This window comes from Canis aureus, chromosome 22 (genome assembly GCF_053574225.1).
Source record: "Canis aureus isolate CA01 chromosome 22, VMU_Caureus_v.1.0, whole genome shotgun sequence".
Classification (NCBI taxonomy): Eukaryota; Metazoa; Chordata; class Mammalia; order Carnivora; family Canidae; genus Canis; species Canis aureus.
In genome coordinates this window covers 24,053,982-25,103,121 of record NC_135632.1, presented here as the reverse complement: position 1 = coordinate 25,103,121, position 1,049,140 = coordinate 24,053,982, and the positions used below count along the sequence as shown (strand labels likewise).

Below are 1,049,140 nucleotides of genomic sequence, written 5' to 3'. Positions count from 1 at the left end.
CCTGATGCAGGGATGGATCCTAGGATCCTGAGATTATGACCTGACCTGAAGTCTGACACTTAACTGGCTGAGCCACCCAGGCATCCCAGACACCACTTGTTTCTGAATGAAAGATTCAGCTAGAGTCTTGCTAGGGTCAGTCATAATCTAACATATTGGTTCTATTAATGTTGCTTTTAATAGAACTATGGTGGTTCCACATTTCAGAATATAAATCTATGATTGTTAAGGAGCCAAATCTATTCATTCATTAATACCAGCAAAAAGTAAATAAGCTTGGTTATTTTACACATAATGCTCTAGATTTGCAAAATGACTTAATGTCATTTATTTTATATTGAACAAAAGTCTATAACATCTTTTGGAGCAAGAGATAGTAGAAGTATACAGAAGTCCTGAGTGGCCCCTTCCTAGCTCTAGTAATACCATTGGCAAGAGTGATTACAGGGCTACAGAGCTCTTGATGCTCTAGCAAGACCTTCATCCCCAGCTGAAAGCTTCACTACTGCTCCCTGCTTCAGAGTCTTCTGGGATTTTCTGTCATGTGCTATAGTCCTTTCCACATTAGCTACCATAGAAAGCATGACTTTTAAGTATTCCAAGATTAGCTGGACTCTTACCCTCATAAAGCTCTTACCCCATAACCCTTCTATCTCTTCTTCCTCCTGTCTCTTGTGCTTGCTTTAGCAGCGCATATACTTCTACTTGTCTCCAAAGCCCCTAAACCTCTTAATATATCTTCTGGAACTCAATCATCAGCAAAATCCTCTATGCTCTCAGCATCTTCTTTGATTTCCTTTTCTTACCTAATTGCTATGATTAGGACTTCCAGTACTATGTTGAATAGGATATTAATAGTGGGCACCCCTGTCTTGTTCTTAGAGATTTCAGCTTTTCACCATTAAGTAGGATTAGCTGTGGGTTTGACATATATGGCCTTTATTATGTTGAGGTATTTTCCCTACTCAACCTACTCTGTTGAGAGGTTTTTTGTTTTTTTTTTGAGAGTTCTTTTTTATCAGGATGTTGAATTTTGTCAAATGCCTTTTGGCATATATTTAGATTGATCGTGTGATTTTTATATTTCATTTTATTAACATGGTATATCACATCAATTTCCATATGTTGAAATACTCTTGCATCCCAGGAATAAATCCCACTTGATTGTGTTATATGATCAAGTACTGTTGAATATATTTTGCTAGCGCTTTGTTGAGTATTTTTGCATCTGTATTCATCAGGAAAATTGGCCTATGGTTTTCTTTTCTTGAGTGTCCTTGCCTGGTTTTTGTATTAGGGTAATTCTAGCCTCGTAAAATGAGTGGAAGTTTTCCCTTTTCAACTTTCTGGAACAATTTGAGAAGGATTGTTCTTTCTTTTCTTTCTTTCTTTCCTTCTTCTTCTTCTTCTTCTTCTTCTTCTTCTTCTTCTTCTTCTTCTTCCTTCCTTCCTTCCTTCCTTCCTTCCTTCCTTCCTTCCTTCCTTCCGTTTTTTTGGTGGGGGTGGGGTGCATGGAGCCCAAAGCAGTACTTGAACTCATGATCCTGAAATCAAGACCTGAGCTGTGATCAGGAGTCAGATGCTTAACCAACTGAGCCACCCAATACCCCTGTCATTAATTATTCTTTAAATGTTTAGTAAAATTCACTCATGAAGGCATGTGGTCCTAAGCTTTTCTGAGTTGTGAAGTTATTAATTCAATCTCTTTCAATTAGTAATTATTGGCCTGTTCAAATTTTCTATTTCTTAATGATTCAGTCTCATGAAGTTGTATGTTTCTAGAATTAATTCTTTTCATCTAGACTGTCCACTTTGTTGGTTTATAATTCATAATTCATAGCAGTTCTCTTATGTTTATAGTAGTCTCTTATGATCCTTTGTATTTCTGTGGTAATGACTCTTTTACTTATAATTTTATTTAAAATCCTTTTGTTTTCTTAGAAAATCTGTTTAAAGTTTTGTTAATTTTGCAATTAACAAATCTAATCTTTTTAAAAATCTATGCTTAGTTTTGTTGATCTTTTCTACTTTTTTCCCACTCTCTATTTACTTCTGTTCTAATCTTTGTTATCTTCTTCCTTCTGCTAACTTTGGGTTTAGTTTGTTCTTTTTCCTTGAGGTATAAAATTAAGGTTTAAAAAATATGTATCTTTCTTTTTTCCTATGTGGTATTTATTGTTATAAAATTCCCTTTTAGGTATACCTGGGTAGCTCAGTTGGTAAAGAGTCTGCCTTTAGCTCAGGTCATGATCCCAGTCTGGAATCTAGCCCCTCATTGGGTTCCCTGCTCAGCAGGAAGTCTGCCTGTCCCTCTCCTTCTGCCCCTCCTCCCACTCATGCCCTCTTTCTCTCCTGCTCTTGCTCTCTCTCAAATAAATAATAAAATATTTTTTTAAATTCCCTTTTAGAATTGCTTTTGCTGCATCACAGAAATTTTGCTATATTATATTTCCCTTTTGTTTGTTTCAAGGTATTTTTTAAATTACCTTTTGATTTCTTCTTTAACCAATTATTTGGAATATGTTGTTTATTTTCTACATATTTGTAAAGTTTCCAATTTTTCTTCTGCTATTGATTCTTAGTTTCATACCTTTTGGTAAGATAAGATATTTGGCATGATTTTAATCTTTTAAGATTTGCTAACATTTGTTTTGTGAAATAACATATGATCTGCTCCGACAAGTTTGTCATGTGTGCTTAAGAAGAATGTGTACTCTGCTGCTGTTGGATGGAATGCATATGTGTTAGGTCCATTATGTCTAATGTGCAGTTCACTTCTCATGTTTCTTTCTTGGAGTCAGACATGCTGCTGTTGTGGCACAAAGTTGGCCTCATATTTCCTTCTTTATTGTCTAAATGATCTATTCATTAATGAATGTAGAGTATTGAAGTCCTCTACTTCAATTGAAGTAGATTGAATACTAATATTGTATTGTCTATTTCTCCTTTAAGATCCGTTATTTGCTTAATATATTCAGATGTCTTAATGTTGGGTACATAATATATTTACAGTTGTTATATCCTCTTAATGAATTAACTCATTTATTTTTATTATTTTTTAAAGATTTTATTTATTTATTAATGAGAGACAGAAAGACAGAGAGAGGCAGAGACACAGGCAGAGGGAGAAGCAGGCTCCATGCAGGGAGCCCGACACGGGACTCGATCCTAGGACCCCAGGATCGCGCCCTGGGCCAAAGGCAGGCGCCAAACCGCTGAGCCACCCAGGGATCCCGAATTAACTCATTTGTTATTGTATATTACCTTGTCTCTTGTTATAGTTTTTAGCTTACAGTCTATTTTGACTGATATAGGTATAGTTAACCCTGTTCTCTTTTAATTTCCCTTTGTGTAGAATATTTTTTTCCATCCTTTCACTTTGAACCAATGTGTGTCATTAAAGTTGAGGTGAGTCTCTTGCATATAGCATATAGTTTGGGGCTTAGGTTTGCTTTTTTTTTTAATAAATTTATTTTTATTGGTGTTCAATTTGCCAACATATAGAATAACACCCAGTACTCATCCCATCAAGTGCCCACCTCAGTGCCCGTCACCCATTCACCCCCACCCCCCGCCCACCTTCCCTTCCACCATCCCTAGTTCGTTTCCCAGAGTTAGGAGTCTTCATGTTCTGTCTCCCTTTCCGATATTTCCCACTTATTTTTTCTCCTTTCCCCTTTATTCCCTTACACTATTTTTTATATTCCCCAAATGAATGAGACCATATAATGTTTGTCCTTCTCTGATTGACTTATTTCACTCAGCATTTGCTTTTTAAAAAAGATCAATTCAGCCACACTGTCTTCTAGTTGGAGAATTTAACCTATTCACATTTAAAATAATTATTGATAGGTAAGGATTTACTAATGCCAGTCTTACTGTTTTCTGGTTCTTTTGTAGTTCTTTTGTTCCTTTCTTCTTTTGCTTTCTTCCTTTGATGATTTTCTGTAGTGGCATGCTTTGAATCTCCCTCTTTATCTTTTATGTACTTTAGGGTTTTTCTTTGTGGTTGACATGAGGCTTACATAAAATATCTTACAGATATCTCAGTATATTTTATGCTGATAACAACTTTGATTGCATACAAAAACTCTCCCCTTTATTCACCCCACCTCATTATTTTTTTGATTTATATTTTTTGTAATCATTGATTTACAATTTACATTTTTATATTGTATGTAACAAATTATTGTAGCTATAGTTATTTTTAAAGGTTTATTTCTTTCTTTCAGAGAGAAGGAGAGAGAGAGAGCTAGTGGGGGAGGGGAAGGGAGAGAGAAAGAGAGAATCTTTTTTTTTTTTTTTTAAGATTTTATTTACTTATTCATGAGAGACACAGGAAGAGAGGCAGACACACAGGCAGAGGGAGGAGAAGCAGGCTCCATGCAAGGAGCCAGATGTGGGACTCAATCCTGGGAATCTGGGATCAGGCCCTGAGCCAAAGGCAGACACTCAACCACTGAGCCACCCAGGTGGGTCCCAGAAAGAGAATCTTTAAGCAGACTCTCTACTGAACATGGAGCCTGATGCAGGGCTCTATTCTAGGATTCTGAGATCATAACCTGAGCTGAAATCAAGAGCTGGCTGCTTAACTGACTGATCCACCCATGTGCCCCTCTAGCTGTTTTTAATTCTTCTGTCCTCTACCATTTATAGTACAGTGATGAATACCCCACCATATTGCAGTATTGGAGGATGCTCCTAACATACTAATTACAGTTATTTTAAATTCCTGGTCTGATAATTCCAATACTCCTGTCATGTCTGGTTCTGATGCTGACTTAGTCTGACTCAGATTGTGTTTTTTGCCTTTTGGTATGCCTGGTAATTTTTTCTTGATGATCATACATGGTATCATGGGCAAATGGTGCTGCTGTTGCTAGGCCTTTTGTAATGTGGTAGTGAGATGTGGGAAAAGGGGAGGCATTCTGTAATCTTCTGATTAGGTCTCAATTTTTTAAGTGAACTTATGCCTCTGGACTGTGCTTCTCAGTTTTTTCTCCTCTCTTAAGTGGGTCAGGATTGCTAAAGTGGACTGGAATTGGGCATTTCCTTCCTCAAGGTCAGTTAGCCTCTGATAATATCCTAGCAGGTTAGGCTCTGGTTAACTACTTTCTCCTGAGGTTAGGCACCTTGTTAAGAAAAGCTGCGTTCTAGTGTATTACAAGATGCTTTCTTTTCCCCTCCACTTGCCAGAAGCTGAAGGGTCTTTCTTTGGTATTTACTGTGTTCCTGGAGGTACATCTCACGTTATTGTGGGGCCCATCTACAATGGATCTTTCTGGAGTTTTTAATTCTCAGAGTCATTCCCACTGAGACTCTAGCAATTCATCAATTACAAATCAGGTTTTTGGGGCACCTAGGTGGCTCATTCATGATCTTGGGATCCTGGGATTGAGCCCCATGTCAGACTTCCTGTTCAGTGGGGAGTCTGCTTTCTCTCCCTCTGGCCTCCTCCTCCTGCTCATCCTCTCTGTCTGTCTCTTTCTCTCAAATAAATAAATAAATAAAATCTTAAAAAAAAAACACAAATCGGTTTTCCTACCGTGGCACCTGTTTCCTGGGTGTTTCCATTCACGAGTCTCTGCTTTGGTAAGCCTTGATTCTATCTGTCGCTCTAATCTTGAGGGCAGCAGTTTGCCCTGCATCCTCACTCATCTCTTGTATAGATCCTAAAAGAGAAAGTTATTTCAGTCTTTTGAGTTTCTTTCACTTGTTAAGATAAAGCTGAGACTTTTAATATCCTTACATGTGCCAGAGAGGGAAGTCTCATAGTGATCACCTTTTGCCTTTTCAATGACCTAGTTAACAATTTTTTAAAAGATTTTATTTATTTATTCATAGAGAGAGAGAGAGAGGCAGGGACACAGACAGAGGGAGAAGCAGGCTCCATGCAGGGAGCCCGACGTGGGACTCGATCCTGGGTCTCCGGGATCATGCCCTGGACTGAAGGCAGCACTAAACCGCTGAGCCACCCTGGCTGCCCCAACAATTTTTATAACTTCTCTCTGGTACAACAACTGGTGGAGCTCCAGCATCCAGTTTTAGGTGTTTACCTAAGAGAAATTAAAGCATCTGTCCATACAAAGACTTGCGCACAGAATTCATTGTAGCTTTATTCATTATAACCCAAAACTGGGAACAACTCAAACATCCGTCAACATGAAAATGAATAAATAATTGTAGTACACACGGAATAGTATTCGGGCATAATAGAACAAAATACTTACATACCAACAATATTAATGGATTCCAAAAGCCAGTAAAATAAGCCAGACACAGAAGGCTCATACTATCTGACTCCATTTACATTGTATTCTAGGAAGTATAATGATAGAAAAAATATCAGTGGTAGCCAGAAACCTAAGGCCAGTGTAGGGGATTACAAATGGACACAACAGAACTTTCAGTGGTGTTGGTAATAGTCTATCTTATTGATTACATAACTATTTATTTTTAAAACTAACTGAATTGTACATCTGAACTTTGTGAGTTTTATTTTATGTTAATTATACTTTAATTTTAAAAGTTATACCTGAAATAACAAATAGAGATTTTTTTAAATGCAATTTACAGTAGTTTCAAATATATGAATTACTTTGGCTTAAAGGTCACGAGAGATATACAAGACCTGTATGCAGAGGGCTACAAAACATTGCTAAGAGAAATTAAAGATCTAAATAAATAATGAGATAACTGTGTTCGCAGATCAAAAGATTCAATCTTTTTTAAGATGTCAATTCTTTCCAAATTGATCTATAGATTTAACAGAATTCCAATAAAAACTCTAGTAATTTTTTTTAAGATTTTTATTTATTTATTTATTTATTTATTCATGAGAGACACAGAGAGAGAAAGAGAGAGAGGCAGAGACACAGGCAGAGGGAGAAGCAGGCTCCATGCAGGGAGCCCGATGTGGGACTCGATCCTGGATCTCCAGGATCACGCCCCGGGCTGAAGGCAGACACTTAACCACTGAACCACCCAGGGATCCCATCTAGTAATTTTTTGAATGAAAATTGACAAACTGATTCTAAAATTTATGTGGAAATGCAAAGAATCAAGAATAGTCAAATTAAATTTGTTAAGAACAAAACTAAAGGACTTACACTATCTGACTTTAGATTTATTATAAAGCTACAACAATCAAGAGAGTGTGGTATTGGCATAAAGATAGACAAATCAATGAAACAGAAGAAAGAATCCAAGAATAGACATATATATATATGAATATATATATTCAATTGATCAATTGATTCTGACCAAGGTGAAAAGGTAATTCATATGAGAAAGAACAGTCTTTTCAACAAATTATGCTGGAATATTTGTATATACATATGCAAAAGTAAATATTAATCCATACATTCTATTATATACAATGATTAATGACAAAGAGTATAGAGCTAAGTGTGAAATCTAAAATTATAAAACTTCTAGAAGAAAATAGAAAATCTTAGCGACCTTTGGTTGGGCAAAGATTTCTTAGAATACTATAAACACAATCCATAAAAGAATTTGATCAATTAGATTTTACCAAAATGAATAACTTCCGTCTTTGAAAGATGCTGTTAGAGGATGAAAAGACAGGAAATAGCTTGAGAGAAAATACAAATCACTTATGTGTTCATGTTGTGGAAGAAAATATTCTTGCATTTTTTTCTGACTATAAGGTCTAATTTTTCATCACTTATTGAGAGATTTGTTATTTGCTCTTGATAAACACTCTATTATGCTGAACAAATTTACTCATATTGTAATTTTAACTAGAGATTTTATCAAAAACAATTGATGGATTTTATAAAATCTTTTTTTCTTTTTTTTTTTAATTTTTAAAGCACGTGTTGACAAAGCTTTTACTTATCCATTTCTGCACCCTTTCTCCCCCCTTCTCCATTATCTATCCTACTACTAGCTGTGTCAACACAGTAAGGATTAGTGGGTAGGGGGAGAAAAATAAAGGCTCATAAATTACATTTTTAAATTTCATAAATAATCTAATTCTGCAACAAAATAAACTTTAAATCCGCAGTTTTTCTGTTGATGGAAGGCAGAAGCTGTGAGAATGAGCTCTTTTGTGTGCTGCAGATCTTAAAGAAAATGGTTCTTGGTCCCACAGCAAATGCAGAGCATTTTATATTGAGAATTTTCTTAACTGGGAGAGATTGTTCTTTGGTGCCCACCTAAGCTAATATTCTGTGCTATTCGTATTTTGAACAAAAACACCTATTCCAGAAATAGGTCTAAGTCTGCTTGGCTTGTTGAAATAAAGGCTGAAAATAATTGCTTTACCCTGAGTGAAGCAATGCTAGAGTCTCCTTGTTGAACATTGCTGTGCTGTATGGAATCCATCATCTGCAAGATAATTGTCAATTATGTGGTGGTGTTAAAGAATTACCAGGAGGGATGCAAACTGGTGCAGCCACTCTAGAGAACAGCATGGAGCTTCCTCAAAAAAGTCAAACATTGAACTACCTTTTGATCCAGCAATTGTACTACTAGGGATTTACCTAAAGGATACAAAAATAAATTGGAAGGGATACATGTACTCCGGTGTTTATGGCAGCATCATCAACAATAGCCAAACTACAGAGAGAGCCCAAATGTTCATGGACTGATGAATGGATAAAGAACATGTGGCGTTTCTCTTCCTCCCGTCTGTAAATGCAGATCCCTCTGGCAAGTGCATGCCTTCCCTCCTCCAATCCCACAGGATCGGAGGCTGCCTTGGTGTATTAGAGGCAGCGGTGCCTGCGGGCAGCATTGGCCTTTGCAGCGGAGGCAGCAGCACCAGGCCCTGCAGTGGCACCCCCTAACCCCCTAGCGGCTTAAGCCAATGGGCTTTTCATAGCATCCAGCAGGAGCATCTCTGTAACCCACAAAGACACCTTCTAATGAAGCACATTCCTTCATTCCAGTCCTGCCACATGGCTGAGATGAGTTTCCTGAGCAACGAGGTGTTGGTAGGCAACTCCATGTACCCCTTCGACTAGTTCGGTTTAGGGGCTGAGGAAAGCCTAGGTCTCAGGACTAGCTGGAGGTGGCCAAGCACTTTAAACCTCATGGGTTCTCCAGCAACAAGGCTAAGGTGGGCTCCTCAGAATGGCTGGCTGTGTGGATGGGTTGATCAGTGCCTCAGACAATCGCAAGGAAGATTCCTTCTCCAGAGCAGATTGGATGGTGGAGAAAAGGGATCTGAAGGGGTTTGATTTTGATTCTCTTTTCAGTATGGATGACCTGGAAGCCATGCCAGATGAGCTTTCGGCCACATTGGATGACACATGTGATCTCTTTGACCCCCTAGTCCAGGAGACTAATAAGGAGCCCCACCCCCAACCCCAGACTGTGAATCCAATTGGCCATCTTCCAGAAAGTTCACTAAAACAGACCAGATTGTCCATTTTGCCTTCTTTGCCTTACTGCAACCACTTCCACTCTCCCCAGGGGCCCTTTCCTCCACTCCAAATCATTCTTTTAGTTTAGAGATAGGCAGTGAAGTGACTATCTCTGGAAGAGATAGAAAGTCAGACTCTACTGCTTACATTATCATGATCCCTCAGTGCATAAAGGAGGAGGATGCCCCCTCAGATAATGATAGTGGCATCTGAGTCCTATTTTGGGTTCCCCCAGCATAGCCCTTCTACCTCTAGGGGCTCTTCAAATAGGAGCCTGCTGTCTCCAGGTTCCCTCTGTGGTTCTGCCCGCCCCAAACCTTATGACCCTCCTGGAGAGAAGACAGCAGCAAAAGTAAAGGTTGAGAAGCTAGATAAAAAGCTGAAAAAAATGGAGCAGAACAAGACAGCAGCCACTAGGTACCGCCAGAAGAAGAGGGCAGAGCAGGAGACCCTCAATGACAAGCGTAAAGAGCAGGAAAAGAAGCATGAGGCTCTGAAAAAGAGGACAGATTCTTTGGCCAAGGAGATCCAATATCTGAATGATTTGATAGAAGAGGTCTGAAAGGCAAGGGAGAAGAAAAGGGTCCCTTAGTTGGGGTAGGGGACACTCCTGAGTGTGTGTGCTTGTACATTGCCTTCGCTGAAGCTGTATGTTGTAATAAATAATTTTGTAGTGAAAAAAAAAAGATGTGGCATATATATACAATGGAATAGTATTCATCCATAAAAAAGAGACCTTGCTGTTAGCAATGATATTAATGGAGCTATATTATGCTATGTGAAATAAGTCAGAGAAAGGCAGATACCATATGATCTTACTCATATGGAATTTAAGAAAGAGAACAGATGAACATATGGTAATTCAGGAAAGAAAAAAAAAGGTAAGAGGAAAAAAGACTCTTTTTTAAAATATATTTATTTATTTATTCATGAGAGATACAGACTGAGAGAGAGGCAGAGACATAGGCAGGGGGAGAAGCCGGCTCCTTGCAGGCAGCCCAATGTGGGACTCGATCCAGATCCTGTGATCAGGACCTGAGCGGAAGGCAGGCACCCAACCGCTGAGCAACGCAGGCATCCCAATAAAAGACTCTTTTTTTTTTTTAAGATTTTATTTATTTATTCATGAGACACACACACACACACACAGAGAGAGAGAGAGAGAGAGAGAGAGAGGCAAAGACACAGGCAGAGGGAGAAGCAGCCTCCATGTAGGGAGCCCAATGTGGAACTTGATCCCAGGACCCGAGGATCACGCCTTGGGCCGAAGGCAGGCACTAAACTGCTCACCCACCCATGGATCCCCCCAGTCAAAGACTCTTAATGATAGAGAACCAACTGAGAGTTGTTGGAGTAATTGGGTCATGGGTATTAAGGAGGACATTTATTATGATGAGCACTGGGTATTGTATGTAAGTGATGAATTACCAAATTCTACTTCAGAAACCAATACTGCACTGTAAACTAACTACCTAAAATTTAAATTTAAAAAAATTACCAGAAATGTTGGGGTATCATGGGCAGTACATATCCCTTTCAGGTGATATAATTTGATGATTCTTCTATTAGAGAAAATCTTTCCCCAGCCTTTGGAAAGAAAAGGTGTTTATGAAATGTTTGCTCAAAAATGAGTGAACTCAACTCCCTTCTCATAAACATGTTTTATGAAATGGAAGCAAAAACATAGTCCCACTTTGTTGGCGGATGAGAAGGATAATAAAAGATTGGAAGTATTAAAAATCTCACTTTCTATGCCAGGAATGTCACTCAGTGTGACTTCTATGGGTACTCCCACTCTTCAGGGAGCAGAATTCTGCCCTTTTCTTTCCATGATTGACACACAAATGTTGGGTAATTTCAATGGACCAGGTTCTTTTCTAGTTCCTATTAGGCATACACTGTGGGCAGAAGGGGAGGTCTAAAACATGCGGGTGAATGGACTTCATTTTCTCTTTGAAAGAATAGAGTTAACTGAGGCAGAATATGACTGGCTTAAAGCCTCCCCATGACACAGATTATAGAAGGAATGGTAGACATGCTACCAGAGAAGTCATGCCCCAATGAGTTGGGAAAATAAATTCGTTTATTTAACAAGGTCGCAAATTCACTGGACTTTTGGTGGTCTTTCTTAGTAAAACTCTAATGGTTTTTACTCTTTTTTGGCAAGCTGGCAAAAGCTTCCAAGTTAAAAAAGACACATAGAAAATGGATTTTGGATCAAGGTAGTTCCGCATTTGAATCCTGCTTCTTTCATTAAACACCTGTGTGGTTTGAGGAAACTTACACAGTGTTCCAAACCACACCAGTTTATCGTAATGCTCATGTCCATTTCCTATATTTTCTGGAAAAATTAGGTGACATAAAATATTATATTATCTAGTGTGCCTCATACAAAAAATATACTTGATAAATATTAGTTATTATTATGAAACACCAAAAGATGCTAAAAATAAGACATTTTAAAAATATGAAACCAGTAATAAAGACAATTAGTGTTCTAGGAATTCAAAGAAGGAATTTACCCAACATATCAATTGGATTATTTTCTGTGATAATGCTGCATAACAAGCATCCCCCACAATCTCAGTGGCTCAAAACAGCAAATGGTCAGTTCTCATTTATGAGTTTTGACTCGAACTCTGGTCCAGTGGATCTTGGCTAGACTCAACTGGATTGGGCTGGATTTCAGGCTTGGATTTATAGTCATAGCTGCTCAATGGCTTTTCATTTAGCTACCTGAATTATGCTCATCTAATGGCAAAGACTTGAATCTCCAGGAAGGCTGATTAAACTCCATACCTCTTAAAAATTTGACTTAGAACAAGTACTGTCATGTTTGCTTATATTTCATTGACCAATATATGTTACAGGGTGAAGCCCAAAATAGATGGAGTGAAAAGAATGTATTTCTTTCATAATGAACTTGGCAAAGTTGTGGGAGGAAGAAAAAATCATGAACAAATATTGTACTCTATCACTCCAAAGAAGGTCTTCCTAGAGAAATATATTCTGAATTCTACATTAGTGGAAAAACATTCATGAATAAGCAGAATAGGACAGAATTCATAAAAAAGGCTTTCAGGCAAGAAAAACAACGTAAGTAAAGGTACAGCTATCAAATTCTTCATAGCATGTTCAGGCGGAAAAATGAGAAGATAAGACTAACTGAACCTGATGACTCACATTTATAAAAGGTGGAAGAAGTTTGAAGGGCACCTGGGTAGCTCAGTTGGTTAGGCATCCTACTCTTGATTTTGGCTCAGGTCATGATCTCAGGGTCATGAGATTGAGCCCCACATTGTGGGGATGGGGGTTCAGCATGGAGCCTGCTTGGGATTCTCTCTCTCTCACTCCCTTTATCTCTCGTCACCCCTGCCCCATGCACACTCTCTCTACCTCTAAAATTTAAAAAAAAAAGGGGGGGAAATTGAAAGAGGTTTGAAATTAGTATGGGTTACAATGTCAAAGATCTTGCAGAGTTTCTTATGGAAAGCACTAATAAACACTGAACTGTATTGAATCACATAAGCAATAGGGATCAATGGAAGATTATTGAGAAAAAAATGGCATATTCAAGGCAATATTTTACAAATTTAACCTTGAATTGGATCATAGGACATACTGAGCAGAAAATACATTCAGGTCAGGGAACCCAAGAATCAATTGCTGTAGAGGTTTAGGGGATGAGAACCCAGAGTAAATGTTTAGAGGATAGAAATAAAATAACCAATATTTCAAAGAAAAGATTGAGAAGCTCTTCTACAAAGTGTCTTTTTTTTACTATGGATAACTAAAACCCGGTTTGGACTAACTAAATGATAAGAGAGATTTCATTGTCAGGATATGGGGATATCTCATAGATTCCAAAGTCAGGACTGGAGCTAGATCTCAGAAACAACAGGGATCTAATTTTGAACTCCATCATGTATTTTCTCTATTTCTTATTTCTGCTCCTCCCTCTATTTGCTAATCCTCATTATTCCTGTCTCTCTTTCATAAATGCTCTTCAACTTCTCCCATCCATGAAAATCTGGTCATTGAAAGCTCCCAAATTTCAATCTAAGCACCCAGAAAGGGAGTGATCTAAGTTCCCAGTTCATGGATGAATGATTAGGACCATATGGATCAGTTTCCATCTCTGAGCCATTGAATAGTAGATAGGAGGAAGATCTTATTGAATAAATATTGCAACGCTAGTAGAAATTATGTAGGTGGGGGAAGGAGGGCAGTCAAAATGGGATGACAGACGGACAGTCTGAGTAAGGTCTTCATGCTTGATAGCTGCCTATCTTTGTAGCAGTCAGTCAAAAATGACTTTAAGGTTTGAGTCTGGGAGAATACTGGTAGCTCCTGGTGGCACTGCTGAATTTTGGGAAAAGATTGTAAGCTTGCTTGTGGATACATCAATATTGAGATGGTTGTGGACCATGCAGACAGAACTGTCCAGTGGACAGTGGGAGATGTAGAACTAAAACCGAGAAAAGCCCTGGGTGTTAGTGTTCTCATGCTCACAGTTGAGAGATGAAGCCATGAGAATAGAAGAGCATGCAGGGAAAGCAGAGCAGAAGTTCAGGGATTAAACTTTGTTGGGTATGGCCACAGGTAGGAGGCTAAAGGAGGACATAGAGTTAAAGAAGAAATAATGTCACAAAATGTGGGAAGAACACCTAGTGGGTATGGTGTCCCAAAGTAGAGGAAACTTTCAGTGGTGAGGTCAACAAAATCTAATACCACATAACAATTCAGGAAGATGCAACCCGAGGTTTAGCAGTTTAGATAAAGAAAGAAGCAAAAATAATTGTTGCAGTTAGGATACTCTCAGTAGCAAGTTGTAAAAAACTGACCTAGTTGGCTGACTCAAAAAATATATTTATTCTCCCAGATAACAAGAAGTTCTGGGAAGAGAAGTCACAGGCTATAAGCTACAGACGCTCAATACCATCATCAAAGTCCCAATTTCTTTCTATTACTCTGCTCTATCATCTTCAAGCTAGTCATAGGATGGCTGCTGTAGCACTAGGCATCTCATTTGAATATGGTAATATTCAGAGAGGGAAAGAGAGTGTATCTTTTTATTTTTTATTTTATTTTTTTAAAGATTTTATTTATTTATTCATGAGAGACACAGAGAGAGAGAGAGAGAGAGAGAGAGGCAGAGACATAGGCAGAGGGAGAAGCAGGCTCTCTGTGGAGAGCCCAATGTGGGACTCGATCCCAGGACCCCAGGATCATGACCTGAGCCGAAGGTAGATGCTCAACCACTGAGCCACCCAGGTGTCCTGAGAGTGTATCTTTTTAAAAGAGACATCTTTTAAAAGATTTAGACCTTTCCTTGTGTGTTATTGGCCAGAAGAAGGTCACATGCCCACTGGCAAGAGGAATAGGACCACAAGATTGGCTCAAACTTGTGAACTGGCAATAGGGTCAATTTCCTGAGTATAATGCCTCCCATAAACATGAATGAATGAGTATTTTTTAATATGTGGCTTTCCTCTAAAGAGATGTTATGGGAACAGTCAAAATGCCCTTGAGTTTTTCACTGTATGATTACTAGATGAGCAGGATCAGGTATTACTTTCTTTAAGTACCCCTCTTGTTTTGTGGGGGTGGTGGTCAAAGTGAGATGTGCCTGTCCAGCAGAGAATTCTGCTCCTCAGTCAGTCCTATAAAACAGAGTTTCAGAACTGTCTTCTTGGGCTGTTGAAAATTAGACTCAAGAGGACTTTACCTGTTCAGAAATATAAAATTTGATCCTTGACCTTGACTGTTTGATTTTCTTCCTATCTATAAATTCTCTCCCAAGTTTCTTGGGTGGAGATGTGGGTTATAGTGATAGGAATCTCACATGGTGTGAGCATAAATTTCATTTATGTCATATTTTTTACTCAAAACTTTGGGAAGCATTTGGAATCTTTTGTAAAAACTTTTCCAACCACAACAGTAACAATGAAAAAGTCCTAATCATTGGGCTGAAGACATTGTATAGACTTATGTCGTGGCCTTGGACTTACGTGGTGGCCAGAATATCAAAATGCATCCACTTGTATACATGTCCCCTTCTAATTGTTTCTTGCCTCAATCAGTTATGTTGTTTTCTTTTTAGGGAACTAATGCAGCATAGTTCAGAAATTTCAGATGTATGCAGCTGGGATAACTGTAGTGAGTATGACCTCAGGATACTCTGCTCATGTATGACTTGGTGATTTAATATATACAGTGGAATTAGCATGAGGATTTGAACCTTCTCATTATTCTTCAGAGACATGTTTATAGAATCATCATGCTGTGCTTGGCATGATTATGTTTGGTGGTTCAGCAATAGTTAAGAATTAAGATATGTAAACATAGATCTGAGTTACGCAATCAAAAAGGGAATCAGTTTACCAAGTAAATGAGCAGAAAAGGAAAAAAAAAGTAAAATGAACAGAGAAGGACTCAGAGCATCTGGCATTTCCTTTAAGCCTTGTACTTGATTTCCTGTAGGTCTATATGGTTTTCTGGAGATTCTTGCCATCTAGACTAGGTTTATTTGTGAGGCAGTAAGAATAATAAAAACTCTAGAGATTTTCAAGGGTGTAGGTAGGAGTTACGGGATTCATATAATGGAAGACGTTTCAAAATGGTGAGATGAGCTTGTGCTGCACAATCTTTTATGCAATAGCCCTAGAAATGATAGAAAAATAAACAAATAAACCAATCAGTAAATACATATACTTGCAAATATAAATGGAAACTCTTGAAAAACCAGAAGCCATGAGAAATTTCCTAAAATGAAAGTTAGATATTTTCAAGTTAAGGAGGAAAAGCACAGCCAGTCCACTTGTGGGAAAACATAACTATGAAAGACAGAAGAAGATCAAGAGTGACCATGCTGAATGAGATAAAAGGTAGAAGCATAAGCACCAAGAGGCTCAGGGACAAATGACAGGGTGATTAGTTGGGTATTTTAGGGCTAAGTCCCTGGAGTACTTCTCTATCTTGGGCCAGGCAGAAACATTGGGCAATCATGCTGCTCGAGGTACCTGCAGTGGGTATGGGGGCTTATCTTTCAGAAATAGGGTCCTGAGGGGTAGATGATACTCTGAAAAGAATACTGGAAAGGCCAGCCTCTGAAGCATGACTCGGAAGAATGCTCCATTCCTCACCAAATATTATTGCTTATTTTTAAATGAGAAATTACTCCAAGAGGAGTAAGAGTTTCAGTAATTAAATACAACCAATATTTAAGTGGATGATTAGTCATTATATTAGCCAACTTTCTTTTATTGAGTGAAATACAACTAATTAGTTTAGGCCAATAAGAGCTAATTCCTGGTCAATGTACATGTCTTGAGGGAAGGACAAAGTCTTAAGGATGACTAGAGCCTGGAGCTCTAATATCCCAGGACGTTCTCCTTCCTCCTTGCAGTTTCTCTTTCAGTAACCTCATGTCCTGCACACTCTAGGCAAAGGCAAGGAAAATTTCAGTCCAGAATTCTGTTATGTCTAAAATATTCATGTTCTCTCTCATAGAGGAATGCTTTGCTATAAAGACCTTTGTTATTGGGTGTGAAATCATTAATTATTGAGCTCCGTATGTTCTGCTAAATGTGCCATTTCCACCAAATGATGGGGGGAGGCTATAATAAATGACTTTCAGGATGAGACTACAGATGAGTGCAGAGGAAAGTAGTATTTATTGAGCATCTACTATATGCTGGGCACTGTCATATTAGACATAGGTGACATATCTAGACTTCACAACAATCTGTAGCATAGATATCCATGTTTAGTTGATTGGAAATCTGACAGAAAGAGATGAAGTAACTTGCCCCAAATCATGCAACCAATAAAAAACAACTGGGTTTTAAACCAAGGTTGATTTTGTTCCAAGGATTAAGCTCTCAACCACAAAGTTAAGACATGCAAATATAGGTTTTCGCTGAAGTCTTATGACATTGCTGTGTGGCAAGCCTATCTCCACCATTTTTAAGTCATATCGCTATCAGACTTCATATTATAGTTCAGAAGGTGTTGCATTAATGAGGATAACATGTTTCCCACAAGAGCTTGAAAATACACAATAAAATTGCTATTCTTGTTCAACAGGATTTTTAAAAAGATATTTTACCATATTTTCAATACCTTTAAAATCAAGGTGGGGAAACAAAACTGAAATTGGTTTTGGGTTGTTTTCAAAGGCTCATTGCTATCATCCTTGCTAGATAAGTTATGGGAATTTGTACTTTGAGATTTTAGACTTCTTCTCACTGTAGGAGCCCAGGGCAGCCTGCCCCTAAGTGTGTCACAATAGCATATTGACTAGCTTGAATTAAAGCCACTTGGGAAACAGCTAGTGCAAGGACACTAGGAAAGTCTGTTGGCTTAGTTATTAATATTGCATCTTATTTATTAATTTTTCTACCTACCTACCTTTTTTGTCTACCGGTAGACAGGCATGACAGAGTGACATTGAGCCATTTGGTGAGAGCTGTGTTTTCTTTTTTCCCCATCTTTTAATAATTCCAATTGTATCAAGGAGAATCATATTCATTTAAATCATCTCCCATGCAAAATAATCTTGTGTATTTCTGGTAGTACAGGTTTCACATTTTTTTGGAAATGCCACCAGTAATTCTCAGTGGGAACTAAGGAATGCAGGTTAAAACACAATTTGATATGTTATCTCATTATTTAAAACAGTTGCAAAAATCCCAGACTGCAGAGGTTGGGTTAATGAAAAGCAAATATGTGAAATCTCGGAAAATATTATTCTTTCCACAATTTTGAAAGTCTGGATTCCTTTTCATTTATCCAATAACTTCCTTTTCTAGAGAAAATGGCCAGTGAAGCCAAAGTCAGATAAATGTAGTTTAAGTCCAATTAGGCAATTTTCTGTATTAGAAATTGAAAACTTGGCGATTTTAGGGCATTAATTCCTTCAAAAGTTTAGCTTAAAACTCCTGCTTTCTAAAACAAATTAAATGAGATTAATGCATTCTTAGGAAAATAATGTAGTTCTCAATAGAAGACAAATTTACACTATACTTTCTCAAGGGAAAAGGCTTTTTAAAATTTTAGAAGCAAAAGAGAAGGAAGTGTTGAATTCTGTGGAAAAGGCTGTAGATCCCTAAAATCACTTTTGTGTCATATGGTGGCTGAAAACTAAATTGGAATCATATTTTAAGTGAAAACATTCCTAAATAATGCTTTCCAGAAAGGTTACTTAAAAAAGCCAGCTTCCTTTGACTCCAATGCTAGTTGAATAGTGTTTCACTAATTGTGAAGAAAGGGTCCCACCCTTCTCCTGAAGTGCAACCGGCTTCCTCTCCTCCCTGGGGATTTTACTCTGGGTTGAGAAAGAAGGTTCAGGTTATAAATCTCTGCACACTGGAGGTGCATGGACACAGCATGAGCAAGGAATCCACTGGGGCCAAGAAGGGAATGTGAAGTGGAAGCGTCATTTGTCCCCAGGACTCCAGCTTTCAGAGCTTCCAGCCTTCAGTGTTACTCTCTGTGTTTCACTCTGATGGCCAATGGTACATTCTCCACTACAGTCTGAATAGAACCAGACTCACTGATATTAAAGGTTGGGTCTTGGGCTGGCTGAGGAGTGCATCTCATCCAGAGAGACCACTCTATGGAAACTTGAGGTTTTTTTCTGAGTGTGTTCTAGAAACAATGATGCATGGCATCATATGAGGAGCAGAGCCTCCCATTTTCCCCGACCATTCTGCTTTTATTGGGTTATGTTGGTTCTCATTACATCTCTTGGAGAACTATTGAGGTGGGTCATGTTTGACAGTCAGAACAGGTCTGGTGGGTGATACCAGGGATGATCAATACTCACAGCACACCTTCCCACCCCAACACACACATGTGCAGGGGACTCTTAGTAGAGAGGAATTAAGTAAGCAGGTTGTGGGACTTTGACCCTTGTGGTCTGGGCTGAGACCTGCTCCCAAAATTGAACAGAATTGTATTCAAATCCAGGACTTCAGGATGATCTGTACAGAACACCCCATAATCCTGACTGTACTAAGTGGATTCCAGAAGTCCAGAACATCTTTGGCTTAGAGCAAAATACACCATCTCCTGAGGAAAACCATTTCCCCTCTTGTTAGTAAAACAACAACAACAACAACAAAAACAAGTTATTAGCTCCCATTTGTATTCTTTTTGTTAAAAAAAAAAATGATAAAAAAGGGGAAAAGTCCTGAGAGCCTGCATTCAACTTCCTTCTCTCCATCCTTCCAACCCCATCCCTTCTGAGAAATACTTGGAAGCTTTCTAATTTACTTCGCAGTCCCAGAATCAAGCAGCCTAGTGCTTCAGACAGAGGTCCACGATGAGTGAGGGGGAGCTCCCATCTCTTGTGTTTCCTCTTGGCTTTTTATTAAACTCTCATCAGTGTGAGTGATTTCAGCGTGTCTCTTCATCAGCAGCCAGCACCGACAGACAGAGACCCAGGGCACCAGCTGGGAACATGTGTACGTATAAAATCTCAGCTGCGAGTACATGCCCAGGAAAAACATGCAAACCAGCCCTTACGTCTAAGAATCGGCAGTGCTTTCTAAGTTCTTGGTGATCTGTGTGCTAAGTCACATTTTCATTTTTGTTGCCTGCTCCACTTTGCAACCTTGCTCTTGCTGGGAGCTCCTGGAGAGAGCCTAGGTTCAATCTCAATCTCTCTCTCTCCCCCCCCACCCCCAGACCCCAGCTTCCCCTCTCTGGGAATTTTTCTCTGCTTCTCAGCAGGTGGGCTAGGAAGACACCAGTGAATAACTTCTTGGAGTTAAATAGTTAGCCGGAGCAGCAGCAGTGACCTCAGCTCAGCGGCCCGCAGATAAGTCTGCCCTCGGTTTCTGAGAAACTTCTCAAGTTCTTTTGGCAGCCCCGGGCTTCTCCGGAATCGCTGCTAAGCCAACAGGCAGCTGGAGCGTCTCCGGATGCTCACATGAAACCCCGGGAGCAGTTTAAAGCCCCAGCCCCTTGGGCAGCCTGGCCAAGGTCAAGGGTCAGCGGCGGCTATAAAGGGCTGCGGCTGGTACCACCTGCGCGGCGCTGCGCGACCGGCTTCCCGCGCTCCCTCCGGGCGGCCTCGCCGGCCCTCTGCAGAGCTGGGGGGTTGGCCTCTGGGGGCTCTGGGTGTCCCCGACGCCGGGGAAGTTGGGTGAGTGTGAGGTGCGGGGGGCCTTGCGGCCCGAGGTGGGCGGAGGAGCGCGCAGAGGGCAGGTGTCCAGCGCGAGCGAGGCTGTTCCCTCCCTGCAGGTGATTTTGCACCTGTGGGATGCCCTAAAGTCCCCTGCTCCAAGGAACCGCGCAAACAAATGGTTGAGACGAGGTTCCTAAAGGCTAGACTTTGAGAATTGCCCAGGACCTTAGAGCAGTGCTATTCGGAAGTGTGGTGCAAGGACCTGCAGCATCCCCATCCCCTGGGGCTTTGTTAGAAATGCAAATTCAAAGGCCCCAAGCCAGACCTGCTGAACCACAATCTCCCGGTATGGGGCCCAGGAATGTATGTTTTCATAAGCCCTCCAGGAGTCTGCTGCAGCTCAAGTTTGCTTACCTATGACTTTGAGGTCATGTTGTCTAAGACTTGCACCCCTCACTCCAGGCAGAAACTCCCAGGTAACCAGGAAGGGGAGCATAGAGGAGAAGTCATAAGGCATTAGATACTGGGATATATTCAGATATAATAAGAACTTTGAAACATTCATGGCTTGTCGCAATTGCTGTTCAGTGTCCGACTGTGAACTGTGATCTTTGGTTTCCTGAAAACAGTACTCAGGGCTTTAAAGGAACTTTACCTTGTCTCTACTCTGTGCAAGGCCTCAAGCAAGGTTCTTTCAAAGTGAAGGAGAAAGTTGTGTACTTTTAAAATCTCCTGGTGGCTTATCTTTCCTTTAACCAGGATCTTTGTAATACGGTGTAGCGTTTCATATCCCCCACATTTATCTTGGTTTTTGGTATTTAAGTGCTCCTTCTGAAGTTAATTTTTGTTATTGCTTTTAACCTAGAATGTCAGATTAGGTATTTTGAAAGAGATTTCCTTTATAAGTTCTGAGCAAAAATGCTTAAAAACTCTAAAAATCTTTAAGACATATGTTTTGGTGTTCGTATTGAAGTCTACTTGATACATTTTACAAGTAGAATATTTAGGGATCCTGAGATTTCTTATGAATCAAATAGAGTTAGACTTAATATTTAAGTCTAACTCTACTATCTCCAAGGTTCTGAACCATTCCTGCAGATTCCTTCATCACTACTGGGAACCTCATTCAGGAAATAGTCAATGATGAAGGTTGTATGAATGGTTTGCTGTTAGTTTTGTCTTTTGGTGGCTAACTTAAATATTAAGTCTAACTCTACTACTGAGTCATTCTGAGACTCTCGAGTGAATTTCTGTGGATATTTCTCAGTTTTCCACTCTTGTCAATGGGTGGATGCAGGAGGTATGCTTTTGATGTGGCACCTGGCAGCATTATTCCAAAGTATCACCCCCAGAGTTCCCTACCTGCTGTATGGTTACAATGTTGAATCTTTATTAATATGTTAGACTAGACAAAATACTTAACACAGTGATCATAGTTAATTATGTATGCATGTTTTAAGTTAAAACACCCGAGAAGCTTGCTCACAGATTTCAAAGGCTAACTTCTGTTTTGAAAACAATTTTGGAAATGTCAGTTAAAATTACAAGTTATTGGTAAGAATGCCATGTGCCTGTGAAAATAAAGCTTGCCACTGTAAATATTCCTCTTCCTGAATCATGGCTGCACACAGAACTTGCTTATAAGAATTCAAAGAGCATACTCAGTATCCTTTTATAATGGAGTATAAGGTTTGCAACATAAGTCTTATTTTTGTCATATTTTATGTTGTTATTTCCCTCCTTCAAATCACCTTCCAAAAGAGAAGAATTTTTTTTTTTAAGAGAAGAATTTTTAACCCTGGAGCATTTATCTGGATCCCTCTAGCTCTGACAGTGGGGGACAGGAATTTACTTGAGATGTGTACTTTTCACGGCATTGCAGTTTGCTTTGAGAATGCTCCTGTCAATCTCCTAGGATCTCAGATCCAGGTCCTCTCTGCGCAGGTGCAGAGAAGGTGATGGGCACTGGGCAAAGCTGGGACTTAGGATACAAACAAGATGCATACCTACCTTATGAGGAAGCACTAGCCAGTGGGGCATTGGCAGTTGCCCTGTGGTCCTGCCCTAGATTCTTCTGACCTGCTCGGATTCTAATCTTTCAAGCCAGTTTTGGGGGCATACTGTAATTCAAGACTTGGTCTCTGAAAACCCATTGCAAAATTCTACTTTCTTTAATGGACGCGAGTGACACGTTGAGACATCTCCCTTAGCATGGTTGGAAGATAATAAAGGACATGAAGAGACCAGAATACTGGGATGAGAACTTTAGGAAAACAGTGTTGTGCAGTGGAAGGAACATCATCTTTGCTGTTGGAGAGACTGCATGTTTTGGGGCAATCTGTACTCCCTCACAGAGCCTATTTCTTTATCAATAGTAGGGTATAATCATCATGCAGAAAGACCTACTCTTCTTCTGGTTCATCCACCTTCAGTGTTTATTTCATGGGCTAACATTAGCTACAAAGGAGGTTTGGAAATGTGATTTTATTTTATTTTTTTTTTTAAAGAGTTTTTTTTTTTTAATTTTTTATTTATTTGTGATAGTCACAGAGAGAGAGAGAGAATGAGGCAGAGACACAGGCAGAGGGAGAAGCAGGCTCCATGCACCGGGAGCCCGACGTGGGATTCGATCCCGGGTCTCCAGGATCGCGCCCTGGGCCAAAGGCAGGCGCCAAACCGCTGCGCCACCCAGGGATCCCTGGAAATGTGGTTTTATAGCTGAGCACCCCTATCCATCAGTATAAGGGTTCTATTGATAAAGAGGGAATATTGGATAATAAATAGGCAACTAGAGTTTCTGAAAAAATAATGCAGGACCAGATTGGTTCTTTGGAGATTGTAAAGTGCCAATGGTTGTGGTGGATAGTGGTATGTACATGTGTACGCATTAAAGAATAGAAGGTGGTAGAGAAAATGTGATAATAACAAGTTTCTACGCTGCTGGATGGCTTGAGGATGTTCAAGTTAAGCAGACAGGCCCCTGAAATAGAAGTGCTCTGGCTTTGAAAATGTGCTAATAATCGTATCTCTACCTAGGTTTTTTTTTTTTTTTTTTTAAGATTTTATGTATTTGAGAGAGAGAGAGCAAGAGAAAGTGTGTGCGAGTGAGAGAGCACAAGCAGGGGGCAGGGCAGAGGGAAAGGGAGAAGCAGACTTCCCGCTGAGCAGGGAAATCTGATGCTGGACTCCATCCTAGGACCCTGGGATCATGATCTGAGCCTAAGGTAGACGCTTAACTGTTTAACCGATTGAATCACCTGGGCGCACTCTATCTAGGTCTTGAAGCAATTTACATAAATGGCTATATTTAAATCAAACAGTAATCCTGAGGGGTAAAAAAGTAGATGTATTTATTACCACTTCATTGATAGGAATGTTGAGGCTAGATTTATTAAACCCTTGTGTATAAGCATATGCTCAGTTAGCACAGAGCTACTGTAAACCTTAGCTTTTCTGGCACCCAGCTGATCTCCTTATCAGGAGGGGTCAGGTTGTAAAAGAAATGAGAGAATGAAGATAACCTTGCATACTTCATTTTTACGATTGCAATAAGGTAAGAAAAAAATTTGGAAAGAGGGAGATAACATAATGAAATTTTGTAATTTAATAATTAAAGATGATGTAATGATTTAAGAGCCTATATACCTGGGTTCAAATCAGCATTTAATCACTTGCTAGCTGTGTAAACTTGGGTAAGACACTTAACACCACTATTTTCTTCTATCTTATGGGGTAATAGTAGTACTCATTGCATAGAGATCTTGTAAAGATAAAGAACAAAAAATAGTGATGGATACATAATAAGAAATAAGTGCTTGCTGTTTTAGATAGACCATAACTAAGAGAAAAAATTGAAAATCAATTGAGTTAATTGAAATAGCTGACTACAAGATAAATTTAGGGAAAAAAACAATAGTTTTTCTATAAACAGTAGTAAGCAGCTAAGAATATAATGAAGAAAACGTCTATTCTAAATAAAAATAAACTACAGAATGAGAACTATGTATGTGAAATGTGTGTGACCAACTACTGTTGGCTCCTTGCTGCCTGAACTTTACCCTCTACCCTTGCCCCAAACGCACATTAAGAGAGATGCACAGAAAACCCAAAGCACCAGTATGGGTTTTATGCAAAAATACTTCCAAGAAAAAGGGAAGCCTTTGTTATACGCAAAACAAAGATTAAGAGTTGTTCCAGGAAACCGAAGAAAATTACTCTAAACTCTAAGGCATTAGAGAACACAGGTTTTCTTTGGTTTCTTTTCTTTCTTTCTTTTTTTTTTTTTTTTTAAACACAGGTTTTCTAAAGCAAGGGCTCAGAGAAATGCAAGAAGCAATGAAAGACAAAGGCAAGGAAAGCTCAGAAAGAACATAAAACCAAAACCCAAATTAGAAGGTATAAGTCAGAAAAAAAAAAAAAAGAAAAAAGAAAAAAAAAGAAGGTATAAGTCAATCTGGTGGAAAATTAGTTTTGCCTTAGAGGACAACTTTGAAAAAAAAAAATCTCGTAGATTGCAGAAGGCAAGGACAAAGAGAGAAAAATGGTTAGACTAACAGTAATGGAAAACAAGTAAGAGAGAAACAGCATCAGACTATGTAGATTTAATGCCCCCCCCCCAAAAAAAGGATAAACGGAACTGAAAATAAATATAAAACATGTTGTATTTCTATGAACTCAAATTATCATTCATTTTAAGATGTACCTTTGATTTAAAAATAGTTTTGGGGCAAATAAAAAGGAAAATAGAACTGTATATTAAATGAATGTGTCACAAGAAATTTCTCATTTGAGAAAGACTAAAATGTAAAAAAATGTATTTTTTAGTTGAAAAAATATAGAATTAGATGAAAACTTTTCCAAAGTAAAAGAGCATCTGCATTGGCATGTCAAGAGTCTCACCATGTTCTGAAAAATCAAAAAACAAAGAAACCCCCCAAACTCAAATAATATTAGCATGGTGTTTAAGGATAAAGAATAAAATATCCAAGCAGAAAAATAAAGGATTTAAGGATAAAGGATAAAATATCCAAGCAGAAAAATAAAAAATAAATTAGACTGGCAATATAAATGATCTCAGCAATATCAGATTTCAGAGGAAAATGACTCCATGATGAGAGCTTAGAGGGAAAATGATGGAATGAGACCAGAGAATTCTATAGCCACCTCAGTAGATGGCTTGTGCTGAATTTTTGTTAGCACTGATTTAGATTGCTCTAGATGGCAAGTTGGAAGCTATCAGAAAGACATTCTCAGTTATGCCAGATGTCAGGACATATAACGTAATCCTTGCTACTCCAGTTTTCTGAGGACTAGCATCTTCTAGGAGCTTGTTAAAAATGCAGAATCTCAGGCCCCATTCCAGAGCTCCTGAATCAGAGCCTGCATTTTAACAAGATGCCCAGGTAATTCTTGTGTGCTTTAAAGCTTGAGAAACACTGTCTTCCACAAGCACTTGCTAAAAGTCTTCTAGCCCAAGCGCTTTGTAACTGGTGTGTGTTGTAAGGATTGTGGATCTGCTGGGACATTCATCTCCTTAGCCTGTGGGGTCAAAGACCTTGGGCTGAGGACATAAAGAACAATGTCCTTTCCTTTGTGGACCATGATCTATGGTTGTGGTGTCCAGTATGGTAACCAGTCATCATATGTGGCTCTTGGATACTTGAAATGTAGTCTAAGTTGAGTTATGCTATAGGAGTAAAATATAAGCCAAATTTTGAAGATTTAGTGTGAAAAATGAATGCAAAATATTGTGTTAATTCTTGTATCGATTACCCATTGACATTATGGTATTTTGGATACATTGGGCTAAGTAAAATGCATAATTTAATTAATTTCGTGTATTTCTTTGCTAATGTAGTTGCTAAAAAATTTAAAATTGCATGTGTGGCCTGCATTCTGTTTCTGTTGGACAGTACTGATCTGGTTGCTTTAGGTAGCAAAAGGAAAATCAAAATAAAGAAGCTAAGAATGGATATGGACTTAAATGGCACATTAATCCTATTTAAACTTAGAAATAAAATTGAATAGTTGTGGTATTGTGTTCACAGAGCAAGAATTATGTTGTAAAAAATAAAAAGCTACGGTATGAAAACCCTAAAGTTTAAAAGATAATTCCATGATAACAGATTGGGAGACTTCTTTTGCCCCTAGAAAATTCAATCAAAAAATGAAAGAGGAGGGGCACCTGGGTGGCTCAGTCAGTTGAACCTCTGATTCTTGATTTCAGCTGGGGTCATGATCTCAGGGTCGTGAGACCTAATCCTGTGTGGGGCTTCATGCTCAGCATGGAGTCTGCTTGGGATTCCTTTTCCCTCTTTCTCTGCCCCTCCTCCTGCTCACATTCTCTCTCTCTCTCTCTCTCTTTCTCTTTCTCTCTCTCTCTCTCACACACACACAGACACCAAAGAAAGAAAGAAAGAAAGAAAGAAAGAAAGAAAGAAAGAAAGAAAGAAAGAAAGAAAGAAAGAATAGAAAGAAAGAAAGAAAGAAAGAAGAAAGAAAGAAAGAAAGAAAGAAAGAAAGAAAGAAAGAAAGAAAGAAAGAAAGAAAGAAAATCTTTTTAAAAATGAAAGAAGAGTCAGGTAATGTAAGCAGACTACTTTTCTTATCTTTTGTAGACAAGGGACATAAATTTCATTTCTAAAGCTGATAAATTTAGAAATATAAGTTAAGACATCTTTACAAATAATTTTATTTAGCTTGTCCTAAGTAAAAATCTGACGTATTTTCTTCCAAAATGATGATCAATAGAGGGGAAATTAAAAAGAAAAAAAACAGACAACAAGGCAAAAAATGTTAAACAAAAGAAACAGTAGGGAAAAGTAAAGACTAACTTATAAAATAGAGATGATACAAGTCCAAACATATATTTTATAATATAATATGTATTTAAATTACCCATTAAAGAAAAAGATTCATAGATTGCATCAGAAAGTTATATCCAGCCAAATGCTCTCTACCAGAGATACATCTAAAATTTAAAAGATTTGATAATTGATATTAATGATATGCTATCCAAGAGAAAGCAGGGATTATGCTGTTATATTATCTTGAGATCAATAGAAAAGATATTAAATGAGGCATAATGCATACTTTTTTTTGCATACTTTTTTATAACCTTTTTTCTTTTTTTAAACCAACATTTATTGACCAGTACTGCTAAATATCAAGATACAACAATGAGCCAAAGCAGATGTCTTTCTCTGATTAAGTTTACCATCGAGTGGTACACACCCTATAATCAAAGGTCACATAATAATAGTAAATGACAAATATGATTTGCAAGGACAATATAGCTGTCACAAACTCTATGAAATAGCTAGCATGGTATAGAAATATATAAAGCCCAACTGCAAGAAATGATAATACAGGGTAGGAGAAATGTTGATCCACTTATGTTAGTCCTGCAAATGAGAGATTAGATAGACAAAAATACATAAGGATGACCTAATAGATTAATAATGAACTCTATATCATCAGGAGAAAATATATTTTTTTCCCCAAGCATCCATGAAGCATTTTAAAAGAGAGAGTTTAAATCAGGTCCAAAGGGAAACCTTAATCTGTTCCAAAAAAGAAAAATATTACAGATCACATTCCCTGAATGCAATGCTTTAAAATCAAAAGTAATAAAAGAAAGAGTCACTACAAAATAAAATGACTTTAATAAAATGTATAAAACAAATTTGAAATTTCTACCCACTAGAAAAATTTAAAGATTTATTTATTTTTTTTTTAATTATTTTTTTATTTTTTTAATTTATTTTTTATTGGTGTTCAATTTACTAACATACAGAATAACACCCAGTGCCCGTCACCCATTCACTCCCACCCCCCGCCCTCCTCCCCTTCCACCACCCCTAGTTCGTTTCCCAGAGTTAGCAGTCTTTACGTTCTGTCTCCCTTTCTGATATTCCCCACACATTTCTTCTCCCTTCCCTTATATTCCCTTTCACTATTATTTATATTCCCCAAATGAATGAGAACATATAATGTTTATTTTATTTTTAGAAGAGGGGAGAATGCACGAATGGGATGAGGAGAGGGAGAGAGAATCTCAAGGGAAGTTAGGAAAATGCATTGCCTCCAAAAGGTTTCATTTCCAAATAAGAATAGATATAAATGAGGGATCCCTGGGTGGCGCAGCGGTTTGGCGCCTGCCTTTGGCCCAGGGCGCAATCCTGGAGACCCGGGATCGACTCCCACGTTGGGCTCCCGGTGCATGGAGCCTGCTTCTCCCTCTGCCTGTGTCTCTGCCTCTCTCTCTCTCTCTGTGTGACTATCATAAAAAAAAAAAAAAGAATAGAAATAAATGAATGAATCATTCAATTCAAGAAGTTAGAAGACACAAAATGAGCCTAAGTAAAGACAGAAAGTTGAAAATTAAGGCAGAGAAAAACACCCAAATTGATTAATAAATGCAAAACAAAGTTTTTTGGAGAGGAAAATTACAGGAAAAAGAATAATCTACTAGTTATTATAATCCAGAAAGAGAGAAGAAAAACAAAATGCATAATATTAGGAATGAGAAATCACACATACCCTTAAAGGGTAGAGAAAAATGAGAGGATTTTCAAATAGTTAAATAAATAAGAAAATATATTAACAGGTAATATGAATACTAATAAAATATAAATTGGGTACATTTAGGAGAAATATTTGAGCCAAATATATGAGTTTTTAAAATTAAAATATGTATATGTATAAATGTCAGGCAGAATAATAGAGATTATATCATAATACTAAACTTGTATAATTGGTTAGTGCAGCGTTGGCAACTCGCCACCAAATAAAGTTTTATTGGAACATAACCACAGGGCCAACTTATCTACTAGGCACAGAAAGCATGGTATCTAGGGCCCCCAGTACTTTTAGGGCCTCATGAAATGCTTTAATTTCACTAATAATCAGAAGGAAAAAAATTAAACTTTTAGGGTCAAAAATATTTAAGTTTTTCTTCACATGAAGGCCCACGAAAGTATCAAAAGCTATATCAAAAATAATTTTTATTTAATTTTGTTCTTTTTTAAAGATTTATTTATTTATTTGTAAGAGACAGAGAGAGAGAGGCAGAGACACAGGCAGAGGGAGAAGTGGGCTCCTCATAGGGAGCTCAATGTGGGACTCGATCCCGAATCCCGGAATCACGACCTGGGCAAAAGAAGGCAGGCGCCCAACCACTGAGCCACCCAGGCGTCCCTTAATTTTGTTCTTAAGGGAAGCTTGTAAGGCAAAAGTTCCTAGGGCCCATGGCAGTCCTAATGCAGCTCCACAGCCATGCTCATTTGTTTACATATATTGTCTGTGGCTGCTTTTATAAAGGCAGAATTGAATATTTGTACTGGAGTCAAAACCCAAAATATTTACCATCTGACTCTTTACAGGGAAAGTTTGCTGACTCTTGGCTTAGTGTGTTAGCACTCATGATATTAAACTGAACTATCTTTATGACCTGGATTTTATTCTTACTAATTACTTCTACCTATACCATCAATCCTTTAAGACATCAACAACAAAAAATTCAAAGAATGTTTTTGAATTCCTCACATTTCTTGACCATTTATTAAAGGCGGGATGCCCTTTATGTCAGTTCAAAATTTTAAGAGAAGAAAAACTGCCAAGTAATCAATATCTATGTTTAATTATCTTCATCCCATACATCATAAAGAATATAAAAAGAATGGGGAAAGGGCAGTGTTAAGGAAAAGCAGTAACTCTGTATAACATGTTCTTTCCGAATGTCATCTGCAAACGAGTATTTGCTTCTTGCCGCGTGAATGCAACGCAGTGGCCCCAGCAATAACCCAGGAGATGACAGTGCTGAGACTGCTTTTCCTGAACCGGAGCACCAATTGTTTATAATTTGGCTTCTAAAGTTTTAGAAAATCACAATAGTTTACAAGTTTGGCGTAAAATTTCAGATTTATTTTTGGATCCCCTCAAATTTATGCTGTGATGTGGCCTCAGTTTTGACTATATATTAATGGTAAGAATCAAGTTTGCTTTTGGTTAGTGAGCATTGTGATTCGTTTATACATAGGAAAGCTCCTGGAAGAATAACCAGCAGCCTGGTATGGGTTTTAGCTGTAGGGAATGGGAATATGTATCTGCTGGTACACTAGGTGGAGGTGTAGTGAGTAGTCCGTGCAACTCGGAAGGAGTAGATTGTTATTGACATTGATTAGAATTCCCAGCTCATTGGATTTAATATAATGCAGATCAAGTTGGTTTTATTTCTGTTTTATTCACCCAGAGTCTATAGTTTACATTACTGCTCACTGTATTTATAATGACCTACATCTATCATTATAGTATCATACAGAGTAGTCTCACTGCCCTAAAAATACTCTGTGCTTTACCTATTCATGCCTCCTTCCCCCAACTTCTGGCAACCACTGATCTTTTTGCAGTCTCCAGATTCTGCTTTTTCTGAATGTTTCTACAGTTAGGGTCATAGAGTACGTAGCCTTTTAGACTGGCTTCATTCACTTAGCAATATGCATCAGACCTTCCTCTGTGTCTTTTCATGGTTTGGTAGCTCATTTCTTTTTAGCTCTGAATAATATTATATTGTCCAGCTGTCCCACTGTGTATTTATCCATTCCGCTTGGTGAAGGACATCCTGGCTGCTTCCAGATCCACTTTCAGACAACACTACTTCCTTCCTCCTGTCCCTTGTATCATTGTTATCATTAATTTCACCTATATATAAACTATAATCATCAGGTACATTATTGTTGTCATTATTTTGAACAAAATGTTGTTTCTTAGGCTGATTAAGAATAAGAACAAAGGTTTGTATTTAACTTTACTTGTTCCTTCTCTAATGCTCTTGTATTAACTACATTTTCTTAATTTCCGTGTTTTTGAGGTTCTGGCATCTGGAGTCTTGTTGACTAGGGAGGGACTGCCTCTCTCCATGGTTGACTAATTCCTAGATAGTAAGGGATTCGTCCACAAGCCCTTCTCTGATATGTAAACCAATCAAACCTGAGTCCATACCTCCAGCTGACACCTCTTATTGGGCTCTTGAACTCTGGGACATTATCCCCTTTTTCTAATCATCCCAGGATTGTGCTAGACAACTAGAGACCACCCTGCCAGTGCAGAGCCCACGGACATTATTCAACTGTCCAATTCTAAATCCACCTAGCTTGTTGACTTTGTCTCATTCATTTCTTCCCAGGAAAACCACAATGAAGACTCCCACCCAGAGTTCTTTCTCTTTCTCTGCCTGTTCCTCTTGCCTTAGTTCTTCCCTAGCTGGCCCTTTGTGGTGTGTTGTGCCTCCTGTTTCATTTTTGGGTCTGCATGTCTTACTGTACCTGATTAAAATAAATCCTGGGTACCATTAAAACTTGAACCTTTATATAGATTTGGATTTCTGATTTCTATTATTTTCCTTCCCTGAAGAACTTCTTTTATCATTTCTTGCATGACAGATCTACTGGTGATGAATTCTATCCATTTTTGTTGGAGAAAATGTGTATTTTTCCTTCGCTCCTGAAGGATAATATCCCAGGATGCACAATTCCAAGGTGATGGTTTTTTCTCTTAATACATTGAATATTCCACTCTACTCACTTCTTGCATGTCTGGCTTCTGAGGAGAAGTCACATGTAATATTTATCCTTGCTCCTCTACAGATAAGATTTTTTTCTTCTGACTTCTTTCAAGACTTTTGCTTTACTTTTGATTTTCTGTAGTTTGAATATGGTATGCCTGGATATAGTTTTTGTTGGTTTTGTTGTTTGTTTTGGCATTTTTCCTGCTTGTTATCCACTGTACTTCCTGTATCTGTGGCCTGGAGTCTACATTAATTTGGGGGAATTCTCAGTCATTATTGTCTCAAATATTTCTTCAGTTCCTTTCTCTCTCTCTTCCCATTCTGGTATTCCAGCTCTAAGTATGTTCTACTTTTTGTAGTTGTCCTAGGGTTCTTGCATATACTGTTCCTTTTTTTTTCATATTTTTTGTTTTTCAGTTTTTGAAGTTACTATTGACATATCCACAAGCTTAGAGATTCTTTCCTCATCCGTGTCCTGTCTACTAACAAGCCCACTAAAGGCAATTTTCATTTTTTTTTAAAGATTTTATTTATTTATTCATGAGAGACACACAGAGAGAGGGAGAGGCAGAGACACTGGCAGAGGGAGAAGCAGGCTCCATGCAGGGAGCCCGACGTGGGACTCAATCCTGAGTCTCCAGGATCACACCCTGGGCTGAAGACGGTGCTAAACCACTGAGCCACCAGGCTGCCTGCATTTTTCACTTTTGTAACAGTGTTTTTGACCTCTTGCATTTCTTCTTGATTCTTGGAATTTCCATGTCCTGCTTCCATTTCCCATCTATTCTTTCACACTGTCTACTTTTTCCATTAGAGCCCTTTGCATACTAATCAGCTATTTTAAATTCCTGGTCTGATAATGCCAACAATCCCTGCTGTGTCTAAGTCTAGTTATGCTGCTTGATCTGTCTCTTTGAACTGTGTTTTTGCCTTTTAGCATGCCTTACAATTTTTTGTTGAAAGCTGGTTATGGTGTAGTGGGCAAGAGGGACTGCAATAAATGGTTAGTGATGTGGTGATGAAGTGTGGATGGAAAGGAAACATTCCATGGTCCTAGGATTAGATCTATCTTTTAGTGAGCCTGAGATCCTGGTCTGGGAACTTCCCATGTACTTCTCAGTTTTTCATCCCCTCTGATGGGACAGGATGGCTACTGGCTACAGGGAGCTGGAGCTAGGTATTTCCCTTCTCCCAGGTTGATTAGGTTCTGGTAAAACCCCAATAGGTTAGACTCTGGTAAAATAGTGTCTCCTGAGGGCAGGTCTTAGTAAACAGAACAGAACTCTGGAATATTTCAAAATGGTTATTTCCCCCCACCCCTCCTGCTGGAAGCACAGGAGTCTTTCTCGGGTGCTCACTATGAGAATGTGGTAGAGCTCCTAGAGGTAAAACTTACAGAAGTGTGAATGCCACCCTAACACTGGACCTTCCCCTGGAATTTTTAACTCTCATATTTGTCCACATTGAGCCTCCAATAATTTGTCAATTATAGTTTAGCTTCTTGTGCCCTGGCACTGATTCCCACAGAGGTATCCAGAGAGATTCCTGTCCATGAGTTTCTGATTTGATCAGTTGTGATTCTCTGTATCATGTGTCTTTGCCTCTAATGGAGCAGTGGTTTGCCCTCTGACTTCACTTCTCTGATGGATCTAAGAAGAGTTGTTGATTTTCAGATTGTTCATCTTTTTACTTGTTAAGACACAGTAATGACTTTCAAGCTTCTTATGTGCCAAACTGGAAACTGGAAATCCTGGGATGCTTTTAAGAGAGAAACAGGCTGCTGTTAATCACTATACTGGAACAGCAGTTTTTAATTGGTTCTATTCTAGAAAACTGCATTGCATATTCGTGGATTCTTTCATTCAATTTTTATGTTTGCTTTACTTAGGAAAAAATAATTTTTAATTTAAGAATCAATTAAAAGTGTCCTCATTCCCACATCCTAAAAATAAGTATATTTGACAATGAAAAAAAATTGAGATCACACTGGACACTCTCAACTTTGCATTTCCCCCCTAACCTACACTTTTAATTAAATTGAGCAAGCATTTACTTGCTTTGCACTGTATTTAGAGAACCTGAAAGTAGACTAAAACAAGATCCTTTCCCTCAAAACTTACACTAAAGATGGATCAGTCAAACATGTACACAGAAAAAAACAATATGGATAATAAAATATGTACATGAGCTATTAAAAACTAGTGGTGTAGCCTGAGTGTTTGATGCAAATGGGAACATGGAAGGTAGATGTAGCCACAGTAGTCAGGGGGTAGGCCAGCCAGGTCTCAAAGTATAGTTGTGATTTGAACTTGTGTATAAGACAAGGGCTATTCAGGCTTGGGACAGAGGAGAAACAGAGCGGGTGTATGGTGTTTGGTTGGTTCCAGAGGGATTGGGAATTTGAGAACTCTCCAGAGACTCTGGTTCTGCAGAGTCGTAGCAAGAAGGAACCATCCTAGAGGCCCCAATTCTGAATTTCCCAGTGGGTCTGGTATCTAAGCATATTCAGAGTTGCCAAGTGCAATTTGGTCAAGATTCTTTTGCTTGTGAACTACCAAAGTGCTCAAGCACAAAATGGGATTTATTAGCTAAAATGCCTAAGGATGTCCCAGGGACATGTCAGACTGATCAGAATGTTCAACTGATGTCATGACAAACATGTCTCTCTCATGTTAAGATAACATGTCTTGACAAACATGTTCTCCTTTATGGTGGCAAGATGACCCTAGCAACTTATACTCCACCAGTTTATTATCCTTGCAGCAAGAGAGCTTCTTCCTCCTAACAGATCTAGCAAAAGTCCACATATTGGCTGATATTTATTGGCTTTGATGGTCTAGGTCAGGTGCTCATCTTTGGATCAATCACAGTGATTAGAGCAGTGCTGGCTTAAGTTAAGGTATTCTTTCCTGGAGTGAGGGCAAGATCATGATTCCAGCAACTACATGGATTGAAAGTAGGGAAAGAGGTTTCTCAGAAGCAGTTGTGAGTGGTGGGCACACCAAATAGACAAATGTCTACTACAGGATACTTTATATATATGATCTCCTATAAACATCTGAACAACATAATGCTACAACCATTACTGATCACAACCTACAGATAAAGTCATTGAAGTACAGACCTTTTTCTCTTTGGGGCTGTTCCCCTGTACTCTCTACAGAAAGTTTGCTTAGGCCCTTTAGGATGGCCCAATCCAATGGTTCTCAGCCTTGTCTGCACAGGGTGATTTTATTTATTTATTTTTTTAAAGGATTTTCTTTCTTTATTCATAAGAGACACACAGAGAGAGATAGAGACATAGATAGAGGGAGAAGCAGGCTCCCTGTGTTGAGACTGATGTGGGGCTCAATCCCAGGATGCCGGGATCAGGCCCTGAGCCAAAGGCAGATGCTCAGCCACTTAGCCACCCAGACGTCCCACCGGGTGTGCTTTTAAAAATCCCAGTGCTCTGGCCACATCCCCAACAAATTGAGTCAGAAATTCTGGGAGTGGGACCAGGCTTCAAAATTCCACAGTGGAAAAAAAAAAATTCCACAGTGGTTCTCTAGTGTGCAGCCATGGCTGAAAACCACCAGCCTGAGGTTGTTTTCTTTTCAGAAAGTTGTAATGAGAACAAAGAGCAGAGCCAAGTTCCATTTTGTCGGCAACAGTACCAATAATGAGGCACACACTCAAGGAGATCAAACTACCACAGGAAGCAAGCTACTATTCCAGTGGAAATCAGGCATTGAGAATATAGATGGAGATATTACTAGTTTGGGATTTTATGATTTGAAGGGTAGCCATGGTTGAATGTCATTAATTCCTATGTGGATTATAACAGGCCTTCTGAAGTTTTAGCAGGTGGAAGTCTTTGAAGCATAAGCAAGACATTCTTCTCTCTGGGGATGTTTATTTAAAAGAAATCTGATCTGTAGGTTTTGGATGAGATTGTTGAAAGGTAATTAATAATACTTGAAAACCGAAAATCTTTGATGCCTGGGGAGTCTGGTTTAAGAACCTTCGGGATGTACTAATGTGCTTTCTGCTCACGTTCTGGCAAGAAGTGTGACTACTTCATCTGAGAGGCCCAGACCGTGGAAGGATGGACTTACTTGTTTTCTGTCTTCAGCAGAGCCTTGTTCCTAGAAGAACCGGGTTCTGATTCACAAAAGGAGGGCATTTTATTGCTGAAGTTCAATCCTCTTGTTATGTATATTAGGAGACCAAGTCTCAGAAAGGAGATCACAGTTATGAATTATGAAAATTTTCACAATTCTTGATCAAACTTGTAGAAGTCATTAGAACATATTAAGTGTTTTTATATGCTTTTGTTGATACTTTTCATAAAATAAAGTTTTATTTTTAAGTTCATTCTTACTCAGTTCTTTATAATTCTGAAATATCATGTTTATTTATTCTTTCAATAAATATATATTTTTAAGATTTGTTTATTTATTTGACACAGAGAGAGTGCACAAACAGGAGGCAAAGCAGAGGGAGAGGAAGAAGCAGGATCCTCACTTAGCAGGGAGCCTGATGTGGGGCTGGATCCCTGGACCCTGGGATCATGACCTGAGCTGAAGGCAGATGCCTAACTGACTGAACCACCTAGGTGGCCCTCAATAAATATTTACTATGCACCAGTGTGTGCCAGGTACTGGAGTAGGTGCCACAAATCATTATTGTATGATGGAGTTTTCAGTGACATTTAAAACCAATGAGTTCTGTTACTTTATTTTGGAGTTTACCATTTGGTGTTTTTTTTTTTTTATATATATATTTTTATACAACTATTCTGGCTCCCTAAGTAGGCTATATATTCTCAGAGGGACTATTTTATGTCTTTTATTCTTTATGTCCACAAGCCTATTAACAGTTCCATTAATTATCTATAAATGGCAGTATTGGATGACTGGGCAAGTGACAGCTGGTAGATTTGTTAATTAAGCTGCAGCCCATGTTTCTTATATGCCTTATTTGTCCTGGTTTAAGAAGACTGTGGCATAAACATTTCTGCCTTCAGCTCCTAATCTAATTTGCCCTGATGAAGATGTCCTTAGAATGTCGTTCCCCAAATAAGAAAAAGCTGAGAAACTGTTTCTTTGTACTGGAGCGCTGTGCCACGTAGCTGTGGGATCCTCTGTGTCTTAGGTCCTTGATCTCTCCTCTTGCCCTATGGGCATAAGGTAATCTCTTGGTTTAGAAAGTGTGGCAAGGGGCTCTCTAGTCAAAGTTCCGCTGATGCAAATATCATGCTGCCACAGTATCCCCAGGGCTTTTCCTTGCCTCCTCTTCCTTCAAGAACAATCAGCAGCTCATAATTGCCAACAGAATAAAGTAACTCCTAAAATGCTCCTAAGAGCATTTAAAGCCCTCTGCCATCTTGTCACCTCAACCCATCCTTTTCCCTTTAGCCTTGTCTTCCACCCCTCCTCATTCTACACCCTGCACCACAGCCAAAGCAGAAGCTGACAGCTTCCAGGATCCACCTACTGCTTGCTGCTGTCCATGATCTTTGCTGTCAGGGCTCTGTGGACACCAGAACTGTCTCCTCCTGTTATCTTTGCCCTTTGATATTCTAGGCATCCATCAAGTCTAATCCAAATGCATTTTGTTCAGGCCCTCCTTTGAGATGACAAGTAATTTTGCCCTATTTATAAGTATTTGCATCAGTATTTGCCTTCAGACCTTCCTTCACTTTCTTACTGAGCACTCACTCTGTGCCAAGCACTGGGGATGTAAAGATGTATCAAACATGCTGTGGTCTCAGCTCCAAAGAAGTTTACAGTCTGGAGAGGGAGGCAGTTATGTAAGCAGCCAGAATGAAAATTTCAGGAGAGTGAAGATTTTGTCTCTTTTATCCGCTACTGAATCCAAACTGCCTACAACAGTGCAGAGAGAACCTAGTTACCACTCAAGAAACGTTTATTGAGTGAATAATCAGGAGCATATGTAGTTGTAGGTGCATGTGTGTACATATATATATATACATATGCATATATGTGTGTATAGATAAATATATAGAAAGGATAAAGTCCAATGAGACTGCAGAGGAAGGAAGACTTTGCTGAGTCTGTTTCTAAGTCATGAGTTGGACTTTGCCTGACAAAAATTCTACTCTTAAAAAAAAAAAAAATTCTACTCTTGTTTTTAGGCAAGGACTAGCTGTTGACCTTTGTTTTCCCATTTTTCCCACCTTGAGCTTCATGCATCATGGTAACTCAGTAAATGTTAATGGCCCTGAACTGAAGCTGTTTATAGCTAATCTGGGACTCTGGAACCTCGCTTTTCACCTGTTTCTGCCTGACCTATATTAAAGGAAATACTGGTCCTGGCACTGATACCAAATCCCTCCCCTCTCCTGCCATCTGTTTCCTCGATGAGCTGACCCTGGGGATTTAGAAGGCCTTTACTTTTTATAAAAGTGGAACTAGTGCTGTCCACACGGTGTGGCCTCTGCTGTTATGGCAGGTTCCCAGTGACTTGTCTAGAATGGTCCAATAGAGCTTTGGCACACAATTGCTCAGACTGGTGGAATTTGCTTCCTACTCACAGGGTATTACTTTATCAATCTCAGGATACTCCAAACATGGACTTTTGCTTCTAGAAAAGCCTAGAATTGCTGCTGTGTGAGGTTTTATGAGTAGAAATGGCTGGGTTGATGGAATTTCTAGCACCTTCCAAATAATTAATTCAACAACTATTTCTTGAGGCCTCACTAGAGAGTAGGCAACTGACTTAGGCAAGTGGGATGTTCAATAGTGAGGGATGAAAGGCCAAATCCTATCTTCAATGAGCTTATAAGTGTTTGTGTATATGTGTGTGTGTTGGTGAGAAGTGGGGATTAGGAAAAGGAGGTCAGTAACTACAGAATGAGGTGAAATGTGCCAAATGCCAAACAAGAGGATGATCTTGGAAGTTTGAGCAGCTAGAGTGGGGGGCTGTGTGTGTTGATAGATTTGGGGGTGTGGGTGAGAGGGGATATCCTCTCTACAGAGTGGTGCCATGGAAGAAACAAGAGAAGCATGAAAACCAAGGGAAGCAGAGTCATGTGGCACCCATAAGGTGGGCAAACAGTGGAGGAAAATGAGACTGGGTAATTATGTGACCTCTCTGTCCCTTTGGTGAGGGACACTGGTGTGCCTTCCTGATGCTCCCAGAAATGGCCCAAAGCACCAGGGAGGCTGATACCTAGGCTTTAAGCCTCAGCTCCTCCATGGACCAGCTGTGTGACCTTGCCATGCTATACAATCTCCCTGGGCCTCTGAGCCTCAGCTGGAAGTGATTAGGGCCACCTGGGCAGATTTAGGCCTTTATCAGCTGGAGGTTGTGGTTCCTAAAGTATATTCTTCTCCCTCTGCTGGAGCTCCATATCTGGTTCAGAGCCTATTCTTGGCCTGCTTGTGGCACAGATACCCTGAGTTAGGGATGAATAACCAGGGAGGGTGGAGGACGGCCACCCGGAAGAGGGGAACAGCGTGGAGCACAGAAGGTGAGATGGCCTGAGCTTGCTTTTTTACCATCATTCAGTACGTATTGTTCCTTTGGCTGAAAATGTAGAGAGAGATAAATGAAGCTTGGTGGTTTCAGAATGCTGTTCGTATTGTGTTTGATTTAGGATTTAGCAGTGCAAAACTCCAATAAAATATTTACATACTTATTTCCAATCCAGCGGGCTCAAGACTGACACCACTGCCTTTCATGTGTTCCTATAACTCACTGCGTAATTGCTGTTTTCTTTCAGTTTCTGAACCTGTCAGGAGGTTGGAAGCTTGCATTGTGCCTTTGCATTTTACTAAATTAAGCTTCTTCGTTTTCTTGCTTCACCAAATCACGTTTAGACCTCATGCCTTCTGTTCTAAAACAGACGGCCTGATAGAAAGTACAGTTTACCTTTCAGAATGGGTGAGATTTGTGGCATGTTATCAAAAGAAGGGAGATGATTATTCATTATTCCATTATTCCTCTCCTATTTTGTCTCCTGGCAATGGTGGAGGAGTCTCATTCCCCACCTCTCTGTGGCTGAACATCCCTATGGGAAGTAGCAAAGCCACCTCATTGCTTTCTGGTACTGCGTGTGGGACCTTCTCTTCAGATGTGCCCGATTGGCTATCAAATGCCCCTGTAGTGGGCTTGGCATATTCCCCAAGAGACCATGCTGGCTTGAGTTCCCGTTTACCCTCTGAAAGGCTGAGCATTTGAAAATGTGAGAAGGTACAAGTTGATTCATGGGGCAGATATTCGAACTTGCAGTTTCTTTGTGCCCTAAGTCTGGTTTGGGGTATAAGTCCTCCAGCATGGCTGATTGACTTCCCCAAGGTATCCTGTTCCTTGTTCCTGCTGCTCTCAGCTTCACGACCCTCAATCACAACATTATGAGATCGGAGGTATTTAGAGTTATTGGAACTGTGGAGATGTAAGTCAACCCTCTCAGGTTGATGTCTAGGAACCTCTTTATCCTCATTTTCCTGTTTCTCTGCTAGTTTGGACAGGTTGGCAATTTACTGGTGGCTGCTGGCTTCTTTTACTAAATCTAAACAGGAGAGATTGGGGAGTTGAGCCATGGAAGAACCAAGAGCCATAGATTAGATTAGATTATTAGCCAAGGGAATGAAAAATGAGGTTACACATACAAATTAGATTTCTCTCAAGAGCACAAGCAGTATAAAAGATAGACAAATCGGAACAACTTATACTAATGGAAGCAGAAGTAATAGAAAAAGCAAATAAGAAGGTAAAAGGAAAAACATCAGCTAGATGGCCAAATAAGACACCCTTCACTCATATCCCCTTCTCCCTAACAACCATAATTTGGCATCCATCTCTGAATAAAAGTGTCTTTTTGTGAGAGCACTGGAATCCAGGTAGGAGACCATGAAACCCAAGGTAGTGCAAGCTCGAGGAGAGCCGTTTTGAGAAGGCAGGCTCACACCCAGGTACCTGACTTGCTAACTGTGGTCTCTGCCACAGACCCAGAAATAGCTCTGTATCCCCGAGAGTTCAGTTACAGCCTCCTTGGCTTTGGTCCTGTCACTGATACCACATGCAAGGACCCTGGGCACCATGCTCACATGTAGATGCTGAAGCGGCCTGTGAATCAGCTCGAGCTCCTCTTGGCCATGGTCCAGGAGCCCCTGGAGGTGATGCCATCAAGATGGCAGCATAGGTTTTCCCAACTTCAGTCCCCTTCTCAAGATGACCAACTAGCTAGCAACTATCCATAGGAAAGACACTGTTGTGAAAATCCCAGAACCCTGGGGGGTTAGGGTGAAGCACCCCCTGGACCACAGATATTAAGAAAGATGGCTTTAGGAGGTAGGAGGAGCAGTTTCACCTTGATCATGTTGCCACTCCCCCAGGCTAGCACAAGGATCACTGGGGGAATCTGCTGGATTTGACCACTGAGGATCAGACAGCAATGGAGAAAGGGGAACATGGCTTAGCACAACTGGCACTCAGGTCTTGTGAGATCACATGTCTGCTTGCTGTTGTACCTGGGTGAGATCCCAGGCCAGTAAGTCAAGGCCATGGTCCTGTCTGGCCAGGGAGTGATTTGAGTTTCTAATCAAGGGGCTGAATAGGACATGGGGCCCTTTCTATAGCCTCACTTATGCAAGGAAGCAAATTTGCAGCCCCATGCAACTGCCAAGCATAGCCTTCAGCCCCGCCTGACAAGAAGTGCAAAATTCCTGCATCTGTGCAAAATTCCTGCAGCCCTGGTGAGGCGGGGAACCAATCCAGTAGCCTTGCTCAATTGTTGAACATAGTCTCTGGCTTCACATGACCTGGAAGACTGAACAGTGACCCTGGACAGCCTTGGATCACAGCCTCTCGTACTGCCTAGGCAGAGAGCCCAGCCAGTGTCTCTGCCCAAATGAGATGCAAAGACTGTGGCTTTAATCTACCAAGGTTCTCAGACAGTGACTCCACCCAACCTCAAAACACAGTCTCCAGCCCTACCCAACTGCAGGATCCAGTGGGTGGCCCTGCCCAGGTAGAGAGCCTGGACAGCAGTGTCACGCAATAGCAGAGTACAGCTGGCAGATTACCTGATTGTGAAGCTCCGCCTGTAGCCCCACACATTTGAAGTACAGCCTGTGCCTCTGCCTGATTGGAGAACAGAGCTTTGTCCAACTATGAAGCTGTCAAAGATTTAAAATAGCCAAAGTAAAACTAATGAATTGCTGAAGTAGTAATTGGTAAAATTTATTGTGCATACAGTTTGCAAACCAGGAGCCCTCAAACCAGAACATGGAATGAATCCTTATATATATTTTAAATATATACATATATATTTTAAAGATTTTATTTATCTATTCATGAGAGACAAAGAGATGCAGAGATATAGGCAGAGGGAGAAGCAGGCTCTGGCACAGAGAACCTGATGCAGGACTCAGTCTCAGGACTCCGGGATCGTGGCCTGAGCCAAAGGCAGGTCAATCACTGAGCCACCCTGGCGCCCCTTGGGTATATTGTTATAAGGCAGCTTAGAGAGTGAGAAAACAGTGACTGTTTATTCTCCACAGTAATTGGTTACAATATTCTAATTTTCAGTGGTTACATCATACCAATTTTAAATCACAGTTCAAATTTGCTTATCATTTCTAGAGGCACAAGCAAGAAATGATCCAGGTCCAGGTAGCCTTGCAGAAGAAGCTAAATGCACTTTGCCTGCATGAGTAAGCTGGTTCAGTCTGCTCAGGGAAATTTCAAGCCTCATCTCTGTCTGTCCTTGATTTTAACAATTCCCTCTGTTCAGGCTTTCTCTCTGCAGGCTGAGAGTGTGTCCAAAACATTATAGTGTTATTCTAAGTTCCTGCTGTTGATTTAGTCAGGTCAAAGAATCACATATTCACTATTTTCATTAGTTGGGTCATCAGGCCAGAGGGCCATGTGATCACTTCTTCATAATTCATGTGGTTATTATTGATTTCATCCAGTTGTCTGACCCCAGTGGATACTCTGGCATATAGAGTGGCTGCTAACAAGCATTGAAAACCTTCGAGAATATACAGTGTACTTGAGAAGTTAATGTGAGAGCAGCCAAGGCTTGAGAAATTCCCTAGAGCACTGATTCTCAGGAGCCAAGATTTAACCAATGAAATAAATCAAATGGGTTATAATCAGATTCAGGCTTTACCTTTCTAAGCCCATGTACAATTTTTTCACAAGTTGTTTACAGAAGTGCAACATGATATATTAGCAAACACACACCAGCTGGGATGAGTGAACTTGAGGATGTCATATTTTAGGAGACTGTGTAGCAGGTGAGCTTTCTCCTAAATTAGGCCTTTCTATGAAGTAAGCAAGCAGTGTTTTAATGAGAGGCATTTCTATGGAAACAAAAGAAAAACAAAGGTTAATAGTTTGAGCAAATTATAAATTCAGTTTTCTGATCTTAGAAGCCAGGTGAGATTTCTCGATGTCAGGTTCTAAGCATCTTTAGATGGAGAAGGCAAGCAGTGGCAAACAGATGGATTTTCTTGGTTTGTAGTGTGAATGTGTCTGGTGACCTTTCTGAGTGGCCCCAGAGCAATAGGCAAAAGAATTATTCACACGCTGAATTGTTGTGGTGAGTCTCTGAGGCTTATATCAAGTCGTTCAGCTTTAGCTTGCATAGCTTTGGGAAAAGGGCAGCTATTAGTTTCACAGTGATTCCAAGTCAAAATAGTGGGAGAAAATGGAAAATGTTAGTTTGGGAGTTTTAGACACCTATTGGAGGAAATTAGGATACAGGAACCAGTCCAGTGTACAGATAGAAAACAATCTTCAAATACAATTAACAGTATTAGAATCTGATCTCTATGAAGGTATATTACTGAAATGTAATTTTTTTCCTGTATAATCATTTCCTTTTGCATCAGAGACAACAATAGAAAGACTAATTTGTTAATAAATTAAATCTAGTTTTTAAAAACTTGGCTTGATTATTTATGTAAGTGCAATAACCATAATGATTGGCCATATAGGGTCTTTTAGATCTGGAAAACAAAACATTAAAAAACTATGTTTTAAATTAAGTCATAAAAATTATAATCATCCTCATTAGTTCATTTAGTCTTCTGTTTTAATTCATGTTGATCTGGATCTTATGTTGGCAGTTTTAAAAATTCGTCTGTTTTCCATCACGGTCTTAGAAATTCTTAGCCAGTTCAGTGTTATGATCTTAAAGTTATCAGAAACCTGCATTCTAGAGTACTTGTCCATAAATTTCTCTGAAGATGATATGTATATCATATGTATGATATGTATATATGTATTCATGAGAACACAAAGAGAGGCAGAGAAACAGGCAGAGAAGCAGGCTCCTTGTGGGGAGGCTGATGCGGGACTCGATCCCAGGACTCCAGGATCACAATCTGAGCCAAAGGTAAACGCTCAACCACTGAGCCACCCAGGTGCCCTTGAAGATGAAATATATTTATAAAAGTCTTTGAGTAAAATGGTAACTATAAATGACAAAAGGCTTAAAAATGGCCATGGCTAAAGATCAGAGTTCGTTATAATTTAATTGACAGGGAAATTTGTTTACCTGTGATATCCAATATTTTAAGATAATAGTTGGAATTATGGCTGATAACACTGTAATAGGACAAATAAGATTCCCAGGAATTCCATATAATTTCTGGAACATGTATATGAATAACTTCCATATAAATATTCCCTAAAGAAAGTTTAGTGTCACTTGTTATTTGATAATGATTTCCATGAAATTTAAAACATACAGGGATCCCTGGGTGGCGCAGCGGTTTACCGCCTGCCGTTGGCCTGGGGCATGATCTTGGAGACCCGGGATCGAATCCCACGTCAGGCTCCCGGTGCATGGAGCCTGCTTCTCCCTCTGCCTATGTCTCTGCCTCTCTCTCTCTCTCTCTCTCTCTCTCTCTCTGTGTGACTATCATAAATAAATAAAAATTAAAAAAAAAACATACAAAAGTTATATAGTTTTTTTTTTTTAAAAAAGAACAACTTAACTCTTTTTTTAGAGAAGATTCAGTTTGCTTAGGAAGTTCAAAGATTTGATAAAGACAAAACATAGAATCTTTGTTTTTTATTCAGAATACATTTATGGTAAAGAAAAACATTTGTTGGGATCCCTGGGTGGCGCAGCGGTTTGGCGCCTGCCTTTGGCCCAGGGCGCGATCATGGAGACTCGGGATCGAATCCCACGTCGGGCTCCCTGCATGGAGCCTGCTTCTCCCTCTGCCTGTGTCTCTGCCTCTCTCTCTCTCTCTGTGACTATCATGAATAAATAAATAAAATCTTTAAAAACAAACAAAAAAAACACATTTGTTTACAAACCAGAATCTAAGAAAACTGTGTCCTTTTAACAGAAAGAAAAACCGAATTCTGATTTTGCACCAGTATACTTTTGATATTACAATTTTTCCTATTTTCTTTTTTACTTAACTAAATCCATTTTAATCTTAGCTTGGTCACACATAAAATTCCTTTCTTGAAGTATGTAGGTGTCTCAGGTGGTTAAACACTACTTTTGGCTCAGGTCATGATCTCAGGGTCCTGGGCTCGAACTCTGTCTGAGTCTGGCTCCCTGCTCAATGGAGAGTCTGCTTCTCCCTCTCTCCCTCCCCCAACTCATGCTCTCCTTCTCTCTTTCTCCCTCTCAAATAAACAAAACCTTTAAAAAAAAATTCCTTTCTCAGGAATCCTCTTACACTGTTGATGGGAATGCGAGCTGGTGCAGCCACTCTGGAAAACAGTGTAAGTTTCCTCAAAAAATTGAAACTAGAGCTGCTCTATGATCCAGCAATTGTACTACTACTACTACTAGGTATCACCCCAGAGATACAAATGTAGTGATCTGAAGGGGCACCTGCACCCTAATGTTTATAGCAGGAATTTCCACAATAGCCAAACTATGGAAAGAGTTCAGATGTCCATCGACAGATAAATGGATTACTAAGATGTGGTATTATATATACAGTGGAATACTACTTAGCCATAAAAAAACAAAATCTTGCTATTTGCAATGACATGGATGGAACTAGAGGGTATTATGCTAAGCAAAATAACTCAATCAGAGAAAGACAATTATCATATGATCTTACTCATGTATAGAATTTAAGAAAAAAACAAGATCATAGGGGAAGGGAGAGAAAAAATAAAACAAGATGAAATCAGAGAGGGAGACAAACCGTAAGAGGCTCTTAATCATAGGAAACAAACCGTGGGTTGCTGGAGGGGAGGGGAGGTGGAGGGATGGGGTAATTGGGTGATAATATTGAGGAGGGCACATGATGTAATGAGCACTGGGTGTTATATAAGACTGATGAAAGACCTCTACCTTTGAAACCAATTATATATTATATTTTAACTGAATTTAAATAAAAAAGAAAAAAATTTAAAAATTACTTTTTCAAGATTGATTTTCCACAAACCTACTATAGCTTTCAATATATATATTTTGTTCTTTTTCCTTCCTATTCTGCAACAATCATTTTACTTAAGGATAAAATTATCTTCTTTTATTCCCTTTACCAAAAATGCATCTCTATTCATCATACCTTCTCTTATTGAAAACATATTCTCTACGTTTCATGTACAGTCATTTCTTAAATCCTTATTATTTCTAGTAGCTTTGCAAAACGAAAAGAAACACACATAAGAAAAAACACAAAAAACTTCTCAAAACCGCTTTTCTTTTGCTGATGATTTCAACTTTATTAGTTCATGCATTATTTTCTCAATTTCAAAACGTACAAATCTTACGTAGGCAAGAATGCAAGACAATTGCTATCGAGTAATTACAGACTTACTCTTACAGGACAACATAATTGCCTACATAATTGTTAAATGAATATAAACTCCTGTGTCATATAGTTAAAATAAACCATATCCCTTTTGGAAATTACAAGATGAGATTCACTTGTGTCTGTAGGCTCATTCTAACACAGCTCAATTAGAGTTGTTCTACTGGGAATAATAGAACAGGTAAGGGCAACAAGATCCCCACATTATGGCTAAAGAAGATTGCTCCATGTTGAGTAGTCAGAAAAAAGACTTGAAAAATGAGTCAACAACTTCTAAACTGATGGCAACACTGTAAATATCCAGGAAGCCACAAACAGGATTCCCAGCCTGGTAATGGTTGTAAGAAATGGGAAAGTTCTTGTAAACAAAGATTGCTAACTGGCTACAAATCTGCAAAGAGAAGGTAACAAAACTACCAAAGAGTGATCATAGCCTGGGCTTGGGGAGTCACCACTGTGCATGTATTGGACAGAAATGGTGATTGTTGTTGTATTGGCCTCTTCAGGTGGTTGCACAGACCCTTTTATTACTCAGTTTATTGTTTTACAAGAGCAGTGGCTTTCAAACATGTTGAGTCATTCCATGGCAGGAAATATGGCATATGCTGTGGGGCAGCACATACTTACATGTATAAAACCATATGAGTAACTGAAAGAAAAGTTTAATGAACTGACACATATTTCTTATGTTCAGTATTTGCCGTGTATGTACTCGGTTTTGCCTTCTATGAATTTATTCTCTTTTATTTATATCTTATATATAAGATATATCTTATATATTATAAGATATATTATAAGATACATATGATACAAATAAACTATAATAATTCAATCTATGAATTATAGATAAAGTGAAGATATATATTATCCATTTATCTGTATGGATAGATATAGATTATATATATTTTTCAGTTTAAATAAATACTAATCAAAATTCACCAATGGTCTGTGACCACAGTTGGAAAAAGAAGTTACAGTAAATCCTTCCATCGTAGGAGAGAGCTCTCATGGGTGTTCCACTGCTTCTCATCTTCCAAAAGGATGCTTGCTGCTTTGCCTGTATTTCCTTAGCACCAATGCACACAGTTTGCATGGTTAATTTGTGATTATTATTCTAAGTGTTCTGAGTTTCACTTTGGTTCATTTTATATTCTCAGCTCTTCTTCCAACCTCTTCAATTATTTGACAATTCAAGTTGCTTTCTCGTGAAAACTAGAGAGCAAGGGTGCCTGCGTGGCCCAGTTCGTTAAGAGTTCAACTCTTGGTTTCTGCTCAGGTCATGATCCTGATGCCCTGGTCCTGGGATCCTGCCTGCCTCAGTCCCTCCAGCTCTCTGCTCAGCAGGAAGCCTGCTTCTCCCTCTCCCTCTGCCTGCTGCTCCTCCTGCTTGTGCTTTCTGCTCTGTCAAATAAATAAATAAAATCTATAAAAAAATTAGCACACAATGTGAACTATCATAGATAAGCATTCTATAGATTAGCCAATTTATAAGAACATTTCAAAATTGTTAGAAGTATATTCTTTCTTACATTAAATTTTTTCAGTGTGGCATAAAGCATGTTTATAAATAGACCCAAATGTGTGTTTTTGTCTCTGTATGAAAATTAAAAAGCTGAAAGCAGATAAACTTATGTTTAACATTTAGTTTGTTTGATTTGGAAATGATTTAGATATTCAATGACTATCCATTATTCAGTTTAACTTAGCATGAACTTCGATCTTATTTATATTTACTTAAATTACTTGTTTTTAACAATTATGCTTGGATTAGATCTCTAAATAATTTACATCATCTTAAGTTCTTTTGCTTGTTGACAAATTTTGAAGAAATGCCTGCTTTATTAAGCCAACAAATTTAAATTAGCTTTTATTTATTGAGGATTATCGCAGATCAAGTGAACTTGAAAAATATTTGGGTCAGTTTCTGTGTTTCTGAGAGTATACTCAATTTATATAAATGTTTAATTTTTTTGAGCCAATTAAATAGATCTTTATAAACTAATCTTGGCAATACCATCTGGAGGTAGAAAAATATCCCATATCCACATTACACACACAAAGACATATGTAACATACAGATAGACACAGAGATCTTATAACTATTGTTTTAAAATTTTTAGTCATTTCTCAGGTACAAACCTGAAAAAAATAGCTGAATTCAAATTGTGTTTCTGACAGATGGACCAAGTTAAGTAAGGTCACCTGCTCAGATGGCCAGTTTTTTACTATAGATTTTTATGCTTCGGGGGTCCTTTTAGAACTAATTTTGAAGTCATTTTGTCTTCTAGAAGCCTCTGCATACCAACCAAAGGATGACTTCCCTTGTCTGTCTCAAAGAGGTTTGGGACTTCTCTTTTAAGAGTTCCACTTAAGAGGAACCTATCTAAAACAGAGATTCCCCAGGATGGCCGTTGTGATTCTACATTATTAAAAAGTTCACCCAGGGGCACCTGGATGGCTCAGCTGTTGAGCATCTGCCTTCGGCTCAGGTTGTGATTCTGGGGTCCTGGGATCGAGTCCTGCATCAGGCTCCCTGCATGGAATCTGCTTCTCCCTCTGCCTTTGTCTCTGCCTCTCCCTCTGTGTCTCTCATGAATAAGTAAATAAATATCTTAAAAAAAAGTTCAACCATTTTTCCAGAAAGGCTCAAGATCCTTGTCCAAGAACCAGATAGAATCAATCTTGCCTTTGGATATATCCTAAAATGTCCTAACAATTGTTCTAAAACATCTAGAATCACGTGTTTTTCCTGATTTTGAACAGGATGGGTGACTTACCCATCAACAAACAAACACGGAAACAAGAAAGCGAAACAGAAACAGAAACAAGTGTGCACAATACAGTTGGAGAACTCAGAATGTAGAGAGTGGAGCTCAGACCCAAGAGAGACTCCCCCTCAAGCTCCAGGGACAGGAAAAGGCTGTGAGCTCTGTGGGCTCTCTGGCTACCAGCTCTTGGTTGCTCATTGGCATTGGAGTTGTTCAAAGTCTTTCATGGGTCCCACCTCTAACTCCATAAAGTATCAAAAGTTCAAAACAGTCAACACAAAACCAATGAATCAATGGTAATTCGCAAAATTTTACATCACAAAGAGACAATTTGCAAAAAGACAGTTTGCAAAACAGGAGGACTCAAACCAGAACATGGAATGCGTCTCAGGGGTATACCGCTCTAAGAAGCTTATATAGTGAGAAAGCAGTAACTGTTTATTCCTCACAAAGATTGGTTACAATATTACAATTTTCAGTTGTTGTCTCTTATCAATTTTAAGAAACCGCTCAAATTCACTTGTAATTTCTAGAAACATAAGCAAGAAGTCATCCAGGTCAAGTTAGCCTCCTAACATAAGCCAAATTAAGCTTTTCTGCATGACTAAACTTGTTCTGTTTGCTCAGGGAACCTTCAAGGCTAGGCTTTATCTGTCCTGGATTTTAACAAAGCCCAGACTGTGGCCCCACCTAAAACAGCTAATGGCACCATCTAGTCACAGAGCACAGCCTAAGATTCCACCAGACCAAGAGCAATTTTAGAGCCTGTCCCACAGCACTGCCCAGTCGCAGAGTCCATGGACACTGTCCTGCCAGGGAACACAGCCTGTGAGCTTGCTGGACCAGAGGTGATTACAGAGCCCAGCTAGTGGCTCTACAAAAATGGAAACACAACATAGTCAAACTTCTGGGTTGTAGCAAAAGCATTTATAAGATGAAAGTTTAGTAATATCAATGCGTACATTAAGAAAAAAAGAAAGATCTCAATTAAATAACCTAACTTTACATCCCAGGAACTAGAAAATGAAGGAAAACTTAGCCCAAAGTTAGCACAAAGAGGAAAATAAAGATTAGAGCAGAAATAAATGGAACAGAGAATAGGAAAACAGTAGAAAAGACTAACAAAAATAGGAGTTGATTCTTTGAAGAGAGAAACAAAATTTGCAAAACTTGAGCTAGAGTCACCAAGAGATAAGACTCAAATAATGAAATTATGAGTGAAATTATAAATGAAAGAAGAGACATTACAACTAAAACCACAGAAATACAGAGGATAACAAGAGACTACTATGAATAACTATGCCAACAATTGGATAACCCAGGAGAGATGGATAAATCCCTAGAAACAAAAAACCTACCAAGACTAAATCAAGGAGAAATAGAAAATACAGAGAATGGACCAATGGGTAAGGATACTGAATTAATAATCAAAAACCTCCCAACACTGAAAAGTGTAGGACCAGATGGCTTCACTGGTGAATTGTATCAAACACTTAGAGAAGAATTCTCAGACTTTTCTGAAAAATTGAAGAGGAGGGACCACCCCCTAACTCATTTTAGAAGGCTAACATTAACCTGAGACCAAGGCCAGATAAGGACACTATGAGAAAACTATAAGCCACTGTATCTGATGAATAGATATGCAAAACTCTTTCTTTTTAAAGTTTTTATTTAAATTCCAGTTATTTAACATACAGCATAATATCAGTTTCAGGTATACAATTTAGTGATTCAACACTTACATATACTATACCTGGTGCTCTTCACAAGAGCAAGATTCTTAACAAAATACTAGCAAACTGAATTCAATGGTACATTGAAAGGATCATATGCCATGATCAAGTGGGATTCATCCCTGGGATGCAAGGATGATTTAACAAATACAAATACAACAAATCTACTAATGTCTCACATTAGTAGAATGAAAGATAAAAGTCTTATGATTATTTCAATAGGTCAAATAGATATTTGACAAAATTTAACATCTTTACTAATAAGACAAACCTCTCCACAAATTGGGTAGAACAAACATGCCTCAACCGTAACAAAGGCAATATATGACAAGTATGACATATCATACTCGATGGTGAAAGGTTGGAGGTTTTTCTTCTAAGATCAAGAACAAGACAGGGGGACCCACTATTACCATCCTATTCAACATTGTTGGAGTAGGTAATCAAGAGAACATGACTGCCAATTGACCCTCAAGTTGGACTTAGGCATTCAGAAGCCCCTCACCTCTAGCTGGTCCTTGGTATGTATGCTGTACCTACCATTCCCATATTAGTAATTGTCCAAAGACATCACCTCAAGAGAATAAGGTGTTGTTGAGACCATCTAGACAACATATGTGACTGAACCCCATTAAGGCCTCTACATAAACTTTTAAGATTCTGGTGGGCAGGTGTGGGGATCTACATATCTTGCAACCACACAGGAAGAACCTCATGAGTAATTTCCCTTGCTTACTAAACCTGCCACCTACCAGTCTGGAGTGGCCTGCCTCTTTTCTTGGTTTCTCCTTGCACTCTGTATATAGAGGCCACTTGGTGAACCAGGAGATATAGTACTATAAGTCCTATTGCCAGAGCCATCAAACAAGAAAAGAAATATAGTCATCTAAATTAGAAAAGAAGTAAAATTGTCTTTGCATAAGATATGATCTTATATATAGAAAATCCTGAAGACTACCAAAAAACTTAGGATTAATGAAAAAATTCAGCAAAGTGCATGATACAAAATAAACATGCAAAAATCAGTTGCATTTATATATACTAACAATAAACTATCAGGAAAATAAAAGAAAAAATCCCATTTGAATAGTATCAAAAACTATAAAATACTTGGAATAAATTTAACCAAGAAAGTGAGGGATCTGTATGCTGAAAACTAGAAGACATTAATGAAAGAAATTGAAGAAGACACAAATAAGTGGAAAGATACTTGTGTTTATGGATTGGAAGTTCAATATTATTACAATATCCATACTACCCAAAACACCTACAGATACAATGCAAACTCTATCAAGAGTCAAATGGCATTTTTCACAGAAATATTTTTTAAAAACCCTAAAATTCATATGGGAATAATCAAAGATCCAAATAATCAAAGCAATCCTGAGAAAGAACTAAGCTGAAAGCATTATATTCCTTGATTTCAAAGTACTCTAGAAAGCTGTAGTAATCAAAACAGTCTGGTACTGACATAAAAACAGATACATAGACTAATGGAACAGAATAGAATCCCTGGAAATAAACTCATTCATATATGGTCAATTAATTTACAACAAAGGAACCAAGAATATTCAATGGTAAAAAGGGAAGTCTTCCTAATAAATGGTATCTGGAAAACAGAACAGCCATTTACAAAGGAATGAAACTGGATCCCTGTCTTTCACCACTGAGAAAAATTAATTCCAAATGGATTAAAGACTTAAAAATATAAGACTGCAAATCATAAAACTTCTAGAAGAGAGCAAAAGGGAAAGAGCCTCCTTGGCACTGGTCTTGTCAATGATTTTTTGTCTATTACACCAAAAGCTCAGGCAATGAAAGCAAAAATAAATAATCAGGGCTCCATCAAACTAAAAAGCTTTTCTGTACAGCAAAAGAAATCAACAAAATGAAAAGGCAACCTATGGAATGGGAGAAAATATTTGCAAACCTATCTGATAAGGAATTAATATCTAAAATATACAAGGTACTCATACAACCTGATAGCTCCCCCCGCCAAACACCCTGCAAATAATCTAGTTAAAAAATGGACAAAGGACTTGAATAGACATTCTCCCAAAAAAGATGTACAAATGGCCAACAGGTGCATGAAGAGATGCTCAACATTATCAGTGAAATGCAAATCAAAAACCACACCTCACATTTGTTAGAATAGCTATTACACAAAAGACAAAAGATAACAAATGTTGGTGAGAATGTGGAGAAAAAAACTGCTGTACACTGTTGGTGGGAATGTAAATTGGTGCAGCCACTATGGAAAACAGTATAGAGGTTTCTCAAAAAATTAAAAATAGAACTACCATATGTTCCAGCAATTCCACTCCAGATATGTATCCAAAGGAAATGAAATCACTATTGTGAAGAGCTGTCTGCATCTTCATGTTCCTTGCAGCATTGTTTACAGTATCAAAGACATGGAAACAACATGTCATTGACAGATAAATGGATAAAGAAATGTGATACATACACACACAAGAATATTATTTACACATAAAAGAAGATAATCTTGTTATTTGCAACATGGGTGAATCTGGAGGGTATTACAATAAATTACGTAAGTTAGAGAGTGCATATGTTGAACAGTCTCACTTATATGTAGAATCTAAAATAACCACATTCATAGAGGCAGAGAAGAATAGTAGTCTTCAGGGTGGTGGGGGGAAGAATGTGTGAAGGCAGTTGAAGGATATGTACTTCCAGTTATAAGATGAATAAATCTGGGGTATGATTACATCAGTAGTTACATTAACTACAGTATAGTATGGTTACTATAGTTAACAATACTGTGTTGTATACTTTAGAGCTGCCAAGAATATAAATCTTAAAAGTTCTCAGCACACACCCACCCCTCACCCCACCCCCCAGGTGATGTATTTGTTAACTAACTCATTGTGATAATCATTTTGCAATATATGCATATATCAAATAATCACCTGTATTCCTTAGACAATGAAATTTGTCAATTATATCTCAGTAAATTGGAAAAAAAGACAATTGAAAATTATGGAACATGCTATTGGGGGAAGGCGGGTATTAGAATATTACATGGTATAACCCAATAGATAGCAGTTTGGCAATACTTATAAAATCTTAAAATAAACATACCTTTGACATAGTGATTCCACCTCTACAAAATTAAGCTATAGATATATGCATATATTTATGAAATAGTGTATATGCAAAGTTGCAATATTTATAGTGTTTATTAAGTGCCTACTGTGTGCCAGGAACTAGAGATATAATGACAACAAGACAGAAATCCCTATTCTTTTATAATGATGAGCAAGACAGACAGAAGTCCTTATTTTCTTAGATTCCAAGCTCTAGGGAGAGAAAGCTAATAAAAATAAATGAACAAGACATGCGTCCCTAACTCACTTGCTGCTGCTCCACCATTTTAGTGCCAAGACATGCAGAGTGGGGACCTGAGCTAAAAAGGAAACCAGAGTGGAGCCAAGCCAAGAGATGTAGGCTGGAGTGAAGCTGCACATGATGGCCTCTCAGGATATCTTCTTCGAGGCTCTAGCACCTACAGGAAAATAAGGCAACTGAGTCAAGCCCTGGCTGGGTTCAGCCCAGTCTCACTTTCCAAATATACATCCAACCTGAGGAAGGATATATACACAGCTCTGAATATTTATTGATTCCTGAATCAGCATGGTTTTTTAGAGAGGACTTCCTTTCATCCCTGAGTTAATTTCCTGTTCTTGAAAAACATTACTGAAATATAGAGTAGAGAGTTAAATTCTCTCCTCCATAGATAGCCTGTATTAATTGATTGGAAAGTTTAACATCATTAAAATAGCAATCCCGGGGGTGCCTGCGTGGCTCAGTTGGCTAAGCATTCAACTCTTAATTTCAGCTCAGGTTATGATCCATCCTCACATCAGGCTCCATGCTCAGCAGGGAGTCTGGTGGAGATTCTTCCTCTCCCTCACCTCCTACTCATGCTCTCTCATGCTCTCTTTCTTTCTCTCTCTAAAATGAATAAATAGGGCAGCCCAGGTCACTCAGCGGTTTAGCGCCGCCTTCAGCTCAGGGTGTGGTCCTGGAGACCGGGGATTGAGTCTCATGTCAGGCTCCCTGCATGGAATGGAGCCTGCTTCTCCCTCTGCCTGTGTCTGTGCCTCTCTCTCTCTCTCTGTGTGTGTCTCTCATGAATAAATAAATAAAATCTTATTTAAAAAAGAATAAATCTTTTTAAAAATGGCCACAGTGCACAAATTTATCTACATGTTCAATCCAATCTCTATAAAAATCCCAGCTGTCTTTTTTTGCATGAATTCACAAGGGTATCCTAAAAATCATTTAGAAATACGTGGGGCTCAGAACAGCCAAAACAACTTTGAAAAAAAACAAAGTCACAGGACTCACATTTCCTGACTCCGAAACTTCCTACAAATGTAGAATAGTCAAGACTGTGTGGTATTGGCATAAGAATAGACATACAGATATAAATGAAATAGAATTGAAATTCCAAAAATAAACCCATTTACTTATGGTAAATTTGTTCTTGATTTGCGTACCAAGACAACTCAATGGTAAAAACAAAGTCCTTTCAACAAATGGTGCTAGGACAATTGAATATCTACATAAAGAAGCATGGAATCATATCCCTACTTCATACCACATACAAAATTAATTCAAAATGATTTGAAGACCTAAATGTAAAAGCTTAAACTATAAAACTCTTAGAAGAAAACATCAGAGTAAATCTTCATGACTGTGAAGTAGGTAATGGTGATTTATTTTTTTTAAAGATTTTGTTTCAGAGAGCACAAGCATGGGTGGGGGGGCGGGGCGAGGGGAGAAGCAGACTCCCCACTGAGCAGGTAGCCCAATGCAGGACTCGATTCCAAGACCCTGGGATCATGACCTGAGCTGAAGGCAGACATTTAACCGACTGAGCTACCCAGATACCCAGTAATGGTTATTTAGCTATAACATCAAAAACACTAGAAACAAAGGAAAAAAATAGATAAATTGGAATTAATCAAATTTAAAAATTATTTGTGACTTAAGGACACCCTTAAGAAAGTGAAAATAAAACCCACAGAGTGGGAGGCACATATTTGCAAATCATATATCTAATAACTATCTAGTATCCAGTATATATAATGAACTCTTATTACACACTAATAAAAGATGAGTAACCCAGTTAAAAATTGGCAAAGTATTTGAATGGGTATTTCTCTAAACAAAATTTAGAAATGACCAATAAATAAATGAAAAATACTCAATGTCGTTCATCATTAGGGAAATGCCAATCAAAACCACAGTAAGATACCCATCTATACCCACTAGAATGAAAAAAAAAAAACACAGAAAATAACAAGTGTTGGTGAAAAGTGTTGTAGAGAAAGAGGGAACTTTACTCACTGCTGGTGGGAATGCAAAATGATGCAACCATTTAGGAAAACAATTTGGCAGTTTCTCAAAATGTTAAACATAAAGCTACCATAAGACCAAAAATTCCACTCCTAGGAATCTACTCAAAGTATTTCCTCAAGAAATGAAAACATGTATCTACGCAAAAATGTGTACACAAATGTTCGTAGCAGCAATATTCATAATAGTAGAAACAAGTGTCCCAACAACAGAACAGACTTTTTAAAAGTTGTATATCATCCATGCAATAGAATATTAGCCATAAAAAAGAATGAAGCACTGGTACATGTCACAACATAGATAAATCTTGAAAACATTATGTTAAATGAACATTTTCAAACACAAAAGTCCATACTTTATGTGTTTTCATTTGTATTAATGTCCAGAACAGGCAAATCGATAGAGAAGACAGTAGATCAGTGTTTTCCAGAGTCAGTGGGAGGGAAAAATTGGGGAGTAACCACTAATTGGTATGGGGTTTCTTTTGGGGTCATGAAAATGTTCTATAATTAGTGACAAAGGATACAAATTCTGTGATACTAAAACATATTGAACACTTCAAAAGAATAAACCTTAGAATATGCAAATTATATCTCAATAAAAAAATTAATGAATAAGTGAAATATGTGGCATGTTAGAACATGATGAATATAGATTTAAAAGTCATTATTGGCACTAGTCAGCCACTAACTAGGGAGGGGCATTGTTAGTGGCCATCCGTAGCAAAATAAGGGTTTAGTCTAAATGATTTATTGAGTCTCTTCCAAATCTAGCTTCCAATGACTCTCTCAATCTTCATAATCAAGAAGTTCAAAAGAACTGCTGGAAAAGTCAACTCTAGAAAAAAACCCAGCCTTTACATCTTTGGTATCTCACTTAAGGCAGCTCTATTTTTGCATATTGGGCATTAATCTCTTAATCTCTTTTCCTGTTTATAAAAAGTGACTACGAATCTAAAAGACTATAATATCCCCTGAAGATTTCTGATTGATTGTGAGCTGCATGGAGAGAAATGCTGAGCTAAAGTAATTTGTAAAACTGAGTATCTCTGTAAGTTCAAGAACAGTTTTCGTAAGGGTTTCATGAAGAAAGAGAAATGGGTAGCTGTTGGCTTTTTTGAGCCAAGGTGTGAACATGCATTGTCATGTTCATTGTTGACATAAATGTCAATGAGCATAGCCATTGTTGACATAAAAGTAAAAGGTAAAGGGGGTGCCTGGGTGGCTCAGTTCAGGTCATGCTCTCTTGGGTCATGGGATCGAGCTTAGCATCGGGCTTCATGCTCATCGAGAAGTCAGCTTGAAGATTCTCTCTCTGCCTCTTCCCCAACACACACACTTTCTCTCTAAAATAAATAGATATATCTTGGGGCAGCCTGGGTGGCTCAGCGGTTTAGCGCTGCCTTCAGTCCAGGGCCTGATCCTGGAGACCCGGGATCGAGTCCTGAGTCAGGCTCCCTGCATGGAGCCTGCTTCTCCCTCTGCCTGTGTCTCTCTCTCTGTGTCTCTCATGAATAAATAAATAAAATCTTTTAAAAAATAAAATAGATAAATATTTTTAAATATAAATTATACGTGATTTGTAAGGACACAGACCTCGTATGAGGCATACGTATAGTGGTTAAGAGCTTGGGCTCTCACAGCAACTTCTTGCAAGATACATCTATGAAGGCAAGGGAAACAAAAGCAAAAATGAACTATTGGGACTTAATGAAGATAAAAAGCTTCTGCACAGCAAAGGATACAGTCAACAAAACTAAAAGACAACCTACAGAATGGGAGAAGATATTTGCAAATGACATATCAGATAAATGGCTAGTACCCAAGATCTATAAAGAACTTATTAAACTCAACAGCAAAGAAACAATCCAATCATGAAATGGGAAAAAGACAAAACAGAAAGACAAAAGACACGAACAGAAATTTCACCAAAGAAGACATACACATGGCCAACAAGCACATGAGAAAATGCTCTGCATCACTTGCCATCAGGGAAATACAAATCAAAACCACAATGAGATACCACCTTACACCAGTGAGAATGGTGAACATTAACAAGACAGGAAACCACAAATTTTGGAGAGGATGTGGAGAAAGGGGAACCTTCTTGCACTGTTGGTGGGAATGTGAACTGGTGCAGCCACTCTGGAAAACTGTGTGGAGGTTCCTCAAAGAGTTAAAAAAAGACCTGCCCTACGACCCAGCAATTGCACTGCTGGGGATTTACCCCAAAGATACAGATGCAGTGAAACGCCGAGACACCTGCACCTCAATGTTTATAGCAGCAATGGCCACAATAGCCAAACTGTGGAAGGATCCTCGGTGTCCATCGAAAGATGAGTGGATAAAGATGTGGTTTACGTATACAATGGAATATTACTCAGCCATTAGAAACGACAAATACCCACCATTTGCTTTGATGTGGACGGAACTGGAGGGTATTATGCTGAGTGAAGTAAGTCAATCAGAGAAGGACAGACATTATATGGTTTCATTCATTCGGGGAATATGAAAAATAGTGAAAGGGATTATAGGGGAAAGAAGAGAAAATGAGTGGGAAATATCAGTGAGGGTGACAAACCATGAGAAACTCCTAATTCTGAGAAATGAACAAGGGGTAATGGAAAGGGAGGTGGGCGGGGGGGATGGGGTGACTGGGTGACGGGCACTGAGGGGTGGGGCACTTGACGGGATGAGCACTGGGTGTCATTCTATATGTTGGCAAATCGAACTCCAATAAAAAAATATACAAAAAAAAAAAAAAAAAAGAGCTTGGGCTGTGCAGTCACCTGTCTAGGTTGAGATCCTGGATCTATCCCTTACCAAGCCACCTGTACCTGTTTTCCTCATCTGTCACATACCACATAGTATTTGTCCTTTCCCATAAGACAGTTGTGAAGATTAAATTAGATGATACTCATAAAGCGCTGAGAAAAATATCTAAGCCATGGCAACGTTAGCATTCTCGGTTTCCAGTAAATACTCCAAATGCTTAATGAGCATTTTAAACACACCTGGCATTACTTGACAAGTACTTGTTTCCAATGAATTGTCTTGTAACCCAGATTCCCTAGTAATTATTTGTTATACAGTGAGATTTTTCATATTGTAAATAACACTCTTTTTTTTTTTTCAGAATAAAGGCAAGAAAACGTCACTAACAAAATGAAGATCCTACTAATTATATTTGTCTTAATCCTTTGGACTGAAACATTGGCAGATCAGAGTCCAGGTACCAGTATATTTTATCATCATTTAGGAAAATAAACATTTTTATGTCTTAACTAACATTCATTTTAATGCATAGAAACAAAGGATTTATTTCTTTAACAATCAAAAACAATCAAAGCAGACAGCATTGACTTGTAGTTGGATCAAGCAAACTTAATCTTTCAAAGATGACAGAAAGAGAAAGCCATGGGCAAAAGGCATGAATTATGCTACACCTGGCTAAAAAAGCTTTAATTATTCATTGATTTGCTCAGGTCCCAGTGTTCCATGTCTCTGTGAATAGAGCCAATGCCTTTGTTTTGTAGGTCAGTCTGCATCCTAGGATTTCCTGACAAATTTCTGAGTTATTTTGAAAGAGAGAGCAATTGTTAAGCACATCACTGATTTCTAGTGTGGAGGTGGCTGACTGCTAAAGTGGCTGCTGGTGGTGCCTCCCCTGGGCCCGACTCTTTTATTAGGCCAGAACCCGGCTCGTGGTCCCCCACCCCTCACCCAGCTGCTATAAATATTGCCTGTAACAGCACACAGACATGGTCCACTTTCTCAGGAGAATTGCTCTTGGCTTTTCTAGAGTCAGCTTATGCAGGACATTGTGCCCATAGCCCTGTATTTCTTTCCTGCAATTTCTGGAGATGGTCTGCAGCCAACAACTGAGTGAGTGATGAGTATAACAAGTTGGCCCTCTTGCCTTAGAGAGAGGCATGCTCCACAGTCCTCTCAGATCAGGAAAACATGTTGCTTTGCCTCTCTCCTACTTCCCTTACACTGCTTCCCCTTGGCAAAGCCTCGCCTCCAGTCCCTGTCCCAGGATCTGCTTCTAAACTCTCCAACCCAAGACACCTGCTTGCTTGATATGGTTTCTCAAAGTTACTCTTAGTCCAAACACCACTTTGGGGGCTTTCTTGTTTATTATTTAGTATAATGTCAGAGTTTTCGGTTGAAAGGAAGGAAGGAAGGAAGGAAGGAAGGAAGGAAGGAAGGAAGGAAGGAAGGAAGGAAGGAAGGAAGGAAGAAAGAAAGAAAAAACATCTCTGGTATAGAGTTGAGAAAGAAAAAGAAAATTATTGCTTAACTTTACAAAAGTCCTCTTGTTTGATATCTTCACAAAACACAGTATAACTTCTTCTGTTTGACTTCCAGAAGACACTTTGCTTGGCATTCTGAGTTACTCTTGACCTAGGGCATAGTATCAAATGAGTATTGTGGTCTCAAATGTAAAGGCTGAACAATCAATCACTTTATTTAGGTTTGTGATCATCTTATTTTGATAGGGCCAGGCCCTGAGTATGCAGATGTCGTGTTTCTGGTGGACAGCTCCAATCACCTGGGAACTAAGTCCTTCCCCTTTGTGAAAACGTTCATCAGCAAAATCATCAACAGCCTCCCCATCGAGGCCCACAAGTACCGCGTGGCCCTGGCCCAGTACAGCGACCAGCTCCACAGTGAGTTCCAGCTGGGCACGTTCAAGAGCAGGAACCCCATGCTGAACCACCTCAAGAAGAACTTCGGCTTCGTTGGTGGCTCCCTGCGCATAGGCCAAGCCCTCCGGGAGGCCCACAGGACCTATTTCTCCAGGCCCGACAGCAGGAGGGACAAGAAGCAGTTTCCCCCGATTCTGGTGGTCCTGGCTTCGGCCGAGTCCGAGGATGACGTGGAGGAGCCCTCGAAGGCCCTGCGGGAGGACGGGGTGAGAATCATCTCCGTGGGGCTGCAGAGCGCGTCTGAGCAGGAGCTGAAGGCCATGGCCACGGGGCAGTTTCATTTCAACCTGCGGTCGGCCAGGGACCTTGGAGCGTTTGCCCCAAACATGACGCAGATCATCAAGGAAGCCACCCAGTACAGGGAGGTAGCGGCCCTGGACGATGTAAAAGGTAAGGAAGGCCGGGTTAAGGAGGCACCAGTCTGGGGCAGGCGGCTCTGCGCATTCCTCCCTCATTGCCTGCAGCTCACCTTCTGGTGTCCACGATCCCCCATGCTGAGGTCCTGGACACTTCTGCACATCCCTGTCAACTCTTACGGCCGTGTTTGCTTGTGCCTTTTCTCTGGCAGGCATCCTCTTGCACCACTCCTTTGTCTTCTTACAGCTTGGATGCCTCCTGACATCATTTAAATCTCGGCCCAATAGTCCTATCCTGTTGCAAGGCTTTCCTTTCAAATTTCTTTTTTGTGTCTCCCAGTTCCCTGTGCACGCTTGATGACAGAAGCACTTCCCAGAGTGAAAAATTACTCATTCCTGTGTTGGTGCCCTCCACCAATGCACATTGTTGGTCGCACATTGAAGGCAAAATTGGGAACATCCATGTGTATCTCTGTATTCTTCGGGCCTACACGGTGCTTGACAATGAGCTAGTATTCTATTTCTTAGTGAGTGAAAAAGTCTTATGGATAAAGAAAGAAGTTCAGAGGGACGCCTGGGTGGCTCAGTCAGTTAAGCATCTGCCTTCCATTCAGGTCATGATCTCAGGGTCCTGGGATCGAGCCCTGCTGCCAGCTCCAGCCCTGCTTCGGGTTCCATGCTCAGCTCCCTGCTTCTCCTTCTCCCTCTGCTGCTCCCCCTGCTTGTGTGCTCTCTGTCAAATAAATTAAAATCTTTTTTTATGGTGAAAAAATTTATATTTAGATTTATAGCCGGCTGGACTCAGTTTAGATGATCCCAATTTTGTTGGCAATATCCAAAGCATCATAGTCAGGAGCCAGTCGAACATATGCTTTCTTCTCTCCGGCATCAGGCCTGATCAAGGTGTTGACCTTGGCCACATCAATGTCATAGAGCTTCTTCACAGCCTGTTTGATCTGGTGCTTATTGGCCTTGACATCCACAATGAACACAAGTGTGTTGTTGTCTTCTATTTTCTTCATGGCTGACTCAGTAGTTAAGGGGAACTTGATGATGGCATAGTGATCAAGCTTGTTTCTCCTGGGGGCGCTCTTTCAAGGATATTTGGGCTGCCTTTGGAGACGCAGGGTCTTGGGTCATCGGAATGTAGGTGACATGTGGATCTTGTTTTTTTGTGACTGTGCACGCCTTTCAGCACCGCTTTCTCAGCTTTCAAAGCCTTTGCTTTGGCTTTGGCTCTGGCTTTGGGAGGGACAGGGGCTTCCTTCTTCGCCTTCAGCACCATTTTCATGAAAGGGCAAATAAATTAAAATCTTAAAAAAAGAAAAAAGTTCCAAGTCTGTTCTCTGGCCCTCACAGTCCTGGCACAAGCATGGGGCACCTGGTGAATACTCCGTAAATGCCTGTCAGCTGATGCAGGGCTTCCCTGAAGCATGTTAGGCTTCCCCTAAATGCGAAGGATAGCTTTCCAGTAAGACCAGGCAGAGAAGACTATATCTCCCCTCAGTTATAGAGTAGAGCCATGCAGCGGGCTGCAGTTTTGAGCCTACCATCTGCTCTGTTGGCTTATCCCCTCCTGCACTGTTTTATTCTCTTTATAGGTAAAATCACTCTAATGAGTGTCAGCACCTGCTAAACCCTGGAGTTTGACTCATTCCCCTTCTCAATTATGCAATCATTTTGTGCTCTTATTTTTTTCTTTTGCATTGAAGACACACTTTCCCCCCACATTTTAACATTTTGATATTAGGATGTGTCTTGCAGTGATGCTTTTTTTTTTTTTTTTTTTTTTTTTTTTAGTTTCTAAGAGCTGCCATTAAATAATAGTATCCTTGGCAGTAGACTGGACTTTGAATTGAAGAAATATTAGAAATATTTCTGACAAGTTTATGGGTATGAATGAGACAAATTACTAGCTCAGATTGAACTGATTCAGTGCCGTTTCTTGTATAGTTTAGCACCTTAACTATCACATCTCCCAACATAAAATTTTCCCCAACTTATTTTCTGAGAGCCACTGAGAGTTTTTCATATGGCAGTACAGACCATTCCTCTCAGGCTCCATCATCCATGTTGATGCCTGTTGTGTGTACATAGCAGCTTGACAGCAACATCTTACTTCAGTCACTGCAGCTGGTTTCCCTGGTGGGGAGGTCAAGGGAGGGCTGTTTCTCAGCTTTTTCCCTAAGCAGCCACTCACCAGAACCACCAGGTCCCATATCTGCCTTCCTGCCGGTCCCTGGAAATCCCCGTATTTCACACAGAAATGTGAAAGTTCTCCTTCTCATCTGATTTTATTCTTGATCCCCTAGGCCAAAAGGAGGAATATTTATAATCCCATTCCCATGACTTACAATGTCTCACATGAAAAATGCTTTGTGTCTTAAGCGAGTTTTCCACAAAGACCTCAAAACAGAAGATTTTTGAGTACAAATAGTTTACTTGGCAGGTGATCCCAGACAGCATTAGGAAGGAATGGATAAACTGAGACAGGAAGCTGCCCATGAGGTGTTGATGGGCAGGCAGGATGAGCCAGTGCACAACCCCAGCGAGGCACTCAATAAGTGTGCCATATTCATGAGAGGCTTCCACCATTCTCTCCAGACTAAGGTGGAAAGACTTCCTGGCAGAATGGATTTCCTGGCTGCCTCTGCACTCTGCAGGCAATGATGGGCCATTCTGAGCAGGTACTATCTGGTTCCAAGACTTAAGGAAGTCCTGCTGTGGTACAAAGCTCTTTGAACACCAGGTCAGAAGCCCCAGACGCTGCCACTAGGTGGCTGTGTGAACTTGGGGAAGTGATGTCATCTCTGAGCCTTGCATCAGTCTTCTCATTTGTAAATCATGGGAGCTGAGATGACCTTCAAACTTCCTTTCTGCCCCACCATTACCGATTCCATGGCTATAGCTATGGCTTGATTTTGTAGTAGAGCCAGTTCAAGCCTTAGCAACCAATAGATTCCCTGAATAATAGGAAGTTTATTTCCCTTGTAACATTATAGGTCTTGTGCTCAAGGTGACCAGTTGCCTCTCCTCTATTCAGATACTTGGGTTGGTGGAGGGTCTTCTATCTTCATGTATGACTTCCAAGGTGCCCTGGGGATTGTTTTACAGCTGGTGAGTGGGAAAAAAGATGAAAGATCACTAATGGGAGAGTTTTATGGGATAAGTTTGGAAGAGACAGACATTATTTTTGCTCACATTTTATTATCCAGGTCATAATCCCAAGGTCACACCTAATTGCAAGTGAGACAAGGATGTCAGGTCTAGCTCTATGCCCAAGAAGAGGAAATGGGTTTTAGTGAGTATTTACAAGGCTCTGCCACAGTTAGTGTTGCTCCTGAGACACCAGACACCAGGGAATCCCTTTCCTTCCATTTTCTTGATTTCTCACTCCTGCTGCCTTGGGGAAATAGCAAGTTCTTATGGTTTATATTCTTCCTTCAGAAGAGAAACCGTCCTGTAACCTTCCACCCTGGGGACCTGGGATCCTCCAACCCTATAGGTGGCTGCTTTGTTTTTCCACCTTCTTAGAGGGTTCTGTGCACTATTGTGCTTCTCTCCTAATTTACTTCACAGCAACATAGCGCAACAAGGTTTTGCTTGATAGGACAACTATCCTTGCCTTTAGAAGTTAGGAGTAAGAACTTCAGAGTAAGTAAGGTCTAGATTCAAACCATGGATTGGCTACTAATGGCCTTGAGTAAGTTACTTAACCTCTGAGTTTCAATTTCCTTACCATAACATGAGGATAATAATGCCTACCTTGATATGGATGAGATGGCTTGTATGGCATTTGGCACACAGTTTACTATTATTCACAGTAATTGCTATTTGCAAATAAATACTAACCCAAGTAGGTCATGCTGGGAGTTTGTTTCAGCCAACTGTGTGGGTGCAGAGTACATTGGTAGATTTATGAGAAGTATTTTTCATTTGAGTTCTCACTAGGCATCACGTACTGCAATGGTAAGGATAAGTAAGGCATATCTTCTGGCTTCTAGAACTCACAATCCTAACGGGCTGCTCTTGGCAAGATTGAGCTTATCTCTTGGCTACGCTTTCCACAGATGTAGTTCCTCCACCTGTGCCTGGAGTAGGCATTTTCTGTGCATATGGTGTACTGTTCTTGGGATTCCAGATTTATACCACCAACTGCTTACCTGGCATCTTCAATAATATCCCAAACTTAGCATGTTTGAAATGGAACTCGATCCCTCTTGCAACTTGTTCTTACTGTCTTCCCTATCTTGAAAAAAGGTACCACCAATATCAACTCATAGTTCATGCCAAAACCTAGTTTTCACCACTTCTTCTTTGTCTCTTCACACTGACATCCAGTTTACTATCCAGACCATCTCTGTTCTACATCTAATTCATGTATCAAAACTACCCTGTTGTTTCATCTTACTTGCTATTATTCTTGTCCAAGAAACATTATTTCTTTCCTGGACTAGGGCAAGTATTTCTTACTGGACATCCTTGAAGTTGTTATCTCCCCTCAGCAACTGGGGTGATATTTTATTTTATTTTATTTTATTTTTAAATTTTTATTTATTTATGATAGTCACACAGAGAGAGAGAGAGGCAGAGACACAGGCAGAGGGAGAAGCAGGCTCCATGCACCGGGAGCCCGATGTGGGATTCGATCCAGGGTCTCCCGGATCGCGCCCTGGGCCAAAGGCAGGCGCCAAACCGCTGCGCCACCCAGAGATCCCTAGGGTGATATTTTAAAGATTTAAATAAGATCGTGTGACTCCCATATGACTTAGGCACTGCTTTTCTCTGGCCTCATCCATCATTGCTCCCCTCACTCACTGTCACCAGCCACTCTGTTCTTCTTGCTTGTTCCTACCTCCTCCTGTCCCTTCTGCCAGAATTATTCTTCCTTCAGAACATGTGGTTAAATCTGTCTCTAAATGCCTCAGCCTAATGTGATGCTCTTGGAGGGGACTTTCCTGACTTTTTTATATCTCAAGTAAATTAGTCATCATCCCACATCCCCATAATAATAACTCAATTGACTTACTTGTTTTATTTCCTTGTGAGCACTGAAATAATCTAATTTAACTATCTGCCCTCCCTATAGAATGTCAGCTTCCTGAGGTCAGAGATATTTCTGCATCCCTGCATCCTAGCACTTGAGAGTGGTGGTGGTGGTGATTGTGGTGGTAGTCATACTAGTGGTGGAGGACACAGAGGTGGTGGTGGACATGGAGATGGTGGTGATGGTGATAGTTGGTGATAGTGATGGTGGTTGGTAATTGTTGGTAGTGGCAGAGGTAGATGTAGAGATGGCAATGGTGATAGTGAAGTGAAGGTGAAGATACAGGTGGCTGTTAGTTTTTATTGATGTTGGTGATGATAGTGGAAGTGGATGTGGGGGAATTGGTGGGTGGTGATGGTGGTGGAGGTAAGAGTAGTAGAGGTGAGTGGTGGTTGGTGGTGGGTTGGTCATATTGGTGGTGATGATGGTCATGAAGATCATCGTGGTGGTGGTGGATATAAAAGTTGGTAAGAAGCACTCTTCAGATAGAAGGAACATTGTTGTAAAGACTCTGAAGTCAGTGACCTTGTAAGTCTTGTTAAAAATTTTTATCTGTTTTTTATTAAAAGAAAGCAATGCTAACTACATTTGTCATGACTGCCTCTATTTTCACTAATGCCTTTTGACAATCTGTAAAGTGTCTTTCTGACTCTGGGCCAGTGGTTTGTACTAATCCTCATACTTTTTTCACTCCATAGTTCCTCTCCCAATGGCCTGTCAGAGAGATTCACTAGCTGACCTCATGTTCCTAGTGGATGAGTCTGTTGGCACCAGACAAGATTTAAGGAACTTGCAGAATTTCCTGAGGAACATTACTGCCTCCATGGATATGAGGTACAACTGCACACGCCTTGGACTTATGAGTTATAGTGATGGAGCCAAGACGATTTCCCTTCTAAATTCAAGCACAAGCCAGTATGAATTTCAGGAGCAAATCCAGAAGCTTTCTTTCCAGGCTGGGAAATCCCATGCTGGGGCTGCCATTGAGAAGATGAGGCTAGAAGCCTTCTCAGAGTCAAGTGGCAGCAGAAGGGCACAAGGAGTGCCTCAGATCGCAGTCTTGGTCACTCACAGACCATCAACTGATGAGGTGCGTGATGCCGCACTACAACTTCGGCTGCAGGATGTGACTGTGTTTGCCATGAACATCCAAGGGGCTAATGACACCCAGTTAGAAGAAATAGTGTCTTACCCTCCGAGACAAATGGTTTCCATGCTCAAGTCCTATGCAGACTTAGAAGCTTACAGTAATAACTTCCAGAAAAAGCTTCAGAATGAAATTTGGTCTCAAATTTCTGTTCGTGCTGGGCAAAAGGACCTTGACAGAACTGGTATGTTTAAAAAAATACTTTTCTTATTATAAAAGTAATTATGAATAATTATGTTTTGCCCTTCTTTTTGGATATTATCATCCTTGCACCTGTATCTTTACACACAACCATGAGTATTTTTGCACTTTTTAATCTTTTCTATTATTTTTATCTTCCATCATTCTAGTGAAGATATCCTATTTAAGAGGCCCTGTGAATCTGCTGTAGTTTTAATAAGCTCTTTTCAAAGATATATGCCAAGAGATACTTGACATGACTTTGTGTTTACCTAATTCTGAGAAAACTGCTGTCTTCACACATTTCCTTTGCAGATAAAATGTTTCTGAACAATTGGACCTGGAATTTGGCAGCACTCACATGGAAAAGAATTGTAATCTTCCAATGATATTAAAGGCTAATTTTAAACCCAGACCCATCAATTGAAGGTTTAAGAATGCATCCTGGGCCAGCCCTGGATTTCCTGTGGTGCATATACATTACACACAGCAGCAAGAAATAAGTCCTCTGTTACCTCCCGAGTGACATGTGGTGCAGTTCCTCAGAGTGGCAGCCACATTGGTCTAGTACCAACTATTAGGGCATAGGAGGGATATATACTGGGGTCTCTCTTAAAGAATTTGCAATGAGGTGACAAAAATGATTATTTTCATTATAGAAATTCTAAATGGGAAGTCATGGGACCAAGGCTAGGGGCAAGACCCACCCAAGGGGGATGGATAGCTGTTCTTCAGGAGGCCTCAGTAGGTGGTGGCTTCTTATTAATTCAGTGGCTCTCAAAAAATTGGTACCTGACTTAGGTTGGGTTCCTCAGAAGTAGATGCCAGAGAAGGATTCATGAGAAATTGAGATATTAGAAAATATACCCAGGGAAAACTAGAGATTGGTAGGAAGGTGAGGGTTGGGACCAGGAAGGGAAGGATGATAAGCCAAGTCCTATGGAGGTTCAATTACACAGGGCCATTCTAGAGACAGTGTAGGCTAAACCTTAGAATTGTCCCGGTCAGGGACAGTATAGCTTGAGAATTTATATTCTAGCACATGATAGAATGTAAATTTCCAGGCGCTTCCTCAAGGCCTAGGCAAAGAGCGTTCCAGCACCCTGAGTGTAGCCCACCCACAAATAGACATAGGTACGAGCCCTCGGAGTGAGAGCACTGGGAGCCAGCACATACAGAAATGGTAAAGGGTTTGAGGGGGGTACAGGCTAAGCACCAACAGCATCTGCTGTAAACTTATCAGAGTTTCCTGGGGAGTTTATTACTAATTCATTGGCCCAGCCCCCCTACCCCCACCAAAACCTAATGAATCAGTCTCAGAGTACAGTCTAGGCACTTGCACTTTAGTAAGCTCCCCTATGAACTCCTGTTAGCAATGTTTGAGAACCTCTACCTTAGTGAGTTTGCCATGGTCTAGAGTGTGATGGCCAGCTTTGTAGTTTCAGAATGGTCAAACACAGAGAACCAATTTACATGGACTTAGTCATGGTATCTGCATCTGTCACAGAGTAGGTACCCAGTCTGAAAAGTCAGATTTCATTAAATCAAGGAGGGAATCACATTAATCAAACCAAGAGACTGATATATGGGAAAAGACTGACAATTATATTTATGATAAGAACTACCAGTACCCAGGCCTGGACCTTCACGTCCTCTGAGAAGTACATTATCTCCCTATAGGCATACCTACTGAGAAGCTAAATTGAAATCAAGAGATTGCTGGAGGTTGCAGAATCAGAGCAATGGAATAAGTTTTATGATTAAAATGTTTAGTAGCATTCAAGCAGGTAGATGACTCTATATTAAAGTCAAAATATCTATCTATCTCTCCAGATAGATAGATAGATAGTGAATTTATCTATAAATTCTATCTATCTAAATTTATCTATCTATAAAACTGTACAAGTGAGACCTTTGGGCCAGGAAACACATTCTTCTTCTTCAGCATTGTCCAATTGAACATTTTGTGGTGATGGCAATGTTTCATATTTACAATGTTGGATAGGATAGTCACTACCTACATGGGGCTGTTAATCACTTGGAATGTGTAGCTAGAGAAACTAAAGAGCTGATTTTTGAATTTTATTTAATTTTAAGTAGTTTAAGTTTACCTTTTAATAGCAATGTGTGACTGGTGACTAGTATATTAGTACAGCTCCAGGTAGGTTGAATGGGCATTGCCTTAGTTATCCACTGTGACTTACATTTTTTTCTCTCCTTCATTGCTGACCACCACTGTCTTTTTTCTGAAAAACACCCGATTCTTCTTCATTAGGTATATAAATCAATCCATTCTGGTGGCTATTAAGTTTTGCTGGCTGGGGATTAATCCTGTCTTTTGCAGATAAACTTATCTTTGCCCTAATATTTTATGTATTGATTTCATAGTTAAATTCTCAGGTCCAAACTTCCAGTATTTCTGATTTCTTAAGGACCAAGTCTCCAAAAAAAAAAAAAAAAAAAAAAAAAAAAGACCAAGTCTCCATAGCCTGAAGTAGTACCAAGAGTTACAAATTGCCAAAAAGCTATCAAGAAAGAAAATATCACACAATGACTGAATTATCTTGTATTTTAAAGATTTTTTCACATATTCAACCAGATAATTGCACAAAAAAACTTAAATGTTAAAAGTATGTTCTTTCTCCTACCCAAATTCAGTGAGTCATTGATAGAGTTGTAAATAGACAATTAATAAAGTTAAAGCATGCTTTCAGAGACTCTATTCAACAAAGTAGGGGACATTGAGAGCTCTTTTTTTAAAAAAAATTTTTGTTGAAATCTTGTGATGTACCAGGTGTACTGGGTAGAAACAGAGAAGTAGGCAGTTTCTGCTCTCACAGGGCTGACACTTTGTGGCAGGATGTAGTCTGTGCTCATGAACAAATGAATAAGATAACTTCAAAAAGTATGGGTATAATAGAGAAAATAAGGTAATAGGAAAGGCAATGATTGAGTGCTTTGACTAGAGGGGAAGAGAGGGCCTTTTTGAAGAACTGGCATTTGAGTTGGCATATCCATGATGAGATAAGAAGGAACCAACTATGTGAATATTTAAGGGGCAGACTATTCCAGGAAGAGAGAAGGGTAATTGCAAAAGCCCTGTGGTACTTTCAAAGTACAGAAAGCAGCCTAGTGTGACTGGAGCACAATAAGATGAAGAATGACTGGGATCCCTGGGTGGCGCAGCAGTTTGGCGCCTGCCTTTGGCCCGGGACGTGATCCTGGAGACCTGGGATCGAATCCCACGTCGGGCTCCTGGTGCATGGAGCCTGCTTCTCCCTCTGCCTATGTCTCTGCCTCTCTTTCTCTCTCTGTGTGACTATCATAAATAAATAAAAAAATTTTTAAAAATCTCTCTCCTTTAAAAAAAAAAGATTAAAAAAAAAGATGAAGAATTACTGAAAATAGGGTCCAAGAGGAGAACAAGGAGAAAGTTCAGTCCAATTTTTAAATTTTGGATTCTGAATGCAATGATAAACCACATAAGTAAAAAAAATAATTTGGTCTGGTTCTAGTTTTACATATGATGTTGTAGTTGCTCTGGGAAAAAGAAGTTATCAAAGAAGTAAGGGCAGTAGGTCATCTCCTCCATTCCATTTCTCAAGAAGTGATAAGCCATAAACTGTCTGAGAAGTCATGTGTCAATACAAGAAAAACAATTTAACTTACAGCCTGGAGACTTGGGAAACTGGTTCTTCCTTTTAATTAACTGGCTGTGTGACCTTAGACAAAGCACTGTGCACTACTCTGTTTCAATTCCCCCATCATGTTATTATGAATTTCAATAGAGAAAATGAGCGTGGACAGATTTGATGAAGCAAACCGACTCGGTGCAAATGATGAAGAGTTCTCATTCTCTAGAACCTTCATGGCCTCGTATTCCTCTACCCTCTTGCAAAGTTCTCTCCAGATTCTAATTAACAAAAAATGCATTTTCCACTTTTTCTATTACAGGCTGTATAGATACAAAAGAAGCTGATATCTATTTCCTCATTGATGGCTCAACCAGCATAAATACAAAAGGGTTTGAGCAAATCAAGCAATTTATGTTGGCGGTGACAGGAATGTTCAGCATTGGCTCAGACAAAGTCCAAGCTGGAGCTGTGCAGTATTCAGATAAAATAAGAGTGGAATTTTATATCAATGCCAGTTCTAATGATATGGACTTAAGAAAGACTATTTTGAACATTGAGCAACTCCAAGGAAATACTCATACTGGGAAAGCCCTGGATTTCATGCTGTCAATAATAAAGAAGGATAGGAAGCATAGGATAAGCGAGATTCCCTGTCACCTCATTGTGCTGACTGATGGGAAATCCCAAGATGAAGTGCTGAAGCCTGCTGAGAGATTAAGGGATGAACAAATCACCATTCATGCAGTTGGCATTGGGGAGGCTGATAAAATACAACTCCAACAAATTGCTGGGGAAGAAGAAAGGGTTAACTTTGGGCAGAACTTCGATTCTTTAAGAAACATTAAAAATGAAGTTGTTCACAGAATCTGCACTGAAAAAGGTAAGCAAACCAAAAAGGCTTTATTCTCCATACTTCATTAAACTTCAGGCAGACTAATAGCTGGGCTGAGACAAGAAGTGATGTGACCAGTTGTTAACACTTTGTTAACTTTCTCTATCCACCAGAGGGGGATTCAGGCCCTTACTTTATTTATTTTCCCCCAAATACCCTTTTATTTCATCAGCAAACATCTCAAGAGTATAGCCTGAAGATAAGACTTATTTTTTAAAAACCCACAATACAATTGATCTACCCAAATATATTAACAGTAATTTTTTACATTAAGAAATATTACTGGGATGCCTGGGTGGCTCAGTGGTTGAGCGTCTGCCTTTGGTTCAGGGCGTGATCCCGGGGTCCTGGAATCGAGTCCCACATCGGGCTCCCTGCATGGAGCCTGCTTCTCCCTCTGCCTGTGTCTCTTCCTCTCTCTCTCTCTTTGTCTCTCATGAATAGGTAAATTTTTTAAAAAAGAGAAATATTACCATGGTTTTTCCCCCACTCAGTTTCCCTCTTTTCCTTATGGTCCCTTTCACTTTTTCTTATATTCCACATATGAGTGAAACCATGTGATAATTGTCTTTCTCTGATTAACTTATTTCACTCCACATAATACCCTCCAGTCCATTCATGTCACAGTAAATGGTAGGTATTTATCCTATCTGATGGCTGAGTAACATTCCATTGTGTGTATATATATATATATATATACACATATTGTATATATATATGTATATATATACAATATACATATATATGTACAATATACATATATATGTATATATATGATATATATATATAATCACATATTGTTTGTCCATTCATCTGTCAAAAGACATCGTAGCTCCTTCCACAGTTTCGCTATTGTGAACATTGCTGCTATGAACATTGGAGTGCAGGCGTCCCATCGTTTCACTACATCTGTATCTTTGAAGTAAATACCAGTAGTATAATTGCTGGGTCATTGGGTAGCTCTATTTTTAACTTCTTGAGGAATCTTCACACTGTTTTCCAGAGTCAACTCCTTACTTTAAACCAACTGGCAAGATGGGAAAATCCCTTGGTAGACAGATAACCATGAGGGCATGTTGAAAATCTAAAGTAGGAAGGTTGCTAGGAATATTGTGTCCTTGACAATGCCCACTGGTGGGGCATGTAAGAAACTCTATTCTGTGTGTTTGCATGTATGTGTGTATATGTGTATGCACACGCATTAATTGAAGCAGATGAGCTCAGCAGAAAGAAAATGGGCTCTGAGTATTCAATTCACTTTCCTACTTGACCTTCAAACTTCTGCATCTATAAAGCAAGGATAATGCCTACATCACAGAGTCCTTATAAGTTTAGCATAATAAACATCAACCATCCTTTCTCTATTATGAATGCATACATATATATCTGCACATATAACAATTACTTATTTTTATTTGTGACAAAAACACATATTTGCATTTTTGTTCCAACTAAAAATCACGTAACAAAAATTAGAAAGAACAATTTGCAAACTCCTGTACCTGATTGTGATTTCTCTTATTAGTAACAGTCACTTACTAATTGAAGATGATTTGTGTTGATTGCTAGTATTAGCACATGAAAATTTTGGGTGCTGAGAGAATTGTTAACTTATTGGTTAAGATAAAGGATGCTGGAGTCAATGTTCAAATCCCAGCTTAATTAGCTGTGGACCTTGAATAGAATATTTACTGTTTACCTGTCTTGAGCCCTGTGTGCAGGCCTATAGTGAAGCTTAAAAGTGATAATGCATGTGAAACACTTAAAATAATGCATGTGGGCACATAGTAACCGCTACATAAAAATGATCTGTTGTAGAAGTTGGCTAAGGTGGTCACTAATGAGAAAAATAAAATAATTTTCACTTATTTGAACTTAAAAATGTAGAAGTTTGGGGATTTTTGGAGTCACTAAAATCAAAAGAAAAACAGATAAGCAAATAAGTGGAGCTCACAGCAAAATCCTAAGTCACAATATTGTTCATTGTTCTCTCTGTTACAGACAGTAATAGAGTTGGGTCTTTAGAATGTTCTAGAAAGAGTACAAGAGTAGAAGTTCCCTAATGTTTCCTGTGGTTGGTGCAAAGAAAAGTAAAAGGGTTCCAGGAAACATAAAGTAGATTGCATCTCAGTCCTTTCAAAGGAGACAATCCTGAGCCAATGTGAGGAGGTGTAGCACATGTCTTGTTGCAGTGCAGGTGCATGAACACTGGCATCCCTGAAAGAGGAGACAGGCTACAGACAAGGGCAATGAAATAAGTCATAAGATGGCGAGCAGAGGCAGGAAAACTAAGGAACCAAAGCCTGAGGACCTAGAAAAACACGGACATGTAAAAGTGCCCCAATTTTTTAAAAAGATTTTATTTATTTATTCGTGAGAGACACACAGAAAGAGAGAGAGGCAGAGACACAGGCAGAGGGAGAAGCAGGCTCCATGCAGGGAGCCCGACGTGGGACTCCATCCCAGGTCTCCAGGATCACACCCTGGGCTGTAGGCGGCACTAAACCACTGTGCCACCGGGGCTGCCCAGTACCCCAATTTTTAATATCGATTAACAGTGTCTATCAAAGCACTTTAATTACTCAAGAAAATAGTGCTATATAAAGATTGCTTAGAATTTTGTGTTTCTACATTATATATAAAACCCTAGAATATAAATCCTATGAGTGTAGGAAATTGATTGTTTTCTCTGATTCCTTTTTTGATCATCAGTGCATCTTTTAACACATAACCTGATACTTGGCATTTCATACGCCTCATGAATCATGAAGGAATTAGTTATGGATAAATGAATGATGCACGCATAAGTGAATATACACTTCACAAGTTGCATTTTCTCTGTAAAACTAATTGAATAACAATTCAGTGGATTTCTGACTCAGAGTGGTAGTCAGCAGGCCTCTACTATACCAGCAGATAAAATTTTCAAATGCCAGATTTGCCAGATTTTTCAAACAGCAGATGCTTGAGTTAATTTTTGATATTTTCTGACTACTGCATTTGTTTCTGTGTTACCGCTTCTCTATATTCTGAAAATCGTGTCAACCCGATTCATTTCCTGTCTTTCTGACAACATGCAGGATGTGAAGACATGAAGGCCGACATCATGTTTCTGGTGGACAGTTCTGGCAGCATAGGACATGACAATTTTGGAAAAATGAAAACCTTCATGAAAAACCTATTAGCGAAGATTCAGATTGGTCCAGACAGCACTCAGATTGGTGTTGTTCAGTTCAGTGATATAAATCAGGAAGAATTCCAGCTTAATAAATATTTTACGCAAAATGAGACTTCTGATGCAATAGACAGGATGTCTCTCATCAACAGAGGCACTTTGACTGGAAGTGCACTAACCTTTGTAGGTCAATACTTCACCCCCACCAAGGGGGCCCGGACTACGGTCAAAAAGTTTCTTATCCTCATCACGGATGGAGAAGCCCAAGATCCTGTGAGAGACCCTGCTAAAGCTCTTCGGGACAAAGGTGTGGTCATCTTCTCTGTGGGGGTGTACGGTGCCAACAGGACACAGCTGGAAGAGATCAGTGGGGATAGCAGCCTGGTCTTCCAAGTTGAGAACTTTGATGATCTAAAGACAGTAGAAAGCAAACTCGTTTTTCGTGTATGTGCTCTCCATGGTGAGTGACACTGTCATCCTTCAGGACTCCGGAATGTGAGCTCTTGGCCTTACAGGGTGAAGAGTGGGTTGTACCATGGGCTTGGACTCTATCTGGACTTTGGTATTAAGTTTTGGTCTTGTCTATCTGGTATTAAAACACCTGTGAGCTCTAGGGATATTCCAGTTTAACAATTTTGTCAGCCAGTTTGGCAACAAAGTAGTCCGGCTCTGGAGACATCCAATCTATTCCAACAAGTTCTCAGAATTTTCTGATGAGCTACTAAGTCTTTACTATCTGCATACCTAGATTTTTCATAGCCAATGTTTAATCCCAAATGGTTCCCCAGATTTTTTTCTTGCCTACCTGTAATCATTGTCAAGTAGTAAATAGCCAGAAATACAAATTTATCTTCCTCTTAGTTAATTCAAATCCAATATCCTAAGCATACTCTCAAAAAAATCCTCTTTATTTTAAAGATGTGGTGTGTATTTTAATTCCTTCACATTATTTTTCTTCACCTCCATCAGTGAGGTATTTTACATTTGTCTGTTCATGTATCTATCCCTTTGGAAAATTTTAATTTGTTACTTTTTAAAAATGATTGCTTGGGATCATCATTTTTATCTCACGCAAAATGTAGTGCTTTTCAAATTGTGTTGAGGAAATCTTCAGTTTGAGTCCATCAACTTTAATGGCCCTTGAATGAGAATTTGCTATAAATCCACATGTAAGACTAAAAGCACCTGTGCTTTTAAATCTACCACATGTCATTACCTGTGTTTTGGATACAACTGAGAGAACACACTGAAGTACTGATAAATTTGTTTTATGTTGTTCCCCTTGCAACATAGAGACCTTTCTTGGACTGTATCATTCAGAATTATGTGTGATAAATTTTTACAAAATTAACAAAATATCTTAGTGTAAGCTCTGAGTTTTAGACAGTGGCACTGCAATTTCTCTCATAACAGCTTAGTTAAAATGGCAATGATTCTCAAACTCTTGGTAATATTGAGACATTCTAAGATAGGCTGGCCTTAAGGCCACATCCCTACCTTTGAAATCCATGGAGCTCTTCCTGGTATTTCTTCATTTTGATAAGTGTAATGTTTGTGGAGGCCTTGTATATCACCTAAGGTGAAATTTCAGCTGATTCACACATCCGATTGACTCATAAACATCAAGTCATGTCATTGCCTCAGGTTTCTGGAGATATAGTCTAGGATCACCTGTAGCATCTTAGACTTGAGAATTTGAGACCTCGTTGCCAGAAATAAGGATTGGAGTTACCATGCACAGATAGAAAGTGGAGAAAGTGAAACACTGGAAGGCATGTGCTTTAGTTAGGGAAGAGAAAGAGGGGAGAGAAACCTCACACTTTGGAGACCTATCCAGAATGATCACTTGACTTCCAATGTGGAGGAGAGTTTGAGGCTGAGGGGAGGTGATAGGGCCTTAGCTGTCCCCCTCCTTGGGGGCTTGCTGGGTTCTAATTTAGGAGGTCAGGGAAGGAATACAAATGAATGCAGAGAGGCATGGTGCACATGGGAACGTTTGCCTACCAGAAGCTGAAAAGACAGCTGGAATGAGAGGTAGTAGGATAAAAATCCCAGTTAATATAGTGAACCTCTGAGTTCTTTAAGACAGCAGACCAACTTGACAAATACCAGTCATATCTCACTATTATAGTGATATTGAACTACCTTCTAATGTTTCCTTTTGATTAAAAGCCTGACTAGCAAAATGCATCATGTGTCTTAATGAGATGTAGCAGAACAGAGTGATGTGCCTTAAGAACATTGCAGAGTCATTGTTGAGTACAACACCTGGAGAATCATGATCTGGGCAAGTTGTACATGACTGAGCCTCAGTTTCTTACTGTGGAAAATGGCAACAGCTACCTCTAACAAGTGAGATGCAGTGTCTGGCACATAGTAGGTTCAAGGCAAATGTTAGTTTGCTCCCCCTTCTCAGTTGTCTGTGTAGAATATGCTGCAGAAAGATCATGATGCCTGCTTTCTTCTTCTTTCAGATTGTAAAAATATTAAAGTGTTGGACATTGTGTTTGTGCTGGATCATTCAGGCAGCATAGGCACACAAGAACAAGAAAGCATGATGAACCTAACTATCCATTTGGTGAAGAAAGCAGATGTTGACAGCGACCGAGTTCGGGTTGGAGCTCTCAAATACTCGGACTATCCTGAGGTTCTTTTCTACCTTAGTGGAAATAAATCTGCAGTCATTGAGCATCTGAGGAGGCGCAGGTACACTAGCGGGCATACCTATACTGCCAGGGCTCTTGAGCACGCAAACATAATGTTCACAGAGGAATATGGCAGCCGCATCCAGCAAAATGTGAAGCAGATGCTGATCATCATCACCGATGGGGTGTCCCATGATCGAGATAACCTCAGTGACACAGCATTGAAATTAAGAAACAAAGGCATCAATATCTACGCAGTGGGTGTAGGACAGGCCAACCAACTTGAACTTGAGACTATGGCAGGGAATAAAAGCAATACTTTCCATGTAGATAATTTCAGTAACCTGAAAGACATTTACCTGCCTCTACAAGAAAAAATGTGTACCAATGCACATGAGCGTAAGTTGTGATTTTTAAGTTTCTGTGGGGGTAGCAACAGAAGGTTAAGCAAAAAATAAATTAAGTCTTGGTTTCCAATTACCTGGACGTCATGGGCTGAACATTGCTCTGCTCTGCCTATGTTTTCTTATCTCTTGCTCAATCAGGATCTGAAAGTTCCCTTCCCACCACAGTATGCACTGAAGAGCCTATGGAAGATTTCAGAAACATTCTTTGAATTCTTGCCACTATGTTGCTTTTTTTTTTTTTTTTTTTTTTTTATCTGGCCTAAAGGAATTTTACCTAGCATCATATTCACCTTATCCATATTACCCATTTCAGGGCCACTTGTGCCATTCCATTAATGATTTTAATGTGATCACTGAGCACCAGTTGCAGGCCAGACTCAGGTGGAGAATTGCATGGTTTGACAGACTTTTCTCTTCAAAGATCCAGGACTGTCTAATTGGAATTATAGATGTTCTCTAGGGCCATGGGAAGTTCAAGTAGACTAATGTGTTCTTCTGGATAAGGACCACCAATACAGATGGAAGAAGAGGGGAGTTCAATATGGAGTAATGGAGGTTGGCAGGTAGGAACAGAGAGGGAAGGGACCTAAGCTGATACCATGAGATACCACTGGGGTAGGATAGACTGGAAGCATCACACTTGAGGAAAGTGTAAGAGTTGCCACCTGAGCTCAAAGTGAGCAATGAATTCATCTTCTTGGTTTCAGATATTGGATGGTGGTTTTATCTTTTAAAAAAAAATTGTGACTTTTCCCCATGTCTGTAGGACCTTCTCACTTCTACCCATTCTAGCCTGTCCCTGGACCCCCACTCTGAAATTTGATCTCCTTGCCTCTTTCCAGTCTATTCTGAACACTGAGTGATCTTCCTAACACACACTGGACTATGTCACTGCTCTGCTTACAGTTTACAATTTCTGAACTCCTGAGTTCCATCTAACCTTGCCCACATCTCCAACCTCATCTGTTGCCCCTCCTTACTTCACAATATCTCCTGTCAATCTGAAATACTTCTGCATTTTTGTATGCAGCATTCTATCCATCATGAACATGCCAGCCCATTTTCCCTCACTACGTCAAAATTGTCTGTCATTTTTCTGCCTGTGCCAATTTCCTGACCCAATACCCGACAGTTATCCCAGGTGTGTCTCCCCTCTCCTGCACCTTCTATTTCTCCTGGTGGTAGCACTGAACACATATTTGCTATTTCCTTATCTGTATCTGTCACAAGACTGTGACCTCCTTGGACAGGCACGGCCTCTTTTTTATCATAGGGTCCCCACCAAATCTAGTACATCACAAGGACTACAGTCTTTTCCTACAAAGGTAGAGTCTATTTTATTATCATCTCCCATGCCTACCTTTTGGAGGCAGACACTGAGGCAGAGTCTAGGATACAAGGTGTTTATTAGGGATCCATACCTGTGAAAGAAAGTGGGAAAGTAGGATAGGTGGAAGAAGTCACACAGTGATGCATGCTTGACAAAGCTCCAAACCTTGCAAAGAGCTTTGGAGCATGTATTGCCCATCAGTGCTGTCGACAGTAGACTAAAATGACTGGGTGGTTATATGCCCTTCCTACTTAGTCCCCAGACGTGGGCCGCCCCGAGAAGGGCATCAGCTTTTTTTTTTTTTTTTTTTTGGCATCGGCTTTTGCAAGACATCTCCCTGCAGTAAGGTTGACCCTGAAGGAGCTGACAGCCAGAGGCCCCCCATTGACCACACTCCCACAGCCGGGCAGCAAATCCTTCCTCAAAGGTCTATCTGAACAGCCCATCATAGTGTGACAATGGGCATTCTTTTGTCTCAAATGCCTTTAGTAACCACTTTAGTGATGCCCCTGTTCCAGCCATTGCATTTGATTGGAACTGAGTGTAGAAGATTATCCCTGGGTTATGAGGCTTTTCACATTGGATTTCAGGGAGATGACCCCTTGCCCTGTTTTACTAGCCATTAACACTTATCCCATTACATTTTAATATTTGGATTATGATATTTTAAAAAGCTGAAGTAGAAAAAAAGTACTGAATTTAAAGATAAAAAGAATGAGGCGGTTGAGGTACCCACGGTGGCACAGCAATTGTGTATTCTTAGTCAAGTTTCTTAACCTCTGAACTCCACTTCTGTATCTATAAAATTAGTTAATTCCTTATAACATGGTCATGAATATTAACAGCAATTGTATGCCAAAAACATTTTTTAAAATGATAATTCTCAACACAAATGTAAAGTGGTAGCATTAATAGAAACAGGAATACTAGCCGTAGAATAAGAGTACCATTACCTTGACTTGGGTGAACCTTCCAATTTGGGTGTGTCGAAGGGATTTCTAGCCCTTGCAATTTACCTTTTAATGACCATGTTCAATCTATTCAAACTTCCTTCTTTAAGCAACTTTCAGTGTCTTTTCAAATGAATCACACAAAATTAAAATTTGAAACCAAGCTTATTATCTTTCTCCTTCCCATCATTTTTCCTTCTTGAAGGCCAATTGGTGATTCTCTCCTCTGCTAACTTATCTCAATTTGCTACTAAGGTGGGAATTTAGTAAAGCAGTTTAAGTACTCAAGGAAAGACAAAATTTAGAATAATTCATGAGGAAAATAATTGTCTCATTTTTTCCAATTGCAGCGTGTGACATTCAAGAAGCTGATGTGATTTTCTTTTGTGATGGCTCTGACATGGTATCCAATTCCGAGTTTGCTACCATGACAACTTTCGTGTCAGACTTAATTGATAATTTTAACATTCAGAATCAGAGAATAAAAATTGGGTTGGCTCAATTTGGGAGTCGCTTCCAAAAAATTATCGAGTTGAAAAACTCTCTGACTATACAGGAATTGAAGACTCAAATTCAAACGATCACCAAGAGCAAAGGGTTTCCACGAATCGATCTGGCCCTTAAAGAAGTGAAAGCTATGTTTGATTCATCTTCTGGTGGGAGAAGAAATGCTGGTGTCCCTCAAACTTTGGTTGTTCTCACATCCGGGGATCCCTACTATGATGTGGCGAATGAAGTGAAGATCTTGAGAAACCTCGGAATTTGTGTCCTGGTTTGGGGCATAGGAAATGTTCATAAGGAGCAATTTCTGCCGATAACAGGCAATTCTGAAAAAATAATCACTCTCCATAACTTTAATAAATTAAACAATGTGGATGTGAAAAAAAGAATGGTCCGTGAAATCTGCCAGAGCTGTGGGAAAACGAGTACGTACTCCCCTTGCTCTTGTTTTTAATTGAATCGTCACCTTCCTGGGGCTTCATTTCCCAAGGTGTTCCCGGGACTAGTTCTAGCTGAACATATTTTTCGAATAGTGTGCAATGAGAATAGACCTTTCCTCTGTTTCCAGGAAGCTTGGGATCACTCAGCCTCCCTGAGAGATGAGGAAAAAGGTGCAGAGGCTGGAGCAGGCCCTGGGTTGTGTTCTCTGCTCCCCTCACTGCAAGCCTCTGTTTGTGCCCCTCTTAGCACCGAAAGTCAGTCTCCTATTTCTTCCCTTTGGACTTGTGGGAGTCCTAGAACAATGCCTTGCATCCAGTGGGAAGTAGGTAAAACAGACCTGTGCTGGTTGACAGCTTTACTATTTTAACTTTGTTAAACCATCTTGTAAGGGATTTGGTGTTCTTGTGTGTGTCTCTGTGTGTATGTCCACATGAGCCTATGTGTGTGCATGTTTTCTTCTTCTTTTAATGATAGCCTTTGTATAATCATATAATGATTTGAATTGTCCTTAGTGATTATTTAATTCTCAGAGGTCACATACACAAATGGCTGCAAAGGCCAAGAGGGCAATGTAAATGAGTCAAGAGGGCAGGGAGGGAAGGAAATGAATGAACAGCAATGACCCATCTAATGGGGAGGTCCCTGTTCACTCCAGCTGAGAGTCACCATGTAGGACTCAGGTTCCGTACATTTGGGCTGGGAGTTGGGAGGATAGCACCTCAGGAAGCAGCAAATGTAACATTTTGTGAAATTTGTACAACATGCAGAAATTGCTCTGCTTGCTTCTGTTTCTAGGGTTACAACTGAAGCCACTTCGTTCACAAAATGGATTGGCCTTTCCAAGCTCTCCAAGCTTTCCATTCTCTATGCCCCATTTGGGGTGCTCCTCTGGAAGCAGATTACAGTGGTGGAAAGGGCCCTGGCACTGAAATCCGAAAGCCAAAGTTCTTTCTCTGGTTCAGTGGCAGCAACCTGCATGAATCACCATTTCCTCATATGTAAAATGAGCAACTGGGCAGGGTCCGAAGTGACCAAATGGCCACTTGCAGCTAAATTGTGTTTGTCCTGTGCAGTGTTGACAACTTGCTGAAATTAGTTGACAGCTTTTACAAACTGAAGATTTCACATGAAAAGTGGGGATCTTAGGGTTCCCTTGGAAAAATAAGGCAATCTGACAACCCTGGGCCCCTTTTCCCACATGGCTACTCTCAGCTGGTATTGAGCCTTGAACAGATGGGCCACTGTTCTCCATTTACTATCTTTGCTCCCTGCCCATCTAACTCATTTACATCATCCTCCTGGCTTTTGTAGCCCTTTGAGTTTGTGACCTCTGAATTAAACAATCTCTACGGACATTTCAAATACCATTAAAAAAAGAAATGGACTGTGTGTTTGCACACACACATACAGCCAGCCTTTGAAAATGAGGCTAAACCATGATTGGAACTGCAAATACCTAAAGGAACTTGAAATATTTAAAAGAGGAGAGAGGAAATACCTGTGTCAGTCAAACAGCCAATATCTTCCTTCTGTAGAGACCCTCCAGCCCTGGGTCATGCCATGACTGCTCTCCTGCTCTTCCTTGCTTCTGTCTACTCATTAATCTGGCCTCATTTCCCTTGGTCTCCAGATTGCTTTATGGACATAGTGGTCGGGTTTGACATTTCCACTCACTTGCCGGGGCAGCCGTTGTTCCATGACCACCCCCGGCTGAGATCTTACCTCCCAGACATCTTAGAGGACATCACTTCCATCAGGAGGGTAAGCTGCGGGGCAGGCACAGAGGTACAGGTGAATGTGGCCTTCAAGGTGAACAATGACCAAGAATTCCCTGCCAAGTTCCAAATCTACCAGAGAGCAATGTTTGACAGCCTGCTGCAAGTCACCGTTGATGGGCCAACTCATCTGAATGCACAGTTCTTGCTGTCACTGTGGGATACATTTGAGGCTAAATCCAAATCCCAAGGACAGGTATGTCACTTTCAATCTCCTATCACCATGTTCTTTCATTTGTTCCTTCCTCCCCAGATATATATATTTCATTTTCACATCATCCCATTCTCTGCTTTCCTCTTCCTCTAGGTGCTACTCATCTTTTCAGATGGTCTTGGGGGTGAAAGTGAGATAATGCTTGAAAATCAATCAGACAGGCTCAGAAAAGCAGGTAATGAGTTGCAAATTTAAGTGGTGAAACATAGAACATGCTGAATGAGCCCCTTCTTACTCAGGTGCTGTATATCTTGGGATCTGTCTGGCCACTGGTAGCAGATGCTGTTGGTGCCTCCCTGAATCCCCTTGCCCAGCCTGCATGCTCATCCCCCAAATGTTGCAAATGCCATGGCCAAGTGCTTACACCTGTGACCTTCTACATGTGTCCTTGACTGACCTGAATAATTACCTTGGAGTGGGGGTGGGTTGTATCATATCTCACCTGGAAGTGGAAGAGGGACAATTGATATAGGAATAAAAATTCTAGCACCCTTGCCTCAAGTGGGTCAACTCTGACACAGTTTACACTCCAGAGACCTACCGAGGTGAAGTCTTTACTGAGACACATCCTTGCTTACAACTTCCCCTCCCTTTCTGCCACCTCTCTCTCCCTCCATAAACCATATACACACAATTTCCTCTCTTTGATTCTGCTTCCAGGGCTCCTTCCTGACTGAGGACACTCCATACTGTTTCTGATTATCCATGTGAAAGACAGCCACATGTATACTTCTTAGTATACAACCTCTCTCCATGTCATAGTTTCAGACTGTGCTGGAACCTAAATGCACAAGTTGAGAGTCTTATGCAGTGACATGAAGGTCCACTGATTGTCAGATGGGATACATTGTTTGAGACTTCCTGGGTTTAGACCCACATGTACTTCTGGGGTTTAGCTCCCATGAGCAACCTCCCTAGAGACCACAAAATTTCCTGTTTGATTGCTGCGTTGTGTCACCCTCCTTTGCCACTGTTCCCACATCATGTTCCTTGTACAGCCTCTGGCACTTTACAGGGTCTGGCTCCCACTCCCCACTGTAACCTTCCCTCATTTCCCACACTCAGCGTCCCAGGCACACAGAGCTATCCCCTTCTTCCTGTAGTGCACCTCACGCCTCAGTCCCCCAGTCCCAGCATATACTTTTTCTTCTGCCTAGAGCAATTCCCATCTCCAGCTCCTCCCCAGTTCCTCTCCATCTTCTGTCTCTGGTTCTCTGCCTTGACCAGCTTCCATTCATCCTTCAGGATCAGCTTAGACATCAGGTCTTCACAGAAACCTTCCATGACTTTCTAAGGCTAAGTTAGGAGCTTCTCCTCTAGGCTTTCAGAGCACCCTGCCATTCCCTCTCAGGATATTTACCACTTCTCAGAACAACCATCTGATTCCTGTCCACCTTTTCCATTGACTGTACTTCTGTGAAGGGACGGGTCTTATTCATCTTGTGTCCTTGGTACAATGATTGATACATAATTAGCTCCTCATAAGCAAAGATTTGTTTAATGAAGGAATAGAGAGTAAATGGACTAATGAATGAATTAATGAGTGAGTGGATGAATGAATAAATGGAGTCCTGGCTATGGCTACCCTGGGTTTTCCTCAGGCTTTCAGGACCTGCACCCCAGGAGTATTTGGCCATGGAGATGACTTTGAGAACTATTATTAATTTACATTCAGAAAAACTGCAAATATCAATAATGCCCTTTCCTAGAAATTCCTTTCAAGTGCCCAAGAATTGCATCAAAACTTGGTGGTGAGGCATTAAACATAGTTTTCTGTTAGTATTTGTACACAGTTGCCCTGGAATACTTTTTCCTGGGGGTTTTCCTGCTGAAGCCTGAACAAGCAGACAAGGCTGTTGGGTTCTTCATATATCAAAGGTCTTGCTTCTTCTTATGTTTCCTTTTCCCCTTTATGATTCTGCAAACACCATTCACTGAGTAGCAATACGATGGGCTTTTCTTCTTTGGTTTTGAATCTGTTACATTTCCTGACTAGGACTTGATGCTCTGCTGGTGGTGTCCCTAAACACGACTGCCCATGATGAGTTTTCCAGCTTTGAATTTGGAAAGGGATTTGATTACAGGACTCACTTGACCATTGGCATGAGAGAGCTGGGCAAGAAGCTATCACAGTACCTGGTGAGTTGTAGAGCAGAAATGCAGCTAAAAGGCCATCAGAATGAAATTGGAATTTTGATCATTATTTCCATAGACTGCCTTGCTTGCCCCACTAAATGAAGTGCATGATCTTTAGCAGATGAAAAAGTGTGAAAGACCAGAGCAGGGTATTTTTGTTTTTGTGTATCCTTCCCTCCTTTATCATCCTACCAAATGAATGCATGGGAAACTGAAAAAAACAACCATCCCCTAGTCAAATAGAAAAGCTCCCAGCGGATTTACCCCAAAGATACAGATGCAGTGAAATGCCGGGACACCTGCACCCCAATGTTTATAGCAGCAATGTCCACAATAGTCAAATGTGGAAGGAGCCTCAGTGTCCATCGAAAGATGAATGGATAAAGAAGATGTGGTCTATGTATACAATGGAATATTACTCAGCCATTAGAAACAACAAATACCCACCATTTTCTTCGACGTGGATGGAACTGGAGGGTATTATGCCGAGTGAAAAAAGTCAATCGGAGAAGGACAAACATTATATGGTCTCATTCATTTGGGGAATATAAAAAATAGTGACAGGGAATAAAGGGGAAAGGAGAAAAATGAGTGGGAAATATCAGAAAGGGAGACAGAACATGAGAGACTCCTAACTCTGGGAAATGAACTAGGGGTGGTGGAAAGAGAGGTGGGTGGGGGGTGGGGGTGACTGGGTGACGGGCACTGAGGGGGGCACTTGATGGGATGAGCACTGGGTGTTATTCTATATGTTGGCAGATTGAACACCAATAAAAAATAAATTTATAAAAAAAATTTATACAGTAAAAAAAAAAAAAAAAGGAAAAGAAAAAAGAAAATCTCCCAGCAGATGATGCTGCAGAAATCCCCAGAAAACAGGAGTCTGTTAGTGAAGAGTCAACCATTCTTGTGCAAACTTGGCCTATGATTAACTGTGTGGCAGGTGCCCTTTTTATAGAGAGGTCATTTCCTGGGAGAGGGTAGACTGTATCCCAATTGCTAGTCCCTGGCTTCAGTAGTGAGTCAAAAAGCACCTCTGATTCTCTGCAGCCCCTCCTTCAAGGACAGAGGATGGTCTTGTAGGTGGTGCATTATGATCTGTACAAAAACAGTTCTCATGCCATGAAGTTCCTGACAATTGTTGCTCACTCAAGTTTGCTTTTTCCAGGGAAACATTGCAGAGAAGACTTGCTGCTGCACATTTTGCAAGTGTTCAGGGGCTCCAGGTCTTTATGGGTCCCGAGGACTACGAGCCATGAAGGTGCCATTCAGTTGTGAAACTATTTTACCCAATGTTCCTTGATTTGGGTATGGGACTTAGGCCACAAGGTGGACTCTGCAGCCTTTACTCAATGCTAGTGCGATTGCTTTGGACATTTATTTCATGTGACTTCTGTGGTGTAGGAGCCAGTTCAGAAGGGCTCACTTTTGATACTGCTCTTAAGAATAACTCCCATTTTTCTTACCTATCCTTTGTGATGTTGCTCCTTGGCTTTGCAATTTATACTTTCACACCTGCTTTAAACAGTTTGAAGGGTGCAGGCGGTATTAGAAATAATGGAGAAGATTGTACTTCATCAGCAATGAGTGAAATTGAACTGCAAAAAAAGCAAAGCATTGTAGATTAATAGCCCTTTAAAAAATGAATTCTAGAAGTCCAATTACACAATTGTATAATAATTTTATTATACAAATAAATAAATATGTCAGTGTCTTCATTAATGGAATACTCTAAGATGATGAAGATGAATGAGCTACAGATACATATGACAACATGAATAAGTTTACAAACACAGTAATGGCTAAAAAATAAAAAGCAAAATGCAGAAGAATACATACAATATGATTCCACTTATAAAAAGTTTGAAAGCAGGCAAAACTAATCTGTCATATCTAGGGATGAATAATTCAGTAGTGAAGTATTAAAAAAGGCAAAAAAGTATTGTCATGAAAGCCAGGGGTGTGCTCCCTGGGGTGGGGGTGGGGGGAGTGTTTCAGCATTGGGATGGAGGCTGCGTCTGGGGCTAGTGATGTCCTGCCTGGCTGGTGGTTCCGTGGATGTTCACTTTACAATAATTAAGCTGTGCCTTTATATTTTATTTACTTTTATGCACTTTTTAAATGAGTTTTAGACATCATAATAAAAGGAGTATTTTTTTAAGAGAGCAAATATAATACTTGCTCATGAGTCCCGCATTGTCCATCCTTGTGGGTATGTGATCTGGCCTTTTTACTGAGTTTGATGCTTTGTTCAGCAGTTTCCTCTCTCATCGCTTTGCTTTGGTCAGTTTCAGAGTTACAATCCAAGAGTACAGCCCCCAGGTGTACTGAGCAGACAGTCAGGACCCGTGTTACATGGTGAGGAAAGCAAACCTCTGATTAAATCTTTAGCACAAATAAGCCACGAGGCAGTTAAACCACACTGGGCAGAGGGAGAGATGATCACAATTTATATATAAGTAATCTCGTTATTGAGAGAAGTGCTTCTTCTTCTACAGAAAAGTAAAAGGAAATAAAATTATCTTTTTGGAAATGTGATGGATTTGCCTTCTAGAAGAGTTGTGGTGACAACAGTTGCCTACCCATAGCCCCTTAGGCATGGGACTGGCCTGGATGCCCTGAGCTGCAAAGTGGGCTCCATAGGTCAGATTCCTGTAGGAGTCAGAGGTTGTCAGACTCTCCCCAGACCTATAGCCACCCCTGCAGACACTGTGACCAAGTTGAAGAGAAGGGCATGTCTACAATGGCTCATGATTTCACAAGTTCAAATAGAAGGAAGCTGCCTAAAATGTATTTTCTCTCTTTCCGCCAGGGTTCTCCGGGCTTGAAAGGTACCAGAGGACACCGGGGAGAAGATGGAGACCCCGTAAGTTTTTCTGATCCTCCCTTACCACCCCCCACTCCCCAACCCCCCCCCACGCACCAAACAGAAGCAATGATTTCCTTTTGCATGGACAGCTTTATCCTCCCACAGAAAGGGTTATGTTTATATGGAGGTTTTGGGTGGCTTTGCAGGAATGGGTTGCTCTCCCCCCCCCCCCTTTTTGTCTGGATTATGAGCACTCACCAAATCTACTTTTGAGGGGAGGAGGGAGCAGGCTTACATACATGTTGCCTGGCATGTTTTTATCAGTGGGGCATGCTCCTGTCTCCCCTATACAGGGTGAAGTAGGGCTCTCTGTGAGGGGCTGTCTTGGGATCCAGAGCTCAGTGCTTAGTACATGGAAAGGCACAGCTTCATGGTTCCATGAAACACAGAGGTCTTCTCATCTCAATCTTTGACCCTAAAACCAGAACTCTCACTTGGTTCATCAATCAAATTATGAGAATAGATTTGAAGGAATTGAAACACTTGAGTGGGATGAGGAAAATTCAGGAAGCATCCAGCCTGCATCTCCAACCCCTTAGAATCAAGCTAGCTCTTCGCCTGGGCAGGTATGATTAAAAGCACAGGCTCTCGAGTCAGCCAAGGGCTGACCTAGACAAGAAACCTTAGTAAGACACTTAACTTCTTGACCCTCAGTCTTCTGATCCATAAACCGATATATTCCTCTAAGACTCTAGTGCTGATCTGCTTTACAAAATGACCACTAGGGGGAATACTCACCCACTCACCATGGGTCTGTAGAGGGGTCTTAGAGCTCACCCAGGCAGCATGGAGGGCTTCAAGTGTGGGTATCTGGCCATGAGCACGCATCTGGCGGACAGTCCAGTCAACGGGAAGCCATGATGTATTGGTACCTCTCAGTGACCTATGGCCACAAGGGAGGCCTCCTGCTTTCCCGGGAATAATCTTCAGAATAAAGAAAGCAAAGCAAGAGGAAGGAAAAATCCCTTTCCCCCTCAGTTACCAGGAAGGAAAGAATCAAGCCCATTGCTAAATAATTATTTATCCAAACAACAAACCATCAGCACCCACTTTGCTTCCAGATCTGATTGTACCAGGCACAAGGGACATAATTGGGTAGAGAGAGAGAGTTGGGGATTCCTGCCCTCAAGGAGGACCATATTGCTTTTCTCTTAAATTCATTTTATTCTAGCATTTGCCTGTGTTTAAATATTTCCTGGGAGAAAAAGGATTGATGGGAGGTGTACACATCATTGACCTTGAGCGCTCTTCTCCCAGTGGCTGGTCTGATTTGGGGGCTTTTTCACCTGGTGGTCCTTTCCATGATCACTAGCACTTCCTATCTTCGAGTTCTTATAGCAGTAGCCCAGCCCATCAACTGCTTCTACTCAGCTCCAGTCCCCTGGGACCAGCTTGCTTCAGTACCATCAGCACTAATGACTTTTCCAGGGCAGCACTGGCTCCCTGGGCACAACGTCAGCGCCAACATGTATTACTGGAGTGTTTGAAAGGTGGCTGGCAGGTGAAGCAACTTCCAAACCTTTGGCTGTGCTGATGAGGACCGGGAAGCACCTGGGCTCATCCTGCACTCCTGTGTCATCTTGGGTCTGTAAGGAAGCCCCGAAGGGCAACAGGGAAGATGTTAGCATAGAGGGGAAAACCAGAGTTAAAGGAAAGCATTTGGGGAAGGATTTGCTTTGTGTGAAGCCCAGAGTGCTCCTGTGCTCTAGCTTTACTCTTAAAAAATAAACTGCTGGTGACTTCTGGCAAAAGAGTCACTTTGGATATCTGTCTGGGTGCCTTTTTTTAGGGAAGACGAGGAGATATTGGACCCACAGGAGATAGCGGGACTGCAGGATGTCCAGGAGAGCAGGGTCAAAAGGTAAGTCTCTGCTAGAAATGTGATTTTTAATTCCCTACAACATGATCTGCTTTTCTCCTCCTTCCTGCCCTTCCTCCTCCCCTCCCTCCTTTTCTCTCTTCCATCCCCAGCCTCCCTTTGTCTTTCTCCAATTACATGTCAGTGTCTTCTCCTGCGGACTAATTCTGCTTCTTAGACATCTCAATGAGTTTGGAGCATTCATTCAATCCCACCTATCACTTCTTTGTGGTTGGAGAGCCAGAAGCACCTCTTTAGGGAGGCAGCTGCTTCCTGCTCCAACACTCCGTGAGTCTACCTGCTGTCTGTCTTTGATGTGTCAGTGAGAGACATTTGATCTTTTACAGGGAGCCAAAGGATTTTCTGGAAGTAAGGTACTGTAGTGTCTTCTCAGTCCAATTTGATTTCCTGATGGAATTAGTTTCCCAGTAAGCGTGTGGCAGAGACCTCCTCTGACCTGACTGCACTCCTTATTGTCCCTCAGGGAGAACATGGAGAGGATGGGATTGATGGACTGGATGGGGAAGAGGTAAGCCATCTTTAAGGCACTATAACATGGTCACGAGGTTGATGTACTTCTCTTTAAATGGGAATTTTGTTTTCCTTGACTTCTTTTAGGGCATTCATGGATTTCCTGGGGCAAAGGGAGAAAAAGGTGATCCAGGATCTCAGGTAACACTTTCAGTATATCAAAGAAGGAGAATTTGGTAAAGAGACAGTCTTAACTGCTGTAAGCCAGTGCTCAGTACGGAAAACAGTGACAGCTGACTTGACCACACGAAGAAGTCCTGTTACTACTGAATAGATGCCACATTCTCACTTGGGAATTTTCAAGAATTCCAGTGAGAGGGAGTCAAGGCATGCAAGGTTCTTCCATGGGCATGTTCCTAAGAAGTCTGAAAGTGAATGTTTTGCTTCCATGTTCTCTTTATTGCATCAGAGGGGGAAAACATAAAAAGCAAAAGAAAAATATAAAATTATTTTGGTGACTTTGGTGTAGCAAATGACAGTGAAACATTTTTTACCTTAAATTCATTTCAATACTTATTAAAATGTACCTACTTGGCTCCAAGCAACTATGCTTTTATGTTCTGATCCGTTTATTTATTCAATATATTTTAATGCCTGGCATGTGCCAACCACTGAGTTATGTACTGAAGATTGAGAAATGAACCACACTGTCCTTGTCCTCAAGGATCCCCAGACATAGAAAGACAGACATATTAATGACAGCTAATGATAGTGCAGTAACATGATTGAAGCCATGTTGTAGGCAACTACATGAGAGCCCAGAGAAGGGTACCTAACTCAGCAAGGTGGAGAGGGAGTTCAGGAAGTCTTCCTAGAAGAAGCAATCCCTAAGCTGAAGATGATGGGCATTAGCAAGCATGGAAGAAAGGCATTCCAGACAGAGGGAACAGCATAAACAAAGATGTGGAGATTTGAGGGCACTGCAAGTTGAGCGTTAGAGTACAGGTAGAGGGATGTGAGATTCTAGAGGTGGGGGGAAGAAATCGGGAGGGCAATGATGTGCCGTGTGGGGGAGTTAGGCTTTTGATTATTAGGCAATCATGAGCCTTTGAAAGATTCTAAGTATGGAGAGCAAAACTGAATTTTTGCATGTTAGAAATATTACTTGACAGTGGTATGGAGGATGTGTCAGAGATGACACAATTGCAAGGCAAAGATGAGAGGATTTGGAATAATCAAGGTGAGAAGTGATGAAGCCTTCAAGTAAAGCAACATCAGTGAGAACAGAGACAAGACATACTAAGGACATAGCAGGGCCTGGGCTGGAATGAGCAGCGAGAGTGCAGGATTTAAGTAAGTACTCATTCTCAGAGTCATGCAAAGTGTGAGTGTCTCCCTAAATTTCGCACCTTAGGTTACTTGCTTCTCTTACCCTGGTTCTGGCTCTGGGACATAAGAGTTCTGGATCTAGGTGACCAGAGAAGCAGGAAAGGAGTCAAAATGCCTTCAAGGACCCTGGTTTGGACAAGCTAAGTTGTGAACACTTGAGCTTGAGGTGACAGGTGGAACATTCCTGTGGAGGTTTCCAGTGGGTAATTTAATTGTAAATATCAAAAGTTCCTAGGCGGGCTGGGATGTCCACTATAATACTCATTAGCAGTATATGACTGTTTAAATTCCAATGAGTGAACATGAAAAATTCTGTTCTTCAGTTGTCCTAGTGACATTTCATGTGCTCAGTATCCATGTAAGGCTAGTTGCTACCGTATTGGGCAATGCAAATATAGAACATTTCTATTACTGTAGAAAGTTCTGTTGGAACTAGACCTAACTATGCTAGGTCATGAGAGTTTTCCCAGTGCTCAGCCTCACTACAGATAATCCTGACCTTAGGCTTAAAACTGTACTGAGGACTGCTTCAGAAGTCTGGCTAAGAGAGAGGAACATGGATCATTTTGTCTGATTGATTTTCTTGCCTCCAAAACACACATTTGACATTTTAACATCATTATAAAACCTTCCTACAAGCTAACTCAGAAGCTCATTTTATTTTTTTCAGGGCAGTCCAGGTTCCAGAGGCCCCCCTGGGGGATATGGAGAGAAGGGCTTCCCAGGAGATCCTGTAAGTTACTTGGGTCTAATTGGCTCTGAATTATGTAGTTGCTCCAAGTTCCCATCTCCTTTATCTTTGTTTCCTGCTAACTCATAGGCAAAGGCTGGTCTTGAGAGTCAGGGTAGGAGGTGTTGACTGAGACTTTGTTGCTTGGGAAAAAAATCTGTGTGCATCTGATCTTGGCTGAATATATTGGAAATTTGGAGCTGGGAACTAAGGTTCCATCCTAATCATCCTTAATGTTATGTTGAGACTTTCAAGTTTCTTTTGGGGGAGAAATTTTCATGATTTTGCTTATTGGGCGTCTAAACTTACAGAGTCCCTATGTGCAGACTTGATTAAAAGGGAACCTTGTTATACCTCTAAGGAAGTGTTGTAAACATGTTTGGACTAGTGTATCAGTGAAGCTGCCAATACAGAGAAGAGAAAATCATCATCACTTCGGCAGGCAGTCTTTAGCAAGCACTCTTATCACTTCATCTGTCACCAAACTCTCTTCAAACTTGGGAAAATATTTCCATTTCTTTCAAAATTGTATGAACTTCAAATATGGAGAATTTTCTCTCACCCCTCCTCACTTAACCTGAATTAGCTCACTACTTGAACATTGTTCCATGGTATTTGGAAAAAAAAAAAAGCACTGATATTTCTTGGTTCTAAAATACTTTTGAAATCTTCCTCTAGGGTAATCCAGGACAAAACAGTAACATCAAAGGACAAAAGGGCTCCAAAGGAGAACAAGGAAGACAAGTAATTGGATCTGTTTTATATACATAGATTCTATAGATCTATTTACAATGTATGAATGATTAATTCTGTTACTGAGCTGAGACTTTCATAAATTCTAAATTAATTATTTAGTAAAATATGTAACCCTTCTATAATTTGTAGGTTACACTTCTATCAATAAAATTACTAGGTTTCTGGCAGGTGATATTATATGGGGAAACTGATAATCAGCAGTACATGTTGATATATCATTTTCCTCTTTAAAAGATATATACTCAGTAGTGTTGATATGCAGAAAGATTCTAGCATGACACATTTGTTCTGCTGTTTTAATAGTACCTATTAGGGTTTCTATGCTAATGGAGTTATTCCGAATCTTTTGCCTTAACATTTTGGGGAACCAATTGTATTTCTAGGGTAGAACTGGACAGAAAGGGACACCAGGTGATCCTAATTCCAGAGGAAGTAGGGTAAGTATTTTCATGAACATTTATTTTCCCCTTTGTATCACTTAAAGTTGCCACAGAGGCATTCACAATACTTGCCGCTGCAGAGTTGGCTGACCCAGGGCTGATACATTGGTACTACTGTCATTTGGGCCCAGACAATGTTGTGAGGGACTATCATGTGCTTTATAGGATGTTTCAGAGCATCCCATTCTCCACCCACTAGATGTCAGTAGCACTCACTCCCCCCAAGTTGTGACAGACAAAAATATCTGCACATTTTGCCAAATGTCTGGGGTGAGGGTAGTGAGGAGTGAAGACAGATGGTGGCGGTGGGGGTTTGGGGGTGGGGAAAATTACTCCTTGTTGAAAACCTCTGTAACAGTCTGCCTTCCTCTTTCCACCTTCCAGAAGCTTTTGAATGTCTTTGGAGAGAGTGCCTTTAACATGAAAGCCCTCCTCCAGTAGCTTAGCACCTTTGGGCTTCTATAAGAATATGAATTGGGTAAATATACTCTCTTTCTCTTCAAATGTCTCCAATAGGAAAGAAGAGTCACAGGTAAATTCTTCCCAAATAAATCAAAACACTGGTGACTAGAGCCAAACCTGTAGCAACCTCAAGGCCCCTGGGCGTCTTTATAGCATCTTTTGTGATATCAAGCTTAAAACAGGGATATGGGATCTCCTCTTCTTTTTAAGGAACAACCAAAAAATCGCTTTTCTTTTTGTGGATGGCTGAAGTGAGAGGGGACATTTCCAACGTGTTAGAAACCCTTTTACCATGCACTAAGAACGGAGATTATAAAAAGACAATAATGCAGAGCATCCTAGATTTGGCCCTGAGCTTTGTTCAAGAAGGAACTGAAAGTGCTTGGCTTCCTTTTCTATTATAGACTTGGAGTCTTCTCATCACTTTGACGGCTGTGGCTGATTGCCTTTCTCTCTGGAATAGATAGCAGAGAAATGTGTTTTAATTCCTCTTGCCTTTATTTATCTTGAATCATAGAACTTAAGGGATAGGATCTACAGTCAGATGGCTTAGGCTTGCTGGTGCTTCTGGTAAAAATTCTCTGGGACTTTGCCCTCTTCTCCACACAAGAGAATTAAAATTAACCAGAGGAAGCAGGAAAGCAGCAAGATGTACTACATGCAATAAAATTTAAAGATAAATAGATATTTTTGTTGGTTTAAGAGAAAATACTCTTAGTTTGAGATAGCTTTATATCTGTCACCATCAATCAAGCACTTTTTGAAAGAGATGCTAGGGATGAGGTTGGGGATTACTACTTGGATAAACCAGCCAATGACTTTAAGTCACTTCAGACACAGCAGGCTCTCAGCCTTCTTCTCCCATCTTCACCTACTTTCTTGCCCAGCTCCTACCTTTGTAACTTCTTTTCATCTGAATTGAACAAGGCAATGCCTGAGTGGCTCAGTGGTTGAGCATCTGCCTTTGGCTCAGGTCATGATCCCAGGGTCCTGGGATCGAGTGCCGCATTGAGCTCCTTGTAGGGAGCTTGCTTCTCCCTCTGCCTGTGTCTCTGCCCCTGCCTCCCCCCGCCCCCGTGTGTCTCTCATGAATAAATAAATAAAATCTTTTTTTAAAAAAAAGGTAATGTAAATATAAAAGAGCACCAAGATTTTCTACCTCTTCCTTACCTTTCCAGTGAAGACCAGAATTCTCTATAAGGGTCAGAAGATCTTAAGTAGATGACAGATTTGAAGAACGCAGGCAAGCATAAGACACTGCCTCCTGTGTGATAGAATTCCAACTTAGGCAAGTGATTTGTACTAGCTGTTGCCCAAACAGTGGATTGATGTGCTCAGAACCAGAACACTGGAAACAACATTCCAGACCTCTTGTTTTTAGCCTGCCACACACAAGTACTTACTAATAATTGTGTTTATACTTTTATAGAGTTTATTTTGTGCCAAGTCCTGATCAGATCACTTTCAAATATTAAATCCTCATAACAAGCCTACTAGATAGATACTGTTATTATATCCATTTTATGGATGAAACTAATCAAGGACCCTTGGGCAACTTGCCCAGGATCAGGATAGGTACCAAGTGGCAGAACGGGAGTTTGAACCCAGACCTACTTACTCCAGAGTCTGGGGTCCTAACCTTCTGGCTAAGGCTTTTTGCCCAACTGCCCTATGCCACACAGGCTTTAAAGGTCAGCGTCAAGTCAAGAGAGCCTGACTTCTAGGGATTCCTGGGTGGCTCAGCGGTTGGGCACCTGCCTTCGGCTCAGGTCGTGATCCTGGGTTTCGGGATTGAGTCCCATATCAGGCTCCCTGTGAGGAGCCTGCGTCTCCCTCTTCCTGTGTCTCTGCCTCTCCCCCCCTCTCTCTCTCTCTCTCTCTCTCTCAGTCTGTGTCTCTCATGAATAAATAAATCTTTATTTTTTAAAATATTTTTAAAAAGATTTTATTTATTTATTCATGAGAGACAGAGAGAGAGAAAGAGAGGCAAAGAAACAGGCTGAGGGAGAAGCAGGCTCCATGCAGGGAGCCTGACATGGGACTCAATCCCAGGTCTCCAGGATCATGCCCTGGGCTGAAGGTGGTGCTAAACCACTGAGCCACCTGGGGTTCACTAAATAAATCTTAAAAAAAAAAAAAAAAAAAAAAGCAAAGCACCTGACTTCTAAAGACACATCCCTAACATATTGTTTGTATGTAGAATAAATGTTCTTTTGTCTTTTTTAAAGATTTTATTTATTTATTCATGATAGACAGAGAGAGAGAGAGAGAGAGAGAGGCAGAGACACAGGCAGAGGGAGAAGCAGGCTCCACGCAGGGATCCCGGGTCTCCAGGATCACACCCTGGGCTCAAGGCAGGCGCTAAACCACTGAGCCACCCAGGGATTCCCTCTTTTGTCTTTTTTAATGGAATTATGACATCACAGGGTAACGGTGGCCTCAACATCTGTTTGCTGTTTTTTCACTGCTTTTTTATTAGTCACATCAGGGTACAAACAGCTGCCAAGGTACAAGGGGTAACTTCTCCCAAAGGGCATTTGCATTTTGAAAGGAGAGCCCCTGAATCAGGGCTAGAACCCCAGTGGAGGAATTCCAATCATCAGCTAACCTGGGAGAGATGATACTTGGTCAGGTAATTCATTTGAAGGAATTCCAGAAGGTAGGCAGTTGAAAGAAAACTGATTCTGAATAATGCCCATGACTACCTTTCTGATGCATGAATAGAATTTTTTAAAAGTCTTTGTCTTATTGCTAAAGTAATCGTAGTTGTTTATCACAACACAAAGTAAATTAATGGTTGAGATGTTCCCAAGCTCACTCAAAGGGGCAGGGATGAGGGGGGCACACGGGTACAGATTTTATTGTTGCTGTTTAGGAAGGAAGTTAGGGTGTGGGGTCTGAATCATCTGCCTGATTGTTCTCTGGAAAGGACAGAGTGTGGCAAAGCAGCCACGAGGGGGAGGGCCTGAGCTGGCAAAATGGAAATCACCTCTGGTTAAGTGTAGACAGATTTCTGCCTCCGGAGGATCAGCCGTTTCTCAGATAAGCACGCAGTGCTGTTGGAACACTGTATAGTGGAGCAGACCCCATCAGCCACTTCCTTCCTGTAGAATTCCATGGACAAGCCAACAAAAATATCTATTTTCCTTTAAAATTTATTGCATGGGGAAGCCTGAGTGGCTCAGCGGTTTAGTGCCGCCTTCAGCCCAAGGCCTGATCCTGGAGACCTGGGATCGAGTCCCACGTCGGGCTCCCTGCATGGAGCCTGCCTCTCCCTCTGCCTGTGTCTCTGCCTCTCTCTCTCTCTCTCTCTCTCTCTCTGTGTGTGTGTCTCTCATGAATAAATAAATAAAATCTTTAAAAAAATTAAAATAAAATAAAATAAAATAAAATAAAATAAAATAAAATAAAATAAAATAAAATAAAATTTATTGCATGTAGTACATCTTGTTGCTTTCCTGCTTCCTCTGGTTAATTTTAATTCTCTTGTGTGGAGAAGAGGCCAAAACTTCCATGGGCCCATGTGAAGCCCTGAATCTAACAATTTTTACTCTCCTCTAAGATACGTTCAGGGCGTAGTATACAGAAAGATGATTGGACACAGCTTGTTCTCCTGTAGGAAGCCTCTGATTAGCAGGCAGTGCTTTGTGGGATTTGCTGAAGAGGGAAAGAGGCAATGATCTGATTTCCCAAACAGCCTCCCAAATAATTGTCAGAGATTGTTCGACTGGAGCTGGATCTGTAATGACTTTCACACTGGCTTTCAATCAATCCCCCAAATGTTAGCCTGTAATGAAATGCCCAGGGTGAAAACTTGTCTTTGGAAAGTGCCTCAGGGAAGCCATTTCTGTGAGCTACTCATTACTTATGTCTGTCAGAGAATGAAACAGGCTGGTTTGCCTCTAAAGGCCCCTCCATCTGGATACATACACAACCCTAACACTTTTGCCTTTTCTGTTCCAGGGAAGGGAAGGCCGAAGGGGGTCCCCAGGGGCCTTGGTAAGTACCCTATTCTTTCTGCCCTCCATGGTAGATGGTTCCAAGGAGATTCCTCATATGCCGATGGCACTGGGAACGTAAGAGCATTTGACAGGGACTTTGTAGGAAGTGCAGAACATTAGGCATGGCCCCACCAAAGCTGGGCAACACAAGGGCCCCTCAGTTCAGCTGCTAGGAACTCGACAGGCCTGACCTAAGGCAGAGCCCCCTTCACGGACACCTCATAGACAAGAGGACCTGAGGGCCATTTGACTGCTTTTCACATGCACGCAAGGAATCGACTGCATGAGAGTGAAATTCTTTACTAGAGTCAGAAATAATCTTGTATTCATTTTTCAGTATGGAAATGAATAAAATCCTAGGCAAAGTAAAGGGGGAGCCAAGATTCAGTCAAAATAGTACCCGTGTACTATGTATTACGGCCCTAGACAGTATAAAGGGAGAATCTGTATGGAAACTGTGTAGAGAAAGTGTTAACACTGAAAATTCATTCATTAGGGGGAGCCGGGAAATCCTGGACCTCAAGGTACCCAGGGAGCTGACGGATTACAAGGCCCACAGGTACGTTGAAGAATTTCATAAATATTCATAAATAATGCTGAGTTATTCGGATGGGGAGCCTGTGGGTAGTTCTGTATAAAAACAAATAACTGAGAAGTGTTTAATATGCTCTTGCTCTCCTCCGTGGTTCATGCTTCTGGAATTCTACATTTCCCATCATGGGAGAGTGATTTCGCTCCATCAAACCTGCTCCTGTTTTGCATTTTCCTCCATTGAATAGAGGAAATGGATGCTCTTGTGTTCACCTAGTATTGTATCAATTTGTTAGTAATGAATTATTAAGGCCTTAATATAATATTAGTAATCAGTATCAGGATCAACAGATTGGTTTTCCCTAACCGAAGCCCTGCACACAGATCCCACAAAGGAAAGTTAGGAATTGGAAATTGTTATTCAACTCATCTAAAGCTAATTCACAGGGAGTGAGTGTGCTTTTAGGATATTACTGATAGGGCTTTACTTGAGCCATTTTTTTTCTTGGTCATACCATTACTGATATGGACATTGGAGTCAGGATATCTCTGTCTTTCATGTTAGAAAGATACTGGGGTCATCCCTAGATAATAGCTTTGTAACACATGGTATTTAGTTATCTTATGGAACTCACTTTAAGGCACAACTTGTCTGGAAGGTGTGCATAGCCCTAAGACCTTCTCAAGAATTCATTTTTCTTTTAGCAAGTTTCAGATGATTCACACTAAGGTGGAATTTGCTTTCTCTTGAGGGTTCCAAGGTCCCTGAATCAAGCCACCAGCTAGCAAATCCTTTAAATTGAATAACCATGGAACCAGCCTAGATCCATCCCCAGGCTTTGTAGGGAGAGGGGTGATATTACCTCGGCTACTCCGGGGTCCCTTTGATACTTAGAGAGTGAACCAAGGCTAGTCCAGTGGATGCAGCCACCATTTTGCACTGGCAGCCGGGGTCATTTTATAGCTGGTGCTTTGATGGTGGGAAACTACTAACACTTCTAGTTTTTTCTTCCATGTGAGAGATCTATACGAGAACCATGTTTGATGGTAAATATAGTAGAAAATATGATTAAATTCCCTTGCTAAAATGTCCTTTTGTGTTAACTTGAAACAAATTTTCTATTTTACACATTGATGATGAGCATTCTGGCCCAGGTAACCTGCCCCAACAAAGGAATCCATCTGACTGTTGTTTACGTCTTACTTCCTTCTTCTAAGGGTTTTATTTCTTCTTTTGGTCTCCTATCCATTTCTTCCTGTCAGAGGGGATGGAGTCTTAGACCCAGGGAAGGATTCCTTGATAAGATCTATGCCATTGAGTCGGGGTCTCCTCGCCATTCCTATTGTAAGATATGCTTAAACTCAGATTTAAAGGTCTACTTGAAGGATTGGAACAGTGCTTTTCTGTGGACGTGTTTCAAAAGTATATTTTCATTGCTTCACTGCACTATGTTTCTTTTGTTATCACCAAAGGGATTAAATGGAATTCCTGGCAGGAAAGGAGAGAAGGGAAGTGAGGGGCATAAAGGACCTCAGGTAAGTGACTCAGGAACCTTAGAGTCAGCCATCTCCAGTGAGACCATTTCCTCTTATTTCAAAAACATTGTAATATATAGTTTATTTTTATGTTATCTACATATGGGGCATTTTATTTTTCAATCAACTTGGGTCAAAAAATTGGGGACAAATTTTTAACATAGCCTTGATTCCTTGCATGTCTCTTAAGCCATCCTCTCTCTACTTCACTGGAGGTTTACTGAGAGGGCACAGACCCATCACATCAGCCTGAGGAAAGCATTTAGAAGAATATGAATCTTGCTGACTTGCGGACATTTCAAAACCTGATACACTATTCAGGTTTTTCTGACTTTAAAAAATCTAGCTGTGTCATGTGTATCTCCATCGATGGTAGATATTTGAAATTGAGTCTACAAAGATGCCTCGCTACCCAAATTGATTTGATTCCTCAGTTCAGCTTTGAATTCACCCTCTGAATCTCTTTGGTCCTTGAGTTTCTGGCAGTGAGTAATAAGAGTTGGGATGGTGAGGGAGTCCTATGAAAAATGTTCTGAATTTGTTCACTTCTTTAGCTCTCCATAGCAAGACTCAGAAGGCAAGGAATACATGTGTTTGCCCAGTTATTATTGTAGCATGTTTGTGGAAGATATCTTTGGCCATTTGCATACTGGGACTGAAACACATTCTGTTTTGGATGTACGCATGGTGCAGTGCACACACATGGCAATGTCTTGTTCTCACAAAATCAGTTCATCACAACAAATTTGCTGCATTTAGAAATAACATTTGTCATGACAAGAGCACCTTTTTTTATTTCTCACTAAGGCCCCATATGAACTAGTGGAATCCCTGCTTATGCAGACTTGTGGTCTTCTAATCGGGTCTATACCCTGAGTCACCTGCTTTGAGTGCAGATGTCTCTCTCCCCTGGGTAGCTGGGTCTCTAATTAAGGAGGCATCAAGGAGCTGTTGAAGGGCAGCCTGGGTGGCTCAGTGGTTTAGCACCACCTTCAGCCCAAGTCCTGATCTTGGAGACTCTGATCGAGTCCCACTTCGGGCTCCCTGCAGGGAGCCTGCTTCTCCTGCCTGTGTCTCCGCCTCTCTCTCTCTCTCTCTCTGTCTCTCATGAATAAACAAATTGTTTTTAAAATCTTAAAAAAAAAAAAAGGAGCTTTTGGAAATGACATGAAGAAAGCAAACCTAATCTAATGCCTTTTCTAAGAATTCCTACAGTGACAACATATGTGTCTCCCAATTTCATTCAGGGCTCTTCTGGGCCAGTGGGAGCTAAAGGGAATGTTGGAAGTCCTGGGCCTCCAGGGAAAAAAGTAAGTGTTATCTCTTTAAGATTTCAAATACTGAGAAAAAAGTACCTCCCTTCTTTTCTTGATTTCCATGTTAATTCCTCACGTGATCTAGGCACCATCAACCACCTACCGGCTTTCTGCTGATTCATTCTTTCCCTTCCATTGAGGAAAGAATTTCTAACTGCTTATCTCTTCCCTGAAACTGCTCCATTTCACAAAGAGACACAGTGATCTCAAACATCATAAAATAACTTGAAAAATCTCTTCACTTCCCGATTTCCTGAATGCATGAATATATGTGATGGCAGAGTCTGACAGGGAGAGAAAGGGTGTCCAGACTGAAATCTATTTGTGCATACAGTTCTCTAATTCACCCTACTGTCTCTGAAGTGGCTCTGTTGGAGAAAGTCAGACAGCAGACTATTGGTCCATTCAGAATCCCACTCACCTGCTTAAAACCTTTCAGTGGCTCTCTTCTCCAGCTTGGTGAACCTGGCACCTGTGCAGTCACCCTGGGGCTGAGCTCAGAAAGAAGGGCCTCATGCTTGATTTAATGCTCTGCTTTCACCATCTTGAAAGTCTTAGTTCAATTTTACTGATCTTGAGCTTTTCTTGTCTCACTTACTAGGGAGAATCTGGAATTCTTGGAGATCCAGGGCCAATGGGGCAAGCTGGACAGAGAGGAAGACAGGTATGAGGTTTTAGGAACCTTGCTTTTTTGCTATTCTAAAGACTCAGTTCTGTGGCAAAGAGAGGGGGACTGATGCCATCAGCCTAAACACCTGCGGTATTGAGAGGTATTTTAGGACCTCCTAAGAAGATACTGGGACATCCTCCCACGCCCTGCAGCTCTCATTCTACAGCTAGTGTGTCTGTTAAAGCCAGTGGAAAAGGGGGCATGCAGAGAGGATAATGGATAAGTTACAGTAGGATATTTCAATATTTTCACAACCAGTATGGCCATATATATGCATGTCAGCTGAAAAATAGCACTGCCCATTTCTCTCCCTGTCTTGCAAATCTCTAGGGCAGCAACAAGAAGAGGGGAGTAGAGCCAAGAAATGAGCCATCTGTTCTAGTAACTTTGGCTGTACCAGCATCTCTGTCCATGCAGCAGCCAATATAGGATATTTTTTCATTTCTTTTCAAAAATAATGTTTATTATAAATGTTATATAGAGATATTGTAGAAAAATGACTAGGCATAGAAGATGAGAAATGGGAAGAAAAATTACCCATAATCTCACTCTTGACATATTTCTTATTAACATCCTAGAGATACCAAAAAAAATTACTCCATTTTCCCCTCTTAAAAGTGTATCATGATTATATTTCTGTTATTATATTTCCCCCTAAGCGTTATTTTTAATAGCTTCAAAATAGCCTACTGAATATGTATACCTTAGTTCATTTGACCAACCTCTTGCTATTGAATACCTGATTTATTTTCAATTTTTTACTGCCATAAACAGCACAGCAATGAACATTCTTGAATCTAAATTTTTAGACAAAATCATAATTTCTATGTAGAAATTTCTAGAAGTAGCATAACTGGTTCAAAGAATGTATGCCTATTTAAGTAAAGTTGAACTCTTTTACAAAGTGCCCTCAGGAATATTCAAATGAAAAAAAAATGAAAAAAAAAAGGAATATTCAAATGATGTATGTACCATGTGTTATGCAGGAGAAGGCACGCTTCGGGGCATCCACACCCATAGTGGGTTTGTCACTTTCTTTTTTTTTTATCTTTACCAGTTTTATTAACAAAAAATATTATCTCATCACTATTTCAAATTGCATTTCTTTGGTTATTAGTGAAGATGACATTTTTCCATATGTCTATCAGCCATTTGCAATTCTTCTTTGGGGAAATTCCTTATCTATGCCCTTTAAATCAGCTCCTAATATTCCAGGGAAGTAACTGCTACTGACTCCTTTGGTCCTGACTGAGGATTCCTCTGCCCCCACAGTGTTTGCGGAGTAGAGCTGGCCAAAGTACCAGGCAGGGTACATACCAGGAAATGAGGAGAACTTAGCAATGTGCATGGCCCTAGAGTTCAAGGTCACTGATAAGGCCCCCCTACCTGGAAGTCCCCAGTGCTTCTCTTCTGATACCAGCATAGATTGCGGCTAAGTTTCACTTTTGAGAGATTAAAATGAACTGATATTTTCACAGGGAGATGATGGCATCCCAGGCTATGGTCATATGGGAAGAAAGGGCGTAAAGGTAAATATGGAAAGCAATTATTTCTTTAATTGATGGAACAATTGATGCAATAAGTAATACAAGAAGAAACAATCATACTGCAGAAGTGGTCTATTGATTTATTTATGTTTTCTGCTGCAAATTGTAGGGCCCAAGAGGATTCACTGGAGATATGGGGCAAAAGGTACTGTACGTATGACTTTCTTTCGAAATGACCATGACTTTGGGGCCTGCATGGCCCAGTGGTTGAGCATCTGCCTTTGGCTCAGGTCATGATCCCAGTTTCCTGGGATTGAGTCCCATGTCAGGCTCCCCACAGGGAATCTGCTTCTCCCTCTGCCTATGTCTCTGCCTCTCTCTCTGAATAAATAAATAAAATCTTCAAAAAAAATTTTCCATTATCTTAACTTTCTACTTGAGAATTAAGATTAAAGAAAAAACAAAACAAAACAAAACAAAAAGCAGGGCAATCGTTTTGCCAGGGCTTCACCAACAAAGGACCATACTTAACTACTATGGATCTTTAAATTGGAAAAGATTGTCCTGTCCTTCATGGCTGGATATCCCTGGTCTTGAAACTCTACCTCTATACATCCTCTCAAGTTTAGTCCTTCTGTCCTCTTGATTTCTCTGCCTCAGGGAGTCTAATTCCAAACTCTTGGCTTCTGCTATTGCTATCTGTTCTTTATCATTGTAGCCTTCACTGCCCTTCACCTGGAAGGTGACAACAGTCTTCTCATTGGTCTCCACTTCCACCTTCTCACTGCATCGGTTAGTCCCAAACACCACTGTCACTCGGTATCTTCCACAGTGTAACCTACTCATGTTCCTCTCCGGAGCAGTTTTCAGAATTCCTCGTTGCCTCCCAGATTGAAATCCACCTCCATGCTCTACAACCAGACATACCTTCCATTTCAGTCCGAGTGGGTCCTGTTATGTCTGTTCTTATACACTGGAATTCTGGGATAAGATTTCCTTTTTTTTTTTTTTTTTAGAGGTGTCCTATCTAGAAGAGTGTCTTCCAATAGTTGGTGCTCAAATTAAAATATAAAATATGGATTACAAAAAATTGAATGTCTAAACAAATCAAATCAACTATAGGAAAACAGTCAATTTTGAATCCTCTTAAAAGTGCTTTTAGGGACACCTGGGTGGCTCAGTGGTTGAGGGTCTGCCTTTGGCTTAGGGCATGATCCAGGAGTTCTGGGATAGAGTCCCACACTGGGCTCCCTGCAGAGAGCCTGCTTCTCCCTTTGCCCATGTCTCTGCCTCTCTCTCTGTATCTCTCATGAATAAATAAATAAAATCTTTTTAAAAAATGCTTTTAATGGATGAATTACCAGAAGAGATTCTTTCTTTAGCTAAAGAAGAGTGCAAAAAGGAACTATATAAAAAACTATTAGGATAAGAGTTCTCATTATAGAACACCAATTTTCTAATAAAGGGAAAAAATTTGCATATTCCAATTTAGGGATAAATGTGAAATTAGTTTTTTGATAAACAGGTGCTAAAATTCATTTCTCACCAATATCAGAGTAAATTTTTTTAACCTTCAGCTTTTTCAGAAATGATTCATGAATTTAGGAAGTAATTAATGATTTAGTATTTTCTGTAGTTAATACTCCATATGTTTTCTCTAATACTCATATGTTTTTCAAGGATTTTTTTCTTTAGATACTTTTAGTAACTGATTGGGTAGCCATTGCCTTGATATTTATGCATAAATATTTGTATTCTTAGAAAATTAAAAATAGTTTGGGGAATATTTAAGTGTATTGATGACTTTGTTCCAAGAGACAGGAGAAGTTGACATTTACTGTTTAATATATAGTATAGTTATAAGATCAATTCAATATTATATTAGAGAAAATTATTTTTATTCTTTCATAGTAAATATTTTAATATCTTGATTTCTTATATCTGAATTTTTAGGGTGATGTTGGTGATCCTGGAGTTCCTGGAGGTCCTGGACCCAAAGGATATAGGGGATTAACAGTAAGTGACCTATAATTGCAGAAATAATAGATGTTTCCTTGGAAGACTCTGGCTTTTGTGTTGTAATAATAAATGTGGATTATTGATCTAACCTAGGGCCACTGAAATGCTATTCCCTGACTGTGTGACCTTCACCACACCTTTTCAGGGTCTCTATTTCTATAACATGAGACTTGAACTTGACACCAAAGATCACTTTCAGCTCTAAAATTCTCTATGGTTCCATGAATCTGAACTATTTTAAAGATTTATAGATTGATAACTGGCTGTTCCAAGAACTGTCAGTGCCTTTAGTATTTTCTAAGACACATTAAAGCCCAGAATATTAACCCTGAATGGAAATGCAGCGGACTTCTTCCCACTGTGTCCCTGAGAGTTTTCTGACAATTCCACTACCCATAACCAAGGTCATCTAGGGTATTCATTTTAAGGAAGGCTGTTGAGATCTTCTAATTATCATAGAGTAGAATGTTACAGTTTTTTTAAAAAACAAAACGCTGAGCCAAGCATCTTTTCATTTTGAAGTGTGGGTATGATATCAGTGGTCATTATCAGCATGAAAGAGATGCAATTCACCAGATATTTTCCATCTGGCTGGATAAATTTCATTACCATCCATATCCATCACCCAGAAGCATGAGAATGGCACCACCCACCCATATCCTTTTATGTATGGGGAGAATTATTTTTTGTATTTGATCCTTTGCAGATGGGAGGTTTTTAATTAGATCTCTGTGTGCCCTAGTATATTTGTTTGTTTGTTTGTTTGTTTGTTTAGTACCAATCCTAGTTTATGACTAATTTACATTCCAATGCACAACCAGTGCCAGAGCAAAGTATGTCACTAAATGGAGAGGCTAAGAGGGAAATGGATGTTTTCCAACGGTTAAGAATGGCTATTTATATTATAAGTAAGGCATTTACTTGACTTCAATTAATAGTTGCTTTCTTTAAAAACATTTTTTTTCTAAGGAGTGCCTGGATGGCTCCATGGGTTAAGTGTCCGGCTCTTGATTTCAGCTCAGGTCATGATCTCAGGGTTTTGGGATCAAGCCCCACATCGGGCCTGTGCTCAGCCTGGAGTCTGCTTGAAATTCTCTCTCTTCCTCTCCCCCTACCCCTACCCCTGCTCATGGGGCTCTCTAGATAAATAAATAAAATCCTTAAAAAATGTTTTTTAATTGTAAAGTCTCATTAAAACTGAGAGAGTTCGATAGACAGTGTAAAAACTAAATCATGTTCCTATCTGCAGCTCACTGTTGGCCGGAAAGGTGAGGAGGGATCTCCAGGACCCCCAGGCCCTCCTGGACGAAGAGTAAGTACACCATGAGAACTAAGTAGCCTATACTGGTCTCTAGGATGTTCCCTGGAAGGGGTACAGAATTTAAAGTCAGACCGCTGGGTTCAAGTCCAAATTCTGCTTCTTGCTAGCTGTGTGCCCTTGGGCCAGTCACCTGGTCTCTCAGTTTACTTCCAAAATGGAGACGACATATCCTGTCCTACCACCTCAGAAGGTAGCTGAAGATCAGGTTCTCAAATGTGAGCACTCTTTGTGAATGATAAAGCTCAATGCAAATATTAGCTGTTACTGGTTTTTTTGTTTGTTTGTTTGTTTTTGCTAAAGCTTAAAAATAGGGATGGGAAAGCATAAGCTTCATAAAGGTGTCCTGGCAAAGTTCCATCATGCATGACAAGTTGGTGGTTTCCCAAATCACTCTTGTTGCCTTCCCATCTTCAAAATGTAGACTCCAGAGAGATTTGGAAATATAACTGCAGCTTCCCGCTATGCTTCCACTGCAAGAGAAATGTCACCTCTGGAAGCATTCCCAGGCAGAGTCAGGCACATCTCCCAGTGATGAAACATCCATATCTCTATTTTAGTGCCTCTCATGTTATCATAATGATTTATTTACACACCTCTCTCCCCTGATGAGCATAATCGGGTAAGAACTAAAAGTTGCCAACACCTGGGTTTGTGTAGGAGGTGCAGGAAGCATTGTATACAGTGTGGAGAAACAGTTTATCTTGTTTTGTGCATTCTGAATGTTTTATGACTACCTGCAGGGGTTCTTTGACTTGGGATCTTCTAGAGAAAACTAAAGCATGGATGTTTTGTGGATGACAATAGAATGAGAGTCAACTGGCTGTAAAGGATACTCTAATACATCCTTTTTCTTTAACATTAAGGAACTAGTAAATATGTAGCCTCCTGGGTGAGAACCTAGTCTCTGAGTCATACTGATCTGGTCTGGATTTCTCTCCTTTCCAGATTCTGGAGCTCCTATGTGGGGGTCCTGCATCTTCCCAGCCTAGTGCTTGGCACTACTGGTCCACTAAAGTATGGTTTCACTGTCTTGAGCTTGCTGGTCTGCCAGAACACAGCTTCTCTGACTTGGACCCTGCTGGTCTGCTGGAATCAGATTAGCTTCTTTGTCTTGAGCTCTCAATCCTCAGCCTCTGTTTAAGAGCTTGCTCAAATTCTTCTCCAACTCTGTCCTTTAGGACAGATGCTCTGAGCTCTGATCCTCTGTAAGATGTGGGCTGCTTATCTATTTATTAGTCAGAAACTTCCTCTCTCTGTTTAAATGTCTGTGCATTCTTTTCTGTCTTCTGCAATAGCCTACAAAAGGAAGGATGAAACTCTGCATCTCTTAGTGAGACATGTAATTTCCTGATTCTGGTCAGGAAGAACCTGGGCTCCCAGTGGGTAGAATTATAGATGCCACACTTCTGGATAGCACCAGCAGCGCACAATGGGCCATCTCAGCATTCAGCAGACATTTAACTGTTTATTAGGTGGATTAATGCATGGATGGTTGGATGGATGGATGGATGGATGGATGGATGGATCAACGGATGGATTGATAGATGATGGTTAGATGTACAGATGACCCAGCTGTCATTCAGAATAGGGGTTCTTAGACTGACATCCCTGGTTGAGCTTCTGAGGCCAGTGAAATTGTATGAGTGTAAGCTTGTAATAGCATTTTCTGGAGCCAGCATACTAGCATTCACCAGCTGCCCAAAGAGACCTATGTGCATTGAACATGTTAAGAACTGCTGCCAAGGAGAAGGCTGATCCTGATAAAGGAAGTAATAAGGGGAAAAGAGAAAATTTCAAGCTGTGAAAAAAAGCATTGCCATTTTTTTTAGGAAGCTTCCTTGATTCATTTCAGGCAATTATGTGTACTCCTTTGTTTATAACCTCTCACATTTATGAGCTTACTCTTTGGTGTAATGCTCTTCTTTTGTGTAATGCCTATTTTGCCCTGTAAAATGTCTCTGGTTCTTTCACATATGTAGAGGTTGTATGCTACCACCTGCATTTTAAATGGCTTGATTTGTAATACATCTGTACCTCTGAATTCTCAATAAATTCCTCTCCTTGTGGCATGCTTTGGGAAGCCTGTTGTTTACATTTCAAGTTTTCTCATGAGAAGTACCTTCTAAGTGTTATATCTTTAGTACAAACATCTTTAAAAAATACTTTTGGGGCACCTGGGTGGCTCAGTGGTTGAGCATCTGCCCTTGGGACAGGTCATGATCACAGAGTCCTGGGATCAAGTCCCACTCAGGGTCCCTGCAGGGAGCCTGTTTCTCCCTCTACCTATGTCTCTGCCTCTTTCTCTCTGTATCTCTCATAAATAAATAAAATCTTTAAAAAGAAAAAAGAAAGAAATACTTGTTTCTTTACTTTTCACCTACAAAAGTAATTCAGTTCACTCTGAGCAGACATTAGCTTAACTGATCTAACACTGAAACAAAGAAGTTTGCACCTTGATTAAGTAGGGATATAGCATTGTAATCTACCAGTTCAGGAATAATTTAATTGCTCTCTGCCAGCTGTGTTTTTAAGAATGAAGGTTTTTTTTCTTTACTCTTGTTCTGTCACTCAAATTTACATACCAATAACTTGCTCTGGTTTTGTTTTCCTAGGGCATGAAAGGCATGGCAGGGAAGCCTGTATATTCTGTACGTATTTCTTATTCACAAATGAAAACCTAACCAGTCCAATAGCAAATAAATATGGCAACTCAGAGGTCGCTGTGCTCATGTTTCTGTTCTCTTTTTCTTTTTTTATTTACAGCAATGTGATCTGATCCAGTTCATGCGGGACCATAGTCGTGAGTATCTGTGTGTCATGGAACAAGGGAGTCGGTGTATTGGTGAGGGCCCTTAGGAGATGTGGTGTGGGTATGCAGAATCAGTAAACTGAATCCACTGGTGGCATGCGTCCTCTACAACAGGCTTGTCCCAAGTACTTGCTGTAGGAACAGCTCACATCAAAGGTGGGAAGGAAAAGGGTATAAGTAAAAGACTCATGAAGTGTGATTCATATATGAAAGAAAATGTGCTTATGGGAAACAATTAGAAACCAACTCAAAAGTTGTGTGAATTAGCTCTCATGAATACAACAATTTTGTACAAAGGTCTGTGAGGGATAGTGTTAAAGGGATGAGCGTGGGGATTTCAGTTGAGTTAGTTACTGAGTCAATGAAGTCTCCTTGGATGGGATTACTTGAGTCCAGTTATAGGAAAGTGATGGGGAGAGGCAAGAGAATAATTTCAGAAGAGGAATAAAGCAGGAGTCAACAGATTGTCTTTGGTTATGAAGAAGGGAAATGAGGTAGAAAAAGCCAAGTGATTTCATTTGTGAAAACTTATCCCAAGGACATAAAGTAAAAGAAAGAAAAATGATAGGCAAATAAGTTGTTGAAATATTATTCATTAGAACAAAGTGAATGAATATACCTTTAGACTGTTTGCACTTAGAGACTAGTTAGGCTATGGTGTATCATCTTCTGATCAAATACCAAGCAGATGTTTTTTTTTTAAGATTCAATCAGAGTATGAATAATACTGTCATTAAAAGGAGAAAATTATATTGGATCCTTAGGATTTTTACATATAGGTAAATATGTACATAAAATAAGTTCTAGAAGCAAAAGTAGAGAAATGTAACAGCTTACTTTATTAGAATGGTAGAGTTTTAGGTGATTTGTCTTTTTTCATGCTTCCATTTTGACTTATAATGAGGCTTATACAATCACAATCAGAAGAATGTAAGATGGGAAAACTGGAGAGACCTAACCTAAGGAGACTGGATAACAATGTAGGCATTGCAAGTGTGAGGCAAGAAAGAACAACAACAAAAACAAGTTTGAGATATGTGTAAGGCCAGAGCAGGAGAGGCTTAGTGCCACTGTGGAAGAGAAGGCAGGAGGAACTGGGAAAGAGAATCTCTTGGTAGGAAAATAGGATGACTCTAAACATTTTAGAGGCAGGGAAATGCTGTGTGGGCCCTAAATTAAATGATCAGCAGGCAGCTAAATAAATGGACTGAAATAAAAGTGAGGGTCAAGAAAGGAGACTGGGATGTTGAAGTCATTTCACTCCTTAAGGTCACAGGGATAAGTGAGGTCCTAAGGATGTGAAATACAGAAAAGGAAACAGAAAGCCAAAGGATGAACCCAGGAAGACATCTTAGCAGAAAAAGTGGAGCCAAAGGACAGCAGTGGCATTACAGAGATGAGAAAGTCCCACAAATATGGGGAACTTGAAAAGAAGCAAGAAAAGGCCAATGGACAGAAGATTCAAAGGGAAGAGACTTAGAGGGAAAGACATTGCTCAAGAAATAGACAGGCTCTCCAGCACCCAGAGGAAGTGAGAACCAGGGTCTGGGGCCCCAGGTGCAGGGCATAGGACAGAGGGAAAACCATTGTAGGGGAAGGAAGTTCTCAGGAAATCAACAAGTATCTTCCCAAGGAAGAATGAAGGATGAGGAAGTGGTGAGGGAGATAAACACTGGCCTGTTGAGGATTAGGGATTTGAAGACAGTTTTCCAACCCTGAATGAAAGGAGTTAGCTGGGAAATTAGGGGGCCAGGGGAATGTGGGTTCTGTGACCAGACAGGGTGCTGATTGATAAGAACAAAACTCCAGAATGCAGAACCCAGATGGAATTTGGGTGACATGTCTTTAGAGCTAATTCAGAGGGCCTCATTTTATAGGTGCTTTCATGGAGGCCCTGTGGGGTTGGGCTCCTGGTCTAACACGTTTGCTCTTCAGTCCTATAACACTGCACTAAGGCCAGTGACTGAGACCCTACCCCCAGAATAAAACAAGAGCTCTAGGGGGCTGAGAGGAATGTGGAGTAGAGGTGGTTGTGTTAGGAGTCAGTTGGACATGTAGGTAGTCAGGGCCAGGGTCTCCAACAAGAAAACAGGGAGTTAGAACAGCTAAGGGGAAAACTCACTAGCATCCTGTTTTACAGCTTAGCATCCTGTCTAGCAGCTTCTGCAGAAGTGACTTTCACAAAACATCTCGAAACAAAACAATTAACCATAAAACATTGGTCACTTTCACCAGTTGAAGCAGTTAAGTCTTCAAATGTCAGCCCAAAAGACCATCAACATGTGATCAGTAACCAGATAGGTAAATAGGTGCATGATCAAAGCCCTGATTGGCACACCTTAGGAGCCGATCCATCAGTTGTAAATAAAATAGGAGGACCCAAATGATTAGAATTTTGGAAGGAGGGGGCATAAGTAAAGAAGATTTTTAGGAAAAATAAACATACTAAAAGAGATCAAGTAGTTTCCCCTGATGTCAAGCAGCTTTGTCACACTGAAACCCAGACAGAGGTGTCTGTTTCTAGAGCCTGTGTTTCTAGCCTCACAGCTGGGTTGAAGGTTAACAAATGTAGGTTCTCAGAGAAAAAGGGATCCTTTGCAGCCCTTGAGATGCAGAGAAGGCTGTGGGTTCTGAGTCCCATCTGTGGTGGTTAGCATCTCAGCAGCCACAGTGTTAAAACAATCAAAAGGTGTTAATAGGGGTGACATGAGAAAGCATGAGCTGTGGGACAGCAGGGTGGAGGCTAGGTTGTTGCCAGTGCTAATAAAATATTTTATTATATCAGAGTGACTCATTTGCTTTTTAAGAACTGAGAAAAATGAGCAAGGAAACTGTCAGGCCAGTGCTTTCTAAAGATTTACCAACATCTCCCTCTGATTGGTCCCCTGCTTACAGAGTAAATCACTTAGAAAAACCAGATGCTGTTTTGCTCAGGAGAAATCCTTGGGGGCTTTCCCTCCTCTCTCTAGATAGGATATCACTCAAACACAGGAGCTGTATTTTTTAGCAAAGACCAAGTTTATTTGGAAAACCCCATATTTCTGCAGGAAAAGAGAGGTTCCCAAGGTGTTCATCTGGGAGGAAAATAAGCCCTCATATTTTAGCCTTGCCTTGCTGAATGACTCTCAAGGCTGTAGGAAGAGAGACAAAACAAATTGAATTTGAGCTATCTTGCCTTTTAATCAGAGGCTCATCTATTCTGCTTCTAAAACAAGTGATCAGTGTTTCAGATTTCAACTGGGATTGTGCTGAAGTCTGCTGGTCATGGCTCACAAGGACAGAAGGTCAGGAAGGTTCACCCATTAATAAAATTCTGTGTACGTGTTCCCCAGGCCTCCAACCTTGGCTTCCTATAATTTAGGAATTAGCCTTATTTGCAAGTAGGGTCAAATAAAATATTAAGCTTTGCTGAAATTTTGTTCTGGGGGATTATTTTTAGCCTGTGTGCCAAAATGTAACAGACTCTTCTCTCTCTTTCTCTCTCTTTTTTAATAGCCTGTTGGAAAGGTGAGTATTCTTACAATACTGTGATTCTTGCTGAAGTAATTAACTGCATTCTGACAAGACCAATTTGAAAGAAACTCTCAGTCCCATGGAAGAAAGGACTTCTTCCTTCTATGCAGACACGGCCATCTTGGGATTATAATTGTCAATATCATGCTTCTACCTGATTGTGAAATAGTGACACCCAGCCCTAAGCCCCTTTACACTGTTGTGCTTTCTACGTCCTATCTCCATTCACAATTCAGTTTCTTTATGGAATAGGCCCTCTTTGCTGGGGAATTCAGGAATGGGGCTCTGAATGACCCCATTTTCTTGCTCTTTGCTGACCCTATGGACAATGGCTTCTTGGATGGGTGATGTTTCCTTTCCTGTCTCTGACCCCCACACTCATCATTCATCTCACCAAGTGCCTACCACTAATAAGCTGACCTTGCTGTGGATGGTCTTCTGGGGGCCTCGACCACAGTGGGTGTCACATAGCACCTTAGGTCTCTTGGACTCCATTGCCTCTGAAGCCAGTTGTCAACATCAAGAACTCCTGGTCTTCCAGAAGCCTGCTGTAGTAGACCCATAGAGACCTATCCCAAAAGTTTGAGCTTATCCTAAAGTTCGGCATCATTAATTTCAATTCTGAAAAATAAACAAACAAACAAAAAACCCCACCAAAAACCCTTTTACATGTAAGTGCCCAATAAAACTTAATTGGATTTGAATTACATTTATCAGGTATCCTGCTGGGCACTAGGAAAAGGAAAAAATAAATAGAAACTGGTTCTGCTTTCTGGGAAAATCTGTAGCAATAGGTCAGTTTTGAAGATACTTACCTATCACTTCTTCAAAAATTTTTAGTACTAGGGCTAAGATGGAAAAAATACTTAATTTTTCATATTTAGTTGTTCATCATTAGCTTTGATATTTTTTCTTCACTGTAAAATTCCTCTATTCAAAATATCTCTAAATCAACCCTTCCTCTCCTATTGCTGAGAACAGTGGTTTGGGGTGTGGGATATTTAGAGTCAGATGTGCTTTGGGAGTTAGCCAGATTGAGAATAGTAGAGCAGCCTCTGTATATGGGAGTGTTTGTTTTTTAAAATAATCCCTTTTTCTCTTCCTGTGTTCAGACTTTAATAGCACTTTGAAAAGTTAGGTTTGATACATAGGTCAATCCCTGTGAGATTCCTAAAGTTCAATCATCAGAAGACAATTGCAGACAGCTCCGTTTTTATAACAGCTCATTACAAGCCTGCTGTGGTCCTGCTGCGCCCTTCTTCCAGCCGCCCTTGCTTTCATTTAACAGCTAGCTTCCATGGGGGCCCCTTTCTTGGGAAATAGCCTCTTTGTCCTCTGAATGCTTACAAAGAATAATAGTCACTCTGTACCTTTCCATGGAGTGATCCTCCCCAGCGTAGATTCCTTGAGGGCAGGCTTGAATTTGGGTCATCTTTGCATGTATCTCAGTGTACATCACCCTGCATGTCACCCTGCATGCTACTCAGTGAATTATTTTTTGCATAAGTGGATGAAAATATTCTATCATTATTAGTAGATCATTTCTGAAGATTTTTAAAGACTGTAAACTTTCAAAACCCTCAATAAGCCATAATATCCTTTTATTCATTTCTTAATTTACTTAGAGTAAAACTCATTTTTTTGCGTGTGAGTTCAGTTTCATCACCTGCAAAGATTCACGTAACTACCACCACAATCAAGATTCAGAGCTGTTCTAGCAGCACAGATACTCCCCTCAATTTCTTTTAAATAGCAGACTGATTGAGGGCTGTGAAGTCTGAGCGTCATACCACCACATATGAATGCTCTAGACTTCTACAACACCTTCACACGAACAAAGCATTACTTGTGCCTACCTCTAGTTCTAGAGCCAAAGGCAACACCTGCAGCTCCCTTTGATGTGAACCAGCCTCAACCCTGGAGTAAAAGGAAGGGGAAGGACTTTTGATCAGTGAAATAACTTCATACTTCTGCTTTTTATGTTTGCAGAAAAGTGTCCAGTGTACCCAACGGAGCTGGTATTTGCCCTGGACCAGTCCAACAGTGTCTCTGAACAGAGATTTAATGAAATGAGGGACATCATCACGTCCATCGTCAATGACCTTAACATCAGGGAAAGTAACTGCCCTGTGGGAGCAAGAGTTGTTGTGGTTTCCTATGACACAGGCACCAGCTACCTCATCCGCTGGTCAGACTACCATAGCAAGAAGCAGCTCCTCCAGCTTATTTCCCAAATAAAATATCGACCCCCCACAGAAGCCCAAGACATTGGTAATGCAATGAGGTTTGTGGCCCGGAACATTTTCAAGCGGACATACGGGGGAGCCAATGTGAGGAAAGTTGCTGTGTTTTTCAGCAGTGGACAAGCAGCCAGTCAGTCATCCATCATCACAGCCACCATGGAATTTAATGCCCTAGATATCAGTCCGGCAGTCTTTGCTTTTAGTGAAAGGATTTTCCTTGAGGCTTTTGAGGTATGAACTTCTCTTGGCAACTTCTTTATGTTTAACATAGTGGTACTGTTAAGGATAGTAGGCAGTGGGGGGGGAGGGGGGGCAGGATATGTGGTCTCTTGACCCCATCTGCAATTTTCCCAGCTATATTATTGCCAAAGTCCATGAAATCCAATGTCTAATAACAACAGTAGTCAGTAATAATAGCAGCCCATTTGCTCAGCTCCTACTGTGTGCCAGGCACTGTCCCTAGAATTTTATATACATACTCATAACCCACTGCTGAAGTGAATGTTGTTATCCCTATTTTAAAAAATAGGGAAACTGAGGCCCAGAGAGTTTGAGTGACTTCTCCAATTTTGTACAGCTAATAAATGACTAAATCAAAATTTGAACTAAGGTTTTTCTGATTGAAGGGGACTTAAATATGGTACTCTATCAGCCCCCTGCAGATCAGGTGTTTCTAACACCTGTCCTCTGCTTGCTATATCTCATTGAATAGCTGGTTTTCACTTATGATAGATGAAGTTTAGGAGATCTTTGAACCCCTAATGTTGTATAAAACATTTAATGTAAATGAACATATGAACACAAGAGAGGCGTCTGCCTTTGGTTCAGGGCATGATCTCAGAGTCCCAGGATTGAGTCCCGCATTGGGCTCCCTGCAGGGAGCCTGCTTCTCTTCCATCTGCCTGTGTCTCTGCCTCTCTGTGTCTCTCATGAATAAAATAAATAAAATCTTAAAAAAAAAAAAAGAACACAAGAGAGGTTTGGATCAACAGATTCTTATGGGAGTCTATATTTCCTCCTCTCCCCCCAAAACTGAAGAATTTCTCCACCTACTGTTTTACTGTTTTTAAATGTATTCAGATTAGCCATGAACTACATGCTCCTGGAGCTGGGTAAAGCTATTGTGTTGTCCAAGAGATTACAAAGGTCTAAATATATACACAAATACATATCTTTCTACTGTAAAAAATAAAATCAAAATGGAAGCCCTTTATGACACGAAGAGAATCAATCTGCTCATGATACATCCAAGAAGTTTTTGGATATAGGAGCCACAGGGAAAGTCACAATATAAACTGATAAAAAGGATTGTAGGAAGTCAAAGTTTTGTCTACAAAAATGACTACCTCCCAACATACTAGATTATTTACTTATTTGTTGTATTATGGTATATGTCCCTATTGCACTAGACTATAAGGTAGAGATTTTATCTGCTTTGTTCATTTCTGTATCTCCAGCATCTAGAATACTACCTATAACATTATAGGCATCCAATAAATATGTATTGAATGAATGAATGAGTGAATGGATGAATGAAGAGCATATGGTTTATTCCTGTGAACAAACTTCCTTGATTTACCAAGGCAGCATTTAGTCTTTCCATGGGAGACAAACAAGGTCAAATACAAAATAATACCCAAAGCATCCAATTTCATAAAAAAAAATAGTAAGGAATGTAGTAAATACTTTTTGACTAAAAGGCTGGAGTAATTATAAATATTTTCAAATGCTCACTCAGTGTTTTACAGAAAAACAGGGTGTAACTTTTCTAACCCTTTACCTTCCCAAGGAAGAAGGGGGAAAAGCATAAATATCCCTGTGGATTGAGAGATACGTCATCACCACCCAGGAATGATAGGTTTCTTTCATTGTAATAAAGGTATCTGCTTTCCATGGTGCCTCACACAGAGTAAATGGCCAATAAGTAGTTATTGACTCACTGAATGAATGAGTGAATTAAGAATAAATGAATGGGGATCCCTGGGTGGCACAGCGGTTTAGCGCCTGCCTTTGGCCCAGGGCGCGATCCTGGAGACCCGGAATCGAATCCCACGTTGGGCTCCCAGTGCATGGAGCCTGCTTCTCCCTCTGCCTGTGTCTCTGCCTCTCTCTCTCTCTGTGTGACTATCATAAAAAAAAAAAAAAGAATAAATGAATGCCCTATATTGTACCTCTCAGTAAGTATTGAAGCAAGAAAAGCAACCAAGAGACAGACGAAATGAGACTGTGTGCTACCAAGAATTTTGAATAGACTTAGTATCTTTTGTCTACTATCTTTGGAAATAAACTTTTAAATTAGAATTTGTGACTGAGGAAATCTACTTGACATCTGAAAGATGTACCTTCTTCTAAATAGGATTATTGGGGGTGGAAATAGTTGGGATCACTGCTTAAAGAAGCCAAGGGAAACTTGTACGTAAATAAAATTTCTCCAGAATCCAACTTCAGAAGCTGATGTGTGGCACATTATCAGCTGGTGCATAATCAGAAGCGTATAGGGGTACCTGGCTGGCTCAGTCAGTAGGGCATGAGGCTTGATCTTGGGGTTGTGAGTTTGAGTTCACACATGGGGTACTTAAGTACACATGGGTACTTATTATTATATGTGCTGCCGAAGCGAGCACACACATGGGTACTTAAAAATAAAATCTTAAAAAAAAAAGAAGCACATAAAATTCAGTGAGAATTTCAGAATTGGAAATAAGTGTGAGATTTTAATGCTTGCCTCAGTGGGTGAATCTAATGGTTATTGTGTGATAGTTTTCTCATCATAAAATAAAGATGCTGATAGTTGAATTACTTCCTTGTGTTGTTTAAAAGGATTGTGTGTGTGTGTGTGTGTGTGTGTGTGAGAGAGAGAGAGAGAGAGAGAGAGAGAGACAAAAAAGATGTACTCAATAGAGCAAAGGGCTATAATGCAAGATAATGGTGATTAGCTAGGCGTTTTTCAAGCCAATCCTTAAAGTGAGTTCACAACGGCTCCCTGATAATGGTGAAAGAAAATGAGCAAATATACTTGTTTTTCGTTACAGTTTGACAATACTGGAACATTTCAGGTGATCCCAGTTTCTCCAAATGGGAAGTATGAGCCATTAGAAAAATTTCAACACTGTACACTTTGCTACGGTAAGACCCATGAGAATTTATTGTGCTGAAACAATTAAGTGCCTTCTGGGTGAGTTATTAAATCTGGCTTTATCAGATATTTCTAGTGTTGATTGTAGATTTATTTTAAGTTTCCTAGTCTTTTAACACCATACGTTAGGGTTTCAATTTCTGTAATATTTAGAGCTTCCAGAGAATGTGAAAGTTGGTTTAAAATACTATCCTAATTGATATGGCTTTTCTTTGGGGAACATTTTGGTAGTGTGTATCAAAAACCTCTAAAATATTGAAAATATTTTCTAAATGAGTTTAGATATTACTTACAGACTTCAAGCATACATGCTACCTACATCTGCTTTCAACAAAGACTTTCCCAAATTGCCTTCTAGTGGCCACAGAAATATTGGGACATTGAAAATTCTTCATTAACTTAAATAGTTTATTAATTATTGGTAATAAGTCACTAAAGCACTTGAAAAATATCTCAAACAACAGTGTCTTGTTGTGCAGACATTGAATCAATCATGAATCTCTCTATGTGTTTTCAGACAAATGTTTTCCAAATGTTTGCATCAAAGAGATTTTTCTACCTGAAAATTCATACATGGATGTGGCTTTCCTCTTAGACAATTCTCAGACTATAGCAAATGATGAGTTTAAGGCTGTGAAAACCTTGGTGAGCTCTATGATTGACAACTTCAACATTTCATCAGATCCAAGAATCTCAGACTTTGGTGATAGGATTGCCTTGTTGAGCTATTCTCCTTGGGATACTTCTAGGAGAAAGAAGGGTGTGGTAAAAACAGAGTTTGGATTTACAACTTATAATGACAGAGTCCTAATGAAGAGGCATATCCAGACTTCCCTCCAACAGCTAAAAGGAGAAGCTACCATTGGCCATACCCTACTGTGGACTGTGGAGAACCTCTTCCCACAAACACCCAACTTGAGAAAACACAAGGTCATTTTTGTGATCTTATCTGGAGAGTATCATGAGAGAAAGGAATTCTTGAAGAAGGTAGCTCTGAAGGCCAAGTGCCAAGGCTATGTCATATTTGTGGTTTCCCTGGGCTTTACACATATGGATGACATGGAAGAGTTAGCCAGCTACCCACTTGATCACCATCTGATACAGCTTGGGAGAATTCATAAACCAGATCTGGATTATGTTACGAAGTTTGTAAAGCCACTTGTTTACTATATCAGACGTAAGTCATTGTTTTGTTTTCCTTTTTTGTTTTAATAAATTGGTATATGTTAATAGTATTGATAGCCTAACACATCTTTGAATCTCTAGCTAACCCAAATATACAAATTAGATGGTGAGAGGGAGAGAGAGGTGGGACATACCCTGATTATACCCCATTTTTACCATAATCTGGTGAGACTTTTTTCATGAGAGAGTGTCTTTTACACAAAATCTCAGCACTAAAATCATGGAGTGATTGGAGGTCTCTAGAGCCACATCTGCTAGCCTAAAGAAGTTTTAGCACTTCTTTGATAAGCATTTACATTAAAAGTTTGCCCTACTGCACCTGGTTTATTTTCAACCTTGGTACACCCTGGAGACCTGTATGAAGGCTTAAAGATGGCACAGTCCAAAGTCCAAAGAGTTTAAGCATACAAATCATATAGGAATCTTGTTAAAACTCAAATCCTGGTTCAGTCTGTAGAGGGTGGAGCCTGAGACTCTGCATTTCTAACAGTGATGTCAATGCTTCTGGTCCAAGAATGACACTTTGAGTAGGAAGGCTTGAGGCCAATGCACTACAAAATGTCACCTGTTGGATGGGCAAGAGTCCACAAACTGATCTGCAAGCAAGAAATACAGAGATTGAGAATAAGCAGCTATAAACCTTTAAAGCAATTTGACATTGCCTCAGCATGAAAGTGTACTCTGTCTCATATGACAAGATGGAATCCACAAGGATCAGTCTGCAAAGGATTAGAAATAAAATACCTTCCCCACAAATGATTTGAGAAACTCTCTAGAGCAGTAGTTCTTGACTAAGGATGATTTTACCTCCCAAACATTTGGAAATGTCTGGAGATACTTTTTTTTTGTCACAACTGAGGGAGAGGATTCTAGCATCTAGTGCATAGAGACCAGGGATGCTGCTAAACATCTCTCTAAAGCACAGGATACCTCCCGAAGGAAAAAAAAAAAAAAAAAAAGATACAGCCCAAATTGTCAGTAGCACTGAAATTGAGAAACCCTGACTCTAAGGCATCCCACAGAATCATGGCTGAACCTGTTCCTTCTGGGACTCTACCATGTTCAGACCTAAGTTCTGTAGGAGCCAGTCTCACCACTCTTTGAATTCCAAAGTTGCCCTGGTGTTTGAGGAATCTCCAATAGCACCATCATGACAGTATCTTAAGAGTTCCCTCTCCGTTGCAGAGAAAGCTCGATCTTTTTGCTGTAAATCATATTTGATTGCAGAGTCCAATATTCTTGGGAATATCATGTTATTTCTTTAAATGCCTTCTATTGTATGATACACCATTATATTATATAAAAAGAAAGAAAAGTGCTTCCAATTTAATGTTGTTATCAACTTGCCTATTAGAGTTTTGTATTTTATAGTAACTGAGAATTCTTTTACACTAGCAAATGTCACTCTTGTGCATGCATAAACAGGGCATATGTATGAAATAGACTAGTGGGGGCATTCCTAAAACTTCTTTACACTCAAAACTGGACTCCTGTGAGCTATTTCTTGACTCCAATTCACTGAGATCTATCTTGTTCAGTGCAACATTATTCTTTATGTTGTCAAGATAGATGGTGACACAGCACTTTTAAAGGACTCTATAAAAACAATTCAAAGCTGGTCTTGCTGGGCTCCTAAGTTAGGCGTTGCGATGATTAGAGCTAGCTTTTGATTGCCACCTGAACAATGTTGGTAAATACACCTAGTTCAGTGCCTTCCCATAACCACTTGTTTCATAGGGATTAAAAGATTTCTCTACTAACACTTCTGGGAATTGTTTCTAAACTATTGACCCTTATTCTATCAGCTTTATTGCTGGCATATTTGATATTCCCACATACACAGGCAATGTCACTAGTATAACAGTTCCCACTTTACTAATGGCAGCTGTCAAATGCAATTGATTAGAAGACTTAATCTCATTTCAAGGGAATGGGGAAAAAATGCTCGTCTTAGAACTAGAGAAAAGTACACTTATTATAAAACCCTAAACATTCTCCAAGATATTTTCATGGAATTGTGGATCATTCAGTGGCCCAAAGCCTCCTTTAATTAAAAACTATTTTCCTGAATGAGGAGAAATAATGATACACTTTTTAACATAGAGCAACAGTGGGAAGGGCACAATGTGGCATATTATTTATGTCAGTAAGCTAAAATTTTTTCTTTGATCATTTTCCTCCTAGGAAACCAGTGTTAATGGGTACAGAAGCACAGAAATAGCATCATATTATAAAATGCTACCTTTTCTATGTTTGATCCATTAGCATAAACTAGAATAAATAAGCTTGACAGATTCAGAATAAAATTTCCCTTAGAGTCCATTAGCCTGAGCATGTGGAAATCCTGTGGTACAGTTAACCCTTAAATGAACAATTTGATGAGGCTTGTTTTCTATGAGCCTAGTAATTCTTTGGCTGCAAAACACTCTAAAACCAAGTTTGAAGGTTGTTTCTAGTTACTACTGTTTTCTGTTTCCACTCCCCCCAAGTTTGGCTAAAATATCTTAGTGACATTGATTGCTTCAAGAAGATTCCTGTTGGGATTTTTTTTTCCTTAGCAAATGTAATTTCTGATTTAAAAACCTAACTATAACTTTGCTCTCTCAATAGGAGGATTCAATCAGTATCCACCACCAGTGCTTGAGAATACCTGTAGACTCATCAATTCAGAAGAAGAAGATAATCAAAACAGTGATCTCCTGTGAGTTAGAAATCTCTTCTATTTATAAGAGACTGTTAATTGACTGATGGCAGCTTATTAGGTTGAGAAAGCTAATAAGGTCTCTAAAGGCTTCCCCATATATTCCATTTTCTAGAGCAGAAGCTACACAGCAAGCATGCTTTCTGGATTGATGTTTCTGTAACTTCCTCATGAGCTGTATTACAATTTTTCCTTTCAGTTCATGGTTTCCTGAGAAATTCCCACATTGAGATCTACCCCAGAATAGAACCCACAATATAGCCTTAGTCACTGCAACCTCACTTCCCACCCTTCCCCAGCATCAGCACTGAGTTCTGGCCATAGTGGACTCTTACCTGCCTTGTGTGAATGGTTGCTTCACCCTCCTGGGTCTCGGGTTACACTGCCTGGAACTCTGTTCCTTCCAGTGAAATCTTACCCATTGTCCATGGCCCTGATGGAAGATGCCTCCTCTTAGAGGCCCGTTTTGACTTTCAAAGTCCTTACTTTCTTGTATCTTCTTATACTTCTGTGGAAGCACTTATTACAGTTTATCACAATGTCTTATTTCCCTGAAGCCTGGGGTTGCAAACAATCCATTGTTTCATCCCCCCAAAAGATAACATAAAAGACCCCACAATATAATTGCACATATAAGCATTTTTTTCCTTAAAATTGTATCCTAAATAACAATATAAATAATTAATCTGAATGAATCTTGAACCTCAAACAGAATGAGTGGCCCTTTGGTTTCTCTCTGCTTCTCTGTATTTCACCAAGCTTGGATCCCTAACTGCAGCCTTGCAAAAGCCCAAATTTAAGCCCATAATTACTTTCTTCCTCTCAGATTGCAGTTAAGGAAAGAGTTTCTCAGAACAGATAAGGTATCTCACACATATCCAGAAGCACAATGACAAGATGATGCATGCTCAGAATTCATACAAGTACATATTCCTATAATGTCAGATTTCATTCACTTGGTAGTTTAGCAAGGAAATGTCCAGTAGCCAACACCTGAAGAACACTATGGCACTGATGTCATGTGAAGCAATATTTCCCAGCATTGAATAAGACATAAATTCATTTAAAGGCAAATCAATTCTTAGAGAACTGCAGATAAAATATATGTTATTCAAACATACACAAACATAAACCTAGCTGCAAATACTGTATTTATAGTTCTTGTGCAACTATCAGACTAAAACAAACGTGCATAGAATCCAAGCAAACTCAGTAAAACACAAATTTAAAGTGCTAATTTAATATAATGGATGATTCTGCTTTGCCAAGATAGAATTATTAAAAACAAAAATTATGGTTCCTATTGGTAAAAAAAAAAAAAAAAGTAAAACATGATGCATGTTGCAGAGGTACACCTGCTTTTGGCTTGCCTACTCTGTACATGACACCTTAATTCCTCACTGCTGTCTTCACCTGTACTATTACAGAATTGTCATTCATATCATATGTCATCATATCACTTGGCTTTAAGTGTGAATGTATTATTCACATATTATGTTTGAGTTTTTTTGCCTTTCCTCATTAACTCCCAACAGTTAAAGTAGTATTCCCAAGTGCCAAACAGTAGTATCGAATACAAATGTGAACATGAAGACATTGAAATTACATAAAGGTGCATATCAACTTATATCAAATGTGTTTTCTATCGTCATCTAAAAAAACACATCCTCAAATTATCATAGAGAATTCTTAAACTCCTAAGAATATAAATGTAGACACCATTTTAAGAAATATGATGTTGATGAGATAAGTTTTATATAGTCTTATTCTTTTCAGAGCAGTTCTTGGAAAATTAAATATCTGTTTTCTTTGTTTTCTATGGGGAGTGACATCAATCTGAGAGATTATATGCTTGTTCCAAATAACCTATGATTGAGTTTCTTCTTATTTACCTAAAACTCTGTGGCAAATCAGACTCAGTTTATTCCAAACTAGTAGGTACTAGGCTATAAGCAGATGGGGGAAAATGAAGGATAAATGGGAATTGTTTATCAGTTTATACTTTTTAATAATAAAAAATCATAATGAATAATTTACTGAAATGAATTTAGATTTTTACCACTCATTTTTCTTCTAAGAAATGATTAAGTAACTATATCAAATCACTGGAATATTTTATTTGCATTCCTCAAAGCTACCATCTAACACTTCATTTTTATCTGCTAGATTTACTCCTGAGACACAGGAGTTTTCTTCAGGAGAGGACAGCTTCATTGGCCAGGAATTAAGTGCTAAATCAGACACATCTTTTGTGTGGGAGAATGGTGGAAGTGCCCATGTGGCTTACATAAACGACAGGGTTAAGCCACAAGGATTAATGATCACATATGAAAAAGGTCAGGATTCTGAAGGAATTGCAAGTTTTACTTCTGGTAAGGAAATGAAAAGTTACAATGGAATTTTTAAATTATGGGGGTCCTCATCTTTTAACACGAGCAGAAAATCAAGTAAACGAAGGCTGTTCTCTTAGGCAACTGTTTTTCAAGTTCAAGATGGTAGCTACAGCCACTGCTTTGGTTGAAAATTAAGGTTTAAAAGATGACAAGCACCACTGATATGAGCTCTAAGAGATGTCCCTGCTATCCTCATCAGACTTAAGATTTCTCTAGAAGGATAGTGTGATGTAGAAGGAAGTGATAAGAGAACATCGGAGTAGAGGAAAGATTAAAATCACTATAAAAGCTGGCCTGGCCAGCACTTTGGACTCTGTGATTGCATGAGAAGGTATGTTATTTTTGAGGTACTTAGAAATGACAGAGCACAGACTTTCCCATTGCCTACTTTATACATTTGAGTGGCAAAGCAAGAATACCTTCTGGCAGGATTTAATAGTTTCAAATAAATCAGATGCATAGGGTTTTTGTCTGTGTTTTCATGAAAAGGCGGGGGGGAGCATTTCAAACAGACTTCAGCCATTTTCAGCTGTGCATGTAGAGGCTTCCAAAACATTCATTTGGCCAGAATACCAGCATTTAAAGCAGTAAGTCATAAGTATCATGTATGTTGTTAGACAATGCAAGTTTTAAAAAAAGGGAGCCAATCTGAGGTCAGTTATTCCTAAGAATGAATCACATTCATTCTCAGTAACTTGCTTGGATAAATACTTTTTCTTTTCCTTGGGTTCAACACTCACGTCTCCACAGTGTCCCCCTATTTATGAAATATAAATATTTGCACTCACCTTTAAAACAACCAAACTTTCCTTTTTGAAGCTAGGATTAAGAATAAAAAGGTCAGGGGGGATCCCTGGGTGGCTCAGTGGTTTAGCGCTGCCTTCAGCCCAGGGTGTGATCCTGGAGACCCGGGATCCAGTCCCACGTGGGGCTCCCTGCATGGAACCTGCTTCTCCCTCTCCTGTGTCTCTACCTCTCTCTCTCTCTGTCTCTCTGTCTCTCATGAATAAATAAATCAAATCTTTTTAAAAAAAGAAAAGGTCAATCATTAGTTGAAAAATAAGGCTTAAAAACATAATGCAGTAAAACTAAATGTCTATAGTGCCATGTCATCAAGGCATTTAACTATGTATATTTTTTAGTTAAACAATTTTTATTATCATATAGACCTAGCTTACAGAAGAGGATAGATATTTCTTCTTTTTAATGGATAGAATTAATTTTGGGTGTTCATTTCAATGATAAGGTACAGGAATTTATTATGGTTTGGTTTAAAAAAGAAGAAAAGGAGGGGGGGAGTTGTTTGGCAGGATTAGAATACCAAACTATCAATTGTGATCATTTTGTTAGAGGTAAGCATTCTAAAGTCTAATAATTCAGAAATGTGAATCTTTTCAGGAAAGGATAGATATAACTGGATATTTAGGGGAAAAAAGAGAAAAAGAACTCATCTTTGTTGCCATTTTTAACAACCATTGTTCAGTAATAACAGAAAGACTTTATTTGGTTTATTAGATGTTGAGGAATCAAGATACTTGTAGCTAGTGGAAGGTTCATTTTGGCCAAAGAAATCATTGTACATGGCTCTACTAGGAAAAAATGTAGATTATTAGCTGCCCCTCCCCACTTCATTTCTCCTGCAGTGGGTTGAAGTGTGCTGGGAGTTCCGTGGAGGATTATGTCATGTTGTGGTAGCCTGCAAACAGTATGAGCCTCAGATCTAAGGATAATATATATTTTTTTATCCAGTAAACTAAATCTGAGTTTCAGATCATAAGTGTTGCCTAGGGATTTTGTGCTATTTCTTCCTTCCTTTCTTTTATCATCTTTAGCCAGTTGCCAAAACCTGCTGAGGACTTTCTATATAATGCGCCGTCCTCATGAAGAGTACATTGTGGGTTAGATATTTTATTCAGTTGCTAAGAGATGAGCTTTGATTAGTTCCAGATGTACAGATAGAAGGTTGATAACTTGCATAAACACCCTCATATGCTGTGCTTGTTACTCATTTGTAATGTGATTCTTATGGCTGATGGCTGATCTTTCTGCCCTTGAATTGACAGTCTTGGGGGAAAGTCAGGAATCTGAACCACTTAAGATATGTATAGTTTCCAGAGTCCTGTGGGCTGGTAATGAGTTGTGTATTTTCCTTGAGAAGCACAATCACTATTTCTCTACCTATGCCTCTCCCTCTGATTTCCAAATTCATCTTCAGTTTCATCACCTTTCCTGGCCCTCTCTAATCCTTACAACAGCTGAAGGACAGTTTGTATCAGAATCACCTGGAAGTCCTTCATAGCCACAGATTGCTAAGCCCTCCTCAGAACTACTCCTTCATATTTAGGAGTATGAGTGGTGGAGAATAGTCTAGAAACTTTAAAACCACCAGAGGTAATTTTTCTATGTCCACAAGCTTGAGATCCACTATCCCAAGGATTCTCAAAGTGTGGTCCCTAAACCAGCAGCACCAGCAGCACCTGGGAACTCATTAGAAATGCAGCTTTTCGGGGATCCCTGGGGGGCTCAGCGGTTCAGCGCCTGCCTTTGGCCCAGGATGTGGTCCTGGAGTCCCAGGATCGAGTCCCGCATCACGTTCCCGGCATGGAGCCTGCTTCTCCCTCTGCCTGTGTCTCTGCCTCTCTCTCTCTCTCTCTCTCTCTGTCTTTCATGAATGAATAAATAAATAAAATATTTTTTAAAAATGCAGCTTTTCAGCACTCACCCAGACCTACCAAATCAGAAACTCTGGGGCTGGGGCTCAGGAATCTGAGTTTTAAGAAGCAGAGCAGATGGCTCTAATACAGGTGGTATTTTAAGAACCGCTGTTCATCCTACTACTTTGGTGGGCCAGATTTGCTCTGCATTCTCAATGGAGCTGAAACCAATTGAGTATCTGAACCACAAAACAGAGGTGGGAATTCCTGTTTCCAAAGGAATCCCCATGAACTGCATAATAATTTTATTTTACTCCTCTAAGACCACTGAACGTTCATGTCTCCCTCCATCCACTCAACATCTAAAAAAACACTTTTTAAGATCTAAATAATATAAAGATAATGTAGAGATGATATCATGCATTTTGACCACAATATGTGCAATATAAAAATTCTTTGGAAAATTCAGTCTTTCTTAATTACTTACCAAAGGAATACACACAGTACTTAGGAATTGTGAAATGAAAAATGGGTGGTTTAATTCTAATTAAGTTGTAACTGTGACCCAGGGGCAAGCCAGTACTTTCATCAAAGATACTGTGCTAACCAATATTTAAGATATAGTTAGTTGATTTTCAAGATTAAAGGACAGGATAATTTGTAATGAAATGTTAAATACAACCCAAACTGAGGCTGGGGCTCGCTCACAGCTTTAAGAGGTCATAGGCCATAGGATAACTTCAACTAATGTTCTTTTCAATGAATTTCACTGAGAAATGAGAAATAACACTTCTCCCTTAGAACTAGACTGGAATTCTGTTTTAGGGAATTTGCATAGGCTCCATTTTACATTTTTTATTTTTCGAACATTAATCTGATTCTGAACTACAAACCAGCTTTTTTTTTTTTTTTTTTTAAGTCAATATGTCTTTTGACTTCTACTCAGTCATAGGGTATTAGAGCTGGAAAGGTATTTAGTAATCACCTCTGGCAAATTCACCTGGGGGTGATTGCACTTTACCCACCCTGGGAGACATTGCAATGTCTGGAGATGGTTTTTGTTGTCCCAACTGGAAGGTGCTACTGGCATCTAATGGACAGAGGCCACAGACGCTGCTAAATATTTTACAATGCCCAGAACCTCCCCTCACAACAAAGAACTATTTAGTCAAACTGTCAATAGTGGGAGAAACCTAGTTTTAGAAGAAACTTCATGCCCCAAGTTCTCAGAGTAGGGACTCACAATTCCTACACCCTGTCAACGGTTTCCCTGTTACACTCTCAAGATTCTGCTAAAACAAAAAAATCTAAAAAATTATGAAAGTACTATCATATCATATAAGATTTGAATACAAAGAATCTCAAATAATTTAGCAAAAATTATTCATAGTGTAGAGTATATTCTTTGTTTTTTCCATAGGTATATAGTTTTACATCATTTCATCCAATTGGATATCCTGCTTTTCACATCATATTAATGTCATACATTTTGCATGTTGCTGCAAGCTTCATACTGATTTTTCTGTATCTTATGTTACTTTCAATGAATGAATTTATCTCTTATTGAACACTTAGTTCATTTCTAATTTTTGCCGTTATGTATTGAACTTGAATATATTATCTTGACTTCTGCTGAACTTAAATCCATACTGGACTTAAAAATGCAGCAGAATTGGCTTCTAAGTCACCTGTGGAACACCAGCTGAATGTCCTACTTTCATTTCAGTACACATTCTAAAGAGGAGGTCAGTAATAAAATTGTGGTCGTATCTGAATTTTAATGATGTGTTTCACGAACGCTTTAGGAAATTTCAACCATCTTGATGTTCTTTGGGGAATAAACTGATTTTCCTGATCATATTAAACTGTAGGCTGAGGTGGTTGCGTTTACTTTTGCTTGGGAATTTATTATGTTGTTATTACAGTTTTGAGTGTCTTCCATGAAGGTTTTGAATGTGGACAAAACTAATGTGAACTGATTGTTCAGGATATGTGGACTGTTTGAATTCAAATGTACACTGAGGTTGCTTCTGTATGTCTCATGCAATCATTTATTGCAAGTAATAAAGCAATGTTCTAGAATACTAGTGACATTTTTTTTCATGCAGACCCCTTTCTTATGGAATAAAACTTGGAAATAGTAATTGGGTGATAGTGGTGGTGGTAGAGGGGGTTGTGATGACAGAGTTGGCGCTGGTTGCAGAGATAGGAAAGACAGTGGTGGTGAAGGTGTTAGCTGTTGCTGATGGTGGTGGTAGAGGTGGGTGGTAGAGATGTTGATGGTGGAGATGGAGGTAGGGGTAGGAAAGTGGGGTGATGATTGTGGTGGTAATAGTGGTAGTGGTGGGGAAATGATGGTGATGAGAGCAGTGGTGGAAGTGTGAAGGTGGGATGGCAGTAGTGGTGGTGGTGGTGGTGGAGGTGAAGGTAACAGTGACAGCCCTCATTAAGCACTAAGGATTTATGTGGATTTTCCATGATTATTCAGATGTCCTTTCATGTAGCAAATACATATTGGCTCCTGTTCTGAGTTAAGCCCTGAGTTATTCTCTTTGGGGACTTAGAGAAGTTGTTTTGTTTGGTTTGTTTGTTTGTTTTTTTTTTTTAAAGACTCAGACAGAGGCCCTATCTTCAAGGAGCTTGGGTTTGACAGAATATATTCTGTGTGTACAAAAAAAATGTGTAACACAAGTCAGAACATATTCCATTTAACTAAAAGTACAGATGGAATGCTCTGAGGACTAATGTTTATTCACTGCAGTACAATTCTCAGAGAACTATTTCTCTGCACTGTCTCACTTGATGATTGAACAATGCACGAAGAATAGTCATAACCACAGAAGCTACTGCTTACTTAGCACAACTGTGTGCCAGGCACAGTGCTAGGCACTGTAGACACATGATTACATTTCATCTTTACCAAAAAGTCTATCATCATTATTACTATTATTACATTTTGTATTTTTAAAGTTTGTTTGTTTGATTATTTAGAGCATACACATGCAAGCAGAGGGAAGGGCAAAGAAAGAGGGAGAGGGAAAGAAAGTATCTCAAGTAAACTCCTCGATGAGTGTAGAGCCCAAGATGGAGCTCAATCTCACAACTCTGAAACCATGACCTGAGCCAATATCAAGAGTCAGATGCTCAACTGACTAAGCCATCCCAGTACCCCTGCACTTTGTATTTTACAGATGAAGACACTGAATAAGAGCTTCAAGTACTTAGCTTTAAGTAGCAGAACCAGGATTCATACCCATGCCCACTAACTTTTAACCATGTGTGCCATGTGGCTTGGTGATGGCTTTGTCTGCATTTACAGATAAGGAAATAAATCCAATTGCCAAATTTGAGAATAAATTCGATCACATCATCATTTGGGAAAATTATCTTAAAATAATTTTTGTAGTGCCATTTTATTTTTTTATTTTTTTAAAGATTTTATTTATTTATTCATGAGAGACAGAGAGAGAGAGAGAGAGAGATGCAGAGACACAGGCAGAGGGAGGAGCAGGCTCCATGCAGGGAGCCCAACGTGGGACTCGATCCTGGGTCTCCAGGACCACGCCCGGGGCTGAAGGTAGCGCTAAACCACTGAGCCACTGGGGCTGCCCCCATTTTATTTTTAAAACATAATTTCATTAAAAATAATTCCTGGTTATAAACTCATCCAGAGGCCCTAATGCCAGAATAAATTTGCTTTATAAACTGCTTATAAATTCACCTAGAGTCCAGAGCACAGAATAATACCATAAACACCAAAAATGCTAGATCTGGGTAGTTTGGGTCTAAATAATTCCTAAGGCATGCGTTGCTTTTTCTCGGTGTGCTGGTACATTCTGCAGACTTGTTTCAGAGTGTGAAGTTGACTGCATGAGTGAGTCTGTCAGACTAAGTGCCACCTAGAAAGGTCTAGGTCAAGAAAGATATTTATTCTGTCTTTGGGGGAAAAGGATGAAATCTATTTTAAGACAGTCACTTCTACTTGTTCAGGTAAATGTGGGAAAGAGGATCACATACAATAAACCAAGGGAATTTTAAATGTATCTATATTTCCCTTTGGCATAAAATCAATGATACACAGTCACACACACTCTTGCGCCTCCCTTCCTTGCTGCTCCGTCTTAGAACTTGGCCACTGACCTAAGGAGGGAAGACAGGCCTAAGATGGCATTGTTAAATGGAGAGGTACATAAATTATTGCCAACTCCTCTGTAGTTAAACATTCACAAACAGCAGAATGAGCCTTCTCATTTCTGAGAACATGCATACATATGTGCATGTGCAAGTTGTCTTCCACTAATACCAGTTGATTATGCATTTTTTCTTATGGAAATTCTGATTTACGAAATATAGTAACATGGGCAGGATTTTCAGGTCTTTGCAGCTTTTCTATTTATTTCCCTCTAAAAATTATATCTGTGGAGTACTTAGGATATGTTAGGCACTGTGCAAACTTAATTTAACTCTCTAAAAAACTTTATAAGATTATAGTTTATTATTGCTATTTTTTACATAATGAAACTGAGGTATGGAGGGACTCAGTCACAGAGGTAACAAACAGCAGAAACAGGACTCAAACCACAAGTTTCTGCTCATAACCACTGCCCTATAATGCCTAGAGAAGAAAAAATTGAAATTTTTATTTAATTCATATAGTTACCTACTTTTGGAAGAAAACTTCCTCTAGTGGTTTCACTTAGAAGGAATAGCAGTTGACCAAGAACCTCATTTTTCATATCAGCTCCCAGGGCTTTTGGCGAAGTGGTTAAAATGTCTGCTCTACCCTCATATCTGATGACCATTTCTTCGAAGGATTTATGTGAGTGGAGCTTAAATCCTGCCTCTACCACTTAGAAGCTGTCATTTCTTGGCCAAATAATTTACTCTTTCCAAGCCTCTGCTTGCTCATCTGTAAAAGGGGAATGATGGTAACTGCACCCTCATGGTGCATGAGAGAAGACATGCACAGAGCTGAGCATAAGACCTGAAGTGAACTGAATGCTCAATCAAATACTCAGTATAAAAGCAGGAAAGAAAACATTGCCAACCTCATGGGAAGTCTTCTAAAACAATGTTAACTTAAAAAAATATTGCTGAAGTTCATGCGGACAGAAATATACATGTAAGGTAGCCTCAGTTATACATGTGACTTGCCTGTGAAGAACACATGGCTAATTTTGGCCTCTGGAGAAACTCCAGATCAGATCACTGGATAATTCATGCATATCTTGAGGTTTCCCACAAATGCCATGAAAGACAGCATAGCTACTTCACAGCATACTTAATCCCAGTCCAAATGGCTCGTGTCCTGTAAATTCTCCCTTCTCTCTAAATTCCCTTTCCACTTCTGCTTCTTCCTAAAGTTACTGGAGCACACATGGTATTGTGGCTTAAATGTCAGCCAAAGTTAGGCTAATCTCTGGGGCCGCTTCCCTAGAAATCTAGTTGGATCCCTCATTCCTTCCAAGCCTCCTCCATAATAAAGTGAGCCAGCCCTTCCTCCTCTGCCATTCTGTGGAAATTCTTCCACAGACTTGAAGACGGGACTTTGGCTCCATGACATTTCCAGAAAATACACAGTATTGCTATGAGCTATGGATATATTGTATCCATACTCCTGCCAGGTTTTCTTGAGAGAAAATAGTTTTGAAGGCCCACTCTCCCTAAGTAAGATGAATTTAGACTCAAAGTAGAATAATCATACTTTATGTTTGGCTATTTTAGAGTTTTTGAAACATAAGCATCTACATTTGGCTTCTTGATTCTCATGCTAATCCTGCAAGTAGGAAGAGAGCCTATTTTTTACAGATTTTTGTGAGTGAAAATATACCTCCTTAGAAAATAATTCTGCTGGGTACTTTGGAAAAGGATTGAGATTTTGCTCAACTATAAAGAGAAAATTGGGGAAAAGCAGTAATCTTTTTGATATGGGCATGCATGAACAAATATTTCACTAACATAGGTCAACCATCCTCTTCTATCACAACATTTATGAAATACTTTTCCTCATGCTTTAACAAATTATGTTGATTGGTGAGTGCACATGCATGTGAGGAAATGCCCTGAACCTAAGGGAAGAACCATCAGAAAAGATTACAGAATAGTGCCAGTTGCTCATAGCAGTCCAGGAACAATGCCTTTTCCTGCCAGCAAGCCTGGAAAAACTCATAACTTATAGAATATTGGGGAGAAAACCTAGGAAGGTCTTGTCTCAGTAGTGGGGAATAATTAGCCTCAAATTAAGCACTGCTCTGAACTCACCAAACAAATTATAATAGCACAACCCAAAAGGATCAAATAGTTTGCATGTAACATGAATATTTGTAGGAATAGAAAAATATTCCACATCCAAAAAGGAAAATTTCAAAATATCTGGCACAAAAAGAAACATGAAAACATGACCATAATCAAGAGCATAATAACTCTAAAACAAACCAAAACTGACACAGATGTTAGAATTAACAAAGATATTAAAATAGCTAATATAACTATATTTCATATGTGAAAAAGTAGAGACATGGAAGATACAAAAAAAAGATTCAAATAGAATTTGTAGAGATAAAAGTTGTAATGTCTAGGATGAACAATATACTTGATGGGGTTAATAACAAATTAGATTTGATAAAAGAAAACATCAGTGAACTTGAAGATGTAGCAATGGAATTACCCAAAATAAAACTCAGAGAGAAAAAATATTTTTTAAAAATGAGAAGAGCATCAGAGTTTCAATATCCTTTCTCAATATTTGGTAGGAAATCAGCAGAAAGACAGTAGTCTTGAGTGATACTAGCAACTAATCTCACCTAATGGATATTTATAGAACACTCCACACAACAATAGAATATATATTCTTTTCAACACACATGCAATACTTACCAAGATAGACTATGTTGTGGACCATAAAGCAATTATCAAAATTTTAAGAGATTGAAGTCATACCAACTGTATTCTCTAACTAAAACAGAATTAAAATTTTAAAATAAGTAGCAGAAAGATCTTCAAAAAATCCCTAAGTATTTGGAAACTAAATAAAGTGCTTCTAAATAATTCACAAAGAAATCCAAAGGAAAATTAGAACATATTTTGAAATGAATGAAAATAAAATCATAATATACCAGAATTTCTGAGATTCCACTAATGCAGTACTTAGAAGGCATTAAATACCTGTGTTGGTAAAAAAAAAAAAAAAAAAAAAAAGTTTTCAAATCAATGACTTCAACTTCAACTTTCATCTTAAGAAATCAGAAGAAGAGGGATCCCTGGGTGGCGCAGCGGTTTGGCGCCTGCCTTTGACCCAGGGCGCGATCCTGGAGACCTGGGATCGAATCCCACATCGGGCTCCCGGTGCATGGAGCCTGCTTCTCCCTCTGCCTATGTCTCTGCCTCTCTCTCTCTCTGTGACTATCATAAATAAAAAAAAAAAAAAAAAGAAAGAAAGAAATCAGAAGAAGAACCCATGGTAAGCAGCGAAAGAAAGGAAGTAATAAAATTAAAGTAGAACTCAATGAAATAGAAAAGAGAAAATTAGTAAAACCAAAAGCTGTTTCTTTGAGAATATCAAAAAATTAATAAACCTATAGTCTAGCTCACCAGGAAAAAAAAAGAAAAGAATACTAATATCAGGAATGAAAAAGGAAATATATTCCACTGATAATAAAAAGATAATCATAGAATATGATAAATAACTTTTGCCTGTAAATTAGCTCAGGTAAAATAGATAAATTTCTTGCAAATCACAAATTACCAGACTTCATTCAAGAAGTAATTTAAATAGCCCTAAACCTATTAAAGAAATTGATTTTGTAGTTTAAATTTTCCCATACAGAAAACTCCAAGCCAAAATGACTTTACTGGTCAATTCAACAAAACATCTAAGGAAGAAATAATGCCAATTCTAAACAAACATGCAGAAAACTAAAGAGGAAGGAATTCTTTTTAGCTCATTCTTTAAGGTTAGATTACCATGATAGCAAAATTGGACAAAGACTACATGAAAATGAAACTACACACCAAAATTCCTCATAAACATAGCTGCAAAAATTCTAAACAAAATTTTAAGTAAATTAAATCCAATAATATTAGCTTGATTGTCATAATTATTACACAAGGTGTAGTGATATCAAAACACTACATTGTACACCTTACAATTTTTATATAATTTTTATTCATCAAAATTTCTAATGATAGATAAAAAAAAAAGATAATGTGAAGTTTACCCTAGAAATTCAGTTACTTAAGCTACAAACATCTAATAGCTCATTTGCCCTGTTAATAACATTCTCCAAGGTATTGTTTTTGGCATTCTATTTCTATTATTAAGCTTTTATGGCATTAATGCAGGTTAATTGAATCATTTGTGAGGATTGTTGTGAGGAGTAAATAAAGTAATATAAAGCATTAATAATGGGGTTGAGCACAAATGGGTATCAATAAATTTTTGCCAGTTAGAAACCAACTTCTTGCTTGATTAGGTTTATAGACACACTTCTTTCATAGAAGAAAGAACATTGGCCACCTACTTCCTATTTTTCTGAACTAGCATTTCCTCTTGTGCCTTCACTGACCAGTCAGCACCCACATCATTGTGGATATGGTTTTATGATCCCTGAGCCTTAGAGCAAATACTTAAAGTGCTGATCTATAGCAAGATATTACATTAGCATCAGAATGTAAATCAAGGCACTATTTCCTTCACTGAAAAAGTTTTGCTACAAAAAAAAATAGTCAACTGAATTAAATTGTGTGCTTAGTAATGTAAAAGACTTACAACATGATGCAAGCTCCTTATTTTGTCTTGGGCTGATAAACTGTTTGCAAACTGGCACTTTAAATACTAACATCTTAGAGTATTTAAGGTCTCACACAGAGTTTGGTTTCTAAAATCAACATTTATACTTGTTCTCATAACATCACACTTTAGTACATATTTTGAACATGTGTATAAAGCTATATATGTTTGTGACACCAATCAATATGACTGACATATATACTTTTCTCTTAGGGTCACTGCAAAATAAATAGTTAGATTTCATGTAAATGTGTACTTCAAATTTTGTGATCATGTGGAGTACCCTAAAAATATTATATATCTCTCATCTTACATATGAAAATAGTAGAGGATCTATCAACCCTTGGACAAGGATCTGAGATAGGCTAGCAGATACATTTCTTTTCACATGACAACACCTGTCGAATGCCAATGGTTTCCTATGCAGCGTGTGGAGACATATTTGGAGAATGCATCTGGGAGCAAGTACTATAATTGATTTATGATGTCTGCCGTGGGTTTGGGAATAAACCATGGCAAATCACATGATGTGTATTGGTCATCCTTGGCTAGGAGTTCCAAGTTTAGTCTTCTACTAAAAAGAGTGACTTGAGCTATTCTATTGCAGGACATGAAAACCATGGCAGAAAAGAAGAACCAGGTGTTATTAATATACCTGGAGATACCTCTCTTCAAGAATATTACATGGATGTGGCTTTCCTCATAGATGCTTCCCAAAGAATAGGAAATGATGAGTTTAGGGAAGTGAAAGCTTTTCTTATCTCAGTGCTTGATTACTTTCACATTGCCCCAGACCCACTGACCTCCATGTTAGGAGACAGAGTTGCAGTCCTGAGCTATTCTCCTCCAGGCTATATGCCAAACAGTGAAGAATGCCCTGTCTACCTGGAATTTGATTTGATTACTTACAACAGTATATACCAAATGAAACATCATCTCCAAGACTCTTTTCAACAGCTCAATGGAGATGTTTTTATTGGCCATGCCCTGCAGTGGACAATTGACAATGTCTTTGTAGGAACTCCCAACCTGAGGAAAAACAAAGTTATCTTTGTTATATCTGCTGGTGAAACCAATCCCTTAGAAAAGGAAGTCTTAAGAAACGTAGCTCTGAGAGCCAAGTGTCAGGGCTATACTATATTTGTGTTTTCCTTTGGTCCTATACACAATGACAAGGAATTAGAAGAATTAGCCAGCCACCCACTGGATCATCACTTAGTCCAGCTTGGCCGAACCCACAAGCCAGATTTGAACTATATCACCAAGTTTGTCAAGCCATTTGTTCATTTAATCAGACGTAAGTCATTAAACCTTTTCTCTTCTATTGCTTTTGCAATAGATTTAATGTCTCTGTGTACAATCCACCAGCTGACTTATTAATAACTCCTTACTTCAGTGGAGAGTGGTAAAGTCTCAGGTGTCAAAAGAAGGCAGTGAGAAAACCAGAGAAAAATATCAGGTCTTATTGACCTTGAACTTTAATACTGCACTATCAAGGTATTTGCCAGAAAACCCCCATATAGGTAAAAAGTATTTTTTTAACCCTAATCTGTTTACTATGTACTTGATACCATGTAACGAATTCTTTAAATAGATTATATCATTGAATCATCAGTATAGCCCTCAAAGAAAAGCACTAATATCTCCATTTCACAAGTGAGGAAACTAAGGCTCAGAGACATTAAATAAATTGTTCAAGGGGATCCCTGGGTGGCTCAGCAGTTTAGCGTCTGCCTTTGGCCCAGGGCGCGATCCTAGAGTCCTGGGATCGAGTCCTGCATCAGGCTCCCAACATGGAGCCTGCTTCTCCCTCCTCCTGTGTATCTGCCTCTCTCTCTCTCCCTCTCTCCCTCTCTCTCTCTCTCTATCATAAATAAATAAATAAATAAATAAATAAATAAATAAATAAATAATCTTTAAAAAAATAAATTGTTCAAAAGCTTATAGTTTAATAGTTGGCAAATTCTAGACTCAGCTGTATGCATTTTGACCCCAGAGCTGTGCTCCTGTTCTTTAAACTATATTTCAATTCCTATACTCTTAAGGAAGGAAGGAAGGATACTGCTGTAATCAGTAATATCCTACTACCAATACCCTCTATTTACTCCAATGACTTCTGTTTTCTCTTTTATTGTAAATTACCTTTGGTTATGACTTTAATTCTTTTGAGCCATGGACATGAATCTCTTCTAGAGCCTCTGTCCCAGATAACTAGCTCAGGCATAGCCAAGTAGGGTTCTAAGGGTGTCTTTTTATGGTGAGGCTTTGATAATGACTGCCGCAGCCTCTGTCCATGTGTTGCAATTTTAGACATGGGTATAGTAGTATATCCAAGAGCTTTCAGCATCAAGCAAATCCTGGCCTGTGCTGGGATTAAAAATGAGGCAGAGGCCACATTGAATAGTTATCTGCAGCTCCTGCAAGTTTATCAGAGAATAGCAGAGATGCAGATTTGCTGCCTCTCAAAAGCCCCAGGTTTGTAACCCTCAGGAATCTTGGAATTCAGGATTCATATACAGTAGCAGGCTTGTCACTTGCCTTCTTCCAACCCTAAGATAAATAGGTCAGACAATTTCAGTAGCTCAGTGTGTCTTCTGGAAAGATTTTCCTTTTAGAGGGAGAGAAACAGATGTTAGAAGGGATTGAGAGATGTCCTTGAATTGTATCACAAGTCGGTGACATACAGAGCTTGACAATTTTAGGCTCAATCACTGCTATATCTTACTGACTTTGCCAATGAGGTATTGCAATGTCAGAGGGTGCCTACTTTGTTGAATGCCTTATAAATTAATTTGTTCTTAAAAACACTTCCAACCACAGGAAAAGATGGACTGACTTTGGGCGATAGAATATAAAATGGTAAATTTTAGATTAACCAGCCCACTCTTTCTCCAGGTGCCATCAACAAATATCCCCCTGCAGATCTCAGACCCAAGTGTGTTAACATCACCTCTCCCAACCCAGAGAACGTTGGCTCAGGAAACACTGTAGTGTGAGTTGACAAATTCACAGTTTGGGTAATACTACAGCTGGAAGCAGTCCTTCCAAAAATAATTTGAAATGAATGGCGCTTTAGTTTTCAGGATGCAAGTTTGGTTGGGATATAGGGTATGTGTTTGTGTGTCTGTTAAATACTCTTGGTTTGTGAAGACTGCACAGATCTGGAGTTAATAGCAGATAGAATAGCACCCATATTGGAAAGAGCCATGTTTCCATTTCTGTTGCTTTTATGAAAAAAAAGAGAGACTCCTATTAATACCTAATATAACACCACTAATATTGGGTACTGCCATAACAGAAAACTTATAACATCAAATGTTAGATATAACAATTTTACAGCAGAAGAAAAACAAAAAGAAAAAATGCAAAAGCAGCAAAAATATTTGCCATTTGAAAAACAGAACTCATATGAAGACTGATAGGAAGGATTCTTTTATGTTTGATTTTGCAAAGTACAACCATAAGTACTCAATAAAAATTCAGTGCTGAACATAATTTTGCTTTGGAGTCCTAAACCACTGATAAAATGCTATGATTTCTCTTTGGAATGTTAAAAAGTTGCCTGAGTCAGATTTCATCTACAAACTACACTTGGACTGTTCCAATCACATGCATAAAGTTGATTGCTATTCTATATCTGCTATTCTATATCCTGTGTTTACATTTAATTCTGCAAGGGGCTTGGCTAACATATTTTTCATCTCTTTTCTCTGTCACCTCAGCCTTATTCCTGAGGTGTATAAAATAGAGACAGGAAACAGTGAGCTGTTTGGTGAATTTGGTTCCCAGGAGCATCATTCCTTTGTATTAGGGAACAATCCTAGTAATGGTTCTGACACCGCTATTGATTTGATCCAGAAGTTATACATGCTCTTTTCAACTGGAGAACTGGTGATGAACGATAAGGAAGAGGCACATTCAGAAGAAATGCCAGCTCTAGCAGATGGTAAACAACAAGATAAAAAAGGTAACCTTGGGTACAATAGAATTGAAGCCCCTGAAGTACCTTTGTTTGGATTTTTCCCCTGGTGGAAGATGAGCAAGGATGAGCAAGGAGAACTCACTGGGACAGGTAGAAATGACAAGATAGAGAAGCTTAGGGCTGCAGGAGGTTCCCACAATGAGGAAGCAAACAATATATAACTCTAGAAAGGCAAAAAAGGGAGTCAATGATGTTGACAAAACCAGAACTGGAAATAGTTGTAAATACTCAGTGTGAGGTCAGGGAATAGAGACAGGAGAAGGATGAGAACAAGGACCACACAGGTCCTGAGTAAGCAAACAGAGCCCCAGATATCTTGTGCAAAATGTGAGTGAGGAGCTATGCAACAAGCCTCCAGGGTTTGAAGGTCTACCTTCTCCCTTAGCAACCCTGGCTTGCCTGCTCTGAGATGTGAGCTTCTAGCTGGTGCCTGTGGTTTTGAGATTTCTTTGGAGGCTGAGAGCAGCTTCTTAGGCTATGTGAGGAGATGGTTCAGGACCTACAGCTAAAGGGAAAAATGGAAGATGGAGAATGAAACTATAGTAGGCACCAGAGCAACTATTCATAATTTTTGCTGTGTACCAAAACTATATGGGAAATTATTTTAAAATTAATATTCTTGCGTGTCTACTAAAGCTGGAAGTAAGCATACACTTTAACTAGCAAATTTACTCTAATGTATATGCCCAACAGAAAAATATATATTCACCAAAAATCATGTACTAGAATGTTCATAATGGCACTATTTTTAGTAGCCCTGAAGTAGAAACAAAAATACCCAATAGCAGGTATGATAAATAAATTTAGGTATGATTATATAATAAAATACCATATATGCATGCAGCATATATGTACGATACTATATAAATATGTAGTATGTATCAGTACTTCATATGTACACCTATACAATATTAGATATAAGTATAGATATAACAAATATATAGACACTGAACAAAATCAGAAAAATGATGGAAAATAGGAGAGATGAGGATAGAGAAAATATAGAAAAATATAGAGAGGGAAGAGAAATGTAAGAAAAGGAAAATCAAATAAAAATACAATGAAGTATCTGGTTCCAATCAAGATGGACTAAGCCTACTTTAGCCTCAAGATGGACTAAGCCCATACTGTCTCTCTTGCACTGATCACAACTGGAAACTGTGGAGAAGACAAAAAAAGGCAATTCCCCAAAGAGCTCTGAAAATAAAAAGTAGATATATTGTGAAGTTTCCCATTTCCTTTTCTGTTTTCTTTTGTAGCTTTGTCCTGAGGGCAGATCTCAGTCCTGGAGTTGTTTGATGGCAGTGGGGCAGGAAGATAAAATTCAGTGGAAACCTCATATTTCTGGGCAGAAGAACTAGGAAAAGGAGCTCCTGTTTGTCAGAGGTGGTGGTAGAAATGCCCATTTTTCCCTCTCTTTCCTCTCCTGTTTTGTTTTGTTTTGTTTAAGATTTCATTTATTTATTTGACAGAGAAAGTGCACAAGCAGGAGGAGAGGCAGAGGGAAAGGAAGAAGTAGGGTCCCTGCTGAGCAGGGAGCCCAATGTGGGGCTTAATCCTAGAACCCCAAGATAATGACCTGAGCCAAAGATAGACACTTAACCAATTGAACCACCCAGGTGCCTCTCTTCTCACTGTTTTGTGCACTGTTTTGCTCTGAAGGTGGGCACAGTTTGCATCTGAGTGGAAGGCTAGCTAACTAAAATTAAAGAAAAACTCTGTTTTTCTGGCCAGAGGAACTAGAAAGAGAGGTCCTGCTTGCCAGCATGTAGGGGTAGCCCCAGAGGAAGAGAACTGGAGCAGGGGATCCTCTAATTCTAATTATGGGAGCTGCATCAGCCTTGGACTCTCAATCATGGACAAAAAAATTCCCAAACTAGCAGAAAATATAACTCTACATATTTTAAAACCCCACTCAAGACACATCATTAACAGCTGAAAACAAAAGATAAAAATTTTGAAGCAGCTAGAGAAAAATCTGCATATTACAAAAGAAAAGAACAACTCTTCAAATGATGGTAAATTTCTCATCAGAAACCATGGAAGTTAAAAATAAATATAAACAAACAAACAAACAAACCTTGGAAGCTGAAAGACAGTGAAACATTTTTTTCTTTCACATCCCAGAATCAAAGAACTTAGAACACAAAATTTTATATCCAATGTGCATAGCCCTCTGGAATGAAAACAAAAGAAAGATATTTCCAGATAAAGGAAAACTAAGAGGATTTGTTGCTAACAGGCATGGGCTAAAGGAAAGCAGTGGTGGGAGAACCAGGGAGTTGGGGTGAGGCCAAATCACTGAGGACCAGATGGCTGAGGGAACCCCAAAGGGAAATCAAGAAGGGGATTCAAAAGGGAGGGTGGTTGAGTAAAACAAAGTGGCAGGTACCAGCTGCAGCTCACCCATGTACAGAGCCATACTGTCTGTAAGGTAATTTCATGTACATGATCCCATTGAGTTCCCTCCAAAACCCTGTGTAGGAGACAGGAATTCATACCCTTCTATTTGGATGGAGAAACGGAAGCTCAAATAGGTTTAGTGCCTTTCTGAAACTAGGCCCTGGTCTGGCAACTCCTAATTCAGTGTGCTTTCCCAATATCGGAGGAAGGAAATAGATCTGAGATAGAAAAGGGTGGGTGTTAGGAGGGGATATCCTAGTCACCTCAAGCCATAGATTGAGGGGCTTAAAGACAGTAATTTATTTTCTCATGGTTCTGAAGGCTGAGAAGTCCAAGATCAAGGGACCAACAAATTTGGTTTCTAATGAGAACTCTCTTTCTGGCTTGCAGACAGCCATCTTCTTGCTCTGTTTTCACATAGTGGAGACAGTCCTGGTGTCCCTTCCTCTTCTAAGGGCATCACTTTTTATCAGATTATATCTCCATCCTTAAGGCATATGAAATTGGGGAGACACAATGCAATCCATTTCAGGCGATATAATTAACAACATACACGGGAAAGAACCCTATAAATCAGTATTGATCAAGTTGTCTATGCATTATAATGACCTGGGTATTTGTTGATGATTCCATAGTCCAACCCACACTCCACATCCCTTAAGTCATATTCTCTGTCAGTGAGACATAGGCATTCATTGTTTTTGAAACCCCAGAGCAATTCCAGTGTGCATACAAGTTTGAAAAACACTGCTAAAAAAAAAAAAAAAAAAAAAAAAAAAGAAAAACACTGCTATAAATTTCAATTGAATTAGTCTTGTTAGGTATTTCAAGGTGAGGTTGCTGCTGAAAATGATAAGGTTGGTAACTCAAAGAAGATTACCAAGTGAGCATTACTGAGAACTTTCTTGATTGTTATTATTCTTCATGATTTCTTTCCTCCAGAAGTTTTCACCATTTTTCTACTTAATTGTATATCCTACATCTTGAAGTTGATCATGTCCTTACTCATTGCCTTCTGAGAGTTCTAGACAGCAACTTAATTTGGTGACATTTGGCCAGCTCTGTTCCATGAAGTCAGTCTGAGTCTCTTCAAGAAATGTCAGTTTGGCTTCTTTCTTGGAATCATGTGGGATTAGAATTTGAAACTAGAATGACTTTAGAAACCACTGAGGTGTCCTGTATCTTTTTACAGATAAGAAGCTGTAGACATCTAAGTGTCTTACTAAAGAATATTCACAGTATCTAGTTCAGTACCATTTTGTCACAAAGATTTATATTGTATTATGTTTCTAGAACACAAATTCAATTTAAAGTTAATCTATGAAACAAGACAAATCTTTATCTGAAAAAAATCTTTATCTGGTTTTTTGAAAGGCTGGAGATAATACATATGAAGGTCAAATGCACACCTTGTTTGGTACATAATCAGCTAGTATTATGTTACATGAATGATCTAAGTCTGGTAATATATTTGACAATTAAAAATAAAAATCCATTGTGAAGAATGATCAGCCCTTACATACTTATCTTTGCTGTGCTTATCTTGTTTTTTCAAAGAGAATGGGCTTTTCTTTTTACCTCATTTTTCTAATGTTTTGATTGTATCCATCTACTTAACATATAGATTATTTTGCTCATTATAATGTACATTTGCAAGGTTTTAATCTGGAGTTTTAAAAAGCATAAGTGTATTCCTTTTCCCATTATGCCAATTTAGGGCTTATTTCTTAGTCTTTATTTTTTTAACATCAAGTTCAATATTTCTCAAAGTGTGGTCCCTGGACCATCAACATCAGCATCATCTAGGAAGTCACTGGAAATGCAGATCCTTGAATCCTGCCAAAGACTTGCTGAATCAGAAACTCTGGGGTTGGGGTCCTCCAGATGATTCTGATGCAGGCTAGAGTTTGAGAACCACTGACCTAGTGTTACAAATATTGAGCCTAAATTAGTCTCCTTTAGTAGAAGTCCTTGGGGCAGCCTGGGTGGCTCAGCAGCTTAGCATTGCCTTCAGCCCAGGGCCTGATCCTGGAGACCCAGGATCGAGTCCCATGTCAGGCTCCCTGCATGGAGCCTGCTTCTCCCTCTGCCTCTCTCTCTCTCTCTCTCTCTCTCTCTTTCTCTGTCTTTCATGAATAAATAAATAAAATCTTTAAAAAAAAAAGGAAATCCTTTCACTAAATATTAGGTAATCGGGAGAAAAAATTTTTCCTGTAAAACACTGATAAATAGGCATGATTTTTGCAGGACTTCTCAATGACTTTATTGGGCTAAAGTTTATTGTGATTCTGAGAGAGGGGCTATGGTCAAACCACTATGACCACAGAATCATTGTATCAGGGGGCATCTTTTTGGGCTCGTGTTCTATAGAAACCACTTTGGGAAATAGTAGTTGAAAGACTGAATCCAAGGATCACTGGATGGGGACATGGATTTGGCTCCAATTTGTGCAGTTACTGGTCATGTGATCTTAGGCACATTACTTTGCTTTTCTGAGCTTCCATTTCTCTAGCTGTAAAATGGGCATAATAGTAGAGCCTACATTGTAGGGTAATGTGATTTGAATATAAAGTGCTTCAAACAGCACACACTTTGCATTGAGTGAAAACTTAATACATGTTAGCTATTATTTAAAATTATGATGATGGTGATGGTGATGATGATGGTTATGATGACAAAATGGCATTAGAGTTGATGGCCATGGTGGAAAGAATGCCAGACTGGGAATGAGGAGATCTAGATGCTAATTTTGGTTCTGTCACTAACTAGCTTTGTGATCTCAAATAGTCACCTGATTGCCTTGGTCTTCAATTTTCTTGTTTGTGTAATGAGGAGCTTGGGCAAGGCCAGTGTTTTTCATACTAAGGGACACACAAAGACTTCCTAGTGCATAGATTTCTAAAAACTACATCTAAATTTCTAAAAACTAAAATCTAAAAACATTCTAGAGAATGTCTCTATCTGAGGAATCATGGAGGGTCTCCTTTTCAGCATCCTCTTTTACAAAAGCCCCTCACTTCATGCAAAAAAAAAAAAAAATGACATACCTCTCAGCCATCCTTTTTTAAAAGATTTTATTTTTAAGTAATCTTTACAACCAACATGGGGCTCAAACTCACAACCCCAAGATCAAGAGTTGCATCTTCTTCCAACTGAGCCAGCTAAGTTTCCCTTTCTCAGCCATTCTAAATCTGATTATGTGCTTTGCCCAAATGTAAACCCTCCCAGGAAGGCACAGGATAGGGAGTTGGGAGCATGTTGTCAAACAAGGAGTCATTTTAAATACTGGATCTGTAGGTCTCCTTTAAGCCCAGTAAGGCTTCAGGTTTTTCCCATCCTGTACATGTTTCTGTTAAGAAAGAAATGTATTGTTAGAAATGTATTTGAACTCATGTTTGGATGATCTGAATTCAGGTATACTATAGAGTGAGGATGGTAGGAGTTATGATAAGTTTCATTTAGTAATCTGGCCTGTTCCATTACCTGACTTTTCACAAAAGATACATCTTTTTAAAGTGAAAAATCCTTGAGAACAAAGCAAAGAGCCTATAAGTGAAGTACCAATGGAGAGCGAGCATTGTTTCATTAGGTCAAAAAAAATCACAGCAAAAGCCTTAACCATTTACCTATCTTAGAGTGGAATCATAAGTAAGACATCATCACAGAGACCCTCAGTAACATACTTACAGTTGGAAGACCAGATCTTCCAACTGAAAGAGGTGTGGATTGGTTTTACTTTAAGGACTAGTTCCACCAATTAGGCTATATGGGATATGTCCCATTAAGTGAATAAGCTAAGTTGGAGTTTAAAAATTCTGAAGAAAAAATATGTAAAACACATTATTATTTTATAAAAAAAAATTTAGTAATAGCATACTTGTGAAGTGTGCTTTATTTAGCAATATTAAAAATTTCCAGTCATATTTTAGTTTCCTAGGTTAAACACCATACTTCTAAGTGAAAGAGTAACTGGTATTATTAATAGCCATTCAATAAGTTTGTGAAGTGTTTTCAGGTACATTTCCCAGAAGTGAGGAATTGTCATCCAATCACCGGGTAACATAATCTTTTGTAAATAAAAGCTTTTGAAAGATTAGTGGGCAGTTTTTGGCACATAACTCAGAATTCAAAGAATTGTTTGGTATTGCTATAGTAAAACTCCTTCAAAACCCATCAACAATATTTATCAGTGCTTAAATCTATAACAATAAATATTAATAGAATTAATATTAAACTCTGCCTCATGCTAACAATAAATTGTAATAGTAAGTAAAAACAATAGGGATAAACTACCCATCTCAAGAAGAAATGCATTTCCAATAAAACTTTTACTTTTTGTTTTGAAAGAATAACCAAAATTTATATAATATAAATAATAACATATAAAATATATATGCTCTTCTGATAAATTGTAATGGTAATCCATCAGAAAAAAAAATGTTAACACATAGAAGGTTATAGCCTTGGGAAATAAAAAGACATGCATTAAAATATATTTTTTGCTGTGGAGGATTATAATTAGGCAACCAATAAAAGATTTTAAAGCATTTAAATATATTACAGTTAAATGAAATTCTATGGGGAAGTGGAATGGAAGTACATGTTTAAGGAGAAAAATGAACACTACAAAACATCTGACTTTGAACCATGAGCATATTTACATATACTTTAAATAGAAAATGGTGCTGTCAAATCACTGTGCTATTTAGATTCTATTAGGTAAATTTTTAAAAATGTGACAGCTCTATTTCTAAATGTGAGCTTTTAAAATATGTCACAAATTACATCCTTTTCAAATACTTAAACTCATTATGAAAAAATAATTAGATGTTAACTTTAAAATATGCAAGGCAAGAGTACATGATTGTTTTCCTTTGAGATGGATATGTAACAAATGTCTGAAGACAAGCCACTTCAGTGGCCGGACACCAGTCCTCCTAAGAATAGTAGGTGCTGATGCTAGAAGCAAAAGTTCACATGAGGGTGGTTAGGGATGAAAGGGGATGAAGAATAGGAGAGGAAGGAATGTTGTCCTAGAAATTAATGCTAAAAATGAAGATTAAAAGGATTCTAAGCAGAGTCCTAGCTCTGCACATTCCTTCTAGTTCAAATCAATAACACTGAATGTACTAAGTGTGGAATTTCAGATGATGAATGTACCAACATTTCCCCAGGAAGAAGCGTATCTGTAGTTCTACTTATATGTTGCTCATTTGTATCTATTATCACATCACCCTTTTATTTTGACTATTGAAAATGGCAAAACTATGTGTGTTCATTTCATATGTGGCAAAGAGGAGTCGAGTCTAGAGGGAACATTTTAAACAAATCCAGTGACATTAAGAACATTAATGTTTTTATGTTTTGCAGATGGTGAGGACACAAGATGATCATAGCAAAAAAAGGAAGATTGCTCTGTTGGCAATGTGTGACTCCATGTGGTTCTAGCCAGAAACTATAAATCATCTGTTAGAAGTAGAGTGGTGAGGGGCAGAAATTTTTTCATGAAACCAATTGGCTAGTAATGTGCTAAATTTGTGCTGTTTCAAGTCTGAAAGGGAGACTTTTGAGTGAAGACACCAACAAGCAGAACTGAGAAACTAGGAATGATTTCATTTCTTCTGAGAATTGGGAAAAATGACCAGGAAAAGTTAACTGAATTTTTTTTCTTGACAGCTCTGTACAGTTCAGACAGCAATTCTGATGATATATCTGCTTAGAGAATATTTTTATCATAATTTTCATCACATCTACATCTCAAATTGGGCAGTTGAAACAAAAGCAGTCAGAGTTAGAATTTCCTAGGAAAGTCTCCTATCTCTTCATAGAATGAGAAACTCATGTTCATCTCTTCAATTCTGCTACAACCCTCATGGTGGATCCAGCCCTGAGCGCCCTGTGAAATCCCCCTGGCAAGCTGCTACCAGAATGCTTACTGTTTACCAGAACACTTGGAAAATAATGGAATTCGTGAGAAAGAAAAAAGTGAGATGAGGCTAATTTTATGAATGGCTGTTTTGTGCTGTGATCATTTGTTTTACATTTTAGCATGCTTTGCTTTATATGTACTTGATTTTTGCTGGGGAAAAGAATTATGGAAAAACATGAATATTCTATTTGACCAGAGCTGTTCTTGGGAATTTCAATGGAACAAGAGACAAGTTCTAAAATAAAAGCAAGTCTGACTGGAAGCTTATTCTGTTCATTTTTATTTATGTGTAGTCTAACCCAGGCCCACTGAAACACCAGTATAGGATTAACAATATTTGGAAAATATATACATATAGTGTAAAATAAGCCAATAGTGAATTCATTTTTTAAATCTTTCAATTTGGTTAAGGCAACTAATAATTGCCAAGTGAGTATATTTTGCATATTTTTAAAGTGACTATGGTAATAGGATAATACTACTGGCTGTTTTGTACTTTTCCCATATAATTTTCCTTACCATTATTCTTTTTGTTTGAATAATTTAAAAATAACCCAATAAATTAAAGCTAGGCTGTCAAAAATTTTAAAGTACCCACATATTGCTCTCTGGGAAGTTCTAAAGCAGATTCTACTCTTTAATAAAGTTCTGTTTTTCCCTAAGAATCCTGATATGTGCACATGCGTATAAATGTAGGCATAAGGAATACATCAGATCCCTAAATATGAAGATAATATGGGTTACCAAGAATTTGAAGCCAGAGGAACTCACAGTCTGCTTATGGGAGTGTAGATTGTTCCACCTTTGAACAGCATGTTAGCAATATCTAGTTAGGTTGATGATGCACATATTCTACAAACTAGCTGTCCCATTACTAGATCTATATGCCATAAAAGCTCTCACACATGTACACAACAAATTGAGTGAAAACATGTTCACCACAACATTGTGTGTTTCAGTGAAGAGTTGAAACCAACTGAAATGTCCTAAATGTGGTACATTGTACACTAGAGCTGCAACTATTAATAGTGGGCAAATAAGGAAGAAAATATTGAAACTAAAGAAGTTGCAGAAGGATACATTTTGAGATCATTTATACAACATTTTAAAACCTGAGAAGCAATATTACCCACTGTTTATGAATGCCCACAACTTTAGTAAAAGCATATATAACACCACCTATATAACACCAAATTCAAGATTGGTTATCTTTCAGTGGGGAGGGGTAAATCAGGAGTCCAATTCAAGTAAATCCTTATGCTACATCCAACATTGTGTTAAGAATTGTGAGGTATTTAAAAATATGAATAATTGTCCTTGGTCTTGATGAACTTGCATTAAGTCAAAGTCCCTAGAGTTAGGTAACATCCTAAAAAAAAATGGTTCTCCTTGAGCACAAACACCAGGGAAGCTTGTCCCCATCACTGGTATGCTGCATAAGTTTGATTAATATGTAAGCACAGTTTATATTACCACTGAGTATACATCTACTTTTATGTGAATCTTGTGTCTGAGTGGTCACATGGGGTGACAGCATAAGTTGATGCACAACAGAAGTGAGAGGGGTGATGGAAAGTGACATCATTTCACTGGAGGAACAATTACACTGTAAATATAAAGAGCTTTTAAAGAAACATGTTATGTATTTTGGATATTCCAGCACAAAATATAGTACTTGAATGTGTGCTGTGGGAAAAAATAGCCAATCTATCTGAATATGGAGTGACCTATAAACAAAATTTCATGTACTCCAAACGGAGCTATGGTTTATGGAGAAAGTACATACTTTCCTAGAGCTTCTGTACAGAAACAACCCGTAGCTGAGCACTGCAGCCTTATATGACATGAACAATGCCCTGCAGAACAGCTGGTCAGAATTACAGATGACTAAGAATCCTGTGATATCTCTGAACAACTACATTTAACATCTTGAATCTGATTCCTAAATCTTTTATCTGAGTGAGCAGTGGGGTTGAGAATTTGAATGATCCTGGTTGAAAATTTGTGCAGCTCTTACAGGACTCCATAAATGGAAACATCTTTCCATTTTTGACCCAAACTCTGGAATTTACTTTGACTAAACATCTTCTCCAGCCCTCCATCATCTACCTTGACTCCAGAATATCTCACCTCGTTGCACGTTATGCACATTATGGTAGTAGGTATTCAATAACTATTTTTCTTTTTTCAGGGAAGGGATGAATGAATAAGCCCTATCTTGCTGTTCCTGGCTAATATCCTGTTGGCCTCCCTCACTTCTTCTTCCAAGTTTAGACTTCTCAAATTGAATTTGGATTGTGTGTTGAGAAAAATTCCCATCACAGCTAGGAGTTGTCCTCTCCACAATTGCTGCTGATAAGAAGCTCTCAGTCCCTATGATGAGAACAACAGCTGTGTAGGGGCCTGGCTCACAAGATGCCTGTTTAAAGTTTCTTACAAGAGTATATACAACTCCAGGATGGCGAGGTATCATGAGAACAGATTAGTGAATAGTTTAGTAAACAGCATAAGTCATCCTTTATCCTCTCAGTTTCTAGCACTTCTACAAACTAAAAAAGTTTTTTTCCTAGTATTACATAAACTTATCTACAAGAGCCCTGTGTTTCATGTTTTGGGGGGCCACAATCTTAACTACTCAAGGCATAGCTAGCTGATGGACCATGAACCAGCAACATCATCTGGGAACCTATTAGAAATGCAGAATTCCTGGGTTCCTCCTCAAGTCAATTGAGTCAGAAGCTACAGGTTAACATCTCCAGGTGATTCATATGCACATCTAAGTTCAAGAAGTACTGGCTTAGAACTCACTTGCTTGAAGCTCTGCAAACAAGTAGATGCATTTTGCAGACTTGCAGCTCAGCTTGGTATCATATATGCCATCTACCACATAGTATGCCTTATGCCAGAGATGGAAAATATAAAGATAAATAAAAGGCAGCATATGCCTTGAGCCCATGGTCTGCTAGCTGGGAAGACTGACCCAGAAAAAGATCATTTCAATGTAATGTAGTCATGCTAATGTGAAGGTTTGTAGAGAGCACTGTGATATGGAGGATTCTTTAACCCAGACTGGGAATCCAGAGAAGGTTACTTCAAGAAGTTCTTTGATCTGAATGAAAGTAATTACATACAGTTTAGTCAAGCAAAAACTAGGTAAGTAATCCAGCAAAAAGCAATGGTCTCTCCCAACCCTTTGTTCTTAAAATAGGTTTTTGTTTAAACCATAAACTCCATTGTCTTCATGGGGAAGGGATTGACTGTATGGATTTGGTATTGCTAACCTGAGTCTAGGAGTGATGGGAGATGGGTGTAAAGAAGTTGGTACAGGCCAACCAGAAAGGAGCTTGTATGCCATGTTAGAGTTTAGATTCTACTCGGAGGCACCTGAGAAGGAGTGTAGTTAGACTTTATTACAGCTGGTAATGGCTGCAGAGGGAGGAGGTGATTAAAAGGAGATAGAACCAGTCACAGGATAACCAGTTTTCTAGGGAAAATGGACCAGGGTGCTCAGGCTAGAGATGTGTGGACATAAAATGGAAATATCTAAAAGGTACAATGGGGATGCCTGGGTGGCTCAGTGGTTGAGTGTCTGCCTTTAGCTTAGGTCATGATCCTGGGGTCCTGGGATTGAGTCCCACATCAGGCTCCTCCCAGAAAGCTTGCTTCTCCCTCTGCCTATGTCTCTGCCTCTCTCTCCATGTCTCTCATGAATAAGTAAATAAAGTCTTTTTTAAAAAAAAAGGTACAATGACTGGGACATGGAAATCCATTAGTTCAGACAAAATAAGGGAGAGAACTAGATATCTAAGCCATTGGTTCTCAAATTTGAGTATGCATGAGAATCCCCTGAAGAACTCCACCCCCAGAGTTTCTCTTTCAGCAGCCCTGGACTGAGGCCCAAGAATGTGCATTTCTTATTTTTTTTTTATTTTAAAAATTTTAATTCAATTTGCCAACATATAGTATAACACCCAGTGCTCATTCCATCAAGTGCCCCCCTCAGTGCCTGTCATCCAGTTACCCCTTCCCCCCACCCACCTCCCCTTCCACAACCCTTTGTTTCCCAGAGTTAGGAATCTCTCATGGTTTTATCTTCCTCTCTAATTTTTCCCACTCAGTTCTCCTCCTTTCCCTTATAATCCCTTTCATTATTTCTTATATTCCCCGTATGAGTGAAGGAGAATGTGCATTTCTAACAAGTTTTCAGCTGGTCTTGACACTGTTCATCCTGGGGCCACACTTCAGGAACTGAAGTGCTATAGTGTAGTTCAAAGGTTCTCTCTTTTTTTTCTTCCAAATTTTTATTTAAATCCTACTCAGTTAATAGAAAGTGTAAAATTGGTTTAAGGGATAGAATTTAGCGATTCATCACTTACGTATAACACCCAATGTTCATCACAACAAATGCCCTCTTTAATACTCATCTTCCATCTAGCGTACCTCCACCCACCTCATTCAGTTTGTTCACTATTCTTAAGGGTCTCTTATGGTTTGCCTCCCTCGTCTCCTCTTTTTTTTCCCTTCCCACATGTTCATCTGTTTTGTTTCCTATATTCCACACCTAAGTGAAAACATATAGTATTTGTCTTTCACTTACTGACTTATTTCACTTAGCATAATACCTTCTAGTTCTATCCATGTTGTTGCAAGGGCAAGATTTCATTCTTTTTGATGGCTAACTAATATTCCATTGTGTATATATGGCACATCATCTTTATCCATTCATCAGTTGATGGACATTTGGGCTCTTTCCAAAATTTGGCTATTTTTGATAATGATGCTATAAACATCAAGGTGCATGTACCCCTTTGAATATGTGTTTTTGTATCCTTTGAGTAAATATCTGGTAGCACAATTGCTGAGTTGTAGGATTATTCTATTTTTAGCTTTTTGAGGAACCTCCATACTGTTTTGCAGAGTGGCTGCACGAATTTGCATTCTCACCAACAGTGTGGGAGGGTTCCCCTTTCTCTACATCCTCGCCAACACCTGTTGTTTCCTGTGTTGTTAATTTTAGCCATTCTGACAAGTATGAGGTGGTATCTCGTGGTTTTGATTTATAATTCTCTAATGGTGAGTAATGTTGAGCATCTTTTCATATGTCTATCAGCCATCTGCATGTCTTCTTTGGAAAGATGTCTATTCATGCCTTTTGCCCATTTCTGGGTTATTTGGGTTTTTTTGGGGGGGGGGTGTTGAATTTGATAAGTTCTTTATAGATTTTGGATACTTTTTATCAGATATGTCATTTGAAGATATCTTCTCCCATTCTGCAGGCTGCTTTTAGTTTTGTTGATTATTTTTTTCACTGTGCAGAAGGTTTTAATCTTGATGAAGTCCCAATAGTTCACTTTTGCTTTTGTTTCCTTCGCCTCCAGAGATGTTTCTAGTAAGTTGCTATGGCTGAAGTCAAAGCAGTTTCTACCTGTGTCTCCTCTTGGATTTTGACAGTTTCCCGTTTCACATTTAGGTCTTCATCCATTTTGATTTTATTTTTGTGTATGATATAAGAAAGTGGTCCAGTTTCATTCTTCTGCATGTTGCTGTCCAGTTTTCCTAACATCATTGTTGAAGAGCTTTTTTTGCATTGGATATTCTTTCCTGCTTTGTTGAAGATTAGTTGAACATAGAGTTGTGGGTACATTTCTGGGTTACTATTGTGTTGATCTATGTGTCTGTTTTTGTGCCAACACTATGCTGTCGTGACAACTGATGTTTTGTAATATAGCTTGAAGTCCAAAATCATGATGCCTCCAGCTTTGCTTTTTGCTTTTCTTTTTCAGGATTGCTTTGGCTATTTGGGATCTTTTGTGGTTCCATACAAACTTTAAGATTGTTTGTTCTAGCTCTGTGAAAAATGCTGGGAGTATTTTGATAGAGATTACATTAAATGTGTAGACTTCTTTGGGGAGCATAGCAAACATTTAACAATATTTGTTCTTCCAGTCCATGAGCATGGAATTTTTTCCCATTCCTTGTGTCCTCCTCAATTTCTTTCATAAATGTTCTATAGTTTAAGAGTACAGATATTTTATCTTTTTTGGTTAGATTTTTTTCCTAGGTATCTTATTGTTTCTGGTGCAATTGTAAATGGAATCGATTACTTGATTTCTTTCCCTGCTCCATTATTGGTGTATAGTAATACAACATATTTCTGTACATTGATTTTACATCCTGCCATTTTGCTGAATTCATGTATTAGTTCCAGCAATTTCTTGGTAGGGTCTTTCAGGTTTTTTGCATAGAGTATCATGTCATCTGTGAAGAGTGACAGTTTGACTTCTTCCTTGCCAGTATGGATGCCTTTTATTTCTTTTTATTGTCTGATGCTGAGGCTATGACTTCTAGTAGTATGTTAAATAGTACTGTTGAGAGTGGACATCCCTGCCTTGTTCCTGACTATAGAAAAAACGCTCTCAGTTTTCCCCTATTGAGGATGATGTTAGCTATGGGTCTCTCATATATGGTTTTTACGATATTGAGGTATGATCCATCTACCTACATTGTTTAGGATTTTTATCAATAATGGATGCTGTGCTTTGTCAAATTCTTTTTCTGAATCTATTGAGAGGATCATATGGTTCTTATCCTTTCTTTTATTAATGTGATTAATTGATTCATTTCCTTATTAACTTGATTGACTTCCAAATATTGAGCCACCCCTGCAACCCAGGAATAAATCCCACCTGATCATGGTGAATAATTCTTTTAATGTACTGTTGGATTCAATTTGCTAGTATTTTGTTGAGGATTTTTGCATCCATGTCCATCAGGGATATTGGCCTGTAAGTCTTTTTAGTGAGGTCTTTGTCTGGTTTTGGAATCAAGGTAATGCTGGCCTCATAGAATGAGTATGGAAGCTTTCTTTCCATTTCTGTTTTTTAGAATAGTTTTGGAAGAATAGTTATAAACTTTTCTTTAAATGTCTAGTAGAATCCCCTGGGAAGCCATCTGGCCCTGGACTTTGTTTTTTTGGGAGATTTTTTATTACTAATTCAATTTCTTTGCTGGTTATGGGTCTGTTCAAATTTTCTATTTCTACCTCTTTCAGTTTTGGTAGATTATATGTTTTAGGATTCTGACCATTTGCCCAATTTATTGGCATATAATTTTTCATAATATTCTCTTATAATTATTTGTATTTCTGTTGTGTTGGTTGTGATCTCTCCTCTTTCATTCATTATTTTATTTATTTAGGTCCTTTCTCTTTTCTTTTTATAAGGCTGGATAGAGGATTATTCATTTTGTTGATTCTTTCAAAGAACCAGCTCTTAGATTCGTTGATCTGTTCTACTGTCTTTTTTGTTTCTATATTGTTTATTTCTGCTCTAATCTTATTATTTGCCTTCTCCTGCTGGCTTTAGGCTTTATTTTCTATTTCATTCTAGCTCCTTTAGGTGTAAGGTTAGGTTGTGTATTTGAGACTTTTCTTGCTTTCTGAGGTAGGCCTGTATTGCAATATACTTCCCCTTAGAAACGCCTTTGCTGCATCCCCAAGGTTTTGGACTGATGTATTTTCATTTTCATTTGCTTCCATGTATTTTTTAAAATTTCTTCTTTAACTTCCTGGTTAACCCATTCATTCTTTAGTAGAGTGTTCTTTAGCTTCCATGTATTTGTGGTCTTTCCAAATTTTTTCTTGCAGTTGACTTCAAGTTTCATAGCACTATGGTCAGAAAATATGCATAGTATGATCTCAATCTTTTTGTACTTGTCAAGGGCTGATTTGTGACCTTGTGTGTGATCTATTCTGGAGAATGTTCCTTATGCCACTCAAAAGGAATGTATATTCCACTGCTTTAGGGTGAAATGTTCTGAATATATATCTGTTAAGTCCATCTGGTCTAGTATGTCATTCAAAGCCATTGTTTCCTTGTTGATTTTCTGTTTAGATGATCTGCCCATTACTTTAAGTAGGGTGTGAAAGTTCCCTACTATTATCAACGGGTTTCCTTATGTTTGTTATTAATTAATTTATATATTTGGGTGCTTCCAAGTTGGTGATATAAATATTTATAATTATTAGATCTTCTTGATGGATAGACCCCTTCTTCATCTCTTGTTACAGTCTTTGTTTCAAAGTCTAGTTTGTTTGATATAAGTGTAGCTACCTTGGCTTTCTTTTGATGTCCATTCACATGATAGATGGTTCTCCACCCCCTCACTTTCAATCTACAGGTGTCTTTAGATCTAAAATGAGTCTCAATAAATAAATTAATTAATTAATTTTTAAAAAATGAGTCTCTTGAAGGCAGCACATTGATGGGTCTTGTTTTTTTGTTTTGGTTTTGGTTTTTGTAATCCATTTTTATATCCTATGTCTTTTGATTGGAAAATTTAGTCTATTTATATTCAGAGTGATTATTGAAAGATATGAATTTAGAGCCATTGTGTTACCTGTAAAGTTAATGTTCTGGTGATGTTCTCTGTTCCTTTCTAGTCTTTGTTACTTTTGATATTTTTTACCCTACTCAAAGCTCTCTTTAATATTTCTTGGAGGACTGGTTTAATGATCATGAACTCCTTAGTTTTTGTTCTCCTGGGAAACTCTATCTCTCCTATTCTGAATGACAGCCTTGCTGGATAAAGTATTCTTGGCAGCATATGTTTCCCATTCAGCGGATTGAATATATCCTGCCACTCTCTTCTGGCCCACTAAGTTTCTGTAGACAGATCTTCTGCAAACCTTATCTGTCTTCCCTGGTAGGTTAACTATTTTCCCTTGCTGCTTTCAGGTTTCTTTCCTTGTCTGTATTTTGTGAATTTGACTATGATATGTGTTGGTGATGGCTGGCTTTTGTTGAATTGAATGGGAGTTCTCTGTGCTTCTTGGATTTTGATGTCTGTTTCCATCTGCAGGTTAGGGAAGTTTTCAGCTAAAATTGCTCAAATAAACCTCTTTTTCTTTTCTTCTTCTGGGACTCCTATGATACAAATATTATGCTTTAAGGAGTCCCTGAGTTCTCTAAGTCCACATTAATGATCCAATACCTTTCTTTCTTCTTTTTTCAGCTTTGTTATTTTCATAATTTTATCTTTTATAGCACTGATTTATTCCTCATTGTCATTGCATCCATTCAGGCTTGCACCTTGATTATGGCATTTTTAATTTTTAATTTTTATTTAATTTAATTTTTAATTTTTATTTTATTTTATTTATTTATGATAGGCACACAGTGAAAGAGAGAGAGAGGCAGAGACACAGGCAGAGGGAGAAGCAGGCTCCATGCACCAGGAGCCCGATGTGGGATTTGATCCCGGGTCTCCAGGACCACGCCCTGGGCCAAAGGCAGGCGCCAAACCACTGCGCCACCCAGGGATCCCGATTATGGCATTTTTAAATTTCAGTCTGACTAGTTCTTAGGGGTTTTTTTTTGTTTTTCTTTTATCTCTGCAGTAAGGAATTCTCTAGTGTCGTCAATGCTTTTCTTAAGCCCAGCTAGGACCCTTATGGTTATTGTTTTAAATTCTGGTTCTGACATCTTACTTGATTAAATCTGTATTGATTAAATCCCTGGCTATCACTTCTTACTGTTCTTTCCTTTGGGTTAAATTCCTCTATGTTGTCATTATGTCTGGGTCACTGTTTTTTGTATGCAAGTGTTAGGAAAGCCTATTATATTCCTGATCTTGAGAGTAATGGCTTTATTAAGAAGAGGTTAAAGAAAAATAAAAGAAAAGAAGTTAGATCCTAGATATCCTAGGTATGTTTTCGTCTGCTCTTTAAAAGAAGCTAGATCTAAAAACAACAACACCAAAGCCAATCCGAAACAAAAACAAAACAAAAAGAACAACAGCAACACAAAACAAAAGGAAGCTAGAAAAAAAAAAAAAAAAAGGAAGCTAGATCCTAGGTGTGTTCGTCTGCTCAAAGAAGCTAGATCCAAATTAATTAACTTTACTTAATTTAATTTAATTTAACTTAAATAAAAAGAAACTAGATCTTATTTCCATTATAGCTGAAGCTTTGCAACACTCCATAATCAGGCTAGGTGAATGCAAAGGATTTGTGTGGGTCTTCTGGGGGAAGTCACTGCTGCTCTGATTCTCAGGCCCCCTTGCTGTAGGGGAGATGCACCTTCAGGGTGCCTCCACAAGGTGGTGCTGCTTTGCTCCTTGTTGGTTAGCGCTGATGGGCCGGGTGAGAATAGCATGTCTGCTCTCTAGTCCCTGGAGCAGGGAGCTTGCACCCACCACTGTTCAGGAAGCCCTCCCAGAAGAGCAATCACCTCCACCAGATCCCTGCCTTCCCCTTGCCTGCATTTTAGCTGTCCACTTGCTAGGCAGCTCAGCACTCCTGTGTTTAATCTCAGGCATGTGGCTAGGTTTCAAAACTCCAAGTTTTAGAAATCTGTGCTAATCCTCTGGGGGAGGGTCTCAGTGCCCTGTGGTCAGTGTCAGCTTGCCACAGAAATCTGTTGTGAGACCATGCAGCAGTTCAGAGTCTACAGTAAAGAGCAGCTAAAAGCCAGCACCAAGGTTTGCTGCCCTCAGTTGGTGTCTTTTCCTGAGCTAGGGAATGGGGCAGGTCAGTGGCATCTGCAAATGTTTTGTTCCACTTCCAAATGCACTTCAAGCAGGGGAACTGCTTCTCCCCTGGGACCCAAGGGATCCTCAGGCCATGCTAACCACTCTCAAGTGTCTGACCTCCCCACCAGAGCACCACTAAGCCCACCAGGTATGACCCTGGCAAGGCACGGACCTCCAAACTTCAGATTCTGTGCTCCACTGTTTATAAAAACTTGCGATATTTGGCCTCTGTCCCTTTCCCAGTCAATGGTTTTGGGGAAAGAGTTTTTCTTGTGCAATTCTCTTCATGGGCATTCACTCTTTCTCTCTCTCTCTCTTTCTCTCTTGCTCCTCTTTCCGTGATCAGAACTCCCTCCCCTTCACAGGACCTACAGCTCTTCTCTTCCCAAATCAACTCTCTACAGCTCCTACATTCCATGATGTGGCAGTTTTTTCAATCTCTAGTTGTACAGTTTTGTTCTCTCAGTTCTCAGATCAATTTCTTGGATGTTCAAAATGATATTTATCTAGCTGTTTTTGTGGGCTGAAGCAAGCTTAGGGCCCCTTGTTCCTTTGCCATCTTAACTCTTCTCCAGTGGTTCTCACTTTTAGCTGTTTATTGGGAGTATCTGAGGAGCTTTTTAAACTATTGATGCCTGACTCTCACCATAGGGATCTTGATTAAATTGATATGAGGTACAACCTAAACACTGGGCATTTTTAAAACTCCAGGCAATTCTCTTGCAAGCTGAACACCAGCTAAATACCACTTAATTATATTAGCAACAGACAAAGGAGCCATCTTAATGTTTCTTAAATGAATTTAAATTGTTTTTTAAATTCTTATTTTCTTGTTCCCTCCAAATACTTCATTTTGTGTGTCTTTATGTGTGCGAATACATAGTTTATCCATTTGGAAGGTCAATATGATATATGCTGATTACCATCAAAGAGGAGAGACAACTGAAAAGACTAAATAGATGTTATTTCCACACCCATGGCAAGAGGAGGAGGGAAAAGAAAAAAAAAAACCCACATGTGTTGCGTTCTTACTGGGTACCAGATGCCTTAGTAGTAGGTACTTCATATACATTATTTCACTTAATGCTGACAACAAAAGGAAGAGTAAGATATTATCTCCATTTCACAAATGAGGGATCTGAGACTCAGAAAGAGAGGGTCACACAGTTCAAGGAAAAGCAGGATTCAGATCTGGGTCTTCCTGGTTCTTCTGAAGGCTGTACTCTTTTCACACATTCTCACAGGAAGATATATTGGCTATATGGTACAGAGGGAAAAAAAAATAGCCAGAGTTAGGCATCACATGATAGAACTCTAGTTCTAACTCTGTCCTTAACTGGTGGTAGCACTGTGAGTGAATCCCCATCTCTCTGGGCCTTGATTTTTTTTTTTTGTTTTTGTTTTTGTTTTGTTTTTTTTTTGTTTTTGTTTTTGTTTTTGTTTTTTGTGGTTTTTTTTTTAGGCCTTGATTTTTTTTTCACCAATAAATGGGGATACAAACTGTAGTTCATTAGATTAAACAAGATAATATTCAGCACAATGTCTGGTGTACGGAAATTACTCAAGCAATGTTAGCAGTTACTGTCTTCCTTCTCTTCATCATCATTATCCATACAATCTTTCCAAAAGATTCCTTTGGTTTATAAATTCTGAGATTAAGAATTTACTTTCTCTGGTATCAGCAACAACTTTCTGAAACTCTTCAAGTGACCTCATCTTGAGAATTGGTCTTTGCTTACAATCAGCCACTCCCTTCCTGTAACCCTCCCACTTTTTATCGTCCCCGGCATGTCCAGCCAGCTATGGATGTTTGCTGGTCACCCACAGCTGTGACAGAGAGCTGTGGCAGTGTTTTGATAACCCTTGCAGGCGTTCCATTGGGTCTCACGTGCTGCACTGCTCTGTTTGGCCCCCCTCTCTGGCACCTGTGTGGAAGTCTCATGCCAGACCAGCAGGATTTCTGTCCAGGGAATATATTTGCAGTGACAAATGGATCACTCCACAGCTTCAACATGAATGATCTAGTTCTGTTATTTGATAGCCTGTAGGCTTAAAGATGGTCCAAGATGTAATCTGGAATTGTGGAAAAAGTAAGATTTGTTCTATCACATACTGGTTATGTAATGCTGGGCTTGTGGCTTAACTTCTTGGAATCTGCATTTTTCTCATCTGTGAAATTGGTTTTGTAAGATATAAAGTGCAGCAAAAAGTGTCTGGCTCACAGCAGCTCCTCAACAGAAGTTAGGAAGTATCCCTTATGATTTTATCTGAGGGCTAGTGACCAAGGAGCGGAGTTGTGTAGAACTCTAGAGATGGCCGATTATGGTTTTATAAGACTTTTACAATGGATTTGCTATCGCTTTGACTTTCTGTCACTGTTTAAGTAGCAAATTTCTGCATTAGCTTTCACTTCAGCATTCCCACTGGGTACACCTCTTAGGTCCTCCCGAACACAGGCTGGGACAGAACCTCAGGCACCTTCAGACTCAGCCATTCCCTAGCAATGGCAAGGTGGAATCAATTGCATTGCATTTTGTATGTGCCTCCTAGGACCTAGCAGACTGCCTCAGCCTCTGGTAAACATAGGAGCAACTGTTGAGAGAGCTTCTGCCAATGTTCACAATCTGCCTGGCTAGAGGACTTTCCAACTGCCTCAACATAGTTCCTGAGCTCAACATCTAGGTCTCTCACTTCAGCACTTGTCAATAAGGGGATGGACATGACCACATAGGACCAGGCTGACTTGGTCTCTACCAGAAACTGACTGGAGCTGATGTCCTCGAAATGTGTAGATATATCCAGACCAGTGTTTCTCAAAGTGGGTCCAGAAACCACTTCTATCAGAGTCTCATAGGCCTTGTTAAAGTGCAGAGTTCCAGGCTCCCCTCCCTATTAAATTAAGGCCCCTGAGTATTAACACAGAAGTTGTATTTTTAACACACTGATCAGATAATTATTAATCATATTATATTATACTTTTCTCTTTTTTAAGATTTTATTTATTTATTCATGAGAGACACAGAGAGAGGGGCAGAGAGATACAAGCAGAGGGAGAAGCAGACTCCATGCGGGGATCCTGATGTGGGGACCCAACCCCGGGACTCCAGAATCATGCCCTGGCCCTAAGGTAAGCGCTAAACCACTGAGCTACCCAGGGATCCCATGCTTTTCTCTTTTAATTTGAGTTACTATAAAAGTATTATTTGCTCAAATTTTTAAAAATCAAATAACCCTAAAAGGCATACTTAAAAGACAACAGTTACCTCCTATCCTCTGCCCAGATCTATTTCCTAGAGGTTACCATATAAACTTTTGTCACTTTCTTCCTCTGGTTTTTATTGCTTTGTTTCTAAATAACATGCTAACATTGTAGTTTTATGTCCTATTAATTTTACACATCATCTACTGTCTTCCCATTATGACTAACGAATATTTAGCAATTTAATTAACATAATTATTTAGAATCACCTTCTTGATATAGTCTCTTAAGTTTTTATTAGACCAAGGATTAGTGTTACTATTTATGACTATGTAAAGATTGTCTAATAGTGAGCCAAAAGAGAGACTATGCATATGTTCTCTTTCTTATTCAACTTCTATCTTATCCTGGAAATTCAGCTCTGTCAAACAACTGGCAATTTTATTTTCCAAATACTCAAATATATAAAATATTTAGCATATTATTTCCCTCACCCTAGGAGACTCATTCCTAGAGTACCCTATTCTGCTCTGTGGGGAATTCCCATTAGATTTCCCATTACCTCATTCCATGCTCCCCTTTTTTTTAAAAAAAGATTTTATTCATTTATTCATGAGAGACACAGAGAGATAGAGAGGCACAGACACAGGCAGAGGGAGAAGCAGGCTCCATGCAGGGAGCCCGACATGGGACTCGATTCCAGGATTCCAGGATCACACCCTGGGCCGAAGGCAGCGCTAAACCACTGAGCCACCCAGGCTGCCCCATGCTCTCTTTTTTAGGCTTAAAGAGGCTTACTTATTTTGGCAAAATATATCCTCCAGTAACTTCCCTAAGAAACAGTACTTGGAGATATAATTTTTCAGTCCTGACTTTCGCCCCAAATGTTTTTATTCTTGGTTGATGGTTTGTACTGGGTTGAACAGTTCTCATTAAAATTTGTGTCCACCTGGAACCTCAGAATGTGACCTTATTTGGATATAGGTTCTTCATAGATGTAATTAGTTAAGATGGGCTCATACTGGGTTAGAGTGAGCCCTAAATCCAATGACTGGTGTCCTTATAAGAAGGCTCTGTGAAGGGATCCCTGGGTGGCGTAGCGCTTTGGCGCCTGCCTTTGGCCCAGGGCACGATCCTGGAGACCCGGGATCGAATCCCACATCGTGCTCCCGGTGCACGGAGCCTGCTTCTCCCTCTGCCTATATCTCTGCCTCTCTCTCTCTCTCTCTCTCTCTCTCTCTCTGTGACTATCATAAATAAATAAAAATTAAAAAAAAAGAAGGCTCTGTGAAGACAGACACACAAAGGAAAGAAGTCTACACGATAATGAAGGCAGAGACTGGGGTGGTGCATAAGCTATGGAATACTCAGGTTTACTGACCACCACAGAAGCCAGGAGAGAGACAGGAAACATTCTCTCTCAGTCTGTGAAAGGAATAAGCCCTGCCAACACCTTGATTTCCGACTTCTGGTCTTCAACACAGAATTTTCTATTGTGTTAAGTTACCCCAGTTGCGGTACTTGTCTTGGCAGCCCTAGGAAACTACCATGTGGTTTATCTGTGTATAAAATGCTATGTTGAGCATAGAATTGAGTATTATTTGCCTCCAAATTATGACAGCTCTGCTCCATGGCATTGTAGCTTCCTGTTTTGGTTGGAGAAGTAAAATGTTACTTAAATCTCCATTTCTTTATATGTGAAGTGCCTCTCCCACCACGCTTATAGGATATTTCTTTACTCCCCAGAACTTAAATTCATAAATATCTGAGTGTGTTTCTTTTTTATTAATTGAGATGAGTACATGGACAATCCAATCTAGAAAGCCTTTCCAATCTAGAAAGTCAAGTTCTCAGTTCTGGGGAACTTTCTTGTTTTTTTCTTTGAAAATTCCCTCTCCTCTATTTGTTGCAAGTTAAAAGCTCTCAGATTGACCTTTCCAAATTTCTTATCCTGTTTCTCATTCTCTATTTCTCTTTTGTTCTACTTTCTTAGCAATTTCCTTGGCTCTGGGTTCTCTATTTTCTCCATGTTACTTTTTCTGTTTGAGTCTTTCTCATGTTAGAAACTTTCCTCAACTGCCCAGTGATGTTTGTCTGTTTCTATTTAAGAGTCAGCAGCAAAAAAAAAAAAAAAAAAAAAAGTCAGCAGCAAATAGCTGATTTGAAACTCTCTGTGAAGGAGAGAAGCTTGTCAACCAAATCTGGAGACAGGAAGAGAACTAAGGCTCCAGCCACTCTGCATGAATTATTTCAGTCACTCCCACAGAGGCTTCATGTTTCTCCATATCTTTTACTGTACCTGCTTTAAATTGTAAGTTTTCCAAGGTTCTGAGGGAAGAATCAAATTGTGTCATGTATGTCTCTCTTGGATACCCATAGTTTGTAGCTTTTTCCACTCTGCTAAGGAAGTCACCACTCTGAGAGATTTCACTATTAAAAAGCATGTTAACTTTAATTTATGACTGAATGTCCTCTAATTCTCTTTTGTTCTTGTGCGTTCGTATTTTTGTTGCTGTTGTTGTTGTCATTGAAAGGGTTTCTGGGAAGAGATAGATGTGTGTGACAATCCACCATGTTGAACTGAAGTTTCCTTTATTTTCTAATGCACAACAAACAGTAAATATCTGTATTGCAACATTCTGTCTAGTGAGAAACCTGCAGTTAAACAAGAACACTGGTGTTGTGACATCTCCACAAAAATAAAACTGTTCAAAAATTAGTCTTTTGGGGCACCTGGGTGGCTCAGTGGTTGAGAGTTTGCCTTTGGCTCAGGGCATGATCCCACGGGTCTGGGATCGAGGTCCCTGCAAGGAGCCTGCTTCTCCCTCTGCCTGTCTCTGCCTCTGTGTGTCTCTCATGAATGAGTGAATGAATTAATGAATTAATGAATAAAATGTTTTAAAAAAGAGAGAGAGAAAAGAAATTAGTCTTTTACATAGTTTCCAGAGACAGTTTATCTTTTTCAAAATCTAATAATAAAATCCCTCAGGAAGTCAAAAGCATTAACTCAGAGCCAGAGTTCAGAAAGATACTAACAAATTCTTCATGGCTCAAGAAAAGAGTTTTCATAAAATGTGTTGAATAGTTGTATTTGAAATAATAACAAATGTTCTCAAATTCCCACGTGTAGATCCAGACTGACTGATTTCCTCCAATTTTAGGTACTGCTCAAAATATTTTCTCCCACAGCCTAGAAACTCTTGTTCCTGAAAAGTAGGATACTTATATTATGAGTGTCATGAAAGTCACATTTGGAAATATTTTCATCATTTCTTGCTGCTAAAAATAACCTTATACTTTCTTTTTGAACTAACAGTTTTCTGATTATAAAAATAATGTGTCCACTGCACCTCAACGTTCATAGCAGCAATGTCCACAATAGCCAAAAGGAGCCACAATGTCCTTCAATAGATGAATGGATAAAAAAGATGTGATACACACACACACACACACACACACAGTGGAATATTACTCAGCCATCAGAAAGGATGTATACTTACCATTTACTTTGACGTGGATGCAACTGGACGGTATTATACTGAGTGAAATTAGTCAATTGGAGAAAGACAATCATCATATGCTTTTACCCATATGTGGAATATAAGAAATAGTAAAAGGAGCCATAAGGGAAAGGAGGGAAACTGAGTGGGGAAAAATTAGAGAGGAAGACAAACCATTGGAAACTCCTAACCCTGGAAAACAAACAAAGGGTTGCTGGAGGGGAGATGGGTGAAGGGATGGGGAACTGGGTGATAGGCATTAAGGAAAGTATATGATGAGATGAGCACTGGGTGTTATAGTATATGTTGACAAATTGAATTTAAATAAAATATTTAAAAATAATAATAAAATAATGTGTCCATTATAGAAAAGTCCAAAAATACAATTCACAGGACAATCTGACAGTATAATTGAAGCTTATTTCTATTTCCATCATAAGTATTAAATATGTATTTAGATTTCATAAAATTCAAAGTTTAAAAAATAGAAAAAAGTATATTAAGTGGGAGAGGGATGAATAGATAGAGCACAGCAGATTTTTAGGGCAATAAAAATAATCTGTGGGATACCATAATGATGGATCCATAGTATACGTTTGTTCAAAGCTCTGGAATGTACAATATCAAGAATGAACCATGATTTAAGCTGTGGACTTTGGGTGATCATAATATGTGAAAGTAGGTTCATCAGTTGTAACAAATGGGATACTCTATTAGGGAATGTTTATAATGGGGGTGGGCATCCATCTGTAGGGGCAGGAGGTATATGGGAAATCTCTGTACCCTCCTCTTAATTTTGCTGTAAACCTAAAGCCACTTAAAAAAAAAAAAAAAAAAGAAGTCTTAATTAAAAAAAAAAGAGTAGGGATCCCTGGGTGGCGCAGCGGTTTGGCGCCTGCCTTTGGCCCAGGGCGCGATCCTGGAGACCCAGGATCGAATCCCACATCAGGCTCCCGGTGCATGGAGCCTGCTTCTCCCTCTGCCTGTGTCTCTGCCTCTCTCTCTCTCTCTCTGTGACTATCATAAATAAATAAAAATTTAAAAAAAAAATAAAAAAATAAAAAAAAGAGTAGATCAAAATATCTAAGTTGTTCCATACTTAAAAATTTTCTAATACCTCAGTTAAGCATAAGTTCTTTTAAATTTAAAGTAATCAAAATTAAACTAAAAATTTATTTTCTCATTCTCGTTAGCCATATTTCAAGTGCTTGACAGCCACATATGGCTGCTGGCTAGCTACCATATTGGACAGATCTAGATGGATAGGTACATAGATACATAGATATAGGGATAGGAATGTGAATATGCCATAAATGAACATTTTCCCATACCAATAAATATTATTCCAGTACATGACTTTCAGTGATTACAGACTCTATCATTCCTTCTATGGGTATATATGGCGCAGTATACCTATTTAATTATAAGATTTTATATATTTTATATATAAATTTCTACTATATTTTTTATTCTTTCCCTGTGATAGATTGCTAGAAATGGTATTACTGAGTTCAAGTTGAGTATTACTAAGTGTATTAGGAAGAGAACTAATGGATATATACATAGATAGGGAGAGAATTTATTTTAAGGAATTGGCTCATGCAATTGTGGATGCTGGCAAGGCAAAAATCTGCAAGGTTGGGCAGTAGACTGGAGACTCAAGGAAATGCTGCTGTTTGAGTCTTATGGTAGTCTTCTGGTGGAAATCTCTCTTCTTTAAGAGAGCTTGCTCTCTCTCTCTCTCTCTCTCTCTTTGATGTTATTTAAATTCCAGCTAAATACAGTGTAATATTAGAAACTAATATTAGTTTCAGGTGTACAATTTAGTGATTCAATACTTCCATACAATAACCAGTGCTCATCACAACAAGAGCCCTCCTTAATCCCCATCACCTATTTAGCCCATACCCCCATTCACCTCCCCTCTGGTAACCATCAGTTGTTTTAATATTCTTTTTGATGCAATGCACACATTGTCCCAAATTTGGCCAGTGGTAACCCCTTCAGGATAGTTCCTGAGCCCTTTCATACATGACCTCCATAGTCTTTGAGTATTTCCTTATTTTTTGATATAAAATATTCCAGCTTTACTTTCTCACTTTCCTGCTTAGATCTGGAATTGGTCATTTGTCCAAAGAATTAGACAAATGAAAAAAGAAAAAAGATTTCTTTTGAGGTGGGGCAGGATAGTGTAATGGTCATGGAAATGTACCACTCTGATCACCTGCTGTGGGAAATGTTCTCCTCACAAAAGGTCTTTTTATTTTTATTTTTGTATTTTGGGGGGAAGGGGCAGGGTAGTGGAAAAGGGAAAGAATCTTAAACATTAGGCTCCATGCCTAGCACGGTGCAATCCTGAGATCATGATCTGTGACGAAATCAAGTGTCAGACACTTAACTGCCTGAGACACCCAGGTGTCCCAACAGAGGTCTTTTTAATTGACGACCTTGACTGTAAATCATTTGCTGGGCTTCAGTTTTCTCATCTCCAAAGTGGAGATTATAGTAGTACCTACTTAATAAAGCATTTGTGAGGATTAAGTGAGTATGTAAAGAGATTAGAAGAGGGCCTGGCTATTATTATTAGAAAGAGATCTTGTGCTAAAGAATGAGATGGATATTTCAGGCTAAATTATTTACTAATCAGTTACAGAAGTGACACATTACTGGTGTCCACTTGTGTTGTTGTTTCCACCCAGTTGGCTAGTTATGTGTTTGTTTATTCTCAAATTCTCAGGAAACTATGGGATGACTTTCACAAACATCCAAAAAAGATGTTTAAAAGCAAAATTGAACAAACATCATTTCAAAGCACTGAGATCAGCACAAAAAAGTAAAAGGGAGGGAGAAGCATTCCTGATAAGAGCTCAAATTAGAAAGCCATGCCAACTGATATCCTGGACTTCAAGGACTTTTTTCAGGTTCCAAGAAGAACCAACACTGAATTTCCTTTCTTAAAGAAATAATGCAGAAACAAAAGGAGGAAATTCTGGCAAAAATGATCTCAGAGGGACAGAGTGGGACAAAGAGGGAGGTGAAGGAGAGATGAAACCTTCAAATGTGAGCACCTTCCACCCCACAGTTCAGTGCATGCAAAGTTGTCCTCTAGATTGCAGATCTTGAAAGGAAAGCTTCCAAGCCTCCAGTCTGACTTTTGAATGCAGCTCTGACTTGCCATGATTAAAGGGGATTACTCCAATTCTGGACAGTTAGTAAAGAAAAACACAAAGTTTCTAAATCTCAGTCTATTTTCAACAGAAAATAACAAAATACAAAGAATATGCAATTGAAAAGTGAGCAGCATCATGCTTAATGACAAGATGCTATAACTAATTAATTCCAGTAGTTTTTAAGTTTATCAACCAGGTTGGCTCTTTACTAAGTGCTAGATATACTATTGTGAGCAAAATCAGGTGAGTTCTCAGATTTCATGAAGTTTATAGGTAAGTGAGGGAGACAGTCATTTGTCATTTAACCACACAACTAAATCTGAAATTGCAACTGAGGTGAATGCAATGAAGTAAAGGGAGATGATACAGCAAGAGAAAGTAATAGGAAGATTGGTTTAATAAGGACCTAGAGGGCTGGTTATCCTGGCAGAAGTAATGAATTGAGATCTGAGACATTAAGTAGGTGAGTTGGTGAAAGAACAATGTATGGAAGATGGAATGGGGTACCTTCCCATTAAGGTCAGAAATGAACAGTAATACCTGTTAACACTACTATTATTAACTCCATTCAGGAAATACTAACAAATACAATGGGACAATAAAACAAAACGGGAAATGAAGAGGCAAAATTGTTATTATTTTCAAATATCGTAATCTATCTAGAAAAATCCCCCCTCCCAGAATGTAATTAAATACTATTATATTGGAAAGGACTTTCAGTAGGATGGTTGATTATACATATATACAAAACTCTGTATTTTTTTAATATAGCAATAATGAGGGGAAGTATTTATGACAAGAATGCAAAATACCTAGGCATAAACATAATAAGAAATGTAGAAAAACTATAAATTCCACTGAATAACGTCAGAGAAAGCAAAAGTAGATATTCTCTTAAAAGATAATATTTTAAAATGTCATGTCTCCCCAAAGTATTATATAATTTAACATGTTGGGGAGGGTGGGCACAGAACTGGAGAAAATTGTAAATTTTATCTGAAAGAATTAAAAAACAAAACAAAACTGGGTGATTATCTTTACTATATATTGAAACATACCACTAAGCCATAATATTTTTTAAATGAGTGCAAAAAGACATAAGTGAATCAATGGAGTGAAACAAAGTTCCAGAAACGGACCTAAATAAATATAGAATTTTACTCTACTACCATTTTTAATAGGTTGACTGAATTCTGTTGTTTGGATGCATAGGACAGGAAGGATGTACCATAAGGATGGTACAACCCTTGATCGTTGGCTCATGTATAAGGTGACTATGATCATCTGGATTTGCCTGAAGCAGGTTTATGCCTCTTATCTTGGCATAATTATCAATAGTTTCTTCTTTCAATCTTAAAACTGTCCCCTCATAGATGATACATTATATGGACACCCAAGTTATATATATCATTTCTAATTTGCCTAATTATAAATAATACTTTAATATTTAATATTTAATAATACTTTAATAAATATCCTAGCAGCTCTTTATTACAGAATTTTTGTGACTCGATCAAAACATATGCACATTTTAAACTTCTTCATATATACTGCCCTACCTTCCAGAAGAATCATACCAATATACACTCCCACAAGCAATTATGAACAGAGTCATTTTTTCCCCAAACCCTAACAAAACTGGTAGTACTATTTATTTTTTAAGATTTTTGCCAGTTTGATAAGTGAAATTGTATTTCATTGCTTTAACATACTCCATTACTGTTGTGAGTGAACATTTGTATAGATTAGTGTTCTTTCATTGTGAGCAACAAAAAGTAGTTCTGCATGGGTTCACATGAGAGTCATGCACAGGGACAGCAGAGGCCCACAGGATTAATGGGAGGCTAGAAGACCAGGCTTAGGAATGGATGGGACACCAGTGTGTCTGGAGGTTAGGAAGCAGTCATCCCAAGCCATCACTGGACTCAGTATGAAGGGCATCACTGGGTCAGGGCTGCTCAAAACACCAGGGCAAGAACAAAATGGAACCCCAATAGCTTTGGTCCCTATTCCTCTCTTAACATTCAAGTTCCAATTGACCCCCGGGCTACAGTCCTGCCCTCAGGCTAGGAATGGGCAGTGCCCTGATCACAACCCTACTGAATCATAACCAGAGGGAAAGTGGTAACTTCTCAAGGGAAATCTGATTGGGAAATGGACCTTGGGCAGGCAACCCAATAAATGACCATAATAGCTTTCATCTATATCGGCTGTTTATTTCCCCCTTCTATGAACCATTTATTCATGTTCTTTGCCATTTTTCTTCTGCAGTGTTTTTGTTGCTGTTGTTTTGGTTTTTGCTGACATACAAGAGATCTGCAATTATATTTTAAAGCTGAACCAAGTAGGGCTTTGTAGAAGTCCTGTAAAGACCTCTTCATTTTGTAATTCACAAGAGTTAATGGGCCCTCCTCTGCAGGCTTTGCTGTTGGTTGGTTGGTGACCTATAATAAAAATATATAAGACTGTTAAGGAGCTGGCACTTTCCTTCTCTCTTACGTGTAGTGGTTCTAACTGTAACACTAGCTGTCTTAATATATAAACTTCAAAATCACAATGGTTTAAGTGATTATTTTAAGACATGGCCCCCAAATTCTTTGACATTCTTCCCATTAGAAAGTGGGATCTATGTTCCATGACCTTAAATCTAGGCTATATGACTGCTCAATCAATTAATTATGGCATAAGGGATATTGTGTCCATTTCTGAGCCCAAACTTCAAAATTTCAGTTTCTACTCTCTCTCTCTTGAGACATTTGCTCTTAGAATCTAGACACTGTACCACAAGGATGGCAACCAGCTAGTGGAAAGGCCACTATGAAGAGGAACTGGGAGCCACCTGTCCTCAGCCTCAGCTGAGCTTTAGCCAACACCCAGCACTTACTTACAAGTCATGTGAGGAACACATCTTGAAAGTAGGTCCTCCAGCCCCCAGTGGCCCTACTCTAGCAGATGCTATGTGCAACAGAGGACTGCTGTTCCTCAGAGCCCTATCCAAATTAGTTTTGTGAGTAAAATAAATGATTGCTCTCATTTTAAGCCTCTAAGTTCTGGAGTGGTTTATTGCACAGCAGAAGATAACTTGATAGAGCATAGTACCTCAGACATTTATTTCTTGTTCATGATCTAGTACTGGTGTTAGGGTTAGCAAGGAGGCTTCTGCATGGGAAATCTGAGATTTCAAAGATACTCACCTCCTCCATCTTCAGACTGTACCCTCCTCTTATGGGTTCCATTGTTTTATGAGGGAAGAGTAAGTGAAAAAGTAAATGGGGAAGGAAAATTTGCTGGTTATGCTCCTTGGTCTGGAGAAAGAAACCATCACTTTCACTTGCATTTCAATTGGCCAAAACTAGCCATATACCCACATATAGATGCAAAAAGAGCCTGTAAATTGTGATTCTTAACTTCCCAGTCAAAACTTCACACTCTGGAAGGTGGAACACAGATCTTTGGTGGAAAAAACAGCTTTATGACACACTAACCTAGCAAACAAATTGAACCATATTCTTTTTGGACAGCAACAAAATAAGAGACCCAGTTATTCCTGTTAGAAGAATCTCATAGTTCACTTTGGGTAGCGTATATTTGGACAAAATGTATGAAAACTGAAGCCCAGTGTGACACATTGTTTTTAAACTAAATAGTAAAATCTATACCTTTCTGGGCTCTAAATTGGCTTATGGAAAATTAAGTGATTTCCCAATAAGAAGTCAAGCAAATGTAGAAGGAAATGACCCAGGAAAGAAAAACTGGTTTGGGTTATATACTTTGAAGCATAGCAGATCATGAAGTAAGAAACAGCAGGTCATAGAGAAGAGATGAAAGGAACAATTGTTTGGGGCTTGGCTCTGCCACCAACTGCCATGCACCTTGCTTGCCCTCCCTGTACCTCCATTACTTCTGGTGAGAAAGGAAGAGGTTGGACTAGATCATCTTGAAGTATTTTTGTTTGTTTGTTTGTTTTTTAATTCATCACCTGTGAGGCTGAGCCAAATACAGAAAAAGCTGCACTCCTGGAAAGACAGAAATAATGCCATGATGTATACTTCTGATTGTTAATTACTATTCTCCCCTATTAAATGCTATACTCCTCAAAAAAGCTAGCATGGAAACCATGAATTTTTCTACTTTTCATAGTGTTCCCTTAGCAACAACAACAACAGAAACTGCTCTGAATCTTAGTAAGGATAAATAAAAGACATGTCTTAGAATTCTTTCCCAGGAACAGAGAATTATTCCCAGCTTCGAATTCATAGAGGCCTACAATGTCAGCAGGAAAATGTACCTGTATCATTTCTTCCTCTTCGCCCAAATTTTAACTGGAAGGGATCCGTTACAAAAGTATGAAGGGCATATTGCATGTGTAGGAGGGCACTTATGCAAGCAAGTTCTCATCTGTTCTCAAAGTTCTAATTAAGAAGAGATAGTGCTCTGAGGCCCTGCTCTCAGCAAAATGCTGACCAGATAAGCCCCAAGCTTACTTCATAGGAAATAAATCTTTGCCCCTTGGATGCATTTACAAAGTGTTCCATTTCTTCAGGAAAAAATTTATTACATACATATCCATAACTACTTTTCCCACCACTTCTGCAACAACTGTACAGTGGAATTTGGAGTGCGTCCTCAGAAACTGCAGCCTCTGCAGATTGGAAATATGAATGTATACATTTCTACAGGAAGTGTGTGTGTACATGTGCATGTGTGTGAATATGTATCATTCAGCACCAAGATCGCAGAGGATGGGTGACTAATCATAATAAATCTGAACATCTTCATAGCTTTTGGGGGGAAAGCGTGGGAGAAGAATATCATCTCCAATATTTAATAACAACAAACTCCAACATGAGAGACCTTGGAATGGAAATAATATACAAGAAAGGGTGGGTTTTGTGAGACTTTGAAGGAAAATATAAATTATTTCTTATAAGGGTTTCCCTGAAATAAATTAAAAAACTAAGATGTTTACACATATTTATTCAATAATCTTTCTTACCGAAAAAGTACCAGTTGCAGTAATGTCAGTTGCTCTTGCTCTAAAACAAAGTTCACTGAAGTTTCTAATTTACTTATATTTCTTGGTCTTATTCCAGCCTATTATAAGACTACTAAAAGCTGCTAGAAACAGAATTGCTATATATATTTTTAATAGTAAAAGTTAACACCAAAATGCTATCTAGTTCATTGTTCTTAAGTGGATAAATCATGCTCTGCTGAAAGCCTTGACTTATTGATTTTTTACAAAAGTGATTGGCTGCTTCTCCAGATGCCTAAAATGGACCAAAGTTCAGAGTAGGGCTTCTACAGAGTAGGGTGTCCATCCCTACTTTCATAAGAAACTGAGATAAAATTTTAGTTAAAACTTAACTCTTTTTACTATGTACTTACTATGTGATTCCCTCAAAATTCAACAGGCCCCTTTACAGGCTTCTGAAATAACTATAAGCTCCTTATGAATGAAGAGCAGGGGCACAGCTTTCCAGTAGAGTTGGCTGCGCTGCCTACATGACGTACTGTAACCACTGTCCTCAGTGTCCTTAAATAATGCTTAAAAGACATGCTGGCAGGAAGAGATTACACTTGCTAGTCATTCAATATTTGTCTGAAATCCGAAATTCTCATTATTAATAATCCAAAACTGTAGCCTTGGAAAATTCTGTTTTTGTGGTCAGTATATAAAACACAATCTGCCTTAGCTTAAATTTCTAAGTAGTTGGAAAGTGATAAGGAACCTCAGATGAAGCAAACTTGCCGCCAAAAAGGAACACGTATCTTCCTAAGGGATTTCCTCACAAACTCTGAGGATCTTGGAGTCATGTCATAAAATTTAAATAGAAGAAAATTCTTGGCATTTTCATTTAAAAATAAAGAACTTTGGAAAATGCAGTATGATAGATAAATCCACTTCTTTGTGAAAAGAAAATATATTAAGGCACTCGGATTATGAGTTTAAACCTTTTTCAGGGCTTTTATGCAATTTCCAATTTGGAAAGAATTGGTCATCTCCATTGGGGACTCAGTCAACACTGAATTATTTTCCATATAACCAAGAAGAACAATTCTTGTTAGATAAAGGCAAATCACATATATAAGTAGCTTTTAATGCGTGCTTTTTCAATAATTTTCAGTTAAACTTAGCTAGAGTTAATAACCCCAATAAGCCCCATGTTGCACAAAGTGCCTCTTTGGCCAATGCATCACATTTCTTCCATGTTGATGTTGCAGACGCAAATGCTTCTAAAGTAACATTCTTGTGGGCATACACGTGTTCACCCACCTCCACCATGAGTACCAGAGACAGGCAGGGGCAGATGGGAACCAAGTAGAAGAACAATTTGGAAAGACTTAGAGAAAAGAGTGACAGGGGACAGTATGGGAGCATGCTTGCCCACAATTGCAAGAGGATTTTTTATTCTGTTTGAGTTGGGTAATGTGAGCCTTGATTATGTTTTAATTTTCTTGCTGTTGCTGGGAGCTTATACAGAGACTCAAGCACACAGACTGGAAAGGTCTCTCCAGCAGATTCACTGCCCCTCCCCAACCCGCCTCACTCCATCCTATATGCTAAAGGCTTCTTTGCCTGTGCCAGAGAGTTAGTCCTTCTGGGAGCATCTCTTAGCCAGTAACACGCAGAGATTTGGTGGATAAAAAATGAAGGTGTGTTCTGTATTGTTTCCCAGCAGTCTGCAGCAGGACTGAGACACAGTTGTCCACTGTGGTCACTTGCTTAGTAACACTCCCTTCATTGACAGCTTCCCTTTCCTGTCTCACTCCCATAGCAGTGTTTCCTAGAATCATCTCCTAAATAAACTACTTGTACATGAATCCTTGTTTTAGAGGCCGCCTTTTGAGTGGGAATAAGAGGGAAAACTAGGAAAACTAAGACATTCTCCATGCCCAGCATAGAGAAGACTGTGAAATTGTGTTTACTCAAATGGCAGAGACAAAACCATGAGTGAGATTGCTATAACCATCTTTAGAAACACAATCTACCACGCGTACCTTGTACATCAGGTTGCTTGGTTGTTTATCTGTTACCCCTGTTTTCACTCTGATTCATTTCCTGGGTTTCAATCTTGGCTTCAACAGTTAGTAATTGAGCAAATTAGCTTGGACAGCCTCCTTGACTTTCTGTGCCTGCTTCCTCTTCTGTAAAAGACACCTGCCTACCTCATGGAGTTGACTAATTGTTGTTGTCATTGTTAGTATTTCTCTGCTGTTCTCTTAAATCTTTAGGCAGTCCTATAGGGCTGCTTTAGCCTTTCCTGATTGTGGTCCAGAAATTAAGGGAAAGAATATGAACCTCCTCCTGGGTCAAATGGTTAAGGTGAGATACTTCAAAGTGATAACAACATTCATGAGTGAAAGTTCCCATAAACAGGATAAATCTCGGGGTCATGGCCAGGTTCATAAAGTCCAGCTGCTCCTCCCTTGCCATCTTTGGAGGATTATGGTTTGGTTTGATTATAGGACTAATGGATATTCTTATGGAAGATAAGAGAAATTTCACTCCATGGTGGGTTTAACTTTTTTTTTTCTTTTTTGGTCCCTTTAAAAATGGAGTACATACCATTTAGTCTTGAGAAGAGGATTTAGAAAATGTTTGCTGCTGAATCCTAATTATACCCTAATGGGCTATAAAAGTGATTTGACCTCTCATAGAATTGCACCAGAGAAATGAACCAAACGATGAAAGAATCTGGCTCAATGCCTTCAGTTTCTTATTATTTATTTGACTCAATGGGCAGCGGGGGGTCATCTCTCTGACTTTACAGCTGATTCAAATCTCAGGGCTTGAAAAAATCTCTCTTTGACTAGTTCAACATATTCCATAAGCAAGTAATTGTACCATTAAACACCTCCCACAATATGATATATGTTCTCATTCATTTGGGGAATATAAATAATAGTGAAAGGGAATATAAGGGAAGGGAGAAGAAATGTGTGGGAAATATCAGAAAGGGAGACAGAACGTAAAGACTGCTAACTCTGGGAAACGAACTAGGGGTGGTGGAAGGGGAGGAGGGCGGGGGGTGGGAGTGGATGGGTGACGGGCACTGGGGGTTATTCTGTATGTTAGTAAATTGAACACCAATAAAAAATAAATTTAAAAAAAAGCATCTGAAAATCAATTGCACAACATTTAGGGTTGTAGTAGGACCAGGTTAATGATAATCAATGTTTCTGGCCTCAGAGGGTAAATAGCAAAGATAATGAAATTTATACTATCTGTGACTCACCATGTAATTGGAAACTCCCCAGTGACCACAAGGCAGTCCTTTCCTAACTGGTCTCTCCCTACCATCCATGATAGCAATAATTGCACCTCGGATAAATCTCTTTGGCTATAATACTGCCACTGTGCAAAACTCCTACCATCCATGATAAAAACTTGAGGCCACCTAAGTCTGAGGAGGATGGATTGGTTTTTAAAAGCCAATGGCCAATGGTGATACACCCAAATTTACCTACCCTACCTGGGGTTTTACTGTACTACTTTAAAATCCCCAAGATACAATTGGAAATTGTCCTAGAGTTCTTCCTATTTCCTGACTGTTGACTCTCAGCCTATTTAGTGTGTCCTTATTCTTAGATCTCCCTTTGAAAGATAAGAAAGATGGCAAACCTTGAGATTCTTAGAACTCCTTTGGAAAGATAAAAATGATGGCAATCCTCTGACTCCTATTATGTGGACATCTTCGGCATGGTCCTCTTTCTATTCTGTTCTCAACTACCAGAAGAGAAGGAATCTTTCTTGTTTTGTTCCTGATGCATCACCAAGGTCTAGGAGAGTGCCTCCCAAATGGTAAGTGCCCAATGAATACTTCCTCAGTGAATGATGATTAAATGAACTTTCCCCGTACTACCTCATACACATCTGTGGCTTCAGCTATCAATTTTATGATGAATCCAAAATCACATCTCCAGTTGAGGCCTCAGTCCCAGGGCCCAGACCTATATGTATCCATCTGGCCACTAAGCATCACTATTTGGACAGCTCCCAAGCATCTCCAACTCAAAATAGCCAAAATAGAACTATTTTCTTCCACCTTCCTCCTCAAACCTTCTCCTCCTATGTTCTCTAGCTCAGGAAATAATGTTACTGCAGATGGGCAAGCCAGAGGCCTGGGAGTTCTGGACTCTCTGGCTCACCTAGTCACTCATTCACATCCAATCCACCACCTGCCCCTACCTCCTTCTCTAACTTCATTTCACAGTGTGCCCCTTCATTGTCCAGCCACCACTGACTTCCCTGCTCTCATACATGCTGCTCCTTCTACCTTGCTATCCAACACCCCCCCAACCTTCCTCACTCAACCGCAGGTCCAATGTTTATCATGAACATCACCTTCTTTCCAGGGTTTCTGCCATAGAGCCCAGTGCATACAGACCTGTAACACATTATTAATCAGATGATTTATCCAACTGTAACACTAGGCTCTGAAGTCCTATGAGCAGATATTATGGTTGATTGCATTCTGATGTCTAATACAGTATCTACCACATAATAGATATTTAAAATATATTTTATAGGGACGCCTGGGTGGCTCAGAGGTTGAGCATCTGCCTTTAGCTCAGGGTGTGATCCCGCAGTCCCGGGATCGAGTCCCACATCAGGGTCCCAACGTGAAGCCTGCTTCTCCCTCTGCCTATATCTCTGCCTCTGTGTGTGTGTGTGTCTCTCATGAATAAATAAATAAAATACTTTAAAAAATAAAATATGTTTTATAAGCAGATCCTAGTAAACCAAATAAGATCCCTGGATTAAGTATATTATTCTAACATATGACCAAAAAAAATATAGATTAACATCTTAAAAACAATTCCAATCCTTCACCGTGCCTGGTCCATAGTAAATATTCAATATATATTTTGCTGAATAAGTGAATACATAAATACAGAGAAAACAGTCTTGACAATGGCAAGACATGTGAAAGCAGTATGAGATCAATCAATGCAATCATTACTAGGACAGTCGAGTACATGATTAATGGTGGGAGTGTGGTTGGACGGCAGGACATGAGGCAAGAAGGAAGAATGGGGAGAGGGATAAAGTGCCTTGAATTTGGACTCTGCTCTACAAGCAATGGAGAGCCTTTATAGCAGTAAGTCAGTGGAGTGATTGATGAGATTTGTGGTTTAGAAAGATCCTCTGTCAAAAGAATGAAGGGTAAATTGGCAGGAGTGGAGTGGGTGAAAGGGAAGATTGGACTTTGGGAGGTCGCATGGAAGGCAACTTTGGTAGCTTAAGGGTTTGAACTGTGAAGATCTAGCCAGGTTGAGCTCTGGAGACATTTCAGAAGTCAAAGTGGATCTGACCTCCTCCCAAAAGCTGAACTATGAATGGACAAGGCTCCCAAAGTCCCAACACTGTCATGGCAAACCAGCTCATATGTATGGCTTAGGTTAATGGTTGCTATTGTCTTCTGATATAATTAATGTCTAGTTTTGATGAAGTTGTCATGTCCAAAAACCCATTCAAGTACATATGGCACCCACATTTCCTTTAAAAAATCTCCAGAAATTTAGCAGAGAACACTGGCTACCTATCATTTCTCTGGAAATCAAGGATTGCATAATGGGAAAAACTATGGTCACTCCGGGCAAACACCTGCATGTATAAGATCCAAGGACCTTTCTTCTTCCTCTGCCTTTCTGCTGTAATCTAGGTGAAAGGAAGCCTAATTCTTTGAGTGCTGGTCAAAGCTTGGCCCAGCCATGAAAATTGGTTTGGACATCAAAAGATTCAGAACATAAAATAGAGTGATTTAAGATGCCCTAAAACAAGATGTCAGGGGTACTTGGATTGTTATTAAGGCAGTACTATCAAGCCTTCTCATTGAACTGACATGTTCATTGGTCCTGGGTGGGCCACAGGTCACGGGCATGTGACTCCCAAAAGCCATTCTATCAGACTGATGTTTGCTATGGGACTAATAGAATCAGCATTTTTTGCATGTGTGGTACACTTTTAAAGGAGCTTTGGGTGGGCTGGAAATTGGCTAAGAACCCTGCCATCCGGAATCACATCTGTCTCTTTCAATAATTACCTGGGATAAGAAAAGTATACTTATGTTTTTAAGTATATTATTAAAAATAAGAACACTATATGAGAATATAAAAACGAGTTACTTTCATCATTTTAAGTGAAAGCAATAATAATTTGAGATGTTCTGATGTTAGCTTTGCTGTTTCTGCTGTTGTTCTTTCTTTTTCCTGTGGCTTATTTATTTTATTTCATTTTTGTATATTTTTTATTGGAGTTCGATTTGCCAACACATAGTGTAACATCCAGTGCTCATCCTGTCAAGTGCCCCCCTCAGTGCCTATCACCCAGTCACCCCCTCCCCCCACCCACCTCCCCTTCCACTACCCCTTGTTCGTTTCCCAGAGTTAGGAGTCTCTCATGGTTTGTCACCCTCTCTGATTTTTCCCACTCATTTTCTCTCCTTTCCCCTTTAATCCCCTTCACTATTTTTTATATTCCCCGTATGAGTGAAACCATATGATTGTCCTTCTCCCATTGACTTACTTCACTCACCATAATACCCTCCAGTTCCATCTAGGTCGAAGCAAATAGTGGGTATTTGTTGTTTCTAATGGCTGAGTAGTATTCCACTATATATATAGACCACATCTTCTTTATCCATCATCTTTCAATGGACACTGAGGCTCCTTCCACAGTTTGGCTATTGTGGACATTGCTGCTATGAACATCGGGGAGCAGGTGTCCTGGTGCTTCACTGCATCAGTATCTTTGGGGTAAATACCCAGTAGTGCAATTGCTGGGTCGTAGGGGAGCTCTGTTTTTAACTCTTTGAGGAATCTCCACACAGTTTTCCAGAGTGGCTGCCCCAGCTCACATTCCCACCATCTGTTGTTGTTCTAATGTTCTTCCAGCTTCCCTTGCACCGAAGCCAAAGGACCCATAGAGGAGTCACCATTTTGAAGTCACCCGTCCTGGTGCTGCTCAACCAAGTCTATGATCCAGAGCGTGAAGTCTCATGATCCCCAGAGGGCACCTAATAAGGCGCATGAGAGTGTCCTATCGTTTACATTCCACTGGGGAAGAAATTGAGGTTAACGACCTGATGGTCCAGTTGAGACTTGAAATTAAGTCTTGGATTCCAGAGAATCCCCATTCCTTGGGAACAGCTCTGTTTTGAACTTGTCCCTTACCAAGTTGACAATTCATACTGGGCACGTACACTCCAGAGCTACACTGCCTGCGCTCACGGCACCAGTTCTACCACTCACTAGATTACCGCCACCCCCTTTTTTAATTTTAAAGTTTTCTTTATTCAGGATGACTGTAAAAAGCAGATATATATTTGTTTGTTTGTTTGTTTGTTTATTTGTTTGTTTGTTTGTTTGTTTTTACCCATGAGAGACACAGAGAGACACAGGCAGAAGGAGAAGCAAGCTCCATGCAGGGAGCCCGACGCAGGACTCTCGGTCCCGGTACCCCGGGGTCACTCCCGGAGCCAAAGGCAGACGCTCAACCAGGCCACTCAGGCGTCCCAAGAGCAGATTTTTAAAAACAGACACTCTTGGTTCCACTAAGGAGGAGCAACGCCCCCTCTCACTTCTCAGCCTTTGTAGCTGCTGATCCATTTGTCTGGGACCCTCTTCCCTCTGCTTTTAGATCTAGCGCACTCTGTACATTTCACTTTGGACTTGATTTTCTCAGAGAACCTTCTTTTGGTCTTCCACGGTTGAGTTAGGATCCCTTCCTCTGAGTTAGGATCCCTTCTTCTGTGCTCCCGCGGCGGCACCATTTGCCCCATCCAGCAGCTACCCCCCCCCGCCCCCCATTCCCTGTTGCCACGCCTGGCCCCCATGGAGACCGGCGGCTAAAAACCAGAGTTAGCTTTGTATCCCAAGCACCTCAAAGTAGCATAAACTAGGTGCTCAAATATTTGAGACACGAATAAGCGGATACATGAATGAATGGCCGGTGGGCGATAAAAAGTCCGTAGTCGGAAAGAATCAAGGAGACGCTCCAGACCCTGAATTCTGAGCGAGGGGCCTCCGGGGGCGCTGGACCCCAGGCGTGGGGCGCGCGGCGGCTGGTCTCGGGGCGCAGCAGGAGGAAACTCCCACCACGCGGGCCCGGAGCTCCCTGGCTAGCCCCTGCTGCTTCAAGACCCCAGGACGGGGCCAGTCGCCCGCGGCGGTTCCAGCAGAAGGAGCGGAGCTGCCCGTCGGGTTCCGCGCCCTGGGCGCAGGGAAGGCGCGCACGGCGAACCCCCGCCTCCCCGCCCTCAGTCTCCCCGCAGGGTGTGGAGCTGAGCCCCGGGGCTCCCCGCAGCGGAGGAGCGTGCGCCGAGTCGCGGCCCCCGGAGCCCCCAGCCCCCGCTTCCGTCACCCGCCCCCCTCCCCGGGGAGCGCGCCGGGCCCGGGGCCGCCGGGGCGGGGAAGGGTCGGGCCGGGGCGGGGAGAGGCCTTTATAGAGCGGCAAGGAGGGGCGGGGGAGCGGCCGCCCGCCTGCGGGACACCGGGAGGCGAGAGGCTGCCCGCGCCGCCCCGGGTTCCTCGCCGGGTGCCCGAGGTCCCCGCGCGAGGTCCCCACCGTCCCCCGCGCTCGGCGCTGCGCTCCTGGCGGTGCGCTCAGGGCGCGCCCGGAGGAAACCCCCGCGGGGCTTGGCGAGCGCAGGGCAGAGGGCCGCGTGGAAGCGCCCCCAGGTAAGTCCTGAAGCCCTTTGCAAGTGACCAGCAATTGCACGGGAGGGACGTGCCAGAGAGCGGGGAGGGGGCTGCGTGAAGGCTGCGCTGAAGGAAAGAAGTGAATTTCAGAAACTCCAAACCCCTCCTGGTTTTTTCACCTCCTGGGGCCGTTAGCCCCTCTCCACCCCGCCTTTTGGTTTTCTACATCCCTCTGTTGGCAAACATACAGCACACCCCGTTGTCACTCTCTGCTCCCGGCTTCCCGTTCACCCCCTGCACACTCATGTGCCTTGGAGGCTGAAGGGTGCCTCACCCCACGCTGTCCCCAAGCTTAGCGCAGGGCTTGGCCTGTGGCAGGCACCTAGGACTAATGGAAAGGATGAATGAGGTCAACCAGCACCGGGGGCAAGAAAAGTCACTCCCAAGTCTGTACAAACCCAGTCTGTGCTTTTGTTTCTGGACCTCACCCAAATTTATTAAAGACGGTTGGGTTTTTATTATTGCCTGAAGAGAGAGGAGAAAGCAGGAAAAAAAATGCACCCATTTATGAATGCCCAGTAACATCTTGCAACGAGTGCAACCCCAGCTACCTGGCTCAGTATCAAATGTGCAAATAGTTTTGATGAAGGGAGGAGGCAGCCTGGAAGAGGGGAAAACACTGGAACAAGAAACTGATTTCTTCAGTTTCCTTTCTTGATAAAAGACTTCTCATTTCTCTTTTCAGAGGTCTACTCTGTGGAGATGTTTAAAGGTGATCTTTGCCAGTGGGAGGAAAAGGTTTGGTAGGAGTGAGGGGTGGTGATGTTGATTAGGAATATCTGAGACGTTGCTGGAAATCATGAAGACCTGAGATATAAGACTATTAGAAGTCTTTTGTCAAGAATATCCATAGTTACAGAATCAGCGGTCACATTTCTTTTTAAAGAAAGGGTCTATTTGATGAGCAGTATTTTTAGTAGGAAACTTGCAAGTATGCCATTTTGAAGTTACAGTGTAAACTTAACGATTTAGGGTCCTCATGGATGAGATCACCTACGTAAAAATCCTAGGAAGTCTAAATAAAGTGTTTTAAAACACATGGTCTTAAAGGGTTTTTTTCCTGATAAAAGTTGTCAATTTCCTTCCTTCCTCATTTTATTCCAAAATGTTAGAAGTGCCCAGGAAATTCCGAAAGGGAAGCTTTTCTGCTACTCAGGAGTCCGTGTGATTTTTAGACCTTGTGCCCTGTGAAATCAAATTTTATGATTTACATAAAAGATTTTAAGTGAAACACCCACTAAAGAACCATCTTCAGCTTTCTTTCTTTTTTTTTTTTAACAAAAAAGCTTTCTAATTTTACTAAGTTGTAAAATAATTCTTTAAAAAGACTGTTGTTATACATTATATCCTTGCAGTTTCCACTCTTCCTATTTCCTTCAAGATAGTGTGAATTACAGAAAAGTTTGAATCGTTGGAATATTTATAAAGAAAAGACTTATTTATTTGCATAGACAGTGTTAAGAGCAGGTAATTAAGTCACCACATGAAGGTCACATCACTAGAACTGTGAATAAAAGTTGATATGTTATTTATTCATCTATATACACTGTACACTGTACCATCCCGTTAATGTAAGAATCTTAAACGTGACTGGAAAAATCATTCTTGTCAGTAAATATTCCCATCGCTGGAATTTCTGAAAAGTATGTGATTGCTACCTATACCATCCGTAAATAAATAAAAGTAATCCAGACTAATGAGGATTTTTTTTTTTTGTGACCAAAAACTGGTCACTTCCATAGTCCCAAGAAATAAGTATGAAGATTCAATTTTCTGTACTTCCACTTTTATGAGCTTCGTGAACATAAGACTAACTTTTCCAGGGTGCTCAAATGTTGGCCAGTGTTTTTTTTTTTTTTTTTCCCTCCCATCCTGACCTTTTTGTTGTTTTCCTTGTTATTTAAAGTAGGAAGTGGTTTAGCTTTGCTCTGAAACAGGCCTAGGTTCCAGTTACAGACTAGCGGGGACAGCCTGATTAACCTTCCTGAGGTTTCTTGCACCTGTCACACGGAGTGATGATCCCTACCTACCTCACAGGGATGTGAGAGGAAAAAAGAAGATCCTTATATAATGCCAGACATGAGTCCTCAATAAATGAAGGCGGCGATGATGGTGATGGTTACACTTATGGTTCAGGACAATTAGAAGTGGTCCCAGTTTAAAAAAAAAAAAAAAAAAAGTGGTCCCAGTTAAAGTTGAGTCCAATTTTATTCCATGTTTTGACTTCACTGATAGACCTTGTTTCCATCGAGTATAACACATGATGAACAGATATGCCTAACTCGCTAAACATTGTAATCTCCCTTTTCCCCTGGAAGCCTTTCAGTTTGCAGAGATCATTTAAGGAAAAGACCTGTCCTTCAGGCATGCCGCTACCTATCCTGACTTCATTATGTATTCCTTTGTATCTTATACTTTACAATTTCGGGAAACTTTTTCTGGAGCAAACTGTTCCTGCAGGTAGAAGGCTGGGAGAAGCGCAGTCGGTGTTTTAGTTTCTCTGGATAATGATTGTGTGATAAGAAAAGTATCTTGCTGCTTTTAGCAGGAAGGTATGACATTTTCAAAATTTTAAAATAAAGACCCCAGATCAATTTGCAGTTCTTCAAGGGAGTGGAGGCTTAAAAAGGCATAGAGGATCAATTACAAAAAACAGCAGCTAGTTGAAGGCCAAAATTTTTAAGGAAGAAAGAATAGTTAGAGAGACTTGGTCTCACTTCTTGTCTTGAGTCCTCACCCTCCTTCCAAACTTGCTTTTTCTTGGGGTGACCCCAAGTCCCTGGCAGGGGAATTTGGAAGGGATTACATCAAATACTGTTTGGCTAACATAAGCCATGTGCAGAAGAAAAGAGCTCTTGTGTCTTTCAGATCCCTAATGCTTCCACACTACCTGGCACTAGTATGTACTCAATAAATATGTGATAAATGAATGGCCTAAAATTTCGAAAGTCTGGCTGAAGTATGCTTCTCATGTAAATCTGGAGCAGCTGCACTTAGAAAATCCACTACTGTGTGAAACCTCAGGCAAGATGAAGGAGGCAGTGTGACCTCTGCTTGTGTCTCAGCTTCTGACCTTGGTTTTGCTAAAGCAAAGAACAGCTGACTATAAATCTTACCTTTATGAGTCGTCTTCATTGACTGAGATAAAACTAAAAAGTAATACTTTTTATGGTTCCAAATAACAAGTCCAAGGAGATTTACTGGTTTAATTTTGCTATGAATAGAAAGTTTTCCCCCAAATGCTTAAGCAGTGAAGAAGAGGGAAGAAAGATACAGCATATAAACTAACTTGGTATAATGAATGGAAGCCTCAACTTTCCCCTCAAGTCACAAAGGCACGATAAATATACACTTAACCATTCTTCAACCATTTACCATTAAGGACTGGGTCTTGATTTGACTCTAAAATGTTTTTGTAATGCTCTAAGTACTGTATCCTAGACTTTAGAGGGGAAAGATATTGCCAGAGTTAGTTGGCAAAGGCTTTCGCGTTGGCTTGAAAAGCCATAAGCTAATCACTTATTGAGTTCTTTAAAAACAAGTTGATTAATGTTTGGCAAGAAATTCTGACTAAAAGTCTCCATTATATGAGTCCAAATACAATAGAACTTTGAAGATCATGAGCAAGTCATAGTCACATTTGGCCATTACAGTTTGGTGGAACATAATCCCACAGTGTGTCAAATGGTCCACATGACATCTTTGGGTACCCTACCTCATCATAGCCAGCATGTGTAGTTAACTCTGTAATCACTTGTCTGGGATGGTTAGAATAACTGTGGTACTAAGAAGATGATGTTACACATTGTAGCAGATTTCCCTCACAGCTTTTCTCTCCTGGCTAGCAGAAGACATCAGAGCCCTCTCCACATTCCCTCTGCTTTCACTGTGTCGGTCACACTGTAAGCTTCTTCCTTCAAACATCTGTGAAGGCCTGAGGGCCTTCTCTGGCCTTGGGAGCATGACTGACTCATGTGGAATAGGCTAGAAGGGCTTAGGAGTTAACATTCCTCAGAGCAACCCCTCAGCCAATAACACATGAAAGTTGGTGAGTACTCCAGCTTTCTCACACCTTGGGAGAGGCAACTCTTGAGGTATGATCAACATTCTTCCGGAGGTGCCCAAGGGAATGAGCTCCAGCTGCCCAGAATGGCAACCAATCTGTCCACTAACAGTTCCACATTGGCTTCCGTCCCTCCACTGTCTCACTCCCTGCTTCAGAGATCACTTCCTAAATAAAGTAATTGAAAAAATTCTAGTCCAGGATCTGCTTTTGGGGAAACCCAACCTATCATAAGTTTGTTAGCTATTTCAGTAAATGCAGCGTTTTACATATAAGTATACTGTAGATTCCACTCTAGCCCAAAATTGAACCAAGAATGGAATTCTTGCTTTCTACACTAAAGAACAGAATTTTGTCCCTAGCCAGTGCTTTCTGACTTGTGTCTGGGCCAGTTAGTTTGTTGGCCATGACTCAATCCTGAATTCCCATCAGCCCTTTGAGGACCATGTTGTGGGAACATGGAGGGAGATATTAGTAAGGGCTCAGGTGACCCCCTCATTAGAGAAAGACCATATTCTGCTGGTTATGAGAAGCAGCTCAAACACATGCTCTGAAAGATGGAACTTGCCTCTCTGTCTTTCTGTATTTCGGTCTCTCCCTCAGGTTTGGTCACCATTTGCCTACTGTGTTAGTCAGAGATCTTCTGAGAAACAGGACCAGTAGTTAGATATACAGAAATATATGAGGAGATTTATTATAGGAACTATCCCACATGATTATGGAATCTGAGAAGTCCCGTAATCTGCCGTTTGCAAACCAGAGAACCAGGAGTGCCCATGGTATAATTCAGTCCAAGTCTGAAGTCCTGAGAGCTGGGAGTGCCAGTGCCTGTGGGCAGGAATAAATGGATGTTCCAATTCAAGCAAAAAGAGCAAACTTGCCCTCCCTCTGCCTTTTTGTTCTATTCAGGCTGTCAATGGATTGGATGATGCTCACTTGCTTTGGTGAAGGTGACCTTCTGTACTCATTCTATCAATTCAAATACTTAACTCTCTGGAAACACCTCACAGGTACACCCAAAAATAATGCTTTATCATCACTTAACTCAGTCAAGTTGACACATTAATTTACCCATCACCTTTACCAGGTACTTCCTAACCCATCCCCCAGACCTCTCTTCAGAACTCCAGACCCAGATATCTCACTGCCCTGAAGGTACTTGAACATCTTCCACTACAAACCCAACAAGTGCCAAATGGCATTTACTTTCTTCCCCACACACCTTCCCCTCTTCCTACATATGGCACAACCCAATGGTCCCACCACAAGACTCTGGAGTAGTCTTCAAGCCCTGTGCTCTCAGCCCTCATCAACAATCCCATCTTACCAGTCTCCAAGTCCTAACAACTTAATTTCCTAATAATCCCCCTGTCATCTGTACTCCTAGTTCCCAAACTCCATCCTTTCTTTCACCCAGACAACAACTGCCTTCTAGTCTACCTCCCTGCCTCTAATCTTGTTCCTCATCTAGGATTCTCCATATTTCAGCCTTAGTGAACTTCCAAGAACCTGTATGTTCTTCTGCTTACTCCAGTGCCTTTAGATATAATCCAAACTCCTTACCCTGGTTGAGAATCCTCCCACCATCCAACTTTATCTACCTCTCCTGCCTCCTGCCTTTCTGTTTCTTTGCCAACACTCCCAATCCTACAGTTCTGAAAAAAAAAAAAAAAATCTTGCTCTCTCCTACCTCCCACTCCTGGCATTTGGAACTCCTTCTAGAATTCCTAGAATTCCTAGAACAGTGTTCTCTAGACTGAATCTGGCTAACTCCTTTTCTCCCTTTAAGGTTCCACTAATATGTCCATTCCTGAGAAAGGTGTTATTGGACCTTCTGTACTAGGTAAGGTACCCTACTCTGGGTCCCCACAGTACCCTAGACTTCCAGTCATATTGCTCTTCCATTAAACTGTGATTATTTCATCTTCCATGTTCAGCAAGCTATCTTCAGGGCTAACCACTTAGTAGTTCTATCTGTTGTATGAATAAATGAGCTGAGATTAGGTTTCTTACTAGCTAATGACCATAGGCAAGTCACATAAACTCTCTGAACTTTACTTTCCTATTTATTTAAAGTAAAAACCATATCCAAGCACAGGATAAATGGGAAAACTTGATGAGATTGTGGATTTTTCGGTCTTGGCATAGTTGGCACTCGGGAAATAATAGTTCCTTTGGATTCAGCAAGATAGGTATTATGCTGGACTTGACCCACATTCCACTTGAATGTGGGAGGCCACATTCCAGGAGGTATAAGCTAAAAGGGCACTTTGCTATAAGGGCTTTAGGTGGAGCCCAGAGGGAAGAGATGTCATTTAGCTAAAAGCATCTTGCTTGTCAGATGTCCTTTCAAAGCACGCATGGAATGTGTTTTTGGAAATGAAATTGATATAATAACATATAATGGCGTCTAATTCCTTCACTTTATGTCTTCCAAACAATCCTTCTTGAGCTTCAACATCTGCATTTCCCTGGATTAAGGCCATGAATCCAGCTTCCAAATGGAGGAGCTTTTTCCAAGAATGGTACCTTAAAAAACTATTCCCAACTGCAATTCCTCCTTGATTTCCCCTTTTTCCATGATTACTGTCACCATCCTGAAAAAGCGCCAGTAAACACCTAATCGTTGGCCCTCCAGGGACCTGTCAAGAAAATGTTCACAAACCCCAATTCACATTTATAAGCAATTGAGCTGGGTAGAGGCAAGTACTAAACAAATTAGGGACTTGCACTGGTCAATGATTAAGGCAAAGAATTTTTTAGACTTTATTAGTGGGGAGTGACTCAAATACATAAGTGGGTTGGATATTAGAGCAATAGCACCTCAGGGAGCTATCTCTACAATTTAAAGACTTTTAGGCATTATTTGGTAAATTACTATTTTGGCACATTTAATTAAATCTATGGCAATCCGCTTCTAAAGCTCACCAAACTGGGGTGCTCTGTCCCTCTTTGACACACACAATTTATAATCCCTCTTTGTTTCTAGATATCCCAACGATTGGGGCACACGTAGTCCTTTGTAATTAACAGACATTGTACTAAGAATGAGAGGTAAATTGATAGTTGATAGTATTGTCTGTTAGAGACTTACCTTCTAAATCCATAAATTTATATCTCTAGATACAAAATATTTTAGGTAGGTGTCTATTTTCTCCCAAAAGCTTGAAGGTTTTCATTTATCTGTTCATTTGTGTTAATTGTCAGTGCCCTATCAATTCTTTCAATTTCTTCATGGACAAAATCTCAATTAGGCATAGATGTTCCATTGTCATCTCAGTCAGCAACAATAAAAATTATTGAGTTGGGTAGTGCATTGGACACTGAAAGAGAGGTTGCAATTTCATACATTGCATATCTGCTAAACTCTCCACTGAGAAAAGAGATGTGTAGCCTGCATTTGAAGCTGTAGCTATGTCACTGGCTTTAGCAAGTAAGCAAGAGGTGGCTGGGCTAGAATCAGCCTAGGTAGATGGAGATGGTTGACTCCAGGTTTCTTCCACACACTGGATCTTTGAATACTCCAATCAAAGGGGTTATGTCAACTACTTCAGCACTTATTAAGCACTTTATCATCACACTTGATCCTCACAACAATTCAGCGAGGAAAATACCATCATCATCCCCCTTCCGTAGATGAGGGTCTGAGGTTTCAAGATGCATCAATTGCTGACCAGGGGAGGATTTGAATTCAGGATGTGGTAACCCAGGCCTTGACACTCCTACCTGCCTATTTGGCAAGGTAAGCTAAAAAATGTGTGCTTAAAAAGCCTAGAAACTTCCAATACTGATGCTCAACTTAGATCCCTGCATGGTTAGAATAATAGTTCAGAAGTTACAGTTTCATTGGGAAGTGGAAATTTTGACTCTATTGTTTTAGGGGAGGGAAGAAAGGGAGAGTGCTAAACTCAGCATGAACATAAAATCCCAAAGAGATGATGTTTGAGTAGCTACAGAACTCAGTAGCTTGAATCTCTGCCATTGAAATTGACTTTGGTTAGTATTTTCAAAAGTCCATTCTCATTTTGCTGATTGATTTTCCATAAAGTCCTAGAAATTTCAGAGCAAAAATGGGTCTTTAAATCATTTCAAGTATTTTTTTTTTTTTGTAAACAACGTGTTTGTTTCCTCCCCTACCCTTTCCCACAAGTAAAATCCTTTAATAATTTCACACTGATCTTGGGATAAACATAGAAATCATTGATAGATCCAGCAAAGCCATGTGTTGGCCACTTCTTTTCCAGCCTCATCAAGTGTCATGCTTTGCTCTGTGCCCTGTTCATACTGGCATACTGGACTTCCTTTAGTTCCTTGACCACTCTCTGTTCTTCCTACCACAGGACCTTTACACAAGGTTTCCTCCCTTCTGGAATACCACATCCCTCTTAGGCAGATCAATTCTCACCATTCCTCTAGATACTAGCTTAAACAAAAGTCCCTTAAGGAAGCCTTTCCTGAGTTACTAATTCTCCCTATTATATGTCATCACAGTATTTAATAATTCAACAAATCTATTAAGTACCTTTTCATGTATAAGCCTTATTTTAGGTGTTGGAAAACAAAATGGACAAGGTCCCTTTCAGGGAGGATATAAACAATGAAGAGGTGCACAAATAACTCTCAGGTGGTATTAAATGCCAGGAAAAAAACAGAGTTACTTAAGGGGTCAGTGATTAACTCGAAGTTGTTTTTAATGGGGGTGGTCATGAAGCCTGTCTAAGGAGGTAACATTTGGGCAGAGACCTGAGTGAACACAGGAGTAAAGTGAAGCTCCCTGGGGGGAAGAAAAGGACATTTCCAAGCAGAAACAACTTCAGCACGTTCAAGAAAAGCAAGGAGATCTCGCCTGGAGTGGAGGGAACAAGAAGCACAATGAAGAGGATGTGATTGGAGAGTGTAGGCCATTGCCAATTTCATGGAAAGCCCATGGACCACAAACATGTGGTATTGGAGTTTAATCTAAGCCTGATGGAAAGTCACTGGAAATTTTGAATAAGGGGATATTGACCTCATGTATGGTCTTCGCTGTGCGAAGAATACATTAAGAAAGGCAAGATCAAAGCATGGAGCTCTGAAAAAAAAAAAAAGCATGGAGCTCTGTTACTATAGGAATCTGGGCAAGAAGCAAAGGAGGTATGGGTATGGTGGGAGGTGGTAAGAAGTGGTTAGATGTGGAATATATTTCAAAGGTGCTGTTGAGCAGACTTACTGTCAGTTTGGCTATGGAGTCTTAGAAAAATCTCTTCTTTATAGCATATAACATAGTTGTAATTTTACACTTGATATAATTCTTTCAGTAATAACTTGGTCTCTCAATGGACTATAAGATCTATGAAGATAGATCTGGTTTTACTTTTTACTGGTTTTACTTTTCATTGCCTGGTTTTACTTTTCATTGCCTACCTGCTGCCTAACACAATGCCTATAAATAAATGAATGGATAGATAGGTATATGAAAACCACCTTACAGATGAGGTCTCTGAGAGGTTAAGTTAAAGGACTAGCCTAAGTTTTCTCAGCTTGGACTAGAAACCGTGTCTCCACACTCCTCATTTAGGCTATTTTCCTTCTTGCAGCGGAGCCCCTTCCAAACAGCATGCTCTTTTATTTGGGGGGAGGGATTACCACAATGTAGTTCTTTTTTTTTTTTATTTTATTTATTTATTCATGAGAAACACTGAGAGAGAGGCAGAGACATAGGCAGAGGGAGAAGCAGGCTCCCTATGGGGAGCCTGATGTGGGACTTGATCCCAGGACCCCTGGGGGTCACACCCTGAGCCAAAGGCAGATGCTCAACACTGAGCCACCCACGTGTGCCACCAAAATGTACTTATAATATCCATAACGGGTGATTCGTCTCTTTAGGCAGGCACCCACCAGTGGCAGCAGACATTGTTCTAATCAGCTTGGAGGCTCTTTGGGGGCAACCTGAATGTGTAACATTTCTTCTTTCCTCCTTCCGGCTGGTTTACTTCTCCAGGTACACCATAGATCTTATCCCACCATTAGTGAGTGTTGTGACTAGGGCCTGAAGTTGGTCACTCTAAACCATCTGACTTGTGCTCTGTTTTGAAAGACACTACAGCTTTAGACAAGAGCAGCTGGTGTGCATAATCTCCATATAAAAAGTTAGCCATTCAAAAATGTTCACTCCCCAAGGGCATTTTGAAGGAAAAAAAAATCAGTTGAGGCAAGCTGTGATTAATAGGGAAAAAAAGAATAGAAGGCAATTAAGAGTTTCCTCGGTTCTCTTGGAAGGGAAAAGCTGCCTGAAATATAACTTTCTCAAGCAATGATCACATCCTTGGACCGCTGCCTTTCTAATTAAATTCCCGATACATATATATGGATATTTCATTTAATGAACAGCTGGTAAAATTGGATCCTTGGTCTGCAGAGGTTTACCAAAGTACTTGAGTGTTTCTGTGTGATTGAATACTAATATTTAACCCTGGAATACAAAAAGAGGAAATTAAATCCGCTAGCTGCTCATCATCCAGACCTTCTAGATTGCCCCCTCGCTGGTCTGCATAGTAATCAGTTCTGTTCTTTCCCATCAAGCTACGTCCAACATTACCTTTCCTCTTTTCATTATTCCCTTTTGGAGGCAGCATTCAGTGTGCCTTGTGCCTTTTAGAGCTCTTTCTCATGTCCTGGAGCCAGGCTTCTGGCTAGAACCCCCCTGAGGCTTCTAGTCTAGTGAGGGGCCAAATGAATGTTTAGTCACAAATTTGAGGTCACATGCTAGGAAGAAAAATAAAAAGATGACAGGAGAGAAATATCACAAATGAAATCTAATTTACGAGGACAGGAGAGGACCTCCCTGAGGAGGTAGTATTGCAGTGAAGTCCTGGAGGATAAGGACTGAGCAGGAGCAAAGGGTACAGAGCAAAAAGTGGCTGGAGAGAGTGGCAGCAGTCAGGTGGGCAGGCAGGGGCAGGGCTTCTCAAACTTTGCTGTGCACGCAAACCGCCTGGGGATCTTGTTCTGCTGCAGACTAATTCACTAAGGCTGGGATTCACCGTTTCCAGTCAGCTCCCAGCCATGCTGAAGACTCTAAGCCCAGAACCACACCTTGTGTAGCAACAGGACAAGGATTGGCAAAGTTTTTCTGTAGAGAGATACAGAAGACGCGTTTTAGACTTTGTGGGTCACACTGTCTCTGCTGCAACTATTCTACTGTGCCTTTGTGGTGTAAAAGCAGCCATAGACAACATGTAAATGTATGGGTGTGATGGTGTTCCAGTAAAACTAGCAAAACAGTCACATTTGGCTCGAAGATGGTTGTTTGCCAACACCTGTCATAGATAAGGTGGTTGTCAGTTTTCAATCTTGACTGTACATTAGAATCACCTGGGTTTCAAAAAATCTCCACGAGGCCCCTATTCTGGATCAATAAAAATCAGGATCCCTGGGGATGGAGCAGAGGTATGGGTAAAGTTGAAAAGCTGCTCAGGTGTTCCTAAGGTGCAGCCTGGGGTGAGAGCCACTGTAGGCCTGAATCTTACTTGGTAGTCTGTATTCTCTTAGCCCTGGGAGGTAGCTAAGGTAAAAATAACTCACCTTTCTTTAATTCTGAGACACCATCAGTTGCCCAAAAGCTTTCAAGGAAGGGGAAATGTAGCAAGAAATGCACAAATCTATAGTAACACATATTCTGATTTTATGAATGTTAAAATGGGGGGAAGGTCATTGAATCCAAGAAATACGGTATCTTCATCCCTATTATTCAGATGAGGAAAATGAAGCACACGGGATAATGTGCCAAGGCGATGTAGGCAAAAATCCTGTGACTTGCTAAACTGCCTTTGGCTCTGTAAATATGAGAGCCCTTCCTTCCAGTCTGGGCCTCTGTAGGGGCATGCTAGTCCCCCCACTGCTTTGGACACATTTCACTTCCCCCTTAGAGTCTCCTAAATCTTGCTTCTATGGTGGGCTAGGTCTCAGTTTAGCCATGTTCCTCTTCTGGGATGTCCGCCCTGACCCCACCTCCAGAGGAGGGCCCCCTGCTGAGAGCACCTCCCGCCCATCATAGGATGCTCCATCAAAGCCTGGGCTCTTTCTGTCGACACAGCCTGAGAGAAGTCATGATGGCAGGAACCATGATCATCGTTTCATCTCTGTTAGTTCATGTGATACTGTGATTTATAATAAAGATATATTTTGGTCTTCATCTATAGTTTCTGGCTCACAGCTCCCCAGATCCTTGGATTTTCTCGAGCAGTGAGTGACAGGAGCATCTTTTTTTATAATATTGGGTCTCTTGTCCTCAGTTCCTGAGCTGTAAAGGTGAAATGGTGTCTCATTACCCAATAAGTCCCTTTCCACCACAACGGGGTTTGTGTTAATGAGTTGACTTTCTAAAAAAAAAAAAAAAGAGTTGACTTTCTGAAAGCGCCGAAGAGGGGCATTGCCAGGGAAACCAAACAGGAGGAGAGGTTGGACCTTTTAGTTCCACCCCCTGATTTCTGGAAGGGGAGAGGCCTGGAGGTTGAACCAATCAGCAATGGCCAATGACTTAATCAACCAGGTTACTGAATTCACGGAGAAGTCGGGGGAATGGCATGCTCACAGAGGGCATTGAAGTTCGCCTTTTCCTCATGCTTTGCCCTGTGCTTGTCATCCATCTGGCTGTTTCTAAGTTCTGTCTTGTCACAACAAGCTGATAATCCAGTAAGTAAAATGTTTCTCTGAGTTCTGTGAGCCATGCTAGCAAATTAATTGATCCCAAAGAGAGGGTCATGGGAACCTCTGATTTATAGCCAGCCGGTCAGAAGCACAGGTAACAATTTGGACTTGCCATTGGCATCTGAAGTAGGGGCGGTGAGGGGGAGTTTTGTGGGACTGAGCCTGTAACCTGTGGGATCCAATACGATCTCCCAGTGGAGACCTCAGAGTTGAGTTGTAGGACACCCAGCTGATATTAAAGAACGTTTGGAGGTGTGGAGCGTACCCTCCAACATATTGGAATTGGTGACCAGAACTGCTACACAGGGCCTCAGGAATATTTGTGGAATGCGTGCACTTTGGCCCAGTACTGCTGTCCTTATCTAAAGCAGAGTGTAGCATAGGACTGGCAGTGATTGTTTCCAAAGTAGGTCTCTAGGAATGTCACATTAGTGCCACCTGGGAGATTGTTAAAAATGCAAATCTGTGGGCCCATCCCAGACTAACTGATTCAGTTTCAGGGAATGGAACCCTACAATTTGTTTCAATTAGCCCTTCTGGCAATTCTGGGTGAGAACTGCAGGTTAGAATATGGGCCCTCAAGCCAAATTGCCTGGCTTCAAATCCTGGCTCTATTGCTTAAAAATTGTTTGGCTCTGGGAAATTTACATTGCCATTCTCCATGTTCTCCTCTATAAAATGGAGACAATAAAAATAGCAGCCACCTTAATTGGATTAACAGCTGTTAGCACCACACCTACTCACAGGAACTGCCCAAAATGTGCTAGCTGTTAATAGTATTAGCTGTGCAAATACAGGAACATTCATTAACTTCTCTGAACTTCATCTTATTTTTTTCCTTTTTTTTTTTTTTTTTGGTCTATATGTGGGTTTTCTTTTAAGATTTTGAGACAGACACAGAGGCTGAGATCTAGAGGGAGAAGTAGACTCCTCGCAGAGAGCCCTGTGCAGGGACTTGATCCCCAGACCCGGGATCACGCCCTGAGCCAAAGGCAGACGCTCAACTGTTGGGCCACCCGGGTATCCCTGTATATAGGTTTTTTTAATGGAAGTTTAGCTGATATACAATGTCACATTAGTTTCAGGGGTACAGTATAATGATCTCACATCTCTATATGTTATGCTGTGCTCACCACTAATGTAGCTACCATTGTCACCATACAACACTATTATAGTATCAGTGACTATATTTCCTATGCTGTACCTTTTATTCTCATGACTCATTCATTCTATAATTGGAAGCCTGTGTCTCCCTCTCCTCTTCACCCATTTTGCCCATCCCTTCCTCCCCTCCCCTCTGGTTATCATTCTATAGGTTTGTTCTATGGGTCTGTTTCTGCTTTTTGTTTCTTTTTCAGAATCCACATATAAGTGAAATCACATATTTATCTTTTACTTATTTCACCTAGCATAATGCCCTCTAGGTCCATCCATGTTGTCACAAATGGCAAGATTTCATTCTTTTTTATGACTGAGTGGTAGTCCATTGTGTGTATACCACATCTTCTTTATCCATTTATCTATGTATAGAAACTTGGGCTGCTTCCATATCTTGGCTATTGTAAATAATGCTGCACTACACATAGGGGCACATATATCTTTTCAAATTAGTGTTTTTGTATTCTTTAGGTAGATAGTAGTAGAATTGCTGGGTTATATGGCACTTCTATTTTTAATTTTTGAGGAATCTCCATAGTATTTTCCTCACTGGCTGCACCAGTTTACATTCCCACCATTAGTGCACGAGAGTTCCTTTTCCTTTGCATCCTTAACACTTGTTTCTTGTCTTTTTGAGCCTAGCCATTTTGACAGGTGCAAGGTGATATATCATTGCAGGTTTGATTTGCATTTCTCTGATGAGTAATGTTGAGTGTCTTTTCATGTGTCTCTTGGCCATCGGTAGCTTTTTTTTGTGCTTCCTTTATCTTTAAAACAAGGATAAGGGATCCCTGGGTGGCGCAGCGGTTTGGCGCCTGCCTTTGGCCCAGGGCGTGATCCTGGAGACCCGGGATCGAATCCCACATCGGGCTCCCGGTGCATGGAGCCTGCTTCTCCCTCTGCCTGTGTCTCTGCGCCTCTCTCTCTCTCTGTGACTATCATGAATAAATAAAAATTTAAAAAAAAAAAAACAAGGATAAAATCTTTGCCTCATAGGATTTTGAAAGTTAAATGTGTATGATTAATTATATGTGTCAATTTGGTAAGACTCTAGTGCCAAGATATTTGGTCAAACACTGATCAAGATGTTACTGTGAAGAGATTTTAAAGAAGTGACTAACCTCTAAATGGATGGACTTTGGGTAAAGAAGCTTACCCTCCCTAATTTGAGTGGCCTCAGCTGAATCAGTTGAAGACTTTACGAGGGAATACTGAGACTCCCAACTCTCCAGGGAACTATCTTCCCACTCAAAACTGCAGCACATAAGCTCTGGCTAGAATTCTCAGCTTACCCTCAAGACTTCAGACTTCCAGTCCCCGCCTCACATGAGTCAAATCCTTCTCTCTTCATAGAAGGCTACACATATATACACTATATATATATATATAGATAGATAGATATGGATCAATATAGGTGTGTAATTATATATATAGAAATATATTGGTTATATAGAAATATAACCAATAGGGTGTAATTATATATATAATAGGGTATAATTCTATAACATATATAATTACATATATATTAATATATAATTATATATTATATTATATATTATATATTATATTATATATTATATTATAATATATGTAATATATATCATATATAATTATATATAAATATATAATATATATAATTACACCCTATAATATATTATAATTATATATAATTATATATATAATTATACCCTATAATATAATCTATAATAATATATATATTATATATATAATTATACCCTATTGGTTATATTTCTCTTGAAAGCCCTAATACAATGTGGTAAATATGTGTATAGGTCAGGATTTCTTAACCTGTGTAGTTTTCCAGCTACTGACATTTGGTTAAGATAATTCTTTGTTGTGGAGGACTGTCCTGTGTGTTATAGGATGTTTAGCAGCACCCCTGGCCTCTACCCACTAGATGCCTGTAGTATTGTCCTCTCGCCCAGCAGTAAAAATAAAAAATCTTTTTAGACATTGCCAAATGTCCCCTGAGGACAAAATCTCCATGTGAGAACCACTGGTGTAAATACCTGAAAATGCAGGAGCCATTTCTTTCTAGTTCACTCTCATTAAACCAGCACTGCAGTGCTGCTATGTGGCCCACACATTTCCCCCTTCCCCATAAAAACAAGTTTATCACTTTACCAAAATCTAGCTCAAACCCGCTGCCACCAAAGGTGGCCCTCACAATCCTCCTTCCTTGCCTTTCCCTTGTGCCCATTTCACTTAGTCACGCTATTTTCCAATGGTCTTTTCACAGCTTTACATATGTGTAGTATGTTTGCCCACTTACACTGGACCTCCTTAAAGCAAGGAGCAGCCCTCTGAGGAGTAGATAATTTTGAGGCCAAATCCTACTGTTTGCCAGTTAGTGACCTTGGGATAATCCCTCGATCTTCCTAAGTTTCAGTATTAATATCTATAAAATGGGAATAGTTGGGTCTACTTCGTATAGTGGTTATAAGTCTAAGCACTTTTTGAACTATAAAAATAAAGGTTTTCAAACATTATATGTTCTCATTCATTTGGGGAATATAAAAGTGAAAGGGAATATAAGGGAAGGGAGAAGAAATGTGTGGGAAATATCAGAAAGGGAGACAGAACGTAAAGACTGCTAACTCTGGGAAACGAACTAGGGGTGGTAGAAGGGGAGGAGGGCGGGGGGTGGGAGTGAATGGGTGACGGCACTGGGGGTTATTCTGTATGTTAGTAAATTGAACACCAATAAAAAATAAATTTAAAAAAAAATAAAGGTTTTCCTTCCTCCCAAAAGCAAAACCATGGCTTTTGTAATTTTTTTTGTAAGAGAATAACCAATACAGGGGGGTTTAGAATGAAATATGACCTTGGAAAATGTTAAATGAACAAACAAGTACATGAATTTGCATACCATATTTTGCATTTTGTTTTAATTTATTTTCTTTTTCTGATAGCTTTTAAAGTAATGCAGGCAGGGTCCTTTATGTGTCCTTCAGAGATTAATATAGAAATTACTTAATGGGGCAGTTGCCAAGGCAATGCAATTTGCCTAGTTATTGGCCTCAAGTTCCTGAAAATGATGGCATTCATCAATAACTCTACTACCCCTATTGTCAACATCTTTATTTCCTTGAGGAGCACTCATGCTTGAGATCAAGTACCTGTCCTTTAGAACTGGCTGAAGCAGTCCTCTTCCACAAAAATCCTCTCTGTACCCCTGTTCTCCCTTCCCTCTCAAGGCATCAAAATGCTGCTTTTCTGATTCTCTTCAGTCCTCTGGACTTGCTTCACTGGCATCATAGCACAGGTCTGCTTCCCTTCCTCCCCAATCTGACTGAGTTCATGATTTTAGTCTGTTTTTAGTGGATTTGTATTCCTAAGGACCAATGCACTGTTGGGCCAAAGCTTGTGGCTGTACTCAGGAGTATGAAGATGATCAGTAGAGCCATAATACTACATGTCCGCCTTCAGGATGTCTCCACTTCCATGACATGTGAACATCTCAAACTCAGCATTTGAAAAAACTAAGCCTGGACCTTCCTCTCTGTACCAGTTATCTAATTTTGCAAAATGAACCATTCCAAAACATAGTGGTCTAAAAATAATTTGTCTCATGGTTGTGTGGGTTGGTTGGTCTCTCCCAGTAGTTCTTGCTCAAGGTCTCTGTCAGATGATGGCTGGGGCTGGAGTTATTAAGAAAGCTTTTTCAATCACATGTCTGGTACCTGCACTGAATGGCTAGATCATATGAAGTCTAGTGAAGCATCTTTCTCTTCCCCTCGCCCCCACATAGCTCCTTCATGGGGCCAGCTTGGGCTTCATAATAAGGCAATACCAGAATAGTGATATTCTTACCTGGTGATTGCTGCTTCTCATGCTCCAAGAATTCCATGAGCTTGGATGGAAGCTGCATGGCTTCTTATGACATTAAACGTTTCAGGACCTTGCTTGTGCCACATCCTATTGACCAAGTAAGTCACAAGGCAACCTAGCTTCAAACTGAGGGAAACTATACCCCCTTTTCAATGGAAGCAATAGCAAAGAATTTATGGCCATATTTAATCTACCACATTGCTACAGTTTCTTGACTCTGTCCATGATTCTTTTGTATCCTTACATCATAGGAGTTTGTGTGTGGTTTTTTTTAAGAACCTATATTGGAATGAAAATAGAAATTCTTTTGTTCATTATTTTAGGGTACCTAATTTCCTTACCAGATTGGTTTTCATAAGACATGGAAACTCCTTCTTCAAGATCCTTGGTTGGTTCCTTCTTATTTTCTGCATTATATTGTTTAGCATTCTCTTCTTCCTTCCTTCTTCATGAAACATACAATAGAAAGAATAATAAGTAATAAATCTACTACCCAGATTTAACACTTAACATCACCCAGTATTTGTTTCAAACTTTGTTAAATAAAATATTACACATAGGGTAGAAGTCCCCTTGACCCCTCTCCCAGATCCTATTTTCCATTTTGCCTTCCCAGAGGGGACTATTGTTCTTAAGCAGTTTTGTGTTATCCCCAACTTTGCTTTAATATATAGACTTTTTAAAAATAGTATTTTGGTATGTTTTAATGATTTTACATGGGTGGCGTTATACTTCTTCCAGGACTTCTTGCCTGATCCTCTCATCCAGGAATGGGAGTTCTACTATGGGTGGGTCATACCAACCTAAAACTAGTACCCACACTCTATGTTGAGGCTTATTACTATTAAGGCATGTAGAACTAAGTTATTTAAAAACCTGAAAAATGTTTTCATAGGTGAGTATGCCCCAGCTTAATTACTCCATTTTTCTCCTCACAAACATTTGAGTGATTTGCAATTTTTACAGATGTTCATAGAAATCTTCTTGTGCACCAGTACCAGAGTTTCTCTAGGACATTCTTTTTTTTTAAAGATTTTATTTATTTATTTGAAAGACAGAACACAAGCAGGGGAAGAAGCAGGCAGAGGAAAGGAAGAAGCAGCCTCCTTGCTGAACAGGGAGCCCAACACAGGGCTTGATCCCAGGACCTTGGGATCATGACCTGAACCAAAGGCAGATGCTTAACCAACTGAGGCACCCAGGCACCCTAGGATATTCACTTTAAATGAAGTTTCTAGGTTATGTTTAATTTTACTAGATAATTGCTAAATTGCTTTCCAAAGTGAGTGTATTAAATTATATTCCTACCAGCCATGTACATGAGCTCTAATTTTCATACATCCTGTCAACTCTTAATATTTTCAATGTCTTCAATTTTTGCCAGTCTCCTAGGGAGACTGTACCATTGTACCTTACTGTTTTAATATGCATTTCCCTTTTCATATTAGGATGAAGTTAAGGATCTTTTCATTTGTCTATAGACCATTCAGATTACCTCTACTGTGAACTGCCTGCTCCTATTCATTGTCCATTTTTCTGTGGGCTTAGTGGTCTAGTTGCTTATTACAAATGATGTCTTTTGTCAAACATTTAACATTTTAATGTACTTAAACTCCTTTTTGGTCTGTACTTTATTGTATCTCCCTTAAGATTTATTCCGGAGTCAAAATGATTTTGTATTTTTCCCTACTGCTTTTAGACAGCTTTTTGCTTTATCAGAGTTTAACCTTAGTAAATATATGCACTTTTCTTGGATAATATCCTCCTTCCACATTCCATATTGTTGTCAAATATTTTGGTTACACTTTATCTTAAAACATTCCAAGTTAATTTTTTTCCACAGTCAATATTATGATGAGGATGGGGGAAGGTATATAAGGGGAAATTATTTTCAATAGGATGCTAACTAAAAGTATAAGGGCATCTGATATTTAAACAAACATCTAAGCAAACTAAGGAAGAAGAAAATTCAAATATTCTACTTTGAGGTAGAACAGCAAGTTCTGTTCAAGGAGAAGCCAGAGTAGGGTGAAGGAAAGGAAGATAAGGAGATGAGGTTAGTGGATTAGTAGGATCTAGAACATGTAGGGCCTGGATAGACAAGGTAAGGAATTTTGAATAGATGTGTGATATTATCTCCTTTTTAAATTTAAAACATTCTAGAATAATTGGTAGTGGGGAGAGTAAAAGCAGGAAGTCCAATTAGGAAACTTTCGCCAAAATCCAGGTGAGACAATGGCGTCTTAGATTAGGGTGGAAGTCAATGTGTTGAGAAATGGCTGGATCTGAGATCTAGGTCTTCAAACCAATAGTGTTTGCTTAGGGGTATGAAAATGAGGAATTCATGGTAATTCCTACGTTTCTAGCCTGGGCAACTTTGTAATAATAGTATTTTTTTACTGAGATGGTGGTTATAGTCAACAATTAACTGTTAAATTATGCATGTTATTTAGTGTATTTGTTACAGCTCAAAATTAGATTTAGGTCTGTGTCCCTTAGTGTAGGCAAACGGGGATACTATATTCACATTTGATTGATTCCACTTCTATTAATAGCTGTGTGACTTTTAGCAAGTCACTTTATCCTCTGACTCAATCTCATCTATGAAATGAATAGTATTTATTGATGCTTACTGTGTGGTTGAGAGGATCAAGTCTAGCCCTTAGAATAATGGCTGGTACATAATAAGTACCCGGTAAGTATTTGCTTTTCTTATTCTTTTTGGAAACACTCCCCTGCCCCCTCACCCCTATTATAGTCCATCAAACCAGGGATGTTATGAGTTACTCTTTACTTTGTTTGCTCAATGCGAGTCAGAATATTTTCCAAAGGTATCTAATATTTTTCAAAGCTGATAGAGAAAATCCATGCCAAGTTTAGAATGCTGCTCTGTGTCTGAATCTCTTCAATTACTTTATGCTTTTCTAAACCTGAAACTTAAGAGGTCAACAATTAGTAGATATTTGTCAAATATCTACTTTGGGCTTAACTACCAGGATATTAAAGGGGGCCATTTAGATCTAATTTCTATTTCCTGCCATCCTAAGCCATGTATGCTTTTGATTTGGCTAAAACGAATAAATATTTTATCAATGACCCAAAATATTTCATTACCTCCCTGGCCCTTCTGGGTATTACTGGACAATTTCAGGATAGCTGATGTCATTGTTGGCTTTTATGAATTGTGTCAGTATGGCTGCCTTTTTGTAGCTTCAGCCAAATAAGGAAAAACGGCAACTTGGAGGTGAGAAACCTCTATTTAGACTTAACAGGATTGGCTGTAAAGAGCAAAAATTCATAGCGGTTGATATTCAGAAAGAAAACAATTCAAAGAAATCATTTCCAATAAAAAAATAATTACAAACCTAGATTATCTGATGTATTCTAACACATTAGATAAAATTCCTTCATCCTCAGAAAACTAGATGCATGGATGTAAGGCTTTGCCTCAAGAAAAGCAGTATAATGTAATGGAAAAAGTCCTAACCTCAGAGCCCTGAGGCTTGGTGTGGCTTGAAGAAATGTACAGTTTTGCTAAGCCTCAGATGTTTCTTTTGTGAAATAATAATAATTCCCACCTACCTCATGAGTGTGGTGCAGGATTCAGAGATGATGGTCATGAAGAGGTATAGAAAAGCATGACATGTTATACAAAAGCTAAGGCTGGGAAATCGATCAGGGAAAGGCTTGAGGGTACAGTTCCTTTCCAGGGTATTCCTTAGCCAGATCTTTTCTAGATGGGTTTACTCACAAGTAGTCCCATTGTAAAGATGGCAAGAACTATAAAAATTACAGTTATCATTTATTTAATATCTACGGCAAGGTAGAAGCTATGCCAACTCCTTTACATGTATCATCAGTTTGTGTAACCCCTACAACAATCCCTTGAAGTGGATGCAGTTACTAACCCCATTTTGTAGATGAGAAATAGGTTCAAAGGGATTGTATTACTTGCCTGGTCGCTCAGTTAGTGGGCCACACAAGCAGGATTTAATCGGGTAGTCTGATGCCAGAACCTGTGCGTTTGGCCACGAGGCTACACAGCCTACAACTGGATCATAGTGTAATTGCAGGGTGACCTCAGAGTCATTATTGGTGGACTGATTCTCCTTGTGCCTCAGGAATTTTCCTATGCCCTGATCGCAAATTCTTTCCTGCTCCTACTATTTTGTGCTATCCTACCTTTACAAGTGTTGGGGGCTTGTAGCAAAGAAACCCAATAATGTATACTGGAAAACACAATAGCAATTTACATTATCAGTGACTTAACAGAAGTAGGTGTATAAGCACATTCATGGAGCAGCCCGTTTCCTCACAGTTATCAGGTCCCCAGGCCGAGAGTGGCTCTGCCATCATCAACATTTGTTATTTGAGGTTGTCTCCGTTGCAGCCAACTGGAAGGGAAGAGATGATGGGAGAGTCCCTGTGGGAGGTATAAGGCTGGGCTGGGAAGCGGGTGACGTCATTTCTGTTCCTGTTACCCTGGCCAGAATGGCCATCATTTAGCCATTGCACGTGGGTCTGGGACAGGCCGTCCCCAGCTTGCAGACATGGCACAGTGACAACTCTGCAATGCAGAAGGGGCAGCATAAATATTGGTGAACAGCTAGAGATGTCTGCTACTGGAATCATGATTATGTTAGGTGATTTATCATTGGTGAAATTTTATTTGAGTTCCTTTTATTGGGTCCTGTGGGATGCTGGGAGAGTTCTGAACTTGAGAAAAGTTTTTTTGGTCAAAATATATTTTTGCTTCCCTGTTTGCCATTCCACTAATACAGGACTTATCACAGATAACAATCACAGGGGGACAGATTTATCCCTATAACCGTTCCATATCCACCCTCAACATGTCACTAGGTTGTTTTCTTAATAACCTGATACTTTTTCTTTACTCTAGCTGTATTTAACCAACATTTTTAAAACTTTTCTACAGATTTACTGGATCTCAGGTACAAAATTGGATTAATCCTAACCCTTAGTTCGTTGTTGGCTTTCATCCATAGGTCCTTGTAAGACTTTCTATTTATTTGCTTATTTACTGGTAATAAGCCTATGAAACTCTACCCATATGAAAACTGGAATATTAACAGCAACATATCTATGATGTTTCCTCCCAATCCCATTGCCCTGCCTCCTACATCCTATGCAACCTCTATCTTGCATCTTGTGTTTATTATTTCTTTTCTTTAAAAAAAAAAAAGAAAATCAACTGTTTTTTTTTTGTTTTGTTTTGTTTTTTTTTTTTTTTTTTTTTTTTTTTAGAGCAGCTTTAGGTTCACAGGAAAATTGAGCAGAAGGTATAGAGATTTCCTATATACCCCTGGGCCCTACATATACATAGCCTCTACCATTATCAACACCCCCATCCAGTGGTACATTTGTTACAATTGCTGAATCTACACTTATACGCCATCACTAACCAAAGTTTATATTACGGTTCATTCTTGGTTTTGTATATTCTATGGGTTCAGACAAATTTATAATGACCTGTATCCACCATTATAGTATCATATAGAGTAGAAATCCTCTGTGCTATGTCTATTCACCCCACCTTCTCTCCTAACTCCTGGCAACCACTGATCTTTTTATGGTCTCCATAGCTTTGCCTTTTTCAGGATGTTATATAGTTGGAATCATACAGTATGTAGCCTTTAAGATATTGGTTTCATTTACCAAGTAATATGTACTTAAGCCTTATCTATGTCTTTCATGGCTTAGTGGCATATTTCTTTTTAGCTCTGAATATTTCCATTGTCTGGCTGCCCAGTTTATTTACCCATTCACCTGCTGAAGGATATCTTGGTTGCTTCCAAGTTTTGAGAATTATGAATAAAGCTGCCATTAAGATCCACGTGCACGTTTTTGGGTAGACAGAAGTTTTTAACTCCTTTGGGTAAATACCATGGAACACAAGTGCTAGGCCACTTGGTAAGGGTATGTTTAGTTTTGCCAGAAGCCACCAAACTGTCTTCTAAAGTAGCTATGCCATTTCGCATTCCCACTAGGAGTTAGAGAGTTTCTGCTGCTCTGCTTCTTGCCAGCATTTGGTGATGTCTGAGTTTTGGGTTTTGGCCATTCTGATAGGTGTGCAGTGGTATCTAGTTTTCATTTGCAATTCCCTGATGACATGTGATGTGGAGCATCTTTTCCTATCCTTATTTGTTATCTGTAAATGTTCTTTGAGGTATCTGTTAAGGTTCTTTGGCCCGTTGTTAATTGGGTTCTTTTTTTTCTTGAGTTTTAAGAGTTCTTTGTGTATCTTGGCCAACAGTCATCTATCAGATGTGTCTTTTGCAAATATTTTCTGCCAGTGTGTGTAGGAACCTATCTTCTCATTCTCTTGATACTGTCTTAGTTACATTTTTGTGAAGAGTGTAAGGTCTGTGTCTAGGTGTGTTAGTGTGTGTGTGTGCGTCTGTGAATGTCCAGTTGTTCTAAAATGATTTATTAAAAAGATTATCTTGTCTCCGGGATCCCTGGGTGGCTCAGCAGTTTAGTGCCTGCCTTTGGTCGGGGGGCGCCATCCTGGAGTCCCGGGATCAGGTCCCACGTCGGGCTCCCTGCGTGAAGCCTGCTTCTTCCTCTGCCTGTTCTCTGCCTCTCTCTGTCTATTATGAATGGATAAATAAAATCTTAAAAAAAAAAAAAAAAGATTATCTTGTCTCCACTGTATTGGTTTGCTCCATTGTTAAAGATCAATGGATGATATTTTGTGGATCTACTTCTGGGGTCACTCTCCTGTTTCAATGATATATTTCTTGATTATTTTGTTAATACCACACTGTGGTATTTGGTTGGAAGTCCCACTTGTTTATTTTTGCTTTTTGTTGCTTTGTTTTTGGTGTCAAATATTCAATCCATTTTGAGTTCATTTTTGTGTGTGGTGTGAGATAGAAGTCCAGCTTTATTCTTTTGCATGTCTCTGTATTGTTTTTCCAACACCATTTATTGAACCATAAATTCACGATTTATTTCTGGGCTCTCTTGTCTGTTCCATTGATCTGGGTCTGCTTTTTATGCCAATATCATACCATACTGTTTTAATTAGTATAGCTTCGTAATAGAGTTTGAAATCAGAAAGTGTGATGCCTCCAGCTTGGTGATTCCTAATATTGCTTTGTCTACCTGGGGTCTTTTGTGGTTCTATTCAAATTTTAAAATTGTTTGTTTTATTTCTGTGAAAAATGCTATCAGAATTTTGATAGGGATTGCATTGACACCACATGCTTTCTTTGCCTTAATGTATTAGGTAGGGTTTCCAATGTGATGTTGAAAGACAGTGGTGAAAGAGGACAACTTTCCCTTGTTCCTAAACTTAAAAAGCTTTGTTTCTCACCATTAACTATGATGTTAGCTATAGGTTTTTTGTAGATATTCTTTATCAAGTTGAGGAATTTTCCCTGTATTCCTAATTTACTGAGATTTTTTATCATGAGTGGGTATTAAATTTTGTTAAATTATTTCTCTATATTTGTTGACATGATCATGTAATTTTTTTTTCTTTAGACCATTGATGTGATAGGTTATGGTCATTGATTTTTCAAATGTTGAACCAGACTTGCTTACTGGAATAAATGTCACTTGGCCATGGTGTATAATTCTTTTCATACATTGTTGAATTGGATTTGCTAAAATTTTATTGCAGATTTTCACATCTATGTTCATGAGACAGATTGGTCTATTGCTTTCTTGCAATGTGTTTATTAGGTTTTGGTATTAGGGCAATGCTACCTTCATAAAATGAGTTAGGAATTACTCTATTTGCTTCTATCTTATTAAAGAGATTGTAGAGTTGACATCATTTCTGTCTCTTTATTTTGGTCACTCATCCTTCAGTAAAGTTTTATACATTTTGTGGTCAATCTTTTGTGTACTTTAATGTTTTTCTTGATATTTGATATGTTGATACTTTTTTTGAGAGAGAGAGAGAGAGAAAGAGAGTGGGGGGAGAAGTGGAGGGAGAGAATCTTCAAATAGACTCCTTGCTGAGTGGGGAGCCTGATGCAGGGTTTGATCCCATAACCTAGGAGATCATGACCTGAGCTGAAACCAAGAGTTGCATGCTTAACTGACTGAGCTAACCAGGTGCCCCTATATTGATGCTTTATTAACTTGACTCTTACAAAAAGACTTAAGTTTTCTAGTTATGTGGAAATACAATTGAATTTTATATCTTGATACTATATGGAGAGACCTAAAATATTTGCTATTTTTAATAATTTGGCTATAGATTTAAACAGTCATGTCACTTGCAAACAATGACAATTTTATGTGTTCTTGTTCTTATTTTCAATCCTTATGGATTTAATTTTGCTAGAACCTAGGAGTGAAGGAGGGCCACCTTTTCTGATTCCTCATTTTAAAGGGAGTACTTCCCACCAACAGTCATGAGGATTCCTTTTCTCCACATCATCACCAACACTTATTATTTCTTGTCTTTTTTTATTTCAGCCATTCTGACTAGTGTAAGGTGATAGCTCATAGTAGTTTTGACTTGTCTTTCCCTGATGATGAGTGATGTTGAGCATCTTTTCATGAGTCTGTTGGCCATCTGCATGTCTTCTTTGGAAAAATGTTTATTTGGGTCCTCAGCTCATTTTTTAATCTGATCATTTGGAGTCTTTTGGTGTTGAGTTGTGTAAGTTCATCTTATATTTTATATTTATATTTAAGTTAATTTTATATTAACTCCTTATGAGATTTATCATTTGCAAATATCTTCTCCCATTCACTGGGTTTCCTTCTTGGTTTCCTTTTCTATACAAAGACTTTTTATTTTAGTGTGCTTCCAATAGCTTAATTTTGCCTCTTGCCTGAAGAGATCATCTAGAAAAATGTTTCTGCAGCTGTGTCAAAGAAATTATTGCCTATGTTTTCTTCTAGGAGTTTTATGGTACACTGTTGGTGGGACTGCAAATTGGTGCAGCCACTGGGGAAAACAGTATGGAGGTTCCTCAAAAACTTAAAAATAGAACTACCATATGATCCAGCAATTCCACTGCTGGGTATTTACCCAAAGGAAAATGAAACCATTATGGGGCACCTGGGTGACTCAGTTGGTTAAGCGTCAACTCTTGATTTCAGCTCTGGTCCTGATCTCATGGGTCGGGTTGTGAGATGGAGCTCCACATTAGGCTCTGTGCTTAGTAGAAATCTGGTTGGACATTCTCTCTCTGCCCTTTCCCCCACTCGTGCCCACTTACTCTCTTTCTCTTAAATAAATAAATAAATAAATAAATAAATAAATAAATAAATCTTTACAAGAAAAAATGAGGAGGAGCCTGGGTGGCTCAGTTAGTGTCTGCTTTTGGCTCAGGTTATAATCCTAGAGTCCAGGATTGAGTCCCACATCAGGCTCCCTGCTCAGCAGGGAGTCTGCTTCTCCCTTTACTCCTCACCCTGCTCATGTTCTTTCTTTCTCTTGCTCTCTCTCTCTCTCTCTCAAATAAGTAAGATAGATAAATTTTAAAAATTTTTAAATGAGAACACTAATTTAAAAAAATATATGCCTCCCTATGTTTATTGCAGCATTATTTACAAAGCCAAAATATGGAAACAACCCATCTATAGATAAAGAAGATGTGATATGTATATATACAATGAAATATTAACCATAACGAAGAATGAGATGTAGCCACTTGCAACAACATGGATGAACCTACAGGGTATTCATGCTAAATGAAATAAGGCAGGCAGAAAATACAAGTACCATATGATTTCACTCATGTGTGGAATTTAAGAAACCAACAAAAGACAAAAACCAGATGCTTAAATGCAGAGAAAAACTGTTGGTTGCCAGAGGGGAGGTGAGTGGGAGGATGAGTGAAATAGATAAAGGGGATTAAGAGTATACTGATGAGTATACTTATTATGATGAACACTGAGTAATGTATAGAATTGTGGAATCATATTGTACACCTGAAATTAATAAACTGTAAATTACACTTAATTTTTTTAAAAAAGAGTACTTCTAAAATGTCCTCATTAGGATGATATATACTACAGATTTTTAAAATTTGTTCTTTTCAGATTAAGTTTACTTCTATTCCTGGTTTGTTAGAGGGTTTTTTTTCTTAAAATTATGATTTTGAATGGGTTTTGTTTTGCATTTACTTTTTATTTTCTTTAGTCTCTTAAAGTGGTAAGTTGTATTCATGCATTTTGTAAATACGTATTTAGATTTACAGACTTAGATTATATCTTTGAAATGCAATCCTTGTATTCCTGAGCTAAACCCAACTTGATAACGGCATATTCTTTTTTCATATACTGAAGGAGTTGATTTGCTAATGATTAATTTAGGATTTTTAATACTTATTTTTCAAGTTTTTGTTTAAATTCCAGTTAGTTAACATACAGTGTAGTGTTAGTTTCAAGTGTAGAATCTAGTGATTGATCACTTCCATACAGCCAGTGCTCATCACAAGTGACCTCCTTATACCCATCACCCATTTAACCTATCCCCCCCCTCCTCCCTTCCAGTAACCCTCAATTTGTTTGCTATAGTTAAGATTCTATTTTCTGGTTTGCCTCTTTTCTTCACCCCATGTTCTCCTGTTTTGTTTCTTAAATTCCACACATGAGTGAAATCATGTGATATTTGTGTTTCTCTGACTGACTTCATTTAGCATAATACTCTCTAGCTCTATCCACGTCCTTGCAAATGACAAGATTTCATTCTTTTTGATGGTTGAGTAATATTCCATTGTGTATAAACGTGTGACAGAGAGAGTCTGTGTGTGTGTGTGTGTGTGTGTGTGTGTGTAGGAGCACTTATATATGTATGTGTGTACTCTGCACACAAGTGTCCATTTTACAAAATGGCAAGGTCCTAAAGACCTTGTTCAAAATGATCAATCTATACTGCCTCTTTTTGAGATTCTAGAAACTACAGTTGGGGGGAAAACATGACCTTAGCAGTAAAACTATGCAGCTTGCTTGCCCCAAGAGTACTTGTGTGTTTTGTACTGCTTGCCATCATTGATTCACTGTTTACTTGTTCTTATCATGTGCCAAGGATTTGTGCTGCAGCATTTCAGCTTGTACATTAAGTCCCTCTTTGAATATTTTTCTTTCTACCTTTTGATTTCTGAGAAGTAGAATGGCTCAAGGAAGGGAAATAGTGAAGAGATGGGGGTGAGGGTAAATAGGCAAGTGACAATTTACCCTGAACTTTGGAGCACAGACCCAGTATTATTTCTTATGGTGCAACAGCTGACAATATTCTTATTTCTGAAGAAAAATAAAATCCATATGCTTACAAATGATGTATCTTGTATAATCATTTTAAAGGAAAAAATGGCCTTTATCTCAATTTTGCTGAAGTCTCTTTACAGTCCTCTCTGGGCTGTTAATAATTTTTTTTTTTTGAAGACTGTCCTAGATTATGAATTGGCTTGCATGGGGCAGAGGTCTCCCTGAAACCCCTGGTTCTTAATAGCCTCAAGAGAGGTGTTGCACAAGTTCTAAACATTCTGGGTTTGAAGCCAAGGGTTTGGTGGCTGTGTTGCTTTTGCAGCTGTGATTTAAATTAGAAACATTCTACCTCTCAACAGAAAGTTTACAGAGATCCAGATTTTTTAAAAACTTTTTATAGCATATAATTTCCAGAAGAAGTGTATTGACTTTAGCTTGTTTGATTCCGAATAAATGAATTACAACAAAATTTAAAGAGAACTGTGCCTTTGAGAGTATTTTTTTTTTGTATTTCTATAATAATCTCATTGTTAAGATGGAGTGTACTATGAATTTAAATTTTATGTTGTTACTTTACATAAGTATCTCTCCTTTATTCTCCCCTCATGTCTTCAGGTATTTTTAATTTTTAAAAAATATTCAGATATCTTAAAAATTTATGTAAATCCTGGCCATGTCTGGGAATAGAACAGCAGACAGATTATAGGCAGTTTATCCATATTTTGATATGGTCAAAATGATCCCAAACCTTCTAAGTATGAGTTTGGAGGCTTAGCCCACTACTAGTTTTACTGTACACACAAAACATGGCATGTATGCACTTCAAGATAAACCTTTTGCATGTAGGATTCTACACTTTATAGATTTATAACATCCCATATTTTGTATTCCATTTAAAGGATGTGAGAAAATTATTTTGCAAGATCCTATTTCAAAGAACTCAGCCTTTGTTGTATCACTGGTATTGATCATCTGCATGGGGAAATTTCCAGATGCTTCATGCTGCTTTGGGATTATTGTGTCCTTTCCTAATCCTCACTTTTCTATCCAGGTTTTAACTTTCAGAGAGAAACTTGGAGACACTTGTAGTCTCCACAATGTTGAGTTTGGGATGCAGGGTTTGTTTGCAAGAACAGATCTTATGTGGTCTCTATGCCCAACTGTGGCCCATTTTATCAATGTGACTTTGTGTCTGTTACCTACTTTCCTTTTATGAATCGGTTTCCTTATCTGCAAAATAAGGATAATATCACCTGCTACCAGGTTTGTTATCAATACCAAACAGGAGAACAAACGTAAAGCAGTTAGACAGGGCATGACACATAGCAAAGGCCCAATAAATGTTAGAACTCATTGTCATGTATAGTAACAGAAAGTTTGTAGATATCACAGCTTGGTTTTCATTTTGGGCAATCTACTTAGGACTAACATTCCTCTAAAAATGAAAGGGTTGGGGGATCCCCGGGTGGCTCAGCAGTTTGGCGCCTGCCTTTGGACCAGGGCGCAATCCTGGAGTCCCGGGATCGAGTCCCACATTGGGCTCCCTGCATGGAGCCTGCTTCTCCCTTTGCCCGTGTCTCTGCCCCCACCTCTCTCTGTCTCTCTCTCTGTCTTAAATCAATCAATCAATCAATCAATCTTTAAAAAAAAAATGAAAGGGTTGAACTAAAAACAATCTCTTGTGAACCCCTTCCAGTTCACTAAATTACCTTGGAATAGGATTGATAAATTGACTTACAGCCTGAAAAGTTTATATCATCTAGGCTTCTTATGAAGGAACAGAGCAGAGTCCCAAATTCCAAAATGTCAGAGGGATGATAGAGTAGGTGAGGAAATGGGGATGGAATTTTGCATGGCACAGGTCCCTTTTCTGAAGGGATAAAGTACTAAGTACTAGGAGCCTGCCTGACAAGCAGTGAGACAGCCATATATAATATTGCAAATTCATGTTTGGGCAAGAATTAAGCAAGAAACAGAGATACTAGTTCATTAATATGGATTCATTGATTTTTTTTTCATTGAGTGGATGAATGAATGAATAAAGCCCAACCTGCCTCATGAAAATATTTATTTTTAGTATATTTAATATTTTATTTCATTCTATGAAGTGAATACTTCTAGTAGGTGGATGAAAATGCTTTAGGACAAAGTAGAATTGGAAAACCCTTGCCTCACACAGTTCTAGGTAGTTGGAAGCAAAATGGTGCAAATGGAGTCATTTCAAGGAGCAAGATAGCTATATGGAAAATGGAGGTTCACCACTTTTATGCTTTCTCTCAAATTTAAAGATAAAAGAAAATGGTTAGCTTTCTAATTGTGTAGGAAGAGAAAAATGGAATTTTGACCAGATCTAAGAATACTTCTCAAATAGGATACACACCTACATGTTCATGATGGAGAAATTACAAATCAAGTCTTAGACTGTGTCCCAGCTGTGAACTCTAAATTATTTTGGCAGTGAGGGGACCAAGGGTAACATAGGGTACAGGGAAAATGACTAATGGAGACACAAAATATTGTTGGAACTAGAATGCTGGCTGCCTCCTTTGACAATTCAAAATTTCATATTTCTACAGGGTCTTGAACCAGGAAAATCTTCTATGGCTGTGTCCAGTTTGTGGATCTTTTTCCCTAGGGCACTTCACACCGCTCAGAAACTCAGAAATTCTGCCTTCTGTGGCACCCAGTTTGCTGTAAAATTTTGTGTGCTTTTATATGCATGTCTTGACTCCAAAATAATATTCACAACAATTTTAGGTGTTTATATTTTTGCCTTTTCAGATTTCAAGTTGGAGATTTTTTAGGTCATAGTATGAAAATGCTGCTGATTTTATTCCTCATAATAATTTGTTCTCCTGTCTCTATGAACAAAGATTCTGGTAAGTAAAAAAAAAAAAAAAAAAAATTCTTTTCCTTAATCTTCACTAGGGAAAATAGATAATATGAGTTTGACATACTTAAAAATCAAGAATTTTGCTTTGCTTTGATTTTAATGATATGGATGGTAGCTCAATTTCTTTTTGATGTCAACCTGTGTTCCTTTAAAGATCATTTGTTTCTGGATGTTATTCCTTAGTTATGATACAAAGATATGAGAACTGTTATTTTGTCCTCAATTTCAACCCCTTTTAGGTCTTTTGGGAGTTTGCATGAAAATTCTGTCTCTTAATATTAGATTCAGGCCTGGAAAATTTGGCCTGTCTCTTCCTAGTTCATTTGTGCCAAAATATTGTCTTAGTTAAGTATCTAGATTTTGCTCCAATTTCAACTGTCTGCTTATTGTAAAGAAAGTGCTTTTGCCCTGAAGAGAAAGCTCCATAGCTGTCTACTGTCAGTAATCTTTATCCAGTGGACATGAAGTCAAAATACTGGTGTACCCATCACTGCCGCTACCATCTCTAAATAGGGAGTTCTTATACTGGCCACTCCATGTCCAAGGCCACCTATGTTGGCTTTCATGGTTTTCTCAAGGACTCTGACCTTGGAAGTAAGTCAAGACCTTCTGAAGAGAGAAACTAGACTTTATTCTATAAATATCATCTTTTGATGTTTCACTGGGCTTGATATTAAGCTTTTTAAAGAGAGGCAGTGCTTTTTCCCTGCTGTTCTATGGTTCAGACATAATGTCAGGCCATATCAGAACCCAAATCTATCTCATGTGCCAATTGTCTACATTTCCTTTCTTCATACAAGATATTGTATACATTTCCTTTCTTCTGTTCATTCATGAACAGAAAGGTCACTTTTGATCCCAAGTCCAGCCACCTTGGGCAGGGCTTCCTTGACAGTCCTCGTAGGATTTCCAGACTTCTCTTGGAAAACAATGTTGATTCACCCTCATGTATTTCTTCCTCTGAAGTCAATGCTGGCTATATAGTCATCAAAGAAGTCTCAAACTGGTTGAAATTAGGTTCTTTAGAAGACAGGAAAGAATATTACCCTCTATGCCTCTATCATATTGCTATCAAGAGAATGAAACCACAAGTGGGGTGCCAACGCTGGTTTCCTAGCAGTTGTAGACAGGAAGAGGTTGAAGTTATTTTAATTTGATTGAAATTTATCTTATAGATTACTTACTTACTTACTTACTTATTTATTTATTTATTTATTTATTTATTTGAGACGGGGGGGGGGGGCAGAGACACAGGCAGAGGGAAAGCAGGCTTCATGCAGGGAGCCCGACATGGGACTCGATCCCGGGTCTCCAGGATCATCAGGCCCTGGGCTGAAGGCAGTGCTAAACCGCTGAGCCACCCAAGTTAAACTGAAATGTATCTTATAACCACTTCAGCTCATCAGAATCTCAGAGTGAGGAAGGACTGTATATATTTTCTAATTGAATCCACTCATTTTAAAGGTGAGGAACAGGAGGCCCGAGTATATTGAATGGTTTGACAGAGTTAGCTGATAACAAAGCCAGAACTTCTGTTCTTTGTTCCATTACACCATATTTTCTTAAATCTACACCATCAGTCAGACAGACCTTTCCCTCCCTTCCCCAGACAGAAAATAGATCTTCTACTAAAGTGGTGAGAACTCTGAATTCAAACCACCAGATTACCAATGAATGACATTTTGTGCTTAAACCCAGTGATTTCCTATCAACATAAAAGTCTAATTCTATATACCTAGCATTGAACCTGGCATTGAATGAAGCCTGAAAAGGTCAACAAAGTATTGTATTCCTATTTGTTTGTAATATAAACTAAAGCTATAAATCCCTTTCCTAGGTTTAGCATACTGGTTTCTATCAAGTTTTACTTTGTAAGAATAAATTGACCAATTATAGTGCTTACTTATCTGGTTCATCAAAAAATATTGTAAACAACTTTAAATATGTCACATTTTTTATGATTTTTAGGTATTTTTAAACTTTCAGTCTAACTCTTGGGAATACAAAACCAATATGTATATAAATTAGATCACCGTTGCATTGCTTAAAGAGGAATCACAATGGAAGAGTGTCATTCAGATTTCTCCATTCTAACAAATTCGAGGCAATGTGATTCTCAATTAAAATTTTTATTCTCTTGATATAAACTGAGGTGAAATTCTGAAAGCAAAAAAAAGGGGGGGAGGGAGGGTGAATCAGCCACTAAAGTTAAGTTATATATACTGTGTATATATAAATACGTATATATACGTATATATATATATATATATATTATATACACACACACATACTATAAAAGTTTAGCTTTGTACTAAAGCTATAAAAACCCAAGGTTTTTACTTCTCTAAATTTACCTATTTTTAATTAATTCCATGCAAAAGTGATGCCTAATTTGTGATGAGCTCAAATCAGAGGGTGAGGAATCAGCCCAATATACAGATTTCTTGAGAGAATGTGTAATTTCAGGCTATTATTTTCAGTTCATTGGGAAGGTATTAAAGATACAAATCATGGAAAATTAGTTTTTCTATATATAGATGGCATTAGACAGGGTAGTACATTTCTAAAGTTCTTGCTTTGTTTATATGTTTCTGGGTTCGTAGGTCCTGAGTATGCAGATGTCGTGTTTCTGGTGGACAGCTCCGATCACCTGGGAGCTAAGTCCTTCCCTCTTGTGAAAACATTCATCAACAGAATGATCAGCAGCCTCCCCATCGAGGCCCACAAGTACCGCGTGGCCCTGGCCCAGTACAGCGACCAGCTCCACAGTGAGTTCCAGCTGGACACGTTCAAGAGCAGGAACCCCATGCTGAACCACCTCAAGAAGAACTTCGGCTTCGTTGGTGGCTCCCTGCGCATAGGCCAAGCCCTCCGGGAGGCCCACAGGACCTACTTCTCCAGGCCCGACAGCGGGAGGGACAAGAAGCAGTTTCCCCCGATTCTGGTGGTCCTGGCTTCGGCCGAGTCCGAGGATGACGTGGAGGAGCCCTCGAAGGCCCTGCGGGAGGACGGGGTGAGAATCATCTCCGTGGGGCTGCAGAGCGCGTCTGAGCAGGAGCTGAAGGCCATGGCCACGGGGCAGTTTCATTTCAACCTGCGGTCGGCCAGGGACCTTGGAGCGTTTGCCCCAAACATGACACAGATCATCAAGGAAGCCACCCAGTACAGGGAGGTAGCCACCGATGACATTCTTGTGGAAGGTAGGTTTAGGGCATGTGGATAGGAATGATGATTAAATGCTTCTGAAAAATCAGTAGGGGGAGAGGATTGAGCTATGAAGACCCTTTTCACCAAAAGCGGGGCTGCATTTTCAGATGTTAAGTATTCATGTGTTCAAGGGGACCCAATGATGGTGGCCATTGTAAATCCAGTGACCCCATGGCTTTCTATGTTTCACTTCTCAGGTTGCATGTCATTGACGCATCTTACAATTCAGGAACAGCTCCCTCCCACCTAGCTTACCTCTGAGCTTTTGGTCTCCTTGGGCTTCAGTTGCTATGTAGTTTTATTACTGGTTCATTTAAAAGGTAAATTTGTTCCTAATGAAATCCTTGCCTGCTGAAACAACATAATGTAATCAAGAATGTTAGGCCTAGAAACAACTTCAGGTAGGCCAAACCCCTGCTTCTACAGAAAGAAACTTGGCAGGAGTCCTTTGAGGTGACATGGCCTGGCTCCAGGCCAGGCTGTAGTTTGAAATCGGGTAGATCGGGTGCTTGGATTCCCCAGGCCCGCACAGCTACATCCCCACACTGCCTCCTTTCTGTTGCTCTGCTCTAGATGAGCTTCCCTGTGTTCTGTTCTACCTCCAACCTGCGGTCCTAGTCTGTCCTCTTGTATTAACAGAATGGCCAGATGTTGATGAACATCATTCAAGTGAGGAGCAGGAGAGAGCCAGTAAAAAATAATTTGCTCAAACTGTACAAGTGTAAATAAGTAACACAGGAAACTCACATGATTGCCAGTTAATCCGTTTCAACGAGGCAGCATAAGTGTCTATTGATAATGGAGAATGCTTTTCTTGTGGCAATCTATGAAAATATGAATCCTATTACTAGCATCTTTCCCAAATAAAATAACGTGAAGTGCAATTGCTAGTCCATTACCATACCTTAGGAATATCTGGACTCTACCTCTTGATTTTTAATGATGTTTTAATATGATCCCAGTGGCAGCTATTCACGGAGTGACTTTTATGTACTAGGCTCCATGCTAAGCACATTATGATAATTAATCCCCCAAAACAATTTCATGAGCTAAATACTGTTTTTACAGATAGGGAAATTAAAGCTGGGAGTTGAGCTAAGATCCAGTACTTGAATGTAGGACCTTGTGATCTCAGCTTCATGATCACTTTGCATGCAGCCTTCTTTAAGTGTGGAACCGGGTTCTGGTAGATATTCTCCATGCCTCGTAATGCTGAGCCAAGATGCCAAACCTCCAGCTAAAGTTGTACTTGTTCCTTCCTTGTCCACACAGTTTGCCAAGGCCCGTCTGTGGCTGACTTGGTGTTCCTGTTGGATGTGTCCGTCAACGGCAGCCAGGAGAACTTTGACTATCTTAAGGAATTCCTGGAAGAGAGTGTATCTGCCCTTGACATAAAGGAAAACTGCATGAGGGTTGGCCTGGTGACCTACAGCAATGAGACGAAGGTGATAAACTCACTCAGCAGGGGCGTAAATAAGTCGGAGGTTCTCCAGAATATACAGAACCTCTCTCCCCGGGCCGGGAAGGCCTACACAGGGGCTGCCATCAGAAAAATCAGGAAGGAAGTGTTCAGTGCACGCAACGGCAGTCGGAAGAATCAGGGGGTGCCCCAGATTGCGGTGCTGGTGACCCACAGGCCCTCAGAGGATAACGTGACCAAGGCAGCTGTTAACCTCCGGCGCGAGGGGGTGACCATCTTCACCATGGGCATAGAGGGGGCCAGCGACAGCCAGCTGGAGAAGATCGCCTCTCACCCTGCCGAGCAGCACGTGTCCAAACTGAAAACCTTCTCGGACCTGGCCGCGCACAACCAGACGTTCCTGAAGAAGCTGCGGAACCAGATCACGCTCACTGTCTCTGTCTTCTCGGAACGCACTGAAACGCTCAAATCCGGTAAAGGCCTCAGCTGGGAGAAGGCGCGCTCAGAGCCTTCGCTTCTGCCTCCTGGGTCTCACATGTGCTGTGCAGAGAACGGGCGGGCAGGATGCTGTGCGGAGGGAGGATCAGTTAGCTCCCCACTTCTGACTCACCTGGTCACACAGAGGATAAACTGGGGAAGAATGCAAGCCACTGAGGGGCTGAAACGGGGAGCAGGGGTTGCCCCTTTACTTGCTCCTCTGTGCGGTGTTACGAGGGTTCTCCATGACTCCTAAACACCCCAGAACGCCAGCTGCTGTCCTTTTTCTGCCTTTTCCTTTTTCTCCTTTGCCTCTTGTGTTCCCCTGCTCTTGCCTTTACTTCTTTCTTTTTGTACTTTTCTCTCCTTTCCTTCTTCCATCACCCTCGAATTCCAACTTGGAGAAGAAACAGAAGGGCCGAGTGATTTGTTGTGAAGCACTATTCAGCTATCTGTGAGTTTGGAGAGACAGAGAGTGATGTGTTTTCAATATTTCATATATACACATGCCTACTATGTAATTTGGAGACATGTGTGTACATGTATATGTATTCATTCTCCAACAGAGATTTCTAGCATGTTTACTATAAAAGTGTCATTGTTCTATGCAAATAAGGACACTGGCCAAAATAGTAGTTTTGTTAACTGTCTAGGAGTAGATGGAGGAGTAAATAGTTCAAGTTTTTAAAAAAGAGCTCCTCGGCCCACAGTATCCAGTTAAAATGACTTCTGTTTCCCAGCAAACTGCTTGCCTGTTTGCTGAGCTGTTATTCACTAATGAGGGAAGTGACTTGTAAAAATCACCTTCAAGTTTTCTTTCTAATCTTTTATTGTATCCAGATTTGCTCTGATTCATGGGAGAGAACTATCCAAATAGTTTTAAACTGTCAGAAGCAATTCATTTGGCCCCAGTGTTGCTAAGATTTCCCTACATTAAGCTAGCAGAGTGTCTTTTGTGCCTAAAGCTGTTTTCCATTTTTTCATCTGAAGATTCTTGTATTATTTTAATTCCCATCTATTCCCATTCCTTCTTCACAGAAGAAGGGCCACAGCCAATTTTCTGGTTCCATTTTAGGTTGTGTGGATACTGAAGAAGCAGACATCTATCTGCTCATTGATGGCTCTGGAAGCACCCAGGCCACAGACTTCCACGAAATGAAGACCTTCCTGTCCGAGGTTGTAGGAATGTTCAACATTGCACCCCAAAAGGTGCGGGTTGGGGCTGTTCAGTATGCGGACAGCTGGGACCTGGAATTTGAGATCAATAAATACACTAATAAGCATGACTTGGGAAAGGCCATTGAGAACATTCGGCAGATGGGTGGGAACACAAACACGGGTGCAGCCCTAAATTTCACACTAGGGCTGTTGCAAAAAGCAAAGAAGCAACGAGGAAACAGAGTGCCCTGTCATCTTGTTGTCCTGACGAATGGCATGTCCAAGGATAGCATCTTAGAGCCTGCAAACAGACTGAGAGAAGAACTCATTCGCGTTTATGCCATCGGGGTCAAGGAGGCCAACCAAACACAGCTGCGAGAAATTGCAGGCGAGGACAAGAGGGTGTACTATGTGCATGACTTTGATGCTTTAAAAGACATAAGAAACCAAGTTGTTCAAGAAATCTGTGCTGAAGAAGGTAGGGGACATGGTGGCTTTACTTTTTGACTTTAGCTCATCAATTACCTTCTTGTAGTACTTGACATCGCAGATTTAGAGAAACAATATAAATTTCAAAGTCAAGGTTTGTTGACTTGAGTAGCTGTGTTCTCCAGAACAAAATTAAGAGCCCACTATAGTGTTGTTCTAATTAATATCTTAAGACTAAGAAAGATGAAAAAAAAAAAAAAAGACTAAGAAAGATGTTTGGAGTTCTCCCTAATAAATATTGATTAGCCTCTTCCCACAAATCCCTGCTAGGATAGACCTATAATTAGACACTGAAAATGATTTCTGGTTTTGAAAGAGTATCTCAGGTTTATTTAAATTGCTTTTTAATAAAACTTATATGAAACCTTTTAGAACTATATTAGTCGCCTTCAACCAGGGGTGATTTTCACCCACTTGGGGGATACCTGCAATGTCTAGAAAATTTTTGGTTGTCATTACTGGGTGAGGGCCCCTGGCATCTAACAGGTAGAGGTCGGAACACTGCCAAATGTCCTACAGTATACAACAATGCATGGACTGCCCTCCATGATAAAAATTATCCAGCCAAATTGTCAGTAGTGCTGGGTTGAGATATCCTGAACTATATATTAAAGCTCTAAATAACAAATAGAATAGTCTCACCTTTATTGCTTGCAGTCTTTATTTACCTGCTAGCAATCCTTACCAAGCTCACACTTACCTTCAATGTAGAATTATTTGTGTTTTGGATTTTCTTGTGTACCGTTAATCTTTCTTTTTGACCTGAAGTCAACTTGAATAAACATCTTGCCTTCTCCCACACAGCATGCAAAGAGATGAAAGCAGACATCATGTTTCTGGTGGACAGTTCTGGCAGTATAGGACTTGAAAACTTCATCAAAATGAAAACATTTATGAAAAACCTGGTGAGCAAATCTCAGATTGGGGCAGATCGAGTGCAGATCGGCGTAGTCCAGTTCAGTGACGTCAATAAGGAGGAATTCCAGCTCAACAGATATATGTCCCAAAACGAAATTTCAAATGCAATAGACCGGATGGCTCACATTGGGGAAACCACCTTGACTGGTAGTGCCCTGACCTTCGTTTCTCAGTACTTCAGCCCTGCCAAAGGGGCCCGGCCCAATGTCAGGAGGTTTCTCATCCTCATCACTGATGGTGAAGCTCAGGACATAGTCAAGGACCCAGCAGTAGCACTTCGACAAGAAGGCATAATTATCTACTCTGTGGGGGTGTTTGGTTCCAATGTCACTCAGCTCGAGGAAATCAGCGGGAGGCCGGAGATGGTTTTTTATGTTGAGAATTTTGATATTCTGCAACACATTGAAGATGATCTTGTTTTTGGAATATGCAGCCCCCGTGAAGGTAGGTGTGGGTATATACACTAGTGGGATTATCCAAACACATGTCCATGTTAGCCATTATGCCTGGAATTAAGTAAAATACTGTTTGAACATTATACACTTGTTTAATTAAAATGTTCATCCCAGTGGGTTTTAACCTACCTATGAAAAGCACCTTTCCTCAGCAGAGTTATCGAATTAATACAGAACAGTTTTGGTCTGCCTAGATTGTTTCCCATTTGTAGAGCGAGAGCATTAAGGTGATATCTTAGGTCTGGTTCCCTGGAAGCAGAAGCTGAGTCAGGGATCCTTGTGGAAGTGATTTATTGAAGAGGCATTTCAGAAGGGGAGTAAGGAAAGCAGGACAGAGGGCATGTGTAAGAGCTAAGCAAGGAGGTGGTCTCCGGGCACCGCTCCAGCCGGATCCCATGGGGTCTCTAGAGCATGAATTCTACCTTGAAGTCTGTCCACCTGGAGGCCAGGGGTCAGCCTCCTATAACCTGTGTCCTTTGGCTACAGAACAGGACATAACCTCTGTACTGTAGTCAAAGGACATAACCATGCAATGCTGGAGCATAACCTCCTAGGCAAGATGGCTCCCCTTTGACCTAACATCTAAAGTAAATTTTTGTTTTGTTTTGTTTTGTTTGTTTTACAATATCTGAAAACCAGTACTTATATAAACTGAGATAACGTTTGTAAAAACACTGTTGTTATATCCTATAAAAGAGAGATATAATATGGGAACTTGAACAATGGATGCCTCAAAGGAAGTAAATAGTTGAGTCCCTTTCCTCCTTCCATGAAACTAGAGTCAAGTGAGTGATAAAAAAAAACAAGTCCAACAAATGGAAGGGACTGATTTACACTGTGATCCATGGGGCTTGATGATAGAGGCATTTTGAAAAGTCTCTCTAAAGGAGATGGATCTTAATGGAGTTTTGAGGAAAGGGAGGAACAGTGTTTTTCAAATAATGGTTCTGTTCGATTTCCACTGGAAGGTTTGGTGATTGTGGTCCATGCTCTGTAGAAAATATCCGTGGATTGCATTTCCTGATAATTCTATCCAGAGCAAATTTGAACTCTTCAAAGCATGCCAACACTGAGAAATCTACCCACCCCCAAGCCCCTTGGGTAATACAGGCAGGCTCCCCAAGGCAGTCCATATAGCCAGAGAGGCATAGCGTCTTCTTTTGTAGAGCCAGCCTTTCTTGAGAATTTGGTTTATGGCTATGTAAACGTGGTCCCTAGTCAGTGGGATAAGTACATTGGCTCGAGGTTTTCAACAGCTCTGCCACATAGCAAGCAGGTGGCTGACAGTGGAAGGAAATATGGTGAGCCCCTAGGGAGGTGGGCTACTCTGTCGCCATTCCATTTCTCCAGAATTGGTGAGTTAACATTTGGAACCTATCTTCCCAAAGCCTGTCAAGAGATTGTGCTACATAAGGATTAAATCATTAACCATCTGACGATCCCACTTCTCTAGAATGAATGAGTTAGAGTTTGGAATTCTGCACCTTTAGATAGAATATGTTGCACACAAATGGATTAAGTATTAACTGGGTCTTTCCCACTTTACTTTTCCATGCCATTGACCCGAAGTTTGAAATGTTAACAGGAGCGTCATGCTAGAGCCACTTAGTTAGGCCAAGTGTGAAATGGGCTGATTTCTGTGATGAAGCCCAATAATGAAAACAGATAATGTTCAGGAAAGTTAAAAGAGGAAAAAATGTAACCTTGAAGAATCAGCTATCATAAAACTGAAAAAATATACAGTGTTGCCAAATTCATTTTCATGTGGTCCTTTCTCCAAGGTTTATCTTAAGAATAAAATCTCATCTCTGGGCTTAAAAAAGAAAAAAAAAGATGAATTTGTGTAAATGAAAGCACATGTTGAAGAAGCTATTTATACAGGAGAATTTCTACAGAATTGTATTTTTCCTTTTTAGTCCAAAGTATTTGAAGTGTTTATTTCTGTGATCCTGGGACTATTGCCCCCTTCCTCCACCCACTATAATTGGCTTCATATCTGCCTTGTCCTAAAAGCTTACCTTACTGAGTATTTCTACACACTGGCAGCACAAACATACATGTATTGTGACTGTTACCCAAGGAGTAGGCATTCTGATGTACAGCTTGATCCTATGGAGAGGAGACCCTGGCAATTAAAAACACAGGTGTGGGGAGAAGAGTCTTCCATGATGTCCAAAGCTAAGCTCATGTGGTTTTCCTTTTTCCCTCCTCTTTTAGAATGCAAGCGGATTGAGGTTTTGGATGTTGTGTTTGTAATTGACAGTTCTGGAAGCATTGACCATGATGAATATAATATCATGAAAGACTTTATGGTTGACTTGGTGAAAAAAGCTGATGTTGGCAAGAATCAAGTCCGATTTGGGGCTCTGAAGTATGCAGATGACCCGGAGGTGCTGTTTTATCTGGATGACCTTAGCACAAAATGGGAGGTGATTTCGGTGCTTCAGAAGGACCAGCCCATGGGGGGCAATACTTACACTGCTGAGGCATTAGGCTTCTCAGACCACATGTTCACCGAAGCCCGTGGCAGCCGTCTGCACAAAGGGGTCCCCCAAGTCCTCATTGTGATCACTGATGGGGAATCCCACGATGCGGATAAGCTCAATGACACAGCCAAGGCCTTGAGGGACAAAGGCATCCTTGTCCTGGCTGTGGGGATCGCCGGTGCAAATCCTGTGGAGCTGCTAGCTATGGCAGGATCGAGTGATAAGTACTTCTTCGTGGAGACGTTTGGAGGCCTGAAGGGAATATTTTCAGATGTGTCAGCCAGTGTATGTAACTCTTCAAAAGTAGGTAAGATTTGTCTTTTTTTTTTTTTTTAAGATTTTATTTATTCATGTGAAAGAGAGAGGCAAAGGTATAGGCAGTGAGAAGCGGGCTCCCTATGTGGAGCCTGATGTGGGACTTGATCTCTGGACCTGAGATCACGCCCTGAGCAGGAGGCAAATGCTCAACCACTGAGCCACCTAGGTGTCCTGGTTTGTCATTTAAGTTTTTCTTAAATGAGAGGCCCAAGGGAGGGAGAAACCAAAGCAATAGCCCTTCAGAGCAAGTTCTCTAGAGAGGAGAAAAGGAGTGCTAATTGTCCTAGAACTTTCCCACTGTTATAGAATCTCAGGGTTGGAAGGATCTCAAGGACGTTTGTTTCATTTGGTCTCCTCCCCAAAGAGGAATACCTCCTACAATTTTCCTGCTTGTTACCTAAACTCTTGTAATTATGGGGAATTCATCATTTTTTAACAGGTTTTGTTTCTCTGAATACAAAGTTTACACATCCTTTTCACTCACTACTTCTTCCTTCTGCTTTTCACATAAATCAAATTCTGCCTCTTCCCAAGATCCAGCAGTCATCACCTAAAGTCTTCTGTCCTGTGTGTTTTAGTGTGTTTTACTAAAAATGCTAAGTATTATTAAGTGAATTGCTATTAATCTAACATCTTGGGTATAGTTCCTTTTAAAAATTTTATAACTTTTCTGGCTTTCCTGTGCCTTGCACCCTTAGAAGACAGCTACTACCCTTTTTCTTTCTCTCAGTGAAATTTGTCTGGGTTTTATTGAAAACTGGGACAGCTCTTAGCTCAGTTTGCCAGTGCCTAAAATTTGATCTATCCTTTCAAGGTCAGCTTCTGCAGTAGACTTGAATTTTTGTATTGAAAGCTCTCCCTTGGGTGTGGGGTGTGTGTGTGTGTGTGTGTGTGTTTTAAAGGGCTTTATTTCCTTTATATGAAACTGAGGAATTTATTTCCTTTATTTGAAACAAGAATTTAATGAGTTAACCAGTTCCTGAAGGATCTATTTACCATATTTCTCTTTATCTCTTCCTTGCTTATCTCAACTGCAGGAATCCCAGATACCTTTAATCTTAGGCTAACGAGAATTAATTAAGTCAAGTCAGTGGTGAGATCTCTGGGGGAATTCAAGGAAATGATAATGTTTACCAGAAGGCTAAAGAACACATAAGAGTATGTGCCAAGTATAACTCATTCATTGGCAGTGGTCTTTCATATTCTTTTTGTTTTGTATTTGTTGTATTAATAAAAAGGAAGCATCTCTAAACTATATTGCATTGCTCAAAAATATTTTTCTCAAGTAAAGATTTTTGCCTATATGTGCCAGAAAGGAGGCTGAAAAAGAGGGAAACAGCCAAGATATAGGCTGGAAAGCATGATTTCAAAACCTTAGTTCACCCTAATAATAACCAGAAAATCATTGATTGGCTTAACTAGCCAGGGAGGCCAAGTGAATAATACAGATCATGTCTTTTTTGTTTGAGTCCCTAAATGGATGTGTGCTATTTTATTTTTTCTTGCTCTGCTACTGTTATCTCTGGGCTTTCTGGAGGGATTACTGCTACATTGTAGGTAAGAACAAGTTTTCTGTGGCACTACCCCCATTTCCCTGGCATCTTAGGGGAAAAAAATGGTATAAGACCAAATGGAAATCCCAAGAAAGGCATAAAAAGGATGTGTGAGTTGCTTGTGCCTTTATGAACTGATTGTTTTTATTTCCTCTCAATTAATGTGACCATTGGTTGGCATATGATACGAAACCATCTTCAGAAATATCACTTCTATATAGCTCAAACACATAATCTGCACTTGCTGGGTGAAAGAAAAAATAACTTGATTTTTGTTGTTGTTACTCCCTTTCCTCTCTCTTGTAGATTGTGAAATTGAAAAAGTAGATCTTGTCTTCCTCATGGATGGTTCAAACAGCATTCATCCAGATGACTTCAAGAAGATGAAGGAATTCTTGGCATCTGTTGTTCAAGACTTTGATGTCAGTGTCAACAGAGTGCGTATAGGTGCTGCCCAGTTTAGCCATACCTATCGGCCAGAATTTCCACTAGGAACTTTCATAGGCAAAAAGGAGATCTCATTTCAGATTGAAAACATCCAGCAAATCTTTGGATACACACACATCGGTGCCGCACTCCGAGAGGTGGGGGATTACTTCCGGCCAGACATGGGCAGCCGGATAAACGCAGGTACCCCACAGGTATTGCTGGTCCTCACAGATGGCCAGTCTCAAGACGAGGTGGCTCAGGCTGCTGAAGAGCTGAGACACAAAGGTATTGACATTTATTCTGTGGGCATTGGGGATGTGGATGACCAGCAGCTCATTCAGATCACCGGGACTGCAGATAAAAAACTGACGGTTCATAACTTTGATGAACTGACAAAGGTCAAGAAAAGGATAGTTCGCAACATCTGTACCTCGGGGGGTGAGAGCAGTAAGTATTTAATGCGTCCTTCATATTTTTTTTCTTTCCCTATCTTTGCTGACTTTTTCTTCAAGCTCTATTTACATCCCCAGGGGTTGGTAGGAGAATTTAGATTTGTGCCTCTGGATTTCAGATTGAACTTTTCAGTCATCAAGTAATTTTTTGTGACTTGTGGATTGAAAAACAGGACAGCTGTGAGCCTTTGTCTCACACACACCACCCCCACCCCACTTCTGGGAATGCATGCCCCCTTTGCAAAAGAGAAAGGCCGTTGTTTACGACCTCATTGGTTTCAGAGGTTAGAGACCATGTCTCAAAGAAGTAAACTACTTGACAGGTTTTGGTTGCCCGGCCATAGGGCCTTCAAGCTGCCAAGTGCTGTGGTATAGAACAACCCTGAGGATTTCTAGCTTTTTTTTTTTTTATTCATGAGAGACATACAGAGAGAGGCAGAGACATAGGCAGAAGGAGAAGCAGTCTCCATGCAGGGAGCCCAATGCAGGACTCAATCCTAGGACCCGGGGATCACGACCTGAGCTAAAGGGCAGAGGCTCAACCCCTGAGTCATCCAGGCACCCCAGAGATTTCTATCTTTTATTAGGAAACTTTTTACTACAGCTGTTAGAAAATACCTCAAAGTTAATCTATTTTGACATTTTCTAACAGATGAAGGAAAGGTCTTTAAAGAGGGGTGTTTTTTTTTTTTTTTTTCTAATTTTTGTAGATGTGCCCAGTAGGTTGCCTGTGGTTTTGTGTAACTACCTGTGGTAAACATAAACTAGATTTTCACCAGGAAGAGGAAAGCTATCTGGTTTCTAGCAGGCAGCTCTGGAGAGAGCCTGGCTACAAATCCTTGTTCAATGGCCACTTTTTTCTTGGACAAGTTCCTTAGTTAACTTTTCTAAGTTTAATTTTCTCATCTATAAAATGTGAGCAATAGCAGCACCTAGTTCAAAGGATCATTGTCAAGATTAAATGAGAAAATGAATATTTAAACTTTATAATTTCATCCCAGGTGTCATGCTTCCTCAAAGTAAAGTCACTTCATTTTTGTCTACCACTGATCCATTAAATTTATTCATGGAGGCCAGCTCTTCCCTTGCCCCTACTCACTTTCAAGAAATAAGTGAACCTTTTCTTGGTGATTAGTATGTCCATCAAAGGGTAACCGTTAAAACTAAAAACTTCATTCAAGGTTATTCCACTTTCCTAGCCTCCCACAGGCAGTTCACCCAGCATGACAGGGGAGGCCACACATGGTTGGCATTTTACCCATTGTTACCCACCTATCACTTCTACCCCCTTCTCTTAGGCCCTGCCCTCTTGTTGCTAGCCATGATTTCTGGCCTCTTCAGAATGTGTTGGGGAAGGGAGAAGAGCTAAGGAAGTACAGAAAAGTTCTTCCTTGATGATGCTTGTCAAGAATCGGTTTTCTGTGACCGTAGTCCATATCTAAATCTGGGTCCATTCATGGGTCTTCCAAAGACTTCCCCTCCTGCTTTCCATCACCTCTATCCCCAGCGAAGTACATTTGTCAGAGAATTTCTCAACTATAGTTCCTTTGAGAAAGGTAAACCTGTCTCAATTCCAGATGTCCCTTATGCCTTCCTCAGCCTCTGAGCATCTGGTGATGCCTTCATTCTACTGCCATCTCTTTGGCCCTCCAGTTAGCCTTCTTGGAATGGAGATTAGAGGGGTCCATGATAGCTCCTTCTTACATGTGGGTGCATCAGCAACATGGAAACAATTACAATTATCAGTTGCCCCAGTAAATAAGTTATAGCCCTCAAAGTGGCCACCTCTTCTTTGCAGAGAGAGCAGTGTACATCCTGTGGCTCATTCTTTAGAATTTCTAGGCCTGTCTTATCTCTGAGCTCTTTTTTTAAGCTCCACTTACCTGACTTAGAAGGAAAGGAGGCAATTTCCACTTTATGTGTATGTATGTGTGCAGGTAGTAAGACCCCGTCCAACACATCAACAGTTCTCTCCCCCAAAATGCTCTTCTAAACTATAAGTTCAAACCCTTTGTAGAACCTAATGTATAAGCTAAAGGTTAAAAGTCCTGTCATTGATTAGGACTACTGTCTTCATAAATCCTGCTTCATGATATCCCCATACTTTGGAATGTCTGGTGACTGAAGCCAAACCTTCCACACTAATTTCCTGTTTCACATGAAATACCCATCTCCACTTATTAGGCAGAAAATTATCTTGGAATCATCTAATCTCTACTTGAGAGTGTGAAAGAAAACCATGTGGAAAATGAAAACCAGGAGTATGCACTCCCAAGTAGTAAGTTCTCTTTAAAGAAAATAGTCATGAATGTAAAAGTAAATAAATAAAAGTACTCTATATCAAGATAAACTTGAAGTCTTTACTGCAGCAAACAAGAATGTGAGGCCTTTGTAGCTGAGCTGTGGGCTGAGGATTGATGATGCTGGAATGAATGCTGATAAAGCTCTAAAGGCATGTGCAGATATCCTAGCAAATACCAGTTCTTTTTTTTTTTTTTCTTCCCGTGTATGTACTTTTTCATGTTAGCGAATTTTTTTTAATTTAAATTCAATTAACTAACATATAATGTATTGTTGGTTTCAGAGGTAGAGGTTGATTCTTCAGTCCTCCTATAGGAAAATATCAGTTCTTAAACTATAAACTCCCAAGTCCAGGAAATCCAATAATAGTTTGGTATGATTCAGAGCAAATCAGACTTGGAGCTTATACATCTAGCTTTGCTTCTTATTAAAATGGTATAAAAAATAAAATAGGTATAACTCTGGACAAGTGACTACCCTTTCTTCTCTCATTTGTGAAGTTAAATCATCTGTTTCCCTGATCGTATACTATGATTCAGTGTGTGTGAAAAGATGGTCAGCTGCATAGAGAAATGAGGGAAGTGACTAAGAATCAGTGTTTCTTGAGCATCTGTGAAGGGTCAAGCATGGTGCTCTAAGCATTTTAAATTCATTATTTGATTAATTTCTCTTAAAACCCTATATGATTTTCATTTTTATTCCAATTTATAATGAGGAAACTAGGTTTCAAAGGAATATTGGTAACATGGCTCAGATCCTACAGAAAGAAACAGATAACAAATTTTGAAACCTGGGTCTGTCTGACTCCAACCCATTTTTTTGTTATTTAATTAAACTGCTTATTTTCTCGATAGAGTTGTTGTCTAGGCTATCTGATGCTGATATCATAAAGGACTAGTGCCTAAGTGTTGTGCTTTACCAATTAATAGCTGAAGTTAAGGCATCATAATTTTGTATTTTGAAATTGTTCCCACAACCACTTGCTGCTAAGAGTAGCTATGGCTTCTAACATCAAGATCTAGTAGAAAAACTTGTAACCTGCATGATCAACACTAGCCACCCAGGCAGTGGTAAAATAAGATTGAGGTCGTTCAGCATATGAACTCCAGACAAGCCTGGATCTGCTATCCCAAGTGTGGGATCCACAATAATAACTGTGAGACCTTGGCAAGTTGTTCTAAGTCACAGTTTCCTCTTCTGCAAAATGAAGATTAGAAGAACTTCCACTTAACACTTTTGTAAGGACAAGTGAGATAATGAATGGGAAGTGCATGATCAGTATGTAGAGACTATTAGTAACTACCATGGAGTGTTGCAGAGGATTTCCTGTAATGATCTTATAAATACAGAAATACATGGAGTCATGGGGTTAGTTCACAGAAGAATAAGTTACCAAGAGCTCCCTGGTTTAGGAACATTAATATTTATGCCACAGTTCAGGGAGGGCTATATTCAAATTTAATATTTTCACATATAACAAATTCTCTTAAGCAACTAAACGTCCAAGTCTTTTTTTTTACCTTCATTCATGTTTATTTTCCTGATTTTTCTTTGAGCCTGGCTATTCTGACCATCTAGAGAAGATAGTGGGCAGTGTTCAGGACATGGTAATGCTGCCTTTTTAATGGAGCCATGATTAGGTAGCAAAAGAATCAGTAGTACCTCTTATCATTTGCATCATCATGGGTAGATGTATCAAAGAGGAGAGTTAAGTGAGAGGCTAGTCCAGGGGAGGATTTTATTCAGGATTTGATTCAAGGAATGTAAGGGAACAAAAAGGCAAAAATAGATGGTCGTTTCCAACTTTCCTTTATAAGGATCTCCTTATGTTTCTGTCTTAATTGGGTTCTCTAGAAAATGGAACTCAAAACAAAGCTTATATGCTAATGATTTAGGTGCTAATACTTTGGGAGTATAATCCCAGGGAAGAAAGAGTGAGTGTAAGGGAAGTGATACAGGAAAGGAGAAAAAATAAATACAAGATGACATGTTACTAGGCTTGCTACAGCTTCTTGAGAGAGCATAATTTGTGCATAAGTCATTCAGAATATCACCAAGGAAGCTGTGTGGAACCACCGCATAGATGTATCCATCTGCCAGTTTCCTCCCAACTACTGCCTCTCATTGATCAGAGTTTACCTTCCTAGAGAATTAGTTCTCCTACCCTACTGTGTTGTGTTAATCAGCACTTTGGGGAAAACTAGACAGGGGCTAGAAGTGGTAGAAGAGGTAGAAGCGGTAGAAGCAGCCAGAGTTCCTGTGAGTTCAGTTGGGTTGGACATGAGAAGCAGAGTCATCATGGCCCTCCTGCCCTGAGGATGATGGAGGCCATGACAAAGCTTCCCTGCACACTTTTGGGAGATCAGATGATGGTGGCAGCTGAGGCTATCCAATGGGTAAATGTCCAAGTCCAGAGCTGGGTGGGGAGGAGGCAGCAAATCTGGGATATACATAAACTGGGTCTCTTACACCACATATTTTCTAAATCATTGTTTTTTTTTCCATCTAGGATACCCCTTCTTTCAAAGGCCCTAAGCAAATTTCTCTTATCCCAACCAATAACTGCCAATAGCCCAACTTTCCTGTTAAAGTATTTAAGAATTGTTTTCTAATCTATTACATTCTACCTTCTTGACAGTATTTCTTAATACTAAGACTCTGCCATCATCAACTCTATGAACTTTATAAGTCAGTTAACTAAAATGCACTTTTAGATCTGGCAGGAAACTGTAAGACTACCTGTTTAGTCCAATTCACTCTGTCCTTATTTTTATTTTGGAAAATATAGCCTTGTTCTTCTAAACAAGAAAATCGATACCCAGAAAGGGTAAGAGACTTGCCAAAAGTTATCTAGCGGCAGCAGCATCTTGGCCAGTCCGTGACCAAAATTAAATGTTGGGCTTTCCCACTTAAAGACCTTCTCCATCCAGACTTCCACACTGTGGTTTGTGAGGATAAGTCATAAGCTCAAAACACCGGTTTTGCTTCTCCTTGTTATCACCCTCTACAGCCAGTCCTGTGGACTCCCTTCTTAATTTGTCCTGCATTTATCACCACTTTTTTATTACACCTCCTGCTATCCTAGGTTAATCCTTCATTATTTCTCTTTGGAAATCCAGTGTTAGCCTTCTCCCCAGCTCACATTCAATACCATCCCTATGTCTGGTTAGCTCTGAAAGCCTCCTGATTTGAGGGCAGCTGTCTCTGTAGAGTTAGTAAGACTCTTCCCTCCAAGAGAGCCTACTTGATTAATATGGCCTCATCTCTCTAATTGAATTTAGACACATAGTTGCCAACTCTGGACTTGTTCTTCAAATTTATTCATTTGATCACATTATTATGGAATCATTTGTCTATTTGAATCAGTTAAATAAACACAAAGAATTATTGACTAGAGTTTGTATTTTAGTAATCTAGACAAAAACTTGAGGGGATAGTCCCCAGGATCACTCAATGACATATTTGGCATTTCTGCCAATGTTCGTTTTTCACAAGAGACTGTTTTCCTCGAAGGCTGTGACCAAGTTTGGTTACTGAATGGTTTTCTGTTCAGAGGTTAAAACCATGTACATTCAAGAGTGACACTTTTAATCTCAAGATAGAAACGAAGGGATATTGATTCAAGAGGAATTTTAAAAAGGACATATTCTGATGCTTCCTTCTGACTAGTTTCTTTCTCATTTCCCTTTCCAAATATCAGAGGAGATATATATTTTTTTGAGATTTTTTTACCTACAGCAAAATAATAAAGAAAAACTAAATAAAACCCCTCTTTCAGATGTTTTGATAACATTGATTTACCTCAAATGTCATGGTGAAAATTGGTTACAGATTAGGATTTATTTTCCTTCACCCAACTTTTTTTCTCCCTCTCACTAAACATGAATCACGATAAAGTGGTGGTGGTGGGGGGGGGGGAGAAAAATGAATCAAGCTAATGCCCTTAATTTAAAATTTGAAAGTGACATTTTGATTTCAAAGACTTGCAGATGTACAATGACATTTATGTGTCAGACATATCCAGTGTATCTGGAGATAGTATAGGTGGGAATTTGCACAATAGATATCTGAAAAACTGCTTATCTGAACAAAGTAAACTAAAAATAAACATTCCGCCACCACCTCCCCCAACTTTTGTTTTTTTACACCAAGCAAGCTAATTAAATTTGCTGAAGTTGTATCCAACTGAATTTGCTGGGAAAGTTGAAGTTTTTAGCCAACCTAAAAGTTCTGGAAAGAAGAGTGCATATGAACTATCACTTAATCCTTCTCTGATTATCTCCCCTTTAGGAGACTCAGCTTAAATTATCAAGTCACCTGTAGTTTCTCCAATGTTTACATGCCCCCCCCCCCAAAAAAAAAATGTTTACATGTCCCTGGCCTTAATAAGGATAAAAGCAAAGCACTCTAAATGCGAAAACATTGTAGGTATTTCTTAAATCTCCATATGGCAATGGCTTCAGCTTCCTAAATGCTCTAAAGGCAATGCCATTTTAGACATAAACTAAGCAAGATCCCAAAGGATCTCTTGGAGTTTTTCTTTTTTCCTTTTTTTTTTTTTTTTTCTGAGTGGATATTAGAAAACAAGAAGAATCAGAGGTTGTTTTTAGAGAGATAGATCATCATAGTCATTCCTTTAGACAAGTCCGTTGTGATTTATTTTTTCTATATGACTATTTAAACATTTTTATATTTTCCTTATAGTTGTAATTTAGTATTTGTCACATGACCTCAATAGGTAGGTAGCGTGATATGAATTTGCTATTTCAGACTCTTAAGATTTCCACATATAACTTTAGATATTTAAATAATTTTGCATGGCTTTTTCAGGGGCCACAATAAAGTCTTTCAGAACTCCATTACAAAATCATCTAGATTTATACCAGTTAAAAACTATGCTTAAAATTTTATAAGTTATAAAAGTGATACTAAGCCTTTTCCTTTATTCAGTCATGTTCTTCCTTGTTTTCCAACTTTCTAACTGGGATAGAAATAAGAATTTCAAATATCTTGATTCAAATATGGCATCCAAGCCAAATAAAGGTCTTTATTGATTTAATAAGATATACTTTTCCCTTGAACCCTAGATTGTTTTGTCGATGTTGTGGTGGGATTTGACATGTCAACTCATGAGAATGGGCAAACTTTGCTCGAAGGTCAGTCTTGGATAGAAACCTACCTTCAAGACCTTTTACGTGCCATCAGCTCCCTCAATGGGGTAAGCTGTGAGGTGGGCACAGAGACTCAAGTTAGCGTGGCTTTTCAAGTGACGAATGCTGTGGAAAAATATTCCCCCAAGTTTGAGATCTATAGTGAAAACATACTGAACAGCTTGAAGGATGTAACTGTTAAAGGACCATCTCTACTCAATGCAAATCTCTTGAGTTCTCTGTGGGATGCATTTCAGAATAAATCAGCTGCTCGAGGAAAGGTAAGCTAGTTTTATTTTATCTGCTGGTTTATGGTTGTGATGATATCCTTTTTACTCATTTTTCTGTTTAAATACTTTCCTAGGTGGTTCTCTTATTTTCAGATGGATTGGATGATGACACTGAAAAGCTTGAACAAAAATCTGATGAACTTAGAAAAGAAGGTACTGAGCATGGGGAAGAGTGGGAAAAGAGTGTTTACTGACTTTATAACCTCAGAACTCCATTCTGGCTCATAAGTTTTCAAGCACTTAAATAACCCTGAATTTGTCAACCAATATGCACTTGGGAGAGCAAATGAGCTCTCAGAACATTCTGGCATCTACTTTTTTTCTTCATACACTATGTATGTGAAACAGCCCTGAATACAAGATCCTACCCTTTCTCTTATATCACTCTGTTTCTTCTTCCTAAGCTTTCCTGGAGAATGTTCCTGTCTCCCTTGGCCCACATTATCTAAGATTGCTACTTACTTAGTCACTACAGAAGTGAACAGTGTATTTCCCCTTGACTAAGGAATAGGAGAAATGGACTATTTTCTTCTGACACTGTTATAGTTTCCAGAATCACAGGCATTATTATTGGACAAGTCTACTCATGTTTTGGAGCTTTCTAATTAGTTATTCCTTCAGACCACAGATGGACCAACTATGGTGCTTAGGAGTTTTTAAAACACTGGCACTGAACTTTTCACTTTAGGAAGCAATGCCCGGTCTGACTTATTGTCAGTTCCTATAAAATATGAATCAGTGGAAGAAAAATGAATCCATATGCTCTGGTTTGACTAAGAATAGAAATACCTTCCTGTAAGTGGATGCTATTGGTGTCCCCACCAAGACCCCCTTTCTGAGCAAGTTCCCTCATCCTCCAGCTACTGTGTCTGTTGGCTGCTAGAAATTCACAGGTTCTCCTTTCTCTGAAGAGTTGCTGTCGTCTGGTGGAAGCTACATCACCTGAAAGGTTATTCCCTACCCCACCCCAAGGCAGCAGGTGGAGTACAAGGAGTTGGACCTTTACCTCAAAATGGCACCAGTTCTGTGGTATAATTTTTGTTCCAGAGTTCCCCATCAGATTAGGCTGAAGCTAGTCTGCCTGAAACCCTATCTTGCTCAGCTCCTTCCCCTGCCCTATCTTGCTTTCTTTACCCCTTCTTCTAAGAGTGCTTCCTCAGTAAATTCTATGCATCCAAATCCCTTCTCAGGCTCTGCTTCTAGGGAACCTGGCCTAAGACAGTTGCTTAGGCTACTCCCAGGTTAGTTACTAGAAGCTGCGTGGATCTGTCTTTTCTGTTTGGTTCTCTCACCTCAATCTTATTCAAAGTGCAAAGTTAGCAATATTTACAGCTGAAAAACAAAAATTTTTATTTTGCCTGCTCTCTTTATTCTTTCAAGTCTTGGTTTTTTCTTTCTTTTTTTTTTTTTTTTTTTTAATCTAGAGTGGAGATATTGAGACTGAGAACAAGACCCTAGAGTACTCAGTTTGGGTGGGTAGGGTTTTGTTTTGTTTTAATTTCAGCTTTTGTGTGTGTGGGGGGGGGGGGGGGAGGTATATCTTTTGCAGACAACATAAGAATTTTCTCCAGGAAGCTTCCCTTGAAACACTCAGTTTCTAAGACTAACCTTCTTTTTCCCAACTCCCAAGGAAAAACTAGTATATGAGTTTCAACTTCAGAAACTGGATTTTTTTTTTAAAGATTTTATTTATTTATTCATGAAAGACAGAGAGAGAGAGAGAGAGAGGCAGAGACACAGGCAGAGGGAGAAGCAGGCTCCATGCAGGGAGCCTGATGTGGGACTCGATCCCCAGACTCCAGGATCGCACTCTGGGCCAAAGGTGGCGCCAAACCGCTGAGCCACCCAGGCTGCCCAGAAGCTGGATTTTTAATATCCTCAAAAATTCAGAATCTTTGAATGGGAGAGATAAAGGGATGATGGCCATAATGTTTTTTGAAGTGTTAAATGGCTCTCTATATGAACAAGGCATTCCTTTAACTCTGGCTTACTATATTTAAACATACATAATTTTAGTTGCTGCTTGGCCCTATCATTCATTATCCTAGGAGAGCCTCTCTAATTTAAGGCCAGATATATCTATGTATAAACTATGCACTCATCATGAAACAAGAGGAGACCCAGAGAAAAAGATACTGAGTGGTAGATGTGGCTTGATAACTCACCCATATACTGGGACACCTGGGTGGCTCAGCGGTTTAGCGCCTGCCTTCAGCCCGGGGTGTGATCCTGGAGTCCCGAGATCCCGCGTCAGGTTCCTGGCATGGAGCCTGCTTCTCCCTCTGCCTATGTCTCTGTCTGTCTCTCTTTCTGTCTCTCATAAATAAATAAATAAAATCTTTTTTAAAAATTTAAAAAATAACTGATCCATATGGATTGGGGTTTGAGTTTTTTTTTTTAATCTAGTGCTGTAGATTCTTCTCAGTGATTCTTTTATTTCAATTTTTGAAATCTTTAGCTTATTTTTAGGAATTATATTTGAGATATTTTGACTTGTTGGATGAGTCTGAAAGGAACAGGATCGGAGTCCTGCATCCTGAGAAAAGCAGTTACAAATAATAGTTATACGCATATTTCCTGCAAATCAACAATCCCATGGTTCTCCTAACTCTTAAATTTTTACATTTCCTGGAACTTACAAGAAAAATCAGATGTAAGATTCCCCCCCCCCCCCCTTTTAAATAGATCCATTAGAGTGCCTTCTCTTGATCAGTAAACTCCTTTGTTGAACTCAGCATTCCTCATTATCTATCCCAGCCCACTCCACCATCCCTTTTCTCCTTGTCATTCCTGGAAGAGTGACTAAAGCCTTGTTTGTTTGAGACAAGCCAGAGATAACAGCATTAAAACCAGGGAAGTCCTGGTAAATCAGGTCGAGTTGGTCACTCTATTCTTTGATGTTCCTTTATTCCACTTCAGTCAACCACTCTGTTTTCCTCTCCTAGACCTTGAGCCTCCTCAGTGTGTCTCTGAAACTTTTTCATTCTTTTCTTCCTCTCACCCAAAATCATTCATTCAGAATCATGCATACACTTAGAAGTCATTCTTAACTCTTAGGTCTGTGAACGTTTCTTTATTCTAGTCCATTGGCTTCCAAGCCCCCCATCTAAGGATTTCTTCACTCATCCATAATGAAGTGAGAAAACTTATGCCAATGGAGTCAGGTTTTTATAAAGCTAAATTTATTCAATTTTAGGACTGCTCCTTACCCTGTTTATGTCCTTAGTATATCTTTGTTCTGGAAATATCCTTTGATTGTAGGCTTTATCAGGCTGTTCCTGTGAAAACCTAAAAATACCACATGAGCCAGTCATTTAACCTCTCCAAGCCTTAGTTCGCTTATCTATAAAATACAGCTATAATTCTATTCACCCATACAATTGTATTTGTATCTTACAAGTAAGTTAATGCATGGAAAGCACTTCACCAACTTCCAAGCACATAGTAACTATTAATAAATGAGAGCACAGTTGTTACTCTGGTTTTTGCACCATAATGATTGCTAGGGTTGTTACTGTTATCATTTCCTGTTTATATCAATCAGTACTTTATCATTTCATGTTCATATCAATTAATACTTTGTTAAGTAGTCAAAAGCCCTCTGTTAGTCCCTAAAAGTTTTCTTTGAAATATTCTGGTCTATAAAATTCCAAAGATTCTGAGCCACAGCTCTGAATGATTATATGTCATTTGTTTCCAGTTGCCTTACAAGAGGTCTCTTACTTAACTATAATTCCAACTGGAATACCAAATCCTTATGAGGTCCTTATAGCTGTGCTTTAATGTGCATATAAGTCCTGCAGTGATTTAATTAAAATACAGATTCTGATTCTATAGGTAATTCTATATTTCTGAGAAGTTCCCAAGTGATGCAAGTGCTGCTGTCCAAGGGCCCTCCTTTGAATAGCAAAAATTTAGAACATTTGCTTTCTCAATATATCAATTCCTCCGCATCTTGGTATACTCTGTGGACCCTTTTAAAATCACCATATCTCACTTCGAAATCCTCCAGGAACTGGGAGTTCTGTTGTAATAGCCCCTGCCTCCAATTTAATTCGCTTTGAAAAATGGAATTTCTTTTGTTCTCCGCGGATAGTCTAGCCACTTGTCCCTTTTACATTGCATGCTTGGGGGAAGTAGACAATAAAATGAGTGTTCCTCTTACAACTGTTTTCCTAGAATAACAATTTAGATACATTATGCAAAAAGATTAAACTAGCCAAACCCACCTCAGAGAATTGTAAACTGTGTTGGATAGGCCTGAATGCCCTCATAACTGTTGCCCTGGATGGAGCCACTGATTCAAGTGACCTGGCTGATCTTCTCTACATTGAATTCGGGAAAGGGTTTGAGTACAGGACGCAGCTCACTATTGGAATGAGAGACCTTGGGAGCCGACTGTCAAAGCTACTGGTAAGTTACTTAGACAAGTCTGGTGAGTTTAATTTTCTATTTGTTTTCTATATAGTTTTAATATTCATGCTTACAAATTTGAACTAATTTTGTTCACTTGGGAGTGAAATAAAAGGCTTTTCTGAATTAGCAAACAGCCTAAATAAGGGTGTTTTGAAAAAAAAAAAAAAAAGTGACATGGTAGAGATTTGTCAAAGCATGTTTAATTAGTTTGCTTGGCAAAAAAGGGAAGAAATTAATAGCCTGACAATCCTGTCCAAATTAAGTCAATGAGTGTAAGCCCCTGAGGGAATCTGGGGTTACAGGGTGAAACCACTGCCCCCTCCGCCAGCTGATTTTCACATCCCTTGTGGATCCTAAGTGTCCCAGCTCACCACAGTGAGTATAATCCTGGTGTTTAAGATGTGTATCTTCCCTGCAAATGGCTTGTAACAGAGAGCCAGTTGCAGTTGGAGTTCAACCAAAAAAAAAGAGCAACCTGACCCAATGTTGGAGGAAAAACGAGCGACACAATGATGGAGATAAAACGAGCGACACAATGATGGACCTCCCCTTATCTTGTATTGTGTGTGTGATCTAAAGTTTTGTAAATGTCTCCACTGAGATGTTTGCCTTGTGAACTCTTTTTAGAACCTAACATCTATATGGATGCATCCCAGTCCTATTTCTTTCAGAAATGTACAAGGATTCAAACTAGAGTGGTGAAGGATTAGCAGGTTATGTGGCATTACTTTCACCTTAATAACTGGCTAATAATCTGTAATTTGCTTATGATTTATAAGATCTAAAATCAGCACATTGAGACACTTTCCAATAACATGCTGGCTCCTGCTGTTTTTCACCTGTAGCATTTGCATGTATTTGCATTTCCATATTCTTGAATTATGCAAGTTTTGTTGAAATTTCTTTCTACATGGGAAGACTATGTTTCTTTTATAAAATGTCTGGGGTTTTTTTTCTATTTTTTTCTGTCTCTGAAATCTGTATTGGTAATTCATAGAGGAAGTTATTCTTCAAAACAAGCGTGTCAGTGTTTAGATATCACATCCATGCTATACTGTCAAATAAAACTTAATTTTAGAAATAGATCAATTTTAATGTTAATAGTAAAAGATCTAATGCTGTAGGGTTTTAGTGATCTAAAGAAAATTGGTATTATCTAATAGAAAATCACAGAATCCAGTTTGCTATTTGATTTCACACATTTGAAGTTTTATTGGTTTTTCTGACATCTTCAGGGGAAAATTTTTTTCTAATGGCTGAAAAGGAACATATAATAAACACAAAAGCACAATTGCTAAATGATTGTTATAACAAAAGATTTTCATTTTTCATCACACTAGAATTTTGATGGGAAACTTCTCAACAGAAAAATTGATTCTACCCCACTAAGGCCAAACATTGTGTTTACTGCAAACTGAATTTTCCTAAAAATAAATCTTGTGAGTTAATTGTAAAAATGCAGTGGAATATGTCTGTTTTTCAGAGGATGACTAGGTTCAGGATAAAATTCTGATTCTGACATTTATCAATATGTAATATGGTTTCTCGGCCAGGGTATAAAGGGAATCTTCTCCCCACTCCCCCATCCTTCCAAATGTTTTGGAAACACTGGCTGTGTAACTGGTGTTTTTGAAATCCTGTCACATGCAAACTTTTCTGGAAATGTTTACCATTGGACTTCATTCCAAACAGTATGACATCGGACATTGTCTAAATCCTCTAGCATACAAAGATTTCACAAAACAGGGAAAGGGAAAAACAGCATTCATCTTATTGAACAAAATATTGGGGGCAGAATTATAAGAGGTGATCAGCAACACCATGGTCAATGCCGGGATGGGGTGAGAACAGGAGATTACATTAATAAATTAGTATGCAATGAACTGGCCATGGCTACGCTAATAGCATTCAGAATAGAATACAGAAACATCTTTGAGGAAACAAGCCATAAAAGACTCTTAACAAGAGAGAACAAACAGGGTTGATGGAGGGAAGGTGGGTGGGAGATGGGCTAGATGGGTGATAGGATTAAGGAGGACACTGGTATGATGAGCCCTGGGTGTTGTATGTGAGTAATGAATCACTGAATTCTACTCCAGAAACCAATATTGCACTGTAGGGTAATTACCTAATTTTTTTTTTAATTACCTAAAATTTAAAGTAAAAAAATAAACCTCTTTGAGTTGATTCTCAAGTGTTCATACAGTGAAGAATGCAGACCACAGAAGGAAGGATAGCAGCTAAAGAATGTCACATGCACTCTCTCTGGAACACCGTCACTTTAATGGGGAACAGGTTTCTGAAACTGTGGTTGAAGTCTGAATGACAACGTTGATCTCCTCTGTGTGATTTGGGAAGCAGTGCCACCCAATGTAATGTATTTCTTATGCTCCCCCAAGGTTAATGTTGCTGAAAGGACATGCTGCTGTTTGTTCTGCAAATGCATTGGAGGGGATGGCACAATGGGAGATCCTGGACCACCGGGGAAAAAGGTGATTTTAGTTAAGATTTATGACTCACTTTATTTGAATGTAGTATATCTTTCAGATAGGAGTTTAGGTAGAAATAAAGGATGATTTTAATTTCTAGACAAAGCCTCTGAGGTAACCATTTATTCTCCATGACAATTAGGTAGTTCTGGCTTTTTGCTGGCATTCTAAATTGGAGTCCTCTAAAAAAAACTTTCTATACAAGTGTCAGGAGAAACAACTGCCGAGATCCTTGATTATCTAGTGTTCCAGCAGTGATGACAACAATGAAGAGAAATCAACTGTGATCTCTGTTGAATAATGAAAACCTCCTGAATATCAGTGTCATTTCAGTTTCCATTTTTAATGACTGCAGAGTCATTTAAATGAAGTAGAGAATATTTTGAGTAGTCTGTTGAGAAGTAAATTAGGTCAGCACAACCTATCCTCATGAAAGATGTGGCAATGTTTCAATCAGCTTTAGCCAGACCAAAAATGTCACAGATAGATGCACAAAAATGCCGATCATAAAACAGTAACAAACAATAGATTCATGTATTTTCTAACAAAAAAAAATATGTACTCTTATAAAAAAATATGATTTGGGGCTTTAGGAAATGTTAAAATATGTAAAAACATACTATGGATGTGTTTAATAATTTCAATGCTCTTGTTTACATGTGTGTTTGATTTGTGAATAATTTGTAGATAGCATTATAACTCCCAAACTAGCATGTTTGTGTCCTGAAGAAAATTTTCAGAGTATTTCCTGAATGCTTCAACTTTATGTAAGGGGAATGGTAGTTTTTTTTTTTTTTTAAAGCAGGGCTCAGAAAGAATGAAAAGAAATGTGTGTGGTCTATTTTTCTATGTGTAGCATAAACCCAAAAATTTTTTTAATGAAAAGAGGATAATTCTAGTCTGTCAAGGGCAAATATAGCTGCATTCACTTGAATATTTGAGAAAAAATATTCCAGCACTATATATAACCCCAGAGAGAGTTATGGACAGCATTATGATCCACACATGCACACACCCTTGAGTTATCTGGATACTTGTTTCAAAACTACATTTATTTTTATGTGTATAAATACAACCTAAGCTGTGGAGGGAGGATTTTTTTTTTCCCAAACTCCTATAATTCTATATAAAGTAAAACTATAGTTAAAGAATTCTGCTTGAGAATGCTAACACATTCTTCCTTTCCTTATTTTCAGGGATCCCCAGGTTTTAAAGGCAGTGAGGGCTATCTGGGAGAGGAAGGTGTTGCTGTAAGTCAAGGTTTTTTCACCTCTATTTATTCCTGAGAACATATCTACAATTGGAAATTGTGTCAATTCAGAAGGAAACAAGAAATATCAGTCTAAGAATTCATGTGCAAAATCTGAGGTCTTTTCTAATTCTCATCGGGCTTTGCTTCTGGTGGTCAATAATGGTTTATTAACCTACTGTCTCCTCTTTGGCTGTTCACCAATGCTGCACAATGAACTTAATGTGAAAGTTATTTTCTTCACCAGGGGACTCAAATCACTGCCATTTCCCCCTTCCTGATCCATTTTGCACAGGTAAACCAACTCCCCACATTGTTTATCAAGGACCTCCACTCTTTCTCACATCCATCCCTCCATCCATTTGTCCTATTCTTCCTTTCTTCCTTCCTTCCTTCCATCCATGCATTCATTTAACAATTATATTTCAAGCATCTTACTGTTTACCATATTATTTATTAAAGACCTCACTCATAAATGAACTTTTCCACTCACATATTCATCTAACAAATCTATATGAAGGCAGTCTACCATGTTTCAGGCACAGTGCTAGACCCTAGAAAAATAAATAAAGGAAAAAACGTGATTCCTATCTCAGGTGACTTCAGACTAGTGGAAAGGCAAACGAGACAACGATGTTTCTAGTTGCTATACACGAGGACTGTTCTAATGGTACAGTGAAGTCATTGTGACAAAGCATGGCCGACAGATACCTCAGCCTTGGTAGCAGTTGAGGCTTGGGAGAGGAAGGCTGCAAACAAGGGATAATGCTTGGCAGACATCCGAAGGACAAAAAGATACTTCTTCAGGCAGAGTTTATGGGGAATAACCTATTACTAGAGAGAGAATAATGTGTTCAAGGGTATGTAACTGAGTCTGAGTGTGTGTGTATGCGTGCATGTGCACGCGCATGTGTGTGTGTGCATGAGTATAAAATGGCATGTAGCCAACATTGTTGGAAACTAGGACACAGTGAGGATGTTATCTTGCAAGCAAGACCCAGATTATTGCGAATCTTGAATATCCGATAGAAGATTTGGTGTCTTCCAGTTGATGGATAGTCATTGAACGATGTTAAGCACAGGAGTAAAAATGATGGGGGCATGGATATAGAAAGCATACTCCGGCAGTGGATAGATGCTAATAAGGCAGGGGTTATAGGTAGAAGTCTTGCAATAGTAGGTGCAAGACAAAGGAGTCCTAATCTTACTTGGCGGCAGTATGAATGGATGTTAAGAAGGTTGAATGAATGTAATAGTGACCTAGGGAGAGAAAAGCAAAGGATGACCTCTTTGTTTCCGGATCACAAGACTGCAGAGACTAGTGGGGTTACCAAGGCAAGGATTGTAGGAATGATATTTGGTGAAAGAAAGAAATAAATAAAAAGGAAGATGGATCTTGAACTAGAAATCATGCCTAGATCTTGCCTAGATCATACCTAGAGCATCCTTCTCTAGTGCTCACCTATTCTTCACTATCTGTTCCTGAACTATCTCCTGAAATTTTGACAACGCATTTTAGCTGCCACTTGTTTGTGTCTGTTTTATTTAAATACCACCCCACCGAGGGCAGTATCCAGGTAGGACCCAAAGCAAAGGGCTGTCACCAGAGTAGTTCTGATTTATCTCCATTCTCAGGTTTAATAAGCATGAATTCTGGATTGTAAACCACAGGCAGTTACACATTTTGTTTCCAACACAAAACTTGTAAAGTTTCTAAGACAGAATCCAGAGTGCAGTAGAAAAATCTCATCTGGGTGTGTGCTCTTTCTCAGGGAGACAGAGGAGCCAGTGGACCAATGGGAGAGCAAGGTACTAAGGGATGCTATGGCGCCAAAGGTCCTAAGGTAAGGGTTTAATAAGGCATTGTCAAGTCTTCCCAATGTTAATTCTACTTTCTTACACTAACCACTACTGTGCTTTCTGTTTCAGGGAAACAGGGGACTAAATGGACAGGAGGTATGGTACCAAACATATCCATTTATCTGCCCATCTGTTATCCAGAAATACTCTTATTTTTTGAAACTACTGACCAGTAGATCATACAAATGAAGTTTCTCTTGATCTTCCTTTATTGCCAGCCATTCGATTGTGCTTATTCTTTTATTGCAGACAATGTGTATTATTTTTTCATAGTTTCTATTACTCAGTAATCTTTGTTATTACTCAGGACCAGGCTATATATGAAAGATAAAACTAGACATTTGTTTGGTGTCTGATTTCTTTCCACATGAATATAATACACTCTACTCTGATCACTTCTGTCTTTTCAGGGAGAAGTTGGAGAAAGCGGAATTGGCGGATTAAATGGAGAACCGGTAGAGACTTCTCTTTGTCCCAAAAAGGCCCTTCTGAGCTATTTCTCATTAAGAAAATGGAAATTTGAGTTTATTCTTCTGTTTTTTAGGGTGACAGTGGTCTTCCTGGAGAAAAAGGAGAAAAGGGTAATGAAGGATCCCAGGTAGGGATTCAATAAAGAGACAATATGAAAAATGTCCTGGCAATTAGAGGTGTAGATCAGCTACCCTAGGTGTATCAGTCAGCTAGTGTGACAAAATTGCTTTGTAACAATCAATCTTAAAACCTCAACTGCATGAAACAATAAACATTTATTTCTTTTGTGTCTGAGGTTTGCTGCCTAGATCCCTGGTCTAGGCTGAGTGTGGCTGACCTTGGCTCAGGTGTCTGCAAGTTGACTGGTGGCCTTATTCCATATGTCTTTTATCTTCCTCCTAGGAGCAGGAAGCACTATCTGGCTATGTTGGCTGTAACCTTTTCATGGCCATGGCAGATGCACAGGGGAGCAAGTAGAAACATGCTGGTCCCTTAAGGCCTAGACTTGGAACTCTCACAGTAACACTTCCATCTCTTTCTGTTGGCCAGATTAAGCCATGGTTAAATTCAGGGGTACGGATTCTTGTCCCACCACAGCTGGAAAGTACTACAGAGTTACACAGTAAAGAGCATAGATACAGGAGTAAAGAATTAGGGCCATTAATGAAAAGTAGCTACCACACTAAGAATGGCAGTGGGGGTGTTGACAAGAGTCTAGTGCGAGGCAGCACATTGAAAAAGTGTGTGCCACTCATTCCCATCTAGAACAGACACCAATAGCAGCCATACTTCCATGATCCACTTTGTCTTGTCTTTGGAGTGTAAACAGCTGAGTCAGAAACTCAACTTCTAGCTGATACAATCACCTTGGAGAAAATGGATAAGGTCTCTGAATCTCAGCTGCTTCATTAAAAGAAATATAAACAATACCGGGTTCATAAAGTAGCTGTAAAAAGTAAGATAACAAATGTGTCTGGAACACAGACTTCATCACTATAGTAAATAATTGAGATCAGTCCTAAATTATTTCTATGATGCCTGAAACTATTTTTTTGTTGTCTCTCTTTCCACCTTAAGAATAACTCTAGTAGAAAAAATCCAATTAATCAAATCAGGGAGAAGATAAGCTCTTTGTTTTTACTAATGTGAATTCTTGTTTTCTCCTTCTTTTGATTCACATTCTCTCTAGGGAAGCCCAGGAAAGCGAGGAGTTTCTGGTGACCGAGGCTCAAAGGGGCAGCGAGGAGACCCCGTAAGTGCCGGGGCCGCATGGGTTGTGAGTTAAACATGGCTTGGTTCCCATCAGCTTTGATAAGGAGAGAGCCCCACTTTCTGATACTACAATAGCAATCCTGAGTTTTAGATCATCAGAGGCAGAACTGTTGTAGAATTTTAAAAGCAGTCCCCTTGTGCTACATCCTCTACGTATATGGAATGAGCATGGACAGTGAGAGGATCTTGCCCATCATTGGTGCATGTGGGGTTTTTGTTTTTGTTTTTTAAATTATACTCAGAATTGTTATTGTGCTTCAGAAACATGAAGGAATTCCAGTCCCCTCCGTTCTCTTCCTCTGAGTACCACAAAATATGGACAGGATGGAAGAAACAAAGCCATCTCTTTTCTTCCATTTTCTAAGAATGAATCATGTATCACCCATGATACAAAGGTGTCTGCTCTCCTGGATATAATATGGCTGGAAAATGCATGACCCCACCAGTGTAGGGGATATGCCAATTCCAGTGAAACATAAGTACTATAGGACTTCCATCACTCCACCCACACAAAAATAAATTTCTGAAACCTCAGTGAATTAGGATTTAGGCTTATTGAACTCTTCTACTGAGATATAATTGACATAGAACTTAAGGTGTTATAAGGTATTGACTTGATACATTTATATATTGCCGTAGGATTATCACCATAGGATTAGCTAACTCCTGCATCATGTCACAGAATTATCATTTCTTTTATCTTTATCTTTTTTCTTATCATTTCTCTTTTTGTGACAAGAACATTTAAGATCTAGTCTCTTAGCAACTTTGAAGTGTATGATACAGTATTGTTGTCTGTAATCACTGTGCTGGGCATTATCTCTAGAACTTAGTTTTGAAATATAACATCAGAAAAGTATACAAGTTACAAATGCACAACTTGATGAATATAAATGTACCTGTGTACTCACTACCCAGGTAGAGAAATAGAAACATTGCAGAAACTGCCCCCCCACCCCCCGCATATCTACTTCAATCATTACCAGACCCTGATAATCACTGTCTTAAAACCATAAATTAGTCTTACCTATGCCTGAACTTTAAGTAAGTAGAATCATATAGGATACACTCTTCTGGCTTCTTTTGCTCAAGTTTATGCTTGTGAGATTCATCCATGTTGTTGTGGTTAACAATAGTTCATTCAGTCTCATTGCTGAATAGTAATCCATTATGTAAGTATACCATGATTTATTTATCCATTCTACTGTTGATAGATTATTTTGGTTGTTCCCAGTTTTTGCTATTATAAATAGGGCTATTATGAACATTCTTGCACATGTCTTTTGGTGGGCTCTCATACACATTTCTCTTGGGTTTGTACTTTAAGAATTGAATGAGTGTTTGATGATAATTTATGTGCCTATAATAAGTTTAAGCCTTTTTAAGCCAGTCTGCAAAAAACTTTCTAATTTACACTCCCACCAGCAATGTATCATAGCAGTGTACTACACATACATCAGAATGGCTGAATTTTTAAAAAACTGACAAGAACAAGTGCTGGTAAGGGTGTAGGGCAACTGGGAAACTCACAGGACTTTGTATACTGGAGGAGGAATTATTAAAGACATGGATTGGGGGATACCTGGGTGGCTCAGTGGTTGAGTATCTGCTTTTGGCACGGGGCATGATTCTGGGGTCCTGAGATCAAGTCCCACATCAGGCTCCCCAGGGGGAGCCTGTTTCTCCCTCTGCCTGTGTCTCTGCCTCTCTCTCTCTTTCTCTCTCTCTCTCTCTCTCATATTCTCTCACTCATGAATAAATGAAATCTTTTAAAAATATATATATAAATAAAGACAATGGATGTACCAGAGAAAGAATTTATCTCAATATATTAAGAAATATAAATGTTAGATATACATTGAAGATAACTATTTTAAAAGCAGAGGAATTTACACTTGAAAACAACATTGTCTTATTAGTGATGTCTTCTGATAATAGTCTGATGAACTGAGAGTTTTAAAACAACTTCAAAGTATCTTATTAGAAAGAAAAAAATATCCATAGATAAAAATAATAAATAGTAGGTCAAAAGACATTTTCAGTCATCTATATATATATATGAGGGCCAAAAACTTACTTGGGATATTGCCAATTGCCATTCACTTTGGTCAGAATACCCCCTAATTGTCTGCTAAATGGTCTGTATGAATACTTAACACTTTCAAAAGAATCTGAATAATGTAAGATGGTTTTATTTTTTTAATGTTCTATGATTTCAAGATGGCTGAAAATTCAGCCCACTAGAACTTCTGTGTTGTGCTGTTTGTCACGATACTAATTTTAGATAGTTTTTTAATGCATGATAATTCTTCCCACCCACTCTGGAGTATATATCTCAAAGACGACTCTTTGAGCCTTTTTACATGTAGTTTCTGTGGGTTACTATTTTAGGAAAAATTTGGTAGAGCAGGATTGATTGAATAAATAGAACCCACACATGATCAGGTTATTCATAGGAATGTGTACAAATGGCACAAATTCCTGAAAATCTGTACTTATTCAGACAGAACTTCTGATCAAGTGAAAGCTAGTTTGGCTGTTTGGAATTTCCCTTTTTTAAAAACCTCATAATCTCATGTGATACTGGGGAGAAAACTAAACCAGATTATTTGAGGTACAGAGTTTAGTAAGGTTCATCATTCTAAAACATTATTAGAAGCCCATGTTTAATCATAAATTTGTGTTACATGATGCTCTTTTGTCCAGTTGCATTGAAAGAAATTGAAAGGCTGGACAGATCATATTCAAACTGACCAAACAACTAGGATGTTCTATTCTGTAGAATGTGCTGGTATAGGACTTTTTAAATGTCATCTCTTCAATTAAATAGTTTGGAGTTGGACCATAATAAATTGTTTATACATCCAGTGGAATAAAATTTTGGACTTTATATTACTTTCTCTTTCATTTTTTCACCAAAATATAATTCTCTAATATTGTGATTTAGGTATACTCTGCTTAGAGAATTTAAACAGACAAATATTTAAACTTAAAGGTAAAATAGAAAATGTAGAAAATAATCTTTGGCTTTGGTATGTGGGGGAAAGAATTAATTTTTCACATCAATTCTGGTAATGTCAGTTATAAGTAAATTCTAAGCTCATCTTTTTCTGTCTGTTAGCCTGTAAACTCTGTAGGTGTAGAAAGTATTGGTTTAAAAATCTTTCTAAGTATCTGGAACAATGACATGTCCCTGTTGGTGATCTCAAATTACTTATTGATTGATGAAGGTAATCTGGGCTGCTATCAGCCAAACAGCCCAGCAGCTGGCACTCAGCAGGACTGGATAATTCTTGTCCCCTCTCAATCTATTGGAGTGTTGGCTGAACTGACTGGCTCAATTGATTGTCCCAGCATCATGGTGATACTGCTCTATTGGTGGTCCTAACTACCCAAGATAGAAAACTTTCAGTCTGGCCTGCTAAGGATAATATCCCACAATGAGTTCTTGCTAGAATGTTGTATGAATATTGAGGGAAACTCAAGATTCCAGAGTTTTCTGAAAATGGGAGGAAAAGTACCAGTGAACATATGGAGCTAGAAGGCTACCAGACACCCAAGAGGAGAAAGAGAGAATGGATGGTGAATATAGTCCTCAGTGCTGCTCAGTGTATTTATGTTCTTGTGGTGGAACCCATTACAAACCCTCTGTCTCTCCCAAAGCTAGAGGAGAGTAAAAATCTACCAACCCTCAAGTATAAACTTGTCTAGGCCCCAAGAAAGAAAAGCAAACATTAAGAGAAAGAATAGCAGTAGCAAGAAGGGGTACCTCCAGACCCAGGACAAAAATTGTCATAAACACAAGCCATGTCACCCTTGATTCCCTTGGCTATGCCTCCTATGGTGAGCTCTTGCTTTCCCCCTACATACACATACAGTCTCCACTATCTTCTGATAATGCAGAGCACAAGAGGAAAAGAAATCATCCCATTTGTAATTTTTACCTATCTACGCTTTTAAAGGGATTCCACTTCTTTGGCATGTATTTTTCGGGGGGGTGGGGAGTGAATAAATGTGTTATATCTGCAGTTACATTTTTAAGGAGAGATGTTCAAAATTTTTCTCTTTATTTTCTGTTTTATAGGGAGTTCCTGGATTTGACAATACCATAGAAGGACCTAAGGGCTTGAAAGGAGAACGTGGAAGACAAGTAATTATGTGGCAATTGGAAGTAAACTTGTAATGATGTGGCATACTTGATACAGAAAAAACATTTTTAGGAGCAAAAATATCTTTTCCTCCTCCTTATCTTCTACTCTAGGATTCCAAAAACATTCTCTTGTTCTTCTGAATTTGGGGTGATTTGTTTCACCAAGCCCCTGCCCTTGAATGCAAGGGCTTTCATTTATGAATGCAAACATCTACGCTCTAACTTAGGGCTAGCCAGTGGAAACGACAAGCCAGGGACACCTGGGTGGCTCAGCAGTTTGGCGCCTGCCTTCGGCCCAGAGCATGATCCTGGGGTCCCGGTATCGTCTCACGTCGGGCTCCCTGCACAGAGCCTGCTTCTCCTTCTGCCTGTGTCTCTGCCTCTTTCTCTGTGTCTCTCATGAATAAATAAATAAAATCTTAAAAAAAAAAAAAAAAAAAAGCCAGTGAATTGTTGGCCTTCCCAGGATATAGAAGTAGTATAGCCTAAGACGGCATCATATTATTTGTAGTACATGATAAAAAGAAAAAGAGCTGATAGACCTATACAGCTCACATGCTCAAGGCAAGTCTCATGGGATTAATCTCATGATCTCACAAGTCACAATTTGATCATCTTACCTTGTTTTTCAGAATGTTTAAAAGTAATTATCTGGAAAATGTGTTTCTCTGGATCTTCTTGATGAGGAAGTTCCCTTGGTGACTTTACCAGGGGAAGAGGTCTGATCTAGTAGAAAGAACTTTCCTTTTGGGGACAGGCCCAGGTCCTATATCATGCTCTGTGCCTTACCAGCTCTGTGGCCTTGGGCCACTTTCTGTAAACCTCAATTTCCTCATCTGCAAAATAGGATAAGTAGCCTACTTTTGAAGGTTATGATGGGAATTCAGTGACTGACCTTGCCACATCATAAATCTTCAGTAAATGTCATCTTCCATTTTTACTATGGGGTAAATGTAAGTCTCACATGTTTTATTATAGACTCATAATTTTTTTCCTTCATTTTCTATTTTGGGAGGACTTAGGAGTATTGTGATATTTTATTTACATGAGGGTGTTCATCTACACCCAAACAAAACAAGAAGTCCAAAGGTAGAAATCCAAACCAGTAGTAGCCATACCTGATACATGGAATGCTTCATTTATCCACTCTGCAGCAACACCATGGGATAGTTTGATTTGGATACTCTATACTTACATTCAAAGATAAGTTAGATAGTGGCGATGAACAGATGAAGCCACGTCATTAGCATTTAGTTCTATAGTTCCTCATTACCCGTAGACATATGGTTTATAACCAGTGGAAGTAATGCCACATTCCAAAGGGAGGATAACTCTCTAGTTGGTATATATCCATCCACCCTCCCACAGCACAAGCAGATGTTGAAGAGGAAATGTGTCAGTACTGTGTAATTACTGTCACCCATATGCTTTTTTTTCTTTTCTTTTCTTTTCTTTCTTTTTTTTTTTTTTTTTAATAGGGTAGAAGAGGCTGGCCAGGCCCCCCTGGAACACCAGGCTCCAGAAGAAAGACAGTAAGAGCCCTTCTAGACAAGAAGACCCACTGCTCTGGTAGCCTATATTGTGATAAAAATGGCTGATTGTGGGGAGTGGGCGGGATGGTTCCACTGGGGCTCATTACCTTGGAGACACTTGGGATAATTCTGAGAACACAGCTTGCAAAGCACTTGAGGAAAGCCCCTGAAAAGCTGAGGCAGGAAGGTGCTGGCTGCAAGGAAAATTAGCAATCAGGAGAAAAGCCTGGGCAAAGAGAACAAAAAAGCAGCCAACTAGGGGAAGAGTGGTGAAAGTTTGGCCTTCTCACTAGGCTGTCATTGCCAGTGATGTCATTTTAAGTCCCAAACTCCTTTCCTGTGTTGAATTTTATGACTACTTAGGAAAGTCAGTCAGAGTATAAATCCTCTGTTCTTACTTCTATACTCTCTGCCTTGGAAAGGTGTGTGTTCCAAAATACAAAAACATTTTCTTGGTGGAGTATAATAGCTGATTCTATGAACGCAGACAATACAATGCATGATAAATACAGTATACTAAACTGGTTTTTATTTGTGCTCAATTTTAAAGCCCATGTGTATAGTACTAGCTGAGGTATAGTTGATGTATAACATATTATTCAGGCGTATAACATCATTTGACATGTATATGTGGTTGTGAAATAATCACCACAGTAAGTCTAGTTAACATTCATCATTATGTGTAGTTACAAATTTTTCCTTGTCCTGAAGACTTTAAGATCTACTCTCTTAGCAACTTTCAGATATATAATACAGTATTACTAGCTGTACTATACATCTATACATGTGTGTATACATTAGATGTAATGTATGCTGTACATTACATCCCTGTGACTTATTTTATGACTGAAAGTTTGTACCTTCTTACCCATTTTATCCATTTCATTTACCCACTACCCCTTACCTCTGGCATAATACCAATCTGTTCTCTCTGTCTAGGAGTCAAGTTTTTGGAGTTATTTTGGGTTTTTTTGGTATTTTTAAGATTCCACATATTAGGGGCTCCTGAGTAGCTCAGGCGGTTAAGCACCTGCCTTCAGCTCAGGTCATGATTGCAAGGTCCTGGAATTGAGCCCCCATTGGGCTCTCTGCTTGGCAGAGAGTCTGCTTCTCCCTCTCCCATGGCCCCTCCCTCCCCAGCTTGTGCTCTCACTTGTTCTAAAATAAAATCTATTTAAAAAAAAATGTTCCACATATTAGCGAGATCATGTAGTATTTGTCTTTCTGTCTTTCTCTGGCTTATTTCACTTAGTATAATGCCTTCAGGGTTCATCCATGTTGTCATAAGTGGCAAGATCTCCTTTTTTGGCTGAATAACATTCCATGATTAGATAGATAGATAGATCTCACACACGTCCTTATCCATTCATCTATCAGTGGCACTTAGGCTGCTTCCATGTCTTGGCTGTTGTGTAAGTAATGCTGCAATGAACACAGGGGTGCAGATATCTTTTTTAATTAGTGTTCACAATTCCTATGGATATATACTCAGAAGTGGAATTGCTGAATCATAACGTAGCTCTATGTTTAATTTTTTGAGGAACCTCCATATTGTGGAAATACTAAGAATGAAATTAGATCACTTGCTTATGCAACCTTTGGGTTTGGGGGTCTTTTTATTCGTTTTGTTGTTTTGTTGTATTTTTCCCAACAGGTACTTTTTAAAACAGATTCTTTGTTTGACTATTGGAAGAGCACAGAAATTATAAAAGAAAATTTTTATCTAATAAGAAATAACTCTAATAAAAGACACTTAAATACCTGCATTGGGTTCAAAGTTAGACCTGTTTTTCCATTTTGTAGCATTTCCTTTCCATTCTTAGTTATCTAGCTTTCTCTAGCTTCTTCCACCTCTCTCCTCAATTAGTTGTACTATTTACTAAGCACAAATAAAAACTAGTTTGAGGGATCCCTGGGTGGCGCAGCGGTTTGGCGCCTGCCTTTGGCCCAGGGCGCGATCCTGGAGACCCGGGATCGAATCCCACATCAGGCTCCTGGTGCATGGAGCCTGCTTCTCCCTCTGCCTATGTTTCTGCCTCTCTCTTTCTCTCTCTGTGACTATCATAAATAAATAACAATTTTTAAAAAAAGTCTTAAAAACTAGTTTGATATATTGCATATATTATACATCGTATTTTCTGAGAAGTTCATAGAACCAGCTATTATACTTCATCAAGAAAATTGTTTTTGTAGCTTGGACCACCTCTTCTTTGGTAGGTAGAGAAAATGGAAATGAAAACAGAAGTTATATTTAAAATGTGCAGAATTTGGTTGCTGGGAAAGCACTTTATTGCCGCTGCTGTGTTAATGCACCTAAAGATAAAGCAACACATTTGTTATTCATTTCACTTTCTAGAAGGGTGTAGCCAGCTTACATACACTGGGAAAATATTTTGAACTTAAAGAATATCATCCAAAAAAAAGAATATCATCCAAGATTTCCTGGCATTGAAGATGTACTTTTATTGTTTTATAGAGGCTATAGTCTCTCTTGAGGCTAACACAGCATCACTATGTATTACTTAAACTGCACAACTCCTGAGAAATATGTTCACATCTTGGGTTATAGATACAGAAGTGTCATTCAGAAGTAAAAGTAGGACTTTCAGCTAAAGATGGCAAAGTCAAGGTGTTTTTTATACTATTCCTTTTTGTGCAACTTACCAAAAACAACACAAATTTTAAAAAAGATTAACAAAGAATGACCACAACTTCAAGACAGGCATTATGGCAAATATTGGGCAATTTTTTAAAAATCTAGATCCTAATGAGGGGAGGCTTTGGAAAGCTTATACATATACCTCAGACCTCAAACAGAGATCAGATTTCTCTAAAAGTAGCTTTCAGGTTTTGAGAAGATCGGAGAACTATCCATAGAAATACCCATAGAAACACTGTAGCAGAGGAGGCAGAAATCGTGGGAAACTAAAGAATATTTCATTTTTAATGTCTAAAACCAGCAGTCTGATCCATGAAGGCTGTAAATATTGAAGAAACAGTAACTATTGCAATACAGAGAAACTATGATTTAAGGGGCTTTATGTGAGTTCCATGAATCTCTTAAATGCCCAAATTTGAAGGGAGAGGTAGTGTGAGGTAAAAAAAAAAAACAACAACAACAACAACAAAAACTTCATGATGAGAAAGTGTTTGAGACAACATATCTATATCAAAACTACTGACCCAGGTCTAGCTACACTACATACAGTTATTCAGTAAATAGGTGGCGCTATTCAAAAGTGATTAATAATCAGAAATATTAGGAATCTTCATTATTAAATGATTATTAGGACCTATGCATAGACAGAAGAGCAAAACGATATGAGCAAAGGGCAAATAAACCCTCATTGGGAGAGGAATTATTCAAGACAAAGGCAGAATGACTCTGGCAAATTGTTCTCTAAAGTCTCAAAAAAAAAAAAAAAAAAAAAAACTAAAGAAGTGAAGAAAGCAAGCTGGTAGTGTTTGGGGAGCAATAAACATGTAGGATGGGTTACAAGCAACAAAAAACCTAGAATAAGTAAGACTGAAAATATAGGTGAGCATATAGTAACCAAGAAGCCACAAAAGCAGTGATAAAGCAGACTATGGAGAGCCAGCAACTGTACAGTTTACATTACTAAGTTAAATAGGCTAATGTAGAAAATATTCAGAAGTGTAATAAAAAAAATGTAATAAAAATAATTTCTTGTAAAAAGGCTCAAAGGTGCAGGTAGAAAAGGCATACTCTGACTCAGGGAAAAATTGACCCAAAAACATAACATTGAGCTACATCCTAGTGAAATTACCAAACTTATTTTGTAAAGGAAGAATCCAAGAATTTCCAAGTAGATAATATAGAAAACCCAGTCTATTTTTAACCTTCTTCACTACAATCAGGGCCAAAAGGGGGAGAGCAGGAGAATAGCTGGAGTTCTGAGAGAAATCCAGGTGTCCAAGATTTTTATACCCATCCAAGTTATCCTTTGTGTATATAAATAATTAATATGATAAAGCCTTTGAAAATTCAGGCAATATAGCCCCCATTTATTTTGTTTTTCTAAATTCAAGTAAAATGTAATATTTTATTTTTAAAATAGATAAATACCATGATCCTTTCTTAACCAAAAGTACTGCTATTTAGAACTATCTATAAACCTGCATAAAAAGATGTTTAGAATCAAGATTATCAAATGTTAGCAATAGTTCTATCTATGTAGGATTTGGGATGACTTACATTTTGATTCTGTGTTTTCCTGCATTTGAATATTTAAAAATCAGTATGTATCATATTTATAATAGTAAAATCATTATCCTTTCAGAAGGAAGAAAAATTTATACCACTAACTGAAAAACTCTAAAATGTAACTAGATAATAAGTATTGAGGACTCCCTGGTATAACAAGATTCTGCTGAACTGAGAAATGATTGGAGGATGGTGGTAGGGTGTGGCATGCAGGGAAATAAGAGCAGTTGACCAACTCTGGCTTTGATTCATTTGACAAACATTTAATGAACACTTATACAGAATACCAGCAACTCTACTAGCTACTAGAGCCACAAAATCAAATAAGACATAGTCCTTACTTGAAAGGAACATAGAATCATGCTATAGATTCAAGGGATGGTGTATCAACCTATTATTGACATTGAATCAAGTAATTCTTTGTTATGGGAAGTTGTTTTGTGCATTGTAAGATAGTTAGTATTACCCCTGGCCTCTAACCACCAGGTACCAAGCAGCAGCACCCTCAACTTGTGACAATGAAAACTGTCTCCAGACACTGCCAATTGTTCCCAGAGAAGAGGGGTTGCGAAACCACCCTCTTGCAGTTTGAAACTCCTGTTGTAGAAGGGGATGGATTTGTAGGGATAGCAAACTGTAACTGGTGCCCTGCCAGCAGTCTGTAATGGATTCGATTGTGGTGGTGGAGAGAGTAGGATCAGGACCAGAAAGCCACAGCACTGGGGCAAGAGGTGGGAATGGGAGATTGGTTCTTTCGAGCCAAACTTTACTGAGAATTATTTTTTTTAATAATAAATTTATTTTTTACTGGTGTTCAATTTGCCAAAATACAGAATAACACCCAGTGCTCATCCCGTCAAGTGCACCCCTCAGTGCCCGTCACCCATTCACCCCCCGCCCTCCTCCCCTTCCACCACCCCTAGTTCGTTTAGAACAGATTCTTGTGCCATGGATAATGAGAAGCAACTGGCTTTCAATCCTATTCAGTCTACAGAGCTGTTAGTTATGCTTTGTGCTTTTCATCTCTCTTGGCACTACTTTAAGGGGTGGCTTTAAGTTCCCCCCAGGCAGTCAGTCAGTCATTGTAAATGAGTGTTTGCCATTAAGAGTCAGTATTAATGTGATGTTTTACCATTAAGAATGTCCTGTTTTCTTCCCCGGGGGATTGCATCTCAAATCAGTCGATATCTATCTGGGAAAGTGGGTCCTGGTAAACAGCCAGAAAGCCAGGCTATGAGGGATCAACAAGACTGGGTATCTTGTTCTGAATCTTCTTACTCTCAGGATACCTTTGGGGATGTTTTCTTTCTTAATGTGCTCATTAGCATTTCCTTTCACAGATGAGTTAGGCTGTCTGGATGTGTTACCAGAAAACGCAAGCCTATGGGCAAACCATGAAGACATTTGGGGATTTAATCTTCCCCATCTAAAACATTAAAAATTGTAAAGCAAAATTGTAAAATTATCACCCCCATTTCCTTGTTTGCTTTCAGTCTTTCACACGTACTCAAGGTATCTCAAACTCATAGCTTCCAGTTAAAGTTTAAATTCCAAATAGCCATTAATGGAAGTGCTAAATGATGACTTCTAGAATCATGAATGGTGGATTTGAAGTCTGTCTTATGCAAATTTGCATGAATGGTGGTACTCCTCTGTTAGGCTTATAAACTCTTGCCTAGGGACAGAAGTCAGTTTTTACTTACCACCACTCACCCCAGTTCCTCTAGGGAGCAGGAATTCAATGTTGAGATGACTAATTTTAATCAAGCCCTTTCAAAGTCAGACCTTAAAGACACAGGCACCAAATGTTTCTTGATGTTATTTCAAACACTGTGACAGTGGACCAGAGAAAGATTTTTGGATGTAAGGTCCTATTTCATATCGTGTAAATCATGTAATGTAGGAAGCTCTTTATTTTTTGCCTGAACGTAGGTTCAGTTGTGCCTACCACATCCAGATGTATCCACTTAAAAGCCCAAGTCTGGCCATGTACATTTCCTGCTATAGGCACCCCAGTGGTTTCTACTAAATAAACTATGAACCCTTCCACTTAGTGCCCCTCCTACTGCCCTCTCTTCTTAGATCTTTGACCTAGAAATGGTCAAATACTCTTCCTATTTTCTTGCCTCTACTTCATTACTTAGGCATACCCTTTACTAGAAAAACTTTCATTTTCTTTTACCTGTAAAACTCCTACACATTCTGTGAAACCCATATCAAAAATGTCTTCCATGGTATCTGACTGGCTCAATCAGAGCATGAGACTCTTGATCTTAAAGTTGTAAGTTCAAGCCTCAAGTTGGGCATAGAGATTACTTAAATAAACTTTAAAAAACAATCTTCCTCTAGGAATATTTTCCTAATTTGACAAACTGGATATAATTGCTTTCTTTGAAACCCATATTTCCATTTCCCCTTTCTTATGGCATTTGCCATACTATGCCTTGTAAATATTGTAATATTTATCTCTTCACTCCCCAAGCCCAAAATATGAGAGTCTCATAAGGTCAAGAACTGTGTATGTGCATATGTGTGTGAAATCTTTATGCTCCTGTTGTTCCCATACAATACACTTTGTGGGTTATAGATCATTGTTAGGTATTTTTCTGAATGAGACTGAAGTGAATTGAATCAGAACAGTTAAACCCTTGTACTAAAGGAGTGGAGAGCGTTTCTTTTCCTCCTCTGATAGAAAGGATTTAAACTCTCATCTCAAGATGACTCATCATAGTTTTAAAGAAATAGGTCTCCATTTCTTCAGATATACACAGTCTATTTCCTAGATAACAATAGATTTTAACTGAAATATGATTAAAAGAATTCAACGTCTGCAATACTGGCCTCACATAGAAATTTGATCTGAATATCTCAAATTTCCATCAAGAAAATGTTGTCTGATATATATACTAAATTTTACAAATCCCGGTGTCAGTCTTGCTATGACTATACGGGGACATCTTAAGTTAGACAAAATGTCTTTGTGTGATTTCCAGATCTATAAAATGTTGAACTGAAATATATCCAGACACTAACTTACATATGAGAGTATTAAGAAAAATGCACTTGATTATATAGTGCTATTATTTTGATTACTTCATTAACATCTTGAATTGAGAACTTCTGAATGCTTGGGCAGATTCTTTAATTTTTGACAGGTAAGCATATTTTTTGGCTTTTTGGGGGAGGGGGTTAAAATTAGTCTGGCTACCTTTATATTCTGAAGTTAATCTATAAATAAGTTCAATGGAGTCAATTCTCCCAGTTTTTTCCTCTGGCTTCCTGCCTTTTGGCTACTCCACTCTTGATTTTTGGCTTACTTGATAGTACTTTGGAAAAATGAAAAGAAATGAAATTCAAATCAGTCAATTTTGGATCTTGTGATCAGCTCCAGTAATAGTTTAGTGGAGGACAAATTATTGACCACAATCTGTTCTCTTAAGTATGTACAGATTTCAGTTGTCTATGTGATTTTAATTACCTATTGACCTAGGATAGACATTCAAAGTTGGCAACATTTTACTGTCATTATTGCAGTGACTAATTAAATGTTTAAACCAATATGTGGGTACTTTAAAAAAAAAAAAAAAGTGCCTTAAGGTGTTCATTATCAATTTAAAGATAAGAAGCTTTTTTTTTTTTTTTTCAGAATTAATGATACCTACCTTTCCTCCTACTTTAGGCAGCTCATGGCCGAAGGGGACATACAGGCCCACAGGTACAATTATTTTTTTTCTTAACTCCAAATATTCTGTGTTCAGTCAAGAAGTAAGAATAAAGGCTCTGGGAAACCTCTTTCAGGATCAAAGCTCTTCACTTTTTGATGATATTGGTTGTGGAATAATGTGTTAGAAATCTTCTAAGCTATAATTTCAAGTGCTCAAATCTTAAAATGAAGACTTGGGCATTCTAATCAAACACTGTAAAAATTAATGATAAAAAAATTAATGATAAGAGACACTAATTGGCATGATTACTATTAAATTTAACTTTGAATTTCAACCAACTAGTAACTCAGTTGAGTGATCCTTTAGATTTTTGTTCAATTGACTCTGAAATCAATTTACACAAACCCTTTTTAAACTGAGAGTACAATGAGACCCTAATACAAATTGGATATTCTTAGTGTTTTATTCAAAAGTTGACTCTACCAAATATTGTATCATATCTTCTTTGTACAAGCTGGTGACATACATGCCTCATGTATGTATAATATTTATGAAAAAGAAATTGTGGACTTAGAATTTATAAAATTGAGGGAACGCCCTCAGGTTGAAAATATAATGAGGATAAACAGTAAATCCACTCAATCATATCATGGTGAAACTCTGGAATACTAAAGATAAAACATCTTAAATATGACTAAGAGAAAAAGCATTTTTACCCATGAAAGGAATAACAAATTAGATTGTAGTGGACTTGTATTTGGCAATAAAACATGCCAGAAAAAGTGATATTTGTGGGTCCAGAAGAAAAATAACTGTTAATATAGAATTTTATACCTAGCTAAACTGTGAGTTAACATGTAAATATTTTCAGATCAAGACTAAGAGAATTTACCATCCACAGACATTACTCACACACTTCAAGGTTAAACTTCAAAAAGGAGAGCAAATCCAGAATAACCACATAAAACAAGATTGGGGAGAGAAAGTGTTGAGAAATTTCCCCTTTCTGAGATCAAGGAAAAGCAATTAGCATGGGACATTTAATCACATATGTGTAACAACTGAGACATAAACTTAAGCTATCCCAAATGTTGACTAAGCCTTTTAATCCTTCCTCTTTTTTGGAATTCTTATCTCTGAGAAAGTTCAAGGACAATGTGAAGATAATACTCAACTTTTGACCCATAGATATGTAATCTATTTGAATATAAATATAATGTTGTAAGATGTCTGGAGATTTTTGAAGAAAATGGGAAGTAAACTGTGAGTATTTTTAGGCCAAATGTGCAAGTCAGATATATTACAAATGTTACAGAAAAAATGGGTGTGTGAGTGTGCATATGTATAAAGACTTGAAACCAAATATACCAACATAGTAGCTGTGGTTATCTCTGCTTGATGAGATTATAGAAAATTTTTATCTCTTTATTTGTATTTTCCTTTATTTTTCATATTTTTACCAATGATCCTGCACAGACATTGTGATTGAAAATCTATAATCTTGTACATAAAGGAGACAAAATTCTCAGGAAATGGTAATAACAGGTTGATTCTCTCTCACCACAGGGGAAAACAGGCATCCCAGGCCCAGATGGACTTGAAGGCTCATGGGGAGTTAAGGGCCCTCAGGTACATATCAGAACTGATTAGGGTTTGAGAGCATAAAGAAGAATCTGGAGTCTTCGTGGAATCCTTCAAACCTCTTTACAGGAATAAAGATGTTTAAAGTGTGTTCAGAGTAATAAAGTAAGGAAGCAATGTAGTCTTGTCCAGGATTTGGTCTCCTTTATCTAAGTTTTATCCCATCAAGAGGTGAGAAGGGAATGAACATGCTGGGTAGAGTCCCTGTACAATGAGTTCAGTCTAGCTAGGGGAGACCTTGAGCCAAAGAAAATGTTGACCCTCAAAGGTTTGGGAATTTTGGTCAATGTAACACAATGAGAGCTCAGTGTTGCATATCTGGATGCCTGTGTGGTAGAAAAACTGGCGCTACTCTAGGAAAGAATTGTTCCAAATGCAGCTGAAGTCTTCAGCGGGGTGATCTATAGTGTGGCACTCAGCCTGCCTTCTTGCTCACTTCCCCAGAGAGCTGCCTCCAGCACTTTTTCCTTTGTAAGAAATAAGCCACAGTTGGCTCTTACACTGATCACATGAGGGGGGAAAAAGCATGTGCCAGAAAGAGCAAAGTGTAGCTTGAAATAATACTGAGAAGGGAAAGGAAGTTCTAGAAAATGTTGAGATAAAGGAAAGGAGGCCAGATTATAGAATGTTAGAACATATTTTTTCTCTCCAAACTTTGTTTTGAAAACTTAAATAATTTTGCCGTTTGGTAAATGCAGGACAAGCAATATTTCTGTAATTTTTCAAAGTTTTAATGCATGAAGTTGAAAACAATTTAACTATTATATGTTAGCAACTTGGTCCATGGAATTTGGGCAAAGCATCTTTAGACATCAGATGAGAAATTGTGTTCACATTTTTACCAAGACTTCAGAACAGTAAACAGTCTGCCCCCTTGGACCCCTAGCTCTTGAGCTTGATTGCTTTTTTTCTGTCTTACTTGCCAGCTGAGGAAAATTCACTTTTCTTATCTTCAAGTGAGAAATATTTGCCACTGGAGCTGTGGGGGAGAATTTCAATAGATTGGCTGGCTTTGTTTCATGATAAACAAATAATACCACAGCATCCCTTCCACTTTACAGACTCTTTCTTCATGACATAATTTAAAAGGAGATGGAAAAACCAAACACAGCATGATGGTTTTTTTGCCTAATGTACAGAGGCCACGATTAATAGGCAATATAATATCCTAGAAGTAGAATTATCCGAACTTCATCTTACCACGTGCTACATCTTATGACCAGTCTTCAGTGTGGTTATTGAATAGAAAACTTATTTTAATATTTCAGTTTCAGATTATGTAATTAAGGATTATTTTATCACATAAGAAATATATGCATTTGGACTCTAAAGGTGGTTAGGATAATTAAAAAGCAATACTGGGGGGGGATCCCTGGGTGGCTCAGCAGTTTGGCGCCTGCCTTCAGCCTGGGGTGTGATTCTGGAGTCCCAGGATGGAGTCCTGCGTTGGGCTCCCTGCATGGGGCCTGCTTCTCCCTCTGCCTGTGTCTCTGCTTCTCTCTATATATATCTCTCATGAATAAATAAATAAAATCTTTAAAAAAAAAAAAAAGCAATACTGAAAAATTCAAGTGGAGCATTTATTCAGTCAACTGTAAATGCCCCCAACTGCCTAAATTGCAAATTAGACCCTTGTAGACTAACACAGGAGAGCTCACAAATCAACATAGAGCCAAGGGTATGAATAGAGTTCTTTCCAGTTTCTGTCCATGTGATGGACTTATGTCCATCTTTAATATTCAAGTTAATATTCAAGTGTTCTGTTTTAGAAAGAAAATAATGCTATAATTCTCTATATATAGGGTCCCAGAGGAGAGACTGGTGTGAAAGGCGAAAAAGGAGGTCTGGGAAGTAAAGGTCCTCAGGTATGTAATGAGAGAAAATGACTGCACCTGGCTCTGGTCTTGGCTTTAATATGGATATCCTTGCAGTTTCTTTTCTGTGGAAGGAGTTTTTTATTGCCTGTGAACCAGTAGAATTTTGAGTTCAGTGTTTGGTGTGATGGCCACATCACATCGTGACCCACCTTGCAGAGTGGGCTGTCTTTCTGTCAAACACAGAAGTGGAAAAGGACTTCTAGTCTTCTTTGCTTCAACACCTCAGCCATTACTGTGAGGTTAAGAATTCCTCCTCTGCAAAAATCAGGTCCTGCCACTCCTCTGATCGCAATCCTCAGGGGCTTCCCATTGCACCCAGAATACAACCTACTTCTGTGCTCCTCAACCTAGCTATACACAATACTCTCCTGGGAAGATTATAAAATACTCCACCAGACCAGTTAAATCAGAATCTCTGAAGGTGAGGCCAGGCTATCAGTAACTTTAAATTCTCCCCAGATGATTCTAGTAGACACACCCAATATTGGGACTGAGTTTCCCACATCACTTCTCAAACTTCAAAGTGCCTAAGAATCACCTGGACAACTTGTTAAAGTGCAGATTCTGATCAGCAGCTTTGGGGTGGAGCTTGAGGTTCTATACTTCCAGTAAGCTCCCAGGCAGTCCTGATGCTAATTCCCAGACCACACTTTGAATAGCATGGCCACATGATCTAGTCATTACCTAACTACTATTATACTTGTTTAGTTTTTTGTCTCCCCTTCTACACTATAAACTAAACTCCTTGAAGACCAGAACTTTGTCTTGCTTATACCATATCCCAGAGCCTAGAATAACAGGGCTGCCCCACTGTAGAGCTCAACATGTACTTATATAACAAATCAATTAGTAAATGAATGAATGAGACACAGTTGGGACTTACACTTGACTAACGGGTAAAGGGAATCCATTACTTTGTGTCATTAGGCAGTGATCCAACACTTAAGTGAATGTTCTCATATCAAAACATTTAAGAAGCTACTTGCATAAAGCTATATCTCATGACACAATATTTTAAAGCATATGAATTATGGCTTATGAGGATATTTGTTCCCAGTTGGATGAATGTACTCCTTCAAACAGCATGAAAACTTTAAAAATTTCATTGTAGAATTAAATTGATGAAAAGTTACTATTTTGCATTCACATCCTGGAATCATTAAAAACTTGTTGGCACCACCAGTTGGTACTTAAAAATAAAAAACAGCAAATGCCAAGAGAAACATGTATCAGGTGATTATCTCATCTGTTTATATAAAATATTGAGATGTAGATGGGTTGAAGTCCAAAGAACTTGGTAATTCCCTTTTTCTAGAATCCAAAATTGTGTCCAAGTGCCTGTTACTCCAATAAGTTATTCCATTTGCCCTGTAGTGTACTTGTCTGAGTGAGACCCCTTTAATCTTGCTTTGGCAAGATTGGTTATAGTTATAAATCATTCAACCTCCTGGCATTGCCAGCAGCGCTAGTCAAAAGGCACCACTTCTCTCTACCTCTTCCTTTTATCTGGCTAGAAATTGTGGTTTTCTTTCTTTGCTTGTTTTTCTTGAAATACCCTTGTCAACAGTGAAACTGCTATTTCAAAGATATGTAGAATTTTCTATATTCAGGACATGATGAATGGGATCTCAAAATTGTTGTTTCCAAAGGAAAACCGTGGGAGACAAACACAATCAGATATGCAAGAGTGTGTTATTCTTTATTGGCTCTGTAAATCCACTGACATATGCTTCATACAGCACACAAGTACCTGCCACTTAGATGGAATAACAGTGTTTTTTGTTTTAAGTAGGCTCCATGCCCAGCATGGAGCCCAACGTGTTGCTTGAATTCAGGCCCCTGACATTAAAACCCGAGCCGGTATCAAGAGTCAGATGCTTAACAAACTGAGTCACCCAGGCACCCCTAACAGGAGTGTTTTTAATTGAAGGCTTTAATTTTTTTCTTAGGATATACATTTAAAAAAAGGAATGTGATTTCTATTGATAGTGTTCTGAAGACTTATTAATTTATGCAGTGTTGGGTCATTCTGCATAAATCAAAATGTGCTAATCCAACCAAGTTTATGGCTATGATATGAAAGAAATACAGCCCGTGGCACAATGAAAAAGAAGGTATAACTTTGAAAAGAATAGCATATTCCTTTATACCTTCCTTTGTTCCTTTCTTGTTTGGCTTACCCTAGGGTTACACACTAACGTAATCAACACCTAGAAAACGAATGGAAAATCAGACACACATACTAATTCTAGTTAGTACTGGAATTATTCTTAGTTTTATTAAGTGAAATAATCACTAATGTCATATGCAGTATCAAGAAAGGCTGGAATTATTCCTTGCAAATTTGGGATACAAAATAGAATTTCTGTTATCCTCTTTAGAAAGCATAACACAGTGGTCAAAGGCATAGTGCCTGAAACCAGGCTGCCTGGGTTTGATCACCAGTTTTGTACCTTCCTAGCTCTGTGTCCTTGGGTAATTTATTTAACCTCTCTGTGCCTCAATTTTCTCTGCTATAAAATAAGGATAGTAATAGAAGCTACCTCATCAGATGAAAATTAAATGCTTTAATATATGTAGGTTCTTAGAACAGTGCCTGCAATATAGTCAGTACTGTGTGTCTATTACTATTGTATTGCATCAGTATTACCTAATTTGGCAAGGATGTATTATGCCCAAAGCATGAGAGTCTCCAGTCCAAGGAAGGCCATGATAATAACAATATAATAATATGGGTTTTTAAAAATAGATTTTATTTATTTATTCATAAGAGACACAAAGAGAGAGGCAGAGACATAGGCAGAGACAGAAGCAGGCTCCCCACAAGGAGCCTGATGCGAGGCTCGATCCTGGACCCAGGGATCACACCCTGAGCCAAAGGCAAATGCTCAACTACTGAGTCACCCAGGCATCCCACAATGTAACAATATGTAATCTGGACTGCAATGATGGGATTTCCTCATTTTGCATAACCTAGGTTGGATGATCCATCAACCATTTCTTTTACTCAAATATTTGCTGAGTGCTTCCTGTGTGTAGATACTAGAGTAGGATAAAAGGGCACACTCCTGGGGCACCTGGGTGGCTCAGTCCATTAAGTGTCTGCCTTCAGCTCAGGTCATGATCCCAGCATCCTGTGTCCAGCCCCCTGCTCAGCAGGGAGTCTGCTTCTTCCTCCCCCCTGCTCTTGTGCTCTTGCTCATTCCCTTTCTCTCTCTCAAATAAATAAAATCTTTTAAAGAAAGGACATATTCCCAATCTCATAAAGGACACCAAGGTAAACAATAGTTGAAATCTGATATACTGAATGCCAAAATGGATTTACACCCAGGATAGAGTGGTGGGGAAAAGGTTGGCATTAGAGCAAGAGAAGAGTGGCTTAGCTTTTGCAGGGAAAAGGAGGTGTTCTCCAGGGGACCAAGGGAGAGGCAGGCATCTGGGAAAACGAGCCAGGTATCTAAATGGAGATATCAAAGTGAGTTTGGGGAACCATAAATGGTTCAACATGGATGGAGTATAGGATGCATGAAGGACTAGAAGTTGAAGTTAGAGGCTGTGTCTTAGACCAGCACTGTCAAAATCAATATCTCCAGTATCTTGGGGGTTTTTCTTACATTAGCCCACCCTTTGCTGGACCCTTATCTTTTATTTTCTCAGAATTAGGTCATATCTGACTCTTAAAAATGCTGAGCATATAATCTCCTCAGGTAGCTTCAACCCGGCCTGACAGTTTACTGGTTGCTAGTATAGGTCAGGTTTTACTCCCATGAAAATAATAAGTGACAGGATTCCTTTTAAGCATGAGACGAACCTGAGCCTCTTGTGCCTGCACAGCCAATCCCATCCAAAGTTGAGGTGTCCTTGGCATTGCCCCAGCTATTTTTTTTTTTGCCCCAGCTATTAATCAAACTCCTACTGCAATCCTGTCTGATAAAATGCTAAGGAAAGTTTTTAAAATCATTTAAACTCTAAACATCTCCTTTCTATCATCACTTAACACTTGGTATTGAGCAGTTGTGATTGCAGAAGACTCTGTTAGCAGAGTCTAAGCATGAGCAAAAGACCCAAGAGTAGAGGTTAGACCTGGCCCCAGCCTCCTGCATCACATTTGGAGATTCACATTTTTAAAACTCCAATATCATATCTCAGGTGGTGCATGATTGGTAGAGTTTGGGAATCCTGTCCCAGATATATAGGCCTCAAAACAGCAGAGTGGCCAGGAGTTTGGTTTAGAGTCAGAATCAGGTTCAGAACCATTTCACCCTCCTATTAACAGTAATTTCGGGTTAAATGCTTTGACAATCTGTCTTTTATTGGTAAACAATGGTGTCATTGATATGTATCTCATTTTATTGTAAGAATTGAGAAAGTCCATATAGTGTCAATATATACTTTTTAGGAGAGTGCTTTACACAAAATAAATCTCAAAAGGTTGCCATTATGACAAAGCCAATGAAGATTTCCCCTCTAGCTGGTGCCTTTTTTCTTTAAATGCCCTAATCTTCTCTTTATATTCCTTAGCTGCTTTGGCCTCAAATCAAGGCAACTTGTTGATTCTTTGATGTCTTGGGGTGGCAGGGAGTATTTCATCTTTACTTTAAAAATATGGTTCCTTATAGGCATGCCTAGGTGGTTCAGTTGTTGAATGTCTGCCTTCAGCTCAGGGCATGATCCCTGTGAGGAGCCTGCTTCTCCCTTTGCCTATGTCTCTGCCTCTGTGTTTCTCATGAATAAATAAAATCTTAAAAAAACAAAAACAAAAACAAAAACATGGTCCCTTATATAACTAGCAGTATTTATGTAGTAATATATCCAGGTAACCATTCACTGAAGCATGAGGCCCATTTAAGGAGTCGCAAACACCAGTCTGGTGTTTTGTGTGGTCCTGCACAGGAAATAGAATCAGATTTTCTGATGTTCTGATGACCAGGCCCTGTCTGCATGCATGCCTCCATCCATCCAAGAAATTTTCTATTTTGGAGGGCTTTCAAACAGGATAATCTCTCATTGTGCTTTTGTGTGCTTAAAGTGACTACACATGAGGTAATCTCCCCTCAAATCTCCTTCATCTCACAGAGCTCTTTATGTCTGAAGGAAGCACAGAAAGTGAGCCCCTAGGCAAGACTTCCAATTTGCCCCTTATTGTCAAGGACAGTTGAAATGTTTTTACTTCATTCTCCTGTGAAGTATTCAAAATTTTCACATGGAAAATCAAATTAAACACATTATTTCATCCTTTTGGGGGCTATTCCAGGATAGGGATGTGGATAGCTAGATGAATGGATGGATGGATTGAGTCATTTTAGGTATTGTCCTAAATTCCAGAGATATGAAGCCAATAGGGTATGCCCCTTCCTTCAAGGAATGTACAGGCTAGTACCTGGTAGATGAGAGAAAGAAAGAAATGAACAATTTACGTACAGAGTAGAGGAATCTGTGGGACAGTTGTGAGACCCAGTACAGACGGGGTTCAGGTATTCTTGAAACAGTGATGCTAAAAGTAAGCTTTTCAGAAGAGAGAGATTGTACCTCTCTCCAGATGGAAAATGGATCAGCTTAAGGGAAGAACTTGCACAAGTGTGGAGACCAAAGACAATAAGAAGTATTTGGTGACTTCAAGATGATTTGAGTGAAACATATAGTGATTGGGATGCCTGAGTGGCTCAGCCTTTGAGCTTCTGCTTTTGGCTCAGGGCATGATCCCGGGATCCAGGATCAACTCCCACATTGGGCTTCTTGCTGGGAGCCTACTTCTCCCTCTGCCTATGTCTCTGCCCCCCACCCAACCCTCTGTCTTTCATGAGTAAATAAATAAATAAATAAGATCTTAAAAAAAAAAAAAAAGTAGTCCCAGATGACTACAGAGACATGCAATACCAACATTTTGAGGGATTTTATATATTAATAAGTAAAGACTATCAATGTTATTCTGAAAGCTACTCAGAATTCAAAATTTCAGAAAAAGTGGCAACATCAGCCTGACATTTTAAATCAGAAGGAAAAAGGAGGGAATAATGGATTAGAGACAGGCCAGACTACAGTCAGGGAACCCAGGAATTTAGACAGAATGCAAGAAGGCGTAAAGGTAGGTGATAGCAATAGGAATGAAAGAGAGATGGATACAGAAAGGCAATAGAATCTGCCTTTTTTTTTTTTTAGACTTTTTTTTTTTTTTAAGATTTTATCCATTTATTCATGAGAGACACAGAGCGAGAGGCAGAGACATAGGCAGAGAGAGAAGCAGGCTCCATGCAAGGACGCTGATGTGGGAGTCGATCCCGGGACTCCAGGATCATGCCCCGGGTCAAAGGCAGACACTCAAACGTTGAGCCACCCAGGTGTCCCGTTTGATGGTTCATTTTTGTGCTCTTGTTCTTTAGAGCTCGCAGAAGCAGCAAATGGGCTCATTTGACAAGTTCCAGTTGTTGGAGAATAAGTTGTAATACTTTTCTTCCTTGTGATTTTTGAAGAATCCAATGAATTTGCTTCTAGTAGATGATCCAATTTCAGTGATCTCCTAACAGGCATTTCGACATTCAGGAAAGCACCACCGCTGGATAGGACTTGTAACTGATAGGTTTTGAGAGATGAGCTAAGGGAGGGATCTAGGATGATATCTAGATTTCCAGCTTGGGTTTCAGGGAGAAAGTGGGTAGCACCATTCCTTGAAAAAGAGAATATGAAACTAAGCATGACTTACACTAAATATCATTATCCTTGGTAATCAATTCCTATGGGGTATCTAATAGACATTTTAATATATGAGTCTGGCATTTAGTTGAGGGATTTGGTCTGGAGATCCATGTATTTTAGGAATTATTTTGTAAAGTGGTATGTGAATCTGTGGGGGTATCACTCAGGAAGAGGAGATTAAGTGAGAAAATGACATCTAAGGATGGAGCAGCAGGCAGGGTACATGGAGATTTAAGAGGCAAATGAAAAGAGGAGAGAGAAGGGTCCAGGAAGGCTGGGGTAACTGCTGTTACAGAAATTAATGAAAAAGTTTCAAAGAATACATGCTCAAACTCAAATACAGTAAGAACAAAAAAGAGTCTAACTGGATTGAATATGAAGGTTATAGTAGCTAGCCCCATGCAGTGGTGGAAGTGAGAGTTCTAAGGGAAGGGGTTGAGAGCTATGGAAGGCGAAGAAATTGAGATTCTTCTTTTAAGATAAAGAAGGGAGGGCAGTGGTTTAGTGCTGCCTTCAGCCCAGGGTGTGATCCTGGGGACCCAGGATCGAATCCCACATCAGGTTCCCCTCTGCCTGTGTCTCTGTGCCTGCCTCTCTCTCTCATAAATAAATAAAATCTTTTAAAAAAATAAGATAGGGGATCCCTGGGTGGCTCAGCGGTTTAGTGCCTGCCTTTGACCCAGGGCGCCATCCTGAAGTCCCGGGATCGAGTCCTGAGTCGGGCTCCCTGTATGGAGCCTGTTTCTTCCTCTGCCTATCTCTCTCTCTCTCTCTCTCTATCGTGAATAAATAAATAAAATCTTAAAAAAAATAAGATAAAGAAGGAAGAGGAGGGGCACCTGAGGGGCTCAGTGATTGAGCATCTGCCTTTGTCACAGGGCGTGATCCCAAGGTCCTGGGATTGAGTCCCACATTGGGCTCCCCACAGGGAACCTGCTTCTCCCTCTGCCTGTGTCTCTGCCTCTCTCTCTGTGTCTCTCATGAATAAATAAATACATTTTTTTTTATAAAAAGAGAAAAAAATGGAAGTTTGTGAGAAGATCATTATTATCTTTCCTAAGTGACCAAAATATTGTTCAACAGTCTTTCCTAGTAGGAAATTTTTTATGTCCAACTCATTACATTTTAATTTTTTAAAGATTTAATTTTTTAAAGTTGATGTCATAATTTTTTTCTGAATAAAATTTGCTAAGTATATGCTTACTACACAGATTTGGTTTATTTATTTTTAAATTACAGTAACCATGGCAAAAATAAAAAAAGATATTTGAAAATGATTTCAATTCACTGGTGTTGGGATTATTTACAAGTACCTATATAAACATTTTAACCAAAGGATATTTCTGTTGCCATATGTTTGGATATCCCAAAGGAAAAATCTGATCCCAAGTGTTAACAACATAGGAAGGCAGTTGGGCTTTCTCTGAATTGGGATTTTTAAATGTTCAGCTCTGAAGCTATTCCAATAAAACATGCTTTCTAGAATGTTAAAGAGACTTCTATTATATCAAAGAGATTTTCCAAATAGATATGTGGTATGTTTATCCATCTGTTTAACTTTAGTTATTATGTTCTTCAGTAAGATCTTGAAGCCCTTTTTGTATTGGTCTTTTTCTTGTTAAATTCTACATATTTTACAGCTATTTTTCTTCTAATGGCAGATAGGAGTTTATGTACATTTACTCTTCTAATTTATCAACCAGAAAGAGAAAACTATTTCGGAATACTTATCTGGTATACCTGAACATATTTTGTTATTAATGATAATTATTTTGAGTGAAGTTTCTTGAGTTTTTTATTGGACAAATTTATATTATTTGCAAATAAATGTTTACCTTAAAAAGATGCTTTCCACCAAAACAAAGATCCAGACATAGTTAAAGTCAAATGTCACTTGGAATGCCTTATTTAAATGTTAGACATTTAGCAACATCTGCTGTAAAAACAAAACAGTGAGAATGTAAAATCTCTTTGGAAAAGAAGACTCACAAGGAAGCATGATCATTTAGGCCACATCTGGCATGAATTACTTTATTAATTTTCTTTTATTTACTAGTTTTTATTTGACAGCTGTGGTACTTTTTTCCAGAGCAGAAATCAATAAAGCCATAACTCTTTTCCCATCTGTGGTTCATTTTCCTCTTAGAAGAGACACAAAGGGTTTAAGGGAAAGTTGCTTTATGTTCTGCTATATTTGCAATCCTTGTTTTGTTTCAGGGGCCTCCAGGACAAGGAGGAGAAGCAGGGAGTCCAGGCCATCTGGGAAGCCAAGGAACTAAAGTAGGTCACATTCTTTAAGCCCACCAAAGTTAAGGTTTTCTCCTCAAAGTAAGTGTGTCTGGTTGTATTAGCCAGAGCCCTTTCAACACAAAGGAGAACATCTTTTTGCCCCTACACCCTGGGTTGATTCTTAGAGAGCCAGCAACATCTAAAGATGTGGGTGTGGACCACGATGAGGTCAAAGATTTCAGCTCAGCCTAATTTCATGAGGGGCTACACCCAATCTTAGCTGGGGGGACCTCAGGGAAGGAAGACTGTTCTGGAGCAGACCTTCATTTGTCCCTCTCTTCTTCCCTCCCTCCTCTATTCTTTTCTTGTTTCCTCCACACGTACAGACTTTTGCCAAACACCTTTTAAGACAAAGTCACTTTACTGGCATTCTGTGGGACTAGAAAGTTGGCTTCAGGAGAGTGGAGATCTTTGACTGTTACCTCACTGATACATCCCCAGTACTTTCAACAGTTTCTGGCACATAATTGCTTAATAAATATTTGTTTAATGAAAGAATTTCTGGGTTGTATAATAAATATGACATGGAATCAATCCCCACAGAATTTAGAACATTTTTAAGACCATGATCTATGGCATAAAGTAGACCAGGATATGGGTCTGAGAATGGAGGTTTAAATATAGTATTAGAAGTATTTCTGAAAAAAAAAAAAAAAAAAGTATCTCTGGGCTGGAGAAAGAGCCATCATAGAGGATACAGACTTGGAGCAGACCCTAGAAGATAAGAAAAACTTTGGCAAGCATGGAGGATTTCAGGGAAAAGAAATCATGTGAAGGAAAGCACAGGATTGGAAAATCCTGGGAGTGGGTATTTGGGAGGAAAAATGATCCTCTCTCATAGGCACATAAAAAGTCTGTGGTCACTCTCTTTATTAAGCAGCCAGTACAGTGCTATTTACAAGTTTTTTAATGGAATGTATGAACACATGCAGACTTGGAAGGATTTTGAATAAGCCACTGGTGTAGAAATATTTTGAAGACTGAGGGATTGGAAGCTAGGGACTAGTAGATATGTTCTAGCAGTCTCTAAGACAAGCAGCAATTGGATGACTTAATAGAGTGAAGACAGAGGGGCACATTATGATTCTGGAGAACTCCTCCAGTAGGAATCTAAGGTCGAGAGCCTAGATGACTCATAGGCTTCTAGCATGAGTGTAGTACCATCCTAAAAGTAGGAAAGCCATCAGAAAGAGTGGCATAGGAGTGAAGGAACCACTTGGTTTGGAGAATAGAGGAAAGGTTTTAGGGCTGATAAGAGATGTGGTTTCAGAGGTATTTGGAGTTTTAAAAAGATTCCTGGTGATGTCCATTTGTAAGAAGGGTAAGAGGAGATAGTGAATTATTAGAAAGGAGGGGAAAGAAGCAAATGCATACTGGATGCTGAGAAGAAGAGTAGACGAAGCAGAGGTCAGATGTATAGCTGGTGCAGAGTAGATAGGGAAGGGGGAGTGAAGAAGCTATGGCCTCTCATGGCTCAGATGCTCCAAATAATATTTTCAAAAATGTAACATTTGAGAGAAGAAGAAAGAAAGGGCCTGCAAAGGACTGAGCAATGTGTTAATGAGGAAGAAATGGATTCAGGGCTATAAACTACTCTTTGAAGAAGCTGGGCTTGGGGGCAGGGGAAGGACATTAACTACCAGTCTAGGATAGATTGGAGCTGGGTATTTGTTTTTAATGATAGGACTGTAGTATGTGTCTTAGCAGAGAAGATAAAAACGGAAGAAGGTTGAAGATGTCAGAGTAGATAATTAACGAAGAAGTTTCTTGATACAGAGGATGAGAATGAGAAGAGGGGATAGCTTTGTAATGAAGATCTGCTAAAAAGGGCTAAAATAATGGAGGCCAGCAGTTGAGTTGCAAGGACCATTGACTGGAGGGTGAATGAGATACATGGATAACAGGGATAATCAACTCCAACGGGAAAGGTCTGCTACGGCAGTCATAGTCTGGAAAGGAAAGTTGGAACAGAAACAATGCTGCCTACTTGCCCTGGAGAAAAGGCTATAGGGGATGTGGTATCACTGATGAGAACCAAATTTATCTCTACAGCGAGGAAGGATTTCTGTCTGTGTGCAGATGCCATGGATACATAAAAAAGTCTACTTATAAAATGAAAGCACTCCATATGACAGAGGGATCAAAAGAGAGGAAAGAAGGGCTCATAGGGCTAGGGACTTTTAAAGGGTAAGGGACAAAAATTTGGAAGTATACACCCTCAAAGCAAGCCCAAATCCCTTGGGAAGTCCCAAGAGAAATTGAATCCTCTTAACTCATTGTTAACTGAAATGAGCCCCCCAAAGACTTACTCCTACCTTATTCCAATAAGCTCAAATTCCCAGGGAGGCAAGCAACTCATGATTAATACTGGGCTTAACACCTGACTGTACCAATAACAAAGTGACCCTGGACAAGCCTTAAAGCTTCTTTTGATTCCCTATATTAAAGCAGATGTTCTCAAGTTTCACTATGTATAAGAATCAGCTGAGAAGCTTATTTAAAAAGGCATATTCTTGGGGGATCCCTGGGTGGCTCAGCGGTTTAGCGCCTGCCTTCGGCCCGGGGCGTGGTCCTGGAGTCCTGGGATCCAGTCCCACGTCGGGCTCCCTGCATGGAGCCTGCTTCTCCCTCTGCCTGTGTCTCTGCCCACCCTCCCCTGTCTCTCATGAATGAATAAATAAAATCTTTAAAAAATAAAAATAAAAAGGCATATTCTTGGGCTCCATTAACAGAGACCATACCAGTGGGGTCCAGGAATTTCCTTTGCATGTGGACCTGAGATAACCTTGAGGCAGGTGGCCTACAGAGCATACTTTGAGAGCCACTACCCTGAAAGAAAGATATCAGGGAATGTGATCTTCCACTTACCATTCATGAAACCCTATTCTATTTTAGTCTCAGAGTTCAGTACTGGTGGACATTTGTCCACTTGGACTTTTCACACTTAACTGGGTTGCCTTTCTATCCTTAAAAATGAGTTAACCACTCCCACTTCTTAAGTGTGGGCTGCGCACACTTCCACACTCCTTCTTTTAAAGAGTACATTATAGGAAGGGAAGGGGGGAATAACTAGACAGTGGGGAAACTTGACCATCAGCCAAATGGTAAAGGTTAACATCAGTAGTGATAGCCACATTGACAGTATGTTCTCTTGATATGTTGTGGTGAGAATGGCACTTTACCTCTATGGTCTTTACCCTCAAAACCCATAAAACCCAATTTAATCATGAGGAAAAACCCCAGCTGAGGGACATCTTACAGAATACCTAAGCAGTACTCCTCAAAACTGTCAAGGTCATCAAAAACAAGGAAAATCTGATAAACTCTGTCGTAGTCTAAAGGAGCTTCAGGAGACATGATACCATATCCTCAATAGGATCCTAAAACAGAAAAGGGGCATTAGGTAAAATCTTTAAAAAGAAATATGAATAAAGTATGGGCTTTAGTTAATAATAATGAATCAATATTCATTGTGATAAATGTGCCCTCCTAATGTAACTAATATAATGTTAACAATAGGGGAAGCTAGATGTGGAGTATATAGGAACTCTGTACCTCTTTAACATTTCTATAAATCTAAAATTTTAAATTTTAAGGTTTTTTTTTTTTAAAGAGCTAACCTTCTTTTGTAAAGCTGTGTTAATTTTAACTTTCCCAAGTAGCTGGGCTTTACTCAATGTAATACAGAGATTGATTTATAACCCACTGTAGATGTGGAATTAGTCAGAAGTCAGAAACTATTGCCAGGGATGTCATGCTACCTTGGTTGTTTTGATTAGCACTTAAAACTAGATTAGTAAGTCTGTTGTCTTGGCAGAGCCAGATGATTTGATGGATCATCTTGGAAAACAGTCTTGTTAATTTTTTTAAACAGTATAGAGCTTCCTCTTTGACTCATGGTAAGACACTTCCAAGGGCGTGGTTCATGGCACTGAGCTGCCAAGATGGCCGCTTGCAGTAAACAATGCATCAGACTTGCTGGGGCTTCATTCATCAATGGAGGAGACTTCAATGGCCAACAACAGCAATTCCTTGCATCACTTATACAAGTCCCAGTCCACAGATCCATCAGCACTGTGTGTGATCCACATGCATGCAGTTGGATAAGCAACTATTCTATTGTCTCAGTACCATCGCTTCCAATTTCCTCTACAAAAAACAACAACACAAACTAATAAGGACATATTTCATTGTTCTGTTTGACAGGGAGAACCTGGAGATTTGGGAGAAAAAGGAGCTATTGGCCTCCCGGGTCCTCGAGGCTTACCGGTTTGTGTTGATCACTACTTTTGACCTGACTTTTGACATTGGAATCTTTTAGTTCAATTGATATCCCATGTGGTTCTCTGAAGAGTGCATTAAAGATACCATCCCAGTCTAGAAATTGATAGCTTTCTAGAAATTGAGATATTATCCTCAACTTGGATTAGTTCCTTGGACAGCTTTCCTAAGGTAGCAACTTCCCAGGTACCAAACAACCTAGCTGGGATGCTTTTGAAGCCAAATGATAAACTGGACAAAGCTTGTCTTTAACATCCCCATAATTCTTCTTCCATTCTTTCCTCCCATCAGAATCTGTCCATCAGAAACCCAGCCCACACTCCCCTAGCACTCAGGACTTCTCACAAAGACCTTCTGCAAGGGCCTGACAATAGCCACTGCCCAGGCATTTAGGAGGTGTTATTTTCATCTAGCAAGCTGAAAGTGAATTACAGCTAAGGTGTTAAAATACAGGTGTTAAACAGAAGAGCTAACACTACCATCTCCTTTTATTGAGATTATTGTGCACCTGAAATTTTCCCACTCAGTCCTCATAATAACACCGTGATTATATATAATTTTTAGTCCCACTTTACAGATGATACAGGTGAGCCTGAGGAACCATGCACTGTCTATATCTGTCACGGGGAGTTGTCTTTAGTGCCATTATCACCAATGTTAGTGGCCAGCCCCAGAGGGAGACTCCTGCTTCCTGCTTTCACCTAATTAAACCAAAAAAACCAGGTGTCTTGTCCCTATGTGAGTAAGCCTGCCTCCAGTTTGTAGTCTGAGATATTTGTAATTAATGCCTTTGTTTACAGGGTGATGATGGCAACCCAGGTTATGGTAGCATTGGAAGGAAAGGAGCAAAGGTAAGACACATTACTGGAGGCTGAACATTTTCACTTATTTTTGTTGTTGCTTGTTTTGGTTTTGTTGGTCTTTTTTTTTTTTTTTTTTTTTTTCTCCCACATTTAAGAGAAAATAAAGCAGTGAATAGGACCACCTTGGTCATTTAGAGATAGATTTTGATAATTCATTTTTTGATATCCCTTGGAGACTGTGGTAGAAGAAAACACAATTTGATTCCTTAAGGTGCAGGCAACAACTGAAACTTGAAAATTAATTTTCTGTTCCTTTGCAAAGATGTAGGGCCAGGGCCTGACTTGTTCCAGCCCAAACGGTTTGTCTAATCTTAGCAGCTCTGTGCTGGGGTTTACCCGAGGAGGCATTCCAAAGTTTGTTCTCAACTTGGAACATGTTAATATGTTTCACCATTAGGGAGAAGTTTTTGGTGTCTTTCTAAATTCATTGGGCCAAGCAACAATTCAGAAAAAAAAACTTTTAACTTTGTATCAAAATTATTAATTTATATTTTAAATATTTAAGCGTCTGAAAGTAAGATAGATAAATTTACAAAACCAGTGCTTCCTGTATACTAACAATTACCACTTAGAAACCATAACAATATCCACAAAAATGTAAGAGTTAAGAATATCTTTCTGTAAAATGTTTGAGACCTATGATCAAAAATCACTGAAATAAAAAAATAAATAATAAATAAATCACTGAAATATATAGAACTTCACTAAATAAAGATATCCAAATTCTTGTTGGAAAGTCTGAAACACTAAAAAGGAACAATTTAATTCCAAGTGAAATCCTGCTAGGAATGATGCAAGAGGCTGTCTGGAAGGATAAATCCCAAAAAGCTAAAATTTCTTTGAAAAAAAATCACTAATGAATGAGACATTTCCAGTGAAATTTCCCTTTAAAATAGAAAATTAATTGAAAACAATCTCAGTATCTGAAAAGGGGAAATATTAAGTAGCTTATAGCACTGGAATATTAGCCATTTTTTAAAAATGAATGTATATGAAGTTTATAATCATGTAAAATTCTGTGAATTTTACATCCAGTAAAAAGAAAACAGAAAATATAAAAAACCCAAAAACAAGATTTATCCCAGTTTTTCTAAAAAAGCATTTTGAAAAGCTTAAAGAAAATATAATAAAACATTTACAATGGTTCTGGGTAGTGAGATTTGGATGATTTTTCTTCTTTCTATTCTTTTGCATTTTATGTTTGAGGAGACACTACTTATAATCAGAAAATAAACTTTATTTTTAATAAATTTTTTTCATCAAATGAAGATTATCAGATGTCTTCAATTATAGTCCATGAACAAAGTAAGGTAAACAAAGGACCAGAAAACCAATGATCGAGTTTAGGCTCTGGGCTTCTCAAATTTCTCCCCTGAAATATGTGTTAAGAAGACTGTTCCAGAAACATTTGGCCCTATAGCCAGCTATCCTGTTAAATGCCTTCAGTAGAAGGAGAGCTGATTTCTAATTCCTCAGATATGCACATTTGTCCACTTATCTAGGTTGTCATGGTATTTTGGTATAAGTAGCTTAATTTAGAAATTGGAGCTAGTTTCTCAGATAATGCTGTACAGTTTCATTTTCAGTTTTTTTGGCCCTTTCTTGATTCAGAGATACTAAAATCAATTAAAGCTGCAGCACAAACCTACCTCGGTGATATGTACACATATTAATTTTCCATACTGTCAATTATAGGGGCAAGATGGATTTCCTGGAGAAAGTGGTCCTAAGGTACTGTGTATTTTCATATTTAAGTAGAGATCTATCAGAAATGTTCCTGAGGCTATGAAATGTATCACAGGACAATAGAAGAATAGTTCATTATAAATGAATAAAAAGATACCTTTAGGGGTACCTGGGTTGGCTCAGTCAGTTAGGTGGCTGACTCTTGATTTTGGTTCACGTCATGATCTGAAAAAGAAAGAAACCTTTATGAGGGAAAAGGAGGACAGAAAGAAGCAGCCTTTTTTAGACTTTTCACTTCTAGTTTTTAAATTCATAAGCAAAGGAAGAAATCACCCTTATTTTTCTTCTCACACGGACTCCTTCCCCTCTATCATGTGTATTTTCTCCTTTGCTCAAAGGAACGTAAAATGTAAGGAAAACCAAAACCTGAATTCACCTGGTTCAGTTTTTTCAACGTGATTATACCTATATATAGGTAATCACCTTCCGATAATAAGTTAGCAATGATGCCTTCTACCTTAAGGCTTTCATTTTTGCTAGAAACGTGTCCTGAGCTCAGTAGATGCCAGGTCCTGTGATAGGATCAGGGGACAAAATAAAGGGCACTGTTCATGTCTCCAAGGAGGCTGTGTTTATGGCTGAAGAGAGAGATACAGAAGTCAAACAAGGAGGCTGCAGTGTGCTGTGTAGAGAGCTAGAAGAATGAGGGGAGGGAGTGGAGAAGGTAAGGGAGGGGAGACACTTCAAAGAAGACTGTTGAAGAATAAAATATATACAAAAAATGCCTTTATGTCAGAATAAGTTTAAACACACATTGAGATACAGCTCTTTGATTTTAATTACCATTTTATTTTTCTGAATTTATTCAGGGTGAGATGGGGGACCTTGGTGGTCCAGGAGAAACTGGACCCAAGGGAGCTAGAGGCAAGAGGGTAAGCTTCTTAGAGCCCAGTGCCTTATCCCCTCAGCTACTTTGGGAAGTCCTTTTCATGCTTTTACAGTCATTTGAGTTGTCACTTGCTCCCCAAGACCTGCAAAATGTGTGCGTGGTGTGTGTGTGTGTGTGTGTGTGTGTGTGTGTGCAGTGTTAAGGGAAACCTGGGGAAGGGAGATGGGTATAGGATCCATCCTTCAACACCAGCGAGAAGGCAAAGAAGTGGTTGCTTTTAATGAACAAGTTTATCTGTTCTGGCTGCCAACATACTAATTCTTAACCCTGGAGATAAGATTTTATTTTAGGCATCCTTGTGATCAAAAATAGTTTTGCACTGGCAATATATGGTCAGTTTCATCCCATCTCCCTGGTAGATTTAGTTTAGCCTAATGTCCACTGGCATCTTGTTCACTATTCAGCTTGTTGAGCTACTTTTAATGAAGCATACCCTAAGAGGTCTTCTCCCCATTTAGCTTAAGAGAATATGTGTTAATTTTTATGAGAAAGTTTCCATTTATTATGTGACTGAATGTGTCCTTATTATTCCATAGAAGGACTTGGAAATTTCCTAAAGCTTTGGATCACTCGGAATGAGCACAAGTGTGTGGTATAGCCCATAGGCATCAGCGTATTTGGGTTCCAGTGGGTTAAGAATAGATTTTTGCACTTGTTGACTCTTTATATGTATATACACTGTGCACAAATGACAGAGCTACTTTGTAAAAGAGACATTCTTGTGATAATTGTCTCTCAATGAATTTCTTTGTTTCTTTTCTTCAGCATAGCACACTGATTGGGTAAACTCATCTTAACACCATGTTAATTAGCAGGAAAAGAAAAACAAAGTGATCTAACGTGGTACTTGAGGTGGTTTTCCAGTTTTGTCATTGTAGTTCATTTTATTCTGATTCAATTTTTTATTAAGTATAACAAGAACTTTATGTACAGAGAATTGTTTTTTTTTTCCTAGCTCATTGTTCCCCACTCTTCTAAGGGATCCTGTAGCAGTTTCTTTGCTCTTCTATGTTCATTCTTTTTTGCATTACACTTGACCATTTCTACCTCTGTGACTCTCTATCCAGGATTTTTAAAAATTTTATTGAAATATATTTGATACACAATATTATATTAGTTTCCGGTGTACAACATAGTGACTCAGCAAATTATATAGATTACAAAATGCTTACCATGATGTGCAGTCATCATCGGTCACCATATAATGTTATTACAATATTATTGATTATATTCCTGCATGTATTGTATTTTTCATATCTGTGACTTACTTATTTTATAGCTGGAAGTTTGTACCTCTTAATCTCTTTCACCCATTTCATCTATTCCACCACCCACCACCCCTCTGGCAACAACCAGTTTATCCTCTGTATTTTTTAGTCTAATTCTGTTTCTGCTATTTTGATGGTTTTTTTCTTTGTTTATTCATTTGTATTGTTTTTTTTTAATTTGATATATAATTTAAATCATATGGTATTTGTCTTTCTCTGGTCTTTTCCATTTAGCATAGTATCTTCTGCATCCATCCATGTTGTCACAAATGGAAAGATCTTAATTTTTATGGTTGAGTAACACTCCAGAGTGTGTGTGTGTTTCTGTCTGTCTCCCACATCTTCTTTATCCATTCATCTATTGTTTCCATACCTTGACTATTGTAAATAATACCGCAATAAACATAGGGGTGCAGATCTCTTCAAATCACTGTTTTTGTTTTCTTTCTTTCTTTCTTTCTTTCTTTCTTTCCTTTCTTTCCTTTCTTTCCTTTCCTTCCTTTCCTTCCTTTCCTTCCTTTCCTTCCTTTCCTTCCTTTCCTTCCTTTCCTTCCTTTCCTTCCTTTCCTTCCTTTCCTTCCTTCTTTCCTTTCTTTCTTTCTTTCAACACCCAGAAGTGAAATTACTGGGCATATTGTGTTTCTATTTTTAATTTTTTGAGGAACCTCCATACTGTTTTCCATACTGTGCAACAATATAAATTTTACCAACAGTGCACCCAGGTTCCCTTTTCTCTGTATCTTTGACAACACTTGTTATTTCTTATCTTCTGGTGAAGTGATATCTCACTTTGGTTTTGATTTGCAGTTCCCTGATGATTAGTGATGTTGAGCATCTTTTCATGTGTCTGATGGTCATCTGTATGTCTTTGGAGAAATGTCTGTTGAAGTCCTCTGCCCATTTTTTTTTCTTAGATTGTGTGCGTGTGTGTGTGTGTGTGTGTGTGTGTTAAGTTGTAGGAGTTCTTCATATATCTTTTTTTTTTTTAAGATTTTATTTATTCATGAGAGAGAGAGAGAGAGAGAGGTAGAGACACAGGGAGAGGAAGAAGCAGGCTCTCTGTGGGGAGCCTGATGCGGGACTCAATCCCAGGACCAGGGAGTCACAACCTGAGCTTTGCAAAGGCAGACACACTCAACCACTAAGCCACCCAAGTGCCCCGAGTTCCTCATATATCTTTATATATTTGGGGTATTAACCCTTTATTGGACATACCATTTGTAAATATCTTCTTTTATTCAGTAGGTTACTTTTTCATTTTGTTACTGGCTTCTTACATTGCACAAAAGCTTTTTAGTTTCATAATAGTCCCAATTATTAATTTTTGCTTTTGTTTCCCTTGCCTGAGGAGACAGATCCAGAGTAGTGCCTATGTTTTCTTTTAGGAGTTTTATGATTTCAAGTCTTGCCTTTAGGTCCTTAATCCATTTCATTTGTGTATGATGTAAGACATTGGTCCAGTTTCATACTTTGCACGTAGCTGTCCAGTTTTCCCAGCATCATTTGTTGAAGAGACTGCCTTTGCCCCATTGTATATACTTGCCTCTTTTGTCATAGATTAATTGACCATATAAGTATAGATTTATTTCTGGGTTTTCCATTCGGTTCCATTGAGCTATGTGTCTATTTTTGTGCCAGTACTATGCTTTGTAGTATTACTATAGCTTTGTAGTAGATCTTGAAATTTGACATTTTGATACCTCTAACTCTGTTTTTCTTTCTCAAAATTTCTTTGGTTACTCGGGGTCTTTTATGGTTCCATACAAATTTTAGGATTACTTGTTCTAGTTCTGTGAAAAATACCACTGGTATTTTGATAGGGATTACACTGAAATCTGTAGATTGCTTTGAGTAGTATGGACATTTTAACAATATTACTTCTTCCAGCCTATGAGCATAGAATATCTTTCCACTTGCTTTTGTCATCTTCAATTTCATTCATCAGTTGTATAGTTTTCATATTATAGGTCTTTCATCTCCTTAGTTAAATTTATTCCTGGGTATTTTATTCTTTTTGATGCAATTGTAAATGGGATTGTTTTCTTAATTTCTCTTTCTGCTACCTTGTTATTAGTGTATAGAAATGCAAGAGATTTCTTATATTAACTTTGTATCCTGTGACTTTACTGAATTCCTTTATTCTAATAGTTTTCTGGTGGAGTCCTTAGGGTTTTCTATATATAATATCAGGTCATCTGCTAATAGTGACACTTTTACTTCTTACCGATTTGGATTTCTTTTATTTCTTGCCAGATTACTGCAGCTCAGATTTCCAGTCCTATGTTGAATAAAGATGGTGAGAGTGGACATCTTTGTCTTGTTCCTGATATTATACGAAATGCTTTGTGGGTATTGAACCAGTCTTGGCCCTGAAATAAATCCCAATTGATTATGATGGATGACCTTTACAATGTATTGTTTACAATACAATGTAAACAAAGAGAGAATGTATTGTTTACAATGTATTGTTGAATTAGAATTACTAATATTTTGTTGAGAATTTTTGCATCTATATTCATCAGGTATATTGGCCTGTAATTTTCTTTGTAGTACGTTGTTTTTTTTTTTTTTTTCTTCCAATTTTGGTACCAGGTAATGCTGCCCTCATTGAATGAATTTGGAAGTTTTCCTTCCTCTTCTGTTTTTTGGAGTAGTTTGAGAAAGATATGTTCTTTAAACATTTTGTAGAATTCAGTGTGAAAGCCATTCAGTACTGGATTTTTGTTTGTGAAGGGTTTTTTGATTACCAATTCAATTTTTTTTAATTTTTATTTATTTATGATAGTCACACACACAGAGAGAGAGAGAGAGAGAGAGAGGCAGAGACACAGGCAGAGGGAGAAGCAGGCTCCATGCACCAGGAGCCCGACATGGGATTCGATCCCGGGTCTACAGGATCGCGCCCTGGGCCAAAGGCAGGCGCCAAACCGCTGCGCCACCCAGGGATCCCCCAATTCAATTTCATTGCTGGTAATCTGTTCAGATTTTTTTTTTTTATTCAGTCCTGGAAATAATGTTTCTAGGAATTTATCCATTTCTTCCAGGTTGCCTAATTTGTTGGCATATAATTTTTTCAGAATAATCTCTTATGATCCTTTTGTACCTCTGTAGTGTCAATTGTACCTTCCCTCATTTCTAATTTGAATCTTCTCTCTCTCTTTTTTTTCCCTTGATGGGTCTGGCTAACGGTTTATCAATATTGTTTAGCTTTTGAAAGAACCAGCTCTTAGTTTCATTAATGTTTCTTATAGTTTTTTAGCTCCATTTCATTTATTTTTGTTCTGCTCTTTATTATTTCCTTTAACTTTGGGCTTGATTTGTTCTTTTTTTTTTTTTTCCCCATTCCTTTAGGTGTAAGATTATTTATTTGAGATTTTTCTCTTTTATTGAGGTAGGCCTGTATTCCTATAAAATTCCCACTTAGCACTAATTTTACAACATCCCACAGATTTTTAACCACTGTGTTTCCATTTTCATTTGTCTGAAGGTATTTTTGCTTTCCTCTTTGATTTCTTCATTGGCCCATTGATGGTTTAATAGCTTGTTGTTTAGCTTTCATGTATTTGTGGGGTTTTCCAGTTTTCTTGTGCTTGATTTCTAGTTGCATCCCACTGTGGTTGGGAAGGATGCTTGATATAATTTCAGTCTTCTTAAATTTACTGATACTTGTTTTGCAGCCTAATGTAATCTATCCTGGAGAATGTCCATAGCACTGCAGTTTATAGCATTAGGGGTAGTGTTTCCATGGTTACTGTGTCTCCATCTCTCCTGCCATTCTCTTTGTGGTCCCTTTATCCTTTGTTGTGAAGCTGTTCAGTCAGCCCTCAGCTCTTTTCAGGAGGAATTGCTCTCTAGGTAGGTGTAGATTCTGTGTATCCTTGGGAGGAGGTGAGTTCAGGGTCTAACTATGACATCGTCTTAGACACCTCTTGTCTGTGTAGATATTATTTATATGGGTTTTAGGGATATAAAATAGACTGTTCTTTCCCTCCATCCTGCTTTTCCTAAGAGAACTGTAATTTCAGCTATAATTCTTTTCCTCATTCATGTTTTTGGATGACTTCCTTTAACATTATGATTTCAAAAAAAATGACTGATATAATTAGAAAGATAATTGGAAAAGACTTGCAAATTAATCCACATGTCATCTGCATTGAAATATCTCTGGATCCTTTCCCTTGGCTTGTTAATGAAGTAGTTTACTCTTGAACATTGGAAGCCTGCTAACAAGTTCAGCTGTTTGTTGGGTTCTTGTCCCCCAATGCCACATTAATCATTTTTATAAAACAATGAACCAATGGGAAGTATGTGAACTTTTTCTTTTAGCCTTTGGTTACTTTAATTTCTTGTTCTCCCACAATTTATCACTGTAACTTATTATTTCACCTGCCAAGCTTCTTTTCCTCTATGTAAATGTTTCTAAATTTGAAGTTAAGGCACAGAAAACTTCCAGGTTTTCTTTCTGAAAGAACTGAAGTTTCTATTGGTTCTTCTCTATTTCTAATATTGTCTTTTAGATCTACTTTATGGGAAATTTTTTAATTTCACAATGCTCCTCTCATGATTTAATTTTAAAGAGCTTGTTCCTGTTCTCCAAATATTTCTTTATACTATCCTGTCTTGTTTCATGGCTGAAACATCTTCTCTTACTTTTCTGAGGATCTAAATAAATATTTCTACAGTCTTCTTTGCCCAACATAGTCTTTTTTATATGGCTTTTTTTCTCCTGTATTGATTTCTATTTCCAGCATGTCTGGAGAATGAGCCATCACTTCCTATTTAAGAATTAAAGACAAAAAAGGCTAACTGACATTGATAGAACTGGTCAACTACAAGTTTTACCGAAGAGCAATCTGGCTGAATTAGTTCTTTACTTAGCAGACTTCTAATACTGGTATCTTTAGGTCTTCTGTTTTTGGTCAGATTCCCCTGGGAAGATTGTTTCAGGTTCCTGCCTGAGTATGAAGGTCTGGCTGTAGTTTTCATGAAACCATATGGAAAAGAAAACCTGAGGGGTATCATGTCTATTTCACATACCTTCATTGAATCACCCTGTTTTCAGGAGGATACCATTGGCCCTCAGATCTGCCTGGAGTTCCCTGGTACAGATCCCTCAGTTTTACCTCTACCTGTTGTTGGGAGTGGAAAAAGGGATATTCACCCAACTGCAAAGAATGGAGAGGAGACTGGAGGATTCCTAAAATGATTTTCAACCAGTCCTCCTTATTTAGCCCCTCCCCTCCACCTCCACTTTGGAGGTATCTGGTGCTGCCAATTCTTGAGCCTTCTGGGAATGGATTCTTGACTTTCCCCCTACTGGCTTAGGATACAGCTTTTTTCAGATTTACTAAGTCATTTAACAAGTATACATCTGATTTCTAGCCTCTGAAGGTTTGTGGCTATTGTCTTTCATTCTCCCCATTTTTTTGGCCTTTTACAGAAATTTACTTACTATGATTTTAATGAGACATTGAGAAGGAGCAGAATTTTGCTTCATATGTTCAGTCTGCCATTTTTTCCCCTAAGAGGTTAATTCATATCTTCTAAAGAAAATATGATCAATAACTTTTTTTTTCACTGAACCCAGCACACTGCTGAACACCCAAAGGATATCAACAGTTATTCCCTGTCTCAAAGGCAATGTTTGTACAAATTAAATTGATTTTGGACAACTACATTTTTTCATTCCTGTAAAAGTTTTAAATCCCATGGCATTTTGAATGAACTAAGGAATATTTCCTAATCTTTAAATTAAATCCTAGCCTTCTTTATGATAAATTATATTGTTAAATACACATGGAAAAATTCCTGGCATATAGTAAGTAGTCAACAACAGTTGTTTTTATTACTGCTGTTATTCCTTATTTCACTACAAATATCTCCAGCCAACTTTCTAGGTGTTCTTGTTTCAGGGATCTTATATTTAAATTTTTGTTTTTCTGGGTTTTTTGTTCATTTGTTTGTTGTCATCTACCATCTCATTTAGATAAAAATTTCTCCTTTGATCCAGCAATTCCAGTTTTAGCAGTCTTCCCTAAGGAAATAATCAGAATTGCACGTAAAATTTTATAGTGGGGTTATTACAACAACAGCAAATCTAAATGCCAACAATAAGGGACTGATGAAAGAAATTATGGTACATCTATGTAATGGAATATTATGCAGGCATAATGCATAAAAAATTATTTTGCCCCCCTCCCCAATTTAATAACATGAAAATTTCTAGATCTATTTAGTTTAAAAGATTAACAGGAAAAAATATAAAATTACATTTTAAAAGAATACATGCACATATAAATATATAAAAATACCAAAAGAATGTAAAAGACTAGAAGAAAATGCACCAAGGATTATTTGGAAGCAACAGAATTGCTGTAGATTTTTTTCTTTTTGTGTGCTTTTTGGAAGTCTCTCAATGTTATAAAATAAAAGTGTATTTCTTTGACATTTGAAACCACCCACAAGGACGCCTGGGTGGCTCAGTGGATGAGTGTCTGCCTTTGGTTCAGGTCATGATCCCAGGGTCTTGAGATCAAGTCCTGCATCAGGCTCCCCACAGGGAGCTTGCTTCTCCCTCTGCCTATGTCTCTGCCTCTCTCTGTGTGTCTCTCATGAATAATTTTTTTTTTAAAAATAAAAGAAAAACTTAAAACACACCCACAAACACTAGAGGTGCCTTTGTGGCTCAGTCAGTTAAGCATCTGCCTTTGGCACAGATCATGATCCCAGGGTCCTGGGATTAAGCTCTGCATTGGGCTCCCTGCTCAGTGAGGAGTCTGCTTCTCCCTCTCCTGTTCCCTCTGCTTGTGCTTGTTCTCTCTTCCTCTCCCTGTTAAATAAATAAATAAATCTCTTAAAAAATAAAACACATCTACAAACACTATACATAAATATGTAAATATAATTTTAAAATAAATAAATTCTGCTTTGAGATATCCACTGGGCTTCCGGGAGAGATGGGATCCCCTGGGGAGCCAGGACCTCCTGGACGCAAGGTAAGTTGAAAAGTCCTAAATCACACCAGATCCTTATCTAAATAAAAAGTGCATGGAGTCTTCATTGTCCAAATGTGCATGCTTTCTGTCTTTGCACTTGGTGACTATTTCCAATATTTTTCCACATTTATGTGCTTAGAGATAGGGGGAAATGGTGATTAAATATTAGTTGCCATTTCTCATGAGGTGAGGAGAATTTGAGGGAGGAAATGAAAAATATTGAACTAAAATGTGATTTCCCAATTATCAGTGAATTTTATTTGCCCGGTCCTTGTCCTCTTTCTATATTCAATAAGTGGTTAGTGAATGAAGGGAATGAGAAAGAATTAATAAAGAAATAAATGATCAAAGTTGTATTCACATGGAACTTATTTTCTCCAGGAATTTGGGTGGGGCTTCAGTGCACTTTTCCCTCGGTTTCTCTCTTTGAAAATAGCCAGACTTTCTGTTCCAAAGATATAATTGAACATGTGAAATTAGAACAATTCCACTTTGTTCTATTTCCAATCCACAAGATAGATACATATAGATATATAGATTTTTTCTCATTAACTTTTGGAAGACTGTTGGGATTATCTTTCCAGATGTTTGGTTTGAGTCTAGTTGTTTTGTCATCCAACTGGTGATGGAAACAGATGAAGGTTTAGTTCAGCTGCTTTTCAGTGGCCAAAGCAAAGCACAGGGTCAAGGAATTCTGAACCTCCCTTAGGGATGGGCAGCTATCATAGATGGTTCAGCCTCATCTATATCCAAGCCACAAGCCTGTCCCAAAGCTCTCCATGCCAGTGTTAAGTGTTCAGCTCCATCCTTAGATTCTGGATGACCCTTGTCCACAGATGGCACTGAAGGAAGGTGGCCATTGGAGGTTTGTGTTCATCAAGCTTGCTGCTTACAATTTATTTCCCATAGAATATTACTCTTAACTCAGTAATGAGGATCCTCCCAACATGTATTCTTTTTTCCCCTCTAACTTAAGAATAAAATCTTTAGAAAGCTTCACTTTCTCAGGCTAATGCACATCCTGGCTATTGATATGTGTGTGTGCAGAGCAATAAGACCACATTTCTTTTGTTTCCTAGGGTGTGAAAGGGGCCAGAGGATTGGCTTCATTTTCTGTATGTATCTCCTGACTCCAACAGAATGCTCTGTACTCCATTAAATTTAGTTATTTTTAGACTTGAAGACCTGGCAGTCGGTCAGTTAATTCTTTGTTTTATTTTTTGAACTGCAGATGTGTGAGCTCATTCAGTATGTACGGGATCACAGCCGTAAGTACCCTGCTTAAATTGATCACCCAAGTTGTCAAAGCATTCATAGAAGAACAGCAGTGAATTCTGCATTCAGAATTGAGACAATTTACTCGCCAATCTCTTAACATTAGAGATGTCACTGCATGTATTTTGAGTCAATGTAGACTGGTGACTCTTAACTTCTTCTCTGGCTGCCCTCAGGCCTATTGGAACCCGTTCCAAGCAATCTAGTCCTTTTAACTTAGGGAAAATTTAGGTATGAAGTCAGAACTCTTCTGATAGTGAAATCAATCAATGGAGAGACCCATTGAACTTTTAAAGAAGATTAACACCTGACAATAACACAGGATTGAATTCACCTGGTGTGAAAGCTAGCTGTGACAATAGAGTGTCCTAATAGGTGGGAGCACTTACTTTGGTTTATTGTTTATTACTTGTTTTCTGGAAACATATGCTTGATTATACTTTTCATTGGAATGATTGATTTGCTTGTAAACTTACTCATTTTGCCTGTATATTGTTTATCTCTCCAAATTTTTAAAGCAAAAAGGCATTTTGATTTGGCAAATACTCTTCTGAATTTGCTTTAAGACCCCTATAGCAGACTCTTCTATCAAAATGCATGTTAGCACCATTAATGGAATTCCATGTACAAGATGAGGAAATAATTGACTGTTTAGTGTCCATCTACAAGTGTGTAATGAATTCCCAAATAAACACCATGAATGAAAAATTCCTTCAAGGTATTTTTTGGGAAAAAATAGACAATCTAGAACTCTTTTCTGTAGAGAGACTTTGTCTCAAAGACACACAGACTTTTTAAAGTTTTGAGTCATCTCAACTTTATCTTTTTTGTACCATATTGGACCACCACGATGAGAATCAAAATATATACATTGTCATTAAAACTAGTTTCTTTGGGCTGAATTAACAAAGTTTGCTTTTTGAGATTAGAGCCATGTGAACTATAATGACTCAAAGGTAGATCCAAGTGTGTTGAGGCCCAATCTTTTCGATTTGAGAGACTTAGTACAAAACTACAAATCCAAAAGTAGATACAAAATTATTTCAAAAGAAAGTGTTATTTAGAACAATAAAGGAAATCACAACCAACAACTTTTGTAAAAGCACATGATCATGTGAACACATGGCTAGGTCCCTTCTCAGGGTTTTGCACAGAGCAAGTGAAAAGGTTAAAAGTCGAAAGCAGTAGAACTTTCTGCAGTGATGGAGGTATTCTACTACACTGCTCATATATGTAGTAGCCACTAGCCACCTGTGACTTTATTACTTAAAATGTGGTTAGTACTACTGAGAAGCTGAATTTATTTCATTTAATTTTAATTAAAATTTAAATGGCCACAGGTGGCTAGTGGTTCCATATTGGACAGTGCAGAACTAAAGCTTACTTATGCTTCATCTGTTTCAGAGTAAATCCACCTCTCATGTTTATACATGCACATAAATATAAATCTGTACAGACTTAATATGTGTGCATATATATAAAATCAATATCTATAGATCTCTACATGGAGAAAAATCAGAATAAAGAGAGTTTAGGACCTTTTAACCTTTCCAAATTCAGTGCACCTCTCTGCAGTGTAACATTCCTTCCCAGGGCACAGGTTCTTTCCCTCTGACAGCTGGCTGCAGGCTGCTGATTTATGGCTATATATTGTCCCACTTCTCCCATCCCATCTTGTTTTTGCCAAGATGCTGGGATCTGTCTGCATTTTCTCCAAACCCTTTCTGTTGCTTTGATGTTTGAATCATCTACAAAAAGCACACAGGTCAGAGCTTCTACTGCCATGATTTCCTTACACACTACAGAACTCTGTTCTACCAAATAATAACCCAATCTCCTTTGTTCTTCTTCCCCAGCTGGCGGACATGGTGAGTAATCTTTATTTACAGCAAATTATAATCAAGCTCCCAAATGTCATACATCTGGAAAGACGAGTTAAAACAATGTGTTGTCTGCCAAAAGATATAAATTTTATCTGAGCTGTCTTTGCTGCCTCATACTGGTAGCACAGACCTGCTTCCAATAAATCACTCAGCTTTAGTGGAGTCTCACAGCTCTTCCTCAACTAAGTGGTTTGATTTTCTTTTTATTAATATTTTAATGACTGACATTACATTTATTTTGCCATTAGAATTTTTTTGGAATATATCTTCTTCCCTTCATTTTCTCTATTGTATCTGTAGTCTAGTGGTTAAGAATTAAGATGTAACAGACAATTACCCTCTTATGCCTTTGCACCCTATACCTTTTGTATAGACCCATCAATCCATGCCCTCTGGTTGCATCTTCATTCACTCAATAAATATTTATTGAAAACCCATTACGTGCTAGGCACTGGGGACACAGGGCTGAATAAGATGGACATAATTCTTGTCTTCCATTCTAGCCAAGGATCCAGATGATAAACACGTGAAATAAATATGGAATCCTATAGTTGCTGTGAAAGAGATAAAGAACAGGATGCTCTGTCACAGAATGTTAGAGGAGGGGAGAGATGCTTTAGGATGAAGAGTTCCTCTTTGAGGCAGTGATGTTGGAGTTTGGAAAAAGAAGCCAGCTTTACAGGAGCCAGGAGAAAGAACAGCAAGTGCAAAGGCCATGATACGAGACAGACCTAGGTATTTTCTAGGAATTGATGGAAGTCCAATGTGCCTGAGACATAGGAAGGGAGGGGGGAGACTGGCATGTGAAAAAATGAAGTAAGCAGAAGCCAGGTCAAGTTGGACTTGGTAGATTCAAATAGAGAGGTGGGATTATATTCAAATTGGAATGCGAGGGTATTAAAGAATCTATAAAAAGTATTGAAAGAGGATCATGAGCTGATGAATGATTTTTTAATGTTTTTTTAGGCTGCTATGGAAAGTAAATTGTAGGGGAAGGTTAAGTTTAAAATCTGGAGGACTAGTTAGGAGGGTATTGTGGTATTCCAGATAGATGTGGTGGTGGACCAGAGGGCTGCCATTGCTGTGCCTTAGGTACATGTCACTTTGGTTTGTCTTTCTCTGTCCCTGTCATCACCTGCCCTGTGCCGAGCATCAGCCATCAGTGTACAGCCTTATTAGGCCTCTGTGTGGTCATCTGGGCCTTGAGGAGAGCCTCCTAGGTACCACCACAATCCAGCCCAGCAGTCTTTAGAATCTTTTCTGGTTTTTGGCACCTTGCTGGATTTCAGAACGTGTATTTTGTGAGTTGAATTACCTTGGAGGTATTTTTTCCTGAAAACTTGAATTTCAGCCGGTGCTGTGAATCTTTTTTCCCCTTTATCTCTAAATTGCACCTGAAGCTGTATTATTGTTGTGTTGTTCCCATATGCAAATCACAGCCCAAACAAAAAGCTCGCAGAACCACTTTCATGTTCAGTCACACTTCCCCTCACTTCTTATCGTAAAGTTGACATAACCTCAATTTTTTTTTAATATCTGCTCAGCCTTCTAAGTTACACTCAAAAGCTAATAAATTATGTCTTGCCTCCACTGAGATGCACAGTTTGGTTTGGGGTTAAAGTTTCTTCTTACTGGTCCTTTTGCTTATAAGGTCACAGAGTCCAGGACCAAAAGGAGGTAAACATCTAACGCCAAAGTGGGGGTGAAGCTCATCTGGTCACAGCAGAGGACTCACCCCTTGGCCAGCCCAGGCCAGCCCCAACAAGTCTGAGTTTGAGTTCTTATAAAGAGCTGGAAGGCCTCAATCTCTTATTATCTCTGAATCCAACTTGCTGGCATCTGAATGAGAGGAGGCGCCCCTCCGAGAAGCGCATCATTGCGATTTCCTTTTACCAACTTACTTCTCAATGCCATGCAGCATCTCCCCCATTATAAAAAGTTTTGTTCTTCCTCTTCCTGCTGCAAAAGAGTTGTCCGTTGTTTGGTTCTTCTTCATTCAGCCAACATTTATTAGAATGCTGATAACTGACGAGAACTAATAATCAGACAAATCAGGAGAGACACAGTCCTTGTCTCTATACTTCATGGAAAGGAAAACATTAACCAGATAATCAGACAAATATAAAGTGCCAACTGTGATAAATTCAGGGTACCGGGATTAGAATGAATGAATTGGGATCAATAAATAAATCTGAAATTAACATTTAACGTTCAAGTTTAACCATTCAGTTTCTCTATGTAATAGGTATATTTCTTGGTTAAACTTGCCTTTTCAACTGTTAAATAAAAATACGTTCGTGAAAGCTTTCCTCATTCTTTTAAGTGATACAGTTCTCACGATGAAAGTCTGTAATCATAATTGTAATAGGAATGACTAACATTAACTCAGCACCTGTTATGTGCCGGGCACTATGGTCCTGAGTGCTTTGCCTGTGTTGACTCATTTAATCCTCAACACCGGGCTATGTAGTGGCTGATCTTAGGACTGGCATTTTTACAGATGAGCAAAATGAGGCCCAGAGATAAGTTGCTGGGACAAGGTCACAGGGCTAGCGCATAGCTGGGCCAGGTCTCTAACCTGTCTCTGCAGTGCCTATACTCCACATCTGATGGTCTGTTCTGTATAATGCACATCCATTCTCTTCTAATGTCTCTGAGATCATTAACAGAGCTTTGGGACCTGTTCCTTTTTCAACCCGTTACATTTCCTTAGTAAGTAAAAAGAAAGATTTATGTTTTAGTTTAGCTGTGTAAAGTTCCAGCAATAAGCATACCAATGATCCAATTTCTGTCGGTAAAAGGGCACAACCATGAGCTGTGGATTATTTGAATTTGGTCATTCACTTACAAATTGCACAAAAACTCCAATTGAATGGTAGGCTTTCTCTTGTGCTTTACTTAAAAGAGCAAAATCAATTTTTTAAAATAGCATTTCTGTTCAAGATTTAAACATTTAACATTTCAACTGCTTATTTTAGCATTTAATGCTTATTTGATGTTTAAATACTTGCATATTTAATTAAAATTACTTTGCCCTCTATGTATCTTTTTTTTTTTTTTTTTCTTTTCTAAGTTAAGCATGCTACCTCAGGAGCACGTTCTTGCCTTTCAGGAAAACCAGAATGCCCCGTGCATCCCACCGAATTGGTGTTTGCCTTGGACCAGTCTCGGGATGTCACCAAGCAGGAATTCGAGCGCATGAAGGAGCTGATGTCTTCCCTGGTGAGAGGCGTCCGGGTCCGGGAGAACAGCTGCCCGGTGGGCGCCCGCATCGCCATCCTCACCTACACCTCTCACGCCCGGCACCTCGTCCGCTTCTCAGACGCCTACAAGAAGCAGCAGCTCCTCCGGGAGATTGAAGCTATCCCTTACGAGAGGTCCTCGGACAGCAGGGAGATCGGCGGGGTGATGAGGTTTATCTCCAGGAATGTCTTCAAGCGAACGCTTCCAGGCTCTCACACAAGAAGAATCGCCACCTTCTTCAGCAGCGGTCAGTCTGCAGATGCCCAGACCATTGCCACGGCAGCCATGGAATTCAGTGCCCTTGACATCGTTCCGGTGGTCATCGCGTTCAGCAACGTGCCCTCCATCAAGCGTGCATTTGCAGTAAGACGGCTCAGCCTTTCACCTACCTTTTGGGGGGGCTGGGGGGGCTGTATTCAGAAGCCTCTGTAAGAAAGTATCCCCCTGCACCACTTATTTCTATAGACCAGAAAGACGCTAAGCCCGTTGCATGCATCATGCTGTTTGATGCTCACGGGTAGGGTGGAAGGGACAGGGATAATGATCAGTCCCGTTTTATTAATGAGGAAACAGCCTGGAGAGGTTAAACCTGTATCCTGGGGTCACATGGCCAAGAAGTGGCAATGTCAGAACTTGAACCCAGGTTTGCTATTCTAGTGCTTCTCTAGTGGCTGCTGGGTGTACAGCTGCTACATCAGGGAGGCCATAATTCACGGATGTCCCTTGTGTGGCTAGAAGCAACAGTGGCTCTACAATGAAGAGCAATGGACTGATTTTATAACTTCAGCAATCATATGACTATCCAAATTATATAATAGGAAAGGCCATCCTAGTTATGATAGCTTCTTAGTTTAGGGATTAAAATCTTACTGCGTGACATTCCGAAATAAACCACTTGGGATCAATAGGATTTTTTTTTCCATGATAATTTTTTTTATTATTATTTTTTAAATTTTCTTGAAGTTCAATTTGCTAACATATAGTATAACACCTAGTACTGATCCCATCAAGGGCCCTCCTCAGTGCCTGTCATCCAGTTACTCCATCCCCCTGCCCACTTCCCATTCCACTACCCTTGGTTTGTTTCCCAGAGTTAGGAGTCGCTCATGTTTTCTGAGGTTCTTTGAGGTAGTTTGAGGTTTTTTGAGGACATTTTTTGAGGTAAACTGACCTATAACACTGTATTAGCTTTAGGTTGCAGCATAATGATTCAGTATTTATAAATATTGTGAAAATATCACCACAGGACACCTAGTTAACATTATCACCATACATAAATATAAAAAATTTTCATGATGGGAACTTTTTTTTTTTTTTTACTAAATTTTAATTCCAATATAGTTGACATACAGTGTTATATGAGTTTCAGGTGTACATTAGAGTGATTCAACGATCCTATACATTACTCAGTGCTCATCATGGTATGTTTATTTTTTTTAAGATTTTATTTATCTTGAGATAAAGAGAGTTAGAGTGCAGGGAGGAGCAGAAAAATAGGGAGTGAGGGAACCTGGAGCAGACTCCATGCAGAGTATGGAGCCCCAAGGCTGGGCTCAATCTTATGATCCTAAGACCATGACCTGGGCAGAAATCAAGTTGGACACAACCTACTGAGCCACCCAGGCACCTTGTGATATTCTTAATTCCCCTTCACCTATTTCAGCCATCCCCCCTACCACCACCTCCCATCTGGTAACCACCAGTTTGTTCTCTATAGTTAGGAGTCTTTTTTTTTTTTTGCTTGTTTCTTTTTAACTTTATTCATTTGTTTCTTCTTATTTTGATAAAGTCCAAATAGTTTGTTTTTGCCTTTGTTTCCCTTGCCTCAGGAGACATAACTAGAAAAAGTGCTATGGTGATGTCAGAAATTACTGCCTGTGCTTTCTTCTAAGATTTTTATGGTTTCAGGCCTCACATTTAGGTCCTTGATCCTTTTTCAGTTCATATTTTGTGTATAGTGTAAGAAAGTGGTCCAGTTTCATTCTTTTGCTTGTAGCTATCCGGTTTTCCCAACACCATTTGTTGAAGAGACCATCTTTCTACCAAAGATTAATTGACCATATAATCATGGGTTTGTTTCTGGGCTTTCTATCCTGTTCTAGTAATCTGTGTGTCTATTTATGTGCCAGTTCCATACTGTTTTGATTATCATGGATTTTCAGTATAACTTGAAATCTGGAATTGTGATACTTTTTCTTTTTCAAGATTGTTTTGACTCTTTGGGATCTTTTGTGGTTCCATACAAATCTTAAAATTATTTGTTCTAGTTCTGTAAAAAATACATTTGGTATTTTGATGGGGATTGCAATGAATCTGTAGATTGCTTTGGATGGTATGTACATTTTAACGATATTCTTCCAGTCCACGAGCATAGAATATCTTTCTATTTATGCCATATTCAATTTCTTTCATTAATGCCTTATGGTTTTCAGAGTAGAAGTCTTTCATCTCCTAGGTTAAATTTATTCCTAGGTATTTTATTCTTTTTGGTGCAATTAAAAATGCGATTGCTTTCTTGATTTTTCTCTCTCTTGCTTCATCATTGGTGTATAGAAATGCAATGTATTTCAGGACACCTGGATGCCTCAGTGGTTGAGGGTCTGCCTTTGGCTCAGGTCGTGATCCTGGGTTCCTGGGATTGAGTTCCACATCAGGCTCCCTGCAGGGAGCCTGCTTCTCCCTCTGCCTATGTCTCTGCCTTTCTCTGTGTCTCTCATGAATAAATAAATAAAATATTTTTTTAAAAAAGTGAAATGCAGCATATTTCAAAATACATTGATTTTGTATTTGTGGCCTTACTGAATTCACTTATCAGTTCTAGTAATTTTTTGGTGGAGTCCTTAGGGTTTTCTATATATAGTATCATGTCATCTGCAGATAGTGACAGTTTTACTTCTTTACCAATTTAGACACTTTTATAACTTTCTCTTGTCTGATCGCTGTGGCTAGGACTTCTAGTACTATGTTGAATAAAAGTGGGGAGAGTGGACATCCTTCTGTTGTTCCTGACCTTAGGGGGAACACTCTCAATTTTTCAGCATTGAGTATGATATTAGCTGTGGGTTTTTAAAATATGGCCTTTATTATGTTGATATATTCTCTCTAAAGCTACTTTAAGGGTCTTTATCATGAATCAATGTACTTTGCCAAATGCTTTTTCTGTATCTATTAAAATAATCATATGGTTCTTACCCTTTCTCATATTGATTTCATGTATCACATTGATTTGAAAATATTGAACCACTCTTGCATTCCACTTGATTGTGGTGAATGATTTTTTTTTCATGTATTGTCAGATTCAGTTTGCTATTATTTTCTTGAGGATTTTTGCATCTATGTTCATCAGAGATATCAGCCTGTATTTCTTTGTATAATGTCTCTATCTGGGTTTTGGTATCAGGGTAATGTTGGCCTCAGAATGAATTTGGAAGTTTTTCTTCCTCTATTTTTTGGAATAGTTTGAGAAGAATAGATATTAGTTCCTTAAATGTTTGGTAGAATTCACCCATAAAGCCATCTGATCCTAGAGTTTTGTTTGTTGAGAGTTTTTTAAATTACTGATTTAATTTCATTACTAGTAATCAGTCTGTTCAAACTATTTCTTCCTGCTTCAGTTTGGGGAGGTTATATGTTTCTAGGAATTTATCCATTTCTTCTAGGCTGTCCGATTTGTTGGCGTATAATTTTTCATAATATTCTCTTACAATCCTTTGTATTTCTGTAGTGTTAGTTATTTCTCCTCTTTCATTTCTGATTGTGTTTAGCCCTCTCTGTTTTTGATGAATCTGGTTTATCAATTTTGTTGATCTTTTCAAAGAACCAGCTCCTATGCCACTGACCTGTTCTATTGTGGTTTTTTTTTGTTGTTTTTTTTTTTTTTTTTTTTTTTTTAGTTTCTCTTTCATTTATTTCTGCTCTAATCTTTATTATTTCCTTCCTTCTATTAGCTTGGGTTTTGTTTTTCCTTTTCTAACTCTTTTTGATGTAGCATTAGGCTTTGAGATTTTTTTTCTTGCTTCTTGAGGTAGGCCTGTACCTACCTATAAACTTTCCTCCTAGAACTGCTTTTGCTGCATCCCAAAGAGTTTGGATTGTTGTTTCCATTTTCATTTGTCTCCATGTATTTTTCATCTCCTCTTTGATTTCTTGGTTGACCCATTCATTGTTTAGTTAGCATGTTATTTAACTTCCATGTATTTGTGCTTTTCCTGGATTTTTTCTTGTGATCAACTTCTAGTTTTATAGCATTGTGATCAGAAAAAAAAAATGCCAGGTTTGACTTCAAAATTTTTGAATTTGTTGAGACTTGATTTGTGGCGTAATACATGATCTGTTCAGAATTTGTTCAGAAGAATGTGTATTCTGCTGTTTTAGGATGGAATGTTCTGAATATATCTGTTAAATCTACCTGGTCCCATGTGTCATTCAAAGGCACTCTTTCCTTGTTGATATTTCTGTTTGGATGATCTGTCCATTGATGTAAGTGGGTTATTAAAGTCTCTTACTATTATTGTATTATAAGTGAACATTTCCTTTGTATTGTTAGTAACTACTTTAAGTATTTAGGTGCTCCCATGTTGGTTGGATAAATATTTATAATTGTTATGTCGTCTTGTTGATTTGTTTGCCTTATTATTATATAATGTCTTTTGTCTCGTTACCATTTTTCTTAGTCAAATTGTCTGATACAAGTAATGTTACCTCAGCTTTCTTTTTACATTGATTTGCATGATAAATGTTTCTTTCTTTTTACTTTCAATCTGTAGGTGTCAAATAAGCAGAACAGAGTTGAAATAGAGTCCTCATCTACAAAGTATGGAAAGTAGTACTTGCTTCCTGGAGTTGTTGTGTAAATGAAATGATGGACACCATTCCTAGGTGCCCTAGTACATAGTAAATACTCAAGAATGATAGCTTTTGCTGTAATTGCTATTACTATTATTTACCTGCTTGATGCTGAACTAAAATCTATTTAATAAAAATGACATCTAGGTTGTAAAGGAGCTGACAGTGCTATTAGTGTCATTGAACATGCAAATAAGCTGATAGACCAGGCTTAGAAAGAAAAATATACATCAGTTAGAAAAGGCTGGGCCATGTCATGCAAATGAAGCTGCTATGAAACACAGCAGTTGAAAAACTTTGTGAGTGGATATGGTTATAAACAGACTCATAATTCCTTCTGTTTATTTAAGTTTATATCACAACTACTATCAATTATTTCCATTAGGATATTGTCTCTTGTTTCATAACTAAATAAAGCCAAGGGACAATTGGGGCTATTAGTAAACACAATTTCACCACCCGCTCAAAGATATGTGCATACCCTATAACTTGAAAAAACCTATTTTGTTGGTTTAAAATCTTTTTTTTTTTTTAAGAATTTATTTATTTATTCATGACAGACAGAGAGAGGCAGAGACACAGGCAGAGGGAGAAGCAGGCTCCATGCAGGGAGCCCGATGCGGGACCCGATCCCAAGTCCCCAGGACCACACCCCGGGCTGAAGGCAGCGCTAAACCACTGGGCCACCAGGGATGCCTGGTTTAAAATCTTTCGAGTGTTAATAGCCTCACTCAGTATTCTTAGTCAAATCAGCTAGAGACACTTTGCTTCTTTCTTGAAAGAGTTTATCTCAAAAGAGCACCAATGAAGATTCAGTTTTTTGATAATGACCCTCCAAAATCTGAGCAGCATTGGCTCTAAACACCTCTTGAATAGAATTAGAGATGCAGAAAAAAGAATCAGTTGCCAAGGTTCATTTACCCAGCAAATGCTTAGCGAGCACCTTGTGTACACTGGATGATCTCCTTGGCTGTGGAGACACAAGAGTAAAGTGGAAAGCCAAAAGACTCACCCCCGTGGAGCTGCCATTAGATGGAATTAAGCAGAGTTGTCTAGAAAGGCATCAAAATAGACGCATATATACAAGCTGGCAAGAACCTGGTACTGATACTTGGCATTACAGAAGGGAAATTATGTTACCACTTCTCCTTTTGCCCTCTTTTTCTTTCTTCTATCCATTCTGTTCAGTTGTGCTTCCCTACACTTGAACTGTTGATGATTATTTCAAGAAGAGAACCAAAAAATTTAGTGACAATGAATTTTTATTTGGGGCCATATTTTAAAACCCTAATTTGTTTCATAATTATTGTGGCTTTTCTAAATCTTGATTTGTCTGAGAGTTCAGCAGTCCAGTGTGAAATTTGGGACCCATGCAGGCTCATGCAGCAGGACTTGGAAGCAGATGTTCTGACAACTGGCTCTGATTTCCCTTAGCACATGGCCTATGACCTCCCTCATGGAAATTTCTCATGAGGGTATCAAGCTGAGTGATGAAGCTATTCATCTCTTCTGAAACAGAAGGCCATTTTTGATTGGAGAAACCTCAATCTCAGCTTTGTTTTGCCACCAAGTTTCCCCCCTTAAGTGTGTTTGGTGATTGCCTCTTACTTCTAGTGTAATTTTACTTGCTGCCCATAAAGAATTTTAACTTAGAATGGGCATCCCTTTCTAATAGACCTATAAGAGGTCTCTTTTTTAGTTAGCCTTTTTTTCCTTTTATTCTGCTGTTTGCCACTACAGATGAGAGAAACATTAAGTATAATATTGACATTATAGATTATACTTGTGATTGGAGAAAGAGCTAAAATGGGTGAGGTAGAAGGCTTAATGGGGGGGCGCATGGGTGGCTCAGTGGTTGAGCATCTGCCTTTGGCTCAGGTCGTGATCCTGGGGTCCTGGGATCGAGTCCTGCATCGGGCTCCCCACAGGGAGCCTGCTTCTCCTTCTGCCTGTGTCTCTTGACTCTCTGTGTGTCTCATTAATAAACAAATAATCTTAAAAAAAAAAAAAAGACGGTGGCTTAATGGGAAACTTTGGCACTTTAACCACCCAACCTTTTTATTTTTAAAAAGAATGGTTGTTGGGACCCTGGGTGGTTCAGTGGTTGAGTGTCTGCCTTCAGCTTAGGGCATGATCCCAGGGTCCCATGATCAAGTCCTGCATCAGGCTCCCCATGGGCAGCCTGCTTTTCCCTTGGCCTATGTCTCTGCCTCTCTCTGTATGTCTCTATGAATAAATAAATAAAATATTTTAACAAAAGATTTCCTTTGTTAATAGAGAATTATCTAAAGAAAGATGATTACACGTAGTATTAATTGCATCATTTCTTGAATGCACCAATTCATAGAGCCCCATGATATTTAGAAATGAAAGAAGAGGGTATCCTCCAGAACCATTTGCTGAAGGCCTCCTGATCCATCTCTGGACTTCATAGCAATAAAAAATGAGACCTAAGAAAAGTGAACCATAGTAACCTTTTATTTTAAATCCTCAATCCACACTTTGCTTAAGGAATTTTCTGTAATATGCAAACTATAGTTGCTCCAATGATGTGTGGTGTGGTGGTCTCTAAAACCACAACTGTCAAATTCTACTGATTAGGAAATTACTTTGGTGGTGGGAGGACACAAAGAGCACAGACACCTCTGTAAACTCTCATAGTAAAGCAACACATCAGAATCAATAAAGATGATGCTTTAGATTGAAACCAATGTGTTGATACATGATGAAATGTGAAACCTAAATTATCAACTAGCTCCACCGCCAGAAATATGGAAGTTGTCACAATATAGACACGCAGAATACAAACTAGTTAACAAATGGCGGCAATCCCTGGATGACATATTCAGAACACTGCTCTAAACTAAGTCAGGACTCCCTGACACAGAACTGTGATCATAAAAGCAACTAATGCAGAGGACAGGAGGTAGGTCTTATTTGGAGAATGCAAAATTTAAACTGGAGCCTTCCACCTTCCACCCCTTCTGGGCTCACTTTCCTTATCTGTAAATGCTAGGATTGGACTATGTGGTTCCTGAGATTTCTTCTAGCTCAAACATTTTGTGATTTCCCCCCCACACATACACAACCCCTAGATCCTGATAGTTGGTAATAAGAAAGCACTTTGTACCTACCAGATGGTCTGATCCATGCTCTCTGGATTTGGCTTCCTGGTCACTCATCACAATCCAGATGAAGTGAAGGCATGATTCACTTGACACGTTGCCCAGATAACTACTGAAAGCCATTATTAATACAGACTAATTGTACTGTTGTATTCAAGAGTCAAGACTGTTTTATACAGGTCACCAAGACAATTTAAGCTAGCTTAAGTATACACATGCACATACCCCAGGAGAATTTCTCATAAAGATGCAAATATAACCCAGGTGTCCTCTGGCTCCGAGTCCAGGTAAGCAGTTTGTTTTCACTCTATGCTCACCTGGACACACGATTCAGCCTTTCTTCAAAGAATCCATTTGTACAAGGAATCAGCAATACAGATTTTACTGAAGGTAGTGAGTTACAAGAAGGGCATTGTATTCCACTGCAGAATGTCCCTATTTGTCACCACCAACCCTGTCGTGGCTCCATTGCCCTCACATCACAGCATGGTTTTTTTTTTTTTTCCCTCTTCTCTCATACCACAACAATATTCACCTTTCCTACTGTGTTTCTTCTCAGCCTTAACCAGGTACTAACCATTCTTTTCTCTACATACGTGTGCCTAGAAATCATGCCAAAAGTTTCAGTTTTCACATATTTCCTCTGAGTCTCCCCATCTAACCCATCCAGCTCATGAAGGCAATTACAGTGGTCTTCTGGGGAGGAATTCCAGTGAGCACAGATTTCTCCATCTCTTCTACACAGAATAAAAGATGGGCAGAAACAAAGATAAGCCTCAGGGAAAGCTCACACCACCTTTCCTCTTTCCCATTTCCCTCCTATTGCTCCTCAAACAGAACATGGCCAGCCAACAGCTCTATTAGTGCTTGCCATTAGAATTAGAGGAACTCACTGCCCTCAGGACCCCAGTTCTAAATTCCTGAGAGAATGGATACAATTGGCTCAGATGTCCAACCCTGGAGCAATCTGCTCTGCAGAAAGATGTAGTCCTCCCTCCCCACCTCTGACTTAAATATGGCTGTTAAAGTCCTACCTTCATGAATAAAGTATGGGAAGGATACTTCCCTGAGAAAAAGTAGCAAATGTCCCATCTCTTAGGTATTTGATAAGAGTATGCCTATAATTTTCCCTCAGCTATGAATGGATCTGTGAATCTGTTAACTGACAAGCTAATTATTCTTCATTATTTAAGGCCTCCTTATTTTCTCCCTGCTCTCTGGTCTCAAACTTCCTAGAGAGGTTATTAACAGTGGGACTGAACTGGAAGGGGTTAAGAGTTGTTCAGAGGAGAATCACCTGGATGTGGATCTGGGTCTGCAAAGCCAGCTTCCATGCCTGGTTCATAATGGGAACTCAGAATTGGTTGTAAAGTACATTTTGTGATTTCACTTGCTTCTCTGGGACTTGGGGTGTGCGTGTGTGTGTGTGTGGGGGGGGGGGGTTTCCTCCAGCCCTTTTCCTTCATGGTTTCCATGTCTGTTTTTTGATTAGTCCTCTTACCTTCCTTTGAGCTTCAACTTCCTCATCTGTAAAACAGGATGATGCACAAAAGAACAAATTCACTGGGTTGTTGAGATAGTAAATAGGAAAGTGCTTTTCATAGCACCCATCCTGTTCCAGTAAGTGTGTTTCAATTATGAACCCCTTTAATACCCACTGAATCCCTCCCTGTTAGGTAGTAGTGTGATTATCCTATTTTGTAGGTGAGGAAAAAAAGGCAAAGCAACTTGACCTACAACTAGAGGGAACACCAGGGCTTAAACCCAAGCAGGGCTCTTAGCCACCCTGCCACGCGCTATGCTTCCCTATGACCTTCTTTAGAAGGAGAAGTGTTGCACTCAAAAGATCTCAGTGCTCTGAACAATCCCGAGAGGTTCTTGCGGCCCCACCCACTAAGCTGTTCTTTCTCTTGCTTCTGCTGCTTGCAGATTGATGACACTGGCACATTCCAAGTAATAATGGTTCCATCCGGGACTGACTACGCGCCAGCATTAGAGAGACTACAGCGGTGTACTTTCTGCTATGGTAAGACCCACAGAGAGAACATAATTTGATCAGGGCTGTTAAACACACTGAGTCACCGTTGGCAGGAGTGGCTGGACTTGGCAGCAGGAGTAAGAGTGGCCTTGGGAAGATTTCCCTGGGGGCTCTGGGCTCACTTCCTCATACTGCATGGTCCACAGATGGAGCTCCAGCAAGCAGGGCTCCTCCCAGGTATCGTAGCAGGAGGATCGCATTCCAGGCCTCTACGCTTGTGCAACTTCCAGGAAACAGTAATGATTATTAGAAAAACTTAGCCTGTCTCATTGCCAAGTTTTTCATGCTGTAAAGTATATTTATGTGTCTTCTAAATCTCAAACATTCATGACTCCCAAGAAACGCTCTATAGTACAAGTGGAAATTAGTAGAATTCCATCATTTCTCATTGCAGAGAGAAATCAAAAAGATTTGCCACGCTTGTTTGTCTCTTGTGTTTTATACACAATGTATAGGCCTAGCTAGAGAAGCAGCTGTGGGTGAGTATGCTAGTAATTTGAGTGTTCCAATAATTATGAAAACACTGGAAGCCACTGTAGTCACCAGTGGGTATGATTTCTAACAGTTATCAGGCATTCATTATGTGCCATGGACTGCTCTGCTTTATGTGACATTGGTGGTAGTGCTAATGATAGTTAATATTGAAGCTATTGTGCTTATTCTGTTCCAAGCACTCTTCTCATTTTCTCATCCCATCCTTCTAATCACCCTCAGACTTTTGAACTATTACTAGCTCCACTTTATAGATGATGAAAATGAGGCTTGGAGAGGTGAGATGATTTGCCTGGACTGCACATCCACAGGAGATCCAAGAAGGCTGGCCTCACAACGCAGCCATTTATGAGTAACAGAAATGCCATTATTCTCCCTGGACTTGGTACTTGGCTTTGAACAAAATGCTTGATTCTTCTCCTCCATGTGTGTCAATGGGATGCTAATGCTTGCCATATAAGTGATCTCACAGGGAGATGGTAACTCCGAGTGAGAAGTGAGATTGCTTCGGATGCCCCTCTATTCTTTGTCTTGCCTTTGCTTGCCTCATTAGTGTCTCTCCTTTCTTCCCCTTCTCCCCGTCCCCTCAGCACAGGGTTGGTTAGGCACTAGCCCTCCACAGCTGACTGTGCTGTGAGGGGGGCTACCCAGCCCAGCCTCAGCAGGACTTTCAGACACGTCAATTACACTTGTGTGCCGGTATGTTGCACAGTGAGAAGTTGTACATGTGTGACTGGGGATAGATTTTGGCCCCATTTCTTGGCTGAAATCCTTGTTTTGTCTCCAAGGCATATAAGGAAAGATATTTTGGCTGTCATCTCCTGCAATTAAAAACCCCCACAAAATTGAGCAAATGGGCAGCCTGCTGTCTCTGGTTTTAGAAACTGCCTTGCACATAGGTGACTGTTCTGTCATCCAACCATTAAACGCGGTCATAAAGTTTTACTGAATTTCAGTAAGGGAAACATAACTTGTGCAAAGCCACATCTTTATGGAGTCCATGAGCAAGACTCAAACTTCAGTTAGGAAGTTTGCTACACCCCCAAGGATCTGCATTCTGGTTTTTAACCTTTTATCTGACTGCTTTTATTCCTGCCCATTCCAAGTACCAGCTGTCCACATGCTTGTTATTCCATTTCTCTTTCATCTCTTTAGTTTTTAAAGAGGTATTCTCAGACTTAACCATCAATTATTACTGAAAACATCAAGATTGCAGAAGTTAGCCTTGGAAGGGTCCTCTGGGCAAATCTGACCCACCCACCTAACTGTGCAAGATTGAGGCCCAGTGGTGACTTGGGCCAGAACCCAGGCATCCCGGCTCTTAGGCCACAGGGCCTCCCCACTGCCACACCACATGGCCTTATGGCTCACAATAAACCCTGACTTCATATATGGAAACTTCTAGAAACACTAGCATATGATTTGACAGAATGCTTTTACTCTCTTACCATCAGTCCCTTCTGTTAAATTAGATTGGGTGACTTTTAAAATCCTTCCATTTCCAATTTCTTTTTATTCCTCTGAATGTTCATTGTGGTCAGATTCAATGAAATTCAGTCTCTGTTTTATTACTACAAATTCTTTTGCTAAATAAGATATGCATATTTATTTAAATGACCCCATATTGTATGAAAGCCTATTAATATGCAACATTTATATTCATGTACTTAACAAACACGTATTGAGCTTTCAAGCAACCTGGAGATACAAACACAAGCGTAGTTTTGTCCTTAGTGTCCACACCCAGATGGACATGGAGTTACAAACCTTTATTTAAATTGAGGTAGAAGAATCTGTTGCTTTTTTTCACTCTTTTTAAGCATATTACTTTTCATAGTAGAACAACGTGAACCTTAATGATAAGGACCATTGGTTTAACCTGTATTTTGTCTATCTAGAGAGATCATTAGCTTTTATGTCATGATAAAGTATACTCGTATATGAAATAAACTGTCTACTTCAATCTTTATAAACTTAAAATACAGCCCAGATTAAGGTTCTGTTGAAAGCAGCCTAATTTTTAAAAGTCAAATGCCTTGGTGAATGGAATTCAAGACACCAACTACGTATAAAATCTGTACATTTTAAATATAGATACAAACCATGGACTAGGAAATAATCTGTTTTTGATATCAAAGCCTTTTAGTGACTATTTTAAGATCAAAGATTATGCAGTTTCCAAATGTTAAAATATTTGAGATGCTATCTTTTCTGTCCAGCCTGTTTTAGTAACCCTGTGTGACTTTTGTTGGCAGATGTATGCAAGCCAGACACTTTTTGCGATGAAGCCAAACCACCCCCTGCACAGTCTTACATGGATGCTGCTTTCCTTCTGGACAGCTCTCGGCATGTGCAAAGTGCTGAATTTGAAGACATGAGACACTTTTTGGGAGCACTCTTAGATCACTTTGAGATTAGCCCAGAGCCTGAGACCTCTGTCACTGGAGACCGGGTGGCCCTATTAAGCCATGCTCCCCCCAATTTCCTACCCAACACTCAGAAGAGTCCTGTTAAAACTGAGTTCAACCTTACCACCTACAATAGTAAACGCCTCATGAAGAGGCACATGGAACAATCAGTTCAACAACTAAATGGAGATGCTTTTATTGGTCATGCCTTACAGTGGACCCTGGACAATATCTTTTTAAATACACCCAACATGAGAAGAAACAAAGTCATATTTGTCATATCTGCTGGGGAAACCAATCACTTGGACAGGGAAACCTTAAAGAAAGAATCCTTAAGAGCCAAATGTCAAGGTTATGCCCTATTTGTGTTTTCCCTTGGCCCTGCTTGGAATGACAAAGAACTAGAAGATCTAGCCAGCTACCCTTTGGATCACCACTTGGTCCAGCTTGGCCGAATTCATAAACCTGATCACAGATATAGTGTGAATTTTGTGAAATCCTTTGTAAACTCAATCAGGCGTAAGTCATAAAATCTGTTCTTTCTTATACATTAAGAGTATATTTGATATTCCCAAAAGAAGAGTTGATGAACTGACATGGATTCTTGGAAACCGTTGTCTTCAAGGGTACCACAGGGTCAGAAAGGAAAATTTGTAATGATAGATGGTGAAGAGAGGAAACCTCTGATTCCTAGCATTTAATTTTCTGGCTCATCTTTTTTATGCCTCTAGTTCCTATGGAGAAGCAATCATAACAAGCAGCTGCTCACACATCTGTCTGCATAGAGCAATATAGTCTGTTATAAAGCAGAAATCCTTGCCACGTTATATTAACACACTGCCTTTCGATGGAAAGCTTCATCAGTTAACATACCAAAAGAGAAAGCCAAAGAAAAATTTAACAATTCTTGGCTTTGCTTTTTTATAAGTTCCAAAAGCAGAGTTTGAGATATTAGGAGATACCATTTTACCTGTCAGGATGAAAGATACATCCTTGCAAAATTTTCTCAGCCTTGTTAATGACTTTTTATGATTCCAGCAATTAATGTAATTGGTGCTCATAAAAAAGAAACATAGGCTGTATTTCTTAGAATAATTTTGCCTTGAAGTATGCAATTCACTTTGCATGCAATGGAATGGGTAAAAAGAAGCCATATCCTACTATTACTCTGGAGGTTGAAAAGTAGCCCGATTTCTGAACATTTGCATGGTGAATGAACCCTTAGAGTTCAGATAAAGAAAAGTGAATACACAGGCTAAAGAACAACCAATGTAGCTTATGGGAGAGTCTGAATGCATCTCAAATTTGTCCCTGACATTACACAGTGAGACAAGTTAAGGCTGCAAAGACAGACTAGTCACTATAGGTGAGGTCTAAGGAGCCTGGGGAAATTGTTTGATAGTACCAATGTCATGTCCTGTGATTCTCCAAATGTGAGTCTAGGACCTACATCATCAGCATCACCTGGGAGCACATGAAAAAATTCAGAATTTCAGGCTCTACTCCAGAAATTCTGAACCAGAATCTTCATTTTAATCAAATTTCCAGGTGATTCATATTCACATTATAGTTTGAGAAACACTGGAGCAACAAGCTCCTAGAACAAAATTTGGGTGGATATGTTTTGGAATAAGAAATCAGAAAGAGGATCTAGAAAAAAGATGTCAGGAAGCGTTCTGGAAAAAAAAGTAACTACAAGGCACTTGTAAGGGTAAAACAAGAACACACTGAAAGACTGAGAAACTTGTCAAGAAACATTCCTTATGAGGCAAAAAAATACTGAAAGAATATTTAAGATGGAATTTCCTTCCTTACTCCCCCAAAACTCTTCATGGCATTTCATAGTAATTAGTCAAAGTATAGGATTAGATAATGACACCCACTACCAACCCAGGGAAAGGAAAAAAACATTTTTAGAATTACGTGGGGTAGATGAGAGATACATAAGGTGCTTTCAGAAAACAATTATACACTATTTTTCTAGAACCTGAGTATTTAGAAATCTATCTTTAGAATACAGCTGTAAAAGCAGATGTTGAAAAAGGGTTGACATAATCATAGAGCAAGCCCACAGACTCATACTCATTCAACATCAACACATATGTATCAGGCATCTACTCCGAGCCACTCACAGTTCAGGTGTGGGGGTATCTTTTAAGATTTTATTTATTTTAGAGAGCACAAGCTTAGTAGGGTTGGGGGAACTAAGGGGGATAGAAAGAAATCTCAAGCAGACTCTGCACTGCACATGGGGTCCAACCCAGGGCTCAATCTCAAGACCCTGAGATCATGACCTGAGCAGAATGGGGCGTCAGATGCTTAACCGAGCCACCCAGGTGCCCCAGGGTGTGGGGGTATTAAGGAATGACCAAAACAGACATTGTCACTGCCCTCCTGGATATCCTAGTTCAGGTCCCTCTCTGACTGTTATTTAACACCATGCTGTGACAGAGGTGGCCATTAAGACCAGTCCACATCAGAAACAATACATTTTCTAAGAGAAACAAAATCAACAAACAACCTGATGCAGATAAAAAAAATTAAAAATAAAGTGTACAACATCACAGTCTTGGGTCATTCAGTCTAGAACTACAGTCTAGTGCAACAGGAATTTTAGAGAGGGTGCTCTATCACAACCCAGGACAAACTTGCTACTTACAATGACCCTTGATCACCAAGGAAGAGATTTAATTGCATTTACCAAGTCTGTTCAGTTTAAGGCTTCAAGGAAATAAATAATACATTTTTTTAAAGTTTCTCATCAATAATGGCTTTTAAATGTTTAAATTGTGTGGGAAGAGGCATGGTTTGTTATTTTAAAAAATTTATATACTTCCAAATGAAGTGAGCCACTAATGAATTAAACCCAAGATGGCACTATTGTTACTGTTGTTAATGATACAGAAACCATAAAGGGAATATTCCTTTCCCTTTGCATTTTGATATTACAAAGGAGAAAATAAAAAATAACCAGTCTAAATAGTTCATGTCAATTAAAGATCAGACTTTTAGGACTGGCTCATAGTATCTCCTCTAATGTTGACGAACTTTAGCAGCTCAAGGCATCTTATTAAAAAGTAAGTTGAATGTTCCTCATATAAATTCAGCAGAGATGTATTTTCTAAACTCAGTTTTAGAGACTTCCCTGAACAACCTGCTTTCATCTCATATGGCTACCTTAGTTGGTATCTTCCTTTGATGAATATCAAAAAAAGTGTTACTTTGCATACAGAACAGATTGTTGTAATGTTAATAGCCATGAATTAGAGACTCATCACAGATTTTTCTCTTCCTAGGTGCAATCAACAAATATCCACCAATAAGCTTCAAAATGAAGTGCAATAGACTCACCTCTACAGATGTGAAGCAGCCTCCACGGCAGTGGAGAAGGTAAATAGTGTGGCCCCCTTTCTTCTTATTCTCTGTAATTGTTTCCTCCTCCTTTTCTTTCTCTTCCTCTTCATCCTATTTGGACAAAATCTATTGCTACATGCTATTAAAATATAATGTGAGGGAATAAGAGATAATCAAAAATGACTAGGTTGATCTGAAAAACCACCAGAATTTTTTAAAAGTGGAAAATCGAAATGTAGAAATAAAACAACCAATGGGACACTTCAGTGGCAATGAGCATACTTAATGACCAGATAGTTGTTTCTAAATATCATTCCCCACTCAAAGGAACCAGGGTTTCTTGGAGAAATAGCTCATTCTAGACTGTAGCAGGCAAAGTACAATATGACTCTCAAATATTTATAATGCAAGAAAGTAGTCAAAAACTAGCAGTGTCATGTCAAAAAGACAAAAAAGCTATCTTGAAAAGATTCCCACTGGCCCAATTTTGTACAGTTTGACATCAGAAAGAAAAATGGTAATGGAATATAACAGAATGAATTTTCAAAATCCACAAGTCTATATAGAGATCAGAAAAGGATGAGGGTAGTAAAAGCTCTTTTTTATAGAAGTATGAAGGCTAATAAATATAAAAGAAAATGGTAGAATTTTAAAAATCACCAATTTGTGGGGTGCCTTGGTGATGTAATTGGTTAAATGTCCAGCTCTTGGTTTCAGTTTAGGTCGTGTCTCAGAGTTGTGAGATCAAGCCCCACATTGGGCTCTGTGTTCAGCACAGAGTCTGCTTAGGAATCTCTTTCCTTCTTCCTCTGACTCTCCTGTTCATGCATGTTCTCTCTTGCTCATGAATAAATAAATCTTTTTAAAAATCACCAATTTGCAATCTCTAGTGTAATAACAGAGTCAGACAAGAATCAAGGAATGCTAAAATGACTGGGTGACAGGTCGTTTGGGTACAGGGTCCCAGAGCCATTCACATATTACTAACTTATTAATTATGAAGAAAGGAAATCTGCATGTACATGCCAAGATCTGGTAGTTCCCACTGTGTCCAAGATTTGACATTATGTGCTTCATAGGTGATACAGGGGGTGATATAACACCTATGTGAGATTCTTGCAGGTAATGTTTGACCCAAGTCTCATAATGAGGAAACCATTAGCCAATTCCAGAATGTGGATTTCTTCAGAACAGCAGACCTAGTCAGAGGTTTCAAGAGGCTGTCATGAGCTGCAAGGAGTTGTAATATTCTAAAATGGAAGAGATAAGGAATCATAACCATCAAACATAATGGTGTGAACCTTGACTGGATCCCATGCCAGAAGAAAATCTCATATAAATGACATCTGGTGGACAGCAGGGGAAATTGAGTATGAATAATACATCAGATGGTATTATTGATTCATGTGGATTTCCTTATGTGTAGTAATAATATCATGTTCATATGAGAGAATGTTTTTGTTCTTGAGATAGGTATGTTGAAGTATTTAAAGGTAACATGTATAATGTCTGCAGTCTGTTTTCAGGTGGTTTTCCTAAAAGGAAATAGGATGGGTTTTGTGTGTGTGTGCACATATATGAGTGTCTATGCATATATGGATATGTGTATGCATATATGTGTGTGTATACACAGAGTAACAAAATGGTAACATTTGGAAAACCAAATAGGTGAAAAGTATACAGGTATTTATTTATTCATGGTTCTGTTCTTTACAATATTCTGTGAATTAAAAAAACTTCTAAAACTCAGTGGATGAATTAAACAGAATAACAGACACATCTAAAGAGATACATAATGAACTAGAAAATAAAGCTGAAGAAATCACTGGGCATACAGAGAAGATAAATATAAGTTTAGAGACATGATAGAATGGAAAGATCTATATCAAATTGGAATTCTTGAAATCAGATAAAATAAAAATAATTAATGAGGTAATATTTAAATACATCAAGAGATGATCATTTTCAAGAACTTATGAAAGATATGAATTAAAAGATGATGAAAAGATATAATGGGTAGGATAAATAAAAAGAAAGCAACAGACATGGCTTAGGGGAACACAGACACCAAGCCAAAGAAAAAAAGCAACCTCATAGAGATTATCTACAAAGAAACTACAATTAGCTGGATTATCAGTAGCAATAGTGGAAGTCACAAAACTGTTAAGAACTTTTAAAGTGGGATCCCTGGGTGGCGCAGCGGTTTGGCGCCTGCCTTTGGCCCAGGGCGCGATCCTGGAGACCCGGGATCGAATCCCACATCGGGCTCCTGGTGCATGGAGCCTGCTTCTCCCTCTGCCTATGTCTCCGCCTCTCTCTCTCTCTGTGTGTGTGACTATCATAAATAAATAAAAAAAAAATTAAAAAAAAAAAACTTTTAAAGTAATGGAAGAACATTTTATCTTAGAAAAACTGTCTTTAAAAAGTGGTAAAACAAAGATAATTAGCATAAACAAAAAACAACAGTTCACCACAAAGACTTTTGCTACAGATACTTCTAAACTATGTACTTCGCTGAGTGAAATAAGTCAATCGGAGAAGGACAAACATATGTTCTCATTCATTTGGGGAATATAAATAATAGTGAAAGGGAATATAAGGGAAGGGAGAAGAAATGTGTGGGAAATATCAGAAAGGGAGACAGAACGTAAAGACTGCTAACTCTGGGAAACGAACTAGGGGTGGTAGAAGGGGAGGAGGGAGGGGGGTGGGAGTGAATGGGTGACGGGCACTGGGGGTTATTCTGTATGTTGGTAAATTGAACACCAATAAAAAATAAATTAAAAAAATGAAAAAAAAATAAAAAAATAATAAAAAATAAACTATGTACTTCAAGGAAAATAAAAATGACCACAGAAGGAAGAGCTGAGATGCAACACTAATAAATGATCAATATTTGACAACATTTAGCAAATCAAATATTAGATTTTTAAGTAATATCTAATTTGTACAGTTACAAAAAACCTACTTGTTAATAAAGATATGAAAATAAAATATTGGCACTTGGTTTAACAGAAAAAAACAGACTATACATATTAACAAATATTATTTAAACTTGAGAAAATGTATCGGACAACAAAATCATCTTTTGTTATTAAAAAAAATGAATTGGAGCCTTAAGGGTAAAAAAGAGTGGCATTGAAAAACTAGATAGTAATAATAAAGGTCATGGGGAAGTAAGTGGAGTTAAGGGCCCTAGGAACTTGAATTGTTTGGGCTGGCAGTTAGGCTACTGAAAGACTTTAGACTCTCTTAAAAATGCATTTGAAATTGTGATGGCACCTGTGAAAAAGAAAAATGGAAAGTGGCTAACTACCAAAAATATAGTGAGGGAAAATGGAATAAAAACAAACAACAACACAAATATATTTTTAAAATAAAAAGGCAAGAAAGAAAGGAGGGGGAGAAGGACCAGCAGAAGGCAAAAAGTAAAACAGCAGAATCAAATCCATTTAAATATATCAGGAGTCATGATAAACACAGATTAAAAAACATGCCAGTTACAGAGATGGATGAACTTAAGAAACAAAACAAAATCCAGCTATAACTTGCTTTCAATTAGACACAGGCACAAAATGAGGACATGGAAAAGTTGAAAGTAAAATTATGGAAAAAAGACAACAGGTAAAATTTTTTATCTGGAAATTTAATATATACTGCTCTATGTAGATGATATATACAAACCTAGTAACCAGAAAAAATGAAGCTAGAATATAGCATATTAATATCAAGTAAAATATTCTTTTTAACAAAACCATTTTGTAGGAATAAAAAGCTACTACATGATGCATAGTGTTCAATTCAGGAAAAAGATATAACACTTCTAAATTTCTAAGACAGTAATAAAATAAAATACAAAGTGGAAATCAAAAAACAAGGAGAAATTGCCATTTAACTATCATTAGAGTTGGAAATTTCAGTACATCAGTTTGAATACTGATCTGTCAAGCAGACAAAAATGAGTAAAGATATTGAAGATTCAATCATAAGTAACAAACGATTAAAAGGCTCATTTAGAATCCTGCATAGAAAAATGAGACATTCTTCTGAAGAACACATGTAACATTAACAACTAGTTGAATCAAGGTGGAGAGTTCAGTAGATGTTCATTGTGCAATTTTTAACTTATCAAGCAGTTGTCAACAAAACTCTAAGAACTAGTGTCATAAAATCCATATTGTATGATCAGAATTCAATTATGTTAGAAATTAATAAAGATGTTATTTTTAAAGTCCATGCATCTTTAAAATCACATTTCTAAATAAGAAAAAAATTATAATGAAAATTTTTAAATACAACTGTATAAGATGTTATATGTCAAAACTTGTGGGATATGTCAGAAGTCAAAAATTTAGGAAACTTTATAAGTCTTAATTCTTGTGTTAGGGAAAATTTTAAAACTCTAAAAGCTGATGAGCTAAACATTGCTTAAGGTGTTATAGAAAAAGAAAAAATATATGTACCCTAAGAAAGGAATAAGAGTAGAACTTAATATTTTTTAATTAAGATATTTCTAAGAGTATCAACAAAGGCAAACTTTTTTTAAAATTTAATAATATACATATATATTTTTTGCATGCATGAACATCACATTTTTTAGAATTAGAAATAATTGCAGTTAAGAGATTGGTTCAGTGGAAAATCATGCTGTACTACCACACACACATGTGCGCTCACCTCACATCTGAGTGAAATCAAATGTGTACCAGCCCCACAGGAATCAGTTAGGCAAATGCCTTGGATAGTGTGTGCCTACTTTTAGTGTGCAGTGTCTGCATGTCTATGTGGTGATCAGGGCCAGAGAGAAGCACTCTCGATCCAGATCCCCCAGCTCCAGAAGCTCTGCGAAGCCTCTGCCTCAAATCTCCTTACCTCCTGGGGAAGCAGGGAACTGTCCAGCAGCAAATGCTTCCTGAACTCAGGCCTAAAACAGGCTTGGAAAAAATAAAAAATAAAAAATAAATAAATAAAACAGGCTTGGGCGGTCAGTCCACAAGGAGCAGGGCTCCCCCTGCTGCAGGTGTCCCGGCAGCATGGAAAAGAGCTTACCATTTGCATTTGCACTGGGCTCCACATATTATGTAGCTGGCCATAAGTGCCAAAGGCCAGTCTATACAAATGAGAAGGCGTTTTTGGAAACCATTCCTACCATGCGTTTTGCTTAAAGATCAGTATGAGTGGAGGGGATTCACAGTATTTTTGGGCAGGATGTTTCTTCCCCTTCTTCACATTGCCCTAAATATACTTGAGGCTCCGTTTCTCCTATGCTTTTGAAATGGGGAAATGATGGGAAGTGGCTCAGACATCAGGAACTGGGACATGAAATCCATACCACTGTTGGTAAACTCCCTGATGATGCCTTAACCTAGGACACCCCAGGCCTTCTCTAAGTTACCAAAGACCATAATAAAAGGTAACAAGCCACACAGCTGTTTCTGAAACTCCCTGCCTGAGCCTTTCAAGAGAAGTGAGGCAGAATTGAGCACATAATTGAGGGAGCTGAGACTGCCTGCTAGGTAAGATGCCTGGTCATAAAGATGACTTGCCAGGTCTCAGAATGACTTGCATAATAATTAGATCATTCTACTGTGAGGTTTTGAGAAATACAGGTAGAAGCTGGTTCTTACCAGATGGTAAAGAAAGGAACTGAACAAAAGCAACAAAGGAGACAGATGGCCAATAAGGGTGAGAATGTAGGGCAGCCTCTTTGTAAGCACTTTGATCGGCTCAGAGACAATAAAAGACAGAAAGCCACCTGCTTATTGCTTCATCCAGTCAGGGAAGCTCTTAGGCCAGATTTGAAAGCCGTAACAGATCAGAGCCAGAAAAATCAAATTGTAAAAAATGGACATAGTCACCAATGCCATATTAATAATATATCTGTTGTAATTCTACCTTCCAAAGTATGTTTTCTAGACCCACAAAATACGTATTAAAAAGAACTCTCAAAATAGAAGCAATCTTATTTGCATTTTCTACTCCAGTACACTCAGTCAACTAGTAAATGCAGCATAGCTGACTCCTGATCATCTACATAGATGGAGGAATCTGTGATCACAGAAACTGAAATTTACAGTTCCACCCACCTCATTTTGTCTAGCTGCCATCTTTCCACAAGCTTTACTGGAGCTGGGCACAAGATGTGAAATGATCAGCTATATTTCATTCCTGTTTCTTTATCTTGACTACCTATTGTTGGAGTTACCAATCAGTAAAGAAGTATCTCAATAGTATGGAATAAAATGAAAAACAGATATTCTAAATTCTTCCCAAACAGGGTAATTAAATGATTCTTACCAAATGTTTATCAAATACAAGCTCCTGTGTATAGTGAAAAAAAGTTCAGAGATACAGTATTTATTATGTTTAACCCTTTTGAGAGTAAAATATTCCAAGGGAGGTAGAGGATAGCGATGTCATGCTATAGAAGCACTTAGCTATTTAACAGCTTTTTCTCAACAAAGAGGGACGAAGAAAACAAAGATAACTAAACTTACCATAAAAAGGATTCAATGGAAAGAGGGAAGTTGGGAGAGGGGTGAAGAGACTAGTATAGATCAAATAAACCCAAGACATGAAAACAGTGTGGTCCAGAGTCAAAAAAAGAATACATTCTCTATGATTGGTAGAGTCATGTTCTGTGCCTATAGACAACTACGACTTTGGAGAATTTGAGCTCCTAATATTTAGTTCTGGAAATAAGAAAACAGAAGAGTAAAAATGGGAGTGTAAATGGTATTTACGCTGAAATTTAGCTTTTTTGGTAGCTAGGAGGTTTGTTGACCAACTTGGCATATTCCTGACAGCACTGATGGAAGTGAATGGAGATACACTTTAGGATTTGAGTTTCAGAAGCCCAGATATATAGTATATAACGGCATGTTTTTTTCTTGGTTTGATGTCTCCTTTGCCTCTATCTCTCATTACAGAGGCAAGAGGAATACGTGGAGTGTGTGTGCACATATGCATGCATGACATGTTCATGAGAGAAGTGAAATAATTTTAAATTCTTTCTCTTTCACTTATTTTCTAAGTATTTTTGTTTTCATGAGAGACCATTTAAAGCTGGTGAAAGAAGAAAAATCCAAATATGAAGAAATGAATCGTAGTGAATACTGGCACTATTTTCCTAAAGTCAATGTTTGAGTTCTCTTGACTCTTCCCTTGACCACAATTCAGCAAATTTTCGAGGTTATCAGTATTGATAAATCTTCTGTCACCAGGTTCTCACACATTCATTCTAAAAATATTTACAAAAAGCTTGTGTGCCAACCTCCTCATACTTTATCTGTCCAACCAACCCCAGGCCATCTGCTTTCCTGTGATTCTGCACCCATATCTAGATACTTCCAACTAAATATCTTGATGGTTGCAGTGCCTGGGTGCCTCAGTTCAAAGTCTGCCTTCGGCTCAGGTCATAAGCCCACATCAGACTCCCTGCTCCATGGGGAGTCAGACTCTTCCTCTCCCTTTGCCTTTCCCATGCTGCTCATGCTTGCTCTCTTGCATACTCTCAGATAGATAGATGATAGATATGTCTATATCTACAGATATTGATATATATCTTGATGGTTTTCCGTGGTGTCCTAAATAAAAAAAAAAAAAAATTCAATGGAAGTAACACCAAGATCTTGGTATCAGAGAGTTGGGTTATTTTTTTTTTTTTATTGTCCAACTTGCCAACATTTAGCATAACACCCAGTGCTCATCCCGCCAAGTGTCCCCCTCAGTGCCCATCACCCAGAGAGTTGGGTTATAGTCTGTTCTGTCCCTGACATTCACCTTTACATGCAGTTTCCTCATCTAACCGAATGTCATAGTTAGTCTAGGGGATTTCGAATGTTCCGAAATTCCACATTTGAATGGAATATAAGAATGCTTATGGACCTAAAGCTTTTTCTACCACCTCCCTCTAAAATAAGCTTATCTGAAATGGCTCCCCCCTTCCTGTGCTAACACAGTAACCACTAGCTTTCAATCAAATGAAGTTATAAACTCAGTTCCTTACACTAACTATATTGCAAATGCTCAAAAGATATACGTGGCTAGTGACTGCCATACTGACTGGTGAAGATTATAGGACATTTCCACCAGCAGTTTGAGCAGTCAGAACTTCCAGTCAGTACTTGGCTTCTACAATTCCTTAGCCTGTCAATCTGACCAATGATGGCCTTTCAGAATCTGACCCTAGCTATCCTTTACTGTGGAGTTATTCATGACCCCCAAGCTCTTTATGTGCCTGCAGACTGGGTGTTATTTCTATGTCCCCCACTGGCTGTAACACAGTGCCTTCCATAGACAGTCAACATTTGGATGGATGGATATATGAACAGGTGGAAGGAAGGAAGAATGGATGAGTGGGAGGGAGGGAAGAAAGGAGTGGCATTCATTCAGGTTTTCATTAGATAAATGTTTATTGAGTATCTACTATGCTCTCCTAAGGTTCCTGGGATTGCTACGATTACCAGATATGGTCTTGTGAAATTTTCTGTCAGGGAGGGCAGAATAGAGGAAAACAGATCACAAAGAAGTTTATAAGTAAATAAAAATTCAGACAGTGATAGGTTATTAAACAAATGAGCATATTGTGCTGAGCAACCAGGAGACTGGAGACTGGGAAAATTATAGATATAGCAGTCTAATGAGGTACTCTTTGACCTCCAATCTGAATAATGAGAAGAAGCCAGCCATATGAAGTTGGGAGTGGAACATGCTTCATGAAGAAGGAACTTCTCTGTGGAAATTATTTTGCATACTTTAACAAGATGTCTGAGTCTCAGCTTCAGATTTATCTGCCCAGTATAAATCTCCAGTTTAAAAGTCTTAATAAAATTACCCTGAAGGAAGGATGCAACAAGAAATGTGGACATTTAGGAAGAAAGAATTAATATAGTCTATTAAAGTGAAAATGGCATTTATCTTCTGTGATGTTTCTCTTCTTTTGTTGTACAGCTTTGTTCCTGGACCACATAAAACTGCCCTCAAAGAAGATGCATTACAGAAGGCAAAGTTCTTTCAAGATAAAAAATATCTTTCAAGAGTAGCAAGAGGCAGCAGAGATATTATTCGAAATCTTACCAGAAACACATTCCATACCTTTAAAAATGGAAAAAAGGTGATAAAAACTGCTCCAAAACAACATGATAAAGCAAGTGCTTGAAGAATTTAGCTTTAGGAAGCATGGTATCTGGATTTAAGTAACTAAATTCACTGCTATAACTATGGGCAACTTTTATCTGGATATCCATCAATATCCAGTTGGGCCGCTTTGGAGGGCTGGACAAAGCACAGATTATAGATTATCAGGCAGTTTTGACCCCTTGCACTCATTGATATTAAAATTGATCTTGTCTATTTCTTTGAGCACTTCTGATATCTCCAGCACTCTGACACATTCAAGAACTGTTATCATTAAAACATGGAAGAATGAAAGAAGTGTTTTGAAAAGTGGAGATATAATCTAATATCTCTAATGGAGATATCTGAAGGTAAATTTTAAATAGTATATACATGAGCCAATGCTAATTCTTTTGATTTAAGTCTGTAAACAGCAGGTAAATTTTAAATAGTATATACATGAGCCAATGCTAATTCTTTTGATTTAAGTCTGTAAACAGCTTTTGTTCTCTATTTAGTACTGTTTAATGTCCATCTGTTTAACAAAAGGTTAATGTTTTGAAAGATCTCAACATTTAATTTAGAAATTGATGCTTATATGTCATAATTTTGAAAACTTGGCTTTCCGTGATACTATTTATATATATATACATCATCGTCTCTGTGTGGACAGCTAGTTTCTGATAGGCTTGTGCTGGAAGGTTTCCTCCTGCTTTCTGCAGTTGTTTGCTTGGACAGGTAAGAAGCAGAGAATAATTTTCTCTGCCCAACTCCTCTTTAACATACTGAGAAACTTGTTAATTCCCCCCAAAACAAATAATTGCTTTTGAGCTAGAAGTTCCCTCATTATATAGAGCCTCCTAACTGGCCATTTTGATGGACTTTATTCTTTACCATTGTTATATATATATATATATATATATATATATATATATTATTTTTTACCAATCCATATATTCTTTAGACAAGGAGAATAAAGACAACTTGTAATGGGTGAAGCTGAGTTACTTTTACCTATCAAGAAGCTACTTAGTCAACAGTGAATAGTACCAAACAGGACAGACCAAGATCTAAATACAGTCTTAGAGTCTTAAATGCATATTGTGTTTGGAAAAGGTAAAATTGTTAATGTTTTAATCTACAAATCCATTTGGGATTGCAAAGATGTACAGAGATGCACAGAGATCAGAGTTAGTTAAAGCAGGAAAGGTCTTCCGAATGCCTCGCCTCCAGTAGAATTCTGACAGCTTGCTCCCTCCTTACCCACATCCAGATCACAAAATTCTTTATCTTATTAGACCAATATTTTCAACAACTAAACATCAAATTAATTAATTTAGACACAATATTTGGACCTTACCTTGACTTGTCAGAGCTGGCTCGAGTTGGTAACAACAGCCCTGCTTGGATGCATGGCCGATGGCTACTGGCACCTAAGGTCATCTTTTCTTTCTTCATGAAACAAAGGCCATCTACACTGTTTTAAAACCACTTCTACCATCCTTACTCAGGTAACTCCATAGAGATAACTCCCAATTCCTTCGGAGGGGCATGGAGTTAAAAATGTCATATTCATACTCAGGAAATAGAAAAGAATAAAACATATCATCAGCTTGCTTCATACCATAAGTGGTGCTTAGGGGTTCAGGAAAAAATTATGTTTCAAGTAGAGGAAATTGATGAACAACATTTAAGAGTTTTAATAAAAGGGCCTTTTCTGGTTAACTTTGGATTAAGCAAAAACTCTTCCTGTTTACTGCTAGAAATACTTAAAAAAATGTATTTGTCTATTTTTCTGCATTGATAAAGTATACCAAAAATTTTTGCCCTTGGTAATTGAGATTATTTTAGCATTTCAGGTCATCTTTATAATCCTTAACAGATGAAGGGTCTGTAAGTACTAAGTTCCTTTTTAAAAATCCCTAATATTAGCATTTCTCATGATTTACTTCTTTCTCCTAGAAGGGAAAAGCAGCAAAAATTTGGGTGTAAATTAAATAGACCCCTATTTAAACCACAAATCGCACAAATAGTGGTGCATCCTGGTTTAAACATGTAAATTAATTGACTATAAAGGACAGGCCTATTATTTCTGCACTAAGCTAGGAGTAAAACATGTTTAAAAAAGTTGAAAAACAAGATGCAACTCAACGTGGCCTTAGATTGTAATAGTAACAATTCAACCAAATTACCCTCTTTTTTAAAGGGGGGAGTTTAAGTGGGAAGAGGAATGGGTGGCAGGAAGATAAGGGGAAAAAAGGATTCCATCTCCATCAGCCCACTCCATTTTCCCCTCAGTATGTTTGTCAGTCATGTAGCTTCGCTAATGGCTCAAGGCTTGAAGTCCTCTCTCAGCCTAACAGTTTATCTCACACAAGTAACCTCCAACCTCTGCAGACACGAATCTGACTTAGTAGCTAGAAACTCTGTATATTTGGTCTTAACAGGGATCCCTGGGTGGCGCAGCGGTTTGGCGCCTGCCTTTGGCCCAGGGCGTGATCCTGGAGACCCGGGATCGAGTCCCACGTCGGGCTCCCGGTGCATGGAGCCTGCTTCTCCCTCTGCCTGTGTCTCTGCCCCTCTCTCTCTGTGTGTGTGACTATCATAAATGAATAAAAATTAAAAAAAAATATTTAAAAAAATATTTGGTCTTAACAGACATAAACGGAAGGAGAGGCAATGTAACATGACAATGTCAAAGTTGCAAATCCTACCGTTCCACTAGCTATCTAGCCTTGTCAAGGTCCAGGCTCCTAGCTCAGGCCTTTGTGAATGACAGGGTTTTTTGATGAGTTTAGACAGGTAAACTCAAAATTAAGTGCACTGAATCATGAAGCCAGACCTATGCACTGCAAACTGTCAGGTATTTTAAACATTATAAACCTTTTAGCAAATGGTAAAAATTAAATGTGGAGAGGCAATTAGGTTCATGTACAAATAACTGATAAACTTGAAGGGTTTATTTTTATGGGAAAGGCCAATTGTGGGCTTAAAAACACACCAAAAACGTATACTTTTAAACAACTTAGTCCTTTCCTTTTTTATGCATTTAATAAACAACTGACACTGGATAAAAGCAAGCTGATAGCCCAAGATTCAGAATTTATACTAGAGCCTATAAAAGACAGTAATGATGGCCAAGGAGAGACATTTTTCGACACACAGATCAGTACTGGCAGACTCTAAAACAGGATAAAAAGATATGATAAAGCAGAACAAAATACAGAGACTCCAGAAATGTGAGCATAAGGCCTAGCTCTGCCACTGATTCTTTGAGACACTGAGTCCATTTCTTCAGAACAGATGCTGCTGAAGAGTTTATTCTTCTGCTAAAGTTTACTGTTAAAAACATCAACAAAAACAAAAAACCCTTAAGATGTTTGAATACAGTTTATTGGCTGGTTTGAATAGCAAAAATGTGTTTACATTATAATAGCTTACAACCATCTTTATCAATACAAAGTAAACTTGGATCATAGAAGTCTTAGCATTTTGAACTCCTTGCCTCTGTAACATACAAAATAAAAAGTTCCAGATACTGCTGGCTGATTCCTGCAGAGATAAATGCATGGGTATACATACTAGTTGAGTGCAACTTCTGTAACCACCTTGGATGGGATCTGTTTAATCATGAAACAGTAATATAGAGACATAATTTTGAAAAGGAATCTCACTTCTGTCCTCTAAAAATACCTTTGCTCTCAAGTTACAGTATACTTATAAATTTATTACAAATTATACAGACCTCTAGGTTTTCATTTCCACACCTTAACAATTCCATCTCTAGATGCAGTTACAATGAAGCCCTGTGTTGTCTGGAACGTGGCCACATCTGTGATGATATCATGGTGTCCCACAGGCAGAGATTCTGGGCCCTTCCGTGGGGTGTCATCACTCGGTCCTACTTTCTGCTTATTCTGGATCTCCTGTTTCATAGTTAAAAGTCATGGAGAAAACCAGAAGTTAAAAGTCTGTACCATATTGTATCTCTTAACAGTACTGTTGCTTCTGGGACAGGTAATTATTGTTAAGGCTAAAACTTCCTGTGAGGTGGTCATCCCTTCACAGATACACTGAGTAAAATGATACTCTCTTTTCCAGGAGTAGCCTCTTAGAAATACGGAAAACTTATAAACAGGCCAATAATCTGTACATATTATCTTTTGTCACCATCAAAAGAAAAAAGGGAAGCACAATGACCAGAATATGGATGTAAACACTTATCTGTCATAAAGGAAGCTTTCATTCATTTACTGAGCACCTTCTAGGACCCAGGCACTTTCAGATTCAATTATCTTGTTTGAAGTTTTTGCCCAACTCCAGAATATAAGCTTTGGAGTTCCAACAGCCAGGTCTGAATCCCAGCTTCATTGTTTACTGCCTGGATGATCTTAGACAAGTTACTTCCTGGTGCTTAACTTTCTTATTTATAGAAGGAAAATAATAAATTATGAGGACTGAGCAAGAATATAAAGTGCTTGCTCCGAGCTATGTACTTAATGTGTGTGTCTTTTATATGTTTATTATACCTTAATAAATTTTAAAAAAATACAAAAAAGCCAAGAGAAAATCAATGTATTTCTTAAATACTGCCACTCTTGGCCAAAGTCATTTTTGTGCCTAGAGAAGCTGAGAGAAAACAAGACTGCTTGTACCTGGACAACTTCAGTGCCTTCAATTATTTTCCTATAGTACGATACAGATGAAGAACTAGTACTTCCTGCAACAATATAGGACCTCTCGGGGTAAGCCAAGTCCCAAAACCTAGGGAAGAGGAAACGAATGTTGATCATCTCTGAAGAAGGGGAGGAACTAATGATCATTAACTTACATTCATCAATGCATAACTTCTTTTAAGAAAAATCTCTTTTCCAAATGCAAAAGAGCATAAAATTAGGGACAAATGAAGAATCAACAGCTATTCCTGCTACATGCAGAGGATTTTAAACATTACAACACTGATAACATCCTCTCATTAACCATAGTATCCATCCACTTATTATCCTTATTACCTTTCTCCTTTTTAAGTGTTACATAGTAACTATTCTTTATTAGATATTGTACCTTATTTTCATGTCTGAGCCAGCTGTTAGAAGGATGGGATTTCCATCTGCAGGACTACAGTAGATACCATGGACACTGTGAGGAGAAGGCTTTAAAAATAAGAATCCAATTAAAGATACCAGCATATTCCATAAGTGGTACCATTTCTAAAAACAAGTCAACTGGTGGTAGCTTTCCAGACACCTGATTAACTGACGAAATGAGAGACCATTTATGGATACCTCCTACACGTCTTTCTTAGGACCTTAAAATGCATTTGCCTTGTATCATTCTGAATGAAGAGGCAAGATCTCTTCAGCCTCTTAAAATGTTCTATTTGGGAGGGCTCCAACTAAAGGAGATAAAAACATCTTTCCTACCTTTTGCCCCAATGAAGCACTGGGGATGGCTACATGACAAAAGTGCAGGGAAGAGGGTCACGTTCCAATTAACCCAGATTTTTACTGGAGCTCCACAGAAACACCACAAACCTTATGGAGCTAGCAACCAAAATGCCCAGATACTAGTAAGCCTAAGGAACTGGAAAGCATCTATACGGCAATGGCCACCTAATATTAATTTAAAATATAACCCAAAAGCCCAACAGATGCCAGGTTTGGTAAAATGGTTCAAAGTGCTCAGGATGTGGGAAATTAGATTGGCCTTTATAATAAAAACCAGAAGCAAACCTGTAACTCAGAGAGTGGTGGTGCACTGCTAGCCCAGAGAGTGAATCTTCTGTCGCCAGTCTCCATGTCCCACATGGATACTTCATTGTTGCCCTGCACAGCTAAGGGAAACACAGGCCAGAACCATTACTCAGACCAGAATTTACTCTCAGAGCTTCCACATCTTGGTAGATAATCCAAGTCAGTCTGGACCTATTTCCATTTCTCCAATCCTGCAAAAAAAAAAAATGCTCACTCTGCTTTTAAATAATGCTGTGGCCCTGTCACCAGACTGTAGGGCAAAAGAAAGATGTTTTTAATCAACTACCAGTAAATACTTACTGGTGTACAGCAATGGAGAAAACTGTGGGATAGAAAGGTGAATCATAAACAGATTCTATGCTAAAGAAACCTACAGCCTAGAAATAGAGAAATATATAAAGATAAGACAATGAGAGCAAAAAGAACTTCAGAGCTCCACCTGAACTCAAGGAAAAGATCCCATCCAGTGGGTAAGAATCAAGGTCACATTGTGGAGATGTTTTCACTGGGACTGAAAGAACATGTACAGCTGGGCAGATACAGGTAAGTTATTTTAGGCAGAAAGAATGTTTTGTGTTCTTTGCTCATTCCAATTTCTGGGTGTCTGAGAAAATGAGTAATCGGTGTGAGTAAAGCATATCTGTGATAGGGAGGAGCAGCAGAGGAAGGCAGGGGAAGATTATGGCAAAAGGAAACTATAGGCTTGAGAGAGAAAGACATTATCCCCTATTTTTCAGCAGGGGGAGTGACAATACTTCATTCTTTCATGAACCAATGTTTACTATGAGTTCATCACTGTCCTAGATGCTGAGGAAAATGAGGCAAACAATGCAAAAAAAATTCCGTTTCATAGAACTTACATTCTGATGGGGACAACAAACCAAAAAAATGCAAAGTCCCTGAATTAGGAATGTGCTTAGTTCAAGGAGAAAGCCCATGGGGCAAACTGCGCATGGGGCAGAGGCAGGAAGAAGCACAGGAGGACTGGTCGGTCTCAATCCGCTGGCCACTCCAAGGCTGATCCCCGGGGGCCACGTCAATAGGCTGCTGTGCCCTCTGACTTCTACATGGGTTTGGCCTGTGGTAAATTAAAAGCCACCCCCCCCCCCCCCAATAGGTCCTAATCTCTGGTGATTGTGAATGTTACCTCATATGATATAGTGACTTTGCAGATATGATTAAGGGCCTCAAGATGGAATTTTCCTGGATCATCCAGGTGAGCCCTAAATGCAATCACTGTATCCTTGTAAGAGGGAGGCATTTGACAGTAGAAGACAATAGGCAATAAAACAAGATGCTATGGTGGTGGCTTTGAAGAGAAGGAAAAGAGGCCAGAGCCAAGGAAAGCAGATGCAGGAAAAGGCAAGAGGATGGATTCTCCCCTAGGCCCTGCTGCCACCTTGAATTTGGCTCCACAAAACTCATTTCAAACTCCTGGCCTCCAGAACTGTTAAAGAATAGAATGTGTGTTGTTTTAAGCTACCAACTTTGTGGCTTTATTACACCTAAAAATAAAATGGTCACAGTTTCCTAATGGTCATAGGAAACTAAAACAGGCGTATGGAAGCCACAGTAGGAGACCAAAGGGATAGATAAAAATGTCTCATCTCAGGCTGCCTGTGTCCCTCATGTCAAAATCACTGCTCCTCTCAAGGTGGCCCTCTCTATTCAACTTCTTTGCAAACTCCAGTTAACCATTCCCTCCCCTCCTGCCCTCTGGTATCAGTCCTATTTCATTGGCTTTCATGATGCCTCTACATTCACACTTCCATCAATAGTTCCTTTGAAAATAAATCCTCCTCAAATGATCCTGCTTCAGTTTGCCATCAGTTTCCTGTTGGAACCTTGACAAAGTCAGAGGTAGCAGGGGCAGATTCCCACTAAGCCTCTGGGCGATGGTGAGGAGTTTGGCTGTAACCTGGAATGGGAAGATACTGAGCAGCAGAAAGAACATTAGAATTAAAGCAGAGAGTTACAAGGATACTGCATTAATAGGGACAAGAGTTTATGGTGGTTTGGATAAGGGAGACAGTGATGGAAATAGTAAAAAGTGATCAGATTCTGAATATATTTTAGGAGAGATAATACAGGATTCGCTGATGGACTACAAGGAAGATGAGAGAAGAATCAAGAACAACACCAGACTTCCTCCTGAGCATCTACCATAAAAGAGCTGTCATTTACTGGGACAATACTGTGGGAAGAATGGTTCTGTCTTGAAGTAGGAAACCAAGTATTCAGTTTGGACATGTCAAATTAAAGGTGCCTATTAGACATCTTAGGGGAGGATTTTAAATAGCTATAAAACTGAATTAATGTGGTATTTAAAGCATGGGACTAGACAAAATCATACAGCAAAGCCAGTGCAGAAGAAGAAGGGTTCAGGACCTAATACTGAGGACTGAGACAGTTGAGCAGGCCACAATTTAAAAGACAAGAGAGGGGAAATCAGTAGCAAATCACTGAATAGGAGAACCAAAAATGATGTCCTTGAAGTCAAGTAAGGAAAGTAGTTCAGAAAGAGGAAACTATCAACTGACCAAATTATGAGTCAAATGAGAAGCAAGCCATCAAATCTGACAATGCGGAGACTTTGACAGCAGCAGCATATGAGCTGGTCTATGTATAAGAGAAGGGACCAGAGAGCCTAGATACAAGATGACCAATGAGAGGACAGAAGAATAACAAGAGCTACTATTTATCAAGCACTAACTACATGTATGCCAGACTATGTGCTTTACATGTTTTATCTCAAATTCTTACAACTCTGCTAGGAAAGTATTTTTTTTTTTTTTTTTTTTTTTTTAGGAAAGTATTTTTAACCACATTTTACAGATGAGGAAAGTAAATTTCAAAGACCTGCCAAGAATCTGTACAAAAATATCCATATGAGGAAAGGGACAGGAGGGAAAGCTTGCAAAAAACAAACACAACAATAAGAAATGGCAACTAACAAGGATAAGTTGAGGTTTCTAACTTAGATTTTTAAGATGGTGGCAGCTTTAACAAAAATATGGAAGAAAAAATAAATGGAAGGTAATGGTGGCGATTAATGAGAACATTTTTAAAGATAAATATGAAATGACAGTGAGCGGTGGTGAGAACTTCCATCATCAAAACACAATCAAGCATTTGGTTTACATGTAAAAAAAAACTTTAAGAATATGAGTCTTGACAGCAGGGTATTATGAATTTTCTTTAAAAAAAATCTCCCAATACCTGAAAGCCAGCCCTCTATTTTACCTGCAATCACCCAGGACTGATAATGAGGGTGCATTGAGAGGCGTCTGATTCGAGCCCTGGAAGGATGACAGTGACTGGAAATTGGCAACTGGAACCTCATGTCCCAACAAGCCATAGTACCGCTGCTTGTACCTTAAAGGAAAAAAAAGTAAAAAAAACTACCATATACTGATTAAAGTACATAAAGCTGCATTTATACAAATAATAATTAGCTTTGTATAAATGTATTTTATTCATTCTTTGTTCTCATGAAGCTGTCTCCCTGCTGTCACACAGCACTTCTGCTTGTTAAGATAAAAAGTGCTCATCACAATGCTACTACATAATTGTCTAATTAGACAATACATGTAAATTAAAAATGAATAATTCATTAGTTAACACTGGTATTAACTGCCAAAGGCACTCATAAAAAAACAAAAGGTCTAGAGAAGATACAAACTGAATTTGATAGGTCAAGATGTTCAGAATGCCTTATTTTTTTTTAATTTATTTAAATTCAATTTGCCTACATATAACATCCAGTGCTCGTCCCATCAAGTGCCCTCCGTAGTGCCTGTCACCCACTTACCCCATCGCCCACCCACCTCTCCTTCTGCAACCCTTTGTGTCCCAGAGTTAGGAGTCCCTCATGGTTTGTCTCCTTAATTTTTCCCCAGTTTCCCTCCTTTCCCTTATAATCCCTTTCACTATTTCTTATACAGAATGCCTTAAATCACCAAAGATGTTTCAAACATTCTGGAAACAAGTATGGGTATCTAATCATAGCAAAAACTGGAGTGAATGCCTGCATATCTGCCTATGACAAACACCACAGAGAAGCACCCCCAACCCCCAAAGAATAATGCCAACCCTGACACTGAATAGCTGGTCCTGACAGAGGCACAGAGTGTATTCTTTGATTGTTCTCCAATTCCAATAGAGATACTGGGAGCAAAAGGCCAATAGGGTCCCTCTCTTTCCCCATCCCACTCCAGGACAATGGCTCAAACAACCATACATAATTTGGCTGCCCTCCTCAAAGCTAATCAGGGTACCTGAGAGCCATCACTGCCATCTACTAATTTGCTTAGAGTTTATATCTACTCTTGGAGGCACGGCATCACATCTTCCTATTCCTGTGCAGTTTATTCACACACAAGACAAACACAATGTATTCCATTAAAGAGCAGATACTTAACAATGTCATAAATGTAAGTTAGGGAATCTAGAAACCAAAATTCAAGCACAACAGATTATAATTCTTCAGAAAGTATACCAAGTGGGAAAAAATGAGATGTGATACATTCTCAAAGGGCAGGTTCAAAGCCCTGTGGAGGCAAAATGTGAAACAAACGAAGGAAAGAGGCCAGCAAGATTACACGGTACACCTTCAGCCTTTGAGGAAGGGAGGCAAGGAGGAATAGTAAGGCAAGAAACTGCTGTTTAGCTCTTTCCCAGTACCAGACCCTGTGATAGATGCTTTTACCTCATTAAATCCTGAAAGCAGCCCTTGAAAGGATTAGCCCCATTTGAAGATGAGGATACTAAGACAGAGGAGTTATGCAGCTTGCCTGGGGTTATTGGAATTTGAAACCAAGTCTGCCCAAATTCAAATGCTCTCATCTATAAGCCAGACCTGCTGCTTCCCTGGCAGGATAACAGAATGCCAGCAAATCTGATCACTATAATGATTATAAAGAGGTTCAATTAAGAACAAAGAGAAAGAGAAAGCTTTTATGCATTGGGATACTGATACCACTCTTTCAAATTGGTTTTTTAATAAAATAAATTGCAAGTGATTATAATAATCATTAAAAAAAAAAAAAAAAGGAGATTGGGGAGGGTGCCTGGGTGGCTCAGTCAGTTAAGCATCTGACTCGTGGTTTCAGCTGTCATGATCTCAGGGTTGTGAAACTGAGCTCCCTGTTGGGCTCCAAGCTGAGCATGGAGCCTGCATGGGATTTGCTCTCTCTCTCCCTCCCCCTACCCCCACCCCACCTCATGCTCACTCTAAAAAAAAAAAAAAAAAAGAGAGATGGGAAAAAATTACCAATGAAGAAAAAGGAAAAAACTTTCACAAGAAGGCAATTTCAGGTATTAGTGGCATTTACAATCCAGTCAATGACTTGAAAGTCAGCTCACCAATGCAGAGCCAGCACTGATGGATGTCCACAGCAAAAGAAGTGATGAGGCCTGACTTCAGATCGTGCTTTAGTGTCCATGCATTGCTTGAAGACCTGAGGTCCCAACCAACTAGAGAGCCATTCACAGTGGCATAGGCCAGAACAGACTGTGCCCCGGAGTTGAAGTGATGCATATCCACAACACAGCCATCATCCTTCTGATCTAGAATTCTAAAGAAATACACAAAGCAAAAGGCAAAGACTTTTCCAGTCACTGAAAACATAGCACCAGCCTCCATTTAAGATGAATTTATATTCTAACCATAGCTAACGAACAACTCTGACCCATTAAGCCAAAGACACCTGAGGCATTTTTAAAAATAACTCTAGACTTATACAAGAGTGGCAAAAATACTACAGAAAATTCTTGTATATCCTTCACCCAACTTCCCCTTGTGTTAACACCCTACATAACCACAGAAAATTTATCAAAACTAAGAAATTAATCTTAGTACAATACTAGTAAAATACAGAACATATTCATTTTATTAGTTTTCCACTCATGTCCTTTTACCGTTCTAGGATCCAAAACAAAATACCACATGTCATTGAGTAGTCATGTCTATCTGATGACCCTAGTCTTTGATTGTCTTTCATGATTTTGACATTTTTCAAGATTACTGGTTATTTTATAGAATGTCCCTCCATTTGGGTTTGCCTCGTGTGTTCTCACCAACTGTTTATGCCTTATTAGAAAGGAGACCACGAAATAACATCTTTCTCAGTGCACTTATGAGGAAGCGCCTGATATTAATTAGAACGTATTAGTGGTGCTGCTGACCTTAATCATTTGGCTAAGGTGGTGTCTGCCAGAATTCTCCACTGTAAAATTATTATTTTATTTTTCCATTTATAACTACTCAATCTTTACTTTCGAGACAATGTAAAAATCCTGTTTCTCTTCAAGTTTTGTCAACACATTTTAGGATCCTTTGATAGACCATACCTGTGGTGTTCTAATGGTGACTATTTCCCTCATTCCTTCTATACTTATTAGACTTTTTCTATGAAAAGAATGGTCACTTCTTCCCCATTAATTTATTCATTTACTTATTTATTTATATCACTATGGACTCATGGATATTTATTTTGTTCTCTGAGTTGTAACCCATACTATTGTGTGTATTGCTCAAGTTGTTCCAACACTGGCCACAAGAAGCTCTCTCAGGTTGGTTCCAATGCCCTTTCAACACACCTTTTTGAACCACTGCCTAAATTTCTGGCATCACAAAATACTCAAGACTCATATTTTTACTACCTAGCTGAGGAAAAAACCAGTTCTCCAAGAAGCCTGGTTCCTTTTATGGAAGACTGGTATTTAAAGATTTATTGATTTTAGAAAGAGAGAGTACTGAAGGGGAGAGAGGGAGAATATCGAGTAGACTCTCCATTGAGCACAGAGACTGACACAGGGCTCAATCCCATGATCCTGAGATCTTGAGCTGAGCTGAAATCAAGTCAGATGCCCATCAACTGAGCCACCCAGGTACCCCAGAAGAATGGTATTTAAAAACCAAGGTCTGTGTGCTAAGTGTTCATTGCTATGAGGCGTATCCCTGCTCTGGTCCCTCTCAATGGCCAGAGCTAGGAAATATGTATACTACACCTGGTACCTGCACTCATATCTCCACTTCTGTGTCTTTTCATGTGTATGGGTGCATATGTATACAAACACACACACGTATACATATATACACATGTATACAAACACACACATATATACACACACACGTATACAAACATATATACACACATATATCATGAGTCCATACTGATAACTATCCAGCACCAGGGTTCATTCTAGCCATCCCTCTCCTCTTCTTTTTTCACTTAAAACAACAGAAATTTGGGACGCCTGGTGGCTCAACAGTTAAGCATCTGCCTCTGGCTCAATGCATGATCTTGGGATCTGGTATTGAATCCGGCATTCAGGCTCCTTGTGGGAGGCCTGCTTCTCCCTTAGCCTGTGACTCTGCCTCTCTCTCTGTCTCTCTCATGAATAAATAAAATCTTTAAAGCAAAACAAAACAAATTTATTCTCTCATGGTTCTGGAAGACTGAAATCCAAAGTCAAAGTGTTGGCAGAGTTGGTTCCTCCTAGAGGCTCTGAGAGAGTCTCTTCCATGCCTCTCTCTTAGCCTCTAGTGATTACAGTAATCCCTGGCATTCCCTGGCTTGCAGTGTATCACTCCAACTTCAGCCTCCAACCTCACACGGTATTCTTGCTGTTTGTTCAATGTCCAAATGTCTTTTTGGGGGTTTATTTTTTTGATTTTTTAAAATTTTATTTAAATTCACTTAATTAACATATAATGTATTACTGGTTTATGAAGTAGAGGTCAGTGATTTATCAGTCTTTTTGTTTTTGTTTTTGTTTTTTTTGGTTTTTTAAAGATTTTATGTATTTATCCATTAGAGAGAGAGAGAGAGAGAGAGAGAGAGGCAGAGACATAGGCAGAGGGAGAAGCAGGCTCCATGCCTGGAGCCCAACGTGGGACTTGATCCTGGGACCCCAGGATCACGCCCTGGGCCGAAGGCAGGTGCAGAACTACTGAGCCACCCGGGGATCCCAATTTATCAGTCTTATATAATACCCAATGCTCATTACATCACATGCCCTCAATGTTATCACCCAGTTACCCCATCCCTCCATCTCCCCTCCCTTTTAGCAGCCCTCAGTTTGTTCCCTGTGATTAAGAGCCATCCCCTTTTCTTATTTGTAACTTCTTTCTTCAACAGTGAGAAGCCTGGCTCTCATTACCTACATATTTACCTATCATTCAACCTTAGTATACAATTAAAGTAGTTTTGGAATTGATAAACCATATTTCCGTGAAAAATCACCAACTAGACACAGTGCTTCAGTTCAGGTCCTTCTGTCATTAGCCTTGCAGTATCCAATTAAACCTGTTTTCCAAAGGCATTAGGCTGGTTCCCTTATTGCCCACACTCTTCAATGTGACTATATGATTCATCTGTATAATAAGTAAATTGATTTGTCACAGATTACATCTATTTTTCCTCCTATATCTGGGTTGATTTTTTTTTTAACCTACATACAGTAAAATTCACTCTTTGGGGCACACTATGCATTATGACAAATGTATAAGCCATGTATCTTCTAACACAGGACAAGTACCCCAAAATAATCTTGTGCAGCCCCTTTGTAATCAACTCCTACCCCATCCCCAACCTGTGACTACCACTGATCTCAATTCCTCCCAATAATTTTGTTTTCCAGAATGTCACATAGTTAGAAACATACAATTAATAGCCTTTTAGGTTTGACTTCTTTCATTAGCAAAAAAGATTTAGGATTCATTGCTTGTAATAAAATAACACTGATTTCTTTTTGTTCCTTTTTATGTACTATTCCATTACATGGGTATGCCATTTTTTTTCAACCTGAGGCATTTTTAAACCACAAAGAATTCATAAACATATTGACTAGTAGTCTCCTTAATCAGTATATATCATGCTTTTGCAGCAACACTATTTTAATTTTATCTCTTAGATCAGGCTTCAGCAAACATTTTCTGTAACGAGCCAGATAGTAAATATTTTAGGCTTTTAGGCTTTGCAAGTCACATATCTCTACTGCATATTCATTTTTTACAATCCTTTAAAAATGCAAAAATCATTCTTAGCTTATGAGCCATACTGTAGGCTATAGTTTGCTGAACTCTGCCAGGTCTTAAACAACTATATTTACGAACATTCTAATACTGACTGTATTTCCCCTAGAGAGATGATGGAAAGTCCAAATGCCAAATAAAATGTAAAAAGGTGCTATAAATTTAGTTAAGAGCCACAACAACAGTCAATCTGATTGAATGAAGCAAACTAAAAAAAAAAAAAAAAAAAAAAAAAAAGACTCATGGCAAGGTTTTTTTTGAGCAACTGCTATCAGTGAAATCTACTAAACGTTCTGGCAAAATCTCTCCCAATCTATGTAGTCAATGTCTGCTCAGGGTAGACAGTAACATTCATAGTAGAAAGTGCTGTCAGCTGTGAGGTACCTATGGGAGGAATGTGCATGCCTCTCTATGTGTCCTGCCAGCACAGTCATCACACAACACACTCTGCCAACAGCTGTTGGTTAAGCTCCATGGAACTCGATAGGTATACTGCTGTACAGTCATCCTCTGTTCAAACTATTTTTTTAAAAACTGGCAGGTATTTTTTTGTTGAAAACAATATATATGTCCTTAACAAAAGCTGCCTAAATCTGTTCAGTGAATGTGTTCAACATAATGCATATTTTTAATTGTAAAGGCAAAACAAAACTATAAATAAAATTATATAAACAATAAAATCCGGGATCCCTGGGTGGCACAGCAGTTTGGCGCCTGCCTTTGGCCCAGGGCGCGATCCTGGAGACCTGGGATCGAATCCCATGTCGGGCTCCCGGTGCGTGGAGCCTGCTTCTCCCTCTGCCTATGTCTCTGCCTCTCTCTCTCTCTCTGTGACTATCATAAATAAATAAAAATTAAAAAAAAAAACAATAAAATCCTAGATGATCCAACATACAACCTTTCCTTCGTTAACCACACCAAGAGCCGAGCCTCATAATCCACTTAACTATTAAAATCTGCTCATTCTGCCTTCTTCCTGTGGGATCCACCCCCTCTGCCTGCCATGTCTTATGTCTTTCTCACCCCCTGCTCTGGCTGCCTAACTCACATCTGGTCTCCCATCTTCCAGGTCTTCTCCCCCATCCCCTGCAAGCTGGTTCCCCCTGTCCCTGTAACATGGGCACAGTATTACACTGCAATCAAAATCCTCTGTTAACTGGTCTGTTTCTTCCAATAGACTGTAGTGTCTTAGAGCCTAATGTATCCATCTTATTTGTATTTGGAATCCTCGGTGTGTAGCATATACTGGTCAATTGAAAACCTATTCTGCTTTATCTTTAAATATCTTACCCCTGTGTTTAATCTGTGAGCAAGGGCAGCCCGGGTGGCTCAGGGGTTTAATGCCGCGTTCAGCCCAGGGCCTGATCCTGGGGACCTGGGATCGAGTCCCACATCAGGCTCCCTGCATGGAGCCTGCTTCTCCCTCTGCCTGTGTCTCTGCCTCTTTCTCTCTCTCCTCTCTGCTGTGTTGCTCATAAATAAATAAAATCTTTAAAAAAAAAAAAAAAAAAATCTGTGAGCAACCACAATTTCTAAGAAATGAAGGAAATTCTTAAATAAAATCAGCCAGTATTTTGTTTTACAATGATAAGCAAATCATTTGACAAAAAGCAGCACTCCATGTTCCCAACAACTTCAGACATTTTAATGCCAAGTGACAAAATGCTGACAACGTTTGGAGTTTTCTTTAATGAAGAACATTCGCATTCTCAAAATCAGCCAGCTAGGGTTGTACTTTTCATAGTTGAGACAGAAGACTTAACTGATAATTAGGTTATTGGAACAGATTCCAGACTGGGACAAGCCACAAGTTCAAAGCCACTCTTCTGACCTTTCGACACAAAGAAGATACGCAGACATAGTTTTCTGAAACTAACTGCATGGGACAGATATGAGCTGAAAACAGTTTTATTTATTTCATGTGCTAAAAGAAGAAGAACAATCCAAGAGGCCCTCAGTTCATCCAAACTACACTGACAAAGTAAGATTAAATTACCCTCATGCACTAAATGCAGTTTAAAAACATGACAGATACCTGCTTTGCAGAGGCTGAATCTTAGGAGACTTGGGAAGCTTAGAAGCTTCAATTGCAAGAAGCTGAACGGCACCATTGTCGGATGCAATGGCTAAGTAGTGGGACCCCTGGCAGAATGTAAGTGTCTTGACACGTCCTCCAATTCGGCTATATGTAAGAGTAGATCTGCACAAAAGAAAACAGAACACATTTCTGCAAGGGCCATACAAGCATTATTATTACTATTATTAAATAAATAACCACATGGCTATTAACCAACAAAATTACTAGTCTGAGGTCTGTTTCATCTCGCTCTCATAACCTAAGAATCATATTCAAAAGCACTAGCATAAAATCACCTTTTCTTCTCATATTTTCAAATGGCCATCCCCACACACTTCTCTGCTATCACACAAAGACTGTCCATCCTCCTTTCCAACTGGAGCTGCCATTCTTGTCTTCATCCATTCTCCTTCCATTCTTGCAATACCTCAAACCCTACTCTTGCACCCTTTAGTAAATCTATAATTCCTAGAATGCAGCCTGACACAGCGGGAAAAGCACTGGCTTTGGAATGCAAGGCCTGAGTTTCAGTACTGACTACCCATATGACCTTGGGCAAGCAAGCCACTTACCCTCCTGTGTATCAGTTTAGTCATCTACAAAACAGGACTGCCCTAACTTCTCTACTTGGAACACAGTGAAGCACAAAAAAAAAAAAAAAAAAAAATGTAAATGATAAAACACTTATAAATGCAAAATATTTATTATATTCAGTCTCTCTCACACACATCCTGACGTCTCAAGCTGTCTACTCCCCTTTCTCAAATTCACTGTCAAACTTGAATAGATGATCTACACAGGGTGCCTCCTATTATCACCAATCCCCTCTTTCAGCACCTCCTTCATAAGATGCATACTCATCCTTCTAGAGGACCATGCTTCTGAAAGATCATAAGCACCTAATCACCAAATTTATTCACTTCCTTCTTTTCTATTTGTTTTACTTTATTATACAAGCCAATACATATTATAAAAAAATATTAAAATACAGAAATGAATATGAAAAAGTAAAAACATTTATAATTCTACCACCCAGAGAGAAACACTATTATCATTTTATTATATATCTTTCCAAAAGGTTTTTCTATGCATACTACAATATATTCATATTTGCTTTTTAAATAAATATGAAATCATATTTTTTTATTAATCATTACTCTCTAGTTCACTTTTTCTTAATTACAGCTTTGTTGGGACACGATACAATACAGTATTCTAATAAGTGTGTAATTCGGTGATTTTTAGTATGTCAACAGAATTCTGCATAGATCACCAGTATCTAATTCTACATTTTCATCATTCCTACAAAGCCCATAAAGAAAGCCCACCTCATATCCATTAGCACTCATTCCTCATTTTCCTCTCCCGCCAGCCCCTGAAAACTAATTTGCTTAAGTTTTCTATGAATTTGCCTATTTGGAGATTTTTTTTTTTAAAGATCTTGTTTATTTATGAGAGACACAGAGAGAGAGAGAGAGACAGGCAGAGGGAGAAGCAGGCTCCATGCAGGGAGCCCGATATGGGACTCAATCCTGTGACTTCAGGATTACACCCTGAGCCAAAGGCAGACGCTCAACCGCTGAGCCACTCAGGCATCCCTATTTGTAGATTTCTTGTGAACAGTCATACATTATGGTGCCTTTTGTATCTGGCTTCTTTCACTTAACATAGTGCTTTCAAGGTTCATCCATTCCCTTTTACAGCCAAGTATTATTCCATTCTATGGAATTACATATTTTCTTTACCCATTCATCAACTGATGAACATTTGTGCTGTTTCTGCTATTTAGCTATTATGAATAATGCTGCTGTAAACATCTGTGAGTCTTTGGATACACTTCCCAAACACGGTGCCTACAGGGACCCAACCAGTATGGTAGACAAATAAAGAGAGCCAGGGACAAGGCATTTGTAGAGAAAGGAATACCAATATTGCTCAGTCTCCTGCATTTGCTTGCTCTATCTTCCTCTCTTTTAATATTGAGATATAATTTACCTATTTTAAGGAGATTGATAGTATAGTCACTAAGTTTTGTAACCATTACCATTATCTAATTCAAGATTACATCACCCTAAAAAGAAACCTTGTACCCATTAGCAGTCACTTCCCACTCCTCCATTTCCCCAGCTCCTGACAACTACAGATGGTCTTTGACTTAAATTTTTCAACTTTATGACAGTGTCAATGCAACAGGCATTCAGTTTGAAACCATGCTTCAAACTTTGATCTTTTCCTTGCTAGTGACATGCTAGCCATATAATCTTCCCATAATGCTAACCAGTGGCAGCCAGCTGCAACTCCTAGGCAGCCACATGATCACAAGGGTAAAAACCCAACTCCCAACCATTCTGAAGCCCCACACCATTCTGTTTTTCTTTCAGTATTCAATAAATTACATGAGATACTCAACAGTTTATTATAAAATAGGCTTTGTGTTAAATGATTTTGCCCAACTGTAGGCTAATGTAAGTGTTCTAATTCTAAGCACACTTGAAGGTAGGCTAGGCTAATAAGCTATGATGTTTGGTAACTTAGGTGTAATGAATGCATTTTTGACTTATGGTATTTTCAACTTATGATGATTTTATCAGGATATAACTCCATCATAAATCGAGGAAGATCTGTACTAAATCTACTTTCTGTCTCTCTGTCTCTCTGTCTCTGTGGATTTGCCTATTCCAGACATTTCATATAAATGGAATCATCCAATGTGCTAGCTGATCTTTGGATCAGGCTTCTTTCACTTAGCATAACGTTTTCAAGGTTTATCCACATTGTAGTATGTGTATTTCACTTTTTTTTTTTTAAGATTTTATTTATTTATTCATGAGAGAGAGACAGAGAGAGCCAGAGATATAGGCAGAGGGAGAAGCAGGCTCCCCATAGGGAGCCTAATAAAGGACCTGATCCCAGGACCCGGGATCATGCTCTGAGCCAAAGGCAGAGGCTCAACCACTGAACCACCCAGGCGCCCCTATTTCACTCTTTTCTGTGGCTAAATAATACTCTATTTTATGGAGCATACACATTTTGTTTTCCATTCCAAACTTGCAGACATTGTGGTTTCCACCTTTTGGCTATTATGAATAATGCTGCTGTGAAAATGTGTGTACACATTTTTGTGTGACCCCAACTGTCTTGGGTTTATACCTACAAGTGGAATTGAGAGGTAATCATTAGATAACTGTGTTTAGCATTTGAGAAACTGCCAAACTGTCTTCCGCAGTTACTGCACATTTTACATTCCTACCAGAAAGGTATAAAGGTATCAATTTCTCGACATCCTCTCCAGCACTTCTTATTGTCTTTCTGATTATAGCCATTCTAGTGGGCATGAAGTATCTCACTATGGTTTTGATTTGCATTTCCCTAGTGACTAATCATGTGGAGCAGCTTTCTGTATATTTATTGGTCCTATATAGAGAAACATCTATTTGAATCCATTGTCTATTTTTTAACTGTCCTTTTATTACTGAGTTGGAAAAGTATGATTATATATATACATGTGTATTTATATTTACAAGAATATCTCTTGCTTTCGGGGTTGTCCTTTCATCTTCTTGACAGGGTCCTTTGAAGCACAAATTTTGTAATTTTGATGAAGTCTCATTTGTCTATTTTTTCTTTTGTCACTTGTGCTTTTGAGGTTATGTTTCAGAAACACTTGCCTAATCTAAGGTCATGAAAAGTTATATACATACATTTTACAGATTAGCTCTTACATTTAGGTTTATGATCCATTTTTTAAAATTCACTGGAAATTTACCCTTTTGCATATGAATACCCAGAACCAGTTGTTCATGCTATTCCTTCCCCCAACTGTCTTGACACCCTTAACAAAAAAACAATGATCATAAAGGTATTTTGCAAGTCAGTCTATACCACTGATTTATATGCATGTTCTTATGTCAATAACACACTCTCTTGACTATTGAACTCTGCCGCAAATCTGGAAGTTTGAGATCTCATTCTTGGTTCTTTCAAGAGTATTTTTATTTAAGTAATTTGCATTAATTTATGAATTTTAGAATCAGGATATCAATTTCTCCAGAAATGCTGAAAATTTCATAGGGATTGCCCTGAATCTATACCTCAATTTGGAGAGGACTGCTATCTTAATAATGTTATGTATAGCATTAAGTGAAGATAGGATGTCTTTCCATTTATTTAGTTCTTCTATAATTTCTTTCCATGATGTTTTGTAATCTTCAATATACTACAGTTTTAGTACTTTTTTAATAAATTTGTTCCTGAATATTTTATTCTTTTTGATCCTACTGTAAATGTAATTGTTTTCTTAATATCACCTTTGGATCTTTGCACACAGAAATGCAAATGTGTTTACTGTATATAAAAATACAGCATACTCTTGTATTCTGCAACTTTGGTTAACTCATGTGTTAGTTCTAATAGGTTTTCTTTCCATTGCTTAAGATACTCTATAAACAAAATTATGCTGTCTGCTAATATAGTTTTACTTCTTCCTTTCTAATCTGTATGCCTTTTATTTCTTTTTCTTATCTAACTGCCCTAAAACCTCCAGGAAGTGGCAAAAGTGGACATCCTTATCTGGTTCCTCATCTCAGGGGGGAAGCTTTCAGTCTTTCACCATTAAGTATGATGTCAGCTGTGGGTTTTTTGTACGTGTCTAGTATCAGTTTGTTTGAATTGTTATAAAAGGGTATGAGATTTTGTCAAATGCTTTCTGCTGAGATAATCATTTGGTCTTTATCTTTTGTTCTAGTCATCGTATTTATTCCTTGACTGATTTTCCTATGTTGAACATGTTTGCGGTCTTGGCATAAACTGAACTTGGTCATGGTATATAATCATTTTAATATGCTGGATTCAGTTTACCAGTATTGTAGTTTAGGATTTTTATACTTATATTAATTAGGGGTATTAGACTATTGTTTTCTTGTGATGTACTTGTCAAGTTATGGCATCAGGATAATATTGGTCTTAAAAAATGAATTAGAAAACGTTCCCTCATCTGTTTTTGAAAGATGGATGCTGCTACTTTAAATGTTTGGTAGAATTCACCATGAGGCCTGGGCTTTCCTTTGTGGGAATTTTTTTTTAAATAACTAATTAAATCTTTTTGTTCTAAATCTATTCAGATTTTCTATTTCTTTTTATTAAAATATTTTATTTACATATTAGAGAGACAGAGAGAGAGAGGAAGAGAGAGAGAGAGAGTGCAAGCCCACATGCACACACAAGCAGGGGAGAGGGAGAAGAAGGCTCCGAGTCTGACAATGCGGGGCTTGATCCCAGGGTCCTGGGATCATGACCTGAGCCAAAGGCAGATGCTTAACCAACTGAGCCACACAAGTGCCCCTAGATTTTCTACTTCTTGCGTCATTTTTGACAGCTTCTGTCTCTCTAGGAATTTGTTCACTTCATCTAGGTTATTTGTTGACATATAATTGTTTATAGTGTTCTCTTCATAATTTCTTTTATTACTTGTCACATCAGTAGTAATGCCACTTCTCTCATTCCTAATTTTAGTAATCTCAGTCCTCTCTCTTTTTTATATTGGTTACTGAAGAAAAAGCTTGACAATTTTGATCTTTCCAAAGAACAAACTTTGCTTTCGTCGGTTATTTCCTCTTTAGTCTTTATTAATTCCTTCCTTTTACTTGTTTTGGGTTTGCTTTGCTCTTCTTTTAGTAGTTTCCTAAGGCTAAGGCTAAGTTATTAAGATTTTTCTTCCTTTTTTTTAAGGATTTTTATTTATTTGAGAGAGAAAGAGAATGCAAGAGAAAGCACAAGGTAGGAGGAGAGGGAGAAGCAAACTCCTTACTGAGCACGAAGCCTGAGGTGGAGCTCATTCCCAGGACTCTGGGATCATAACCTGAGCTGAAGGCAAACACTTAACTGTCTGAGCCACCCAGGCACCCTGATCTTTCTTCTTTTTAAATATAGATGTTTACAGCTATAAATTTCTCTCTGAACACTCCTTTAGCTGGATTTTATAAGTTTTAGCATGTTGTGTTTTCATTTTCATTCATCTCAAAGTGTTCTCTAACTTCCCTTTGTTTTTTTGTTGTTGTGGTGGTTGTTTTCTAACTTCCCTTAGAACCACTGGTTATGTAGCCATGTGGTGTTTAATCATTTATTTCACTTACTTTATTATTTCAGTTATTATACTTTTCAACTCCAGAATTTCTATTGATCACTTCTATCTCCTTATTAATATGTATACCTGGTGAGACATTTTAATTTACTTTTAATTCTTTAGGCACAATTTAATTCTTTGAATATATTTTGAATAGCTAATTTAAAGTTTTTGTCTAGTAAGTTCAGTCTCCAGGATTACTGAGGCATAGGTTCCATTAACTGCTTTTTGCCTCCTGTGTATAGACCATACTTCCCTGTTTCTTTTCCTGACTTGCAATTTTTTGTTCAAAACTAGATATTCTAATTAATATGTTAACTTTGGAAATAATATTCTAATATTTGGAAATAACAGTATTCAGAAATAACATTCCAGACATTTCCTTACATGCCTTGAAATGATAAGTGTCCTAGCCTTTGTTGAGGTTCTGTGTGTTTGCAGCACACTTTCAACAAAGCAGTTTATAATTCTGCTTTATCTCTCATTTCCTGCTTGCAGAGTCTCAAGGTCGGCCAGAGGCAAGAGCTCCGGATCTTCTCGGTTCTTTCTTGGGCATGCGCACAACCCTATGCATGCATGTGGCCTTCCAGATGTCTATGAATAAGTCTGAACTTTTCAATGGCCTCTACAGACCTCTCATTCCCTAGTTCTTCCTTTTAAGTTCCTTAAAGCTTCCTTTTAAGCTTGTTAGCTACAACTGGTAATGCCACCTCAGGCTGCTGCAATGTTAAACAAATAGCAATGATAGTTTCAACAAATGCTCTGTGGGCAGAGTTTTCCTCAAAGAACAGGATAAGTCAAATCAAATAAAAACAGACTTTGAAAATGGAACTATAGCAATCTGGCAGAAATGTCAAATAGTGACATTTCTTGAGAGATGGGGCTTTTATGCCATTATGACCCATCCAGTCACTGCGAAGCTGCTGGTTTTCAGGGGTACCACAGTGCTGGGACTGCTAATTTCAAAGTTATCGCACAGCCTGATAAAAGGTTGGGGGGCTATTAATTTTCAAAGTTACTGCACTGCTTGGTAAAGGATAAAATTAGGGAACATATGGCTCATTCTTCTGAGAGTAAGCTGACTTTTTTTTTTAAATTTTTATTTATTAATGATAGTCACAGAGAGAGAGAGAGAGAGAGAGAGAGAGGCAGAGACACAGGCAGAGGGAGAAGCAGGCTCCATGCACCGGGAGCCCGACGTGGGATTCGATCCCGGGTCTCCAGGATCGCGCCCTGGGCCAAAGGCAGGCGCTAAACCGCTGCGCCACCCAGGGATCCCTAAGCTGACTTTTTTGAATAACACTTCAGACTAATGCAGGACTTAATTTCTAGAGTTCTGAAAAAGTTGATTTTGACAGTATCTACTAGTGTTCTATTTTTATTAGAGAACAGATTTTTAGAAATCCTTACTTTGTCATTCCAAAAATAGAAACCCTACGAATTCTTAAACCTACTTCTTAAACCTACCTTCTCACACAATGTAGTGATATATTTTATATCAAAAATGTATTCCCACATCAGTTTTGTATTTGCACCAGCACTTATTTATCCAATCTTACCTCTACTGCTGAACTTTTAGTTTCTAACTCAAGAAGGAAGAAAATGAGGCACCTGAGTGACTCAGTTTGCTAGGCATCTGCCTTTGGCTCAGGTCATGATCCCAGAGTCCCAGGAGAGAACCCTTTGTTGGGCTCCCTGCTCAGAAGTCTGCTTCTACCTCTGTCCCTCACCCCACTCATGCTCTCTCTCACTTGTTTATCTTTCTCTCTCTCTCTCAATGAAATAAACAAACTCTTTTTTTAAAAAAGAAAGAAGAAAATGGCAGAGCCAAGAACCGCATGGCCTAAATCACTATCATATTCAATGAGAAAGTCAGGACTGGGAACTGGGTAGTCAGCCAACATAATGCATAGGGGGAAAACCTCAAGAGTCAGAAATGTACTAGTATTATTTCCTAAGAAAATACTTTTTCCTAAGAAAAAAGAGTTTTGCTGCTCTTTTCCAGACACCAGCTGTTCCTCACTTGGATCTGACAATAATAATGGCCTGCTTCTCTCCTAATCTAGTTCATGAAGTCATGTGATGAGGACAACACATTCTGTTCCCTCCCCCTCTTCCCCACACTGGAATGAAGCACCCCCAAGCCACAGCCTACTGCACTCTACAAGACAGCAGGTGTTACAGAAAAGCAAGAGAGCAGATGCATCCAGAGGAAATCCAATCTCCTAATTATCATATAAACTTCCCAAAGATTATACAGTCTGCTAAACTGCCACATTTTCTGGGATACTACTGCTTAAAATATGATACTGGAATACAGAAGGCATGGCTTGGTTAATAAAAACCATTTGGGAATTAACAAATGAGGCTTTTGTAAAGTTAATCAATGATTCCAAATTATTTCTTGAGAGATTTACAAGTCAACTGAACTTCTCCCCCTAATAAAAGGGACAATGAATTCAACTGATGTTGATAATGACAAAGAGCCATTGAAAAAAGTGTTTAAAATACCAATGAGGAGGCTTAGGTGGATCAGTGGTTGAGCACCTGCCTTCCACTCAGGTCAAGATCCTAGAGTCCCAGAATCCAGTCCCACATCAGGCTCCCTGCATGGAACCGGCTTCTCCCTCTGCCTATGTCTCTGCCTCTCTCTCTCTCTCTCTCTGTCTCTCATGAATAAATATATAAAATATTAAAAAAGAAAAGAAAAGAAAAGAAAGAAAAAGAAAAAAAGAAGAGAAAAGAAAAAAGAAAAGAAAAGAAAAGAAAAGAAAAGAAAAGAAAAGAAAAGAAAAGAAAAGAAAGAAAAGGAAATGCTAATGAAAATGCTAACACTGGGGGGAAAAAATCAAAATGGTTGTAGGCAGGGGTTTTCCATCAAGGGACATTAGGGGGCACTCTTCTGGTGAGATGGCTACATTCCATAACTTGCGAGTGGTTTAGTTGCCAAGTGTATGTTATTTGTTGGAACTCACAGAACTGTTCACTTAAGATCTGTGTATTTTATAGCATATGAATTTCGTGCCAAACAAACAAAAAAATTATAAACACTTATTGATCTCTAGTTAATGTATAAATAAGCTGAAGTGCTTAGGGGAAGTGTACTGATGTCTGCAACTTATTTTGAAATACATTTTATAAAGATGAACTGATAAGGGGAAGGATAATTATGTGACATAGCAAATACAGTAAAATTACAGACTGTGTGGCAAGTATATGAATGTTCACTGTGAAACTCAACTTCAATTGTAAGTTTGAAATTTCATAATAAAATGTTGACAAAAATTTGCTAAATGAAGCCAGGATTCTGTTATTGGTTTTTTATTTGTTCCAACCAATGCAATGCCAAGGAAAAATGAACATGAAGATAATTAAACATAGAGTAAGAACTCTTACTCTTTAAAAAAAATAATAAACAGCACAAAACTGTATCATATTGTTAAAAGTAAACTTTTGACTTATTTTAGTTATCAAAGATATTTTGATGATTTTGTGTTTAACTGTAGTCACTGAAATGATAACGAGAAAAGCACCAGAGATTATCCACATCTTTTTAACACATGAAATTCGATTTTGATTTCTAGTAGCTTTCTTTTCAGACTCAGGCCAAGCTAAGCACAGAACAAATGTGAATGTGGTAGGACCAATGAGGATGAGGGAATGGGGAACTGGCAGACAAACAGACTGAACACCAAGAAGGCATATTACTATAAAAATGTACAAATCTAAATCACACTTACCAAAATTACCCCATGCATAAAGAGTCTTAGAGATTTCAAGTCATCACTAGTCTCCATCTTGGCCATAACAGTAGGGCAATGGTACAGTGTTTTCCTTACATAGCAAGCCATTCCATCATTTTTTTCTTTTCTCTTGCTCTTACTCCATCTAACCCACTTGGCACATCTTGTTGGCTCTACCATCAAAGTATATCCAGAATCTCATCATTTCCCACTACCTCTACTTCTGCCTGAATTACTATAATAGCCTCTAACTACTTTAGTATTCTCAATAAAGACCCATAGTAATTCTATTAAAATTTAGGTAAGATCATGTCTCTCTTCTGCTTGAAACCCTAAAAAGGCTCATCTCACTCAGAATAAAAGTCTAAGTCCTGTACAATAGCTTACAAGGCCCTACGTAATCTGGCCCTGCTTACTCCTCCCTCTGGCTCAGTCTACTCCAGCCACAGAGACATTTCTGCTGTTCCTCAAAACGTGCCAAACATCTTTCTAACTCAGGGCTTTTGAAATCCCTCTTTTCTCTCCCTGGAATGCTCTTCCCCAAGATATCCACATGACTCTTTCCTTCACCTGTTTCAGGTCTTTCCCCAAATGACAGTTCTCCGTGAGGCAGTCTCTGGTCAATCTATTTAAAATTCCATCTACCCCAATCCCTATTCTATACCCTATTCCTCTTTCCTGCTATATTTTTCTCCAAAACATTTTTACCTTTTAACATACTACATGTTTTATTTATTTATACTATTGCTTGTCACTTCTCACAAAAGGGAAAGCTCCAGAGAACAGGTATTCTTGTCCATTTATCATTGCTATATCCCCAGTTCCTAAAACAGCACCTGTCAAAATGAGCACTCAATAAACATTTATTGACTGAATAAATGGATTCTGCTCCCAAATATTATTACCTGGTAGTGGTGGTCTTCCCCTCCATCTTTTGACTATTCCAGATTTTCACCGTGCCATCGTTTGAACATGTTGCAAAAAGTGAATGTTCATCAGAGACTCTAATTCGATTTACAGCAGATTTGTGTTCATGGAGATGTGCAACTAGTAGCCCTTTAGGACGCCACCCTAAGGAATAGCAAAGGAGTATGTGTGAAACTATAGTTTACAAATAGAATATTCCTCTCACCTCCAGCTACAGCCATCAATGACCAGCATGAGAACAATCATAATAATCAAACAAAGGGTACGGATAGCTAGCCAATACAGAATGGCCTACTAGACCATGACTACTACTCAGCTACTACTGAGTAAGACATCCAAGATAGCAATTAAGTGTTGAGCAAACAGCCTTAGAAAGACTGAATCTGGGGCCCTCCCTACCATCTAGTACACAACAGTCACTTACCACCTGGAAAAACCCTGACTACTTGCTCAACAGTCATAGATGATAGCTATCCTAACTTAGAGAAAATGGGTGCTAGGGAGGCAAACAGGTTCTCAAAGTCCCAAAGACCCAGATCCACCATAATATAATGTGTGATCCTGGGGTACTAACTTAAACTATTTAAGCTTCAATTTCCTCAAATGTCAAATGAGGGAAATATTACTTAACCTAAAGGGTGAATAAGGATAAACAAGATGTACAAAGTGTCTAACATTGTCCTAGATCCACAGTAAACACCCAAATGTTGATTTCCTCTCTACCTGCAATCATTTATTGTATAGTATCAAAATGTTAGTTTAAGCAGTATTATGAACTATAGCCTCAGAATGCCCATGGATTTTCTAGTACTTTCTTTGGAACATCTATATATACTTGTTTTATTATATATATTCTTTTTTGTGTATGATTAATTTCCTCTAATAAACTATAGATTTTTCTGAGGCCAGAGACTATGTCTTATCCATTCTGAAGCATTCACAGTATCTAGCATAGGTCTTTGCATACAACTGTAATAATCAATGTTTGATGAGTCAACTTTTATATTAAGTGAAACATTTAATAATTTAATATTAATCAATTTTAAAATAAAACAAAACAGAAAGGTATGCTAAAGATCATCTTGTGTTGGGATTTAGCACAGTGTCTAATTAAGTGGTAATAATGTTATTTTAGGATAGTATTATTTCTTTTTACTATAAAACAAAAATGAAACCAAGACTATGGCCAAACCTTGCAAACTCTAAAATAAAAACTACCATTTTCCAACTTGGATCTCTCGCTTACATGTGTGGGAACAACAGCTGAATGTGATTTTTAAGGAGGATATGCTAGATTTGAAAGTGATCAAAAACACTTTGCCATGAAGTCTAAATCTACCAGGCTAGATTGAACATTTCCCTCTAAAGAAAATCAATTTCACACAATCATTCAAGTGTGGAAAGAAAAATAATCACAAGTCCAACAGTCACTGAACATTTCTTAAATCTTAAAACTTGATACCTTTTCTGTGATTACTGAATAAAAAGTATAGCTCCACTTAAGTATAAAAGGCTACTTATAAAGCCAGATTCTATCATCAAATAAGTAGACAGTGTATGATCAACTTTTTTGGTTTTTAAAGTGGAGCTGGTATACAATACTAAACTGTATTACAGAAACAACTTAAATTCTCCAGGATACTATTTGACCTGAGATGCCACTTACTACATAATAATATTTTTTTATCTTTAAATCATTTATCTCTACCAGCTTTTTCTCCTGGAGTATACAATAGAAGCACACAGGAACTCACATGATTTTAAATCTCTACACATAAGCATATCATGCACTTGTCAGAGTTTTCAAGTTAAATTTTTATTATTAAAATCTATATACAGAAACTCATTTTTTAAAATCTGCAAATCTAATATCAAAAATTAGCTCTACCACATTTACACTGGTCAAGACTATTAATATAGTTGGGCCACATTTTCATCTGACATATCTCTAAGTTTCTTCTAAATCTTCTTAAAATATAGCAGTGTTCCCACAAAATGTTAATGTTGATAATCAGTGGTGGAGTTACAGATGATGATTTTATTTTCTTTTTAAAAGTACCCATTACTTTACAAACGTTTTATCTTTTTTTTTAAAGGTTTTATTTATTTATTCATGATAGACATTGAGAGAGAGAGGCAGAGACACAGGCAGAGGGAGAAGCAGGCTCCATGCCAGGAACCTGATGCGGGTCTCGATCCCGGGACTCCAGGATCATGCCCTGGGTCAAAGGGAGGCGCCAAACCACTGAGCGACCCAGGGATCCCCCCCCCCTTTTTTTTTTTTAAGAAAATAAATAGACATCAAACCCTTCGGAAATTAAAAGCTGGAGCTTACTCCAAGAAGACTAACATTCTATGAAAAAGTGGCATGACACTAAGCAGGCAGGTAAAAACCCAGTGCTATAAATGGAGAAAATGGACCACAAACAGGCTGAAACACTAAGTACCCTAAATAAGACGCTGCAAGTTGCCCCCACAACTAAGAAGATCCAAACTTCACAAAAAAATGATTTAAACTTTCTCACGTAATACTTCTTCCTCAGGGCTTCCAAGTTTTGCTCTTACTTTCTTTGCCTGGTAATTAATAATCAGCATCCTGCATTAGATTCTAATTTTTGGCACCCAGGCTAGAATACAACTACCTAGCAGTGGCACTTTTACCAGGTGGTGGTGGTTTACTCTCCCATTCAGCATTTTCCATCATTTGTTTAGCTATCCTCTCAGCGTTACACTGCTCCCGCTTTTGCTGTATGAGCTGCTGAAGTTCTGTTTTACAAGTTGTGATCCGAATCTGGTAGGTAGATGGTAAAATCGCACTACTTAAAACTTGTATTGCTGGTTTTCTATTTTGGACATTTGTCACTTCTGGAAGCTGCAAAACAGAATTGTTACTATTTATGTCATAAGGAAAGTATACTTGATGACAAAAATGTACTCATGTTCTCTCTATTCATTGTACCTGCTTTTTTCCTTATTAATGTAAGGAAAATTTTTAAATACATTTACATACACATTTTTTTTTTCATTGAAAACCTAACTAAAAGTTTAACCACAAATATTACATTTCCAAACCTCTACATTATTTAAAAAAAAAAAACTATCAGTACATCAATAACATTAAACAAAAATCTTCATTAAAGAAACAGAACTTTATTAGTTGGTTCAGTTAATATTTTTCATTTAAAATACGATTGGCTTATTTCAAATATATAAAGATCATCATAACATTTTTTTGAGGATTTTATTTATTTATGAAAGACAGAGACAGAGAGAGAGAGAGAGAGAGAGGCAGAGACACAAGCAGAGGGAGAAGCAGGCTTCATGCAGGGAGCCTGATGTGGGACTCGATCCCCAGACTCCAGGATCACACCCTGGGCTGAAGGTAGGTGCTAAACTGCTGAGCCACCCAGAGATTCCCCATCATAACATTTCTTACACATGGCAAACTGGGGACTCTTCTTCCAGGAGTGTTTTTGCTATTTTACAGATATGTTACATACATTGGAGGAAGGAGATTTAAAAGGTTCACTGCAGGGCAGCCCAGATGGCTCAGTGGTTTAGCGCTGCCTTCGGCCCAGGGCCTGATCCTGGAGACCCGGGATCGAGTCCCACCTCAGGCTCCCTGCATGGAGCCTGCTTCTCCCTCTGCCTGTGTCTCTGCCTTTCTCTCTCTCTCTGTGTCTCTCATGAATAAATAAATAAAATCTTTAAAAGGTTCACTGCAATCTAATGATAATCACAGTTCATAATGATGTCTTCAACCCACAATTTTAGATCACGTCATTAGTGAGTACTCTAACATAAGATCTTTTTTGCTGCTTTCAATAATTAGACTTCCCCTTTTCTTCTTAGGAAGAAACATACGCTTAGCGATAGACAACAAACTGAGGGTTGCTGGACAGGAGGTGGACAGGGGATGGACTTAATGGGTCATGGGCATTAAGAAGGGTACTTGGTTGAGCACTGGGTGTTAAATGCAAGTGATGAATCACAAAATTCTAGTCCTGAAACCAATATTACATTATATGTTAACTGATTAGAATGTAAATAAAAATCTGAAGAAGAAAAAAAAAAGAAATGTATCCTCTCTAAAGGACAACTCCTATATTGAGTTTTCCAGTAGAGTACACAGCCTTTAAACAACCAAAACAGTAGAATGGGATTGAAAGGCAAAAGGAGGATTACTGCCTAGGTGATGGTACCTGTGGAGAAGTTGACAGAGGGACACAAATCCCAGCAGAGGACTCAGAACGAGGTGGTTTCCCAGTCTGAATCACCTCCTGTTCACTCCCTTTAGGTAGAGCCTGTGGGATGTTCGGTGGTTCCAGTGATCCAAACATGCTTTTCCATTCTTCATTTACATTTGAGTCTTGTTTTACATGTTTTCTAGCTACAAAAACAGATTCAGAATAGTCAGTCTAAAGGAAACCCCTAAAATCAATATGCACTTTTCCTTATTTTTTGGTGGAGGGACAGCAATGAACTTTACATCCTATTAGTTCATTATGGTCTCTGATTTATTCATATTTATACATCAACTCATTATACATCAACTCTTACTTCATCTCTGGGACAGATGGAACAGATGTACTTTCAATGGTATTAATAATTAGACCTACCTGCCTAACTGCTTTCTAATTTCCCAAGACTAGCTCAATTTCAAATAACCACTTTATCTCAAGAACCAACAATAAAAACAACTTTTTCAAATGGCACTGACCACAATGCTAAATATATAGAAATGCTATTTCTAGTATCAGTTACTTGGGAAACAAACAAAATGTAAAAATCAATTGCTATACAGTTACCTCCTGACTATAAAGAGAAAATCTTTTTTTTTTTTTTTAAGACTTTATTTATTTATTCATGAGAGACACAGGAAGAGAGAGGGGGACAGAGACACAGGCAGAGGGAGAAGCAGGCTCCATGCAGGAAGCCTGACATAGGATTTGATCCCTGGTCTCCAGGATCTTCAGCCCTGGGCTGAAGGCGGGGCTAAATCGCTGAACAACCCGGGCTGCCCAAGAGAAAACCTTTTTAAAAAATCTTTCTTTGATTACAAAAAGTACATTAAATAACACAAAGTTCTAGCATTACCAGAATATAAAATGAATTTCCACCATAACTTTATAAACGTCATAAACTATACAGTTTAATGATACACCATATCATTTTGCAAAAATAAAATACTACAAAGATAAAGTATTTCACAACCTGTTTCTCTCTTAACTAAACAAACTGAAAGTTTATCTAATTCCCCTATTAATGGACACTTCAATTATTTCCTTCTTTTAAACAAAACATTCTTACACATATTTCTTCACATGTCTGTCAATATTCTTGGGAGAAATTTCCAGAATTGAAAATGGTGCCTCAAAGAGTAAGGATACTCTTTTTTTTTTTTTTTTTTTTTTTTAGAAGATTGATTGATTGATTTACGAGAGAGAGAGAGAGAGAGAGAGAGAGAGAGAGAGAAAGAGACAGGCAGAGGGAGAAGCAGGCTTCATGCCTGGAGCCCGATGCAGAACTTGATCCCAGGACTCCAAGATCTCGCCCTGGGTCAAAGGCAGGTGCCAAACCACTGAGCCACCCAGGGATCCCAGGATACTCCTTTTTAAAAAGAGTATGTTCAACTTATAATCTCATCAACAGTGTATGAAAATGCCTATTTCCAGGCAGCCCTGGTGGCTCAGTGGTTTACCACTGCCTTCAGCCCAGGGCCTGATCCTGGAGACCTGGGATCAAGCCCCACGTCAGGCTCCCCCCATGGAGCCTGCTTCTCCCTCTGCCTGTGTCTCTGCCTCTCTCTCTCTGTGTGTCTCTCATGTATAAATAAATAAAATCTTAAAAAAAAAAAGAAAGAAAATGCCTATTTTCCTACACCCTTACTAACAATAGGTATCATCAGCCTTTGCTAATCACGTAAGCAGAAAATGGGATCTCACTGTTTTGCATTTATTCACCTTTTCAAACATGCATTTTTATTCTTCTATCATCTCTAAGTTCAAATCCTTCAAAATTTTTCTTTTGAGATGCTTATGTTTTTATTATAATCTGTATCAGTACTTTACTTATTATCAATGTAAACCACTGATAATTAAGTTTCAAATACTTTATCCCAAGTTTGGCAGTAGAGGTTTATTTTAAATATAATTCAACTGCCCTTATAATCTGGCATTAGAATAGAGTGGTTTTTAAAGGCATGTACTTGGAAATAAGTACATCTCCAGAAAGGGTTAAAGGAAAAACACATTAAGAACTTAAAAACCGGGATCCCTGGGTGGCGCAGCGGTTTGGCGCCTGCCTTTGGCCCAGGGCGCGATCCTGGAGACCCGGGATCGAATCCCACATCAGGCTCCCGGTGCATGGAGCCTGCTTCTCCCTCTGCCTGTGTCTCTGCCTCTCTCTCTCTCTCTGTGACTATCATAAATAAATAAAAATTAAAAAAAAAAAAAAAAAAAAAGAACTTAAAAACCTCACAGTCCAAGTCAACTTCCTTGTCACAGACCTCACAGTTCTAAATCTTGAGACTTCAAGTGATTAAGTCTTCTCTGGTGCCTATTCCTTTGTCTTTCATTAACTGTTCTTTCCAATTCACTAGGCATTACCTACTAAAACAAACTAGATAACTATCTCATTTTAACATAGACTATTAACCTTGGGTTGCTGTTTGAAGGATTAAAAAACAGGATTTCATCCTTAATCATACATATACATAAAGGCACCATGATTTCATTAAGAGTAGAGGTTTGAAGTCAAACTTTGGTTTGAATCCTGATTCTGACACAAAGAGCCAAGATTTTGACAAGCTACATAATCCTTTTTTTTTCTAAGATTTATTTATTCATGAGATACAGAGAGAGAGAGAGAAAGAAGCAGCAGGCAGAGGGAGAAGCAAACTCCCTGCAGGGAAGCCAATGCAGGACTCGATCCCAGATCCCAGGATCACACCCTGAGCCAAAGGCAGATGCTCACCCGCTGAGCCACCCAAGTATCCCAACAAGTTACATAATCTTTTAGCTGTTGATTCAATTTTCCACTTCTCCTCCCCCAAATTTTCCTGCTAAATAATGGAGTAACCCACAGTACTTGAAAGTTCTGTATCTGGAAAATGTCATTTTATTTAACTACTAATTAGCTACAACTAGCCTTATGAGGTAAATAATAAGCAGCTTAACACAAATACACACACACACACACACACACACACAAAACATACTAACCTCGTTTGTCATCAGGTTCCTGTTTGGTTTTAACGAGATCAACTTGTCTCCCAGTTATACCTAATGCTGCTAAGTCAATTACACCTTTCTGACTACTATCATGAAGATGGCTCTGGTCAACTATATTGGCCTTTGCTTTGTTAGATTTCATCATGAAGTCTTTCAGTGCCAAAAGTTTATCTTCTTCTTCTTCTGTCATTCCCTAAAATCAAATAAAACCATAAGTTCTAGATTATTTTCAAAAGTAATAACAGGTCTTGGAATGACTAACAACTGAAGAATCAAACCACTACTTTAAAATTTTAAGAGTTAGAATGCTAAAATAAAGCAAGCGAAGGCAAGAGAAAAAGAAAGTATCAATACAGAACATCTCACTACTCTGATCTCCCAGAACAACCCTTTATTGTGGCACTTTCTATTTTGTACCATAATTTATGCCTTAACTTTCTTTCTAAATGGGAGCATTCAGCAGAATTCGTCTTTGAAACTTCCAAAGAACTTAATACAGTGCCTGGTATCTAGTACATCTTTAATATGTAACTTTGAATAAACATTTACTATCTAAACAAAAATTCTAGAAATACAAATTAAGTAAAAGAGAGCATACCTACTTCAACCCCGGTCCTAGATTTGTTGAGAATATTAAATGAGACATAAAACATTCTACATACTTCAGAAATTGCTACATGCTAGCTAAATTGCAAATGCAAGCAACACACCCTAGGAAAACAGTATAATTAAAGTCAGATTCCCTAAGTACATTTAGGCTCTATTACTTATTACATGTGTAACCTTGGGCAAGTTACCCAATTTTCTAAACCTCTACTAATTTATCTAGAAAATGAGGATAATTATTAGCACCTGTCTTATAAGGCTATTTTCAATTTTTATTTTATTTTTTTGGCTATTTTGAAATTTAATAAGTTAATCCACCTAAGACACTTAGGAACACGTGAAACTGACAGCCAATAAATACTGAATAATTAAATAATTCAACGTGAAACAAATATTCTGGTAAACGGAATAGTTCTGCATTTCTTCTTAACTTTCAAACCATCCACAGAATCCTCTAGAATTATTTTATTGTGCCAATGGGAAAAAAATTAATAAAATACAATTCCCGATGCCTTAAGCTAGATCCACTGGAGTTTAAAATAATATTCACAACCCATAGTCACAAAAGAACACAAACAAACCCTAGAAAGTGAGAAAACTAAGAAACGATAAAACTGCACTAAAGTACAATAATCATAGGGATCCCCTGACTGAATTTATTTCCAATATTCGCCTGAAATTCTTTATTTTTACTTCCCTAATATTTGCTTAACATAGACAATTTTACAGCTGCAATAAGAGTTCTATATGTTTTGTTAGACAACATTTTAGTTCATAAGAGAGAGGTCTCCATCTTAGTCACACAAGGAAGGTCGTCATAAGAACCATAAAAAGTACTGAAGTATTAATATATGCCATAACATGGAGCAACCTTGAAAATATTTTGCTAAGTGAAAGAAATTAAGACACAAAAATGCCACATATTGTTTAGTACCAATTATAAGAAACATCCAAGATAGGGAAAATCCTAGAAACTGAAAGCAGATTTAGTGGTTGCCAGGGGCTGGAGGGAGAAGTAAATGGGAAATAACTGCTAATGGGCAGGAGGTTTCTTTCCAGGATGATGAAAATGTGAATTGTTTTTGTATGCGAATCACCTCAATAAAAAATGTTAGAAATGTACCATAGGGATGTATTTTTTTTAACAGTAACAGTCATATTAGAGTTCCCAGACTCCCATATGACACATACCTAAATCAGAACATTGCACACTGACGTTACTAGGAATCGTGCCTAAACAGAAAAGATGTATGTGAACTGTTAAGAAATAGGAGTAATTTCAAGAAAAGATCATAAACCAGGATTTTTCCTTTAGTATTTGGTATATATACCTAAAGGACATTACAAGAAAGGAAAATTGAAGAACAAATCATTTATGAACCTAAATGCAAAAATATAGTATCAGCTAACAAAATCCAGACTTCTAGAATATTTATATTACTGTTATTTATGTTTATATTTATGTGTTTTTATAATAAAAGTCCATTTAACATATTAAAAATAGAAAATCGGAATGGACCAACTATTAGAAATAAAATTGAATCAGTAATCAAAACACAACAAACAAAAGTCCAGGATTAGAGGGCTTCACAGGTGAATTCTACTCTTCTCAAACTATTCCAAAAAATAGAAGAGGAACGGAAACTTCCAAATTCATTCAATGGGGATGATACCAAAACCCAAAGATACCCCAAAAAAGGAGAACTACAGACCAAAATCTCTGATGAACATACATATAAAAATCCTCAACAGGGCAGCCCGGGTGGCTCAAAAGTTTAGCGCCACCTTCAGCCTAAGGCATGATCCTGGAGACCCAGGATCCACTCCCACATAGGGCTCCCTGCATGGAGCCTGCTTCTCCCTCTGCCTGTGTCTCCCCGCCTCTCTGTTTCTGTGTCTCTCATGAATAAATAAATATTTTTTTTAAAAATCCTCAACAAAATATTAGCAAAATGATTTCAACAATACATTTTTAAAAATCATTCACCATTAGCAAGGGGGATTTATTCCAGGGGATGCAATGATGGTTCAGTATTTGCAACTCAATGTAATACATTAACAAAATGAGGGACAAAAATTCTATGATCATCTCAATAGCTGTTAATAAGATACAACACCCGTTCATGATAAAAACTCCCGCAAAATGTCTTAGCAGGAACATACATCAAACGTAATGCAGGCCTTAGATGAGAAACCCACAGCTGTATCACACTCAATGGTGAAAACTTAGAGTTTTTCCACTAAGATCAGGTACAAAACAAGGATATCCACTCTCATACTTTTTTTTTCCACTCTCATACTTTTTATTCAACAAAGTAATGAAAGTCTGAGCTATAGCAATTGGACATGAAAAAGAAATAAAAGGCATCCAAATTGGAAAGGAATAAGTAAAACCGTCAGTCACTATTTGCAGGTAAAATGATACTATACAGAGAAAATCTTCAAGACTCCACCAAAACACTATCAGTAGTGATAAATGAGCTCAGTAAGTTGCAGGATACAAAATTAATACACAGAAATTTGTTTCATTTCTATATACTAATAACAGAGCATCAGAAAAAGAAATTAAGAAAACAATTCCATTTAAAATTGGACCAAAAAGAATAAAATGCCTAGGTATGAACTTACCCAAGGAGGTGAACAACCTATACTCTGAAAACTATACAACATCAATGAAAGAAATTGAAGACAACACAAATGGATTGGAAGAATTAATACTGTTAAAATGTCCATACTACCCAAAGCAATCTACAGCAATCTGTATTCAAGGTAATCCCTATCACAATACCAACAATATTTTTCAGAGAACTAAAACGAATAATACTAAAATTTGTATGGGAACACAAAAGACCCAAGTAGCCAAAGCAATCTTGAGAAAGAAGAACAAAGCTGAAAGTATCACAATCCCAGAATTCAAGATATACTATAAAGCTGTAGTAATCAAAACAATATGAAACAGACACATAGGTCAATGAAACATAATAAAGAACCAAGAAATAAATCCATAGGCAAAAATATAAAATGGAAAAAGTCTCTTCAATAAATGGGGTTGGGAAAACTTGACAACTACATGCAAAAAAATAAACCAGACCACTTCCTTACACCATACACAAAAGTAAACTCAAAATAAAGACCTAAATTTGAGACCTGAAACAATAAAACTTCTAGAGAACATAGGCAATAATTTCTTTGACAGGAGCCATAGAAACATTTTTCTAGATATGTCTTCTCAAGCAAATATAAACTACTAGGATTACACGAAAGTAAAAAGCTTTTGCATAGCAAAGGAAACCATCAACAAAACCAACAACAAAACAAAAAGACAACCTAAATGAATGTGAATAAATATTTGCAAATGATATATCCAATAAGGGGTTAGTATCTAAAATATATAAAGAACTTGCACAACTCAACACAAAAATATTAACATTTTTCCAAAGAAGACATACGGATGGCCAACAAACACATGAAAAGATGCTCAATATCACTCATCATCAAGGAAATGCAAATCAAAACTACTGAGATATCACGTCACACCAGTTTGAATGGCTAAAACAAAAAAGACAAGAAATAATAAGACAAGAAATAATAAGTATTGACAAGAATACGGAAAAAGGGAACCTTCATGCACTGTTGGTAGGAATGCAAACTGACATAGCCACTGTGGAAAACAGTATGGGAGTTCCTCAAAAAGTTAAAAACAGAACTACCCATATGATCCAGTAATTCCACTACTCAATACTTACCCAACTATAAAACACGAATTCAAAAAGATATATGCATTGCATATACTGTTGCAGCATTATTTACAAGAGTCAAAATTTAGAAGCAGCCCAAGTGTCCACTGATTGATGAATGGACAAAGAAGATGTAGTATATATGTGTGTATACACACACACACAGGAGTATTACTCAGCCATTTAAAAAATGAAATTAAAAAAAAAAAGAATGAAATCTCATCATTTGGAACATGGACAGATCTGAAGAATGTAATGCAAAGTGAAAAGAGCCAGTCAGAGAAAGACAAATCCCATATGATTTCACTCATATCTGTACTTTAAGAAATAAAACAAATGAGCATATAAAAAAGAGAGACAAATAAAAAAATAGACTCTTAACCACGAGAACTGATGGTTACCAGAGGGGGGGTGGGAGGCAGAGGGTGAAATAGGTAAAGGAAATTAAGAGTACACTTATTTTGATGAGCAGTGGATAATGTATAGAATTGCTGAGTCACTATACTTTATACCTGAAACTAAAATAATATTGTACGTTAACTATACTGGATTTAAAATTAAAAAAAAAAAGCAAGGTTAAAAGGGTCAAATTGATTTCAAGTAACTGTACAACACAATAACCTGACACTATATAAAGGAATTCAGCACTCTAACAACATAAAATTCACAATCAACAGAGAAAGAAACTTGGTGACTGGGGATCAGAGATTGCAGGAAACCTAACATTTTATTACAGATCTTCCAATATCTTTTCAATTTTACACCTTGTGTCTACATACCAATGAAACTATTTTACCCATGATGTGTCTCAAGTGCAGTCCTTACAAAAGAGCACTGTAAAACCCCCATTAAAAAAATATTTTGTAGTAATATTCAAAATTCCCATTTGCAGAGGCTAAAAGCATCCTTCCCTCTGTATCTCTGACATTAGGAACAGGGACTCAATTCCTAACTCCAAAGCTGCCCCTGACTGCAAGCCTCTGCAAGTAATCCCAAGAAACTCAGGTAGTGGAAGAAACAAAAAGAAGTGAAGGCAGACAAAAGGTGTTGGAGGGGTCAGAGGAGATGAACTGCACATGAACTCTTCCTAAGTCCATAAAAAACTTAAGCAAGCCTCTCAGCCTTTGCTCCCTGTCCTTTATTTTGAGGCAAGATGGCATGGTGAAGGAGTACGGGCTTTAGAGTCAGACGGGTTTAAGGTTCCAATGTCAGCTTTGAAGCTGTTTTTTGAAACTGTTGTTAAGAAACAACATAAAACCAGGGAAAACCTGGTCCTCTTTCCCCACTCATTCAAATGAGGGTACAAATGACAGAGAAATGAATATATCAAACACTAACATTTCAGAGGACTATGAGTCAGTAAGTTTTACTGATTTCATCATGGTACACAAGAATGACGGCTGGCTGTGGAAGCAGAGATGGTAGAAGGGTTTAGGAGGACAGGAGGAAGCAGAAAGTAAAAAGCACTGGAAACTGCTCCTTCCCCCTCCCTCCTTTTACACATGGCAATGACAAAACCTATACCCACAGCAAGGTGAAAAGCAAGAACCAGGAGCTAGAGTGGCCCAAGTAACTAATGACTTACAACTAAGTTTTAGTATAAAAGGTTTTAATTTAATATACAGAATTTGTAGGACAGAAAAATACAAAGAACCACCATCTAAACTCAAAGAAACAACTAAATTGAGGTAGTTTTAACTGCATGCTGAAATCTTTTTGATAAGGATTACTCAAGAGAAACAACAGAAAAATGTGATTCAATATCCAGTTTTCCATAAATTGCTTTCTAAAATATAATATACATCTAATGTATGAGCCAAGGTTAAAAGAAAACCTGAAGAAAAACCTCTTTGGTGATTCAAGTCATATCAAATTAAGACTTCTAAAATATAGGAAACAGAACCACCAGCTAAGAAGGGACATTCAGAGGCAGCTCTAACCTCCAGGCAAATTGAGACCCAGAAGAACCAAAATGGTTCTTCCTTCACCCAAACCAACATATGAACATGAAACAGCACTGGATATTCAGTGACTGGTACAATACAAGAAAGGATTTATAACCTCAAACATCAAATTCTCTCTACCAACTGAAACATTTTCTCATCTTCTTATTACACAAGACATGATTGACAAATTCTCTTAACCAAAATGTCCTAAAGACATTAGTGAGAACTCTCTAAATTTGGACTGAAATAAACCAGGATCTTTCCATCCTGCATCTGTGCTTTGCAATGTTTCTTCTAATTGAATTTCTTTAATTATCTTTTGGCAAAATATGGAATTGAATCAAGAATATTACTCAAATTTAAAGTTACATCTACTCTCCACCTTATTTATATAGACAATAATCACAAAAGAAACTTGATAGTCTACCACGATTCCTTATTTAGCTCAAACCAATGTCTTATCACCATCCTAGTATCTCCTAAATGCCAAGGCAAATGTATATATTTGCAGCTTTATTTACTCATTTGTTATGATACAGCCTAATCAACCCAAAATATTTTCATAACTAAATGGATACTTGAATGTTTTTATGAAATCTGTGTTTAAATTAAGATTTCAGAAAGGTGATACAACCTGTGAGAGTAATTTCTTCAGAAGCTGTGCTATGGCAGGATCCTCCGGTGGAGGGCAGTCAGGAAGAGATCCATTTCGTTTCTTCTGGCGCATGTGAAGATGTCTGAACAAACTAGTAATATCTTTAGACCTCAAAGCATAATCAAATATAGACCGACTTACTGGCTCTTTTAAAACACTGAGTAGAACAAGTTTCCTTTCAATCTATATTAAGAAAATAAAAAGAATCAGCCAAAGATAGAACATATAGTACAGTTATTTTCATATTCAGTATATACAACCTGTGTAAAGTTAACATAGATATTTATTTTCTAAGAAAATGGGAGATACTAACATCTGCAATTTTTGCTTAGAAGAAAAAAGAATACTAGTGACCTTTAAGAGCCAAGGATTTTCAGGGCACCTGGGTGGCTAAGTGGTTGAGCATCCACCTTCAGCTCAGGTCATGATCTCAGGATCCTGGGATCAAGTCCTGCATCAGGCTCCCCACAGGGAGCCTGCTTCTCCCTCTGCCTATGTCTCTGCTTCCTTCTCTCTGTGTGTCTCTCAAGAAGAAATAAAATCTTTAAAAAAAAAGAACCAAAGTTTTTCTTTACATAATGTAGCTAGCATGTGAGTACGCATCTGTGTCTTCCATACTAGAAGAATAATAGCATACACCAGGCTAGAAAAATTTTAAAAACAACAGACTTTGTCTGGATGCCAAAATGTCAGATGACCTCCTAGATCAAAAAACTACCTGTGGCACACAGGCCTAACAGCCAACAGGTACTGACAGAGAAAAGATGCTCAACAGTCACAGGGCTGCCCAGCAGTCATCACGTTCCCCAGTAGCTTCAACCCCTTCTAAAGAAACATTGCTTTCTCCATAGAGTTCATGATATCTTTCATTATCCAAAAGAATATCCTCCTTGTCAATGCATATATAATAAAAAGGATGAACATACTAACAGCAACCAAGAGAAGAGCATTTTCTTTAGACATTTAACTACCTGATAAGCTGGCCAGTGAAAACCAGCATAAAAAGGTATCTTTTGTCTAATTCAAACCGTAGAAAGGTAAGATTTATGAAGCATATGGATAACTAGCCTCTCAACTCCCAATCCTGACCTTTCAAAAAATAAAGCAATGAAAAAAAGCAAAAAATATAAATAATATATATTATATGTAATATACATATATATGAATTTACACAGATATATATAAATATTATACATATATAATATATATATATTCCTAAGGAAACAAAGAGAGTGGTGCAGATTTCTAACAACAAAAACCACTTAATGTCAGATTCTTTTTTAATGTCAGATTTATTAAACCACCACGAAGTTATTACAAATGCATGTAGTTTTTAATTCCCATGGATACTTTCTCCACATTGTGTTATAAAAGAGTTAATAAACTTCTACATGAAATAAGTAGTCAAAAGTAGAAGAATCTTTTGAAAGGAAGACAAAGGATCCAAGAAAACTTTATTAAACTTTAAAAGAAAAAAGGGTTGGGGTGCCTGGCTGGCTCAGTTGGAAGAGCATGTGACTCATGATCTTAGGGTCATGAGTTCGAGCCCTATACTGGGTACAGACATACTACTTAAATACATAAGCTGTTTAAAAATTAATTAATTAAATAAAAAGGCATATTTGCTGGTAATATCTTTCATAAATATACATATATACACACACACATACATATAATTTGCTGAGAGAAAAATTCTACAAATTATGAAATAATGATGATCCCCAGAAAAGGATGAATATATGGGGAAAAGGGTGGAAATCAGCCAAAGCCTCATTTCCAGAATATATCCAAGATGTTTTCCAATGTACCAAAGGGAAAATACATTGAGATATAAACATAGCAGAAGCTAGAAGCATGTGAATTTGCAAAGGGAAATAGATTTTTAGTAACATATAGAGTATTTCAGAATATTTTAACAGTATCATCTCTCAACAGTTCACTCAATTTAGAGCTTTCCAGGAGATAAAGGATGTAAATGCTGACAAGTTGGGTAAATAAGGTAAATAACTGCTTTATACAAACCAAAAACCTGAAATTTATCATCTAGTGCTATACTGGGTGGGAAGAGAGGAGGGGGGCACAAGTCATTAGATTTTTTTAAAAGATTAAATTAGATCTTAAAAGATTAAGCTTTTTTTAAAAAAAAAAAAAAGAAAAAGATAAGGAAAGAAATCAGAACCAGCTGGTGGTCCAAAAAATGAACATCTGTAAAAGGCTTTTTCCAATTTATTATAAATGCTGACTTGGGCTAAAATCAGTTATACTTTTTTACAATAAAAGCAGAGCACATTTCCACTATATTTCACTTTAACAGCACATGTTTTACAACACTGCACATAAGAAAATAAAGTATGAACTATTGAGTGCTATATTATGCATAACATGATATATAACATAAGTCTCTTGAACTTTTCTCACCTTCCATACTGTTTGTTCCATTAACATTAACTAGCTTAAAGGAATGTGAAAATGCTATAGCTAACTTAAATCTTTAAAATTTTAAATAAAAATAGGACTTTCTAAACCTTTTTTTTAAGAGGTACTATTTGGAGAAAAGATTGACTCCAAGTTGGAATAAGCATACCTGTATTATTGGTTGAGTAATATATGGCTCAAGGTAAGGCATCAGTTTGCAGTATACATCAGCTGTACTTATTTGATGAGCTACCACTGTGATAAATCCTACGGCACCATAGCGTATCCATAGATTGGGATGACACAGAAATGGGGCTAAATAAGAAAAGAAAAAGGTATGGATTTAAACCATGCCCACAAATAGTTTTAAACTACTAGTATAAACAAATGTTCACTTTTAAAACACAACTGATATACCACAATGTTATCAGCTGCCTTCACATACTCAATTATTCTATAGCATAAACTCAACTCAACATACTAATATTATATAGACCCTATCATAAATATCAGCAATAATACCGTAAAAAAATAAAAGGAGCCACTTACCTGACATTCTTTTTAATGAAAAGGTTTGATCAAATCTAATACATCATTCATGAATTCATTCACAAGGCATTATGAATAGAAACTAAAGGCAGAAAATATGATGGCCATGCTTAAAGAATTTAAAATATAAGATTAGGGGCACCTGGGTGGCTCAGTCGGTTAAGCATCTGCCTTCAGCTCAGGTCATGATCTCGGCGTCCTGGGATCAAGCCCTGCATCAGGCTCCCTGCTCAACAGAGAGTCTGCTTGTGCCTCTCCCTCTGCCCCTCACCTCCACTCAAGCTCCCCCTCTATCTCTCTCTCTCTCTCTCTCTCTGCTCAATCTCTCACAAATAAAATCATTAAAAAACTAAAAACAATGAAATATGCAAGAAAAGTAAATAAATGCCTTTTCACTCCTTTTAACTATCTTGTGTATTATACTCAAAAATCAATGACTTCAACTAATCAAAGATTTAGAATAAAATTCAAACTTTTAAACTTATTTAGAAAAGAACTTTCAAAAGAAATATATATATAGGGAGCCCTGGGTGGCGCAGCAGTTTGGCGCCTTCCTTTGGCCCAGGGCGTGATCCTGGAGACCCGGGATCGAATCCCACGTCGGGCTCCCGGTGCATGGAGCCTGCTTCTCCCTCTGCCTGTGTCTCTGCCTCTCTCGCTCTCTGTGTGTGACTATCATAAATAAATAAAAATAAAAAAAAAGAAATATATATACACACACACACACACACATTTGTTGTGAGTATGCAAAAACATTGGCATTTAGAGGATATTAATTTTTTTTTTGGATATTAATTTTATAAGAAATTTTGGGTGACAGGGAAATAAGAACACTGTCATATGCCAGTATCACTTATATAAAAAGGGACAGAGAAAAAATTTGTTCAAAGTTTCTGTTTCCAAAGTTCTCCCATTTCCAATTCTTTTAATTACACATGGAGAAGGTTTTATTTCATAAGCACAAAGCAGCCCTCTGATACAACAAGGAAGGGTTGGTAGCTTTCCTTTGACAACAGGCAAAATGAGGACTGGAAAAATATTGAAAAATCTCCAAAAAGTAGCTAAAAATGACCTGGCAGGTGTTAGACACTGTATGAGCCTGAGTTATTAGTCCCAATTTTTTACATTATCTCTATTACACGATCGCACTCTTTGCCTTGCACTCATGATATACAAAGGGTACTTCTCTACCTCTGGCCTTTAGCTCAGTCGTATCAACCTGCTCTGGCCAATGGGATATTAGCAGACATAACACTAACAGAGCCCTGAAATGTGCTATATGGATAGGCTTGCTGTCTCATGCTTCTGCCATTACCCAGAACATAACCCAAGAAACTGCTGCCCATCTAATATGGGCACCAGAATGAGAAATGGATCGCTGTCACCACAGACAATCTGGAGATACAAAGTCTTTTTTTTCTTTTTTTCTTTTTTTTTTTTTATTTATGATAGTCACACAGAGAGAGAGAGAGAGGCAGAGACACAGGCAGAGGGAGAAGCAGGCTCCATGCACCAGGAGCCCGATGTGGGATTTGATCCTGGGTCTCCAGGATCGCACCCTGGGCCAAAGGCAGGCGCCAAACCGCTGCGCCACCCAGGGATCCCTGGAGATACAAAGTCTAAAGCAGAGCCACCCATCCAGCCCACAGATTTATGAGGAGAACTTTACTGAAGTATTTTACTGAGATTTTATGGTTGACTGACATACAGCATCACTGTATCAGTAAGTAGCTGATATAAAGAACCTCAAACACTCAAGAGGATTTCCTATAAAACAGTGAACTTGATCTTTCCTCTAATACATTCTAATTATCTGGGGACAAGCACAAGGGAAGGGGAGTATTTGTAACACCTACGTGGGAAGAGTGTAGTATTTTTCAAAACTGTCAAAGAAATCATGATGCCATTATTACCACCACCATTCCCTTTAATAATCACTACAATAGACTATGAATTAAAAAAGGACAGCGAGATGTATATGGTTTGCGTGTTTTAAATAGACACTTCTACTTTACTAAAAATTGTTTTTTCTTTGAAATAGTTCAAAATGCCAACCAATGATTTATTTACTTGATTTTTCTCAGCAAGGTTTTTTCCCCTCTGACAGATAGTACCAAATTCAGTTCCAGTTCTAAGGGAGTTCCCTGTCCAAGAAGTTGTACTATACTGAGTTTATTCTATACTTAAAGATAGTCATTAATTTTGATGCTAAGATACAGAGTATCCCATATGTTTATTCTAAGATCAATCACAAGAAACAGCAGAACCCAGAACAATCTCCATTGCAAAACTTGAGAGGTAAAAAACTATCTTTATAATGATTTTTGTTTAAAAAATGACATTCATTTTTCAGATAAATAAAATGCTAATTATAAGCTACATTAAGTCTCAAAAACAGTTTCCAAGTAATTAGACAACAGAAGAAATGCATTATATGAAATTAGAACATACATATACATATTTATGCACAGAGAATATTCATCAATATAAGGAGAATCAAAGTCAAAGGCTAGAAAAACTCGATCCATAAAGATAATGCCACTTTCATAGGAGAAAAAAAAAGCACTGATGTCACAATTCAGAAAATGAAAATGAGTAGGAAAATATTCCACATAGCAAGTTATGCATGTTAGGACAATACATTTTCTCCTTAATATTATTACAGAAACAGACATACACACACAAGGAATAATAAAATTAAAACCCTGATTCCATATTGTCTAGAACTTTTACAATGCTCTATCATTTGTTATTTCTCTTAAGACACCTTAATTTTCTCCTAATTTTGAGAAACAGAAACTTACCAATATCACTGGCAAATTCATAGACATGGGGTTTTTGTAGCAGCCCTAACTGGCACATACAGGTAAGGGCATTAAGAGCTTTAACAATAACAAATTCCTCAGCATCACTAAGACCTTGTTGCAGCAGGGGTTTGAGAATTGAGGAGCTTTGCCAACCAACATAGGCAGCAACACCTGAAAAAGAAAAGCAACATTACGTAATTATTCTATACCTGAAAGTACAAATGCCATTAAGTTAATAAAATTAATCAAAACCCAAATATACTGAGCAACAATCCAGGAAAAAACATTGCATTTCCTACACAGCACAATAAATGAGAAAGATCCACACCAAAGCAAATCACCAAGAAATTCTGCAACACCATGGGAAATAAAGATCTTACGAACTTAGAGAAAGAAAAATATGTCCCCCAAAAAGAAAGGAGGAACGATAAAAACAAGCTTCATGAAACAATTTCTAGCAACAATGGAGACTAGTACACAACAGTAGACCTCCAAAGTTATGAAATAAATTTTACACTTAAACTGCCAATAAAATAAGAGAACGAGAAAATAAGTCATTTTGCAACACACAAGGACTATGTGGATTAACTTCCCATGCAACCCTTCCTAAGTAAGTTCTTGAGAATGTACTTCAGAAAAAAAGCAAATGTAGAATGTACAAAACAACAAACAGAACCCAGGAATTCAGGGGGAGAAACTGATAACAGCTAGCAAAGATTCAGAAATCAACCAGCAAATTAGAACTAAAAGCCAGTAAATTTCAAAAATGTTATCAAAAAGAAAAATGGAACATATTACAAGCAATAGATAAAACTGGTAAGAAAGAAGCTTGATATTACAAACAAGGTAAAGAAGATGTATTACTTCCTTTCAAAAGGAAAATAAAGGACTCTGAAACCCCAGAACAAACAAACAAAAAATTGCTCAAGAAAATCATGGTATAAGTAAAAAGTAAATTAAAATGTACAATGTCCTCAACAATCTGCAGGAGACAGAAAGGAGAATCCACTGGTGACACCATAAACATTTTCATCAAGTGATATAGGAGTCATGGCACTGGAACTGTGGGGAAGCAAATACAAATATAGCACACTACTTGGTTCTAAAGTCAGTAAAGTTTACACATTCATAATCATGTAAATTTTGCTTTGAAATTTCAGAATCAGTCTATACAAGCACAAGATCTTGTTATGACTACACAACAAAATGTATATGTTATCAACTATGCAATGCATTTGTTAGTTGAATTGTCAATAACTGGTTGAAATAACCAACCAACCAAGAAAAGGAGACAAATGTAGGAGCATTCATCTCCTTGTAGTCCAAATCAGAAGTAGATCAATAAGATGTAGGTTTAATTATTTAAAGTTACAAAAACAGCCACTAAAAACTAAAGCGCTGAAAACAGTGGTCTCTATCTCAAAAACAGAGGGGAAGAGGGATCAGGGCATGGTATGAGTTAAATTTTCATATGGCATAGAAAAAAGTCAAGAGATAAGTCTATATCTAACAATTCTTAAAAGTCATAGAAAAATATTAGATATGGCAATAAACACCTGAAGATATCAAACTAAAAATCCAGAGCAGCTACTTCTGTAAAATCCAACTATTGCTTTTTATACATTACTTTACAGATTTTGAATAATTTACAAAAGCATATTTCTCCTATAAAGTAATTCTAGACATTTTTTTTTCCTAATAAAAGGAAAAATACTACCCAAAATTCCTGTGGATTATATTTAGGAACTTTAAAAACCGAAATGTATAATGAGCCAAAGCAGTTCAAAATGTTTTGGAAAATAAGACTGACATCTGGGGGGATCCCTGGGTGGCGCAGCGCTTTGGCGCCTGCCTTTGGCCCAGGGCGCAATCCTGGAGACCCGGGATCGAATCCCACATCGGGCTCCTGGTGCATGGAGCCTGCTTCTCCCTCTGCCTGTGTCTCTGCCTCTCTCTCTCTCTCTCTGTGACTATCATAAATAAATAAAAATTTTAAAAAATTAAAAAAAAAAGACTGACATCTGGGGAACTTAATCTATACTAAAATTGCTCATAAATACCTAATAATTAAAATTTGATATAACTATAATAATAGAGTATCATATTGAGTATAGAAATGAGAAATCAAGGGAAGAGAAAAAGATACTCAGAAAACTAAAACTGAAAGACATAAGTATGCAACTGATGGTAACATAAGCTTCATCAATCAATGGGAAAGAAATGAAATGTTTAATAGTGTCAGGAAAACTGATTATTTTTCTGAGAAAAATCAGATTTCACCTTATACCACAGACCAAAATAAAAATTAAACAGTTAAGTGTGAAAAATAAAGCTTTATTAAAAAAAAAAGATGTGCACCCAACAGATTATTAACATGTTACTTGAAAAAAGTATTTGCCAATGATTAAAAGTTAATGTTTTTCATGTACATTTATAAAATGCTCAAGAACATCAACAAGAAAGACATACAGTCATCAGAAAATAATGGGCCAAAATAATTAAAAATTCATAGAATAAAAAGTACAAATGAGTAATCAACATGAGAAAGTTTTTCACCTCCACAGATTATCAAAGAAATACACATCAAAACAAGTTATCATTTTACCATACCAACAGGCAAAGATTATTTGAAGCCTATTCCATGTGAAAGAGTATGCAGTATGGTCAAACAATGCTGATCAGAATGGAAAATGATACTTCTTTGAAAAGCTTATAAAATGTATCAGGAGTTTTAAAAATATATTCATATTCTTTATAACTATAATTTCAGGCTTCTAGCCTGAGAAAATAATTAGAAGCAAATATTTATGTAAAATATTATCTCTATACAGTAGGAAAAAGAGTGAAAATAATTTAAATATTCAAAAATGATGAATTCTGATAAAACCATATAATGGAATATCTTAATCTATTAAATTATGATTTCTTTTTTTTAAAGATTTTATTTATTTATTCATGAGAGACAGAGAGAGAGAGAAAGAGAGAAAGAGAGAGAGATAGAGAGAGAGGCATAGAGACACAGGCAGAGGGAGAAGCAGGCTCCACGCAGGGAGCCCTATACAGAACTCGATCCTGGGTCTCCAAGATCACACCCTGGGATGAAGGCAGGCACTAAACCGCTGAGCCACCCGGGCTGCCCCTAAATTATGATTTCAAAAAAATTTTTATGACAGTAAATGTTTAGGATATATGTTATCAGAAAAAGAATTAGTAAATAATAAGATTAAAAAGTAATATAATACATACACAGTACTTATGTGCCCAGCACCATTACATATGTTAATTAATTTTATCTTCACAATACAACAGATAGGTATTTTTTTTAAGATTTTATTTATTTATTCATGAGAGACACAGAGAGAGAGAGAGACAGGCAGAGACACAGGTAGAGGGAGAAGCGGGCTCCATGCAGGGAGCTCAATATGGGACTCAATCCCGGGTCTCCAGGATCACGCCCTGGACCAAAGGTGGCGCTAAACGGCTGAGCCACCCGGGCTGCCCTCTTCTTGGTTTCTTAATTATCCAAATTTTCTACAGCAAGCATGTATTACTTTAAACAAAAACAACGAAAATTATTTTAAAATAAAAAAGTAACATAAAGGCAGGATTCAAAATACACATGAATTGATCAATAGATGGTGGAAGTTCTACACACCACCTTTTCCAGAAAAAAAGAACTAAAAATAAAATTTGAAAGAGGAAGAAAGCAAGAAAGATAAAAAGGTGTGAGAAGCAAAATATACTAAGAATGGCATTAGATAAGTTTGAGAGGAAAGACTGAGTTGAATCAATAAACTAATACAAAACAGTGGAAAAAACCATCAACAAAATGAAAAGGCAACCTACTGGATAGGAAAAAATATTTGCAAATGATATATTCAATAAGGGGTTAATATGCAAAATATATTAAAAACTTCCACAACTCAATGCCAGAAAGAGAAACAATCCAATTACAAAATGGGCACAGGACCCAAATAGACATTTTACCAAAGAAGACATACAGATGGCCAACACATGAAAAGATGCTCAACAGCACTAATCATCAGGGAAATGCAAATCAAAACCACGATGACCTTACACCTGTTAGAATGGCTAGTATTTTTTTTTTATTTCCACTTTATTGCTCAAGCACAGAACTTGAGATAAGCCCAGACCTTCAGCAACGTGCAGAGAAGAGGCTGAGGGGGTTGGGGACACAACCTGGCTGAGAAGAGAAACTGATCCAAAGGGAAATACTGGTGGGGGGACAGGAGGTGGTCGTCGGGACACCAGAAGACATCTTAGCCATACCATCTGAGGGGAGGATGGCAGCAGAGAGCAGTTCACGGGCACAGCAGTGGTTCTTCCCATGCCACTAGCACCCACATGGAGGCCACATGTTTAGGAATGGACCAGGAGGAGGAAATAACAAACATTGGCAAGGATGTGGAGAAAGGAGAATCCTTGTGCACTATTGGTAGGAATGTAAATTGATAACACCCACTATGGAAACAGTATGAAATTCTTCAAAAAACTAAAAACAGGAATACCATATTATCCAGTAATTCCACTTCTGGATATACACCCAAAGAGATAAATTCAGGCTCTCAAAGAGATTTCTGTACTCCCATTTTCATTACAGCATTTTTTACAAAAGCCAAGATATGGAAGGGACCTTCCATCAAAAGATGAAAGAATGAAGACGTGGTACATATATACAACAGTGTATTTACTCAGTGACAAAAGAGTGAAGTCTTGCCACTTGCAACAAGATGGATGGACCAAGAGGGTATTATGCTAAGTTAAGCAAGTCAGACAGGGAAAGACAAATACCGTATAACTTCACTTATATATGGAATCTAAAAAAAGGAAATGATTAATCAAAAACAGAAACAGAGCCATAAATACAGAGAACAAAATGGTGATTGCCAGAGGGGAAAGGGGTGCAATGGGTGAAATAGGTGAAGGCGATTAAGAAGTACAAACTTCGCTATAAAATAAGTCATGGGATGTAAAATACAACATAGAATATAAACAATAACATTACAACAACTTTGGTAAGTACACTTACTGTGGTGAGCACTTCATAATATATGTAAGTATCAAATCACTGTTGTACATTTGAAACTAATATATGCCAATTGTACATCGAAAAATTTTTAAATTTTTTAACTATCAAGATGTCTGAAAATAGGAGACACAATAAACTCCAATAATAACAAAGCAAGAACAATTCAAAACTTGTTAAACGGAGAAAAGTATCTTTTTCTCCAAAATATTGTATGACAGCATTTGCAGATATATCAATACTGTTGCTGTATGAGTTTTTTTTATTTTTGGGGGGAAAAAAAGGGCAAACCTTTTAGCAGTTAGTTTTCTAGATTCTTGGCAACCAATAATCTAAACTCTACAGCTTTCTGCAATTATATGAGAAAGTTCAGATATCAGTGAAACTTTCCAATGTATAGAATAGTTTTCAATCTTTTAAGTTAACAGACAAGCTGTTATAATCATGTACAAAATTATATTAAAAAAAGGTTAGTTGGTAACCATAATAACATGGCCTGGATAAAATTATATAATCATCTCAATAGATGCAGAAAAAGCACTTGACAAAATTTAACATCTGTTCATGACAAAAACTCTCAACAAAGTGGGTTTAGAGGAAACATACCCCAACATAATATGTAAAAAACCCACAGCTTACATCATACTCAATGGTGAAAAACTGAGAGCTTTTCCTCTAAGAAAAGTAACACGACAAGGAAGTCCACTCTCCACCACTTTCATTCAAAATAGTAATGGAAGTCTAAGCTGCAGCAATTGGGCATGGAAAAGAAATAAAAGGCATACAAATTGGTAAGGAATAAGTAAAACTGTCACTATTTGCAGATAACTTGATCCTATATATTAGAAAGCTCTAATACTATTACTCAAAACACTATTAGAATAAATTCAGTAAAGTTGCAGGATACAAAGTTAATACACAGAAATCCTGCAATTCTACATACTAATAACAAAGCAGAAAGAGAAACTATAAAAACAGTTCTATCTGCAATTGCACCAAAAAGAATAAAATACATAGCAATAAATTTAACCATAGGGTGAAAAACTAAATTTTGAAAACTATAAAACATTAATGAAAAACACTGAAGATGATACAAACAAATGGAAAGATAAACTATGCTCATGGGTTGGAAAAATACTGTTAAAATGTCCATACTACCCAAAGCAATCTGAAGATTCAACACAATCCTTAACAAAATGCCAACATTTTACACAGAACCAGAACAAATAATACTAAAATTTGTACAGAATCACAAAAGACTCCAAATAGCCAATGCAATGCAATCTTAAGAAAGAACAAAGCTGGAGCTATCACAATCCCGGATTTCAAGATATATTGCAAAGCTGTAGTAATCAAAACAGTATTGTACTGGCAAAAAAAACAGACACATAGGTCAAAGAAACAGGATTAAGGGCCCAAAATGAACCCACATCTCTATGGTCAATTAATCCATGACAAAGGAGGAAAGAATATACAATGGGAAAAGTCAGTGTCTTCAATAATGTACAGCTACATGCAAATGAATGAAACTGAACCATTTTTTTTTTTTTTAAGATTTATTTATTTATTCATTCAGAGAGAGCAAAGAGAGAGGCAGAGACACAGGCAGAGGGAGAAGCAGGCCCCCTGCAGGAAGCCCGATGTGGGACTCGATCTCAGGTCTCCAGGATCACACCCCGGGCTGCAGGCGGCGCTAAACCGCTGCGCCACGGGGGCTGCCCCTGAACCATTTTCTTAAACCATACACCAAAATAAACTCAAAATGGATTAAAGACTTAAATATAAAACATGAAACCATAAAATTCCAAGAAGAAAACATAGGCAGTAATTTCTTAGATGTGGGCCACAGAAACATGTTCTAGATATGTCACCTCAAGCAAAAGATAAAAGCAAAAATAAACTGAGATTATCCCAAAATAAAAAGCTTTTGTACAGTGAAGGAAACCATCAACAAAACAAAAAGGCAAACTATCAAGTGGGAGAAGGTATTTGCAAATGATGTATCTCATAAGTTAATATCTACCATGTATAAAAAACTTACACAACTCAACATCCAGATAAATAATCTGATTAAAAATGGGCAGAGGACCTAAATAGAAATTTTACCAAAAAAAGACATGCAGATGGCCAATAGATACATGAAAAGATGCTCAACATCACTAATCATCAAGGAAATTCAAATCAAAACCACAATGAAATATCACCTTAACCTTTCAAAATGGCGAGAATCAAAAAGACAAGAAACATCAAATGGTGGCAGGATTGTGAAGAAAGGAATCCTTGTACACCGTTGGTAGAAATGTAAATTGGTGCAGCAGCTACCATAAAGAACAGTATAAAGGTTCCCTAAAAAATTAAAAATAGAAATACTGTTATGATCCAGTAATTCCACTACTGGGTATTTACTGAAAAGAAAAAATGCTAATTCAAAAAATTATATGTACCCCTATGTCTATTGCAGCATTACTTACAATAACCAAGACATGGAAGCAACCCAAATATCCACCAATAAATGAATGGATAAAGAAGATGCGGGTGTGTCTGTGTGTGTGCGTGTGTGTGTACACATGTGCATACACACACACACACAGAGATCTTGCCATCTGCAACAACATGGATGGATCTAGAGGATATGATGCTAAGTGAAATAAGTCAGAGAAAGACAAATACCATATGATTTCACTTACATGTGGAATCCGAAAAACAAAACAAATGAACAAACAAAAAACTAACATTTTGAAAAAAGTGGAGAAAAAAAAAAAAAAAACACTTAATTTTTCACACATTTTCAGTTTACACAAAGCATAGCCTGGCAAGCTTCAATTTTCTTCCTAATTGATTCTCAGTCATACTTGTAGCTTAACTCTTATTTTCTGACTGTAAAAGTCATTTTCTGATATATGTTTACTATAAAAAAATTTAACAAATATAAAAAACACAAAGAAAAAAAACATCTACAATCCCAGCCCCAGAAATAATAGTATACAAATCTTAGTATATTCCAGACTTCTTTATAAACATATGATTTGTTAACTGTTACCTTTTTAAATCTACAGTGGTCACTTTAGTAGTGTTTCAAAGTACTTTTCCAGGTCATTAAACACTCTTTTAAAACATTGTTTAATAACCACATGATGGTCTTTCCTACCAATGTATCAATGAGCCAATCCCTTGATTAGCTCAAATACGTTTATTATCCAAAAGCATCATAAATACAGACAGAAACACAAGAGCTCATTTCATTATTAATGAAATTTGGCTGTCTTGTCAGCTATCTTTCAGACCTCATGGGTGTATCATTTAATTCAAAATCTTAAAGATACATTTTAAAACAATTGGAAAAACATACCAACTATACTATCAAAAAAAGCTCCACGCAGATGCCAATCATTCTTATCATTTAGGAAAGTGATCATGTGGGACAATAAAACATCATTGGCTTTCTGACGTCCAAAGAATACACACAACCGTGTTATTCCATTTTCCATTAAGGTTTGTTTCACAATATTTTCAGGGTCACTTAGCAAAGTGACAACTTTCTGCTGGACCATTTCATGTAAGGCTTGCAACTCTAAAAAAAAAAAAAAACAAAGTAAAGATAGGATCAATTTTTTTTCCCAAGACAAAGACATAGTCTTCTTTCTTCCTTCTTCTTCAGAGAAATGGAATGATTACAGAAGCCACCATAAAAAGTATATAATCAATTAAAAAAAAAAGTATATAATCACTAAATTTTTCTCCTGTTCAAAACTCTGGAGGATAGATGGGAAACCAAAATACAAACTAAACAACAACATCCTGAGAGGCAGATGCCACAACCACGGTTACTATCTCATTAATTAAACAAGTCTATTTTTAAGGCTCAAGGAGAGTTCTATAGGAAAGCACCAAAAAGTTCATACTGCCACCAATAAAATCAACTCGATCAAGGACTTCAAAATACTAGACTGATTAAGGATATAAACTGATAATACCATTTAATACTTTTAGAAAGTATTTTTAAGGTCAGCTTACTAAATTTTTAGAAAGCAGAAAATACACATGAAAATCCTATCAAGACTTCATATGATCTGGCTACCACCTTCTTCTCTGACTTTATCTCCTACCCACTCTCCCCTTTTCCCTTCCCTTTTAAAATGTAAGTTCAACAGGACAATCTTTTCTGTCTTATTCACCACTATATTTCTAGTGCTTAGAGCAGGCACACAATTGCCTAATTCTGAGCTTATGTTTAACAATTATGTTGGCTAAATGAATGAGGGGAAAGGCCACTCCTGGTGCAGCCACAGTCAAGGGAAAAGGTGGTCTGATATGCAAAATACTATGTTCATATTAAGACAAACTTTAGATTAACTTTCAAAAAGGTTTAACACCTAACCTAAACTTCATTATATAAATGTCCAATTACATGGTTACAGAATGTAGGACAGTGTTATTTTCTAAGTAATTCCATGAAAAAAGCAAGGATTTCCTTTCCTTTCTGATACATTCTTCTGTAAGTTCAAAATTATTCCATTGTCTTCAACTACAGAGAATATACACTGTCTAAAAATGACGCCATTCTAACAAGTAACAGAGCCATTACTGTTGTATAGCATAAAAATCTGAAAACTAGATTTCTCTAGTTTTCCTGAACTAGAAACATCCTAGGACAGATCTAAGTATATTATTTTACTTCTAAATCTTTAACTCAGTAACATTAATTAAAAGCCTGCCAAGAGTTGTTTGTATGTAAAGAAACTTAAGACAAGAACTTTGACCTCAAAGAGTTTACCATCCCATCTGTTCATTTAAAGTACAAGGGGTGGGTTTTGATCCATAAATCATAGATTAGCAGGAGATAAACATAGTTCATGATTGAGGATACTCAAGGTATACTCACTTAAGGAGAAACGGTTTAGATTCTTTAGCTATGATGCTGTCAATGTTTTTTTTTCTTTCCTCTTGTAAGAATTATAAAATTCAGCTAATTTTACTATTGACACAAATCAATTTTGGCTGAAAAACAACTGATCTCAGAATCTGTGGCAAAAGCTGATCATTTTCTGGTTAGATAACAGTGTACAAAAGTGTACAAGAGAGAGAACAATCAGACAACAGGGACCTTTGCCATATATACATACATAGTATTCTTTCATCTTATATGAAAATTTCAATGATGGTGTCTTTCAAGTCCACATTAGTAAATCATTCCAAATAATAATTCATTCCAAATAACAAGAAACCTGGAAGAGAAAATCACACTACCTGTGTCGTAATTTCCATTGGGATGCGTAACTTCACCGATTTCTTCACTATTTGGGTCATTTTCCATATTGAGATTTTTTAACTGTACTAATTCCAGGAATCTCAAAGCTGTTTCTGCCAGCAGAGCTATGTTTTCTATAAAAAAGGGAAAATTTATTTTTAAAAAAAGGGAAAATTTATAATGATTATAATCTTCAATCCTTGTAATGTTTATAACCTTTCATTCCTCTTTATACATATAAATAATAATCATAAAACTACAGAGGAAAAGTAGGACTTTTCAATTTAGCACTAAACCTAATCTTCAGTAATTTCTGGTAACTAATCTCATAATCTATGACTAACAGTTTCAATAATGAAACATAAACTTCTTTTAAAAATAAAGTGTAAAAAAAATAAAAAATAAAAATAAATAAAAATAAAAATAAAGTGTACACCATAAACACTATAGTTCCTCTGCTGTATGATATATATAAAAGAGATTAAAATTCTAAGAGTTCTCATCACAAAGAAAATAATCTTTTTTTCTGTTTTTGCTTTTTATTGTACCTATATGAAAGGATGGAAGCCAACTAAACTTACCATAGTAATCATTTCAGAGTATGTGTAAGTCACATCATTACACTTTATACCTTAAACTTACACAGTGATATATGTCAATTATATCTCAATAAAATTATATCTCAGTAAAACTGGAAAAAATACAAAAATAGCCCAAAATACAGCATTCAAATCTACTGAGGGAAAAGCTTAATCCTTCTACAGAGACCTATAGTTTCTTAACAGATGAGAGATATTCATTAAACAGAGAAACATTCACGTTAAAATAACAGGACAAGCTGGGCTTCAGAATCACAGACCCCAGCTCAAATCTTGACCCCTGACACTTAGTAGCTGTCTGCTTAACATATGAGTATGTTTCTTCACACACACGAGTCACATCTACCTCAAAAAGCTATTACCAAAGTGAATCAACCATTATTAGACTGCTTTCCTTGTGATACTCTGAAGTTCTTAATGAACCAAAGTGTGAGACTGTTCGCCAACTTTCTGCAGTTGTATTTTCTCCTTTCTCTCTCTATATTCTAAGACTGCCTGATATTCCTTACCACTGCAGAAATACCTACTTCTAATTTCTGTTGTCACATTTGCTATCAGATTTGCTTACACTTTCTTCTCCCTTACTTTTATTTATGTCTGTGCCTCTTTCCTTCTTTCCATCCCATTTCTGTGCTTAACATAAGACTATAATGCCAAAAAATGCACTCTTTTCCTTAGCAGTAAATAGTACTGAACACAAAACTTAACTCCCTTATTTTATCAATTCTAAGACTCACTTTTTCCTTAATTTTGAATACCACTACAACTGAGGTACATCTCCTAAGAGCTAAGATTGTTGAGTCTATCAAGTGCAATGATTACCTTCATCTCAGAGTCCAACCCCTCACCCGCCAACAGGTTCAACACTGTTCTGAAGGACAAAAATTTACCTCTAAGGTACCCAAGAGAATACCCTGTAATGCCTGCTCACCCTCAAGATGGGAGAATTTGGGGCATCCTCTGATAAGAATTCAAAATTCTGGGGGATCCCTGCGTGGCTCAGCAGTTTAGCGCCTGCCTTTGGCCCAGGGCATGGTTCTGGAGTCCTGGGATCGAGTCCCACATCGGGCTCCCTACATGGAGACTGCTTCTCCCTCTGCCTGTGTCTCTGCCTCTCTCTCTCTCTCTCTCTGTCTGTCTGTCTCTCATGAATAAATAAATAAAATCTTTAAAAAAAAAAGTCAAAATTCAGGTGAATGTCCCCACTTTAATGGATATATCTTTATTAGGAAAAACCTTCTTTCCTGGGCACCTTTAAAATCTGAGTAGATCTTTGCCTATTTCCCCATTTAAGTTCATAAACCACAACATACTTGAATGTTTATAAAAGATACAAATCTATATCACTTAAAAGAATGCCATAACAGACATTTAAAAAATGATTTTAAACTTTTATAATTACTGACACATATGGTTTAGTTATACTTAACCATATAAGTTCAAATGGACTTCTGGATCTACTGGGGAAAAAAAAGCAGCTTTATCAGGCACTAAGCCATGATGAAAGGACACTGCAAGGTACCATCACTGACCCTGGGTTACTATGGACTCTCACCACAAGGACCCAGAAGACCAAAGGAAAGCAGAGTTGCTTCAGAATCAAGGTACAGACCAGCAGCTCTGAGAACTGAGAAAAGAATGAGACCAGATACATTTAGATCATATTGTTTAGCCTTTCCCATTCCCAATTTCCTCACTTGTAACTGAAAGTAATATAACATCTATTGCTCAAGGTAGTTGCAAGAGTTAGAATGGATTTTAGAATCTTAGAATCCATATATCTTAAAATCTGGAATCTATCTTAAAATTTATATGTCTCTTGCAACTAATCCTTGCAACCTTGAGCAGCAGATGCTGACACACAGGTTATTCAATAAATAGTAGCTATTATTTTTAGACTATCACTATTAGTAGTTGCCTGTCACTATGATAATATAGCAGCTACACATCAGAACCTTACCCATTTAACACAACTGAGAACAAACTAAGATCAAAAGGTCACAAAACTCTAAGGATACAGCTTGTTTTTAAACCTATAAACTTTAATTTTATCTGATTTAATTATTTCTGTGTGCAAGTGAATTATAAATTACCTTGTTACAAATTATAAACTTAAATGTATGTGTCTTACTGAACTCCTGAAATTTCTAGGCCTGACATTTATACCTATACAGTTATGGAAACCAGAAACCATAAATAATAGACAACGGATAAATACAAATGGAAATATGAGTTTAGGAAAAAAACTTACAACCACCACCACTTTGTGGATATACCCAGAGATAAGGCCAGAGTCCAATGACCATTTTTTATATGTTCCATTAAAATAATGACAGGCAAATAGTAAAATTAATGACCTAGCAAGTACCTTTCCAAATAGTGATAATATCATCACTATACATTATGTACTATCTACAAAGACCAAAACAGAATCTCTGATTTCCAGCAGATTATATTAGAAATAAATTATGAATTATCTTAATGTTTCAGTGACATTTTCCATGCAACAAAAGAGTATACAGAATTAATTTGGGGAGCTAAAAACATGAATCTGTCTCACTTAATTTTACAAGTGAGAATTACAAGTAAAACAGGTGGATGTGTTATAACCTCATCACAAAGAAACCACACACCTTAACATGACAGTAACTAAAAGGATCTTAAAATTTGGTAATAGGCTATGTTCTTTGAATACCAAATTATCCAGCAAAATCCATCTTTTTGAATAGCAACAGACTTGTATCCTAAAGCTAACATCTCTGTTCTAAGCTAGCATCTCTGTTCAAAGAAACTTTATAAAGACCTAAAGACACTAAATCAGAATATACTTGTAAACATGAGTCTCACTCCAAATTAAATGTAGTATAACCAGTAAAATTACAGGCTTCTCTATTAAATGCTTTCCACTTGGTAATTCTAATCGCTTCAAAATGAGTACAACCAAAAGCTGAGTCCCAGGCACAGATTAGCTACAAAATATATTAAGATGTACCCAAAAAAGTTCAAGGACCACAATTCACTCTTGAATTCCCAAAGAAATCAGAGAAACAAGAGGTTTTATAGCCACTAACTTCAAAACTCTGAGTGACTATGACTTGGACAATAAGCTCTTACCAGCATAGGCTAGTCTAACAATAGTAGCATCATCTTGGGCTAAGTGGGCTATGCCTGGAAGAATATATTCCGGGTATATATTGACATCATTGCGAGGAACCTCTTTGACAAGAGCAAGAACTTTGGTCAACGTCCTCAAGGCTTCAGCCCTCACTCTAGGAACAGAGTCATTGCTGAAATGCAAAAGATATGGAGTAATACGATCCAAAAGAATTTCTACACTTAATCTTGGGGCCAAATGGAGAATAAGTTCCAAAGCAGCAAGTTTGGAATCACAGTATTTAAGGGTCTGCAGACAGGACGTTATAACAGACACCAAGATAACCAGCCCATTTTCCTTAGGCTCTCCTTCTGCTTTTTCTGGCAGATCATGTCCACAGAGATTGTGAATAATGTTGCCCAAATCCTTCCGTATAACCAGAATGCGCTCATCTGCAGAAAGAAAGGTTTCCTTGGCAAACTGGGCCATGTAGGGCTGAAGGAATGTGTAAAATATTTCAGGAAAGGCATTGCCACGCTGCTGCTTTAGGTAATCTTCTGCCCCTAAACGTTTATCTGGCTCACGGTGAATCATCTGAGTTACCTACACCAAGGGGAGAAAAGGAGTAAAAAATAGATTTGAGAACAGCAGATTAAATCAGATGAAAGCTACAAGGGCAACTTACACATGACATAAAGGATTTTGCGGTAACTGTGACTCTCCTGAATCTTCACCTTTCAAAATACTTTCAGAACTTGACCACAATATGTGACTCTACTACTGTCCTACAAAGCAACAGGAAATTATGCAGTAATGTATTACAGATGGCCCAAGCACATCAACAGGAGATATACCATGATGTTCAGCAGTCCCCATTTAAGACAGGGGAGTAATACATCACTGCCCACAACTCACGGATTCTTAAACATTTTTGAGCAGGTAATACTGCTGATAATCTGAGGAAAACCAGGGGATATTCTCCAGAAAAAAACTGTGTGCATAAAATTTTTACATATAAAATTACACACAATTCTGAAGAGAATCCAGAACCACTAAAATCTATTTATATATCAGTTGTGATTTAGAGCCTTAATACCACAAATCCAAGGGAATACATGGTTTAAGCATAGTTCTAGGATCTAGTCAAAAAGGGAATTAGTGGTCTAAACTTTTAAAGTACTATAAGAGATGTTAAATCCTACAAACCCTAAAAATGATACACTTAATTTGAATTTATCATATGTTTTCTGGTATCTTAGGGAAGTAATTTTCTTTCAACAGAGCATAGGTTAATTTTTCTTAGATCCTCAGAGTGAATCATTATTTAAATACTTAAAATATCATAAAAATATATGATTTTTTTAGCTTTTTGAGCTTTCTGTTTACATTGAACTTGCAGGGAATCAAATACACTATAGCTTTGAACTTGCAGGGAATCAAATGCACTATAAATATCAGGAAACGTGATTTAAGTATAATTCCTTTTACATTCAGATTAAGCCTTAAAGATTTGTGAAATTCACTCCTTTCAGAGTTAAGAAAACACAGGCCCAAGTTCATGAAGTCACTTAGCCAATGTAATATGACAAATGAGTGCCATACTCAAAGAGAGAACAGCCAGGTATACCAACTCTTAATCCAGGCACTGTTCATTGAAAATGAGCTAACTTGGCTTCCTCTAAAACATCCTATTTTTTAATACTTGCCATTTGTAAGAGAAATTAAAATGTATTCTGTATTTCCTTACTTTGCTACAGAGTATTTTAATATACTATACTTTTCCATGACTGGGCCTCATCATCATTACAAGCCATCGGTTACTGTATTGGTGGACTTAATAAAGATCCCCTCAAACACAAAGGTGGACATATATGGCTTATATGACCTCCCACAGGATTCCTCATATCTCTTCTGCTATACTAATTAGTGATTCTATAGCCTTCCCTTCCAGAACAGCCTTAAGAGAGACATACCAGGCAAGGTGTTTCTATATGAAATGGCCCTATACTAATGCATTACATTCACACTGATGTAGCCAGCTTTCATTTTATATATATGTCTTCTTCATATCTTACTAGCAAGCTCTATCGGACAACATCTCTAAACCTCCGGCACCTTCTTACTTCCTTCCAAATCTATCCAAAGCAGAGCTGAAGATGTATGTGTGTGTGTGTGTGTGTGTGTGTGTGTGTGTGTGACTGTGAGTATAAAATTGTGTTTTATATACATACAAAGCTTAGTCAAATGAGCTCTGCCTGAAAAGACGGAAAATACTGTACATTTCTCCCTAACAAAGTAAATTAAAGTAAATAAAAATAAGCTGTTCATAATAGTCTATGGAGCTTTATTGCTCTGCTACATTGCTCTCTTTGGCAGCACATATACTAAAATTTATTGCTTTGTTCCAAGTTCATAAAATTCCAGAGAGCTGTCTAATGCAAAAGTCAGAACATAATTCTAATAAACCAAATGGAGAATACTTGTAGCATAGTTACCAATTCTCTGATACTGCGATCTTCAATTTTATTTAGCACTTGTTCCGGGAAAAACTGTCCATTTCTATAAGCGAGAAGTTGAGAGAGATCAAACAGTGGTACACCTTCTGTAAAAAGTTCAGCTATAACACAACCTAGAAAATAAAAGATATAATTCCATTAAACATGCAAAATATCTTTAATACAGTACAAGAATTCAGAGAATTCACAAAACTCAAAATGAAAAACCCAAAGTAAACTGAATTAAAAATATTAATGCAACATACAACTACAATCAAGCAAGACGGGGAAAATGTCTACTGCCCTGTCATCAGTTTCTGAAAGTGTAAAGTCAAAAGAAGCTCACTGAATTTTTCTCCATCTTAAAAAAAATCAAATAAAATTACTTCCTGGTTGTCTAATTTAAAATGAATATGTTTGTATATACGGCAGCCCAGGTGGCTCAGCGGTTTAGTGCCGCCTTCAGCCCAGGGCGTGATCCTGGAGACCCGGGATCAAGTCCCACGTTTGGGCTCCCTGCATGGAGCTTGCTTGCTTCTCCCTCTGCTTGTGTCTCTGCCCCCCTCTCTCTCTCTCATTCCCTGTGTCTCTGCTTCTCTCTCTCTCTCTCTCGTGAATAAATAAATACAATTTAAGAAAAAAAGAATATGTTTGTATATAATATATACATACATATATTTAGAGATAAATAGATTACAAGCCATAAGAAATATAATACTTTTTTAAAGTATGCCCTTATTTTAGACTTTAAGTTCATAAGGAACTGAGAAGTCATATCTGACAACTCATTTACTGATCATCAAAGTTACTAGGTATCTACCATATATATACTAGACACTAGCAGCACACAGAATAGATAAAACCCTTGCCCTCATGAAGCTTTCATTCTAGGTAGACATAAAATAAGCCAGTGAACAAACATGTGAGGAGTGCTACAAAGTACAGGTGTAAGACTAGAGAGGGAAGGAAAAATAACCCAATCATTTTGCACTTATATAATCTTCAAACAAGGAATGGAAAAAAATCTACCTACATTCCCAAAAGGACAAAGCAGTTTCACTGAATCATTATATGACTTGCATTTCACAAGTTTTTTGTTTTGTTTTGTTTTTAAAGAGACTGCACATGCATACAGGGAAGGAGATGGCAGAGAGAGTGAAATAATCTTAAGCAGGCTCCACACTCAGTGTTTAGCCCCATGTAGGGCTCGATCTCAGAACTCTGAGATCATGACCTGGGCTGAAATTGAGAGTTACTCAACCAACTGAGCCACCCAAGCACCCTTGCATTTCACAAGTCTCAAAGAGATCCTTAAATAACCTTAGCGCACAGCCTCTCCATTTCCTGGTCCCTCTACCTAGACTACTACTCCTCCAAATATTCACCTGACTTATACCTCCACCTCCTTCAGATCTTTCATCAAATGTCATTTAGAATATTAGGAATAAGAAAACTATGCAGTTTAAAATTGCAAGACACACCACAACTACCCCTTACTTACCTGGCATGTCCCTTTTTCCTTTCCCTTTTCCCACAGCACCAACAGCCAAATTAAATATATTATGTATTTATTTTATTGTCTTGTATACCCACTAAAATGCAAAATCCATGAGGAAGGATTTTCTGCTCCTTCACTCATTAAAAAACTTCCAGGAACTAAAACAGTTCCTGACACATAATAAACACTCAATAAATTTCTTAAATTAATTTCTACCTATATAGTGTCGAGTTTCAGAATGAGACTTAAAAGAGCTATTAAAAACACCATACCCAAGAAGAAAAATAGAATATCAGACAAACACTACAAACCAACCAGATCTAATACAGACATCAAAAGAACACTCCGGGATCCCTGGGTGGCGCAGCGGTTTGGCGCCTGCCTTTGGCCCAGGGCGCGATCCTGGAGACCCTGGATCGAATCCCACGTTGGGCTCTCGGTGCATGGAGCCTGCTTCTCCCTCTGCCTATGTCTCTGCCTCTCTCTCTCTCTGTGACTATCATAAATAAATAAAAATTAAAAAAAAAAAAAGACCACTCCACCCAAAATCAGCAGCAGAATACAAATTCTTCTCAGGTACACTGAACACTCTTCAGGTTAGACCATATGCTAGGCCATAAGACAAGCCTCAGTAAGTTTAAAATGACTGAAATCATACAAATCGTGTTCTTCAAACTTCAATGGAATGAAATAAGAAATAATAGAAAACAGCTTGAAAAATTCACAAATATGTAGAAACAACACACTCCTAAATAACCAATTGATCAAAGGGAAATTAGAAACATACTTCATGATGAATAAAAATTAAAACACAACATAAAAAACACATAGTACGCAACTAAGACAGCGTTTAGAGGAAATGTGTACCTATAAACACCTATATCATAAAAGAGTGCAGAACAACCTAACCTTAACCTTAAGAAACAAGAAAAGTAAACTAAAACCAAAGCAAACAGAAGAAAAGGAATAATTAAGACTGGCATGGAAATTTGTGAAGTAGAGAATAAAACACAATAGAGAACACTGACAAAATCTAAGGTTGGTGCTTTGGAAAGCTCAAAAAATTGACAGACTCCTACTAAGAAGATAGATGTCTCAAACTACTAAAATCAGTTATGAAAAGGGGACATACTACCAACCTTACAGAAATGAAAAAGCACTATATTTTAAACAATTGTATGTCAACAAATTAGATAACCTAAATGAAATGGACAGATTCCTGGAAAGATACAGACTACCAAAGCAGACTTAAAAGAAACAGAAAATCTGAACAGACCTTAAAAGAAAAGAAATTGGATTAATAATAAACATTCCACAAAAGAAAAGCCTAAGACAAGATGTCTTAACATGTCTTTTAAATGTTAAAATACTTACCCATCTTTCACAAATTGTCCCGAAGAAAAAGAGGGAACACTTCCCATCCTTCACAAATTGTCCCAAAGAAACAGAAGAGGGAACGCTTCCCAACTCATTCAGACAAAAACATCACAAGAAAACTACAGACCGATGTTCCTGATGAATATAGACACAAAAATCCTCCAAAAAATACTAGCAAACTGGGTGTAGGAATTAAGAAGTCTGTATCAAGGGCAGCCCGGGTAGCTCAGCGGTTTATTAGCACTGTCTTGAGCCCAGGGCCTGATCCTGGAGACCAGGATAGAGTCCCACGTCGGGCTCCCCGCATGGAGCCTGCTTCTCCTTGTGCCTGTGTCTCTGCCTCTCTCTCTCTCTCATGAGTAAATAAAGAATTAAAAAAAAAAAAAGTCTGTATCAATAATTTAAAAAGAGAGAGAGGAAAGAGAGGACACTGAGTATGCCAGAATGCTGAGGGTCTACTGGTAAATGTGATATAGGTAAATGTGGAGAAAGTGCTAGAAATGGAAAATCATTTGCAACCATCAAAGTAAAGACGGGTCAGGCAAGAATCATCAATGGATGTCAAATCAAGAAGGAAGTTGTGAGGACTAGCAGTGCATTTGCATGGTCTTAAAAGTTTCTTCCCACAGGCAAGGGATTAAAAAAACAAAAGGTAACTAACTACAGAGGGGAGAATCAGGCAAGACCTTAATCAAAATTAACATCACCAACAAACACCATTTGTCTCTAAATGTGATACTGTGAAGATGCATTTTCATATATACAGTACACTGAGAATGAATAACCTGAATCTAATCAAAAGGAAAAACCAAACCCCAAAAGGTGTACATTCTATAAAAAACAAAAGGGTGGAGTGAGCTGCGTGAGCACATTCGTGTGTGCGCGTCCATACACACACAATGCAGGTAAAAGCCAGTGAAAACTGAGTAAGTTCTATATCTAGTTAAGAGTAATGCTACAATGTCAATTCCTGATTTTGATGTGGTACTGGTCATATATCACTAGTGCGGAAGCTGAGAAGTATTCTTCATTATTTTTGCAACTTCTATCGTTTAAAATAAGAAGTATAAAAACAATTTTTTAAAGGATTTTATCTGAGAGAGAGAGTGAGCATGAACAGGAGGAGAGGCAGAGGGAGAGAAAAAGAGAAGGAAGAATCTCCACTGAGTAGGGAGCCCCAATGCAGGGCTCAATACCCGGCCCCTGGGATCATGACCTCAGCTGAAGGCAGGCACTTAACAGACTGAGCCACCCAGGCACCCCATAAAAATAATTTTTAAAAATTTAAAAGAAGAGGTATTCCTAAAAAAAAAAAAAAAAATCAACATCATGGTGACCAAAAAAAAAAAAGCTGTAAAGATGTTTCACATCAAAGGAGGCTAAAGAGACATGACAACTAAATGCAATATCAAACCCTAGACTAGCTTCTGTCTTGGAGCAGTTAAAATGCAAAAAGGGGACATTATTTGGTCAAAAACAAAATCAGGATTAAAATTATAAATTATTTTATCCATGTTAAATTTGCTGCAGTTGATAACTGCAACAATACAATTATGCAAGTGTTATGTAAGAGACTAGGCAGGATCTTATGAAATACATACAGAAGTATTTAGAAGTGAAGGGCCATGATATATGTAACTTATTCAGGAAAAAATCATGGGGGGTAGGGCAGTGTGCAAAAAATGTACAAGTGATAAAGCAAGTAGAGCAAAATGTTAACAAGTGAATCCGGGGATTCTCTTCTACAAGTTTTTACAGTTTATAAGTTTGAAATAATTTCCAAGTAAAAAGTCAGATAGAAACATAGCTACATTTGACTATTTATAAGTAAATGGGGGTTGTTCTGGATTGATTTGTATCTCTACCTCCCCAAAATTCATATGTTTAAGTCTTACCACCCAGTTCCTGTAACCTAAAATACAGGTAATAGGGCCTTTAAAAAGTTAAAATTAAATGAGGTCCTAAGTCCATTATGACTAGTGTCCATAGAAGGGGCACCAAGGAAGAGGCCAAGTACATAGCGAGAAAGTGGCCATCTGCAACCCAAAGAGGCTTAAGAAGAAATCAATACTGCTGGCACCTTAATCTTGGACTTCCAGCCTCTAGAACGGAGGAAAAATACATTTTTGTTTAAGCTGCCAAGTCTGGGACATTGTGTCATGGCAGCCCTAGCAAACTAATACAGAGGTGAATACGGGACTTTTTCTTGCGACTTTTAGAATGTTGTTGTGAAAAAGGTGTTATTACATGGTATCTCCCTATGGAACAAATTTTTCAAGGTCTCTTCATCAATACTAAGTCCTTATAACTCAGATATCAGCTCAAATGTTACATTCTCAGAGGTCTTCTCTGATCATTTTACCTAGAGTTGTCTCCTACCAACCTTTGCCATAACATGTAAAAGCCGTAACTCTTTGTCACAGCAGTTAACACTGAAGAAAATTAACTTCTTTATTCTTTTTCTACTCTACTAGAATATAAGCTCCTTAAGGGCAAAAACTGTCAGTCTTGTTCAGAGCTGTACTCCCAACACGTATAGAGCAGTGTCTTATATATAACGGACAGATAAAATTCAAATATTTGTCAAGTAATGAATGAAAGATCTCCAGGAAAAAGGCTGTGCACACTTACATGACCAGAAAGAGAATATATACACGTCTCCAAAACCAGCAGCCAGGAATCATGGATATGCATCAAGATGGAGAAAAGTAACATTTAAAACCCAAAGAGCCTACATCAAATCTTAGGAGCAGTGCGACAGGGACAGATCCCACCCACCTCGAGAAAAAAAGAAAGAAAGAAAGAAAGAAAGAAAAGAAAGAAAGAAAGAAAGAAAGAAAGAAAGAAAGAAAGAAAGAAAGAAAGAAAGAAAGAAAGAAAGAAAGAAAGAAAGAAAGAAAGAAAGAAAGAAAGAAAGAAAGGAAAGAAAGGAAAGAAAGGAAAGAAAGGAAGAAAGAAAGAAAGAAAGAAAGAAAGAAAGAAAGAAAGGGCCTATCTTCACCCAAAACAGTGTAGGACTCTAGTATGGAAATAATAAATGCTGAGTAAGAAGTTTATGGAACTATAACGTACACAGAAAAGATAAATATATACTTTTCGTTGACTCTTGAAATTTTAAAACTCTAACAAACTTCCAGTTATAAATAAGTCACAAGGATGTAATAAATTATATGCCAGTGATACCCCAAGTATTTACTTGGCAATTTTCTTCTTAAAAGAAAAAAGCCTAAAATCATCTTGAGGTTAAAAAGTGATCACGTTTCTAAGCTAAGGGAATCCTATTGACAAAATAGTAATTTTAAAAGTAAAAATGGTTTGCCAAAAATTTAGATACATTCACTGATCAAAAAAGTTGGGACTCTGATGGATTACATTTCTAGTCTTGTTATACTCACAGCCTGGAGGCTAACCCTAGCTTATCAAAAACAACCCTCAGTATTATCTTGGGACACACATTAGTGAGCTGAATGGGTCAGAAGAGGTTATGAACCTGTGTAACAATGCTTGTTGATTCCAATGAAATACACTTCTTCATTAATTATTTTTCTTAAATAATCTAAAATATAGCTGCTCAGTTTATGTTTTCTTTGCAGCAAACCTACAGATGGTAAAACCTTTGTGAAATTTATGAAAAATGGCACTGATGCAGAGTTCACAAGGTATTCCTCCAGATACTATTTTCAGCCCATTTCTTTTCCCAAAATTTCATAGACAATCTAGAATCCGTGGCCTGGCTTCAAGTGGTCTGTGTATATGAAATAATGTATATTAATGCATGACACTTTTCTTCTAGAGAAGGTGGCTACTGATTTCATCAAAGTCTTTAAGGGGATCTCAAAAAAGCTTAAGAATGACTTCTTTACAAACTCTCCTGGGTTACAAACCCATTCCCTTGGCTACAATTACTACTTATTTCCTGGTAACTACCAAATCTCCACCTCTGTCCTAAATCTCTATGCACCAAACCTTTATTACCAACTGCCTGTTGCACATCTTCTCCTGGATATCCCCCAGACGCCTTCAACTCAACATATCTAATGAAGACTTCATCTTCCCACCTCTTACCCATTCGTCCTCCTATTTCTCCTATGTCAGTGACCATCATTGCCAATCCACCCCATTTCCCAAGTCAGGGTGAAAGAAGTGCTCTTGACGTTACCTACCAATCAATTCTACCTATTAATTATCTCTGAAGTGTTCTTTCTTCCACTCCCTCTCCAATTCTGTCACAACTCTCAGTCAGTCAGGGTCACATCTTATCTGGATGGTAATAGTTTACTCCTAGCTGGTTTTCCCGCCTCCAAGGTAGCTCCCTGCAATCCACTGTCCATGCTACAGCATTTACTTAAAATAATACCTGATGCTGTCCCCATAGGCTAGCATGGGCATGCCAGCCCATGATCTGAGGCTTGCTAACCTCACACTCTACACTCCATGCGCCAGATATAGTAAACTACTTAAAGTAGCCTAATAAATCAGTGCCTCATGATCTGGTCTTCATGTCTTTGTATAAGGAATACCCTCCGCCTGAAACAAGCTATCCTTGCCATAGCTAGCTCCCAATTATCTTTTAGGTCTGTTTAAAAATCATCCTTCCAGGGGCACCTGGGTGGCTGAGTCAGTTAAGTAGCTAACAACGGGTTTCAGTTCAAGTCATGATCTCATGGGTCGTGAGACTGTGCTCCATGTCAGGCTCCCGGCCCAGCTGGGAGTCTGCTTAAAGATCCTGGCCCTCTGCCCCTTCCCCCCACTCACGCACATACAAGGACACTCTCTCTCTCTGAAATAAATCAATCTTTTAAAAAAAATCATCCTTCCAACAAAGAGGCCTTTCCTGATATTGCCTCTCTACCCATCAAACCACGGAGACAAATTTAAATATTTGTACATTCCAATAACAACACCCAATGCTTATCACCACCACAGCAAATCACACTACACTGAAATTGCTTTTTCAATATCGTATCTATCTCCCCATTAAACATAAACATCTTGAAAAGAGAAACGTTAAGTGTCCATCTGTCTCCAGTGTTAAGACAGTGCCTTGGGGTGCCTGGCTGGCTCAGTGGGTAGAGCATGCAACTCTTGATCATGAGTCCTGAGTTTGAGCACCACATTGGCGGTAGAGTTTACGTTAAGGAAAAAAAAAAAAAGTGCCTGATACATACAGAAGAATTCAAATATTTCTTAAATATCTGAACAAATGAACCACTCTGTACTTCCTCGGCATGTAAACATATCCAATAAAAGACTGCTATATCTATCCGAATAGTGTGTGAGGTGTCAAGAAAATAACTTTTCAACATATGGGATTTTCTAAAAACTACATTTCAACGTTCCAGAGTTAAAATATATGCATATTTCCCCTTAGCAAACTTGATCAACTTGAATACCTGCTGAAAAGATATCCATTGCGCGCTTCAACTCTCCTCTTGTTCTCTGATTACTATTTAAGTCTACAAGTGGAGTTGAAGGATCCCTCATATATTCTAACTCAGTAGCAAACAATCCACCATCAACAAAACGTTCAGGAGCAATATAGCAAGTTCTCCTACGTGAAGTGTCAAAGAAATAGTTGAAATCTGCTGGGTTGTCCTCCGGAAGGTAAGTGGGCTTAAAACTTGCAAAATCAGTTAGGAGGACCCAATTCCAACTGGTGACCATAACGTTCTCAGTCTTGATGTCCCCATGACGGACTCCAGATTTGTGTGCTTGGTCCACAGCTGTCAGGATCTGGAAAGCAATCCAACGCTTCTCAATGTTATTTAAGAAGGGACGGGTGCTGATGCGATCATAGAGGTTGTCTCGCACATACTGCCTAAAGAGCATGGCTGCTTTCTCAGATGCTTTTTCCACTGCTTTCTGAAAAGGCAGACAGTTCTGTGCAGAATGAAGCCTGATTTTCAGTTCCTCCAGCTCTTGTTTATAGCTGGTTAAAGGCAATGTGGGATCCTGAATTGCAAAGACCTTCACAACCACCAGGCCTTCTCGGTGCTTCGCTCGAGCAACTTTAAAAAACCGAGTGCTTCCCAGGCTCTTATCATATTCAAAGTCATGGATGTCTGAGAAATAACTCTCCACAGAAAGGATCTGGGAAGGAGCAATGCCAGCAAGCTGATTTCCCATAATGGCAGCAAGTACCTCTGTGTCAGTAAGTCAGGACAGAACACCTACTTTAAAAAAAAAGAACAAGAAGAAAAAGAAAAGATACAAGCAACGAAACGTCATTATTTACATGCTCTCTTCCTAAAAGATAGATGTACCCTATTTCTCTTCCACGGCAAGCACCGTATCTAGTCTTCCAGGTAGCCTCTAAATTTTAGACACATTTATCTAAAAAGATCGTGCTATTTTATGTTGTCCTTTCCGGGAGCTGAACCATATTTAAATAGATCCCCCCTTCAATATTAAATTGGAAATGTTAGAATGTGTATTTTCTGCCGTTTAAATTTAAAAATTAGGGATCCCTGGGTGGCTCAGCGGTTTGGCGCCTGCCTTCGGCCCAGGGCGTGATCCTGGAGACCCGGGATGGAGTCCCACATCAGGCTCCCTGCATGGAGCCTGCTTCTCCCTCTGCCTGTGTCTCTGCCTCTGTGTGTGTGTGTGTGTCTCTATGAATAAATAAGTAAAATCTTTAAAAAAATAAAAATAAAAAATAAAAATTAGGGATCCCTGGGTGGCTCAGCGGTTTGGCGCCTGCCTTCGGCCCAGGGTGTTATCCTAGAGTCCCGGGATGGAGTCCCACATCAGGCTCCCTGCATGGAGCCTGCTTCTCCGTCTGCCTGTGTCTCTGCTTCTCTCTCTGTCTCTCATGAATAAATAAATAAAATCTTTAAAAAATAATAAAGTAAGTTTAAAAATTAACGAGCCTTTACTGTGTGTTCAGCACTGTGCTTGGGGTTACGAGGATCCAAACAGTACTATATGACACAGTCTGTCCAAGAAGAACCCGTGGTCTGGGTGTGAGACACCAACACATTAAAAACTTAAAACGATTAAATAAATAAATAAATAAGTACTAATAATTTAAAAATAAAAACTTAAAACTGACTAAAAATCGCCTGAATCGAATAGGTCACAACTCCTCAAAGATCAAGCTAAGACCCCCCAAAAAATCAGTCACTCCTGGACCCTCCCAACCTAATTCCAGTGTGCTGGAATTCCAGGGTGCTAATTCTCAACAATTAACACGCGGCATCGTGCAAAACAGGGACGAACCCCTAGTGGAGAGGTTAAAGAAAAGTAAGTAAACCGAAATACCCACTGGCCAAACACAGCCCCGGGTTCTCCTGGCTCCTACCTTGCAGGAAATCTAAGACACACACACGCGCGCGCGACCATGCGCACATAGAAACATTTACCCCAGGACTCTGCAAAGTGTCACAAGTCGGTCCGTCGCTCACACTGAGGTCGGGACGGATCACTTCATGGTCCGGGCGGGGGAGTCAGCAGCCGGATGAGCCTCGGGCGAGACTTCCGCACGAGGGGTCTTCCTTCAAACGCGGGAGGTGGGACGCTGGGGGAGGGACGCCGAGAAGTCCCAGTTTCCAGAAACCAAGGTGGTCCGCAAGAGAGAAGTGGGAAAGTCCTCGGTGCCGCAGCAGAGGAGCGAAGCCGAGCGGAGGGGATTCCACCGACACCCGCAGTTGCCCCCGCCAGTCCCCTCCTCTGCCCCGGGAGCCAGGCGCTCCCAGGCCTCGCCTCCGTGCCGCGCGGATCTCTGGACCCTCCAAGGCCCCCAGACTTCTCGAGAGCCTCACCACCAGGCGCGGAGGCGGGGCGCGGGACGGAGCCGGAGGCGGCCAGCGCCAGGAAAACCACTTCTTCGGCTGATGCAGACACCGAGAACGCCGAACTCCCGGGAAAGCTGCCGGCTCTGACCTCACTTCCTGTTGCGGAGCGGAAGTGACGACGGGGCGAGGCTTACAGGAAGAGAACGGGCGGCCAGGGAGTGGGTTGCTAGGAGACGAAGAAAAGGCGTGGCCTCACGCTGAGAACCTGGAGGAAGGAAATCAAACGTTCTGTCAAGTGTTCCCCACCGTGGTGTTCATTCTATCGTTGCCTAAACTCTGAGGCTTCTGACATCGCCAGGACAAAGTTAAGAATTCACAGGTTTAAAAATTAAAAATAAAATAAATAATTAAAAATTAAAAATAAAATAAATAATTAAATAATTAAATAAATACAAAAGAATTCACAGGTTTATTTAAGAAAGCTAATATATCCCAGTTGAATTTTTTAAGAGCGTTATTGGGATATAATTTACATACTATATACTACACATGTTTAAAACACACAACTCAATGGCCTTTTATGTATTTACAGGGCGGTTCAATCGTCTCTATAATTTAATTTTGGAACATTTCCATTACCTCCAAAAAGAAATTTTATGATTATAAGCAGTCACTCCTATACTTTCCCTTTCTCCTTCCCATCCCAGCCCTAGGCAATCACTAATCCGTTTTCTGTTTCTATAGACTTGCCTATTCTGAATATTTCATACATATGGTATGCAATATGTAGTCTTTGTGACTTTTTTCACCTCACATGTTTTTAAGGATTATCTCTGTTATAACTTGCATCAGTACTTACGTGTCTTCTTATTGCCAAATATTCTATCGTATAAAGATTCCACATTTTGTTTAGATTCCACATTTTGTTTATCCATTCATTAGTTGATGGTATGTTGTGTCTACTTTTTGGTTATTATGAATAATGCTGCTGTGAACATCCCTGGAGAAGGCTTCATGTGGCCATGTGTTTTTTCTCTAGGGTAAGCACATAGGAATGAAATAATGGAATCATATGGTAACTCTATGCTTAACAGGTTGATAAACTTCCGGACTGTTTTCCAAAGTTACTGCACCATTTTACATTCCTACCAGCAATATATGAGGGTTCCATTTTCCGCATATGGTCACTGATTGTTGTTAGTTTCTATCTTTTATTATAGCCATCCTAGTGGGTGGCTAGAAATATCTCACTGTGGTTTTTATCTGCATTTTCATAATGACTAATGATGTTGTCAATCACCTTTTTGTGTGCTTATTGGCCACCATTCATGTATCTTCTTTAGAGAAATATCTATCCAAATCTTTGGCCCATATTTTTGTTGGGTTGCTTTGTCCTTTCATTATTGAGTTTTAAGAGTTCTTTATATATTCTGGATATAAGTCCCTTATCAGGTTTGCAAATGATTTTTCTCTATGTTTTCACTTTCTTGGTGGTATCCTTTGAAGTACAAAATATTTTAACACAAAGTTGAATTTTTTTATCACCCTGCAACAACCCCCCCCCCTCCCTTATTCCTCATCTCAGGAGTCAACATTAGCACCCACTGAATTCCTCAAACTACAAATTTAGAAGTCATTAAGTCATCCTTGACATCTTTTTACTCTCTCTCTCTTTCATCCACCCCCATTCAGTATCATCATCCTGATGATTCCATCTCCAAAATATGCCTTGAAGCCATCCACTGCCATCTCTTTAGGACATAGGCCAAGCCATCGTTGTTATGGTTTCTAGATTTTGAAACCTACTCAAAAAAAGCATTGCCTACCCACAGAATTATTTTTTGTACTTTCCCCATGATTCCTCCTGGGTCTTTTATGACTTCATTTTGCATCCTTGAATTTCTTTTTTTTTTTTAATTTATGATAGTCACACAGAGAGAGAGAGAGAGAGGCAGAGACATAGGCAGAGGGAGAAGCAGGCTCCATGCACCGGGAGCCTGACGTGGGATTCGATCCCGGGTCCCCAGGATCGTGCCCTGGGCCAAAGGCAGGCGCTAAACCACTGCGCCACCCAGGGATCCCACATCCTTGAATTTCTGAAGTACAAATCCAACTTTATTCTTTCTCAAGAAGGATACTCAGGTATCCCAAAATGTTAATAAGTAATCCATTTTCTCACCCACTTATTTGAAATGTCATACTTACCACATAAAATTTCCTATATGTATTTGGGTGGGTTTTCTACTAAACTTTCTGTTCTGTGCATTGAGTTGCCATTTAATTCACCTGCCAGTAATCGTTTTGTTTTAAGACTTTATTTACTTGAGGGCACCCCGGGTGGCTCAGCCTGCCTTCAGCCCAGGGCGTGATCCTTTTTTTTTTTTTTTTCAATTAAAGATTTGATTTATTCAAGTACCCAAAAACATTCTACAATTACAACTGCTTTAGATGCTGCTTGTACTGTGCTATGGACCATGCACATACTGCCACACTGTTTTCAGACTTGAAATGCCATTGATAGTTTTAAAAACTGTACATCTGATGGAGAAATGAGGAAGACAATTTAATATTTCATCCGGATCCAGAGGTGCATCAAATTAAACGACAGCTCTGATCAGCAAACAGGTGTTTCATGAGGATATCCAAGAAATGGTTGGTGATGGACAATTCAGAAATGCTTCCCCCAAAGGCGGATGGTTCTTTAAAAAGTTTCAGATCACAACCCTTGCAGAAAACACTGATGCCCAACACACTGATTCTCGATCCAGGAAACATGGGTCTTCTAGGTTCCACGTGGCTGGAGACCTGGGATCGAGTCCCACGTCAGGCTCCCTGCATGGAGCCTGCTTCTCTCTCTCTCTCTGTGTGTGTGTGTGTGTGTGTGTGTGTGTGTGTGTCATGAATAAATAAATTAAAATCTTAAAAAAAAAAAGACGTTATTTACTTGAGAGAGAGAGAAAGAGAGTACTTGCACAAGCAGGGGGAGGGGCAGACAGAAAGGGAGAAGCAGACTCTCCACTGAGCAAGGAGCCAATCCAGGGCTCAATCCCAGGACCCTGGACCATGACCCAAGCCGAAGGCAGACACTTAACTGACTGAGCCACCCAGGTGCCCCAAGTACTGTTTTAATCATTGTAAAATGTTTTCATGTGTAATATGGCTACTGCTAGAGTAATCTTTTTAAACTACAACTATAATCATAAGGATTGTAATCATGTAATCATAAGGATGCTTTCCAGATTCTCTCCCTTGTTTTTAGGCTAAACTTAAAAATCCTTAGCTTGGGGATCCCTGGGTGGCTCAGTGGTTTGGTGCCTGCCTTCGGCCCAGGGCCTGATCCTGGAGACCCAGGATCAAGTCCCACATCAGGCTTCCTGCATGGAGCCTGCTTCTCCCTCTGCCTGTCTCTCTGTCTCTCATGAATAAAATCTTTAGGAAAAAAAAATCCTTAGCTTGGCCTACAAACCCCTGCATGATCTGACTCCTACCCAAACCCCTGCCATAACTAGCATCACTCATTGTCCCTCTCAGTCTCCCACAATGGCCTCACTTTGTTCCTAACCTGTCAAACTTCTCTCTACCTATTGGCCCTCACATTTACTTTTTTCTCTATATAGAACACCCTGTCCCCCACTCTATGTAGCAAAACTTGCTCTTCTTTCAAGTCCTAGATTAAGTGCCAATGCTTCAGAAAGGTCTTTCCTGAAGTCTTTCCCCTCCCCACTACCATTATAAAATCTGATGGACATCAAGATTTTTCTTCGTAGCACTTATTTTCACTGAAATTGTTTCATTTGGGGAAGGGGAGGTAACTGTTTAATGTCTGTTTTCCCACCTGACCATCAACCCCATGAGATCAGTGATTGTGTAATTCTTTTTTTTTTTTTTTAAGATTTTATTTATTTATTCATGAGAGACACAGCGAGAAAGGCAGAGACACAGGCAGAGAGAAAAGCAGGCTCCGCACGGGGAGCCCGATGCAGGACTCAGGACTCCATCCCGGAACTCTGGGATCATGCCCTGAGCCCAAGGCAGACGCCCAACCTCTGAGCCACCCAGGTGTTCCTGATTGTGTAATTTTTATTCACCAAGGAATCTTCAACAACTGGAATAGTATCTGACACACAGTAGACATTCAATAGATATTTGAATCAATAGATGTGGCCTTGTAAGGTTTGTGACCTCTAGGGCCGAGATCATGAGTTCTAGGACTAAGAATACTTATAATATATAAGAATTTCTATCCACACTGGGTGCCTGGGTGGCTCAGTCAGTTGAGCATCCGGCTCTTGATTTCAGCTCAGGTCATAATCTCAGGGTCACAAGATCCAGCCTTGAGTCAAGCTTTGCGCTCAGTGAGGAGTCTGCTTGAGATTCTCTCTCTCCTTCTCCCTCCGCCCTCCTCCCTGCACACCTGAGCTCTCTCTCTCTTTTTCTCTCTCAAATAAATAAATAAATAAATAAATAAATAAATAAATAAAATTTTAGAAAAAAAGAATTGCTACATACAGTTATTTAGCAGATAGTATTTTAGGATTATGTCATATCTCAGATACTGAATACCATGTATGTAAGTGCTTTAAGTGTCTCTTCAACAGAGAGCTTATGGTGTAGAAATGGGATAAATCTGTCTCAATTTAGATCACTCTTGCATTTTCCCCACATCTATATTTCCCCACGAGTACATTTTGTAAAGTAATTCATGAAATATTTTTCAATGCCTCTATACTCACGTCTATGTTTTTGTTTTTGTTTTTTCATTTTCTTTCTTCCCCTCCCCACCCCATTTTTAAATAGGAATCATGGCTGCTTGGGAGAATTTTTTAAAGGAATCTCACCTAGTCCTTTTGAGAGTAAATTAAAAAATAAAATTTGCTTGCTACTGGTGGAGTAAAAGTAGAAACAGCTAGCAAAGACTCTTATATCCCCTGGTCAACAGCCTCTCAGCTGAATTGTGACAGTGATGGCTAACTGTCCCTTCCACAGAAAATAGATGTTTCAGGAAAGTAGCTGTATTAGAGGAATGCCCCACCCTTTGTATATAAGAGGGACTAGTTGACTAGATCTCACTAGGAAGCCTAAGTGGAAATTACGTATCTCACTTCCAGGTCAAGGCAGCTAAGAAGTGAATGACCTTCTCTGTTCTCTTTTCCTTCAGCCTAGATGCAGAGACTTCAAAGACTTAGGTATAGCAGAGCCACCAGATGATAGAAGCCTGTGTTCTCGAATCACAGACTGAAGAAAGACCACCGGTTAAATAGGAACACCCACGTAGAACTTTTACATAAGTAAAAATAAACTCCTATGTGTTAAGCCAGTGAAATGTTGATCTCTATTTGCCGCAATAGATACTCTTAGCTTAACCAATACATTCATTTTCCAGATCTCTAACCTTCCTTACCCCTCCTGGCTATTCACCTCACCAGGACACTTCCAGTCCTATGAGGTGTCCATGTGGACTCTGCAATCCTTGCATCCTAACAAAAAGGAGTAAAAGAAAATCCTAATAGTAAAATTTTCTTTCTTTCTTGTTCTTTCTTTCTTTCTTTCTTTCTTTCTTTCTTTCTTTCTTTCTTTCTTTCTTTTTTTGTAGAAGATTGCCATCTAATAGATGTAAAGGGAATTATAAGAAATTACCATTTTGGGGCTCCTCAGTGGCTCAGGGTTGAGTGTCTGCCTTTGGCTCAGGTCATGATCTTGGGGTCCTGGGATCGAGTCCCATGTCAGGCTCCATGCAGGGAGCCTGCTTCTCCCTCTGCCTGTGTCTCTGCCTCTCTCTCTCTGCCTCCTATGAACGAATAAATAAAATCTTTAAAAAAAAGAAATTACCATTTTGTAACTGCAGTATAATAATTGGTTCCCACAAGGACTGTCAATAGATTCTATAATCATTGGGCTAAAGGGTATGGGGCAACAAGATAGACTTATGGTGTCCAAGAAATAGCTACAGTTTACTTCTACATTAGGAAGGGGGGGAGAATGAATCTTTTATAATAGAAAATTCTGGCAGCAACACTTTAGCTAAGTGATCAAATTTAACATCACTAATACTAGGACAAAGGTACTATGAGGCTCCTGATATAATGCAATGGACAGTACACAGTATCATCCATGAAGCATTCTTACCAAGATATTTAACCTGAATCTAATCAAGCCTCTAGACTTCACTGTCCAATACGATAGCCACTGGTCATATCTGAATATTGAGCACCTAAAATGTGGCTACCTCAAATTGAGATGTGTTGTAAGTGTATTAAAAAACACATCGGATTTAAGAACTTAGCACAAAAAAAAGTTGAAGAAAGTCTCATTGATACCTTTTTAACGTTGACTATGTGTTAAAATTATATTTTAGATATATTGTGTTAAAACTTAAATATCTTATTAAAGTTAAACTTTTCTTTTTTCTTTCCTTTTTTTTTTTTTTTTTTTTTTTTTACTTTTTAAAATGTGGCTACCAAGGGTCACCTGAGTGGCTCCGTAGGTTTAGTGTCTGTCTTCAGCTCAGGTCATGATCACAGGGTCCTGGGATCTATCCCTGCATGGGGCTCCCTGCTCACTAGGGGAGTCTGCTTCTCCCTCTCCCTCTGCCTCTGCTTGTGTGCTCTGTCTCATGCTCACTTTCTCTCTCAAATAAATAAATCAAATCCTTAAAAAACAAAAAATAAAATGTGGCTACCAGATAATTTTAAAATTATATAAGTGGGTCATGCTATATTTCTATTCGATAGCCCTTCTCCTGACCTAACTTCCGTTTATAAAAAATAAAAGAGAGGAATAATTTAAGCAATACCGTCAGGAAACAATTTGACAAACCCAGATAATGGAACATTAGCTCAGATTCTTCAAAAAGTCAATACTGTGAAAAAAAAAAAATGGAGAGACTTTTCTCAAGTAAAAGACTAAACAGACATAAAATTCAAATACAATGCACAAACTTCAATCCAATCCAGGATTAGAAAAAGCTAGGCAAGGTATCTTGTGCATATTTGGGGCAATTTGAATATGGAATGAGTATTTCAGAGTAAAAGACATAGCAGAAAATGTTGTTAAAACTGGTAATTATTTCATTCTGCTATTGCTTCTCCGTATCTTATTTAAAAACACCTAAGCACTCCAATAAAAAAAAAATACAAAAAATAATAAATAAATAAATAAAAAATAAAAACACCTAAGCTTCCTGACCTATAGCTATTTCTTACTATGTAAGAGATTGGTGGAGAAGAGAGAGCTAGCCTCTAGTTACCTTCAAATGTTTAACCTTAGGTGAAACTTCATTCTTGAATAAATGGGAATGCAAAGGCTAAAGAAAGTTTTTAAAAGAAGATGTTAGTTGTAGGAAAAAAAATTAAGTAATTTTAACAATAGTAAGTGCTATGAAGAAAAAGTACAACGTATGTGAGACTATATAATGGGGGGTGAGGGAGGGTGCATTCAGGGAAGACCTTCCCGAACTGTTGGCACTTAATCTGGGACTTGAAAGATGAGTAAGTTTCGGCTACAAAAAGAGTAAAGGAACGAGTCTTGTAAGCAAAGGAAAGAGTTAATGTGAAGGCCTTCTGGTGGAGAGCAGTTTGACAGATTAGGAACAAAGAGGGGGCTGAGAGGGATAGTGAGTGATGGGGGATAAGGGCAAACAGAATCCATCTAGGAGTACCTACCATTCCTCTGCCATTTTTTCTCCACTTCTACTCCTCTACCAATTCTCTCTATCAAAGGATTTGAACTGACTTTACAAAATTAAGTCCAGACAATAAAAATGAAAACTATAAAGAGTTATTAAAAAGAACAAAGAACTAGTACTTGGAACTAATGAATTGAACTTCAAATGAATTTGCAATTTATCTTTGAAATTGCAGCAACTAATCCCCAAAAGTAAATTTGTCATTTACGTAGTTTCCATTGTCTGGTAAAGAAATATTAATTAATATAGGAGAAAAACAACTTTTTCCCTAGACCAACTTCAAGGTGGGATTTTTTTTCCTTTGAATCTTTGTAGAAAAGACATATATTATCATGTTAAGTAGGTATCAAGAGCAGAGTTTTTCTATAGAGTTAAGTAAATGGTTCATCAAATATTGTGCCTACCAGTTGAGACTGATTCAACTTGCTCAGAGCTTCCTGTTTTTCTAGCTACTTGATCTCCATCTAACTTCCCTTTTTAAGTGACTTTTTCCAGTTCTGTGGCTTTAAATATCATAATACTGATAACGTTATTTTTTTTTTCTCTCAGACCCTTACTTGGCCCCTGAGCTCATATATTCAAATTCCATTTGACTTCACCTGAGGGTGTGATTCTGGATTCCCTGGATTGGGTCCCCCATCAGGATCCCTGCATTGGAGCCTGCTTCTCCCTCTGCCTGTGTCTCTACCTCTCTCTCTGTGTGTCTCTCATGAATAAATAAATAAAATCTTTAAAAAAAACAGTTAATAACAAACATAAAGGAACTCACTGATAATAACACAATAATAGTAGGGGACTTTCACATCCCACTTATAGCAATAGACAGATAATCTTAGCATAAAATCAACAAGGAAACAATGGCTTTGAATGACATACTTGGACCAAAAGGACTTAAAAGATATAGTCAGAACACTTCATCCCAAAGCAGCAGAATGCACATTCTCCAGAAGAGATCACATACTAGGTCACAAATCAGGCCTCAGCAAGTACAAAAGGACTGAGATCATACCATGCATATTATCTGACCTCAATGCTATTAAACTTGAAGTCAATCACAAGAAAAAATTTGGAAAGACCACAAATACATGGATTTAAACAATGTGCTACTAAAAAATGAATGGGTCAATAAGGAAATTAAAGAAGAATTTAAAAATACATGGAAACAAATGAAAATGAAAACATGACAGTCCAAAACCTTTTGGATGCAGCAAAGCTGTGCCTAAGAGCAAAGAGTATTGCAATACAGGCCTATCTTGCAAAGCTAGAAAAATATCAAATAAGCAATCTAACCTTAGACCTAGAGAAGCTAGAAAAGTAACAACAAATGAAGCCTAAAGCCAGGAGAAGAAGGGAAATCCTAAAGATTAGAGTGAAAAATAGAGAATCTAGAAACTAAAGAAAACAAAAAACAGTAGATCAATGAAATTTTTTCTTTGAAAAAATTAATAAAATTGATAAGCCCCTAGCCAGATTTATCAAAAAGAGAAAGAACCCAAATAAATAAAATACAAATGAGATGGAGAAATAACAACCAACACCACAGAAATACAAATAATTAGAGGAGAATATTATGAAAAATTACATACCAACAAATCAATCTGGAAGAAATGGATAAATTCCTAGAAACATAAACTACCAAAACTGAAACAGGAAGAAATAGAAAACTTGAATCAACTGATAACCAGCAAAGAAATTAAATCAGTAATCAAAAATCTCCCAATGAACAAAATTCCAGAGCCAGATGGCTTCACAGGAGAATTCAACTAGACATTTAAAGAAGAGTTAATGCCTCTTCTTTCAACTGTTCCAAAAAATAGAAATGGAAGGAAAACTTCCAAATTCACTCTGTGAGGCCATCCTGATCCCAAAGACTCCACTAAAAAAGAGAACTACAGGCCAATATCCCTGTTAAACATGAATGCAAAAATTCTCAACAAATTACTAGCAAATAGTACCCAACAGTTCATTAAAAGAATTACACCACTATCAAGTGGGATTTATTCCTGGGCTGCAAAGGTGGTTCAATTTTCACAAATCAATCAAGGTGAAACATCACATTAACAAAAGAAAAGCTGAAAAAAAAAAAAAAAGAAAAGCTGGAACCATATGATCCCCTTAATAAATGTAGAAAAATCATTTGACAACGTACAACATCCATTCATGATAAAAACTCTCAAAAAAGCAGGGATCAAGGGAATGTAACTCAACATCATAAAAGCCATAGATGAGAATCCTATAGTTAATATTATCCTTAATGGGGAAAAACTGAGAACTTTTACTCTATGGTCAGGAAGACACTCTCACCAGTTTTTTAACATAGTACTGGGTGTCCTAGACAACAAAAAGAAATAAAATATATCCAATTCAGCAAGAAAGAAGTCAAACTTTCACTATTTGCAGAGAACATGATACTCAATATAGAAAACCCAAAAAACTCCATCAAAAAATTGCTAGAACTGATACACAAATTCAGGATACAAAAATTCACAGGATACAAAATCAACATGCAAAAATCTGTTTTATTTCTATACTCCAATAATGAAGCAGCAAAAAGAAAAACTAAGGAATCAATCCCACTTACAATTATACCAAAAACCATAATATATCTAGGAATAAACCTAATCAAAGAGGTAGAGGGTCTGTATTCTGGAAGCACTGATGAAAGAAACTGAAGACATCACAAACAAGTGGAAAAACATTCCATACTCATGGACTGGAAGCATAAAATTGTCAAAATGTCTATACTACCCAAAGCAATCTACATATTTAATGCAATACCTATCAAAATGCCACCAGCATTTTTCATAGAACAAATAATCCTAAAATTTGTCTGGAACCACAAAGGACCCTGAATAGCCAAAGCAATCTTGAAAAAGAAAAGCAAAGCTGAAGCATCACAACTTCAGACTTCAAGCTCTATTACAAAGCTGTAGTCATTAGTATAGTACTGGCACAAAAACAGACCCATAGATCAGTGGAACAGAATAGAAAACCCAGAAATGGACCCACAACTATATGGTTGGTTAATTAATCTTTGACAAAGTAGGAAAGAATATCCAATGGAAAAAAGTCTCTTCAACAAATGGTGTTGGGAAAACTGGACAGCAACATGCAGAAGAATGGAACTGGACCACTTTCTTACACCATGTACAAAAATAAATTAAAAGTGGATGAAATACCTAAATATGAGACAGGAAACCATCAAAATCCTAAAGGAGAACACAGGAAGTAACCTCTTTGACATCAGTTGTAGCAACTTCCTAACTAGATATGTCTCCTAAGGCATGGAAAACAAAATAATTAAACTATTGGGACTTCATCAGGTCTTCTGCACAGTGTAGGAAACAATCAACAAAGCTAAATAAAAGGCAACCTATGGAATGGGAGAAGATATTTGTAAATGACATATCTGATAAAGGGTCAATATCCAAAAGATATAAAGAACTTATACAACTGAATGCCCAAAGGCAAATAATCCAGTAAGAACTGGCCAGAAGACATGAATAGTCATTTTTCTAAAGAAGACATCCAGATAGCTAACAGACACATGAAAAGATACTCAACATAACTCACCATCAGGGAAATACAAATCAAAATCATGATGAGATACCACCTCACACCTACAAGAATGGCTAAAATTAACAACACAGGAAACAACATATGTTGGCAAGGATGTGGAAAAAGAAGAACACTCTTACACTGCTGATGGAAATGCAAACTTGTACAGCCCATGCTGGAAAGCAGTATAGAGGTTCCCTAAAAAATTAAAAATTGAACTACCCTATGATCCAGCAATTGCACTACTAGGTATTTGTCTAAAGGATACAAAAATACTGGTTTGAAGGAATACATGGACCCCAGTGTCTATAGCAGCATTATCAACAATAGCCAAAATAGAAAAAGCCCATCTGTCCATCAACTAATGAATGGATAAGAAGAAGTGGGAGCCTGGAAGGCTCAGTCGGTTAAGTGTTGAACTCTCAGGTTTCAACTTAGGTCATGATCTCAGGGTGGTAAGATTGAGCCCTGTGTAGGTCTCTGCACTTAGTGTGGAGTCTGCTTGAGATTTCCTCCCTCTCCCTCTGACTCTCTCCCTGCTCATATTCTCTTTCTCTCTAAAACAAATTATATAATCTTTAAATAAAAAAGAAGTGGTTGATCTATGTATATAGAAATATTGTGGGGATCCCTGGGTGGCGCAGCGGTTTAGCGCCTGCCTTTGGCCCAGGGCACGATCCTGGAGACCCAGGATCGAATTCCACGTCAGGCTCCCTGCATGGAGCCTGCTTCTCCCTCTGCCTATGTCTCTGCCTCTCTCTCTCTCTCTGTGATGACTATCATATATAAATAAAATTTTAAGAAAAAAAAAAAAGAAATATTGTGAAATATTACTCAGCCATTAAAAGAATGAAATCTTGCCAGTTGCAACAATATGGATGGAGAGAGAGATTATTTTTTAAAGATTTTATTTATTTATTCATGAGAGAGAGAGAGAGAGAGAGAGAGAGGCAGAGACACAGGCAGAGGGAGAAGCAGGCTCCATGCAGGGAGCCCAATATGGGACTCGATCCTGGGACTCCAGGATCACACCCTGGCCTGAAAGCAGGCTCTAAACCGCTGAATCACCCAGGCGTCCCAGAGATAGAGATGATTATGCTAAGTGAAATAAGTCAATCAGAGAAAGATGACTACCATATGATTTCAGTCATATGCGGAATTTAAGAAAACAAATGAATATCGGGGGAAAGAGGCAAACCAAGAAACACTCTTAACCATAGAGAACAAACTGAGGATTACTGAAGTGTGGAGGACATGGGAGTGATGTGTATAAAGGAGAGCACTTCTAATGAGCACTGGGTATTGTATCAAAGTGATGAATCACTAAATTCTATACCTGAAACTAATATTACCCTGTATGTTAACTAACTGGAATTTAAATAAAAACTTGAAAAGAAAAAAAATAAAAGCTACCATTTGTATAGGGCTTAAAAGGTACCAGATAATAATTCATTTAAACTGCCCATGAATTCCACAAAGCACATACCTTTACATCCACATTTTTAGTTGATGAAATGAAGGCACAGAGAGGTAAACAACTTACCTATGATCACATTCTCAGTAAGTCAAAAGTAGTAAATGAGAAACACAAAGATATTGATGTGTTAAACAAGAATATGGCTAGTTTTTGAGTGCAAAGCAATATTTGACCAGGCAAGAAGTTTATTGGTGGTCTGTTCATTAGTGATTTTTTTTTTATGATTGTTGCTTTCATGTTCAACACTGTAACTTTGGAGATTAGATTATAAATACTTGAGAAATGAAGATTCTCTGTAGTAACTTTATTTTTTTAAAGATTTTATTTATTTATTTATTCATGAGAGACCCACAGAGAGAGAGAGAGAGGCAGAGACACAGGCAGAGGGAGAAGCAGGCTCCATGCAGGAAGACCGACGTGGGACCTGATCCTGGGTCTCCAGGATCACGTCGTGGACTAAGGGCGGCGCTAAACCACTGAGCCACTGGGGCTGCCCAACTTGTCATTTCTGAAGTAATTTCAGACACTGTAGGCTCACCCAACAAATTTCTCCCTTGCCTACCTCTTGTACAGAGGCTGTGAAAACTAAATATTTCTTTTCCCTGTCTCCTTCACACTAGGAGTGGCCATGGGATTTTTTTGCACAACGTGATGTAAGGAGAACTCTGCTGGCACTACCATTTCCCTTTTGATCTTCCAACCTTGACCACAGATGGGATCTCTAGAGCTACAGTATTTATAATATGACTGTGACCCAAGAGGCAAGGCAAAGAGAACCACACTAATGTTGGCCTTGATGATAGTCAAGCCTCTGAACCATTGTCAAGGGCCCCAATCTCCAAGTTTCTTATTACATGGGAAAAATAAACATTTGGTTAACCTGCTGTTGGCTGAATTTTCTGTTACTTATAACCAAAGGTCTTTTTTAACTATTAAAATCCTGTAAAAAGCTAACTAATTTATCTTGCTCTAAAATTTTAAAGTCACTTAATTCCAGGGGACATCACTGTTCAGTTTGTAATTCCTCTGAAGAAGACTTCTATATTACAGTCTGACCTTTATAGGTCTCTTGTTTGTAGCAGGTGGGTATGCCCATGTGGCTTAAAAAATAAAACTAAACTCATGGCCTTTTAGTTCATGTGCTTCTAGCAGCTGAATGTGGTTTGCTTGTAGGAATGAAAATTCCCCTAAAATGTTAATTGATTCAGTTTGACGGTGCTTGCCATATTTTAGGTCAATATCGTGATGTTTCTGTGAACTAGTGATAAAGATGGTAGTATAGGAAAGATTCTGGTAGTTATGGTATAGATATGGTTGTTTTGAATGTTTTGCTTTGTTTTTAATGGAACTCAGGAAGATTCAGACTTCTTTCTCTTTGGAATGCCTCTGTGTTGTGGGGATAGACAGTGTAACATAGTATTATGGGCTAATCCCTATCCTAATAAAGCAATATTAGACTTTCTTTATTATTAATTTATATGTATTCTATGTATATTTGGGAGGGATCTGATTTAACTATTTTAAGTTTTTTAAATTTTAATTCCAGTATAGTTAACATACAGTGTTATATTATTTTCAGGTGTACAATATAGTGATTTGACAATTCTATACATTACTCAGTGCTCATCATGATAAGTATACTGTTATTCCCTTTGCTTATTTTACCTGTCCCCCCAACTACCTCCCCTCTGATAATCATCAGTTTGTTCTCCATAGTTTAGAGTCCGTTTAACCTACATGTTTTATTATCTATTACTGTATAAGAAATTATCTGAAAACATAGTTTTTTTAAAATAAGAATTAAAAAAATAAAATAAAATAAAATAAAACAAGAAGAATTTACTACCTCTTAAAGTTTCTATGGATCTAGAATTCAAACAGAGAGAGGTCATCTCTATAATGTCTGGGGCCTCAGCCAAAGACTTGAAGCCTAGGGGTTTGAAATCATCTGAAGGCTCTTTAATTCACATGTCTGGTTGTTGGTGCTGGCTATGATGGAGGCCTGGCTGGAGTTTGGGGAATCAATTCGCATTCATAGCCTCTCCATGTGACCTGAGCTTCCTCACAACATAGTAGATAGGTTCCAAGGTCAGATCTTCAGAGAGAGAGCCAAGGGGAAGTTGTGTTGCCTTTTGTAATCTAGCCTCAGTGACATGACATCACATCTGCCCCCTTATACTGAGTGAAGCAGTTGTAAAGTTCCACCCAGGTTCAAGGGAAAATATAATAGACCCCATTTCCTACCCATCACCTCTCAATGGAGGTACATCAAGTTCACATTACAAGAGCAAGTGAGGTGGAGTATATATACTACATTGAGGCAAGGATCTTTGGAAAACACAATCTACCATACTATACTATTTTCTCACCGTATTAATAAACATCCATGCCAAAGTGTTTTGATGATATTGACAATGTCCAGAAATATTTTTTAATTGTCCTAATGAGGTGGTGGGGGCAGGGGTTGCCACTAGTGGCAACTAATCTAACCACTAATCTAGTGGTTAGAGGCCAGGGATGCTATTAGACATTTCACAGTATACACACACACTGAATTAGCCTCAATGCGGGTTGAGAAATCCTGATTTAGAGTATTAACACTCCACGAGCATTTAGAATAATTAGAAGGTAGAGGGACCTATAGAAAACATCAAAAAAGAAAAGAAAAAAAAAAAGAAAACATCAAAATCCTGAAAGTATTCTAACTGAAACATTTACTTTGATACTTAATATTATGTACTATTTATGGACTACAAATAGCAAAGTTCATTACTTAGGCAAGTCTTGATTCTAAATATGATACATTGAATATCAACTCTCAGTGAACACAAATAAATGAAGGATCCCCTTTTTGTGGATCAGAAGAATTAATATTGTTAAAATATCCACACTGTCTAAAGCCATTCCATGCAGTCCCTATCAAAATTCCAAGGACATTTTTCATAGAAATAGAAAAAAAAATTCCAAAACTTGTGTAGAACTACAAAAGACCCCAAATAGCCAAAGCAATTCTGAGAAAGAAGAACAAAGCTGGAGGCACAAACTTCTTGATTTCAAACTATACTACAAAGCTATAGTAATCAAAACAGTGTGGTACTGGCATAAAATAGTCACATTCCAATGGAACAGAATAGAGAACCCAGAAATTATTTTTTTTAAGATTTTATTTATTTATTCATGAGAGCCACAGAGAGAGACAGAGAGGCAGAGACATAAGCAGAGGGAGAAGCAGGCTCTATGCAGGGAGCCTGATCTGGGACTCAATCCTAGGACTCCAGGATCACACCCTGGGCTGAAAGCAGGTGTTCAACCGCAGAGCCACCCAGGCATCCTGAGAACCCAGAAATAAACCTGCATGTGTATGGTTAATTGATATTTGACAAAGGAGCTAAGAAGACTCAATAGAGAAAGGATTGTTTCTTCAATAAATAATAATGGAAAAACAGGATTAAACACCTGAAAAATGAAATTGGACACCTACCTTATACCACTCAAAAAAAATTTTTTTATAAATGTATTCTTTGTTGGTATTCATTTTGCCAACATATAGAATAACACCCAGTGCTCATCCCATCAAGTACCCCCCTCAGTGCCCGTCACCCAGGCAACCCCACCCCCTGCCCACCTCCCCTTCCACCACCCTGTTCGTTTCCCAGAGTTAGGAGTCTATCATGTTCTGGCTCCCTTTCTGATATTTCCCACTCATTTTTTCTCCTTTCCCCTTTATTCCCTGTCACTATTTTTTATATTCCCCAAATGAATGAGACCATAAAATGTTGGTCCTTCTCCGATTGACTTATTTCACTCAGCATAATACCTTCCAGTTCCATCCACGTCGAAGCAAATGGTGGGTATTTGTCGTTTCTAATGGTTAATATTCCATTGTGTACATAAACCACATCTTCTTTATCCATTTATCTTTCGATGGACACCAAGGATCCTTCCACAGTTTGGCTATTGTGGACATTGCTGCTATAAACATCAGGGTGCAGATGTCCCAGCGTTTCATTGCATCTGTATCTTTGGGTTAAATCCCCAGCAGTGCAATTGCTGGGTCGTAGGGCAGATTTATTTTTAACTCTTTGAGGAACCTCCACACAGTTTTCCAGAGTGGCTGCACCAGTTCACATCCCCACCAACAGTGCAGGAGGGTTCGCCTTTCTCCACGTCCTCTCCAACATTTGTGATTTCCTGCCTTGTTAATTTTCCCCATTCTCACTTGTGTGAGGTGGTATCTCATTGTGGTTTTGATTTGTATTTCCCTGATGGCAAGTGATGCAGAGCATTTTCTCACGTGCTTGTTGGCCATGTCTATGTCTTCCTCTGTGAGATTTCTGTTCATGTCTTTTGCCCATTTCATGATTGGATTGTTTGTTTCTTTGCTGTTGAGTTTCATAAGTTCTTTATAGATCTTGGATACTAGCCCTTTATCTGATACGTTATTTGCAAATATCTTCTCCCATTCTGTAGGTTGTCTTTGAGTTTTGTTGACTGTATCTTTTGCTGTGCAAAAGCTTCTTATCTTGATGAAGTCCCAATAGTTCATTTTTGCTTTTGTTTCTCTTGCCTTCGTGGATGTATCTTGCAAGAAGTTACTGTGGCCGAGTTCAAAAAGGGTGTTGCCTGTGTTCTCCTCTAGGATTTTGATGGAATCTTGTCCCACATTTAGATCTTTCATCCATTTTGAGTTTATCTTTGTGTATGGTGCAAGAGAGTGGTCTAGTTTCATTCTTCTACATGTGGATGTCCAGTTTTCCCAGCACCATTTATTGAAGAGACTGTCTTTTTTCCAGTGGATAGTCTTTCCTCCTTTGTCGAATATTAGTTGACCATGACCACTCAAAAAAATTAACTTGAAATGGATTAAAGACTTTAACATAGACCTGAAACCAGAAAGCTCATAGAAGAAAACATAGAGGAAAATCTCCTTTGCTTTGATCTTTGCAATGGTTTTTGGATATGACAAAAGTACAAACAACAAAAGCAAAAATGAGTAAGTGGGGCTACATCAAACTGAAAAGCTATTGTAGAGCAAAAGAAAAATCAACAAAATGAAAAGGCAGCATTAAGAATAGGAGACAATATTTACAAATCATGTATCTGACAAAGGGTAAATATCAAAAATATAAATATTTATAATATATATAAATATATATAAGCCTTATAAATATATATAGTTCTATAGCAAAAACAAACAATCCAACTACAAAATGGTGAGAGGAACTGAATGGTCATTTTTCCAAAGACATACAGACGAGGGAACCCTGGGTGGCGCAGCAGTTTAGCGCCTGCCTTTGGCCCAGGGCGCGATCCTGGAGACCCGGGATCGAATCCCACGTCGGGCTCCCGGTGCATGGAGCCTGCTTCTCCCTCTGCCTATGTCTCTGCCTCTCTCTCTCTCTCTCTCTCTCTCTCTGTGACTATCATAAATAAATAAAAAATTTAAAAAATTTAAAAAAAAAGACATACAGACGACCAACAGATACATGAAAAGGGTACTCAACATCACCAGTCATCAGGGAAATGCAAATCAAAACCACAATGAGGTATCATTCCTATTAAAATGCCACTCATAAAAAAGACAAGAGATAAAAAGTGTTGGTGAGGATGTATAGAAAAGGAAATCCTTGTTCACTGTTGATAGGAATGTAAATTGGTCATGGTAAAGTCACTATGGAAAACAGTGTGGACGTTCCACCAAAAAAAAAAAAAGGGGGGGGGGGAACTACCATGTGACCCAGCAATCCCACTTCTGGGTATATACCTAGTGAAAATGAAATCAAGATCTCACCAATAAAACCATTTCAGTCAAAGGCAAAAAAAAAAAAAAAAAAAAAAAGAAAGAAATCAAGATCTCAAAGAGATATCTGCACTCCCATATTCCCTGCAGTATTATTCACCATGGACCAGATATGGAAACAGCCTAAACAGATGAATGGATAGAGAAATGTGGTATAATATACAACAGAATATTACTCAGCCATGAGAAAAAAGGAAATTCTGCCAATTGTGACCACATCAATAGACCTTAAGGCATTAAGCTAAATGAAATAAGTCAGAGAAAGATAAATACTATACAATATTACTTATTTGTGGGGTCTAAAGAAGTTGAACTCATTTAAAAAAAAGAGTACAGTGGTGGTTACTAGAGGTAAGGTGATAGGGGAAGTAGGCAGGTGTTGGTCATAGGGTACACACTCTTGGTTATAAGATGAATACGTTTTGGGAAACTAATGTACAATAAGGTGATTATGGTTAACAATACTGTATTATGTACTAGAAAGTTGTTAAGAGAGTTGATATTAAATGTCTTCACCATAAAAAGAAATGGTATTTACATAAGGTGATGGAAGTGTTAGCTAACATTATGGAGCTAATCATTTAGAATACGTGTCAAACTGAGGCATCTGGGTGGCTCAGTCTTTTACCGTTCAATTCTTGATTTCCTCTCAGGTCATGATCTCAGGGTCCTGAGATCCAGCCCAATGTCAGGTTCCACGCTCCAGGGATCTGCTTCTCTCTCTCTTCCTCTCCCTCTGCTCCTTCCCTTGCATGTGTGCCTTTGCACACCCAGGTGCTCTTTCTCTCTAAAATAAATCTTTTTAAAAAATGCATCAAATCACCACCTTAAACTTACACAATGTTGTATGTCAAATATACCTCAATAAAGCTGGACAAAATGACAAAACCCATAGTGAATAAGTTTATTAAATGTATATCTCATGATTTTGATCTATCTTAACATCTCTACACTTAAAGGGCATTTTTGTCATGGACTCTTTACCCTTTGTACGAGTACCTTATTGGTGTACTATTTGTTAGACTCTTTGCCTTAAAAAATGTTTTTGTTAGGTTTTGACCATCCTCTCTCTCCCTCATCTTTAAATCTAAGCTCAGAGGACATCAACAATTTTAATGTTGGCATGAAGAGGTGTAATTTCCTTAAGAACCCTTGGGCACCTCTTGTCTTTTAATGAGTATCATATATCCTATATAAGCCTAGCTTTGCTGCTCTTTCTTTTTCCTATTGGTCATTCACTAAGCATAAAAAGACATCTAATTTTAAAGAGCCAGCTCTCTAATAAAGATGAAACTGGCAGGTTTCCCCCTCCTCTCCACAGTATGCCCTGCTGGCTGCACACAAAGCAATTACAACTCACCAGTCAGCCCTTTTCTGGGAGATAACATCAGCAATTTTGCTCAGGGCTTTTTTTTTTTTTTTTTTTTTTTTGATGAACAATAGCAGAAATAATGGCCCAATTCACTTTTAAAAAAAATTTTTTTTCACTTTTAAAAAAATTAAAAAACTATCCCTGTTGTTTTCTCCAAAACAATACAATATTAACCCAAGTCCTTCCTAATGAAACCAAAGCCACCCAGTTATGCATTTTAATACTATGATGATTTTTAAGAATATCAAAGTGAAAGACATTCATTAGAAAAATATCTAAAACTGAAAAACTAGAAAAATTAATGTGAAGCTCAGAGGATAACAAATTCTGATATGTTTAAATTTCCTATGTTTTAAATATATTTTCAAGTTCTTCATGGATCTCAGGAGAGTCTACTTTGTCTTTCAGTGCTAGTCCTCACACAATGTGACACCTCCTCAAGCCTTTAATGTAATTTGAAGGAAGATGCTTGAAATATCCTGGTACTTCAGAGAACAGAGCAGCCATGTTCATTTCAACGCCAAGAACAATGAATTCTTATCTCATTCCTTAGAATGCATTTCCGAACTTCTCTAGGGTTCATTTTATTTTCCCACCCCCTCGCCCCTTGAAAACAATCATTTTTTAAAGAAGAGAGGAAAAATATCTTTTAATATTTTATCCTATTTAAAATAGTAACTATAGAGATTTATGCAATAGAAAACCCCTTTTCACCCTGGGGGCAGGGGGAGGGTGAAAAGATCTTTATGACATAATTCCACTAGAGGGCAGTGCATCCCAGTGGAGGATCACGGCCAATGTTCACAGAACGTTGGGTTAAGATTGTGAAGCAAACCTGAAAAATGTTTGTGATATAATGTTAGGTGAAAAAGAAATTAGCACCCAGATACTCTGCAAAAAATATTTAACCTTGTCTTAGATCTTGGATTCATCCCTATCTCCATTGTTCATTGGCTATATGTTCTTGGATCAGTTGCTCAAAAACCTCTGAGCCTCAGTTTCTTTGTAAAATGGAGACAATTACAGACATCACATTAAATGCTGTTGTGAGCATTTAAAGGAATCCCATGTGTAAAATTTCCAGGGTAGTGCCAAGCATATAGTATTGCTCAACAAAAAATAACGAGATGATGATGATAATGACAAAACAAAACACCTAAAAGGGAGCATAGGACAATTAGAATAATTTAAATTATTATGCTATGTCATTTAATTATTTGGTTTGTTGAATCATTTTTTAAGATTTTATTTATTTATTTGACAGAGAGAGAAAGCACAAGCAGGGGGAGTGGCAGGCAGAGGGAGAAGCAGGCTTCCCCTGAGCAGAGAGCCATGCAGAGCTTGATCCCAGGACCCGGGGATCATGACTTGAGCCAAAGGCAGACACTTAACCAACTGAGCCACCCAGGCACACCTATTGAGTCATTTTCTTATTGAAATTTACATTGGACAGTTTGTGGTGGAATATATTTTTAATTGGCTTTAAATGAAATTATTCTCTTTCGTAAGTGTTCTGTTTTTTTCTAGTACCCCATCTTTAGCACTTTTAAACTTCAGAGAGAAAAATTTTCATGTTGCTACAAAATGTTATTTTTGTCATTTTAATATCTAGAATGTCATTAACACATTTTTGCTATTTATTTTCATTTCCTAGCTGAATAATCTGTCAACATCCTAAGAAAAAAATGGAATATATAATTTGTCTTTTAATATTTTAAAATATTAAATTTAAATATTTTAAATTTATTCCTCATGAGCTATATAGCCTCGGGCATGTATTATACAGTATATTTCTCTTAGAATTCTCATTATAAAAAATTTTCATCTGATGAAAAATAGACATATTTAATAAATTGTGACATATGTTAATTACTCATTACAAAATGATTCTAAGTGTGAGTTCCAGGGGCACCTAGGCAGCTCAGTTGGTTAAGCATCTGCCTTTGGCTCAGGTCATGATCCCAGGGTCCTAACCCATGTTAGGCCTCTTGCTCAGTGGTGAGTCTGCTTCTCCTGCTGCCCCTCCCTTTACTCATGCTCTCTCTTCCTCTCTCTCTCTCTCTCTCAAATAAATAAATCATCTTAAATAAATAAATAAACATGAGTTCCAGTATTCATTTAGGAGTTCCTTTGCAAAGTAACTGTGTTACAGAGACAAACAGGGCAGAGTGACTTAAGGCTAAAATATTCCATCACTGACAATGAAAGGTCATTCAGAAATAAAGATTTAATGTCACTGAAATGATAGTATGAGTCAAACTGGAAATATTTAATTTATAAAACTTTGATTTATATTGTTCACTCTGTTCTTAGCCTTTTAAAAGTAGCTGACTCACCACTCATCATGCGAAAAAGATCAAGAAAGCCAGCCTTGGGCAATAGCTGCTATCTCGGCCATTTGCCTGAATTACAACCAGCATTCCTACATCTTGACCACCACCAATGTCACCAAGATAACCACCGACTCCACCATCTCCATTACTGCCTCGGCCTTGATCATTGTACACTTTTTCCATTTCACTACCTATTTGATCCTACCCATTCTGTTAATAGAGGGGAAGAAAATTGCTTAGGGATTTCCTGTACCTTATTATATTCTAACCTCAAGTATAAATGAGAATACAGTCTTACAAAATTAAAGGTGGCAGGTATATCCCTCCATATCTAAACTAGGGAATATTCTTGGAACATCAGATTATGATGACTACTAGGAAATATCTTCAGGCCAGGAAGCTCAATGGCTGTCCTCCACCCAACCTGCCAATCACAAGGGTGTTCTGATGGATCCCAAGGCAAGTTCTGATCAGTAGTGTGTGCTTCAGAAAACAAGGGCTTTTATAAATACTAAAATGAACATGAAACTCAATGTGTATAGGGACACCTGTGTGGCTCAGTGGTTGTGTGTCTGCCTTCGGCTCTGGGCATGATCCTGGGGTCACGGGATTGAGTCCTACATTGGGCTTCCCGTGGGGAGACTGCTTCTCCCTCTGCCTATGTCTCTGCTTCTCTCTGTGTGTTTCTCATAAATAAATTAATAAAATCTTTAAAAAAGAAAAGAAAAGAAACTCAATGTGTATAAAATATGACAGCAGCTTCAATTTAATTACCCTTTGATCCCTGTCCTTCTGGGGCCCTGGTTTGCAAGAACGTTAATATGCTGAGTTACAGGATTCTGTTCAACATTCTGGATCTGAAAGCTATTATATACAGTAGTTCCTAAACCCAGCTGATAATAAGAACCATGTGAGAAAGTTTTTGTAAGCTTGTTTTTATAAAACAAGTTCCAGAGGCTTCAAATTCTATAAAGTTTACAAGCTCTTCCAGGTGATTCTGATGATTCTCTAGGCTTGAGAACCACAGAACAGAGATGATAATCTCACGTCTTCACCAATCCTGGTACCACAAACTCTCTGATCCAATTGGCTGATGACAATAGGCCACTGTGGGGTCAGACCAGGAAATAAGTTATTGAGAGCCTGAGGTTAAATCTCCAGCTTCTTCCCTGGCTGGCTCAGTGGGAAAAACATCCTGACTCTTGATCCTGGAGGTGTGAGTTTGAGCCCACACCGGGTATAGAGATTACTTTAAAAAAAAACAAAAAAAAGTAAAATAAATAAATAAATAAATAAATAAATAAATAAATAAATAAATAAAAACAATGTGAGCCCACCAGGCCCTGGGACATTGTTGGTGCAAGAACTCCTTAGTCATCCAGCCACAATTTTCAGCTGAACAAGAAAATGCTATAGGTCTTATTAAAGCTCCAGAACTCTGCTAAGAATATCCAGGGTCAAGACTTCTAAAGGTCTCTAGGATGATCTGCTCTGTGTCATAGCCTGAAAGATTTTCATCCACAAACCACCTTAGGTAACTCCATTTAAAACTGCAATCATTGGGACACCTAGCTGGCTCAGTTGGTGGAATGTGTGACTTTTGATCTCCAGGTCATAGGTTCAAGCCCCATGTTGGGCATAGATATTCTTAAAAGAAATTAAATAAAATAATTTTTTAAAAACCCTAACCATAATCATCAGAGGCTTTAAGAGTTAGGAATAGGCCAAGATGATGTGAAGATCTAATACATTCTTTTCTAACTCCAAATCTTTTTTAAAAAAGATTTTATTTATTTATTTATTTATTTATTTGACACCCACAGAGAGAGAGACAGAGAGAGTACAAGCAGGGGGAGCAGCAGGAAGTGGGAGAAGCAGGCTCCCCACAGAGCAAGCCAACTGACATGGGGCTCAATCCCAGGATCCCAGGATCATGACCTGAGCTGAAGGCAGATGCTTAACTGACTGAGCCAGCCAGGCACCCCTCAACTCTAAATCTAAGTGGGGACATTCTGGCAATGGACTTCATTTCAGATTGCTCCCCTCCCTCAAACAAAAACACTACCTTATTTGTGACTATCCTCAAAAAAAAAAAAAAAAAAAAAAAAAGGGTATATTCCCTCTCCATCACTGTCCTCCTCCAACATATGTACTCACTACTGACTCTTTGATCATCAAGGAAGTCATGTCTCTCCTTAGAACAGCCAACCATACAATCTCTGACTCTAGTAGCTTCTTTATATTTTTATTTTGTAAAATGCTACTCAAAGGCCTCAAAAAAAAGTTCCATCTGCCTCCCTGCCTTCCTAGATCATCTATCTAACAGAGCACAAAATTTGGGTTCGGAGATTCTCCACTTCTGTAGTGCTCTGTAGAAGTGAGACAGCATCCCTAATAATTAAAGGGTGATCTAGTTACCATAACAGTTGAATATAATTCCCAACAACATCTACCCAGAACTTTACTTTCCAAAACAATTAGGACCCAGTCCATACCAGCTATGACTATAGCCATACTATGACTACAGCCATACTAAAGATTAGAGGACCTCTGTTAGGAACACTTCTGGATAACGGAAACAGTCTGCCCCATCATCTGTATTCCAGCACCCCTCTTCCATGTGCCACCACCATGTGCTAGCCACCAAGCTCCTCTGCTTCATACCCCAATGCCAAGGCTCAGTGAAGTGAACCAAGATTGAGGAGATGTAGTGGGCTTCCAAGGGCATCAAAGCTTAATCCAGGGCTTGGCTCACTAGGAAGAGAGGGGATGAAAGTACAATTATGAAATTCGCTTCTCTCCTTGGAAACAGATTATAACAGACCACATAAAACCAAACGAACAAAGGAAATAAAAGAAAACACACCCCGCACTGTGCCTTCAAATGCTTTGACTTGCCTGTGCACTGCTGTAGAGAGAACAAAGGAAAGCATACAACTGGCAATAGCATATACCTCAAGATTTGTCCATAATCCCCCCTCACAGGCCTGCTCATGACCTTTAGGTAAATCATTCCCTTTGCTTTGGATTCTTATTTAAACATGTTAAGGATCACACCGTGTCCTTTTATTGTCTCCTACCACACACACACACACACACACACACACACACTCCCTTTCATCTGTCAGGTCATAGAGACTTAAAAAAGCTGAGCTGTCTCTTCTCTCTTCACTTCTAACCTTTTCCACTGAAGTAGAAAACTGAAAATATAGAATGTTAAGACTATTCTTAGTGTGTGAGCCAGATTCTTCTGCCCAGTTCAATACCTTAGATTCAGGGTAACTTTTGCCATGTCTGCCTAGGGATTCCAGAAGAGACCTACCCTACAAAGAAGCTCATTTCTTTATATCCAGGAAGGCTAAGCTTTCTTATGGCAGCAATTAACATCCATCTATGTTCTTCTATTAACATGAATCCAGTGTGTAGGTAAGGACTTGGCAGAGGGACAGGATATCTTTGTCTAGGGGTAAAAGTAATTTATTAAAAAGACCTAAAGGGAGACAGACAGGTGTTCTTTGAATTAATGATAAGACAGCTGTCTAGAGGTTTTATTTAGTAGTATTATTTTAAATGTGCTAGTTTGGGAAATTTCTAATATTTCAGAGGACAACCTTTGAATTGAGCCTCAAATCCTGAAGTAGAAGGTAGCCTTACGAGAAGCTTTCTAAGACTTCTGAGCTTCGTGCCTGGGTTTAATTATCTCTCCCCAGTTGTGAACTTTACCAAAGTTACAGAAGTGCTACTGCTTTGCTGGCTAATACCAGCAAGCAGGCCATTGCTGTAGAAACTGATAAATCATTCTTGATCTGGCCAAAATTCTCATCACGCTTTACAGTCATTGATCCATGGAAAGCAAATTAATAGCACAAGTAAGAAGGCAAGGCATACAATGTGGATTATTTGCCAAGTGGCCACAGCTCTTGCAGGCATGCATTTGGTGATAGATGTCAGTTCCAGACATGCTTTTAGCATTTAAATCTGGCCCATTAATCTAGTAGCTGGGACATCAAACAACTCTCCTTTTGGGCCACCCTTCACATTGAATCATCACAGTTTGGTCACCTTCCCCTGAAATCCCTCATTAAACTCTTAAGCAAGACTGATACAATTGCATATCAAAACCACTAAACACAATTTCCACAGGACACATTTCACCTAATACAGGCAACTCATGTATTTTACTATCTAAATATGGCCCAATGGAAATGAGACTCTTGTTAAGCAGGATTTTTAAATTTTAGCAAAATTTTGCTCAGGATGAGTATACCCACATGAACTAGAATAGAAAGGAAAAATAACCAGGAAACCAGACTTATGAGATGGCAAATTAGGTGACATCTGTTCAACCTGGCAGGGCTCCTTGAAGCAACTTTACACTATCCCAAGGCTGGCATTCAACACAGCCAAAGATGCTCATTGATTAAATGAGCCTAAATCACCAGCCAGATCTTGGATAATAAACCTCCTCTTGTTTCTTTGGGCTGTACCCCCAACTCCACTGATTATTCCCAGATGAACCTTGGCCCTGCCCTGAACCATAACTGCCACAACCCTGGCCATAACTTTGGATCCTCTCAATGACTCCTTTGTATCTTTGACCTGGCAATGAATCCACAGACTACCCGGTTCGAGCACCCTCTTACCTTGACTATGTTCCCATGCCTCTCCTTCCAATACCACCTTTAACCATGGAGCTCCCTGCTGATCCAACCCAACAGCAGCTACCTGTAGAATTTGAAAGGCACTAGGGAAGTCTCCCTCCTCATTACTTGCTTCTTTGTAGAAGCTCTCCTAATGCATTCGTGTAGTGTTGGTAATTCTTTCCTTTTTTTTTTTAATTTTTTATTTATTTATGATAGTCAGAGAGAGAGAGAGAGAGGCAGAGACACAGGCAGAGGGGGAAGCAGGCTCCATGCACCGGGAGTCTGATGTGGGATTCGATCCCGGGTCTCCAGGATCGTGCCCTGGGCCAAAGGCAGGCGCCAAACCGCTGCGCCACCCAGGGATCCCCTGGTAATTCTTTCCTTTACGCTCCCACTGTACCCTTGTTGTAAAATTTTTTGAAAAAAAATTAAAGATTTTATGTATTTATTCATGAGAGACACAAAGAAAGAGGCAGAGACACAGGCAGAGGGAGAAGCAGCCTCCCAACGGGGAGCCCGATGCAGGACTCCATCCCAGGACCCTGGGATCATGACCTGAGCCAAAGACAGATATTCAAACACTGAGCCACCCAGGTGCCCCCAATTTTTTAGATTAGAATTTACTTATGTGGCTATTTCTCCTACCCAACTTCTTTTTTTAAAGATTTTATTTATTTATTTATTTATTCATGAGAGACAGAGAGAGAGAGAGGCAGAGAGAGAGAAGCAGAGACACAAGCAGAGGGAGAAGCAAGCTCCATGCAGGGAGCCTGATGTGGGACTTGATCCTGGGACTCCAGATCACACCCTGAGCCAATGACAGGCACTAAACCACTGAACCACCCAGGGATCCCCTCAACTTTTTTTAAAATTTATTTTTAGAGAGAAAGAAAGTACGTGCAAGTGGGGAGGGAGTGGTGAAGAGGGAGGGAGAGAAAAAATTTCAGGCAGGCTCCATGCCCAGTGCAGAGCCCCATGTGGGGCTCAATCTCACCATCCTGAGATCATGCCTGAGCGAAAATCAAGAGTTGGACACCCAACCAACTGAACCACCTAGGCACCCCTCCCCTACTCAACTTCTTACTGGCAGGTACTAAGTATCATTTAACTTTTTTATTTCCCCATTGTCTTGTATAGAATATTCACTCATGGCCCATCACAAGTCATAATAAATGCTTGATGAATAAATGAATGAGTGAATGAAAATTGTCATAACACAGTCATCTTTTCCCCAACACCATGTTGAAATTCTGTTAGCACTTGAATCATTTTCACTTAAATCACCCTAAAGTTACTGTTACGTCTATCATTCATGGAAAATATCACATCTACTTATAGGAATGTCATATGAGCTTTCACAATTCTCCACCCAAGATAAGAACATTGAGTTACATAGTATATTTTGAGATGATGAATTATAACTGACATTGAGGTCTTTCTGTGCCCCAGGCACTGTTCTTAGTACTTACATGTATTACCTCCACAGATCATTACTACAACACAATGAAGAAGGTACCATTGTTAACCTTGAAGTTATCTTGAAGAAACTAAATCTAGGATGGCTAAGAAACTTTTTCAAGTTCATAAAACTACTAAAGTGACAGAACCAGTAATCAAACTAGTACCTGATTTCAGAGCCCCACTCTTCCCCACGACATATTCCACCTCTGAGAATAATCTGTTCATTCATCTACCCAAAACACCAGAAAATGTAGATATACCCTTCAAAGACTATAGAGAGAAGTGAGGACCCTGAAAAGCAAAGTTATGGAGTGTGAAGGCAAACCTAAACTTTAAATGTGTAAACCCAAGCAGATTTCAGTGTTTTGAAATGTTTTCTTTTTTTTTTTTTAATGTCCACCCTTGAGTTTATTTTCTTATTTTTCCTCTTTAGTCGAGTTAATCTGCCTAATGTTATTCTCTTGGATACCTGACACAAGAAATGCACAGGAGAATAGGAAGGCACATGGATTTAAGGTAAAAACTTAAATTGGTGACGTCAGCGTGTAGTACCTCCTGTCCCTGACTATCCCGGTTATATCACCACCCTCTGACGTGTTCAAGAACGCTGCTCTACAACTCATAGAAGAAGAAGAAAAAAAGAATGGCCAACAAATATGGGAAAAGATTCAATTTCACTAGTAATCGGGCAAATAAAAATTAAAACATCAATGAGGTACGTTTTCACATCCATCAGATTGACAAGAACTTAAGTCTGATGACACTAACTATGGGGAAATAGGGACTCTCAATCCCTCTTGATGAGCTTATAAATTAATACAACCGGGACGCATGGGTAGCTCAGCGGTTGAGCGTCTGCCTCTGGCTCATGGCATGACCCCAGGGTTCCGGGATCGAGTCCCACATCGGGCTCCCTGTGGGGAGCCTGCCTCTCCCTCTGCCTATGTCTCTTCCTCTTTGTGTGTGTGTCTCTCATGAATAAATAAATAAAATATTTTTTAAAAACTAATACAACCACATCAGGGAGTAACTTGGCAATATCTAGTGAAGTTGAAGATTTATGATACCCTGTGTCCCCAGAAATTCGGCTTCGACATAGAAATTTCCCACATGCATATTCAAGGATATTATTGTATTATAATAGGGAAGAATGAGAAGCATAGTGTACATTAGTAAGAGAATACATAAATACATTCATGTATATTCAAATAATGGACTACTGTGTACCAGTGAAGTCAATACACTTGATATATCAATATAGACAGATTCTAAAAACAAAATAGTCAGTGAGAAAAGCAGGTTAGTGACTGAGATGCCATGCAGCGTGATAACATTTATATAAGCTTTGAAAACACACAACAATTCTAAATATTTTTCATAGATATGAACATATAGAATGTAAGCATAAAAATATGCACAGGGATGCTATACCAACATCAGAGTAGTGGTTGCTTCTGCAATGAGAGAGGTCAACAGGGCTAATGTAAGAACAAAGAGGACCACAAGCTTAATTTTTCTTTCTTTTTAAAAATGGTCTAAAGCAAATATGAGAGAATAATAAAATTTGTGAATTTTAGATAGTCACAGATGTGTGTAATATTACCCCTTTTGTTTTTCAGTGTGTTTAAAATATTTCACTGAAAAACCCAACACTTCCCTATAGTAAACAGTTTCCAAGGGGTTAAACACAGAGTCTAGTAAGAGAAGCTGCACTTAAGGGCAAAGAGGCTTGAGGACATAAATGGACCCAGACAGCGCCAGTGCTCCAGAGACTGAATTATTGCCTGCGCTCAGCTATGCATCACCTAGAGGAGAGGGTGGTTCCTCTTCAAGGCCAGTCATGGTTATTTCCCAGCAAGAAAGATAGTTTGGACCTGTCAGACCTTTTATTTCTCTTAGAGTCAGGAAGAGTTTCTATGATTCACATTCTAATAGTGCTTGTCTTTGGTAAATCTTGCCACCCACACAGGTATGAGACTAACAATATTAAAGAAAATTCAATTTCCAGTGAAATATGGCAGGCACAGACTACGGAACAAAATTCCTTAAGTGAGCCAAATCAAATCCTTTTGGTGTGAAATTCCTGTTTCCTTTGTGGTCTTTTCTTACATTCAAATTCTTGTTAACAGACTTCAAAAATATATCTTTTGAGGACTTGGGAGCCAATCTGAAGAGTTGTCCCAAAGATGAGACAATTTTAGGATGAGTAAGGGTAATATCTATGGGAGGTCTGAACACATCAATAATGTTTAAATTCATGAGTTCATTATCACATACATATGTGTATGCGAGCATACATGTGCACATACACACACACACAGCTAGTTGGTCACCTTGGAGATGCTATTCACTTTGAAAATTAGTAAGCAAATGGAAAGAATTCTTTAACCTGCCTTTCTTATATGGACTGTATACTTACTACATAATCAAATAACAGATGAGGTAAAGTTTCTCTTTATAAATGATTTCCAATAAATGAAGAAGGAAAGTGAGAATGGGAATTTTACCTTTTGCAACCCCAAAAGATTAAATCATCTGAACATTAAGCATCCAAGGTGGCTTAGGGCACAAAAGAGAAACAACAGAACATTATGTGCCTTCTAATGAAGAATATACCACCAACTATGAAATGATCTTGCTAAAACAATTAAATCTGAGTCTAACTAAGCCTCAAAATCCAAATACCAATTTATAGGAATAACAGAGGGCAGAGGAACATGTTCAAAGGGGAATATAATCAGCAAATCCAGGCTGTGGGCAACTATAGGAGCAATCATCATATTTCTAGAACAAATAAGCAAAGAGAAAAACAAGAGAGATGAAGAAGAGACCTGTAAATTAAAAGTCTCAATAGAGGGATCTCTGGGTGGCGCAGCCATTTAGCACCTGCCTTTGGCCCGGGGCGTGATCCTGGAGACCCAGGATCAAATCCCACATCGGGCTCCCGGTGCATGGAGCCTGCTTCTCCTTCTGCCTATGTCTCTGCCTCTCTCTCTCTCTCTCTCTCTCTCTCTCTCTGTGTGTGTGTGTGACTAAATAAAAAACTAAAAAAAAAAAAAAAAAGATTCTAGATTTAAAAAATAAAAATAAAAATAAAAATAAAAAATAAAAGTCTCAATAGAAAACCTTAAAACAAAAGCAAGTAAAACTATAGAATTCAATTTCAAGTCTAGCAAACTTAGGTTATAAAGCTGTAAGGAAAAATACGGAAGCAAATATCATAAAGTCAAGATAGTGCTTAGTCTTGAGGGAAGGATGAATTGAGATGGGGACAGAACATGTGTAGGAAAGTCTCTGTCTTCTGATATGAACAGTGATTTCAAGGCTGTTAGCCCGATAATTCACTAAGCTATATAAACCATTGGTTAAAGGCAAAAAGCCTGTAGAACATAAATATTGCAATATAACAAGGTGATGGGGTGAAAAAACAGTAATAATGCTAATTTGCCTCATGTAGAACTTTAACAGATCTGTAAATTGCATGACTTTTATCAAAAGCTTTGAAGGCACATCAAGTAATTATAAAAACAGTGTTAAAAAGAGGGAGTACGGTGGCAATTATTTTCCCTTTGGCTGGAATGTAATTTAATTCACTGGATGTAAATACTGTGCATATCTGCCATGTATTATTTACCAAGAGAAGTCTGAAACCTTGTCTCCTATCCTGTCATTAAGAAATAAAACATTAAAAGATAAACACAAATCTGTTGATATCTTAAGATGCAAAAATGCAGTAAATCCACACATCAGGTTATGAAAAGAATTTGAACTCTTTCTGATGCCATAGGGCAAAATCAAATTTCACTTCCACACTTTAGTATATGCTTGGCCTCAAAGCCAAACACTGTATATAATATGTCACATCCTAATTTATTAGTTAACAAATCACACTTGTTATAGAATTAAAAGTAAATTAAACACATTCATTGTTAATTGGGGAAGAGTCAAGGTTTGTCTCCATATATTACTGACATTAAGGAGTGTATATTTTTTTAAAGATTTTTAGATTATTTATTTATTCATGAGAGACAGAGAAAGAGAGGCAGAGACATAGACAGAGGGAGAAGCAGGCCCCTCACAGGGAGCCCGATGCGGGACTCCATCCTAGGACCCTGGGATCATGCTCTGAGCCAAAGGCACTCTCAACCACTGAGCCACTCAGGCATCCCAAGGAGTGTATTTTCTTTTTAAGATTTTATTTATTTATTTGAAAGAGAGGGAGAGAGCACACAAGCTGTGGGGAGAGGTAGAGGGAGAGGGAGAAGCAGACTCCCCACTGAGCAGGGAGTCTGATGCAGCATTTGATCCCATGATCTGAGCAGAGGGCAGACGCTTAACCCACTGAGCCACCCAGGTGCCCCAGGAGTATATTTAAAATAAATTTTGTAATACAATAGTTATATATTTTTGCTTCAGTTTACTGTATAGTATAGCATAAAAATGATTTTAAAAATCCAAAGAGGATTTGCAAGATCACATATTTCTATGAAAGGAATTCTAGAATTTCTTTCCTAAAGGTAGAGATAGGAAGAATCTGGCAAATGCTGGTCTATAGAATAATAATACCTCTCTTAACTTGTACAGAGAATCTTTCATAATCTGATCCCATCTGCCCTTTACCTTCTCCCTATTCCAGTTATTCTATCTGCACAAATTCACTGGGCCCTGAAACTTCTCTGACACTAAATGTCATACTATTTTCCAAGCCTGCCCAATCTCTCCACAGCTCTCTCATTTGCATATGCTCTTTCCTGACATTTTTCTCTAATTCCAACTATCAGACTCCTATCCATATATTGGATCCTAGTGCAAATGTCTGCTTTTCCTGTTTTTGCCTGACGGAATGAGTCAATCTCTCCTCTATGGTCCCTTAACCCATGTCTTGACTTCTGCTCCTGCAAATACAGCACCCTATTGTAATTTATCATTTGGAACGTCTGCTTCTACCCAGGGTTATCAGGTAAAACACAGGTGCCAAGTTAAGTCTGAATTTCAGCTAAGCAACAAATAATTTTTTAGTAGAAGTATATCCCATGCAATATTTGGGACATTTACGCTAAAAATTTTTGTTCATTGTTTGGAATTTAAATTTAACTGGGCTCTCTGTATTTTTGCATACTAAGTCTGCTAACCCTAGTCTCCACCATAAGATCATAAGCAACTTAAAACTGTGTTTTCTTATGATGCCATTTGTGTGCGTGTGTGTGTGTGTGCGTGGGCGGGTGTACACATGTGTGTGATTATCTGCATGCTGGAAGGATACAAAGGAAACTACTAATAATGGTTATCTCTGAGAAGTCTTGAACTTGGAGAAGCAGTGACTTTTTCTTCTGTATTATTTAACATTCTATCATTAACATATATTAATATTGCAATAAGAATTCATTTTTTAAAAAAGATCATAAGCAACTCAAAAGTAGGAATAATTATTCTTCTTTATATCCACATAACGGTTGGTATATTTCCATAGTTTTCAGCAAATGTGAGTTGAATAAATGATGATTGAAGTGGGACTCTTACGAGAGCACTTTGTGAAATCTACACTGCCATTTGTTCAGCAAATACCTATCGAGCAATTACAGTGGCCCATGCACTGTGCTAGCAGCAGCAATAAAGCACTTCTAAATATGCAACAACAATCTAATATTGCAGCTTTTGAATAATGCTTCCTGGGCTCTCAACTAATGGATTTTCAGGAGGTTGAATGGTTGTGTTCAGCCTTGATTACATAGTTTGATTTTCCTTGTTGCCCATGAACCAGGCAAAGACCCACTCTTGTGGAATTTACATCCTGGTGGAGATAGACAAATGATAGAATGTAAACAAATATATAAATAATTTCAGATAGTTATAAAAGTGTTATGAAAGCAACCAAACAGGGTAAGGTGATGCAGAGTGAAGGCTTCTCTGAGGAGGTGTTACTTGAGATGAGGTCTCACTGATGAGGAGTCAGTCTGTGACAATCTGGGGAAAGAACTTCAAAGCAAATCAATGGTGGTGAGGGGAACAAGCTAGTGGTATTTGAGAAATGGAAAAAGACCCCCAAACTGCAAATCAAAGCAGAGCTTCACAAAAGAAGATAGATGCATATGAAAACATGCTATCATTAGCATGCAGACAAGTGTAAATTAAGACCACAATCAGATATCTCTACATAGCCACTAGAGTAAGAAAAAAAATTTTTTTAAGATTTTATTTATTAATTCATGAGAGAGAGAGAGACAGAGATATAGGCAGAGGGAGGAACAGGCTCACCACGGGGAGCCCGATGTAAGACTCAATCCCAAAACCCCAGGATCACGCCCTGAGTCAAAGGCAGACGCTCTACCACTGAGCCATCCAGGTGTCCCGAGTAACAAAAATTTTTAAATCTGGGAGTGACTTTGAGCCTACAGAAGAGAGACAATGAGTCTCTGGAGGCCACGTGTTCTGGGTGGTGTGCAAGGAACCAAGCTCTGTGTCTATGCATCCCAGGGGTTGGACTTGCTCATGTCTCAGCATTTCTCCCTACCCCAGGATGGTGTGGAACACAGCACATTCACCTGTCACCAAACTGCCGTTCTGATTCTAAGGCAGCATCTCTCCACTGGACTCGGGAGAGGGTTGCCAGTGTTTTGCTCCTGGGCCTACTTCCAGCTGCTTTATTTGAATCCTGGCTCTGCGGTGGACGACTCCCTGGCTGCAGCCCCCACTCTCCATAGTCACTGGGACCTTGGACAAATGGTTACTATGTTCAAGGGGATGCTTTGCAAAAAGCTGCCAGGGCAGGCGCTCGGCACTCTTAGCTTTCACCCTCGCTGGGCTCTGTTATTTCAACTATCATGATGTGGGCATCTGCAAAGCTGTTGCCATGCTGTGAAAGCTCTGAACTTTTTGACTTAAAACCTTGAGAAATGATTATATACCTCTTTGCCTCTGCTTTGTCATGCCATTCAACTCACAATAAGGAGGAAATAACAGATAAGCCCATTGATAAGACAAACTTCTCCTAATCATATGGTTATTTTTTAGGATTCAGTCTCTGAGGAAAAGGTTCTAGAGGAATTGTATCCAAGAAACTTGGAGACTGAGTTCTTTATTCTGGTGAGTTTATGGGGTTGTCTCCCAGCTTCTCACAAAACTCACGGTGTAACTGTACATTGTATATGAGCTTTTGCCATTTAGTTTATCAAAATCTTGAAGGGAATTTAGCTTTATTACTATCAATATTTGATCAACCTTCTGTGTCTGTCCTGGGAGTAATGGAAAAAGGGTAAGACTGTTAATTCATAAGTAAAGACTTTGCAGAAAGTCTGTCAGTGTAATTTTTGGAAACTTTTCTATCAGTTGATACCAATTTCTGATGGTTATATGTCCCAGGGAAACTAAAATTAGGAAATACTGATGTTTCACATTACTAATTTCTAAATCCTGGGAAGAAAAGCCTGGGGAGCTTCTGAGTATAGAGAAGCTCCATGTATGGAAGAGATTCCCTTAGAGATGTATCAAAATACTACAGATTCTAAACCGATACGTAATCCTCAAATGTGTTTACTCGTCCCAGATAATCTGTCCACAAATATAAAACTGTAAGTAATAAATTATTTTCCCACTGTAGGAATTTCTAATGTGAAATTAGAAAATATGAAAATAAGGCTTTTTAAAAAATAAAATGCTATGTAATAAAAACTTTTAAAATTTTAGAAGAATTTTTTAAGTCTGACCATATCAAGTGTTGGTGAGGATATAGAAGAATTGAAAATCTCACATCAAGGGACGCCTGGCTGGCTTAGTGGTTGAGCGTCTGCCTTTGATTCAGGGCCTGATCCTGGGGTTGGGGATGGAGTCCCACATCAGGCCCCTGCAGGGAGCCTGCTTCTTCCTCTGCCTGTGTCTCTGCCTCTCTCTCCGTCTCTCATGAATAAATAAGTAAAATCTTTAAAAAAAAAAAAATCTCACATCAAGCTGGTAGGAATACAAAATGGTACAACCACTACAAAAATTAGTTCAGGCATTTTCTTATGAAGTTAAACATACATTTGACATATGATCATATATATTTGTATGTGTGTGCATACATATACATATTTATATATACATGTGTATATATGTGTACATACCAAAGAGAAATGAAAATATATGTCCAAAGAACTGTACATAAATGTTCATATCAGCTTTATTTACTGCACCAAAACATTGGAAACAGCCCAAATTTCCAACAGCAGGTGAATGGGTCAAGTAATTGGGGTATATCTGTGCAATGGCACACAACACAACAAGCAAAATGAACAAAATTCTGAAATACACAACAACATAGATAAATCTCAAGAACATTATGCAGACCCCAATAAGCTAGGCACCAAAGAGTACCAACTGGTACTCTTTGATTCCACTTATGTGGAACTTTGGAAAAAGCAAAACTAATTTAGAGTGGCCAGCAGTAACTGGGGACAAAAGTGATGGTGGAGTGGGGAAATTAGCTGCAAATGTCATGGGGGAGCTTTTTGAGGTGATGGAAATATTCTTTCTTGATTGTGGTGATGGTGTTAGCAGAGTATACATTTTGTCAAAGCTCAGCAAACTTGGGTTCAGTAGGAGTACATTTTATTATGGGTGAATTATAACTCAATCAAGCCAATATTTTAAAAAGTGCTAGAAGAAACTATGTATTAAAAGTGCTGAAAAGATTTGGTGCTAAAAAGATGGGGGGAAAATTGGCTTGCCTCCCAGAAGGATTTTGAAGAGGAGAGAAGCCAGCCGAGGGAAAGGGCAGAAGAGAAGCACAAGAGTAAGGAATTCACACAGTGGGGGAGAGAAAAAGATTCTTACTTTATCAAAAATGAACTTCAAAATAGAATAATGTTACTGAGGATTTGGGCTCTTATTTTTATTACTTTCTCTTCATTGTTTAGCAGCAATAGGCACTTTAAGAAACTGCACCGATGGTTTAATATTGCCACTTTCAAATAATGTTTCTCAAGCTTTTGCCTAATGGATTTTAAGGAGGTTGAATGGTTGTATCTGGTCCTTGACCTACACTGTTTAATTATCCTTATCGACTGACTCATGAAATTCTATCATGTGTGGTGGCATGCTATAAATGAAGCTTTGTTCCTTTTGTGAAATTGAGAGCTCCCTGCCTTTCCTCTGGCTCATGATCAAGAATTGGGCTGCATCTTCTCCACTGCCTGAGACAGAAACCTAATAAGACAATGATCAGGAAAAAGACATCTTGATATTCTTCCAGAAATCCACATGAGCACCTTTGATACAACATTTAAAAAAAATACACAATGAGGTGTGCCTCGCTGGCTCAGTCCAAAGAACATGTGACTTGTGTTCTCGGCATTGTGGGTTCAAGCCCCACGTAGGGTGTAGAGATCACTGAAAATAAGTCAATAAATAAAAATAAAAATACACAATGAAATCAGATTTTAGAATCAGGGCCAGCCATGCCAGCAGGAAGATAGGTGGTTGGGAGGTGGGGGGGTGATGTCTGGACATTTGGAAGGCAAGGTTGCTTCTTAAAATGTACCCCTTCTGCTGACTGGTGGCCAATAATCTTCAAGAAAGTGCCATTCCTGTAACTTGAGGCATTTTTTAAATAGATGACCTTCAGGGGCACCTGGGTGGCTCAGTCAGTTAAGCGTCTGCCTTTGGCTCATGTCATGATCTCCAGGTCCTGGGATCCAGCCCCATATCAGGCTCTTTGCTTAGCAGGGAGCCTGCTTCTCCCTCTCCTTCTGCCCCTCCCCACAGCTCATGTTCTCTCTCTCTCTCTCTCTCTCTCTCTCTCTCTCTTTCTCTCTCTCTCTCTCTCTCTCTTTCTGTAGCAAATAAATAAATAAAACCTTTCAAGGAAAAAAAAATAGATGACCTTTAAGGTTCCTTTGCAACTGAACATTTTAAATTTCTAAATCAGCACTTGAAAATCTAAGGTTCCAGGGCTAAAACAGGCCCATATACATGTCTTACTCAGACCTCCTAGTGTTATATTCATTATAAGATACTTTTTATGAATATATGTGTGTATATATACATAAGTATTAAGAAAGAGTATGAAAGGCTCAGTGGTGGCTATCCTCTCTAGCTCATCTGTCCTAGGAAATTCATCCTTTCACTGTCTTTAGTTTGTTGTTGTTTTTTTTTTTTTTTTTTATAATTCTGTTGGTTTTAGGAAACTGATGATTCTTGTCCAGAGAAATACACATTGATTGTGTCCAGTGAAATGCAATTGATTGTTGCATCAATGAATAAATAGATCCACTGGGTGGGTAGATCCGTTTTGCATCTATTTGGAAATGCAGTTCAAGAGTCATTATTCCCTGTAAGTCTCTGCACTTTAAATTATCTCTTGAACTAGTTGTAACATCTTACTGATTCCCTCATTAATGAGTTAAACAAAATATTTGATACATATACATTTTATAGTTGATTTTATCTTTTTAAAAAATTCTCTCTTAAATATATATAATTTGGGATCTCAAGAGGAGAAAGTTGAGTGAATCATTACATAATCGCTATTCATGATACAGTCATCTTTGATGCTTGCAAGGGTCCTTTCTTGTTTGTTTTCATAATTTCCTTTTTATCCTTATACCTCCCATTCTTTCGCTGCCCCACCCCTGAACAACTGTTTTAATGTATATAATACATATCTTTTTCTTTGAATGTGTTCATATGTTTTTTTTAACTGGGGTAAGACATATAAAGTCCATAAAGTATTTTAATCTTGGGTATAGAGCTCAATGAAGTTCTGTGTAATCACCACCCAGACATAGACTATTTCCAACGTGCTTAAGATCCCGGGACCCCTTCTTAGGCCATACTGGCAGGCAATACAACTAGCACCTGCCCCTCTTCCTCACAGGTGCCACTGTTCAGGAGTCTACCTCTATTGATTAGTTTTTCCTCTTCTTGAACATATCCAGTATGGGCTCTTCTGCATCTGCCTTTTTTCTTTCACCATTAGGCCTGTAAAACTCATGCATGTAGGAATAGTTTATTCATTTTTTATTGCTGAGTAGTGTTCACTTTATAAATATCTACAAGGTATTCATTCTGTTGTTGCAGGTGAGAACCAAAATCATTTACATTCATATTGCTTACTGTTTACATAATATGACTTTACTATTCCAGTGGCATCCACAGTAGGATTTTATTATTTTAGTAAACTCTTATGCAGGAAGATAAAAGTTGCAAGCCACTTTTTTGTTCATTATAGGAACTCCCTGAAAGAAACTTATTAAACCATAATTTATCCTTCTAATCACTTTAAACCCTTTGCCCTGCCTCACAGTGTCCATCAGTCCTAAACTATGATACCATTACCCTTACCTAGTTTTAACTAAGATCCGCTTCCTTATGTTAAAAGACTCACTGTAGAGCAGACCTCAAAATTTCATTAACTATCTTACCTTGACCCTTCTCGCTATGAGATACTACAAAGATTTTGTCAGGGTAGTTTTTGACTCAGTTTTGTCTCAAAAATAGGTGATTTTGCTGATAACTTAGGGAACCAGCATTCAACGGGGACATTTGGCTTGCTTCTCATTTTTGGCTTTTATAAGTACAGCTGCTTTGAACATTCTTTACTTGATTCTTTATGGACATACCCACTCATTTCTATTAAGTAGATAGTTAGGAATGGGCTTGTGGGCTTGTATTCTAATTTACTAATGGGTATCATGTTATATGCCTCCCCTAAAAGTTTTGGAGATTTCACACAAAATAGAGCTTTCCAGTTTTCTTGAAAAATCCAAGGAACTTGCAATACTGGGTCAGCATGTCCTTTCTTGTCACAGTTGACTGCAGCTGCAAAGGAGCTCTCCAACCTCTCTCCTTGTGTAAGTCATCTGTCTGCTCCAGTAGGAATTTTAGTTGGTAACCTCTGTTCTAACTATAGGCCTTGAAAGGGTAACTCTCTAAGCACCCATTAATTTTATTACAGATAACCAAGAGCAGGTTTGACTGGAAAGGAATAGGACCATCAGGGCATAAGGAAGGAGGCCCCTCTGCCACTGATGCTGAAAGGAGCAAAGACAGAAAGAAAAGATGCCTTAGGACATCTTGATTTATTGCACAATTCTCTCCATAAAGAGACTGGCAGTGGCAAAAGGAGAAGCATGATAATAGAAAAAGACTGTGTCAGTCTCCCTTATTTGTTTATCACCGTAAGTCACATTTATGGAACATTTTTTTGCACATAGGATATTGCAGATGCAAACAAGAGTCAAAGTAGCTCCCAACTGCTGAACCAAAAGAATTCAACCGAATCCAGAGTATTTTATGTCATTGAAAAAGAAATTAGCTATTGAAGACCAATAATACAGCTTCTCTATTATGCTGGTAAGTATAAGAACAGAGCAGAACAGAAATCAAATGCACCTCCACACAATCAATGGGGCCCATTGGTTCCAAGGGCTGGACAAGCTCTATGCTAATTGAAGAAATATTTTACTCCTCAGAATAGGTTTTGTTTTCCAGGCTAAAAAGAAAATGTCTGTGTTTGGGAGGTATGTCTGTACTTTGTATAATTAACAAATAGAAGTGGTTTGTCCGTACCTCATACAGGGAACTGCAAAAGAGAAGTCACTTCTTCCCCTTACTTCCCTTCCTTAAAAACTTGGGCTAAAATTGCTTAACCCTTTCATAAATGAAATTTGACTTGACCTGTTTGGCTTGATGTGATGGTCTTAGGATAATTGAATGATGCATGGGGCAAAAAAGGGAGGTTTTAACCAACCATCCTCATGGCAACTCAGCACCTCATATGCACTGAACCTTAGAAACATCATCAGTGGACGCCTGGGTGGCTCAGTGGTTGAGCGTCTGCCTTTGGCTCAGAGCATGATCCCGGAGTCCCAGGATCGAGTCCCACATCAGGCTCCCCGCATAGAACCTGCCTCTCCTTCTGCCTATGTCTCTGCCTCTCTCTCTCTCTGTGTCCCTCATGAATAAATAAATAAATAAAATATTTTTAAAAAAAGAAACATCATCAGTGCACACAAGGAGGAGAGTAGCTAACAGAATGAAAGACATAGAATGCTAGGGGAAGCTCTCAAAATATGGAATCTTCTGCTTGTCCCTGTAGCTGAGAGGACACTGCCTTCTGAAAAGGAAAGGGAGGGAGACTGAGTTGCATTTGTATTGTTTCAGAGCCAAATAAGTCATACCCACCATCATTTGTCAAAGAGCTCAATGTGAATCAAATGACTCCATCAGATGTCAGTCATGAACACAGATGAGGGAGCATTTTATGCCAGACCAATTGACTGCCCAGAACAACGTTGGGTTTTGCAGGCAGCATTTGACATCCAGGTGTCCAAAATGTGTGATCCTCAATTTTTCAGGCCAGAAGCCCATTGCTTTTAGCTTTTTTCAGAGCAGTGCAGGTCCACCATGCTACGAAACAGTTGGAATTGAGAGCACTGAGTCTCCACCTCCAATGTCTACTCTGCTCCTCTTTCTCTGATCCTCCATGATGCCTTCCCACATTCTCAGCATGCATGCTGGTCTCCAGCTTCAGCCCATCAGTCAACCTGATCTCTCCTATATCAACCTACCAGTGTTCTGTCCTGGGTTGAGTTTCGAAAAATATCCACCACCAGCCAGCCTGACTTGCCTGGATCTCCTCTCTTAACTTATTGAATAGGCATTTCTGTTTCTATGGATGTATCCTCAAAAAAATTAAACTTGGAACAATTTAGAAGGTTACAATTATGGAATCATTTACACTTTTTAAATGTGAACTATAAGCCAATTTCCTAAGCTACCTCAGTTATCAGCTCCAGTGAACTAAAGTCAAACAGACCTTTACGGGTGAGTTTGTGGGAAACGTTAAGGATATAAAACACATTTAGGAGATATTAGAAAGGCATCATAGAGAGAATTAAGTTTAGTGCCCTCCATTTTCTGTGTAATAACCTGTAGCTGCTACCCCTCAAAACTTATCAGTTTCAGCAGGACAAGACATTTCTTGAGGTCATAACCACACTTAAACGTTTACATTGCACTCTACAATTTAATAAGTTCATCCAACATGGTCTCCCTGTGGAGTCAGCCTAGTGATCTATGTGTAGAAGTGCTGGATAAAGCTGATTTCCAGACTGAGCAACCCCACAGGAGATCGGAGACATAGGTGCTCCCATAGTTCCTCCCATGACTAGCTCTGTGACCATATATGAGTCTCAACTTTTTCCCTGAAAGTTGAAAATGTAAGTTAAAAATGCATTTAATATACCTAACCTACCAACCCTGAGAGCTTAGCCTAGCCTAACTTAAACATGCTCAGAACACTTACAATAACCTACAGTTGGACAAAATCATCCAACACAAAAGCCCACTTTTTGTTTTTTAAAGATTTTATTTATTTACTCATGATAGACACACACACAGAGAGAGAGAGAGAGAGAGAGAGAGGCAGAGACACAGGCAGAGGGAGAAACAGACTCCACACCAGGAGCCCGATGCAGGACTCGATCCCGGGACTCCAGGATTGCGCCCCGGGCCAAAGGCAGGCGCCAAACTGCTGAGCCACCCAGGGATCCCCAAAAGCCCACTTTATAATAAAGTGTTGATTATCTCATGTTTAAAAAATAAGAGTCACAACTTCTTAGAACTGCCTTTTATAATCTATAAAGCCCAAAACTCTAAGTCTTTTCAGATCTGACATTCCATGATCCCATTAATCTGTGATCACACAAGTTATATAGTCACCAAGCTGAAATGACTATGGTGGCCAAGCCAAATAAGTGAAGTAGCTGAATATGGTGGTGAGAACAAGGGGGGATCTTGGTAAGGGAAGACTTTACTACCAACTCCCATAATCATCATCACATTCTCCATGCTGAGATATGGACCACTGATGTTTTTCCATCTTGTATCAAGTACTAAGTAAGCATAGACTCAAGACAGGGTCCCTGTCCCCAGCCCTTCCAGCCACAGTGCCATGCTCAAACCCCTCAATTATAGAATCCCTGGTGCTGTAGCTAGCCAGGAACCAATCTTGGGAATGGTTAGACTTTGGCACCGGAGAGCACATACCCCATCTGTAATGGACCCTTGTTGTAAGGGACCCCTGGAGCCCTCAGATCACTTTTACAAGCCCTGTGTGCCCAGCACCCAGCTCCTACATCCTTTTCTGCTTAGTATTTCACCCCTGTGACCTTTGGAGGTTTGTTCTTGGGTCCTAGAGTTAATCTCTGAGAAAGACAGAAAAAGTGCCTAGAGGGATCCCTGGGTGGCGCAGCGGTTTGGCGCCTGCCTTTGGCCCAGGGCGCGATCCTGGAGACCCAGGATCGAATCCCACATTGGGCTCCCGGTGCATGGAGCCTGCTTCTCCCTCTGCCTGTGTCTCTGCCTCTCTCTCTCTCTCTGTGACTATCATAAATAAAATTTAAAAAAAAAATTAAAAAAAAAAAAAGAAAAGAAAAAGTGCCTAGAGATTATGGCCTCCTTTCTTCCTGGTCATCCATGGCCAATGAAGTCGGGGTGTAAAAACCTGCCTCCTTTACCTCTAGGCAAGATAAACTCTGAAGTATCAATTATCCTGTAGTGCTCCCCAGGCAGTCAATCTGTCTGGGATATTACCTGAAATATCCTTGTTTGACTTCTTCCCCTACATTAATTTGCTTCTTGACCTTTATCAGTTTCTGTCAGAAGCACTTTTTTAAGTAATCACTCGGACCCAAATCCTTGGCTCAGACACTGTTTCTGGCAGAATCGCCCTTCTAATACTATCTGAATGCATTCATATGCAACTTTTAAGAAAGGTTATTGTTCTGTCAAACGAAGTATATCAGAGAACCGAAGTTAGCCAGTAAACTACCAGTCTGCAATCTTTCGCTTATCTAAGAAGTTTTATTTTGTCTGGTGAAGAAAGCAGGGACTCAATGAGGATGCTGAAGAATCTGACAAAGATGTTGAGAGACTCCAGAGACTTGTATTCATAATGCCTGTGGCTACTATAAGCTCTTAGGTTTCCTCATGCATTTGGTTCTTTCTGCTCTGTATATCAATACGTGCTATAAAGATTAGAGAGCAGGAACGAAGTGGCTAATTCTTGGGCTGGTTTATGATGCAGAGTAGAAATTACTTACTCTTTCCATATTTTAAAGACTCCATGGTGTTCTCTGTACTAATAATGCCTACCATTTATTTAGTATAATGTAGTCTCCAAAGTACTCCCCATGATCTCTGCCATTCCTACAATATCTCTGTAAGGGAGTATGATTATCCCTATTTCACAGGTGAGAAAACTGAAGGTCTTAAATTTGCAAGTCAGACAAACATAATTCTAAAATATGAAGTTTTTTTTCAGCAGAGAGTTGGTGAAAGACACATTTTTCTTAGAAAATTGGTGATGCCAAATCAGATAGCAGTAGGAGGAGAACATATGAAAATCGAGACAGAGAGAATTAGAAGAAAACATGCAAAGAGAAAATAGGATGTTTATAGGAGAAACCAAAGAATTTGATATTATGAAGAGTTGGGAAAATAAGCAAAATGGAGAGAAGACATAGAATGGTGTGAGTCACAAGAAAGGTGGAAATGTAGAGAGAGGACAGTTTGCTGGGGGTGCAGGGGTGGGGGGTGCAAGGACAAAGATCTCCTCATGCTGAGAAACGGGAAAACAGTGGGAATGGTCAGAACTGAAGCTGGCCGGGTCAGTTTTGAGGGTGACAAAGGCCATAAACATCAGAAACCATAAACAATACAGGCAAGATGTCAAGATATTCCCAGCACAGGTATGAAAGAAATCCAGAGAGCTGTCCTGCTAGCTCTGGGAAGGGCAGACGCTAATGTACAAGGCCAAGATTGGGCTTAGCCAGGCACAGGGAGGTCTGTGATAGGCAACAGGCAGAAAAGCAAGTAGCAGAGTCCACCAGCCGATAAGCAAGAGAAGAATGCTTAGCAAGCTAGGACCAGACAGCTCCAACCTCTGGTTTTTGGGATTCCACCTCACACATTAGTTCCAAAGGCCTAGCCATACTGGGCAGGGACTATGACTTGGAGAGCACAGGAGGTGATAGACACTGGGGTCCAAGGCAAAGCATATCAAGTCTGAGGCTACAAGCCTAACAGGTTATGGATGTGGCCCTATAATTTTTCCTATTTGCTGCTCAGTTTGATACCAAACCCAGAGGTCAGCTGTGAGACTATGGAGCATGGTGGTTCAAAGTATAGACTCCCAGAGCCAGTCAGCCTGGGTTCAAATTCTGGTTCTGCTGCTTGCTAGCTGTGTGACCTAGCATATCGGTTTCCCTGTCCGTGAATTGGATCTAGTAATAGTATGTACTTTGTAGGGTTATTAGGAGAATTGAGCTAATATATGTAAAGTGGTTGGAAGAGTGGTTCATACGTGGTAAATATTATGTAAATGTCAACTGTCATTTAGGATAGAGGCTGCAACTGGTATGTGGGGAGAGGCTACGTGGGCAGGACACCAGGCAGGTCATTACAAATGGGGAGCTAGGAAAAATGTTTGAGAACAGAATCTGTATAGTATCTTACCCAAGCCTGTTGGATGGCTTCAGAAAGGGATTACGGACATTTTAATGAAAAACCAGTCAGTCTTGATAGTTTCCTTTTTCTCTGTGGCCTTGAATCCTCACTAGTTCGAGAACACATTCCCAGTCTTCGCAAGTCTTTAAAAGGTCAGGAACTTGGCAATAAGCCTGCACTTTGCCCTTACTCTTTATTTATTCTGTGCAAAAACAAAGAACTTCAATTTTATTAATACCATGAGTCCAACAAACCAGGACATTTTCTGTAATTTGTCCTGAGTCCTACAACCTCTACCCGGAATTAGATGCGCCTCTCAGTTGGGGAAAAAAAAAATGGAAACGTGATTTCAAATGTGTTTGTCTTTTTCAATGGAAATGATGGAGACGGCTTTTGTTATGCCAAAGCAGATTCAGTGAAATGAATAGAATTAGCTAAATTATTATTACATATGTACATAAATTAATTGCAAAAGCTTTTGGTCATGAGCTTTCATTTGGGAGGACTGAAAAGAAGGCTTCCCATGGCTTTAGTTTTATGAGAAGACTGGTTAGAAGGAAAATAACAAGGAAAGGGATGCTCAAACATCTAGGCATACCAGATGTTTGTAGGTTCGCACATAGGATTAGGATTTGACATTAACCCAACACTGCTTTTTGAAGCCCATGGCATGTGATAAACTATACTATTCACATTTATGCCACACATAATATTTTCTACCATAGACATATTTCAAATGCTAACATCACAGCTATTTGAAGGATTAGTAAATGGTTCAGTTTTTCGTCATTTGTGTAATACTGCAAAAGCAAGCCATGCATAAAGTTGAATTAAAATATTAATTTGGGGGATGCCTGGGTGGGTCAGTGTTGAGCGTCTGCCTTTGGACCAGGTTGTGATCCAGAGTCCTGGGATCGAGTCCCACATTGGGCTCCTTGCAGGAAGCCTGCTTCTCCCTCTATGTCTCTGCCTCTCTCTGTGTGTGTGTCTCTCATGAATAAATAAACAAAATCTTTAAAAAAATTATTAATTTTCTAAGAGTTCTAGGAGTTGCAAGTTTTATTTCTATAGATATTTAGCACATCCTTAAAATGAGCTATAACTGCTGTTATGGTTTTAATAGAATTCCCCTAAAACCTTTAATTTTTTTCCAGAAGTCTAGGTTCTGGCCAACGCTGGAGTGGGGGAGAGCTAAATAAAAGGTAGCAAATTCATTCAGAGAAATCATTTCCCCAGGCTGAAAGAGAATACCAGTGATAACCAGCATGGGATAAAGATTTGGAAATAACCTGAAAACCAATCTATGCACCTGCTGAGACTTGTAGGATACAATATGATTTGAAGATGGGCCAGTCAGCCATGATCCTCAGTAAACAAACATTCCTAGAGGGTCTATTGCACAAAGGTCATGATATCAGATGTTGCAAGAGATCCAAAACAGAACTTATAAATGCTACTCCTGAGAATGTCTGTAACCCATCTGAAGGGAGAAGAAAGACAAACATACCTGAAAATGAGATAAAACTTCAGAATGGATGTATGTCTATTTAGGATATGCTCTGTTGCAACAAAAGAAAACCATCTGAACAATAGAAAAAGATCTGAGTTCATGCACCTGGCCAGTCCAAAGGTCAGGTAGAGGACAGTTTGACTGGTCAGCTTGGCAATGTCATCAAAGTCCTAATTTCTTCTGGTCTCTCTCTATTCTTTCTCCTTTAAGCTGGCTTCTCTCATGATCCTGAAATGGTTGCTACAGATTCAGGCTTCACATCTCAACATCACAATGACCCTTCTTTAACAAGAGAACTTATTTCCCAGAAATTCAAGCAAGAGTACTGAAATTCATTCTGATCAGGCATCTTAACTCCCATGACCACTTGGGTAATGGATGTCTTCACTAATATAAAACAACTACACACCCACTGCTAGAACTAGGGGAAAAAGAAGCTCTCAAAACTCTTGGGCTAGGGGCACCTGAGTGGCTCAGTCAGTGAAGTGTCCAACTCTTGACTTTGGCTCAGATCATGATCTCAGGGTCATGAAATTGAGCCACACTTTGGGCTCAGCACTGGGTGTGGAATCTGCTTCAGATTCTCTCTCCCTCTGCTCCTCCCCCCCATCTTCCCACCCACAACCTACCACTGGTGCTCTCTCTGCTCATGCTCGCTCACTCTCTCTCTTTCTCAAAAACACAAAACAAATCAAAAACCATCTTGGACTAGAAGGAAGAATAGATAAGCAAAGGAGAATCTGGGTATTGTTAAGAAAGGGGTAGGGGAAATGGATACTGCGTAGGCAACCACCCATGTCTACTCAGAAAATTCTGAAATCTCTCTTAGAATTATTGCTAACATTTCATAGTTAAAATGGTAGTCATTTTGTTGAGCCTAAATTGCCTGTTGCAATTTAAGCTAATTTATTTTTCTTTTATTCAGAATGGAGCTGGAAAGACATGAACTCCTCCTCCCCATCATACTCCTGGAGTATTTGAAGAGGGCTATTAGATAATGCCTGCAATTGTCATCCATCCATTTCAGGTAATTTAAATTTCTTTGATTTCTTAAAACTTGCTTGAGAATTACCTGTTTTTCTACTTTTGGATTTTCATTTCTCTTCTCTGGGTCCTCTTCAGTGTTTCAGAATGTCTTGTTAAAGTAGAGTAACAATCTCAGTGTTGCCTAGTGCCCGCTATCACTACCATTGAGGACCTTTTATGTACTGGTAGACTTTACATGTTTTTCATTCTTTAAGTAGTTTAATGCTTGCAACCGTGCCGTAAAATATGTGATATCACCCATATTTTAAAGATGAAGAAAATAAAGTTCCAAGAGGTTAAGTAACTTGCCCTCAAGCATGACATAACAGAGACTGGGTTAGAACCCAGGATTCTAAGGCCTGCTTTATTTCCATCAAGCCAAATTGCCTCTAAAACACTAACAGTCTAGCTTGAGTAATGCCAAGTATAATTAGTGTATAGAAATGATTCCTGCACATTATGTAAATGTAAGGAAAGAATAAACACCAGCACCTGTAAGCCTGTCACTTGAGAATTATTCCAAGGTTAATATACCAAAACAAACTATCCTTCTTCAGTATTCAAACTGTATTCCCCCGAACAAATCACTTAATTCTCCTTTAAAGCCAGGTTTATGAAGTGATGGGAGTCAAATTCATTATAATATAGAAATGATTAATGATTTGCATATGATAATAACAGTTTTATAACCCTACTTCACGTCTTGCTGATTAACTGATTTTAGACAAGGTTACTTTAATTTTCAAAATATAGGAAATTGAAAACGTTTTGCTTTCAAAATCAGTAGAAATTCACTGGCTAATGCAGTCATTGGAAGGGGTTAAAAAGAAAAAATGCAAACAATTATGTAATGTTGAGTTTAAGGGATAAAGGGCCTCAATTAAAGCTATGCCAAAAAAAGTAATTAGGCTGCACATCATTGTCAGAATGAACTGGAACAAGAAAAATGAAAAATCTGGTCAGGAAAAGACAGGGAAGCATCATGGTGCTGTCATCCTATATTAGCACAAAATTATCTTCTCGGTGATATTCTTTTCCTCTCTCTCTGGGCGTAATGTTGCCTTTCACACATTTGCAAATGTTGCTGAAAGTCTCAACCCGTCTTCCTTCTAACAACCAAAGAATTACATTTCCAAGTGCCTCCGCGATCTTTTTTTTTTCTAAAACTGCCAATAGGGTGTATAGTAAGTAGGAGCCTGTTGGGGTCATGTGACCTTGAGAAGAATTATTTGGCCTCAATACACTTTTAGAAGGAAAAGAAGCTTTATCCTGAATTAAGTAGTGACATCCAATTAATTTAATCAAAATACTGTAATTTACTGGAAACATTTTCAATTGATAAAAGAAATTTTTAAATGTTTCTATTCAGTCTAACATTTTTTCTTATTTACTATATATTTATTATGCAAACATTATAATGAGTTATAATGTTTACAATATAACAATTATAATGTTTATTATATAATAATCATACAAAAAAGTCCCCTTTTGTTAAGGAGGCACAAAAACATTTCCACTAGCCAAACAAATCAATTGTTTTTCTTTTTTTATGTCCCTCTCTAATTCATGTCTACATATGTATATATGTATATATGTAGACACGAATTATACATTATATGTATATAAAATTTAAAATACGTCCTAAATTTAATACAAATTTTGTATACTATATTATTCATTTAATACTGGGTGATAAACATTTTACATATTACTATGAGCCTCACAAATATTTTTAATAATTTCATGATATTAAGATAATTGCCTATGACAACTATTTTTTATTATTGTAAATACAAGTTATTTTCCATTTTTCCTGATTACTAATGAAGTTGCCATGAATTTCATCTTGCATAAAACTTTCTCTTTATTTTGATATTTCCTTAGGGCAAATTCCCAAATATTTCACTACAATTTTTAAAAAAAATTTTTAAAGATTTTATTTATCTATTTATGAGAGACAGAGAGAGAGAGATAGGCAGAGGCAGAGGCAAAGGGAGAAGCAGGGAGCCATAAGATGTTCAGTTCCAGAACCTCAGGATCACAACCTGAGCAAAAGGCAGATACTTAACTGACTGAGCCACCCAGGTTCCTTCACTACAATTGTTCTAAAATGTGCCTGATTCAGCCACTACTGAAGGGGTTCAGGATCCCCATAGAATGTGTCCCTTTGACATGTGGATTATTTTGAGGCAAAGGCACTTGAGACCCTGTGGACTCAAGAGAAACTTTCATCCTTCTCTTAACTACATAGAAGAGTCTAAATTGAGGGTCTTTCCCAGAATAAGGGTTATTAGCAGAGATCAATTTTATCTGAGTGACCCATCTGTACGGTAAGGCAAATATCTAATTACCATACAACTGCTCTTCTTATCACCCTATGAAATGCATTCCTTGCAGAGGCCCCTTTTAGGCCATAGGCTTAAGCAATGGAAACTTATGTAAGGCAAAAGGGCCCGCAGTAAGTACCACACTCAGTGTAAACAGGTTCATTAAGTGACCCACCTTGAAATGGCCATGAGCCCTAACTAGCCAACAGGCTACTTATAACCAGGCAGTTACCCAAAAAAGGAAAAATTTCATATGTTCCCATATTTCCTCACTCCACTAGATACGTATAGCCCCTCACCACCACCTCCTGGCACACAGTCTCTCCTTTGCTGTCCTACCCTTGTAGTGTATTCAGTAAACTCTTTCTTCCTTTGTTCTGCCTTGGATGAATTCATTCACTGCCCAGGCCACCAGCCCCCATCCAATCAGAAAGTACCATATTCCTTCCAATCAGAAAGTACCATATTCCTTTCCTCTAAAACCCCAAATCCCTACCCTCTTCTCGGTTCAAAATGACTTATGTACCTCATTTTGCCTGACTGTCTGGAATTTCCATGTCTATGTGGATTCCCCATATGTAAGCCTATTAAATTTGATTTTCTCCTATTAATCGATCTCACATCAATTTGATTCTCAGTCCAGCTAGAAGGACCTTTGAGCAAACAGGAATTCTTACTCTACTACTAAGAAAGGGCTTCAGGTCAGCCCAGGTGGCTCAGCCGTTTAGCGCTGCCTTCAGCCTAGGGCCTGATCCTGGAGACCGGGAATCGAGTCTCATGTCGGGCTCCCTGCCTGTGTCTCTGCCTCTCTCTCTGTCTCTCATGGATAAATAAACAAACAAACAAATAAATTAAATTAAATTAAAAAGGCTTCAAGATTAGCACAATAACTTGAAAGTTCACTATCTTGAAATAAAATGATAGCCAGCCTGTTTTTATATACTCTTTAGTATTTTTGATAGATTGCAATGAAGCTTGGAATATGTATATAAAATTATACTGCAAGCCACATACGTAATTAAAATATTCCCAGTAGGGTAGCCCAGGTGGCTCAGCGGTTTAGCGCCACCTTCAGCCCAGGGCGTGACCCTGGAGACCCGGGATAGAGTCCCACATCAGGCTACCTGCATGGAGCCTGCTTCTCCCTCTGCCTGTGTCTCTGCCTCTCTCTCTCTCTGTCTCTCAAGAATAAATAAATAAAATCTTTTTTTTTCTTTTTTTTAAAATCTTTAATCAATAAATAATTTCCAATAGTCATCTTAACAAAAAATAAAAGTAAATAGGTAAAATTAATTTTAACAATATATTTTATTTAACTCCACATACCCAAAAGATTATCACTTCAACATGTAATGAATATGAAATATTATTGAGATATCATATATTCTTTTTTTCATAGCAAGTCTTCAAAATCTGTTTTGTGTTTTACATTTACAAAACATCTCAATTTAGGTGCTAAATCTTCATTAAAATTATTTTTCTTTTCTTTTCTTTTCCTTTTTTTTTTTTTTTTTTTTTTTTTGAGTAAGCTCCACACCCAGCATGGAGCCCAATTCAGGCCTTGAACTCACAACCTTGAGATCAAAACTGGGCTGAAATCAAGAGTTAGATACTTAACTGAGCCACCCAGGTGCACCCCCCCCCCATTAAAAAAAATAGCTTCACATGAGTTTGGAGCCCAGTGTGGGGCTTGAACTCACAACCCTGAGATCAAGACCTGAGCTGAGACAGTAAGTTAGATGCTTTACCAATTGAGCCACCCAAATGCCTCCACTAAAATTCTTAATCTGTATTTATATTATGCAAAATTTACAGTTAAGAAAAAGTAAATTTATATACTCCAATTGTTCAAAACTTACTTAAAAGTTTTCCAGTAACTTAATTATCAGTTTTTAAATGTAAATTAATGAATATTAAGTAAAGTTAAAAATTCAGTTTCTTGGTTTTGCTAGACCTATTGCAAGTGCTCAATAGCCAATGTAGCTATTGTATTGGACAGCACAATGTAGTTATAGGTCTCACGACTGATTTTCCTGAGTAAGATATGTGATACAGAGAACCATTAATTACCTTAACATTTATTTCTTTTTAGCAGAAAGAAAAATCTGTATTGACTTTCTTGAAAACATTTCTCCTCCCTCCTAACAAGAAAGTCATTCAATAATCATTTGTATTCATTTGGTCAAAATGGCACATGGGATCCAATAGATGGAGTACCAACCTCTTCTCAAAGACTTGACTAGCCAATACTAAAACAAGATTTTTGTGAATAAAATCTTCCTGTATGAAAAGAACATGAACTCTTTTAGAAGTTTTTTTGAGGGAAGAGGAAAAATCCAATTAACTGTTTTCATAGCACCAGCTGGTTCTTTGGGGCTGAAAGAAACAACACCTCCCAGGAGTCAACATTTATTTTACTTCCAGTCAGAAATTCCTAAAAGATCAGGCTACCTGTTAAACAATATTGATGGTAATTAGGATGACAAATAACAGCAAGTAATAAGGACCCAAATTCTCACCCTTATAGCTATTCTCTAATCTTTATTTACTTTGTCTATGTGTTGTTGGTACTAATGAGATTTTTAAAAAATATATATATTTCAAGTTCAGCCTCACTTCCTATCTTATGAGAGTGTGGTATTTCATGATAGTTACATAATGCTAAAACTAATAATGATAGCTATTATTTTATTTTGAGAATTTTTATTTTTTTGTGCTTAGAAACTATTATGGGCATTTCATAATATATTAGAATATTTAATACAACTATGAGATGAAGCAGAGGTTAAGTAATTTGTTCCAGGTCATATAGTTATGATCTTAAGAGTCATTATTTTAGATAAGGTATTTGTCATTGAATATATTTTTCCTAGATGACTTCTTTCCACACACATCCTACTCATTTTTCCTTCCTCTCCTCCTCCCCTCCCTTTTTCCTTCCTCATTTTGTACCTTCTTTCCCCACTGTCACTACTCAATTCATCACAGTCTGGGCTCTACTATCCCAAACTGCTCCTGTTGAGGTCATTAAAGACCTTCTAAGTGACAAGCCCAAGGGGCAAGTTTATAATTCTCTGCACCAGTTGATGACCTTTTTTTAAAAATATTTATTTATTTGGGGGAAGGAGGGACAGAGGGAGAGGGAGACAGAGTCTTCAGCTGACTCAATACTGAGCATGGAGCCCAATACGGGGCTCAATCCCATGACCCTGAGATCACTACCCCAGCTGAAACCAAGAGCTGGATGCCTCACCAACTGTCCCACCAGGGCACCCCAGCAGTTGATCACATTTAAACATTTGCTTCTCTGGGGGGTCCCTGGGTGGCTCAGCAATTTAGCGCCTGCCTTTGGCCCAGGGTGTGATACTGGAGACCTGGGATCGAGTCCTATGTCGGGCTCCCTGCATGGAGCCTGCTTCTCCCTCTGCCTGTGTCTCTGCCTCTCTCTCTCTCTCTCTCTCAATCTCATAAATAAATAAAATTAAAAAAAAAATTTATTTATTCATTCATGAGAGACACACAGAGACAGGCATGAGATCAGTCATGTATATATACATGAACTCTTGTTCAAGGTCTCTCTTGCCCTTAGACCTTCAGATGTGCCATTTCACATACATAGGAAACTCTCCCTTGATTTGTTCTCTACTCTTTTTCACCTGGGCACAGAAACAGCATCTACAGAGAAAGACCTTACAACAGGGCCCAGTACACAGTAAGTGCTATATTCTTATTAGTATTTCTCATCATTGTGTTTTCATAGATTTTTCCGTGCCCATTGATAATTCTCTTCACAGACTGCATAGTTTATTTAACCAGCCCTCTACTGTGGGGATTTGTTTCGATCTTCTGCTATTATAAATCCCTGTGCATACGTTATTTCAAATATGTCTTGGATTAGTTCCCTGGAAACAGGCTCTGAGGTGGAGAGTGTGTGTAAAAGCTATATTTGAGGCGCGCTTTTTTTTTTTTTAAGATTTTATTTATTTACTCATGAGACACAGAGAGAGAGAGAGAGAAGCAGAGACACAGGCAGAGAGCCTGATGTGGAACTCAATCCTGGGTCTCCAGGATCACACCCTGGGCCGAAGTTGGCACTAAACCATTGAGCCACCCAGGCTGCCCTCAAGGCACTCATAAGAGCTAGATATATAAGGGAGTAAAGTGAGTAAGATCGGATGAAGAAAGAAGCTGACTTACAATGTGCTCACAATGGAGCTTCTGCTGATCCACAGTGAGCTCTGGAGCTGAGAAAGCTCTTTAGAATTGTCCCAGTGCGGGGTGCCTGGATGGCTCAGTCAATTAAGTATCTGCCTTAAACTCTGGTCATGATCCCAGGGTTCTGGGATAGAGCCTTGCCTCAGGCTCCCTGCTCAGCGGGAGTCTGCTTCTCCCTCTGCTCCTCCCCTCAGGCTCTCTTACTCTCAAATAAATAGAGTCTTTAAAAAAAATAATTGTCCCAATTTAAAACAAGAAGTTGGGCTTTCATATTCCTCCATTGGCTAGTCATTGACCATGGACCACATGCTGGTGGGGAGTATAAGCATGAGCAAGGCAGGTCCCTGAAGTTGAGGGCAATTCCCAGTGAGGAACACAAGTATGTTAGCAGTGAAGATTCCCTGCAGCTGGAGAACTGGCTGCATTGGCCTTAAAGAAGGGACTTGGTCAGTCGGAGAAGGACAAACATTATATGTTCTCATTCATTTGGGGAATATAAATAATAGTGAAAGGGAATATAAGGGAAGGGGGAAGAAATGTGTGGGAAATATCAGAAAGGGAGACAGAACGTAAAGACTGCTAACTCTGGGAAACGAACTAGGGGTGGTAGAAGGGGAGAAGGGCGGGGGGTGGGAGTGAATGGGTGACGGCACTGGGGGTTATTCTGTATGTTAGTAAATTGAACACCAATAAAAAATAAATTAAAAAAAAAAAAAAAAGAAGGGACTTGGGCCCAGCACCACAGTATGAGCATGGTTCTCAAACTTGGGGGTGCAACAGAATCACCTAATGTTAAAATACACATTGTAGAGCTCAACCCTAGGGTCCCTTATTCAGTAGGTCTAGAGTGGCTTAAGGTAGCTACAAAACTCCCTTCTGGCAATTATGTGTGAGCTATTGAAAGACAAATATGATACTTAACAGATAGCTACAATCGAACAGGGAAGGGAGTGTGGGAGACTATAATAGCCCCAAATTTGCCCCATCTATATATGTATGCCCCTCTGCAATGTGACCTTGCCATTCCTTCCACCAAAAGGTGAAGTCTCTTTCCCCATCCCTTTACGCTTCTTTGGCAAGTAGAATGGGGAAAGAGTCAATAACAAGGTTCTAGGCCTAGGTCTTAAGGGTACCACACAACGTCTCCTTTTTCTTTTCTCGGTAAGCTGGGACTGCCGTGTAAAGATGCCTGAGTTAGCCTCCTTGATGATGAGAAACTACGTGGAGAGAGATGCCTAGTTAACAGCCAGCACATGACTTGGCCATTTTAAAGTATCTAGCCTCAGTCAAGGTGATCAAGTCATCAAGATATAGATGACTGTAGCTACATGAGTGATCCCAGGTGAGACCAGTAGAAGAACTATCCACCTGAGTACAAATTAAACTGATGATCTTAAGAACCATAAGAAAAAAAAATGTTGTCTTAAGTTATCACATTTTGGAGCAGTTTGTTAGGCAGCAATAGTTTAATGGTATAAGGGGCAACAGTCTAGGAGGTGGAGGAAAACCAAGATGAAAGGAACATGATGCCTGAGCCTATCTCATGGGAAAGAAAGACCTGATTGTCCTAGACTATTACAGGAGAGAGAAATAGACTTCTATCTAGTTTGAATCACATATCACATACATTATTTCATTTCACTTGCATGTCACCTAAGAAGTAAATACTGAGATCTTATTTTATTTTATAAATGACAGGGGGGAAAAAAACAACCTCTTAAGCATGAAAAGCGAGTAAGAAAACACTCAAGCAGCTTAATTTAGGGGATACTTGGCAGGGCCTCAGATCTGAGTGATAGGATGATGTTAGAAGTATGTTTTGAACTGATTTCTCCATGCAAGTAAACACCACCATCACCACCTCATACCACAGTAGTCCTTTTTGAAAACACATTAATATATTCATCCAAGAAGTATTTCTTGAACAACAGCTTTGTGCCAGGCACCATTCTAGGCACTGGGGAGCCACCACTGAGCAAAACAGAAAAAGATGTCTAGCCTTGTAGAGGTTATGTTTTAGCAAAGGGGTACAGTAAACAATAAATGTAGTGCATAGATTAGAAGAAAATACTGCAAGTTATATATCTCTGATAACCATATATCTAATAAAAGACTTACATCCAGGATACATAAAGAACACTTACAATCCAGTAACAAGAAACAAATCACACAATTAAAAATAGAGAAAGGATATGAACAGATATTTCTCCAAAGAAGGAATACAATGGCCAAAAACTGCATGAAAAGATATCTAATACCATAGGCCATTAGGGAAATGAAATTCAAAACCACAATGAGATACTACTTCATGCCACTAAGATGGCTAGCATCAAATACCAATTAGTGTTGGAGATGAGAAGTTGGAACCCTCATATATTGCTGGTGGGGATGTAAAAAGGTGCACTCACTCTGGGAAACAACTGGGCAGTTTCTCAAATGGTTCAATAGAGAATTACCATATGACCCCATAATTCCTTCCCTAGATATATACGAAAGACAACTAAAAATATATGTCCACACATAAATCTATGCACAGGGTTCATAACACCATTAGCCATAACAGTCAAAATGTCCATGTACTGATTAATGAATAAAATGTGTCGGAGGGCAGCCCAGGTGGATCAGCAGTTTAGTGCTGCCTTCAGCCCAGGGCATGATCCTGGAGACCTGGGATCGAGTCCCATGTTGGGCTCCCTGCGTGGAGCCTGCTTCTCCCTCTACCTGTGTCTCTGCTTCTCTCTCTCTCTCTCTCTCTGTCTCTCATGAATAAATAAATAAAATCTTTAAAAAAATAAATAAATAAAATGTGTCCGACCCACAAAATGGAGTAGCATTCAGCAATGAAGGGGAATGAGGTATTGTTACATGCTACAACATAAATGAGCCTTGAAAGTATGCAAAGTGAAGGAAGCCAATCACAAAAGGCCACATACTGCATGAGTCTATTTGCATGATATGCCCAGAGTAGGCAAATACATAGACACAGAAAGATGATTAAAGGTTAGGACAGGATAGATGGGGAAATAGAAGGATGACAGCCAAAGTGTACAGGATTCCTTTCTGTGGTGATGAAAATGTTCTAAAACAAGGGAGTGATAGTTGCACGTCTCTAAATATATTTTAATTTTTTTAAAAGATCATTTATTTATTTATTCATAAGAGACACAGAGAGAAAGGTAGAGACAGAGGCAGAGACTTAGGCAGAGAAGCAGGCTCCCTCCAGGGAGCCTGACCCGGGACTTGATCCCAGGATGCCAGGATCACGACCTGAGCCAAAGTCAGATGCTCAACCACAGAGCCACCCAGGTGCCCTAAATATACTTTAAACCATTGATGTGTGCGTTTAAAACAGGTGAATTTGATGCAAATTATACCTCAATAAAGCTGGTGAGAAAAAGGAGAGGAGATAATGGCCTGGGCCATGCATATATCTAAAGGAAGAACATCCTGGCAGAGGGAAGAGCCAGAGCAAACCCGTAAGATCACCTGGTATGTTCAAGGAACTACAAGAACGGTGTGGCTGGAACAGGGTGAGGAAAGGGAAGGCTCGTAGGAAATGAGGTCAGAGAGGTAATGAAAGGCCAACTCATGTAGGGTCTTTTAAGCCACTGTAGACCCTTTTGTCTTTCAAGTAAGGAAGATGGGGAGCTCTTATAGGGTAGAGAGCAAAAGATTGGCATTACATTTGACTTTTATTTTCAAAGGATAAGTCTATTCTGCTGTGTTGGGAAATAGACCATGGCATTGAAGGGCAAAGGTAGAGACAGGGAGACTAGTTAGAAGGCTGGAACCCATAGAGAGGATGGTGGCTCGGACACCAATGATAGGTAGTGACGGAGGGGGCAAGTAGTTGGATTCTAGAGACGTGAACTCATTTAATCCTCACAATAACACTATGAGGTACGCATTAACATCGTTCCCACTTTACAGATGAGGAAACCAAGGCACTGTAATTTCATAGTTTCCAACATCACACAAGGAATAGATGTTAAGGCTGGGGGTTAAACCAGGATAGTCTGAATCCAGAATCTGTTCTCTTATTTGTCACACTCTACTACCTCTCTGAAAGCTCATCTATCGTCACCTCTGCCCGTCAGTTCTGATATGCAAACCTGTGGAGATTTTTTTAAAAGCACGCAGGCCACAGCTGCCTGCCAGGATTCTCTTCCTGATAACAACGTTCCTGGGGATAGGTCTAAATTTGTACTCACACCGAAACAATTTGTTTCCGAGAAAAGTGAGCCAGCATCAACACTGAACCAGAGAGGAGAAAACAACAACAAAAAAAAGAAGTTGAGGCCTAAAATGAGAATGAAAAAAATACGGCTGAGAAGTATGGCATTGCTCTAACAAGGAAGAAGAAAATAAATGTCAGGGGAAGGGAAACTCTGACAAGCACCACAGAGTGGAATTAAACTGTGAGCCTTTGTGAATTGAAATTTTTGGTTCTACTGAAAGCCTAGATAATGGGAGTGAAATCCCTTTTACTTTTAAAGCGTTTGAATTGAGCCATTGTGTAGCTTTTACTCAGTGCTCTGATGACACGCCTTAACTGCAATCCTGTCAGCTCATTCTGGCCGCTTTCCAAGTTTTTTATAAATCCAGATTTTTGAATTGGGAGGAAATTGCATGTGATTGGTTTTTCTTTTGCTTCCTCTAAACAATGCTCTATCAAGGGAATAGTATTTCACTAGAATTTGTACACTGCTCTCCCTTTCTCTCCTTCCTTCCTCTCATCCTCTTTAAATCTCTGTTTTAAAAAGAATATTCCATTTCCAGTTCTGCTGTGTGTGTCGGGCTCCACACTTCTTTTGTGAGACTCACCTCTTTTACTGTTTGTGCACATCCCTTCCCCTCATCTCTACCCTGGGTGCCATGAGGAGGTGTTGGCTGGAGCAGCAGCTGCCATCTTGCAGCTGGAAGAGAACGCCAAGAGAATTCAGTGCTAACTCATTTTGAGAAGCTGAACAAACTCTGGAATCTCCTCCCTCTAGACTTACATGAGACATTTAAATGATTTCATTGCTTCAACTTAATTTTTTATTATATCAGAAGGTATACTAAGGGATCATGTAATTACCAATTTCACCTTTTTTCCTTCTTTTTGTCTTCCAACTTTTCTCAGGTGTTGGCCCAAGGGTGGGATGGGGTGAGGCTAGAGGATTTTTCCAACTCCACCCAGCACTCACCTGGTGCCCAATCTATGACTGGGTCTAAATTTCTCCACATCTGGATCCTTCCTCCCACCACCCATTGCTGCCTCTGTGTCTCTCTCTCTCTCTGAGCAATCAGACAAACCCTGTCTTGATTCCAGTGAGTTCAGAAAACAAAAGACTGTAGGAATCAGGAACACTTTCCAAAAGAACTCCTATAATTTCTGACTGGTCTGCGTCATAAAGGAATGGCAGGAGGTCAATATAATAGCAACTTCCCACTGACTAGTCTCCAATCTCCCTTCTGTATGGGAGTTTCTAGTTTTGTAAGATACCATATATTATTTTGTCATTTATTTCCTTGGCTTAACTTGTTTAAATATTTCCTCCAATTCAAAAGCAATTCAAAAAGCAATACATTTTTGTCAGTGACAAGTATTTTCTAAAGTTTGGGTGGCAAAATGTAAATATCTTGTCTTCTCTTATATACACAATGCATTTTAAGACTTGAGCTTCGCATGCACTGTTGGTTATCTGTTTCCACAGCACTTTCATAAATTCAGTTCAGCCAAATTCCTTGCTTTCCCCATGCTCTTTCTTCATTGTGACAGTATTCTGCTATGATTGATGGAGGCACCAAACAATGTGTCAGCATATTTAAAAATTGTATTTGGGAAACCTAACTTATTTGTGATAAAAAAAAAAAAAACTTTAGTATGCCTACTAAAGCAATCCTGATTCTCTATCAAGACCAGTTTGTGTAGCTATTGCCTTTTTGAGACTTTTTTATGATTTTGAATGAACTTAGAATCTATCTCAGACACAGGAGTAGAACACTCTTTATGTTTCTGCAGAGTGTTTTTTCATCACAAACTAATACAAAACTCTCTGTGGAGTCTGCTCACCACATCAGATCTCCACTGTACCACTGTTTGGAAAATTAAAATATAGGAGGGCCAAGAAATCAGGCACATCCACAGAAAAATGGCAACCTCTATGACAAGGCTATGCAATTGTTGACAGGGTCTGTCTCCCCAGAAATAAAAGGGTGATGTGACACCATAAGAAAAAAGTGTCTAATGCACTGACAATTTTCTACAGGGAGGCTATGGCTCTCAGCCTCTCTTTTGCATTTCATTGAGAACAGAATTTAAATTCTATCCAGATATGAATATTTCTGAATTGATTTAAATTGAAAAATAGCATTAGGTCTTCTTCTTTGGATATTTAAGTCTTTGTTTGCATGTTTACAGAAGTTGTACTTGGGAGAAATAGAACTCAGCCCCATGGAATATAGTAGTGAGTTTATTTTTTTTAATTAATTAATTTATTTATGATAGGCACACAGTGAGAGACACAGGCAGAGACACAGGCAGAGGGAGAAGCAGGCTCCATGCACCAGGAGCCCGATGTGGGATTCGATCCCGGGTCTCCAGGATCGCGCCCTGGGCCAAAGGCAGGCGCTAAACCGCTGCGCCACCCAGGGATCCCTAGTAGTGAGTTTATACAGTATGTCTGCTCAGGTTTGTTCCAAGAACTCTGCTGGTTATTTTAGTTTCATAAGCCACCTGCAATCTCCCAACAAGACTGAGTACTGTGTAATGACATCCCAAAACAAGCAGGCCTATTTCAAGCCCTCTTCAAGATGGTTTAGATTGAGGGTGCCTGGGTAGCTCAGTCGGTTAAGTATCTATCTGCCTTCAGCTCAGGTCATGATCCCAGGGTCCTGTGTTGGAGCCCCATGTCAGGCTCCCTGTTCAGCGGGGAGTCTGCTTCTCTCACTGCTCCTTCCCTCACTCGTGTTCTCTCTCTCTCTCAAATAAAGAAAATCTTTAAAAAAAATAAATAAATAGATGGTTTGCTTTGAAAAACTGAAATGATTTGATCAAAAAACTGAGGATGACTTTGAGGGCAATGTCAAAGGTGTCTCCAATCTTTAGAACTCAAGACTCATAAGACAGGACAATTTCACATGATAAGAGGGGCAGATGAGAAAGAATGGAACCAGGGCTGCAGGGAGATAATTCTGTCACCTGATCCACTGCTTAGCAGCTTTGAAATTGTGACAGACACACCCCAAAGTGACCACCAATGAATTATATCCTGGTACAATCCTCTCCCCTTGAGGGCAGTTGGAATACAGGACCTGCTTCTAACCTATCAAATATGGCAAATGAGATGGGATGTCACTACTGCAATTATGTTACATTACATAGCAAAGGTGAAGTGATGTCACTCCCTTGATTATGTTCCTGTAGATAAGACCTCATCTTAGCAGACTGGAGTGAAGGATTATTTTAGCCTTGAAAAAACAAACGGCCGCATGAACTATTTATAAAGCAGGCCATGTGGCAGGGAAGTGTGGGTAGCCTTGAGTAAGGGTGGCTTTAAGCTGATAGCCAATAAGAAGCTGGGCCCTCAGTCATAGAGCTACAAGGAAATGAATTTTGTCAACGATGTGAATGAGCTTGGGAGTGGATTTTTCCTCTGTCAAGCACCTAGACAAGAATGTAACCCATGTGACAGCTTTTGACACCCTTGTGAGACCCTGAGCAGAATATCAAACCATGTTTGTGCCCAGACACCTCCCACAGGAACTTTGAGGTAATTAATGTGTGTTATTTTAAGGCAGTAAGTCTGTGATAATTTGCTATACAGCAATAAAAAGTTAATATGATAATCCAGAACAAGTTTGGTTTCTTTTTCTAAGTCTTAGTTTCTTCATTTTTAAAATGGGGATGATAAAACCTACTAAAATAGTAGTTATTTTATTATAGTATTAGTCATCTTGTTTTTCTGAGTATGTGGTCCTACTAGACACACCACATAGCTGGACAGGCATTTAGAGGAAATGGCATTGGGGCCCCTGGCTGGCTTAGTTGGTAGAACATGCAACTCTTGATCTCAGAGTCCTGAGTTTGAACCCCCTGTTGGATGCAGAGATTACTTAAAAAATAAAAATAAAAAATAAATAGGGGAAATGGCCTTACTCTTTGGGCCAACTATAGAAGTGCAGCAAAGAGCAAAGCATGGTGACCAAAACACCCAACAGCCAATGGTCAGCACTGAAAATCCAAGAGGAAAGGGTTGGGTCCTCATGGATGGGTAAGACCCTGAATTGGAATTCCAAATGAGTGATGCTGAAAAATCTGATAGGCAGGTAGTTATGTGAGCTGTGGCCAGACCAGAGCAGGAAAATGAGACCCACAGCCCTAGCTAGATTGCAGGAGCTGAGTTCCTTCCTGGGCCCAGGGGAATTTATGCATGAATGAAGGACAACACTGCCAGCTGTCCTTCTGATTCAGCTCCCCCTGAGGCTGATACAGTGGTCTACTACGTATTTTCCTGGTTATATACCCTGTCCCCCAGCAATAGGCCAGGCACAGACGATGCTAAGAGGAGTGCGAGGTTCCTTGACAGTTCCCAGGCTACTGACCACAATTTCAATTCTTAAGACTAACATTGGAGTTCTGTGGGATTGGGATTCTGTGGAGAACTGGGATTCAAAATCTAAGGGCAACCAATGCCAAGCTCCAGGATATATGAGTTGCAGTGAGGGCTTTCATCCTGCTTACATCCTTGGCTATCTGACACCCAGGGTCAATAAGGTTGAGCTTTCTGGTGGAGCACGAGTAACCTACTTACAGAAGGCAGGTGACAGCTAAAGCCAAGGGAATGAGGTAGGACCTGGGTACCACTTCATAAACCACCTGGAAGCTCCCAAAAAAGCTTGGCACTGTGTTAGTGGTATTTGAAGACAAGGCAGACTTATTTTAAACCCTTTAAGAGGGCTCCTAATCACTCCCTTGCTGTGCCAGTGTGGGAAGAGCAGGGGTACTCTCCATCTTACTTTTGAAGTTGTAAAGGCTTGGATGGTTGGTCATTCAAAATATCAGAGAATATCCAAATTCAGAAACTCAAAAATCAAACATAAGTGGGACTAGAAGCTTTGGGTACTATTTCCTCTTTGTGAGGTGTCTACTATAATACTATCTTGAATGGTTTATCAACATGTTTCATTGAGGAAACAGAAAGTGACACTGATAGTTACCTTGACAACTTGGGAGGTAGAGTGCCCATCACAAATTAAGTTGCTCTGGGCAACCTGACATCCACTGTCTCATTAGCACCAATTTCATGAGGGGGTCCTTCTTTTTCCTGGCTTTCACTCTCTATGATGGATGAAGGGCAACATAGTAAAGTGTGGTGGTTAAGACCTCAGCCTCTGGAGACAGATATGTAGGATAAAAGGATAAATGCAGCTATGCCACTTGCCACCTGCCCTCTGCTCCTGCACAATTTACTTAACCTCTTTGAACTTGGAATCAGGCTAGTAGAAGTATGTTAGTAAAAGCTTTCCTCACAGAGCCTGAACATAGGGAATCCTCATTAATGACCGTTGTTGTTAATACTATTATTATTACAGCTATTGCTTTGACCTAGATTTGTTTATTGTGTAGTCATTAATGTCTGTAGGACAGTACAGAACAAATGACTCTAGGTAGGGGACTCCTAGAAGCTTAATTCAGAGAAGCTAAATTATTTATAACTATGCCCTAGGGGGTTGGCAAATTTTCTCTATAAAGAACAAGATAGTAAATATTTTAGGCCTGCTAAAGCCTAAACATGGTATGCATTCCAACTACTCAACACTGCTGACCATAACTCAAAAGCAGCCTTAGATAATACTTGAGCAAATGGATGTGGCTCTGTTCCAATGAAATGTTATTTATGAGAGAATTGGCCGGCAGGATGTGAGCCATAGTTTGCCAACCCCTGCTGTAGACCTTTGCCCATGGTATTCCTAAACAGAACTCTAAAGGGAAGGGCACATGGCAGAGGGGACACAATGGCATTTTAGTCTCAATTTTGCCCATGTCCCAACAGTAGCATTATAGGAATATTACTTAGCTCCTCCATTCCTCAAATTCTTCCTTTGCAAAACCTAGGGAATCACATCTTCCATTTATCAAGGATAAATGATCTGAAGTACATAAAAGATAATTGAGTAAAAGATAACACATGTAAACAAGATGTGTGTATATGTTTCAGGTTTTTCACATGATCTTACTCCTTCTTATCTGTCCAGTTAGATTGTGAACTTGTTGAAGGCTGAACCCTTATCATTTATTGCCCTTATTTCTCTCCACCTCCCCTCTAGATCATAGAGAAGTGCTCTGCACAAAGCAGGACATTGCCTGAATTCAAACTTCTGTATTCTCTAAAGACCAGTTTTTCTTAGCTGCAGATGATAGAAATCAGCACATGTGAAGTGAAACAGAAAATAAGTTTCTTAGAGGTGCATGCCCAAATCAAGGAAGTTAGGTTGGGGTAGCAGTGGGGGCCCAGCTCATGTTTGCACCACTGCTGTTAGGCTGCTACCATTGATTCCTCTGTTCAAGCATCCCAACAGCGCCATCAAGAACAGCTCTCCCCTTTCTGCATCTTTGTTTTACTCCTGGAGGATTACAAGTCTATAATGAACTGAATGTGATTTGTATATCAAAATTTTAATTCCCAGTGTGATGGTACTAGGAGATGAGGCCTTTGGCAGGTGATTAGATCATGAGGGTAGAGCCCTCATGAATGGGATGGGTATCCTTAAAAAAGCACCCCAAGAGCTCTCCCACCCACTTCCTGCCTTGTAAGGACACAAGAAGACAGTAGTTTGCAACCCAGAAGAGGGTTCTCACTGGAATCCAAGCTCATGCTTGGACTTTCAGCTTCCAGAACCATGAGAAATAAAAATCTGTTGTTTATAAGCCACCTAGTCTATGGTTCTTTCTTAGAGCAGCCCAGACTGACAAAAAAAAGTCCCAGGCAGGAATCCCTGAATAGCTGAGGCTTGATCACCTACCCATACTCTGGCTACAAGGAAACAAGGAAAGAAAACTTTATTCAGCTCTTTTGGCCTCTAGAATTAGAGTATTTTACCAAGTAACTTAATGATGTAGAGCTCCCCCAAACGGGAAAGATTGGGGTGGGGAGGGTGGCTGGGAAACCAGGAGAAAGGCAAATGTCTACTGTACTGATCACTTGCTAAGCTGAGCCACTTGTTTTTGGAGAACTTTGGAACCACAGCCTAGTCTACCACCACTGTGACTTTCAGATTCCTCGCTAATCAGCAAGGTGATGGGATGAACTCATTCTTCCAAGCTCTGGCCTTTGGTCCCCTACAGCAGATATACCAGTGTCCCCCTTCATATCTCCTCACTTCTATGTGGACCATCCTGCTTTCCAACAGCCAGAACCTACAACTTTGTCAGAAGTCTGCCCTTGGGCATTTGGAACCCATCTTGCCTGCATGCAAGGCAGGCTCAAAGCACCTGGGTAATAGTGAGCATGAATGTATAAATATCCCAGCTCCCTTGCCTTTCATAGGATCACAATGAAGTATACATTTGACACCACTTTCCAAAACATTTTCACAGGATTGAACTTCAATTGCACATGATGATAGCTGCTTTAGTAGTGTACCCTTTATATACTGCCTTTTCTTCCTTATTGGACAAACACACACCCTCTTCTGTCCACATCACCCACCATCACAGAATAAACTATGTGCACTCAATCTTTCTCTCAGCTTTGCTTCTGGGAGAAGCCCTAACATATCCCTATATTTAAATGTTGGCATACTATTTTTCAGACATATCAAGAATGGTAAAATGACTCTCCCCACAAAGCTCTGTAATTCACAAGAACAATTGCAAATGCCTAGCCAGGCAAATATGAGACAAAGAAAGCACTATTTTTTTCCTCTGTGAAAGAATCAGTATTAGAGTTCTGTTTGCATGAAATCTGCCCCATGATGAAAACAGTGATGCTAGGAAGAAAGGAAGAAAGAAAAAGAAAGAAAGAAAGAAAGGAAGAAAAGAAAGAAAGAAGAAAGAAAGAAAAGATGAATGAAAGAAAAGAAAGAAAGAAAGAAAGAAAGAAAGAAAGAAAGAAAGAAAGAAAGAAAGAAAGAAAGAATCATTATTTTAGGAGAATCAGAAGTACATAAAGGATGGGCCTTGGGCTTCTGGAAGATGATAAGGAAAATTGCTTTGAGGCAACAGGGTAAGAAGAGAGCTTCCTATACTCTGGAAAAACGAGATATGAGAAGCAGATGAGAAGGGCTGTAAATCACTGGGTAATCAAAGCAAAAGCTATTCTGCAGAGCCCTGTGGAAAGCTATCAGAAAAAGAAAAGTCAGGTCAACTCCCCGTGACTAAAAAAACACAAAGCTGTCAAGTCTTGAAACTGAAGGGACTCATCTTGATATTTCTGATGGCGTACTGTAGTTGTAGTGGCTGTTGTTCTCTTCTGGGAGTTGGGAGGAGGAGGTTCTTGTTGGATGTTCTTGTACAAAGAGGAAGATAACTTGAACATATTTTTCTCTCCACTGCATCCTGAAAATTGAATTGCAATGATAAAGATCAGGCAATTGTGCTGAAGCACTGAACTCTTTATGAAATAATAGCCCAAGTGCCGAACTCTAATCTCATTTCCTTCTTTGTTGGGAAAGGGAAGGTTTGTCTATCACCTGACTGAACAGGTAGGAAGATGAGACCTTAGTTACTATATGTCCTTTGGTCAAAGTTCTCCTTGGGGAAGCAAGCCAGCTAGGCAATCATCCTAATATGGAAGATCAAAGGTGACTGTAGGTCCAGAGAAGAGAAAATTCTTGAGGCTGAAGGAGGGTTAAATGGAGTGGAGGGCACCGGGTGGCTCAGGTCATGATCCCAGGGTCCTGAGATCTAGCTCTGCATCGGGCTCTCTGCTCAGCAAGAAGTCTGCTTCTCCCTTTCCCTACTCATGTTCTTGCTCACTCTGCTCTCTCTCTCTCTCTCAAATAAATAAATAATCTTAAAAAAAAAAAAAAACAGAAGTGGAGGGAGTGCTTGGGTGGCTCAGTTGGTTAAGCATCCAACTCTTGATATCAGCTCAGGTCTTTTTTTTTTTTTTAAGATTTATTTATTTGTTCATGAGACACACACACACACACACAGAGAGGCAGAGACACAAGTGGGGGAGAAGCAGGTTCCATGCAGGAAGCCCGATGTGTGACTTGATCCCAGGACTCTGGGTCATGCTCTGAACCAAAGGCAGACGCTCAACCGCTGAGCCACCCGGGCATCCCATCAACTCAGGTCTTGATCTCAGCATTGTGAGTTCAAGCTCTGCATTGGGCATAATGCTGGATGTGAAGAAGAAAGAAAGAAAGAAAAGAAAGAAAGAAAGAAAGAAAGAAAGAAAGAAAGAAAGAAAGAAAGAAAGAAAGAAAGAAAGAAAGAGAAAGAAAGAAAGAAAGAAAGAAAGAAAGAAAGAAAGAAAGAAAGAAAGAAAGAAAAAGAAAGAAAAAGAAAGAAAGAAAGAAAGAAAGAAAGAAAGAAAGAAAGAAAGAAAGAAGAGAAGAAAGAAAAGAAGGAAGGAAGGAAGGAAGGAAGGAAGGAAGGAAGGAAGGAAGAAAGAAAGAAAGAAAGAAAGAAAGAAAGAAAGAAAGAAAAAGAAAGAAAGAAAGAAAAAGAAAGAAGAGAAACAGAGAGAGAAAGAATAGAGTAGAGATAAGGAATTGACCGGTCATGGAAATAAAATGCAACAAAACAATACATGGGACTCTAGTCCTCACCCAAAAAGGACTTAGGAGGGAAAAAAAAGCTTGAGATCAAGTTAGGGAGAGCAATCCTAAAAGTTGTTGATGTCCCATCATTCTACAGAAGGAAAAGTACATGAATTTGGGCAGCAGAGACAACCTGGTTAATATTAGAAATTCTGGCTAACACATACCTATGTGTAGACTTAGGAATGGATAGTGTCATTATCAACTACAAAGAAGATTCTGGACTAGATGAATGGGCTATAGGGAGGTCCAACAGCTAACACATGCTGGGCTTACTGCAGGTTGGTTTTCCCACTGATAATACTATGATTTTCTTCCCTGAATGTCACAGCTGAGGCCTTGTTACTCCTTTCTTATGGAGCAGAGATAGCCCATCTTGAATTTTCTTGAATGCCAAGAAGTTTTTGTGGCAAGGGATGTGGTCCACATGGCCCAAGTTATATCAGCTCATCTATGGTGGCAAGCAGTGAATATTTTTTTTTTTAAAGATCACTTATTGGGATGCCTGGGTGGCTCAGCAATTAAGCACCCACCTTCAGCAGGGGGCGTGATCCTGGAGTCCCAGACCAAGTCCCACGTGGGGCTCCCTGCATGGAGCCTGCTTCTCCCTCTGCCTATGTCTCTGCCTCTCTCTCTCTCTGTGTCTCTCATGAAGAAGTAAATAAAAATCTCAAAAAAAAAAAAATCACTTATTTGTGGTGATCTTGAAAGCATAGTTCATTCTCTCCCTATGCTGGTCACTTCTGTTTGTTTGTTTGTTTTTTTTAAGATTTTATTTATTTATTCATTAGAGACACAGAGAGAGAGAGAGGCTGAGACACAAGCAGAGGGAGAAGCAGGCTCCATGCAAGGAGCCCGACGTGGGACTAGACCCCAGGTCCCCAGGATCACACCCTGGGCTGCAGGCGGCGCCAAACCACTTCGCCACCGGGGCTGCCCGCTGGTCACTTCTGTATCTGAAATGCTGGGCACGATTTCTCCCAAAGTTTAGCTGGAGTGGTTTCCTAATGAATCTGGACAATGCATGCACAGGCATGCAGATGCAATGAGAACCACACCAGGTCATTCATAACTGTAGGTACAAGCACGTAACAGATGTGAAATGAATGAGTTCCTGAGCATTTCTTTACTTTATCTTTAAAAACTGAGTTCTGAACTTTCTATGTATAATATTAAAGTCAAAATGTGTCTCCCATTTTGAACTTGATGCAGTGTTTATCAGAATATTATACTAACTTGAATATGCAGGTACTCAATAATTACTCAAAGAATTGCATAAACTTGATAATTCTGAAGAATTATTTATTTAATCAAATACTTTAAAGTTTGAAGATATATCAAAATGTTCAAAATATCAAATGTCAGTGTTAAAGCTCTAGTGAAACCTTAAGGAAGAAATCATATAGATCACAGGCTAAAAAGGACCCGTGATAAAGAAGATGGACAACCCTGGAGAAAAGGATGGATAGAGAAGAGATGGAGAGTGAACACAAATCCCTTTGAGAATGTTGATATTAACCTGATTGTCTCTGCTGCCCAGAGTCATGTACTCTGTTTTTTGTAGGATGCATGCTTACCCAAACTTGATGCTAGGCCTTTTTACCTTTTCTAAATTCCTTTTGGGTAGGAGGTAGAGTCCATCTATAGATAACCAAACAGAACGAATTTGAATAATCAACTAACAGTAATCAACACAGGTGCAATTAATGTTAGGACATAACCACAACTGGGAAGGCTCCAATGAACTTCTTCCTTTTTCTTACAGCACTCCCTTTTAGTTCAGTTTAATTCAAATACCCCTGCCATATTCAAAATAGGACAGTATTCCATTACATTAGCTTTTTCATAACCATTAACAAATTATAGGGGAAAAAAGCACTGACAGAGTCTGCTTATACATTCTGAAACTTTGTGGTGCTCACTCAAAGCAGTCAACCAGTGTGGTCTCTTTAGGTGTTACTAAGAATACAATTATTAAACTTAACAATTAAGCTTATGGATCAGAAGATATAATATGTGTACATGGTAGTTTTCTGTTGTTGCACAACAAATTGCCACAAACTCAGTGGACTAAAACAACACACATTTTTTTTACCTCAGTTCCTGTGGGTCAGGAGTCTATGCACAGCTTCACTAGGTCCCTTGCTCAGGATCTCACAAGCCTGCATAGAAAGTGTTAGGTGAGGCTGTGGTCACATACGGAAGCTCAACTGGGGAAGAATCCACCTCCAATCAATGCTGGCAGAGTTATTTACTTGTGGTTATTGAGGCACAGGGCCCTGGCTTCTTGCTGCCTATTGACTGAAGGATGCCCTCAACTCCCAGAGGCTGCCTCAAGATCCTTGCCACATGTGCTTTCTACCATGGCCATTTACTTCATTAAGCCAACAAGAAGAGTCTCTAGAGCAAGTCTGCTGGCAAGACAAGGCTTACATAACATGCTGTAATCGCGACAGTGATGTCTTATTACCTTGACCATATCCTATTGGTTAGGAGCAAATCTCGGTTCACATTTTTACTCAAGGGGAGAAGATTATACAAGATTATACATGACTGAACACCTTTAGGCACGGAGACTTAAATCGTGGAGGGCCAATTTAGACTCTATCTGCAAAGTACTCAATTACTAAATAGTAAGATCTTCTGAAAGGATATATATTCCTCTCAAGGAGTTAAGTAAGAACACCTGATTGCCATGGATCCAAGCAGCAATGACTATTCTGTAATGCTCTCCTATACCTTGTGACCTGTGTTTCTACAGTCTAACTTGGAAAGAATCCACCTTCTCAGGCATTGGTACCTGCAAAGCTGGAGCAGCAGCAACCAAGCCATCCTTCGGAGGGCATCTCAGCAAACATGAGATTCCCATGGAGAAGGACCAGAGAGGCTTCCCTACTCTTTGCACTTGAAAATGAACACGTAGCAGAAGCCTTTCTATAAAAATCAAACTCTATTTTTATCTGAGCAGAAAAACAAAACAATCAAACAAAAAGAGCAAAGTCTTCTGTTGGTTTGTAATATAGACTTATTATGGCATTAACTTATTTTATTTTTACCTATTTTTTCCAAAAATTTTTTCTCATCTTTTCATGGAAATTTTCCATACAAGAGCTTCACAACTACTTTATATGAGCCAGCTCCAACCTTGTTTTATCCTTGAAAACATCCTCAAGTGCCAAGTAAACCAACAATCTGAAGGAAGGAAAGACTCTAGCCCCAACAATATCAAGATTGCTAATTGAAAAGACTTGACTGGCTGCAAGTGCCTGAGATTTCTGGGGCTTGCCATTATGTGGTTGTGCTTCAGTGCCCTGAAATAATGGCACTTTAATCTCAGGTCCACCCATCACTGTCTCAAAGTTGGGGGGGGGGGAGCTAAAGATATAAAATACTGAGGAAAGGTGAGAGTACTGCCTCATTACCCATAAAAAACAGTTTTATTTCAACACTGCAATATAATTCTTTTTCCTTCTAGTACTAAGAGTTATTTAGTCCTTTGCACTCAAACTTCTACTTCATAACTTACTATGAGAAAATCTAATTTTGCTTTGAAATTCTAGTTTTGGGGAAATTGTTTTCTCTGTAAATAATGGGATTTTTTTTTTACTCCTTCTGAAATGCACTTATTGTCTATAATGGAGACTCGACAGTGTTCTGCAGAGGGAAATGCACATGGGCAGGAGCATATAGTCCAGGATGTATTAGTCTGAATAGGAAACATCCTGAGGTGTATACTGGGTCAGATATGAGATAATTAGATACTATTATATGCATACATTTGTGTTTGACACCTTTGTAACAGTTGGCAAAATTGAAAACCTTCTTCTAAAACAAAGAACAAAAAATCTATTTTATTCTGGAACACTATACATCACTTATCCCAACATGTTGCACTTAATGGTACTCCCTTTTTAAAAATCTACCTCTAGGGGTGCCTGGGCGATTGAGTTGGTTAAGTGTCTGCCTTTGGCTCAGGTCATGATCTCAAGGTCCTGGGATGGAGCCCCACAACAGGCTCCCTGCTCAGTGGGGAGTCTGCTTCTCCCTCTCTCTCTGCCCCTTCCCCTTGTATGTGCCCTCAAATAAATAAATAAAATCTTTAAAAATAATAAATAAATAAAATCTACCTCTAACCCCTTACATTTTTTACAGGTTGTATCTACTGTCTTTACCAGTACTTAAATCATGGCTGTGCTATATACAAGCCATGCAAACCAGCCCATAGGCTTAAAATCAGTGAGCCTCAAGTGCCCCACCTACAAGATGAGGCTAATGACATTATCCACTTAATTGTGTTGTGATGTGCTTAGCTGATGAAAGTCCCCTTGTATTCTCTTGTTTTCACCTGTTATCACCCTCAGAGTCTTCAGAGACTTGAGGGGGCAGAAGGAGGTGGAGCTTGTAGCTTTAACTGCATGTGGATAATGCCCAAACTGAAATATTTGACCTTATCTCAACTGGGCACTACCTTTTTATTTTGAACTTCACGGCGGGCATTGTTCTTTGACAGTTCGACTGCCCTTCAACTACAGTGTGCCTGAAATCAACCTTATCATCCTATTCTCCCTGAAAAAAAGACTCTGGGAACATTTGGCAATTCCTCAAAGAGTTAAACAGAGTTACTGTATGATCCATTAGTTCCACCTCTGGGTATATATCTAAAAGAACTGAAAACATATATCCAAACAAAAACTTGTACATGCATGTTCATAGGAGTATTATTCATAATTGAGAAACAGCCTAAATGCCCATCAACTGATGAATGGATGAATGAAATGAGATTTATCTATATAATGAAATAATATTCAGCCATATAAAGGAATGGAATGCTGGTACATCGTACAACACTGATGAAAAGATGCTAAGTGAAAGAATCCAGACATAGTGTCCATGTATTATATGATTCCATTTATCTGAAAAATCTGGAATAAGCAAACCCACAAAGGCAGAGAGTAGATTAGTAGTTATCAGGACCTATAGGGAATAGAAAAATTAGGAAGTGATAGATAATGGGTGCAAGGTTTCTTTTTGGGGTGATGGAAGCATTCTGGAATGAGATAGTGCTAGTGGTTGCAGAACATTGGAAGAAGCTAAAAACAACTGAAATGTACACTCTAAGAACATTGAAATAATGAATTTTATGCAGCATGAATTTTATCTCAATTTTAAAAGCAACCTCTGTGGACAGAGCAATGAAGGAAAGGGGAATTGAGCCAGAGACACAGAGGGGGATCTTTGATCTCTAGCAACTCAAGGCACTCATTAACAACCACCAGTACAAAGTCTTGAGGGGATGTCACTGTAATCACTTCTGAGCAGAATTTAGAATCTGACCCCCCAAGGCTCAACCAAGTGGGTCATTTATACAGTTTGCTGAAATATATTCAAATCCAGACCTAAAGACCAAAAATGGGGATGGAAACCGAAGGGTGAAAATAGCCAAAGGAAGCGCTTGCAATGGAAAATTCCCGAGGGGACTCATTTATTATATCCTTTATTGCCAGGTTCAACTGGAAGGGCAATAAGTTATCTGTTCTGAATACATTTACTATTTCCAATGTATTTTCTGTTTACATCATTCTCTTTCTCCCTGCTTTTTCCTCCTTAATCAAAAGTTCGACCATCAAGACAAAAAGTTCTGGAACTTCACAATATTTTACAAATAAAGCAAAATCTAGTCCTAATAAGGACTCAGCTTGAAATCCATTTCTTTTAAGGTAACTCGTCATATGACCTGATTAAAGGTGATGAGAAGATTTTGGGGAGTTTTCAAGACATGCTGTACTGCTTATTACCAAAATTTTATTATATTAATCTTCTGACTTTGGAAAAGTTCCCATGAAAAAGACCTGGGAGAAAAACATTCCCAAATCGCCCCCTCAGACTATGGAACAGATCTTAATAGCTACTAAGTGAAGGAGTCCATGTGTTCCCACAGATGGCTGTTGAAAAATGAATCATGTTTATCAATTTGAGAAAACAGAAAGAAAAGAACAAGGAGTATAGAACCTCGCAATTTAGCCAGGCCTCATTCAGAGTCTCATGAATGGCCAAAGTCAAATAATCTGGAGTTAGTTTGCTCCTCCCATGTTCTTCTCTTTCCACCTGCAACCGTGTTTCCAAAAGCCACAGCACTCTGATCCTCAGCTGTCCACCTCACAGTCTGAAAATTATTAGGAAAAGCTGATGCATCTTACTCAGTTGTATTAATTTACAAGGGCTGCTATAACAAAGTACCACAAACTGAGTGGTTTAAACAATAGGAATGTATTACCTCATGTTCCAGAGACTAAAAGTCCACAATCAAGGTGTCAGCAGAGTTGATTTGTCCTAAGGGCTGTGAGGGCAGGGTTTATTCCAGGCCTTTCTCCCTGGCTTATATATGACCATCTTCTCCCTGTGTCTCTCTGCAGCATCTCCTCTCTCTTTGTGTCCAAACTTACCTTTTTTATAAGAACGCTCATTATAATGGATTATAGGCTACCCTAATGATCATGTTTTAACTTGATTACCTGTGTAAAGATCCTATCTCCAAAAAAGGTCACACTCTGAGGCACCAAAGGTTAGTACTCCAACAAATCTTTTTGTGAAGGACACAATTCAACTCATAACACTGGCCTAGGAAACTTAAGGAAGACCTGAGGAAGAGGCCCTTTCTCTTACCATCTAGGTAATCTTGGAGTCTGACCTAGGGAAGTTCACTTCTGGGTCAACCAGGAATGACTGGGACCAGGAGGTTGTTCAAGAAGAGCCTGCCGAGAACAGAGAATAAAAAGATGTGTGGAAATTAGCAGGAGTCTTGAGGACAAAGCTGCAATCAGAGGACCTGGAGTCTAGCCAAACTGACTAAGATAGGGAAAGAATAGAGTCTACCATACATCGTAAATGCTCAGCAAGAATCTGTCAAAGAGAAAAGAAATGCAGAAGACCAAGCTGGGCACAAATACAAGACAATTCAAGGTGGGATTATATTAGCTAGGAAGTCTCAGATGTAAACAACAGAAATGGACTCCAGCTTAAAGAGAAAACAAATTCATTATGAGAATATTGGGAATCCAAGGAAACATTTAGGGGAGAATAATAGGTTCACTATCTTGCTTGTGGTGCTGGTTTTATGGATATACACATATGGCAACATTTATCAAGTTGTGCACTTTATTTTTTTTTTAATTTTTATTTATTTATGATAGGCACACAGTGAGAGAGAGAGAGGCAGAGACATAGGCAGAGGGAGAAGCAGGCTCCATGCACCGGGAGCCCGACGTGGGATTCGATCCCGGGTCTCCAGGATCGCGCCCTGGGCCAAAGGCAGGCGCCAAACCGCTGCACCACCCAGGGATCCCAAGTTGTGCACTTTAATATGCATTTTATTGTAGGTCAGTTGAACCTCAATAAGATGATTTTTTTTAAAAAAGGGACATTAAAAAGTTCTGGACACTGATACTGGGAGTATAAATTTGTATAGTCACTTTGGAAAACATTTTGGCCTTGGCTATGAAAACTCAACAAATGCATATCCTATGACCTATCATTTCCACTCCTAAGTAACCACCCAATGGAAATGCACCCAAATCTTCACCAAAAACACATAAAACAATGTTCATAGCAGCACTTTTCATATTAAAAATTCAAACTGTCTAAGTGCCCATCAACACTGTAATGGTAAAAACAAAACAAAACAAAACAAAAAACCCGCTGTAATGGTAGTCAGAAAAGATTAACTCTGAAAGCCTGGATTTCTCAACTGCTGTACATTCCCAAGTCTTCAGCACTTGCCTTTGGCTTAGCTCCTAAGAGAAGATCTCTGAGCTTTTGTGATATCCTGCCTGAAAAGAGTGTCGTTGTATGCCTAAAGCTATGGGCTATGCCAGTTAGTTTAAGCTAACAATGTGATTTATGTGAATATCTATTTTTATATGCTTGAGCCTTTAAGCCACAATTTATCATTTTGACCTGTGTGGGGGTAGATACTGAGTAGCTAAGGTCAGCAGTGGGGACACTACATGCCTTCATGACTGGCCTCAAAGAGCAACAAACTCTGGACACCAAGGGTTGGATGAGCTTCCCTGATTGGAAACTACCTTTTATATATTGTCATACACACTTGTGGAAAAATTAAGTGCTGTCCATGTGACTCTACCAGGAGACGACAACTAGAAGCTTGCCCCTGGTTTCCTCCGGACTCAGTTCTATTTTTTTTTTTTTTTCACACTACAATAGTTAATTTTATTTGTTCAAGGCTCATATTGCAAACATTAAACCAAGCATGGGCTTTGATTCTGTGAGCCCAGATTCACATATTTAGGAAGATAAAAGCAAACTGTGATCCATGTATATGGGTGAAAAACTAAAGGCTCACAGTTAATCACATCATAGTTTTAAATTTCTACAGCCTAGAAGCTGGAAGTCACAGATCTTTTAGGTCTTTCTGGATGTCCCACAAGGTATCTGCACTTTTCTTGAGCTGGGCAACCTCATCATCCTTCCACTTCTGGCTGATCACACTGGTTAAGCCCTGAGCGTTCAGGATACACAGAAGACTCAGGAAGACTTCGTTCTCAATACCATACATGCCCTTCACCATTGTTGACACTGGATGAATCCTGGAGAGATTTTTACATGGATTCAATGAGATCAGCCATACTTAATCCAATAGCCCAGTTGATATATCCTTTTAGCTTGATGACTTCATAGGCACTTTCAACCACCATCTTATGCACTTCCTTCGAATTTTCACTGTCGTTGTCTGTTCCCATTTCTGGATTCAGTTCCTGAAGAGAAACACCTGCCACATTCACTCTACTCCACACAGCCACACTTGATTTGCCATGTTCTCCCAAAATTCATCCATGGCAGCTGCTGGGACGAATGCCAAGTTTTTCAGCCATAAGATAGCAAAATCTAGCAGAATCCAGAATACACTCACTTCCAATCACACGGTGCTTGGGTAGTCCACTTAGTTTCCAGGTAACATATATAAGAATATCCACTGGGTTGGAAACCACAATTATGATACAATCAGGACTATACTTGACTATCTGAGGAATAATGAATTTGAAGACATTAACATTCCTTTGCACCAGATTGAGGCGGCTCTCTCCCTCCTGCTGGCAGACTCCTGCAGTCACCACCACAATCTTAGAATTGGCAGTCACAGAGTAATCTTTATCTGCCACAATTTTAGGTGTCTGAAGAAATAAGCTCCCATGCTGTAGATCCATAATTTCTCCTTTGAGTTTATCTTCTAAAACATCCACAAAGGCAAGTTCATCAGCCAGAGACTTTTCCAAAATGCTGATGGCACATGCCATACCGACTTGTCCAACACCCACTACAGTGATCTTATTGTTTGGGATCACTGCCTCTTCTTCTGCAACTGGTACAATCAGTTTTTCATTAAGAGTTGCCATTTTGCTCTGAGACAACCAGCTGTAAGAGTCGAGCCAAAAAGACAATGTTAGCTGCGTGCATCTCCTCCGTCGCAGGATTTGCCTGGACTCCGTTCTGTCTATCTTTTCCCTTGGCTGATTTCAATCAGCTGTAACCATAAGACACCTGTTAGTTTAACAGCTTTTCTGAGTTCTGTGAGTCTTTCTAGCAAATCCCTGAACCTGAGGGTGGTCTTGGGGACCCCTGGTACAAATGGATAAATATATTACAGTGTATTTACAAAATGCAATGCTTTACTATTCCAATAAGAACAGGCAACAACTATACCCAAACAATAAGGATGAATCTCACAAACATAATGTTGGACATAAACAAGAGAATATGTGGGCAGATTTGACTTGTATAAAGTGAAAACAAAAAACAAAAAAACAAAAAAAGGCACAACTAATTCTTGATGCTGAATCATGATTATGATTGTCTTAGATGGCAGAGAGTAGAAACTTGGAGGGGGAAATGAGGAAGCTTCTAAGACATTAGTAATATTCTGTTTCTTGATCTGGATACCAGTTATAAACATGTGTTCAGTTCATGAAAACTCAGTTTATGAAAAATCATCACTTCCATGATATATAAACATACACATAAACTTATATATAAGTATATACATACACATGTACATTATACTTTAATAGTAGGAATGTTGAAGAATATTGGATGGCATGCAGCATCTCTAGAAAAACTAGACAACCAGGCACAGACTACAGAGCTGGAAAAAAAGCTCAAAATCTCACCATGCAATAGATCCAGCAAAGACCCCACTGCTATACTGCTAGGTACCAGAGGGCCATCTGCTAGGCCATTGTTACTATGGCCACTAGGAATGTTGTTCCTGAAGAATGGAGGTAACTGCTCTTACTGCTTCTGCTTCTTCCTATCCCTAGAAGGAACTCAGTGTGGTCTCTGCTTCTTCCCTGGACCTGATTCTTTAAAGTATAGAAAAAGTGTGGGTATAGATCATGGTCATGGACTAGGGCTAGGTCATGGGCTTTCATCCTAGCAGCAAGGACATTAGAAAAAAGGAGTCCAGCATTTTGCAGTTTCTGTGTTAGGAAACAAACTCTGCCTCACTAGAATGAAGTACAGATGCTGGATAGTAAAAAAAAAAAAAGACAAATGTCCACTAAAGTCATTTTGTATCTGGAGATCTAAACCAAGGTAAAAAATGTTTATTTAGCTCCAACTATGTGTCAGACTAAGGTAGAAGCCTTTATATATGTAAGAACACTTGATCTGTGTTTTCACAAGTGCTCTGTGAGATACTATAGATCCCAGATAGACCTGAGAAATCTTCGATCTTCCTTGAGCCTTCAGCCAAGTAATGATCTGCAAACTACCTGCAGCTGGGGGGAAAAAAATCTAAAAGGATTAGAGAACACTACCTGGTGCTCACACAGGGCTAAAAGTAGTGCGTTCACAGGCCAGACAGGAAGGCTCATAAATCACAGGGCTATAGGTAGAAAACTCAGAATGATCTTGCCTCAGTAGCAGGAAATAAATAGCTCTGGTTAAAAATGGCTAAATCACAAAAGCAAGACCCCAAAAGATCAAATTATCCAACTAACTTAACATTCCAGAATAAAGCACAAGAATATTTATGGGAAGACAAAGATATCCAGCATCTAACAAGGTAAACTTTACAATGTCTGGCATCCAAACAAAAGTTACTAGGCAGACAAAGGAGTAGGGAAATATGACCCATGAGGAGAATAATCAATTAACTGAAGTTAACTCAGAACTGACATAGATGTTAGAATTAGAAGATGAGTGACATTAAAACAGTCATTATAACTGTATTCCATACATTTGAAGTGTTAAGTAGAGACATAAGAAATATAAAAACATAATAAAAGATCCAAGTAGAACTTCCATACACAAAACTGTAATGACTGAGACAAAAAAAATACACTAATAAATTAGTGACAAAATAAATACAAAACAATCCAAAATAAAATTAGTGACAGATGAGACATGACCGAAGAAAAGATTAGTGAATTGAAGACATAGCAATAGGAGGTTTTCAAAGTGAAACATGGAGAGAAAAAAGAAAACAGAAAAGGGGAGTCACTGCACTGTGGGACAACTCAAATGGCCTAATATGTATGTTACTGCAGTCTCTAAAAGTGAGAGGGAGAAGAGGCGTTTGAGGAAATACGGGACAAAAAAAATCTCCAAACTATGAAAACTATATGCCCACAGACCAAAGCTCAGTGAACAATAAGCACAAGAAACATGAATTAGCAACACCATGACATATCATCAAGTTGTGTTTAACAGTGACAAAAAGAAAAATTTTAAATGATTTGGAGGGGCAGAAGAGTCGCTGGGTAGATCTAGGACCGTGTTCTGAAAATCACAAGTTTTTATCATCTTTTCAGAACTTTTCAAAGGCACACCCTCTAGAAAGGTTAGATTAGAAGGGAAAGAGCCAGGAAGCAGAGGGACAAGTTAGGAGGGTTTTGCAGTAGCCTGGTGGATCTGAAGGAGGGCTGTGAAATAGAGAGGGAAAGTAAGAGACATTCAGGAATTAAAATCAGCAATACTTGGAGAGTATTTGTGAACCTAAAAAACAGTTCTTGCTGGCAACTGGTAGATGGTGAAGAATTCACTGAGCCAAGGGGGAAGACAAAGGTTTAATTTTAGACATTCTGGGTTTGAGGGCTCTCCATTTAAACCTGGGAAAGAGGGCAGCCCTGTGGCTCAGCGGTTTAGCACTGCCTTCAGCCCAGGGCATGATCCTGGAGACTTGGGATCGAGTCCCGTGTTGGGCTCCCTGCATGGAGCCTGCTTCTCCCCCTGCCTGTGTCTCTGCCGTGTGCTCTCTCTCTGTGTGTCTCTCACAAATAAATAAAATATTTTAAAAAGTAAATAAAAATAAAAAATAAACCTGGGAAAGATGTCTGGCACACAGACACAGGTTTGGAAGTCACTAACCCATACTTTGAATGTCCCCAAGTCCTCCAGTCTTCTTGTGACACCCTTACCTTTCATATTCAATAAAACGACCTGAATTTCAATCCGATGCATGATGATGCCTAAAGTCCGGGTCCACCAAACTTCCTTAGCTCAAAGTTGAGAAGGAGGCTAGGACCCAGACCCCTGAAGGGGGGGGCGGGCACTAGCCAGCTGGTACTCACATCCGGACCCAAGGGCAGGCACTGGCTGGCTGTGCTGGTGCTTCTGAGCGGGATAATGGGGCAGATTCTGAGAATGTTGGAAAAACTGCAAGTTTTTTCACCTCTATTATAGAGATGGAATGCTGCTGCCAAGGGACTGCTGCCGGGGTGAAGAAGTGTTGCTGGTGTGAGTCTCAGAGCAGGAAGCAAAACTGAAACAGAAAAGGAGCAAGTCCCTTTTTATTCCTTCAAACTTGCAGTCACCCTCCATTGGCAAAGCCTAGTGAGGAACTGCTGGCAAAAGGGAATGTGGTCTGTAGAATCCCAGCCTCACTGAGCACAGAACGATGTGTTTGGACCCGAGACACAGGTACTTAATAACTGGCACAATCTGCCTGGGGGGAAAGGGTGTACTTTATTCCCTCTCTTCTTGTGGCTCTGATCAGGAACTGTGGTGCCAAGGAATGCCTGTGTTAAATCTTGCTTAGTGATCTCAGTATGGAAAACAGAAATATGACTTCAGTCATAAGTGACATCTCTTCTGGAGACAAAGTGAAGTCTGCATATCACAATAGGGAGAGAGAACCTAAGCTAGAATGAGATTAAAAAGCTGTTGTCCAGGAATCCCTGGGTGGCTCAGTGGTTTAACGCCTGTCTTTGGCCAGGGTGTGATGCTGGAGTCCTGGGACCGAGTCCCACATCGGGTTCCCTGCATGGAGCCTGCTTCTCCCTCTCCCTGTGTCTCTGCCTCTCTCTCTGTCTCTCCTGAATAAATAAATAAAATCTTTAAAAAAAAAAAAAAAGCTGTTGTTCTTTAAAATTCTTTTAAAACGTGCACTTTAGTGCTTACATGTTTAAAATTAGCAAAATGAAAATCTTCATTCAGATGTTATAGCCCGTCTGATGTATAGTGGATTCCAAATGGTGGTCTCAGCATTACACCTGCCTTTACCAATAGCAAGAAACCCAGCCACCGCGGGGAGGAAACTTAGCAGCTCTGGCAACAGTTAAGCTGCCAAGTGAAGGCACCTGTTACAAGGCTGCCTCTGAAAAACAAAGGCGTAAGCTGCTAAAAAAGACAAAAGTATAAAATACAATGCAGATGGAAGTTGAGAACTGGGCACCTGCTGTTAAGAGGGGTGGGGAGAGTTCAGTTTCACATAAGATATGCCTGGTAGAAAGCCAGCAAAAACACTTGAAAGAAAATTCTTGGGAAGGAGAAATTCTTGACAAGCTCTTGGAAACCGACTTGTTTACAGATTTACAGCTACATGAAGAAAGGAGAATCAATGCATGCTGTCACTTTGAGCTCCTTTTACAATTCTGTGCAACAATAGCAATAACAGCATTTCTGTTGCTCTACCCACCTCTTCAACCTTATATTCTTTTTGAGCTTGACAAGCCTTACAGTTTAAAACATTGCTTTCTTCATGGAGCATCTTGGAATCATAGGATGTCAGGTCTAGACAGGACCTTGGAGCAAGAGCAATCATAAAGAGCTGAAAGGAATTCTATAGCAATAAAGATTTTGTAACTGTAAACAAAGGCCTCTGGGGAAATAGAATTATATGTAAGTGTCTGAAAACTAATATTAAGGAAAGAAAGAAATGGTTTGGGATAGTTCAAGGAAATAACTCAAAAAAAAAAAAAACCCAATTTTAAATAAAGCAACTGTAAATTAGGATGAGAATTACACTTTAATGCTGAAGCTAGAAAGTAATGGAGACTTTCTTCATTTTGATGAAATGTTTTACATCATTAAGTAATACCGAGATCTTTCATCCAGGAAACTTGAGCATTCATAAATAAATTCTGAGTAGGCAATTTTGTTCAAAATTTTATAGAGGCATGGATCCTCACTAGAAGAAAGATAAAACAATTTAGGTATAAGCAAGTATTGCTCAAGTCATTTTATTGAGCACAACAATGTGCTAAAATCCTCAAGACCCTTAACCCTCTGGTTTTCATCCTAAATCAATCCTAAATCAATGGGTTGAATGTTTGCGTGACCCACACACACACCAAAAACTCGTATCTTGAAGCCCTAACCTCAAGACAGAGCCTCTAAAGTGATGGGGAACAGGGCTAGCTGAATACAAAGCACAAGCCTGGGGCAGCCCATTGACAAGTCCTTGAAACAGGCAGAGAGACATTCCTCTACAGACTCAACTGCCTCGGTGTTAATACTTTGCTAAGGGCAAAAGGCAATCTTAAATCTTAGCCCAACCCACAGGATCCTGTAAGACTACTTTAACATATAAAAATTCCTTTAGAAATTTCCTTTATCTCTAACCACCACCACCACCACCACCCCCGCCCAAGATACATGTTGGCAATCATCCCCCACGCACATGGCACACCAATATATGTCTGAAGGGTCTCATGACTCAGGTTTTATTAGATGGTAACGAGTGACCTTTTCCCAACAACAGCTAGCCCCCAAGGTCCTGGAAACCTTGCTTCCAAAATTCCTTAGAGAGTACACTATTCCCAAATCCCTTCCAACTCCCAGGTATATAATCAGCTACCCCTCACAAGCCCAAGGCAGCCGCCCTTCCTGCCCAATGACGGGTCCTGACTCCGTGCCTTAATAAAACCACCATTTTGCACCAAAGGCATCTCAAGAATTCTTTCTTGGTTCTCAGCTCTGGACCTCACCCCACCAAACCTCATCTATATTCCACAACTTCATCATTAGGAAGTAATTAAGGTTCAATGAGGCAATAAAGGTGGGGCCCTGGGATCTCTGGGTGGCTCAGTGATTTAGTGCCTGCCTTCCACCTGGGGCGTGAACCTGGAGTCCTGGTATCAAGTCCCACATCGGGCTCCCTACAGGGAGCCTGCTTCTCCCTCTGCCTGTGCCTCTGCCTTTCTCTGTATCTCTCATGAATAAATAAATAAAATCTTAAAAAAAAAAAAAAAGGTGGGACCCTAATCCAATAGGACTAGTGTTCTTTTAAAGAGAGACACTAGACCACCCTCAATCTCCCTCATTTCTCTCTTTCTTTCTGTCTTGAGTGTACCCACCAAGAAAAGACTGTGTGGGGACATATGAGAGGTGGCTGTTTACAAGCCAGGAAGAGAGCCCTTACCAGAAACCAACTTTGCTGGCACCTTGATCTTGGACTTTCCAGCCTCCAGAACCATGAAAAAAAAAAAGATGTTTGTTGTTTCAGCCACTCAGTCTGTGGTATTTTGTTACAGCAGCCAGATCCCACTAAGATACGAAACAAATCATCATACACATTGTTATACAGGTAAATCAGTGCATTAATTCTCCAGTGATGATGGAGAATTAGCATTTTTGTTAATTGTCTATGTGTTAATCTCTTTCACAAAAGCTGTTTCATTTTTTATCTTTAAATGAAAACTTTTTATGGTTTTGGCTCGATGCACTGGGAAATGGTAGTATCAGGTAAACAGCTGTGATAGAGGTTGGTTTGAGCCCAGGAGTTACGTTAAAGACCAGGAGTATACAGGAAGAAAAAGGTGATTGTCATTAATTGGAAGCACAGGCTCTATGTGTCATGGAGATCCTAACCACGTATCTGTTACTTCAACCACAGTTAATCCAGACCTAAAATAGCTCACTAGTTACAGAACTTTAAATAGAAAGGATGACAACATAAAAGTTGATTGGTCTTTTAGCTTGTTCATTTCATAAGTACATATATTAGGTACCTATTGTGCGTCAGGCATCCTGCTTGGAGATATAAAACAGCTATGGAGGTAGTCCTGTATAATGATTAAGAGTTGAAGTCACATAGAAATTGGTTGGAATTGTATGAGGGCCATTTACATGCTAGGGAATTCTGCTGAAGGCAGGCCAGGGTAATACTAAGGGAGAGTGGGTTATGTTAAATTAACCCAACAGATATTCTTGCTAAAACTGCACTAAGCAGGGGATCCCTGGGTGGCTCAGCGGTTTAGCACCTGCCTTTGGCCCAGGGCGCAATCCTGGAGTCCCCGGATTGAGTCCTGTGTTGGGCTCCTGGCAAGGAGCCTACTTCTCTGTCTGCCTGTGTCTCTGCCTCTCTCTCTGTCTGTGTCTCTCATGAATATAAAAAAAAAAAAAAAAAAAAAAAGACAAGACTCAGAGGAGCCGACTCCAGTTTGGTCAAGGAGACAGGAAATAGGGGATCCCTGGGTAGCGCAGCGGTTTGGCGCCTGCCTTTGGCTCAGGGCGCGATCCTAGAGACCCGGGATCGAGTCCCACGTCGGGCTCCCGGTGCATGGAGCCTACTTCTCCCTCTGCCTGTGTCTCTGCCTCTCTCTCTCTCTCTCTCTCTCTCTGTGTGACTATCATAAATAAATAAAAAAAAAAGGAGACAGGAAATAATTTTATGAGAAGTGTTTCTTAGGAGAGACCCTTCTAGTACTAATCTTCCCACACCTCATCACAGGAGATGGGTACAGTGTGTGTCACTTACTTTATGGAAACACTTTATGGAGAAGTTGGTAGGCCTACACCTGAGAAAACAAGAGGGGATCGATGGCAGCAAGGTTGAGCACTGCATGTAGTAAAAACAAAAACAAAAACACCTTGTTCTTCTTTGGTGGCAGGTCAAAGGTATTTCATTCTAACAACCCAGGGTTCTTGTAAAAGGGATCCTGCCCAGAAGGACAGTTGGTGAGGTGAGGAACCCACAGTAAAGGTGCTGAGTTGTACTGAAGACAGATGGGCAGGGGGAAACAAAACAGGGATCCTGGGAGTTGCCACTGAAGAGCCTCCCAAGAATGCTTGAATAGGAGTGCACAGCTCATGATTGCATTGTGGAGAGACAAAGAGCAGTGGGTTAAATGAGAAGTCCTGGAAGATGCTTTGGCACTCAAGAGCCCTAAGGGGTTATGCTGACACACCAGGTAGCGACAGCAGTGACAGGTAGGGGGCCAGAATAGGAACAAGGAAGGAAACACTACAGCAGCTGGCCAGGATTTGCTTGTGACTATGTGAGAGGCACATCTGAAAGCTCCCAGAAATACTTGGGTGGCCGTTTGCAGCAGCAGTAAGTCCTGCTGGGCATGAACAGATGAAGCCATGAACCAGTGAAATTTGGGCTGTTATTGTTAGTATAACCAGTCTGGATCTAGAGGCCAACAAGATCTGGAAAAACTCAAGGTAGTTCATACCTAGCTGCTACACTACGTGTATAATCAGTCATTCATTCATTAAATAAAGATCTGTTGAGCAACTGTGAGGCACCTATGTAACAATGGACAAGACACAGTCATTGCTCTGAGGGAGGTTGGTGAGGAAGGAGCTACAGACAAGAAACAGGTACTCTTACAAAATTAAGTGGTAGGATCAAGTCATGTATGGAGCACAAAAGGAGTGTGAAGGAGCCCTGTCTTCATTCCTAGGCCATGGATCTCAAACTTTCATGTGCATTCAAATCACTTAGGGATCTTGTCAAAATGCAGATTATGATTTAAAAGATCCAGGATGAGGCCTGAGATTCTGCATTCCTAACAAGATCTCGGGACTTGTTGATGCTAATGCTGTTGCTCTGTGGACCACAGGAGAAGCAAGGCTCAAAAGAACATCTCAGTCTCAGATGCCTGGGTGGTTCAGTCCGTTAAGCGTCTGCTTTCAGCTCAGATCATGATCCCAGAGTCCCAGGATTGAGTCCCACATCTGGCTCCTTGCTCCTAGGAGAGTCTGACTCTCCCTCTGCCCATCCCCTGCTCATGCACTCTTGCTCTCTCTCAAATAAACAAAATCTTAAAAAAAAAAAAAAAGAATAACTAGCCAGTCTTGCAAAAAATAAATAAATGAATAATCCCATAAACCTCTGGTTTTGATACCTAAGGTTTAAGAATAAACACAAATTTACGTTCTGGTAATGATTACTCAGGTCATTGTACCTAATTATAATCTGAGTTGCACCAAAGTTAATGCTCTCTAGTGATCCAACTGATAGAAGACATATATCATGTCCATGTTGGATAATTACCTTTCATATTTAAAAAAAATCAGGGATAATAGAGTGAAAGAAATGACTATCCACATCATCGTGATAAATAATTTCTCTACCCCAAACTGCATGCATGTTATCTTTCTTTTAGATAACATGAGCTGCCACCTCCATCAGACTCTCACCCCCTCATTCTCAATAGAGGTTTTCACAGGAGGTGGCAATGAAGACTGAGTTACCCTATATGCCGCTGGCCTGGGCCTTTCCACTAGAACTTCAGACAAGTATTTAAGCATTATCTGAGGCACCATGTTCTCAGGCCACTGAACTTCCACCCACACAATGGAGTCAGAGAAATGGGAAAGGAAGGTTGGATCACTTCTTGATCCCAAGAGCCATCCACCACCAAGGTAGCTTTGTCCAGTCACACATCTGCTTTCAATAACACCCTTACCTTTCAAACCAAGTATTACAAGGGAACACACCAATCTGCCCACCCACTCCCACCCTCCATTCTCCTCGTTAGCCAAAGCTCCTTTACTTAAGGGGTGGGGAGAGGAGGTATGTTCCTTATCGCAAAAACCATATTTTTATTTTTCATAGAGAATTGTAGGTAGCACAACTACCAATTTGAAAGTTCCCTCAGTGTTGAATCATTGCTCTCCATCCTTAGGAGAAAATACCTCAGTCTTTTCTTTCTGGGTTGGTGTTACTCCTCACAGAGAGAGCAAAGCATGGCTGCTATGGGGAGGGTGGAAGGAAAATCATGGTCCTGAGGAGAAGGTGATACAGCTCCAAAGACCTGCCTTCTGACCCACCAGGAAGAGTGAGCTTGCTGAGGATTTTTATGTTTTTATTAAAGGACCAGTTTGCAGTAAACTCAAGACTGTATGAAAGGCGACAGAGTTAGTGGAGGACCCTGCCCAAATTGCAGTTGATGAATAGATTATGCTTGGGGAGGGGTTTGTGGAAAATCTTGAAAATCGTGATCTTGGAGATTCTTGGCATGAGGGGCTAGCTGCCTGTTCCAAGAATCCTCCTTCCCCAGCTGCAGTGGAATAAGGTGTTAGTGGCAGAAGAGGGAGAGAGGGAGTGTTGTGTACAGCTGGCTGTGGTTTCTGGCCCTGAGCTTAAAAACAGGGTTGTCTCCTTGAGGTAAGTTTACTTACAGTGCTGCTTCAGCTTGGTAAGAGGAACCGAGTGAGAATTTGAGAGCAATCTGATATCAAGACAAGAAGACAGACTCCCAAGAAGACAGACCTTGGAGGCAGGTCCATCTGAAGCTTGATAACTGCAGGTGCTCCCTTATGGAAGAGTGGCTACAAAACAGAGGAACTAAGGAAAAACTCCCAACTGCCGAGGAAGTGGATTTTAAAATGTGGACCTGATGGGAGCTCTCAAAGTGCTCCAGCAAACAGAGTATCCTGTCCTTCAAATTCCTCCTGACAAATTGCTCCATAGTTATGTCCCTTACCTGACAGCACCCAAACCGATGTCCCTGGACCACCAGCATCAGCATCACCCGAGAAATGGATACAAATGCAAAATCTCGGTCTTCAAACCTACTGAATCCGAAACTGTGAGGGTGGGGCCAGTAACCTGTGCTTTAACAAGCCCTTCAGGTGATGCTAATGCATGTTCAAGTTTGTTTTTAAACTATGCAGAAAAACGTTTTCTTCCTAAGTGGAGGACAAGTGTCCCAGGGGTGCAGAGTTACTGTAAAGTTTGAGAAATCATACTTGAATCCCAGAAATCAGGAGGCATAAAAGTTGTAGAGCTCACAGGGCAATTAGAAACACCAAAATTGTTGAATTGTAGCTGTCATAGGAACACAGGGGGAGGTTTGAATGTGGATTTGGAGAAAGTAAAAAATCCGCCATATGCAGATTGTGTCAAGAAATTACTCCCTACATGGCGGGAGCAGCAAGAAAATGCCATCATATCAAGTAGCACAAAAGATTTCATCAGGCAAAAGGTGGAATGTTGGGGCTGTATTAACTTGCTCCAAGGAGCATTGGTTAATGCCTCCCTTTCCTCCTCTCCTGATTTCATTTAGAGCTGTCCTTGGGAGAGCAAGAAACTGAGCCAATATCCAGAGACCTAGTGGAATAAGAGTGATGTCTCAGTGGAATTCATAATAAAACATGGTTTCTGTTTTCTGGGCTAGCTGCTGCTCCATCATACTCACTGCTTGCCCTTCATTTTATCTCTGGGCTAGATTAATTCTCAGAGAATGGAGTCATTTTCCTGATAGAAACTCTCAGCACTGATTGAAAGGAGAAAGAGAAGGGGATTAGTGGGGTTTTTGTGTTTGTCCTAATGCACTTTAGAAACCTCCTTCAACTAAAAGGCATCCTGGAGACACACTTTTCTGGTTTCCTTTCCTGTTTCTCATACTGATTTGAACACTTGTGGTGTAAATAAACCCCATTCTTTTCTCTTTGTCTTTCCCCTTTCCTAACTAGGTGCCGGGCATGTATTAATGCAATACCTGCTGTGTGCAGTGCACAGTGCTAGATGGCCTCACGAGCCCACATTTTCATCCCGTCTTCTCCAACATTTGAAAAGAAGTAAATTGTAAAATAATCTTTTTCTTCATATCCATGTCACTATTTCTTCAGGCTTTAATTTTGCCCCTATGTGTTGCTCTCCAAGTGAAGAAATTGGGGTTCCTATACCTTAAGCTATTTGTGAAAAAGCAGGTAATTTTTAGAAACCAAAGAGAACACACAAACATCTTTTCATGGTGGGGTTGCAGCCTGGATCCAGGGCTTTACTGGGTTTGTGGTTTCTGTTGGTTCTTTTTCTTTTCTTTTTAAGATTTTATTTATTTATTCATGAGAGACAGAGAAAGAGAGGCAGAGACACAGGCAGAGGGAGAAGCAGGCTCCCCGTGGGGAGTCCAGTGCAGGACTCGATCCCAGGCCCTGGGATTACAACCTGAGCCAAAGGCAGGAGCCCAACCCCCTGAGCCACCCAGGTGTCCCTGTTGGTTATTTTTCCTATTAGATAGAGGACAAGGGCGTGGCAGTGAGTTATACAAATAATAGGTAATCACTTCCACTCCACATTGTGCTACTTTGCAGGGGTGGACAGCAGAATAAACCTCTTACCACTGGGCTGACCCACTGGGTTCTTTCCGTCCTTGTGGATGTACACGGTCTCTGGTCAGATGTGCACTGACCCGATCTCTGGTTAACTGCCGTTCACCAAGGCAACCGAGTCACAGTGGCAATTAAACCATCACTCCTCCAGGCTGAGATGGCAGACATGTCCACACTGTGGATACAATGGGACTGTGACTCTCCCGCATCATATCTGTATTAAACATTGAGCGAAATTAACCATTGCAGCCGATGTCAAACAGAAACTGAGATTACAGTAGTCTTCAAAGTGGGGGAGCAGAAAATCTGTATCTACAAGCACAACCTCTTTCCAAGATCACTAGAATCCTTTCAGAAAGGAAACTTTACAAGGTGAATAATGAAGATTAGCCTTACTTACACAGAATCCAGGCCAGGGAGCTGTATGGTTTTGCATGAACATGTACCCAATCTCTAATCTAATAATCTTGGTCTATAAATTTCTAGCAGTCTATGTTTGTCTTTCTTTCTTTCTTTTTTAAAATATTTATTCATGAGAGACACACAGGGAGGGGCAGAGACATAAGCAGAGGGAGAAGCAGGCTCCCTGCGAAGACCCTGATGTGGGACTCGATCCCAGGACCCCAGGATCCCGATCTGAGCCAAGGGCAGATACTCAACCACTGAGTCACCCAGGTGTCCCTATGTTTGTATTTCTTGTTAACAAGGCAACTCCACGCCTTTCCTTTGTTAAATTCATCTGTAAAGAGGCTCTCAGGAATCCATTTCGGGATGTGGGCTAAGGGGCTGTGCGTGTACTGACTGGGAACTAAGACTCTGGAGACTGGTGCATCAGTCTACCTGGTTGGAGTCCCTTCTCCCCTGCTTTGTAGCTGTGTGACTTGGGCAAGTTGTTTACCCTCTTTAAGCCTCAGTTTCCCCGTAAGGTGCTGCTGTAGGGTTATATGAATAATGTCAAGAATTTAGCCCAGTGCCTGGCTGAAAGGCCCAGTACATATTAGATACAATTTATATTTATTGTCAGTTAAAGACCTAAGGGAGTTTTAGTTGTGTTTGTTTCACCAATTTTTGTTATGCTAAATCTAGCCAGGACAGTTTTCCATCTGGGTTTTCTTTTTCTCTCCCCACACCCATCCCTTCCCCATCTCTCTTTTCATTACTCTCCTCAAAGCAGGAGAAGGTGATCATGAAACAACCACTGGAAATGAAGTCTGCTCTGTGTTCATCCATTGGGAAAAGACTTTGATCACAGCCGAGCTGTGGGTGTTTGGCAGGCCGCCAGCTTCTGCCCATGAGAAGAGGCACCTCTGAAGCTTTAGATATTTTTAAAAAGCAAGGGAAAAGGGCGGCTCGTGGGTTCCTCAAGGGTGTATATAAATGGCATCTTTCCTCCTCCCAAAGCCTCAAGGGCCTCCCCCTTTTCCAGGGCGAGGGTGTCTGTTTCCATGCTCCTTGTTTTTCTTGGCTGTGAGCTGGCAGGGAGCACACAACCCTGTCCTTAGCATTCTGGTGGTTCCCAAGCCCAGTGCTGGTCTCTGGCCCTCATTAGAGTGGGCTGTCTCCAGCATACAGAGGAGACTGGAAGAGCCAGCCCGCCTTGCACCTACAGCAGGGGCAGGAGGGCAGGTCCTCCTCCTCCTGGGAGCCAGCCCCAGCAGCATTATGTAAATGACTTCTTGGAATTGCCAGCCTAGCTCTGGTGGGACTGGAAGATCACCTTGCAAGTGGGCGGGAGGCCAGCCTGACAGATGGCCTGGGCTGCTACAGCATGACCCACATTAGGCCCATCAAGTGTGTTCCCTGAAGGCTAGTGGCCCAGCCAGTAGGGGCAGGGCGGCTGTCCAGGGGGACAGCTCAGGCTTCCATGTGGGTTTCCAGCTTTGTTTCCCCCTCCTTCCCAACAGTGCTATCTCTGAAAGGGAAAAGACCAGCTCTCTCTTTCCACTTTAAAGCACATATCTGGGCCTCATGATTTTGGGTTGATTCCTTACCAAAGTGGCCAAATGTTTCCATCAAATGAACCAGCTACTAGGATGTTAAAAAGGATAACAAAATAGTAAAGCCTACTTGGAAACTTTGTTCAGAAACCCTGTGACTTCTAAAGAGCATTAAGAAAATATTGAACTTTCAAATTTTATGATTTCACGTCCTCTAAGACCACAGACCTCTTAGCTGGTTCTCTTTTTCAAGCATGAATCCTTTTTATAATACTTAGGAAGTAAATGTATAACCTTTTTTCTTCCTTACATTCGGAATAAAGCCTGGGGAAATTTAACGTTTCTGGATTCAGCCTGTGGATTTGAGATAAGGATTCAAGGAGAGAAACCTTTTAACTCAGAACAGAATCTGTTTGCAGCTATTGTTCAATTAACGTAAAGTATCTGGTTCCTGGGCATGTTGCATAATGCATGACAGTGTAAACCAAACCTCTTAAGTGCTGACACTGAACTCCTTGATAACAGTGAAGAGTGAAGTAAATTGTTAATTTTTTAAGAAGTCCCCTAAAACAAAGCTTCTAAAGACTGAATGAATCAACACTTTTGAGCTGAGTCACAGCCAAGGGATGTCCCTGTGTATGCTCATGCTGATAAAAAATCTAGAAGGAAACAGAAAAAAAACCCAAAAACCCCACATGTCATGTCCTCTTTAAAAGCCAGAAAAGCTGTCAGAAGAATTAAGATTAAACCTCACGAGAGTCTGTGGGTGTGGAAAGTCACCAGCTAGCTAATATTAACATAGCTTGCAACAGAACGCTGTTGCTAGAAATAGGACAATCGCATCACTACCACTAAGCAATTTGCATTCTGTGGACCAGCCCCTAAATTCCTCCCGGCTCCTTCTGCCCTTTGAGCATTGCTTTTCTGGACGCTTTTAGATGGTCGGTGCTCGTACTTCGCTGTCTCGTTTCACCAAGAACCCTCCCCAAAAAAGGAAGCTGCAAGAACATTTGCTTTATTTGCAGGAAAGTGATCAAGCTACAAGCAAATCTTAGGCATCTGAGGAATTGTGAAGCTTCTAGACTTCATATGGTTGCTGACAGGGTGGGGCCGACAAGAACCTTCTTACTTTCCTCACCATGGATAATCTGTTGCCTCAGTCTAGATTCTCTTATTTCAAAAAATATCCTCTCCATGCAATTAGGAAATATCTATCGATGCTGAGAAACCAAAAAGCTGAAGAACAGGTATCATTTTGTTTATATTATCTTTAAGGCTAACTGGTGTTTGCTTTCGGGTGCTGCTTTTATGTGACTTAGTGATTCAATGTCTGCTAGTTTACATGTTTATAGGCACAGGTCGGCTCCTGCTTGGGGCTATTGGGATTTAGCAATCAGAGAAGCAAGGAAGCTTGTGAAGATTTATTTGAATTTGGAATATTATTTGAATCCTGACATTAAGCTCAAGGTTTGTAATAAAGCCATTCGCTTTTCCTTTTTCTGAATAGTTAGACTAAACTACTCTATTAGAGTTAAACTGTAGACTCCTTGACAGTTTTCTAGGGCTTCAAATACAAATTTTAAACCATTAATATCTTGACAAATAAAAGTATTAGACCCTAGAAATGCACTTGTCTTCTTGTGTGTATTTAAGGCTATGTTATTATCACCAGGATTTGCAAAACAAAAAAACATTGTGTAGACTAAATATGATATCCTCAAACAGATTGCTAACGAGCTATGACAATCATTCAGAAGTAATTAGTCACTGTCTTTATGGAGGTATATAGGGCACTGCAGTTTTCAATCTTTTTAGCCAATCAAAAGTTAGGGTTTCTAGTAGTAGACTCTCTAGCATGTGGGAATATAAACATTTAAAAAAATGGCTAAAATGTCTGATCACTTCTTGTTTAAAATCATACTTTCATTTTGTGTTTCGAAATTTATTTCATTCTATCCCTTACAATCGATGAGAAGGCATTCCTAAAAACCATGTTTCTGAATTGTACCAAATTGTAAGAAGAAATAGCTGTATCTGATCTATTTAAATCTGATGGCTCTGGACACCTGGGTGGCTCAGTGGTTGAGCGTGTGTCTTTGGTTCAGGGCATGATCCCAGGGTTCTGGAATAAAGTCCCACATCAGGCTCCCTGTGAGGAGCCTGCTTCTCCCTCTGCCTATGTCTCTGCCTCTCTGTATCTCATGAATAAATAAAATCTTTAAAATAAATAAATAAGTAAATCTGGTGGCTCATTTAGGAAAAAGTATGACCATGGTAAAAAACAAATGTATAGCACATGCAAAACCCAAAGAGTCCTAAATTGCTTGCATGTCATGCTTATAACTAGAACTGCAAAACTGCATGGGAGATATTAGTACTGTTCTGTATTTGAATGAGATGACCTACTTAATAAAACACTTCCAGGAAGTGAAAGCAAAGGTCAGCAGACAGAAAATCCTTTAATGACAGGCTTCCCAAAAAGTCAATGCTTAATTTGGGAGATGAAAATCATTACCACTGTTGAAGGGAAAACTGCTTTTATGCCATGCTTTAATGATTTTACAAGAGCTGGAAATTCAGGCTGTGCTTACTAAGGCGGTTGGGCTGGTTCAGTTTATCTCTTATTTAAGGCAAGGTGTCCTGATTACAAGAGAAATCTTTTGGTTTCCCCCTCTCAGCATGTGCTTGCTTTTGAAGTGGAAAGCCAGAGACCTGGGTGGTGGTACTCTGAGTTGTCTGCCACACTCACTAAGTCCACATCACAGGCTTCTTCAGGCCTCATTATAGGGGGAGGTTGGTGGGGTGGGTGGAGGGGTTGAGCAGTAGGGAGTGGCTTAAAGGATGGGCTGGAACTGGATGTGGATTATTTCCGCCCCGCCCCCCCTTCTTGGTGTTTTAAATTTTTAGAGATGTGTCTATGGTGTTTATGCAGTTTATTTTTTTGTGTTTCAAAAATATTACAAAATGCATTCCGAAGAACATTGAAATATAACATGGATCCTCTGACTTGGACTGGGTGGGTGGTGCCCTCCCCATTGTGAACCATTTTGGGATGACCCGGCAATTATGGACATTGTGCCAGTTGTGAGTGTGTTTTTTTAACTTTCTATACAAATTAACGGAGAAATAAAGAAAAAGAACACATTCAATTCTTTTCTGAAACCAATTAACAGCTCTGCAGACAGACTGTCTCACAGAATTAGAGAAATTAGGTCAGAGTCAATCATGGCTAACCTTGGAAAGCTTGTTGGAAAGTTATAAAGAAGATGAACAATGTCTATGATTTTAGGACCCGCATATCTGTTGTGTCTAATGCTTAGTCAGTCCTGTAATATGGACTCTCAGTCTAAAGGTGAGGGAAGTAAGATCTCAAGAGCCCTTTCCCAAGGCCACTCACCTATTGAAGGAAGATAGGAATTTCTGTCTGCCTTTATTTATTTATTTTTAAAAAGATTTTATTTATTTATTCATGAGAGACAGACAGAGAGAGAGGCAGAGACAGAAGCATGCAGGAATTGATCCCAGGTCTCCAGGATCACGCCCTGGACTGAAGGTGGTGCTAAACCACTGAGCGACCCGGCTGCCCTGTCGGCCTGGCTTTAAACTTGAACCATTTTGAGGAGCCTGGCTGGCCCTGTCATTAGAGTATGCAACTCTTTTTTTTTTTAATTTTTATTTATTTATGATAGTCACAGAGAGAGAGAGAGAGGCAGAGACACAGGCAGAGGGAGAAGCAGGCTCCATGCACCGGGAGCCCAACGTGGGATTCGATCCCGGGACTCTAGGATCGCGCCCTGGGCCAAAGGCAGGCGCCACACCGCTGGCCACCCAGGGATCCCTGAGTATGCAACTCTTGATCTCAGGATCATGAGTTCTACCCCCACATTGATAGTAGTGTTTATCTAAAAAAGGAGAAGAAAGGTTGACCCATTTTACCATGCTTATCTCCAAATGATCTATGCTAACATAATGATAGCAATGTAGCAAACTGCTAATCTTTCTCCTAGAGAGTATTTCTAACACTTCAGATGTTCCTATACCACTGTCATAATTCTTACCATAAGCTCAGGGTGTGATTAACTTAATATTTTGCTATATTTGCATTTAAATCACGTATTTTTTTCTTTACTTTTTTGCTGCTTTTTATTATACACTACATTAATACACTGCATAACCTTCTAGAAGGGGTAGGTGAGCATTACTAAGTTATTTTTCACTAATTAGGAAAATGGTCTCTTATTCCATATTCTCCAAACCCTTAACATATAGTAACAACTCCGGAGACATGCCTATCTCTTTCCATCAAATTCCACTGATATGAAAAATGGGTAACACTCTTCCTCACCCCCATTAGCGAACCTGTAGATGTGATGTGTGCAGTGGCCATGTTGGGGATGAGCAAGCACACCGCCCTGATACCGATCCCCAGGCAGAAACTCTAACCACATGGCAAAGCAGTTGCCAAGCAAATCACTTACTTCTTTTTTCCCCTAGATTTATTTATTTATTTATTTATTTATTTATTTATTTATTTATTTGAGATACAGAGAGAGGCAGAGACACAGGCAGAGGGAGAAGCAGGCTCCATGCAGGGAGCCCAACATGGGACTCGATCCCGGGTCTCCAGGGTCATGCCCTGGGCCTAAGGCGGCACTAAACTGCTGAGCCACCGGGGCTGCCCCAAATCACTTACTTCTTAAACTTCAGTTTGTTTAGAAAGAAAATTTTACGTAACTACTATAAATGGAAAACTACTGTCATTTACCATAAACAGAAGAGAAACATAAATATAATAAAAACATAATAATATTAAATTCTAGCTAGACACTGTTACCTGGGAAACCTCTGAGCCTGAAACATACTCTGTTAAGAAGGAGGATTAGCATCTTGATAACCAACTGAGACATTCTCTCTGGAACAGATGGAAGGGAATGAAAAGATAGCTTTCTCAATTCCAAGGAATTCATTGTTATTTAATGTAGTGTCTCCCTGCTTCCTAAAATCTTTCACCCCATCTAGCACCATTGGGTTCTCCCCATGTTGTGTACATCAACATGGAAAATACTATCACAGGCACACTATCTGCTTTCACCTCTGTGCCTTCAAAGACCCTCCTCACTGTAACCTAGAATTCTGTCCTTTACCTATAACTTGCCCACCTGGAGATTGCCTATATATCCTTCAAGACTCAGGTTATTATTATTATTATTATTTTTTCAGGTTAAATGACTTCTGTAAAAAAACTTTTCTCCAACTGGGCTAGGAAGAGTGAAGCACAGCCCTTCCTCTTCTAAGATATTCATTCTGTTTGTGTCTAACAGGGCCCCTTATTATATTACATGTAGTAAGCCATTTGCTTACATGTATACATATGTGAACCCATACATGTGTACCATGGGGGAGTATCTTGCTCTTTGTTGAAGCCTGGTATAGGCTGGTGTGGGAGTGACTCCTAACACAGGCAGATTGCCTATGGAGCATACTTCCTTTCTTGGCTCTACCTATGTCTGGCCTGGGCCTGGTAGGTTCCCATATATTCCACTGTTCCCATATATCCGGCATATCCTATTGTCAAGGCCATTGTTACACTCACCTTGTCCACAAATGTTTTCTCATTTCAAGCTTCTCCTCAGGATTCTTCCCCCTTGCACTTGCTGTCATACCAACATGAAGGTTTGACCTGAGGGCTGGTTTGTTTGGGAGTTTTTGTTATTATTCTTACTGTGATATGTCAATCAGTGGATGGACGGGTTATTTATCAGATGGAGAACAAAGATCTCACCCTTTGCATTCTTAGACCCTATTATTTGGTATTTCACAAAGCCAAGTCCCTACCTAAGTAGAAGGTTAAGGTCATTAATTAGATGAAGGTGTGGAAGTTTGGGGAAATTAGACGATGAAACATTTCTGAACAGCATTATTCAAATAGTGGCGTGGTGGTGGTGGTGGTGGTGATTACGGGGACACATCCTGAGCCTAAACAAGCCCTCAGATGAGTATGGGCAGGTGCACTGAGGCTTTCATAAGAGTATATGGTTACAGTTCTTTTCTTTTGGTCTGATGCGAATAGCCAGGGTCTGGTTCAGATATAGGTGTCTGAGCTTGTGGGAAATGAGTGAGACGTGCAGGCAATATTTTCTTGAGTACTGGAGCCCCATCAGCCTGCTCTGTGACTCAGGTGACCAAATGGGACACTGAGTGAGGAAGGGAGAATTTGCTCTACTTCTGGGCAGACTATAGACTTGGCTATAGCCCAGTGAGGCCTACAGAGAATTGAGTGCCCTATGAACCCCAGGGAATGCTGCTCTTAGGGAACATTGTTCTTTTTTTTCTTTTTAAAAAAGATTTTATTCATTTATTTGAGAGAGAGAGAAAGACCACATTGAGGTTGGGTAAGGGGAGAAGCAGACTCCCGGCTGAGCAGAGAGCTCAACTCAGGGCTTGATCCAAGGACACATGAGATCATGACTTGAACAGACACTTACCTGACTGAGCCACCCAGGTGCCCCAGCTGCTTTTAGGGGTTAATACTACTGGTATTGATATTATTCATGGGTGCTAGCAGCAAATGTTAAAAGATGACAGTTTGTGGAACAGATTTCTCTCTCTCCATTGGGGAGCTCCTCCATTCCCATGGCTTCAAACACCACCTATTTGCTGACAATTCCCAAATATTTATCCCCAGTGCACTTCAGCCTTGTATGTACAATTGCCTATATGACATCTCCATCTGGATGTCTTGTGAATGTTGCAAACTGAAGAAGAGAACTCACAAGCTCTGTCCTCAAACCTGCTACTCCTGGGGTCTATCAATCAGCACAAAAGCTCAAACCAGAAACATCGCCATCGCCTCGGTACCTCCCTCTCTTTCTCTCTCACATGCCCTTTGCAATCTCTTAACAGGAGCAGTTGATTCTACTTCAAACATCCTCCATCTTCATTCACCAGCAACCCTGCTGTGTCATCCTTTCTTACTTGGACCATTGCAACAGCACTTGGATTTGTGCTCCCACATTCACTCTCATTACTCTACAATCCAAGTTCCTCATGGCAGTCAGAATTTTCTTCTTTAAGTGAAAATTTTGTTCACCCCAGTGCAGGGTACGTGATTGTTCTTGCTTGCTATTTTAGCCTCAGTGCCAAACACAAATAAGGCACATAGTAGGTGATACGTTTATAGAACTGGCTGAGGGAATGTGGAGGTTAGGAAGTTTTTTTTTTTTTTTTTAAGTATTTTATTTATTTATTCATTAGAGACACAGAAAGAGAGGCAGAGATGCAGGCAGAGGGAGGAGAAGCAGGTTCCAGGCAAGGAGACCCATGTGGGACTCCATCCCGGAACTCTGGGATCAGGCCCTGAGCTGAAGGCAGATGCTCAATCACTGAGCCACCCAGGCGTCCCAGGTTGGGAAGTTCAGGAATGTGGAGGTTGGGAAGTTCAGGGGCTGGGATCCTGTTATGCAGGTGAGGGCAAGAGATGGTGAAGATGGGGTTATTTTTAGTTGACAGAGGCTGCTAAGATCTAGGGGGGAAATGTGCCATTTATTTTATGGATGTTGAAGTAGAGATTAAGAGGTTTGCCTGAGGTTCACCCAGCTCTCTTGGATCAGTGCTGGGGTTGGATTTTGCCTGTTTGAGTCCAGGTTCAGTGCTCTTTCCAGTGTGTACTGTGAGTCTTAGCAGGGATGTAGAAAGGGGCAATACGACTACCAAAGAGAAAAGTGTTCTGTAGGCTGAGTCCAGAGGGCAGGTTAATGCCTGAAGACCAACTTGTCAATGATAGAGAAACCACCCTGATAAAAGACTAAGTGACAGAGGAGTCTACTGGTTTGAGCTCTTGTCCCTCAATTTATACCACCCTGTGCTAGCCTCGTGGACTTGAATATCTTCTATGTATTCCACATATGAGGAGTCAGAAAATACAGGATGGTTAATTAACAGACAAGAATTGGGGATGATCTGTGCTGATGCTGCTTTGCTCTATTGAATAGAAAGACTTCTTTCTGATCAAGAGATATCATCTATGAACTGACCTGAAATGTCTTGCTTATTTAACAGTGAATCTGCTTAAAATAAGGAGAGTGGCCTTTGGGGCCAGGGATATGTACAGGGATATGTATGTATATATATATTTGAATTAGAATCTTAAAAATATAGTATCATCTTCCAACAAAATTAATCTAATATTTTTACTATTTCTATATTTTTGTTATCTGAATTATAATCATGTTATTATTGATGTCCTCATATAAATATGGACAAAAAATGTTGACCTGGATGGGACTGAATGCCAAGCTTAAAAGAGCTCTGCTTGGTCATCTTATTTAATGGAATTCCTTAATTCCTTCAATTATTGAACAATTTCTCTCATACATACTGTATGTAGAACATATTTATAAGTGATAAAAATGTAAAAATGAACTAGGTGCCCTCTCTGTGAAGCTTATTAGTCTCGATGAGTAGAAGGAGCTGGTACTCAAATGTTTATAAAGTGATCCAAGAACCACACACTGCAGTCACAGCAGGTATATCTGCATCAAGACCTGCTCTGATTAATCTGCTTAAAATGAGAAGCATTGTCTTTGAGGACCAGGGGGACATGTACAGTAGCTATATTGTAATTAAGGATTAAAACCAAAATATTATTGGAGGTTGTTTGAAAGTTTCTCTTCAATGGCTTAAGAAAAGGTTTCTAGTTCAAACAGGGTCACTGGATTTTTATTTCTTGCTGGGTTACTTAATGAATAGTAGGGTTGTTAAATATTTGGATGTAATTTGAACATTAGAACATTTGCTCTTTTTTTTTTAAAGATTTGATTTATTTATTCATGAGAATACACAAAGATGAGAGAGAGAGAGGCAGAGACACAGGCAGAGGGAGAAGCAGGCTCCATGCAGGGAGCCCAACGTGGGACTTGATCCCAGGTCTCCAGGATCATGCCCTGGGCTGAAGGCAGCGCTAAACCACTGAGCCAACTGGGCTGCCCAGAACATTTGCTCTTTATTTTGGCTCTCATACCTGCTCCGAATAACAATATAACAATTAAGGACTCCCTTCATACCCCCAAAAAAATCTACATTGAGATTTGAAATGTTATGTAAAAGTTTTGAGTGGCTGATGCAGGCTCTAGGAGAAATAATATAATTTTCAGTACAGCTTGGTTTAAGAACTGTTCAGAGGCTTTAGCTCCTTAAAGTGAGTTGGTTTTATCCTGAGAGTATACCAAAGTTAACTATTTCTTAAAGCCTCTTTTAAAAAAGTCATGAAACACTTGATAGTTCAAATGACATCTCGGGGAAATTAAAGACATTTGGCCCATGTCCTTGTGGTTGGGTAGGAAAAAAAGCTTTTATCCTTCAGAACCAAGAGGAAAAGATTATCTGGTAGAGTGTAAGATAGAGGGCAGAGACTGCACCCTGCTCCTGGAATTCGTGTGATTATATATAGGTAACACTGGTAGTTAAATTGCTATAATAACATGAAGCTAACCTTAATATTTCTATTGACTATGATATTAAAAGGTGAACCATTTTATCAGGGTAATAATAACAGTCTCCTCTATTTGCAGGGAGAAATTACAAAGAAAAAAAGGAGCTATTTATTTACTTAAAAAAGCCTCCAGTGGTTTTCTCCATGTCTTTGTCCATTCAGGCTGCTATAACAAAATCTCATAGACTGAGTGACTTATAAACCACAGAAATTTTTTCTCACAGTTCTGGAGGCTGAAAGTCTGAGATCGAGGGGTTGGCAGGTTCAATGCCTGGTGAGAGCCCCCTTCCTGGTTGCAGATTGCTGACTTCTCAGTTCCATCCTCATGCGGCAGAAGGAGACAAGGGAACTAACTCTTTAGGGTCTCATTTTCAAGGGCATGAATCCCATTCATGAGGGCTCCATCCTCATGACCTAATCACATCCCAAAGACCCCCTCCTAATATCATCACACTGGGGCATAGGAAGTCAACATATGAATTTGGTGGCAGGGGGAGGGGCGGGGAACAGAAACATTCAGTCTGCAGCACTCCATAACCTGCAAGATGCCTGAGAATTGTAACTGATGGCTTGCATGAAGACGAATGGCTTTCTAGTCATTAGCATTCACTCTCTTATTCTTCTCCTCCCCAAAACTTGTCTTCTCTGTCTGAGCAAATGGCACCACCACCATCCATCTATCATTCAGGCAGAGACCTAGGAGTCATCTTTGGCATTTTCGGCTCCCTCAGTCAATACCTAATTTATTGCCAAGTCCTTTCAATTCTATCCCTAAACATCCTTCGAATCAATCTGTCGTCTTCTCTCTCACCATCTTAGCCCAGAGGCCATCATGACCTCTTGTCTGAAATGCTGTAACAGCCTTCTTCTTGGTCTTCCTCTAACCACTGCTGTCCTGTCTAAGCAGTTCTTCCAACTACAGTCAGAGAGGTCTCCTGGAGACACAAACCTGACAGGAAATTCCCCAGCCCCATGCTTACAGTCTTTCATTGGCTTCTACTTGCTTGTAGGATAAAGACAAAGTGGCCCAACATGGAGGGCCTGATGTGGTCTGGCCCTGATCCTCTCCTGCTGCATGCTTATCTTGCCTCCCTTTGCTCTCTGCACCCCATCTACAGTATCCTTCTTCTACTTCTCCCTGTTCCCCTGCCACTCCCAGCCAGGGTCTTTGTTCCAATTGTGCCCTTCACTGTCCTCCCTTAGTTAGTATTTACTCTTCTTTCAGATCTTAACTCAATCTTAAGTCCCTTAGGGCAATCTTTTCTGACTTTCCCACCTTGGTCCTGGGGGGCTGTTTGATCCCCCGTATGTCCTGGATGACTAGCAAAGTCCCTGTTAGATGGAAGGCACTGTGAATATAAGCCTGTGGAATTGGTTCATGGGATGGGGTCATGGTCAGTAGCGGCGAAGGGATTAGGAGGATGATAAATGTTATCCTGACACAGAAGTGCTTGAAGGAATCTTGGATGTTAGCTTTTGAGAGGAAGAAATTTAAGACATAGTTGGTTTTTGTATGTATTTGTTTCTTATGTGTTTCACTAGACCCATAGGATTAATTTGTAGAAGAAAGTGGAGGTGCATTTGAAATGTTCCAGAGGAAACAGCCAAACTAATGGAAAAATTTTTCAGAGAAAGGTTGTGATACAATCCTAAGGATGAACTTTCTAAAAAATGAAAGGTAGAGGAATGGGCCACCTTTTGCAGAAGGCATCTCCTTGGGGGATATTGTAGTGATGCTTTCTACATCAGGAAAGAAAAGATTAAGTATCTTATCAGATCTCTTCCAGTCCCAAGATTCTAGTGCAACGAGCAATAGAAAGGTGGACAATTCGGATACCTAAGGAACAAAGAGAGGGTACAGGTATATCAGTTAAAATTCATTTGTTTTATTTGGTTAATGGTAAATACTCCACAATCTGTGCATGTTTCTCTGGAATCTGAGGCCAAAGAAGACAGAATCAAATGTCTTTGGAAATTCAGGTAGCATGTAATCCTCTTTCAAAGAAAGGAACTATGACTACACCTAGAAAAACACCTCTGGTGAAAAGCTTATGCACCAGAGACTAGATTTTCTGAACCTGAGTGACCAATGAAGTGCTTGTACCCATCGTTTTATGGGTTTTAAAACCCCTTCCAGCATAAGGATAAATAACTAAGTATACTTTGAAGTTGCTGATGAATAGGAGCACTGAGAGATTTCAGGTTATTGTGTTGCATTTTAACCACTGTTTTGTTTTGTTTTGTTTTCCTTTTCCTTAATATCAAGCCCCTTTTATCTTCCACTCCCTTTTCCTGAATTTAAGACTGACAAGTTCATGCTTATTATGGTCCCTTCTAAGGGTGTTCCCTCCTTTGTGTCCATATTATCATAGGTCATCTATCACTTTTATAAAATGTTAGACATGTCTGCGAGATACCTGGACCCTGTGTTGACTTTTGAGCTATTTCTAATCCTGTTATCTGTTCCCACACTTTCCTAATCTACTGTAAAGATGCCCCTGAAACACAGGACCCAGTAAATGGATAAACACCAAAACTTTGTCTTTGAAATATGCACATTAACTCAAAGTAAAACCCTTTTCTGTGCACTACAATGTAGCTTTTTATGCACATTCCTAGATTTGCCATCCTATTCTACTTCTCAGTTTGTCTGCAACATTTTATTTGCTAACTTTTGTTCAGAATGGAAGACGACGTATTTTCTCACCTCGTACGACAGTTCCATGCTTTAACAGAAAAAGAAATGAACTTCCCACGTATGTTGTACTGTTTGTAATTTGCTGTGAAGAGAGCATAAAAAAAATGCTAGAATTAGTTATTTCCTGCTCATCCTAAAGGCAGCATATTAGTAAGGCTATTTGAAGATGTTCAACTTTGATTATGTACTCAAGAATAAGGAATTTTACATTATTATTAAGTGCCTAATATGTGCCAGGAACTTGGCAAGTTTCTTTACATACATTGTCATTTAATATTCATAGTAACTTTACAAAATCAATGGTATTATCCCTTAACCTTATGGATGAGAGAACTGAGGTTTAAGGAAGTGAGATAACTTGGAACATACTCATAAGTGAGAGCAGTTAAAAGATTTTAGCTCCCGGTTTGCTTGTCTGTCTGACGCTAGATCCTGATTCACTAACTCATAGTGAGATACTTCCCCCAGATGGGTCCCTTTCTCCTCTTCCTTCCCTCACTCTTCCCTCTCTTCCTTCTTTCTTTGATATTAGATTTTATTTCATTTACTGAGGATATAGAGGTTAAAAATAAAACCATTGTAACTATTCTGCAGGGAAGACAACTTAAATCCTCTTAGGTAGAGATCCATGTTTTTGAGAGGTATTAAAAAACAAAATTCAACTGAGTAAATTTTAAAGACTTTGTTGGCTTTATTCATTAATTCATGAATTGGGCAATATCCCATCTAGCAGATAAAAGCTCTGCAGAGCTGTAAAAAATTAAAAAGCAGAGGAACTTATGCTGGTAAAAAGTGGATTGGTTGTGACAAGATCATCTTGGTTTAGGGGACAGTAGGGGTCTATCAGGCATATTACCTACCTCATAAGTGCTGACCAGATGATTCCAGATTGGCTGATTTAAGATTCTATTCCTGGGAGATGCTGAAAGTGTAATTAAGTTGGCTATTAAGTCTCAGTTTGATGGGAAGCCTCGGTGGCTCAGTGGTTTAGCGTTGCCTTCAGCCCAGGGCGTGATCCTGGAAACCTGGGATTGAGTCCCACATCAGGCATCCTGCATGGAGCCTGCTTCTCCCTTTGCCTCTCTCTGTCTCTCTCTGTGTCTCTCATGGATAAATAAACAAAATATTAAAAAAAAAAAAAAAAAGGTTTCAGTTTGGTGACATGGGCTTAGCATAAGTGATCCCATTTGGGTACTGTTGTCTCTTTCTTAATGATTCCCCACCTTCGACAAGACTTTCAACCTAACTAGAAATGTGATCCAAACAAAAGGCATTAGTGCCACTCCTACTTACTTTTCTGAGGTTCTTGCAATTTTTGCTCATCTTCTTTGTGGTATTTACAGTTCGTGGTATCTTTCTGCTGAATCCCTGTGGTATTCACAGGTCATGACTTCAGGTTCACATTTCTAAGTTGGCAATTCTCTTTGTTCCTTTTCTGATGTTCAAGTCTTAGGGAAATCATTTGCTTGTTGGCTAGTGGCTGGGAACAGGCACTAAAAGCTTTGGAGGGAATACAGTACACCAAGAAGGCCACTGTGATTATTATAAGCAGGAGAATTCTCAATGTCTGGAATTCACTTTGGAGCCATGTTTCCCCAAGACTCAAACCAATCAAAATCACATAAGCTGAAGAAAGACCCTATTGGAGGAGTTTCTTTCTTTCTTTCTTTCTTTCTTTCTTTCTTTCTTTCTTTCTTTCTTTCTTTCTTTCTTTCTTTCTTTCTTTCTTTCTTTCTTTCTTTCTTTCTCTTTCTTTCTTTTTCTTTCTTTCTTTCTTTCTTTCTTTCTTTCTTTCTTTCTTTCTTTCTTTCTTCTTTCTTCTCTTTCTTTCTTTTGAAGATTTTATTTATTCATTCATGAGAGACACACAGAGAGAGGCAGAGACACAGGCAGAGGGAGAAGCAGGCTCCATGCAGGGAGCCCGACGTGGGACTCAATCCTGGGACCTGGGATCAGGCCCAGAGCCGAAGGCAGACACTCAACCACTGGGCCACCTAGATGTCCTGAAGGAGTCACTTTCTTAAACCAAGTGGCTTCTTCAGTGATCTTATGTAGCTGAGTTCCATCTTCCCCTGAAATGTTAATCTGAGTGTTCCAGCTGATGTTTGCCACAGACATCTACTTGCTCAGCTAAAATATAATCAAAGGCTATTCTATTATCAAGAACTACCTCGGTCAGAGAGTCTAAGAATTTTTTGTTGGACAGCTATTGCTTTAGCAAGAGATTCTGCAATATCTCCAAGAATTAAGGAGAGGTTCCTGATCATAGTCTCATTGGCACTTATTCCTAGCCAGGGGAACAGTGATCTACTAAAGGAAGCTGATTTTGAATCATGAATGCTTCCTAGTCATTTCCATTTGAGTCTGTGACCCATGACTGGAAAAGTGACAGTCATGGAGGCCCATAAAATTTAAAGGTCTGTAGGCCACACAGGCAATCTTACTCTGGTTACCCCTTTCTTTGTAGAGATCCTGGATGCAAGTTCCCAAGTTTGGGATTGTTAACCAGAGACAGGGAAATGGACATGACAGAGAGGGGGCTGAGTTTGTTCCATAGAAACTGAGGTATTGGAAATTAGGGAGAAATTTACGATGGGCAAAAGGTGGACAAAAGAATCACAAAGAACTCCCTGGTGTAAAAAATAGGAAAAGGATGGTCAGAGAGGGAGGGAGGAATGGAAGGAAATGTTTTTGATCCTCTTGATCCCATGTCTTGTAAAGAAGCAGGTTAATTAGGAGATGTGGTTCCCAAAGTTCAAATCCCTGAAGTTTGACTGCCATCTGGCTAGTGAGGAGGACCTGATATACTTCCTTCCAAGGAGATTCAAGGATAGTCTTTGTTCTTAGTAATTCTGATTCAGAAAAATGGGAGAAAATTGAAAAAATCAGTTTGGAGAATCATAGCTTGATATTTGAGGAAACTAGAAGAATTCAGGATCCAGTCCAGTTTGTAGGTATATGATAAAACTTTAAAGACAATTAACAGGATTAGGGTCTAATACCCCAGAGGTACAAGCATAATTTTTCTCTCTGCAATCACCCTCATTAAAAAAAATTATTCATTTGAGGGAGAGTGTGGGAAGGAAGGGCAGAGGAAGAGGGAGAGAGAGAATCTCAAGTAGACTTCCCACTGAGCAAAAGTCCAATGAGAGGCTCGATCCCACAATCCCAAGATCACAACCTAAGCTGAAATCAAGAGTTGGACACTCAACCGAGCCACCCAGGCGCTCCTGCAATCACTCTCATTTTTTACAAAAATGACCATAATAAGACTAATCTGTTTACACTAAATTTGGTCTGATTATTTACGTAAATGCAGCAGGAATAGCAATGGATTGTATATGCTCTTTTAAAGCATGTTCTGTTGGAATTTCACATAAGAACTCTCCAATTAAACTCTTAAAACCTCTTGAGGCCAAGAAGCCAAACCACAGATCCTCCATCAGATGTTACTGGCAGTATCTATAGTTTGGGTGAATTCTTCTCTCCTCAAGGTCCCCAAAATATCCTCAGGTTCCTGGACCTGCCAGGACCTTCCCTACTCATCTGGTAAAGCTGAATTGTTCCTAGAGTTATATTTCTAGTTTTCCAAAATTTGCCAAGACAAGGATAGTTGCTTTTAATTCCTCAAAGAACTAGGTTGTAGCCTAAATGTAGCCAAATGATATCAATGGCTGAACCATTCATCCAACTACATTATCTTCAGTTTGCTCCTTTATATCAGGGAGATCTTCAACTTAGATGAAAATCAAAAAGATTCTTACGTTCTGGATTTAGAGCCTTGTTTTGGAATGCTTTAATAAATCCTTTCACAAAGACTTCAGAAAGTTTATTTCCCTTTGGGTACATTTAGCTTAGAAAAGGCACTTAAAAAGTTCTATCAGACTCTGTCTGAATATCAGCTTCCAATTTGGCCAATTTCTGACCACAGAGAAACTGAAAAAAATCCTTTCAGATATCTTCTCAGTTTTCAGCTGGGGCAAAGAGTTAATATTCCTGAGATTATCAAACAACCCCTTTGTGTATGCAAGAGGCATCCTCAAAGAAGATACAGAAGATATTATCCTGGCAAGGTCCAAAGCCACTCCCAAAGACAGCCAAAAGAAAGAAAGACTTAGATCATTTCTCTGAGGGCTGGCAGCAGTTTGGTAGGACCCTAGCCACGAATGGACTTTAACCCACATTTCTGTCTAGCCATATCTTTTTTTTCTTTTTTTAAAGATTTTATTTATTCATGAGAGACACAGAGAAAGAGAGAGAGAGGCAGAGACACAGACAGAGGGAGAAGCAGGCCCCATCAGGGAGCCCCATGTGGGACTCGATCCGGGACTGCAGGATCACGCCCTGGGCGGAAGGCAGGTGCTAAACCGCTGAGCCACCTAGGGATCCCCTGTCTAGCCATATCTAACCACAAATACAGTATAACCCACATTCCTGTTTGGCTGTATTTTGGGGTCCTTGACCTGACAGTTACCAAGTGAAGCTCTCAGGACACAAAACAAGACAAAGAAGGAGATAAGGGCTGTCCCTGAGAGAGATGAGATTAATAAACAATGAATATGGATTTGGAAAGGAAGGGATAACATGAAACTTTATTTTCATCCTTCCAGCAGGCATTATAGACAGAGATTTGGGAAAGCTGACCCTGGTAAAAATTCTCACCCTTTGCTGGTTTCTGCCAACTTTTTACCAGGATCCCATTTGTAGGTTCCAGTGTTTACCAGAATTTGGTAAGGTTTTCCATCAGTTTTTAGTTTCCCTTGGCTGTTTAAGAGGAACTTGTAAATTATAAACTGTAAACTATAAATTATAGCAGTTTACCAGAAAATCCCTCAGAGTCCTGTCAACCCTGGAAGAGCTGATATGGGGGTCCACCTTCAAAGGTAGATATGGGGGCATCTGTAAGACCACTGCTTTGGTAGACTTTTGTTAACAGTCTTATAGTCTCTTCAGAGTGCAAAGACAATTCAGACAGATGATTACTAGAAAGAATACTCAAATAAAGGAGGATGGATGGAGCAATAGGAGTTATGTCAGTCTTAAAGTCTTTTGTTTTGGGTGTCTCTTATATTTTTAATTTTACATTAGCCTTTTGCAACATATCTTTCAATGAAGCTACTTTGGAATTTTGAAGCATTTTGGAGGCTTCTGCATGCCAATTAAAATAGGTATTCAATTCTGTTTATTTGATTTAGGAACGCTTGTTTTCAAGTACACTTCTTAAATGAACAATCTCATCTAATTGGTGTAGTTCTCAGAATGGCCATTATAATTCTAGGTTGTTTTTAGTAAGACTTTGCTATTTTTGTAGATATCTACAGTTTCCAGGACCACAGTTCTTAGGCATAAAATAAGCAGGTGTGCTAGAAGATGGCACACTGAATTCTTTGGGAATTAAGGATCTATTTCTTTCTTTCTTTTTAAAAAGATTTTATTTATTTATTCATGAGACACAGAGAGAGAGAGAGAGAGAGAGAGAGAGAGAGAGAGAGAGGCGGAGACATAGGCAGAGGGAGAAGCAGGCTCCCTGCAGGGACTGCAATGTGGGACTCAATCCCAGATCCCAGGATCACACCCCGAGCTGAAGGTAGATGCTCAACCGCTGAGCATCCAGGCATCCCAAGCCACCCAGGCATTCCAAGATCTATCTCTTTATCTACACTTTGGGTCTCTGGGAACCAAATTAATACTTAAGAGAAATGTGATGCTAGGTTGGGGAAGGTATGGTGTTTTACGTTGTACTTTATTACACAGAAATTTTCTTAAAGTTGGCAGGGGACCTAGTGTCAGTCTAACTCTTCCATGACCAATTTATCCTAATTCAGGAGTCTCAGAGTTAAGTGGTGAGCATTCAAAAAGCTTTTAAGTGCTTGACTCATGCCTACCAACTTTGTGGCTTTTGGCTTTTGATATTGTCTTTAGCAATAGCCTTTACCTACACAAAACAATCACATTAACACACCAAAGTAACAAAAGAGATGTTACTGTGGACTGGCCAATAAAAGGCCTTGTGTGTACCCCCAGCAATTCCCAAAACAGAACTGGGGACTGGGGAAAAGATGGAACCAGCATACCCCAACAAATGGGACTGTGGACTGGGATTCAAATCAAATGAGGAACTGTGGACAAACAAAGGGCTGAAGACTTGAGTTCTTTTTTTTTTTTTTTTTTTAATTTTTATTTATTTATGATAGTCACACAGAGAGAGAGAGAGAGAAAGAGAGAGAGGCAGAGACATAGGCAGAGGGAGAAGCAGGCTCCATGCACTGGGAGCCCGACGTGGGATTCGATCCTGGGTCTCCAGGATCACGCCCTGGGCCAAAGGCAGGCGCCAAACCGCTGCGCCACCCAGGGATCCCTGAAGACTTGAGTTCTAAGTAGAATATTCTTCCAGCTTAAACTGACCTGCTAAGCCCTGGACTGGGAATTGTGGACTGAACCAAGAGCTAAGAACTGACATTCTATTAGAGCTTTCTGTCTGTCTAAACGGACTTGCTGATCTAGAATAGAAAGCCAATTAGATATGGAGTTCAATACAAAGACAGCAGGAGTTCACTGGGGAGCCTGGGTGGATCAGTTGGTTGAGCATCCTAAATTGGGCTCTGCACCCAGCAGGGAGTCTGCTTGTCCCTCTCTCTCCCCCTCCGTCCCCTCCTCCTTACTGCTCATGCTCTCTCTCAAATAAATAAATATAATCTTAAAAAAAAACAAAAAACAAAGACAGCAGAGATTAGAATGGAGAAGAATTTTTCCACAGCCTTCAGAAATGGTGAGAAAGAGTACTTGAAGGGTTTGTGGATACCAGTGCCCGTGTTTCTTGCTGTTCCAGAAATCCATCAGAAATTTCCTTTGGGTCCCACTGCTGCCAACAAATTTGTTAAAAAGCTAAATTCAACTGAGTAAATTTTAAAGACCTTACTGGCTTTATTCAACAATTCACAAATTGGGCATCATCCTAACTAGATCTGAGAAGATATATAAAATGAAAGGCTTTTACAGGAACAAGGGAAAGAGATAAGGAAGTTGTATTAGTAAAAAAGCAGATTGGTTGTAGCAAGTTTATCTTCCTTCAGGGGATGGCAGGGGTCTATCAGGCAGACTACTTCACTAGTGCTGACCAAGTGATTCCAGATGACTAAGATGCCATTCCTGGGAGATGCTAAAACTGTAATTAAATTGGGTAGTATGTCTCAGTTTGGTGGCATGGGACTTAGCATAAATGACTCCATTTTGGGCCTGCTGTCCCTTTTTTAACAGAGGCTTGAAAGTCATTCAATTTGGGGGAACTTCTAAGAAAAATAATATAAAATTATAAGTATTAAATTAGAGACAAGTTGACTATTAGAATAGAATAAGAAATCACAACAAATTACAAATTTGGGTGCTAAATTTGAGATCACAAAATCTGGAAAAATAAGTGTTTTGAACAACTAACTAGTGTACCCTAAGATGTTTTGTTCCTACATTTTTGGGTTTCAGATTCTTTAACAATCAATCCACATTCTTTAAGGAGATAATAAAAAAATCTGGATACTCTAACATAGTTAATTTATATTTGTTTTTTTTTTTTTTTTTTTATAACAGTATATGAAAGTTCCATAGTCTAGCTTCTGGCTATCTCCACCCACATACTTCAGGTGCTAGGCACCAGTGGATGCATTTATATATATAAAGATTTCAGGCCTTGTAATTTATTTATTTATTTAAAAGATTTTATTTATTTATTCATGAGAGACACACACAGAGAGAGAGAGAGAGAGAGAGAGAGAGACATAGGCAGAGGGAGAAGCAAGGTCCATGCAGGGAGCCTGATGTGAGACTAGATCCTGGGACTCCAGGATCACGCCCTGGGCCGAAGGCAGGTGCTAAACCACTGAGCCACCCAGGGATCCCAGGCCTTGTAATTTAGAATAGTAGAGAATGAAATATTCATGGATGTCTTTTCCCTACCAGGACAGCCAGCAATAACTTAATTGCACACAAATAGGACTACAAACCATATTTGTGTACCTCACTAAATCCAAATGAAATCTAAACATATCTCCATCTCAACTTCTTGTAAGCCAGATCCAAAATTTTGCCCTTGGGTGCTCCAATGCTACTTGATAGGAAAAGTGTGAAGGGGGAAAGGTCAGCAAAAAGAGTAACTCTAAAAAAAAAAAAAAAAAAAAAAAAGAGTAACTCTGAAATTAATTGCAGCAAAAATATCCTTTGCAAATTTTATCAAACCATAAGACTATGAGAACATTGCTAGAGTCTCTTCAAGGACTTTCAAAGGGGCCTCTGTAAGTGAATGGCCCTGAAACTTAAGTTGCCTTGGTTTCTGAGAAAATCCAGCTCTAGAGGAATGGTATAACACAAAAATGGTATTTATACCATACCTAATACACAAGAGTCCATGCTATAGGGTGGCTTCAAAAGTAATGTTGTATGTGGTCCTATTCTGAAGAGCTTGAGGTCCCAACTCCACCAAATTAAGATAGAGGACGTTCTGTGATAGAGGATGTTCTTTCAGTGTATTTTGCTCTGTAATAGATAGCACTATGAAGATGGAGATGTTCTAATACTGCTAAATCTCAAAGGTCCCCTACCCATACCCCCATTTATATTTGCAAAGGACTTGTTACTTGTAATGGAATGATTTCCAAATACAACAGACCTTAAAATTCCTATATTGGTGTAATCAATATTAAACACACCATTTACTATCCTTCCAAGCAGGGCAGTTAACACACATAGAGCAAAAGCATGTTATTGCTGTTAAAGACTACACAGTAGAAAGATTATAGCACTAAAGAAAGTCTTTAAGAATTCATTAAGATGTAATCAAGCTATTACAAACTCATCTGTTATTTGCAATTATAACGTAGTTACTGTAACTTATCTCTGGATAAAATCACCTCTATGTTGGATTTCTTTGCTATATTTTGCTCCTTGGTGATGTATTCAAATGCCCAGTTTTCTCATGTATATCCTCCTCTTTTTTTTTTTTTTAAAGATTAATTTATTTATTTTGGGAGAGAGAGAGAGAGAGAGAGAAAGAGAGTGTGAGCAGGGAGATGGGCAGAGGGGGAGAGAGAATCTCAAGCAGACTGTATGCTCAGTGCAGAACCCAACACAGGGCTCGATCTCACTACCCTGAGATCATGATCTGAGCTGAAATCAAGAGTTGGACACTTAATGGGGGACTGCACCACCCAGGTGTCCCTATCTGCTTAGTAGAAACTCCTGACTCATCTTACTTTTCTTCCTTTCTTCTACAATTAACTGCCTTTAATAAGCAGTCCTTATAATTGTGTCCTATACCATTATCCCTATTATAATATTTACCTCTAAACTAGGCTATAGCCTGTAAGTACATCTCAAGATAAATAAAGAATATAACAGAAGTATTTTGGTCTATAGGAATGCATAGTTTGTAATCAAAGTGTTTACACTTATTGAATAGTGTAAAATCCTATTTCATTAGTCTTAAATATGATCCTTTTGCTCTATCCCCAACATACAATTTCTATATAATGTACTTTAGAAGAAATGTTATAGCCTCAGAAATGTTATACAGCTTCTTAAAAATATGTTTTGTTTTTAAAGGCTGAGACTATTTCTCTAAGGAATACACTGTTTCAATAGAATGGCATTTTCTATTTAATGAAGCTTCCCCCCATTCTTTCATCTAACAAGGCTGCTAAAGCTTGATATACCTGGTCAAAGACGCATTGTTCCAAAGGTCCTGACCTGAAATAAGAAAACAAAGACTGACTTAGAGCTGCAAACAAAACTATAGCTCCATTGTCCGTGCAATGCCCCTCTAATTTTTGTTTTCCTCCATACCAAACTGTGGCTATGCTAACGTGAAGCTCAGGGTTATGTAAGAGGGGAAAAATGTGATCTCTTTATGGTCTTGATGTCATTTCCCCTGGTCACGTAAAATAACTCGTTTTAGGCCAACAGGTATCTACTCAAAGAAAATCAAAGTCCTATAACTTTAAGAACATTATTTTAAGAATTTAATTCATTTTTTGAGAAATGCTGGAAAAGGTTTAAAATACTGATATACACCCTGACACTATTTTTCAGAGTTGAGGACTACTGGACTACTGATCAAAATATTTTTAGATGAAAGTTTTAAGTTTCCTGTAGATCAGTGCTCAAATTTTAGCACTTCAATCACCCGAAGGACTAGTTAAAATGATAGAATGCAGGGCCCTACCCCCAGAGTTGCTAATTCAGTAGGTCTGCCGTTGTGCCACAGAATTTGTACTTCTAAAAAGTTCCTGGGTGGTACTTTTGAGAACCATCAATGCAATCGATGTAGATCACTTGGTGATGCATATTTTCAAAAATCAAAGCTGACAGGGTTTGTACCTTCTCAAGCATGTATGCCATTTGGAAGATGGAGAGCCATTGCCAAAGTCAGGGGGATAGTCATGATGATTTAAAGCTTCATAGATTCTTAACTGGCCATTTTCACTATAGCTGCCCTATGCCTAGTAGCATTATATAATCCTTAGTAATGCAAGAAGTCCTTGAACAGCGTCTTGCTCTAAGTGTTGTGAGATCATTGAGTGAGATGGTCAAGAAACAATTCTTGAGACATTTTATGGTACAACTTAGTTTATTTAAGTAGCACAGGGACAGGAAGAGCTGCACTTTTGCTGTATGAAGCTGGTGGTTTTATGCTCAGTGCTCATGGGGGAGGGGATGTGCAGGAGTATTAGATTATGAATGTTTTCTTCAAATTTCTACTCATCGAACTACTTTCGCAAGATTTCTCTGGTGCTTATCATTCAGCATGGTATTAACTATCAGTGAGGGATCCCTGGGTGGCGCAGCGGTTTGGCGCCTGCCTTTGGCCCAGGGCGCGATCCTGGAGACCCGGGATCGAATCCCACATCGGGCTCCCGGTGCATGGAGCCTGCTTCTCCCTCTGCCTATGTCTCTGCCTCTCTCTCTTTCTCTCTCTGTGACTATCATAAATAAATAAAAATTAAAAAAAAAAAAATAACTATCAGTGAGATGTACAGGCAGTCATGAGACCCTTTAAATATGTAGTAAATAGTACATATTTGATCCTTATCGAAATTATGCAGGCTATAAGTCAGCTTTCTGGGCTAAAGGTGAACATTTTCCTGCTTCTATTCCTCATCATAAAAGTAATCAAAAATATGTTTTTATCTTTTTAATTCCTTCCTTCATAGCTGTTTACTGATTGAAGTGATGCAGCAACTGAGAATTGTAATTCCTTTTTTTTTTTTTAAGATTTTATTTATTTATTTATGAGAGACACAGAGAAATAGAGAGAGAGAGAGGCAGAAACATAGGCAGAGGGAGAAGCAGGCTCCATGCATGGAGCCTAATGTGGGACTCGATCTCTGGGACCCCAGGATCACGCCCTGGGCCAAAGGCAGGTAGGTGCTAAACCGCTGAGTCACACAGGGATTCCCGATAATTGTAATTCTTTATTTAAATAATGGAATATAGAAAAGGTGTAATTGTATGTCCTTCATACTATCCAAAACCATTATGAAATCTTAACACTTGAAACAAAATCTCTCAATTCCTTGCCCCTAGTCTGGTTTATACATAAATATAAGATCAGAAGAAAGAAAACTTTACCACTTCGAATGATAAAATCACTATTCCTATACTGTTCAGTGGCTTTTAGATCCTTACATGTGTTTAATATGTATTCTGTTGATTTTTCAATAAAGCATATTAATGAACATATCTCAATTACCTATTGAATAATCTCTCTAAATGCCTGACTGTAATTATTTACTCTTAGGATTACACTTCCATTTTAGCAGTAATTTCAACTCTGAAAAGATAAACCCAAGGGATTCTAAAATAGTTTCTGCTTGGAGCATGATTTCCCCAGTGTCCGAAGGTTAAATAAGAACAAGTGAATAGATGAGACAATGACCAAGAATGTCATAAAATCAAGTCCTTATTAATTAATACATTCTTGAATGCCATCAAATGAGCTATAGGGCAGATATTCTAGGCTTAAGAGTTAATGCCCATCAAGGTATCAGAGTGCCTTGAGTTGAGTTGAAAGATGCAAGAATTTAACAAAACAAAATGACAATTTGTAAAAGGTAATTCAATAAACAGGGCAGCTTCTCACATATTCTCTAATGGGTCACTGAGATAGCTTTAAGGAAATGGGAGCCAAGAGGATATTGGATTCCCAGCTTTGACGCTGAATAGTGAGAAATTCTTGTTCAGAGTTTCACCTGTGTGAGTTGCAGCCTTGTCAGCTATAAAAAGCAATTAGGAAGATCTACTCTGCTTACCTCACAAGGTTGTGAGGATTAAATTTAATTATGTACATGGAAGTGTTATGTCAAGTGAAAAGCCCTAAACAAATGTGTTTTGTTGGCTGTTCAGTGAAAATTGATTCGAATTTCTTTAAAAGTAATACAAATTCTTTAATCAAGTATGCAATCTTTATCTTTCCAAGTGCTTTTTCAGAGTCAAAATGAGCAATTTAATCATTTAAATTAGGGAAGAATATATTTAGTTTCTTCCCTAATGTCATAGCTTTTTAACTGCCCTAAGTTAGAAAATAGAAACAAGTTGATGTGCAAGCTTCAAAATAATAAATATTTTTGTCAAGTTTGTTGGGAAAAAAATGACTTTGCTAAACTTAATTTTATTTTAGCAATTTCACAGTAGAATCTATCACTAAGTAGTCATTACTTGAGTAATTAAACAAGAAAAAATAATTAAACTAGAAAAAATCTGGTCTGGGACATACAACTATGTAAGAAAATAAAAATTCTAAAATCGAACTAGTTTTCAAGAATAATGTGCAGAATAACATAATTTAAAAAAACTCCTGATTAGTAATCAAGTACAATTTTTCAAAGGAGTTTCTGAAATTAATAGCCAATTTTTTACTCTCTATGCTAATATGGAAATCACCTAATTTAAAAAACAGACAATATTCCCTTGTTCAGTTTCTCTGACATCTTATTCTGTAACTTCCCATTGATTAACATTGCCTTTAATATTTAGAGTACATTATTTAACATTTTATAATTTGCATTGTCATAGTATTTTGAATTCTCTCATCTTGTATAGGAGCAGCCAAATCATCAACCAACTAATACATTAACCTATTTATCTAAAGCAAACTATTTTTTCTCATTTAAACTTTATCAATTAGGATGCTCCCAGCTATAAGCAACAGAAAATATAATTTGTTTAGTATTTCATATTAAAGGAAGTCCTGAAAAAAATAAAAAAAAAATAAAGGAAGTCCTGTGGTAGGACAGGACTTGGTTGTGTATTAAATTGTGTATTAAAGGACTTGTGTCCTTTATAGCTGTATTTTATATTTATTTTATATATAAATATATTTTAATTTATTTAATAATTATATATATATTTATATTTATTTATAGCTGTATTTATAATTGTGTATTAAAGGACTTGACTTCCTCTGATCACTACTTTGCCATCCCTGGTGTTGGCTTTTCTGAGGAAGAGGGGTTGGTGGAGTAATAAGGTGGCTGCAGCACTTCCAAACACTTAAAATTATGGGGAAGACTTGTTAAACCACAGATTGCTGAGTCCAACCACCCATAATTTCTGACTCAGTAGGTCTGAGTGGGTTCTGAGAATTTACATTGCTAATGAGTTCCCAAGTGATACTGATGCTGCTAGTAGTGGGGGCCATACTTTGAGAAACACTAATATAGACTAATGATCCTGGAGGGGAATGGATGTTTGAGGATCACTGGTAACAATCATTACAAGATGTACTTTATCGTTTGGAATATAACAGAGAGTTCCTTTTGCTCTCCTCATAGGGCCCGATGCCATTTCTAGTTTGTCAGCTTCTTGTTCAATAATCTAGAGAGGGACACTGTTCGCTTTGAATACTAATATTCCTATGATTGAGGTAGTAGTTTCTTAGAAAATAGTTATGCATTCAATTGTTTGAACTAGGGACTGCTTGGGCCAGTTCAAGCCTCTAATTTGCACTTCAACTTATTTGTTCCTGGCCTGTAGAAAGCTTTTTTTCTCTCTTTCCAAAATTCTCATTTTCTTAATCCTCCCAATATAGAATATTTGGCAATATTATTTTTATTTTTTGGGGGCAATATTATTTTTAATATCTTCTGAAATAGGGCTATATAAACATTGCCTTTTATAACCAAGGAGGTTCCCTGAAGGTGTATATATACACACACATAATATATGCATATATTATATATATATATAAAATGCTAATCTAATTTTCCATCTGATCGTTATTTGTAGTGATGGATTCTTTAACCTGAAGATTTAACAATTTGCTTGTGTTGCAAGAACTCCTTCCTGCCAATCTGTAATTCTCCTTCTCTATCATCTATCTTGCAAAACCATCTTGCCAAATTGCAATTCTCCTTTCTGTTAGCTATTTTGTAAACTTGTCTCTTTGCTGTGAGTTCCTGATTTTGTGTAGTACGCTCGATAGGAATAGGGTCTTTGTGCATGACTGTCCAGGGCTAAGCTTCTGAATCCTCATAAAACCTTGAGCAATTTCTGTGCCGTTGATCTCTCTCTTTAATTTATTATCATAATGGCATTTTTGTGCCCTTTTTCTCATTTATTCTCACAATGGAAAGCACAGTGGAGAGAGATGATTTCTGCAGGAGGCCTGAAAGGACTTGGGACAAGTTCAGGCAAAGATGAAAGCTTTGCAAAAAAATATGACTTCTAGAAAATGGTGGGCTAGAAAACTTTTAAGTGTGAAATGTACCATTTTGGTAGTCTTTGGTACTCCTCAAAGCTCTCTCAAACCCCAGTGTGCAACACAGTCAACAGAGATTGAAAATGTTTCTGATGTGAAATTGAGGAAGGATTTGAATGGGAGGAGGCTAAGCTATTACTGCAAACACAGCAAGGGGCCGGTATATATAATGTGGAATCTGTCTGATAGTTTCAACTAATTTACGACACCAACCTATCTGCAAAACTCCCAAAATTAGGAGAAGATGCGGCCAGTGGCAACTTAATGTAGTTGGCTATTCTTTTTTTTTTTTTAAACTTTTTAAAAAAATTTTTTTTATTTATTTATGATAGTCACAGAGAGAGAGAGAGAGGCAGAGACATAGGCAGAGGGAGAAGCAGGCTCCATGCACTGGGATCCCGACATGGGATTCAATCCCAGGTCTCCAGGATCACGCCCTGGGCCAAAGGCAGGCACTAAACCACTGCACCACCCAGGGATCCCTGTAGTTGGCTATTCTAAGGCCTGTTGCTTATACCTGGTCTCCAAGATGTGTTGTCTAAGCATTAAGAGTAGATTCCTGGATACCTAGGGTAATAACTGAAGACTGTGCAGGAAATTGTAGTGCTTTTGACTTTGCCAGGCATTGATATGCATGCCATCAAAACCCAAAGCAAAAGTTCAGTGAAATTTCCTTGTGCAAGGAAGCAGCCACCTCAACATCCTTATCTTTTAATTTCAAATGGTTACTTGGGTTCAAAATCTGGGTGTGAAATTTCATCTTCGTTGAGCAGTACTCAATACTTCTTACAATGATTAGGACTTATTCTTGTTCAGACCAAGTTATCCTAGTCAACCCCTTTGTGGTTCAGAGATTTAAGTTCAATTTTAAACCTTGGAAAATCCCTTAATTCTTTGCTTTACAGGACAGTAGAAGCTCATGTTTTAGTTTGATCATAGGTAGCAAGCAGAGAAGTCAAAGATGGGGATTATGTTTAAAAAATAAAAAGGTGGGATTATGTTTACTCATGCAACAATAAATATGTATTTATGATGACCATTTTCCAGATTACTCATTTATTCAATAGGTCCTTATTAGATATATACTACAGACAAATGTTTTTGGGCCAGACATGCGTTATGCATTTAGAAACCAGACAGAATATCTTCTAAAAAGGTACATTTTATCTCAAGATAAATCTTGGGGGTATATGTAATATTAATATGGGATATTGCATGTCTATATTCTGTGGGAAAAATGAAGTCCAGAGATGACTTCTGGATATGGGACTCATACTCACTTTGTTCTTCCTTTTTCTTATCCTCACCTGTGCCCCCAATTACCCTCACCTCCAATCCAGAAGATTGGTAGTACATACCAAAGATCACAATTATCACCAAAACCTCAGAATTTGTGAATGGGGAAACTGAGTCATATATAGATTTTTTTTTTTTTAAGATTTTATTTATTTATTCATGAGGGACACAGAGAGAGAGGCGGAGACACAGGCAGAGGGAGAAGCAGGCTCCATGCAGGGAGCCCGATGTGGAACTCGATCCCGGGACTCCAAGATCACCTCCTGAGCTGAACGAAGGCAGATGCTTAACCGCTGAGCCACCCGGGCATCCCAGATTTTTTTTTAATTAAAAAAACACACTTTAAATTCTCTAGTTTCTTTTTCTCAGTTTCAGCAAGCATTTCATATTTAGAATGTTAGCAAGTGTAGAAGCTATGCAATTTTGTGGGCTGATAAAATATTTGTAAACTACTTGGGTATCTCTGTGCTAGTAAAGCCAACCAAACACATGTAGCTCATTTTTGAGCTCATTTGATTTTTATTCTTGCTTCTTATTTTTACTCTTCCAGCACTGCTAAGATATAGAACCAAGCAGATGTACAGTAATTCTGGCAGGTGATTATTAGACACTTATTCCCTAAGACTCTTCTCACAGTAAGGCTGTATTTCCCCAGACTTGACCCTTAGCATGTCCTTTCTCCCACAGAAAGAAAAATACTTCTGCTGTTGCTCTGTTTGAGTAGGTTAGCTTGTAACAATAAAGCATTACATCTTTATATGCTTTTAACATATCTACCTTAAAAAAATGACTTTTTTTTTCTAGCACTAGGTGAAATTTCTTAACTATTAACCTTTGGTACTTAAAACAAGGTTAAAATAGCCTTTAAAATAAAACATTGAGGAAAGATTTTAAAATAACATTTCCCAGGTTAATTTTTTAAATCCTAAAGGCCACATATTTCTTTATCATCCAGGTTTATAAACATGTCAGCTATTGGGCAGCCCCGGTGGCCCAGAGGTTTAGTGCCACCTTTGGTCCAGAGCATGATCCTGGAGTCCTGGGATCGAGTCCCGCATCGGGCTTCCTCCGTGGAGCCTGCTTCTCCCTCTGCCTGTGTCTCTGCCTCTCTCTCTCTCTCTCTCTCCCCCTCTGTGTCTCTCATGAATAATTAAATAAAATCTTAAAAAAAAAATGTCAGCTATCACATTTTATATTAAAAACAAGATGCCTGGGGATCCCTGGGTGGCGCAGCGGTTTGGCGCCTGCCTTTGGCCCAGGGCGCTATCCTGGAGACCCGGGATCGAATCCCACATCGGGCTCCCGGTGCATGGAGCATGCTTCTCCCTCTGCCTGTGTCTCTGCGCCTCTCTCTCTCTCTCTGTGACTATCATAAATAAATAAAAATTAAAAATTAAAAAAAAAAACAAAAAACAAGATGCCTTACATACTTTGTGTAACAAGGTGCAGTATAAATAGAACACTATGGCAGTCCTTCCTCAATCTTCCCTATTTGTAGTATTTCCCCCAAGCAGGGAGGCCTGACAAATTCCCCTTTATTGCTCATATGTATCAGACACATTTAATTAATTTTGCAGGTTAAATATTCAGAACCAAATGAGTGGGTTTTTAGAACGATTCATGAAAAAGAAAACAGAAGGAACTTGAACATAATACATTTCATTGCCATTAATCTCATTCTAGGTAGCTAATAGTCCATGCTTTCACTTGTTTGAACTTATACTTTTATAGTGCCTATAAAATACAACCTGTCTTTATTTTATCAGATCCTCACAATCTTTTGAGAGAAAGGATACTTATCTATGCTTACATCTGTATCTGAAATATATGTACATTATGTATAGGTGAATGTATATACACATATGTATGTATATGTACATAAGGCAGTGTACATATATTTTAGGCCCCTTCCCCCAAGATGAGGAGGTGGAGATTGCCACACAAAAGTCTCATGGCAGGTTAGCTGATTAGATGACAAAACAGAGAAAGACGACGATTTCTTTTTTCTTTCTTTTTTGAGGACAAGGATTTCTGAAGCTCACAGTTCAAGCACTCCCCACTGCTCTGGCTTGAATAGTGTTAATAAATGCTATCTTTCACTTACATAGGAAGTCAAAGTCGGTGCTACTGATGTTGGCTAGCTTGGGTGGAAGAGGTGTTCAGACACAGAACAGAGGATCACTCTGTGGAGATGTGTTGATGAGGGTGAAGGATCAGAGGAGTGGTTGAACCAGCAGCTATCCTTTAAGGCTTTTGCTGCTCCCAAGCCCAGGAATTTGTGAGACGACCGATGGTGGATTAGGAATGCAGGCAGTATGTAATAATTCTTCTGGACAAAGCTGGTTTTATCCAGTTTCTTTTTTGCCTTGGTAATAGGAACAATGGCTTTCATAATTTAGGCAGGCAAAAAGTAAAATTCCAGTGTAAGCCACTTTAGGTGTAAACCATGGGGTGAGATATATCTTTGGGAGAGGGGGGTGGAGTTAATTATGAATTCAGTGTTAATGCTGGGGCATTGCAGTGCACAACAGATAATTCTGAAGTTACCTCAGATAAAATCTCTCAGCTAATTAAAGCAACCCAGTATCAGATTCTGTACAGGGAAATTACTCTCTATTTTATAAGATCATAGGTTAGTCTCAAATAATGTCTACATTTGCATCTTCTACTTTAGATGCTTATGTTTTTAATAGGATGCTGTGGCGTCAAGGTCCAAAAGGATAGTAACTAATAGTCATTAAAGATTAATCACAACACTGAGCAAGAAATAGCACGTTCATTGCATTACAAATGGTGCTTATAACACCACTGGGTAGGCAAAAATGTCTAAGCATGTAAGCCAGAAGCGTCATGGATAGTAACTCGGGACATTAGAAACTAGTTTTATATTTATGGTTTGGGAATTTTAAAGTGACTTCGTCGAATAAAACCTTAACGTTTCTTCGTTGAGAAGTGCATCTAGAAAGCTGTCCAGAACTTTTGACCCTAGACTAATTCCCCCATATTTGGGATTAAATGGGCAACACAGGTAACTCGGTTCGGTTGTTTATTTTGACATCGAGGGATCCCTGGGTGGCGCAGCGGTTTAGCGCCTGCCTTCGGCCCAGGGCGCGATCCTGGAGACCCGGGATCGAATCCCACGTCGGGCTCCTGGTGCATGGAGCCTGCTTCTCCCTCTGCCTGTGTCTCTGCCTCTCTCTCTCTCACTGTGTGCCTATCATGAAAAAAAAAAAAAAAGAAATAACCACTATTTTGACATCGAACATGTGGTCAGAGAACATGTTACAGGATCTGAGATAAGGGGCAAGTTTTTTTGTTCTTGTTGCTGTTGTTTTTTTTAATGAGAAAAAGTGTGAATGGAGAAAAATACCTCTAGCACACAAGGGAGGACTTCTGCCGTCGGGTTCTTGGTGGCGGAAGCGGTCGAGCTCAGCAGGTGTAGCCCTGCCCTCTAGCGGATCTGGGTGTGAGAGGACTTCGTTTCAGTCTGTTTCTGGTTTACCAAGGCTTATTTATTAACATCAACTGTCCATAAAAAAAAAAAAAAAAAAAAAAAAAACTTATGGCGGGAGGAGAGGGGGGTTGTCTGGGTTAAGATGCTGAGCAAGTGAAAGATTCAAGCGGCAAAAGACACAGCCAGTGGCCGAAGGTGATGCACCTTCTCCGGCTTCCACGTGTGGACGCTCAGTTCGCTGCTAGGTGTTCCAACCTTTCGGGTTCCACACACCTGAAAAGGCGGAGTCCCTCCCCCGAGCTCTGCAGCCGATGCTCGCCGTCTCCGCACACACGGGCCCTGGAGGAGACCGATCCCTTGGCCGCGCACAACTTCGGGAAGTCGCCCCGCCACGACCTGCGCCCGCGGTCGGAGCCAAGCGGCCGCCCCGGGGGCCTGCGAGGGCGGGTGGCAAGTCCCACGGAGGACCGCAGTCTCTCTGCGTTCGCCCCTTCCCTCGGAGGTCCTCGCGTCGCCCGCCGAGATTGTGACGGCCATCCCGACGTGGGGAGGAGTCGGGACACCTGCGGGGCGCGGAGCACGCGCGGGCCCGCCCGCTTGGCCCGGCCCCGCGGCGGCCTCTCGACGATGCGTGGCCGGGGCTGGGAAGCGGCCGGGCCTCCGCCCCTCGCGCCCAGTGGGTGCGTGGAAACGGGCGGGCACCGGGGGTCGGCGAGGAGCCTCCACAGGGCGGGGAGGGCCGGGGAGGGCCGGGGAGGGCCTCGCGCCCGGCGCGCCCTCCCGCGGGACTGCTCCGCACCCGCAACCAACCACGCTTTCGCGGCGGGCGGCGCGGCCCGAGCTCCACTTCCGCCGTCGGCGCCCGTGCGTGACAGTGCGCGTGCGCGCGCTCCTCTCGCGGCGGAAGTAGTAGCGACAAAGCTCGGTCCGCGGCGGGCCCGGGAGTGCGGAGCGTGCTGGGGCGGGGGGCGGCGGGCGGCGGGGAGGGGCCGAGCGCAGGAGGCGGAGGCGGGCGCAGAGCCGCGCGGCCGCGCCGGAGCGGCCGGGCCGACCGTGACGGGTCCCCTCGCCTCCTCTCCTTTCCCCTCCCCGACCGCCCTCAGTGCGCTCCCTCCTCACGCCGGGAGCGGGCTCCCGCTTGGCGCCGCCGCTCGGCGGGCCACTCCTTTTCGCCCCGAGCGTGCGGGGCGCTCCCGCGAGCCTCGCGGGTGAGTCCCCCCATCCCCGCCCCCCGTCCCCGCAGCCCGGAGGACCGGGTTCTGGGGCTTTGGGAGGGCACCAGTGTAACCTCGTGCCCCTCATTTCCAGAAACTTCCAGGTCCTGAGGGAGGGAGCGTCCGGGGGATACCCCGGCCCGCGGGTGTCTCTAGGGCGCCGCCCCGCCGGCTGGAGCTGGGGGCGTCGCGGGGGGCTGAGGCGGGGGGGGGGGGCGGGGCGGGGGCTCCCTCCTCTGCGCGTCTCCCGTCAGCGCCGCTTCTCCCGGTTTCTCTTGCAGATGCTGCTGCTAGGGGTGGTGGGAGCAGCCGTGGGACGTGTGGCCGGGAGAGGGGGTGACAGCCTGGGATTCCGGGGGCTTCTCTTCCTTGTCCTCCTCTCCTCTCTATTCCCAGTGTGGCCGCGGCTGACACTAAAGACTTTGTAGCCATCAACCCAAGTGCAGTTTCGATGGAAAATGAAGGTAAAGGCCCCTGGCAGACGGATTGCAACGCGGAGTTGAGGGTGTGGTGGTTTGCTTTTAAGTTGCCTTTCTTTTTTTCCACCTTTTTATTTTCCTGATTTTTTTTTTTTTTTCCCCATTTGTGAAGTATCCAAGGAATTGCTTTCTTGGGATACTAGCATTTATTTTGGTAACATAGGGCATTTCGGAAATTAAGGCGCTATGGGCTGACTGAGCTTTATTCTGCTTTCCTGAGAGAGCTGCTGTCTTTCGGGAATGGAAGGGAAGTTTTCATTTCTGATAGCATCTGTGCTTGTTTTAAATAGCTATTTGAAAGGAATCACTCGAGGGGAAATGGAAAGGGAGAGGGAAGGGGATGCACTGCCTCTCTGTATATTTGCATATCAAGCCTTGATAATGTTATGTGACTGGATTAGTTTATAAGAAACGAGACAGTTTTTAGTTCATGGAGATTTGTTTTTCACTTCATAAAAAAAATAACTTTGTTTATTTTTTTTTTATTGGTGTTCAATTTACTAACATACAGAATAACACCCAGTGCCCGTCACCCATTCACTCCCACCCCCCGCCCTCCTCCCCTTCTACCACCCCTAGTTCGTTTCCCAGAGTTAGCAGTCTTTACGTTCTGTCTCCCTTTCTGATATTTCCCACACATTTCTTCTCCCTTCCCTTATATTCCCTTTCACTATTATTTATATTCCCCAAATGAATGAGAACATATAATGTTTGTCCTTCTCCGACTGACTTACTTCACTCAGCATAATACCCTCCAGTTCCATCCACGTTGAAGCAAATGGTGGGTATTTGTCAAAAAAATAACTTTGAATTTAACAGAATGTTAACGAGGAGATTTCCTCTCTTAAAGTTCCTCCCTCCCTATTTGAGAACATCATTTAGGAGGTTGACAGTGGAACTTGTTTGTCCACTGTGCACTTTGGACCACTAGATCATCATTCACATGTTACTTGATTTCTTTGGTCGCATTAAAGTATTTAATGCCTTTTCACTAGACAGCACTGGTGATTTTCCAAAAGCGTCGAATAACTCTGAATATTATTTTCTCTCCTGAAACAACCACACTTATTCATTCCCGGGACTGACTTCTGACTTGTGTGTGATAATCTTTCTCTTTTCTTTCCCCACCCTGGTCTGCAAGATGCTATGAAAGATACTTACACAAATTACAGTTTGTCTTCTTGTGTCTTTTGGTTTTTAAAATCTGAACTGGCACAAAGGAGAGGCAGTGGGGTTTGCTGGTTGCTTTCTCACTTGTTTTTCCCATTTTAAGAACGTAAGCTCAGTTGCCCTAGGTAGGACTGGTAATTTTCGCATAGATATTTCTTATATGCATGATCTGTTTTGCTGCCTGAGACCCTGGGATATGTGGGAAATACGAGCGGCACGATTATATTGCTCAGTTTTACTCTTCATGAATAATTGGTGGAAGACATTTTCTGAAATATTGAAGTATATAACTGCAGAGGAGTTATGCCAACCTAGTAGGGTCATTAGAAAGAGCATTTGAAAGCAGTGATGTTTTTGTTTGATGGAATGGAGAAATCACTTTTCTGAGGCTTTCTCTTTGTCTTGATTTACAGATTTCAGAAAGGCAAATCCTTTCTTCACAAGAGACAAAGAGTATTAAATGCACTTGTATACCTGTTTCTTGGTAGTTGTATCTTAAATAACATCTATGCCTTCTGCTTTCAGAGTGTTACCAGGTTTAAGAGAGTAGTCTAAAGTAGGTGTATTCTTAGGTGTTGCTTTTGTTTCTTGATCTCTTAGGAAAAGGGGCATGACTAATAAAGCCGACTCTCATATTGTCTATTGACGTGAGAGGGAGTGGTGGTGAGATGGAAGCATGCTGCATGCTTGTGTCTGATTGAGTCTTTATTATTTGACTTCATAGTAAAAGATTATACTTAAAAACTTGCCGGGGTTTTCTGCCTTGTGATAATCAAGAGGCCTTTTTTGTCAATTTCTCATTACCATTAATTACATGTTTTCCTGTCTCACGTAAACATTTTTAAGAAAAATTTGTATATAACCTAGAATTATCAATGGCCTATTTTGAAATACATAGAATATTACTGCTTTCCTTTTATAGTTAGTATCTTCCTTTGACATGTGAATCAACATCTTGGGAGTGTGGGAAAAAAATGGATTCAAACCATGCCTTAACCACTGAAAGTTGTGTGACTTTAAACAAATTACAGTACACCCTTGAATAATGTGGGAATTAGGGGGGCCACCGCCCCCAGTTGAAAATGTACTATAATTTTTGGCTCCCCCAGAACCTAACTACTAATACCTTACTATTGACTGGAAGCCATATAATTGATAATAAATGGATTAACACATATTTTGTATATGTATTGTATACTCTATTCTTATAAAAAAATTAAGTTAAAAGAAAATGGTAAGAAAATTATAAAGAAGGTGAAACACATTTATTGTACTGTGGGAACTCTTCATGTAAGTGAGCCTGCACAGTTCAAACCTGTGTTCAAGGGTTAACTGTATTTCACCTTTCTTAGCTTCTGTTTCCTCATCTGTAAATTGAGATTGATAATACTTAGTTACATAGTTAAGAAGTTAGAAACTTCTTTTTGAGAGAGAGGAAAGAATTTAAGAGCATGCACTGTGGAGCCTGGCAATCCAATTTGAATGCCGGATCCCCACTTAGCATAATTTGGCTTTTTGCGCTTCAATTTCTTCGTCTAAATAAAATAAGGGTATGTGATAGAACCTGCCATATGAGATTGTTAAAAACATTTAGAACAGTATCTGGCACATAGTAAGTGCTCAATAAATGATTATTATAAATAGCCTTACCTGGCGTTTGCACGCTATTATGCCATGTTACATTAATGTTATGGTAGCTGAATATTGAAAGGAGGAACAGTAGTGGTGAAAATCCTCTGTATGAAGTTGCTGTTTTTAGGGAATTGGTGAGTTACGTACATAATTTTCTGTACTGTTATGGCTTTAGTTCTATAGAGAAGGTTGGGGCTCCAACAAGAAACCTGGGGCCAGTGTGGAAGGAGACAGGTTTGGATTTAAATCCTAACAGGTAGCTTTTTTCTCTCCTTAAAAAACCTGATGAGTTACTGTGCTTCTAAGTCTTCCCATCTGTAAATACGATAATGCCCTTTGGAGGTTTGATGTGAGGAATTAATGAAGCCTGGTGTGTGAAGTGCCCAGAATGATGGTTGACACATGGTTAGCATGCATGAGTGATTGAGTGATTGCTACTGTTCCCCAGAAAGAGGCTTCTCTAGTAGGTATATAGATAAATTACATCTCTAGGTATGTACAGGATAGAATTGATAGTGGCTCCCAGGGGCAATTAGCACGAAGGTTCTTAGGTAGTGTGCCATGTGTACAATGGTTCTTGGAGAGAATGACTTTATCCTTGTGTTTCCTTTCAGCAATGGTGGTAATTTTCTTTAGAACTTAAGTTTCAATTCTTCTGGACCTTTCTCCCATGTCTCACTTAAACCACATCAGCAAAGCCTACCTGGTTTTTAGCCAGTCTCCAGATTGCTTTGTGAACATTTCCTGCCAGTCACAGGAAGTATTTGAAGTGTTAATTTCCTGGAATTTCAGGGATTGGTCCTAGGCATCCCTTTGTGGGACTCATTTTGCATGTTTGGAACTCCTTTTTGGATGTTTATTTTGAATTTAAATAGATACCACCTAGGAACCGGAGATGTACAAGTGAATGGCTCTTTTCCTGATTTTTAAAAAATTATTTTTGCTTAAAGGGATGGCTTATAAGCTGGAGAATTTTGCACATAATTTCTTCTTTCCAGTAATGGGTTGTTTCCTTTGGAGTAAATTTGGCTTTTCTCATAGAAAAATATGAATTTAATGTACCTGAAACTAATAAAGCTTTAAATATTTCTTTGACTAGTGGATAGAAATGTAATAGTCTTCAAGATTTCAGGACATGTTTAATTTATACTTCCAGGCAGGGCTAATTTGTCTAGAATAAATAACCTTGATCTCTTTGGGTTGCATTTGGGAATTATAGTATGTTTATTTATGTTTTACTTTATTTATTTATTTATTCAAAAATATCATTTATTTATTCATGAGAGACACAGGGAGAGAGAGAGGCAGAGACATAGGCAGAGGGAGAAGCAGGCTCCATGTGGGGAGGCTGATGTGGAACTCCATCCTGGGACTCCAGGATCACGCCCGGGGCCAAAGGCAGACGCCCAACCGCTGAGCAACCCAGGCATCCCTATGCTTTACTTTAAAAATAGTTTCTTGGTCAAATTATTAATCATCTAAGAATGTCTCAAAAGATTGTGTGTTAGGATAAGGATAGTTGGAGGAACTGTAAATAAAATGGAAAACCACCTTAATTACCTTCTTTTAACTAGAAACCAGGTTATAAAAGTATTTTATATCTTTAGATGTGGAAAACATTTTGTTTCCGCTTTTGTCAATAAAGTAATATTCTTAGTATTTCTAGAAAAGAGTTGAAATTGAAAGAGATTATGTATATAACAGCATCTTATAAAATGTAGTAACTTAACCTAGAGGAAGGATGCTGCAGAGATTATTTGTAAGCATTAGCTTTCTACAGTTAATCCTCAATTTAACTTGATTTGTCTTAATGTTTTTATCATTCATTTAACGTCAGTGGAATTAAACTGTCAACTGAAGCAGTGTCAATCACAATATTCTCTTAGGAATACACCCCTTGGAGCTCAAGGCTGATTTTTGGGGGGGCGGGGGGGAATCTTGGTTAACCATAATATGTTTAACAAGGTTATGTTTTGTTTTAAATCTGGAAAAGAATTCCATAGCTTGATGGTAAAGCTAGCTGGTGTGAATTTTAAATTACATAATTGCTACATGTAGCATCTAAACAACTCTTAAGGATCAGTTCAATAGGTCCTCCAATATTTACTTTGTTAGAAATTCTTTTTATAGTGATTTCAGGCTTTAGTTGTGACAAGATTGTCTTTATGATTTTCATAAGGACAAATGTTGGTAAAAGGCAGTAAAGTAAAAACTGGTCAGGCTCTATATTAATGCCATAATGTTGTATAGGAAAAGTATTTCTCTGAAAAAGAAATGTCAGGCTAAATTGATGCATTTCCTTTAGACTTTTTATGGCCTGTATTTATATGCATTTGTTAATTATAAATCTTCCATTTTCAGGGCTTTAACTTACTATTGACAAAGGCATATATCTTGGAATTACAAGGAAATTACTCAAATTATGTGGAATGAAATTAGTTTAGGCTAAGCTTATTGGATACATTAGAAAAAATTTGAGTGAAATGTTACAAGGGTATGTATCATATCATAGGTTATAGCCAGAAAGAAAGTAATAGTGTGGGTCAAAAGCATCAACTTAAGATGGCTGTAACAGGACATCTAATTCAACTTCAATCCCTGCTTTTTTCTTTCTGCTTCAGATAATAGAGAATGTGTGATTGGAATTATTTAATATACCTGTTAATTATAGTTGCTTAATTAGGGCTTTTTGGCTTGACTTTTGATCTTTTCATAAAGGTACTGTCCTGAACAGGATATGCATGTCTTTATCCCTTCTGAAAACACGGAAACATCATTGTAGAAATTTTTTTTTTAAATTTATTTTTTATTGGTGTTCAATTTACTAACATACAGAATAACCCCCAGTGCCCGTCACCCATTCACTCCCACCCCCCGCCCTCCTCCCCTTCTACCACCCCTAGTTCGTTTCCCAGAGTTAGCAGTCTTTTCATTGTAGAAATTGTTTTCACTTATTTATTTACTTAAAGAACCCCACAAAATGAGAATAGCAGTAGGATCCTGACACTAAATATATTGGCTACTTCATAGGAAAACTCAGAAATGATAACAGAAGCAGAAATATTTAGAATGTCACGTGTCATAATTTCCTTGAATATTAACTATGAAGTGTTAATTAAAACCTTTGATTAGGTTGTGAATTTCAGATTTTGGGTTTAAAATTATCTTGATTGTGGGATCTTAAAAAGGATAAAGCATTTCCTAGGGATCATTGATAAAATAAAATTCTGTTCCCTGCCTGAGGGACAGATAAGCTTTAAAACAGGTCCTAAATTTCCTCTTATCTTAAATCAGAGCCTTTCATTTGCAGTATAAATAAATTAGCCTCTTGGTGCTATATATTCATATATGTTGTGAACATATTTTTATGTGCTTTTGCAGTTATTTTGCTAGCTTTTCTTCGACCATCTCTTATAGACTTTCCATGGTGGAATGTTTGCTTTGCCTTCTTTCATCTGGGTTTATATATTGGGAGAGGCAGAAAGGTTAATTGGATCAGACTTTCTTTGGGAATCTCCTCTCTCTTCTTTTTTCTGTTCAGTGTCAATTGTACATTCCCTAAGAGCAGGCAAAAGCCATTCATGGCACAAGTGCCAGAAATAGCATGCAAGCCACTTTTTAAGGCATGCAAACTAATCTCTACTATGTCCTTTTCTTAATGCTTGTCGGGGTTGCTATTTACTGAGAGTTGACATCAGATTGTGAAAGTGTCAGTGATCAGAGGTGCCTGGATGGCTCAGTCATTTAAGAATCTGACTCTTGATTTTGACTCAGGTCATGATCTCAGGTCTTGAGATTGAGCCCTGCATGGGGCTCCATGCTGGGTGAGGAACCTGCTTGGGATTCTCTCCTCTGCCCCTTTCACGCACCCACGTGCTTTCTTTCTCTTTCTCAAAAAAAAAGGAGTGTCAGTGATCAGATGGGGAAGTCCCAATTTCTGTTCCCACTCCAGAGGTAGAGAATGTGTTCTTTGTTGGCCACTGTTTCAGGTCTGTCAGCCTCCTACTCTAGACATTGGCATTCAGTTATGATATCCTGATGTATACCCCTCATTACTTTGAGGGACCAATAGAGATTAGTTCTTTCTGATTTTTTTCTGTTCTAGAAAAATGAGGGGAGATGGCTTGTGTCTATATTAGAAGGATGGGAATGGAGAGTGGGGATGGATGAGAGAGACATTTTACTCCTAGGAAAAACCCAGCAGAACTTGGGTAGTAATTAGGTACAGGAAATGAGGGGGAAGGTTGAGTCAGAATGACTATAAGCTTTTAAGCCAGCATAAGTGGGTGAGAGGAGGTACCACTGGCTAGTTGGAGTAGTTAGTTGAGTTGGGGACAGGGCCAAGCAGGGTATGTAGAGGGAGGTTTTAAAATTGAACACCAATAGGGCTAGAAGACCAGGGTTCAAAGTGAGCTCTTGAGGGCAAAGATCCTCAGTTGTCTCTAATTCATTTTGAATAGAATTTGGCATGTAGCTTTTGTCCATTGAATGAAAATACTGGCTTCTTCACTTGAGCATAGTGGTTCTCAACTGGGGTGATTTTGCCCTCCAGGAGATTTGGCAATGTCTGGAGATATCTTAGTTAGAACTAGAGGGATGCTACTGGCATCCAGTGAGAAGAGGCCAGGGATGATGGTAAACATCCTACCATATACAAGACAGTCCCTTCCCACAACAAGGAATTAACTGACCCCAAATGTCAAGGGTTGAGAAACATTGTTCTAACCAAGGGCCAGAAAGTTAACTTCTCTAAACTTTGGTTTCCTCACTTGTAAAGCGATGATGATGACTCTACTTTAGTTTTGTTAGGATTAAATAGGGCAAGGTGTGTAAGTGCCTGGCATGAAAAGGCTACTTAATTTCCCTTACCTTGGTTGATGACTAAGATAGGAAATTATTCTTGTTTTTTGTCTATTAAATAACTTCTAATTTCAAGGCTTCCTAAATTTTTCTGAGATAAGTGGAATGCCTCGGAAAACCTGTAGAAGTTTTTATAATCTTAATGATTCTGTCGTGGTTGCATCACATTACAATTTTGGGTTTTGAGTATTTCATGATTTGTAATTAGCAGTAGGTAAAAATGTTGAAATTTGGATTAAATGTTTTACCTACTAATCAGTGAGGTTAAACTCATAATTTTGCTTGTTGTTAGAACTTTTACTGTTTGAAAGCAATTTTACTGTTCTTTGATATCAAGACTGAAGTGTTGTGAGTTACTTCTTTTGGAATATGCCAGACTTGTCTATAATGCCTTTTCCTTTTTTTATCCATTTACAAAATTTCAAGTAGACTCTTCTCTGAAGTCAGAACTCTTCTTCAGATTTACTTAAGATCTTCATTAGGTGGCTTTTTTTTACTCGTTAAGTATCTTTTTATTCTGTTGTAAAATGTAGATATTACCACCAGCTCTTTCACTTATGCTTGGATTAGGACACATGTATTTTCTTTCTTTTTTTTTTTTTTTTTTAGGACACATGTATTTTCAATTCTAATACAAGGACCATAACTTTGGAAATGTATTTTAGCCTCACTGTGTTTAATATCTGCTTACATTTATGTAGTTGTGTACCATTCTCATTTTTAAGGATTCTTTGCTGTTCTTTCCTTTTAGGAATAGATTGGTTTAGTCTCCCTATACTTTAATATCCCCATCTATAACATGAGATTAATAGATAAAGATGTTTGAGTTTAGTGAACTATTTATTGGATTCTTACTAGTGTTTCTTTTACTAATAGCAGTGGAATTTTTAAATAACATTCTTCCTGTTTCTCGTATTAAACTAAGATGATTTGAACATACCAATCATTAAATTGTTGGTTAGAAGAATTAAATAACTTGAGGAAAACCACCTAAAATGGAAAATGATGTATAAGTGATAATAGAAAACATTTTGTGGCAGCAAATAAATGCTCATTCAACCTAAACCTGTAGAGTTCAAAGTTGGTAGCTTTTGATGATATAAATTATATCTGACCACACATTGCTTTTAAGGGCTTACATGGTTCTCTGTTGTGCCTATAGACATTTAGGTCAGTTAAGTACAGGGTGTGAAGGTTGCTGCATTCATGTCTTTGATTTTGTAAGTGTTTGGTTGCTATAGCCTGTAAAATTAATTAATGAATGAAAATTAACTACTATGTGAAAGGAATGCCATTGGACATATCAAGGAACTAGCAGAAGGAATGAGGGAATCTACCATATTTCTACAGTCGAATTATTAGCTGGTCTAACTTTATTTTTTTTACTCTGGTATTACTAGTAAAATAATTGTTGCTAGCTGAAAACTTTAAAAAATAGTTCCATGTTTAATGCAGGGTGACAACAAAATGGACAGATTTAAAAAAAAGGTAGATAATATTATACCTCCTCCCTCATCTTTGTACCAAATTTGTCTCAGGACTTGGAATAATTTCTACAAACTGATACATCAGTGAATGGAGTATTATGTCTACCTTTTAGTAAAAAAAAAAATTCTTTCCAGGTGTAATTGCTTAACTGGGGTTAAAGTGTTGTTTAACTTCTAATTATACAAGAAAGATTTGCTTTACTTTCAGAGGTGTTTTTAAAATCTTAAATTTTTTTTTTAAAGATTTTATTTATTTATGAGAGAGAGAGAGAGAGAGAAAGAGAGGCAGAGACAGGCAGAGGGAGAAGCAGGCTCCATGCAGGGAGCCTGACGTGGGACTCCATCCCAGGTCTCCAGGATCACGCCCTCGGCTGAAGGTGGCGCTAAACCGCTGAGCCACCCAGGTTGCCCAAAATCTTTAAATTTTTTAACTGAAATAATTTTAGACTTATATCAGAGGTGCAAAATTTTTTATAAAGAGCTCTTATAGGGGATCCCTAGGTGGCTCAGCGGTTTGGTGCCTGCCTTCGGTCCAGGCATGATCCTGGAGTCCCGGGATCGAGTCCCACATCGGGCTCCCTGCATGGAGCCTGCTTCTCCCTCTGCCTCCCTCTGTGTGTGTCTATCATGAATAAATAAATAAAATCTTTAAAAAAAAAAATAAAAATAAAGAGCTCTTATAAAACCTTTTCCCAGTTTCCCTAATGTTAACATCTTATATAATCATAGTATTATGATTAAACCCAAGAAATTCACATTTATAAACTATCCTTTATCTACCCTGGGATCCAATTCTGGATTCCATCTTGCATTTAGTTTGTTTCCTTAGTCTCCTTCCATCTGTTAAATTCTCTGGTCTTTTTTTCATTTTTCATAATCTTGACACTTGAAGAGTACTGGTCAGTTATTTTTCAGAATGTCCCAAATTGGATTTGTCTGATGTTTACTTATGATTAAGATGTCTTAACTGTGATTAAGGTTAAGGTATATGCTAGGTTTCTCCACTGTAAAGTTACTATTTTTTCTTTTCTAATGAAAATAAATGTAATATTTCTTTAGTAATGTAATCATTCCTTTGTAATTAATAATTTTCCTTTTGTGGGGAGATACTTTGAAGCTGCAAGTATCTTCTGTCTCACCATACATTTCACAGGCCAGTTTTTGCATCTATCAGTGGTTCTTCGTGGCTGCTATTACTACTGTGGTTGCTTAATGATGATTTTGTTTCTTTCATCTCTTCTATATTTATTAACTAGATTTTTGTTAAGGAAGAACTGTCCTTTTTTCTTCACTTATTAATTATCCAGTTGTTTATTTACATGCATTTATGGATATTTATTTTACTGTTTGGGGTAAAATTTAATACTTTGTTGCTTAAATCATTCCAACTTTGATTATTGAGAATCCTTTCAAAAGTGCTCCTTTGGCCCTTCTATAATGCCTCTATCATTTTGTGACTTCTAATTTACTCTCTGGCAACACAAGATGTGCATCTCTGTTTTTCCCTCTTTATAGCAGCCACATACACAATCAGTCCGTTCTCTAAGGAAGGCATCATGTTCATTTTATTGGAGAATAGTATCTGGAAACCAAGATCTGTGTGTTATCTGTGCACAGTATAATCGGGTTGCCACTGTTTCTCTTTGTAGTTAGAGTTAGCAAATAGATATATGGTAATATACATGGACGTATTTTTATTTCCTTATCTATCCATCTATATAAACTGAAAACCATGACCTCAGGGTTCATTGTAGATTTTCCGCCACTTTGTCATTTCCCCTGTTACTTCCTTTTTCAAAGGTGAGAAACTTGGTTCTTATCCACAGTATATTATTTACTTATCTGTTCAATCCTAGTACACAACACACAGACACAAAAGTAGTTTCAGAATTGCTAACCTATTTCCCTGTGAGAGACACATTTAAAAACTAAAATATATTTGTCTTTAGCTTTACCAGTACACAGTCAAAATCTGTTTTCCAAAGTTACTTAGTACTTTGTTTTCCTTATTTTGGTATGGTTATGTTATTCATTGATAATGAAATTAGGTATTATCTGTTTATATTTTATTTTAGCATCTTCCCACATCATGTTTTAGTTTCTTAAATCTTTTTGAAGTAAATGGTGACCTATCCCTCCCATTTTTCTGTAGTGAAGATCTGTTTTTAAAAGGATTAGATTTGCTTAGATATAGGTACAGCTATAATTGTTTGGGCTGATAGCAGTTCCCTTGAAAGGAGCTGTGTTCTGGTGATTATTCTCTTGGGCTTGCTCACTTGGTTCCTTAGTTACAACTTTCTACATTTTCTCCGCTTGGGAATTTATTCTATGTTCCCACAAGTGTTTGAAATCAGTCTTCAACTAAATCTTTGTTCTGGATGCATGGTTTTAGACCCAAAGTCAGCTAGAGGCTGGGGTAAATTAAATTATTTTGCAGATCCTGTCATTTATTGGTTTTTATCTTTATTTTTATTGTTTTTAAAGATTTATTTATTTGAGAGGGAGAGAGAGAAAACACATGCTCATGAGCAGGGGGCGGGGCAAAGGGAGAAGCAGACTCTCCACTAAGCAGGGAACCAGACAAGAGGCTGGATCCCAGAACCTTGGGATCATGACATATCCCAAGCTGAAGGCAGAGGCTTAACCAACTGAGCCACCCAGGTGCCTCATTTGGTTTTTATTTTTGAGGTATAATTCACATACCATAAAATTTGCCATTTTAAAGTACATAGTTAAGTGGATTTTAGTATATTCACAAAGTTTTGGGTTAATCTAATTCCAGAACACTTCCATCACTTGCAAAAGAAATCCCTTACCCATTAGCAAACACTTTCTGTTCTCTTTTCCTCAGCTCTTGCCAACTACAACTCTACTTTTTGTCTCTATTTTTTGCCTGTTCTAGATATTTCATATAAATGAATATGTGAACTTCTTTATCTGACTTCTTTCACTTCAGCATGTTTTCAGTATTCAGCCATTTATAGAATGTATCATTTCATTATTTTTTTGGTTTAATAATATTTCAGAGTATGGATTTACCACATTTCGTTCATCAATCAGTTGATGGATATTAAGTTGTTTCTACTCTTTGGTTATTGTGAATAATACTGCTGTGAATATTCATATGCGAGTGTGTAAAAATATGTTTTCAGTTCTTTTGGATGTATACTTATAGTGGAATTGCTAGGTTATAAGGTAATTCCATATTTAATTTATTGAGGAACCCCCAAAGAAGTTGCACCATTTTTCATTCCCACCAGTAATTTGTGAAGGTTCCAATTAATTTCTCCACATCCTTTTCAACATTGTTTTTTTTCTTTTTTTTTTAAATAGCTATTCTGAAAGTATGAAATTGTGTCATGTTCTTTTTTTTATTTTTTTAAAGATTTATTTCTTTATTCATGAGAGACAGAGAGAGGGGCAGAGACATAGGCAGAGGGAGAAGCAGTCTCCCCATGGGGAGTCCAATATGAGACTTGATCCCAGGACCCCAGCATCACCACCCAAGCTGAAGGCAGACGCTCAACCACTGAGCCACCCAGGCATCCCCGTGTTCTAATTTTGATTTGTGTTTTTCTAATGATTGATGATGTCAAGCATCTTTCCATGTGCTTATTGGTCACTTACACATCTTTGGAGAAATAATCAATGAAACCCTTGTCCCTTTTGTAATTTTGTTACTTGCTCTTTTATTATTGAATTATGAGATTCTATTCATATTCAGGGTACTGGATAGGAAGATCTCTTTTTTTCAAAAAAAAGTGTTATTTATTTATTTATTTATTATTATTTTTTTAAAGTGTTATTTATTTAAGTAATTTCACCCATGTAGGTCTCAAACTTATGACCCTGATATCAAAAGTTGTACACTTCACCGCCTGAGCAGCCAAACACCCCCTGGATAGGAATGTATCTTATACTGGTACTTGCACAAGCATACAAAGAGATTTGTGCGTGGGTGTTCACTACAGTGTTTATTTTTTTATTTTATTTTATTTTTTTTACAGTGTTTATAATACCCTTAATCAGACATATGATTTGCAGATACTTCTCTCATTCTATAGGTTGACTTTTCGTGTTCTTTTTTCTTTTTTCAGTTTTAATTGTCTTTTTTTTCTTAATGGTGTCTTTTGTAGTACAGACTTAAAATTTCGATGAAGTCCGGTTTGTCTTTTTTTTTCTTTTGTTGTTTGTGCTTTAGATGTTATATTTAAGAACCACTGCCTGATTCATGGTGACAAAGATCTATGTTGTTTCCTAAGAATTTTACAGTTTAGCTTTCACACTTGATCCACCTTGGGTTAGTATTTATATATGGTATGAGATGATGGTCCAGTTTTCTTGTTTTGCATGAAATATCCAAGTATTCCAACACCATTACTCCAGTGAATTGTGTTGGAACTCTTGTTAAAAATCAGTTGACCATTGGGGCACCTAGGTGGCTCAGTGGTTGAGGGTCTGCCTTTGGCTCAGGCTGTGATCCCCGGGTCCTGGGATTGAGGCCCACATCAGGCTCCCTGGGGGGAAGCCTGCTTCTCTCTCTCTGCCTTTATCTCTGCTTCTCTCTCTCTGTGTGAATAAATAAATAAAATCTCAAAAAAGAAATTAATTGACATTGATGTATGAATTTGTTTCTAGACTCTCAATTCTGTTCCATTGATCTATATATCCTGATGCCATTACCACCCTGACTAACTAGCTTTTATAGTAAGTTTTGAAACTGGGGAGTATGAGTCCACCACCTTTGTCCTTTTTCAAGATATTTTTGTTTATTCTGAGTCCCTTGCATTTTCATATGAATTTTGGAATTGGTTTGCTTATTTCCTTAAAAAAAAAAAAAAAAAAAAGCGATTGGAATTTTCATAGACAATGCATTGAAATAATTGTATTTTGAGGATGTACTATTTCTATATAGGTACAAACATAAGATCTTTTTGAATGTTTGGGTGTCAGTTTATTCTAGGCAATGTACAAAATGGCTTTAAAAGTTGAAATATTCGGGATCCCTGGGTGGCGCAGCGGTTTAGCGCCTGCCTTTGGCCCAGGGCGCGATCCTGGAGACCCGGGATCGAATCCCACGTCGGGCTCCCGGTGCATGGAGCCTGCTTCTCCCTCTGCCTATGTCTCTGCCTCTCTCTCTCTCTGTGTGTGACTATAATAAATAAATAAATTTAAAAAAAAAAAAAAAAAAAAAAAAAAAAAGTTGAAATATTCTTATTTTATTACTCCCTTCTTCGTCCTCTTTCTCCGAGAATAACTTAGTGGGGGAAAAGATATATTATTCAATAAATGGTATAGGGACATTTAGCTGACTTTTAGGAAGAAAGGTAAAGCTGGAGGAGAAAGGCTTTAAGAAAAACTAGCATGGAATAAAATCTCAAAATCATAAAAAATTGAAAATACATGGTCATGTAAAATTTTAAAAAGTAAAAAATAGATGCAAACCAATGGTAAAAACACTTGAACAAATGACAAAGGCTCTTTATATCTATAAGAAATCGGCAATTACTTGTAGGGGAAAATAGCCAGGGAAGAGGACATGAACAGGTGTTTCACAGAAAAGGTTGCAGATGGTCAAAGGATATATGAAAAGGTACTTGACCTCAGTAATGAACAAATGTGAATTTAAATAACTATTTTCTGCTTATCAAATTGGCGAAGATTTAACAATGTGATGATGCTTACTTCTGGCTAGATTGCAGGGAAAATAGAAGCTCCTGGTTGTTGTTGGAAGTTCATTTGACGCAGTCTTTTTGGAGAACGATTTAGCAAAATCTATCAGAATAAAAAATACATTCAGCAGTTCTATGTGCAGGAATGTATTTTGTACCTATACTTGCAAGAGCATACAAAGACATATGTACAAAGATACTTATTACAGCAACATTTTAGAAACAAAAGATGAGAATAACTCAAATGTCTGTCATCAAGAGAGCTAGTTAAATAGAGAGGTATTACCATATAATGAAATGTTCTGTGAGCCATTAAAAAATAAATGAGGCCCCTGATTTCAAACTAATTCAAAACTGTAGTAATCAGAACAGTATGATACTGGTATGAAAACAGACACAGATCGATGGAATAGAAAAGAGAGTCCAGAAATAAACACACGCTTAAATATAGTCAATTGATCTATAACAAAAGAGGCAAGAATATGCAGTAGGGAAAAGACAGTCTTTTCAATAAATTATGTTGGGAAAACTGGGCAGCTAACCCTAACCCTACAAAAGAATGAAACTAGACCACTATCTCATACCATATACAAAAATAAATTCAAATGGATTGAAGACTTGAATGTAAAACCTGAAACCATAAAACTCTTAGAAGAAAACTTAGGGAGCAAGCTCTTTGATATTGGTCATAGTGTTTTTTAGACTAATCCCCTCAGATAAGGGTAACAAAAGCTAAAGTAAACATGTGGTGTTATATAAACTAAAAAGCTTTTGCACAGTAAAGGAGACGAACAAAACAAAAAGGCAAGCTACTAAATAGGAGAAGAAACATGCAAATCATACTTCCAATAGGAGTTAATATCCAAAATATATAAATAGCTTATCAACCTAATATCAAAAAAACAAAACAAAAAAAAAACAACAACCTGAGTACTGTCAGAAAGGACGAATACCTACCATTTGCTTCTAAATAAGTCAATATGAGAAGGCTAAACTGCACATGGTTTCCCTCAGGTGGAATGTAAGAAATAGTGAAAGAGGCTATAAGGGAAAGGAGGGAAACTGAGTGGGGAAAAATTAGAGAGGAAGACAAACCATGAGAGACACCTAACTCTGGAAAACAAAGGTTGTGGAAGGAGAGGAGGGTGGGAGAGATGGGGTGACTGGATAGTGGTCACTAAGGAGGGCACTTGATGGGATGAGCACTGAGTGTTATACTATATGTTGGCAAATTGAATTTTCTTAAAAAAGAAAAAAACCCCCACAACCTGATTAGAAAATAGGCAGAGGACATGAAGAAACATTTTCTGAAGAAGAGGTACAGATGGCCAACAGGCACATGAAAAGATGCTCAGTATCACTAATCATCAGAGAAATGCAAATCAAAACCACAGTGAGTTATCACTTCACACTTAGATGTGAGATCACTAAGATCACTTAGATTGGCTATTATCAGACACAAAAAAATAAATGTTAGCAAGGATATGAAGAAAAGGGAACCCTCATAAACTGCTGGTGGAAATGTAAAGTGATGTAGCTACTATGGAAAATACTATGGAGGTTCCACAGAAAATTAAAAATAAAACTACCATGTGACCCAGCAATTCACTTATGGGTGTTTGAAGAAAATGAAAACAATAATTCAAAGAGATAGACACACCCCTTGTTCATTTACAGTAGTGAAAATATGGAAGCAACCACAATGTCCATCAGTTGATCAGGGGATAGAGTGTGTGTGGTTAGCATAGAGAATACAGCAGAGAATACAGTCAATAATATTTTAGTAACTTCATATGGTGACAAGACATCATTGGGATCAATTTCTTACTGTATAAAAATATCAAATCACCTGAAACTAATAGAATATTGTATGTTAGTTACACTCCAATAAAAAAAAATGAAGCAGATCAGTATGTGTGGTGAAATAGAATGAGGTACAAGATGTATTGAGTGAAAAAAAAAAACAAGTTGTAGTTATGCAGTCCTATTTTGTGATTAAAAATAAAACAGGACACCAAAAGTTGGAACATACCTGTACAAAATAGCTAGCAGTATATACAGAAACAGCTAACAGATTACTTCTGGGCAGTTGAACTGGGGGGATGGACTTATTACAATAAACCCTTATTACTTGACTCTAAAAGCAATGAGCAGGATTACATTTTTTAAAAATTGAAAATGGCAAAAAAAATTGAAAATGACTTAGTGTAATTAAAAAATACATTATTTAGGAATAAGAGATTTGTTTTTTTTCCTGTCAAGGTGAGTATTGTATGGTTTCTGTTGGTCTCCAGAGGTAAATGCATTTTTAAAATATGTATTGCTCTAGTGAAAGTGGGTTAGAATTAGCTCTTGGGTACAAATGTTTAGTAGCATTTAGTATGTTCTCTTTTGTTTCCAAACATTTATAGGTATGGAAGAGAAATATGATTTATGATTGTGATTTGGGATTGTGTTTTGTCAAATGAGGAATATTTGAGTGCTTGTCTACACTGGAGCCTGATTATGTTCTGGAACTTCAGTTCGGTGTGGAAGGTAATCATTTTAGAGACAGTGGTTGTTTATTCATTGTCAGAAACTTTAGTACTGTGGCAGTAAAGAAGCAGTGGTATCACTCTGCACTCTGCCAAACCATTTCTAAAATATTAGAGTTCAAGGGAACCAACTTCCTACTCTATATAAAAATCACCAATATTGTCTCCTAGTGAAGTTTTTGGTGATTGGAAACTATACTTTTGTATTTTGACACTGGTAGTGTCCTTAACCTAGGCAGACTATTGTTTCTTTCTTTCTTTTTTTTTTTTGTCTCAAAGATTCTATTTATTTATTCCTGAGACACACACGGAGAGAGAAAGAGAGAGAGAGGCAGAGACACAGGGAGAGGGAGAAACAGGCTCCATGCAGGGAGCCCGACATGGGACTCGATCCTGGATCTCCAGGATCACGCCCTTGCTGAAGGCGGCACCCAGACCATTGCTTCTTATAACAGTCCTTAAAATATTTGAAGCTGACTCATATCCTTTATTTACTTAGAAACTTAGTGCAATACAATTAATGGTCATGTATTGCCCTTCATAATTTTCTTCCCTAGACCAAGCAGTCCTCACTTATTACAACAATTTGTATAAGTTCTTATTTCCAGAAATGTCACCATATAAGTTACACCTTAGCAGGCCCTAGTAGTGTTCTAATGTGAATATAGAATTCTCAAAGTGTAGTTGGTTCATATAGTACTCTGGGGCCATTACTCACTTGGTCTAAAAGCTATACTTCTTTTTTTTATTTTTATTTTTTTTAATTTTTATTTATTTATGATAGTCACAGAGAGAGAGAGAGAGAGAGAGAGAGAGAGGCAGAGACACAGGCAGAAGAAGAAGCAGGCTCCATGCACCGGGAGCCCGATGTGGGATTCGATCCCGGGTCTCCAGGATCGCGCCCTGGGCCAAAGGCAGGCGCCAAATCGCTGCGCCACCTAGGGATCCCAAAGCTACACTTCTAATAATTCAGTTTAAGATGTTGCTTATCTTTTTAGTAATAGGATTGCACTGAGAATAATTGTACAGTTCTTTAAGTGGTGTATGAGGTCATACCAACATATATACTTTTCTAAATTGTTATTCTAGAGTCATCATCTGGTACTTTTGGTAGTTGTATTATGAGTTTTGGTTTTTACATCTATCTCTAATAAAGTATATATATGCTTTTGTAACTGTGAAGACAGTGGTATATTACCTGTACTCATTGGTGTAACCTGATGAGCTCATTTGAATTATGAAGCAAGGTTGCTACCCTTTTTCAGCTTTAAGTTGATGTCATCTTGGATAAGCATGCTACTTAAGTATTTGAGTTTATGATAAAATATTAAACAGGATAGAGCCTAGTGGCACATGTGTACTGAATTATTATTAATATTGTTGGTTCACCTAGCCAGAGATCTACCTGTGTGTTTAATTTAGCCTTTGTGGTTTTATCTGTGGCATGTGACAGAATTTGTAGGCTGTTTTGTTGGTGTTAGAAGATTGTAGAGTCTTAGTATTCTAACCTTGTGAGAAATTCTTAGACATAGACTGGTTTTAAATGGTTTTCTCCTTTTCACAATTTCCAAGAATCTTCTGCAGTATCTTAAGATTTGGGGGGTGACGAGGGGAGGGTGATGAGGGTGAGAAGCTTCTTTGCACCAAGTTGTTTTTGATTAAAAAGAAGCTTTTAGTTTTTTTTTTTTTTAACCCAGCTTTACTGAGGTACACATTCAGAGACCATATAGTTCCTGAATTTAAGGCATACAATTCAGTGGTTTTTGGTATTTTACATTATTATTTTTTAAGAATAATAAAATATATGGAATATAAAATTACCCTTTTAACCACTTTTAAGTATACAATTCAGTGCCCTTAAGTACATTCACAGTGTTATACAGTCATCACTAGTGTGTATGTCCACAACTTTTCTATCATCCCATCTGAAACTTTGTACCATTAAATACTAACTGCTCATTCTCCAGTTTTCCCAGCTCCTGGTAACTTCTATTCTATTTTCTCTTTCTGAATTTGCCTATTCTAAGCTCATCATATATGTGGAATCATACAAATACACTGTGACTAGCTTATTTCACTTAGTATAGTGTCATCAAAGTTCATCTGTTTTGTAACATACTGATTTCTTTCCTTTTTTTAAGGCTGGCTGATAAGTAGGGACTTCTGTCATTTTGCTATGCTATATCCCTTATTTTCAGCATTAATTGCCTTTTGTGTTGAGTTGGTTTTTTGTAGTGAAATTCTTAAGGTCTTACCTAATTTTCTCTGTGGTTGTCATGAGGATTGCATTTAATAACCTAAAGTTGTAATGCTTTAATTTGAATTTATATTAATTTCACTTCATAAGCTTACAAATTCAGCTCCTTTATATCTCCACTCTCTTTTCAATTGATGTCCCCAGATTACATTTTATGCAATGTATGTCCAAAAACGTAATTTAAAAAATATACAAGCGTCTTAAGTCATGAAGGATACAAAATGTGGAGTTATAAAGGTTACAATAATACTATTTTTTAGACTATTGTTTTTTTTTTTAATTTTTAGTCTCTTAAATCATGTAGAAAACAAAAAATGGAATTATAAACCAGAGTTACAATAGTGCTAGTTTTTATAATTGCCTATGTATTTACCTTTACTGAAATTTTTATTTCTTCAAGTTACTGTATAGTGTCATTTTATTTCAGTTTGCAGGTCTTTCTTTAGCATTTCTTGCAGGGCAGGTCTAGTGGTAATTAACTTTCTCAACTTTTGTTTATCTGTAAGTGTCTTAATTTCTCCCTCAATTTTGTTAATTACAGGGTTTTTGATCTTTTCTTAGTTTCTTTCTTTCTTGTTGGTCCACTGCTTTCTGGCCTCAAGTTTCTGATGAGAAATCTGATTATCTTACTGTTATTTCTTGTATATGACAAGTAACTTCTCTTGCTGCATTCAAGATTTTCTATTTGCCTTTGGTTTTTGCATATAACGTGTCTCTGGATGGCTCTCTGAGTTCATTGTACTTGGAGTTCCTTGAACTTCTTAGATGTTTATATTTGTGTTTCATCAAATTTGGGAAGTGTTGGGCTATTATATTTTAAGATATTCTTTCTGTCCCTTTCTCTATTCACCTTCTAGGACTCCCATAATGGTCTGTATTGGTCTTCTTGATGATGTCCCTCAGGTCCCTTATGCTCTGTTCACTTTTCTTCAATCTTTATTCTTTCTGTTTCTCAGATTTTAAATTTCTGTTGTCATATTTTCAAGGTTACTGTTTCTTTCTTCTTCATGCTCAAATCAGTCTTCGAATCCCTCTAGTGAATTTTTTATTTCAGTTATTGTATTTCTCAACTTCAGAATTTGTTTCTGGTTTCTTTTTAGGTTTTATATCTCCTTATTGTTCATACATTGTTTTCTTGACTTGTCCATGTCTTCAGTTTTTTAAGTATCTTTAAGATCATTGTTTTAAGTCTTTGTTTAATAGGTCCACCATCGGGTACTTTTTAGGGACAGTTTCTTTTTTTTTTTTTTTTTACTTTCTTTTTTTTTTTTTTTTTTTTATTTATTTTTTATTGGTGTTCAATTTACTAACATACAGAATAACACCCAGTGCCCGTCACCCATTCACTCCCACCCCCCGCCCTCCTCCCCTTCTACCACCCCTAGTTCGTTTCCCAGAGTTAGCAGTCTTTACGTTCTGTCTCCCTTTCTGATATTTCCCACACATTTCTTCTCCCTTCCCTTATTTTCCCTTTCACTATTATTTATATTCCCCAAATGAATGAGAACATATAATGTTTGTCCTTCTCCGACTGACTTACTTCACTCAGCATAATACCCTCCAGTTCCATCCACGTTGAAGCAAATGGTGGGTATTTGTCATTTCTAATAGCTGAGTAATATTCCATTGTATACATAAACCACATCTTCTTTATCCATTCATCTTTCGTTGGACACCGAGGCTCCTTCCACAGTTTGGCTATCGTGGCCATTGCTGCTATAAACATCGGGGTGCAGGTGTCCCGGCGTTTCATTGCATTTGTATCTTTGGGGTAAATCCCCAACAGTGCAATTGCTGGGTCGTAGGGCAGGTCTATTTTTAACTGTTTGAGGAACCTCCACACAGTTTTCCAGAGTGGCTGCACCAGTTCACATTCCCACCAACAGTGTAAGAGGGTTCCCTTTTCTCCGCATCCTCTCCAACATTTGTTGTTTCCTGCCTTGTTAATTTTCCCCATTCTCACTGGTGTGAGGTGGTATCTCATTGTAGTTTTGATTTGTATTTCCCTGATGGCAAGTGATGCAGAGCATTTTCTCATATGCATGTTGGCCATGTCTATGTCTTCCTCTGTGAGATTTCTGTTCATGTCTTTTGCCCATTTCATGATTGGATTGTTTGTTTCTTTGGTGTTGAGTTTAATAAGTTCTTTATAGATCTTGGAAACTAGCCCTTTATCTGATATGTCATTTGCAAATATCTTCTCCCATTCTGTAGGTTGTCTTTGAGTTTTGTTGACTGTATCCTTTGCTGTGCAAAAGCTTCTTATCTTGATGAAGTCCCAATAGTTCATTTTTGCTTTTGTTTCTTTTGCCTTCGTGGATGTATCTTGCAAGAAGTTACTATGGCCGAGTTCAAAAAGGGTGTTGCCTGTGTTCTTCTCTAGGATTTTGATGGAATCTTGTCTCACATTTAGATCTTTCATCCATTTTGAGTTTATCTTTGTGTATGGTGAAAGAGAGTGGTCTAGTTTCATTCTTCTGCATGTGGATGTCCAATTTTCCCAGCACCATTTATTGAAGAGACTGTCTTTCTTCCAATGGATAGTCTTTCCTCCTTTATCGAATATTAGTTGACCTTAGGGACAGTTTCTGTTTGTTTTTTCCTTTGAATATACCATACTTTTGTTTCTTTGTATGTCTTGTGATTTTTTTTTTGTTGTTGAAAACCTGGACTAGCGACTCTACTAATGTAGTAACTCTGGAAATCAGATTCTGCTTCCTCTTCCACATTTTGTTTTGTTTTGTTTGTTTGTGTTTTGGGTATTTTTATGCCAATTATCAGCCTGAGGTGTACATTTAAGATCTTCTCAGGTCTTTTCTGAGCCTATGCGTTTCCTTGGGCATTCACAGTGACTTTTATTTATTTTTTATTTTTTATTTGTTTAAAGATTTTATTTATTATTTATTCAGAGACATAGAGAGAGAGAGAGAGACAGAGAGACAGAGAGAGAGTGGCAGAGACACAGGCAGAGGGAGAAGCAGGCTCCATGCCCGGAGCCCGACGTGGGACTTGATCCTGGGACTCCAGGATCGCGCCCTGGGCCAAAGGCAGGCACTAAACCGCGGAGCCACCCAGGGATCCCCCACAGTGACTTTTATATACGCGGTCGCTTTTTTTTTTTGTCTTTTTTAAAAGATATTATTTATTTATTCATGAGAGACAGAAAGAGAGAAAGAGGCAGAGACAGAGACACAGGCAGAGGAAGAAGCAGGCTCCATGCAGTGAACCTGATGGGGGATTTGATCCCAGGTCTCCAGGATCATGCCCTGGACTGAAGGTGGCGCTAAACTGCTGAGCCACCTGGGCTGCCCTGTGTGGTTGCTTTTAAGTGTCCTGATCTTTAGCATCTTGCTCTCAGAAAGGGAAAGGAGAAAAATGAATGGGGGAAAAGAATAGTTGCTGGTCCTTTAAATCCTCTGAAATTCACTCCAGCTGGAGAGGGAGAGGTTTACAACTATAGAGAGGTGGAAGGACAATTGCTGGCCACGTTTTTTTGCAGTCTTTTAGCCTCTGTGATCAAAATTAGCGATCAGGGATCATAGCACAGAGTTTCCATTATTTGGAAGACGGGTGCTTTTTGCTCACCCTGGCTTCCCTAAGTTATGTGCAAGCTCTCCAGGAATACATTCATAGCTGACCATATGCCAGGAGTTGGGGTGTGTGTGTGTGTAAGGGTGTAGGATGAATACCTGCCTGCTATTGTGCAAGAGCTGAAATGAACTGAAACTAATTTCAGTTTACCATTCAAGTTTTCTGGAAGTTGTGAGCCTTTCATGGATTCTGGTATTCTAAAATAGTTACATCAGAGAGATTTTGCCAGCATAATGGTTATCTAGGTGTGGAGATAGATACCTGGTGGTTTCCTATTCCATCATTCATCTTCCCAGAATCCCTGTTTTGTTTTGTTTTGTTTTGTTTTATTTTATTTTATTTATTTTTTAAACTTTATTTATTTATTCAGAGAGACACACAGAGAGAGAGAGAGGCAGAGATACAGGCAGAGGGAGAAGCAGGCTCCACGCAGAGAGCCTGACGTGGCACTCTATCCAGGGTCTCCAGGATCACGCCCTGGGCTGCAGGCGGCGCTAAACCGCTGCGCCACCGGGGCTGCCCCCTGTTGTTCAATTTTAAATCTGGTTTCACCATAGTAAAATCAGTCCTTTAAAGTTGATTTACTTTGGAATTTGTGGGTTATCTGATTAATTTAAATATAATGCAGTTATTAAGAAAGAGGCCCTTAGGGGCGGCTGGCTGGCTCAGTTAGTGGAGCATGTGACTGTTGATCTTGGGGTCATGAGCTTTATATTGAGCTTACTTTAAAGAAAACAATGAAGGTTTTAAGTTGGACAGTGGTTTAGTTCCTGGCTATACCCTTTACCAGTTTTGTTACTGTCTTTTTGTCTTGGGCAAATTACTTCTGTAGCCTTTAATTTTCTTGCTTACAAAATAGGAAAAATAATGCCCCTTTCAGAGTTTTCTAAGGATCGCATGAAATAATAGATGTATTTAGCATCACCCTGGTCCTTAGCAAGCAAGAAGTATAAATCTCCATTTCTTCCTCTTGCTCCTACTAATAGTCCTTTTCCTGTTATACCTCCTGAAGCTACTACTGTGGTAACATACACGAGTAAGTATGTGGATTCCAGAGCTTTAGACATTTTTTTTAAACTCAAAAGTTTCAAAATAACAAAAACACCATTTTTCTTGTGGATCTTTTAAAAACAAATAGCTCATCTTTTTAAATGAAAGTGCTCCATGAAAGTTTCATAGCTAGATATTTTTGTTCTTTGCAATTCAGGGCTAAAGCCATGTAATTTTACAACTAAAAATCTATTCAAATTACTGATTCATGCCAAACTATTTTTGGCCACTTTGAGTATCTTTGATGTAACTTAAAAATATTAGAGATTGACACAGGAATTAAAAATATGCATGTGAGTTACTAAAAGTGATATAAATTACATGTTACACAGATGGATACTGAGGAATAAGTAGCTTGCTGGACTAAGTGATTTTTGATTGCCCTTTTCTCTTCCACTGCTCTTCTCTCTCTCTCTCTCTCTTTTTGTTTTTAGTTTTTATTTATTGTTTTGTTTTAGAGAGAGAGAGTGCATGAGTGAGTGGGCGGGAAGGATAGAGGGGGAGAGAGAGGGACAAGTAGACTCAGTGGGGAGTGGGAGCGCCAAACATGGGGTCACGATCTCAGGACGAGCTAAAATCAAGAGTCTGACACTTAATAGTTTGAACCACTCAAGTGCCCCACCACCTCTCTTCTTCATGAGAACATATATCGCAATAGAAAGAAGCCCAATTATTCATGGGCAAGTATCAGAACCATACAAGTATTTTGCAGTTATTTTGCAGAGCAAATAGAGAATATATGTTTAAGTGTATACATTGAGTGAAATCAGTTGGATCATTGTATCTTCCTTTGACTCATTAGTTACTTTGGATGACAGAGGGTTTTTTCCCCTGAGTAGAGATTAGGAAAGAAGAGATTTAATTATGAATTTATTGGAATTAATTCTTATATGTTCTTAATTAATTTTTAATTGTATGAATGTACATTTTTTTTGTTTAGTTACATAGTGTTAGTTGAAAAAGTTAAGAAAGAAATCTGTTAGCTTAGTTATTCACTTATCCTTTTAGCAGTTATCAAGAACCAAATATGTGCCAGACATGACCAGTCCTGGTTTGTGGAACCCTCAGTTCTTGTAGCCATTGAATTTACAGTAGTGTTAGCAGAGGGAAAAGACATGTCTGGAAAAGCTATGATTGCTACTTGGGTAACTAGGGGGTGGGTAGCTAATGCAGAGTTGTGGGAAAATGTCACAAAAAGATTCATTAGTCTGGATAAGGCCTGAAAGATTGCTAAGGTATGGAGTATGTGGATTGGACCTGGTCCCTCTTTTCTGTAGAGATTTTCTGCAGGCATTTGAGGCAGTGGGACCAAGTAGTAGATATTTTCCCACATAGGCAATGGTGTGGTTTTGGGTGTGAGTGTTTGAAGTGAGGTAGGAACTATGATTTTTTGGGGGGCAAGGTTCAGAATGTGATTTTTTTTTTTTTTGATAAAGATTTTATTTATTTATTCATGAGGGGGGCGGTGGGCAAAGAGACATAGGCAGAGGGAGAAGCAGGCTCCATGCAGGGAGCCTGATGTGGGACTCGATCCCAGGACTGGAGGATCAGGCCCTGAGCCAAAGGCAGACGCTCAACTGCTGAGCCACCCAGGCATCCCAGAATGTGATTGTTTAGTAGAGTTTATGGAGCTTGAATTTCTGTTTTTCTTTTTTTTTTCTTTGTTTTTTGAAACCATCGTGTATTACTTTGTAATACTAGTTTCTTTTGGTTTAGAAATGAAACAACTGGTACCATTGCAGGCAGTGCAGCTTAAGTTACCTGACTAGTGAAGTGCAAACCTGTCTGAATCTATGATGTCCAAGCTTTCTGTGTAATTTAACCCCTCAGTTTTCTTTCTTTTTATTATCTCTGTAACAAAGTGGTGCTTTCTTGCCTGTCCTACTTATTCATGTTGAGGATTTTTTTTTAAGGTTTTTATTTATTCGTTATTTGAGACAGTGTGCATGCACAGTGGAGGGGGCAGGCAGAAGGAGGGGGAGAAGCAGACTCCCCACTGAGCAGACCCCCCCCACCCCCCATTAGGGCAATCCCAGGGCCCAGAGAACATGGCCTGAGCTGACTGCAGACACTTAACCATCTGAGCCACCCAGGTGTCCCGAGGATTGGTTTTTGTAAACGTGGTTTTTGTTGGTATGTACTGATTCGGAATTCATTTCCCCCATTGTGTCTTTGGAAGCAACTAAGCTCTGGTTAGTAGAAACAAAGTATTGAGTAGTGGATTCTACAGAAAATAAAACTAGTGAAGGGCATTTTTTTTAAGACTACAGATTAAAAATGGAGCTCCTTTGGATTGGTTTGTTCATTTTATGTAAGACTTTGGTCTTAATTTAGATTACAGATCGGTTACAAGTGTATTCAACAGACAACAGTTGGGAATAAATGCCAGAGTCTGTTTCTAAATCTTGCTTAAAGAGTATTGTGTGCTGAAAATTATAATGGAAGTATTTGACTTGAACATTTTTTTTAAATCTAAAAGTTTGGATCAGATGGGTGAAATTTAACAAGAGAACGTATATGATTGATTTTTGTCTTTTATTGTGTTCTTGGGGAAAAAAGTACAAATATTTTAAGACACTTTGAGGACTTTACTCATGAAGAAGTGTGTAGGTTGAAGTTTTTTTTTTTTTTTTTTTTTTAAGGTTGAAGTTTTTTTAAGGTTGGAGGTAATGTGGCAAATAGAGATTTACTTAGAAAGGGTCAGTGATCCGTTCTTTTTTTTTTTTTTTTTTCAGTGATCCCATTCTTTACCCCTTGCTATCATAATGGGATAAGAAATGGGGTGCCTGGGGTGGCTCAGTCAGTTAAGTGTCTGCCTTTGGCTCAGGTCATGATTACAGGGTCCATTGGTCTCCCTGCTCAGTGGAGAGTCTGCTTCTCCCTCTTCCTTGTACCTTCCTCCCTCCCCACTCATACCTTCTCTCTCTCAATAAATAAAATCTTAAAAAAAAAAAAAAAAAAAAAGAAACGAACTGTATTTGTCAAAGAAAGCGGGGAAGAACGAAAGAGAATTCTGTCAAGAGGGGTGGAGGAGTCCTAGAAGGGTGACAGAGGGCTATCCACATTGATGCCAAAGTTAAACATTGACTGAATGGCGCAGAAAAAAGTTCAGTTGTCCTCTGTAAAACATTATTGAATGTATGATGAACTAGATAGAAAAGAAGGTTGTTAGAATTGTGGTTGTCATATTTGTATTATTTTTATTTTAAGAAAGTCATTAGCATTCTGGTAAGCATGAATTAGATAAGTGTGGGAAATAAAAATGTCTATTTTGGGAAAGGGAGAAAGTTATATGTAGGGCAAAAAAAAAAAAAGCTCAGATTGAGAGAATAGATTTAAAATACTAAATTGAAAAGACTAGTGCTAGGGGAAGAAATACTGGGACTTTGATAGAAACCACTGTTTCTACGAAATATTTGTAAAGTGAAATTCATTAGAAGCCTAAGTAGGTTAGTAGTACCCAGAGGCTAGGAATAAGGGGGAAATGGGAAGTTACTGCCTTTATTTTGGAGAACGATCTTTCCTTCGCATTTCTGTTCAGATCTAGGAAGGAATGAAGAATGAACCCTTATCTTTTGGATTTTAGATACCTGAGGATGTCAGAGTAACCATAATATATGAATTCTGCGTTACAAGTTTCATCTCCAGGGAGTCATAACCAGTCCTACCAACAGTCTCTGTGGTATGCATAGTGGTGACCCTGACTTTAAATTATTTGTTAATAATGTATACTAGAGTAGTAAACTAGATTCAGTTGGTTAACTTAAATGTTACAACCCAGTTTTTAAAATTGGAAGGCGTGGCTCCAAAATGCAATTTTTTTTTTAAGTGTTACAGTTCAGTGGCATTAATTACATTCACAGTGTTTTGCAAAACTTTTTCATCACTCTAAGCAAGAAAATGTTCCCATTGAGCAGTAACTTCCCATTTCCCCCTTATTCCTAGCCTCTGGGTACTACTAATCTACTTAGGCTTCTAATGAATTTCACTTTACAAATATTTCATGTAAGTGAAATCATACGGTTTTTGTCCTTTTGTTTCTGGCTTATTTCACTTAGCATAATGTTTTCAAGATTTATCCATATTCTATATGTATTAGAACTTCATTTCTTTTTTATGGTGGAATAATAATCTATTGTATGTATATACCACATTTTGTTTATTCATTTATCTTTGGGTAGACACTTGAGTTTCCACCTTCTGGCTCTGGTCAGTAAATAATACTGCAATGAACATCAGCATAGGAAATATCTGTGATACGTTGCAGATATTTACTCCTACCCTGTCAGCTGTCCTGACTATGTTTTTTGGCCTGCAAAAAAATTTCATTTTTTGGTAATAAAATGTATCAATCCTTTCTCTTAGTGTCCCTGTATTTTGAGTTATTTCTGAAGGCTTAAAATTACCATGTTATAAAAGCCATAAGGCCCAGTTGCATGAATTGTCTGTTACTTAATAGTTAAGGATGGACTGACTAAATATTACACAAGGTAAAACTCAAAAATTAACTGCCAAACTTAACAATACAGAATCTTTAAGGAGAGAAGCAGTATGTCCTAGCTATAACTATAAAATTCAATGATGTGCCCCACTTCACAATATATACTAACATTAACTCAAAATGGGTCAGCCACCTAAATATAAGAGCTAGAACCATAAAACTCTTAAAAAAACACTCAGAAATTGGGACACCTGGGTGACTCAGTTGGTTAAATGTCCAACTCTTGATTTTGGCTCGGGTCATGAGATTGAACCCCTTGTCAGGCTCTGTGCTCAGTAGAGAGTCTGATTTGGGATTTTTTTGTCTCTGTCTCTCTCAAATAAATCTTAAAAAGAAAAAAAACAAAACCTTAGGAATAAATCTTCATGACCTTGGATTCTTGGCAATGGATTATTAAGAATGACACCAAAAACAGAAGTAAAAAAGGAAAAATAAAGTGGACTTTATCAAACTTAAAAAAATTAATGCATCAGAAAACATTATGAAGAGTATAAAGTACAGCAACCTGATAGAAAAAATGATCAGAATACATAAAGGGATAATTCCTCTTGAAACCTAAAATAACCCCTAAACATGAGATGATTTACAATTAGAAAAATGCAAATTTAAATACACTGAGACATTATTTTTTAGCTTTCAGATTGACAAAATTTAAAGTGTAACAATCTATCCTGTTGGCAAGCTGTGTGTAAACAGACCCATAACATTTCCTGATGAGAAGGCACAACCATTCCTCAGATTTGGCAGTATCCAACAAAATCCTGGGTAGGCATTTGCCATTTGGCCTATAATTTTCAATTCTAGAAATTTTCCCTGAAGGCAGAACTCCAGGAATATGAACATCCATATGTAAAGTTATTCATGGATCATTGTTTGCAACTTCATACATAGGAGAGTGGTTGAATAAAATATGTTCTATCCCTATGACAGTACTGTGCAGCTTTGAAAGGAAAAAAGGAAGATCTCTGAGCTGATCTCTGAACTGATGGATTGATCTCTAGGATATATGGTTAAGAGAAAAAGGTTATAGACTGTTACTCTAAAGAAAAGAGGATGAAATAAAACATAACCACACAGCTGCTCATTTTTGCAGAAGGAAACATAGGAAAGATACCTTGGAAACTAATGAGATTGGTAACAGAGAGAGGGGGAGGTAAGGATTGAAGAAATTGAAGGGATTAGGCAGGACACTAATCTGATTTTCCCTATTTTGAATAGTTTTGAGTATTAGAACTAAGTTCATATTTTATACACTCCAAATTAACAAAGATGATGGGGAAAAAATTCCCAAATGGAATAATACAAATAAATAAGCCAGCCTATTTCAATTGGATAACAGCCGTACTGAAGAATGTGCATGGGAAGAACTAACACAAGTAATTTTGGAGTACAGGATTTTGTCTATATAATCTAAGACAATTGACAAAAAGAAGTATAAACAAACCTAAGACTAGAGACCAAAGGAATTGTACACAAATATTGTACTCTGGTTAGTAAGAATTTGTTTATAGTGGTATGGTTAAAACTCCAACACTATTCTGTGTATTCTAGAGTAGAGCAAGTAAGTATATAATGGTGGGAATGAAACTCCGGTTTTTCATTGTTACAGAATTAGTAATAAGGGGAAAGGGTGAAATGAACCTCTGGAGTTAGATTAGAAACTGGTAGCTTCAGTATGGACTCTCTGTATTTAACATATTTACAGGTAAATACAAAAATAGATATATTTCTGTGTATGTGTATATATTCCTTAATTCAGTCCATTGTGAAGTCCTTGAAACCATAATACTTCTGAGTATTTTTTGTCAGTAAAGGGTACCAAGGCCTTGTGGAGAAATGGTTAATTCTATGCTAGGGCAGGGAAAATAGAAAGATACGCCTAGAACATCCTGTGGTGCCAGAAAGTAAGGAAGTGCTGTAAATTGGTGAGAACTTGTCACAAGGATATAGGAGGCAGCCTGTTCAAGGCTCCACATTGGCCAAAACTGGGATAATTTGAGCAACAAAATGAATAGTAATAGATGTTATATCTTGTAGAATAAGGTAGAAATCTATGATAAAGGAAGTGAGAATATATATACAAACACACACACAAAGGGAAAGAAGGGAGAGTCCATTATAGTTGGATTCCATTTAATAAACATAGACAGAATGATGGAATTACAAAAAATCACATTTGGTAACCACCACAGTAATAATTGTTTCAGGCAAGAGTTACCTTGTGAGCAAGAGTGTAAAGTACAGGCTATTTTATTAGTCTCAAAATAACTCCCTACAAGAAACTTTGAAAATATAAAGGGAAATAGAGTAACTTGATAATGGGAAAATCTTGCGAGTACCACGTTAGGCAAATGTTCAAAATGAACATTACCATCAGTAGTATAAACAGCATTGTATTAGTTGGCTCAGGCTGTTATGATGGAATACTGTAGATTGAGTGCCTTAAGCAGAGGCTGACTTTCTCACAATTGTATAGGGTGGAAGTCTAATATCAGGTGCTGGCAGGGTTGGTTTCTGGTGAGGCCTCTCAGCCTGCAGATGGTTGCCCTCTTGCTGTTTCCTTGTGGCCTTTGTGTGTGCCGACTGTGGGTGTTTCTACCTCTTATAAGGACGTCAGTCCTATTGGATTAGGGCTCCATCCTAATCTTATTTAACCTTATTTACGTTTCTAACGGCCCTGTCTCCAGATACCCTCACATTCTGAGGGTTATGGCTTCAACAATGACATCTATAGCAAACACCATATGCCTCTTGATATGATGTTTTGAGAAAGATATAATGTTTGCTGTTTCCCCTTTCCTCAAAATGCATTGCGTGAATCTAATTAGAAATAATCAATCTCAAATTGTAATTTTTAGGATAAGGATATGCTACAAAGTAACCTGCTTCTCCTCTTCCAGTGTCAAGGTAATGAAAGACAAAATACTAAGGAACTTTTTCAGATTTAATGATATATGAGAGTTAAAAGCAACTGTGAGCCTGGATTGATTAAAAAAAAAAAAAAAAAAAAACAAGTTTATTTAATTGAATCAGGATTGAAATAAGGCCCAAAGACTGTAATTGGTTAACATGTCTCTTAAATATCTCTTAGTCTAAAAAAATGTCTCTTTCCCTTGTAGCTTATTGATAAAATCAGGTTGGTTGTCCTGTAGAATTCCCCACAGCCTGGAATTTGCTGAGTACATTCTTTTTGAAGTAATTTAATATCTTCTCTACTGTATTTCCTGTTTAATTTATGAGTAGGTTAAGAGCACTCTTTGTACATTATCACTTCGAGGAGATTTAAATAAAGACCTGTTCCTGGGATCTCCACATCCTTGGGACCAACCATTTCTGTGGACTCTGATTTAATTGGTCTGGAGTTCCAGCTGTAGGAATTATTGAAAGCTCCCCAGGTGATTTTAATGTACACTCTGAGTTGAGAACCATTGCTCTAGACCTAGTTACCACTGGTCATATTTAGCTTTAACTTTTTTTGCCAAGATCCACATAGTACCTATATTCTTTTTTTTTTTTTTCTTATTGAAGTATAATTAACATATGGGTTATATTAATTTCAGATGTACAATATAATAATTCAACAATTCTTTATATTACTCAGTGCTTATTAGGGTAAGTACACTCTTTTTTTTTTTTTTAAATTTTTTTATTTATTTATGATAGTCACAGAGAGAGAGAGGCAGAGACACAGGCAGAGGGAGAAGCAGGCTTCATGCACCGGGAGCCTGACATGGGATTCGATCCCGGGTCTCCAGGATCGCGCCCTGGGCCAAAGGCAGGCGCTAAACCGCTGCGCCACCCAGGGATCCCCGATAAGTACACTCTTAATATCCTTTATCTTTTTCATCTAATTAGTCTCCCCCTGCCACCCCCCACCCCCACCTCTGGCAACCACCAGTTGGTTATCTGTAGTTAGAGTCTGGTTTTCTGTTGTTGTTGTTGGGTTTTTTTGCTTGTTTCTCTTTTTCGTTTTGTTTCTTAAATTCCATATATGAGTAAAATCATATGGTATTTGTCTTTCTCCATCTGACTGACTTCACTTATTACCATTATAGCCTTTAGGTCCATCTATGTTTTTATATATATATATATATATATATATATATATATATATATACACACACACACACACATATATATATAAATGTATTTATTTATTTTTCCATGTTGCAAATGGAGAAATGTCATTCTTTTTTATTGTTAATATTCTTTTTTTATCCATTCTTTTTTAAAATAGATTCATTTATTTGAGAGAAATTGTGAAAGACAGCATGAGCGGGGGAGGGGCAAAGGGAGACAGAGAAGCAGTCTCCCCTCTTAGCAGGAAGCTTGAACTGGGGCTTGATCCCAGGACCCCAGATCATTACCTGAGCAAAAGGCAGACATTTAAATGACTAAGCCACTCAGGTGCCCCAGTGGGATTATTTTCTTTATTTCTCTCTCTGCTACATCTTTATTAGTGTATAGAAGTAACATTTCTTTCTTTCTTTTTTTTTTTTTTTAAGATTTTATTTATTTATTCATGAGAGAGAGAGAGGCAGAGACACAGGCAGAGGGAGAGGCAGGCTCAACGCAGGGAGCCCGATGCAGGACTCGATCCTTGGTCTCCAGGATCAGGCCCTGGGTGGAAGGCGGTGCTAAACCAGTCACCGGGGGCTGCCCAGAAGTAACATTTCTTTATATTAATTTTGTATCTTGCAACTTTACTGAATTAATTTCTCAGTTTCAGTAGTGTCTCAGGGGAGTCTAGGGTATTTCGTACATAGTATCATGATGTCTGCAAGTAGTGAGAGTTTTTACCAATTTAGATACCTTCTATCTCTTTTTCTTGTCTGATTGCTGCAGCTCAGGCTTCTAGTACTATTTGAATAAAAGTGGTGGGAGTATTTGTATTCTTAATAAGCATTTCACTCCCAGGTGATTCTGAAAACAACTAAAGTTTGAGAATGGACATATTCCATATTCCCTTTGAGATGGTAAGACTGAGTTGGTGACTTTGCCAGATACAGGGGTGGAAAAATAAGAACTTACATATTATAGGAAGAATTTTTGGATGTTTTGAATACTTAACATATTCATCCTAGATATATTACTTCAATTTGGACTTTTCACTTTGTATTCAGTGTTTTTAAATCTGCTGCTCTGGTAATGAGGTATTTCATAAGAATGTGTTTTCAGTACCTTTTCCTTTCCTTGCCAACATTTCTTCATTGGTAGGACTGAACGGTGATTCTAAGCTGATGAGCCCTGCCCACTTTGAGACACTTGCCAGCCTCTGCTCTGCTCCATGCAAGCAGTCTAGACAATCCTTGAAATGCTTCATCAGAGACAGGTTGACTTTCCTGCTTGCATGGCTGCTACATTTGCCAATAAAATTTGACATCTAGAGGTTAAAAACTTTATTTTAATATCAGTACTTTCAAAGTTAAAAACACATGGAATTGCCTCATCCCTGTAGAAGGTGGAGTAATTCATGGATGATTAAATACATTCTTTTTTTCTGATCAGTTCTGCCATATTTTTGTTCTTTGAGTGAAAAATAATTTAAAAGGCATAGGCATATATTAGGATAATAACACTATTCTGTTGCTACATACTTATCTGTTAAGACTGAAGTCCCAGTATTTATTATTTTTTTTCTAGTAGTACTTTGGATATTAAGAACTTTGCCAAGGATACCAAGATGATGAAAACGAGGTCATACCCTTGTGAAGATCTAGAGCATGGGTGAGGCAAATGTGTAATCGTGTGATTAGTTGCATTAGGAGAAGGGAGCCAGCATCTGATTACTAACCATATACTAGGTACAGTACATACACACACACACACACACACACACACACATATATATATATAGTTTTTAGTTCTTGCTGAAATTGAATTGGTATTATCCCAATTTTCCACTGAGGAAAAAGATGCAGAGGTTAATAACTTGCCGGGGTCACACGGCTATCAAGATATAGTCGTGGGACTATAAAGTAGGATCTAGTCAAGTCTGACCTTGTGCAGGTCACCGAGTGTGACCTGCACTAGTACATCAACATTTCTCCAGAACTTGTTGGAAATGTACTTTGTGGGACTTCTCTGAGACCTGCTGATTCAGAAACTCTAAGGTTAGGGCTCAGTAACCTTGTTTTAACAAGCTCTCCAGGGGATTCTGATGCTAACTAATAAGATTGAAAACCACAGTACGAGGTGTTTAAGCCTCCTCCTTCCCCCTTGTAAAGCTGTAAAGTTCTTTGTTTAAATACAAGCAGCTTTTTTGCTGAAGCCAAAACATATAATACAGAAAAGAAAGGCTGTTGTATTTGAAGTTGGAGTGGGGTCTGGGACCTTTCCTGTTTTTCCAGCTCTGAAGGGGATGTTTGGTTTGGTGCCTGCTGCGCTATACTATCATCCCATCCAGATGAGCATATTACAATGTGGTTCTAAGTGAACTTATACCGTGTTATAAAGGAATACGGGTTGCCTTGTTCTCAACCAAAAACTTGGAGTTCTCTCCAAGAAACTTGGAGTCATTTGGTCACCTTTTGAAAATTCACTACTACTTCTAATGATTCATATTTCTACTACTACTTCATACTTCTACAAATATGGTTTGCAGATAGATGCCAGAAGTACAAATTTTACCTTTTACCGGGAGTGCTTTATGCATGTAAGCTTCTCTGTGTCAATAATTATAACCGTATCTAACCTTAACCGGTGGGATTATTTAGTGCAGTTTACTTTTGGCTTTAATCAAGGAACTGCTTCTTAATAATTTTTTTTATTTATTTATGATAGTCACAGAGAGAGAGAGAGAGAGGCAGAGGGAGAAACAGGTTCCATGCACTGGGAGCCCGATGTGGGATTCGATCCCGGGTCTCCAGGATCGTGCCCTGGGCCAAAGGCAGGCGCCAAAACGCTGTGCCACCCAGGGATCCCAAGGAACTGCTTCTTAAATTAAACAGGTCTGCTTGATTTCTGTAAATTACTGTGAACCTACCATTCTTTTTTTTTTTTTTTTTTTTAGTATTTTATTTATTTATTCATGAGAGATACAGAGAGAGAGAGAGGCAGAGACACAGGCAGAGGGAGAAGTAGGCTCCATGCAGGGAGGCCGATGTGGGACTCGATCCTGGGTCTCCAGGAGCACGCCCTGGGCTGCAGGCGGTGCTAAACCGCTGAGCCAGGGATCCCTGGGTGGCGCAGCGGTTTGGCGCCTGCCTTTGGCCCAGGGCGCGATCCTGGAGACCCGGGATCGAATCCCACATCGGGCTCCCAGTGCATGGAGCCTGCTTCTCCCTCTGCCTGTGTCTCTGCCTCTCTCTCTCTCTCTCTCTGTGACTATCATAAATAAAAATTAAAAAAAAAAAAATCGCTGAACCACCCGAGCTGCCCCGAACCTACCATTCTTGAATAGGAACTGCTATTATTAGTATTGTCTTGTTGGAACTGCTGTGTCACTGTTTATTTTTTTTTAAGATTTTATTTATATATTCATAGAGATGCAGGGGGCGGGGGGGCAGAGACACAGGCAGAGGGAGAAGCAGGCTTCATGCAGAGAGCCTGACGTGGGACTCAATCCAGGGTCTCCAGGATCATGCCCTGGGCTGCAGGCCGTGCTAAACCGCCTAGCCACCGGGGCTGCCCCACTGTTTACTTTGGCCTGGATATGCCTTCATTACATTGATAACAATGGCTTTGTATAGTTGGACCCTTAGACTTCCCAGATAACCCTGCTTTCTTATGCTATAGCTGTTAAACAACTCTGGAGAGGTGCTTGGTTCTTTCAAGTTTAATAATGAGTACACTTGATTTTCTTGGGTGTTTAGGTGTCTTTCTGATTACTTGCAGGTGAAACTTAGAAAACTTTGTCGAGTGGACATCAAAACTTTTAATAACCTTTCTTTAGTACTCCTGAACTTTTTTTTTCTTTTTTAACTTATTTATTCATGAGAGACACAGAGAGAGAGAGAGAGAGAGAGAGAGAGAGAGGCAGAGACACAGGCAGAGGGAGAAGCAGGCTTCATGCAGGGAGCCTGATGTGGGACTGGATCCTGGGTCTCTAGGGTCAGGCCCTGGGCCGAAGGCAGGCGCTAAACTGTTGAGCCACCCCGGCTGCCCAGTACTCCTGAACTTTCTAGAGATGAAATAATTTTGTTTTTCCCTCTGGCTTGACTTCTGTTGGGTGATTTGAGCTAAGTTTGCTAACTTGCTTTTTTAAAATCAGATTTCTGTGTGCTGAATTCTGACAAGTTTTTTTGTTCTTTTTCCAGGGACAGTTTATAAACCTATGGTGGTGGCTCACTTTAGAAGATTTATACCTTTTTAAAGTAAAATAGTCTAATGTTTGAGTTTAATCCAACCATGCCTTTCAACCCCATCATCTAGGCCAGTGGTGATCAACATTGTGCATTAGATCCACCTTGGGAAGCTTTTAAAAATCATCGTTTTTGGGGCACCTGGTGGCTCAGTTGGCTAAATGTGCAACTCTTGATTTTGGCTCAGGTCATGATGTCAGAGTTGTGAGATCCAGCCCAGCATTGGGCTCTGTGCTCAGTATGGAGCCTGCTTAAGATTTTCTCTCTGCCTCTGCCCCTCAGCTCACCCTTGCGTGTAGTGTAGTGTAGAGCCCCCCCCCCCCCATCAAAAAAAAATGTTTTGATGTTTTGGCTCCACCTCAGACCTAATGATTCACACTCTTTAGGGATGGGACCTGGAGACTTGTATTAAAATGAAAAAAAAAAAAAAAAAAAAAAGACCCCTTAGTCTGCTCTGGCTGCTGTAACAGAATATCCTAGACTTAGGAGGCTTAGATAACAGACATTTATTTCTCTCAGTTCTGGAGGATGGGGAGGAGGAGAGGAGACACACAGGCATGCCCTCTGTGTCTCTTATAAGGGCACTGATAGCATCATGAGGGCTGCACCCTCATGATCTAATTACCTCACACAGGCCCCATATCTCAATACCGATAAATTGGGGGGTTAGGACTTCCAGCAGAGTATTTGGTGAGGGCAAGTCGATCCATAGCAATCCCCATGTAATTCTAATTTGTATCAGAATTGGGAACTGATGTATACATCAGTGCTTAGACTCAAAATATATGAGTGAATCACCTGGTAATCTTGTTAAAATGTAAATTTGGGATTAGTAGGTCTGTGATGGGGTTTATTGCCTATAGGATCTATTTTAAAATTTTCTGCAGTTTTTAAATGCATCCCATTAAAAACTCTATAGCTTGTCTTAATGGGTAGCTTTTGGTCATTTAGTGGCAGTAGAAGTGCATAATAAAACACTTCTTTCATTCTAGCCAGATTGGCCTAGTCATGTATAGATTAGATTTCTATTGCTCTGGCTTTTACCCGTGTTCTTGGTTGAAATACTTCCTTGACAGGTGTTAGCCATTCCCTGCTATCCATTTTTAATGGCTTGCTTCAGGGAAGTTTTCTTAGAATACTGAGGGCTTTAACAATCTTCCCTTTCCCGAATTTTCAGACTTAATTGCATTGTGATGATTTGACTGCTGTATTGCAACTCTTAAATGTTTGTGTTTTGGTATGGCATGGTTCTCCAGCTAAGTTACATCTGTGCAAGGTATAGGTCTTTTTAGTAAATGCTTATTGGTTGCAGGAGTTAAATAATTGAAGGTGTAAATCTAATAAATGCCATTATCTGAAACAAAAGTAAAGCAACTATGAGGCTTAGCAACTTATCCTGTAGTTAAGCCCAGGATATTTTTAGGGTGAGGTAAGAGATAAGCAAATAATACCTAATGTTTGAAACTTAGTACCATAGACAATGAACTTCTGTAGTTAACATGTGAAGGACGTAACATTGCCTGTTAGAGGTGATATACCTTCAACTACATTTATGTGATCCACCTGTATTTTATAGTTCTCAAAATCAAAGCATTATTTAATCACTCAGAAATTGTTTCAAGCTGAAAACTCGTCATTTAGCCAGAGAAAATAACATGTTTGTATAATAGCATAATTGTATATAATGGTTGCCAAACTTTTCCATAGCAGCTGCACCTTTTAACAGCTCCAACAGCAATATGTGAAGGTTCCAGTTTCTCCGTATGCTATCCAACACTTTTTATTGTCTTTTTTACTTTAGTCATCCTAGTGGATGAAGTGCTATCTCATTGTGGTTTTGATATGTATTTTCCGCATGACTAATGATGATCTGCTTGTGTGCTTATTGGTCATTTGTATATTTTCTTTCTAGAAATATGTATTCAGATCTTTTACTCATTTTAAAATTGGATTATGTTTTTTTTTATTATTGAATTGTGAGAGTTTATATATTGCAGTATAGGCCCTTTACCAGATAAATAACTTGCAAATATTTTCTCTCATTCTGTGGGTTGTCTTTTTCACTTTCTTGATGGTGTCTTTTGCTGCACAAAAGTTTTTAATTTTGATGATGTTCAGTCTTTTTGTTTCTTGTACTTTTGGTGCCATGCTTAGGAAACATGGTTAAGATTTAAGCCCAAGTTGTCTTCTGAAGAGTTTAATAGTTCAAGCTCTTACATTTAGGTCTTTGATCCGTTTTGATTTAATCTTGTGTATGGTGGGAGGGAGGGGTCCATCTTTGTGTTTTTTTTTACATGGATATCTAGTTGTCACAGCCCCATTTGTTAAAAAGAATATTCCAATATTCTTTACCATGGTGAATAGCATTAGTATTTAGCATGTAAGACAACCTAGAAACCTAGTATAATTTTTTGATATATGTATCTGGTTCATCATCCTGTACTGTTATTTTTACCTCTACATCTGTTCCTGCACCTCACCACCTTTGTCCAGGCTACGTTTATCTCTTGTTTAGGCATATGTAATAGTATCCAAATTTCACCACTCTTATTCTGTACTTCAATTTTCTAACTTGTGCCTTTTATTTTATTTACTGTTAAGACTACAGTGCAAGGCCTTCCATTTGCTCTTAGGATTAAGACAGAAATTCGGTAATATGACCCATAGGGCCCTGTAGGATCCCCACTTAATTCTTTAGCCTTTTTTTTTTTTTTTTTTTTGCTTTATATGTCCTCCTGATTTTTTCAATCCAGGTAATTCTCAGAAGAATATATCCATATGTTCCTCTGCCACAGCTACCAGTATGCCTGCATCCTTCCCATGTTACTCTGCCTTCCCATCTGTAACTGTGGATAAACTGTCTATTCCTTTATCTAAGGCCAGTCCTTCTACAACTATGTCAGATTCCATCCCCTCTCGTTTAGTCAAGAATATCACTTTTTAAGTTATCCCATCTCTCTTCTGAATTACTGGTTTTTCCTCTATTAGATCATCATGCTGTTTGTTATTTCTTTCATCTTAAAAAACAAAACAACCCAGCTCTTAAAACCTCCACTCCATTCTGGCTATAATAATCCCATTTCTCTGCTCCTTTTGCCAGCAGAACTGGAAAGGATTATACGTGCTGTCTCCACCTTATTTCCTGCTGTTTTCTTTGAACCCTCTCCTGCCTGATTTTTGTTCATCACCACTCCATTGAAACTGCTTTCTTTATCTCTGTGTTGCCAAGTTCAGCAGTCAGTTCTCACCTCCTATGTAGGTTGAAGCAATTTCTTCCTTACTTACCCTTCCTTTTTAAATTGTCTTCTGGAACATTTATTGTATAGTACATTATTTATAGTCTTCTGTTTCCTGTTGGTATTTAGCTTCATGAGGCTAGACTTCTTACCTTTTTAGTCTGCAACAACAACAGTGCCTGGCACATAATAAGCATTTATTATATGTCTAAAGACGGAATGAGTAAGTGAATAAATGGTGGCCTTCTATTAGTTCTTCATTCTTTAGGGCTTCCTTTTGCCATGCTTCCCTCTTTCCCAGGAACTTTGCACACTCAGTTCCCTTACTACTTTCATCCCTTCCCTTAGACAGCAGTTTCTTGTCTTTCAATTCTATTAAGTATCACTTCCTCATGAAAACTTTTCTGTCCCGATTGCAATCTTTGTGTAAGCTCTCATGCCCATGGACTTCTTCATAGTAATGATCACTTTCAGTTTTCCATTTATTTGTGCTATTCTTTGATAACATTTGTCGCCTTCCTCTTCCCTCCACCCCTTCAGGTTGTTTTTGCTCATTGTTAATACTAAGGGCCTACCAGAGTCAGATTCTCAATAGATGCAGTGTTTGTTAAAAAAGTAAATGAGTGAACAAATTACTCTTATAAGCCATAGAACTAATGATCCATTTGAACTACTAAGAATAACATTTGCTTAAAAAGAAAACTGGCTTAGAACTCAATAATTTCCATAATTTTAGGTTGAATTAGAATCTAGTAAGCATAAATGTAGATTGAGATTGCTGCCTTTGGCCAAGAAATTTGTGCTATAGGCTCCCTCTATTACTAGCAATCCTTTCAGTGAAGTCATCCTTATCACATGGTTGTCCAGCCTTTGCCAGAACACATCCAGTGCTCTTTATTCCAACTCCAGAAGTTGGTTGGCTAGAAACTCACCCTTTGGTTTTGGTGTTTCTCTCTTTCACGTGGCAGGCAGCCCTTTTTATATTTAGAGTTATCATCATGTCCCTTCAGTGTCTTACCCATTGTTAAGTGAAATAGTCTCATTTTATTCTATTGAAATTTTTCAGCTCTTTTGGGCCCATGAAAGATTTTATGGAGAGTATATTCCAACATGGACTCTATCTTTGTAACAGCTACCAAAGGATTACTTTAAAAAGATTTTATGAGAAAGGCTCCTGTACTTCATATTGGGTACTTGAGATGGCAATTTCCAATATGTCAACATTAGAAAAGTATATTTCAGTAGAAAAATTATTGCAAATCTAACTCTATTCTCTTTAGTAATTTAGTTCTTTATTGAGCTAATTGTACTGGTGAATATACATGTAAATATTAAGTACTGTTTAGAGAAAAATAGCTATTTCAGCCCTTAACTAGCGGGTCAGGTATGTTTTTAATGGATGTAATCCTCACACAACTTTAGTCACTATTACCCCTATTTTACATGTGAAGAAACTGAGGTGCAAGAATCTTAGAAATAAGATTTTATGAATCTCGTCACTTCAGGTAATGTATTTACTTGATCCTTTTTAATTTTGCTTTAAGATCTCACAAGATAATGTCACACTATTTACTAGCTTTTGGAGTAGGTGTAAAGATTTTTATGTATACAGACCTCTGTAATGAGAGCATATAGTCTTCTATTATTGTCTTATAATAAGAGAAACTAAGTTATTCTTTGATCCATCTCATTTCTTGTGTTAAAGAAGTGTTATGTCGACAAAATTTTAGGGAAATATTTTATCCTAAAAATGTTGATTATCCAAGGTTGAAAATGTTTCATCTGAAAGCTTAAAGATGTGTGTCTTGGTAATAAGATGATCACTTCAGGTTCAGTATTTTAATCAGGATGGGTAGCAACTGAAATGTTTTTCCTCTAAACTTTCTGTGGGGAGCTTTTGTCTCACCTTCTCCTATTTATTCAGAACTTTTTGTCTATAAAGAATCTGTCAGCATAGGACCCAGGACAGTCTGGATTGGGGATCTGTTTCTGGAAGTGTATTAAACAGTTTTCTATAGATACTTGCTTATGAAGCTGCATCAAGTAGATACCATGGTTACTGCCATCTCTGTGATTTACTCTGTTCACAGCCCCTTCCCAACTGTGCATCCTCTCTTTTGCTCTTTTGTTTTCCTGCTAGTTTGGGAATAGGTTTTAAAATATGACTTGCTGTCCTGGTGCTTATGTAGAGTAGCCAGGTGTTTTTCTGGATAGTTAAGAAATGGGCTGACCAACAGGCATAGTTAAAATGGAGAAAGCTTAGCGTTCTGTCTTTCCTGTTAAACATAATGAGTTTAGACGATTATGACTACATGTAATTATCAGGATCTGCTAGACAGGACATCTGTTTTACTTTTTACTCATTATATTGGTGTAGAAATAGCATCTTTTTAATATAATGTGGAAATTATTTTGTGTTCTAGCTGGCACTGGTGGCCTAATTTTTGAAATGTGCTTTCTGGAGAAATAGCACATGGTCAGTATAAAATTATCTTATTAGAACTAGATATTTATTTTTCTAAAAATGTTTGTTTTTTAAATGGAAACTAAGTCTTTATGAACATTTGGATATTCATTTATTCTAGAGTGCATTCAATTTTTTTGGTATATTCAAATATTTTTCCTTTGGTTTTATTTGCCAGGTTGCACGTTTTCAAAAAATTCCTAATGCTGAAAATGAGACAATGATTCCTGTATTGACATCAAAAAAAGCAAGCGAATTACCAGTCAGTGAAGTTGCAAGCATTCTCCAAGTAAGTGCTTGGTGGGGAGGTAGGGTGTAAATAGTAAATCATCAACTTAGACTATAGATAAATGCCGTCTACTGGAATTTTCTGTGATGATGTAAATATGCTGTTCTGCACTGTTCAGTACAGTAGTGAGTAGTTAATTTAAACATGACAACTCAGTATTTGAAGTGTGGCTATTTAGGTAAGGAACTGAACTTAATTTAATTTTTATTCATTAAAATTTAAATGGCTGTACAGGGCTAGTGTTTACCTAATTGGACAGTGCAGCTCTAGGTCATTAGCATTGCCAGGAACTATTAATGCTATGTAAGGATTAGTTGGATTAATAAAGTAGTTAATTATTAATATTAATTAACATAAGTAGAGTTAGGAGTTTATCATTTTTTTGTGTTTTCTAAAGTAAAGTAAAAGCTAAGTACAAGATAGGGACTGCAAATAAACTTTAATTGCCTATGTAACTTAATCTCTTTAGTTTTAAAAAGCACAGACTAATGTAACATAGTGTTTTTTATTTTTCTTTAAAAATTCACATATTTTAATGATGGCATTAAAAAACATTGGATATCTGTGTTTTTGAGGGTTTTTTGGTTGTTGTATTTATGTTTTAAAACCATTTATTTTAAATATTTTTAATATTGTGAGACTCCATTATAAAATTCTATTATAAAGCTTTTGGCTGGAGAAACTGATTATTTTAGGGATGCAAGCAATTTCATTCTTTAATGCTAGTTATGATAATATATCGTGAGAGACAATGACTCTTCTGAGGTTCTCAGACCCAATTCCAGTATGGTTGGGAGGGTTGGTTCTCCTACACATAACACCATGCAATTCTTGGACACCCAAGAATTTAACTCAATTCTAACAGTATCCACCCAGAGATAACATCAGATTCCATAGGTTAAGGATTCAGCCCTGGAAATTTGTCTCTTACTCCTGACTTCAGAAGTCAATCACAAGTTCTAGGCTATTATCTATGCTTTTGACCTACTCAGTACAGATGAGACGTTTCTTCTTAGATTCATTTAATTTGCTACCGTGGCTCACAGAACTCAAGCAAACACTTAAGTTTATCAGTTTATTAAAGAGATAAAATAAAGGATACAAATCAACAGCCAGATGAAGAGATAAGTGGGTCTGGTATGGGGAAAGGGCCTGGAGCTTCCATGTCCTCTCCAGGTACACCATTTTCCCCAGTCTCCATGTGTTCAGCCTGGAAGCTCTCCAAGCCCAGTCCTTTTGGGCTTTTATGGAGGCTTCATTGCTTAGTCATTGGCCTTTGGCTGATACAGCCTCTATCCTCTCTCTCTTCAGAGGTAAGGGAGGATGGTGAACCCTCTTGGCTACCAGCTGCTGCTCTTGGGTGGGGTCCAAAAGTCACTTTCATTAACACAACAAAAGACACCTTTTTTGCCATATCCTAGGAAATTCCAAGAGTTTTAGGAGCTCTGAGCCAACAACCCTGGAGGAAGACCAGATAAATAAAAATGAGAAATATGCTTGGTCATTGATGACCAGATAACATAAGTATTTCTTATAAGTCACAATATTGTGGTGACTGAAGAATGTAGGTGGTGTTCATAGAACATAATTATTTTCAGTAATTTAGGAACCACAAATTATCTGCTTGAAATAATTACATAGTTCAAGAGTAAAAAGTAATACCAATCTGAGGGTTTTTGATAATATGCTCAGAGAACAAGAAAGGCAGTTTTAGTCCACTGAATGTTCTTTTGGAGAAAATAATTTTAGAAAATAAAACAACGAAAACAAATATTTTGCCCTCTGTAAGTCATGTGGCTGATTTTTGTTATTTCTTTTTTCTCAGAGAAAATCATAAGTTTATTAAACTCTACCTTATTGCTTACATTTTATCAAGGTATAATTTACATGAAATATAATGTACCCATATTAAGGAAACAGTTTGCATTTTGGCAAATGTAACTACCACCAGAATTAAGATATGGTACACTTTGATCACTCCTTAGAAGTTCCATGAGGTCCCTCTACAGATTTCTAAGTAGATTTTGCTCTTGGCCCCAAGCAACCACTGATAATTCTTTTTGTTACAACAGATTAGTTTTGACTGCTGTATAGTTCTTATAAATATGAACATACATAATGTACCCTTGTGTTTTTGTTCTTTTGTCCTCTGCTAACATTTTTAGTAACTTTTATATGTAAAATCTAATAGGCTGATCTTCAGAATGGTCTAAACAAATGTGAAGTAAGTCATAGGCGAGCCTTCCATGGCTGGAATGAGTTTGATATCAGTGAAGATGAGCCACTATGGAAGAAATATATTTCTCAGGTGAGATGTTTTTATTTCCTCCTCTGCTGTGTAATTTACATGTATTTTTTGTTAGTGTAGTTGTTTACTTTTGTGAAGCCTTTTTTTTTTGTGGGAGAAAAGAAATAATTAAAAAAAAAAACTACCTACATTTTTCTGTTAGTTTGCTCTGTTAACCTGGAATTTATATAATTTTTATTATGCAAATCTTTAAGGACTTACCTATAACGTGGAATTGATATTATGAACAATAGTTTCCTTTACAGATGTCTACCTTACACTTACTATGAGGAATGCTAATATATGTATATTAATATATATTTTTGGAATGTTCATATTTTTTTAAAGTAATATGGCCAGCTTAGAAAATGTAATAAGGGCAGCCCCGGTGGCTCAGCGGTTTAGCGCCGCCTACAGCTCAGGGCATGATCCTGGAGACCCGGGATCAAGTCCCACATCAGGCTCCCTGCGTGGAGCCTGCTTCTCCCTCTGCCTGTGTCTCTGCCTCTCTCTCTCTCTCTCCTCTCTGTGTATTCTCATGAATAAATAAATAAAATCTTTAAAAAAAAAGAAAAAGAAAATGTAATAAAAGTAAGTTAGGTAGTTTGAATCCAGACTGCCTGAGTACAGATTCTGTCTTTATTTCTTACTAGCTATATGATCTTTATTATCTTCTGAGTTTCTTATCTATAACATGAGGATAATTTTAGGAGATTGTAAGGTATCTATAAACAATAGTTATTTTTAATATATTTTGTCAATATCCCAATCTTTTCAGAAAGACTTATTGTAGGATTTTTGTCTTATCTTGATAACAAGTATGTTACTGTGAAAAGTTCCAAGAATGCAGAATCCTGTGGCCAGTTTTCACCCAGTAGGGTTAGTTTGCCAAACAAGTTCTTTTTATTTTTACTTATTTACTTATTTTTTTAACAAGTTCTTTTTAGTAAAGAAAACTTTTAATGCCTTCTAACTACCGGTTTTTTTTTTTTTAAAGATCTATGTGTAGCTTTTTTTTTTTTTTTAAAGATGTTATTTTTAAATTTAATTTTATTTAAATTCAATTTGCCAGCATATAGTATAACACCCACTGCTCATTACATCATGTGCCTGCCTTAATGCCTGTCACCCAATTACCCTATCCCCCTACCCTATGTATAACTTTCCTAAAGGGCTTATTAATGGGTCCAAATTTATTGGTCTTAATTTTGCAGATGAGTTTGTCTAAAGTGGAAAACAATCTGTCATGTTTGTAGAATATTATTTATATGCATGTTTGTATTCTCACATTTACCACATTTCCACATTACCTAAAACTTTAGGAAGTTGACTCTGGATTTACAAACTACGATGATTGGACTTACTTATTACTTGACGGTATAATTTGATGTTTTACTTTCTTATTCGTGTTTCAAAGCTAGACTACCTGCATCATGGGATTGCCTTGAGAATGAAACAGAAACAATGTAATGTAGTTCTGCTTGTGCTGAACTACATTAGCAGTAAATATCAGTTGTTAATCATAAAGTACTGGGCAGCCTCTTTGTTCCTCTACAAAGAACACTGAATTTGTTGCTTTGCAAACATTTGTCTGGAGCCTGCCATTAATCAAGTGGTATGCTTATTACCATGGCGCAGCTATTTTAGAGATTGTAATAAAAAAGCCCATGGGTCTTGTCATCAATTTGTGATGATAAGAGCTAACATTTGAAGAGGGTTTTATGGTTTACACAGTGCTTTAATATACATTCTTAGTTAATTTTTACCATACTTTTGGTGTAAGGTACTGTTTTACCAGATGAGGAGCCTTGGGTCATACATAAGTGAAAGAACTGGATTTAAATCCAGGTACTCTGACTCAGTGAAGTGTGTGTGGTTTGTCAACCCTAAACCATATTGCAGTTGTAGTTTTAGTTTGTTAGAGTAGTGATTTTCAATCCTCTAGAAGTTAGAATCATTTGGGGAATGCTTAAAAAATGCTGAAGCCTGGGCCCTATGCCCAGAGATTTTGATTTAACTGGTCTGGTGTGAACCTGGCATTTGTTAGAAGTTCTTTGCATGATTCTGATGTGAAGCAGGGTCAGAACCACTGTGTCAGGGAATGGAATCATATAGGGAGTGGGAGGTGACAGGATCTAACCTCACTGCTGTTGTATCTAGGGGCTGGGCTCTCTGGTGGGATGAATTCTTTGTAGCCTAGTGACTTTTGCACCTTTAACAGTGATTGGCACCATTTCATCAGAAGGAAGAGGCTCTGGCAACAAAGCTCTGATGTTTAAGGAGTAGGATGTCCAACTGGAAGAATTTAGGGTAGCTCTGGTACTTGGTTATCTAAGCACGGCCTGGTTGGGTCGGTGGTGTGGTTCTGTTTCTTTAGATACTGTTGCCTCTGCCAGATAGATATTAGGAAAATGAGCAATTGGAAAATTCTCAGCTTCTGTGGAGTGGATCTTACTGTCAGCTCTTTGCTGACCAAGAGGGATTATCCCTGGGGCATGTGGGACAACCCCTGAATTGTAATCTGTGCTAATTTACTAAGTATAGGAATGTTTGGACCTCATAAGTTAGGTGTGCTACCCAGTGTTAACCTAAATCGTCATCTTAAAAATAATTTTCCACTCATTCTAGCTTCAGTAGAAATTCAGTCCAGTTCTATTTATTAAATTATTGTACTGAAAATACACATGTATCATAAGGAATTGGTAGGTTCTTAGTTTCAAGTATTGATATTTAATTTTCTTTTTTTTCTGAAAAGGAACTGTTAAGAAGTGGTGACTTTAAAATGTAGTTAAGTATAAATTTTTTGTTAATTGAAGAGACGTCTAAAATCTCATTCAAATGTAGACTCATAGTTTTCTAGCCATGCTTCAGTAGTTTATTTTTTTAGGTTTTTGTTGTGATGGAACATAACTACCATTCATACAAAACTGTTGAATTGCTGTTTGTTTTCACTTTCAGTTTAAAAATCCCCTTATTATGCTGCTTCTGGCCTCTGCAGTCATCAGTGTTTTAATGCATCAGTTTGATGATGCTGTCAGTATCACTGTGGTAAGAAAAAATATGTATATTTTAAAATTATTGGATAATCATTTAAAATTAGGGTTGGCTTTTATTTTGGGAAGTGAAATGAGAAATACCTTAACATTTCTTCAGGTTTTTTGTTAATATCCAAATTCTACATTTTGTTGCAGTAATCTCCAGTAATGTTCAAGGGTCTGTGATTGGCATTCATGAGAATTATTTAATAACCTTATAATTTTACAGATATGAAATATTTTATAATAAATTTCTGGTTAAAATTTAATTTCGTTTCCTTTCTAATTGAGAATGTTTTGACTAATTGTGAACTAAGCCTGATGATTATGAAAGTAAAAATATTACTTAGCAATTGAACACTATTTACTATGTAACATTTTATTCTTTCTGGCTAAGCCGTTCTAGCTTTCATTGAAAGTTTCCTAAGTTTCCTTTGTTTTCTTGTCCTCTGTTTTCTTATAGTATAAAAGTTTATAGCAAGTATAAGCGTTGATTAAAACAAATATGTTTATTATTAAGAACACAGTAGAAATTAATATAGATAGAGCTTAATTTGGTTTTTGAACTCTTGCTTGTAGACTCCCTGGTGTCTCTGAAACTGTTTCAGGGAGACTGTAAGGTCAAATCTATTTTTGTAATATTAAAACATTATTTATGCTATAGATATTTGTATCTGTGGTGCAAAAGCAATGGCAGGTAAAACAGTATTGACTCAAGTCAAAATAATGGCACCAAACTGTACTAGTGGTCATTGTTTTCTTCCTTGTTTCTCTTAGGAGTGTTTTTCATAAAGCAGTAAAAATTAATTTCATTAAATCTTGACAGTTGAGTAATGTCTTTTGAATATTCTGTATAATAAAATGAGAAATATGCATAAAGGATTTATGTATCTTGAGGTACAGTGGTCGTTTCAGGGAAGGGCAGTTTTGGTGAGCTGAACTAGGCTTTTATTAAAAAGAAGGAATGATACACTTGGTTAAGACTTGGATAAATGGCGTATTTTTTTAAGGAAGTGAATGAAATGAACCTATCACTTCAGGGAAAACAAATAGCACTTATTGCCTGTGATAAAATTCAAGCTTTCAAGTGATACTTAGAATTTTGCAAAATTTTTATTAATTACCATGTGTTAAGTAGTTTCCCAGTATTTAAGACTTTATTCTTAAACAAATTTATTCAGTTGTGATTTCAATGAATATGATTTTTTTTTTACTAATATGAAATGTGTTAACACTTGAAAGATTTGAGTAACCAAGTAAATCAGTGTTTTCTAAGTGACCAGTGCAAGATGTTATAGTGTTTTCAGTAATCAAAGATCCAAAGTGAAAATCGGTTAATGGATTTTCTATAATAAATTAAGAAAAGTTCATTGATACAATTTAGATTCTACATTGCAAATTAAGTAACTATAGTTGTCTAATTTTGGTGTAGTAGCTAAGAGGGATATCACAGTCATCTGAAAAAGCTTTTAAAATACTTCCTTTTCCAACAATATCTGTATGAGATTAGGTTTTCTTTGTATACTTCAGCCTAATCAACATAAGATCTTAGATTGAATGCAGAAGCTAATGTGAGAATCTAGCTTTGTATTAATGTCTTTAAAGGCAGATATTAAAGATAGAATAATTGAAAACACTTGGTATTTTTCTCAAAAATTTTTTTATTTGAAAAGTGTATTTCCCATAAAAATGTTGTATATATTAACATGTAATGGTTTTACTACTTTTTAGATGAATTAATAAGGAGAAATTAAAACTGAGCAATTGAAAAAATAATTATGATAAATATCAATAGATTAAAACCCACAGAAAAGCTGGTCCTTAGTTTGTAAGAGCAAAGAGGTATCTTGAGATCAAATTTGAGAAGCTGCCCTAGGGGAGGCAAATCACAGTCAGCTGTCAGTTTTTTCCCAAAGGCAAAGTTGTGATTTCTTGCCCAGTAGATCTCAGTGCTTAGTGTCTGGTATCTGGGGACTGCAGATAGAAAAATAAAACACTATTAACAGTTATTTCTGAAGTTACAATGTCTGATTTAAAAAGTTGTTTCTTTGTTTTGTTTAGGCAATACTTATCGTCGTCACAGTTGCCTTTGTTCAGGTGAGTAGGTAGCCTATTTTTTCAGTATTAAAATTTTAGTTAATTGCTTAAAAAAACTAGGGTATCTTATAAAATCTGTGGTTATTGGAGGATGGTAATATTGGTCAGAACAATTCATTCATTGTTTTTCAAATGACTTCAGAAACTCAACTCTCTAGGGAACTTTGTGGAACTAATTTGACTGTTTTGATTTAGAAAGTAGAAAGAAGAAAATGTTTTTTTATTTGATGAAGTTAAAGGTAACTGAAGGAGATGAAGACAAAAAGCACAATAAATAAATAAAATCCAGCAACAAGTTTAAAACCTTTATTCAATTAAAAAATTGGGATAGGTTTAAATTCCTCATTTCCTAGACATAAAGAATGTTCTGACCTGTATTAAACTTCGAATTCAGCATAGGCATTCAAACAGTAAATAAAACATACAATGAGGAACCCTCTTTTTTTTTTTTTAAATTTTTAAAATTTATTCATGAGAGACACAGAGAGAGAGACAGACAGAGACGCAGGCAGAGGGAGAAGCAGGCTCCATGCAGGGAGCCCGACATGGGACTCGATCCCCGGGTCTCCAGGATCACACCCTGGACTGAAGGCAGGCGCTAAACCACTGAGCCACCTGGGCTGCCCCTGAGGAACCCCTTTTAAAAATGAAATGTGTATAATGTTGAGATAATGTCAGGATTTTTATTGCAAGTATAGGCATATATGAAAACATAGGCTTAGTTTTATGTTTATATAATGTTTGATAACTTCACATTTTAGAATAGTGTTGGCAGGTCTCATTTTATTAACAATTTTAAAGCATAGTTAATAAGAATAGAAGGAATGGGGCATCTGGCTGGCTAAGTTGGTGGAGCATGTGATTCTGGATCTTGGGGTTGGGAGTTTGAGCCCTACATTGAGTGTAGAGATGACTCAAAAAATCTTAGAAAAGTTTATTCTAGTTAGGGGAATAATGTAATGTATGACATTCAAGTTCATGTTGTTTTTAATCTTAAGACTATATTTTAAGTGATTGTGGTTATTTTCACATCTGTGGTTATTATTTCTGTCATTATCCAGGCTTTCTGTGTCAATCTCTAATTTAGTAAGTTATTAGTTTTACAGTAACCCACTGTAAAAAAGGCAGTTGTAATCACATTATCTACAGTAAGTTTGTGAGCTCCATCAATAGACTTCAGGAATTCTGTTTCCAGGGAATCTTCTTTCTTAGACAAAAGTTGCCCTGGGGTAGGTGGAACTAGTTAGTCCAGCAGAGATCCTTCCAGGCTGGTCATATTCAAGGCTGCTCTTCATTCAGACATGTGGGTTGTACCATCCACTCAACCAGTAACTGGGAACCCTCTTGCATCCTTAATAATTTAAGAAATATGGAGTGACTTTCTTCAGAGGGATTCCTACAGCATTATCACTACAGATATGAGGACCTTGGCTCATTCTGTTAGTACGTAGAGAGCCCCTACCCCCCCCCCCCAAAAAAAAGCACAAAATTGCGATTTTTAACATAGTGTGGAATTTTCCATAAAGATTGCATGTTATACACTGTGAATGCAATGGCAGAAACCATCTGCTAAATATCTCTATGAGGGGTTCATTTGATGGAAAACCCCAGAAGGAATCAGAACATTTATGAAAAACCCAGTTTCAGATTGTTACGTCTGGTTTCTTATATATATATGAGCCTTTTACCCAAATGTGCCTTGAAACCAACAAAATATTCTATAAACTGCAATTAAAAACCCTCTGTAAAAGGATCCTGTGCTGTTGCTTCAACTTATAGTGTTTTGTCAGAAAACTACCAAAACTCTGAAATTATCAATGCCGTATTTTATTTAGTATTTGTGTTTTTAATCTCAGTTTTAGGAGGAGAACGCTTGTTTATTTTTATATATATGTGTACGCTTTTTTCCCTGTCTCTTTCAAATCTCCGTTTCTTACCCCATTGTATATCCTCACAGCCAAGAATATAGCTAATTGTTTTATATACATTTATATACATACACTGATATCACCTTACAATAAACTGTAGATAGAACTTTAAGTGTTCATTAGAGATGGCTGCCAGGTTTTTAATGATATGTTAAATGGTCATTTTGATACAGAAGTTATCTCTGTAGTTGTAGGGAGGAAAGCCTAAGAAGTTTGAAGAGGGAGGTAAAGATTGGGCATCTTCTATATCATTTATTACTAGGATCTAGAATTGGTGAGTGTTTTCTAACCTTCTATGGAATTTTTGGGTAAAACTTCCAAATTCTTTAATACTCTTGTATGGTTCGGGGAGAGGTGTCTTAGAATTTTCATATTACAGATTTACCTTGCTTTCACATTTGTGCCTCTTGCCTAAGTAAATACTGATTTAATTCTAAGTTATTCTTATACAGCTTTGAATTTGCTATTTGAAAAAGTTTGTGATGGATGTGAAACTTTGAATAGTACTAGCGCTGCAGTCATTTCAAAACACTCCTCAGCTTTTACTCCCACTACTCACCCTTCTCCCTTTTAAAACTTAGATTAAGGGATGCCTGGGTGGCTCAGCAGTTGAGCGTCTGCCTTTGGGCAGACTCCGGACGGATCCCAGAGTTCCAGGATCGAGTCTCACATCGGGCTTCTTGCATGGAGCCTGCTTCTCTTTCTGTGTCTCTGCTTCTCTTTCTATCTCATGAATAAATAAACTCTTTTAAAAAAGTTAAAAAAATAAAACTTAGATTAAAAGATTGGTGCGTTTAGTGCAGACATGAGACAAAAATAGCAGTGATGTTGTGCGAAGCAAGACTGCCCATGGAAACATGGATTAGATAGTATGGTGAAGTTAAAGATGTTTCTGACTTTCAGCTTTGATTATATGCATAGAGAAAGACTGGAGCATCTCAGACTTAGGACTCCTGAGAATGTCCCCTTCCGGATAATTCAGGGTGATGGGAAAGGTGTCTGTCAAAGTAGTGCCAGCCACAACTGACTCTTATTTAACGTGTTCCAAGTAAACTTACCCCACAAACCTTTGTGGTTAGCCTGTGCTTAATCCTCAAAGCAGATGTTGCTTGTAGTTAATTGTCTTTGACTTCTTTGGTCATGAAACACTGAAAGTAAAATTATCTTAATCATGAGGCTCAATAAATTTAACTTTAAATGACTGAAGATTATATATTCTTTGGACACTCTAATGAGTGTTCTTCATTTTCTTATAAATAAACTGACCTTAGGTTTCACATTGAATATTAACATATATAATTGGGAATATTCAATTGTCAGAATTGTTTGGTCACTAATTTAGCGTTATTTTTAATAAGGGATAACGTTTTATGTGTTAGAAATATAAGTGCAACTAAAGGAAAAGATAAAAACTGGGGGAAGTTTTTATAAAAATGAGATTAATATTTAAGTCTGTCATGGAATATGTACATAGGAACATACATATTTGCATTTCTTTATAAATGTTTTCTCTTAATATTATATTCTTTTTTTAAAAATAGGAATATCGTTCAGAAAAATCTCTTGAAGAACTGAGTAAACTTATGCCACCAGAATGCCATTGGTATGATCCTTGTTTCTGATACGAATTTCTACTTTTTTTAAAATCGAAGTATAATTAGCATACAGTGTTATATTCATTTCAAGTGTATAATAAAATGATTCAGCAGTTTTATATATTACTCAGTACTTATCACTGTAAGTGTACTCTTAATTGCTTTTATCTCTTTCACCCATACCCCTTCCCATCCTCTGGCAGCCACCAGCTTGTTCTCAGTTTTTAAGAGTCTGTTTTTACATTTGTCACTTTTTTCATTGTTCATTTGTTTTGCTTCTTAAATTTCATATATGAGTGAAATTATATGATATTTGTCTTCTTCTGTCTTAATTTCACTTAGCATTATACCCTCTAGATCCATCTATGTTATTGCAAATGGTGAAATCTCATTCCTTTTTATGGCTGAGTATATTCCTCTGTGTGTGTGTGTACACCACATCTCTTTTATCTAGTTATCTATGGATGCACATTTGGGTTGCTTCCATATCTTCTCCTATTGCAAATAATGCTGCAGTAAACATAGGGGTGCATATATCTTTTTGAATTAGTGGTTTCATTTTCTTTAGGTAAATACCTAGTAGTGGAATTACTGGATTATATGATATTTTTACCAGTTACTGGATCATACTCTATTTTTAATTTTTTGAGAAATGTCCATACTGTTTTTGCACATTGGCTCCCCCAGTTTGTATTCCCACCAGCAGTGTATGAAGATTCCTTCCTCTCCACATCCTCACCAACACTTGTTTCTAGTATTTTTGATTGTAAAAATTCTGATGGTTGTAAAGTGATCTTATTGTGGTTTTGATTTGCATTCCCTGGTGATTAGTGATGTTGAGCATGTTTTCATATGTCTGTTGGCCATCTGTGCATCTTTGGAAAACTGTCTATTCATGTCCTCTGCCTATCTTTAATCAGATTATTATTTTATTTTTATTTATCTATTTTTTTTAGTGTTGAGTTGTAGGAATTCTTTATAAATTTTGGATATTAACCCCTTATTGGGTATATTATTTGCAAATATCTTCTCCATTAAGTAGGTTGCTATTTTTTTAATGGTTTCCTTTGCTGTGTACAAGCTTTTTGTTTAGTCCTAATAGTTAATTTTTGCTTTTGTTTCCCTGGCCTGAGGAAGGAAGAATGTTTCTGTGGTGATGTCAAAGAAATTACAACCTGTGTTTTCTTCTAGGTGTTTTATAGTTTTGGGTCTTATATTTTGGTCCTTAATCCATTTTGAGTTATATTTCTGTGGTGTAAGAAAGTGGTCCAGTTATTCTTTTGCATGTAGCTTTCCAGTTTTCCCAACACTGTTTATTGAAGAGACTGTCTTTTCCCCATTGTATATTCTTGCCTCTTTTGTTGTAGGTTAATTGACCGTTTAAGTGTGGATTTATTTCTGGGCTCTCTGTTCTGTTCTGTTGATCTATGTGTCTGTCTTCCCATTTGTATCATATTCAATTTCTTTCATCAGTGTTTTAAAGTTTTTAGAGTATAAATCTTTCACCTGTGGATAAATATATTCCTGGGTATTTTATTCTTTTTGGTACAATTGTAAATGGGATTTTTAAAAAATTTCTCTTTCTCCTTCATTATTATTGCATAGAAACGCAGCAGATTTCTGTATATTAATTTTGTATCCAGTGTCTTTACTGAAATCAATGTCTTTACTGGATCACAGTTCCAGCAGTTTTTAGGTGGAATCTGTAGGGTTTTTTTTTTTTTTTTAAGGTTTTATTTATTTACTCATGAGGGACAGAGAGAGAGAGAGAGAGAGGCAGAGACACAGGCAGAGGGAGAAACAGATTCCATGCAGGGAGCCTGATGTGGGACTCGATCCCGGGTCTCCAGAATCAGGCCCTGGGCTGAAGGCAGTGCTAAACCGCTGAGCCACTGGGGCTGCCCGGGTTTTTCTATATATAGTAACATGTCACCTGTGAATAGTGACAGTTTTATTTCCTCCTTAGCAATTGGACGCCTTTTATTTATTTTTTTTCTTGTCTGATTGCTGTGGCAAGGCTTCTAATTACTGTGTTGAATAAAAGTGGTGAAAGTAGACATCCTTGCCTTGTTCTTGATATTAAAGGAAAAGTCAAAAGTCTGTTTTTCACCATTGAGTATGATGTTAGTTGTGGGTTTCTCATAGAAGACTTTTATTATGTTGATGTATGTTCCCTCTAAACTTAATTGTTGCGTTTTTGTCATGAATGGATGTTGTACTTTGTTAAATGCTTTTTCTGCATCTGTTGAGATGATCATACAGTTTTTATCCTTTCTTTTGTTAATGTGATGCATTAATCATGCTGATTAATTTGGAAATATTGAACCACCCTTGCATTCCTGGAATAAATGCCATTTGATTGTGGTGAATGATGTTTTTAATATGTTGTTGAATTTTGTTTGCTTATATTTTGTTGAGGATTTTTACATTTGTGCTCATCAGAGATATTGGGTTGTAGTTTTTGTTTTTTGTAGTGTGTTAATCTGGTTTTGATGTCAAGGTAATGCTGGCATCATGTAATAAATTTTGAAACTTTCCTTTGTCTTCTACTTTTTGGAATTGTTTGAGAAGAATAAATATTAACTCTTCTTTAAATGTTTGGTAAAATTCACCTGTGAATCCATCTCGTCTTGGACTTTTATTGGGAATTTTTTGACTACTGATTCAATTGCATTGCTAGGAGTTGGTCTTTTTAATTTTCCTTCTTCCTGATTCAGTCTTGGAAGGTTATATATTTTTAGGAATTTATCTATTTCTTCAAAGTTGTCCAATTTGTTGGCATATAATTTGTTGTAATATTCTTTTATAATCCTTTGTGTTTCTGTGATATCAGTAGTTATTTTTAATACATCCTTTCTGATTTTATTTATTTGCGTCCTCTCCTTGAGGAGTCTGGCTAAAGGTTTATCAATTTTGTTGATCTTCTCAAAGAACTGGCTCCTGGCTTTATTGATCTATTGTTTTTTTAGTCTCTATTTTATTTCTGTTTCAATCTTTATTATTTTCTTTTTTCTACTGGCTTTGACTTTATTCTCTGTTTTCCAGCTCTAAGTATAAGGTTTACTTGAGATTTTTCTTGTTTCTTGAAGTAGGCCTGTATTGCTATAAACTTCCCTCTTAGAACAATTTTTTTCGGTGTCCCAAAGATTTTGGACCATTGATTTTCTTTCTTCTTCTTTCCTTTTTTTGTTTTTTGTTTTTTTGTTTTTGTTTTTGTTTTTTTTTAGAAAAATCAAGGAAACAGTGCTTTGAATGACAAATTAATTGAAATTTACCTAACATACAATATTCAGAGCAGTCCATCCAAAAACCGTGGATTACATATTCTTTTCAAGAGCACATGGAACATTCTTCAGAATAGATCATATATTAGGCCACAAAACAAGTCTCAAGAAATTCATAAAGATTGAAATTAGATTGTGCATCTTTTCTGACTGCAGTGGTATGAAACTGGAAATCAATCACAAGAAAAATTTGGAAAGAGCACACATACAATGGAATTCAAAGAGCAAATAAAAAAATACATGGAGATAAATGAAAATGGATATGCACTCTTAAAAATAGAAATCGAGTGTGAGTAGTACCAGTAGTAACAAATGGTGATACCAGATCTGTCCAAACATGGTAGAAATCATTAGGCTGACGTGAAAAATTCATGTTCTGTTCAATGTAGGAAGTTGTAATATTAAAACTTTAAAGTACTGATTTTGCGATTCTTGAGACACGGATTTATTTAACAGGTTTTTTTTTGCGTGTGTGTGTGTGTGTGTGTGAGACTATGTGTTAAGCACTGTTGGGGTTACAGTGATGCACAATCAAACAGACCCAGATGAAGAAGAAGAGTGCTACAACTTAACTGGTCATTTTTTCCAATGCCTTTTTTGTCCTCTGAACATCTTAATTACCAAGAATAGAAAAATAATTATTTGCTTAGTTTCTTATATTTGAGTTAGCTTCTTTGAAGTGATTATAATACTACAACATATTTTTCCTCAGGCAAGCCCACTAGAAATAATTTTTAAAAATAAGTGATGTGTCTTTCTTTTTTTCAGCCATAGTTGTTTCTGTTTCATGTTACAGTGTACGTGAAGGAAAATTGGAACATACACTAGCTCGAGACTTGGTTCCAGGTGATACAGTTTACCTTTCTGTTGGAGACAGAGTTCCTGCTGATTTACGCTTATTTGAGGTAAGTTTGGTGTGTCAATTTCTTTGGGCTGCTTTAACAATGTACCATAGCTTGGGTCGCTTATAAACAACAGAAGAGTATTTTGCGTAGTTCTGGAGGCTGGGGAATCCAAGATCAAGGGTCCAGCCCAGTTGCGTTCTAGTGAGGGCCCTCTTTTCGGGTTCATAGCTGTGCCTTCTCTCTGTCCTCACATGGTGGAAGGGGCTGGGGAGCCCTCTTTGATGCTCTTACAAGAACACTAATCCTGTTAGTGAGAGCTCCATCCTCTTTACCTAAGCACATCTGAAAAGTCATACCTGCTAATACCTCATGTTTGAGACTTTGGATTTCAATATATAAAGTTGAGTGGGGGACGCAAATATTGAGACCATCGCATTTGGTGATCTTTTTGTGAGAAATGAAAATACTTGGATGTAGACTAAAGAATAGATGTTAGTAATTTTAAGAATGCATAGCTGATTTGGACTCTTTGTTTAAAAAGTGCCATGTAGTAAACGTGTTTTGTTTTCTTAAAATATATTTATCTTTACCACAGAGTCTTTTGAGGTATACATTAGTGAATCAGCCTATCTTTATGGAAATGTGTGTTAGGTCTTGCGGAAGACACAGATGATGTAATGAGTTCTTGTGATCAGGGAGCACACTATTTGTGTACGTAAATCACTCACAATAAAGTAAGATACAGTCTGGTAAGTGACTAAGAGAAGTACAAAGAATGGAGTGTAAAAACTTAGAGAAAGGAGCAATTTACCTCTGATTTCAGTGAAAATCAGGAAATGTTTCAGACAACAACGTGGCTTTGATGGTGAGAATGGAAAGGTAGTACTGGACAGAGATGTGGAAGACCACGAAGCAGCAGTATTCAGATCCCTGGGAATGTCCCAGTGTGTAATACCGGGGTAGATAGAATATCTTAAGGGTAGAAAATGTATGATGGAATCAGATTCAAGGGGGCCTTGGATACAAAGCTCTACTTCAGATTTTACTGGTTAGGAATTGGCTTTAAAGGTCATATGCAGCTGGCAAATGATCTTGCCCTTAATCTGGTCACAGTGTATAGAATAGATTGACAGGCTAGAAAATGGAGTTAGGCATCTAGTTTAGCATGCCAGTCGCATCTACTTTTGGAATTAACAGGCTATTCATTAACACCTATAGAGCTGTCAGTCTTTGAGAACATTCAGATTTTGGGACATAAAAAGTATTCAGAGGTTATAGAAAGCTTCAAGAACCTTTCTGAACTGTAATAACAGACTTCATTTAATCCTGAAGCAATGGCCTTTTTTCCAAATATTTAAAATTTCTTCTTAGGAAGATACCCGATTGCTTTAATTGGTGAGTGGAAATAATTGATAATATAGCAAGTGTTGGGAATATTGTCTATTTTGCTTTATCACTTTCTGCCTTTATCTTTTTATGTTACATCTGTTTTTACTCATTTCTTCTCCCTTCCTTCTATTCCTAATACTTGGTTTATGACAAGACCTTGGATTATCATTCTTTAAATTTTTTTTTTTTTTTTTAATTTTTATTTATTTATGATAGTCACAGAGAGAGAGAGAGAGGCAGAGACACAGGCAGAGGGAGAAGCAGACTCCATGCACCGGGAGCCTGACGTGGGATTCGATCCCGGGTCTCCAGGATCGCGCCCTGGGCCAAAGGCAGGCGCTAAACCGCTGCGCCACCCAGGGATCCCTCATTCTTTAGACTTTTGGTTGGCCTGTCACTTGATATAAATTATCTTCCCTTTCCTCAGAGGGCCCTAATTTGAATTCTTGGAGTTTATGTCATCATCATTTATTCTGGAGTGCTTCTCTTTCAGTTTAGAAGCAGACCTCCTCATTGGGGTAGTAAGTAGATGGTGTTTCCCTTTATTTGAACATTTTGAGCAGTATAATGACATAGAAACTTTAAAACAGGGATGCCTGGGTGGCTCAGTGGTTGAGTGTCTGCCTTTTGCTTGGTGTGATCTGAGGGTCCTGGGATTGAGTCCGGCATCGGGCTCCCTATGGGGAGCCTACTTCTTCCTCTGCCTATGTCTCTGCCTCTCTGTCTCTCTCATGAATAAATAATTAAAATCTTAAAAAAAAAGAAACTTTAAAACACCATTTGACTTGATAAAGTATATTAGAGTTTTCATTTAAATAAGGGTTAATCTAAGAATTATTTCAAAGTTCATGTGCAACTGGGAAAAAGGTAGAGTTCTGGACTAGTATATATCTTCTCCACTTAGCAAATATACTTTAAAGACTTAACTGTGAGTTCAGTAAGGGAATTTTTGACCTTTTAAAGCTTGATGTGTAAAAATTGAAAGCATGTACTTTGTGGAGTGATGGGTTGTTACTGTTTTCCTCCTGCCATTAATTTTTTAGACACTTTCATTAGCATGTGTTTTATTTGACAGTGCTAAAGTTAGGTTGATTTTCTTCTGGTTAATCCATGTTTACATATATAGTTGAACATCTTTGGTTCCCTCTATCACTTCTTGTTCTGTTCATTTTACCTATCACCTTGGTACCTCAAGCAGGCTTTTACAACAACTTTTGTAGTAGATTAAGATAACTTTTCTAAAAGATTTGAACCTTTGTGCTGCTTCTAGATTTAAACATACTAACCTATGACATAATAAGGCTATTAAGGTAAATTTCTCTTCTGGACACAGAGGCTACTAGCTTCTGGAATTAGGTTGGCTTATTGGAGTGTTATTTGCTGAATTTGGCTTTGGTGATCTTTGGATGATTTTAAGGCTAGCTGGTCATTTGATGTTCTTGTATGAAATAAGCTCTTCATTAAGATTTAAAGGAAACCAAAAACTCACATGCCTTTGAGATATTATTGATTTCTCAAAACAAAGTGTGTGGATTTCACTTTAGAAAAAGGAAGTGTTTGGACTTCCACTGTATCGTTCTCCTCTTGTGGGTGCTGTGGTCTATCAAGGTTGCACTCTAGCATAGTCATGCTGCCACTCTAGGGTTCCTGTCATAAATTTTAAAGGTTCAGATTTTGACTATAAAACTTGCCTGGGCATTCAGTTGCATCTTGTCTGCAAGTTCAGTAATATGGCTGCTATGCAACTTTTATTTAGTATTATCTCTTAGTAGGCTGTGTCTTAAGTTAGGTCTGGCTGCTGTGATTAGATACCATAAACTGGGTGGATTGAGAGAGTGATTGCTCTCTCTTCTTCTACTTCTTGTAAAGCCACTAATCCCATTACGAGGGCCTCACCCACAGGAGTTCATCTGACCCTGATTACCTCCCAAGAGAATTATCATCACATTGGAGAGTAAAGCTTCAACATGAATTTTACTGGGACAAAATTCAGTCCGTAGCAGGCGGACACTGTCATTTGTAAATCCTTTTCAAGGAAGATTAATTTTGATGACTTTAGGAATTCTGCATTTTGTTCTCTTGCCTGACTCATTTTCCATAGCCAGGGAATGAACCAGTATGTGTTGGTGACAGTAACCTTGCCAGCTTAGGAGCCTTAGAGTCAGTGGTGGAGCTGGGACAGTAAAATTTAGAGGAATTGAGCTATGGGTATGTTTTCCAGTTTTTTCCCTGTGGGTTTTTATTTTAATTTTTAAAAGTATCTGAGAATAGACACCACTTGACCATTAATTGGTGATTGTTAATGGATTGGTCAGACTATGACTTTAGGTGAAGGAGTCTTATACACCGTACCTACATAATAGTACATTTTGCCTTTTTGGAAATGTAGCGTATTTTACTTATTGTTGCAGGTAAAGTCTGTATCAGTATTTGTACCAAGAAGTCTTTGTAAGAGAAAACAATAAGAGTGAAAGGAAAAGAGGGTTTCATTTTTTTGTTGAAAATATTTTACCTCTCTTAGGTTTAACTTTCTAAGCCTGAAATGTTGCCTGAAAATCTAAGATTTTCTTTTATTTGAAGTTCTGAATGATTAATTCCATTGACACTTTCTTTTGTGGCTCCCTTGCTTGTGGTTAGCCTATATCATTCTTTAAAGTTATCCTCAAGATCTAGACATTGGATACAGCTGCCTTTTTTTTTTTTTAAGTTTTTGATATGATTTTCTAAATGTATCAAATTTTCTAATGAGAACTACCAGTTATATGCCTGATGGCCAAGAATTAGCTATTTTTATGATCCTAGATTATTAATTGGACCATTTAAACCTGAGCCAAAAGATATCTCCACTAGGAGTCAAAGCCCACTGGGGCCATGCTCAGAAATCCAAACTTAAAATAAACAAATTGGCATTATATAGTGAACCTTTTTACCTCACGAATCCATGTATTTTGTTATAGGATAATATTTCAACTAAGTTTTTGGTGTTTTCAGGGCTGTTTCTTCCTATTCCTCAGTTCCCAAGTGAAAACCAAAGATAATGAGCACAGATCTATTTTGGAAGGAGTCAAAGAGTCTTCTTGACAGAAACCTTACTTAGCCTTTATGTCCCTTTCTGTAAAGCATACAGTTTTGTGCACACTCTTGGTAAGAACCACTAACAAGCACTTTTCTCTGTGTTGGCTAATTTCATTAGATAGGAGCTATCTTTCTGTGTCAGAGCATTGTGACTTATTAAGTTACAAAATGTATTTTCCATTTACTCAGTGAAAAGCTTGATATTCTGGTGAAACTCAGATTCTAATTAAATTTGCAATGCTTTTTGAAAAAAATTCTTTCAAACATTTGCTGGAATATAAGCACATGTAATGATAGGTTAAATTTACTTAATTTGGTAATGGAGCTAACTTAGGCAAAATGTAATGCCTCTCTTTGGAAATTGGTGTGTGTCATGAGGTCATTTTAGGCGCTTTGTTTCAGTATTGTGTATAGAACACTGTATGAGGCTTCAGAGCTAGGATGTAAAAAAAGACACTTTCTACTGGGAGACACCAACTTGCAAACAACTGTGATTCAAGGAATAAAATGTGTCTTATGGATTGACCATGTGAGCTTAGATAATCCACTTAACTGTTTATAGGTCTCTGTTTTTTCATTGTGACAGAGAGTTGCCCCAGGGCATTATATCCTAACTTTTAAGGTACATAGGAATCATCTTGGTTCTGGCCTATCTGCCACATATAAAAAGATTTAAAAAAACAAAGCACAACTTCATTGAGATATAACTCACATTCAAAACAATTTACACGTTTAAAATCCATTATTCAGTGGCTTTCTGTATAGTCTGAGTTGTGCGACTATCACCATTCACTATATTCTCTACCCTGCCTCAGAGCCTTATATCCACTAAATTGCTTGTTGTGTCTGTATACATGTGCCTATTCTGGACATTTCATTATAAGTGGAATTAAATAATATGTAGCCTTTTGTATCTGGCTTCTTTCAGTTAACAGTGTTTTCAGGGTTCATCCATGTGTAGCATGTATCAGTATTTCATTGCTTTTTATTGCCAAATGATATTCCATTGTATGTATATGCCACACAAATGTAAATCCATTTATATTTAAAGTGATTATTTATAGAGGACTTTCTTATGCAATTTTGCTATTTGTTTTCTATATGTGCTATATTTTTTATGTTCCTCACTTTCTCCAGTCTCTCCTTTTTTTGTTTGATATTTTTAAAAAAATATACTTTGATTACCTCCTGAATTTTTTTTCTGTATACGTTTTAAATATTTCCTTAGTGGTAATGATGTGGATTACAGTTAATGTCCTAAATTTAAAACAGTGTTTTGAATTGATACCAACTTTAATAGCATGCAAAAACTTAGCTTCTATACAGCTTACTTTTCTTCCACCTTTATGTTGTCACAAATTACATTTTTATGCATTCTGTGCCCATTAACCATACATTTGTAATAAGTATTTTATATAAATCAGATAGGAAAAATGGAGGAGTTACAAAGTCAGAATACAATAATGTTGGCATTTATATTTCCTTGTATAGTAACCTTTACTGGAGTTGTTATTTTTTCATTTGACTTTGAGTTACTTTCTACTTTCTTTTTGTTTTAGCTTGAAGGAGTCTCCTTTAGCCTTTCTTCTGGGCATGTCTGCTAGCAATGAATTATTTTAGCTTTTGTTTAAGTGGGAATGTCTTAATTTTTCTTCATTTTTGAAAGATAGTTTTGCTGGGTGTAGACTTCTTTTTGATCTTTTTTTTTTTCTTTCATCACTTTAGATAGGTCTGCTGGTCCTAGCCTCCATGGTTTCTAATAAGAAATGCTGCTAATCTTATTGAGGAGTACATGATGAGTTACTTCACCTTTGTTGTTTTAAAGATTGTGTCTTTGTCTTTCAAGAGTTTAATTATGTCCATCAGTCTAGATGGCTTTGAGTGTTTTCTATTTGGAGTTTATTGAGCTTCTTTGATATATAGAATCATGTCTTACTGAATTTGGGAAGTTTTCATTCGTTATCTCTTCAAATATTCTTTCTGCCCATTTCTTTGTTTTCCCCTCTGAGACTCATATTATACTTATGTTGGTATGCTTGAACAGGTACCTTAAGCTCTGTTCATTTTTCTTTATTTTTTTTTTCTCTTTATCCTTTAGACTGGTTAATTTCAATTGTCCTATCTTTTTGTTTGCTCATAGTTTTTCCTCCTTGTTCAGATCTGCTGTTGAACCCTCTCCAGGGAACTTACCATTTCACTTGTACTTTGAGCATCAGGATTTCTGTTTGTTTCCTTTTTATGTTTTCTTTCTCTTAATTGATAGTCTTTTTTTAAAAAATTGTTTTCCTGATTTCCTTTAGTTTTCTGTTCATGGTATTCTTTACTTTATTGAACATATTTAAGACAGTTGATTTAAAGTCTTTTTAGTAAGTTCAGTGTCTGGCCTTGCTCGGGGACGATTTCTGTCAGTTCATATTTTGTGAATAGGTCATACTTTTTGTATTTGTGATTTTTTTTGTTGAAAACTTTGTATTTTGAATGTTATACTGTTGTAATTCTGTACAGTAGATTCTACCTTTCCTCAAAGTTTGTTGTTTTCGATTATTGAGAGTTGCAGTGGTTGAATTTTAGTGATTTTTCTTTAAGAAAATTACTTTTTTTTTTTTTTTGCAAAGACTGTATTCTTTTTGTGTGTGGTCACTGATGTTTCTGTCCATTATCTCAGCAGTCAGCCTTATCTTTCTCAATCCAAAGAGGAAAATCAATTACTATTCTCCTGGTCTTTGTAGCTTATCTTTGAGTTGGGGCATCTTTTTTTTTTTTTTTAATATTTTATTATTCATGAGAGACAGAGAATAGAGAGAGGCAGAGACACAGGCAGAGGGAGAAGCAGGCTCCATGCAGGAAGCCTGATGTGGGACTCGATCCCAGGACTGCAGGATCACGCCCTGTGCCAAAGGCAGGCACTAAACTCCTGAGCCACCCAGGGATCCCCGTGTTGGGGCACCTCTTGATCATTGAGCCTTGTCTGTCTACAATGCTGCCTTCACCTTCACTTGCTTATGCCAAATCCACAGATCTATCAGGGTGCAAGTCCAGGATCTTCTCAGGTCTTTCTGAGCACACAGCTGTTTATAAGCCTGTATTTTTCACTCTGTCTTCCCTGGTATATTTGGCAGCCCTTCCAAGCCTTTATTCTCTCACAAAACTTCCTCCTCAGCTTCTTTCTCCCAGTCTTTTGGTTGTGTTTTCTGCTTGCCTTATTCCTAGTCACTTCCCGGCTAGTATATGTCCTTAATCTTTTGGCAGACATCCAGAAAGTCACTGTAGCTGCCCTGGAGTGAGGTTGTGAAATAAATATTAGCCTATGCACCAGTCCCCCAAGGAACTGCCAGAAAGGTTAAACACACAAGTACAGTATTTTAAGAACGAAGTCTGGGCAGCCCGGGTGGCTCAGTGGTTTGGCGCCGCCTTCGGCCCAGGGCGTGATCCTGGAGACCCGGGATTGAGTCCCACGTCAGGCTCCCTGCATGGAGCCTGCTTCTCCCTCTGCCTGTGTCTCTGCCTCTGCCTCTCTCTCTCGTGTGTCTATCATGAATAAATAAATAAAATCTTAAAAAAAAAAAAAAAAGAACGAAGTCTTTTTTAAAGCCCCCACTGCCAGTAAGCTGCAACAGAAAGAAAAGCTTCTGTCCCCACAGCCAGCACTGCTTCTCTGGGCAGTGGGGAATAGTTGATATGTAAACAGAAATGCCACAGTGCCTTCTTACCAAAATTCAGCTTTTTCTTCATTAAGCACTTCCTTGGTTGTTTTAAGGTTTTGATTCTAGAGTTGATTCTGTTAGTTTTTGCCAGCCTATGATTAGTACTGGGACCGATTCTTTGACTGCCCTATTCACCAGTTTTTATATCAAATTTAGTGTATTTTTTTGATAGGTCAATTTGATAAATTGATTTGCAGTTTGTTACTCCCTCTCTTATTGTAATTTTTCACTGAAACTTTGCTTTTAAAAGTTTCTGAATTATTAACTTATATACAGATTTGTAAAAAAAAGCATTTTTTTAATTAGCTGTCAAAAGAAATTGAGTAGAATATTGGAGAAGGTATATGGTGTTTTTGTGGAATTTAGAAACATTCCTATTTACTAAAAACTTTGATGTAATCACTTTGGAAAGGATGTATATTTCTGAAGTAGTATTGTCGTTATACAGCTTGGAAAACCCATCCATATGTAGAGCACTGGGAATGTTGGTTCTCTTAGATTGTATAAGCTTGAGCTGTGCTTAGTGTTTTGTCTGATTTTTATAGATCATTGGTTAAAAAGCAGTGTGAGCTGAGGAATGCTATTTATGTTTAAAATTTTGAAGAGAAAACTTTTTTCTCATTAACTGTTGAGAATTTAAGAGACGATATGGGAGGGTTTGAAGTGAGACTTATAGCCTCTTTGTTTTTAGATTCTCATTTCATATTGGTAGGAAAAGACTGTTGGAAAAGTAGATCCCTTTTTGAAATTTGATTTCTTTTCATAGTCTTAGCGAAACATCCTAGAAATCATTGTTAACCAAATACTGGTCTTTAAGTTATTAACAACTTGATCACATTGAATCTTTCTGGCACATAAGTCAGAAAGTTTAATAATTCATGTAAATATCTATCATGGGATAAAATCCATTTCATGTAGGCCTTTTTAGTAATTTGTAACACTTGGTGGTCATGTGGGTAGGCTGGATCCAAAAACCTAGTGGATGCTTCCACTGGGAGCAGCTTCATGCCAGGATAGAAATCAAGTATGAGTAGGAGAAAGTGAAAACAGAGTCTATTGAATAGTGTGAGTGAGAGAGAATAGCAGACAGAGTGGGAGACTTGGAAAGGAGAGGAGAATGAGTCTTGTTGTTTGGAGTTAGGAGTTTATATTAGAAAGAGGTCTAGGGTTTGTGGTCCTTCAGGAATTCTGAGTAGGGTCCAATCAGAGGTGAGTGTCAGGTGAACAAAGGTGTTATTCCATAAGTGACTGAAAGTAGAGGGTGTTGATGCCAGTGTCAGCTGAGGTTTGTTCAGAGCTAATGTCCTAGAATGTGTTTGGGATCTGGCTCTGGCTCTTCTTGGATGTTGTCAGGTGTTTGGAGCCTAGGACAAAACTGAGAGAATGTTAACTTTCTTGCTACCTCCTTGAAATGGGAACACGGCTTCTTTGGCTGATTCAGAAACAAAATACAGAACATGAGTAAATGAGGGCTAACAGAAAAATAGCAGAGATGGAGTTTTTCTAAAATGGAGTTCCTTCAGCTTCCCTACTTTAGTCGGTTAGGCTTTGATTGTTAATAAACTAGAGCTCGTGAAGAAGTTTTAATTACATTTTCCTTCATTTGAATAAACAGTAAGAGGAATCTTAATTTTTGAGACCAAAAGTAAGAAATTTTGTCGTGATTAGTCAGCTGCAGATGATTAGTTTGGAATTTTCTTCTGGGGGAAAAGCCATTTCTGATTTGCTTTTAATCTAGACTAGAGAAGTAATTGATTTAGCAGCATACAACAAGCCTTTCTTTAGTTTAAGAATTTATTTGTAGTTGCCAGTTGTTCCATATTATCTATAATTTTTTTAAGCAGTCGTTTTTTGCTTTTCAGGAAAACTTTGTGACTTTGTCTCGTAATTTTTTTCTGCCTAATGTTGTATAGGTTTATCCTATGAAGTTTTTCAACCATTTCTATTCTGTAGGTGTTAAATATTAAGATACAGATTATGTATGCATTTTGATTCTTATTTATATTCTGACTTTTGAACTGTGTTGTGTCTATTCACATCTCTAGTAGAGTGCCTGAGGAATAATGAAGAGTAAGTGAAACATAATCAGTTTCCCTATTTATTAACAGTTCTTCTGAAGGTTTAATGTTTAAACTTTGGCTAGAAGGCATGGAGCTGGCTGGTTCTTTAATTTCATTATATCCCACCTTTCCCTTTCTCATAAATGCAGCGGATAAGTGACTCTAATATCTTTCTTCTCAGATGAATTAAATTGTGACTTTGTTAAACTGTAATAGGCTTGCCTAATTCATTAAATACCACCTTCTTGGAAATGACTTCCTTCCCCTCACTCCCTCCTGTGGAAACTCTTGTAATCACCATTAAGAGAAAATAAGTTATAACTTAAAAAATAGTCTTGTTCAGGGCACCTGACTGGCTCAGTCAGAAGAGAATGCAACTCTTGATCTTGGGTCTTAAGTTTGAGCTCCACATTGGATATAGAGATTACTTAAATACATAAAATTTAAAAAATAATTCCTGCTCAGCAGACAGTTGAGATCTGTGCAGTTTGCTACATTGTATGATTTGGACAAATTTTATCAATATTTTTTTTTTTTTTAATTAAGCTCTAGGCCTAACGTGGGGCTTGAACTCACAACCCTGAAGAGCCAGCCAGGTGCCCCATTGAAAATATATTTTTGATCTTATCTACAAAGTTACAATTTATATTTATGTATACTATAAATAACACAAATAATTATATATTAATATATAATAATTATAAATAGTTGTATATATTATATATGAATAAAGATCTAAAACTCCCTTTTTTCCCCACATGAGTTTCTACAGTAGACAGAATTGATGCTATTGTGCTAAAAATGATGTCTCTTTTTTGTAGAAAACCATGATTTGAACAAAAGTTTCTATTAAATGGTTATTGAACTGCTAAGGTTGACACTGAAGAGCTAGATCACTGACAGAGCTAATAAAGCTATGCTTTTCTTCCTTTTTTAAAAAGTCAGATTATTTTCATATTCTTTGTTTTAATAGGCAGCTACTACATGTTAGTATTTATCCATGTTTAAAATTTATGTTTGGGATCCCTGGGTGGCGCAGCGGTTTGGCGCCTGCCTTTGGCCCAGGGCACGATCCTGGAGACCCAGGATCGAATCCCACGTCGGGCTCCCGGTGCATGAAGCCTGCTTCTCCCTCTGCTTGTGTCTCTGCCTCTCTCTCCCTCTCTCTGTGTGACTATCATAAATAAATAAAAATAAAAAAAAATAATAAATAAAAAAATAAAATTTATGTTTAAAGTTGAAAGTCTAAAAAAAAAAGTTGAAAGTCTTCAGTGGGAAAACATTAATTTTGCTTTCCTCAGAGAGAAGTTCTATAGATATTCGTAAGTTAATTGTTTTTAAAATTAGCAGGTCTTATTTCTAATTAAGAGTCAGAAAATTACATACAGTTTTGATTTTTTATGGCAAGCATTAGAGAAGAGCTTGCTAAATAAAAACTTTGTTTGATTTGCAATTCAAAAAAATACATAATTTTAAAATATATCTTAATGTCTTCTAGAAGTACTAATAAAACTAGAGAAGAGAAATAGTTTGCAAATTGATTCTCTAAATAGTTAACAGGAATTTGGAGTTCATCGTCAGCGTTTGGGTTTTATCTCCCTCCATAGCTTACTATTTGTGTGATGTTGGGCGAATTACTTAACCTTTCAAAGTGTCTTTAAAAGAGGAGGGGATGATAATAATGGTACCTGCTTCACTGGAGTTGTTAGTAGCTAAGTAGTTGATAGTAGATAACTTAGCATAGGTATGTAGCAAAGTGCCTTTCAGATAGTAAGCAGTGAAATGTTAGTTGATTGCTTTTAGTACTTGTATCATCTTTGAAGAATGACCTAGCCTTTTTTTTTTTTTTTTACCTTGGTAATAGAATATATTAGTGTGAAAAATTATGTAGTTCTAAGTTTAATTTGGAAAGAAAAGTCAAATAAATATGTTCCCTTAATAAAGAAAAATTCCTTTTCCTTTGAACATGGACATTGAAACATTGAAACATTGAAAAAACTTTAAAAAGTTTTTTGTAGTTGGAAAAAAAAATTTTGTAGTTGGACTAAAGTAATGAAACCGATATTCCTGGCCTGTGTTTGTATACATAATTACAGAAAATGGGAAGCTTTTTAAAGACTGAAGGACTAGCGATCTGTGCTTTAAGGAAAACTTTTTATGTGCTGATTTTGATAGTAAAATCTATAACATTTGCATGCTATTAAACTTCCAGAAATACTAACACAGTTTAGTCTCTTTGAAATTACGTGATATAATTTATTTTGTTTCCGAACATTTTTTAGCTTTATGATCTAATCTGGAAACTCTTGATTATATTTGCAAAATTATGTGTCTGCCTAGCACTGGAACACACCAGGCCTATTCCTACCCTCATAGTCTTTGTATTTTTTGCTTTCTTTGCCTAGATCACTTTCATCCTGATTGTGGCCCATCCTTGGGTCCTCGGGTTAATCATGGTTCTACAAAAGGGTCACCTACTTTTGTTAGATGTTCTCTCCTTTATCTAAAATGTCACTCTCTATCCTAATGCATTTTTTCCTATCAGGTATTATATTACATATTCTTGTTTGCTTATTTTTAGATACTTTCCCATAAGAATAAGAGCTGAGGGCAGGAACTTAGTTTTGTTTACTGCTGATTCCCACTGTGTATAATATAATACAGGGTCTGGCATTAATAAATATTTGTTAAGTGAATGAATCAATGAGATTGATGAATTAAGATATAATTTACTTTATAGATAGGGATAATCAGTGAGCCAGTTTTTAATATTTTCTTTTTTTTTAGAAGATTTTATTTATTCATTCATAAGAGACAGAGAGAGAGAAAGAGAGAGAGAGACAGACAGACAGGCAGAGGGAGAAGTGGGCTCCATGCAGGGAGCCCAACGTGGGACTCGATCCCGGGTCTCCAGGATCACGCCCTGGGCTGAAGGCAGCGCTAAACCGCTGAGCCATCCGGGCTGCGCCAGTTTTTAATATTTTCTATGAGACATTTATCTTTATGAAAAAAAATGAACCATTTAAAAGTTGAGATTTATTATCTACCGCCTACCACCGCCCCCCCCCCCACCAAAACCCAGCAGGAGTCCAGGTTTAGAGTATTTTATACATAGTATGCGCTGTCAATCAAGAGGCCTAATTGAGAACACCGGCTCAATTTATAATAGCAAAAAGACTGCATAGTCATTTAATTGCTCTTGGTTTATTCCCTTGTTTCTTTTCTAGAATCTATCTCAGTGCCTGGTACACAGTTAAGGTAGCCAATAATATGTTTTTTGGGTGAGTGAATTAACTTGTAAAATGAGTAATACCATGCACTGGGTCTTAGTTTCTCAAAGTGTCTTAAAGACCCTAGGATAAGACCTTCTGGAATAAAACGAATCAAAGAAATTTGTGAAATACTATTCATTGATTCTCAAAGTATGCCTCAGAATCACCTGCATGGCTTATAAATACGTCTTTTAGGTTTACCCTGCCCACCTCCATATTTGAAGTAGGGTAGTGAATTTCTAACAAGTTCTGAAAAGGTAGGGAGAGGTAATTTTGGTTATGTGGGACCGCACTTTGACAGTCCCTGTTGTATCTGTATTCCATTTGAGGTTATTCACACAGACCTGTTGAAGGTTTACGGAAGCACTACCAAAGCTGTTTAGCTCTTAACTCAGTATTTCCAAAACTTATTTGAATTTGGTACCCATTCTGTGTGTGTGTGTGTGATCTGCCAATCGCATTATACTCAGTGTCTTTGAACATCCTTGGAACTATTGTTCTGTGGCTCATACTTTCAGAAACAAAGCCAGGTCACATCTGCAGTGTTTCTCACTTATAGAATGAGGATTCCTTCCTTCCTTCCTTCCTTCCTTCCTTCCTTCCTTCCTTCCTTCCTTCCTTCCTTCCTCCCTCCCTCCCTCCCTCCCTCCCTCCCTTTCTTTTTTCTTTCTTTTCTCTTTTTTTCTGCATGCTAGAGTAGGTTAAAACTTAATTGTATTAGGAGTGAAATTGTGTTAGGGCTGAAACCCTTAGAAGTGAATCCTGTTGCTTGGATGAAATCTAATATGATATTCATGATCTGCATGGAAACATTATGTACGTTTTTGATTTTTGCTGATCTACATTGGGTTCAATGTAAGGATGTATATAGCAAGTTTCTTAGTTTCATGAAAATTGAGCCCAAAATGATGAAATGATTTCTTTCTCAGTACCTTTTATATCTTGTATTTATATTTCTCTTTCTAGGTAGCTTTTTTTTAAATTTGCCAAACACATTTTTGTAACTTCAGAGCATGGCAAAATTAGGAAGTAATACTTTATCATGAGAATTGTTTTCTCTAGATAAAGTCAAATCTCAGATAGTGTTCTTTTTCTCTAGTTGAATTTTGAAATTTGCTAATTTTATCTCCCAGTGTAGCATTTATTTTGCATGTTGCATTTTGCTGACTTCACTTCATATTTTAAATATGGTTGTACTTGTTCTGGGTCTTCTTAGAGTAATGGATATAATAAAAGATTTGAGTAATTATTAGGGGATATTTGAGGAAGAAGTGATGGTTACAAACTCTTCAGATATTAAATGTAGCAGAATCTTCAAACTTGAACTTAATGGAGTGCTTTATATTCTCCAAGGCTGTGGATCTTTCCATTGATGAATCCAGCTTGACAGGAGAGACAACACCTTGTTCTAAGGTGACCGCTCCTCAGCCAGCTGCAACTAATGGAGATCTTGCATCAAGAAGTAACATTGCTTTCATGGGAACACTGGTCAGATGTGGCAAAGCAAAGGTAATTTTTTCCTCTTGTTTTGAAAGTAGTAGTTCCTTTGTTTTCAACCTTTTTTTTTTTTTTTTTTTTTTAGTTCTAATTTTGTGTGGTTCTTTTAAAATTATATGACAAAGAAATGACAGAATTGAACCTAACTTGTAGCCACTGTGTGTGAGACTAAGAAGCTATGTCCCTGAGGCATAATATTCCATAGTTCTGCCATTTGCCAGATAATGGAGCCTTTATTTTTTTATTTTATTTTTTAAAAGATTTTATTTATTTATTCATGAGAGACACACACAGAGAGAGGCAGAGACACAGGCAGAGGGAGAAGCAGGCTCCATGCAGGGAGCCTGACATGGGACTTGATCCTGGGTATCCAGGATCAGGCCCTGGGCTAAATAAAGGTGGTGCTGAACTGCTGAGCCACCAGGCTGCCCGATAATGGAGCCTTTAAAAACATAGTCCTCAGTAGCCGTTCTTTTTTTCATTTGTTTATTTTAGATAGAAACAGCAGTACATGGATATGTTCATTACTAGCTAAATAAAATTTTAATTTAATTGATAATGGTACTGGCTGTAATATTCTGTCCACATATCATTCACTTAATGATGGATTTTAGCTATTCTTTTTCCTGGATTCACAAATATAAAAGACATGATTCAGTAGCATTTGAAGGGAAAAATAAACTACATTAAAGGTCTCTCTTGAGTATAAGACAGTTTTGAATTTCAGAAATATTAATATAGACAAAGAATGAGCCTCAGAGGGACACCTGGGTGGCGCAGCAGTTGAGCATCTGCTGTTGGCTCAGGGCGTGATCCCGGGGTCTGGGGATCGAGTCCTGCTTTGGGATCCCTGTGAGAAGCCTGCTTACCCCTCTGCCTGTGTCTCTCATGAATAAATAAATAAAAAATCTTTAATAAAAAGAAAAGAAGAATGAGTCTCAGAATTGGGTGAAGGCTTATATGGTGAGGCATAAATACTAGTGATCCGTAGTACTATCACAAAGTTAATTTGCTAAGGGAACCTTGGATATGTGTATTAGCCGTCTTGACCGTGGACAAGGTTTTGGAGAAAGTAAGAGTTTTTGGTTTTACTCAAGAGAGGTGATTCCATCTGAAAGTAAATGTTGTTCTCCTGTTTTTTCTTTTAGGGTATTGTCATTGGAACAGGAGAAAATTCTGAATTTGGAGAGGTTTTTAAGATGATGCAAGCAGAAGAAGTAAGTACTTAGTTGTGTTAATGATATTTTAATTTCAAATCTAAAATTCTCCATTGTAAGTAGAGGGACAGAAAATATTGGTGGATTATTTTATGTACTGTTGAAAGTAGTATTTTATTTGGAGTATCACTCAGTTGTCTGTTTTTAGAAACGTAATTAGAAAGACTGTATTTGAAAGGGCTTGAGTTGACATTGCTAATATGCTAAAACATTTTGATGTTCATTGTTTATAGGAGAAAAAGGTTTATAGCCAATTATTTATAGGGCCTATTCTTTTTAAAAATTAGCTTTATCATATTAATTTTAAAAATTATTAAATAGTATATTTGTCTTGTTCAAATTCCCAACTTTATATAATTCCAAGTAATGGGGAAAAAATTGCAAAGTAAAATAACCTGGAAGATACTCTTGTTTAAGGATATTACAGATTAGTTCTCCCATTGAAAGTACTTCCTTATGTATATAAAAGGAAGTTGCATTCTACAAATGTCATATTCTCTCCAAATCATCTGGATTTCTCAGGTAACCTGCCAAGATTCCACTATGTGATGCAGTGTGTAAAGCCATTCCCAGAAGCTTGGCAGTGAAGGAGTGCTAGAGAAGGGAGTTAGCAGTAGCAGATCAGGGAGCCAACTGGAGGAAAAGACTTGGATTGTAAGCTTGTTTGTGGATACAGAAAGGAGAAGATTGGAAAAGTGAGGGGGCAGTTGATGGTAATAAAGTCCTGGAGAAGCTGATCGGGAGAATAGGCTTCTTCTCAAAAATAGGCATGAGGAGCATGATGGACCCTTTCAAATAAACAAGCTTTTAAAAGTCTCAGCCTTAGTTTCCTCATAAAAGGAGTAATACTTACCAAGAGAGAGTTGTGTACATCATGGGTATATTAAGAACGAGCATGAAAAAAAAAAAAAAAAAAGAACGAGCATGAATATGTCAAGCACTTAGCGGAGTCCCTGGCACCTAGTGTATTTCACTAAATTTAGATCATTGCACTCTTCTCCAATTTGTCAAGGCACCAAAAACCCCTCTGCAGAAGAGCATGGACCTTCTAGGAAAACAGCTTTCCTTTTACTCCTTTGGTATAATAGGTAAGAGAAGAGTGAGTATGTATATCTCATCTATTTACTTATTTACTTAGGTTTTTAAAATTGTTTAATTTTTTGAGTGGGAAGGGGGAGTTTAGCTAGATGCATACATTTATTCATTTAATGAATTTTTAGATTGCTACTACTTTTTAAAAAATATAAAACTAGTCCCCAACTATTGTCCTTTTCTACAAAGATAAGTTAGAACTCTCTGTAATTATTATAGTCAATGAGCATTTCTGTAAACATTTTAGTATTTGTCTTTCTCGTTTTCAACAAAATGGATAGTATGATTCATAGACTACTTTTCCTTTTCTGTTTCACATTTTCTTCATAAGCACCTTGTCATTAAATAGATGCTCATTGAATTGATGTCATGAAATAGGTGGTTGTATAGTATTCCATTATGTAGGAAAAAATATCTTAGAACTCTTGTAGACATTTCTGTTTTTTGAGTTTTTAAAATTATATAAATGATTCTTCAGTGCAGGTATCTTATTAAATTCTTAAAAGTAAAATTATTGGATCAGAGATTATCCACGCAAGTTTTAGATTTTTGACATGTTTGCCATGTTTTTAAAGTTTTTGTTTCATATTGCCAAATAATATCTTTCATCAGCAAGGCAGAGTTATTTCTCTTCCAGCACCCTTGCCCGCTTTGTTGTCATGAACAGATGAATAAAAGACTTCTCATTATTTTATTTCACAATTCATTATAGAGAAACTGAGCACTTTTGTCATTGTGTGTATGGGTCCTTTTTATTTTATGACTTGCAGTCTGTTTATCTTATCCCTTGAGTCTTAGGTTGGTAACAGCTCTTCATATAATTAGGATATCCATCCTTTTGTTAAATATTTTCCTCCCAAATTTTAAATTCCCTTAAGGGATAAATAAAATAAACTTAGTACAGGATAGAGTTGTAATTGAAACATCTTTGTGTCCTGAGATTCTGATATAACTGTACTATTAACAATATCTGCAATTATAGTTTGTCTTTGTTATCTTCGTAAAAGCTGTCCCAACTCCATGTTGTGGAAAGTGTTTATGTTTATATCTATTTAAACATCAATCTACTACTTTAGTTTTTATCTTTGACACTTAATTTTACTATTTAGAATTTATTTTAGTATAAGACTTAAGGTAGAGTTCATAACATTTTTACTCAAAACTTAATTATCCCAATACCATTAATTCTATAGTCTATTCTATATTCACTGAGTTGAAATGACATCTTTATCATACATTAAACACTTGAATCAGTTTTGGAGTCCTTGCACCTTTAATTTTTCCATGCTATTATTTTATTTTATTTTATTTTATTTTATTTTATTTTTTTTAAATTTTTATTTATTTATGATAGTCACAGAGAGAGAGAGAGAGGCAGAGACACAGGCAGAGGGAGAAGCAGGCTCCACGCACCGGGAGCCCGATGTGGGATTCGATCCGGGGTCTCCAGGATCGCGCCCTGGGCCAAAGGCAGGCGCCAAACCGCTGCGCCACCCAGGGATCCCCATGCTATTATTTTAATTATTCTTGTTAGCCTAATGTTTCAAAATCAGTAATACAGCTTTAAGTTAAAGCAGACTTGTTATGCAGTTTCAACTAAATTATTTAAATATTAATTCTGTTGATCCATCTGTCTTCATCATAAAGTAGAAGGTAGAAAAGTATTTCATTCCTCATTTTTAACTAGTGTGTATATATTCTCATACTCCCTTAATTATTGCTGTTTATTTTCCAGAATTTATAGGGAATTTGATAAATCTAAGGGCATGTAGCCAATTAAATCTCCCCAGTTATACTAATGCTGTACTGTGAAACTGTCTCACATTTAATGATAGAAATCTTTCAACTTTATGATTACCTGGTTTGAATATAATTCATTGGGCATATTTTTTGTTGTTGTTGTTGTGATAGAGGATAAAGGTCAAGATCAAAATGAAAGGTCTGCAGGCTTTTTTTTTTTTTTTTTCTTTAGCCTTTGGTCCATACCAAAGTATTTTCAACATTCTCTGATGGAAATACTCAACTCTGCCATCAGCAGGAAAGCAATCGTAGAAAATACATAAACAAATGGATGTGGCTATGTTCCAGCAACCTTTTTTTTACAAAAGCATGAAGGAGGCCCACAGATTATAGCTTCCCTGGTATAGTTCATTGGACATAATTTCTCAAGAAAGTATTGGAAATAGGATCTTAAAGAGTCACAATCTAGATTATGATTTTGTAGTTGTAGAAAGATGAAAAAAAACTTATTTAAATGTTTATATTGACCTAGAATACAATCTTGATGCTGTGCTTTTTTCTCACAAAACCAGTGGTACACTCTGTGCCCCCTTTATTTCAGAGAGAAAGATTAAAGCAGAGAGTATTTTGTTTGGTTTATGTTAATTGATTTTATTTGTACATGCCATAAAAGTAGTAATTTTTTAATGTTAATGGAATTTTAGGTATTTTATGTAAGCTCTATCACTCTGAGCCAAGTCCTAAATATTCTTTTGTTTGCAGTACAAACTTTATATGTACTGCTTGGATATTTAGTTATGAGAAGTAAAGTCCCAGGGTTTATTTTTGCAAAGCTGATAATAAATAGAAGACTTGTGTGTCTTACTCTACCCCCGCTCCCCCTGCTGTATGAAAATACTGCTAATATTTTCTTATAGTGGGAATCCTCAGATACTGCTTTAAGGGAGGGTGGCAGGAATGGCAATAGAAGGTATAACTCTGTGTGTGTGTGTGTGTGTGTGTGTGTGTGTGTGTGTGTTATGTAGCATTAACTTTAAGCAGCATTAGTTTGATCACTCCTGCTTAATGGATTTTTGTAAAATCTTGTAATTGTGATCTGATGCACTTTATTATTTTTTTTGTTTTTTTTGTTTTTTTGTTTTTTGTTTTTCTTTTTTCTTTTTTTTTCTGATGCACTTTATGTCAAGGGACTTCTTTGGCTGTGTCCTCAGCTTGTTATTCTATCCCATCTATACTTATGTGATTATAGATAAAAGGGAAAAATAGCTATTTGATTCTGTTCCAGGTATCATCATGTTGGTTGGCTGGTTACTAGGAAAAGATATCCTGGAAATGTTTACTATTAGTGTAAGGTGAGTTCTGATCATTTGTTTATAAATTAAAATCTCTTTTCCCTCTATAATTTCTCTGAGAGGCATAGGTTATATTCTATTATGGAAGTATTATACGAGCATAAAAGAGTATAGTGTCTCTAATTAAATACTTCAGAATTCATATATTGAAATGAATTCTAGGAAAATGAAAACCTACATATATAGCAGTGAATAAAACCTGTACAGGATGTCTGGTATTATCAGTCCACTATTGCATTTTTATATATAAATAGACAGTTAAGGATTGTGTAACTGAAAACTAGCAGCATGAAAGAGAAAGACCATAATAATAGAAATTGAATAGTCAATCTCAGAGGAAAACAGAAGATTCAAGAACTAGCAGAAAAATGAAAACTAGAAAGCATTTGTGATACACATGCATTCACGATATACAGATTATTGCAGAAGAGAGAACAAAAAGTTTTTAGAAATTGTGATTTTTATTGCTGAAATTGAAAATAGAATTTAAGGGCTATAATATTAAAGCCAAAGAGGACTCCACAAAAATAGAGCAAAATGTCTAAAACAGAATGAAGAGAATAATTTAATAAATACCATATCTAACCGATAGGAGTTTTAAAAGAGGTAAGAAGAAATTATATAAGAAATGATACATAAATATTTTTCAATCAGAAGCAAAACATGAAATTTTTATAGTTTGTATGGATTATGTAAATGCCCAGCAGGATGGAAAAAACTCCCAACCTAGGTGCATCATTATTAAATTAAACAAGTTAGGTCTTCTATAGAGGAAAGATAATTAGACTGGTATCAAACTTCTCATCAGCAGCTGCAGTTTCCATCATAGGATCTTTTTAGACTACTAAATTCACAAGACTTTCATGGTCACAATTGGTACCTGTGCCCTGAACAGCGGGGCAACTTAAGGCAGCACTCCTCTGAGAGAGTCTGTGCAGCAATTCAGCTTCAGGTACAAGAGATTGGGATGACCTTATGTGTGGGCGAGCTACCCTAGGTTAAAATGTTTCATTGTCCGTGGGAGCCAACATCTCTGGAAACATATACTTTCCAGGGTGCTTGCAAGAAACATGTCCGGTTATAAGAGTCACCTACACTCAGGAAATCCAAAGTGATGGCTTCCTGTAAAATAATTAGAATTCTTAATATTCCATAGACAGTCAATCAGGAGATCCCTTTATCAGAAGTAGTGTTGCCTAGCAACATAGTTGACATAACTACCCTTACCAGGTCACTAGGGGAAAAGAGCTAGGGATTTAATCAAATGCAGAAGGGAAAAGGATTTTATTAACCCTTCCTCCACAGTAACATTGGATTACATTAGAGAACAGTAGGGCAGTGCTATCAAAGTACGAGGGGAAGGGATTTTAAGTCTAAATCTAGACGGAGACAAGGTATCAATCCAGTTAGTTAAAAACAGATAAGCAAGTAATCAGAAAATTTATTCCTTCTCTGTCCTGTATGAATTCTAGCAAAACAAAGATGATAAAAGGAAAATGGTGATGGATGGGATATAAGTAAGAGTGAAACTTACCTAGGCATCTAGGGAAAAGAAATCCTGGATGACAGCTGTATTGGAGTAGAAAGTAATAGTTCAAATATTAGAACAAAAACAATTAAAAAAAAGTCAAATGTATTATAAGGACTTGGTAGGTTGAATAAGGTTAAAACATATTTGTGATAGGATGAAGCAGTGTATCTTTTCCCCTAAAGGGGCAAACATACAATTTAAAACTCTTGGCTTCAATCTTGGGTTGCATACAAAATAAATTTAAAATGGGGTATGAGTTTGAGATATTAAACATAATCATATTATCTATTAGACTCATTTTTAGATTTTTAGTATTTTTGAGGGGCAGTTCTGTTTGTGAAGGTTGACATATCATGATTTTTATTCCTACTTCAAGGTCTTACAAAGGACAAAGCGTTAAACATTTTTTTTAATAGAATAAAACTCATTCTACTTTGCAATTATGGATCCATTATCCTTTCATAAATCTAAGTAAGATATATTATGGGATCTTTAGTGACCTTATTTTTCTTGTGTCTTGAAACATTTTGTTATTTCATTATCCTATTAATTATTTTAATAATTATTTCCAACTGTCCTAAAAATGAGTAAAACAATAAGAATGCAGAATGATGACATCACTTATAAGGTTGATGTAATAGCATTATTCTGTTATCCTTTAATTTTTTCATTATGTTGCTCAGTATTACATCATCATTTACAAGTATAAAAGGGGTCTGGAGATACAGTCATTATAGTTGCCTTTTTTTCTTTCCTATTCATTAAAGTTAGCAATCATTATTTTTTCACTTTTCACCATAATGGCAAAGAATAATTGATAGAAGAATTACTGGGTGAACCAAAAGATGGAAGCAAAGAGACAAAGAGCCACCATACACTCTAATGATGAGGGTGAAATTTAATCAAATAAATGAAATCTTAATACTATGAATCTTTGGATGGCAGTCTAGGTTTTCTGAAATTCCTGAACTAATGAATGAATAGTTTATTTCTAAGGACAAAAAAGGAAGGACAGGTATTCCCTTTCAGTTAGTCGTTCTACAGCAAGGAATTCATCATGCAGTTTTTTTCCAACAAGAACCTAGACCACCCATTTTTGTTAAAAGGATGTGTATGGCAGTTTTCTTTAATGTTTTATAATATTTGTTTACCAACTTTTTACTTTATACCATTTATAAGTGGAGAAATACCAAAGGCTGGTATGAATATAAAAGTGATTAAAAGGAAATAGATGACAGAAATGAAAAGCTTAACTGGACTTATGTTATTGGTATTTATAAGTCTAAAAACTATGTTACTAAGACAATAACTGTTCTCTTTTCAACAGAATTATGAACCATCCACATTTTCAAAAGTTGTTGCATTTTGAAGACACAAATGCAAAAAGTGAAACCAGAATTGATAAGCCTATAACCTGTTGGAAATATTTTTTGAATTTGAAATTACTTTTTGTAAAGTGAATATATTCCAGGCTGTGTTTAGTTGCATCCAAAGGACATTGCTCATTTCAGATATACCTTCAAATCCAGGAATATAGTTTGAGGTTAAAATTCAAAGTTAGTTAATTCATTCATTCATTTGTAAGAGACCTACAGAGAGAGGCAAAGACCTAGGCAGAAGGAGAAGCAGACTCCATGCATGAAGCCCTATGTGGGACTCGATCCTAGGACTCCGGGATTACGCCCAGAGCCAAAGGCAGACACTCAACCGCTGAACCACCCAGGCATCCCTAAAATTCAAAATTTCAAATGAAGTTTTTCACAATCCATTTTATTCCTCTGCAAATTGTTCATGAAGTGACTTAAAAACAAAAGAATGGAATGGTCCAATAGATCTAGATTGTAAATGATGATGCCTATTTTTCTTGATATAGTGAGGGTTAATGTAAGCATAAGAAAAGAGGATTCTGTTTCAGCATAGAATAGTTCAAAAGAGAGAAGGAAGTATTAATGGTAGCACATATTTCTTTGGAGCCCAATATAGGGCTTGAACTCATGACCGAGATTGAGACCTGATCTGAGATCAAGAGTCAGACACTTAACTGATGGAGTCACCCAGGTGCCCTGATAAACACGTATTTTTTGACTCTTTCAGTGTAGACTATTTGGACAATGGTATTACGTCATCCATTGGCTTTCAGATTTTAGAATTAAGCTGTAAACAGCGTGAAAAACTTAAAAAATGCTTATGGAACAGCATGCTAATGATATCAAGTTAGATGATGCTAAAGAAAAAATAGATAATAGAGGTTGATGAGTAAAAGCAGTGGATGCAGCAACATTAGAATGAAGAACAAGAATGCATATGTCCTTAACTGTAGGAGAGTTGGAGCTAATATATATATATATTTTTTGGAGCTAATATTTGTACTGGGATAAAAAATAGACTTAATTTGACTTTTTAAAAAATTGCAAAGGGAAACAATGAAGTAATTAATCTTTTGTTAGAAAATACACATACCACGAAATTTACCATTTAAAAATGTGCAATTCGATGGAATTAAGTCCATTCATAATGTACAACCACAACCACTATCGAGTATCAGTACTTTTCATCCCCCCAAAAGAAAACCCTGTGCCCATTGGGCAATCACTCACCATTCTTTCTTCTCCCCAGCCCTTGGCAACCACTAACCTGCTTTCTGTTTCTATGGATTTGTTTTATTGTTAATATTTCATATAAATGGAATAAAAATATGTGTCTTTTGTGTCTGGCTTCTTTCAGTTAGCATAATGTTTTCAGGGCTCATTCATGTTTTACATGTATCAGTACTTCATTTCTTTTTATGGCAGAATAATACTTCATTGTATAGGTATGCCACAATTTCCCATTTATCGGTTGATGGACATTACTGTGATCTTTTGGCCATTGTAAGTATTGCTGCTATGAGTAGTCATGTATAAGTTTTTGTTTGAATATCTGTCACTGCTATCTGCACTTCTAGATAAGAAAACTAAACTACAGGAGTGGAGCAATAATTGCTCAGAGTCAAAGAGGTAAAATTTGGTGAAGCCTTGGCTATAAATCTAGGCAATCTGATGTCACAAACGTACATTCTTCAACCACTACACTTAACCTGGCAGCTAGTAGGTATCCCATAAATGTTAATTAGCTTTCCCTTCCTCTTAATTTTTATTTAAGTATTTTTTTATTACAGTATTAACTTTGTATTTTTATTAGCCTCTGTTTTAAGTAAAAGCTAATTGAAATTATTGCTGTAGGTACTATTTAATTTATACTTCAATACTAAGTATATATTGATTACAGTTTGGCTGTGGCAGCAATTCCTGAAGGTCTTCCCATTGTGGTCACAGTGACTCTAGCCCTTGGTGTTATGAGAATGGTGAAGAAAAGGGCCATTGTGAAAAAACTGCCTATTGTTGAAACTCTGGGTAAGTATGTGGTAATACAAGCATACTTAAGCAATAGTGTGCTAGTTTACATCAACAGTGAATCATCAGGTTGCAACAGTTTTTTTTGTCTGAGAGGCTAACATAGTGATATTTGACTTGTGGCAAAGTTAAGTATGGTTTTCATGACCAGAAAAGGTAATTAAAAATGTGTATCATTCAAGACTGGGGACTTTCAGAGAAATCTGTGTCATGGAATGTTCTAATGCTTAAATTATGTAAAAAAGAAATCCATATATAACAAATGAAACCTTGGAATAAAATTAATAGAATCTTCTTCTTTTGACATCTCAAGATAATTATCATAGATCCTAGAAATCACACTCCAGCTGAATTTGCTGATAAGAACAGTAAATATACAACAGTTGCTAAATGTTGCTACAACAAAACTTTATGCTGTGAAATTTCTTTTTTTTTTTAAATTTAGGAATCCAAAAATACTGAATTTCATTTTTTAGTTTGCATTATACTATTGAGAAGGCAAAATACTTAAAAATACTGAAAATTTATATGGGTTTATATTTAAGTACCCTTAACACTTTAGAAAATGTATTATGTAACATTATAATATAAAGCTAATACTGAGAAGCTTTGTAGAAATTCAACTGCAAGTTAATAAGGAAAAGTCATCATTTATCACTATTTTTTAATTTTAATTTCAGAACTTAATGGTGAAAAGCACAATGAGAGAAAATAGAATTATCAGTGAGCCTAATTTGTGTAAAATTTAGAGAAGTAGGACAGGCTTCCAGTGTTTTTAATATAAACTTGTTTATTTCTTCCTGACTCTTTTGATGACGTGTAATGATTTATTCTATAGGCTGCTGTAATGTGATTTGTTCAGATAAAACTGGAACACTGACAAAGAATGAAATGACTGTTACTCACATATTTACTTCGGATGGTCTGCATGCTGAGGTACTCTATAGATTTTTTCCTTTTTTAACAACTGTATTTCTTTGTTAAGAAACTTGGTGTTTAGACATTCCTAACCATTCTAGTGTCTTATCTTCAAAACGGCTATAAATTCATCACCAGCAGAGCCTTTTCCTTGTGCTACTGGTCTTGATCCCACTTCACTTGTACACTCCATTTGTACCATCCAGAAACTTTGAATCATCCTTGGCACCTGTCTTTTAATCACTCCTACAGCCGTTTGTTACCAAACTTTTATTTTTGTTGTCTATGCAGCTTGAGGGGTCTTTTAGAACCAAATATTAGCAAGTCACTCCCAAAACTAAGATGTTTTAGTGGCTTTCCATTGTGACCAGGATCCTGACGTATGGCCTCTCAAGGCCCTTACATATTTTGTTCCTTATTTCTTTCTTTATCCTTACATATTCTACTTTGCTTTCTGGGCACCAGATACACAGATTTATGATTCTTTCAGTGTAGCAAAATTCCTCCTATTTCAGGACTTTTGCTGCTATTCTCACTGTGTATAGGACAGTCTATTACCTCATCCTTTGCAACTTAGTTCCAACCCCACTTTTTCTTTCTTTCTTTAAATTTATTTATTTATTTATTTATTTATTTATTTATTTATTTATTTTTAAGCATATAGCTTTAAAAAAAAATTTTTTTTAAAATTTATTTATGATAGTCACAGAGAGAGAGAGAGAGAGAGAGAAAGAGAGAGGCAGAGACACAGGCAGAGGGAGAAGCAGGCTCCATGCACCAGGAGCCCGATGCGGGATTCGATCCCGGGTCTCCAGGATCATGCACTGGGCCAAAGGCAGGCGCCAAACCGCTGCGCCATCCAGGGATCCCTCTTTCTTTAAATTTAATTAACATGCAGTATATTATTAGTTTCAGAGGTGGAGTTCAGTGATTCATCAGTCTTATATAACACCCAGTGCTCATTACGTCTTGTGCTCTTAGTCCATCATCCTCCCACATCTCTCCCCTCTTACCTATGATTAAGAGTCTCTTATGTTTTGTCTCCGTCTTTCATTTTGTCTTGTTTTATTTTTCCATTCCTTCCCTATGCTCTTCTGTTTTGTTTCTTAAGTTCCATATAGGAGTGAAATCATATGATAATTATCTTTCTCTGACTTATTTCTCTTAGCATGATGCCCTCTAGTTCCATCCATGTCCTTGCAAATGGCAGGATTTCCTTTCATTTTAATGCCTGAGTAATATTCCATTGTATATATACAAGGGATATATATATATATATATATATATATATATATATATATATATATATGCAGTTTAGCGACAGATGTTCATCTGTCGATGGACATCATCTGGGCTCTTTCCATAGTTTGGCTATTATGGATATTGCTGTGATAAACATTCAACCCCACTTCTTTAAAAAAGCTTTGCTGGCTGCCCAGAACTGGCCTTAGATATTGTTTTCATAGAACTTGATGCCTCTTGGTTTTTAGCCCAGGTAAACTTTTCTGTTCCTCTTTATACTATTTAAGTTTTTTTTTTTTATTTTTTTTATTTTTTTATTTATGATAGTCACACAGAGAGAGAGAGAGGCAGAGACACAGGCAGAGGGAGAAGCAGGCTCCATGCACCGGGAGCCCGACGTGGGACTCGATCCCAGGTCTCCAGGATCGCGCCCTGGGCCAAAGGCAGGCGCTAAACCACTGCGCCACCCAGGGATCCCTATTTAAGTTGTTAATAGAGCAGAACTAAGTTGCCCAACACAGGGCCTTCCTCATAGTAGTAAATACGTGTGGGAGGAGTAAATTAATAGATGAATTACTTCATTTTAAAAATAATATTTTGGCAGTTTCTTAAATACATGTCATTCTATGTGTATTGGTTAATTTTGAAGCTAGGTAAGGACAAGTTCTAGTCTAACCCCAGTCTTAACAGGCTTTCTAGCTAATATGTTCGTTGACACTACTTAAGAAGGGTACCATATTTTAAATTATATTTGCATCCAATTCACTGTATCATTAGACAAATTGACAGAAGTTGTACTTAAGTTTATTTAATTCCATTTTATGTAGGATTTAAAATAATAATATTGATATTTAGAGTGTTAGATTTGGTTAAGGATACCCAATATGGTGTGTGTTGATGATTTAGAGTCATTGGGGTTTAACATGTGCTTGCATAGTTCAGGAGTGGAAAGTAGGGTATAATAAATTTCTGGGTTTTTTTTAAAGATTTTATTTATTTATTTATGAGAGACAGAGAGAGGCAGAGACACAGGCAGAGGGAGAAGCAGGCTCCATGCAGGGAGCCCAACGTGGGACCCAATCCCTGGTCCCCAGAATCACAGTCCGGGGCTGAAGGTGGCACTAAACCTCTGAGCCACCCAGGCTGCCCAGTTTCTGTTGTTTTAACCCCATACTTCCATATGTCAAGCATTAGCTGTTTGTTAATTTCTCTCTAAACTCTGTCTTATTTTTGCTGTGAAATTCAACTTTTGTTTGGCTTAGTTCTAGCCATATGGAATAAGTATCTGGCTTGTCTGTACCTCTGATTTTTAAAACTGGCATGTAATATACTATGTTAAAGTAGTTTCTAAGTGCTAGGATAAATCATGTAATGTTACTGAGCCTAGCCTGCATATTTGCCAAAAGAATTCTGCTTTTTTTCTGGGTCTCAGGTTTGTCACAAATGTTAGATATGGAAATGGAATTGAATTCTTGGAAAATTGAGTATGTTTATAGATGTAATGTTACATAAATTTATTTTTATTATTATTATTTTTTAATGTTACATAAATTTAAAGCTCACTTATGTTTAGAGATTTTCATGGTTTACTCTTTTATAGTGTATTATAAGTAGAAACAATATAAATTTATATTAATTGTATTAGTATATTTCTACTTAAAATGTGCTATACATTGTTATATTTATTATAATTTAATATATAATATATTATATATTAAATTAATATATTAAATACAATATAATTATATTTATTATAATTAATTATTCATATAATTAACTATAGGTTTGTTATTACGGTGAAAATTAGAATCTAGATTTTATTTTTTTAGGGAGAGAGAGAGCACGCACAAGCAGCAGGGGTGAATGGCAGAGGGGAAAGGAGAGAATCCCAGGCAGGCTCTGTGCAGAGCTTGAAACCTGACTCAGGGCTCAGTGTCATGACACATGAGGTCATGACCTGAGCTGAAACCAAGAGTTGGACACTTACCCAACTGAACCACCCAGGAACCCTGGAATCTATATTCTTTTAACTATTAAAAGAATTATGTATTAAAAGCACATGTTCTTTTAGACATGTGCTTTTCTAGGTATATACATTAATAGCATCAAGATGTATAAAATGAAATGACACAAGTCATCATCGTTTTTGGCTTTCATAAATATTATCACTGTCTCTATGGATTGATTTATTGACCTCACTGTATGTTCCTTAGGTTACTGGTGTTGGCTACAATCCATTTGGGGAAGTGATTGTTGATGGTGATGTTGTTCATGGATTCTATAACCCAGCTGTTAGCAGAATTGTTGAGGTAAATACTTTATTCTCTAAGAAGGTGATTTTTCATAATGACTTAGAACACAGTGATGGGTTCATAGTCTCTGTATATTTCTCTTAGGCGGGTTGTGTATGCAATGATGCTGTAATTAGAAACAACACTCTAATGGGGAAGCCAACGGAAGGAGCCTTAATTGCTCTTGCAATGAAGGTATGTGTTTGATTTCTTTGACATATGAGACATCACTTTCACAAGAGAATGTGAGGTCATCAATTTCAGTATTACAGGTTTTTAGGTTTAGAATGAAGAAGACTCACAATATTTTATTGTTTTTATTGCCCCAAAATGGTTTGTGAACCATTTTTATTATTCTTGAAATACAGAGCTGATAAAAATAAAGCCTTTTCAACATAGCTTTATCTCTTACATTCAAGAAACAAACTAATGACCAGTGATTGGATTTCTTATGAGTGAATGTTCTTATAATATTTTCCGTAATATTTAGAGTTTTGTGTGGAAGGCTTTCTCAATGTGTGTAATGTTGAAGTGCTAACTTTAAAATGAGTGAAGACAACATTCTTTAAGTATTTCCATGTGAAGATATTAAGGACATCATGAGAAATCAGCTTTTCTTTCTCTTCCTATTTCCTTCATTATCAATTTCTTAAAAGGAGTATAGAATTAGAATGTGTTGGAGAGAGAGGGTGCTGTTTTCTGTGACCCTTTCATTTATCCCAATTGATGGCCTCTTCTAAGTCTTATATTTGATTAGATGAAAAACCTGAAGTCCACTCTGTCACTCCCATAACAAAAATTAAAACTCTTACTTTTAAGAGCAGTCTTAGAAAATTTTGAGACTTGTGTGAAATAGGATATCTCTAAATGAAGTTGTTTGAATTGAAATTTAATATGGAAATGTAGGTTATTATATTAAATTTAATAAAATAAAATTGATAGTTTTAGAATATGTTTTGTTAGTAAAAAGTGCATTTCTTTATTGTTTTTTGGTAAAACTAAAATAGCATCAAATAGCTTTTTGAAAGATATTTAGAAGTTTAATCTGTTAACCAATATTAACAGTGGTGTTATACGTAACCTTATATTAACTTTTTTAAGAGGTAAAGAGTGTGAAAACTACCTGCTTATGATTGGGAACCTCACATTTTAGGTAGAGAGTTGACACTGTGACATGCTTGGTACAAATACAAGCTAGACCAATATTAGAAGATAGTTAAGTCTTAAAAGTTGAACCACAAATAAGAACAAGGCAAATCCAGACTTGAGACTTCAGTTTTGAGGGATAGGCAAGATTTAGGTGGGAGGTAAGCCAGGGAAAGAGCAAGAATAAAAGCATGGAGGAATAAATAATCATAGATTACATGGTAGTTTATATATTGATTAACTTGGATGAAAAAAAAAGAGTTTGAGGATTTTTTTTTTAAAGATTTTATTTAAAAAAAAAAAATAAAGATTTTATTTATTTATTCATGAGAGAGAGAGAGGCAGAGACACAGGCAGAGGGAGAAGCAGGCTCCATGCAGGGAGCCCGATGTGGGACTCGATCCCGGGACTCCAGGATCACGCCCTGGGCCAAAGGCAGGTGCTAAACCATTGAGCCACCCAGGGATCCCTTTGAGGATTGTTAAATAGACTGCATGGTGGGTTTCTGAAAGGACCTTTGAAAGCCAGGAAGAAGAGTCTAAACATGTTTCAGTAGATAGCAAAGAGAACAAAAAGCAATAAGCTAGGTTTTTGAGTAGTTTAAAAAATATTTTTGAATATTTGGAGGAAAATGTAGAGGATATGGGAAGAACAGCTACAGTACACTGGTAGTAGTCAGAATATCAAGTGGTAGGATGTAAGAGAGTAGGATAGTGGCAACAGGAAAAATAGATTTGAATCCCTAAGAAGTAAGGAATTGAATTTGAAGCTTCTGTTGATCATAAAAGTACATGCTCAGTGTTGGTTGGGTATTTTATTTATATGTATCCTGCTTCCTTCCAGAATTTGAGCCAGTAGAGATTTTAATCTAGACAGTGTTGAAGATTTGGTCTACATATAGTCCAGGTAGCATGTCTTACACTGTATCTACACACCCAGGCTTTCATCTTGATCATGTATGTTGCCATTCAGAGAAATGTGGTATATATAGATGGAGCACTGCTATTCTATCACCATTATTTGAAAAATACTCCAGGTATCTCATCTCTAGCCAGCCTACCTGTACATTGTGATCCTTGTTCTTTGTTAAAGGAAAAAATAATCACATGTTGGTGAGAATTAACTTTCTTTTTGTGCCATATAGATGGGTCTTGATGGACTCCAACAGGACTATGTCAGAAAAGCTGAATATCCTTTTAGCTCTGAGCAAAAATGGATGGCTGTTAAGTGTGTACATCGAACACAGCAGGTACCCTTCCATGTAAAGAGTACATACTAAATCTTGTTTAACATAGATGACTACATTGTATTTATTATCCACCTTTAGGTTTAAATACTCATTGACTATAACAAAGTCCCATTGCTTTAAAGTATATATAATTTATAGTAACTTATCCTTGTTCTCATGTTCTCTTTGAATTTATGCATAGAGACATCGAGTTTTGCTGTATGAGCAAACAGCTTAAAATGAATTAGACCCAAGTCTCAGTGTCTTAGATCCTGAGACATCAGATTCGATATTTTTGTTGTAGATGACTATGTATTAAAGGTTTCTGCCCTCTGGTGTTACTCTGTGTTCTTTCACTGTAGGAATGTCTGGTCTTCAGAACAAACAAAACCACATTATTTTGTGGGAAAGTGATTACCAAATGTTTATAATTCATATTGGTTTATTCATCTTAAAAACTGGCAAAATGACAGGCACTGATATTTCCAGCTGCTACTTTGTTCCTGGGTACTTTAGAAATTTTTACAAAGTTAGTGTAATAAGAATTCTTAGTTATCGGCAGTGTATAATTATGTCACTCATAGTTGCTGTTAATAGTGTGATGCTTAAACTTACTCTGCCTTTAAAGTATTTGTTATTTTTATATTTTTATATTTTCTTTATTAGGAATTAATTGGTTATGTATTTTCACCTGTGAGCAAATAGTTTGAAACCATTATGTCTCTATAGACAGGAATGAGTGAGATTTCCCCTTCACCCATAATAAGTAGGAAATATAATTGATTTTAAAAGAAAGGTCAATTTGGCCAACATTGAACTTTTAGATGTCTGCCAGGAACTTTGTCCATGAGGGTTAAAATACTTCTATCTAAGCTTTAAAGGAACTTTTATGAATCCCTGGGAAGGGAGACAAGTGAAAATAAAACTGTAAAAATAAAATACGTTTAAACCTTGTAACATAAGGGGTGCCTGGCTGGCACAGTTGGAGCATGTGACTCTTGACCTCACAGTTGTGAGTTCAAATCTCACATTGGGCTTGGAGCCTACTTAAACCTAGCAACATTAAGCATTCAAAAATTGTATTAGAGTTAGATAATTTTCATCTAATGTCCCTTGACATAGAGTTAATACAGCTGTAGTATGTATTTGAGTTTATTTGAAAGGTCAGTTTCTTTACGTTTTATGTATGATCACACAGTACTTCAGGATAATGAAGCTCATATAAAGTTTAATGATTTGACTTCAGCAATTTTGAATCTAACTTCACCAAAGTTGTACTCTGGAAGTTATACTCTGATGTTACAGTTTGATTGATCTTCTCAGTTGTGGGAGTGGGAGATAGGTAGCAGCAGGATATAAGTTTGAAAAGATTTGTGTGATTATATTCTCATTTACTGGTCTGAAGAGCTTCTTATACAACACAAAACCAACCAATGTAACTAACAAAACCCAAATACACAGATGTGACTCAAGATCTAGAAGAGGTCAGCCTGGCACAAATGTGGCAGATTTACCAATTTTAAAAATAACTTCAGTGGTTCAAATAGTTTGGCTTAAGAAGACTTTCATTTGAGCAGGTCAGTATACATTTATTTATACTTTTTCCCTGGAACCTGCCAAAATGATAACCAATGAGTAAAGGATATAAAAAATAGAAAGTATAGAAGACTCAGTGTGAAAATAGAGACTAAGACAGAAAGCTAAAAATAGGAGATCAGTTTGAAATTCTGGGTGAGGAACCAATAGAACCTCCTGTTTCTTGAGGCCAGATTATCAGCCCCCCCCCCCCCTTTTTTTGTATCTCTGAGGAATATCAGAAGTCTCATCTTGGAGACAAGAGTGGAGGGCAGAATTAAGGCTTATAACTGAAAACAGAGTGATTAAGGGCAAATCACTGTCCTCCAGGGGAAGTCTCTAGCCATACCTCCACTTTCTTAGAATGCCTGCAGGGAGGTATCTCCCTGCCCTCACTCTCTAAGTAAGAAGATTAAGGAGTTGTAGAGAAGCTGACTGGTCCCAGGGAGATCCTCACAGTACAGTTTTTTTTGTTTTTTGTTTTTTAAGTAAACTCTACACCCATTTTGGAGCCCAATACAGGGCCCCAACTCACCACCCTGAGATCTTGACCTGAGCTGAGTTTACAAGTCGGATGCTTCACTGACTGAGCCACCCAGGTGCCCCTAGTACAGAGTATTTTTTAAGCGGGCTCATCACTTATTGGTAGAGTTTACTGACTCTTGGTTATCATCTCATCATCATACAGTGAGGGCCATCATTTGGTAAACCTATCAATGCCCATGGAGCTTCTAAACCTTTAATTTTTTCAGTCTTAATGTAAATGGACAGTCAGGAATTGCTAGATACTTGGGAAAAGTCTTTTTTTTTAAGATTTTAATGAGAGAGCGAGAGAGAGAGACATAGGCAGAGAGAGAAGCAGGCTCCTTGCAGGGAGCCTGATGTGGTACTCAATCCTGGGACTCCAGGATCATGCCCTGAGCTGAAGGCAGATGCTCAACTGCTGAGCCATCCAGGCATTCCTAGGGAAAAGTCTTTAATACGAAAGCCACAGACCAAACCAACAGAGAAAGGAGTCTCAGCAAAACAGTGATAATGGTGGATGAAGAAAATTTCCAAAGACCGTAGAAAATGACAACAAAATGCCTTAAATAGAACATTTATCAGAAGGTGGAACAAAAAGTCAAAGAGGTGCTTAATATAAAAGGTAAGGTACAAAAATCAGAAAATAAATAGGAGAGCCAGCATCCACCTAATAGTGGTAATAGAGAGACAAGAAAATGGGAAGATTTTCTTAAATATTTATTTATTCATTCATTTATTTATTTAATTTATTAAATATTTTACAATGTTATTATTTTTTAAAGATTTATTTATTTATTCATAGAGAGAGAGAGAGAGAGAGAGAGGCAGAGACACAGGCAGAGGGAGAAGCAGGCTCCATGCGGGGAGCCTGATGTGGGACTTGATCCCGGGTCTCCAGGATCACACCCTGGGCCGCAGGCTGCACCAAACTGCTGCGCCACCAGGGCTGCCCTATTTATTTATTTTAGAGAGTGCACGCACTCACACACACACAGGTACACACTGGGGGAGGGGGAGGAGGGAAGCAGACTCCTTGTTGAGTTGGGAGTCCACCCTGGGGCTTGATCTCAGGATCCTGAGATTACGACCTGAGCCAAAACCAAGAGTCGGCTGCTTAACTGACTGAGCCATCCAGGCACCCCCAAAATGGGAAGACTTTATCAGATAACACCATAAAAATTTCCAGAAGGACCTACCTCAGCTTCTAAAATAAAATTGCCTGTCAGCTGCTTAGCACAATGAGTTATGTTAAAGAGTGGGATGAAAGGATAAACACAACAATCAAGAAATTTGAGGATGCTTAAGGAGAATTTTGAAAGCTTCTGGGCTAGAGAGTGAGTAGGCAAGGGGAAGATCATATACAAAGGTTTAGGAATTAATGTAGCTTCTTTAGACTTTGCAAAAGTAACACTGAACTCTGGAGCCTGGAAGTTAATAGAAGAATGTCTTCAAATTGAGAGGAAATTTATTCTCAGCTGACCTTAAAAATGTGATAGAATAAAAATGTTTTGAGATATTCCGTGTCTCAAAATCTGTATCTCACACACCTTTTCTTAAATACTTGCAGATATTTTATTCCAACATAAGACAGTAGACTAAGGAAAAGGAAGATTTAACACCCAGAGTTCTAACCAGGACAACAGTGCAAAGAATCCCCATGATAGAGGTGAAGGGGAAGTTCCTGGATATTAGTTATGTAGCAGGCCTACAAGTCGACCAACTCAAACTAGAAAGGAGAACAAGACTCAAGAAGGAGATCTTCATTAATAATGTGGAAGGAATAGCTTACCTGCTCATTTAATCATATGAAAAATACCACTGAGGGGTGCCTGGGTGGCTCAGTCTGTTGACTGCCTTCAGCTCAGGTCATGACTGGGATTGAGTGCCACAAGGGGCTCCCAGTGGGGACCCTGCTTCTCTCTGCCACTTCCCCCACTTGTGCTCTCTCTCTCTGTCAAATAAATAAGTAAAAAAAAAAAAAAAAGAAAAAAATACCATTGAGAAGGGCTTTTTATATTGCATGGAAGAGTTTGGAGATAATTAGTGATAGGTATAAATAAAACCAAGTAAATAAAAAGAAGTTATAAGCTTTTTAAAAGACAAAGTTAAACAAGAAAAGAAATATATTTAATTTATATAGGCTATGGAAACATCATCATACCTTCCTGTTGCCTTCCTGCCTTCTAGTATCTCCTCACTAGTTACTTGGGGACCCAGGCAGGTGGGAGCTCCATCTCAATTTGAGCACACACTGCCCTAGCAGGGCCAGAGGAATAGCACATTATTTCCATTTGGAAGTGACACAGTATTGCTCATATTTATCGGCCAAAGCAAGTCACGCCTGACTTCAAAGTGGGAGAGAAGGGCAGGGAAATATGTTCCTGTCATGTGCCTGCAAGAAGTGGGATGTTTGTGAACTGTTCTAGTGACTATTCGATTAGCAATGAGGAATCATTAAACAGAATACTGACAACTTTTGCTTTAACTGTTTTGTAATGATGAGTGGAGGAATAGGTAGTAGGGGTGGCCAAACTACTAACCTGTTACAGTGGGCAATGTATAAAATTGATCAGTGAAAAAGTAGCAGTATAAATGTATTTAATAACATGGAGATAAATACCAAGGAAAACAGCTAAAAGAGTTAAAATTGGTTTGGCTCTGTTGAGTAAGACTAGAGGTGAGAAAGTTTGGGCAGGCAGCTCTAGTTTTTCATTGTAAGCTTTTATATAATGCTTTCCTAGGGTAAAAAGTAAAAGGTTCTGATAATACCCGTAATTATAAAGTGGTTGTGAGAATCAAATGTGATCATATATATTTGTACATATAATAGCAACTAATGGAAAGCCTGAATTACTGTTTGTGGGCTGATGATAGATTTCTTTCCTTTTCCTGTTAGGTTGTAAGGCTCTCCCCAACCTCAGAGTTTCTGACCTAAAAGGGCTTAGTATAGCATTGCCTTCAGTTGTGGAGGTGAGGGTGGGAAGTAGATGCTATTTTCTCTAGAGGGTAAAGAAAGCTTCCACAAAAGAGCTTTTAATCTTCAGAGTTCAAGTGCCACTCAAAGCCTTAGTTAGGCTTGAGTAACTTCCCTTGGGATTATGAGAAATGCATGCCATGTATTGTTGGACTCCAGTGACAGATATGTATAAATTGAAATAAACTTGAATTTATTTGCGGTTTTTTCTTTTAGGATGGACCAGAGATTTGTTTTATGAAAGGGGCTTATGAACAAGTGATAAAGTATTGTACTACATACTACAGCAAAGGGCAAACCTTGGCACTTACCCAGCAGCAGAGAGATCTGTACCAACAAGAGAAGGCACGAATGGGCTCTGCAGGGCTCAGAGGTAAGGCCATTTCAGCAAGATAATGCTTGCTTGCTTGCTTGCTTTCATTGCAGTAGAATTGACATACAATGTTATATTAGTTGTAGGTGTACAGCATATTGATTTGACAAGTCTATATTGTGCAATGCTCACCATGGTGGCACGGTCACCATCTGTCACCATATAACATTATTATAATATTATTAACTATATTCCCTATGCTGTACTTTTCATTCTCATGATTTTTTTATTTTATAAATGGAAATTTGTACCTCTTTATCCCATTCACCTATTCCTGCACCCTCCTCAGTGATGCCTTCTTTTAATTGTAGCTGAATTCGTGCTTCACATCTGAGCTGTCACGCTGTATCCCAGGCTTTGTAGAACATCCATTTCTAAAGTGTTATGTTTTAGTTGGCTCTTTGACCCCTAAAATAAAAGAAGTTGGGAATGTAGCAAAATACGAAATTTCTAGTTCTTACAGATATGCATTGGCCTCTGAGTAGGTGAAAGGAATTTTATTTTAGACAAGTTTATTTTATGAGAAGGGAGATAGAAGAAGGTAAAGTGATATTTCTCATTTCATCATTTGGACTGTTGTAATTATTGATAGATCTAAAATACTTTCCTAAATACTAAAGTTTTAAGCTTTTAATTTGTCCTTTAAACTGAGGCGTTCCTCTTCTGCTGACCTTCCCTTGCCATTCAGAGGAAAGAAGTGTCCAGATTCTGATTTTATGTCTGTGTTGCTGACTAAACAATGATGGGGGAGAGAGGATCTGATATGCACACAAACATTAGGCTGTTAAGGACAGTATATGTAGGATTGAAGAGGCCAGGGTTGGGGCCATACCTGGTTTTTACCTTCTGGATAGTCATCTGGCTTGTGGGGAATATATATACTTATGTAGTCTCTCTCAGGGAAATTGGAAGAGTTGCCTTCCTTAATCTTATTATTTTACAAAATAGAGATCAAGCACAGTCCTGGAAGGAGGAAGCAACTTAATGTAAAAAAAATATTCATGGTTCACTTAAGCAAGGGCTCTCTGTGGTTATAAAACATTTTGATAGACCTACAGAATTTCTGCTCTTATAATAAGCTAGGTTTAGAAAAGTACTCTTGTGGCTTTGAAGGCAGAGTTTTGTTATTTTTAGCAGCTCACGGCAAGGGGGTCCAAAGTTGGCTTGGGTTTAGAGACACTAAAGAAGTTTCAGAGGTTTCACACTTACTTTAACTCATCATCTGAAAGATTATGGAAGTTTGTGTATTTGTGGTTTGGTGTGACATTGTGAAAGAGACCAGAGTTGGGAGAGGAGAAAAATCTCTGTTTTGCAGGGCTTTAGGAAATGTTCTGGTCATTTGTCTCTTGCTTCATGTCTTTTCCTCTGGTTAAGCTCCACTTTCCTCCTCTCCCTGAAATTACCATATTGGGAACAGAAAGACATCAGATTTAACTTGATATGTACCTAAGTTACATCTTCTAAATTATAAGTTTCTTAAATATACTTGGTTCTTAATTTTGAAATTAGAATATGTTTTGTTTTTATGCTTTAGTCGGGGACCCTCCTCATGAAAAAGGTCTACCTAACCTTGTCCCAAACAGTAGTAGTAGCAGTAGATCTTCATTTGTGCTAAGGAAGCAAACAAACATAGGATACTAACCTCTAGGCTAACCCTCCACTGAGAGAGCCAGGAACTGATCTCCCTTTCTTAGGGTTTACTGACACATGAATTGATACTCACTTTCCCCTTCTGTTGCCTTCTGCCTCTGTTCCAACATCAAGTGACTCTCCAGGGTGAAAGCCTTTGGAGCTCACATCTACATAATAATTAGGTATATTACTCTGACATTGGGAGAATAGAAGTGGTTTGCCTCTAACCCTGGTTTTCTTTCTTTTTTTTTTTTTATCTTTTTTTAAAAATAAATTTATTTTTATTGGTGTTCAATTTACCAACATACAGAATAACACCCAGTGCTCATTCTGTCAAGTGCCCCCCTCAGTGCCCGTCACCCATTCACCCCCAGCCCCCGCCCTCCTCCCCTTCCACCACCCCTAAATTAAAAAAAAGTTCTATATTTTTTAGTTTTTTAAATTGGAGTTCAATTTGCCAACATATAGCATATCACCCAGTGCTCATCCCGTCAAGTGCCCCCCCTCAGTGTCCATCACCCAGTCACCCATCCCCCCACCCACCTCCCCTTCCACTACCCCTTGTTCGTTTCTCAGAGTTAGGAGTCTCTCATGTTCTGTCATCCTCACTGATATTTTCACTCATTTTCTCTCCTTTCTTGGTTTTCCAAATATATTTAATCCTTCTGCATGAATAAGAATGAATACTGCTTGTGATCTGGTTATGACTTTTCAGTTTACCCATGAGATACATATGTTTAGTTAGTGTGCTTTTTTGTGCTCTCTCTGGTAAATTGTTCAATCTAATAATATTCCAGATGGTGATGCATTTTTGGCTCATAAGGTAGTTATCAGAAGTTCCAGAATTCTGAGGATAAGCTAAATGATATTTGGAAATGAGCAATACTTTGTGTTAGATCTTAAGTGCCCAAGGATGACCGGAAAGTACCAGTAATGATATGGTGGTGTTAGTTAGATATTCTTAAAGAACCAAAGTTAAAAATAAGAAATACTTAATAATGTTATGAAAAGAGTAAAAGAATCCAAACTGCTGTTAATTAGTGGTGGTTCAGTCACTTTACAGATTAATTTAGCTTCTAAGGTTTGTCATGTACAAAATTGTTGTATGTTGTATATAGTTAATTAATATAGCCTTCTCTTCAAGCTATTGAATTGTTCTGGAGACCTATAAAATGGAAAGATGAAGATACATTAGTAACAACCCCCTTCAGAGGTGTCTGTTTAAAACTGATTTTCAAAGCTCAATAAACCCATAGTTTCTCCAAATACCTAATTATATTTTCTAAAGAGCTAATAGTTGATGTTTAGAGGAGCTGCATGTAATCGCTTTGTAAAAACATTTATTTGCTCCTTACTTGACTTTCTGCTTAATAATTCTTTAGTAATAGCTTTAAGCAACTCCATATCTAGAATCATTGATGTCTTCGCATGTAATAATTTTTATATTTAATGATTATATAATAACGTTATAATCTTAAGTGATTTATTTGTCTCTAGCTTTTGTCAGTAAATTGTAATGCTTTTGTGACTCATATTTTCTTTTTTGGGTTTTATTATTTCTTAAGTTCTTGCTTTAGCTTCTGGTCCTGAACTGGGACAGCTGACCTTTCTTGGCCTGGTGGGAATCATTGATCCTCCTAGAACTGGTGTGAAAGAAGCTGTTACTACACTCATTGCCTCAGGAGTATCGATAAAAATGATTACTGGAGACTCACAGGAGACTGCAGTTGCAATTGGTATAACTACGTTGCTTCCTTTTTTTCTTTTTCTTTTTTTTTTAATAGCTTTTCTTAAATGAACTGCAGTACATAGCTTTATGAACCATTAGATATAAAGTGTGTATGCATAATATTGACATTATACACATTTTTTAAAAGATTTTATTTATTCATTCATGAACGACAGAGATTGAGAGGCAGAGACATAGGCAGAGGGAGAAGCAGACTCCCTGTGGGGGACTTGATGTGGGACTTGATCTCAAGACCTTGGGTCACAACCTGAGCCAAAGGCAGACAGTCGACTACTGAGCCACCCAGGTGTCCCTGACATTATACAATTAAAATGAACTCTCTTATTTACTCATACTCTATATAGAATTGTGGGCAAAAATTTATTTTAGGCTAAAAATACTATTAATTGAAAATACATAACTGTTAGGAAATCACATTTACTTTATTCACAAAAGAATAGTTCATTATTTTTAATCTCATAATCCACTATATTGTTGGATTATGTTTAATCTCATAATCTACTAGATTTTGCGCATGAAAGGAAACATGAAATTTAGTTTTCCCTTTAAACTTGAGGATTATTTGCAAAGCAGACTTTGACTTATACCTGATTTGAAAGAAAATAGCTTGTGTCTATATTCTCTTGTTACATCATGTATGTGCTTATGTTGTTTGAATGTCATTTAAGATTACCTTAAGAAATGTAAGAATTGAACGGCACCTGAGTGGCACAGTTGATTAGGTGTCTGACTCTTGATTTCAAGTTGTTGGATCATGATCTCAGGATTATGTGATTGAGCGCCCCGTTGGTCTCCATTCTGGGCATAGAGCCTGCTTGGGATTCTCTCTCTCCGTTTCCTTCTCTTCCCCGCCTGCACCCCCCATATATATATGGGGAAAAAAAAGGACACTGAAAGTTAATCTCCTGGAATTTATAAATTGTAATTCATGCTGATAAATTTAAGGTTTGCTAAAATCCATTAATTCTGATTTTATTAATATAGCAAGAGACTGGTATAGGAGTTTCACACTTTATGTTATCTAAGAAGAGTATGTCACCAGAAACAACATTGTTGGGAAGATTATACCTAGAAAAAAAAATTTTTTTTTTTGAAAAAAATTGTAACATCTATTTTCTTTTACATTTAACTACATGATTACCATAGATCCACCAATGTTTTGTCTGGCTTTGGATACTTTCCTTAAAATGCATTCTGATCTTTATTAAAATTGAATTACTAAGCAAAACCTGATTGGCCCTGTTTCAGTTCTTACGTATGGTGGGTTAAATTGTCAAAACTCTTATTCTTAAGTTTAAACAAAAATAAAACAGAAAACCCTAAACTTTCAGATAAGTTTGTCTTACTAATAATTTGTTTTGGTGATCCCTTGGTATAAAGACATTTTTTACTTAAAAATGAATGAATAACAAATCATATAAAGTGAACCTTATGTTGACTAGCCTAGCAAGCAAAACTAATTTGTTCAATTATGTTTTCTCTCCCATTTCACCTTAGCTAGTCGTCTGGGATTGTATTCCAAAACTTCCCAGTCAGTCTCAGGAGAAGAAATAGATGCAATGGATGTCCAGCAGCTTTCACAAATTGTACCAAAGGTAGGCCTAAACTTAAAGCCTTTTTAGATGGAAAGGCCTTATTCCAAGTGTTACAATTTCTGTTACCTTCATGAAACTGTTTGAGAACAGTGAGGACAGGACTATCTAATTGATCCAAATCATGAAATGAAATCTCATGATTGAAGTCAGTCTTCTCATTAAGAATATTTATGATACAGTTGGAGTATTTATAGTCATTTGAATACAGAGAGCAAATTGTTAACTTTAGCAAGAACCATCTTTCCTCAGAGGAGGGTATATGGAGGTTAAGTGGTTGAATTACATTTACAAAGTACAGAGTGGAGAGCGATCATTACTTTGTATTTCTTACCATTTTGTTTTAAATGTGTCATGAATACTTAATGCTTTTTAAAGAAAATTGAGGTATCATTTTCGTACAGTAAAATTTACCCTTTTTAATATACAGTTCTAAGTTTTGACCAGTGGATACAGTCTTGTAACCAACCACAGTCAAGATCTAGAACAGTTCCATCATATCCCCAAATTCTTCTATGTCTTTTTATAGTCAACTCCTCTCTCTACTTTTAACACTTGGCAACCACTGATTTGTTTTCTGTCCCTATAATTTTGCCTTTTCCAGAATGCTTTAAAAATGGAATCATATAGTATGAGGCTCTGGATCTGCTTTTTCCATTTAGCATAATGCTTTGAGATTTATCCATGTTGATTGTATTAATGATTTGTTCTTTTCTTAAATTGCTGAGTACAGTAGTATTCAGTGTTTGGGTGAATGTGTTACTTGTTTACTGGTTTAAAGACATTTATATTATTTCCAGTTTTTGTTGATTATGACTAAAGCTACTATAAACATTTGTGTTTAGATTTTTGTATGAAAATAAATTTTCATTTCTCTTGGATAAATACCTAGGAGTAATTGTTGGGTCACAAGGTTATATGCTTAACCTTTTAAGAATTTTCCAAGTTGTTTTACGAGGTGGCTTTATTATTTTGCATTCCCACCAGTAGTGTTTAAAAGTTCTAAATTCTCTGCATCCTCACCATCATGCGAGATTGTCATTTTCTCTCACACCTCATTCTAATAGGTAGGAAGTGGATCTTTGTATGGTTTTAATTTGCATTTCCCTCACAGTTAATGATTTTTAATATCTTCATGTGCTTATTTGTCATCCATATATCTTTATATATATATATATATCTTCTTTAGTGAAGTGTCTGCCCTGCCTATTTTTAAAAGATTGTATCTGTTTTCTTAATGACTTTTGAGAGTTCTTTATATGTTATAGATACAAGTCCTTTATCAGATACTTGATTTGAAAATAGTTTTTGCTAGTCTATGGCTCATCTTTTTATTTATTTTTATTTTTTTTTTTCTTTGTTTAGATTTTATTTATTTGTTCATGAGAGACATAGAACGCAGGGACATAGGCAGAGGGAGAGAAGCAGGCTCCTTGCAGGGAGCCCGATGTGGGACTCTATCCCAGAACTCGGGATCACACCCTGGGCCAAAGGCAGATGCTCAACCGCTGAGCCACCCAGGCGTCCCTCTTTTCATCTTTTAGCACTTTCAGAGAGTAGGAGTTTCAAATTTTGATGAAGTGTAGTTTATCATTTTTTCTTTTATGGATAATGATTTTGATGTCTTTTCTGAGAATACTCTGCTTAACCCAATGTCACAAAGAATTTTTTTTTACCTATATTTTCTCCCAAAAGTCTTATATATTTTTAGATTGTTACACTAAGGTTTGTGATCCATTTTTTAAAAAATATTTTATTTATTTATTCATGAGAGAGAGAGCGAGAGAGAGAGAGAGAGAGAGAGAGGCAAAGACACAGGCAGAGGGAGAAGCAGGCTCCATGCAGGGAGCCTGATGTGGGACTTGATCCTGGGACTCCAGGATCATGCCCTCGGCTGAAGGCAGACGCTAAACCACTGAGCCACCCAGGGATCCCTTGTGATCCATTTTGAATTTTTGTGTATGTTGTGAGAAATGGGTTAAATGGTTAAAGTTCAGGTTTTTGCATATGGATGTTCAATTGTTTCAGCACCTTTTGTTGAAAAGACTTTTTTTCTTTTAGTTTAAATAAACTGAAAAGAAAGAAAAAGACTGCTTTTTTCTTTGAAATGCCTTTTTTTAAACCTTTGATTGTAATGCTTTTCCAACAGATTATTTATAGGGAAAGTATCTTCTTTTTTTATAACTCGTTAACTTCTTCAGAGCCTTTAAGATTATTATAGTGTAAGATTATTTTATTAGGATGCTTTGGCTGTTGGGGTTTAGAGGAAGGAACTTCACAAAGCCTCTTTTGTGGGTATGTAAGTTCTGTAGGAAGGGCCTCATAAAGGATAGGCAGTATTATTGCCTCTAAGTTCTTGACAGTTTGAGTTTCTTATCCTTATTGTTACTTGACCTATTTATGCACATATATTTGTATATCCTTTAAAATAAGTGTTTATCATCTGACCTTTATTTTTTTTTAAAGATTTTATTTATTTATTCGTGACAGACAGAGAAAAGCAGAGACACAGGAAGAGGGAGGAGGAGACTCCATGCAGGGAGCCCGATGTGGGACTCGATCCTGGGACTCCAGGATCGTGCCCTGGGCCGAAGGCAGGCACTCAACCACTCAGCCACCCAGGAGTCCCCTAAAGCTTTTTATAATAGAATTTTCTGATTAGAAAATTTATTCATTAGAAGTATATGTTCAAATTGTAGAAAAACTGGAAACCTAAAAAAGTAAGAGTCAGAATGGAAACTGCCTGTAATATAATCCAGATACTCAGAGGTTGTACACTCACAGAGCATCCAAAATAATAAATTAACCCATGTCTTTTTAAAAAATGTGCTTAACAAAACTTGGTTGGACCCTTTATAGTGTTATAAATATTTGTTAAACATAACTTCAGCATTCCTGAAATCATTAGTTATTATAAAACATGTTTTTAGTTGGTGTATAATATTTTGCTTCAGTATACTGTGTATGTATAAACACACAGCAAATACGTGGTTATATAGTCCTTTTTTTGTTGAAGTTTTAGCTTCCGTTTATTTTTTGTTACTGTAAACAATTACTTCAAGGATAATAACAGTAAGCAACTATTTACCATGTGCTAGGCAATGTATATATTACATACATTATCTATTTACTTCTAATAGTCATCTATATTATAAAAGATAGGCAACCCCATTTTTACAGTTGGGGAAATTGGGGCCCAGAGAATATGAGATACTTTGAAGTCTCAGATCTGATGAGTGATGGCAGTAGCATCAGGACTGGAGCCCAGGTCTGTGTGACTCTCAGGTCATATGTTACTTACTGATTTATTGAATATGTTATACACGACATTATCATACACGACTTTGTACCCATCTCTGATTATTTCTGTAGAATAAATTCCTACATGTGAAATGATTGGACCAATGACCAACATATTTACAAAACTCTTAACACATACTGATGAATTGTCCTCTGAAAAGATTTTAGTTTATATTGCCACAAACTGTCCTTCATACAGTAGTAGTAAGTCCCTAGGCCTCCAGCCTCACTTGTGGTTAGATTTTAGGTATAGTTACAAGTAGACATGTACTGTTTTACTCGTTTATCTTTTCTGTATTTCAAGCTGTAGTTACTCATGAATGTTGTTTTCAGAGCATCTGGGAACAGTGTGGGCATTTGCTTTATTTTGCATTTAGTGAGGAAGCTATTTCCATATTTGAATGGGAGTGTGTGTGTGTCTCCTTTCCTGTTAGTTTCTTCCTGACATTTATTTCTGAGATATATTCTGTATTAGGTTACCCGGGAGTATTGAGAGGGAGTATACATTAGTAAATATATGTGAAATCTGCAGTTAATTAAACATTTTCCCATTAGACCTTTGTTCAACCTTTTCTTCTGAACCTATTCCCAGAGATGGTAACAAGTAGTGAAACTGACAGATTTGAAGTTTCATTTTATTTGCTTTCTTGGTTCATTCTCTGGGCTCTCTGATAAAAATGCTAATGAACTCTGAAAACCAACTTACAGGTACTTAGAGAGGGAAGTAGCAAATTGCAAATTACAAATTACAACATCAGCTTGGACAAATTACATCTTTTCCAGATAAGAGTTTTGTGCATTAATTATGGCAGATACCCTGATGCTATTCCAAAGAGACTTAAACAATATAAAACCTAAGCCTTGTGAGAAGCTTGTTGAATGACTTAGTTCATGTTACTCTAAAAAGGAATTCTATAAATACCAGGGCTTCCTTCCAGGTATTTCTTTTGACTACCTAAATCTTTTCTCCACGTATTATTAATGAATTGTTTTGGGGTTTTTGGGCTTAGCTGGACTCCTCTTGTCCCCCAATTTTGTTTTCTTTCCCACTTTATCTTGTGTTTATGGAGCTCTCTTATAACCAACATGTATACTTGGTCTTACGGTTTTACTTCCTGTTAGTTTGAATAGCTTTTCTTTTATCCATGTTAAAAGCAAAAAACTTTTCTTCTAAATTTCCAGCTTACTGAGATTTTCCCATATGTACTAAATCTCCTTAACTCTGTTCGTTATTAAAATGTTTTTTAGTTTCCTCTTTCTGTAATTCAGTCTCATTCCAGATCTAACATTGCTCTGTCCTATTGACCTAGAGCCATACTACTTAAAGAGTAGTATGGAAACTGAATTTTGCTTAATTATTTATAAAGTCCATCTAGTGGGAAGCCTGGGTGGTTCAGTTGGTTAAGCATCTGACTTTAGCTCAGGTCATGATCTTGGGGTCTTGGGATGGAGCCCTGCATCAGGCTCCTGCTCAGCAGAGAGTCTGCTTCTCCCTCTGCCTCTGCCCTTCCTCCCCACTTGTGCTCCCTGTCTCAAATAAATAAATAAAATGTTAAAAAAAAATCAACCTGGGAGTTCTTAATGTTTTTGTTTATGATTTCTTCCCTGTGTCGTATATTTCCCAATGATTAAAGTGGACATCCTCTTTTGTTCTTTGTTTTTTATAATAGTACCTCTATTTGTATTTCTAACAAACTTATTAACCAAATTTCTGTAATATAATCCCAATCAGCCTGCTGTTTAAATTTTGATAGGTTATAAATATTTTGTCACCCCTTTCTTCTTCAGTGCATCAGGTATCTTTTTATCTTTTCTGGAAGATTAGGGTAACTCTAGCAAGTTATTTTAATGCCAAGAACATTTTTTATTAACCTTTCCTTTAATATTTTCCTGTTTTCTTCTTTTTATGACTTCCTTTCTCTAACACCCTTGTCTGTTTGTGTTGATCAGGAAAACGCTGAATGCTAACCACAAATATAAAAGAGAAAAATACATAGATTTTCCCCTCTCCTTTTGATGATTTTTATCTTTCTCTCCCATTTTATTCCTTTTTTTTAAGATTTTTAATTTATTTACGACAGACACAGAGAGAGAGAGGCAGAGACACAGACAGAGGGAGAAGCAGGCTCCGTGCAGGGAGCCTGACGTGGGACTCGATCCCCGGTCTCCAGGATCAGGCCCTGGGCTAAAAGTGTCGTTAAACTGCTGGGCCACTGGGGCTACCCTCCCATATTATTCCTTAAACTCTCTCCTTTTCTGACATGACTTATTTTCCACTGTCCTTTTACCATCCTGTCTTCATCCTGTCTTCTCCCTTCTTGTTCCCAAACTACAGTGATTTTATTGTGTGCTTTTACCTTTAATTGGTACTTTTTTCCAGGTAGAGAAACAGATATAAAGGCGAAAAGATTACGAATAGAGGAAATTGAGTTACTCCTAATTAATCCTAGCTCTGTGATACAGTGATGTAGCTCAATTGCTAGTCCTTTCTGTTTTGTTTTGTTTTAAATCTCATTTATTTAGCCCATAATTTTGTGTCACTAAATCTAGTATTTTTAGTCAACTAAGGAGATTGACCTGCCCTTCTGGTGCTTTAGGAACAAATTTCACTGTGTACCACATGCAAAACACGAAGTGAGTCTTCAGTTTTGCATTGAGATCTGCTTAGTCTGAAAACTGCTACTCCTTTTTTTGAGTTGCCATCAAAGCTTTGAGATGCTAAAATCTTATATCAAATGGTAGGTTTATTGGATGCATGTCAAGTAATTTATTATAAAAGAAATACGCTTTCAGTCCAATAGTTACATCTTCACTGCCACTGTCAGTGATAACCCACAGTGGTTATAATGGAATGATTTGAAATGATTTGCAGTGGCCTAAAGGCAAAATTTTACTCTGTTCAACCTGAGTATTGGTAATTAGCCTTTTACTTAAATATTCTGTAAAATCTACAATCTTTGCTAAACACTCTTGTACTTCACTGTGTACTACATGATTAATTTCTGCAGTAATGTAGAATTTTCACTTAAAAGATAACTAGTATACTTCCTTTTTCTTTATAGATTTTATTTATGAGAGACACAGAGAGAGATAAAGGCAGAGGCACAGGCAGAAGGAGAAGCAGGCTTCATGCAGCGAGCCCAATGTGGGACTCGATCCTGGGACTCCAGGATCATGCCCTGAGGGGAAGGCAGACACTTAACTGCTGATCCACCCAGGCATCCCATTAAGTAGGATACTTTCAATGAGTATGTAGCTGAGTCTTTTTTAAAGACACACTAAAGAGTCTGAGTAAATTTTTGAATTTTTTTTATAGGAAATATGTTCTCCAAATATGAATTATGTGATTCATGGTACTTAGAAGACCTAGCCATATGTAGAAATGTGATATTACAGTTAAATTGAGCCTTTTGCCTAAGAAAATGATCCTCATTTATTTTAGACCTTTATTAAAATTAGGAGAGAATCTTTGAACAGTCTGTGATGGTACTAAGAGTCATTCAATGATTAATTCATTTTGTATTTATAGAGGACTGAAGGTATGAAGCAAAAATCTCTGCCTTCAATGGAGCTTATAGTTTAAGATAAGCACATATATATATAACATTATGTCAGATAAGTGCTAATGAGCACCAACAAAAGCAGGGAAGAGAGATGAATGACTGAAGAGGTAGATTGAAATTTTTAGATAACATGACTAGAAATGGCCTCACTGGCAGGCCATATAATATCTGAGGAAAGAACACTCCAGACAGAGGGAGCATAAGGGTAAAGACATTGAGGTGAGTGTGCATGGTTTGTTTCAGGAACGATGAGGAGGACAGCATAGGTGTAGTTTGGGTGACAAATGAGGAAGAAGAGGCATGCACTTCATGCAGGACTTGGTAGGTAGTAATCAACTTTGACATTCATTCTGAGGGAGATAGGAAGTCATTGGAAGGTTTTGAGCAGAGGACAGATGTAATCTGCCTTGGGTTTTAACAGTTTGATTATGGTCACTGTGTGAAGAAGAAACTGCACAGGAAGCAAGGGCATAAATAAGAAAATCAGTTATTGGCCCCATGGGTTTAGAGTAAGGAGGTAGAACTCTGGATTTATTTGAGGATGGAGCCAGTAAGATTTGCTGTTAAACTACTTGTGGCATCTGACAGAAAAGGAAGAATCAAGGATGGCTTCCAAAAATAGGGTCTGAGTGACTATGAGGATGTATTTATCATTAGCAGAGGATATGAAGGAGCATGTATTTTGGGAAATAACAAGGGTTCAGTTTGTGATAGTTTTAAGTCTTAGAATTCCAAGAGGAAAAGTGGAAAAAGTAGTTGGATTAATTTCATTGGTCTGGATTTTAGAAGAGATATTGAGGCTGGGGACAAAAATGCATAAAAATAAATCTGTAAGGCTGGATGAGATCACCTACGGAGAAAGTAGGGGATTATTAGACCTCTTACATAGGGAAATTTAAGAACTAAGTTGTGGAATATTCTAACATTCAGACTCTAGGGAGGTCTGGAGGAACCTACGGAAGAGGAGTAGCCGGAAAGGTAGAAGGAAGACCAGAAGAGTATATAGGGTAGTCAGGGGAGCCAAGTGAAAAAATTGTTTCAGGAGGAGGGAACTGCCATCTATGTTAGGCTGCTGCTGAAAGGTTAAGTCAGAAGAAGAATGACCGATAGTGTTAGCAGTGTGAGAAGTCTTTGGTAATCTTGAATAGGAGTTTCAGAGCAGTGTGAAGACAACGGCCCAATTTTAATAGATTCAGCAAAGAATGAGAAGAGAGAAACGGAAGACTGCAAGTACAGAGGAGTTTTGCTATAAAGAGAAGGAGAAAAGGGTGGCAGCTGAAGTGAGAAGGAAAGTTTTTAGTTTTGTTTTATCTAAATGGAAGAAATCACAGCATGTTATTTACTGATGGTAAAGATGCAACAGTGAGGAAAAGATATTGATATCAGAAGGAGGAGGATTTCTGGAGCGATGATTTTAAGTAGGTCAGAGGGTAGAATATTTGCCCTACACTGGGAGCATATTCAGTTCATCTGTAATAAAAGAGAAGGGAGGGGATGGTGCCTGGATACAGGTACTTTATTGGTGGGAATTATGGAAGTTTTCTTCTGATTCTGTTTCCTCTGAAGTGGGAAGCAAGGTTGTCAGTTGAGATTGAGGTTGGAGATGGGGATGAATTGAAAGTATGAGGAGAGAAAACTTAGTATGAACTAATCCTCTAGTATAGTAGGGAAGACAATGGTGTACTATGTAGATATTAAAATCACCATGACTTGGAAATGTTGGGAAAAGTGACAGTGAGGAGCTAATTAAATAAGTCACAGAGATGAGAAGTACAGCATAAAGAAAATAGTGGTATTATAATAATGGTGATATGGTGATTGATAACTACACATATCATGGTGAGCATTATGTAATGTATAGAATTGTCGAATCACTCTGTTGTACACATCAAACTAATACAGTGTCATATTTATTTAAAAAATCTGGAAAAAATTTTGTGAAACGTTGGGGACCGACCTAGAGCAGTGAATGCCTGCAGTTAGTAGTAAGTATATTCTCATGCGACATTCAAAACTGGAGTTTTGTGAATAAAGAAGGGAGAATGAAAGACACCTACCCCTGTCTAGTTTTACCTAGTGGTAATATTTGAGAGGACCGTAGGGATGGCCTTGGTTTGTGACAAATGAGGTTAAAACAGTGGGGAAAAGTGGAAGATACAGGGGATGTTGTTGATGCTTGCCTTTGATGTACAGCAAAGGGGTATTAGTAGACCAGGAGATGGAATCAGAAAAAGCGATTAAATGCATGGCTTGGACAGATAAGATCATAAAAACTGTTGGAGATACAGTGGAAGAGAATCTAAAGAATTAACAGGAACAAAAGAGAAGTAGACACTTGACACTGTTAAAAAAAAAAAAAAACAAAAAGACTCTACAGACATTGAGAAACAGCTATTCTTTATCTTTCCTGACAGAACAAAGGGAAACGGCCATTTTTGTTTGCCAGTGTGATGAAGAGATAAATGCAAGAGAGTTTTTCCTTTATCCATCTCTGAAATATTTCTAGAATAAGGCTGTTTTCTCTTCAGCGCTTAAACATGGGATAAATTAGATAATTTGTTTAGATTACATATTTCCCCGGATAACATTGGTAAAGTTTGAAATGACCATGTGAAATGAGTCTCTTAACAAACATATGGTATATTATTTAACCTTGATCTCTACAAAGTAAATACAATTTACATTGATAATTTAAAAAATTATTGTTACAAGTGCATCAGATATTTTTTAACATTGAAGATTTTTAGTGTATCCTGTATTTTAACAGGTAGCGGTGTTTTACAGAGCTAGTCCGAGGCACAAGATGAAAATTATTAAGGTGGGTCTTTAAGAATCACATTGTTTTATCTCTGTCTCCAAAATGCTACTTCTTGTCTTTCATTATACTTAGATTTTTAGGAATATTGATAAGAGCATTAAAGTTGGAAGTACTGTGAAACAAAAGAGGTGGGTTTTTTTTGTTTGTTTTTGTTTTCTTGAGCTTGAAATGGAAGCATTAATAGAGAATTTAGTTAGCAAAGGAAGATGTAGAAGAAAACGTTAGTGAAATATCTGCAACACAACCTTCTTTAAACAGTTGAACAGTGTAGACATTATGTTCTGACAGGAGTCCATAGTCAAATCATCCCAGTGTAAATAGCAGTAATTGCTTAGAAACTTAATACAACAAGAAAAGGAAATGTTAGGAGAGTGGGAAGAGTATTTCAAATATTTCATTATTTATATTAATCAGTGAGGTATATAGAAAGCAACTGATGTAGTATCCATTAGTTAAAGGGCTTAAATTCTTAATCACATAGACCTCCCTTGTATTAGTTCAGAGTTTCTCAACCTTCACACTATTTGACATTTTGGACTGGGTTCTTTGTTGTGAGGGGCTGTCCTTGTGCATTATAGGATGTTTAGCAGTCCCTGACCCCTACCCCAAAGTCATGATAATAAAAAATATCTTCAGACATTGCCTAATGTTTCCTACAAGGCGAAATTGTTCCTGAGAGCCACTGTGTAATTAACTCTAGATTAGACTTTAGACATAGCTCTTGCACATGAGAATATGAATAGCAACTCTTTCTAAGCTGTATCTTAAGACTTCCATATATTGAAGTTTGTTGAAAAGTCAGTGGTCCATATTATTTCCAATCTTTATTATGTGAACAAAATAGAGAAGAGTTGTTGATCCCTTTATCTTTGTGGAAGCAACATTTTTATCAGAATCCTCCCTTCCCACTCCAGTCTCTACAAAAGAATGGGTCGGTTGTAGCCATGACAGGAGATGGAGTCAATGATGCAGTTGCTCTGAAGGCTGCAGACATTGGAGTTGCAATGGGTCAGACTGGCACAGATGTTTGCAAAGAGGCAGCAGACATGATCCTTGTGGACGATGATTTCCAAACCATAATGTAAGTTTTATTTCAGTGAATGTGCATCAGAGAATTTTGTCCCATCTTTTTCTGCACTCCATCTCCAGAGAGTTCAACTGGAAAAGAATTAGGATATTCAGTCTATTAGGATATTCAGCAGTGGATGAATTGTATTTTACTAGAATGAATTAATCTTATGTATGGCCTAGTATATAGTTTTTGAGAAAATTATTTGTATGGAATAGAAAGGACATAATAAATGGCAGAGTCATTCATTTAGGAAATACTTCCTGAGTGCCAGACAGATGTCACATTTTTCTGGCCATCAGTGTAGTGGTACAGGAGTAAACTTTCATGGGGCCTTTATTCTAGTTAAACTCAGGCTATTAGAAATATGCATGTGCATGGCCTCACAATCAGTATTAAAAGTAATCAAGTTCATCCATACCTATTTCCTTATGGACATAAGGACACTTACCATACTGTTAGTGATACAAGTTACTAAGTTTAAATAACTTTGTCTCCTTCAGCTATGGTTTCTAATGGATTTAAGATTTTATGTAATATCTGATCATGTCAGTTGTGCAATGTTCAGGTGGCAGTCACTTGAATTCTGTTATCTGATAATCATCTGTCAGGTAACCTGAGTCTTCCTCATTTCAGTGACTCATGCTAATTATATGCCTGGCATACTTCATCAACCTGTAGTGGCCAAAAGTGGAGCATGTGGGAGCTCAGAACTCAGAATTGACACAATCTTGTAGGGATAGAGGTTTTTTTCTTTCCATTCTTAGAATTGTATAAAAATCTTGAAAGAATGGAGAAGTTGTTTAAAAAAACACATAATTTACTAGATTCAACCAAATGAGAATTTAAGTATCTTTGTAAACTATATTCTCTATATAATTCTGCTACAGCACATGTCTGATTTTGTATAGGAGCAATAGGTAGCTTAAATTCTATAATTCGTATATATCTTATTACCAATAATTCCTGACATACATTAGTTTAACCCCTTACCATGCATGCATATTGTACCTTTAAGAAAAAGAAAATTGAGAGGTAAAGATCACTATTTTAGTATTATAAATGTGTAGTATAGTCTCTTGTGTAGAAAGAATGTATGATTTTAATGTTGAAATATCTTTAAGAATAAGAATTTTAATATTGTGTAATTAAATTAATTCAGGTAGAGCTTCCCAAGCTGGACTTTCATTCCTTACCAGAATAATGTTTCTGTATTTTTTTTCTAATCTTATTCATGTGAAGAAAATTAATAGATTATTTTAGTGACATGTGTATATCAGTTGCAAATTTGTTTTCAGAATTAGTTCTAGAATGTTAGTAAGATAGATATATCTTTATTTTTGTGTGGTAATATGTCTCATTTAATTTTTTTTTTTGAATTTCAGGTCTGCAATTGAAGAGGGTAAAGGGATTTATAATAACATTAAAAATTTTGTTAGATTCCAACTGAGCACGTAAGTTTGTAAGGAGTTTATCACCATGGATCTTATAGATAAATTATATGAGAAATAAAATTCAAGCAGAATGCTTAGAAGCCTCTGGGCTCTGAGTGTTGTTCATATGTAAATTTTCCAAAATGAAAATTAATTCTATCCTAAAATTAAAAATGGCATGATAAAAACATGATGTCTTTATCATCATCAAAATATGTAAACATTTGTGGTTTATTTACTAGCTCCAGAAGTAACTAAGGAAGGAGTGTCATGGGTTTCCTTAGTATCTTTTTCCAAAAGTAGAAGGGCTTTTCTGTAGTCAAAAAACAGTTGCCAAAATATTGTTGAAACTATTAACAATTATGTAGTAACAGCTATTCGAACTTAATTTTTAAAATCTTCCTCTGTTATCTAAACATCTTGAAATCCTTTATTTAAATGCTGTAGTTACAAGGTTTATTAACCTTTGGCTTCAAAATATTCACACAAACAAAGCATAGGATACTCAGAAATACAGACTTCCTTTAAAAGCACGGTAGTAAAATGAGATTTTCAAATACTGAAGAAGTGGTATTATAAAAGCAGTAAGAATTATACTATGCTGACAGATTTTTTTAAGTGACTCTTTTTTTCCAACAGGAGTATAGCAGCATTAACTTTAATCTCATTGGCTACATTAATGAACTTTCCTAATCCTCTCAATGCCATGCAAATTTTGTGGATCAATATAATTATGGATGGACCTCCTGCTCAGAGGTAAGAGTTTTTTTTATGCATATATTAGAAGAAAAACAAAGAAGGTGTGGTATCTTGATGATTAAGTTTTAAAATTTCATTCATGGACAGCATTAGAAATCTATTCATGCAGCAACATGTTTGTTATAAATTGTATGATGTGTGCTTATATCATTTGCTCCCTTTGAGTGTTGTTCATGTGTCATGGATCTGAGCTTTTGCATTATGTTGGATGCCCTTTCTTAAGTTGAGAACAGACCAGGGAATAGGTGCAGTCCCTGTCCTTAGGAAATAAGCTTTTGTCTCCAAGCACGGGATGTAATGGAGAAATCCCGAGTTTAGTGTTTAGTGGGTTCTGTTGTCAATTTTAGAGACTTTGGAAAAGTATTAAAGGATCTAAGCATTTAGATGGGCCAGAGATGTTGCTTTCCAGCAGACAAAGTCATGGAGTGATATGTGTCGATGGCCATCGTAATAAATCATCCTAGTCAAAACCTCCTTGCATGAAAGGTATTTCACAGTTTACTCAGTAGGTTAATATTTCAGGCCATATTTGAAATAAGCAAACTTATATGTAAATGAAATTGGACAATTTTTTGAAATTTGACCCTCAATCCCCCATCAAACTATGCCAAATAGAAGTAAAAGAGAGAAGAGTGATATAATCCCTGGTTATTTTTGAGTAATTATAGCCAAGCTTTTCTTTACGATTCAACATTTTGTTTCCATAAGAAAACATTTAATTTCCTGGATAATTGAGGTTAATGAGGTCGTAAAAGTGCTAAATCCAAACCGTAAAACTTTAAAGTAATTCACTTTTCTATTTGTTTTGAAGCCTTGGAGTAGAGCCAGTGGATAAAGATGTCATTCGTAAACCTCCACGCAACTGGAAGGACAGCATTTTGACCAGAAATCTGATACTTAAAATACTTGTTTCATCAATAATCATTGTTTGTGGGACTTTGTTTGTCTTCTGGCGGGAGGTATACTCACTGGATAAGCTGTCTTAATAGCATGCGTTCTGTATGATAGGACTCAGTTATTTTGGTGTGTTACACAGAAACCTGGGAATTTAGGAGAGCTCTTTGGAAAAGATAACAAAGACATTAAAAATAGTTGGGTTTCAGTCTTTATTATTAATAAAATTGTTGATTGATTTATTAGAATAGTTTAAATCTGCAAAGACATAACAGTACAATAAAAAAATGAGTCTATTAATATTTGGGGAGGGGCACCTGGGTGGCTCAGTGGTCGAGCGTCTGCCTTTGGCTCAGGCCGAGTCTCGAATCGGGCTCCCCACAAAGAGTCTTCTTGCTATGTCTCTGCCTCTCTCTCTGTGTCTCTCATGAAAAAATAAATAAAATCTTTAAAAAATATTTGGGGAGAAATTAGAAAATCTGAATCTATTGCTACTTTATTTCATCAGAAAAGAAAATTGTTTCAATGTCCAATATATGGTTTGTAAAAGACTTTTTACTTTATTTAGATTACAACTATTCTTTAGTGATTTACTGAAATGGCATACTTAAATGGCATATATGTTTAGGGAGCTTAGATGTTTTATATCTTAGACTAAAGTTATTTTATTCTAAAGCAAAGAAAAAAATAACCTTTTACAAGCATGCAGTATTTCTTCATTAAATTCAGCCACTGACAACCATTTTTTCCTCTTGACAGCTACGAGACAATGTGATAACACCTCGAGACACGACAATGACCTTCACATGCTTTGTGTTTTTTGATATGTTCAATGCACTAAGTTCCAGATCCCAGGTAAGCTTAGGTGATCTTAGCTGACTAATTCAACTGGTAGGGTAGGCAAGGATTATGGGTTTTTAGCTTTGCTTGATTTTGTTGCCACAGAATATAGCCCCAGATATAGCTTTCCCTATGAACATGTACCTACAAACGTGCCATAGGGATAGGGCATTTGAGCAGATAGACTTACGTTTGACCAGAAGATCCAAGTAAACCACAGGTCTCATTGCCTGGTTTTTCTTCTTTGCATTCTCTTATTATCTGTAGCCTTAAGATAGGTTCAAGCTAATATTATCTGAGAGTATTGGACAAACCTCATGGGTTCTGTTAAGATGGTATTAGTCTCATATTAGAAGAAAGTATTGTTAGAAGTACAAGAACAGTTTTGAGCATATTAATGTATTTTGATTATTTCTGTCAGTGTGTTAGAACTTAGGACGTTTTAAATTTGCATTTCTTCCCCATGTTGTATCTTAAGATATGATTGCCTTTTCTTGATTAAAGTGTTTTGATAGAAAATAATGGGCTATGGGCTAGAACCTAGTAGTAGTTTTTCAGAGCATAATTTTTCTTGAAAACTAGTTCTATCTTGAGGCCTGACTCTTCATTTTAATTCTAGAGTACCTTATAAATCCTCAATTATATCTATTACCATTTGACATGCTGGGACTTTCTGAATACTTTCTTAATTTAGATTAAGTTTTGAAGAAGCTACGGTATTCATTTTTTTGTTTTATGAAAGGCAGTTTTACATTTTTAGTACACATAGAGCTAGTTCTATTCTTTAAGAAAGGCTTTTAGATTATCTTAGCCTAATAGATAGAAATGATTTAGCAAAATAATCATACAAATAAAGTTTTGATGTTTTAGAATGTTAAAGGAAGTTACTTTTCTTTCTGTGATCTCTTGTTGATATTGTTGTTATTGTAGCGTCACTTTTGTAGAGAAAGCTTTCTTGATAAAGAGGAGCTACTTTAAATTGTACCTTTATTCTATCTTTATTCCAAAATAATAGTTAAAATTAAGAGATTTCATGGTATTGCCATTGTGGAGTTCAATCGAATTTATTAAAAATTGGAGAGGATCATGCTAATTAAGAAGCTGTTTCAGTGACCAAGGAATAATAATTGAACTCTTTGCTCTGCCAACAGACCAAGTCTGTATTTGAGATTGGACTCTGCAGTAATAAAATGTTTTGCTACGCAGTTCTTGGATCCATCATGGGACAGTTATTAGTTATTTACTTTCCTCCACTTCAGAAAGTTTTTCAGACCGAGAGCCTAAGTATTCTGGGTAAAGAAAATGTTATCTTTTTATAATTTATATATTTCAGATGAATTATTGTATTTTCTAAGGCATTTGTTCTACTAAAAATTTCCTTTTAAAAAGTGAGATTAAAAAAATGAGTTGATTTGAAAAAGGAATGTTCTGTTTTCATTTGCAGAAGTTTAGGGAGTTGTCACTTGCTTAACTCTAGGCTTTAATTTTTTTGGTAATTTTTTTGTATTTACTGCTTTTGAAGTATAGCAAATGAAAACTTATTAAAGAGTAATTGTAGTTTATAACTTTTCAATCTTATATGAAGAAAAAATAGATTTTAAATTGTAATTTCAGTAAACTAATATTTCAGTATTCTTACTTGCTAATTTGTACATTCTTATTTTACAAAATAACAGCCTGACCCTAAAAGAAAATTTTATTAATATTCTGTGGAAGACAGACATTATTCTTTCACATAGTATGTATTAAATGTATTATGATACAGTACATTTAAAAATTGATCTTGTGTAAGGTGAGGACTGATGTGTTTTGTGGTAATGCTACTTTTAATTCTTGTGTTTTTTTAAGTTAATTGGGATATTTATGAAAATAAGTTATACAGTCTCACTGTGTTTATTGCATGCTGTAAGTTACAATTTACCTTGAAGTTGAAATCATTTAATTTCAGTTTTTAAATTCGTTTTTATACTTGTTCCTCTTTATAAAAAGTGGGGTTTTAAGGAGACACCTGCAATTTATCAAGCAATGAATAAGAATGAGATAGTGTGTATAGTACTGTAAAGATATAATCTTTATTTGTTTTTAATTTTGTTTTGTAAAGATTTGTTTTATATTTCAGAGAGAGAGCGAGAGAGCGAGCACGCGCTCATGAGTAGGGGAAGGGGCAAAGGGAGATAATATCCAAGCAGACTCCCGCTGAGCGCAGAGCCCATCACTGGGGCTTGATCTCATGACTCATGAGATCAGGATCTGAGCTGAAACCAAGAGTCTGGCACTTAACTGACTGAGCCACCTAGGTGCCCCAAAGACATGGTCTTTAATGATGAGTTCTTCTAGGCTCTCAAATGGAATAGATAGAAATTCCTAGGTAATCTTTAGATAGGCATTTTTCAATCAAATTAAAATGAAAAAGGCTGTAATCTATTAAATAGAAAACAACTCTTGCGTGACTTAATGGTTATGAAGCTGTGGTTCAGGGAGAGTAGTCATAACAAGTGGGTTCTAGTTTTCTGGCTGCTGCCTTTCCTAGCTATATGACTTCACATAATTCATTTTTGAGCCTAACTTTCCTCATTTTTTAAACGATTTTATTTATTCATGAGAATACACACACACAGAGAGAGAGAGAGAGAGAGAGAGAGAGAGGCAGAGACACAGGCACAGTCAGAGGGAGAAGCAGGCTCCATGCAGGGAGCCCGATGTGGGACTCGATCCCGGGTCTCCAGGATCAGGCCCCGGACTGAAGGCAGCGCCAAACCGTAAAGCTACCCGGGCTGCCCAACTTTACTCATTTTTAAACAGGCTAATTTTGTGTACCTACTGGAATGGTTGTGAAACAAAGTATTTTAAAAGTTCAGTTAAAATGCTAGAAAAGGGGCAGCCCGGGTGGCTCAGCGGTTTAGCGCCGCCTTCAGCCCAGGGCCTGATCCTGGAGAGCTGGGATGGAGTCCCACGTTGGGCTCCCTGCATGGAGCCTGCTTCTCCCTCTGCCTGTGCCTCTGCCCCGCCCCCCTCTCTGTGTGTTTCTCATGAATAAATTTAAAAAAAATATATATATATATTAAAAATGCTAGAAAAATGTAAGCTATTAGCTTTGCAACTGTGTTTCAAAGAATTATATGAATGAAGTAAAATCCATGAAATCTCTTATTTTCTCTTGCAGATTTGCTGTTTCTTGTGGGTCTTACCTCTTCAGTGTGTGTAGTAGCAGAAATTATAAAGAAGGTTGAGAGGAGCAGGGAAAAGATCCAGAAGCATGTTAGTTCGACATCGTCGTCTTTTCTTGAAGTATGATGCATATTGCATTCTTTTATTTGCAAACTAGGAATTGCAGTCTGAGGATCATTTAGAAGGGCAAGTTCAAGAGGATAATGAAGATTTGAGAACTTTTTAACTTTTCATTGACTAAAAATGAGTGTTATGTTAAAGACTTGATTTGAGACTTTAACCTGCTGGCAGTCCCAAATGAAATTATGCAACTTTGATAACATATAACATATTTCTTGATTTAAATTGGCTTTTGCAATTGAGTGGAACTTTATAAAGCATATGGGCAGTTATTTAATTAAAAAAAAAAAGGCAAAACATGAACCACCTTCTGCACTTAAAGAGGTCTAACAGTACAAATACACTATCTATCTTAGATAGATTAAATTTTTTTTAATTTTTAAATATTGTACTATTTATGGTGGTGGGGCTTTCTTACTAATACACAAATAAATTTAATCATTTCAAAGGCATTCTACTGGTTTAGAAGTTGATTCCCAGGAGTGCCATATTTCAGCTACTGTATTTCCTTTTTCCCCTGCAATGTAAGCAGCTCAGACACCTTGTGTTACTGTTTTTGTATCAAGTTTTTTTGCACAGGATGTGACCACTGTCAGATCACTGTTCTTTTCTTTCTTTTTGTGATTGAAAAGCCTATACTGCAATTTGAAGTAAATGTTTGCTTTTCTTAGTAAGTGTAAATGGTTCCTTTTTTTTTTTTTAAGTTATGAGTCTTTGGTCTAGCAATATTAATACAGGGTTATCAAGTGACATTCTAGGTAGAGTAGCCTTGTTGTAATTAACACATAGTCATAGAATGAAAAGTATTTAAGAGTGATTGGGCTAAAATTTATATAACAGATTATATGAACATGTTAATGCCTCTTTTTTGAGTTAAATATAAATATACATTTTGTCAAGTATCATTTCGTCATCCCCTAAATATAAATCCAAGTACCTCACCTGAATAATTGAATTTTATTTTTCTTAATGTCTTTCTGTGTATATTTTTAAGCATCTTTCTTAGGAGGTATAGAATGCTATACTTAAAGAATAAAAATGCCCCAAACTCAAATAGATGGCTTATGAACCAGGGTATACATGGAAGACTCTGCACTGGCCTTGCTCTTTGAGTATCTGCAGCTTCTTTGGCTTAGGTTGCAGCACTGTCCTGAGCGTGTTCCTTCTTGGACTTCTATTATTTGTTCTCTGCTTTTCTTTTGATTCATTGAGCATGCTAGAGAAATAGTTGGATTTACTCATATAATGCCATCAGTTTTTATAATAGCTTGGTGAGGTGTAGATAATTTATTTTTTGTTTGTTGTGGCAAATTTGGGCCAGAAATTCAAAATTAGAAGTCCATTTTCCTGTTAAATACTTCTCTTTGAAACAGAAATGGGTTTCAAATTCTTAAATGTTTATTTCTTCTTGAAATTTTTGAGTTTTGTATTTTATAATTACTCTCCATTTTTTAACTGTCAGGATAAACCACTCTCTAGTTTTTATCACCGATATTAACCTGCTAGTGTTAGCACTGAAATATTCTTATTAATGATAGGAAAAATACCTATTCTTTGAGTCCTTGTAATTGAAACAGTTGAGTATAAGGAGTTGAGATGTCTGAAATTTATTCTACTTTACCCTTCAAGATTCAATAGTCAAATGTACATTTTTCTCACTAGGTAGAACATAGAAACCATTATCTAGTCAACTTTATCTTTAAGACGTGATGTCTCATACCTAAATTTTGTATGATTTTTTTCTCTGTTACAAAGACTTGAAATATGTTATTAAGTGCATATCAATCTTTTGCTTTCCATTTTAGGTTTAGAGTATGACTCGTATGAAATAAATGTGCCTATCCTTTCATTTGATTTTGAACCAAAAGAAAAAAATGATTTCTTTTCATAAGTTAATTACCTTCCAGTCGGGACTGTTGACATTAAAATTTTATGGATGTAGAAGATACAGAAACTAGGCAGTATTCATTCATAATGCATAGAATCTGTGATTTAAAAAGTGAAATGTACAATACAGATATCATCCAGGTTTCAATTTTCTGTAATGTAACAACAAATTAGATTATTTGTATATGTATCTTCCATAGTATATCATCCAAATTATTATAATTTAAACATGCTAGTATCTGAATTTTAAATTTTTATCCCTTTTCCTAGCCCTAGGACTTTCTAGAGTCCTTAATTAAAATACTAACTTATTTGATTATTTGCTGTTAGACTACCTTTTGAAGTTATTTGGTCCCAAAGTAATTCAACATCTGGGAAGAAAAGAAAGGAATTTGAAATAATTTACCTAGGTAGATAATTCCTAGTTGCAAAGAAACAAGGCTTAGCATGTTCTCTCACATTTGTACTGGGGCTAGCACAATCCAGAGATGAAACAAAGTAAAACTAGACAACCTAAAAAACCTCCCCCTTCAGGATATACAGGCTTTATGTAATAGCAGTAACCACACTCAGAATGCTAAAACACATTTTTTACCTTTTATACCCATAAAAGGTATATCTTTTTCATTGGTAATTTTTCTGATCTCTTTTATACAGGACATAAAGTGAGTATTGGCCATTCTTAAAATAGTTTCTCAGTGAAAAAGAATTGGTGGCAAACAATATCATACCCAAGAACCTTAATTAACTTTACCTTGCTTTCTTTGTCACTTGGCAGTTCATTTGCATTTTACTTCCACATATGATTTAAGCAAAAACTTGGATGGATAAATTGTTATTTCAGTAAACTATTACTTAGTACCTGGAGTTTGCTAAGAATAAAATGGTGGTGGCATTCCTGCCCTTCAAGAGCTCATGAACAGAGTTAGCAAGGAATAGAACTGTTAATAAGCGATTTCGTGGAAGTTAGTAGTGGTCTTTGCACATTATTTTGAAAATATGTATACATTAAGATGAATCCACCACACTTTTTTTTTTTTTTTTTAATTTATGATAGTCACACACACAGAGAGAGAGAGAGGTAGAGACATAGGCAGAGGGAGAAGCAGGCTCCATGCACCGGGAGCCCAACGTGGGATTCGATCCCGGATCTCCAGGATCGCGCCCTGGGCCAAAGGCAGGCGCTAAACCACTGCGCCACCCAGGGATCCCCCCACCACACATTTTACTGGAAGTTTCCCTTGACATTGGTATTTCTTTGAAATGCCTTTTTAGACTAAGTTACAGTCCAAACAACTTATTTGTGTATTAAGACATGGTGTGGGTAAATATTAATTCTTACTGGTATGTGACTGGACAAGCAGATTATCCTCCTAATTAGATTTCCTTGAGCTTAGTATTTGATATGACTATTAACTCTTGTTAAACAACCTTATTTTCATTTCTGGTTTTCAGAGTTGGTTATTATTGATAATGGATAATGGTTAACCAGTCCTTGATATTAATGTAGATAAAATAGACTGCAAATATTGTTGTAGGGTTTAGATTTATAAAGAAATAAGAGGTAATATTTTGCCTTTGGGGAGTTTCATCCAGAGATGAAACAAAGTGAAACTAGACAACTTAAAAAACCTCCCCCCTTCAGGATATACAGGCTTTATGTAATAGCAGTAACCACACTCAGAATGCTAAAAACATTTTTTACCTTTTATACCCATAAAAGGTATATCTTTCTTATTGGTAATCTTTCTGATCTCTTTTATACAGGACATATACTTACATAAGTATATGTCCTGTATAATCCTTGAGTCTTAACCTGGAGACCAATATGATATATATTGGGCATAGTGGTAAATGCTGCCCCAAAAGTTATAGCAGTCAAAGGAGAGAAACAGCTTCATGGGAAGGGGTTGTCAGAGAAATTTCCTAGAACTAGTAGCATCTGAACCTGAACCTTAAGTTAGGAATCTTCAGCCTAGAAGCAGCAGAATATTGCAATCAATTACACAGCCTTTTAGAGGTGTTGGTGGAGAGCTGGAAGGAACAAATGAAAACCTCAAGGAGTTTGAAACAGTTACGGGAGGAAGTATATAATGTGAAGGGTTGGACAGATAGTCAGGAGCCTAGTGGTGAAGGGTAAAGACATTTGAGTGGTAGCATGCTGGAAGATTTCAGGAGCGTGATGTGAGTTTGGATTTTTATCTTGGAAGCCTGGAGGGTGGATTGTAAAGACAAAATAGGGAGACTGATGAAGAGAATTGTAAAAGCTTAAGTGGTAGAGGGACTAATTGAGCTGTGGTAGTATGGAAAGAAAGGCATGGCGTTTCTGTCTTCTAGGAGATAGTATTGACATGACCAGGTGGGAGAAAAGAAAAATGTGGAAAATACCTGTTTTGGGCTTTCTGGCTTAGATAATAGAGCTGTTGGGAGAATTACTGAAGCTGAGCAGCCTTTAATGCGACACAGGTCAATTTGAAATGGAAGTCTGTGGTATCCTTGAGATTTCCCAGTGGACATGTTAGATGAGGTTTTAGCACAATATGACTTAAAGCCATGGCTGACAAAGTATAATGTAGGAAAATAATTTCTTGTTACAGGCATTATCCTTCTGCTAAAAATAAAGCAATAAATGAATGGAAACTTGGCTTTGACAGAATGAAAGTTTTTGAAAGTAGTTTTTTTAGTATAATAATGTGAAGTTCAGCAAACATTCAGAATGCAAGGGGAAAAGATAAGATTTCAGCTTCCTCTGTTACAGAGCTTTCAGGATGAATCTGTTAAGATTACTGACTGGAAGACACTGATCTGAATATTGGGAGCACATCTTTTTTATATTTGCAGTAAGACACTTTTCTTAAGAGGTGAGAGAAAATAAGCAAAGAACTGGGTAGCTTAGACTGAAGTTTGCTGGGTGTGGAAATGGACTCAGTGAATGACATTAACGCTAGAAAGCAGCTGCTTGCCTTGAGAGATTTATGGCAGGAGAATAGAAAGCAATGTTTTGCTTTTTCTTTTCCATTTTAGTCGTAATTCTTCCTTGGATCTTTCTAGCCTCATATCCCGCACAGTGTTCTAACACAATCCACTTAGAAGTCTTTTTGGATAGTATTCCTTCAACTTAAAACGGTTTTCCTCTGCCTCAGTTTTGAGAATTAGAATTTTTACCTGTTCTTCAATACCCAGCTGAAGAGCCAATCAGCGTGGCCTTTCCAGATTACTGTAAAGGTGTGTGTGTGTGTGTGTGTGTGTGTATGTGTGTGTGTGTGTTACAGTTTCTTGTAAATACTATGAAGAATAAATCCATCCATAAGTTTGGGCATTAAGTTATGCAATTTTATTTTAGAAAGCATTAAAATTTAAGTTCAAGCCACCGCATTGATAAATATAGCCAGAAATTTGATATAATTGTTTCCTTTCGTTCAAAATAGATTTAAGTGGTGAAGTTTGGGGAGGAACTTTGAGTAACCATTAGTTTTGATCTTTATAAATTCTTTTCTAACCTAAACCTGCTATTGTGAGTGTGGTAACTGCCTGCATTGGTATAGCTACCCCAGGTAGACATTGTTTCATATGCAGATAGATTACTGTACATGCCTGACTTTGCCATTTCTTTCCCTTTTTGTTTAAGTGTAACCAAACTGACATATTCTGGGCAAAGCCCCACATTTCTCTGCTGGTCCCATGACTGTTAGGCATGGCAAAACGGCATTTCATATCTAAATCAGGGTTGTCCTGTCACCATTATTTCTTCAGCAATAATTGCATTGTTTTACTTAGTAACCCTCTAAGTAGAATCCATACCTCATAGTCTTAACAAAGCACATCGTGCCAGAAATTGGACAAATGGTTCTTCATAAACCTAGAGATCCATTTTGGATTCTGAGCTTTTAAACTCTAAACAAAATGTGTTTTTTAATACAACTCTCTCTCTTTTTTTTAGATACTAATCCACTCAATTATATTAAAAACAATTTTTTATTAAGGCCTTTCTTATGCTAAAGTGCTTGTTAGTTGAATAACAATTTGGTGCCATCTTATGGTCATAAAGAAAATGCTAAAATGCCTTGAAAACATGCTTTTCTTCATCACATCTGCATCTTAATAGCATAATACGAAAAAATTTATTAGGCAGGTCTTTCAAAATATGTATATTTTTAAAGATTTTTATTTATTTATTTATTCATAGAGACACAGAGAGAGAGAGACAGAGACACAGGCAGAGGGAGAAGCAGGCTCCACGCAGGGAACCCGATGCGGGACTCGATCCCGGGCCCCCAGGATCACACCCTGGGCTGCAGGCAGCGCTAAACCGCTGTGCCACCAGGGCTGCTCAGGTCTTTCAAAATATTATCCTTGGAGCCCATTTATAGCAGGCCCCAACCAAATAGATGATTGTAAAAATTATTTGCTTGATAGGAAAGACATGAAAAACTTTATATTTAAGCATTAATAAATCAGTTTTAGGAAGTTACAAATGAATTATGTTTTCATGTTTCTCATATTCAATACGGTTATATAATAGGATTGCATTAGAATTTATGACTGTATTTATGGAGTAGGTCTGGATGGCACATGATTTAGTTAGATGTGTTGCAAATTAGGGAAACATTTTAATACTTCCCTACATGGGCTGTTGATTTAATTTGGGGATTGACAAACTAAATCAGTCTGCTGCTGGATTTGTAAATAAAGTTGTATTAGAACACAGTTATGTACATTCATTTATGTATTATTTATCACTACTTCATGCCACAACAGAAGTGAGTAGTTGTAACAGAGACCATATGGCTCACTAAACCTAAAGTATTTACTTTCTGGCCTTTTACAGAAAAAGGTTGCCTATTCCTATAGATACTCAAAAAGAGGAAAATAGGCCCATCCACTGCATTCAGTAGACTAGACAGGAAGTGGCATCAATTTTCTCTACCTTCCAGTGTCCCAACAGGATGTTATCTCTGGGATGGATGAACTTGATACCAGATTTAATGTCAGTGACTCAGCTCTAAGTCTCTGCCCAAGGCTCCTATATGGAGGAAGTCAGAGAGTCTTAGTCTGTTCTCAGAACATTATCATCAACAGGGAGGACATGCCAGTTGTTACTGGTTCCACCTTATCACCAAGGCTTCTTGTTTTTATAATGAATGGGTAGAGTGTTCTGATCTGCTTTCCCATCTGAGTTATGCTCCTTATCATACATAGAAGAGAAATGAGGGCTCTCTCTCATTAGCTGTTTCTTCCTAACACAAACACAGAAACAAGCTTAATTTGAGTAGGCTTTTTTATGTTATTCTGTTTAGGGAAGACAAAGTTTAGTAATAGTACAAACCAGAATATCCTATCAGCACAATCTTAAGGCAAAATGCACTCTTGTATTTTCTCAGAACATAATGTTCCAAACCAGAATATATTTGCATAGTATTTATTATATTTCTAAGGTAAAATTGCAATAATATTTCTCAGTGGATTCCTCTGACAAACCACCCTTGGCTGTCAGACTTACAACTTTATGAAATTATAATTATTATTTTTAATATTTATTTATTCATGAGAAACAGAGAGAGAGAGGCAGAGACACAGGCAGAGGGAGAAGCAGGCTCCATGCAGGGAGCCCGACGCGGGACTCAGTCCTGGGGCTCCAGGATCAGGCCCTGGGCTGAAGGCAGGCGCTAAACCGCTGAGCCACCCAGGCTGCCCATAAATTATAATTATTATAATAGGGTCAGTTTCTTTAGTTTGTCTTTTAAAAAAGTTAGTGGGGTGCCCATGTGGCTCGGTTGAGCGTCCACTCTTGATTTTGGCTCAGGTTGTTATCAGGGTCATAAGATTGAGTCCTGTGTCAGGCTCCATGCTCAGTGCAGAGTCTGCTTGAGACATTCTTTATCTCTTCATTCTCTTCTGCCCGTCACCCCAGGCAGGCTCTTTCTCTCTCTCAAGTAAGTAAACAAACAAATGAAATCTTAAAAAAACGACTGTTCACGTACATATGAGAGCTTGAAGGACTACAGTACTTTGTGATTGGAAACTTGGGCTTATGGATATCACCATTCTCAGATGTCAACAACAAGGGCCTTCTCAACCCACCATTTTTACCTCTTATTTTCCATACTTTCTTGGGACAAGACAAGGGAACATCAGAAGCTTGCTCTCTTGATGCCATCCTTTCTAGAGGCATCAACTCTTACCTCTCTCTGGTCATAAAATAGTACAACATACTCATTGGAGATTTTTTTTTTAAGATTTTATTTATTCATGAGAGACACAGAGAGGCAGAGACATAGGCAGAGGGAGAAGCAGGCTTCCTGCAGGGAGCCTGATGTGGGACTTGATCCCGGCTCTTCAGGATCAGGCCCTGGGCTGAAGACGGTGCTAAACTGCTGAGCCACTGGGACCGCCCTCATTGGAGATGTTTTTAAATAGAAGACAAAGGGGGGCACCTGGGCGGCTTGGTCAGGTAAGTATCTGTCTTGGGCTCAGATCATGATCCCAGGGTCCTGGGATTGAACCTCAGCGGGGAGTCTGCTTGTTCCTCTCCCTCTGCCCCTTTTCCCCCCACTTGTGCTGGCTCGCTTTCACTCATGCACTCTCAAATAAATCTTTAAAAATAAATAAATAGAAGAAGAGGAAAACACTTTATAATCTCAACACTCAGAGGCTTTAACCTAGGCTTCAGGCATATCCAGCTGCCCAGCAGATGTTTCTACTTAAGTGCCTAAAAGATATATCTAACAGCATATCCATAACAGAATCCCAAGTTCCCCAACTTCCCAACTACACCTCATCCTACGGAAATGAATGACAACTGAATAGAAAATCTGAAGACAGAGAGTTCCTGCCAGTATTTTATGAAGGTATAAAAATGCTGTTATCACCATAGCAATTTTAACAATAATTTATAGCAATTCTCAATGGCACATTTACAAACACCATTTTTTTTTTTCAGAGTGATGTGATAAATATTTACTCAAAAAAGAGTTTCCGCATCACAGCCAAGTTCTTCCAACAGGTGGATTAATCCACATAACCTCTCCTTTATCATGAAATACAGTTTATTATTCTGTATTCATGTTAGCAAGCATTGAGATAATAGACAGTAGACTTTGTTTTCCCTGTCAACATCCTTTGTTTTTTTTTGTTTTTTTTGTTTTTTTAAGATTTATTTATTCATGAAAGAGAAAGGCAGAGATGTAGGCAGAGGGAGAAGCAGGCTCCAGGCAGGGAGCCTGACGTGGGACTCAATCCTGAGACCACGGGATCATGCCCTGAGCCACACCTAGCCAGGAGCCAGGTGCTCAGCCTGAGCCACCTAGGTATCCCCATCAACATCCTTTGATTTATTCTCCCATAATGTGTAACACACATGAATCAGACAGAAGAAGATATAGGGAGAGTAATGCCCAGATAGACGCATGGCAGTTTTTCAAGAAGAAACAGCACCTCAGTTAATCCTTCAAAAAACCAATTATATTTAAAAACACAGAGACGAGTTTTCCTAGTTTATATGCTAACTCGCATTATGCCATAATTTTTTCATAAATGATTCAGTCATAAATGATCAAAAACTCAGTTGATATATTCTGATCAGCTTTTTTTAAAAAAACTGAAACATTCCTAGGTGTTTCCTGATCCTGATGACCAGTGAGATACATTATACACAGAAATCTCCCAAGTGTCTCCAAAGTCATTAGAAGATTATTTAAAATACGTGTGTATACATGTACGTACATATGTGTATACATGTACACATATGTATATACATAAATATATAAATATTGAAAGAGTCTGCTATTTTAACCAGATGCCTAAAATGTTATCAAGACTGGTTAGGAATAAAAGTGATGTGATTGCATGTGCATTGCAACATGTTCATGTGAAATTTGATTTTTTTTTTTCCCTGAAAACTAGATCCAGTGAAACAAGCTGGAAAGGTTTTTTTTTTTTCTTTGTACACTATTTTTCTTTCTTTCTTTTTTTTTTTTTTTGGTTTATCCTTTTTTTTCTTTTCTTTTTTTTTTTTATTGGTGTTCAATTTACCAACATACAGAATAACCCCCAGTGCCCGTCACCCAATCACTCCCACCCCCCGCCCTCCTCCCCTTCTACCACCCCTAGTTCGTTTCCCAGAGTTAGCAGTCTTTACGTTCTGTCTCCCTTTCTGATATTTCACACATTTCTTCTCCCTTCCCTTATATTCCCTTTCACTATTATTTATATTCCCCACATGAATGAGAACATATAATATTTGTCCTTCTCCGACTGACTTACTTCACTCAGCATAATACCCTCCAGTTCCATCCACGTTGAAGCAAATGGTGGGTATTTGTCATTTCTAATAGCTGAGGAATATTCCATTGTATACATAAACCACATCTTCTTTATCCATTCATCTTTCGATGGCCACCGAGGCTCCTTCCACAGTTTGGCTATTGTGACCATTGCTGCTATAAACATCGGGGTGCAGGTGTCCCAGCGTTTCATTGCATCTGTATCTTTGGGGTAAATCCCCAACAGTGCAATTGCTGGGTCGTAGGGCAGGTATATTTTTAACTGTTTGAGGAACCTCCACACAGTTTTCCAGAGTGGCTGCACCAGTTCACATTCCCACCAACAGTGTAAGAGGGTTCCCTTTTCTCCGCATCCTCTCCAACATTTGTTGTTTCCTGCCTTGTTAATTTGCCCCATTCTCACTGGTGTGAGGTGATATCTCATTGTGGTTTTGATTTGTATTTCCCTGATGGCAAGTGATGCAGAGCATTTTCTCATGTGCATGTTGGCCATGTCTATGTCTTCCTCTGTGAGATTTCTGTTCATGTCTTTTGCCCATTTCATGATTGGATTGTTTGTTTCTTTGGTGTTGAGTTTAATAAGTTCTTTATAGATCTTGGAAACTAGCCCTTTATCTGATATGTCATTTGCAAATATCTTCTCCCATTCTGTAGGTTGTCTTTGAGTTTTGTTGACTGTATCCTTTGCTGTGCAAAAGCTTCTTATCTTGATGAAGTCCCAATAGTTCATTTTTGCTTTTGTTTCTTTTGCCTTCGTGGATGTATCTTGCAAGAAGTTACTGTGGCCGAGTTCAAAAAGGGTGTTGCCTGTGTTCTTCTCTAGGATTTTGATGGAATCTTGTCTCACATTGAGATCTTTCATCCATTTTGAGTTTATCTTTGTGTATGGTGAAAGAGAGTGGTCTAATTTCATTCTTCTGCATGTGGATGTCCAGTTTTCCCCAGCACCATTTATTGAAGAGACTGTCTTTCTTCCAATGGATAGTCTTTCCTCCTTTATCGAATATTAGTTGACCATAAAGTTCAGGGTCCACTTCTGGGTTCTCTATTCTGTTCCATTGATCTATGTGTCTGTTTTTGTGCCAGTACCACACTGTCTTGATGACCACAGCTTTGTAGTACAACCTGAAATCTGGCATTGTGATGCCCCCAGATATGGTTTTCTTTTTTAAAATTCCCCTGGCTATTCGGGGTCTTTTCTGATTCCACACAAATCTTAAAATAATTTGTTCTAACTCTCTGAAGAAAGTCCATGGTATTTTGATAGGGATTGCATTAAACGTGTATATTGCCCTGGGTTATATACATTGACATTTTCACAATATTAATTCTGCCAATCCATGAGTATGGAATATTTTTCCATCTCTTTGTGTCTTCCTCAATTTCTTTCAGAAGTGTTCTATAGTTTTGAGGGTATAGATCCTTTAGAACTCATACAGCAATTCAGTAGCGTGGCAGGATACAAAATCAATGCCCAGAAATCAGTGGCATTTCTATACACTAACAATGAGACTGAAGAAAGAGAAATTAAGAAGTCAATCCCATTTACAATTGCACCCCAAAGCATAAGATACCTGGAAATGTTTTTCCATGTATTACCTCATTTATCTGTTTTTCCCATCTTAACAGACTGTACATGGCCTGGTTCAGTCATGCCTTTGAATTTGAAAACGTTCCTCAACATGAGGTCCTCTTAGAATTTCTATATTTGGATGAACTTGGATTTTAGCAAATTTCAGACCTGGAAAGAAATACTGAAGCAGCTTACCGTATATGGTTTAGAAAGCAGTTGCTGAAAGTGGGGAGGCATCTTTTTAAAACTACTTCCCAAAATATTTAATTTCAAATTGATACAAGATGCAAAATCACTTTTAGCTGTCGACTGAATGCATCAATGTGTAAGACACTTAAAGTGTACCAAGTACCCTATATCCACCTCACTAAAAATACAAGGTTGATCTGTTTGGAGTCAGATACTAGTGAGAGTTGTCTTTTTACAGAAGTGAAATTATATTTTTTAGTCTTGGGGGTGACTACTTTCTGGGTGCTGTTCATGGATTGATGGTGTGCCAGCCATCCAAATAACAGGTGCTAGAGAGTGGCACCCAATGAACTCTGGAAAGCTCACTAAAGGGGGAAATTTGCTTTGGCCTCCTTAGGATTATGGGAGTAAGGCCAGTATATAACCCTGGCAGTTGTAGGAAAAGGAAATTCATAGGAAGTGGTCTTATCTGCTACTAATTTTTTCCTTTTTTTCAAATAATTTATGAAAAGATTTTATAATTAGAGAGAGAGAGAGAGAGAGCGCGCGCACAAGCAGGGAATGTGGCAGAGGGAGAGGGAGAATCAGGCTTCCCGCTGAGCAGGCAGGATGTGGGGCTCCATCCTAGAACTGGGAGATCATGACATGAGCTGAAGGCAGACGCTTAACCGACTGAGCCATCCAGGTGCTCAATTTTTTCCTTTCTTTAAACATACCCAGAGCTCTTCAATTGGATTTTAAAAACAATACAGAAGAGTCCTTGATAATAAGAAAAAATGGCAAGGAGGTGCATATACCCACAGGGATAGTTCTTTCTGGTCTTTTTTCATTATTTTCTAAGGTTGAACTTGGCTGCCTATTCACATTCTCTTGGCACTTTGCCTTTTAGTGTGGTTTAGCCAGCCAACTCTGAAGTTTTAATGTTTTCATGTTCTTGCCCTTCCCATGTTAGCCCATATTTGGTGGTGTTGATCTCCTTGTCTCTGTAAAATTTCTGCATTAGCTCTAGTAACCACTGGTGTCATGGTCTGATCTTTCTGCCCAGCCCCCTCTCTCTCCTCCTCAGATCCCTTGCTTTGCTCTTGGTGTGGGTGCTTTGCTCTTGTGTGGTTGTAACAGTATTGGCTGGCATTCCTTACGTATTTCTAGTGCCAGGCACTGGATGATGTAACTTAAAAGTACATGTCATTTTGTCTTTATGTAACAATTTGAACTACTTTGATCCCCTATGTTACAGATAGGGTAACTGAGGAATAGTCATTATTTTATGCACAAAAGAAAAGATAATCCTAAGACCTTTCTACTTAGAAAGGTCTTTATCTTCTAAAATTATAATTTGAATTAGAAATCTAAACTTAAATACTAAAACTAATTTGAATTTTTTGTCATGATCAGTCATCTTGAAAAGCCTTTAGAGTTTATAGTTACAGGATATAGAAGTTAAACTTTCTAGGTCTAGGTATCTCAAAAAGGGCTTGTCTAAATGAAGTTCAAGTAACTTTATTACAACTAGATAGAACATGATTGTAGTGTAGTGTTTTTCTCTGTCCAACTTTATTACTAAAATTTATTCATTTTAAAAAACTATCCAGAGTCCCTTTGGTACTTAAACTGCTAATTGGAGACTTACATTTCCAAAGCCTCAGGTGAGCTTTCATTAGCTAGAATTGAATCAGAAAAAGCAAGACCTAAAGACTTGTGAAAAATAGGAAACAAACTTTCCAAATAGAATATGGAATTTGTAACCTACAGAGGTGTTTCCATGGCCCAAGGATCTCCTCTGAATTACATCCCTGTCTAGTAAAACCCAGGCTCAGAGCCAAATCTGAGAATCTTGTGATTTAACCTCTCCTCATCCTGGTGACTGCTGTCTCTTTATTGAGCATTCAATCTGCACTTTGCCATTTTGTGGCTGACAGATTGCTTTATAAAATGTCCTTGTTATTTCATTATGTGTTGTCTTCCCCAAGCAGCTTACTTAAATATGACTTTGGGGATCAGGTACTATGTCCTATTTCTTTGGTAAACCCCTCAGATACCTTGGAGTGCCTATGACCTCTCACTTATATATCCAGGAGAAGACCTATAATTGGATGAGGTAACTCCATAATTGTCAGAGTAAAAGTTAATGAGCATTGTTAGATTCTAACTCCTTCTCTAAAAGGATGAGTAATTCAAGTGAATGGCTCTGATTGCAATGGCTAGAGAAGGGAACCTGATTTCGGTGTCTACTGAAGGAGGGTCTTTTTGCTTGAAAAACTCCTTTTAATGAAAAAAAAAAAAAGATGAATGATAAAATTCAGTTGACTTTTAATTAAACTTTGTAGCCCATACACTCTTCAGTTTGGTGCCTATCAAGCCAGGTACTTGCCAAAGTGGAAGTAGAAATGATTTTTCATGCAAGGCTGGTGGTTTGCAAAAGCAGTGTTAATAATAAAGCCAGGAAGTAAGAGACTCATATTGGGTGTAATTTCCACATTGGCCCCCAACTGCAGGAATCAAGAAAAAGAAAATTTTTATATAACAAAGGACTTAATGTGCTGGTAGTCCCCATTAGATCTACAATTGGAAAAACACATATCAAAAATAGAGCATATGACTGCTTTATTGATTTTTTTTTTTTTTTTTTTTGGATAACCATCTCTTTAGAAACATAAAAAGAACTTTGGTACAGACCCCCAGGCGCTCCTCCTAAAATAAACAAAAATTTCCTTATTTCAAGAACTCTTTATTTGAAACAGAAGCCAGTCTTTAGGGCTGAAAACTTTAGAAACAAGTAAGATTGTGTTTTTGCCAGTCAGCACTTGGAAAGTGTGATGCTGGGCTTACTCCCTAGTATGGTTCTCACTAGGAATGTGGAAAGACTTGTCTGCCAGATGTTGGGAACTGAACATAGGCCTGTTCAGTTTAAGCTTACATGGCAGCTTAAAGCCATGTTTAGGGTTCTCACTGATGGAATATAGAATATAACATTTAGAGAGTACAGTTCAAGAAAAGAACACAATTTGCAAATAAAGTGCAAATAAAACAAAGGCTGGGAATCTACCTTCAGATCTTCTAGATCTTGCCCAATTAGATTCATTCCACTTGCTTGTTATTTTCAAGTTATTTATTTGGAACTGACCAGCACCTTCACAATTCTGTTGGTATTTATAATTTTAGCAGCCTCTAGTGTGTTCCAGAGCAGTGCCTTTCAAAGTCTTTTGACTGCAATCCACAATAAGAAATATATTTTGCATAACCGTTTAATATATGATATGCATGTCTGATGATTTCCACTTAAAAATGCTGGTTATGACTCATTAATTTCATATCCCATTAATGGGTCAATTCCCGCAGACCTAAGATTCTGGTATTGCTGCATAGATCACTAATATTCTAACTTCTTCATAGTGTTTCCTCATTTTCCTCTATCTAGGAGCTCAGGATGCTATTGCTTCATTTGTTGGAGCCATACAGTTTCAACTTCTGCTTTAAAACCTGGAGCATTAAAAAAAAAAAAAAAAAACCCTGGAGCATATAAAGTATTCCTCAAGCCTGCCATGGTCTCATTTCCCTAGTACTTAAAGGTGTTTGCTTTCTGTCTGGTTCCCTCACTTTTCTCTCCCGAAGCCTCAGACCTTTCAGAATAAAGGATGAAGAGGAAACAGTTGAGAAAAAAATGTTTTGAAATGATGATAACCCAGTTCCTGCTTATAGGAAATAATTGAAATAAGATTTCTATTTGTTTTGGAAACATAGCTGGCTGAATTGCTGCAAAGGAAAGGTTACAGATTTATTATTAATGTCCGGAAATGGAACGTAAGAAGTACAAACATGTTTTTAAGTGCGTTTAAGAAAATACAGAAGTTTCTTGAAATCAGGTTGTATTTATTAAAAGCAGAATACAAAATACCTTGGGACTCAAAGGTTGCCTCTTAAAATGTTTATCCCCTAACAGATTCTAAATAAAACAGTTAATCATTTCAAGGGGGAGGTAACAGAAGTTTTAAGGATTATAATTCTGGTTGCAGACTGAGTTTATTCAAGCTCCGAGACCTCAATATGTTCCTCCAAGTTTTCAACCATTAATAGCCCAAACCGATTGCTTCCCTCATACCAGCATCTAGTGTCTGAGGTGGTTCCCACTCTGTTTTTTGACCAGCTGGTACCGTGTCTCTTTTGCCTTTTTTTTTTTGAATTTGATTTACCCTTTGGTAGGAATAATTCAGCAGGGGCATATGACCTTGTGGCATTAAACAGATGTTCATATAGTTGCTTTGCTTCAGGGCACATGCTCAGGAGACTCTCTACAGAAGTTGATGTTAGCAGCTGTCGGCATAGTCCATGCACCAGGCTCCCACTATACAGTCTGTTCAACAGGAGAGAAAAGTGTTAGTAAAGCATAGGTTCAGTGCAAAGACAATGATCATTAACATGGCTTCAACAAATGCAGCTAACCACTGAGAACTCTTCTTGCTTCTGTAGAGTTATTACTAAAATTACTTAAGAAAAATCTGTTCCTTGAAGGAAGGAACTGAGTTGTTATTACAAACTTGGCTGGTGATATCTAAAAACTTTTTATCAACAAATTAAATGAGAGATGCTTTGCTGCTTCTACAACCAGCCCAAAGTTGAGCAGACCTCTTAACACTTCAAAGAAAAGGAATTAAATATGTTTGATAAACTAAATAGGCATTCTCTTGAAATATGAGAAAATTTAGTGGCATCTTTTGCAAGGTCACTGACTCACACGTACTGAAAACCTACTTTAGAAATTGAAGATGAGATTAACTGGAAGCCACAAATTTTATAACTTAATGCCAGATGATCAACTGGTGCCTTAGCAAGTGATGCAGGACCATCATTTAATCAGGTTAAGATCATCATTTAAAAAGCTCTAGTAATGCTGAGATACCAGAATAGTTCTGCTGAAGTTATTATGAAGATAACTATTTGGTCTTGTTTTTCTCTGTTCTGTTGTAAAGGGATTTGTGGTAGTTAGGATCCACTCAAGAATCACCTAAACTATTTAAGGAAGGCATAAAAAATCCATAGGTCAAAGGCCAATTAATCTTACTTGGTACAAGGTTCTAGGGTTAGCTCAGATATTAGGCCCAGGGATGTATTAACACTATTTACTGCTTAGGAAGCTTTATACCTTAAAACATTTAGTCACACTGGCGTATTTTATATGCCTTCATACATACATCACTCATTTCTTTGACAAATATTAAAGTACTTACTGTATGTTAGGCACCAGGGCTACAAAAGTAAATAAAATAGCTAAGTCCCTGTCCTCACAGTGTTCACATTCAAGTAGAGAGAGACAAAGGAGATCTATAATCTCAGCTCCATTTGCTAACAATCTCCCCTTTATCTTCCTCCCTCCCTCTAGGATCTCCTGTATAGACAATCACCAGGATGTCCCAATCCACTGAATGTGGCACTTTTTCACTGGCTCACACACTACTGCTACCCTTCCTTTCTTACCCAGCTTTAATTCCATAATCAAACATAATCACTTACTGGCATACAGGCTGCCTCTCCCTTCTTCATACTTACCTGGCAAAACAAAAACCCTAGACAAAGTTCACTGAAGTGTCTTAGTGGTCAACTCACTAGGAAAAAAGCTCCATTACAACAGATTTTTAAAAAAAATATTTTGTTCATTACACCCTGGCATAAAGTAGGCATTTAATAAATATTTGAATGAGTATGTGAACTGTATGCCAAGTGGTAAGAAATGCAATTAAAAAATCCAAGAGTAGTAGAACTAGAGTGACTGGAGTAGAGAGTAGTATTCCAGGAGGGTAATCAGAAAAAGCCTTATAAAGTGATATGTGAACAAAGACCTGAGAGAAATGAAGGAACAAGTTCTATAGCTTTTTACTTTAAGGGACTTTTTAAAATATTTGATCTAATCACAGAAATTTTTTGAGAATATGGAAAAAAATTAGTATTTCTCCTGTTTCCAGTTCTTCAGCTATAATAGTGATCTAAGACCAATTACACTAAGATTAATTTTTTAAACATAGCTTATATGCTTTAAGTATAAATAAAAGTATTTACTTCTGTGTGCAGCCATCTGAACTAGTTTCCCGTGGTGCTTACCGAGTTAGGTCTGGTTCCGGGAGAGGAGTGGACAGCAGCTGATTGAGATACATCCCCATCTGCAGACAGCACTGCCACTGACAGAAGATGTGAGCTGTGTCTAAGTCCAGTCTCGTGCCCGGCCGCGTCTGCTCCTTCACTCTTTGGAACTCTTCATACAACATCCTAGCACCATCCTCCCGCAGATCTTCCTTATCTAGACAAAGAAACAACCCAAGGGCAGTATTTCCAAAAACACTGTATAGCCTGTAATTTTCTCTCTATATAGAACTTTGAATTCCATAAGGAAAAAAAAATTAGTTTAAATAACCAAACTGCTTTTCTCTTCTGGCTCTTTACTATTTTCACGTCAATGTAAAAGCCTTGCTGTATAAACTGAAATATTTATACTGAAATGCCTTTTTAATGACAACCTAACTTTACTCAACCCCAAATTATTTATTTTTCCTTAAAACAGTATCTCTTCCCCTGGTCTACCACCTGACCTTAAACACATCTGCATCTGAACTCTCCAAGCCCTAAATCTGTCTCTCTGAAAAATACAAATTACTATTAAATATCATTCTCCTCACTGTTCTTGTTCACTAACTTTCCTTCCATGGAGGCCTCTATGCTATAGTGCACTTACACAGCCTCTGTGTTTAAAGCACACTTTAACTTCTGCTTTATGAGAGGAAAACAAAAGCATAACTCAGTGAGAGTATGGTCAGTCATCTACTTCACATAGTAGAGGTGAAGAAGCAAGAAACAGCCCTAGGAAATGAGTGTAGTGTGTGTTCAGCTGTAAGTTTCTGCAGGTCTGCTTGTGCAGGGAGGTGCAAAATGACACTGGACCAACTTGAAAGTAATAAAAAGGAGGCCCACCTTTTACCAATTAGCGAGCAGCAAGGCACTGAGCCTGCCTGGGTGCGGGGTCCACAATTCCTAAAAGAAAAGAAACAGACCCTTGACGTGCCCCTTCTGTTGGACTCAGGTAAACACCTAACAGGCTTGTTCTTTGAGAATATTCTTAAACTACATTCATTATTTATTATTCAATGGGAGGAAATACCCTAAACTTGTGTCTTGACTAGTAGTGGGCCTTAAGTTGGCTATCCCTTCTGACAACTACTCTCACACTTGGGGTGTCCTGGAATCTATGCTGGTTCACTCTTTCATTTAACTTACTTTAAAAAGTAAACTCCAGAGTAGTATTACCCACCAGAACTTCCAGCGATGATGGGAACGTTCTGTATCTCTGCTGTCCAAATCGGCCTCCTCTAGCCACATGTGGCTACTGAGCACTTGAAACGTGGCTGGTGTCAAGGAGGAGCTGAAGTTTTATTTATTTTTATTTATTTATTTTTTTGGAGCTGAAGTTTTAATGTTAATAGCCACACATAACTAATGGCCATTAGATATTATCACTGCTCTGGAGTGTGATAATGATTATACATGTCTAGATAAAGTGTTACAGCATTCATAATCCTTTAATTCCACGAGAGAATTGAAGTGCTCCAATGCATCGTCAAATACTTCACCTGATAAATCTAAATTGCCTTAAAGTGTATTTCTCTAATAGGAAAGTTACTATTTCTACCATCACTAACACACTAATTGAAACTTAACAGTGGAGAAAAAGTAAAAAAACAGCACAAGTACAAATGTTGATATGGTTGTAGGTATTCCGAAGTTTCACGAATGGACAATTCTAAATCAGTTTTTAGTGATGATGTTGCCACTGTATTGACAGGGATAGGGTACATGGAATACAGAGTGTAATTGGCACATTACACATTCACACTTCATAGATGAAAGCATTAGGTGCCACAGGGCACGTGGGATTAGGCAGTGGCAGCACATTTTCACTGCTGTGCCCTTATAATCAAGTTCTGCAGCACAGAGCCTGACACACAGAAGTGATCAAAAATATTTGCCAGTGAATGAATGATATTTCGGTGCCTCCATTCCTAAGTTGTGGATATAACTGATGGGAGTAAATAATCCAAGAATATTTCTTTGTTTAAACTTACGATTACATGCAAGTAACATGCAGATATATATTGGAATTTCCAGATACCTACCAGGGCTGTTGATTATGGCATGCAAGGGCCCCATCAGCATCCCTAGCAGTAAGGCCTGGAGGTGATGTAGCTTTGCCTTGCCCTCTGTGTGCTGCAACCAATAGCAACTGACAGAAATGGGCAGCTTCAATGAAGAAGGGATTGGTTCCAGGATGGTCTGTTTCACCTTCAGAGTTTCTAACAGAAGTATCTGACGTTTGGCCAACGAGAGCTGAAAATACATACCAAACATCCTGCAAGTTACTTTGGGGAATGTCTTTGGTGTTTTTTTTCTTTTTTTCCTACTCTGAAGAGACTTCAATGCAAATGAATTGTCTGTCAGTTTCTTATCTTCCTATGGAAAGAAATCAGCAACATTCAAAGCATTTAAAACACTGGGTGCTTAATAAATATGGTTGAATGGCTATATTGTCTACCCCCACTACACAGCCCTTGCTCATGATATTCCATCTTCCATGTAGGCTGGTGAACATCTTCAGTGCATGTATCACTTAGGAAGCTTATTAAAATATTCAGTCCTCAGGTCCCAACCCCCGAATTTTGATTCAGTAAATATGAGAGGAACCCAGGAATCTGCATTTTAACTATCTGCTTTGAGACACAAAGATGTATATTCAACCTTACTCTTACTTTCCAGTGAATATTGAGACCCTGCCTTCTTCACGATGCCATTACTGATCACTTCCAGAAGGCAAACATAGAGTATATGCACCCTTTGTGGCATATACAGCCTTCTATTTGGGTCCTGTCTCTTGTCCCTACCCAGGTGAATGTTTTATTATCTTTGTTTTCCCACACAAGGATTATTCCAGGGTGGCTGCTTGGAGGTGAGAGAAACATCAAGGGAGATAGTAAGATTTAAGGACTACCTGTATCGTGTTTACAATAAAACTCCATACTCACTTTTACTCCATGCTTTAGAGTGTACTTCAAATAAAAGGAAGTTAATAGCTATGAGGGTTTCAGGCTTCTTGAATTAACTTTACCTTAATGAATCTTAAGAACCATAAGGGACCTTATAGGCCACACATTTCTACAAATAAGGAAATTAGGACTATTAAAAGGGCACCTTTAGAAGGACTTTTTATGATCAAACTTTATGGGAAAAAAACAAAACAAAAAAAACAAACAGTTGTATTCCTAATGTCTGCATGCAGCCAGAAAAGGATTTCTTAACTTTCTGAAAGGATGAAATATTTCTCCGTTATCTAAAACCGAGTTTGTGGTCAATCATTGTGTTGTGTTGACAGCTGGGAATGGACCTGTTAACCTGAAATAAAACACATCGTAATTGGCAAAGTAGTTTCATTACTGATGTGTGAGAGTATTAAATCTAATTTATAAACACTGGTTTTAAAATTTTGATACTGTGATAAACTTTAGAATTAGAAATATTTAAAATGCTTTACAGTATAATCACTCCTTATGGGAAGTAACAATTAACTTACTTAAATATAAAGTAAAACAAACTCTTTATTATCTCAACTGGTAGGAAAACATACCAAGTAAAGCTAAGGAAATACATAAGCTAAGGAATTCTTTTCTGAGATCTAATGCTTAAATTTTTGAATTCCCTAGCCAAGTTACAACTTTTACGAACAAAGCAGAGTTTGGGCTTTGACTTTAGAGGTGTTCTGTCTCTCACTACCTGTACAGCACTGGGCAAGTTTCTGAGTGTTTCTACAGTCATTCTGATTATCTGTAAATGGGCATTATAATGAATTACACAAGATGTTTTATGGAACCCACTAGTTCTTAGCCCTTCCAAAAGAGGAACTACAAAAACAAAACAAACAAAAGAGGAACTAGTCTGCTCACAGCCCTTAAATCTGGTTAGGTTTTATCCCATATGACAACAACTCTCCCTTATACCAAGGGGAAGGAAAGTACAAGCCTGTAGAAGAAAATCCACAGGGAAACAGACACCCAGAGAGACTGGTCGTGGCACTGCCTTACTCCCAAAGAATAATCCACTTCCATCTCCTTATGATTAACCGCTCATGGTTAGCTTGAATGGAGCTCTATCCATTGCAACTAACAATCAAAATGAAAACCCTACCCTATCTGGTTACTGTGGAAATTAAATAACTATAAAGGTTTCTATTACAACAGCTGGCACAAGGCATATAAAGTGTTACTAACTCGAATAGATAACTATCATAAAATATGTATTCATATACTGCATTTGTCTTTGGAATCACATTTGCACCTGATACCATTTAGAATTATCATGGGCTAATTAGAGCCAGTAACACTGAGCTAAATACAGAATTAATTTATGCCAAGAGAAAGCTGAAAGATCTCACCACACAGAATTTCACTTTACTCTGAATACAGGTAAGTGATGAGAACACTTGGCATCTCCACTTAGCAAGGAGTATAATCAGCATGCTATACTCATGGACTCAACTGGATTTGCATATGAAGAAGTACCCTATCCCTATGTCACACCATACACAAAAAATCAGTTGTAGATAGATCATAGATCTAAATATGAAAGGAGAAAAAACCTGTCATGACCTTGAATGGTAATTTTCTAAGTAGGTCACAGAAGTGATAACCATAGTACTATATTGGGACGCCTGGGTAGCTCAATGGTTGAGTGTCTGCCTTTGGCTTAGGGCGTGATTCTAGAGTCCCAGGATTGAGTCCCACATCTGGCTTCCTGGATGGAGCCTGCTTCTCCTTCTGCCTATGTCTCTGCCTCACTCTGTGTCTCTTATGAATAAATAAGATCTTAAAAAAAATTGGGCTATATTAAGAACTTCTCTTCATCAAAACATACTAGAGTGAAAATCTACGGAATCTGACAATCTATTCACATGTTATTTGGCAAAAGATGTGTGTATAGAAATAAACCAATAGGAAAATGAGCAATAGAGTTTGAACAGAAAATTACATAACAGAATAGTGAAACAGCCAATGGACACATAAAAAGTGCTCAAATAAGTCATTAGAGAAATGCAATTAACACCTACCAAATTGGCTAAAATGATGCCACTATACAACCATCAGAATAGCTAAAAAAAATTTTTTTTACGGATAAAAAACACCAAGTGTTCACATGAGTGTAAATTAAGAGGAACCTTCATAATCTGCTGGTGGGAATACTAACTGGTTAAACCACCTTGCAAGACCATTTGGCAATGTATCTTGTAAACTGAACATATGCATATCTTCTAACAATTCCACTCTTAGTAATATATACAATAGAAATGTGTCCATACTATCTATAGATGATAGGCACTGGAGTGTTCATAGCACTATTCATAATTGCCCAAACTGCTAACTACCGAAATGTCTATCGCCTGCAAAATGGAAAAATCAACTGTGGTATATTCCCACAATGTAATAATACACAGCAATAAGAAATAAATGATCTATAGCTTCTCACAGTGATATGAATTTCAGAAACATCGTGTTGAATAAAAAGCCAGATGAATTCATACTGTATGATTCCATTTTTATAAAATATGAAAACAGTTAAAACTATTCAATGTTGTTAAAGGTCTGGATAGTGATTATAGGAGGTGGGAGAGGAGGTACTGGAACCAGACATTAGGGAAAACTGTTGGGGTACTGATTATGTGTCTTCATCTGGGTGTGCTTTACATGGAGGTGTCAAGTTGGTGAAAATTCATGAAGCTGTACAATCATCTGTGTTCTTTGTGTACATACTCAGGGAGGGATGAATTGCAAAGAGGCAAGGGGAAACTTTTAGGAGTGATGCATATATTCATTATTTTAATTGCAGGATGTTTTCACAGATGTAAACATCAAACTCATCAAAGCTTACGCTTTAAATATGGGCACTTTACTCATTTCTCAATAAAGCCATAAAAAAAGTTTTAAAAACTCTCCCACATAGCACCATTTATGTTGTGAGGAGAAATGTAATTTCAACAAAACATCATCATTTAAAATGTTGCTAATTTCAATTTTATTGGTATGGGTGAAGGTTTCATAAATTCCTTCTATTTGGAATTTGACCTATGCTCAACTTTCTAATCTATAACCCTAGAAACGTAAAATTAGCTATGTTACTTACATGGTAAAAATAACTTGTAAAATTGCATCTAGATTTGAACTATAAATGAACTGTAAACACCAGATGGGGACATCATATCACGGGGCTTCCCTGAGTGCAGTGACTTGTAATTAGGCATGGCCCTTGCAGGGAGCTTGGAAGCTATGTTTATGGAATTGTTACAAAAAAGGAGGGGGAAGGCGGCCAGTGAGACTTTAATTGGGATATAATTCACATGTTATAAAATTCACCCTTTTAAAGTGATTTTAGTAAATTTATAAGCTTGTGCAACCATCACTAATTCCAGAACATCTCAGCAGCCCCCAAAAGAAACCCCGTTCCCATTAGCAGTCATTCCTTATTGCCAAGGAGGCACTGGTACCCATCGGATGTGTTGCTCATTTCCTCCTGAGTTGGCACTAATGAGATTAAAGAGGTTAGTCCCTCATCAGTGTAGGTCAGGTATTGCATTTGGGGCTTGATAATGCCTTGGTGGGGGGGTGTGTGTGGCGCTGTCTGGTGCATTTTAAGATATTTAGCAGTATGCTAGGGCTATTCCCACTAGATGCCAATACCAACACCCTTCCCCCTCAACCTGCGTACTGCTAATCGAAAGTGTCTCCTGACATTGCCAAATGTCCCCTGTGGGAGGTAGGGGAACAAAATAATTCCAGTGGAGAACCAGTAGTGTAGACTGTTGCAAAAACTCCCAAAGGAAAGGAAAGCCTGATTCAAACCTGCTGGGAAGGTATGGTTGCTGTCCTACATGCTTGAGTAAACTGGTACCAGGAAAGGTCTAGGCTAAGTCTCCTGAATCTGAATATTAGGTGGATTTAAGAAAACTCTCAATAGGCACTGCAATTGGTATTGTAAATTTATATGCATTTAATTTGTAAATTTAATTGTATTAGCATAAGCAATTTCGTATTTATTGAGAGAGAGAGTGCAAGCACAAGTAAGAGCATAGGGGTGGGGAGGGGCAGAGGGTGAGGTAGAGGGCAAGGGAGAGAATCTTGAGCAGGCTCCATGCCCAGCACAGAGCCCTACTTGGGGCTCAATCTCAGGATCCTGATATCATAACCTGAGCTGAAATCAAGAATCAGATGCTTACCCTACTGAGCCACATAGGTGCCCCTCTCTATTTATAATTTTTAACATATCTGTGTAATATTACAAACAACAAAATAAACACTGGGATCCAAAATGGTTTTACCGGGATCCCTGGGTGGCGCAGCGGTTTAGCACCTGCCTTTGGCCCAGGGCGTGATCCTGGAGACCCAGGATCGAATCCCACGTCGGGCTCCCGGTGCATGGAGCCTGCTTCTCCCTCTGCCTGTGTCTCTGCCTCTCTCTCTGTGTGTGTGACTATCATAAATAAATGAAAATTTAAAAAAAAAAAAAAAAAAAGAAATTAAAAAAAAAAAACAAAAAAAACCAAAATGGTTTTACCTTGAAAAGTGGGTTGGTCTGAGAGTTACTTAGGTTTTAACAACACTGAGTTATGCTAAGAATCATGTTTTCAATATCAAGCTAATTATCATGATCCCATAAACCTAAATCCTAACAAAAAAGGTCCTCATTGAGAAAAATGAAAAATTAGGCCCAAGGATCAATATTAATCTTGTTAATTGAAATCTGATGCAGTCTAATATATTAGTTATGCCTATGATCAATGCCTTCAGGCACACTTTGTTTTGCAGCTCGGAATTTTATCCTTTTCCTTTTTTTCTAAAGGCACATAACCCCAATTTATTAAGTATCAACAAAGTAGTTATAATAACTGCAAAATAACACAGACTACTGAAGTAGAGTGGAAGTGGCAATCTAGAGCTAAAAGACCTGGGTTTCAGTCCTAGCACTGCAATTCTCTGGCTGAGATATTACATAGTAACCCACTTTGAATCCTAGTTTTCTCAGCTATGAAATGGGGGGAATAGAGCAACCAACCTCATTTGGTTATATTAAGAGAGATAATATGTGTGAAAGGACCTGTAAAGTACTTTATAAATACTAGATTAGTGTTGCAAACACTTACCTCAGTCAATTTGCTTAAGTCAGAATGATCCTTGGGCAGTTCTACTGCATTAACAGTTGATGTTTTGATATTTCTATTAATCCTTTCCACTTCACTGAAAGCTAGAGGCTGAGAAGGCAATACATTCCAGGATGTATTTTCCAGATGTGGAGAAGCATTCAGAAGAAGCCCATAAATGATTTGCCGGATGGGCAGAGATATTCTGTGGGCATTTGGCTGCTGCATATTTTCTACCTGTGTGTGCAGAATGGTCCGTCTTAGCACCAAAGCATCACTGATGAAAGGAGAGAGCTGGCCTTTGGCCAAAGCCACTAATACCCATTCGGGTAAATCCAGATTCAAGGCTGCTGGACAAGCATAAGTACCATACTGGAAAAAGTCTTGCAGCTCCACCTGAGATTGCTGGTATTCTTCCATGGAACAGCAGAGAATTTCCTTAACATTTTCACGATCCTTTTTTGGGAGATATTTCAGAACATTATCGAGTGCTTCAGTAGGATCAGCAAAATGAGATAACCAATTCAGAAGTCCCAGAACTCGGTGGTGTCTCCTCCCCTTAGAACTGGTAGCTCCAAGAGGAAGACGCACTTTACTTAAGAATGTCTCTATGATGGGTAGATTAATATGATCGTTTCCACATAGCACCGCAAAAAGAGGTAGTAGAGATTTATTCATGTTGCTGAAGTGATGGCACAATGCATCAAGGGAAAAGCATTTGGCAGGGATATAGCAGTCTTGTGTGCCTTTGATAGTGTTCACATTTCTCCACTGAAAGCTATTTAAGGGGCAAAACCCCGATTTTAGGTCAAAGATGCAAAAGTCACTATCTGATGATAACACAGGACAATTCCAATGATTAGCCAGTGTCATAATGTCCCGATCTGCCTCTGAGAAGCACTGGACAAAAGACACTTGTAGCTTGATCAAAACCTGTATGAATGCTTCCCGGATGAGTAAAGGACACACATACCCACCCCCACCAACAGAAAGGGAATGAGCCATCTGGATCTTCTCCCTAGCTCGATCCTTTAAAGTTTTAAGTTTTTTATCGGAAATATCACATCCTCCATCTAATACAACATATGGACAGATATTACAAGCCAACAGTGATTCAAAGAATTTTTGTGCAACATCTGCAAAAGAATCATAGTCTCCTCCATACCGAAGTTCCAAGTTTGAGTTGAAGCAAAGCCGGTGGAAGAGAGCGTAGCCATCAATGACAATTTTTGTGTCTCTTAACTTCAAATCAGTGAAGAACTCATTACTATGATCTTCCACAAAGCTCATTAGTCCTCGAATACCCATGATGACTGTCTGAAGAATTGCCTGTTTAAAACAGCAGAACACACTTTCAACTAATGCTGTTTAATGGGGACCGAGTCTTAATTTCCAACACCACAAACCAACATCAAATGTTATGAACAGCTCTTTAAACAGAACATATTAGGTGTTAGCCTCTCAATTCTTACCTAGATGCTCAAGTAACACCACCTAGCTGAGTGCCTTTTCATTCTCTTTTGCTTTCCCCATGTGTGACAAGGCACAAATGCAATGGTTTCATGGAGTTTAATCTCTGGATAGGGTGGAGGCTATTGATTCTAAAAGAAAATCAGTTAAAGCCCATTACTGACATACTAACAGAGCCTACTGCGGGCTCTGATATGGAAACATAACAGTCATCACCTTGCAACAACATTTTCGCGGGGTCAAAATAAAAAGTCCTGAGCTATAAAAATGATACCCTCTCACTCTCATAACTAACGAACCAGAGAGTACCGGGCTTCAGTTAACGAAAGTGTGTAGGGTCAATGATACCCATCCAGTTTTTCTTTATTGATAATCAGTCTGGGAATTTCGTTTAGGCCTTGGCTTGTGGTCAGTCCCATCTTAATTGGCATATAGTTTTGAGTAAGGAAAATTACTGCTACATGCATGCAGGAACTCCCCAGCTTCACCCTAACTAGAGGTTCTTTCCCTCTTCTTGCAATTGCATATCTGGCTCAGGACCAAGAATATCGCTCCCTCTCTGGCTAACTGGAGTCACAGAGTGTGTGTTACTAGCTTTTCCTTGGGCCTCCCGCTCCAATAGGGCTCAGCGTGGCACGGTCTTTATTTAAAAACCATGAGATTTTTATCGACGCCCGATTTCTTTTGCATTGATTTTGATTTTTAATTATATTGCATTAAAATGTGTCTATCTTGATTACAGACTTCTGGGGCACCCCTTGCATTTTGCGCCCACGCCAGTTCACCCCAGTTTTGGCCCTACCCTCCTCAGCATCTTATCTGGTATAGCAGTTATTTATTGACGTCTGTCTTGCAAAGCTTATGCGAACGGAGGCCGTGGCCACTCCTCCTAAGCTAATTACAGGGCCTCGCAGGAGCTGAACAAACGTGTGCTGGGTCGGAGGAAGGCGCCCAGAAGGCTTGAGGCCAGTCGTCAAACACAGGCCTTCACACCTCGCTCCTCCACAACCCTCATAACCGGCCACCCGGGCCAGCAGCCGAGCGCACCTGCACCGTCCTCCCCGGGGCCGGCCCTTCCATTAAAAGGCTGCAGGAGCCACTGCTGGAACCGCCCGCACGTGAGGGTCCGACCTGGGGAGCGGGAACCGGAAGTCGCCGCGTATGACGTCACTGGGAAAGCTCGCGTCCAGGAAGCTGGTGGAGCCGGAGGGCGCGGGGGCACAGGGGCTCCGGGGCCGCGGGGCGCGAGGTCGCTCAAGGCAGGCGGGGATGTCAGCTCCGAGAGGGCCGCTGCCACGTTAGGAGAGCCAGGCGGGCCCGACCTGGTCGCCTTTCCCCGCCCACCTGGGTCACCGCACACTTCCGCCTCGGCGCCCGCCCCGTGCCGCCTCCCGCCGCTTCCCAGCATGCCCCACGCTGTCTCCCTGGCAACGGGGCGCAACAGCCTGGCCCCGAGGTCGGGCGGCTCGGCGGGGCTGCTGCACCTACGGGAGACCTGCCCGGCGTCCGTCCCAATTACGGGTGGGACCGTGGGCACGGCCTGGCGCCGCAGCTCCTCCGCCCTCGGCCCCGAAAGGTATGCGAAGGGCGACCCGCGCGGCGCGCCGGGCTCCCCGAAGCGGCGGACGGTGATGGCTTCAGGTCGCCCCAGCGGGGCTCGGCCTCCGGGGGCCTCCGTGCCCGCGACCCCTCCGCTTCCCTTGGCTCCTCGCCTCCCAGATCCGCTCCCGCCTCCGGAGCAGAAGCGTGGCCGGCGCCGCCTCCGTATATGTTAGCCCGCTTTGCGAAAATGTAATTTTTTTAAAAAAGAAGTTGAGGCAGGGAATGTTCGTTTTACCTTAAGGTTAAGGTTTGCCTTTAAGGTTAGGGTTCGGTGGGGGAGGGGCAGCCTTCGGCGCAGGGCGTGACCCTGGAGACCCGGGGTAGGGTCCCACGTCGGGCTCCCTGCAGGGAGCCTGCTTCTCTCTCTGCCTGTGCCTCTGCCTCTCTCTGTGTGTGTCTCTCATGAATAAGTAAATAAAATTAAAAAAAAAAAAAAAGGTTAGTGTTCCACTTAAGCAGAATCTGGTGTCTGACCTGCTTCCTCTCTTTATGACAAGGGAAGAGAACTACTTGACTTGAACCCGTGATGAACACGCTCCTTCCCTTGTCTTTTGCCCCCAGCCAGGTCAGTTTGCAGGAGGTCATCTCTCCCCTTTCTCACGGTTCCCATCCGACTTTCTAAGTCTTCTCTTCCCTCCTCTCACCACCCACACTTTTTTTTTCCTCCCTTGGGCAACAGTCGGTCTGTGTGTGGATGCCTGTTTGCCTTAACAGAATTTGTTGAACCACCTACTACTATATGACAGGAACCAAGGATACAAAGATACAGAAGGTGTGTGTATCTGGCGCTCAGCTTCATCCACAACCTTCAGGAGGTAGGGGCGAGTGAACGTTGACAAAGGAACAGATAGTTCTGGAATCTAGACAACATGGGACCTGCTAGGGTAGCTCTGTGGTTGCACAGAGGAGATTAGTGGAATTGATTACTAAAGGTCACAGGGCTGAGTCTGGGAGTTTGGCAGAAGGGAACCTAGTTCCAAAGTAGTCTGTGGGCCTGGCCAGACTGCTTAGATGACATTGCTGGGTTTAAAATTAAGCTCATTTACAAACAGGAGCCCCTGGGAAATTGGACTTCTCCAGAACTAGTCTGTCCTTCACTGAATAGGGACCTTTATCTCATCCCTAATATAAGGAGAATTACTGGGTCATCTGGAGGGTTCTTTCCTGTTGAAAACTCTATGAGTCCATGTATTTTAATTTGCCAGAAAGTATCACTTTTGTGGGAGCAGGGAAAGCAAACAAAATACACATCTGGAGGACTGCTCTCCAGTCATTTTTTTCAGTAGTAGATTTTACTGATATTTTCTGTGATCTTGATAATCTGATGTAAATTTTTATTAATTCAGGGATTTTGAGGTTCCGACACAATGCTAACGTTTTAGTATTGTCATGAGCACACGATGATTGGTTTCTTCTCCTCCTCCTTTTTCTTAGATTTTATTTTTAGGTAATCTCCACACCCAGCATGGGGTTCAAACCCACAGTCCTGAGATCAAGAGTGGCATGCTCTGCCAACTGAGCCAGCCATACATGCCCTCCCCCTTTTTAAAGCTATTTATAGAATACATCTTACTGGCATCAGGTAAAACCTAACTGATTAATGCATTAGTTTAAGAAGAAAAATGCCTAAATACACATTTACTGTTTTGTTCTAGTCTGAGGATATTTGTAATTGCCACCACCATGCAAAGTGTGTTGGTCATGAACCCCAAACTACACAGGTAGCATCTCGTTTTATCGTTATACACGATAAGTTTTTGTCTTATAGTTGTGGAAACTTGACTCCAAGGCATAGACTGTCTTCAATTAAAAATCATGTTTTCATAGATTTTAAACAAATCCACTTTTCATGATTACCAACAAAACATTTTACATTTTGATGAAGTAAAAGTGATTTTACTGGGCATACACTCATATAAAACAGTCCTACTTTTCATAATCCTGCAGCACATTTATAGTTCCTTGAGGAATTATAACACATGTATATTCAGCTATCATCAAAACACAGTTTTTGGTTTGAACTGCATTTGTGACACTTATTTCCAATCCAGAGAGATTACTCTATACACAGTGTGTATAATAACTTCAGAAACTAGATCAGAATTGGTTTAGGATGGGAAAAATTTATTCTGAAATCTTTGTTCCTCTTCACATCTATTCTAATAAATGCAAAAGCCAAGGTTTAATATCTACAGAAAAAAATTCTATGCTAATTTCTAGTGTGATCCTAACTCACTGTTAATCAAAACAGACATAAGGTGGGAAGAAAGACTTACGAAGAGATTGATGCAAATGTATAGATTTTAAGAAATAAATTTTAAGAAATTGTGGGACCCAGGAAATTTAACAAAAATCCCCTACCCCTGGACAAGCAGAGCAGGACTGACTCCATTTTGTGCTGCACCCACCTTGTGCCGACCTGCTTAGGGCACTGCCCCACCCTAGTCAAGGCCGGGGCGCACCCTAATCGGAAATGGGGTCAGTGATAGGCCGACCTGCTTATTGCTTAGGGCACTGCCACACCCTAGTCAAGCCCGGGGCACACTCTAATCGGAAATCCGGCTCAGTGATAGGCCAGTTCAAGTGGATACTTTAGGGTAAAATGTAATTCAATGGGCCACCTGCGTATGAACCAACATGACTGTGCAACTTTCTGCGTATCGCATTGGCCACTGGCCCCTAAAAAGCTGCTAAGCCTCTTAGTCTCGGGGTCCAAGTCCCTGCCCCACTGTGTCAGGTGTACTTGGACCCAGGCTCGAGCTTGTCAATAAACCCTCATGTGTTTGCATCGGTGTCGGCTCCTCGGTGGTTCTCGGATTCGCAATCTCGGGCACAACAAAATAAATATAAGAATAAATGTTCTTATATTTGGATTTTTTAAAAAAGTAGGTGGGGAGTATAACTCTTAAACACATTAACTGTAACTCAGTTTTGCCATATTCAGATGTATGAGGGAAAGCTCTCTTCCTGTGAAAGACTGTCTTCTATTAGAATCCGCCAGTATCTCTACCTTTTGACATTTTTCTCTCAGTCACCAAATGTGGTGTCATTGAATCCACTACTCAAAGTTGCAGATATCATTGTCAAAAACTTCTACATATGGCTAGGAATACATTAGCATTCTTTAGGCTTGCCTGATCTCTGAACTTTTCACTTTTAAGGTATTGACTGATGCTACCTGGATGAATTTGGCCATCTTCTAGGAGACTTGAATATTAAATTTCTGTAAGCATATGAACCAGTTCTCTCTTGTTGGGAGCCATGCTGAAATTCCAAGAGGCTGCTAAGTATGCGAATGAATCAATAGCTATTTCTACTTATCCAAAGACTTTGATTGCAAGAAGATATGTGCTTCAACAAAAACTTGGTAGTGGAAGTTTTGGGACTGTCTATCTGGTTTCAGACAAGAAAGCAAAACAAGGAGAGGAATTGTAAGTAAAAATACTTCATACAAATTTTGAGTTGGCTGCCCTGTATGCATAGCTCTTAGCTCATTAAGAACATGGAGTATCATTTGCCCTTTGCATTTGAGATTCTAAGAACTTAGTAAGTGATAGAAAAACTTCTTGAATGGTGTCTAAAGATAAGATTTTTAAACGTATTTCAGCAGGTGAGTGAAGTACCCAAATGACCTAGAGATGGGAAATGGGGTAGATTAAGTGAAAATAACATTTTTATGCATACCAGAGTCTCAATTACAACATTGCTTCCACTTAACTTGATTGGGACTTCTTGAATGAGAAAGTAAGAATTGTTTATAATGATGGCAATTTTAGAAATGTTATGAAATGCAAATAAATGGTAATTCACACTTGAAGTGAATAGGGTGTACTAAGGGAAAAATGGTATTAATTTTCCTTGGCTTTCTTCTATGGAGGAGTTTTTCCAAGTCTGAAGTCCTACAATTCTCAAATTAGGCATTTAAACCAAGCAGGAGCTCCCATCTAAAATTACATTAATAAAAAAAAAAAATAAAAAATAAAAAATAAAAAATAAAAAAAAATAAAATTACATTAATAATATTGAGGGCCCTCTTGTTACTTCCTTTTCTTTGATTTTGATAGGACTTTAAACTTTCACAGTAGAGAAAAACTTGTAATGCTGTTGTCTGTTACAGATAAGGATGAATCTTCCTTTCTAGCTTTAAGTTGTTTGAATTTGCTGCAGTGATAAGTTAGTTGGAATTGGAGTTAAAATAAAAACTTGTACATCAGAAACACAGGAAAAAGACAAAGCAGAGGAGGAATGAATAAGACATCAGTCCTTAACTCTAGAAGAACAGATTTCCATCCCATAATTCTTTTTTTCAGAGATTTTGAGGCTTTTTAAAATTCTTTCAGCTTTTGCCCACTGGATTTAAAATGAATGTAATAAATAAACATTTTCTACTTCTTAATATTACATAGAAATTATAAAGGTAAATGTTGATGCTACTATTTTATTTTCAAAATCAACTTTTTAAATGGTCTTTATGTCCAGAATTTCATAGTTTTCAGTAAATTCCTACATGAAGAATGGCAACAGTGCTGGCACTTCTCTGGTATCCTTAGAGCATGCTTCATGACCCCTATCAAAAAGAATTCCAGAAATCCTAGAGGTACTCTTCCACCCATGTAAGACAGAATGATAAATTTCTGAAAATTACTAGATTACCTTTATGGAAATATTGAGAGTAGGACCTAAATCTGACCCAGAACTTGTAAAAATCACATTGTATATGATGTGGGACCACAAGCAACTGGTCAAAAAAGAATTCTTGAGACATTTTCAGTGCAAAAAGATGCTTTTATTTTTTATTTTATTTTTTTTTAAATTTTTATTTATTGATGAATCAGAGAGAGAGAGAGAGAGAGAGAGGCAGAGACACAGGCAGAGGGAGAAGCAGGCTCCATGCACCGGGAGCCTGACGTGGGATTCGATCCCGGGTCTCCAGGATCACACCCTGGGCCAAAGGCAGGCGCTAAACCGCTGTGCCACCCAGGGATCCCAGAAAGATGCTTTTATTATAGCACAGGGATAGGACCCATGAGCAGAAAGAGCAGCACTTTTGTTGTATGAAGCTGGTGTTTATATGCTTTGTGTTCAAGGGGGTGGGACATGCAGGGAATGTTAGATCATACATGTTTTCTTTGAATTTCCACTTGTAACTACTGCTGCAAGATTTCTCTGGTGCTTACCATTCAGCTCAGTATTAACTGTCAGGGAGATATACCAACAGTCATGATACCCTTTAAATAATACTAACCAGTACATATGTGATCCTTATTGAAACTGTGCAGCCTTCTGGGCTAAAGGTGAACGTTTTTCTGCTTTTATCCCTCATCATAAAGACTATATTTGATTTTGTTTTTTTCATTGAGTGAGGAATGTGAAAAATCTTAAAGGAATTCATAGGAGGGCTAAAAAGTTGAACACAGGGATGCAAAATAAGATGTAGGAAGACCAAATTTGAAAGCTTCAGACTTGAGATGATGGATGAGTGAAGTGTGTAGGTGTTGGGGCAGGAGGAGAGAAATGGAGAGGAAAGGGTTGGTTGGTTGGTTGGGAAGTGATTTGTCAATAACTCTTCCTGTACTTGCCCTATTAGTCTGAAAACACCTAACTTGGGCTGAATATGGCAGATGAAGCCCTAGGGGTGAGGGATGAACCCAACAGTGAGGATAATTGACAAATTACTTGATACCAGAAAATCTAGCATAGAATCTCTTGAAAAACAATCCATCATCAGAATCTCTACAACATATGACAGACAGGCTACATTCAGCCTTCAGATGTGTTTCGTTTGGCCTGAACAGTGTTTCTTTTTCAGTCTAAATTAGTTGCCAGTAGTTAGCCATGTGTTGCCACTCTTCACTGTCTCTTTTACCCAGCTGTATCACACCTTTCTACTACCTGCCCGTCCTTAGACATTTGATTTTAGATCAATTGATTTTAAAACTCTCTGCTAAAATCATGAGGAATCATGACAATGGCTGTTCACAAAATCCTAGAATGCTAGAAGGAAGGCTGTAACTTGTCGTGGTTAAGACCACAGGCTTTGAGGATGATGTAAAGCCAGTCTTGTTCATAACTGTAAGATTAAGGTTATGCAGTTTCCTAGTCTGAGCTTCAGTTTTCTTATCTGTAAAATGGATAAGATACTTCATAGGGTCATAATAGGATTAAATAAGATATCTATAAATATATGAAATATCAAGATAAATACATATAATAAAGAGTATATAATATATAAATAGATATATTTATAAAGAGACATAAATTTAATTGTAAGTAGATGTGTAAAATACAGACTATCATATTACCTTATGGATATTACTCAATAGCAGTTGAGATTCATTTTATTTATTTATTTATTTATTTATTTATTTATTTATTTATTTATTGATATTTTATTTATTTATTCATGAGAGACACAGAGAAAGAGAGACAGGCAGAGACACAGGCAGAGACACAGGCAGAAAGAGAGAGAGGCTGAGCCACCCAGGCGTCCCGAGATTCATCTTATTTATAAATAGTCCAAGTTAAAGGAATAATTAAAGGAAGCCTAATAAAACTTTATCTAGTCACCCAATAACTGTACTCTCTATTAAGTGAAAATGTTTCTTTTGCATTCCACTTTTAGGGAGAAATCTCTCAAATCACATTTCAAATCTGATCTCAGGCATGGGATTTTAAAATCTTATTCAAGGATCTTTCTTGAGATTGTAACAATTCTATTGTCATCTATTCTTTTGTATCTGTATTCAAAAAGCAATTGATCCTCAGAATGTTGACCTTTAAGCTACCAGTTGAATCTTCAGTCTGTGAGCAAGCCACATTAATTAGCACCACCCATTCTCCAAGCAATTTGGTTAGATAAGATTTTAAATTATGCTTTACACAGGGACGCCACGGTGGCTTAGCGGTTGGGCACCTGCCTTTGGCCCAGGGCGTTATCCTGGAGTCCTTGCATCTAGTCCCGCATCAGGTTCCTTGCATGGACCCTGCTTCTCTCTCTGCCAATGTTTCTGCCTCTCTCTGTGTGTCTCTCATGAATAAATAAATAAAATTAAAAAGATAAATAAATTATGCTTTACATAGTAGGCTGCAAACAGGGAATTGGTTAGTGTCAGAGATGGGTAGAAAATAATACCAGAAATGTTTCTATGTTATGAATGTTATTCCCTTAATACATCAGGGTAGATCTGACTCCCTTCATTGTTTTGTAGACATACCCCTAATCTTTTGAGATTATAAAGAAAGTATATCATAACCTTCTGTACCAGACTATCTCTTAGTATCCCATTAGAGTGACTAGAGTATACCATGAATCTGAGATGGTCCATAGGACATTTATTAATAGCTCATGTGAAATCTAGGATTATGTAAAATGCACTTTTAGATTTAATCAAAGAACTAAACAAAAAGAATATACTATTCTAACTTTTCCACCAGAGTATTGCAATTTATCATTATGCCACTTGGGGGCATCACTCTACCATTGACATTTTTCATATACTGTGACTTTGTGCATTTTAATTACAATGCACATACCACATTCCTTTATATTTTTATTGACTTTCTGCATTAGCTATGGGATTTAAAAGAAGCTACAGGCATGACATTTGATTACATTAATCAAAGAAAACTCTTTGACATAAAGATCTGCCATTCCTTTTTTAGTTATCACAGTAGAATAAGATTAAACTTAAAATGAATATTGAATGACATAGAGGTTTTTCTTTTAATCTGCATCATGAAATTTATAAAACAATATTTAGGAATATTTTCTTTCATAATTATAGAAACTCTGATCTAATGGATGTGAGGATATGATAATGTTAACTGATATTTATAAATGTTCTAATTCTGCTTCATAATTTTATATTTTTGTTAAGCTGTCAGACTTTATTTTTTTAAGCAAACCACAGATTTTGATGAGCTAAGAAGTTCTTTGGCCCTTATCACAGTGCATGTAACTTAATAGAAAAGAGACGTTGAGGAAGTAGGCTTACCCTAAGATACATGATTAAATTTGTACATGATTACTTATACATGGTTAATCATGGCCACAGTTGGAATGAATTTCAACATTCATTTTATCAGCATAGAATGCTGGTTATAGTGCTGTTTTTAATTTCATTAACTTAAAATACAGTGGCATTATTATTTAGAGTTGATTTGGTGCTGTAGTCTTTTAGTTTGTCAACACATTAGTATTTAATTTATGTATTAAACCTTTGCTTTGTTCTAAGCACCAGTAAGGAAACTGAAGCAGTAGGAGCTAAGGCTTGGCTCTCAGGAACTTTCAGTCTAGAAGAAGATACAATTAATATGCATAAAACAGCTAGCAAACAGTATAATATTTAAACATCTATATGCCACTTTGCTCTCAGAGTTGTTGGCCACTGCTCATATCCATTCCTAGTTATCTATGGTTTTTATTTTACTAGTTTTTGTGAATTATCCAAGAGCTTTCATATTTTCCCCCTTGGTCCTGTCAGTGTAAATATCCAAATATTTCCTTCTTTAACTATTTACTTACACATTGGCCTTTGCCTAAATATGGTCAGCATGGTTAGCATGGAAATGCTTCTCTCTCCACAGAACATTTCTTCTCAGTATCAAATGTCTACAGCATGAGATAAGGACTGGAGTCAAATCAGAAAAGTTACCAAGTCCTTAGAAAAATGTCTTCAAGCCTGGGCATTTGCCTCCTGGGATAGCTCTTGAGCCTATAGTAGAACAAATTTTTAAAAGTCCTAACAGGCAGATTTCTCACCCAGCCACAGAAGCAGAATGGAGGAGAGAGGACTAAGAGCTGTTGCTAGAATTAGTCCCACTGACAGCAGAGGGGAGAGGTCCTCAGACCTTAAGAATAAAGGAGGTGAAAAGTCATAAAGGTTCAACAAGAATAATAAAAATCAATAAAACCCCACAACAGTCTGGGTCCATTATTGTCAGATAGCTCTCCTAAGCCCAGTCTCTTCCTGAGAGCATCTCAGACTTCTGCACCAGTTCCAGAATGTTCTTTTGAGATACAGTCATCAACAGGGCTGGGACTGAGGGGGTCAGGACCTTTGAAGGACAGAACCATCATTAAACCACCACACTAAGATCCAGTCCTCAGCTTTTAATCTTTTTTTTTTTTTAAAGATTTATTTATTTATTTATGATAGAGAAAAAGAGAGAGAGAGAGGCAGAGACACAGGAGGAGGGAGAAGCAGGCTCCATGCCGGGAGCCTGACACAGGACTCGATCCCGGGACTCCAGGATCGCGCCCTGGGCCAAAGGCAGGCACTAAACCACTGAGCCACCCAGGGATCCCCTTTTCATCTTAATATACTTAGAGATAGTCAATTTTGGTAGGGGCTCATGCTAACTAAATTCAGACAAGACAGATCTGTAAATCATAATGCCACTTCTTAATTCAGGGCCTAGAATGAATAGTATCTCTTTTCATGTGTCCTTGCACCATTTTATTTCTTTCCTTTTTTTTTTTTCTTGCACCATTTTCTGATGAGAGTTCTAGAGAAGCTGAATATCTAATCAGAAGTAAAAATATAGCCAAAATGAAGTAGAGGGAGTAGTTGAATAGCTCTTTGCTTAAGCCAAATAGAGTCTCTTCCTCATGACAGAGAACATTGTTCCAAAGTGACCATTTTTTTCAGAACTGTCAGACCCAGGGTGCATCTTCTGAACAACTCTGGATGCGCATACATTCAGTTATCTTTAGGGTACCTTCTTTTCCTATAATGAAAGTAATATGCATATATGTTTTATTAAAAGTGCAGCTGTGCATAAAGTGGGAAAATAATTCTGTAATCTTGCCACCCAACTTCTGGTCTTTTCTGTGTGTGTTGACAAATATTTATTCACTCTTCTAAGGAAACATATAGTATTAGTCACAGTGGTTGCCTCAGAGATGGAGGATGAAAGTGAAGGAGATGTACTTTTCACTGAATCCTTTTTGTACATTTGGAATTTTGTACCATGTTAAAGTTTTAAGAAAACAACAACACAGAGAAAATAAAAGTAAAAAAAAAAAAAAAAAAAACAACTCCACATGTTCATTCAATGAACGTTGGTCACTATTTGCTGATCACCTGCTCTTCAAGGTGCTTCAGTCTGGTGGTTCTCAACCTTGGCCAAAGAATGGAATCACAGTATTTTAAAAAATACATGTTTGAGTCATACCCTAGAACATTGTTTTAGTTGGGCCACACCCCAGGCATCTGGGCTTCTTGAGAGCTTCCAGGTGATTCAAATGTTCGACTAAGCTTTAGAATATCTGGTCTAGTGGGAAAGAAGAACTCTAATTTTATCATCATAAGCCGACATAACCATTGTGAAAGGAAAGTCTTGGTTGCTATGAAGTATGATAGACCCATCTAAGCTGGCAGCATAGTGCTGGATGAGGCAAGGCTTCTGAGAATGTATTGTTTGGGCTGAGACCTGAAGGATGATTAAGAACCAGCCAGTGATTTTCTCACTTTATTAGGCATCAGAATTGCCTGGAGGGCTGCTAAAACGCAGATCGCTGGGCTCTACTCCTAGAGTTTCTGATTTAGCAAGTCTGGGTGAGGCCTGTGAATTTGCATCTCTGCCCTCTGTTGCTGCTGGCCTGAAGACTATACTTTGAGGATCACTGAACTAGACAAACGAGTGGGAAGAATAGTTTCACTCAATGTATATATAATTTTGCATCTTCTTTGAAGCACTAAGATATAAGTATTTTCCCATGTTACTAAGTACTCTTAAAAGCATTGTTTTAAATGCTTGCATAATAGTCCATTGTATGGCATTGATAGCAGTTAGTTCCCTTTTATTGAATATGTTGATTCTGGTAAACTCTTTGAAGTAGAAGTAAAAAAACTATTGTACCTTTTAGCATCCTCAGGGATTTAATGTAATGATTGTTCCAACATATCCTTTCTGACAGTGGTATAACCCTGGAAAACTAATGAAGAACCAAGATTCAATCACTGAGAAGTGATGGGCATTCTCTGTCATTCAACTGAAGCATATTTGGGCCAGTTCTGAATTATGACCACATTTGCTGACATGCTCAGTTGTAATTAGGGAAAAAAAAGGACTTCATCCATTTTCAAGTTTATTTTAGACACAGAGAGAAATAGAGAAATCAGTTTTCATATTGTAAGGAATGAACTTGAAAAGCCTTCCTTTCTGTATATAAGTTTTCACCGTTTATAAAAAGGGTATTATTTCCTCTTAGTGAATTAATAAATTGATGATAGTAGCCTGACAGTGTCAAAAAATAGTTAAAAATGAGTAGTAGTCCTTACCAGAATGCATAGATTTTTATAATATTTGAGACAAGCTTTCGGTGACTCAGAATGTGACAGTAATTTCTTCTATTTAGTAGCTGGTAGCTTTCACAATGCTAATGCTTATATATTGCACCTACTTATGTATTAGTATAAACACCTATTTATGCATTTCTGTCCGATTTATTTAATCATTTTAACATATCCTTGCTTTCAGTTTTGACTCATTCTAAACAAGACATTAGTAGATTTAATAAATCCAACTTTGAGCCCATTTTATGTACTCTTATTAAAGCTATTATTTTTATCTTATGACCAGGCATTCTCCCCACTGGGTATCTGTGGTGGGAGGACCGGGTATTGAGTAGGCTGAGTTAGTTTAATAGGATTCAATGGTTTATGCAGTGAGGTTATGAAAACAATTTGGAGGAAACTAATGATTTCGTTTTGTCCTGCCAGAAAACAGTTTTCATTGTTGTGATCAAGTCTTGTTCCCTTAAAATCTTCAATCTTTTAAGAGAGATTATAATATGAAAACATATTAAATTTTCTCTTAAAACAGCTCATGTTCTAGAGGATCTTGCGCATCGGTTCCTCTTAGGTAAATATGAGAAGGGTAAATTTGAACTTGGACTTCACTTTGGGCTTTACCAATTCTCTGTCTGTTACAAAATCAAGCCCCTGAGCTTCTGGCCATCTTACAATATTTAGGTTTGGTAGATAAGGAAAAAGAGAATAAAATGCAAGAGTGCACAGTTACCTTGACTTATCTCAATCATGGTAATGAAGTCAACATTTTGGGGTAAATGATTTATGTTTTCCTGAGACTGCTTCATCGTATGTATTAACGTAAAAGGAGTCATGAGCTTTTTATTTGGTTTTTATTATTTACAGATGAGAGATGACTAGTAAAATATTTTAGGATGAGTAGGATGTAGGGAACCCCTCAGTTTCATTTTGGCTTGGGCAGGGGGCCAAAAAAGCCTGCTTTGAAGACTGAATCACCAAGAACCATTTAGAAAGAAGACAACAGCACACGAAAAGCCTTTATTTTTTAATGTTTTTTTCCCCCTCATCACTATTGTTTGAGAGAAAATGGAAGTGAATTATTAAAAATATCACAACTAAAAAAAATCACAACTAGATTGTTGACAGGAAAAGAACATAGGCAAATTACTATTAGATTTTTAGACTGTTTAAATTCCTTACTTATCCTACTCTGTTCTTATGTATTGTTTTGTTGGATTTGTGAGCAGGGAAGCTAATGGTTTTGCCAACATTGAGTAATACCCTAAGAAATAAGGAATATTATTCATTTAAATGTGTGAGATGGGGGGATATCTAAATTATTTTGGTAAATGATAATTTAAAAATGTAATTAGATATGCTGGTCCCTTTACATTGTCATTGTTGACTGCCCCAAAATTTTAAAATATAAGATTTATGTAAGCCTACTCTTTTAACTGTTATTTTGTCTCATTTATTCAATAAGTAAAATATTTTAAGGATGAGTGAATAATATGCAAGAACAAAACTTTGTGTGTGTAATATAGTTCAAGCCCCCCCCATCCCGCCCCAGTCAAAAGTGTACTTTTTTCAGGTAGATGACATGATTCTTAATGGATTCCAGAGGAACCTCAATAACCAAATTCAGGGTTTTAATGGGTAGTATCAGAATATTTTTCAATATTGAATCTCTAACTTTAATTTCCTGGCTCAAAGCAAAGCACCCTTAAGTATAATCTGTAACTAACCTTCTTGTTTTTGGTTCTTTTCAAGCAGCCTTCTTGTGAGACTTTTTTTCTCTAATAGCTTTTGGTGAGTCAAACAGTCCAATACTCTGCCTGACACAGGGCAAGTGGTTTCCCTGTACCCATCACTTACTCCAACAGGATCAGCAGAGGGAGGGATTTTCTTTTGTCAGCTTCTCCCTTTCTGAACTGATCTGATTCCTTTTTTGACACATGCATTGCCTTGTGGGTAGTTTTGGCTAGCACCTACACTCATGACTATTTTGAACTGGAAATTCGAGTTGTGATATCCACCTTTAAAGAAGTTGGAATGAGATACATCTATAATGTAAACATCAAAGAAATGAGAAGGTAGAAAGCTCTCAGGTTAAAATTAGTTTCTGGGTCACTTTATTACACTTGAGCCAATTTTCCTGGGGAAAAAAGTTGAGTTGCCATGACATCCATTTCTAAATAGTGAATTTAGAGTGATGTGCACGACTTAAAAGTCAACAGGGGGGAAAGGCAACTGTTAGGTCACTATTAGTTCCTTGGCCAGTTATTCGTAAACTTATTTTTTGGAATCTAGTGATTTGTAAATTTATATTTGTATGAGAAATAGACATGGTTGACACAAAGTTCTAAAAGTAGCTTCTGTGCTATGCTAATTGTGTAAATAATTTCATGTAGTATTAAAAATAAGGAGTTAGTATTATATGACATTTATTGCTTTAAAATACCATGAAACTGGGGATCCCTGGGTGGCTCAGCGGTTTCGCGCCTGCCTTTGGCCCAGGGCGCGATCCTGGAGTCCCAGGATCGAGTCCTGTGTCGGGCTCCTGGCATGGAGCCTGCTTCTCCCTCTCCTCTGCCTCTCTCTCTCTCTCTCTCTCTCTAGGTCTATCATAAATAAATAAATAAATAAATAAATAAATAAATAAATAAATAAATAAATAAATAAATAAAATACCATGACGCTGACCTGTTCCATACTTTAACAAGAACACAATCCCTTTTTATTTTTCAGCTGTTTTAATGGCCCCTGTTACCTAATACTTATAAGTATGAATGAACAATTATGAAATGTTTGCTATATGCTATAGAATGAACTTGTTACAGCAGTGCTGTTATTTAGTATTTATGTGAAAAACCCACCTAAAGTTTTAGTTATTGAAAAAGCAAACTTTGGGCAGCCCCGGTGGCGCAGCGGTTTAGCGCCGCCTGCAGCCCAGGGCGTGATCCTGGAGACTCTGGATCAAGCCCCCCACGTCAGGCTCTCTGTATGATGCCTGCTTCTTCCTCCGCCTGTGTCTCTGCCTCTCCCTCTCTCTGTCTCTATGAATAAATAAATGAAATATTAAAAAAAAAGCAAACTTTAGAAAATGTGTTTGGAAAACAACCTTGAACTATGATATATGAAAACCTCTAAGAGTGTTAAACTGGCTGATTTTGCAGTTTCTAGTGATAATCATTGTGAAATTTCATAGTTCGAGCTGAATGTTGGTTTTTAATCTTTGGGTTCAGACCAGTCAATATTCTTGGTTTTAGTTCAGAGAAGAATTATAGGCTTTGCTTTTCATGACCTTTATCGAGCAAGTGAGGAAGGAAGTTTAAAGTGTATGTTGATCCTCTAGTCATGTGTTCTAGGTTTCCAAATTTCTAAGAGTAGAACATTTAGAATATTGAAGCTTTGATTACAATGTGTCTGGGTATTATATGCAACTGATGAATCACTAAATTCTACACCTGAAACTTTGGTAATATATATTACCTACTAATGTGTATTACCTTTGGTATATGTTACCTAAATGGAATTTAAATTAAAAAATAATAAAAAGAATGTGTTTGGATGTTAGCTTCCTCAACTTCTCCCATAGACGGTGGGCACTCAGCATTTTCATTAAAGCTTGATTGACATTTCCACTTCCCTTATAAGTTTGAACTTAGAGAAACCCTTAAAAATCTAATTAGGTAGTTACAGTTGTCTTCCCTTGGGGAAAATTTGAGAAAGATTTTTGGTCCAGTAGCTTTTCATTGTCTCACTCCCTTCTCTCCCATTTCATTGGCCTTGCACAAATGCAGATACTGTGGATTTGGGGGCAAGATTAGCCTATCTATTTTTTTACAAAATTTGATTTGCCATTTGTTGATCAGCTGCTTTTATTTTTTTTTAAATTTTTTTTAAAATTTTTATTTATTTATGATAGTCACACACACAGAGAGAGAGAGAGGCAGAGACATAGGCAGAGAGAGAAGCAGGCTCCATGCACCGGGAGCCCGACGTGGGATTGGATCCCGGGTCTCCAGGATCGCGCCCTGGGCCAAAGGCAGGTGCGCTAAACCGCGGCGCCACCCAGGGATCCGGATCAGCTGCTTTTAATTCAATATGTTCTCTCTCTCTTTTTAAATATTCCATTTATTTATTTATGAGAGATACAGAGAGAGAGGCAGAGACACAGGCAGAGGGAGAAGTAAACTCCTTGTGGGGAACCCAGTGCAGGACTCCATCCCTGAATCATGGGATCACGCCCTGAGCCAAAGGCAGATGTTCAACCACTGAGCCACCCAGGCATCCCAATTCACGTTTCTTTGAAAGATATTTCTGTACAATGATTATCAGGCTCTAATGAGTAGTTTTATTATTTGTAGAATTGTTTTATAAATGAAAATTAAAGGAAAGATCAATGAAAGATGTGATTTGCAAGGCTACTTAACAATACTTAGAAGTAAAGCATTTAGATATTTGATATGGGTGGGACTTGACACATATCCAACGTTGACTTTTAGTAAGCCTTACCATCTTTGAAGAAGTTGAGTTTTGGGCTCATAAGGGGTGAGTTACATTCAAACGGTTTTAAAAACTGAGAAAAGCAAATAATTTCCTCCAGGTAAAGCTATTTTGGCATTACGTTGCTAGCCTGGCATAACCATAAAAACTCTGTGTGTATTTGTATGTCTGTATGTACATACATACACGTGAAAACTATATGTATACACGCACAAGTGCTTGCGTGTGTGTGTGTGTGTGTGTGTGCGTTTGTAGACATACATTCTTCATTTCAGATTTTCGGTTCAGCACTAGTTTCAGCAGCAAAGATTGTACTCAGCTGATAGCAAATACCCTTCTTTGACGGATGAAGAAGTCAGGGCTCAGTATCTCATAATTACACTTAGACAGACACTAGAGTACCCTGGGGGGATTCCTACTTTATAAAAATTCAGAAGGCATTAATATGGCCCCTTGTTGAAAAGCCCACACCGAGAGGCACTAACTATACCCATGCCACTGCAGCGTGAGGTAATTGTGGGGTGTCCCCTCGGCAGCTGCTGCTGGCTTGTATTATGCCATTAGCTAGACTCACTCCAGGATTCCTTGGAAACTGTGTGCCTGCCTGAATAATTTATTACCCAGTGATCATTTATTCATAACTCATTATTACAACTGAAATAAAACCTAAAACCTAAAGGTGGAATCATTTTGCCACTTATGAATATCCAACAGATCATCAGGAGATTGCAGGAGATTTTGAAGTCCATGCGGTCACCTCTGCCTATTTGTTTCTCTGAAGGGATTCCAGAGAGAACAGCCTTCTGAAACAGAATCAGAATCAATGAAAGCAGTAACAAATGACTCCCTGCTGGTTGTGTTGTATTGGTTCATCTCTTCACACTGTATCTTTTTAATTCTGGCTTTATTTACACCAAGAAATAAAATTTTGGTTTAAGAGAAATTCAGAGACATTTATGGCACTTGGGTTAATTAAACCACCCTTAGGAAGTAAAAAAGGATACAAAATTATCTTCATGGTGTAAAATGCAGGTACATATAATTCATTTTATTGACATTAGTCACATTGCATTCACTTGTTCCATTAGAGTTATAGCTGTGTTGTATTTTATTTATTTCTTGGACCATATCTTTAAATAAATGACACAGGTTTTTTCACATATATAAAAAGCATTTTAATGAAAGTTCTATGAAAGTGTAACCAAAAGAAGCCTAATTGTTTTGTTGTGGTGGTGGTCCAGGACGTATAATGGGAAATATTTTGGTTTAAGCAAGACTGATTATTCCTATTTTTAAAATAACCACCAAGCTTTAAAAAAATGTGTTAAAAATAGTTGGAGAGTTTGAAATTCCACTTATTTTGGGCTGTAAAACAGAGGTTTGCCCTTGGAGTTTGCCTTGCCCTTGAACACTCTGGCATGGAAGAATGGGCAGAAATCTGTGATGCTTCACACTTGGAGTTGCCATGTCAGTTTTGTGGCATTTTCTGCGCGGTCACTTCCAGTAGTATGTTGGTACTGATTTTGAGTGTCAGAGTTCTAACCCCAGCTTAAAGATAAAAGTCCCAAACTGTTAAGCAAGCACTTTCTAGTAGAGGTTCTAGATTTTTTTTTTGTGTGTGTGTGTATGTTGATTCTTCAAATGGAATGAAGGCTATCCAACCAAGTTTTATTTTTTAAATTTTTAAAAAATATTTTATTTATTCATGAGAGACATACATACAGAGAAAAGCAGAGACACAGGCAGAGGGAGAAGCAGGCTCCATGCAGGAAACCTGATGTGGACTCGATCCCGGGACTCAGAGATCATGCCCTGAGCCAACGGCAGACGCTCAACCGCTGAGCCACCCAGGCATCCGTGTTCAAGCAAGTTTTAAATGGGCTGAACCCATGCTTTTCACACTGAACTACATATATGATGTCCCAGATGATCCATCAAACAGGAATTTAAATATGGATTTAGTTTTACTATTCTAAAAATATATGGATACTTAAAAATAATTTTAGGTCAGATGTGAATATGTCACAATGTAAAAAATTTATATGACTTTTAAATGTTTAATAAAATTTTAATAGGTTATACACATTCATATGGCTCAGAAGATATAAAAAGATGTACTGTTTAAAGTTTCATCCCTGTCTTACTTAGAAGAGTTCCCATTCTCTCCCCCAGAAGATAACCACTGTTAATAATTTCCTATGGATTTTTCTGGAATTGCCATATGCATATATAAGCAACTCTAGAATTCTTATTTTTGCTCCTTTCTGATAAAAACTCACATTTTACACAGTTCTGTTTCGTGCTTTTTTCATATGCCAAAATATCTTGGAGCTTTTCCCATGTTAGTATTAGAGAATGTTCCCATTCTTTGTTTTAACAGTTGTATAGTATATTCCACTATATGGCTATACTATTATTTATTTACCTTCCTGTTGACGTACATTTGGGATGTTTTTAATCTTTTGTTGTTAAAAACACTGTTGCAGTGAATAATCCTGAACATTTGTCATTTCACAAACATGGCACTATATCTTGCAGGAATTTTAAAACAAAGCATGAGATTTCAGAGACCTGTCCTGCCTTTGGCAATCCCATTTCAGGGGTCTGAATTTATACTTCTTTGCTGTTAGAGATATTTTGCTGGAAAAGCTTGCGAAGCACCCCTGGAAACCTGCTATTGAGGCCGAGTGGTGGGATGATTTTTCATTTTCTGAAATAACTTCTGTGAAGTGATAGTGACAACGTTACTTTGCCATCCTGTGTCTCCTGGAGGTTATGTAAGAAAATATGTGTAAATTTGATGGCATATTATTTATAGGCAAACATCATGTTGTAAAATCAGCCAATTTGGTTGTAGGCGTTTGATACAATGAAACATTTTATAGCTATGAAGCACCAGACACTGGTACTTTTGAAAATGTTAATAAGGTGTTCTGTGTAAAAAGGAGTTCCACGATTATGCAAGTTTAGAAAACATTTGGTTCCACAGAGTTGAACCAGTTTTGTTTAGATTTTTTGTTTGTTTTTACTGAGGGACTCTTTTACTGAGGGACTTAAATCTGCTGGGGTAAATTGTGAATCTTCAAGAGCTTTTCCCAAGCTTGTTTAACCACTGAACTCCCTATTTTTCTAGCTATTCTTACTAGCACTAGTATAGCGAGGAGCCCAACTTAGGAAATACTACCCAAATTGGACACCATGGCTACATGCTGAAATTAGTGGTCGTAAGCATATGTAGTATTTAAATTTACAAAAGATTTAGTAAAGGGAATCAGAAGGGAAGTCACTATTTTGAAACTGATTGTCATGAACAGCAGATGGTGGTAATGTAACATGCAAACCAACTATTAATACACGGCAGTATTTCCCATAGGGACCATAATGTCATCTTCATTTAATTACAATCTTCCAATATTTTAATTTCACTGGTTAAATGAATAAGAGGCTAAAAATAGATCACTAATATACTTTTAATTTCTTCCTTTAATTTCTTTCTAGGAAAAGCACAAGTTGGCTGAGAAATAAATTTGGGGAAATCTTTATTTCCTCAGACCATTTTAACTGGCATGATTTGGTTTTTCTTATTATCTTCACATTACATGAACATTCCTACTTTATGGATACCACAAGGATGTATGTGTGTTCTGTCTCAAAAGAAAAAGTCATAAATTTAGCCAAACTTAATTCTACTGTCCATGAGAATGGCAAAGAGCGGTTTCACTCAACAAGCATTTAGTTAATAGCTGCCTAAGAGATGAAGCAGCTACCATCATTTTCCTCCAGAGAATGACATTTGGATTGAAAGTAGGATGTGAACTCACCTCTGTTAGAAAGGCCATGAGGTGAGAAGGATTAGGGTCTCTTAGAGGTTGAGAGAGATATGGGTCACTTCCATTCTTCTGAGGTCTATTAAATATAAAATGGTGTAAAACGGGGCAACAAAAAATGGGGTATGTTTTAAACGTAAATTTAACACCAAAAAATTTAATATGCAAAAATACAATGCATTGTGACTATGTTTCTCACAGGATAATTACAGAATATAAATTTTATTTATAGTGTATTACAGTTGGGGCGGCCCAGAAATAGGAAATACATTTAAAGCTGTATGGGGAACATTTTTCCCAACTGTCTATGCAACAGAGAATTTAATCTGGCTTGGAGCTCTTGTCAACAGTCAACATTTGAAGCACTTCATGAATCTGCAGCACTGAACAAAAGGCCATTTTGGCCACTTATCAGGGATAAGCCCTGTTGCAAAAGATAAACCTAGAGGAGTTACTCTTTCAGTGAAAGACATCTGGGCCTACTTGATAGACATGGAATTGCTGAAAATGGCCCAGAGAGAGCCTTTATTATTTAGATTGATGACTGTCCCCTAATATGTGAAACCACTGTTTGAAATGACCCATCAGAGGTACACTTGGGCAGCATTGCACCCTATCCCTGCCACCTCCTTGCTCCAAGCTAGTTAAACTTGCCTTATTTCTACTGTAGCAGAAAGACTAGCTTCAGGTAAAGGTGATATCTTAATAAACGGGCCAGGCCATGTCACCCCTGGGAGATAGAGCCATGGCATCTTGCTGTTCCCTGGGTGGTGAAGGATCACTTTTTCTTTTTTTTTTTTATTTGAAGATCTATCACTCCAGACCCTGCAAAAAAAGGGGGGGGGGGGCTAGTTTATATCAGCCAAGTACTTATTGCAACAGAATCATTCAGTCAGTAACAATTAGGAAGTGGTCTTTACCTTAAGTAACCTACAGTGTGAACACCTTCATTCAGCCTTTAGTCAATGGGTAGATTGCTAACAATATCAGGTGCTGTCCTAGGCGTGGAATACAGCAGCAAACACAACCAAATCATGTTCTTAGGGAGGGGATATTCTGGTGGGCCTGTGAAGAGAGACGATGAATAAAATCATATGCTAACATGTGATTCAGTGCTATGGAAAAAATAAAAAGGGAAAGAGGATAGGGAGAGTGGGTGTGTGTCTATCTGATAAATACTAGTAGATAGTTTGTATTGTTTGGTGTTAAGATGATAGTAAATAGTAACTGACAAAAACATCCAAGACAAAAGATCATTGGAAGGAATTTTGTAGCAAAACCTATCACTAATACTTCTGTTTTTCCAGCAGCAGGACACAAACTTTTTCCATATGCTTATGTTTCTGTGTCTGGGCAGTAGTGCACAGAGACCAAGTATGCTTTGTGTTATTCAGTTCCTTTTCCTGCAGAGTTGGAGCCATTTTATAGGGGAATAAGGATGACTGTGTGTTGAGAGAAGTGGTGCTCAAGTTTTCTTCTGACGCCATGGAAGTGGGATGGGGAGATCTGGGGGACAAGAGGGGACAGCTGTCCCTGTTCCTGTTCCTGCCCTTGAAGACAGAGTCTCCCTAGATATGGCAGGAGTTAGGAATTTTCAGAGGGTCATTCAGTTTTCCAGGCTTCAAATTTATTCGATGCCTGAAAAGTTTTTGTTTCTACTTCAGTAGCCAGCTTACTTAGTGTGTTTTTCCCTGGCCAAGGTCAGTGATATGGAGGCCCTCAGGAAATTCCTCCAGGTGGGGCCTGAAGGTCTTCAGACACCCTCACTAATGGTTTCTTTTGGGGAGCAGATGGATCTAATGTGCAGTGACTGCTGTTTATTATTCTTGTTACCCAGAGATATGGGTGCCCCCTCTCTTGAAATATGGGCTTTGTGTTGCAGTGAGGGAAAATGTACAGTGTTTGAAACTCCCTAGTGTGAAGCCCCTCTTGATCAGAAATGATGGCAGTGTGCTATGTAAAGTTCTGGTAGAGGTAGAGAGAAGCTTGCTGTTATACATCCAGATGTAGAGCTGAGTCATCAAGGGCTCCTAGTTTCTTTCTTGAGAGAAGATAACAAAGAGGGTCAGAACAGATGCCCTCTGCAGAAGCAGCCACCCTCTCCTGTCCTTGGTCCCCCATTTGAGAGAAAGCAAAACCAGCCCCGGGTTAGGGCCATTCAGACAAGAATCTGCTCTTCAGAGGTCTGAAAGCTGTTGATATAATATCTAGCTATTGTTTATCATTGTATTTTATGTAAATAAAACCCATTGTCTCATCACCATCTCTTGAGGTCTCGAAATTTCCATCTCAGCTCCCTTAAATAACTTCTACTCTAATATTGACAAGAGACGGAAGTCACCCCTAACTTGAGATCCTAAGACAGTTGTACTCTTTACCCCGTGATCCTCACAGACACGTCTGTTTGGGTGACAGGAGCTGTCCCAGGGCACAGCTGAGATGTTGCAGAGGTGCTTAGCTCAAATCTAAGGTGTGCTAGAAAACTGAGACCGAATGTGAGATTTCTTGGATCTTCACTAAGGATTTAACCATTACATTTTAAAAACGCATTCTCATTGTTTAAAGATGAAGTTTTAAATTTTAATTTGTCTGAATTTTCTATGAGAATAAAATTGATCAAAGTTGATCCAGGAAATCCCAGAAATTTGTCTTTTTATATTGTTTCTCATTAATAATAGTATTAAAAAGAAAAAGTACTTCAACAGCATTGCTTTGTTTGATTGTTCAGTAGTTCTATAAGGATGACTCAATTGAAATGGCTTTTAAAAAAATTCTAGATAAACTACAAGGTATTACTAATCTCTAGTTCAGGAGAACCTTTAATTGACAGTGAAGATGTATTTTCAGTGTATTTTAAGAAGCATTATTTTTCTTGGTTCCTATGAAAATGTATTTTAGTTCATTGAAACTACCATGAGTTGCTTCAGTTCTATTTCAGAGTAGTTTTCCTGGAGCTGGAGTTTCAAATACAAGAGGAAATTTTATTTTATACATTAATTTTGTTTCTTACATACATTCTTAAAGAGGGTAAAACCATTATGACTTAATAGTTGTTATTTCCCTGACATAAATTAGAATTATAGAAGTGTAATCCACAAGAAATAAACCTGATTTTAAGATGTAATAAAAATCCCATTAGAGAGTCTTATTACTCACTGAAGCTCTGTCAGTGTGCATTTAATTTTTCCATATAGTCCTTTCAGGAACTGAACCAAATTAAGATCTGTCCACATGATGTGAGGTATATGTGTCAAATAGCACTTTTATCAAAGTAGGCATATAGTTAATTCCCATCTGGTTGGCTTTTTCTATTGACTCTAGAGTTAATTTTTAAGTGGCCTCACTGGTGTTTGATTGCTCTGACTACCTGATTTGCTTCAACAGAAAAGATGTTTCAGTTCCTTTTAATGTTCCTATGGCCTCTTCTTCCTCTGTAATCATCCCTTCCATATTAAGAATATTTATGGCAGTGATAGACACATAGAGGATTGGCAGGCTTCCCTTGCTTTACCAAATATGTAAAAGTAAAATTGACCTGATGACCAAGAAGGAGATTGGTTAGTTTAGCAAGAGTTGACTGTAAATAGTGTTTATGCTTGAATAAGAGGCAGGACTGGCTACATAATTTATGGGGCCTAGTACAGAATGAAAATACAGTCCCCTTTGTTAAAAATTAATAAGAATTTCAAGCCAATGACAGCAGAATATTAAACCAAGCACTGGCCCTTCTAATCATTGGTAGCAATCTTACTTCTAGATGTACACCCAAAGGAAAACATGTCAACACAAAACCTTGTACACAAGTACTTAGCAGTATTATTCATTGTAGCCAAAAGTGTGTGTGTGTGTGTGTGTGTGTGTGTGTGTGTGTGTGAGTAAATATCTGTATCTCTATACAATGGAATATATTTTGGCCATGAAAAGGCCAACATGGATGAACCTTGAAAACATTCTAAGTGAAAGAAGCCAGTCACAAAAGAACACATATTCACATATTGTATGATCCATTTATATAAAATATCCAGAATAGGCAAATCCACAAAGACAGAAATCACAGGTTAGTGATTGCCAACAACAGTGGGCTGTAGGAATGGGGAGTGACTGCTAATGGGTAAGAAGTTTCTTTGGGGATTATATTATTTTTCTAGGACTGCCATTACATAAAACCACAGACTGTGTTGCTTAAACAATAGAAATGTGTTCTCTTTCAGTTCTGGAGGCTGGAAGTCCAAGATCAAGGTTTCCTCAGAGATCCCTCTCTTTGGCTTGTAGCTGGATACCTTCTTGCTCTGCTTCACATGGCCTTTCTGTCGTATGTGCGTGCTCCTGCGTGAGCCCGTAGTGTATTTCTCTTATAAAGACACCAGTCATACTGGACTAGGGCCCCATCCTAATGGCCTCAGCTTAACTTTATCATCCCTTTAAGGACTTTCTTTCCAAATAACTAATTATATTCTGAAGTGTTGAGAGTTGAGACTTCAACATATAAATATGGAGGGCAGGGAACAAAAAATTTAGTCCATAAAAAGATGATGATGAAAATGTTCTAAACTGAGATGGTGGTGATGATTGCAAACCTATGGGAGTATACTACTAAAAACCACTGAATTGTACACTTTAAAAGTGAATTTTATTGTGGATAAATTATATCTCAATAAAGCTGCTATGTAGAAAAAATAAAAACAAATTGTACATGGCTCTTGCTTTCGAAGAGTTTACAGACTAATGTCAACAAGGATGCAAAGAGGCACTTTCAACCCCTTGCAGATTAGATGGAGATACACTTATCCCACTTTTATGGAATGGAGAAAACATTGTAGAAGACAGAGCATAGGGGCCAAATCTCACAGGATGAATATGAATCTGGTAGACAGAGGCAGCAAAATAAAATGAGTGAAGGCATGAAACCCTGGCATGTACATGAACTGTGTGACATTGTTATCTAGTCCCTTCTTAGTCTAATCTGCTCTCAATGTTATCAGTGTCTTAACTACTAGATAGAGGTTCAATTAATAATGAAATAGCGTCTTGGCTTTAAGTCAGACTCTTCTGCATTCATATCTTTTTTAAAGATTATTTATTTATTTGGGAGAGGGAGTGAGAGAGGGCGTGAGCAGATGGGAGGGGCAGAGAGAGACGAAGAAGCAGGCTCCCCACTGAGCAGGGAGCTCAATGTGGGGCTCAATCCCAGGACCCTGAGACCACAACCTGAGCCAAAGACAGATGCCCCTCCACTTACTTTGGATAATTACTTAAATTATCAGTCTATACTATATGGTTAAAAATATTAAATATAAATATTAACACAGCATTTTTATAAGTTATTGCTCAACATATATTAGCTCTGCCCTTCTCATTTCTCTGTTCCTTGGGTAACCTGTGGTTTGAGCACCCCCTAAACATCTTAATCATCGTTCCTTGGGCTGACTTGGGTGACAATATTCCTTTTGAAATAAATTTTCCAGGCCTGATGGAACCAAGTATATTGATACTACAACTTTTCATACATTTCATGATCAGCTTGGAATCTCAGGATCTCTTAGCAATCACATCATATTGTCTCATATTGAATCTTGAGGTCAGCTATTCTCCTCCCGACAGAATGGTCAGCCATTCTAATCTTAAGCCAGGTTTCACTCATCTTAGATTTGGAAATTTAATTTCCCCACCTGTAACTATGGAACTTAAGGTTTAGTCTTGCAAAATTTAACTTAGATGGTTTTAGCTCACATTTCAGCTTCTTCAATTACTTTGAAAAATTGACTGTCTGTGTCTATTGATTATGCTCCCTGGCTTTGTGACTTCCACAAACTTGGCAAATATATCTTTTTGGATCTTCATCCAAGCTATTAATAAAATGTTGGTGAAGATATTGTTAGGGATGGATCCTGATAGCATTATAAGAGGGAACATCTGCAAAGTGGCCTGAGACCCAAGACTCCAGCATGATTAGTCTGCTTGTTCAACCGGCCATGAATCCACATGAAGATTCCTTATCTCCCATATTAAAAGGATATCACAACACTCTTCTCGTTGACATCTGTTAACATGACTTCATCAGATGGGCTGAAATCATGATATACCATGACTGATTGCTTCTCTCTCATCAACCAATCAAATAACCCTCTCGCAAAAATAAATTAGGTTAATTTAATGTGGCTTATTTTCCATAACCCATGTGAGTCCCTGCTGGCTGCTGCTTCATGTTCTAAATGCTCACAAGCCATCTGTTTAATCATCAATTCTTCAACTTTGCCAGAGATTCATGTCAGTCTTCATGGTCTACAATTCCTGAAATATTCTTGTCATGAAAATTGGAACATGTACTTTGCAGAGGTTGGGGTACAGGAGGGCACCTCTCCCTTTTTTCCTGGTTATTCAGGTTATCAACCGTGGTGCAGAGAATATATCTTTGAGTTGTGTTCTCAGTTGTAGTTCATTTGGGTCTGACTTTGTAAATTCAGAAGGTGGGATCCTATAGTGGGGATGTGCCCAGGATTTAGAAGTGGGGTCTCAGTTTCATTATTACTGGGTGTGGTTTGCCACTTAATTGACTTCATGTCTTTAAATGAAGGTCTTAACCTCTCTATATCTTAGTTTCTTCATTTCAAAAGTGAGGATTATAATAGTATCAATACAGGGGGCCAAATAATTGGTTCTTATATGGCACTTGATATCATCATAATTAACACCAGTATCACTATTTTAGTAGTTTGATGTTTTCTTATTATTATCTCATATCTTGGCTGGTGGTTCTCTTTTTAGGATACTTATTTCATCCTTTGAAGGTACATGCTGCTTTCTTATAACTTCTAATTATTTGTCTTCCCTCTCACTGGATTGCAAACCCCTCAAAGGCAGAGCTATGCCTTGGACAAGTAGAGTATCTTGCACAGTGCAGGTGCTTTATACACATATACCAAATATAGAAACTGGAATTAAGGTATGAGTTGAGAAGCTTTTCTTAAATTAGACATAAAACTGCATTATTCCATATGTAAGTTGGAATTCTGTTTCTGAGTTAGTTCTATTTAAAAGAATCGTTGATATCCTCCTGGGGGACACCTCCACTGCTATGTGTCTAAAATGAAAACTGGCTTATGTCACAAAGGATCAGGAGATTGAAATACCCTCTTGTGTGGGCAAGATTTGCATCTATGACATCACCATCCATATCAGCAACAATAGTAATAGTAATAGTAGTCATCATACTTTCTAGGAAGTTTGGAATTAAATTTGAAATTCAACTCTAACAACAATTTTTGGTCAGTATATCTATTTCTTAGTTCTACCTCCTCTTGCTTGTCTCAGTTTTCTATTTTATTATGTAAGTTATGTCCAATTCTTTGTGGAATGAGGCTGAGTATAAATACATTAAAGTAATAGATCATGTAACAAGATACATTCAAAGGGCCAGTGGACAGCTGTACCTTATCACTAGCGGGAACACAAGAGAAAACCAGTGCAAACTGCAGCTTTAGAATGTGGGCCAAAAATGTAGGAGATTTTGCTAACAATGTTTTAAAACTGGCTTTTGGCCTTTGGGGATCATCTTGGTGTTGGCTATGGTATATTCTCTGGAGGGTGTGTAGTCAAGTCTCTCAGCCTCTCTGTGTTCCAATGTCCTTATCTGTAAAGTGAGGGGTCCGGACCAGCAGCAGTCTCCAAACCTTTGTTGTCCAATGAGGTGGGAGGGAAATCATGCATCATGGGGTGGGAGGGGAACATGTATCCTCTCATTTTTGCTGCTCTTCAAACCCACCCTATCCCCAAGCCTCTAGAGAACTCTGTGGCTCTTCAACACTCAACCCTGACAGTCTTCTGGACTCCTACCAACTCTAAACCTTAGTACTCAAATTATGCTCCCTGGACAGGCAACATAGAGAGCATCACCTGGGACCTTGTTAGCAATGTGCAGTCTCAGGCCTACCCTAGACCTGTATTGGAACAGATTCCCTGGTGATTTGTATGCATGGTAAAATGTGAGAAGCATGACTCTAGGATCTTGTGTCCCTTGGAGGCTTCTTCAGATATCACACTTTATGAATCTAACAGATTTTTCTTTCATCGTGTGAACTTAACACTTGGATTTATCCTTAAATAAATTCTAGAGATTCAGAGTCTCTAGAAATGGTGCTGGTGGAAAACTATGTCTAAAACTGTTTCTAGCTCTGTGCTCTGACCTGAGGAGGTGGTCTCCTGTGCGGAGTTCCTGTGGACTCCTTTAGCAGGTGGGACAAACTCTGCACAGCCATCTCCGGGAGATGCAGCAAGCACAAAAGTTCTGAAGCACTTTATTTAGCCAGGCTCCCGTCCACCCTCTTGACTTGGAAATATGAAGACTTGTATAACCAGAGCCAGGCTAACCATGTGTCCCCATCTCTTCTTACACACAGCCACCTGTGACTTTTTTGTTCATTGCAAATCAATGACTACATCCATGAGCTGTCATTCAGGGAAACCAGATCCTTCCTAGTAGTGGATTCTAATTTGGGCTCTGTTGGTAGATTAAGCCTTGGCTTTCTGGTGCATAAAAACAGATTTTTTTTTTTTTTACATAGACACTACTCAGCAAAAATGTAAGACCTAGAATCAGTTGCTTATGCTTGCTAATGGCAGTATGCTAATACAGAGCTTCATTTTCCTCCCTTTCCATCTTAAATATAGTAATCTGCTTTATGCTAGCTATAGTTAGAGTTTTAACTTAAGTCCATATATTACGATTACCATGATGATGAAATGGATAGAAATTTAGAAATACAGACTTTTTGCAATTTTGGCTGTCTCAGTGTTAACTTGCAGCCAACCAGCACCTGCTATAAATAAAATTAGGGGACTTTATTTCACTAAAATCCTAGATTACTTTTTCATTTTATTCTTGGAGCACCAACTTTCTTCTTGCCTTGATCATAATTTAATTTTATTTTATACAGGGTTTATCCTATGTTGGTTTTACCCAGTCAAGAAAATGGAGCTAATCAGTTTTTGTTGCCTTTTAAAATTCAGTTTGTTGCTGTATCTTGATTTCATGGTAGACTTGGCATTACATCTGATCATCTCATTGAAATCCACAATTCTAGTATTTTTCTGTCATGTTCAAAATAAAAACCTGACATGAAAAATGCATTAGAATATTGCATTTTGAATATTAACCTAAGATTAATTGTAAATTTGGAGCATATAACAACCATAACAAAAGCTAACCTGATTATCTATGGTAAATTATTCCTTCACATCCTTGCTGACATTGTCATGCTCCTTAATTTCGTTGCTGACGATAAACAGAATCTTTCCTCTAAGCTCAGTACTTAGTGTACTAAATGTGATAGAGTGAATGGGTAATTATTGGATAGCCTTATGTTACCAGTATTTATTTTTGTTTTTAGAGCATATTGCTACTCCATCTTTTAACAATTTTGAATCAAGTGATATTGTGCAATTGAACTTTTTGAAAACTGGCTCCCTCGCACAAACAAATTACCCCATAGGGCCTCAAAAATGTAGATTTCACCACTTTTCTAGGAAAGGTAAGTTTTGAAAAACACTGTCTGACTCTTCTGCATGATCTCATCCCATCTCAGTCCAAATCTGGGGTTCTGTAAGTGGCAGAGACTCCCAACTATTGGTAAGATTGTCTATAACATTCAAATGACAATTAATGAAAAACAGACGTAACCTTATTAGGTATCTCATCAAGAGCAAGACCATTACTCCAGTCACTATGAAGAGGCTCTTGGGTTTTGTTTTTCCCTTTTTCTCTAATGCTAAGGAGGGGAATAAAAGAGTAGGTAACAGGAGTTCTTGTTCTTTGACAAATGGTTTGAGGAATGAAAAAGTTGTAGACTGTCTTAATAGTAGATACTGAAGATTTTCATAATGAAGCAAGAGAGGGGAAGCTGTTAAATTTGAAGACAAAAGTTGGTTCTTTGAAATTGGTAGTCTTTCCTCTTTCAAGAGGTAAATGTGGCTCTGTTGTAATATGCTATATAATCTTGGATAAATACTTCTCAAATCCTTAATAGGTTGAGGTGCTTTAATTGGTCTGCTCTGGGAAGTCCTTGTCTAGCTTTAAAATTCTATACGTACACAAAACCCATTCCAAAATTGGGAAAGAAATTGAATAAGGGGACAGGATATGGAAAACTGGGTAGCTTTGTGCTTCTCTTGAGCCAGGTCATCGCAGCAGGTGTTATCATTTCTGAGATAATGTGAAATATCTGTGCAAAATTATTTTCCAGGTTGCCATTTTTCTTTGTCAATACTAATGTTATGATCAGCTTCCTTAAGTAAGTCAGCTTCCAGATAAGGGCTGTTAAGCAAATATGCTAGGAAGCAGACTTTTATAAACTTCCACTTTCTGACTGATGCCCAGTATACAAACAGATATATCTCCATACAGGGCAAAATCATGTATAGGAGATGTGATCCCCATTACCTTTGCAACAGTACTTCATGTGTTGTTGATTTTGATACTAGTCAAACATTTATGGAACATCCACTATGTGTCAAGAATTGTGCTAGACACTGGGGATACAGAAATGAATGAACTCTAATTGTTCTCAGTCTGGGAGTGGAGATGAACAGAAAGGCATAAAAGTACATAATTGTGAAAGTTACACTTTTGATGGTGGAGGTAATGAGCAAGCTGAACTTTGAAGGGTGAGTAGTATGCAAGCTTAGTCCCATTCAAACACATTAGCCACTGCCAGGTGCTGGGAGTTCTATGGTGAATAAAGTGTGACCCTGACCCTTAAGGTGCCTGCAGTCCAGTAAAAGAGCTTATATGAGAATAGATGTTGTCACAGGATGCAGTGAAAGGTTAGAGGAAAGACCCCTAACTTAGCCTTGGAGAGGTCTAGAAAGACTTTCAGATAAGTGTCTCATAAATGTCATCAATATGAATATGTGTCATCTATAGTTCTTGGAACTTTGTTTTCCTTCTTTTGACAATTGTAATGATCAACCTTGTGCTTCTAACACCTAATGACTTCATTCTTAATTTCTTAAGTTGGAGGCTTCGGACTGTGTAAAACAAAGTAATTCCTTATATTAATAATTTTTTCTCTCATTTGTATCTCTAGGGAATTATGGAAAAAAGCATACATATTACTATGTATGGAAGTATGTTTTCATAATTTGGTGGGAGAAGAAAGAGAGAGGAGGCCAGAATTTTAGGAATTTTTTTTTTGTCTTTCTCACTTCAGTGATTGATATATTTTGTGGGTTTTTTTGCTTAATTATTCATGCTCTTTACTTCATTCTTTCCCTTCTTTCTCCTCATTTTAGATTGCTCCTATTTGCTCTATTAGCTCCTATATCTCTACCCAAGGGAAAGAAGAGAACACTGATGAAATGTTAATCATTTTGAATCCTGGTACTTTTCAATAACTCCTAAAAATTTTGACATTTGGGAATTTTGAATTAATGACAAAATTACATTTTCAGATTATTTAAACAAATGCCATGTTGTCGGGGCAGACTCCCTATGGGGAGCTTCATGTGGGACTCCATCCCAGGACCCCAGAAATCACAACCTGAGCCAAAGGCAGATGCTCAAAACTGAGCCACCCAGGTGCCGCTGTCCTCCTCTTCACAGCATATGATGGTGGAGGTGTGGGGAGATGGGTAGACAGTCATTAGTGTCTCTTAAAATAATCAAACCATAATATTCAATGACTTGGCTCATCTGTATAAATAAGAAAAATAGAATGGCCTGACCACTTGTATTGAGGTATAGGGGAGAAGGAAAAGGGAGAAGAGGAACCATAACTGGCTTTGAGAGGGGGAAATTGAATCTAGTATTAGAATTGAACCTAATACACCCCTGGTTGTTGGGCAGCCCCGGTGGCTCAGCGGTTTAGCGCCACCTTCAGCCCAAGGTGTGATCCTGGAGACCCAGGATTGAGTCCCACGTTGGGCTCCCTGTATGGAGTCTGCTTCTCCCTCTGCCGGTGTCTCTGCCTTTCTCTGTGTGTCTCATGAATAAATAAAAAAAGAAAAATCTTTAAAAAATAAAAATACGTCCCTGGTTGTAAGGAGTACTTTTGGAGTCTATAGAAAGAAGCTCCAGAAAGCTGTCCACCAAGAAGGGCATCCACTCATTTTTTTATTAAAATGAGACTAAAGGGTGATTTGTTCTCAATGAAGTTTTTCGTGAGACATTCTCAGCAGCTTTTATGCAGGCTGTGGTTTAGAAATGTGGGAGGAAATAGACACATTGTAGTGAATCCACAAACACAGGCTTTCTCAGCAGGGCCAAAACAAATGCTGGCTTTTGTAGTTACCTGATTAATTAATACTCATGGATTTCTTGGCTTGGCTATAAACTCTGCTCAGGAGAAAAGAAAGCCCCTGGAAGAAGGGCAAAGCAGTTAGACATTTTATTATGTGACTTGTAAGGAGTCCTCTGGAAAAGACACATCCTGAAGGCAGTTCTATTCTTGCACTGACACCAGAGATTCTCTGCAGAGAAGGTAGAGTGAGCACCAGTGCTGTTTCCAGCCTTGAAACACATGCTCAAGCCACTTCTTCTTTTAAAAAAATTTATACAGATGGGAAACGTCATTGAATTCACATAATTATTAGAAATTTTTTATTTGGGCCATATTTGTCTTCAAACCTCCCACTCCTAAAATCTCTGTTTAGTCTTTTCTACTCCTTAAAAATAAATGGCAACTTGCATAATTTGTTATGGTACCAGCATTGAAACACAGCATGGAAGTTGTCACCACAAACGACAATATCATCTAGATAGGAGCCAGGGTAGCATATTTGCTAAACTAATATGTCTGAAATAATTCTACTCTTATTTGTTTTTTCTTTGTTTATTGTCTGTATTATTGGTTATTATTAATTATTTATTCTTTGCTTGTCATCTGTATGCAATACTCCTATACACTGTTAATGTGTTTGTAAATGAAATTAGTCTTGAAAAGCTTAGGAAATGGAATTTAGCTATAGGTTATAATTGGTTTTCGGTTTCATTATTCACTACTAAAGACACTTAACTTTGTAGGAATCACTACATCTTAGCCATCTTTAGGATATAGATAAAATCGACCAGAATTTAAAATGGAGGAAATATTTTTATGCCTGTGGAAGATAGGCTTGGTGCCCTATCCATATCCCTTGGGTAGTTAGTGTTTCCTGTGCATGGAGCCAGTCTTCAACTGCCAGCACCTGCAGTGGTGCCTAAGGCCTCTATCTGGCCATTAGGGCTCGTGCTCTGGCAGGGTGAGAGAGTGGGGGAGTTAATACTATTAGGGAGTATTTTGTCTTTCTCACAGAAAATAGCAGGGAGACCCAGAGGTGCTTATTCCACACTAGCTTCCAGGGTTCCTTCACAGAATTAAGGTCCAGTTGCCCATAGTGGTGACCAATGTGGTAATATGTCCTTGATCAGCTTCCCCACTCCTTCTAGCTGCTTCATTTAACACTTGTACACAAATCTTTGTCTCAGGGTGTGTTTCCTGGGGACCCCAAACTAAGAGAGTCCTCTAGAGCAGAGCATGGCTTAATGGGACGATGCCTCACATTTACTTTTGCAATCTTATTATATAAAACATATTTGGATAAAAACTGAGGATAGATCAGTGAGGAGGAAGGAAGAAAAGAGTGGCTTATGAGCCTGTTAGTCTTATAGATCTTTTAAGAAGTATCCCTACATTTTCATTCCACATTCCATAATACATACTCTGGTTGTATGTGTGTGTGCATGCGTAGTATCTAAAGAATGATACATAGATACAGAAATTAAGTTTTTGCAAGTAGTTCTCTTAAAAAAAACTCACATACTTATTAACTTCCATAAACTATTTTAATGATGCAGATAAGGACATTCCTCTCCTGGGTGTTGATATACATAGGGCAAATAGTTAAGAAGGGAAGTTCATTTCTTTTGTTACTTGGGATCTACCTAGAGACAGACTAATTCCGCATAGTACAAAGTAGTTTGCAGGTGCAAAAGTGAACATCCTGGGATGTGCTAGTTAGAGATTTTGCTTTTTCTTTTCTCCTCAAGGAACAATTAGGGATCCCCTCCTGACACTAGGCTTTATTATAGCATTTATCATGAAATTGTTCAACTATTTTGTACTTGTTGGCCTCTCCCATGGGACTGAGCTCTCTTCCAGGGCAAGAGGTTTATCTTTCTTATCCTTATATCCCCAGGGTATGGCATGATGTTTTGACATACAGAAGGAGGTCAATAGCTGGTCATGTAACAGAACTGTGAATTTCCTATCTTAAGGTATTTGGTAGTGGCTTCCCCAGGGCCTTGTTTAAAGTCTGAAATCAGGCTCTGCTCCTCAGTATTGATGTCTACCATGGGCACTTGCACTACACCATTGTGCCATTTTAGCCCCCAAAACTCTGCTACTGCTTGTGATCAGGGGTGGAGAGGAAAAGACCAGGTGAATCAGAGAGTTCTAGCCCCCAAATGAGCTGGGATCAGGAATTTAATGGTTAAAAACAAAAGCAGCTCATAGATTATGGCATATGATGGTGACCTGTAAAGAAGTTTGTTTTTTTCCTCTGGACACAGATGTTAAAGTATACTCTTTTAATTGCTGAGAGAATAAACAACTGCAATAAAATAAAATTCCATCCTGGTGTACTCTCCAGTAGCTTCTACAAATTTTTTTTCAGCTACTCCTTTTTTTTTAAATCTTTATTTTTTTTCTTTTAAGGTAAGTTTTTTTTTTAATTTATTTATTCATGAGACACACACACACACACACACACACACACACACACACAGAGGCAGAGACACAGGCAGAGGGAGAAGCAGGCTCCACGCAAGGAGCCTGACGTGGGACTCGATCGCAGGTCTCCAGGATCACGCCCTGGACTGAAGGCGGCGCTAAACCACTGAGCCACCAGGGCTGCCCTCAGCTACTCCTTTAGGTAACTTTAGTTCTTGGTGTTTCCATTTTTTAACCAATGTACCACTTTTTTGAATCAGTATCACTTTCTGCCACTATATATTTTTTGTCCTTTTTATACACTATATTAAAGAGTATAAAATAACTTTAAAAAGGATGTTTTATACTCTCATCATATTTCTACCCCTAAAAGAGTAAGAAATACTGTGGCCTTAAATCTCTTAGAGGAGTCTACATTTTAAGACTTGAATCAGTAAATAAAAGCTAGTTTAAGTGAGTCAACATTTTGGTTGTTCAGTTTTCATGACCCCAAAGTGTTTACAGTGATTTGTAGTAACACATGAATGTGCCTATCGCACTGGTCAGGACTCCCAGGTACAGATAAGAGCAGCCACCTTCTGAGGTTTAAGCAGAAAAGGATTTATTCCAGAAAACAGCTCATAGCAGCAGCAGGAGGGCTGGGGAGCAAGCTAACAGCTAAATGTCCAGGAGTATTAGCCAGAACCATGCCACTGATGTGGCTTGCTGTCTCTTCCTTTAGGGCCATGCTGTTTCTTATGACACCTGTGTTAACAAAAGGGAGACCCTGTGCCCAGCCTGTTTCTTTACCTGGCTCACACCCAAAGCAAAGTTCCGGGTGGGTGCAGCTTACTGGCGGAATGTAGGTCACACCTGATAACCCAACTCAAGGGAGGTGGGAAATGTAGGGTTTGTTTCCTTGTCAGTTTTTGTGTGTTTTTTATCTATGTGAGGAAGACAGGACCAATAGTCCAGGAATCTATTGCAATAAAGGGATGCTGTCTAAAGATGCAGGGTAGCCACAAATGACAGGTTTCTGTTATGATAATGTCTCGTGAAAATAGCAGCAGGCAAATTGTGCAAACTATTTGCCGTCTGCTATTAAAAAAAACTGTGTAGCAAAAATATGGGGAGGAAATACACAAAATTATTAATGCTGATTATCTCTATGGTGAATTGTGGGTAATATTTTTTGTTTAAAAATTGTATATAAGGACACTATATTTCCTTATAAATTAGAAAAGATGAGAGCTTACCAGTTAAGAAAGAAGATTAACATAATTGCTGCCTTGCTAGATGGATGAAATTCTATTAAAAGGCCTGAGCAGATTTATGTAACTACCTGGGATTAAAATATAAAGCAATCCATCAATCAATAAGTTAATCAACCAGTCTCCCTCCCCAAAAAGTCTTGAGCAGATTTAATATTCTCTCTTTGTTAAACAGGTGAATATTGAATCAACAGAAAAGCAAACAGTAAAGAGAAAACTACCCTCACCTAAGCTGAGGTCGAAATCTATTTCCTTTGGCTCTGCCCTCAGTGGCTGCAGTAGGTGATGGTCATATTAAAGAGACATAAGACATAACACCTTGAATAAGGAGAGCCTCAGATGTCATTTACCCCAACGTTATAGCATTCATCTCGATTTAAAGTTTTAAAAAATATATGTATTTTTGAACACTCAGGTATATTTTTCTATTTGTTTAATATTTGTCTTCCCCAGTAGACACAAGAGCAGGGCCTGTAAATCTCCAGTGCCTGCTATACCATAGACACAGAGTTAGTGCTTACAAAATGCATGTGATGCAGGTTGGTTGATGGTTAAATCACAAGGGAAGGGACCACAGCTAGTTATCTCTAGACTAACTGCAAATACTTTCACCACTACCAGTTGATTAGCCCTCACTAGATGGTTGTAGCTGCATGGGATGTCATTCTGCTGCTCTTCATGCTCACTGGGATACAGAAGATTCCAAAACTCTCTTTGGCTCATCAGCTTCCTTGCTCCTTGAAGACCTTTTCTCACTCCTACCCTTTGATGGACATAAGAAACAATGAGGGTCCTGCTCTTTTTTCTATGCCCTACTTTGGAAAGAGTGCACAGTTCTTCTGCCCTCAGGCTCATCTGCCCATTTTGGAGTTCTGTTCTTACCCTCCTCTCTGGACCCAGCCTAGAAGACATGAACTGTTTTTAAGGGCTCAGCAATACCCAGCTTTCCCTTTATCAGGTCCAGAGCATCTTTCTCACCTGGAGGTAGGGAAAGTACTCGGCGACTAGCCAGGTGTTCTTCCATACCTTTACTCCAGCCTTGGTCTCTCCTTTGAAATAAAAAAAAACCTGGAATTTGGGCAGCTCCGGTGGCCCAGCGGTTTAGCACTGCCTTCAGCCCGGGGCCTGATCCTGGAGACCCGGGATTGAGTCCCATGTCGGGCTCCCTGCATGGAGCCTACTTCTCCCTCTGCCTGTATCTCTGCCCACCCCCCCACCATGTCTCTCATGAATAAATAAATAAAAATTTTTTTAAAAGCCAGGAATTTGACTTATTCTATGTAGTTTGTGAGATGTCCTCTTTTTCCTGAGGCAGCATATGCTGCTGCTTCAATGAGGGGCACCTGAAAGAATAAGAGGAAATTTGGGGAAAAAGAAGCCCTGCTTAACATCTCAAAAATATAATTTGCCTCATTTATATGATGAGTGGCTGAATTTGAAGGGAATGAAGTTAGTGGTAGTTAACCCAGGTTTCCAGAATCACTCTCCAAAGTTTATCAGTTTGCTGCTGATTCTAGGAAGAAAGAAGCATGCCACTTGGGAAAAAGAACAGAAAGTTTGCAGATTGAGTGAGTCTGCAGGGATGCCTGTTTGTTGTTTATTGGTGGTGGTGTTTTTTTTTTTTTTTTTTGGTTTTTTTTTTTTTTTTTGCTTCTGTCATAAAGTTTCTCCCAAACAGTTGAGATTCTGATAAAATAAATATCTGTCATGTTATTTAAGAGTGGACAAGCTGAGAATCACCAAGCAGGTGACAAGGTGTCCTTGATTTGGTAAGGTTCCATGCTGTCTTCAGCTGATATTGATCTCATATTAAGTGATATGCAGTGAGAGTTTCCTCTGTCAGTTCAGTGACACGATTTTAGGTAAGGAAAGTAGAAGGTCTCTGCGTCAGCTAGAGATGATTATAGTAGATATCACCTGTCTTAATAGCCCTACCTTCCTCTGCTAAGCTGTGGGCAAATGAGATTTTATGCTTTATCATCAGGCTGCCAGACAGGACTCCGGTAACTATATGTAAAATCTCCTGCTCTCTTACACACTAGTTGATGTTTATGAGGAAAAATAAGTATATTTAAGCTTTTTATAACATTTGTTCCTTCACAGCAAGAGAATATTACACGTTTGTGTAAGGCTTTCTATTGTCATGCTTAACCACTGTGACTTTTACAACTGCATGTTAGCTGGCACAGTAAATTACTGGAGAAGCACTATGAAGATGTCACTGAGCTTTGCCTGCTGTGTGCTAATCTTCAGAAGTTACAGAAAAACATAGCCGCAGATGTCATTTCAAGCTCCTTTTACTACACTAACAGTCTGGGATGCCACTCTTAATAACATGAGGTCACTTTTAACTAAATTCTTGCTGTAACTGTCTTCTTAGAGAAAATGTTACCAAGCCAGCATTTCTGTAGAATACACTTCATGGCAAGGTGTTGATTACCTAACAAAACCAATGTGAAAACCCCATTAGGGGAAGGGAACCAAATGTTCCAACTTTCTAAATTGCAGTCCTAGTTAAAGACTCCTGTAAATGGCAGAGCAGGGCCTGTAAGGCTCCTGGTGCGGGGCCATCCTTCCTAATGCAGCCAGTGCCTGCTGTGGTTGTCTTGTGGGGGTGGATGAGTTCATAATGGAAATACCATGAAGAACATTTAAAATGAATAAAGTGTTATAAGGACTCAAGTTTTAGGAAAACTGATTTCCCAGTAACAGCTCTCTTGAAATAGAAGGTTCTCCGTATGAGATCTTGGAGAATGGAAGCTTAACACCAAGCATTTATTGATCAAGAAAAAGAGCCAAATGTCATCCAGCACTTGATATGAATCAGGTAAAATAAGGACACTTTCTAAGTTTTCCTACATAGTGTCTCAGCTTCTAGGACAGATGGTCTAACGTAGAATTTTTATGAAATGTTTGCCCCTGAGGAATGGAATGGGCAAAAACTACATAATACAGTGCTTACTGTAGTATCTAAGCTTCGAGGCCCTGAGTCTGAACAGACAAAAAGACTCTATCTCTGGTATTGCCTTAGGAAATTTCTTCCACAATGAGACAAGTAAGGAGAAGAGTCTTATTTGAATCAATGAAAAGTTCATAGTATGATTATGTTTTTAAGAATGATAGGAGCTCTCCTATCCAATGTGATTGGGGCTGGTACTTGGGTAAACAGAATAAACAAATTTTAAATCAAATGACATAATGGAAACATTTATATCAACTTAAAACATATCATTGTACATTTTTTACAATTTTTTGATGCACAACCAACATCTAATGTTTTCTGCTTAGAGGTCCCTTCATCTTTTTTGCATAAACTGCATTCATAATATGTTGTTTTCCGGGTAAACCTTGTTTAAAATGGAATGAAAATTCAGTCTGAATTCAGAATACTCAAATTTTACTTTTTTTTAAAAAAAAGATTTTATTTACTTATTTACGAGAGACACAGGCAGAGGGAGAAGCAGGCTCCATGCAGGGAGCCTGACGTGGGACTCGATCCCAGGACTCCAGGATCATGCTCTGGGCCAAAAGCAGGTGCTAAACCCGCTGAGCCACTCAGAGATCCCAAGTTTTACATTTTTTAAACCACCTATTTGGCACTATCTTGTCAATCACTTATCAGCAATTTTTTTTTTTTTTTTTGCAACTTGTCACTATCAAGTTTTTTGGCAAGCACTTAACTTAGTTTTCCTCACGAAGATAACACTCATACTTGTCCTTCATCAGTTTGTCTTCTCTAAATCACAAATTTATGGTAACAAGCACAACTGGCATAATCAAGTTCAGGAATAAGCACAATGACTCATGTAAGCTCACACCTTGCCTGGAAGGGCAGAGGTTAATGGATGTACCAGAGAGCACATACTAGTCACAGGCATTCTCTATGGCAAAGGTAACTATCAGCATCTGTTAGAAAGAACCAGAGAGCTCTGGTTAATCTTTGAGTTGGTTGAAGGGCCTTCAATTAAGACTGTTTCTACTATAAATACATTTCATTAGCATGCATACGTTGTAACTCTTAAAGAACATCTTTGCAAAATGTTTTCTAGTATGGGTTCTGCAGAACTTGCCTTAATGAATAGCTAACATTCACTTATAATCAGCAGAATCTGTCTGCGCACATAATTCGTGCTCTAAAGTGCTTTTCCCCAGCAATCTAGTTTACAGTGGTACTATAATTGGTTTGTTCATCAGACTATTTTTTCCTCAGATGGGAAGAAATAGTGTTTTGGTCCACTCCTCATTGAGTTATCACAGTTTTAAAATTAATAATTTGGAAATTTAATGAGTTCTTTTTCCATTTATACATGCTTGAGATCCTAAATACCTCTCTATCAGTGTTTATAGATTTTTTTCCTTCTCCTAAATACCGATAGCAATAAAGTATGCTATATATGCTATATAAAGTATGCTCAGTGGTTTAGTGCCTTCAGCCCAGAGCCTGATCCTGGAGACTTGGGATGGAGTCCCACATCAGGTTCCCTGCATGGACCCTGCTTCTCCCTCTGCCTGGTCTCTGCCTCTGTGTGTGTGTGTGTGTGTGTGTGTGTGTGTGTGTGTGTGTCTCATGAATAAATAAATAAAATCTTTAAAATAAAAAAGGAAATAGATAATGTCCCTATTGATATTAGGTTGTCCCTATTGATTTTAAGTTGAGACATGTGAAAAATTTTAGAGTTGAGAGAGAGAAGTGTGTATACACACACACACACAGAGAGAGAGAGAGAGAGAAGGACATAGGTAAAGAGAGAAAGACATAGAGTTGAAAGATTTATAAATAAAAAAAAAATATATATATATATACACACACACACAGAGACAGAGAGATAGAGACAAAAAACAGAGATAGATACCAAGGTAGGAATAGAGAGAAGTAAAAAAGGAGAGGAAAAAAGATAAGGTGAGAAATAAAACAGAGACAGATGGAAGCAGAGACACTATGTGGAAGAAAAAGAGAAACCAAGACATCTACAGAGACAGAGGAGGAACCACCTCAGCAATGTTGCTCAAAATGAGCTCAGTCTTTGCCCTGTTTGACCAAGTCTGTAGAGTTACAGGTGTGTCAGTAACCAGGATCGGCAAGCAGGCCCAGGAGACAGTGTCAGAACAGACAATACCAGACCTATGAGTAAGTCATAGCCTGGACAGTAATTAGGTGGCCCCAAACCACTTGTACATAGCTGTTATGTTTAAACTTTAAATGTATTTAAATTTTTTTGTTTGTTTGTTTTTCTGGGTTTGGTGGTTTTTTTTTTTTTTTTTTTTTTTTTTTTTCTGCAGAAAGGTACTGAAGAAAATCTCTGTTGGAGAACTTAATCCGAATGAGACTGTGCAGGCCAATGTGGAGGCCCAGCTCCTTTCCAAGCTGGACCATCCAGCTATTGTCAAGTTCTACACCAGCTTTGTGGAGCAAGATAATTTCTGCATTATTACGGAGTACTGCGAGGTAAGACTCTCCTCTTTTGGAATTCTTGGTAAAAATCTGTTTCAAAGTATATAGTTGCCTGCAAAGAGATACCTCATAAGTTCAGTGATTGAATCACAAGTTGGGGAGCTAGGTTAAATAGGTGATTGGGATTAAGGATGTTTTGTGATGAGCACCAGGTGATGTATGGAAGTGTTGAATCACTATATTATACACCAATATTACACTATATATTAACTAACTTGAATTTAAAGAAAAACTTAAAAAAAAAAAAAGGCCTCCACTAGCTGAACTATAAAAACGTGGGTTATGGTGTCTTGTAGCTAAGAATGACAATCTCTAGGTAATTGATGAACTCCTTTTTTTTTCCCTAAGAGTTTATTTATTCATGACACAGAGAGAGAGAGAGAGAGAGAGAGAGAGGCAGAGACACAGGGAGAGAGAAGCAGGCTCCCTGCAAGCAGCCTGATGCAGGACTTGATCCCAAGACCCTGGGGTTACAACCTGAGCCAAAAGCAGACACTCAACTGCTGAGCCATCCAGGTGCCCTGACAAACTCACTTACAATAAAGGAGTAGTTGCTGCAGGAGAATGCTTCTTGGGGGAATAATTTTGGGGGGAGAGTCACCCGAACCTTCTACAATGGTCCAGTGCTTAGATGGACATTTAAATGCTGTAACAGAGGCCTGGACAGAGCAGAGGTCCATCTCTTGTGCTTTGAGTTCTTGGCCTATACCTATTTTCCCCACTGGAAATTTGGAAATGGAAATATGGCTCATTTTCCTCATGGAAATCTTTCTTCATATTTATCAAACTGTGATTTATGGCTTCCTGTATTTGCATTTTTCCCTGCCACTCCATGTTCTCTGCAAATAATAGCTATGCATTTTACTGAGCCCCAACTGAGTATGAAGCTGCTTGGGAAGGTACCAGAGAGGGAAACAGATAAGGAGCAGCTGTATTATGAATCTGTATGCTTGTTCCTGAGAGGGTAGGAAGAGGGGAGTTTTAAGGGCTGACTCAGAGAATACATGAAGATGACCTTGCTCAAAAAAGTAACTTCCAGAACATTCTGGGAGCTAATCTTAACTAAATGTACTTTGAGGGAATTTGGTGCTATTCATACTTTAGAGTGAGTTTAGTCAGTTCATTACCTGGATGTTGTGGGGGCCTGAAAGAAAGGATGCTGGAAAGAGGGAAGATGCTCCTTAGAATGGAAGACAGGCCCGTTTGGGTCAGAAACTTTGGACGACCAGAAGGAGTTGTGTGTTTGAGACACAAAAAAGGAGAGGCAGGAGGAGATTTTAAATAATCACGTATGAGGGATCCCTGGGTGGTGCAGCGGTTTGGCGCCTGCCTTTGGCCCAGGGCGCGATCCTGGAGACCCGGGATCGAATCCCACATCAGGCTCCCGGTACATGGAGCCTGCTTCTCCCTCCTCCTGTGTCTCTGCCTCTTTCTCTCTCTCTATGTCTATCATGAATAAATAAATAAATCTTAAAAAAAAAAAAATAAAAAAAAAAAAAATAAATAATCACGTATGGCTACTAGCTACTATATTGAACAGGTCTTGGTGATAAGCTAGAATTTTCTTTTTTTGCCTTATTTTTAAATTTTTATTTTATTTTATTTTTTTAATTTTTAAATTTTAATATAATTTTAATGTACCAGAGAAGTTGTAAGAATATCACAGTGAACATATTTGCCAGCTGTTAACAATTTTCCCACATTTGCTTTATCATTCTATATATTCATTGATCTATCTATATTTTTTCCTGAACCATTTGAGAGGAAGTTGCAGACAGGATGGCTCTTTGTTCTAAATACTGCTGTATTTTTTAAGGCTGAGGACATTGTCTTCCATAACCATGGTACGATGATCAAAATCAGGAAATGAACCTTGTAACAATGCTGGTATGTAATCCAGTGCTTGTCAAAATGTGATTCTAGGCCAGCTGCATCACTATTACTTGGGCATTCCACCCCAGCCATACTGAATCAGAAATTCTGGAGGTGGAGTTCAGCAATCTCTGTTTTGTCAAGTCCACTAGGCAAGTCCAAAACACATCTAAGTTTGAGAACCACCCATCTAATCCACATCCATCTTCAAATATAGCCCACTTGCCCTATTTATGTCCTTAGAAAGGAAATTTCTGTATGTTTTTTCTCATGCAGGATCCAGTCCAGAATCATTTGTGATAATTTTTGAATTCTAGTGGTTTCCAAGGGCTGAGCTACTGTCTCAGGAGGGGCGTTGCCATGGTGATGACCACAGGCAGGCCCGTGGGAACCGCTGTAGGGCTTCCAGGGCTCCACACTGCTGCTGAGCTGTCAGGCTGTCACTTCCCCAACTCCCAAGGAATGACGTGGCGGATTGCTGGTTCTTGTTGTTAACAGAGATATTTCTCATCTTCAGACCTAAATTGGTTCTTAACTTGCACAAGCCTGGCATTATCATCTTTTTATTGAGGTAAAATAATATTGAAAATAGCAGATGGCCAAACTTGCACCTCATAGGAAAATGCCATCACCATTGAAATAGTTGGTCTTTTTATCTCCAAGTTTGCTCTTTTATAATTTATTTTGGGGCCTTGCAAGATTGAAATATATAAATGCGTTCATGAGGCTGCTACATCCATCACTCAACCCTTTGGGCACATCACATCAGATTATGAGTATGAAAAGCAACCAACTGAACTCTCACAACTTCTTGTCAAGATTGAACCAAATCTTTGATGGAAACTAGTTCCCGAACTACCAAAGTGGGACAGTATTTAAAATATTGGTGTCCTTTTCTTCTTCCTCACTCCCACCACCCAGGGCTAAATGGAACTGCTTCCTCTTTCCTGTCGGTCCTGCAGTTTCGCACCTCTTCATCTGTACTTGGATCATTTCCTTTCAGAATGCCCTCCTTCAAATCCTGTTCATCCTCCCAGGTCCAGAAGAAATGCCTCCTTTACAGACTCCCATAATTGCCTGGCTGGAAATCTCTCCCCACCTGGCCCCTCTGACCTCCATCCTATAGCATTTTATTTCTCCTGGCACTCCACCTATTATACATAGTATAAACTATCTCAGACTTTCCACAAGGGATTTATCTTTTTCTGATTCATTTTTGTATTATATCATGGACCCACGTAGTGAGTCAGAAAGAAATTAGCACTCAGAAATTTATTTTTTTTCCTGACGAAGTCTTTATCACTTACTTCCAGCTGCCTCCCACCTCATTTCTGTCAAACCCTAATGGTAAGAAATAAAATATTGGCTCATTCTACCTGTTATATATGTCAAAAGCATTTTGGCCTACTTTATTTTGCTGGCTCACCTAACAATGTACTACCCTGGAGACCTAAGAGATACTACCTGAAAGTTTTCCCTTTGGACAAGGATAAGACATCCCCAGAAACCTGAGCATTAGCTTTATAGATGCAGAAGAGGATACGTGAGATCACATATCTTCAGTAGAGAGAGAACATATAATTATTCACCAAAAGCAGGAAAGTTATGTTGACATAACTAAACAAAAATATATCATTATACAGTAGTGCTCAAGTTTGGCTGTCATTAGAGTCACCAGAATATTTTAAAAATCATAAGAGCTGAGGCCCATCTCTAAAAAGTCTGATTTAATTGATCTGGATTTTTATCTAGACATTAGAATATTTTTTAAGATTTTATTTATTCATGAGAGGCAAGGAGAGAGAGGCAGAGATAGGCAGAGGGAGAAGCAAGTTCCCTTCAGGAAGCCTGACGCGGGACTTGATCCCAGGACCCTGGGATCACAACATGAGCCAAAGGCAGACGATCAACCACTGAGCCACCAGACACCCCTCTAGACGTCAGAAGTTTTGAATGCTTTCCAAGTGATTTGAATGGCAGACAAAGGGGAATGGTTAGTGTAGAAACAGAAAAATGGGGTCATAAAGGAAAACTTTGTCAGTGTTTATGGGACACTGAACAAAGATGAGGCCCAGACCTGAGAACTGGGAAGTATGGTTGATAGTGGCTTAGATTTTACGCTTAGGCATCTCGCTTGGTACTATTCTTCATGAAAATTACCTGGCCTGTTTTCCTTGCTCCATGTACAACTTCTGATTACAGTTCAGCTCTCTACATATGCTGCTGCTGCTGCTGCTTCTTCTTCTTCTTCTTCTTCTTCTTCTTCTTCTTCTTCTTCTTCTTCTTCTTCTTTTAAGATTTTATTTATTTATTCATGAGAGACACAGACAGAGAGGCAGAGACCCAAAGGGAGAAGCAGACTCCTCACAGGGAGCCTGATGCGAGACTTGATCCCCAGCCCTGGGATCACCACCTGAGCCAAAGGCAGCTGCTCAACCACTGAGCCACCCAGGCATCCCTATATATGCCTCTTCTAACAGGAAAAAAGCCTGCTGGCTAAACTGACAAGGGCTCCCTGTCATCTTGGCAGTTGTTCTTACTGCATAGGAGTAAATCGACATCCTGGATTATTTATTGGTTCCTTAAGAATTCAAGTTCACAAAGGCAATAGTAATCAAAGGTCCTTCTGAAAGCCATTACTGATCTCCAGCTCTGTGTCAGATACAATTCTAGAGAGTAGGGGCAACAGGGATAACGTGATAATATTTCTTTAATGAACGTATATGGTAGAATAAATGAACCATTTTATCAATGGCAAAAATACAAGAGGGATGTGGTAAGGGCCTAGGGAATGAGATGGTGAAAGTGCTGTGAAAGTTAAAAGTAAAGAGAAATGACTTTGGACTGCAGGAACCATGGAGGAGCTGGCGTTACATTTGAATTTGAAACATGGGAAGGATTTGGTCAAGGGAGATGGGGCAAGGACATTTCAGTTAAAGGGAATAATGTGATAAAAAGCTCAGAAGTAGAAAAACATGGACCATGATTTAAGAACTTAATACTTCATCTTTAATTTTAATATATTTGCAGTTAAACACATTTCCTAATGTTAACAACTTCTATAACCACTGTGCAATATCAAAACCAGAATATTAATATTTTACCAGTTTCCTTCCCAGTGTCTTTGTTCCAGGACCCAATCTAGGATCCTGCAATGCATTTAGTTGTCGTATCTCCTTAGTCCCTTTGGAAAGTTTCCCTCTTCCAGCCTTGTTTTTATGATCTTGATACTTTTGATGCGCACTGGTAAGTTATTTTGTAGAAGGCCTCTCAGTTTGGATTTGTCTGATGTTTTCTCATGATTAGATTGAGGTTATAAATTCTGGGCAAGACTATCACAGAAGTGATGTGGTGTCCTTCTCAGTACATCATATTAAGAGGGGGACATGATGATCTTATTAATGGTGATGTTAACTTTGATTATTTAATTGAAGTTGTGTCTGCTGGATTTCTCCACTGTAAAATTACTATTTCCTTTTTTTGCAATGGATAAGTACCTTGGAAAAGCTATTTTGAGACTATGCTAATAATCCTGTTTTTCCTCAAACTTTCACACACTGATTTTAGCATCTTCAGTGAAGGTTGTTGCCTGGAGCTCTTTTCACTCTGTTTCCTAATGGTGGTTATGTATTTCCCTCATTCTTTCTATATTCACTAATTGGGATTCTCTTATAAGGAAAAACTGTTCTACTGTTCCTTTTCCACTTACGTATTTATTCGGTTATTTATATCAGCATAAACTCATGAATATTTATTTTGTTCCATGGGTTATAACCCAATACTGTCATTATTTTGTTGTTCCAACTCTTCCAGCTTTAGCTGTTGGGGCTCCTTCATATTGGCTCCTATATCTTTTTAACATGCCCTCATCCTTTCTCAGGGAGAAGTAGATTCTTATATATTATTCTGTTTTATAGATAAGGAAATAGGACCCCAGAGAGGTGGAGTGATTTTCCTAGCAATCACATGGCTGGAATATTGAATTTTGTCCAGGGTAGAACCAGGACCAGGGGTATTAGGAAATACCTTTTTTTCTTTTTACTTGGATTGCTCTAATTCCTTCTTTAATATTTAATAGAGTCAATTAAATAGTCTTGGTTCCTACCTCCCCAAGCATGTAATTATCTACCTCTACACGGACATGAATTAAAAGAGATTGACAGTTTTATTGCTCATACCAACAGTATTAACCAAACATGTTTCAAATCGTGGCCCAGAACACAAATTTCTGTATACCTGTGCTAGTCAAGCCTATGTGAATTATAGGAAGATATAAAAAATATAAAATGGAAACTTTCAGTTATAAGATGAACAAATTCTGGGAATTTAGAACATAGTTCTGGGGATAGTGACATAATTAACAATACATACTATACACCTGAAATTTGACGATAGAGAGCTTTCAAGTGCTCTCACCACCAAAAAAAAACAAAAAACAAAAACAAAACAAAAAACAAACAAACAAAACCAAAGTATTTGAAGTATTGGGTGTGTCAGTTAACTTGAATGTGGTGATCACCTCACAATTCACATGTACCCATGCATTTCCTTTTCTTGGCTTATTCTCACTTATATTCTGTATCTTTATCTCCAGTTATATGACATACATGAACACAGAAATGCATGTATATCAGTTTGTACACACATGGATATTTTAATGTGATGATGATGTTGTTAAGTGTTTTATTTCTCTCACTGAGAGACGAAGTAGGATTTGAAATAGTGGAGAGTGTGTGGACTTTGTCGTCACACTGACTTCTGTTCGAATCTTTGTCCATTTCCTTGAGCAAGTTATCTCTCTGATCCCTCTCCTCATGTTAAGATAGTGCAACAACACTTCTTTTGTTAGGTTTTATAGGGATTTGAAGTAATGAATATTGAAAAAATGGCTATCAGAGCCTAGCACCTAGTAGACTGTCAATAGTGGAAGTTGTTATGATAATAGTGGCTTCTCCCATCTCCCCCTTTCCAGTTGTTTTCTAGAAGGCAAGCTAATTTATAACTCTAATTCTGACTTGTAGCTATGAGTATGATTCATGCCGGAAGGAGGAAACATTCAAATTCTTAAACACTAATAGGTCTGATAGCAATTTTCAAGCAAGTCTTTGCCAAGGATCTGTCTGTACTGTAAAAAAGAAAATTTGAAATTTTCTCTTATGTTTCTTATTTATGTAAAACTGCCTAAATAAACCAGGTAAGTAGGATGAGTTTTGTAATCCTGAACCTCTAGCAGTACGCTCTTGCAAGTTAATTTGGCAATGACATATCCTATAAAGCTACTGCTTATTGTCCTGAAGCTCTGTCTGGGGCCATCACCATCCAGATTGTTCTTTTATGGTTGAGGGAGACTCCTGGGATATTGATTATTGTGATGTTGATTAGTGACCATCTGTCTTAGACCATTTAGGCTGCTATAACAATATGCCATAGACTGGACAGTTTATAAACAACAGAAGTTTATTTCTCATGGTTCTGAAGGCTAGAAGTCTGAGATCAAGATTCTAGCAGACTCAGTGTCTGGTAAAGTCCAGATTCCTGGTCCATAGATGGTAGGTCATCTTCTTGCTGTGCTTTCACATGGTAGTAGGGGTGAAGGAGTTCTCTGGGGTCCCTTTCATAAAGACATTAATCTTATTCATGAGCCTCCACCCTCATGACCTAATCATTTTCCAGTGTACCCCCCCATACTCTTATATTGGAGGTTAAGATTTCTACATAGGTACTTTGGGGGGATACAGACATTCAGTCTACAGCACCATCTTTCCCAGTGCTCCAGGTATCCACACATCCGGCTGTCTTTAGTGGCTTGCTTTGCTGGGATTTCTCTGATTGAAGGAACTAAAAATTACCTATAGAGAGGTAGGTCCCATCAGAGTTCTCTGTTTCTGGGCAGCTCCATCCTGGAGTAGGTAGGTCTTCCAGAATTTGCTCTGCACCAGTCCTATGGATCTAGACTTTATCCAATTAGGGAAGACTATAAATCATGTGACTGCCTCATGATTTTGTATACTTGAACTGATCTGTTTATGATTTTTAAGTACCAAAATTAAAGTAATTTGATTTGTTATATTTACTTTTTTTTGTTTAAACCATGAAATATTTTAACCTTTTAACAACTAAGTTAAAAAGTAAGGCCACTGATTTTTACTTAAAATCATTAATGTAAAAACTGAAAAGCAAAACTAGTCTTATTTTTAAAAATATTTGTATTAAATGCACTAATATAAAGGAATTCATAAACCCAGTAGAACTTACAGCATGTGGGGTATGCCTTTAGCTGACATATGACTTTATATAAATACAAGTATTCAAAAATAGAATCAGAATAATCCACTTCAAATATTTTATTTGAAAAACAACCCAGTGATTTATAGATGAAAGCATCTCATGTCACTTCTTCTTCTTCTTCTTCTTTTTTTTTTTTTTTTAAGATTTTGTCTATTCATTCATGAAAGACAAACAGAAGCAGAGGCAGAGGCAGAGGGAGAAGCAGGCTCCCTGTGGGGAGCCCGATGCGGGACTCGATCCCAGAACTCTGGGATCATGCCCTGAGCCAAAGGCAGATGCTCAACCACTGAGCCACGCAGGAGTCCTTCATGTCACTTCTTAGGATAAAAATAAGTTCTATCATTTTATTCTTATTCATGTACATTTGCCTCAACAAGAAAAACACTTACTCTAAAAGAATTTGGAAAAAGAAATTAGCAGCTAAACTCAGGAATGCTTATTGATATTATCAGACATAAACATCATGCATGACACTACATGCCATTCTCTAGTACCTATTTAGAAAGTGAATTTTCTTATTTTGCTTTAAGAGCATAGTGTGGGGATCCCTGGGTGGCGCAGCGGTTTGGCGCCTGCCTTTGGCCCAGGGCGCGATCCTGGAGACCTAGGATCGAATCCCACGTCAGGCTCCCGGTGCATGGAGCCTGCTTCTCCCTCTGCCTATGTCTCTGCCTCTCTCTCTCTCTGTGACTATCATAAATAAATAAAAATTAAAAAAAAAAAAAAAAAGAACATAGTGTGGCCTCCAATTCCCCCATTTTTATGTACTCCATTACAGCGAACTTCCAAAAGTCTTAGGAAATGTCTTCAGGTTCTACGATGACAGATAATCTCCTTACCTGCCCCCTCCACCTCCATTTATTGATGCTCTCTTTAGTAATGCCACCGGCTTTTAAAGATATCATCATAAAATGATGATATCTTTATCTTATTCAACCCTGAATGTCCCAAATACATCTTTTGCCTTTGGAATTTTTCAAACTGTTGGATCAAATGTTTCCATTGATAGGAGAAATATTAAATATATGGCCCATTTGTGTTATTATCTGGCAGCATTTTCTTAAAGTGTGGTCCATGGACTACCTGTCCCACAGTCACTTAGAATGCTTATTTAAAAATACAGATTTTGACAGCCATTGCAGTACATTGAGCTCCACAGAGACAGTCAGGCAAGTGAGAGCCAGATGGGCATTGGGTAACTCTGTGCCTCACTGAGGAACATAATTAAACATGGGCAAAAGAGATCTGAAGAAGTTGAGAGGCAAAATGTCATCATATGCATTCTTTATGCAAATTTGCAGAGAGGAGCATGAGATGAAGCACCCAGAAACTTCAGTCAGCTTCCCAGAGTTTTCTAAGAAACACTCAGAGAGGTGGAAGACCATGTCTGCTAAAGAGGAAGGAAAATTTGAAAACAGGGCAAAGATGAATAATGCCTGTTATAAAAGAGAAATGAAAACTTACATACTCCCCTAAAGGGGAAACAAAAAAAGTTCAAGGATCTCAGTGTACCCAAGAAGCCTCCTTTGGCCTTTTTCCTATTTTGTTCTGAGTTATTGCCCCCAAATCAAAGGAGAACATCCTGGCCTGTCCATGGGTGACATTTCAAAGGAACTGTGAGAGATGTGAAATAACACTGCTGTAGATGACAAACCACCTCATGAAACGAAGGCTGCTTAGCTGGAGAAAAAATTATGAAAAGGAGATTGGTGCATATACAGCACTCGAGGAAAGCCTGATGTGGCAAAAAGGGAGTCATCAAGACCAGAAGAAGCAAGAAAAAAAAGGAAGATAAGGAAGAGCAAAAGGAGGAGGAGGAAGATAAAGAAGATGATGAATGAGTTAGTGCTAGTGAAGTTTTTTTTTTCCTTCTCAACTAGCATGTAGCACCCTCCCCCATCATACACAACTCACTCATTTTAGAGAAAAAAATTGAAATGTAAGACTGTGTAAGATTTGTTTTTAAACTGTACAAAGTCTTTTTTTTTTTTGTATAGTTAATACACTCCTGAATGTCTCTTTTGACAGCCCTGTCCTGGTGGTCTTCTCTGTGGGCACTAACTTTTGCCTGGTACAGTGTGGCAGTGGTACACTGGCATGGAAATTTAAAGCAGGTTTTTGTTGGTGTACAGCACAAATGAGTTTTATATGGGGATGTAGTTTTTTCTTTTTCTTTTCTTTTCTTTTTTTTTAAGTAATCTCTACCTCTAATCTCTAAGTAATGGGGCTTGAACTCACAACCTGAGTCCCAGAGTTGCATCCTGTACCGGCTGAGCCAGTTGGGTGCTCCCAGGATTGATAGTTTTTTTCATCCTCAGTTGTCTCTGATGCAGCCTCTATGTAATAATTGCTGTTCTGTTAAGTAAATACTCCTCTGTAATTGCAAAAAAAAAAAAAAAAAAGTTGCAGCTGTTTTGTTGAGATTCTGAATATTTCTAAGTAAATACAATTTGTTTTATTAAAATTAAAAATACAGATTCCATTGTCCTCTCTAGACTTACTGAATCAGAGTCTCTGTTGATGTGGTGCAGGAATATGCCTTTTAAACAAGCAAAAGGGATGATTCTGATGCCTGGTAACATTTGAGATCCACTGGAAAGATGTATTAGAAGCTTGTGGAAAGGTGACATAGAGTATAACAGAATAGCGTTTTAAGATGTCAACCAAGTGAATTAATAAGAGGCAGCTTTTTGATTTTAAAATGAAGTAGGACAGAACAATTTTTCAAGCTTCTCCCAGCTCTAAAATCCTGAGATTACTTTGTCCTTTGTGTATACATATCTGAACATTGCAGTTTTGTTGTATTCAGGCTTCTGAGAATGCTCTACTTCAGCCTTTTAAACTGGTTGTAAGTACTTTTGTTGATGACTTAAAAAAACTTTGATTAATTTTTTTTAATTAAATGCTTTTAGGATTTGTAACTTTTTAATGGAATCAAAGATGGAATTTAGACACTGTATTTGAGTTGTTCTTCATGTCTTCAAGGTCTTGGCATTTCAAAGTTAGTCGGATGGTGGCTAATTGGGAGGCGGGAGGGAGGAGATGCCATTAACCTATCAAATGGTACATTTTGGGTTACAGATTTTCAAAACTTCAGAAATTAACATCAAAGCTTTATTAGCAGCTTTCAAGGGGTGATACTAGTGAAAGCCTTTTCTGTGAGCAATATAGACTTAGGGCAACATTTTAATAAAGGTTTAAGTCAAAGCCAATACTCTTCACTAAAGTTTTTTTTTTAACAATAAATGTCATCATTTAATATTTCTTAAAAGACAAAATTAAGAAAACAGTGAACCTACAGATATTGTAATAAGAATTTCTTAAACTGAGGTGTGACATTTTATCAAAAACATTTAATTTTTACTTGGAAGATGGCTTAGAGAAAGAAATCATAAATGCTTTTTGAGACGCCTGGCTGGCTTAGCGGTTTGGCGCCTGCCTTCGGCCCAGAGCGTGATCCTGGAGACCCGGGATTGAGTCCCACATCAGGCTCCCTGCATGGAGCCTGCTTCTCTCTCTCTGCCTCTCTGCCTGTGTCTCTGCCTCTCACTCTGTATCTTTAATTAATAAATAAATAAAGTCTTTTTAAAAAATGCTTTTCATATTGCTGAGTTAAAATCAGGCTGCTTCATTAAAAAATTGTATTTCTTTGTTATATAAAAGCATAACTTGTTATATTAATCTGTGAGTGACTTGATTACTAATTTGAATTCTAAGAAAATAATCTACAGAATATTTATTAGAGAACAAAGTAAATACAAAGCAAATGCTTTTTCTTAGAGATAAATGTACAAAATGAAAATCGTAGAGGCAGTAACTTGAGGAGGATGAGACCCTGCTCCCTGATTAATTTTTTGGCAGTCTGTCTTCTTGTCAACTAAACACATTGCTTGCTTAATATTAGGAACTGGTTCATTTCTCCTTCTTATGGTTCTACTCAGAGAGCAAGAGGGAGTTTGTGTAATCTCCTTTTGACATTTCACTTTGAGGCCTACTATTGTAGGCCCTATTCTTTTTTTTCAATAGTCTATATGTATATATATTTATTTAGTCATGGGAAATTGCACACATATGTAATACCAATGTAAGAAACAGATAAGCAAGTTCTGTCACCACTTAGGAGAGAGCAGTAGGAGGTAATTGTCAGACTAACGGTAAATGTCACCCAGGGAGTAGGCTCCCATCATGGCAAGATAATTTACAGAGAAAGAACATAATTCTACTTACTCACAAAGTAACAATACTGAAGCTGATACAAATGTGTAAGATTCGGGATCCCTGGGTGGCGCAGCGGTTTGGCGCCTGCCTTTGGCCCGGGGCACGATCCTGGAGACCCGGGATCGAATCCCACATCGGGCTCCCGGTGCATGGAGCCTGCTTCTCCCTCTGCCTGTGTCTCTGCCTCTCTCTCTCTCTCTCTGTGACTATCATAAATAAATAAAAAAAAAAAAATTAAAAAAAAAAAAAAAAAAAAAAACAAATGTGTAAGATTCGTATTTCTATAACTTACTAGGGATAAATTCTTGAAAAGAATGCTATTTTAATACACAAATTTCTCCAAATTTTGGTGTTGTTTGAATTGAGGTAGACAATTACATATGCAAAAGCTGTTTTCACAGGGACATCTGTACTTATGTATGACCTTTCTAAAGTAAGATGTTGGGTTGAAGCAGACAGCTTCACTGATATTTCTATAAGGCAAGTTTTTCTTTTTTTCCTTTCCTTTCTTCTTCTTTCCTTCTCTCATTTTTCCTTCCTTTCTTCCCTTCTTCTCTCCTTTTATCACTTCTCATCTAAAGCTATTTAGGAAAGACACAGAAATAAGTATGTAATTATCTTCCTGACAGTGGAGATATTTTATCACATTCAGGGAATCGAAATGAGATATTGAATGGATATCTTTTTTGTTTTTAAAGATTTTATTTATTCATAAGAGACAGAGAGAGAGAGAGGCAGAGACACAGGCAGAGGAAGAAGCAGGCTCCATGCAGGGAGCCCGACGTGGGACTGATCCTGGTCTCTAGAATCACTCCCTGGGCTGAAGGCGCCACTAAACTGCTGAGCCACCCAGGCTGTCCATCTTTTTTGTTTTAAAATGTGTGTGTGTGTGTGTGTGTGCGTGTGTGTGTGAGAGAGAGAGAGAGAGAGAGAGAGATAGTTCCTCTTGCATAGAAGAAGAAGCCTGGATTGGGAAAATGTATATATTTACAGCTCACCTTTTATCTGATGGGCTTTCACATCTGCTTCACAGGATGTTGTCAAAAAATGTTTTGTGCAATTTATAGAAACACTATGGTGGTATAGCTTGTATAATTCAACAGAACTTTGATAAACTCTAGGTTTAAAAGGAGGGGATTTGAAGGTAGGTTTGGAGAATGAGAAAAAAATGATAGTCTTTTTGACAAGTAGCCAAATATTTGATTCATTATGTTTTTGGATTCCAACAAGTTTTGATCAACTTGCCCCAGAAAATCCAGTAGGAAATTGGATGTGAGCTAGGATGAAAATTGAAGGTTCGATATGCCATTTTTGACTTGTCATGCTCATGTGGAAGGTGAGACGATGTGAGGCAAATATTTGCTTATTGCACTGAAAGGAAATAAAAAATAAAAAATGCATTACAAATGAGCCAGTTGGTTGACCTAATATTGTTAGATTAGATGTAATTTCCCTTTGATTCTTTCACCGCCTATATATGCTCTTGCATTTAGCAGTGAAAACTGTTAGGAAGTCTGTAAATAGCTTAATGTTTGGCTCTTATGTTCCTTGGGGTGTGGTTTAGTACCTGTCTTCTTTCATGGAGCTGTGTGTTGCTGGCATACTCTAAAGACCAAAATACTTGCATTTCACTTTTTCTTCAGAGGCACACTTCTGGAATTGTGTCAATTGTCCAGTGTTTTAAGGTAAAGGGGATTAAGTATAGGGCTTCTCTAAGAGAATTTAATGTTTTGCATGTTCATTTCTATGGTAGTTGAAATACATTAGTAGAAGCATAATCAGAAAAGGTTTTATGTCAGACTCTTCCAGGCAATTTTAGATGTTTGTCATTGTGATCATGATTCATTTTAGGCACCAAGTATTATTCTTCCTATCACCAGTGAGTGGTAGGACAGACTGACTAAATGTTTTATTTATTTATTTATTTATTTATTTATTTATTTATTTATTTATTTTTAATTTATCAGAGAGAGCACAAGCAAGAGTGTGAGAAAATATATTTAAAATAAAATAAATTTTATTTGTTTGAGAGAGAGTACAAACACTTAACCTTAACTGAGCCACACAGGTGTCCCATGAGTAAATGTTTAAATCATGTGTTTGGACCCCACATGAATCAACAGTTGTTGTATTCCTGGGAATTTTACTGTAGTTAAATAGTCAAAAGGAGAGTTAAGTCATCCCAAGACACATGTTAGTCTAGACATGTTAAACTGAAAAAGAATCAAAACTACAGCAACCAGTACCATATTTACAATGTAAGGACTGATAGAGTTTCACCAAAACATCATCACTTTATATTAAATTAATATCATTCATTTGGGGAAGCCTGGGTGGCTCAGTGGTTAAGTGTCTGCCTTCAGCTTGGGGTGTGATCCTGGAGTCCTGGGATCAAGTCCCCCATCGGGCTCCCTGCATGGAGCCTGCTTCTCCCTCTGCCTGTGTCTCGGCCTGTCTCTCTGTGTCGCTCATGAATAAATAAATAAAGTCTTTATTTAAAAAAATCATTCATTTGAATCTTACTGGCTTTATATTTTACTTTGTATGTATGTTAGGCTTCTATAGTTATATATATATATAGTTATATAGTTATATATAGTTATATGTATAGTTATATAAAACTCTTAGTATAAGGAAAGTCACTCCTAGTTTTATGTGAGTACATATAAATATGTGACCTTTAGAAGGATTTTTGTCCTTGAGCGATGTCAAATGGGCATTATCTGAAGTAGTAAAAACAGAGTGTATTCAGTAACTGGCAGTTAGGGAAAGAGCTGTACTATGTATTATGTGTAGAATGTTATAACATATGTTATATGTCAAAAAGAGCTCTTCCTGGTTGTGCACACATTCTGATAAGTGCATAGGTGACTGGAACATGAAAAGGGAGACTGGAGGGGCACCTAGGTGGTTCTGTGGTTAAGCGTCTGCCTTCAGCTCAGGTCATGGTCCCAGCATCCTAGGATTGAGCCCCGCATCAAGCTCCCTACTCAGCGGGCACCTGCTTCTCCCTCTCCCTCTTCCTCTATCCCTGCTTGTGCTCTCTCTTTCTGTCAAATAAATAAATAAAATCTTAAAAAGAAAAGAAAAGAAGAGGGAGACTGGAAGAAGGGGGAAAACAGTGGCAGCCTGAGCAGAGTGAGGGAAGGGGAAATTACAAAAAGCAGGAAGGGGGTTGGTTCATGTGTATCAGGGCTTGCTAACTGTCATTAATTACAGTTAGGCCCTAGGCCCCTGCCCTTCCAGGGACCCCAGGAGACAGATGTGGGCTAGGACAGACAGTAAATTCTTTTGGCAGCAAGTTTTCTCAGGCAGGCACTTTAAGGGAGACTAGTGCCATCCTGGGGATGTGACCTTGAGCTATTGGAATTGTGTGAGTATTGGTTCAAGTCTTTATAAGCCAAGGTCGAGGCTTGGTTGAGACTAAGGCTCAGAGGAACCTGGCTAGAGGCTGGTCAAAAAGAGACTTTGGAACTCAGTGGAAGCTCCAAAGTGGCAGTAAGCCCCCACTTTCTTGTGATAAAGTCACTGCTGTATGTTAACTGTTGTAGAGAGAGCTTGATTTTAAAATCTTAACTGAAAGAAAAATATGAAAAATTATGCTGTTGTGTTTCAGGGTCGAGACCTGGACTGTAAAATTCAGGAATATAAAAAAGCTGGCAAAACCTTTCCAGAAAGTCAAATAATAGAATGGTTTATCCAGCTATTGCTAGGAGTTGACTACATACATGAAAGGTATGTTCATTTGTTACTGATGGACTTGATTTTAAGTCATGTTTGAACTTGAAAAATGAATTTTTTGGGGGTAGAATTGAAAAGATGCAAGTCCAAAGGTAAATGACCCAGTAGTTAAACATCTATAATATGCTTTTCCATGAGAAAACTGTTGAATGACTCAATATAAAAGATTTACTTGAATAGCCTTTTTTGTTGTTCTAGAAATCAAGTTGGCCTTGAATACAAGGCAGAAACATGTATTAAACACATTCTCATATATCTGATGATATCCTGTGATTATAAGCAATTCTCAGATACTTTTAGCATACTATGAATTTATTATATCTTAGAATAAGCTTGAACTATAAATATCTAGCATACTCTAAATGAATTGCATGGTCACTCTAGAATGTGTCATTGCAGAAGTTAGCTGCGTTCACATCCCAAGCTAAGTGATGAGGCAGAAGATACTCTTGGGCTTCAGAGAGATACTCAGACTAAAAGTCAGTTTTGACATGAAATATCTAATACTGAAGGTCAAAGTATGTTTAAGTTCAATTGTAGTTTGCAATTATAATCTCTGTCTTAAAAATATATTTTAAAACTTTTAATTGTATTCCCCATAGGTTAAAAGTAATAGTTTTTGCATGTTTTAGAGACCCATAAAATGGTACAACTATGTTTGAAAAGGTGAACATACAGAAACAAAAGTAGATACCATGAAATGTCCATAGTACATCTTTCAATTTAGGACTGTGTGGAACATTCTTCTTGAACAAAGGTTGAAATTTAGAGAGTACATCAAGGTCTGGCTATCTATGGATTTCGGATAGCTCAAATATGTTGCCTATGGTTTCTGAATGCATAAAAAGTAACCAGATTATACTGAGCTTTGCATGTATCTTCTAAACACATGTTGGATAATACAAATAGGCACTGATTTATTGACAACTTGTAACAATCTTTTGAATTTTGTCAAATTATCCTAAGAAAAGGTGATAAAAGTATATCAAGTAATCTTTTAATAAACTACGCAGAGCTGCTGAATGTAGGGCATATGTATATACAGTTACACTGGAATTTCTTTTATTTTCTTTACTATTCCATGGCACATTTGTAAGCTTATACATAAGGAAATATGTATATGTTACATATATATATGTCACTTTCATATATAAAGTGACAACTTCTGTGTTCTATATGCAAAATATAAAAGTGAAATCTAGTTGATTTAGGAACGAAATATTTGCAATACATTTGGTGTGCTTAATAGTTGAAGTAATGAGTTTAAAGTAATCCTTCAAAGAGAGGATTCAAATTTTTTTTAATCCTTCGACATTTTAAGAAAGTCATTAAATGGGGCTAAATGTTTGAATATTTGTGTATCTGTGTTCCTGAAATTCTGTCCTTTGTGATTCAGGTAATAAATGATTGCTTATTTATTATGTTATTATAACCAATTATTATAAAGGTTTTCTGTATAGACAGAGAAATTTCAATCATATTTAAGTTCATTTATTCATTTATTAAATAGAGATAAATTAAAAATAAGTCCTAACATTAAAGAGCTATTAGATTAGTAAACTAGCAGAGATAAAAAAAAAAAAAAACATGTACCCAAATAACTCTGTCACATGATGGATATACCAGCTGCAGAATCTCTGCCACATACTGTATTATATAGCCCTGGGCAGGCCCTTTGCCTCTCTGAGCCTTTGTTTTCTCATTTGTAAAATAGGGATAATAGTGGGACTCTCCTGCTTACGTATAGAACTATAGGGAATATGCATTGAGATGTTATACATGTAAAACCTTTGTAGTCTGCTAAGAGCTCTGTAAGTGTTGTTGCTTGGAGTTATAACTTAATATAGAAATGAAAGCATAGCCACCAGAAGGGCAAAAAAAAAAAAAAAAAACAAAGCAAAACAAAACTCTGACAATAACAGTTCTGACAAGAATGTGGAGCTACTGGAGGTTACATTGCTGGTATAATCACTTTAGAAAAATGTTTGGTAGTACTTCCAAACCTAAACATTCAAATACCTTGTGACCCGCTAATTCTCTTCTTAAGGTGAAAAATGAGTTCCTATGTCAAAAAAGAGACATGTACAAAATGTCCGTAGAAGCCTTATTTGTATTCGCTAAAACACTGAGAAATGTCAATTTTTAGTAGAATGGTTAAATAAACTGTGGTATAATCTTAAAATGGAATACTACTCTGCAATAAAAGAAGAACATAAATTGATATGTATGACTAGATGAATTTCAAAGACGTGATGGATGAAAGAAGCTAGATGCAAAAGAGTGCATACTATGTGATTCCATATGAGGTTTAAAAACCTTTATATGAGGTTCAAAACAAACAAAACTAATCTGAGATTAACTAACGCAATCTCAGGATAGAGATTACCCTTTGAAGGGGATTTTGACTGAAAGGGGGCACAAAGAAACTTCTGGGATGCTGGAAGTGTTCTTTATCTTGACCCGAGTGGATGATTACAAGGATGATAAATTCATCAAGCTTAAGATTTATGTATTTTAATGTAAATTATACTTTAATTAAAACAAATTATAAGAATGCCAAGAAAAGTACACCTTAAGTGCTATAGGAGACCAAGAAAAGGGATAATGATGCTACTTGGGAGCATCAATGAAGATCTTGGAAGAAATGACATTTGACCCAAAGTAGATTTTGAATAAGGTAAAAGATGAGTCTGAGCTTTCCAGGATTAGTGAACAGAGTTAGCAAAGGCACAGAGCTCTGCACAGAAAATCATGGCACCTTCAGAGTGAAAGATGAGTAGTTCAGTTGGAATGGCTCTTAGGGTATATGAATGAAGTTGTGAGGAAAGATATGTTGACATCAAGTTGCAGAGGGCTTTATTTTGTAGTATACACAATAATGCCACAGAAACCTTTTGAGTGGAACTATGATCAGAACTTCAGGAAGACTGGATGATAAATTATAGAGAGGAAAGAGAGGAACTCAGGATATTTGTCTGAAACCTTTTATAATATCCATACATGAGGTTGTAGGACCTGAAATAATATGACAGTAGTGGGCAGGACATGGATATGACAGTTAACTTGATAAGTTCAAATAACTGGAGTTGGATATGTGAGATGTGATAAGAGAAGGTCAAGGATGAACACAAGTTTCATTATCCATGGGTGAGAAGTTGAAAAGATAGATTTGAAGCAATGCTGAATATCCTGGGTGAAATATGGAGAGAATGAGACAAGAAAGGGTGGGGAAGGGAGAGAGAGGGGGTGAGGATGGCAGGGAGGGAGAGAAAAGGAAAGAGAAGGAGAGAGAAGAAAGGAAGGGAGGGAGGGAGGAAGGTAAGGGAAGAAGGAAGGAAGGAAGGAAGGAAGGAAGGAAGGAAGGAAGGAAGGAAGGACGTTAGTTAGTTACAAGTGAGGCCCTAGATATTGGGAAAACACCAAAATTTGTCTGTTTGAGTTCTTCCAATATCCGATCCTTGAAACAAAAACTGGGTTGTAAGAAGTTTAGGGAGCAATTTCATGAAACAGAAATCAGTGAGTGGGGAGAGTGAGTGAGATGGGGAAATGAGAAAAACCATACGGGGGCATATTATTGCTGCTGTCAGGAGAGGGATCTAGAGGCAACTTTCTTTTAAATGTTTTAAGCTAGGGGCTCCTCTTTTTGCGTTCTTTCAGAGCTTTTATGAAATTTCTTGACCATTTGTAACTATTTTCTAGCACAATTATGAATTTTCTTTTGAAAAATTCCTTATATTTCTGGGAGTTTTGGGTGGGAAGGGGAGGCAGTTATCACTATCTAGATCAATTCTCTAAATTAGTTTTTTGTGGGTTTTGAGTTTAGCTGACACACAGTTTCAGGTGTACAACATAGTGATTCTACAAGTTTATGCATTGTACTCTGCTCACCACAAGCGATCTCCAGAACAGTTTTTAAATGGAGAAATGCTATATGTTATTCCTGATAATAAATATATCATATACTTTTCACTTCTGTTAGTTTTCAATATGTAATATATATAGGTCTAATTATGTCTCCTACAGAAAATAAACTATCTCTTGGACAACCTAGGAGAAATGGATAGATTCCTAGAAACCTATAACCTACCAAAATGGAGGCAGGAAGAAATTGAAAATTTGAACAGACCGATTACCTATAAAGAAATTGAATCAGTAATCAAAAATCTCCCAACAAACAAAAGTCCAGGACCAGATAGCTTCATAGGTAAATCTTACCAGATATTTAAAATTCTTCTCAAACTTTTCCAAAAAATAGAAGAGGAAGGAAAATCTCCAAGTTGATTCTATTAGGCCAGCATTACCCTGATACCAAAACCAGATAAAAGACACAACAACAACAACAAAAAGAGAACTACAGGCTAATATTTCTGATGAACATAGATACAGAAATCTTCAACAAAATGTTAGCAGACTGAATCCAACAATACATTAAAAAAAATCATTCACCATGATCAAGTGGCATTTATTCCTGGGTTGCAAAGGTGGTTCAGTATTCAAAAATCAATCAACATGATACCTCACATCAATTAGAGAAAGGATAAAAACCATATGGTCATTTCAATAAATGGAGAAAAAGCATTTGACAAAGCGCAACATCCATTCATGTTAAAAACCCTTAAGTAGGTTTAAAGGGAACATATCTCAACATAATAAGGGCCTTAACTGAAAGACTCACAGCTAACATCATACTCAGTGGTGAAAAACTGAGAGCTTTTCCCCTAAGGTCAGGCACAAGACAAGGATGTCTACCCTCACCACCTTTTTAAAAAGGGATTTAATTTATTTTATTTATTTATTTATTTATTTATTTATTTATTTATTTATTCATTTATTTATTTATTTTAGAGAGAGGGAGAGCATGAGTAGAAGGAAAGAATCTCAAGAACATGAACATCCTCTCCATGCTGAGGATGGAACCCGATGTTCTATGCTCAATCTCATGACCCTGAGGTTGCGACATGAGCTGAAACCCAAGAATGCATGCTTAACTGAGTGAGCCTCCCTGGCTCCCCTCCCCCCACTTCACCACTTTTATATAACATAGTACTGGAAGCCCTAGCCATAACGATCAGACAACAAAACAAATACAACAACAACAAAACAACAAAAACAACAAAACAACAAAACAACAACAAAAACTAATAAAGGACATCTCAATTGGTAAGGAAGAAGTAAAACTTTCACTATTTGCAGATTACATGATACCCAAAAGAAAACCCAAAAGACTTCTCCAAAAACTACTAAAACTGATAAATGATTTCAGTGAAGTCAAGGATACAAAATCAATGTACAGAAATCTGTTGCATTTTTATATACCAGTAATGAAGCAGCAGAAAGAGAAATTAAGAAAACAATCCCATTTATACTTGTACCCAAAGTAATAAGATATCTAGGAATAAACCTAACCAAAGAGGTGAAAGACCTGTACTCTGAAAAGTATAAAACATTGATTAAAAAATTGAAGACAATACAAGGAACTGGAAAGACATTCTATGCTCGTGGGTTGGAAGAACAAATATTGTTAAAAGTACTGTCCAAAGCAATCTACACATGTAATGCAATCCCTGTCAAAATACTAACAGCATTTTTTCACAGAGCTACAACAATTCTAAAATTTGTATGGAAACACAGAAGACCCCGAATAGCCAAAGCAATCTTGAAAAAGAAAATCAAAGCTGGAGGTATCACATACGTCAAGTTATATTATAAAGCTGTAGTAATCAAAACAGTATGATACTGACACAAACATAGATCAATAGTACAGAACAGAAAGCCCAAAATAAATCCACAGTTGTATGGTTAGTTAATCTTCAACAAAGGAGGAAAGAATATCCAATATGAAAAAGACAGTCTCTTCAACAAATGGTGTTGGGAAAACTAGACAGTGGCATGCAAAGGAATGAAACTGGACCACTTTCTTACACCATATGCAAAAATAAACTCAATGTGGATTAAGTACCTATTTGTGAGACCTGAAACCATAAAAACCCTAGAAGAAAGCACAGACAATAATTTATCGGATATCAGCTGTAACATCTTTCTAGATATGTCTCCTGAGGCAAGGGAAACAAAAGCAAAAATAAACTATAGGGACACTTCAAAATAAAAAGCTTCTGCACAGCAAAGGAAACAACCAACAGAACTAAAAGGCAACGTATGGAATGGGAGAACATGTGACATATCCAATAAAGGGTTAGTATCCAAAATATGTAAAGAACTTATACAACTCAACACCCAAAAACAAATAATCCAATTTAAAAATGGACACAAGACATACACACACACTTCTCCAAAGACATACAGGTGACCAAACAGACACATGAAAAGATGCTCAACATCATTCATGATCAGGGAAATGCAAATCAAAACCATTGAGATATCACTTCATACATGTCTGAAGTGCTGAAGTCTAAAACATAAGAAATAGTAAGTGTTGATGAGGATGTGGAGAAAAAGGAACCATTGTGCACTGTTGGTGGGAATGCAAATAGGTTTAGCCACTGTGGAAGACAGTTTGGAGGTTCCTCAAAAAAAATCAATAATAGAACTACCCTACAATCCAGTAATTGCACTACAGGGTATTTACCCAAAGAATACAAAAATACGAATTCGAAAGGATGCATGCATCCCTGTTTATTGCAGCACTATTTACAAAAAAAGCCAAATTATGAAAGCACCCTAAGTGTCTATCAATAGACGAATGGATAAAGAAGTAGGGTGGTTTTGTGTGTGTGTGTGTGTGTGTGTGTGTGTGTGTAATATCATTCAGCTGTAAAAAGAATGAAATCTTGCAATTTACAACAACATGGATGGATCTAGAGAATATAATGCTAATGAAATAAGCCAGTGAGAGAAAGACAAATACCATATGATTTCACTCATATGTAGAATTTAAGAAACTAGACAAATGAGCAAAGGCAAAAAAAAAAAAAAAAAAAAAAAAAAAGAGTGAGAGAGAGAAACCAAGAAACAGATTATTGACTATAGATAGCAAACTGTTGGTTACCAGAGGGGAGGTGGGTGAGTAGGGGTAGGTGAAATAGGTGATGGGAATTAAGAGTACACTTATTTTGATAAACACTGAATAATATATGGAATTATTGAATCACAATATTGTATACCCGAAATGAATATACACTGTATGTTAGCTATACTGGAATTAAAACTTCTAAAAATAATTAATTAAAAAATAAACTATCTTAATTATCTGTTCTTAAAGCAATCTAAGTCCAAAAGAATGATTCTATTAGCATACAGTATAGATACTTAGAAATAATGATATATAAAGCTGAGAATATTAAGTGTTACTAAAAGCTTCCTTGAGAATAAGACACTAAAACTTTCTGCTGAAGGAAGTCATGTTGTATGAACAAAACCCCCCAATTTCAGTGGCTTACAGCAACAATTTCTTGCTCATGTTGGCAGCTGCAGATCAGCTGCAAGTCAGCTCTACCTGTCTTCCTATTCCGGTATCAAAACTGAAGGAGCTGTTCCCATGTGGGACATGCTTTTCTCATGGCAGATGGAAAAGCAAGAGAGTTAGCAGAAATACTATCTGCTAACCTGCTATTGACCAGAGCAAGTCACATGACCAAACCCAATGTCAGAAGAGTGGAGGAGCCTATCCCTCCTGAAGGGAACATTCACTAGAAACCGGAAGGGGTGTGACTATTTGGGAACAAGAGTACAGCCTACCACAATGCTTCATTCAGCTTTCAAATCAAATCTTTTAAACCATAACCAATGAAAATAGGGATCTAGGGGATCCCTGGGTGGCTCAGTGGTTTAGCGCCTGCCTTTGGCACAGGGCACGATCCTGGAGTCCTGGGATCGAGTCCCGCATTGGGCTCCCTGCATGGAGCCTGCTTCTCCCTCTGCCTGTGTCTCTGCCTCTCTCTCTCTCTCTCTCTCTCTGTCTCTCATGAATAAATAAGTAGAATCTTTTAAAAAATAAATAAATAAAATGTATTTTGAAAATTATATAGATTGCATAAGTTGTGAAAAGTATCTTGGAAACAATACATGTGAGGAAGTTAGGTTTTGTTCCTCTGTTGCAGGTGATAGTTAATTAGTGCAGGTGATAGTTAATTTTATTTTATTTTATTTTATTTTTTTATTTTTATTTTTATTTTTTTTATTTTTTATTTTTTGGTGATAGTTAATTTTATGTGTCAACTTGAGTGGGCTGTGGGGTGTCCAGATTAAACATTGCTTCTGAGTGTGTCTGTAAGGGTGTTTCTGATGAGATCAGTATTTGAATCAGTGAACTTGGTAGATTGCCCTCTCTAATGTGGTTGGCCACCATCCAATCCCTTGGGGCCCCAGTTAGAATAAAAGGAAGAGGAAGGAGGAACTTATCCCCTTTTTCCTGCCTTGAACTGGGACTTATCTTCTGTCCTCAAACTGAGACTCAGACCATCAATTCCCCTGGTTGTTAGGTCTGTAGGCCCAGACCAAGTTATGCCACCAGCTTCCCTGGGTCTCCAGCTTGGAGATTGTGGAGTTTCTCAGGCTCCATAGTTGTATGAGCCAACTCCTTATCATAAATCTCCATATCTATCTATATCTATATCTATATTCTAGTCTCTTGGTTCTGTTTCTCTGGAGAACCCTGTCTAATACAGTACATCAGCAGAAGAGATCAAGAAGACCCTGGAAGAGCTAAGAAAAATTAGGTTACAGAAGAAACAAAGATTTTGTTTACTCTTTTGGAGCTGTCCTATACTTATTTTAATTTGGTTTATTTATACATTTGTAATATGCTAAATGTATGGCATATGGCATAAACACTTATAAATAATGATGCCAGAAGCTGAATATATTCACAGTTCACTATAAGCTATCTTGAGAATGTAGCACTAAAAACTTATTCTTCCCTGTGGGCCTGAACCTCTGGCACACAAGAAGGATGTACATTTTTAAAAGATGTTTGTGTTCTGAGGCTCCTTACCAACTCACTCAAGCTTCCATATGCTGGTCCAGTAATTGAGGGACTTTGGAACCTTGGACAAAGCTAGAACCGTCTGGTCTCTGAAAGTGCAATCCTATAGCCTTTCTTCTCTTTGATCCAATTAATCAGCTAATATTTATTTTATTATTATTATTTTTTAAAATCAGCTAATATTTATTTATTATTATTTATTTTATTTATTTTATTTTTTATTTTTTATTTTTATTTATGATAGTCACAGAGAGAGAGAGGCAGAGACATAGGCAGAGGGAGAAGCAGGCTCCACGCACCGGGAGCCTGACGTGGGATTCGATCCCGGGTCCCCAGGATCGCGCCCTGGGCCAAAGGCAGGCGCCAAACCGCTGAGCCACCCAGGGATCCCCTATTTATTATTTTTTAAAAGATTTTATTTATTTATTCATTCATAAGAGACATAGAGAGAGAGAGAGAGAAGCAGAGACATAGGCAGAGGGAGAAGCAGGCTCCATGCAGGGAGCCTGATGTGGGACTCGATCCCGGGTCTCCAGGATCACACCCTGGGCCAAAGGCAGGCGGTAAACCACTGAGCCACCCAGGGATCCCCTCAGCTAATATTTAAAACAGCGTCTTTTTTGGATGCCACAGGATTGGGCATAAGGGAATTCCTTGGGGACAGAAACAATGTCTTGCTCATCTTTTTTTTTTTTTTTTTTTTTGCCCCCAGTGCTAATTTGGAGACCACTAAACAAAACAAACAAAAACCTCCAAGTCATTCCTGTTGAAGAGGAAAGAGTCCAGTTAGCCTGGATTCTTTAAGATGAGGGATAGGGTTGCCTTTCCGCAGAGAACCCATTTGTTGGTGATCTTGAGGCCTTGCTGATTTTGATGCTTTCACAGTGGAGGACAGACTGAGGCTGGGGCACTTTCCCTAAGATGACTGCCTCATCACCTGGCAGCCCACACAGTTTCCCTGCCAGCTTGGTATTGCACTAGAATGGCTAAATATGTCCTGAGAGGTGGCATCAGTGAATTCCTGAGGACGGAAAAGCAGAAAGAAGTTATGATGTTTGTGGTGTTACTGGTGGTTTCCTCCTTTCTCCTGAAGTTACTGTTGGTGCCAGTACCTTTGGTAAGAAGAGTTTGCCATCCACCCTGAGACCAGACTTAATTTCCTATCATCTGAGCTATTTTATAACTCCATAGAGTCAGAGATTAACTTGAATATTTTTGTCTAGAAGAGATGCAAATATTTTTTGTTCGTTGGAATAGATCAGATAACTCTGGGGATCTGATTTATGGCCCTGTTGGCTACTATCCAATTTTGTACCTAACCTAGCTATCCTCTTATAAATACTTTAGCTTGTCAAAGATTCTTTGACTCTGTTTTAACATCTTACTAGTTTCCTCATTGATTAATGAATCATTAATCATGTGTCTCTCATGAATAAATAAATAAAATCTTTTAAAAAATCAAATCTGAGAAATAATAAGGTGACTAATAATACAGACAATTTATATAAAACCTTTCTTCTAAAGAGCTCATAGTAGCCCTTCATCTGTTACTTCCTATGTCCCATTACCATGTCTCTAGGAGTGATAGGTTCTCTCATTTCTAAGTTTCCTGAGGCCTGAGAGATAAGTGACCAGCTAACATTAGAAGACAGTTGTGCTCAAGTACACAGCAGAGCTCCTGCCTCCATCTCCTGCATCAGGCCATTTGCTACATCCTTATGTCTACATCCTTCATCAATTAGTGAAAAATCTGTGACATGTTTATTTTATATTTTCATGATATTCATAATTTTACCTTTTTACCTTTTTGAAAATTATGCTTTGACATTGGCCAGAATTTGGTCATACCACATACCTAAACTGGTCACCCTTAAAGGGAAAAAGAAATTACCTCAGTACATTTCCTATAATACCCTCCAAATTTACTCCCTTCCCTCCTCATTGCCCTTACCTACTGGACTGAAGAGGGATGAGAAAATCAAGACTTGGAGAGGCTAGATAATTTGTCCAAGGTAACACAGCCTAGGAGTAGGAACAGAGTCTTTTGGGGTCTGTTTGACCCTACAAAGTATGATAGTTCTGTTTTACTCATGGTAAACGCTCAATAAATATATGTTGATTTTTAAAGCACTATCCTTGGCACAAAGATGAATACCATCTAGTGGGGCTTGTTCATTAATTTATATTCCCATAACATCTAGAGCTGGGCTCTGTGTAAGTATGATGTTGGCTACTTAAAGATTTAAGGCAAAACAATTATATGTAACAAATAGAGGGTTAAATAAAATTTGGCCTCTTCTATGCTCACTCTTGTGGTTCTCTTGGTATTGCAGGAACTGTTGGGCACCTACACAATGACCATTCTCCTGCTTTTTTCCCTTGATAACAGAACCCCATGAGTCCTGGGGAGGCTGGGCCCTCCTCAGTCCGGTAGGTAAGGGCAAGTAGCATAGCACTTTAGGTAAGAACTGGGGGTTATTTATTTGCCCTGAAAAGAACTGGCCCAGACCTGTGTTGTCCACTTTTATTCTTCCCTTTCCTCTCCACTCTTGAAAACATTCCTTATTCCCCTCTAATTCTCTGAAGCCTTTAGGAGATAAAGATTATTTTGAATTAGAGGAAACTCATCATTCTCAATTCTTCGCTTTATGTACAATTCTAATAGCATTCCCTGTTAGAACGTATGGCCATTTGTTTCCATGAAGTAAAGTAAATGGACTTACTGAATGGCTTTTCTTTGGTGCTGCTCCTCAGTCATGATTTACAGTTTCACTCTGGATGGCTGAGGTCTGACCACTGTACCAAGGTAACATTGTTACACCTGTATTACCACTAATTGTAATAGTAAAAAATCAATTATTTTTTTAACTGATATTTCTAGCATTAACGGATACCAGTACAATTTTGTGGGCATGTATATTCAGGAGCAGGCATTTGTTTGAAGAGAAGTTTGCTTCTGAATGTGAATGTCTATATTGGTAACTATAATTATAAATAATTTTTAATAAAGTGATAAGAACTGGGTTCCCTTTTGCCATCTTTTATAGTTATTTGTATACTTTTCCTTTATGTCCCAACTTGATTGTAAGCATTATGGGATACATGGCCTTGTCTTAAGAATTGTTATATTTTTCACGTTATGTAGTATATAGCACATAGCATGTAGTTGGCACTCATTAATTGTTTTTTCAGATTAATAAATGAGCCCCACAAGATGGTACTCATTTTTGTTCAAAGGATAATGTTTCTAAAATTAATGTACATTTATTGAGCCTCTACCATGAGTAAAGAACAGTGTGGAAGAAGAAAAAATTATACATCCTTGGCCTGAGATTTTGCCAAGGCTTCTGGAGGCATCAGTATAGCCAGGTCTTTAGTTTCTCATAGGTCACATATAGGATTTAACATTCTATTCTGGAAGCAGTGCAGACCCATGGAAAGCTTTTAAGTTAGGGGTTCAAGAGCAGATTTTAATTTTATAAAGCCACGTCCCTGTTCCCAGCTTGAGTCTCAGGGATACTGCTCTCAAATTTGGGTCTCCTATATAGGCTTGTCGATATACCATAGCAATTGATGTGTATTATAATCATGAATTGTTAAAAAATATCCTTTGTTGTGAAGTCGGGGAATTATATAGTCCATTTTGGAAAAATGCCAATCAAAAATGGTTTGAAAAGTTCAGGCACATGTAAACCCAAGGATTCAATCAAGTTTAACCTACCAGTTTAATTAAATGTTTATAGGTTACAGGAATAATATAGTCAGGTAGAATACAGATCTTGTAGAGCTTATAATTTAGCAAGCATGATTGGTCAATTGTAGAATATGATGTGAAAAGAAGAACAGAAGTAGGAGAGTATATCTAACTTGCTGATAGAAGAAGGAATGGTGGTTAAGAATTAGCAGAAAGTGATATATATAGTGGAATCCTTTCCTAAGGTTGGGCCTCTAGGAAACACTCCAGGGCAAGGATTGAAACCTGCCTTGGATGGTGTAGACCCAGGTTAATGAAAGTGAGGACAGATTGAACGGAGGTGAGGATGTGAAGCAGAGAATTATGTGTTACTGTATTGGCCGTCAATTCACAAAGAGCTGGAGAAAGACAATAGCAGGTTGCTTGGCAGGGATATTCATATGGCTTATAGGCACATGGGTAGCATGTCTTGGGGAGAAAAAGAAAAACTATTTGCCTAGCTTCTTTCTCCTCTTGTCTCCTATTCCAAAGGAATTAACTCCCTTGCACGTTTAGGTTGTCATCTAGTTACTTACATTGCCAATTGGTATGCTTGATTCCATGTCCTGCAATGTGGTATTTCATCCTAGTCCAGATGTGGCAGGAACCTGAGGGTCTGGCATCCCCAGACAAGTGACTAATTGGCCTCCAGTACCAGTGTCTTTGGAAGGAAGGGGATAATCAAGGATTCCAAGGAGGTACATGACGTTTGTATCCAATACATTCCTGAAGGACAGACAGGATTCTGAGAGGCAGAGATGAAAGAGGAAGGCATTTTAATATGAGCAGTGACATGAAGGAAGAAGCATGTGTGCTGTATTTAAGATAAAGCAAGTGCCTTGTTGGCTTCAGCAGAGATGTGACAATTTCTTAGCCCATATTTTCTTGGCTTATAGTTATTCTTGAGTTTTTTCCCTTTTAAAGGGTACTTCAAATATATAACTAAATGTTTATTCTTTCATTAGATTTTTTTGTGTGTGTGAATAAATAGGTGGAAGAGGAGGCTGGAAATGGAAGACTCCAAATGTGAAGCTGTTCTTGATTCAGCCAACAGTAGGGGTCCAGGAGGGTCTTGAACAGGGAGTGGGATGTGGAAGAGTGAGGGGGAAGGATGATGTAATTTAAACCATTCCCTGTAATTCATCATTCATTTCTGCTTGATAGCCTCACCCAACTTCCCTTTTGATATATTGGTGGTAGCAATAACAATAAAATCTGAGCGGTAACAGTAACAATGACTACAACCATTCCATAGCTTCATTCACATCTCTGTTCCAATGTCACTTTCTCTAAGGCCTTCCCTGACCACCTGATCTATAAACTAACATCTCCCTACCCTGCATCTATCCCCTTTCTCGCTATATTTTAATAACATTATGTTAGCTGACATCATTATATATATATATATATATATATACTCATTTAGTTGTTTTCTGCCTATTTGCCTTGCCAGAAAACTTCATAAACTCAGAGACTGTGTCTGTCTTGATCAGTCACTGCCAATGCCTGGCACTGTTCTAAGCACCTGATAGAGTTCTAATGTAACTTCATTGAACCATATGTGTGCTATGAGTGAACTGTATGATACTGATTCTTTGTAATCTGTTGATGCTTGTATATTGATTTTTGAAGATATTACATGCATTTTTAGAACATGCATTTTTAAGTTTTTTTGATGAAATACTCAATTTATGTGTATTAGCTCAAGCTAATTGTGTTTTTCAAATCTATAATTGTCTTACTAAAATCTATATCCTTATTAATTTTTTTGTCTACTGAATTTATAAATCACTGAGGGAAATATGTTAAACTTCCCACTATGTGGATTTGTCAATTTCTCCTTAAATTTTATTAATTTTTCATAATGTATTTAAACTTCTATCATAAGTTGCACACAAGTACAGAATTTAAAAATTTTCCCAGTAGGGGCACCTGGGTGGCTCAGCTGGTTAAGTGTGCAACTCTGGACTTTGCTCAAGTCATGATCTCAAGTTCATGAGATTGAGCCCTGGGTGTGAAGCCTGCTTAAGATTCTCTCTTTCCCTCTTCCCCACCTCAAAATAAACAAACAAACAAATAAATAAATACCCAATAAATTATTGATTTATTCATTTTGTAGTGATACCCTCCTCCATTTTTTTTTTTTTTTTTTTTTGTGATGGGGAGAGAGAGAGTGCCTCTGCATGTGTAGGGTGGCGAAATGCAGGTGAGGAGAGGGAGAGGAAGAAAAAGAACCTCAGGCAGGGTCCATGCCCTGTGTGGAGTCCCAGCCGAGCCCCAACCAAGCTTGATCTCAATAACCCTGAGATCATGACTTGAGCCAAAATCAAGAGTTGGTTGCTTAACCAACTGAACTACCCAGGTGCCCCTGTAATGATACTATTTATCCTTAATTTACCTCATACTGCTTTTTACCAACTTTCTTTTGCCTGGAATATCTTTTCAATCCTCTTGCTATCAACCAGTGTCCTTATGTGGGTTTTTGTGTGTGTGTGTGTGTGTGTTCTTTATAACAGTCCTTTTTCTCTGTGTTTTAATTCATGATTTTAGTCCACTGTGAGTAACAGTATATGGAATGTATTCCTACCATTGTATTTTGTTACACGCCTTTTTCTCCTTTCTCTGCTTTCTTTTTCTGGTTTTTGAGTGAATGGTGGGCAATATATATGAAATAGTCGAGAGATATTGGGTGATAACACTCTTCTTCTGGAGGATCTAATTTTTTTCTGAGTGGTAGTTATAGTTAGGGTAGATCACCTTGAATCAATCAGGGACTGAGTTGGTTTAAGGCTGTTTTCAGATTTTGTGAAGGCTGGTCTAGTTCCGGTTTGCCTTTATACCTGAGAAATAGCCTTTGAAGGTTTCCAAGACTCTTTCATCTTTGTGAATCTCCTAAAAGCTCTGCTTAGTTTCTAACCTCTTAGCAGCCGCCCTCTCCTTAATGTCTCCCCCTGAATAACATAGGATTCAGTAAGTGCCCCAGGAGTACAAGCCATGTAGCATGTCAGACTCACTTCTCTTTTGTTCCCTTTTTTGCTGGAAAATTTTCCCCTCGAGTCCTGGCTGCCTTTGTAGCTCTGAACTGTAGTTTTTGTACTCTGAACCCAGGAAAAGTGCTGCAAGCTCGAGGTCAGGGAATTCTCCTTCTGTCGACTGCCCTGAGAGGAACACACCATGTAGTGTTTGGCTCAGCTCAGAGAATTTCCTTTCTTTCCAGGGTCTTGGCTCCTCAAATCTTGCCTGTCCTAGTTTGCCTTAGCTGATCTCTGATATCTTCAAAGACCTGTTGTTGTTTTTCTGAATCTTACTCAGATTATACATTGTTCAAATTTTTTGGTGTCCTCTGTACAGCCATGGAAAGTGGGAGATTTGATGTGAAATGAGTTTACTCCATCATAGTTAGAAGCTAAGGTTTTATTCTTGCATTTTTAAAATTTTAATCACTTTTCCCCCTAGAAGTTCTATTTGGTTGTTTTTCACCTCAGCATTCTCTTTTTTTGGAGAGTATCCTTTTTCTATCTGATGTTCTCTTTCCTTATTTTATGATTTTAATCTCTTAAAATATACTTATTTTATTGTTTGAATCCTTTTAGATTATCTGAAAATCTCAGGAGTGTAATTTCACTGTGTGTTATCTGCTGACTCTTAGTTTGCATCTGTTTCTGCCAGATGCCCCAAGAGGGTATAAGCAGTTGAGAACCAATTTTTATGTTAATTTCTTGGCTTGGGACTTCTGAGGCCATACAGCTATTGCATATTTGACTCCCAAATGTGAGTGAGCAGAGAGATATGGTTAGGGAATAAGAAGAGAGAGATTTTTTTTCTCTGCTCAGTAGTTCAGACCTATACAGATCAACTTTCCTGTCATTTTGTTTACATGTGAGTGAGTGTTTCTTAGGTCATTCTTTCAGTTAAGGTACGAACCACATATGGGAATCCAACATTTATATCTATATATTCCAATTCTTCACATTACATGGGCTCAAGGTCTTGACTCTTGTTTCTGTGAGACCATTAAATCCAGTCCATTGGTTACTGGGCTCAGCACAACCCCCTAGGGCAGCTGAGAAATCAGTACCTACAGCCTACTCTGATTTTCAGTTTTCTGTTTGTATAAATCCTCAGGGAGGATCCCTGGGTGGCTCAGCGGTTTAGCGCCTGCCTTTGACCCAGAGCTTGATCCTGGAGTTCCAGGATCGAGGTCCCACGTCAGGCTCCCAGCATGGAGCCTGCTTCTCCCTCCTCCTGTGTCTTTGCCTCTCTCTCTCTCTCTCTCTCTCTGTCTAGCATAAATAAATAAATAAATAAATAAATAAATAAATAAATCTTAAATAAATAAATAAATAAATAAATCCTCAGGGATTTGCTTCATTTTCTTGTAAGCTTCAGTGTGCATATGTAAAGATATTTGTATACTTTATTCCACATTTTTTGGTGTTTTTTAGGTAAACATTTTCAAGTTGTCCAGTTCTCTGTAATTCCAGAAACAAAAGTCTTAACCGACGTAATTTATATTGCTGGCTTATACATGTTATCTATCATTAAATATCATCATCAACATTATTATATCTGCAAATGCATAAAAACTGAACATTTGGAGTTAATAGTTATGTAATAGGTTATAACATATTTATAGAACATATAACTATATATGTTCTATAAGAATATATTATAGAAATACATTTAACATATAATACATATTTATATATAATATATAATATGTAATAGATTATATATAATAGATTACAAAGCTTTATGATAACTGATCTATCAACCGAGTGTATAATTAGTAGGTACAGTACTATATCATGAAACATAATAAAATTTGGCCTATTGAAATAGTGTAAACTGCATCACTCTTTTCCCAACTACATGTTCTTCTGATTTTTAAACTTTTTTTTTTTAAACTCCTATTTCCTTAGGGGGAATTAGAAAATCCTGTGGATATGCGGCTTTTAAACACTGAAAGATATATCCATGGGACTGTGTACTTACCAGTTCACATATACCCATACATAAAAATAAAAAGTTTTATATTTTGCATGAAATTTTATGTCCTTTTTTTGCTTTTTTTGTAGGAAGATACTTCATCGAGACTTGAAATCGAAGAATATATTTCTGAAAAACAATCTGCTTAAAATTGGTATGATTTTAAAACATATGTGTTCCAGAAACGTGGGAGAATATATTCTAGGTGTTATCAAGTATATAGCATTGAGCGATATAGTACCTAGAAGTGTTAATCACTGGTGTATTTTAACTTCTGAAACTTTTGTTTCTACCTGGTTGGAGCCAACAAAACCCAATTATTTTGTTTCAGAGTATCTGATATAAATTGAAGTGTAAGACATTTGCTACGTACTTCATAGATTGAACTAATAATTTCTGAGTTCCTACTCCATGCCAGACACTTTGCAAGTAGAGTTGTCTTACTAGCTTGATTAATTAGCGCAGGTTTCCCACTTGTTTTATTGCAAGCAATTAGCAGTGATCATGGATAATAAAATATTAGTATCATGGATTTGTTAATTTTTAGTTCTTCATTAGAACTGTACCTCCACTCATAACAGTTACTGGATTGTTTATTCTTCCTGTAAGATGTCCTTAGAGAGGGAAAGCCTAAAAGCATGTAGCTAGTTAAACTAGAGGAGTAAAGAGAAGCTAATGGATTCAAATATTTATAGTCATGTTCTTGAAAAGTCTCAGGTCTTTTACTTGAAATTTTTTCTTTATTGTAAATGAAGGATGAACTCTACCCCCTTGGATGAAATAGCAAATCCTTATATTCAGCCTTCTAGAATCTTTTTTTGTTGTTGTTAGGCAGACCTGAAATAAATAGCTTTTTGTTTCAAGTTGTTGGTTCTCCATAATTCCAGAAATAAAAAGCTTTAGCTTACATAATTCACTTTCCTGGCTCAGTCTTCCTTCTCCTATAAGATCTATGGTTTTAATGCTATTCGCCAACATTGTGTAATTTAAAATATATCATTTTTCTTTTCTTTCCCTTTAAAATGGTATGAGTCATAGCATATTAAAATTGTCAAATTAGACAGTTGTTAGTTTCTGGACTGATTTTCATCATTTTAAAGTATTCATAAAAATGACATTTTTTTTAAAAAGGAGATTTTGGAGTTTCTCGACTCCTAATGGGATCCTGTGATCTAGCTACCACTTTAACAGGAACTCCACATTACATGAGTCCGGAGGCTCTGAAACACCAAGGCTACAACACAAAGTCGGACATCTGGTGAGTGGGCAGCGGGCTAGTCCAGATGATGTATACATCTGCTGCACTGAGAACAATGCGTTTTGTTTTTAGGCTCATTTACTTGCTCCATCCACTCATTTTATCCTTTTGAAGGATGAGTCATTCTTTGACCAGAGTAAAGGAGAGTTTTTTGGATTTGGAACTTGATTATTTCCATTATATTGATTTCAAAAATTCTCTTTATTTGTAGATTAATTGGTTGGTTTGTATTTTTTTCCTCCTGAGCCACAAGGGAAAGTTCTTAATGTATCATAAACACTAAATGTTGATAGGTTTCTGCTGGCCTATTAAATAAAGTACTTGTAATCCTAAGCACTGTGCTTTTATTTATTTAAGATTAACTTCCATTTCTGTGGGGAATGTATGGTTTTATTTTTTTCTTCCTGTTGCTTATACAAATTTTTATTGAAGATATTAGCATTTAAGAATAAACTCCAATTTAAAAAATTATAGGTTTTCAATGGTGGATGCATCTGAGATTTCTCCATTTATCTGAGCTCTCATACCAAAGGAATTTCTCATTCCTTGTCATGGAACCAGTTTACATCTCAGTGCAGAAGCCATGTGGAAAATTGTATTCTATTGTTAGCAATAGATCCTATTTAGGGAAAATCTCTTCTCCTTTGAAGAGGAATCATATAATTTTCGGCTTGTTAAGGGTTGAAAGGACAGTCTAGCTGAGAGCCTGTTAATTAAGTAAATAATTATTGTATGCAAATCAACTGAAGTAGTTCTGAGCTTTCAAAGATGAGCGATGTGAAAGATTATGTCTGCTTCATTCCTCTAAAGAGGATAAAGTTGAAAGTTACCTTTCCTGTGGTTAGGGAAAAGTAAGCACAACAGAGGATATGCCTTTGGATTTTCATAAGGGTCGTCACTCATGTTCTTGTCCTGGTGCCTGCCAAGTTGGAGAGAACACTGTCAACATTAGTCTGGCTATGGCAGATAGCAATCCATTTTGTCCTTTCAATTCACTCTTGTGATTATTCATTTCTGGGTTCTTCAGTGTTGTTGGTTTTTTTTTTTTTTTTTTTTTTTCATTGTTAGCCTGTTTCTACCCTGATGGTCTTTTCCAAATTACCTACCCTATTTTCTCTATCATAACCTTCCCCTAATGCCCTCCCAAAAAGCCAAAACCAAAATAGTAGACAAAACCCACAATGGTATGTTTGGGGGAATGAGTTTCTTTAAATTTTGCCTTATTGAGCATCTACTATTTGCCTATGACTGTGTAATAGCCCTTAGGGTATAAAAATAAAAAATAATAGCATTCCTGCCCCCATAGAAAAGTCTTCTTGCTCCTTTTAGAGTGCTTTCTTCAGTTTGAGATCACTCTTGGGCTTTGGATTGGATTTGAGTTACATATTTATATTTCTTTGTATACTTAATTTTTTTATTATTATGGACATTTAAAAATAGATTAGGGGTGGGATGCCTGGGTGGCTCAGTGGTTGAGCGTCTGCCTTTGGTTCAGGGCATGATCCCGCAGTCCCCAGATCAAGTCCCACATTGGGCTCCTTGCATGGGGCTTGCTTCTCCCTCTGCCTGCATCTCTGCCTCTATCTCTGTATCTCTCATGAATAAATAAATAAAATCTTAAAAAAAAAGATTTAGGGGTGCTTGGGTGGCTCCTTCAGGTTACGCATCTGCCTTCAGCTCAGGTCAGGATCCCAGGATCCTGGGATGGGGCTCTGCATTGGGCTTCCTGCTCAGCTGGGAGTCTGCTAATCCCTTTCCCTCTGCCCTACCCCCTGGCACGCTCTCTCTCTCTCTCTCATAAATAAATAAATAAATAAATAAATAAATAAATAAATAAATAAATATCTTCCGAAAATAAAAAAAATAGATTAAAATATATAATTTATTCATGATTAAAATTACATGCTAGGCCAGAAAGATGTTTACATCATATCATTTGAATTAAGAATAAATTAATTTATGAAGCCCACTGTTAAGCCTTTGGAATTACATGTAGCAATAAAGTTGGCTTTTTTGAGCAGGTATCTACATCTGCTTGCCAAATCAGACGTGTCTCCTCAGAAACTTGGGGACCAATACCCACAAACAGAGGAGTAAAGTATATGATCTTTTTGTCTCAGTTGTGTCTATCATAGTCCTTTTTTTAAAAAAAAAAGCTGCTGCTAGTATTGCATAAAAAATTACAGCAATATTTATAATATGGGAATTATAGGACTGTCATAAAGAATATAGGAATTATCAGGAATATCAGAATTATAGAAATAACAGAATAATAAGAATAGTATTGCTGTAATGTTTTAGGTTTATAAAAATAATATCTGACTCAGGCAAAACTTAAGAAATCTAAAACCTCCCAAATATAAAAATGCAGGAGAACTTTAATATATTTTGTGTGAGCATTAGGTGAGCTCTCCTTGCAGAGATTATTAACTGTTCAGCAAGTATAAGCTAAGGATTTATCATTGTCCTGACCTCAAATAACCACCTTATTATGAATGTAGTAATTACCTTGGTTGTATCTGAATCAAAACGGGCTTATCTAGTAATGAAATTTCTATTGCTGAACCTAAAGTGGAAAGAATAACAGAGAACTATTAATTATAGTGGCAGATACTTAAGTGTGATGAGTAATCTTTGGGAGACACTTTTAGAAAAATTAGATTGACTGGGGTTGAGAATTTTTTTTCTGAATCTCAGTGTGTTGCATCTGTTTACTGTGGAATATTTTCTTACAATTGGAAACACTTGTGAATAATTGACAGGTGTTTTGTTTTAGCACTAATAGCTGTACATATTATATTTCTAACACTTAATGAAGAATTGGTATAATACTAATTATATTTCATCTGTTTATGTTTGCCAATTGTAACCTTATTCTCTTTCTGCAATCTGTTAAACCTTTTGGGATTCATTTATTTATAGCAATAAAGTACAGATAAATCCCTCTCTTAAAAGTAGCTTAAGTTCCAAAAGTTTATAAACACTTATTCAGAAAGTTAGGATAATTAGGTTCATTAAGGACAATACTTTGAATACTGCTGATTTATATAAGCAATTGCTAAACACTTTTTCCCTCAAAAGAAAAATATAATGTATGAATTAGGTTCCTAGGCCGGCTCTTTAAATTGATTTAAATTATGAATGGTTAGAATTTATTATTTTGGTAGGAGAAACAAACAAAGGACAATACTATTAGAATAATGCTGCTATTTAAACAGAAAAGAAACAGAATATTTCATTATTGGTCTTATCTATCTTGTTGTGAGAGGTCAACCAGATGGTTCTTTGATCTTGTGGTCCTATATTCTTTGGGTGATTTAAGTGAAGGGAAAGGGAAAAGAAGGGGTATCAGTATACTGTGAAGCTCTCAGGATTTGCAAAATCCTGAGATCTGGTTCAAGGGTTGGTTACATAAGGAACAATGTAGGAGTCTAGTTCACACTCAACACTGGAGTCAGACTTTAGTGATGTTGGGCGGAATGTCAGACAAGGTTTAGCTATAGGTAGGAAAAAAAAAAAAAAAACAGAGAGGAACTAGCACCCACCTGACCTCCCAGAACTAAGAAATTATTCTCACAAGAGATCATTTCCTGGACAGGGAAAGGGAGCAAGGTGGAAAACAAGCCTATTTTCCAAGTGAAAGATTTAGGAAAGAGAAATACAGGTCATTTGGCAGCAGTTTTTGTAGCTAATGTGAGACCTACAAGTAGCTGGCAGCCAACAGCCCCATATTGGTGAAGGAAGCTCTGGAGTGAGAGACCCCATTTCTTTCCCCTTCCCATGGTCTGAGAAATTCTTGTGTGGATCTACAACTAAGCTGTTGGGCAGGGTATGCCTTCTTAGGCAGTGAGAACTGGTGTCATTGTTGTTTATTTTCACTAAACAGAAGCTGAGGTAGGAAAACATCTCAGTCAAGTGCAGTAGATTTGGGTGTTAATATATTTTCTCAAGACTAGAATGAAATGACTGATACAAAATCTGAGACAATATCTAGTCTGGTTAGTATTATGAAGGTCACAATACAACTGCAGCAACAGAATCAGAATTGCTACTGTCTATGGAGTGCTCTGTGATTGACAGGTAATGTGCTTTATATATCTATATAAATGTGTTACTATAAAAAAGGCATACTATATATATATATATATATATATATATATATATATATATATATATATATTTTACAACCTGATTTTTTCACTTGCAAAGGAAATATTATACTGCATTAACAAAATATAGCTACTTATTTAAATGTTTGCATAGTATTCCATACTTGTACACAATAAGTTTTCAACCAATAATGTTTATTAAACATTGTTTAATTTTTATTTGAAGGTTTTCTTTGTTTTTGTCTTTAAGCATTTTTAGGGCACAATGTATCTGGGTGTGGTTTTGAATCTATCCTACCCAGAGCAGAGCTTCTTGGACATGTAGATTAATGTATTTCATCAAATTTGAAAAGTTTTCAACTATTGTTTCTTTGAGTATTTTTTTCTTCTCTTTTCTCTGTCTCCTTGCCTTTTGGTACTCCCATTATACACATGTTACTGTGCTTCCTGGTCTCCGACATTTCTCTAAATGTCATTCTTCATTTTTTCTCTCGGTTTTTTAGATTGTATAATATTTGTCAATCTAGCTTCAAGTTCATTGAGTCTTTTGCTAGTTAAAGTCTTGGTGAATTTTTAATTTCAGTTACTGTATTTTTCAACTCTAGAATTTCTGTTTGGTGCTTCTAAAATAATGTCTATATTTTTCTTGATATTCTCCATTTGATGTGCATTTATGTCATACTTATTTAAACATTTTTTCTTTTAGTTCTTTAAACTTATTTATAAGGATGCTTGGAAGTCTTTGTCTGTTAAAACTGACATCTGAGACCTCTCAGGTAGTTTCTGTTTTGTGTCATTCCCCACTGTGAATAGGTATTTTCCTGTTTCTTTATCTCATAATTGGTAAAAGCTGGACATTTTAGACAATATATTTTATCAACTCTAAACACTATTTTCTTCTACTCCTCCCACCTCTCTGGGGCTTGCTATTATTTGTTTCTTTATTCATTTAATGACATGCCTGACTATTCTAGTGAAACCTATTTCCCTTTTAGTGTGAAACCTCCAGTGTTGATCCTAAGAGAATAGTCTTGGGCACATGCACAGTTAGCCTTGGGATGATAATGGTTTTAGGAAGGTTGTCTGTCCCTTTCCCTGTTCTCTCTGTTGAGCTGGTTCTGCTGGTATTATACCCACTTGTTAGCTTTTACTAATTGCCAGCTCATTACTTTATTATTTTCAACAATACCTTAAGGCATGCATTGCTCTCCAATCTCTTTCAATTAAGTTTGAGCCTCTTTGCAAATGTAGTTTTTGAGGCCAGTCCTTAAGGTTTAAAATTTGGCTACTCTTTGCTGTCTCTTTCCCTGATTTTCTCTGATAATGTTGCTAGCCTATGGTTTAGCTTATTGTACTCATGGAGCTACCAATCTCCTCTAATTGCTTGCCAGCAAAATCTTCACTGTTTCTGAGAGCTGGAGTTTAGGCTTGAATTTCCTATGCTCCTTTCCAAATCAAATTAGTCTCTTTGGGGAGAGACTCCAAATCAAATTAGCATCTTTGTTATAGCCTGCCTTAGCCCTGGGCAAAATCTCTGAGCACTGGTCAGGAGCTGGAGGCAGGGACATGGCCAACTTAGAGTGACAGTCCTGCTCATGAGCAGGGTACCAACCAGGGGCAGTAGCCTCTCTTCCTAGTTTGTGTCTCCTAGCATGGAACCTCCAACCTGTGAGAAAGCTGGGTCAAAGGTGATCAGTGATCAGGGCCCCACTATTGTCTGCCTGCTGTCCCTGAGATGGAGTTTCCATTCTACCAATAGGGACTAGATAGAGGAAAGGAACTCTTAACATGTTGGTTGCAATTATGTGAAATTGAATCTCTATAATACAGAGCTGAGGAGATGAGAGATGCTGGAAGCCCGCCCTTCCTGGAGAGATATCCAAGCCCATGACAGGTTCTGAATAAAGGGAGAACCCCATCATATTGGCCACACTTGCTCAGAGTGAGATTTTTGTCACATTGACCTAGAGGAGTGCCTAAGTGCCACAAACTCATGTTTTTACTGAGAATTAGTAGATTTTCTTATGTAAATGTTTCTTCATTTACCTTATGTCCTCAAGACAATTTTCAGTGACTTTAAATTGTTGGGGGTTTCGGTAATTTTCACCAATTATAGTTGTTTTGCTAGGGAGCATGTCTGCTGAGCTCCTCAAGATGCCATTTTGGAACTATTCTCTCCAAGGCCTTATTGTTGGAATTAGAGATTTTTTATTTATTTATTTTCCCTCTGTTAAACAGTGGAAAGACAACAGACTGGGACAGGGAGAAGTTGGGGGAGACTAAAGAAGGAAGATAGGCAGGCCTTCTATTAAGTTTATACCTTCTACTACTTCTGATACTCTGCCCATCCTAAAAGAACCCATGGAAACTATCAGAGATGATTAAAGCAGTTGGAGCACAGCCATTCAACCGAAGTGTGAAGCAGTACAGGTTGTTGCCACATCCAGCCATTATGGAGTAGCTGAGTGAATAACACTTCACTGTGGAAGGATACTTTGACCATTGTTTCTATTGATAACTTACCTTTTCCTTCCAACTTTGAACACTGTCCATGTTCATTTCCCAAACCTTATAGTTTATATGGAATCTGTGATTGTGACCCCAGGAGTAGCTAAAGATGCAAGAAAACAAACCCTTTCCCTTTTATTTTCTCCTCAGCCACACTGTGATCTCCCTGTTCTCTTTTCTTCCATTGGTGTTGCTCCCATCTTCAGTTCTCCCACTGGCCAAATTCTTATGTTGTGGAGGGTATGGAACCACCACAGGGGAGGGAGAACCAATGATCTTCTCTCAATCATTGTACTCAATAGTGAAATAAAGTAATTAGAAAGACTGGTATGGGGATCCCTGGGTGGCTCAGCGGTTTAGCCCCTGCCTTCCGCCCAGGGTGTGATCCTGGAGTCTTGGGGTAGAGTCCCACGTCGGGCTCCCTGCATGGAGCCTGCTTCTCCCTCTGCCGTGTCTCTGCCTCTCTCTCTCTATGTCTCTCATAACTAAATAAATAGAGTCTTTAAAAAAAATACAAATTTAAAGAAAAATAGAATAAAATTAAAAAAAAAGAAGAAAGAAAGAAAGACTGGTATGAACAGGACAAAGTTCACCCAAACTTTGTTTCTAAAATGTTATGGGTCTTCCCCCAAACATGATATTATATTGGGATGATATGGTGGAAAGAATGCATTCACCTTTGCTTTTAAATATTCTTTTGAAAATTCAGTTCCTCAGACACATTATCCACATTTCAAGTGCTCAGTGGCCTACTGGTTATTGTATATAGAAATATAGAACATTTCCGACATTGCAGAATTCCACTGGATAGTCCTGAGTACTGCTCTAGACCCTTTAGGCCTTACCCTGGGATTTTCTTGCATTCAAGCAGCTTTTGGATTGAGCAGATCCTATGACAGTTTCAACTGCTGTTTTTAGACGGGCCCACTGTGCTTTTCAGTAAATGCTTTTTGACTATTTTGAAGTTACTATCTTTTTGTGGTCCTTCATCATTCCATTGATTCCCTTTGCTTTGAAATGGTGATGCTGATGCTGGGCAGGCTGCATGGCAACTGTGGTTTGTCTTCACTTCCTTATACTTTGAGGTTTGCAGGGACACCTTGCTACCTAACTTTGTTGAAAGTGTTGGCCATGGTTTTTGGTTTTGCTATCTAGCTGCTCTGTTTTATATGGAAATTTAAGAAAGATCCAGAAACTATGTTTCTGATGTAGCTGCCACTTTTCCCCAAATATTCAGAATAAAAATGCTAATAATATCCCTGGGTGATTTGTATGCCTATTAAAGCTCAAGGAGAACTGGTAGAGGTTCTGGGACATGATAGGCCCTTATAAAATGGTTGCTGTATAATATTGTTCCTGAAGTATTAGTTCAAGCCATCCAGTGTCTTTCATTATATTTAGACAAAGTTTATACTGATACTCAATTCCACTTCAGTACAGACTTTTATTTATGTTACCACACACTAAAGCAAAACTCACTATTCTTTTATTAAATTTCTATTAGTCTCTATTTATTCAATTGCTTAAGTTATGTGTACTCTCTTCTAGATGGATATTAGGATGATCCTCAATTACATAAAATAAAAATATTTTCTAGAAGATAAGAAAAGCTGCCCCAACCCACTGGAGTCATGCATTGCTATAGGTTAGGTTTCTCTTTGCAGTCTGGGCAGATTTCAAAGGGTAAATTTAGTTACCTTGAGACAAGACAAAGTCTGAATTACATTTGCAATTCATTATCAACATGTGCTTCAGAAATCATTTGGGTAGTTCTGGTCAGTGTGGACAGATGGCAAGTTTATACAGTTCAGGTGTAATTTGCTTCACATGCACCTGATCCCAGCCTTCCTTTTCCCTGCTAAATTCCCTCACTTAGGAATTTATTTCCTTACTTCTTCACAGTTGGCTGTATTTTGGAAAAAAGAAAGGAATGCGAATCATAGACTGCTAAGTAAAATGCATGTCTCACTTGTTTTTGTTTTTTTTGTTTTTTCAACTTGCCCCCTTTTTTCCCCCCAAGTACCTCCTCACTTTCACATTGCCAGATTTAAGACCTGGGAGTCAAGTAAGAGAAAAATCTTCAAAATGGATGGAATTTATGAGTTCAAGTTTATATAATTATTCTTATATAGAAATGTTTGGTTGGAAATTGGAAAAAAATTAAAACCATAGGTACACAGATATGTAGTTAACTAGAATAAAACTATATAATAAGTCGATTTTAACTTGTAACAGGATAATAAAAAATATTTTACCTGAAATGCCATGATGGTGTCTGTAATCAAGTTATACCCATTCCAGGCAGGTGCACAGGGACCAGAGCAGGTCCCTTTCTACAAATTACTGGCTGATAAATGAAGTCTTTTCCATGTGCTCAAGTGCAAGTAAATCTTCCTAGATCAAAATGAGACAGGCAAATAGCAGTATGCCTTTAGGGTAGCTAAGAGGATTTCCAAAGAAGAGAATAGTCTTGTATCAAAATTAATTGAGTACTGATATAGCCTCTATGTCTAATTGTTCTATGTCCTTCAGCCAGATAATTCCACATCTTTTTATAACTGCAATACATCCATCAACTGTGGCTTCAATAGAGTTATGTCTCAGTAAAAGCAGGATTTGACTTCATGATCAACTAATTGTACCTAATAGACACTAACCCCCTTTCCCTGCCAAGCAACAGAAAAACAAAGGCCAAACTTGCCAGCCTTCCTTTCCTTTTGCCACAGAGGGTCTCATTGTTTGTGTGCCCTATATTTGCCATAGTCTAATGCCCTGCATGGCTTATCTCAGGCCCCAGAGATCCCTGAAGGTGGCTTATGGTTCTAGATAGGACCCAAAGTAAGCTTGGGAAGTAGCCCCTGCTTGAAGGTCTTCTATCAGGGTTAGCCAGAATTTCCAATTCAAGAGTCCTTAATGATCAGAAATGCTCTGATTGATACAGCACTGAGAGGCAGGATGGCATAAAGTTTATGTCTCTAGAACCAGACAACCTGTGTTGCAATCCCAGCTCTACCAGCTACTCTATATGGAACCTTTAACAACTGACCTAATCTTAATTATTTCATCATCTGCAGAATGGGAATAAATAGTGTCTACTTCATTAAGATTGTTATGAGAATGATTAAATGAGTATGTAATATATGTAAGGAATTTGGAATAGGGCCCAGCTTATAGTAAACACCATTAAAATTTCAGCTAGTATTTTCCTTATTATCATTATTATTGTTATCATTTGTATTATTGGTGGAGATATATAATAGTCTGCCCCCAAGACAGCTCATAATGTCCCGTGTCAGGAATTATTGCTCTCTTCCAACACTTCCAACCTGTCAGAGCCAGGAAGGATTGTCTGGCTTTGTTTTGCTTTGTTGTTGTTGTTGTTGTTGTTGTTTGTGTGTGTGTGTGTGTGTGTGTGTGTGTTTTGTTTGTTTGTTTTGCTTTTAACCCAAGCCCTGAAGAAGACTAAGTCCATAGAAGCTGAATTAAATCCTCAGAAGAGAGTGTGTGGGTGCTGAGGGATTGATAGCCTTCTACTCCTTGGACCTGTGTTTCATTCCTTTTTTCAGTGTTCAGATTATTGCACATACATTAGGTTATGCAGCAGGGTGTTATCAATGTAAATTTTTTAGAAAGCATTTTTAAGAAATATTAAATGAGAACAATACCAATACCAAACAAGTGATCTAACATGGCACATTTCTGGGCAAATTACTTCCTTTCCTTGAGCTTTGGTTTTTTCACTGATAAATGAGAGTTTAGAATTAGCAAATCATGGTAGACCCTGTAGCTCTACTATTTTAAACATTCTCAGGGTTCAAATTAGACCCTTCTTTGGGGAAAGCAAGTAAGTATATTGAGGCAGTTTATAGCACGCAAATATTTTACATATATCCACACAAATAAAAATGTTTGGTTAAGCCTGATGATTATATTTTACTATTAATATGTAACCCTCCCCTCTTTTTGTTAAGAAAACTTTTTTTCATAGTATAACAAGTACTGACTTGACAGTGTCTTTTTCATTTTCACCATTCTTATGAGTTATATAGTGGTACTGGACTGTGGTTTTAATTTGCATTTCTCTGATGACCAATACTGTCAAGCACCTCATGATTTGGGGCCATTTAGTATCTCTTCAAGCCTTTTGTCCATTTTTCAATTGGATTCTCTCCTTTTTCTTAATGATTGGTAAGAGTTTTAATTAATTAATTAATTTTTTACATATTCTGGATACCAGTCTTTGATGGACATTTGAATTGCCAATATCTTCCTTCTCCCACTCTGTATCTTCCTTTTCACTCTTAGTACTGTGTTTTCACGAATCAAAGTTCATAATTTTAATGGAGTTCATTCTGTCAGTCCATAGCTTTATTGTTAGTGCTCTTTACATTTTGTTTAGGAAGTCTTTGCCTACCCCAAGATCAGGAAGATATTCTCCTGTTTTCTTTTAAAAGCTTTATGTTATTTTCCATAGTTGAAAAATGGGTGATTTTTGTGCATATGTGTGGTGTGAGGTAGGAGTCCACATGTTATTTTCCATATAGGTATTCAGTTAACCCAGCATAATTTGTTAATAAGATTTTTTTTGTCTTTGCATTAATCAAATGATTGAATATGTGTGGATCTGGTTTTGAGCCCTGTATTTTGTTCCATTGGTCTATTTTTTCTTCTTTGTTAATATCATGTTTTCATAAGTAATGCAACTTTATTTATTTTTAGATTTTTATTTATTTATTCATGAGACACACAGAGAGGCAGAGATGTAGGTAGAGGGAGGAACAGGCTCCATGGAGGGAGCCCAATGTGGGACTCGATCCCAGGACCACAGAATCACACTCTGAGCCAAAGGCAGATGCTCAACCGCTGAGCCACCCAGGTGTCCCCAGTAATGAAACTTTATAATGAATCTTACTATGTGGTGATACAAGACCTCCAAATTTGTTCTTCTTTAACTACTGTGGCGAGCTTTGTCCCTTTGCAGTTCTACATAACTTTTAGAATTAGCTTATCAATTCCCACAGAAAGTCTGCTAGGATTTTGATTGATATTGCATTGAGTCTATAGTTCATTCTGGGAAAAACTGTCATCTTCATGACATTGACTCCTTCAGTCCATGTATATGGATCTCTCGCTCTCCACCCCCACTCTCTTTTATTAGGTGATCTTTAATTTCTCTTAGTGATGTATTGTGGTCTGCAGTATAGGGCCTTTCACATCTTTCGTTGGATTTATTCCTGTGGATTTGACATTGTGTGATGTTAGTATAGTGACATTTTGTATTTCATCTTTTATTTATTTATTTTTTTTGTATTTCATCTTTTAAATGTTTGTCACAGGCTTATTGAAATGACCTTTTATGTACATAACCATGTAGAAATGCTTAATGACAGTTTAATATATTTTTTTCTAATCTTGATATGTGTATTCTTTATATGTATAAATATATATATTTATTTTATTTTATTTTTTTACTTTTTCTGGCCTTATTCTGAATAGCACCTTCATTACAACATTGAATAGAAGTGGTGATAATAGACATACTTATAATATTCTCAATTACAAAATAAAAGCATATACTTTCAATATGTCACCAATAAGCATAATACTTATTATATTTTTATAACTCTAAAAAATTACTTGAAGAAGTTACCTTCTATTCCCAGTGTACTAAAAGTTTTCTTCTTTTTAAAAGCACAAATGGGTTTTGAATTTTACCCACTGCCCTTTTTTGTGTCTGTATATAATTTTTCTCTTTTCATCTATAACGAGATATATGCCATTGATTGATTTTCAAATATTAAGTCAACCTTGTACTTTTGAAATAAAATCCACTCAGTTAAAAAAAACAAAAACAAAAACAAAAAAAAATCCACTCAGTTGTGATATATTATCTTTTTAACATATCATTATATTCTATTTATAATATGCATATATGTGTGTGTATTTGGAATTTTTGAATCTATAATCATAAAAAATTGTGTATAATTTTCTTTATCTGTATTATTCTTTTTTTTTTTACTTTTCAGATTTATTTTATTTTATTTTATTTTTATTTTTTATTTTTTTGCAAGGAATCTATTGTTTATTGGTGTTCAATTTACTAACATACAGAATAACCCCCAGTGCCCATCACCCATTCACTCCCACCCCCCGCCCTCCTCCCCTTCCACCACCCCTAGTTTGTTTCCCAGAGTTAGCAGTCTTTACGTTCTGTCTCCCTTTCTGATATTTCCCACACATTTCTTCTCCCTTCCCTTATATTCCCTTTCACTATTATTTATATTCCCCAAATGAATGAGAACATATAATGTTTGTCCTTCTCCGACTGACTTACTTCACTCAGCATAATACCCTCCAGTTCCATCCACGTTGAAGCAAATGGTGGGTATTTGTCATTTCTAATAGCTGAGTAATATTCCATTGTATACATAAACCACATCTTCTTTATCCATTCATCTTTCGTTGGACACCGAGGCTCCTTCCACAGTTTGGCTATCGTGGCCATTGCTGCTATAAACATCGGGGTGCAGGTGTCCCGGCGTTTCATTGCATCTGTATCTTTGGGGTAAATCCCCAACAGTGCAATTGCTGGGTCGTAGGGCAGGTATATTTTTAACTGTTTGAGGAACCTCCACACAGTTTTCCAGAGTGGCTGCACCAGTTCACATTCCCACCAACAGTGTATGAGGGTTCCCTTTTCTCCGCATCCTCTCCAACATTTGTTGTTTCCTGTCTTGTTAATTTTCCCCATTCTCACTGGTGTGAGGTGGTATCTCATTGTGGTTTTGATTTGTATTTCCCTGATGGCAAGTGATGCAGAGCATTTTCTCATATGCATGTTGGCCATGTCTATGTCTTCCTCTGTGAAATTTCTGTTCATGTCTTTTGCCCATTTCATGATTGGATTGTTTGTTTCTTTGGTGTTGAGTTTAATAAGTTCTTTATAGATCTTGGATACTAGCCCTTTATCTGATATGTCATTTGCAAATATCTTCTCCCATTCTGTAGGTTGTCTTTGAGTTTTGTTGACTGTGTCCTTTGCTGTGCAAAGCTTCTTATCTTGATGAAGTCCCAATAGTTCATTTTTGCTTTTGTTTCTTTTGCCTTCGTGGATGTATCTTGCAAGAAGTTACTATGGCCGAGTTCAAAAAGGGTGTTGCCTGTGTTCTTCTCTAGGATTTTGATGGAATCTTGTCTCACATTTAGATCTTTCATCCATTTTGAGTTTATCTTTGTGTGTGGTGAAAGAGAGTGGTCTAATTTCATTCTTCTGCATGTGGATGTCCAGTTTTCCCAGCACCATTTATTGAAGAGACTGTCTTTCTTCCAATGGATAGTCTTTCCTCCTTTATCGAATATTAGTTGCCCATAAAGTTCAGGGTCCACTTCTGGATTCTCTATTCTGTTCCACTGATCTATGTGTCTGTTTTTGTGCCAGTACCACACTGTCTTGATGACCACAGCTTTGTAGTACAACCTGAAATCTGGCATTGTGATGCCCCCAGATATGGTTTTCTTTTTTAAAATTCCCCTGGCTATTCGGGGTCTTTTCTGATTCCACACAAATCTTAAAATAATTTGTTCTAACTCTCTGAAGAAAGTCCATGGTATTTTGATAGGGATTGCATTAAACATGTATATTGCCCTGGGTAACATTGACATTTTCACAATATTAATTCTGCCAATCCATGAGTATGGAATATTTTTCCATCTCTTTGTGTCTTCCTCAATTTCTTTCAGAAGTGTTCTACAGTTTTGAGGGTATAGATCCTTTACATCTTTGGTTAGGTTTATTCCTAGGTATCTTATGCTTTTGGGTGCAATTGTAAATGGGATTGACTCCTTAATTTCTCTTTCTTCAGTCTCATTGTTAGTGTATAGAAATGCCACTGACTTCTGGGCATTGATTTTGTATCCTGCCACGCTACCGAATTGCTGTATGAGTTCTAGCAATCTTGGGGTGGAGACTTTTGGGTTTTCTATGTAGAGTATCATGTCATCGGCGAAGAGGGAGAGTTTGACTTCTTCTTTGCCAATTTGAATGCCTTTAATGTCTTTTTGTTGTCTGATTGCTGAGGCTAGGACTTCCAGTACTATGTTGAACAGCAGTGGTGAGAGTGGACATCCCTGTCTTGTTCCTGATCTAGGGGAAAGGCTCCCAGTGCTTCCCCATTGAGAATGATATTTGCTGTGGGCTTTTCATAGATGGCTTTTAAGATGTCGAGGAATGTTCCCTCTATCCCTACATTCTGAAGAGTTTTGATCAGGAATGGATGCTGTATTTTGTCAAATGCTTTCTCTGCATCCAATGAGAGGATCATATGGTTCTTGGTTTTTCTCTTGCTGATATGATGAATCACATTGATTGTTTTACGGGTGTTGAACCAGCCTTGTGTCCCAGGGATAAATCCTACTTGGTCATGGTGAATAATTTTCTTAATGTACTGTTGGATCCTATTGGCCAGTATCTTGTTGAGAATTTTTGCATCCATGTTCATCAGGGATATTGGTCTGTAATTCTCCTTTTTGGTGGGGTCTTTGTCTGGTTTTGGAATTAAGGTGATGCTGGCCTCATAGAACGAATTTGGAAGTCCTCCATCTCTTTCTATCTTTCCAAACAGCTTTAGGAGGATAGGTATGGTTTCTTCTTTAAACGTTTGATAAAATTCCCCTGGGAAGCCATCTGGCCCTGGACTCTTGTGTCTTGGGAGGTTTTTGATGACTGCTTCAATTTCCTCCCTGGTTATTGGCCTGTTCAGGTTTTCTATTTCTTCCTGTTCCAGTTTTGGTAGTTTGTGGCTTTCCAGGAATGCGTCCATTTCTTCTAGATTGCCTAATTTATTGGCGTATAGCTGTTCATAATATGTTTTTAAAATCGTTTGTATTTCCTTGGTGTTGGTAGTGATCTCTCCTTTCTCATTCATGATTTTATTAATTTGAGTCTTCTCTCTCTTCTTTTTAATAAGGCTGGCTAATGGTTTATCTATCTTATTAATTCTTTCAAAGAACCAACTCCTGGTTCTGTTGATCTGTTCCACAGTTCTTCTGGTCTTGAATTCGTTGAGTTCTGCTCGAATCTTTATTAACTCCCTTCTTCTCTTTGGTGTAGGATCTATTTGCTGTTTTTTCTCTAGCTCCTTTATGTGTAAGGTTAGCTTTTGTATTTGAGTTCTTTCCAGTTTTTGAATGGATGCTTGTATTGCGATGTATTTCCCCCTTAGGACTGCTTTTGCTGCATCCCAAAGATTTTGAACGGTTGTATCTTCATTCTCATTAGTTTCCATGAATCTTTTTAATTCTTCCTTAATTTCCTGGTTGACCCTTTTATCTTTTACAGGATGGTCCTTAACCTCCACGTGTTTGAGGTCCTTCCAAACTTCTTGTTGTGATTTAGTTCTAATTTCAAGGCATTATGGTCTGAGAATATGCAGGGGACAATCCCAATCTTTTGGTATCGGTTCAGACCCGATTTGTGACCCAATATGTGGTCTATTCTGGAGAAAGTTCCATGTGCGCTTGAGAAGAATGTGTATTCAGTTGAGTTTGGATGTAAAGTTCTGTAGATATCTGTGAAATCCATCTGGTCCAGTGTATCATTTAAAGCTCTCGTTTCTTTGGAGATGTTGTGCTTAGAAGACCTATCGAGTATAGAAAGAGCTAGATTGAAGTCACCAAGTATAAGTGTATTATTATCTAAGTATTTCTTCACTTTGGTTAATAATTGATTTATATATTTGGCAGCTCCCACATTCGGGGCATATATATTGAGGATTGTTAAGTCCTCTTGTTGAATAGATCCTTTAAGTATGATATAGTGTCCCTCTTCATCTCTCACTACAGTCTTTGGGGTAAATTTTAGTTTATCTGATATAAGGATGGCTACCCCTGCTTTCTTTTGAGGACCATTCGAATGGTAAATGGTTCTCCAACCTTTTATTTTCAGGCTGTAGGTGTCCTTCTGTCTAAAATGAGTCTCTTGTAGACAGCAAATAGATGGGTCCTGCTTTTTTATCCAGTCTGAAACCCTGCGCCTTTTGATGGGGTCATTAAGCCCGTTCACATTCAGAGTTACTATTGAGAGATATGAGTTTAGTGTCATCATGATATCTATTCAGTCCTTGTTTTTGTGGACTGTTCCACTGAACTTCTTCTTAAAGGGGAATTTTAAGAGTCCCCCTTAAAATTTCTTGCAGAGCTGGTTTGGAGGTCACATATTCTTTTAGTTGCTGCCTGTCTTGGAAGCTCTTTATCTCTCCTTCCATTTTGAATGAGAGCCTTGCTGGATAAAGTATTCTTGGTTGCATGTTCTTCTCATTTAGGACCCTGAATATATCCTGCCAGCCCTTTCTGGCCTGCCAGGTCTCTGTGGAGAGGTCTGCTGTTACCCTAATACTCCTCCCCATAAAAGTCAGGGATTTCTTGTCTCTTGCTGCTTTAAGGATCTTCTCTTTATCTTTGGAATTTGCAAGCTTCACTATTAAATGTCGAGGTGTTGAACGGTTTTTATTGATTTTAGGGGGGGATCTCTCTATTTCCTGGATCTGAATGCCTGTTTCCCTTCCCAGATTAGGAAAGTTTTCAGCTAGAATTTGTTCAAATACATATTCTGGCCCTCTGTCCCTTTCGGCGCCCTTGGGAACCCCAATTAAACGTAGGTTTTTCTTTCTCAGGCTGTCGTTTATTTCCCTTAATCTATCTTCATGGTCTTTTAATTGTTTGTCTCTTTTTTCCTCAGTTTCCCTCTTTGCTATCAACTTGTCTTCTAGGTCACTCACTCATTCTTCCACCTCGTTAACCCTCGTCGTTAGGACTTCTAGTTTGGATTGCATCTCATTCAATTGATTTTTAATTTCTGCCTGATTAGCTCTAAATTCTGCAGTCATGAAGTCTCTTGAGTCCTTTATACTTTTTTCTAGAGCCACCAGTAGCTGTATAATAGTGCTTCTGAATTGGCTTTCTGACATTGAATTGTAATCCAGATTTTGTAACTCTGTGGGAGAGAGGACTGTTTCTGATTCTTTCTTTTGAGGTGAGGTTTTCCTTCTAGTCATTTTGCTCAGTGCAGAGTGGCCAAAAGCAAGTTGTATTGGGAAAAAGAGAAAAAGAGAGGAGAGAAAGAAGGAAAGAAAAGAGAAAGAGAAAAAAAAGGGAAGAAAAAAAAACACGAAAAAAAAAGAGAAGAAAAAGAGAAAGAAAAAGAAAGGAGAAAAAAAGGGGGTGGGGGAAGGAAACAAATCAAAAAGCAAAAGAAAACAAAACAAAAACAAAACAAAACAAAACAAAACAAAACAAAAAAAAAGAACCACGGGGGAGTATCTTCTGATTCTGTGTACTTTAAGTCCCTTGGCTTCTCCTGGAAGTTGTCCGTCTAGCTGGTCTTCTGGGGGAGGGGCCTTTTGTGCTGATTTTCAGGTGTTAGCAGTTGGGGGAGCTGCTGTGCCCCTGCCTGGTGCAGGGCTCAGTGGGGGTTGTTTACCCCGTGAGGCCGCAGGAGGAACAGCCCCAGTGGCGGGGCAGCTCTGCAGCCCTGGATTCAGCTCCGGCAGGAACTCCGTCTGCAGGGCCTGGAGGCTCCGGGCGGGGCCGCTGATCTGCTCAGCTGGGGCAGGAGCGTCCTTGCTGTCCGGGGCCCTCCCGGCCTCTGCCTGTCCCGGGGGGAGGCTGGATCCTGGGCTGTGTCCCGGCGCCCTGTGCTCCGGAGCCTGCGCTGTTGGATTCGCGCTCCCGGGCCGCGCAGCCCCCTCCGTGGAGCCGCCGCCCGAGCCCCTCCGAGCTGCTCCGGGTCCCGCCGGGTCCCGCCGTGTATCTGTATTATTCTTGTTATACTTTATATCAAAGTTGTGTTGACTTGTTAAAATGAAAAAATTGAATGATATTAGTATTCTTTATTCCTAAAATGTTTGAAAGATTTACCAGTAAAACCATCTGGCCCTGAAATTTTTTTGTGGGGAGTTTTAAAAAAGTTTTTTTTAATTATTATTTTAATTATTTAATATTTTAATTATTATTTTAAGTTATTATTTTAAAGGTTTTAAAAATTATTTATTACTTTATTATTTATTTGTTTATTACTTTATTACTTTATTATTTGTATTAATAGATAAAGGACTGTTCACATTTTATATTATTTCTTGTATCATTTTGGTAATTTACATGTTTTAAAGACTGTTCATTTCATTCTGTTTTTGAAATTTACTAGGGAAAAACATTTATTATGTCATCTTAATACTTTCTAATAAATGTGGAGTCTATAGGGTTGTATGCTTTTCCATTCCTGTTATTGTTTATCTGTATTTTTTTCTTCTTGTTTGCTGTATTTTTTTCTTCTTGTTTTCTTAATCAGTCTCACTGGAGTTCTGTTTTTTATTTTTATTGTGTGTCTTCATTAGTTCATGAACTAATGAACTTCATTAATTCCTACTTCTCAAAAATTTCTTTCCCTAAGCTTTATTTGGTTTGATTTGCTATTCATTCTCTAGCTTCCAAGCTGACTTAGATCCTGGATGTTAAGCTTTTTTTCTTTACTTATGTATACATTTAATATTTTAGTTTTGCTAAAATCATTTGTTTTTAGCCTCAGAGTATTGATATTTCATACTTCTATTAATATTCAGTTTTAAGTTTTTTAAATTTTGTTGGAATTTATTTCAACTATGAATTATTTAGATGGATATTCTTGAATTTTAAAGTAGTTTGTGATCTTGTAGGGTTTTTTCTCTCTGTTAATAATATTTAATAAATATTAAATTATTTAATAATTTAATATTTAATAATCTGTAATTAATTATTTAATTAATAAATCTGGCTTAATTCCACTGTGGTCAGAAAATATGCTCTAAAGTTTCCAATCCTTGGGCGGCCCCGGTGGCGCAGCAGTTTAGCGCCACCTGCATCCTAGGGCGTGATTCTGGGGACCCTGGATCGAGTCCCACATTGGGCTTCCTGCATGGAGTCTGCTTCTCCCTCTGCCTGTATCTCTGCCTCTCTCTCTCTCTGAATAAATAAATAAATCTTTAAAAAAATAAGAATAAAAAATAAGGTTTTCAATTCTTGAAGTCTGTTGAGGTTTCCTTAATTCTAAGTATTGGCAATTTGGAAAATGTTCCATGTGCCCTTGAAAAGAATCTGAAATCTTTTCTTGTTGGATGCATTTATATTAATATGTCAATTATGTCAATTTTGGTAATTGTGTTTAGATTTTCTCTATCCTTATTGAAGCTTTGGTCTGCTTGTTTTATCAGCTGTTGAATGAGGTATGTTAAAGTCTTTCATTATGACTGTGAATTTGTCTATTTTTCTTTTAATTCTGTCAAGTTTTGCTTTATGCACACACGCAAACAGTTAATGGATTTTAGAATTGTTATAGTTCCTCATGGTTTGATTTCTTTATCAGTCTAGCACCTTAATCTTAGTAGTGGTTCTTGCCTTTAAGTCTATTTTGTCTGATGCTAATATAGCTTCACCAGCAATATTTTGATAACTATTTGCATGGTATACCTCTTTCTATGAATTGCTCTGTGTTCTTATACTTAAGGTTTGTTTTGTGAGCAGTATATAATTTTTCACCCAGTCTGATAGTCTTGTAATTAAAGTATTGTCCATTTACATTTAATATAATTTTTCCATATTTATATTTTTATTTGTCATCTTATGATTTGTTTTCTATATATACCATTTTTTTGTCTCTTTGTCTCTCCTTTCTTGCTTTTGTTTTATTTTATTTTTTTAGATTTTATTTATTTATTCATGAGAGGCACAGAGAGAGAGGCAAAGACATAGGCAGAGGGAGAAGCAGGCTGCCTGCAGGGAACTTGATGTGGGACTCTATCCCAGGACTCTGAGATCATGCCCTGAGCCAAAGGCAGATGCTGAATCATTGAGCCACCAGGCATCCCTTATTTTAAATTTTTATATCATTATTTTCCCTCTAGTAACTTACTAGTTATAAACTTGCCAATTATACATTTTTACTATTCTTTTGGTGATAGCCCTAGCAATTATACATACATTCTTGCCTTAGTATAATGAAACTTAATTTAATGAAAGTTATTACTTTTACCACTTTCCCAGTAATGCTAGGACCTTAAATACTTTAACTCCATTTACCCTCTTATGTCTTTCACATTATTTTTGTCATAAAATTACATTTTACATAAGTTTAAACTCTACAATATACTGTTAGTATCATTTTATAGAGTTAATGTTGGCTTATACATAGTTACAGAATTACTCTTTATAGTGTTCTTTATTCTTCCCTGTATCCCTTCTTTCTGCCTAGAATCATTTTTCTTCAAGTGGAAGAATTCCCTTTTAGGATTGTTTTTAGTGCTGTCCTGTTGCCAATGAATTCTCTCAATTTTTGCTTGTCTAAAAAAATGTCTTTATTTCATATTTATTGAAGGAAATTTTTTCTGGTATAGAAATCTAAATATGTGCTACATCATTTTTTAAAAGATTTTATTTATTTATTCATGAGAGACACACAGAGAGAGAGAGAGAGAGAGGCGAGACACAGGCAGAGGGAGAAGTAGGCTCCATGAATGGAGCCTGACTTGGGACTCTATCCCGGGTCTCCAGGATCAGGCCCTGGGCTGAAGATGGCGCTAAACTACTGAGCCACCCGGGCTGCCCTGTGCTATATCATATTAATAGTCATCAGATTAGTGGCCTTACAAATGGGCACAAAATTTATTGAGCTTCAAATAATTTTCATATTTTATAATATTTACATTGATCTTGGCATTTTAGTCACTATCATGGGATTTCTCCTAACATTCCCCTTCTTTCTAGCATTTTATAATGAAAATAATCCAGAATTTGGGCAGCCCTGGTGGCTCAGCAATTTAGCGCTGGCTTCAGCCTGGGGCGTGATCCTGGAGACCCAGGAGACCCACGACCCAGGAGACCCAGGAGACCCATGTTGGGATCCCTGCATGGAGCCTGCTTCTCCCTCTGCCTGTGTCTCTGCCTCTGTGTGTGTGTGTGTGTGTGTGTGTGTGTGTCCCATGAATAAATAAATAAAATCTTTTTAAAAAAAGAAAAAGAAAAAGAAACTAATCCAGAATTTGGAAGGAAATATACCTTGTGACCTTCATCAAGCCATTTGACTTCCTTGAGTCAGTTTCCTCATGTATAAAATGGGAAAAATATAGTGTCTGTATGTCACTATGAAATTATGAGGTCCTGTTGAGTTATGTATGGAAGTGCTTTGCAATATGTAAAGTACAAATTAGTTGGAGTTTTTTAGTGTCATTGTTATTTACTGAAACAGAAATATCTTTTTGTATTCAGTATATATCTAGAACTCTCTTACCAGGGCACATTTTTATGATACCCACAAAATGATTAAAATGATAGCATTCATGTATATATTTATTTATACATGCCCTGCCTTTTATAAGAAAGGACAGTGTTAAAAGTTACACAAAACACAGCTTACGCAAGGTTGGTTGTAAGTTTATTTTTGATTTTTCAAGCAACTAACATGAAATGGGAGACCTGGCTAGTTAACTTAAAATACTCACAATATTAAAAATGATCCATTAATTTTAGGAGAAGTAGAGATCTTTCTTAACACTAAGTTCAGGCAGGAATTTACCCCTTAGTTTTCTTAATGATGCCGAGTTATTTAAAAGATTATTCTGCTGGTTTAGAGGCTACTGATTTGCATGGTTAATCCAAATCAGTGTTGGACTGATATAGAATTTTAATATTCTGTTTCATACGCTCAAAGGGAGAATTATACATTTTAATGTGAGCTACAAGTAGCTGCTTTTCAACCCTACTTGCAAATGGATTCTATTCAGAAAACTAATAAAGAATGCCTGTTTCCTTTTCAAAATGCTTGGATACACATTTGAGGGAAGGTTAGGCTGATAAATTAAAATTTGATTTTGCATATGTAATATCAACAAAACTGCCTTAGAAAAATACTTAGCTGTGTTTATTTTTCCTTCATACAGGTTTCTTACTACATTGATCAAATGTTTATTTGCCCTACTATGTGCAGACATACCCCTGTTGGTTTTTTTGTTGTTATTGTTGTTCTCCTCTGACAAAAAGTGGTCATTCAGACTTATATTTTGTAGGGTTGTTTGTTTTTTCATTTTTCCCTCTTTATTTATTAAACATGTATTTAAATGGAAAAGAAAATATGAAACTGAAGCTTTTAAACAAACAACCAAAGAGTATGTTAGTGTCTCATAAGCAATTCCATTGACACATCTGAGGTTTGTATGGTGATCAAATTTAAAATAGGATATTTATTCCTCATTTAAATTCTTTGACTTTGTCTTTAGGTCTCTGGCATGCATTTTGTATGAGATGTGCTGCATGAATCATGCATTCACTGGCTCCAATTTCTTGTCCATTGTTTTAAAAATTGTTGAAGGTGACGCGCCTTCTCTCCCCAAGCAATATCCAAGAGAATTGAATGCCATCATGGAATGGTATGGAAATAAATATATTGCCACAGAAGCAATTTTAAATTGTACTTATATTTTAGTTCATTTGAAAAATAATTTTCTTCTTAAACATTACAGCATGTTGAACAAGAGTCCTTCGCTAAGACCATCTGCCATAGAAATTTTAAAAATCCCTTACATTGATGAACAACTACAGGTATTTAAAATGAAAGGGATGCTGGGAAACATGTATTAGCATTTATATACATTCAAGGACTTGAAGATATGTTGTGGGAATAAGACGCATTAAGAGTCAATCAGAAAGGAGAAACAAGATTTTTTTTAAAAGTTGAGGGAAATTATTAGATGATTTCTTTTGCAAAAGAAAGTGTGTGAAGTTCCCTGGAGCCCCAAATATGAGAAGTTAGGGTTGTAATTTTCTCCCTGAACTCAACATCCACCCTTAGAACTCTTGGTTTACAAATCTTACCTCAATACTTTGTGAGTATATCCCTGTTAGGACAAGAATGTACTACTAATAATACTAAAATCTGGAGTTTTCAATGAGCCTTTGTTATTCTACTCCTTTATTATATATCTTAGTCATACTTTTTATTAATTAGGTGAGTTTGCTTTCCTTGTAGATTAAAAAGTTTGATGCAAAGAATCTACCTCTGATGGTAAGAAAAAAGCAAAGGTACCCTCTTGGAGGTTTTGTTTGTTTGTTTTAGGCTTTCACAAATACCTCAGGCAAATTTCCTTTAATTTTATGACTAGTTTTAAGTGGACCCACAAAGTAGTCATTTACCTTTAAAGATGGGCACACCTTTTCATCTGCATCTGGTTCTAAGTTGGCAGGAAACAAGGATGCTGACTTGAGGTGCATCCATCAGCTGACGGCTAATACTGGAGGTGCTGTAAGGAAAGGAACTGCAATGGCTCCTGTCTTTTTGCCCAGGGCCCAAGAAAAAGTAATTATACATTATCAGGAGCACTGGGAAGAAAGCACACAGGATGCTGTAAAATAAGGGAAGAGAATGGCTCTGGTCATCAAAGAAAGAGTAGGTGATATGTCTCTACCAGTGAGATGGTGAGAAGCAGCCAGACATGTAAAGAGCCTGAGAGAGGGTTGGAATCACAGGGAATTAGCTGGGACAAAGCCCCAAGTCAGCATATGTTTCTGGATGGAGATATAGAAGGGAGGGTTCCCCAAAATCTGAGTTCTTCCTAATGTATAGCTTTCCTATGCAAAGCCAGTTCCACTAGCCTAAGGGCAGACCTCTGAAAAAGGCTTAGGTGCTAACTGTGGGATCAAAAACCACACTGAACACACACACACACACACACGCACACACACACACACACACGCACACACACACTGATGGGGGGCTGTGAGCTATGGAAAAAAGGTAAAAGGAATCCAAGGAAATCTGCTGGGACTAGGGTAAAGCAAGTGAGGCATTTACCCTGGGGCAAAATTAAAGAGGACACCAAAACCCAGTAATCAGGATGAATAACATTTTACTGCAACGTTTTAAAAAATCCAAATTAATGCTAAAAATCCATGGTAACAAAATATCAAAAATTTGCAGACAACATCCAACAGGGCTAGAATTAAGGTGATGGCAGTGAGGTAGAATGGTGCAGGTTCAGGGTTGACTGAGAGGTTGTTTTTTGTTTTTCTTTCCTATCTTTGTTTTTTTTCCTGTCTTTTATTTATTTATTTTATTTTTTTAATTCCAGTATAATTAACATACAGCTAACGAGATAGTTTTGGATGTACAAAATACGGTGATTCACCAATTCTCTGCATTATTCAGTGCTCATCATGATAAGTGTACTCTGAATTCCTTCCCCCGTTTTGCCCATGCCCCCACCTGCCTGGCAACCACCAGTTCTCTATACTGAGAGTCTGGTTTTTTTATTTGTCTCTTTTTTCATTTGACCATTTGCTCTGTTTCTTAAATACCACATATGAGTGACATCATATGGTATTTGTCTTTTCCAGACTTACTTCACTTAGCATTATACTCTCTAGATCCATCCATGTTGGTGCAAATGACAAGATTTAAACATTTGCTATTGTATTCTCCATGGCTTTTTGGTATTAATTTTTTTTATAATATTACATTAAAATATGGCTTTTCTTGGTTACTGGGTTTTTTGAGGCCCCTTCAGTTTGCACCTGAGGGGGCGGGTGCCTCATTTGTCCCATCCTAGTCCTGGCCCTGGGAATGGGAACACTGCCCAGTACTGGCAGAGGCTGGGGAGAGCTTGTTTGTTCGTGGAGCTGAGGGGGGCCCTGCCTGTGGTGGAGAGCCGGGAGTGAGAGAACAGGCAGTGAGTACCAGCTGAAGTTGGAGAGGCAGGCAGGAGCCTGACCTTGCTGCATAAGCTACCATGCAGTTTTTTATAACCCTTTATAGAAGGAAAAATAGTTACCAGTGGGTTTGTTTTCAAGCTCCCAGGCATGGTCAATAATACTGCACATCAGAAAAGGCACCTGGTAATTGTTATGCCCTTTCATCCCTGAAGAGAAGTATTTAAAGTGTGTCAGGGTTTTTCTTTTTTTTCAGCACCTGATGTGTAGATACTCGGAAATGACTCTGGAAAACAAGAATTTGAATTGTCAGAAGGAAGCTGCACAGATAATTAATGCCATGTAAGTAATTGCTTTGTTTTTAAAAAGCCCATTGAGCATAAATGTTAAATGCATTTGTCTTTGAAAATCTATTAGTGCCAAGTTGATTGCATGGAGTGTCCTAGAATTCACTTAAGTCTTGCCAAGAAATTGGTGATCCAAAGCCCTTTTGCCCCAGGTGGTAGCAAATTGAAATTATAAAAGTTTTAAACCACTGCACAGCTTCTAGATCTGCAGGGTAACTCTGCAGTAGCCTTGTGAAATTAATATCTCAAACATTTAGTGATATTTATGATAACAAACCTTCCATATTAAGCATAAATGGTTTTCACGTGTTGTTTGTTTAACAGAAACTGGCAAAGTGCCTATTGAGAAGACAACATTGTGAAGTCCTAGGGCAATTGAAAATAAGCCAAAATTTACTTCCTTGAGATATACGTATGAACTAGCGAATGTCATTTTCACAAACAGAATTATTTCTTGACATAACTTCTCTCTCCTACCTCCTTCAAAATTCCTGTGCTATAATATACAAGAGCCTAGAATACTAGGTTACTTCAGAACAGCCAGGGATGGCTGTGCAGGTGGTGGACTGCACCACTTAAGGGGTTGTATACCAAATCTATAATTTTGCTGAAGAACTCTCTACTTGATTTTGTGAGTACCCCGTGAGAATGGCAGTACCTCCCCAGAGCTGTGCAAGGCAATAGGTGAAAAGAGTAGCCCGCGTTCGCTTAATCTTCAAGGCCAAATAACACAAACAGGCTTCTCTGACACTCAGTCCAGTGGTTTCTCAACTGCTCTATGTTTGTTTTCCAATTTCACATTTAAAACTGAGGAAACTGGTTCATCAAAATACTCAGTCTTCGTTTAACACATGATCTCCAGTTAAAATACACCTGGGAGCTAACATGATAGGCGTGCTCTTATAACCTAATTTCCTTAGGTTGCTAATTATTCTTGCAAGAATGTCTGGAATTCTTATTTTGTTTTATTTTAAACTGAGATGCGAGAGGAGTAAAATAACTAGGCTAATTTCAGCTGTCATTTTTGAGCTGCAGTTACAAAACTGTCTACCTGGCTGTGCTTACAATTAAAGTGTGCCAGGGTCTGATCATTTGTAGGGTCTTTCACATTATGAAATATTGATTTCTTTTTTATATATATTTTTTATTGGAGTTCGATTTGCCAACATATAGTATGACATCCAGTGCTCATCCCGTCAAGTGCCCCCCCCCCCAGTGCCTGTCACCCCTTCCCCCTGCCCACCTCACCTTCCACTACCCCTTGCTTGTTTCCCAGAGTTAGGAGTCTCTCATGTTTTGTCACCCTCTCTGATTTTTCCCACTCATTTTCTCTCCTTTCTCCTATAATCCCTTTCACATTTTTTTATATTCCCCATATGAGTGAAACCATTTAATGATTGTCCTTCTCCCATTGATTTACTTCACTCAGCATAATACCATCCATTTCCACCCATGTCGAAGCAAATGGTGGGTATTCATCGTTTCTAATGGCTGAGTAATATTCCATTGTATATATGGAATCCATTCATCTTTCAATGGACACCAAGGCTCCTTCCACAGTTTGGCTATTGTGGACATCGCTGCTATAAACGTTGAGGTGCAGGTGTCTTGGCGTTTCACTGCATCTGTATCTTTGGGGTAAATCCCCAGCAGTGCAATTGCTGGATCATAGGGGAGCTCTATTTTTAACTCTTTGAGGAACCTCCACACAGTTTTCCAGAGTGGCTGCACCAGTTCACATTCCCACCAACAGTGCAGGAGGGTTCCCCTTTCTCCACATCCTCTCCAACATTTGTTTCCTGTCTTGTTAATTTTCCCCATTCTCACTGGTGTGAGGTGGTATCTCATTGTGGTTTTGACTTGTATTTCCCTGATGGCAAGTGATGCGGAGCATTTTCTCATGTGCTTGTTGGCGAAATATTGACTTCAAATTGTCACTGTTTTTTTGATCATGAATTATGGCTATGTTTTAAGGAGCTCTATTTAATCTTACAAAATAAGGGATGTATATTCCAGAAAATCGTGCATTCCCTAGAGGCTCCAGACTATGTTCCAGAGGGATGAGAGCTGCCTACAAATGGTCATTACAATTACACAATTATTATAAAATAATAAAGATTAGAGTGGGAATACATGAAATAGAGACTTCTAGTGTTTTGTAAGGAGGGAGCTGAGTACAAAAGACATTCCACAGTATTGGGCCCTGACTAAGTCAGGCACAGAAGCAAATGTCATTGGGAATATGGTAGCAGACCTTTTAGTGCATGAGTAACATAAGCACATTTCTTTAACAGAAGAAGGAGGCTCTAAAGTAATAATTTTGAATAACATTTTGTGGAGTGCTTGGCTCTGTTATAAGCACTTTAACTCATTTAAGCTCACAGGAACCCTATGAATTAGGTATTATTATTATTATTTTAAAGATCATTGGTTAAATAACTTGCCCAAGGGCATATACATGTAACCTGGGAGCTAGGATTTGAACCCAGAGAATGTTATTAGCCTCGTGATAACCACTGTGCCACACTTACCTACTGTATGAAGCACAGAATATATAACATGTTCAACAAAATTTAACTAATACAATACTACCATTTGGGGTACTTATTTTTTTAAAGATCTTATTTATTTGACAGAGAGAGAGAAAAAAAGCACAACCAGGGAGAACAGCAGAGGAAGAGGGAAAAGCAGGTTCCCCACCGAGCAGGGGGCCAGATGCAGGGCTCAATCCCAGGACCCTGGGACTACAACCCCAGCTGAAGGCAGACACTTAACTGACTGAACCATGCAGGTGCCCCCTCATTTGGAATACTTTTATGTGTCAGACACTGTACAAACATTGTTTCATGTAATGCTCACCACACCCTATTCTTCACAGATGAAAAAAACTGGGGTTCAGAGAAGTTCAGTAACTTGCCCGAGGCTACAGAACTAATGAGTGGTAGAGATGAGATTCAAACCCTGCCTAATTCCAGAGATTAAATCCTATCCACAGGGTTGAATTAGTCCGCTAGTCCATTTACTCCTTGATGGCCAAGATCCTAATTTGTCGTACATAATGACAATCAGTCATAGGGCATAAGAAATGAGCAGAAATTTGGAAAGTACATAATTTGCTTTTAAGCAAGTCTAATTTGAAAAATATTACCAATTAACCACAGTCCTGGTTGGCTCATTACCTACCCTGAGTTTATTAGTTTTTGCCTGGCCTGTCTCGAGATGCTTCCCCCTTCTCAGTAGTGTAATGATACTTCTGTAAAATATTTGTTTAATTTTTGTGAGCATATTTGGGATGAGTTGCATGCGGGGATCTTTATTATTTATAGGCAGAAAAAGATCCACCTGCAGACTCTGCGGGCACTGTCTGAAGTGCAGAAAATGACACCGAGAGAAAGGATGCGGCTGAGGAAGCTCCAGGCAGCTGATGAGAAGGCCAGGAAGTTGAAGTAAGCTGCCTTTCCTCAGGGTACCTTGCTCTCTGGCCACTTCCCAGGGCTCCGAAGGAATTGACTGAAGAAAAGCAAAAGCAAAAACAAGAAAGCAAAATGCACATATGCATTTTATATTTCTTTGTTTCTTCACTTATTCGTCCCCTCGTAAGATGGGCTTTTAGCCATAGGTGGTTATTGGATGCCAGCCACGATTAATGTCAGGCTTTCAGTCTTGTGTGCAAAGAAAGATTGAATGTCAGGGAGCTTATTAGTGATGAAAATACAGAGTCAGCCTCCAAATGAAGCCTCGTTGCTGCTGATGCCTCCAGTACATACCCCGGCGAGAGGGTGAAGATGTTTGCTGTACCCCCTCTGCCAGGAGGTCTAGCTGGTCTATAGGGGGAAGAATGTACTGGCAGGAAATTGTTGGCTTTAGGAGACAGATTGGAAGTAGCTCTGCTCTGTCAAGTGAAGCCCTTTGAAAAATCTATGATCAGGGCAACCCTGCTGGTGGTCAACATCACTAGTAAAGTATTTACATGAAAAGGGGAGATTCCAAAGAGCCCTAGACTCCCAGTTTCTCAAAGACAAATTTTTCAGTTGGTAAATCCAATCTCCTAATTTTTCTTCTTTCTCTGCCAACTATTTGGTAGCTTAGAAGCCCCAACTGAGAGATAGAGAGACAGAAAAGACCTGAAACTCAATCTGTTCATTTTGTGACCTTGCTAACATATCTGAAAAAGGATTTGGAAGTATTCTTATACTTGTAGTGCATATTATGAGGAACCAAGTAAGAATCTGTGAGACTACTTCTTTCCCCTTAACACATGCCTTCTGTAATCAATGTGGAAAACTACTTCTGTCAAAGTGCATCATGGGCAGTCATGTGCTGGTAAATGTTTAACAACCACCTCTGGGGGTGTGGGGCTGGAAGGGTGTAAATACTCCCGCAATGGCCAATTTCAAGGTACCAGTGTGGTATCATCGAATGTTCAGTTGGAAGATATGTACACAATCTGCTCTTGGGAACCAGTACAAGCTGGTTTCTGCAAACCACTGCACCACTGGGTGTGGGTTTTACTGAGAAAATATATTTACGTAAATTGCTTGAGCCATTGTATTAACTAACAGTCCCAGATCTATTTCTAAGGCCTCACGAATGGCAGTATTTCTGGGGTACCATGACTCATGTCATTGTTTGAGGGTGAAAGGAAAATTAAATCTCTGACAGGAACATATCAAAAAGGTAATTTAATAACTTACATGCACATTACAAATTATATTTCAGATTAAAATGGTTTTTAATACACAAAGTCATAGACCTTCCACATGATATTCAATGTTTTTATTTAAAGGCAATGATTTTAGATAAAGTTTACTATTAGTTTTATGGTTGAATTGCATTGTTTTTGATCATTATTTCTAGAATTCAAGCACAGTCATGTGTTTTAGCTAGAAAACAACTCTATTGTCAGGAGGGATATAATGTACCCACTTTAGAAACAAGATTTGACTCTAAGGATATTCAGTGACTTTTCAAAAATATCTAAATCTAAATTAGCACACAAGTAATCACGAGAACTCAGATTTTTCCTTCAGTTTAAGTCTATTACTTTTACCTCTTCTATATTAGATGGAAAAAATGTGTTGGAGAAAAGTTCCCTTTCACAGTGGCTCTCAAATTCTTTCCATAAATTCTTGGAAATCTAGCTCTCTTCTCCTTGTTTGTGGGTTTATTCATCCTGAGAACAGTAATCGAGTTATTAGTTCCTGTTGGGCACTGCCTGGGTGTCAGGGCCACCCCCCACCCCACCATCACAGAGAATATGCAGGGGTCCATACTGCTTTTTTTTGCCCTCAGAGTCCCATGGATCCTCAAGAGGAATCTGAACATGATAAGAATTCTATGTTCTTAATAGAACTGAACTCCTAGTTTCTAGAAACTAAGCCTTTTCTTCTGGAATGTTCAGAGACCCCTGCTTCTAAGAAATGTTATCCCCAGAAATTAGAAATTGAGAGTATAGACATGCTAATATTTTGTTTTATAAAACCTAAATAACTTTATTCTTGAAGTTGCCATATGGCAAATGTGTGTATATCTAAGTTTGAATTTTAGCGATGCATTTTAGGGGTTCTAAGGATAGATAAGGAGCCAGACAGAGTATCATCATGTGTGCTTTAAAAGTAGTACCATCATGGTGCTACACTTCATTTACCTTGATGAGGGAGAGACCCGTTGATCTGGTTTCTCAACACCCCATTCTACCTGTTGAAACAGAGATCTCACTTTACCTGCATAATTTAGATGTGGCTTTAGCAAAATGCAGCAGTTTTTCTATGTTCACTTTAAAATTGCAGAAAGCTTGCAGAAGAAAAATATGAAGAAAATAACAAACGATTGCAAGAGTTGAGATCTCGGAACTACGGGCAGCTGACTGTTGATGTACTCCATGTAAGTGCTCTCTTGTTTTAATGTTACATCAAACCTTTCTTTGATTGCTTCAGATTCATCACATTGATGTGGCCAGTCAGGTAGGAGAAGGGACAGAGGGGGAAGAAAAAAAGCATCCAGACCAACTTTGCCCAATTCAGGGTGGGAGGTACTGGGGTTCATTTTAGCATATAGGCTGATGGTTAGTGATGACACTAATTCAGAGCAGCTATACTTAAAAATGGATCAATAGATTCCTCCAAAAACACCCAAGTGCATACTGCATACAAGAAAACTCAATCAGCATGGAATGAACAATTGATGAATAAAATTATGACTTTGTAGAGCAAACGTATGTATATCTAATTTTGAATTTCAGCCGTGCTGTTTTTGCTTTACCTCTTTATTCCATTGTTCTCTTTCTGTATTATTTTTTCCTTCCCTTTTAATTTTCTGTCTCCCATCTATGTCATTATGCATTGTGTTAATAGTCCCTTTTGAACTTTGAATAATTACCTTAGATGTCCAATAATAAATAGGGTTGCAGAGTCACATGAAATGGACCCTGAATCATGTCCTCAGCATCCCAAGCCCCTGAATAGCAAATACCATTTTCTCTAATGGTTAAAAACATCTTCATGGGCCTTGGTGTAGGCAATGATACTTAAGGAAGTTTTTCTTCAGGCTCATATTTGGACAATAGACATCAACCCCAACTTCCTAGTTCTTCTGATAAAAGCAACATCGGAGGGAGTCATTTTTATAGAGAACTTTATGGCTCAAATTCTGGTTGTTCCTTCATTGGAGATCTCTGCATCTGAGGGAGATTCCTTTTCTTTAGCAGGAAGAACCAAGCTCCTCTAAGGCTTTGGAGATGATCTCTGAAGTCTGGGGGCACTCATTTTCCTGTAGTTCAGTGATCAGAGTGCTCCAAACCCTGGGGCATTGCAGGAGCCCCCAGCAAAGTGCACTCTCAGCCAGGCAGAGCTTAGGATCACTTGTTTTCTGCCTCCATTTGAGAGGTAATCTACCTTTCTCATTTACTTAATGGTTGTGAGTATTATCGATTTCTGAAAACTCCAAGCTGGAACAGATGGAGGGCGGGTGTTCAGCCTTCTCTAACCTTAAGAGTATCTCTTGGACCCTTTAGCAGACAATATGGGGACATTGATGACATGTGCTCAATTCCACTTGCCCCCTCTATTTGTTTCATACTCCATGAAATGAAGCCAGCTGTGGAATCTCTTGTGGGTCCCAGAAACATGGAAGATAGTATCGTTCCCACTCATGGAACCTAGTGAATGGCAAAATTGCTGGCTGAAGGGGATGGGGTCAGGAGCAATGTTGGATCCCTACTTGGAGAAGGGTCTTGATGTTTTCAGTGCATGGCGGACCTGATCCCCTACCAAGCACTGAGTGCTCATTGACAGCTCCCCACTTTTTTTATGCCCTGAAATGATAACTTGTGGAGGTGGGTCACCTGCCCTAGATCTGTTGGCTTTCTTCCACACAGGACTGAGAACTGCAAATTTCCACAGATCCTTAGAAGGAATCTGGCATGATGATAGAAATTCTGTTTGTCAATATGTGTAAAACTACTTGTTGAATCATCTAATAGAAACTGGGACATTTTTTCTGGAAGGTTCAGGGATCCCTGCTTCTAAGGATGTTATCCTCAGAGATTAGAATTTGAGAAATACAGATGTGGTAATATTTTGTTTTATAAGACCTAAATAACTTTATTCTTGAAGTTGCTGTAAGGCAAATAAAAATGTAGTTTCAAATATGATTTTACATTTCAATGTCTGATAATTTACTTGACATTTTTGCTTTCCTTCATTGACCTTTCAAAGTAATAATTTATGTGTTCTTTTTCATTTCTGATGTGATTGCTGTCAGTGTTAAACAACTACTCTCTAAGTGATCCTGTCCTCTTTTAAACCAGGGTCCTTGGGGATCCTGCAGTAACTTTAAGATAAAACTGAAACCATAATGGCAGGCAGGATCTCGGGAGATTTTATTAACTATATATTATCCCTCAGAACATGGGATAATCCCACAGGATAGTTGAGATCTTGGCTCAATTCAGTTGAAGAAAGTGAGGATTTCATAAAGATTTCATGAAGTCCCAATTCACAACTTCCTGGTGTCTATGTAGTTATTCTCAATTCCATCCCCTTTCCATCAGCAAGGAGCAAAGGGAGCAACAAGAGGGAAAGTGCCTAATGCTATTTTGTCCAGAGATGTTGGCTCATTCTTTGATCTTTGATTTAGTATTGCCAACATCTTTGGCCCTGAGATTTCCAGAAGTACATTTCTTAAGTTTGCATATTGATGGGGGCAAGAAATGCTCCAGCAGATGCTTGGGTCTTCTAGCTGGTTCAGTCTTGCAGACTGGGTTGCTCAGCACTTCCCTAACCCCCCAGGTATCTTGCCCTGTTTTATGCAATTATATCAGCCTTTCCATCTCACCCCTCATTAGCATCCCACCTTCTCACTTTCAAATGTCACTTTCTCTTTAGGAAAATCCTCTTTGACCTCACAAGTCCACAATCCGACTGGCTCTTCTCTAAGTTCTTATGGCTTATAGCAATGCTTCTCAAATTTCAAAATTCACCCAAATCACCTATTGTTTTTGTTAAAAGGCAGATTCTGATTTGGTTTGTCTGGGGTGGGGTTTGGGATGCTGAATTTTTAAAAAGCTCCTGGTGATTCTGATGCTGCTCATCCAGGACCACACTGATTAATAATGGACAGAAAGTGAGGCTCTTGAAAGCCATTTCACCTTCAGATGAAGGAAGACCAGGAAAAGCTACCGATTAACAGACTTTCTTATAGACTCTTTAGGAAAAAAGCATTTAATGGGAATGGAAGTAAAGGAAAAGTGACCTGGGGCTTTCTTGTCCACCCCAGGAGGAGGATGAAGAGAGGAGGCTAGGCAGGAAAAAGAGGCGGTTAAGCATATTCACTGGCACAGAGTGAGGCAGGTTTAATGATATTCAAAGAACAAAAGAGAGAGAAAATGGGAAGCTAAATACTTTGCAGAGGGACTGAAGGGTTTTAAATATCTCAAGGGAAGGCATCAGTGAGCTGGAAAAGAGGAAATAAAATGTAAGAAAGAAATTGGATTAATCAGATGCAAGAAGCTAAAGAAAAACGTGATAAGGAGAAAAGGAAGAAAGAGGAAAATGCTCCTGTCTCTGCCCATACACATATTTATGATTTAAATTCTTCCCAATTTCACTGGGGCTCTCTTCTCTGTCCTCTCTCTCTCTTGTCAGCTGATATGAAGTGCTTTATGTTATCAAAAGCAGTGGTATGAGATAAAATCAGAGTTAAGGGAGAAAATAGGCTCTGCTATTTCTTAAACATGTCAAAAATTCTTTGAGGCACTTAGGAGAATGGCTTGTTTTGTTTCCCAGACCCTAACTAACAGGACCTTTTATTTTGGCATGTATTTTCTGCTTGGCTGAATTTGAGCTTTGAAATCTGGAAGCATAGTTGGACATGGAATCATAGGCACCATTTCTTTAAAGGATGGTAGCTTTAAAACAACTAGATTCCATAATGTACAAAATAAGCCTGGTCTTTCTTTTATCCTGTGACACACACAGTTGTGATGATGCCAAAACTGGGTTTCTGTGAGAAGTGTGTAACACATCAGTTCTCCATATATGAAATAGTAAAGGAGATCAAAGATCAGAGCAAGTCCTTTCTAATAGAAGCAATTATAACAATTCTATCTCTTCTCTTCAAAGAGAACCTCAGCAAATCAAAGTCAATTGAGGGTCCAAATACTTATTTTCCAATAATTTCTGAAGTAGAAGTGAAAACACATTTCATGCAATCTTTGTTCTTAAAGTTGCCTGTGTGCTATCAGTGATCCTTTGAAATTTGAAATCAATTTCACCTCCTACAGCAATCATACAGTACAAACACTGGACTTCTTAAAAATATTTGATGACTGTATTTTCACAAATGCTGTACCATGGCTTTGTTTTATTCATTAAGATTAGTTTGAGCTTTCCCTTCTGTTTTTAATAAGAAGAGTCTCTTGGAGTAGTTCTCCATGAAAGCCACTTATCAAGGAAAATAGGTCAGTTCACCATTAGCTCTAGGTTGCAAACACACACACACACACACACACACACACACACACACACAAATCCGGGGGGGGGGAAAAGCAAAATGATCTATTGAAATACCTACTGATATATTTGAGGAATTTTACTTTTTTTTTTGAAGTGTGAATTCTTTCATGTGGCCTCTTAGATCTCTTTCTTTAGGAAACTGGAGTTTACAGAATCATAGCACTGTTAAAGCTAGATGAGAATTTGGAAGTCATCCAAGCCAAACAGCTCTACTTCTGAGATGAGGAACCTGAGCAGGGCTGAACTAGGGGGAGATGGATGTGGTACCCTTGATGCAGAATTGTAGGGAGTATTTGTTCTTCGCTGCTGATCATGACTGCTCTTGCATGAGCCAGAAAGTGAGTACCTCCTTCAGTTGTGTACCTGGGCATTCCTCCTGCCTCATCCTAGTCATGGCTCTGAAACAGATGCCACGGAAGGTCAAGGTCACCTGTTGAGTTGGTTCAAGGCTGCTTCTCTCATCCCAACCTGCCTTTCTGAAATTTGAAAGTGGAATCCTGTTTAAGGGAGAGGATTAGACAGACTTTTATTTCTACATAGTTTTCTAAACAATATTGTTTCATTTGTGGTAATGCTGTTTCCTTCTATCAACTTCTCATCAACTGTTAATTACCTTCCACAAGGAATTTGATGACCTGACTTCAGAGAACCTACCTGAATCTCAGCCCATTCCTTCCTTGGACCTTGACCCACTTGAATCAAGTATAGAAGACACCTTAACTGACCTTGGAGATCATGGTATGAGTTTACATCAGTATTCAGAAGGGTTGACACATGGGTTGGTGTGGCTGACCGTCTGGTAGGCTTGGCTGGCCTCTGAGAAAAGCCTTGGATGTATGTGACCACCTTTCATCAGTTTGCCAGAGGTGAACTGGGACCAGGATAAAAAGCAGAGAAGCCAAAGGACTGTCTGTCCTCTTCTATCTTTGTAATAGATGAAAATGAGTTGGAAACTCACACCAAGTGAGAAACTTTTGCATGAGTTAAACAATATTATTATTAACGGACATTGTAATGGTGTAGGACTATGAATGCTCTGAAATACTGTTTCCTCCTTCTATTAGTGATTTCCCTGGCCTTCATAAAAGTGAACAAATGAAGTCCAGTTTGGAAAATCAACTATACGGATGTGCAATCCTTGCCAGAAGAAAAGTGTTCAGAGCTGTTACCCAAATAGGAGAGAGATAGCATAGTTTAATGTTAAAAACGTGAATTTTGGAGTCAAAAGCTGTCCCCGTCAGGGAAGCCCCTGGCAACTTTGTAGATTTCAGTTTTCTTATCTATGGAATAAGAATAATACCTCCTTTAAGGGTTGCTGTGAAAAGCAAATGAGAGTGGGCATATGATGTGCTCTTACCTCAGTGCCCAACACATAATAAGAGCCAAAGAAAGGGAAACAGTTTATTACCCTAGGGGGGAGGGTTATGACCATGGGGGCCATCTCAGTCTTGTACCACCCTCCCCAGTGCCTAGGACAAAGTGCCAGGAATATTTTCTGGCACTCAATAAATATTTCTTGGATGAATGAATGAATAAATGATATATTAGACTGCCCTCCAAGAAGCAGTTGTCAAGATGGGTGTAAAAGTGCAAGGATATTAGGGAAAATGTCTGCATGAAAGGCATTAGGAAAGGAGCTGGAAAAGGCTGAGAGAATCATCAACCCATGATTTAAGTCATGTTACAAATGAAAAGACAGGTTTGGTGGATGTGTACTAGTCTGCCAGGCAAACAGAGGCAACCAAGACATCAGGAAGTCTTTAAGCAAAGTCAGCCATCAGGGGCTTGCCTTAGTTTCCCTGCTGCACTTTAGCAGTGGTAGTGGCCTCTGAGAGAATGCAGGGATAGATTTCAGAATACAGCCTTAAGACCCTTGGCCAATTATGCTCCTTATAGTGGGAGGTCTGAGGTGCATCCTCATGGCTACACAATGGTGTAACAACTCTCTTGGGCAGTAGTTCTCCTTCCAAACTGAGAGTGAAGGTAGTGAAGTTTGGGTTGATTGGTCATCTCAGCGCAAATTTGCATTTGATGTCTTCTTTACAGATCTTTTAGAATTTGTGCTGCTGCTTTCACCTGTAAGGAAACTAGCACCTGAAGCTCTTTAGGTTGGCATTTGCCAACTTTTCAAATGATGGAAGCCATCTGATAACAGGTATTATTGACAAACAAATAGGTTTATCAGATGGATTTGCATCTTGGATCCTTTTCGGGTATTTCTATACAATACTAATATTTTCCAAAGGTAAAATTTGTAAGCACAGAAATATCCCATAGGCCTTTCCAAAAATATAAAACTGAGAGGCCATTGGATAGCATTTGATATGGATGGCTTGTGCGTTGCTGTAAGGCAGGGCCATCCCTTTGTATAAAGAGGAAGCCCCAGAACAGGATATTGAGTGGGTAGTCTAGGATCAAGAAGTCTGGGCCCAGCCTCTGGGTCTCAAGTAGGAAAAGTACTTCCTACTCATTTCATACATGAGAAACCAAAGACATTACATAATTTGCTTAAGAACTCAAAAGTGCCTGCTTTATAGAACAGCACCCTTTCCATTTTCCCCAAAGGTGTTGAGTAGGAACAATAGATTCTCCAGAATCAGACAAATGAATTGGACTTTCAAAAGGCAGAGTCTTTTCTTTGTGTGTCTCTATGCTAATTTTTGTGGCCTGTATTAGTCAAATTACTCCTAAGCTAGCCCTGACCACAGGTTGCACCTACTACCAGGAGACTAATGCTGATGTCCCCCTTTGTCTTTTGTCGTGGACGTTGCAATATGATAGACCAGATATTGAGTTACTAGCCAAACTGGAAATTTATGCTATAAGGAAACACTACTTAGGTCTCCCATAATAAGCCATCAGATCCAAAAAACACATTGTGGTTTTAGTCGAGCCAAATGCCTTGTAAAATATGTTAAATATTCCCCTTATTTTTCCTTCCCGTTAAGTTCATAGTTCTCTAAATTGAAAAGGGAAACTTAGAACAATAAAAACGTAACCTTTGAGTTGGTGATTGATTACAATTATGGGCAACTACAAGATTATTAGTGATCATATAGCTAGTGAAGTTTTGGGATATGAAACTTTAATTTGTTGATGAATTTTGCAGTGGTTATTTTCACCATTCTCTTTGCTTTTTAGAAGATTTGACTCCAAACTTTCAGCACCTAGAGGAAGTTTTTATTTGTTTATTTTTTATCTAGCATGTATATGTAAAATAAAATTACACAGTCTTTTTTTGAAGCTTTTATACCAAATGTAATCAGTCTTTGATGTTGAATTGGAAAATTCCCTCTGGGATGTGAGGAGTTAGTTGCAGAGAAAGAAAACAAAGTAAGATGTTATTACATTTGGTATGCATTTGGTTGGCTACAGCTGATTTAATCTAGCCAAAGTCATGGATAACCATTATATTCAAATGAGAAAGCACAACTGGAACATTAAAGAAATTATCCCTACCTAACCCCCGTATATGTAATGCTGATGATTTCTTACACATTAATTTCTGCCAGGAATTTCATTGCATTTAGCCTTATTTTCAGCAGCTTCCAACTGAGTTGCAGAATAGGGTTTCTTGCAAAGCTGAAGGAGCTTGAGGCTCATGAACATGGTGCAGACAGAGCATGGCTCTCAATCCACCTGTTCAGGTGCTAAGGGTTCACTGAAGTAGGCCTTGGCTGCCCACCCACAGCCTGACCAGTTATCATTTAAGTACTCTTTTAGCTACTCCTTGAGTGACTCCTCAGCCCCTTCCCTGTGCTCCAAGAAAGCTCTGACCTCAGAGGGATTGTCCTTTGCTTGCCCATAGGAAGTCTACATGCCCTTTGTAGTTATCAGCTGCTCTGTGACTTAAGGTATCATCTCTTCCCTTTAAGTGTCCAAGTGGAAATAAAGTGATTTGAACTCTGTTACACAACAATACATTTTTATTATTTTTAAAGATTTATTTATTAGTGAGAAACACAGAGAATGGGGCAGAGACATCGGCAGAGGGAGAAGCAGGCTCCCTACTGGGAGCCTGAAGCAGGACTTGATCCCAGAATCCTGGGATCATGACCTGAGCCAAAGGCAGATGGTCAACCACTGAGCCACCCAAATGTCCCTTATTATTTTAGTTTTTAAAATGAAAACATCAACTGACTCTGCAGTTCTACCTCTAGATAATTACCTAAGAGAAATTAAGACATGTCTCTAAGAAGATTGTACACAAATGTTCTTAGCAGTTTATTCGTAGTACCAAAAATTAGAAACAAGTGTCAACCAATAGATGAATGGGTAAATGAACTTCTAGTTTATCCATACAATGTAATCCTACTTGGCAATGAAAAGGAACAAACTATCAATACACACAACAATATGAATGAATATAAAAAATATTGTGCTGAGTGAAAGAAGCCACAAACAAAAGAGTTCATATTAAACAATTGCATTTCTGTGAAGTTCTAGAACCAGCAGCACTTATCTGTAGTGATAGCAATGAGACCAGTGGTGGTCTGGAAATTGCGAATTGATTCAAAGGACACAAGGGAACCTTTTGTGGTGATGGAAAAAGTCGATACCTTGATTGTGGTGGTGGTTTACCTTGATGTATATATTTGTCAAAACTTACTGAACTCTCTGCTCTAAATGAGTGCATTTTATTGTCTATCAATTATACCTCGATAAATTTGATAAATAAAAAGAACATTGTTAAGAAGAAAGGGGAAAAAAAAACATTGAGAGTAGTGCCTCAGTCTGTACTTTAGCTAACGAATGGCTGAGAGAGACTGGTGAGGTGGTGGAGGTAGAAGGTCAACTAGGAAGATCTCTAGTATTACTTGGGACACAAAGTCCTTGGTCCAGATAGTGATCATGGAGTTTTCTTCTAGTGTCAACTGAGCAATATTGCCTTCCACAAGGAATGCTAACAGTTTTGGGGTCTTCTCTCCAGAGGAAAATTAAAGATGAGGGACTAGAATCCCTTAGCTCCTCTCTTCAGGCTTTATAGTTGGAGGTGGCACACTGGTGTGGCAGGAACCCATACCAGCAAGTGTCACATGACCTTGTGTCCTCTGAAAGCAGCCCAAACATACTAGCACAAGAACTAACAGCCCAGACACCAAAACTCAGCCCAGAGAAGCTGGTAGAGCTGTTTGGCTCATCAGTCCTCAAAAAAGACTAAGTGCTGGGGGTCACTTCTATATTCCTAGATGTCCCATCACTTCCAGAGCTTTAGATATCTTAAAGACTTCATTCATAAATATAAATTGATGGTGGTTTTATTTCAGATTTGTCACATATTCCACTGAGTTACATTTGTGTTGCATGGTAATGTTTCCACCTGACTCTTGTATTTACACCCAAGAATAAACTCTCCAGCAGACACTCTCTAATTTCCTCAGCTCTTGAGGATAATTAAAATGAATCTAATATTGAGTAAAAATGTGCTGATTCTCCACATTGAGGCATATTTAAGAATTGAAGTGTTCCTTCCACATGAGAAGCTGGGTAGGTGCCTTTAACTGAAACTTAAGGATTCTATCCAATTTGAAAACTTGAAATGGATGCAGAATAACACCTGCCCAACCTGTCACTTCACTATTGTGGCCTAAACAGGCATGATAGAAATAAGAGGAAAATCAGTCCCCCAGAGCATCAGTTACTCATATAGAAAATCAGCACCTGTGGACATCTCAAAATAATTTTCTTTCCTGTGAAAGCTGTATGTGATTCTATGCTCCATCCCTTAGCCCAATATTAATTATACAGTAGTTATTAAACTAAAGGTGCTGCTGGTAGGCCAGAGAGCATGCTTAAATGGCCTTGCTGGGCCTGTCATGGGTCATGTTTGGAATGAACCAATTAAGCAGAAAATTAAGTAAGCATTAATCATGGCTTTAAGGTCAGATAGACTACGAACTATAATAGACTAAAGCCTTATATTAATGGAAGCTTCAGACAGCACTTTGGACATACCATAGTAGAATTTTCTTTAGCTGATGTAATTATTTACCATTCATGCAAGCTTCACAGTTGTGCTCAGGGCTCCTGCACCTACCACCAAGAGAATATCATTCCGATGCCCAAAGGAAGTGAAGCTGTCACAGAAAACTAATAGAGCTATATTGGATACTGTTTGCTTCCAGTCAAATAACCATCTTTGATTCATATGCTAATTTTTTAAAGGGATTGAAATATTTTCCTTTGGTGTTTGTTTAGGCCAGGCTTTAATTTAGATATTTGTGATAGGAATTTAAATTTGTCTTCTCTGATCTTTGCAGAGGGGCTGTTTCGTGGCAGTGAGGGCCATGGCAGTATTAGCCACCCCCTGTGTTCACTTGTCAGAGTCTTTCATTCTTTGCAGTGAAATAACATCTCCCAAACAAACAAAAAACCTTTCTGGCAAGGAATTGTGGCAGCGGTATCTAATACCTTCTGTCATTCATGACTAACAACATTTTCCACTGACTTCTCTCGCTTAGAAAAAATTCAAAATAGGAAAATAGGAAACCTACAGAAAGGTTCAAAGTGATTGTCAGGTTTCAGAGTAGCATGTCTATGTGTGAGCATTATAATGAATTTGACTTATTCTTAAAAAGTCCATTTTCCCACAGCTGTCTGCAGACAGTGATGTTTGTCACATTGCCAGCATTTGCAGCTCCCCAGTTAGACTTGGCTCTGAGATTGTGGGAAGGGTTCTTTATAGACTCATTATTTCTGTGCATTCGTATCCACATGTAAGAACACATTTTTAGGAGTGTGTAGTAGAACTAACTCTACATACCTAGCCATGTCTTTCCTGCTAACCCCTTGGCCTGTCCTGGTTTCTCTCCTGGCTATGGCTCCTTTAAATTATGGGGTTTTTTTTCCTTTAAATTATTAATGGGAGTTCTTAACTACTGAAGATTAGCCAGCTAGGTACGTGTTTGTAGATGAGTTTAAGATGCCTTCAGTCTTTTACTACATTTTGTACTTGGGTATTTGGAGTTGTAGAGAGAGCAAAGTGACTTTACCCTTTTTATTATAGCTAGATTCATTTTCTCTTTTGAATATAGGAAAAGCAAACAAACCCAACCCCTCTCTCCAGCTTGACCCTACATGGCCTTTCCTGGCTTCACACATCTTAGAACTAAATGAGCTCCTTTTATTCCCTCCACTTTCCATCTCCTCACAACCCCATGCCTAAGAGATAATAATTGACAGTTGACATAAGTGGTTGCTTATGAATATATGGACTCTAGCTATATATTTGGCTTCTTTTTATTTGTGAAATTACACATTTTGGAGATAACTTTTGTGTGTACATAGTGTTCATGATGAGAAATTTTAGTGGTTATACTAGAGAGGGCTAGAAAGTGATTACTGGTTAAGAAAAAGCAAATTTTGGAAAATTAAAAGAATTTTTTCCCTTAGCCCCATTAGCTCTGTGTCATTGATGATGAGAGCAGGTTAGTGCCCCAATTGTGCAAGTGTGTTCAGAAGCCTCATTCTTACCTATTCCCAGAATGGCATCCAGCCGTCTTGATGTTATTCCATACCTCTTACTTTTCACTTTTTAGTCTCAATAAATCATACTCTTACAATGTTGATCTCACAACTCAAAATTCCACTAAATAGGCATCATGATAAAAGTATGTGTTTCCCATTATATGGACAATATTCATTGATCCCAGTTTGATGGCACCCCTGAGAAGTATTCTCAATATAGAATTGTGTCACAGCACAGCAGCTGAATGCCAACTGGCCAGTCCATTCCTCAAAGCATGGTCTGAGGACTGTCATCACTAGTATCCTGAGAACTTGTTAGGAATGCAGAATCTCAGACCACACCCTAGACACTACACCCTAGGCTCACTGGATCAGAAGATGCAAAATCCTGGTGATGTGTATGTGCATTCAAGTTTGAAAAGACTGAGTTCAACTCTAAGCTCAACCAGAGCATGTACTATATCTGTCTTGTTCATTTTATTCCCATCTGCTGGCACAGTGACTGGCTCTGAGTTGGTGCTTGGTAAACATTTATTGAATAAATGATTAAATTGGTGGAACAATTCCATAAGAACACTAATGCTTTTTGTCAAAAGCAGCATACATTTCTTGCAAAGATGGATTCAGTTGGGGAAATAGTAGAATAACAATTTGGCAGGAGAGGCTAACTTGTGTGCATTGGTGTTCACCTATAATTTTTACTCTTTCTTCTTGAGGGAGATGGTAATCTAATTTTACCAGATGGATACTGGAAAGAGGAAAAATAAAGGAGAAGTGTCAGAGACATGGGAGTAGAAATCCTCCATGCATGCTTTTTGAGTCCCCTAGCCACTGCCTCTTCCCTTATAGATACCCTTCCATTTAAATAATCTCTAATGTAAGCCACCGCCATGCAAAAAAATTGGTTTTCTTCTTCTGCACTATCCATAGAACAGTATTTAATTTAATAGAAGTAGTCATATCACCAGAAGGTAACCCTCTCAGACTCCTTCATGTATTTGCTAAGTGTACACATTTAGTGGGAATAAAGCGGCTTTATGAAGTCTATAGTCCGTGTTATAGGTACACACTTGTCTCTTTTGTTTGCATCAGCTTAGTTTCCCCATGGAATGCATGACCACACTTTACATAAGACAGAGTGTGAGCAAATGCTGATTGGTGGATTACTCTTATAACAGGATTGGTAAAGTCTGTATGTGAAAATAACTCTTTAGTGGTTTTATTGGCTGGATCCTCCGAGAAGCATACACTAAGAGAGAAAAGTAGGCGATGTTTTGAGGGTAATTTCTGTTGAGAGAAAAATGAGAGTGGGATCAAGAGTGAGCAAAGAGACTCTCCAGATTGTGATGCAGTTCTGGTATCTGTGATATGTGAGCAGGAAGGAGTGGGTAGGAAGAGCCCCAGACCTTATTATGGCTCCAAGACAGCCTCAGTCAACCTAGTGGAGAGTTCTGGATCAAAGATTGCCCACAGAAGAATACTACATTGGGCAGAAACGCTGTGCCTCACTATCCCTTCCTGCTTAGCAGATCCTCAAACCTGCAGTTGGAGGCTGTCAGCTTACTGCATGCTTTGCAGCTAATCAGCAAGTTCTTGGAAGGACATCTGACAGATCCCCCTCCATAAATGCTGCACGCCTCCACTGAGGCAAGTCATTCCATACACTTGAGGTGAATAAAATAGTATTTGAATAAACAGTCTAGGGGATCCCTGGTGGCTCAGTGGTTTAGCGACTGCCTTCAGCCCAGGGCATGATCCTGGAGACCTGGGATTGAGTTCTGCATTGGGCTCCCTGCATGGAACCTGCTTTTCCCTCTGCCTGTGTCTCTGCCTCTCTCTCTGTGTGTGTCTCTCATGAATAAATTAATAAAATCTTTAAAAAAAATCTATAATTCAGTACTTTTCTCTAACTCAGGGTAAAGTTACCTCCAATATATACAAAGGAGGAATGATTAAAGCTTCTGGAATATCCATAAACACTTAAAAAAAGATCTACAAGCCTGGAAGCCACTGGTGTACCTGAAAGAAATTTGGAGCCAGACTTTGTCTTTTTTCCCACTTCTAGCCATTTGTCAGCTGTGTGAACTGGGGCAAAAAAAAAAATTTATTGTCAAGCCTCAGTTTCCTCATCTGCATAATGGGAATAATACCCAATTTTCGAGGATCGAGGGAAGAATAAATTAGATGGTAAGCAAAGAACTTTGCACAGTGCATGAAACAAAGTGCACAACTGTCTCTTACTAAAAAAAAAAAAAATACATCAAAGCAAGTTGCAATATTTTCTCAAGTTCCACATAAAATCCCTGAATTGATGATAAATAGTATTTCAGTTTTTAGCTACCCAGGAGACCTTCTGATTATAGCTTAAAAGTACCTTTACCATATTAATTAAGTATGATTTGGAATACAGTACTTTTACTTGCTCTAGTTTTTGCATTTATGGGAAATAAAAAAACGCTCAGTCTGGTTATTTCCTCCTGTCAAATTATGGTCTTAATTATGCCCATCTGGGCCAATTAGCTTAGCACCAAAATATATATATATCTTCCCTGCCTAGATCCTAGACAGCTGGCAAAACCCAAGCCAAATTCTCAGAGATGTACATGCCCTCCTATTGGGTCAGGAATGCCACTGTTATACCCAGAGGTAGAATCTGGGACAAAGTTCTTTAAAAGATGCTCCTTTGCCAGCCATCCTGAGCCCATAAACTTGCAGCTAAAATTTCCAGCTATTTTCCCTAAATACATCATAAATGTAAATATATTTTGTACTAAGGAACATAATAAGGGCAAGAATATACATTAGTTTTCCACTGCAGTCTCATTTGGGATTTAGGCCAAATTCAGATTAAAATACAGAGCTTGGTAGGCATAGCTCTGACTTTTGCAACGGAAATACTCAGGTAATACATGCAGTTATTGTAATAGAACTCTCTGCCCTGGGTTTGTAATGAAATCAGGAAGTTTTTCTGAGACATAGGATTTGTTCTATGCTCTACCTTGGAGGCTGTATGTATAAGTGACCTCCTGGTTTTAGATAAATTGCTCTGAAAATTCTTTCTATAAGTTTTTCCTTTAGTTAGAATATAAAGAATATAAGGAAATTTCAGCAGGCTGAGCAGATTTCTAAGATAGGGAAAAGCTGTACTCATTTCAAATGTATTATTTTGCCTCCCTTAGGGCTGCACATGAAATTAGAATATTCCAGATATGATTTTATGTGCATATTAAATCACTTGATTCTTACCACAAATCCGGTAGACAGGCTATATTCATCTTAAAGGTATAGTGGCTTGTTCGAGACAGTATTGTTTGACTGCCATACGCTGTAAACAACTATCAGGTACCTTAAGATACCTATCTGTAAAAGATTTTCTTAAAATAAGAATTAAGTGAGGCAAATTTTAGGTTATCCTAAGAACTCTCAATCCTTTTTTTTAAAGATTCATTTATTTATGATAGAGAGAGAGAGACAGAGACAGAGACACAGAAGGAGGGAGAAGCAGGCTCCATGCCGGGAACCCCACGTGGGACTCGATTCCTGGACTCCAGCGTCGCGCCCTGGGCCAAAGGCAGGTGCTAAACCGCTGAGCCACCCAGGGATCCCCTCTCAATCCTTTTTTTAAGGGGGAAAGAAAAGTGGGAATTGTGATTAAGAAGGCCAATGTTGCTGACGTCTTGGGTTTTTGCCCTTTGAGTTGGTTATGCCTATGCTGCTGTCATTAATCTTAACAAGACGGGAGAAGGTTTGGAATGGCAACACTCTAAACTCTAAGGGAAGGCAAGCTGGATGTGACCCTCCAGTCTGAGGGGCTGAGACTCAGGCTTGTCCATGCTCAGGAGTGAGCAGGTCTTCATAGTCTGAGTCAGGATAGCTCAAACTCAGGAGGCTCAGCTGGCCACTGACTCCTCAAGGTGACTTTACTTGTATGTGTTCTGAGTCTGGGTTTTTCTATTGGGCTGCTTATCAGAAGCCCTTACAGGAATTAAAAAAATATATATAAACACCAAGTTTCTGTCGTCTTAGACTTTCATTTAGAAGGTCTATGCCAGTGGTTCTCAAACAATACTGTACATCAGAATCACAAGACATAGATTGCTGGGTTCAGCAGCATGTAGGAGCACGTTGCCTCACAGACCCTACTGTACACACCTTCCAGTCTTGTGTTCAGTGATAGCATGTGGGTAGCTTGAAATCGGCCATGGTGACTGAGTGCTTACATCAGGGAAATTGGCAAATGCTATTAATCAGAGCTTTTTTCAAGAACCAGTTGTTAAACGTTTACTAGCATACCACTGGCTAGGAGCCCCACTGCCGAAGCTTCTGATTCAGTAGGTCTGGGATGATGCCAAGAATTTGCATTTCTAATAAGTTTCTTGATGCTGTTGCTGCTGGTTTGAGGAGCACATACTAAGAACAATTTGTCTAGAATCATGCTGTCCAATTTGATAGCCAATAAACTACATATGGTTATTTGAATTGAAATTTTAATTAATAAGAATTTAAGAAAATTTAAAAATGTTTTCCTCAGTCATGTTAGTCATATTTCAAGTGCTTAGGCTAATATCATGTTATATGTCATTTATATCGCGATAAAACTGGGGAGGAGAGGGGAGGGGAATGCTTAAGATTCACATGTGGTTAGTGGTTACGGTATTGGATAGCATACTTCTAGAGCATTTCGTCATGCAGAAAAGTCTTGTTTATGCAGGTCCAGGAAAAAGAAATCTGTGCACCTAATTTTTTTTTAAGGTTCCACAGGTTATTCTGGTGCGAAGTCTGTTTCAATAATCACTACAATTATTAAGTATTGATCTTACATTTCAACTTTCTAGAACTCAAACTCACAAAAAAATTCTGTGTTCCTCACTTTCTATTTCTTGCTTGGGAGGGAAGGAAGGATTGATTTGCTAAGATTCTCAAATACTTGAGAACACATATTAAGGACTCTTTTTAACAGGGGAGGACAGAGGTAAGGATGAAAAGAGGTATTGTTGACCTAAGACCCCGCCCCAAACCCATGTTTTTTTCAGACTATAGGTTTCTCCCCCATGCTGTGACAGCTCTCTGCTAACTGGAAAAAAAAAAAAACTAGTGCAGGTATCGGTCATAGTCCTACCTGCAGATTGTATCAGGGGCCAGCACTGAGATGCCATTATGCTGCCTCAGACTAAATGTATGGCAAACAAAAGCCCCAGAGGTCTTTCAGACTTTATCTAATAACAACTCCCTCCCAACAAGTGAAGGACACGAATTGCATTTACTGTAAACCAGTTGATCATATTAATGAATCAGAAGTGTTCAAATCAACGGATTACACAAGACTGGAGAAGGGATAGAATTTCATTAGAGATGAAGGGTCAGGTGAGATAGTTGAGTCATTAGTGACATCTGTGGAGCAGGTTACCAAAATCTGAGTTAGGAGGTTACACGAGGAGACAAGGGCCCAACAGTTGGGCCAGGAAAGAGCTGGCCTGGGATGCCAGCTGGTGTGGGTTGCCTCTAGTGTGTTGTTGGGTAACGATCTTTTAATTACAGCCTGGCATATAGAGGCATGCTGTATGTTACCATCTTCACAGTGCTTGTGTGACCTAAACAGTATCCATTTATTTCAGTTGCTATGTGCCCAAAATTTTATGTTCTTTACAGTGATCAAAAAAATAGTAATTAAGGTAAGGATCATCACACAAGATTATTCTGGATTATGATGTGCCCTAAATCCAATGGCAAGTCCTTTGAAGAAGAATCAAGACAGATACACTGAGAAGACTATGGGAGGACAAAGACAGAGATTGTAGCGATGCATCTATGAGCCAAGGAGCACCAAGGATTCCCAACATCCATCAGAAAGTAGGAAAGATGTACATAACAGGTGCTCCTTTGGAGCCTCCAGAAAGGGATCAACCCTGCTGATACCCCGATTTCAGACTTTTGACCTCCAGTGTTGGGAAAAAAATAAATTTTTGTTGTTTTCAGCCATCAACTTTGTGGTACTTTGTTACATCAGCCATAGAAAACGAATATGCTTCCCTTACTCTTAGAAACATGAACTCTTTCATCCAATTTTTAGCTAGTAATCAAGAGACCAAGTTACACAGTCAGGCTATCAAGGTTGGAATTCTGGATTTATCAATCACTAACTATATAACTGGGTCAAATTACTTAAACCTAGTGCCTCAGTTTCTTCATCTGTAAGATGGAAATGAAAAGTATGCCACAGCATGGTTAGGAGGAATAGATAAAATTACATATTTAAAACACTCAGAACAGTTGCCGGAATGTTTAATAATTATGGTAATTACTTTATTACTATATTGCTGATGTCTGTTGATGTTAAAAAAAACTTACAGATCTTTCACAGCCACTCCAGACTACTGTTTTTTTTCTCACTCCTCAACTCTCCCAACACTTCATGTCTCTCCTACTCTTGAGGACATACTGCCCTGTGGTTATATTGAATTTCTATGTTAATATATAAATCTACAAATATTTACTGGGGATCTGCTAAATTCAAGGAATCCTGCCAGCCACTTGGGAAAGCATGTTATTAACGACACCAGGACATTGCAGAATCTGAGGAAATAAGGGATGATCTACATTAAGGTGATCGCCAATAATTTTGGGAAAAAATGGATATAGTTCTGAAGAATAGAGAGGAATGAAGAGGTTATTTCAAATAGGAATTTTTCTAGTACCATTTGTTGAAAAAACTGTCCCTAACACTTTTTTTTAAGATATATTTTTACCAATATTGTGAATGTTTGTGATAGGTAGGATAATGGCTCCCAAAGATATTTATCTCCCAATCCCTGGAATTTTTGAATATGTTACTTTACATAGCAAAGGGAATTGAAGTTGCTAATCTGATGACTTTATTTTATTTTATTTTTTTTTTAAAAGGTGGCCTTTTATTTTATTTATTTATGATAGTCACACACACAGAGAGAGAGAGAGAGAGAGAGGCAGAGACATAGGCAGAAGGAGAAGCAGGCTCCATGCACCGGGAGCCCGATGTGGGATTCGATCCCGGGTCTCCAGGATCGCGCCCTGGGCCAAAGGCAGGCGCCAAACCGCTGCGCCACCCAGGGATCCCCCTGATGACTTTAAAATAGGAAGATGGTCCTGGATTATGTGAGTAGGCTCAATATAATTAGAAAGGTCCTTAAATGTAGAACCGGGAGGGCAGAAGAGAGAAAACCAGAGAGATAACAGTATTAGCACTTGACTTGACATTGCTGGATTTAAAAATGGAGAAAGCAGAGGGTAGGGGGCTGGGATGACTGGGTGATGGGCTAAGGTGATGACTAAGGAGGGCACTTGGGATGAGCACTGGGTGTTATACTGTATGTTAGCAAATTGAATTTAAATCAAAAACATTTTAAAAAATAAAAATCAATAACAAAAAGAAAATGGAGAAAGCTGGGGCAGGAGGTATGTGCAATAAGCCAAGGACTGCAAACAGCCTCTTAGAAACTAGAAAAAGAAGCCTTGTAGAGCCTCCAGAAGGAATGCAGCCAGCTGATATCTTGATTTTAGCCCAGATCAGACCATTTTGGATTAACCTCTAAAACTGTAAGATAATAAACTTGTTTTATTTATTATGGCCAAACTACTTTGGCCATAATTTGTTAAAGCAGCAATAGAAGAGCAATGTGGTATTTTTTTTTTCTGGTATTAAATGTAATTTTACTTGAAACTAACAAATCAAAAACTGAAATCGAGTAATTGCTGAACTTCAGATAAATGTTTCTTTACCACAAAAGATATTAGTTACTGGGGTGCCTGGGTGGCTCAGTTGGTTAAGTGTCCAACTCTTGGTTTCGTCTCAGGTCACAATCTCAGGGTTTGGGGATCCAGCACTGTGAAGACTGAGTCAGTCTCCCTGCTCAGTCTCTCTAGGTGTAAGGTTAGATTGCTTATTTGAGCTTTTTCTTGTTTTTGAGGTAGGCCTGCATTACTATATATTTCCCTCTTAGAACTGCTTTTGCTATGTCCCAAAGATTTTGCACCATGTATTTTTATTTTCATTTGCTTCCATATATATTTCTTATTTCTTTGTTGATTCATTGGTTATTTAATATCATGTTGCTTAGCCTCCACGTCCTTGTGTGTGTTGCAGGGTTTTTTTTTTTTTTTTTTTTTTTTGTGATTGATTTCTAATTTCATACCCTTGTGATAAGAAAAGATGCATGGTATGATTTCACTTTAAAAAATTTATTGAGACTTGTTTTGTGGCCTAACATGTAATTTGTTCTGGATAATGTTCTATTTGCACTTGAAAAGAATATGTATTGTTGTCTTTTAATTGAATGTCTTGTATATATATCTATTATATCCATCTGACCTAATGGGTCATTCAAAGACACTTTTTTACTTATTGATTTTCTGCCTAGATGTGGGATGTTAAAGCCCCTTACTATTATTGTGTTACCATCAGTTTCTCTCTTTATGTCCATTAATGTTTGCTTTATGTATTTAGATGCTCCAATGTTGGGTGTATAGATATTTACAATTGTTATATCCTCTTGTTGGATTGATCCCTTTATCATTATGTAATGCCCTTTTTTGTCCCTTGTTGCAGTCTTTGTTTTTTGTTTTGCTGGTTATAAGAATTGCAACCCTCTGGCTTTTTGTTTATTACTATTTGTATGGTAAATCTTTTTCCATCCCTTCACTTTCAGTGTGTATGTGTCTTTAGGTTTGAGATGCATCTCTTGTAGGCAGTGTATGGATGGGTCTTGTTTTTTTTTATTTTTTAATTTTTTTTATTTATGATAGTCACAGAGAGAGAGAGAGAGAGAGAGAGAGAGAGAGAGAGGCAGAGACATAGGCAGAGGGAGAAGCAGGCTCCATGCACCGGGAGCCCAACATGGGATTCGATCCTGGGTCTCCAGGATCGTGCCCTGGGCCAAAGGCAGGCGCCAAACCGCTGTGCCACCCAGGGATCCTGGGTCTTGTTTTTTATCCATTCTACCACCCTGTGTTTTTTGATTGGAGCATTTAGTCCATTTACATTTAAAGTAATTATTGATAGTTTTGTACTTATTGCCATTTTGTTACTTGTTCTCTGGTTGTTTCTGTGGTTCCTCTCTCTTCCTTTCTTCTTCTCTTGCTCTCTTTTTTTGTGATTGATGAGTTTCTGTAGTGTAATGTTTGGCTTTCATTCTCTTTATTTTTGTGTATCTATTATAAAAAATTTGGGTTTGTGGTTACCATGAGGTTCATATATAACATCCTAAGTATATAGCAGTCTATATTAAGTTGATGGTTATTTAAGTTTAAAAGCATTCTAAAAAAAAACCCAAGCTGTTTTTACTCCCTCCTCCACATTGTATGTGTATGCTGTCATATTTTACATGTTTTATTTATAATTTTCTTATGTCTAATTATAGCCTTTCTTTTCCACTTTAAACAAGTCCCTTTAACAATTCTTATAAGGCTGGTGTAGTGGTGATAAACTTCTTTAACTTTTTTTTTTGTCTGGGAAACTCTTTATCTCTCCTTCAAATCTAAATGATAACCTTGCCAGGAAGAATATTCTTGGTCATAAGTATTTTCCTTTCAGCACTTTTATCATGCCATGCTCTACTGGACTGTAAAGTTTCTGCTGAAAAATCAGCTGATAACCTTATAGGGTTTTCTTTGATGAAACTTTTGCTTCTCTCTGCTTTTAAAATCTGTCTTTAACCATTGACATTTCAATTGTTATGTGTGACAGGGTGGACTTCTTGGGTTCATCTTATTTGGAACTCTCTGTGTTTCTTGAACCTGATGTCTATTTCCTTTCCTAGGTTAGGGAAGTTTTCAGCTATTATTTTTTTCAAGTAAGTTTTCTATTTCTTTTACTCTGTCTTCTTTTGAGACCCCTATAATGGGATCTTTGTTTGGTTGATATTGCCCAAGACATACCCTAACTTATTCTAATTTTTAAATTCTTTTCTCTTTTTGCTTTCAGCTTGGGTGCTTTCCATTACCCCATTTTCCAGAAAACTGATATGTCCTTCTATTTTTGCTAATCTACTGGTTTATTCCCTCTAGTGTGTTTTTTATTTGTTATTGTATTTTTTTTAGCTCTGATTGGTTCTTTTTTATGTTTTCTTTTTTTAAAAAAGGTTTTATTTATTTATTCATGAGAGACATAGAGAGAGAGGCAGAGACATAGACAGAAAGAGAAGCAGGCTCCTCCGGGGGACCCCAGTGTGGGACTTGCCCAGGACCATGACCTGAGCTGAAGGCAGACACTCAACCACTGAGCCACTCAGGTGTCCCGTATATTTTCTGTCTCTTTACTGAACGTCTCACTGAGTTCTTCCATTGTTTTCTCCAGCCTGGTGAGTATCTTTATGATCTTTAAGATCTTTAAAATATCAGGCATATTGCTTATCTGTGTTTCATTTCATTCTTTTCCTGAGGTTTTATCTTGGCCTTTGTTTTGGAGCATGTTCCTTTCACTCCTCCTTTTGCTTAACTTTCTATTTGTTTCTCTGGATTAGGTGGAACAACTAATCCTAAACTTGAAGAAATGGTCTTGTATATGGTTGTCCCCTATATAGACTGTGTGTATTTGGTGACTTTCACTGGCTTGCTGGAACTGGCTGGTGTGGGCTGGGGCATCTCAGGACTCTCCATGTAGTGGGCACCCTGGCAAGATAGCTAAAGCTGAAGTGGGTGCAAGCCAGGAGGTCTCAGGGTTCTATGCATAGAGGTCACCTTGGCAGAAGAGCTGAAGCTGAAGTAGATGTAAAGTGGGTCCTGGGGCATTCCTCTTAAGGGGCCCCTTGTCAAGACAGCTACTCTTTAATTTAATTTTAAAATATAATTGTAAGAACAATTAACATGAAATCTGCTCTTTTAGATTTTTCAGTGTACTATATAGTATTGTTGATTATAGGTAAATTGTTATACAGCAGATCTCTAGAACCTATCTTGCTTAGCTAAATCTTTATGCTCATTAATTAATAACTCCCCATTTCGCCCTTCCTCCAGCCCTTGGCAACCACCATTCCACTCTTTGATTTTTTGAATTTGAGTATTTTAAATGCCTCATATGAGTGAAATCATGCAGTATTTGTCTTTCTGTGACTGGTTTACTTCACTTAGCATAATGTTCTCAAGATTCATCCATGTTGTTGCAGATTATGAAAATTGATTATGTTTTCCAAAATAAAAAAAATATTGAGAAGAGTGGCATTGTTTTACATTTTTACAATTTTTAAAAAGTAACTGGCTTAATAGAAGGCAGCTGGATTCTCATATCTGCTTTGCATTTAGACTTATTGTAACATTACATGTCATGTAGTATCTGGAAAACTCCACTCTGCACTCATGAGAGGATGCAAGTAAAAAAGGCAAATAAGATCTTAGTACTGTTATGGAAGTAGTTTAGATTTTAGACTCCCCTGAAAGGGACTTGGGGACTCCCAGGGCCCCTGAACCATTCTTTGAGAACTGTTCTTCTAGGCATGAAGTGAGACACTGGAAGCCAGCATTAAGTATTCCTGTATATCATGAATAATTTCTCTATTTGCACTGCCCTGTTAAACAATTTTTAATAAACTGGCATAAAGGATAATGAAACAGTAGGATCTCCTTTCATGAATATGATGCTCTAAGGTAGAAAACCTACTCTATTTGAATTTCATGGATGTGAAATCATTAATAAGCAGAAATGATGTTGCCAGTGTTATTGTAATGGTCATAAAAGCTGCAGTCTTACTGAGATGATACACTTTATGCTTTAATCGACATTATTTTCATGTGCTAAGTAGGTGGATGCAAGATCTTGAAATTGTTTGAGGGGCCTCCTGTGGGGATAATCGTGTGGTGAAATGTATTCATTTACTTATGGATTTACTCCCAAAGAGCTTGGGAGTTTCTGAATCAATCACCCAAATGCTTGGCTCCAACGTTTGCTAGATATAGCAGTTTTCACCACCAAGGATTCCCAAATCAGATGCAAATTGTCTGATAAATTGTTTTGTATTACTCTCACTTTTCAGAAAAATAGTCCTTGGAGAATTGTGGCATCAGCAAATGCAATCAGTGCTTTAGAGCAGGTTGATTTTCAGTTGTTATTGTTACAGAAATAAAAGTTTTGGATACTGGGAGGTATGGTTACAGTAAAGTGTGCTCTTTCCCCTGGAGGCACAGGATTTCAGAGCTTCAGGTAGACTGTTCTCTGTCAACACTGATAAATTACACATATAGCTGTATCTATTCTTGTTTCTCTATGTTACAGTTTTAGATTAATATATTCCTATTTTATTTAATTTTCTCTTGGGAAGATCTGAAATTATTTTTAGTCCAATGGCCTATGAAAAATTAGGTTCATTTGACAAAGGCATGCAATGTACTAATGGAATAAACACAACTCTAGGTTTCTAATTTTGAGTAGAATACACAGCAAAAAACACAGACAGGCCCAAACTTATATACCTTTATTATACCTCTTCCATTGTCAAGATTATTCTATCCTAGTAAGTTTTCTGGGGGCTTTTCAATAGGATCCTATTCCTAAAGTCAGAAATGCATAACATTTTCTCACTCCTCCTCCTCCCTGTTGTTTAAAATAGTCATTTTCATTTGATTGAGGGAAGGAATACAATACTTAAGTAATTTGCATTATTTTGTTTTTATAAATTTGTCTTGTTAAATATTTTGGTAATGATTATCACACCATTTTAACTATGAATTTTGCTTGTGTTTTATTTTTTTTTTTTTGCTTTTATTTTTATTTTTATTTTTTTTAATTTATTTTTTATTGGTGTTCAATTTACTAACATACAGAATAACACCCAGTGCCCGTCACCCATTCACTCCCAACCCCCGCCCTCCTCCCCTTGTACCACCCCTAGTTCGTTTCCCAGAGTTAGCAGTCTTTACGTTCTGTCTCCCTTTCTGATATTTCCCACACATTTCTTCTCCCTTCCCTTATATTCCCTTTCACTATTATTTATATTCCCCAAATGAATGAGAACATATAATGTTTGTCCTTCTCCAACTGGCTTACTTCACTCAGCATAATACCCTCCAGTTCCATCCACGTTGAAGCAAATGGTGGGTATTTGTCATTTCTAATAGCTGAGTAATATTCCATTGTATACATAAACCACATCTTCTTTATCCATTCATCTTTCGTTGGACACCGAGGCTCCTTCCACAGTTTGGCTATTGTGGCCATTGCTGCTATAAACATCGGGGTGCAGGTGTCCCGGCGTTTCATTGCATTTGTATCTTTGGGGTAAATCCCCAACAGTGCAATTGCTGGGTCGTAGGGCAGGTCTATTTTTAACTGTTTGAGGAACCTCCACACAGTTTTCCAGAGTGGCTGCACCAGTTCACATTCCCACCAACAGTGTAAGAGGGTTCCCTTTTCTCCGCATCCTCTCCAACATTTGTTGTTTCCTGCCTTGTTAATTTTCCCCATTCTCACTGGTGTGAGGTGGTATCTCATTGTAGTTTTGATTTGTATTTCCCTGATGGCAAGTGATGCAGAGCATTTTCTCATATGCATGTTGGCCATGTCTATGTCTTCCTCTGTGAGATTTCTGTTCATGTCTTTTGCCCATTTCATGATTGGATTGTTTGTTTCTTTGGTGTTGAGTTTAATAAGTTCTTTATAGATCTTGGAAACTAGCCCTTTATCTGATATGTCATTTGCAAATATCTTCTCCCATTCTGTAGGTTGTCTTTGAGTTTTGTTGACTGTATCCTTTGCTGTGCAAAAGCTTCTTATCTTGATGAAGTCCCAATAGTTCATTTTTGCTTTTGTTTCTTTTGCCTTCATGGATGTATCTTGCAAGAAGTTACTATGGCCGAGTTCAAAAAGGGTGTTGCCTGTGTTCTTCTCTAGGATTTTGATGGAATCTTGTCTCACATTTAGATCTTTCATCCATTTTGAGTTTATCTTTGTGTATGGTGAAAGAGTGGTCTAGTTTCATTCTTCTGCATGTGGATGTCCAATTTTCCCAGCACCATTTATTGAAGAGACTGTCTTTCTTCCAATGGATAGTCTTTCCTCCTTTATCGAATATTAGTTGACCATAAAGTTCAGGGTCCACTTCTGAATTCTCTATTCTGTTCCACTGATCTATGTGTCTGTTTTTGTGCCAGTACCACACTGTCTTGATGACCACAGCTTTGTAGTACAACCTGAAATCTGGCATTGTGATGCCCCCAGATATGGTTTTCTTTTTTAAAATTCCCCTGGCTATTCGGGGTCTTTTCTGATTCCACACAAATCTTAAAATAATTTGTTCTAACTCTCTGAAGAAAGTCCATGGTATTTTGATAGGGATTGCATTAAACGTGTAAATTGCCCTGGGTAACATTGACATTTTCACAATATTAATTCTGCCAATCCATGAGCAAGGAATATTTTTCCATCTCTTTGTGTCTTCCTCAATTTCTTTCAGAAGTGTTCTATAGTTTTGAGGGTATAGATCCTTTACATCTTTGGTTAGGTTTATTCCTAGGTATCTTATGCTTTTGGGTGCAATTGTAAATGGGATTGACTCCTTAATTTCTCTTTCTTCAGTCTCCTTGTTAGTGTATAGAAATGCCACTGACTTCTGGGCATTGATTTTGTATCCTGCCACGCTACCGAATTGCTGTATGAGTTCTAGCAATCTTGGGGTGGAGACTTTTGGGTTTTCTATGTAGAGTATCATGTCATCGGCGAAGAGGGAGAGTTTGACTTCTTCTTTGCCAATTTGAATGCCTTTAATGTCTTTTTGTTGTCTGATTGCTGAGGCTAGGACTTCCAGTACTATGTTGAACAGCAGTGGTGAGAGTGGACATCCCTGTCTTGTTCCTGATCTTAGGGGAAAGGCTCCTAGTGCTTCCCCATTGAGAATGATATTTGCTGTGGGCTTTTCATAGATGGCTTTTAAGATGTCGAGGAATGTTCCCTCTATCCCTACACTCTGAAGAGTTTTGATCAGGATGCTTGTGTTTTAAATGGAGTTTTACAATTGATTAAATAGGAGAAACCACTACCATTTATAAAATGCAAAATCTATTTTCCCCTTTTGTTTGTCTTAGAGATTTTTATCTTACTAAGGATCATGCAATTGGATATATCTTTTTTTCTTAAGATTTTATTTATTCATGAGAGACACACAGAGAGAGGCAGACACAGGCAGAGGGAGAGGCAGGCTCCTCGCAGGGAGCCCCATGCAGAACTCAGAACACCCGGAACTCCTGGGACTCCAGGATCACACCCTGAGCCAAAAGGCAGACTCTCAACCACTGAGCACCCCAGGCATCCCGGATGTATCTTCTTAACTTTGTTTTTTTACATAACAAATACAAGAAAGAAACCTGCATTGTATAGTGAGAAATCAAGAGATGCAGAATAAGATCTGAGGCTGAGTCCAGGCTTCTCCCACTGGCTGTATGACATTAGACAAGTCCTCTAACTTTTCCAAGTCTCAAAGTATCATCTATAACATGGATTCTGAGAATCTATTCCCAGGCCACTCATGGGACACACCAGTTGCCCAAGGCTAAGCAACTATCAGCCACCTCACCTGAAGTGTTACACCTGCCTCTGGCTAATCTCTAACCTCCAACTAGTTTATTCTATATATGGCTGACAAAATGATCTTTTAAGAATGTAGATTGTCATTGCTTGCTTAAAGTTCTTCAGTGGCTCTCCTTTGTGTTTCACATACAAAATAGAAAATCTTTCACGAGGCCCACAGGGCCCCTACTTACCTGCTCCTCGCTTCGCCAACCTCATCCGATGTTATGCTCCATCCTTCTGTTAGGTTGACTGGTCAACCTAGGTTGCCTGGGACTTTCTCATTCCTGAAAACTGGAATGATTGGCCCCTCTACTCCTGGTAGTCAGCTACACGGCTTCCTTTCTGTTTCTTGAGTGTGCCCACATCTTGCCCACCTCAGATCCTTTGCAAATGCTGTTTCTCCTGGAAATTACATCATTTTATCTCGCTATGTACCTGGCCTATGCCAATTTATTCTTCAGGCCTCAATTTAAATGTCCTGTTCTCAGAAAATCCTTCCCTCAGCCGCAGATGTAAATTAGATCCTGTGAAATTAATAGAAAACAGCTATATTGTTTTCTGCCCCCAGTCTCTGGCACAGAGCTTCTAAAACCCTTGTAATTTCCTAAGCAATAAGAGTACTATGAGCATCTTTTGTTCTATTATTTGGTCTTTGACTCTGATTCATGAGACAGAGTTCCTAAATCCTTTGGAATTTCCACAGTAATAGAAATGTCTTTAGCTCTAATGAGATGACTCTTGATGGGCTCCTGGACTAGAAGGAGAGGCTGCTCCTAGCTCCACAGTTTGTGAATGATATTTACCTGGAGTGACCAGTAACTGCTTATTTTTATAGCAGAGGTAAATAAGTTTTCTTAAATGGTCAAGAGTGAATATTTTAGACTTTGCAGACCATACCATCTCTATCACAGCCACTCAAATTTGCCATTATAGAGAGAAAACAGCCATAGATTGTATGGGCTATGATTGTGTTCTAATAACACTTCGTTGACAAAAGCAGGCATCCCAGACTTGGCCAACAGGCCCCAGTTTGCAGACCCTTAGTCTAAGTCACTTTCTGCCTATTGTCTTTGGATTCCAGGAACTTTGGTAGATGTGCTAACAACACTGGAAAATGTAAATTTGAAATGAAATTTGCTTTGCTAGATGTTCTCCTTTCCTTTATTGAAACTTGGCTTTAGCTTCACTGAAACAAACACTTTTAATACTGTTACCATGCAAATATACAGCACATCAATTTCTTCTTAGTTATTAAATAGTGCAAAATTAATTTTCTAGTGGGATGACTTAGCATTATTGCTGTTTGTGAAAAGAATTTGATGCAAATCAGTAGGCCTGCCCTGGGCTTTTCAGTTATGTGTTGGATGAGAACAATCACAGAGTGTAAAAACATACATGCTCTGAGGGAACGAGCTAGATATTAACAGGAGAGGGCACTGGAACTTGTGCTTTAAAGATTTTTTTCTTCTCAATCGTGGGTGCTGATTTCTTGGGAATGTTATCAACTCTAGAGGAGGATTCCGTAAACACCATGGCCAAACAATTCAACAGTACCTAAAGGGCTCAGTCCCGATCAAGAGCCCAAATGGAGCTAGGGTTGGGGGAATTGACTATCCTTAAGGAACTAAGCTCCATGCAGCTAGCCGATGGGCTTGGGTAGGCTGGGTGCAAGGCAAATCTAAAATTTCATTTGGTTTTGGAATTTGGGTTGGGTAAGACAAAGTCACAGTTGGGTGATCAAATTAAAAATGTAAATGGTAACTAAGAAGTGAAAGTGTTGGTCCAAAATGTTGAGAACCAGGAAGTGTTTGGAGATGTTGGTCAGGTTAAATGCCTCAGGCACTTTCAGATAGAACAGGTAAGCACTGGGATTCCATTCCTTGTTTTTAGAGGATGCACATGACAGGAGGGTGTCTAATTGGAGAACCCACCTTAAGGCAAACTAGAACTCTGAATAGGAAGCAAGTGTCAGAGAAATGTTTCCCTCATATAACAGCTATGGTCAGTGTTCTGTCTATAACCCCTCCCATCCCTTTACCATTTTCTTGTGCTCATCTCCTACCTGTGTCTCTTTTGGTGGGGGGCGGTGGAGGGCTGCTCTTAAACTCCCAGAGGCTGCCTTTTCAGTACACAAAGAGCCACAAATGCCTGGGGATTTACTCCTTACTCTTACCTACCTCCTAAAAGTTCCCCAAGGCAGCCTTTTAAAAGTGACTACTGTGTGTTAGAGAATAAATGCTCAAATGCCTCCACCAACTGTTCCTAGAGCTCTGTGGGACTAAGCCAGGTTGCCCCTTGTGGGACTCTGCTTGATACTAGCTGCTTGCATGGCCTCCTGCTCCCTGTCCCATTTCCTCACCCTCTACCAGTGTTTCCTAACAAATAATTCTGATGAAGATCCTTATCTCAGAATCTGCTTCTAGGGAAGTCAACCTATGACAACTAGTTTTTTGTTTTTTTTTTTTCTTTTTTTAAGTTGGAAGTAGTTCTTGACTGTTAAAAGAGATCTAGTAGGGCAGGAGGGAGGTGTGCCTGGGTGGCTTGTTTTAGATCTGACTCTTGATATGGGCTTAGGTCTTGATCTCATGGTCATGAGTTCAAGTCCTGTGTTGGGCTCCAAATTATTATTTAATTTAATTTAAAAATAAATTTAAAAAAGATCTAGTGGAGTTTTTCATCAGTTTTTCCTGAATTAATTTTTTAAATTCATTTTAATGGTTTTATTAGTCTGCTGTTTCTGTCACAGGACCCCCATTTGAATCACTACATCTATAATTGATAAAGAAAATAATTTTAATAAACCCCTGAGCTTTTTGTGCAGATACTTATTCTGTGGTCATGGCACAACACTGGTACCCACACTTTTCAGTTAGAAGCCTTGTACAGATCCCATTCTGTAGGGTGGCCTGTTTCCCTGGTGTCATTCATGGTGGGCATCAGTATTATGACCCAAATAGCCAGTCAGACTTACCAGAGAGTTTGAAAACTCCAAACAAAATGAAGATGACAGGATTTTCTGAAAATGACTGTAAAGAGAACTCTACCAGACCTCTGTAGAGTTTACCATGAATACTTAGAGCCCAAGAGCTTTTCAAAGTAGGCAGTAGATTCTGACAGTAGATTCTAGTTTCCATTTGTTAAGTAACTGGTCCCCAAGTCAACATTTAAGTGTTGAGATGGTGCTCAGTCCTGGAATTCTACTGTTTGGGACTTTTGCAACCTGAGTGAGAGGTCTGAGTTCTCTTTGCCAACTTCATTCATATTCTCTGTCAGAATCCAAGTTGGGAAAGAATATTCATGTTAGATCTTTTTTTTTTTAAGATTTATTTATTTATTCATGAGAAATACAGAGAGAGAGAGAGAGGCAGAGACATGGGCAGAGGGAGAAGCAGGTTTCCTGCAGGGAGCCCGATGTGGGACTCAATCCCAGATTCCGGGATCATGCTCTGAGCCAAAGACAGACACTCAACCACTGAGCCACCCAGGGATCCCCCTATTCCTTTTAGATCTTAATGATGGTTAATTTTATAAGTCTACTTGGCTAGACTGTGGTACACCAGTGTTTGCTCCAACACCAGTCTAGATGTTGTGTGGAGGTATTTTTTTTAGATGTGATTAACATTTCAATGAGTGGACTTTGAGTAAATCAGATTACTTAGTATATCATGGGTAGGCCTCATCCAATCAGTTGAAGATCTTAGGAGAAAAGACTGAGATCCCCCTTAGGAAGAAGCTGAGATCCCCCTCAGGAAGAAGGATTCTGCCTCCATATTGCCTTTGGACTCTAACTCTTACCTAGGCCTCCAACCTGCTCTCCTGCCCTATAGATTTTGGACTTGCCAGACTCCTACTACAATTATGAGAGCAAATTACTTAAAATAATTTGTCTCTCTGTCTCTGTTTGTCTCTCTCTCTCTCTCTCTCTCATATCCTATTGGTTCTGTTTCTTCAGAGAACTGTAACATAGATCCCATTAAATGCTCCCCAATTAGAGTTCCACATTCTGGATATTTCTCTGTTTAATCAGTTCATGCTCACTTTAATGTAGGTTATGGTGCATCTTAGTCTTGTATTTTTCTCCCCATGAGTTTTGTGAGTACTTAGAATTCAAGCAATATGATGTGATGCTAAAAATAATTACATACTTCCCCTAAATATAATTTTGACCACTTGGGGAACAATGTGAAATTTCATTAGGATCTGACTATTCAAATTCCTGTTTATCCTGATTATGAACCAAATTTTATTACATATATGTTTTTCACTTTACAATCCTTTAAGGGTTGAGATATCACTAACTTGGATATTGGGAGAGAGTTGTAGTGTAAAGTCTGTCATGATTCATTATGTAACCTCAATATAACAACCCAGTTATTTATACATGCTGATAAAATGAATATTTTCCTCAAAAAGAAAAGGAAAGAAAGAAAAGTTAAACTTCTAGGTAATTTTTTTGTGTGGCCAGCCTCCAATATGCCCTACAATGATTCTTGCCTCCTGGTATTCATGCCCCTGGATGGTCCACTCCCAAACTGAATAGGACTGATCTGTGTAACCAGTTGGATAGTATGGAAATTGAAAAGTGTGTCTCCCAAGGGTAGGTAACAAAAGATATTGCAGCTTCCACCTTGCTCTTTTGGATCATTCCCTCTGAGGGAAGCCAGCTACTATAGTGTGAGGACACTCAAGCTCCCCTAAGTTCAAGGCTGTGTTCAAGGAACTAAGGTCTCCTGCCAGGAGCCACATCACATAAGTGAGCTTAGAATTGGATCTTTCAGTTCCTATCAAGCCTTCAGATGTTTATAGTCCCAGATGACTTCTTGGCCAAAACCTCATGATGATCCCTGAACCAGAACCTCCCACCTGAACCATTCCTGGATTTCTGACTCACAGAAAATGTGTGAGATAATAAATGTTTATATAGTCTGGGGAGTACTTTATTATGCAGCAATAGATAACTAACACAGTATTTTTTGTTGAACGGCTCTTTCTAGTGACTTCCTATGTACAAAATTACATTTTAACCTCTAGTTATGGCTCTAGATATTATTTGAAAGTGCTCTGTGGTATTTAGTAGTATGCATGTGGTAGAGATAGTGGTTGGGAAGAAGAGAAGGACCTGGCATATGGTTAAGACGTAGAAGCTGTCATGAATTTAAAAAGTCACCTTTTGCAAATATTGTTGCATTTGTGAGTATGTGACCAAATTGAGTGCCTACCTTTAAAGAATGGCCAAACAGAATTATGTAGTCAGCATGATTTAATACAAATGAACACTAAATTTGGAATCAGAAGACATGGTTAGGGCCTAACACTTTCAAATTAACTTAAAAATGTCAAGTAGCTCCAAATGTTATGTTCCTTGTCTGCAACATGGGAGGATAACACCACCCACCCATCTCATACCATGTTGTGAGGAAGCCTTAACTGAGAAAAAATATTTGAAAGCATTTTAATCGTGAAGAGTCATACAAAGATAAATAATCATTATTACTTACTATTTGGAGAATATGTAAATGGAAGCTTGTCTAGACCATGAAACAGTTCCTTTTATTTTTTATTTATTTATTTTTTTTTTTGAAACAGTTCCTTTTAAACGTGGGTTTACCTTGCTCTCTAAGACCATATCTCATTCCACAGGAAGTAGCCAGGTCAAGAAAGGGCAGGTCACCCAGGAAATGCAACATTGCAATAGAAACTTCCTGAATTGGACCACAAAAAATGTGCCTAAACTGATGTGTAAGGATGCACTTCCTTTAACTAAAACATTGAAATGAATTCCATGTCCACAGTATCAGTACAGTAGAGTTCCCTCGTGTTTTTGTGATCATTGACCCATCTTGCCATATTCAGTTTTCCTGTTCACACTGGTGAGCTAAGCACATCCGCACCAGCAAGCATCTTCTGGCAGTTTCCTGAGTGCCTCCAGCTGGCCACTTAACTGTGGGGTGCTGCCAATGGGAAGCAAACATTTTCCAGGAGAATAGAGGTGGAAAAGAGAAATTATAACTTCAAGATTTCATTGGAGAGGAAATCCTTTTTGGCTCACAAGGTGTTGTTTCTGCCAACAAACAAATTGCTAAATGCATTCCGCAACGGAGCCTCTGTTAATGAGGAGGTACAGCCAAAGAAAAATAAGAAGGTGGCAGAGGCTTCCTTTTGATAGCACTTTAAATTCTTCAGCTTTGTGAAAATCTTATTGTAATCTCACTTCTTGACAAATACTTGGTGGCTAGGAGCAGAAAGCAGTAGTCGAATCCCTTGCTACTCAAAGTGTGGTTCGTGGACAAGCAGCGTCTCTGTCACTCTGAGCATGTCAGAAATGCAGACTCTCAGGCCCCACTTCAGATCTGCTAGTCAGAATTCATATTTCATCCAGTTTCCCAGATGATTCATATGCAAGCTGATTTAGTCCGTTACTACATGTTGTACATTTGCAAGCCTTAGAACAGGAATAACCTGAAACCATCTAGTTCAGGCTCCCTGTATTTTCCCATGAGAGAGAGGGTTCTCCAGCTTGTGTTTTTTCTCTGAATCTGGTGGAGAAAAGACAAGCTTTACCTACTTATTTTGACTTTTGCTCTCCAAACCAGAAAAACAAGTTCAGAGGAATGTTACAGGTTTGCCTAAGGGAGAATCACCTTGACAGGCGGAATAAAAGCACAGACTTCAGAGCATGAGGAAGACCTATTTCCAAGTGGATCATTGAGCTTATTTCTGTCATGTGTTTGGGGGGGGGCGCGGGGGAGGGGAGCCTTTTGTGTGTTTGATCAAATAGATGTCACTAGAAGAAAAACTTAGAGCAGAACCTGCTGTCCTATATATATATATATATATATATATATATATATATATATATATATATATAAAGGCACTGTACTTAATTTAGCCCTCCTTACAGAAAGGGTCATGAATATGCATTTTGGCTAAGAAAATTTTTTCATAGCCTCATGTGTGATGCTGCAGGCTAAGCTAATCAACGTGGCTAATTTTAGCCTTAGTTTTGAGGCTTTATTTTAGAATAGGTCACAGTACTAGTACTAACCTATAGCTTATTGCATGAGAGAAAAAAGCATCAAAAAGATATAAAACCAAGCAACTGCCACCCACCCCTGAAGACTATAAATGTATTGTTTGTAATTGAGATTTAATTCCCCTTAGAGTTAGTGATATGATTAATAAAGTGGACCTATGTGATGAAAGACATTGTCTACTGTGGGGATTTAGGAGGATCATGAGCTGCCTTTCTCTGGGATGAGAGGTAGGAGATGAATATCTATTAAAGCTCTACTTGTCACTGGGTGACATATGGAAGTGTTGAATCACTATGTCTTATACCTGAAGCTAATACTACACTGCTGGTTAACTAACTGGAATTTAAATAAAAACTGAAAAACAGAAAAGCTCTACCTGTAGGCACTATATAAAAGAAAGTGGAAAAGGCATCTTGTAGATGAGAAGGTTTGATTTGATAGGTCCTTTGAAGTGGCTCTGGGGACATGCAGAGGAGGCCCAGGGCTAGGGTGGATCAAGTCACTGCCTCCCCCTGCTAGGTCCAGGGCTATGAGGATTGGAAAACCTTCTGGGGCCTCTTGGCTGTGTGTGCTGGCCAGGGGAGGAGCAGAGGCTGTGAGCAGAGACTCACATCCCAGGGCTTCAAAGAAATCTAGCCAAATCCGAACTGGAAGCTACAATCCAACACAGCTAAACATGCAAAGGAGGACACTCTAGAACAGAACTGTCTGGTAGGACTTTCAGCAATGATGGAAATATTCTTACCACAGATGTCTTCCAAGTGCTTGAGGTCCAGTGCGACTGAGGAACTGAATTTGTCTGTTTTTTTCATTGTAATTAATTTTGATTTAAATAACCACATGTTAAATAACCACATGTGCCTGGTGGCTACCATATTGGACAAGGCAATTCTAGAAGGGGAGTTCTTTAAAGGAATGAAGTTAGAAAACAAATGTGAGTTCAGAGGAAAAATGTTAAGTCCAGGTTATAAAAGCCAAGGTCCTGATCTAAAGGCACATATGAGAACCATCTGGAAAGCATCAGAAAAATAAAAGTGTTGGACCCAGCCCAGGGCCACCCAGTCAGAATCCCCTTTGGCACATGTTTAACTGAGAGCTACCAGATTCATTGCTATGAGGAGGCTGGTCTGGGAAAGAGAGGTGCATCCAGGTGATGGCAGGCTGTGACTGCCAAGCTGAAGATTTCATATTCAGTTTCATTAGCAGTGGAGGAGCCCTGCTAGGGGAAGAGTGACATGGTAGTAAGTGCTTTAGACAGGACTTGTGGTAGCGGGTGTAAGATTGGAGGTGATTGCAAGAGTTGAATGTTAAGAGATATCTGGAGTGTTCATTTCTGCCTTGGAGTGTCAGTGTGTTCATTTCTTTTTTTTTTTAAGATTTTATTTATTTATTCATAGAGACACACACAGAGAGAGAGAGAGAGAGAGAGAGAGAGAGAAAGGCAGAGACACAGGCACAGGGAGAAGCGGGCTCCATGCAGGGAGCCCAACGTGGGACTCGATCCTGGGTCTCCAGGATCATGCCCTGGGCCACAGGCGGCACTAAACTGCTGCGCCACTGGGGCCGCCCCAGTGTGTTCATTTCACTGAGGGGTGTCCATATCCTCCCTGGACTGAACATTGGTTCAAAATGTTCTCTAGCAAATATGCTGCTCTAAGCCTCCAGCCCCACTAAATGTTATGGTGATTGAAATTACACTTGCTTCCCACAGGCCCAGAAGGAGGCTGTTTGTAATGAAATAGAGATGCAGCAGCATTTGGAATGTGGAGTAAGAGCCACTCCAGGACTTCTAGCTGGAGCCCATGGTCTCCATAAAATGACTCACCCTGGAAAATAATGATTGCTGCCCTCCTAGTGGACCCGTCCCCCTCCATGACTCCTGAGCTCCCACGAGAGATCTCAATAGCTGCTGATGGGAACTAGGACACCCTGAGAACTAGGCCCAGCTGATGACTCACTGCATAATCATGAAAAACCATTTCATGGTTCACAGTAGGGGGAGAGATGGCTTTTAAAAATTGAAAAGGACAAATAAAATCCAATGTATGTTGAAGTTTAGAAATTGACAAAATGCCTTTGCAAAAACAGAGAATTTCTTTTCTTCTAACGGTGCAGGGGAAGGTATGTCCAGGGGTGACAGACGGAGGGAGTACCTTTATTAGCTTCCGGGAGCATGGAAGCCTTGGGTCTCAGCGATGGTATTTATCTACTTGGTGGAGTCCAGCTGTCTTCCTGAAAGACAGGTTGCCTCTGCCTGAGGAGTTTGCTCTCGCTCTGCTATTGGCCCTTCATGCATAAATGCTTCTTTTACGAACCAATAAATGTAACCCAGACATCGGTTTAGAGGCCCTGGCCCAAGATTCTGGAAGCTTGGCTCAACTGAAGCTTGTCCAGAGCTCTCTTGGTAATTGCTGTGCAGGCTCCCTCCACCTCTGTCTCAGGTACTGTGGCTGGTGGCCTCCCCTGGCACTTACTGATTCAGACCTCAACTGTGTAGCTTCTCCACCTACTATGCTAAGTGTCTGATGAGTTTAGCATCTCACAGAGCACAGTGCCTTTCCAGCAGCTTCCCGGCCCTGACCCCTCCCACTCTCCTTCCCTACCTCTTCTCTGGAGTAAGGTCAAAGCCCTCCTCTTGTCTCTGGCAGAAGGGACCGTATTTTCTTCCCCTGCACTCTTGTCAGGTATTTTTCTAAAAACTTACAATTGGGCGCTTGCTTCAGCAGCACACTTGCTAAAATTGGAATGATAGATGCTTACATTTTGTACGAGTGATATGAAGAAAACTAATATTTTTCTACCTGCTCAGGGAATAGTGCTGGGCATTTATTAAGCACTTACTGTGTTCTGGACACTATGCTAGACAGAGCATTGAAGAAAACTCTGAGCAGAGCAAGTAGATTAGACCTCAAGAGATTAAAAATTTAGCTGTCTGAGATATAATTGATATCTGACAAATGACTCAGTTTAGCAGTCTCCAGAGGTGTGGGCTCTATTGTTTTCTAGAAAGACTTGAGGATTAAATGTATAATATAAAAGAATGCGACCTTGCTGGCACCTGTTTTCCTTTAAGTGGTATTTACTTAATTGCATAGCATCACTTATCTTTTGTAAAATTGTATGTCATAGCCATGAGTTAATGTATCATTGTTATAACACCCCCACGTCTTCGGTTGGGCTCCGTATATGCAGAGCCTCAGATGGTTATTCTGGTGTATGTGTTTTATTGAGGGAGAGCTCTAGCGTTGGGGTGAAGGGTATGTCTAGACAGGGCAGCAGCAGGAGGAGCCTGATTCCCACAGCAAGCTTTGGAGCAGGACTGATACCAGGAGCTGGCTCCACCTTAAGTCATTTAGTCATTGGCCAGGGCTGTACTCCCAGGCAGAGACAGCACATAACCTCTTTGATAAGGAAATTCTTTAATCTGAGAGCAGTTGTCTGGAGAAGGGGACATTTGTGCCTTATTAGCCATTGTTATGAGCTGAATTGTATTCCCCTAAAATGCATATGTTGAACTCTAACCCCAGTACCTCGTAATGTGACTCTTTGGAGATAGGGCCTTTAAGGAGGTGATTATCTTAAAATTAGCATGCACCCTAATCCTTTCTGGCTGGTGTCTTTGTAAGAAGAGATTAGGATACTGACCATCACCGGGAGGACCAGTGCACAGAGAGAGAGGGTCAACCATCTGCAAGCCAAGGAGAAACCAAACCTGCTAATACCTTGATCTCAGACTTCTAGCCTCCAGAACTATGAGAAAATGCATATTCATTGTTTAAGCCTCCCAGTCTGTGGCATTTTGTTGTGGCAGCCCAAGCAGACTAACACAGCAGCCAACATGCACAGCAGCTGGAGGATGTGCGTGCCAATATGTGTCTGGTAAGGAGGTTTGGGTGGCACATCAGTAGTATTCATTTACACCCACTTACAAATTAGAAAACTGACCAGAGAAGTGACATGGGTTACCCAAGGTCACACAGCCAATAACAGATGCCAGATTTGAACCTCAGTCTGACCCCACAGTTTATCTTCTTAATCTCTACTTTTTATCCTGGTGGGAGGCAGCCTTTCTCAGAAGCAGCAGACATAACCAGTTAACTTGTACTTCATTCTGTGTTTTTTTATCCCAATCTGTCCCCACCTTACATAAGACAGAGCTCCCTGGGGAAACTGAGGCAGCTCAGAATTGACACTGTCTGTATCTGAGTGTCTTCTCAAGACATTCTCTCACCCAGTAGTTTTGGAAATGTAGCAAATTAATCACAGGTTTCTTCTACATATGAGATGATGTCTTTATTTAAAATGTTTTCATAAAAACTGTTTTCATTAAAAAATGGATTAAGGCAATCTTTTTCACACCCACAAGTGCCATTTTTAGGAAAATAAGAAATTCTGAGAACTGCCTTGTCAGTGTAATAATAACTATTGTCATTCTGAGCACTGCTGCTTCCAATTTATAATGGGAGAACATGGTCTTTAGAGGCCACATAAAGATCTAACAATAGATCAGTTTGTTCTTATTATAGCCTTTGTTCAATATTTTCTGGCTCATAATAAAGCCATTGCCCACTTCAGAAAACTAGGAAAGAAAGGAAAAATAAAGAAGGGCATCTCTGGGCAGCTGCCTGCCACAAGGTCCCCTACACACTCCCAGCAAGCCCCGCCACAGGTGACATAGAGAGCATCCTCTCTTTACGAGGCAGTAACAGGCATAGGGAGAAGCATTTTAAAAAATATCTTGTGGATATTCTTGACTTCCTAGAGAAGAGGCAGAAAAGTGTGAGTGAATCTGTTGGATTTCCCAAATCATAAGTCACTTGGTCACCAGTTCTGACAGTATTATTAGATGTGCGAAGAGAGGCTTGCAGCTGGAGCACAGTCTGGGCCCCTGGAGAAATCCACAGTCTACTAGGGAGTGCCATCGCACGCTGGGTACTCTGACTCACATACAGCTGGAGATGTTAGTATGATGAAGACATTTGTTACTATTAAGTTATGATTCCATCGGAGATATAAGTTCAAAGTCTGTGAGAGAGAGGAGAGAAAGAAGGGCCTTAGAGAAAAAAATCTTTTTATTCCCTTCCCCCCTTCTCCTTTCCCTCCCCAAAATACAGATTAGGAAATTCTTTCCATGAAATACTATGTGGTAATTCGAAAGTCCTTATCTCTTAGACATGTAGGCATTTGTTTATTTGACAATAAGTTTGGAGTATCTGCTTTAAGCCATGAGTTGAAGAAACCATAGGGAACAGGTTTGGCTCCTGCCTCCTAAGAGTTTATCAACTGGGGATATCAGTAGAAGCTACTTTTATTTGAGTGGACAGTAAGTTCCAATCATTGTGCTAAATTTGTAGAATTTCCTTTTCTTTCTTTCTTTCTTTCTTTCTTTCTTTCTTTCTTTCTTTCTTTCTTCTTTCTTTCTTTCTTTCTTTCTTTCTTTCTTTCTTTCTTTCTTTCTTTCTTTCTAAAATATTTATTTATTTATTCATGAGACACACACACACACACAGAGAGAGAGAGAGAGAGGCAGAGACATAGGCAGAGGGAGAAGCAGGCTCCCTGCGGGGATCTCAATCCCAAAACTCCGGGATCATGCCCTGAGCTGAAAGCAGATAGATGCTCAACTGCTGAGCCACACAGACGTCCCTGAGAATTTGCTTTTCTAGTAGGATCCCAGGTGATGTTCTTACTGCTCTTCTGGGGACCACCCTTTGAAAACAATTGTGCTAAGCTCATGACATGCATCTGCTCATAACATACCGATGGTTAGAACCATTCAGGATAGTAGTAGGCACCCGAGGTTGAGGTATTCCTGCTACATAGCTATGTTCCTTTAAAGGAAACTTGGTTTTGACTTTAGGCAAAGTTCTTGTTTTATTGCCTCTTTTTTAGAAAAAAAATAATGCGTTTTCTCAACCATTGCAGAAGTTTGAAGAACTGTTGCAATAATAGGCAAAGTATCAGGAAATTTCTCATTAAACAGTTGCTCTTGTATGTCACTTTCTCCTTGAGGGTCCTAGGAGGTAGAACGGTAGTTGTTAAAGTGTGTTGCCAAACTGGCAGCAGCATCCTGTAGACTATCGGGCCCCACCTTATACCACTTACCTCTGAAACACGGGCATAGGAATCCGTTTGAACAGGCCTCCAGGGGAGTCCTGAGGAACACTGCAGTTCAAGCACATCTGAGGCTGAGGATAGTGACAGTTAGGCTGAGTCTGAGCAAGGGCCCCTGGCATTCACTACTCCCAGCCCCTTTCAGATACTTCACCATGATGACAAAGCTTCAGTTTTCCCATCTCATCAGTCAGAAGTCTATCCCTTGTTGTTCAACACCTTTCAGCGTGGTGGGGAAAGACAATCATGACTTTTATCCATGACATGTTGTTTTGTTTTGTTTAAATATTTTATTTATTTATTCACGAGAGACACACAGAGAGCCAGAGACATAAGCAAAGGGAGGAGAAGCAGGCTCCATGCAGGAAGCCTTATGTGGGACTCGATCCTGGGACTCCAGGATCACGCCCTGAGCCGAAGGCAGACACTCAACCACTGAGCCACTCAGGGGTCCCAACCCATGACATAGTTTTACTAGCAAAGATGAAAATTCCTAGCTAACCATGAAATAGCACCATTCAATGGGAAAAAGATAGGATTCAGGTTATTTGTGTTCTAATCAAGTGTCCACCCTACATACAGCTATGTGACTTTCAGTTGATAATTAGCCTGTCTGAACCTCATTTTCATTACCTGAAAAATGAGATTAAAATGTCCTGATCTAACCTGAATAACTGTTGCAACGATTAAATGGAATAATGGGTATGAATGTGACTTTGCAAAGTGTAAAGTGCTGTAATTAGGAATGCTCACTCATAGGTTTGTTCTTCCCCAACAGTAAAATGGGAATAGTGCTCTAAGACTCCCAGAAATCATGAGTAGTTGAGAAACTAATGGCACACATCTTGTTTGCCATTGGCAAACAAGAGAATTTTGAATTCTTCTCAAGTAAAGCTTATTTCTTCATGTTTTGGGTGTATAACATATAAGGTTGAAAGATGTAGAGATATTATATTCTTAGGTATTTTATTAGAGTGCATCTATGTAATACTACATGATAATACTTTTATTTGAACTAGTCACATCATAGAGTAGTGGTTTGGATACTGTGGCTCCAGGCCAGTAGCGCTAGCATCCCCTGGCAACTTATTTGAAATGTACATTTTCAGTCCTCACTGCTGAATCACCCCACCAACTGGGTGAGGCCAAGTGCTCTGTTTTATAACAAGCCCTGCAAGTGGTCCTGATGCTCACTTAAGTCTTAAAGGAAGGCATTTATCAGGGTCTTTTTTATTTTTAATGATTTTATTTATTTATTTGAAAGACAGATCAGGAGGGAGAAGGAGAGCACTAGCAGGGGGAGAAGCAGAAGGGATGGGAGAGAATCTCAGGCAGACTCCATGCTGAGCGTGGACACCGACTCAGGGCTTGGTCTCACTACTCTGAGATCACGACCTGAGCCGAAACCAAGAGTCAGTCACTCAACCCACTGAGCCACCCAGGGGCCCCTATTAAGATCTTAATTGAAGGGTCTGGCCAACAGCATGCTTTTCATGAAACAGAATGATTGCTTCTCTTTTTCTGCGTCATGGATCTGCAACAACTGCACCCAAGCTGAGGCAGCCATAATTGGATTCCTTCATAAACACGCTGTCGCTGCCCACCCAGCCTAGTAGAGATCTGGAATGCCGCTCCAGTGCATCCGTTATGAGGCTGACTTCAGGGTGTGAGGAAATTAAAGCTATTTATCACAGACCATTTTCCCTCAATGACAGGAGAAATGAGCCTTAGCCTAACAAGGCTTCAAATTGGGCCCACGTACAAAAAACACATAGCTTGATGAACACAGTTTGAGCAGGCTTATGTTTCTTTTGACTTTTCCTTTTGAAAATGGACTCTCTTCTGAGCTGCACCAAGACACTGGTGCTTGTTTAAGAAACACTGGAGGTGGATTCAACCTGGTTTGTCTCATGACGTAGCTATAAGTGGCACGATGGCACTTTCCCATGACCATTTCTTCCCTTCCTCTCTCTCCTGGGAAGGGATCCTTGGTAAGAGAGGGAATCATTCCTCTGAGACTGAGACTGTGCATAAGGAGCCATGTTATGGGAGGGAGGGAGAACGATTTATCCGTATGATTTGGCCCACTGCCTTCTTGCCCATTTGAGATGGGTACAGTATGGATTTTGAGAAGTGATTCTATTTTTTTCGTGTGTGTGTGTATATAATTAAACTTGGTATATATTTGTGATTATCTAAGATATTTCTTCCTGGTGGTGTGCATTACAGGCAAAACATATACAGAGATTTATGTCACATGTTAATAACCGACATATCTTTGATGCCTACCTACCATGTACACAGTGCTTTGCTTCCATTATACTAATTAATGTTCACAATAGTTCTAAGAAATGGTTACCATTATCTCCATTTTATAGATGAGAAAACTGAAGTGCAAGAAGTTTAAGAACTGATATTAGAGCTTCGATTTAAATGCAAGTCTTTTGGATTCCAAAGCCAGCATTCTCAACCAGTGTTTTTCAAATTATGTGTTGAGAAATCAGTTTAACAAGTTGCAACTAGCAATGTAAAAAAAATTGAATTGAATGTGAAAGACCAGAATGTGTCATATTTAGTATGGGTAAATCTTGATGCATGAAACTTTCATTTCAACTATAAATATATTTGTATTCATACACAAATATAAGCACATTTCTGTGTACTGGGCAACAATGTAAATAATATTTCTTGCTGTGTCACAGTCAAATATGAAAGCAAATATTCTGGCCTAAAGGAGGAGGTAGAGGGGTAGAGGGAAAGAGGGAAAAATAGAGAATAAGTAAATGAGACAAAGAGGCTCAGGAGAGGAAGAGGAAATAGGAAGAAGTGGGAAGAGGGGAAGAGAATGGACAGATCTGTGAAAGAGACATAGAGATGCAGGGAGAAGGGGAGAGAGAGGAAAAGAGGCAGGAAGTCATGAGGCCCTGTCCACCATTCCATTCAGTGAGCAGATGCACCTACTTGAGGACAAAACTAGAGACTTAAAGTGTGTTCTTGGTAGATGTTAGTTTTCATATACTTCTCTAGTTGTGATCCTTGAGCCATTCTGAGTGTGAGTTGAATAAAGATTTTTACAAAATGTGGCCCCTGTATACAAATAATCTATTTCATCTGCTGCTCAACTGAAAATCTGAAGGGAAAATGGGCTTTGTTGGAATTACAAAAATGCACAGTATGCCCCTTCCTAAGGCAGTTTTGAGTATATGGTATTTTTGTCTTTTGAGCTAATTTTGATGGCATGGCACTGCCTCTTGTGTTTTGTGGGAAACCATAGATAGCAAAAATTTTAAAGTAGCCCACTAAATATCTTACTTCCAGAGGATCCTGGAATCAGTTAATGAAAAGTCCATTTTTATAGATGTGGAAATTGAGTGAACATTTTATAGTTTCTCTATATACAATGCTTTCATAAGAATCCTATTACTGAATCTTCATAGCTACCCTGCTAGGTCACCCTTATGCCAATTTTACTGGGGAAATTGGAGCTCAGCAAGCTCAAATCCTTTGCCTCAGTTCTCTAAAAGGTGGCAGAGCTTAGATTCAAACCTAGTTTTCTCTGACCCCCAGTTCCGTATTTGCCCCCCAAAAATACAGAGTGGCAATAGTGGGATATAAAGTAGTGCTGTTTGTTATAATTTAGAAGAATTATTTTTGCTTATAAATCAGAGTATGGAGCAAAGCTCATGGTTTTAATGTGGTGGGTTGTCACTCTGTAATTCACTCCTCTCCACTAGGGTATTTCCCTATTTTAAGCCTTCATTAATAAATTGGGGTTGGTATCACTATGTTTGTTTGTTTTTTTTTCTGATCCATTCTTGGCCTTTCTTGGTTGAAAACCATTATAAACACCAATTATATTTTTAGTTAGTAATAACATTGTATCAAATAACTTAGGTAGCCACTTCTTGGCATCAACTTAAGTGGGTTTCTTTCCTTTTAAAAAAAAAACAGATGCTCCATATAGATGTAAACAGGGTCCTAGAGTGAACTCCATCTCAAAAGCCCTCATAGCCTGTTAGAAAAGAACCATAATGTTTTCCTCAGCTTGCCCAAATGCCATTGCTATATAGCCTATCCATCTTGCCTGGTCTCACCACTAATATTTTCTTTAAAAAAGAAACAGCCAGAAAAAGTGCTGACAGAGTTCCAATCCAACTACCTCTGCTAAAGTTTTATGTGGGTGTGTAATAGGGTCCTACAGCCAACGCATCTCATCCAGCTCTTGCTCCTAAATCCCCTCATTTATAATAAGGATTCATGCCTCTGAATGTAAAGACTTGAAAGAAGATCATTTCTTCTTGTTTCATGGTTTTATTCTTCCACTTTCAAAATATGGTTGCAAGTAGAGTCATCCCTTCTTTCCTCTACTGTTTTAATTTTGCTGAGTATTTATTACAGTCAACCAGATACTTTGAGGAAGCTAAAATTCAGGTCTACACTCCATGAAAGCTATGTCAGTGCAAACATAATATATATCTCTGGGAAAATGTGGGGGATCCTAGACATATTATAATTTTAGTGACTAGTAGGGTCTGATTGTTGTCTATTCTTTATTTCAGAGATCCCGGAAGACCCGCTTGTGGCTGAAGAGTATTATGCTGATGCGTTTGATTCCTGTTCTGAAGAAAGTGAGGAGGAGGAAGAAGAAATAATGTTCTCAGCACCGGAGGAAGAGGTCAAGGACGAGGGACCCCGGCCTGCTCACAGAATATTCCAACAGGTAGATGCTGCTCCCCAGCAGATGTAGTGGAACTGTCTGAGGTCCTGATTTGCTTGTGACTTCCCAGAAAGTCAGGGAAGTCTTAGAACTTGAAGTGGGAAGTGCAGGACTAGGGTTTCTTATAAAGGCCCCATGTGATGGGTCTTTATTTCCAAGGCCCAGAGGCAGGCAGGGCCCCATGGAGTTCTGATATTCTGGTGTGGACCATGTTGATGAGGGAAGGACTGGAATACCCAGTACTTATCCAAGTGGGAAGATGATCCATACTACACTGTGGAGCATCCTATATACAGCTGTTAAATAAAGAATTCCAGTGTCTCTTTAGGAGAGAGAAGGGGATTTTAAAAAATATACTTTTCTGCCTGGTAATCAGCTTTTTGAGTCATGTCCTAGTGCACAAATTAGTTCTGGGGATGAGGCCCAGAGATCCTGGGCTTAGGAGGTGATCTTTCCAGCCACTCTCAGCCCTTGTGGGTCCATCCTTACATACGGCTGGAGTCTATGAATGTATGTCCTTGCTATAGATGTCTTTAACAATAGCAAGACCAAACCCTGTCTGGGTCATAGTCTAAGAAACAGTCCTGGCATGTGATTTCTCTGTTGAGTGTCTATAGGAGATGAAAAAAGCAAGAGGTATGTAAGGAGAAAGCAGATTACTTTGGGCAATTTATGCTCATAAAATTAATTTTCTTCGTAGGCCATAACATGGTAATCTTTCCAGTTCTAAACTTTCTAAAGTTACAAAAGCTTTTTAATTAACTGGGAACCATTAAGCTGGGAAAATACAAGTCAATCAAGGGGTACCTATGTCAATGGAAACTTAATTCAGGAGGACTAATTGAAGTTTGTATACAATCTAGTCAACAATTTTTAATGAAGACTAAACAATACATCATAAGAGTCAATAAATAAAACTGATAATATATGTTCTCAGATTCTATATAAGAAAAGGAGAGAGAAAAAAAAGAAAAGGAGAGAGAGGCAAGGAGAAGGGAACTAGAAGGGTATGGATATGAGACTAAGAAGCAAAAATGATGAGAGAAAAGGAGAAAGAAATTAAGAGACAAATACACAAAGAGAGAGCACATAAATGTTGAGAAAAATACAGTCAAGGCAGAGAGTGATTCAGCATATCAAAATAAAAATGCTCTCCTTATACCATTTCCCCATTTTCCAATGGACTTGGATGAACAACAGCACCTCCTACGACACATTAAAAATATAATTTCCATTTCCTTCTCTGTTACTGTTCTAAATAACTGAGACAAATATTTTTAAAGTTTTATTTATTTAAGTAATTTCTATACCCAACATGGGCCTTAAATTAACAACCCCGAGACCAAGAATCACACCATGCTCTTCTGACTAAGCCAACCAGGCACCCAATAGACAACTACAATACTACAGAACCATTATTCTGTGCCTATGGTTGCAAAACACATCCATTTTTGCCCAAAGCATCAAGTGGCAAAATTTGAGCTACTAGTATTATTACTTTTTAAAAATTTTTTAATGGATTAAAACTGATTCAGAAAACCACATGAATAAAATATACAGCAAATGCCACTCAGGTCAGGAAATAGAACTTTGCTAGCCACTTTGGAAGTCCCATCTTCAGTATACTTGTAGGAACACAGGCTTGGAAATCAAAATGCCTGTGTACAAGACTAGCCTTTGTTACTTGCAGGTTCTGTGACCTTGTGCAAGTTACTAAATTTCACTGTGCCTCACTTCTCTAATCTGTAAAATGGGAGGATAATGGTTCCCACCTCCCAGTCTGGAGATTAAATGAAGTAATCAATGTAAGGTGTTTAAAATACTGTCTAGAATTTAATAAAGTAATTAATAATGAGTTATTAATTATTATTATGATGGTGATGTTACCCAGTCATCTTGTGGGATTTTAAAAAAGATTTATTTATGTATTTTAGAGAGAGCACACATGAGCCAGGGGAGGGGAAGAGTGTGAAGGAGAGAGAATCTCAAGCAAACTCCCTGCTGAGCGCAGAGCCCTATGCAGTGCTCCCTCTCACGACCCTGAGATAATGACTTGAGTCAAAACCAAGAGTCAGATGCTCCACTGACTGAACCACCCAGGCATCCTATTTTGTGTGTGTGTGTGTGTGTGTGTGTGTGTGTTTTATAATGCTACTTTCCTTTTTATTTTATTTTTACTTTCCAAACTCTTTAATGTTACTGTGAGGTTTCAGAACTATAGTATAAAAAAATCCCTCCTTTTTATTTCTTAGGGCCAATGATAAATATAGGACACAGTTTTACTCTCTGAGTTGTGCATCTGTCACATGCGGTATGATAGCTGAAATTTTCTCTACACAGCAAAGTGTTAGAAAAAGCAGAGTGATCTTTTTGGAATTGTGCCGCAGGGGCAGAGAAATGGATAACAGGCTATGCTTTGTGAATTGGTTTTAAATCTTTTGGGACAAGATGCTGAGGCTTCTCACATCCATGTTGGTATTTTGTCTCACAAAACCCTGTCAGGTAGTTATTCTTATTTCTATTTTCCAGATGAGGAAACTGAGTCTCCACGAGAAGTAGGTTGCCAGTGGCCACGCAGCTAGGAAAGGCTCAGAACCATGCACAGGCCAAGGTTTATCACATTCTCAAGCCAGTTTTCTTTCTAGTACAAAAGGTGTATCAACCTAGAGTGGACTTGGCATAATAGAAACAGGAGTGGAAATCTCAATTGAGTAATAGAGAGAGGTTAACTACAATCCCATTTGTTTTTCCTAGTAATTTGATATCATTTCCCCCTCCCTAAAGGCAGTGAATGTGTGGTTGTGATGAGTTTCTGCTCTTCCCTTCCTAGGTTATTTTATTAGTGACACACAAAATTGTAGTTACAGAACTTCATGCCAAGACCCAGTCTGTCAGCTTTGTGAATTGGGTGAAACCTTCAGCCATCACTGGGATCTTCCTCTTCTTTCCTCTTCCCAGTCTCACCCTTGACCCAAGCGTGTCCAGGGTCTACTTCAGTTATCACTCTATCCATGGCTTTTATGTGAGTAATCAGATCAAAGTTACATAGTTTGTGTTTGATGAAAGAAAAACAGTCTTTCATCAAACAGTCCAATGGGTTTCATTGGGATTGATTGCTGAGTCCCTTGTACCCACCCATGATAATCTTCAGCAGTAGCATCTCCAAAGTGATTTTATTAAGCACCTAATTGCTGTTGATAGTATGTTGCTTCTCTGCTGTGTTAAGCATCAACAACACCTTTATCACAAGCCATTATCATATTGTTGATAGCTACTCTATGAAGTCTCTGGTCACTGAATTGGAACCAGCCTCTTAGATCTCAGGAGAATGGAGTTTATAGCTGTCATCATAACAGGGTTTTCAACAGTATTTGTGGGACTTGTCACTGAAAACTTTTTTTGCTCTAATGGACATGCTTTAGGGCTGCTGTTTAATGAGTATGTTCAGAGACCCTTATGTTTTTCCCTTGCTGCCTTGACCATCATTTCCCTCTGCAAGACTAATCAATGTCCTGTGTGCACCAGGTATACACACTCTAGGTAGACCATAATGACTTCACACAGAACTCCTTCGGAAAAGGCTCTATTGTTTAATGAGTGTGGCTTGCATCAATCCTTGTTTTAAGAAGGCTCTTAGGACCATGGTGTTTGTTCTTGCCACGACGAAGGGCTATGGAAGCCCATTTTACCAACTAATTCTGAAGCTTTCACCAAATCCTCTAGTGGTTTTGAAATTCTCTGCATAGTGAAGCATGAGGTAAAGCAGAATCATCTTCTTGGAATGGAGCCACAGAAGCAGAGAAATGGATATAGGCTAGAGAAGACCTAAGAATCTACCGAGGACTCTTAGATCAGGTCATCATGAGAATATATGCCTTTGAGTGTCTTCTATTAGTAGAATCATTAGTTTAATCAAATCCTAATTGTTATAACAATAACAACTAATGTCCCCTGAACCTTTATTCTATGCCATGTACTTTTATATACTGTGTCAGTCCAGGTCCTCTGGGAAGCAGATGACAAGACAGAATTGGGGAAAGCCTCAAACCACAATGCTGGTCTACATCTTTGAGGACAAGGATGGAGGGAGAAGGAGGACTAGATGACATCCTCAGGTGCAGGGCAGCTCTAAAAAAGTCTTCACAGCTCTGGTAAGAGAGCCCCAGGGCAAAAACTGCCTTGCCCACCAGAGGAGATCAAACTGGGCAGGAATGGCCTGGCTCTAGTATCCCCACACTCCACCTGGCTGGGTGCTTCCAGGGAAGAGCCGATCCTGAGGGGGCAGCAGCTGGGGGTAGTCACCTACACTGGCAGCAGGCTGGCTCTTGAAGAGAAATGTAAATGGTGCACCCCCGGCTACTGGCACTTTCGTTTAATTCTTACAAGTTGGCCCTTTGATGCGTGTATTCTAGTTGAAGTACATCAAGCTGGAATTTAACTGACTGGACTCAAACAGGGGAGAAGGTGAGAGTGAGGAAAGGCAGAGAAGGGCCAAGAGAAAGGAAGAGAATGTAAGTTAGTGATTTCAGGTCAGTTCTGCCTAACATTTTACCAAAAGGCAGATGTCCCAGATGGAGAAAGAGCCGAAAGCTGTAAATCCAGAATCCCGCGCTGCCTCTCAGGGCTCATGTGTCTCTCAGATTGAGAACCTCTTGGTGCTTTGAATTATTGCCCTAGACTTCTAGTATTTAAAGCTACATGTTCTTCATACAATGCAGTTCCTAAGTGCAAGTCAGTTCTTTCATTTGGTGCTCAAAAGGAAACAGCATATTTTGTCTATCATTAGTTACTGTATTAAGCACTGACTTTAAAACTCAGGTCCCTTGAAAGATGAGACTGTTGTGATCTCCTCACTTTGCACAAGAGGAATCTGAGGCTCAGTGAAGGGAACACAGCTGGCAAGTAGCCACACAGCTAGCAAGTAGCAGAGCTGCAGATCTGACACTTCTTTTAGCCACTTCTTTGTACAGTATTTTCCTGGCACAACAGCTTAACTATAGCAGTTATAATCCCTCCTCCATGATGATTGGGTAAACACATTAGATGCCAGGGGATAGCAAAAGGGCCACTGCATTATCTAGTCTGGTTCTACTGAACAGAATTACTGAGCTATGCACAAAGCAAAAGTTATACTGCGCCTTGGAGAAGTGCTGAGTTGTGAAAATTGAAACAAAAAAAGAGCCTGCCTCCCACATCTGGTATAGGATACAGAATTCTCTCCTCCTGCTATCTTTTTGTTTGTTTGTTTTAGTAGAAGATGCCAGAACTCTTGAGTCCAAATTGTAGGGCTGATTTAACTACTATTTTGCATGCACTGACTTAATCAATTTAACTTCATGCATGAGGGGAAGCAGTTTTTGTCTTGAAGTGACCGTAGAGGTCATCAGTTGTAAGAAGCACTGTAAATAGCCCCACTATTTAACATCTCTCCATCAGCATCCCCTGACCTTCGTCCCAGGCTGGAAAGCAGCTAGCCTGGTTGAGGTGTTAGAGAAACTCAGCAGTCTCATGTGTCACCCTTCCAGGTAACAGGCCTTCTGTAGATCTAGGTCGCGTTGCTGAAAGGAGTCACTTTGATGAGACAGTTTCCATTCTCGTTCCTGTTCCAGCTCTCACTTCCATCATGGCTGTCCTGCCTTCCCTCTCTACTATTTCTTGTCCAAGCCAAAGCATAGTGCATTGCTGGTCAGACAGGGACCAGCAAACCTTGCCCTGGGACATAGGCACTGTGGGCTTTGTAGATCTAGTCCCTAAATCTGTTAAATCAAATCCACTATTGTATTGAAGATCACACCTACACTTTCACCCCAATCCCAAAGAATGGAGGGAAAAAAAAGAAGGCGATGGGGTGGATGAAGACAAAGCAAAACTTAGTGGGAGTGCAAAGAGTCTGTGTACTCCTATCAGTGTGGAGGGTAGGAGCCTCCACTAGCCTCCCCCACATCCATGTTGGGAGCTGAGCAGAGGTCTGCAACAGCTGGGGCAGGAAAGGGACAGTGAGCAACCTGCACTGTGCTCTCCTGTGCTACTCCTAGAGCTGGGGGTGAACATGGTGGAACAGTGTATGCTGGTTTTGTAAAGTTGGTAAGCCTAGTTGGCATGGCACCTTTGGGGCTTCTCCTAAACAGCCCTTGCAAACACATGGCCCATCCCACTATTCTGTGATTCAGTTACACAGAGAAATTAATTTTATTTTCTGAATATTTTATTCATGGGGAAAGAGTGAACACCATTTCATGATGTCTAGGAAGAAAGGAGTATGACACATCTAGGACATTGTTGGAGGTACGGTCCTTTCTACATAACTGCTAATCTGGAAGTGGTCCATGTCATACCAGAGAAAGTAGTCATCATTCTTAATAAAACAGAGCTAGCCTTGCAGCACGTCAGGTGCCACGCTAAGGCCTTTATGTGCCTTATCCCATTTTATACTCACAAGTACTTTACAGAGTTAACATCTTCCCATCCCACTTTACAAAGGGGAAAGTGCCAAATGGAAAGAAAGAATAACTAATTTGACCAACGTCACCTAGTCCATTGACAGGGCTGGAATACAAACCAGCAGATGCTCCTTGTCAACTAGGAGACAGTTGGGGTGAGTGTAGAACTGAATGTAGAAGCTAGTAAAGGAGAGGAAAAGAAGATTCTAGGGACCTCAGGGACAGCTCCAAAATGTGTGAGAACATGATCGGATGATTTAAAATCATGTTGAAAACACAGGACTATGTTTTCTATGTACTCTGTGGGATTCATATAGCAATAAAGCTAGAGCTGGAGTCAAAAATAGTAACGTGCAGTAAAGAAGTGTGTATGACAAGGGCTACCTTTTGGAACATGAACCAATAAACATTCCTTAAATTGCAGGACTTTCTTCCCTAGACTACTGAACATGTGTCATGAAAAGAGATAAATAGTTCATCAAGAGCAAGTGAGCTTTTAGGAGAGAAAGGGTGGATTGGGGGCAGGCTCCCCCACCCCACACTGCTGCCACTTGATAAATGGATCACAGCAAAGGTACCACCCACCCCAGCTCCTGAAAAATTCATTGCCCAAGTTCCTGGGTGGGCGCCGTGATGCCACTCCCAACGACCCTGCTTTCTTTTCTCTTCTCTCCATCCTTTACATTTCTAAACTGCGATCCAAAATGTCTTAAGAGCTCTGTATAGGATACCTGTGAATGTCTTTGAAACCCAGAAGCAACCTCACGGATACCGATGTGCCACGGGCCTAGGCATTAATAAGAGACAGCTGCAGTGAGGTTTTAATAATGTAGAGTAAACAAGGCATTAGCAGTGAAATGTGGACACATTGACAGTCACGTATCAGTGACTCCAAATTCAGTGACAGAGGCATTTAGTGTTACAGGAGCCTGGGGGCTTATTTGCAGTTTGAGTTTTGCAGATGTGGCTCTGTGTTCCCATCACTGCACACACTCTGAGACCTTTTTTCCTTGACAGAAGGTGACCATTGGCAGTGAGATAAGAGTGAAGACGTCAGCTTACTGATTTCAGGGCAGCCTCCACCAAGGCACCATCCGCTTTGTCCTGTGGCTTTGTACTAAACGGCACCCTCTGTCTTCCTATGAATTATGAATGCAAATAAGCAACGGCTTGCCTTCTAATGAGATTGAAGAGAGATGTGAAAGGTACTTCTCTGAGTGTGTAGAAAGTGGATAAGGTCACCTTGGTGTTTTGGTTTCTGTAACTTAATGACATTTTTCAGGATGTAGTGGAAATAGTTTGAAGGAGAGTGTGCAGTAGTGTAGTAAAGCAGCTTGCGGGAAAGAACACGGGTGGGTTGTTGCTTAGATCATACATTATCTATCACATATTTGAGTGTTCTAGGTGCTGGGTTTAAGGTAGTGAAAAACAGTCACAATGCCATCTTCATGGACATCTCACCCATTCTCATGTATTTACAGAGTATCCATAGACTGTCAACTCCCAAATGTGTGTCTTCCATTCTTCCCATTCTTCAGCTCTGTCTCCCCATAACTCCAGATTCACATACCCCATCTGCCCAGGAGTGGGGATAGGTGTCATATGGACTTCTAATAGACATCCTAAACTAAGCATGTCCAAAAGTGAACGAATACACACCAGCCCCAGTCCACATCAGCTCCTCCTGAGTCAACCTTGACTCACGACCTTTCACTCACATTCCACTTCCAATCCATAAGCAAAACCTATTGACTTGATCTTTAGAATATGATCACTACTTAGCACCTCTATTCCAATTGCTGGAGCCACCATCACCTCCCCAGTGTATGATTGCAATAGCTTCTAACTGGTCTCCCAGTTACCCTCCCCGCCATACCTCACTCAAACTAAAAGGCATGAGTCTGTTCAAAATGGTCTTGCAGCATCCCATCATCACCCATGGAAGAGCCCCTCCCTTCCATCACTGTGAGAATTGCCCTTGCCCACCCCACTGTAGTCATATTAGTCTCCTTCCTGTTTCTGGAATACACCAGGCATGTTCCTGCCATAGAAAGCCTGGAATGCCCTCCCCTCCAGATACACAAATTATTTTGCTCCCTCTTTACCTTCAGGTCTGTGCTTATATGCTGTCATATTGGGGAGGACTCAGAGTACTTAGATAAAATAGCACTTACTGGCCTGAGAAGTCTTGTGTCCTTTCCCTGCTTTATTTTCTCCATAGACCTTATTACCATCTGACCTACCACTGTTTACTTGCTTCTTCATTTATGGTCTGTCTTCCCCTACTAAAATAGTAGGGCAAAGATTCTGTTTGTATCACTGCTGTATTCCCAAGCACCTTGAACAGTGTTTAGCACAGGGCAAATACTGAGCAGATATATTGTGAGATAAATGGATGAATGAATGCCTGCATGGATAGTCTAGTGGTACAGGCAGCCCATAAGCCAGTAGGCAAACATCTAGAGCAATAAGGAAAGGAAGAGGTTAAAGTGATGGAGGAAATGGGCTTTAGGAGGGGCGGTGGGGACACCAAACTGAGAGAGGAATCAGGAAGTTTCTAGAAGAGGGGTTTTCAGCTATAACCTGAAGGATGGAAAAAGCCAGCCCCTTGATGTAAAGAAACAGAAATGAGAGAGGAGTATTTCATAGAGGGGGAAGGGTGTATAAGAAGGCTCGGGTCATAAAAGGACTTGGCAACTTTGAGAAATTGCATAGTAAGCAAGAGGATCGATGCTTTTGGAGAAGTCAGGCCAGCGGTAGCTACATCATGAAGGTCTTGTAAGGAGAGTGGATTTTATTTTAGGTACAAGACTAATCCAGTGAAGGGCAAGTGAAATAAAGTCTTAAAATGAGTCCATGGCAGTAGAAATAGGAATAACAGTGGCAGTGGAAGGTGGGGTTTGGCTGGAAGGGGGCTTGGGGTAAATTTCAGGGATGATAGAGGTGTTCTTTATCTTGTTTGGGGTGGTGGCTACATGGGTATCTTACACTGAAAATCTGGCATTTCGTTGCATGCAATTTACCTGATAAAAATAATACACCATCAACGATGTCATGAAGACAAAAAAAAAAAAAACTACCAAAAAAACTACACCAGAAATGTGATACTCATACATATATAATGACACTTGTAAGTCAGCCTGTATTGAGGCTGCTTCTTTGACTCCTTATAGCCTGTGCATGACTTTTTAGCTTCAAGGAGGTCCTGGGTACACTCAAATAAGTGTCTTGGGAAAAAAGGGTGAGTCTAGATTGACTGAGCATGAGTGGGGTAAAGGGTTCCATATGGTTTGGTTTCACCCTGTGAGACTCTGACAACACAGGTGCCCAAGAAGTAAGAGAAATCAGCCCCTTCACATCATCACACCCACTGACATAGGGACGCTTGAGGGGGAGGATGTGCCCAATGGTCTGAGTTAGATGAAGCCTGGCTGAACTCCTTTCTGTGGCTGGAGCTATATAGATGCTTATGTCCACTTTATCCATATGTTTATAGATCTTTGCTTGGGATTGTTCCACAGACAGAAATGGTGTCGGGCCTGGCAGCACACCATGTAGTATCCATTCCCACTTATCCTGAGCAGCCTTCCGCCCCAGGAAACATAAAACACTTCCTAGCTGTGAAGCTGTTTATGTCTGGGTTGCTAACTGTCCAGCCTTCTGTGTGTATGCCTTTGGGAGTCAGCATTGCGCACCCGCCAGGAGAGCGCTGAGGCTGCTAGATGTAGACAGATGGTTGGGTTTTCACCACCTCAAGGTGTGGGGCAGGAAGCAGAAGAACCCCCCTCTGGGAGGTTCTTGAGAATGTCTAAAGATAGATGTACAATTGCTAAGGGCTATTGGTACCCAAACTGAGCCCTCATCTGAAAGTAAGGTCTTCTGACAGGTAGTTACCATTCATTCATTCATTCATTCATTCACAATTCATTCTAAGAAGGGTACAATATTGTGAACTGGTTACCATTTTACTGATGTCACTGCTAGATCTCTTTATCCATATATATATATGAAGCTATATGTATATATAGCTTCAAAGAAAGCTGTGTAAGTGAACATTGAAACTTCTCAAGTTTCAGACTTATGTAACATTTCTCTTAAATAAGTGCTTTGTTTCTTTTTTAGCCAACTTACAGTTCTTTATCTCTCATTGAATGAGAGGAAGACATTCACAGGGGAAACATGGAAGAGTGAAGGACACAATGTCTTTACCTCTCTGCCTTGCCTCACTCTGGCTCCTTTCTCTGTAATATCTTCTTCATCCAGATAAAGGTCAAGTGTCCTTAGACTTTGGACAACAAACCTCATGGGACTGGGCTTCTCTGTGAGTGGCTTCTCATTGCTTTGTTCCCTCAGGGGAATAAGTGACTGTCAGCGACAGCTTGAGAAACAAACTGCTTCAGAAAGAGATTTCTTCAACTGCATTATCCATTCCAACAATTTGAGCAGAAAGTTAAGCTGGGTTCCAAGCTGCTGAGCATATTGGTCATGTACCAAACAAACATTTTTGAGCATTTTGTTTAACAAACACATATTACAGTTAATATGTCACAGACATGGATCTATGCACTTTGGAGATGCTAACATTTATTCCTCCTAACAACCCATTTTATAGTTAGGGAACGTAAGGCATGAATAGGTTAAGTACCGGGGATCCCTGGGTGGCTCAGTGGTTTAGCGCCTGCCTTTGGCCCAGGGCGTGATCCTGGAGACCTGGGATCGAGTCCCGTATTGGGCTCCCTGCATGGAGCCTGCTTCTCCCTCTCTCTCTCTCTTTCTCTCTCTCTGTGTGTGTGTCTCATGAATAAATAAGTAAAATCTTAAAAAAAAAAAAAAATAGGTTAGGTACCGTGCTCAAGACACACAACTGGCAAATGGCAAAGCCAGATGTAAACTCAGTCAGGCTTTATCCAAAGCCCATGCCCCTAACCACTAGGCTGTGCCCCTCTCCCTTGGTCCATTCTGTCAGAGCCTTCACTTTGTGCCAGTGGCCAGCCTCCCCTCATGATCTGGATAAATCTTTTTTTTTTTAAGATTTTATTTATTTATTCATGAGACAGAGAGAGAGAGAGAGAGAGAGAGAATGAGAGAGAGAGAGAGGGGCAGAGGGAAGCAGGCTCCATGCAGGGAGCCCAACGTTGGACGTTGGACTTGATCCCGGGTCTCCAGGATCACGCCCTGGGCTGACAGCAGCGCTAAACTGCTGAGCCACTAGGGCTGCCTGATCTGGATAAATCTTAAATCCTATTCATTCCAGCCAGTTTGTCCATTAAACTCCACCAGGGATTGGTTTAAGAAGAATATGCAATCAATCCTGGTCAAAAAGTGTGAGGATATATTTTCTCAGGGAGGAGGGGGTCTGAGAGTGCATGGAGAGGAACATACTGGAGCTCTTTGTTTAAGCCAGTTTATGTAGGCTTTGGGTTACTTGTAGCTGAAACTGTCCTAGGTGATATAGATGATAAATTAAGATTCTTTTTCTTTTCCTAGCAGGAATATTGGTGTAGAAATATGGTTGTGTAGTTATTGGATTATATTTTCAAAATAGCTTCTTGTCAACTTTCAAATAAAAGTTTGAATTCCAAGGAACAAACCAATGCTTGTGATATGCACAAATGACAGTATTTGGGGCTTGCCTCTAAGAATTAACATGAAATGTAGGATGCTCCGTAGTTCTGGTTTGGTATAAACCTTGTAACGACATTTTGACTACCCTGGTCTGTTATGGAGTATCCATGTCCAGATGTTATTGAGAATTTGATTCATTGAGTCTATCAGAGTATTAGATTTGAATAAAATAATGCTCAGAAAAAATCTTCCTAGATTGGAAAACTACTTTTTTCCACACCCCTGAATTCTCTCTCTCTCTCTCTCTCTTTTTTTAAGTTAAATTTTCATTAGTATATATTGCAATATTGGTTTCAGGAGTAGAATTCAGTGATTCATTGATTACATACAATACTCAGTGCTCATCACAAGTACCCTCCTTAATACCCATCACCCATCTAGCCCATCCTCCTCCTTCTCTCTCCATCCCCTCAGTTTGTTCTCTATCATTAAGAGTCCTTTATGGGGATCCCTGGGTGGCACAGCGGTTTGGCGCCTGCCTTTGGCCCAGGGCGCGATCCTGGAGACCCGGGATCGAATCCCACATCAGGCTCCTGGTGCATGGAGCCTGCTTCTCTCTCTGCCTGTGTCTCTGCCTCTCTCTCTCTCTGTCTGTGACTTAAATAAATAAATAATAAATAAAATATTAAAAAAAAAAGAGTCCTTTATGGTTTGTTTCTCTCTCTCCTTTTCTTTTCCCCCTTCCTATATGTTCATCTGTATATATGTGCACCACACTTTCTTCATCTATTCATCAGTCAGTGGATATTTGGACTCTCTCCATAGTTTGGCTATTGTTGATAATGCTGCAGTAAACATTGAGGTGCATGTACCCCTTCAAATCTGTATTTTTGTGTCCTTTGGGTAAATACAGAGTAGTGCAATTGCTGGATCATAGGATAGTTCTATTTCTACCTTTTTGAGGAACCTCCATACTGTTCTTCAACGTGGCTGCACCAGTTTCCATTCGTACCAACAATGTGAGAGGGTTCCCCTTTCTCTGCATCCTCGCCAACACCTTTTGTTTCTTGTGTTGTTGATTTTAGCCATTCTGAGAGTTGTGAGGTGGTACCTCATCATGGTTTTGATTTGTGTTCCCTGATGATGAGTGATGTTGAGCATTTTTTCATGTGTCGTTGGCCACCTGTATGTCTTTTTGGAAAAGTATCTATTCATGTCCTCTGCCCATTTCTTAACTGGATTATTTGTTTTTTGGGGTGTTGAGTTTGATAAATTCTTTATGGACTTTGGAGACCAGCCTTTTATCAGATATGTCATTTGCAAAAATTCCATAGATTGCCTTTTAGTTTTGCTGATTGTTTCTTTCCTGTGCAAACCCCTTTTTAACATATGAAAATACATTTTATTATTTTGCTATATAGCATATTAGTGAATATACTCAATTGCATTTCTCAAATGGCAAATGAGACACAAGATAACATCTTTTTGATTCCTGAAAACCTCAGTATCATCTGTCTTTTGGAGGATCCAGTTTCCTACGACGTCTATGATACTGTTCACAAGGATACCAATGGTGCTTAGTAGTAAAGAACATTTTGCTAAGTTTTTCTATCATAAGTCCTTGCTCAAAGTGTTCATTTTTTTCTTCCAGTCTGGTTTTCAGCACTTGGTCATGTGTTTCTTCATTATTATGCACAGGATCTGGCCGAGGGATAGGTTTTGTATGCTCATATGGAATGTCCACAGAGGGTGGTAGCATACTATCGTCCTGCCGTCAGATGTCAAAGCAAGCTCTACTTTGCAATATAGTCATCTGGTAGAGGAGAATACATAGATTTATGACAAACACAATATAAAGCTCCATTTTGAATCGGAATTAAATGTTTCCAGACAGTTCTGTTTGATATTGCCCATTTTACTGCTGCCAATGCCATGGTGAATCAAGATGCTATTGGGTGGTGTAAAAGATGATTTGAAGAGAGATGGATTTTTTTTAAAGATTTTATTTATTTATTCATGATAGTCACACACAGAGAGAGAGAGAGAGAGAGAGAGAGAGAGAGGCAGAGACACAGGCAGAGGGAGAAGCAGGCTCCATGCACCGGGAGCCCGACGTGGGATTTGATCCCGGGTCTCCAGGATTGTGCCCTGGGCCAAAGGCAGGCGCTAAACTGCTGTGCCACCCAGGGATCCCCGAGAGATGGATTTTAAATTCTGCTTCCACGTGTAACTATTTTCATCCCTGTGTCAGCGGCACCACGATCCTGCCATTTTACCTCAATCTGGGTCCCAGAACGTGCAAACCCTTTTTATCTTGATGAAGTTGCAATAGCTCATTTTTGCTTTTGTTTCCCTTGCCTCCAGCAATGTGTCTAGCAAGAAGTTGCTGAGGTCAAAGAGGCTTCTACCTGTGTTCTCTAGGATTTTGTTTCACATTGCCGTCTTTCATCCATTTTGAGTTTATTTTTGTGTATGGTGTAAGGAAATGGTCTAATTTCATTCTTCTGCATGTTGCTATCCAGTTTTCCCAACATCATTTGTTGAAGAGACTTTTTCCATTGGATAGTCTTTTCTGCTTTGTCAAAGATTAGCTGACCATATAGTTGTGGGTCCATTCCCGGGTTCTCTATTCTGTTGCACTGATCAGTGTGTCTGTTTTTGTGCCAGGACCATACTGTCTTGATGATTACAGCTTTGTAATATAGATTGAAATCTGGGATCATGATGCCTCCAGTTTCGTTTTTCTTTTTCAGGATTGCTTTGGCTATTTGGGGTCTTTTGTGGTTCTATAAAATTTTAGGATTATTTGTTCTAGCTCTGTGAAAAATGCTGGCGCTATTTTGATAGGGATTGCATTAAATGTTTAGATTGCTTTTAGGTAGTATAGACATTTTAACAATGTTTGTTCTTCCAATACATGAGCATGGAATGCTATTCCATTTTGTTGTGTTCTCTTCAGGTTCTTTCTTAGGTACCACTTTAGTTAGGATTATTCCTAGATATGTTTTTGTTTTTGGTGCAATTGCAAATGGTATCAATTCCTTAATTTCTTTTTCTGCTGCTTTGTTATTGGTGTATAGAAATGCAACAGATTTCTGAACATTGATTTTTATATCCTCCAACTTTGCTGAATTAATGTATAAGTTCCACAATTTTTTTGTGGAGACTTTTGGGTTTTCTACATTAGAGTATCATGTTGTCTGCAAGTAGGAAAGTTTGACTTCTTCCTTACTGATTTGAATGCCTTTTATTTCATTTTGTTGTCTGATTACTGAGGCTAAGACTTCCAGTACTATGTTAAATAGTAATGGTGAGAGTGGGCATCCTTGTCATGTTCCTGACCATAGCCTCTTAGTTTTCCCCATTGAGGATGATATTGGCTGTGGGGGTTTTTATATACCTTTATGATGCTGAGATATGTTTCATTTATCCCTACTTTGTTGAGGGTTTTTATCAAGAATGGACATTATATTTTCTCAAATGCTTTTTCTGCATCTATTGACAAGATTGTTTGGCTTTTATTCTTTCTTTTATTAATGTATACACCACTGAATTCTTTATGGTTGGGAGATTTTTATGTTTTTCAGGAATCAGAATTCTCTAATTATACCAATAGTAAGTTGAGTAGGGAAGCAACAGAATTGGTTGGCAATTATAGGTGGTTGGATTTTTGTTTTCGTTTTTATGGCCCAGAGAGTCTTCAGGACATGAAAAGAGTGTTATTGAAAACTAACATTTAATTGAATTTTTGATTTCCAGTGTATGCAATATTCAAAATATTAAAGTATCTGACACAGAAGACTTCAATAATAAATGTGATTCTTTTGAGTTTTGTCACTCTCTAATTCATCATGAACATATCTAGTACTGTATACACCAAAGTTCTTCACATATTTCTTAAATGAAAACAAGAGTAAAAAAAAAAAAAAAAAAAAAAAAAAAAAAAAAAAAAAAAAAGAAAACAAGAGTAAAGGGGAGATTTTGCTATTGTTTCAGACATGTATTATGTATAAAGTATCTAATATATTAATACCTATGGTTTTTGTGTAAGTTCTATAGTTATACCTTACACACACACATATATGGACATATACATCCCACTATTCTAAATGTAAAGCTCAGCAAAGAAAAGACATCATGTTCTTGAAGCCATGCAGAGAAGGAGAAATGTCTTAGTCTTAATACTTAAATAGTCCTTCGTGGAAATTACCTTGATTCTTCATGAAGATAACTTCTGAGTTGTGGAATATATATACATTGCAATCAATTAGAAGTCTATAGACTCATATCTATAATAGAATGCGACAAATATCATGGTGCCAAGTGATTCCATGTCAGTACAGTGGGCATTTTGCCCTCTAGGAGTATTTGGAAGTTTTTTTTTTTAAGATTTTATTTATTTATTCATGTGCAACACAAAGAGAGACAGAGACACAGGCAGAGGGAGAAGCAGGCTCCATGCAGGAAGCCCAATGCGGGACCCAATCCCCGGTCTCCAGGATCATGCCCTGGGCTGCAGGCGGTGCCAAACTGCTGCACCACCGGTGCTACCCTATTTGGAAATTTCTAATGACATGTTTAATTGTCACAACTTGGGTGAGGGGGGGTACTGGTAGTAGGTGAATGCCAAGGATACTGCCAAACATCCTACAACACACACAATGGTCCCCCACACCAAGAATTACCCAGCCCAACATGTCACTAGTGCTGAAGTTGAAAAATCTTGAGTTAGTAAAATAGGTGCTTGTGGAAATTCTTCCCAGCTTAAAGTAACATTCACACTAATTGAATAAATGAGAATTCTCTAAAGATAAACAGATCTTTCTAGTACAATCTTCATGGCAGGCTCATTAAAGTAGTCTAGCACCAATCATTCTTATTGCTAAAGTTTGCTCTTGAAATTGTGGTCCATGGACCAGCAGTATTAGTAGCTGTTGAGAGCTTGTTAAAATGTAGAATCTTGACCCTACTCCAGACCTGCTGAATCAGATTCTGCATTCTTAACCAGATCCCTGGATGATTCCTACACAGAGTAAAATTTGAGAGTCACTGGGTAAGAGGACTACGTATCTATACCTCACCTCCAAAGCTGATCTGTGACTGGAAACAGGCCAAGAGCTCCACTATCTAGGAATACAAAACAAGATTGGAAAGCCTCCCTATCACAGGTGTGAAGTAGAAAATACCCCATACAATGTTAACTGTTTTCATTGCTCAGCAATTAAAAGGAGAGTGAGTTGGAAGCTAGTTTACTGTGGTGATCACTTTGTAATGTATATAAATGTTGAATCATGATGTTGTACATCTGAAACTATAATATTGTATGTTGACCACACTTCCATTTCAAAAAAAAGGACACTGAGAAATTCATTGAAGCACACTGAATTTTTAACAGGGTTTGGTACAGGTCTGCTATCACCAAATGTGTTATTGATTCCAAAAATACTTTCCCAGTTTCATCCTAAAATCCTTTTGGGTAACTGTGACCTATGTCTGCAAGGCTAAAGGATAAAAACTCTTTCAGTTAACCTTTGCAAAAAAAAAAAAAAAAAAAAAAAAAAACATGCTCCATCCATCTTTTTAGAAGTTGCTCCAGAATCTAAAACATCATGGTTTGGGCAGCCCGGGTGGCTCAGCCCAGGGCGTGATCCTAGAGACCCGGGATCGAGTCTCATGTCAGGCTCCCTGCACAAGCCTGCTTCTCCCTCTGCCTGTGTCTCTGCCTCTCTCTCTCTCTCTCTCTGTGTGTGTGTGTCTCTCATGAATAAATAAATAAAATCTTTAAAAGAAAAATCATGGTTCTAATGTGGAGTAGTAGGACGTAAATATCTTTTTGCTGAAATGCTCATACTTAGGTATTTTCAGTAAAGTGACTTGAGGGCAATGGTGGGAAAGTAGCATTATTTTTTAATCTCAAAGAAAGAACCAAGGAAATGTTTTAATTGAAAAGTTAAAGGCATTTTAGATCTAAGGATACTAAAGCAATCTTTCTTCCAATGAGAGTAACTTATGTGTAATAGGATAGAGGTTCTCATAGTAGAAAATGTTTACTTGAACAAGAGTAAGGACAGGGAAAAAAAAAAAAGAGTAAGGACAGGGAGCTTGCAGATGTCCCAGGACTAAATCCAGTAAAGACACCTGGGGATCCTAGAGTAGACTGAATGGGACAGGAAGCTCGGTTAATGTATTAGTCCACATGAGGCTTTCCCAAAGAATGTTCCTGGGTTTCGCAGGCAATTAGGTTTGGGAAATACTATGTTAAACAGTGTTTTAGATCTTTATTAGAAGGCTTTTCAGAGCTTTCAATGTGTTCATGAAGGTTATGAATCTCCAAGATACCACAGACATATGGTATAGTTTTGTTGAAGCCAAGGTAGATAAATCTGTGACCCAGATAGTAAAGGGTCCTATTCCTATGGGCCATAGGATCTATCGGACAAATATCCTGGGGCCTGCTAGAATGTGGAATTGGGAAGAATAGTAAACCAGGCCCAGGAAGGACCGACTAGGAGGCAAGGAAGGCCTGGGGGACTAATGAGCAAAAAGCTAAATTTAGAATGAGAAATTCTAAACCTGACATTCACATGCTTCACCTGAGGCTTTTATCTCTCAATAGTAGCACATCTCACAGTGCCTAGTGGTGTGTACCCTGCAGTGGTCACAGGGAGGGAGAACTTGTAGCAGGACTTCAGCCCATAGTGAGGTCATCTTTTGAGAGCACATTCCTCATTTTGGGACATTTGGAAGGTAACAACAGAAAGTTTCCCAGAGGCTCCTGAGAGGGATTTCACCAAAGGAAGTTCCAGTTAGGGGTAGCCTGTGGGTCATATCTGTCTCTGAGGTCAGCTCAGAAAGAGTCAGAAAATAGCCATACGATAGAACATCTGAGAGCCAGGCAGCCTGGGTGACTCAGTGATTTAGCGCCACCATCAGCCCAGGGTGTGATCCTGGAGACCCGGGATCGAATCCCACGTCAAGCTCCCTGCATGGAGCCTGCTTCTCACTCTCTGCCTCTCTCTGTGTGTCTCTCATGAATAAATAAAGAAAATCTTAAAAAAAAAAAGAACAAGCCAAGGAAAATAAAGAGTGAAGCAGAAGATGCACCATCAGATGGCTCAATAGGAAGCTCTGTAAATAAAAGCCTCTGAAAAAATTGAATGGGGAAAATGCATTCAAAGTTTGCACTGGACTGAGAAGCTCTGAATTTAAATAAAACCTGCATGGTGAGGTAGGAACAGGAATATTCTGTTTGTTGCTTTGGGTGGCTTTTCTTTCATCAGCATTTTCAAAAAAGGTTTATTGGTTGCTTCCTGTGTGCCCACCTCTGAGCTAATAATTACTCAGCAGGCATGGTCCTGCACTCATGGAGCTCACAATAATGAACAAAACATTAATTTTATCTTTGGATAAGTGAATCAATCAAAAGAAACGGCACTGCGATAGGGTTAACTAAAGTGGTGATGGAAACGTAATTTAGACAGATGCTCAGAGGACCTCTGAGCAGGTGACAGAACGTGGAGATCTGAAGGATGAGGAAGGCAGTCACTTGAATATATATGTGAGGCCAACGCATTCTCAGCCAATGAGAAGGGCCCCAAGGTGCAAAAGATCCTGGTGCATTTGAAGAGAAGAGAGCAATGTGGCTGAAGCAAGGTGCACAGAAGAGCAAGTGGAAAGAGGCGAGATTAGAAAGATCAAAAGGAACTGGATCACACTAGACGTGGCAAGCCATGACTGGATTTCATTCTATCTACAGGGCTCTGAGTTGTATTCCATGCACAGCAACAAAGTGTGGCTTTTATAAGGGAAATGGATTAAAGCAATGCCACAGTGGAAGCAGAGAAGTAAGGAGGCAAGAGATGATTGATGGTGGCTTGAGCTAGGGTAACTGTTGGATTTTTACTTGTTTACTTTTAATGTGTGGCTCTTTTTTAATAGAAAAGAAGGGCCTTGGTACTGGTTTCCCAGTTTGGCTTCTGTGATCCTACAAGCCACCTGATGGTAGACAGCTTGCATTGCAGGAGAAATAATGAAGGAGGTCACTGCTGAAAGGCTAGTCTGGGATACAGCAGAACACAAGATCATCCCTCCCAGCCTCTGTTCATGTGCTCTCTTCCCTCCCATCTATGAAAATGGATGGTCTGTCCCCAAATGGTGGGCTAAGTAAGGCTGCTGCATCTGTCTCCCTCATCTTTGTATACATTGGTACGTAACTAGCATTCAGTAAATGTTTCCTGAATGGAATACAACTGAGTAATCAAGTGACAGTTTTGTGTGTGTATGAACTAAATCTTTCACCATGACTAGCTCTACGATGAGGAGATAATCTGAATTATTTAATCAGATAGAACTTGCTGATAATTAAATCAATCGATGCAGTATGATTTTTACAGGCCTGAAAAGATACCATCTGATTTTCTCCTTTGATGTGCTTGCTTTCTGGTGCCTAAACTTTTGCTATTAGAAATTCATTCCACTGATATGAGGTTATATACCTTATCAAAACACAAATACCCTGAAATAACACATGAGCCTTATCAATCACCTTGGGCTTTCATGGCTCTACTCTTTTTCTTGAGAGAAAGAAAATTTTCATGAGAGGAAGATGAAACAAAATATAAAGGAGCTCATTGTGGAGAGAATGCCCTCCTTGGGATGGGTGGGAACCTGAAGAAAAGAGTGAGAACAGTGAAAAGAGGATGGTTTCTAAATGTTCACATTCTTTGGTTCAATGATTCTACTAACCTAAAGAAATCATATTACACATGAGTCCGAGATTGATGTCCAAAGATAGTCACTGCAGAATTATTTACAACAAAAAAGTGGAAGCGTCCCAGATGTCCAATGATGAGGGCACAGATAAAGAAATGTGATATGGCTATATAGCACAGGATTATGCTGCTATTAAAATTATATTTATGAAGCATTCTTAATAGCATGGGATGAAAGTCCAAGCAAAAATGCATGGGTGTCTGTGTATTCTATGTGTACCATACATCTATGGTATAATTTCAAATATCTGAAAGATAGAGCCATGTAGAAAAGACTAATTAGATATGTGTGTGTGTGTTGTGTTATATCAATAGTGACTGGTTTCTTTGGTAATATTTATTTTCTTTTGATAATTTTCTATTATTTTCCAGAATAAAAAATAAATATGAATTATTAGAGGACATATTATTTTTTATTAACTCTATATAAACATTGTTTAAAAGGAGAGGTTGCTTCAGATACCATAACTTTGCCTGTGGCCGCTGGGCAGGTGTCACTAGGTCTCACGTACGTTACAGATTCAACTGACCTTTTCAAAACAGCTACCTTATCCCCCTTAGGAGCAATTTTGAATTCATTAGCCAAATTACTGCATCTGTTTCTGGAAAAAATCTGGGTGTTTGACCAAACTTGAATCTGTGGGACAGTTTTCCAGAACTAAATCTTACCAGATGTTCCTCATGCCTTGAAGACCTGTTCCTGTTATGGAGGAATTGGTTATGGGGGAAGGAGGCTTAAAGAGCTTCTGAATTCATCAGCAAAAGAACAATTATGTTATCTTCACAACATTTGAAATTCGGCTTCCTGGCACTTGGCTGAAAGGAGTGCAGACTGGTAGCACTGCAATTTAGCTTCTATCTGGATGTGGTTGCTCTCTTAGTTCACTTAGCTCTGGCAGAGATCAATTTAAATTGTGAAACAGAGAGGAAATGCACAGGTTCCAATCAACAGAATAATCCCCACATTGTACCAGCCATAATATGCTCCTGAAAGATGTTTTCCATGATTGAACTCCTTGCTAAAGTGCAAACATGGTGCAAAGTACTGGGAAACATCTTTAGAAAGACATGGTATTCATTTCCATTTTTCTTCCTTTCTCCTGGGGGTGGGTATATTTCTACTGGGGTCCTTTATGTTCAATTAAATAATTGCTGGAACACAAGGAATGAGTTTATTGCTAAATGAAGTTGCAACACAGTGAGACAAGCTCTTTAACTCCTTTTCTAAATTATTTAATGTAAAAATAAAGGAGAACCTGATCTTTATAATGAATTGTCTCTTTTTCAAAAGACAAAGTTTCATTTAAATGTTAAAAAGTAACAGTTGGATTTTATTTAATTCTGTGGCTTATTAATCATTAGTGTCATTTATTTTGATCACCAAATTGATCCAAATTTAACCAGTAGAAAAAAATATGTATCTGGGGATATAGTTATATGTAGATCAACTAGTCTCAATCAGGGGAGATTTTTTTACCCTTGGGAGACATTTGGCAGTACCTGGTGATGTTTTTGGTTTCTACTTCCTAGGGTTGAGGGAGGGATGATGGGAGTGTCTTATTGGCATCTAGTGAGTTGAAGCCAAGAATGCTGCTAAGCATCCTGTAATATACTAGTAGAATTACCTGGCCCAGAACTTCAGTGGCACTAAGGTGGAAAACCTCGGCGTGTATAAATAGATGGGGGAATGGGCATGAAAACATCAAGGTTGACATCAAGGTGAAGGATATATGGGATTTTTGAACTGCTTTTGCAACTTTCCTGTGAGTCTGACATTTCAAATGTTTAAAAAGTGTTCAGTGGGTACGGTTGGAGTTTTGGTCTTAATGCCCTCATCTGCAGTGTAGAGACAGAAAGTGACTTGTCCTTTGTTGGGGATGTAAGTTGAGCTTAGTCATTGTCCATGACTTCTGAGGCCACGGTCTTTAGGGCAAGTAGGGAAGTTGGCAGAGGTCTCAAGTTCCTACGTGGCCCATGACTGTTGCTTACTCCACTAAGGGAATGCACAACCCTCTTTTGGAAGCCATATTTATTTTTATTTTTATTTTTATTTTATTTTATTTTATTTTATTTAAATTTTATTTTTAAAGATTTTATTTATTCATTCATGAGAGACACACACACACAGAGAGAGAGAGAGGCAGAGACACAGGCAGAGGGAGAAGCAGGCTCCATGCAGGGAGCCTGACATGGGACTCGATCCCAGGACTCCAGGACCACACCCTGGGCCAAAGGCAGGCACCAAACTGCTGAGCCACCCAGGGATTTCCCCCTGGAAGCCATATTTAGACAGAGAACTGATGTTTTACTCAAAGTTCTCTTAGGACCTGGAGTTCGAAGCCATTGATGAAGAACTCCTCTGCTGCATCTTGTCCCCAGGCTGCATTATACTATATATATCTCTCAGCAAAGAATTGTTTTTGAGTCTCTTTCATGAGATTATACCCTGGTTCCTCCAGTAATATTGTGAAACTCTGCTTGGGTTTGGAGGCCTGCCTTCTACTATAAGTATGTGTACACTAGTGACTAAGAAGAATTCAGGCTCTGGAGAATACCACGTGTTCTACCTCTTACTAGCTGCATGAACCTAGTCACATTATGGAATCTACCTGTGCCTCAGTTTTCTTAACTGTTAAATAGGGAGAAAAATAGCACCACTTAGTTGCATTTAAATGAATTAATACATGTAAGGTGGTGGAACAACAGCACATATTAAGATCTCAGTAAAAGTTAGTATTTGTTTATCCATCCATCTAGTCATTCATTCATTCATTCATTCATTCAATTGGATTAGAATTATTTCCCACAGACTTCTATAGGGTTCCCTATCCTCTATGTTAGAAAGATATAACTGGTATGTCTAAGCCATCCAGATACCTTCTACACCCTGATTTGGGTCCTTGCTGTTTCGTTGCTTGACTCAACTCAAATACTTATTGCAAATGTCTATATTCTGTGGCAGATACAGTGATAGGTACTTTTTAATCTTTTATATCTCCGTCCCTTTCCCATCCCATCCTGTTCTACCCTGTTCTATCTCTTCCATCCATTGGGTATTTCCAACAAAGTCATACCCTCCACAAAAGGCTTTTTATTATTTCATTTGTTTTTTATAAGAGCCCTGTGTGGGATAGGGGACGACATTATTCTCCTCATTTTACAGTGAAGGAAAATGATGTTGGGAAAGGTTAACCAATTTGACCAAGGCCACAGAATTAAGAAGTAGTGTGTTCTTTCCTCTACTTCGCCAGGAAGGAGGTACTTTGAGTGGGGAGAACCATACTGTACAACTAGGGGTAGACTGTGATCTAAAGAGTCAATGCCATTGTTCTGTTTCTGGAAGAGACCTGCACAGGTGAGCATTTAGCATTCGTCAGGCTCCTGGGTCCATGCTGGGTGCTGGAGACCTAAAAATTATAAAATACTTAGCCATCTTAGTTTAGTGTCTCAGTTATCTTTTACTGTGTAACAAAATGCTCCAAAACTTAATGGCTTAAAACAATGACTTATTGTCTCTCGTGACTCTAGGTAGGTTGCCTGGGCTCACTAGACAGTTCTTCTGTTCCATGTATATTGTTTATACATGTGGCTGCCTTTATATATGTTTATACATGTGGCTGCCTTTTGCTGGGAGCTCAGCTTGGGGGTCCCAGGTGGCCTCACATGTATGTCAGACAGTTGATGCTGGCTGTTGGTTGGGGGCCTCTGTTTCCCTTCACAAGGCCTCTCATGCTGCAGGACATCTCACCATAATATATCACCACTGGGAGAGCCTGGAATTCTTTACATTGTTGCTGGCTTCCAAGAGAGTAATAATGGAAGCTACATGGCCTCCTAAGGCCTAATAATAAAAGTCACAGAACATCACTTCTGCCACATTTTGAGGCCCAGAGCAAGTCAGGGCCAGCTTAAGAGATGGGAAGAGAGAGTCTAAGTTTGATATGAGGAATGGTCTAGGAACAAAGGAATGGGAAGGTTTGCTGTCGCTATATTGGAAAACAATCCACACAGTCATGTCCATCTAACTCTTTGCTGGAAGAACCAGGTTTTAGAGCTAGAAGGTCCCTTAACCATCATCCAATTCAATCCCTTAGTTTCACAGATACAGAAACTAAGGCCTGGGAAGTCAAACCACTTGGCCCAGGCCAGGACACTTAGTAGAGGAGCAAGGCTTACAACCTAAGCTTGCCACGTTGGTGTCATCACCTGTGTATGCCAATGTGTGCTTTGCTTTTCCTCCAACAGAGGATGTCTCTGCTGGGTTCCTCTCTGTCAAAGCTGTCCTGCTAAGTTTGGAGACCACAAAGGTACAGAAGAAGGAAAGGATTTGTTTTTCCCTCTTCTAAATCTCCCTGCCTCCCCATACCTGGGCTGGATACCAGGGTCTTCAGTTAATGCTTTGGCCTCATTGACCAGCATTAACCAGCCATAACCTTCTTCATCATTGCCTCTTTTATACATCGGAACATGAAATGATGCTGGGTTTCACCACATGCATAAAAAGTGGCTGCTCAAACCCCCACCGGATGTTATATTATGAAACAACACATTTATGTAATGTTTTAGAGTAGTCTATTATACCACAATGCATTTTTCTAAAATTCACAATTACTTCAATATGAAATGTGTTGCTTGTTTTGAAATGGAGCAGGTGAGCCACAAACTATTGATTTCCCTCAGTATAGCCACAAACCTGAAAATAATTAAATGGTTCCATTTTCCCAGGTCATTATGATGCTATTGTGGATATTTTCAGTCTCTTGGATTCAGGACAGATATTTCTTTTGTAGTAAAGACAATATTTGTTGCCAAATACAGTTCTGGGATTCCCTCAGCTCTCAAGAGGGTACCTGACTCTTACTGAGGGTTAAGGTAAATAAGAAGTGCAGTTCTTAGATTTATGACCCCTAGAAGACCATACATTTCCAAAGAAAAGCTGGTAGAGACATTCCCTACAAAAATAATATTTACTTGATTTTTGATGTATGTATGTATGTATGTATGTATGGATGGATGGATTACAGATTGAATAAAACCCTTTCCCCATTCTAAGTAGCATTTGCTATTTTGTAAATTAAATAACATTTGTTTATTATAGAAAACTTAGAAAAGATGTAAGCACACAAAGGAGAAAATAAAGAGCATCCATAATCTTACCTTATACCACCATCAACATTTTCAGTGTCTCTTCTTCCCATCAGAGAGATGGAGGAATAGATCTATAGATTGATAGAGATGGAGAGAGTGAGATATAGGCAAACATATTGAGATATTTTTCTTTTAAAAAAATTGGATTATACAATACTAAGATAAAAAGTTTTTGCACAGTGAAAGAAACCATCAACAAAACAAAAAAGCAACCTGCCAAATGGGAGGAGATCTTTGCAAATGACATATCCAATAAGGGATTAATAGCCAAAATATATAAAGAAATTATACAACTCAACACCAAAAAAATAATAATCCAATTTTTAAAAAATGGGCAGAGAACCTGAATAGACAGTTTTTCAAAACAGATATACAAATGGCCAACATAAAAAGATACTCAAAATCATGGATCACCAGAGAAATGCAAATCAAAACCACAATGAGATATTACTTTATACCTGTCAGAACAGCTATAAAGTAAAAAAACACAAGAAATAACAAATATTGGTGAGGATATGGAGAAGAAAGAGTCCTCATGCGCCGCTGGTGGGAATGCAAATTGGTACAACCACTGTGGAAAAAGGTATGGAGTTTCCTCAAAAAAAAAAAAAAATAAATGAATAAATAAAACTACCATAAGATTCAGTAATTCCACTCCTGGGTATTTACCCAAAGAAAACAAAAACATTGAAAAGATATATATGCACCCTTATGTTTATTGCAACATTACTTACAATAGCCAAGATATTGAAGCAGCCCAAGTATCCATCGATAGATGAATAGATAAAGATGTGGTAATATATATAATAGAATATTACTCAGCCATCAAAAGGAATGAAATCTTGCCATTTGCAACAACATGGATGGCTCTGGTGGATATCATGCTAAGTGAGAAAAAGACAAAGTCAGAAAAAGACAAATACCACATGATTTCACTCATATGTATAATTTAAGAAAGAAAACAAATGAACAAATGAAGAAAAAAGAGATTAAAAAAAAACCTCTTAAATACAGAGAATACACTGGTAATTGCCAGAAGGGAGGTGAGTGGGAGGATGGGTGAAATAGGTGAAGGATATTAAGTGTACACTCATATTGATGAGCACTGAGTCATGTATGAACTGTTGGGCCGCTATAGTGTACACTTGAGACTAATGTAACACTGTATGTTAATTATACTTCAACTGCAAACAATTTTTTAATGGGATTGTACTGTCAAAAAATTTTGAAACCAGTTTTTTTTTTGTTTTATTTTGCCCAAATGTGGCAAGAACATTTTTCTATGTCAATAAATATTGTTCTGTCATACACAGAAGTAAATCTCTCTTGTTTTGACAGGACAGCGATATCGAAGCACTGGTCAGGTGTTTGGAAAATGTCCTGGGTTGCACCTCTCTAGGTAAGTTGTTTCAAATTCCAAAATGTAGTGGTATCTGCTGATGCTAACAGAATATCTGAGAAGAAAGCTTCGAAGGAATCTAACAGATATTTCAGTCCAGCCTCTTCACTTTATACAGGAGGAAACAGACGCACAGAAGTTGAAAGTCTGGCCCAGGGCCAGGCAACTCGAATTTTATTACTGTAAGTGACCGTCACTCTCCAAGGATGAAATAGTTGAAATTCAGTGGTCCGTTGTGACCAAATGGTGGCCTGGCAGTGCATAGTAATAGGCTTTTCAGGTTCCCCAGAAAAGGAAACTCCTACCTCACTCTTCCTGTAGGAAGATTGTATTCAGTCAAGCTGCAAAGACCATCACTCTGAAGGTCGGGCAGTCACTGGAAGCGATTTGGTCTGAAAAACAAAGCTAAAATTTCTTTAGCATTGTCATTCTCAATACATGGAATTGCTGTGCTTCAAGGATAAGACCCTATGTCTTAGTTTTTCCTTCTTTCTCTTTAATCTGAAGAGCCCAACTGTGGAAACTTCTAGCAATCGATGATAAATTGTCACACCTGACATGGGTAGAAAAGCAGAGGCTGTACCTACAGGTCCTGAGTGAAACGATCTGAGATTTTTTTTCTTTGAAATTTGATTGTGGAAGGGGGGGTGCACCTGGGTGGCTCAGTGGTCGAGCATCTGCCTTTGGCTCAGGTCATGATCTCGGGGTCCCAGGATCAAGTCCTGAATCGGGCTCCCCATGGGGAGCCTGCTTCTCCCTCTGCCTATGTCTCTGCCTCTCTCTCTGTGTCTCTCCTGAATAAATAAATAAATAAATAAATAAATAAATCTTAAAAAAAGAGAAATTTTTGGGTTTTTAAATTTTTTAATTTCATGACCAAAAGCAATCTCCTCAAAGGGAATGACAGGAATGAAGGTCAAGTGTTGAGGTACGCAAACATTCACCACTATTTTATTAGGAGCTTTATGCATTTTGTACATTATTCCACATCTCTGTGTGTGGTGCCTCAGTCATAAACAAACATAGCTCCTGGACTTTTTCCTCCTGATCATCACCCTGTGATCTGTTCAGGTGTACATCAGTAACACTGGGTACATTTAACTCCCAGGTATTGATTTGAAGACCAGGAGGGGGGCAGCCCGGGTGGCTCAGTGGTTTAGCGCCACCTTCAGCCCAGGGTGTGATCCTGGAGACCAGGGATGGAGTCCCACGTTGGGCTCCCTGCATGGAGCCTGCTTCTCCCTCTGCCTGTGTGTCTGCCTCTCTCTCTCTCTCTCTCTCTCTCTCTCTTTCTCTGTCTTTCATGAATAAATAAATAAAATCTTAAAAAAAAAATGACCAGGAGGGCTTTCCTTTGGCCAAGTCACTTTTCTTCTCTGGACCTTGGATTAGATCAGTAAGTTTGAAACTGAGTTCCTGGGGCCTCCAGGAAAGGACAAGGCTCTGAGTAGCTGGGGAACAAAGTCCGCATCTGCACTGCTCATCTGTGTTTCTCCAGAGTCTGACACAGTGTCTGGTGCAGAGGAGGCCCTTAGCAGATATTTTACAGTATGTTTGAAACAAATGAGATGCACACCCTGCTCCTTTACCAGCTTCAACCAAAAATAGTTTCACTCTTCTCTGTTTTAGAAATTAGACTTATACATCAGGTTGTGTCTTGAAAAAGATAGGTCCCACTGCAAAAAAAAGAAATTAACACTGAATTGAATAGATGATATCTAGATTCCCTTTTAGACTGTATGCTTTTATAAAAATAAGCAATAGAATCACGGAATAAAAAATGCATTTATCTCTGCCTGGAGCTCCCCTCAAGTGACAGAAAGGAAACAAAGCTGGTATCAACTTACAGGACAAAGGGAATGGGGGAAATGGGGGCAGCTGAGAGCTGTTCACTCATTTGGGAAGTTTGGAAGCAGATGGATGTGTGGTGAGCAATTTAGAAAACGGACAAGATGAAAGCTACATGCCTAAGATGTGTGCAGGAAAAGAGAGCGGCTAAGGGGCAGGCTACAAGACTTTGAGATGATGGGGAGCGTGCTTTTGAAATACCTGTCTGGGAAAGTACTCACAGTGGGACCCTCATCACAGATGAGAATATTATTACTTTCAGAACCCCGGACTTCCATCATTACTAGACTCTATGAAGAAATCTCCTCGTGCAGTTTTATAAGTGTGAAACTGCTCAGGTAGCTAGTACCTGTTGTGCCCTAACTACATTTTGGGGGGAGTTTCACAGATACAGTAATAACTGTGGTGTTAATATATGTCAGAATGTTAACAGGATTCAAGAGACAATTTAAACTAAAATGTATCAGAGTATAAGCCTGGTCATGTAGAAATGAAACCTTTGCGAATTGAGGCTTTACTCACATTCAGCATCAACCTATGCATTTTGGAAATGTCCAGTTGCCTCCTGAGCATGTCAATATGTTAAGTATTCATGAGAGACTCCTAACTCTGGGAAACATACAAGGGGTAGTGGAAGGGGAGGTGGGCGGGGGGATCGGGTGACTCGGTGATGGGCACTGAGGGGCGCACTTGACGGAATGAGCACTGGGTGTTATACTATTATGTTGGCAAATCGAACTCCAAAAAATATATATACATAAAAAAATAAAGGAAAACCAGACCTGTCTTAAAAAAAATGTAAGTATTCTCCACAAATATGTTAAAGAGCTTCTCCCAACCCTCAACAAGAGAGGAAAAACAGCAGGTGGAAATGTCCTTTCTGGTTATTTAGACCATGCAGATTTTAACTTTGCTGCCCTGAAACCATTGTGTGCAGTGGTTTGACCCCAATCCAACCCCAGATTTAGTCTTCTTTCTATTTGAAACAGAGGGAATGATATTTTCCCTGCCTGTGTCAATGGAGAGTAGAGAGAATGAATGAGTTAGCATTTGTGTAGCTTCAGGAGATCCTGAATTTGAAGGTATCCTTCTGAATTTCAAGTTCAGTATATGAGTTTCCTGTATACATGAAGGTCATTTAAAAACCTTTAGATCAGTAGTTCTCTCACTTGAACATGCATCAGAATCTCTTAGAGCACTTGTAAAAATGCAGGTCTGGTGCGTGGCCAACAATTTGTATTTCTAATAAGTTCCCAAGGAATGCTGATGTTCCAAGTCCAGACCACATTTTGGGAACCATAGCTTTAAAGTCCTTGAGCCCTGAAATTCTTATTGTGCACCCCACACCAACTTATAGTCCAAAGTATTGCTAAAGTATAAAATAAAAATTTTATTTCTTAATATTATAGAGAATTTGCCAATAAGCTAAACTGAAAATAGCTCCTTTCTAAATTTTTTTCCTCCTTTATGTGATGCAGTCTGTGTGCTGGACTATTTGGCACTGTATATAGGGTTACTGAGCTTCCTTGGAAGCAATCTTGTATTTTTGCCTCATCCTCAGCATCTGCATCAGACATTTAGGGAGGTCTGGTGGATTCAAGGCACTGCATGAGGATTCTGATGTTGAGACCTATTTGAAATGGTCCCAGCCACCAGATCGGGTCCTGGACAAACCAGGGCACAGTTTTGTAATGATACCAGAAGGCACCCACTAGATGCTTCTTTCACACATAGAGGACCTGTTGTCCCAAATGGAAGCACCTCATTTCTGAAGCCCTGAATCCCCCCTGAAATTTCCCATGGACTATAAGACACAAGGCCAGTCATGAGCAGGATGTTGAGTGATCCCAGGTGGAATTAAGAAAGGGAAGGAGAGAAGAAATAAAAAAGAGAGCAGGAAAGATCAGAAATGAGGGCCTGGGGGAGACAGCCAAGAATGTCGGCCATTTCACCAAGGGCAGATACTTTAAAACCTGAAATTTCCATGGTTTAAATGTGTATCCTTTCTCCCCCTCCCTCATTCCTTTCTTCCCTCCAAATGTTTATAAAGCACTTAAAATAAGCCAGATATCACAGAGGATGAGGAAAACAATGTCCCTGTCCTAATGAGCTCTCAACATAGAGAGGCTGATAATTACCAGGCACTGTGATGAGGACAACATATACTGTGAACAAGGAAGGTGGAAGACAAGGGTCCACTATGGGGTTGCAGCCTGGAGAAGACTTCACAGAGGGCAAGGTTTGTAATTTCTTGTGTCAGTGAGGACAGTACGAGATCTTCTTTTTTTTTTTTTTTTAAGATGTACTTATTTATTTTAGAGCAAGAGGTAGAAAGAGACTGCAAATGGGGAGTGAGGCAGAGGGAGAGAGAGAATCCCAAGCAGACTCTGCACTGAGCACAGAGCCCAACTCCGGGCTTGATCCCAGGACCCTGAGATCATGACTTGAGTTGAAATCAAGAGCCAGCCACTTAACCAACTGAGCCACTCAGGCACCCCAGGGCAGTACAATATCTTTTTCACTGTAGTATTCTCAGAGTCTAACATATAGCCTGGCACACAGTATTTTTTCAATTATATTTGATGAATGACTAGAAAGATGAATAGAGTTGCCAAGTGGTTAGAGGGGGAACTATTCTCTAGAAAGCATCAAACAACATGAAAGCTCAGAGGTACTAAACAACTGGGTATATTCATGGAACTATCCAGAGGTTTGGTATTACTGGAAGAAGGTGTGAAGAAGGGATCCATAAACCTGGCTATGTAGGGCCAAACCCATGGATAATCTTGTATGCCAGGTTAAGGAGCTTGAATTTTATCCTGTGGATTAGTCTACCACTGTTTTTTTTTTTTTTTTTTTTCCTACCACTAGTTTTTAAGCATGGTCAGAAAAGGTTACCTTTAACAAATCATAAGGAAATTGCTTTGAAAGGAGTGACTTGAGATGGGGAACTGGTCATGGGCTCTCATTATACAGACAATAGATGGTGTTACTATAGTAACTGTTTAGGCCCATAACTACTCAGTAAGACCAGAAGATGACCTCTCATTTTCTTTTCTTCGAACTTAGAAAGGAAAATTCTGTCTCCATATTTCTTGGTAACCAGATTATGAATTAAGGCAACATATGAAATTTAACATTTTTAAACGTTTATGAAATTGGATGTTTTTCTAGAGAAGGAAGTCATCAGCAGAATGATATAAGTCCTTGGTAAACTATACTTATAAAAAGACTTATTTTGTAGATCCAAACTGGATGTAGTCACAGAAGCAATTAGAATACAGCAGATGCTTCAAAACCGCTCTGCCTGTTAAAATCCCCATCGTGCGTTGAGTTGTCTGATCCATTCGGCTTTTTGAAAATTGTTACCCCTCAATTCTTCCACTGAATCTTGGTAATAACCATTTAATCTCCACTAAACAGTGTAACTGATAGAGACCATCAGGGCCTCTGAATCCTTTAGAATCTTCTTTTGCTTAAGCTCTTCAAACTCTAAGCTGTTAATTGTAAGGTTGACTGGCAGCCATTTAACCTTGCACTATTGTGCTTCTCACCTTGAAAGAAATGAATTTCTCATGCTAATTAGAATGATTTCAACCTAGTGTTTTATCTTTCATTACTGACACACTGAAATCATGACATTTGAGGAGAGGAGGGATTATTTTGGGTCATAAACCACTTGGATCATTTTGATGTGGATGCACAATGCACAGTATCTGTTTGCCATTATACCTTCTGTTTATGTACTAGGGAAATTTAATAGTTTCTGTAAGTTCTTTAAAACTTAAAAGGATGCAACAGATTCCAAATTAATGGCAATTTATAGAGAACCTACTTGTGTCTGCTACCATGCCAGACACATTCATTTGGCAGATGTGTGGTGATGGGATGGGGGTAGGGAAAGGGCTTTGTAATATAGACAAACCCCTAAAACTGTAGTATTATTCATTGTTAGTAGTGTACTCTTAGGGAAGAACATTCTGTATATTACTACTATCTAGGAAAAAAGTGTCAGTGATGAGTTTATTTAAGAGAGAAACTCAGCAATTGTGCATTCATTTGTTACTCACACACTAGAATATCACCAAGTTAATATATTTTGGTTTGTAAATACCTTAGGCACTTCCTTGGTATAATCTGAAAGTGGCCCCTATACACAGGCAGGCAAGGAGAGGCTGAAGAAAGAAATAGGCTGCTCCAGATCGGTAAGGTGGTAGGTTGAATAAGTAAGGAAACTACTAACATATGAGGCTTATCTTGGGTGGCTGTAAGATGATTAGATCTCTGCAGCCACCTGCCAAATCTAAGAAATTGATATAGAGGCCCTAGCTGGGTTTAGTATACCAGCCATCCAAATGGTCTCAATATCACAGCATTATCTCAAGGCTGTGTCCTTGGAGCAGCCTCTGGGAGCAGGAAACGCAAGTGGGATATACATTCCAATGACAGGGGAAGGGATGAGGAGCCTCTGATTGCTGGGGTCCAGCTCACTGGTCAATTGGCAGTTGGGCAACAGTGTACTTTGTAGAGGAATGGTTTTAGGCCACAGTGATATCTTAGGCTTGCATCTTGCCATTAAAGACCTATGATTTCAGAGGAGAACTAAGCCAAGGGCCTAAATAACTATACAACTAAAGAGTAGGGATCCAGAAAATGGAGAGATCGCTTTTAGTTGGGGGAATAGGAGTCCTCAAGAAAGCTTCAAGGAGAAGGAACTGAGATCATTCCTGACAGACATAAGGATAGATTTGACCGTGAAGAGGTGAAGGCCCTGCAGGTGGAAGGAATAGGGTAAGAAGGAACATAGAAATAGGAACAGGTTGTAGCAGACAGGCTTTGCTCAGAAATGGTGAGTGGTTGGTTCCCTTTGGTATTTGCCTGAGTCATCTCACTTGTTAATATAACATGAACTACCTATATAGTTAATTTTTATTATTTTTCTTAAACAAATAAGGTCGCCTTTTCTTTATAAAGGTGTTTACTAGGATCTTTGATATCTAATACCCTTTTGTGTAAAGGGAAATATTCACTACTACTTGCACTTGATTTAATGTTCAATGTAGTAAGCTATATAATTATAAATATAGTATGGATCCCTTTTCTATCTTGTTTTATAGATTCCAGCTTTCTTTTGGTTTGTTTTAAAGAGACTCTTATATATGGACTCCTAAATTTTCTTCTAGGATTATTATTGTCTTATTTTCATAGTTTTTATGCCAGGGGAATTATTCTTCTCTATTTAATTTAAATTCCCTTTTTGTCATATCACAACTCCTGGATATTGTCTGCTTCTGATTCGATTTTGCTCTACTGATCTTGCTGCTTAATCTTCTGTCAATACTAGAGTATTTTTAATTACACTGCCTTTATGGAATGTTTTAATGTCTGATAGGACAATTATCTTCCAATTTTCTAATTTTTTCAAAATATTCTTATCCTCTGACATTTCTTCTCCCGTGTGGGTTTTAAGATCATTGATCCATTTCTAAAAGATACCTTTTCCCCCCCTACTACTAAGTTCTAAAGCAACCATGCAGCAACAGTGATTTCAAACTGGTTTTAAGGTAAATGCAGAGATAGTCTTCATATATTCATATATTCATTTCTTCTCCTAACGCTTCACCAAAGTCAGTGCCTATATTGCATATATATGACTGCATAATAAAGTATTCAAACACTTATTAGCTGAAAACAACAATAATAGTTTACTATTTTCATGGTTTCTGTGGGTCATGAATTTAAAAGTAGCTGTTGCTCAGGGTCTCATGAGGTTATAGTCAGACATCATCAGGACCACAGTCATCTGAAGGATGACTCACTCATACAACAGCAGGTTGGTGGAGGGCCTCAGTCCCCTTCACATGGGCCTCTTCCCATGGCAGCTTGGAAATCCTCAAGGATTTGAGGACATTGAGCATTATTGCTAGACTGGCTACCATTGCCACCTTGGGAACCTGGCTATGGCTCCCACTCCGGCCCTAGGCCTACCTGGATGGATTCCATGTGATCTCTGCCCCTTCTCATTACCAACTCTGATATACAGTCTGGGGAGGATGTGTCTCATTGGCAGAGGCTGATCATGTGTCTACACAATGTGCCTACAATAAGGGAGGCTAGGAAAGTAGTGAGTATCCAGTATTTTTAGCTTCTTTAGTGGGAGCTAGACTCTGTCTCACAAAGTAGAAGATTCTTCTAATAAAGGAAGAAGAAAGTGAGGCCAAACATAATAATAAATATCTACTGTAGTAATGAACTTTCTTGTTCTGAGAGATGTGGAGGGAGAGATGGCCCTTACAATGTTTTGTGGGAACATCTCTTTTGGCTTTCACAGAAGTAGATGATGATTCAAGAGAATCCTTTTTAAATTTATCTTCTGTGTTGCTGACTGTAGAGGGAGCCATTTGCTTCAGACAGCAATTGTCAGGGTCGACACTAATAAAAGGTGAGAACTTGTCCTGAATAGAGGGCCATGGCTGTGCCAGCTGGGGTGAACTCCATTGAATGAGTGCCTGCTTGCAGAACTAAGACACTTGATCCTGGCTCTGCTTAGCTGAGTGCTCAGTTGGGACCCCAGTTCCACACCATTCACCTGACAAGAGGTGGTAGAGACACAGACCCTCTGTCATCCACCTCAGCCCCAGAAGCAGCTCGGTAATGCTCTCAGGTATGTCTGATTGCATGTGGCACAGATGGCCATTGCTGTGCTTTCCTGGGTCAGGTGGCTGCTCCTGGGGCCAAGTAAAAGACCAAATTAACTTGGCCATTTGAACTTTAGAGACTACTTGTTCTGAAAGGGACAATATTGAGTGGTTCTTTCTGGCAGTAATTATATACTTTTTTAAAAAAAGATTTTATTTAGTTATTAGAGAGAGAGAGAGAGAGGGAGCATAGCCACATGAGCAGGGGGGAGGGGCAGAGGGAGAGGGAGAAGCAGGCTCCCCGCTGAGCAGGGAGCCTGACATAAGGCTCCATCCCAGGACCCCAAGATCATGACCTGAGCTGAAAGCAGATACTTAACTGACTGAGCCACCTGGGCACCAATTAATTTTTGAGGCCACTTCTGTCTGGGTCAGTAAAGGTGTGTAAAGGCAGAGGGAGTTTCATTTCTAGTTTTCTAGTTCATTTAGAACTACTATCAGGCTATTGATGTGAAAAGTTGAAAATGTGAGTAAGGCTGCATTTAACTACAAATCAATTACTGTGAGCATTTCCTGGCACAAAACTGTGGTAGGATACAAAAAGGAATATGATTCACATTTCATATTTTCAAGGAATTTCCAGGTAATTACGGGGTATGAATATCTCTAGACCAAATGACTAGAATTGCAGGCAGGAAGTAATGAACAGCAACGAAGATGAGTGGGCAGCATCAAAATCTCCAGCTCGCTGGGCCCTACCTTGGAGATGCTGCTTCAGAACCTTTGAGGTAGGTCTTGAGAGTCTGCATTTTAAACAAATTCCCAGGTGATCCTGATGCTGCTGGTCCAGTCTGGTCTGGTCTGCTGGTCTCAATGTACTTTGAGATCCATTGGGCTAGGAAATCAGGGAAGAGAGTGCTCTCACTTCCAGCTGTGGCTTTTTAAAGAAAATGATGATTTTTGACAAATTTTGATCAATTGAATCAAGTTTTTAATAAAGGTGCCTCATTCAATTTTAACATATTTATAACCCCACTGAAGAGAGTGGTATTTACGACCCAGAAAAAGACTTTGTTTCAACGTTTAGGTTACACTAACCTGAAAGAACAAAATATTTTTGACCCAGTAAGTCTTTGTCTAGAAACTTATTTTAAAGAGATAGAGTTGGGTGTAAGGATAAATATACAAAGGTTTTCATGGCAGTGTCGCTTACAATAGTGAAAAATTAAAATCAAGATAAATGCCTAGAAATGGGGACTAGTATATCTTCTAGAACAAAGAAGTTCTTTACAGTTTATTAAAATGTTGATGTAGTTATGTATTCACTGGCATGAAGGGTGTTATAAAGTAACAAAGTGTACAAAGCTGTAGTTGATACACACACATACATATGCGTGTGTGTATGTGTGTGTGTGTGTGTGTGTGTATTTGGAAACACTACAGTGTTAGTAATGGTTCTCTTATTCTCTTAAGCAGCTTTTCCCTTCTGTGTTTTCTAATTTGTCTGCAATAAACACGGACGACTTATGTGATTCTTTTCTACTAAAAGAACAGGGAAGCACTGATGCATTTACCTTAAGTATTTTAGTCAGTCTTGAATCAGCCCAACTTGCCATCACAAAAAAAGCAGATTTTATTTCTAAAGCTAGGATTCTCTATATTGGCAACTTAGCATAATAAAACTCCCCAAATACTGGCTTCTGGCTCCATGGGGTAAGCACAACTGAAGAAGTTGGAATCTGGCTTCCACAAATCTCTTCTCAACCTGTATCCGCATTTAATTGGTTATTTAAAAAACCCAGACACTATTTTTTTCCTTCCTTTTTTTCTTTTCTTTCCTTTCTTTTTTTCTTTCTTTCTTTTTTGTACTGATAGGTTCTATTCTTAGAGGCCTCTTCTGGTACATTCAAAAGGAAATGAGCATTTGCAAACCCCTGAACTCCTGTTGTTTTTAATCTTCCATATCGTTCAGCTGAATATTTGTTGTGTGAAACAACCATGTAGTAAAAATAGAAAGTTTATTTCCCATCTTCTGGTATTTATTATCTCCCCTATGAGTAGCAGGTTTTCTTTCCCAAGCTGACCCACTTTTTCCCAACTAATTTAATTTTGGTGGAGACAGTGGGGTGCTATTGGGAAGTTGTCCTGTGCAAGGCACTATGGTGGGTGCTGTGGGGTCAAGGGAGGCAGTGGAAATTCATCTTGGGTCTCTCTACCAACAACAGAGCACCTTTCTGTGTATCACTGCATTTGAGCCTTACTGAAGCTTTATGCACAGGTTTTTTTGCCCAGATGAGGAAGCTGAGTCACAGAAGTTTTGTAACGTAGCAAACATCAGAGGCAGGACTCTATGGCAGCTCACAGTGCTCATCTAAGTGTGCCCCAGCTTCCTTACGACTGCGAGCCTCTGGAGGTTGTTGTATCCTGGGCCATCTCCTTTCCTCCTGACTACTTTCTTCACCAGCCTCCTCAGGGCACTTGGCTTGGGCACAGCTGCTGCTGCATGGTTGGCAACAACTTCTCTAGGTGGTGGCTTCCATCCTGTGCCTGTGGAATAGTACTCTGAAAGAATTGCTCAAGGGGAGGGCTAAAGGGTTACATCGGTATTTCTATTATCACTTTTGTTTAATGCTCAACTTGTTCATGTCACTAAGACAATCACCTCATACCCCACTTCTCCCCAAACCCAGTACCCATGTGTCATGGCGAGAGTTCTTCAGGAAGCAGCCTCTGACATGAAGTCGGGTGGGCAGGATGCTTATTTGGGAGTGCCCTCAGGAGAGGACAGGAGGGGAAGGAAGTAGGGTGAGGCAGAGGGAGGACAGTGCAGTGATGCTGTCCTGACAATCCTGGCCCAAACTCATGGGGAGTTCTGGACTTAACAGAATTGTCTGCATGAGCCAAAATGGCCAAGCTTTCTACCTCTACTATGGTCAGTCATTAAATGTGGGCCACATGAGAAGGGTATGCTCTTGGGCAAGGCAGCCTTCTATGACTGAGGCAGGTCCAGAAGGGGCCACAGCTGGAGGCTGGCTGTGTACAGTGCTCCGGGCAGCTGGGGAATAGCTCCTTTCTTGAAATCGTTGGTGGTGTTAAGGTAACATAGTGAAGACAGAGCAGCCTGCTTCGCAGATTCTTAGGCAATTTAATCGACATCCTGAGACCCACTGTCGTCACAAGAGAAGCTCAAGGAAAAATGTTCACAAAGATGGGGGTCAGATAAGCCTCTGAGCAGAGTAGGATGGCCTTCACATGCCCTACTCATTCGTGGCCCTTCATAATAAGCCCTGAACCATCATCTGGAGAGGTAGAGAGATGAGATGACAGATGTAATGTTTTCCCCAAATTTCAACCTTTGGAGGAGGGGTTTTGTTTGATAATTTCCTGATTTCTCAAAATCAGCTCTTGAAAGTCCTTATCTGGATGTGTCACTTCTGTGAGGGATTAGAAAGATCACACATTTGGCAGTCAGGAAGCCATGGTTCTAGTCCTGACTCAGCCTCTTTTCTTATAGCTCTGTGACCTCAAGCAAGCCTCACAACCTCTCTTGGCCTCAGTTTCCCCATCCGTAAGATGAAATAATTTTGGCATGAAGAGGTCTATAGTCACTTCCAACCCAGAATCATGAAGTTTCTCTATCATTGAGGCCAGGAGTTGATAAACTACATACAACTCACAGGCAAAATCTGGCCCAATACCTGTTTTTATAAATAAGGTTTCACTAGAACACAGCCATGCCTATTTATTTACCTCTTGCTTATGGCTGTTTTCATGCTACAACAGCAGAGTTGAGTAGTTGCAACAGAGATTGTTTGGCCTGCAAGTCTAAAATATTTACCACTTGACTTTTGACAGAAGAAGTTTGTCAGCCCATTGGCAAATCTTCCATCAGGTGCCATTCTAAAGAGCAGGAACAATATGGTTCATGAGGACATGCCTTTGCAATAACTTGGGCCAAGAAGGGTAACTGTGTTTCTGGAGTATTCCTGAGGCACTTGCAGGACAGGTGAGAGTAAAAGAGTAGGAGAGAAACATTCTGTATGTACTATGCACCAAGGGCAGTGTCTGCAAGGATTCCTGAGTAAGCAATGTCCCAGGTGCTTAAGGGGGATCTTGTTTGCCAAAATATCCAGCCCTGCAGTCCCTGCATCAGCAGTTTATTACCCACGTGGCAGGATATTTAGCAGGGAGGGCAAATGCAGGTTTTTGTTTTACCATCAAGGTCATTTGTCTAGGCACTGAGCTGGGAGGAGTAAATAAGTAAAGTAAACATGTAAAGGGAAATTTTGGAGGAAATGAGAAAAGAATCTCTCTCTGCTGGTGAAATGTCATCAAGCTGTCACTCCTTCAGGGAAAATAGCTCTGCTGGTAAGAGACCATAGAAGTAGAAGGAATCCCAGCAATATTAACTATTACGAACTGTGCTCTGCACTCTCACGAAACACAGCTTCTAGTTGCTTACTTACTCTCTCATCATATCTTCTTGTGTTCATCTCACTGTCAAAACATTCCCAGGGGGTAGAATCAAGTGTTATAATCCTCATCATCCTGTATTTCAGGTGGGGAATGACTTCAGGATGATTGTGCCTGATGTCTTATGGTGCCTGGAGAATTTATTGTTGGTCCCAACCATTTGCCTCTTAATATTTGATCCTTTTGGTTGCTTTGCATTGTTGTTGTTGTTAGTATTGGTGTTGCCTTCCTGAGGAAATACCACCTCACAAGAGGTCCAGGGAGATGTCTTATACTAGATCATAGAAGGCTCTGATTGAGAGAAGGCCCTCAGTCTAGTGAAACCACTTAAATATAAAGTGAGCAAACTGAGGCTCAGGAAAGTGGCCTGAGAGCCATGTAGCTGGTGAGAATAGAACTAGAACAATAACTGTGGTCCTCTAACTTGACGGCTAGTACATTTTTCCACAGACCCTCAATACCCCTCTTTGTAGCATAGTGTCTTATGTATATGTACAAAGTGACACCCTGGTGATTATCTAGACAGATATCCTGTCTTCCCCAGTGGATTGCAAGCTATTTCTGGGTTAAGGATCATGGCTACTATTTAAATTACCTTTAACTCCTACCTTTGCGCATCTAAAGTATAATCCGTCCCTTAAGGAACTATAAGAAAATGAGCAAATTAAACCCAAAGCAAGCAGAAGGGAGGAAATAATAAAGACTAGAGTGGAAATAAATGAAATTAAGACTAGAAGACCCATAGAGAACACCAACAAGATCAAAAATTCCTTAAAAGATAAACAATTAATAAATCTTTAGCCAATAATGTCCAAAAAAATAAGAAAGAAGACTCAAATTCATGAATCAGAAATGAAAAGGGAGACATTACTACTACTCTTAAGGAAATGAAATAGATTTTAAGGGGCATAGTATGAACAACAAACTGCGAACAAATTAGGTAACTTACAGGAAATGGACAAATTTCTAGAAAAACACATTACCAAAACTGAGTCAAGAGCAAGAACTCTGAATAGGCCTTTAACAAGTAGATCAAAGTAGTAAACTAAAAACTTCCAGTAGAGAAAAGCCCAGGCCTAGAAGGCTTCACTGGTGAATTATGCCAAATATTCAAAGTATTAATTCCAATTCTTCACAAACTCTTCCAAAAAATGGAATATGAGAGGACACTTACCAACTTATTTTTTGAGGCCATTCTTTGATACCAAAACCAGACTCTATCACAAGATGTCACACAAATAAAAAGGATGAGCCGATATCCATCATGAATATATGTGCAAGAATCATCAACAAAATGCTACTAAAATGAACCCAGCAACATCTAAAAAAGGGATTATACTTGAGGATCAAGTGGGATTTACCCAAAGAATATGAGGTCATTTAACATCAGAAAATCAATTAATGAAATACAATATATTAAGAGAATAAAGGACGAAAGTGATATGATCATCTCAATAGATGCAGAAAATGCATTTGACAAAATCCAACATCCTTTCCTGACCCCCCCCCCCCAAAAAACAAAACAAAAAAAACCAAACACTCAACAAAGAATAGAAAGGAACGTCCTAAACCTGATGAAGGAAATCTCTGAACACACCTAGAGCTAATTCATACTTAATGGTGTAAGAACGAATGTTTTCCCCCCGAAGATCAGGAACATGACAAAGACTTCATTCACCTCTTTCATTTAGCACTCTGCTAGAGGTTCTAGCCAGGAAAATTAGTCAAGGGGAAGAAATAAAAGGCATCCAGATTGGAAAAAAAGAAATAAAACTATCTCTATTTGTAGATAACATCCTCTTGTAGATAGAAAATCCACTAAAAACTATTAGCACTAATAAACAAGTGAAGCAAGATTGCAGGATACAAGATCAATACACTAAAACCAGTTATATTTCTATACACTAGCAATGAACATTTCAAAGATGAAATTAAGAAAACAATTCCACCTATGATAGCATCAAGAATAAAATACTTAGATGTAGGACACCACCGTGACCAAAATGGCCAGAAGACTCACTGCCTTCCTCAAGGACGCCTGGGCCAAGGAGCTGGTGCTGGTTGCGTCCTTCACCGTCAGAGGCCTCACTAGAATTCTGCCCACCCTCAGCCCTTTCACCAAATACACCACCATGACCAACCAGGTCAAGCCCTACAACTATCCAGTACCCCTCTGAGATTATGGGAATGTATCCAATGTGCCTAGCCACTACTAGGACCCCCATGGCCCAAGCTTGGAGTAGCTGAAAAAGTTGTGAGCACCTCCAGTGACCTAGAGGCCCCCTCTTCTGTGGCCAATAAAATGTGAAAAATCGACCCTCCCCCCCAAAAAAAGAATAAAATACTGAGGTAGAAATTTAATATGATACATGTCTTATGCTGAGATGAACTTTGGAGGTACAAAGATGAACAGAGTATAAAATATTTACAAATTACATATCAGATAAAAGTTTAATATCTATATTACACTTTACAACTTAACATGGAAATACAAACAACTCAATTTAAAAATGGACCAAGGACTTAAATAGATATTTTTTTCAAAGAAGATATATAAATGACCAATAACCACATGAAAAGTCTTTAGGGAAATGCAAATTAAAGCCACCACGAGATACCGCTTCACATCCACTAGGATGGCTATAATTTAAAAACCAGAAAATAACAGTGTTGGTAAAGATGTGGAGAGCCCTCACACACTAATAGTGGGAAGGTAAATGGTGTAGCTGCTGTGGAAAACGGTTTGGTGGCTCCTCAATCAGCTATATATGGAATTACCATATGACCCAGCAATTCTACTCCTAGATATATTCTCAAAAGGACAGAAAATGGGTACTCAGATACTTGTATGCCAATGTTTATTGCGGCAGTACTCGTAAAACTCAAAAGATGGAAACAACTCCAGTGTCCATCAACAGATAAATGGATAAACATGATGTGATATATACATACAACGAATATTATTTACCCGCAGAAAGGAAGTGTTGATACATGCCACGCATTGCTGAACCTTGAAAATAAGTGAAATAAGCCAGATACATAAGGTCACGTAAGCTGTGGTTTCATTTATATAAGGTACCTAGAACGGTAAAATTCACAGACACAGAAAGTGATTAGAGGTTTGTAGGGACTTAGGGGAGAAGTGGGGGAATTATTGTTTAATGATCATAGGGTTTCTGTTTGGAGTGATGCAGAAGTTTTGGAAATATGTAGCGGGGATAGTTGCCCATGGTGCATGTACTTAATGCCATTGAATTGTACACTGAAAAATGGATTAAGAAGTAAAAAAAATAAGGTGAACAGGACAAATCTCTGCAATCAGGAAGCTTACTAACTAGTTAGGAAAGCGTTAGGGGAGTAGAGGAATAGATTTATCCCTGTGATTCCGAGTGTTAGAAAGCACAACTGGCAGATAGCACCTTGGCCAACACCTAGCACAGTGGCTGCCGTAGAGTGGATATGCATTCTGGGAAGTTTCAAGTAGGGTAGCCAGCATCTAGGACCGTGGAATAAGACAAGGCCTGGTTTCGAGTGCAGCTACATACTGTGTCAGTTGTATGAACATGGGTAAGTTACTGTCTCAAAGCTCAACGCCTAGTTCACAGGACCCTCACATGACATGATACAGGTAAGATGCTTAGCACCGGGCACCTGGCGCTTGTCTACTAAAAAAAGGGTTAGCCTTTATTGTTGCTGTTGTTGTTGTTAATGATGAATTGGGATGAATTTGTATAGGAATAAAGTTTTTAAAAGACTATAAGCCTAAGTACTGAAATATAAGTCCCACATCTGAGATAAGAAGGTACAGGAACCTAGGGCAGAAAGCTGGGGTGAGCCGTGGAAGGATGGGATCAAGGAAAGGAGGATGGCAGAGAGCTGACCATGACAGGGCCCAGAGGAGAGGGCAAGAGAATGTGAGAGAGATAGACCCCAGGCTCCATGACAGGAGGAAAGAGTGTGGCTGGTTCAAAAGGAGACTCAACAGAACTGCCAAGTGGCATCTGTCTGCAGTTGTGTTTCCCTAGTGCCACAGGTCCTCCTTGTCCCAGGGAAGGCCGTGTTGGGGATGCAGGAAAGGAAGCAAGAGCTCAGATTGTTCCATGTTACATTTCCTGTCACCACCTTCTTTTCAAAATGTCTGGATGCTGTGTTTTGATGCTGACCTGTGGTTTGAGCTGTGAGCACAGTGGTATTCTCCAAGGGCATGACCATAGTCACTCTCCCTTTATTCTAATGGGATCACAGTCCCCTTCTAAGGAACACACAGCCCACACAGTGAGTGGGTAGGAGAAAGCAGGACATGGTTGCCATTGGATCCCCTGCTCTTCTCTGGTTTGAGGCCAAAGTCAGAGCCACTGAACACGTGCCACAGGGCTTTTCACAGAGATGCACCCGAGTCAGGTATCTTCAGAACTCACCACTAATGTAATAGACTAGTCAGAGAGTTTTTTGTTTTTTGAAAAATCTACCTTGGCTATCCCTTGCATGTACACATACCCATTTTTTAAAAATCACCATAGGTATAAGCTGTGTTTGATGACTGGTTGGTGCACGTTCTTCTGTCTTAGAAACTGAAAGGAGAAGAGTGCTGTCTAAGCAATGCTTCATGTCAGATCCACTGTTCTTTAGAAAAAAGATGGAAGTGTAGCAAAAGTGAGGGGCAGACTTACTCATGGAAAGGTACCACTTCCAACTCCTGCCTGAAGGCTCCTTGGGAAGGGAGATGGTATATAGTTCTCCTGGGAAATTTTTGAATCCATAAATGCACCTAATATTATGTGTCTTACACATACATACTACTTCCAAGTCTATGGATATTTTGTTGAAATTAATAAAGAGAATATTAATTTGAGAAAATCAACATGGATTCATCTATTTTTTACATCTGAAAAAGCAGAGATCTAGAACCAGAGCTTCATGGGCCTGCAACCAGAGCAGTTGCATGGTGTCCCAGGCTCAGAAAGAGGCCTTGAACCTGGAGTTCAATAAAATTCTTAATAATTTTATTTTTGAATTTGTGTTTTATGAGTGAAGTCTGATGGGACAATGGGACCTATGCTAGGGACTTGATACCTCACTTATACGCAGCCTCCAGCCACCTCCCTGAGAAGGGTTCCCTACCATCCTTTCCCTAACTACCCGGCTCCTACCACCCTCCATTCCCTATGAGGCCATATGCACAGTAGGGGAGGATCAGGGTCGGGTGGGGCCCTTGAGCCCCTGCAAGGGTCTTCAGCCTCCTTGAGAGTATCTATCCCAGTTCTGAGGGAGAATATTAAGTGCCCAATAAAAAAACACCATGACAGTCCAGAGAAACAGAAGAAAGAAATCAATTTTTCTCTTGTTTTTGAACAGTGGGCCTTGCACTGTCATTCAGTTCTGGGCCTCACAAATTATGTTGCTGGCCAGTCTAGAGCCTTATCAAAATGTGGCCCCAGGACCAACAGCATTGATATCAGTTGGAAGCTTCTTAGAAATGCAGAATCCAGGTCCTACCCACACATACCAAGATAGAATTTACATTTTAACAGGAGCTCTGGGCGATTCATATTAAAGTTTGAGAAGCAGCGGTCTAGAACACACTCTGGGATTCAGTGACCCTGGGATTCATTGAATAAGGTGAAGTCTGTGCTTCTAGCCCAGTCGTTTTCATCATGATTGCTAAATGTGTTGTCCTTTTCTTTGACATAAAGCAACTGCTATTCATGGTGAAAGGTGGGATGGAGAGGAAAAAGCCTGGCCAAGAAGAAAAACTAAAAAAGGAATTGGTCTGAGCACCAAGCTTTGCCAGCCCCGGTGCTTGAAATGTTGTTTGCCTTGCTCTCTACTCTTGGGTTCACGGCTTAGCATCTTTCCCATCAGTGCTGAGAGCCCTACTGAGGGGAAGAGTGGCCACATTAAAATAAACTGCAACTCTTCTGGAAATTTCTTTGACCTTTATTTGCATGAGTCTTCAGGACTTGCCAGCTCTCTGGAAGAGAAGGGAAAGCAGCACCTTCTTTTCAGTCTTGGCAGAACTGGTTTTTGAGCTTGCGTTTTACTTGGCATGGTGTGGTTATTGTTTTAGTAACTTCAGGATCTAGGAAAGATGATTATAAAAAGCAACCGACAAGAACATGAAATGACCCCCCCCCCCCCCCATGCATCTCTCCTCCTCACAGAAGCCTTCCTTGGGGAGAAGCAGCTGTCTGGCCAGAGCTGGTGGGAGGGAAAAGCTGAAATAAAGCTTCCGTCTGATGCCAGGGAAGGCTGAGGCAGGTCTGGCCTCAGGATGTGGAAGGGGGGTAATCTCCAGGAGGGAGCAAAAGGAGAGCAATCAGTCACTGGCACTTGTGTCTTAACGTGGGGGCGTAACTGGTGATGTACCAGGAAGAGCAGGTTGTTAATTTAACTATTTGTGAATGTGCCCTTTATAGAATTCGTACCTGTTGATCTGATAATTCTGCATCTAGGGATAGAGGCTGAGAGGAGATCTGACGAAGAGTTAAATGTTCATCTCGGTGCTGTCCATAAGAGCAAACAGTTCAAAACATGTCCTCCAAGGGGGGGGGGGTGTACAAAAAAAGGGTGTATCTGAGGAATGTTAGAATTTGCATTTAATTTTTTAAACTTAAAAATATCAGAAGAAAGCTGTACTAATATGTGAGATGAGAATTGGCTCTCAGTCCCTTATCTGGTCCCTAAATCAGACAGTCACATATTATAAGAGATCAGGTGGGACGAGTGGGAGTATCACAGCCCGAGTCCCTTCTGGGGCAACTACGTGGATATAATTTATAAATGAATATCAGGGTGTTCAATGTCTTCTCCTGATGGAGTGTGAGGCACGTAGTCGGGGATGTAAGGAATATAGGAGGAATATTCTATCCCAGTCAGGAATGACCATGCAAATCCAACTCTGGTTGACCCCAGCCCTGGCTCAGGGGCCCACCTTAGCTTCTTAGTGGGAAGTAGTGTGGTTTCAGCTGATGGACTATTTCTTTGCCTTCAGTTCCAACATGCCTTGTAAGAGCCTCCGGGGCATATCGGGAGGACCTGTAGCTTTCTCAGCAGATTTCCTAACTGCAGTTCTCATTAACAACGCTTTACCTCCTGAACCCAGTTTTGGTTTTCTGCTCTATTCTGCTGAAGTTCATGGCTGCAGATGACTGCCCACCAGCTCCGGTCAGCATCTTGCTTTCCGCTGCAAAAAAAGCAATGTTCAGGTGTGGGATTAAGATAAAGGGAAAACTAAGCTTATTAGAAAAACTGTCTCAGTCATCGAAGCAAATACCACACCTGCTGAGAGAGACTGCCGGAGGCTGCTTTGGCCATAGATGCGTTTCCCTCGAGCTTTCTAGTATAAAGCCCATCTTCTAAATAATGGTGTTCTGTTTAAATAATCCTTTTGGAGAGAGGCTTAGTCCTGGAATTCCTTGTGCATATTAAAACTATAAATAATCTTGTCATTAGGAATAAATCTCCTTAATGTGCATGTCATAATTGAATTCATCTCTAATTAATGTAGCATTACCTAGTGGCAAAGGTGGATTAACTTCTGTTTTCTGATTGCCCTTGAATGTTTCCTCCAAGTTGCTGGAGGGCTGATGAAGTCAGTGAGGCCTGTGCATTGATTTTTCAGACACAAGGACCATGACCAGCACAGCTCCAGACATGTCCCCGGGACCAGCAACATTCAACAGCACAGGGGCCAGGACCAAGATGAAACACATGAAGGAGTAAGTGGCATGCTGCTTGACCCCTAGGAGAGTGGAGTGTTAGAACATATTGACAAAGAGTCCTGTCCTATCATGGAGCGCTGCTCCGCTTGGTCTCCACAAAAACAACAGCGATGCTTTTCTAGAAGCAAAGGTGAATGGAATGTGTAAAAACTCAGTTGGAAAGGCCTGAATCTGCCTCAGAAACTGCTGCTAAGGTCTGAATGTGCATTTACCCCCTGCCACCGGCCTCCCCCAAATTCAGACGTTGAAACCCTAACCTCCAAAGGAGAGGGTATTAGTAGGTGGGGCCTTTGGGAAGTGCTTAAATCATTAGGCCTTGTGAATGGGATTAGGGCCTTATAACGGAGGTTCCAGAGAGCTCCCTAGCTCCTTCTGCCATGTGGAGACACAAGAAGGCGCTGGCTCTGAATCAGGAAGACGGGGTCCTCTCCAGAAGGCGACCATGCTGTTGCTTTGATCTTGGACTTCCCAGCCTCCGGAGCTGTGAGCAATACATTTCTGTTGTTGATAAGCTACCCAGTCTATGGTATTTTATAGCAGCCCTAGAGAATAAAGGCAGCACCTGTTACAGACTTCTTGGCAAAGAAGAAACACCCAGGTTCCTAGTCTAAATTTTCCTGTACAGTTCATGTCTCTAGATTGAGGTTGGCAAATTCTCTCTGTGGGGGGCTAGATAGTAAATAGTTTCGGCTCTGTGGGCCATACAGTTTCTGTCACAATTACTCAGCCTTGCTGTTGGAACAAAAGCAGCCTTAGGGGCGCCTCAGTGGCTCAGTTAAGTGTCTGCCTTGGGCTCCGGTCATGATCTCAGGGTCCTGGGATTGAGCCCACAGGCTCCCTGCTCAGTGGGGAGTCTCCCTCTCCCTCTGCCCCTGCCCTTGCTTGGGAGCACACATGCTCTCTCTCAAACAGATAAATAAAATCTTTCTTAAAAAGCAGCCTTAGGTAATATATAAATAAGTAAGCATGACTGTGCTTCAATAAGACGTTGTTTCAAACTGATATTTGAATTTTGTATAGTTTTCAGGTATCACAAAATATTGTTATTTTGATTTTTTTCAACCGCTTAAAAATGTAAAAACAATTCTTAGCTCACAAGATGTACAAAAACAGGTGGCAGGCCACAGATTTGGCCCGTGGGCTCTAAAGTTTGAAGACCCCACCTACAGATGTTCCAACTCAGAAACTTCTTTCTAAAATCGACTTCCTATACTGATGGTGAATGGTTAGGAAAGTTTGGCAAAATGAATACTCAGGAAAGTTTGGCAAAAATTATTTTTCAATCGATTCACATTTATATTGCAACACTACACGTCATCGTACAGCTTAATGTTTGAAAGCAAAGGAGAAAAAAGTACTGGAAATTATTTCTAAACCAAAAGCTAGTAATGTATTTAGATACTTATTGTTTCAAGTCCTGCTTAGGTCTGAGTGGCCACATAGTAACAGAGTTTACCATGGCAACAAAGTGATGCCCAGGAACTGGAAGGAAGAGGGATTTTGGACTAAACTTTCCTGCCTCTGCCTGCTTCCACTTCTCTTTGCTAGGAGACTGTGGAGAAGCCTTTGCTAATCTCCCAGTTCTGATAATCTTCAAAGAAAAGCTACTCAACTATTTTGCTCTTAAAATTTAATAATGTGGTATTGTCAGATGCTTGATCTAAGACTTCATTACTCTTGCAAAGTACCCAACATCCCATTTGCTAATGTATTATGAAATGCTTTAAATAATTAAAATGAAAGTAGTTTTGGCAAAATAAATGGCAAAGATGCGTTCTGGTGATTTCATTTTAGTATTTTTTTTCCATCCTTGTTGCTTGACTGAATTTGAATTTGAACTGGGTATTTTCTGGCTTATGTTTTAATGCGGGTTAGTGCAGTGTGGATTCCCTCCCCGTGGTCGGTATTGCTTCTTTGGCAGAATAACCTGCCGTCCCCTCGTATCCCATGTAACAAGGCCCCATACCATTCCAGAAAAGACGAAAAGGAAATTGAGGCTATAGGGCTGAGTATCTTTTGAGGTCGTGGTGTGTCCTGTTCAAAGACTCAGAACACAGCCAAAAGAGAGGGGATCTTGCCATTCTTTCACATTCTTTGCACCGTAATATAGTGTTTGCTCTGCATGTGGACACAAGTGTTGGGACACAACGAGAGATGAATTACCTTTATCCCAGGGAAATTACAATGCAGAGAAAGCACCAAAATTCAAAGTGGAAAGCTAAATGACCACACAATGATTTTGTAAGATGAGGTAATAGTTAAGAACAGCCACTTTTTAAAGAAAAGTGGGATCATGGCCATGTGCCAAATGGAGTAGATGGTGAGAGTTTCGAGGTCAGAAAGGAAAAGTCAAAGAGGCCACTGGGTGAAGTGGGAACTTGGCCTTGTCCTTAATAGAGAGGTAGGATTTGGAAAGGTAAATAGAAGGGAGGGGAGGCTGGAGAACAATAGATTTGGAGTCAATCATGGCTTCACCAATAATTGGTTTTCTGATCTTAGGCAAGTGATTTTTCAAAGGTTACGTTTCCTCATCTGCAAAATGGTCATAATATTATTGCCACAGTTGGGTCCCTGGGAAGGTGGGCTTGGAGATGGGGATTACTGTGTGGGAGGTTTGTGAGGGAGTGTTCATGAGGCCAACACATGTAGAAGGAAGGGGAAGGAAGTGGACTGGGCACAGGGACACATCAGGCTGTGACAGTGGACCCTATGGAGAGCTCTGAAGTGGGGATGGCCCTGCAGAGCTGTCCTGAGTTGGGACAAGAGGGCCAGACCTTTACAGCCCCAGGCCAACCAAGCAATGGATGTGGGCTCTCCTAGGAAGGGACTGTGACTGAACAAGATATTCTTCAGCCAAGGCTTTCCACCAGTGGTACCCCCAAGGCTGGAGAGCACCTGCAGGGCCCATGGTGATGAGGAAGTGACATAATGCAGATAAAACTGATACATACAAGGGGCTTTAAGTATCAAGGATTTAGTACCTATCATTAAGGAATAAAGAAGATAGCTTCTTATTAAAAAAAACTATAAGGAATGCAAGGGGTATATTTTAGGGATCCTAATTGCATCAGGTTAATCATGTTAATTTTTTAAAAATTGATTTTGAAAAATATTAAGCCTATAGAAAAGTTTAAAGAATAGTGCAATGAATATGCTTCACCTAGATTCACCAGTTAACATTTTTGCATAATCTCTTCACTTCATATCTATATAATATATACAAATATTTATACATTATTATAATTGTTATTACCGTGTCATTTGAGAATAAATTTTATTCATCATGATTTTTCACACTTAAATATTTAAGTGTGAAAGTCCTGAGAATATGGACATGCTTTTACATAACCTCAGTAAATGATTAAATTTAAGATATTTTACATCAATATATACTATGTAATATACTGATCAACATTCAAACTTCAGATTGACTAAATAATGTCCTTTATACCATTTTTTTTCTGATCCAGGATATAAGCCAGTTTCACACATTACATATAGTTGTTATGTGTCTCTGGTGTCATTTATTTAGAAACAGTTCCTCAGTTTTTGTTATCTTTCATGACACTGACATTTCTGAAGAGTACAGGTAGGTTATTTTGTAGACTGTCCCTCGATTTGGCTTTGTCTGGTATTCCTTTATGATTAGATCTAGGTTTTCCATTTTGTATGATATCCTATATAAGTGATACTGTGTCCCGAATTTTTTAAAAGACTTATTTATTTATTTGAGGAGTGGGTGGGGCAGAGGGAGGGAGAGAATCCCAAACAGACTCCACATTGAGTACAAGCCCAATGTGGGGCTCAATCTCACTACCCTAAGATCATGACTCGAGCCAAAACCAAGAGTCAAACGCTTAACTGACTGTGCCAACCAGGCTCCTCTCCTGATTTTTTAAAAATTTAATTTGGAAAGTTACAGACATACAAAAGTAGAATAATATTATTAATCCCAATGGACTCATCAGTCAGATCAACAAAGATCAACTCATGGTAAACCTTGTTTTATCTCTACTCCCAACTATTATCCCATGTTACTCTTAGAAGAGTCCCATTCACCATATTTTGTCATCCATTAATTTTTCAGTTATATGTGAATTTGAACCTGCTCTCTGACATCTCCCTTTTGGATGTATGTGAGGTATGTCAGACTCAGATGTCCATTCGAACTCCTGATTTCCCTCCCAAACATGTTCCCTTCACAGTCTTCCCCATCTTTACATAAGTAAGGTAAGGTCCAGGGAAGAACAAACCTTCTGACTCAGTCATCAATGCCTCTAGAGGTTTACTGTGTGATGGTTTACGGGTATCAGGCAAGTGGCTTCATCATCTCCTATTGTGAGAAATCAAAGCGCTCTAAGGAAATTGGGGAATAATATGTGCTGATCCTAATGCCATGTTTCTTCAAGTTCTCCCAAATGGGAGACCCTGAGGCTTGGTGAACACTATTATATGCAGTGGCAGGCATAGAGCAGACCCTAACATACTGGTCAGGACGGGGAAGGTATGGGGCAGGAAGACAACAACTGCTGGAGTTCATATCACTGCTTATTATTACTAGTGTGCGCCCTTGAACAAGTTACTCAGCCTCCTTGTGCCTGAGAGTTCTCATCTGTAAAGAAGAGCCAATAAGGTTCCTACTTCATGGGGTTGTTGTGAGGTGATGTCATGTTGAGATCATGAATGTATGAAGTGCACTTAGGACAGTTCGTGGCACATAGTAAGTGCCCGGTAAATGTTAACAACTTACAATGAGACTCTCAATATATATGTGGTTACTTCCTCTTGAAAAGCCCCAAGTGAAGTATTTGAAGGTATTGGCATGTGTTAGTCTGCTAAGTGATGTTTTATACCTAAGGGCATCTGTGGGCGAAGAAGCTGTGAAGATATTTATATAGTGGTATTTTTTTTAAGCATGCAAAAAGAAGTGCCAGTTCTCTGGGAAAGTGTTATGAAGTTGTTGAATATAAAAACCAGCCATTTACCATCAGTCTCCAATACTCAGTTTCCTGTCACAGCTACTTTTTAACTCCTGCTGGGAGACCACTCCAGAGATGAAAATTCCTGCTGGGGGCACAGGCAGCACTGAGCTCTCAGCAGCTGTTAGGTGGTGCCACTCATAGTCTTTAGAAAGTCTGCAGAATCACAAGAAATCAGTATTGACTTCCTTTCTAAGTGGTTTCCATGCACACTTGAAGAGAGATTGTTATTCATATATGGATGGATGGATGGATGGATGGATGGATGGATGGATGGAAGAGCCTTTGTGGCTCTATGGGCCCCTGTGGTTTCACAAGTCTCCTGAAGCTTCTCCTCTGCCCTGAGGGGTTTTTGGATTTCTGTTGACAAGAGCTTTCTTTACCTCCATTAGCTGTATTTGATTCCAGACCTGGTTCCAGAATGGTGCAGTTGATCAGCTTCCAGCTCTGAAGATAGTAGGTGACACACTGTTGCTAAGGGATCAATCCTTTAACCAACACAGGCCAATGTATCATGCCACAAAGGTGTTTTTCAACCTGAGTGAATAGTTCTCCTGGCCTTTCTATATCAAGTAATCTCACTAGAGTCCTTAGCTTTGCTACTTACAGTGTGGTCCATAGACCAACAGCATCAACATCATCTAGAAGCTTCTGAGACATGCAGAATCTCTGCCCTCACCCCTCCTAAATTAGAATCTGCACTTTAATAGATTCTCTGGAGATATATTACAGTTTGAGAAGCACTGAATCCAAAGGATTTCACCCTGAGGTAAGTTTGTTACCAGAGTATGAGTTGAGATCCATCTTAATAAAAGCCAAATATATAAAAATATATTTATGTTTTTAAAGCCTCAGTTTTTTAGACTTTTTTTTACTTGTTTTCTATTTTTTTTATTAAGGGAGATACAATTATATCTAAAAAACTCACCTTTTTTAGTATTAGTTCTATGAGTTGACAAATGTGTAACAATAAAATTCACTTTTTTTGGTATATAGTTCTATCAATTTTGTTAAGTGCGTATAGTCATATAACCATCCCCACAGTCAAGATTGTGGACTAGTTTCTTTTTCTTTTCTTTTTCTTTCTTTTGTGTGTGTGTGTGTGTGTGTGTGTGTGTGCGTGTGGACTAGTTTCTATAGAAGTTTATAGAACCTCTAAAAATTCCTTGTGCTTCCTCTCTGTAACCCATTTCTCCCATCATACCCTACTCCTGGCAACCATTGATCCATTTTCTGTCCCTATAGTTTTATCTTTTCCAGAATATTATATAAGTGGGCTCATCACTTAGCATCATAGGCCCCAATTGTAACTGGATGGTAGTTGTGGATATAGACCTAGATCTATGAATAGTTATATGAGAGACCCTTGTAGTAGTTCTGAATTCCTTTGTTCTCCATGGAATTGTCACAAGGAGAGCCAGGTTTGGTGTATAGTTTCAGACATGTCATGAGCAGTTGTCCTGAAGGTTTGGGGACTCACTAAGCCTGCCAGTAGAGGGACTCACTACCCAGGATACTTTGAAGAGGAACTTCTGGTTTCCCTGTCAGGGATTTGTCAGGTTCTTGCAGTGGCCAAGAGGCCTTAATGCCTGGGAACCATGGGGGTAGAGGTGGACTCTACTGTCCTGTCAGTGGGACAAAGTTCTAGGGATGGGATCCACCTGACTAAGACTCTGCCTGAGAATGGGCACCCGTGGAGAGAGCCTAAGGGTCTCCGGGAGCTTCTGAGCCCATTTCTCCAGTAGGAAAGTCAATGTCCTGAAAAATGTCTCAAAGTCTAGATTTTGGAGTTGAAGGGAAATAGCCACTTTTGGCTGAAGAAATTTCCTTGTTGAGAGGGATGGCAGCTCTTTGTGCTCACAGCTCTAATCACCTCTACATTGACAATTCATGCAACAGGGCACAGGAAAAACAAAATATTTGTCTGTGTGGATGTGTGTCTCCTCTTTGAAAAATACAACGACACATATATCAGGCTTCCTGAAGTGGTTCACAGCTCACTGATATTCTGGTCTTTTTTTGAAGCCTTTTTCCCCCCCTTCTCTCTGTTTGATTTTAGATAGTTTCTATTGCTCTGTTTCCAACTTAACAAATCTCTTCCTCTGCAATGTCTGGTCTACTATTAATTCCGACCAGTGTATTTTTCATCTGAGACACTGTAGTCTGGCTCTACAAGTTTGATTTGAGTCTTTTTTTTAATGTATATATCTTCATGTCTTTGATTAACATGGTCAATATTTCCTCTAGCTACTTGAACAAGAGGAATACAGCTTATTTTAATGTCCTCATCTGCTAATTATATTTTCATTATATATAAATATATATCTATTTTATCATTTCTGGGTTGGTTTTGATTGAATCTGATTTTGTCTCCTAATTTTAAGTAATACTTTTCTACTTCCTGGTATTCCTGGTGATCTTTGACTGAATGTCTGGCTTTGTGAATTTGACTTTGTTGGTGCTGGTTATTTTTGTTATCCCAGCAAGTCTTGAACTTTGTTTTAGGATTCAGTTAAGTTCCTGGGAAACAGTTTGATACCTTTGGGTCTTAGTTCTGAGCTTCGTCATGTAGGACCAGGGCAGCCTTTAAGCTAAAGCTGATTATTGCACATTACTGTGGTGAGACCCTTCTGTATACTCTACCTAATGGCCAGTGAATTGTCAGGCTTAATAATAAAGGACATTTTGGCAAGTATGAAGAGGCACTCTTCCTGGCCCTGTGTGTGAGCTCCAAGTACTTTTCTCTTTATAGCTCTTTTGCCTGGTTCTTTCCTTTGCCTCAGTAATTTCCTCACATGCATGCAACCCATCTATATTTAGCCAAATCATTAGTCTCTATATGGGTATATCAAGGTTTATTTGTTTTAAATATTTAGAAATTGCTTTTTTCTTACTTTTGTTTCTTAATTATGTAAAGAGGTTCCATGAGTCCAAAGTCAAATCCATAAAAAGGTATATTGAAAGAAGATAGCTTCTATCCTTGATTCCCTATCCTATTCTCTCTCTTCTCCAAAAGGGAATAATCTAAAAAAAATTATGGACCATCCTTTCATTTGAAAAATATATTCAAATAAAGACACCCTATCTCTCACTTCTTAAGAAATTGGTAGCATATTATATACACAGTTTTGTCTACTTTACTTAGCAATGTATCCTAGAGCAATGTATCCTTACTTCATAGTAGTATGTAGTGTTCTCACAGCTTCCATGGTGTCCTTTGTGTGGATGGACTGCTGTTCATTCGCCCTGTGCCCTAGATGGACATATGGGTTTTTCCAGCTTTAGCTTTTACAAATAGCACTATAATGAATAGCCTGTGCATTCAGCTTTTTTATTTCCAGTTTATCTTTGAGTTAAATGTTTAGAGATGGGATTGCTTGATCAAAAGGTAAATGCATATATAATTCTTGTAGGTAGTCCCAAATGCCATTTTGCATTCCAGCCAGCAATGTATGAAAATGCCTATTTTTTTGGTTTCCTCACAGCATATGTTATCAAACTTGCATTTTATGTTTTCTATTACCTTACCCCCCTCCTTTTTCTGCCTTCTCCACCATCCCCCCCCCCTCCAAAACTTTTTCTCTGTCTCTCTTATAAATGTAGTCTTTCACTTTTTTACTTTGCTTTTGGTATATTTTTTGGAATTTAGGAAGTTGTATTTTCATCTCTGTCAGCAAAAACACTTGAGAGTCAAGTACAGAAAATGTCTCAAAAATCTAGATTTGGAGTGAAAGGGAAGAAGCCACGTTTGGTCTCAGGGTTCAGCTGAATTTTCCAACCCATTTTACCAGCAACATTGTTTATTGGGAGTCAATGGTGTTGCTCACATGGATTAACAAAAAGTGATACTTTGGAGGGGGGGGGGGACAGGGGTTAGACATTTAGCCCGTGGTTTTTGTGTGAATTATCTTAATGAGGTGAAGGAATTCATGATGCCCTAACTCCCTAACATGTAGGAGGAACACTTTTCCAGGACTGTTGATTTTGATGTCAGTGGTCTTAGCTGATGAACACCTGGAGTCAGTGTAGTGATGCCCAGATGGGCACTGCTCCCCCATAAGAGCATATATATATTATATAGTCTTTGTTGAAGAAGGTGGAAAGCAAGGTATTTCTTATGGAGCTGCCTAGTGCCCTGGTGTATTTCACGGGATGCACTCACCACTTACTTGTGTGGTACACCCGACACAGCCACTTCGATACTCAACACTGGTTAATGCATTTGTGTGTGTGTATCACAGAGGCCTGTCCTTGGCCAGATGGCACTAGATCTTGTGTTAGCTGCTGTGGTTGCAGAGCTTTCTTTGAGTGCTGCAGGGCTACGGAGAGTTTCCTGCCAATTTCATTTCTTGAGCTCTCATGTCAGCTGTTTGGAAAGGTCAGAGCACAGCCCTGGCCGAGTACTGTGATGGGGAGGTAAAGTCAACTATTTAGAAGCTGCAGAAGGCACCTTGAGGTTCTATAGTAACCTTGAGGTTAAACATAGTAATTGGTTCAGTCTCCGCTAACTGGCTCAGAAGTTCTTGAAATTTTTCTGTCATTTTCAATCACAGAAGACCTTGACCTAGGAAGGTCAAACTGAAGATGAGAAGCCCACGACCTTTGTTGTCCTTCTCATTAACCTGATATACAGCTCATCGTGCAATAGCAATTACTTGTAAAAATGATGGTGGAGGACTAAGCACTTGCTAAAAATGCTTCCAAGATGGAGTTGCGTGAGGTTTGTAAAAGTATCAGCTCAGTTTTCTGAATTAGACCAAAGCCATAGCAATGTTTATATGAAGAGAAGCTTGCTTGCTTTCTTTTTTTTTTTTTTTTTTTTTTAGAAGCTTGCTTTCAATGCACAGAGATGTAATAAGGGAGCTAAGACACCCTCTGCCACATGCAGCTCTCACCACCTACCTGTGAGATGGCAAGACTCCATTTTATAAATAAAGAGGTTGTATTTCAGGAGGTTAAGAAGCGTCCCCACCGTCACACAGCTAGGACATGGCAAGGCTGTGTTTGGAATAGAAGTATGGTTAATTCCAAGACGAGTGCTGCTAACCACAACCAGGGCCGGATGGTGCCAGTGGGAGCCAAGTGATACAAAAACGTGGGTCCCATCAGGAACTCTAAAAGAGCCTTTTATAAACCACAAGCCTTCCACAGGCCTGTGGTCATGTTCTAAAACCTACTTGTTCTCGTTTTGCAGTTGTAAGTATTTGCCACCCCACTTTAAAGGTGGAAGATCTGGAGCTACAGAAAGGCCAAGTGAGGCCCAAGGCCAGAGCTAGCTTCCAGGCTCGGTCTGCCGCCATCAAATCCTTGGCCCTGTTTGTTTCTCACATGCTTTTCTGAGTTGATGAGTATTTGGTATCTATATTTGACTGCATCTCATCCTCTCAGACTAGGCTTCTCTTTTGTCCAGTATATGTATTTAATACAATTTCAGGATTTCCAAGTGCTTCGTGAATAAAGCTCATTCTATCTCACTGATTGAAATGACCTTTCAATGTAGAAATAGATGAAGTGATGTTCTCTTTTTCACTTTCCAAATCTCATTGAAGAGGTGTTAGTTATGCTTCCGACGTTCCCTTTCTTTAGTAAATGGTCAGTGTCAGGCAGCAGCACTTCTGAAGGAACTGCTGATTGAAGCCAGCATTTCAATCTCAAAAAAAAAAAAACAAAAAAACTTGTATGTAAGGAAAGCTGGTGACCAGCAAATGAGGGCTTCTCGTCCCAAGAGCACTGGTTTCAAATCTACATATGAGGTTTAAGAGAATCTTTACAGAGCTGGTCAGACTTCTTGCTCAGCTCTGTCAAGGTCTACAATCAATTAATTAGGTTTCTCTTAAGAGTCTGTTATGTGAGGTGCTAAGTGCTGTGAGGCGCATAACAGGGGAGACACCTTACACCCTAGCTAAGGAGACTGGACACTTGAAGTATGATTCACAGACTGAGGAGAAGGTCAAGTGCCTCCTGAGTGGAGCCAACAGCCAGGAGGTTCAGAGGAGGGGCTCAGCTCCTCCAAAAGGTTGGACGGGTCCACGCCCTGCTCAGATGATTTTTTTCTCCCTCACATGGACCTGTTACATCCACTTCCCTGGCCCAGGAATGACTTAGTCCCTTTCTATGATGGTAAAGCTCAGCCTCTTAACTGCCAACCCACATGTCAGCCAGTTTGTTCTTGCCTCTTAGGTCTAGGCACCTTTGGTTCAAGGCCTAAACCCACGTCCCATGATAGTTCACAGCCCTTCCTGGGAGTTCTGCAAATCCCTACATGTTCTGAATATCTCATCTTCTGTCTCCATTGTCCCCATTCTGCATCATGTTGGTCTAGACTGAAAATCTAACCTCTTTATCCCTTTCCCTTAACCAAATGGTCTGAGAGGGCAGCAGGCTTTTTTGAAGATCTGGAAGCCAGTGATAAAGGCTTCATGTCACAAAGACTTAAGCAACTTCAAACTAGTCACTTAGGCATCCCTGTTCTTAAAGAAATGCTCTTTAGCCACCTGTTGCAGATATACTCACTGGAAAGCAGGCTCTGAGATGATTTTCCAGGGAAAGTTTCTGGCACTGGGGCTGGCTGTCTGGGTCTGTACACGTTGTTGGGGGTGAGAAGGAAGCCGAATTGGGCAGAGGGAGAATCTGGGCTATGATACTGTCTCAGCAAGGCCTCGCTGACCAGATGGGATGTGCTGAAGTTGGGACGACCTTGCAAAACTGTCTCAAGTTGAGTTGAGGGGGCTGAGCTTGAGAACCTTGTGCCCACCAGTCACTGGCTGGAGGACCACAGAAGGGGACATGTGCCCTGGCACGAGAGCAGTTCCCCGGTGGGGCTGCAGGCTGAGGGCTCCCTGCCAGGGCCACTCCCCAAAGCTAGGGAATGAGATTTCAGTATAAAGGGGCCCAAAGTCCACTCTTGTCCCAGAGGTCTCCATCCCCAGTTTTGCTCGATTTTTCCAGCATTTTTTGCTTTCATCCCTTTCTCAGGAGCAAAATAAAATGTTCTCATGCCAAGCACCTTAGCCATCCCTCCACAACTTGGGCTTTTGCTCACATCTGTGCCTTCAGGATCTCACCTTCCTGAAAAAGTCTTCTCTAGGTATTTTTTCTAAATAGTGTGTGTGTGTGTGTGTGTGTGTGTGTGTGTGAGAGAGAGAGAGAGAGAAAAAGAGAGAGAAAGAGAGAGAGAGAGAGAGCACTGAAGATTAACACATGTGCACCCAAATTCCATTTGTTCCATTTCAGTAACAACAGGAGGCATCATAGGTAAACCGCTGTAATGAGTGGAGGTGGATTTTAGGATTTCAGTCAATCTGAATTTGCAACGTGGCTCCTTTTCTTACTCTGTAGTCTTAGATAAGCCCCTTTACCTCTCCAAGTCTTGGTTTCTTCACCTCCAAAATGTAGAAATAATTGGCATAGGTACTAAATATCATCCTATTTACTACTAAGTACTAACACTTATTACTCAATAAATGTTCTCCTCTCTTTTCATACCTCTTTCTGGATCTTCCAATGGCCCCTCTGGAGGCCCCCGTACTTTAAGAGTTGATGTCTAATTGGCTATGAAATGATTATTCTGTCATTTTTTTCTCTACATAAAATTGAAATCCTGCTTCCAAGCAAACAGTCCTAAAGGTGGCCCTTTAGCTATTGCGAACTACAAAACAGATGTCCAAGTCTGGGGAGTGGGGGCCAGGTAGAAATACAAGTTCAAGTACTATTTAGGTAAGAAGTATCAAAGCTTACCCAGAATCCCTTGTTTACTCTTCCTTGCTCATGTATTTTTTTTTTTTCCTTGTAGAGCCATAAATCAAATATGTTACATGTCTTTGATTTCCCTTGTAGTAAACTTGTACTTTTCCCAGCTGGGGCAATGAACATTATTTTGAAACAATTAAGCACACTTAGGATAAAACTATAATAAATTAACACAGCTGTTCCTATATTTTTTTTGAAATACCTACAATCTGTTTGATGCTGGAAACCCCAAACACCGCAGGTTAAATAGGAAATCACGTGTTTATTGCTGTATTTGTTGACTTTTGACTCTGATAGTTTTCAATTTTCCAAATTAGAAAAAGAAAGCATGCATCCCGGCCCTTTCAATTCCCAGCCACGGAACAGGCTGTCACATCTGGGCTCCCAAGTCTTAGGATCTTAGGAAGAAAGCAGGCTCCTTCTGACAGTACAGTATGAGATATTGGCAAATATCTAAAATAATAATCTAAGCAAATGTTATTTTCGATTCTTGATAAGATGGCAGAGTCAGGGAGTCGCAACTGTCCCTTCCTTAAGCCCCTCTGGCTGTGAGGGCCACAGGCAATCATGTCACCCTTGTGTACCCTGAGTGTGCCAAGGGAATAGCCAGAAGCACTCTGGGTAGAGTCAGATACAGATTAATGGGCAAACCTTAGAAAAATTGAAAGAATCCCAGAGTCATAGTGTTTCCAACACCATATGAAGGAGGGATTTTCTGTGCACCTATGCCCATGGAAACTAGCTGGGGCCGGGGGGTTATGGGAGCAGGTGCGCTCCTTGGTGAGGCCCACAGTTACCTCCTCCTGCTGCCACCAGGAACATGATGCTGGAGCCTTAGCACACCTTGTCATCATGCATCCAGACTCCAACAAGTCTGCCTACCTCTGTAAGAGCAGAAAAGTGCTCACTGGAGAAATCAAGGCCTTCTTCATCTACTTCTTATCCTGCACCTCCTATTTAAGGATCAAAAATAGCCTCCCAGGTTATATCAGGTTCCAAGAAATATGAGCCAAACAGTCAGCAAGTGTTAGCCCTTGTTGCCTTAGGTGGCATTGACTGAGCTCCTGTTGTTTGCAAAGAATAATGAAGAGAGAAATAAAAGACAGTTTTGCCTTTGAGAGACTGCAAATCTACTTTACTTAAAAATTTATCCTCTAACTCTTTGTCAAAAGGATTTGAAAATCGAATTACCAGTTGACGAATATGAATAGCATGCTTTGCTGATCACAGCTTACCACTAATACCTGAGGGAAGTTTATTTAATCCATTGTGACATCATATGTAACATACAATAAGACTTAGAGAATAACATATACAGAAAATGAAAATCAGAAACAGAGTGAGGAAGTCAATGTGTGACCCTGGTTGCTGTGGCTCAGTGTATAGTGTGGCCCTGAGCTTCCAGAAAGTCAAGTCAAAAGAGGGAGATATGATACAATTTCTAGTTCTCATTATCAGGAATGTGAATGTGGGTCCTTATGGAAGACAGGGCCCTCACATGGGGTTTTATACATGGCATATTGCGTAAACTCCTATCCTCCACCATCCTTCTGCAGGAAATGCAGACATGGACTTTATAAAGGTGGTTTCTTCAATGAAATAAGAAGCTGTTTGATGATTACCTAAGCCATGTAGTTTCCTAGGGGTCTAACTCTATTTAAAGGTAAAAGTTGGTAAAAGAATTTACAATCTGTTGATTTTAATTAGAATTAAATGTATGCTTCTCATTGTTTAAATTAAAAAAATATGTGACCCTTGAAGAAGGGATAAGAGCAAAACTGAAGGCAGATTTTTATAAAAAAGATTTTATGTATTTATTCATGAGAGACACACACACAGAAAGAGAGAGAGAAGCAAAGACACAGGCAGAGGGAGAAGCAGGCTCCATGCAGGGAGCCCAACGTGGGACTCAATCCTGGGTCTTCAGGATCAGGCCCTGGGCTGAAGGCGGCGCTAAACTGCTGGGCCACCGGGGCTGCCCAGATTTTTTTTTTTTTTTTTAAGATTTTATTTGTTTATTTGAGAGAGAAAGACAGCAAGAGAGAGCATGAGCAGAGGGGAGAGGGAGAACCAGGCTCCCTGCTGAGCAAGGAGCCCTATGTGGGGCATGTGATGTGGGGCTTGATCCCAGGACCCTGGGATCATGACCTGAGTCAGAGGCAGATGCTTAACTGACTGAGCCACATAGGTGCCCCTGAAGGCAGATTTTAATTTAAATCTCTGTGGAATAAATGACATGGATGCCCTTGGCTGATTTGATGAGTATGTTTCCCTACTGCCATGCATTAATTAACTAATAGTGTTTTGACTTTCTATTTTTATGGTCAGCTCCTAATCAAGGAGTGTTAAAGAACAATCACTGTTATAGATGTTCCGAGAAAAGCAGAACACAGAATAACATCCAGTAGTAATTTAACATGGAGTCTTATCAACCTCTGATCAAGGGTTCCGCTCAGTTGCTTTGCCCATATACTGCCAGTAGAATCTTATCTGTAGCCAGGAAAATCTTAATATAATAAATCATGCAGGTGTTTCTTAATTCAGAACTCTTTAAAATCATCTGAAGGATTTGTTTGTGTGATCAATGTTATCCTCTGGCATATGAACAATTTATGAACACAAAATATAAGACCAAATTCTGATGGCTAAATGAGAGAGTGCAGAGGATAAGAGAGAGTGAGCATGTAAACTTCCGTCTCCTTCTCTAAGAATTGGGATTACCCTTTTACAGTAAGTCTTCCAAGTCTGGTCTAGATTTTTCTTCTTATATGCTACACATTTTGCTGGTATTCTTCTGCCTGTCTCACTCTATTCTGGACTAGGATGATCTACTCTTTGTATCAGGGCCCTTTTATAATTTGCAGAAGTTATTTATACTTGCAGCTGAGGATTCTCAAAATTCAATTTAAGTGCTATCATTGTTGGCTCTTTTTTAGTAACTCATGCACACGCTAATGCATTCTGTAAAATGCTAGGGGCTAATTCCCCCTGTTTGCTTGGCCTGTAGCTCTCTCTGATATCAGGACTCTTGTTCTTTGCATGAATATTCTACTTGCCATGGAACTCATTGGAAGACACCCTTTCCCACTTGAGTCTTTGGGAAAAACCAAAGTAACATAAGTTGGGCCCTGAAATCGAAGTTTACTTAGTTTATTTAAAAAGAAGAAGTTGTCATTGGCATAAAAAAAAAGCCATTTCCTCGTTGAGATCCAGGCTAAAGTGGATCTGCCCCTGTCAGAGGCATGGACGCCATGACACTTGCTAGGAGTCACTATAAAATGTCCTCCTCTCCCCCTGCCTGCAATAGCATAGGAAGATGTTCTCATTAAACACAACTTCCAGAAAATGATGTTTCCATCCCCCCCACCCCATGCCACACCAAGATTCTTTAAAGACTGGGACATTTGGGTTACAAGACAAATACCTTCTGATTTTGGATTTTGTAACACTATTATCTACCTAAGTAGAAGTACAGATAGTGAATAAATTAACTTAGGACATGAGCCTTTTGCCCAACAGCCAGAAGAATGCTACAGAGAAAACTCCCTCCATAGTCACAAATGCAAAGGTAAAATATTGAAATCTGAGAGGCAGATATGATTGTATGATTTCCTTATTGCATTTTGTCCACAGGAAAAAGATACTGAGATGACTTGACAGGATTCTTTGGTTCATTGACGATTTCTCACACAAAGATTAGGGTGCTCAATAAATAACCAATGGATGAACGAATGGATGAATGAATGAAACATGGGGGCATTACAAAAATGGATTTCTTCCTTACCGCATCCTCAAATCTCTAAAAGGTTGCTCACGAATCCCTCATAATCCCCTGGCTGACTGTGAGTGGCTTAAGGAAAATGGCTTTCAGGGCAGTTTTCAGATATGCATGGGTTTGTTTTCTCTGGATAGCATGTAGGGCTGCAGTGAGGTGCATAATTTTCATGTGAGGCTTGACATGAGGAGTTGAGAGGAGACAGTGGGCCTTCAAGGTGAATTCTCAGGACTAGATGAGAGACATTGTAAACGACATCACTGATAAATGATTTTGCTATAACCTTCTAGAGATTTCGTTTTATTTTTTCAATCTCTTTCATCTCACGGCGGGGGGTGGCAGCATTGTTTGTTATTTGTTTTTAATTTAATTTTCCTTTTTAAATGACAAATATACTATCAAACTTGGAAGTGCAAAGCAATGGCAGAGGCTCTGGCATTCATACCTTTTGAGTGTCTGCTCAGCAGGATGTGTTTCTTGGCTGCTTCTGAAAATCAATAGAAGAAAGTACGGTGTGTATCTGTGCAGAAAAATGACAAGTACAGGGACAGTCACGTAACTACATATGGAGGCATTTTAAGCAGTTTGTGTCATCCAAACTCTGCTTTAAAATGAGGTTTCCAGCTGCTATTGTCCGTACCCCTGATAGGGTGCCTGTAAATACACAGCCCGGCGTCTGCTTCCAGCTCCCCAGCATGAGCACCACAGGCCTCCTCAGCCAGGTTGTGGAGAAAGAGGCATCCACTGGCCCTGTTATTTCTTTCCTTTTGTGGACTCCACTGTGGATCCCTCATCCTCTGTTACATGTACCCAGAACTGTAGCAACCCTGTGGATTGCTAAACTTTATGAGCCTCCTTTTGCTCCAGAGCAGGGGAAAGATAAAGTTGCCTACTCTTGTTTATTATGAGCCTTGAGTTAAATGCAGTAAAGCATACAGAAGCACACGGTTGTACTCCATGGTGTTGACTGAATATTGATGAGTGATTGATGTTTAGGAAAATGGGTGATTATGCAAGAGCAGAAGTATTTATCAACATGCTAAGGCAGCAGATTTGTCACTTGGAAGGGACACTCTAGACCAGCATCGAAAAGGAGATCATTGAAGAGTATAGTTCTTGCAAACATTTGGTGTCTGCAAAGCAGTAAGGTCTAACATCCTAGAGAAAGTGAAGATTTAGCAAATGTTATAAATCACTGACTGTTGCTTTAGAGAGCTACTGGCTAATTGAGTATAATATGCACAAAGACTAGAGATATTTTAAACCTATTTTTTATTTTAAAAAACTGATTAACTTATCAGGAAAATATTAGAAACTGTCATAAATACAGGTAGGTAGGAAAAGCTCAGAAAGTAACCAGACTATAGTCACCCAAGAACTTATGAGTTTTGTCCATAGAATTGTAATGACCCCAAAGAAGGTACCTAAAGCCAAACTGGAGGAAGAGTTGGTTGAGGATGTGTAATTGCCCTGAGACATTAGGAGCTTGGTTTCTGGAGTCAGGGTAAACTCCAACTTTTTGCCACTAAACAATTATATGACCTTGAGCTAGTTGCCTTATGTCTTTGAGATTAGTTTTATCATCTGTAGACAAGAGACAAGACATAGGGAGTATGTACAGTCCTCACTGTGTTATAGACAAAGCAACAAATCTGAAATGTTTCCCGTCACTGTTGCCATATGCAATCTTGCTGTTTTAAACCAACACAGACAAAAGGATCTTAGGAACATGCATGACCAGGACTTCTACAACACTCGGTTGCTTTTTTCCTACAGTGCCAATCGTGCAAAGTTCTGGTTATAGCTCTGCCCCCTGAGTGGACATCTGAATCAAGTAGCATTTCAACATCATACTTTTACTAAAAATAAATGAAATGGCAGTTTTCCCACTCTTATTTAAAAGGTTTTCAAATCAAGCTACATTTACTTTTCAGTCTGCTATACAGAGAAATAAGTGTCAGCTGCCAACCCAACAATACTGGCATTTATTCTTATAATGATATAGAAGTCTCTTCATCTAATTCATACCTGGAATTCTGGTTGTGAATCTCCAGAGTCATCTCCAGAAATCTCTTTTTTGCTTTCTCACATACCCGTACCTGATTTAATGTCAAATTGTATAACAAATCTTATAGGGAAATCTTCTATGCTTAGAGAATGCTATGTCTTGGAAAGGAATCCTGCCCAGCCTTTCTCAGCATGTCTAGTAGTCAGAGCCCTATTAAGGGAAAAAAAACACTCCAGTTATTTTGATGGAGAGAATTTAATATAGAGTTGTTGTCCAAGTGTTAGGGGAACTAAAAAGACAAAAAGAAGACACTGGCATATCATGGAGCAGCAACTGCAGGGAACAGCTATCACTACAGGCCAGGAGAATAAAATAAAAGGAAGAGGCTGGGACCACGAAAAACCAGAGGCTCCGAGGAAGGGCCAGTGATGGAGACCCCCGAGAAGGCACCATTGCAGGGCTCTGCTCCTGTTCTGAGCTTGAGAAGGGGGTTACATGGGGGGTGGTACCTGGAATTTGGAGAAGGTGACGGCCACTGGTGCTGGTGTCTGTGAAGGGAAGCCATGAGGCGGATGTGCGAGGGTGGGAGAAACCATACACGGGAGTCAGATGCTGCTGGTCAGAGATGTGCCGTCACCAGGGCATCCGCTGGGACTGGAGACCCAATCCCTCTTTTCTCCTCTGGCTTTCCCCAAGTCTCTCTAGCACCCCCTATTACTAAAGGCCAATAGGGAGCAGTGGGCAAGACAAAATTGCCCACAGGGTCTTGGGTCCAGCGTCACAAGACCGAGATCAGAAGAGGTTTGGAGCAGAGGCAATTATCTGGCACCACCTGCCAGGCCATCGCACATCATAGGCATTTGTGAGACAGACCTTGTTCCTGTGCTTTTGCTTGTCCATGAAGCCTGAGCAATTCCTTCAACTTCTTTGGTGGGAAAGAGCCTTGACATTGAGAGGTTCTAGGACAGGCTCTCTCAGCTCCCATGTTCATATTCTTTTAAGTCATTAACATAAAAACAAAGATTTGTAGGGCTGTCTATGTGTATTTATGTAAAGATAACTCTCAGAAAGCTGTTGGTTTTCTTTCATACACCAGGTAGACAGTAGTTTTGTGGTTATTATAAACACACAGTTTCAACAGCCTGATTTCTTGAAAAAGAGAAGAGACATGCCTCTCCGATTTTTCTATTCATATAAAACTTTTAATGCAAATGAAAGCATGATTCAAGCATAAAAACAACCTAATTGCTAATCATATTTTTAATGAGCACTTATTAGAGCAAAATTTAAAGTGAATACAAGCATATTAGAGATTTTTCTCATGTTTCTTTAATTGTAACTATCACTCATAAAGCTAACCTGGTGTGTCCCTCCAGGATTTAGAGAAACACACCCTTTTACTCACATCCAGCCTAAATGCAAACAACAGCCTCATTGGGTGACAGAGTTCTTTTTTTTTATTTTTTTATTTTTTTATTTTTTTTAGGGTGACAGAGTTCTTAAGACCTGCACTGCTTCTTGTCCTTTTGGTTATGTTTTGAAAAGGAGACCATTCATTGACTACTTTCCCTAAGGCTCCAAGCCTGAGCTCTTGCTTGTGTGTGTGTGTGTGTTTACTGGTAACTTCCCTTCTCACTGTCCTTAGGCAGAAACTAAGAGAAGGGAAATCTAGGTGGGCCAGCATCAGACACTGTCTGGCTTGGATCAGAGAGGTGAAAAATGTTCCTGTCAACCTCAGCTTGTGAATTTTTAAAGCTAGCATTTGTACTTCCCTTGATTTACAAGGACCGATGGCAAAGAAATCATCCCACAGGAAGAATTGAATATAAAAATGTCCCGATTCCCAAACATACATCAATAATCCTAGCTTTGCCAGAATGTAACATTTCAGAAAACATTTCTGTGGAACATGGACAAGTTGTAGAGGAGCTTTAAAGTGGTTTAATTCCACAGGCAGTGGTGATGCCGTCAAGTCCCGACTGAAACTGCTTTAGTGCTGGGCCTTTGGGCAATAGTTCCATTTTGCTGTCAACCAGCAGGGAAAGTAGTGAGGTGCGGGGGGGGGGGGGGGGGGGGGGGGGGGGAGGGGGGGGCCTCATGCCACCAGCTGCAGCTAGTAGCTAGTGGGTGCCCTCAGGACTGGATTTAAGGTGGGCACTTGCCACTTAGACCTGGGACATGGCCCACAGCCCCAGGCACTCTGTGAATGAAGGAAATGTGGGGGGACTCTGTGGGGCATTGCTTGAGGGATGAAGCAAATAAGATATGATCTGATCTCGAGATCAGGGTTCCTGCAAGAGTTCCTGCAAAAAAATCCGCATAGGTGTGAATGCAGCATTTGTTTGTTTCCGGTGTGAGTGTGAGCCAGGCTGACTTGGGTGGGTGAAGCAGTAGTCGTGGAGCAAGCCAGCCCATGACTTTTATCACCTTGTATGTAACATTTGCAGGAGGCATTCTTGGCTCTCAGGAGTAATGCTCACAGCCCTTCCCAGTGTTACTAATGCTCTGGCCTGTTGTTTGGGGAAGTAGGCTTTGTCGACTGAGTTATGTTCCTTACAGTGTCGTCCCAGACGACAGCGCTGCCTGGAAGCCCACTGGAAATGCAAATTCCCAGGCCCTGGCCAGACTTACTGAATCAGAATCTGTATTTTTAAACAAGCCCCTCAGGTGAATCCTGTGCCCAAGAAGATTAGAAGTACACATCCAAACTGCCCTCCCCAGTGTGTCTGACTTGCCCCACACCACAGATTTCCACATATTCCCCACAACATTCCGCTTCCAAGTTTTTTCCATCTTTATTGAGATATATTCAATACAACATTATGTGACTTTAAGGGGTCCCACGCGATGATTTGATATATGTATGTGTTGTGAAATGATTACCACAATAGGCTTAGTTTACACATATCACCTCTCACAGTTATCATAAAAATATAAAGGGCTTCACAAATTTGTGTGTCGTTCTTACACAGAAGCCGTGCTAATGCCTGTGTCATTCCAATCTTGCCCATATGCTGCTGAAATAAGTGCTCTGCTTCCAGCAGGAACCCATTTCCTGCTTTTTTCCAGTTCTCTAAATGGCACATAAATTCTTCACTGGCCTTCACTCTGGTTTTCCCTCTGTCTCTTTTCCCATTAGATAGAATAATAAAGATGGAAGGACAGAAGGAAGGGAGGGAGGCAGGGAGGGAGGGAGGAAAGAAGAAAAAAATGAAAAAAAGGAAAGTGGAAAGGAAGAAAAAGTAGGAAGGGATATAGAGGAGGGAAGGGGACCTCATTTAAAACCGTACCATAGTAGTGTTGGAGTTCATGAGCTCTATTTCAATACATACGCATACACACAAATACAATTGACCTTTGAACAATGCAGGGGTTCAGGGTGCCAACCCACCATGCAATGGAAAAGCTGTATATAACCATTGCCTCCCCAGAAGTTAACTACTAATAGCCTACTCTTCACGGGAAACCTTATCAATTACATCAATAGTTGATTAACACATATTGTGTATATACGCTACATACAGCATTACATAAGTGTTATATACCATATTCTTAGGAAAAAGTAAGCTAGAGAAAAGAAAATGTTATTAAGAAAATCACAAGGAAGAGGAAATACACTTGCAGTACTGTGCTATGAAATATCTGCATATAAGTGGACCCACACAATCCCGACCAAACCTGTGTTGTTCAAGGGTCAATGGCGTCCTATTCACTGTTTCTCATTTCAAATGAAGCAATTACTTCCATGCACTGTTGAAGTGAATGCTGGTGCAATAATTTGGAGAGTGATTTGGCAATGTCTATTCAAATGCTGTAAATGGACATTCCCTTTGATCTAGCAGTTTCTGAATTCATCCTACAGAAACTTGTATAAATGCACAAAAATGTACATGCAGGGTTGTTTTAATAGCAAAAAGCTATAAATAGCCTAAAGATATCAATAAGAAATATTTTTAAAAATCAACATATATCTCTGCAGTGGACTAACCTGGCATTGATGATAAAAAGAATTAAGGAAGATCTGTGTGTGCTTATGTGATGAGCTCTCCAGATTATATTATTAACTGAGAAGAGGTGCAGAACAATAGGGATGATATGATCCCATCTGCATGTTATTTTGTGGTGTGTGTGTGTTCATAAAACTGTTAACAATTTACTCTGTATACATCCATTAGAATATTCTACAGCCATTATAAATATTATTTTAGCAGAATTTTGAATAACTTGGGACATTTTTGTGAGGTAGTGCTAGGTTTAAAAAAGGACAGGATATTGGTATCATGGGTTTTCTCCTTCACCTTTCTTGAGCATTTTCCAAGGTTATTAAATATTCTTAAAAATATCATTAACATCTCTATAATATGTCTTAGTTTTGGGTTTTTAGGTTATTTTCAGTTTTTTTCAACTCATATATTATTGACTTAAGTAAATATTTTTTTACCTAATGATGTTCAAACATTTCAAACATTTATGTTTCCTAAAATAAATGTTTTGTAATAACTGGTTCATAGGACATGACCTATTATTATAATTACTGGTTCATAAAATGTGACCCTTGATATTTATTGCCAAATCAGTTTTTATGATCACAAAGATATTTATTTATTTATTTATTTATTTATTTATTTATTTATTTATTTTTAAGATTTATTTATTTGTGAGAGAGAGAAAGCAAGGGGGCAGGAAGGAGAGAGAAAATCAACAAACTCCCCACTGAGTAAAAAGCTGGACGCAGGGCTCGATCTGATGACTCTGAGTCAAAATTGAGGGACGCTTAACCGACTAAGCCACCCAGGTGCCCTGATCCATAAAGATTTTTAGTGCAATATCTTCAATTTTTGGTAACATGGTTGGTTATTTAAAGTCACCATTTATTCAACAAATTTTAAAATTTGAGATAAAATTGGTTCAGCTAAAACTTAGTTTAATTCTTCCTATTTCTTCCCAAGTATATCAATGCCTACTCTATGCCAAGTTATCTTAAAAGCACTACACACACCATTACAAATAATACATGATTCCTACTTTACTACTTAAAGCGTGATCCGGGGCCAGCACACTTAAACACTTAATTACACTCTGATGTGATTCAGGCTATCACAGAATATGCTTAGAGTACCATGGAACACAGCATGCCCACAGTATAATTGTTATAATTAACCAAGAGAGGGACTAGATTCTTATACTTCCCTTTGACTCTTCCTCTCCCACATCCCAACTAAAGAGTGGTGTTAGTTAGTGATAGGGGAAATCCTCTTCTCGTTCTGATCAGAGTTCAAGTAGTAATTGCATCTGATCATAACGAGGAAGTAGATAAGCACCTCAACTTAGGTTGTGGTGTCAATGTCTGGCACCATTTATATATTTCACAGATTTGGAAGATAATAAGCCTCCTTCAAGAATACATACTTTAATCCTAGATCCATAACCAGACCCTTTTACCATCTCATTTCTTTCCAGCTGCTTAGAATAGAGAAATGATGATCTAGCCTTCAGACCATTTGTCCCAACCTCCAAAAAAAAAAAAAAAAAAAAAAAAAAAAATCTCCAAGGAAATGGAACAATCCAGCTTCCACAAATAGTATCGGCCACTCTCTTAATATTCCTCAGGGCAAGAAATTCTAAATTGAAACATTTTCTAATTAGGTTGATTAAATGAAATTGCAAGAATCTCACTGTTATTTAACCTGTGAGGGTAGCAGTGTCCTATGGTTCAACTGAAACTTGCAATTTCATTCTTCCTATTTCTTCCCAAGTGGATCCCAAGACCTAACTGAAACTTTATTTCACACAAAGTGATTTCTGCAATTTGTGGGCCAGAAACCAGGAACTGGATAATTATTAACATGGTTTTATGCTTGGTTGTCACTTCTCAGTCAGATCACCAGTAAGATAAAATACAGTATTTCCTGAAACGAAGGGGAAAAAAAAATTCCTTCTTACTTAAAAAGAGACATGTAGCTGATGCAGCATCAGGAGTTAGATACAACCATGGGCAAGCAAACCCAGCAAATTACCAAACAAACTGTATTTTGTGGTCTCCAACCTGAGTAAGGCTGGTGTCCTCTTAAAACAAACATGATGCTGAGAACGTGTTATAAATCCAAGCTTATCACCAGTGCAAATCCATGCACCAGATATCCAAGGAGAAGGAAAGAGCAGAGGGGAGAGAGAGAAAGAGAAAATGCTTCAGCCTGAAATTGATGGAGGTCCCTTTTCTATTACTCTTATCAGATTTAAACTCATATTGTAAAAAAAGTAAATTTAGTAATTCTGTAGAGGGTGCTGGTATGCGAAATGGTGCCTCAGAGCTTGGGAAGCTGGCCTGACTGCATAAAAGCATCACAATTCTCTGTCAAAAACAAATTCATAGCTCTAAATGCTTTTTGGAGTCTTGCTATTCAAAGTGTGATCCAGAGCTCCCAGCCAGTGTTTCTCCAACTCTGAAGTGCATACAAATCACTTGGGGTCTTGTTTTTGTTGTTGTTTGTTTTTTTCTTTGTTTGGGGGTTTTTGTTGTTGTTTTTTTTGGTTCAGGAACTGTTGCTCTTTATTAAGTTTCTAAACTGGTCCTTAGGGGATCCCTAGGTGGAGCAGTGGTTTGGCGCCTGCCTTTGGCCCAGAGCATGATCCTGGAGACCTGGGATCGAGTCCCATGTCGGGCTCCCGGTGCATGGAGCCTGCTTCTCCCTCTGCCTGTGTCTCTACCTCTCTCGCTCTCTGTGTGACTATCATAAATAAATTTTTAAATAAATAAATAAATAAATAAATAAATAAATAAATAAATAAATAAATAATAAACTGGTCCTTAGAAATTCTTGACTTTGGCTAGTGTGAATGAACATATGAAAGAACTCTGATCTTTCTTTCTTTTCTTTTTCTTTTTTTTTTTTTTTTCATCACACGATAAATGTACTCTTTAGTCTCCATCAACTATTCACCCATTCTCCCACCCACCTCCCCTCTGGTAACCATCAGTTTGTCTCTGTCATTTAGAGTCTATTTCTTGGGGTGCCTGGCTCAGTCAGAAGAGCACGAGACTCTTAATCTCAGAGTCAATGAGTTTGAGACCTACATTGGATGTACAGATTACTTAAATAAAACTTTTTTTTTTTTTTAAGTCTGTTTCTTGGTTTGTTTCTCCTTCTCCTTTTTCCTTTGCTTTTTGTTTTTGTTTCTTAAATTCCACGTATGGTATTTGTCTTTCTCTGACTGGCTTATTTTACTTAGCGTTATACTCTCTCGATCCATCCATGTTGTTATAGATGGCAAGATTTGATTCTTTTATGGCTGAATTTTACACATTTGTGCGCACACACACACATCTTTCTCCATTCATCAGTTGATGGACACTTGGGCTGCTTCCATAATTTGGCTATTGTAAATAATGCTGCAATAAACATAGGGGTGCATTTATCCCTTCAAATTAGTGTTTTTTTATTTTGGGGGTAAATACCCAGTAGTGCAATTACTGGATCATAGGGTAATTCTATTTTTAATTTTTTGAGGAACCTTCATACTGTTTTCCAGAGTGGCTGCACCAGTTTGCATTTCCACCAACAGTATAAGAGGTTTCCCTTCATCCACATCCTTGCCAACACCTGTTATTTTGTGTGTGTGTGTGTGTGTGTGTGTGTGTGTGTATGTGTGTTTTAGAGAGAGATAAATTACATGCTCAAGCAGGGGTTGGGAGGTACGAGAGAGAGAGAGAGAGAGAATCTTAAGCAGGCTACACACTCAGTGTGGAGTCTGCTGTGGGGCTGGGATCCCACAATCCTCAGGTCATGACCTGAGCTGAAATCAAGAGTAAGATGCTTAACTGACTGAGCCACCCAGCACCCCTCTTGTGTTTTGACTGTAGCCTTTCTGACAGATAGATGTAAGGTGGTATCTTATGGTAGTTTTGATTTGCATTTCCCTGATGATGTGTGACATTGAGCGACTTTTCACGTATCTGTTGGCCATCTGTATGTCTTCTTTGCAGAAATGTCTGTTCATGTCTTCTGCCCATTTTTTATTGCATTAATTGGGGGGTTTTTTTGGTGTTGAGTTGTATAAGTTCTTTCTATACTTTGGACACTAGTGCTCGCTTCGACAGCACATATACTGTATTTTGGACACTAACCCTTTAGTGGATATGTCATTTGCAAATATCTTCTCCCATTTCATAGGTTGCCTTTTAGTTTTGTCAGTTGGTTCCTTCACTGGGCAGACATTTCTTATTTTGATGTAGTCCTAATAGTTTGTTTTTGCTTTTTTCCCCCTTGCCTCAGGAGACATACCTAGAATAAGTGTTGCTTTGGCCAATGTCAGAAAAATTACTGCTTGTGCTCTCTTTCAGGATTTTTATGGTTGTAGGTCTCACATTTAGGTCCTTGATCCATTTTGAGTTTATTTTTGTGTGCGGTGTAAGAAAGTGGTCTAGCTTTGTTCTTTTGCATGTAGCTGTCCAGTTTTCCCAACACCACTTGTTGAAAAGCCTGTCTTTTCTCCATTGCACGTTCTTCCCTCTTTATTGAAGATTAATTGACCATTTAATTGTGGCTTTATTTCTGGGCTTTCTATTTTATTCTGTTGATCTTTGTGTTTGTGTCAGTACCATATTTTTCTGATTTCCACAGCTTTGTAACATAACTTGAAGTCTAGAATTGTAATACCTCCAGCTTTGTTTTTCTTTCTCAAGATTGCTTTGGCTATTAGGGGCCTTTTGTGGTTCCATACAAATTTTAGGATTGTCTATTCTAGTTCTGTGAAAAACACTGTTGGTATTTTGATAGAGATTGCACTAAATCTGTAGAGAGCTTTGGATAGTATGGAAATTTTAACAGTATTTGTTCTTCTAACCCATGAGCATGGAATATCTTTCCATTTCTTTGTGTTGTCTTCAATTTCTTCCATCAATATTTCATAGTTTTCAGAGTACAGCTGTTTCACTTCTTTGGTTAGATTTATTCATAGGTATCTTATTATTCTGGTGCAACTGTAAACGGGATTGTTTCCTTAATTTCTCTTTCTGCTGTTTCATTATTAGTGTATAGAAATGCAACTCATTTCTATATATTGATTTTATATCCTGTGACTTTACTGAATTCATTTATTAGTTCTAATGATTTTTTGGTGGAGTCTTTAGGGTTTTCTATATATATTACCATACCTTCTGCAAATAGTGAAAGTTTTACTTCTTCCTTACCAATTTAGAAGATTTTTATTTCTTTTTGTTGTCTGATTGCTGTGGCTAGAACTTCCAGTATTATGTTGAATAAAAGTGGTGAGAGTGGATATCCTTGTCTTGTTCCTGACCTTCGGGGAAAAGCTCTCAGTTTTTCACCATTGACTGTAATGTTAGCTGTGGGTTTTTCATACCTGGCATTTATCATGTTGAGATATGTTCGCTCTAACCCTACTTTGTTGAGAGTTTTTATCATGAATCATTGTTGTACTTTGTCAGATATTTTTTCTGCCTCTATTGAAATGATCATATAATTTTTATCCTTTCTCTTATTGATGCAATATATCATGCTGATTGATTTGCAACTATTGAACCACTCTTGCATCCTAGGAATAAATCCTACTTGATCATGCCAAATGATTTTTTAAATGTTTTGTTGCATTCCGTTTGCTATTATTTTGTTGAGGATTTTTGCATCTATGTTCATCAGAGATATTGGCCTGTAGTCAGTTTTGTTGATCTTTTCAAAGAACTAGTTCCTGGTTTCATTAATCTGTTCTATTGTTGTTGTTTGTTTTTGGCTTCATATCATTTATTTCTTCTCTAATCTTATTATTCCTTCCTTTTACTGTTTTGGGGTTTTTTTTGTTCTTCTTTTTCTAGCTCCTCTAGTTGTAAGGTTAGGTTGTTTATTTGAGATTTTTCTTGCTTCTTGAGGTAGGCCTACATTACTATAAACTTCCCTCTTAGAACCACTTTAGCTGCATCCCAAAGATTTGGACCCATTTGGGGTCTTGGTAAATGCAGATTCTGATTGAGCAGGTCTGGGCTAGGATCTGAGATCCTGTACCCCTAACCAGCTCTCCTGCGATGTGATGCTGCAGGCAGGACCATGTTTTGCGTGACAAGCTTTCAGTAGAGCATCCTTCTGATGGCCTTTGTTCCTTTTCTTTTAAATCAATAGCCTAACTCTGGGAAATGAACTAGGGGTGGTGGAAGGGGAGGAGGGCGGGGGGTGGGGGTGAATGGGTGATGGGCACTGAGGGGGGCACTTGACGGGATGAGCACTGGGTGTTATTCTGTATGTTGGCAAGTTGAACACCAATAAAAAATAAATTTATTATTTTAAAAAAAATCAATAGCCCTCATCCTTCAGGTGCACCGAGCCACACCGAAGTCAGGAGGCTCAGCTCCCCTTCAGTGACCTAGCTCTTTCTTCATTCAACTCTTGCTACCTGTAAAATGCGATTAACAAACCCATGCTGAGAGTCCATGGTGGCAGACTTTCCCAGGAGGATGAAGATCTCCTAATTTGGAGATTAGCTGATCCAATCCTTCCCCCTCCACTGCCTACCTTGCCTGTGCCAGAAGGCCCATGCTTGAGATCCTGCTGACAGAGTTTGCAGTTCTCTCCCATTCCACCAGACTTGGGGAAGCTCTGCAGGATAAGAAGGGCTCCTTGCAGATACTATCAGACAGGTGGAAGTAGCTAAAAAGGCCATTTTTCAAAACCACCCGGCAAGCCTCACCTTAATGAGGGATCTTCTCCTTTGGCTTCAGGACAGGAGACAATTAAGAAACCCGGTGTTTCCAAGTGAAAGGCTTGAGGGGTTCCTGCCTGTCCTGCCCGGCTCCCCACAGCATGTGAAAGCCCAGCTCAATTTTCATTTGTCCTAACCTGTCAAGAGCAGCTGTCAGCTTCGATTATTGTTTTGCAAACTTATTTCAGTCTTTTAATGCAATTCACCAGAGAATGAGGTATTGATCCCCCACTCTCAGTTGTTTTTCCTAAGGCCTGCTCCACATTGGCCTTTGTGGTTTCCCTGTCTCTGGGCCCCCTCACTCCCTCACTCCCTCCCCCCAATGGATGTCACTTTCCTGGTAAGTGTGCTGTGATAAAACCCCTCTGTCATCCTCGAAGGAGAGGTGTGATAAAGGCAACATATGAACATGTTTAAGAAACGAAGTGATGAAAATTGTCATTTTTCATTTATGGATAAACAGTTTACTTTGGACATAAAATGATACAAATCTAGTGTAACTGTGCCTAGGGAGTCAGGACCAGAAAGGAGTATTCTCATTTGATGAGTCTGCTCTCTTGTTCATTGGAACTGCTGCAGCACCATGTTCAAAGTCTTGCAGGTCCTCTTGTCACTGAGGGCCTCCAGCACAATTTAGCCCTTACTTTTCACACTATGTTTGGGTAAATAATGTAAATTATTGTTCAGGCCAGGACACTTTGACAGTGGAATGGGTGCTGCTGGTGGTGACACTCCGGTGTCTGCACCGGGACTGTCTCAGGTTTACCAAGACATGGCTGTTCCAAATCTGGACAGTTTGTAATGTGGGACCCAGTGACAGTCAGTCTGGCATTGAGGGGTAACTCGGTCCATGAAAAATTACACCCGACAATTAAACAAGCAAGGAAGATTTCTCAAGACTGTTGTAATAGGGGGCACCTGGGTGGCTCAGTCCTTTAAGTGTCTGACTCTGCCTCTGTTCATGATTTCAGGGTCTCAGGATCAAGCCCCATGTCCCCCTCCCTCCTCAGTGAGAGTCTGCTTCTCTCTCTTCCCCTCCCCACCCCAACCCCTGCTCTTGCTCTCTCTCCCTCTCTCGCTCTCAAATAAGTAAATAATATCTTAAGAAAAAAAAAAAAAGAGGGGATCCCTGGGTGGCGCAGTGGTTTGGCGCCTGCCTTTGGCCCAGGGCGCGATCCTGGAGACCCGGGATCGAATCCCACATCGGGCTCCCTGCATGGAGCCTGCTTCTCCCTCTGCCTGTGTCTCTGCCTCTCTCTCTCTCTCTCTCTCTCTGTGTGACTATCATAAATAAATAAAAATTAAAAAAAGAAAAAAAAGAAAAAGAAAAGATTGTTGCAATAGAGGAGAAAGCTTGAACTCTGCTCCAAATACCTCAGGCACAGGGGATTTATGGGTGGCCAATAGGAGAGGAGTCAGTGAATGGAAAGTTATCAGTAGGAACTTGGTTAGGTAGCAGGGGTGAGGACTGACTAAAGTTTGGTCTAGAAGGGAACCTTTGGGGAATCTCACCAAATGACAGGCTGCCTTTGGAATTCACTCTTCTCCCAGGAAACTCATAGTTTCTCACGTCTTTGCTCTGACAAATTCTTCCAAATATATTAAGGTTCTAATTGCTTTTCCTTTGTGATTTCTCTTCATTTGCCTTTGCAAATTCAATTACTCTTATTGTGTTTGAAAAGAAAATTTCTTTTATCTTCAGATCTTTGCTTCCCCTTCAGCAAGGCTGGGGTGAAAATAATTTTTGAAAAATAAAAAATGTGGTTGGAATTGATCAAAGGAAGCACAGTTGTGACTCAGCCAGGAAGGACCCAATCAAGTGGCCAACGTTTCATAGTGCATTTTTTTAGGGGAGCTTACTGACTAGAAGGAAGAACAAGAGGACTTACTTATTCTATATTTATTTTATATGTATGGCCATCACAGTGGGGGCCCAGGATAAGATCCACCATCCTTAACCTAGTGTTCATTCCTATTCTAGAATCAGTTTGTCTATAGACTGAAAGTGTTCGATTAGATGAACTCCTTGGTACCTTACAGGGCTTTTCAGAAATTCCAAGTTCTGATTTTTAAATCATTCTTTTCCTCTCTGGGTTGAATTTTCTTATTATAAAATACCCATGTTGACACCATTATAAAGGATCGCTGGCTTCTCTTTGCATCCAGGATCAAGGACCCCTTACCTCCACCTCCCAGGTCCCTGCCTCTGCCTAACCACCTACAATCATCTCTTGTCATCTCCTCCTCCAAATTAGGTCCCAACCACTGCCGTCTTCTTTCTTACAGGGCTTATAGTGTGTGGGCGTCCCCTCTTCCCTCCGTTGGGAGTGTTCTTCTCCCACATCCTGGCAGAGATGACTTATCTTTACCATCCAAGTCTCCATTCAAATGTCATTCCTACTCCCACCCCTCAGAGAGGTCTTTCTTAATTACTTTAGCAAAGTAGCCTCCATCCTCTAGTACCTCCTAGCCCAGGCCAAAGGGGGATGCTGGGCCTGTGCTGTAGAGGGTGCCACTTTGGTCATCCTCCAGACATTTTCCTCTCCATGAAGCAGGGAGGCCAAGGAGCCAAGGGGGTGTGCATACTCAGAGCCTGTGTCTCCTCTTCTAGACCATGCCCTAGTTACCTGGGGCCTTGCAGTTCTTCCCCCGGAGGGCCTCAAACCCATTCCCAGAGTCTGTGGGCCTCTGCCTCAGGTCTCCTGTCCCATGGGTGGTCTCGGCTGCCAGTTTACACACTCTAATCTTGAGGGAGACCACAGAGAAGCTATTTGCAGGAAGCTATTTGCATGAATCTTGGACATAAGGGCCAAGGTATCAAATGTGTGTGCAAAAAAACCCAAAAAAAAAACAAAAACAAAAACAAAACAAAACAAAAAAAAAACCCTCCCAGTGGGAATCTGAGCCAGGTTAAAAGAGAAGGGGATAGGTCAACATCCAGGGATAAAGGGCCAGGGGCTGGCTCACCCAGCTCTACCCTATTCCAATGCAGAACTCTGAGGAATCAGAATGCTGAATGCAAACCTGGCCTTCCAGGTCTTTATAAAGTTAATTTGTCAAGGTAAGAGGAATACCATGTATTTTTAAAAATTGTATATATTTATTTGAGAGAGAGAGAGAGAACCTGTGAGAGCAGAGCAGAGGGGAGGGGCAGAGGGAGAGGGAGAAGCAGACTCCTCACTGAGCAGGGAGCCAGATGCAGGGCTTGATTCCAGGACTCCAGGATCATGACGTGAGCCAAAGGCAGAGGCTTAACTGACTGAACCACCCAGGCGCTCTGAGGTAGCTTATATCTTATTTAATACTTTGTTAGCTTGGTTCATAACTTTTAATCATTGAGGCATGTGTAAGCCTCCATTGGTACTCTTGCCGCACCCCCACAAATGTTTCCTCTGTGTGATGGCTGATCAAGGGGGGGGGGGGCGCTGGTCCACATGAAAGGACCTGGGGGGCCAAAGAAGGCTGGGACCAAACATCTTTTCTGCCCTCGCCCTAGCCAGGCATCCCAACCCTCTTCTGGGCAGCTCGCTCTCTCTTCCATTTCTGTTTCATTTTATTTGCAGCATTGACAAAAATTTTAAATCACCTAGCTTATTGTCTGCCTTCTTCTAACTAAAATCTAAGTTCTGTGAGGTCACAAGCTTCGGGCAGCATTCCCGGCACTTGGCATGTACTAGGGGCTCATTAAACATGTGCTGACTGAACAACTTAGTGCGGTTTGGGGCCAGGACCACGCCAGATGCCAGGATGACTAGGAAAGGTTCTCTGTCCCCAAGGCTTCCAGCCCCATCAGGGAGCGGACCTGAGGGCAAACAAAGTCCTTCACTTTTAGTTTTTACTCCTCAAGTGACTAATTAATCTGGAAATAAAAATATAAATGTAGCAATTATTGAGGAGCTTCTACCGGGCAGAGAAACAGTCTGCCAAAGCCAATTAGCTCCGAGGAAAGGGCAAGACAAGACACTTTCCTATTAGCTAGTCTAAAGGGATCAGGGATGAGGGAGCTTTTAAGTTGGATGACCTATCAAAACTGGTGGAAACGTGTTCCTTTCCACCTCCCGCCCACCCACCCACCTCCAAAAAGAAATTGCTTGTTGTTTTCCAGGAGGGGAGAATGTTAAACATTTTCTGCTGTTCAGCTAGAATGTTGTCTGGAGCAGGAGGCTGACATCCCCTCTGCTGCTGCTCTTTGCCTTATTTAACTGGCTGGGCAGCCAGTGCCATCTGTTGAACAGCACAGTGGTGGCCACCTCTCCCTCTGCGGGGTGGAGGGCCTCTGGGGGTCCTCCTTCTCCAAGGCCTCATGTGTGCCCTGGGGCAGCGGGGCTTTTGGCATCTGTGGGCAGATGTCAGTTGCTTTCCAGATGGCCCCATGTGTCAGGCGTCAACCACAGTCTTTCCACACAGAATTTTTTTTAAGTCAGGCTTGTTTCTTCCCATTCAAAAATACACGGTCATTTTTATCCAGAGAGGATCGATTATATAGGTCACATCAAGCCAATCCATTTGAAATAGGGATGAAAATATAATCATACTGAAGGTGGCACTTAATTGGAGCTTTATCTTGAAAAACAACAACTAAAGATTACAAAAGTGATCTTCTACTTGGCAAAATTAGGTTACAGTTTCACCATGTGCTAATTCTTAGACTAAACCATAGAGATGCATATGTTTAAAATAAGATTGTGTGATATCACCATGTTCCTTTTCCATTTGGCTTTCAAAGCATCTATTCATTCATCCAACATGTATTTATTGTGTACTTACTATGTGCCAGGCACTGTGCTAGGTAATGGGATCAGTGAACAAGAAAGATGAAAATTATCCATGCCCTATGGACCATATATTCTATAGTGAGGTGACTGACAGATCATAAAATATTATGGAAGGACACAGTATGCTAGAAAGTGTCAAGTGCTGAGAAAATACAAAGCAGGGAAAGAGAATAGACAGTGCAGAAGGGGAGTAAAAGTTACGGTTTTAAAGAGGGCAGTCTGGATAGGTCCCTCTGAAAAGATTACATGAGGACACACAACTGGAGGAGATGAAGGAGAGAGAGAGAGATATTGGAGAAAGAGCATTCTCATCAGAGGGAACAGCAGGTGCAAAGGCCTGGGATAGAGTGTGCTTGGGGTATTCAAGGAAGAGCAAGGAGCAAGTATAAGAGGAATGGAGTGAGGGAGAAGAGGGAGGGAGGAGATGCATTTGGAAAGCATGGTGGGAAGATGGTTCAGGATCTTTTAGATCACTGCAAGGACATTGACTTCACCCTGAGTGATATGGGGAGCCCAAGACAGGGTTTTGAGCAGGAGAGTGAAGGGATCTGACTTACTCTGGCTACTGAATTGATAACAGATTATAGGGGAGAGAGGGTAGGAGCTGAAGGCCAACTGAGAGGCCATTATAGCAATTGGGTAAGAGTGTGGTGGCTTGGACCAGGGCAGTAGTGGAAGTCGGCATCCTGAATACATTTTGAAAATGGAGATGATAGGATTTACTAACCTGTCTGGTTACAACAAATGCTGAACTAATGGAGTAAGAGAGGAATTGGGATAATTCACAGGTTGGGGGCAGAGCAAATGGAAGGCAAGAGTTGACATGGACAGAAATGGGGAAGGCTACAGTGTTAGGATATTTGGTGAAAGAGCTCAGAAATTCAGTTGGGCATGAGATTTCTACCTGTTATTCAGGTAGAGATACTAAGTGAGTAGCATGCTCAAGGCATTCTTTCTTGAGCCTCTGGAAACTTACTTCACAAGCTGCTTCCTTTCCTTATGAGGACCCTTATTTCCTACAGTATATAGGGAACAAAGCTGTAGGGAAGAATCTGGAACTAGGCACCCAAAAGCAATGAGATTCTATTACTACCAGAGCATTTTTTAAACCCCAAAGAAAGGGAGAAACTTCTTGAACTGGTGTAGCTAAAGCTCTCTAATAATGTCCCAAGATAACTGAAGGCTCTACTCCTATCTTTCAGCTAATGTGTGAGAGGAGAGATAACCAGAGGGTGGGAGTTGGTAACTTGCTTCAAACCTTTGAAAGTGTCAAGGTCATTGAAGGAGACTGAAGAGACACAACTAAATACTACACATGGTTATTTTGACCTGGATCCTTTAATTATAAGAAGCATTATTAGCCAATTGGGAAAATGTGAATGGATTAGAGTATTAGATGACAGTAATATATCAATGTTAATTTCCTGATCCTGATGGCCATTCTGTGGTTATGTAAAAAGGGTGTCTTCATTTGTAGAAAACATACACTAAGTATGGAGGGGAAGGGGCATCAGGTTAGCAACTTATTCTCAAAAGGCTCAGGGAGAAAAAGAGTTCTTAGTATTATACTTGTAACTTTCCTGTAACTGTGAGATTATTGCAAAATTAAAATGATATTTAAAACATGAGAACAGAGGATCTTGACTGATTCAGTCCATAGAGCATGTGACTCTTGACCTCAGGGTTGTGAATTCAAGCCCAACTTAGGGTGTAGAGATTACTAAAAATAAAATAAAAAATTAAAAAACATATGGATATTTTTGTTTGACATCTTCAGAACCCTTAAGAAAGATCGATAGAGGGCACACAGAGCAGTCATTATTGATGGGTAAATAAATAGCCATGATAAAATATATTGTTTGCAAGTTAAAAGGAAACATGAGAGGAAGTCAGTAAAGGAATTTGGTGGATGAAAGATTGAGTTTGGAGGAAATGGTCAGGGAAGAAAGTACTCTCTTGTGGTTTAACGGAGTTTTTTAGCTGGGGAGTCAGCCAAACACATGTTGGGGGTTGACTCCAGGCAGCTGGAGCTTCTTCAGAAGCCTAGGGAGGCTTCATCCAACTCCCCTGTGTCCACTATCCATCTGGGCAGGATGGTGATCCAGCCCAAAGAGCACTGGCCTGTAAATGAAGCATCTGGACTAAGATGACCTTTAGGATCTCTTAAATACTTAAAGGACTTTAAACACAAGAATAAAATGGATAAAACATGTGTAACATATGAAGAAATAGATGAAAAAGAATGAAAATGTAGTTCTTTTCATTTGAAAATGTAAGATCTTTTTACTTGAGATACCCTTCTAACTAAAGGGGTGGCTCCTGCCCCCCATCTCTCCTTCCACCCCTCCTGTAGAAAGAGCAAACTTAACAACCTCTTCCTTAAGGTGAACTGCATAAAGAGCACTCTCTGTCTTCTCAAATCTTAGGTAACAGGAAGAGTCCCCTTAAAATAGAAGTTTCTATTTTATGATTTCTAAAATACTCTGATGCATCATTGCAGAAATATTACAGTATGTTTTCTGATCTGAGTGTCAGAATAAATTTACACTGAAATATTACAGTGTTAGAAGTACCTATCACTTTTCTTTTGGCTTCAAATGAGTTTGTGTATAGCGTGCCTGATTTTTTCATTGACCCATAATTTATTTAGAATAAATACATTTACAAACATGGTACTATTTAATCCCTATCTTTGTTACAGATTTCTCTCAATTGTATTGTAATCAGATAACTAAATTTTGTGTAATATCTATTATTTGAAATGTGTTGAGCCTTGAGTTACTATCTAGTATATGGTTAGTTTTTGTAAATGTTATGAAAATCTGGAAAGAATAAGGGTTCTCTAATTGTCAGGGAGGGACAGGGTCCTATATATGTTTCTTAAGTTTAGCTTATTTAAGTATATTCAGATTTTCTATGTCACTACTAATTTTTCAAATGCTTCATCTATCAATACCGGAGCAAAATGTAGTAAAATCTTATACTATGGGGAAATTCCTGACAATTTCTCCTGGTCATGTTTTACATATTTTGATTCTACTTTATTAGATGCATACTGGTTTAGAATTTTTATTTCCTCCTGGTAAGTTGAACTATTTTCATTATCGAGTGGCACTCTTTACTGTAATGCATTTTTTTTTCTTAAAATCTATTTGTCTCATGTTAAGACAGCAATCTCTAGCTTTTTTTTTTTTTTTTTTTTTGAGTATTTGCCTGGCACATCTTTTAATTTATGTTTACTCTCAACCTTTCAATGCCCTGTGTTTTAGGTGTATCTCATAAACAAGCTGGATTTTGTTTTTTAGTCAGTATTTACCCAGCTACATTTACTACATAAACAATGGACAGTATTTAGGTCACAAACAATCCTTATAGGAAAGGTTAACTTGAACAGTTTCCAACCAACAGTTGCACTCAAGATTCTGCTGCCAGGGAGGACCAAGCAGATGTCAAGCACCATTTACGAAAAGGGGCCTGAAAGTCACATATCCCAACTGGAGGTGCCATATATCACCTGTGCATTGGCAGGGCAGTTGTCTGCCTCTGTAGAGAGAGATCTGTTCTGTCGTTGCCCACCAGGTTCAGAGATAGCCATTTGAACTACTAGATGTGGACAGAAGGGGTACAAAATCTATCCTTAATAAATATTCCTGATGCTTGTTAACACTAAATGATCACTAAGACCACAGTATTGAGGGGAAATACATTGTACCATTTTATTCCCGTAGTGCCTCATACATATTTAATGTTCAGGGATTTCTTATAGTCTGTAAAATCATTTTCAAGCTTTCCTTAAACTACACCTGAAGAGTAATCTATGTGTTCTCTTAATGCTTTCTGCTAAAATAGGTTTTTGTGATTATTTCTACAAAATTACTTTTTCTTTTTTTTTTACTCCTACTCTGCCACTGGCTTTCTTGTGTCACTTTTTTTTTTTCTTTTCAAATTCAGTCAGAGAAGATAAAAGTACTTATAAAATAGTTTCTTAACCAGAGGTAGAACTACAAAACTGCTTGAAGCTTACAGTTAAACTGAAGTAGGACTTTGGTGCAATCCAGCATCAGGAAAACAACTATAAAATGATGGCAAATAAGCAGCTGGTAGGTGACAGGTATTGGGCTAAGATACATGTGTGTATGTGATTTCCACTTAACTATGAAAATTCAAGTCCCAGAGAGGTTAAGTAACTGGCCCAACACCACACAGCCAGTGACAGGTAGAGCCAAGATTCAACTCCAGTGTCTCTGAATCCATAGTGATGAAAAGTGAGTCCTGGAGTGAAACTACTGGAATCCATGTTCCAGTTCCACCACTTAAAAACTATGTGGCGATGGGCAAGTTATTCAATTCCCTCTTATATCTCACTTTCCTCATCTATAGAATGGAAATACCAACATCATATGCATAGGATTTAATGGGATGATATGAAATGATGCTCAGAATAGAACCTGGCACATAGAGAAGGCTCAAAAACTATTAGTCATTATAGTTTAAGGGAACATTTTGAGGCTTCATATCAGTGGGTGATATTACTAGTCAGATTCCCAAGTTTCTTTTTTTGAGAGAGAGCACACTCGAGCCTGTGCACATGTGAGGGGAGGTGCAGAGGGAGACGGAGAGAGAGAATCCCTAGCAGACTCCCCACTGAGTGCAGAGCCCAATACAGGACTGGATCTCAAAACCCTGAGATGGTGACCTCAGCTGAAATTGAGAGAGTCTGTTGTTTAACCCACTAAGACACCCAGGTGCCCAGATTCCAAAGCTTCTTTAACAATATGTTTATCTGCTTCTCACTCTCTTCTTCACACACTCTTCTCAGCCATCAAACTGATTCACTGATATCCCAGTGACCTCACTATTGGCTGCCATCTGGCTTCCCTCCAGCTGTTATGGCCCAAGTGAGACGGTGCCTTATTTCCTCCATGAGTGTTTGATTTTCCCCACTTTCATAGCACTTTGTATTTATTTATAATTGATAGTTCTTTTTTTCCACCATATTGAGGTTGAGTGAGACACTCTTTAGATATCCGGTTATGGTATCAAGTGGGCAGTTGATTCACACGCCCAAAGGGAGGACATACAGGAAGTCCTCAACCTATAAATGGTATTAAAGACTCTGAAATGTAGAGGCCAAAATGAGAAGTCAGCAAAGAGGCTAAAAAGAAGCAGAGAGCATGATAAGAAAAACTCGTGGTGAAAGTGATATTGCCAAAAACAACAGAAGGTTGTTTGAAGGAGAGAGTAGCCAGCTGTTGAATGTCAAGTAAGATATGTACAATGAAGAGACCAGAGGAATTAGCCACATGAAGATCATGGCAAGAGTAGCTTATGGAAGGAATGAGAACCAAAGCCCAAGAGGAGTGAATTGAAGGAGAATGTGCAGTCAGAAAGTAGGAACAGCAGCCATTTGTGACTCAAGATACTTTGCTAGTGATGAAGGTCCAAGTGATCCAAGGGAAACAGGTGAACTGAGAATATGGAGGTCTCGAGAAGCTTCTTGTTTAAAAGAAGGCACTGGAGCATATTCTTTCCTGATGCATATGCTCCAGGAGATGTAGAAATAGCTGCAGACAGAAAGGCCACTGAGCTGGTGACAGGCTAGATTCAGAGCATTCAGGAAGAGGATGGTCTTTCATGGGAACACAGATGGTCCCTTCACTAGGGACAGAGGGAAAGCCAAGTAGGTGGGGCAGTTTGGGCACTGAGAAGATAGGGAATATCTACGTGTTTGTTTCTATTTCTCATTGAGATATTAGGTAAAGTCATCAGCTGAGAGGGAGGGTGGGGCTTAGCAAGTTTGAGAGTAAAGAATAAGGAAGAAAGTGTGAAATAGTTAACTTGAACAGTAAAAAATAACCATACCAGAGAAGTATAGTAGGACCATGGGCAGTGCTGAGTGCTATTTTAAATTGCAGTCGTTAATAATTTTAATGAGACCTGTTGGCAGAATTGAGTGTTTTTCTCCTGGAATGCTCTTTCATTCAGGTACAGGCTTAAGTAAATGGGCTTCTGGGTTTAACCCTTACAACTTTGCCAGAGGAGTTTGACACAGCAAGAGGGGAGCAAAAAGGCCAAGGGTGTTTGCAAGATAGTGATTATAATAATGGACCATGAAACATAATGAAGGAAAAGTGGGAAGTGGGGACATGAGGACACATGGTGACAGGCCAAAGGATTGCAAGGTAACCATGAAGTAGAAGAATAGCTGGAGTAACTGTGGCGAAGAGTATAAAGGAATGGTTGAGGAGTGTAAGGCTTGATATCAATTTGTGGTTATTGGTGCTGAGGAGGTCAAGGGTATGACCACAGGAGCGGGGAACTGAGGAGGGTAAAGAAAATGATCATTGGATATGAGACAGTCCAAAGTCAGAGACACCAAGAATACTGATGCCACGAGAATGATAACAGGAGTCAGGTGTGGGAGAAAGAGCATGCGAGTTACCGAAGTCATCCGTGAGTGGGGGCGTGACAGTGTTTGCTAAATGTTAGCAAAAGCAAAGCTTGGGTTTCTGGAGGTAACTGAGGTGACGAGGGATGTGAGGCACCCTGAGATCGGTCCTGATCATCTCCAGGCAGAAGGTGGGAAATCTGTTCAAGCTGGACACCCTGGGGCCCTCAGGCTGCCGATCTCCCCAGCACAGGACCTGTGGTTGAGTTTAAGCTCCGACAGCCACTAGCTGTGTGAGTTTGCAAAAGTCAACCTACTTATTCTCATCCATCAAGTAGAGATAAATGTTCAATGACTTGCCTCGTTCACAAGGATCATTTGAGATAATGAATGTAAAAGGATTTCGTAAGCTCTGAAGTACCATTAAAAAGTGAGTTAAAATTTAAAATATCCATCTTAACATTATAATTTCTAGCCTCTAAACTAGAGCAAGATAAATTACTTACTCTTCTTTTTGTCTGCCACAATACCTAACCTGGATGCTTGTGTTCTAGAGATTGCAATGTTGAATAGTATTGAACAGAAAAGCTTATAAAATGAATTAGAGCCTGTGATTAATGCCTTCAGTGTTATTGTCAGCGTTACCATCAGCACTGTCTAGCAGTAATGCTTTAAAAATTCTGAAGGAAAAAAAAAAGAAAACTGATTTTTCTTTTCAGCAAATCCACTGAAGTGAAGAATAAAGAAGCATTTTTTAAGGCTAAAGTCCTAAAAATATTTATGCATTTTGACCCAACAATTCCATTCTCACAAACTTTTAAAATCTTTTAATTCAGTTCAACATGTATACAGAAAAGTACAAAAGTCACAAACGCACATATGGCTTTTCACAGAGGGAACACACTCAGGTAATCGGCCTCACTCATAGAAATTGGAAGCCAGAAAACATTCCCCTGGATGAAAAACCTGTGTTCCTGAGGACATTTGCTCAGTGTTATAGCAAAAAAAAAAAAAAAAAAAAAAAAAAGCTAAATGTTAGGTGAAGGAATGACTCGGTCAGTGCTGGCACATAAATTCAGTGGAACAGCATGGAGGCATTAAAAATGACAGTTTTGAACTGGAGAAGGAAATTCACCAAACTCGAATGCCCTGGAGTCAGGCCACCAGGTGGATCCAAGAAGCAGCCTGCTCTAAAATGATGTGAGGGGGCAGCCCGGGTGGCTCATCGGTTTGGTGCCGTCTTCAGTCCAGGGTGTGATCCTGGAGTCCCGGGATCGAGTCCCTTGTTGGGCTCCCTGCATGGAGCCTGCTTCTCCCTCTGCCTGTGTCTCTGCCTCTCTCTCTCTCTCTCTCTCTCTGTGCCTCTCATGAATAAATAAATAAAATCTTAAAAAAAAAAATGATGTGAGGAAGGTGGACGCGGGGCAGTAAAGAGATGCAGAGCAGGGACCGTGGGCCGCACCCCGACCTCCACATTAAAATGCTAAAGACAGTCAAGCACTGGGGCGCCTGGGTGGCTCAGTCAGGTAAGCATCCAACTCTCAGTTTGGGCGGTTTGGGCGCAGGTCCTGATCTCAGGGTCCTGGGTGGAGCCCCACGTTGGGCTCTGCACTCAGCAGGGAGTCTGCTTAAAGAGCTGTTGTAAAGGTGAAGGGCGCAGAAAAGCACATCCCCTTCCCTGGCCTCTTCCTCCTGGTTACTTCAGTGTCCTCATTAACCTGATTTCTGACTTCGTATCCCACTCTTCTTTCCCCCCTTGTTCTCCAGACTCCAGCCACACTAGCCTTCTTGATATTTCTCCAACATGTTTTAGCCTTGGGACTCCCTGGCATTGGCCTCAAAGGACACCTCTCAAAGGACACCTCTCAGGGGACTGTCCAGCCCCTCACCTGTCTCTCTCTCTCTCTCTCTCCCTCCCTCCCTCCCTCCCTCCCTCCCGGATTTACTGTTCTCCATTGCACATAGCACTGCCTGACATTTTATTGTCTGTGTATTTTTTAAGTTATGTTTATTCTCTACCCTAGAAGGCAAGCTCTATGAAGGCAGGAACTGACTTAACTTGTTTAATGCTCTGCTCCCAGTCCCCAGAAGGCACCTGGCAGATAATCGACATTCAGGAAATATTAAATACTGTTGAGTGTTCAAGGTAGAGCCATTGCGTCTTATTTTTCCCCTAAATCTCAAAAGTACAATGTTTGTGTAATAAATGATTTAAAAAGACATTTCTGTGGGCGACCCGAATGTGTAAAACTCCTCTTTGTCCCCTCTAACTTGTGTGGCAGGTCAGCCATGCAGAAGCTGGGAGCAGAGGTATTTGAGAAGGTCTACGACTACCTCAAGAGAGCAAGGCGCCAGAAGGCCAGTGAAGCCGAGATCCGGGCAGCTCTAGAAACAGTGGTGCCTCACGCCAGTGACTGTTTTGAGGTTGACCAGCTCCTGTACTTCGAGGAGCAGTTGCTGATCACAGTGGGTCGAGGGCCCACACCCCAGAACCCTCACCAACATCTGTCAAAAGCAAACACGTTCAAAGGGACGAGTCCTTTCGACACATAAGCTGGACTTTATTATGGGAAATGGGTGCATGGCTGGAGCTCCCATCTTCACTTTCCATTCCTTGTCAAGAGGAGTGAGTCTTGTAGAGGGTAGTAAACCTGTCTGCCTCTCCTCTGAGTCCTGGGCCAGTCAGTGCTCTATCCTCTGAGGAAAGCTTGTGGACCAAGTGTGGCTTCCTGGAAATCCAAATCCCCAGGGCTTCCACAGGGTTGGCCGAAGTACCTCCGCAAGGTACTTCTCCTTGAACATCCAGGTAGATGGCTTGGAAGAAGCCATCTACCATTTACCATTTCCACTTGGAGGACAGACTCGGTGCCTGCCTCGGGTCCCTCCCTGTGCTCTGTGGCCAGCCTGTCCCCGAAGGTCGCTGAGCACTGAGCTGCTGACCAGGCGCCACAAATATTTGTCTCAAGTGAACTGGTTTTGGCCCACTTTTGCCCTTCCCCGGCTAGCAAGCAAGATGTGCGTATATTTAAGGACTGGGACTTAAAAAAATCCAAAAAGATGTTCTCTTCTGTGATTTATTCTCCAAGTTATTCTCCAATATTCTTCAATATTCTTCAATATTCCATGGAATATTGAAGACTTTTGTTCTTAATAAATATATTTTCCCTGCTTACAGAATAAATCACCTGTTTTATCTGTTTCTTATCTAGAAGAATGTTGAGCAATGTAACACACTTATGTAATAATAATTACTGGAGCTGCTAATATTTTATTTATTTGGTGCCAATTATGTGCCACTACTGGGTTCAGTGCTTATGACTCTAAGGGCCTCATGTCACTGGATCTTTTCATGGAAAAGGAGAGGGAGAGAGAGGAGAAATTACCCCCATCCTTTACTGAACCTGCTTATTTACTCAGTAGCAGAGCTGAGGTGAGATGTCACCCCACATCTGGCTGATTCTAGCATCTGTGCTCTTAACCACTCTGCATGTGGCTTTGCAACCAAGAGGCTACGGCACACTTGCTTGAGGAGCTCCTTAATCGTACACGGGTTTAAACATACTGTTATCCTGACACTTGTTAAAACGGTGGAGAAGAATTTACTCAGGACTATTAACATAGGGGAGACAGATGGGGCTCAGTGCCAAATACAGCACAGAAAGCTGGAGATTTATTTTGTTTTATTTTTTAAAGATTTTATTTATTTATTCATGAGAGACAGAGAGAGAGAGAGGCAGAGACACAGGCAGAGGGAGAAGCAGGCTCCATGCAGGGAGCCCGACGTGGGACTCGATCCCGGGTCTCCAGGATCAGGCCCTGGGCCAAAGGCGGCGCTAAACCGCTGAGCCACCCGGGCTGCCCCAGAAAGTTGGAGATTTATAACCGGGGGTGGGATGAGGCAGGCACATCAGGGCTCAGGGGATATTCAGTTACAAAGAGAAGACATCCAGGGTAGAGGAGCTGGTCGCCAAACTGACGCACGGATGATACCGAGTTCAGCATTCTGCCTTTGGCTAACGATTGAGGCCACTGAGGCCAGCGGCCTGTTGCCTTACGATCTGTTGTGGCCGGTGCTATGGCCCCAGCACAGTGCAGTGCCTTTTAGACTAGAATTTCTTAAATCTGAGCGTCAGGATCACCGGGACAGCTTGTGAAAACAGATTCGGGACCCATCCCCAGCATTTCTGATTCAGTAGGTCTGAGTGGAGACTAAGACTTTGCGTTAACTACAAGCTCCCAGGGCATGCTGACGGTCCTGGGGTGAGAACCACCCTCAGACCACTGTTTGAGGACCCTCTTCCTGTTGCCTCTCCTCCCTGTATTTGGAGCGGTGCTTTGGTCTGCTGTGTGTGTGTGGGGGTGGTGGTGGTGGTGGTAGTGGTGGTGGTACTGATTCATCTCACTGATGTCTCTGAAGGTGGTGTGAGGACCAGGAAAGAAGGGCCCTAAAGCTTCAGGTGCCTCCCAGTGAATGCTGATTGGCAGGAAGAAGGTCAAAGTGTGACTACCTTGGCTGCAGGGAATTTGATGGGATCAGTCCAAGGACGAGGGAGCATGGTCCCCGTGTTCTATGTCTCATTCCCACTTCTGCAACCAAAGGAGCCATGGGAACCCACACCCTCTGCCATGCTCGAGAGCTTGTGAACATCACTGTTGTGTGTTCTCTCAACACCTTTACACCATGGAGAGGTGTGGAGGCCAGCACAGATCTTCACTCTGCCTCTTCCCAAAGCTAATGATGCCCCCCACCGCATGCTGGCTGGCCCGTGACAGTCATCTTGCCCACCTTAAAGCTCCTGTGTCTGGGGCAGGAAAAGCAGGCCTCAAATATGGGCTCCTTCCTGGGGGTGGAATCTGAGACCTTGCAGAATTCTGAACTTGAGCATATTGTTCAAGGCCAGATCCAGAAGCTGTGCCGGCTACGAGGGTAGAACACTGAAGGAAACCCAGGACATTTCCATCATGCTGGCAGGTAAGAGACCTCACCCCCAGGAAGAGCGCCCCCGAGCTCCCGTATCCTTTTATGACCAAACTGATTTCAGACGGATCTGGAGGAGGAGGATAGTAGCAGTGAGTTATAAAAGTTCCAAATTTCCTTACAATGATTTTCAAAACATTAGAACAGAATGCTTGTGTGAGTTGCTGGGTCAGAGTAAGAAATAGCTAGATTTTAAACAGCGTCGCGTCTACTGTCCTTCACAAACAGATGAATGTGCCGAGAACAATTCCCTGGCTTTAAGAACAGGTTACTAAGGTCATTTCCTCTTCCCATTAGGCTCCCCGTGGCTGGGGCCAATTGAACTGACAAACAAACAAACACAGATTAACAGGAGAAAAAGCATACAAACTTTATTTGATATTAATATTTTTTACATGGCATAGGGGGCTCTCTAGTAAGAAGTGACAACCCCAAAGAAACAAGTAGGCCTGAGAGCTTATATACCATTTTGACAAAAGTGATAAATTTGTGGAGAAGTGATAAGACAGAGGATGGAGATTTAAGCTCCAAGGGAAGTAAATTGTGGGACAGTGACTAGGAACTATATGGAGGAAACTAATGGAAAATGGGGGTTATTTTAGTATGTTTGTTGACACCCCATTTTCAATGATAAGAATATGCTTTCCTGGGGCACTTTTCTTGTGGCAAATTTATGCTTTCAGGTAGAAGGGGGGAAAGCAGAACTCTTCCTACATCTCCCATTTCTCACTTGCTTTCATCTTCAAATAATCTTTATGCCAAAATGGCTTATTTTGGGGTGCTAGATCCTGATCCCCATGATGCTTAGAAAGACAGATATAGGCTGAAAACATCTTATCCTCCTGAGATTTGTGCTGTACATCATACCAGGCTTTCAAAAAAGGGAAAGGCAGGGGGAAGTGCCATTTTGGATCACGGCCCCATGCCTTACAAAAGAAACTCCTTTTGGATCCACCTTCCATTTGGTCTGCTGGGAGTGAGGGTAGTGGTGCCAGATTGAAGGCAACTGGAAGAAAATCACTTTTTATTATTACTAGTGGGCAAGTACTTTCTCCTTCAGCCAGACTCAGTCTGGCTTTGGGGCGACTCCAGGGTTGGTATTAATCACTAAGCAAACTGTGAGATGGTGGGTGGGAACTGGCTGGGGGATTAAGGAAGTCAGAAGATGCTGTTATGAAACCCTCACAGGGGTCCAAAGGGACTCCTCTGGCTTGCCGCTTTGTAAAATATATATATTTCCTTCATAAACACCAATTGACCTTTCTGCTTTCTATTTATGCAGAGGAAATGCCATCAGCTATTTTGGATAATGCGGAGATAAGGCACACACAGGAGAGTGACAGCAGTTAATTATTTAATGTATTTGGGGCTGAGGCTGCAGTGAAAGCTCTAGGTCTATTATAAAGTCCGGCCATCACAGTGGGCTCAGGATGAAGGAGGCTGACGAATCAAACAGTAGCTCCAGGGGCGAAACACCCCACTCCTCTCTCAAGATGATGGGATCACTAACTAATGTGTCAGGAGATCGGGCCAGGCCACTGAGATGATAAAGAAGCAAAAAATGAATAAATGAGGCAGAGGAAGGGGTGTGGGGGGGGCAGGAGAGGGGGCAGGCTGGGACACACAGTAAAGTGTTTTAAACTTCTGCAGGGGCATCTGGGGGGCTCGATTGGTTAAGCTTCTGACTCTTGATTTCAGCTCAGGTCATGATCTCACGTAGTGAGAGAGCCTCGAGTAGGGCTCTGCACTCTGGGCAGGGTCTGCTTGTCTCTCTCTCTCTCTCTCTCTCTCTCTCTCTCTCTAATTAATTAATTAATTAAATGCTTCTGCTGCAATCTGCATAAGGAAAAAAACACAACTTCACACCAGGTGACTTGCACGCTACACTCACTCTTGCCATTTACTATGTGACCTAGGGCAAGTCGTTTTCTCTGAGTCTCCGCCTGCCTACATCTGAGGCTGCTGTGAAGAACAGGGAAGGGAAGGTAATAGGCTCCATCACATGAAATTGGCAGTGGGGTTCAGCGTAATGCGTGGAAATGCTTTCAATCTGGAAGATGCCCTTAACTTTGGAGGAGGACTCATTAGCTTTGATCGTCAGGCTGCCTGATAGCCCATCCTTGGGAGATTCATCCCCAAAGCCTTCCTTAGGCTTCTAAGATTCAACTACTACCACGCAATCATACCCCGAGAGTAAACATTTTTAGCCATTTTCAGCCAGCTCTTGACTAGAAGTTAGCTGACAGTGGTCTAATAGCTTAATAGGGGCATGGAGAAGGCAGCTCTGGAAAGGCAAGCAAGGGGGCTCTAAGGCCAGCTCTGAGTCCTCACAATGCCTCAACACACCTCACATTTCATGACCCTGCCCATGTGACCCCCAGAACAAGCAGTGTCACCAGTGCCCTTAGGAAACTCAGTTATTCCCTAATTTCAGAAAGAAAATCAGAAATCTGCTCCAACAAATATGCCACAATAAAATAATAAAATATGATATAATATATTCATTAGGAATACCAAAGCCATTGGCATTTATGGAGAACTGAAATCTTCAAGAAGAGTATTTTCAAAGTAGACTTGTAGGGTTAGATTAGGAGACAATCTTTGAACAAGCTAGAAATTTTTTTTCTTTCAGAAATATTATGACTGTTTCTTGCTCTGAGAGATTGAGTTTTGGGTTTCAATTTACCCCTCTCCGGACCCCTGACTAGTCCTTTATGACTTCATGGGTCTTCCCACAGAGGGAGTAGATTTCCCTTGACTCTGAGTCGGGCCACAGAACTTGTTTTGGCTGAGTGATCATGCAGGAGCAGGAAACTTGCAGGGGCACTAGATTTTCTTCTCTTGTGCCTCTGCCCTCACCTGCCAGCCCGCCTGTCACAGGGGGAGGATGAGAGATGGGGAGCTGCACCACCCTCAGCCAACCTACAGAGTCAGCCCAGCCAATGATGAATAAAGCAGAACTGCTCCAGGCCATCTGCAAACTCTTGAGCCAGGAGCAAATGTTCATTGCTGTATGCTCCTCAAGTTTTGTGCTTATTCTGCTGCGTCATTATGGTACTGAGCTAACCCATATACCTGACATCACTCTCTACCATTTCTCTTAACACTTTTTGTCATGTCCTCGGGACTTCCTTTTTTTTTTTTTTTTTTTTTGCATTTGGATTTTTATAAATTTGGAGAAAAGTTTACTTCTAATGAAATGATTTAATGGTTTCTCAGAAAAAAAGTGTGGATCCTCTTTTTCAAAATGGTGAACCATGAACTCTGTCCTTCCTGGTTTTCAGCATGTTTCCGGAAGCTGCTGCACAGGAGCATGGAGCCTACCAAGACCACCTCATCTGCAGATATGGTCTAATTCTTCTTTGGATTTTACTTCAACATGTATTGAGTTCCCATCCCGTACCAGGCATGTAGGCACAGGATTTTGAATGATAAGCATCCAACAGGCAATGATTGGGAACAGCCGAAATGTCTGTCAACAGATGAATGGATAAAGGAAATGTGACATATTTATGTATATACACAATGGAGTATTAGTCAGCCTTAAAAAAGGAAGGAAATCCTGCCATTTTCTACAACATGGGTGAACCTGGAGGACATTATGTCAAGTGAAATAAGCCAGACCCAGAAAGATAACTGCAGGGTCTCACTTCTCTGTGGAATCTAAAAATGTCAAGCTCGTAAAAGCAGAGAGCAGAATAGTGGTTGCCAGGGCTGGGGTTAGGTTGTTAGATGTTGGTCAAAGGTTACAATGTTTCAGTTATATAGGACAATTAAGTTCTGGAGATCTAATGTACAGCAAGGTGACTAAATTAGAATACTGCACTACTTTCTGCTTGAAATCTGCTAAGAAAGTAGATCTTAAGTGTGTTTTTTTTTTAAGTGTTCTTACCACACAGAAAAGAATGAAAATGGTCACAATGTGAAGTGATAGATATGTTAATTAGGTTGATTATGGTAATCATTTCACGATGTATATCAAAACATCACCTTGGGGCACCTGAGTGGCTCAGTGGGTTAAGCCTCTGCCTTGGGCTCAGGTCATGATCCCCAGGTCCAGGAATCCAGCCCTGCAGGAGCACGGAGCTTTCCCTCTCCCTAGGTACCCCCACTCATGTGCTCTCTCTCACTCTCAAATAGATAAACAAAAGCTTAAAAAAAAATCACCTTGTGCACCTTAAAATATATATATATATAGTCAATTATCCTTCAATAAAGCAGCGAAAATTTCATCAGGCACTTAAGAGGGAGGAAAGATCTCACAGGCCTCAAGAACACAAACATGGAGGACGTAGCATGTGGGTTCTGGGAGTTTGAAATCTGTTTGTGCTGGTGGTTCATAAAGTGTGGGGATGATTACATCAGGTTTGAGAGGAAGGTGTAGCAGGCAGCCTCCTAGATGGCCCTGAATGATCCTCACATCTGGCATTCTTGTTTGTACATTGCAACAGGGTGGCCTGTGTGACCAATAAAATACCGTAGAAATGGTGGTGTCTCACTTCTGTGACTAGGTCACAAGACATGGATTCCATCTTGCTTTCTCTTGGATCACTCACTCTGAAGGAAGCGGCCACCATGTCTCGAGGACACCCAAGCAACTTTATGGAGACGTCTATCTGGCGTAAAATTGAGGCTTCTGCCAATAGCCAGCACCAAGTTGAGCCACCTGGGAAGCAAATTCTCCAGCCCTAGGCAAGCCATCATTTGACTGCAGCCCTTGCTGACGTCTTGACTAAAAGCATCACAAGAAACCCTGAGCCAGAACCATCCAGCTATCAGTGACCCACGGACGCTGAAGGAGTAAGTGTTCACTGTTGTGTAAATCACTCCATTTCACAGTATGATGCAGTAATAGATCACTAATAGAGCAAAGCTCAGATTTGGGCCGTTGAGTTTGTCTGCTGTGTTCTGTAGCCAGGGCCAGCCCCCTAAAGAGGTCTCAGCAAAGCGTGGCTTTTGGCTGTGTCATGGGACTGTGTGGAGGGCAGGTTTGAATGGGGTGAGGCTGGAGGCAGGGCAAGGAGGCATTTAGCTGGGGTCCAGGTGAGAAAAGGTGAAGTCAGGGCCTTGTGGAGACAACACAAGGGAACCAGGAGAACTGAGGACTGACTGGGGGGTGTCTGTGAGGACTCCTAGGTTCCTAGCATGGGTGACTGGGCCATTCACAGAGCCGGGGATGCAGGAGCTGCAGGGGGAGTGGGGAAAGAAACACCGAGTCCATTCCTCGGTGTGTTGGGTGTTCGGGGTGCTTGTGGGGTATTCAGGTGAAGAGGTCCAGGCATGAAGCTGGAGGTGTCTGTAAAGTTCTTATAATCAATGGATCCACCTAATGAACTCCAGACAACACAGCAGTGGGTATTTTAATGCTGGACCTGCAAACAACTAGAGTAGGGCTGCCTTCTGTAGAATGCCACCTCCTTTAAGGCTGCTGGATTTGATTTCAGATATGTGAGTGCCCCCCAATAATAATCGCAGCGTCTAGCCCTTTCAGTAAGCCCTATTAGTAACCCCAACTGGCTTAGCTGACAGCTCTCTGCTGGTGCCATCTCCTCCCCACTCCTCCATTGTATATCCTTCAAAGTGAGTGGTTCCTCATCTTGGCTCTGCTTTTGAAACATCTGGAAAATTTTATGAAGATCAAGTGGAATAATTTAATATTTTCTGGTAGATGGTAGATGCTGGTTGCAGTCTTCTTTCTGCCTGAAAAGTGAGACTAGACCCTTACCTTTTTCTCCCTCTCCTGGACCAAAAGGATTCTGTCGGTGAAAGGGTTTTGTGAAATGCAAAGCTTTATTCAAATGTAAATTATAACCTTTACCTTCAGGAGAAGTCAAAGATCTTTTTATTTTTAACTTTTACTATAGAAAACATCAAACTATATAAAAGTAAAGAGAATAATATAATAAGCCCTTATTATGGAACATCACTCAATTTCAGAAATAATTCACAGCCAATCCTATTTTATTTCTATTCTCACCTACTAGCGCCTCACTGGATTGTTTTTATCATAAATTTATAAATATTTCAGCATGTATCTCTGAAAGATAATCTTTTTAAAGCAGTAATACTATTATCATGCTTAAAAATGATCAATAATTGCTATCAAATATTCAGTCAATATTCACATTTCCTTACTTTTTGTTTCTTCAAATGAGGGTCCAAATGAAGCCCAATTGCTTCAACTGATAGGTCTCCTCAAACTCTTTTTATGTATAGAATCTACCTCCATCTCTTTTTTCCCCTTGTAATTCACTTATTGAAGAAACCAGGTCATTGGTCTTGTAGAGTTTCTTTCAGTCTAGATTTTATTGGTGGCATCCTCCTCATTTAAAAAAAATAAACTTAATTTTAAAAAAAGATTTATTTATTTGAGAGAGAGAGCAGGGTGAGAGGCAGAGAGAAAGCATCCCAAATAGACTCCCCACTCAGTGCTGAGCCTGACAACAACAGGGCTCAATCTCAGGACCCTGGGATCATGACCTGAGCCGAAACAAGAGTTGGATGCTCACCCGATTGGGCCATCCAGGCGCCCTTAAGCTTTATTTTTTGTAGCAGTTTTAGATTTACAGAAAAAGTTGTGAAGATAGTACAGAGAGTTCCCACATAATTCCCCCAGTTTCCCTATTATTAATATCTTACATTAGCATGGTGTGTTTGTTACAATAATTGACCGATATCCATACATTATTATTAATCAAAGTCCATACTTTATTTAGATTTTACCTTAGCTTTCATCTAACGTCCTTTTTCTGATCCAGGATCCTATCTAGGAGACCACATTATTAAATTTAGTCATCAGGAATCCTTAAGGTATGCTTTGTTGAGACAGTTTCTCAGACTTTACTCATAGTCAATGACCTGAACAGTTCTGAGGTGTGGTGGTCAGGTATTTTGTAGAATGTCCCTCCAGTGGGGTTTAATGATTTTCTCATGATTAGACCAGGGTTATGTCATTTTGGGAGGAAGACAAGTAACATGAAGTACCATATGCCTCACATCGTATCAAGGGTGCATACTGTCAACATGATTTATTACTGTTGATGTTGACCTTGACTCACCTGGCTAGACTAATGTTTGTCAGGTTCCTCCTCAAAGTCACAAAATTGCTTCCCCCACTCCTTTCCACACTGTCCTCTTTGGAAGGAAGTCATTATTTACAGCACACACTTAAGGAGTGGTCAGTTGTGGGACACCTGGGTGGCTCAGTGGTTGAGTATCTGCCTTCAGCTCAGGTTGTGATACCGGGGATCATGGGATCGAGTCCTGCATCAGGCTCCCCACAGAGAGTCTGCTTCTCTCTCTGCCTATGTCTCTGCCTCTCTCTCTGTGTCTCTCGTGAATAAATAAAGGAGTGATCAGTTATGCTCCACCTCCTGAAGGACACAGTATATGTCGAAATCATTTCAATTCTTCTGCCTGGGAGATGTCTCTTTCTGCTCATTTATTTGCTTCATTATTTTTTAAAGTAAGCTCTACACCCAACTTGGGGCTTGAACTCAAACAACCTCCAGGTGTGCTACTGACTGAGCCAGCCAGGTGCCTCTACTTGCGCATTATTTATATCAGAATGGATTTGCAGATATTTACTTTATACTATGGGTTATAATCCAATACTACTTTATTTTCTTGCTCCAATTGTTTCAGCTTTGGCCACTGAGAACTCTTTCAGTTGGTTCTTAAGTCCCTGTCCCTTTGACATACTCCTGTCAATATGGGTTTTTTTTTTTTCCATAAAAAAAAAAAAGATTTCTCACATCACAAGATGCTCCAGGTTTATCATGTATCCATTAGGTATATTTCTTGTCCCAGGGCTTGAATCAGCCATTTCTCCAAGGAGTCCAGTTCCTTTTATTAGAAAATGGTATTGGAAATCAAGCTCTGGGTACTGGGTATGCTTTTTGCTACTGGGGTATGACTGCTTCTATCCCCTCACAGCTGACTGAGGAAATTTGTGGACACTAACCCTTGTATACACACATACCTATGACTATTTTTATATGTAACCATCTGTATCTAAGTTAATCTAAACACAAATTTATACTGATGTCTCCAGCTCTAATCCACTACCACATGGATCAGTTTAGCTTCTTCCTGATATTTAAAAGATGTTCTTTTGTATTTCTTATAGAATTGTAGTTAGATCCAGATTCAAGTTCAGGTTATGACAAGAATATTTCATAGTAGATGGTGTGTTCTTCTGTCATGAGGTACATAATATCTGATTTTCTTTCAGTGATGTTAGCAGTCATTGGTGGACATTTCCTATGATCTATTACTTAAAGTTTAAAAAATAGTAAAATTATGATTGGCTATATCTTTTCTTCTTTGATTAACTGGAATACCCTATATGAACTTCCCCTCATTAACTATTTGGGAGCCCTGAGGTACAGCCCATAAAAAAAAAAAATTAAAAAAAAGACAAGATAAATGCTGAATGCTGAATCCTTTTCTTCCTCCTCCTCCTCATTATTATTTTAGGATTCAAATTGTATTTATTGAATCAACGGATTGATTATCTCAGAGACTCCCAAAATTTCTCAGCTCTCTGTAACTTAAGGTGTCAGTGAATTTTTCATGGCCTCCTTAAGCCAAAGAAATAGCTATCAATATCATTTACTAATTAGTTAGGTCCAAGTATCTTAAGAAGTGTTTATGTCCTCACAACACGGCACCTGCTTGTCACCACCTACCATCTCAAAACCTCATTCCCTGTTACACACAGATTTTCATCCCACTGCAAAAAAAAAAAAAAAAAAAAAAAACTAGCTTCACAAAGATAGGACGTCAGCAGAAAGGATGCTGCCAATCTAATATTGAATCTAATCACTGAAATCGAAGCTAGTAATGTTCCCGATGTCTGAAAGAGACTGCTAAGTTTCTGGGGAAATTTAAAGTATCTCTCTGTGCCCCTGTAAGTTGTCAGGATGCACTGGCTTGGACCCTCAGAGTTCATTTAAAATAAATAAAAAAGTATTTGTTAAAATTTTAGATTTCAAAATTTTTCTTTTATTTCTTTTTTAGTATTGAAGTATAGTGGACAATGTTGTATTAGTTTCAGGTGTACAGCACCGTGATTTGACCGGTCTATGCACACGTCCGCACACGGCAGTGCTCCCCACATCTGTCATCGCCACGTCCCTAGACTCCCATTGCCTCTATTCCCCGCGCTGTACTTTTCCCCTCCATGATTCATTTTATAACTGAAGTTGGCACCTCTTCGTTCTCTTCACCTATTTCTCCTATTCCCTCGCCTCTTCATTATTGTTCAAATGAACTCATCCTTCAGCATCTTCCGAGGCCGACCACCGAGTTACGTCTGGGTTCAGTACCACAGTGAACCTCAGCGAACCTGCAGGCGCTCTTGAGGGTCACCGCAGGGCTCAGCGATCCTCCCGCGGCCTCGCCTGCGGGAACCTCTGCCTCGGGAGGGTGGAGCGGGAGGGGGTGCGGCCGGCGCCCCCAGCGAGGCGGAGAGCAGTTCCCGAAGGGGTGGCAGGCCGGGAGGGCGGTATCGGCGACTGGCACGGTCGGTCAGGCTGAAAACGCTCCGGGCTCCGAAGCCCTTAGCTGGAGTCACTGGCTGTCGCCTTGGTGGCGCCGGGTGTTCCACGCTGCCGTAGAGGGAGCCGGACCCATCTTCAAAGGCCTCCTCCGGCAACCTGGAGAGAAAAGCGGCCCGAAGCCCTGGGAAGGGCACGACTCTCCCCGGGAGGGGGGCAGCAAGTCGCCTTCGGAGCGCCCCGCCCCGCCTGAACCTCCGCAGGCGCGGCCCCCCTCCCCCGCCCCGGGCTGCCCCCGCCCCCGCCCCGGGCCTCGGCCCCCGGCCCCGCCCGCCCCGCCGCGGCCACTGTGACCCAAGCGTTACTCGCCGGGTTCGCCAGGCGCCCGGGCCTCCGGCCACGCCCCCGCCCCGCCCCGCCCCGCCCCGCCCCGGGCCCAACCCGGACCCGGCTCCCGGCTCCCCCCGGACTCCCGCGGCCGCCGCCGCCCCGCGCCTGCAGGCCCCGCCCCGGTCGGCTGCCGCCTGCCGCCCGCCCCCTGCGCCCTCGGGACCGCGGCGCGGGGCCATGGCCGGGGCCCGCAAGCTGGAGCTGCAGGACGCCCTGGCGCTGGGGCCCGGCTGGCGGCACGCGTGCCACGCGCTGCTCTACGCGCCCGACCCCGGGCTGCTGTTCGGCCGCATCCCGCTGCGCTACGCCGTCCTGGTGAGACCCGGCGCCCCGCCCCGCCCCCTCCCCCTCCCCCTCCCTCGCCCTGCCCTCCCCTCCCCTCCCCTCCCCCCCGCTTTCCCCTCCCTCCGCCCCGGAGACCCCGGCCCCGGAGCGCCCGGCCGACCCCGCCTCCGTCCCCCGCAGATGCAGATGCGCTTCGACGGGCGCCTCGGCTTCCCCGGCGGCCTGGTCAACTTGCAGGACGGCTCCCTGGAGGCCGGGCTGAGGCGCGAGCTGAGCGAGGAGCTGGGCGAGGCGGCGGCCCACGTGCCCCTGGAGCGCGCCGACTACCGCAGCTCGCACGCCGCGCCCGGGCCGCGGGTGGTCGCCCACTTCTACGCCAAGCAGCTGACGCTCGAGCAGCTGCTGGCGGTGGAGAAGGGCGCCCCGCGCGCCAAGGACCACGGGCTGGAGGTGGGCCCGCCCCGCCCCTGGAAGCCGGGTCGCCGGGCCCTTGGGCCCCCTGCCCCACGGAGGCCTCACCCTTCTCCCCTTTTCGCCGGCCTCTGCGGTGGTTTTTCTAGAACACACCCAACCCATCCACATCTCTCTCGTCCCCGTTGATTCAGCCAAGCCTTGCTCCCTAGGCCCCTGACTTTCTTGGGTAGAAGATGTGGCCACTTATGGGGGCGGGGCCGGGGGGGTACTAACCACTTTGTGGTTAGGCTAGGAGAGTAGGGGAGTGGACTGTACACGGCGAGGGTTCTCAAACGTTGGCAGGTATCAGGATCATCTGGGAAGCTGATTACTGACCCCACTCCCAGAATTTCTGGCTCGGAAGGGGAAGGAGGGAAGGACCTGGGACTTTGCATCTTTCAAAAGTTCCTAAATGATGCTGATATGACTGATCTGTTGTATTTTTTGAGAACTACTGGTGCAAGGCCAAGCGTGCATCCTGGAGGCAAGAGCCGCTAAAGGTTTAGTGCTGTGGGAGGGATTAGCATTTCTGAAACTGGATAGCGTGGTCATTTGTCTGCGGAGAGCTGGGCCCACTGGGTATAAGATCTAAGTCCTCAGGCCTGGTTCTGCTGGACTGATCTGGGATGAGACCCCTGATCTGGAAAGATCTGTCTAGGATGAGCTACCGATCTCACCGTCACCTGTCTCCCTTCCTTTCACAGGTGCTAGGCCTGGTACGGGTGCCCCTGTATACCTTGCGGGATGGTGTGGGAGGCCTGCCTGCCTTCCTGGAAAATTCCTTTATTGGAGCTGCAAAGGAGCAGCTGCTGGAAGCCCTTCAGGATTTAGAACTGGTGGAACCTGGTTCTCTTACAGCCCATAAGATCTCCCTCCCTCACTAGAGGCAGCCCTCTGTGGAGCCGTGGAACCTGAGATGAGGTCCTTGGGACAAAGGAGAGGAGGAGGGAACAGGGAATGTTTTCTCTTCTGGGCTTGATAGATGATAACAGATTAAAAGCAGTATGTGCAGTATGTCTGAATGGAGCCCCCCCCCCCCCCCCCCCGGAAGCTCTCCACATCCAGAGCAAAAACCTGCAGCTCATCCCAGGGACCCTGGCAAATCCTCAGAGCCTGCCCCCTCTCTGTCCATTTGCACACGCACAGCATGGTAGCCCCCGGACATAGGAATGTCCAGCCTATACCCACGTACAAGCTGACACCTCCCCATAACCACCACATGCAATTTAACCAGGAAGTGGCATGTGTGAGGTATAGCTTGTCATCAGAGCCACATCCTTGTTAGCGAGGAGAGAGAAGCAACACGGTCGCTTTACCCACTGAACATGGTCACATCCTTGCCTGGGTGTTGACAGAAGCAATATACCCCTGGAAGGTGGGTAGAGAATCCTAACCAACCTGCTGTCTTCTGAAACTGAGCAGAAGGGTGAGAAAAATGGCTTGGTCTCCTTGGATTTGAGACTTCAGGGTCCTGGTACATCTCCAAAGCTGTCATCTGGGACCCCTTAGATGGGACATCGGAAGGGAATGGACCCAGCCCTAGCCTACCTCTGTCCTCACAAAAAGAGTCTGCCAGCAAAGAGGGCTTGTAGCTGAGCCTCAGAGCCCTTCGGTTTTTTCACCAAATAATCAGTATGAGGTACTGGAGATCTGGGGACAAAAGAGTCATAGGTCTTGCTCTCCACAGGGTTAAAGGGCTAAACGGCAAATTTCAGGCTTCGTGGGCCGCGTGGTCTTTGTAGCATCTGCTCAGCTCTTTCATTTCAGAAGTAGCAACGAACAATAATGGGCATAGCTGTGTTCCAGTAAAACTTCATAAAAGGAGGTGGCCAGCCCGAGGGTGATAGTATGCCAACGCTTGCTCTAGAACGGACGATAAGTAATCAATTTAATTATGATGCCTATTTACTTGTTTCATTTATGTCAGTGTTAAGAAAGAAATAAAAGATTGATACAGGCCTTGCCTTGACATTTTTTACTTTTTGCTAAGGTGGTCTCGAAGGGAAGGCCCTCTGTGAAGAGCATGTAAGCTGAACGATAGGAAGTACCAGGTAGGAGTGTGGGAAGAATATTCTAGATATGCTAGGTGGTAGCATGTGTTAAGATTCTGAGGAAGGATCTTGGCAGATTATCCCACATCAAGGGTAGGGAAATTAAACTCCATTTCTCAATTGGGGTGGCAGAGAGATAAGCAGAGAATTTGCAGTCCTCTTTACCAGAGCATGGTCTAGAAATGGAAAGAGGCCAGTGTAATTAGGCTCTAGTAAGCAAGGGGAGAGGACGCTGGAGAGGTAGGCAGGAGCCAGATGGCACAGAGCCTCACGAGGCATGGTCAGGGGCTCTGGTGTGTGCAGTGTGACCTGGAAGGGGGCAGGAGAGGGTGTAGATGAGGGAGGCTGCCATAGTAGCTTACATGGGAGATGTGGTGGTCCGAGCCACGGTAGCGGAAGAGGTAGAGAAGCAGATGCATTTGAGAGAGCTATTGGTGTCACTAAGTGGCACTCGGATGGATTGAGTGTGGGGTGAAGTGAGGGAAAAGAGGATTCAAGTATGACTTTTCAGTTGTGTCTTAAGTCATGCAAGGGTGGGAGTGGAGAAGCTTCTACAGGGGGTAGAATCAAGGTCATTCTGGGCATGTTGAGACAAAAATTTGTGAGTCGTCTGTATAAAGAGGGTACAGCAACTTGGTAGATGAGGTCAGGCAGGGCGAGAAAGAAGAGAAGAGGGCTCAGGATGGGGCCCCGAGGAAGCCCGGGTCTCAGGGTTCAGGATGAGGAGCAGGCCACATTGCAGATGACCGGCAGTCGAGAGGAAGCTGCTTGAAGAAAGCGAACTCTGCTAAGTGCTTATGAGAGTTTTGGTAAAAGGAGGGCAGAACTGTCCATTGGATTTAGTAACAGGTTTTTGGTGACTTTGAGGGGAACAGTTTCAGGAAAGGGTGGGAGGGGGGTGGGAGGCAGACCGGAGTTGGGTGAGTGGGTGGGTAATGGGGGACTGGATAAGGGGAGAAGTGGGTCCAAAGGGCTGTGGGGCAACGGCCCGACACCTGGAGAGGGCTGCGGGTCAGGGGCAGCGTTTCTGGTGGGGGATGGAGCATGGGTGTGCTGGTGGAAACAGGAGAGAGAGGCGGTGCTGTAGGGGCACAGTCCATGCAAAAAGAGGAGGCAGGAGCCTCTGATGGGAAGAGGGACAGGTCCTGCAGCATCCCAGGGCTCAGGGAGAGGAAGAGGAAGGAGGAGAGGATGATGGAGTTGGACAATCAATTGAAATGAAGTGATCAGGTGGATGTGGGTGAACGATCTTCCCAGAAGGTACAAAGTAGCCATTCATCATGGCATGGAAAGGCAAGTTGGTTAAGGAAATAGCAGAATTGAGCTATTGGGCAGGGTTGAGCTATAGGTCAGTTTAGGGTAGGAATCTGGGCCCTTAGATGTGTGGGGGGGGGGGTGAAGGGTAGGCACGCATGTGCACGTTTTCCCATGCCGGTTTCCTTGCCTCCTGGCACTTCAGTCATCAGCTTGCCCTTTTTTTTTTTTTTAAGGTTTCCTTTCCTTTCCTTTCCTTTCCTTTCTCCTTTCCTTTCTCCTTTCCTTTCTCCTTTCCTTTCTCCTTTCCTTTCCTTTCCTTTCCTTTCCTTTCCTTTCCTTTCCTTTCCTTTCCTTTCCTTTCCTTTCCTTTCCTTTCCTTTCCTTTCCTTTCCTTTCTTCTTTTCTTTCTTTCTTTGAGAGAGAGAGCACAAGTGGGAGAGGGAGAAGCAGTCTTTCCACTAAGCAGGTCCCCTGAGATCATGACCTGAGCAGAAGGCAGATACTTAACCGACTGAACCACCCAGGCGTCCCAGCGGCCTACTTCTTTAAATTCCTACTCAGTCTCCTTATTTAAGGTAAGTCTCTCGTGATGTTGAGGGGGAGCATCCATGGCCTTCATGTATCACCCCACACACACAGCCTCCCAGTCAGGGGCTCTTTTCTCAGCAAGCCACCTTAAAGGTGTCCGCCCATTGTTCTGTGGCTTGAGGACATGTCACTTGCCCTGTCCCTCCAGTCCACAGGCAGGTGGAGGGTCTGGGCCGGTTTCTCTCCCTGGTTTCTCCCTCTCTCACCCATTGCCGTCCCGCTGCTGGACTAGGAGACCTGGGTATGCTTGGCCACATGGGATCTCCTTGGCCTTGTTAAACCAGTCATTGGGTGGAGAAGATGGCAGACTTCTAGCAGTCCTCACCCCCTCCGGGAACCTAAGCATTTGTCTCCAGGAACCTGAGTGGCCCAGGCCACCTACCCTCAAACATATTTCTGCCTTTCTCAGCAGAATCCGCTGCATGTTCACACTTCTCAGTTCTGTGCTTTTACCTGGAGAATGAGATTGCTGGTGCTGAGTTAACACTTCTGGGCCCCGTGTCCCAAGCCAAAGTCCTACTCCATTATCAAGTTTCTGGCAAACCTATTAGAAGCAGAAACAGGGGCCCCTGGGTGGCTCCGTGATGGAGCGTTGGGCTTTGGCTCAGGTCGTGATCCTGGGGTCCTGGGATCAAGTCCCACGTCGGGCTCCTTGCAGGGAGCCTGCTTCTCCCTCTGCCTGTATCTCTGTCTCTGTCTCCCTCTCTGTCTCTCATGAATGAATAAATATAATCTTAAAAATATAGAAGCAGAAACATATGAGGGAAGTGTAGCTGGTCCTTCCCAGTCACTCAGGTCCTGGGAGGCTGCTAAGTGAAACAGACCAAGGCTTAGGTAGAGACGTGGACAGGGATGTTTTCTGTGAGTCTCATTTTATTGCAGTGAAAACATTTCCCCCCCATACTTTCTACCCCCACACAAAATGAATAGGACAAAACATTAGAGGAATAAATATTTTATCTGTGATGAAATTGTGAACGGTCTCAGAATTTGAACCAAACTAACAGACAGTGGCCTTTGACCTACCTCAGAGGGGCAGAAGAGTAGAGGAATTTAAAACACAATTCTGAGGAAGGGAGGGGGGTGCGATGCATAGCATGGTCAGGACAGAGGAAAAAGAGAAACATCCACTGAACTTAAGGCCACAGAAAACTCCCTGCAAGAGAAACCGTGTGGCCTCACCTCCCCTGGTCCCCCGACTGTGTATCTGATTCAGCTGGAATATGGACTTTCACATTTCCTCCCGTGGTAAAGGCAGCCAGATGGAGAGTTTTAATCAACTTGTAGGCAAAGCAACCCTGGTGGGGGGCAGGGTACGTGGAAGGACAGGACCCACAAAGGAATCTCTTCACCTAACAGACGGGAGGGAGTCCATGTGCCGGCTTTTCCCCAAAGTGTTCAGCTCGCCCTGATGCAGATGGGAACCCATGTCCCAAGCCCATGTCATTCCTGCTCCTCACGGGTTCCGTTTCTCTGTAGACACTCCCAGCTGATACAGTGGCAAGGCTACCCCTCCTTCCACTAAGAGAGATGATCCCTGGGTGGAGTTTCCAGTAATTATAAGGAGCCCTTGGAAAAACTCCATTGAGGACGGCTATTACCCACAGCCCCAGTCCCCTATCCTGTGCCGGCCACTGAGGACAGACTGATAAATGCACAGCCCCCTCTTGCCTAGAACCAATGCCAAGGTGGCAAACAGGCAAAATCCAGGTAAAGGGGGCAGGATGAGCAGTGAGTGGCCCCATGCTTGTTTAAGGGCCAAAGAATAAAATTGCCCCTAATAAAGTAAGTAGGAAATGATAACCAGGTCTGTTCATAAAAAGCATGCTCTGGAAGATTTATTCCAATCAACAGGAGTGGTGTTTGCTCAGGGAATAAGGAAAACGTGGACTCTGGAACGAGATGAAAGTTGAGAAGCAGCTGGCAGCACCAAAGGCACTTAAGGAGATAGCTCTCGATTAGCTTAGAATCACGCTAGGACAGCGAAGAGCATCACCCACACTGGGAAAAACCTGCCACTGATGTCAAGAGCAGGCTTAAGAAAACCACCTAGAATACAGAAAGTATCAAACAAGGAGTGACCGGAGAGAACACGGACCGTGGAGAGGCCACACAATGGAAATCCAGAGTAGTGTTAATTGACAGAATGAAAATATTACCAGGCAGCCCATAGAACGTGCCACACCAAGAGCAAACCTAAGGTAAACTCTGGACTTTGGGTGGAATGATCAGTCATGTATGTTCATCAGTTAACAAGGTAACAGGTTTACCGCTGGCGGGGCGGGGTGGGGGGGTGCTGACCATGGGGGAGGCTGTGTGTGTGTTGGGTGGGGGCATGGGGGGAATTTCTGTACCTCCCTGTTAGTTGTGTTGTGAACCTGATGCTGCTCTAAATAAGTAAGCCTTAAGAATTCACAGGCAGGACACATGTAAAGTGAACAATTTTTTAGGACATAAGAAGAAACCTTCTCTAAACTGAAAGAGATCCAAACCTGCGGGTTGGCAGGACTCCCTGTGTTCAGAAGGGAAAGAAAAGATAAAAACTAAAAAACAACAGCAGGATCCCGTTCTTCATTTCAAGGACATTTGTAAGGCAGGAAAATTAGGTCACTTACAGTAGCAAAACCTTCCTGTCGACCCAAACTGATGTTCAGATACAAAAGCGTGTATCTCACCCACACAGTCTACCTGGAAAATAACAAAAATGTTCTTAGCAGTCTGCAAGATGAATCAAAGTAGAGAACTGACGAACGGGGAAACTGTGTAAGAAGCTTGAGAGCTCCTCTACACACTTAGGACTAAGTTATTGTGCTAATGATGGGTTTAAGTAATACAAATGCCACCGATTGAAAGAAACTATGTATCATGTGAAAATAAAATAATAAATAATATGACGAATATGCTTGTCCCTGAATGGTAGATTATTCTAGTAAAAGGAGGGAGGAGATGGGAAAAAACATAAAAATATGTTAATTTTACTGGGGAAATGAATGGGCACTGTTTGGTTTCTGAAGTTGATAATAATGACCTTAGATTGGGTAAAAACATGAAATTTTACTATTTCAAGGGACATGCCAGGGCAATATGATTCTGGTTGAATGTGGACAGATGGGCAAAGAATACCAGGCAATTGCAGTCAAAAAGAATTGTCACAATATTAACATCAGAATTCAACGTCGAAGCAGTAGATGGGACTGAGAACTCTTTAACTGATGACTAGATTGTCCACAATGATCACGCAATTGTCGTGAATTTCAGATAAGATGCAGCAAGATCTAATGGGAGATGCGAGAAGGAGTCACCGAATGTTTTTGGGAGACCACGAACACTTCCTCAGTCCTTGCCGGTAGCTTCCGCTGGGAAGGCTCTAGTCCAAGCTCTTTTCGTGCATTAACATGTCTAGTCCTTAGAGCAGCCGCCCATGGGACATGGAGATACTATTAGCTCCCCACTCCAAAGAAAGAGGCCTACGCACAAAGACCAACTAAATAATGTACTCTGCCTAACAGATAAAGATTGAACTCTAGGGGTGTCGGTTGGCTGGGCGAGTCTTGACTTCTTCCGCTGAGGTCATGATCTCAGGGTCATGGGATTGAGCCCTGGGACGGGCTCCTCACTCAATGCGGAGTCTGCTGGCCCCTTTCCCTCTGCTCCTCCCCTTGATCGTGCACTCTCTCTGTCTCAAAGAAATGAGTAAAATCTTTTTTAAAAATCTAATTTTAAAATTATAAAGAAACAAAGAAAGGACTCGGGGGTCGGTGTGGAACCTGTCCCGGAAGAATGGTGGGGGAGTCTGTCGATTGTGGAAGGACCTAAGCTTTCCAGGCCCCCAAAAGAAAATGCAAGCAGAGCAGACTGAGCAGGGGACGGTGTGTCCCCAGGGCCTCTCCCACAGCCAGGCCACTGGAGAGTGCAGTGTGCCCTAGGGCTGGGCTCTGCCCTCAGGTGCTGGGGGGTGGGGAGCAGAACTGAGGGAGGAGCAGCTCTCCAAGGGGGGTGGCAGCCAGGCTGGGTAGCCCAGACAACTGATTTTTAAAACAGGCCAGACACTCAAACTTCCTCTTTGTTTCAACAGAGTCAGCACTAGTGCTCCACGGAGAGGTTTCCCCGCATTTTATTTGATTTTTTGTTTTGTTTTTTATTTATTTAAATTCAATTAATTAACATATGGTGTATTATTAGTTTCAGAGGTAGAGTTCAGTGATTCATCCGTTGCATATAACACCGAGTGCTCATCACATCACGTGCCCTCCTTAATACCCATCACCCAGTTGCCCCCATGCTCCTACCCCCCCTCCCCTCCAGCAACCCTCAGCTTGTTTCCTAGAGTCTCTCAGGGTTTGTCTCCCTCTCTGATTTCATCTTACTTCATCTACCCCTCCCTTCCCCTGTGATCCTCTGTTTTGTTTCTGAAATTCCTCATACGAGTGAGATCACATAATTGTTTTTGTCTGATTGACTACTTTCACTCAGCATTTTGATCACCTCCTCTTTAGTTTCTTATCCTCTAACCTGCCAGAGCTAAGAAAACCATTTGATCTCAGGCTTCCTGAGGATCAGTTCCCACTCCCTTTCACGTAGGAGCCACTGCCCTTCCGCCCTCAGTTCTCTCCCACCACTGCCCTGTTTTGCCTCCGTAACTCTGACTCTTTCAATGTCACTTCCTGAGGGAAACATTCTCTGGCCCTGACCTTCCAGGCTAGATTAATTTCCTTCATACTATATTGAAAATTCATACTATATTGAAGATTTATAGTATAAAATAGAATAAAAGAACATGCAACCTTCCAAAAGTAGGAAAAAATATTTCATTTTTTTTATTTTTAATTTTTTAAAAGATTTTATTTATTTATTCATGACAGACACAGAAAGAGAGAGACAGAAGCAGAGACACAGGCAGAGGGAGAAGCAGGCTCCATGCAGGGAGCCTGACGAGGGACTTGATCCCGGGTCTCTCCAGGATCAGGCCCTGGGCTGAGGCAGTGCTAAACTGCTGAGCCACCTGGGCTGCCCCAGGAAAAAATATTTTTAAAAGGCATGCCAGGACATTCGTTGTAATTTCCTGCATTTTTTCCTGGATCTTGTCATGTTTGTGGGTTTTTACAGCTTTTTAAGACTGTGATTTGCTGTGATTTGATGTCCTAAATTGGTTTGGTTTCTTTTTTTTTCTAATTTTCGTATTTGTTTCAAGGGAATTCCCAAAATTGTGTAAGATTCAGGTCCCACAAAACCTAGTCCTGCCAGGGTGTGAAGGCCTGGCATCCCCTTGGTCAGATGGGACAAGAGGAAGCTTTGACCATCTCAACCCCCAGAAGCCCCTCATGCCAGGACTGAGACCCGAAGGATGAATTCACAGTCATCTGTTTGACTTTTTTTTTTCAGCTTCTGGGATGCCTGGGTCGGTCTTGATTTTGGCTCAGGTCTTGATCTCAGGGTCGTGAGATTGAGCAGGCCTGGAGCCTGCTTAAGATAAACTTTCTCCCTCTCCCTTTGCCCTCCTCTCTCTCTCTTAAAAAAATAAAAAAGCCTTTTTTTTTTTTTTGGCTTCTAGTGCTAACCTAAATTATTCCTTATTTGTGCAATAGATGGTAAGCTATCTAAATTTTCTCTTCTAGAACTTAGGAGTGATGAAGTGAAGAGATGTGGGAGAGTAATTGAGTCTCTATGAGTATAAGGTGTCCGGGAAACAGTGGTCTCTGAGCTTCAAACCTTTCCCTGGTGTTGGTCTTCTTGGCAGTCATGTGGAAGATTTAATGACTCTGGGCCACTTGTCCTCCATGGGAATGGCACCCCCTCCCCAAAGGGTATTTTCCAGTTACTATTATCATATAACAAATGATCCCAAAACTCAGTGGCTTAGAATAATACACAAGCACCTTAGCTTTCATGGTTGGAGTCAGAGCCTGGAGCTTGAGCAACCAGGGACTGGCCAGGCATCTCTCTCTCTCTCCACATAGTCTCAGGGGACTCCCTCATTGCAAGGCTGCCTTACAGGAGTCGGACTGCTTGCATGGCAGGTCAGGGTCCAGCATGAGTGTTCCAGCAAGCAAGGTGGAAATTGCGTGGCCTTGTCTGACTTAGCCTCAGAAGACACAACTTTACTTCTGTCTCCTATTGATTTCAAAGAAGACGTAAACTCATACAACTTCAAGGAGTGAGACAGTAGGCTCCATCTCTTGATAAGGGCGTGACAAAGCAGCCCTAGAAGATCCTGTGGGACAGATATTTTTGTGTCCATCTTTGGAAAATGCAATTTACCATTGGGTGTCTAGAAATGTTTATTATAAAAAGAGAATATTGGATCTGAGAACGCTTGTTGCAGGCCTACCATACCTCAGTACTGAGCCCCGTGTACTCTTGGATCCAAGCATGAATTTGGATGGATTAAAATCAGAGAGTCCTTGACAGCAGATCTTGCTATGGTGCCGGCTTTGAAGCTCTCATCCTTCTGTGAAAATGGGCCTGACAGGGAAGAGGCTGCCAAGAAGAGTCAAATCACAAATTAGAAATCTCTGGAGATGGACCTACAGGGTGGTGCCATGTAAAAAGGCCACGGGAAAATTCTGGATCCCGGATTTTTTTTTCTCTGATGTTTTATTTTTTTTTAATTTTTTAATTTTATTTTTTTATTTTTTCTCTGATAAGTTTTAAAGCAGTGATAAGATGCTTAAAAACATCAGGCCAAACTTAACCATTGTTCCCAGTATGCTAAGATGTACATTTTAAAATCTCTGAAATCAGGATGGTCTTACAGTTGATGCCAGGTAGTGGTCTTGACCTAGTTGTCATTTGCTGCACATGGCCTGAAAATTTTGGGAAAGAATGTCTACAGTTGGAAGGAAATACCATAGACTACTGTGGACAACTCTTAAGAAACGTTGCAATATCACAACTCTTGGCACAGAGGTCAATGTTCTGTGGAAAAACACAGACACCTATGATCCCAAGTTGAAAAGTGATGTAAAAGAGCTGGACACGGTGCAGAGGTTTTAGAATTATCTGAATCAATTTGTTTTGCTTATATTTCCTTTCTGTGTATGCACGAGAGTAATCTATGATGAAAACTCATGTCTAAAAATGTCCAAAATTTCTTTTACACTATTTAGAAAATTAAAAAAAAACCTTCTATGTGATAGGAAAGCATTGTGTTATGGCCTAATGACTGATTTGCTTTCTGAGAGGCACAGAAAATCCTAAGGTGCGTTGCAATCAGTGAGGTCTCAGAGTAGCTGAAAGGCAGGAGGGAAGAAACCACATTTTCCACTTCAGAAGCATCTGAAGTCATACGTGACTTCTAAGAAGCAGCCCAATGTATGCAGGAAGGTCTAAAACAAGGAGTCAGAAATGCCAACAATGTGGCTGCTCTGGGTCATCAGCTACCTGAGGCACCAGGCAGTGGCCAGGACAGGGCAGCAGTGAGTATGGAAATGAAAGGTGGGGTGATAGAGACCAAACAGTGTGGCTCGAAGCGACTTTGGGGCCAGTGAGGAATAACGCTAGGTGGTGAAGCAGGGAGGAGGTTCTGAGGTACCAGGCTGGGAAAATGAGCGCCTTCTGCTTGCCTGTGCCATCAGGGACCAGGCCAGCCCCAAGTGTCCCCTAAATGAGACCTACAGGACCTGGCCAGGCAGGGCAGGAGATCACAGGTAGATATGGAACTGTCTCAAGAGCTGCCTGGCTGAGGCAGGCACAGGTAGAGGCAAAACCTTTACAGATCAGTTGCTTATGGAAGGGGTTAAAATTGCATTTGGGTTTGAAGTTGGGACAGATGTTTTAAGTAGAAGTTAGGCTCTTGAACCACTCATAGTGACTCAAACACCTTATACTTTAAGATCCATTCAGAGACGCCTGGGTGGCTCAGTGGTTGAGGGTCTGCCTTTGGCTCAGGGCATGATCCTGGAGTCCTGGGATCGAGCCCTGCATCAGGCTCCCTACAGGGTCTCCAGGGGGCCTGCTTCTCCCCCTACCTATGTCTCTGCTTCTTTCTCTGTGTCTCTCATGAATAAATAAATAAATAAATAATAAAAATAATTTTAAAAAAAGATCTGTTCAAACATTGGTTTCATTACCCCCATTTCTCAAAGTAGGATTGGTCCTCAGTTGAGGCAGCTCCAACTTTTAGGGGCACAAGAGCCAAAGGTTTGAAACTGGACACACAGTCTCCATAGGCATCAGACACCTGCTCTCAGGCAGTGCTGAGAAAATGCCAATCCTCTTTTTAGTAACATGGTCATTACATTAAATGCTGTCTATTCCTGGAAGGTCCCACTTGCCCCAAGCCTCTCTAATGCCTGCTCATCCTTCAAAGCTCATCACCCCTGTAGGGCAGCTTTCACCTTTCCCTTCTGGGTTGCTATGGCAACCTGAGCTTGCCTCTACAACAGCACCATCCCACTGGCCAGGATTCTTCCTTTAAATTGTTTTTGGCCTTACTAGAACACGACTTTATTTCCCCAGCATCTGGCGTGTTGCTAATAAAGTAGACTCGGGAAGCCGTCAGTAAAATGCTTATTGAATGCAACCTTCGTAAAAAGCCTTTTCTCTTAGGGACGTTAAACAAGCCTGTAGAAGCTCATTTTGAAAATTAATTCATATTAATTCTTCTTCAACACATTTTTTCACAAGTAGCAAATAGCACTGGTCCTGGAATTCAAGTCATTTTACAGGGCAGTGGTCGTTGACTTTGGGCTACTTCCTTACCGTCTCTGGGTCTTGGGTTTTCCCTTGTCCTGTGAACATCTCAAGGGTGCCCTGTATTTTCCATTATTTAGCACAGTGCCTGGCACATAGTACACGCTCAATAAATATTTGAATAACATTAATCTGTGAAGTGAGTGAAAGGACTGGATAAATTATCTCTTTGGCTTCCTAATAATGTAAGGAAACCCTTTCCCTCACTCTTTCCAATCAAAACATATATTAATTTTTAATCCATATGATACAGTTTAACAAAGAAAGCTTACAGAGCTGCTTAGAAGGAGCCCAGCAACTTGTTACTATGGCAACACTACACTTCCTAGTCGTCAGATGATGGACACAGTATAGATGAGTCTACCTAATATATGTATATTGAAGTTTATCAGCCTTACTATTATGTGATAAGGTTTTAGTGGTCCTTAGAAACACACCTCAGATCCTCTCCTACTTGTTGGCTGATAACTAAAACTCCATGATTCATCTTTTTAGTGTGAAGGGCTTTATGTCCTTAACTGAAAACCATAATTTTTTAAAATAGTGCTCCATATCAGAGTAAATATCTTTATGTATTGGCTGCATGGAACTTTAAAAAATAACACTGGTGAATTGAGAAAGTCATATTGCTTCAGTTTCACAATATTTTAAGGGAATTAAATTCATAAATCATTGCTTCAGGTTGGCTAGCACCTACTGCAGGATGCCTGGCTGGCTCAATCTGTAGAGCATGCAACAGTTGGTCTTGGGGTCATGAGCCTTACATCGGGTGTAGAGATTATTTTAAAAAGTAATAATAAAAATTTAAAATATACTGGTAGTGGTGTGCAGGTTAGGCTGGCAAGTTCATGTACATTATAGCTAATTATAATTACACTAAGACGTAAGTTATTTGTAGCAAGTGTTATTTCCATACATTTTAACGGATAAACCAAGTCCATTGGGTGAACTGTGGATTTTTCAGGTATCGTTAAATAATACTGAAAACCTCCCAACACAGCCTATGGTCTGCCATTTTGTCATTCCCAGCTAGGACATTCTGGACTTTCTAAGAACAGGCCTTTAAAAGCTACTAGTATGATCCAACTGTACTCGCCTTTATATTTATTTTAATTGAGATTTGGGCACCTGGGTGGTTCTGATGGAATTTCTCACCAGGAGAGCAAAATATACTTCATAGCTTTATTTCAGGGACATTTGTAATTAAATGCCACTTAACTAATTGTGTGAAACCAAACAAGATGGACAGGTAGAAAAGTTTAGATAAATTCACTGATAAACTTCATCCTTAAACAAAACCCGTCTATTCTTTGTTGATGACAAGCAAGAAAGAGAAGCCTTTTGGAATTGGCCTTGTGGAGGCCATGGCTTGCTCCAAATTTCTGCTGACCCATTCATGGGCTAACAGATGTCAAATAAGCTTTGCCTGTCTGTTTGCCTCACAGATGTTGGACTCACCAGACAGGTACCATGTCCAACAGTGGCTCTACATGACTTCCCAAACCTTTACTACCCCATCACCATTCACGGGAGGAGTCAGAATGTGCAGTGCTCACTAAAAACAAGTCACAAATTCAGGGTTCAGATTCTACTTCAGGTGGAGAAAAGTCATTTTAAGAACATTTGCCTTGATGACACATGCTACTAAGGAGGATGGTGAGCAGAGCCCTCTGTCATGAAATGCCCAAAGCCAATATAATTTTGGAAATGTAAGCACACCTCCACATTCTGGTGGGCCTCTGTTATGTATGAAATTGTGAGTAATAGATTGTTCAATTTAAGACCTTTTAGCTTATATACCTGGAAATTTGAGAAGTATGTCGAATTCAGGAATATTTGATCCAAAGTCTCAATGACTTAGTTTTATTCTCTCACTCTGCTCTGTTATAGAGCGAAGCTCCATCTCAGGCTCTTTCCCCTTATTTGTATCCAAGGGAGGAGTCTTTAGCTTTGCCATGATTGGGACCATCCTGGCCAATCCCCGAGGCCGAAGGAAGGCTGTAAACAAACTAATTGGCTTAACGGCTGGGAAAGACCTGAGTCAGTGACTCTGCCAAGGGCAATGAGATTAAGGGAGGGTCAATTCTTCAGATTTCATGGCTGCTATTTAATAAGAGAGGGAAGAAAACCACAACGTCCAAACTGGCAATAATGGTGCCACAAAGGGAGAACATTACCTCTAAATTAAGTACATGATTATTTTTGTCAATCATGGTGTAAAAGGGGCACAAAGAAAAGTATCATTCTGCCTGATTTCAAACAATTCTGTGTAATTCAAGGATTTGTGTGAAACCACTGTCTCTCCCTGGCAGCTTTCCCACTCCCATCCCATGTCCAGTAAGAGGCTGAAGTCAGAAATGGATTTTGTAGCATATATAGCATGGTAACGAGCTATTGTAGCTAATCCTACGTCCTTCGCTTCTGTTGTTCAGAAGGCTTGGGCAGAGAGGGGTCCAATGGCCTCTCCAGTAGCTGGCTCAACCCTTCTAATCTAAGCCAGACCTGAATATTTAAGCCTCAGCAGCAGTTTCTCAAATGGCCAATTAAAAAAAAAAAAAAAAGATCACTCACAAATTAGGCTGTTCTCCAAAGGGTGTTTTGAAACGTTTATTTGCTTAAGTGACTATAAAATTAGTAATATGGTTAGGACTCAAATTAATGGGCTGTTGTAGCCTTGTGAGTTTATTTCATAGACTCTACTTGGCCAGAACATTTTGCATCAATTTTTGTCATCCTAAAAGCCAATAGGCTATCGAGCCTTTTACAACTGATAAAGCACCACACTGCTTCCTCACGAGGACCTGGAGGTATGCTTTAAACACTATCACCCTGGACTCCCTTGACACTTTATGAGTGTGTGTCTGTGTGCGTGTATACGTATCTTATATCCTCATTTATAAACAGAATTGAGTGTCTACTATGTACCAGCTACCTAATCTAAATCATTTTATTTAATCTACGGTTATCTTATTAAATATGAATTCCATTGTACAGATAAGGAAACAAGCTTGGAGAGATAAATGATTTTCTAATAGTCATAGAGCTATAAATAGTAAAGCCTGTACCGAACTCAGGTCTGCATGTGGTCACAGCTTATGGTCTGACCCCACCACGTTTCACTACCTCACTGCCTCTATGGGATGTGAATTAAGTTATATTTTTCATTTTGCTTTCAGCTTTGCCTCCCTCCCTGTCTGCTCTTCCCTGCCAAACCCTATACTAATTGACTCAGAAAATATTTTTTGAGGATCTCCTATATGCCAGACACATTTTAAGTGCTAGAAACATGGCAGTGAGCAAAATAGACAAAAATCCCTACCCTCAGGAGTTTACATTTTAGTAAGACTCGTCCAGCTGGCTGTGTCTTAAACTTGCCAAAGAAACACTGCAGGCAAACTCCACAGAAAGCCTCAAAGGCAAAGCTGTAAGTCTGAGCAACCAAACTTAAGCTACTTAACCCCAAACGAGGTTTTCCATTTTGGTTATACAAGAAACATTCAAGTGAGTAGCTTCCTTTTGTTCTTAAGGACTATGATATTGTTTTCTTGGTTGCAGTTAACATTTATTGGGCTAAACTAGGCACCGGACCTCAAGTTACATAGGTTATCTCATTTAATCCTTAAAACAACCCAATGAGACAAGTATCACTCTGTCTCCATTTAACAGAGGAGAGTACTGAGGTACAATGAGGTTAGGGAACATCCACGTTGTTGCACTACTAAAGTGACGGAGCTGATATTTGAACTCAGGTCTACCTGACATTGGAGGCCAAGTGCTTACCCGTGCCTCTGCCCCATTTACAGGACTGGCCTGGGTCTTCTTTCGGTTTAGTGGTTATGATATACTCTTGGATCTTCTATGTACCATTGATTTACTTATCAGATCATCCAACAAACATACCATATTTTTGTACAGTGTTCAAGGCACTGGAGCTAGGAGATATCAGACAGACATATTTATGGCCTTCACAGCTTCACAGGATGGTAAGTAAGGGGCTTCAGAGAAACAACTGGGCACATATAAGACGGATAAATGCTAGGATGTGGAAATCTCTGTGTACTCCAGGTGCATGTGGGAGAGGCTCCTAACCTGGTCATCGGGGTGGGGAAGACGGTCAGTGGAAGCTTCATGGAAGGGACATCTAAGCAGAAGCCTAAAGCAACTATCCAGGTAAATGTATGTGTAGGAGTGGAGGATGGGAGAATGTTCCAAGAAGCAAAAGGATGCAAATGTTCAGAGTAGACCCAAAAACTGGAAGAAATTCAGGGTGTCTGGGGCCCCTATATGAGACGTTGGACGTGGTAAGGGTTGCACGGAGACTGAGCAAGGCACCACCTCATGGAGCCTTCCAAGCCAACATTAGAGAGACCAATTCCCACAGAGAATTGGGAAACCACTGAAGTATTAAATAGGGAGACATCATATTTACTTTTTATTTTGCCAATACGTTATCATTGTTTTCTTTTTAATAGTTTGATTGAGACATAATTGACATGCAGTCAGCTATATGTATTTAAAGTATACATTCTGATGAGTTTCCATCTACGTGCTGCTGACACTGTAAACATTACCAAGAGAGCGTGTTTTCTCCTGCTCCTTCTCAGTTCTCCTTTTTCTTTCATTTCCTACCCCCAGGCAACCACTGATCTGCCCTCTGTCAGTCGGATTTAGTTGTAACTTTCTAGAGCTTCAGATAAATGGAATCATAATTTATACGTATGAATTATTTTAGCGAGATCATGGGAACTTCCTTGCAAAGAGTGGATGAGACAAGGGAAAGACCAGGGGCATCAGTCAGTGAATTATTGGTGGCCTTGGCATGTTCCTTATCCACTTCAGCCCTACACAGGAGGCAGCGTGCCTCTGAGTAGCCCTTGATGGGGAAGGCCGTGCAAGGAAACGTGGTCAAGAACCAGAATTTTTTTTTAAGATTATTTATTTATTTATTCATGAGAGACACAGGGAGAGGCAGGGACATAGGCAAAGGGAGAAGCAGACCCCCCATGGGGAGCATGATGCAGGACTCAATCCCAGCACCCTGGGATCATGACCTGAGCGGAAGGCAGATGCTCAACCCCCGAGCCACCCAGGTGCCCCAAGGACCAGAACTTTTTAAGGGAGAAGAAAATTATTACATTTTATCCCTCTATTTTCTCCTCATATTAAACCCTAGTTAAATTAAATCTTCTTTTAGGTAATGACTCAGAAATTCTGCAAAGGGCTTACTAATAGCTCTTGATGATTCATAGGAATATTTTACTCTGAAAGTGGTTGTCGTTGAGGCGTGTCGATGTGAAACTTTTGCTCCTGGGAAGTATGGTGAAGGCCTAAGAACTTACGACTTTGTAAAGTGGTTATGATAATAGTAATTAATAATTGTATTTCTCTGTGCTCTGCCAAAGCAGTTGAGCATTGCAAAAACACTTTAGAATAAAGCAATAAATAGATAAGTAGCTAGAGACTTTAATTAAGCCACTTAAAGTATCTTTACTTTTCTTGTTTTTTGTTTTGTTTTGTTTTAACCCCCAGTGTCTACAAATTTCAAGAATTAGTTTGAACTAATTGCTTGGGTAATAGCAAAGATCATCATTTTCAGAAATATATTAGATAGAAACAAAACTCCAAGACTCTAAAATACATTTGATCACAATGCTTCAGTTTGAGGCCAAAACCCAATCATTTAGATAGACCCGAGAAAGTCCTCAGTTTTAGGCCTGGCCAGCTCCCAACTAGCTGTGTGACCTGGGGCAAGTTCCTTACTCTCTGGACCTGTTTCCTCACCTGTTACACAAGGTCATGGGAATATACCTCTAAGACTCTTTCCTCCTCTAGGATTCACTAGCATCTTCAAATGTACAGGAGCGCCCTTACCCTAAATACAGTAAATAGTTTTATGAATTGCCCACATTAATATGATTTTACTGATATCTTCTCCAATATTTTATTACAAAAATTGTTGAATGTACAGAAAAGAATGAAAGAATGGCACAGGGACCAGCCACCTAGATTCTGTATACCCGCCACCTGGATTCCACCATTAACATACTCCTTTGCCTGCTGTCACACTTTTACTCATCTACCTGTACCTACCTGTTCCTCTGTCCTTCATTCCATCACATTTTTTAATTTTCAAAAAATTTTTAAAAATATTTTATTTATTTATTCATGAGAGAGAGAGAGGTAGAGACACAGGCAGAGGGAGAAGCAGGTTCTATGCAGGGAGCCCAACGTGGGACTCGATCCCGGGTATCCAGGATCACGCCTTGGGCTGAAGGCAGCACTAAACCGCTGAGCCACCCGGGCTGCCCCCATCACATTTTTTAAAACGTAACTTGAAGTGGCATATGCCAGTGTACTTCACCTCTAAGCATTTCAGCATGCATAGTATTAACTAGAGTTTCAAACATTTGTTTATTTAATTTTAAGCTTATGAACTGTGCGATGCACTAATATTAAGTGGCAAATGCCTACACCTGTGCAACCCAAACCTCTATCAGGATAAAGAACAGGACCACCATCCCAGAGTTTCCTCATGTACCCTCCAGCCAATCCCCGCCCCCACCCCACCCACCCCCACTCCCACAGATTCCTTTGGGATGTTCTAAAATCTCATATAAATGGAATAACACAAGTTGGCTCTCTTTGGTGTCTGGCTTTCACTCAGCATGTTTTTGACATTCATCCGTGTGGCTGCATGGAATCCACGTTCTTTCCTTTTTACTCACAAGTAAAGTCTAGTGTCTGAATACCCCACAGTTTGTTTAGCCATTCTTCTGTTGATGACACCAGGCCATTCCACTGTTCCGTCCACTCATAAGATCAACACTTCCAATCTGTTCCATGCTTCAACAGACCCATTCTGGGAAAATTGTGTGTAGAATGCTTTGGTATATGAAGCCCAATTTGCAAACTGGCTTTGGCCAGAGTTCCTTGAGGAGAGCTTCACACACAGGTGAGCCATTAAGTGGAATACAGATGGTGGCCTTGCCGATGCCCTCAGTCCTCAGGGCGGCTGGGCTAGGACCGGGGATGCTGAAAGCTGGGGCCACTGGACGGCCACCCCAGGATCTGAAGTAACCTCACCCACTGTGCAAGTACCATTTTCCTGAGTGCAGTGGTGTGAAAACCTCTGGGAACCCCCAAATTAGGCTTACAAAATAAGAGATACCTTATCCTTCACCAAGAAAGAAATTGAGATGCCATTAAATGCCACTGTGGTCTCAGCAAAATGTAGACACATGCACATACACCGTACGTTCAAATAAAAACCTCTGAATGAGATGAAAATCACCCTAAAACTATATTATAGTAATTCAGAAGGAAAGCCTGAAAGAGACCTAACAACTTTCATGGGGCAAATGGCAGAGGCAACAAGAGCTTTCTTCCCCTTATGCCTAAATTGTTGTAAAACAGAAACAGCCAACAAGTTCCAAAGGACTTTCGCAGAAGCAGAGGCCCCCTGTTTTGGCCATGTCATGGCAACTTTTGCCTCGCCTGTTTGCAAACTGCCTGGGCCATTTCAGGCTTTGGGATCTAGAGATTGAAGGTCTCCTCTCAATTCTTCCAATAACCAACAGTGTCACTTTGGCAAGATATTTTAAAGAAAGGAATACAAATTCCTATAAAAATGTTTACCCTGCCCATCTCCAAAAATGGACTTTGAGGCAACTTTGGATAAAATCCCTTTTTCTTTCATCATAATTATGAGATCTTGTTGACGTTCTTTGTTTTCAAATCAGTCAGAGAGATTACCAGGGAATGTGGCATTTCACAGCTGCCAACAACCAGATGCTGATCCAACACTTTCATTTTATGGATATGAAAACGACCATGGTCCAGACAGCTACAGTTACCTCTGAAAGTTGCAGAGCTACTTTGAGCTAATGAGTCCAGAACCCAGGTCCACTTGGGAATTGTACATTAGTTCCCTCTCTCCCCAGGCTTGCCCTGGTTTAAGTAGCATTTGTCATGTATTTTCTTTGTTTTTGGCTGCCCAGCACATGAAGTCCTTCTTATTTAGGGGGAGCCTCCCATCTTATGGCCACCTCCACGACGGAAGCCAAGTCTCTCTGGAGCAGAAGACTTGCTTTCCCAGACTGCCTGGCAGCTAGGGCCTGCGCATGTGATCTAGGCTCTCTGCCAGCCCCGTATATCCAGGCAGAACTTCCACTCAGGAATAGAAGGGAAGCAATTGCTCCCAGACAACATATGTTGGCATCAGTGTCTTCTCTATCAGAACTAATAGTGAGACATCATGTGGGATCTGCTGTCTTAGCCTTGAACCTGGTCCTCCAGCTATCTCAACATTTTTGTGAACCTACCAGTACCTAAGTTCCTTAGCCAGGGTCTTCTATCATTTGAGTGCAGACCCTTGACAAGTTCAGTTAATAATATCAAACACCGTGTGCGAGGAGTTGTCCTAAGCACTTTACATGGATAAACGTACTTAAACCTCACAATAACCCCATGAGCTAGGTATCATGACCGATCCCATTTGACTGGCGAGGTAACTGAAACACGATGATGAAAGTGATTTGAAGTTAAGTGATGTGCCCCGAATTATTAGCAATGAGTAGCGAGACTAGGATTTGAACCGTGTTGTCTGGATCTAAATCTGAGCTCTTAATACACATACTGCTCTTAATACTGAGCTCTTAATACTACCCATACTGCTTCTCCACAGTTTTTGTTTACTGATTACATGAATAACTGTTCCTCAGAGAAACATTCCAACATTATAGAACAGTAGATGAGAGAAAATACGAATAAACTGCTACTCTACCGCTTATAGAATATCATGGTCTATAGCTGCACTGATTGTTTACATTTAATTAAAATTAAATAAAAGGAAATATTTAGTTTCTCAGTCACACTAACCACACTTCAGGGACTCAATAGCCACCTGTGTCTACTGGCTACTGTTTTGGATAGTACAGATAAAAAACATTTCCATCATTGTAGAAAGTTCTAAAGGCCAGCGCTGAGGAGTTTGGGGACCTTTTTTCATAGTTCCCTGGGACAATAAACAAGTACAGGCAGTGTTATATAATGGAATGTTTTGCATGCTGTTTTTTTTTTTTTTTATGGTGGGATTCTTCTGTATTCTCTTACCCATAGCATACTTTTTCTTGCTCGGACTCTTCACCTCTTTTTTCGCCCCCGGTTAAGCGAGATGTGTATGCATCCGTCTATGCCTTTCTCTTGGCTCTTACAATTGTAAAGTTACATATTCACATGCAGAAGTCCTTGTCGGTGGTGAACAATTTTGTTCCCCTTGCATTTTTCAGTTAAGAAAACATCATGGAGATCTTTCTGAGTCAACCAGTCAACAGATCGAGCTTATAAGTGGCCATGTGGAATCCCATGGTCCAGATATATGACAATATTTTGTTGCACGTTCAGCTCTTTCCATTTTTTTCTACCATCAACAAGGCTCCATAAATGTTGCCACACAATAGCTCCTTATGAATTGGGGCTTTTATTTCCATAGAATTGATTCCTGGGAGTAGGATTATGGAATTGAAAGATATATTTGTGTTTAATTTTCATCACCATTGCCAGGGATCCCCATTTCCTCCAGCAACACGTGAGTATATTCTGGTTTCTCCTTTCCCTTCTGTTTCCCTCCTACCCTGCTAGACACCTCAAATCCTGGCCGGCACCGGATGCTTTCACACCTCTGGATTCCTCTAAAATTATGGTTGAAAAGTGATCCCCCTCTACAGCAGCATACCAAGAGTAGATGGTGAGGGCAGCTGCCCAAGGTAAAGCAATAAAAGGTTCCATTTTATGTCAAGGACATAAAAACAATAAATTGACTAAAAGTCAGTTTGCTTTTTACTGTCACCTCCCACAGGTCATTTAACAACAGTGTTTCCCCTCAAAAATCTTTTATTGACCCCAAATCTAAACTATTGCTGTGATCGACTCTTAATAATGTGTAAGGTTCAAATTCCAGTTACACAGCTGGCCTCAAACATGCATGGACGCAGCCACATGTTTGCTTCAAAAGTAAATCATAATGGTTCTCAGCTATTTTCTATTCTAGCTCACTTTGGATACGGCTTGTGTCTCCAACCCCTGCGGTACTACACATTCCGTGCTTCCACGGGAAAGTCAGAATAAGCCAGGAGAGCTGGATGTAATTTTGCTTTTTGAGATTAAAATCCTTTCACACAGAATTAGTCTTGAACAACATATTCTGAAGCACCAGCCTTTAAAACTGTTCCTTGTGGAGAAGCCCACAAACAATGTAACAACTACCAAAAAAGTAAAGAAAAAGACAATTCCATAGAAAATAAAGTCAAATTTTGAAGAATGCCGGCAAAAATGACAAGAAGTACTGCCAGAAGAAACCAAAGGGCCATCTTTGATTCTGGAACAAATCCCATATACTCTGAGCCTCAGTTTCCAAATCTGTAGGGACAATCATTCTTAATCTCCCGGGATCAATGTAGGGATTAAATGAGTTAATGTCTAATACATGAGGCTAGAAGTTCCAAAATTACTGCAAGATTTGACCTCTGGATCCTATTTTTCTTTTCTTTCCACACTTCCCACCCCACCCCCATTTTTTTTAAAGTTTGAATTAGTTCTAATGTTTAAACCTTGAGACTTCTCATGCTTAAAATAAAAATCCAGGGCAGCCCGGGTGGCTCAGCGGTTTGGCGCCTCCCTTTGACCCAGGGCATGATCCCGGAGTCCCGGGATCGAGACCCGCATCAGGTTCCTGGCATGGAGCCTGCTTCTCCCTCTGCCTGTGGCTCTGCCTCTCTCTCTCTGTCTCTCATAAATAAATAAATAAATAAATAAATAAATAAATAAATAAATAAATAAATAAAATCTTAAAAAAAAAAATAAAAATCCACATTTCTGCCATTTCTGAGAAAACTGGAAGCTTGCACCCTAGCAAACCAGGTGCAATACCGCGCCCCCCTTGTCGGGGCTGCGCTTCAGAACCAGGAAGCTCTGGGTAACAGGTGTCTCTGGTTCTCCGCATCCCCCTGTTGCCTGGCAACAGCGTGGGGCGCTGGGAGGCCTCGCTCACTTTACCTGCCGCCCGGAAGGCTCTAGAGGTTAGTAGCACCTCCCCAGGCAGCGCCTCTCCTGGGGTCGGGTCCGCTCCTGTCGGTCACACAAGGGTGGTTCGCCCCATAAGGACGAGGTGATGGCGATCTGGGAGATTGGCCTTCTGATGGGATTCAGGGGAAGGCCTGTCCTAACCCTGTCACTCTGACCATGAACAACCCCAGTAGTGAGGCGAGGACTTTTTTGCCATCTGGGCAAGGGGCCCGTAGCGAGTGGCAGCAGTAGCTTCTACCTCCAGACTTTTTTTTAATAATAAATTTATTTTTTATTGGTGTTCAATTTACCAACATACAGAATAACACCCAGTGCTCATCCCGTCAAGTGCCCCCCTCAGTGCCTGTCACCCATTCTATTGCACGGATCTATTTCTCTCCCTCTCCACGGTGGCAACCCTAGCTCAGGTCGCCACCATGGTCCAGATTCCCCTGAGACCAGGAAAGAGCATTAAAACCACTTGGTTTGTCTTTGCTAATTCTTTGGTTTGTTTGGTTTCTACACCTAGTAATTTATTCCAGTCCCTTTTTAAAAAAATTGAGGTATAACTGTTTCAGGTCCATTTCCTGTGATAGTGTTTGTTGTTTAATTAATTCTTCAAAATTTAAAGGTAATGAATTCACACTTTTTGGCTTTTTAAAGTTTTCATTGCTATCTATGAGAACATATTTTTTTTAAAGAGCTTTTATGGGATGCCTGGGTGGCTTAGTGGTTGGGCATCTGCCTTCTGCTCACGGTGTGATCCTGGGGTCCTGGGAGGGAGCCTGTTTCTCCCTCTGCCTGTGTCTCTGCTTCTCTCTCTGTGTGTCTCTCATGGATAAATAAATAAAATCTGGGAGTTATACTACATGTTGGCAAATTGAATTTAAATAAAAAAAATACTCATTAAAAATAAATAAATAAAATCTTTAAAAACAAAACAAAAAATCCAACTCTTTTTAATTTAATTTGAATGATAAACCATCCCCAAACCCACTGCTAAAGACGTTTATTATTTTTCTTCTAAGGACATATTACTCCCCTTAAAAATACTTGATTAGCTTAATAGATATAAAATATTTTGCTAAGGGATTTCATAATTTATATTTATTGACTGACTTCAGTTCTGCCCTTTAAGTATTTTTCTTCATAAATATTCAAACTTGAGGATTTTTTTTTCTGCCTTGGTGGCTTTTTACTTGTAGTGATTGTTTTGCTTACTTTTAACTCGTCTTTCTTTTACCTCTGAAAACTAGGAAATGATCCAGAGAGAACAAGGGCCATCAGTAATCTTATGATTATTTCATTCTCTTTCTATTTTTCACTGTACATCAATAATTTCTGCTTACCTCTCCTCTTGTTTGGATTTTTAAAAATATTTATTTATTCATGAGAGACACAGGGAGAGAGAGAGGCAGAGACATAGGCAGAGGGAGAAGCAGGCTCCATGTGGGGAGGCTGACGTGGGACTCGATCTCCTGGGTTTCCTGGATCACACCCTAGGCTGAAGGCAGGCGCTAAACCACTGAGCCACCCGGGCTGCCCTCTTCTTTGGATTTTTAAGTGTTGCAAACTTCTCTTAGTCTATATGCTCTAAACTTCTGAAAGAGAAAATGATTCTATCCAACTGTATCTCCATCAGTTTTCTACAACTTAAGCTGTTGCTTTTAGCTCTTGAGTCAAAATGTTCTGGAGAGGAGAAGAGTGGCTCTTTCTCTGGCACGGGTGGGAGCCAGATGCATTACTAGTTATAGTAGCTTTATTGAGGGTTCTGTAGGATATTCTACAAGGATGATCATGTTTCATGCAAGTAAAATGACTTTCTTTTCAATTTGGGTTCCTTTTATTTCCTTTGCTTACCATATGGTACTGGCTTAGATATGAAGAGTAGTGTTCAGATTTGCTGACAAAGCAAAATCCAACAGTACACCCTACTTGAAGAGTCATGCAGTCTGGAAGTATCTGGAAGTTTGAGGTAAGGGTGCCAGCATGGTTGGATGCTGGTAAGGGCCCTCTACTGGGCTGCAGACTGCTGACTTCTTGTCATATCTTCATAGGACAGAGAGCAGAGAGGACCACAGTTGTTCCTCGTTGTCTGTGCTGGCTATTTTTCAGTTCTGATATTCAAGAGTCATGTGACAAATCACTGTGTGGAAAACTAGGGGTTGGAGAGGCTGCTTTTAGGCAACAGGCTTGGAAATGGAAATCCAAGTAAGGTAAATGGGCCTATAGTGACCACCATGCCGAATGCAAGTAATAGGCTCATTAGGTGACCCACCTCCAAATACCCATAGACCCTAGCTAACGGATGTGTTACTTATATCCGGGCACAGTTACCAAAAAAAGGGAAAATTCCATATGTTCCCATACTTCTTCACTCCACCCTATACCTATAGCCCCTCACCACTGCCTACTGGCAGACAATCTCTCCTTTGCTGTCCTGCCCGCTGCTCCTTGTAGTGTATTCAGTAAACTTCTATCTCTTTTGTTCTGCCTTGGGCGAATTCTTTCACCCCCTGCCACTGGCCTCTACCTGGTTGGTTCGCTCCACAGCAGGTAGCCTAAGCTACAGTGATAATGGTACACAGATTAACAAGCTGAAGACAAAATATCACAGGCATTGGCTTCTCAGCACCAAGAAGGATTGAGGAGAAACCTGGATGGAGATTGACCACAGTTTGGAGCTCATGCTCTCCAAAGTCCTGCCTTGCCCTCTATTGAGCAAGGAATCATGATGAGCCAAGGAATCACGAACATGTCATTTTGAAATCTGGCTGCTGTAAAATCAATCTGGGGTCAGCCCCAAGAACAGAAAAGAATAGAGCAAGGCCTGGCTGTCTTGGGGGGCACACTACACGGTTACCAGGCTGACGGAGTCCCGTGCCTTGTGTCTCTGCAAAATAGTACATTCCTCTGTGCATTTTGTTCTATTTTAATCAAACCATCTGGCCTTGATAAAACCCTACGGGTGCCCTTTTCTGAGACAAATTTCTGCAATGTTCAAGTCTTGTTTAGTGTCATTGGATGCTTAGCAACGCTTTGAAGAATCAAAGTTCCAGTGCTTCTTTAAGTGAGGCTTCACTGGGATGCCTGGGTGGCTCAGTTGAGCCTTTGGCTCAGGTCATGATCCCAGGGTCCTGGGATCGAGTACTGCATTGGGGTCCCTGTAGGGAGCCTGCTTCTCCCTTTGCCTGTATCTCTGCCTCTCTGTGTGTCTCTCCTGGATAAATAAAAATCTTTAAGAAAAAAAAATGAGGCTTCAATGACTATTTGCATATGACAACATCCTCTGGGGGTACTTGCCAGAAATGCAGATTACTTAGGTCTCCAGTCCAGCCTTCTAAATCAGAATCTTTAGGTGGGTTCTAGGCACACGAATTTTAAAGAAGCTGATCTTGTACCCTCTACACTTAAATTCCTCCAATGATTACCCATTGCCTCTAGAAAAAAACCAAACAGTATGTTTCCAAGGTCTGCCTAGGCCGGACCTTGCCTGCTTAGCTCCCATGAGGCTCTCCCTCCATCTCTCAGCTTTCCCCAAATAGTCAAATCTCCTCCTTTTATAGGACCTTTACACACTCTGTTCCCCTGACAAGAATGATTTTCCCTCCCCACTCCACCTAGCTAACAACAAATCATGATTTAGGTCTCAGCTCAGGAGTCTTCTGCTGGATCACAATCCCCTATTGCTTACTCTCATACTACTTCACTCCTATTCACTTTCATGAATAGTTGATTAATATCTGGATCTCCAACAGTCCCTACAGTTCTGAATCCATAAGTTCAATGTCTTATGTTTTCTCCCACTAAATCCACAAAGTTTAACATAATGCCTGACACATAGTAAGTGGTCAGAATGTACTTATTAATTGAAAGAACCATCCTTTCCCCAGTGTCATCTAGTCTCATGATTTTAAGCCCTGTCTACTAGCCAGTGACCTCCAAATTCATACCTTGAACTCTAATAGGCATTTTCCAAACTCGACTCTTTCTCTCTCTCTTTCTCTTTAAAGAGATATGTATGAGCATGGGTGAGAGGAGGGGGTAGAGGGAAAGGGAGAGATAGAATCTTAATTGGGCTCCATGCCCAGCACAGAACCCTACACTGGACTTGATCTCATGACCCTGAGATCATGACCTGAGCCAAAATCAAGAGTCAGGCGCTTAACCAGCTGAGCCACCCAGGCACTCCCAAACTCAACTCTTGATCCCCATCTTTGCCATCTAAAAAGCTAGTGTCATCATTCGCCCCATTGCTTAGGGCCCAAACTTGATGTCATCTTCAACCCTCTTTGTCTTTCACTCCTTATTTTATCTATGAGGAACTCCCATGGCTTCCTTTCAAAATATTTTCAGAAACCTTTATTCATCTGCTCCAGTGCTACCACATTAGCCCATGCCACCATCATTTCTTGACAAGACTGACTTCTGTAGTCCCCTTCTGAGGGAAACTTGTGGATTTATGGAAAGAAATGAAGACCATCCAAATGAGAATGCTATTTATTCAGCATTTGCTGTAGCAAGGGAAATCAGCCAGCTTTGTGCATTTGTCAGAGACCCAAAGGCAGGGAGGGGAATGGGAGAGATTTATAGTGAATTAAAGAAAGGTTTTGGGTGTGCTTGATTGGAGGCTTTAGCATAGGGAAACAGGACATGGGCTAATTAGAAGCAGAGTATCTCATATGATTGGTGTGAGGAGCATATTTGGCTTTCTCTTGTTGGTCCTGAGTTGGAAGTGATTGCAATATTAGGAAAGCTGGTGGTCGCTGACCAAGTCTGACCATGTGTGGCCAGTTTGGATCCTGAACTGGTTACTGTGTGGGTTGTGGATCAGAGTTATATTTTTACATGGTGTGGCTGTTGTATGTTGGTTTGGTTGTTGGTTTGGTACTTTCAGTCTCTTGGGGAGATGTGGGCTTCTGTGACCACTTGGGTCTTCTCCCTTTAGTGGGTATCAAAAGCTTTGCCATAAGTTTCAGGGCATAGAAGAGTGAATAGGTAGGGCTGTATAGAGGCATCTGGGTATCCAATAAGGCTAATAATATAGTACCCTTTCAAATAAATAGTCTTAAGATATGCATTCAACTGAACCTGAGGGATTGAGGTTGAGGGGTAAGGTCAGAGAAAGAGAATGCCAGAGGTAGGGCTCAGTCTCATACTTAATGACCCCAAACAGTTCAGCTCTGGCCCCTAAGTCCTGAATTTGCAAGACCCAATTTCCTTGGAAGGAGTCTCTTATTTCTTCTGATAGAGGACCACTAAATGGCCATAAATTCTGCTATATATTTCCCCTTTTCAACTGGTACAATTGTACCAGAGAGATGGAGGGACCACAAAACTTCCATGCAAGCTTTGCACTGGAGAAACAGAAAGGAGGAGCCCCAGCTGTTGAATCTTCTCAGCCCAGGCACCAAGTCATAGGAATGAAGAGGTTTTTGAGAGAACCCCTGTCCCAGCTATTATCTGAGTACAAATGCATGAGAGACCCTGAATAAGAACCACCTGGCTGAGCCTAGTCATCCTCCATGATGATCTAATGAAAGAGCGTCATTATAAATTGCAGTTGCTATTTACGCCCCTAAATCAGGGCTGGTTTGTTACACAGCAATAGAAAACTGTTACAGAACTCTTGAGGACTCTAAGATGGAGACCAGGCCAGAGGAGCCATGGAGAATGGCTGCCACCCATGTGGGACCTCACTGTCATACTGTCTGCAGCCTTGCAGAAGGGGAGGTCACTCCCCTGGCCCTGGCCTGGGAAGGCCAGTCCGAGATTCTTCAAATGTAAATCTCATCAAAATGCTAACCTCCCATAATTAATACAAAGAAACTCTGTGAACTACATGTCCCATTGAGGGAGAAATTTCAATGGTACTGGATTACATGTGGTTAAAATTCAAATTCAGGCAGAAATGCTAGGTCTAGAGATAAGGTTTTGTTTTTTGTTTTTTTTCTCCCTTCCCTATGGAAACCATTTCATCTTTCCCTCTCTTGTGAATATCTGATCCTTTTGCTAATTAGGAAAATAAGCCGCGGTATGGAAGATTATCCAGTGCAAATTCCAAACTTAAGGCAAGGAAACAGAGTCTCCGAGAGGTAAGGGGATATCTCCAAGTTAATAGATGGCTGAGCAGAGTTTAAAGGCCAGGATTGTAGACTCTCAGTGTCCAGTGTGCTTTTCAAGGAACAAATGTTTACTTTAGGTAACAAACCCTTATAAACCACTTATGGGCCAAGACTAAGTGCTACATAAGTATTAGCATATTAATGCTTATGATGGCCCTAGGGCTATTTTAACTGTCATTTTGTGGTGAAAAGAGACAACTGAGGTACAGAGAGATTAGGGGCTCCTGCCTGGGCACTGCTTTAGAGATCCCTACACTGACCTTTTCTTGCCTTCTCCTTCCTTGTGGGATGAGAAATCAGTGGGACCAGAGACCTGTGTACCTGGAGGCTCTGCTCTGTCTTCTAGACCACAACTAGGTACCCAGAACTCCAGAATTCCCTGCCTATGTTTCCCAGCCCTGGGAATGTTTCCCAGTCCCATACAGGCATTTTCCCTGGGGTCATCCTACTGAGAGTGGATGTCCCCTGGCACATGTGCACCCTTGGACCAGAGGGATAGCTGAGGAGCAGCATTTGTAGTTTGAGGGGAGCTTGAATGTACAGGCTGGGGGGCCTCACTTGGAGTGGGGTGGATCTGGGGCAGAGTGGGAAGGGAATGCAGGTAGGGGCTGGCTCTTCCCCTACCATCACCCAATAGGTGATGAACATCGAATTCTCAATTTGAACATAGCTTTCCAGTCATCATAAAATTCGATTTGCCAGGTTTGGAGGATAGAACTAGTCTATATGACAGTGCATTAATGTGATTTGTAATTTTTCAATATTTAAACATATCTGTATCTACATGTATACTCTTACTCGGATCCCCATAAAGTTGGCAGTGAGCACTGGTTTGTTGGTAGATGTTTAGGGTTGGGTAGTGTGGAGGAAGCTCTGATTTGTAGCTGGCCTCTTTCCACGTGTGAATACGCCCACCACTGTGGATTCCTTGGGATGGGTGGGGCTGCCACCCAGCGGGGTGGGAAAGGCTGTGCACAGTGAGCTCTCAGGAACCAGCCAGCCTGCCTCCAACCCTCCGCTCAGGGCAGGCCTTATGAAGGGATTCGATTCTTGAAAAACTTGGGAACTCCTTTTCTAGATATTTCAGCTTTTACTAACCATTTTAGGTGAAAATTAAATTCTAATGCCTCAAGCATCCATTGTATATAATAAATCAACTTCTCTTCTATCCATCTAGAATGGTACCATCCTTGAGAAAACCAAAGAAATAGTGTTTCTCATACTTCAGTGACTTCATGTATCACCTAAAGATCTTACCAAAATGGAAACTCTAAACCAGTAGGTCTAGGATGCTATAGTTCTCCTCCAAGTGTGATCATTGGACCAGCTGTAACAGTAGCGCCTGGGAACTTAGAGCTGTAACTTTACCCAAGACCTACTGAATCAGAAAGTCTGGAGGTGGAATCCAGCAACTGTATTTTAACAAACTTCCAGGTAATATTGATGCAGCTAAAGTTTAAGAACCATTGTTCATAAGTATTACTGCAAATCTGAATCCTTGAACCCAGGGAGATAAGGAACTTCCTGAAAGTAGGGAGGAGAGGCAGAGGGATGTGGTAGTGGCCTGACAGTTTCGTGAATAAGTTCACGGCTTATATGGCATTGCTCCAAGTATAATTATCCAGCCTGAACTGGGAGTCAGCCTTGTTCTAACTGCATCACATCACAATGATGGTTGTTATAGTTTGCCACCGATTAAAATTTCTCATGGCCCAATGGGTTCCCAAAGCTGTGTTCCATTCCAGCCTCCATTCCAGAGGTGACCAGATAACTTCCTGTGATTGCTTTTCAAGCACCTCCTGCAGAGAGATATGAGCCTCCTGTTGGCCTTCCCCATTTACATGTAGAATATCTTTTAACAAAGATGATTCTGATTTCCAGTGCTTAGTCTCTCCGCTTCCCCTCTGCTTCCTCACATTGTGACCTGCATGCTAAACAGAACCCAGAGGGAGCACATTAAATGCATGGAGAAGTAATGCCACAAAGGCCAGCAGGATTCCTAACCAATCTCATTATACAATCTTTTTTTAAAATTGAAGTATGATGGACACACAATATCCTATTAGTTTCAGGTGTACATTATGGTGATTCGATATTTTTGTACTTTATGAAATGATCTCAGTGAGAAGTCTAGTTACCTACCATATGTCACCATACAAAGTTATTACAATATTATTGACTATATTCCCTATGCTCTACTTTATATCCCCATGACTTGTTTATTTTATAACTGGAACTTTTTACCCCTTAATCTCATTCACCGATTTTGCCTGCCCCCCCATCCCCCACCTTTGGTTGCCAAGTTTGTTTCCTGTGTCTATGAGTCTGTTTCTATTTTGTTTGTTCATTTGCTTTGTTTTTTTAGATTGCACATATGAGATCGTATAAATATTTGTCTTTCTCTGTCTAACTTATGTCACTTACCATTATACCCACTATGTCTACCTATGTTGTCACAAAGGCAAGCTTCTATTTTTTTATGAATGAGTAATATTCCATTATATCAAATGTGTAATATTCCACATCTTCTTTATCTTATCCATTCATGTATTGGTGGACACTTAGACTGCTTCCATACTTGGCTGTTGTAAATAATGCCTCAATGAACATAGGGAATGCATAAATCTCTTTGAATTAGTGTTTTCACTTTCTTTGGGTAAATACTCAAAAGGGAAATTGCTAGATTATAGGGTAGTTCTATTTTTTATTTTTTGAGGAACCTCCATACTGTTTTCCATAGTGGTTGCACCAATTTATATTCCCACCAAAAGAGCACAGGGTTCATTTTTCCTACATGTCCTTGCCAACACTTATTTCTTGTCTTTTTGATACTAGCCATTATGACTGGTGTGAGGTGATATCTCACTGTGTTTTGATTTGCATTTCCCTGTTGAGTTATGTAGAACGTCTTTTCATGTGTCGGTTGGCCATCTGTCCTCTTCAGAAAAAATGTCTATTAAGGTCCTTTGTCCATTTTAAAAAATATTTTATTTATTTATTCATGAAAGACACACAGAAGCAGAGACATAGGCAGAGGGAGAATCAAGCTCCCTGTGGGGAGCCCCATGCGATACTCAATCCCAGGACCCTGGGATCATGCCCTGAGCCAAAAGCAGACGCTCAACCACTGAGCCACCCAGGTGTCCCCTCTGTCCATTTTTTAATCACTTGTTTGTTTTTTTGATACTAGTGAGTTCAGACTCTTGAGACCCTTCAATATATTGGAAAGCTATAATGCCTAAATTTAGGATGGTATTGGAACTCAGTAGTATGAGAATATAATCAGGAAAAAACTCAGCTTCTGACAGAGAGGTGGTGGGAGAACAGAGTTTTTTTGTTTGTTTGTTTGTTTGTTTGTTTTTAAAAGATTTATTTATTTATTTATGAGAGAGAGAGAGAGAGAGAGAGGCAGAGACACAGGAGGAGGGAGAAGCAGGCTCCATGCTGGGAGCCCGACGTGGGACTCGATCCCGGGACTCCAGGATCGCGCCCTGGGCCAAAGGCAGGCACCAAACTGCTGAGCCACCCAGGGATCCCCCAGAGTTTGTCTTTTAATCTGGGGTAAATACCTTGAGTTACTTGGCTGGAAGCTTCTCCGGTGTGGTAGCCCAGGCTGTAGGTGCCTAACAGGCTGCGTACTGTGAAGATCTTTGGCTCTCTGCCTGAGGGGTTATGTCTGGCTGAGAGAGCATGCTTACAACTATGAGATAATGTCCCTAAAAGCAACACTCAACCAATGACAGGTGGGGAATTAGGAGATAAATACCCTCTGTATCCTCATCTCTTTGTTGGGACATCTTTGAGGAGGGTCCTGTTCTACCCTGAGGGCACCCCAGTAGAACTGCCCTCCAGTTACCTACTGTGGCCACTGGTTTAATAACACACGCTTTATCACTTCCTTTCTCTTCCCTGGCTAATTATCCTTTGCTGGTGTTTTCTGAGATTACCTTTCAAATAAACTACTTGTTCTTGAATCTTTGTCTTAGGGTCTACCTCTGGGAATAGCCAAACTAAGACAAGGACAACCAAAATATTTTAGGTGGGGTGCCCAATAAGGGTAAGGGATAGCTTTCATTATTTCTTAGCAACAAAAAAGCAAACCACTGCCTTCGGGAAAATAGTAGCAATGGGTTCATTCATCCATTTGTTACCAAGCATTACTGAGTTCCTACTCTCTACCTGGGTGGTAGGTCTAGAGAGGTGGGGGCATGATTTTTAAAAGGTCTGGAATACTAATCTAATGTATTTGAACCTTTCTTCACCAAGAGGAGCAAGGGAGTGATATAGTCAGAGCTGGACAATGGGAAGCTAAATCTGGATCTGGAGGGTAAAATTGGGCTAAGGAGGCTCATTACAAAACCTCTGGAATATGTTCAGTGCATGTGCTAAAGAATACTTTTCCAAAAGTTAAATACATGACCTTCATATGAATAGCAAATAAACACTTCAAAGATTTTATTTCACTCATTAGAGAGCCATAATATAATAAAACTAATTCAAACAAGAACTTGAAGAACAGAGTTTTACGAGTCAGATAAAAAAAATCAAAATGAGTCTGTTCATAAATGTGAGGTTGGTTAATATCCTACAAACAAAGGACTTGGGGAATATCATTTTTGACAGTGGAAACTAATTGTCTTGCTATCAGATGAAATTTACATTTATTTGGCATCATCTACGTGACCCCCAGTTTCCTATGAACTGGCCTCTACCCCTGCAGGACTGTAAAATAGCCTGGTCAATAGAAAGCCAATCAAAAGTGGCCTTCCAGTATCATACTCTGAAAGAATACCCAATAATTTCTCTCTCTCTCTCTCTTTTATAAAGATTTTATTATTTATTCATTTGAGTGAGAAAGAGAGAGCAGGCATGAGAAGGGGGGAGAGGCAGACGGAGAGGGAGAAGCAGACTGTCCACTGAGCAGGGAGCTTGATGCGGGGCTCGGTCCCAGGACGCCGAGATCATGACCTGAGCAGAAGGCAGATGCTTAACTGACTGGGCCACTCAGGCACCCACCCCCCTCCAATAACCTCTTTTATTTATTTTCAAATTTAGGATAATTTTTCTAGTCAGTCTCCTCTTTTGTGATCATAAAAAAATTTGCAAAGATGATTTTTGATCACACCAAAGGCTGCTCTCATTAGGTTTGGCCTGATAATTAATTTAGGAGGTATAATAGAGTGTTAAATAACCATACAGATTGCCTTGGGCTTGCTCTGCAAATCTAGAGCCAGGCAGTTTGGGCAACTCTACTGAAGGAATTGCAACTGGACTTTGAAAATTATTATTTTCTTTCCTACGTTGAGGCTTGGGAACCAAGCCAAGAAAGTCTACCCACCACATTTAACCTAGAGAACCTGTAAATGTGGTAAATTCTTCTCTCTTTGACGTCCTTTCAATGTTTTAGATGTCCTGGCTTGCCAGAATGTGAGCTTGGTTACCACCTGGGAGCCTGAAACGTCATCAACCAAGCAGCAGGCCAGTCTGCCTAGAGCTTTGAGGGTGCTGGCTCACATGGAAAGCCAAACCTTAGCAAAGTGTCTGTTGTATGTGACTGGGTATAGAAATGGCTTCGAGGCATACTAGTGTGATAATTCTTTACAGATTATGCAGGAAAGCCTGACGTGCCTCGAAATCTCCCAGTTTTCAAAACTCAAGAGGTGTTTTCAACTTTAAGTAGCTCCTGTTTTGGGGGATGCCTAGATGGCTCAGTGGTTGTGAGCGTCTGCCTTCAGCTCAGGGCGTGATCCTGGGGTCCTGGGATGGAGTCCCCACATCAGGCTCCCCACAGCCTCCCCTCTGCCTGTTTCTCTGCTGCTCTCTCTGTGTCTCTCATGAATAAATAAATAAAATCTTTAAAAAAAAAAAAAAAAGAGTAGCTCCTGTTTTCTCCTCTGTCTACAATAATCCCTGAGGCAAGGAAATGTTGAGGATCTAGACACCAGTTTAAACTGGAGGAGAGGCTTGTAGAATCCACAAACTATTACCTAAAAGACCCTGTTGAGGGCTACAGCGGTGCTCAGATTGTTTCAATGGTCCCATTGTATCAGTCTTTGACTGTAACTAGGTGACATTTACATAAATTACATCATAATATAAATCATGTCTCGAGTCAAGGGGAAGGGGTTGCAATACCCATGTAGTGCTATAGTGACCCAGGTCACTATAACTTGCTTATATGAGACATTCCACATCACTGCTCTTCAGAGAGCCAGAGGAAACACCAGGAACTCCAGCAATTCTGGGGTCCATGCCCCCTGCTGCTGTATGTTCCAGATGGCAACATAAATAGCAATAGAAAAGGAGTGTTCAAATGAGAGATCTGAGAACTGGTCATTTGAAGAGACACGGCAAAGGTCTTCCGCTATTTTCTAGAATTTTGCATCCACCTCGGAGAGAAGTCAGCATGGCATCTGCAATCTGCCTTATAGTAGGGGAACAAATTAGTACTATACCGTCAGAGGCAGTGTGGTTTGAATTCCCTCTGTGCACTTACTTTCTTTATCCCAGCTACATCTGTACCCTCTTTGCTGTGGAACAACATAAGTAACGACTGGGTTTCAGAGACAGGTGACAATATTCAGTGTATTCTCAGCTCATTTTCAGTCAAGATTTCAGCCTGAAAATGGTTTTCCTTCTCCCTGTCACAACAACACTCAGAAACGGATTTTGCTGAAAGCCATCTATTTTCATCACTCTGATTGCTTTATTTATGTTGCAAATCACTGATTTGGTGTTTGGGAAATTCCCATGTTTGGGCAGCAACATTTTTAGTTAATGGATAGATGAGTTTCAAGCTTATTTATAAAATACATTTTTTTTTTTTAAGAGATCCTTAGAGTTCTAAGTCATCATTCAGGGTAGTGATATGTTCAGGATGGTGATAAACAGTGACCTCTTTTATCATTTCCTTCAACTCTTGGTGTCAAATAAAAACTGAAGACCGTATTTACCTAATAGCCACTCATGAACATCCTGGTATTTGCCTTAATAACCAGTTTGGATAAACTCATCTTCTCTCTAAATCAAAATCTGAATACCTTCTTCGCTGAATACCTGATCTTGTTGAATGGGATGTAATGAGATAGAAATCAGAGTTGAGCGCTGATTTTGGTTCTGCCATGACTTGGTTATTTCACCACATCTTGACGTTTTGTGGCTCTGTTTCTTATCAATGGATTAAGAAGTTGGATTAGATGGTTGCTTTACAAACTCTCTTGTTTGCTGTTGTTTTGTTTTATGCAAAAGAGTTTTTCAAATGAATTTTTACTTGGAATTGTACTATGTAAAAGAGTGTATTGGTTTTCTATTGCTGCATAACAAATGTCCCCGAAACTTGGTGGCTTAAAGCAACAGTAATAATTTTATTATCAGTTTCCACAGGCTGAGAGAATCTGGAGGCACCTTGGCTGAGCTGTTCTGGCTTGATGTACTGAAGGCTTGATTGGGGCAGCAAGATACAAGGATTCCACTTCTAAGGTGGCTTACTCCTGCAGCTGGCAGGGTGAGTGGCTGTTGGCCAAGGGCCTCAGTTCAACCCATTTCACATGGGTTGCTTGAGTGTTTCCACAGCATGGCAGCTACCTTCCCCTCAAGACTGTTTCAGCCCTACCTTCTTCCACCTACCTTCTTCCAACCTTCCCCTAGATACAAATGGTCTGTGTGCCCAGGGCAGCAGGCTTTCAGGCCCACCCCCAGTAGGGTGAGGTGGGGGGTGGAGAGCACAGATTGGTCTTGGGTGGCTGGGCTCCTTTTAGGATCTCCCACACATTTACTCTTTGGTTTCAGGAAAGCCCTCAGCCCCTGTTGGATCCTTGGGAGGTACTTGCAAATACTTCTCTTCCTTGAGATCACATTCTGCTCCTCCTGCTTGCCTTTCTAGTTGACTCGGGCAAAAGAACAAATTGTGGGGAAGGGCTTGGGGTTCTTTCAAATGTAGCCTGCCATCAGCCGAGAGCACATTTTCCGTTCCAAGCACTTTGTGCTCACCCTCTCCTCCCTCCTTTAGGACTTGCCTGTATGCACAGGCCTGCCATCCCCATCTTGCTGGGGAGGAAACGGTTCCTGCTTATACACAGTCTCCCACCTTGCAGGTGCTGGCGGCAGCCTTTGGACCCAAGGCAGTCTCATCTTTCCACTCTAGGCTGCTCCCTCGGAGCCAGGGCAAAGGAGTGCAAGAGCACCTGGCTCCCAGGGCCCCAGACACACCTAGTTCAGTCGCTCGCCACTGAAGAAATCCAAAGACAGAGAAATGAGAGGTGGTGAAACAAGAAAGGCATTTATTTCAGTGAAACCAGCACCAGAAGACAGGGGACTGATGTCTCAAAGACTGTCTTCACAGTGCTGAGAATACTTCCAGGCTTACATGAGGAAAAGGTGGGGCAAAGGTGAGTGGGCAGCAAAGGCCGAACCAGTCACTGTCTTGGGGTCAGTCTCGGGTGGGGTTTGGCCGGCTCGGGGCAGTCTGTGTTGCTTGAGAGGGTAGTTTTAGTTCCCAGCAGAGGATATTTTACCCTCAGAGTCTCCTGCCAAGAGAACCAACTAGAAAGTTCGAGGTCAAAATGGAGGCAGTCGAAGGCCTCCTCATGTCCCGCAGCTTGGAAGACCACATTCAGGGGGGGACCAGGGTGGTGTTCGCTGTGAGAAGTGGGAATAACCTGTTTAGTTTTTCTGTGCTGTCAGGGGCAGGGGGGCAGGGGGGCAGGGGGCCAGGGGCAAGGGTCTGACCACCTTGGGCCATCCCTCAGCCAAACAGACACCCCTCCCCTACCTGCCTCTTCCCCACATGCAGGAATAACTAAACAGGTTCACTTCCAGGAGGAGGATGTGAGGCTCTCCCTGCCTGGCAGACCAGGCCTTTGGGGGACCCGTGGTCTTGCTGCTTGAGGGTTAATAAATCCCCTTGTTTTTTTCCCTCCAGGTGGCTGCTCTGCAGAGATTTTCATCAGCATGCAAGGCCTGCTCCCATTAAGTATTGATGTCAGGAGCTTTTATTTTTATCGTTGTCAGAGAAGGGAAAAGGTTAGGTCCAGGCAGAGTTCATTCATATGCATGGTTCCCTCCAGCCCTGGGCAGCTGGCCAAGGCTGGTCCTAAGGGGAGGGGGAGGTTGAGGCAGCCCCAGGCCTGGAGAATTTTCCCTGCCTGCGCACACAGGCGCACACGAGCCCCCAGGTGACAGGGTGAGGAGGTGTCTCTCCCTCCTTTAGGGGACCTGGTTGGAGGAAGCCCAGGCTGTGCTTGTCCCGGGGCCTGGCTCTCCTGTTGCAGGGACGTGAGCACCGAGGAGGAGGCCACTTACCAGTTTCCCGCCAGCCTTTGCCAGCACCCCCTGGATGGCTCACGTCCTCCAAAATCCTGACCTCCTCCATACATGGGGAGGATTTTAAATGCACGTGTCTCTCCTGGTTATCACTTACTCTGATTTCCTGCTTCTCCTGATGTCTAGATCCCATTTTGGCTCTTGTGGCCGTTTCCTTCTCTCTGGCCTTGCATTTGTCCGAACATCCCATGGGCTTCCCTCCTCTGCCTCCCCCAGCACCACTCACACCGTGTGCAATCTTTTCTACTGAAGGTTTGCAGATGACCATAGGTCAGGTTGGGGGCACTTGGACCCGCAGAGCAGGTCGGTTAATACCAGATACTGGGCATCCCTGTCCCCAGAAGTCCCTCAGCCACACCTGGCCCCTGTGCCTCGCCTCTCACTGTCTCTTCTGAGCCCCATTGCCTTCTTGCTCGGCTTCCAATCAGCTCGTCCAGTTTCTCCAGTTCCATTCCCTTCTCTCCCTCCCTCTGGGGCTCCTACAGAAGCTCACAGTTCTTCCAACTTCACGAGCAGTGCAAGCTCATTCTTCAGTCGTGCCCTAGTTTGGTCTAGAGTAGGCACTGAGGGTTCTCTTTCCACGGTGGATATAAATTTTTTTTTAAAGATTTTATTTATTTATTCATGAGAGACAGAGAGAGAGAGAGGCAGAGACACAGGCAGAGGGAGAAGCACGCTCCATGCAGGGAGCCGGATGCGGGACTCGATCCCGGGACTCCAAGATCAGGCCCTGGGCCTAAGGCAGGCGCTAAACCGCTGAGCCACCCAGGGATCCCCTAAATTTTAAAATATATAAATATATAAGTAAATATCTAAATCTGTGTTCTCCCCGAGACCCCCCCCCCCCAAAACCTCCAGTTGCTAATATTAAATTAGTAATTCTTATTTTAGCCCTTGCTGCTTTCGTAAGGGTTTGATGGCAGAGAAGGAGCCACAGGACAGAAGGCTGTGCCCTGACGTAGTTAAAACTCTGGCTTCCCATTCAGGAAGAGCACACTCCTGGGTCTGTCCTTTAAGACTCTGTTCTCTGTGAGTTGTAAAGAGCACTGCATTTCTGGCCCTTCTGGCCACCGCATGTGGGGGTTTCCCCCAAGCCAACCAATTCTCTGTGACCCCAGGTGGGTGTCCTACAATTCAATTCCATTCTGACGGAATCAGTGCTGACCCCGCAGGTTAAGGGCTCAGTCCCCCAGGGCAGCCTTCATTTCAGATGTCAGTGGCACCCAAGTAGTAGTCCCCAGGTCACCCACAACTTCTGTCCAACTTTCCTTCTTATTGGAGGTTCCCATGATCCCCTTCTTGGATTCCATCATTTTGCTAGAACAGCTCACAAAACTCAGGGAAACACGTTTGCTAGTTTATTATATAATAGAAGATATGATAACAGATATAGATGAACAGCCAGTGACACAGGTTAAGGTCTGAAAGGGTCTCAAGAGTAGGTGCTTTTGTCTCTGTGGATTTGGGGTGTGCTACCTTCCCGTAAGTAGAAGTGTCCACCAACCCCTAAAGCTTCCCAAGCCTGTACCATGGAGGTTTTTATGGAGCTTGATCACATGGGTGTGATGGAACATGAACTCCATTTCCATCCCCTACCCCCTCTCCTGAGAATGGGGGGTGGCATTAAAAGTTCCAAGCTTCTAATCACCATTTGTGATAACACGTCTATCTGGTGACCAGCCCCCATCCAGGAGCCCACCACGAGTCATTAGAACAAAATTAGAACAAAATTCATTAGAATTTTGAACATTAGAACAAAATTCTAGTGAAGGGAAATTCTGAGCTCAATGTCAGGAACTGGGGCCAAAGACGAAATATTAGAACAAAAGATTTTCCTAGCACCCCTATTTATAAGGGTCTTAGGCGCTCTGTGTCAGGAACCAAGGGCAGAGATCAATACATATATTTCTTGTTATTTCACACTTCTGGATACAGAGAGACCAAATTTGTTTTTTTGTTTTTTTTGTTTTTTTTTTTTTTGAGAGACCAAATTTGAATCTTGGCTCCACTACTTGCTGTGTGAACTTGGGCAAGTTATTTAATCTATCTGAGCCTCAACTTCCTCAACTATAAAATGGTGATATTAGTGATAACCACCTTGTAGGGTTCCCCTGAAGATTAAAAGGGAAAATACATATAAATCCCACTGTCTGCTGTTTAATGAGCACTCCGTATGTAGCTCCTTTCTACGAATCACTGTGCAAAGCTGAATGGACAATGAGATTTTTGCCAAAGGAAGTTCTAATAATACTATTAGCATATGCCGTTAGAAGTCCCGGATGCTTTCCATGCACTAGCTCACTGAATCCACACAATAACTCCGAAGGAGAGGTGGTTATTTGCCTCTCATAGATGTAAAAATTCAAGTCGTTTATCGAATGCCACACAGCTGGGAAGCAGGAAGACTCAGACTGTGTTTATTTAACTCTCATGATGTTTATCAGCTCAAGGCCTGCTGAAGCAGGGGAAGGAAGCAGGATAGGACAGCAGAAGATCTTTGGTGTATGACTGATAAAGCTGCAGCCAGCCTGGTCCCTGGGAGCTCTGGAGCATCTGTGGCGCTGGAAACATAATTTTCAACAGAGCAAACCTGAACCAATGTTACCCCAGGATGGAGATCAGTATTAAGAGGGTTGTATCAGTTAAGAACTGTATTCTCTAAGTATCAGAGACCACTCTTCCCGTCCCCCTCTCCCTACACTGCAGGAACAAATTAGAGTCTGGATTTTTCCCTCACATAAAAGAGACCCGAAAATCAGCAATATCCATTCCTATACTCCACAATCTAATCAGGATACTTCCCTCTCTCCTAGCTCCTGGTCTCCAGCCTCAGAATCCCTTCAGGTTCTAAGATGGTTGCTGAAGCTCCGGCCATTACATCCATGTTTCAGAAAAGAAGAAAAAGAAGAAGGGAAGGATTAAAAGAAAAGATGTGTCCCCTACAGAACCAGTCCCTCTTAAAAAGGATTTCTCAGAAATACCACCAGCTCGTCCCTGGACTCCAACCCCCTGATCATTTGGTCTTTCTGGTCACCAGCCCCATTGTCAGGCTGTCTAGGGACCTCACCCTAGACACCATATTCACAGGAACTCAGATGTCACCAAAAAAGACTCATTGAGGATAATTTGCAAGAGTATCTCTATCAGTATTTATAAGTCAAATGTGTGTATTTGTTGTGACCCAAACCAAGTAACATTTTCCTTTTTTGATTCTGCATTTGTAAACAGCACTGTTTGAAGCTGAATTGCATCATATGAATTTGCTATACTTCTATTATATGAAAATTGTAAAAAAAAAAAAAAAGAAAGAAAGAAAATAAAAACAAAGCAGAAAGCTGTTATTTATTCTGCTGTTCCATGCCCATTGCTAGCGGGCATACATACAGACTGGGGACATAGTGCTTCTCTACAAAAAACTTTATATTCTCAACCATGAGCTTTATAGTTGCCTACCCTGTAAGTCATCCCCCTGTCGAAGGATTGTCATGTCAGCATGATATTGAAGTGTGTATAGTAATTTGCTAAGTGATAATTTAGTAATTTATTTATTTAGCAATTATTCTTGTAGCTATTTCATGGTAATATCAATAAAGATGCCTTTATTTTCTGGGTGCCTGGGTGGCTCAGCCTGTTAAGCATCTGCCTTTGGCTCAGGTCATGATCTCAGGGTCCTGGGATAGAGCCCTGCATCGGTCTCCGTGCTCAGCAGGGAGTCTGTTTCTCCTGCTCCCCCTACTTGTGCTCTCTGTCAAAAAGAGAGAGAGAGAGAGAGAGAGAGAGAGAGATACCTTTTTTTTTCTTTTCTTTCTTTTTTTTTTCCTAGTAATCTCTACACCAAGTGTGGGGCTCGAACTATAAGCCAGAGATCAAGAGACACCACTCCACCAACTGAGCCAGCTAGCGCCCCAATAAAGATATCTGTAACTAACCCCCTCAAAAAACCCCAGGTACTTTACATACATAATCTTATTTCACCTTTACAACCAGGAGGAGACGGTGTCTCCAGGATAATGATGGCACAGAGGTGCAGAGAAGTTAAGTTACTTACTCGAGATCTCACAGCAGCAGAATTGGGATTGGAAACCAGGCTTTACCACGATGGTAAAGCCCCGTGTCCAGTCTACTCTACTGTATGATTTCTGATTCCTTTCAGGCCTTGTCTTCATTTCCTTGTCCTCAGTCTGCCTTTGCAGCTTCTCCCCTCCACCTCCTTGATGATGCCTTGGGTTTTATTTTAAAAAAAAATTTTTTTAAAGACTTTTATTTATTTATTCATGAGAGACACAGAGAGGGAGGCAGAGGGAGAAGCAGGCTCCATGCAGGGAGCCTGATGTGGGACTCGATTCCGGGTCTCGGATCACGCCCTGGGCTGAAGGTGGCACTAAACCGCTGAGCCACCCAGGGATCCCTGCCTTGGGTTTTTTTTTAAATGCAGGGTAAATAAGAGGGACAGATGGAGAAACACTGTGGCCAGACAATGCTTGGACACCAGGCTTTGATTTATGTTTTTCAGAGGAAACTGCATTTTTAGTCATATTTCCTGTAGGTCCAACAACTATAGGCAGAAGAAAAATAAGACACAATTTTTCTGTAAAAGGAACAGTTAAAAGGAAAGAGAATATAGAGAATTTATCCATCCATCCAATTAACACATGGCACATGTATTTGGGACAGGCAACTCTTCTAGGTCCCAGACATGGTCCGGTGTGGGGCCCAGGACAGAGTCCCCAGGGAGCCAAGGGGACGAGGCTTTAAGTGGATGAGGGGGGTGATAATATCACGTGGACTTTTAGATCATGATGAGGACAATGAACACATGCAGGGCAAAATACGAAGGTCGGGTCTTTCCAGGTTGGGCCGGCAGGCACGAGCCCTCAGGAGAGGGGTGGTGTGGAGCCCTATTGCTCTGATCGCAGCTTCCTGAAACCAACGAGAAAATGTGAGGAAAGAAATACTCTGAAATCCTAATGGTGGGTGGGTCCATTCAAGTGAAGAGTATATGAATTTTTTTCTTCTTCTAGTCTTGATTTTACAAAGTTTCTGTAAAATGCTTACGTATTTTTTTTTTTAAGATTTTATTTATTCATAAGAGACCCAGAGAGAGAGGCAAAGACATAGGGAGGGAGGGAAGCAGGGTCCCCATGGGGAGCCTGATGCGGAACTTAATCCCAGGACTCTGGGATCATGACCTGAGCCAAAGGCAGACGCTTAACCACTGAGCCACCCAGGTGCCCCAGGCTTATGTATTTCAACTATGAAAAACAACTGCTTGAAAGAGAACAGTTGGTTTAAGGGATCCCAGACTCCTTCAGGGCATGGCAGGACGTCCTGGGAAGGACCTCTTGGCAGTCTGCACTAGGAGTAGGTCTCAAAGGCACAAAGTGTTTTTATTCTGTTGGAAGTTTAGGTGAACTCGGGGATTGTTTGAGAAAAGGAAGGGGCTTTTTGCAAAAGATTTCAGGCTAGACCCCAGTGCTTCCAGCTTCTTCTAAACTGACAGCTCTCAGGAAGTAATGTCAACTTACCCTGGGCCAGCCTTGGATAGGTACTTCCCCCGCTGGGCCTTCCTCTCCTGTCAGCCCCAGGTGCCATGTTTGCCTCACCGAACACTGAAAGTTTGCATAGGCCATGATATTTCAGGAAAGGTCACTTCCCTGAAGGCATTCCCTGAAAATGACTTCTACTCCAAAAATGGTCCCCCCAACCCTATCAGGAAATGCTAGTGTGTAGCTGAGGGCTTCTGGGCTCATGCGAAGCCACGAACTTTCTGCCTCCCATTGGGTAGTGACCCACATGACCCAAGGCCAGGTCAAGAGTAGAAATGCTGGCAAAGACCTGCCTAGAATCTGCTTTGCTGCTCCACACTCTTTTATTTGTCTTTCTGTGTCTCGCCCCCATTCATGTGCTTCTTGGTGGGCTGCCCACCAGCTCCCTCAACTCTGTGACCCAACAGGAAAGAAGTTGGGAAGGCACTTTCTCAACTCCACATCCCACTTCTGGTGGAAGCCACAGCCAGGGGAGAGAAAGGTGCCCCCGTACCCTGTGCATCAGTGTCCTAGGGCTGCCATAACGAGTTACCACAGAGCTGGGGGCTTCTACAGAAGTGCATTCTCTCACAGTTCTGGGGCCACGGTCCAAGGTGACAGCAGGGCTGTGCTTCCTCTGGAACCTCTAGGAGAGGATCTGTTCCTTGCCTCTTCCAGCTTCTGGGGTCTATTGGTGTTCCTTGCCTTGTGGCTACATCCCTCTGGTCCCTACCTCTGTGGTCACAATGCCTTCTCCTCCTCTGCCTCCCTCTTTTGTGTGTGTGTGTGTGTGTGTGTGTGTGTGTTTTATTATTTATTCATGAAAAAAAAAAAAAAACAGAGAGATACAGAGGGAGAGGGAGAAGCAGGCTCCCCGAGGGAAGCCCGATGTGGAACTTGATCCCAAGACCCCAGGATCATGACCTGAGCTGAGGGCAGACGCTCAACCACTGAGCCACCAGGTGCCCCCTCTTATAAATGCACACATGATTGCATTTAGGGTTCACTAAGACAATTCAGGAGAATCCCCTCATCTCAAGATCTTTACTGTAATCACATCTGCAAAGTCCTTTTTGGCCATGTAAGGTAACATTCACAAATTGCAGAGATGAGGACTCCTGTGTGCAGGAGTACATATGTCAAGCATATATATATGCATTTAAGATTAAGACTTATTTGAGAGAAACAGAGAGAGAGAGATAGTGCGAGCAAGAGCTGGGGCAGGGCAGGGGGAGAGGGAGAAGCAGACTTCCCATTGAGCAGGGAGCCCTACACAGGGTCCCATGCCAGGATCCCGGGATCATGACCTGAGCTGAAGGCAGACACTGAAGTGACTGAGCCACCTAGGTGCCCCGGGACCCCTGTATCTTTTGAGGCACTGTTTTTTGGTCTACCACACCCCCCAAGAAAGAATGCGTCCCTACTACTGAGTGGAAGCATTAACACTAGGTGCTCTGAGGCTCTGCCTTGAGCAGAAAGGCTTCCTTTATGAACACTGAAGGTATATTTAGGGAAAAGGCTGGGGACAGGGCTGGCAGGGAGGGTGAGGGTGGTGCTCAGAAAGCAGGCATCTCTTGGGAGAAGATTCTAGAATGTCTCAAGGTAGGAGGGAAAAATAGGAGAGGTGGGAGCCAAGGACAGAACAAAGGATGTGGCGGAGGACTTATGGGACAGGGGGGAGGAAGGTTCCACGCCTGCCCACGGCCTTGGTAACAGCGAGGCAGGGCTCTCCAGAGACTAGGCCACTCCCCCTGCATGCAAACCACAGCACTAAGCTAGTTGGTGGCACTTTTTTGTTAAATGAACCTCCTTCTGAAATATCATAAAAGGGCTCATAAATAGGATGACTGGGATCCTGGGGGATGGGTTGTAAAAGGTCATGCTCCAGACAGGGATTTGCTCCTTTCTGTTCCAGAGACATTCAAAATACCACTTTCTTCCACTAGAAGCCAGTGCTTCTGAAGATGACATCCCCATTCCTGATTCTCCTTTGTTCCTTATTTTCTCCCTCAGGACCTCTCAATTCTACCTCAAACTGCTCTTCCCATCCTTAGATTTTGAGGCCGCTTGGGGTCACCACCAGGAAACGCCCCCTGCTCCATCTGTCCCATACCCTGAAGCCACGTGTGAGCGGCCGCTGACGTTGGTGACCCCGAACTTCAGGGGGAGCGATCAACCCAGCGCGGTGATTTTCTCCAGCAACGTGCAGCGGCTGAGGCCAGGCCTGGGGAAGATGGAAAGCCCAGCCCTGCCGCCACGGGATCGATGCCTCTGAGATAAGGTGTCTGAGCTGGAATAGGAAGTCGTGGTCAGGGGATCCCTGGGTGGCTCAGCAGTTTAGCACCTGCCTTTGGCCCAGGGCATGATCTTGGAGACCCGGGACTGAGTCCCACATCGGGCTCCCTGCGGGGAGCCTGCTTCTCCCTCTGCCTGTGTCTCTGCCTCCCTCTCTGTGTCTCTCATAAATAAATAAATAAAATCTTAAAAAAAAAAAAAAAAGGAAGTCATGGTCAGAGAAGAAGGGATATGAAATCAGGAATGTGGGGGGCTCATCAACTGTCAGCGGCTACTAGGCACTAGGGGCATTCTACGGTCAGATGCCTTAATAAATCTTATCTAGAAGGAAGGCTAATAATGCAGGACTTGGCAACGAGGCAGAGGTCGCTCCTCTCAGCCAGGATAGCGGGATGTGTGGTCATCTCTGTGGTTTGGACAGTGTTCCTGTTCTGTGTGTGTTCAGACGTGTTTGTAGAACGTTCTCGTTTTTGCCTCTATCCATCAGGGTCACGGAGAAGCACCGTGTGGTGCAATGTTCTGTGCACCAGGCCAGCCTTCGGGTGTCAAGGACTGCTTTTCTCCTTTTCACCCCACACAACTGACCAAACATTAAGAGAAAGAAAATCCCAGCTTTCAAGAAACTGGTTCTGCGATTCTGACATTCCGGGGAAGGGTTAACAAATCTCCCAAGCTCCCAGCAGCAGACATACTATGACTTTTGAAGACAAATTAAAATTTCATGTCAAAACCATTCAAATGCAAGAGCAGTGAAACATTTGAGTTTCACTTATTATAAGTATGGTCTAGAGACACGTCCCCAGAAGCTGACCTACTTTAAAACTGTGATAATCTTTGGGGGGATTATCTCCTGGATGCTAAATAATTTACTTTTAAATTCTATTACAGTTGCTGGTCTTTTATTAACAACAAACTTCCTGTTCTCATAACCTCGAATATGTTGTGGCCTCCCAACATGACAGTTACTTTAGCAAATGAATACATCTGGAATAAATCTATGATTTCCAAATTCCTACTATTTAGGGTAAAAATAAAATAACACAACGCTGAAGACCAAAGGGAAGATATCAGGGTCCTGATCGCCAACATCACCAAGCTAGAGTAGAAGTAGGGCCCTAGGTCCCTAAACTCAACTCCCGGCTTCAACTGCACGTGATACTTCCCTCTGAGTCCCTAGAACGTCAGCTCACGTGGGTAGAGACACGTCCTGTCTGGTTCATGACTGGAACCCCAACAGCCAGCACAGCGCTTAATGAATTATAGGTGCTCTATAAATGCATAAATAAGTTTTTTTTTTTTTTTTTTAAATAGAGAAACAAAGCACATTTCTGGAAAAACAGCTCTAAGGGACTTCTAGACCTTGTGATTCAAAATACGGTCTTTGGAACAGCAGCATCAGCATCTACTGGGATCTTGTTAGGAATGCAGAATCTCGAGTTCCACCTCAAATTACTGAGTCAAAATCTGCATTTTAACAAGATTTCCCAGGGGATCAATGAACATGTTAAAGTTTGAGATGTGCTGCGGTAGGCGTATCTCCACCAACGTTTCTCAACTTTGGCTGGCTAACACGGTGGGGAGCTTTTGAATACATCCTAATTCTTGGGTGTGATGTTCAGAGATCCCGATATACGAGCGGGGTGGAAGAGGAGCGATGGTAGCCCTGTAACCTGCGTGACTTTAAATGAGCTACTTAGTCTCTCAGTGCCTCGATCTGCTGGAGGCCAAGGCCCTCCAGCTAAAGGCCATCAGGAATAGGCTGTTGGTGAACACAGTTAATTTAGTGGATTGCAGCAAGGAGAGAAATAGCACTCCACACAGGGCCAGGAGGCATCTCGGAAAAGGGTATTAGGAGGCGGTTGTCGCAGGATTTGAACTCTGGTCGATGGTTTGGGAGAGAATTCAAAGAAGTACGGTTTTCGCTGGTGGCTGTGGTTGGGCAGGAGCGAGAGCAGGAGACCAGGGCTGGAGGCAAAACTGGAAAGGGTGAGGGGGGGCAAGAGCTGGGCTACAGGGTCCCGTGGGCCACACCAGGGGCCACGGAAGGGGTGGCCGCTGCTGCCTGCACAGCCACGCACAGCCACGCCAGCTGAAGTGCCTCACTACCGACCCGTGGGTTGTGGGTTGGCGGCTGAGGCCTGCACCATCTCAGAGCAAAGCTGATCACCCCGGTGGTGAGGCTCAGATTCCCTTCCCAAGGCTTCTGTGGCCGGGGTGTGGCCGGGGGTGGCGTGAACTGTCACCTCCATGAATCAATGATTGCGAAGAGGGGTCAGCAGAGAACTGCTTAAGGAGTTGTTTTAACCAATCCTCTTCCTTCCTGTGAGTGGGACAGAGGGCTCATGGGGACATGCGGATTTTTAAAAACAGTTAAATGGAAAAGCATAGTTACTGCAGATGTGATAAAAGAAACATTTGCATGTTCTTTGAATGGAAATTTGATGAAAACACCTTCCCATGTGGCAGCAGTTGTGTGTTGATTGGGTTACTCCCATCTGTTTTATACAAAAAATGGAAATGATAAACCATTTCTTAAAAAAAAAAAAGAAAGAAAGGGCAGCCCTGGTGGCTCAGCGGTTTAGCGCCGCCTTCAGCCCAGGACCTGATCCTGGAGACCCGGGATCGAGTCCCACATCGGGCTCCCTGCATGGAGCCTGCTTCTCTCTCTGCCTCTCTCTCTCTCTGTCTCTCATGAATAAATAAAATCTTAAAAAAAGAAAAAGTGTGGTTTTGTTCTGTTGGATGCTGAGACTGAGAGTGATTCTCACCTTTATAATCTTTATCACTCAGAGGTGAGAGGAACAAAAATTAATAAAGAACAAAAATTATTTGAGCTGGGAGAGGTAAATACTTATGTTTATTTTTATTTGTTCTCAGACACAATTTTAGAAGGATCTTGTTTTTTTTTTGCCTTGCTCCATGATAGTCACAGAGTAAGTAGCCTGGTGTGTTTGGGCAGATGAAGTTGTCTGTGCCCATAAATACTATTAATGGTTAGCTTTTTTGTTGTTGCTGGTACTAAGTTTTAGAACTCCAGTGTGTTTTTTATGTTTAAACCCCATCTCAATTGAGACCAGTCACATTTCAACTATTCAAGGGTCACATTTGGCCAGTAGCTTCCATTTTGGAAAGTTACAACCTTTGAGAGTTTGAAGATTAAGTTAGCCAACGAGGTAGTTAGTCCTTGGCCTGGCTCAGTAAATTTTAGCTATTCTTATTGGCACTGATGCAGGAAAGGGAGAAATGGCAGGACCCTCATCTAGACTAAAGCTGGAATGAATTTCCCAAAAGAGAGTAAAATATTCATTAACGCCAAGAGGAGTCCAGAGGGAGTTTTGTGCTGCCGAGGAGTAATGGCTCTATAAACATCCATTAGATTAAACTCGTTCATTGTGTTGCTCAAATCTCCTGTGTCCTTCATGATTTTTGTTTGCTTCTTTATCAGTTTAACATACCTGATAGAAATACGTTCAAATTTTGTCATTTTGTACTATGATCACAGATCTGTGATTTTCCCCTTTGTAATTCTATTTGTATGTGCTTTACATACTTTGAGTTAAATTGTGAGGAGCACACCATGCCATGACAGAGCAATCCATTCTCGTTTCCCTTCCGTCTGTTTCCGTGTTGAATAGAATTTAAATTTTAGTCATCTCATTGAGCATGCTGGATGCATTAATGTTCAGATTTTTGTTGTACTGTTTATAACTTTAATTTCCTTTTGGGGGGATTCATTCTGATTGTTGATCGCATTGGCTTTTTCTTAGTATTTGATTTCTTGTGTTTTTTAGAATTTTGGTTTTGAAAGGGAGACATTTTATTTCCTCTTAAAAATGTATTTTCTCTTTCTATCTTTACCTCATTGCTCACCTGTCTTCATCTGATGGTTTTGTAGTTGCTTCTACTTCATTTCTGGGGTTTTAGTCTGAAATGATTTCAAGGGACGCCTGGGTGGCTCAGTGGTTGAGCGTCTGCATTTGGCTCAGGTCGTGATCCTGGAGTCCTGGGATCGAGTCCCACATCAGGCTCCCCTGGGGAGCCTGCTTTTCCCTCTACCTGTGTCTCTGCCTCTCTCTCTATGTTTCTCATGAATAAATACATAGAATCTTTAAAATGATTTCAAAAGATCCTAATCTCTGGTGATAATGGAGATGTTGCACATCCAGGTACTGGGCCAGGGGGAATTTGGTATATCTCTTGGTTATAAAACTTAGGCTGTAATCTCTGACACATAAAATGCCATAGACAACATAGTTTTGTTTTTATTTCTTTTCCCCTGTCTTCATTTGAAGAGGATATTGAAATGGTAAAGGCCTTCTTCTAGCTTCAGGTAACAAGTTCCATTTTGGTCTCCCTTCTTGGTCCAAGCATTTTGGTCCCTGTAACCCCATGCTCTCAGTTTCTTTCTTATCCATGTCTTAAGAGACTTATGCTTCGGTTTGTTCTCTGTTTTATGTTGTTGATTTCTTCCCTCTTTTCTGGTTTATTTGTTGCAGAACCAGGCTATACCAATTTACCGTATTTTGACTATCATTGCTATGTGTTGGAGCAGAGGGGGTGAAAAAAATGTGATCTCATTTAACTTTGCTGATGAGAGGTCCCAACTGGCCATTTGTGATATGCCTCTTTGTTACATAAGCCCATGAGTGTTTCGGCAATTCAAGGGCAGGTGCTGGGAGCAGCACACTTGGTGTCTCCAGAGTTAGCACAGTGTTGAGGACATGGGAGAGGCTCCTCCAGAAGCATAGATCTAATGAAGTATGCTGACATGGGTCTTGCCAGCCTTCTCTTGCAGCCCCAGGTTTTGAGAATCTATCATCATAGTCCTTTTAAAAATCTTCTTTTTAAAAAAGATTTTATTTATTTATTCATGAGAGACACACAGAGAGAGAGGCAGAGACACAGGCAGAGGGAAAAGCAGGCTCCCCGAGGGGAGCCTGATGTGAGACTCGATCCCAGGACCCCGGGATCACGATCTGAGCTGAAGGCAGATGCTCAACCACTGAGCCACCCTGGCTTCCCTTAAAAAACTTCTCCTCAGGGAGATGACATACACTCACTTATTTCTTTGTCCCATAGGTATGGCTTTCTTCAGTTCTGTATTTGTGCATTAAAAAAGAAGATCAACCAGTTTCAGAGAAAGGCCTCACAAATGTAAACTTACATAAATGGTCAAAGAAGGGAAATTAGGAAGATGTATAGTGTACACTCTTCTCCAATTCCCACATTTCGGGCCAAGCCTCAGTTCAAGTTCCCTGGAGTTTTTCCTAACCCACTTCCCTGCGGATCTTTCTCTGACCTGAATTCCTTCAGCGGGGATGGGTAAGTTATAGCCTCCTATTGCATGTGGTTCTGTGGAACTCTAAGATCGTTTAGTTGTTTCATGTGTGAAGGCTCTGAGGTAAATTTTGAACTATTTCCTGGTATCATGCCACCTCCTTCAGTGCGTCCTTCACTTCCTGGTTCTATCCTTTCTTGTACGGGTTTCTTGCTCTCAACTCCCAATCACATTTTTAAAAAATTTAATTTATAATCAAGGTATAATGTGTATAAGTACACACATTTTGAGTCAACAATTCACAACATTTTTACATATAGATATATGCACTCACATAGCCATTACTGAGATCGAGATATGAGATGTTTCCAGCACCACAGATGGCTCATGTGAGCTTGTTTGTAGTTGGTATCCTCTCCCTTCTCTGCAGAGGTAACCTCCAGGTTTTGTTTTGTTTTTTTGCAATCTCAGTCTTTACTGGCTGCAGGGCCTCGCACACCCAGGCCCAGTGCTGGGGCTCAGATCTTGTTGAAAGCAGCAACGTCCACACTCCGCACGTGCCCCTGGAACTTGGTGATCTCCTCCTCCAGCAGGTCTGTCCCCACCTTGTCGTGCTGCACACACTGGATCTGCAGCTTGGGGATGCCATAGCCCACCGGCACCAGCTTGGAGGACACCCCCCCACCCCCCAAGGTCAGCCAGTCTAACTGGATGGCGCACGCAGGCCTCCAGCGGGGCCACGTCTGTCTCATCGTCCCAAGAGGATGGAGGACTTGGCCACCAGCGCCGCCTCCTCGTCCTCGTCCTCGTCCTCGTCCTCCTCCTCCTCACTGCCAAACAGGCTGATGGCATCGTCCTGGTCGTCCCAGGAAGGCAGTGGCCGCCTTCCTGGCCGGGGGCTCCGCTTGGCCGTGGGGGACACTGCTGGGTCTGAGGGGCTGCGCCCGGTGGGTGGGTGGGTGAGCGGTCTCAGCTCTTCTCCAGGCGCTCGGCCGGGCCTGCGGCTTGGAAACCGCCCCCTGCAGATGCTGCGCGACGCCTCGACGCCTGCAGGCTGCTGTCACCCCGGCCTGGGCTGCTCTTCTCTCTGGCTCCTGCCACCCCCGGGGTCACACGGGCCGCTCTCCTGGCCGAGGAGCCGGCCTCCCGCTCCGCGGCTCCTACAACTTCCTTTCTGCATCCTCGTATTTGAACTTGTCAAACCAGATCTTCTCGTGTACCGAGAAGTTCGTGGCCATCTCCCTGGCGGCCAGGGCTGCGGCCACCAAGGCAGAAGGCTCCGGCCGGGCAGCTGGGGAAAGGCCCAGATTTCTGTCCTGACCTCTTACATCATCTCTGAGTTTTGCATATTCCTGAACCTCACATAAATGGAACTATAACTGTGTATACTCTTTTAAAAAAAAAGCCTTTTTATTTGGAAAGAATTTCAAATTTATGGGGAAGTTACAATAATGGTACAAAGAACATCCATGTGCCTTTTACCCAGATTTAGCGATTGCTGATTTTCTCTATCATCATCTATCATCTATCCATCATCTATCATGATGTTGTATCTATCTATCATGAAGTTGTATCTTCTATCTATCTATCATCTATCTATCATCTATCATCTATCTATCATCATCTATCTATCATCATCTATCTATCGTCTATCTACCACCTAGCTGTCATCTAGCTATCATCTATATAAGTATTTTCTCCTGAACCTTTTCATGAACAGTTAAGAGTAAGTTGTATTCCCCGTGGCTCTTTATCTCCAGATACTTTAGTGTGCATTTCCTAGAAATAGAGAAAAAAGAAGAAAACGGAAAAGGGAAAGAAAAAAAGGTTGAAAAAGGAGGAAAAAATTTCTCCTACATTACTACAGTAGGGTGATCCATTAATGTAAATCTGACATTGACCCAATATCGTAAAGTTCATATTCCAATTTTACCAATTGGCTCAGTATTTCCTCTTTCCAACATAGGGTTCAGTCTAGCATCAGGTATTACATTTGGTTGTCATGACTCTTAATCTCTTAACTGTGGTATTTTTACTCAGTCTTTTTCCTCTTTCATCTTTTATAAAACTAGACATTTTGTGAAGAATTCAGTCCTTTTGCTCATTTGGAGGCAATTGCCTGACATTCCTTAATGATTAGATTCAGGTTAGGCCTTCTCAGCTGGGCTATTACACAACGGACATTATGTCCTATGTATTATAGCTGGTGATACATGATGCTCATCTGTCCCTCATTGGCGATGTTAATTTTGATCACTGGCAATCACTCTACAGTTGGTATTTTTCCTTTCAACTAATAATCTCCGGGGAGCTACTCTGTCATGCATATATCTTGTTCTCCATCAAAATCTATCCCACCCTCCTTTGATTTAGTGTCTATTGACAATTCTTATCCAAAACAGTCTTTATCATGTTGGTCTTAAAATGATAATGTTCCACCTCTGGCACTCCTGCCCTACTCCCTGAAAGTTGCCATTCTACATTCTATTGCAAGTAACCGTTTTCCCTTCTCTCATTTACTTATTTTATTATTGGTTTGGACTCATGGATTCCTCTGTCTTCAAATGGTTTAAAATTAATAAGCTGACTTTCAAAAACACCTTTCTATGCTTGTTTTAATTTAAAAAAAAAATCTGTTTATATCTTTTGCCAGTATCACAAGGACATTGTTCATTCTTTTTTTTTTTTTCCTAAGATTTATTTATTTTAGAGAGAAAGAGAGAGAGCAAGTGCACACAAATTGGGGGAGGAGTAGAGGGAGAGAATCTTTCAAGCAGACTCCCTACTGAGTCCAGAGCCTGATGCAGGGCTCAATCTCATGAACCATGAGATTATGATCTGAGCTGAAACCAAGAGCTTAACTGACTAAGCTACCCAGGCACCTCAGGGCTTTGTTCATTCTTAAAGCAGTGTCTATGGTTTAGAGTCTGGAAAGATAAATTTTTCCATTATTCATTATCTAGATTTTTAAAAATATTTCCTCCAATTTATTACTCTGGATGAATTTTAGAAACTTTCTTTCTCTCTCTCTCTCTTTTTTTTTTTTTTTTTTGAATTTTAGAAACTTTCTTACAAAATTTTGCTAACTATGCCTTTCTCCTCACTGACTTCCCTCAACTCTGGTGGCATTATGATAGAACCGCAGTGGACTTACAAATCAATTTAGAAATAACAGCCAACTTTGTGATACATAGTACTTTTACCATGAACAAGTCTGCTCTCCATTTATTCAAGCTTTAATCTGACCAATAACATTTATAATGAACACATTTTCTATAAACATAGGGTACACAGATGTGCTATTGCTCTGTGTTTTCTCAAATGATTTTAGATTTTTATAAGTTTGTCACTATGGTGCTGGAGTCCAACGAGAGAAAAACAAATAAAATAATCAAGGACATGTAGACAGAGAGACAGAGAGGGAGAGGGGGAGGGAGAGAGGATACTCTTCAATATGTCAATTTTATTCATTTACCAAATAAGCCTTCTGAAGGAGGTTCTACTTGTCACCTGCCAGGCACTGTGCTAGACATGGGGACACAGAGGGGAAGCCAGACCAGAGAAAAGCAAATGAAGTCAAATGGATAGAAGGAAAAACTAAGTCTTCAACATGCTCATTTCATTCCCTTCTTGTATAGCGCCTTTTGGAGGCCCGACATGTCACCTATGAGACACTGTCACCTGTGGGGACACAGAAATGAGCAAACCACAGACCTTTCCTTTGAGAGTTTACAGGAGACTAAGGAGCTACAGGGTTGACACCTAATGAAGTGGGGATGGAATGATCATGAACTTGTCTATCAAATTTCAAAAATCTTGACTACAGTGCCCCTTCCTGGAGCTTGAAGTCAGTGGTCTTAGGCAGGTAATAGGATACCCTGCTTGACACAGCAGGTGGTAAAGTGCTGGCTGGAAAATTAGTAATGTAGTCTGATGATGAGCTTCAATAAAATGTTAAATGACTAATTCATAATGTGTTAACTTACAGCCTGGGGAAACTGCACACATGCCAAATAAGAACATATGAGGCAGAGAAAAGCAAGGAGAGTATATCTGATGACTTTTTTTAAAAACATATTCTTGAGAAAAATATAATTTAAAATCTGGAAACTTTTCCTGAGAGCTTCACTCTACATCCTGCCCCAAGGGACAAAACTGTCCAGGAAGGGCAAGGACTTCCAGTGACATTACTTGAAAGCATTCAGACCTCTGCTTTCTGTGCTCTGCAATATATAATTAAGATCATTGGACACCACTGGACGTTACAATGAAGGGGTCTGAAAAATACTCAGCAAATTTCTTTAGGCTTTATTAGCTTCTCAGCACCTTTTAGGCAGCTGTCAACTCCTGAGATGTGGCCTGGATCACTTGTCGCTCTGCCAGTCTAGGCCTGAGCCTCCCGATGCCAGTATTATGCACCTGGTGGGGAGAATTGGCCAGGGTCACTACACAGCGGTTATTCTAGGCTTAGGCTCTACCTGTGGTTTAAAGTGAAGTCCTGAGGCCATAACTTATTTCTCGCTCCTTCTTTTCTTCTTCTGTCCTCCTTCCTTCCCCTTCTCTTTCCCTCCCTCCCACAGTATTTGGGAAACACTCTAGTGTCTTCTTAACTTCTGTACTGAACTCTTCAGCAAACAAATTTTAACATTTATTTTGTCCATCCAGTTCTGGGTAAGGGGAAGGGAGTAAATCCTTTCAATTATTTAAGTAAATCAGAGTGGAACTTGAGCCTCACAGTTCAGCTTCAAATTAACCTCTCAGGAAATCCTCCAGCTTTTCTCTTCTTTCCTTGCTTTGAGAGGGTGGTATGACTTACCCTAAGAGATGTATTCGGAGTAGGACTGTATATATCTGCAAGTATAGACCTAAATGTTGATTGCCACACAACATTTGATTGCCATAGGAAGATGGAGGGGGGGTGGTGCGGGTGAAGAGAGATAGCTATCCCAGAAACCAGGCTAAAAATAGTTCACTTTTACTCTTTTTTGGGGAGTCAAGGTAGAGGCGCAGGAAGGATAAAGCCTACCTTTGCCTGATTCAAGGGATCATGGTCATTTTGACTGGAGAGAAATGGATCTTTCTAGTGTTACTCCCTGAGAGGATGTATCATGCTGTCCCCTGTATGAGGAATGTGGACCATGTGCTCAGCAGCAGGGCTTGCTACAACACTTGCTCTCTTTGGGCCTCACAGACATGGTTTACTGCACATACACCCCATGGTTGTCCAGTGTAAATGCCATTCCAATACTGCCAGCCTGAACACCGCCTTTCACCAGGCAGGCCTGTGAAGCCAGCCTCCTTCCTCCCTTGCTAGGCAATGGCACATTCTTCCTGGGGCTCTCTGATGGAGATTCTTGGATACACCCAATATCACAGGTTGAAATGATATGTGCTTTTGCATTCCTCTCTTCTTGCCATGCAGTGGCCTAATAACATCACTCAGACATGAGCTCTTCCTAGAGATTCTGGAAATTCCAAACCGGTGTTAAGAGATCTCGTGTGGCTCACTGAGGAGGTAGATCCTTAGGGGTGGAGGGAGAAACATGAAATAAAGTGAGGTTGGGCTCTGGCCACTCTGGAACTTGGGAAATGGAAGGATAAAAGCAACATTCCCAGGTGAACCCAGGAGAGAAATAGTAGGGCAACTGCTTGAGGAGGACACCCACTCACACCTCATGTCAGGAAGTGAGGGATTGGCCATTTTTGTCTTAAGTAAATAGAAGATATTTTGAACATATTTAACGTGGAACAATGTTTCTGAGGGGCAGTTTGATGTTACATATCCTTTGAACCAGTGATTTCGCTTCCAGTAATTTACTTAAGAAAATAATTAATGATGTCAACAAAGATGTCCATCGTCACAGTGCTTCCAGTTGCAAAACAAACAAAAACCCCAAACCTCCTAAACCTTGATGACATGAAAAGATATATTATCAACTGAAAAAAAACACTATGAAATAGCATGCAGTGTATAATCCTATTACACAAACATACACATATGCAGGCAGGGAAATTCTAGAAGATGTCAATAGTCTCAGTAACTCTGCAAGATGGGATCATGAAGTGCTTTTCTCATTTTCTAAGTCTGCACAATAAACAAATATTACTGCTATAATGCAAGATAAGCACTTTATTTTTAAGTTTAAAAACTCTTAATATTCATTTTCTTTGGTGTACTCATAAAATCAAACTGAATGATCCATCCATAATGATCTTTTCCAATATTTACTCATTCAGTTCTCTGAATGTCTCTTTAACATTTAAGTCAAAACAGGAAACTAAGTCTGATTCAATATAGACTCAACAAACCAAGAGGCCAGGAAGTAACAAAGACAATTCCACACAGAGACCAGCAAAGACAAAACAGTGGAATTTCCATGCTGTGGGGAGCACCAAGATCCAGAAAGTTCAGATGTTTTCCCATTTGATGGTGAAAGAAAATGATCACTAGAACATTCTTAAAAATCTGCCAGATTCTTGACCTTCTATGTTGGATAAATTAGGTCAGCTCAACTTACCAAATAAGTAGGAGAAATGACTTCCACAGACATCCTTCCAAACCTTCCACCCATGAAAAGGAGTCCAATTCACCTTACCACCCATGAGATGGAGAAAAAGTTGGGATAGGGTCCATAAAAAGCTGTAAGAGGTCCCTTTTCAATTAAAATTTTAATCAATGCTTATTTGCTTATTTTTTTTAAAGTTGGTTCAGCAGTTTTAGTTGGTGTGACCTCTTAGACATTCTGGAAACTCAACAATTTTTTTTTTTTTTAAGATTTCATACTTCTTTACTGTCTGAAGTTATTTATAGTTCTAATCAGTATCTGTTAGGCTTAAGACCCTTGCTCAGTTAAAAATAATCATTTTGGAGCTGACTGAGAGGGTAATATGGTTGTCTTGACCGGTGCTGGGAGTAAAAGGGCAGAGCTCTCATGCCCCCAACCCCTCGTCCCTCTTTCCCTTTGAGAATGGAGAAGATAACCTTGCTGGAAGAGCAATTTCACTCCATTGTGAATAGGAGGGGCCTCCACCAAAGTTTCATGGTCTGGTGTCAAGAGACCCCACACTCATGCCCCATTCTTCCTCTTGCACTGACTTCTACCCTATGTGGGAGAAACTACCCCTCAGAAAATTTATCTAAACATATCTACAGATGCATCAAGGAGGCACAGGGCTCCTATCTCCTCACAGTGGAAGAGTGGGTGAACTCAGTGGTATCCACCAGAATGCTTAGGAAACTCAGGTGCCTGGAAGGTGCATCTCTGCCTAGAATGCATGAGTTGGAGTCCAGGGGTAATCTTCATTTCCTGTCCCAGTTCAGTCATTTACTGGATATTGGACTTGGAAATGCTACATAATCTCTGAGTCTCAATTTCCTTGTGTATAAAGTAGAGGTGATAACAAATACCTGGCAGCATGGCTCAGGACTGAACGAGACCCCATGTGTAAAACATCTGACACTTACTGGGTGTTCAATACGTGTCTCATAGCTCTGACTGTTAACCTTCAAGTCATGAGGAGGAGGAGCCCTGATGTGGCCTGAGGGGCAGGAATCACTGACCAGTATGTCAACCCTTAAGGAATAGGCTGGCACAGCTTTACCCATCTCCACGTCAGCTTCTCTGGAGTTGTTCTGAAACATCCAGCCATGAAAAGAAGTTTTGATCTATCCCAGTTTGCAGAAAAAGAAACTATACATAAAATTGTCTTCCTTTTTTTAGATTTTCTGTCAGTAATTTTTCTGGAAACTTGATACTTGCTGTAGGTGCAGGGCAAGTGAAATAAAGAAAACTAGCAGATATTGACAACAGCAATAACTAACTCAAACATTCAGACATGCTGAGATTGACAGCTTGTTTCATCTGTGATTTTTTTATCATTGAGGTGAGACACTAAAGTAACACATTTTCCAAAGCAACCTGAAACAATTTAATATGTATTTGTGTATGAGGCTGAATCACAGTTCATAATAGAGGAAACCAAATGTATCAACATTTTAGGTTCCCTTTAAAGATAGTCATGAATCTCAGTGGTGTAGAGGGATGAGGGGCAATCAGGAGCCCTGATTTTAGTACAAGATTTGCCAGGCACTTGTTTAGTGAGGTCCTACACAAGTCTTAGATTTCTCACTCTGCTTATTTTCTCAGTTATAGGAGATTGATGATATCTAACATTTGAATAGTTTTACAAGCTATTAAGCATTTTCCCAGGACAGTACTTTCATAAGAGCATAAAAACACAAATTTTATGTTCAAATACAAAGTACTAGACACATAAAATATTACTATTATTACGTTTTTATAAACATTTCTCCCATGTGAAAGGCTTTAAGGGGGGTTCCCAAATAACTGGCCTGGGTATCACAAATGACTTGCTTGTCTATATACATCACGTTATTCTAGGCCAGTGGTTCTGAACCTTGACTGGGCATTGGTATTACCTGAGGAGCTTTAAAAAAGTAACAGATGTATGGGGTTGTGGCGCCCCAGAGATTCCTAGAATGTTGGACTAGGGTTCTCAAAGCCCTCTGCATGGTTCAGATTTGCAGCTAGGGTTGATGGGCATATGTTAGGTGAAGGTAAGACCTGTCTTTGTAAACCACTGTGAGAATTACCTATACCTGATGAACTCCCTTCCAGGGCCCTGTGGCTTGGGTGGGCTTCACCATCCATCAGCAGTTCAAGGGTTCCTGGGCCACAGCATTTTGAGCTTCTTTCTTTAGCGGTGTCTCACAAAGTGCTTTGGATCATTAAAACGCAACCTACTTCCCATGGCAGAGGTGCCCTAATAAGTTTCTGGCAAGGGAATTGAACATGCACGCTGGAAAGAGATACTCTCTGTTCTAATTTTACAGGTAGAAAAAGGTTCGAGTTTTAATAGAACAGATCTTTTCCTGTTTACTTTGTTTTTACCAGTTTTTGTTTTTTTGTTTTTTTCCTTTGCTTACTTCCTCAGCTTTGACTCATGTTCTCCGGAATACCCATTTTTCTCTATGGATACTGTTGCCTTGGTTCTCCTTCACAGATACCTTAGCAGGAGGCTGGCCTGGCTGTTATCAGCAGCTTGTGAAACTCCCTGAGGAGAGGCAGGATGCCCTTCGTATAGGCCCCAGTACTCCTGCATGAGGGGAGGCATCACTTCTGTGTTTCTGCAGATAGCAGAACAAAATGGACCATCACCCATCCGCTCTTATGCCATCTTTGCTTCATCACTGAAACACATCATTTTAGATGAGGAAATTTATGCTGGATGCCCAAGAAAGCCATTTATTATTATTTATTCTGACACGGTCCCTTTTATACGGTCATCCAAGCCTCTTTGTCAGGATTTGTGATGCAGTATTTAGTTAGTTCCTTCTCAAATAAAGCAGATTTTATGCACAGTCAGAACTCGTTATCTTATCCTTTTTCTTTAGAAACAATGGGCTTGGGACACCCGGGTGGCTCAGTGGTTGAGTGTCTGCCTTTGGCTCAGGTCATGATCCTGGGGTCCTGGGATGGGATCCCACATCGGGCTTCCTGCAGGGAGCCTGTTTCTCCCTTTGCCTATATCTCTGACTCTCTCTCTCTCTCTGTGTCTCTCATAAATAAATAAATAAAATCATTAAAAAAAAAACACACACACGGGCTTTTACCCTAACACATACCTGATGCTCGTATAAAATTGGCTTTAGGAGGATGGAGGTCACAACTGTCACTTTCACTCCTCCGGTCAAATGACAGCAAAGAACAACGATGCACCTCCCATGCCAAGAAGATGCTCTGGACAGCTTTTATGGTGTTATGAGTTGCATTCGTTGAGATTAATTTGGCTTGTCTAACTTGCATGGGCCACCTCATTAGTCTAAAAAGAGTGAAAAAGAAGGCATGAGGTGGACTCCTCTAAGTTCCGTAGAACAACATTTAAAAGCATAAAACCAAATGATGAAATGAAGCCTGGCAACCTGTGCACTCAGGACTCTCTGGCTGTTTGCTGGAGGGGTGAGGACACCCTGAGTCCTCTAATTTCTGGGAATCCCAGGCAATAGCTAGAGGTAGAATCTGGAATGGCAGGCACATTTGTCTTGTAAGGCATGCTCTGAAAGACCATAGCCAGTTCCGGGGCCAACCTCTCACCTGATCTGCTAGGAATTATCACCAGAAGCTGGCAGGTGAGGTCATAAAGCATATAGGGCACTAAAACTGGGAACTGAGGGGGAAATGTCTGTTGTTACAGTAGAGTCCACTTGGTAGGAAATTCCCAAAAGTGGAAGAAAACCATCATCAGTCAAAAAAGCTCTTATGTGAGGAACTTCTTTCTACATAGAAAATAGGTGGCCATGAAGTGACACGTATGATTATAAAGTCCCTGAAGATGTTTGCCCAGGGGGGCCTCACAGCACCGTGACCTACCTCTCTGTATTTAAATGCTCGCTGTTGGATTAGCAAAACTGAAATCAGCGACATGCCCTTCCTTGTCAGGAAAGTGTTCCACTACAGAACTATTTATAAAAACAAGGTAAGAGGGGCAGCCCTGGTGGCTCAGGGGTTTAGTGCCGCCTTCAGTCCAGGGCGTGATCCTGGAGACGTGGGATCGAGTCCTGCATCAGGCTTCCTGCATGGAGCCTGCTTCTCCCTCTGCCTGTGTGTCTCTTTGCCTCTGTGTGTGTCTCTCTCATGAATTAATAAATAAAATCTTAAAAAAAAAATAAAATAAAAACAAAGTAAGGGACGCCAGGGTGGTTGAGAGCCTGCCTTTGGCCCAGGGTGTGATCCTGGAGACCTGGGATCAAGTCCCTGCATGGAGCCTGCATGGAGCCTGCTTCTCCCTCTGCCTGTGTCTCTGCCTCTCTCTCTCTCTCTCTCTCTGTATGACTATCATAAATAAATAATAATAATAAAATATGTTTTAAAAAAAAAAAAAAGAATGGAGAGAACTTCCAAAGTACTGAGTGCTGGCGACACAGGCAGTAATGGAGCATTTTGAGTAATAACAAGAGGAAGAACTCAGCCAGGGAAAAGCAAACGACAAAGTAGCTGATGGAAGGCGTCGCACTGCAGGCTGGACCACGCTGCAAGGCGGGACGGCCCGAGAGGCCTGGCCCTGTACTTACTTCTACTGAGGAGCGATAGAGACATTTCAAGGCCTTCACGCGGGCATCCGGCCCAGAGCCCAGCAGCGACCTCACGGCAGCCGTCTGAGCGCTGCTCTTCCCCCGCAGGGCGGTTACTGTGACACAGCCAGCACCATCTCTTTGGGCAGTGACGTAGGACCCAGGTCCAGTTTCACTGCAAAAAGGAGAGGCTCTCATTTGGACAATTTTTTTTTCCCTCAAAGGACGCTCTTTTGATTACTAAAACAGAAGTCGCTGAACGTAAGACAGTGCTCCCCCCTCCCCCCCGACTGGTGAAACTTAGCCTGCAGTATCAGGAGCCCTGACTGGCTGCTTCAACTAGTGTGTGTCCTAACACTTCACATTACAACAGCAAAACCCCACCCCAAACCGCATAGTTGGTACATACCTAACCATACATTCTCAGGGGCACTCAAGTTCCATCCACATATTTACCTTTGAAATAAGCCGTGAAAGTCCTCCTTAAATTCTGCCCCTTGTGAAAATTTGAAAAGCGGGTCTGTATCTCAGCACCAAAGGTTACAGAAAGCACTATTCATTGACTTTGTAAAACTTAATCTCCTTGCAAATTATATCCGTACATCTGCCGTGGGTAAGAAATGCTTTCGTTGACATTTTAGTGTTTGTGACAGCTTGTCACTGTCCAATTTTCACCCCATGCCAGGGCCCACTTTGGAGACAGGACTAATCGGCATTAACATTTCAGCTTCAGCTACTCTAATAAGGTTAGGGTCCTGGAAAGGAAGCAGGACAACCAATGCTTAATGTAATTCTTAAAGCAGATGTTCCTCGACCAGTTGGCCTTCCTGAGGCCTATACAATTTATACAAGGTTTAGCATTTATCAATTTTGTAACTAATAGTACCAACTAAAAGGCTGGAACAAAGGTCTAATTTGAATGAAGTTTAGTAATAAAAAGGTTCCCAATTCAAAACAAAGCTAAAGTAGTAAATCAAGTTCCAGCCCAAATCAGGACTGGAGCGGGCCCCACTGCTGAGAAGGAAATTGTGTCCATATCCATTCAGTGGCCAGTACTGCTCAGGAGAGGGCCCCTTTAGCCTGGACTCCAAACAGTGAGGTGAGCGGCCAGTGTCCACACTGTGCACTCCTTATCTTTGGTAGGCTGAGTTCTATTTTCCTCAAGCTGAGCCTTTGATGACAGGCACTGTAGCCAAAGAATGACCCAAGGTTCTTAGCAAATTACCTGTCCTGCTGGATCAGGCTGACTCTGGCTTATGTATTCCATAACTGTTGAGGCTTCCTCCTTTTCGACCTGGGTCCGTAGAACACAACTCTTCTGGGCTACTGAAATAAGTTTGCAGGAATGATCTTCCTCAATAGGTAGGTACTGGTACAAGACCCTGGCAATGGGGAGTAGGTGAATGAATGAGAGGAAGTGGGATGCTTTGCTTCCTGACTCTAGAAGATGGGGTTCACACTCATTATCCTAAAAGGTGATCAGAAATTTTCTCCTTAAAATTCAAATGCAGAGCCAGTGGCCACTTGGAAGACTCTATAGACAAATGGTGATGGTTCTAGGGTTGGCCCTCTCGTGGAGAGGGCTCCCTGCCTTCTTCAAAACATTGCATGCCCCAGGCAAATGACTGCTAAACAGCTCCTTGGTCTCCGGTCATCTCCTTAACTTCAGGTGCTAGGATTCCTTTCTACCACTGCACTTTATACAGAAATAAGATTTTATGTTCTCCCACCAATAATTGTTCATTTGTCTTACAAGGTAACAACTTAATTTATTATTAGTTTATTAGCAAATTTCAAACATCTCTAAGTTCATTAAAATTCTTCTCCACTATTTCTTTTATATCCTTCAACAAAGTTTTATCGTTTCCGTAAGACCCCAGTGTTTGTTAGGCCTTTTACCCCCTAGGTAACTGCTACTGTGAATGATATCCATCCTCCCACAAACACACCCCACAAACACACCACAAAAACACAACAAAATTTCTCAGTTAAATATTGATGTTTATAAATCTTGTTTTTAGTCACCTTTCTGAACTGTCTTCATTGGTTCTGATGCTTTGTCAGTTGGTTGTCTTTAATTTTCTAGGTAGGTATTTCTTACAAATAATATTCTCACTTCCTACTATTTATATCTTTACTTTTTCTTGTCTTAGTAACTGTACTGACAAGGACCTCCAAGAACATTGTTGAACAGCAGTAGTAAAGGGTATCCTTGTTTGATCTCTGATAGGACTGTGTTTAATATCTTATCCCTGAATATGTTCGAGATAATCTTTTAATAAGTCCAGGAATTTCTAGTTTGAGAAGTTATTTCTGTTAATTAAAAAAAAAATGGTACAGTTACCAAGACTTACTTCAGTTTAAAACATTTCCTCTTGAGTAACTCATGATTAAAATATATAAAAGACCAATGTTCTACTTTGGTACCCACACAGCTCAAACTGAGTATAACTGTATGTCATATTCTGCTTGTCTATATTGTATTGTCACTGTCCTTTCCCAGCTTCCCACTAATTTTTTTTTAAAGGTTTATTTTAGAGAGAGAGAGAGAGAGAGAGAGAGAGCACCCATGAGCAAGTGAAGGGGGGTGGTGGGCAGAGGGAGAGGGACAAGCAGACACCACGCTGAATGCAGAGCCCAATGCAGGGCTTGATGGCATGACCCTGAGATCATGATCTGAGCCAAAACCAAAAGTCTGACACTCAATTGAGCCACCCAGGCACCCCTTCCCACCTATTCTGGTTTATATTATTCTTTGTGTTTTCCTCTTCGTTTACTTTTTACTGTATGGATTTCCTGTCATTTGCAACAAATCTTAATGGAATTAGGTGAAGAATAAATAAAAACCTTAAAAAAGATGTGACTACATTTGGGTTTAAAACGAAAGAAATAAGCAAAAAAAAAAAAGTACTGTTGGATTTTCAAAAACAAATCCATTAGCTATCAGGAAATTATATGGAGATCTAACAGTATGATTAATAGGTCTCTTGGGTGACCATATAAATCAAGTCTCAGAAAACACCTGTAGTTAAGTTGGATTCTGTGGGTCCTCAGGAATCTGGTCCAGAGGAAATCTAGTAATTCAAGGAGGCCTGCTTATACCTTCATTGTTAAGCTTGATTATATGATCTAAGTAGCCATTCGTAAGCACATTTAATTTCATACACTGAAGGAAAAGCCAGGGGCCATACACATTTCAGAAATAGATGATTCTCAAGTTTGTTGGCTGTACAATCCCAGGCCATTTCAATCCTTCTAAGAAGGTATCAAGGAAAAACGATTAAACCTATCTATAGTTGAGTGATCAAACTAAAAATATTCTTCCCAACAGAAATATAAACAGGATCCAAAGTTTATAATTTTGTTGTTTTTCCTTTGTCAGGCCTTTAACTATGACAAACATACTTCTGTAATTTAAATAAAAATCTTACTTCATTTCTCTGTTTTAGAGCTCTAAAAACTGCAAGAATGATAACAATGAATTTTAGAAAATGACTTCTTTTTCTGAATAGGTTACACCATAATTCCCGAATGGTTTGCCACTGTTCCACAACCACCCCTTCACAAAGACAGACAAATCTTTAATAAAAGAAGTTTAATTTATAAGCATCTTAAGATAACTTGGTAAAAAAAGAATGAAGCTCACAATTACAAAGATTTTGCTCATATGCAAACTGCCAGTCCATTTAAATTTGGCATAACTGATCTGGTTAATGTGGTAATTTTTTTTTTTAACATAATTTAGTTTAGAGGATGAATGATGTATGTATGCCCTTGACAAAGGGGATAAGTATGGTATTGTGATTAAGAAAATATATTTCCTGGTTATATTATTGTTCTGGCTCTCAAAAGCTCATAAAATAAATTAAAGTTTGCCATGTCCAATGAGGTTAGGTAAATGTAATAGAAGGTGCGCTGGGTTGACACACATTTTCATCATACAAATCTTCTGGTAGTTCTTCTTCATCTCCATCAGGAAAGTATGTAGGGAATGGTAGATTTTTACAGAAGTCCTTATATGCAGGCAGATTAGAATCTCTGATCTGGAGGGAGGAGACAAAGGTCTTATTAATCAATATTACCAATTAAGTTGCTTAAAGTCTGCTTTAATTATTAATAATTAAAGAATATCTATTCCCACAGTTTCTAATGCGAATAACACAATTGTTATATGAGGTAAAAGGAATTCAATGTATTCTTTTTATTCTAATAAATTTAATTAATTCAGTGACAGAAATACAGCCTTCCTCAAGTTAATCATCTACTCATAATAAAATTACTCTGGTTATTAATTTATATCTTATCCATAACTTATAAATCTCTAGAATGGCCCAAAAGGATAAATTGTATTTTACAATTACTAGTTATCAATTGTATCCAAACTATGTACCTAAAGCTATTAGTACCTAATTATTGATTTTATTATCTACTCATTATGTATTTTTATTATTTTATTCTCTACTATAGATTTTTTTTTGAGTTGCAGTTTAAAAAAATAACACCTAGTATTTTTGTTAGTCTTAAATGAAAAGGGCATATAACCAAAAAATCAAATTTTATTTATTTTTAAATTTTATTTATTTTTAAAAAGTTTTTATTTATTTATTCATGAGAGACACAGAGAGAGAGATAGAGGGAGAGACACAGGCAGAGGGAGAAGCAGGCTCCATGCAGGGAGCCTGACGTGGGACTCGATCCTGGGCTGAAGGCGGCGCTAAACTGCTGAGCCACCAGGGCTGCCCAACATCAAGTTTTATTAAAGAAATAAACTTACATTTAACAAGTACCACTATCATTGAGAAATTAAGGACAAGATGATATTTAGCAAAAACAGTAACAATCAATCCACAAGCTCTATTAATTCTTTATATTCTAAAATATGCTAATTATATCTGTGAATTCATAAACCAAGGAATAGTTCAGATATTGATATGATCTAAAATGTTGGGCTTTATTTTTGGAAAACATTATTGGATTCCTCAAAGCTTCTGACTCATTCTACGGCTTTCATTCAGGGAGAAATAAAAAAAATTACATGTAATTATACACACAGAGTAAAATAACGCATAATCATTTTGGCAATAAGAAACGAATAATTTGGTTTAAATAAGTACACAGCTGCTAGGAATAGCTAAGTACAGAAAAACATCTATTTTAATCTCTCCCATTAAAATTGTACCAAGAAATTTTTCAGTAAGTTGCTGAGAAGAAATAAACTCGTTTAATTTTTTTTTTCCAATTCACTAATCTTGGGTTGAACTGTAGCTTAAGAAAGTCATTTTCTTACCAAATTAAACTGTCTCAGAACTTAGAACTCAAGATAAAATCCAAGCAAATAAATAACAAAACCAACAACAGCAAAATTTTGTGCTAATTTGATAAATGTGAAAATTTGGTCATAAGTGATCTAATTAGCAAATTCTCAGTTGCTTTTACATTTTGATAGATCTATCATCCCCAAGGAACATTCCAGACAAAAGCACTGCTTACATATTCTAACTGTAAATGCTATAGTACTATATATTCATTGATTTGAAACATAAATGATGACATTTGGTGGCTCTAAAGCTGAGGGCCAAGAACTTGCATCTCATCCTTAACAAATGTGTGAGACTCCATAGTATGTATTTCTGTGCACTTAATCTAACCTTTGGCTTCATTATTTCCCTCCCTTCACCAAAACTCCTTTAATATCCAGCTCATTCTTTTTATATTTCTGTACTGGCAAACCAGTTCAAGTCCTTTGAGGAAAGGTGAGGGGTGGGACACACACACACACACACACAAACTAGGAAATCTAGAATAAACTTAGATTATAAATTAGGATATAGGAATGAGCACACATAAATAATAAACCATACACTACACAATGCTGTAAACAGGTTCTTTCTTTAGGCTCTCTTAATACATTTAGTGAATCCAAACAACGACATAAACACTTAGAGTGATTAAACAGGCTGGTCATCCCTAAGACTATCTTTACTAACTGGAGAACAAAAAAAAGTTATTGGTAGATCTGTAACCTGCAGAGTGCGTGTGTGTGCATGTGCGTGTGCACAAAAGCTCTTATGGGATGAGAGAATGTTAAAGAGGCCATCTATTTGGGCCTCAATCCCCATGGGCAAGGGGGCTCTTTCACTTGCTATGGAATCAGCTGGAAGAATAGAAAAAGTAGAGTGAATATTTTCAAAAAGTGTACCACACTTCTGACGTTTAAAACACAAGCCCACAAAACACTCCCCAGACCCATTCCTTAATGTTTGGGATAGACATTTGTGTAAGGTTACAAAAGACACTTATTTGGACACATTATATTTTAGAGATTTTTTTTTCAAGATGAGTTTTTTAAATCAAAATATGTTTCTTGCAAATACATTCATTAGTGTGTTAATAATTCAAAAATTCAAAGTGGACTAGATATTCTTTGATGCTAGTTTCTTGAAATATACTTGGGACTCTTCTTTTGGAACTGCCTTTGGTATACCTTCTCAATGTCTTCAGTAATGGTAAGCCATGATACTTTCAGAGAGTCGAGTTTTGGGAGGCAGTTTTTTGTTGAAGTAGGTGGAAGAGTACCAAATGTTGTTGACTCTAAAATGTTTATAACAACCAGTGAGAATATCACTGTACGTACAGTTTTTCAAGACAGTTGACCTGTTCATCTATAATAGCATCCAAGAAAATGCTGAGGTGTACCTGAGAAGTCATAGCAGCAGTAAGGTTCAGCTGGAAAGCCAGTCTAGAATTGTATATGCAGTAAAATGGGGAGAAAAGGGAGATTTGATAATATTTTGTCAAAATTTAAAAGTTAATCTGCTATACGATATAATTTTATTATGGAAAATAAACATTTCCCTCTTTTCTCTTTTATTAGGTTGTAGTATTAGTAAACATGTATTAAACCTGGAATGTGGAGGGATACATTTAATTATTCAAAAGCCAAAATGTTTTACGAAGTAGAATGATAACCTGCCAGCCTCAGCAACCCGTCATTGTGTATATGACTAGGCCACTTGGAGACTAGGAACCTATTTAAATCTAAAAATATGCGAAGTAAAAAAAACAACAAAGAAAAAAAACAAAAAACCTGCAAAAATTAATAAGATGTATTTTTTAAGAAAAATGAGAATAATCCAGTCAAAAAGTTAACTGCAGAAAGGGAATTTTAATTACTGTAAGATTAAAGTAAGTATATACTTTATGCTAGTAATGGAACCTATTTTAAGAAATGAAAAGAATAAAGACCCAATCTGAAAAATCTGAGATTTAAATTTCAACCTATTTTTGTTGTTACTGTTGGAAAATTAATAAAGAATACATTTCTGGGAACAGCTAGTATCACTTCTACTATAAATTTATTTTCAGAACGGAAGACTCAAAATTCAAAAGTGATTTCTCATGTTGAATTATGTTGGCCTCAATCCCAGGAAGAATATTTATTTTCTATTTTATTTGATAGAAGTAAGACTGTGAGAGTGTAAGAGGTTTTTTTCATATTTATCCTATACATTTGTTTCCTTCTTTTACTTGTTTTTGAACATTAAAATGAACATGTATACTTTTAAGAAAGACACTAAAAAGTATAATCAGAGCAATGCTAACAACAATAAGGAATCCCTCCTTAAAATGTCTACCTTCTACCACCTTTTTAAAAAATTTAATTTTTTAGTAATCTCTATACCCAATGTGGAGCTTGAACTCATGACCCCCAAATCAAGAGTCATGTGCCCTTCCAACTGAGACGGCCAGGGCCCCTTTATCACCTACCTTGTTGATTCTCTCACTGAATTTCCATTTCATGTATTTCTAGTGCCTGTGTCAAACTATTTTTAAAAAAATTAAAAGTTCTTTTTTGGAAAAATATTGATATTTTGGCAATAGTTATCCCATTATCCTTTTTGTATTTCGAAAGAGCCTCTATTTATTGATCCTATCCTTTTTGTAGGTTCGTGATTTTATAAACATCGGTTTTGGCTATTTTGTACAATTTTTTCAGTCAGGTGCTACTGAAAAATGGAAAAAAAAATTTAATTTAGCAGAGAATATAGAAAAACAGCCACTTATTTTCAAGCCACATTTATGGGTGAAAAAAGAATTTATGGCACACATTCATGTATCCAAACAATGGAAAATAAAGACAGTTTACATACATACCTTTACTAAGCAATTTCTATGTCCTGGTACAGAGCCATTTACATAGATTATATTGTTTTTTGTGTTTATTCTCCATACCTAAAGTAAGAAATGAAATCAAATTTTAAGGGTTAAAAACTTGAGAATAAACTTGAATTAAAACAAACAGTATGTTACTAAAAGCTGGGGCTATAAGTAGCCTATGAAGTAATCATCATATTAACCTTCAAAATGCTGAATGAGAATAGTAGGAAAAATTCATATCGTGTGGATGGCTTATAATATAAGATTATAACAGGTATGTCTTATGGAAGTGCTGGCATACTCTCATTTTTAAAGATTTATTTATTTTAGAGAGAGAGAGCATGAATGGGAGGGGCAGAGGAAGAGCAAGAGAGGCTCTCAAGCAGACTCCCCGTTTAGCACAGAGCTGGATGGACTTGGGGCTCGATCCCACAACCCTGACATGATGACTTGAGCTGAAACCAAGAGTCAGATGCTTAACTGACTGTGCCACCAAGGCACCCCACAAACTCTCACTTTAAATATAAATGTGAGTGTAGAATAACCAAGACTGCTTGGATGTCTCAATGGACTCTGTTGGCACCATTAAAAAGTGGAAATTCAATTTTATTTTATTTTTATTTAATACTAGCTTGCTCCAACTAGAAACTGAAGAAGCCACAACCTCTCTGGGTCTGATTTTCAAAATAAGTGTGCTGAGCAGACGGCCCTCATGTGGGTGGCCTTTTATGTGAAGGAAAAAGCTTATACAAATGGGGGAGAATGGTCAAGAAATGGTAGTGAAAGAACAAATCATGTGGGGTGAAAATCAAGTCTGACTCTCATAGCTAAATGTTAAATACTACAGAAATTGAAATATCTCATACATATGCATGTGCAAATACACATGTGAAGAAAATACACACAAACAGATAAGACTGGGTGATCTCCCATAGACGTAAAAGTAATAGAAGGGAAAAAAAATCTTAGATTTAATTACATAAAATTTAAAAAGCTCTGCTGGTCAAAATTTAAAATAAAATGTATCTAGAATAGAGGCTGGAAGAACATGCACCAAAATGCTAAGTGTTTATTATTGAGAGGAGCTATTTTCTTCTTTGTACTTTCTATACTTTGAAACATAAACATATCCATATACAAATGTTATTTGTCAAATTCCTCACATTAGTGAGGACTGAATTTAACTCCTCCCCCCCTTAAAATATATGTAATTATTTTATAATGATGGATACACACCATAGTCCCTTCTTTAGTACTATCTTTTCCCTCCTGTTTTGATGGTCCCCTCTTTTCTCCTCCACATTCACTTCTATCCACCCACACATTCCACATATAATCCAAAATACTCTGGCATGTAATTCCACTTTTCTCTGTGCTTATATAATGGCACATATAAGCAGGGAGCTTTTGTTCATTCTTTTATAAAAGGAGAGTATTATACATCATGCTCTAGAACTTTTTTCATGCACCCTCTTCTTGTGGAAATCTTCCAGATCAAACAGTAGGTAGGTGCCTTTTTCTTTTCAATGACTACACATTCCATAGCTTGGGCGTTAAAATGAACACACTACCATCGTTATGGCTACAACACACACACATACATTTCAGGTACTGGAACGATTCTCTGCAGACACAAATGCAGTACATCCTCTGGTTCCTTCACATTCAAGTATTAATTTGACTATTCCTAAAAAAGAGCCACTTCAGAAACTTACTTTCAGTCCATACTCTGTCCTATCTTTGTTTCCCATTTGTCCAGGCATTTTAGTTCCAGGCCAGACTCTAGCAACATCCTACATAAGAAAACCAAAATCAGCACTTTTAAGTACTCTCAATTTCCAATAGCACTGATCAAAGCAAAATACAACGTGAGATAGGAGTTATTAAAATGTTTTACTTTTTCCTCATTCTGCTCTGGCCCAAGGAACTACATATGGATTTAGATACAATTATCCCAGAGGATCTCCCTTCTAAATTAGATCAGAGCAACAAAGTAAATACAGACTACAAAACAGATGTAGGAGAAAAACTCAGTAACAACAGAGTAGCAACTGCACTAATACTGGTTGAGAAGTAGAAAAGAAAAATTTTAGGACATAAACACACATCGTAGTATCACCACTCAAAGAACAAACTTGACTGCCTGGTCTGTTTTCATGAATCTTCTGTATTAATTCACTTAATGGACTCCATCTAAATTCCTGCTGCTGTTACTTTCCTTCTCCAGAATGATTAAAGGACAGAGTTAGTTACTAGAATACTGGGTTTGTTTGTCCAGCCCTGGTTGTCTCTGATTCACATAAATCAAACAGCTTCTCATAGTTTCTCTGATTTTGGCTTTGATAATGGATAATACTACATCTAAAGAAGCATATTTGAATTACATCTAAAATGGGAAAGCTTCTCATGACATATGAATTCCTGGAACACAAACACTTCTGTATCACTACTCTGACATTAACAGGCAAAACTCCCAGTGGAAGTAGCTCACCATAGCATTAGAGTTGGTAACCAAGTCAGATTAAAAGACAATTCTGCATGTCATAGACTAAATATCACTCTAATTTATTCTACTAACATAGTCTGTGATAGGCACACCTGGCTTAACATTACATTACTAAAAAAGGACTCTGCCCACCCCAATTAAATTTATATTCTCATTTAAAGTACACCCTCTTAGGATTATAAAAGTATTGACTAATACTTAATGACAGTATTTACAAACACAGAACGGTGCATTTCATGACCATAAACTGGAGTTATAACAACAGGTTCTTCTATATGCCTAATTTTTTAAAAAAAGATTTTATTTATTTATTCATGAGAGACACAGAGAGAGGCAGAGACATAAATAAAAGGGAGAAGTAGGCTCCTCGCAGGGAGCCTGATGCGGGACTTGATCCCCAGAGCAGGATCATGCCCTGAGCTGAAGGCATGATCACCTGAGCTGAAGGCATGATCACCTCAATCCCCAGAGCGGGATCATGCCCTGAGCTGAAGGCATGATCACCTGCTCACCTGCTGAGCCATCCAGGCATCCTTATATGCCTAATTTTTAAGAGAGTTTTATTGAGGTATAATTCACATACATATCTTATTCTTTTTAAAGTATACAATTTAAAGATCTTAGCATATACAAGGATTTGTGTATGACCACAATCTTAGAACGTATCTTTCCATCTAAAACAGAAATTCCAAATCCAGCTCCCCCAGCTCTATGCAACCACTAATCTACTTAACATCTTCACAGATTTGCCGAGGATGGACATTTCATGTAAACGGAAATCATACAATATGTAGTCTGTGACTGACTTCTGCCACTTAGCATGTTTTCAAGGTTTGTCCATGTTGCATGTATCAGTACCTCATTCTACTTTATTGCTAAATAATATTGCATTAATTTGCCACATTTTAATTATCTAATCAGCCAATTCATGAACATTTGGGTCATTTCTATGTTTTGGCTCTTATAAATAATGCTGCTGTGCATGCACAAGTGTTTTGTTCATGTTTTCATTTCTTCTGGGCATACACTTAGGAGTGAATTGCTGGGTCCCATGGTGACTTTACACTTAACATTTCTGGCAACTGACAAACTTTCGCAAGGCAGCTGTTAATCATTTCCACATTCCCATAAACAACGTATGAGGGTTCCAATTTTTCCACATCCCTGCTAACATTTGTTATTATCCATCTATCTTTTAAATTATAGTCATCTCAGTGTGTGTGAAGTGCTACCTTATTGTGGTTTTGATCTGCGTTTCCCGAATGGCTAAAGGTGTTAAGCATTTATTCATATGGTAACTGGCCATTTATATATCTTCTATGGAAAAATATTTAAGTTCTTTGGATTGAATTGGATTATCTTTTTATTTTTTAAGATTTATTTATTTTTGAGAGAGAGAAAATCTCAAGCAGACTCCATGCTGAGCATGGAAGCCAACATAGAGCTCAATCTCAGAACCCTGAGATCATGACCTGAGCCAAAATCAAGAGTCAGACACTTAACCAACTGAACTACCTAGGCGCCCCAATGTGGGTTATCTTTTCATATTCTAGATTACCAACTTTAGCAGATTTATGATTTGCAAATATTTTCTTCCATTCTGTGAGCTGTCTTTTCATTTCCTTGACTGTATTGTTTGCAATAGTTTAAATTTTGATGAAGTCTAAGTTTTCTGTATTTTCTTTGTTACTTGTATTTTTGGTGTCCTATTTAAGGCTTCACTTAAGGTCATGAAGAGTTACTCCTACGTTTTCTTAAGAGACTTTTATAGTTAGCTCTTAAATTTGTGTCTATGATCTACCTAATTTTTATAACAACTTATTTTCATATAATTTATAACTGTGTAATTTCACATTTGTAAAAAAAAGTTATAAAAATAATACAAAAAACTCTCATACTCTTGACCCAAATTCACCAGGTGTTCACGTTATCCCATTTGTTCTACCATTCACTCTATCTCTATATATGCACATGTTCTTCTGTACTATCTAAAATTTGATGGTAGGCATGATGCTCCTTTACCTGCAAGTATTTCAGTGTACTTCTTAAGAACAAGAATATTCTCTTATATTACCACAGTACAATTATGAAACTCAAAAAATTTCCTATCTAATCTGTAGTTCACATTCTAAATTTTGCGCCAATAATCCCACCCCCGCCACCAAATCCAGGATCCACTTCAGAATTCTACACTATAATTAGCTGTCATGCCTCTTTTGTTTCCTCAAATCTGGAGCAACTCCTCGGCCTTTGTCCTTCACAATCTTGTCATTTTTGAAGCCAATTATTTTGTAGCCAATTATTTTGTAGATTATCACTCACTTTGGGTCTAATGCTTTCCCACAATCGGATTCAGGCGATGCATTTTTAGCAGGAATCACCACAGAAGTGATGATGTGTTCTTTTCTGTTCTTTTTGTGTTCACTAGGTTAACCCACTCTACAGGTATTATCTTTACCTTTATAATTAATCCAGGAGTTGTTTTGGGACTCTGTATGTAACTTGTCTTCATCCAGTTTTCACCACTTGTTTCAGGATCCACTGAATTCTTGGCTCAATCAGTTATTCCTTTGATGGTTGTCAATAGTGAAATTCTAACTCCATCATTCCTTCTACATTTATTAGTTAAGATTATACTGCAAAGAGTAGTCCCCTTTCTCCCATTGTTAAACTAAACATTCGCTTTATCCATCTGTATCTGAGTGAGATCATCAATTCTAATTTTATTCCATGAATTGTCATTTTTTTACATTTTTCAAATCAAATTGTTCCAAGTTTTACAAGTGGGAGCTCATTTTAACTAGCTGCTATGTCCTTTTCATGTGCTATCATTTTTAAAGCACTTTCTTTCTTCCTTATTTTAATTTCTAAAGGAATCTTTTTTTTATTGAGGTCTGATTGACATGTAGCATTTTATTAGGGTGTACAAAGTAATGATTTGATATTTGTATATACTGTGAAATGGTCACAATAACTCTAGTTAACATTCATTACCATATGTATTTACAAAAAACTTTTTGCCTTGTGATGAGAACTTTTAAGATCTATTCTCTTAGCAACATTCAAATATGTACTATAGCATTATTAACTATAGTCACCATGCTGTAAATTACATTCCTTGCTTTCTTGAACTAGCTATTTCGGGTTCATCTTGTACTCTTCCTGCCCCATGGATGAAATTCTCCACTTTTCCAAAGGGCCCAAAGTTCCTTTCAGTGGGTCAATGATATTTAGAAACCAAGATCTAGGTAGGCTCTAGGTGTGGCTTGCTGCTATAGATTATCTTTGCTTTTAGGTTCTTTCAGCAGAGAGAGCTAAGGAATAAATATATACACACATATCTATATCTATTTCTCTGTCTTTAAATACATGCATATAATAAACGTATACTGACACCTGCAATCTGAATTCAACACTACAGGGTTTATTCTAATATCCCTCCTTTTCATACCTGAATATCCTTTTCTAGTAGTGAGAAACTTGCTCCCATTATCAATATATTTACTTATCCACTCAATCCTACAACTTACAGAAAATTATTTCAGAATACAAAAGTCCTTCTCCATTTTCAATGCTCTTATTGTTTCCCCATTTCTTCTCTAACTACTTTTCCCTTGCACCATGGTACTGTCCTTGACAATCTTTCCCAACTGTCTGTGTTAAGGCAAAAATGAACCTGTAAAGGAACTGGTGGGCAGATGGAAGGGCATTCTAATCCCCAATTTCTTGCAGCTGAGGGAGACAAAGATGGAAATGAGAAAGTAGGGAGGAAAATACTGAGAATAACTCCTAAACTTACAGTATAGGGGTTATTACTAAATGACTCAAGTCTGGCTCTGGAAAGTAAGTGAGGCCAGGACCCATAAAAATGTGATAAGTAGTGTGATCTACCTGCAGTCAGATTAAAATTATGTGACCTGACCCCAACGACAGACTAAAGCAATCTATATGTAGAAGCTGAATATTTAGTATTAAAAAGGGAACCACTAAGTTATACTTACACCAGTCGAAATAGCTCCAGGTCTCCTGTGGGTTTTTGTTTGACCATGAGTAGCAGGCTGGCCTTTAAATCCCCATCTTTTCATGACACCTTGAAAACCTTTACCAATACTGAACAAGATAAACATTAGAATTTACATAATAAACAGAACACAGAATATTCCCAATTGTGCATTTTCTTAATAGTACGTTAGAGTTTTAACAACGCTACTTACCTAAATACCTAGGAAAAGCTATGCAAGAAAAATTGCAAATGAACATTCCTTTATCTATGTCCTAGTCTGCACCCCTTCCTGGAGCCTCATGCCATATAAAATGATTAATTCAAGATAGTAAGACAAGAGCAAGTTAAGCAAAGCAAGTTCTATCTGAGCAGGAAGTTTTATCATCCTAATCCTGTGAAACAACACCGTAAAAGTGGTGAATTTTTAGAAATTCCCAAGTACTTATAAGCTATGGGGCAGGCAATCATTAAGATCCCCATCTCCTGGTATTCATGCCCTTGTGCCATTACCTCCCCTGGAGTCCGGGTGGACCTAGGAACTCATGCCTAAGGAATAAACTATGGCAAAATGATAAGATGTCACTTCTGACATTAGGTTATAAAAAAACCTATGGCTTCCAGCTTGGCACACTCTTCCTTTGAGGCTCTGAAGGAAGTCAATGGCCATTCCTATTGAGTGGAACATGGCACTCTATAGGAATGTCATATGGCAAAGATGTCTCCAGCCAACAGCTGTGGTCCTGAAGCTTGCCAAAGACCACGTTAGTGAGCTTGGAGGCAGTACTCCCCTAGTTGAACTGAGATGACTGGAGCCTTGACTGATGGCCTGACGGCAGTCCTGCGATAGCTACAAGCACTCGGTTGAGTTGTACTGGGATTCCTGACCGTGGACACTGTGAGGTAATAAATGTTTATTGTTTTAAGCTGTTATGTTTTGGAGTAATGTGTTAGGTGGCAATAGATAATATAACAATAAATAAAACAATAATAATGCCATAATGCTGGACAAGTTTTATAAGACATCAGAAACATTTTAGTCTCAAGGTTTGAATAGGAAGCTCACAGAAAAATGGAATCAGAGATTAGCAAATTTTTTAAAATCTAGTATTTCAAATTTAAATGAAACCACTCTATTTTCAAATTCCACTAACTGGAGAAACATTCTGTGTACAGGTAGAAAATGGAAAATACTAAGGTTCGAGCATTAATAAAGTTTATCTCTGTCAAATATATCAGTACAAAGATACAATAAAAGGGCTAGAATGAATTGCACAACTGTACTGGACATATTTTTATACTCTTAAGGTAACACCTTAAGATAAAAACAGTATGAACTACATTTAGAACCTAACAGCAGAATTATCAAGTCACACACCAAAAGTTACTTGTATATGAGTAATTTAAATGTAACATACACCATTTTCTTCACATTAATCAACTGAACACGTCACTTATGGTATGCACATAATTATGCTTTGACTCAAAAACTCAAAATAATGCGTATTCCTGGTCAAAGAGCTAAAACAGTAATTTAACATATATTAAATGAAAAACCCACTATAAATTTTGCAAGGAGATTAACATCTAAGAACAGAAACTATGATAATCAAATATTTTACTGAAATTTTGCTTCAAAAACTTAAATATTTCTAGTTAACGCTGAATTTTAGAACACATTTGAAAAATAAAAAGCATGGCAATTTAAAAATAAGAAATAACTACAAAGTTATTTGAGTCTATGGATATTGTCTGGCAAATAACTTTTAAAGATAAAAAGAGAGGGGACTGGCAACACTAATCTAAACTGAACATGTCTTAAAAATACCACATTCTAACACTGGCCATTCTTAGTAGAAAGTGTACTAGCACCTTCTGAGTCCTAAAATTGATTCATCACTTATTTAAAAAGAAAGCGCTAATGTGTGCACCAATAAAACAAATGCCAGGTAAATTACAGAAGATAATTTAGCTCATTTTAAGAGTAAATGCTTATAAGATAAAAGTGGTATCCTGAAAGTGCTAATTATCTGTCAGCTAATTACAGACTGTTTTTCAATCTAGCTCTAGAATGCACCATGTTGTTATATTGTGTACAACGGGAACCTCTTCAATAAATAACCTTTAAACAAAAGGATAAATGCAAATGACATGACAAATTATTGGCTTAATTCAGATTATGGAGAATAGAGAGTGCACCTGTTGATCTACGGGTGGTTCAGGTATCTATTCTACTGTTCCTCTCCATTGTCACCCAACATGAGAACAAAAACAAAAGCTAAGAAGTGAACTGATCTATACTTAGCATAGCCAGGCACATTTTAAATATAAGGTTTTCACAGGTCACATAAAAGAAAACCTTTATTTTACTAAAAATGATACACAGCACATAATACACATACTTTATCTCCCTTACCCCTTTTCTGTTGCTGATTTTAGTTAGCAGGAAAAAAATCAAATAAAGGAAAATTCAAGTCATAAAGGACACAATGTGAGAAGTTCCACATTTAGTGAGACAAAACAGAAAATTAGGAAAACATAAAAATATATTTTATTTAGAGCATTTATACTTGATACAAAACCAACAATTCATTTAAAAACTCAGAGATTCTATTTAAATTTAGGAGACTCTACTGCTCTTGTTTCTCAGTCCATTATTCCCTTAGTGTACTTTAAGCTTATGAAGGGCAGGGGATTATTATTTAATCCAACCTAGAAAAGTCCGTGTTATTTTGTTACTGGCTATAGTTGTGTCTTCGGGAGATACCTAATTATTTTCTTTTATTTCGTTCTTTGGTTTCCAAATGTTATGTAATGGGTATGCTTTTTATAAAGTTTAAGAAGATGGTATTAAGGGTGGGAGGAGGTTTAACGGTATCACAGTCATAGGTATCTTACGGAAGAAAATGCATAATTTAATGTTACCAACTGAATTCTAGAAATCTTTCGAGATTACTGCTTGTGAATTTCATTCCCTTACTATACTGCATCAAAAGCACAAATGTATACCAGCAAACATATAGGTTTTAATACAAACTCATCATGTATTTCCCCATTTTGCAGGAGTCCCCTTGACTGCACGATTCTAGATATATTTGTATAGGGGATAAAACAAAATGTCCAAAGATGAGGAGTGCTCTCAATTCCATTCATTCTGAGTCCTTGGAATAACTTGCCCCCAAATTCTCATCATTGAGGCTTTCCCTCAACATGGGCTTCTATCTCTCTCCTTGGTAACCCTCTTTCTCCATTTTGGGAAACAAATTATGCTCCCTTAATTCCGAAATCCAAAGCCTTTTACTAAAATAATTTTTTATTATGGAAATTTAAAAAATACTCAAAAGCAGAGACCTAGTACAATGAATCCCTATGTATCCCACCACCTAAGGTCAAAACATTATCAACTGAAGGCCTATTCTGTTATATCTATTCTCCTCTTCTGCAACTCCAAAGGATTATTTTTAAACAAATTCCAGATATCATACTATTTCATCCCTAAATATTTTAACATGGCTCTCTTTTAAGGATCCTTTTTAAGAACAAAACCGCAATGTCATTATCGTAATCTAAAAAAGTTAGTAATTCTTTAATATTAAATACCTAGTCAGTATGCAAATTTCTAAGGCTTTTAAAAAAAATAGAATAGTCCTCTATCGTTCCTGTTTACCACCCTCCCTCCCACTACTCCCAATAATCATTTCCTCCCTATTTTCCTGCTTCTCTAATGCTCCTTGACATATTGCTTTCCCTTTGCTGCTACTTGAAAAGATGGTCTTAGAGACCTGTTGCTGACCCTCTTTTGGAGAGTTTATATCAGGGGTTGGCAAACTATGGCCTCTAGTGGCCACCTGTTTTATGTAAATAAAGTTTTACTGAAACACAGCCATGCACTTTTATTTACTTATTGCCTATGGTCGGTCCTATGGAGTTATAATGGTAGGGCTGAGTAGTTGCAACAGAGAACATAATGCTTGTAATTCTCAAATGTTTATTATCTGGCCCTTTGAGAAAAAGTCTGCTGACTCTTGAGCCTATTACTAATAAGCTGGAGTTCCACAAACCTGGCCCTCTGGCAAGAATTCTGCTACTATTCCATTCCACAGATGTACTGATTATATCCAACCAGAAGTATCCCAGCCATTCAATTATAATGTTCAGAAACTGAACGTCTCTCTTTAAGCTATCCTCCTTCATAGCCACAAGACTGACATTCCTAACAATTTTTTCACACAAGCTGTGCCTTGCTTTAAAAAGCAAAACAGGAACAACAAAAAGAAGCAAACAAACTAAACCATAACCTTAAGTGGTTCTCAGTAACTTCATTTGCTGGGGCATATAAAGGCCTTTTATAACTGGATCCAGTCTACCTTTCAAACACTGCTCATCACAAGTCCTTGTCACAGCAGATTATTCCGTGAATCCCTAAGTATGCCACTCTCTTTCTTGTCTTTGCTCATTCTGTTCCCGCCTCACACCCCCATCTCATTGCACTGTTTCTCTACTTACCATGAAAAAAGAACTAGAAGTATTTGTTATCAAGTGTCACATCAGCTACAAAATACTTCATTTTCTTTAATAAAAAAGAGTAAGAATCCATACTGCAAGTAGAGATTTTTGTATCAGAACCATTTCTAAATTGAGCTTTAATGTTCTCTCTTTAGCTGATTTATTAAAGCTGTAAAAAGTTCAAGTCACTTGTACATAATGTCTCAGAAAACCAGTAACTGAGTACTGAATGGAAGAGAGGACTCCTGACTTCTCTAGGGATGCCCCAAGATCAGGCTGTATTTTTAAGGAGGTGAGGATGGGAAGATGAAGAAATCGTTGGTTTAGAATCAGCTTCTCTATGGTTAAATGTTATGTATGAATACAGGGAAATGGAGACTCACATCAGGTTCTGGCTAAAATCACGACTGGGCTACTTCTTTATGAAGTTGAACCACTGAGAACAGATTAAGTAAGATGGTATCTTTACTTGTGAAAAAGCAATGTGAAATATAAAGGGATAATGTACAAATCAACAATCAAAAGAATTTCTTTTAGGATATAATTTAACATTACTTTGCTATGTTTTAGAGTCAAACCCCAAAAAGGTTTTTTTTTTTTTCCAAAAAGGTTTTAATTAAAAAAACTTTTTTCTAGTAAACAAAAAAGAAAATTTTTACTAAAATAAATTACATGCACATAAAAGGTCCTATTAGCTAATTCACTACCTCCATCAGGATAAGCTTTTAATTTATGATAAATTAATAAGGCACAAATGTTTTAATCTTTAATTATAGCTTCTCATTTCAACAAACTCATGCAGATAGATGTTATCTACCTACGTTCATCTCCACACATTCCAGGGATAAAGCATCTCTCTGAAGACTCCTATAAACTCTGGGAGTCAATTCCTACCCAATTCAGTGCTGTCTAGATCTATTTACATCTAGTGATGTACAGCTCCTGAGCCCATAAATAAGGCATGGTGGAATTTTTCAGTTGCTTTATGTTATATCACATTTAGTTAAAAGCTGGCATGGAATAGCTGTGTGGCTGTTACTCTCTAGAATGAGTTTGTGACAGCATGACCTGAAATGTAGAATGTATCCTGTTTCTGTCTAAAAACCATAAACCTCCTATCAATATCTGGGAACATTTTTATCAACAAATGACTGCTAAGAGTGTACTGCTTATAGCTTCCTGATTTCAAATCTAGCTTATTCAACAGTATAAAGAACCAGATGAACAGGATTCCTTTGAGTCCTCTTATGAAAGGGAGCATTTCCTGGCTGTCCTAATAAATAAACCCAGAAAACCACATTTGCTGTCCTAAGTTAAATGGGCATTTCTCAAAACAGAATGTCAAATAACTATATAATTTTACAATATCAAGGAAGAATGTAATAGTTTTCTGCAGGTCTTTAGCCACTTTCTTCAACAGACCAGGAAACCATTTTCTATATATTGTTGAAACTACTATTATGCCTTAGTTCTTCATTAATATAGATAAGAGTGAGCTATGTCATTTCGAAAACTGAGGGATTATTTTTTGTAAATAAATTTTTGGAACAAAAGGAATCTTAGAAACAACACAGTCCCATGCCCTTATAGTAAAGAAAATGAAATCTACACTCAGACAAGTTAAGCCCAAGGACAAATCCCTGGTAAATGGAAGCATCTGGTCATGCTCTCAACCCAGGTCATACTGCCTTTTGGGAAACAGAGGAGAGCAAAAATACAAACATATCCAGCACATCAGAGTAGCAAGAGCTTCATTACTCTGTAAATTCTATATTTAGCAGTAGTATGTAATCTTAAAATTACCCAGAGTGCTTTGCAAAGCTACAACTTTCCTAGACAAGTCAGTCTTAAGAAGGCAATAATTAGATGTATTAGAAAATGCCACAATACAATTCCTAATGACTTCACATTTTTTTCATTTTAAAACATATTTCCTTTTGAAAAAAAGATTTTTCTTTTTAAAATCTGAAACAAGTTGAAAAGTAGTAATATCAACAATAGTGATAGTAGCCAATACTCCTACTAAACATTTAATACATGCCAGGCCTTGAGCTAATAGCTTTCTGTGCATTATCTCATGTTAAAGATGAGCCAACAGAGAGGCTGAGAAAGCTATCTAGGTCACATAGTTACTGAGAAGCAAAGCTTATGCTTTTGGCAATTTCCTAGATTGTCTCATTAGGTCTTAATTTTGCTGGTTTTGAGTTAAAAAATGCTATTTCATAGAGGTAAAGTGAGGCAATCATAGATGACTACTAGATAAATTTTTAAAGCAACAAAATATAACTCTAAAACATCACCCTCACAACTCTTTATCTTGAAATATTCACTGACTAATTTAAGAGGGATTAGTCTTTAAAGAGATTATTCCTTCTAAAGTTTAATCACTCATTTTGAAAACTATTTCACTACTACGCTTAAAAATATACTGCTTTGAATAATAGTAAATAAAGTAACTTACTAAAAATGAGCTAAAATTGAAAATGTACATGGCCAAACAGCAGTTGTATACTGATGGGTAACACATGCCTTGTTTTCCCCTCCTAGAGTTCAGAGCACCCTCTAGAAAGAACAATGGGCTAGTGGAGAAAATTTCTGACAGAATGCAGGACTGGGCACAGAGCCCAAAAGTCTTTGCTCTTTTAAGAATCCATCTGTCATTTTAATCACCTTAAGACTGATGGGCAACCATATTTCTGTACATAATGTGATATTTTAAAGAAAGAACCCAAATTAACCAAATCTCAGTAAATGTCCAAAGGTACTCTACAGTCCTGTAATCTCCCCTACTCCTTTATTTCTACTACCAGGGATAACATCATCAAGGTAAGTGCCATTTTTTTCTATTTTGACACCAAAGGGCAATACGAATTGAAAGACTACTGACAACTTTAAAGTCCTAAGATTATGTCTGAAAATATATGGGTTGTTCTAATTAATTAGCCTAGACTTGTAGACAAGGTTGTTAGATTATCCAGAAAGAAAATTATCTTGTAAGTAGCTGAATAAAGTGTTCCTGACTTCAATCTAGGCTTCAGAATTTCAGTAAATAAGGGTATAAATAAATTACAGACAACCAGAAAAAAAACCTCTAACTTCAGTTATGCCACTGTCATGAAGTCAAAGCTTAATAAAACACTTGGCAGGAAAGTACACCATGCCCACTGTTATGGAGGTATTACCACTGTTGGGGTCCTTCAAGTCCTTTCAGACAAAGACCTAACCAATTTCCCTTAATAATGCAAAATACATTTTACAGTTTTCTTTTATTGTTTGTTTCATTCTTTGCTGGTTTCTTTCCTTTAAAAAAAAAAGCCCACAAAATATAAAAAGCACCATTAGGATTCACCAGAAAACAATGGGCTATGCTGAAGACAGAATCAACAGTCATACTGTATCTCACCCACTATTTATATATTATCCATAGCTGTTTCTTCCTTAAAACTGAGAGTGAAAGAAAAGGGAGAATGTTAGGCCCCAAAACATCATCTCTTAGAAGTTACAGTCGATTATAACCACCATTACAGAACAAGAATAGAAACTTTAAAAGGGTGCCAGGGCAGGGTGCAAGGAACACATTATGACGCACGCTAGTCTTAAAATTGTATTTAGAGTGAATTATACAAAACCATCAGGTTTCAAAGACCGGGCTTTCATAGCTGTTAAGAGCATAACACAACTAAAAAATTATCCTGCTAGAATAGTTTTATATATTAGATGTAAAAATCTTTCCATTAATCTAAATTGAAATTTAGATTCTCAAACCCACTGGACAAAAAACTATTTCTGGTATAAAAGTAAAAATTAAAATGAACTCTGGTAAATATGTATTTACCTCACATTCCAAAGTGACACTGGTAAATACTTTTCTGTATAGAAAATTACACCTAAATTCAGCACAGGTAAATGCAATGTATCTGTCAATGCAAGCAGATTTCCCAATGCAATTAACAGAGAAACATTTAAAAATTTTAAGAAAATCTTAAAGAAGCAGCTGTTGTTGGTCATTGGTCACTTAAAAAAATGCAGATAATTTCATTCTCAAAGTAAATAGATTCTATTAATACTTTATTTTCTTAAATTATATAGTATTTTGTTTTAAATTTTCTTACTTATTCCTAAAATATATTTAGTTGAGAAATTAAATTTGAAGGCATAAGGTAAAAAAGAACTTAAAATACTCAAAATATAAGTGTACATTTAACAATTATATATAATCATTATAGTACGAGAAAAATGAAGATTTTCAATTAGAATCTAATTTGAGATTTTTCTTTTCTAATGGAAAGATGATGATGAAGCCAAATGATTACTAAAGAGACCAATTTTCAGTTTTATGCTAACTAAAATGTGAGTACTAAATAGGCCTACTTTTATTGACACTGTTACTTGAAACTGGATTAAATTTGCTTGCTTTAAAACAGATATTTCAATGTTATAATTTGAGTACAGGTTTCGGGAAAGGAAGGGATTTGGATTCTAAGTTGGGTAAAGGAGTTGGAAGGAAAGCAGTTCCACTGGTGAGCCCTTGACTAGTCTCTAAGCCAGTGGTTTTCAAAGTGTGTTCCCTGGACTAGCATCATCCACATTAGCTGGGCAGTTGTTAGAAATGTAAATTCTCAGGTGTTACCCCTGATCTACTGAGAAAGAAGATTGGGGGGGAGGGGGTTGTTTCAGAAACCTACTCAAGCAAGACAACCACTGCTCCTGCCTGTAAATCCATATCCCTCATCATTTGACCTATCCAGTCACCATATAGTTTTTTCTAGCAGGATTATTGAACAGGAAGATGGGGCTCAGACATTTCAAAACATGTGAAACAGGGGCTGGAGATGGAGGACAAAGTAGTAAATTATTGGCTGTTAGTGAGCCACAGTAAGGGACTGAGAGTACTCGGGAGTCTATTCCCAAAGATGATGGTTCAATTTACAGTCAACAAGGAAAAGAACATTCTCACTGGCTGTGAAGAACTTCAACTCCCCAAAATGGGATGCATCAGGAAAAGGAGACAGAATTTAAAAAGGAAAAAGCAAAAGCAAATGCATGTGTGTGTTCGCTACAACCTGTGGGCAAAGAGAAGAGGCAGCAGCAACTAGGACTATGCAGCTGAGGATCCAATGCTGCCCTGGGAAGGAATTCAAAACAGCTTTCATGAGAAGGAGAGAGTCCTACATATTTACAAACACAAACATCTTGAGGCCTTAATAACATGCTAGCTATAAGAGTCACTGGAAATCTTCATCTTTTAAAAAATCAAAGTCACCTGATCTCAGGTAATACCACATAAAAACATGCGTACCAGAATAAAGCACACCCATGTATGGGGCAACTCTCTCCCTGTTACACGGCAAAAGTCAAACAGAACACTGTACTGCAGTCCACACAATAGTGAGGATTTTCTCAAATGAAGGTCCTTCTTTTTACCAAGTTGAATGGCAACTACTTTAAATCCCAGGGCTAGTTATTTTCCCAGCTCTTATCAGCCACCAGGTCCCAAGGCAGGCACCAGTCTTGTTTTCTAGGTACATGATCTTAAAACTAAAATACTTTCCTTTTCACTTTATAGTCAACAAGAAGGAAGTTTAAGTTAAAAATAACTTTTAAGAAGCCAATGAAACTCAACAGTAGCATATGCAATGAAAGCATTTGCTGAACACATGTATCTAAAAAGCCTGGCTCTAATCCAAGCTAGTCACAAATCCCACCACAAGGGATCTGCAAACAGAGGTCCCTGACTTTGTAGGACTTCTTGGAATATCCCATATAAAATGTAAACTAGGTAATAGAATTCGCACACTATTAACTTTGTGCAAATTAACGGAATTACGGAGGTATTTTATTATATGTAGTTAATTCAGAAATTAAAAAAGTAAAATCATCAGATTCACAATACACACATCTCCCCCCAACTAACCAAACCAAAGCTTTCCAGCTCTAACATTCTGAGTTCATGACAAGGGAAGGCAGAACAGAATTACCAACTGATTTTTTTTACCAAGTAAGTAGGAATGAGCCTGCAACAATCAGGACGCAGGGGAAAACAAGGGAGAAGTCCAGTTTCGCTAAGAGGTGGACCCACTGTACTGTCAATTTATCTGACTCCATTTCTGAAGAGCTAGTCAAAGGTAAAGCCATTTGCAATAGCTCATTTGAAAGCAGGCAATAATGGTGTGGAAATAAAGTATATCTAACTGACCCCATTAAGAAAACTAATGCTGGTGCTCATCTGGTTTCCTTGGATAAAAGCTCTTTGGCTCAGTCACTGTGACTGTAAGACTACCTAGAGCATATGTGGACCACTGTCAGAATGACATAGGCTGCAGACCTTATCGGATGACAAAAAAAGGAGGAAATCGAGGCACACAAAGAAGTAAAATCATCATCTGGGTTGACAGAACAAGAAACAGGAATAGCCAAGAGTTGATATTTGGGAGTTCGGTTTAGACTAGTCATGCAGATTCTATTAACATATACTGAACACTTTCTACATAAACATCTGTAAGGACTCAGTTACTTCATTCTACAGTGAAGTAACCTTAACCAAATTTAAAAAAAACTGCTTTTCTTCCCACTCTGGACATGACTCAAAGCCAGTATTTCTGTTAGTGTTAAAATTAAGTGTTGATTTCTACCAAATTAAACCCTTGTTGGGATATAAAACATTTCTGTTTTTATGAAGTCTCACTTGTCTAGTACTGAGAGACAACACCATCTAGTAGAGGCCTAAGGTGTAATACTACTTCTTCCTGTTTCTGATAGGCTTTTCACACAGTTAACAAAATGTTTTATAGTTACCCTAGGGGAACCTTAAGCAAAACAACTATCACAAACAGTATAAAATGTTTCTAATTTAACTGTTTCCTACAGTTGGAAAGAACCATCAATTACTAGAGGACACAATCTCAAAAGAACTCTGTAACATTGTTCATTTATATTTCACCATCAAACCATATATAGCCTTTGGTCTTAAAAATAGAAGTGGGCCCAAGCCACAAAGAACCTGAGTAATGTGACCTTTCTCGTAGTCCCATTTCAAGAAGCATTACATCCCAGTTTCAAACCTTGTAACTTGATGTTCACATACAACTAATCCAGTGCAATTTAAAATCCAGTATAGTAACATTATAGAATTACAGATGAGAATAACAGTTACTTAATCTTTATTCAATGACGTGAAAGACTATACTTAGCCTCACTCCACTACATTTTAATATATAAGGAAAACAAAAGGAAAAGAATCTGTAATATGGACCTACGTTTTGGCTGTGACATCCACATACTGTCCTGGGCGAAAGTGAGCAGCATAAAGAGGAGTGCCTTTATGAAAAGAAAACAATCAGTATGAAATTTGTCAGAGCAGAAACAACTTCACTAAATATAAACTACATCTAGGAAGCCTATCAGATTTAAAAAAAAGTAGAAGATTCTATTCTGCAATTATAATTCCTAGAAACATCAACAATAAAGTAATAAAATTGTTCATCAAACATGCCTTGACTGTACATGGGCTGAAGAGCAATGTGTAATGTGTCCCAGGACAAGGCACATGGTGCTGGAGTGAGACCAACAGACCACAGGTGGCTCATGGGCTTGTACCCTTATGGAGGCCAATGTGGTACTGGCTGAAATGGGCAATTCACATCCTGATAAGCATAGTGTTCTTGTTGGTAAATACACGAGTTTGATAATTCTTTGTTGTTTTGGTGAATAATATAGTGACTTAAGATACCTTTCCGATTGCATATAACAAAATAAAAATAAAAGAATGACTCAAAAGTGTTGTGGCTGGATCAAATCTTTTTTAAACATTAGAAATACATTATCCAAAAATAGGAACTTTGACTGTTTGATCCCAGGTCCATTGACACTGGGCAGTGATTACAGCATCTATGATATCACATAAAGCCCATATATGTCAGATTTTTGGTAGTTTGGTCACTGTGCCAATAAAATAGTTATTCCAGCACATGACTGGATAATTTGGAATTCTGAAAAAGTGTCATTATCAATACTCCCAGTTTTATAGACTAACATTTCCAAAACTAGTTGGTGTAAATAGAATCTTAGTTAAAATGCACAAGAAAAACATGTTATTTAGAGGAATTTTGTATGTGAAAGCCCTTTACAACATTTTGTTTGCATCAATTTGGAATTGACTCTATGAGAACTATCTGACAATCTGCAAATATTTATAGGGCACTTACCATATGTACAGTTAGAAATAAAATAGATAAGACATGGTCCTGACCTCAAACATTTATTATCTAGGTGAAGAATCAACATTAACATCAACAATTAAGAGACTTCTTTTTTCTTTGAAAAAAAAAAAAGCCATAATAGTAGTAGTAGAAAATGCAACTGAATGCTAATTATGGCTTGTTTAAACAGCAAGTCAGGCAGCCCAGGTGGCTCAGCAGTTTAGCGCTGCCTTCAACCCAGGGCATGCTCCTGGAAACCCGGGATCGGGTCCCATGTCAGGCTCCCTGCATGGAGCCTGCTTCTCCCTCTGCCTGTGTGTCTCTGGGTCTCTTTCTCTCCGTGTTTCTCATGAATAAATAAATAAATAAAATTAAAAAAAACAAAACAAAACAAAAAAACCCCCAGGGAGTACAGTACTATGGAATTTCAGAAGGTAGTATCCTTTAATGTAGGACCTAACCTAGATTTGTATGGGCAAAGAAAAACCCTGAATTAAGAAAAAATAGGCGAGATTAACACTAACTGAATTTCTAGGAGGTTGAATGACCTGTACTGCTGATATTTGACCACTTTCACCCACTGAAACAATTTCACATGGCTTGAGCTACAACAAAAATTAACAGGGACTTAATTTTTACATTTGTTACCTCAGTTCTGCTCACTTTAGCTTCAAATTACAAAACTTGCACTTCAAAAAATACTTTTAATTCTAGCTTATATCAAGACTGATCCTCTGTCACTCCAATTAAGAAGGCTTATTGCACTTATATTTTACTTCATGAAATCCTGTCCAGATATTAAAATACCAAATCTTAAAATATCCTTCTACTATCTACTTGTTAGAACTCAAATTCAAGAGATCAGGAAGCTTTTCTTAAGTTCAAAGATGTCAAAATGTTGTCAACTACACAAAACCAATGCAATAAAAAAAAAAAAAAAAAAACCAATGCAATAACCGTGTTGCCAAATCATACTTTTTGACATTTCAAGGAGTAGGGAAAATACTTTGGAATTTTTATTTTTTTTAAAGATTTTATTTATTTGAGAGAGAAGGAGAACAAGTGACAGGTAGGGGAAGAGAGAGAGAGAGAGAGAAAAGGGGGCGGGGGGGGGGGAGGCAAACTCCCTGCTAAGCAGGAAGCTTGAGGTGGGGCTCAATCCTAGGACCTTGAGATCATGACCTGAGCTGAAAGCAGACACTTCACTGGCTGAGCCACCAAGGCGTCCCACTTTGGAATTTTTAAGTAAGAATCTCTACATCAAGGTGCTATGGTCACCTTCTTGTTTCCTATTTTCTCAAATTCTTCTATCTCAGTGAGAGTTTAGCTATTCTTCACTTATTAAAATGACAGCCTACACAGAGTGAACTTCACATTTTAAAGGTTAGTTTATTTTAAAGTTAAAAAAATAAGTTAGTGGCTTTTCCAAATGTGAAACTCTTTGTACATTAAAAACAAAAGTATTCCTCCCTCTTTAATGGAAAACAAAGTTCTCTATAGTTCTTCCCAGTCAAAAAAGAAAAAGACTTGTTTGTCCCTAGTGATTAAATCAGATAACTGCTTTATATTTAAAAATAAATGTTTGGGACTTTGTATTGTGGATTCAGCTTTACTGAAAGGCCTAACATTAAACAAATCATGTATTTGGGTATTTTTGCCTCCCTCCTCTCCCCAACCTCAGATTACCTGGCTTAATCACAGCATTATCTGTTACATGAAATATTTTAACTTTCTGTTTTGGCGGCAATCCAAGTTCTTGGTAAAATTCCAATACAGATGTAGATTTCTAGAGGAAAAGCAGTACACATAAGTAACCCATTATACTAAAGGTGGAGTACAATGCACAGAGATCTAAACCAAATTATTAACAACCCGGAGAACAAATCATTAAAAGCATTCTGTTCCCCTAATGAACAAAGAGCACCATACTCCCCTTATTTAAGGGAGGTGAGATTTTGATCTATAATCCATTACACCTAGAATCTAACCAGAGGCATGGTGGAGCTCATACACACTACATAGTGAAAGATCTTTACTCTGCAGGAAAAGAAACAGAGTTGTGCTAAAATCTGAATTCTGAATGGGGACTATAAGTATCAAGAACCCCAATCCTGGGAAATTCAATTCTGTGTACTCTGCACCTGCTTCCGAGCAGCTGGAGGAAAATACACTGAGTCACGTTCAAATATATGACCACAAACTTCAAAGTGAGTCCCAAAGTGGTCTGGCCAAACTACGTTTCCCTATTTAAAATCCTTCTCACATTCTCCAAAGTCACAAAGTCATGACTTTTAAACCCTCCTTCTCCCCTCTTTGAGCTTCAGATTTCACTAAAAACACAGAAGAACAGGAGCATTTCCCCAAGGTCTTATCACCCAATCAAACTGCCTGCATCAGCACTTACCTACTGTCATCCCCCATCCCACTCCAGACTGAATGAGATGCACATGGGGCACTTTTAGAAAGTGCCAATGCCAAGGGCCTTCTGCTTAGCTTCACTGGTCTAAGGTGTCATGTGGGTGTCAGTATGTTTTTTAAGTACTCTCTATGATTCTGATGTGAAACTGGGGCTGGAAATTACAATGGTAAGTGCACTGTCCACGCTCTTATTAGAAGCCAAATCCTTCACTGTGTACTCATCCCATCCCTCTCCCACCTATTTAATGGCTTTACTCTTGACTTGTCCCCATTGCCTTCTGAGTCACCAATTTCCCTTTCTACTGGAACTATCTTATCAGTATACAAAGATGTCACAATAACTCACATTAAAACAAAACTTTCCCTTGACCAGATAGTCTCCTTTAGGTCATCTTTCCATTCCCACTTACGACAATGCTCCTTGAAAGATTTCTGCTGAATCTACTTTCTATCTTCCCATTCTCTCAAACCCACTATAACAGGTGCCTGCAACCCCTAAACACTGAATGCAAAGTGCTTATCTAGGTCACCAACCATCTCTGTGTGGCTGAATACATTGGTCAATACTTATCTTAATGGCTCTATCAGCAATGCTTGGCATAGGTGACAGACAACTCTCTCGTTGAGACTTTCACTCTCTCAGTTCCTTCCTATGCTAATAACCCCACATTTCTAACCTCAATCACAAATTCTACTCTGGGATCCCTGGGTGGCGCAGGGGTTTGGCGCCTGCCTTTGGCCCAGGGCGCGATCCTGGAGACCCGGGATCGAATCCTACGTCAGGCTCCCGGTGCATGGAGCCTGCTTCTCCCTCTGCCTGTGTCTCTGCCCCTCTCTCTCTCTCTCTCTCTCTGTGACTATCATAAATAAATAAAAATTAAAAAAAAAAGAGTTTTAAAACAAATTCTACTCTGAACTACAAATTCATTTGTCTAACCACTAACTCAGTATCTCACTTTGATGTCATACAGCAACTCAGGTCTGATATGTCTAAAATTGAATTCAACTTCCCCCTAGAAGCCTGCCTTCCCCCGGTTTCCCAAATCTCAATAAATGGCAACTCCATACCTCTGTTGGTTGGACCCAAAATCTTGTGGTCTCCTTTGACTCTTTTGTCACATCCCATGTCCCACTCATCAGCAGTTCCTACAGACACTACTTAAAAATAAAGCCCATATCAATTACTTCTCACGTGCACCCCAAATTTTGCCTGGATTATTTTAATAGCCTCCTAATTGGTCTCTAAAGTTCCACACACCTGACCCCATGATCTATTCTCCAGTCACAGGCTGGCATGATCCTTTTAAAATTCAAGCTAAAACATGTCTCCACATGGCTTCCATCTCATACAGAATCAACCCTAAATCCTTTAATGGTTTACAAGGTTCTATACCATCTGACCTAGACCACTCTCCTGGGTCATGCTGCTTCAGGTACAATGCACTCCTTACATTCCAAGAACACATTAAACAATGACCTCAGGTCCTTTGTACATACTATTTTCTCTGCCTAGAATGCTTTTCACATTTTTGCAGGACATGCTCCCTCAGGTTATTCAGGCCTCCATCTAAATATTACCTTTCCTGATTATTCCATCTAAAATAGCACCACTTTGTCACTCACAATCCCCTCAGCACACTTTATTAGTCTACAAAGCACTTCTGTTGTGATATACATTTTTTTTTTTAATTTATGAGACACACAGAGAGGCAGACATAGGCAGAGGGAGAAGGAGGCTCCCTATGGGGAACTCAGGGCGGGACCCCATGATCACTCCTTGAGCCAAAGGCAGACACTCAACCACTGAACCACCCAGGCGTCCTGTGATACACATTTTTTTATTGTTTATCTTCTATGCCAGTCTCCCTGTTTCATTCCCAATCCCACCAAAATATAAGCTTTTTGAGAACAGAAGCTTTAGTTGCTGCTACATCCCTAGCTCCTGAAAGGTCCTGCTGCCTGCTTTTCCCTCTAACCCTGCCCGTTTTTCTGCTTCTGTAAATACCCTTGAATAATTCTTTTAAAAATATTTGAATAGAACACTTTATGAATATCTCATTTCCTTAAAATAATGTCCCGGGTCTTTTTTTCTTTTCTTAATTCTTAAGACTCTTGATACAGATATAGACACAAAAGATGGAAGGCAGACATCCATCCAGGTGTGAAGTCCTGGTTTGCCTCTCCAGGTACCTTTCCACTCTTGCTGCTGCATCAGTTCTTGGCACACAACATTACTGTGTTACAATATTATCTTCAAGTCCAATTATTAAAAAATTATAGGCCTAAAATAAAGATCATGACTTAGTCCGAGGATGAACAATCTTCAAAAAACTAAACTACTATGAAATCAAACCGAGAGCAATTTATAATCAAAAAAGAACAGCATCAATTGAAAGACCCTAACCAACTCAAGACAACGCTGATGATTTACTGTTAACCAAGCATCTTGGCTCCCAATCCGACAGATTATCTGTGCAGCCAGTCTTAACTACAGAATATGTGAATATGTAGCAAACTTCAGTTACTCGATGATTTTAGTTTAAAATGTAAATTGTTAGTGCCACTTTGTAACTTACTGAGAAGGCTGCCTTTGGTTGACATGAAATCGGGTGGCACTGGCCTATAAGCATAGAATGTGAATGTCTGGATTAGCCCACAAACCCTGGGAATGTCCCTGGGGCTCCCCAGAGGAACCGTGTGGCTGATGCTGGGAAGCCGTGCTCTGGACGCCCACAAAAAGTTGTTTTCTCAAGAAGCTATCCCTCCTCCTTTCCTCGAAGAGGGAGGACGTAATTTCATCCCAGTCATTCCCTATAGTTTTGCCCAGGTGGCTCAGCGGTTTAGTGCCGCCTTCAGCCCAGGGCATGATCCTGGAGACCCCAGATCGAGTCCCATGTCAGGCTCCCTGCATCAAGCCTGCTTCTCCCTCTGCCTGTGTCTCTGCCTCTCTCTGTCTCTCATGAATAAATAAATAAATAATCTTAATTAATTAAAATAAATAAATAAAAATATGCCTCTGGGCAGCCCGGGTGGCTCAGTGGTTTAGTGCCGTCAGCAGCCCAGGGTATGATCCTGGAGTCCTGGGATCGAGTCCCACATTGGGCACCCTACATGGAGCCTGCTTCTCCCTCTGCCTGTGTCTCTGCCTCTCTCTCCCTGTGTCTCTCATGAATAAATAAATAAAATCTTTTAAAAACAAATAAATAAATAAATAAAAATGTGCCTCCTTGCAATTATTTTCCTGATGTATCAAATTTAGATTTACCACATTTTATTTTTTTTTTTTTATTTTTATTTTTTTTAAAGATTTATTTATTTATTCATTCAGAGAGAGCGAGAGAGAGGCAGAGACACAGGCAGAGGGAGGAGCAGGCTCCATGCAGGAAGCCCGATGTGGGACTCGATCCCAGGTCTCCAGGATCACACCCCGGGCTGCAGGCGGCGCCAAACCGCTGCGCCACCGGGGCTGCCCCGATTTACCACATTTTAGAATGGACTTTAAATTTATTTCTGAGATTCACATATTCTATTTTATTTAAAAAGCATACTATTTTATTAATATCAGTTTCTAAGTACGGGAGGAAGCCTCTAAGAAAAAACTTTTACTTTTTTCAGGAACACAAAATAAGTAAGATAAACATCTTGACCTAAGTAACTACAGACTGAAACATACAAGGTAATAATACTTGATTATATTCCAGCGTCACTAAAATTGAATACTTTAATTCTTTCATTTAAAAATCAAAATATCATAAAACTAATTAGGCATCAGTCGTGAGAAGCGCTAAATGCTTGAGTTGAGTTGAAAGTAGCAGCAGTATAACAGAAGTGTTTTTTTTTTAACTTCCAAATAAATGATTTCAAAAGGCAATTTAAAAGACTGACAACAGTGTCACACTTGGATAATCCCATCTATGAGGCTGCATTTTTTTTCTCCTTCTTCAAAGTTCTCTGCAATTACCCTTCTCACAATGAAAATGCTTCTCTGCTCCTAAGATGAATTGATTTAATCAACTTTTAAGGCCACTTAACTTCCTATGTTTTTATTTATAAGAAGTTACAAAAATAGCGAAAGCAAAACAATCTAATTTCTAGGGGGCCTAAATTCTTTAGAGAGTTAAAAAATAAAACAGTTCTAGCCCTACTATAAGTAAAATTGATTCAATCAATTCATTTTAGAATACTTAACTATTTGATATTTTATATTCATAGGTCTACTTGTTTTTAAAAACTATAACTGAATCTATTCTCAGTTTCTCTGAGGGTTACAACACACAAGAGGAAATTTGCATACTTTTAGTTTTGAAAATCCTTTTCTTTTCTGAACCCAAATTCTTTACTTATAAAGAATTTTTAAACCTCATTTTCACATCTTATTCTGAAGAAAGGTCATTCAAAGACAAAGCTTTTCTTTAATATTATAATACATGGCCTCTAGACCTAGAAAATTTATATTTCTTTTTTTCTTGAAAATTTATTTATTTATTTTAGAGAGAGAAAGAGAGAGGGAAAGAGAAAGAAAGAGTGATCATGGGTAAGAAGGGCAGAGAGAATCTTAAGCAGAACTCTGCACTGAGGGCATAGCCTGATGTGGGGTTTGATCCTATAGCCCTGAGAACATGACTTGAGCCGAAACCAAGAGTCAGTCACTTAACCCAGGCACCCCTAGAACATTTTTATCTTGAAGAACAAAAAAGATCTTTATAGCATTTCCTATACCAGAGAAGTAAATTAAAAATGTGTGTAAGAGGGTGCAAGTCCACAACATAGTATAGGACCTGTATCACCTTGCTGCGTTCTATCACTGCATATATATATTCACTGAAGAGAATGAAGTTTAAAATGTGTAGACCACAGTCTCAAGTACGAAAATACTATCATTTCTGAATTTTTAGAGATTTAATTATTTGAGAGAGAGAGAGAATGAGAGAGAGCACAAGCAGGGGGAGGGGACTTGAAGGAGGAGAAGGAGACTGCCCACTGAGCAGGGAGCCAGACTCGGGGCTCCATCCCAGGATCCTGGGATCATGACCTGAGCCAAAGACAGACACTTAACTGACTGAGCCACCCAGGTGCCCCATTTCTGAAATATTTTAATCATTAGTATTATGTTAATAAAATCTGTAAGACACTTTTCTCAGTAAGTAAAATAGAGTAAACTGAGCTGCCAAATACATTTTTGGGTAGAACTTTAATTTTTTTTTTTCTTGAGAACTAAGATACTAAAGAACCAGGGTGAGACGTTTAGAACTAAAAGAGGATTTAGCAACCATCAAGTCCAATTCCTTGTTTTCATGTGTAAGAGAATGGATGTTAGTAGAAGTCAGAATTAGAACTCAGCTCTTCTGACCCCACATCTACTCGTTTTTCCACTGTCTCATAGTTCTGGGAAGTAATGTTAACAGATCTGTTGGAGCAGAATGGACTATCCCAACATCATGTTTAATTTATAAATATCAAGGCAATAAAGTCATGAATTTACAAAATCAGTAAAGAAAATAAAGATGATGGTGCTGAACAACAAAAACACAGAAGTACAGTTAATGAGAAAACAGTAGCATCTATCAAATCAAAGAATTATTCACATGAGGACTGGCATGTATTTACCCATTTAAAAATTCAAACATTTGAAAAAATCTGACTTTTTAAAAAGTTTCCATAAATATCTCAGTTTGCTTCATTACTGTGAAATTACTTAAACCCTAAAATTATCAGCCAATAAACTGTCAAGATTTAATAGCAGAATTAAAATATATATAGACTATACTACTGTAATATGTAAAAGTAGCTACCTTCTCTAACACTTAAGAGACAGGACTAAATGGCCTCTAGTCCGATCAACCTATAGGACTCCCATGATTTTAACCACTTCGAACTCATTGATCAGTATACCCAACTATTTATAGTAAAACTCCACTTGAATTTTCCGTAAATACTTCACACATTTCTTTTGTCTATAACTTTCCTTTCCTTGTCACCATTTCAGGTTATAGCTTCTGCACTGAACCAAGTACTCAATAGGCTCCCTGCATGGAGCCTGCTTCTCCCTCTGCCTGTGTCTCTGCCTCTCTCTCTGGGTCTCTCGTGAATAAATGAACCAAGTACTCAGGAACTGCTGTAAGCCTGTGCCCCCTCACCACATATTCACCCAGTCTTGTACAAATCCCTCCCCTCTCCAAGTCCAATACAACTACCTTGGTTCAAAAGCCTTTTATTGACACTTCCCAGTGCTTAAAACAACTTCCTAAATGTCCTCCCTGCACACAGATTCTTCTCATTTAGTTAACCAAGTTAAGGATTTGACCACATCACTGTCCCAATTGGAGAATCCAGAAAAGCTCTTGGGAGTCTACAGGATGAAGTCTAAACTCTTCAGCACTCTACCCAACAGGTACACTTTGCACCTTTACTGTCTTCCCCCATTAGTCCCCCACATACTAAGATCTCACACACCACACTTCTCTTCCCAAGCACACAGGCTCTTTTCCATGTGTCTCGGCAGTAGCTACCTGGAACAAGTAATTTTACCCTCTAAGCTGCAGTTTTTGCCCATCTGCAAAATGGGGATAAAAATACTACTTATCTAAGAGATTTGTTACCAGGATGACATGAGATTTTTGCAATGTGCCTGGTATGTTAACAGGTATTCCTGCTGGTATGCTTTTAACACCCATTTTCTTTTCTGGTTTCCTTTGTGTGACAACTTCTGGGATCTCCCTAAGCACAATTGGCTCTTCCCCATTCCATGCTTGTTGCATGTGTAATACTATATAGTGATGGAGGATTTATTTGTTCATCTTCTCCATTAGCCTATGAGTACCCAGAGGGGTGTCAAGACACAAGAAATAAGTCTCTAAAATCTGATCGCCACTCTACCTCTCACCAGTGGGTGGCCCTGAACCTCTTTAGCCTCCTTAGCCTGTTTAGCTTCAGATGCTGAAAAGATTAAATAATAGGCTTAATGCTTATGTATCCAGCATATAACAAGTGCATATAACAAAGTTAACTATGACAACAAAATAGGAGGCACACAACAAACACTTGCTAGTTTTGACAGTTGTATAGTATAGATCCTATTTATCATCCATGTTAATTTCATAAACAATTTACGACAGAAAAAAAATGTTTATCTTAAAAATAAGTAGTATGTTTTAGTAAACTAAAGATGTTTCATTACCTATTAGTGAAAAGGATCACCATTTCTAGAAAGATGTTCTCCGCCTTTAGTCATCCAATAAGGATACTAATTGAACAGATTTTTCAAATTTAAGCTACATACTCAGCACCCTAACAGTATTCTATGTGTGTGTGTGTGGGGGGGGGGGGGGGGAATGCTTTATTTGTAAAAACCTGATGTGGGTTTGAATACAGCTGTATCCGAAGTACTGAAGAAGTTCCTTCTAGGGAGGGTCTGAACTGGGTGCTTCCTGTGTGCTCTAGGGACTTAAAAAATTTTCAGGACTTAGGATTGTCATGTCATACTTTCTACCCACATTTGAAATGTTATCGATTCTCTTCACATTGCAGGGAATTATGCCGAGGGTATATAAAACATGGGATGGTTTAGGAAGGTTAGACCCAAAACAATGCTGTATGTGACACCAGTGAATTATTTATTATTAACGTTCTTGTTAAGATTATGAATATAGTTTACTCCTTCTTGTGGTTGTGACTGGAAAGGACTATGTTTTGCATCTTCTTATGAAATACAGTGTTCGCAAAAATACTTGAATTGGTATAGAGAAAGCTGTAGAATTTGTAACTTATGTGGAATTTCAATGACTCTTTTAGTTTTCCATGTGTTTTTAAAAAAAATTACAAATATTGATAGTGAATATACTTAGGGAAATACGCACAGCAGTGAAGATAAAAATGACTCATTGATTGTATGATATACTGCACTGTATTTTCATAGTTATAGTGATTTCAGATTTAAGAAAATTGCACACACACAAAAAGAAAGTTCCTTCTAGTATATACAAATTAATCCTCACATGCTGCTGGAGTCAGGTATTAAGACAATTTAGAAAAAAAAAAAAGAGAAATTTAACAAAAACAACAAAACATAATAGCTACCACCTATTGAGTATCTTCGACATGCTAGGCATGTATGAAAAATCTCATTAATTCTGGTAACAGAGTTCTTAGGTTAAGTAGTATTTTTATCCCCACCATACAAATGGGCAAATACTCAAGTTTAGAGCAAAAAGTTGCTTGTTTCAAAAACTGAGAAGTACTAGAACAAACCCAAATTTCTCTCAGAATTTTGGGTTTAATGGCTTCACTAGACCACCTTCCCTCAAATCCACAATTTACCTCATGGACAAATACAAATTTGTGACTATGGAATAGCCTCAAAACTTAAAGAATTCAGATCTGAAACTAATGAACTGTACTATTCTAAAGAATGAAAATACATTCTTACATGGAAACGTGATACAGTTTTTCCGCCTACAGTTAGGGCTGCCATTTTTCCATTATGGTTTTCCTTTGGAGTATATTTTAGAACGTGACAGTCTTGTACCTAAGGAAACAAATATATAAAAAAAGTAAGTATGTGCTAAGATATATTTTAACATATCAGTCGTGTTGAAGCCGTATCACAATTAAGAATTCCCTAAAGTTAATTATCTCAACATTCCTCTAACACTAATCACAATCTTCAAATATAGAAGTAACTTTTAAAAAAAATGTCAAATACAGAGCATATAGACATCACATAGAGAAAAGTGCCGAGGGAATGCCTGAAGGGCTCAGCGGTTTGGCACCTGCCTTTGGCCCAGGGCATGATCCTGGAGTCCGGGGATCAAGTCCCACATCGGGCTCCCTGCATGGAACCTGCTTCTCCCGCTGCCTATGTCTCTGCCTCTCTCTCTTTCCCTCTCTCTCTCTGTGTCTCTCATGAATAAATAAATAAAACCTTAAAAAAAAAAGTGCCTAAAACATAAATCTACAACATGAGTATTTATGAAGAAAATATGCATTGACCACCACCCTGGTCAAGAAGTAGAATCCACAAAGCCTGTGTTTGTCCTTCCAATAATCTCCCTCCCCACTTTTTTTTTAACCCCTAGAGCAGTGGTTCTCAAAGTGTGGTCCTCAAACAAGCAGCATTAACATCACCTGGGAACTTGGTGAAAATGCTGATCCTCACGCCCCAGGCCAGATCAACTGAATCAGAATCTCCTTTTTTTTTTTTAAATAAACCTTCTAGATGATAGAGGCTCATTAAGTTTGAAAAGCACTGCCCTAGAAGTAACTACTATTCTTGACCCTTATGGTAGGTAATCCTTTACTTATTTTTCTTTACAACTGCTTTTTTTTTTTTTAAAGATTTTATTTATTCATTCATGAGAGAACACAGAGGGACAGGCAGAGACACAGGCAGGCTCCTCATGGGGAGCACTATGTGGGACTTGATCCCAGGACCTGGGATCACGCCTTGAGCCAAAGGCAGACACTCAATCGCTGAGCCACCCAGGTGTCCCTACAATTGCTATTTTTGAAACCATCTAGTTTATTGTTGCCTGCTCTAGATTTTGTATAAACAGAATCAGACTGTATGTACTTGTCCATGTCTTTCTTCTTTCACTTGTTTATATTTCTAAGTTTCATCCATATTGTTGTGTGTAACACTCTTCTGTTCATTTTCATTGCTATCCAGCATTCCATTCTGTGAATACCATGACTTATTTATCCATTCTGCTGTTGGACATTAGGATTATTTCTAGTTTTGGAATATTAAGAGCAGTACTGCTCTTTACTGTTGTAAAGTAATGAAGTTCAAATTTTCTACTGACACTCAGGAGTGGAACTGCTAGACTACAAGGTTCACCTATCTCAGCTTTACCACATTATTGTGCTAAATTGTTTTCCGAAGTGGTTGTACCAATGCACAATCTCACCAGTACTCCTGAAAGCTCCCAAAGTTTCTTACAGTTTTAGAACCCATAATCTTCTTTGATCATTGAGTCAATAAAAATGTCCAAAGGCTTGCAGGCCCCCTGGGCCTATGTGCATGAGCTCTCATTTTAGTCACCAGTATCTGTCTAATCATTTTTCTAAGACTAGTCCCCAAAAATGAACTCAGGCATCCAAAGTGATTTGGGGAATGAGGATCTCCTAACTCAATCAGTGATCTTTCTCTAATAATAATTGTAATGACAACAGCAGCTAACGTATATTAAACATTTGACACTGTTTCAGAGTGTGTGACATTTATTACCTTGTACAACCCTCACAAAAACCTTAAAGGTAGGTAATATCTATTTCTTTTTACCAAATACAATTATATCTTTTGCAGAGGAGACACGGTTTTAAGGAACACAGTTGGAAGTGGTGGAACCAAGATATGAAGTCAGGTTTTCTGGTTCCAGGGCCCGCTTCTTAACCATTAGAGTTTGTCTTATCCCAGAGAACAAGATGCTCCCTCCCCAGACAAGAAATGTTACATTCTAAGTTAGGAAAGAGATCAAAATTTTAATTTTGGGTTGAAAGAATGAAAATAAGATGGGACTGAGATTTTTTTCCAATGATGAATTGAACTGGTACACCTGTGAGAAGCTAAGTTACAATCTTTTTTTAACTCATTGTTGTAGTTATCCCTATGCCAATACCAAGAAGGCCACCACACAGGCAAGAGTGAAATATTCACTGAAACACTCAGAAGTTCTTTAATAGTATTTATGCTTATCATTAGCCCATTCTTCATCACAGAGTTACATGTTTCAGGATACAAATATTGCCCATTCAGGTTTGCACTCAGATCTTGGCACATGTACACATCTGTTACATCTTCTGTTTCTTTCTTACCTGAAGTAATGTGACCACATGCCTTTTACCATCTTTGGTCCATAAAGGCATCATACCCAGCTTCAGTGCAATAAGTCCTACTCTAGAGGAACCTGATAATTAAAAACAAATCAATGTTATTACAAACTTTTTCAACATTTGCCAAAATGAAGCAACAGTATTTCCTATACTGTGGTTCCAATATGAGCAACAGGCAGGTAAGAAACATGCTAATATATTCAGAGTAAAACATTACTGTTCCTTAGAGATATAACAGACTTCAAGCATGGCTAGGTAACATATTGTTACTTAATAAATCTCTATATAATGAGTAAATATAGGAAAACTGTACAAAATAAAGAAAATAGGTAAACTGATATATTCTGGCTTTAAAATAATGGTATTAATGGAGGGCATGATAAATCCATCATTACAATTTGCTTTTCTAGTATCAATTCATATCTAAGTGCATTAATTAGAAAATATCTGCTCAAATTCTAAGAACTTAGCTGGTGTTACAGGGATGACACAAGTGGTCAAGTGGCTAAAATATGTCAGCTTCCACCATGCCACTTAGATTTCTTGCACAAGTTAGTAAAGTTGCTCCACTAATAACTTTTTTTTTTTTTAAAAAAGATTTTATTTATTTATTCATGAGAGAGACACAGAGAGAGAGAGAGGCAGAGACACAGGCAGAGGGAGAAGCTCCATGCAGGGAGCCCAACGTGGGACTCGATCCCGGGTCTCCAGGATCATGCCCTGGGCTGAAGGCGGCGCTAAGCCATTGAGCCACCCAGGCTGCCCTCCACTAAGAACTTCAGATCACTATACAATTCAACTGTCACAATAAACTCCAACTAGAGACCACATTCTCAACAGTATAGGCCTTATTCTCAGTCTCACTACACATGGATTTAGTACTCTACTGGACACAAGGAGCTGATTCTGGGGTTAAGCTTGGCAAACCTGGAGTGCTTGGATATCCCAACTGAAAACATCTGTGTGACACACTGTAGTTTTATTTTTTATTTTTTATTTTTTTTCACACTGTAGTTTTAGATCATACTCCTCTAACTTTTCTTCTCTGGTTTATTTTATACATTTTTTTTTTAATCTGAAGGAAACAAAAAACATATGCAGAATGATCTTCCCTTCACCTATGAAACAGTTTCTTGAAGAAGTCTTGATTACCATCGGATATTCACTAATAGTAAACCAGCATGCTAGACATAACCTTGCAAACCAAACCTCAATTAAACAGACACACTTAAGACATGAAAAGTAAATTCATGACATGATAAATTCATCAGGCAGTCACTATGATTTTGGATGTGCCAGCCACACACAGTAATTAGGAAAATGAGAGACTATCAAATATAAAATAACTACCTGGTTCCCAAGGATGTAGAGGCCAGGGTTCATCTTTCAAAGGACACAGTTTACTTGCTAACTGGGCTTTATTTTCATCAGAGGCCAACTGCTTAACAAACGTGACGTTTTCTTCCGAAAGATGCTCATCCCACCATGTACCACTTCTGCCATGGAGACTTCTAACCAAAAGCCAAATGTCTGTTCTATGAAAACAAAAATTAGAAAACCAAAACATAAAAGGCTTCCCCCATTTAATGCGGGGGAGGGAGGTCACATGAGTTGGAAAGTGTAGTCTGGGCCTTAGGAAAAGGATTTGGAGTCCGTGCAAGTCGCCCCCCCCCCCCCCCCCCGGACATTCCTTATAATAATGGGCTTTACACTTAATTGTTTAAGGGATGACCCTAGAGTAAAAGGCCTTCATCCCCTCTGCTGTTATAAACCAACTTCTAACAGAACTGTCCTACCTAGACACAGGAAGCCCTGATCCATTTGTAGGTGGACCTTAATAGTTTAAGCCCAGCGGGGGTAACAATGTGGGATGCTGATCTCTCTCTCTCTCTCCCTCTGACAAGCCCACCTCTTCCCAGCAATGACAAGGCCTAGGCTCAGAAGATCCGTAAAAGACATGATCTCTCTGAGAACCTGAACGCAAGAAAGACCTTGTGTTGGGAAGGAGGTAAATTCTTGCACGGGAGGGTCAGAAAAGTTAAGACTCTCTGCTGTCTATCACCTTTCGTGGTCGGGTACATCCAGGTCGGAGTCCCAGCTTTACACTAAGTTACTTCTCCAAGCTTCTGTTTTTATCTGCAAAATATCATCATGGCAGTGTCTGTAAAATGCATAAGGGCAGCAATTCTACCTCGTGAGGCTACTGAACTAAGGCGGCGCCTAATACACCTATCAAAGCATTCGGTACATAGAAAACGCCCACTAATTGGTAGGTGTTAATCCTGTTGGTAATGCTCCCTGCCAGGCGCTGGCTCATAAATGTTAAACATTAAAAAAAAAAAAAAAAATCCCCCCTCACTCCTTCAATGGGCACTTGCTTGGAGTAACGCTCTGAGTCCCCTGCGCCTGTGGTCTGGACGGAGCCCCTTCCCCGTCCACCCAGGGCGCACCCGTCCGCACCGGGGGCCAAAGCTCGGCTCCAGGTGTGTTTTGCAGGGACCATACCTCCCCCTCCCCCACCCACCTGTTTGCCGAGCCCCGGGCAGCACCCGGGCCGCCCGCGCTGCAGCCCAGCACCTGGGCGCCGGCCTGGGCCAGCAGCCTCCAACCAGACATGGAGTGGCCGGGAGGGCTCGCCCCGCTACTCTTCCTGGCGTCCCGCCGCTCTGCTTTCAAGGCGTCCCCGCGCTGCAGCCGCCAGCCCGCCTCGAGCCTCCCAGGAACGTCCCGCCGGCTGCCTGCCGCTGCCCTCGGGGACCGGAAAGGAGCCGGAGGAGCCACTTCCGGTCCTCTTCCCAATGCGTCCCGGGCACCAGAGTCACCCCGGGAATTAGAGTTCCGCCTCGGGAGAGTCCTACTTTGGGTCTGAGTTAGTAGGGAGGGCAGGGACTGACTCACTTGTCTCTCCAGGGGTTGAAAAGAAAAAAAAAAAAAGAATGTTTGGAGTTTAGACTTTGCAAGAATGAGGCGACCCGGGGACAGGCTCCTTAAGGAAGCGAAATCACTTAAAAATAATGCACACTGTGTGGCAGCTCCTTGTACTGAACAGCCCTTGATATTGTTCTACTGATTTATGTTCAAAACAGCCCCGAAAGGACATTATTTTTTATTTTTTCGTTTTTCTAAAAAAAAAAAAGATCATTTATTTATTCATAAGAGACACACAGAGAGAGGCAGAGGCAGGCTCCCCTTGGAGAGCCTGATGTGGGACTCGAACCCAGGACCCTGGGAAGACGACCTGGGCCGAAGGTAGATGCTCAACCGCTGAGTCACCCAGGTGCCCTGGAAATTGTTATTTTTATATTACAAATGAGGGAACAGGGACTCAGAATTTTGGTGCTGGTCCACAGTAGTACATCTGGCAGAGGGACAGAGCTGGTACAGACACAGGGCCAGCATGTATTAATAATAGGGCATGGCCAAGGTGATGTTGTGTGACTTGCAGGGCAGGGTCATACAGGGTATTGCTACTTCTGTCTTGGTCTGTTGGAGTGCTCCCTATGGGGAAAGGCAGCGGTCCTGTCCTGCGGACACCCAAACAGCCCTGTAGAGAGGCTCCTTTCCAGCTGGAAGCGAGCCACCCAGAATTGGACCCTCAGGTCCCAGACCACCCTTCAGGTGACTGCATCTGCTGAAAGACCTTGAGCCTGAACTGCCCAGCTTGAGCCTGAACTCACAGGTTCCTGACCAGAAGAAATGCCAAAGAAAATAAATGATGACTCTTACTTTGAGTAAGTGTTAGGGTGTTTGTGATGCAGCAGTGCCTACCTCATAAACCTTCTGTACAAATAAAGCCTTGTCCTGCGTCCCAGACCCAGCCTAATCAGCATGTGTGTGCCTTGGGCACTCATTGTACTTCAAAAGTCCATTTCCTTATTTGCTAAATGGGTGTTGGTAGAAATTTGGGAATAAGAACTTTAAAATTTAGCTATTTCAACAGCCTCTTTTTATTAGTGATCTGGCTAGCCTGGCTTAAGATATCCAGGCAATGATCAATTCCTGGTTACTACTTGGAATTAAGTAGGTTCAAAATCTTCGCTTTGCTTGCTTTTCTATTCAACCAATTGCTATTGTGTTTACCCTGGATACTTCCAAATAACACTTAATTAAACCCATCTATGTTGCTTTAAAATTCTTTGATGACTGAACAAAAGTGTTAGCAATAGACAGTGGAACATCACATGCCAGGGGACCAAATACTTTAAACCAAAGGCAGGTTCTTCTTCCTGGTCTTTCTCCTGATACCAGTATAGTTCTGATGGCTGGAGTGTGGCTCTAGATCAGTGAGTATTCTTGTCACCTGGAACCATGGTCAGGGTGTCCCCTCTGATCCCAGAAGATAAAGTCTTGAGAAATTCCTGGAGACTGAGTTCATTTGGGATTTTGATTATTCTTGGAAAATGAATACCCAGAAAAATGAGAAATAGCTAACACCTCACTCTTGCTGAGTGGTAGGCACTCTCCTAAGTGCTTTACATACGTTAAGTCACTACTCACCTGTCATGTAGGTACTACTGTTCTCATGCTCACTTGCAGATGTGGAAGTTGAGGCACAAAGAAAACAAGCAGCTCATCCAGGTTCACAGACCTCAAGTTTGTTATGTTAAGTGGTAGTTTTAGAAGTTGATCCCAGGCAAGGTGACTCAGAGTCCAAGTGCCTTGACTGCTCCCAAGAAGAGAAAGCTGTACAGCACAATATTAGAACACCAAACTTGACATTCAGAGGTTGCCCCAGACAAAAGGGACTGGGAATGGTTGTGTTCAGTCTGCATCCTTAGAGGTTTAATCAGCCTGGATCAGAACCAGTTGGGCTCAGGAGAGAGTGATGTGGCCAAACTGCTTGAGATACTTACCCATTGATCGTGTACAATTTTCTTGTTAGGAAAGAAACAGGAGGCTCTATGATCTCCTAGATCAGTGCCTTTCAAACCTAAAGGTACTTAAAAATTACTTGGGGATCTTGATAGAAATGCAGAGACTGATGTCATAGGTCTGAGGTAAGGCCTGAGAGTCTACATTTCTAACAAGCTGGAGGTCATGTAGGTGATGGTAAGTGGGCCAACTTTGAGTAGCAGAAAGAATTCTGAGCTCAAAGTCAAGAGACTTGGGTGTCCAATCTCAGCTTGAAACTTAACCGGCAGTGTCACACTGAGTAAGTCACTTTACCTCTCTGTTTCTTCATCCGTGAGATGGTAGAGGAGCTGGGTTTGTTCAGCTGAGGCACCTTCTAGGCTTCTTAAGTGAAGTTCTTTGTAGAAGACGGAATAATGCTCCCCAAAGTTTTCCATATCTGAATCCTTGGAACCTGTGACTGTGTTCTGGCACATGGCAAAAAGGACTTTGTAGATGTGATTAGGGTTAAAGGCCTCAAGATGTAGAAATTATCCTGGGTTGTCTAGGTGGGCCCTAAAGGTAATCACATGAATATCCCAATTTCAGTTCGGAGAACCTTCCTGGCTACAAGAATAGAAAAATTTTGCAAGACAGATGTAACGTGGAAAGGATACAGCCTGCCTCTGCTGGCTTGGAAGATGGAGAAAGGAGTCCACATGGCAAGGAATGTGAGTGGCCTCTAGAAGATAAAAAAGGCAAGGAGTGGGTGCTTTCATCCACAAATGAATGCAGCCCTGCCAACACCTTCAGATTAGCTCAGTAAAACCTGTGTTAGACTTCTGACCTCTAAAAATGTCAGATGATAAATTTGTGTCTTTTTATGCCACTAAGTTTGTGGTAATTTTTTATGGCAATGATAGAAAATGAATATAAACCTTTAAGCCCAAAGTCCTAGATGCTGGTAATTCATAGAATAAACAGACCTTGATTTTGGATCTTTTTGGGATATGACAAAAAGATAAAAAAGATAAAAGATAACTTGTATTTTCAAGTTTACTTTTGAGTTTGAGAAAAATAATTCTGGGGAAGAAACCTCATATCCATTGCTAATTGCATTATTTTGTACATACATATGTTAGAAATATTTATTGAATATCAACTATAAAATATATAGTGCTTGGCACATAGTGGGTGCTCGGCAAATATTGGCTGGCCTAGTAAATGAATTTGAATCACACTGTACTAAATGCAGTGATAAAATAGTAATAAAATAATAATGGTAATGCCTGCTCTTTAGGGGGCATTTTACATGCCAAACACTGGGCTCAGAATAGATACCGTCAAGATTGCTCCTGACAATAATGAAGATATGGTCACCATTTTACATTTTACAAGCAAGACAAAATAACTTCAGTCCTTAAGGAGCTTACAGTACAGCAGGCAAGGCAGGGGAGGTAAAGAACCAAAATGATAAGTGCCAAAGTAAAGGTATATGTACAAAGTTCCCCAGGTGGGATACAGAGAAGCTAATGTCTGAATTACACTTGAGAGGAGAATAAGAGTGCACAGAAACAGAGTAGGGAAAGGACATTCCAAGTAAAGGGAACATGATTCCATCTACTATTGCTGAGTAATAAACCACCTCAAAGTTTTTGGCTTAGAACAACCACCACTTTATTACTTGTGTGGCTTCTGCTGGTTAGGAATACAGAAAGGGCCCAGTGGGGATGGCTTGTTCCTGTGTTTGGGAGCTCAGCTGGGATGACTTAGAGACTGGAGGTGATGTCGGCTGAGGGGCTGAAATCATCTGAAGGCTCATTCGTTCCATGTCTGTTGCCTGATGCTGCCATCATCCAGGACCTCAACTAGGCTGTTCTCTGGAATATCTATATATGCTCTTTCCATGGGACTGCTTGGGCTTCTTCATAGCATGGCGGCTGGGTTCCAAAAGCAAGCATCTCAAGAGAACCAGATGTAAGCTATGTCGCCTTTTATAACCTACCTTCCTAAATTACATGGCACCACTTCAGATACAAGTCAGCCCAGATTCAAGGGGAAAGAACATAAACCTACCCTTCAGTGTGAACATGGCAAGATCACCTTGTAGGAAGAGCAGGTGGGATGGGAGACATTGTTATAGCCATCCTTAGAAAATATAATCTTTTTGCAAACACCATGTGCATTTAATTCCATGTGAAAGAAAGGAAGGCATCTCAATAGTTGTAGGAATTGACCAGTTGCTGACACATTTACCATGACAACTTTACCCTGTAAAAAAAAAGGTCTAGATTATGTCTGGGTTGTTTTATAGGAAAGAAAAAGGGTTTATTCCAGATTTTCTTCTGCTCCCTAGTACAGCTTCTGGGTAAGTGTCTACTACATCCTCCATTCAGAGAGACAAAGGCCAGGCTTGTAGGACTGTGGGTGCCCAAGAGAACTTGAATATGGCCAGCGTGAACAACACACTCTGGAATGGAAGGGGAGACTGACCATCCAACAGGGTGAGCCACTGACCCTGAGGGCCATCCAGCTGTGCCTGTGCCCCCTAGTGGCGAGGACTGGGCAGCGAGTGCATCCAGGAGGAGAGGCAAACTGCAAGGGGCAGGGAGGGCCCTGACAGCCTGACTGCTCAGGAGTCAGGAAGTGACAGCCGTTCCTCTATCTGGTATTTCTACTCCAACCAGGCCTGGCAGGGTCGTCATGGCAACTCGCCTGTCTGCGCAGCTGAGCTGAGCCAGGATTCCCTTAGTAACCGAGGAGCCCAGGAGATGATGCTTAAAATAATCTTCGATGCCCAGGCAGAAATGCCTTTGCAGTTTTATTAGCCACGAAGCATCACGGGGCATGGCTTTCACTCCCACTTTATTTCTAAATGGAACAAAATGGCTTTTTAAAGCAGGAATTTCCAACCCAGGGCCAAATGCTGTCTTCAGTCCACGAGGCGCACATCCTGCTGCAACCAATGAGCGTCCCCGCCGAGTTTCTGAGAGGAGCTGCTGGTCACTATTACATAAATTACCTTCAAATAGAGCAGGCGATCTCTCGCTGAAATCACTGGGCTCCATCTAATCTCTTTTCTATTTCCTATTGAAGTCTCACACTGTCTTTCAGGAGGGCACATAGTTACGCTTGGCAAGACTTGAACACTTGGGCCCTTTAGCCCGACAGCCCTTACCTCTGATACCTTCCCAGCTCATGCGACCTCTTCCATTTTCCCTCATCTGCAAGGTCTGCTTCCCCCCCCCCCCCCCCATGGTAATCTCCTCCTATGGGCAGCCGTGCCTGTGAATTCCTCTCCTCTCTTAGCATCGACCATATGCACACATCTTCTTACACGGTATTGTTCTCTTTATTGGTATAAGTAGTGAGAAGCCTCAAGTTAAGAAACCAGGTCTTCTTGACAAGACTGCAAACTCTTTAAGGGCAGGGTAATGGATATTGTCTCAGCTCTCCCAGAAATAGTTGGAAGTTTTAGCAGTGAGAGTTGCAAAACTTTGTGAATAGGCCAAAGTGGACTGGCGTGTACACTTTGAAAGGGAGAATTCTCTGGTATGTGAATCAGACCTCCTGAACAAGAAATTGAAAATGTATGGAAATCTGATGTGAAATCCTGAGAGTGGACAGAAATCTGAGTGAAATTCTGAGAGTGGACACACAAAGCAGAGTACAGGCAATATCAGAGCCATTATTTTGTCCTGGCGTGCACAGCTGGGGTGAAAGAGCCTGAACTTGAGTCACCAAATGTCTAACAGGAGAAAAAGGGCTCTGGCTTGCTCACAGACGTGTTCCTTCTGCTTCCTCCTCCACTGGCAAGAGGAGAAGCAGAGGACTTGATACACCTGCATAATGGCTAGCAACAGTCTTGTTTGAGAAGTCAGACAGTCTGGGTTCAGATCCTGTTGCTGCTACTATTTCCATACACCCGGGGGAATCACTTGGATCCTCTGAGCTTCCTCATTCATAAAATGTGATTTAAAAAAAAGTGACTTCTTCTCCAGGCCACAGTATCAATTAAATGAAATGATGCGCAGGGTGTGCTTAACACAGTACTTGGCACAGAGTAACAACTAAACAAGTGCTGACTACTTATGTTATTAAAAATGTTATATTCACTTTCTGTTAGATATTACAGTAATCGTGAAAAATCTTGACTCATCCTTTTTTTGACTTTCTCATTGGCATTTTCTCCATGAACAATTTCATCTTGATATGATCATGCCAGATTCCTAACAAGACATTAGGGGATCTCTTCATCATTCTTTGACCTCAGGTTCCTTTATCTCTATGTTTGCTGATGTCCTGTTAATACCACAGAGGTGCAACATGTATAAGAATAGTGTTACTGGGGATCCCTGGGTGGCTCAGCGGTTCAGCGCCAGCCGTTGGCCCAAGGCGTGATCCTGGAGTCCCGGGATCGAGTCCCACGTCGGGCTCCCGGCATGGAGCCTGCTTCTCCCTCCTCCTGTGTCTCTGCCTCTCTCTCTATATGTCTATCATAAATAAATAAATCTTAAAAAAAAGAATAGTGTTACCATTATTTGAAGACAACATCGTCGTCATCATATCAACACCGCCAGGATGGAACCAGGACTCCTTTCTGGACAAGACGTGCATGCTAAGCTCACTCCTCTCTCCTCTTTTCATCTCCTTCTATTCCTTTCTTTCTTCTTGGAATTTGCAATCTCCAGTCCAGGACACTGCAGAGAATGCCAGGGGTAGGTCTGCAAACTTTGCCTTAAAGGAAAACAGTCTCCTTGAAGGGAGTCAGTCATGACGGAAACAGTCATTTGTTTGAGAGAACATGTGTCCTCTGGAAACTAACTGCTGTTATACCCTAACAGTAGCAATACTAGGAATGAAAGTGCTCATAATAACTTTATTTTAAAGCTGTTTATATAGTGTCTGGTGTGACACTAAATGTTTTGCAAATATTATTTCAGTTAATCCCCAGAGTAATCTATGAGGAAAGCACTGTGGCCAGAGAGGTTAGGTAAGCTGTTCAAGACCACATAAGTAGTAAACATCCCTAGTAAGGCATGCACCTAGTTCAGTCTGGTTTCAGACCCAGGTTTCCCAATTCCCATTCTATTTTTCTAGTCTACATGATGCTGGGCCTTTGGTTTGATGTTTTGGATGAGTGAAAGGAGAAGTTATTTGTAAAATGTCTCCTTGCTTAAGTTGTGGGCAGCAGGATGGGGGGAAATGATCTTTAAAGTGAAATATCAACAGATTGGAAGTGTCTAATGTAAAATGTCATTTCAAGCATGCAAGTCCTCTGCAAAAGGGAGTTTGGGACTTGGTCAGGCAACCAAATGGAATATATTAGAAATGGATTCCTGGGGGAGTTGATTCTGTGGAGGGATCTTCAGGGGAAGATCCCTGTGCTGGGCAGTAGGGAGGCCTCAAGCAGTAGAGCAGTTGCTAGTCATAATGGATATTTTCTTCGACTCACAAGTAGAGTGGCCTTCCTTGAGGAGAAAAAAGCCAACTTACAGGACAAGGAGTCATTCTCCCTCAAACTTTCCTCAGTTCCCCCCATCCCCGACTTCAAACTTCCAGCAAATTCAGAGAACACCTTCTTTACCATTTCCCTCCTGCTTCCAAGAATGTGAGAGGGATTTGATCTTCATCTCTCCATTATTCCATGTATATACATCCAAGTAATCTCATTCCTAGTCTTGAAATGAAAAATGCAGTGACTCATCATATAATGAATGTCAAAGGGAAATTGTGAGTCGTGGTTAGAGACTATCAGGAAGGAACACAGTGGGTTTCCCAGAGATGGAGGAGAGACAGACACTATAATTGCCTGTCTTTTTGCCCTATCCCTGCGGTGGCAGCTCAAATCATTTTGTCCAGTCTAGGAACAATTTATCTGTATCTCCTCTGTTTCTTTTCCATCTAATATAAGAAGGGCAGGAGAGGCTGGTTGAATGTTCATTTCATCCAACAAATATCCAAATACTTTCTATGTTCCATCTGCTATCTGTGTGCTATATCCTGCAAGGAAATAAAAGATGAAGTTGTTCTCCAAGGTCCTAAGGCAAATACTTACAATAAAATATTAATAGATAAGTAATATATTAATTTAGATACCTCTCAGCTCTACAAGAGTTCAGCAACCAGAAAAGAGTCGGGGAAGTGGGTTCTCTGTGTGGCTGGTAGGAATAGAGAAGAATGGCCTTGTAGCACTGCCTACCCCTCCCCATGCCCTACCATCATTCCTGTCTGCCCAAGGTCGAGCTATGTTAGAAATCTTCAGTTGAGGGGCGCCTGGGTGGCTCAGTTGGTTAAGTCTCTGCCTTCAGCTCAGTTTATGATCCTGGCTTCCTGGGATGAGTCTTGCATTGGGCTCCCCGCTCAGCGGAGAGTCTGCTTCTCCCTCTCCTTCTGCATGCCCCTCCCCCTGCTTTTGCTCTCTTGCCCTGTCAAATAAATAAATAAAAATCTTAAAAAAAAAAAAAAAAAAAGAAATCTTTGGTTGCAACAAGAGAAATCCCACTTCAACTGAATTAAGTGAAAAGAGAATTTATGGACTTTGGTGGCCGAAAATTCCAGTAACAAGGTGGGTTTCAGTGGCTGAGAGAGGTTATCAAGTGGATATCTTAACTCTTTTTGCTATTTAAGCTCTTAAAGTTTCCTCTGTTTTGTCCTCATTCCCAAGAGGTGGAGGGAAGGCATCCTGCCCCTGCAGATTCTTGCCCTCGCAGTGTAGCCACATCAAATGAAAGCTACTGTCTGCTGAGATCTCCAGCAAGTCCTGGGTTTGGATTTTCTGGCCTGGTGCAGGTCACATGCTTATCTCTAAGCCAGTCACTGTGATGAGGACCATTAAATGCTGCAGGGTTTTGCATTTTTTCAGCCTACATTAATTATTAACATTATTATTATTGCCATGCTTTTGTCTTCTAGCCTACACAACTTGCCTGGTATGCTACAAATAATGACTTGGCAACCACTTCCTGTGTGCCATCTACTGAGCCCAATGTCTCAGAGATGATCTCCTTAAGTCTTCACAAGCACTTTAAGTGGTAGAGGGTATTGCTTCCATTTACAGGTGAGGAATCTGAGCCTCAGAGAAGATAAACTCCATTTTATATTCTCTGGGAAACATATTTCTGTCTGACACCAAAGCTCTTGCTCCTAATCATCTGCCTTCTTTAGGAGGGTCAGGCCAGCTTTTTAACTCTCCTCGCTACAATGGATAAACGTACGTCCCAGGATGAACTGAGGTCTACACAATGGCAGCTCAGCTAAGCTGGTTCTGATCCTGTGGATATTAAATAAAGAGGCATAGACTGAATGTGTTGGTAATTTCTGGGCTGCAGCTTTATTTAATGATATTTTTAGTCCTTTCAATTCATTTGATTCCTATTAAACTCTAAATGAATTAGTTTCAATTATGAAATTATTTTCTCAGCCTAATCCAGTCTCTCCGGGTGTACATATTTTTCATATCCCACACTCCGGTCCACCTGGGTTTGACATTTGGTGCTCTGATTGCTTTCCGTGATGCAAGGATTTCAATCCCAGTGGATCCCAGCGTGTTGCCAAGGATTTTCCTTTGGATCGTTAATGAATGCAGGAGGTCCTTCCTAGCATTTTTATGTTACTCAGAAAAATCATTCGGTATGTGAGAGAGAAGACAAGATCTTCCTTTTGAAAAACACCATGCCTTTTAATCATCTGCGAGAAAACTTCCTTTCTTAGTAATCTCACCCTGGCCGCCAGGATGGGAGCAATACAGGGGAAATCGTGTTTGTTCATTTTAGAGCAAGCCTGCCAACCTTGGGTTCTGCTTTCAATTTTACAAAATGGAAAGTTAATGAATATATGTACATATATGCATAGAGGGAAAGGGCACCCCATATACTGTAAGAAACCAGTGTTTGTTTGAAGCTTTTTTTTTTTTTCTTTCAGAAATTCTTGTCTAAGACTAGAGACATTATTCATCATGCCAGAACTTGAAGCTGTATTTACTTTCTGGGGAAAAGTATTTTTGTGTTCTGTCAACAATGCTGCAGTTTTTGGATACTCTTGTGCTCCCAGGAATTAGAGACACAGAGAGGAGTAGAATGGCAGCCTGGTACTCCTTTGTGAATCCACATTAGGCTTTTAAAATAGAAACCACTGTAAGTTTAATCAAATAGGAAATGCATACAAAACCTCAGTGTTCTTGGGCAAAAACTTCAGAGTTACATTATTCACCCCGAAGACCTGAAAAGATCAGGATCCCAAGCATAGTTACAAATCCCAACATTTCTTTGTGGTGCTCTGAGTAACTTCAAATGGCAGAAGAACTTTAAAGCCACAATGTGAAGAAGGCTCAGATGTATTTTGACACTGAGGAAGAAAGGAGAATGGGATTGTGGGTATAAATGCATGGCATTGTTAGTGAATATGAAATTTTTGTAAATATTTAATGAAGTGTTTCTTTTCCTCCAATGAGTTGTTAAATTAATGATGCATTTTATAATCCGTGAGTTCTCAGCGCAAACAAGGTATCCAGTTTTAAGTGTATCTCCTCGTTAAAATTTCCTTTGTTCAGTTAAAGTATTCAGGAAGGCTTCTGTTAAGTAAACTGCTCTGTGTTCTTGGCTTGACTTCAGGGAGTTCAGCGAGGGAACTGTGTCTGTGATGGGGGACGTGGCAGGGGGTGAAGTATGATTTAAAGAAAAATTCAGCAGCCCAGAAATGTGTTAATGAGATATGAGTGGCAGGAGGTGATTAGCAGAAGAATCTGGAGCCTGGTCCAAAGTGAGAAGTGAGGCTGGGTTTGGATGGGAAACCTGGTGAATGACTGGACTGCCTGGTAATCAAATAAGCTGGGGGTATTAAAGCGTGTTTTGTTTTGCTTTAAGCTGGGGTGAAATGCACATAGCATAACACAACAGAAAACCAGCCATCCTAAAGTGGACAACGCAGTGACGTTCACACTGTTGGATATCACCATCCCTACCAGTTCCAAGACGTTTCCATCATTCTGTCCTATTGTGGGTTTTAATGAAAAGCTGAAGAAGATTGGGAGACATCTGGATTATGGAATTATGGAATTATGGCACTGGCTACATTCTGTCATGTTCTAAGTTTGTTGTCCTTAATGGCGTTTGCCTGAAAATCTTTGTGTTAAACTGAGAATTTCGGTGTAATGGAAGTTAATGCCCTGGAATCTGATTTGTGATCGGCGGCTGCATTTCTCAGGAGATGACAAGGTTTTATCATATACCTCACTCCCTCCCATCAGAATGTACCCCCCCCCCCCCGCTTCCTGATATATTCCTGCACATTCTCATCATGAATCGAGTGCCAATAGTAGGATGAGGAATGAAAAGGTGGATGAGACAGGGCTCTGCCCTGTAGGAGAGACTTAGTTCTAGTTGGAGAGAGAGGTTCTGACAGAGGCATGTACAGGCGAAAGGTGGGACTGGCAGGATGAATACTTGGCTTGAGTCCAGAGGCTTCTGAGGGGAGCTGGAATCTGAGCTGAGACTTCAAAAATGAGTACAAGCCAACTGAGTGAAGGGATGGCAGGGGGATATTTCAACAAATGCAACAAAACAAAACAAAACAAAACAACAACCCACAAACCCCAAAAAACAACCAAAACCCAAAAAAACCAAATGCGGTGTGAAGAGGTTGTTAGATCCCAGTGTGAGGTCAGGTGGCCAGAAGTGGGCAGAACAAATGGGCAAGGATCGGGCAGTGGAAATCAGATGTAAGATGTGTTCACACATGGAAAAACAGACTCGAGAGATAATCCAACCCTTAAGTAGCAAAGCTTGGATTTGGATCCACTTATCCTGGCTTGAAAACGCTAGGTATTTCCACTGAACCATGCTCAAGAGGAGGGCGCAGGGTATGGAAATATTTAGAAAGTAGAATTGTTGAGGACTAATTTGGAGATCCATTGCATGGTGGGGCAAAGCAGAGGATGCTGCTGTGAATGTCTGGCAGCCTTGCTGTTTCTTTTCACATGTGTCCCTACCTGTTACCTGTCTCCCTCGACTCTTCCACTTTCAATATTCAAGCACATCTTCTTGAGGAAGTCTTTAGATATTCTATGTCTTAAATGCTAAGGCATGTGTAACATGTGCAATAAGATTCCAAAGTCCTAGAATAAGAGAGCAGCTCTAGGTTGCAAGCACAGCAGACACCATGTATTTTTCCTCCTGCTTCTTCCAAGTCTAATCCCTGCCAACCCCCTCCCACTCCTCATCCTCATCCTCAAGCCTAGTGCAGAATTGGTATTTAGCAAGTGCTGGAAAGACTGAAAAAGGGAGGTATTCAAACAGATGTAGAATGAGCTCTCCCGGGCAGAGATTTGGAATCAGTGGATATTTTTACCACCACTCCTTGACCTCACTTATATTCTCTGTCTCCGTGGGTAGCCCTTTTACGGTTCTTGGACACACCACATTTCCTTTTAGAATCACCTGGCAATATGCTGCATTCTCTCTGTGGCAGGCAGAATGGCCGCTCAAACATTTCCAACCGTTAATCCCCTGGAATCTATAAGCATGGGATATTTTATGACAGCAGGGGCTTCCCTCACTGCACTCTACTCCTTTGAAGAAGGTAAAGGAACTGATCTCAGGCTAGTGAATCCTGGGTTACCTGGGTGGTCTAGTCTAATCACGTGAACCTTTAAAAGCAGAGCACTTTCTGTGGCTGGAGTCAGAGGGATGCCATAGAAGTTGGAGAGATTCAATGTTTAAGAGGTTTGGGACCTACTAGTGCTGGAAGGGCCATTTGGAAAGCATGGAAGGGATGTGGAAAGTCTCTAGGAGTAAAGACCACTCCCCCTCCTGCAACTGACAGCCTGTAAGGAAATGGGACCTCAGCTCTACAACCACACCCAACCCCCTGAATACACTTGGAGGCAGATTCTTTCCCAGAGCATCCAGTAGAATGCAATCCTTGATTTCAACTTTATTGAGGCCTTAGCAAAGGACCTAGCTGTCTTCCTGAACTTGTGACCTACAGAAACTGTGGGATAATAAATATGTGTTGTTTCAAGTCACTAAGCTTGTGGTAATCCGTAATGCAAGAAATAGCAGACAAACATACTCTTTGTAAGTGGTCTAGAGCAAGCAGTTCTCAAAGTGTGGTTCTCAAAGGTCTCTGAGACCCTTTTAGGGGCAATGTGAGGTAAAAACTATTTTCATAAGAACACGAAGATGTCATATACTTTTTTGCATTGTGTTGACATTTTCTCCAGTGGTGCTAAAGCATTGGTGGGCAAACTGTTGGAGTCTTAGCTCACATCAGGAAGGTAGCACTACACTTCACCAGTGGCCATTTTATTTTTCACTGCCACGCTTTTACAGGAAAGAATATGTGGTCTCACTTAAGGGTGGTCTTGATGGAGCAGAAAAATTAATACTTTTATTAAGTCTTGACCCTTGGGTCCATGTCTTTTTCCTAATTTGGGTGATAAAATGCAAGGCACCCATACAGCATGCCTACTGCAGTCCAACCAAAGATGGTTGCCTCCAACAAAGGCACATGTGCCCTTGTGTTGTGACATAAACTGGTTGCTTTTTTGTTTTTTCACAGAATACCATTTTTATTTGGAAAAAAGACTAATATAAACTAGTTATTCCAATGTGGGTATCTGAGAGATACTTTCTTGAAAATGAATGAAATGCATCTGTCACTTCAACAAAAACAACAAACAGTATTTGTTGCCAGTGAAAACATCTGAGCTTTCTAGCAAAGATTAAAAGTTTGGAAAACCAGAGTCTGCCACTATAATTTGACAGATTCTCAATACTTTGTCTGATAAGATAGGCAGTGATATTATGCAGCAAAAGAATGTGAGTTTTTTGATATTATAAAATAAACTAAGTACTTAGAACATCTAAATAAGTGAGTGGATCAATATTTTCCAAGTGACTAGTGCATGATGTTACAAAGTCATGCATGGGTAAAAGCACATTGAAAAATGCCAAGAAGGGTTTACTGATATGATTCTGTATTCCACATTGCAACTAACCTCTAAGAAACTTGTCGAGATTTGGTGCAGTGGAAAGAATTAGCACAATTGTCTGAGAAGGCTGAAAATACTCTTCCCCTTACCATACAAGGCTAGATTCTCTTCATTGTACTTCAACCAAAACATCATTACACAACAGGATCAATGCAGAAGGAGATATGAGAATCCAGCTGGCTTTTATAATGCTGCTTGCCTCGTTATTTTTGGTTTTGAAAATTCATTCATTCATTCATTTGTAATCTCTACACCCAACGTGAGACTCAAACTCACGAACCTGAGATCAAGAGTTTCATGCTCTTCTGACTGAGCCAGCAGGCACCCCAGAAATATAGTTTTTAATTTAATTTTATTTTGAAATGTAGTTTTTTAAAGTAAAAATATTATATTTATGTTGGTGTGCAATGGGTTTGTTATTGTTAGGTAAACGAATTAATAAATATTTTCAGCTTCAATTTTGAATACAGCAAATATCGGTAGATATAAACCACAGAAATAAAATCTCTTTGTGATCCCCAAGAATTTTGGACTGTATGTTATCTACTGAGGCTCCGTGGAGGGCAGACCACACATAGATATAACTCAGTGGTTCCATATTTGCCCTCTAAGCCAATTTAAGCTCAGAGGTATTTTTCCTTTGGCCCTTGTGATATTTAAAACAATTGTTGAACTCTGAACGAATTTACCATATTTACAAATTGGTAGGTTTTATGTGAAATACCACATTTCCCAATTCTCTTGAGAAACTCATGGGCTGACTGCATTGGGCCCACACTCTTGCAGGGCCCCCAGAACTGGACCTTCTTTGGGACACATGCTTTCTGGTTTCTCTCCATCCTCACTCCACTCTACTCCTTATGTCCCTTGTTGAAACCTAGTCCTCCTCAGTCGCTCATATGGCTCACTCAGCTCCTGGGAGCATTGTGTTTGTAATGTCTGACCTCCTACCTTCATGGCAGGAAGTTGGGAAGAAATGGTTGAATTCCGGGGCTCTTTCCCTGCCCCCGCGGGGGTGTTAAGTCACAACAGGCCAAGAGCCCACATCAAAAAGCTGAGATCACCAGGTGAGAGAGAAATTTCTGAAATGGAGGCAAAGGTCATGTTTTAAGCCTCATTCTCTCA

General features: G+C 39.0%; 11 protein-coding genes, 4 long non-coding RNA genes, 1 other non-coding gene and 6 pseudogenes across 62 annotated transcripts; 10 read left to right on the top strand and 12 right to left on the bottom strand.

Moving 5' to 3' along the window:
• Positions 1 to 8,924: 8,924 nt before the first annotated feature.
• Positions 8,925 to 9,984, top strand: LOC144294332 (cyclic AMP-dependent transcription factor ATF-4 pseudogene; annotated as a pseudogene).
• Positions 9,985 to 20,278: 10,294 nt separating this feature from the next.
• On the top strand, positions 20,279 to 150,133 carry COL6A5 (collagen type VI alpha 5 chain). The gene is made up of 41 exons (XM_077865238.1): positions 20,279 to 20,544; positions 59,873 to 59,968; positions 61,239 to 61,838; positions 67,550 to 68,182; positions 72,133 to 72,693; positions 75,786 to 76,340; positions 78,355 to 78,924; positions 81,563 to 82,138; positions 83,785 to 84,125; positions 84,237 to 84,318; positions 86,140 to 86,282; positions 87,448 to 87,540; positions 89,092 to 89,145; positions 90,938 to 91,009; positions 91,354 to 91,380; positions 91,491 to 91,535; positions 91,625 to 91,678; positions 93,537 to 93,599; positions 94,275 to 94,340; positions 94,736 to 94,789; positions 99,218 to 99,253; positions 99,752 to 99,814; positions 101,260 to 101,322; positions 102,570 to 102,632; positions 103,240 to 103,302; positions 104,787 to 104,837; positions 104,965 to 105,000; positions 106,749 to 106,811; positions 108,064 to 108,126; positions 110,748 to 110,783; positions 110,899 to 110,935; positions 114,440 to 114,451; positions 116,447 to 116,931; positions 119,733 to 119,826; positions 120,354 to 121,013; positions 123,632 to 123,722; positions 125,889 to 126,094; positions 138,165 to 138,854; positions 140,453 to 140,549; positions 141,280 to 141,524; positions 149,313 to 150,133. The coding sequence occupies exons 2-41, from the start codon at positions 59,902 to 59,904 to the stop codon at positions 149,330 to 149,332; spliced, it is 7,830 nt and encodes a 2,609-aa protein (XP_077721364.1). The 5' UTR covers positions 20,279 to 20,544; positions 59,873 to 59,901; the 3' UTR covers positions 149,333 to 150,133.
• LOC144293915 (uncharacterized) lies at positions 46,751 to 96,579 on the bottom strand. 6 transcript variants are annotated; one of them, XR_013361272.1, is made up of 11 exons: positions 96,425 to 96,579; positions 91,464 to 91,932; positions 90,327 to 90,734; positions 89,887 to 90,072; positions 87,746 to 87,877; positions 83,877 to 83,920; positions 83,653 to 83,788; positions 80,293 to 80,353; positions 79,007 to 79,112; positions 64,247 to 64,918; positions 47,713 to 48,249 (listed from the first exon to the last, which is right to left on the bottom strand). It is a non-coding gene; the product is annotated as an uncharacterized LOC144293915 (long non-coding RNA). The 6 variants fall into 6 exon arrangements; XR_013361275.1 differs by having other exon boundaries at positions 91,733 to 91,932; positions 96,425 to 96,577; XR_013361271.1 differs by having other exon boundaries at positions 46,751 to 48,249; positions 90,327 to 91,932.
• A 33,639-nt stretch (positions 150,134 to 183,772) lies between the features above and the next one.
• COL6A6 (collagen type VI alpha 6 chain) lies at positions 183,773 to 324,409 on the top strand. Of its 3 annotated transcripts, XM_077865234.1 has the most exons (38): positions 183,776 to 183,956; positions 215,719 to 215,816; positions 218,434 to 219,030; positions 220,310 to 220,930; positions 222,010 to 222,570; positions 223,386 to 223,943; positions 226,172 to 226,747; positions 228,618 to 229,187; positions 236,581 to 236,924; positions 237,008 to 237,086; positions 241,192 to 241,346; positions 243,749 to 243,841; positions 245,035 to 245,088; positions 246,860 to 246,931; positions 247,017 to 247,043; positions 247,358 to 247,402; positions 247,492 to 247,545; positions 248,608 to 248,670; positions 252,775 to 252,840; positions 254,319 to 254,372; positions 262,277 to 262,312; positions 263,829 to 263,891; positions 265,706 to 265,768; positions 274,691 to 274,753; positions 278,969 to 279,031; positions 279,844 to 279,894; positions 281,602 to 281,637; positions 282,462 to 282,524; positions 290,742 to 290,804; positions 291,884 to 291,919; positions 292,036 to 292,072; positions 293,936 to 293,947; positions 297,075 to 297,568; positions 307,105 to 307,201; positions 309,961 to 310,632; positions 313,410 to 313,503; positions 322,420 to 322,955; positions 323,022 to 324,409. In XM_077865234.1, the coding sequence occupies exons 2-37, from the start codon at positions 215,750 to 215,752 to the stop codon at positions 322,625 to 322,627; spliced, it is 6,807 nt and encodes a 2,268-aa protein (XP_077721360.1). In that variant the 5' UTR covers positions 183,776 to 183,956; positions 215,719 to 215,749; the 3' UTR covers positions 322,628 to 322,955; positions 323,022 to 324,409. The 3 variants fall into 3 exon arrangements, with proteins under 3 accessions (XP_077721363.1, XP_077721360.1, XP_077721362.1); XM_077865237.1 differs by lacking the exons at positions 322,420 to 322,955; positions 323,022 to 324,409 and adding an exon at positions 314,590 to 316,156 and having other exon boundaries at positions 183,773 to 183,956; XM_077865236.1 differs by lacking the exon at positions 293,936 to 293,947.
• Positions 276,936 to 308,131, bottom strand: LOC144293912 (uncharacterized). Its single transcript, XR_013361269.1, has 3 exons — positions 305,185 to 308,131; positions 281,750 to 281,817; positions 276,936 to 278,911 (listed from the first exon to the last, which is right to left on the bottom strand). It is a non-coding gene; the product is annotated as an uncharacterized LOC144293912 (long non-coding RNA).
• Positions 315,133 to 323,013, bottom strand: LOC144293913 (uncharacterized). The gene is made up of 2 exons (XR_013361270.1): positions 319,554 to 323,013; positions 315,133 to 318,401 (listed from the first exon to the last, which is right to left on the bottom strand). It is a non-coding gene; the product is annotated as an uncharacterized LOC144293913 (long non-coding RNA).
• Positions 324,410 to 325,955: 1,546 nt separating the features above from the next.
• PIK3R4 (phosphoinositide-3-kinase regulatory subunit 4) lies at positions 325,956 to 397,443 on the bottom strand. 3 transcript variants are annotated; one of them, XM_077865231.1, is made up of 20 exons: positions 396,912 to 397,442; positions 394,944 to 395,723; positions 386,676 to 386,809; positions 384,201 to 384,783; positions 380,487 to 380,621; positions 378,589 to 378,810; positions 370,190 to 370,363; positions 367,006 to 367,151; positions 364,401 to 364,604; positions 357,469 to 357,670; positions 354,448 to 354,635; positions 352,907 to 353,117; positions 350,224 to 350,389; positions 339,413 to 339,577; positions 333,702 to 333,913; positions 331,581 to 331,712; positions 328,317 to 328,417; positions 327,649 to 327,737; positions 327,240 to 327,348; positions 325,956 to 326,510 (listed from the first exon to the last, which is right to left on the bottom strand). In XM_077865231.1, the coding sequence occupies exons 2-20, from the start codon at positions 395,674 to 395,676 to the stop codon at positions 326,340 to 326,342; spliced, it is 4,077 nt and encodes a 1,358-aa protein (XP_077721357.1). In that variant the 5' UTR covers positions 395,677 to 395,723; positions 396,912 to 397,442; the 3' UTR covers positions 325,956 to 326,339. The 3 variants fall into 3 exon arrangements, with proteins under 3 accessions (XP_077721357.1, XP_077721358.1, XP_077721359.1); XM_077865232.1 differs by having other exon boundaries at positions 394,944 to 395,720; XM_077865233.1 differs by lacking the exons at positions 325,956 to 326,510; positions 327,240 to 327,348; positions 327,649 to 327,737 and having other exon boundaries at positions 328,408 to 328,528; positions 396,912 to 397,443.
• A 62,654-nt stretch (positions 397,444 to 460,097) lies between these two features.
• On the bottom strand, positions 460,098 to 522,350 carry LOC144294247 (uncharacterized). Its single transcript, XM_077866063.1, has 8 exons — positions 522,267 to 522,350; positions 521,402 to 522,206; positions 521,045 to 521,134; positions 502,496 to 502,557; positions 501,645 to 501,717; positions 500,633 to 500,677; positions 478,513 to 478,703; positions 460,098 to 464,717 (listed from the first exon to the last, which is right to left on the bottom strand). The coding sequence occupies exons 1-8, from the start codon at positions 522,348 to 522,350 to the stop codon at positions 464,556 to 464,558; spliced, it is 1,512 nt and encodes a 503-aa protein (XP_077722189.1). The 3' UTR covers positions 460,098 to 464,555.
• LOC144293904 (L-lactate dehydrogenase B chain-like) lies at positions 473,277 to 475,466 on the bottom strand (annotated as a pseudogene).
• On the top strand, positions 521,793 to 660,064 carry ATP2C1 (ATPase secretory pathway Ca2+ transporting 1). 5 transcript variants are annotated; one of them, XM_077865198.1, is made up of 30 exons: positions 521,793 to 521,808; positions 522,624 to 522,806; positions 540,054 to 540,177; positions 565,757 to 565,867; positions 568,059 to 568,175; positions 571,113 to 571,202; positions 573,251 to 573,286; positions 576,756 to 576,817; positions 580,890 to 580,998; positions 595,792 to 595,947; positions 597,084 to 597,152; positions 598,165 to 598,240; positions 601,270 to 601,336; positions 606,135 to 606,259; positions 607,098 to 607,195; positions 610,633 to 610,728; positions 610,816 to 610,905; positions 613,001 to 613,105; positions 618,375 to 618,531; positions 621,729 to 621,899; positions 623,411 to 623,508; positions 633,136 to 633,186; positions 634,101 to 634,267; positions 635,641 to 635,709; positions 636,328 to 636,444; positions 637,259 to 637,406; positions 638,101 to 638,196; positions 639,333 to 639,474; positions 641,345 to 641,469; positions 659,502 to 660,064. In XM_077865198.1, exons 3-30 carry the CDS (start codon positions 540,076 to 540,078, stop codon positions 659,595 to 659,597), a joined length of 2,946 nt encoding a protein of 981 aa, XP_077721324.1. In that variant the 5' UTR covers positions 521,793 to 521,808; positions 522,624 to 522,806; positions 540,054 to 540,075; the 3' UTR covers positions 659,598 to 660,064. The 5 variants fall into 5 exon arrangements, with proteins under 5 accessions (XP_077721324.1, XP_077721328.1, XP_077721326.1 ...); XM_077865200.1 differs by lacking the exons at positions 521,793 to 521,808; positions 540,054 to 540,177 and adding exons at positions 522,196 to 522,336; positions 565,538 to 565,590; XM_077865197.1 differs by lacking the exon at positions 521,793 to 521,808 and adding an exon at positions 522,196 to 522,336.
• Positions 660,065 to 660,352: 288 nt separating this feature from the next.
• ASTE1 (asteroid structure-specific endonuclease 1) lies at positions 660,353 to 670,461 on the bottom strand. 2 transcript variants are annotated; one of them, XM_077865226.1, is made up of 4 exons: positions 670,133 to 670,459; positions 667,619 to 668,944; positions 661,557 to 661,767; positions 660,353 to 660,417 (listed from the first exon to the last, which is right to left on the bottom strand). In XM_077865226.1, exons 1-4 carry the CDS (start codon positions 670,163 to 670,165, stop codon positions 660,368 to 660,370), a joined length of 1,620 nt encoding a protein of 539 aa, XP_077721352.1. In that variant the 5' UTR covers positions 670,166 to 670,459; the 3' UTR covers positions 660,353 to 660,367. The 2 variants fall into 2 exon arrangements, with proteins under 2 accessions (XP_077721352.1, XP_077721353.1); XM_077865227.1 differs by lacking the exons at positions 660,353 to 660,417; positions 661,557 to 661,767 and adding an exon at positions 662,328 to 662,826 and having other exon boundaries at positions 670,133 to 670,461.
• NEK11 (NIMA related kinase 11) lies at positions 670,269 to 926,337 on the top strand. 21 transcript variants are annotated; one of them, XM_077865204.1, is made up of 18 exons: positions 670,523 to 670,661; positions 671,367 to 671,502; positions 673,849 to 674,118; positions 701,381 to 701,461; positions 711,532 to 711,697; positions 727,698 to 727,816; positions 745,575 to 745,639; positions 746,617 to 746,743; positions 769,659 to 769,808; positions 769,902 to 769,980; positions 772,340 to 772,425; positions 775,757 to 775,876; positions 778,220 to 778,313; positions 783,067 to 783,181; positions 823,144 to 823,304; positions 850,564 to 850,624; positions 871,205 to 871,301; positions 913,971 to 914,770. In XM_077865204.1, exons 3-18 carry the CDS (start codon positions 673,949 to 673,951, stop codon positions 914,239 to 914,241), a joined length of 1,962 nt encoding a protein of 653 aa, XP_077721330.1. In that variant the 5' UTR covers positions 670,523 to 670,661; positions 671,367 to 671,502; positions 673,849 to 673,948; the 3' UTR covers positions 914,242 to 914,770. The 21 variants fall into 21 exon arrangements, with proteins under 21 accessions (XP_077721332.1, XP_077721330.1, XP_077721350.1 ...); XM_077865213.1 differs by lacking the exon at positions 671,367 to 671,502 and adding an exon at positions 913,770 to 913,834 and having other exon boundaries at positions 670,524 to 670,661; positions 913,971 to 914,108; XM_077865207.1 differs by lacking the exons at positions 671,367 to 671,502; positions 913,971 to 914,770 and adding an exon at positions 921,178 to 926,337 and having other exon boundaries at positions 670,524 to 670,661.
• Positions 721,094 to 723,381, top strand: LOC144293905 (high mobility group protein B1 pseudogene; annotated as a pseudogene).
• On the bottom strand, positions 836,730 to 837,279 carry LOC144293908 (large ribosomal subunit protein mL42 pseudogene; annotated as a pseudogene).
• LOC144293909 (NADH dehydrogenase [ubiquinone] 1 alpha subcomplex subunit 3 pseudogene) lies at positions 865,587 to 865,841 on the top strand (annotated as a pseudogene).
• Positions 892,743 to 892,845, bottom strand: LOC144294456 (U6 spliceosomal RNA). The gene has a single exon (XR_013361831.1). It is a non-coding gene; the product is annotated as a U6 spliceosomal RNA (small nuclear RNA).
• On the bottom strand, positions 925,650 to 927,579 carry LOC144293907 (uncharacterized). Of its 3 annotated transcripts, none has more exons than XR_013361268.1 (2): positions 927,361 to 927,579; positions 925,650 to 926,325 (listed from the first exon to the last, which is right to left on the bottom strand). XR_013361268.1 is itself a non-coding variant. In XM_077865230.1 (2 exons), exons 1-2 carry the CDS (start codon positions 926,733 to 926,735, stop codon positions 926,007 to 926,009), a joined length of 441 nt encoding a protein of 146 aa, XP_077721356.1. In that variant the 5' UTR covers positions 926,736 to 926,750; the 3' UTR covers positions 925,650 to 926,006. The 3 variants fall into 3 exon arrangements, 1 of the variants encoding a protein (XP_077721356.1); XR_013361267.1 differs by lacking the exon at positions 927,361 to 927,579 and adding an exon at positions 927,002 to 927,290; XM_077865230.1 differs by lacking the exon at positions 927,361 to 927,579 and adding an exon at positions 926,614 to 926,750.
• Positions 926,684 to 929,253, top strand: NUDT16 (nudix hydrolase 16). The gene is made up of 3 exons (XM_077865228.1): positions 926,684 to 926,871; positions 927,022 to 927,291; positions 927,999 to 929,253. Exons 1-3 carry the CDS (start codon positions 926,734 to 926,736, stop codon positions 928,176 to 928,178), a joined length of 588 nt encoding a protein of 195 aa, XP_077721354.1. The 5' UTR covers positions 926,684 to 926,733; the 3' UTR covers positions 928,179 to 929,253.
• Positions 929,254 to 950,878: 21,625 nt separating this feature from the next.
• LOC144293899 (uncharacterized) lies at positions 950,879 to 969,747 on the top strand. 8 transcript variants are annotated; one of them, XR_013361266.1, is made up of 8 exons: positions 950,879 to 950,956; positions 956,963 to 957,037; positions 958,245 to 958,501; positions 964,442 to 964,571; positions 965,161 to 965,454; positions 965,988 to 966,088; positions 968,833 to 969,020; positions 969,202 to 969,747. XR_013361266.1 is itself a non-coding variant. In XM_077865190.1 (8 exons), exons 6-8 carry the CDS (start codon positions 965,433 to 965,435, stop codon positions 969,505 to 969,507), a joined length of 429 nt encoding a protein of 142 aa, XP_077721316.1. In that variant the 5' UTR covers positions 950,930 to 950,956; positions 952,821 to 952,917; positions 956,963 to 957,037; positions 958,245 to 958,501; positions 964,442 to 964,571; positions 965,161 to 965,432; the 3' UTR covers positions 969,508 to 969,747. The 8 variants fall into 8 exon arrangements, 7 of the variants coding, with proteins under 7 accessions (XP_077721318.1, XP_077721315.1, XP_077721319.1 ...); XM_077865190.1 differs by lacking the exon at positions 968,833 to 969,020 and adding an exon at positions 952,821 to 952,917 and having other exon boundaries at positions 950,930 to 950,956; XM_077865192.1 differs by lacking the exon at positions 968,833 to 969,020 and having other exon boundaries at positions 965,211 to 965,454.
• Positions 969,748 to 978,902: 9,155 nt separating this feature from the next.
• LOC144293898 (uncharacterized) lies at positions 978,903 to 983,590 on the top strand. Its single transcript, XR_013361265.1, has 3 exons — positions 978,903 to 978,966; positions 979,288 to 979,530; positions 983,475 to 983,590. It is a non-coding gene; the product is annotated as an uncharacterized LOC144293898 (long non-coding RNA).
• LOC144293584 (elongation factor 1-delta pseudogene) lies at positions 979,714 to 980,724 on the bottom strand (annotated as a pseudogene).
• Positions 983,591 to 994,158: 10,568 nt separating the features above from the next.
• Positions 994,159 to 1,033,967, bottom strand: MRPL3 (mitochondrial ribosomal protein L3). 4 transcript variants are annotated; one of them, XM_077865187.1, is made up of 11 exons: positions 1,033,718 to 1,033,967; positions 1,032,544 to 1,032,728; positions 1,031,176 to 1,031,267; positions 1,028,789 to 1,028,887; positions 1,019,632 to 1,019,731; positions 1,017,004 to 1,017,064; positions 1,005,243 to 1,005,351; positions 1,000,451 to 1,000,528; positions 998,733 to 998,810; positions 997,275 to 997,317; positions 994,159 to 994,621 (listed from the first exon to the last, which is right to left on the bottom strand). In XM_077865187.1, the coding sequence occupies exons 1-11, from the start codon at positions 1,033,807 to 1,033,809 to the stop codon at positions 994,608 to 994,610; spliced, it is 951 nt and encodes a 316-aa protein (XP_077721313.1). In that variant the 5' UTR covers positions 1,033,810 to 1,033,967; the 3' UTR covers positions 994,159 to 994,607. The 4 variants fall into 4 exon arrangements, with proteins under 4 accessions (XP_077721313.1, XP_077721314.1, XP_077721311.1 ...); XM_077865188.1 differs by lacking the exon at positions 1,000,451 to 1,000,528; XM_077865185.1 differs by lacking the exon at positions 997,275 to 997,317 and having other exon boundaries at positions 1,033,718 to 1,033,966.
• Positions 1,033,968 to 1,049,140: the final 15,173 nt, after the last annotated feature.

Excerpts from the sequence above, each read along its gene's own strand:
- COL6A5 (XM_077865238.1), top strand. The coding sequence starts at position 59,902 with ATGAAGATCCTACTAATTATATTTGTCTTAATCCTTTGGACTGAAACA. Across the intron at positions 99,815-101,259 it reads ACGGATTACAAGGCCCACAG|GGATTAAATGGAATTCCTGG; the intron begins GTACGTTGAAGA and ends TTATCACCAAAG. Across the intron at positions 126,095-138,164 it reads AATTGCAAGTTTTACTTCTG|GACATGAAAACCATGGCAGA; the intron begins GTAAGGAAATGA and ends ATTCTATTGCAG.
- LOC144293899 (XM_077865192.1), top strand. The coding sequence starts at position 965,433 with ATGAGGAAAAGGTGGGGCAAAG. Across the intron at positions 965,455-965,987 it reads GAGGAAAAGGTGGGGCAAAG|GTGGCTGCTCTGCAGAGATT; the intron begins GTGAGTGGGCAG and ends TTTTCCCTCCAG. Across the intron at positions 966,089-969,201 it reads GTTGTCAGAGAAGGGAAAAG|CTCCTGGTCTCCAGCCTCAG; the intron begins GTTAGGTCCAGG and ends CCTCTCTCCTAG.
- LOC144294247 (XM_077866063.1), bottom strand. The coding sequence starts at position 522,350 with ATGGGGGGACTCACCCGCGAGGCTCGCGGGAGCGCCCCGCACGCTCGG. Across the intron at positions 502,558-521,044 it reads TCCTCCCTTGTGTGCTAGAG|CATCTCCCAGGAATAGAATC; the intron begins GTATTTTTCTCC and ends TTACACTTTCAG. Across the intron at positions 478,704-500,632 it reads GGAGATGCCTTCTGCAAAAG|TTTTGCTTCCTGCTCTGAGA; the intron begins GTGGCCCATTCC and ends TTTCTGTTTCAG.
- NUDT16 (XM_077865228.1), top strand. The coding sequence starts at position 926,734 with ATGGCCGGGGCCCGCAAGCTGGAGCTGCAGGACGCCCTGGCGCTGGGG. Across the intron at positions 926,872-927,021 it reads CGCTGCGCTACGCCGTCCTG|ATGCAGATGCGCTTCGACGG; the intron begins GTGAGACCCGGC and ends CGTCCCCCGCAG. Across the intron at positions 927,292-927,998 it reads CCAAGGACCACGGGCTGGAG|GTGCTAGGCCTGGTACGGGT; the intron begins GTGGGCCCGCCC and ends TTCCTTTCACAG.
- MRPL3 (XM_077865185.1), bottom strand. The coding sequence starts at position 1,033,809 with ATGTCTGGTTGGAGGCTGCTGGCCCAGGCCGGCGCCCAGGTGCTGGGC. Across the intron at positions 1,031,268-1,032,543 it reads TCTACATCCTTGGGAACCAG|GTTCCTCTAGAGTAGGACTT; the intron begins GTAGTTATTTTA and ends TTTAATTATCAG. Across the intron at positions 1,019,732-1,028,788 it reads AAACTGTATCACGTTTCCAT|AAATCTACATCTGTATTGGA; the intron begins GTAAGAATGTAT and ends CTTTTCCTCTAG.
- ATP2C1 (XM_077865198.1), top strand. The coding sequence starts at position 540,076 with ATGATTGTGATTTGGGATTGTGTTTTGTCAAATGAGGAATATTTGAGT. Across the intron at positions 568,176-571,112 it reads GGAAGAAATATATTTCTCAG|TTTAAAAATCCCCTTATTAT; the intron begins GTGAGATGTTTT and ends TTTCACTTTCAG. Across the intron at positions 606,260-607,097 it reads GCCTATTGTTGAAACTCTGG|GCTGCTGTAATGTGATTTGT; the intron begins GTAAGTATGTGG and ends TTTATTCTATAG.
- PIK3R4 (XM_077865231.1), bottom strand. The coding sequence starts at position 395,676 with ATGGGAAATCAGCTTGCTGGCATTGCTCCTTCCCAGATCCTTTCTGTG. Across the intron at positions 339,578-350,223 it reads GGGAAGACCACCACTACCAG|ATCTACTCTTACATATAGCC; the intron begins GTAATAATATTT and ends TCTTTTGTGCAG. Across the intron at positions 327,349-327,648 it reads GGCTCAGACATGAAAATAAG|GTTTTGGGACTTGGCTTACC; the intron begins GTACAATATCTA and ends CCTCTTCCCTAG.
- NEK11 (XM_077865204.1), top strand. The coding sequence starts at position 673,949 with ATGCTGAAATTCCAAGAGGCTGCTAAGTATGCGAATGAATCAATAGCT. Across the intron at positions 783,182-823,143 it reads AACTGACCTTGGAGATCATG|AGATCCCGGAAGACCCGCTT; the intron begins GTATGAGTTTAC and ends TCTTTATTTCAG. Across the intron at positions 823,305-850,563 it reads CTCACAGAATATTCCAACAG|GACAGCGATATCGAAGCACT; the intron begins GTAGATGCTGCT and ends TTGTTTTGACAG.
- LOC144293907 (XM_077865230.1), bottom strand. The coding sequence starts at position 926,735 with ATGGCCCCGCGCCGCGGTCCCGAGGGCGCAGGGGGCGGGCGGCAGGCG. Across the intron at positions 926,326-926,613 it reads CGGGGGGAGCCGGGAGCCGG|GTTGCCGGAGGAGGCCTTTG; the intron begins GTCCGGGTTGGG and ends TTTTCTCTCCAG.
- ASTE1 (XM_077865226.1), bottom strand. The coding sequence starts at position 670,165 with ATGGAAGGGCCGGCCCCGGGGAGGACGGTGCAG. Across the intron at positions 668,945-670,132 it reads CCCCGGGGAGGACGGTGCAG|GCAATTCTTCAGACAGTCAT; the intron begins GTGCGCTCGGCT and ends TGTTTTAAACAG. Across the intron at positions 660,418-661,556 it reads TGCCATAATCAACAGCCCTG|GAATTGTGGACCCCGCACCC; the intron begins GTAGGTATCTGG and ends CTTTTCTTTTAG.
- COL6A6 (XM_077865234.1), top strand. The coding sequence starts at position 215,750 with ATGAAAATGCTGCTGATTTTATTCCTCATAATAATTTGTTCTCCTGTC. Across the intron at positions 297,569-307,104 it reads CCATCAAGCGTGCATTTGCA|ATTGATGACACTGGCACATT; the intron begins GTAAGACGGCTC and ends TGCTGCTTGCAG. Across the intron at positions 307,202-309,960 it reads GCGGTGTACTTTCTGCTATG|ATGTATGCAAGCCAGACACT; the intron begins GTAAGACCCACA and ends TTTTGTTGGCAG.